This window comes from Camelus bactrianus, chromosome 33 (assembly GCF_048773025.1).
Source record: "Camelus bactrianus isolate YW-2024 breed Bactrian camel chromosome 33, ASM4877302v1, whole genome shotgun sequence".
NCBI lineage: Eukaryota > Metazoa > Chordata > Mammalia > Artiodactyla > Camelidae > Camelus > Camelus bactrianus.
In genome coordinates, this window is record NC_133571.1 from 22589911 (window position 1) to 23565085 (window position 975175).

General features: G+C 52.4%; 1 protein-coding gene and 1 non-coding gene across 4 annotated transcripts; both read left to right on the forward strand.

Annotated features, from left to right (window-relative positions):
• Nucleotides 1-148734: 148734 nt before the first annotated feature.
• NTM (neurotrimin) lies at nucleotides 148735-974864 on the forward strand. Of its 3 annotated transcripts, none has more exons than XM_074356875.1 (9): nucleotides 148735-149119; nucleotides 404226-404344; nucleotides 615541-615625; nucleotides 815425-815657; nucleotides 864838-864963; nucleotides 948167-948301; nucleotides 950148-950268; nucleotides 955382-955533; nucleotides 968684-974864. In XM_074356875.1, exons 2-9 carry the CDS (start codon nucleotides 404290-404292, stop codon nucleotides 968785-968787), a joined length of 1011 nt encoding a protein of 336 aa, XP_074212976.1. In that variant the 5' UTR covers nucleotides 148735-149119; nucleotides 404226-404289; the 3' UTR covers nucleotides 968788-974864. The 3 variants fall into 3 exon arrangements, with proteins under 3 accessions (XP_074212976.1, XP_074212974.1, XP_074212975.1); XM_074356873.1 differs by lacking the exon at nucleotides 404226-404344 and having other exon boundaries at nucleotides 148740-149119; nucleotides 968684-968788; nucleotides 969077-974864; XM_074356874.1 differs by lacking the exon at nucleotides 404226-404344 and having other exon boundaries at nucleotides 148740-149119; nucleotides 968684-968788; nucleotides 969080-974864.
• On the forward strand, nucleotides 876686-876792 carry LOC123617672 (U6 spliceosomal RNA). The gene has a single exon (XR_006725843.1). It is a non-coding gene; the product is annotated as a U6 spliceosomal RNA (small nuclear RNA).
• Nucleotides 974865-975175: the final 311 nt, after the last annotated feature.

The following is a 975175-nucleotide window of genomic DNA, read 5'->3' on the forward strand; positions in this document are numbered from 1 at the left end:
TGCATGTGTCCGGCTGCGTCTCTGCCTTTGTCAGTCTGTCACACAGGAGTTCACGTCCACACAGCTGCAAGTAAATGCTTGCTAAACCCGAGAGTTGATGTCCAGGCGTTAGTTAGCTTAGCATTCAAATGGCCTTAAATTGTCTGGATGATTCAGAAGACGTGTAAGTGGACTGTCTCACGGGAGAGGAGAGCGTGTCTACGTGAAGTGGAAACGCCGGGCAGTAATCACTGCATTCATGGAGCCTTCCGGGAGTTCAGTCTGTACGTCACGAACTCATCATAAACCAGAGGCACCCAACAACTGCCCCCTCTCTGATTTTTGGTTAATCACACAGACAGAGCTGGGACACTTTTTGTGGGGAGGTTTCTGCTTTCTAGATGAAGTTAGACACTTTCCAGGGCCTTCGCAAGGTCTGGTCAGAGCTGTCACCAACAACTTTGGACACTCGGGTCTTCTTCTAGGTGCCTGAGTGAGGAGAGGCGAGGCTGTTGAGTGCAGAAAGGGAAACTGAGACATTTTTGCCGGTGTGACCCAGCAAGAGGCGAGACTTCAGTATTGCACGAACATCACAAAAGAAGGACCCTCCCCGTTCATGTCTGCTTGAGGAGCTGCTTGGCAGCGAGAGGCAGGCTGTGCTGGGTGAGGTGAGGAGGCGTTTCAGAGTCAGGTAAGGACACCCGAGCTTTGCAGAGAGAGTTGAAATAACAGCGTCTTTGTCCATATTGAGTGCGGAACAGTTCGGTGAGACAGCAGAGGAGACAGAAGAAGACATACAGAGAGGAAAAGATGATTAATTTCCCCGCTTCTGGTGTGAAAAGTTCATCAACTGAAAAGCCAGGAGCGCATGAACAAGTAGGTAGCAATGCGTTTCACCGTCAGGGCGGCTCCCTTAACTCGTTCCTCCCCCACCTACCCCTCGCTCTTGTCTCAGGTTTATCATATTAATGCAGAGTTTTTGGTATCTCTTTGGATCCCCAAGGGTTTTTTTAAAATTATTTTATTTTGTTTTTTTGCAACCTCCCAGCAAGGGTCAGTGGCAAGTCCCCACTGTTAGAAGGAGAATGAGAACATAGCACAGATGGTAAGACCGGAATTCCCTGGGCCCACGCTGCCCCGCTGATCAGGCAGAACCATCTCAGAGCGCCAGGCAGTCTTGAGGGCCTTCATGATCTCTTGATACCCAAAGAGGAAATAGGAGTTAACACTTTCTTCCTTTTTCCGGAAGAATCTTCAGTGCATCAAGCTTTGGGGTTTTCAACGCGAACCCACAGATGTATATTAATACATCTATGTCTGCTTAAAATTTTGCTTGAGTTTAATGCCACCTTCCCTCCTTGTCACTCATGGCTCTAATAATAGCAGCAGTCAGTCTAAGAACAAGGTGTGCATTTATGTACATAAAGCGTCACAGCCTCTTCTTCTGGAAGATTTCTGAGTAGACAAGAGAGCTGTTAGCCTACCAATCTATGTGTATTTCTCTCCAGAGTGACCTAAGACCAGATGTTTGTAACCCCAAACAAGGCACACATTTGGCAATTTGGGGAAAAAAAAAAAGGATTTTGTTGAGTGAGGAAAATCCTGGACGTTTTGATCTAATACTGTTCAGTTTCAGTCCTTCGTTTCTGGCCGAGTCCCTCCGGGCTCACCCTCATCAGTCAGCGGCACATCTTTGTTTGGTTCCGGGCCGTGTGGATGATCTCCTGCTTAGGGTGACTCCCTCTCCATCCCCCCGAAGGCGCCATGGACGCCCTCTGCAGCACAAACGACAGGGGGATATTTCATTAGAGCAACAGAATTTAATTATCCATTTTTAGACTCGAGCGAGGATGCCGGGCTATCAGCTCAACCCTTGCCAGAAGTGCCCGGGGACCAGCTTCTCTGAAGATGAGTGTGTGCCGTGTGTTCAGAGCCTAGGTTGGTATTTTTTTCCCTGCTCCTTCTGCAAACCTACAAAGGCAGCTCCATCCCCATTGCCAAGCTCACTTCAAACCCTGCTGAGTACTGAGCCTGAATCCCAGGCAGAGAATCCTGTCCCTTAGATCTCACCGAAGTTTTTATTTTGATCATGTTTCCATTTATCTTGTTTTTGGTCCCTGACACTTTTATCCCCAGTCCTATGTACAACCAGGTCAGTTTATACCTTCTTCAATCACTGAACTCTGTTTCTCTTTGAGTTATTATTTTTCTTTTACAGTTGGATTAGCTAGTTGGAGGGGGAAAGAGAATCGTCTCAGCTCTGCCCCCGTTTGAACTTGCTCTGTGCCCCCGCACCTCCCACTGAAGCTGTGGGAAGATGCGCCTCGTCTGACACTCAGGGAAAGCTACCTGCCGTCGGAGCAGAGCTGCGATTGGCCCCGTCTGATGGGGCTGCCCTGGAGACGCCTTTTCTCCCAGCTTCCTCGATGAGGTTTGTGTGCTCACATGGACTGGAGAACACATAACATGAGGGCACCAGGGCGTTGAGATGTGAGGAAACTTGTTCTGATCTTCTTGGTGACTCATTTCTCCCTGACGTTCTGTTTGAGTTTCTTTCGTGCAACCTCTGTGATATTCCAGGACAAAGGGAAAAGAAAGAGCCTTGAGGTTTCCTAGAATCCCCTTAAAAAATACCTTTCTTTCCTTCTGACCATTGGGAATACTCTTGACTTCAGAGCTCAAAGCCCTAACGTCTCTCCTGAACCTCAGATGTCTCTGTCTTGGTTCCTAATGGACACACCCACATAATGATCCACCGGCCTCTCCAGCAGAACGTTTCCCAGCACTTGCATTCTCCCCACCAAGCCTGCTCCTTCCCCAGTCGTCACCTCATTAGCAGGGACCGCCACTGATTTAATTGCCCAGGAAACTGCATTTGCTGACTTAAGTGAGGACGTCTCCTTGCTTCCTTGTTCTCCGTCACTGCATCACCCCAAACAGCAAATCTGACAGCGACTCCTATCAACTCTGTCTCAGAAATGTGTTCCCAGTCCGTCTCCTCTTCCCTCCTCCTGCCACCACTCTGGGCTCAGCCACTGTAAACTTTTATTGGACCTTCCGTGAGCGCCTCTCACCCCTCTCCTGCTCTCTCATCTCCTATCAATCATTTATCTACCTAATTTTAAAACAAGGAATAAAAGAACATTTCCTCATGGTCTAATAAAGCGTAAAAGGGCAGTAAAAGTGTGCCTCATGATTCTGTACCACGTCCAGTCTCCCTCCTCTAGCAAACCTCAAATTAAAACAAAAAAGAAATAACAACTTGGGCCAAACCATATGCAATTGCCAATTTTTGTTGATTTCTGACCCCCAGAAATGGCAGTTGGGTGCGCATCCTCGACTAGCGTCTTAGAGTCCCTTCCAGCTATTCTGCAATGTTTACACACGCAAATACAACAAGGCATAACTTGGGCCCCACTCCCCCATTTTGCACAAAAAGCCATATCCTTTACAATCTGGTTTGTATCAGCTCTTTTTGTTGTTTAATAATCTATCTTGGGGATAACTTGTTAATGGTCGGTAGAGGCTTTATTTTTTTTAAACAACCTTTGAGCAGTTCCACTATATGGATAGACCCTCACCAATTTTCTTTCTTTGCTATTGATAGACATTTACGCTTTCCCCGGTATTTCGCCATCGCACAGTGTTGCAGTGACGGACGGACCTTGTGCATACACAGCTCCATAAACATTACATTCTTGCAGGGAGGGGAAAGCTCAGCGGCAGAGAGCATGCTTAGCATGCACAAGGTCCTGGGTTCAATCCCCAGTACCTCCATTAAATAAATAAACAAACAAATAAATAAATAAGCAAACCTAATTACCTCCCCTCTAAACAAATAAAAAATAATTTTAAAAAACCCAGCACAAGACGTTAAATTCTTAGCAGAGTTCTTTACTGTCACTCTTCCTTTTCTCCAGTCCATTCTCTAACAACCAAGGTTCAAACATAATTCAAACGATGCTATCCTTATGCTTAAGATCCTCCAGTGACTTCCCATGGTGTTCAAAATAAAAACATATGGCCCTACGTGATCGCTGCCTCCACCCTCAGCCTGTGTCCCTCCCACCGTGTCACCAAAGCCCAACCTTCCTAGCGTCCCGCAGACATGCATGTAGGAACTCTGCACTCATGCCTGGAACATCGTCTCCTGGGTCTGCCCGTCGCTGTCTTCCTGCCACTTAGGTTTTGTTTAAATGCAGAGCTGTGCTAGTAAGTGTTTCACATCCAGCTCTCCAGGGAAAAAGAAGCCGTGACTTGTAGCATTTGAAGCTCAGAATGTGCAGATTTGTAGCAGAGACCACACAGTAGACTCTCTGCTGCGGCCTACTTGGCGCCACCAGCGTCCTGACGGACAGCTCACGCTGCTGCGGAACTACCTGTTCTGCTGGATGGGCAGCCGGCTCCTACGCAACAGTGCTTTAAATGTTTCTTTTCCCGAGCACCAGATTTAAAGTGCCCTACCCTTGACCTGAAAAAAGAGGCTGCATCTTTTTTTTGTTTGTTTTTGTTGTATTAAAGTATAGTTAATTGACAATATTGTGTTAGTTTCAGATTACAGCAAAATGATTCACTTACACATACACATGTGTACCTCTGTATTCCTTGTTTCTGCTTCTTCTCCATGATAGTTTATTACAAGACATTGAACATAGTTCCCTGTGGAGGATACATCTTAAATATGGACTGTGTATGCTGGTGACATTAGTGAATTAATTTTCTTAGGGACTACATACAATGTCTTTATTTTGGGGAGACACATGTTTGAAGTATTTAAGAATGGAGAGTCATGATGTCTACAGTTAATTTACAAATTATTTTTTATATGAGGGAGAACAAAAAAGAGGGGGTAAGGAGAGAGAGAATGGGGGAAGTGTTAATATTCGTGTGTCTAGGTGAGGAGTACGTGGGTGTTCATTATTATGCTCCTTCGCAAAATGGTGGACGTATGCTGGGCAGGGAAGACTTGGACCCATGACGCCTTGGGTCCCCTTAGCTTTCGTGCTCTGTGTGTTTTGATTGGGACTTGTGTTGCTTCCAAGTCTCTCTGTTTTAAATGTTGCCATAGTAATGGCGATGATGACAAAGTTGATGAAGACTGGCCGGTCAGGGGGTGGGTGGCGGGTTATTGAGAACCCAGGACATGCCGGGCACTGAGTGAGGCGCTTTTATTAATGGTGGTTTCCTGGTGTCCCTGTTAGATCACTGTTACTTGTGTGCCCATTTTATAGATGAGGAGAAGGATGCCCAGCCAAACCTTGCCTGAGGCCATCCTGTTGGTCACCAAGTGGCCATGGGTGGTAATTCGGGTGATAAAAATTAAGTGAAGGTTTTTCATTGCAACTATTGGGAGTCCCATGTTTTGAGAGTCAAAGAAATGTCCTGCTTCTGGGACTCAGACTCAGCAGGGCCAAGTCTCTCGTGAGATCCACGAATACCTCACATGTCGCAGTCTCCCGTGGGTTCCCCGTCCCTCCCATTTCCACCAGGTGCCGCGCACTTACTTCCTTATTCTAGTACTCTGGGCATCTCGAGATCACCTTCGGTGATTTCTTCCTCTTCTTTCTTCATATCCAAGCATTCATCAGGTTCTGGTCTTTCATAGCTGAATTCAGTGATAATGTGTCAGGTACGGCGTGAGAAACGGAACAATAACAGCTCCTTAATTTATATCGTGCTAGAGCGTTTCACAGGGCATCCACATGCATTATCTTATTTAGTTCTCACAGTGGCCCCTGAAATAGATGATCTGCATTTCACAGATGGAGAGATGGAAGCCCAGAGAGGACCACAGTCAGAGAGCCAACGGGAGGAAGAGCCATGTGTGATGCAGCCCAGGGCCCAGTGTTCCCTTCAGTGCGGTTTCCGCAGTGTCGCCTGCATTTCTCTTTCGTTTTCATTTCCACAGTTTCTACCAGAGCCGAAGTCCACGTCAGCTCAGCTCTGCTTTCTGTAACAGCCTTGGGGTTGGTGTCCTTGTTTCTGTCTACTTCAATCCAGATTTAAAGCTGCCTCCTGGTTTTTAACCCTCCAGTGGCTCCCCATGACTTGAGTCTGAGTCACACTCCTCTAGAATCTCTCTGGGTTCTCCCTGATCTGTCCCGACTGGACCTGTTGCAAGTGCGTGTCCGGCCTTCCTCTCTTACCGTGTGGGTCTGCCTACCACCTCGTCTGCATCAGGCCATTTGCTGTGATTCATTTACGTAAGTGCCTCCAAGCAGATCTGGTTCATCTTTGCATCCGCGGCACCTGACGCTACCCAGTGCACGTTGTCACCTCTCAGCTCCCCCAGCACACGGCCATGACCCTTTGCATTCTGTTCTTATCACTAAAAGCCTCAGTTCTTAATGAGTCAACTGCCTCGCATTGGGATCATCCTAAATTCTGGGTGATACTTATAGTTTACATCTTTGCTACTCAAAGTCCAGACCAGCAGGGTAAGGATCACCTTGGAGCTTGTAAGAAACACAGAATCTCAGGGAACCTCATGCTAAGTCAAGGTCTACATTTTAACAAGGTCCTACTAGGTGACTAGCTTGCACGTTAGGTCCTGAGAAGCACTGAGCCAAATGTTCTAGTCATGATGTGATGGGCCCAACAGAGGCCTGAATTCACAAAAGATGGGTTTGAATCCCAGCTCTGCCACTTGGTCGCTGGGTAGCCTTGAATAAACTTGTAACGTTCGCTGGGCTTCTGTTTCCTTACACATGAAATGAGGACAATGATAACTCAGCAGCCACGAGGAGGCTCTCTGTATGCGTGATTACCAGTTACCTCTAACACTCGCACCTTGGGTTTTCTCACCCCATTTTCGAGCTGAGAAAACTGAGGCTGCACGGTACTGGCCAAGGAACACAACACGCTAGCTGCCCAAGTTGCAGCTGAGACCTGGCTGCGTGACGGTGACCGCCGCATCCCTGCGCTCCCCGTGCCGCCCTCCGCTCTGTCGGGCCCCATCGCGTCTTCCTGCGAGGGCCGCGCGGGATGCAGGTGGTTGCGGGCTTTGTGCCCATGGAGCCGCACACAAACACGTCGGTCATTAGTCGTACGACTGGCTCGAAGTGTTCTCTAATTGCCTTAAATATTCTACTCGGTGTCCTTGCAGCTAACAGTGTTCTTCCTTATTGCCTGGGTGTTTGATGAATGTGAGGGACCACTGCGTGCTGCAAACCGGGAATCTCAAACACGCACTGAGGGTGCCCGTGGATGCTTGCACGAGCTGGTTAGTGACGAGCCGGGGAGGAGAGAGAGGCGGCAGAAAATGGGGGAGACGAGGGTAAACTGGCATCTGATTTCTCTGGGGGACAGGAGAGTGTGAGAGAGAATTGGTTAGAAGCAGGGCTGGGAAAGGACAGCGGATCAACCTGGAGTGTTTTAGATTATTCAAAGGGGGCGGCAGAATTCCGGAGAACGTCCTGGGTGGCTACGGCTAGGGCAGTGCTGTCGCTGGCTTTGGACGTGGGTGTCCGTCAGCCGAGTGTAGTGTTCCTCCAGGACGTCGGGCTTTCTCGTGCCGTGCCACTTGTCCCTTTTGTGCATGAATGTGTCATTCACCCATTGGTGCTGCTGGGGGAGTTTTAAAATGGGAAGAAGAGCCAAAATAGGACCTTAACAACGTCTAGAAGCTACAGAATTGGCGTTGTTCCTAGAAGTGCTTGCCAGATTGGGGACATCGCTGAATGCATCCACCATCACCGCTGCGCCGCCCTCCCGCCTTGGGAATGGAGTGGCCACCCCCATGCTGGGAGTACAGCCCCCCAGGGCTCTGACGCGTGCGTTTTCCCACATGCCCCTCCTGAGGGGGAGGTGCCGTCCTGGGTCACAGCAGAGGAACTGGAGCAGTGGGTCTGATTTCCGACCCGGCGGGGAGATTTAGACCCTCGGAGGAGAGAAGGCTTCAGCCAGCTCAGGGTGCCTGGGGTTGCCTGTGATTTTCATCTCAACCCAAGGATTGTGTTTAGAAAACTGTGAAGAGTGAATTTCTTAGGGACTGGAAGCTAAGAGAGAGTTCTGGCCAGTTGAGACAGCTGAAGTCCTATGGAATTAAGGGGAGAATCCAGACTCTCTCCCTAAGCTGGGTCAGACTGGACCGCACACCTATCCTGGGGACCTATAATGGACAACTTGTATGTGGGCGGTGTTCTTAGACCCTCACCCTGCTCCCCGCCCAATGCCAAGGAAATTAAGGAAAAGGGCCAGACTTCCAGAGCTGAGTTTATGGAGCAGAGGCAGTGTCACGTACTTTGGCCCAGGAAATGACTTCGTATTCGTTACACCACCCAGTAAAATAGTCATCTACTTGAGGGCAGAGAGCAGACCGCTGATACACAGTTAGAAAAACACAGACGTATCCCCGGTGCCAGAGCACTGCTGTTCAGACGCTCAGCTCTGCCTTTAATTGCAGTGTGCTCTGTAAAGTTACTCCAACTCCGTCTATCACGTGGAATAACAACAGCACACTTCACAGGTATTAAAATTAAACATGATGCCTGAGAAAACCCGTCAGTGCCGCTTTACCTGTTTCCATGTGACCCTAATGTTTGCAACTCGATTTCATGTACAGAAACTTTGAAAACCAGGGATAGTAGCTCGCTGAGCCCTCGCTGTGTGAGACACTGCGTTGTTTATACACATACTGTCTAATCCTTGTAATACCTTTTTGAAGTAGATACTATTGTCCACATTTTACAGATGAGTAAATTAAGGCTTAACAAAATTAACTCACTGACTGCATAGCTGCTGGATGGCAGGGCTGGGGCTGGACGTTCCATCCATCCCTCTAAAGCCTGGACCACCTTGGCAGCTCAGATCTAGCGTCATGATGGACAGTTGGCTGCAAACACGTGGGCTGATTTATAATCATGTGAGGGAGGAGCAGGACTGTTGAATGAGCCACTCCCTTTTTGTCCTAAAGTCACAGGTCAGCAAAAGCTCTTTTGTATAGGGATGCAGTTAAACGTGAATTTCAGACAAACAGTGAATGCTGTTTTAGTATAAGTATATCCCATAAGAAATCTGGAACATACATATAGTAAAATTACGTGTTATCTTTTTATTTGCTAAATCTGGCAACCCTATTATAGGAGGGTGTCAGTCTCAGAATTGTTTAGACTCTACCAGAACCTAAACCTGTCACTGGGTCTCAGGGCTTGGCTGGGATCTGAGCAGTGTTTCCAGAAGTCAGTGTGTGACAGTGGGACAGCCTAGGTTGCGCCTCAGGACATCTGTCTTCTAAGTCCCAGTGCCACCCTGCCTGGATGGGCTACCCCTCCTCCCACCACTGGCTCTGTGGTCCCCAATCTTCCCACTGTCCCTGGGAGCAGTGTACTGTTTGTGACTGGGCTTTGGAGCAGAAGGTGTTGGCATCAGTGCCATGAAATGGGTGTCATTTCCAGGAACCAAAGGTTTGAGCAGAGAAGTGGACCAGAAGCAGGGGACGTCCCACGACTGTCTGTAGGAGCGAGGGGTCGGGAGAGAATTGACACGTAGAAGCTGAGAACCAATTCATCCAGAGCCAATTTCAGCTCAGACCAGGGGGAAAATTGCTGTTCAAATTGGTATTTCCATTGCCAGGTTTATCGACAAAATGAAATAAAAAAGCACCTTTGTGTTATGAATTTGTTGTAGATTACAAAAAGAAAAGGTGGCTGGGGAGGGGGTTGTGCTTTGCAGAGGGCGGCCTGCTGGGTCTGACAGGCCTTTTCTTCTGTAAGAGAAGAAATACTCATGGGCGAGCCAGATGCACTCCGGTCCCTGGGAAGCATGCGACCCGGGGCTCCGGGTGGGATCTGTCCTCCGGGCATGCACAATGTGCCAGGCATTCTTCCCTCCTTTCTGGAGGCTGGAAGCTGCTTGTCCTCATTTCAAAACCGGGGAGGTAGGAGCAGGTAAGGGGAGTGACTCTCCCAAGGTCGCAGGTGGACAAGGCGGGTGGCAGCTTTGGGCTGAGCAGACACAATCCTCTACACCTGGGCCTGGACCCCCGCCACCCCGCAGGCCCCCTCCCAGACCTGATCAGGAAGCCTGGGCTGACAAGTGCTCCCAGGAAACATCTGCCGGTCCCCACCCGTCCTTGCAAGTGTACAAGCACCATAAGGCCTGGACGTCTGTCCCTCTCCGCGCTGCTCTGCCATCTCCAGCCCTCTCTCACCGGGCTTCGCCATTCTTCTGGGCTCCTCTCCGTCTGAGATGTGTCAGGACCAGAACTGGTGGGGCCGTACAAGCAGCCAGCAGCCCTTCCATAATTGCCACTGACGGGGAAACACAGGAGCAAACGCGGAGCAATGCACCTGTCACTGTGGGACGGGACGGAAACCTCTGCTGAGGAGTTAAAGCCAGAAACATCCAGCAGGGCCCTACCTGAGGGCGAGCTCCCGACATCTGGAACCATCTGGAACGTCGGCTCGCGGGAGACGCTGCGCCATCACCACACGGTGGCCTGCCGGCAGCGGCCAGGCTGTGACAGCAGAAGGGACTGGAGGGGAGGGGTTGATGGAGGGGGGAGGGCTGGTTACCAACCGGAGCCTGGGGACAAGAAGGCCCCTTTCCCCTTCAGTGACCACAGTGACAGCGTGGCCCCACCCACCCCTCCACAGAGGCTCTTGGAAAGCCTGATGTGACGAAGGCCCTGTCCTCGCAGGAGGCATTAAGCGCTTTGTGGCTGGCCTCCCATCTGGTTGACAGGGCTGTGACAGCTCTGAGTTTGCGCTCTCGAGGGGAGAGTACCGTGGCCGCGCAGAGGGGAGCAGCTGCTGGGAGGGGCTGCCCGCGTGGCCGTGCCTGGGCTCCCGAGAGGGACCGTGCATCACTGCCGGGACAACTGAACCCTGCAGAGGGCCCAGAAGAAGTCCAGTCGGTGACCCTTAGAGGTGGGGGGCTGGTGAAGGGCACTGTCTGTGGGCAGGTGTGTACTATGTTTGGAAGTGGGAGGGACGATGGCGGTGAGGACTGCATCCCTGCGTCGGGGCAGATGTCTGAAATCCGATGTGCCTGCTGTGGTGGGAATTCCCAGACCTGGAGCTCTTTGCTGGGACCCACGGTCTTTGATGAATGGATGTGTCCTCCATTGGCAAGGAGTTTGAAGGGCCTTGAGCTTGGGTTGACTGGAGATGCCTCCCCTTTCCTGACCTTCATCTCCTTGCCCCGCGCTCTGCCCGTGGGCTCCTGCAGTGAACTCCTGCCCGCACACTGGCTCCAGGGGGCCGTTCTCAGGAAGCCGGCCGGTGGTCCCTGGGAGCTCCTTCTTACGTCCTTTATGTCTTACTCTTCCTGTTTGCAAAATGGGGAGAAAAGTTTTGGCTGCACACCATCTCTAAGTACCACAGGGATGAGTCAGGGTCTGGGGTGTGAGACCTAACGTCTTCATCCTCTGGTTCACCCAGGGGGACACTGCTACGGGAGGTTCCCCTGTTTCTACGGAAACTGGAAAGGGTGAAAATGAGGGAAGCAGAAAGCAGTCCTTCCCCACAATCATTTAGGGATAAAATTGAAAACACAATTTTTTTTCTGTATAAACCAATCTTGAGATTTTTACGGAATGGAGCTAAAAATAAGCAGCAGGTTATCCTATTTTACATCAAGGCAAAAAGGAGTAGGTGTTCGTTCCAGGCGCAGCCCCACTTCTGGGCGTCACGTGTTTCCACTTTTTAGTCCCAGGAGGACAGGCGCTGCCCAGCAGCGGCGAAAAATAGGGCTTCCAAGGGGACCTGCTCTCCAGTCAGCAAACCCGGTGTGGGTGTCGCACTCTGGCCACCTGTGGTGCCCCACTGAGGCCTTGGCATCAGATTACTTTTTAACCTTAAAATTCGCACATGTTGCTCTGAAATTCCTAGAGTTTTTCAGACATGACGGGGCGGGTTGGTAAACAGAACAGTTGCCTCTCCGAACCCTGATCCCCGCGGTGAACAAGGCAGACGGCTCCCCGAGCCCCGCGGTCTCCCCTGCGAGCGGCGGAGCTCGCTCACCTGCTTTGCGTCCGTCACTGAGCTGTAGTGTCAGGATCAGCCCCCGGAAACAGCAGTGGTGCCGTGTGAACTCCGTGCAGGTGGGTCGTGAGCCAGCCTGGTTAGGGCACAGCCCCTGTGAAGGGGGACCTGGGCTCCACCCACAGCTGGCCCTTTAAGCCCCCCGTTCCGGGGCCCCTGGGATTAGCTCACTGGGGTTGGGGCCCTTGGCCTTGCAGGGACAACCCTGGAAAGCCTGGTGGTCAAGTCCGGCACCCAGAAGGAATATAGCTAGGGGATCGGAGTGAGGGGGGAGGCGAATGTCGGGGTGGCGGCGTCGAGGGGGAGAGGAACGGGGGAGCCTGGCACACAGGAATGGCCTGTGGCAGCGGTGGTTTCATCCCAGGCTCCCGGAGTCGCCTTCCGCTTCCGGCAGGCGCCCCTTCTGTTCACGTCCTGGGTGCTTAGACTTTATGGCCAGGATCGGGGCAAGTGCGGACGTCGGGGTGGGGATGGGGCTGTGGCCAAAATGCCTTAAACGCTCTGCCGGAAGCTCAGGTCAAACACTGGCCGTATTTGGGGAGTCTTCAGACCTGGAATAAAGCCCTCTGCGTCCTGCCTGAGATCAGTACTTGTGATATCTTATGCATGAGGAAGTTTGCAAGAGTGGCACACTGTGTGCGTGTGTGTGCGTGTGTGTGTGTCTGGGTGCCTGCGAGGGGGAGATGCAAGGCAAGCAGCCTCTACCCTCTTCTTAGCGCTCAGGGTTTTCTAGATCCCGCCCCTGGGGCTGGAGCAGCGACGTGGGGGTGGGGTCCGCCCCTGTCTAACCATGTCTGTCTCGCCTATAATTTCCCTTGTAAGAGTCCCAGGCTCCCAAAGTGTCAGCCAGGCTGGAATAATAGTTTTAATAACATTCGCATGTGAACCTTCTTCTATTTCTAGCCCTGCTCCCATGTTAATCGTTTCACTCACTAGACAGAAGGAGCCCACGCGTGGGGCTTGTCTCCATTTTACAGATTAGGAGACTGGGGCCAGGCGCGAGCGGCCCGCTCCGCGTCCCGGATACAGACTCACGGAGCTCTCCCGCTTCCTAGACGTGGCCGTTCCTCATACGCAAACACGATGTCCTGGCATGCTGGCTGTTGGTGTTCGAGGCTGGATTAAAAGCCAGGAGGGCGCACTCTTGGCAGGGAGCTTGGTCGCCAAGTAAATGATATTCTTCCGAGAAAGTTTCCACTAGAGTCTAGATTCAAGCCAAAGTCCAGGCTAGCTCTCGTTCTACCTGGTCTTAGTTCGGATGGCTACCTGTTAGTGTTCACTGGTGCTTCCCTCGCAGGAAGTTATTGGTAAATACCATGTGTTTACCCATAATTACACAGCCAAGCAGATTACTCACTAATTACGCTCAGCGGGTGCAAAAGTCATTAGCTCAACACATCCTGGTACTGGGGGCAAAGGAGACATGCCGCTCGGCATTAAGCTAGTAATTGCACACTATTTACCATATCTAGGGTTATTTTGCCCCAGAGCCATCACAAAGAGCTGTGTGGTGCCCCTGCTGAAGCCATGTGGCCATGCAAGTCCAGGGCAGCGTGACTGTCCCCTCCCAGCCTCCTCGTGTGAATGACGCGGACGGCAGGCTGGGATGGACACTTGGAGGTCTCGGGCCAGCCCGGTGGCCGAAGAACTGGACTTTAACAGCCGAGCCGCCATTCCCCCAGTGTGTCTCTCCTAAACAAATTTAAAACCCTAGGCCAGCCTCCCCAATGCCCAGCGTGTTCCAGAGCTGCTGTGTGCTCAGGGAATTAAAACTAATTTTAATATTAGCCCTAAGCAAAGCATAATTAGAAAGATAAATCTTCAGCCAGTCTCTCCTACTCAGACCTCCCCACCACCACCTCCCCCCCATCCCACTTCCCTGCCACAATGCATTATGAAGCCAAACACAAATGGCTTTGAGATGGTCTGTAGCAACACTAAACACATTTGTTCAGCTAATTGAAATCTGGTTCCGACGTCAGGAAGACACCAGTGGTGTGACACCTGTGAGGCAGTGACAGTCCCTGCTGCCGACACTGAGAGGAGGACACCGCAGGGCACGGACCTCCCCCTGCTCGTTCCTTCAGCTCCAACATCAGTGCATCATTTGTTCCTGGAGTGGCTGCTGGCTTATCATGGCCACAAGAACCCATAAAGGCAATGGTGAGATATTTCTTGCACTAAACGATGCTGCCTTGGATTTCAAATGCCCGTCTTCACCCCCAGAAATAGCTTCATCTTTCATATCTTTTTATCGCCGCAGAGGACTCTCCTTGTTTCTTCTTGAGAAGCACATGCAGGTAAGCAGGCCAGGGCCTGGGGGCTTAAGGAAGGAAGGGCCGTGATGGTGCAGGATCGGCCCTCGCACTACGGGCAGGAGACAAGGCCTGCATGATGGATGATGGGCTGCCTCTACCCCTGTGGTCAGGGCACGCTGAGCCCGTGCAGACGTGAGGACAGGTGGCCTCTCAGTCACTGGGAGAAAAGAAGGCATAGGGTTTAGGGAGAACGTGGCATGTGGGTTGGGGACCTTTGAACTTTCTGCTTCATGCTGCTGAAAACGGGCTTAGCTGGTGAGGACGGGCCATCTTGTTTCAGAAGACAAGACTATTTCTTGTTCTTATTTATCTTTCTTCAAGGAGTCACTGAACAAGCAGCAGAGTTTGCCTTCGCTGAAGGCTCAGGGATCACTTCCTCCTTTGGAAAGTGCCAAGTACCCTTCTGGCAGCACCACCGTCAGCCTGCAGACTGGATCCTGAAGGGAGAAGTGAAGATGGCGACGCAGAGCAGAGCCCGGCAGTCACGGCCACGGGGCTAGCCTCTGCCCCCAGGCGGGGTGCGAAAGACCACGTCCAGGGTCACCCCAGACTCCAGCTCACTTCCTCCGGCCCCTCCTGCCCCCGGCCCCCGGCCCAGCCGGGGTGGTTTACTTGCAGACGCCTTGTAAGCTACGAACGTCTCTTAGCACCGACTATGTGCTACACGTGGTGACAAGTCCCTCCCATTTGTTTCTTCGTTTATTTCTCAGAATAAATGAAACAGGTGTATCCATCCCTTTAACAGGTGGGGAAAGGCTTGCGGAGGTGAAGGTAGCTCAGGCTGCTAATTGGCAGGTTCCTCTGCCCATCCGTGTTCCTCTGGCAGGAAAGGTGTGTGTTTCCTGCCCCGAACGGCCTCCTCGGGGAGGCCAGCGGGAAGAGCAGTTTCCCTCTTTACCCGGAGCACAGAGAGCCGTCCCCTGGGGGCTCCGCCCTCAGTCAGCCCCGTGGGGGTCCGCCTGACCCTGCGTGAGAGGGATCGAGCAGCAGTCACCTTCTTCCCGGCTACACGTCTGACTCAACCACACAATCCCTGCCCCGGTCCCAGGCTCCCGCGTGTGCCCGGTTGTCTGTCTTCCAGCTGCCTCCGCAATCCACTGCACGGGGCGAGTCTGGCTGGTGCAGCCACGGATTTGCTCTGAATGTGGGGAAGTCACAACTGCTGCTTGAAAACAGTTCCATTTCCCATACAGACTCCCTCTGGGTGCGCCCACAGCCCTTCTTCTGTTAAAGCGCCACTCGTTGGAGTTTTCAGCCAGATAAAGGTTTTCTGCAAGCTCTTGTACGCTGCCTTAATTGCTGCTGTTTATTATGATTGTATCTCAGTTGCCGTGGAGAACCAATACTGAGTTGGCAAAGGTACCCACAGGCAATGTCCCAGCGTCGTTGTCAGGGAGGCCACAGGCCTGGGTTACAGAGTGGAGAGCAACGAGGAGCGGACAGTCGGGAAGGAAGGGACGGCCCCGCCGACCCGTGTGGCCGGTGTGTAATCGCAGGTCTGCGTGGAGGTGCCAAGTGTGGGCTCTGTTGGGAGGAGGGCTTCCCAGAGGCAAGCAGCGGGGCATCTTCCCGAGCCTCGGCCTGCACTCGTAGGAGTGACTTAAGTAGAAGATGCTGTCCTTCCTTTACCAAAATGACACTCCCAAGCCACTCAGTGTTGTCTCCCGAAGTAATGATGGCATTGCCAGCACCCAGCCACAAACCCTCTCACCCAGTCCCCACTGTGCTTAGTGGCCAAGGACTGAGTGAAAGAAAAATGTTCCCCCACTGGGCCGCCTCACATTCTGAGTGACCCCCTGTGAAAGGGCTCTGCTGGGAGTGGGCAAGCCGGGCCGTCGCCGGCCAGCCTGCACCAGGGGCTTACTGAGAGGTTTTTTAAATTGAGGCATAGTTGATTTACAACGTTGTGCTAGTTTCTCTGCATAGCATAGTGATTCAGTTATACATATATATATATTCTTTTCCATTGTAGGCTATGATAAGATATTGAATATAGTTCTCTGAGCTGTACAGTAAGACCTTGCTGTTTATCTATCCTATATATAGTAGTTTTATATCTGCTAATTCCAAACTCCTAGTTTATCCCTTCCCACCCTCTTTCCCCTTTGGTAACCATAAGTTTGTTTTCTATGTCTGTGAGTCTGTTTCTGTTTTGTAGATAAGTCCATTTGGGTCATTTGTTTTTTTTTAGATTCCACATAGAAGTGATATCACATGTATTTTTCTCTGTCTGGCTTCCTTCACTTAGTGTGATCATCTCCAGGTCCATCCATGTTGCTGCAAATGGCATTATTTCATTCTTTTTATGGCTGAGTAGTATTCCATTGTATAAATATACCACAGCTTCTTTATCCAGTCATCTATTGATGGACATTTAGATGCTTCCATGTCTTGGCTATTGTAAATAGTGCTACTGTGAACAACAGAATGTGTGTGTCTTTTAGAGTTAGAGTTTTTAACTCTGTGCCAGGCCTGTGCTAGGCACTCCCTACCCTGATGCCATCCTTGGTGACTAGGGATGAGGAGCTGCTGGTATTAGCTGCAAAGAATGTGATCTGGTCCCGTCTCCAAGGAGCTCAGGCAGGTGGGCAGGTGGGGTGGGATGGGACAGATACACAGAATGACCGCCAGTAGCATCACACAGCAGGTGAGCCTTTGAACTGCTCCCGCCTCTGCTCTCCAGCACGGTATCACTACCCATCAGGGCACGTCAAGGTTCTCAGGGGCAGGTCCAAGATGTCCCTGCGTCTGCTGATCTCAGAGCCTTGTGCTTGTTAGGAGGAAGGACCAAGATAGTCAGCCCTTCGAGGAAGCAGTCTCTCCACCTGCTCTTTGTTGCAAAGAAAGCACCCTCGTTCTTCCCTTGGTACCTTAGGCTTATTGGTGGGAAAAACACTCACCGGGATGAAGACGTTGACTGAGAGGTGGGGGTGGGAGGAGAGCAGGGGGCAGCCCCAGCAGGAAGGCAGCAGCCTCAAGGGCAGTGGGCTTGGGGGAGCCAGGGTGGGATCTGCTCCGGGGAGAAGTGGAGGAAGAGGGCCGTCTGTGTGCGGAGTGGCTGGGAGCCAGGCCGGCACGGGGAATCTTCAAGGGGATAAATACTAAGAGACTTCCATCCCTTTTGGGATGCGTGCCAGGGAAAGAGGCCAAGATTCCGGGGAACACAGCCAGGACAGGGTTATTATAATCCCTAGGAGGATTCATTTGCCAGCAACGAGAGCAAAAGCAAGCCGCACCCTGAAATGGAGCCTGGCTATTTCAGAGCAATTAGCCAGCGGTGCCTGCTGCTGTCTTTGGAGGAGCTCCAGAAGCCAGCAGGGCGGGCCAGGGGCAGGATGCTGCGGTCTGCTGCCGGGAGATGACTCCATCCTGGTACCTCTGCCCACCTGGCAGCTCAGGGGGAACGCAGTGCAGGGGCCCCTGTGCCCAGGCATCCACCCCTGCCCTCAGGACAACGCTGACCCATCACGGCCTCTGTACAGGGATGCTCCACGCTGCGGAGTGCTCGTGCAGGTTAGAACAGGCCAGGTTCTCTGCTCGCATCAGCTGCTCTCAGCCTGGGACCCTTCAGGGAATTTGCCCCCGTCTGACCCTCGAAGGAAGCAGTGGCCGTGCAGGCGACCCCACCTCCCAGCCATGCATGGGGGGAGGTGTGTGTGCGTGTTTACCTCCCCAGTCATGTTCGTCTGACAGCTAATCACCAGAAGTTATTTCAAAACCAGAAAAGGCTGAAGAGGTTTAGCCTTTAGGTCCTACCCTACTGACGTTCATGTGCTGTAAAATGTGGTTCCCGCACGACCCCTTTAAGAAGAGCCAGCGAGACGTGGGTGTATTGGGGGTGAAGATGGGATGAATTTAAAGTTGAATTTAAAGCCATCAAGTCACTGTTTAAGACAGGACCCACCACTGCCTTTTTTTCTCCACACTGTTTTCTGAAAATGTTTCGGGCTCTGGTCTTACTTCTATGCCTTGGGGGTCCTTTCTGGCTTCCCAGGAGCTCAGAGTTCCTGGGAAGAGGTCTAGCTCATTTGCTGTGGTCTGGGGCCCTGCACAATCCTGGGCATGTCCTGTGTCCACTTCCCCGCCTGTCCCCTAAGCTCTCCTATGGGCGGCGACCACTTCCTGGAGATAAATCTACTGGAGTAGAAAGGGATTAGCGTCATTGTGGTCAAATAAAACAGCCACAGACGTCCAAGGTTATGAAGCAAAAGAGGCCACGTACGTTTCCGTCAGCCTGTGCCACTGCCCCGGACATGGGAAGGGCTGGTGGGGAGGGAGGTGTCCCCTGGCCTGGGTGGACGAGGCCTGGGGAGGGCAGAGATGAGATGAACGGGGTGTGGACACGAGCTATGATAACCGCGTTCCAGGTTCTGGTCCTTTCTCTGCTCCACCCCACCGCCAGCCACTTCCCCCAGACTGCTCAGGGCGGGCGCCTTGCTGGCCCTCGCTCCAGCCGAGAAGAGGTGTCCTCCTCCAGGCATTTGTGATAGGGTCCTTGGGGTGGGTCAGCATCTTACTGGCCTGAAGATGAACTCGAATTGCCTTTTGAGGAATCACACCTCTGTGGACGTCTGCTAAGAGAAGACAGACCAGGGTCCCGGCCACAGCCCCAGGAAGCAGCCCCAGGAAGCTGTGCAGGTGCTGAGGAGCGGTAACGGACTATCACAACAGAGGAGTTTGCGTGGCTGATGCGCAGAGGGCTTCCCCATGGGAGGCCCCGCTAAAGCAGCGGCAGCTCCCCGAGACCCTCCCCTTCCCCGGGAGGGCAAGGGAGCCGGTGGCGCCTGCAGACCGAGCCTTCCGGCCCCCAGCCCGCAGCCCCCGTGGATGTCCAGTCTATCTGAGGTTGGACGAGGAGAGAGACGTGGGAGAAGGGGGAGGAATGGCTTCGCTTCAAGTCACTGTGACCCCCTAGAAGGCAGGAACGGACCCGCACATCTGACCCTCAGGGGAAGCAGGAACTGTGCGGGTGACCCTCCTCCCAGGCACGGGCAGTTTTCTCACCTTCCCAGCCATGTTTCCCAAGGACTCATGTTAACGAAGTCAGTATTTCCAGAGCAGCCCTCTTGTGGAAGGCCACCCCAGGGAAAGGCAGTTAGGGACTGAACCTGGTTTATTCCAAGGTCTAACAGAGGCAAGGCCTCTGCCCTCTGCTGGCCCTCCTTTAACTCCTTGGCCTTAGGACCAGGTCCGCATCCCGCCCCCCTCCCGGCTGAGATGCATGCCACCTGCGCTGGTTCTGTCTTGTGCACGAGGCTTGCCTCCCTGCTGGACCCCCGCCTCCTGGGTGCTCTGCTTTGTTCCCCAGCATGGCCCAGGGCGGGGCCCCGAGGGGCCACCAGGCCGGGTAGCCCCAGCACAGGGGTGAGTAATGCCCTGGTCCTTCTCTCCCGCCCCAGGTGCTCCCCCGCCCCCAGCACCCCTGGCATTTACAGCAGGGTGCAAAGGTGACAAAGGGTAGGGGTCTGGAAGGGAAGGCGAGCAGCCCGAGTCTCTGGCTAAAGACGGAAGAGCTTCCGTGCGCGCGCGCTCGCCAGGCTCCGCGTGTCCGCGGTGGCTCAGCCGCTGGCTGGAGCACCGCGCCCCCCCGGGCGCTGCCGTTCACCTGCGCTACGCTCTTCGCCAGAATAGACTCAGAAGACGGCTCCGGGCTCAGGCCGTGCTTGAGGTAGTGCATTGTCTCCTCCAAAGTCGCCAGGGGAAACCCAGCTGCCAGAGCCCCCGTGAGCCTTGGGAGAGCGCAGGCGGGCAGCGCAGAGGGTCCGAGACCCAGTCCCAGGCCAGAGATGCGGGGGCAGGGGCCCTAGGGCAGGACGGGAGGGGCGCTCTGGAGGGAGGCAGGGCTCCCCACGCCGCATCCGCCAGCTGGCAGGTGCCCCTGCTAATGAGAGGGAGCCCGCGGGCAGGCACAGCTGAGCCGGGACAGGTGCTGACAGCCCGCAGGACGGCAGCCAGAGGTAAACAGGACTTGGAGAATTCAGGTGAGAGACTGGCACCCAACAAGGAGGCCTGTGGGCGGACGGGGAGCTGGTGGCCCAGCCAGGCCCGATCTGCCGGCTTGGCGGGGAGGCGGGGGGTCTGGCTGGCCCGATGTGAGGCAGCTCCATCAGAACATCTTGATTTGCTGCTAATTGAGCAGCCTGACACGGCAAAACCAGGGGACCCGTTAAGCTGAGACCAGAGACTCGCATCCCCCAGGCTCCCGAGCAGCAGAGGGAAGGCTCATGGCGCCAGGAGAGTGGGCTGGGCGGCCCCAGAGCCAGCCGCGTCGGGGCCTGGAGACCATCCCGAGGAAGGCCCGGCTCCAAGGCTCAGGTTCCCGCAGGAGCCCTCCAGCTGGCAGGGCGGGGATATGAGCACGATGGTGGTTCCAGCCCAGGCCCCGTCGGTGGCTCGAACGCACAGCCTCACACGCTGTCCTGCTTTGTCCTCCCACCCCGTGCATGAGGCGTGTGGCTGTATCGTACCCTGTGCTCGGGTGAGGGGACTCGGGGCTCGGGAAGTCTGCAGGAAACCAGGTAACAGCTGACATGCGGTACAACTGGGGACCCGCACCATGGTTCTTGGCTCCAGAGTTGATCTGACTATCTCAGTGCAATTATAAGAAACAAGAGAAGAAAGGTATGTCCTCTGTGATTGGCTTACTTCACTCAGCACAACGTCCTCCAGGGTCACCCATGCTGTCTCATATGGAAGGATGGTTTTCCTGTTTAAGGCTGAATAATATTCCATTATATATATAAGATTTTCTTTATACATCGGTTAACGGGCACATAGGCTGCTCCCACATCTTGGCTATTGCGGACCAGGCTGCAGTGAACACGGGGGTGCCGGTGTCCCTTCAAGATCCTGACCTCAATTCTTTTTGATAAATGCCCAGAGGTGAGGTTGTTGGATCATGTGCTAGTTTCACGATTCCACTCGTATGGAGGGTCTGAAATAGTCCATCTCACAGAAGCACAGGACGGAACGGTGGGTGCCTGGGCTGTGTGGGGTGGGGTGGGCAAATAGAGTTACTTGTCAACAGGGGGAACATGTCAGTTGTGCAAGGTGAGTACGTTCCAGAGCCCTGCCTGCGGACAGCTTGTGCCTGCAGGTAGCAGGACCTCACGGTGCACTCTAGAGGGGAGGTCGCATGTGCAGTGTTCTTACCCCAGTAACAGAGAAATTTTTTTAAAAAGGGAAAAAGGAAGGACTCCACCAGGACCCCATCTGTCATACCATTCAGGGGTTCCTTTAAAACTTTTTGATTCCAAATAGAAGTAGGGCAGGTTCGGGGGCACTGGACCATCTCACACTCGCCTGACACTCCTCTGAGCAGCGCTCGTGCGCCTCTCATCAACTTTGTCTTCACCACCACATCAGGCAGGTGTTTCTTCAGTTTTTCGGATGTAGGTAAACTGATGTTCGGGCGAAGAGGAGGCTCCCCGGGGATGGTGGCCGTGCCCACCTCAGGACACGAGCTCACCACGCACCACTTGGTGTCATCGGCAGAACCACCGTGGGGACGGGTGCTGATCGGAGCCGGGGCCTCCGCTCTGAAATCGGGACCCCGCTGCCCAGCTTTGATTTGGCCAGTGCTGGTGAGTCTGTTCCAACCACCTGCCCATTTCTGTGGTGTCATCCTTCAGATCCATTTGTTCCATTCTTTGACGAATCCAGGGGAGTAGGCCAGTGTGAGGAGGCTCTGACGTGGCGGGAGGGAGGAGTGTTTAAGTGTCTCCGTCCCTCTCCCTTTGTGTCTAAGTGCTCCTCCCTCCTGCTGGCGCCGGGAGAGGGGAGACGGGCTCACACAGGTGAGGGAGTCTTCACGTGCGCAGGACTGCGCGGCCCAGCAGGTGAATGAAGGGAAAGGTCTGGAGTCTCACATTTTTTTTTTTTTAACGAAAGTGAAAAATCAATCTATGACCTTAAAGAAGTTTATGAATTCCTAGCTCAGGAATCAATGCACATCGATTCTGGTGCCTCTGCACGGCTGTCCGTGCACACTATCAAGTGATGAAAGCTGTATTTTGTTGGGCTTCAAATGGGGATAAGCAGGTGCCATTTCTACCAGATTGCCAAGAGTGGAAAGGGGGAGAAAAAAGTCCCTGCCGTGTGTTTCCGCCCGGAGCCCCTGGCTGTGACTGTCGGGTCCCCACGCCGTCTCGTATCAGGGGGCAGCAGCACCGATTCCCAAGCGTGCCCCCACCCCTAGCCCTCTTCCTCATGCCCCTTCCTGGGCGGCTCCATGCCTTCCCCCCCAAACCTGCCTTTCCCGAGGTGGCTTTCAACCGTAAGATTTATGGGGTGAAGGGTGCTAAGCCAAAGGAAGGTGGCAGCAGGGCAGACAAGCGCAGAAGGTGTAACGTAAAAGTGACTTGGTAATTTACACTTGCACCGCGCGTCCCATTGAAAGAAAGCTTCCCCATACGTTGTGCCGTCTGTTCACCGTCACACCCCTGGTTGTGGGTCAGAGTGTGCATCACTGTCCTCAGTCTACAAGAAAGGGAGTGGACACTAAGAACGCTTGTGACTTAATGAAGACCATGTAGCTGCTGTCTAAGCCAGCCAGCACTGACACGGGTCTCTGCCCCTGCCCCCCCGCCCATCTCACACTGAGATGCCTCCTCTGCTGTCCAGAGGAGGGGCAGCTGTGCTGCGATGTGACCTGTGGGCTACGGAGACTGACCTGTGCGCACAGGGAAACGTAGAGACACGAGCGCCAAGCACGGGAAGAAGGCGATGCAGCTGAGCCAGGAGAAGAATATACACACCTGACACCTGCCCGGGGGCACGGAGGTGGGGGATCTGGGCAAGGAAAGAGACACGTGAAGGCGGGACCTGGGGTCCTCCTGGGCCACCAGCTTCAGGACTCCCGACCGGAGCAGGCAGCCTAGTGGCTGGGACGCCACCTTCATGGCCCATGGCCGGTCCTTCAAAGCCGACTGTCCCCAGGCGATGTCTGTCCCCACCCCACGCTCCTGCTCCTGCTGTGATCCCTGGCTCTCCTGGTGCGGGGGCCCGGGGCTCTCTCCCTGACCCTCCTCCTCTCCTCACTCATCAGCTCTCGTTTATTTCACTTCTTAATTTTTCTCGAATCCACTTCTTTCAGTTCTCCTCTCTCCCTCCTGGTTCAGGCTCCCACAATTTCTTACAGAATCTCTTGGCGTTTCCTCCTCAGATATGTTCATTTATTTGATGTTTAAACCCCCATCGTGGTGGAGACAGCCGCCCTCAGTATCAACTGTGATTTCTTCCCTTTCTCTCTCCCCTCCACTCCTCCCTAAACAGACAGCTCACAAGCACTGGCCAGGACCACAGGTTCCAGAAGTAACTGGCAGGGTGGGGAGATGGTCTGCCCACTCTCCTGGAACTGCTGAAGGGCTCCCCAAATCCCTGCAAAATCATGGGAGTCACTCAAAAAGGTTGTGCTGAAATTTTTCTAGCAACCTGGTCACATCGGGAGCTTGAAAGAGACATTAAGGTGAGTTATACAGAGATGTATTTCTTATATACACCTAAATTTGCAGACTGCGAGTCACAGACACCAGCCCCATGTCTTGCCAATAAATTTCAGAGACTTTCAAATTTCATTTTAAAACTAAGCAATGTTTCATGTCTCTCCCTCCAGCTCCCTCCCCCATCAACAGCTGCCTGAGTGACCTGGCTGGGATGTGCATCTGATCATTTTATTCCCAAATTTAAAACCCTCAGAGCCTCTGCACGCCACAGGATCAAGAATAAAGGTCCTCGTGGGGTCGTCTGTGATCTCCACCCCCTGTCCCCCAGCCAGGTTCCTCCTCTCTCTGCCCACCCCCCGTGTTATGTTCTGGTCAGGCTCAGGACTTGTGAATCCCAGCCCCTCTCGTTCGGTCTCATGCCCTGTCACCTTTACTCATGCTGTTCCCTCAGGTGACAGGTCTCCTCCCCCAGGTCCCTGACACCTGGGCAATCTCCACTCAACCCCAGAAGCCTTCTCCTCAGAGATCACGCCTTCCAGAAGGCCTTCTCTGACCCCCAGGCTGACCCCGCATTACCTTCTTGGAGACCCCTTCCCAGCAGTTTACAGGAGGCGAGGTCAGGATGCGCTGGGGCGGCACCAGCAGGTGGGGGGGCAGCCTGCAGGGAAACCCACCTGCTCCCTCCCCCTCCTTTTTCTCTTCTTCTTCTTCTTCTTTTTAATTGAGGTGCAGTCAGTTTACGATGTTGTGCAGCAACACGGGTGGAGCTGGGGGCCATCACACCAAGTGCAGAAAGCCAGAAGGAGAAGGACAAGCATCATGTGACTTCACTCACGGATGGAACCCCTGCGCTTCCCATCTCAGGGAGGGCACAGCTGGTGGAGCTGAACTGGAGTGACCAGGAGGGGCCACTTCCACGAGGCTTTCAGCACTGAAGTAACATAAATCCTGGTGGCTTAGGACAGTACGTGAAATGAAAGATCAAGAAGTGATAGTTTAACCCAAGTGACTTCTGCCACTAAAGGTCAGTACTTTGGGAATAAAGTTTCCTCTATTTCTCTGGGGCTTCTGGGCCCTTCTTCTCACTGAAGCCTAATCAGTCTAGGCTCCTAGAACCTCAGAGAGAGACAGAGAGAGGAGACCCCGCCCCCCACCTCTGTGGCCCCAGTGGGTGACAGGCTCCGGAGACAGGGGACATGGGGACCCACAGGCTCCCGCCTGTGGCTGGGATGGTCCTGCACGGTCACCCAGCTCCCCGTCTTCTCCCTTAATCTCTTCTGCATTGCCGGTGCTTGCACGTCGGGGAGGGAGGGCTCAAACTGGAAAATGTTGAGCAGATAATAATTAAGGACACTGATCGGGACCCACCAGCACCTTGGTACTTTATTTGGAGGGATGGATCCATGGTGAACGTTGGAGATGGAGGCAGGGCAGCAGAGCAGAGGGGAGCCGGGGTGGAGGGAGGTGAAGTTAGCCTTAGAGCCCTCGTCTTGAGTCCCGTGGACAGAACCAGCAAATTATCAGCCCCTCGGCCAGAGGCCAGGTGTCCCTGGCACCTGCTGGGATGTCTCTTTCTTTCCTTTGTCCGTGCGTGGTCTCTGCGTCTGTGGCTGACGTGTGCCGTGTTCACACACATACGTACATGTGGGTGAAGAATCATGGAAATGAGGGGCGGTTGTGTTTCCGTCCTCCACTCTCATGGGTCTGCAGGTGTTGGTCTGGAAAGGAGCATCCGTTGGCGGTTGGAGGGTGCCTGCTCAGAACGGTGCAGAGCTTTCCAGTGCCCACTGCGTACACAGAGAGCGGTAAGAGACAGGAGGGGGCTTGAACCCAATCTGCAAAGCCAGTGGACCCGGACCCTCAATCAGAGCATCCCGTGGCAGAGGCTGGTCGGTGCGCTTGCTGGGGAGACCCACCAGCTCTGTGGTCAGTAAACTGTCATCCTTGAGCTGGAGGGGAGGAGGCGGTGGGGGAAGGGAGAGGGAGTGCACGGATGGTGGCGGGGGCAGGACAGAAGGCCCAGTGAGGAGGGGCGGCGAGCCCAGCAAGACGGCAGGGCACCTTGCCTTATTTTGTGAAGAAGAAATTCACTCAAAAACATCAGAAGGAGGAAAATAAACAGCCTGGAGCCAGAACACACCACCGCCTCACAGAGCAGTCATTTCATTATGACGGGGAAGCCGCTGCGAGAACGGTGGGGGGTTCAATCTCTCCAGTCCCCCCAGAGGCTGCCCCTGGGGGGATGGGTACCTCTGCTTGGGGGCCTTGCTTTTCGTCTGTATTCTGAGGAGGGGGTCACAGGACAGTGGGAGAGCGGAGCTCCAGGGAACAAGGGTTGAGCCAGACAACAGCTTCCCAGCCGCCGTGCTATTGGCATTTGGGGCTGGCAGCTCTTTGCAGGGGGGGCATGTCCGCTGCATTGTAGGACACTGAACAGAATCCTCGGTCTCTACCTACTAGATGCCAGTTGCATCCTCCCCTCCTCCCCACACCCGCTTGTGATGACCCAGAACGTCTCCAGATACCACCAGACACCCTCTGAGGACAGAATCAGCCTGGGGTAGAAGCCCTGATTCTGTGCTGGGCACTTGCCCCACCTTGTCTCCCGTAATTCTCACCACAGGCAGAACTTCCTCCCTCATTTGAGACAGGAAGCCAGGCTGGGACTAGATCCTGGAGCTTTGACTCCAAGCTCTGGGGTCTCTGTTCCAACACCTCCCACTGGAGGGGGTCTTTTCCTCACCCCCTGATGGTGGACAGACTCTGTGCTTGGGGAAACGGGGGGTGGGGGCTGAGAGTAACACCCTTCTACGGTCCATTGACCTTGGATGTGACTTTATGAACATCTGAAAGACATCCCTCTCTTCCCTTCTTAACTCCAGCCACACCAGAGATTCCACGATCAGACAGCCCATCCATCCTTCAGCTCAACTTAAATCTTGGTCTGCAGTGGGGAGGTGAGGAATGTAGAAGGAATAACATGTGAAGCCAATTGAATTCTCAGTATGAATAAATCCACCAGACCCAAACTCACTGGAAAGGAATGCCTTTCTCTCACAGCTCCTACTTAAGTCAGAAGCAGGAGACTTTGTAGGCGAAAGCAAAGGGGGTGTCTCTTCCCGCTGATATTAGGGACGTCAGAAAAAGAAAAAACCACTGTGTGCACCGGCCAGGCTTCCAGATGAGCTCAGTATTTTAATGCTTGTAGCCACACTGTTATTCTGGTGCAATCAGCAGCGCCGCACGGCGACATCCTGTGGGCTCATCATCCATGAGGGAATCACGAATGAGAATCGAATACTTCTAAATGCTCATCAGTGATGTTTATTGCTGTTTTTCAGTTTGGGGCCTTATCCAGTCTTCCCTGAAGCTTTTGAATGGTCCCTAAACAGGGCTTCCCGACTCCAGCCTTCACCCTGTTTATCCAGTCTCTCTCTTCTATGTTTATGTGAGACTGATATTTCTATATTATAAGGCTGTCTCTCCTCTTTCAACGCTCCGAAGCCTCCCTCTCAAACCTCAGGATAAAATTTAAATTACTCGGCATGACTCACAAGAGGTTCATAATGTGAGTTAGACCCATTGTTCGCCACTCCCACACTGAGCTTGTATTTCACTCACACAGAATTGGTAGAAATTCTCCAAATGCTCCTGGTCTCTTCCTTTCTCTGTAAACCTCTCTACCTGCTGTACACTTTGCCTGGAACAGCTTTCCTGCTTCTCTCCAGCTGACTAATTTCTTCTCGCTCTGGAAGGCTTAGCCCAAGGAGCTCTCCTTTCTAGAACTCTCCTCAATGCCCTCCTCCTTTGTCCACTGTTTGCCTTCCCCAGTGTCCCATGCAGCCCACCATGATCTCTTCCTCAGACAGTCTGAAAGTCACTTGTGTGCTTCTCTGCCTCCTTCATCAGCCCATGAGGGTTTCAAGGGCAGGGACTGTATCTTAGTCATGACTTTATCCTCAGTGCCTAGCACAATGCCTGATGCAGAGGACATGGAAGAAATACTCAGTAAATGTTTATGAGAAGGTTGGCTGGCTGTGCCCATTAATCGCCGATGGTTCAGCCCTACCATTTATCAGCTCCTTTTGACACCTTAACTTAGATAATATTCAAACCTTAAAATAAATCAGAAACCCTCCCAACCAGATCTTAAGAAACTAGAACACCATTTTGGGGGAGATCAATTATTTTTTAATATTTCTCTATGAAGTCTTGAGTGATTGAGCCCCCAGTGGTCAATCCCTTCCACCACTCAAACGCTCAAAGCCAATGGGGGTGAAGCTGGAAAACGCAGTAGACGTCAGGGTGAAAGCAAGGGGAGTGTCCTCTGCCTTTGTTGGTTGCATGCTCACTGTTTAGTGTTCATGCAGCCCTTGTTCAGAATGTTTGAGAATCGATGCTCTGGGGTTTGGGGCATCCCACGTGGTCTTCGTCTTCCCAGTTGGTTACTTATTTCTTTGCCGACACCAACATGATCCTTTGCATGCAGTAGGCGCTCTATAACCGAATCTACCACCTGACTGACATTAGCAGTATGTTCTACATGAGCAGGAAAGAAAAAGAAATCTCCTTAGGTTACCTTATTCCAAGACCAGTCATGGTAAGATTTCAAGCTGTGCTGAACTGAACATTCTAAGTAGAAACTCTTTATTAATTTATTTAGCCTGCCCACCCACCTTTCTTCACAGCTGCAAATGTCTTTGGCTAACAACTGCGGATCATGAAAGGTGTTGGAAATGTGTTAGGAACAGAAGGCTTGGAGCCTGTCCAGCTGTTAATAACTTGCGAGCAGCGTCAGCGGGCGCCAGCGTTGCTGGGCCGCTTGGAGCGCGGCGCGGCAGCCCTGCTCCTGGGCCCTTTCCCCTTCGGGCTCTGCTTTCGCTGAGGGTTACTGGGGGGTGGGGTGCTGCCCGCTACCAGGGAACCAGGAGAAATCCTGTACCTGGTGTGATCCGAGGGAAGGAAACAAGTTTTCTTTCTTGGCTACAGCAGATTTATTTGGGCATCAAACGTGGTACCAACTTGACATTCCAAACGGTCAGGGTGTGAAGGGAATTAGTGAAAACTTTGTACTAGCCCGTGAGTCTGATACACAAACTACTGGCGCTGGATTGAGTGGATTTTTACAGTGTAACTGGATTTAGCAGGTCCTTTCCCACCGAACCCCAGGAAGAGCCGGGCAGGATGGCGTTTGCAGGGCCTCGTGGAGGCTGCTGTCTCTGAAGAGGAAGGCGTGGACGGCGCTGCGCGTTGCAGAGGGGGGAGCCGCAGCGCAGAGTCAGACGGGGAGCTCTCCCGGAGACGGCGGAGGGGAGAGGCTGGCCCCTTGGCACCTCCCCAGTGGGAGGCAGATTGCGAGGGACACAGCCAAGCTGCCCAGAGCCGAGTGCGCCAGAGATGGTGGCAGATGACGAGGACGAGGGCTGGTGCTGGGCCAGTGCTGGGCGGTGACCTTCACAGGTGGCGGCAGCAATAGGAGAAACAAAGATCAGGACGGTCCTAAGAGCCCAGGGAAGGAGGAGGAGAGGAGACCCAGACACCGAGACTGGTGGTGGGAGCTCACAGCAGATGAAGTCTGATTTTGAGAAATAAAATGATGTTGCTTGGATTCTGGGGGCATATCTGCTACTGTTCTTGGGGAAGCTGGGAGCCTCCTCGGGACAGGGGAGCACAAAAAACAGCGGGCGGGTGAGGCTCTACTCCACACCAGCCGCTGCCCATCCCGCTGCCCGTGGCGCTGCCCGTCCCGCCCGCTCAGATTGTGCTGATGTGCTTGCTGCCCCCGAAAAGCTGGTGCTCGGAGGAGTCCCGAGGGCCCGTGACTTCCCAGGGGTCTAGAATTAGTTCCTATGCTCAGCACCGCTCCCGGGAAAGGAGAGGCGAGGAAGGGGGAACTGGGAGCAGGGAGATTGTCAGGGCATTCCAGTTTTTAGGGTGAAACCGCATTCAAGCCGAGTCCCGCTGGATATAAACGTGTGAGCGTAGGCTCCGCGCCGCGCTGCCCTCAGGCCCGGGGCGCTGGCTGCGGCCGCTGGCTCTGGGGTCCCGGGCGGGCTGGCTTCGCCCTCTCCTCTGCGGTTTGTAGGTGCACGGCCTTGGCGAAGGCCCTTGCCCCACAACCTTCCAGTGCCTCTGCTTGGAAAATGCTGCTTCTTAATAGCACCTACCTACCTCATGGTGCTGTTGGGGATTCAAAATGTGACAGAACTTGCATCTTAGAGCATATGGGCCCTTTACAAATAAGTAGAAATGTATTCTGATGTCAAGTAATGAAAAGTGCAGTGAAATAAAAACAGAGCCAGGGCGGGTGGCTGTTTTCGGTTCCGGCGTCAGGAAAGGCCCACCCCCAGGAGGCGATGTTGAACAGAGCTGGGTGGGAGCGAGGGGAGGGAGTGACTGCAACACAAAAGCACACTCTTTCAGACCTCCAGTGGAATGTTCCAGAACTGCTTCAGTTCCTTCCTGAGACACAGAGAAACTGATTCAGGACTAAGGCCCCACTCGGGAGAACACGGGTGGGTGGGGACAGGACGATTCTCTTTCTTGAATCGAGTCTGAGTCTGCAAGGCTCTGGCTGCGACGGAGCGTAAATAATTTCCTGCCTTGGAAGATCCTTCGACTCTTTTAAAAGGTTGGTCAAGGAGATGTAAAGAATGAGATGTAAAAGGAACAAGGAAATATATGCAGGTGGGGGGAAGGAGGCCTACAGGAGTGTGTGTGCGTGTGTGTGTGTGACAGAGAGAGAGAAAGAGGAAAGATAACAGGTGTAGAAACGAAGAGATGCTTTTTATCATTTTTTAATAAAAGATATATTTTGAGTTAATGGGCTTCAGTGGGTCTCAGTGGGTCTCTGAGCCCCGAGTTTCTTGCGATGCATTAACTGGACCATACAAGGGATTGGCTCCCAGAAAGGCACAGTCATTTGTTCTCAGTTCCATGTGCTCCCCACCCCCAACTGCTCTGATGTCAATTTTTGACATTTTCCATGGGGCAATTTATACACTATCACCCGCCAGCCTTCCCATAGTACCCGTGTGTGTTTGATCTCATACAAACTCCCCTCTCCGATCTGTTGATGAAATAATAAATCTGGGGACCTTTGAAGATAGTGCGTGGTGGGGGAGCACAAATGGAAATCTCCTCTCGACACTTAAGCGTGCTGAACGCTGAGTCCCCCGTGCTGACGGGGCTACACTATGCACCTTCTTTGAGACAAATTTAGACAAATCCATCAAGCTGGAGCCCCTAAAAGCCTGTAATTCTCCAGGCAATGTGGGGGATACCGTGTTGGTAATGGAAGAGTCTTGTAAAGCAGCATGATCCTGAACTAGGCTGCCTATTTATTTGATTTAAATTGTTTTAAGCACTTATGAGTTCCTGATGTGCTAGCAGGGACCTCTCATGATTTAACTTAAAGTCACGGGCCTGACCCTCAAAAAAAAACGTCAAGTCCCAAATAGCATGCATTTTTAGGTTGTTAATGTGTCTGAAACACTTTTTGGATATCTCATAGCCACAGAGAACATCTCCGGGGACTTAGTCGGTTGCTGAATGCATTTCAAGCTCTCTGACCTGGAGTTCAGAGTCTTCCCAGGTACTTTGCAGCCTGTCTCCCACTTTTCTTCCGGAAGAACTCTCTGCTCTGACCCCTACCTGACTCCCAGTCCCGAATGCTGCCGCACTGCAAACACAGCCCCTGGGGTTCACTTCCTGCCCATTCAAAGGAACTCATTCAGATCCCACTTCTTTTCTTAGGTGGGGATTAGGTTTATTTATTTATTTATCTTAATGGAGGTACTGGGGATTGAACCCAGGACCTTATGCAGGCTAAGGATACACTCTACCACTGAGCTCTACGCTCCCCCAAGCTTCTTTTTTTTAATGGAGAAAATAATAAAACTTTATTTTACTGTTTTTTATTGATGCGTAGTTGATTTACAATGTTGTGTTAGTTGCTGGCGAACAGCACAATGATTCAGTCATACATGTATGCACGTTCCTTTTCATTCTCTTTTTCATTACAGGTTATCACAAGATACTGAGTGTAGTTCCCCATGCTGTACAGTAGGACCTTGTTGTCTGTCTATTTTATGTATAGTCGTGTGTATCTGCTAATCCCAGATCCCACTTCTTCCGTGCATTCTTTCATCACTCTTGTTTTTTTAAAGAAAGACTTTTTTAGAGCAGTTTAAGGCTGACAGCAAAATTGAGCAGAAAATACAGAGCTCTCCCATACGGCCCCATCTCCCCGACCCGCCGCCTCCCCACCATCGGCTTCCCCACCACAGTGGTGCATCTTTTACAGCTGACGAACCTACGCTGACACATTGTCATCACCCCAAATCCATAGTTTACACCCAAGGGTTCACTCTGGGGGTTGCTCGTTCTGTGGGTTTTAACAAATGTGCAATGACTTGCATCCCCATCAAGGTACCATGCAGAGTAGTTTCACGGCCCTAAAAATCCCCCGTGTTCCACCTGCTCATCCTCCCCTCCCCCAGCCCCAGCAACCACTAATCTTTAATGTCTCTACAGTTTTCGCCTTTTCCAGTGTCATACAGTTAGAATCACACAGGATGCAGCCTTCCCAGATTGGCTTCTTTGCCTTGGTAACATGCATTTAAGGTTCCCCCAGGTCTTCTCATGACTTGACGGGTCCTTTCTCTTTAGTGCTGAAGGACAGTCCATCGTCAGAGGGTGCCATATCTCACTTTTAGAACCTCCGGTAGTTCTTAACGTCTAGACCTGCTCTGTCTGACGCCTGGTCCAGTCGCTATATAAAATTCAAATAAAATGGCTATTTGAATTTAAAGTAATTAAAATTGAGTACGATTAAAAATTCAGTTTCTTGGTCACATTCGCCACACTGAAACTGCTCAGTTGCCACGCGGGGCTGGCGGCTGCTGCATTAGACTGTTCACGTGTGGAAGAGCTCTGACCACCTCAGGAAGTCCTGCAGAGAGAGCCCAGCTCTGCCGTGATGATTAGGTCACGTTAAGTCACCGAGGTTCTACTCTAGGTAGATCCCTTGCCAAATTAATGAATAAACATTAACTAGGTTAATCCTATGAACAGCCCTGTGAGGATGGGGCTGTTACTATTCCCATTTGACAAAGGAGGAGAAAATGGAAGGGGTCAGAAAGGTTAAGTGATACATCCAAAGTCACACAGCAAGTGGCAGGGCTGGGCCCGGGCCAGGATGCCCCACTCCAGAACGCTGGTCTCATGGACTCAGCCTCCTCCCTCTCATCTCCCAGTGCCACTGCCTCAGCTGCCCCTGCACGTCCAGTCACGAAATCCTCCGCTCAGTGAGGACCTGCACACCAGCACTCCCGCTCACAGACGAGAAGACTGAGATTTCCAAGTGTGAACAGCTGTCTGCGCTCACAGAGGTAAAGTCGTCGGCGGAACAGGGGCTGGACGTCCAGCCCCTCATGGCCAGGCTGGTGAGACTTTGTCCCGCCCAGTGTTCTAGAGTGCAGGGGCTGTTGCCTGCTTTGGTAGCCCCCGAGCAGCCCACGCAAAGCCTTTGATGCAGACGGCGCTTAATTTATACACTTTCATTTGATAAGAGGCACAGCTGTGACCTCTGGGTGCCGAGGGCCGCGAGAGCAGAGCCCGCGGTCCAGCCGCCTCTCCCTGGGAGCCACGAGAGTGCCTTTCACACACCTCCCTGGACTGCGGTTTGCCTTCTTGGGAGAAGGACAGGGAGCAGATGTGAGGCGGTGACAAAAAATGGGCGGTTGGCGGTGACAGCCATTCACCAGTGTCGAACTGTACTTACTGGGCCCCTCCTGCGTGCCAAACCCGGAGACGGGACTGAGGGTCCAGATGTGAGGAAGGGGGCTGGGAGTGCGACGTGCAGATTCAAAGCCGGAGCCAGGAGACCGCGGACAAGCTGGGGGCGGCAGCCAAGCAGTCGCGGGCTGGGAGGGAGGGGGCGGAGCAAGACGCCGTCTTTGGCAAAGACAAACCTCGCGGCTGGTGAAGTGGCCTCCTCAGAGAATGCCTGGTAAATGCTAAACGCAAGATCAACGTCTGCCTTTTCCTCCTCTGTGTGGGAGAAGCCTCCCGACCCTGGTGATGGAACCAACCTTACTTCACATTTGTAGCTGGAATCTACGCGCTGCACTGCCCTCCCAACCCCATCGGACAGCCAAGGTCCCCTCCAAATGGACATTTGAGCTCTGTCTGATTTTTGGTACTTCTTGGTTGTGGGGGGGGGGGAGAAAAGGGTTGGAAGGATGGTGGTGGAGGGAGGAAGTGGCTGGCTTCAGTGGTGGGTGGTGGCTATAGACAGACAGGGGGCTGTGCCAGTCCCCCCGGACGACAGGGCCGAGGCGAGGCCTTTTCTAGGAGGCTTTTACAGTCTCTGCATGGACTCCGTCCCCAGCCCGGAAGCCTCCCCCTAACAGCTCGGGAGCAGCCTGGAGGACACGGCAGCGCCGTCCTTCGCTGAGTGTGTGGCCGGCGTGGCCGCCCCGCCCTGGCTCGGGTCTCAGCTCCATCTGCGCCGCAGCTTCTCTGCTCTGCCTGCCCCAGACATGTGACAGTGCTGCTCCCGAGGCTCCCGTCCGGGGGCCCAGCCCGGAGCCCCCAGCCCCTTCTCCTTCCCCCTCCTCTGCTGCCTGCTCCTTCGTCATCGCCCTGCTTACCTTCCAGCCCTTTTCGTGGCCACCGTCCTCCTCCTTTCTAGCTACCTGGTGCCTGGTCTGGAGACAGAATCTCTTATCACACTGGCTGAGCAGATGGGGGCATCTCCTTGCCTCCCAGCCCTGCCCTGTTCTCAGACACAAGTGACAGGAGCGACCCTTTTAAACAATGGCTGCCCCCTGTCATCCCTGACTCAGGGCCCTAATGGCTGCCATTCATTCTGAGAGCCGAGGCCAAGCTCCCTTCGAGGGACAACAAAGCTTTACCCGACCTGACCTTGCCCGTCACTGCCCCTTGCCCACTCGGCTCTGGCCGCGCCTCACGCCAGCTTGCCCAGGGCCAGGGCCGCTCTCTGTCCTCCCTGACTCCGGAGGGCTCTCCCCGGGACGCCCACGTCGCTCACTTCTCTGCTGCCTTCTGTGTGGACCAGCCAGGCCTGGCAGAGCTTGCAAAAGGATAAGATAAGAAAGACGTCCAAAGGCACCTTCCTGCCTCCTTGCTGGCAATCTCTAGCCTCATTTTTCTGTTTGGTTTTGCTTTTCTCCGGAGCCCAAGCCAGACAGGGCTGAGTGCAGGCCGCAGCCCCCTCTGATCTCTCTCCCCATCCCACAACTCTTCCTTCTTCTGGGCTTCACTCCCTCCCCGACACTGCGCAGCAGCCACCGGTCTCTCTGGGATTTAGCCGCCAGCTGGCAAACCCAAGGCGAAAAGCACACTTCGTTTGCAGTGGCTCCCGAGAAAGGACAAGGGGTGGTTCTCCCTGGGCCAGCTGGAGACTTGGCTTCATGTTTAACCACCCTGTGTGGCCAGAGGAGGGGACCCTTCCGCCGGCGAGGCTCGGGTCACGCACCTGTCCCTGGAAAGGGAGTGGGGGTGGAGTCAGCTCCGCAAAAATCACTGATCTTGAAACTGATGAGAAATGGTTCCCGAAGGGATACGCAGGCACAGCGACCAGGAGGAGGGGAGTGGGTGCAGGGCGGGGGAGAAGAGCCCCATTCACTGGACCCCGCAAACACTTCCCCATTTTCCTTCCCAGCGCCTTCCCCTGGGGCCACCCTGTCTGCACCCTGCGGTAGTTTTGAGCTCATAAAATACACTCCATGATCTGTCACTTTCCTGTTTGCAGGTCTTTGGTGCCTCGAAGTTACAGTCCCAGCTTCTCAGCCCAGCATTAAAAGCCCCCCCAGATCAGCCCCACCTTGCCTCTCCTGTCTTGTCTCCTCAAAAGCTCTCTGCCTGGCCCGGTGGGTCTCCTCACTGTGCGTGTGTCCCCATCTCCCAAAGCATAGCGGGTCCCCTCCAAGTTGACAGCACCCTTCAACACCTGGACATGCTTTTCTGAAGCCTGCAGTGGTTCCCGCTTCTGGCATTTCCTGTATGTTGCCTTACATGGCTAGGTGTTCACTCAAGACTTCTCCCTCCGTTCCTCCAGCCCTCCTGCAGGTCATTGGCGGGCAGCCCGACCAAGAGAACCCTGTGAGTCACGATTGACAGTTTAAATGCCACTCTCCCTAAAGTTCAGCCTTCCTCCAAAGAGCTTGCCTCCTGCTCCCCAGGTCTGCCAGATGGATGTGGAGACTGGATTGTATCTGACACTAAGGAGGAGCCAACGGGGCACCGGAGGAGTTAAGAACTTGAAGACTCTTTGCACACTCTATCTCCACCTCCTCTCTCTCTCTTCATGTCTTTCCCTGAAGGAAGGATCTCACCAGAGATTAATAAGATCCCTCCGATTGTTCCCAGGAGAACGGGTCCCACGGTCTCTCCGCACAGGACAACCCTGGCTTCCTGCCCCCCACCCCGTCCTCTCTCCCTGCCAACCTCATGTCTCCTGGAGCTCTGGGCCTCCGCTCCGCGCCCTCCCCAGACGCTGCTGGCTGTAGTAGGCGTTGCCCTAGAGCCGGGAGAGCTGGCGGTGCGACCTTGACCTTCTGGGTCTCAGTACTCTGCTTCGTAAGCTAGGGCTTCAGGCCATGTTTCACCGTTGTTGCGCAGACCGAGCGAATAAGGCGTGGAAACACTCCTGCCTGCGCTCGGTGCACAGTGAGCGCCAGCACGTGCTAACTGATCATGCTGTGTCTCTCCGATGCTGCCTCGTTCAGGACAGCTGGCGTGAGGCTGCCTCCTAGTGCGCCTGTAGCCGACGGCTGAGAGGGGCTAGGCAGGGAGGGGGCCCAGGCCGGGGCCCGAGGTCCCCCGGGGGTAGGGAGCGTGGAGGTCTGCTCCAGCTCGGAGCCGTGAGCCTGTGGCTGCCGTGTGGGTCCACGGCTCAGTCCCGAGAGCTGCATCTCCAGTGCCTTCCTGGCTAATCAGAAGGGCAGAGCAGACACCACGCTCCGCCCCCCTTGAGGCTCTGGCTCACTTTTCCTACCAGCTCCTGCTTCATGCCGTAGGGGCAAGCATGGTTTGGAGGCTTTCAGTTTTGCAAAGCTCAGGACCACCCTCCCTCCATTTTTTAGCAGTTTTTCAGGTGATCAGATAGAATGAGTGTGTTGATGGGGACATAAGCAGTGCCCCTGTGGGACAGAGACCTTCGAGTAAACGGGAGTAAAACAAAACCAAGAGCAGGTCTCTGAGACTGACGTCCTACCATGGAAGCAAGGCTTAGACCAGCTCTGAACCACAAAGAAATGAGGGACTCGAGCCCGCAGAGGGAGGAGGACCCGCCCACAGGCAGACGTCACTGACAGAGCGCAGCACCGGAGGGCTGGAGGGCCCCGGACGTCCGGAAGGGGAAACGTGTGTTTGAGTTTAGTTGGCTGAGTTTTTGCCAAATTAGATTGGTAGGATGATGCTGTTTTCCTGCATGACAACCATTTAACACCTCAGAGGGCTACTGTTTCTCAGAGAATGTCATAAACTAGTCAAAATTGTACACAGCTGCATGCTGGACTCTGTGAAATTGTAGGACTTCATTCATTCATGTAAGAGTCTGTCTGAGCACTTACTGTGCCCCAGTGAAGACAAGGACAAACCCTTGACCTCATGGAGATGACCCTCTCCTGGTCAGACGGAGGAAAAGCAAACATGTACACCATTGGGCACATCAGGTGGTGATGCGTCTGGTGAACGCAGCCTCTCCCCGCCTGTGAAGGTGGGAGGGACAGACTAACATTCCAGGAACAGGGGCAGGGAGGTCACAGGAGCGTCAGCCTGGAGAGGAGACATCAGGGCGCTGGACTTTGAGACGTGCCCGCTGGGTCTGAAGAACGGCAAGGAAGCCAGTGAGCTCGTGAGGGCTGAGGGAGGGGGTTTAAATGACAAGAGGAAGGCGAGGCCAGGGTGGGTGCTGAAATGATCCTTGAAGTCTCAGGACGTGGGCTCAAGTCCCACCCAGACCTCAGCCCCACAGTTACAAGGCAGGAGGTCGACACGCCCTCCCGGGATGCAGGACGGTGACAGAGGATGCCGTGCACGTACTTCGTGTGGTGCAGCAGGTGAGAGAGCAAGGTGAGACTCCGTGGAAACAGGTACTCGGGCACCTGGGCACAGGTGATGTGTGAGCCGCGGTTTCCCATCGTGGTCCAGGCAAATGCGGGAGGCTGGTCTCTAGGGCCCATTAGACACTTTTCTTGCTCGAAATGCCCTCTCCCAGCCCCGCCCCATGAGACAAGAACTAGGCACTATTTTCCGTCACATTTCAGAAATGGGGAGACTGTGAGAGTGGCTGGGAGTCTTGTCTGAGTTCCTCCCTGACGTCAGTGCTGGGAGGAGCGGGCAAGACAGGTCTCCAGGCTGTCCGTTCTGCTGGCCATGACTCACTCCCAGAAGCCAGCCAAGCATCTGAGGAAAAGCTTTCATTGTGGCAAAATATACATAATGTAAAATTGGCCATCTTAGCCACTTTAAGTGTACAGCTTAGTAGTGTTAAGTACACTCACATCGCTGTGCATCCGACTCTGGAAGTCTTGCCGTCTCACGAAACTGAAGCTGCTCATTAGACAAACTCCTCACTCCCCCGCCTCCCCCGCCCCCGGCAGCCACCCTTCTACCTTCCCTCCCCGTGAACCTGACTCCTCCGGGGACCTCAGGTAAGTGGAATCACACACTGTTTATCTTTTTGTGACAGGCTTTCTTCACTTAGCATGATGTCCCCGAGGGTCGTCCATGTTCTCGTACGTGCCGGGACGTCTTTCCCCTGTGAGACTAGATAATACGCCATTTATGTACATTTATCCACCGTCCATCTGTGGACGCCTGGGTGGCTTTCTGCTTTTGGCTGTTGTGAATCATGCTGCTTTGAACATGGGTGTATAAATTTCTGTTTTGAGACCCTGTTTTCCATTCTTTCCAAGAAGTGGGACTGCTGAATGGCAATATGGTTGGTTCTATTTTCAGTTTTTTGAGGAATCATCACACTGTCTTTCATAGCAGCTGCGCTGTTTTACATTCCCTCATCCAAGGCACAAGGGTTCCGATTCCTCTACATCTTTGCCACACCTCCGTTTTATGTTTTTTGGTTTCTTTCTTTCTTTCTTTCTTTCTTTCTTTCTTTCTTTCTTTCTTTCTTTCTTTCTTTCTTTCTTTCTTTCTTTCTTTCTTTCTTTCTTTCTTGATGGTAGTTATCCTAATGGGTTGAGGTATGTCTCACTGTGGTTTTGATTTGCATGTTCTTAAAGATCGTTTGAGACCATTGAGAACTTTTTCATGTAATTTTTGGTCATTTGAATGTCTTCTTTGGAGAAATGTCTATTCAAGTCCTTTGCTCATTTTTAATAGGGTTGTTTGCTAGTCTAGCGATCTTAATGATCACCGGCATAAAATAATAAACACAAAAAAAATCAGGGCAAACTGGGCCAAGAGTTTATCGGCTCTGACTCCAAAATTCCAGCTGGCGACTCCCTCAGCCACCCCACTGCCATGGCCAAGCAGAGTGGTGTTGACACTAGTGGTGAGAGCTTCCCCCTTCCCCCCCCCCCGTCCCAAGAAATGACTCAAGTTAATCAGTCTGCCTTTAGGGCCCTAACTTTCACCCAAACTGAGGTTGAACAAGAAATTATTTCTTTGTAAAAAAAAAAAAAATCTTCTCCTTCTCCCTTCCCCCTTTTCAGCCCAGTCTCAGGTGTTACTCCCACCGCAGCAACCGCGGCAGCCATAACCACACCATCCCCTACCCACCACGGCTGCCAGCGCCGAGCGCCTGCCCACCCCGGCCACACACGCACCCTCCACGGCCGGGCTCTGCTGGTGTTCAAATCCCCAGGTGGGAAATAGCCGGCCATGAAGTCATCTGATTGGCTGAACCCCCTAAGTGTCTGCAAATGAGAAGAAAACGTGGGTCTTTCTCTTTTCCTTTCTTTGTTTTTCGTCCGTTCCAGAGAGTAATGAAGCTGTGGTTTGGAATTTTAAGTGGTGGCTTCAGCCAGGCTGGGTGGTTTATAGAGATTAACTTACCCCCTTGGAGCGCTCAGCAACCAAACAGGAGGCTTTCCCAAGCCAAGCAATTCTATAATTAAGCGATAATTGTTTTTGGAGGCCTCCCCCTCCCCTGGACGGCCTAGAGCAAGATGAACAGCTTCAGGAATCAATAAACATCACGGTCATAGGCTGAATTATTTGCTGATTCTCCTCTATTTATCTCCAACCTTCCTCTCTACAAGGAAAAATTGTGTCTACTTCACAGGAGATTTAGAACGTACCTGGTTTAGTTTCACAGTTGTTATTCGTGCCTTTACCTTTTCACGGCCGTGCAAAACTGCTGTGTCGCTGACGGAGTCTAGAGAATGGGAGCGGGGAAGGGTCTGGTGCCGGGGCTCAGTCGCTGGCCTGGGGGCGCTCAGCTGTGGGGAGCACTGGGGTTGCGGGGTGGGCAACGGAAGATGCAGGCTGTGTGTCCCTGGTCTCACCAGTTGCCCATTTTTTGGATGATGCAATGTCTTCCTAACAGGTCTGCTCACCTTCTGCATCGTTGTCCCATTCCCTGTGGATTCCACAATCTTCGGTCAAAATGATCTTTTCTAAACCCGAATCTGTCAGTTCTCTGTGGGGAGGTCAGTTCTCTGTGCACGCAGGCCTCTGGGTTCCGCAGCTGCGTCCCCTGCGCGCGCCTGGCCGCACTCCTGCCGCCCCCTGCTTCCTCTCCGAGCTCCTGCCCGACTTCTCTGAGCTCCTCAGACGTATCCACCTGTCCCCTCAGGTTTATCTCAGCTGTTGGTCCTGCTGGAATAATATCCCTGTGTTTCCCAGGGCATGCCCCCACCCCAAGTTCTATCAGCCCGTATGTCTTAATTCTGGGTAGTTGCCACTTCCGAGGTCCTCCCAGAGCACACTTCCCAACCCCCACCAGGTGTCTCGGGTCATCTGAGAGAAGGACCAGGCTTCCATGAGCCCGTTCGATGCCACCAGCACCACCTCAATGTCTCGTCCATGGCAGATAGCCAAGTCACATTTGTGCGGCTAATGAAGGAATCTCATGAGGTCCCTTGGGCCACTGAGAAGGGAGGTTCTGCCTGGTGGAATGCTGCTGTGAAATTGAGACGAAGCCCCTCTGAAGAGCACCTTGCTTGCTTTCGATTGAACCACACACTAAGGGAAACCAGTTGTGAAGTTTTAAAGAAAATGCGATACTATACAAAAATTAGTAGTACAAACCTGAGGCACGCTGAGAGTTGGTCATCTGTTTAGAAGACTGTTACTCCTCTGAGCAGGCCTCCCCATTTCCAGGTGTTGTGGAATCAGTGTGCACACAGTCTTCCAAGGCCGCACTGTTCTATCAGGCAGGGAAGCTGCGCCGAAAGTGCACGCGGTTTGGTGAGTCGGCTGCCCTTTCGCACCATTAGCACGGTCATTAATCGGCACAGGAGTGAGACGAGATTAAGGGGGCGTCTAGGCGGCCGCCCCCGGTTCCAAGTTGAGTTACAAGCACCTCCGCCCCAAATCCGATTGACTTAATGTTATTTCATATTCTTTTTAGGAACATTTCCAGTTTTTCTTCTTTGACAGGTAAGGCTGGTAGGTAACCCTGAGTCACCTCTGTAAGTTTACATGGTGCCAAGTATTCGGATGAGAAGCTGTTTGATAAGATGTGAACAAAATATCTGGGTAAGTAGCTCAGATTTTTCCTTTGCATTTGGAGGTTTGAGTGCTTTGTAGGCAGATCTAAGACACGTGGTTTCCTGGCTGGGGCCCTTTGCCTTCCTCAAGGCCTTGGATTTGATCCTGGCTCCAGGCCAGGGACCAGACACTCGGGCTCGGTGCACTCCCGGGGCCACGATCAGCTTCCAAAGAGCTTCTTCATGAAAAAGAATATGAAAAGGAATATGTGTGTGTGTGTGTGTTTGTATATGTGTTTGTATATGTATATGTATATACACACACATATATATACACACATATATAACTGAATCACTGTGCTGTGCACCAGAAACAACCCAACATTGTAAACCAACTACACTTCAATTAAAAAAAAGTTAAAAAATTAAAAGAGCCCTTGATCTCTAGCAAGGGTGCAGATAGCCGTGACGCAGCCATCCCCCGCCCTCGCTCCTTCTCTCTCCTCCACACCAGCGACTATTAATGCAGCAGAATCAATCTGGCCGGCTGCTTGATCAGATTAGATGACTTTCACTCGTCTTGCAACTGCTCATAGGGAACCAGGTGCAGGATCACTTTATCGTGAACTCGCTCACTCTCTCTCTCTCTCTGCGTCTCTGCTATCGATTAAGTGATGCCCCCTGGGGCTTGTTCCTGATACAGCAGCTTCACGGAAAGCAAAGTGAGGGGTCTCCACACAGTCGTGTTCTTATTTTCCATCCAGGGAGGGCTTAACTTAGGTAAGGCAACGTGTTGGTGCTAAACAGTCCCTCTTGAGGGTTTTGGCTTTAATCGGAGACAGGGTTGGTCTTGAGAAGAGATTCTTCAGAGGTGAGGGAGGGCCCAGCCTCCATGCGGGCCAGGAGGCCGGACAGGGTACACCACTGGTTGTTTGGAAGGATTCAAGTAACTGTACAGTAGGAACTTGAACCCGCCTTGCTTAGGATTCCAAAATCGGATTTTTCACATTATCTTAAGGATTCCAATCCTAGCACACAGACATTGCAGGGGAGCAGCACCTCCATGAGGACCACTGCAAGAAAAATCTGAGAACCAAAGGAAAGTGCTAGAAATAGGAGCAGCTGAGGCTGAGAGACCAGAAAGCCTGCAGCCCAGAATGAGCTGGGTTTAGGACCAGGCACGTGATGAGGGGAGTAGGAAATTCTGTGCCTCCTTCTTCTTCTTTCACGGCTCAGACGTCGGCAGAGGTTTAGAAGCAGGGGTTCAGGAGGGCGCAGCTCGCGCCACACACATTGCCCCTTGAACCTGTCCATGTGCATTGTTTTCTTTTACCGCAAAACTGCGCTTGCTGTTTATCCCTAGAGCTTCTCCAAGTTCTTAAAGACTAGCAGCGAATTGTCCTGTTGTAGGAAATGTGTGGACTCTGTAGTAGACAAAGTTAGCGAGCATTGAAGTATGGGTTGGAGTCTCTTTTCAAAGTCCCTGTCCCGTGTTAAAAAGTGACAGCGGTTTCTAATTGTTTGCTTTAAATGGGATAACACAGGGATCGCATGAGGAATTTGAGACACTATGTAGTTACCAGTTCTCTTGGGCAAAGAAAATTAAAGGGGTACTATATTAGCTGGGATTTATTCTAAGCTGCTATTACAAAGAGACACATTTAATGCGATGCTTAAACAAGAATAGAAATCTCAGACTATTCAAAGTGCTTCTCAGGCAGCAGGCAGGTGGATGGAAACATAGGGCGCACACACCTTTCCTTTTAAGGCCCATCCAGGAAGTGGCGGACCTTAGTCACGAGGCCACACAGCCAAGCAAGGCTGGGAAACCAGCCTTCAGCTGGGTACCAGCTCCCTGGTAAGAGACAGGAGTTCTGTTACTAAATGAAGAAGGGTCAAATGATGGTGGACAGTTTGCAAATTGTTCCATAAATGCACGTGTAGAAGGAATGGAAGACAACATGGAACTCAAGATAATAAACTACTGCTTGGACCGAGATAGTAATTGAAATAAAAAGAAGAGGTAGCTAGAACTTGAGGCAGGTAAAAAGCAGTCACCCTAGACTGAGGATCGAACAGACATGTGCACGGGAAGGTGGAACGGAAGAGGAAAGGAGTGCGGAGCCTGCTTTCTAGGTCTTTCATTTTAGTCCCGACCGGCTTAAATGGGGATGAACTCTACACACTTGGGGTGCCTGGTAGTGGCGATCCTATGAGGCAATCCATTTCAGCTGGGCTGGATTTGAAAATCCGCAATTCTTTAGCCCTTCCTTTTGAAATGCCCCTCTTTTATTCCTGGTCATGTCACTTCTTCTGGGGTCCACATTGTCTGAAATTAACACAGCCTCTCCAGCCTTCTCATTGTTCATATTTTGTTAACATATATTTTTTAAAGAACCCCATGTCTTCGTATTTAAAGATGGCTTTCATAGACAATATATAGCTGAGTCTTGCTTAGGTACTCAGTCTGACACTTCGAGCCTTTTATTTGATGCATTGAAACCATTTATATTTAATGTGATTGTTGATATGGTCGACCTGTCTCTAAGAGGAGTTCCACGCTGGATAAACAGCTGTTTTAGTGCTTCCCTATAAGGTGCATTTTAGAAGATTTCCAGATGGGCACTGTACTAACAAACGGAGTACCAACAGTTTTATTAAAAGGTCAAGGCCAGAGCTGTCAAGCAGAGAAGACACAATAACTGCAAGGTGCCTGGAGGCATGGTTTCCAAGTTGTTCTTGGGGCTTACTGAGGGAACCATGTAATTAGTAGATAATTTGGCACAGATTAGTGGAAAAAAGATTATTATTATTATTATTATTCTTTATGGAAATATCTTGGACTGCCTAGAAACTGAGTAACCCTTGGTATTGAAGACAGAGTATCTGAGAATTGACTAGGACTTGGTTTGAATGTACTGATCTGGCCTGGCACACATACACGTTCCCATGCCTTCCCACGCAGCCAGAGTAGGAGGCTCTCTGTTCCTCAAAAGAAGCTGCTACAGGACATTGCATTGGCAACCATGAGCTGAGGACAGAGGAAAAGCATCTTAATTAGTTTAGCCACAGCCGCAGGGAGACAGCTCTGATTCAGGAACTGGAGAAACACGACCGTAATGGACTGTCATCACCGTTCCTAGCAGATGGGAGTCCATCAAGAATCTGTAGAGTTCAAGTTCATCTGCTCAGCGGTAAAGCATGCCTTATCTAGCGCGCTTCCCGAGAAAGCTTGTGTTTTATTTACAACTTGTTTCTTCTCCAGGAGAGAAAATGTGTGCTCCTGTTTGAGTTCATCTGAATTCAAATTCTAGAGAGAAACAGCCTGAGCTGCTTCTCCCCTGTCGCTAGGACTCGGAGCTTGACAGCGAGCGGGCTGTGCGCTTTCAGGCCTGCTGGGCGAGCTGGCGCGGCCGTGGCTTTGCCTTCGTCCAGGACGCGTGCTGAGTGAACTGGCCGTACTGCGGGGGATGAAGACACAGAGATGGCCAAGGGGTGCATGATCTCTGCCTTCATGGAGCCCCCAGTCTAGCGATGGAGAAAGAGACTAAAGAGGAACCACACGCGTCATGATAGCAGCACAGGCGTGACAGTGTCTGAGGGGGAGGAAAGCCTGAAGTGCCCAGAACGGATGTCTGGGGTTTCAGGTGGGGGAGTCGAAGGCTGAGAAATGAGAGATGAGACATTAGGAGGAAAGGGTGTGACAGTGGGAGTGGAGGCGGAGATCCGGAAGTGGGGAGGAGCTTGATTCCGTTTGAGGAACGAGAAAAGGCCAGTTTGAAGAGGCCAGAGTGAGGGAGAGGGGAGTGTGCAGTGATGGGGTGCTGGCGAGGGGCTCAGCCACGCTGGACCACAGAGACTGTTCTAAGGGCTTGGGACTTTCCTGTAAGATCAATGCGAAATCACTGACTCCTTTTACAATGTGATTGGGACCTGGTCAGATTTGCCTTTTGGTAAGAGAGTGGACTGGAAAGAGGCAGGGATGGATGCAGAAAGGTGTTGCTGGAGGGGGAACGTGAGCTAAGCTTTCGAAAGTCTGCAGGTGATCTCTGCTGTCCTCTAGTCCGTCTGCAAGCTCCAACCCAACGCCACACGCTTTTGTAACACTTAGGGAACAGAAGTCCATGAGGTAGGCACGGGGACGAGGGAGAAAGAGAAAAATGGCACACACCACCGGCTCCTCCAGTGCCTTCGGGCCAGACGTCTGACGGACTCTCCCTTCCGGGGGACATGACTGATGATGCTGGTAGAGGTCATTGCTCCTCTGGACCAGAGCCCCACCTGCCTCACCCTGGAGAGAGCCTGGGAGTAGGTGTGGAGGTCGGGGTACCATCTTAATGAATTTGGAGATCATGCCAACCTCAGCAGCCCTGGTCTGTGCACAGATCTTTTATTATTCCTCCTCTACTTCTGCCTTTTGAACAAATCTAGTTTTTCACTGGCTCTCCAACCTGAGTTATCTCAGAAACGGCGGGCTTGTCTGTCAGGACGTACCACCCCTCCAAGACTCAGGAAAGGGGCTGGGGGCACTGAAATCTAACCCTCATTGGCTCAACATGTCTCTCTTACTTAGATGAGTTTAGTACATTAAACAACAACAATAAACAAAAACCCAGTCTTCTATCGGGGCATAGTAACCAGTAATAAACCCTTTTGGATTTGCATCATTTAGGACCAAGCATACGGGATGTCCGAACATGGGCACCCAGATGGCCTTGTTTCGGTTTGTGCTTTGTTTCTGCTGACTTTGCTTTGCTTGTTGACTTCAGCCGTGGTGGTAAACAGGAGAGGGGAGTTCCTGCAGCGAGACTGAAGCACACTCCGTGAGTTTTCTTCCCAGCGTCCAGGGTGAGATGACCACAAGACACTTAGGGTAAAAATGTTTTAAAAATATCCTCTCCAGGAGACCTCCTCCATGGCAGGATCGTTCAAGAGCACAGTTATCCCTGCTGCCCTCAAGCTTCGTTTCTATTTCTCGTCTTGGAAGATCTCCAGAAGGGCTTAAAGCAATGCTACTTCGGTGTGGTCTGTGGAACTGTGCTGGGCCATGAAGCGTTGTCACTGGTCCATGCTGAGATGCGTATGCAAGCTGAAAATAATCATTCAGAAGTTCTCATAAACATTTCTGTAAATTTTCAACTGCTCTGTTGACACTAATAAAGAATTCAGGCTAGCTAGCATTTTATGTCTTACATTAAAAAAAAATCCAGATAATTTATTTCTGTTGTGTTTTATTGAAGTATTTAATCCACAAAGGATTGGAAAAACAAAACAAAACTAAAGCCCCCAAACCTGGTCCTCTGTGTACTATTCGATTTTCCGCAACTTCTTATCCTATGATTATTTCAAATAAAAAGTTAAAAAATGCAAAGGAACGTGATAAAAAAAAGTCCGATCCCTCAGCACAGGCAGAGAAATGCTAGTCTATGAAGCTCTAGCTTTACTCTGGGTCGGCCAGGTGAGTGGGGGAGGGCAACTTAAAAAAAAATCACAAGTTCGTGGTCAGTAGTCATGGCTGGACTCATGAGGTGTAATATAGTGCCACCTTTTTTGCGTTATCTGTAATAATGCTGCATAAGAAAACCAGCCACACACACACAAGGCCCAGTGGCAGAAAGCAGTGAACGCTCGTTATCTCGCTGTTAGCGCAGCTTTGGAGTGGCTGGTCCAGGACGGCCTTGGACGGGACAGCCCAGCTCTGGCCCACGGGGCCTCTCGGTCCCCAGCAGACTGGCTGGGACTCGTCCTGACCTGAGACTTGATGTGGACTTGACAAGAGAGCACTGGGGAGGCTGCGAGCCTCCAGGCCCAGGCTCGGAGCTGGCATCCTTATTGTGTCCCACGGGCAAGTCACGAGGCCAGGACAGATTCCGGGGGTGGAGGGATGGGTTCCACTTTGAAGATGCTGCATAAAGAAGGGAAGATTCGGGGCCATTTTACAATCAACTTGCCAAGTCCTGGCAATTGTTTGAGCCCCCACGCTTTCCAGAAAATCTGGGTGATCTCAGATTTCAGATGCTAGCGCCTGACTTCCCGGCCCTCAGGCCTGTGGATGAAATACTGCTCCTCTCCCTCAAGTGACTGAAAAAGACACCATGAATTGATCACTATACTCTGCTGATGAACTTGGGAGTGACTTCAGAGTCTTTAGGATTGGATTTACAAATGGAAATCTATCACTCAATACTGCAATTACGGACGGTCCGGAGTCGCCTCTGCATGGTTACTGAAGAGTGAATCTGCCTCCTCAGGGATTGATCTTGGCACCTCATGGGCATTGTCGCCCAGTTCTAAGGCCCAAGGGTATCTATGGACAACCCGAAAAGGGGAAGACCAGCCAGGCCCTCGTCGAAGCAAGCGGAAGTTGTCCCACCTACGGCCGGGAGCACCAGGCTTCAGGTCAGTTCCTTGGAGCTTCTCTGGGTTAACGTACGGTATTGTTTTGGGGTTACTAAGGACAACGGATGTGCTTAGAATACTGGAAATCCTCAGGAATGGTGCGAACAAAGCCTGAACACGCTAAGTAACATCCTGCGTCTGAATTCGGGGCATGGATGAAATCAGAATTTGGATGCTCTCATATAGTCCTAGGGGCTGAAGGAGCAGGCAGAGGGAACAGGGGCCTGCAAGGGACGACGAGGCTGTCCCTGCTGCGGGAACGGTGTCCTTGCCCAGCGGACCGTAGGAGAGGCTATGGCTGAACCCAGCACAGGTGGGCCGTGGAGACGGGCTGGAAACATGGGCAGAGCTCTTGACAAAGCCAGCGTCTCCTGAGCTTGGCGTGAGCTGAAGTCTGTCTCTGTGACAATGACACAGCTTCCAAAGGGCAACTCTGGTGCCCTGGGGACACAGGAGAGGCAGAAAGCATCCATCAGCTTCTGTTCAGCAGTGTCTCTGAGCTGGACCCTGGGATGCAGCCATCACGCACTCTCGTTGATCCTTCACACCGACTCAGCGGGTGGCGGCCCCGGCTTACAGGGCGCCGAGAACGGCTAAGTGGTTTGCCTGAGGCCCGTGGGGAATCAGTTATAGGGTCAGCATTTAACTCAGATGTATGACACTAGCGTCTGTGTCCTTGACCACTGTACCCTGTGACCTCTCAGGGTTTGAGAGTTTTGAAAAAGGTAGGGGTTGACCTGGTCTGTTCTGGGGATAAGGGTAAGTGAACCCCAGTGGTGGAGAAGCAGAGTAGACTTTTGTTCAGGATGGACCATGGCCGTGGGCAGAGTGTGGGTCTGGACCACTTTCCCATGGAGTCTCTGAAAGACACAGTAGACCCTGGTGACATTCCCTGTGTGCTTTGGTTGGCCAAGTAGGACCCAGCCCGCTGAAAGGCAGGCCCCAGTAGCAGGCAGACTGGGAGGGGTAACAACTTGGAGGCTCAGATGCACGACAAACCTTCAGGGGTGAAGACCTGCCCGTTCTACAAGTCCAGTAAGGGGGGCTGGGGTGTGCCGAGGGTGGAAGGGGACGAGAGAAGGACAGGGGAGGCGCAGACAGGTAAGAGAAGCCCACCTGGGCAGTCAGCGGGCGGGATCTGCCAGGTGTGAGCAGCGGGATGGGGGGACACAGTGGCAGGACCAAGGTCTCCGGGGCGGGGCGGTCCCGCAAGGACAAATCAGAGAATACAGAGACCAAGCACAGGGGGATGCTTGACTGCAAGGTGCACCCCTCCTCTACCACCGACACCCCCGGTTATCAGACCCAAGACAGAGCAGAGACAGGGGCCGCCTGGGAAGAGGGCAACCTGAGGATGCCCGTGAGGGGTCTTCTGTTGCTCGGGTCAAGAACTGTATTGGTCTCACCCTGGTGCAGGCCTCAGCTGTCAGACGTGGAGAGATCAGGGTCATTTGCAGCGGAAGCCTTGCATTAGGGAGACAGGAAATCCAGACTTTAAACAAAATTTTTATATTTTTATTGACGTGTAGTTGATTTAAAATGTTAATTTCAGGTGATACTTGGCCAAGGGGAGCAATTTTGTATCAGTCTTGCCTCTGCCCATTCATCTCTGGCCCTGCTTTATACAGACCCAAGGTTTCAGAAATAGAGTCTGTTGAGTTCCATTTAATTAAAAAAATAATTATGTTGCGGTGTTTTGAACCAGTGAATTGTCCCGGTCTCTTACTGGGCTGGTTCTGAAGAAGGTGAAATTGCCCTGCATTACAGGAGAGACTTGAGTGAGACACGAGGGAGAACTTCCTGGCCCGAGGGCACCGGCGGGACCCGGCAGAGTTATTTCTGCCGCTGTCATTCCTGTTCCCGCTCTCCGCTGGTTCCGTCTCTGTTTGGAGCACTTTCCCCACCTCTTTCTTCCTACATTTCACCTGTCGGTTTTAGCTGAGCCTGGAGCGGGCTCACCCCCGGGGCCTCCTTCGCGACCAGGGCGGTGGGGGCCGCCGTGGCTGCTGCGGTCCTGCGGCGGGGAGGGTGCAGGGATGCCAACCTTATGTTAAATTTATGTGTTCTCGTTTTTGTTGAGTATGCCTATATTTCTGTACATTTTATTTCGCCCTTTAAACATTTATGTTCCTGTGTTATGATTAATTAAATGCAGTAAAATGAAGTGTTTGCAATGTTAAAAAAAAAAAAACCTCACTTCTCTGGCGTCTCTGGACCACGTGTTCCCTCTATTGTCGGTCCATATTTCTCTTTGTTCTTTTCTGTTTGTCACCTTTCTTTATTTCTCCCTTTTGTCCTCTGGGCCAGTCTTCAGGGGCCCATTCCAGGAAAGGAGTTGCTGATGGCAAATACTTCCAAGACAGCAGGGGGTCACTGGAACTAGAGAACCGCCCCCCCCACCCCCACTTCCCTTCCTGCGTCTCTTTGTTCGTCCATCTCCTCCCATTTTCCCATTTTCCCATTTTCCCAGCCCATTGGCTCCCTCCCATAATGACAGTTTTATCAAGAAAAGGGCAGCGACTGTAGCTGAGTCAGCCTACAATGTCACCAGCGCAGTGGTGAGCAGGCGTCCCTTGGGCGGGCGTGTGTGCCCAAGTCAGACAGGACAGTGAGTTACAGAGACAAGAACGTTCTGGGGTCACCGTCTCCAACGTGCAGGCGGATGGGCTTAATGAGGTGATTGGAAGTGCTAATAAAAGTTACCCTCAAAGTTAATTTGTCTAAACCTTCCAACACTCAATTCTCAGTCAGAAGAAGGGCTTTGTGGAGCGCTGGTTCAGAGAAGCCCCCACGGGTTTGGCTGATTTACTAGAGGCTTTCGGTGCAGACCTACAGGTGCTGCAGGGCGGATATTTGACCAAGTCAGCGGCTCTCAGACGCGAAGGAACACATGGCTCACTTGGTGGGCTCACGAAAATGCAGCTTCTTGGACCTTCTGTCTAAAGATGCTGGCTCAGTGTGCCCGGGAAGGGGCCCAAGAAGCTGTGTTTTCAGCAAGGTCTTCGGGTGATTCTAAAGCAGCCCATTAGGGGGCTGCATTCTGAGAAACACTGCACATGTGGATAAGTTGTCGTTATGCTTGAGATGCGGGTGAGGACAGGTTTGCGGGAGAGCCTCGATGCTGCACAAGTGTCCCAGCGCTCCTCGCCTGTGAAGGTCTGTGCAGGACCCCGAGTCGGGGGCAAGGAAGCAGCAGCCGGGTCAGTGTCCCTGATCCTCACCCGTCTTCTTCGCTCCTCCCCGCTTTGAGCCTGGGGTAATTTAGCCCCGTCACTGTGTGGCCGGCCGGGCACCCACTTCTCCTGCTTTCGCCTCCCTGGGTCCCATACTGGGTGTGCACTGTGTAAACACACGGCAAGCCAGGAAAACAGGTAATAAATGTTGCAGTAGTTCCAGCAGTAGCACCCGAGTAGGGGTCCAGGGCTGCATCCCCCGGGGGGTCCTGCGGTCTCTATGGAAGTGGTGCTGTGCGCAGCGCACCACAGGGTGGCCAGGGAGCCTCGCGCCCGCCTACGTTCCGGGCAGCGTTTGTGCGCCGGAGCCGGAGGTGCGGGTGCAAACCCCAGCGGCCCGGCAGAGCTCGAGACCCTCGGTCCCTGGCTTGTGTTTTGCGTCTTGCCTTCCTCCCTTAGATGTGGTCTCGTAGCCAGGCGTGGGTGGAACCATCCCTGCCACCCGTCTCAGGGCTGGAAATTCTCCTGCCCTTTGCTTCACCGGCAAACTGCGGGCCCCCAGCCGGGGCAGCGCCAGGGCCTCGGAGGTGTGTCCGCGTGCCCGCAGGTTCCTGCAGACCCAGGCTCTGGTGTGCGGCTCCCACGGGGGACACTGAGCCTGGGGCAGCGAGTGTGCGTGCGTGGGTGTGCGTGTGTGTGAGCGCGGGTGTGCGTGTGTGTGAGCGCGTCTGAGACGGCGAGGGCTGAGTGCCGGCCCTGGGAGTCACTCTCCATTTTAAGGGAAGTGATTCCTGAAGAAGTCTCTTCAAATCAGCTTTTTAAAATCATATAAAGGGAAGTATCAAAAGATTCTTTATGTAATAATCAACTTTGGAATTTCATGTGTTTTAAATTGGTTTGCCATCAATGTTCTGTGTGGTGAAAGCCAGTTTGTGTTAATTTCTTTGTAGAGGATTTCACAGCATGGAAGCTATGGATGGAATGCTCAGGTGAACCGAAGGCAGTATTTTAATTGTCACAGGATCACGGGCCCAGAAAAATCCACCCGGGAACTCCAGGTTCAGAAACGCTGCTTGGGGTGGCAAGAAGCACGTTCGTCTTTCTTGAGTACAAGGCTGGGCTCAAGCTGCAGAAAAGGGAGCTGTCAGAGAGACAGGTGACCCAGTGAGGGTTACAGGGTGGTTCTGAGCACCTCCAACAGGAAGTTATCAGGAACAGGGAGCTGTTTTATGTGCTATTTTAGTGGTTTCCATTCTGATCTGACTGGGATCAAAGTGCACATGAGGAAAAAGAACGACACGAGTCTGTTCTCTGTTCTGTAAATAAGTTCATTTCTGACTTTGTTTTTAGATTCCTCATTCGGTTATCAGGGAGGAGTTTGGGATTTGCAGATACACACACTATATATACACAGATAAACAAGTTCCTACTGTAGAGCACAGGGAACTATATTCAATAACTTGTAGTCACCTATAATGAAAAAGGATATGAAGAGGAATACATGTGTGCACATGTATGACTGAAAAAACGTACACCAGAAATTGACACAACATTGTAAACTGACTATACTTCAATTTTTAAAAAAGGAAAAGAAAAAGGCATTTATTAAGAATAAACACATGTATATTTTGGGGTGCCTAATAGTTGCATTTTTTTCACAATGATGCTCTGACGTGTTTATTTTTACCCCCATTTTACAGTGAGGAACTAAAGGCTCAGAGGGGTTGGGCTACTGACCCAAGATCACCCAGCCAGCGACAGAGGCGCTGGCCTTGATGTCAGACCTTCCGGAGTTCCCCACCCCCGGCCCCCACGCTGTCACCTGGACCACCCTTCTGCTGGGTGCTGCACAGGGTCGGGGGGCTGAACAGCAAAGGCAGCCCCGGAGGCCTCGCCGGATGCTCAGGACGACCAAGCCCGTCATCCCGCTGTCTGAACAGAGGGAAGGCTGCTTAGAGAAACGAGTGAAGCCCCTCCAGCAAGCATCAGGCAGCACCGGGCCCCAGGCCAGGGCAAGGCTGCCTCTGCGCGCGAGTTCTGAGGCTGCTCGTGTCTTACATTCCCGGGTGGGTTTATCCTCCTCTCCCCCCGCTCCCCCACGCTCACACACGTCCTGCTTCCCCTGCTGAGCTGCACCCCTGCCCAGGACAAGCCAGTGCCTCCTTTGCCCCCAGCACAGTCTGAGCTGCAGTCCCCTGGCCTCTCCTAGGACTGACCTCAGGTGATGTCCGAGAAGGGAACACTCCCCTCACCATTCATCACACCACAAAAACTCTTGGGGAAAAATAAATTAAGTCCAGGCCAAAAAAAAAAAAAGCAAAGCAAAAAAAAATGCAGCCCTTTCCTCCAAGTTAATTAATTTGAGCACTATTTTCAGGAAGAGCGTTTCTTAAATCCCTATCGCTGAAGGCAATTTTCTTGCCACAATCACTCAGCGTTCCTGACAGAAAGGAGCATAATCGCTCCCTGACAGAAGGTGACAGGCGGAAGGAAGGCCCCGGGGAGGCAGATTTCTGCAGCCACCAACCAAAGGGCCACAAACACCCAGGAGGGCCTGCCCCCGCCCCGGGGAAGTTCCAGGGTCTGATAGGCACAGTCTTTCTGCAGGGACTCTGGACTGCTGTGCGGGCACACCTGTGCAAGTGTGTGATATATGTGCACATGAGTGTGTGATGTGTGCACACATGTGCATGTATGAGTGTGTATGTGACCACCTGTGTGCATGTGTGTGTGTGGCTATGAGTTGCGTGTGCACAAGTGTGCAGGGCAGGGGAGGGGTGGTGTGTGCTGGTGGATAGAGGGAGGAGCAGGAGTTTTGCATCCACTGGGACCCTGGGCACCTGGGCCCTGATGTCCCACAGGCTGCTGTGCTTGCCACAGAGGAGGGGCTCAACTAATGGTAGATACTCTTGTTCATATGGTGGTCATCATCATCACCACCATTATCATGACCATCATCACCTCCATCACCATCATCACCACCATCATCATCATCACTATCATCATCACCACCACCATCATCATCACTGTCATCACCACCATCACCAGCATCACCACCATCATCATCACCAACATCACCACCATCATCACCACCATCATCACAACCATCACCAGCATCACCATCATCATCACCAACATCACCATCATCACCATCATCACCATCACCATCATCACCATCACCATCATCACCACCACCATCACCACCATCACCACCACCATCACCACCATCATAATCACTGTCACATCAACACCATCAACACCATCACCACCATCATCACCATTGCCATCACCAGCATCATCATCATCATCATCATCACCATCACCACCATCATCACTGTTATTGTGCTGGCAATTCATCAAATCATGTAGGAATTCTCCTGAGCTCCTGTGGAAACTCAGGCTATAGTGTATTTTCCTCGCCTGGAGATTAGTGTATCTGTACAATTCATAGTTCATTAGAGGAGGCTGTGTCCTGCTAAATGAGCCCCCTGGGAGCTGGGGATGTTTCTAAAAACCTTTTAAGTAAATCTGTTTAGTATAAAGCAAGGACGAAGAATGTCTTTTCCTCAGGCCTCGTTCCTGCTCACTTTGGACTGAGCACACCGTGCATCTACACGGAGGGCACTCTTTCTTCCTCCCTAGATCACGTGGGCAGGAAGCGTGACTCTGGGTACCCGAGTGTCCCTCGAGAACGCGTCCTGCTGGCAGGAATGCAGCATGTGCTCTCCTTGCAGGGGCTTTAGGACTTTATCTCTGTCCCTCAGACCTTGCCTGTCCAACCAGACCAAATTTAAGGGTTCTCATGCTTTTGGTTCTTTTTCCTCTTCTCTCTTAAATTTGTTTATTGACATTTTAGGCCCTTCTCCAGGTCTGACACTCTTCAATTCATCTACAGATGTTTGTCTAATTTGGTGGTTCTTAACCTGGTGTTATAGGGTAGAATCACTTGGGGGGACTTTTAAAAAATATTGGCACCTAGAAGCTGAGGGGTGGGTGAAAGGGGACAGACTTTCCATTATAAGAGGACCTAATGTACAGCAGGAGACTGTGGATAATAGGTAGGTGTTGTATACTTGGAATTTGCTAAAAGAAGGAAGAATAGATCTCAAGTGCTCTTATCCTACACAAAAAGTGAAGTGAAGGGTGTGCTAATTAGGTTGATTGCAGTAATCATTCCACAATGTATGATATACATCACGATGTACACTGAAAAATACATACAATTTTCATCTGTCCAAAAAAGAAAAGAAAAGAACTTGCAGAAAAGCTCTAGGTGGGAACTGGGAAAGGGGGCGGGAGGGTTAGCACACTGGATTCTGGGGGACTTGGGGCAGGGCAGTCCTGTAGGGGAGGCTGTAAGGGGGGTTTGGGGCAGAGCCGGGTGGAAGGCACACGAGGGAGGTGGGGTGGGCGGCAGGAAAGGATCTTAACAAGTTGAAGTGAAATGTGGTCTGTTTGAAAGTGAGGTTAGCCAACGATGGCCTGTGAGCTGAATCCAGCCTTCTGTTTGTTTTGTACAGCACAGCTGAGAATGTTTCTTCATTTTTAAGTGGCTGGGAAAAAAATCAAAAGAAATATATGTGACACAAGAAAATTACATGAAATTCAAATTTCAGTGTGCATTGGTAAAATTGTATTGTAACACATATACAAAAAATATATATATATTGGCATTTGAGTCCCAACTCAGATTAAATAAAAAGGGAGGGAGTTAGGTATGGGGAGGAGGGGTCTTGGGTTTCGGTGGTTCTTTCAAAGCTTCCCAGGTGGTTATGTAACCCAAGCTGAGAATCAGTAATCTAGTCCTCACCTTGTTTGTTTATTTTTTTTTCCTTGAACTATAGTTGATTTACAAGGTTGTGTTAGTTTCTGGTGTACAGCATATTGATTTAGTTATTTATATTCTTTTCCATTATAGGTTATTACAAGTTATTGAATATAGTTCCCTGTGCTGTACAGTAGGACCTTGTTGTTTATCTGTTTTATATACAGTAGTTAGTATTTGCAAATCTCTAACTCCCAATTTATTCCTACCCACCCCTGCCCTCAGTAACCATAAGATTGTTTTCTATGTCTGTGAGTCTGTTTCTATTTCATAAATAAGTTCACTGTGTCATTCTTTTAGATTCCATATATGTGATATTATATGATATTCGTCTTTGTCTGACTTACTTCACTTAGTATGATAATCTCTAGGTCTGTCCATGTTGCAGCAAATGGCATTATTTTATTTTTTATGGCTGAGTAGTATTCTATTGTGTGTGTGTGTGCGTGTGTGTGTGTGTGTGTGTGTATACACTCCCACATCTTCTGAATCCAGTCATCTGTCCATGGACACTTAGGTTGCTTCCATGTCTTGGCTGTTGTTAATAGAGCTATTATGAACATTGGAGTGCACGTGCTTTTCAAATTAGAGTTTTCTCTGGATATATGCCCAGGAATGGAATTGTTGGATCATGTGGTAAGTCTGTTTTTAGTTTTTTAAAGAATCTCCATACTGTTTTCTACAGTGGCTGCACCAAACTGCATTCCCACCAGCAGTGTAGGAGGGTTCCCTTTTCTCCACAGCCTCTCCAGCGTTTATTGTTTGTGGACTTTTGAACGATGGCCGTTCTGACTGGTGTGCAGTAGTGGGTACCGTACTGTAGTTTTGATTTGCGTTTCTCTGATAATTAGCAATATTGAGCATCTTTTCATGTGCCTATTGGCCATCTGTATGTCTCCATTGGAGAAATGTCTGTTTAGGTCTTCTGTCCATTTTTGATTTAGTTGCTTGTTTTTTTGTTATTGAATTATATGGGCTGTTTATATATTCTGGAAATTAAGCCCCTGCCAGTCCCATTGTTTGCAAATACTTTTTCCCAGTTCCTAGGCTGTCTTTTTGCTTTGTTTATGGCTTCCTCTGCTGTGCAAAAGCTTATAAGTTTAATTAGGTCCCACTTATTTATTTTTGTTTTTATTTCTATTGCCTTGGGAGACTGACCTAGGAAAATGTTCTCACTCTATATTGGTAAGAATTCCAACCTTGCGAGGTGGATGAGAAAATTCAAATGCGGTCGTGTCTGAAATTCTTTATAAACTAGGCAGCAACGTGCATGCAGTCGTTTCCTGCTGCCGTTAGCTCTTAGAAGCTCTCCGGCTGTGGTTCAGATGTGGGTGCTGTCTGTGCCGGGAACACGGCTCTCGCCTGCTGTCCTAGCCCCCAGCCCGTGTGCTGTTTGCACCCCCCTTTCCTCCCAGCTCGCCCCAGGCAAGCCGTGTTGACCTGCACCTGCCTGGGGTGTCTCCTGGGCCTGCTGATGTCACAGGTGACTTCCAGCCACAGATCCATTCGTGTGGCAGGATAGAGCCCTCAAATTCATGTCACTTGTAAACCAGTCTGACTTGCCCTTGAGCCAGAGACGAAATGGACCCTGACAGGGACTAAGGTGACCCTCTGAGCAGCATCCTGTCCACCTCGGGCGCTACTTCCCGCAAGCAGGCCCTTTGGCCACGTCTCCCGGGAGATCTCAGCCGCACAGAGAACCACTCCTGCAACTCTGTCCATCAGCTCAGACAAATCCTGTGTCAAATCCATTGTCACACGGTGTCACCCTGTCCCTGAATCCATATGTGAACTCAATTATTGCACATTAGGGTGTGTTTAACACTGTCATGGAGCATTATTTCTGTACCATTGTTTGCATAGAGGGGGCAGGAAGAATCATTATCAAGTGACTGGGAATGGATTCTACATCTGCGCAAAGGAGGGCAGGGCTGGTGCTCAGGTAAGTGGATCAGAGCATCAGAGGGCGCCCCACAGAGTCTGTGCCCGGCTCCCAGTCATGGGAGGGTTAGGAGAGGATGCTGGGGGAGGAGCCTCCAGGCCATTAAGAAAATATTTGTTCAAACCTGGAGGATAAGAATGACATCTTCTAAATCTTTTAAGTTCTTCCAGTCCAGGGAGCTGGCTCTGCCCCTTCCCGCAGCCCCTGAGGAGGCAGAGAAGCAGCTTGAAAGCTTGGCCTTGAAATCAGACCACCTTGATAGGAAGCCGCTTCGTTGCTGTGGGGTCTGGACAAGGCCCCAACCTCTCAATCTCAATTTCTTTATCTGTAAAATGGGCATAAGAACAGCACCTGCCCGAAAGACACGTGGGTGAAATGTTTGGTCCTGGTCGTGGAGCTATCTTATCCCACAAACGTTAGCCTTTCAGTCTGTTTGAGCGGCTGTAACCGACCACCACCGACCGAGCGGCTTCTAAACTGTAGACATTACTTCTCACAGTCTGGGGGCTGGGAAGTCCAAGAGCAAAGTGCCAGCAGATGCCGTGTCCCCACGTGCGGAGGGGGCCAGGGGATTCTCCGGGTCTCTTTCACACGGGCGCCGATCCCCAGTCGCCCCCCAAAGGCCCCACCTCCAAGCAGCATCACGTTGGGGATTAGGTTCCAACATTTTGGGGTGATACATTCGGTCTTTAACACAGAATAATGTTTTAAAGTAAAAATCATCTCCCTCCTCCTCTAACCACCTTGTCCTTCGATCACGCTGAGCGTCCTCTCGCAATGCCATCTTCTGAAGGCGCTTTTCCTGTCCCCCCACCTCCTGCATGCCGGCCCGGGGAGGAGTGCGCCTCGCTGGCCTCGGACAGCCTCCTGGCTCCAAAGTCCTCAGCGTGGGTGGTGAATTCCAACAAACGCATACACACGCACACACACGCCTCCCTTGCACACGCACAAGACAAAGGAACCCGATGCAGGTTGATTTTTTTGGCCCCCTTCTCATCATGACTCATCCGTAACGATTTCTCCTGGTTGTACTTTCTTCTGTGACAGAAACAATTTACTGCGTTCCTGCAAAGCCCATTTTCTCAGCATGATCTGGTTGTGTGGTTGTTTGGGAAGTAATTTACTGATATTTTGCTTCAGAATAGCTTACAGAGACGAAGGGGTTCTGTTGACACCAAGGTGCATTCCTTATGGGCTGGACAAATAGGATAAAACAATTTAAAAAGTAAAAACATGGCATTATCGCCACTTTGAACTTGGGCTGTAAATCACACACCCCCAGTTGGGACGGGCCTCTCTGCCCCTCCATTTCTGAGCCCTGCTCGGGGCGGGCAGCGGGCTGGTGTTTGCATGGGCAGATTCATATTACGACTTGTTGGAGGCATGTTTTCCTGTTTGATCTTGAGCCCGGTCCTCAGGGCACCAATGCACGGCTTTTCTTCCGTGTCCTGCCTTTCACACCTGTGGAGGCAGGTAACCACCTCCAGACCCATAACTCAGGAGCCCTGACCTCCCCAGATGCAGCCCGTAGTCCCAAATCTCTTTTCCCCTGGACCGCCCACAGTCTGGGGGTGTCGATGCTGGTCCCCCAGGGCTTCTCTGTTCAAGCTGCAGACTAGAGAACTTTCGGGCTGACCCTTGCCAGCCCTCCTGACTTTGGGCAGAAGTAGCAGCCGGTGCTCCCCCCGTGAGAGCTCCCCAGGGAGGAAGGCTCCTCAGCTTCCCCGGATAATCTGCTCCAGTCTGAGCTCCTTCTTCAAATTAGACAGGATTTAGGCTTCGTCTTGGTCTTAGAGCTGATGCATGTTTGTTACTGGTTGTGCCCAAGGTTTTATACTCCTTTTAAAATTAATAATGATTTTAGGGTTTTATAATGGGCAAGGTTTATGATCATCAGTCTAATCCTATAAGCCTAAATCCTAAAGCAGCATGAATCACGCTCAGGCCGGAGCTAAGCGGCTGCACAGATCTTTGAGTTCCTGAGCAGCTGACAGGAGGAAGGGAGAGAGAGAGGCAGCCGCTGTCAGCTCCCGAGTGCGCTCCCACCAGCCGAGGGGCCCCTGCGGGAACTGACTTCCAAAGGAGAGGGCTTCCGGGCATCCTGTTAAATGTGCGTTTGTTTAAGTTGCATTCATAAAATTAAAATGCGATTCTCTCCATGTTTTTAAGCAAAGGTTGGGTTGCTGTAGTACATTCCTAGACATTTTACAGTTTACTGTTTAATCACTCACTCATTCACAAAGGCGAAACCCTGCCCCTCCCAAGGTGTTATGATAGAGGCCCCCAAGCTATTTTTCAGATGGCCTCTGCTTTGGAGATGCCCTCCCAGCTTAGTGGGGGGCGCCAGCATTCTCGAAAAGGTCCTATTCTTTCTATATCTGTAATTTTCGGCTCCTTCAGCTGGCTGCTGGGGCTCAGAAGGGACGAGATTCCCAAGATACGCGGCTAACTTCACGTGAATAATGCTGCCATCCATTTCTGCCCCCGATGCCTTCCTTGACGGTCCTTTTCTCCTTCCTATTCCTGCCAACAGAGGAAGATGTTTATTCCTAAAAAAAAAGGGGGGTGGTGGTTTACCCATGACCCCTGAGACTATCCAAGAAAAGGTCAAGTTTCAAAGAGGTAGCCCAGAACCCAGCTGGTCTCATTTTTCCTGTCCTGATTTCTGTTGAGTCCTGGGCACATGCTAATTTGCGCTGCATTATCATAGTGACAGTTGAATTCCAAAGACAGAGAGTTAGAACTGTTTCTCAAGTCTCCAGAGCTATGCAATCAGGTAACAGGTCCAGCGGGTCTTCAGATGGGATACTTAAGGCTGGAATTGTACCATCTCCACTCCACCTTCGTGGCGACACCAGTGCCCGGGAGGAACCAAGGAGGGGCAGGACCAAAAAGACTCCAACCGTGGTCACGCAGTTACTATGGGGCCACATTCGGGGCATCGTCTTCCTTGCCTGTCCTTCGTGGGAGCTGCTGAGCACAGCTAAGTGGCCCTGGGACCCTGTGGAAGAGGCAGACAGTCATCCTGATCTGCCAGGAAGCCCGGGAGAGACACGTGTCTGGTTCATAATAGAATCGGCCACTTGACAAGCCTCTTTTATTAGAGGGACGCTCCAGATGGCATGTGGTTGGAACCACGGAGGGAAAAAGCGGGCAAGTAGTGTTTCTTCTTGCTTGTGGCATCAGCTTCTGAAACGAGTCCTCCCCTCCCCGAGCCCTGCAATCCCTTTGGCCCTTCGGGGGCTTGGCTGGTCACCACCGACAGGAGGACACTTGGGGGTAGAGCCCCCCTCCTCCAACTGAGACCAACGTGCTTGTTTAATTGGCATCGCTCCATGGCTCCAGGACATCTGGAATTCGTCTCTGTGGCCTTTCCTGCACCCCAGGGAGGACCCTTGGGGCCAACCCCAAAGGGCAGCTTGGGCTGTGGAGCAGGTGACTCCATTGATTTGGGCTAAACTGAGTGTCAGCAAATCGTGTTTCAAGGGCAGCCCAGGAAACCGTGGCCTCGCAGCCATCTGCGTGCGGCCGAAGGACCCGCGGTAGCTGGGCTCGGCGGCTTGTTTCCGTTGGTTTGTGTAATAGCTACAACGCCGCAGGTGGATTAAGTAATTTCTTCATTTAGAGCATCCACGAGCGTATGACATTTGAGAGATGTCCTCAACCTTGTCAAGGGCAAATGCTCGCTTTATTGCTTCCCCTGGTCTTTACTTAAAGACAACAGACTGCTTTCTGCTCACGGCGACGTGGAGGAGCAGAGGTGAGTGGAAATCACCGCAGATGTTTTACGATGTTCAGACCCTTGCAGTCATGCTCCCCAAACTGGCTAATAGCCTCTCTCCTGTGTTTTCTCATTCTGTCTCCTGTAATTTCTCCTCTCATTTTCTTTCCAAGTCGAGATCTTTGCCCTTTGCGTGAAGCATAATGATACTTAGCATTTATGCAACACTTTGCATTTTTAAGACCCTAAATGATCATTAATTAGCAAATCCATACAAGACATAAGCTTGTATAGCAGGCCAGCTGCTACCCCACTGCACAGATGGGAAGCCTGAGGTCCCAGTGGACCAACTCATAACCCAAAGCCGGGAAATCCTTCTCCCCCATCAGAGCCTCTGGCTTCCAGTGAAGGCTTCCTCCACCCTTGGCTCCCAGGAGCAAAGTCAAGAGAGAAAGAAAGATCAGAAGTTATTTTCCCTACATGCCTTCTCTATTAAAACCCATCCTGTTCACGATTCCAATGATTTTCTCAGTGATCTGTCTGAGCGGTGGAGAACTCCAGGCCTATCCAGCAGAAAGTGCCCACCCTGAACTTTTGGGGCTCCCTGTGACTAATCACCCCGTCCTTGTACCTGTCAGCCATGCCGTTCGTGGAAATCAGAAGCACTCAGTCAGGACTCAGCATTCCTATCCAGTGCCTCTTTCGTGGCTCCCTCCGAGGGCGCCCACCTTCTAGGCTGTATTTCATTAGCTTATTCATGGGCTCATCACATGGGGCAGAGCCAACACCTTCGCTGCAGACAAGCTGCAATATGTCCACTGCTCCTCCTTGTCTTCAAAGGTCATCTTCTGTTTGGGTCTGGAGGATACTGAATGGGTCAGACATGACAGGTTCTCTCCACCGTCATGTTGGTAATCACCCAACACCCAGTCCCTTTCCCCCCAGATCATTCTTTTTTGATTTGAATTGAAAGTCTTCCTCAAGTCAAGTCAGGCGTTGTTGCTAAGCTCTCACTTTCTGTCTTTTTAAAAAACATACATTGTATTGGCCTTTTTTCCAGTCTTTGGAAACCTTCATCCGTCTTTCATAAGTTCTCAAAAATGAGATTTGTTGAAACTAAAATTCCATCAGTCAATTTTTAATGACAGTATCCACTAAGTTATCAGGCTTTGAATGGCAGGGGCAGTATTTCATTCAAATTTTTTTTTTTTTTTTTATTCCTGACAGTGGAATTAGATTCCACCTGAAGATTAACAGGTGCTTAAACCCTGTGTGAGAAGCACCCGGCCCTCAGGGAAATGCTGCAGAATGGATTATCTTGCCCAACCATCTAGGAATTTTCAATTTAGGTGGGCAAGCAAGTCTTACATCCATGAAAGTTTTAGAAAATAGTAAATGACAATGTGATCAAGGGCCTGAACAGACCAGAAAGGCCTTGCATATAAAGCTCCAGCAAGCAGGAGAATTCAAGTCGGATCTTACAGCTGACACGCCCAGCAGAGCCCCGAGTACAGCTGGGGCCGTGGGGGTGGAGCTCCACCCGAGCTTCGGCGCCAGATGGATTTGGAGTCAACCCCCAGCCTTCTGCCACTGCGTAGCAGGGCGACTGGGACAGTTACGTGAGCTCTGCCAGCCTAGTTTACTCACCTGTGATGCAGGAATAATAATATTTCCAAGAATGCAGAGCAAAGAGAGCTCTGTCCCTTTTGTTCACTGCTGTGCTCTCATGGGCTAGAAAAGTGCCTGGCACACAGGAAAAAAAATTGCCCAAACCATCGACCTCACCAGGTTTTCATTAGTTTAGGTAATGCATGCATATTAAAAATGTAACACAGTATTTGGCACGCTAAGTGCTCAGCAAAATCTTTAATCTTTGCTGTTATCATTTCACCTGGGCTGAGGAGCACCGACCTTCTGGCCACCGAGGCTCTGGGCTCTCTGTTTCCTGGAGCAATGAGGCAGCAGGGTTTTTAAAAGGATCCCAAGTCTGTAGAAAGCTGCGCACAGCTTCCGACGTGTTCCACGCCTCTGCTCGGCGACTTCACCCTGCTAGCTCATCGTGTGTTGCCCCAGCCCCTCTGGATCTGGCTCCCCTCTGTTATCTCCCCCAGAGCACACCTCACCTGCTGTGCCTCTTTCTGCAGCCTCCAGCTCGCCTTGATGGTTGCAGGTAATTTTCTTGCGAATGACCAACACTCAGTACGAGTCCATGAGATACAGCTCCTGGATAGCTAGCTTACCGTTCCTGGGGAAAATGTCCTCAGACCTTCTGGGGAATTGGAATGACTCCCTGGCAGATGTGAAGGATGTTTTACCATCTACCTGAATTTTTTTGATTTTCAGAGCAGGACCAATTTACCAAGAGACACTGTTTTTACCAAGGGAGTACAGACTTGGCGTCTAGGCTTTGCCGCTTGCTGGCTGTACACTTTCAGAGAAATGTCACCTCTTTGATTTTCCATTTCTTCTTCAATCAACTATGGCTAAAATTACCTACCCAATAAGGCTGTGGTAAGTCAGTGTTAAGAAAAATGTCGTGTGTAAAGCACTTTATATTTTGCTTGGCATGCAAGTTGCTTTTATTTTTCCGTTTCTTCTTTCCGGAAACCAAGTCCAACCATTGCTGAATTCCCCAAAAGGGATGCATGGGTCCAGAAGTCACTTCTCATGCGTGTGGAGAATGATGCCCAAAGAACCAACTTCTTGCAGCGAAACCTGGGTGTGGTCTGCACTTTTGGACTCTCGGAGCGCTGGGGTGCGGAGGGTCCTGACGGTTGAGAAGTCCACAGTCTTAGAGTCCAGACTGACTCTAACACACGAGCCATGGCGAGCGCAGGTGGCATGTCCTGAGGGTGACATTAAGGGGTGCAGAATCCCAGTGTGGCAGCACTTCAGAGGCCAGTCGGAGCTGGGCAGCTGGGAAGACCTTCACTGAAGGCGCCCTGGGACCCTCCCTGATGCTTGAAGAACGACGTCGCAGGGCGGGGGAGGCTGGGGGAGGCTTTCGCTCTCAGCACGTTGTAAAGAAAAAGATTTTCCTGAACGAGAGCCACCAGGTGAGGCTGTACGCACCGCCTGGCAGTTGCCCCCCCCCCCAGCCCAGGAGAGGCTCATGCTGAGAGCTGATGCCCCCGCAGTGGAGGCCAAGACCCAGGCGAGGTGCAGGAGTCAGCGCCCGGGCTCCGGCCCAGAGGGCAGGGCTGTCGCTGGCTCTGCAGATGGGTCCTGGCCAGGTGAGGTCAGGTGCCGGGAGGCCGAGGAGAGGAGGGCCTAGTCAGGGCCGGGGCATTCCTTAACTCCCAGGGGCACTGTTCACAACAAACTCGAGGGGAAAGGTCCCAACGAAAGTCAACACAAGTGGGCAGCCTGGAGTGCAGCCCAGCCTGCGTGCTGGTTCCTGTCCCGGCCACACACGCCGGGGAGATGCTGCGTAGAGTGAGACAGGCCCACGGATTCCACCCACTTGATCGGACGAGATGGGTGTTGGGGAAACGTCTGCGAGGTGAGGCACCAGGCGTTGTACTTAGCAGGGTGGTTTCGCTGTTATCACAGCCTTTTATGCCCCACGGGTGGCGACACTGCAGAGTACATCAAGCATCGATGATAACTCGGAATTCCTTCAGTTCAGAGTGGCTTCTTACAGGCACCTGTCCCCTGGGGCTGCCTGGGTGAGACTGTTTTAAAACGTTCCCCAGTTGTCTTCACTAACTTGCTTGCTTTTAAAATCTTTCCCTTCCCTTCTTCTTCTTCCTCTTGTCCCTTCCTCTTCCCTGTTTCTCTTTTTCCCTTCTTCCCGCTGTTGACAAAGTGACAGCTGTAAGACGCCTTCAAGGAACTCTGGCTGCGCGCACTGCCTTCCAGTCTAGGAAGGAACTTCAGGGGCAGCTGAAGTCGCGTCTGGAACTGACCTCATCCCTCGGGGCTCCTCGTCCTCCCCCTTCCTGTGTCTTATTTCTGATGCTACCTTGGACTCCTGACTTGGTTTTTCTCCATGGATTTTGTATGTGTCCCCCTTTTTTTTTTTTTGGAGTCTTTCAAACTTTTTTTGACCGTGAGATACTGTATGAAATATGTTTTACCTGCTTCACCCAGCACACGTGGACAAATAGATACACTCATATGCATAAACAGACAAAATCATCATTAAACAACATTTAACCTCGCTCTGGGTGATGCCTTCTGACATTTTATATTCTGTTCTGTTCTCCTCTATTTCCTCCCATCCATTCAATTTCACTTAAAAATAATTCACTAGATTCATTTCATAACTAATTAATGGAGCATAATTGGTCGTTTGAAAAACACTTTTTAAAATGATTATTGACTTTGGAATTAGTTCCATCTCTGAGTGGTCTTTTGTTTCCACCTGATTCCTGAATATTCTTGATTGGGCTGTCTCCTTGAAATCCCAGCCAAAGATGGCAAGACCAATAATATGTATTAAAGAGCATGTAAACAAAACTCGTGGCTGCCAAGGGGGCGGGGGGTGGCAAGGGACAGGCTGGGACTTCAAAATGTAGAACAGATAAACAAGATCATACTGTGTAGCACAGGGAAATATATGTAAGATCTTGTGGTAGCTCACAGCGAAAATAAAATGTGACAATGAATATATATATATTCATGCATAACTGAAAAATTGTGCTCTACACTGGAATTTGACACAACATTGTAAAATGACTATAACTCAATAAAACAAAGTTTAAAAAAAAAGGGAAAAAACATTGGAAAAAAAAGAGCATGTAAACAAGTTTGAAATGATTTCGGGGAAACAGCCCCATGAAATGAGTTTAAAACTCAAGATCTCACATTTTATTCCATTTTTTCCAAGTTTTATTTTTGCCGTTCTGCTGCAGTCCCCCCCTGCATGGGGGTGAAAGTCCCCAGGCCTATATGTGCCTTTTGCTCCCTATTAGACGGGTGCACACACTGGCCTCTTGGGGGCACATGGGCGGTGAGCCATCCTCGGGAGGGTACCAAGGCCCGCAGCTCAGCATCAGATTGGCTCTTAAGTCATCAGTCTTCTCTTCAAGGCACAGATGGAATCTGAGTTAGGGAATTGGGATATGCCGTCTGGAATTTTCATCACTGCTCTGAACTTGATTTAACTTCGCATCACCCTTCTGACGGCCTGACAGTCGCCGCTCCGCACCTCCATCCTGCAAGCAGTCTTGATGAGGGTGGGCGGGGGATTGGAGAGGTAGGGGGGTCATGGGAACTGGGCCCTGATTCCCATGGGTGGGGAGAATTAGGACCTACCAGATGAAAAAAAAAAAGGTGCATGCCCACATCAAGAGAACGAAATGTGTGGTCCCCAGTGGTGGGAACTGTTAGGGATCCTCGTTGTCCTGTCCCCTTCACCTTGGCAGGAGCCCTCCTGGACAGGACTCAGACTGGCTCTGGCCCCCCTCCTCCTGATGAGGCCCCTGTCTACCCATAGCAAGCTGGCGTCACCATCTGATTTATCCTCTGCTCTCCCTCATACTGCCCACCACAATCCCAGCCGCTCTCTTGGGAAATGAGGAAAGCAGTCTCCTTCCCCTAGGGCTTGGGTCTGGAAGCATGGCGACAGCTCTTTCTTAAAAAAAAAAAAAAACCTAAAAAACTCATCAAATCTTCCCTTGACCCTTTTATTCTTGAAGGGAGCTGAAGTGCTCAGAGCTGTGTGCTGTTTTCATTAATTCCCTCTGGTAATCTCCATGCCTCTGACCACTCACTCTGAAATTTCCTACCTATGGTGTCTTGGCACCTCTGCTAACACTTACATATTTTTTTCCCTGTCACTTTATGAAAAATATTTAAAACAACATGAGATGATAAAGAAAAGGCAGAATTTTTTTTCCACATCCTAATCCTTTGTATTATTGTAAACCAGGTTGAATCAACTTCAAATTAAATAGTTGGTTGCATTACTTAATGATATCCTTCTTTACAGTGGAGCTGTTTTTTTCAAAATTCATGCAAACTTACTCTCTGAATAATCTTTTTTATATTTCGGATTTACCACTAAAATAAGAGCAAAATGAATTCTGTAATCCCCTCTCTTCTGGGTTCACAAAAGGAATCTTAAAGCAGGTGTTTCAAGAAGAGAAGACACGACTTCCTTCTTCTCAGTGACTTGGGGCGGGTCAAGGAAGTTCAAGGCAGAGCTCCCACCCCCAGATCGTCACCCACATCCCACCCCACCCGACCAGACGATGAAGGAAGGGGAGGAAGAGGGAAGACTGCCCAGTGAAGCCACGAATGCAGGGAACTGAGTCAGGAGAATAAGGACCACCGTGGTTCAGAGAACAGGGCTGGGGCTGTTGCTGCACAGAGGTTGTTGTCCCAGGCTCCTCGCCCGCTGAGGCCCGGCCCCTGGGTAACTCTGTGTGTCCTGGTCTCCCTGGTCCTGCGCACGCCTTCCCTCTCCCGGGTCCTGCAGCCGGTAATGGGAAGACGATTGCTGTTTGGCTTGGGTCCAGCCTTCCAGGTGGCAACGTTTTCCTCTTTTTTACTTCTTTTGGTGGCGATTAAAACCTATGTTTACCATTAATCAGCTACTACGTGAAGGATGAGAGTTTGGTTTGGGGGGTGGGGTTCCCCCAGTGGAGATTACACAGAAACCCTGTGGATTGTGAGGGAACACATATAATAAGTCAGACCTGAGAGGAAAAGATTGCTCTTTAAAAAAATAAATGACTTCATCCTCCTGTGCATTGTAAGGGCGTGAGGTTTTATCTCAGGGAAGATGGCTCTTTTGTATAAGAAAGTTAATAGGCCTTTGGGTTAGGCTCCAAAGCCTAGTCGGCAGAGGCGGATGGAGACAAAAGAGAGCGAAATCTCTCTGCATAACAGGGCGGGAGCCTTGACCCACGGGGTCTAATTCAAGAGCTGGGTCACACTGAGAGCGGCGCTGTCCGAGCTGGAGTCCCAGGGCCGCCTCTCCCGAGCCGTCTTTGCTGGGGTCTGAGGACAGAGTCTGGGGTTCTGGAACACTCGGAGACTCTTGGAGCCTTGAGGTTCCCTTCTTCCAAAAACCACTCCTTCCCCTCCATCTTGCAGCCCTCTTCACGGCTCTCCCCCGCCCCGCCCCCTGCCGGATTTGCCGCCCCTGCCTGGGTCGGGGCTGCAGGGCCCCAGCCCCTGCGGGGCCCAGTCTGTTCTCACCAGGACTGTGGTTCTGAGAATTCTCTCCCACGGCTCTTGTCTTTTCTCACCCAGTAGAGGAAGGTGCAGAGAAAACTGCCCTGTTTTACCCCTGATGGGGAAAGATGATCAGCTCTCACATGTCGGCAATTTCTGTTCTCTCCTGAAAGTTACTGAAGTTACTTAGAAAGGAAAAGGGTCTAGCTACGCCAGGAACGTGGGGAGGAAGAGAGTGCAGGGTGTGTTAGGGATGGTGGATGATCTGTGTGGCTACAGGGAGGTGCTCAGAGACCGTAGAAAGAGAGTTCTTGTGCTGGGGCAGATTTGATGGTGTTTTAGAAACAATTCGGTATCGTTTCTCCTCCAGTCTGAAATTTCCCCCTCTTAACATTGTTGGTAAAAGCCTGTTAAATTCAACAGCGATGGTGGCGGTTGTTTGGGGAGCGAAGAGGAGGAACCATGGTCCAAGGTGGAGAAGAAGGTAGCAAGAGGGCGGAGGGCAGAAGCCAGGACGAGCGAGGAGACAGAAGCAGGGACCGGACTTCTGGACAAAGGAAGGGGTGATGCTGGAAGATGGGGAGACCCCCCCCCGGTGGGGAGCTTGGCTGATGTGAGACGGCGACACCTCCTGGTCATCCACGAAGTTGGTAATGCACCTCCAGGGACGTTGAGAGTTGTCTCTTAGCTCCTGAAGTCAGCACTCGGCCCGTCAGTCCTTCTGTGAGGGGGCAGGTTTTCATTGTCCTCACCTCACCCCGCCCACCCCAAGGCTGTACCCTGTCTATGGCTTCAGTCAGCAGCAAAGAACATCCTCTAATGACCTGCAAAGAACTGCCTAAGACAGCGTTTCTGCTCCATAGGCGTAGACACATGTCCTCGCTACCCTCCTCCGCTCCCCTCCTCCCCCCTTCTTTGACTGATTTATTTGGCACTCTCAAGGCAATCTTCCACTCACAAATCTTTAAACTCCTAATTTATTTTCTTCACTTTTAACTCTTCCCTAGTTGCTTCAAGAACGTTACCTCTTCTTCTCCCTCCAGTCTGTCTCCTTCCTTTTCCTTCCCTGCCCCTCCCTCCCTGTGTGTCTCGCTCTTTCTCTCACCTGGTGAGGGGCGTGAAGCTGACTCTAATTACGGGGGATAAGGAGAAGTAGCGCTGGACGGGGACCCGCGTCGGGAGAGAGCCAGGCCCTGGGCTTTCCGAGTGAAACGATGTGCCTTGAAGAACCAGTGCCATCAACCTCAACAGCCCTTGAGATAACCCAGAGCCTCCTTCGAGAGCACCACACAGGCTCCATCCACCTCCTTATCTTTCTCCAATTAATCTTACGTTCCTCAAGAATGAACTTTCATGTAAAAAAGAAAAAAGGCATTTCATCTTACCGTTCTGCGGTTTGGCTTGGTGACTGGTGTTGAACAGTTACTGTTTTCCACCAGGGTTTCTCGCAACTGCAGGATCCTGGAAGCACGTGGCGGGCTGGAGGAGGCATTGTGGGCTCGGCTAGAGCGTTATCTATGGCATCATTTCTATGGGAAAGTTCAGCTCCGGGTCCCAAGTAACTCACTTACAAATGAACGTCTTGGTGATAACGTGGGCCGGAGCTCATGCACGGGAAGGCGCTTGCTCTCGGGCCTGTGGGTCGGGCTCCGGCCGGCTGCATCAGTGCACGTTTGCAGGGGCGCGCGTGGCTCTCTCGCCCATGCTCAAATTACTGCAGAATGACTTGCAAAACGGCAGGAGGGCCCCTACTTTACACAAGGGGCTCTCATCCATGTGCGGAGTCCTGGGCCGCTGTTCTGCCCTTGAAAGGTGAGTTCCAGGGAAACGGGCTTATTCATACAGAACAGAATCCTCCCCGGGCTCAGAGCCGACTCCTGTCCTGGCAGACCCCGGCCGGAGCAGTGTTCTGTGGTGGGAAGCACACGGGCGCCTTCAGGGGCTTCTGTGGGTCATCCTGGGCTGGTCGATGAGCCTTCCAAACATCTTTACAGCAACTGTTCGGGGGGGAAGTGTAGGAAGTACACACACACCCATCCACGTTCACTTTCCAGTCCCCTGTGACTCGTTGGCTGCACGAGGGACGGCCGACGGAGGTATTTTCTGAACCTTACTGGAGTTTGCTTGATGCATTGGGAACATTAATCTTCCAGGCATTTACCTCCAGTGATGATCATCTGGGAGAAAAGATGTCGTCCCAGCCCCCAGTGCCCAGAGTAAGTCCCCTGCGGAGGACCGTTTACTCTTAGGAAGAACGTGATCACCTTGTGCTCACCGTGGGGTTTGACTGCCATGCGGCGCATCCAACCCACAGAGTCAAGAAAACTGAACGCGTATCGACAAAGCTCCAGGTGTTGGAGTAAGGAGCCCGGGCCTGGCTTTCCTGGCGAGAAAACAGCGAGCCTGGTGGCACCGGAACAGAAGCTGCCCCGCTCGGTGCAGGCCGGGTGGGCTCCGCTCTGTGTGGACGTCCTGGGGTGTGTGTGTGTCTGTGTGTTTGCTTCTGTCACTGCTTTTTCTCTCTTAGACGCGATGATTTGTTGGAGGATCCAGATTGATTCCTCTGAGGGAGGGCAGGGATATTTGCAAATTCTTCTAAATTCTGTCCTGAGTCCCCCTAAAAGCAAAGGAGCCCCCGTGCCCGGGGCGATTGCAGGGTGTTGTGTCCACACAGCAGCCCTCGGCCCCTGATTCTCAGGCACCTTGAAGCTGCCGGCAGCACCACCCTCAATCACATTCTTCTTTACAAAGTGCTTGTTGTTAAATATTTATGAGGCCTTGCGAGACGGCCCCATCACTGCCTGGGAGCACAGAAGTGCCTGGCTCACCCCGTCACACAGGGCTGCTCTGCAGAAGCGGGAGGGCGGAGTCTCTCTGCTCCCTTCCCTGTGAGGATGTTAGGGAAACGACAGCCAGCCAAGAAAGAAGCACCACTCGGAGGGCTGGAGTACTCAGATGTACTACGCTGGCGGGCTCAGAGGGGCTTCTGCTCCGAAGCTCCAAGCACCTCCAGGACGTGCGCGTGAGGTTTTATAGGGTAAAGTACAAGCTTGGGGTGTTCGGCCAATAGGCGTGGAGCAGCTTTAGCAGCATCATTATCACAAAAGTGGAGGCGGGGAGGCAGCAAACCAACATTCCAAAGCCAGATGTATCTCTTTGAAAATCCAGCTGGCTAGCAAAACATCATGAACAGCAAACCAACACTAATTAACTTAGATTTACGAGTTAGTCCAGCAGAACTCAGATCAGTATTCCGATACTTAGACTTGTGAGTTATCTTGTTAGCCCAGCCCAGCTTTTCCTTCACAAGGAGGCCGCAGGGCTCAGAGCAGGAGTGGGGAAACCACAGCCTGGGGGAGGAGGGGTGCGGCAGAGCCCCGGGACGGGGCGGGACGGGGCGGGGAGGTGGAGGGCTGGGACCGTCCCCAGGGAGAACCGAAGCTGGCATTGCTCCTACCAGCCCAATCTTTTAAATATTAATAGGAACCAAAAATGAACAGAACTCAAGGGACAGGAAAAGCAATGGGCCGGGGAAGCGCCTGCGGCGAAGACGACAGACGGCAGGCCGGGGCAGCCAGGTGCTCGCAGGCGGCGCGCGGCCGCGGGCTGCGGAGCCCGCCCCTCCCGCCGCTGTGGCTGAGCTGCGGGTGCTCACACGTCCCCAGCCTGGAGCTTCCGGGGCAGGAGGGCTGCGGCGTGCCTGGGAGTCTGCCTTTCTCAAAAGCTCCCCAGGGAAGCCTCAGCTGTCACTGGTGCCCCTGGAGGGGCAGGGGCCTCGCCGGCCTGGGCAACAGAACTTTCTGCGATGGCAGACGTGGTCCAGATCTGCAAAGTCCAGCACGGCAGCCCGGCCACGTGCGACTACTGAGCCTGGGAAATGTGGGGACTTGGGGGAACTGACGTCTACATTTTATTCCCTTCCAGTTAACTGGAGTATAAAGGGTCCCATGTGACTGAGGGCCGCTGGCTGGCGAGCGAAGGAGGAGGTCTCTGCCCGCTGTCTTTGTGGCCGGTTTTCACCCGTGAAAGGCCATGTCTAGAACTGCTGCCACCCAAGTCAAAGCTGTGCTGGAGCCCAGAGCATCCCATGAGCTGAGCGCACAGCCCCCTGGCCTTGGTCACGTGACCCAGGTGCTGCTGGGGTCCTGCCCCCGGTCACACGTCCCAGTTGGAGTCCCGGCTGCACCGGGGTGAGTGCCTGTCTGCAGACCCCGCCCCACAGAGCCTGTGTGTCAGGGCGGCGTGTCCACGGGCGCCCCTCCTCCCCGACTCCGCTCTGGGTCGTGGACAGGCCTCCGGTGAGCGGGGAGGCTGCAGGCACCACATCCAAACAAACGCGGATTCAAAACCTGACTGTGTCTTCCCACCTGCGTGGTCTGGGGCAAGTGCAGCTTTCCTGAGCCTCAAATTTTTCACCTGAAAATAGAGCTATAATGGTATCTACCTTTTAATAGTGCTTCAAGGACGAGAGAGAATGTTTACAAAACATGTTTAGTAGGCGCTGTCCGCTTCTGCCACCAATCGTAATGATCATCCTCATCACAATAATCATAATGCAATTCTGTGCTCGGTGTCTTCAGCTGGACCCACTGGCCCATCTCTCCTTACTCCTGGTTCATTCTCCTCTGTCAGCGAGTCCGCCGTTTGATGCCCCCGAGTCTTTGAAAGCCCAAGTAAGTGAAGGCAGCATGTGAGTTCCGAAGGGGGCTGGTTAGATCTACTTTATGAAGTGGAGCTCGTGTGAAAGAAAACACTAACAGTGAAAGAAAAATCTTGGAATTCTTTTCAGTCCTGCTCATCACTGAACAAATGAACAGACGCTCACTGCCCACACTATTAAAGCGTCCGTAAGAGCAGTGTAACTGCGCTGGTGGCCTTGTAAATTGGCGTAGGGATTCGGGCAAGTAATCTGGCAGGAGCCGTTCATTCAATGAACACATATAGACCGTTGACCAAACTCTGGGTATTTTGTTAGGCTCTGGGGTTACAGAAATGAGTAAGACCAGGTCCTCACCCACGGACGTTTGTAAAACGGGCATCGCGTGACTCACATCCTCAAAAACACCCTTCGTGCTTCTTGACTCAGTGACCCGGAAAAGATCGTCTTTTAAAATGTGTCCTTACAATGATGCACATTCCCACGCCATCTGTAATAGGAAAGACTGGCCACCCCTCAAACAAGCAACGATTAAGGAGTATTTTAAGTTATAATAAATTATTGGCAGTAAAATTTAATATTGACACTAAAATTAAAAATGAGAACTAAGGAGATACTTAAAACAATGTCAAATAAGAACACAAAATAGATTGCACAGAGTAATTTGACTATGAAAAGTTATGTATGAACAAATTAAGAGTCAGATGACAGCAGATCTTAGAAACGGGGTTTTATGTTCGGAACGGAGAGTTAAAGTGCAGCCGTGATGAGAGACACTGGTGTGTGCTGCCTCCCCCCACCCCTGTGTCCCAGCCTTCCTGCTTCTCGGGTTGTGGTTTCATGGTCTGGCGGCACCGCTTTGAATGTAGGCAGGACCCTGAGCTTTGCTTGGCTGAAGGCAATGGGAGTGGGAGGGCCCACAGCACTGCTCGGTGAGAGCTTAAAGAGCCAGTCCTCTTGAGATGGGCAGCTCACCGCATCCCCTTTCCTGCCACGGCAACCAGCGGCGCTTCACGGGCTCAGCGCTGCAGTGGCCTGGGTCCTGGAGTGAAGAGAGAGACAGCAGAGCCCTAGGCAACCAGAGACACGCACTTCGCTTGAGCGGAGAGAAGTCCTTGTCATTCTCAGCCCTGAAGTTTCCTATCCAATATTCAGATCAGTACAGTTACTTATGGGCACTGTTGACTAACTTTTAAATTGCAAAGATCACTTATTAATTCTAAAACAATAATAAGGGGGCCTTGCAGAGCTGGATCACACATCGCAAGATGGCGTGAGCTCTATGGCCTCGGAACCCATCCTTCCCCCAGCGTCGATGCCACGTGTTGTGTCCGGATTCAGCAGCTCTAAAACGTTCTGGTCTTAGGACCCCTTCATACGCTTCAAAATAACTGAAGTCCTCAAAGAGCTATTATCATATGTAAAATACCGCTGTCAGTATTAGCCATATTAGAGAGGGAAAGTGAAGAAAAGGAGAATGTTTATTAATTCACGTAAGACAATAATGGTAATCCCTTTATAAAAAAGTATTCGTGAGAAAACAGCCCTTGCTTCCAAAGTGAAAAAGAAATTTATTATAAAAAAAAGGTGTCATTGTTTTACCTTTTACAAATCTCTTTAAATGTCGGACTTGGAAGAGTTCAGCTGGAGTCTCAGTAGTGCTTGTGTGTTCAGTCTGTTGGAACAGGCGGGTTGAAGCAGGCGAGGACAGTCTGGGCTTAAATAGATCCGCGCTAGGAAAGCGGAGGAGTGTCCGAACAGGCTTTCCGAGAGTCCTGTGGTTATTCCTGTTTGCTCGGACACCAAAACGCAACAGGTGGCTGTGGTTGTTAAAAGGTTAATTGCAACATGGACTCTGAAACCTTGTCCCTGAACGTCTTGAAGTCTGTTATATAAGCACCCAAGAGTCAGTCTTGTACTCCTGGTGGACCTCTTACCCACGTGTGCGATTTCCAAACATCAGACTTCGGCCATTTGGAAGATACTGGTTTGTGGAGTTTTTCAGATCTTTGGAAAGTTGACACACTTCCTAATACCATATCAACAAGTCACATTTATTCATATAACTGCTGATCATATCAGAAAAGCCTTTTTGACTATTGGGAAGCTGTCAAGCTCATGGCGGCAGACACACATCTTTTAACAAATTCTGTGTTTTTCACTCAGAAGCTTATATGTTCTCACTGGCATCACACAGTTTCAGTTGTTTTCCTTTAAGTGACAGGCTCGCTTTGCTCATTTTAAAGAACATGTCTCCCGAATGCTTGAGTCTGAATAACTGCAGCTTGTCTAGAAATTGTTCTTTCGAGCATTGTGTTCCAGCAACAGAAAAAGTGGCCAGTCGGACTCACAACTCACTCACACGCGTGCCTCCCCTTGAAATAACCATCCTGCTTGCTTTGTGGTACACGTCTCTCTGGGTGCATCAGTGTGTCACCCGGGATAGTGAAAGTGTCTGCATTTAAGGGCTGAGATTTCTACTGTTTCATGAAAGGGCATTCTTAAGTGGCTGGCTCTTTACTTTTCTTACAGGGAGCATGTGGCAGGGAGGAGGAATGCGCCGGAGACCAGGACAGTTGGTGCCTCTGCTGTGACTCCCGCTGGGGGGCCGGTGTGTTTACTCACCGTCGCTCCTGTGTCGCCAGTGCAAGGATCAACGGGGCGGAAAAGCCCAATGGCATTCTTAGCGCAAGCAAGAGAATAATTTTGACTCCCCCGGACTCCTGAGCAAGTGTCGGGGGCGCCCTGAGTTCTGCCATCGCCCCGTGTGCTGTTTTCCCAGTCCGTTGCTGACGGGGGGCGCGGCAGTAGGACTGACTCTCTTCCCCGTCCTGCTCTGGGTACTTCACCCCCGCGGCTCCAGTTTCCTTGTCTGCAAAGTAACAGCGTTCATTCATTCATTCGTTCATGTGTTCATTCATTCAGCAGATACTTACTAACTATGACGTGCACCTTCTGGGGGGCGCTGGGGGACACAGCCCTAAAGGCAGACCAAGGCTTTGAACTCGCTTTATAGTCTAGAGAGGACCAACACAAGACGTTCGCACGTGTGTGTGTGTGTGTGTGTGTGTGTGAGCTTGCATGCATTTATTCATATAGAAACGGTATGTAAACATTTAACAAATGCACAAATGAATGACACCAGCGCAGGCCGCGGTGTGTGCTAGAAATGAAATTTACCAAAGCGCTCTGACGGGAGTGGCCGGGGCGGGGGGCTCACAGACCAGGATGGGCAACGGAGCCTCTGTTCTGGGAAAGCGATGTTCGAGCTGAGACGCGAGGTGAGACAGGACCAGCGGGCACCTTTCTGACCCTAATTTCCTGTGATCTTGACCGAGCCCCACGGGGCACCTCAGACGTTCCTTTGGGGTGTAAACGAGATGGTGCAGGAGGAGTTGAAAAGGGACAAATAATATTAATACGAGTCAACATTTTTTAAGCACATATTACCTTCTGGGCAGCCCTTAAGAGCCTTCCTTGTATGAACTCATTTAATCTTCACGGTAACTCCATGAAATAGAATTCTATTATTTCCACTCTGAGGACGATAAAACCGAGGTCTGGGTCACACAGGTAGGAGTTAACAGAGGCAGGCTTCAAACCCAGGTGGTCTGGTGACTGTATCATTTCATAAAACATACGGAAACCTCCCTATATGGGCCTCTATTATCACTCACGCTGCTACAAATGCATTTTTAAAATGCATGTATCTCAATAACACAAATCGAGTTGATTTTAAAATATCTCACAAACTATAGGACGTGTTATCTACAGATCTGACTAAAATTGGAATGGTGGTGAGAGGAACAAAGTGTGAGCTCTAGAGAAGGGATGTGGGAAAGAAAGCATGGGGGATTCACTGTCTGCTCCAGGCCTTGTTCTGCGCCTGCAGGGGCAGGTTAAATATCCGGGCGGGTGAGGAGCTGGCTCTCCACTGCTGCTCACATCTGGGGGGCTGTTCTACGAGCAAAGCGGGGAGAAGTCTACTCGGCTGCATGTCTATGGGGGCAGCCTCAGGACCACTCTTTTGGATCCAATTTCTCCAGCTTCCTCTGAGCTCTGAAGGAGGCTTTCGTCCACCTGTTCCCCAAATCCTCCCCCACGTCTACTGAGAGCCTTCCCTCCTCACTGCTGCACACGCTAATCTCAGCCTGAGGACGGCTGGTGCCCCACGTGTGTCTGTATTTCCTGCAAGAGGCAACGCTGTTAAGAGCTGACACTTGAGTCCTCTGCCTGAATGCTTTGTAACTGAGCCCCACCTGCGCTGCCAAGACCAGGTTTGTGTTAGTGGGGGCGTCTCGTCGTGCGGTCAGGGGGCACACGGGGGCTTGGTCATGACGTTCTCCTTCCAGAAACTTCTCCTTCTCTTCAGCATTTTAAGTTTGTCCCATTTTTCTCAGGGTGGATTTCAAATCTGGTTTTTGGGTTGTTGGTTTGTTTTTTAAGCCAGCAGATAAGGTTCTGGAGAAACCAAAGTAGAAGACAGTCTGAACAAGAGAGTCTAGGAAATAAGTACTTTTCCTAATGTCACAGGCAACGGGTGATGAAGTGGGCATATCCATTTGAAAAGGAAGGTTAAGTTGGACTCAGCATGGTGGAGGTTTTTGAGCTGCAGTCTCAGTTCGTTTTGACAGACCGCCTTACATTTCCCATCAGCAGTGGCAATAAGGATTCCAAAATTCTGATTTGTCATAGATTCACGCCTCCTTCTTGGAGGGTGCATTGGGCAGACACAGCCTGAACCTGGACATTTTAATCCTGTTCTGCTTAGAAACACCAGCTCAGCATCACGAAAGGGTGGGAGTTCGTCATCGATCAACCAACATTCCGAGAGCACCTACTATGTGCAGGATGCAGGCAGCGTGCTGGGTACCAGAGAGACACAGCACACACGGGAGACGCTGAGCTTGCCCCAAGGAGCTGGCCACTTAGCCGCAGTGATGCTGGGAGGGACGTGCCACGGTACGTACAGAATTTGGTCCTGCAGACACACAGCCATGACGGAGCCTATGCCGTTAACCGTGGGTATGAAGAGCCTTTACGATGAAGGAGCTTAAGACGCGCCGGTCCACCAACGCGTGCTGCGCATGCGCGGTTGACGGTGGGTAACGGCGGCAGCGACAACGCCCCGTGTGTGCATCAAGATTGCTTTGCAACAAAAGAAAAAAGGATGCGTTTCTCATACGAACCTAGTAGATGAAAATTTTAGCTATAAACTCTCTCTCCTTCTCCTTATCCCAGAACACCCAGTTTCCTGATACCTATGACCTTTCGCACCGAAATTTAGGCAACAGTTTCCTATGAGCATTGGCCTTGGGGGAGGGTGGGCAAGTATTAAAACAAAGGAGCCCATTGTCTTATTAAATATGTCACTTAATGTGCGGCAGAAACAGTAGTGCTGGAAGTGAAAACTTGATTTGCAAGTGCTGGGCTCTGGGCGAGAAGAAAAGTGTCAGGACATAAACTGTACCCCACAGCAAAGACTGGCCGGAAAAGCACACAGCGGTATAAAAGTTAGATTCCACACGACCGGAGCAGGTGACCAGAACCCTTTCTGGTTCCAGTGGCTTTCAGAGAGATGCGGACGTGGAGACCATGTGAATGTTACGGGCCCAGGCATGGGAGCCCCCTCCACGCCGGCCCAGAGCTGATGGTGGGCGGACGGGTGGTGGATGAGCACCCCAGGTGAGTCAGATACGAGGAGAAAGGGGAGGCTTATGCAGTTCCCCCTGGGTGCGGACTCACTGTGCACAGTGGGGGGCCTCAGCTGTGGGGCCATCCAAGGGAAGGAGGTGCCTGGGGGGCAGTTCACAGAACCTCGGACCCCGTGTGGTCCTGGGGGAGCAGCTATGAGGTCCTGAGCCCCCAGGGAGGCACTGAAAGAGGAGAGAGTAGCATATACAGGACTGAGATGGCCTGTGCTTGGGACAAAGATGATGCAGAAAGGACAGGCTGGAGTGGTGGACATCAGTAGAGGACACCTGGGAAATGACAAGGACTGGAGGAAGCAAGCTGTATCCCAGAGGGACCAGGCAAAGGCAGAGGATGGGAACAGACCGGTGACAACACCCTCAGCATGCCAGCGTCCCTCCTCCCTTCCTCTTGACCAGGTCCAGGTCAGTCCGGGAGGGGGCTGTGGACTGGGAGTAATTAGCCAAAATACATTGTTTTAAGCTAGAGGCAGCAGACCAGCTTGAATGGTCCAGGTCAAGATGTCCACAACAGGGTGCAAATGAGGACTCAGGAAGGCTCAGTCCTGGAGCGATGTTGGCGCTGCGTCTCAGCACAGGTGGATTTGTGGCAGACAAGCCCGCGACAGCCAACGTGATCCCTGTTCCCTCCGCAGCGCGGTTAGCGTTTTGTTACAGTTGCATCCGAGTGTCGGGTGAGATGAAACCCGAAAGTGACATGTTGGCAGCAGGAGCTACCATCGCTTACTTTGTAGGTGAACGACAGACAGGGTTTCTAAACAGTTACCGTGGGGAAGAGACGATGCCTCTATCACGCACACACTCATTCCCGGATGCGGCTGCTGTTCGCAGCGCGGAAACGCACCCCGGCGCTGGCCGGGCTAAGTCCGAGGGTTTTGTGGGTGAGCTGGAGTTTTCAGTGAGTGCAGAGTTACTCTGGACCGTCTGACAAGCTGATGCTTCGCATGCGTACGCGCTAATGTGCCCAGATCAATGGAAATATGGATGCCCCAGGATGCAGTGGGCAAGAAAAGCGGGACAATCTGACAGCCCCTCGCTGAGATGCAGTGGCTCCCGTCCCCTGGAAGGGCCTGAGTAGCTGAGTGCAGCCCTGATGGGAAGCCTTTTCTTCACAGAAAAGGAAACAGCAGCTTGGAAGGGCTGCCGCTTGTGACATGTTCCCTTGACAGACTGAAGCCTGTTTGTCATCTGGGCTGTCACCCATCAGGGTTTTAAATAGGAGGCTCCATAGGAAAGTTACATCACCCGCTGGCTCACAGCAGCCGCGGCAGAACGGAACGAGGGGCAGCGCGGGGGAGAAGCCGCCGTGAGGTGGAGGACGCGGCCCTGCTGGTCGGCCCCGTGATGGATTCTGTGCCTGCTGTCTCGTCATGCTCGAGCACACGACACGGGGGTGGGGACGCTGGCATTGAGGGGCTGTGTCAATCAGGAGGCGAAAACTAATCCTGGAACAGTTGGGGGCAGAGCAGGAGAGAGAGGAGCAGGTTGTCCGCGGGGGCTGAGCCTTTGAGACGTGGAAATAGAGGGACCTCCTCCCCACCCTGTCCCTGACCTGCCTGATGCACGCAGCCCCTCCTCTTCACCCCCTGCCAGCTGAGACCGAGAGTCGAACTCAGCCCCCCTCTTCTGGGAAGGGATGTGGGTTCAGCCTCACAAGACAATCATCTGAGATGTGACGGTCACATGTCTGAGGTCACGTAAAAGTATGCGCTCTCTATAGCTGTCCTCTGGGCACCGCGTTGGTGGTTTAATTTGTACACTTTTCCAAGGAGGGTGAAGTCCTTTGCTGATCCGTCCAGCAGGGAGAGGCTACATCAAGCAGAGGCCAGTCAGAGACCAGTCAGTCGAGGAAAGCCTTGCTCCGTGCAGGGGGTGCCGCCCCAAGAATTTACACACACAGTCTAGAGATGAGCTTAATTTTAGAGCCCCTTGAGGAGCTGGCTATTGTAGAGTTCTGATGTCAGAGTGAAGAATTCTGCGGAGATGGGATGACTCACTGTTCTCCCTAATTTATCTGTTCTGTAAGTTTGAATTTTGCACACTGAGTTTTTCTTACTTCACTTACAGTACCCACATTCCGCTGAGTCATCCAACGGCTGGAGGCAGAAAGAGAGATTTTGGATGTAAGTTTTCACCTTATCATTATTATTTAACTGAAAAGAAGAGCCTTGTTGATAGTTAACGGGCTGTCCTAAAGTGCATGGAGTTTTCATACACTCGTGGTGGCCACCTTGGGTCGGGGAGGGGGCGGTGACAACATTATCAGCATGACAGGTTACACGTGGTGCCCACCATCAGTAGCTGCAAATTCATGTGAGACGATTGCTGAGACACCACGCTGGGGTGCAGTGTGGCGGCAGCTCGACCAATAGGAGAGCAGGTGCGGCTGGCCATCCCCAGCCGTGACGCACTCTTCACAGAGTGGCAGTACCATTTCCCATGTTTAATCCCCAGTCTCTGACTGGCCTCGGGTCCCTTCTTCTTCCAGCTCAGAGTCTGAGGACCAGACGCACGATGTGGCTTGCCTGAGTCACACAGCAAGCTAGGGGCAGAGCTGGAGCCGATATGCAGGTGGCCTGACTCCTGCAGGGGTTTGCTTTCTCTGTGCCACAGCACCATTTTACTTAGTGTTGCTTTGAGAAGTAAATGCTGTGAGCCAAGTAAACCTGGAGCCCAGGGAAGATGATGGCTGTGGCTACCGCCCTAAGAGATAAGCTAGTTAACAATCAGCACCTGCCAGACTGAGGGTAATGAAGGAAGAAGCACAAAGGTGATTAAGACATGATTCCTTCGCTTGAGAGACAGACACTTGTAGGTACCTGAGATACAAGCCGGACCACGATGGATGCTCAAATAGGAGCCACAATCGGAGGGCATGGGGACGGGGGGACGGAGTCAAGTGAACGTGGACTGGATGCCTGAGAAGACTTTGAGGGCAGAATTTTAATAAAGCCTTGGGGTTGGCCAGGAGTTTCACAGACATGAAAGGGCACAGATAAGTGAAGAGGTCAAGGCCCTTTAGGGGAGGCTTACACAGGAACGGGGACGCCTGGCTCTGCCACTGTTATTACTCTGAGGCAACGAGGGACCAGGGGATCTTTTGAGCAGTACTGTCAGCAAGGTTTTTCTGGCATTCTGGAAGCCAGACTGTAAAGGAATTTATAGAAGAGAGGATCCCATTATGGAGTTGCTGCAATTGTTGAAGCAGAAGATAGTAAAAACCTGGACCAGCGCAGAGACGGCACGGCTGAAAGCGGGCGGGGGTGCAAGGGGCGTAGTTAAGTTAGAATCATCGCGTTTGACAAGGAACGAGGCGCAGAAGAGAGGCTAGCCCTTGGGTGAGGAGGAGGGTGGTAATCACACTGACTTGTGTGCAGAGCCTTGGAAATGCAGCTTTGAGGGGAAGGTGACGATATCCTTGGAGGAGGTGGGGTTGGTGAATTTCAAGATGAGAGACACTCTTCATAACTTAAAAGAGAGCCAGAACTCACAAGGTTCCTTTGCACATTGAAGATTGCCCCTAGTTAACCCTGTCATCCCGTGGGTTCAGAGCTAGTGAGTAATTAGCTCTTTCTGTGACTAAATTTGATTAGTTACCAGAGGAGTGTTTTCTGACTTTTTTCTCTTTGTACAACAGGGTTCTTTTCTCCAGTGGTCATGGGCATCAGAGACTTCCTCTGGGACTAGAAGGCATTTTGGCATTTCTACAGTATTTTACAGTATCAATGGTGGGTATAAACGGATGAGTAACACTAACAGTCATACTGAAATGTGACTGGCAATGAATATGAAATACGGAATTTGGTAAAGAAGTCAGCCAGACTAAGGTGGAAAACTCATACCAGGCAGTCAAAAGCACGTTTTCAAACTAGAGAGTGGTAGATGATGGAGGAATGTTCAAGTTAAGAAGGAAAATGTGGATATGATAAGGCTGAAAATAGAAAATCATTATACTCTTGGGGAAATTACATACTGCAAAGAAGTCTCTAATGAGGTTTGTTCAGCATAAAAATTCTTGGTGAATTAAAATTGGGGAGATGCTCAAGTCAGGGAGACCTGTAAGGTTACTGCAATAGAGTAAAGAATTTGAAGAGTATCGTAGCTAGTACGAGGAAACTAAACGTGTTCTTGTCAAGATTATCAAAAACCTCCACTAAACAATATGATACTCATTTACTGTCTTCATTTTATTTACTCTTTCAACATTTTGGATACTACCATCACTCCCTTACTTTTGAAAGTCATCTTTTAAGAAATACTTTAATTCAAGTATAATCTATATAAAGAGAAGTGCACAAATCAAACATGTACATTTAAATTAGTTTTCATGAAGTCAAAACTCGCATGGAACCACCACCCAGAGAAAGAAATAAGACATGAACCAAGACCACAGGACCCCTCACGCCCCTTCCTGTGTGCCCATCTGATCACCAGGGCTAATCTCTATCCTGAGCTCTACCACCATCAGTTAACTTCACTTGTCTGGGTACCCTATGTAAATGGAATCATATATTGTGCATTCTTTTGTATCTGACTTCCAGTGTTCAATTACATGTCTGTAGGATGCACTCATGTTAAAGAAGATGTGGTGTATATATGATGGAATACTACTTAGCCATAAAGAAGAAAGAAGTGCCATCCACAGCAACATGGATGCACCGAGAGATTATCATATTAAGTGAAGGAAGTCGGACAAAGACAAATATATTATATCACTTCTGTATGGAATCTAAAAAATGATACAAATTCCATTTACAAATTAAAAACAAACTCATGGACATAGAAAAAAAAAAGCCGGTTACCAGGGGAGAAAGGGGCAGGGAGGGATAGATTAGGAGTTTGGAATTAACAGATACACATTGCTATATAAAAATAGATAAACAGCAGAGACCTACGTATAGCACAGGGAAATATATTCAGTTTCTTGTAATGAGCCATAATGGAAAAGAAATTGAAAATATATGTATGTGTATATATGTATAACTGAATTGCTTTGCTGTACACCTGAAACTAACATTGTAAATCAACTGCACTTCAAGTAAAAAAAAAAATTGTTCATTCTCATCTCTGTGTAGTATTCTATCCCATAGATACATCATAATCTAAACATTGTAGTGTTAATAGATATTTGAGTTATTTCCAGTTTGCATCTAAAATAAATCGGGCTGCTATGAAAACCCTCATGCATGTATTTTGGGGTATATATGTACACACTTCTATTGGATATTTACCTAGGAGTGGGATTTCTAGGTCATATATTCACCTTCAGGAAATACTGCAGAAGAGCTGTTATACCAATTACACTCCCACAAGTGGCGCCTGCCAGCTCATTTCTCTGTCTCATCAACAACACTTGGTATTATTGGTCTTTTCAACGCAGGAGCCATGAGGTGATATTTTAGTATCTTGGTATTCAGGTTTCTCTGATGGCTAGATAAATTTCTTATGTGATTATTGCCACTTAGATATCATATTTTGTAAAATTTCTCTTCAAATCTTTTGCTTATTTTTAACTGAGAGTTTGTCTTTTTTCTTTATTGATTTAAAGTTATTATTTATGTATTCTAGATGTGAGTCCATTCTTGTTTCAATTACATGTATTGCAAATATCCTCTTCAGCTCTATGGCTTAAGTTTTTACTTTCTTAGATGTGGAAACTGAGATTCTTAATTTTAACAAAGCCCACTTCATCAATCTTTTTCTCTTCATTAGTATCATTTATGTCTCTGCCTATTCAAGGTAGTGTGGATAGTGTTCTTTTTGTCTTCTAGAATCTTTGTTTTTATTTTAATCAGAGACTGAAATCCATCTGAAATTTGCTTTTGAATATGGTGTGACCTAGGGAGTAAAAATTCATTTTTTCCCACATTGATATTAAATTTATTCAATGTCATTTATTGGAAAGGTTATCCTTTCTTCACACCACCGGAGTACTACTTTTTGTAAACCAAATGGATGTATGAGGACTTCTTTCTGGGTTCTCTATAGTTCCTGCACAATATCACACTTTCTTAATTAGGGTAGTTTAAAGCTCTGTAATGAGTCATGGTGTCCAGTAATTCAAGTCCCCCAACTTTCTTCTTGCTTTTTTTGGATGGCCTTGGTTATTTTTACTCTGTCACATTTTGATAATCAATTGGTCAATCCCCCCCCCCCCCACACCAAATACTGCTGGGATCTTGATTTGGGTGGCCTGGAATCTATGCATCAATTAGAAATGAATTAGCATATTCACAATATTGAGTCATTGAATCACCGATCTATAAACATGGCAAATTTCTTCATTTATTTAGAATTTCTTTAATTTCCTTTAGTAATGATTTGTAGTTTTCTGTGTATAAATGCACATTTTTGCTAAATTATTCCTCAGTGTTTGATGTTATACAAAGTTGTAAATGATATGCTTTGTATTTTAATAATCTCATTGTTTGTTGATGGTACTTATATGATTGATTTTTGTATAATTAACCTTATGTCCAATGACCTTGCTAAATCTGTGTGTTAATTGTAGCAGTTGTTTCTCCATAGATTATTTAACGTTTTCTAGGCTCACCATCATGCCATCTGTGAACAATAAAGGTTTTATTTTTTTATTTCCAATCACGATAGCCCCCTTTTTCTTGCCTTATTGCACAGGCTATGACCGCCATTATAATGTTGAATAAAAGTGATGATAGTGCTTGTCCTTGTCTTGTCCTTGGTCCCAAATAAAAGTCTTCAAAATTTCATTAAATGTTATTGCCATAGTTTTATTGTTGATGATTGTTATCAAATTAAGAAATCCCCCTATGATTTCTATTTTGCTAAGGTTTTTAAAATTTTTTATATCACAAATGGTTGTTGAATGTCATCAACTGTTCTGCATCAGATGTTCCACATCTAATGAAACGATAATAGATATTTTTCATTTGGCTTACATATGTGCTGAATTATATTGATTATTTTATTTTGAATTTTTGAAACTGTGATTGTTAAAAAGGTGGCTCTACTTTCCATTTTTTAATAATGTTTTTGTCACATTTGGGTAGAAAGTTATGTTGGCCTCATGAAGCTAGTTAGATCCAATCTGCTGTGAAATTCATCTATTGGACTTGTAATTTCACGACTTTGTTTTTCTGGTTCAAGACTTTCTGTTTGATATGTTTATATATGTTGCATTTTCTGGCGAAATTCTCTATCCTGTCATCCATTTCCTTGAACATATTAATTATTTAAAGTTCATTTCTGAAAACCCAAGTCGGTATCATCTGTGACTATTTCCTACTGTTTCTGTTCCTGTTGGTTAGTCTTCTAATGTGTCTGGTAATACATGTTTTCAATTCTAGACCTTGAGTATGAAGAATTAAGGAGGCTCTGAATGATGTCACCTTTCTGCAGAAGAGTTCACCTTACTCTCTGGCAGCCAATTTGAGTGGAAACAGATCACATTGATGCTATGAGAGGGTGAGGGAATGAAAAGCAGGGTTTCAGACTGCAAAGCTACTTTCTGAGATTTCTCACTCCTGGGGTATACCCTTCAAAGGCGCTGACCAAGACATGAATGTAGGCCCCTAAAACATTTATTGAATGAATAAATAAGGCTATGAACATTGGGATTAGAGGGGAAGAGTAACTGTAATGGGCAATTCAGAAACAGAAATATTTCTAAATAATGAATTGGACTCTCAGCTGTGTATCATGGTACTACTGAGAGCAGAGTCAGCCACTGAGCACAGGCTTGAGGTATTTGGAATGGAGACACGTAGAGGGAGAAGGCAGGGCAGGTCACGAGTTCTACTTTAAGTTGGATAATGTTGGGTGATATAAGATGATCCAAGAGCAGACTTACGTAGACAGTTAAGAATATGGGACATGGGCTGAGAGGTCTGAGCTGCAGGGGCGAAAAGGCGTCAGAGCTACTTTCCAGCCCCCAGGTTACATACAGAATGTGCAAATTTCATATGATTGTATAGATTTGACGGCTATTTAGAATGGCATTTATGGACATAGCAAGAGAAATTTGGACCAAATGAGAATAAGAACTAGAACTCAAGAATTCTGCCTTCTGAAAAGTCCATCTATGAACTGAGCTCTCTCCTAAGTTCAAAGAGATTTTGGATGAACGAGCAGAAGATAGTTGTTCATTTTTCTGGGAGGAAACTCTCAAGGGGATATCTTTTCTACTTGTCTTCCTTGTAATCTCAGGACTGCTAAGCACGGTAATAGGGAACGCATTCCTTCATGAAAGAAATAATCTTTATTGGTTCTTTAATACTCCCTATAAAGGCTTCTGACAATTTTTATAGTTTTTCACTGGTTAACCTGTTCCCGATCAGTAAAGCTGTTCATTATTTTGTCTTCCTGCATATCTACATATTGATAAAATACATAATTCGGGACCAGAGTAGGGATTTTAGCTGCAAGATTCACCTGCACTGCCTAGTGGACATTCTGTTGAGAGTTACCAAAGCACACAGATCTATTTCGGAGACCACAACTTTCTGTTGCAGGTCTGTGTATATTCCCGGGGAGAAATCTTCTAGACAGTCTCAGTGATGGCTCAGGACCGCATTTCTCTTTCTGAGAGATTGCTAGATCAGGGATCCACGTATTTGTGTTTTCAGCTGAGCTACCAGCATGAATTGTCACGCTGGTTCCAGGGACCTGTTAGTATCCTGGATTCTGCAACAGATGTTTCTAGGTCTCATGAAAATATTGAACAAACATCAAGGAAAGATGTTTTACAACCCGAAGCTAATGCAGAGGGTCGTTAACATTGTTATTACAGACAATCCGAATGATTTAGCCAAGACCTTTGACAAGGGGATAGACCTGTCTGTGAATAGCAGGCTGTTTATTACCCATGCTGTTAATTAGATGGAGGGTGAGGATGGGGATGGGAGGGAGTGTCTGCTCCAAAGAGTGTTAGGTGGTGAGAGGATGAGCTAACAGATCACAATGACTCCATCGTAGCTGACCAATTCAGTGCCCAGGTCAGGCTGTGGGGACAGGACAGCGAAAGACTGCCCTCAGGTCACCTGATTGCTTTACCTCCATACCGGAATTGCATCTTCTCCTTCATGTAAACTCTAGGAAAAACATGTATCATTTTTACTGTTGTTGACACAAACTTGCCATGATTTTAGGCATCTGAGGTTGATGAAAATCTCTGCCTCTCTCTATTTGACCATCACTATCACTGAGTTATTTCTTCCTGATGGTACTGGATAGTGTAACTGTTACAGGAGTAACCGGAGTCTTGAGTTGAACCGCACTTTGGTAAAATGAGTGAGAAATTCTGGGTGATTACTACGCAGTAGCTTTTTATTAAAAAGTAAAAGCATGCTTATTTAGAAAAATTTAAAGCAACTAACCTCCCTTAATGAACAACTTTGGGAACAAATCAAATAATACCAAAATGCTTGATAAATGGCCAAGAAAAAGAAAAAAATGCACACATAGGCACACAAGAGTCATGCATTGTTTTTCCTTCTTTCTTTTTTAAATTTTCTTTTTTTTTTTTTATTGAAGTACAGTCAGTGACAGTGTGTCAGTTTCTGGTGTACAGCACAATGTCCCAGTCATACGCATATATACACGTATTTGTTTTCATATTCTTTTTCATTAAAGGTTATTACAAGATACTCAATATAGTTCTTTCTTAGTGAACTTGTAACCCATTTATCTGTCTTTCAAGCCTGTTCACAGCTCAGCTTTGTATAAAGCCACTGACATCCTCTGGAACAGTGTAGCAAGTTTCCATTGTCCCTTGTTCCGTCTCTTGCACGCCTCACAGCTGGGATGCTGAGTCACTGTCCTTGTCTCTTTTTCTTTCTGCCTGTGCAGTTTCTCCATTCTTAAAGCACTGTAGCTCATTCTTGAGCCTGGCTCCCCATTTCTTGGTGGTTGGACGATGACAAATGTCAGTGGTAATCTACAAGTTCACAACACTTTTTGAATTCTTCTTATCGTGTGTCAGATCCATTTCCTAATGCTTTAAGTGCATTATCTAATACTCATAGGAATTCAGTTCCTCATTTTTGGAGGAAGGTACTCAGGCTCACAGAGATCAGATAACTGGCTGTTCCCACCTGGAGTGAATATCACAGCTGGGGTTGAGCACACCTTATTTTTTTCTGAATTCCCTGACGCTGCTGTAAGCCCTTCAGCTCTGATGTGCCTGCAAACCACCAGTGATTTTTGTTGCGGTGCAGATTCTGATGCTGGGGTCTGGGATGGGGCGGGCTAGGATTCTGTATTTTTACCAAGCTCCCTGGGGAGGGGCTGTAGCTGGTCGCGCATCACCTTGGAGTAATAAGGCCAAGACAGAATTCTTTTTACCTTGAGCAAGAGGCTGGGTAGGGTACTTGGAGGGTATCCTCACATCATCTAAAATCTGAAAGTGTCTCCTCGACTCCATCCCGTTGCATTTTCTGAGTCCCAAAAGGGAAATAAATTCAGTCTCCTTTCTCTCTGCCTCCATTTCAACAGACAGTCCCTGTGGACTTTCTCTGTGGCAGAGGGTCTAGTGCAGGCCGCTGCCCCTCTGTTTCTCAGCAAACACCCCTGGATGATGAGATGCCATTGGGCAAGGGGAAAACTTTTGATCTTTTTAGAAAGTCACTCTATTGTTTGCTTCAAAAATGCCCTGAGGCTGCCAGTTCCCCCAGTTGAGGCTTTAAACATAGGATGTCCATTTATCTATTTTCAGTCCTTTCAAATTCCTTCTCATTCTTGTGATTTGGGACAGGGGCGAGGGCAGCACCTGAATGGCTGCCACTCGCCATTCATTATCCCCCAGATCTCTATTAAGCCAGAGCATTTTTTCCCAATTGTTTCTTTCCTTCTAGGGATAAAGACCTCCCTTCACCCATTATGCCTCTGATCATTTTGCTGCCCTTTTCTGAAACTTCACTTTGTTGGCTCTGCTTTCTTTGAGGCAAAGATGATCAAAGCAGCTCTAAGCACGCCAGCAATTTTTACAATAAATAGCATTTTCTGTGTTATTTTTCATCCCCATTTTAATGCAGCTCACTCACCTTGCTTGTTCTTTAAACTGTCCCTGTGCATTTTCTATGGCTTTATATCAAACAGAAGAGTCACTTCAGATTACATCGGACTGCTTGCCCCCATCCCAGATTCGCTTTAGCTGAATCTTGAGGTTGGAGAGATACAGTAAATGATCTTCTCCACAATGGTTTCGTTATCCTTTATTTTTCCTTTCTGGAGTTTCTTGGAAGCACAGTGGTCTGCCCTGACCAGAAGTAAATGTGAGAAGAATGGAGAACTTGGAGTTTTTCAAGCCTTCATCCAGGCATAGCCACTCCCATCAACCACGTAGTGATCCCAAAGCCTGTGTTTCCCCCCTTTCTGGGCCTTCCCTGTGGATAATTGCATCTATTTCTGCTTTCCCAACGTCAGCTTACTCTCATTACTATGACTACATGCCACGATTCCCATTAAAGGCTAAAATTTCCTGAGCACTGACTCTGCGCCAGGCATATTTTAAGAACATCACTCGTGTTAACTCATTGGGTCCTCTATACAACTCAGTAGGTGAGTTCAATTATTATTCCGTTTTACAGATGAGGAAATCAAGGCACAGAGAGGCCCATGACTAGACCAAGGTCACACACACAGCTCAGAAGTGGAGGGGGCAGGACTGAACTCAGACTCTCTGGCTCTGGAGCCTGAATTCCTCACTGGGTAGCAGTCAGTGCATTAAATGCTCTGCACACATGATCCAAGTTTGGGTAGCAGTTTGTCTCACTGGAGGGACTCCATGCTTCATTCAAATCAAGCTGTGTCTCAGTCTTTCAGGAAGACTTTATTGATTAAAATAAAGGCGCGAGCAAAGCCCAGAGATTCCAGCTACACGTCGTGAGGTCAATGCCGTGCTTGTCGCACTTGGTATAAAGGACTTTACCTCTTGGAGCTTCCCTGTAGACACTGGGGCCCTTGAGGGCGGGGGCTGAGGTTCACTCATCTGTGAATCAGCCTGCGACAGCCCCTAAGGGAGGTCCCAGCACGCGTCCGCCCAGGGCTCCGGAGCCGAGTCAAAGCCGCGCGGAATCTGAGAGGCGGCTGAGCGGGCGGCTGGGTGGGGGGCCTGGCCGGCTCCCTCCCGTGCCGCCCGGGCCTGGAAGGAGCTCCTCACAGGCCCTGACTCTCTGAGCTGCTTCCCCTCTCTCTGCAGGGTGCGCGGTCCTCGCTCGGCTCGTGCCCGGCGCCTTCCACCCCTTCCTCTGGCTGAACGTGCCTGTCCTTAGCTGGGGAGAGCAGGGTCGGGCTTCCGTGTCACTGCTGACGGCACAGAGCCGGAGGGCTGGGCTCAAACCTCCTTTTGTAGCTATAATTTAACACAGTCACCGTCAGGAGCAAACGCTCCCACCTGGTTCATCCAAGACGCCAGCCCCACTGACTCCGTTCCCTGTGACCTCGCGCCGTGGCCTCGGAGGGGCCTCCTGCCTGGCTGTGTGTCCCGGCGCTCCTAGAGGGGCTGAGAGAGGCGGCCCCTGTCCCGCTTTACATGCCCCACCTCAAGTCCCCGGTGGGTGTGGGGTTAGTCAAGACGCCTCGGTGACCCTGTCACACCCCCAGCGTGTCCCTCAGCGTTCTGGGAGGACGATCGTTACCATGTGAAGGTCCTCAGTTAATGACAAAATGCCAAGCACGCCGCAGAAGCACAATAATCATTTAAGCCGTGTGTTTTCCCCTCCCCTTGTTCTTTAGATTCCTCTCTTGTCTCTAGTTCATCTTCACACTGAACTCTGAGCCGAGACAGGGGACGCGGCTATGTTTGTCTACAGAAGGCGAAGCCAACGCAGAAGAAGACTTGCCTACGGCAACAGCTCAGATCACAGGCCTGGCGCTGGGCTCAGTAACGACCACTCCGAACAGCCTCTACTCTCCAAAAAGTACGTCCGCTCTCCATGGTGGGGACTTGGAATCCAAGTGCAAACACAACATCATATCTGCAAGTGTTTAAAATCAACTGGTAACAATAACGGTAATACTTGCAGTGATGATGAAGATTCATGTGCTGGGCTGTTGACTGGCCGTGTCACTCAGAGCACGGCTATGGGCCTCCCACTGAGAGCCGCTTCACGGCTTCAGTAGAAGGTGAAATCAGTAGGAACTCTTTCAGTTATAAGTAACAGGGGTTTGCTTTATATTTTATTATGTCAAAGATGTGGTGGTTGGCAGTGGCTCGTGTTGGTTCAACAGCTCAGGGAGGTTCGGGCTCAGTTCAGCGTGTGTGTAATTCTACTCACCTCCTCATTGTCACAAGATGGCTACCACAGCGCCAAGAATCAGGTCTGCATTCCAGTTAGGAAACAAGGGGCAGCATGGGGCGTTTCTCTCACCAGGGAGGAAAAGCCTTCCCTGTTACATCTCTTTGATTGGAGTGGGATTAATGTCCCCCCACCCCAGATTAAGGGCCAAGCTCAAGTTTCCTAAAATCAGAGGACCCCCTCTGAGTCCTAAACAAACGTGGGGTGAGGTTCTGCCTGTGAGCAAGGAAAACTGGCTTTTAGGAAGGCGGTTAACAGTGCCTAACACAAAAGAATGCTGGTCCAGAAAGGAAATGAATAGAAGCTGGTTCTTTTTCTCCCAATGGCTAACTGAGGCCATTGTAAAAGTCCGCATGCCTCTGCTTTCTTACCCATAAATTAAAGACAATACTAGCCTGTTCTTCTCATAGGGAGGGAATGAGGGAATATACATATGAAGAGATATTTTGGAGATTACAGAGAACCGTGAAAAGCAAATTATTATATTTAGGCCATTCTTTTCATTTTGGGAGGGGTGTTAGAGAGACATAAAACTGTCTCTTCCTGATGGAAGTCATACCCGGTAGGAAACCCAAACTGTCCATATGTGAAATTGGGAATAATCTAAGGTTTAACTATAAACTCAAGACAACAACAGTGAAGTAATTACCAGTAGCGTAAAGAGACAATAGAAAGTCATGGCTGAGACTAAAGGATTTACAGTTACGCATTTCTGAGCTGAAGTCCCAGATTCAGCCCATCTTAGTCATGTGATCTTGGGCAATTCACCTACTTTTTTTTTAATATATATTTTTATTGGAGTATAGTCAGTTTACAATGTTGGGTCAGTTTCTGGTGGACAGCACAATGCTTCAATTATACATGAACGTACGTGTATTCGTTTTCATATTCTTTTTCACCGTAAGTTACTACAAGATATTGCATATAATTTCCTGTGCTACAGTATGAACTTGTCGTTTATCTGTTTTACATATATTAGTATCTGCAAATCTTAAACTCCCAATTTATCCCTCCCCACCGCCTTCCCCCTGGGAACCGTAAGTTTGCTTTCTATGTCTGAATTTTCTTATCTTTTGAGTCTTTCCTCATCTGTAAAACAGAAAAAAATTCCTTCCTCACGGTGCTTTAAGATTTTAAGTCAAATGAAATATACACAAAATACTTAGTACAGGGTCTAGCAAAGGAGAGGAGCTCAGCAGATGTTAATTAACAAATAGTCATTAAGTGATTTAGTAGAAATTTCTAGAGGAAATTTCTCTTTCCTCATGATAATGGTCCCTCCATCCCTTATGGAAGCAGGCGTCCCTGTGTCCCTGGGAGATGGCCGCCTTTTAACATGTTGAGCAGGTGCTGAACGATCTCAGTCCTCAGCCAGGGTCCCTGGAGCTCTGTGTTAACCTTTTCCCAGGATGGTTATTGACAATTTACCCTTAGTCTTTGCTTCCTGCCTCTTAACTGGTTTTGGATTTGCCAGGAGGTGGTGCTTCTAGCCCCAAGGCTGCAAATGAACTCATTCCCCTCTTTGTCTGAATCCTGGTCTCTTGTTACATTGAGTGAAAATGACCCAAACTGGGGTTTCCCTGAGCCTGGAAGAGAGCAGGGGATGGGAGGCGGCAAAATGTCAAAAGATCAATCAGAAAAAGAGAGAACCGCCCCCCTCCTCCTCCATAAGGTCTCCTCTGTCCTATGTGCAGCTCCCATTTCACTCCCAGTAAGACAGCTCACAAACTGGGGAGAAAAGGAAGAAGTTGATCAATTGCCTTTTGGGTTTGGGGCACGATCCTGTCCATCTGAAAAAAAATGTATTTAACATGTGAAGGCTATCACCTGGAGACTTGGTCTGGGACCGCTTCACTTTGTCAGAAATATAATCAGGAAGGGAGCTGCCACATGGCAGACTGCAATTTCAATTAGAACTGCCGGAGGGCTGGACCACAGGGAAGAGGGTTTTAACCCTTGGTGGTCACAGGGGAGGCTGTGCAGACCCTTCCTGGCTGTGAAACAGGACAGAATTTTAGGCGATGTTGCTGCTGGCTGTCTCAGCATCTCTCAGCTCATCCTTCTTCCCAGCCTTAGTGCCTTCTTCCCTCCTTGCCTCCTGGCCCGAAAAGGCAACTCACCAGCAAACCCAGACCTGTGGCCAGGTGGGCTCTGTAGAAACCTTTGAGGGACTGATGGGCTTCAAATGGGCCTGCAGCCCTAAGGTGCCCACCAAGCTGTAGCCTCCTGCACCCAGATCAGTCTGGAGGGTGGGATGTGCTGGTCCTCTTGGAGCTGCTGTTCATCTCCAGACCTTGAATTCTTTAACTGGGCTTTGCGTCTGCTCTTTCTTACCAGCTCCTCCAGCAAAGACTCAAAGTGGACCTCATTTCCTTGGCAATGGACACGGAGTAGGTCCTGCTGCAGGTGGGTGGCCGCCCTGGGAAAGCCCAGCAGTCCAGGGCCCAGCCGCTGCCCTGGCACCAACTGGAGCCCTACGGGGACCCTGCACCGGCCTGCCGACCTCCAGGGCCAGTCCCAGAATCGCATCAGCTTCCTCCTCTCAGCTTCCACTCTGTCACTCTCCTCCCCAAGACCCCCAGAACGGAAGACTGAGTGCGCTTTGGGGCCAGCCCCCATGACCTGTGAGTAATGACGTTTTCCTGTAGGAACTTTCAGATCCATCTAGATCTAAGCTGAACCACCAAACCCCGGGGGGACTCAGCTGTGGCCTCATGCCAGGAGTTGGAACAGACATACCTGGTGCAAATCCTGACTCTGCCAAGTACTAACCGTCCTAACTGTGTGTCCTTCAGCAAGTTGCTGCCTTCTCCGATGCCTGGCTTCTCATCTGGGGATGGAGATAATGAAACCTTACTTTGAGGTCATCCAAGTAACACACTCAGAGCCGTGTCTGGCCCAGAGGAACAGCCAATACAATGTACCCGCAGTGCAATAATAGATGGTTCAGGGAGGTAAATCTTTCTTATCCTGTGCCTTCAAGTAGCAATACCTGACTGCAATTTAAAACATGGTTTTAAACATTACAATAAACATCGATGCATGGTGGAGCAGAGCACAACCTTCATACACATTTTTAAGATAAAGCAGGTGACTTCCAAAACCTTGGTCGTGCCTGTTGTGTGCTGCCTTGGGCTCCCCTTCTGACAGCCTTGGGGGTAGGAGCTTTTTTCTCTGCTGTTTGAGGTATTTCAAAGACTTGAGCAATGACCAATAAAGCTTAAGTCAGGAAGAGAAGAAGGCAGGAAATATATTTGCAGGGAGTAGATCCACGTGTGAGCTACGGGCCGTGAAGAAAGAGATTCAGATTGTTCTTGGCTGTTTTCATGATCATTTACCCCTGTTTCCTTCGTCAGCTCTGTCCAGCCCTCCCTATCCAACAAATACTCCCATCGTGGCTTCAGGGGAAACACAGAGAAGCCCAGTTAGGAAGCCCTGTGAGCAGGGATCAGTTTCTTAAACCCTTTATACCTCAGTTTCCTCATCTGGAAAATGGGTTTGTAATACTTATCCCACAGAGCTGCAGTGGAATTAGATACGTGTCTCTAAGTTATCTAGTACATCTCCTGGCCCTTCTCAGCATTACTACTCCTACGTCCCTGGCCCTGGCCGCCTCTACCACCGACCTGGGACACTGTCACTGCGATATTCTCCTAGCTGGTCCCTGTTTCTGATCTCTCTGCACCCCTTGCCCCTGCCTCCACTAACCCCAGGGCAGCCGGAATGGTCTTTGAAGAACTGAGCTGCCCCTAGGACAGCTCCTGGTGGACAGAGTAGAGAAGGTGGACAAGTCAGTGAGAGCCGAGCTCCCGCTGCACACAGGACACCTCTGGGGGACTCCCTCCCAGCCTCTGTTCAGGTCTGGCCGCGGCAGGGGTCCAGGGCAGTGACCGACCACCCTCCCTCTGCCCACAGATCTGCAGGGAAGCCCAGCCTTGTCCGTTCTTACTTGTTCTTACTGCACATGCCTCAGAGAGCCACTTTAAAGCAAAGGATGAGACTTGCATGTAGGCATTAGACACAGAAACTGTCTCCCTGAGCAGGAAGCCACGAGGCACATAATTGCTGTCGGTATCTAAGGGGTCAGGCCTCTGCTACCCAGCGAGGCTGGAAACCAGCTTTTTCATCATAAAGGAATGAGCTGCCAATGATTTTCATAGCTTGATTAACGCTCTTCAAACCCATCTCCATTGGGTGCAGAAGTGAAGCCTGGGGAAGACGGATGTTTCCTATTACTTGATGTAATGACTGTGAGGCAGGCTAATGAAACCTTTACAGCCCGAGTTTACAGAGAAAAAACCAACACACACAGATCAATACCTGAGTTACAGTTCGAATGCACTGATAAATGGATGACAGGCTGCGGGCCTGGCCTCCGCACGGGGAAGGTGGGCCGGGGAGAGGGCGGGGGCGTGCTGAGAGGGAGCTGTCGATGCAAGAAGATGAAGAAAGGTCCGTGGTTGGACTAATGGGGCCCCAGGGTGCTGAGCAGAGGTGATCTGAGCATGTGGGGGTCCAGGGGAATGGAGGGACCAGACACCCAGGAGGTGAGAGCCCGCTTCCGTCGTGAAGGCATCGCGTCCAGAAGTGAGGGATGCTGGTGCCCCATGGCTGACAGCAAACGGCTTTGGTGGTGTACTCATGATGAGGCTGGGCGGCCCTCTGCCCTCAGTGTCCTATCTGCTAATTAAAACCTTACCCCACGGTTTCCATTCCCAGTGCTCGTTAAGATTTTCTTGTGGTGACGCAGGCATCCTTTGGTTTCCTGTGTCCTGGGATCAGATCCCTGACGAGGAGGGACGGCATCTGCGCTCAGCTTGGCCTCTGTCCCACTGCCGCTCAGAAGCCCCCTGGGGTCAGGTGACACCCCCTGCTGGCTGGGACAGCCAAGAAAGTCTAGCTTCTGGCACATCACCCATTCATCTTCTCAGACAGCGTTCCTTGCACAACTTGTGGCCCGGGGAGGGAATGTACACGGGAAAAATTCATAGCTTTGGCAGAAAACCCCTCACCTCCTCCAAGTCCGAAGTCTTCGCTGACATTCAGGAGGCTGCTGTGCCCCCCTCCACCCCGCCACCCGAGTGCCGACTCCCCACCCCATTCTTGTTTGTGTTTCTTGGCTTGTCCCAGCTCTGCTGCAGGAAAGGGATTTTTGTGTGTGTTCTCATTGCTGTGTCCCCGGCTCTTACAGCCCCATCAGGTACGCAGCAGGAGCTCAGAGGATGCCCGTCCAAGGAGGAAATGAACGAGGATTGGCCCCACAGGGAGCCAGCTCATGGCCACTGTCCTGCATCTCAGTTTTCTGACCTGGAAAATGGGGATTATAATCCCTACTTTATCTTTCAGGTGGACCCACATACGTAAAGTGAAAAATACGAAACACTACATGTAATCGGTCCACACGTTTTCCTTGCTGGTCGCCCTAAACACCGTGGAAGGCGTTACCAGCAAACAGGCCACCTCGAAGCTGAAACGGTTTCCCACCCTGTGGCTGAAATGGCCGCCTGCTCCAAACCCCTAATGCATGATGATGCCCTCCATGTCTTTATCCAGAGTTATTTTGGGAGTACAGCACCCCGAGAAATGAGAACCGCAGACCAGGGCTGCGGGGTGTGTGCTCACCAGGTGGCAACTGGACAGAAGGCGCCGTGTATAGCATCTGAGGGCGGGGCCTTCGGGACCTGTGCTTTAAATATAGGGGTGACATTGCTCCTCTGGGGAGCGCACTTCCTTCAGTTCTGCTGACCCAGTGGGACAGGTGAGCAGCAGCAGCAGGGAGAGTTTTGATAGTCGCAGTTTGCTCAGGTGGGGAAGTGGGGCCAGCACCGAGGCGAGCAGGTGTCTCACCAGGGCCGGCGGCGGGACCGGGACTGGCGGTGAGAAGACCAGGGGCTTCCTCCCCTGATTCCCGTTCCTGCTGGGCCGTCCTCTTTATGGAAAGTCAACTGGTCCGATGCTAATTACCCAGCCTGCTCTCCCAGTGTTAGCGCCTTTCTTGTAAACAGCTTCCCGCCCTTGGGCCTTTAGAGGACGCGTGGCTGAAAAGCTGGCTGTGCCCTGCCAGGGTGTCTTCCGTTAGAGCCTCTGAATGCCGCGCTCCCCTCTGCTCCCCCGCGATGTTGGGTGTGGACGCACACAGGTGCCTGCAGCAGAGAAACCCAACCCTCGCCGGGGGCCCCTTCCTTCCCCTGGAAGCAGCGGAGGATGGGGCAGGGAAGGGGCGGAGGGCGTGAGTTTAGGGACCAGATGGAGATGGACTCCCTGCTCTGCCACCATTGGCTGTGTGACTTTGGACCTGTCACCACACCTCTCTGAGGCTCCTTTTCCTCACCTTTACATTGGAATAACAGATCCTCTTGCACGGGCTGTGTGAGAACCACAGGAGACCAGGCACCAACAGTGCCCACAGGAAGTAGAGCGCACGGCTGCCAGGTGAACAGGATGGCCCCTCCGGAGCTGCTGCTCTGCGCCGGGATTTGAGGATGGCTAACAGCAAGAGAGAGAGAGAACCAACAGTGGACACGTTACGGGTCTCTGCCAGGTGCCTGCCCACTCCTCCTCACCACGGTCCTGTGAGTTGAGTAAATTCGACCCACTCAACAGACAAGGAAGCTGAAGTGCAGGGGGAACGAGGAACTTCCCAAGGGGAGGATGCTGGCAGAGATGGACCTATGGTTCTAACGCCCACGGCCTTCCCCTGTCCCCAGGCTGCATCCCAGAGAAGATTCCAGGCTGCACAACTCGTGGAGTTTGCCCACCGCCTCCAGGCACAGGACATGTGGCTGGACACTCACACGGCACATGCCACCTGTGCGCCCACCGCCACCACCTGGCCACGTGGTACTGAGGACCGCCTGCTGCAGGACAAGGTCAGGAGGAGAGGGGCATCTTGGCTGTGGCAGGAAATAGCTGCAGTTAACAGCAGCGGGCTGGCCAGGCACACGGGCGGGACGTGCGGGGCCCGAGGGACGGCAGAGACCCCAGGAGACGGCGGTTCCTAAGGACCTCCAGCCTTGGCGCTACCGTTTCTGAGCCTTTAACACGTGACACGCACAGTGCTACACGCCTCCCGTGCTGTGCGTTACCGGCTACTTGAAATAACCCTGCGAGATGCATCTTCCTCCCATCCTGCAAACAAGGAACCTGAGGCTCAAAGAGGCCACCCTCTGGGGAGGAGAGTGGGAAAGTCAGTGAGGGGAGACGGCTCCAGAGGCACCGGAGAGGGAGGCTGTCACTCTGTCGATGTTAGTGCTTCTCCCGGGAGGCCTCCCGTCCCCCAGCCCCCTCCCACCAAGACCCACTGCTCAGCCTTCGAGGTCAGATCAGTCAGCACCTCCCTGGAGCCCTCCGTCCTTCCCCATTTGACCTTGTAATTGGAGAACCTGACACAATGCCTAGCTGGCCGTCACCCACCTAGTCGGGGCTCCAGTGCTTGCTGGCAGACAAATCAATGACTGAATGAAAGGTCCAGAGCACCCTGCCCCACCGGACTCTGCAGTGATGGAGACTTGCTGGCATCTTTACTGCCTGGTCCAGCGGCCCCTGGTCACAGGTGGCCACGGCTGTCACGCTGGACAGCACGTCTGGAGACGTGGGCTCTCCCCGTTGCTGCCGGCAGCCGGCTTACTGATCACCACGGGTCTCGTGGGGCGGAGACGCAGCTGAGTCTACACTTGGGCGAATCCAGCCACACTCCTCAGAACACGGCTAGCTCATCCTGGAGTATCTTTGGGAACTTCCTCCGCTTTCAGTAGCTGTTGGTCCTGGGTAGCCGCCAGGATCACAATTTCCCCTTAATTTCTTTTTTTTGATAGTTTGTTGTTCGTGTTAAGAAACGTAGCTGATTCCTGGGTATTACCGTTGTCTCCTGCAGCTTGACCAGACTCACTGACGAGCTCTAGTGGTTTTCTGGTGGCGCCTTTAGGGTTTTCTACGTATGGCATCATGTCGTCTGCAGACAGTGACAGTCTTACTTCTTCTTTTCCAAATTGGATTCCTTTTCTTTCTTCTTTTTCTCTGATTGCCATGGCTGGGACTCCCAAAACTGTGTGGAGTAAAAGTGGCGAGTGTCCAAGATCAGGAGCAAGTATCTCGTTGAACGCTTTCAGCTTTGCACCACTGAGTGGGGCGCTAGCTGTGGGCCTGCCGTACGTGGCCTGTGCTACATTGAGGTACGTTTCCTCCGTGGCCACTTCCTGGAGAGTGATTACCATAAATGGACGCTGAATTTTATCATAAGCTTCTTCTGCACCTATTGAGATGATCACATGGTTTTATTCGTCCATGTGTTAACGTGGTGGATCACACTGATTGATTGGCGGGTATTGAAAATTCCTTGCATCCCTGGGGTAAATCCCACTTGATCACTGTGTGTGATCCTTTTAATGCATGTTTGGAGCTGATTGGCTAATATTTAGCATCACAATTTTCAAGAAGTGTGAGGACCCGATTCTGCTTGGCCCCCGCCAACCCCAGTTCCCTCTCTGACAGTGAGGGAGGCTTATTCAGCAATTCAGGGGACTATCTGGGATCTGTTTTGTGTCTCAGCTCAGCATCAAGGGAAGCTGACCACAGACAGACAAAACTCGGGGGTTAGCAGGCTGGCAGGACTTGGGGAAGCACCCAAACTAAACGCATCTCCTTGGGAGCACGTTAGCATCTTCCAGGGTTCACACACCAGGGCACGCCTATCCCAGGAATGGCGCACCAGGGAGAGATGATAGTCCTTTAGAACCATCCATTCTTCCTTCCAGAGCACCGGGGACCCACCCTAGAGCTGAACAAGCACCCGGAATGGTGGGAGGGGAGCAGGTGGTGGGAGCTTTGGGATCTGCAGACTGTAGACAGAGCCAGGGGCCCTACTCTGAAGGGAGCATAACCCAGCTTCCTTTTCTCCAGCACGGTTTTCGGGAGAAAGCGTGGTGGACCAGTGGCCCCTGGTGACGGGAAGACCCGGTTGAAAGGGGCAGCACCCACCACGTTTCTCAGTGAGGCTAAGCTGCCACGGGAGGCACCTCCTGGCTCCGTCCCCACTCTGCCCTAAAGCTCGCTCTTTGGGAAGTGAAGAAAGTGTCACTGTGGCTCTCCCCCAACTCTGTGGGCCCCTGGGTTCTAGGTGTGGGTGGATTACTGGAATATGGAGTGTGGGAGGAGGGCGGGGGGAGGCTGATGGTCCTTCAGGTGGCTCTGGGACACCAGATCGCTGTGTCCTAGCCCCACTGCCCTCGCCCCACAGGGACCAGGCACACAGCCCACCAGGGAGCACTCCTCCTTCCTTCCTACTCCAGGCCCTCTTTCCTCCCGAGCTGCAAAGGCACTTCGCCTTCCAGCTGGGTGGTGCAGGGTTCCTTCACCTGGGCGCTGACCCTGGAGGGGAGGCCCATGGACGAGGCCTGTGGCTGCTGAGCGAATCCAAGCCGGTGACTCCTGCCCGGAGCTCGCAGGGTGCTCTGGGAAGTGGCTCTACATGGAGTAAATCATTTGGCCCAAAGTCATGGGTTTCTGTGCTTCTAGTCACAGCAGTTCTGTACAGCAGAAAAAGCGTGTTTTCCTGGTTGGCAGACGCCCTCCAGACCTGCCTTTGTCACTGCCTGATGGTCTAGCCGTGGCCTTGCAGGGCCTCAGTTTCCTGACAGACAGAGCAGGCCGCTGGACTGGGCCCCACGCTTGTTGAACAACGTTTGTCAGAAGCCGCGGCAGGGACGGTGGGTGGGAGCCTGGAACGCCCAGCTGGCCTGCTCCACATCCCCTGCACTTTCATTTTCTGTTGGTTTCCATCCCTGCATAAGATTTGGTTTGAAGAAAACATTCAGTGGCTAAAAATAATTTGCAATCCCTCGACTAGATGGTCTCGAAGGTGCCCTCTGCGCTCCGTAATTTTAAGGTAGCACCTGCTAATTGGATGTGATCGTACACCCAGGTCAGAGACTAACAGCTTGTGGTGAGAGGCCTGAGCCTGTGCTTTGACTCATTTTAGCAATTTGCTCACTTCTTTACGTTTGACACTTGGGGTTAAATCTGCAGCTCTGTGTGTGTGTGTGTGCGTGCGCAAGCATTTTGTTTCTGAGCTGGTTCTCTGCGCCCTGAGAGGTTGTAAAGGGGGGAATCTGCCTCCAGTCCCATGTCCCCTCCGCGGTGGCTCTAGGATGGTATGATCAGGTACCGAGGGAGGCCGAGGTTCCTTGGCCCATCTCTTCTGGGGACCTGTGATGCTCTGCCCCCGCACGAGGGGTGAGAGTGGTTTTCATCCATGGGTCACAGGAGAAGTGGTACCTTATACCTCAGGCCAAATATAATGACTCATGAAGCACTCACTAGTCCCAGAAGGGCAACCATAGGATGGACCTGGCGGCCGCTCTGTCAGGAGCTCCCATCGTAAGTGCTGAAGCCTGTGCCCCTCCTCCTGCTGCTCTGCAGCTTGGGTTTTGCCCTAGGAGTCTCGCTGTGAAACCTGCTCTTGGGAAGAGAGCGAAAGGGCTCCTTTACCCTCAAAAGTGCTTCGTTTTTTATTTAAGAATCATCTTTACTGCAGTAGAAATGACATTTGTACTGGCCCATGTTAAGAGGACAGTTCTACAATTCTGAGGACTGTGTCCTGGGTGAATACCAGTCCAGAGGAGGCAGAGGGCACTTCCATCACCCCGTCCTCACGCCTGCCCTCTCTGTGTACTGCTGGTACACCAGGACTGCGTGCCTAGGGGGTGAGAAAGGGCAGTGGGGTGATGGCAACGCTCTAAATCTTAATTGGGTTTGGGTTACATGGAATGCATGTCAAAATCCATGCAGCTGGGCTCTGAAAATGTGTTCAACTTAGAGTTGAAGAAATTGAAGCTTAGAAAGATTAAATGAAGTTCTCAACGCCACACCCTAGGGCTGACCCTAGGTCTGACCCAAGGGCCAGTGGGTTCCCACCCCATGCTCTTAACCGTGCTGTCCTGCCTCCTTTATGACCATGTTCAGAGACGGAGGTAGTGCAGCTGGCAACCAGCAGTCTGGCCCGAGCATCTCACTGCGCAAAGCAGGGAGCAGCCCCTGGGAGGGGAGGTGATTTAGGCAGCAAGTCAGAGGTGAAGCCCAGACCAGCCTCACTCAGTGCGCCCGAGCCTAGTGACGGTGCCTTCCCACCAAGTACGACTCATCAGATCTCACCGGACCTCGGCACGCAGAACAGCTCCTAGTCTCCTCTTTCATTACGATGACTCCTCCTGTGAACGTGGAGGGCTGCACGGTCATGCTTCTCCGGCGGACCCAGAATGCCCAGGGAAGCCCCCCGGGTCTTGCTCAAGTACAGATTCTGACTTCAAACAGCTTGGGAATCCCAATATGTTTTTGAAGAATTCAAGAAAAGAAAAATCAAGTAAATAAGACCTTCCCTTAATTTTCCTCTCTCCGTACAGAGGAAACACACACACGTGCACACGCACGCGCACGCACACACGTCTGCTTCAGCCGTAGATCACAGTGCGCTTCTGACACCAACCTTAACTTGATCACCAAGACCCCTGACTGTCAGGCAAACTCTTGGGAGAGGGTTGATGGGCCACACCCACCAAGCACACGGAGTGGGCTGCGGGCTTGCGTTTCCCGCTGGAAGCAGGTGGCACCGGGCGGAGCGTTCTGGCTGGCCCAGCATCTGGGTCAGCTAAAACCAGGCCCCGGGCGCGGCGCTGTCGGGCTGAGAGGCTTTCGCCCTGCGCGCCAGAACCGCTCTTGGCTACTGATTGATTGATCCCAGTCCAAATCCAATCGCTCTTCCTCTCTGTCTGCAAGGATTTGGGACGGACTGATCTCCATCCAAGCTCATCTCGGGAGAACGACGTGGTTGCAATGGGGAGGATGCCACTCGGGGTCCCGCGTTGTGCTGCCTTTGTTTCTCCTGCCAACTCCGGCCCAGGCTTTATCTGCAGGACCTGCCGCAGCTGGCGGGCATGATTCCCGCCTCAGACACCTCGGATTCACCGTCCACCGCGTGTCCTTTGATGGCATATTCATTTAGGCACATTACAGTCATCCAGATGCAGGCTGACCCAGTTAGCTCTACATGCATTGTGAATCCAGTAAATTGTGCATCAACTAATTGCATAATTTATTTATTAATGAACTGAATTAAAATCCAAGTGCCGCGGCTCCTCTTCAGAGCATCAGGGTTGGGAAGAAGCAGAGCTTTGGAGGAATTCCCTTTCCAGAGTCATGAGCCTGCATTCCCCTAGACTTACTCTCCTTCTTCTTTTTAAATTTCAAAAAAGAACTATTTCATGAAATTAGTAAATATGAGGTTTTTTTTTTTCAAAAAAGCTACATTCCTAAAATATTAATAATCCTGTATATCTTGCTGCATAATGTTGGGGAACATACTGACAGATCACATTAGTGCCACCCAAAAGAATGCTTTTGAGAATACATAGTCCCAGTCTAGGAGGAGTCCGGGACACAGCTATCTTCTTCTGTCCCTCCAGGCACCTCCTCCTGGAATGACTGTCCAATGCCAAACAGCCAGGGCTCTCTGAGGTCTCTCTTCCCTGGGGGAGGTGCATTCTCACCCCTCTGCAGGCCCCAGAACCTTGGCCTTGGATACTGGTTTCTTCAGAAGGAGGTTGCATCTTGCCAGCTGCCAGCTGCCAGCAGCCAAAAGCCAAGATGCAGTGTGACTTCTTCTAACCGCCTGCCCTAAGCAACTACCCTTGTGTCCCCAAAGACCTCTCTGTGCTGGTTTTGGAAGCAAACCACCACGCTTCCTTCTGCTACTTGACCGCCGGTGTTGGAATAGTTGGCTCACTCACTCCAGGTCTTAGATCACGCTTCCCCAGCATTTGAGTGCAAACGCTTTCTGCAGGACGTGAACTCAGGAAGCTCTAGAGGAGGGTGGGGAAGTAAGGCAGGAACAAGGAGGGCCCGATAAGGGCCACGTTATCAAGCAGGATGTCGCTGTGAGGACCTCTGGGAAACCCCTTGGAGCGTCCTCAGTGGTCCCGCCCAGAAGTGAAGACACTAGTGTATTGATCCCCCATATCTCACCCATCATTGCTCGGGCTTCTCCCAGGAGCATTAACTCCTTGGCGTTTGTGGGAAGATGCTTGAATAGCTGAGAAAGCCATTGCTGGGAGAGTCACAGGTGATTGCGGCAGTTTCCTAGGGAACATCTGGGAGTGTTGAGGACCAAGGGGATGTGAGCAGGGCGGTGATGGCCTGGAGTAACCCCAGGCCCTAAAGAAGCTCACAGCAACCTGACTGAGCAGCCTCCAGCCTGTCTACGCTGTGGGTCCAGGACACACTGACCTCTGGCTCTGCAGAGAGAAATGGCCCCACCCAGCCCCTGATTTACACTCTTCCCCACGCCCCAGTGTCCCAGCCTCCTGCCTCAGGATCAGGTCTCTTCCCAGAGGGACTGTCAGTGTGTCACATAAATTCTTTTTGGGGAAGTCACACCCATACCCCCAGGAGTGTATTCTGTCCCTATATCCTGAGGAAGCAGTTAAAATATGATCTGTCTGTGGGATGGTTCTCAGTATTGGGGCTGGCAAATCCAATCCATGACTATCTTGTAACAACAACAGTAATAACAATACTTTAACTTTTTTACAAATAACTTCTGATGCATTTGAATTTCTGAGCTGATTCTGCCCAGAACTCCTAGGAGGGAGGCATCAGAAGAAAACAAACCCCTAAGGGCGTAATTCGGGCCCTGGGGCAGCGTGAGCTTGCTGCAAGGAGCTCTGCTGACCTGCGCCCAGTCTTGGCTCCTTCATGTATCAGCTCCCGGCCCAGAGACGGCTCCCTGGACCTCCCCGGGCCCCTGTGAGGCTGCCCCCTCCAACATGAAGTGGCCTCTGGGGGCGTGCAATCCACTGGGCTGTCCTGAGGCTCAAGTGGGATGATGAAGTCAGGGTGAGGGCTGTTGGCGCTGGTCAGTCACCTGGCTGTCACCCAGCACACGCACAGCCTGAGCCGGGCTCTCCTGGCTGTGCGTCTTGCGACCTTTCCCACCGTTCCAGGGTCCTTGTTAAACCCTGAAAAACAGGCACAGGTCAGGCATCTGGCGGTTGGGTTTGTGCTGATCTTTCCCTCAATTCCTGTAAAACCTGCAGTCAGCCTCTGCGTAGGACGTGGGAGGGGGGGTTTCCCAGGGCCACGGATGGAGATGAAACGACAGGAGAATAAGAATAAAGGCGAACATGGATCCACGTGGCGGCAGCCTCCGTGGCTCTGAGCGAGTGCGTGTCATGTACCCAGCACAAAACTATCTCAACCAGAATAAATTTACCTCTTTATGCTGAGACGAGGCCGACGTGAGGCTGGCAGGCCTTGGTGTCACCGGTAGCATCTTTATGCTTGTAAATGAAAAACAGATAACGGATTTGCCTTATTACAGGAGAAAGGGCCAAATGATGTGTTTGCTCTCAAGTACCGCATAAAATGAAAGGCACATTCTCAATGTGGAACTTCGTTTGGAGTGCCCGTCTGGAGGAGGAAGCAGGGAACAGCCGCCCGTCCCCACCCAAACGCTCCCTTCTCCATTTTTATATTTGTTATTGAAGCAAACGAGGCCAATTGTGGGAAATTTTTGTGCAGCCCTGATGCCTCAGTGGTGACTCTCACCGAGATTGATGCATTTAATTCACCTCTTCGGTGTATCTGAGATGCTATTCAGCAGCTGGTCGGGGTCCTTGGGCCTAGAAACTGCTCCAGCGTGAGATGCGCCCTGGTCCCCGGCCGTCTCCACGCCTGCTCGTGTGCAGGGCTCTGGCTGCTCCAAGGAAGAAGCAGCGTGGGCCGTGAACGCCCAGACCCCCGCCCTTCTCCACAGGTGGTCAAAGACTAAAAAAAAGAGAGAATTTGAAATCCAGGGCCACAGAGTTAGCTGCAGGTTTATAACGTTGACTATCATGTGGGAATCAAAGAATTAAGAAGCCTGGAGAGGGACACCACACACGCTTGCAGGATTTGCTGGCTGGGAAATCTATTGTTTAATGCCATTAATAAAAGAACTCATCAAAAAAGAAAAAAGAAAAAAAAAAAAAAACAAGGCAAGCACGAAAGACCTGGATTTACCCTCTTGCCGAGCGTCCTGCGCTGTCCTCGGTCACAGTGGTCACTTCCATTCAAGGCAGAGTTTCCCATCGGGGGAAGAGTGAAGAGGCCCAAACAGGTTTCCCTGTGGCTCAGGCAATTTTTGGCTTTTTGCTGTGAAGCGTCAGCGTCAGGACTAAGAGGCCAAGCTTGTCCTCTGGCTTGTTCCCAAGCTGCCCACGCCGGGCGCTGCACTGGGTCTGCGGCGGCGCCGTCGGTCCGGGAGGCACCCAGTCCTAGTCCTCAGGGTGCTTCAGCTTGCCAGGGCGCTCCGGGGTCCACAGACAGCCACACACAGGTCGACTTAATGACGGCCTTGGTAAGTGTCACACGGGAAGCACAGGGGAGGCCCCCGCTAGGTGGGGGGCGGTTCAGGAAAGCTGCTCCCTGAGGAACTGTAGGAAACACCGTATTTCTGGAGGACAAGTAAGAGGCATGAGGAGGTGGACGTTTACGGGCTGAGCTCGCGGGTTTCTAACCTGTGACCCATTTCCTGGCAGGTATCGGATCATGTTTGCCGCGTCTCTAGAATCAAGGCTGCCTCGTGGCAGAGAGTCATGAATTCCCAGAGGGCGGACACTCTGCCTTTTTGATCTTCAGTCCCCTGCATTCAGTATGCCGCTTCTCCCCCGAAGCCCAGTAGGATGAGCAACACTTTCCTGTTTATTTTTGACGTTTCCTGGGCCATGAGCTGCTCTACCTGCTCGCCCAAAAGGACTGGGGGGTACTTAGCTGCGGAGCTGTCACAAACCCTCAATTTCTAAACAACGCAGTTTCTGTGAAGTGCAGTGAAACAGGGTGCCTGCACCCAGCTCCCTCCGCGTGGATAGATTTTCCCTTGATACTCAGAGAAACCCTGGACAGGCTGCCTCTGAAGATGCCGTTCAGCAGGAGCACGATCAGTTGTCCCCCGGGAAGGCGAGCAGAGCTGCTCGGCCAAAGCCGGGTCTCAAACCCAGTTTCCCACCTGCAAGGTGACGTGGGGGGCTCCCTACGACAAACACACGCCGACACCACCCTAGAGATTCAAATCGTGGATAATTCACGTAGACTTTGAAACTAGTGCTTAAAAGTGAGTGTGAACTTTGCCGTACCCCTGAAGCTAACGCAATATTGTAAATCAACTATGCTTTAATAAAAAAAAATCTTAAATGTATGTGCAAAAAAAAAAGTGCCAGTTTCAAAGCCAACTTCAAGTAGAAACTTGCTACGTGACCTCAGGTCTTATTGCTTCCTGGGGGCCTTGGGAGGTCTGTTTTTCAGCATGAAATGGCTGTCGAGACACGCGTTTCCCGATTATGACAAAGATGGATGAGGCATTTCGAAAATGCCAGGGGTGGGTATGGTCTGAAACCTCTCATGGCTGGCTGGCATCGCCTGAGGACTGGGACACAGAGGCCCTCCGAGCCCCTCAGTGGCCTGACTGCGTGGCCCGGAGGAAAGCACGGCCCCACCCACGCCTCGGTGGCCGGGCCGCCGAGCGGCGATGGCCCCAGCGCCCTCCCTCCGAGCCGCCCCGCCCCCCACCGCCACCGCGGAGGCAACGGGCTTCGAAGCGGAGGCGCGTCGCGCAGAGTGATGTGCGGGCCCCAGAAGTCTTCATCAGTCACTCTGAAGCCCTGGCACCGAGTCAAGTTAGTTCTCCTGTGACATTAAAAGCCTCCCTTCAGTGAGGAAAACAAACAGATAAAGCACACCAGCTAATGACTTTGGAAGGCCAGAGAGCAGCTGAAGTATTGTTTTTTTAAATGCAATAGATTTTAAACGGCATTTCCAATAATGAATAAGTCACCCAATTACTGCACTCTCCTCATTCGAACACCTGTCCCAGCGACTCTCAATCCCCAGAGTGACTTTTATTTTTAACAATATTTATTATCATGAGCGTTACCACATTAGATGGAGTCAGCTGGAGCCCGGCGCCGCGTGCGGTGGCGGCGGGGAGCGCGGCGCGTTGGTGAGAGGCCTCCATCTCCCTTCAGATGAGCAGCTGCTCTGAGCTGCCCTCGCTGCCCATCCCCAGGGGACCGAGGGTGCGTGCATTACCACCCTGCGGGACATGGTCACCCGAGGGGTCTCTGGTGACTGACACCGCGAAGGGGCCTGAAATGTTTCACCGAGTGCCTCCTGGAGACAGATCTGAGATCAGCTGCACCTGGCATCCAAAGGCCGGTGCTCCAGCAGATGGGGCCGAGCAGCTCTGCCACTCCCCCAGAGCTCTTCCTTCTGCTCCCGAGCCTGGGGGAGCGTCTCCAGGGAGGCCAAGGGGCGAAGCGAGGGCTCCAAGACGCCTTCAGTGCGTCCCTTCTCGTCCTTCAGACAAGACGGGATGTCAGGCAAAGCCTGTTTGCACAGCTCCTATGATGCCTCCAGCTCTGGGCCTGTCACCTGTCCTTGCGAGTGACCTAACCTGGAAGAGATGCTCTCCGCCTGAAGTAGCCGGGGAGCACTCTGTTCAAGTACATTCTGTTAGTTACTTATTAATGTTTACAAGCGCCTGCTGTGTATTTTATTGGTGACACCTAACATGCCGATTTGAAGACACAGACCCTGCATTTAAGAGGGTTCTGGTCCCAGTTAGCAGGGGAGGTGGCCGTGCATGCTGACAGTTTGGGTGAGGACAGTGGTGGCAGTCAGCATTCTAAGGACTTGGCAGCATCAGCGGTTCAGTCCTTACCGCAGCCTCCACCCCGCAGCCAAGAATGAGAAGACAGAGAAGTAACTCGTCTGAGGTCACGCAGAGACTAAGTGGCAGGTGTGGGATGGGAACCCAAGAGGTTGGAGTCCAGCGTCAGGCACTGCCCACCGTGCTTACTGCTTCCCAGGAAGATGGCGGGTGGCAAGGCGGAGGTAACTACCATGTTTGGCTTGCTGAATTTAAACTGCAGGCTGACCGGTGTGACCGGCACTGAACACGTGTTATCTGATTTAATGCTACAAATATCCAACCATGTAGTCAGAACTTTGTAAGAAACAGACTTAGGTAAGAAGAGGAGTTTAACACAAGTAGAACAAATCATAAAGTGGAATAAAATCAAGCACGTCAGGGCACATCCCAGGACCACAGCGGCCAGAACCAGGGACAAGGGCGTCGTTGTCAGGACGCTCTCTTTCTTCCCCGCCTCGCCCTCCCCCTCCGTCCTTCCCTCCCCCTCTCTCCCTTTCTGCCTGCCCCCGGCTCCACTACTCACCAGCTCTCCTCGTGGTGAAGGCCAAGGGATCTGGCAGCTCCGACTTAGCCCTCCCGCCCTTACCTTCAGCGGGAGAGGCTCCTCCCCCAGCTCTCAGACATTTCTTAGTGGGACACTGGCTTGTCTTCTGTCCAGTGCCTACTCTTAGACTAAACACGATGCATCATGAGCAAAGAAAGGTCATGAAAATGCCATTTCTATTCAGACGACACATCAGGCGGGGAGGAGTGAGAAACAAGTGTTTTCTCGAAAGAAGGGATGAGAAGGGCAACATGGACATTGAGAGGGTCGTTAGAAACTCAGCAGCCAGCCCAGTGTCTGTGTACTGAGTGTAGATGCACTGATGCCCCATCTGCCGAGGAGAACTTGGGCTTGGGAGAGGTTAAGGAACATGCCCGAGCATGGTCTGTGGTTCCCGAGAGGTTTGGACAAGGGGGGCTGCGTGACTGGGCTGTGTGCGGGGTGGCTTAGCCACTGGACCACGTTGAACTCAACAGGCAGAGGATCCCTGAGGCCATGCACAGCCGGAAGGGCAGGTGTTTGGTGCTTCCTCCTCCGGAGGCGGAGGGTGAACTGGATTTCGTCCGAGCTGCTTCAATGCATTTAGTAACTATTTCATTAAAATTTCCCTTCGTAAGAGGAAGATATTTCTCAAGACGTGACATTTCTTGAGCGTTTCCTCGCCGCAGATTCCCAAGTCAGCCGGAGGAGAATAAAGATAACGTGAGAATGTCCCTGCCCGCAAAGAACGGGGACGTTTGGGAGGAAGTCCTGTCTGTCCCTCCCCCCTCCCTCTCACACATTGTAAACACATACACATTCAGACAAGATAGAAACACTTAAAAGAAACCTGCGTCTAAGCAGGTGTAAACACAGAATTCACATGCGTGCAAACCTGTGACGTGCCCTGGGAGCTTCTGTGAGACTTCCTGGACGAGGACGCCGATGAAAAGATGTTTCCAAAAGGTCCGTCTTAGGGAGAGGGTGTGGCTCAACAGCAGAGCATGTACCTAGCGTGCACAAGGTCCCGGGCTCGACTCCCAGACCTCCATTAAACAAACAAATAGATTAATGAAAATGAGGAAATCTAATTACCATCCCTCCAAAAAAAGAAAAAAAAAAAGTACATTTTATAGGTGTTTGTTTTCTCAGCTTGAATAATGCATTGCTTTTATCATTACAGGACGTGAAATTATCAGACACAAATGTGTGAGTTTCTTCTCAAAACCGTGACCTATGCAACCTCTTCCCCTTCTCAGCCCCTCGTTGAGCCCTGGCTTTGCTCCCTGTGCTGAGCTGGGGGTCCTGCAAACAGAGATGCTGAGGCGGGACGCCGCCCTCGAGAGCACAGAGGTCAGGGGAGCAGCGCCCCTCCAGGCGCGTGCTGAGCCCAGGCCCCGGGCGCACGGTGACCCGGGACAGCCCAGCCAGGGCCCAGCTCCCTGGGTGGAGAGGCGATTAAAGAGAATCCCTGAAGGAAGTGATGCCTTGGCTGTGACTTCAAGGGCCTTGAGGCACCCGGGAGAAGAGTGGGTCCCGGAGGCACTGCTGCAGAGGCCCCCGTGCGGCTGCGCCCAGAGCCGGGCCCGGCGAGGGATTGGGTGTGTGCGCGAGTCGGGGCGGGTGAGTCGGCCTCGAGCTGCCTGGGACTCCCACAGCCCGAGCCGCAGAGGAGGGCCTACGGGGAGCTGAGCGTGGGCAGACACGGAGGCGGATGACGTGGGTCTTGTGAGCCGCGGGGAGGACCTGGGGGCTACCCTGCAGGGAGGGGGCAGGCATGAGCGGTCAGTTTAACCGGGGAGTCGCATCCCAGACATCTATCTTACGTAGCTCGCTCTGGACCTTGTCGGACTTGGGAACCGCTAGCAGATGGGGGTCTGCTCTCTGTGGCAGGAATCCAGGTGAGAAACAATGGGTGGGTAGGTCAGGATGAAAGAAAAGTATTCTAGAAATCCCTAAGAGAGAAAATCGGTTGGGTTTGATGAGTAATTTTTAATTATGAATCGTCTTGGCAAATGTCAGCTCTGTTTTTCCACTTGATCAGCCCAAAGAGCCGTGGGTCACCCCTGCGTCCACTTCTCTCAGATTCTTGGCAGGTCGCTTGGGCCTCCCCACCCCAGCTCTGGGGCCAAGGGCCTGGCCTCCAGCACCTCTCGCCATCCTTCAGTTCACTCTCTGGGCAGCAGTGAGAGACTGTTCAAACCTGCCGGTCAGACTCCTCCAGAGCATCTCATCTCCTGCCTGGAGGGCAGCGTCCTTAAAAAGCCCTAGCCTCCGTGTAGCCTCCCGCGCCCGCCCTCCTGCTGGCCACCCTCGTTCACCCCCCACCTCCACCTCCCCTTCCTCTCCTCTGCCAGACGTGCCCCCACATCAGGGTCTCCGCACCTGCTGGTCCCCGATGAGCGAGGCTCACTCCTCCCTTCCTGCGTAGCCTCTTCACCCTCATCGTCCCCACTGCACCTGCTCCACACAGGGCACTGCTCCTCTGAATCCTTTCCAGCCCTCCCACAGCCAAGCCTGCAGTGCGTGTGTGTATGTGCGTGTGTAAGTGGATATGCCTCCTGTCTGTGCAGCGTGTCCGCACAGGCATCAGTGTCTGTGCACCTGTGAGTGTGAGTCTGGATATTTTCAGACGCCCGGTCGCTGACACTGGAAAGCTGTGTGACAGTGATTCAGAGCGTGGGGCGAGGCCTTCAGACCTGTGTCAAACCCTCCCTCTGCCTCCGACCAACTTTCAGTCTCAAGGAAAATGCAATGTTTCTGTGTGTCCCTTCTCATCTTGAAAATGGGGAGAAGAGCATCTGTTCCTCGAGATTCCAAAAAGGATTCCCTAGACAAAGTGGAGAGGGCTGGGCTAAATGTTAGCTGTTATTGTGAGAAGTTTGATTAAGTGATACCAGAAATACATCGAAAGAGAGGAGCGCGTGGTTTTGCGGCATGTTTGCAGACCTTGGGCAAGCACGCCTCCGCGTGAAGACGCCAGACGGCCTGGTGCCCAGGGCACCACCAGTGGGGCCCCCGACCAGGCCCGTCGGTGCTACTGGGGAGTCCAGGACGGGCTCCCCCGTTGGGCTTATCTGAGTGGAGCCGTGTTCCAGCCGACTCAGCAGGGCCACCCTGACTCCTTGTTAGGAACTCCGAGCCTCCCCACCCTTGGGTGGCTCTCCGCACAGGAGGCCGAGCAGAGGCGAAGGCAGGACCAGACGTGGGACCAGGTGGCCTCCGCCAGGTTCCGCATTCTGACTGTTGGGAGGCGGGGCCTCCTTTCCCACCAGCCTCTGTGCAAAGTGAACACGGGGTCTGGCTCTTGGGGGCTCTTGACATGTCCTCCCTGGAAACCAGCTTCACTCAAAATGTTTAATTACCGTGCTCCCACCTTCCTAAAAATAGGAAAGAAAAATCGATAAACACTAAATGGTTACAATCCTCGGATCAAAGTGCTTTTAAACAGGCTGCCTCCAGCCTCCGCTCCTCCCTGGACTCTCTGATCTCAAGCCAAAGACACGAGCCGGCTCTCTGGGAAGGGGGTGTCCTGAGTGTGTCATGCGGACACCCACACCTTGCCCTGTGCCGGCCGCGGGCTCACTCGTGTTAGGTGGGATCTAACAGCTGGACTCGTAACAAAGTAGGGACAGTTCAAGATCTTCTTCCTTTGCCCTTTGTCCCTATTGATGAGGTTGTTTGCTAAGCTTAGCAGTTTGGGCGTGTGCATCGAGCTGGACAATTATTTTTAACGACGTGAGCCTCAGGGCCTCTGCACTGTTCCCTCGGCCTGGAGGGCGCGCACCCCACATCCTCACAGCCCCCTGGGCTCCCCTGTCTTTCTTCAGACACCACTTTCTCAGGGAGGCCTTCCCTGCTCCAGCGTTTGAACATTCCCCGCACAGACGATCTTGCCACCCTCCTGCTTCGCTGTGTGTTCCCGAGCATGGACCGCAGACACTTGACTGATGTAACTCGCTCACCACCTGTCCCTCTCAAGCAGGCGAGAGATCTCTGTCTGCGTGGGGCTCTAACGTGTTCCAGGGCCTGGAATAGAGCCTGGCATCAGAAAGGGTCCAGCCAACCCCTGTTAGAGGCGAGGCTGTGGTGAAGAGCCCTGTCTTTGTGGGAATCACCAAAACTCACTTCCCAGCTCCACCACTGCCCAGCTCAGCTGGCCTCTCCGAGCCTTCGTGTCTTCATCTGTGAAATGGGGTGGCGGTAGCAGCACCTGCTCACGGAGCTGTTATGAATAGCAATGGAGCTCATATGCAGGGCACTTAAACAGAGCCAGACACACGGTGTGGGCTGTACAATTACCAAGTACTTACCGGTGCTGACGGTCCGGCAGAGCGGGCTAACACAGGTAAAGTGCTTGAACAGTTCTTGGCACGTATTCCGTGCATGACAAATATTAGCTCTCGTTTTGTTTTATCTCCTTTAACACACAAACCACACAGTGAGGCAGATGTGGTTATTAGGCTGATGAAAGGTGGCGAGGCGACTGAACCCTTCCCCCAGCCAGCCTGCTGCAACGGGCAAATCCAGACAGCCACCCCAGGCACCCACCACAAGGCACGCTACGGGGGGCGGACGGCCTCAGGCGTATTTCCGAGCACAGGCGTCACTGTTTGCTTACAGGCTGGTCTCTTATGGACTAGCTGTTACTTTTAATGACTGTAAGGGAAACTCTCAGACTCCGTGCATCACCGGCTCGCCCTCAAAGTTCAGACTGAATCCAAGCCTGTTCCGTCCTGTATGAGGATGCGTTACGTGCAATTTATCATCTGGGGCCTGTTGATTGAAATTGTTTAAATTGGTTCAGTACAGACACTAAATCCAGGGCGTAGAGCTTCTGAACCGACCTGGTTTGGAAACTGAGGTGGTGGCTTTCCCCTGAGGGCTTTCGGTGTACTAGCTGCCCTTCAAAACCCGGTTTCCTCCTGCTCCTTTGTGCGGGGACCACTGCTGGGCAGAGCTGCCCCAACTTCCCTCGCTGCCAGGCTGACGGGCAGGGCAGCAGCCCAGCATGACCACGCTGGGGATGCAGGGACCAGCAGAAGCAAACCTGACACTGTCTTAAGATCTTGGAGGCGAGGAGGATTTTCAGAACTAAAGGCAGATGTGGGAGACAGCAGGGGAGCTGGACCATCACGGTTTGAGTGGGACAGCCCCAAACAGCACCTACTAGGAAGGTCCGGCTTCTCCTGGGTTCCTGGTCTGAAGTCCCTCCTGTCTCAGCAGGACAGGTCATCACCGCCCAGGGGCATCACTGTGGTCAGTCCAGGAGTCAGTCCCCTGCATCTGTAGCCCCAGGGCCCAGAGCTTGGCAGGGGAGGGTGCTGGGAAGCAAGTTGCAGGAGAACTTTCTGCCCAGGGGGCAGGAGACCCACTCAGCCCTCCACTGGCCTGCATCAAAGTCCTGAGAGAGGAGTCACCCAGGTGGGACCAGGGAAGGGAGGGGTAGAGGAGGGAGTCCATTAACATCGCACGGAAGGAAAAGAGGGTGCAGCCTGATGAGGTCCATTAATAGAAGGAAAGAGAAGAGAAGCCGGAGCAGCCAGGGTGGCAGGTGCAGGGATGAGGGGAGATGGGGTGAAGGGAGGGTGACCAGAGAGAAAAGAGGGGACCCAGGAGAAGCGGCCTCGGGGACCTGACATGAGGGAAGACTTTCCTCCTCACGGGGAGGCCTGGCTGTGGGCCCAGCCTGCAGCCAAGAGCTCTTCATTGCTGAGTCCCAGGAGCAGGGCTCGCAGCGTCCAGCAGGGGCAGCTCGAGTGAGGGGATGCAGATGGCGTGAGCATCTTTAGGAAGCACTGGAAGACCCTTCTTGCCCGCCATGAGCCCTGTAGCCTTATTTTTTTACTTAAATGTCCAAATTTGGTGTTCCTTTTCGGGGTAAATAACACACAGGTCTCTGCAGGGGAGCTGCTTGAATAGCATGTTTTACAAACGGAAACTGGCGAGTCTGGCTGCCCTCCTACGAGTGCATCAGAGCCTTGCTTAACGGTCCCCCTGGGGACACGTGCCATGTACAGAGGAAGCTTCCAGGGCAGGAGCGCAGGCAGGTAGTCAGGCAGGTACCCCTGGGCCAACGAGGCCCACGAGAGAGCGTGGGGGCGCTCGGGGAAGGACAGGCCCGGTAGGGGTGGGTAGGGAGGCCCAGCAACACGAGAAAACGTGGCTGGACCTCCTGGAAGACACACTGAGCCCCCAGTCAGGCTGCGGAGCCGAGCTGTCCCCAGCCCTCTCGTTCCTTCGCTGTTTCCCGTCACGGACCAGGAGGAATCCGCCTTTCTCACAGGCCATTTCTCTCCCATCTCTTCTTTCCTTTCTGCTTAGAACGGAATCTCAGAGCTCCAAACATCTTTTTTTAAAATCTTTTTTAAATGAAGAAGCAGTTAGTTGTTCCGAGTTTCTTGGAGCACAGCGATGAAATCTTGGAGAGCCCCTTACAGATTTTTTTCAGCACCTCTTGCCTCAAAAAAATGTTCCTCCAAAGTCGTGTGCTGTAAAACCAAAAAACAGACACGTCTAATTAGGCAATAGACCCCCGAGTGTTTGTGTCATCGCGTGTCACCAGCGTTCCTCACCCCTCCTTCGCTCTGTTTCCTCCTCCCATCCTGGGGTGGGGGAGGGGGGCAGCTGGGAATGGGGGGGAGGGGCAGGCGGACGGGGAGGGGCTGGAGGAGGAGGAAGCAGGGCGAGGAGAGCCGGGGCCTTGGCTGAGGTCAGGGTTCTGGGAAACACGTTCAGTAAATTAAAACTGAAAATCAGACTCCTTGTCAGTAAGTTTTTAACTGGGCTTTCTGTTTCCTTCTGCGCAGGGAGGAGAAGCGCTGTGAAGGTGGTGGGGGTGGAGCTTTAGTTTTATTCATTAGACAGAGATCATTTTCTGTTTTTGGCAAATGAGATTCTGCTTGGAGAGCGAGAGGCTGGTGGAGGAGGAAGAGAAGCCCGGAATTAGAAACGTGCGCTGTCGGACTCCGTTTAAGGCCTTTCCCTGCATCCGAGGGGATCACACCTAAGCCACATTCATCAGCGTCTCAAGGGCTGCGTGTGGTCCCATTTCTATTAAAAAGCTTGCCCCCCAGGAGAGCATTCCCGTGGGTCTTTTTTTAAGGAGCAAGAGAAAAAAGCTGATGACGGCTCCAGTGTAACTCTAAACGATACTACTTCTAATCACTCAATGATGCAGTATGTTTCCATCTAATTTCATCCAAAACACCCTAAACGGAAAATAAAGTGCTGTTTAATAGGCATGCAAAGATGTCATTTCATTTTGCTGAATGTTCTAGTAGCAACTACTAATTATTTCAATGTATTTTTTTTTCCTGTAATTATTTGAAACAGACTATTCAGAGCTCCCCATTAACTTCAAAAATATTTCGGTGTCCTACAGAAATTCAATAGTATAAATTTAAATAGCTTTTTTTCCCCTCCTTTCTTCAGTACGCTGGGAAAACAGCTGCATGAGGGTGAGGGAGGAAACACTTCGTGTGCAAACAGAAAACAGCCCAAGAAGAACGAGAAAGAGAAATCCCATCCCGAAGCCCTCTCCTGCTGCCCGGGGCCCCGTCCCTGAGCATTCAATTTTCTTCTGGCTCGTGGGCAGGGTACAGAACTAATCCCCCAGATGCTGTTCATGCCTTCTCCCGGCCAGAGGAGGCTGGCGGCTGATGAAGGGACCGCAGGTGCACACTCCAGGCTGGCTGAAGAATGGTGTCGCCGTTTGCAAGTTCACCTCCTCTTGGAACCGATCCCTGATTCTTATCGATCTGGTTTGGGAGGATGAGGAAGGACACAGCCTAACCTCCACCGACTGCAACCACCGAGGGGCTGCTCTGCTGGGCGCGGACATGCTGGCAGGTGTTCTAATGTCCCTCTGAAAAGGAGGGCATCGCCTCACCCCCACCCCCATGGACCTCTTCACCTGTGGCTGCAGCAACCACACAAGGGTGAGAGGGAGCTGCATGCTCACAGACGTGCCCCATCCTGGGGCGGCGGAATGGAGAAACTTGACCATCCCTAGCCTCTTTATTTGACCCTCCCGTGTCATCAGCCTTACACTTGGAGGTTTCCCCGTAGCTAACATCAGGCATACTCGCCTGGGGTTTCCATTCTGCGGTGAGCATGTTCATTGCACACAAGTCCAGGGACCTCCACTAAAACCCACAGTCCTCAGAGACAGTGCGGTCTAGAAATAGTGCCCTTTAGTATGTGTTCACCCGGGTGGGAAGGAGTCAGGGAGCAGGGTGGGGAGGCCTGCGCCCGGCGGGCAGAGCCCATGAGGGGCCAGGCAGAAGCCGGCTGCTGTGGGACTGACCGCCTCGCTTGACTCTCTCCCCTGCCCTCCCTTCCTGCGCCTCCACCCCCCAGCCCTGCACGCCCAGTAAGGAGCTAGTAAAGATCTCTTGCACGTGGTAAAAATGGAGAACAAAATACACCTTGTTTCTACCATCATGCTGCCTAATCTAGAGCTGTGTGGCAAAGCTTAAGGAATGGGGGCAGAAGTTACAGAAAACATCAAATTAGTTTCTATAATTGGAGTCCCCACCTTCCTGGGTACGCAGTCCACCTCACATCTAATCTTAAGAAGACCCAAATGCAAACCTCAACCAGCCCAGACTAATCACGTAATACTTCCTTGAGAGATAGGGAGCTGTCCGCAGCACGACCAGCCCAGGAAGCGGAAGTCCTGCTGGCCAGAACCGAGAGCCCGGGGGGCACAGCTCGGGGAGCAAGGCCCCCCCCCGGGGCACTCCCCTCAGGAAGCAGATCTGGCCCGCAGGGCCACACTTGTCTGCCAGGTGTGCTGAGAAGCCAAGAAGTGACGTCCCAGGAGACCCTGGGGCCGGTCGTGCTGGGGGCCCAAGGTAGATGAGCGCCGGCCGCCCCAGGGGCACTTCCAGCCTTAAAATGCCGCGGCCGTTGGCTCGCACCTTTCATTCTTACTGGCTGAGGGAGCGGTGAGTACAACCGGGACATTTATACGCACCTGAATGGGTGTTCAACGTCCTCGCCTGCCTGCATTGGTCCACCTAGCTTACTCAGGGCTCACCTGGAGGATGGGGGGATGGACTCTGGGATGGAGTGTGGCTTCCCAGGCTCCTCCAGGCTCTTCAGCGCTGAGTGGGGCATGTCTTTGTTGTGACTGCCTCTTAGCTCCTTTGATTTCTTGGTCAGCATCTTAACCAAGGTGTCCCACGAGTGCATCGCAAGCTCACATTCACGGCCATTCCTCTGAAGTTGTTTATTCTCCTTAAATGGCCCCTCCTCATTCCCCATAACCACCAATGAAGCCAAAAACATCTTTAATTTAAAGTCAGCTTTAACTCTTCCTTCTCCTCAGGGGTGTGGTCACTCAGCTAGTGAGTCGTCATTTTCACCTGTTTGGTGGATCTTGAAACTTCCCTTCTTCTGCATCCTACTAAACGCGTGATCTCCTACTTGCATTCCTGTCTGTCATCAGCTTTGTCCCCTCAAGTCCATCTCCCTGCTGAGCAATCTCTGCACGCGCAGAATCTAACCAGCTCAGTTTGCACTTAAACCCCATCAGTGTCTCCTCGACGCTTCAGCAGAAGTGTGATTGGGAGTTTGGGCCCGGACCACTTAGTCCTTTGCCCCCTGAAAGTCCCTGAAGGAGGGCCACGTCTGCAGGGCCTTAGGACTCCAAGACTTGCAGTTCGAAAATCGCTGGATTTAGAATAAGAAGATCTTGGCAAGCAGTGAAAGCTCCCCAGACCCTGGCCTCCCCATCTCTCCAGTCTCATTTCTTGTCACTTACTGTCGTCCAGCTTGCAGGCCACAGGAAGACGCACGCAGAAAACAGTCAATGTTATTTTCTACATCCGTCGTACAGATCAGACACCCAAGTCATGGCGTGACTAAACGACGCTGGAGGAGACGGTGCGAGCCGGGCGGCGGGGGAGCTGGAGTCCACTCTCCTCACCATTTTCCATCTGTGCCCTCATCAGGCACCTCCCTGGATGACGTCCCTGAGTGGAGTCCAGGTTGTTCTCCGTTTAGAGAGAGGAGGCAGAATATTCGATCCTGGCCTTCAGAGAATCCAAATAGAAACACTTTAGTATCCTTAAAGGCACTCAGATATAAAGGGCAATTAATTCAGCTCCGAGGACAGATCCCCAATCTATAAAATATTGACCTCATAAGGCTGCAAGGATTAAATACTATAATCGGAGACCTCTGCAGTGTCAGAAGCAGAGAGCAGTGCACAGAAGCTCACAGGGGCCAGGCAGGTGACAGAGACGAGCTCACTGTCCAAGTGGGGGCAGGGGTGTCAGCGGAGCACCTGCCCCATTTAGAGGCGGCGGCTACTCCATTCTGACAGACAGTTGTTGCAAGAGATTTCGGGAAGTAGATGCTCAGGACTGTCAAAACTTCTGGTTTTTCAAAAGAAATCATGTTTCAAAATTTTGCTCCCCCCCAAATATCTTTTTCCATCATGTGTGGATCAAACAAAACACCAGGATCTGGGACAGGGCTTTGGCCTGGAGTCTGCTGATCTGCAGCGTCTGCCTTCCAACGGGCTTCAGGAACACTGGCGTGGTTAAAAGCGGCAGACCCTCCCCAAGCAGACCACCCAAAAGCTGGGGAACGTGGAGTCAGCGCAGGTGCCCTCCCCGGCTGGCCAAGGAGAAGGCGATGGACTGAGGACCGTCTGAAGGCAGAAAGCAAACACCACAGGTGAGCATCGTCGAGCAGGAAGAAAATGAGAAGCGTCTGCATCAGTCTGCTCTTTGCAGTGGGAGGACTCAACTGAGGTGGAAACAATAAAGAGAAGACTAAAACCAATGTGCTCCGAAGGCTGGTCTTAAACCTTGGCCCCAGTATGTAGTCGCGTTAAACGGCACATCCTCCTCGGTGCTTCAGTTTCCTCACATCCTCCCAGAAGCAGAGGGAAACCAAACACCACCTCGCCACACCGAGTTTTGTGAAGGATTCATAAGTTGGATCCTCTCACCCTCCTGCAGGACCTTTGATGACTTCTCCACCATATTCAAGGAGATAAAAGCCCAACGCGAAAATTTCAGTGATAACCAGAACCTCTAACAATGTACAAAAGGATAAAACAGAAATTGAAATGTTAAAAAAAATAATAAAATAAACCTTTGGTCTTTCCTCCAAGTCTCTTTGGCCCAGCCTTCCTCATCCTGGTGATGACAATTCTATCCTCCTAATTGTCCAGCCTATTAGAATCAGCGCTGACTCCCTCTCTCTCACACCCACACCTTATCCACCAGGAAAGCCCACTGGGTCTCCCTTTAAAGTATATTCACAATCCACGCACTTCTCCCAGCTCCATTGCTAACACCCTCGCTCAGCCAACAGCATCCCTCACCTGGACCACGGCCGTGGCCTCCTGCTGGTTCTCGGGCATCTACATAGACGTCTGCATCAGTAAGCACAGGCCACGTCATACTGCAGAAATAAACATCACCCATCTCTCATCACTCAACCCACGGAATTGCTTCTCGCTCATCCTCACATTTAACGTCGGTCAGGTAGTGGAGGGGCCGCTCACTGCTGTCTCTTGCCAACCCAGACTGACAAGGGCCCACCGTTGTGGGTCACGTGGTGTGGGCAGAATTGCCCAGAAGCCCCGAAGGATCCAGTGAAACACATGACGTCTGGTTGCACCTGGTTGGCCAAGCCCGTCATGGGGAGGGAGAGCACAGTGCTGCGGTGTCCCAGGAGAAGCAGACATGCTCTGTGGACACACAAACGGCCACCACACCCCTGGGATCCGTTCTCAGCCCAGCAGACTGAGCCACTTCTGTAAGACTCAACCTGGAAGGGGTCACCCTTCCGCTGTCCATTTCTCTGAATCAAAGCCACAGCTGCTGCGACGACAAGGTTCTGACGGCCCGTTACTCTTCTGGGCCCACGTGTCCTGCTTCCTGAGCTACTGGCCTCCCTCCTGACCCTCAGACGAGCCGGGCGCATCTTTGAGCCTTTGCACCGGCTGCTCCCTCTGCCTAGAACACTCTTCCCCAGGTGGCTGGATGCATGACTATCTCCTTCATGCTTTTATCTGACCTCCTTAGGTTTTCTTTTCCTTCTCTCATGTCATGTTACTTAAAATTGCACCCATATATCTCTACGTTTGACTAGGGGATCCATCACTTCTTAGCTGCATTATCTTGAGAAATTTGCTTAATCTCTCAAAGTTTCACTCTCCTCCCTTGTAAGCTTAGCTTGGTGGTCCTCACCTTGCAGGGCTAGTACGAAGACTGAATGAGAAAATACACCACACTCCTAGCTGTCGTGGGTCTCCTCGCCCATCCCCAGCTGTAAAACAGCACAAGGGCCACGCGATGGTCATTTGCAGACTTTTGCACTTTGGGGCATTAGAAGGGACCTTAAAGCTTATCTAGTCTGGTGTTTCCAAATTACCTCCGGATCTCTGTCGCTACAAACTGAAACATAACAAAGCAGAAATAGATCAAAAACCAAACAAAACTCTAAAATTCTATGGCCAAGTAAGTATGGGGAAAGTTTCTCCTATTTATGGTCACTCTGTGGAGATTCAGAACTCACATTAGCATACTAAAAACTCTGAGGATTCTTGCAGTAAAGAAACCTGTTCAACTCTGTTGGACGCAACATTCCCCCAACTTAATTGCCCACAGATCCCTGCTTTTTTCCCTTCAAATTAATGCTTATTAACATCCTGTAGAACTAATGTTCTGTTGAATACAACTTGAGAAGTGCTGATCTTGTCAAAATCCCACAGTTGCTTGAGAACGAAGCTGTAGACCAGAGAGGTTAAGTGCTCAGCCCACGGGAGCACAAAGGCAGGGTGAGACTGGACCCTGACGTGGCACGGCTAGGGTCAGGTTCCCCGTGTCATGCTCGCTTCACGCGAAATAAAGTCATCACACATGACAGAGGAAAGACGTTCTCTCCCACATCCGAAGGCTGTCAGAGTCGCCCTTGCACCTGGGCTCAGAGCCCAGAGCAAGGCTTCCGCAGTCCGTTTTCATCCCCTCACTTTGCTCCTGTGACAGGCAGTCATTTCCTCTTGCCCCCGAGGTCCTCCATCCACTTTGGATTCCAGGGTGCAAAAAAATAAACCTTTGAGAGCAACGTCCAGGCAGAGCTGTTAGGTGTTATTTACCTGGGCCGGAGGGTCTTACCAGACTCTATGTCTAAATAAGGGGGAAAATTGCTCTATAAATAAAGCAACCATCACCCCCGGCTCTGCCGTGCCAGGCGCTCACAGACCGGGAGCTGAGAGTCCCTGGACCCCCTTCCCGCCCTCAGAGCCTCCCCGCCGCACACGCCTGCATTCTTTATCCTTTTCTCCTCTTCTGTGCAATGGGAAGTGACAGGTAGACATTTTCTGGGGATAAACGTTCTCAGACGAGATGGATGGGCTGGGTCCGGGGGCTGAGCGTAGGGTGCTGGAAAACTCAGCTGCTGGCTGAGTCCTGTGGTGCTTTCCCCAGGGTCCCCTGGGTTATTGAAGTGTAGAATGGCTACCTCTTCTGCCGTGTCTGTATGTCTATTGCTATTTCTATCTATGAAGATGGTGTCTTTCAGGAACGTCTTTCAGACATTGTGATACAAGGTGCAAAGTGATGTCTCTGACTGACACGTGGCTGTGTGTAGCCCATCTGTTGTCTCTGATCTTTATGAGATCTTGGTCCTCGTTGGCTTGCTTATGCCTCACAATTGCACCATGAGAGGGGCAGGGACAACAGGACATCCTCTTCGTGGGTGAGTAAGATCAGAGAAGGGTCTTGCCCGAGATCAGGTGATCAGACGTCTAGTCACTTGAAGAGCCTGGACTTGAACTCCTCATTCGACTTTAATCCCGGGCTGTCTACACACCCGTGATTCTTGACCTGGGGGAGGTTGTTTTAAGTGCTCCTGCCTCGGTCCTGAGTGAGCTCCTGCCTGGCGACTTGGAAAGCACACAGGGAGGAGGCCAAGGTCGGGGGTGACAGAGTTGTATACGCCCGAGACCCCGGCTCCCAGTGAGGCACACACCGCCGTCGTCGCTGAGCGGACGGACTTCTCAGCCCAGCTCCTCCCCCGGGCTAACTCGGGGAGAGGCAGTGTTGCATAATCCCGGCGCCAGCGGGCTGGGTGTAACGCGTTGGTGCGCACCAGTCAACAAGGGATGTGTACAAGTGGTAAGGTGCCTAACTGCTCCCAAAATAAGAATGAAGCCTGGACGCGTTAGCTTTCCTGACTACAGAAGCAACACGTGTTTGCTGTAAACAGTAAGGAAAGCACAGAAACTTACGGGGAAAAACGTGGGCATCACGTATTTCCCCGCCCCCAGTGGCAACCACTGTGAACACCTCAGCTGGACCCCCCGGCACAGCTCGCGGTCACCTGCCCACGGGCTGATGAGGCAACACCCGTCTCTCCGGCTCTGCTTTCCTGATGTGGTTGCTTCAGTACCACGTCCAGAAAGACAAACAACTTTAATCAGTTCTGGAAGGTGACAGTGGAAGAAAGGAAAACCCAGTGGCCGTAAAGTATCAATTCTTAAACTCACAGACCGCCCTGAGATCTTGCTGAAAGCCACGGATACTTTTTAGAGAAAAACATGTCTACCCACACACGTGGGACATTTTGCACAGAACGTTAAGAGCTTCACGAATCCTCTGAAACGCAGCTCTGATTTCCCTGAAGCCTTCCAGTCAGAAGGGCTCCTGTTGTAGATGAAGAAAGAAGGGCTCGGAATGTTTATCACAATCCGTATTTATATATTTGCTTACTTATTTAATATTTCTCTCTCCCACTAGACTAGGAGTTTCACAATAACAGAGACATTTTATTTTATCCAAAGATGTGCACGGAGCACCTGATCGTACCAAGTCTCAGTTATCCGTGAACTGAATTAACGAATCAGTGAGTGAATGAGCGGTAACCCGTGTTCCTTCTGTCCCAGCCACGACCCATGCACTAGGCGAAGAGGAGGACTGGTGCGGGGGAAATAGGAGGGAGAAGTTTGAATCGACCTTTCTGATAGAGATATAAAAATGATGGTAGAGTGGGGAGCCATGTGGGGAAGAAATAGTATTCCTGTTGGGTGGGAGGCGGGTTGTGAATTGGTTTTGTCCAGGTAGGGGGAGGACAGCGGGGTCCTGGGTCCCTGAAAACCCCGCCCTGTGGTCAGTCGCAGGACCACCTTTCCACCTACTTGGGAGACGTTGCCGACCCCTGATCCGGCCTGGGAGGGCATAGCCCATCGTTTTCCTAGACCCTCATTCCCACTTATGTTGCTCCAAATTCCTACTTTCCCCTGGATTCAAGACTGGGAGGCTCAGGATCCAGCCTGTCTCCCTCGTCCTGGGCGCCCGAGGCTCCTGCCAGGCTGCTCACCAACGCCGAGCGCCTGAGCGGCTGCGTTTCCAGAGAGAACAAGGCGCTTCACTCCGAGTCACTGGTCGGGCTGGTTACCGGGTTTGCCTCTGAGGGGCCCCTTAGACTGCACCCCCGGACACCTTCATGGAAGCCTCCAGCTCAGGCTTGACTCTAACGTAGCTGGGCTCCTGGAGGGGAGCGGCCACCGGGCTCTGCCGAGGTGTTGAGCACAGCGCGGCGCAGGGCAGCGTCTCCGGCCTCTGCTGCTCGTCATTACCCTGTTCGCTGTACTCAGCACTCACTGCGCAATAAACACAGATGTGCTCGGTGAGCTGAGCGGCGCAGAGCAATAAACCGCATGGAAGACCAGATCACAGCCCAGCCCCCGGGGCCCAAGGCGCGGGCGGGGTGGCTGGGGGTGCGCCCCGTGGAGTGGTGCTGAGCCGGCCCGCGGGGAGGCAAGCCTCGCTCTCCAAGGCAGGACCGCAGCCAGGTCTCAGCCCCGGCCTCTTCCCGTCTCCTGACGTCACCGGCCTTTGAGACTTTCTAGCTTCCAGCCCCCGCTGTTAGGGTGAGAATGCCTCACACCTAGTAGGTCATCAGTAAACAGCTGCTGATTTAAAGGGGGAGAATGATTCGACTGAATGACTCAACACTGATTGAACGCCTCTCTTCCGGAGAGGGCGCGCGGGCTGAGGGTGGGATGACGCCCGCCACTGCACCCTCTAGTCTGGAAGAAGGAAATTCACACAGAACAATTTTAAAAACGTATGGTGTCACGAGAGCTGGAATAGACTTAAGTTATTGTTCTGTGAAAGTGCAGAGAAATACAAGATGTTCTTAGCCTAGGACCCCAGGAGAACACCTGAATGGTGACATGTGGGTCTGTGTGTACCTGAGCCCCTCCTCCTGAGCACCTGTGGCCTGCCCGGTGTCGTGTAAAAGGCTGAGAATGATGCAAAATCAACTTTGTCCTCAAGGGGCTTACATTTTGCTGGAAGACACAGACAGATGAATAGGCGTTTAGTGCCAGCACTTGTGGGTGGTTGTAGTACCGCTTGCCATGATGTGTTCCCTCCTCTGTAGGTGTGGGACACCTGCCCCTGCTGCCGGCCTTTCTGAGAGAGGGGCTGCTTTCCTGCCCCCCTTGGCCCTGCAGCTGGCTCTGGCCAGTTGAACGTGGATGTGTGTGGTACACACTACGTCCTGTCAGGGACTTTACACACCATGGGACGCTTCACTTGGCCTCTTGCATTCTTTTGCCATCTACTGTAAGAATGGCCTGTCTCAGGAGGGGACTGCCCCCTAAGTCTGGGTCCTGGAGCAGACGTGAGCTGGACCCACAGCCTAAAGCAGACGCATCAGCTGGCTCTTCTCCACAGACGTGCCATGCAAGCAACAAAGATGTCTTTCTGGTTTTGCTCTAAAGCTACTGAGACTTGGGGCTGCTTGTTATGCAGTGTAACCTAGTGCAATCTAACCGATACAGTGGTGGAAGAGAGCGAAGCCGAGACAATGGTGAGGAAACATCTGGGAAGTCTGAAAGCCAGCCTGGACAAATGGCCAGTGAAGACTGCCTGGAAAAAGAGGTGCAGTGAAGCTGGGTCCCAAGTAGAGAAACTTTGGAAGAAGAGAGTGATCCAGAAAGTGGAGACTTTGCCCAGATAGAGAGAAGTATGAAGGCTAGAGGGGACAGACAGACGGGAGTGGAAGAGGCAACAGCCCTTATGATCATGAACTTGAGAATTCCCGGCACAGTGAGCTGTTCACCCCACTGAATGAAGGTGTGGAGGGTGCCCTATGTGAGAAGGAGCCTCGTGAGACGGCAGATGTGGTCAATTCCCAATGCGAAAGAGTCTTCCCTGCCGTATGTAGGGGTTATTATTAGGGAAGGGGCTCTGGATTTGGAATCAAGACCCAAGTTAAACTTGGACTTTGAAATTTACTAGTGTATGATCCTGTGTAAATTATTCTCTCTAGGTATCCGTTTTTTCATTTTTAAACTAGGGATAATAATAACATCTTTCTCATGGAACATTTATGAGGATTGAATGAAATAAGATATGCAAATGCAACCAGTATATTTAAGAGAATAAATCAGATGACATATGATACAGCATATTGCCTATACAGATTAAGTCTCCAGTAAATCCCATGCTCTGTTTTGCTGTTTGTTTGCCTACCTGGTTTGCCTTTTAGGCTAGAGGTTCACACCTGGTCTGTAGGTACGGGCAGGTACAGGAGGAATGGGAGATCCACGATTCATCTGGGGAATTTCTCAACCCTAGACACAATTCCAACATCCCCTCCGAGTTGATCCTCACCCCGCTAAGCGCAGCTGCAGGAGGTAGCGGGCACGTTGAAGAGCTTTTCTGTAGATGAACTAGGTCTCGATTTGCAAGCACAGCTTTGGAGGGAGTATTAAAAAAAACAGGTGGCGGAAGAGACTGGGGGGCTTTACAGAGAGAGGGAAGGTAATGCGGAGACCAAGATGCTTGTCTTGGCAGGAGGCTGGGAGAAGAGGAAGTTTCCTTTGACCTCTGATTAACTTTTTTCTGTCTCAGGAATTAGATATTATGGCAAAATGACTTGGACTCTCCACAGTTTATATTTGAAAGACCAATCAAGCTTCAATTCCTGACTCTTCCATTGTTGGGTGTATAACCTAGACTAATTGCACCATCTTTCACCTCCGTTTTTCCCACATGCAAAACAGAGAAAATCAGACTCACCACAGGGTACCGTTGTGGGCTGCAATGAGCGTATGCCCCCTAAGGGCCGGTCACGGGGGTCCCATCTGGCACTAAGTAAGTGCTCACTAAATGGCAGCCATGTTAGTATTGATTTTGCTGTTGTTGGTTGGTTTCCATGGGTCCCTTGGGTGGGGAAATCTCTAGTTTTCCAACAGGTAGATAATTGTGATCTCTGTAGACAGAAAATAATGCTTGGTTAATGTATTATTCAGGGCAGACGGTGATCACCATAATAAAATGATTCTGCCTTAGAGTGATTTAGACGCGAGTTTATTCGCCTCTCACCTGATGACACAGGGAGCTGCTCTGTCACTCCCACCACGTGGCTCTGCCTCTGAGTCCAAGGAAGCCGCTCTGCTTCTCTCGTCTCTAAAACAGGGAGGTTCTGTTGCTAGAAGAGGAGAATGAAGGATGAGCTAAAACAGAAAGATCAGGGAGACCACGGGGCAAGGGAGCTTGAGTGGGAAAAATGTCAAAGACCCAACCGTTTTAGGTCTCTAGGTAACTTGGAAATTTCTTACAAGGCATGGTTCAGCCTTCACCTGCCAAAGCCGAGTCAGATGTAGCCTGGTCCATGTGGCCGAGTTACAGCGAGTCTTAGAGCCAAAACCTAGGAGGGTGGTGACCACAGCAGCTGTACAGGTGGAGAAGCAGGTGGCCTCCAGCGAGGACCATCCTCCTGGTTTGCCCGGGACTGCTCTGGTGTTGGGAGTGAAACTCCCACATCTCAGGAAGCCACTCAGTCCCGGGAAAGCCAGGATGGTTGGTCAGCCTTTCTCCAGGTTTACTTAGAGCATGTTTTTCAGTGTTGTTTCAGTTCCTACCAAGGAAGACAACCATTCTGTCTCCCATCTCCACAATAGCTGCATGCACACACACGCACAGACACACAGACACACACACACACAGACACACACAAAAGACACACACACAGACACACACAGACACATACATAGACACACACACAGAGACACACACAGACACACATATAGACACACACAGACACAAAGACACAGACACACACAGACACACACACCCCCAGAACCTCTTCACAGGGTCGAAGTGCTGTGGTCAGCCTCTCGTGGCAATATCAGGGTCGAGGAGGGACCACCCGTTCCTTTATTCAGCCCTTTTCCCGTACTGACGGTACTATGTTAAGCACGTAATACATGAGGACGAATGAGACATGAACTCTGATTTCCAAATCAGAGCTGATACGGGGAGAGAGATCAATAAACTGATGATTGCAATGAAATGCGGGAAGTGCCGTGTCGGAAAGAAGCCCGGGGTACGGAGGAACACGAGGGGCTGTGCCCAGGTGAGCGGGGCAGGGTCCGTGGACATACGGCCCCTGAGGTCCTGCTGGGAAGGCAGACGTTGAGGTCTCAGCCAAAGTAAGAAGGAAAGTGGGAAAGACAGGTGAGGGGTGGGATGGAGAGAAGCGGGAAGAGAGCTCTCTGAAGGAAAAGAAACAAGAAAAGGAAGGACAGAGAGGGGCCTCGTTCCCGAACCTCAGCCAGCCAGAGGGCAGCCCTCTTGCCGCGAGAACAGGAGGTACCTGGCCTCGCACTGCCTTCCGCGTCCTTACCGGGGCTCCTCTGTACTCTCACTAGGATGAGGGGTGGGAGGGGCTCCTAGGAAGAAAATTCAAAATAAATGACACTCGCAGGGGAGCGCTGAACCTCCACCCCTGTGGCAGGTTTTCAAGGGCGTTTGGGGACTAGTCCAGGTCACAGTGTATCTTGGCTGGAAAGAGCTCTCCTTTCCTGATTTGCGGGCAAATGAGCACCTCGCTGCTCCCAGAGATCCTTTTTCTCAGAAACTAAAGCCAGCTTCTCCTACCGAGTCCACCTGCACAGGGAAAGGGTGGAGGCAGCTCCTACTTCTCGGGCAGCAGGAAGCATCGCAGGGGAAAAACGTACCCTAATTACCCGCGCACATCCCAGCAGAGCTCGAGTGTGGGAGCCGGTGAGGAACGATGTGGATGCATCTGGAAGGCAGCATGCAGTGAAGACTGGAGGCGCTCCCACGCCTGCACTTATGAAGAATTCATGGAAACTCTTGCTGCAGCCCCTTCATTTAGCCAGAACCCTCGCAAAAGAGGCATGCATAATTGAAAGGCCAAAGCCATCGCCTTCCCTGAGAGCAGAGGGAGGCCGCCGGCGTGCTGCCTGGTGCGCGCGCGCGGCCGTGCAGGGTGGCGCCCTGACAGCAGCGTCTGTGGTCTCAGCGCAACTTTACCCTTAGTGCCTGGAAGTGGGCACCCTCTCCAGCATGGAGTAGTTCTCACCTAAGTGGGAGGATGCTGGAGGGGACGGTGTCCAGAGGGTTTGCACCTCGCCCGGTTGGTTGATCTAGAATCGCGAGGACTGTTTTCCGACTGCAAGTCATGCCGAGTTATGGGTCACAGAATCAATTCATTGGGTCATGGTCAACATTTTAAAAAATGAGCGCAGTAGAAGAGAATAAAAATCTTCAGTATGCACACATCCACACGCACTCACACCACGTGTCCTGATGTAAACGTGGATTGCCGTAAAACCGTGAGAGCCACGGGTGCCTGTGGCCTTTAAGTCCCTCTTGCAGCCGACATTCCACAATCCTGCGAATCTTCCGCTTTGTGCTGAGCACGGAGAAAGGCGCCGTGGGATGAGATGGGAGCGGGTGTAAGACATGTTCCGTGAGCAGGGGGCCGAGGCCAGGGGAGGGAGCATCCGGTGTTTTCCCAGGCTCCGAGCCTTGGCCGGGCACCCTGCGAGGCTCTTTCTTGGGTGTTATTATTATTATTTTTTTAACCTCAGCAAAAATCCTGTGAGATGTGTATTTTTCTATTCATCTTCTGGGTGAGAACCAGGCTCAGAAAGGCTGATTCACCCCACGTAAGTCACACAGTGATTGTGGAACACGAGACTTCACTTGAGATCACGAGGGGCAGATAGACTGCCTTCCAAAGTGTTTGCGTCGGGCAGTGGTTGCTCAAGGGACTGCGGGAGAGAGGGGACCAGCATGAACTGTCCCTGCAGGCTGACTGGCTCTCCGTGGCAGCCCTGGTGGATGAGGCCCTTCTCAGTCTGGGAGAGCAGAGTAAAGGAAGAGGCAGAATAAATGCAGATCAGTTCGAGTGCAGGGACTGCTTTCCAGGCCCCATGTTAGCACCAGGAGCGCAGCAACGGGCCCAGACACCCCGTCCCCTGAGGCGTTCAAACGGCAGGAGGCGCTCGCAGAAGGACGCGTGTCGGTAGTCGCTGCCTGTCTGTACATCCGAGAGCACATTTCGGGGACCCAAGCAATTTCCTATTACCTGGAACTTGCAGCTGTAAATAGTGGCCCATGTAAGAAACAGGCTTTTTCTTCCACGCTGCCAGCTTTCACTGATTAGAGGAAGCACAATTTACTGAATAGCACAGAAGGGCTGGAAGAGCCTGGTGCTTTTCCAGAGCAGCCAAGGACACAATCAGGGAGTCTCTCAGGCAGGGATGGGTCTCTGAAGACAATCCAAGGTTTGCTCCAACCAGCCAGGGCGTGGGCCTGGATGAGGCTCCCCCAGGAAACTTCACACGCCGAGCTGGTCCCAGGCGTCGCTCCGAGGCCCAGCCCTCCCGCAGGTGTCTCATCGTCGCCCCTCAATCACATGCCTTATCTCATTCTAACGCGCCATGCCAGGGCTGAAATAACTCCCTGGTGTCTGACTGGTTTGGTACCCACCACCCACCTCTCCCCAGCGTTTTCTCATCTCTGTATCACGTCTTCTAACGGAGCAACTTCTGTGTCCTGCTTTCCTTCTTTGTCCCTCTACCAGCTTTTTGGTTTTTGCAAAAGCCAGCAAAGCGTCTCTTTGTCCATCTCCTGTCTTCCTCCCACTCATGTCATTCCCGATTCACGCCTCAAAGAGTGCCTGTGAGGCATCCTTTACACGCGGAACACACGCCAACTCCCTCAGACACCTGCCATCTCTCAAACGGAGCTCCTCTAGGAAGCTTTCCCTGACTGAAGATCAGAAAGACGCCATCTAACCTCACAGGGACACCCTTTTTCATAAAACTGCCTTTCAAAATGGATTCAGTGCAGCAGAAACACAAAATCATTAAGAATGGCAGTTTTGCTTTTAACCTTTGCTGTGTGGCCTCAGGACAGGCGATTCCAGTGGGGGAATTCCTCGTCTTTCTGCTGCCTGATTGTGTGGCGCCTACTGTGTGCACTGGGAGGGGTCCACCAACAGGGGCAACGTAGGGCGCCCACCCACTCACACGCCGCTGATGAGTCTATTATGTGCGACGCCCTGTTGGAGACACATGTACGGGGGACACAGAAGATGGAAAGAGGAGCCCTGCTCTTCAGCAGCTTGCTGTTGAGATGGAATAGGAGGCTGCAGACACATGGGTAAGAATTCCTCACAAAGGAAAGAGATCTGAGTGCAGTTGGCACGTGTGATTCCAAATCCGCTGGTTGGTCTGTTTCTCTCAGGCCCCACAGGCCCACAGTCTTTCTGAGGGCCCAAGAACGAGCAGACAGCTTCTGGGTTCTGGCTTCCTCTCCCGCTTGCCCTCCTGGCAGGTCCCCACCTTCCACCCGCCCCGCCTCCCCGGCAGTCAGGAGGGGGCTCCCCCAGGATGAGTAAGGGCAGTGGCGTTCATCCTCCCCGGCTGTGCTCAGTGCGGGAGGACACCCTGACGCGTCAGGAGCTTGGAGCAAGTGCTGAGCATATTAAATAATACAAAACTCTGCGTTTGTTTGTTTGTTTGTTTAAAATAACCCAAATAAAAGCAAAATATTGTCTGTCTAATTTTGTTCATGAGGCTTTCTCAGCTCTTCCATTATTTTTATTATACAAATGTTTCATGACCCTATTTTCAAAAGAATAAGTGAATATGGAAATACACTAGGTACAACACGAGCGTCACTCTCCACCCTCCCTGCACCCGCCCCCAAGGCGAGCCCTGTCTGACCACTGAGCCCCACCCCCGCCTGCCCCTCTCAACAGCTCCGCGGAGACTTCCCTTTATCAGTGAATGGGACACTCAACTCATTGTTCTCTGACTTTTTTCACGTAATAGTGTCACCCAGAGATATTTAGGGACATAGAGCTACACCCCATTTTTAAGAACAACGGTACAGCGCTCTGTGGAAGGGAAGAACAAAAACACGCCTGAAGCCAGCCCTTCCGATGACCGTCTAGACGGTCCTGGTTTCCATTGTCACCGACGGGGCTGTCTCCCTGGGCCCCTGCGGGTTCCTCCAGAGAGAGCCCAAAGCTAGAATCGTTGACCAAAAGGGAAATGCATTTAAAACGCAGATGGGCATTTCATGTATCGTCCAACAGTGCGTGAAATGGTCTTTTCTTCCACCCTCCACAACCCTTGATATTTTCGGTATTTTAAAAATATTGCCGATCTCTGGCAGGGCGTGGAGTGGAGAACATCGTTATGGCTTGAATGTGAATACCTCCGCTACTAGCCGGCTTGAAGAGCTTCTCCCACGTTTATTTGTTCTGCTGTGTTTCCTTTCTGCGTGCCGTCTATGTGCCTGTCTGCACTGGGGGGCTGACGGGCTTGGAGACGCCCTGCGTCCCTCACCACGGGCTCAGCTTCCCGGGGACTCCAGCCTGCGGCCAGGAGGCCCATCTTTATCGCCATAATTTCACCTTAGGTATTCCAGATACGAAATGAAAGCTGCAAATGTAGTGGGTTCCAGACTCTCTCATTTTCCTCTAACTTAATTTGATGTCAACCCTCCCCACTAGATGGCAGAAGCTGAATCTCAGACCCAACCATTGCGGCTCTTCTCCTTGGCTTGGGGTCAAGTTCCTGGAGCATGGGGACCAAGGTGTCTTTGGCAGGATGCATCTGACCTCCAGTCACCTTTTGTCCACACCGCCTCCCCTGAGAAACACTTCATATCCTCTGGTTCTTGATCTTTATGTTAAACCAGAGTCATCCTTTGTTCCCATTCAAGAGGACTTGACTTGCTACTTCCGTGCCATTATTTGATGCGCTGAGATAATTTGGCTATTTTCATGCACGTTGGACATGAGAGACACTGAGTACATGTAAAGCCACCCTTCCAGACACACCCCCGAGGTACTTCTGACGCACTGACCTCCCCCCCACAGGGCTGGTGTGAGAAGAGGGGACATTGGGATCTTGCGTATCCCTGGCTTCACTTATGAAGAAGAGATGTAAGACTCTGTTTCTGAGTTTTCTGTCATAGCAGCCCCCATACACACACACACACACACACACACACACACACACCCCGCCCCGGGCTCCAGGCTGGGAGTGGCAGGGAGCTGGGGGCGTGGGCAGGATGTCTGTCTCAAGCCCACCAGTTTCTCAAGTCTCTTTATTTCCCTTTCAATGCCTCTTCTTCCCAAAGCCACTAGAATTGTGATTGAGAATGGAGACAATCAAATCTCGAGATTGAGATGGTGACAAACACATTTTTCCAAATAGTTTTTCTAAGCCACGTCCCAGGCTTTTGAAATTCAAAAAATGAGAAGGGACGCCTTTGTTCGCGTGATGCTGTGTCATCTACTCTCTGTGGCAATGAACAGAGAAGCCCCTCACCACTGCCGGGATGAGGGGGGCATCTGGGGGGCTAGGTGGCAGGTATAACAGGAAGTTCGAGAAAAATCAGTTATTACGTCAAAATATTATTCCACTGCACCAATATTTCTTTTACGTGTCTTTTAACTTTGTTTATCGAGCCTTTTGTCATGCAGACATTTATAATTTTTGTACAGAAAAACCTGTCAATCTTTTTCTTTATAAATTCTAGGTTTTGTATCTCACTTAGGAAAGCCTTCTGATATACAAATTAAAAATACCCTCTCTGATATTTTCCTCAAATGCCTATGGAATTCTGTTCTTTTCCTTAAACTCTTCATCTCATCTTGAATTAATTTTTTTGTGCGAGATCAGGAAAGAAAGGGTCTTTCTCTGTCTGTGTCTGTGTCTCTGTCTCTCTCTCCATCTTTCTGTCTTTTCCTTTTAGTGGACAATTATCATTTTCCTAACACCATTTATTTAATAGTGAATTCTTTCCCCATTGAGTAAAAAATCTTTCTTGTGAACTGAGTGCCTGCAGGCACACAAATCTTGTTGTGGACTGTGTTCTGGAGTATTCCAGACACAGAGTAAGGGCAAGATGGGAGCTGTTCGTCTCTCCTTCAGTTGGCTTTAATTCCTGTGTGGAGTTGAACTCATGCAGGTGAATATGATTCTAATGTCTAATGACAATGTGTTTTCAAGCAACCTGTTTCTAAATTTAAATAAGTGGCTTCATTTTTGATCCATCTCTTAAAAAAAAAAGTGAGCCCTTCTAATACTGGAAGAAAAAAAAATGCTTATGCTAGACTCCTAAGAAATTTTAAAAGATAATTTTGGCTGCGTGTAATTTTGTATGTGATGGGAACTCCACTGTGTTCGTTTAATATGGTGGCAGATACCTTTCGAGATTTATCTGATGATCATTCGTCTATTCAGGGTTTCTGCCTACTGAGTCAATGCTGGCAATTCCATATTCCTAAGAAACCATCTATTGCATCTAGATGTTCAGAAGTATTGGCTTAAAGTCATACCTCACATTCTCCCAATATTTAAAATTTAATTCATGTCTCCTTTCTTATTTCTAGTGTTGCTTGTGTAATATATTTCCTTTGATCGCACTAGCCTGGGTTTTATCTATTTTATTGGTCTTTTCAAATGACCAGATTTTATTTTTATCGATCAGGTTTTCTGTCTTTATTGTTGTTTCTTCTACATCTTTCTCTTTTTACGGTTATTTGTTTCCTTCATTGACTCTACCGTTCATTTCCACATTTTCCCTTGTGGCCAACATTGGCCATTCGCTGCAGTTCTGGTCAGTGAACACCACTAGGGTTTGGGGGAGACACCTGTTTGCCTGTAGAATGGGGTGGGCAATAGCTCACACACCCTCTGCTCGTCTCCTTCCTCCTGCTGGGGTTTGAATGCAGGGTCTGGAGGAGCACCGGACGCCTGGAGAGGCAGGGCAGAGGCCAAGAGGACTGTAAAGCCATTGGTGGGATATTATTTAAGCTCTTGAAGCAATGCCAGTCACTGCACATCTCTGGGCTTCTTTTTAAGTTAAGGCACTGTATTTGTTTTTTGTTTGTAATTTGTAGAAATTTTCCTAACAGACGTGTATACCTACTGAATTTACTTCTAAAGTTTCTTGTTGTCAAAGAATGTTGTCTGAAGCTATAGACTTCATTGGCCATAGTCCATGAGATTTAATATATAATGTTCTCATTCTTCTACAATTGCTTTATAATTTTTATTTGAATTTCTGTTTAACCCTGGATTTCTCTTTTCAAGTGGTTTCCCTTATTTCTCTCTTAAGTCCTATGTTTATCGTATCTTGATCTGAGAACGTGGCACATAGCATTCCGACCATTAAAATATATTGAGAATTTTTTGACCTGAACATAGCTGATTTGTGGAAATTCTGCTGTGCTTGAAAAGGGTGAGCATTCTCTATTTTTCAATTCAAATTCTTCTTCCTCTCTTTCTATATGTGTCATCTACCTGTCTCTGCATCTACCTATCTTATTCATTTCTTTCTTTTCAGAGTGTTGATTTTGTTTTTAAAAACATTTATGTACTGGGAGGTGGTTTTTTTTTTGCTTATTTGTGCTCCCTTTTTTGAGAATTGCATTAATTTTTTTTACTTTAATTGTAGAATTGTCCACTTCTCCTTGCAGAAGTTTTTATTTTGTAACGACTTTGTTCAACTCACTAAAGCTCATGATTGCTATTTCCTCCTGGAGGACTGTCCTGCTCATCCAGCGGGGACCATGCTTTCTTACAGTTAGTTCGTCTACCGCGATTTCTGTTTCTTTTGACATAATCATTGTACTTGTTTTTGTTGTAGTTTTCCTGGCTTATTATTAAAACTTCTGCATTGCTTTATTTCATATATATTGCTACTACACAGCCTAACACTAAAAATTTCCCCAAACCTATGAATCTCTGTGTTTTGATGAAGTTAATTTTCTTATATTTATTGGTAATGAAACCTTAGTAATTTTTCTCATTTCCTACCTCTATGTTTTCTTTTCATCATTCTTTGCACTTGTTTATTTAGCTCTGGCTCAGGTATTCTGCTGTATTTTTAAAAGTGTCTGTGTTTTCTTTGTTTTCCTTTTCATTTGTTTTTCTTCTCTCAAATAGTTTGGATGTTATAAATCATTTTTCGATTTTTCTGCAGGTTATCCATGTCTTCAACACACGGAACTAAATATATATTTTTTTAAAAATTACCTGGAGTCAACAATTAGGCTTTTCCTTTCCTTAAGAACACAGAATTTTAGTTAAAAAAAAAATGTCCTGGTTTCCTCTATCACTGCTTCCAACCATTGAAACACTTGGTCTCTTCTATGTTAAGAGCTGGCGATATTTGAGTTTTAGAGTCTTTTTTTTTTTTCCACAAAACCATAACATCAATCATTATTTAGATTTAGTCACAAGTGTCACTGGTTTTTTCTGCTTTTACCTGGACCTGTGTCACTTTGGCACTTCAAATACACCTCTTTATCTTCATGATTCTTTTTCATCACAATCATCATGTTCAATTAACCTGTCCTGAGGCTGACCAGTATCTACTGAAGGTCCCTTAAAAAAATCCTACTTCTGCTGGCGAGATCACTGCTACTGCCTTAGGCTGGATTTTCTGACTTTTTGCCTAAACTCTTCCTTTGACTTCGTAGGTGATGGCTCTGTCCCCGTATGAGACTTAGCATGAGTTAAAAACAAACAAACAAACAAAAAAACATTTTTTGCCAGAAGCCATGAGATTCTAGAGTTCTTTTTTTTTTTAATGGCAGTTAGTGTCATTTATCTTGATTAATTCAATATCCTTTACAGTTAGAACGGCCGGTCAGTCTCCCGCTTAAACTGTGAGCAACTTTAGGAAAAAACTCCAACATGCTAGTAGCTGTATCCATAGTACTTGCCAAGTGCCTGGCTCACAGAAGGCGCTGAGTCGACACGGGACCATCAGATGAACGAGTGTGTCCTGGACGGGGCGAGGAGGCCTTGTTACTGTATCCGGATAAGCCACAGGGCCTGTCACGACTCCTGGACCAAGCTGGGCCCAGCGAGCACTTGCTGACAGCTTGATGCATGAATACATGCCTTTCAGCCTCTTCCACTTGGCGGGGAAGCACAATGCAGCTCTACATTACAGGTAAAGGAAATAAAGGCATTCGGCATGTTTGCAGGATGACCAGTGTTCTTCTCATGTGAGGACATCACTTGGACTCAGCGAGGGTGCTCTGAGGGCGGGGGGTCGGACCTCAGGGGCCCCTTCTGGATGGACTGTACCACATCACCCCAATCTTTTCACTGCTCACTTTTCCCATCTCTAAGGTGCAAGAAAAGTAAAGGTGGGCAAGGTGAACGTAATATAATTCTGCTGCGTTTTCAATACTCTCCGTGTGATTGAGATTGAACTCCTGTGAATGAAGTAAACATATGTTTGAATATGAGTGTGTGTGTGACGGTACTTCCAGCTTTTATTAAGAATCTCACCTCCTTGCCCCATGGAGGTGCCTTACTTGTGCAGTGACATTTCTACAAACATTTTATTTCTAATAACATCAAACACAAACATACTCGTTCAAGCCACTTTTCCCCACAGAAGCCTGTGTGACTGCACGGTGATATTTCCAGATTGCTGGAGAAGGCATGAACCATGTCTATGTGTCTATATGGGCACGTGTGCGTTAACCGTGACCGGGCGCTGTGCACCGTGGGCCCCGGAATCTCCCCTTCTTCCAGGAATGTACCTCCCTTTGGAATGGAAGCCGGGAGCCTCCTTCTACAATGATTTGTCAACAAACATCAACCCCAGAAAGCTTTTCTGGACTAAATGCAAGGGGGATTTACTGAAATCTAACTCATCTATCAAGTCAAGAATGTATTCAATTAAAAAATGAAAAAAAAAACAAAAGGAAACGAAATCAAAGTTAGAGCCAATACAGATCAAAGTTTAATACAAAAATCTATCTTTTGTTTGCTTAAAAAAAACCCACTTCCCCCCAATAATTATATGCGTCTACCTGGTTGAATAATGATTCTCTTCCAGGAGGAGAGTCAACGTCTGTTCTGTGCCAACTGAGTGCCAGTGGCTTTATGCACGTGCTGGGTTTCATCCTATGGGTTTGTTTGTTCCCTTGGTTCACTGACGGGGCGTCTGTAAGTCACACGGCTCAGGTCTCAGTGAGGAAACCCGGCGTGCGAGCGGGATCGGGGGGAAGCCCCCCTGCCCCCCCGCAACGACCACACAGTCTCCTGCCCTGAGCCCCTGACGGGTCTGACACGCTCTTCTCTCTCAAGGTGCTGTTTTTGTTAATGTTTCTGTGGTTGTCATTACACGACTTGTGTGCGTTTTCTTTTTTGCTCCGAATTAGATGCTCATGACTGACACCTGTGCCAGTGGAAGGAGGGGAGGGGGTCAGGGAAGCTGTTTCGGGCGCCACCTCCGCTTCACATTCACCTTCACCTTCCCTCCTTTCAAGACACCTGGGTCCTACTGGTAGTCCCATCGCTTCTGTGGGGTGGCCCCCAGACCCAGCACACTCATGTCTCTTCCCTCGTCTCCCATCCAAAGACAAAAGCAACAATGACAAAGACTGCAAACATCTTCAGAAAAGATTCTGAAATAGAATATGCAAACGTACTTTGGAAGTATAAATCCAGCTCACAGTGAGATGAGCAAGAGTGACTTGCGGACCCGTCCGTAAATGACAGTCAGGATAATTCTTTTGCAGGGCGCCTCAAAATTCATCGATTTTATTTCCCTACCGTTTAGCCTCTGTGTCATCCTCATCTGACTCGTACACAGAACGCGGGAACGACCTTCCCACGGCGGCCAGCAGGTCACTGTTCTCAGCGAGACAGAGGGCAGAGTGTAAGGCGGGGGCTGGGCTCACTCCGGAAAGATTCAGGAGACGGCCTTTGCTTTTCTCCTTCTGGGCATAAATCAAAGCCTCCAGCTCTCCAGGCTGCCAATTCGACACCTTTTATAGGCACTTAATTCACTGAGAAATTAAAAATATATACATTCTCCTCACAGAAAGTACCATCACTCTTGGGCATGACACATGATTTGATTTTAAGCCTTTCTATGCCCCGTTTCTACCCTACTGTGGGTCAGAACCAGGCAAATGTCTGTGATGGATTGCTCTGCTGCCCAGGCTGGTCACCTCCCACACAGGCTCCGCCGATACCCTCTTGGAAGAACCGCCACCTCCCGCTGCCCTGCGGAAGCCAGCCACGCGGCGCGGGGCCCCACGGAGACAGGTCAGGGGTTCGACAGGAGTATCGCTCCCAGCCTTCCCTCCCCTATCTCCCCCGTCGCCTGCCTCGCACAGCTGACTTCAGACCCTCTAGGAAGGCCCAGTCCGACGTCCCTGCTGGTACGCCCAGCCTCTGGGGTCTCCACCCTTGTCCCCTCTCCCCTCCCCAATGTGCCCCACCCCGCACACCTTCCTTTGTCCTCACCGTCACCTCTTTCCACAGTCTGTGCTTTGCGGTGAAGCTGCATCCACCCACCCTGAATCATCCACCTCTTCCAGGCATGGCTGCACTCTTAAGGGTTTGGGACTTCCCTTACAAAGAATACAATTTGGGGTAAATGAGCAAACAGGGCTGTTTTCTTGGGCAGAGGTGGTTTTGCAAGTAGCCCCTCAAGCAGACCTTGGTTGAGGGCATCCGGACACACTCTGGGGTGAAAAGGGGGCCTCACTTCTGCTTCCAGCTCCTGAGAACCTGAGCACATCACTGCCTCTCTCTGGGCACCATGTCTCGGGGTAACATGACAGAGGGAGGCCCGTGGAAACGTTCCTGGACTCTGTTTATTTCACAGTCTTCCCAAAATTTGGCTGATGGAGTTCAGCACGCTTCTAGGAACCAAGAAGCCAAGTGACTCAGAAATACATAAATCTTTGCTCAGACCAGACTCCTCCTCCCCACAAAGTCTTGCCAGTTAGGTATTTACAGGAGGCGAGTGGCCAAACGCAGTCAAGTGACACTTTATCGTCACATAGGCCGGGTCGTGAACCCCACCTAGGGGAGCAGAGCTGTCCAGGCACCCCAAGAGCCCCCCCACCTCTGCGCTCTAGCCTGGCTCCCCCGGCACCACGCTCTGTTCAGCTGCCCGGGGCCGGGGCTGTGGAGGTGCCGGGACCTGTGTCCGTGCCAGAGTCAGGCGTGCGTGTGACCTGCTAGGAGCCCAGGAGCCACTGTCCCTCAGCCCGCCCAGTCAGACCAGCAGAAACACAGGGCGGACAGTTGTCTGAGTCTGGAGGCCGGGAGGCGGACGCCTCTGGGGAAGGGCCTTGATTTACGGTGTAACCTCCAGAAAGACCGGTTCTTATGCCTTCAGTTTCTTGCTCTGCTTCTCAAATTCAGTTCCCACCTCTTAGACACCCAAGGCCCTCTAGGTCAGGCTCCAACGACAGGTGCTCTCCGTACCCATGGACACACGGCCTCAGGTCCCCCCGGGTCGGGTCACCCTGATTTCCACCGAGCTCCAAGGCCACCTCCACCCCTTTGGCCAGCGATTCCCCTCCGGCTGAATGACTCCCACCTTCTGACCCTCTGACCCTTTCCCCTTGGGCCCCAGTTTCAGCTGGAGCACAGCCGATGTGGTACAAGTGGGTTCGGGGGCAGAGCAGGCCTGGCCAAGGACTGCCTGTGCAATGGTGAGCATCTAGCCTCCCTCCTGGCCAGTTAGGAGTGAGAGCAGTGCCCTCCAGGGACGCTGTGAGGGCCAAGTGAGGAGACACACGGAAGGCCAGCACGGCACCCGGCACAGAGGTGCCCACTGAGTGATGCTCCCTCCACCCACCTTTAGGGTGAGGGACTTGGTCCATCCTGACTCCACCTATGACCTTATTTTTAATTCCAATTTGATAGTAACACTATTTATTTTTAAAATAAGGGGCCTCGGCCACCTACATCTCTACCCAGGGCTTCAGAATATCTAGATATTTGCCAAATATCAGGGAAAGCATGTGGGGAGGAGGGAAGAGAAAGGGTTCGTCTTCATCTGCCCCCACATGGACCCTCTAGTCCAGACGCTTTCATTTGCAAGTGACAGAAACTGTCTAAAATAACTTAAGCCAATGAGGGCATGAGCCTGCCTCCAGGCCCGACTCGTCCCACTTTCTACGATGCCCTGTCCCCTGGGTTCTCCTCCTGGTTCTGGTTGACTTCATTTCCTTGCAGACTTTCTCCACCTGTTAGGAAAGAACCCGCGGAGCCACGCCTCCTTCACACAACACCTGGAAAACTCTCGGGGAAGAAACGGACTGGCCGGCCCTGGGCCAGAAGGGTGGGTTGCGCAGTGAGCCACCCGGAGCTGATTCCTGGGGGCGAGCAGGACAACGAGCCAGCATCCCCGCCTCCCATGAAGCCCAGAGGACACTGCCGGCCACGAGCATCTGCAGGCAGCGACTCTGAGACGTTCGCGTTGACTATTACCCAGCGCTGTGATTCGCTCTTCAAGCAAGCTGATTATAAAGACGTTGGAGCTGATGTGTGTGTTAGACGTTGTACGAGGGCTTTCATGTTCTTCATTTTGGTTAATTCACATCAACTCTGTGAAGTAGATATTATTATTTCCACTTTAAGGACGAGATGGGAGGAGATGAGATGAGATGAGGAAATTGAGGATCACAGAATGGGAGCTGATAAATGGAATTAGACTCAAATCTGGGTCTTCCGATTTTAAATGTTAAATTCTTTCTGTTTTACTGCTGTACCGTCTGGCTTCTTTCTGAGATGAAGAGGATGATAAGTCACAGAGACTGAGGCCAGATGACTGCGCCTGTCACTCCAGTTAGAAAACACTGACCAGGCCCCTCTGTGGGGACGTGGATGCAAATCTCTGTGTCCTTAATCTCTGTGCTGCTACGAGTAAGACTTTCATTGTCATATCAGCTTAGGCAAATTATCAATAAATCAGGAAATCAGCTTCAAGTCAAATTCTCAAAATAGACCCCCGTGTAATTCTAGCATTATTTGTACACTGGACACATCACATCCATTCACATCAAAAGCGACCATCCATGGTTCCTTAAAAGACTAAAAATAGACTTACCATGTGATCCAGCAATCCCACTCCTGGGCATATACCTGGAGAAAAATAAAATTCAAAAAGACACATGCACCCCAATCTTCATAACAGCAGTATTTACAACAGCCAAGACATGGAAACAACCCAAATGTCCCTCCACAGATGACTGGAAAAAGAAGTCGTGGTATATTTATACAATGGAATACTACTCAGCCATAAAACAGAATAAAATAATGCCATTTGCAACGACAGGGATGGACCTGAAGATCATCATTCTAAGTGAAGTGGGCTGGAATGAGAAAAAATAATGATATATGTTATTACTGGTATATGGAATCTAAAGAAAATAAAATAAAAAATTAAGGATACAAATGAACTAATTATTTATGACTTAGATGATTGATCTCTTGAATATGTGTGAGCACATCTGATTGTCCTTTATGATCTGATCATCACGTTCTGTTGATTCTTATTCTGTGGTTGGCTAGATTGCTTTGATAACCATGTAAGTTTAAAAAGTGAAAGCTCTACTCTGTTCTTAGAAGCCAGTGATCAGCACACATATGTACACTAAAAAAAAGTGTGCAGTATATTGTATATATGTGTTTACAGGCAATATAATGTATATGTGCAGTCAAAGTGTAGTAATTCTACTTAATAAAACTGAAAAAGGGAAAAAAAAGTGACCGTCCACATCCAAGATGGCTTTCTGGGGAGAGCTGCTCAGAGAGATGGGGACCACTTTCCTCCCGCATGGCTTCCTCCCTTTGAAGTGACGCTGCAAGTCAGAGCCGGGCCACTCTCTGCCCCAGATGTGGGAGGGCAGGTGGCCCCCTTCCCCGGGGGCCAGGCCCATCCCAGCCCCAAGTGTGTGAGCCCACGGCTGCCCCAGCCTCGGCCAGGCGGCCACAGCAGGCGGAGGCAGAGCAGAGCAGTGGCTTTTGTTAAGTCCTGAACATTATTTCAGTGCAGCTCTTTAGAGTTAAGCTCCTGCGGTTCTTTCCATAATAGCTGAGAAGAAGCAAACGTGCTGCCCGCAGCCTCCCCTCCCTCCCCGACCGGCGTGCACACCTCCTCCTCCTCCTCACAGGCTCCTGTCCCCGCCGTGGACCAGGCCCGCCCGTGCGCCCGGTGGTCGCCCCCTCCCAGGGCTGGAGGACTGCGGTCAGGTTCAGGGCCCCACCGTGGCCTTCCTGGACTCGCCACCTGGTTCAGTGAGGGGCCAGGCGTGCCTGGGGCTGGTGCACAGAGAGTCAGTCCCCGTTTGTCCTCGCTCACCGCACACCACACAGAAGCTTTAAGCCAAGGATGATGCACGGCTTACAAAACGCCCTCCTGGCTGCCCTCTCCTCAGAAGTTAAAGCCCTCGTCTGTTTCCATTCCTGCTCCTTATTGCTTCTTCCTCTTCCTCATGCCTCCTCTCCAAACAGAAACAGCATTTCTGCAGGAATGTCCTCTTCCCTGCAAGGAGGGTGGATGGGGGGAGAGTACCATTCTGCCTAGAACACAAGCCCCTTTCCTGGCGTTCTTTTTGTCTTGGGACCGTTCCTTCTCCTCCGACCCTTGAACTGGGAAGTGACTGTTGCATCTGGCTAATCCTGGAGGCGAATCTCGTCCTGCAGACACCTGATTAGACACACTTGAGCCTCCTGCTCAGCGGAAGGAGCTCTGATTGCTGAGTAAGGAGCTGCGATCTCAGAGTGTCCCTCCAATCACAGCCTCCCCAGCCAGAGCTTCCAGAGTGAGCACCCCACCCCGAGTGGCAGAAATCCCTGCCCAGGCCGTGTGACTCAGAGGGGCCCAGATGCCCACTGCTCGGCGCAGTTGCAGCAGGAGAGTCCCAGCCCTGGGGCCCGAAAGACGGAGACTAAAACGGAGAAACGCCGACAGCTTCCACGTGACCTCCCCCCTGTCCCCGCCCCCGATAGGTAAGGGACGGTCCTGGTGGGACACACCCAGTGTGGGTGGCCGGGAACCAGCTTTCCCGTCTGTGACTCTGCCAGCGAGCTGTCAAGTAGCCAACAGGCCCATGGCGACCGTGTGCTCCATCCAGGCCGGTGGGGAGGAAATGTCTTCTCCATCGCATGTGTCTGTGGAACACAAAGGCCGCCAGGAAACTCTGCTCTGTGTTGAATCCCAGCCCTGGAAGCGACGCTGCTCTCCAGACAGCCCAGCCCCGAGCAGCACTCAGAGTCCAGACGAGACTTTCGGTTTGATCGTCCCTCAGGAGATACGCCACCTTCGTGAATGCACAAAGCACAATTCCGGAAGGACTCCCCCCAGGAGTCTCTGTTCACAAGCTCCGGCTGCTCCTCCGAGGACCCAAAGTGGACCACATCAGTCTCCATTTGATTAAAATAAAAAAAAAAAAACAAATGAAAATTAGCTGATGGTGGTGATGTGCGACGCTGGTGGTCATGGAGTTACACCTGGTACCCCCGTCTCAGACGTGGAGCTGAGAAGGTCAGCCCAGGTCCCACAGCCCCCAGGAGGCAGAGCGCGGGTCTGAGTCAGTCATCTGCAGCCCCAGCCTGAGCTCTCGGTCCACAAGCCATGGTGATGATAAGCGTCCGCTGGGGCGCCTGCATGTGCCAGGCGTGGTCACCGTGTCGGGGTGTGTGGCTCAGGCATTGTGCCGGCTTTCCTTTTTTTTTTTGTCCTTTAAAAATGTTATTGCGACTTAGCAGGGCCAGAGCAGGGATCTCAGACAGTTTCAAGAGCCCACAATGCAGGTGGTTTATTTCCATCTCTCATTTTTAATTTATGGCATCGCTTGCCTGTGTCTTCTTCCCTCTGCTTTAGATCTGGTCTCCAGCTCACTTTCATAGTGTATCATGACGTTCACCATCCCTGTAGAGCTTCTAAAAACTATCATAGAAAATGCCCTGTGATCACTTCTTTGCATCCAGATAAAGTTACAAATTATCTACAGCAACCATTTGCAAGTCAATTATTACTAAAAGTGGTACATGGGTCTTCTTATATTTTATTTATCAGTATATGTGTTGTTTCATATAATTTTTAATATTATAGTCTGCTAAAAATAGCAAAGGGGTTATCTGTAAGGATGTCTGAAATCTATTTGAGTCCCTACCAGTATTTGGCGGATAGTATTTTAGGGGTTGGTCTGGGAGACAAACACTCAGATTCACATCCTGGCTCCATTGCTTACCAGCTGTGTGGCTGCAAAGTTTTCTTTAGGCCTCAGTGTTCTCATCTATAAAATGGGAGTGGTAATTGCACCACTTCCTAGGTTGTGAGGATTTAAAGAGAAACATGCCCATAAAACACTGATTAACATGCCTGGCACATAGCAAATGCTCAATAAATATCAACTAGAATTATTAGCTTATTATTGTTGTCACACATTTGGAGGCTTAATAAAAACTGGGAAATGTACAGATTTATTGCGGCTCAGGGTGAGGACACTTACATGTGTTGGTGCCTCTGCCTCTCCGGGTCAGGACTAAAGGCTTATCAATGACGCATTGTCTTCCCCGTCACTCCGGAGAGCAGTGAAGTGGCAGCAGTAAAGGAAGCCACCCTTCCTTCTATGCCGTGCCGTTATCACTGCCGCCACAGCCATTCCAAAGCATTTAACTGCACATGTCACTCTGCAGAGCACTGCACAAAGAGACTGGTGCAGAGATAAAATGCTTGTCCCTTGGGAGCTCACACGATCAAGGGCATTTTGATGGACATATGAATTAGAACATAGTGGCAGTAAAAATTTTTTTTAATGTAAAACACCTTTAAAATTAAAAGAGACTCAAGACACAGCCCTCTACTCGTACAGACGGGAGGCCAATGTTCACAGAAATAAACTGACCTGCTCACAGTACCTTGGTTTGTGTGGAGGCAGGTCTCCAGACCCCAGTGCTCCTTCCACTCAGAGTCACTGGGCTGCACACCTGCAGGGGGCGCCCCTGAGGCTTGTGCAAAATGGCAGAGCTGTCTCTATTTCACTTGTGCACCCAGTAAGCACTTTTGTTCTGTGCAGTTTAAGAATATATACATTAAAATTATTATGGGGGTTAAAAGAAGGTTTAATAATTACTGCGGAAATCTGGAAGACTTATTTCAAAAACTGTGTGTGGCGGCATCATGATGGTATGAATTTGTCAGAACCAGCTAAGAAAGGTGCTATGAGGGGCTAAGTTCTCCAGAATTTTTGTTGGCATCATGTAGCTTACTTCCCATAAGAGAAAACCACAAATTACATCATCAGTTTTCAGGGCCTTACAGTTAGATCTCTCAAAAAGTCATCACATCCGTTAGATTGTTTTTGTCAGGTTTTCATTCTTACCCAGCATTAAGAAGCTGTGTCATCTGCAACTCTCTGAGGACATTTTATAGCCACACGCAAAGTCAACACTCTGACAGTTCTTCCGCATGTCTAACCTAAGTCTGTCTTGCTGCAGTTCAAACCACAAGTACTTACATTATTCACTTTGGTGAATGTGGGTGGAATTAACTCACCCCTTGTTCCCGTTTGGAGCAGCTCCTCCATATTCAGACTGCAGTTCTTCTCAAATTCCAGAAGCCCCATCCCTTTCCATGGTATCATTTACACGAGGATGCCTCCGGGAAATAAATTAAGTGGATGAAATATAGGAGTAATACAGGTATTCTGAAATGGGGTGACAGGAAAAGAAAATAGAAAGTTATTTATTATTTTGAAAGCAACAAAGTAGGAGGTTGATTGGAAAAGGTGAAAGATGAGAGACAGAGAAAAAAAGATCTGTCGTTGAATGATAGTTTCATTGAAGAGGAAAATAAGCACCCACGAATAAAATTTGACTCATCTTTGCAAGTTTCACCAAGCATGAAAATGTCCCTTTAAAAATTTCCCGTAAGCCGTTGCTGGCTACAGGATTTTTCCAGTGCCAAGGGAATGTGAGTTCAGGAGGCCAGGGAATGCCAGAAGGAAGGGCTTTTTTGATGCTTGGGGCTCTGAGACTGTCAGTTTAAAAAATGAAAGTAATATAGAAGGGGCCAAGTGGCATTTATCACACCATCTCTCCAGGCTCCTGTCTCTTTAATCAGCTAGCCTGATTTGCCCAGTAAATGATTCCTGAGAGTGTGTGCGTGTGTGTGTGTGTGTGTGTGTGCCCGCGCGCGTGTGTTGTAGCTCTGTCAATCCTTGGATTAGAACCAATGATTGCAGCTTGTAGGAGGGCTGTCCAGGGCCAGATTGTACGATGTGTCTCGGTGCCAGAGTATGAGTAGAGATAATTACTGGGAAGTCACACTCTCTCACAGCCTCAGCTTTCTCGTGTCCTTCAGCAAAACAGTGGATTTAAATCTCCTTCCTCCGGCTTGAGAGCAGCGCAATCTGTCAGGAAAGAAAGAAAGAAAAAACCGAACCTGACAAAAAAGAAGAAAAAGAAGAAGAGAAAAAAATCATGAAAACCATCCAGGCAAAAATGCACAATTCTCTCTCTTGGGCAATCTTCACCGGGCTGGCTGCTCTGTTTCTCTTTCAAGGTAAGAGCTGGCTATTGATTTGCCTACAGCCGACCCAGGAATTGCACAGGGTGCTTTATGCGATTTGCAGGCTCTCCGAGGCGGCTCTGCTGCGCGGTTTGCAGGTGGAGGAGAGAGCGTTCAAACAGCATGGCTGGGACTCCATCCTCCCCACCAGGCTGTGAGAATATTGATTTGATTCTGGCTGCTGCCGGAATAGGGGGATGTATATGCATAAGAAAAATGTGTCTGGGGCTCCTGTTCGGTGCGCGGCTGTGTGCTGGTCGCCCCGCTCCATGTACGTCTTGCACACACACAACCGAGACACATGGAATCACAGATTCCGAGGGCGGCGGGGCTGCTAATGTGTTGCTTATGTTACTGGGAAGAAATTACAGGAGGAAACTTTAAATCTCTGTCGGCCAGTAAACTTGCAAAGCTTCTGCAAGGAGCAAACGGAAAAATGCAGGCTAGACATAATCAGGTAACTGGGCGTCCTGGGAGGCTCTGGTCAGAGATCCACTGAAGGGCTGGAGCAGTCTGCAGCCGCGGTGGGCAGCCTCGATCGTTGCCAGTGTGTTGGGGGTGTGTTGGGGGAGGGGGGCGGCAGGGGGTGGTGACCAGCAGGTGAAAGGCTGTGGGAGGAACCCTGGGGCTCTGAGATTCAGGAAAGCTCTAAGTTGAAGAGAGAGCGGCATTAAGAGTTGAATGCTAATTTCCTGTTTATTTATCGGCTGGGAAGCCAAGCTGAGAGGCTGCAGTTAAGGGCCTGGCTGGCTCCCCGGCTGAGATGTGGCTGTGATGCGTTGGGTGCCTTTGGAATCTGCTTCAATCTTGAGTCCATTTGCTGCACGGGTGGCCCCCGCGCTCTGTCCCGGCCCTCGCGTCCCCCCAGCAGGGATCCCTGCTCACCCACCCTGCCCTTCGGGGGTCTGGCTTGCCTTTCCCATATTACCTGCGCTCACAGGGATGGAGGCAGGCAGAGAAAGTTTCCCTGGGTGGTCCAGCATGGCCCTCCCGGAGGACCCCATGTGGAAGCTCAGGCCTGTGCAGCTGGGTTCCCAGAGGAAAGTTCACGCTCACTCGCTGCGTCCTCTTCTACTGCAGTGTGGGGCTCTTGTGGTCGCGACTGGTTCTCACCTCCAGTCCCGCTGACCTCCCTCTGAGGGTAGGCTTGGGGGCGGCCACTGTCCTCTTGACAGAGCTGCAGGGGCGGCTATGTGGACCCACACAAGGTGGGCAGAGGGACCAGGCTGGGAAGTGTCAAATGTGTGTGTACCCTTGGCTGGGGCTCAAGGAGGAAGGCAAGGGGGCACCGGAGGGACCTGAGTCGGATGGCAAGGAAGCCCTCAGTGGTGGGATGTGCAGGGGTCTCCTGATGACGCCGGCTGCGCCCAGCCACAGAGTGGCTCTGGCCTCAGGACCCCTCTTCCCTCAGCGGGGGTGGTGGGTGTGAGAGAGAAGGAGGCAACGTGGAGGCAGCCCTGATCGGCTGCTCTTACGTAACACAGAGCAGCAGTGTGCATGTGTGTGCGAGTGTGCGTGCAGAAGAGTGTGCACCCCCGCTCGTACTGGGTGAACAGGGTGAGATCAGAGCCCCGACTCCAGCAGTGGGGAAACTGAGTTCAAGGCCAGGCAGCCTCAGGGAAACAGCTTCTAACCACAGAAATGGGAACTAACTAGGTAAGGGATGGAGTGAGCGGTCAGAGGAAGGATCGGGGCAAGTCCCAAGACCTCCATAAATTCCACCTGTCCTGAGGTCTGTGTCTCCTCTACCTGCAACTTCAGACTGGAGACATTGGCCAACATGCTGCCACCATCAGCCCAACTGGCAGTGTGCCAGGAGCCCCAGGGCCATGCTGAATTTACATATAGATTAGCATATGTGATTTTTTTTTCATCAGAAATAAATGCAGGGAAGCATAATATTTGTCCACACTTCGAATCATCCCTGAATAGATGAGTAGAAAGTGGTGGTAAAAATCCCCCAGGGGGAAATCTAATTTTGTGATCTTGCCCCCACCTTGGGGTGGGGGTTGGAGGTGACCGGGGCATCTCAGCCCTCCTTACTTTCTACCAAATCCTGACTTTCCTAAGATGAGTCATGGTCTTGTTTGTGCTACTCACCTCGAGCCAGCTCTGAAGAGGCTTCAATGTGTCATAAACGAACAGGGCTGCCCAATTTTAAGGCAGAATGACCCCCAAGACCCCGAACCACATGCCAGTTGGGCCAGCCAAGGTGATGTATGTTTTCCCTCTCAGGGGATGGAAGCCGGAGTCAGCCAGCTACCTCTTACCAAACTTACAGAATCACTGGGGCAGCTGGGTCTTGCCTACAATAATCCACCCCTATTGCCTTGACCCAGAGGGACTAGTTAGAATGCAGCACACATTCCAAGGCGATTTTTTCTTCTTTGTTTTTGTTTTAAGCTGCCTCTTCCTAGAGCCGCCACTTCCTGGGTTTCTTGTCTTCTTGGAGAGGTGTGCGGGGCCAGTGGCAGGTTACGGACCCCTCTCTGACCTGCTCCTTCCCCCAACCCCACCAGCAGCCATGATCCAGCTTAGCGGGGGAGGGGGGAATCTGCACTGATTAGGGCTGGCGGGAGGGAGGGGGGGTTAGCGCCCTGGGGCTCTGGCCCTAAGACGCACTGGGGTTGATTAACCAGCAGCTGCTCATTCCTTCCCGGGAACCCGCGCCGGGACTCCGATGGGATTAGGCTCCATCCTTCTCAGCGCACTGCCCACCCCTGCCCCCGGGAGGCTCTGAAAGGAATGGCTGGTGCTGCAGCAGTTTCCCCTCTTTCCAGAAACCACTTCTCCTTCGAAGGATTAATGCTCCTTTCAACACCTTCCGATGAGCTTGGCTGGGTTCCTGTCTCACCTTTCTCTTGTTCTCTCACCTCCTCACGTCCACATCTACTCATCTGCCCACGTGCGACAAAAGCCAGGCAGAGGGGAGGGGAAAGGGCACGGGGCTGTGTTCACACTCTGCTTTGCTGGGCACCCGAGACAGGGCGCCGTTCAGCAGGGCCGATGGGCCAAGTTCCTGCCACGCGAGCTAGCACGTGGGTGCCAGCAGCAGCCAGGCCGGGTGGTGCTTCTGGGATGCGAGGGAGGCGGATGAGACCCTAACCGTGTTTACAGGAAAAGTGAAAAGTCGGTTTGGGACGATGGGACCCTGGGCGTGATGTCCAAGCACTTGGAAGCTTGGCAAAAAAGAAAAAAAAAATCAGGGGAGACGACAGAGGGACTTCACAAAGTGGACCCTGGCTTTCAGGCTCCGAGTTGCGCTGGGGACAAGCCATGGGCAGCTCACCCGTGTCCTTCACACACAGTCACAGTCCTCTCCTTGGGGCGTTTGCTCGCGGGGACTGGGGAGTCCCGGCCGGGCCAGCAGGCCCTGCTCGTGAAGGCCGCCCCTGGGGGGCAGCTTTGGTCGCCAGGAGCACAGTCGGGTCCTTGTGCTGCTTCTTCCCTTTTCTCACTTTTAAAACCAAACGTGAGCCCTGGAACCGCTCCTCATCGGCTATGACGGCCGCCCTGACCTCTGTGGTTCCTCAGTAGCCTCTCCTACGGTGCTTGTGTGAAGGGCGAGCTGTGACCCCGAAGGGCCTCCCCTGGGTCCCTGCTTCAGCGTCCGCTGGGCACTGTCTTCTCGCCGCTCCCTGGGGCTCTGTCCCCTGCATGCGTGCAGTCTGGCCACCCTGAGTTACAGGGGCCCAGGCTGGGACCAGCTACTTGTCATGGACGGGCCAAACCTGGGTTGGCTTTAGTCCCAGTTTATCCCTTGGGATGAGGTGAGCTCTCTCGAGACCCTAAGAAGTGGTGACATTTCCCGGTCAATATGGGACACGTGATTCTGGCGCATGCAGGAACGCATGCTGGAAATCCCGCGAGGCTCTTGCTGTCTCCTCATGGTGGAAGCACTTTGGAGAGGACTGTGGTGTCTGGGGTAGGTCTCTGGTCCAGAGTGTTTTGGTTTGGAGCTCATGGCCTGCTTCTGTCCACCAACTAGAATGATGAGGATGATAAAAAAAAAAAACCCGCCTTGCTTTCCATCTGGCCTCGGCAGAGGTCCTGCACACCCTTCAAGCACGCTGATGTGCATGCCTTTCAGATTTCAGGTTGGTTCTGGTGGCCTGAGCACGGCTGGATGGGGAGCGGGAACATGTGAACTCAGAGTCTCAGAGCTGCCCACGTTTTCTGCAGGTGAAGGCAGTTTCCTCTGCGCGCGGGTCTTTCCACCTGCCTGCCGGACGGGGAGCAGCTCCCCCGGGTGTTGTGAGGACTCATTAATGCTTGTCAGGCTGCAAGCACGCGGTGCTAAGTGGGGCTCCACGCTGAGCCTGCTGGTATTCACGCAGTTCCCCTCCTTTCTGCTCTGTTGGCTTGTTACGTGTTTACTTTATGTCTGCAGTCATTTGAAATTCAATAAAACTAATTAAACATAAAAAATGAAAACATGCAAAAATAAGGTAATCGATGGCTTACAGGTGGGAGGGGGTCAGGGTACCACATCCTCCCGAGTGTCTCCTCCCACCCGTGGGCCAAGACCCTACGGGACCTACAGGATTCAGAAGAATCACGGAGCGGGCCTCCCAACCTTCTGTGGGAGGAGACTGCCTGGAGGTGCGGCGGGGTCAGGACACATGGCAGAGGGAGGGGTGCTGGGGAGGAGGTGGGCTGGAGTTTTGGAGGGAAGAAGCCAGCTGGACTCGGCCTGGCGAAGGGCGGGAAGAAGAGGGTTCTATCCTGTGCTTTGCTGATGACTCTGTTCAGGAACCCCTGAGAGCTTATACTTTATTTTACGCATTTGTGCATTTGTTTCTGCACCCTCCTGGGTTAAGTCTGCTCTATCACTGCTTAGACTTAAAAGAGCTTAAATCCAAGAGAGGTGTGTTCCTCTGCCTCCCCTCTCATCCTCTCTCCCTGCCTCAGCCTCCTTTTCTCTCCCCTATCCTCCCTCCCTCTTTCTGCCCTCTCTCCCCCTCTTCTCTGCCCTCCCTTTCCCCTCTCTCTTTCCCTTTTTCTTCCCTCCTTTCATTTTCCCCTCTCCTCCATAGGAAAAATAATTGATCAGCTGACAGATCTGGGTCAAGCCGGCAGGGGTTGCTCCATCATGCAGGCTTGCCTGGGAGAGGAGGGGAGTCTGTACTCCCTCCCTCCCTCCCTCCCTCCGGGTCACAAGGAGCTCGGATGACAGGGTGCAAGGGGGAGGGGACCCAGGAACTGATGCCGGAGCTCCCACCCAGGCAGCGTCCTCAGCGACACTCCCTCTGCCTCGGTCCTGCTTCTGTTCCGTCCAGACCCTGCTCGTCTCAGTTTTCCTCATTTTTCTTTCCACTTGCCCTTCTTTTTCTCTTCTCTTTTTCTCCTCCTTCCGAAACCAAGACAAGAGATCGCAGAATCTCCCCCACTTAAGTCATATTAGAGAAATGGCCTTTTGTTTATTTGCAAAAAGGAAAACAGAAACCCTGCCAAGAGCTCTGTAAGTCATTTGCAAACTGCAAAACCAACCAACAACGGCTCACATTTTCAGTGCTGAGAATAGAGTATTTCAAGAGAGACTGTCAAGCTGAGAAACCAAATATTGGAAAACACATTCTTCAGCGCTTTGCTCAGGACATCTTGGGTTACTAAATTTGATTTTTTTTTTTTTTTTTTTTTTTTTGCTTCTCAAAGAGTATTGGCCTTTATAGTAATAAAATACTGTTCAAAAGACTGGCTGGAAAAAAATTTCCATAAAAAAATAGTAATGAGGAGAGGCTAGCCCTCCCATATCAAAACATATCAGAGTGTTACAATAATCTAAACAGTGTGGTCCCGGCAGACGAGTAGAGATCTGCAAAGCTGGCTGCAAAGTCCAGAATCCAACCCAAATACACAAGGGCATTCAGTACATAACACTCGCAATCTAGAGAGGAAAGGTGGTGTTTTAAATACATGGTATTGGGTAGCATTCTGGAAGGGAAAAAAAAAAGTTGGCTCCCTGCCTCCTATGTTCTAGCAAAATAAATTCCAGATGGATTCTAGCTGGATAAAGGATACAAACTTGAAACACAACAATTTAAAACCAACAGGAAAAAAATGGGAGAATTATTTTATAGTCACAGAATAAGAAAGACCTTTGTTGATATGACACAAAATGTAGTCATAAATAACTATTAAAAAATGTATAAATTATATTTAAAAAAAACCAATAATATGAAAACTACAAAGACCAGCTGGTTTTGGCTTCAACTGCTCATTCGAGTTTCCTCTTTTAGAAGTGCTTCCTTTGCTTGTGTTGGTGGTGGTACCACCAAACTCTCAGCCAGCACAGACTTAATCTAGTTATTTGCCCATCATTTCAATCAACCAGCAAGTGTTCATTGAGAACCTGTTATGGTCCGTGCATTGTTGTAGACGCGGCGAGCAAATCAGTGGCCAAAACCAACTAAAGACAGAGCAGTCTCCCAGAACTGACTTGATATGCCGTCCTTTTTCATCATGTTGGGAAGCACCAACAGGAGGGCCAGAAGAAAGGCGGAGGCTTGGTGACACGGTCCCTGCACAGCTGCTTGTGCAAATGATGGCGGGCGTCGAGAGGGCATCCTGGACCCTTGCTGCTGGACAGGGAGCACTGGGGGAGGATGCACAGCCTGGCTCTGTGTTCATCAGGGAAGGGCGGCCGCCTCTGCTACGCCGCCTTGGCTCCTGCCCCGAAGGAGCTCATGCACGTGTGATGTGCCCTCATGCGGCCTGGGGGCAACGAAGGCTGGTGTAAAAGGTGGTTGGCTCTGTGACCGTTGGCTCTTGTCACTCAAATTAGTGACTGATTCTTGGCACCAGTGCCACCCTGTCCGGTGGCCTGCCCACCTCCTTTGTCCCCTGTCTTCTGCACAGAACCAGAGGACCAAAGAAGGCAAGGGGGGAACGCTTACTCAGGACAGGATTTGCAGGCAGCCAGTCGGGATGAAGCAGATGAACCGTGTGAGGGACTCCTGTTTCAGAGGAGACTTAACATGACCAGCCTTTTGAGAGCCCGTCTTTTTGGCTCCCCATTCATCACACACTGATTTAGGCTTCCTGGCCTCGTCAACGTGTCTCGTCATTTATTTGTGCTCCTCTGATGCTGTAACTGTGTGTGGGAACCAAGTCTTCTTTCAATTCATCACCTTGTGTTTTCAGCCATATGTACCCAGAGGGGATTTAGCTTCTCCTTTGCTCACACTGTGCACTGTCGCTCCCCCCCGAAGCCCTAGGATGATGGCTTGGCTGCCTGCTTCTGCCTGCATTTCCATCGTGGGGGCGATGCTCAGTCTCAGCTTTTCTCCCATAGAAGAACAAGTGAGTACCCTTCTCATGGACCCATGATTCTTCCAAGTCAATCAACCTGGAGCCATTCCTCTTCGGACCCCGTCTCAGAAGTTGGGAGGTCCTCAGGAATTAGGGGCAAAAGTGTGTTTATTTGCAATATGCCTGTTGTCTAAGCCAGAGGTTCTCAAATTTGGTGTACTGTAGACTCTCCTGAGGAGCTTTATAAAAATGTCAATATCTGGCCCCCATCCCAGAACCATTAAATCAGAATCTCTTCATGAGATGTTCTGATACTTTTCAGACCTCTCTGAGAGGTTCCAATCTGCGGCCAGGTTTGGAAACCCTACCTCCAAAGTCATCTGAAAATGTTCAACAGCCTGGAAGGAGACGCGTTCCCTCAGTTTCTACATCTTGAAAATAAAGCAGCTGGCCTAAAAGATTTTCAAGTTTCATTTCAAGTTCGACATTGCGCAATTCCACACACAGTCTTTCTGAGTGTGGTACTTGAACGGTAGTGGTGCAAGAAAGGAGTATGCAGAGGAGCCTCTGTTTGCAGGAAGCTAAGAGCATACACACAGTCACAGGCGGGCGAGCAGAGTCGGCACGTGTGAGTGGTGTGTGTGCAAACACCGCACGCTGTGTCCTCCACGCCGCACCACGTCTCCAGAGGTGCACGTGTGATTCCTCATCTGGAAGCATCTTCAGGTGGGAGAAAAGGACTAGCAGTCACAACGTTTCAGTTTGGAGGACTCGGGAATGACACTGACTTGTAACTGATCAGTCCCACACGAGAAACTCAGGGTGGCTGAAGGCGTGAGAGTAGGTGGCGGATGAATGTGTGAGCTGGATTTGGTGAGCAGTAAGTGACGGCGAGCCCTGCAGACACTCCGTCCCTGAGTATGACGATCCGCAGAGCCCTCTTCCCCCGGCCTCCACTCCCGCTCCCCACCCCCAGGAACCGGCTACCCCACTGCTGCTCCGCTGCTGTCCTGCGCATGGGCCCCGAAGGCTCAAGGCTTGGAACCCAGTGGCAACCTTGCAGCTGCCGTGTTCGGCGGCAGTGAAGCCTGCTCTCCTCTCCACGCCAGGTCAGGTCCTGCCGTGCAGGCTGGGGTGGAAGCCCGCCTGTTTTTGATGGAGCCAGCAGGGGTAGGACGCACTTGGGGAGCAGAGCTATGCTGCAGATTTGTGCCAAGGGCAGCCAGTGGGTAGCTCACCTGGTGTTCACACTCTGTGTCAGCCAACCCCAGAGTCACAACGGCCCAAGCCCTGAGGAGCTTTCAAGGTGGTTCATTTCAGTTCCCCTCTGGAGCCCTGACACCTCCACAGTGCAGCTGCGTGGCCCCCAACTTCTGTCTCCAGTACGGGGGAACTTGCATCTCTCCAGGCAGCTGCTGCATCTGACCGCTCTGGGAGACAGGGGGACAGAGGAGAAGAGTCTGCCTTCTCAGGCCTCCCAGCCATTCGCTCTGGGTCTGGAGAGAAAATGGAACGTGGTGGCTGGATTGCCTGGGTCCAAGCGCTGCCGCTTCCTCGTCTGAAACCTTCGGTGATTTCATCAGCCTCTGTGTGTGGTTGTGTTCCCGTTTGTATAAAATGGAGCTAATTATGAGACTTACCTTTAAGGGCTGTTAGGAGGATTAAATAAGTTACTGCAGATAAAGGGCTTGGACGGCTGCCTGGCACATAGTAAGCTCTCAATAAATACAACCTAATAGTGTTATGATTGTCACTAACACCGCCACCCACGGGACAAGTCTAATTTTTCTTCAGCACAACTTTTTGTCAAATATTTGGAAACACGACTCCCTCCCTCCTCCTAGGTTACCTGTTCCCAGCAGCTCCCCTGGCTTCTGTACAGTCACCCGCAGAAAGGGCGCTGGTTGCCCTTTTCTAAGGTTATTCCGGTTACTCTGTCTTCTTGTTAAAGGAGGTCTCCCAGTGTGCTCTGTGCAGCCCAGAAGACACAGGCTGTCGCCCCTCCTGACTCCAAATCCAGATGAAATGACGTCTCAGCTCTTCGGAAGGGCCTGGCCTGGGTGTGCCAGCCGCTCTCTGACCCCTGTACTCCCGTCCACGGACTCCTTCGGGTTTTCTGCTGTTTCCTCCTCCCAGTACGTGTGCACACTGCTCCCTCTGCTGAGCGCCGCCCTGTCTCTCCTGAAAACACTTGTTAGGATTCAAGACAAAACTGCAGGCTCAGCGTGCCTTTCTTCTTTGGCGCCCCCGTCACTCTGGCACTCAGGCCGGCTCTCCATACCCACCGCACGTCTGGGCAGCCCCTGCCTGCATGTCTGTCTCCCCTCACCAGACCCTGAGCACCTGGAGGGCAGGGGCTGCCTCGTTTGTCTGCACACTTGGCAGAGTGTGACCCCCCGTGTTTGTGGGTGGAGCAAAGGGAGGGAGGCGGGGAGAGAGAGGAGGGTCTGGACGCCACTGGGTTTACCAGGAGCCACAGAGCTCCCCGGACTCGCGGTGAGCTGTAATTCCACCGCCCACCCCCATCCGGCTCCTGTGTTGTTTCACTGTGCACACTGCAGCCTGGCCTCCAACTCGCCCTGTCTGATGTGTCTTATTAGATTCCACTGTGTCTTCCTTCTGACAAGATCCTTTCTGGACTCTGAACAGACATCAGTCATTCCTCCTGGCGGTACCTGGTCATGAACCAGTTGCTGCAGGCACGCAGGTGGTGGAGATGAGCTCACGCTTTCCAGCTAAACTTACCCAAGAGAAGGAACAGTCCGTCCAGTGGCTGGTGGATCGGAAGCGTGGGCGGGGGTGGTCCTCTCTGAACCACGTTGGCATCAGAGGGAACAGCAGGGAAGGTTGGACCTAAAAGAATAGGGAAGTGGGTGGGTTCCTTCATCTGGAGAAGATGGACAAGTGCTTCTTATCTGCTTCTTCAAACCGATTCTTCCTCCCTCTTCCCCCAAGCCCCACCCCCTGCCCCGGGGCCCTCCCCTAAACAGCCGGAGGAAACCTGGCCCAGACATGGAAAAGATGAATTGACAGCCTTTTTCTCAGAGCAGTTGGTGAGCACAGACATCTGTAGTTGGATAAACCATTGCACCGATTCTGAAAACAGATGAAAATTAATTGTTTGCTATTTCTCCTCCCTTTTTCCTTAAAACTTCTTAATAAAATGATCTAAATGCCTTTTCACCACTTTTACTTTCTTGCACTGCTGAAGCCTTGTCCGAGGCTTGAACAGTTTAATCCTTAAATCCAGATGTCTAGCGTTGTGAGACACCTCGGGATGTGCCTAGTCTCCCACCCACGGCAACCATCCCACCTGAATGAGGCTTGATAATTCCTGCTCAGCAATTCCGGGATATCCAGGGGGCAGACACTCAGCACCGGAGTCGTGGTCCCAGTGCTGGCTGTCTATCCCCGTTGCCTGTGGAGATTGTCATCAGCAGATGTCCAGGTCCAGCTCACAAAAATTCTCATAATGGGTCAGAATAGTGCAGGGTCAGCTCCTCTTTGAAGTAACTACCTGACCCTACAGGGCAGACACAGCTGCCGAGAGCTCATGGCCCTTTACATCAGTTCCTGCCGATGGAAATTACGCAGATGTTTCCTGGGTGGGAGTTTGAGGACTGTGCCCAGGAAGCCCGTGCTGTGTGAACCTTACCATTTCCCTCCTTTCTTGACTGAGAGCCTGGCACCCTACCTGGAGGCCCAGGAACCAACTTGCAAACAGGAGGACAAGAGAAACCAGACCAAAAATGGTGAAGCGGGAAGCTCTGAGGCTGAGCTAGACAGACTTGCTGTTTCAGTGAATCAGAACTGGTTGAGTGCAGTTTCATGTGGCTCAGTCTCATAGAAGGACCTCAAGTTCAAGATAACAGAGCAGTCGTGCCAACCCTGGAATACGTATTTCCACACATTCTTTATGGAAAAGAAATCCCTGTATAATTATGTTTCTATTACTTGCAGCTGAATACAGTCCTAATGCATCTATGCAGAGCAAAAATTTGCCTCTTCCTAACGTATGCCGGCCAGAGCTATCAACATGCAAGGACATTGTGTGACCCAGCTCCTTTCTAAGACGGGACTATCATGGACCCAACGTGACAGTCTTAGTTCCCTCTCATGATGACCATGCACAGAACCTCTGGACCACTCATCGTCCTGATCACGACCTTCTAAACAGGCGCCAGTGTGATAACGGTCCTCTCAAAAGGGCTATCAGACAGATCATTCCTGATGTTGTTTGAACGGTGCAGTAGGAGTGGCCTCTTGCCTACCGCCTTCCGGACTTCATAGATGTCTCGTCCACCTTTACTGCATTCCTGTCTTTTCTGGAAGCACCACACTGTTGGCTCATATGGATTTTGTGCTCATTCCTCTGACAAAAAAGCTACTATTAAGACCGCGCCCATCCTTGCTTTTGAGTGTTTGGAATTTCACTGCACGCGGGTCCATTATTTAAAGCCACTGAGGCTGGTTTTCGTAATCTGATGCGCTGTCACCATCATCTCTGTGTCATCCCTGAAGGATATAGACATGTCATGTCCACATCTCCAAAGTGAATGATTAAAAAAAAATGCAAAATAATAGACTCCGAGGGCGTGGCCAAGGTCTTGCTAACCTTTACATTTCACTCACTCCAGAACGGTTTATTCAGGCCTACTAGCCGTACTGTTCTCACACTCAGTGAACTAAGACAGTTCGACACGACGTGGTAAGTGCGGGGATAAAAGCGGGTCGTGTTTGCTACAGCAGCATCTCGGTTTTTCAGGTCAGAGGACTCTTCCAGAAGGAAGAGCTGGTAAAGGCGGGACGGAGGTGACTGGGTTTAACCAGGGAAGAGGAGAGATGGGTGTTACAAACAAAGGAAACTGCGTACGCCAAAGCCCAGAGGCAGGACAGCAACGGTAGGAATCCTGTGTCCAACCTGGCCAGATGGCACGTGTCGGTGTAGTTTGGGGGGACAGAGCTGGGGGGTTGTAGGCAGAAAGACAAAAGGTGTATGTAGAGAAGCAGGCAGAGGTCAGACCTTGAATGGTCTTACGGTTCTCGTTAAATACTTTATGCTGAGGGAAGAGAGTGAGCGGAAGGGCCGTGTGCCAGAGAGCAACACGGCTGGATTTGAAGTTTGCGTTGCTAAATAACGTGACTTGGGTCCCTTAATCAAACAGATATTTGTACACCAACGTTCAAAGCAGCATTATTCACAGTAGCCCAAAGTGGAAGCAACGCCAGTGCCCACCCACGGAGGGATGGGCCAACAGAACGTGGTCTGAACATACAATCAGATACCATCCAGCCTTAAGGATGAAGTCCTGACACATGCGACGATGTGGATGAACCCTGAACACATTATGCGAAGTGAAGTAAGTCAGACAGGAAAGGACAAGCACTGTATGATGCAACTTCCGTGGAGCACTTCGAACAGGCCAATTCATAGAGACAGAAAGGAGGCGCTACCAGGAGCAGGGAGTGGGGAGTCATTATTTAATGGGTCCAAAGTTTCAGTCTGGGATGATAAAAAATTGGGGGAGAAGGATGGTGGTGATGGCTGCACAACACTGTGAGTGTTCTTAATGCCACTGAACCACACACTTAAAATGGTGAGTTTTATCTTATGTGTATTTTACCACAATAAAGGAAAGCGGAAAGAGAGATGATCAGCGGTCCCGGCTCTGCAGGGAGGCAGGGAGACTTCTCAGCTTAGTGCCAGAAGGTTGAAGAAGTTTGCATTTGATCGCTTTTGTTTTCTCCGAACGTGATTCGGGAAAGGAGTCCACAGAGTATTAATCACTCCTTTCCTCATGACTTTCTCTTCTCTCTGGATTTTAAAATTATTAGTAATATTTTTATTGAAGTGTAGTTGATGCACATATTATGTGAGTTACAGATGTCTGATACAGTGATTCATAATTTTTGAAAGTTATACACCATTTACAGTTATTATAAAACATTGGCTCTATTCCTCTTTGGATTTTTAAGGTGCAGTATGGTCTACCCCCACCTTGTTTCCCACCTCTTTGTCTGGCTGTGGCCCCGCCCCTTAGAAGAGGTAAACACTGTCTCCCAGACGTGGTCAGAGCGCATGTCCAACTCAGTTCTCTGCGAGCTCTGCAAGGAATTACGGACAGAGTCTTACATTTACAGCTTACAGAGGCTATCCTGTTAAAATATGTTTCTTGATCCCCGCATCAATCAGAGGATCCTTTCCTCGAATTACAAAGGGGCATAAAGAAGATTTTGGGAGTAAAACGTTCATTATCTTGATTGTGGTGGTGATTTTATGAGTGTGTACGTATGTCAAAACACATTAAGTTGTACACTTTACGTATGTGAACTTCATCATATGTCAGTTATTGCTCAATAAAGCTATTAAATATATATATATATACATATATATGTGTGTATATATTTATAAAGAATATCCTCTTCTTATCCCAGGTCCATCATTAACTTCAGAAATTGATTTTTTTTTTTCTCTGAAGCCTTTATTTTCCTCACCTGTAAATGGGATATTTAAACTTCCTTGGAAAGTAGTTTTCATGTTTAATTGAATTATGTTTGTGAAACTCAATTCATACTGGAAAAGTAAAAGCCAACAATTTTAGGTTTTTAAACGGTGCAGGTGTTAGTGACCGTCCCTCCCCACGAGGTCATCCTCAGCCCCCACCACGGTTACTCAGCGGCTCCCTCCCCTTCTGTCTCCTGTGTCCCCACTGTCTCAGCTTCCGTCATTGCTCCATGGACCAACGCAGCTTCTCAGTAGGTCTCCCGCTACCAGCTTGCATCCAGCTCAGTGCATCTTCCACCTTGCCCATAATTAATTATCTTGCTGCAAAAAACAAACTTTTGTCTCTTTAATCCTGTACTAAGAATCTCCACTCGCTCCACAAGGCTCCCAAGATCAATTGCGAGTTCCTTAGCTTGGCACAGAAGGCCCTTCCGCATCCTGCTTCAGCCTCGGTCTGAAGCAAACTGTCCTCAACCTGTCCTGTAGCCCCAGTAAGACTGACACTGACCCCAGCACTGACCCCAGCACTGACCGGACATGGACCCCAATGCTGACCTGGACTCTGACCCTGACACTGACTTGGACACTGACCATAGACACGGACCACAGGGCACTGACCCTGGACACTGACACCCTTTCCCAGCGCGGCGCCCTTGCACACCTGTGCTTGGCGGGGGAGGTCCTGCCTGCAGGTCAGCCCAGTGCAATCCTGTGCACACTTGTTTCAGCAGCAAGAGGGAAGGAATAAAGATGGCCACGAAGAGAACTTAAAAGGCTGAAAATGGAGAACAGTGGTCTGAGACCTGCTCTAACCCACCACTCCTACCCTCAGTGGGTCCCCCCAGCGGTTCCCTTGTTAGGAGTCCTTGGAGTCCTGGCTGACCAGGCGTGGTCCCTGAGTCCAAAAGTCTGGGGCTTCCAGGAAGGCAGTTCTCTGCGTCTCAAGAAGCCCTTCTGGTGGGTGATTCACACAGAAACCTGAGAACCGCTGACTCAGCCGTTGTGCAGCGCAGATGCAGAGAGCTCTGGACGGGCTGCCCCTCTCTGCTCCAGGCTCTTGTAAGAGGGTCTTGGTTTCCCTGGAATATTCCCATCTCAGGAAAAAACCACCAGACAAAGCAAGCTTGGTGGTATGTAAGTTATGAAAACATGTAAAAGATGTAAATAAATGCAAATTCCCTTTTGCTCCAGTGGCCAGACTTAGTAAATAAAAATCCAGGATGCCCAATACATTTAGACTCCAGAGCAGCCACACATAACTTTTTATTATGCAAGGCACATGCTTGGACTAAACATTTATTTGCTATTTGTCTGAAATTCAGATTTCACTGGGCCTCCTGGTTTTGTTCTGTTTTTATCTGGCACCCCGCCTGTTGTCCGTACATGTTAGCTCTGTCAGGGAAAGAGCCTGAGCAGAATTAGGAGTCGGAAAGGTGAGAGTGAGTTTCAATACTCTTTTTTTTTTTTAACTTTGTAATGGGGAGGTACCCAATTTGGCAGGAACGAAAGCCAATGGCTGCTCTTTCTGGCTCAATGGATTACTTTTAAAAATCCACGTTTGGGGGAAGAAAGAGAAATAGACAGAGAAAGGAACAAGATGGTGGTTGAAATTGATCCGCATGCCACGAAATTTCCTCCCTGCAGGTGAAATAACAGAGCACCTAATGTGGGTCAGGACCTGACTCCGCACCCCTCTCCCTCAGCAGAAGTGTGGAGCCAGTTCAGGGAGACTGAGGTTCCTCCCTGGGGCCCTGCCCCTGGGCAGCTTTTCTACAGCAGCCCCCTTACCTGCCCCAGGTAACAGGACACCACTCCAGAGGGCGGGGCTGGGGCACAGTGACTGGGGAGTGAGCGACAGGCTCCCTAACAAGATGCAGCTGAGGGAGCAGCTTGCTGACAGAACAATTTACTGGTGCCCAGAATATCCGCCCAGCTCGGCAACCCGGCAGCCCGGGCGTCAGGAGAAACTTCAGGATTTGTCACTCGCCGAGGTGTCTGCGAGCCGTTGCACTTCCCACCGCACTTTTCCAGAACTGCAGCGTTGGCACGTTCTCCAGCGAGGCTTGCAGAGCCCCAGGAATCACAGGCAAAACTACTCCCATTTCCCTCCCCTTCCTGATCTGCTTGTGTTCATGTAGGAGACTGGAAAAGCAGTTTTCGGTTTATTTCTGAAGCTTAAGGGCTTCATGAGAAGCCTATTATTGAAAAATCAGAAACTGAAAAGCAACTTCTTAGACAATGAATTAGCAGCTCAATGAGCGTGTGCAGGGCCAAGTGCACTGTAACTGGCTGCCTTGCAAATAGGAACTCCCCCGGGATTCAGTAATCAAACACGTGGCAACAGGCTGTCTGTTTCAACACAGTGAGTAATCAAAGGAGATTTGCAGCTAATCCAAATATAACAGAGAAGCATCCCGGGGAAGGCCGGGAAGAGGAGAGGCTAGAAGAAAGGTGAGGGGCGGACCACGCTTTCTGACCTGGAGCTCCACGCGCCACTGACACAACTTTGGCCAGCAAGGTAAAATCTGGGAGCAAATGAAGCAGCGTTCACTGATTTGCTTGAGAATTCTGAGTCCTGGACTGGTTTGAGGGGCGGGGGCAGGTCAGGTGGGGACGGACTTGCTCCACTGGGGAGGTGATTCGACGCCGCGTGCATCTCAGGAGACAGCTCCCTCTGCACGGCGGTCACTGTGCTTCTGAGTGTGGTCAGCACCACCTGGGCACTGGACAGAAATGCAGATTCGGGGGTGCCACCCCAGACCTGTGGACATTCAGAAACTCTGAAGTGAGGCCCTGCAGTGTGTGTATTAAGAGGCCCTTCCGGTGGTTCTGATGCCTGCTAAAGTTTGAGGACCACTAGGTTATCTGGTCCCCTAGGTGCCACAGGTACCAGGTGTTGCTCAGGGTTCTTCTGTGGGCGCCTCTGGCGGGTCGGTTCCAGATCCTGGGGCAATTCTGCACTGACCCACCCTTTCCTGATCCCCTCCTGGGGCTATGGGGCCATGGGGAAAGAAACCGAACATTTTTTAAACCCAGACTAGTACTCAGTGCCAGGCTCTGGTAAATGTTTAATGCGTGATGTTTTATTTAATCCCTTCTACAACTTGGGAGCTGGGTGCAGCAGATAGGGTTTTATTGTTGAGACAGTTTTGGTGGAGAGAGTTCTGCCTGCGCAGGCCAGGATGCTTCCTGAGCCTGCACCCTTCGCACTGTGCCCCACGGCACACCCGGCACGCGCACCCTCTGTCCCCAGAACGCCTCAAGTGCCACCCACACAGAGCAACTGCCAGCCTGGCAGGGCCCGGGCTCCGTTCCCTCCCCCACCCACCCCACTCCTTGCCTCGTGTTAATTTCCCACCTGAGCACTGAGCACTTTATAAATAGCAAATCTAAAATGAATTTTCTACCAGCGATCATTAACTCCCTTGACATCCATTAAACATTCTCGCAAGCAGAGTCAAGTGACAAAAGGGATTGATTTTTACAGTATGCTTAATAGGGGAGAGAAAGGAAGGTGTTGACAAGTCCTTTTTTTTTTTTTTTTTTTTGGCTCTGTCCTGATATCATGAGGAATGTGAAATCAGTCAAATCACTTTTATCTGGAAAAAAGAGAAGGTTCGGATTGGGGGCGGGAGGAGGGGGTGGAGAGAAGCCGCTCCCCCAGCTCAGCCCATGCCTGTATCCGTGACAGGTAAACACGAAGCTGGTCAGCCGGTGCCAGCCACCAAGATGAATGTGTCAGATTTCACGCTTCAAAAGATATAGGGTCCGAGCCGGGGAGGGCGTGGGGGCTGCGGAGGGAAGCCAGCCGGTCAAGGGAGAGGGAAAACCGCCCATCTTCTGCTGAAACTAGTGGAAGAATAAATGTGTTGATGTGATCGTGGAAGTCAGACATGGCATCCGAGGCGCTGTAGCTGAAAATCTAACTTTGATTTCAATTTTCATATTTGTCAGCAATAATTAGATTCACAAAATGTTTTGCCACTGTTCTAAAATACTAATAAGTGGAGGCCTTTGTAGTGTGGTTAATGGAGTCTCTTTTCCCTAGTGGTCTAGAAAAATTCCATTAAGGCAAAAAGTCATACTATGTTACAGCGCTTCCATGTCCAGGCACTCAGCTGCCGCGGGAACGGCGTCGGGAATCGCGAGCCCTCTGTGTGACCGGAGCCCCTGCGGGGGAGGGGGCCAGGGCTTCGTTGGCTTCAGCTGTTCACCATTTCCGACCTGCACGGACCTCCCTGGGGCGTGGTGGAAGCCAGCCAGCCAGCCAGAGACAAAAAGAGAAGCAAGTTCAATACCGCATCTTCGTCGGAAGGGTGAGCCTTTCTAAGTGTCGCCTCCCCGAGCACGTTGAAGAGAGGACAGGCGGCCGTGGGGTCAGGTGGCCGCCTGGCCCTGGCTGGGACGTGTGGCTCCTGCTGGGGGAGAGGAAGCCCGCTCCCTGCCCATCACCAGACTGGACCCCCCACCAGGGCGGAACCTGCGCACCCACGTGTCTCTCTCCTCCCACTCCCCTTTCTGCCCTGCAGGGGCTGGATTCTCTGGAGACAGGGTTTGAGTAAAAGGAGCAAGGCCTATTATTTTTGAGTGACGGTTCCCTGGGGTGTCTGAACCCCTCTCTGCTGTCCCAGGGACCTCTGGGCAGGCAGTGTGTGATGGGGGTAAATGGCCACCCTTGCCTGGGTGGGTGTGTCATCCCCACTCTCCAGAGTTGGGTGGAGACAGGCCGGGGGCTGGGGCATCCTGGCCTCCCTTGGCGCATCTCGGCACCACGCCCCTGCAGCCACGCAGGGCCCACTCCGAAGGCTGGCGTCCTTAGAGACCCCTGCGCAGACTGCTGCTGCAGACAGCGAGCCCTTAGCTGACCTCCTGGAGTCTGGAGAGCTCACGACGTCGGCACCACGGTGCTCTTCACTACCCTCCCAAGTTCTGAAGAGCACCCCCAAACTGTTAGTCCAAAGTCATCCACAGCCACAGGAAAAAGACGGCCCAGCGGGCGCGGGTGGTCTCCTCCACCTGCCCACATGCTCCTCCTCGTGCCAAATGGAGCTCTGCTCGGCCCGGGGCTGGACTGACTGCGAGCGGACACACCCGAGCCCTGAGCGGGACATGGCGGCAGAGAGCAAGGATGGCAGGGTCCCGACCAGGACAGCAGCTCAGCCTGGATAGAGGACGATCTGCAGGCGCCACTCCTGACCCAGGTAGGATGCGCCCATGCTGTGAATGCAGGGCCCGCGCCCCCTCCCCGAGCTGTTCCCTCCACACGTGTCTCTCTGGGACAGGGAACGGGAGGCTGTGCGCCTTCCCCAGAGTGCACACACCTCGCTCAGCCAGGCCTCCCCCCCCTCGCTCCTTCCTTCTCTCCTCGCCGCTGGCCGGCTGCTGCCTTGCGTACCCAGTGGCATATGCCAGGCCTCAGACCTCTGCAGTGCTTCAGCAGCAGGGGTATTACCCCACCAGTGATCCGCGTGGCAACTGGGAGAGGCTTTTGTTGTGTCATTTCCTACCTCCTTCAGCCTATTAAGCAAACAAAAAGTGCTTGTGGAATGAGAAATGTAAATGGCCCACGCCAGGCGATTAATCCTAGGTGTACAATTCCATTAATAAGGCCGCTTTTTAATAGGCGGCTCTGGCAGCGGCAGCGGGCAGGCCAGGAATTGATGTATTCTCTGTGATTGTATTGCAACTAATAGGATCTGAAGAAAATGGTACCAGAGAAGCAGGCCTTTCAGCGCCGTTTCCCAATCAGCTGAAATGACGACTTGTGGGGCGGGAGGCCCTGCGAAGGAACAGCACACAAACAATGGAATGCCAGCCAGGAGTACCTGCTACTCCAAGCCCTGGCTTTGGATTCTCCTGGCCTCTGTCTCCCTCCCAACAGGTCAAAACCCAGTCACCAGGGAGGTAGCTTCCAGGGAGAGCCGCCCGTCCCTGGCCCTGGCCCTGGCCTTCCCTGGACACTGTCCTGTGAGGTTGCTTTGCCTAGAGATTTGGATTCACAGGGGTGGGGCGGGAGTCAGGATGTGCCGTCCTGGGGAGAGGACACCAGACGGGTCCAGTGCTGGCTCCGCAACTAGTTAGCGGAGTGAGTTTGGACCATCTCTCCACCTCTCTGGGTTCCCTTCCGGCTCCAAAACACAGTGACTGAGTGCTTCTCCACAGAGCAGGCTGGGAGAAAGCTGGCACCCTGCTATTCTGGGGAAAAGCAAGGCACCTGTGCCAACAGGTGTGTCCGACCCGAGCGCCTGTCTGCCCTGCGGTCCGCGGGCCCAGGTGTCTGCAGTGATGCGGCGTCTCCGGTGGGCCCCCGCCGTGCGTTCTGGTCTCGCCGTATGGACTCAAACCCGTCCCTTGCTCCTGCGCTCATGCCCTCTCTCAGCAAACACTGCCGTCTGAGCCACGGAGGCACCAGGTGTGGCCCTGGGCTCTGGGACCAAATCCCATCCTGGCGGAGCCAAGCTTTCCTGTCCTGTATCTGGCCTGGGCCTGCTCCTGGCTGAGACCCTCCCAGGACAGGAACCAGACTTCGCTGTGGGCACCGCAGCGAAGCCGGGCCCCCGCCAGCCCCTCTCACCCCCCACCCGCCCCTCCTGGTCACTGGGTCTCTCTCTTGCCCATTTGTAGGCGGACTCTGACCCTCCCTTGGTCGCAGGCTGGAGAGTAAATAGAAAAAGAAAAGGCAAAGCACATTCCAGTTGAAATCCCCAAGGAAACTGATGTGATTGCTGTACAGAAATGGTTCCAATAAGGGCAGAAAGGAATATTGCTTTTATAGCTTTTGGGACATAAAACATTTAGGAAATGTGATTGACTGGCAGGGTCTAATTTATCATTTATCTCACTCCCTCTGCTCCCTCTCTCTCCTCTCCCCACCACACACAGGCGGACGCGAACAGGCAAACTTTTTTCCCCTTTTTGCTTTCCTTTCTTCTTCCCTCTCAGAGGCTTGGATTTATCATCACTCTGTTAAGCGGGGAGAACTCCTGTGGCTATTTATAATTAATGCTCAGAAACCTGCCAATCCATTTAATGACACTGGCAGGTCACGGCCCCCTTATAGCTCTCCATTAATCATCATTAGAACAGCTCCGAGTTTTTACATTCTTTTTAAATGTTAATTCACCTCTGGAATGCTCCTTTTAGTTAAAACTGTAAAGAAGCAAGTGGCTGGCTCCTCGGCGATGCCCGCCAGGGGAAAGGCATGGTGGCGTTGATAAAGCCTGGCCGCCCTGCTCTGTTCTTTTGTCCTCCACCCCCTATCCCCACCACCAGATGCCAACCCAGTTTGTTCTTTGCTTGCTGGTATTTAGCTAAAAAAAAAAAAAAGTTGCCCAAGTGACTTAAAGTTCCGGGCAAGGAAACACACTCTGGTATCTTTGGCGTCCCAGGGCCAAGGCAACAACCTCGGAGGAGCTGCTACCCCAGAGGAGGGTGGGGACATGGTTTTGTGTCTCCTACAGGTGATGGGCCAGAAAGGGCTCCAGGGGTAAGTGGGCCCGAGATCTGCCGTGTGGTTTTTCCAACACTCCGGACATGCTGCAAAGGGGCAGCTCATGGGGGTCACGTTGCATGAAGAAATCTCTGTGTCTGGAGAGCTCACCACTCACCACTCCCCTCTCCTTTGCCATGAGTGGGCTCTGAGACTTTGGGCAAAACATTTCACTTCCCTCCTCATCTGCAAAATGGGACCCGCATCTGTCCTGCCCAACCGACGAGGTTAAATCTGTAAAGATTAGAGTCGAAATCATACTAAACTTTTAAAACTGCTGGATTGATGCAAAGGGTCAGGTCTTGCCTTTCCCCGCCTCTCCACACACGTATCCCCGGTGTTCTGAGGCCGTGCACGCCCATGTGTGTGTGTGCCCGCAAACCTCCATGGCTGTGGCATTTAAAGCATATTTCTCCAGCCAGAAAAGCATATTTTGAGTCATCAAAATCTAGATAGCAGAATGAATGTTACATTGGGAATGGAGGAGTCTAAACTAGGTCTCCACTCTGGGGCTTACTAACTGTGCATCTCTGAGCAGCTTACTGTACCTCTCTGAGCCTCATGCCCCTTCTCTTTGGACGTCGTGTTTCTAAGGCCCCCTGATCTTGTATATCTCATGATTTTCTTGCCTGCCCTCTGAGTCTGTGCACAGGGCCATGGCAGTGACGCAGGCCCACCAGGGACAAACTGGTCCCTTTGACCATCTGAGCCCTTTAGTTCTCCTGGTCAAGCAGCATGCCCCAGAGTTTCAAACCCTAACAAAAGCAATCATGAATAGGTAAAAAGAATAGAATGTGTGTGGTTTAATTCACCTTTGACTCTGATTTCTCTTGGCATCACCCACCTTTGTGCGAGGCATTTGGAACCATAGACTTGACTTTATTTTCAAGGCTGCCTCCAATCCACTGGTTGAGCTGAGAGGACCCCTCAGGGCCTGGCGGGTACCAGGCACCTCATCCTTTTTAATACTTCTCCAAAGTAGGTTCATCCCACTTTGTGCATGAGTAAACTGAGGCTCAGGGAGGTAGTGTGATAGTTCAAGGTTCATGTGGTTTGCACACTGCAGGGTCACAGGTCAAACCCACGTCTCTTGAATTTAAGTCCAGTTTTTTCTGGTTTTTCGTGTCTCTTTATCTTATCCGCCAGCTTGACGAGTGCGCGTGAGCTGACACACCTGGGATGAAACAGAGACGTAATCTAGCAGCTGATCCTGTACTGGTGTGAACTGTAACTAGCAACCTCTGATTTGGGCTAAAAACCCCAAAACCTGGGTCGGTTCCTCGGTGAGCTTCCTTCATGACGTGTAAGGGAGCTTCCGTGGGGTCTTCTGCAGGGAGGCCCACACGGCTAGCCTTCCTGGCTGTGTGGTCCCAGGGCCCGTCCTACAGGGACGGCCGCGCCTCCCCTCCCATCCCGCAGGCATCACCGGCACTCCAAGCCGACACCGGTCTCCAGGCTGGGCTCTGGCCATCTGTTCTGCTCGTCACTTGAGAATGCAATAAAGCCTGCTTGACAATCATGTCAGCACCAAGGGCAGAGAGGGCTGCCTGGCGAAAAGCTGTGTAAAATTCCTTCCTGCAAAAGTTGCGTCGAGAACGTTCGGGCCAGAGGAGCGCTAACAGCAGGCGGAGTATGTCTGACTCCTCCCCACCGCACTCCTGGGCTGTATTTGCGGATTTGCGCCAGCGCTTGCTTGGAACGAGTTAATAATCACAAGAGCTTCCGAGAGCGCGGCTGCACACAGTGGAAGAGGCTTTCACAGATCTCTCCTGTCTTTAAACCTTCATGACTGCAGTTGGGTTTTAGAACCGAAGGACTTAGGAAACATTTACCCCAACCCTCGCAGCTGATTATTACTGATGTGTTTAGTTTAAGTAATGTGTCCTTATTAACATGATCTGGACACTGGACAAAAGTAGCTTTAAAAAGATTTAAAGTGACTCATGCACAGTGACATTTAATGTATTTTCTTCCAATTTTCCCCCTCATTCTCTGCCATAGGTTTTATTACATAGTTGTAAGCGTATCATTTATATCTCATTTTTTTTTCTTTTAGGAATAGATCAGAAGCAATTTTTCGTGTCGTTACATAATATTAGTGAACATTATTTTAATTGGTTTCATTACATTATATCAAGTAGATGCACAGTAACATGGCCCTCTGTTTGGACATTTATGTTGCTCTAATTTGGAGCTGTTATAAATAACGTCTCAGTGAACATCTCCACGATTGTAGCTTTATTCCAGTTTTAGGGTTGTTTCCTTGGACCAGATCACTAGAAAGCCTGTTGCCGTCAGATTCCTTTATTGCACTCAGGGGAAACTGAGGCAGGGAGCGAGGAAGGGACTGTGGTCCCATGGACAGTCAGAAGGGCAGCACTCAGACCAGAAGTCAGGGTTTCTGTCTCCTGGGTTCACATCCCTTCCATTACGTGCTGGTCTTCAGAATTTCTAAATAAAAGGGCTTAACAAAGGTCTCAGGTGTCCACATAAAAGTAATTTCATTTTTTCATATCCAGTGATTGAGAAAAAACACAGTAAGAGCTACTGTGAATCCTGAAGCACTTGTGAACAATGGGTGTGAAGTCAAATCCAGGAGCATCTTGGTGTATTTAGAAATAAAATGAGCAGCGTGTGTTCAGAAGTATCTGTTCCATCTGCTGACAGTGCTTGGTGTGTGTTTGGATCCTGAACCCCTTTTCAGACTCTTGTTCCCTCTTCCCACCCTCCCCAAACCAGGGTCCTCTGTCCTTTGAAAAGAAGGCATCCGTCCTAAGTCTAAGCTAGACCCCCTGGGAAGTACGGTTCCCTCTCTCTGGACCTTTCCTGCCTGCTTTAATTTACAGGGGTGGCTGAGTGGAAGAAGAGAGATGGAGTGACTTATTCTGAACACTGAGAACTGGCACAGGCCTGCAGTGTCTCATGTAAAGATGTCGAGGCTTTACAACCTGAGAGACTAGTCTCCAGTAACAGGAACGGATTCCTTGGTACTCAGTACCGTCCCGATTGCTGTGTATGCGTTATTTCTGTTCGTTCTGACAATGTTTCTATGATGAAGAGGGTACTACATTCATCAGGATTTTAACAGAGGAGAAAACTGTAGAGGACATTGGTTCGGTTCTCAGGGAAACTGGAGATCGGGTGAGGACTTAAGACTTGGAAGCTCGGCCCCCAGTCCTGTACCCGCTCCCTGTGCCCACGCAGCCTCCTCCACCCGGTGCCCCCGACGTTTGCGAAGAAGTGAGATGAGGCAGGTCGTGGTCCTTGCGTGCTCAGCCCTTACTCCCGCCCCCCCACTCATCCAGGAACCAGTTTGGGGGGAGGGAAAATGTGGGGCCCTTGGGACCGCCCCCTCTTTACCAGCCAGCTGTCCGCAATCACCAAGACAACACTTGCTTCCGGGCAGAAATGGATGCGTGGTTATCCAGGCAGCAACCTCTTCTGACCTGGGCTCTGGGCTCTGACATGATTAGAAGAGATCTGGGGGTGATCATGAGTACAGTATTCGACTGGACCACACAAAATCACCAATATTTAACCATTTTTAAAAAATAGGCACTTTAAAAAAGTAGTGTGGCATTTTTTTCGGTGGTGGGGAGGTAATTAGGTTTGTTTCTTTGTTTGTTTATTTAATGGAGGCACTGGGGATTGAACCCAGGACCTCATGCACGCTAAGCACGTGCTCTACCGCTGAGCTACACCCTGTAGTGCAGTAAATGGGGGGGAAGGTAGGCATAAGGCCACTGTGCCCCCCCCACCCCCAGTCAGCAGGGGGAAGCTTCAGAGGGAGCCTGCACACCTAGAGGTGGTAGGCTGAGGAGCCGTCATGGATAGGTGATTCGGACGGCACCTGTCCCTTCTCTCCAGTCTGTCTTCACGTCCCCTTGGGGGTACCAGCTCTCCTGAGCGAGTTCACCCCAGGTCCTGCTCCCTCTAGCTTTCGTGAGGACCCGTGTTGGGGTTCCTGTCTCCTTTTGCTGAAGACCACACTCCTCTGGGATACGAGGCACCAGAGAGCCCCTCCAGAAGCACGATCTGTGTCCCCGGACGGCGTCTCCATTCTGAATTCTGCGGTGGCCATCAGAGAACGGGGCGGCGAAACAGGGAGGCCTCGGTGTGGATCCTGATTCGCCGCCTGCTGTGTGGCCTTGAGCAGTTTGTCTCTTCTCTCTCCACTCGGGTTTCCTCACCTACAGGTGAGGTTGCTGATCAAGCTCCAGAACGCGTGTGGAAGTGCCCGTGCACCACGGTCGGGGGACACATTTTGCTCCCCTTTCTTCCCTGAATCTGCTGACCTGGAAGGATGCCAGGGGAGGAAGTCTGAGGGTGTCCTTTCACAGAGAAACGCTGTGTGTTGAACCGGAAGTTGGCCCCAAAGTCCCAACAGGTGCGGGTGTGATTGTATGAACAGTGGACCACAGAGTCTGAAATAAGGCACATTTTAGAAAATCTAGGGCGTGTGTTCCTTATAATTTAATCTCCATCCCTTGACCCTGGAGTGCAACCAGTTCTCTGCTTCCTCTCCCCGGGCCTAGCCTTCTAAGTTTCTGTGAGGCACGCAGAGAGACAAACGGAACCTTAGAGAAAGAAGAGGACAGGGGAAGTGGCGTGGAGGGAGAAGATGGAGACAGATAAGTAGGCAGATGTTAAATCCTTAACTCTCCAAAAGCCAGCGATACTTAGTAATCAGAAAAGCCTTTAATTAAAACCCCAAATCCTACAGGCCTTATAGAGAGCGTACCCAGGTCAAACAGGACAAACTCCCGGGTCAGCCGGCTTTGCCTTCTCCCACCGAGGGTCTGAGCCCCGTCCAGCCGTCTGCAGCGTTTGAGAACCGTGTTCACCCCCCCACACACACCCCCTTCTGCTCAGGGAAGACTGCTGGGATGCTCCTTTCAGTTGCTTCCTTTGGTTCAACCATGGGTTGTGAAAACAAGTGGACAAGGGTTCAGATTCCTGGTGTGCCTTCTGCTGGTGTCAGTCGCTCGACCTCATTAAGTCAGCCGCCCATTTCAGCCTTACGCTGTCGTCAGGGTGAATGGAGTGACATGTGACCACGCTCGGCGTGCAGCTTGTGTTCAGCAAACAGACACGTAGTTGAGCCTCGGGTATTTAGATGTGTCCGTAGTGGCTGCCTCTTCTCTCTCCACCTTCCGTCGCGTGTCCTTAACGCTCACCAGTGTCCGTCCCCTTTCTGAGGACACTGGGCATTTGGACAAGACATTCTAATTGGGCAATTACAAATGGTAAACTGAAAGAATTCCCTTTGCACATATTTTATCATAAGAATCTCCTTCATTATCCATAATAACATCATCATTGTGAAAGTCAGGCCACTGGATTTACTTTTTAAATTTAAACTAAGAGTTTCAGCAAAATCGGGAACTAAACTGTGACTGGTGGCCACTGTGCAGTCTCCTGGTTACAGATGGAGGAGAGAGACGGTTAGCTGTGCCTCGCTCAGCCATCAAAGTCTTGGCAGAAGGCACTTTGCTGCTGTGGGACAGTGTGCCTGTGAGCTGAGACTCACTCTGAGGTGGTTTCTGGATGGGGTGCCAACTCTGGGAAGACAGCTGGCAGGAGGAACTGGGCAAGGGTCTTGAATGGGTGGGAGCATCTGGCTTGACTGAGCCCTCAGCCTACAGTCTATTTCAGGAATAAATAGGTGTTATGGATGCAATACCATGAAACCTGTGTCACGTTGTAACTCCGGGGATAAAAGAGCGGGTCCACATCGCGATCTCGGTCACACCGCTCAGCTCCGCACACGGAGCACCTCCGGGACTCGGCGTCTTGCTCTGTGTCGGCAGAGAATGGTCACTGAGGACAAGTTCTTCTCTCCCCAGGGGAGGGAACTAGGTTGACGAGAGAACAGCTCCGACTGTTGGAGGAGCCTGCTTGCCCAGGGGCCAAGTGCACTTTGGCAGATGCGATCCCTTGGGAAAGTTTCAAGAAATGAGAAACTAGGAGGAAAAAAAAAGTGTTACATGGCTGCCCCTGGAAGATGGGCTGCCTTGATGGGCGTCGGAGAAAAGAGGCACAAAGCCAGTAAGGGCGGAGCCAGGGCGGGTGCAGGCGCCCCCACGGGGAAGGGGCACCCAGAGCTGGGCACAAGCCAGCAGATGGTGCTGGCTCCTGAGAAGCAGTTATTAAAACACAGCAGAGAGTCCAGGGTGAAAGACAGACACCCTGGGAGACTCTGGTCACACTGGTTCCATCGAACCTTTGCTGGAACCCTCGTTAGACTTCCACAGCGTCCACTGGCGTCCTGCAGAGCTCGGTGGAAACGACCCACGGGTCACATCCCAGGGCCCCCGAGGACCGTCCCAAGGAAACAGGGTTGTGCAGTGGGTAGAGGAATCGAAGGGATGACTCAATGCAGGTTCACAATGAAGAGGAAGGACATGCCATGGGGGTGGCAAGCACTGGGCCTTGGGGACTCAAGAAGGTGAACGTCACTTAACTGTAGTAGGGAAAGCTTAGTCTGCAGAAAAAGAAGAGCCAGCCAACCCATATGCACTTCTCCCAGATCCGGGGATCTTGAGGCTTCCAGGACGGTCATCATTCTCTGAGGAGAGGCACTGCTGGCTCTCACACCCATCGGAGGGACTCCCTCCTGCTTCCCGAAAGCTGTCTCTGGCTTTGCTGTGTGAAATGCTAAGGCCCTCCGTCCCTCAGCGGAGGCCGCCCACCCCCCCCCCACCCCCGGCCTCAGCGGTCTCAGCGCATCACCAAGCACGGGCCCCACAGCGCTTTGCCCCCTCCTGCGCCCACCTTGCCCCTCGCTGCAGAAGCTCCGGGTCTGCCGTCACTCCTTGGCAAATACCCTCCACTCCCTGGTTCTCCTTCCTTCTGTTGTCTTTTCCTGGCAAAGCCGCAAGCCTGGTTGACACCACCTGTCTGCTTCTTCTGATCCTGGACTTGGGAAGCCAGACCTTCCCGAGAAAAATGGCGACGACAGTGGGATCTGCTGTCATTTAAACCTCAGGGGGTGTGTCTTGCTGCCCAGGGTCCTACTACGCATTCCCAGGAGGTCTGCTTTCCTCTCCTCCGAGACTTCTAACTGTGCTTTCTCCCCTCTGCTCAAATCAGGAACAAACTCACCTTCCAGGTGCCACATCTTCCTACACACCTGCAGCCCCATCCTTCACTCCTGTTATAACAGGGAAATATCCCTTCCCGTTTCAGAGTTCAGCATCTCAGTTTGTGCCCTGGGGGCCCCATCCCCTCCCCCCTCAAGGACTTCACCCTGCCAGGGTCTTTGTCTCTCTTCTACACCAGCACTTCGTACCTCTCCACTGGATCACTCCCCTCTGCACACCCTCCTGCTCCAGCATCTCCCGTCTTTAAAACAGCAGCTCTCACTGCAAGAGCTTCTCGTGACCTCACAGCCTCCTTGAGCCACAGACACAGTTTGCTGCTCCCCTTCCCAGGAAAGCTTCTCCAGAAAATCGTCTTTATTTCTCAGCTTCACTTTTTCACCTCGCTCACTCTTCAACTCCCCCGTCTGGCGCGGGTCCACACGGCTCCGTGCTACCTGTCCTCACCAAGGTCGTCGGCGACATTTACGTTGCCAGTTAGAGTGTCAGTCCCCAGCCTTTCGTCCGCCTCTCAGGGGCACCGGACACAGTTCACCCTTTCTTCCTTTATGAAAGTGTTCCTCTCGGCTTCCTTGGCGTCACCCTCTCCTGGTTTTCTTCCCACCTCACTGAACACCCCTTTTCCGTCTATTTGGCTGATTTCTTCTCTTCTGCCTCATCTCTACGTGCAGGTTTGCCAAGGGCTTGGTCCTTACACGCCTTCTCTTTCTTCACTTTTCCAGCACAGCTCATCCAGTACCACGGTCTCCAACACCTGTACATACGGCCATGGCCAAATACGTATCTCCAGCCCAGACCTTGCCTGTGAACTCCAGATTTATAGAGATGTCTCAGACTTAAGATTGCGTTTCATTCATTCAGTTACCCATATTTCATCACTTTTCTTTAACCTCTGAAATGGGGATGCAGCCTACAATGCATGACATCGTGCCATCTCTGCCTGCTGAAGGGAGAGGGTTAGCCTCCTTTGCTGCAGGGACAGACCTGGTCCCACTGTCTTCACTTCCTTGAGGGATGAGCATTGTTGGTATGACCTGTGTTCATTTTAATCGCCATTTCAAATTTCTACAAAAAATGATTCCATCAATCACATAATGATTCAGCATCGAGATAAAAATCACACAGAAATGCATGGAGATGGAACAGGTGTAAATTTGATGACAGGCAAGTCATATTTGTCACATTTGTCACATATGGAAGAATGACCACAACAGTCAAGGCTTTAAGAAGGAATCTAAGATAGAAAGGATGCCCACAGCGGGCACTTTGTTGTTGAGACACATAGAAACTTCAGCTGAAGGCGGAGGAACTTGCTAAGTCCTTTACAATAGAAAAAAAGACGGTACATCTCTAGAGGATGATATGACCAGTTGAAAGTGTTTGGGGTTTTTTTCTCATCTTATCAGTACTTAAGTTAAGTATGTGTCTTAGAAGAAATTACATCTGCCATTTGTCCAAAATGGAACCCCTTAGCCCATCACCTTGCACCCCATGGAGAGGCTGTTCTTCCCTTAGTTCCTCCAACTCACTCAATGACGCCCTTCTAAACATGTCGCTTAAATGCAACACCTAAGAATTATCTTTGTTCCTCCCTTTTCTTCACCCCTAACATCAAATCTATCTGCTTTCTTGTTAGTTCTGCCTGCAGAATAAATCTCCCATCCATTTTCAGCCCCTTCGCTCAAATGCCTTCATCGGAGGGATCATGGCATCTTGCCTGGACCATTGCAGTAGCCAACTCTGCGGCTTCCACATTTTCTGCCCATTCTTTACCTCACGAGCCCTTCAATCCATTCTCCAAACAGCTGCCTAAATAATTTTTCAGCATAAATTAGACTTTGTCACTCCCCCCTTTTCGCTAAGAATAAAATCCACACTCCTCCCCACAGCCCCCAAGGCTCTGAAGTCTTGGACCCTTGACTGGCTCTCAGAGGTCCCCACATGTCACCATCTTTCTCGCTGGCTTTGCTCCAGGATCTCCGCCTGTTTTCTGTTTCTCAAACTTGTCTTCCTTCAGGAACTTTCCGTTTGCTAGGATTTCTGCTTGGAGCTTGCACCCCTGGAGCCGCCCCAGGCAGGGCTGTTTCCTGTAACTCAGCCTCAGGGAGGCCTTTCCTGTCAGACTATTTAAATGTCCCCCATCCTTCTCCGCCCATCATTCCGCGCAGCCTCTCACAGAGCACCTGCGCTTTCGGAGGCTATCTTGTTAATTTGTTTACTTGCATGTCATTTATTTGTTCCAACTAAGATGTTAGCTCAGGAGAGAAGGAGCTTGTCTCCTGCGTTATTGTGTCTTGAAGAAGTAAGGTAGTGACTGGTAACCAGGAGATGATCACCCAATGATGTTAGCAGCGAGGAGGGGACAGGTAGCCCACCTTTTTTCCTGGGAAGTGGTGTGTCTGAATGTAAGAGTGATACTGTCCTTCCAAAATATAAAATATAGCACCCTTCCAGAAACTGAAAAATTCATTAAACCTCATTTACCCTCTGTTTATGTATTTGTATGGTGATCGTAGAGAAATCCTCCCCTCTCTGGGATGTTTTGAGGATTCAGTGAAATAATTTATGCAAACAATCATTTTGCCAAATGGGAACCCTTATCATACTACTCTTTGAGGACCGGATGAAAGCTCTGGCCCCACGCCCGGCGCGCAGGCCCGTAGTCTAGGCAGACGCGCAGGTGTGTGCCGCCCTCTGCACCGGCAGCGCCAAGGACCACAGGTAAAGACACTTCCCCCACGAAACACCACTTGCCACCGTGGTTCACACCGAGTCAGTTTTCGAGTTGATCACAACAATTTGGAAAGCTAAGATGCTTCCTTTTTACAGCTAGTGAGAGGACGCCACTGTGTGTTGTAAACATCGAAGGCCCCGGTCTGTCGCCAGGTCCAGGCCCTAGTTCAGCCTGAGGCCCCCTCCACTTTCTGTTTCTATCAGTGGCCTGAGGGTTTCTAGAGAATAGTTACAAGACTGGATTTAAACAAAAAGCGGAAACACAGGGCCCTCCGCAGGGGACCTTCATGACTCAGTGTGTCTGTCGTGGGATTCAGTGTGTTTTCATCCTAAATAGATCTGTGACATGGCCAGAAAAAGTGTCGCAAAGGGCACCCTGAACTCCGCACTGTCTCTGCCTGTCAGTTCTTACACATGGGCTGCGCTCAACGCCCTGGAGCCAGCACCATGGAGCGATGGTGACATGCTGATGGCAGCACCCAGTGTGCCACCAGCACACCCGGTGACCGGGGACAGCAAGGGGGCGTGCAAAATGCATGTGGGAAGCGGGTGTCAGGCACAGGGGAGGCTCAGGGCACAGCCAGGGAGGCGCCCTGCGGGGGGGAGAGATGGAACCCTGGCACCTTCTCTGCTCTGGGCGCAGGGCTTGCCACACTTTCTGCCGTAAGTCAAACACTCCGAGATGGTCCCAGATGGACCAGATATTGAGAGGAAGGAGCCGCGTGGTCAGAAACCCTCCCCGGGGAATCCCATGCAGGGCCTTTCTGGCCTGGCGGCCTGCATGCGCTGGCTCCAGGGCGGGAGAGAAGGCGACCGTGGTGAAGTCTGGACCCGCCCCTTTCTCTGAGCAGATATGCCAGGAGCATTTGGGTTAATGAACTGTGCCTTTTAATAAATGGTTCTTATCTCACCAGAGTGGTGCTAAATTGTTAGGACTTTAAATTAACTTAATAGTTTCGTGGATGGTTCTTATTCACCGGTTACTCCAGAAAGTGAGCGCGGCCCCCAGCCTGGGCTTCTTACTGAATTAGGCAACAGTCAGTGACTCCATTAGGGCTTAAGGGGCAATGTCGAGGAGTCATGTGCAACGCCTCACCGCCCCCCTCAGTGGGCACTGCCAGGCCCACCCTGAACCGAAGTGGCCATTCATCATCTGGTCCCTGCGCGTTCCTCAGGCTTCTTGCCCGGGAACGGCCAGCAGGCTCTTGGAGACACCCTCCCTGCCGAAAGGGAGAGACAAAATGCACAGCTTGTCTTCCGTGTGTGCAAAGCGTTCGCTGAGACGGGCAGGCCCCTGTCCTGCCTGTGGGGAGATTATCATCCGCTCGTGAGGAAGCTGCAAACACAGGAGAGAGGTAAGTCACGGCGTTCCAGGACTTCTGAAGAGGAAGGAGAGAGGAATCCTGTCCCGGGGAGAGGAGGAATTGGGGTAGAGCCTCCAGGAGGTGATGTTTTAGCAGGGCCTTGAGAAAAAGGCATAATATTTATAAGCGTGGAGTTGTGCCTAGGAATCCGGGTGGATTTTTAATCTCACGTTTCTCTACTTTACAACCATCAGCCTGTGGGCAAAAAGAAGGGCCACTTTTTAAGCATTTAAGTTCTTTGCAAGAACCTTATGAGATACAAAGTAGTGTCGTTTCCATCTGACATCTCCATCTTACAGCTCAGAGACAGCGAATACTTTGCCCAAAGCCACACAGCTTTTGGCACACAAAGATTCTAACTAAAGCCCAAGCGGGTTAGTAGTGCTGTTTTTTGGTGTCAATTCCTTTAACCAGAAATTGACTCCAGTGGGCTCACTGTCACCACGTAGCGGATTTATCTGTCCATGCATCAGAAATCACATTTGGGAGAAAAAAAGAAACGACTTAGCATGCAGCGAGCGAGGGCCAAGTCTGTGCAGAGCACAGTGCCCGGCGGGGCCTGAGGCAGATGGCGAGGCGAGGACAGCACGACCTGTCCCCTCCCAGGCCATCAGGACAGGCAGAGGGGGTGGGCCACTCCTTTGCACCAGAGACGCGTGTGATCCAGGACCCAGATCACTGACGCCCGAGAGCACACACCGGCAGGCAGGGCCCCGCTGCTGACCGCGGAGGGTGGCGTGGGGAGACCGGGAAGTACCTGCGTCAGAGGCTGTCTGAGGAGCAGGAGGGTGGCGGGAGCCTACAGGGAGGCCGGGATGGCCCTGCCCCGTCTGCACTTAAGTTCAGCTCTGCCGAGGCCTGGCTCTGGCCCCCAGGGGGTGCAGCGAGGGCGGAGGGGCCCCTTCCACCAACGGGCAGCCCTGGGCCCACCCTGCTGGAAGCGTCAGGGGCCTCTGCCCAGGGCAGGGGCTCTGTGGGGCCTGCGGGAAGCAGGAAACAACCCGGCGCTTCCCGCTTCCCAGAGGCGTGGGGCCTGCTGCGCGGGGCGCCCTCGAGAAGGTGCACGAAGCGAGGCCGGGGAGGAGACGCGGCCCGTTAAGGGCCCTTCTCTCTCTCTGGGCCGACGCGGCCGCCTCGCTCCTGGTCACAGAGCCTCCGCGGTGGCGCCTGTGGGACGGCGGAGGGGCCAGAAGAAGCCTGCTGAAGGGCCAGACCCGCGTCTCCTTGGGCTTGCTTTCCTCTGCCTGAAAAACAGAATCTCTCCTTTTTTCATCTTCTCCTCCCGTAAAGAGGGCTAATCTTTCGTTCGCAACAGCCTCCCGTGGCAGGGAATCTCAGCAATGAATGCGGGGGGCCAGGGAGAGGCGGGGGGGGGGGGCCAGCTGATGGGAAGAGGGGGGCCGGTCAGAAAGGGAGGCTGGAGGACGTGGTGGGGGTGCTGGCCGGGGCCCCACGGGGCCAGAAGCCTGCAAGGTGCCTCCTGGGGGGCCAGGGCTCAGAGAAGGCTGCTTTTTGGTGCAAATCCGCTCCGGTGGGCAACCAGTCAATCCAAACGAGCGCCTTCCAGGAGGAGCCCGGGGTGAGAAGGCTCTCACCCGACCGCCTCCTGGAGCCCTCTTCCTCTGTGGCCCTCCCTTTGAGCCCCTGTGTCAAGTTCCTTTTTGTAATGATTTTGCTTTTAATAGAGTATGTCACAAACAGATTCATTATTTTCCCCAAATCTGATTATGGTTTATTGCTTTAGAGTTACATTTCTAATAAGATGCCACTTCCCAGACTAAGAACCTTCAGTGGCGCCCGGTTCTCCCGGGGCAGAACTCCGGGCCCCGCAGCATGGTTTAAGGGCCGCAGGCCCCGAGTGTGACAAATCCCCAGCTCATTTGCCACCAGCCCCTCCGCGGAGACGCTGCACTTCCCCCACTTGGACGTGGTGATCTGATGTGACTTTGCCTCCTCGGGACTTTCTGCACCCTCTGTCCCCTGCCTGGCGAGTCCTTTCGTGTCCTTTAAAACTCCATGCAAAACCACATCCTCTGCGGGCTCAGCAGGGGGTTTCCTCATCTGGAGAGGCTCGCAGGGCGGGCCACGTGCAGCACTGATCGTGTGCGCGTCGTGTTCTCTCTTAACGATTTGTTTCGTGGGCCTCTTGTCCTGCCACAAGGCTTCCTAGCACACGGAGTGTGTTGTCTTCTTTCCAGCACACTGCCTGGGACCTAGTTGACACTGAGCACACGTCTGGGCTAAAGACTGCCAAGGATTCAATAATGTAATATAACAGCTTCCCCACCCCCAACATTCAAAGGGAGGAAAGGTTTCTGGGTTCAGTGATTTTGTTTCTTCTGGCAAGAGTGAGCGACTAGAGGGAAAGGCCTGCTGGGGGATGGAGGCGGGTCCGTGTGTGTGTGTGTGTGTGTGTGTGTGTGTGTGTGTTTGTTTGGCCGTTGGAACTGATGAAGCCAGTTAACAGTGAGGAGACTGCACTTAGCAACTACTGGGGGTCCTGAAATCAAGAGGGAAGGATGCTCTGCTCCCAGACTTGGAGGAGGGACCCCCCCAGGGGCCCCAAATCTTGGCTGCAGGTGGGCACACCTTTCCGCCCACCATGCCAGATTTGCAGAGTGCAAAGTGCATTTTGGGCAAATCAGAGCACATGGCTGTCACTTTTGTACTCTTCTTCCCCAATTATGTGTTTGGAATGGAGCCCCAAGGAGAGTTTTATGCAGCAAAGGGAACAAGTCCACCAAGAGCATTTGTCTTACTTCTGTGCAAGGAGCTGTTGCAAATCCCCTTGCACGGCTGGGCCTGAAAACACACCTGCCTCCTCTAAGCTCCTGGCCTGGCGTCCCCTGGACCCAGAGCGCCTGTGTGTCCTGCTCCTCTGTCATTCAGTGTCACTGCAGTTCTTGTTTAGTTTCTTAGTTGAAGTATACTTGACCTGTGCACCATAGTGATGTTATACACATACGTTCTTTTTCCATTATAGGTTATTTTAAGCTATTGAATATAGTTCTCTGTGCTGTACTGTAGAGCCTTCGTGTTTATTCTGCAATTCTTTTTTTATTTTTTAAACTTCCTTTTTAAAAATTTTAAATTTGTTTTGTCCAACTATTTTATTTTTTTAAATTTTATTTATTTTAAAATTTTATTTTTTTCATCTTTTTTTGGGGGGAGGTGATTGGGTTTATTCATTTTTTAAATGGAAGTCCTGGGGACTGAACCCAGGACTGAACCCAAGACCTCAGGCATACTAGGCACGTGCTCTGCCACTGAGCTACGCCCTTGCCTCCTATTCTGCAATTCTAATAGCACCTTCCCCTTCAGTGTATTGGCCCTAAGAGTTATGTCTTTACCTCCTCCTTTTGTGACCCATGTTAGCCTAGAAACTCCTGCCAAAGGGAGTGAGCACTAAGGAAGCAAGGCCAGCATTTGTTTTGACCTTGTGCCTAAGCCTGTAGCTTCTAATCACGGGACAATGATGAATTCAGCAGCCTGAGACCTGGGAAAGCCATCAGGGAAGACCAACCCTGTGGATCACCTTCCGGGTGCTTCAGTTTTGTGAAAATGACACTGTGTGGAAGGAAGGAAGACAGGAAACAGGGAAAGAAGGAGGGAGGAGGAAGGAAGGGAAGAAAAAGAATCAGGGGGTAGTACCCGGCGAAGAAAGCAAACAGACCGAAGAGTCCGGTTACCTGGGCATTTTCAATCCAAAGCATACATTTGCCCCCCAATACCCCCCCGTAATCTTTGTCCCCTCGACTCCTGATAATCACCTGGAATATCAAGACGGAACTGTCCTCCCCTCCCCCTCCACTGCTTCAAGTCAGTCATTTCGATCCTTAGCAGAAGTAAAGGAGTTTTATTAATTCCCAAGTAATTGAAAGTAATGAATTTGTTGGTCAAATGATGTGGGTTTTCGGTGACACTTGGGTCTGACCTGCTCTCCGTGTTTAAAAGTGTACGATTTGTGCTCGGCTTGTTGAGTTAAAATCTACAGAGCAGTTTCAGAAAAGACTATGTACTCGAATGTTAATTCTTGGCAAAAGCAGCTACCTCTTCACCAGGAGTGTGTGTGTGTGTTTCTGAATCATCAGTAATTACTAGAAAGGGAAAAAGTCTGCTTTCTTCCAGCTCGTTTAAGCAGAGGGCACTTCTGATAGAACCGTTCGGTGCGGAGGTGATTTGAAATTCTGAGTGGAGCTTTGGCCTGGCCCAGTTACTGAGGTCATAGGCCAGAGAGCATTTAAGATGTAACAAGACGTCAGGCTGGACTGGGGAGAAAGTGAGACAGAATGGTGCCCCTGGTTTTGTGAGGTCAGCACGTGTCTTTGCCCCCTCCATTCCCCAGCCCCTCTCGTGTGTCCACTGAGCACACCCTGGCAGTTTCTCAAGGGAGAGTGTCGGGGTACCAGGGCTGTGATCATTGCAGCCACCTCGGAGAAGCCACCGCTTGCCAAAAACATTGTTACGAATGTTAGGGAAGTAATTAAAATGAACTAATCATTTCCCCCAAATATTTATGTATTGAAAGTAATTCCAACTGATTGCCTTTAAATAGCATTTTACTCTGTTTCCGTGATAACCAGTGTGCGTGCGATGTCTTTTGCTTTCGGGATCTCCGGCCCCGGAGCGTGTGTGCCCTCTTCCTGAGCAGAGGTGAGAAGACCTAACCAACAGCCCAGCCGGGACTCCTAACCCAGAGTTGGCCCCGAGCCGCCACATCCTCCCTCCGGAGCCGCTGTGCCAGAGCTTTGGGGACAGCCCGGTCCTGCGGTTACAGGTGGTGGCTTCTCCCCAGGTGGGGGCCCCGTGTCAGTTCATGCCTCAGCCTGAGAGAAACAGTGTCCTGAGTCAACCAGGGCAGGTACACGAACAGCTGGGTTGCCAAACCCAAGGATTTTATTATATTATATAATAGTGCTATTATTAGATAATCACACTCTATTAAATAATAGTGTTTGTGGCTGTCTTGTCTTTTGAAGCTGCGTGTACGTCCCCTGCTCCTGCAGGAGAGACAGAGGCTCCTGCAGCCCGGCCCCTCCAGGACAGGCAGGGGTGGTGAAGAGGAGGGAGAGGTAGAGGAAGCCTGCCGGGCTCTGTGATGCTCTGGCTGTGAGGATGGGGAGGTCCTGGCCCTGGACCGTGGAGGCAGACTTGGAACAGACCCCGGTCACGCATTTGGGCACCTGGTTCGGCCCGACCTGGCTACATGACCTTGGGCAGGACCCACGCTTTCGGAATCCCAACTTCATCTGCTTTTTGTGCAAACAGATAGGTCTTTTTTTTTTTTTTTTTTTTTTAAATCTAAAGGGGCTATTTCAGTAATAATGAATGAAATAAAAACCCTAAGTGTATTTTATTGTCGCTTAACCGTAAGTTTATTTTCACCAGGTGTTGCATGAAGTAACTGTGAGATGGTGTCTGAGATTCGAATAAACACGGTGGTTTTGTTAGCATCCCTACTATTTTGTGTTTCATGAATCTAGAGACTCATCTCTCTCGCTGATGATGGGAACGTTCCGAGTCTGTGTTTTCCGACACTGCCTTCTCCTGCTGTCTCTCTGTTTCTTAAACACTTGCTACACATGATGTGGACCTTCTTGTTCTATTCTTTGTTTCTTAAAATTTCTACCACTCTTATTGGTCTCCACTACATTTCTGCCTAATTTTTACTTCTTTAAGGCTACCTTCCAGTTCACTGATTTCCCTTCAGTTTTGTCTAATCTGATTTTCAGTCCATCCACTGAGTTTTTTTTTAAACTGAAGTACAGTCAATTTATGATGTGTCAATTCAGTTACATACATGTACATATATATATATATATTCCTTTTCATATTCTTTACTATTATAGGCTATTACGAGGTATTCAATCTAGTTCCCTGTGCTGTGCCGTAGGACCTCGCTGTTCATCTGTTTTATGTGTAGTAGTGTGTGTCTACAGGGAAATGAGGTAGGGAGGGTTAAATTGGGAGCTAGGGATTCACAGATACTAGCAAACAGGTAGATCTTAAACGTTCTTTCCTCTTTCGACATTCTTGAAACCTGGAGAAAACTCCTCTGTGTGCAGAGAAAGGGGAGAGCGGGAGGTTCTGGTCAAAGGTGGGATAACAGGAAAAGCAGATAAACTCGGGAGAAGAACTGTACAGTGCAGCTCCTTCCCAGACAGGGGGACAAGTGAGCGGAAGGGCCGGGCGTGGCTTCCCCGCAGCGAGGGCGGTGCCTCTGTCTCTTCCTTGCCGTTCAGGACAGAGCGGGGTCTGTCGGCTGCCCAGGCCTCTAGCACCTGCTGAGGCCCTGGGTCCCTGAGCCCAGGAAGGGGTCAGAGCTCAAGGTCAGACCAAACTCTGCCCCATGACAGAGATGCCGTGGCAGGTTGGGGCAGCCGGCCGAGAATGCCACGTCACATGGACGTTTTCTTCCTTAAGCTCAGGGGCATTCAGGAGTGAGCAGGGTCCTTTGGGGGAGGACAGAGCAAGGCCAGAACTCTGAGGTCATCTGGACGCATGCACCCTTGTCTCCTATGCCCCACCCGGGCCCTTCACCCAGAGCTGATGGTTTTTGCTGGTCTCGGCACCTGCTGTTGCCAGCAATGGATGGAGGTTCCTATCATGTCCCTGTTCCTTCTTTAACTTCGTCAAAATCTGCATGTCTGCTCCTCCAGTTACAATGCCTTGCTTTCCCCATCAGTCCCGTGGTTTCCCTGATTTCTTGCAGCCTCTTTTTAACCCTTCACAGGCTTGCATGTTACTCCTTTGATCTCCAAACAGGATTGTCTGGACAATGCAGCTACCCAGGCCTTTGGAAGCAAGTTACATGTTCCCGAAGCCCACCAGGTTCCAGGCAGCCACTCTTGTCCCTTGACCCCTCTTGTGGACAATCTGGATGACTTTGGGGAGCGTCAAGTGTGGGCTGGGAGCTGGTCCTTCCCTGAGAGGCTGATAGGACCATTTACTGGTAGTGAGTCCGAGGGTAGGCCGTCTGGCGAAATAATAGGGGATGAAATTGAAACAGAATTGACCTGTAATCACAGACTCTTAGAAAGGATCCTAGGTGATTTTCTAAGTCAATGGGTTGCAGACGGTTTTTAAAACTAGTGGCACCTTATAACAAGAGAACCTCTACCAGTCCCCGAATACAAAGTTTATCTGAGGCTGAACATCTGGTGAGGAACAGGGCAGGATGCAGAATCGTGGGCACCTGCCCTGTAGGCTAGTGGTCATTCCTCTAAACCAGAGTCCAAGCAGGCAGCATCCTGGTTGGGGAGCACTTGTTAGGAAGGCAGATTCTCAAGCCCAACTCCAGAACGACTGAATCTGAAGCTACTAGGAGGGAACCCAGAAATCTGTTTTCTCACCAGGCCTCCAGGTGACTGATGCCTGACGAAGTTTGAAAGCGGCCGCCGTGGCCTGAACCATGATGCTCCTTGCACTTCCCAGTAATTCAGAATGTTCTTAGTGTGCTGTGGGTTAAAGCTGTGGGGGTTTTCTGTGTTTATTTTGGTCCTGGGGGCAGGAGGTAGGAGAGAAGATTTAAAACATACAGAATGCCCCGACCTTAGTTACTTTGGGTTTAAGGTTGACAGATTTAGCAAATAAAAACTACAGGATGCCCAGCTAAATTTATTGTTCAGATAAACAATGAAGAATTTATAGCATAAGTGTGCAATATTTGGGACATACTGATGCTAAAAAGTTATTTGTTTTTTAACCTGAAGTCCAAATTTAATCAGGCATCCTATGTTTTATCGCCAACCATATTTGGGACAGACAGATCACGAATTGGGAAAATTTCCTTCTTCAGCCTTTTCCTCCTCCCATCTCTACACTCAAAGTCAGACGCTTATCTCATTGCTGTTCTTAATTCCCAAATCCCTTTCCCTGTTGGTGAGAGAAGCTGGGGGAGAGAGGAATGAAAGGGTGTGAAACGGTAAAGGAGGCAGCCTTCCCTCTCATCCTTTTTTACCATCATTATTTCATTTGCAAACATCATAGAAACTGCTGAGTAAGAGGCCAAGGGAACCTTTGCAGAATCACATGACAGCCTCCCCTCCCTCCCTCCTCCCACCCAGCAAGCCCCCTCCATGTCTGCCAGTGAACCCGCCAGGCTGGCGAGTAGACTGCATGGCCCCAGCTGGACTTCACCAGCAAAACCAAGCCCACATTTGTCAGACTCAGCTTCCGCTGTGTGGGGGGCAGGAGTGGGGAGCCCGTCGCAGCAGGCAAAGTACCACCAGTTTCACCATAAGAGCTTCCAAGTGAACTTGAACCTCAGATAGGACTTGATTTGAAAATCCAAGCGAACAGGCCTCTCGTCTTGTTTTTGCTGTACTGTCCTATTTAACCAAGCTGGAATTAGGGAGTAAATTGGGAGATTGGGAGGAAGTGTTGGCAGAGAGATGCAAAAAAAATGGAGGACAAAAAAAAAATATTTTCTCATTCTATCCCTTGTGTATTTCCTTTGTGGGAAAGAGAGGACTGAGAGTCAGTGGGCCTGTTTTTCTAGTCTCCATTCTATTTCAATATGACTGTGTGACCTTGAGTTGGTCTCAAAATCTTTCTTATTCTCAGTCTTCTCCTGTGTGAACTGAGGATACGTGTGAAATTGGACAACCTCAAGCTTGAGGACTAATAAGTTATCATTTTTCTCAGGATCTGCTAAACATTTCCCCGGCTCTCCTCTACTGAACGGCAGTTTAAGCCCACTGCTGCCCCCGCAAAATGATGACAGGCAGGGTGTGCACTGACCAAGCACCCTGCGTCTCCTGTAGGACTGTGCGTGGACACGACGGAGGAGAGAGGACACCTGACAGTTCTTTCTCTTGCCTTCTACGGCAGTGACAGCCGAGCTTACCCAGTCTGTGGCTCAGGGCCGACTTCAGTGAAATCGGGTTTTGGACTAGGGGTCCCTGTGATCTGATCCGTGCAGCGTAGCCTTGATGGGGAGTGCTTTCCTAGCCCCACGAAGAGCTGGTTTTGTTAGACATTAAGGAACTTGCCCTTTGATCTCAATGGGAGCCAGAGAGACAAGCTCATTGGTTTAGAGGGAATTTGAAAGCAGTACGCAGCCCTCTGCGGGCAGGTTAAGAGCTGAATCACTGAGGGGGACACGTGTCCTGCTGTCGGGGGCTCTGCAGGGGAGGGGAGCAGGTGCGTTTCTGCTCTCTGGGTGTCTGGATGGGCGGAGGCTGGTGCACTGAGTCCCTGCCAACTGTCGTAGGCTGTGCCCATTGGCACGTACGCATCTGGGGCGGACCTGCGGTGCAGAAACAGGCACCACACCCAGCTGTGCGACTGATGCGCCGATCCCTGCAGAGGGCAGAGTGTGGGCAAGGTGCTTGGAAACCCCTGTACCCGCGAGGCCCCAAGTTCCTGTCCACGCAGGACCAGGTCCGTGCTTCATCCCTCGGCTTGTCCTGCAGCTGTCTCCCTGTAGGGAAAGGTCCAGCGGTTACTTCTGTCCTGGGTGTGAGGTTGCTCTGAAAACTTCAGCTCTTCAGAGAATTCACAGGTAGGAACAGAGCTGCTCTTCCAGGCTGTTTGTTTTTATTTAGAAGGAAAATGTCACGTTCATTATCTCATTCAGTTCCGTTTGGAAACTGAAACAAAGGTAGTAAAAGTTATCGAGACAGGGACAGAATCAGGGAGTCTAGGGCAATCATAGGTTTTCAAAATCGATCGAGACCACCCTCTTCCTAAAGGAAGATGGCCCATCCTCCCCGGAAGGAGTTGGACCGCTGCTTCCCTTCCCTGACCCACAGCGTATACAGTTGGGAAGTTGTGTCTGTGTCTCACCTGGAACTCCCCTTTGGCGCTGCGAGTCTTTTGGAAAACGAACAGTCCGTGGTAGAAGACATCTTGAGCTTTTGGCAGTCTCCTGAAAGGCCTGGTAACAGGTTTCATTTGCTCTTTTAATGGGATTTTCTGTGAGTTACTGGCAGTCAGAAGGGCTCAGACGACTGGCTGAACGGGAGGCGTCCTAAGATCAGCGAATTTTAGAGCTGGAAGGACCACTTACACTTGCCTAAGAGACAGAAATGGTTTTGTCCGAGGTCCAGCCGGGAGGTGGCGAGGCAGGGGTGATTTTATCCGGTCCTCTTTGCCACGAGGCTAGACTGATGGAGACCTTTAAATGTCAACAAAGCAATTTTGAATGGGATTCAGAGCCCACAGGGAAGCTAGCGTCAGAGCTGTGAACTTAGAGGAATTATAGGAACCAAGGGCCCGTAGAACCCGTGGAAAGATGTCCAGCACGCCGGAGAAGGGCCCACCTGAAGCAGGTGGCGCAGGCTAGGAGCTGCGTGCACAGAGCACGAGGTCACAGCACAGGCCAGACGCCACCGAAAGATCCCAAACGGCCTTTGTTTCCCATCTCCCAGGCTCCAGGGAAGACGGGGATTTCAGTGGATCAGAGCAGGTAGGGAAGGAACAGACACCCAGTCTGCACTCACCCAGGGCGGCCAGTGCAGCAGAGTGAGCGAGGAGGGGTGAGGCTGGAGCAGGGGTGAGGCGGGCCCCCAGAGCCTGCCGTCCACGCACAGACCAGACGTGATTACGGTCCCGTGGGTCTGCTGTGCGAGGCCAGCTGCTCGCACCCTGGCAGGGTCCCTGTGTGGGGTGGGGGGGGGCGAGGGAGGAGCGGGGAGATCGACATAGAGGTTTTCCTGGTTAGCGTATCGATTCTCTACTGAAACTCAAGAAAGCAAAAGAAATGGCCAAGGCTTTGTCTGCCTGCCTGTTGATCTCTGTGTGTCTTGTGTGTACTGACATGCGGACAGAGTTTCAGACTGAGGAGGCTCGGGGCCCCACCCTGGTCTCCCTTGTATTGAAATAAGGGTCGCGTTGCCAAGTGGACAGAAGCCATCACCAAGGCGTGCACTTATGAGACCGGGACGCAGGTCAGGGCGAGTTGAGCTTCTCCTCTGGGTTAGCTTTCATACATCCGTCATCTTTCCATTCATCCACCAGCCATTCATTTATCCATCCGCCCATCCGACAGATGGCCCGGCTGCTTAGTGCACATGGATGAAAAAGACAGACCCGGGCCTGCTCCTTCCATTAGCTCGTAGCTCTGTGGGGAGGTCATCGGCCCTAGAAAGAGCAGCTGCGTTGCAGGTAAATGATTTGTCTGATTTTATTATATACACATGAGAGGCTCTGGTAGTATATGCAAGTAAGTAAGTAGGACGTTGCCCCATGTAGTAAGTGATGTGGACCCTGGGACCGCACACAGAGTGACATGAGGGATGGCAGGGGTGCATTCCCGGAGAGAGCGCCGTCTGAGGTGGGGGGAAGCCCTTGGAGGAGTGATGTGTAAGCTGAGACATGAAGGATGAGGAGAGACCGTGGTGGAAGGAGACAGAAGAGTGTTTCAGGCAGAGGGAGGAGCTCACGAGGAGGCTGTGAGGGGGGAAGAGCCCAGCGCGCTTCAAGGGGCCAAAGGAGGCGACTGTGGCTGGACTGGGCAGGTGACACTGCGGGAGTGGAACCCAGTGAGAAGGAGGGAGACAGAAGCCAGATATGCAGGGGTCTGAAGGCCATGAAAAGCTGGTTTTGATTTTAAGTGTGATGACAAGAAGTTGGAGAGTGGGACAAGCAAGGAAAGAGTTCTTTTAGCTGCTGTGTGTAGATGAAATAGGAGGAGGGCAGTAGCAGACGCTGGGGGGCCGTCACAGCCTGAGCGAGAGATGCTCAGGCTTGAACAAGAGAGGATGTGGGTCAGGGCTGGAGGCCCGTCCGCCGTGGAGACACGAGGCTGAGACCTCGGGGTCCAGGAATCTCACCGGAAGGTTCTATCATGCGAGTCTCCATCAGCCTCTCCCTCCTTTCAGTTGTTGAGGGCGGGTGATCAGCGCAGGTACCGTGTCCTGTTCTCGCTTAACAGTTGCTCAGTGGAACTTTGCAAATGACAGTGCAAGAGGCTGCATGACAGCCCCCAAGACATCCACGCCCTCATCCCTGGGAACGGTGTCTGTTACCTTACATGGCAGGAGGGAGCCTGCTGATGTGATTAGGTTAAGGATTATGAGATGGGGAGCTTATCCTGGATCACTCAGGCCTGGTGGACTCACGACTGTCCTTACAAGAGGGAGGCGAGGTCAGAGGTGGTAGCAGGAGCTATGACAGTGGGAGCGAGAGGCTGGAGGGATGCAGAGAGGGGCCACAAGCCAAGGCACACGGGTGGCCTCTAGAAGCTGAAAAAAGCATAGAAATGGGTTCTCCTCTGAAGCCCCCAGAAAGGACCAGCCCTGATGACGCCCTGCCTTCAGCTTCGTGAGCCCCGTGTTGGGTGTCTGACCCGCAGGACTAGAAGATAATGCAGTTACGGGGTTAAGCCGTGATGCTTGTGGTCATCTGTCTCAGCAGCAATGAGAGACCAAGAGACAAGGCAGCAGTGATGACACTGCGTAGGCTCAAGGCCCACTTAATGTGCGCCCCCCCCCCCAGTTCCCCTGCTTCAGACCCGCTGGCCTGAGGCCAGCCTCCCATTATGATGCACCCAGACTTTACTTCCCTTAGGGAGCAGCCAACTGGGGACACTCAAGCCTTGAGCTTCTGGATCTGGACAGTCTACAGAAGCTCAAACCAGAAAGCCAAGCAAAGAATGTATTTCTTTCTCTGTTTCATAGAAGTCGGTTTCAGTAATAGAGCAGCCAGTGGCCGGGATGGTGGCTTGTGGGAGCTCATGAGCGCTGGCTGGCCCACGCCTGTTCTAGCTGTGAGTCGAAGTGTTCTCTCTTCAGCCCCACCAGGCTCTGGCCCGGCTGCTGTCTCTTGCATCCTCATTCCTACCTTCATTCTCTCTCTGTTTGGAGCCAGTGGAGTGTGTGTGCCCCTCCGACTCCAGGGCAGAGCACGCTGCTCCCTGTGGGGTGTGACAGGGACCTGAAGCTTGAAGAAGACTGCAGCAGAGGGGAAAACACCAACTTCTTAACTGAGAAACCGAGCATTTGCCCTGAAAGAAGCTTTCACACCTATCTGACAGCTTCCCCACTGGTTTCCACCATGCAGGTCCGTCTGCACTGGCCCCTCAAGATCAGAGGCGTGGCTGTCCTGCAAGTGTCCCGCGCTGGCTGACCAGAGGCCGTTGGCTAGTCATTTTCTCTGTGAAGGCAACAGGGTCACAGGGGAGGTGGGGACAAAGGCGTCTGAGAAGGACGTAGGTCCTGCCCGCCTTGATGGTCCTTCCCCGGCCGGCCTGGGGGCTGCAGGCAGGTCGTCCTGCTCGGAGGGAAGAGGAGGGACTGGACGGTGCTGACAGCTCTGGATCCTCTGACCTCTTCCCCACACAGACTCCTTCTTTGGAACCAAGACTAATGATCTGGTAACCCTCCAGACAGGCCTCCCGGAACAGGGGCTTAATTAGGGCTCGTTTATGGGAAGTGACTGCATATGCAGTTTCAGGCGACTTCCCCAAGGGCTCAAGACAAAGATGACAGGGGTGACGTGGGTCAAGACGGAGACCCTTTCTTTCCCAGAACTGTCGTCTGTCCTGCCTGGTGGAGGCTTCCCACGCTCTACCTCGAATCTGAACAAAGCGCTTGCTGACTAACCTACGTATCTGTAGTAAGTGCCCGGCCCCTTAGCCTGGGGGAGACGCGCATTGGCATTGTGAGTATTTGGGGTTAGCTGTGTTTTCCTCTTGTGAAGCCACACGAGGAGTCCCTGTCTCCTCTGAACTTTGGTCTGGTGAATGCCTTGCTGATAAGGGTTGTGCCTGTGAGTGCATTTCACTTCCATCGTTACTGAGGGACTTAACTGCTCTCTGGAGATGTTGCTGTTCCTGGGTCCTGCAGGCAGGCAGCGGTCAGGAGCATGAGCTGTTGAGCAACCCGTGGCTCAGCTAACCCGGAGAGTTCTCACGTTCCGCTCTGAGCGCCACAGTTTGGCCACGGTGTAGTGCACCTGGTGGAAGGGTCCTGCTTTTTCCTGATGGAGGGAGGAGAGAGCTCTGGGTTGTCTTGGCTGAGCATCGCTTAGGCATCTGACTGGCTGTTCAGAAGGTTAGCGGTGACACCTGATGGCACTCATAGCTGAATGTTTCTTACCAAATATTTCAGAAATTGCTGTGTGCGCTGTTCTGATCTGCTGCCTCCCTTCTGCCAGATTCTCCCTCTAGACACCTCTCCCTGCGTCTGCATGTCTGTCTCCTCCCCACAGAGTTTTCCACCTGCGTCCCCTTGCCCTGTCCAATCTGGCTGAGGAGGGTGCCAACTGCCTGTTCTGCTGGCGACGTCCACTGCCTCCTTCCCTTCCAGTGAGCCTTCCCATGGCCCGTCCTGTCCCTCTGGACGAGTTCAGGTTTCTGGCCGTGAACTTGTGCCGACAGTGACCCTTCAGAATTGACACTCCAGTTTAGGGCCTCCAGCTTTCCAGGCTGTAGCCTCCAGGCCAGGGAGAGTCTGAGAGATGGTAAAAGATACAGTCCATCTGTATTTTTTTAAATAGCCCCAGAGTCCCGAGGAGGTGACATGGGGGCCCAGAAGGATGCTGTATACACAGGGTACCTATGCGGCACCAAGGAAGCCTGAATTTTGGAAATCTACAGCTTTGATTACAAGAAGTTTGGTGAGCCTGCTCATTGTCCATGCAGATCTGTTACCTCATCTTTCAAGATTACCAGCTGCATAAACAACCCTGCGGAAAAAATTCTGCTAAAAAATTGATTAGAGTCTTATATTCAATTTTCTCTTCTTAAAAAAGTGTCCATAACTTTCTGGTAGAATTTGTGCATTTATTCAGCTCGTAGTTAATTTTTTTTGTCATTACTTGCTGGAATACAAACTCCACAAGGACCCAGGTCTTTGTCTTTTTTGTCGCCATCATACCCAGAACGCCTAAGACAGCGTCTGGATCCAAAAAGTGACTCTCGTTCAAGTACAAGGTGTTTGTTTGTTTGTTTGTTTCCTTTAGTTGAAGTATAGTCAGTGACAATATGTCAGTTTCTGGTGTACAGCATAATGTCCCAGTCATGCATATAATACGTATATTCGTTTCCATATTCTTTTTCATTAAAGGCTATTACAAGATATTTACAACAACATAGTTCCCTGTGCTATTCAGAACAAATTTGTTTTTTATCTATTTTGATATATAGTGGTTAACATTTGCAAATCTCAAACTCCCAAATTTATCCCTTCTCATTCCATTTCCCCTGGCAACCATACAATTGTTTACTATGTCTGAGAGTCTGTTTCTGCTCTTAGATGAGTTTGTTAGTGTCTTCTTTTTTCTTTTCTTTTCTTTTTTTTTAGATTCCACATATGAGTGATATCATATGGTATTTTTGTTTCTCTTTCTGGCTTACTTCACTTAGAATGACAATCTCCAGGTCCATCCATGTTGCTGCAAATGGCATTATTTTATTCCTTTTATCGCTGAGTAGTATTCCATTGTGTAAATATACCACAACTTCTTTATCCAGTCATCTATCAGTGGATATTTGGGTTGTTTCATGACTTGGCTATTGTATGTAGAGCTGTTTCTGGTACAATGTAGTTTTGATGTACTTTTAAAATTTAATGGTGTCAAATTTATTATTTTTTTCTTAAACATTTTGTGCCATTTGTGTATTAAAAAAAATCCTGCTTTAATCAAGAGCATAATTAAATGCTCATGATTTCCTCTTAAAAGTGTGAAAGTTTTGCTTTTTGACTTGTAAGGTTTTAAATTACTGGAATTAATTTTTGTGCATATGAAAACTGAATTTTATTTTTTTAATTTGGATATCAACATACAACAAAACCATTTATCAAGTATGTATACATGTATACACCCATTCACCTACATCTATATTTATTTCTATAACTAACTGTAGATATTAGGGCCTTTCTTATTATTCAATTGTTTTTTAACTGAAGTACAGTCAGTTACAATGTGTCAGTTTCTGGTGTCCAGCACAATGTCCCAGTCATGCATATACACACATATATTTGTTTTCATATTCTACCAATTTCTTTAAACAAACAAAAAACCCAAAAATAATTTGCTGATTTCTCTCACTTCCCCACCCCTGCCTCTCACAACCACCAATCTGTTCTTTACACCTAATGAGCTTGTTTGTATCTATCTCTCTTTATATATATGTTAAAATATATATTTTAAATATAGTATATATATTTAACACATTTAATATATAATATAAATATATATGTTTATATTCCACATATAAGAGAGATTATACAGTATTTGTCTTTTTCTGTCTGACATTTCACTTAACACAATGCTCTCATGATCCATCCATATTGCCACAAATGGCAAGAATCCATTCTTTTTTTTGACTGAGTAATATTCCATTGTATGTATAAACCACATCTTCTTTATCCATTCATCCATCAATGGACAATATGGTTGTTCCCATATCTTGGCTATTGCAAATAATTTTATACTGAAAATGGGGGTACATATATCCTTTTGAATTAGTGTTTTTGTCTTCTTCTGATAAATACCCAGACGTGGAGTTGCTAGATCATATAGTAAGTCGATTTTTAATTTTGGGGAGAAACTCCATACTGTCTTCCATAGTGGCTGCACCAATTACACATTCCCACCTTTAGAGCATGAGGGTTGCCTTTTCTCCACATCCTTGCCAACACTTGTCATTTCTAGTCTTTTTGATAATAGCCATTCTGACAGGTGTGGAATGATATCTCATTGTGGTTTTGATTTGCATTTCTGTGATGATTAGTGATGTATAGCATTTTTTCTTGTTCCTGTATGTCTTCCTTGGGAAAATGTCCATTCAGATCTTCTATTCATTTTTTAGTCCAGTTGTTTGGTTGAGTTGTAGAAGTTTTTTATATATGTTTTAAATATTGGTCTCTTATCAGAAATATGATTTGCAAATATCTTCTCCCATTCAGTAGGCTGCCTTTTCATTCCGTCAATGGTTTCCTTTGCTGTATAGAAACATTTTTGTTTGAGGCAGTCCCACTTAAGTCCCACTTATTTTTACTTTTGTTGGTTTTTCTTTTGGTTTCTTATTCAAAAAGTCACTGCCAAGACCAATGTCAAGGGGCTTACCACCTGCGTTTTCTTTTAGGAGTTTTATGGTTTCATGTCTTATGTTCAAGTCTTTAATCCACTTTGAGTCAATTTCTGTGTATGGTGTGAGACAGGGGTCCAGTCTCACTCTTCTGCGTGTGGCTGTCCTGTTGCCCAACATTATTTATTGAAGATACTGTCCTTTCCATATTGTGTATTTTTAGCTCCTTCATTGTAAATTAATTGTGTGTGTGTGAGTTTATTTCTGTGCTCCCTATCCTGTTCCAGTGATCTGTGTGTCTGTCTTTATGCCAACACCACCCTGTTTTAATCACCATAGTTTTATAATATAGTCTGAAACCAGGAAGAATGCCTCCAGTGTTGTTCTTCTTTCTCAAGATGGCTTTGGCTGTTTGGGCTCTTTTGTGGCTCCATATAAATTTTAGGATTATATTAGTTCTGTGGAACATGTCATGGGTATTTTGATAAAGATTACATTAAATATGTAAACTGATCTGGGCAGTATGGATGTTTTAACAATATTAATTTTTCTGATTCATGAGCACAGAATATCTTTCCATTTATTCATGTCTTCTTCAGTTTCTTTCATTAATGTCTTGTAGCTTTCAATATGTATGTCTTTCACCTCCTTGGTTAAATTTATTTCTAGCTATTTTATTATTTTTTATGCAATTGTAAATGGGATTTAAAAAAATTCTTATTCTGTACTTTGTTAGTGTATTGAAATGCAGCAGGTTTTTGTATGTTGATTTTGCGCCCTGCAACTTTATTGTATTTGTTTATGATCGCTCACAGTTTTTGGTGGCATCTTTAGGGTTTTCTACGTATAATATCATGTTATCTGCAAATAGTGACAGTTTTATTTCTTTCTTTCCAATTTGGTTGCTTTGTATTTCTTTTTCTTGATTGCTCTGGCTAGGGCTTCCAAGACTGCATTGAATGAAAGTGGCAAGAGTGGGCATTCTTGTCTGGTTCCGGATCTGAGAGGACAAATTTTCAGCTTTACATGGTTGAGCAGGATGTTCGCTGTGGGCCTGTCATGCAGACTTTACGCGTTGAGGTACATTCCCTCTATACCTGCTTTGTTGAGAGTTTTTATCACAAATGAATGTTTAATTTTGTCAGCTACTTTTTTTGCTTCTGTTGAGATGATAATATGATTTTTATTCTTCATTTTGTTAATGTGTTGTATCGTGCTAATTGATTTGCAGATGTTGAAACATCCTTGCATCTGAGAATAAATCCCACTTGATCGCGGTGTATGATCCTGTTCATGTATTATTGAATTCAGTTTGCTAATATTTTGCTGAGGAGTTTTGCGTAGATATTCATCAGGAATATTGCCTGTAATTTTCTTTAGTTGTAGTGTCTTTGTCTGTTGTATTAGGGTAATGCTGGCCTTGTAAAAGGAAGCGTTCCCTCCTCTTTGACTTTGGGAAAAGTTGGAAAGGTTCGGTATTAAATCTTCTCTGAATGTTGGGTAGAATTCACCAGTGGAGCCATCTGGTCCTGGACTTTCACTGGTTGAGAGGTTTTGATTGCTGACTCAGTTTCCTTACTAGTAATCCGTTTGTTCAGACTTTGTAATTCACCATAATTCAGTCTTGGTAGGTTGTGTATTTCCAGAAATTTATCCCTTTATTCCTGGTTATCCAGTCTGTTAGCACATAATTGCCCATAGCAGGCTCTTATGACCCTTTGTATTTCTGAGGGAAGGACGACCCATTCAAGATGGTGATGTAGGAAGATCATGAACTCATCTCCTCCCCACAGACCCACCACAGACCCACCGAGTCTACCGCTACATATGGAAAAACTTCCTCTTAAAAAAACTACAGGCTGGCTGATGATTACTTCATATCAGGCAAACAAGAAGAAAACCACATCAAAGCACAAAGCACGTAAATCTCACCGGGCGTAGCGTCACACAACCAGGTGGGAACGCACAACCCAGACCTTCTCCCTGAGTAGAGAGGGGTTTGAACCCCATGTCGGGCATCCCAACTTTTAAGACATACCCTTGAGAGATGAGCCCCCAAAACGTCTAACTTTGAAAACCAACAGGGCTTGTGTCCTGAGACCCACAAGACTCCAGGGCTCTGAGAAATTGCTCTTAAAGTGTTCACGCACTCAGACTCACCCACCCAGGTCCCAGCTCGGAGGAGGCAGCCAATTGTGCCATGACTTAAAGTGAAGGAGGCTCATGCGCGTATAATAAAGCTTCAGCCCGAGGGGCAGGCATCTAATTTAACATGAGCATCTAGGGTCCTGGTGGGACTCTCCAGAGATGGAGACCGGCAGGGCCATCTTCGCGCTCTCCCTGTGCCACGGCCCAGAGCACCATTGTGTCTTGGGTGGGAGCTTTCACGCGGGTCCGGTGCCCCTGTTTTTGTGCCGCTGTCTGAGCCACCCAAGGGACACCTCTTGTTCCCCTGGGTCTGGAGGCCAGGGGAGCATGTGTGCGTGGTCCCACGGGACTGTAATCATTGATGTCACCTGGATGGGAGCCCATAAACCCGTCTGGTGCTCCAATTTTTGTGACTGCTCCTAGGGGTCACCTTTACATTGCCTGGGTCTGGCGGCCAGTGAGGCTTACACTCGTGGGTCCCACAGGGCTGCAACCAGTGGAGAAAGGATTCTTAAGTGGCAACCACCCCCAGGGCACAGCAAGAGGCAATAGACCCAGGAGCCCAGTGTTTCTGTGCAGGGTCCTGCTCGCTAACCATCATGACAGTGGCCTGGCAGGCGGGCTTCTAATTCTAATCAAACATGCACCTCGGGGCTGACCGTAATCCTTTCCTGAGACCCCAGAGGGCGGGCGCTACCTTCACGTTCACTCTCTGCTGTGTCCAGGGTGCCAGTGTCTCCTGGAGGGGAGCTTTACGCTTGTCTGGTGTCCTAGGTCTTGTGGTTGCCACACAGGAGACACTCCTTGGTCACCTGGCTCTGGTGGCTGGAAGGACTTGCATTCCCGGTTTCCATGGGACTGTGGCAACTGGGGATGTTGTTCCTGGCAGTCTGGCAGCCCCAGGGCACTCCACAGACAGCAAAATGTGGCACCCCCTCCGTCTTTCTGCTGGGGGGGGCCTCTGCGTGCCCCGGAGCTTTGGCCAGAGGCATAGTGCCTGCAGAACTGCTCTTGGAACGCAGGCTGGGTGCCATCGGGGCTCTCCCCTCCACCTTGCTCCCACTCACTGGTTTCACCCAAAAAAGGCTTATAAGCTGGTCTGGAGGCCCAATCTCTGTAATGCTGCCCAGGGGACTCCTTCAGATCGACTGGCTCTGGTGGACAGTGAGCTTACTCTTGTGGTCCCACAAGAATATATGTATCTGGATCCTTTTAAAAGATGCTGCCTAAAGATCTGGCTTCCAAACAGCCTGAAATAAGTGCTGAGATCCTCCCCTGTAGGACACTGGCAGGTCTTGGCACACTCTCAGCTATGGGGAGCTGTTCACAATGTGATTGACAGGCTCTTGGATAAGCACAAAGGTTTGAGCTGAGTGAGGGTGAATGACAGGGTTCACCTCCCACACGGGGCCACTTCGTCAAGACTGAGAGAGGTAGTTGCTTCATCTGCTGCATAGAAACCAACACAGAGAGTCAAGCAATGCAAAGAAAAAGAGGAATATTTTCCAAATGAAAGCATAAGATAAAACCTCAGCAAAACAAAACACAACAACAAAAAAGCCCTTAATGAAATGGAGGTAAGTAATTTACCTGATAAAGAGTTAAAAGCAGCTGTCATGAAGATGCTCACTGAACTGGGGCAAAGAATGGATAAACACAAAATGACAAAGAGATGGAAAATATAAGAAAGTAACAAATAGAAGTCACAGAGCTGAAGAATACAATAATTGAACTAAAAAATACACTAGAGGGAGTCAACTGCAGACTAGATCAAACAGAAGAAAAGATCAGTGAATTCAAAGACAAGGCAGTGTAACTCACCCAATTGGAGCAGCAAAAAGAAAAAAAATTATGGGGGGAAAAAAAGTGAAAGTAGCTTACAGGACTTATGGGACAACATAAAATAGGCTGACATTTGCATTATAGGGCTCCCAGAGGGCGAGAGAAAGAAAGGGGTGGAAGTGTTGTTTGATGAAATAATGGCTCCCTAACGAGGGGGAGAAAACAGACATCCAGATCCAGGAAGCCCAGAGCGCTCCAAGTAAGGAGAACCCAGAGAGACCCACGCCAGGATACATAATTAAAATGGAAGAAGTTAAAGAGAGAAACTTGAAAGCAACAAAAGAACAACTTGTTACTTATAAAAGAGCCCCCATAAGACCAGGCACAGATTTTGCAGCAGAAAAACTCCGCAGGCCAGTAGTGCTGTGACATCTTCAACGTGCTGAAAACAAAGCTCTTCCAAGCAAGAGTACTCCGCCCTGCACAGCTGTCCTTCAGAGCCGAAGGGGAGCTAGAGTGTTTCCCGGACCAGCAAACGCTAAGGAGGTCATCGCCGCGAAAGCCGCCTTGTAAGAAATGTTTCAGGGACTCCTTTACACTGAAAAGAAAGAGCCCGAATTAGTAACAAGAACACGTAAGAAGGAACAAATCACACTAGAAAGGGCGACACACAGCAAAGGCAGCAGAGTCATCACTTACCTATAACGCTCGTGTGGAGGTTGAGAGACAAAGGTAGTCAAAATAACTAGGACTCCAATAATTAGTGAAGGGATGCGCACGATAAAAGATGTACAATGTGACACCAAAAACATAAAGTGTGGGAGACAGAGAGGGATAGCCCGTCTGTACTAACGTGTTCAGGCTGCTGTAACAGAGTACCACACACTGGTGGGATAAACAGGGCTGGGGGCTGGGGGCTGGGGGCCCCAGAGCAGTGGGGTGGCAGCTCCGGCCCCTCCTGAGACCCCTCTCCGTGGCTTGCATTTAGCCACCTTCTCACAGCGTCCTCACACGGTCTTCCGTCTGTTCACCTGCCTCTGGCATCTCTCCTCTTCTTAAAGGGACACCAGTCAGATTGCATTAGGGCCCACTCATATGACTTTCTTTTACATTAATTATCCCTGAAAAGTCCTTATCTCCAAATAGTCTGAGGTGCTGGGAGTTAGGACTTCAACATACGATTTTGGGGAGACACAACTCAGCCTGTAGAGCTTTTCATTATGCCCCACTATCCGTGGGCACGGTAATGGTAGTAGTAAAAATAATAATAACAAACTCCTAAAACACAGTATTTGCTCTATGCCATGCACTATTCCAAACCCTTAAAAATATTATCTCATCCTCAAGCTTAAACTTAAGCTACTGGCCGTGGACCTTCAGCTAGTACGTAGATCCAGGACTCGAGCCCAGGCAGTCCAGCTCCACATCTCTGCTCTCAGCCTCTCTGCTCACTCTTACTGCTAATAATAATCACATTTACTGAGATTCCATATGTGCCGGGCATGATCTTAAGAGCTTCGTGGCTATTATCTCATTTAATTCCCACCACAATCCCTCAGAAGGCAAGTGTTCAAAATCTCCCTCTTATGGGCAGAAATAGATGTTGGCGAGATAAATGGGCCGGCTCCAGGTCGCAAAGCTAGTGACCATCAGAGTCAGGGCATGAATGCCAGTCTGTCTGACTACACAAAGCCACGTTCTCAACCATCACACAGCGCTGCCTCCTGACCCTCAGAAGACAGGAAATCAAGGACTGTCTCTAGAGGGAACCAGTGGCTGTGTTTCCCCTAACTTGGCTCGGTAGGAGACACTTTAAGCAAATACCATAACTTTCTAAGCCTTGGTTTCCCCACAGAGGAAATAGAATAAAATTGACCCAAAAAATGAGGAGAGGAGTAAAAAGCTCTTCTTTGAAATGCTGGGGAAAGGATGGTTTATCAAGTATCATACAATTTTCAGTTTCACTTTGGGAAGAAGCATCTTGCTTTGGCTTTTAAAGTGAAAGGACACCACCGCTGGAACCGGGTGCTGGAATCCGTGAGATGAGAGGTGGCTGTCAAACACCTGGGTCTTTAAAAGGACCGTTCGTTTCTGATCAGGCCCACAGGAAAGCTGAAAGCCAGAAGCCCTGAGGTCCTTCTGATACCCACTTGGTGAAAATTGTCCTCGGTAAATCTCAGAAGCCTCGAAGTTAGCGAGATCTGCCAGAGTAAAGGGGCCCAGCTCCCTTCTGCAGATCATACGGAACCGCATCTACCTCATCCCACGCTAGTCTGAGTGCGAATCCCGGGGCGGAGCCTCTTTCCCCTGCCCCCGAAAGGAGTGCATTTCAGTATAAATCAGGGAGGCAGCACCCAAGAAGTCCCACCAAGGAGCCGATCCTGCTCCTTCCTCCTAACACTTTAAATCACTTGAAATCCACTAGCTTATTTGACGCATTTCACATGTATAATTTATTTCTCCTAAATTTTGCATAGTTGTTGAATATCGAATAAATCATCTGGGTGAGATCAGGCACTGCATCTCTTGTTGTTCTTGTTTCTACTGTGTAACAGTGAGCGCAGTCATCTGCAAGCAGCAGTCAGTAACAAGATCTGTGCTTGCTAAGTGCCTGCTAGGCGCCAGGCGTTGTCCTGGGAGCGCCACATCTTTGCGACGCACAATGTGGGGCCGGGCCAGCAGCATTTTCTTTGCTTGGGAGACTTGTAGAAACGCTGTCGCTCAGGCCCCATCCGGCCTCCAGAATCGGCACCTGCATTTCCACAAGACACTCAGGCCATCCTTCTGCACATCCCAACTTGAGAGATACTGCTTTCCCTCATTGCATTTATTCCTTACAGTAACCCTGGGAGGTAGGGATTATTGCCCCCATTTTACAGATGAGAAAGCTGAGGCTGAGGAGCGTTAAGCTGGCCAAGGTCTTATTTACTAAATTGGTGTCAGACCAGGGGTTTCGGTTCAGCTCTCTCTGTCTGCAGAGGCCATGCCTTTTCTGTTCTGCGAGGACGATTTAGAAGAGAATCCATTTGTAGTAAAGGTCAGCTCTGATGATGTCTGGGTTTTAAGTTTGCTGGGAGAAAGCTGACGTGGTTAGAATGGCCGAAGGTGCTGACCAGTGGAATGTCTGCAGGGGCAGCCCGTCCGTCCGTTCAGGGTTGAGACCGTGTGGTTGGAACCTGGTGGCTTGAGCGGTGTGTCCAGGGCAGAGCCCAGGGGTTCGGTGCTGGCCTGGGAGGGACACTTGTAGCTGAGAAGTCGTGAGAGCGGCAGCTGCTCGGAGACCAGGAGGGCTGTGATACCAGCTCGGCCTCCTGTGAAATGGCGGGCTGCCTGGAGGTCACCTCCAGGCCACCACGCGTCTGGTTCCTCCTACATTGCTGGTCAGGATAGGGCACCTCCCCACTGCCTGCTGGGGAGGAGTTGTAGAGAGCAGCTGAGTTCCTCCGGGAACACCAGCTGCCGGGCTCTGCAGTCCCAGTTCAGGTCTGGGGCTTTTCCACGTTCCTGAGGCTCCTCCAGGAAGAGGCTGGACGTTGCATCCACTGGGCAGCTGGTGGGGGCAGCAGCCCTGCCCACTCACCGCCAAAGTGGGGAATGGGCTTAAAGCTGCAACGTGGACACACCCTAATGGCTTTCTCCCTGTCTTTACATTATTAGGAGTTCCTCTGACCGGCATTATGATGATAAATGAAAAATGCTTTGCACCATTACAGAAAGCACCAATGCAGAATGGAGAGAATTCCTGCCTTTTTTTACAGAAGGAGGAAAGAGAGAAAAGAGCAGATGGGAAAGCAACTGGGTCCTGGTGTCCTGCTGAGTTATTTGCATACAGGCCCAGGAGGGAGGAGGCTGCTGGGGGCGGTACCATTCCCTCCCTCTGTTCGCTGGGCAGGTCCCGGCCTGCTGCCTGCCTTCTCTGCGCTGCAAACGGTTGCCAGCCTGGATTTCCCATTTCTCAGGCATTTCCTGAGCCATTTAGACCCATTAGACAGGCAGGCAAGCTGAGTGATGCAACTTCCTCAACTCAAGACCGGCAAATGCCTGAGGACCTAATTAGCCTGAAACCTGCATGTTGTTCTCAGAAGGAGCACGCGGATGACATCCAGTTTGCAGTAGCTTAGTTTTAATTTGTAACCTCTTATTCTTTGTTTTCCTTCTCAAATTTCAGTACACTTTGTTGTTAAGATCATCAGACAAAGAAGGAAAAGGCTTGAGTTAAAGTTCTCATGCTCTCCTGTCTTCACGCCTTGCGGGGACCATTCCAGGACCCCATGTTCTCCATGAAGATGGAGCCATTTGAGACTGACCTCTTGAGTGTGTTTGTTCTGTTTGGTTTTGATTTTTTTTTTCGGTTTTGGTTCGGTGGGGGGCAGTTGAGAAATAATTTAAGTGAGATGCTGTATGTACAAGGTTTTGCACCATGTAAAGCCACGGGTTCCAAACAACTTTCCAGAGCTGCTTGCTGAGAATTACAGACCTATATGGGGTCAAGCGTCTCAATCAATAGCAACCTTTTGATGTTAAGGCCCCCAAAACTGAAGTAAATCATAAACACATTTGAAACCCCACGACATGATAGCGAAGACTTAGACAGCTGAGTGGGGGAGGAGTTCTGAGGCCACGGCCGAGTTCTGGCTTCCCTTCAAAGTCACAGGAACAGCCTGTCTGCACGGCAAAGCCAAGGCTGAGGCTTCCCAAGGCTCGGAGCGCAGCGTGTCTGTGGTGTCCCTGGGAGGGACGGCAAATTCAGGCTGCTTTGGAGGGTCCACGGCTGGCTTCGGGGGGGTCTTTCAATGTGAGCGCTAGGCAGGGGCCGATCAGGACCCGCAGGATCATGGCCTAGTGCTTAGGGTGGTGGACGCAGAGAGCCCGGGGGAAGCTGGCCTTCGCTGTTTCCTTACTGCTGACTGACTGAGTCTTTCAGGAACCTCCTGGAAGGGCTAGTAGTTATTGGCCAGAGTTATCTTTTTGAGCAAGACTCAGGAATGTTACAGTGCTGTGAAGACAGGGGAGGAGTGAAGACAGTGAAAACTGCTGAGAGTGGTTCTCAGCAGGTGGGACCTTGCGAGGCTGACAGCAGTGGGGACAGTCTCTGGACCTGCTGATCACTGGCCCTGCTGCCGGCCAAATGCGAGGTCACCTCTTGGACGCAGTCATTGAGGGCCTGGTGGGTCCTGCAGCCAGGAAGGATCCTGTTTGGCCAAGAGGTCACCTTTTCCTTCAGATCCTTCTCAACCTTCCTGAAGACGGTTAGTGGCCATGATTTGGGGTCAGGGTGAAGTCCAGGAGCAGGGAGTGCACGTGATCTCATGTCCCTGTGTTTCTCTGTTGGTCCCGTGAGTGAGGAGGGCAGGCATCCTACCCAGGGTGGCAGGGGAGCTGTGAAGGCCCCCAGGAAGCTCTGCATCTCCCCGCTGACTGGCGGGGCCCCGGGCTGCTCTGCGCACCTGCGGAGCCCCGGCTTCGTACCGCGAAGTAGCCCAGAGTGCAGGGGGAGAATTTCTCTGCTCCCAGCTTCTAAGGGGTTGTGTTGAGCAACTGTGAATAAAAAACAATTAAATTTGCTAAAGGTCTGCGAAATCAGATCTCATCTCTTTGGGGACTTGGAAAATACAAGCAAACAAAAGAGCTGAGTTATCGATTGCTGCATTTCAGCGGCTCTTAATCTGAAATGAAATCAGCCCGCACGGAGGCCCGGAGGCCAGAGACCCCGCTATCCATCCCCCCGAACGGGAGGCCCACCTGTCAGCACGAGGGCTCCTTGCTCAGCGACTGAATTAGCAGGCAGGTGGCAGGCGGTGAAGAGCTGTGGCCTCTGGGCTCTCCTGGGCACAAAAGGCAGGAAGGACTGGAATATTTTCTCAAGTGTAACGCAGGGAGCAAATTGAGTTCACAGGTCAACACTCCTCCTCTTCACCTTCTCGGGAGCAGCACCCGGTCTGGCGCTGCGCTCGGCCTGGACCTTCCATTGTCCTTTCAGGAGGCGCTCCCCCTCTATTACCTTCCCCGAGGTGTTCTTTATCCCTTTGACCTTCAGAGCTGGCGGGGGAGGGCGGCACCTGGACTGGCGTCCCCAGGGCTTGTCTGGGAGGAGGATGGCTTTGACCTTGACCTTGAGTAAGGGAGCCGGTGCCTCCCCCCGAGTTCAGGTTGCCTCCTGGATGGAAGGAGCATCAGCAGGACTCCCCCTGGGCGAGTCCAGTCTGGAGCAGGGACACCAGCCCCCGAGGGGGCCAGGTGCCTAATTTGGGTTTTGTTTTATTATATTTTCTTTTATATTTTTTGGTAACTTTAAGAAAGATCATTTCATGCTCTCTGAAGCAAACCAAAGGAAGCTCTGAAACAGAAAGGTGGCTCTTTTGGCAATTATCCTGAAAAGATCCAGCAATAAATCAGAATGTCTTCAAAGCTACAGCTTGTCCACTCACCTTCTCAGACCCGGGAAATGACCAACATGTATCTGTTAGCGAGACCCTCGCTCTTAGTGCATTCAGCCTGCAATGCAGAAAACCACACAGTGAACCACGATGCCTTCCTGCTTCGTAGACGCCTTCCTCTGGTGTGTCTGCACGGGGCGGGGGGCGGAGTGCCCTGCGGCCCCTTTCCTAAAGGGCACCAATCCCATCCACCAGGGCTCCACCCTCATGACCTAACCCCCTCTCAGGGGCCCCACCTACTAACACCACCACACTGGGGACTAGGCGTCCACGTGTGAACTTTGGGAGGACACATTCTGTCTTCAGCATCTTTGAACCATGGAACCCATGAAACCACAAGTGAGTTGAACTCACAGGGCAGGTGAATCCAAAAATCTTCAAATTGGTAGCTTAAAATCATTAATTCACCATGAACAGGATTGGACCTCACCTCCACCTCCATCCTCTGCCCCTCAGTGTTCTGCCCATGCCCCTCATTCTTCTAAGTGGGTCTCTAAACCTTATTTCTCAGCCAACGCAGATCAGCCTCCATTGTGACCCCTGGCCAGTGCCAACCGTGACCTTCCCATTGACTAATTCTGTTCCTTCTTCAGCATGATTTTCTTGTAGGAGCTGGCTCAGGGCACCCCTTCCTGCCTCCTTCTGCTCCCTCTGCCTCGGGAACTGTGCCTCTGTTTGCATTTCTGCATTTCTCTGGGTTTGCTGAGGCCTCCCCTTTGAGGGGCTCACACGTGTCCGTATGCTCTGAGTGAGCTCCCTGTTTCCACGACCTCGTTCTCAGCGTCACTGAAGGACTGCTCAGGTTACGTCTTCAGCCCAGACCTCTCCCCTCTGGCCCATTGTTCCAGCTGACAATTAATTAAACGTGTGTACCTGAATGTCCCACAGGCCTCTCAAACCCCTGAGAGTTTCTGCAGAAATTTAAATTCTCAAATCTCCTCCTCTGATTGCTGGGGTGACTGGGGTCTCCGTTCACCTGCTGCCCCGAGATGGAACTTGTGACGTACGCTCCACTCTTCTCTGTCCACCTCTCCATTCAGTCCAGATCCAAACTTCCTAGCTTAGCCTATGAGGGGCATCATAGGCTGGCCACAGCCTCCCTTTCCAGGCCCGTCCCTGCGTCAGCTCTAGGCCAGTTTTCCGCCACGCCCCCTCTTTTGCTGCTCTCCAGCACTGCGTGTGCATTCGGGGTTTGCTGGCGCGTGTCTCACCGCCTGCTCTGCGTCGGGCCTCTTCCCTTTAGACGTCATCCGTGCCTTATTCTACAAGCCCTGCTCCGCGCGGAGACGGGTGGCCCCTTCCTGAAGCCTCCTCTGTTCTACCAGACGGAGCCGGATGCTTCCTGCTGGGTGTTCTCAGGGCACACACCTCGCCTGTATGTGTCACACAATGTGTGGACATGCCTGTCCCTGCCCCCAGACACGAGGAAAGAACAGAAAGAAATTAATTTTTTATCTTTGTGTCATTCCAACTTGGTAGCACCATTTCTGGCACACAGTAGCCCCTCAGCACATCCTGGTCCAGTAAGTGAGGGAATGTTTGCATTAGGAATAAATTCTGCTTCAGACATTGGTTAAGTCTTTGTCATAGATGTGGTCCTGCCAGGGAGCGCTCACCTGAGACCTGGAAGATGGGGAGCAGGCCTGCTGAACACGAACGTATGGGTTCCCTAAGCCAGGCGGTAGAAAGGTGGAAAGGTGGCTGAGAGAGAGAGAGAGAGAGAGAGACGGAGGGAGAGACAGAGACAGAGAGACAGAGAGTGGGAGGGAGAGAGAGGAGAGGGAGAGAGAGAGAGGGAGAGAGGGAGGGGGGAGAGGGAGGGGGGAGAGGCAGCCTCCGCAGAACAGCGCACAAAGGGCACAGAGGAGACGGAGAGAAGCCCGTCCGATTCTCCCTCACTTCCAAGATGTGGGCAAGGACCCCACCGGCCTCAGATTCCTAGTTGTAAATCAGAAAAGGTTCCTCCTCTGCGGGGTTGTTGTAGGAATTCGGTGAGGATTCTAAGTGCATTCACCAGTCATTCACAAACCCAGATTATGGGTGTCATTACTTTTTGGAGTAATTACCTTTGAAGCGGATGATAATGATGACGATGAAAAAAGCATGAACGACAGCGACGAAGGGACACAAGGAGAAATCGCGGCGTAACTTACCTGGGGTGCGGGGACAGGACAAGCCCGGCGAGCGCTAAAGCCACTTGAGCTGACGCGTCTACTTCCATACGCGCCGTCTGAGCGCTTACCAGCCCGAGGCTCTCATGTAGAGCAGGGCTTGGGGACGCGTGTTGTCTGGTCTCTCTGACACCAGGGTTTCCACTGAGACAGCGCTGGGCTGGAGCAGTTACTCAGTGGGACCCAGAGTGCAGCTGTGAACTCACACCATGAACCCTTCCTGGTCTCCGGACGTAGCTGGCTTGTCCTTCCGACGTGTCCCAGGGCCCCGATCTTACCCTGACCGTGGCACTGACGTGGCAGCTGTGGGTGTACTTCTCAGTCTGTCTCAGATGTTATTTGAGCATCTTAAGGACAGTGATGGCGTCTTGTTCACTGTGCTCCTGGTACCCGGGAGGCTGGGAAACGCTCAAGTTGTGCTCGGATGGTACGTGCTGGCGTCTCTCCATCCGCTGACACGCAGTGGTGAGCCCTTCACTGAGCTGGCACCGGCTGGCAGCAGTGCCCCACGTTTACTCACAGAGGCCGCAGGGCGCAGGGCTCCACGGGAGGAAGTAGTCAATGAAATTCCAGCCACTGCAACAGAGCAAAGATGGGAGGGTCCCCGACCACGTTTGAAGGTGTAGGAAAGGGTTTTTGAGGAAATTACACTAAACTCTAAAATATGAGAAATTCATCCACACTGAGAGTGCAAGGGCGGGGCTGGCGGAAGACGGGTGAGAGGACAAGCCCAGGCTGAGAGCCCCAGGACCCGAGATGGCCAGGTGGGCATGTGGAGCCCCTGAGCCCCAACAGTAAGGGGCCGCTTCCCCAGGTCACCAAGTCGGCTGATAGCAGGAGAAGGATTGGAATCCAGGCAGTTTATCCCAGGCCCCAGTGCACAACACAGAGATGTGGCTGGGAAACAGGAGAAGCCTGGAGGGGTCTGAGAGTGACAGTGGGCAGAGATGCAGACTGATTACAGACAAGGGACACAGTGAGTTCATCCTGAAAGTCACGTCACGTTCACCTGGACTAGATGGTTATTCTTAAGACGCCTGTCGGGCATCTTATCAGGCTCACAGATGGCAGGAGTGGAGCTGATGGTCCTAGGCCCCCGACAGTGCACTCTCCCAGCAGATGACAGCAGTGAGAGGCCTCTCCGGGCCACACACCCCGGCTAATCCACTTCCCTGAATGCTGTCTCCCAGCAGGATCCTGCAGGCTGCCTCCCTAAAAGCCTCTGAAGCCTGTAGCCAGATCCCAGTCAGGACCTTCTCCTCCCCCGCCGTCCGCGGGTGCTGCAGTCTGCTGCCCACGGTTGCAGGGAGGGGGCTCCGTGGTGCACACGATCTGGATCTGCGGCAGCTCCGTGCAGAGGGTACCAGAGACCTGCAGGAATCCCCGCGGTCTGGGTTGGTTTGCCTCCTGCTGTTTCTCAGAGGGACCTGCCTGTTTTTACAGCCACTGCCCAGCCCTGCTCAGGACTGCAGGTTTCCTGCTGGGAGCCACTCTGGAGGAGAATGGGTTTCTCACCCTCCTCCCCTCCTCACGCTCACCTCGGGCTGGGGGAGGAAGCTGACAGGCAGAAAGTTGGGAAGATTCCACTGAGCAAAGGCAAGTCCAGTTCAGGATCTGCGTGCCTGCCTCCCCCACAGACACGGAGCTCCAGGGCCATCACAGACTTCTGGCCCAGACCAGCCCCGACCCTCGTGCACAGCCGGCCCTTCAACCACGTGGTAATTCCCTAAGCACGTGTGATCCCATTTGACTCGCACAACCAGCCTGAGGTCTGGGTGGAGTGGTGCTGGTTTTTATGTCCATTTCACAGATGAAGAGGTGACAGAGCCCGGAGCCCAGCATGTGTCTCCGGGTGAGGGTCTGCTCGCCCCCCACCCCACGTGTCTCCACGCAGTAAGCAGAGCCCTGGGCAGGATGGAGCCCAGCAAGGAGGCGCCAGCACTCTGCAACACACTCCGCCTGCCCGCACCCGCCCTCTCTGCTGTGCCTGGTCCCCGCCTGTCCCCATGCAGAGCGTTCAGGTCGCCTGCAGGGCTGGGGCAAACACAGGTTGCCGGGCCTCACCCCGGAGGTCTGACTCGGTCATTCTGGGTGAGGCCTGTGAATCTGCTTTCCCAGCAAGTTCCCGGGCGACCCTGCCGCTGCAACTTTGGGGACCACATCTTTGAAAACCACTGCTGGAGAGCACAGGCTTCACCTCTGACCAGGAGGGAAGTCTGGTCTTCAAGCCCGACAGAGGGTCCAGGGAGCACCGCTTTTCCTCACAGAGACGCCCCGCAGTCTGCCTGCTCGGCCCCTCCACCCCACGGCGTGCAGACGCTGCGGCGGCTCACGCTCACGGGTTCTCCCGGAGCGTCGCGGCCTGAGCCGGCCCACCCCTCCCGCCCGGGCGTGCTGGCTTTAACTCGCCCTGTTTGGCTCAGTCACTTGCTCTCCCTTCTTCTGCTCTCCGTCCTATAAACTTCTGTCAGTGTACTTCATCTGGTGTTTCGTCTCCTGTTTAATTTGTCAGCATGGATTTTTTTTTCTCTGTTGTTATTTCACGTGGGAATTGGAGGAAGCAGAACTTAACATAGCTCCTCAGGCCACTGTAATTAGTCACGTCAAGAGTCTCTTCGCCTGCAGGGCACCGTCTCCCTCCCCATGTTAAGCACAAGTCTCTTTGGCCGCTCGCTGGCACCAAGCTGATGTGGGCGTCAAGCGAGGCCCAGAGCCCACGGCCGTGCCGGTGTCCTCCATTGCACGAAGCGCTCTCGGGCCCGTTCCTGCTGAGGGGGGAGTGCTACCCGGGACCAAAATTCCGACCGCAGAAAGAAGAAAAGGCAGTTGGACGTTTTCTTGACTGTTTAGAATTTTTTCTAGCACAACAAGCTGTTTATCCTCTGCTCTGATTCTTACTGAATTAAGGAGGGAGAAAAGAAATCAGTTCACTCTCCATAGGCCACACCGTTAAAAAAAAAAAACAAACAAAAAACCACCCCTCACTAAACACTATGGAATATGCAGGAAGGAGGAAAGAAAGATAAATCCCTCAGCTGACAAGATAAGGGCCTTGTTCCCCGTCTGTTACTGCTGCGCTCTTATCTGGGGTGGGGGGGGGACACGGCAGCCGCGCCATATCTGTGTCAGGTATTCTGTTCCGGAGTCCTGTGACTGGGGTTTCACGCTAGCAGCTAGCCACGGTCTGGCACGCAGCTAAAGCTGTCCTAAGGCGCCGGCTGTCTTTTTGCATTTGGAAGTCCACTGCATTCACAGGTGGGGGTCCGGCTGGCTGCGCGGCAGTGATGGTGTCTGCCTCACGGCTTTTCCAGCGGACTCGGAGGAGGTGCTCGTGTCCTTGCAGGAGACGGGAAAGCACTGGAGGTCTGGATGAAAGGTAGACAGAGGTCCAGCTATGACTGCATCCTTGATTGGATGATTGATTAGATGTGCCGCTTCTTAGAACTCTGGGGGCAAATGACAGAACCGCGTTCAGTTGGAATGACACCCCAGGCACTTGAGCAGCCCCAATTATCCTGTGATGATTTCCTCATTCAAAAACAGAGTTTATTTTGAGGACTCAGCCTTAACTGAGCCTCCAGGTGCAGACGGAGATGGTGCCATGTGGTGTCGGAACGCATGCTCTGGCATCTCTGAGGAGGGCTGAAAGTCGCAGTAGAGATATGACTTGTTTGCATCCGCGGTCGAGACTCAGCTTTGCGTTTTATTCCGGAGATGGTGTAATTCATCTATGTTATCATCGCTGTCATCGTCATCACCCACGGCAGCGCAGCTCCACCACGGAGGGGACATCACAGCTTGCAGCCCCTGGTGAAAACCTGACCCCTGTTCATCTCTGTCCTCGTGTCTGAGAGCATCTGACACATGGCACGTGTGGTGTGCTGGGCAGGGTGGCCAAGGCTGCGGTGTTTGCGAGCTCGATTTGTGTCTGGGGTCCAGGGGAGACACATGAGCAACTCAGCTCAACTTTGTAAGTGGTTAAAAAAAAAAAAAGAAAAGAAAAGAAAGAAAAAGGTTGGAAGGAAGGGAAGCAAGCTGAAAATGTGTAGCAGATAAACTCAGGAAATGAAGACTGATCATATTGCGACAGAATAAAGGAGAGTGAAAGATGAAGTTTGCCTTCCAGGTTTCAAGCTAGGGTGCCTGGGTTTGTGAATAGGAGAGAGTGGGTCGTGTTTATAGAGGAAAATCTGTTTTCTTTGGAATATATTGGGAATGAGATGCCTGAGGGTCATCAGCTTAATAGGGCTGTCCTGCCAGAAGTGAGTATTTGAAGTTCAGGAGATGTTCAGGCACAGAGATGCAGACATGGGACCATCAGTGCACAGGTGGTGTGTGAGGCGGCCCCTGGGCCGTCCCCAGTGGTCCCCTCAACTGATCTCCATGGCCCCTTGCGTGTGGGCTGGATTACTGCCTCACTTCTAATAAGCAGAAGGGGTGGGATGTTGCTTCCAAGATTCTGTTATAAAAATGTAGTGACTTCCACCTGGGGCTCTCCTTACCAGCCCCTCCTGAATCACCTACCTTGGTGAAAGCCAGCTTCCATGGTGTGGGGCAGCCCTGCGGAGAGACCAGCTGGCCAGCAAAACCAGGCGAATGAGCTTGGAAGAAGACCCTCCCACCCCCACCCCCACCCCACCGCCCTGCCCCACCCCAGCCATGTGACTGCAACCTCGTGAGAGATCTTGAGCCAGACGGACTCAGCTAAGCCGCTCTCGGATTCCTTACCCACGGAAACCACAAGATAATAAATGGTTTTGGTACTAAGTTGCTAAGTTTTAGGGTAATTTATTACGACATAGGAATAGATTGCTAATACAGACAGTTAAAATGATGAGATTGTTTGAGCTCATCCAGGAAGATGGTGCAGAGAAAGCCACGTAGACCCTGATGCTGGCCAATGTCTAAAGGAAACCAACCAACGAAAAAGGAGTCAATGTGGGGAACTGAAGATAAAGAGTAAAATGAGAAAACCAGGGCAACTTGGCATTATTTAAAAAAAAACAAAACAGGAAATGCATTTCATGGAAGGCAGGAGATCCACACTCCTGAAGGCTGCAGACACCTCAAATGACATAGAAGCTTTGAAGTGTCCTGAAGGTTTGGCAATTGGGGTAGAATCCGGCTGATCTTACTAAGAGCAGTTTCAATGGAGTAGGGGGCTGGTTAAAACCAGATGGCAGTGGGTTGAGGAATAAATGGCACATGAGGAAGGGGAGAGAGAGACATCAGAGACTAAGTTTTCCATTTAGTTTTTGTTCTCGACTATGTTTTGAGAAGAACGACTGAGGAAGGGAGGAGTGGATAATAAAGGAAAACATGCCAAAATGATGGCCGCTTTTCTTGACGGAAGTGCTTGGATGTGTTGATGGCAACAGTAGGGACAGGAGAAGACAGGGAGGGAGGGAGTATTTCAGGACAGGTTAAGGACGGCCAGGGGAAGAAAGACAGAGAACACGGGAGAAGCTGGGGTCAAGCACGCACATGGAGGCAGTTGTCCTAACCAGGACCTTAGCTCATCGGCCAAGACTGAAGGAAAGATGTAAGGGCCACAGTCGAGTGAAGGTTGGTTTATTCAGAGAGATGCACGCTCCACAGACAGCGTGCGGGCCGTCTCCGAAGGGCAGAGAGAGCCACGGGCTTAGGAGATGCGTGTTTCGCAGGCAGAGCGTGGGCCCTCATGGCAGGTGAGAGGTGGCAGCCTCAGCGCGGGGGCGTCTAGGACGGTGAGATGGGCCGTGAGGTGCTGGGGTGTGTACTCTTCATGGGCCCAGTGATGTCACGTGCTCACAAGTGGGAGAGTTAGGTCAGCTACTTTCAGGAAGAGGCTGGGGTCCCCGTGAACTGGGCCATCACCCACTTTGTGACCCTTTATGGTCAGCTCAGAGCTGCCACGGTGCCTGTGGGAGGGCCATTTCCCATGACCGTGTGTTACGATGAGCATAGGATGAAGGTCAGGGTCTACTGGGAGCCAGACCTCCCACCACCTTGGTGCTCATCGCTGTTTCATTCCTTTATGGTTGTGCCCTGTCCCCTTTCCTCCATCTGCTTGGGGGCCCCAGAGGTGGGGCTGTGTCCTTGTGGGGCACGCAGAGGAGCTGATATTTGAGGTCAGGCATGGTGTGTACAGTAACCAGCCCCAGAATGCGGGGGCAGGAGAGGCAGGCTGGGGTGCTGAGAGGTGTGAGAGTATGCGTGACAGCCACACACCTGCCTACCCCGCTCATCCAGGTGGTGGACCTGGGGTGCCATTCCTGCAACGTGGGATTAGTATATACCCTCTAACCTCCTTTGCTTTGAGGGGACACCAAATAAATTATCACGAGCCCATTTTCTCCCTCTAGATGAGAGATTGGCCAACCAAGGCCCACTGGTCAAGTCCGCGTCCCTTCCCCCACCCGGCCTTTAGCAGATAATGTTCTGCTGGAATATAGTCCCGCTTATGTGCTGACCTGTGGTCCCGACTGCTTTTCCCTGATAAGGACGTACTTGAGTAACCGTGACATAGACCTGAGGGTCCATCAAGCCTATGATGTTTATCTGGCTATTTACAGAAAAAAGACCCCTGTTTCCGACGGGCCTACAACCATGAGATAAAACTCAGCAAACACACTTTGCACATCCCTCCTGCTCATTTTGGACAACGATTCTGAGTTTTCAGAAATTGCATTTAAGACCCCTCAGACCTGACGGAGGCAGGGCTGCCCTGCACTTGGGAGGTTTCTCAGCCTCACCTGCACCCCCTCAAGGCAGGTGGTGCGCCTCTGAGAGTGCTGTGCTCAGACAACAGTTCGCACTTCCGCGGGGCTTCCCAGGTCCCGCTCCCCTGGCCAGCGGTCCCGGTGCCCCGCGGTTCACAGAAGTTCTGCTGGGAAGCAGCCTTCGTGCAGTCTCTGTTCGCCTTTCTCAGGGGTCCTTCCACATTGCACTTCTCTCTTTTAGAACTTCCAAGCAAGCACACTTGCGCTCTGGACTCAAACTCCGCTCCTTCCCCGTTCTCGGATCCCCAGCAGCGATGGGGACCAGAGCTGGTTAGCACGTTTTTTAAGCACAGGTGTTCTCCATCTGAAAGGCCTTACGTTTAAGCGTTTATCCTCCCCTTCACCTTCAGAGTCCGGAGCCCTGCAGCCCCCTGAAGGGAGTTCTACGGCCTTCCCTGCGGCATCGGACCCCAGAACCTTCCTCAGTCATAAGGGTGGCTCTGACTCAGGGTTTGGGATGAAGCTGTGCTGCCCACTCGCAACTGACCGGGGTGCATGCAGCAGTTTAAGGGTCTGGATGACAGACTCGCTGTGCTCAGCACACTTAGAGGCTTCCACCTTCACAGCTATCCAGAAACTTTCAGGAGATGTACTGTAATTCGAATGGGCCTCAGCTATGACAGGGACCTCAGCTAACAGCTGGTTGTGGAACTTCACAACCAACAATCTAATTGTATGGATTGGCCTGTGGCCTTAAATTCAAAATTAACTATGGCAGACTTTAAAAATCAGTGAGGTCCGATCCAATGCACAGAACCAGCAACATGGGTATGGACAGCAGTGTTCTGGTTTTGGAAAACTGGCTTATTTACAGCAGAGCCCCAGACGGTGGGACTGGCTGTCTGGGCCCACGAGGTCCAGCCGGGGTCGGCGCGGACCCCCGACCCTGCAAGTCTGTTCTGCATTCTAGGTCACGCAGGTGGAAGTTAGGGGCAGGCTTAATTTGCTGGGTCGTGTGGATCTGTGGGGCTTTCCTTGGGCACCTTCTAACAACCACAGGCCAACTCACTGGAAACCCTGACTTACTCTGAAAGCACTGCTGCTTGGGCAGGACTGGGGTATCAGAAAACGAGGGAAAGAAAGGCTGTGACACTGACGTGCACGGGGTGACTGCTAGACCCTTCACACATGTTTTAAAGGCCCCTCAATGCTCGGCGCCTGCTCTGTGGCTCTTCTCGTCTATTCGCCGCCTGGCAGGAGCGTGAGTATCGTTGACCAGAACGACAGCCCTGTTGCTCCTGACAGGACAAGCAGCCCTGGCGGGAGGCACAGATGGCTTCCCAAGGACCATGATGCACAGGACGAAGCTTCAGGTTGCAAGGCCTCGAGCTTCGTCCGGCCGGAGGTGGCGGCATGACATTTCACAGTGGAGGTGCCCTGGGTGTGAAACTGCTGAGAGAAAGTAGCGTGTAGTGGGGGTTTTTGAGGGAATTCCGTGCTGTGATCCTTGGTGTGACCCCCCTGCTTGTCCCTGAAATACACCTGCATTCTTTCCCCCCGGATTCCTGAAACAGCGTGTTGCACCCGGGTGGGAGGGGGTTCAGCTCTGCACGGGCTGCGTGCAGCTACCTCTGCGGGGCAGGTATTGTGGACCGAGCCCCGAGCTTCATCCTTCATGTACATTTTCTCATCTATTCTGAAAAAGGATCTCCGAAGCAGGTGACATGGCTAAACACAGAGTCCTGAAGAGGTTGAGGAAACCACCACAAATCACACCGACAGTAAGAAGAGGCAAAGGTGGGTTTCCCACCAGGGTCAGTGTCTCTCCGGACCTCCACATCTGTCTTCTGAGACTGGCAGGTGTCAGCAGGTGCATCCAGGTGGGCTGGGGGCGGAGAGGCTGCTGGAAAGCACGGGAATTTAACCATTGGCCGAACTAAAAATAATGTCAGGAAGGAAAGACAGTAACAGGATATGAGGATGAATACGTAATGTACACCAAAGCCAAAAATAATTATTTTTGCCTAAAATACGCTGCCATTTTTTATGGTCCATGGCAAGACTCCCCCTCCCTGTCATGAGTCACTGAGTCGCTGGTGTTTGCAGGAGGGGCACGTTCGCACTTAGGGATCTTTGCTGGACTTGGAGGAGGTGTCTGTGGGCTATTACAGCCTGGTCTGGGGCTGACCCCCTAACGTGCGTGTTAGACCCCTAGAAGCAGAGGTTCCCGGGCAGTGCCTTCTCTCTGCTTTTCCATGGGCCATGCTCCAGCGTACCCTTTGATCTCCACAGAGTTCGCATGCTTACATTGAATTGCAGAGATGTCCGTCCCCTTTCCTCCCCACTTGGGCCCTGATGGATTTTGGGCATCTCCAGAGCTCCCGAATCCCTGCTCTAATTTCAATCAGAGAGGGCTCCGTGGCGGTGCAGGCCGGGCTGAAAGACCGATTCCGGAGCCCCATGGTAGAGCTGATTCACCCCTTCCCTGAGCTTTGTCCTCGGCCGCTCTTGGGGGAGGGAGGAGGGAGAATTGAGCCGTCTTCCAGAAGGATAAAGACGGTTTGTTTGTGTTTGTATTTGCTTCCATGCTGGAGTCTGATTGTGTCCTGTGCCTTGACACCACAATTATTATTAATCTCCCCCGTCTGCTCTTCCAATCTTGCTGCTGCAGAGATGCGATGATGGATCACATTAGACATGGTAATTGGATGAGTTGGGGGAAGGGCAGGGCAGGGAAAGACAGGTGTTTCATGATGAGATTTGAATCTGCATTTGGGACTCCAGAGCAGAGGCCTAGAACGAAGCTGCATCGGGACATTTGGGACGAGGAGGGACCCTGTCCTGACGCGGCCCGAGTGCCGTCCTGGGTCTGCAGCTTGCTCTGCTCACTCTCCTTGGGCGGCTGGGTTTTATGGCCATTTGAGGTGGAAGCTAGAGTCCTCAGACCGCTGTACCCACAGTTTGAGCCTGGCTGAGGGACCACAGCCAACCAGGTCCTGTCAGCTGCTGAAGTCAGAGCTCTCAGGCAGTGTCCCCTGCTCTGCATTTACCAGCAGGCCTTGGTAGCCCTGCTGAGCTCCTCATCTTGGAGCTGCGAGGAAGGAGCTGGGAGGAATCACTCTGTGCTGGGCTTCGCCCTGGCCTAGGCTGCCTGAGCCCCCAGCCGAGGAGGGAGCAGCCAGGTGGTGGGGCTGGCCGTCACTGCGATATCCCCTCCTCCTCCACTGTGCCTGACCTCTCCCAGCACGGCGCTTTATAACCAAAACATGACACAAGCCACCAAAACGTGGGGTATGTCATAACTGCACCATGAAAAACTGACGTCTGAGACTGGGTACTGCTAGGCAAGGTTACAAGTTCGAGGCTGTAATCTTTATACGCAAATACTCGAGCTTTTCAAACAGCACGGCGGTTTGGGATGACCTCATTCGTTTTGTACAGTGGTTCTCAGAGTTCAGTCCTTCCATCAGCAGTATCACTTGTGAACGTGTAAGAACTACAACCTCGGGACTCACCCCAGACCTACTGAATCAAACGCTAGGTTCGGGGGCCAGCCCTCCAGGTGATCCTGACGCAGGCTGAAGTGAGGGAAGCCCCGGAGTAGCGGTTCTGGCCAGCACTCCATCACCAGCTGGGACGCGGTCCTGCCCGCTCAAGTATGAAAATGCACGAACGTGGGAAATGGGACTCTAAAACAATGACACCCAACCTTTACTCCTGGAGGTAAGTGTGCCTGTGACCATGCCCGCGAATTACAAAGAAATTGTGTGATTTACAAATATACATATATATATATATCTCCTCCCACCGATAATTCCACTAGCCGTGTATGCTCGGTTTGCTGCCTCGTCCCCACAAACGCCAGCTTCCAGCCTGATGGGAGGGGAACAGCGGGGGAAGCCATGTGTCTAGAATACGCACCTGAGCACGTGGTGCAGCTCCACCTCAGATTCTCCGGGATGAGCTGGTAGAACCAGAAAGCTGGGAAGCAAAGCCGGACTCTGCCTCCCCGGGGACCAGGAAGACCTTACAGGTGCTGACAAGGACCCTCACTCCCAGAACGCCAGCAGAGGCCCACACCGCCAGCTGCTTCTTGGCTGTGTGGTGGTTCTGTCTCTCCGTAGAGGCCATGTGTGGAAGAAAAGGATGCCTTAGGCCAGTGTGGCCTCTACTTTGTTCCCATGTGTTTTTTCCATACCAAGCAATTCTGTACTTCTCCGTGGACACTGACCATCTGCTGATAATGGGAGAACTCTGCCCTGCAGTTTTAATTCAATCCTGACGCTATCTACGTGAAGACCCCACAGTCAGGGCTCAGTCTCACTAGGCTGCCCCAATCAGACACCAATCATAAGTCCAGGTTGTCACCTGTGGCTGTAAATCAGCGGTTCCCACGACCCCCTCTTCACATTCAGTTCATTTGCTGGAGCAGCTCACAGAGCTCAGAGGAATATTTGCTCACGATGACCAGTGTGCTACAGAAGATGGTGTAAAAGATTCTTCATGTGGATCAATAGCCAGATAAAGAGGCACATGGGGAGGTTCAGAAGGACCCTGAGTGCAGGAGCTTCTGTCCCCACAGACCTGGTGGGTGGGCACCACCCTCCTGTAGTTGATGCCTTCCCCAGGCAGCTCATCAGATCTCCTTGCTCGAGTTTTCACAGAGCTTAACCACAGCCCCTCCTTCCCCCTCCCAGAAGTCCTCGTGGGGCTCAGAGTTCCAACCCTCTAATCACGGAGTCTCCCTGGGGACCAGCCCCATCCGCCCCTACTAGAGGCACCACCCTGTCACCTCATTAGCACACGCTTAAGAGGGGCTTCTCACGGATGATGAAAGGCAGTCCTATCACTCAGGAGATCAGTGCCTGCAACAGGGACAGAGACCAAATCTCTTTCTTTCTACACCACACCGGCCCTTGGGGGTCCCTCTGAAGTTGAGAGATAACAGGCCAGTGATGTGGGTCACCTGGAAGACACAAGATAAGGCCACTGCGTGCTAATGGCCTTCGACTTCAGCCGAACTGGACCACAGCAGAGCTGGGGGCATGGTGGCCACAGTTACTTCAAGGGTCTTTCTGGGGCACCTCGTAAGCCCCTGCTTCTGCTTGGGAGAAGGCGCTGGTCCATCCTCTATGGACCCTCGAGGGGCTGCCATAGGGGGCAGAGCCTTGGTGTGGGCACTTGGCGAGCAGAGGCCCTGTGCTAAGCGCTCAGGGAAGGGAAGGCGGGAGAGCCTTGGGGCACCGAGCTATAAATCGGCACAGTCCGCTTAGGTGCTTACATTTATTTTTTTCTCATCAGCACGGATGCTGTTGCTGGTAATGGAGCTGCTGCGCAGGAACTCATGCATGAGATTAGCAGCAGAGGAAGGATGGGAGGGTTGCGAGAGGGGAACCCAGGGGTGGCTGCTCAGTTGTGGGCACTGGCAGGGCCAGCAGACCAACTGGGGCCTGCGTTTCCAGGGCACAGATAGGCGGGCACCCTGGAGACAGAGTCCAGCTCCCTCACTTTACCAATGGGGTCAGAGGGCCAGGTCGGGGAAGGGACTTGCCTCAGGGCACAGGGCAAGAGGGGACGGGGTTTAGGGCAGTAACTTGCCTGTCCAGCGAGTCTTTCCTCTGTGCAGTCCTGCCTGCAGAGGGATTCCTGGTGCAGGAGGAGGGAGCACAGGGCGGGTGCTCGGCCAGACGGCAATGCTGGCATCGCCCAGATCTTTCTCTCCTTCTTTCCCATTCAAACCCTCTCCTCTCCTAATTAACTCGCTCCGTCTCTGTCCTTGGGGTAACTTCCAGCAGCTGGCCCTTCACAGAAGCATGCGTGGGGCGCGCATGCTCGCGTGGGCGCGCATGCTCGCGTGGGCGCGCATGCTCGCGTGGGCGCGCATGCTCGCGTGGGCGCGCATGCTCGCGTGGGCGCGCATGCTCGCGTGGGCGCGCATGCGCACAGACTCAGGCGGGCCCCCAGGTGTGCTCCCCGACCGCGTCCTCTCGGGGAGGCAGCGGACAGGCCTTGGAAGCCCGGCCCGTCTCACCGCTGGGCTGACTGGGAAAGTCCGTCCAGACAAATGGGGCCCCACTGTCCACACTCCGGCTGGGGACGGACACGGGCGAGCCGGGAGGAGCCCTCCTGCGCCCTGGCGGCAGCTGCCCGGGGCCGGGCTCTCCCCGCGCTGGCTCTCACTGGCGCCGGAAGCGGGGCCGCCAGGCGCGCTTCCGTGAAGGCACCGCCGCCTCCGAGGGGTCGCTGCTCCGGGGCCACAGCGGAAGACGTTACAGTCGCTCCTCTCTGGGCCTGCGGACCTCAGGTAGGCCGCTTTACTGACGCTTTCAAGTTGCTGCCACTGTCTTTGTCTCAAGAAGCTTCTCCATGACTAAGCCCCGGGTGGAGCAGGCCTCCCTTGGCCCTCAGCTTCCCCGGGGCTCAGCCGGTAGACGGGAGGTCAGCAAGGTTGGCAGGAGGGGCGGCACTCACGCTGGGGGCTCCGGGCCGACCTGGGAGAGGGGCTGCCCCGGGCAGCCACCCGCCGCCTCTCTCCTCGCCCTGGGATGCGCCCCCTGGAGTGCCCCTTTCCACTTGTCCAGTTCCTACGCTGTCAGCCTCCAAGGCAGTTGTGGGCTGTTCCTCCGGGAAGCCTCCCCGGAACCCTTAGCCCGGAGGCTGGCTCCGCCGCCTGCCCTCCCCTGCCCTGCGGGGCCCTGCAGCGCTCAGCACGGTGTGAGCTCTCCTTGCCGCCCTTCTCCTTGGACCGTGCCCTTCTCGGGGCCTCGGCTGTAACTTGTCTTTGTCTTTTGGTATTTTTCAGTGGGTTCTTTATAGAAATTATAACTTAGAATCACTTGGAGGGTATTTTTTAAAATGTCTGTGCTTGGGTTCTACCTCCAAATAATTAAATCAAAATCTTTGAGTACCGGGTCCTGATGTATTTTTGTTAAAAGCTCAAATATTCATTCAGGGTTGAGAACCATTGCAGTAGAAGCCACAGAAATGTTTGTTGAATGAATGAATCCTTCTCTCCAGCATTTAGGAATGCAAAGGAGATGGGGCAGCACAGTGGGGGTCCCTCTGGAGTCCAGAAATTCCCTTGGGTGGGTTACACCCATTTCTTGTCAGTCTGTTATCAGTCATTTAAAAAACCTGTTGAAACCTGTTTTGGATATTATATACTGAACACAACAGAACCCTTTTCTTCTATTTGCAGAATAAGGGGGGAAGGGTGTGCATGGCAGAGAAAATAAGTAACTCATTGACAATTTATTGTATGCATTTACTGAATGTGAACTGTATGCCTCCCCTCCAGTGGGTCGGTGAGAGACGCGCACCCGGCAGAGGCCTGGATTTTCAGCCTAGTTAGGGGAACTGGGCAAGCAGCGTTTTGTCGATGAGTATTTTCCCTAGATGTTCTTAAGGACTACCTTACTTGGTGCAGATAATTAGAGAAGAAGGCAGCGTGCCGTCAGGTGCTAATTATGCGGTGCAGAAATAATATGAAAGGAGTCAGTGGAGGGAAAGATCACTGTGGGCTGACGTCTCAGAGAAGGCTCAGCAGAGGAGGGAGACTGCAGGCTCGGGCCGGGAGGACGGGCCCACGCCGGACTGGGTGCGGGCAGAGGGAAGCCAAGCCTGGCCAGAGGACACGCGTGTGTGGGTTCAGACGTGGGCACGTGCATCTGGACGTTGGTGAAAAGACAGGTCTGACTGGGACAGGCGGTATTTGGGGGAAGGGACGTGAAATCCACGTGCTCGGGGCGGGTGGGCCAGATGAGGAAGGACTCAGGCACAGGCGGGAGAGGCGAGCCTGAAGCTGGGGATGGGTGGGGGGTACCCCTGTGTCATCATTCTGGGACCTGGGGACCCTGCGGTCACGGCGTGCTAGAAGCTGGTTCTGCCCGGCAGGACGGGGAGTGGCACAGAGGCCATGAGGGCCCCGCGGGGTCCAAGAGCACGACCTCACCAGGCTCCGCTTGTGGTGCTGGAGGGAGGGACCTGGAGCCTGGGGGTCTCCAGGACAACCGCCCGCAAGGCCTAAACCACCACTCTGCTGGGCTTCACTGCGGTTCCATTTACTGAGCCCCTAACATCCTTCTGGGATGTTAATTTGGGGCTCCTGGATTTGGACCTGGGTTGAGCCTCCTTTGTAAGGGAGTGGGTACCATGTTGGGCTGGAAGCGCTTTCATCACTGCAAACACCTTCTGAACATTTGGAGTTTCCTGAGCTTACTGGGCCGAGAGATGGCAGCGGCCTGGACTCCCCCACCCCCTACTGCTTTGCTGCCCAGGCGCCGGGCCGCCTCCCCGCTGCAAGCCCCACCATCCCCCAGAGGTCCCCGGCCTGCTGGCGGTCTCGGGGGGAGGCCTTCCTGAAGGCCTCCTCCTTTCTGAAATGGAAGACTCGGGGAGAGACTTTCCTCCTCCTGGGCTCAGACCCTTGGCAAAGGGGCCCTTATTTCCAGGGGTGTGATGGGTTTCAGCGGGCCGGCAGGACGCTTCCTGAGCCAGGTGACCTGTGCTCTCGTTTGAAAAAAGGGGTGAACAGGGCCCATTACTCAGTCTTGTAGAGCCGAGTGATGAGCATGAACGTGTCTGCTGCGTAGCAGCTGCTGCGTGGGGAAGGCTGTTACTAACGCAGACGTCCCCTTTCACTGTGTGCGGCCTTGAGGGGCCTCTTGGCTTTCCCAAGATGCTGGGCAGTCACGGCCCTGAGTCTGAGCCCAGCGACTCTGAGGTTCTGAGAGGCCCCCCTCCTCCTTCGTCAGCTCAAATGGGGCTCAGAGACAGGCTGAGCAGGTCCTATAATGCCTTTGTGTGGGCTTTTATCACTCAGAGGCCTGGGACTGCTTCCTTCTCCAGCGACCCCTCAGGAGAAATCACACCAGCACCCGCCCCGTGGTCAGCTCCCTCTGGGGACCGTGCAGTTGCCAGTGTCCTGAGTGATGAAGCCAGGACTCCGGTTTCCTTTTGCTCTGGGGCTGGCTCTCCCAGGGCCAGATTTCCACATCTCAGAGGAGCTGTCTGTCCTAAAAGCAAACCTATCTGGGAAATACAGCTGCTTCCTGCATCTCTGAGCTTCCTTTCATGTCTACAACCTCCTCTCAGGACCGCTGGCCAAGGACAGAAACCCAGGACTTCTTTCATTCTTGGCAGAGGGGTCTCCTGGGGGTGTGGGGGTGGGGGGCATGTGGAAAGCAGACCTAGTTTGGGAAAGTGGAAAGTAGGAGACGGGAGAAGGCCTTCTGTAGATGGCTGACCCCTGCAGCTCCCCGCACGCGCCTTCAAAGAGCGGAGCCCGCCAGCGATTATAACTAATGATGGCGAGTGATGGGAAGTGCTCGGTGGAGAGGGCTGGAGGGAAGGGCACTCATGGGAGTCAGCAATTCCACCACAAATCAGGGGAGGCGTTTTCTGCACGAAGGGCAGAAACTGCTTCTTTGGTGGTGGAGAGACACGGAGAGGCAAGCACAAGGAAAAGAGTGGCTTTATTCAAAAAACAAGACGGGCAAACGAAAGGAAAAGCTCTTCTCTAGGAATTCTCGAGCCCGTAGAAGACCCACTTTCGGCGCACTGCTGGGTTGTGTATTGGCACAGAGCACGCGCTCCAAGGTGAGATGACGTGGCTGACGTGTCATAACGCTGGCCACCAAGTCCGCATTGAAAGCACAGGCTACTGGCCACCTGTGATGTCTGCTGGCCTTGGCTCCAGATACCTGCCCAATGAGGGGAGCACGATTCCCACGGCCGTCCGCGCGCTCCCCTAACGCCCTACTCCTCTCTGCATCCAGACTGCCGTCCAGGGTGCGTCGCTGCTCCTGCCTCCTCTCCTAGTCGGCGCCGGGGCTGGGGGTTCTGTGCGCAGAGGCAGGGGAGGCAGAGAGGCAAAGGCAGAGCGCGATATCCATCCAGGGAAGCCCATGGTTTGCAGGTGCTGTAAATTCTAGGAAGTGTCTCCACGGGCAGTGTGGGTACGCAGGTGGTGGGTGAAGGGGTGGCAAGCCAGGGAGACCGGCCGGAGACCTAGAAATTAATGGCATCTGCAGCCAGCTTCCACCTTCCGATTTGGTAATAAGCTGGGGCCACAGAGAGAAGAAAAATCACCTGTATACGGATCCTGTCTTTGGCAGAGTTTAAATAATTTTAAATGAAACTGTCAGCCTTAAGCTCTGAAATATGCCTCCAGCAAAAGATAAACACAGAAGAGAGAAGACGGGGGGCGGAGGGGCACACATCACAATCTTTAGTATTTTTAATTGGCCTGTCTTCCCCCAAACAGGGAACGTTGGGAACGTTGTAGCAGATACTGGTGCAGACTATAAATTTTCCGATTTTTTGTGTGTGTGCTATTCAGCGTAAGCGTGATAGTTCCATTTCAGAGGCTCAGCAAGCCTTGAAAGCTCTGCTTGGCAGCCGCTGGGCCAATGAAGGCATCAGGTGCTGTCAGTGGGTGGCTCCGCCTGGACCCGACACCCGGAGAGAAAGGCAGCAGCTGTAGCCAACCCCTTGGGAGGCTTGGTCTCAGCCTGGGGCAGGCGGCGCTGTGGGGGAGCAGTCCTGCGGATGGCCTGCAGGCCCCCAGGTGTTTCTGTTCTCAGGTTGCAGTGGGAGTTCCCACCATCAGACTCACCTCCCCATTAGACCTCCGTCTTTGAGCTGACGCCTTACTGAGAGCTGAGAACAACGGAGGCAGTGTCTCAGAAAGCTTGGGAAGGGGAGCTTAGCAGGGGAACTCGGAGTCAGATGGAACTCACTTAAGTCCAGGTTTCAGTGGAGGCCTGAGCCCAGGGCTGGGAGAGGAGCAGGAAGGGAGGACTGGGCTTAATAGACGCAGCTATGGAGCACAGCAGCTCCATGCTGGTGGCTGTGCCTGGTTGCTGAGCAGGGCCCCAGGCACTCCCCAGCCTACATGTCCTCTCTGCGCTGAAGCTGGGCTGCAGCTTCCCTCCCTCCTGGTCCTGGTCCTCATGGGGCGTAGCTCCCAAGATGGACAGCCAGCACAGCTCCTTGCCTGGGGTCGGGGGGATAGGGGTGCAGCATGTGAAGTCAGAGGTCAAGTTCAGCTCCAAGGGAAAGGAAACTGAGAAAGGAAAACGGGGCTCAAGATCAAACCTCAGTGGCACACATCCTGTTAACTGGGAACCAGAGACCGTCTGGGACTGGGGGGAAGATCGTGCAGGAGGTAAGCCAGCCTCACTAGTGCCGCTGGCAGGTGGAGCCAGCGGCGGGCGGGGAGGACTGGGAACAGTGCCGGGGTTGCCCCGACCCTGCAGGAGCCTCCCGGAAGGAAGAAGGAAAGAGTGTTCCGACACCCCTGGGAGCCCCTGCCCCAGCCCCTGCCGACCAGAGTCCCAGCCGTCCCTCCCGGGTCATCGTAGAAGCACCTGCTCCCGGAGTCGGCCCCCCTTCTTCCCGCCCCTTCTCACCTCCCCCATGGACTAGTGCGCTTCCTCCTTCCACACACTGCTGAGCCTTTACGTCGCTTCCTGTTTGCGCCGGTTTGCCTGTCGGTGGCCTGAGCAAGTCCAGGGCAGGGCTGTGCCCTCTGCCTCGCCCGCCTTCTGCCTCACCTCTAGGAGCCGGCACGCTACCTGAGAAGCCACCCCGTGAAGCGCTGGCTGAATTGAATTTTGAGGATTGTTACCCACTTCTGGCCATCCTCCCCAGGGCTGTCCTGAGTGGGTTGTCAAATCCTGGAACCACAGTTCTCAAACTTCTTTTTTCCCCTAGTCCCCTGGAAGGCTTGTTAGAACACAGTCACCGGGCCCCACCCCTGAGTTTCTGGGTCAGTAGGTTGGAGAGACCCAGGAATTTGCATTTTTAACAAGCCCCCGCTAATACTGAGGCTTCTAGTGCAGAAAACAGAAACAGAAACAACCAAAACACCACACATGGGCTGCCCCAGAGCTGAAACATGATTTCTTCCAAGCATGTCCACTGCTCAGCTTCCCTGGAGAAGGTGGCGCTGGCTCTCTCTGTGCAGAACGGCCTCTGGCTGGCTGCATGGGGGAGGGCCGACGCAGGTAAATGCCAGTGTGATGCCGTGCGTCAGCCTCCTGCATGGAGCGGGGCAGACACCTGCACGGTCACTGCGGACAAGGCAGACGGCTGCGCTCCAGACCTACAGAGGTCCAGGGGCCACAGGCCCCTTGGGCTCACTCGCGGGGCTGCCAGACAGACAGGTGCAGCCTCCTGCACCTCCTCTGCAGTTTCATCACCCAGGGCCTGAAATGGCATGATGGCTCCTGAAAATAAGTTTGAAGCTATTGTGTGGATTTGTTCATGTGCATGTCACCGAAGTCCTGAATCCTATGTCTGTCCGTATGAGCACTGAGGACAGGAAATGAGCCATATTTATTCTGAACATTCAGAACTTTAACTGTTACCTGGTGCCTGCTTTTAAGAAGAAAGATTATGGGAATAGTACAACTGAGATGACTGTGAGCCCTTAGAAAGGGAAACAGGACTCAGCAGAGAAGCATCGGTTCGCCACCACAAAGCCCCGGCCGCCCAGTCTCATTTCCTTTTTACAGCAAGTTACTTGGGAGATTCAGTAGGCGCCACTTTTTCAGTCGAAGCATGGCGTTTCCCGGGGGTCCTCACGATGTTCCCGGGTGGCTGGTGGGTGGGTTTGTTCTCCACAGTGTTCAGAGAAGCAGATCAGTGTCAGCCTAGGGGAAGGCCTTTGTCTTTGACCCTGTCCCGTTGAACATTTTTATCAGCATCAGATGAAGAAGCAGCAGGCCCACAGATCACACATCCACCTAATTCAAAGCCAGGGTGGATAGTTAACAGTCAGCATGACAGAACTGCGTTTCAGAGATCTTGACAAGCTCAGGAAGCGGGCCAGGTTTTTGGGGGGGAAAAAAAAAAAAGAAAGGAACACTTATCTCAAAGCAGTCAAAAGAAGGAAGGCTTAGCTGCAGTACTTAAAAAAAAAATGTTTGGGAATTTTAGTTGCTAGAAAGCATAGCCTGGCGTTTGTGCAATGTAATTTCCCCCGAAGTTGATATACGGGGCTGTGTTAATGGAGCGGTGGCGCCCGGGACAACCTGCACTGGCAGCAGGATGAGCAGTCAGGGAGTCACCGGCACACAGGCAGGTCCAGGTGGCCGAGGTGGTGAGGATACTGGATGGTGTGTCTCAGGCTTCCTAGGCTGAGTGACAGGAGGCACTGGGGAAGCTTAGCTTTTGGCCTAGAGAGCCAAGGCTGCAGGGAGACACGGGGACTGTCTTCAAATACTTTGAAATGTCCCATGTGAATCTCACTTGTTTTGAGTGCCCCACCCCCACCCTGCCAAACCAATGCAAGCTCAATGGAAGAAGTAATAGGGTAACAGATTTGGGGCTTAATGTGAAGATGAACATTCTAGCATCCAGAATTGTCTGTAGGTGAGGTCATGGTAACAATGGTAATACTGATGGTGAAGGGAGCAAAAACTCTGTGGAAAAACTCGTAAAGCACCTCCAGCTCCCAACACGGGGCTTGATTGCACTAGACCTTCAGGGTGGCAGGCTTGCCATCACTGGGGAAATGCAGCCGCCGGCTGAGCAAGGATGCTGCCGAGGAGATTTGAGTGTCAGGAGGTCGAATAAGGTGATCTTACATTCTAGAAGAACTGGAAATATGGGGCTTTTTTTTTTTGTTTTTAAATCTTGTGCGCAGAGAGAGTTGTCAGTGCTAAATATTTTTATTCAATAAGTGTTTTATGTTGTTTCCTCTGGTTGTTTCCAAGTATGAAGGAAATTGTGAAGATGGGGGTGTTGATTGCAAAAAATCTCCCCTTGTCACACACCTGAGGCAGGGATTGCCTGTGAGCCAGGATCTGTGGCAGGTCTGCAGGTGATCACTCTGTGTTTTACTGCTTACAGACAATCAGTGTGTTGGTTGCTAATAGCCAATCCTGTATCAACACGACCTGGGTTGGCCAGTGCATTCCAACCCCACCTCCCTTCTGCCATAGAGCGGAGTGTCTCCCGCTCAGTCGGCAGGTTGGGCACTGCATAGATGTACACGGCTTAGGAAAGTGTTTCACGTATGTTTGCAATTTCAGCATCAGTAGAGTGCCCAGTGCCTAAAGTATAATAATGTGGGGTTGGTTAAAAGAAGATTAGAAACGAACTAAAAAAAAGAATCTCTGTAGAACTGACCTTAAGAGAGGTGAGAAGTCAAATACAAGGAAAGTCAAGTTAAATGTGCCCCCACCTGCCCCCCAGCAAGCCCAGGAGAAACAAGGACCCAGGGTCACACACAGACCTATGGGTGGACATCTGTAGCAGCGTTTTAATCATTTCCCCAAACTGGCAACAGCCCAAATATCTTCCAGCTGGTGAGCAGATAGAAACTGAGGCACATCCACACCGTGGAATACTACTCAGCAATGAAAAAGGAAGGGGCTTTGGATACACAGACCACCATGGCCGAACCTCAGATGCCTTATGCAGAACCAGTGAGGCCAGATTCAGGAAGCTAAAGGCTGTGTGATTCCAGTCACATAACATTCCTGATAGGGCAGGACTGCAGTGACGGAAAACGGACTGGGGCTGGGATTCGGGGAGGAACTGACCACAAAGGAGCAGGAGGGAGCTTTGCAGGTGGTGGAAATGTCCCCTGTCTTCATTATGGTGGTGGTTACATGACTGTCTGTCTGCCAAAACGTGTAGAGCTCTAAGAATGGAGAACTTTACTGCATGCAAATTATGCTTCGTTTTAAACAGACAACAAATGGAGGCTGGTGAGGACGGGATAAGCCTCAGAGGAGGGGGATAAACATTGGGCTTCCAGCTGGTGAATGAGGTTCAGCCCAGAGGAGGGCTGGAAGGTTGCTGTCTGAATGCTGCATTTCTTCTCCCCAAGTTCTCTTCTCTGGGGGGTGCGGTTGCTGCCTTTCATCCTGCCTTGAGGTGAATGCCAAGCAGGTCCCTTCCTGCCCCAGTCCCAGCCATGGACAGCTCTCCCAGAGCCCTGCCGGCGGCACCACCCTCTTCCGAGGGCCTGCAGCCTGGGACCGGAAGCTCCCTGCCTCCCTGCGGCATGCTGGGGATATTGAAGGTTAGCCCTGAATTACAACGGGCCACTGGTCTCCTCCTGAGGAAAAGGCACTGCAAAGAAGGGGCTCTCACGATTCCAAAAGTTCAAATACAATTTCTCCGCGTCCTGTCCAAATACAGGAGCAAAATTGCCAACCCAGGCCTTTTGAGAACGGTGCTCCAGGTCCAGGTTTGCCTGAAGGTCTGTGACGTCACCTCTCCAGCTTCAACTTTACCATCTGGAAAAAGATGGTGAAACATTTACAAGGCGTGTGAGGGCTTCCCAGATCAGCACTCCAGCCTAGTGTCCTCCCGTCTCTCGGTGAAGAGCAGCCGGAGGCGTGATCCAAGCACAAGCCCTGTCCCTGACCTACACCTCCTCCTGGGCCCCTCTGAGTGCTGCCGCCCAGCACACACCCCACCACCCCTAGCAGGGCAGACGCTGCTCCGGGGAAGTCGGCTGGGAGCATGTGCATCGCCAGAGGTCGTCAGCCATGCCGGGCGGCACAGGGAGGGCCTGGCTCAGCCCCTCAGCATGTGACCTTGGGCAAAAAGCTTAGCCTCAGTTTTCACTGCTGAGAGTTGTAGATAATCACGTGAACCCTGTCAAGCGGTTGCTGAGGACCAGACATGGAGGATTAGCGTGTTACCAGGCATAGAATCTCTGGTAACTGACAGCTGCTAATGTGTCTGTATCATTACTTTGTTATCATTAACATCAAAGGTATAATAGTATCTGAAAACAGCCCAACACACCAATGTGCCGTCTGTCACCCCCCTTCAGCTACTCTGACCCTTACAACCATCCTCCTCTCTGATGCTTTCTTCGTTGGTAGAACTCTATGAAATCCACGCTGGGGATCTCAGCCTGATTCCCAGCTTCAGCCCCAAACCGACTTGGAATCGGGATCCTGGGGGCCCTGGAGCTGCGGTGACCTGGTGGTGTCTCCAGGAGAACCAAGCTGGGAGGAGAGGATGGACCCGGGAGGCCGCGGCCATGGCAGCTTCTGGCTTCCAGAGATGGATTTATCACCAGGTTTCCGGCGAAGGCGTGAGAAACGGCGCGGTGATAACACAGCATGAGCCATAATTAAAGTAACGGCCCTTGTGTTTTAAATGCTGTTTATGTGGTGCTTGGCTTTCTAGGCAGTTTCCGGTCTCCCACTTTAGAACAGAGTGTTCACTCCCTCTAGAGACTTTGGGGAGAGCATCGCTGAGCACCGGGAAGACACTGGGACCGGGGAACGGGAAGGACAGAAGTTGGTCCCTGATTAAAGCCAGTCCTTACAACCCCAGCACCACGTGGGCACCCCCTGAGCACAGGGACTTGTGAACATACCCAGAACCCGGAAACGTTGGGGGCACCAAAGAACTATTGATGTCAAGAGGGCCGCCGTCTCTTCCAGGGTCTTCAGTGTCACAAAGTCAGGACTGAATCCGCTCTTGCTGGCAGCCACCTCCTAGCTGAGCGGTGAGTTTCACAGGGAAGAGAGAAACACAGGGGACTTTGCTGAGTCTCTCACACCAGCCCGTTCTCTGGGTCCTCTTCTCCCTTGCTGGCCTCCCTCCTCCTTTCTGTCTTCTTTTCCTCACTGTCCCCTCCCCTACAGACTCAGACACCATGACACCCTAAACAGGCACACAAATCAGAGATGTGTTTTGACAGAATCCCGGGAACCAGCCATGCTCTCTGAGGGGCCAAGATGCTCTTCTGCTGGCTAAGAACCACGTTCTGTCCAAGACTCTGGCAGTATTTCATCCATCAGTGTCTGATGAGGGCGACCTGGGGTCAACGGGAACCACATGTCATGCTTTAAAAGTTGGTCAAATAATTTGGCTGCCTTTCCTAAAAATCCCAAGCCGCTGAACTCGTCACGCTGGCTGATACCTTCCTGGACAAGGCCTCCAGTGATCACTTTTACCCATTGTTCCTACAACCTTGATCGAAGGATGAGTGGCATAAACAGAGGGGACATGACACATGGATACACCTGTGTTCCCTGCTAGGTCTGCCCAGTTCCCACTGGCCCCCAGTGGTGGACAAATCCCAAGAACGGATGACCCCAGACGAATTGTCTTTGGCCTTGGTGTACGGTAGGCAATTCATGCCTGGGGTTTCACCTCCCTAATGAGGCGTTGCTGGGCTGATAAATGAGTTTGTGTTCCTTGAGTACGTCCCAGCTGGACAGCGAGGCCAAGCTGCTCAGGGATGAACTGCAAACAGGCGGCCCTGGTCCCCTCCTGAATGGCTGTTCCGCTGGACGGTCCCCTCCTGGATGGCTGTTCCGCTGGACGGTCCCCTCCTGGATGGCTGTTCCGCTGGACGGTCCCCTCCTGGATGGCTGTTCCGCTGGACGGTCCCCTCCTGGATGGCTGTTCCGCTGGACGGTCCCCTCCTGAATGGCTGCTCCTGCACAGGGTCCACTTTAGCCACAGCCTGTGCTTCCTGGAGACCAGAGAGGAACTGCAGGCAGTGAATCAGACTGAAATCCGAGAGGGCACCGGCGGGCTGTGACCCAGGAATAAGAGACCCGCAGGGGCAGGAAGCTGTGATAGGGCGACTGGAAGTCGGCAGAGAGCCATGCCTACAGCCCCGCCCACGTTGCCGGCTTACAGCCACTGGCTCTAGACTCGATTAAGATTCTTGTCATGAGGGGGACCAGCTGTCCCCAGGTCCTGTGGCCTGAGCCCCTGGGCCCTGTGGTTTCTTGGGTGATCTCTCAGAGCAGAGCACGGACTCTGATGGAAAGTCAATATGGTATTGGATTCCACAGCCAACCCTGCCTTTCCTTTCTCAGAATTCCAAACCAGGCTACCGTCAGCACAGACAGACAGGACCAGGCACTCTCATCCAAATGCACCAGAGCAACTCACAAAGCCTGTTTCTGCAGGTCTGTGTGAGGAATGGCACCTACGCGGGTGGAAAAGGTCTGTGTGATCCACTGGCCATTCCTGGAGCCACAGAGCCCTTGCCTGTCTTCCAAAGCCCCAGAAGGATGGCCGGGTGGTTACTAATAACCAACAGATGTCTGATGAGCACCGGGCCTGTGAGCTACCCCGCGGGTGGGAGCTGCCACCCGGCAGGGCTCCCAGGCAGAGCAGGACGCGGGTCTGTCGGGTTCCTGTGCCCAAAGCCATCACCTTGGGCACACTCAGCAGAGAGACAGTCACAGGGGAACAGGTGCGGGATCTCCTCCCCCAGATACCACTGATGTTCCAGATGCCTGACGGCCGAGGACTCTGCCCATGGAAGGAGCCCAGGGGAGAAAGCATGGGAAAGAGGAGGGGAGGGAGAAGACGGAAAAGGGGACAAGAACGAGAGAACTGGTTTATTGTCCCAACTGGTGACACAGCCGTGATTCATTACGTAGTCCCTAAGGGCCGGGCCTCGTGCAGACTGTATTTTCTTTAATTCTCATCGCGATCTTTTTACTCCAGGCGCCAGGATTGTCTCCCACTTTATAGCAGGGGAAATGTACATGCTGCAAGTTTAAGCAATTGCCCTGGGACATATAAAAATAGACCCTGCGGCTGGCCTAAAGCTGGAGAAATCCTGAAGGTTTGGGGAAAGTAGCCACTGAGTCCCAAACTGAGTTCTTGGGACCTCGCAGTGTCCCGGACCCGTGGGGTCCTGTGTTGGACCCTTCCTCAGGCCCTGCGGGGTGAGAACCTCTCCCTTCCCCTCCCCTCCCCTCCTCTTCTCTTCTCTCTGTCTCTCTCTCTTCTCTCTCTCTCTCTCGGATGTCATGCAGCACAATTAGTTAATGCTTATAATGTGCTCTCAACAAGGAAAGTGCCACTTAAATTCACAGCATTTCTACCCTCTCAGTGATCCCTCTACAGATTCCGTCCTTCCCATGGAGATTAGGCAGTTGACTGCATCATGGCTCCAAATCACCACAGTTGCTGGTAGAGCAATAGAATCAAGTATGGAACTAATCTGTGTGGAAAGGAGACAGCTTTTTTTGAAGGCAAACTCACAAAGCAGTGATTTCTTCTTTCCTTTAAAATGGCCTCCTTCGTGCTGGGGATCCGTAGGCTTGTTCCTCCTGGGCGCGTTGCTCTCACAACGTCGGGGAGAGGCACGTGCACGCGCACACACACACACACACCCCCCATACGTAACTCTCAGCCCAGCACGCAGGTTTTCCGCCTACAGCAACTCTGAAGAATTGCTTTAGCAGGTTGTGAGGGATGAATGAGGAACTTTGAAAGAATATCGATAATCGGTAAAGGAAGGACAGGGAAGGGAGAGGGCAAAGGGGGCCCCATGAGGAGGTAAGAGGAAGGGAGGGCACAGGGAGAGGGTGGAGGACAGGAGGGGAGGTGAGCTGTAGTCAGAGGAGCAGTGCCCTCGGCAGCCCCACCCCCCCGGGACCTGTCAGCAGCTCCCACCCCAGGGCAGGAGCCATCAGGAGGGAGCCCGGCCCCACCAGGGGCGCTCTGCGCCACGTCAGCCCAGCAGCGCCGCCCGAAGTCGTGGCTTTTATGCAGCCAAGGAGTCCCGCAGCCCTGGGAACTCCAGTGCAGACCAGATCTGAGCTGGCCATTAGGAAAGTCTCCCCCAGGTGTTTTTGCCCCGTTTCTTCGAGGCGGATGCCTGGCGGCAGGTCTGCTCACTGTCATAAACCTGAGACACCCAGGAGTTGGACTAAGTCAGTGTTATTCAAACGGCAGGCTACAGCCCGTTAGAGGCTATTAAATATTTCAGTGGTTCCCACCTGTGATTTTTTAAAAAATGAAATAGAATAAAATTATCAAAGTACATGACATAAGGTAAGGCTATTTTATGAACATTTTATTTCAGTGGGGGGTGTGTGCATGCAGAGCTGTGATATAAGGTGCATTTGATAGTATTTCAGGTCCCAGTCAAAATGTTGAAAGCCCTGGGGACAAGTGACCCAGCAGGCCTGTGCCTCTGGGTCTGAGCCACTCCTCAAGGACACTTGAGCCCAGAAGACATGGGCCGGGAAGTCTCCTGATGCCAGGCTCTCCCACGTTCCCTCTGTCTGGAGGACTCGCTGTTTCGAGATTCTGGCATATCGCTGCCATCCGAAACTTGACAGGCATTCCGGAGTGGGCTTGGCCAGTTCGGGATGAGCACAGTCAGAAAAAGGGATGAGGTGGGGTTCGTCTAAACGGACCCAACAGGAAGGGCCTGGAGCACAAGGGCTTCCAGACGCAGAGCCAGCTGCTGCCCGCTGCCCACTTCCCCTTCTCGCCGTCTGCGCAGTCACGTCTGATTGACTGCCTGACTCAGGCAACCTAACGAGGGGGAGCACCCCATATGACGCAGCCAAGGCTGCGGAGGGGCTTGATTGACAGCCCTGGGATCAGAGTCTGTGCAGCCCCACTTGCTGCTAATGTTAATGGTTGAGAAATTAAAACGTTGCTCGGTGCCTAATGAATGCAGCCTGTGCCTCCTATTAGCACATGCCAGCTGCATCTCTGGGAACCAGGAAGCAGCAACAGTGTCTAAATTATTTATCAGTTCCCTTACCTCCACCCCAAAAGAGAGCTGGCTTCTGCATTACTTTATTTCATGGACCGATATGCAGAGTAATTGCTTTGGGTTTTGGTGATTTTTTTTTTCTTTCCTATGGCTTTTCTTTTCCTGATTCGACATCAGGGGGGAAGAAAGAGAGAGAAAATATCATGTCAATGTCATTTGAATCATAATAGCTACAAATTCACTCCCCTGAATAAATAGAGAACCTTATTTATCAAACACAGACAAGATGTCTGTCGAGTTCACAGAGGGAGAGAGATTTGAGTTGGCAGAAGCAATTGCAGAAGCTTGCGTATTTCCAGAGCTCCCTTGGGGGCAGTGAGCACACAGCTACTTCCCTGGCCTGGAACCTTGGGCCTCGCAGCTGATGGGCCACTCAAACTTGGCTGTCAGAACCCGTCAGGGGACGAACCGGGCCGCTGAGAGGGGCAGGAAACTCAGGGAGTGCAGTCAGCACGGAGTGAGGCAGCACGTGCGCCATCAGCTCCGCATCCATTTAGGGCGGGGGAGGGGGTGGTGGTGGATGAAGGAGCAGGCAGGAGAGCAGATGAAAAGGGTTAGGTTGTCTGTGGCTCCAGTCTTTTTATTCTATTTTATTTTCCATTTTTACTCAGGAAGGGCCAGCTGCCACTTTCTGTTGCAAACACAGGCTTCTGCTGCCTCCTCTCCCCATGTCTCTCCTCCCTCACGATGGCCTCTGGGTCCCACCGCGACGCCAGCGTCTGTGCCCTCTGGGACCCTCCTGGATGCAGCAGCAGGTGTAGCAGTGATGGGTCCTCTCTGTTGAGCAGCTGCCTCCAGGGCTGAGCTGAGTGCTTGAGGTGCATTCTCTCATCCGGTTCTCACGGTGAACTGGGAGGAGGCGCTCTCTTATGGCAAGTTTATGTCGATGAGAAAACCGAATCCCAGGGAGGCTGGTGAATTGCTCAGGGTCACTCCCATGACAACACGTCCGGCCAGGATTTGAGTCCTAGCTTTTAATGCCATCCACGCAGACAGACACACCTCTGACTTTGATCCCCAACAGCTGAGTTCTCTTGGGCCAGTTGCGCACGTCTGTCGGGAACTCAGTTTCTGGGGAGCAATTCGCCGTCATCGTGGGGAGCGTGGGCTCCTGGGCCTCGACCCCAGCACTGCCACAGTGCGGCCGTGGGGCTTTCTCGACCTGCTCTTGCTCGCCTGTAGAGTGGAGGTGGTCACTGTAGCACCTCCCACGCGGGAATGGCGTTGACATTGGGTGGTTCCCACAGGTCGGAGGGTAGAGGTCGGCTTGGTGCACAGTCAGCACCGAGCACACGTTCGTTGTCAGCACTCCGCGTCCTCCGTGTGCCCACGATACCGCGTGCGATGCGCTGGTCCTGGAGGCCTGCTCTGGCCTGGAGCTTCGGGACTCAGGCCCACGTGTACTCCTCCTTCAAGCTCCAGAGCCATCTCTGGTGTTGTGCCAATGAGACAGAAGTAGAGGCTGAAAACAGGAGCGGCCGTGAGCAGTGTGGATCGTCAGCGCGTGGCCATCTTTCTGCTGTTAATGCCTGTGTGTGTCTGTACTTCATGTCACGCGAGCGCGTCAGCCCCACGTCACCCTTCCATGGGGTGGCGATTATGTCCCCGTCTTAAAGAGCCGCTCAGCGATGAGCCCAAGGACCAGAAAGTCGGTGGGAAAAGCGGGACCTCAGGCCACATGTCCTGCTTCCAAGACAGTTCTCAGCTGTCTGCAAGGCACAGGGGTGTGAGAGGCTGAGTGAAGCCCCGAGCACGGAGGCGCCTTAGAAAATGAGCTTTTGTCTAACTGTATGAGGCACTTTCTCTTCCAGAATAAAAGACTGGGCAAAGTGTCCTGGCTGTATTTCACCAGCTCATCTTTTACAAAACATAAAAATTTACCACTTTTCCTTTTTCTGACGGGAGTGCAATTAATCTTGTCTCCTCTAGACCCCCACGCTGGCACACGGCACGACTGCCTTGAAAGCCGGCGAGTCCCTGGGGGAGGAGAAATTGAAACAACCCAAGGCAATAAGAAGGACTGGAGAGTTCAAAGCCTGGCCAGTGGGAACCCGTGGAAGTTCAAGGCTCCTCCAGGTCTTCCGGGCTGTGGTCGGGGAGTCAGATGGCTCCCCTCGGCGGGCGGGCGGGCAGGGTGCACAGGTCAGGGCAGAAAGGGGCACCGGTGGGGCATTTGCAGGCAGCAGGTGCTCTCCCAGGTCCTGAGGGACGGGAAAGGCCAGAGACCTGTGAACTTGAAAGAGAAAGCCGCCCCTCTTCCAGCAGCTTTTGTTGAGCTGAGGGAGAAGCAGAAAAGCAATGACTATTAACGCTTGCATTTCCACCTCACACAGCCGGTATCGTCTAGACCGTGTGACCGGCTTCTGAGCGACACTGTGCTCCTTGAGTCAAAATCTCTCTGTCAGGAAATCCTAGCTCAGGCTTGGCAGGGAACCTGACGTCCTCTGCAGCCTGGCACATGCTGGGGACGTAGCAGATGCTCAGCGAATTCCTGAAAAGTCACGTTGGATTGTCCAGCCTGAATCCCCCTGAAATATTATTTGCCTGAGAGCACTGATCGCACTTAAATAGCCATGTGGGGAGGGCAGTCGTGACCCAGGTGATCCAGCGAGAGTGGCTAATCCCCAGGACGGTTCCGTGGTTCCTCTAAGTACGCAGTTTTATGTATCCATTTGCTTTCCCAAAGAAGTTTCTCTTGGATAATCCATTTACGCATTCAACCAATTTTTATGGTGTTCACACTACGGGCACCGTGCTAGGAAGAACAAGGGCATTCAGAAGCCGCAGTCTCTGCCCACAAGGGTTTGATCAGGTGTGGGGAAAGGATCGATGTTACATCGTAATTACGCTAACTGCTTAGCTGCTGCAGTTACGCAGGATGGTGATCAGCAGAGTGTTCCGAGGGTATGTAACGAAACCCTACCCAGACCTGCCCTGGGGGCAGGGTGGTGGTGAGGGGTGAAGGCTTTGAGGACATGGCTTTGGGTTAAGCCTTAGGGAACGGGGGGAGGGCAAGTTGAGGTGAGTGGCCTTTCTCAAGGACTTCTGACCGATCCTGGTTGGCTGGTGTGGTCCCCTGTCCTCAGATCTACCCTGTCCTCAGGCCTTCAGGATGGCTTGTCTTGTTCAAGGCCCAGAGAAGGAGGGGCTCCTGGGGGCTCAGTCTGCCAAGCACAGGTCGTGGGGGGTCACTGGACCGTCCCCTCCCGTCTTCCCATCCTGTGCGCTCGGCGGCTTCTGTCTAGAAGGAGCTCTTCTCACCAAGGCCTTGTAAAGGGCAGAAGCAAAATTGTGTAGCCAGGGGACTCCCTGGGGACACGGGTCCACTGCCCAGGGTGACAGTGGCTGTGAATGCCAACCAGTTTCCCGAAACGAGGACGTTTCCATCAACAGGTGGCACGTAACCCCACTGTCTCTCTTCCTGGCTTCCCAGTCTGAATGCGGGGTATTATGATTAACAACAGCCCGGCCTGGTCAGAGGCTGGAGCCCAGTCTCCTCTTCCCGCTGGCGTCAGCGGGACTCCCTTGCTCGAGTCCCTGCGTGGGGGTCTGTCTGGGCGGCACGTGGGGGAGTTGCGTGGCACACGCCCCACAGGTGCCAGGCCCACCCTGGAGGGGCCCGGCGTCACCTGTGTCCCAGGAAACTGCTGCAAAAAGGAGGAAAGACCAGGGATGAAGGTTGTCAGCTTGGTGGTTTGAGAATAAGGGACTGTGGACTGAGAAGGGCACTGATCCCACGAACAAAAACTTGCTCTGGTTTCTGACTTAACTTGTTCAGATCCTAACATTTACTGCTTGTGTGTGTGTGTGAGAGAGTGTGTGTGTGTTTTGGGGAGTGGTTGATAAAGGAAGGGGAGGAGCACCGGAGAACGCCACAATCACAGAATACAGGACAGCCTACGTTAGGTGACTAAAGAAAGATGCAGTCACTTATCCTGACAATTTCGGCACCACTTTCCTCATCGAGGAAGAGGGAAATAGGAAAGGATTTAACTTTGTTTTTTTAACTGGTGGGCGTCTGGGGGTGAACGTATACAGTGACCCTAACCCTCTGTGGGAGTATTTGACGGATGAAGACTGAGGCTAAGGAAACACGGTTCATAAGTGGCAGATACTCGATTCGGACCCGTGTCTGTGTGCCCCCGAGTCCTGTGTGAATTCCCGCTGTGCCAGGGCTTCAGCCACCGCTCAGGCGCTGCTCCAGCTTCTTGTAAAGCACATCGATTAATTAATGTGCGAAATATTTGAGTTTCCACTGCACGCATGAAATAGACTTCGGTCCTGCGGAGAACACGAGGAACAGTCACAACACTAACAATGGTAGCTAATGTTTACATGGTGATGACTGTTTCCTCAGCTTCCTGCAGAGCATACTATAAATATTAACTCATTCAGTGAGATACCGGCGTCTAGACATGTGGCTGCCAAACATTCCAAACTTTCACAGTCAAGCCCTGGAACCCGATTATTTGGGGTTAGGGGCCAGGAGCAGGCTGTGAACACAGGGTTGAGACCAGGACCGGCTGGGGTGCTTTGGGCCAAAAAACACAAATTCCCCACTTTGCCAGTTGCCCCAAGAAATGCTCCTCCTGGGGTCCACGAGCAGAATGTGTGGCTCCTGGAAGGGGGAGGGAGGGGTTGTGAATTGGTGGGCAGGCATGTGTTCCCAGACACTGCATTTTCCTCCGTCCCCTGCTGGGGGCTCAGGTTTCTCTGCAGCCCCTGGGGATGCCACCTTTAAACCTGCCCTTTATCCTCTCAGCGAAGAGGCTGGGATGGGCAGTGTAAGCCATGTTGGAAGGGCTAGAGATTAGATGCAGTGTAGAATTTCCTAGCTGCAAGGGTTTTAAGAAACTTGGAAGCATGAGTCGGGGTAGGGCAGCAGGTGTGAGCATTGCTGAGCGGCTGCCCTCCTCCATCATGGCCGGGTGACGCGTGCAGCTCCCTCGCCCAGTCCCTCCCTGGTCGCTGCCCAGCCACCAGGTGCAGCTGCAGTCCACGCCCTGTCATCTCCAGGGTGAGGTGTCCCTCCTCCTGTGAAGGGCTGGTCCTGCCACTTCTCCCCTGATGCCACCGGCCTCCCCGCCGCCCCCAGAACTCTGGTCCATTCACCTCTCTCTCTCTTCGAGCCTTTAACCTCTTCTTCCCTTTGACCATTTTTTCCCTTGACCTACTTTTTTCTTTTTACTTTAAACCAATCAAGTTGAAAAATTAAGAAAAGCAATGAACCTTAAACACACGTCCTCTTCTAATAATTGCCTTATCACTTGGCTTCCGTTATCATCCAGATTTCTTGAAAGGGGAGTCCACACCCCCACCGTTTTCACCTTATTACCTCATATGCACTTCTCAAGCAACTATAATCTGACCTCTCACCCCACCATTTCGTTGAAATTGCTCTCATTAAAGTCAGAGATAATGACCTCCTCCAGGACAAAGGCCACAGAGCATTTCCAGGATTTCCCTGCGCTTTCTCCGAACACATTCATGTCTCCGTCTTCGTAAGGGCTGACGCAGCTAAACCCCTCCGCCTGAAACTCCTCTTCCTCAGTGTGGACGGCTCCTGACTTTCTTTTCCCAGTGTCATCCTTAAAGATTGCTTTCTCTGGGTTCCCCCCTCGGCTGGCATGGGACCTTGCAGACCTCACTTATACTCATGTTTTGAAGTTCCACTTCTCTGCTGATAATCCCCGAATCTCTCTCTCTGGCCCATGAGTCCCGTGCCTACACGCCCCACCGTCTGCTGGAAAACGTCACCTAAACCCCTCCCTGCGCCGTGTGCCCCTCATGCTTCACATCCAGCCTGGAATATATCATCTTTATCTCTTATCCTGTCTTCTTCTTCTTTCTCTTCCTTGATCTGCAGCACCTCCATCTGCTCAGTTGCCCAGCCAGGAACCTGGACTTCTCAATACTCATCTTTCTCCAGAGCTTTATTTACAACCAGTCACCAGTCCTGGAATCTTCGTTTCAGTGATTCCCCCCTTTTGTCATTCCTGATGCCACGATCTAAGATCAGCTTCTCTTTGTACCATTCTTAGACTCTCCCAGTGGTCTCCTCTCTGTCATCCTTACCTCCACTCTGCCCCGCCGCTGTCTTCCCAAACAGACCCTTGGTGCTGCTCGCAGGGCAGTGTTTCCAAAATGCTGGCCATGCCAGTGCCCACAATTGACTGGACAAAGCTTCGGATTTTCCATCTACATAGAAAGGTGTAATTTATGTGACATCAGCATATCTCTCCACCTCAAGGCTTACCCTTGCTATTTATGTTATACGGAAATCATTCTCCTTGCGATTCCCCCAGCCTCTGGTGCTCCTTCTGCCTACAGCATCCTGTATCCTCCTCCTCCATCCTCCTCCAGCGTGTCTTTGGATCCATTAGCTCTTTGTTCTGTCCTCTCAGATGGCTGAGCACAGTCCTTCGTAGACACAAGGGAATAAGACATTTGCCAAGTCAAGCCCAAGCTTACAAGGAGACAGGGTGGCGCCCACCCGCGTGGTTCACACAGTGAAGCTTAGGAAAGCTCGTGACTAGTTATCTTTCATTGTTTAAAATTATTTCATTACTGGGTCACTCCTTTGATTGCCTTTGTCTGTTTGTTTTTGGAGAATCCTCTGTGAATGTCTGTGGGAGGAGGTTAATCCCGTAAACCTGGAGAGCTCCCACATGGTCTGGAGGGGGGTCGTGGCGGTTACCTGAGAGGGAGGCTCTTGGTGAAATGGGACACCGGAGAAAAAGTCCCATGGAGGACGTGGGGGAGAGCTGCTCCACAGAGAGCTGAGAAAAGCCTCAATGCGACAGTCGGACCGTCCGCATCACACAGCTGATGTGGTCCAGCCACGTGGAGGACGCCGGCAAGTCAGGATTCAGGTTAAGGCTCAGGTCACTAACAAAGAGAAAAGACAAAGAGATTTCCTGAATAACCCAGAATCGTCACCCATGTCATCCTGTGTTCATCTCCTTAAAGAAAACCAAAGAAACAGTCAAAGAGAGATTGTTCTTGGGGTCTTGTGAGATGGGCCAGTGTATGTCTGAGCTTTAGAAATAAAACACAGAGGTCATGCACCTAGTACTCAGCAGGTGGCTGGAGGGAGAGAGGGGAAGAAGTTATGTTACTACCCCAAGTCTGGGGACAGAGGAGGGAGAGAAAGACCTTCAGCAAACACGTAGTGAATGTCTCTGCCCGGAGGGAGCTAGCCACGGAGATGACACTGGACCAGTGCGGTCGTGTTCCTTGCTGTGAGCGTCACCTGGCACACGGCAGGTTTTCTGAGGAGGTGTTCATGGAAGGGAGGGAGGGAGAAAGGGATGAAGGAAGGAAGGGAGGAAGGAAACAGGTGCCCTATTGTTAGTTGGTCTGAACAGCTTAAATCAGCCGACTCTCCATTAAAGATTGGCTGTCTAGCTTTTCACGCTGTGGTATGTTCTTGTCCATGGCGTGTTCTTCTAGAAAACCCGTACTATTTCCCGTCAAAGCAAGGGAGCACTTTATCAGGCTGACCCGTGTCCTATGTATCAGCTCAACACTTGAACCCGATGCGTCGTTACGCCAGGCAGCAAGTGCGTGGTAGGGTCGGGCTTCCGAAACCAGGTACCAGAGCACCCGGCCAACTGAGCTCCCGGGCCCTGCAGCCGTGCCGGGCATCAGAGGACGCTTCCCGCTGCTTGAGGCCCCCAGGCGGGCCGGCTGCCTGGCACCTGCCCAGAGAGGGGAAGAAAGGTGGCCCCTGCTCAGGTTCTGGGGCAAGTCCAGCCTTTGTTTCCTAATCAGTCTCAGTTATTTCCCGGCCCCAGAACAAGGCGGGGATGGCAAGCTTGTAACTTTGGATCTGAGGGGTTTATGTGTGTGCTGGGCCAGTTTTGTAAGACAGCTGCCCCAGTAAAGGATTTACCAAGACAATAAAGAAGAGAGGAAAGAGCCTAGAGACCCTCCAGTGAAAGCAGTTCCTTCATATTATGAGTCTAAGAGAGAAGACTTGGCACAGATGCCCCACTTTGCCCGCATCCACCCCTCCCAGCCTCTCTCCTGCCCAGCCCAGCACGCAGGCTCGAGAGCTTCCGATCTTCAACTGAGAGTCTAAATACTACAGGGACTTGACTGTCCTTTTTGTCTGATGACACCCAACCCCAGTTCCCTTACCCCAGAGGCATTTCTCTTTCATTAGTAATGGCTTTCCTGTTTGGACTCTTCTTGGGGATTTCAAAGATGGCTCGTTCTAGCCAATGAAACACAGTTTAATTGAAATTGGGTATCTCAACCCTGTGAAAGTCACCAAGCACTTTTCCACGTAACCCGCCACCCACATTTCAGTTCCGCTGGGCTCTTTTCCTGAGTGTCCGCTCTGCTCTGTGCGTGTGTCGGGTGGGAGGGGTTAGAGGCAGATTCCAGGCTGCCCCGGGCTGGTGGAGGTCACGAGGAACACTCACTAGTGCCCTGCGCACCACCTTGCACAGCTGGGAGCTGAATAAAGACTTATCTATAAGCATTCTGACCATGATGATTCAATTACTCTGTTATTCATAATTCATCTATATAACCATCACACTTGTTTCCAGCACCTGCTATATGCCTTCAATATAGAGATGAATTAGAAACAGTCTCCCTGTCCTTGAAAAGCATTTTAGGGCTTGGTGGAGGAGACAGACAATTACAGTGCGACAGAGAATGTCTTCTAACAGAAGTTTGCAGAAGGAGTGAGATTTCCAGACAGAAGGAAGAAACGAGGATTCTGGGCAGAGAAAACAGCATGTGCCAGCTGTGAGAAAGGTGGCAGAGAGCACGGGGGGCCCAGAAACCGCTAGGTGTTAGGCACAGAGCATCACAAGGGGAACGTGGACAGGGCATCTGAGGAGTGTGGAAATGGAGATGGTGAGAAGTGAGGCTACAGAGGCCAAGTGAGACCAAGAGAAGCGGGGCTGTGAGCAGTCAAGGCTTGGATGCCTTCCTGTGGACCTCGGAAGCCCTTGCACGCCTGGGGCAGTGGGAGAAGTGGAATCAGCCGTACGGAAGGAGGTGGCTCTGGGAATGAGCAGACCCAAGAGAGGAGGGTTAGGTTAATGCCCGGAAGAGACGATGAGGAAATGACCTGGGCCCGGGGCGGCAGCACGGAGGGGAAGGAGGGATTCGAAAGGTAACTGGGAGGCAGAGCTGAGGGTCGTGGTGGGAAGTGTGTGGGGGGACAGGACAGGGCCCAGAGGAGAGTAAACTCACCTCAGAACAGAATTTAGGGGGTCCCACACTCAGCAATGAAATGAATAACATGCTAATGCCATATTTGAAGGAATAAAATGCTGAATAAAAACCCCACGATTAATAGCGTATCAAATTTTAAAATAGAGACAGACGAGTGTTAGCCATTTTCCCCTCTGCCTCCAGTATGTCTCCTCATGGTAGTGCGCTGATTCTGCTTTATTCAGAATTTTCAGTTTGTTCATTATGCTTTTGTGTGACTTTGATTTTTTAAAAAATACGGTGTTAAATCATTGTTTATCTTGATGAGCGTCTTTGAGGGGCACTCTCCTAAATTTTGCACCAACGCAAGTCTCTCATTCTCCTCACCCTGGTCCTGGCCGTGGAGCAGGTCTGGGGTAAGAGACAGGCAGGTGTCAGGACTGACTGTAAGGTGCTGTCGGGTCAGGTGCCCTGATGTCCACCACAGAGCCTTCCTCCAGCCGAGGACTGCACGGTCTGCTTCTAGAAGTGACCTTTTTCCTGGACACTTCTCTGCTGCCCACCAAAAGGTTGCCTTTTATGCTAGGGGCATTCACCAAATGCAGACTTCATGCAGACCCCGCCCTGCCCTCCCTCTGTGCAAACTGACTCTGGGTCTCCCACGATGAAACTTACATACAGCTTGTGTACAACTTGCCTAAATGCTGCAAATGCTTTGGAATAAGCACGGAAATTGGTTTCCAAGCTCCAGCAGTTCCTAAAATAGGGGTGGTTTAAAATAAAGCAGGCCTATAAAAGGGATCCCTACGGAGCATTCCATGGGGAATAGCAGCAAGCCTCCAAAATGGAAAACCTCGGGAAGGAGTCGTAAAGGGTATCCAGCCAGTCCCGGGAAAGGGCGGTCCAAGAGGGGAAGGTGGTCTGCCAGGGGGAGCAGTCGGCTCTGTCTCCAGCAACTCGGTGCCGTGAGGCTCACTTCTATCCCTCCCCTGAAGCTGCTGCTTACTTTATATCCCAGCTTGATGCAGATGTAACATATTCTATGAGTGCAAAATTTGGCTTAAAAAATACTGTGGCCTTTGGAAATCCAGGAGGGAACTGGGAGGGAGGGTTCCCAAGTTAACTGCAGTGTGCAAATAGAGTACCAGGGGGATGGTGAGGGGCAGAGGGGAGGCTGCTGGCCATACCAGGCGGCCGTCCACAAGGCAGGGCCTTGGTGGAGACATTGAATGGGCCAGAATGGGCACCGACATAGACAATTGGATTATGGGGGAGGGTGGGTGAAAATTTGAGTGGAGTTGCCTGATAGCTTTCATTTCCTTAGAGAAGTTGGAGAAGATTGCTTTCTGAGAGTGTGGGGTCGGAATGCATCTTCAGCGGGTAGTAAAGGTTAAGAGAGGGAAGAGAGGACTGGCCAGAGATACTGAGTGGACTTGGAGGGGTCCTTGCCGACCTTCTGCTCTGGGAGACCACGGATGCACATAGCTCCAGTCCACACTGTTGGGTGATCTCTATCTCTGGGTGAAGGCTTGGAGAGGGCTCGCCATGGGACTGACCCCAGGTTGGGACTCCATGAGGCATGGGAGGGTGAGGGAGCTGGGCGGTGTAGAAGGAGAGGGAGAAGGTAAAGTAGCCGGCGTTGGGGGCAGTGACCGGTGGCACCGGTGATGAAGTGCTGAGAGACATAAAGGATGCTTAGGAGTCCCAGGCCTCCACGTGCATGGCACCTGTTGGAAGGATGGGAAGGGGCTGAGGGATCTGTGTGCTACAGGGTCCTCCCTCAGCAGGGTCAGCCCTCGGTCAGCAGGGCAGGCACATCACCCCAATTCTCTAGCAGTGGGGCCCCCTTTTGCTGTCGTGGCGTCCCGACAGTCATGATGAACGCTGCCTCATTATGTTACCATCTCTTCTCTTGAAATGCAGCCATGTGGTCCCCTCTTAGGGAGAAGAAGACGCCTTGTCTGCCTCTCTGGAGCAGCATTTAGGAGCAGGCACCCCTGTAAAGAAGACTTATTTCCTTAGAAGCTCTACAAGTTTCCCCTAGGCCCCCAACTCATCATAAAACTGCTAAAATACGAGAGTCAATAATGAAGGAATGTCCTCAGGTTGGTAATGAAGACGGATGCTGCTAACATTTCTTACTGCCCTGCAGAATAGAGCTGTCAGGGCAGGAGGGGATTTGAGAAGGTGGTGTGCAATTAAGCCGGCTGGAATTGGGCCAAGCAACCCAAGGTTAATGGCCCTGGGAATGGGAACATTAATGACCACTAACGGTCAAGCCCCTTTTTGTCTTACTCATTAGAGCCACCTTTTATATTCTGTGCAACCACAGCCTTTGGCTGGGGGACCGGGGTGATGGAGAGTTGCCACTCCCCCGGACGATGCATCATGCACACTAACAGCCCCTGTCAGCCCTTGACTCCCCATCACAACATCAGGTAGAGCGCGTAGCGGCTCCCAACATGCCCACCATCCGCTGCGCAGCGCCGCTGAGAGCGAGGCCGTACACACGATGCATATTCATGGACCAGACCGCTCCGGGTTCCGTCCAGCAGACTGACAGAAGCGTGACACCCCTTGCTTTCGCCTGCTTGGTGCTGGTGTTCCATTTTCCACACGCTCCTGGGTGAGCTGGGATGGAATCTTTAACCACTGTAGAGTGTGTCCCGGTCGTATCTGACGGTGATGGAATTATTAACCTGTGAATCCTCACGGGCTCCCGCCCGCCGAGACCGACAAAGAGAACGCTATTTCTGTCCATGCCGTGCCCCCTTCCCCCTACTCCTCTCCCCTCCAAGAGAGAACTCTACCTTTGCCAGAGCTAAGCTTCTGTGATAAGCTTTTGTGATGCAAATGTGGGACACCGGTAGACAGAGATGGAACTGGAGTAGGAGGGATGAGGTTATAAACTCAGGGGAGAGAAGAAAAAAGCTGAGACCAAGCCAAGGAGGGAGGTGCAGTCAGATTCCGCAGGGCCGTGGTTTGCAGGGGGAGGCCAAGCCTGGGGCTCAGTGGAGAAGCAGCTTCGAGGCGGCTGTGTGGTGTGTGTGCGAGAGGAAGCACAAGCAGGGGAAGTGAATTTTTTTGAATTGATGTACAGTTGACTTGCAATGTTGGGTTAGTTTCTGGTGTGCAGTGCAGTGACCTGGTTATATGTATACATATATATGTGTGTATGTGTATGTATACACACACCCTTTTCATATTCTTTCACGTTATAGGTTATCACAAGCTGTTGAATGTGGTTTCCTGTGCTGTGCAGAAGGACCTTGTTGTTTCTCTATTCTGTATACAGTAGTTAGTGAGTGCTGATCCCAAACTCCCAATGTATCCCTTCCCCCTTCCCCTTTGGTAACTGTAAGTTTATGTTCTATGTCTGTGAGTCTGTTTCTGTTTTGCAGATCATTTCATTTGTGTCACTATTTTAGATTCCACATGTGAGTGTTACCATGATATTTGTCTTTCTCTGTTTGACTTACTTCACTTAGTATGGTCATCTCTAAGTCCATTCATGTTGCTGTAAATGGCACTATTTTATTCTTTTTTATGGCTGAGTAGTATTCCACTCTGTGTGTGTGTGTGTGTGTGTGTGTGTGTGTGTGTGTGTGTATCACAAAACAAATCAAAACTACAGTGAGGTATCACCACCCACCAGTCTGAATGGCCATCATTAAAAAGCCCACAAACAATAAATGCTGGGGAGGCTGTGGAGAACAGGGAGCCCTCCTACACTGCTGGTGGGAATGCAGTTTGGTGCAGCCACTATGGAGAATGGTATGGACATTCCTTTAAAAACCTAGAAATAGACTTAAGCTGTGATCCATCCATCCCACTCAGGGCACGTATCCGGAGGGAACTCTAATTCAAAACCGAAGTTTATGAAGTCTGGTCAATGTGATCAGTCGGGCTCTTTCGGCATTTTTAGAGAGAGAAATTGAATCCTGGCATTAGTTTTCAGTCTGTCTGGTTATTGAAGTGCTTCCTGTCCCGTGGAAGACCTGCCTGGCCCAGGGGTGGTCTGGACGCTCCAGCTGTGTTTGACTGAAGGCTGAAGGTCAAGGCTCAAACAAGGACAGTGACTTGCCTCCTCCCCTTGACCTTAGCGTCAGAAACACGTTCTGCATTGCTGCCTTCCCTAACAGATTTTTAAAAAGCAGAGTGTGTTTTGTAACCTGATGCCAGGGAGCTCCCTGCTACCTGCAGTGACATACCTCTGGAAGGCTCTGTGCTCGCACGTCCGTGTCGTGCGTTCTTGTCTAAGCCGTCCGTAAGCTCTCACAGGGAGCTGTTATTCTCCCATCTCATAAATGCGAAAACTGAGGTCGAGGGCCCTGGAGTGACTTACTCGTCCAGGTTGTTGGCCAACAACGTTCATAAAAAGCAGCGCAGCTCGGGGTGGACGTTTGAATTTTGATGAAAGGGAAGACGAAGGAAGGGAAGACATTGCAAGTGGAAACTGGGTTCGTAAGTAGAGGCGGGAATTCAGTAAAAACCACGAAGCTCTTGGGTCTCTTGTGCTGGGCGCTCCTGGCTGGCTTTCGCACACACAGTCACTTTGAGCCCTTTGTGGAGGGCGTGGGGGGACCAGCAGAGGAGCAGGGCCGCGGCTCCGGGTGCCTCAGCCTCCGACGGCCAGTGGTCCCCCCCCACTCACCGGGCCCTTTCCTTCGCAGGCGACAGAAGGGCAGTGGGGAGGCGAGCATCCTCTGCCTGTGGCGGGGAGGGGCTGGGTGAAGGCGGGGCAAGACGGAGGCACCCACCTCCTGCAGACAGACTTGGCCTTTCCTCCACAGGCCTGAGAGGTCCTTCGAGCCACTGAATCATCCCAAGTCACGTGCAGTGAGTGTCGTCTTCGGTGTGAACATCTCACTGGCGGGACACAGCATCTCAGTAGCCATGGTGCCCTCATTTCCTTCCTGGAGGTGACAAAACCAAAGGTGACGCGTGGGAGGAGGGCTGAGCCCCAGGCACACTCTCTGTGGAAGTCTCTCAGGCTTAAATGCAGCTCAAGCCGATCCAGAGGAAGCAGTGATTACAGGCTAATTTTCTGCTCGCATTATGTTAAGTGTCCCTCCATCCACACAAATGGCAGTTGCTTTGTGCCCGAAATCTTTTTACTGAATTCCTCTTATTGGTAAATTTTGTATTAAAAAAAAGAGAGTAAAGGAAGATTTTCCAATTTAAAGGTGAGACTAGCAGGAAAGCAGCAAAAGACACAGGAGACGGCCTGGCACCGAGCCAGGAGTTGACTTTCCTTTTCAAATGCAAATCCTGGAGAAGGAGAAATGGTCTGTTCTGTCGCTTTGCAGGAAAGGGTCTGGAGGACCGAGGCCTTAGCGTCAGGAGGACACTGCTCTGCCTCCTGCAGGGCCCCGTGTCTCCTGGCGGAAACGCCAACAGCGGCATGAGCCTGGCCGTGGGGAGGCTGATGCCCATGGTTCTTCCCGAGTCACTCCTAGTGGACCGGCTGCTGGGGAGGAGAGGGGTCACACGGGGCCCTCCTTTCCCTGCATCAATGTTACCCCTTCCTCAGGGGCCGCTGAAGTCGACTCAGCCACGGCGCCGAGACCCTCTGGCTCTTCCAGTCTGGGTGTCCGTCCTCAAGGCGTTTGTATGACAGTCACTCATGACTCACCCATTCTGCCAACATTTTCTAAGCGTCTTCTATGCTGCAGACAGTGGGCCACACCCAGGGAATTAAGAAACACAGTGATGCAAGGGAAGCTGACAGCGTGATGGTCAAACAGAGATGGAAGCGGGCATCACTGGAATCTGAGCGATCCGAATGGAAAATTTCACCACAGCCCTTCTTGCCGGGGGTAAATAACTTACAACCTTGTACTTGTAGACTGGGATTCGGGGGCGGGATAACCGACACCTGCTTCAGGGAGTTGTTCATGTAACTATGAAGCTATGACAGAGCCATCGCCGAATCCGTGCTCAGCAACTGAGTTGATCTCACCCTTCTTCTGAATTCTCGGTTGGTACCCAAACCTTTTTTCCCCACGGATGCTTCTGACTTGCAACCTTCAGGGCATCAGCGCCCAGGCCAACGTCGAGATACTTACCTGTGCCTGTTAAGATCCAAATCTATGATCCTCTTGACGCAAGGGGGCTGGAAGAAGGGAGAGAGACTGTGGCACGTACAGAGGAGCTGGGAGAATTGGGGATTCCAGGGGAGGGGACAAGGGCTAGAGAGGGCCCTTCTGTGCCAGGTACACATTAGGCACGGTGTATAGATTATTTTGCAGACCTGTGTGTGGGGTGGGAGTCCCTGCACCATCCAACCTCAGCAGCTCCAGGAGAATGTCTCCTGTGAGCTCAGGAGGACAGAAGAGGGCTGCACCCTCCCCGGAGCCCCAGCAGACGGCTACCCCTTAGTCCCTGGCCACCGAGGCCTGTCCCTTCCTGAGGACATGCAGCGGGATCATTAATTCCCACACGGAACAAAAGTTTGTGTTGGAGTTGAGAATAAGCTGTAAATCAGTCATTAATCAACCTCACACCTAGCGTCTCCTGCAGACAGAGTTTTGACACCAGGGAAGACCGGCTTACTCCCCAGTCACCCCCAGTGAGAACCTGGGACGGAATTTAACCCTGTCTCCAGGTGGCATGTACCAGTGCCAAGGCGTGTTTTTTCTTTCTTGAACATGCTGACCCCAGGCTCCTGCAATGCCCATATAGTTATGGAACCTTATAAATGACTAATGACCCCCAGGTTGAAAGCAGCCTCAGGGGCACGGTCGTGAGGACAGAAGGAGGGTGATGGTCTCTACTTCCAGGAGAGCCTAGGAGTGGATTGTAATCCACATTTTGCTCATGTTGAGTTGCGTGACCCTGGGTGAATTCCTTGACTTCTCTGGGTGTTTTATATCCTCTAGAAAGTGGGGACTGTCACATCTGACGGAGTTGTCACAAGTCTTAATTAAGATAACACATTTTCAATAGCGAGCAGGGCGGCCATGGTTAGCTGGAGGCTCAGGTAATATTAGTTCTCTGATGCAGGGTGTAGGATGGAGGACACGTGGCAAAGATGCAGTGTCTGGTGTGATGACGGTGGTGAGAAGGGCATCACTGTGATGTCACTGTGGGCGTCCCTGTGGGTGTCCCTGTGGGATGTCACTGTGGGCGTCACTCTGGGACATCACTGTGGGATGCACTGTCAGGAAGGAAGTCAGGCAGGTGGCTCCGCTGCTTCCAGAGCTCGGCAGTGAGCTGGGGGCTAGGGCTGGCAGTGAGGGGAGGTGGCTGTGCTGACTTGCGCCCCAGCAGGGCCCCAAGGTCCCACTCCAGGCAGAAGAGCCATCCGTGGCATGCAGGGTGACAGGCTGCACGAGGAGATGGACTGTACGTTGGGGTCGCTCTGCTCTGTCTCCTCCACCCTAGGTTCTCAGGGCCAACCTCCAGGTCACCCCCTTTGCCAATAGTGAGATGGGGTCCCCTCAGCTCCCTGGTCTGTGGCCACCCAGCTCTGCCTCTGATGAACCCTCTGAAGTCTGGCAGAAATGGGTTTCCCAGGTTGCGTCTCACTGGTCAGGAACGGACGAGGATTTACAGGAGCTGAGCCCTTTTCCCAGCTCCATTCGGATTTGGAGGTAGTTTCCTAAGGCACTGGGCTCAATCAGGTTGACCTTCCCCAGTGGCTTGTGGCTCGCTGTCACCCTCTTCTGTTTTCACCACCCAAGACACCCAACTTCCATCCACTGCAGCGTCAGGCTCAAGTCCAGTCTCGTGGTCTGTGATGGCTGGGGGTGTGCACGGGGCTCCTTGGGCCCACATCCTTCTCCAGCGTCTCCTCCTCCCTCGTCCTCTCGCTCAGCCTTGCTCAGGACTGAGGAGTCAGTGGTCCCTGTGCCTGCTCCCCGTCTCAGGAAGCTGACAACCAGCAGGGTGCCAGCCCCAGGTGGGCCGTAAATAATGTACCGTGCCTGGGGACAGCTGGAGAGGCGCTCTGATTACATCGAGGTCTTTCGATAGTAGAGTGTCCCTGTTTCTCTTCTTAATGCCACCAGATCTTCGTTCTGAGAGGTGCCCACCTGCTCGTTCACCAGTAGGAACCCCCAGCAAAGGGTGGTGTTTCTCCTGCGGTCTGGTCCCAGCTCCACCCCAAGGAAGGCCTGTCTGACATCCTCTCCTGACACATCTGCTTCCTTCCCTGGGCCCCCGACACCTGCCATCACAGCGCCTGGGCTAGATCAGTTCAAGCCTTATCTTTCACTATTTTTTAACTCTTGCTGTGGTTTTGATGTCTTGACGCTTGCTGAACTCGGGAGAAGATGAAGCCTTCTACCTCAGTCCCTCACAAGCTCTGCACTCAGGGCCCAGGGCTTGGTGAACACCGCGTCCCTGAACATAACCTGACAAGCAGGCTGTTCTCATTTCCAGTTTCAGTTGAGGGAGTTCTGACTCAGATAAGTTAGTTGATTAGTTCTAGGTCACCGAGCTAAGAAATTATAAACCCAGGATTGAGATCCAGGATCTGTGACTTCATCGTCCATATTCATTCTGCTTCCCGCTGACTAGGATGCAGGATGTGGGCAGGTGCACAGGGGTGTGTATCTGTCAGGGTAGCAGCCCAACGCAGAACTCCAGCTGCATCAAAGACGTGGTCATAAGGAGGAGGTTTGCGGGGTTGGAAGGCAGGGTGAAGGAAATCGGGCAGGATGCGAGGCTCCCCGTGGATCACAATCAGGGGCAGCTGGGACCCTCTCTGGGCCTAGGGTGGAAAGAGCAGAGATGGTGTGGTTGGAGCCAGGGAGGAGGGCCTGCCCTCCAGGACCTGGGACTTGGAAGGCTTGGCCACTGTCAGGACTCAGACTGAGGCATAGGAAAAACAGGAAAAAAAGACCAACTTCTTGGTGAGGCATTTGCCAAACGCGGCTGGAAGCAGCCAGCGAAGGAGAAAGGGACGCGCTGGTGGAGTCAGCATCCCCTGACACTGGTCAGAGCAGAGAAGGCAGAGGATGGGGTGGACCACGGAGATCACCGGCACGTACGGTTGGCACAGGAAGCGTCCTCATTTGGCTGCCATGTGCGAGAGTCCCTGCCTTCCTCCCCTGACTCTGCGCCCAGGGGTGGGTTTCCATGAAGCTGATGAAGTTCAAGCTTCGAGGTCTGTTTCCACTGTGTCTTGCTGCACAACAGACTACCTAGAGACTTGATGGCTTAAGACAAACATGATTTGTTATTTCTTCTGCTTCGTGGGTTGGCAAGGGTTCTTCTGCTTCTCGTGGTGTCGTTGGCTGGAGTCCCTTGGCAGCTGCATTCAGCTGGGCACTCAGCTGGGTCTGAAACACACGGGATGGCTCCCTCGCGTGTCCAGGGCTCTCGGTCCTGCTGCACGGAGCCTCTCTCCACGGGACCTCTCATCACCCAGTATTCCAGCCTGGACCTCCTTACATGACAGCTGGCTTCTGGCAGAAGCAGGAGCCTCAGCCTCCAATCTGTGGGTCAAAGAAATGGCAGATTCAGGGGAGGGGGTACAGCCTGGACTTCAGCACGGAAAGAGCTGTGAGCACGGACAGGCTGGCAAGAGTGGTCGGGCCCCGTCCAGACAAACCCACACCCTCCGCCTTCTCACTGCAGCACCTCACAGCCCTCTTACAGGGACATACGTTCACCGTCCGAAGACACCCAACTTTTCACTGCAGCGTCAGGGTCAAGTCCAGTCTCGTGGTCTGTGATGGCTGGGGGTGTGCACGGGGCTCCTTGGGTCGGACACCTCTGGAGTTGAAGAACCTCCACATTCAATGGAGAGTCAAGATACAACGATGATATGGGAACAGGATAACTTCCCTAAACACTCCCCTCAAAAAGGGGAGGAATGGGATGTGCAGAGCTGTTACTGGTCCACGGTGATTCTGAAATCCGAAGAGGTGTTGGTTACCCATCACCCTCCCTGGGGGCAAAGACCTTTCCTCGAGGAGGGTCAGGTGCTGCCTCTGAGGGTTGCCAGGCCCACTGCTTCTGGCTCTACCCCTGGACTCCGGCTTTGCCCTCTGACCCACCGTTCCGTTTTCCCATGACGTTGTGCAGGCTTGCAGCTGAACCCCTGAAGCTGTGTGCTCCCCCAGGAAGGCGGGAGCTTCAGTGTCTTCTCCACTTGGAACTTGCCTATTCCTTTTTCCAGCCTGGCAGTTGTCTCTTGAGGACAAAGCTCTTTAAATGTCGCGTGTCATCCACCGACCTTGCGGGGTGGGTCCACGCCCCGCACGCCAGCACACTTGCTGCTGGGCCGGACCTCTTTCCGCCTTGGCAGTGTGATGCTGTCGTGGGGCAGCGTGATTCTGGGCATCCTTCGGTCTTGCTCCGAGCCCGGGGGCGTGGCCTTAGAAACTCCAGAGGCCAGAGCAAAGGGTCCTCCAGCCACTGCTTTGATTTGGTCTTTTCTCTAAGGCCCTTACATTGAGAATCCCTGCCCCTCAGAGACTCTGTCCTGAGGATCTGGTATTTCCTCCAAATTCTGCTAGAACACTGGTTGGCCTTTCTTTGCTCCGAATCTTTGGCACCTAGACATACACTGTGGCGGCCGCAGCATCTTGCCTGGAACTTTCTTAGCCACGTCTGTGGCTCTTACCTCACCTCCCAGCTCTTCAGGCCTCCACTAACGCTTGCCTTCTGGCCACATCACGGCAGAGCCATGGCCATGTGTCTACGGCAGCATCTCAGTTCTGGGTGCAATTTAGTTATTGGTTGCTGTCTTAGTCACTTATCACGGAGCGGAAACCCTTCCTGAATCTTAATGGCTTACGTGACAACTACTTACTCTTGATCCTGAGACGAGTTCAAGGCTCAGGAAGGCTGACTCACCTGTGCTCCCCATGGGGATGGTTAGGGCCACCCAGGTGGGCTGTGCTTTTCCGGGACTGGAACATCTAAGGACGCAACCCGTCATGTCTTGGGACAATCTGACACAAAATGATAGATCCCAGAAACAGGGCCCTGGGGAAAAATAGCCGCCTCGTCAAATGTATTTTGTAAACTGTAGAAAAGTAAGAGAGTGTAGCTGCAATCAATCAGGTCTTCTGTTACTTTTAATCTGACATAACGCCTGTCATACTGACCCTGCGTCAGCGGCCATTTGAATGGCCATCAGCACCTTGGGATCCAGCTAAGAGGGATTTGAGTCGGGGACACATCTAGTTTGAGGTTAGCCAGGCGTATTTTACATACGTCCCTGTGCTGCCACTTCCATGCACGTGAGATCCTTGCTCGCTGTTCCGATGCAGAGATGACTTCCAAAAGTGTTCCCACTGCCGGCCACGAGACACCCGGTGCTACCCAGATGTCACACTGCTATGTGAGCGTGTCCTCGGGGCCCAACGTTGGTGGAAATATGTGGGGAGGGGAGGAAAAAACAAGATTTGAACAGTAGGAAGCTACTCTGTGGGAAATCCTTCCAAATATCATAGCACACAATAAAAGAAATTTGATAGATGCTTTTCCAGATTTGGCCCAAATCCTAAGAACCCTCATGACATTAACGATCACTATTAGAGAAGCTGAAAGAAGCTGTTCTGAACTATCCTTTTAGAACATCAGCCGTGCTGGAGGACACATCGAATTTTTTTTTCTTCTTTTCCTTTAGAAAATATTATGAAAGTATTATCATGTGAAGAATTGATAAAAATATGTATATAGCTAAGAATGTAGGAAGATATTACTGCACTGTATTGGAAGATAGTTAACCCCAGTATGTAATTTTTCTAGGGTTTCTGGCATTTGTGGATCTTTTTCAGCTTTTAAACATTTATAATGTGCAATTTCACATTATAAATAAATGCATCAATACTTATTTTTTAAATATGAAATTTCTTTTTAAAGTTTTTTTTATTGAAGTATTGTTGCTGCACAGTATTATATTAGTTATAGGTGTACAATAGTATGTAAGTTGCAGGCGTACAATATAGTGATTCACAATTTCTAAAGGTTATTTCCATGCTTACTTTATGTTTGTAATTTCATGTTCTTTTTTTTTTTTTTTTTTAAAGAGAACCTCCAAACAGTATAAGATTCAGTCCCCGCTGAACCTGGGTTGTGACAGCATCTAGACCGGGGCAGGCAGGGAAAGGGTGTTCACAGTAACGTCCTGGAGCTGGTGCTGCCTGTCATCATGGGGGAGCCGTGCTTGGTGGGACGTGACTTACTCAGGTTGTATTTCTGGGGAGACAGAGGATCGGAAGACCCAGAGCAAGACAAGACATGATGAACTATGAGAAAGCAGAGAAGAAAGTCATCTTACCTGGTGGCTGCGAGGCAGAGTGGGGACCAGTGCCTTGCGGCCATGAGACCGTTTCAGACCTGAAGCTCCTCGCAGTCGGGGAACACAGGATGCGAACGCTGCTAGTAACAGCACCAGCAGTGTAGCTCTGCCCGCTTGGGTAGTTCTTGTTTGAGGCATTGCTTTGAGTACTTGGTGTGTATTAACTCATTAGACCCTTAACAATCCAGTAAGTCCCCTTGTCCCCTCCATTTGCAACCTGGGAAAGTAGACACAGAGCAGGGCAGGACCCACCCAGGGCCCTCTGCTCGTTTGTGGTGGGCCTGGGGCTGCGTCCTCAACTGCATCCTTAACCACTTGCATTGACAGAGCAACGCGCAGCCTATCAAGCAGTTTTTCAGAGAGCATCTCACTTGCAATCCTCAGAGCCCTGCAAAGTTGGCAGGACACTTCCTGCTGCTGTAATTTTATGGGTGATTAATTGAAATCTGAAATTGCCGAGTGACTTATTCATGATCACATAGCCGGTAAGCAGTGGTGTTGGGACTGAAAGCCGGTCCTGTATGCTTTTCATTAGATCACACTATGGATTAATACGTTTCAGCCAGAGTGCTTTTCAGTTTCTATAACATCTTTATGCATAATGCTAACGTAATAACTCCTACAACTTTATGAAAAGGTGTTATTATCCCGGTGTTACTATAGAGAAATGTGTGAGTCAGAGACGGTGCATGGGCTGCACCTGAGCCCGGCGTTTTACTCAGAATTCACAGGCAGCTCTCACTCCCTCACGAGTGGCAGTGTTCCCAGTCTGCTTGCCAAACCCCAAACACAGCTTGGCCCTTCGGATGCTTGGGGAACAGAAGGCAGCCAACACCCTAGGACTTGGAAGTGCCTGGGGGGCCCAGGAAACTTTAAGAGAATTGATATGTCTGGAGCGTAGGGTGGACGGATATCAAACTGAAAAACAATTAAGACTAGAGGGCGAGGTCTTTGAGTAGCATGATGTGAACACTATTTTGCAGGGACTGAGCATTGGGCAGACACTGATCTATGCTAGGTGACCCCAGGTGAGTAAACTAAGATATCAAAGCCTGCTTTTCAGAGGCAAACTGCAGTCTAGCCGGGGAGTAACAAATGTATGTAAGGGAAGGAGGAAAAACAACCACAAAAAAGCAACAATTTAAAAGTGTTTATGAAAGAATAAGCACTACTCTTAATAGAAACTTAGTATCTATTGTGTTAGCATCACAGAACTATAAATAAAACGGTAATATAATAACCATAATATTTGAGATGCCCCAGGGATCCATGGTGACAAACCCTGCTCTCTAAATGTTTTCTGTTTAAAGTTGACCTAGAAGGTGACCCAGGTTGTAGCTTTGTCAGTGGCCATTGATAACAGGGAGAATTCTCTTCCCCCTACAGTCTGTTAGATTACTTTTCCTCCTCAACGGTGATTAACTCCTCAACGAGATGGTGATGATGATGGTGGTGGTGATGGTGAAGGTGGTGATGGTGTTGGTGGTGGTGATAGTAATGATGATGGTGATGATGGTGTTAGTGGTGGTGATGATGGTGATGATGGTGGTGATGGTGGTGGTGATGAGGGTGATGATAGTGGTGTTGGTGATGGTGGTGGTGGTGATGATGGTGATGGTGGTGGTGGTGATGATGGTGGTAACAGCTGCCATTGTTCATTGCTTGCTATGTGGTAGGTCACAGGCATTGCCCATGATTCAAAACTACTCTTCCAGTGAGGGGACTTGTTCTCTGTTTTACAGATGAGGCAGTTAGACCCAGAAACATTAAGTGACTTTCCCAAATGGTAAGTCAGAGCTAAACCCAGGTCAATAAGAATATAAACCTCAGGACCTTTCTCCTATGCTGTACCTCCCCTTACCTTTGCCCAGACAGCAGTACTGGGATTCTGTTTGCTACCCTGTCAAGGCTGAGCAACTGATTTTCATATTTATAGCCTCTACAATTGAGCCTAACCTACATATCCATCCTAACTGTTTTCCCTCTAGCCTCTTATTTCAACTTTATTTTCTGGCAAACTTGTGACCATGTCTCCTCAAACATCTTCTCTTCTTGGAACCCTGAGTGTCTGCTGTTCAGCAGGTTCTATTAACCCAGCTTTTCTCAAGTACTTTTTTCAACATGTACACAAGTCCGCCTTTCTTCATCCATCAAAACCCTAAATGTCATTTAAGCTTTTGCTCTCACATGTCAAATCCACAGTAAATCTGAATAACTAATGACGGTTATTATTACTGTTTTATTATTATTATCAGTCATCCAATAAGTATTGGAGTGCCCACAACCTGTCCACGTGCTGTGATGTGTTAGGAAAACAGTGACAAATAAGACATGATTCTCAGTCGAGGGCCTGTGGTGAGATGAGGGGTGGGACAGTGCAGTGTGGACAGTGTATAGGAGGGACGGGCAGTGCTGAGGAAGAATCAGGTCCTTTTAGTCCTCATAGAAAGCTTTCCATTGGAGCTACTCGCCGGTGCCTGAGGAACACGTTGAAATTAGCTTTCTATAGAACTAGGGTTTTCTGAGGCCCTGGACTTTAAGTGCTAAAATGGGGACAGTGCTTGGCAAACCTGGAAAATATCTGTGAATGAATGAGTGAGTAAATCCTGCATACGTCCTCGAGAGGATAATCCCCCAACCACTGACCTCCCTCTGCACATCTGCAAACCCAGACCTGACCTGAGTGTTTGCAGCGGCCCCTGCAGGGTCCTGTCCACGGGGTGCTCTTTTGGGGTTTTGAGGGCAGGACTTTAATAACGAAGAAGCTGGAGAAGAAGACGGAACCGTCACCGGAGGCGGGGGAGGGCGGCTGTGGGAAACCCTGCCTGTCTCCCTCTCTCCCGCCCAAGCCTGCATGTTTCATTAAAATATGTATGACAACATTTCTCCTCATATGATTGTATTACACCATCCTTAATTGCATAATTCAACATTTTCAAGGGTATTTGGAGGAAATTTGGACGGTTCATTGACTGGTATTTGAAGGAAGCCGAGAATTAAATTAAAAAACATGAGCGGAAATTAGTAGTAAAAGAGACTGATTGAAGGGCTGACGCAGCCTGGCTGCTGGCTCGTCGCACGCCTGCTCCGGGGTCCGGGGGTCTTGCCCCCCGCACCTTAGCCCCCTTTCCTCGGCCTGGTCCCAGGGACGGAGGGCGGTGCTCCCAGGGCTGGCTGCGGGCGTCTGCCCCCCCACACGCCCCGCTGGGTGTTTGCGTTGCTGTCGGTTGTGGTTTCTGACGTGCAGTTTGCAGGCGGCGCGTTTTCTTTCCCTGCTCCCTTGAACGTGCTGGCTCTGTGCTGATTGCAATCAGGCTGATTGGGAGGAGCTGCGCCCAGGCCTGTGGTGCTGGTGCGGAGGCTGGGCTCCTGGCTCCTCCCTCTGTCCTGCAAACCTCCCTCTCCCACCCTGCTCCCCTGGAACTTCCTCCCCCCCAGCAGAGGTCCCCCCTCTCCCTTCTCCTGTGCTGAGATCAGGCCTGCAGCCATATGGAGACAAAGGCCTGGGAAGGGGCTGGGTAGGGGGCCAGGTGCCAGACATTCCAGCCCCAAAGCCCTGCTCCCACCCTGGGGTTGGCCCTCCCCGCGGTTCAGCAAAAGCCTCAGGTTCAAATCCACCTGCTCGCCTCACTCCCAGAAATTCTCTGCACCCCCTCGCAAATCTGCATCCCGCTTCCCCATGCAACCGATCGACAGATCGATGGCTCTGTCAGCAAAAGAGAACGCTGGAGGGGTGAGCGGGTCGGAGGTGTCAGTTTATCAAATTGGATGCTAAGAATTTGAAAAGCAATTGCAAGAGATCTGAATGCTCTTCCAGCCCCAGCGTGAGGCAGACGTGAGATGTGTGGCTGAATCCAAACCTGTGAACTCATCAGGAGTGAACACAAGCTGACGTCTGTGGAGGCGAGTGTTCAGGATGAAACAGACGCCCCCTTCCCCGGTCTGGACGCTGGGAGGCGGGGGCGTTCTGGGGTCGCCTCTGGTTCTGGGATTTAGAGTTCATGGCTGAGAATAACCTAGTCAGTGGCTTTCACATCCCCTTGCCCCAGAGAAGGATGCTTTCAAGGTCCTGCTGACGGCCAGTAGGGGACCAGCCTGGGTCTGAGGAAGGGGAGGCCTCCTGGAGGCTGGGCAGCTGCGCTCCTGTCATGTCCCCTGCGCTTCTGAGAGCTCCTCCGTGCTCCCGGGGCAGCTGTGCTCACCTTGAAGAGCCTGGGGGAGCGGTCGTGTTCCCGCCTGCAGACGAAGCAGGGGCAGAGAGCCCCGCAGGCCGGGGCTGCATAGCCAAGGTCAGAGCTGCCAGGGCCAAGGTCACAGGCTCCCCTGTGCCTGTCATCACTCACCTGTGTGTGCACGATACTGGGAGGTGAGGGCAGAAGCTCCTGGGAGCCGCGTGCCACCACACAGGAGGAAGATCAGCCAGGCCCTCCTCGCGGCGGGGTTCCTGGCGCGGAACCTTCGTCGGCTGTGGGGAGCAGACAGGTTGTTCCAGTTCAGCCACTCACTCCATGAAGCCGGTGGTGCCTGACGTGAATCCCAGGCTGGTGTGTGGGTGCAGGCATGCTGGCCACCCCTCCTGAGGGCCCAGCACCTCCACCACCTCTCCCGCCCCCCATGTGAGTGAAAACCAGTAGGAATCCTGGAAGCAACTCTGAACGGTCACGGAGGGGCTCAGAGAGGCTGTACCGGGCAGCACGGCCTGGCCTGGCAGTCACCCCCAGCCTCTCCCTCAGCCCCTCGTGAACACAGAGGGGTTTGCTGTTCCTCAGTTCTCACTTTGGGCTTTGCTTCACAGCAAGGCTGTTCAGGTTTTGGGAGAGAAATGAAGCTCTGGGTGATGCTGTGTTCGGGGAGAGTCACCGTCCCCACCTGCCCTCCACACCGTCCAGCCCCTGGCGAGTGGAGCCCCCATCTCCCCTGCTCCCGGCTCACTCCCCATCTCCCCCACCCTGTCTTCCACCCCCTCACTGCCCCCCACTCCTATCGACTGGAAAATGCGCAACCTAAAAGTTGAGAGTTATTCAGCAGGTGCTTCGGAGGACTTAAGCCCGGGACGCAGCCTCTTAGGTCGCTCTGAGGGGCAGCTGTAAAGAGACAGAGGAGAAGCCAGGGTATGTTGGAGTTTTAGCAACACAGACCAGGTAGTTGGACCATCAAAAGGTTACTGTTAATTAAAGAAACCAGACATCTCAAGTTAGGAAGTTTAGTGCTTTTCTATGTGTGGGAAGGCGAAAAGGTCTGGGCTCATTGAAATCATTCCTTTGATGTGCACCTTAGCTCTCTAGGGCCAGTGTCCTGTTCTCCCCCATCCTGAGTCCCCTCGGGGGGCGCTGTGGGGGTGAGGGGGTTGGGGAGTGGGTGTTGGAGGCTGGGCTGCCTGCAGTGTAGTAGCTGATGGCTTGATGGCCGAGGCGTCCTTTGTTTACTGATGTTATTGTTGTGGGCGAGAAGGTTCATGTTGCAGAAAGAATTCAGAAATAAGACACAGAGGTCAGGAAAGCAAAGCGAGGATTATTAAGGGGCAGACAGTTTGCTCTCAAGGGAAGAGCGGGCAGACCCAGGTGGGAGCTGCCCGAGTTCCCCTGGCAGGCTGGCTGTCGTGGGCGTGAAAGCGAGGGGGCAGAAGAGTCACTGGTGGGGAGGGGCGTGGGGGCGTCTTTCCTGATCTTCATCCCAGCCCCACCTTCCCAGGAGGGGAGAAGGGATTTTTGTCCTTATGTAGTCTCGGTCGGGAAGTTGGATGAGGTCATAATGAACCACAGGTCACGCTGGATGGTGGGGATTCCTGTCCCGTCCCACCCTTCAGCCTCCAGGACGCGCGACAGCCCAGGTTTTTTGTCAGTCCAGTCTGAAGGTTCCTGTTTTTTCTGGTCTGTCCAAGAACCCCCGTTGTTCACAAGTTGTGTGATTTCCTGCCATTTGGCCCGTGTCCCCCTTTCTCCGCTCATATCTAGCCACCTGCCTGCTCTAACAATATGGCAGGCAACATTTTTCATTCGCGCTCCTCGTTGTCCCCTCCCCATCTCCCGCCCATCTCCCCCTCCCTGGCTCCCACTCCCATTGCCCGCTCCTCATCCTCCCCATCTATCCCCCATCCACCCCCCATCTTCCCCACCCTCTTCCTCTCTCTGCTGCTGCCTGAGCCCCTGTCTGCCCACTTGGTGCTGTGGGGATGGTTCAAAAGAGGCAGAGGTAGCTTTGACTAGACTCTAGGAATGGGGGCTCTGCAGGCAGACAGACTGAAGTTCCAGTCCTGGCTCCGCCCCGTCCCGGTGCCTGACCTGGGCCCGAGCTCAGCTTCAGTTTCCTCGTTCCCAGAGCAGAGCGAATGCCCCCGTCTGGTGGAGCGAGCGCCGGAAGATGGATGCACATGTCGCGGCAGGCAGCTCACACTTAGCGAATGCTTATTACCCGGTACTGAAATAGTTGTACAGTTTGGTTTGTTCTACTGACTCTGTTACTGTTATTTTTATTATGATTATTACGAGGTTCTTCTGAGTCCTGCAGAAGTCTGTGCCCTCTGCCCTGGAGCCAGGGTCCTTCCCCTCCTCTTTCTCCGAAAATCCACAGCAAGTTATTGCTGTTACTTCTGCCCTTGCCCTGTTGTCTGGGTTCATTAAAAATGCTAATTCCCCAGCCTGCCTCCCCACGTTGGCATCTGCATATACATGAGGGCTCATTCCCAGGCTGGAGTGGGCTGAGCCGGCTTGGAAGGGAGCTCGGCAGGGGAGGGCTGGCTGGGACGCCACCTGCGGTGGGGCTGCCAGGAGGGGCCGCTGCTCAGCTCTCGTCTGGCCTCCTTTATTCTCGCCTGCCCTTTCCTGGGGGCACCTGCTGGTGAGCAGGAGGATGCGGGCCCCTACCATGGGGCTTCTAACTGGCATGGCCTTGCCAGGGTCTGTTCCAGGCAGGAGAAGTGACCTGTGCTCTCGGCGGCACAGGAGGCTGGTCCTGGCGCTGCCACTCCAGGGGTGGCATCGCCTGACCAGGTGGTCCCGTGACATTCCATTCCAGCACTGGGAGGCCACTTCGGAGCCCAGTGGAGCTTCACAATGAACACAATGATCGTTGCAGCTCATGCAGCCCTGGAAGATGTGCCCACTAAGCAGGTGTCTGTAATTTCGCAGGAGAATGTCAGGAGCATGGATGCCATGATTTTGCACATTCGTTTTGGAGTAAGTGTTGTGGTGGACAAAGGAACCCTTCTTGGAGTCCAGAGACGTGGGTTCCGATAGGATCACGTCTCTTGACAGCTTGGTAACCCAGGCCCTCCCCTGCTCTGGGCCTCAGCTTCCTCACCTTTAGAGTGGGTCCAGTGGCGACTGCCCTGTGGAGTTGGGGTGGTGTTGGCGCACATCTGGTCCTGGCCGGCAGCGCAACCCCTGTGTCTCCACCACTGCCACCTGGGCCGGGCCATGCCAGCCTCCCGCTGGGACCACCCCAGCCACCTCTGAAGTCTTCCCACAGTTCCCTGTCTCTCCTTCCAAGCCCGTAGTGGGCTGGGGGTGGCTGGGGTGGGCAGGTCCTCCATCCTCATCGGCAGCAGATGCCCAATGAAGGAGACCCAGCCCAACCTTCCCCTGTTCTTTGCTGGAATATTTTGGGGGTTGAAATTCAAAAAGAAAAAAAAAAGTAAATGTTTTCTCAGGTGAAAAAAAAAAAAAAAAAAGACATACTGTGGAGAGTGTCCTGTTCTAGACACAACCTGGGTCATGCCGTTGGCTCATTGTAAACTCTGAATTGACTTACTCTTCTTCTTGAGGGGAAGCACGTTAAAGATTCTCTACCTGTTCTCTGGGCCCCTCTGATCTCATTTCACACGCTGGCCTTTTCTAATTTTTATAAATATGGCAAGTTCCTTCTGCATCAGGGGACAGTCCCCTGAGCCCCCAGCCCAGGTCTGAGCTCTAGGTGCGCCCTGTGCTGTCCCCGTGGGCCTGTGCGGCAGGGGTCCACGGAGCTCCGGTATCGCGTCTACATCTGATTATTTTGTGAATCATTTGCCCTCTTGGAAAAGCTGTGTCACCGCAAAGGACCCCGCTGGGTGATGTGTGTTCGGGCAGGGATCACGGGTGGCAGTGCCCTGTGTCCCCGGAGGCGGGAGGCAGGGTGGAATTCCCTGGGAGGCAGCCTCTGCTTCCTCCAACTGAACTCCTAGCTGGGCTCACTCCCAGCTCAGCACTGATGGCCGCCGCGGGGGCCAGACCTCCCTGTCCTCGCGGCAGCTCCGCCCTCCTGACTGCAGGGGACCCTGGGGAGAGAGTGGACTGTGTAGACTCGCACTGAGAGGGCGCCACACTTCGTCCTCTTCGGCCAGGTTGTGCGTTTCACTGGCACAGGCAGCAGGAGCCTGTGCAGAAAGGCCTGTCTGCCTCTCCTTTAAACCTTTATCCCCGAGGGAGTCATTAGGACCTAAGAGGCACCTATTCCACAAATATTTACTAAGCAGATATTTCCATGAAGCTCTGTTCCACATATTCTATTTTTATATATTTGCCAACCCTCACGACGTCTCTAGGAGGCAGGCATTATCACTACCCCCATAATACAGCTGAGATAACCCAGGCACAGAGAGGGGAAATCATCTGCCTGAGACCCCGCAGTGTGTAAGAGGTGCAGCCGGAAGCCGAACCCGGACCGTCTGCCCCCGAGCCTGCCGGGTTGCGCAAGCCCAGCCCAACCAGACGGGAAGCATCCTTCATGGAGGGTGCACTCTGGGGAGAGTGACAGGCAGCAAACACGTGACGTAGGACAAGAAGCAAAGCGTGCTGGCTGGGAGCAGGGGGGGAGGGGAGGGACGCTGAGTGGCGCTGGGGGTGCGGTGCGGTGGTGGGGAGGCAGCTGCGGGCAGAGTGGCTGGCCAGGGCCTGGGTGAGGAGGTAACCTGCAGGCAGGTGGAAAGGAGCTGGGTGTGCAGACTGCCCAGGGAAGGACAGTCCAGGCAGAGGACAGGGTGGTGGACTTGCCCTCTCTGGGAACGAGGAGGGACACGGCAGGAGAAGCAGCTCAGAGCAGGCGGGGCCGTCACCGGAGGACACCAGGCCAGGTAGGGGGATGGGAGGGGAGGCCGCTGGAGGGTTTTCAAGAGAAGGATGCTGAGATCTGAGAGATCTGACACGTATGTTAAAAAGGTCATCTGGCTCCTCTTTGGAGAGTGACCTCAGGAGGACCAGCAACCAGGTCTTTCCAGCCCAGGTAAGAGGTAGTGTTGGAGCGGAGATGACACAAAATGGAAGTAGCCTCGGACGGTGGTAGGGGCCCCGTGATGACAGCGTTTGCGGTAGGACCCGACGTGGGCGGTGGGGAAGAGAATGCAGAATCAGTGACGATCTCCAGGGCTGTGGCCTGAGCAGCTGGTGTGATGGTGACATCGCTCATTAAGACGGGGATGAACCGAGGAGGAAGAGGTGCCTGTGTGCGTAACGGGTCATCCTGAATCACGGGTTCTGCCGTGAACGTGCTGAGTTTAAGTTCTCTGTTAGACTGGAGTGGTGATGTCATCACTGGGTCTGTGAGTTTGGATTTCAAGGCGGGGTGGAGGCTGGACACCAGCGTTAAGATGGCCTTAAAGTGCTGAACTGAACGAGAGCACAGAGAAGGTGTGTAGACAGGGGGTGCTGCGGAGGGACGAGGCCCCGCAGCCCTGAGGGGTCACGAGGAAGATGAGAAGCCCGCACAGGAGCTGAGCAGAGGGGAGGAGATTCAGGGCGTGTGATGCCCCAGCACAGCAGGGGGAGGAAGGCACGGCCAGAGGGTGACAGTCCTCCGGGTGCCTGAGCTCTGACTCTGGTCCCTTCGCTCCCCATCACCCATTGCTTTTCTCCATCAGTCACCCTTCTGCACACGAGGCGTTTGTGTACTTGGGTTATGGTTGGGCTTCCCACGGGAACACAGCCTCACGGGCGGGGGTTGTGTCTCTGTCTGTTTAGGGACAGGCCGGCCCTTCATAGGTACTGAACTAAGCACCTGCTGAGTGAGTCTGTCACTAGAGGGAGAAACTGAGTAAGCTGAGAACCGAGAAGGCCCCACGGGTATTCGTGACTGAGGGAGGATCAGGGCTGGGGAGGTGCAGATGGAGAAAACGGAGAACTTTCTCAGGAGGGCTTCGGGAGACCTTTGGCTAGTTGATGTCTCTGTTTCACCGGGTGACACTGCAGGCTGACGGGATTATCCAGGGCGGTGGGGGAAGCTGGCCGTGAGGACACAGAGGCGGGGAGGGTCAGGAACGCAGCCGGGGGTGGCGGGCGCAGGAAGGATGCACGTGGGACCCGAGCACAGGGGAGGGCTTGTCTTGAGGTCGAAGTGAAAACAGGGGGACAGGTCGAGCAGACACAAGTGGGCGGATTTGGGAAAGAAAGAGGCGAGTTCCTCTTCTTCTGGTTGTTCCTAGCTCCTCCGAGGTATAGGAAGTGAGGTCCCTACCGGGGGAAGGAAGGAGGCTTGGAGGCCTAAGGGGCAAGTGGGAGCTGTAAGGCGGCCGCCTGCGGGGCGGGAGGGAAGGAGAGCGGACTTGCCAGGAAACGCGCAGCGGTCCTTGGGCAGCGTCCTTGGGCAGCGTCAGGCCGCCTGGTATCTGAGGTCGGGAGTTTGCGCTCCAGCCACATGCACGGCCCCCCTTTTCTCTAATCCGTTTGGAGGCTCTGTTAGAGGTGAAGTTAGCCGGGGCGTGGGAGTAACTCAGATGCCAACCTCAGGGCTGCAGAGCAGGCCATCTGAGCGGGAATGGCTGAGCCAGGGGCCCAGCTCCACTGACCGCTGTGACCCAGGCCCGGGGCCGCCTCAGACCGGCACCTGCCCACCCAGCTGGCCCCTCCAGGGCACCTCTGCTGCCCCCGCCGGCTGCAGACCCTGCAGCTGGTCCCCCCACACCTGGCCCACCTGTGCCCTGTGCTCGCCCCTCCTCTGTCCTCTGGGTCCCATGGGCTCGGGTTCCCAGGAGCTGAAGCAGACCTCCTCCTGGCAAGCCCACCCTCAGCTTAGCCTGGGCTGAGCCCTCGGGGCTTGGCAGGAACGACCTTCTCAGACAGAGGCTGCGGCAGAGAGCCTGAGGGGTGTACAGTGCCCGCCCACCAGCCTGCCCAGCTCCGCGTGGAGTCGGGGGTCGGTTTCACAGGGCACTGAGCTTCTCTCTCTCGGGTGGGTGGCCAGCAGCACGTGTGATGCTCCCTGTCTGTCTCTGGGCTGGTCCTCCTCTGCCCAGACTCACCACCCTCCCCGCTCTCCCTGGCCTGTGTGCTCCACGGCTGTCTGGGTGTCAGCTGTCAGACTCCCTAGATGTCTGTCCATTTACTGATTTAGAGGTTCCCTGCCCTCGTGCATCCTGTCAGTCTGTCCACCCCCGTCTGCTGCTTCTGCCTGCGCGCGCCCACTCCAGCCTGACGGCAGCTGTGTCTCTTCTTTGGCAGTTGGCCCTCACGTCTCAGTATCAGCATATTCAGATTGAAGTCAACCCACCCTCTCACCAGCCACATTGCCCCCGGCCGGACAGCAGGCAGAGGGTGTTAGCATGAAATAGGAAGCCTGTCTCCATCGTGGTGGAGCAGAAAGGCTTCTGGTCTCAGGGCCGTGCCACCTGCCTCCTCTCCTCTCTCAACCTCACTTACCATGTCTGAGAAGTAAGGGTCATGTGCCCTGTGAGTTCAGGGTGTAGACAGGAGGCCACTGCAGCTTGAGGGCACATAGCAGGTCTTTGAAATGCTCCTGAATCTATGGTACATGGTCTAAATCTCAAACATGTAATACAACCCTGTCTATTGAATATTCTCACTGCATTAAAGACTTTCTATGCTTCATTGGGTTTAATTTTTATAAAACCCAGTGACCTGCATTATCAAAGTGTGTTCCCACAAACAGTAACATTGATGTTACCTGGGATTTTTTTTAAAAAGCAGAATTTGGGGCCTCATCCCCAAGTCTTTTGAGTCAGGAATGGATTTTTACAAGATTTCCAAACTGTCAAAAGTACTATCGTTGATCTTCGTTCTGTAGACAAACTGAAATCTGAACTGGGTAAAGCACGTGTCCCGGCCACACCGCTGACGCGTGGTGCTTCTTGGGTTCTAAGATTGGTCTCTCTGACTTTGGGACTTACCACCAAGGCCTGGGGTGCTTTGAGGATGGGAACACACCCACATATACACACACCCACACACACAAAGCAGGTGGAAGGCCCCTCAGCGCATTTGGAGACCATGACCTGAAGTGTTCAGAGGTCAGAGACCAAACAAGTGAGAAGTCTTCCCCTTCCCCTGCAAGGAAGGGTGGCAGCAGGAATGCTAGACTAGAAGTGAGGAGACTTCAGTGTGACGAGCTGTGTGGTCTTGGGTCTGTTACTTCACCTCTCTGAGCCTGTGTCGCTTCATGGGCAAAGTGAGGTGATGGAACCCGATGTGACTGCAGTGTCCCTTGGTTATCATCCTTTTGTTGTGCAGGGGACTCTGTTTGGACAGTCTCTGGGCATGAGACTTTGGTCAGTGTGTGTGTTTGATGCCAGTTACTGCTCCTGCAGCGGTGTTCCGTGGTAGCTGGGGGGAGGGGAGAGGAAAAAAACACGTAAGAGAGATTGTTAGAGAACAGCTGAATTCTGAAATCCAAACCTGGCTTCTCTAAAACCATCCCCTCTCGACCACAGACGAACCAGGCAGCCCTGTATCACGTACCCCTTGTGCTTGTTCTGGAGCCTGTTTGTGGGACGAGAGGCCCTTTCATGCATCATTCCCAGGACTTTTCTTGAGGGGTTTATGGACCAAGGACATCTGGAGCCTGAGGCTTTATGTCTGTCAGTGTGATCATCCAAACGGGGGAAGGGCCTATAACACTCCAAATGCCGGTGCCCGAATATCTTTAATTCCTTCTGAAGGGTCGGGGTTATTTCTCCATCGGGAGTGCTAATGGGATTCTAATACCCTGGCAAATGGGATTTTTTACAACTGCCATTCTGCAGTTACTGACATGGCCTGTCGCCGGGACAGCCCTATAAATCCTGCCGTGGCTCTGAGGAGGGGGCGGGGAGGGGCCCCAGGGAGAGCCGGCTCTCTCCATGGTGCTGACCACGCGTGCAGTGGGCCCGCTGCGGGGGCAGCTCTGGATCCAATTCTCAGGATGAGTTACTGACTGCACTGGAGAGTCCAGCTTAGCTGTGAAAATATGGCAGGGTCCACAGCCCCTGGGCCTAAAAGAAACAGAATTTGATGGAAACAGGGTAAAGGCCTGTAAGAAATACACTTTTCTTTTTGCCTCTTTCCCTTTGGTTTTCTAGGGCCTCTGTTTCAAGGGCTTATGAACAGAGGAGTTAAGAATATTTTCCAAAAGCAGGTACCTCTGTCCTTTCAAGCTCCGTGGAAACAGGACCCCAAGAAACGCTCATGGAGGGTATTGTAAAGAAGGAACGTGCCATGGCCCCAGCTTGATGTTGGGTTAAAACGGGTGCCTCAGAGTAAAATCATTGCGAAAAACAGAGAGCGAGATATTTCATCGTTCAGACTAATTACCCTCGAAGCACGAGTTCCTCATGAAGCTGGGCCCCCGTGTCGGCACACTGCCTACTGATAGCCCTCATCAGATCCACGCAAGGGATGAGGCAGATAGCAGGGCAGATCACGTCCTTTCTGTTTCAGAGAAAAACGATAGCACTCGAAACCTGGAGTAAGTTGTCCCAGGACACCCCAGCTTCCTGCTACCGAGACAGGACTCAAGCCCAGACTTCGTGATTTAAACCCAACCCGGCCCCCACTCTGCCATGCTGTCTTCTCTGGGAAGATGTTAGGCAGGGTCTGCTGTCCTCCTCAAGGTCAGGCCGTCTCTGAAGGAAAGCTTCACTAAAGTGGGGTCTCAGATTGGGGGTCTGGGATGCTTATGAGTGGAGGGTTTGCCACGGACCACCTAACCTTGGTGCTGCCGCCCATGGGTATCCCTGAGGACTCCAGTCTGAACTCCGTGGTCCGGCGTCCATGCAGCACGCCCCGCGCTCTCTCTGGTTTCCATCTCCTTTCCCTGACTTTGCTCGCCTGCGGCCTCCCTCCCCGCACAGGCAGTTCACTTCGCGGTGTCGTGTTGTGTCACAAGCCCGCTTTGTCCACACCAGGATGCCAGCTTCTCTCACACCAGCGCCCTTTTTCATGGGTAAATAACGGGTGAATAGTTTACTGAGTCAGTAATGCTTGCGTACCTAGACCCCGTGGAAGAAGTGAAGAAGTGTAGAACCCGGTTCTAGTTTTCAAGGAGCTTACAAATTCCAGGGGAGACGGCTGTATCCCTAAGTTGAAAGACACAGCAATTTGCTGCCACCGTTTAGCTCTTTGTGGTCACAACACATTCACAACAGCATCTCGTCGCAGCCTCCCAGCAGGGAGACGAGGTTAGGATTTTAATTCCTTCTTTGAAGGTGAGAAAGACAGGTAGACTGAGGTGTGTCCAAATTTATGAAGTGAGAAAGCTGTTTAACTGAGGCACCGTCTTAGGCCCGTGGCTTCAAGCAGATGGAGCTGGCAAATAAGGTGATGCCAGTTTGCACGAAATAGGTGCAAATGGCACAGTCATCAGAGGAAGGACAAAATCATCGGGCAAGAAGGGGTGGAAACGCCTTCACCGAGGAGGTGATGCGTAGGGGAGACCGTGTTGTCCATTTCTCTAGAGTTTCTTCTCTGTGGGCTCAAGGGGTGGGCGTCTGGCAGAGTCTTTGGAGACAACGTGGGCCTGGTGGCCACATGGCTGTCACATGATGGGGGTCAGAACTCACAAGTTGCATGAAGCAACCCAGCCTCTCCTACTTAGGGGGACAGCTGTGGAACTCCAGTTCTAGGAGTGAGCCCTGTCCCTCAGGCCTGGTGTCACGTCCCCTCCTCCCCATGTGACCCGCCAGCCCAGCAGACTTTCCGCTCTCCACTGTGGCCCTGCAGCTCCAGCCCAGAGAGAGCGAGCCTGCGAAGGTGGCATCTTGCAGGTCGAGGCCCCTGGCCCTGCTCAGCACCTCTGTCTGTGTCGTTCGCTGGTGGAGACGGGAATGGACGGGCCTGCTGTGCGTTCTCCCCTCCTGGTTCCTAGCTATCCAAGGAGTGGGGCTTGGAGCCAGACAGGCCTCGATTCAAATCTGGCTGTGACTCGCAGTAGTTGTAGGACTGTGTTCAATTTACTAACTTCTTCTGAGTATCGAATACCTTCTGCCTCAATTTTGTTTTCAATCTGAGTAACAGTTCCTACCTGCCCTATCACTGTTGCATTTATTTTATTATCTCCAGGCCTTTCTGAAGTCCCAGGGGTGGTGTAACTGGAGGATCTAATGAGCTACAGCGGGGCTGGCACAGGGCTCTGCCTTCTGCTTGGCCCCGGCTGGGCCGGGTCTGCAGTGCCCACTCGGCAGTGAGAAGGGCTCTCTCCAGCAAAGCGTGCCTCCCGACTCCCTGGGAGGAGCCAGGACCATCTGGGTGGAAGGAACCTGGCATGTCCCATCCTAACCTAGGTTCTGCCTCCAACTTCCCATGCAGTTTGGGGAAATCATTTAACCTCTCAGAAACTCCAGTTTTTCAGGACGAAAATCACTTTGAAGAGAAGATGCCCCTTCCAGGGCTACTGGTACGATGGACGCAAAGGGTTCCCTAGAAGCACTTCATAAGCTGCCCGGCTCTGTGGTCCAGGCCCTGGGGTCTCTAAGTGAGGCTTTCAGGAGCTCGTCATCTGTTTCTCTGAGACCCACGCACGTAGATGTGTCTGAGCAGGGAGACCAGGTGGCTGGTGGACACAATTTCCTGGACCAGCAGCAGAAGTTCAAAAGGAACCAAGCCAGCCCCTCAGAGCGGAGCCAAGTGGATGAGCCCAGCAGGTGAGGCTGGGCCAGCAGCCAGTGGGAAAAGCGCAGCAGTCCCAGGACCTAATTGAATCAAAGTGAGATGGAGGCAGACTGGCTGCAGCAGCCCTGGCTCTCTGCCTGTCTCTGGCCAGGGCCCTCATGATAGTCATGCCTTGCCCTGTAATCTCTAAAACAGCCCCTCGTCTCCCTCTGTGCTTAGGGATGGCTTGAGGACAGCAATGCCAGTGCCTCCAGCCTTTGATCTGAGGCCTAAGGCCTCGTGCAAGCAGGACTTCAGGCCTGCACTTGAGAAACCAAAACCGAAACAACACAAAAACCCCGAGGTTATACATATTACATGATTGCATCCAGTCTCTGCTTAGGACTGATTTTTCTCCATTGCCGATTGCAGGAAGCCAGAAAGATGGGATTATTGTCTCTGGCAATCACAAGCGGAGGCACCTGGCAGCTGAGGCCTCCACCTCCTCTCCCTGCGCACTTGTAAATAGGCCACATCGAGCTCCGTTCTGTCCCCAGAATCCTCAGCTCGCAAGGCACCAGCAGAGGCATTTACCAAATCCCATTATAACTGCAAGCACTTTGCAAAGCCAATCTCCGAGTCAGAGGGTGACCTTTCAGAGCAGGAACTCAGAGGAGCCTGACCCACACACGGGGCCACAGGCACCTGACCCTGGGTTTTCAGCCACGGCAAAGCCAGGCCCACCTGCTGTCCACACAGATTCCAGGGATCAGGGGAGAGAGAAGGGAGACAGCCAGGGGCCAGAGCAGGCCACCCCTGGACGTGCAGAGGCCCGCAAGTCCCTGGCAAGCTGTGCAGTCCGTGCCTGCAGCCTCGCCCACTGAGACTCCGGATATGAGCAGCCCAGGGAACAGGGCCGGGGTTTTACTTCCCTGCTTCTCACTGGTGTGAGTTCCTGGTGGGCTTCTCCAGGCTCTGACTGCAGCCAGCCCAACCCCGGCTCCGAGCTCCCTAGCTAAGACAGCAGAGGGTGGAATTCACGGTGGAGCGGCAGGTGCACGAGCTCCCCCCTCAGGCCCAGTGGTGCCGCCCGGCCCGCTGCAGCGCTCTGCTTTGTCCTCTGCCCTCTCCCGTCTCCTCAGCCACCGCGCAGACCCGGATCCACCAGTGGGTGGAAGGGTCACGTGTGTCATCCCCGAAGGGAAGCCCCACACCCTCTGCGTTCTCCCTGTACTGGCCCAGGTGTGCCTTCTGGAAAGTTTCCCGTCCTTGATCTTGGTAAATTGCCCAAATCAGCATTCAGTTACACTCACCCTGCACTTGGCTGCACTAGAGGCCGGTCCCTGTGTCCCATCTTGTCCTCTCTGGCCCTTTTCTCCAGCTGCGCTCAGTCCCTTGTTCTGTTCTGTGGCCACGTCGCCTCTGCCCACGACGCTGCGTCCTCCTCCCTTCCTCCAGGAAGGCCCCATCGGCCCGGCCCGCACTCTGGACCTTATACCCTGGGCATCGCACCCACACTGCACGGCATCAGTGCCCAAGCAGGGCCCCGTTCACTGCTGAGGGTGTGGCCCGAAACCTCCTTTCTAGAAGGAAACAGCCTACCCAGAGAGTGCTGTCACCAGCGTGTTGGAGGGACCAGCCTGCAGAGAGCCCAGCCTGTGAGGTTTGCACTCGGACAACAGAGAGGGTGATACGCCACGGGGAGGACCAAGCTCATCAGACCAGAAATACGGAACAAACCCCAAGAAAGACCTTGGAACACAGGTCAAGGGTTTGCTCCTCCGTCAGCCACGATGAGAGGGGAAGGAGCAGCCATCTCAAGTGTGTGGGAGCTGGGACTGGGGAAGGGCAGCAGCTTCCTTCCCGAAATCCTCCTCCGTCTGTCACAGGTGGTGAGGAGAGAATGAAAGAATCAATGTGAAGGTGCTTTGAACTTTTTTAGGCTCAAAAGTGCTGTAAGGATCTAAAGTATTATGATTGTCTTTTGACCGTGTGATGATATTGATTCCATGGGGCACGGTGGGGTGTCTGCGGCTGCCTGGGTGGGGCTCTTGGCAGCTGCGATTCAGAGGGAGATTTATAGACGGGGGTGGAGGGTCAGAGGTGAGGTTTTATCTTAATTACGTGCTGGCAAGTAGCCTTCCGCCAAGTCACAGCCCAGGAGGAGGAGAATCAAATGTCCCTTTCCCCACAGCACCATCCCCGCCTAACAGACACCATGACTTTGTGCCGTTTTCACCGTGGCTCCCAGCTCAGGCACGTGTGCTCCCAAGCCATCATCGGGTGCCACTAGGAAAAATTATTATTAATGATGATGATGATGATGATAATGGCAAGTCAGCTGACACCAGCACTGATGTCCCAGAAGAGAAAGTATTAAAAATTTATCCCGAACATCAACACTTTGATCTCACTTCCTAAGTTAGGATTCTGCTGCAGCTGACAAGGTACAAAGACCACAGATCACAAAGCCCAAGAAAACGGGGCTGGAATCCCGCCCTGACGTGTGCCGGTCGTGGAGTCTTCGGCAAAGCCCTTGACTCTTCTGGGTCTCAGGTTCTTTAAGTGAGGATAACGTTACTGTCCACCTCGTCTTGCTGTTTAAATGCAGCTGGGAAGGGGCAAGAGAGACATTCAGCCGACTGCCTGGCCCGTGGTGACTCCCGAGTACTGTCGGCTGTTGCGGATGTCGGTGTCACTGCCGGGCTTTGAAAAGCCTCAGGATTCCCTCTCGATGTGTGTCAACTGCAGATACAGGGCTCATCCCCCAAGACTAATGAATCAGTCTCCTTTTCACCAAAAGTGAGAACCGCTGGGCTTACCTAGAGTTCTGTGTGGATTAACTTAGATGAGGCGCTTCGAGTGTCTGGCATGGTGGCCAGCACACAGAGGGCCTCAGGACTCGCTGGCACCCGGACTCGGGTGCAGGGAGGCAGTGGCGTCAGAGAGCCGAGCAGGAACAGGAATCTACACCCCTGGCGTGCGGCTCTTCCTGCCTCCCTTTGAACCTTGCTCACCTGCTGAGCAGTTCGGTGCTGTGGGTCCTCTTTGTCACTAACACAAGCCCTTGAACGCTGGGATAATTCAGGAGCGTCGCAGACCCGGACAGAGCCACCTATCCAGAGAGCAGGTAACAGATGAGGTAGGAGTCCTCCCTGAGTTCAAGGTGAGGCTTCCGAAGGCCATTTTCTGCTGGCGTCAGGCACATTATTTTAGGAATGTGCGATTCCGGCCTCGGAAGCCAAGCCTGGTTGAAAACAATAATTCACAGTTAATGAACTTACAGAATTACGGCCCTCGGATCAGAGCTTTCCTCTCGCTCGTTTGGCCAGCTTGCCTGGATCAGGTGTTGAAGCACAGAAATGAGAAACGTTTCAGAGAAATGGCACACATCAAGCTCCCTGTGAACGCCTGGGCTAATTTAGGCCACTTTTGTTTAATTGTACTATGTACCGCCACGCTAGGGATGTGCAAGTTAACATCCTCTCCCCACTTCCAGGCGGGGAAACGGCCACCAGGAGAAGACCCCTGTGGAATCTGGGTTTAGAAGAGGTGGACAACTTGCCAATCTTTGTAGCATTTCCAACGAGCTAAATAGAACCTACTCATCCCATTGATAGCAATGCATGTTTTTTTTAAAAAATAAATACGTTCGATATAGAGAAAGCACCGTTTGATTGAGTAGATTTCCTTTAATCGATGTTTTATTTCCAGAGTGTGCTTTTAATTTCTCGAAGTGCTTTTACGTGTGTCACCTTGTTTGATTTGCGCCCTGGCTCTGCGTGGCGGGACGCAGGCATTATTTCACTTCACTGAGCAGGTGGCGAAGCCGAGGCTTGAGCTGCGTAGGCGGTTAGTCCAGGGGACGGGGTGGCGTTGTTAGAGCCGGAACCTCCGCTTCTGAGCCTCCAACCTGCGCCCTTTCCACACGATGACCCTGTCTCTCCTGAAAAGTCACACCGTGCACCATGAGAAAATATGTAGCATATTAACTTGTCACGGAGGGCTGGAGACCTCGCAAAACAGTGTCGAAGAATTTCCTGCATCACTGCTCCGGGAGAAGGTCGTCTCTCTTTGTCTCTCGCTATCTCTTTCTGTTCTGTAATGTAAAAAAGATTTTTTTTTTTTTTGCCTCCTGGGCGCTTTTAAGTAGTTTCCGCAGAAGGAGATGTAGAGGGTCTCTAGATTGCATTTCAGGGTTGGTTGCTGGAGCAGGAAAGGTGACCATGGCAGACCAGGTGGCCATCTATCTTGATCCGGTGGCATGGGCTCAGGAGAAGGGCCACCGCTGGAAGCAGCTGTGTGCATGCTCAAGGGGGGATAAGCGGCCAGACTGCGAAGTCTTTCCCCCTTTTGTTACAGACTCGAATTTTGAGGGCAGATGTCAGAAAGTCTGACGTCTCATCGCTAATGCTGTGGCCAAGGTCTGAGCTGCTGACCGTGTCTTAATCTATAGAAATCCCAGCCATGCCTTGCAAGGGGCCTGATGATGGCTGCACCCAAGACGCTGGGGAAAGATTCTAAATGGTGTATAGAAAAACCGGAATCTGGCTGCTCGAGTCACGTGCCAAGCAAAGCCTCCACGGTCACCGCACTGGGGACCCTTCCTCTCAATGTCAGCTCTGCCCTTTCTCTGCTGCCCGGCCCGGACATTAGCACTGAGAGCATCCCCGCGGCTTAATCACAGGAATCGTTTCGTTAGTAAGAGGCAGGCAGGTGGGGGCGCAGGGTGGTCTGACTGAGTTCTGCTTTATTCTGCTTACACGTGAAATCCTGGGTCTCACACGTGCCCTTTCGATATCCTTCCTAATTGGTTGCCCAAGCATCACTTTTCTTTTCAGCTGGCTGGGGTGGAATTGGCCTCTCTGGTCTGCCTCTGCTCTGTTTCTGCCTCAAGCAGCACGGCCTTCCAGTCCTTGGCCTGGTCCCTGGAGAGACTTCACAGGACCCCTGTACCTGTGCTCTCCTGCCTAGACCCGCCTTAGCCTAATGAGCCGGTTTTCCAGCCCAGGTCCCCGCCCTTGGAACTTCCCTGGCTTGCTTTCCCCTTCTCCACTCCTCCCGGCCCGGCGCCTCCGCTCCCAGGGCTGTGTGGCCCATCTGCGCCACTCAGTATTCTGGGTGTCGGTTCAGCCATTCGGATTAGCGCGACGCAAACATCCTCATTTACATGGAATTCACAGAAGGTGACATTCTGTCTGTAACAATAGGTTATAATTATCATGGCTCTCATTTGTATTCCATTTTACAGCTTCTTGAATTGTTTTCACATGCGTTACCCGATTTGATTCTGCTTGCAATGCTGGGATGTGGGCAATCGTTCATTCATTCCTTCTCTCACCGAATATTTATCAAGGGGCCAGGGAAGGCGAGGTGATTGCGGCAGGCGTGGTCCTGCCCTGGTGGGGCTTCTATTCTAGGCCACGTACGTGTTACCTTTTGTATTTTACCGCTGACCCAACTGCGGCCCAGGGACGTTAAAAGACTCCAGTCACTCACGTAGCAAGTGCAAGAGTGAGGGCTGGACCCAGCTTTGTGGCCCTTCCTCCTGCGCTGCCTCCTTCAGTTGGCTGAGGATGCGGAGTCCTCATCGCACAGAGGCTGTGCTTCGGGAGCTGAGTACCTGGAATTCAGGATGCATTCTCCCATAGAAATTACGTTATAAATGGTTAGTGTGGTACAAGTCCATTCAGCAAAAGCCTGGTTAACCCATGTAACCCATCACGTGACTGAAGCGTGCTGCTAACAGGGCAGTTCCTCCCCCTGCCGCGCCACTGGGGAGGCGTCTCCCCGGGCTCGTTCAACTTGATGCCGTGTGAACACCGTCAACTTTTGGCCTCTGGACTTCCTCATTTTCCTCGCTCCTCACTGTAGACAGGGCACCGTCCCGGTGTAACAGGCCTACTTTCCTCCGTTGGTTTAATTTCCTTGTATTTTCTGCTCTCTAATTTTGTGTGTGCTGCGAGGAGCTAATGTGTAGAAGCAGCAAGCTCAGTTTGTGTGGAGGGTGTGCTATTAAATGGGTAAGTGATTGTCTGGCTTGAGGATGGATGTGTGGCTGTTTCCATAGATACCCGATCACAATAACTAATTAGGCCAACATGCTTTCCAAAGCCTATTTCAGGGGCGTTTTGGATGTAACGTACTCCGAACACCCTATGTTGCAGGTATGTGTTTCTTTCTGTCTCTTTGGTAGCAGCCAGAAGTAACCTCTGAGGCCTATGATAGAGACTGAATGAACAGACAGCAGGAGCTTTGCCATTCGCCGTGTAGAGGCAGCCTGAATAATGATTATTTCTCACCCACGTTTCTGAACTGTGATCCATTGAACTGCTTCTGGGGTTGCTCCATGAGGAAGAGTCTTGAGTTCAAAATCGAGACCCAAGGGATGTACCTCCCCTTCCCTTCCCCTGCGCCCTCCTCCCATCTGAGGCTTCCTGAGGACCTGCAACCTGCATGGGGTTAGTGACGACCAACCCAAATCTTCTTTACCTGTGGCCTTCAGAAGAGGCAGCATCTTGTTTTTGTTTCTGCGTTAGTACCTGGGAGGTGGGGGATAAAGGCTTCAACCTCCTATGTCCCTATGCACAGTTGCATCATAGAATCACCAGAGAATAAAACGTCAAATTTCTGAGTGATCCTAGAATTCCTCTAGCGTTGGTAAAGTAGGAGCTGCCAATATTACTGTTGTTATTGTTATTATTATTGTTGTTGTTGTTGTTGTTGTTGTTGTTATTATTATTATTATTATTATTATTATTATTATTCAGCATCCAGCATGTAGAGGCACTGTTCTGGTTACTTGATACAGATTCTTTTGAACCCTCCCGACAATCAGGTATCATCACAATTCCAAGACCAACAAACTGAGCTTGAAAAGTGTAGGTTATTTGCCTAAGACCATGAAGCTTACAGACGGTAGGGTGGGATTGGAAACCAGGAGTCTGCTGACTTCACTGCACCGAGAGGTTCAAAGGGCGCCCATTCTCGTCAGGACCTGTCCCCCATCCTCAGGTAGTGTCTAAGAGGGCAGTTTGATTTACGAATGTCCTTCAGCCTTGACTCTTTCTTAGAAATGCAGGGAGCAGGAAAGGCTTTTCTAAAAATCCTTCCAAATAGGAGTGAGTTATGATGATTAACTCCGGTTTTCTGCTTTGTGTCTTGGGACGGTTCAGTCCTTACTGCTGTGCCATGATTCTAATGTTAGCTCGATGACTTAATGAGTTAAAAGCCTCATATGTATGTTACCCAAAGGGAGGAAAACACGTCCCTGAGATCTACCACTTAGCACACCTCCCTCCAAGCAGGTATGAAAAGGAATCTGCACATCCGTGAGTTCAAACACGCTTGCTTCTTCTCCGAATGTCACTAAGACCCCCGTATCCACACCTCACCACCTCCTGCTTTTCCTTTGTAATCTCTGAAGATCTTTATGCCTGGAATTTTTCATAGATCCATGTTTTGCTCATTTCTAATGTAATAATAGGTCAAATGTCTTTTGGAATCATAAGCAAATTAAAATTTAAATTGATGTGCTTTGCGTGAAAGGACAGCCATGCAGATATATATGAAAAGACAGCGTGGAGACGGAGTGGCTCTGGGTTCCTGGATTAGAGAGTTGAGCAATTTTATGATTGCTAACCAGGAGCCGGGGTGTACGTGGATTCCTGGATCCCTCTCCTCCCAAATCCAGCATCCACAGGTTAACTTTTGAGCAAATCTTTTTTTTTTTTTTTCCTTAGGACCATTGATAACTGCAGTTCCTGGGAGAAGGAGAGAGGATTTGGGAGAACCAAAATTGAGCCTTGTGCAGATCAGTTGATGCATGACTTAGATGACCAAAGGCATTGCTAACAGTATTTGCAGGACAACAGAGAAGAGCCCCCTTGTTGCTCTGTGTGGGGCTTCATTTTTAACTAATCTCAGTGTAGGAATAAAGCAAAATGATTAACTGAGATCTTTCCTGGTAAGCATTTCATAACAACTACTGTGCTATTCACAGCTGAATTGACGAGCCGTCAGGGGGATGTGCTTCTGTAAGACAGAGACCTCTAACTTGGAAAAGCTTTCTCCAGGGAAACACTGAATCAAAACAAGATTAAGGAGTAATTAAAGTGCTGCAAATAAGACCTGTGTGGAAAGGTTGGGGAGCTGGGATTACGGAACTTGGGGCAGAAAAGCTGCAGAGATTTCCGGGAAACTTCAAGTGTCCAAACGTCCTCCAACCACTGTTTTCCGCTGTCTCCGCAGAGCATAGGACAGGAGGGCTGATCCTAAGCTGTATTATTAGGGACTTAGGTCGGTCAGTGGCTCTCAAGCCCCAGCTGCACGTTCAGATCACTCAGACTGTCTCAGCCCTGCTGCTGCCTGGGTCCTGCCCTGGATGGTGACTCCCCAGAGGTGGGACCCAAGCGTAAGTTTTTCTTTTTTTTTTTAAGTTATGCTGTCTATTCTAATATATAGCCAGGGCTGAGAACTACTCAGTTGACTAAAGGGGCTGATTTCCTGACAACACGCGTCTCAGAAACTGATTGGGAAAGCACCTATAGATGTCTTTAAAATCTAGGTGAGTCACACTTGAGCTGGACCGGTTATAGCTAGGCCAGTGGACTTGCTAAACCCACATCTGACTTGGCTATTTTTTTTTTTTTGCTACTGAGTGGCCTGGGTGCCTCAAGCCACAGGGGGTACCTCAGCACAGACTTGCAGTCAGTATTTGTTGAGTGGATGAGTGAATGAATGAATGCTAAAAGACCTCAGAAGAGGGCAGCTGGTGGTTTGTGATGCTGGCCTGCAGAGGTGAATTTCTGGAATGGCTTCCTCGAAGCAAGCGATGCTTAAATTAAGAAAATGCCGCTAGACTTTGTGATTCAAAAGTATCTGTTAAACTCCAAGACTTTTATATGAAGGAGTCATAGAGATGGAAGGCAGAATTCAAAGGACAACAAGGAGGTGGGTGGTAGAGAAGTGGTGGAAGTACATGTTGAGAAGCCACTTGTGAGGTTTGGAAGTGGAGTGGAGAGACAGTAAGGTACAGCTGAAGGTGACACATTTTCTGTGCAAGCTTGAAGATGGAGAGGAAGGATGGGGTCGGGGTAGGTTTAAGATGCTGGGCAGGTAGCACAGCTGAGAAAAGGCTCCAGAGGAGATAAGCCTGAAGACAGAAGTAGAAGACAGAGTAATTCAGGTGGAGCATCTCTGCTCTAGTTAGCTATTGCCGTGTAACAAATGAGCCTAAAACTTATATCCTGACTTGTGAATCAGGAATTTGGTCAGAAAGGGGCTGGGTGAGTCTCCTGCTCCTTGGAGATCAACTAGAGTCAGTGGGTGGTGTTTGGCTGGTGACTGCATTGGCCTAGAGGGCCCAAGACAGCTTAGGTTGTGTTCCTTGTTGCCCTGGAAGGCCGTGCTCACGTGGGCTCCCTTTCCTCTTTCTGCAGACTCAGACCGTTCTCTAGTATGGGTGGTGGCTTGGTGCTCCAGGGGCCCAGGGGGGAAGCTGCCGGTCTGCTCAGGCTGGGCCTGGGCTCCTGGGACAGTGTGACCTCTGCTGCACTCCTCTGGGCTGGCAGGGCTCTGAGGCTGGCCCAGGCTCAGAGGGAGGGGAACACCCTCAACCGTAGGACTATCAAATCACGTGAGGCCACCTTTAATCTGCCACAGCCACTCCCCAGAAACAACCAAAGTTCACAGAAAGGAAATGTGGAGGCAGAAAATCGTGCAAATTCAGTCGGACATCTGTCAATGGCCTTCCACGTTAGGAAAAGAGGGGTTGAGGCAAAAGAGCGTGTGGGGGGCTCTGGCTTAAGACTAATCTGGTTTCTAATCCTAGTTATTTGTTAGCCAACTAATCTTGGACTGTTTTCTCATCTGTAAAGTGTGGTTAATGGTAGGACCTACCTAAGTCTGAAGCTGGGCTCTTCAGGAAGCAAACCTGAGACAAAATGGAGCAAAATGTTCGTCGGGGAGCACCCTTGAAATTGCCACCAGCAGAAAGGGCAGGACGGGGGAGGCGGGAGGAAGGAGGACAGAGGTGCAGGCTGATAATCACTCCGCCGGACCCCAGGGGGCGAGGCTCCGGAGTGAGAATGGCCCTTTGGGCTAACTGCGGAGACGGAGGTTGCCGGATCTCTACTGAGTCATTGGACGTGGCCACCCGGGGAGGGGACTGGGCCCTTGAGCGAGATGGCTCTCAGGCTGAGGGGTCCCTGGAGGGCCGACAGCCCACGGCATCTGCCAGTAACACTCCTGGCAGCTGGAACAACAAGCGCTCCCTGGAGGGGGACCAGGGTGAGCACCCCATGCTCACGTGGTTAGCGGTGCTCCTGGGCACAGCGCAGCCCTTGCACGCTGTGAGCGCTGTCTGCACGCCAGCTGTCATCTGCCAGCAGTGGTTGGAGGCCGGCGACAGAAGCAGTGTGCTGGCGGGTGAGGTGGAGAAGGACCCGGAGATTGCACGTGAGGGGGCCAAGGGCTGCCTTCGCATTTAACAGAGTCAGAGGGAGCCAGGAAGAGGTTCGCTAATGGACTGGGCAAATTTGCAAAATCGCTAATGCATTCTCAGGCCAGTGTCAGTAAGGTAGCCCTCTCATCACTGCGCGAACGGATGAGAAGGTCGTGGGACCGCGTGTCTCCTCTCTCCCAAGGTAGCTCAGCACCGCCGGGGCACGAGGTAATGGGAAGATGATGGGCTCTGGGTTCAGATCCCGGCTCTGCTATCCGCTGGATGCATGAACTTTCATACGTTAATTAATCTCTCTGATCCACAGCTTCATTTTAAGACAGAGATCATAGGGGCAGACTTGCAGGGTACTTTGCAGTCATGTTTGTCTAAATTGCCTGGAATGAAGGCCTGTGATCCACAAGCAGGAATGTTTTTGGTAAATGGGGTCACCTGTGAACAGCCTCCTTTCCCCTCATTCAGAGTTGTCTAGGATGAATTCCAGAGCCTTGGCGTTCAACCTGAACACAGATTAAGTGTGCCTTGTGTCAGCCTCTGCACTGCACACTTGTCCACACATGCTCTCCCTGGCGCCTCACAGTCTTGACTCGGGCAGCATTATTGCCCCCTTTCACAGATAAGGCAACCGAGGCTCCGAAAAGCTGAGGGTCGAAGCGGTTAAGTAGCACAGTAAGTGGTCACGAGCCCACGGTTCTGGCTCCAGGTCCATCTTTCCCACTGCATCACCGTCTCTGCCCCGAGCCAAGGCCCAGGCTAAGTACGTCTCTGCGCCCGGCATCTGGCGGGTCCTGGGCCTGCAGGGGCGCTCACGCCACGCCGGCTACACAGGCGCCTCAGGATGGCTCGTCGCCCCAGGCTGGAGCGTGCATCTCCATCAGCTAGGACTGTCAGCTTTCTCCGGAATGATTAAAAGCAGGTAAAGGAGGAGGAAAAAGACTAAAGAAATCATCTTTGTACATTTTAATCGGAGCCGTTCTGAGCGGTCTGATAAGGCAGGTTGTGGAAATGTCAGCTTCTCCTTATCTCTAATTGACTTAAGTCGAGGCGGCTCTAATCCTTGTGTGCACAGCAGCCTGGAATAGAGCGATGAGGCCAATCGATTCCTACTTTTTAATTAACACGTGAGCTGCTTTAAAACAATAGCATATTGGGGGCAGCGAGGGAGCAGGAGGGGATGTGAGATGAGTCCTCTCCCCGGCGGTGACATTTAGAGCGGTATCGACAAGTGTCAGCATCTGCTCTGAGTCAGGGCCGGTGGACTAAGTGTGCCTCGTGCCTGAGTGTGGTCCCCGAAGGCTGTGGCTGAGGTGGCAAGGGAGTCCCTCCAGGCACTAACGGGGTGACTCTTCCATTCACTAAGCATTGTGGGGGGGCCCAAGGTGTGCGTTTGTGAAACTGGTCCTCGCACCGTCCTCTGTGCTGGCGCTTGGCCAGGGGTAGTTAATAAGTCGGTGGCTCAGTTCTGTTTGGTCCCAAGTCCTGAAAACCCAGTTTCACTGTGTGTCGGACGTCTTGTGTCCATGAGCGAGGGGAGTCTGGAGTGATTTCACCCACATCGCGGCCTCTGTGTCCATGTGTAAATCCCCAGGCACTTGGCGCTGACCCCCTAATCTCATCTTATGCGCCTGGCTTAAAGGGTTAGGCTTTTGTCTCCATCCCTGTGGCGTTTCCTTAGGCCAGCCTCCAGCTTGGTTGACCGCTGTCCTTGTCTCCTACAGAATGACTTCCGCTCGCCCAGCCCTGGGAGCTGGGTTTCGCCCCCGGTGCCCTGCTCCCTCACTTCCGCACTCGTCTTACATCAGCTTCATCCAGGCTGTGGTCATAGCTTGTCTTCCGCCCCCGGTGGGTTCCATCGCTCCCCGGACAGTCCACCCTGTTCCCCAGGTTAGCTCCCTGGCGTCCTGTTACCTGCGGCCTGAGCTTTCCTTGGCATCTTAGACCCTGATGTTTGAGCTTTTCCCTGCCCTCGTTCTGGGGGGAGGAAGGAGCAAGACACCCCACTGTTGAATTGGCTTCCCCAGACCCGTCCCTGTGAGAGCCACGTCTGGTGCTTTCTCCTTCCTGGGCTGTTTTCAAGACTGCAGCCCTCCAGAGCGGTTCAGCGCCAAGTGGCCATGGTTGTGGTCCTTGAAGCATTCCTGGAGCGTGCGCTAGAGGGCAACAGGCTTCTAACTGGTCTCTTAATATATCAATAGATGGAAGACAGGAGCACGGGTGAGGGGGCTCTGAATGCTTCCCACTGCAGGCTGTAAAGATCTGACTGTTCCGGAGGTATGGAAGGCAGTTAATAAAACGGCTGTTTATAACGCTCTGCCTGGGCCCTCGTGTTAAACGTGCACCGCTCTCTCTTTACTCTTGTTTGCATTTTGTTTGTTTTCATGTTTTCTATGTCTCCCCCAAAGCTCTGGCCTCAGGGAGACACACTGACCTGGGAACATGCCTTTTTCCCTGTTAGAATTCATATGTCTCTTAAGGATGGGGACCATATTTTACCCGGTGAGGTGGCTCCACACTAATAAGGCGAGGTGACATTAAGCACTTACTTTGTGTCCCAGACCACACTCTGCCCTTTACGTGTTTTCTGCTTTGAAAGCTCCCCTCGCTCACGTGCTCACTTGGTAACTGAGGGAAGGGAAGTGGGAGATGCTGAGAAACAGCCTCGGGCAGGTCCCGGCAGCCGTGTGAGCGTCCGAGGAGCTCGGTCTGTCTGCGGCACAGCCTCTCCACATCCGTCCCGGGGCCTGACACACAGAGATTCCCCGTCAGGTGAGCTGAATGGATGATGAATTCAGACAAGAATTCCGTGTCCAGTTCTGCTACTGACTTGAACATTTTCTCTACATCGCTGAACTTTGTTCTCATATCTACCAACTTCCATGAGGCCCAGGCCGTAGCAAGCATGCAGTAAATACTGAATGAGTGACTGCTACATAAGTGGAGAAGTGAACTGGTGATGCTGGAGCGCTTTTCTAGGTCAGCAGTCTGCGAGTGCGGCCTAGGGTGAGCCCTCGTCTCTGACCTCTGCACCACGCTCTGCCCTCGACATTTGACTACGTGCCACGCTTGTTGGCTGTGACTCAGTGTGTGTGTCCCTCATTCCCCAGTGACTGAAGTCTGCTTCCCTGTCATCCCCTGGAGCCCCACCCAGTGCCCAGAGGAGAATGCGAGTTCAGTAAATACAGGTTGAGATGGAACTGAGCTCACACTTCAAGCCAGAGGAACACTCAAGTAGCAGCGCCCTCCGGGCTGTTGTTTTAGTCTGCAGAGAAGCTGCCGCATGGTTTCTGCTAAACAGGTGCTTTTGACAGGTCAGGGAGCAGCACGCAGGCCGCGGGCTGGAGGCGCAGTTTGACCTCCTGCCGCAGTGCACTTACCATCCGCCCATGAGTGTGGGTATCCAGAGAGGCCCCTGCAGCTTTTAGGAAATCCAGAGTGATGGTCTGAGAGAGAGACCCCCACGGAAACTGATGAACTCCCACTAACTGAATGAATGTTGCCCTGAGATGTTTGCAGACACACACACATACACACACAAAAGACCCAACTTAATTCTTTCTGATCCTCAAGCTACTTTCAAAGTTGAGGGCAACATTAGACTCTCAATCTTACTCCTTCCTGGAAGTGGGGTGCAAAACAGTTTTCAGAGGGCAACTAGGATGGGGAAACGCAGATCGGCTCCCAGCGCCCAAGGGAAGCACGAAGAGCCACGAGAGTCAGTCAGCATCGAGAGGGGCCTGGAAGATCGTGGCTCCCATCAGCATCTGAGATGCAAGACTTAACGAGCACCTGCTTAAAACTGAGGCCGATGGGTGTGTTGGCTTCAGGGTATTTGTCGGAAGATCACAGACTCCCTAGGAAGTGATTAAGAGAAAAGTCAAGAGGCAGATGGGACAGTGTGACCGTGCACCCACCCTTCGTTATCCCGCTGCACCTAATCTGCTTGGCATTCTTTACAAAAAGGCAGAGTCCTTCCTTTTTTTTTTCAATCGTGAATAATTTACTCTTGGAGGGCATGAAGCCTTATCCTGCTCTGCCTGCATCCTCAGAAACCCCGCACACCTGTGCTCTACGCGTCCACCAGACACTCCTTCAGGGCAGGGATCGTGTCCCAGTGATTTGGGGCCCTTTCGTGCTAACACGGTGTCCGGTGCCTAGTGGACATTCAGTGAGCAGTTGCTGAATACACGGATGAAAGAAATCCTACATGGGGCTGAGATATCCCCAGACTACCATGATAGAGTCTTTATATTCTGTTTTAATTTATTTTTCCCCCATAAGAAGTTTTAATGTATGAGCGTTCAAGGGCAACAGAAAGAGAGAGAGAGAAAGAATACATTTACCATGGAAGTCACCCAGCGAAGTTTAGAGCTTTTCACAAAGAAAACGTACCAGTTATTTAATTGGGGGACTTGAAAGCTCACAAAAGGGAAAGGAGGGTGGGAAAACAGGAGGGGAGGAAAAGTACTTTCCCACTCGAGGGAGGACTGGGACAGGAACAAAAGCCCTGTGATTCGCCCAAGAATAGAGCTTAAAGGACCACAGCTACGTGCCAAGGCGCCCGCGGTCCTGCCAACCTCGGCTCACGCGGGGAGCCTGCTCTCTGATGCGGCCAAGGAAAGGGATTTGAGCAGGCAAACGGTGACCTTAGGCCAGCTGCGCTGCAAGGCCGTTTCGGAGAGAAGAGGCACCCTGTCCTCCCCGCTCCCTAATTCTTGCCCCTCTCCCTGAGCGCGGAAGGAAGCAAAAAAAAAAAAAGAGTTAATTATTAGATTAGAAAGAACAAGACCGAGTGCGCTGATGGGATAACTTGTGCAGAAAAATGGAGGCAATGAAGGAAGAAGCCTGGGCGGAGGGTGGGGAAGGAGAAAAGTGGTGGGAGGAGAGATGGCCGGGAGCAGGGCCATCAGGGGACAGGCCTGCAGCCGGCGGCACAGCCCGCCGGGGGCAAAGGCGCAGGGCAAGGGCGTCCCCGGATCAGCTCCCCGAAGCCTCACCATCAGCACTGGCTGAGGACCCGCTCCCTCACACGCAGGTGTGGGAGCCAGGTTGCAAGCAGGTCAAATAGGAAGACGGGAAGCCAAGGCTTCAGCTCCCAGGGGCCAGATGCCCCAGCCCGCCCGGAGTCCGGGCTTCACGTGCAGTGGAAGCAGAGCCTGCGGCGGAGGGAGGCCGCGCTCTCTGCCCCCTCCCCTGAGGCTCCTGGGTCTTCCAGGGCTGCCACTGTACCAGCTTTGGCTGGGCAGTCGGGTCTGCCTGCCCCCCCCCCCCAGAGCCAAAACCAAACAGAAACACTTCTAAGACCAACTGTGCAATGAAACATTCACTGAGCTTCCACTACGAGTTAAGAATGCCACCGGGCGCCGGGGACACAGAAGTGAGTGAGACATTGTCCCTCGCACGGGAAACTCTCAGTCCGCGTAAGGAATCGCTGTAAAACGAGGTAGTGGTTAATAAGGCAAGTGCAAATCTTCACGCAAACGAGGAGGGAAACACCAAGATCCCCGGTGTCTGGGGAACTGGCTCAGCCCGTGTGAGGGGCTGACAGTCTTGAGGGGAGGGTGGGCCGGGCATCCGGGACAGAGGAGCAGCAGCACCGAGGCCCAGACCCTGACATTCGGGGAGGGGAGTCGGCCCGACTGTTTGGTGGGGAGAAAGCAGAGACCAGAGTCAGCCTTCGAGATCTGCTGCCTTAACATTTTTTTTGTGTGTGGGGGGGTGTTTTTGTTTTGTTTTTTAAATTGTGGCAAAACATGCATTAAAAAAAAGAAACTTGCCATCCTCCCTGGACCTGGAAGGCCTTGTGCTAAATGGAGTTAAGTCAGACAGAGAAAGGCAGATACCGTGCGCTCTCCCTCCTGCATGAAACCTAACGGTAAACAGACAAGCTCGCAGACGCAGATCACAGGTCAGTGGTTGCTGGGGTGGGGGGTGGGAGACGTGGGTAGACTGTTCTTGTTCTCAGTTTAAATAAATTGAAACCCAAAATAAAGCTTATCATCTTAACTATTTTTCATCGTACAATTCTTTGACCTTTAGTCCATTCATAATGTTGAATGGGCAAAAAAAGGGAGAGAGAGAGAGATGTACATTTACCATGGAAAGATTCACCCCATCCGTCTCCAGGATGTTTCCATCATCCCAAACTGAGACTCTTCACCCACTCATCAGCAACTCCCATCTCCCCTGCCCTCCGGCCCCTGAACACCTTGATTCCACCTCCCGTCTCCGTGATAATCTGTCAATTCTTCATGTGAGGAGAAGCACACAATAATCTGTCCTTTTGTGTCTATTTATTTCACTTAGCATAACGTTTCCAAGGTTCATCCAGGGCGTGGCACGCATCAGAATTTAATTTCCTCTTGTGGCTGAGTAATAACTCCACTGCGTGCACGCACCACATTGTGTGTATCCACTCGCCTGTTGATGGACAACTGGGTCTTTTCCACCTTCCGGCCGCTGTGAACGTGGGTGTCCACATGCCTGTCGGAGTCCCTGCTTTCAGCTCCATAAGGTGTGTGCTTAGAAGCGGAAATGCTGCATTGCGTGTGCAGGTTTTTGAGGAGCCGCTTCGATGCTGCCCACAGCGACTGCGCCGTTTTGCATTCTCACCAGCAATGCACACAGCTTCCAGTGTCTCCACACCCTCACCAGCGTTTGTTGTTTTCTGTTTTGTTTTGTTTGCCTTTCCTTACATCCGTCCTAATATGAGTGAGGTGACATTCGGGTTTAATTTGCACCCCCAGCGATCAGTGCTGCTGGGCACCTTTTATGTGCTTGTTGGCCCTTGACAGGTCTTCCTTGGAGAAATGTCTACTTAAGTTTTACGTCCATTTTCGAATTGGGTTTTTTTTGTTTGTTTTGGGGGTTGAATATATGAATTTTGAGTATTGGGGACTATGGGACAGGAACTAAATGTGACCAATAATGTTTTAACCTTATTTGCCTTGAAGTTTAGTAAAACACAGCCCGGCCTGGCTGGGGCGTGAGACCAGGGAAGTTTTTCCAAGCCTTGGTGCTGTCATTGTGTGTTTTCTCATATCTCTTGAGTAAGCAGCACCCCACGCTCTCCTAGGGCCAAAGGTCATAAAACTCAGAGCAGGTGTGGAGAGCCAGCTTCACAAAACCCCAGAAAGCCTCCAGGAAGCAGCCTGCGGTGTGAGTCACGCACGGTGAAAGCCTTGGGTTAGAGACCCAGCGCCCTTGTGTGGCGCTCCAGGGCCCACACGCTCCCCGCACGCTTCCCATGTGATGTACATCCCAGCACTGAAGGAAGCGGGAAAGCGTGGCCTGGCCTGGCCCTGCAGCGTGCCTCTGCCTGTCTGGAAGTCTGGCCCTGGAGAACGTTGCAGGAGGTGTCCCCGTCATGTCAGCGGGGGACCCGGGCCAAGGAGGACCATGCCGTCAGCTCAGGGCTTCTCCGCCTGCCCTGACGGGGTCCTCCTGCTGGCTCTAAGGGGTCTCGTCCAGGACTGGTGGGCAGAATTCCCGCCTTCCGATCTGAGCTCTGCCCTGCTGCTCAGGTGATCTTGGGGGACCCTGAACCTTAGGTTTCCCTTCTGCACAGCGGGGAAGGGAGTTGTAGCTGGCGGACTGTGGTAGGATTCCTATGAAACACAGCATGTTCTGCACATGGTGAATCTGGTGGGAAACAGGGTTTGAGAGGTGCCAGGGAAGATGGAAAAACTCAGAAGCACCGCCTATGTGTGCAGAAAATAAACGGCAGCCCGGTCCAACCCGGTCCAGCCCAGAGGCAGGTGTCATCTCGCAGGTAGAATGCTCTGTGCTGTGTTTTCTTGCAGGTTTGAAGGCCCCTCTCCCAAGGCACAGACCCTGTTCCACGCCCGCCTCCCACCCGTACTACCAGGGGCCTTCTCCCACCACGGAGCCCCCTCCCCACCCCACCCCTCCCTACCCCCCCAGGACCTGGAGTTACCAGGCCATCCTGCTCCATCAGCACTATTCCCCGCGGTCCCCCTCGGAGGAGGGAGGTTTAGCTGCATTCATGAATTCAGAGTTAAGTCCCTCACAGCCCCCAGTCCAAGTGAACAGCTGGTCACAGATACTGACAGCAAGGAAGTCATCAGTGTGCTGGGCGTTTCCCTGAATAGCAAGTGAACCGCTTATGACGTTTCTGACAGTGCCTGACACCCCGTCCCTGGGCCTGACCACCCCCTGCCGTCGGGCAGAGTGGCCCGGCTCTTCCCCGTTTGAAATGGGGGGGACATGCAGCCTCTCCTGATGCTCATGTGGAACTTGTGTAAGTGGTGACGCTGGACCAGAGCCAGGGTCTGGGGACAGCACGGGAAGCAGACAGACAGGCAGACGCGGAGGCTTTAGAATCAAGTTTTCGTCGTTAGGTCATGACCTTAGGCGAGTTTCTCTGAACCGTGGTTCCCTCTTCTGTGAAACGGGGCGGGTGCCTTTCCCCAGGTCCCCGGGTGGGCAAACAGGACAGCATCGGAGAGGGTCCCCGGTGCTTTGTTGGTACTTAATAAACGTCAGTTCTTCAGTTTCTAACCCAACATAGAAGAAAACCTTTGCTTCTTATCTTTGTCCAAGTGAAAAGTCTAGGATGGTGTTTTGGGGAGAGGACAGGAGTGGGAGGGAGAAAAGGCACTTTCCCTGTGGCTGCACAGGCATCCTCCATGGGCACAGGGCCAGGATGGGAACGTCGCTTCTGGAAGGGGTGGCACAGTGGCCGGGGCAGGAGCAGGCTCTGCTCCACCCGAGCCCGGCTGCCTGAGCGTCTGGAGCTCAAACCCACCAGACGGGGCTGAGCCCATGGCAGCCGGTGTGAAGCCCGCCCGCCCGCCTGCCCGGCTGTGGCGCCCGTCCCAGCATTGTCGGTGGAAGGAGCTGCCCTGGTGGCCCTGCAGAGAGGAGGAAAAAGGCCTTTCCTTGCAAGCATGTTTGCACTGCAGCCACACCAAGCGTGGTGTTAAAATTCACACTGTGTTTGCTTCCCAGGGTGCTTGATGCTTCTCACGGAGGAGGGAGGGAAGGCAAAGCTCATTTGTCTGTGCCCCGGTGGCCAGGGGGGGTCCAGGTGCCAGCTGCTGGCTCTGGAGCGTGATGGCCCCAGGCAGGAGGAGGACTTAATCAATCAGTGCATTGACCGAGCGCCTACTGAGAGCCGGGCACTGCGCTAGGCGCCGTGGGGGATAGAAAACAAGGCAGAGTCTTGCCTTCTGGTGTCTTAAGTTCTAGCCAAGGGCGTTAACATGTAAGTGAGTGAAAAGTTAAATAGAAAAACAAGAGATAAATAACAGCTCAATTCAGTAACATTGACGATGTCACTTGATACCCCGGCCCGTGACTGATCACCGTAGGAGATGCGCGGCCGCTGTGCACCAAGGGGGGATTCAGTCCGCGCGTGGTCATGCCTGCCTCCCGGAGGTCTGCGGCCGCACCCCTGGCCCTGGCCTCCTCCCAGCGCTGTTCTGAGGTTCTTGGTGGTCCATGGAGTGCTGGGCAAATGGCTAGGACCCTTATCAGAAGCCCTCCCCTGCCCGTGCCAGGTGTTCAAGGTCAGGGCGTAAGTCTCAAGGGAAGGAGGGAAGGAAGACAGTGACTGCAACAGAGGCGAGCACCACGCCCTCTGTGGGCACCTCCCTTGGAGGACTCATCACAGAGCCAGGAAGCTGCTCCCGCGTGTGTGTCCCACGAGCCATCCAAAGACAGAGCCTTGTCCTGCCTCTGGCTTTTGGAGCTTCCTCTTCGCCACTGCTCACAATGCTGATGACACACAGAAACGCCCCCCAAAGCACGGCTGACTGGGTGTTGACGGAACGCGATTTCTCAGGGCATTGCTACCGCCAGAGACACCTGGTGTCCATGACGTGCCCCTCGGGGGGACCACGGTGCCCTGGAAGGAATGACTCTTTCCTTGTCAAACAGCTGTTGCTTATAATAAAGGTAGCGTTTGAAGGTTTGGGGCCAACACTCAACTTACGGCCTGTTTTCCTTGGGAGAGAACTTGGAGGAGGGCGTCTTGCTCAAGTAAATCTTCCCTGAGGCAGTCCTGGGGCCGGTGGGTCGCTCGCGCCCCACGCATGGTGGGAGCAGGCTGGTTCTCCTTCAGGGTGGGGCGGGGGAGGTGGGCAGCGTCCATGAGAGTAGGATGCAGCCTAGCCTGGTACCCCTACGGCTTCCCAAGCCTCGAGGTGAATGTTGTCCAGCCCTGATGGCGAACCAGGAGGCGGGTGCGGCATGCAAGGTGAGCGGGGGCAGGTGAGTGCGCAGGACCAGGGATTTGCAGTCGTCGGCTGAGCACCCACTGCACCCGGCAGTCAGAGGACGTGTGCACGTGGAGTTCTGAGCCCAGAATGTAGCATTTACTCAGTCATACGCACTTACTCAAGATTGATGAGTGAAGCAGAAGAAACTTTTAAATGTTTTTCCACATTTTCCTACAAAAGTCATCAAACATACAGAAAAGATGGATTTTACAGTGAGTACCCACTAACTCATCGCTAGAATCTACAATTAACATTTTATTCAGTTTTCTTTATCAGAAATTCATCTATCTGTTATCCATCCATCAACCTGACACTTTTGATTTTATAAAGGATATATTCCACTTAAGGAAACAAGACATGTACGAGGCGACAGTTACTCAGAGGTTTACAGGACAGCGCTGCACAGTGAGATGTAGGCAGGCATGTGATCGGGGCTGAGGAGGAGATCTTCCACGAGGAATAAAATATCTGGAGACCATTTCGTGGGAGAAAGTGGGACTTGAGCTGGGCCAGGAGGAACATGTGAGCTTTGGACAGTAGACAGGGGCAGTCTTCAGGTCATCACCCCATACCTAGTTAGTGGCATCCTCAAGACCAGTAGAATCCCAGGGCAAAGGTGAGAGGCATTGTTGGAGGGGTGCTGAACCACCCCTTCCCTCCTGCCTGATGCTGTCCTGGGGTCACCATCAGAGCTGAGGACGAAGCTGGATACGAATGCCGCACGGGCTGCAGCCCTGACGGAGCTGGGTATTCGTCTTGTTGAGGGACCCATAGTGGGATTCAAGAGACTAGTCCAGAGGGATGAGTGCTTTTCACCCAGAATGGAGTTAAAGAACAAAGACTGGATTGGGTATAGGTGGGACGTTGGAACTTGAGAGAATGTTTATTAAGTAGGAGGGGGATCTGGGGACATCCTTGGAGGTACCTGGTGAAGAGCTGAGAGTTTGTCCACCTGCCTCCTTGGCAGGGACAGTAACACAGACCAGCCAGAGGGCGAGTGTGTCAGCCTTTGGAAGAGCTGCCACCTTCCAGTGAACCAGAGGGAGCAGGCGTGGCGTTGTGTTGATGTGGGTCAGGGAGGGAGCAGCGGACGGACCCACTAAATGCCGGGCATCCACCTGGCACCATCTTGGGGGAAGGTTTCTGAACATCAGCTTTCAAAGGCCCTTAATCCGTAGGTTTCTTCCTGGGACCTTTGCTGGTGATGGAGTCAGATGCAGTCCTGGCTCATGCTTAAAAGGCTTACAGAGAAGGTGCAGAGCAATTACCCGGTAGTCAGCAGGGCTTTTAGAGCGGCTGACATATCCCCCTGCAGGAGATGGTTTGGCCGCCTGCAGCTGGATGGAACACCCTGCCTTGCCCGGTTTTTCCCTCTTTCCCCCCACACATTGCCCGAACTGCCCTCCCCTTTCACCTAGACTGTTTCTGTCCCCTTGAATTGTTTTACCGAGCCTGGCTCCAGTCCACGTGGGGCTTCCTGGGGGAGGAACGCGGCACCCTCCCTCTGCTGAGGTGCACAGGCTGGAGCAGGGCGTTTGCAGAACAACAGATACCTGTCCTGTGAGTGATCCAGCCTCGCTCCGCCCGGAGGAGCCCCTGCCCGTGCAGGGGAGGCTCAGCCCATTCACTGTGTGGTGCAGCCTCTGTGTACTTTGTCAGCAAGACGGAGAACACACACGGTTTTCTCTGGCTTTTAGGATTTCCATGTTTATTGCTTGTTTGCTACCACCAGGGAGAAGAGAAGGGGGGAAACAGCAACTTTCTCCATTTGAAATTTTAAATGTGAGCATGTGAGTCCCCCCCGCCCCCACCCCCATCCCCTACAGGTCCAGAGATGCATAGAAATGTGGAGTATTCGAGCTGGAAGCAGTCGAGAAATCCAAACCACATTTCCTCACTTCACACACAAGGAGGCCCCGGGTAGGGATAAGGGACTTGGTCATCACCCCATACCTAGTTAGTGGCATCCCTGAGACCAGCATTTATCCCCTGAATCTGAAGTTACTTCCCCGCCACTGCACCACGCAGGCTCTTTTTCTATTCATATCACAGTCCTACTCTATGCAGGAGATCCCTCGCTGCGGAAGGTGCTGTGTGGCTGGCCTGTGTGTTTCCTGCTTTCATCCTCACAAGGGTGGGGATTTATCTTCATTGGTCCAGATGTTGAAATATTGGGATCACAGAGCAGGTGAAACAGCCAGGGCAGGAGGTGACCGCTGCCCTCCAGGATGGTACCATCCAGGGGAGGCGAGGACACAGAGCAGGTGCGACCCAATTGGAACGAAGCATTTGGGAGCTGAAGCCCTCAGTGCCTGGCGTGCGGTACAAGCTAGATGTTTGCTGGTGGACAAGAGGGGCCAGGAAATGCTTTTCAAGAGAGTGGTACTGAGGTTACCTTCCAGAAGAATTTCAGCTGATGGCCATGTGGGAAGGCATCTCCAGCAAACAAAAGGCAGAACATGACCTAGGATGTGTTCAGGGAACAGCACGTGGGCAAGCGTGCGTGGGGGGCGAGTGTGTGTGCAGAGGGAGTGAAGGTGGGACTAGAAAGGCGGTCCCGCCGTCCATGGGATGGATGGTAACCGCGGGTCCGCTGTAGGTGGCGGGCACCATTGTGGGCTTACGGTTCTGCAGCCAGTAAGTCAGGTTGAGGACAAGAGGCACTTACCCGCACACAGACTGTGAGGTGCAGCGAGTCCCCGGGAGCCCACAGCGATGGATAAGAAGGGAAAGCCAGCGTGGGAAAAATCAGGGTTGGGAGCCCCCCAAGCAAGGGAGAGGCAACAGGGAGGCTTTGCGGCAAGAACACACTTGGCACATTTGAGAAAGAGAAAATAAAGGGCCCGTGTGAAATACGTTTTGGGAAGTCTACCAGCGGGAGCAGAGTTTGGGGTCGGATTGTTTAGGGCCATCTAATCCATGGCCGGGAGATTGAATTTCATTCCAAGTGCGATGCAATGAAGCCTAGCCTCCTTCCCCGCATGAGCTGGCCTTGGCCTCTCTCTCCATGGGAGCGGCGCGCCCACGATGTCCCCCACGGCAGCACTGAAAGCCGGCCTCCCATGCGCACCGTGCCGGGCGAGGGGCCTGACCTCCCACTCTCGCTTATGACCGCTCTGCCACAGTCTGGGGGGCATGCTGTGGAGCCCCTGGGAAATCTCTGGCTGATCCCTTAGAAAATAGATGGCCATTCAACATGTCTCAGGCTGGGAGTAACATAATTCAAGCTATTTAAGCATTTTTTAAGATACTGAAAACCTCTAGGGACATTCAAGTTACATGAAGATGCCTCTCTGTTGAAATCTGGGATCCATTTAGATGTGGAAAGGCTGACGGGCCAACAGGCGTGCCTTCCTTGGGCATAAGAAGAGGTCGTCTGCATCCAGATGCTCCTGTCAACACTCTCTCTTGCAGAATTGATTGGACTCTTCAGTCCTCATTCTCCAAGACTCGAAGGTGCGAACTCAGGATACCTCCACAGTAAGCAGAACTTAAAGGCACAGGCTTCCACGTGACAGTCCCAGCTGAGCCTGCAGCCTCTCTGGGATGATCTAAAGCTGGTTGTGGGGGACGTACAGCAGCCTCTGTGCTCATCACCCCCAGGGTTCATCTTCCGGCTTCTCATGAGTTAGGTGTGAAATCAAAATAGTGCCTCACTCCTTTAAGACTCCTTCCCAGGATAATGGAATTTGTGATCTCACAATTGCATGAATCACTGCCAGCCCCCTTCAGTCAATTCATATTTCTGGAGTTCGTTAGTGGCTCAGGAGGAAATTGCATTTATTATAATTGCCTCTAATTGCACCAGATTAGTGATTACAATTATTGATGGCAGCTGATTATTCATTAAGCATCAAATCAATTCCCATGCTTCTTCATTACTCGAAACAGTGACTCTGATGAGGAGAGGTCTTACATGAGGCTGCGTCCACCCTCTCCCCTTCCTGCCGGGCTACCTCGCCATGCTGTCTCTAAACGAGCACCCGATAACAATTCAGGGCGTAAAGTGATAGAGAGGCATCCGTCCCCTTCCCCATCCAGCGCCCAGGGCCGAGCCCGGCACTGGCTGACGACGCCGTGGAATCTGTTAAACATCACCAAAGGCTATTTGGAGGCCCCGGAATGCTCCGGGCCTGACAGGCTCTTCCAGGAAGTCCTTCTTGGTTGCATGGTGGAAACATCAGAGTTCCCTGGCCCACCTCTTCTGAGACATGTGTCACCCAGAGTGTGAAACTAGGCCAGAGAGCCACACGGATCAGACTGGAAGTTCTGGCCCCAGGGGAGCTACACGGAGCCCGGCCAGATGCCTGCCACGCCTGGGCCGGAGAGTCCCCTGTGGGTTGTCGGTGAACAGGGAGGAGATCTCTGGTCCCCTTGCTTCCCACCTGGAATCTCTCACTGAGAACGATGCTGACAGAGAGGAAGAGCCAATACTCACGTGAGGACTGAGTCCCTCCCTTAAAGGGCTGTGCTGACTGCTGAATTAGGTAACATGTCTAAAGACCTTGTCTTGACAGGTAGAGTAGTCACTCAATGAACGTCACTTCCTCCCCACCCCCACTTCCTCCCCACCCCCTTCCTCCCCACCCTCCTTCCTCCAGACCTCAGCATCTACATCACCTTCAAAAGTTTTATTCCTCGTCTCCTCCTGCGCTGGCTCAGTATTAACTGTGAATTCACTGTCGCTGCAGTTTCTTGCCCAAACTAGGGCGTTTGTAATAGAAGAGCAGCTTCCAGAAGACCTTCCCGTGAGGGTTTTCGTCCTTTGGCTCATTCATCGGTCCCTACAGCGTGCCGGGCACTGGATCTAGAGGAGCTGAGGGATAAATAAATCATAGGAACTGACCTTGAGCAGCTCGCAGCCAGATGGGAAAGACTGTCCATTCTGTTGCCAAGGCTTTGTTTCATTCAAGGAATGTGCAAGGTCTAATAGGCCCACAGAGGCTGGAGAGGCCCAGCGCAGCTCAGAGGGTCAAGAAAGGCTCGAAGAGCTGGGATTTGAGATGGGCCTTGAAACTGTGTGAATCTCTTCAAACGCCTGGTGGAGTGGCTAGACTTCCAACAGGGCAAGCAGCACCGGGAAAGCCAGAGGCAGGGAGGGGAGGCGTTGCGGAGCGGGGCCGCGTGACCACTGTGATGACACCAGGTGCTGTCCCCAGAAGCCCCTGCGGACAGAAACCTCCACGACCAAGGGGCCTTCCCTTCCTGAGAGGCTGAGGCCTCAGAGCTGTGGAGTTGTCGGAGGGTTTCCCTGTGGACTCCCTGAGACCATCGCCTCTGACAACGCAGAGTGCTAACCCGTGCTTTCCCCAGACTTCCGAGTCACCCAGATCTGCCCCCATCCCCGTGCCCTCACCCGTCATCCTCGTCCCTCCCCTGCTTTTCACAATACCCCTCCTTCCACCTGTGACTCAGTTCACAGGGCGTAAGTGCCCACAGGGAGAGAGGCGTTTGGACGCGTTGTTGCCTACACAGACGCAGACGGGAGAGGGCAGGAGGAGGCACGCAGGTCAGGTCTGATCTAGTCCCAGGCCCTCTGGGGAGGTGAACAGTGGTCCCCACACCACCCAGAGGACGGGGCCCAGAGCCTGGATGTCACGGCCCCGGTGCCTTTCTCTCACAGGTCTTACCCACCTGGTTGCCAACCTCTCTGCCTCTTTCAGGGAAGCTGGAGGGGAACGTGTGACTTCTCTGGGCAGAATGCGTCTCTCTCCCGCCTTAAGTCTCTTGCGCATCCTACTTCTGAGCGAGCGGACACTTGCTTTTGTCCTGAGCCCTCTCCAGTCCCGGGCTATTTATCCATGCAGGAGGAGACCAACCTTCCTCTCCAGCTGATGCCTCCTTTACCTCCTGTCTTCTAAATGTCCCATGTGGTGGGTCTCCTCTCTGAAGGCTGATCTTTTAGGGGGACGAAATACATAAGTGTGTAATCACTTCCAGAGAAACTGGAGAATATGAGTGTTCTGTGGTCGGTCAGATCCCCAGACCATGCTCTCTCTCTCTAGGCAGCTACACCCACTCTCAGCCTCTTGCCAAGACCCACTGGAGGTCAGTCTCTGATCAGGTGCAGCAGTGGGGATGCTCACCCGCTGACTTGGAAACGGGGGTGTGTTCAGCAGTTTTCCGACTGAGGAGGAAGCTACTATGGCCAGAACCAGAAGGAAGTTCTGTGTGGTGACCAAGAGCCACAGGGATTTGCCTGGGCTGCTCTGGGAGGCCACCTTGAGCCTGCCGGCAGCTCCCACATGGGGTAAGGACAGGCTCTGCTCTGCCCCGGCAGCTCGAAGCTTCAGACAAAGAGCCCTCGCCCCTGTCCAGCCCTCTGCCAGCCAGTGCCCGTGGTCCTGTATCATCCCGGTAACAGTTGGTAAATGAGTCCCAGGCTAGCCGCTTGTGCAGGATGGCTGTGCGGTAAGAGCCTTCATCCTTATGGCAGGGACATTAATGCCAAGTTTGCTCATTCTAATTAATAACAGTCAGTAAACACCAAAGAGAGCTAATGATGATTGCAGGCCGCAGCTCCTGCGTGTTAGCAAACACACACAGGCAGGTGGTCCCCTCCCTCCCAGGAAGGGGCTGGGTCTGCTGCTTGCAGAGATGCCATCCCGTCCTCACCAAAGCCCTACCTCACGTGGAATAAATCTCAGGTTGCTTCTCACCCCAGTTCCTGGCAAATAAGAGAAGAACGAGGTCCATGCAGCCCAGGCACGTGGCAAGGACCGGCTTTGAGAAAGAGGGCCGGGAGGCAGGCCCTTGGGTCGTCTGGGTTCTGAGACAGGTCTCCCCAGCACTTGGGATTGAACCATTTCTTTCTATGTTTTTCCCTTATTTTTAAAATATTTTTTCCAATTCCCAAAGTAATGCAGTTTGCTTTGAAAATTACAATACTGCAGATGTGGGTAAAGAAGGGAGTGCCTCCCTCATCGTGCTCCAGAGGCGGGTTTGTCACCGGCGGGTCATCCACATCCCAGTCCTCTGTCTCCCCTCCCCTGTCCATCCCTGCCTGGCGCCCCTCCCTGCCTGGTGCCCCTCCCCAGGTCCCTCCCTGCCTGGTGTCCCTCCCATGCCTGGTGCTCTGTGGTTTCATCCCACCGCTCGGTGACCCCTGTGATGAGCCCTTCCCTCCTGGTCCAGCAGAGCTTTCCCCACCCTCCAGCCCTAGCTCTACCCCATTTCCTGGTCCGCAGGTTCTTCCTGTGGTCATATTTCCAGGGCAAAGAAAGAGGAATGATGAGGGGGGAAGCTCCGCAGGGCCCCGAAGACACCTCATCCTGGAGTATTTTCTTTGAGTTCCCGGAGTCAGGGCAGTTAAACATAGTCACATAAACACCTTCTCCTTTGGGTCTGAATCTAAATTTAGTGTCTCACTTCTCAAAATGGTCCCTGACCCGGTGCCCCGGGGTGTGTGTGCAGCTGCCAAGAGCATCCCTGGTGGGTTTGGAAGATCCTCCTCTGGGGAGCCTGTCACTGCCTGTGGTCCCCTGGCCGCCCAGCAAGGCGGCCCCACAGCAGTGGCCGGGCCCCGGGGCACAGAGTAGCCCACTGCGGTGGAGTCAGGAGCCCATCCATGGTCTGGTGTTTGGCTGGAGGACCCCGGCCCCTCGCAGTCTGTCATGTTCTCCTTCGTTCACCCCACTCTCCTCCTTGCAGGCGCTAGTTCATTTGGCTACAAGGGTAACATTTTTTTTATCAGCATCCCTGCAATTCAGACAATACTTTCTTTCTCAAAGGACCATTCGACCTGCCCCTCCCCCCCAGAAGAGGTTCTTTGCAAGTTGAAGAGCGAAGAGAGTAGAAAGGATGGTGAGGCGTGGCCACGGGCCCTTTCTGAGGGTGCTAATGATCAGATCCAAAGAAATAACAGGGTGTGAGTGGACTGGCTTGCCTTTTAAATGGACGGGACCTTACAACTTGTTTCTTTTTTTCTTTTTTCTTTTCTGTCTGCCTTTCTATGGCTGTTAGTCTTTCTGCCATTTTTTTTCTCTCCCTCCCTCCTCTCCTCTCCTTTTGATTAGAATAAGGAAAGAAGGACATTTCTAAATTCAGTTCGGTGCATCCTGTGCCTTCATTCGTCCACCTGTTCCTTCCTTCCCCCAACATTCTCAGAGCCCTTACTCTGCGTCCACGTCTTGGCTAGTTTCTCGGAACAGAGAGACGAACAGACACTCTGTGCTCTGGGGCAGCACTGATTCAGCAAGGGGAGGGAGTCATGAAGTCGAAAAACTATTAAATACACGCAGGAGATGCGGGAGCTTAAAGAAGCCGATAGGCAGGTCTGCGGGTCGCATCAGGGGACGCTTCGCAGGGGATGTGCCATTTGGGCTGAATATTAAGCTGTGTTGAGGGTGTCACCGAGTAGCTGCTGGGAGCACGGCTGCAGGTGGAGGGAGTTGCCTGAGCGAAGGCCTAGAGTCGAGGGCCGCCTCACCTTGGGACGTTTGAGTGTCTGAAAGCCATCTGACCCGGCTGGGAAGGTGGCCATGAGAGCCAGTCACGGGGTTGCTCAGCAGGGACCCGGCAGGATCCTGGAAAATGCACACAGTATGTCAGCTGAGCGGCAGAGCGGAGGCATTTGCGTTTCACCTGCTGCCCTGCTGGAGTGTTTGAACTTTTGTCTCACTTCTATTAAAATGTAACACTAGCAGATTAGAGCCTCGTGCACTGAGTTAAGGCTCTGGTCTCCGCCTCTTGGAGAGCGGGGGGGGCGGGGAGGGTTTACGCAGGACAGTGGTGTGTTTGGGGTTCTGTGACTGCCTCTGTTTCCTGTCCCTTCGATTTAAAATAGGTGAGTGTAAGCTCTTTATATATTTCTTGAAAATCTAAAGCAGGCATTTTTTACCCCTGAGTAACACTTGGTTGATCTTACTGTCTGTTGGTCAGTGACCCTCCGTGGACGGAGCAGGGCTCCCGCTGCTCCATCAGCAGCTCCACTCTGTCCCTGGTGGCGGCCCCATTCCCCTGTCCTCCTGGCTCTCGACACCTGCCTTTCCTCTCACGTTCTGCACAGCGGGGATTTCTGCTAAGGCTGGAGAATTGCCTGTCACCCCCTGGCCGACGTAAACCGCGTCACGTCTTCCAGACTCAGGAGCCATCCGTGCTCCCTGCACCGGCCGATGTGCGGGGCACCCGGCTCCTCTCCCTGGGCCTTCCCTGTCTGGCCTCACCGTGTGCCCAGGTAGCAGGAGACGCCCGGCAGCCTCTGCAGCCGCCTCCACCACCGGGGAGAGTAAATGCGGGACCACAGCAGCCAGGAGGGCCAGGCACCGCGCTGGCCTCTCTCCAAAGTGCCCAGTGACTCTGGGAGGGAATGAGAAAGCAGTTGGCCTTGGGGTCCTCAAGGACGGCGGGGGCTCAGAGGCAGTAACTTCCTCCCTCTTTTCCCTGCTTCTCAAGCTTTCTCCTCCTCTGACTCCACTTTCCAGGCCTCAGACCCCCTGTGCCCGTCTCCCCCGGGCGGCCCTGGTCTTCCAGGCAGGGCTGCTTTCTCCCTGTCCCTGCAGCCCTAGTCCCGTCCTGGGGCTTCGTGCATCCTGCTGTCCTTGGTGGTGCTTGCCCCTCGGTGGCCCTGGTCTGTGAGTTCCTGCGCCAACCCGCCTCCTCCAGGCAGACTTTCCTGGGACTGTAGTTCTTATTTATCTCCTGTCACCTCGATTCCCACAGACCTCACCGTGTGATTTCACACCTCATTCACCTCGCTCATGGACTGGGTGCTCTTGGAGTCTGTGCATCAATCCTATTTGCTCTTTGGAAAATCTTTGAGGGTGGGAGGCAGGATTTATAAGTCACCAGTGTCTCCCCAACCTCAGAGCACGCTGCTAGGCAGCAGGTGGCCAGGAGGCATCGCGTGAGAGCACTAACTTGTTTTCAAGGTCACACCAAAAAAGCAGGAGCTCTGGAAAGAGGCAGACAGGTTCCAGCTCAGCCCGGACCGCGTGTCAGTTAAATGATCTTGGGCACCTGAATTTGAAGGGGCTTCTCTTCCTGTGACTATGAAATCGGGAGACTAACTCTTCTCTGAGGATTTTAGTGGCTGTTACATTAAAAGCTTAAAGGGAGTGACGTGGGGACTAGGTTTTACTAGGCCGGTGATACAGCGGCGTTCCTTCTCAAACCTTGGCAAGGATTTTTTTTCCCTTTGGACACAAACATGTTTTGCCTGTACCATCACCCTCCCCTGCTGCATTTTTTCTAAGTCAATCCCACCCAGGGAAGAAATAGCCCCCAGGCAGTGCGCACACCGAGGTGATGCCTCAAGGAGTGAGTTGGGAGAAGGCAGAAAACGAATTAAAAAAAAATGTGTTCTGTCTCCCAAGACAGGAGGGGTAAAACCTGATCGTCTTTTATATTCACGGGGCTTTTTTTTTCTTCCCCTCCTCAGAGACTCAGTGTATATAAAGGTAAAGTTACAGTAATTATAACATTCAGATTAAATGTAATATGGACAAGGCTTCAGGAGATACAGAACTTTGCTGATTCCCACTGGAATGGGGAGAGCAAAGTCAGCTTTCCCACCCACTGACTTCTCCTTTCTGATCCAGGGGGACTGCCTGGAGGAGGTGGGGAGGGATGAGAGGCTGACCCCTGGCTGCTTTACTTATTCATGTGGAAGACAGCAAGCACACCCACTGCCTCCGGGCCTCTGGGTGTATCTACATCCGGCAGTTTGCATGTACCTTAAATGAAAAGAGGTAAGCCGGCAGCAAGCTTGCTACGGACCAGTCATTGAAAGTCAGTTGCTGGATAGCTGGGAATTTGGAACCCTGGCACGGAAAGGGTGGCAGGAAGAAGTCTAGAGTAATGAGGGGCTTCATAACCTGCAATCTGAGTGCCCTCACAATCGGGGGTCCTTGAAGCCAGAATTCATGGCTCATGCATCTTGTTTCATACCCGACACCTGTGCATATATGACAGTTAAAAGGACGAATGAATGGATGAATGACCAGAGGCAGAGAAGCTCCTTGTCCCCACCACTCACTACTCTTCCTAGTGTCCAAGAAGAGATTCCAAGAAAGTATGGTAACAGAGTTTCAGAGGCAGATCGGAGAAGGGAGCTTTCTCCCAGTCCGGAATATCCTCAAATCCTATCCTAGAGTTTGCCAGCAGAAGCACAGAAGCGTCAGAACACAGAAGTTGGGGCATTTCAGTGGGAAGGAGCCTGTGTTCACCTGGGATGTTGCCTCAGTGTATTGCAGTCAGGTGAATAAGGAAATACATGTCTCGGTCACACCCTGTGTAGAAGGAACTCCAGGCGAACAGGGACAGAAGGAGAGAGAGTGAAGGGCTCTCGACGGCCCACAGGTGCCAGGCACTAAGCTGAGCCTTCATGCATATTATCCCACAACGAGCCCCAGAGCAGTGATCGCACCCGTAATTTCCCAGGAAAACAACGCGGAACAAAATGAAGTGAGATCCAAGAATGGGAGATAGTCCTCCCCCAGCCACAGAGAGCTCTGTTTTCTGTGCCCAAAGCTTCTTGACCCTACGTGTCCCTGTGCCTTGGACACTAAGAAAGGGTATTCATTCAAGGACAAACTATTGGAGGTGATGCAAAGCCATTCCTTGCAGCCTTCCAAAAATCTTCATTAGTGAAGAGTTGGGAAGTGGGAGGGGGTGGGGATGGCTGGACAAAATAGTCGCAGGGGGAAGTTAAATTCTGCCCCAGAGATGATTACCATCTAGCACCAATGACGGAGGCCCCATCCTTCAAAACGACGACACACAGTTTAAGGTCGAGTCCTTCTCATATGCCCCTGTGCCCACCGTGAATGATGTAGACTTAACACAACAACAACAAAGAAAACCCTGTGAAAGAGACATTGTTGTGTTTCTTTTTTAGGTGAGGGAACTGAGGCTAAGATTGTAGCACTTGTTAATGCTGCTGCTGGTAGACGTGGCCGGTGTCCAGGTTCTTGTCCCGTGGCAGAAAGAATTCAGAGACGGGACGCGGGGGTTAGGAGAGTAAAGTGGGGATTTGTTAAGGGCTGGACGGCACACTCTCACGGGGAGGGCGGGCAGGCTCAGGTGAGCGGCTGCCCTGAGTCTCTCTGGCACGTCGGTTACACAGGGTGTAGAAATGAGTGGGCGAAATAGTCACTGGGGAGGGAAGGGTCTGGGGTCGCATCCCCTGATTTTCCTCCCAGCTCCCCCTTCCCGAGGGGAGGAGGGATTTCTGTCCTTATTTAGTCTGGATCAGAAGTGTCACGGCGTCGGTGCACGGTGGGTACCTCTACTCTGCGAGGCTGATTGTATTGAAATGAGGGCAGAAGTGAGCAAGAGATTACAGTCAGACCCTGGAGATTCCTGCCTTTTCCCACCTTTCTTTGTCGGCCTCCAGGGCACTTGTCACCCCAAAATGTGTGATTTCCTATCAGCCCAGAGGTTCCTGCTTTTCTTTCTCTGCCCGGGGACCCCTGGTGCTTATGTGATGCAGGGTTTCCTGCATGTGGCCGGGGCCCCTCCTTCTTGCCCAGTTCCTGCGTGTGGCCTGCGTCCCCGGTTCTCTGCTCGCACCTAGCTGTCCGCTGCGCTAACGATGCTACTGGCTGATGGTGGCAGAGCCTGGATCAGACCCAAGCCTTTCACTCTGGAGCCCTGTCTTTAGCCTCTGTCCCCGGTGCACCCTGTGCCGTTTTGTGGAGAGGAGGGATGTGGGCATCCTTCAGAGAGCAGAGTGATAACCTTAGAGGGAAGATAGTGGCTTATAAAGGAAACACTTCTCAGGAGCGTCAGTAAACCTGGCAGAACTATGTAAACAAAAACAAACAAGTGGACCTTGAAGGTGAAGGGAGAACATTTAGTGTGGAAATATCATGAGATATTCCTCAAAAAATAAATAAACGTAGAGTCTCATGATTGCAGTGGTCGCAGAGGTTTGAGAACATGGTGTCGCCCCTTTTCACCCTCTTGGGAATTCAATCCTCACTATACACAAAGGCTCCAGAAAAGAAATCAATTTAACGTTGTTAAAACTGATGTGTTTCAAGCACATGGAACCACAAGCCAACGTGTCCATCATTTTTTCTTTACATCTTTTGTTACCGTCCTTGCTGGTGTTCCAGAATCCTCTGTCTGCTGGTTAGATGTGTGTTTCCTAAGGTCTCTTTTCTGCCTGCCCTGCCCCTGAGAGGACCCACAGGTGTCCTGGTGGGGACTCCATCTGGGTGCTGAGAGGCAGGGACACATACCAGAAGCTGCGGCTACAACAGCAGACCCAGAGCCCTCAGGTGGGGAAAGAAAGCAGGTCCGCAGCCTGCCAGCTGGTAAGATGCAGCCCGAAAATAGCTCGTTTTCTGAGGTCGAGCTCTCACCTCGGACGTCAAGACCCCTGCACACCTGGCGCAGGCGGAAGGAGGGCCAGTTAAAGAACAGGTGGAAAGACTGAGGGTTTCTGTGTGCTGCAAATACCTTTTTAGTAAGTGTCCCTCAATTCCTGTGTCTTGATCAGAGTCTGAATGTTTAGACAATCCAGCAGACTCCAGTGAGGCAAAGACTGAGGCGTTTTATGACAGAGCCCACAAAAGGACAGTTCAGCATCGTCAGGTATCGGGGAGACGTGAATTAAGACCAGGCTGAGATGCTAAGACACACTCCCAGACTAGGGACAGAGGGAAGGAGGCGGCGGGGGGAGGAGGAGCCGGGAGGGAGAGGGAGGGGGAGGGAAGAGAGGAGACAAGAAACCCTCAGAACCCAGTGTGGGTGAGGCCAGAGTGAGGCCCACCTCACACACAGCAAGGGGGACTGCAAACTGAGGCAGGCACTTTGGAAAACAGGCTGCCTTTATCCACCAGAGCCCTGCACGCCGTATGACCCGGAAATCACACTCCTTGGTATGAGAAATGTGCACACACGTGCGCCAGGGACCGTGTGCAGCAGAGCTCCTGCCGGCGCTGTTCAGGGCGGCCTCGGGATGGAGGCTGAGCACGGTGGGGGGTAGAGTGAAGACCCTTCGTTCCCTGGGATGCCAGGCAGCACGGAAAAGTAGTCGGTTCCAGCCACATGTGACGAGGTGACTCGCACATGTCACACTGCGCTGCAGTAGCCGGACGCAGAAGAACACCCCCCCGGGGACATTCCAGAACAGACACAGTGAGACCCCTGTGTTTAAGACTGCAGACCTCCGTGGTAAAACTAGCAAAACAAACAACACAAACAAAAAAACCCCAAGGAAGTGGCCACGATGTAGTTTGGGAGGGGGCCACGCTCGGTGAGGGAGAGGAGCATGCAATGGGGGAGGGGCGCCTGTGTTCTGGGCGCCGTCTGGGTGGCGGTGACAAGGGCTTCAGTTGACGAGAGTCCGTCAAGTTGCACAGGTGTGTTTTATGCATCTGCTGTATTTTATATTCTACAATTAAAAAATATTAAAAAAAATATCTAAATGCGAGCAGAGACCAAGTTTCCGCTCCTGAGTGCTGGGTGAACCTACGGCGGCCCCCGACAGCGCCACCGCAGTCCCGGTGACCCTCAGCTCCAAGGGCAGCAATTCAGCTCATCGCTCTGGCCTCCAGTTCCGCTCCTCCTTCTGTGCCTCCTGATTTTACGCATCACAGTGCCGTCTTATTCTAGAAACCTGGGGGTCCTCCTCTCCTCCCGTATGTTCATGTCCAGTTACTTCCTAAACCCAATTTATTATTATTATTATTCATTTTATTATTTTTATTTCTATTTTATATATCACTTATATTATATATTTACTTACTATTATTTATTATTATTATGAAGTCCTACACAGTTAAGAAATGTCTCTCTCCCCACCATGCCCCCATCACAGCCTTAGCCAGAACTGCACAGCCCCTGACCGTACGGTACTAACAGTGCTGCACATTTTGTTTCTCTTCTCCCGCCATTGCTTCCATTGGCTTCCCTGACCCCAGAGAGATCTTCCTCAGACGCGGGTCTTGTTAGGTTGGATCATCATGGGAAGGCCCACCATTTCTGCACCATCTTAAAATCGAGTTCTGACCTCCCCGTAAGACACACGTTTACCTAAAACCTGGCACCCGCGTCTTGGTTTTCACTCCCGTTTCTGGTGAGCTTGACCATTAGCTCTTTTCCTTCCTCTTCACCACGTGCCTGCTATGTTCTCTGCTGCCAGTGGCTTCATTCCCTTTTTTTTTTTTTTTTTTTTTTTTTTGCCCCGAATGTCCCACTACTTTATTAGTTATTCAAAGTCCAAGTCAAATGGTACCTCTTTTACGGCTCTTCTCTCCCTTCCGTTAAATCCCGTAAGGGTTAGCCTTTCCTTCTTTTAGCTTCTCCGGTAGCTTGGGCTGTGTGATTTTGTTACTAAACGTGCTCTCAGGACATTACATGTTGGAGTAATGTCAGATCACGTGGACCTCTGAACAGCTTTATCGTATCTGTGTCCACAGTTCCTAGGACAGCGTTCGGAGTTGCTGAATAAGTGAGTGAACAGTAAATGGCTTGCAGGGTGACCTTGTGACCGTCTGAGGCTGAAGGCACCACCTGTAGGAGACAAGTCCCTCTGGTATTTGGTGGCACAGCCCTTGTGGACCCAATGCAAGATTCATCACTTACGGTTTTTGGCAGGGAAAATCAAGATTTCAGGGTTGTAACAACTTAAAAACAAGTATTATTGCAAAATCTTTCTTTATACGGCATATCAAGTTTACTTAGGTCACCATCACACACGCACATGTGCACGCACGCACACACACACACACTCGTCTCATCATCTGCGGGGGTAACTCGTGCGTACAAAGGCAGATGGGATATTCTTCTTGACGCCCTCTTCTGCTGCTTCCCCCTGGCTTGTCCATCGCTTGGGACTCTGCTGTTTTAGCTAGTTCACAGGTGAGAAGCAACACCATCTCCAGGAATATGTTTTCTATTAACACTGCTTGGCTGTGTACCAAGAGCATTGAAGTTTCAGAAATGTTTTTTTTAAATCACATGGACTTGTTTTCCCCTTCTTTCTTGAAGAAACCCAATGTCTGCTTGGATGTGCTTTGCTCTTCCTTCTGAAGGGACCCCGCCTCCCACGTCTCCTCCTGCTCGGGGAATAGAGCTGTTGAAGGTGTGACTTCAGCCCCAGTTGCTCTTTCAAATTCAGCCGCCCGGGGTATCTGCGTGACCAGCTTAGCAAGACATAAGAACCCAGCTCTGTTGCATTTTCTGTCACCAGTATGTGTTTAACCCAGTTAAGTCCACATGTTCTGAATATAAGATAAATACAAACAATTTTCCCAACCTGTGGTCAAAGTCAAGTTATTATACCCTGTGCCATTTTGTTTGGTTCCTTCTTGGTTGGTTCTTTGGGGAAAGATGGGATACACTGAGGAGGATCCAATTAGAAAAGGTGGTCGCTTGGTCTTTATGAGTAAATCTATGTGGGAGATAGTCTTCTAAGGGTGAAAACCTCTGAGACCTATTGACAGCTCCCAAGTCATTTCTTGGTGATGAAGTGGATTATAGAGCAGTGCCCCCAGCACAGGAGAATTAACTAAAGGTCCTGAACTGCCTGCGTGTCCCTAAAGCTTGCAGCCAGTGGAAACCCAGCTGCAGGTAGATTAGGAAGAAACGAAGCAAGGAGCCGGGCAGGGACATTTCCCAGGGGCTCTTTCCTCACTATCATCAGTTCTTCCCAGCCCAGTGGTCAGCCCTGCTTTTCAGATGGTGTCCAGGGAGAGGAACGGTTCCAGCTCTGCCCCAGGGGGCTAAGGTCCCTGCTGCCGCCTTCTCTTTCCTTCCTTAGGAAGGTGACAACCCCATGGGGCACAGAACACAATTTCTCCGCCAGCATCTGCTCCTCAGAGCAGCCACTACCCTGAGGGGATGGACTTAGTAGAACATTTTTAACTGCCAAGCAGTGACAAAGCAGCGTGAGCCCCCAGCCCCAGGCCCTTGGGTAGCGATAAGGAAGAATGACATACAGCAGAGGGGCAAGGCCCTGCCCCTCCGGCCTCCGGGGGAATAAAGTCCAAGGAAAGCCTCCTGCTCTCGCCAGGAAATGATGGTTTAGCATTCTGTGGGTGGGCAGTCTGTGTTGTAAGAGCTTCCCGGTGGGGAAAACGTCCTGGGGGCTGAAGGCAACAAGCAAACAGAGGGAGACTGGGAACAGGAGTGGAAGCCAACACAAGTGGGAGATGAAAAACCCAGGTGCTTCCGATGTCAGCCTCCCATCGATGTCCTCCCCCCGCCCCCCGGTCACCTTCCCACATCCACAGTCAAGCCAGTAAGATACACAAAAGTCGCCACCACCTCCCCGCCCCACCGCCAGAGTGAGCCAGGTGGAATACGGTCGATCACTGTAAATTTGGAAAAACAACCTGTGATGCATAGACGATGTTAAAAGCAGAGTATTAGCACTTAAGGCTTGAGACCTCACTCCTACTGAAAATGGTGTTTAATAACAGATAATCAGAGTACCTGGGTCAAAAGCCCAGATCTGCCATTTACACGTTGTGACTCCGCGGGGAAGTGACTTTACCTCTCGGCCTCCTCCTCTGTGAAAAAGCCTAGAAAAACTGCACCTGTCTGAGGGAATTTTGAGGATTTAGTGAACAACATCTGTCTGTCTTAGAAGGCCGTGCTGTAGATGTTAGTGATTGTTGTCACTTCTTATTACACCCTCCTGGGGCAGAGAGCTAATGCCAGGATGCCTGACAGGCTGTCCTGGTGGCCATGTTTGTGCGCTCGTGTGACTCCAAAGTGGAGGGAGGGTCCAGGCGATTTGTTACTTAGGTTTTAAAAATCAGTGCGTCGTGACAGGCAGAAGCAGCTCATTCTAGTGTTTTGTTTCTTTTTTCCCTCCATTTTTTCTATTGAAGCGCAGTCAGTTTACAATGCTGTGTCAATGTCTGGCGCACAGCGGAAGGCTTCAGTCACGCGTATGCACACGTACATTCCTTTTCACACTCTTTTTGATTTTCGGTTACTACAATGTGTTGAATGTAGTTCCCTGTGCTCTACAGTAGAAACTGTTTCATCTATTTTATATATGGTAGTTAGTATCTGTAAATCTTGAACTCCCAACTTATCCCTTCCCACCCCTTCCCCCTCTGGTAACCATAAGTGTGCTTTCTGTGTCTGTGAGTCGGTTTCTATTTTGTAAATATATTCATTTGTGTCTCTTTTTTTTTAGGTTCCACATATAAGTGATATATGGTATTTTTTTTCTCTGTCTGGCTTACTTCACTTAGAATGATGTTCTGTGGGTCCATCCATGTTGCTGCAAATGGCATTATTTCATTCTTTTTTATGGCTGAGTAGTATTCCCTTGTATAAATATACCACAGCTTCTTCACCCAGTCCTCTGTCTTTGGACATTTAGGTTGTTTCCATGTCTTGGCTGTTACAAATAGTGCTGCTGTGAACAGTTGGGTGCATGTATCTTTTTGAATTAGAGTTCTCTCCAATATATGCGTAGGAGTGGGATTGCTGGATCATTCTAGTGTTTTGAAGCAAATATTTCTTTTGGTTTTTTTGTGGGTTCCCCCGGAAGGGAAGCAGGGGACGGTTGGAGCTCTCAGGCTGTGTGTGTATGTGAGTGTCGGTGGTAGGGGGTGGCAGTACATGCTGGTCCAGGTTGAGGGCAAGGTGAGGGTGGGCTGGGATGCTCTGAGCCTCAGGGAAGGCTTCAGAGGACAGTAGAGTCTGGCCCCAGAAGCTGCAGTGATGACCACTCTTCCTGAAGCAAATATGTAGATGAATCTTCTCTCTCCAGCTGAGCCGCTGACCTGGAAGGAGGAAGCTGGGTTAAGAGTACGTAGGTGACCGCTGCACAGCCCTTTGTGGCTGAGGCATGGGTGTCACCAATGGGTTGTTCTGGGAAGGGTGAGTCGGCTCAGAGGACAGAAAAGGGAAGTGGGTTTCAGAGAGCCCTGGCCATCACCTCCATCCCAGCGCAGACTCCTGGCCCAATAAGAGCCACCTCGCCTCCTTGGGCTTCAAGTGCGTCCTTTGAAAACACAGTGGAGACTCAAATCACCTTTTACAGACAGAGAGATTTCCCTTCTTCTGTCATCACGACTGAATCACAGCATCGTGCTCGTCCAACATTTGAATGTTTATAAACCCTCTTCCTTCAGGAAGCCTAGGCTCCCTGACCTCAAGCCGATAGGAGATTTACTTTGCTTCACTCTACTTCTACTTGGAAGGCACCTTTCACAGTGAAGCTGACTATGGTTCATCAGCTTTGTCATGTGGTGCATGGACGCGTGTGGGTCTTGGCTTTGGACCATCTCCTCCCGGAATGTAGGGGGTTCTGTGGGTGGTCCAACTGTGATTCATTAGTTGCTTCTTGGGGCATCTTGATGAGGGGGCAAGAGTGGTACAGGGCAGGGCAGTGACATGGGAGGTGGGAGAGGGGGCTGGGGGCAGCCAGTGCTTGCCTGTCAAGCCTGTGTCTCTGAGCCAATGGCAAACGTCAGCGTAGATGAGCAAATCAGAAAAGCTGAGCCCCAGGGCCCAGCACGTAACTCGCTTTGCGGCATGCAGCTTGGTTCTGGGGGCTGGTGCCACTGCTGCTACCCGGAGATTCTGCCTCCAGGCCACTGAAAAGGAAAAGTCACCCACCAGGGAAGCCCCATCCCCTCCTGCCTTGCCCTGACGTGCTCCGTTCAGTGCTGACATCCAAACACAGACCACCGTAAAGAACAGGGCCAGAGGTTCTTTATACTTGGAGATTTTTCCTTTCTGAGTCCAACCACCTGGAAACAGGAACCATCACTTCCAGGATGGGCTGGACTGGAGCTTGCCCTCTTTTGTGTGGTTAGGCCCTCTGCTTGTGCCTCGGGAGCAGCAGAGTGCCCTGTGGTCCTCTCCGGGGCTTCCCCACCTGGCCCCGGACTCTGCAGAGCTGCCCACAGAGATGGCAGACCCACTCTGGCGGGCTTAAGACTCAGGGACTGGGAACATCATTAACTGTCCCACAGCTGATGATTATTCAGACTGTCAGGAAATCAAAGGACGAGTCTGTTCCCTAACCCTCAGAGTTTTATGTAAAAATGCTACTGATTTTTATATAAAAATGCGACTTATTCCCAAAGCCTCAGCTGCCTCTTTCCTTTTGCCTGGAGCTACCTGTGTGCTTGTTCTCACGTTGTCAGGATTGCCTCCCTTCGTGTGTATGTGACCATCCTGTTACTAACACAGTTCCAAGGAGATCCCTTGAGATTTTTAGAATATCCTCTGCTAATGGGGTTGGCGATATTCTAATAATCCGAGCAGTTCCTTCCTCATACTGACGGCTGGGAATTGGAAAGTTAGCCAAGCACCGTCAGGATGGTTGGACATGATGCTCCTGCCTTCAGGAGGACAGTGGTCCACCTGCGGGGAGGGGATGCTGTCCGCTCCCCTCCTGGGATTCCCACGACTGGCTGTGCGACACTGACGAGAACGTCAGCCTGAAGGAGAGAGAATTCAGGTTTCTGGTTTCCGATGAATCATTACTTGTATATGACTCATGCTGATCTCAGAAAATGAAAAAAAAAGAGAGAGAGAGAGAAGAAGGAGGAGGAGGAGAGAGAGAAGGGGAGGGAGGAGGAGGTAGCAGGGACGAGGAGGTAGGGGGGACGAGGAAGAGGAAGAAGAAAGAAACCAAAAAGATGGATAAACAAGTGTAGCGAAACTGGATGATTGTTCAATCTGTTGGATGTGGGGGTTTGTTTTGTCATTTTCTGTTAATGTTTGAACATCTTAATAAAAAATAAGCCCAAAATATAACTGAAGGGATAATTATGAAGTATATACTAAGACAAAAATGAGGATTGTTTTTGTTCTTATTTCACATAACCAGCACTTCTCCTGGTTGACTTGGATTTCTCTTGATAAGCCAACCTCTGTGTGTGTGTGTGTGTTTATTGTATTTATTTATTTGTTTGTTTATTTATTGAAGTACAGTCAGTTACAATGTGTCAATTTCTGGTGCACAGCGTAATGTCCCAGTCTGCATAAATATGCATGTATTTGTTTTCATATTCTTTTTCATTAAAGGTTGTTATGAGATACTGAATATAGCTCTCTGTGCTATACAGAAGAAATTTGTTCATCTATTTTTATATATAGTGGTTAACATTTGCAAATCTCAAGCTCCCCAGTTTATCCCTTCCCATCCCTTTTCCCCTAGTAACCATAAGATTATTTACTAAGATTATTTACTAAGTCTGTTTCTGCTTTTTAATTGAGTTCATTAATGTCCTCTTTTTGCTTCTTTTTTTTTTTTTTAGATTCCATATCTGAGTGATATCATATGGTATTTTTCTTTCTTTTTCTGGCTTACTTCACTTAGAATGACCATCTCCAGGTCCATCCATGTTGCTGCAAATGGCATTATTTTAGTCTTTTTTATGGCTGAGTAGTATTCCATTGTAAGATATATCACAGCTTCTTTATCCAGTCCTCTGAGCCAACCTCCATTTTTGTACACTTTCAGACTTGTATCCAAATGCCTGATCTAAAACTTTTCTTCTTAAGTTAAACATGTCACTACTACAAGCAATATTCCTCATGTTACACCAAAAAGGCTGGCAGCTGCTCCCGGTGTCTCGGCATGGGGCTCCGTCACAGCTCTCTATAAAGTGACACTGACTTTCTTTTTTCCCTGCGAGGACACTGCTTTGCTTCTCTTCCTTGTTCTTATCCTTCTCCTTGACATCTGTGGGACAAGCATGGTATGTCTGCTTCACAGTCTCTCTACAGTCCTGACCCTCAAGAACTCTGTGTTCAAAAACCAAGGGTAAAATGTGTAAAATAATGTCTTAGTTTCAAAGGCCATTATAAGTGAGATCTGTGTTAGTCAAGAAAAAAATGTTTTCCCAAGGCAACCCCAAATACAGCAGCTTAATCAAGGTAGAAATGCATTTCTCTTTCTAGGAAGTTGATGGCCTCGGCCTGGTGGGGTGGTCCTGATAGCCACAGCTCTTACCGCCAGTTCCAAAGTGGCTGTTTCAGCACTTGCCATCCCATCTGTAACCCAAACAGCAGAGAGGAGTAAGGAAACAAGGGAATCACACATTCATTCCTTCCAAAAGCATGGCCTGAAAGAGGTTCACATCACTTCTGCTCTCATCCCATTGCTCAGAGCAGTGTCACATGCAGATGTGACTCTAAGAGTGGTTGGAAAATGTCGACTAGCTATTAAAACAGGAAAAGAAAATATTGGTGAAAACTAGAATTTTCTGCCGCAGCCAGCAAGTGGCGTGACCCACCAGGGCTCAGATTCAGGTGTTCTGACTCTGTGTATGGTGCTATTTAAGACATAAAACATCAAGTTAAAAGTGATCTGCCCGCCCCGACCCCCGCACCGGCAAAAAAAAAAGGATGAGCACAGTTGTTACGCCGCGTGGCTTTAAGGGCCCTTGCAGGTAAAAGTCTCCGGTGAATCCTGTGACTCAGCTGGTCTTTGCAAATCTTGGACAGAAGTGACTCTGCTACGCTGGCACACTTTTTGCTTGGTCTTGTCTTTCACGGGAGACTAGGGAGTTTTCCAGTTTCCTACGTGGAAAGCCCTGGTTTTTCCTCACTTAGGAATTACAGTGATAGCCGCAACTAACATAGATCCTCATAGTCGCAAAAACAGTCGCAGAAATGTTCATCCAAAAATCCATTATACAGGGTCAGGGCCAGAATATGTGTTCCAACATGCCATAAATTCTCTGGTAATCATAGATTATTTTTTAAAAAGTCAATACTGTGGAGTCAGCCTGTGGTATAATGTGCAAGGAGGGGAACCTTCTGCTGAATTTATTTTCCATTAAATTTTTGTTCGTTGGATGCCCTGTATTCCAGAAGAAGTTATCATCTTCTTGCTTTCTTCATTATTCTGCTGGTCCCTCCCTTCCCCCTTTCCTCGAGTCGCATCTTTTGAATATGTAAAGCTATATTCAACACTTAATGTATTCTTCCAGAAGAACCTTTAAGGCCATCTTCATAAACACAACCATTTCTTATTTAATAAACAATCACTGTCTCATTAAATGTAAATGAATTCTTTATCCCGGGCTGTGTTTGTTGAATCTATTACTTACTGTGTTTACCGATTTTGTTTCCTTTGGCTGGAAAGCTTTCTGTAAACTACTCACAAATATAAAGTTGAAATGAAGGCACTTTCTCTATGTTTAAGCACCTGCGTTAGGCAGCTTTGAACGGCCCTCTCCTGGAAGTCTGTGGTCTTCCCCGCGCCCCCTGTGCCGACAGTCCCGTCCACTGGTCCCCTGGAAATGGCTTCAGGCAATCCCACCCCAGCCCTTTGTCTCCCAGGAATGTCGACGTCCACCTTCCTGGGTCCGTGTGTGGAGTCAGAGGACTTGCTGCAGGTGGGAAATGGGCAATCATTGAAAAGCACTTTTACCGGGTGCAAAATGAGTTCTCTGTAGCAGCGGCACCATTTGGTGCTTTGATTCGCTCTGTCCTAACGTGTCCAAGTTTCCTGGCTTATAGGGCACAGTGCAAGGCCCATCTGTTCCAGCAGGCTTTGCCTGATTAGATGGGCTGCTTGGCAAACAACAGTCTCAGATAATGGATATTTGAATATTTTTGTAATTTCCATGCTTGCGCCTAACAGCTTAGCAGTTGGCCCTGTGTTTAAAGAAAATGGGTAATAATCATGAGTAATGTAGCAATTTCCATTCAGAAATTTCAAATGGTGCTTAATTAAATCTTCCAATAACATTTGGAAGCAAAGGTTCACCCTGCCCACGCTGTGTCCACGAAGGAAAAGAGAGGATAATGGATGGGGAATCTTCGGGAACTGGTGGTGGTGAGACCAGCCAGGCGCCAAAGCTGGGACCCCACAGTTAATCGCGGCCCCTCCGTGGCTCGCCACAACCCATCCTTTCCGCGGGAATGAGCGATGGCAGCCTGGCTGGGAAACGGTCCCACCATGGGCAGGCACTTACTTCCTTGGTGTCTATTTCCACGGCGTCTATGAGAATGGATGCCCCACCCCTGACCGGACCGCCTTGGGGAGTGGTGACACAGTCCCAGAGGGCCGTTCTCCTGACCCTGTCCTGGTGGCAAGAAGATGTGCCACTGTCCAGATCCCAGGGGTGCTGCTGGCCGGCCAGCTGGGCTCATTCAGAGCTTGTCCTAGATTGCAGAGAATCCCTTATCAAAACCTTCCCACAATGGATGCTTATTTTGGTTTTAAGCACCTGCACTCTAACAGCATTCCTTAACCCTTCTCGGCAGTTTTTAGTATCCAGAACCCTGTTCACAATAACATCGAAGAGTTTTCATATTCGGAGAGGATCTAGAAGTCTCCCCACCGGACCGCTCATTTTAGAAACGAGACCTTGAGTGTCCCAGCCCCACTCACCCAAAGGCTAAACACTTACCAAAACTCATTTCTGCAGTCTGCATCCCCGCTGGGCCAGGGCCCTCGGTCTCCTGACTCCCAGTCCAGCGACTTTTGCTTCAGCATTGCAAATGGATGTTTCCCTCTGTTAACACCTGCATCTATTTTTACTCCTTCAGGTCCCACTGGGGGACCAGCAGGAGGAGGAGTGACAGGACCTGCTTGTACCCACTGCCCCGACCACACAACAGCATTGCTCCATCGCCCCTCCCGTCCCCTGTCCCCATCCCCTGGCCTTCCGTTGGAACCTGGCTTCTTCCCCTCCTTGGGTCTCATCTTCTCAACCTGCAAAATCAGGCAAATCGGATTTACCCTTTACCCTCCAGGGGTGTTTGAAGATTGATAACATGCCAAGCAAAAGACTGGATTTATTAGAATTTCACAATATCCCATTTAAACAGAGAGTAGTCCACTCAGAAAAGAAATTTGGAAATAACGTTCTCTTACATTATTTTTAAAATTCACTTTCCCCCTCCTATTATTATTATTAGTGTGTTTGTTTTTTAATTTTTGGGTCTGGTTCTACTACAATTTAAAGTCTTTCACAAAGGTCTTGACTGTTCCCAAGAAAGCAGGCCATGCACTGAAGCAGGGCAGAGAGAAGGATGATTCAGTGAGCCCAGCCTGGGGACCGACAGCCCTGTCACGCTGACTTATGATGGATGGGGGTGAAGTCTATTTCTCATCCGTGGTGGGGGGAGGTGGAGTGTAAAGAAAGATGCACTGGGAGTCTCTGGGCGATTCATCTTGCAACAGATAAACTCTCAGAAGCCGAAGAGTTTTGAGGGGCAGAGAGAAAGAACAGAAGAATCAGATTCATTATGTGAAGTGTAATCTCACGAGGAAATATCCAAATATGTCAGCAACACTCAGGACGGGAGGGTGGGGGAGAGGGTGGGCAGTTCAGGGATGGTGTTTGTCGGCTGCTAAACCAGGCGTGGAGGCAGAGAGGCGCTGGGCTCCGAGGCTCCGATGGCAAACAGCCTTCCTTCCGGATTCTGGAGGCCAGGCGAGTGGAGGGGGCTTCCTGGAGAAGGAAACTGGGGATTCAGCAGACGCAGGGGACCTCTCCAAAGGCCCCCTTCTTCGTCTGAAATTCATCTTGGCGATCCTTTTCTCTGTGCTTCTGGCTTTCAGGCTTTGCCCAGAGGTCAAGTATAAATTATCCCCCGAGAAGTGTCCTAGGGTGCTTTCTTTCCAGAACATTCTGTAATCATGTCTCCCCTGAACACTCCCAGTTTCTTTCCAGATTTTAGCAGAGTGCCGCCTCCTCCCAAGCAGCCTGAATCTTGCGAGTAAAAATACACAGTTCGGGGAGCCTTTCCTGTCACTTTAAACGTGCCTGGTGGGCTGTCACTGTCTTCCTCCTGCACACACAGGAGGCACGGGGGCTCCTTCCCCGCACCCCCGTGGACGTGGCCTCACCAGCACCCCAGGGGGAGGCGCTGCGGAGCGCTTCCCCAGCGCCGGGCCCGGGGCAGGCTTTGCAATTTCCATCTCTGTCCCGCTTCTCATTCCCAGAGTGACCTTGGGCAAATCCCTTTCACCTCCCTGAGACTCAGTTTCCACATCTGGAAAGCCGAGATAATAGCTACCTGCCTCCTGGGGGGGATCTGCGAGGCTTAATTAATTAATGTTTGGCAGAGCTTCCGAGACCTTCGCTTGAAAGCAGCCTTATGAGCGCAAATTATTATTATTCTATCACAGAAGCCTTCACTCCGGTTTTGCTGCTGAGGCTAATGATTATTTCTTTCCTAAAGGAAAAAAAAATATTAATTTTAACTCCGAGTAATTTATCAGGTAGTGGAGAAAAACGTATCCTTTGGCAAGGTCAGCGCTGACTGTCTAAGTGGACGTTCCCCAGTCCCTCTCAGGGGAGGCTTGCAGGACGGTCTTTGTGTTTTGTCGTCTCCCCTGGGCGTCCTCTGTCCCTGCCCGGGCTGTCTCTCTGGGTCACGGTGCCGGCCTGGGTGGGCCGGGGCGACACCTCTGCTGAATGTGCTTTTGATTTCCGGGCGGAGGGGTCCTGGCCCCGGCGCTGAGCTCCGCCCGCTGCCCTTTCCAGCAGCAGCACCCCCCGCCCTGGACGTTTCCTCTGGCTCAGCAGCGAAGCCAAATGCCAAGTGTTTTTAAGAAACAAGACTTCAGACAGACCCTTGGACGCATTTCAAATAACCGGGCACCGTCTCTGTTAAAAGCATCAAGCTGACTTACTGTGTCAGACGACCTGCCTCCCCCGAGACGGTGGCCTGCGTTTCCCACGGGGTACAGGCACGCAGGACTTGGCAGTCGTTTCCTTATCTTCTCGCTTCTTGCCCGTCCCCGGGGCTGAGCGGACCCCGGGCCCCTGAGGCCGGGAGCTCGCCCGCCCCTCCAGCAGGCTCCCAGGAGTCCCCCGCTTTGCTGTTTCTCAAAACCGCCTTCCAGGGCGCCTGCTGGCGCCTGGCGTGTCCCTGCTTCCGGCCTCGCCCTGCCCTGCCACCCGGCAGAGTGGTCCGGGCACTCTGCGATGGGGAGCCGGCTCCGGAGCCCGAGGGGGTGTTTGGTGTGAGGCTCTCCCTCCCGGTGGCTCACGCCCCGTGTTGCTGCCTGGGCTTCCTGGATTCCACGGTTAGAGTTAGTGTCGACACTCTTTCACTGAGGAAGAAACCGAGGAAGAGAAAAATCGCTGTCCGCTGGTTCTTCCTTCCATCCTGGTACAGGCAGTGCCTCGGCTGCACCCTCCCCTCAAAGCCCAGTCCTCCCACGGCCTCCCTTCGAGAACACCCTCCCACACACTCACACAGCCTCATCAGCTCACACACGCCCTCACACACTTTCTGCCGTAACCTAAACCCTCGGCTTTCCCTCGGGTGCCTTCATGTACGAATGGCCCCGGCCGCGGCCACCTGCCCTTTGCCGGACTCCTAGGACCTGTGTTACCGGGTCCAGGCTCGTACTGCTCGGTAACATGACGGGCCCGTAGACCGAGAGACAAGCTGTCAGGGCAAGAAATAGCGACTTTGTTCTGAAAGCCAGCAGGTGGAGAAGACGGTGGACTAGCGTCCCAAAGAATCATCTCGCCCAAGTTAAAGTTCAGGCTCCTTTTATACTAAAAGGAGAGGGAGTGGAGTCAAGCGGTTCCTGCTTCTGGTCGCCCTCCAGAGGGGCTGTGTCAGCTCCTTCCTTCCTGCCATCGTCCACCTGTGGGCCTGGTCGGGACGTTTCCTGTGAGCTAAACAAAGGTATTTTAGCTTAGCACTCGTGACCTGGGAGGCAGGGTTCCCAGAGATGGGCCTTTGTGTGTCACTGAAGCTTATAGGCAGCATCCCTTTATTGCTGGACTTGCAGCAAAAGCAGCAGGTACAGAGGTGAAAGTAAACGAAACAGGCCCCGCCTGGGGTCAGAGCTGTTCTTCCCTGCTGCACCCGCAGGGGGCGCCATCCCAGCCTGGGTGTGACACCTGGAAGACAGACACCGACTCCAGGGCTCCTCAGGCCTCGCATGGTCATGAGATGTCCAGCGTGGCGAGAACCGCAGTGATTCCTGGGGCCCAGGGGACGTCTGTCTGCCGGCTGCCCGTCGGGTGCTGTGACGGTTCCCCACACGGGCCCCGCTGGGTGACAGCTGCAGACCAGCCCCCCGTGCTGGCCTCTGATCTCACCTGCAGGTGTTTCTTGACTCAAAGTCTGCCTCCAGCCTCCACGAAACTCGGTCGTTTCATAAGCATTTCATGTTCCACTCTTCTGTGCCTCTATGCGTGCCGGTCCTCTGCCTGGAGTGGCAGTAACTCCACTTTCCATCCAGAGAAATCCAACCAGTATTCTTGGCCCTGCTCACTGTTCCCCTCAGTGAGGTTTCTGGGTCTGCTCTGAGCACCCACTCCCTTCCAGGTGCTTGGAGCAGCAGGTCCCACTTCTTCTCTGCTTCTGCCGGACCTAAGGGTCCCCTCCCTGTGTGCCCCACTCTGGACCTGGGGGTCCCCTCCCTGTGTGCCTTCTGGATCTAGGGGTCCCCTCCCTGTGTGCCCCCAAGACTTGGGGGGCCCTCTCCTGTGTACCCTCCCCGGACCTGGGGGTCGTTGGATGATTCACATGCTCCATGCTGGGCTGACCACGTGTATTTTCATGGCTCCTTCTTCTAATCCAGAAGTATCTTGAGAACAGCTCCTGGCCCTTCCTTGGAACCAAACACATATTTAATGAATGAATGTGCGAGCAAGTAAGTGCCTCTCTGCTCCACATTTTTAGGGCAAAAATTAATCATACGTTTGATGTATTTTGCATACGTGCCAGAAGCACATCTGAGAAATCTGCGCAGGGTGCCAAGTCCCTCCGGGCTGTCTGCACAGCCCTGCCGCTCAGCACGGTCCAGGGCGTCCACCGGAACCACTGCGCTCGCTCTGGTCCAGCGAAGCCGCAGGCGTGTTGTAGCGCCTGCTCAATCGGTCAGTGACCTTAAGGGAGAGTCACGATCCTTATGCCCACTCATCTGCAGGCGCAGGAAGCCCTGCCTCTGTTCTGCCTTCAGTCCAGTCGCCCCAAGATGGAAGACACTGCATGTTCAAGGAGGGTGAGCAGTCTGTTTGCTCACGCACCGAGACGGAAGTGGTTGGGAAGGAAAATGTGCTGTGGATGTAAGACGACATTATCAGAAACCTGTTAAATGGGCTCCTGGCGTGTGCTCTTAACGTCTCTCCTTCAAGAAGACCTCCCTACCCCGCGTCTCGTTCTGTGCAGTCAATACGATTCCGATAAGACCTCTCACAGCACTTGCGGTGCCAGAAGAAGGTGAACATCCAGGGGACTCCTCCCGTGCCACACCGAGCTCAAGTGATGCCACCAAACTGGCAGACGCATCCGTCTGCTCTTGCAAGCGACCAGGTCTTCCTGGCAGAATGCGTTACAGTCTCCTCAACAGCAAGGAGATAAAAACAAATCAGGAGGCCCTTTATTCTGCCTTTGTGCTGCTTTCTCCGGGAGGGAGCCTTGGTGTGCCTGCCTGCGGCGCGTGTGCGTGCAGAACGCTGCAGGACGCGGCTGCTCACCTCGTCAAGCACACAGTGCGAGTCTGGAGCTTTCCAAGGCTGACCCTCTTTTCCTGGCCATTCTGTTAATTGAACCAACCACGCCAACTCCAGAAACGCAGGGACAGTCTTGTCAGCGGGGTAAGGCACCTGGCACCTCTCAGCCAAATGCGGCACAACTTTAAACCGATTAATAAAACTCTTAAAAGGATGATATGGTCGGGCAAAGTACGAAGGGTTCCTGCTCTCACTTGGATTGTATTTTTATTAAGCTGTGAGCTGTGTTTTTTTGTTTTTGTTTTTGTTTTTTTAAAGACAGGGAGAAAGGAAGCAAGAAAGAGAGACTTTCATAGCCTGCAGCCTCTTGTTTGCAGATTATTTTCCAAAGATGCTCAGTAGAATATCAATTGCCTGCGATTAGAAGTCCCGCCAGGTACTGCCTTGAAAGAAAGAGGCTTTAGAAGTGAGAGCAGTTCCTCTGAGAAGCCACACATTTTAGATTTGAAAAATGGTACAGCTGGAATTTTGCTTTCACCGTGGGCAGAGTGAGGCAGGGGGCTTGGAAGATGGGACCAGGCTGGGGTGAGGGGCTGGGTTTGAAAGGAAGGCCCCCTGCTCTGCCCCTGTCAATCTCGGTAAGGAGGGGGCTGGGTCCTCACTGCCAGAGGGGTCTGGGGGCCAGGGGAGGGGTGGGCTGCGGAGGGAGATAAGGAAAAACCTGGAGGCTGGTCAGAGACACCGGACAGACCTCTGGCTCTGGGAGCCCCATGACTCCCATTGGAAGTGCTGCCGCTCAGGCCTGTTCTGGGCGTCCTTTCGTTTCATGAATAATCAGATTCGCCCCAAACATTAAAAATGTGTCGTTTCCTTTTTTGGAAATGATGATGATTCTAAAGGGAAATGTGATCCCGCGTCGGCTCAGCTCTGCCCTGCAATAACTTGGCAGGTGCTCCCGGGTCCATCCCATCTGACCATCACAGAGAGGGGACGGTCCAGCCCTGGCCGGCTGGCTGGCAGGGTGGAGCATCACCCAGGTCCCAGGGCCCGAATCTTATAAACGATTTTGGCGACAGAGGTGCTGTCACCACGTGTGCTCCGCGCACCGTGGTTCCTGGTCCGGTGACCGAGCGGGTGGGCGGTGGCAGCACCAGCTGCAGGCACTCCCCACACGTGGGACCCACGCCCTGTGGTCCTCGGCGTCTGGCTTCTTTCACTCGCCGTGAAGTTTGAAGTTGTGTCCGTGGGTCAGTGCCTCGCTCTTCTTTATTAGATGCTGTCTTTCTCCCCGTCTTTTACTGAAATTCCTTTTTATTTCTACTTAGTGATGATTTAGGGTGTTCTCTCTCTCTCTTTTCTAGTCCAAAAACCCTGGGCCTTCTTGTCCAGGCTCCGGGTCCATCCTTCCCAGCCCTGGAAACCATTCTTCTTAGAACCAGCCGAGCGCCCGCCGCGGCCGTGGTCCCCGTGCAGGGCAGCTCGGGGCACTGGGGCTCAGCTTCCTGTCTCGGCCTTTTCTCTTCATTCCTGCTTTCTTTGCAGATGTCGTTGAGTCTGTCTGCTCCATCCTCCCTCCCCACTGATCTTTGCTCTTGGAGCTTCTACCCCGGGGCTCCCCTAACTGCAGGACTGCAGAGAACAGCTCGCAGCCACTGAACGTACGATTCTTGGACCTCAGTCTCAGAGGCTTTCATTCCTTTCAGCCGAATCAGCATTTTCCGCAAGGTCTCCAGGAAGCGAGTATGGAGTGGGTGGGATTCCTGCACCCTCTCCTTGTGCCCCGCCTCTCCTCCCCGTGTCCAGGAGCCCTCTGTCCCCTGGCTCTGTCTCCGGTCACCAGCTGCTTTCCAGGGACAGGAGAGTCCATTTTCCCTCTAGGTCATCACTGCCCCCCCGGCTCCCACCCCACTATTGAAAAGCTTGAAATCTTAGTTGTCTGTTCACGTCTTCCCTGAAGCAGTTACTGAACCTGAGATGCGTCTGGTGGGAGGTGGACAGATCAAGGGAATCGCCCTTGACCCCTGCCCTCAAGGACCTCGCCTGCTGGGGCGGGTCCAGGCATGTAACTCCCTCCTCCCAGGCTCTGTCCAACAGGCTGAGGGCTCAAGAAACCTCAAGTGTCCTCTTAGCACCAGGGCCACAGCAGTGAGCAAGACAGACAGGATGGTCAGGGAGAGACACAAACACAGAAGGACGCCATGCCCAGGGCGTTAAGTGCAGCAGAGGAAACTCAGATGTGGACCAGACGGCCTCCTCTCGCCTGGGGGAAAGGCCTCTCAGAAGACGCTTGAAGCTGAGCAATAAGACCAGTTCCTTGAGGATCTTCAGGAAGACGATCTATGTGAGAGACACAGGCCAGCACAAGACCCAGGGCGCCATGACGGGGCCCCGTGGGGCCAGGGCTCAGTGAGGAAGGCCAGAAGCCTGCCCGGCCCTTGTTCTGGGCCAGGGCCCGCCTCTGATGGAAGAAGAGCTCCTCTGCCTTCCATCCCAGTGGGACCCTCTCTCCGCTCAAGCTGAGCTGAGCCCCCAGCCTCACCTGTCCTCCATGAAGACGTGGCCTGAAGCCGGTGGGGGAGCAGCTCTGAACTGGTACAGGAAGCGGTCAGGGTGCCGCCTGAGGTTTACCCAGGTCCTCCAGGAGGAAAGTGGACGCCGAGCAGACCGAGGACAGACCCCTATTGCGTCTGAACAGTAGGGTGGACTGGACTCCTTCTCAAACTCTGAGAATTTCTAAACCTCGGAAGCCCCAGGTGAACCTTGAAGGAAATGCATTGAGAACGTGTTTACAGGAGTGACTCAGCAGGTCATGAATTTGCAGAATCCTTTCCCACAGGAAATAATGCAGGCTAACCTGGTAATTTAAAAATAATAACCATTCATTCAATAAACACCACTGTTTATTATGTGCAGACTCAGAAGTAAACCAGAGCAGCACAGTCGCTGTCCTCCCAGTGTGGCAGGGTGCAGGGAAGACGGCCACGAGGGAAACAACTGAGGCCCCGCGCTGGTGCAGCGTGGTGGGGAGAGCAGTGGCTTTCAGACCAGCCAGGGCTAAATCCCAGTTCTGCTGTGTGGCCTTGGGCAAGTTACCTAGCTGCTCTGTGCCTCAAATGATTAATATGCAAAATAGGGATCTTAGTAGGGCCTCATCGGTTATTACAAGAAGAAAAGTGCTTCCAACGGTGTGTTTGGCACACATTAGGTGCTCAGTAAGTATTACCCAGGAGGCGATGAGTGAATGCATTTTTGATAAATGCCAGGAGAGGAGGTGGAATCCGGAGTTAACAGGAGCTCCTCACTTGGGCTGGAAGAGCCTCCTGTCGCAGTGACATCGCAGTGGCTCCAAGCATCGCACCGGTTGATTTACATATATTAACATGAATCCAAAAGCAGTTCTGCAGAGTAGGGATTATGCCTGCTTTAATTTGCCCACGAGAAGACTGACATTTTTCAGGAAGTTTGAGTGTCTTGCCCAAGGTCATCTATTGGGAAGCAGAGCTGAGTCCCACGCCAAGGCCCAGACTCATTCTCAGCACCTCACGCCACTGAAGACGCAGCTGTGGGAGGGAAGTCCATCATTGTTATTGCAAGAACTGAGCTGTTTGGGAACCTGTGCCTCCCACACGTGCCTCTTGGCGCCGCGGTCGGAGAAGGCTGGCCGAGCAGGAGCAACCATGCTGCGTGCGTTCCAGGGAGGCAGTTCGGCTCTGTTCTTCTGTGTTCGCGTTCCTTGTTAAAAAGCGCAGTGTGGAAAGAGGAAGGGGGCCTGACCCCCGCTCTGCAGCTGATGCTCAGCACGGGAGGCTGCCGTCTGAGTCCCGTGCTATTTAATTAAAGCGACATAGGACCCAGCCTTTCAGATCTAGGTCACAAACGTGCTCTGTGCAGAGACGCTCCTTTTTGTAACATGGGCTTTGGGAGGAGGACAGCGAGTGTAAAATGGGTGAAGTCTGTCCTCCTAGGCGACGTGTCGCCTGCATGCTGGCTTTCTGTCCGGTAGAGCCCCATGGGCTGGGTAAACAGTCTTCAAAGGCAGTCTGAGACCCTGGTTGGACCCGTTTGAAATAAATTTGCCTGGTACCAAGTGCTTTCAGAAGCACACGTCAGTATACATAAGGCGCATGCCACAGCCATGCCCAGGGGCACCATCTTGCAGGTAAAGGTGGGCGCGTGGTCCTCTGAAGCGCAGGAGCACCGGGGCACACACCGAGCACCACCCTCAGAAAGGACACTCTGGCCCCAGGGCTTCCCTGGGGGGCGGCTGCGGTGGAGGGGCCCTGATGTCTCACAGTGGGCACATCCCAAGGGCCCCTCCCAGGACTAACATCCTTCTGACACTCAGAGCAACTGAATGCATTTGCCCGCAAGGAAAGCTCCTGTCTGCTCTTCTCCAGAGGGTTCAGCCCAAACCCGAAACACCCGCCCGCCCAGCCCAGCCCAGCCCCTCCACCCGCCCGGGCACCCCTCCCCCGCCCCAGCCACCTTCTCTCCGTCTCCCTTTACCTGGCTGCGCTGTTTGATCGCCGGTGTGACAAAGCTTGGCTGCCACTAATGTTCATGTATAGCATGTTTCTCTTTCCCTCTGGATGACGGTGCGCTCAGTGAAAGACTTCTCGGAGACGGCTCCCTGAATAGAAACGCACCGGAGACAAACAAAGCGGCCGCGCAGACATCCCCAGCAAGGCCCGGGGAGTTTAAAAAGCCCCCGTCGCCCCAGAAATGAGGCTATTAAGGTGTGACATGATTCTCGCTTTCAGGCAGAAGCTTTTTAAACTGCTGTAGAGCCCAATCAAGAGGAGATGAAACTTCAGTGTTTCAAGATATCTAAGTCTGGTGCTGATGAAGGAGGACATGCCGGGACGCATGCGGAATGGGAAGCAGGTCCCCGGCTCCCACCTGGCTGAGAGCGCACAGCCCTGCCGTCTGTCTGTCCACCTGTCATCTCCCCGCACCTCCGGACCAGCAGGACGGGTGGAGAGGGGGTCGGGCCCAGGAAAGACATCGGTCAGAGTCTTGCAGGGACGCCCCCACCGCTCTGTGCCTCTCCCTCCGGGGGACAAGGGGGTCCTCAGCAACCAGCCTGGCGACCAGCTGGGAAAGGGCTGGTGAGTGCAAGCTTCTGGCTGGAGCGAGATGCTCCTTCATCTTTCCTAGAAATACAACTTGACCCACGGGAGTGGCTTTGGAGCCAGGAAAAGCCGGGTTTCCATCCCATCCCTGCTAATTACTCACTGTATCCCCAAGCCTACATTTGCTCATTTGCAAAATGCCTGCCTTCTGAAACTGGAAAGACAAACAGACAAAATGTGTTGCAGGGAGTGCCTGGCTCTGGGAAGCCAGTATAAATTAGCCTGTGTGGTGTTTTCAGATGGCAAGCAAACGAAGGCAGGGACTCCCAGCCGGCAGGTTAGGGCTCGATTCAACTGCAGGTAGCTTCGGTTTCTCGCAGTTGTTAACCTGAGACAGAAAATGCCTTCTCTTTCTCACAGTCCTACCTGGTAGGTGAACACCTCTCCCAGGCAGATCCAGCTGCTTCTTCCAGAACAGCCCCTCCTCTAAGGTTGCCAGGGGAAGCAGGCAGGAAAACCAGTGGAGATGATTTTAGCCAGCACAAGCACCCTCCTTCCCACCAGCCTTTTCCTGCCCCCAGATCTCTCCTGAATCTGGGTAACACCCAATAGAATTTCTTCACAGGAAGGTTGGGGACCTTCTTCTTAAAGAATCAGAATGTGAAGGCAGCTACTCAGGCATCTCTGAGGTCGTGGTGGTGAGAGTGAGTTTACCTCTTTCTGTGGGTTTACTCTAAGGTGACAGAAGGGTTTTCCACCTGGGAACACTCGAATCCCCCAGGGTTCCTTCTCTGAACCGCCAGATACGGTCTGGCTGTTGGGAGAGCATGGAAGATTAGGTTAGCTTGGGTGCTGAAGGCGTGTGGGTTCTCTTCCTTCTTCTTCAGTGCAGTTTCCTTTCTTCCCTCCCATGGCTCCCGCACATGCGTGTTAGAGCTGGACTCAGGTGTAGCAATGGGGGAGCTGAAGTCCAGGGCACGTGCCTGGATTTTGCAAAGGTTCTATGAAGTGCTTGAGAGAAAGACCTAGGTCAGCCTTCTGAGAGCCCAATAACCTTGAAAAGCCAGCTTTATTCTTTGTAGTTGCAGGTGAACCGTTCCATGGTGGCTGCAGTTTACAACACAGGACCCCCACACCCCCACTCTGTTCAGTGAAACATGACTCACGGGCGATTCCAGCTGCACCATATTCTCAACATCCTCAAGTCCAAGAGTCCCTTTAATTTCCTCAACATCCTAGGAAAGGAGGATCCTTTGTCTTCTCTTTATTTTGCGTAAACTGAGACATGGCCAGCGGTGATGTGCTTTGTCAGAGGTTGTGCTGTGATGGGGAGTGGGGGCTTCAGAATCCACGCCTGGAGCATCCTCACAGAGCCACACTGACAGAGCCACAAAATGCAAACCAGAGCCTGTGTGTGTGAGTGTGTCTGTAAGTGTGTGTGCGCACAGGTGTGCTGGGGTCCCTTCCTATGACGCTGGTGTCTGCCCGTAGAGGTGAAGGAGGAGGAGGAAGTGGAAGGAAGGAAGCCAGCTGTGTTGCAGGAAGAGGAGTGAGGAGTGACTGGACTTTGTCAGAGAAACAGTATTACCCCTCCCAGATGGTCCTCCCCTCCCCCGGACGTGCATGGGGAACCTCCTCCCCGGCACGCAGCCCTGGCCTCACAAGGGAGGGGCGGGGGCTCTGCCCACTGCGAGCGCTGCCTCCGTGGGCTGCAGCTGGGACGGGCCTGGGGCTGTTGGAGCAGCAGCAGGCCTCTCCTGGGCTCTGCCCTCTCCCTCTCTGCCAGGCTGGTGGCCTGGGTTCTCTCAAGCTCAGAGGAGACCTTAGACAGCACCCATTTCAACCTGTGCTGAGTGCAACAACACCCTATTCAGCAGGGTTTCCCAAACTGGTTTCCCAGGAAGCCAGTCCCTTTGGAAGGCTTTTTGAACAAAAGATGGGGAGGCTCTGTGGTTCACCAGACCACATCTGTTGTATTGGGCATCTGTCTTTCTTGTGAAAAATTCGCAATAAAATTTGGCTTATCAAGGCTCTGAGAAGGCCTGCAACCAGAAACACATAGTTAAATTATGGTGAGACTAACAGAATTTTATACAGGTATGGTTTGAACAGCTTCGGTGGCAGGAAGACCACTGTTACACTAAAACTTGTTCCAAAGCGGTCTTACAGTTTATGTCTTGTCCCTCATGTTCTCTTCTAGTTAAGATGTTCCTTGAGCACAAGACCTGTATGTCCTATGGTTTATTTCATAGCACAGAACATGGAGAGAGGCTTACTCCTGCTCTTTCTCCTAGGACACGTAAGAAAATCGACGTGACACTTTCCAGTGGAACAAGGTACTTCATGAAATAACCTGGTTTCATTGTCAGATCACTAGAGCTTTCAAAGTTCAGACAGTTGGTTTGGAATCTCCCCTCTGTCGCTCCCAGCCTGTTCCTCCTGCCTTTGTCCCCTTCCTGCCTGTGTTTTAGCTGAGTGTCTGCAAGGCTGGGGGGAAGGTGGCCAGAACAGCAATGGTGACTCAAGCGCCCCCCAGTTCCCAGAGTCCAAGGTGCAGGGAACCCCCGTAGACCACCCCTCAGACCACATTTCCTCTTACTGACGAAAATCCTGCCTCAGACTCTCCACGCTCACTGGGTTCTGTGTGGATTCCAGCCAAATTATCTCAAGTGGCAAATATACTGTAAAAGGAGGAAAAGCACAAAGCGTCTTTCATTACCAGGGTTAAACTTTCATCCCGTTCCTCGTCCAGTGCGATTCGGGGCCGTGGTCTTCCTTCACCTCAACAGGCAATAGAAATACAAACGCCAGCAGAAAGCCAGCCTCCGACACGGTGTCTAGAGGGTGGGCTGCAAGGAGGGGGTCACTGTGATTTGTGTTCCCTTCTTTCCACTCTGCTCCTGCCAGTTAGGAGGAGGGAGCCAGCCCGCAGACCGTAAATAACGGCTACGCCCCTGAAGCCCCCCTGCTTCAGAGCCCCGGTTCTGTTCACATTGGCTGCACAGCCCACAGGCCTGCATGCTTTCAACTCTTCTCCCACAGAGCTGGGAAAAGGCGAGAGGAAACAGCAGAGTGTGGGTGTTTGAGGGGCTTGCTTTCCAAAGGACCGGGGTCAGTCTGTAGCCAGACGTGCTGCCTGGGTCCCCGCCCCCTCCCTTACAGTGCCCACCCTGGGCTTCCCCGGGCCGTGGCCCCGACCTCCTCCACCCGCTGTCTGAGCTGTCGCCCTGTTCTCCACCCCGTCAGCCTATCAGAGCCCACTTGTCCTTCCGCCCGCCTCTCTCCATGTTCTGTTCTCCACTGGACTCATCGGAGAGGCTCTGCCTCTCACCAAACCTTTAATGACTGATGGAAGCTGCTCCCATTTAAACATAAGCCAGTGCCTCACTCCACAGAAAAGATCTAATCTCTCCTAGCAGAGTCACCCAAGGAGAGCTCATGGGAACGGAGTTAGCTTCCGAGGCCCCTCAAGGAGCGGCCAGTGGGCGCCCGCCAGGCCAGGCTAATGGTGAGATGAGCCGTGGGGCAAACCATAAACGCGTGCGTGCTGACCAAGAGCCCCTGGGACCAGGGGACCTGCGTCTGCATCTTCATTCTGCCATTTTCTTTCTGTGACCCTGGGGAACTTCACCATCTTCTCTGCAAAATCAGGCATCGTAACACCACCGGCAGTGAGGCTGAGTGAGGTCGTCTTTGTCAACTCTGAGCACAGTGGCTAGCTCACGGTAAACGCTCAGAAGTGTTAGCTCTCGGTCTGCTGATTTGCTGATAATGATGTAAGACCATGAAATGTAAGGGCAGATGTCAAGGACTTTGGGGTCAAGCAAACCTGAGTTGGAATTTTGAGCCTGGTGACTGGCTGTGTGTTTCCAAACAACTGGTCTCACCTCATTTTAGCGTCAGCTTCCTCACTGGTAGGCGGGGGTGGTCCTGTCCCCCTCACCAGGATGTTGTCAAGGGTGAAGAAATCAAGTGCTTGGAAACGCTTTGTAGCTAGGAGGCATTCGTTAAACGTTCGGGGATGAGGAATCATCCTCCGAGCAAATCGCTTGGAAAAAATGACAAGGCTTCTTCCGGGCATTTAGATGTGTGCATTTCAGTAATGGGCTTGCTCTGTTGCTCTGTCCTGAGGCTACCTATCAACTCTTACAGCGCTTCAGCGAGGCACAGAGCACGGGCGGATAACGGCGTCCCGGTTTCACTGACAGTGTCCCAAGCAGCAGTCAGTACAGCGCAGCCAAGGGCAACTCTAGACAGACAGATCGCTTCCTCCCTTTAAAGTAGTTTTCCAATCGTAGTTTGCATCTCTCTTTCTCAAGAAAGGTCTACAAAGAACATTGTTTCAGTATACAAAGTAACAGCACTGTCCCCAGCGCAGGGCTGGGGTGTCCCGGTCCCCTCCCACCGCAGGGACTCCTCTAAGGACATCAAGGATTTTGTGACAGCTCAGAACCCCATGTGCTGAAGGCATGGAGCTTTCTTTAGACTCTCACAGGGCACGGTGTGGATTAATAGTGATTTCCTCCTGTCTTAGATTTATTAATATTAGGTCACGTCAGGCAAACCTCATTTCCGACCTTGACAGTGTTTTGCAGGGAAATGCAGGAGGCGCGGTGAACTGGTATCTCAGGAACACATTTGACAAGGCTTTGGTAATAGCTTTGTTGGAGTGATGAAGAAACTCACGCTGAATACTAGTAAAATTAGGTACATTAGTAAGTGGGTGAACACCTAGGCCAACAGGTGCTGAGCAAGTAATTGATCGATGTCAGGCGTGAGCTCAGGAGACACAGGGCAGCAGCCGTGTCCCGTGTCATTAAACGTTTCCATCAGCCATGAGGATGAAGACACGTGGACGACGCTTATCAAATTTCTGGATGACATGATTGGGAGGCAAAGCAAATTTATCAGGTGATCGAATCCAGGAAGACCTTGTCGGGCTGGAGGAATGGATCAAATCTAAGATGATGAAATTTAACAGGGGGAAAAATGCAATATCTTATAATTAGGTTGAAAAAGTCAATTATTCAAACATAGACGTATGTCATATCTGAGATTCTGGCGTGGTCTAGCTGCCTGCAACAGCTTCCCCAGGGGAGGGGCTCTTTGACAGGGCCCTTCAGGTGGGTGATGCCACTGGGAGGAAGGCCAGAGCTTGAGGGGACAGCATGGGCTCTAAAGAGCAAGGCTGCAGGACAGGGGGGTGGCCGGAGCCGGCAGCTGTTCCAGGCTGAGGTCCTGGTTCCAGGCTAAGTGAAAAAGAATGCTTTCCCTCATTTTCTGAATGCATTCATCATGCAGCCCCCATGGCATCAGGTCTTTAAGGGCCCAGGCTCTAGACTCAGACTCTGCAGGACTGAATGCTGGCTTTGCAAGTTACTTAACTCCTCTGTGCCTTGATGTCTGCATCTGTAAAATGGGGATATATTGTAGCCACCTACCTTGTAGGGCGTGGTTTCCGAGGACAGGGCCAGGTTGTGCAGAGCACTTCCCACGGCCTGAAGAGCTGGCCTGGATGGGGCTGCCTCTCTCCCTGCTGTCTGCTCAGAAGTCCTTATTCAGTGAGTGGCAGCTCAGCACGGAGCTGGTCTGTAAGGTGCCAGGAGGGCCCACGGGGGGCCTGCGGGAGGCAGGGAGGCTGGGGCTCTGTGTGGACCTCTCGTGGGAGCTAATCGGCACCATCTGTCTTCATTTTGCTCACCCCTCTGTCGGATGCCACAAGCAGCTCACTTCCTATGTTTATAAACATCCCCGGTCAGTCGTTTCTCTGCCCACTGTCTCATGCTCGTGGCGTGAATGCTGGCTGTGTTATCACAGGTTGGACTCCGTTTCAGGCATAACTCTGGTTGACTGTGGTTCTGAGACCTTTATGGCCACACTATGGGCTACGGCCGAGCTGTGATGACACGTCAGCCCAGTAAGGCCACAGACAGCGATCTGGCCGACACCCACCCACCTGCCACCCCTGCCCTCTGCAGGCAGCTGGAGCTCGCGTGGTCTTTGCAGGCAAATCGTGATCTGTGAGAAACAGAGAGAGAACAAAGGGTCAGGCGTGCGCATCAGGACTTGGGGGAGACCAGGGCTACTGCGCAGGGCTGAGGGCTCCCAAGACCGTCTCCTTTGGCCAAGTGACCTGACAGACGGAGGGCGTTGATGGAAGGAGGTGAGAGGGAGAAGTCTGTACTTGAACTGACCTTTCTCGAGACCCCCCTCCCCATCTCCAGGCCTGCAATGGGGCCATAGATTTTTTCCATCCTGTGTCTGAAATCAGGAACATGAGTCAGTGTCTCCTCTTACTCCCAGCATCAAGCGCGTCACATTCTTAAGATTGTTTTTCTGATGGCAATGAACAAAAAAGTCTCTTTTTTTCCCATTGCATTTGGGCTTTTGTGGGGTCCTATGAATGAACCATTGGAACCACAGTCACACTGGAAGTAGCAAAAAGTCCCTCTCCTGGAAGTCACGGTGGCCGTCAGAAGGTGAGAAATAGTTACATTTGGTCTGTGGATAAACAAAAAAATTGGGTGGGCGACAAGCAGTGACATTTCAGAGAACTGGAGGGCCCTGTGTTATTGTTAGAAGAGTGTGGGATACTGTGATGCCCCATGCATATTCAGAGAAACTGTGTTCTCGTTCTGGGAGGAGCCAGCATTTCAGTCCCCTTAGCCACGCTGTCCTCCTCCTGTTCACAGAACCAGGCACCGGCACTTCCTTCCCTTGTTCCTGGTTCCCGGGCTCTTCCCAGGCCTCCGCGGGTCTCCCCTGCCCCTGCAGTCTTGTCACCTCCTGACTCTGTCCTTCCTCCTTTCTCCCTCTTTCTCCCCAAGTGTGGACACTGCTCTCTGCCTTGTGTGGCCACATGGCGGTAGCCCCGGGGGAGCTACACCAGGAAAGAGCAGTCCACTTTGACAGCCGACATCACACGTCTGACACTCGTCACTCCGGCGTTGCCCTGGGGTCCCCCCTCCTGGAGCCCTGGTCCTTCTCTGAATTCCAGGGCCCAGCCTGCTGCTTCTCAAGGACAGTGAGCTACCCGGGCCACCCTCAGTCCCCAGAGTGTGGCTCTGCGCACAGAGACACGGAGCTCGATGTCACTGTGCAGAACCTCTCCATCCTGGTGAGCTCCGGGTCTCCTTCTCGATGGGGCTCCAGCCCTGAACTCTGCAAATCGAAAGGTCTCTTGAAGTCCTCAGCCACCCCACTCCCAACCTGACGCCCCGGGAATGCAGAAAGTGCTGTTGCTTTAAGAGTTACACCCTTGTGGGGGAGGGGGTCCTACACTAGCAAAATCTGTTCTACCCGCGCATCCAGAATCGCCTGGGGAAACGCGCGGCCTGGAATCGACACCAACTGGCACCAACCAGCTTATGGGAAACTTGGAGAAAGAAAGAGCCCCTCTCGGCCGCCTGTCAGCCATGGGCCCAACAGCATGGAAATGAATGCTTATCTTTTTTTAGGCCCCGAGCAGTATCTTCACTTCTAAATTTAAGTGATACGTTGCTAAAGTTAACTTAGCTTAGGAGTTAGACGGCCTGCATTTTAAATCTAAGCTTCGCCACTTACTAGCTTTGTTTTGTTTTGTTTTGTTTTGACTCTGGACAAGCTTCCATTTTCTCATCTGAAAAAGGGAATCATATTTGCCTCAGAGTTGACGGGAAGAACCCTCAACCGAAGTCCTCGACGCACTCAGGCCCGTTCTGGGCACAGAGTTAACACTCGGCAATTACACGTTGGTATCATTCACCACAATCAATGTCACGTCCCCCCAACTCCCCGGCCACTAATTTTCTGTTGGGCAAACACCTCAAAAACCCCAAAGAAGCCTCTTCTCAGACTCACCGCAGCTCAGCGATGGGGCCAGTGCATCAGAACCGGGCACCCGTGAGTCCCGCTGCTGCCGGTGGATGTGGCCGGTGTCCAGGCGCTTGTCCCGTCACAGAAGGAATTCAGAGACGGGACGCGGGGGTTAGGAGAGTAAAGTGGGGATTTGTTAAGGGCTGGACGGCACACTCTCACGGGGAGGGCGGGCAGGCTCAGGTGAGCGGCTGCCCTGAGTCTCTCTGGCACGTCGGTTACACAGGGTGTAGAAATGAGTGGGCGAAATAGTCACTGGGGAGGGAAGGGTCTGGGGTCGCATCCCCTGATTTTCCTCCCAGCTCCCCCTTCCCGAGGGGAGGAGGGATTTTTGTCCTTATTCAGTCTGGGTCGGCAGCGTCACGGCGTCGGTGCACGGTGGGTACCTCTACTCTGCGAGGCTGATTGTATTGAAATGAGGGCAGAAGTGAGCAAGAGATTACAGTCAGACCCTGGAGATTCCTGCCTTTCCCCACCTTTCTTTGTCGGCCTCTAGGGTACTTGTCACCCCAAAATGTGTGACCACTTATCAGGCCAGAGGTTCCTGCTTTTCTTTCTCTGCCCAGGGACTCCTGTTGTTTACATGATGCAGGGTTTCCTGTATGTGGCCGGGGCCCCTCCTTTCGGCCCCGTTCCTGCCGTGTGGCCTGCGCCCCCCTTTCTCTGCTCGCACCTAGCTGTCCGCCTGCGCCAACACCACCACCTCAGCCCTGCCTGCCTGCCTCCTCCTGGGGGCCCTGAACCGCGGCCCCGCCCCTCAGCGGAGGTTCTCAGGGGCCCTAAGGGAGGGGTGGCCTATAGGGCAGTGGCTCTGGATGTAAGCCCTGCCCTCACCGTGCTCCCCTCCCCAGCGTGGGTGCCGTCTCCCGCTCCCCCAGACCTGTTCCTCACCCATTTCCGTGGCACGTGGGAGCCTGCGGGGATGAGCTCTCCCGCCAGTTCCCACAACACTAGGGTGGATTATGCGCTGTGCTCTTCCAGTTGGATTCAGATCCCTGAGCTGAATCCCACCCTGCTGGCCCTTGAGAGTAGAGAAGAGGGGCTCTCTCTCTGCACCTGAATTTAACTCATTTCAGAGAAATTTGAAACCTCACCATGGTACTGCCTCCACCCAACCGCCCCCACACACAATACCTGCTTCTCATTATTGAATTCTTTAGCCCTTGTGCCAAATAGATATTAAAATATTAAATCTGTCTCAGATATCTTCTTCATAAAATATTAAGGGGAAACGTTCGTGTTAACAATGTTTTAACATGAAATAATAAACAAACTGCAGTAATTGGATATTTTTCTTCTGAAGGTCATATGCTTCCGCAGAAACCACCCCAGCAGTTGTGCAATTCGGAAGAGTAATCACACCTTACACTCAGACACTGCGCTTTTTTGTGTTCAAAGAACATTCTTTAAACATTAATTAGTTACTCCATCAAATATCCTAGGAGGTGTGGATTAATATCTGCTCGACGCAGATGGGGACGCAAAGAGAGAACAAGGCTGCGTCGGCCTCACATCACGCAGCGATTCTGAGGCAGGAATTTTTAGCTAAGTCCTCATGAATGGACCAGAAATAAGACACAAGTGGGGCTGAGAGATCGAGGGTAATTTACCCTAAATTTCTTGGAGGTTTATCTATTCTCTGATGTGCATGAACCCTATGGATGATCCCCTCTGAAACGCTCTCATCTCCCTCCTTAAATCAGAAGTTTTTTGACCCCAAGAGTCTCCAGCTCTAAGATGTTACTGCCTGACAAGGTGGGGGTGCTTGGTTTTGACGACCACTTCAACCACAGGTGACTTTGCCCAAATGCCAAGAAGTAGAGGGGAGAGGACTGCTGGGACAGAAGACAACGCACAGAGTCCCCAGCATCTCCCGGGAAGCCGCCACCCCCGACTAGGACAGAAAGGAGCCGAGATGAACTGGCTGCAAGCCCACTCTGCTGACGCCCGCTCTGAGTCACGGGTGTGCGTCCCTCGGTCCCTGCTCCCTGCTGTTCCTGAGGACTTATGATGTGCCGTCACATAAAACCTCTTGCAACCGTTCCCAATAATTGCGGCATGAAAAGTGAACTGATCAGCATCTCACTTTTATGGCCAGCCACTAACCCAGCCAGCGTTTTCTAATAATACTTTGCCTTGATATCCCAGGATCGCAGAGCAATTTACCAAGATTAATTAGAAGCGCCTTAGCGCTCGCATCCTTGGTGGGGCAGGGGCGGAGCCACGAGAGGGGAGCTAAATTAGCCTCCCCCGAGAGTGGGAGGTGTAGATTGCCAGTGAGCACTTGTCTGGTGGAAGCCAGGTCTGTATCTGAGGATAAAACCCCGAGTCCCATTAGCAGGCAGGAGAGAAACAATGTGTCATCTGATATCCCGAAAGGATTCAACTGGGAGGAAGTAATGAGGCTCTGTGTGTTTATTTTTTATTTGAAAAATGATGTAAATATCCAAATTTGTTACTGCCCCCAGGGTCCTGGCAAGATGCCCAAGGTATCTACAATCTTGCGAGATTGCAGTTTGCATCACGTGGGCAGGGTCACTTCGCTTTTTGCTCTCCCCTGCCCCAGAGTCCACTGTCCCTGCTTCCCTGGGAGGTCAAGGACATCACTGGCTGGAGTTAAGATGACCCTTGGATGGGTGCAGTATGGAGGCACCACCCCAGGCCGGGCAGTGCACGGACCAGCTTGGCAAAGAATAGGGGATGATGGCAGAGAAAGGAGGCTCTCAGGCCATTGAGGGAGTGCAGCTGTGGAGGGGCCAAGGGGAGGGCGGGGGAAGCTGCGGTGACGTCCTGTTTTGTTCTTGCAACCAAGGCACAAATTAAGGCAAAATTAGAGACTTTCTTTGGGCGATTGGACGGATGGGAGGAGGAGGAAGACGGGGAAGAAGCAGAGCTTTTAAGGACAGCAATTTGAGAACATCTGAGACAAATCTGTGGTCGATTCTTCTCCCCTTTTGGTGGGTTAGTTAGTGACTTTCTTTTTGGATTCCGGAGGGGTCCTTCCCCCCTTCCGTTCCCTTTTTTGCACCATGCACATGTAAATGTGATTGAGAATTCTTTCGTCAGATCTGCTGCCTTGGCAGCCTTCCTGCCAGCTGGCCTGGCTGGGGGAACCCACGCTGGTGGCTGATTGCCATTGACAAGTTCTCCCAGGCTTTGAGGGAGGAAGTTTGCCTCGGAGACACTGCCAGACCCTTGTCTGGGCTTTGGTGCCTGGAGGGAAGGAGGGCACAGGGGACCCGCCAGCGGGACTGCACGGCTCTCTGCCCAGGGATGGAGGCGTGGAGCTGCCCGGGCCACCACGCCATTTTGTCTTTGTCCACGCAGCAGACAGTGACTAGCACAGAACGTTCCTTACCAGGTACAGAGCATCATTCCGTGCAGAATCCCGGGTGCCCAAAGTCCATCTTGAAAGGCCGTGTTAGCCACACCCCGTCCTCTGATTCTAACTCAGGCATTTTATCAAAACACCAACATACAACAGGTGCAAAAACCTCGCCCACCCGAGATGACTGCAGCTTACAGACAACGGAGTCTTTTGTTTCTGTTTCAGTTCTTTCCCCTATTTTGCACCCTCTTTCCCCACCCTGGCTTCAGGCCATTTTGTTAGTGTTTTTTCCTCCCTTCTTTCCTTTCTTTTCCCTAGCCAGGCACATTCTCCCTGGTTTACCGGGACCTAACTCAAGGCTCACATCCTGCACAAACTTCTCTGGTAACTAGCACGGATCATGTGTGCAAACTTTTGCACACAGAGCCTGGCATCCAGCACCTGCTCACCTGCTCTACCAGGTCGACAGGATTATACCCCATCACTGTCATCTCCGCCTAGTGCGTGCCTGTGAGCGGGCGTGTGAACGCAGTCTTCCTGGACAGCATGTCAGCTTTTCCTTCTTTATCTCAGGGTCACGAGGCTACAGGTGCGCCAAGTCTCTGCACAGGTCGCTTTTTGTGTGGGAGGTTGTGGCAGCCAGCCTCTGAGAGGGTCCCCGAGACCCTCACCTCCTGTTTGGGTGCTGTGTGACCCCTCCCCTGGAGAGGGGGCTGCACTTACTGATTGGATTCTAGGCAATAAAATATGGCAGAAGTGATGGGATGTCACTTCCAACATTGACTTATAAAAAGACTGTGACAAGCCCTCTCATGCCGTGGACAGCCCCCCCCCCCAGGGGAGCAGGCTGCCACGCTGGGAGGCAGCCCAGCGGGGAGGCCCCCTGGGCCAGGGGCCACGCCTGCTGACGCTCGCGTGAGTGAGACTGAAGCAGGTCCCCCCTCTCCAGCTGAGCCTCCGGGTGAGGCCACTGCCCTGGCCAACAGCGTGACTGTAGCCTCATGAGAGACCTTGAGCTGGATCTTTTGCCTGCGAACTGTGAGATAAGCAGTTTTCAGCTTAGTTGTTACCCAGCCGGGGATAATGAACACGGGTTCTCAGCCCAGCGCCCTGCTCCCTCCTCCTACGGCACTTCCAAGAAAAGGACTCTAGGTTCTCAGCCAGCTTCAGCGTGAAGAAACTGCCTTGAATATGGTTTCAAGCTTTGGAGGGGCCGTGCGTGTTGCTGACCTCACACTGTCCGTGTCTAAAGCCAGAGCAGCCTCAACTACGGAGAGTGGCGTCAGGCGATGGTTACGGCAAATTAGCTTCAGTTGACTTAAAAAGGTCAGTAAGTGCTCGATTAGGGGGCTCTGGGGCGAGCAGAAGAGCTCAGAGAAGGGGCGGGCACTGAACGGTGCCTACTCTGTGCAGGCGTCACTCCATGAGGCTTCAGCCACATTATCTCATTTAATCCTCGCGTCTGTCCCATGAAGTGGGTCCTGTCATGAGCTCCATCTGACAGGTGGGGCGGCCAAGGCAGAGAGTTTAGATACCCTTTTCAGCGTTACAGAGCTAACAGAAGTCTGACTTCAGAGCCCATTCTCTTGACCGTAAATTCAAGTTGTTAGATACAGCCAGGTCTAAAGACTCACAAATGCTGGGCGATTAAAAACTCGATGAATAACCTAGACGTGGAACGAATCTGATAATAGAATGTAGATTGCACAGTTTCACCCCATGTGTGTAAACCTTGCTTCTCGGTCACGGTACGCACCCCCACGACTGGACTCATACCTTCGATGCTCCCCAGCACCTGGTCCAGGACTCTGTCCTTTCACAACCAAGCACCAGAAAAATGGGAGCAGGGAAGCAAGTCCCACAGGGACAGGAAGAAGCATGGCAGTTGTCAGCGTTGAAGGAACGATGGCCAAAGACCAAACCAAGGGCAGGGTTGGCGACATAAAATGTGAGACGGAGAAAAAGCAAGTCCGTATCTTTAGGAGGAGGCCGGTGGCAAGAGTGAGCAGACACTGAAGGTGGAGCAGCACAAGGACTCAGAAAGGCAGCCTCTAATGGACCACTTGGGGCGTCCCAGGCACCGTGATAAACGATGTGTGCGCCCTGTCTTGTCTGGTCCTCACATCACCATACGGCCTGGTTACTAAGAGGATGCCCATTTCACAGATGAAGAAACCGAGGCACAGAGAGGTCCCTGTTAATCCCAAACCACAAGGACTAAATAGAAGGATCAGGACACAAATCCAAGATGGCCTGAATCTAAAACCCTTCCTCCTAACCACTGCACTCAGTTTCCTTGACGATCTGGTTTCAGGCAGTGGTACCAGAAAGCCAAGGCTCTGAGCAGTCTGAACTGAGCACTAGGACTGTTTATCCTTTGGTGCTTTTATAGGTTAGAGCAGGAGCGCAAACCACAGCGACAGCCGGCCCGGCCTGATGCTGTGGCAACCTGACTCCACCTGGAGCTACAGCAGCCGGTCAGAAGGAGCCAGGGGGCTGGGGCAGATCCTCCCGGGAAGGATTTTACCCAACATCAAATATTTAACACTTTGCATCTATTCTGGGTGAGGCGTCGGGCCCGGCGCTATGGGTCTATGAAGACAAGGTTCTGATCCTGTCTAGGAAGGCAGCGCATGTCAGTCCACAACTCAGGGCAACGTGTAACCACCGCTAAGTGAGGCAGAGATGTTAGCTGCCGGGCGGATCCGGAGACAGCCCGCTGGGAGCGATGTGCTGTGATTTGAGTTTTGAGCAAGAGATCTTACCGAGCGAGACAGAGAGAGGGAGAAACAGCGCTACCGCGAGCTCGGAGTCGGGGAGGACGCCGCCCGGTCTCGAAGCCGACTCTGACGTGGGCGTGGCCAGTCCCGCCCCACCCTCGTGGCCCGCGAAGGAGCGAGGCCGTCTCTATCCTGTGGGCCCGGCTTTGCTGCGGAAGGTTTTGAGGATGGTGAAGGCAGTGCTGAAGGGAGGGTATGAAAGCGAAGTTGGACAGGGGACCACGCCGTTTTTAACCTGGACAAAATCTAGGCTCTGGTGATGGGGGCACTGGGCTGGAAGGCAGGGGACCCAGATTCCAGGCATCTCCTGCCACGAGCAGCCTGAGTGAGGTGGGGCTGGGCGCCTCTCTTCTCCGGGACACACGTGGTCCAGTTTCTTCATAAAGTGAGGGTCTTGGAGAACATCTCGGCGTTCCTCCTGCACGAGGGTTCTGGGAAGTTCCGTGGCCAGGCTGGCCCCCCTGGGATTAGGGAGTGAGGAGCTGCCCGCACATCCAGCCTGGACCCGCACACGCCGGACGCCTCCTGCCTCCTTCCTCGACAGCATGTGCAGCCAGTGGTTCCCTCCTGTCCCCGTGGTCAGCCCCAAGTCATAGTCCTCTCCTGTTTAGCACATGGTTGGCCTTGAGTATGACGAGGACACGGCCAGCCCCGCCCGGCCCTCAGCACCGCTGTCCGAGTGTTCACACACCGTGCACAGGCATGCACACACACTCCCTCCTCTGTTCGCAGTTGGCCTCCTGGCTCTCTCCCCGTCTTCCCCACCACCTCTTGCTCCCTTGCTTCTCCCGGTCTTCTTGCCAGCCCTCAGTCGCCACATTCCCCGTGCTGCCGCCCCAGGCCCCCTCTGCCTGCCCGGTGTCCCCACCGCCACCTTCCCGAGGTGCACCGCCCCCGTCACTCTCTGGCCAGGCCTGGCAGCGGGAATTGCAACTCGCCTTGTTCACAGTGCATTGTAATTGCAGACGCGGGCTGAGCTGTCACTTGTAATTTTATCTTGTCCTCTTCTCCCTAAACGCTCCCTTGCCTAAGTATCAAGCGATCACCCTTGTGAGAGGTGGCATTGGCAGGAAGCGTGCTCCCACATCCAGCAAGAAGCAAGCCATTATTTCTCCTCTTTGCCTCCCTCCCCGTGTGAGAGATGAAAACAGGCCAAGAACAGACCTGCCTTCCTGCAGCCCTGCCCACCCTCCCAGCACTCATTCCCCTGGTCCCTCAGCCCCTCCAGCCACTTCAACTTTGCTCCAGCAGATTCGGAGATTAGAACTGGAGGAACGGGAGCCATTGAAATCCTGGTGGGCAGGGTGTTGAGTCTCCGGAAGCCAGGCTGCCCTCCCGCAGGGCAGGGGCTGAGCATCCAGAGCGCGTAGGCTCCAGGTGGCGCCATCAGTGCACCTGTAACAGGCCGAGGGGAAGACCTGCCCAGCCCGTGCCAGCCTCTGCCCCCTACCTAGTTGCAGCTCTGCAGAGAGCCTTAGCACCCCTGTGCGCAGGCGAGGAAAGCAAACCGCAGCGCCCAGCACGGGGCCACCCAGCCGGGGGTGTGCAAGAACGCTGGGCTTTAACTAGCACCGCCTGGTCCCCACACTCCCCGGGGTTTTCCTGTGTTTTGTTGTGCATGTTTGTCTGTACTTCTGGATGCACTCCATAGCTGCACTCACCATATCGATTTATGATGCTCTGTCTGTCTGTCTGTCTGCTACTAGACCGCAGCGTCCTCAAGGGCAGAGCCTACCTCTAATTCCATGTGCCCCTTTCGGCCCCCAGCCCCACGCCCAGAGCCCGGTGGGTGGGTCTGCTACATGTATTTGTTAAGAATGAGTGCATTCAGAGGGCTGGTGTTTCTTTGGCTGGGTTGCTGTCTGGCAGTTGCTAAGTTCTGTACACCAGCCTTATGTTCCTATGTTTCTGATGAACATGGAAAATTCTTGACCTCTAGGTGCCTGAGTTTGATTGTCTTAGACAAACTTGGAAGGCAGGACAGTTCAGAGTGTATACCTCCTGGCAATTTGATTTAGGAGAAAAAAAAATCACACACCTTTAGTCCCATTTATATGTTGTTTAATTTGGAGAGAGACTCTGGTATGTCCTGTAGGCAATTTTTTTTTTTGAAATATACATATGTTTGTCCTGTGCCTGTCCGAGCACTGACAGTGTTTGTGCTCAGGTGGGGGAATTAGGGGTGGGTGTCCTTTGAGCTCTTTCCCTCCAAGTCTTACATAATGTTCTCATGTTATATCGCACACAAATGCGCTAATGTAAGAAAGATTGGTGGCAATGCCTTTTCCGAGGGAATACTGCAGCATGTTGAAGGGATGACGCGCGCTCTGGCTCGTGGATCAGCACAAGACCTAGAGACGTTGGTAGGAGGAAAGAAAGGATCATTACACTCTCTAAGTGTCACAGCAATCAGTTCTCCCCTCTCCCTCTGCCTGATGCTCTGTCCCTGCTCAGCCACTCACTAGCTGTGTGTCTTTGAGCCACTTACTCAACCTCTCTGTGCTCCCAGGTCCTTATTTGTAAAACTGGGCTCATGATGCCTCTTCCTTACACGATTTTGTTAGACGCAAACTGATCATAAAATGTATGCAGAATGCTTAGTATAGTGTCTAATGCACAGAAAGCCTTCAATTAATGGGAGCTCCTAATACCACGGCTGTCCTGAGGCTTTGGGAGTAAGGACAGTGCCCTGACGGAGGCTGGGTGGCTGCAGCTGGGTTGCAGCGTGGGACTTGCTGCCCCATGTAGGCTCTGTACAGGGCAGACAGGGCTCACGCAGCCACCGCCCAGGCGCGCCCACCAGCTGATCACCTGCTGGCGTCTGTCCCCTCCCTCCACGTCGCGATGGGCCTCTGCCAGCTGAAGGCAACGAGAAAGCTTTGATGAGATCCAATTAGGAAAACAGACGCTGCATTCAAGAGGGCTGAGCAGTTCATACAGAGGGAAGAAAAGACCCTGGAATTAGTCTAAGTGCTCTGCTCAGATAGCCTCACAAGCTAAATCGTTAAGAAAGACGTATCATTTAGCGGGACTGACCCCAGGGGCGTTTGCCTCTCATCAGCCGGGACGCTATTATTACTATTTTGCAAATGACATCTCTATCTCCAGCGACTGTGTCCCCCCCACTCTAAACACGCATAAATCAGTGATGCTTAGAGAGCGGCTGCCTGGGCAGAGGCTGGGCTGAGATGGGAGAAGGAAGGCCTGTGTCTCCCATGGCACCCCCTCCATGGGCCTGGGGACGGGCGTGCAGAGGAGGCACAGGAAACCGTTCCACCTCCCATTTGAAGCTCACGGGGACTCTGTCTGGAGTGAGGAGGCGAGGGAGGCAAAAGCAGCTGAGGGAGACCTCGGGAGCAAACTCTCAATACTCCAGAGGCGATGCCGAGATGGAACCAGACAGACGGTGGTTTACTGTGCTGAGCAGCAAGCCAGAGAGAGGCTGGGGGTCCTGTCCATCTGGAGAATGACACTCCCTGGGACGTGACATCCCAGAGACCGCGTCCCCACTGGTGGACGTGCCTCCTTCAGCACCTAGGACCCTTTGCCTTCACCACTTCCGTGGCGGGTGGAGAACCCCTGGCCCAGGCCTGGGGTCCGGACTCTCCAACCCCACTAACTGTCCCCTGAGCCATGGCCTCCTCCTCCAGGAGAGAACCCCCGCCTGGTGACTGTACCGACCTCGTGACCCTGAGCAGTAGGACCTAGGAAATTCAAACCGTTCTTTCCCTGGGTGACGGGACGCCTGAGCTACACGCCCCCAAGAATGCCAGTTCAGCCTAATGTCTGTCTCCCCTTTTCAGTGAAATTCAAGGTTACCATTTAAGGGCAGGTCCAGCAATCAGCAAACATTTTCTCTAATGAGCCAGAGAGGGAGTATTGGAGACTCTGCGGGCCAAATGCTGCAAACACTTGGCCACTGTGGCCACATAGGTAAATGAATGGCAGTGGTTGTGTGCCAGGAAAACGTTACTTACAAGAGCGGGTGCAAGGGCCATAGTGCGCTGACCCTCACGAGGCCCCTCCAGCGTCTCCTGCTCCGCCTGCCTCCCCGAGCCCCCCTCCTGTTCCTTCCCCTGCGCCCTGCCTGCCGGGACTCTTGGGGTTCACGGGTGTCTGAGGGCTCCCTGGAGCACGAGCCTCCTGCTGACCCTGCAGGTCACACACTGGCCCCCCTGGGATGTGGCCCTGGCCCCTGTCAGGCTGCTCTTGGGGCTGAACCTTGATTTATTCTCCCAGTTCATTTGAGGCTCCGTCTGGGACCCTCAGGAATTTAGGGCCCGTTCAGTGCCACACGGGAGGTTTCAGCTGTCTGTGCTCTCCCCTCTCCTGCTTCAGTCTCTCTACCCACTTTAATCCCGCTATCCCCCTCCCCCATGGCCTCTCCCCATCCCCACCCCGCACCCCACGTCCCAGGTCCCAGCCTCCACTTCCACTGCCTCCCAGACGTGTTGACGGTGAAGCGCCCGCAGAGGCCGCCTGGGTGCTCCGGCTGGAATCGCTCCCACTCCAGCCCATCCGTTCACTTCAGCTCCCCCGTCCCCCAGACAGGGACCCGCTTTCCCCCAGCTGGGCCTTCCAGGCCTGAGCTCGAGTCCTCCTGTGTGGACCGCACCTGCTCCGCACCCTTGTTCCTGGGCGAGGTGGGCTCTGAAGGGGACGGTGCAGCCCCCTGCAGCCTGCACCCTGAGGTCTCCACACTAGTGAGCCCACTGTCCATGTGGAGGGGGTGAGGGAGCAACGGGGAACGTCCCGTCAGCATGTCTCGTTTCCTGAGGGGGCGCACGGATCGAGGGGTACACATGGCTCTCCCGGCAACAGTGGCCACACCACTTCTGTTCTGCTTTACTGTTAGCTTCAGGGGAGCCACATCCAGGAGAATTCAAACGAGTCTGTTCACCCAAGTGAAGGAAAAATTCCAGAGCTTATCAGGAAAGCCCCAAGACAGACAAGCCACAAAACTCTCATGTTTGCCAGCCCGGGGGGCTGGGGACCCAGCCTTCCACCGGGGGCTGTGACCGAGTTCTGCTCCTCCAAGCTCCATGGACATTTGATGAGCAGCTAATGATTCAGCCACTTAGACCTTTAGCATCTCTTAGACCTTCTTAACCGCCGCTTTAGAGACGAGCATTTGGTTCGCCATATTTATACATCTACTCAATCGTTCTAAATAATAATCAAACACCAACTTTGTCCTAAATATACTTCCGGACATTGGAGGTTAGAATGGTGAGCAGGAGGCCCTGCCGCTCCCTCCAGTGGCTCACAACCGTTAAGTAAAGCGAAGTGACAAATGAGGAAATAGGAACGACACAGGTGGCATGGATGCACCTGGCAGGAGGGGTTCTGGTGCTCAAGGACCTGGAACTATCCAGGCAAAGAAAATATTGTTGTTGGAGGCAGGGTGGGGAAGAAAGAACGGAGGCTTCCCCAAGGAAGATCCTGTATCCGGAGCAGAGAGTGAAATTCAGGCCTCCCATCTCCAAGGTCGGGATTATATCCCCACGTGGCCTCCCTTCTGAAACAGAGGCAGTCTAGGAGTTGGGAACATAGCCCAGCTGCTGTAAAAGGGACTGCCTCAGGCTGATCAGCTGCCTCACCTTCTCCCAAAAGGTGCGCGTCACCTCTCGGACACCTCTGGTGGCCAGAGTGGAACTGCACGGAGGAGGCAGCTACACCTGCGTCTCTTACAGATTGGAAATTATTAATAACCTGGGAGGTAGCTGTCCACATCTGGACCCCTCCCCAAGGGGCTTTCTCTGGAGTGTGGGGTGAGGCTTGTGGGGAGACACCTTGCTGTTTAATAAATAATAGAAGAGATTCATAAAGTGTCTGGGAAGCACATTCCTCATGCAGAAATGTTACGGAATAACACAGGATGAATAATAGAAAAGGTTATTGAAAAATTCATAATTTCCAAGTGCCAGTGAAGGGCAGCTCCTGTGCAGTCTATTTGCCTGTAGAAAAGTGATTAAAATATATATTATTGTCCTGTCTATAGGAAAATGTATTATTAAGTGGATACTAGTGTGACATTTGAAAAATCCATTTCATTCCATTTAGCAGCAAAGGGGTTTTGGCTGCTGCTTTGTGTTCGCAGGTTTCACAAGCATTTTAATAAGCAATTTAGAAAACAAAAGGCGATTTTAATTATGGCCCCCTGCCTCCCAGCCATACTATTGCTTTGCATTTATAGTTCTTTCGCCAAAGAAAATTTAAAACACATAATAGGGAATAATATCCTGCCCACATTTATCATGTCAATTGCCAAGAAGGCTACCTGACCACTGACCGGTTTTCAGGGGCTGAAAGGAGGGTGGGAAATGGATCTGCTGGTCCAGACACAACAAGGAACAGATCCTCAGCATAAAAGTCCTGCAGTCCTGGCAAATCTAGAGTGCGGCTGCTTGTCTAAGGGACATTCACAGTGTTTCCCTGAGCTTCCTGGACTTCCTCTGAGCGTGCTTCTGAATGGTTCGGTCAGGAGCAGGGATGCTCTGATGCATCCGTCTGCTTCCGGGCAGGATGTAGCTCCTCAGCTGGAAGATGCTCATTTCCAATAAAATTCGGAGCTGGGTTCTGCCCAGACCCGGTGTGGGCTCCGCGATGGGACGTCTCTTGGATCCTTGACAGGGTGCGTTTTCTCCTAGAAGTGAGTGAAGGGGCAGCGGGCAGGATGGAATCTGAAAGAGATGGGCCACGTTCTACCAACCTCAGGTTCTGGTTCAGCTTGCACAGTCTGTGACCCGATGGTGTCTGTGGTGGACAGTGGGGCCGAGAGGTCACCCAGCAGTTGGTGTAGGCATCCAGGCAGAAACGACGTGGCACTACGACAAGCACACTCACAGTCCCTCTCTCTCACCAACTGTGTAATTTTGCTAGAATGACCTAACCTCTCTGGGTCTCAGTTTAATGATAAAAAATAGAGCAATTTGCAGCAGGTCATGATTTTTAATATTTTTGCTTATTTATCTTATTTTTAAAATAGATTGTTAAACCATTTGTTCTAATGAAATCTCACTTGCAAGCTAATCAGATTGTTACTCTAGTTAAAGTGGAGTCAGGGGATCAAATTGCCTCCTACCTCAAACCAATTTCCTTCCCCTTTTCCAAGGCAACCCCCAGGAAAGCCAGAGCTCTGATTCCACGCAGGTTCCTGGAGTAGAGGTTAAAAACCAGTGTTCTCTCCCAGTTGCAAATTTCTGATACTGACTTGAGGCCTGTGTATGACCCGCTGAAATGAGAGAATGGCTCCTTCTGGCCTCAGTTTTACTCCCACTTATTTAGAATCATCATGTATGTATCTTTTATTCAACAAATATTTATTGAGACTCGCACGCACACAGTGCATGCAGAACACCAGGCTAAGTAACGCTTGAATATGGAAAATGTGGAAGACGCACTTCTTGCCCTAATGGAGCAGCAGACGTCCAAACAACTTACTGTAGTTCAAAACGCAGCAAATAAGGGTGACACTGGAGGTGCAAGTAATTTTTTTATGCGTAAAAACTATACATTAGGTTTAAAAAAAAAACCGAAACATCTCTGTCAGGGTAGTGTTGGTCTTATAAGATGAGTTACGAACTCCTCTTCAGTTTCTTGGAGGGTTTGAGAACAATCAGCATTAAGTCGTCTTTGAATGTTTGGTGGAATTCCCCAGTGAGGATGTCTGGTTCTGGACTTCTGGTTTCTGGAGGCTTTAGATTACTGTTTCAACTTCCTTACTAGCGATCAATCTGTTCAGGTTTTTTCCTTCATAATTCAGTTTTAGGAAGGCTGTATGAATCCAAGAATGTATCCATTTCTTCTAGCTTGTCCGATTTGTTGGTGTATAGCTGCTGAAGGTATTCTTTTGTAATCCTTTGTATTTCCATGCTATTCTTTTAATCTCTCCTCTTCCGTTTATGATTTTATTTACCTGAGCCTCCTCTCTGTTTTTCTTAGTGAGTCCAGCTAAAAGTTTCTCAGTTTTGTTTATCTTTTCGACGAGCCAGCTCTCAGTGTCATTGATCTTGTCTGCTGTCTTTTTAGTCTTTTATTTATTTCCACTCTTCGCTTTATTATTTCCTTCCTTCTACTGACTTTGGGCTTTGTTTGTTCTCTCTTTCTAGTTCCTTTAGGTATAAAGTTAAATTACTTATTTGAGACTTTAATTATTTCTTGACGCAGGCCTGCTCTGAACTTCCCTCTTGGCACCACTTTTGCTGTAGCCCGTAGATTTTGGTATTTTCGTTTGTCTTCAGGTATTTTTTGATTCCTCCTTTGCTTTCTTGAATGACCCCAGTAGTTGTTCAGTGGCATGTTGTTTAGTCTTCACATATTTGTGATTTTCCCGGTTTTCTTCCTGCAGTTGGTTTCCAGTTTCACACCATGATGGCCAGAAAAGATGCTCAAAATGATTTCAGTCTCATGAAATGTATTGAAACTCGTTTTGTGTCCCAGCACATGGTCTATCCTTGAGAAAGTCCCACGAGCCCTTGAAAAGAGAGTGTATTCTGCAGCGTTTGGATGGGCTTCTGTTTGATGGGATCTATTAAGTCCACCTGATCGAATGTTTCATTTCATCAGACTTCCTTGTTGACGTTCTGTCTGGACGGTCCGGCCATCGATGTGCATGGGGTGTTCAAGCCTCACTAGTATGCTCTGGGCCAGTGTTTCCTCTCCCTTTAGGTGCATTAATCATTGCTTTATGTATTTTGATGCTTCTGTGTTACTTGCAGATATATAAGACCTGCTGTATCTCCTGATGAATCGTCCTCTTTTTATATGCCCGTCGTCGTCTCTTGTTACCTTTTTCGGCTGGTGGGAGTGTGGCTTCCCACCCACTTTCTTTTGGCCGCCATTTGCTTCAAGAACCATCTTCCAGCCCTTCACTGGAGCCAACGCTTGTCCTCAGAGCTGAGCTGAGCTCCCTGGAGGCGGCACAGAGCTGGGGCTTGCTTTACACTCCAGCGCCCCACTCTGTGTCTTTTGAATGGTGAATTCAGTCCGTTCACACTTAGGGTGATTATTGATAAATGAAGAATCCGTGCCGCCATTTTGTCTTTTGTTTTCTGGTTGGTCTGCTTCTCCACTGTTTCTTTTTCCTTGTGTCTGTGTCCGCCACTTTATGTTGGTGGCTTTCTATGATTTTCTTAATTTTCTCTTTTTTATGTCCTGTGTCTCTGCGCTAGATGTATATTTTGTGATTACCGTGAGGCTTGTGTAAAATGTTTCATAGATAAAACCATCCTTTTTCTGCTGGCACCGTCTTATCTCCATTTGCCTGTTGGAGTTCTGTCCTTTTCCTTTTCCACGTTTGTGTTTTTGTTGTCTCAGATCATCCCCTTTTTATGTTGCGAGTTTGTTACCAAATTGAAATAACTGTGGTTGTTTTTAGTGCTTTAACCTTTATTCTATAATTGTTTAGCAGCCTATTCTGATATAAAGTTGCAATTTTCTTATTCTGTCTGTCTATTGATCACCTTACTCAAAGTCTGTGTACTTCTGAATTTTTGTTTCTGGTAGAAGAGCTCCCTTCCACAGTTCTTGTGAGGCACCTTGTTCAGGGTTGCCTGGGTGGCAGGCACCATCACGGCAGGGGTTGTGGGTGCCTCCGCTGAATCCGGGGTTGGTTGTCAGGTTCATGAGTGACACTGTGGCGGCCAGAGAGGCTGGACTTACTGTTGCCGCCAGGGCCAGAGGGACCAAGGTTGCAGGCCCCACGGCCACTTGCACCGTTCCCTGTGGCCGTGGACGCTGCTGCAACTTAGAGGTCAAAGTCATGTGCACTGCCTCCTCTGCTCCCAGGTTCTCTGGGGCTGTGGGCTCAGCTCCCGACCCGGGCAGTAGGGGCCAGGATCACAGGCACCACCTCCCGTTTCCCCAGCACCACCTCCTTTAGAGGTGCAGGTGTGTGGGTCCTGGTGTGCTGGGCACAGGCACCTTTGCTGAGTTATGGATGTCTTGCTGGTTGTAGATTGAAGGGGAGAGACAAAGGGTGCACTCACCCACCATGCTGTGACGTCCCTCCTTCCTCAGTAATTTCTGAACAGCTTGGCCAGGATGTCATTCACATGCCTTACAATTCACAGGTTTAAACTGTGCAACTCAGTGTTGTTTAGCATATTGACAGAGCAGTGGAACCGTCAGCACAGTCATTTCTGAAGCATTTTCAGTGTCCGTAAGGAAACCTGGCACTCATCAGCAGCCACGCTTGGCATCCCCCTTGCCCTCAGTGCTAGGCAACCACTGGTCCACTGCTGTCCCTGCAGCATTGCCTGTTCTGGGCTTTGCATGTACATGGAGTCATTCAAGCTGTGGTCTCTTGTGGACGTCATTTTTTCTAAGCTTATCTATGCTGTCGTGTGTATCAATGCTTCATTCTTTTTTATGGCCAAATAATATTCCACCACACAGACATACTACATTTTGTCTAACGTTCAGCATGATGAAATTTGCATCATCTTCACCTTTTATCTCTAATAAGTAACACTGCTGTGAGCAACTATGTGCAAGTTGTAGTGTGGACGTAGGTTTCCTCCTCTCACACATACATGCCTAAGAGTGGATGTGTTAGGTCATAGGGTACCTCTATGTTTAAAATTTTTAAGAACTACCAAACTGTCTTCCAAAGGGACCATTTAACCATCCCATCCTTAATGGACGAGGGTTCCGATGTCTCCACACCCGTCCTAACACTTGTTATTACCTGTCATTTTTCTGATAACCCCCCTGGTGAGTGTGCAGCGATATCTCCCTGTCACTTTGTTTCGAGTTGTCCTAATGACTAATGACGCTGCGCATATTTTCATGTGCTTATTGGCCTTGTGCACATCCTCTTTGAGGAAGTGTCTCTTCAGATCCTTTGTCCATTTTTTAGATTGATTTTTGTCCTTCTGTGATTGAGTTATAAAAGGCTTTTCTTCTGAATATGCTGGACGCCAGTCCCCAATCAGATACACGATCGGCAGGTGTTCTTTCATTCTGCGGGTTCCCTTTTCACTTTCCTGATGGTGTCCTTTGAATCACAAAAGTTTTGACGTTTGATTAAGTTCAGTGTATCTGGTTTTTTTTCCCCCTTTGTCTGTTGTGTTTTATTGTCACATGTAAGAAGCTATTTCTTAATACAAGGTTTCGCATATTTACTCCTATGTTTAGCTTTTATGTCTGGCCCATGACACGTTCTGAGGTAACTTTCGTGGACAATGTGAGAGAGGAGCCCAAATTAATTCTTCTGTGCACACATATCCAGTTGTCACAGCACCATTTGTTGAAAAGACTCTTCTTTTTCCACGTTGAATTTTCTTGGCATATTTGTCAAAAACCAGTTGACCATCAATCGGAGGGCCTGATTTCTGGACGCTGGATTCTGCTGGTCTGTGTGTCTGACCTTGTGTGGGTGGTGAACTGCTGTGATGGCTACAGACTTGTAAATGGCTTTGAAATCTGGAAACGCGAGTCCTCCAACTTTGTTCTTCTTTTTTCAGGATCGTCCTGGCACTTCTGGATGTCTTGTGTTTCCGTATCAGTTTTAGAATCAGCTTGTTCATTTCTGCCACCCTCCCCTCCCCTCAAAAAGCATCTAGGGGTTTTATAGGAATGATGTTGAATCTGTTGATAAATTTGGAAGTTTAACACTGAAACAACATGAGGTTTTCCAATTCATGAACACAGAATGACTTTCCATTTACTTAGGTCTTTTAAAATTTCTTTCAGCAATGTTTTGTAGTGTTCAAAGTGCAAATCTTACATCCCTGAGTATTTTATTCTTTTTGTTTCTATTATAAATAGAATGATCTCCTTAGTTTTGCTTTTGGATCGTTCATGACTAGTGTCCAGAAGTTCAATTTATTTTTGTCTGTTTATCATGTACCCTGTGACTTTGCTGAATTCCTTTCTCAATTCTAAGTTTCTTGGCGGTTTCCTTAGGCTGACCTCTACATAAATCATGTCGCCTGCAAATACAGTTGGTTTTATTTGTCCCTTTTCAATCTAGATGCCCTTTGTCTTTCCTGCCCTATTGCCCTGACTGGAAGCTCCGGTGCAAGGTTGAACGTAAGTGGCGAGAGTGGACCCCCTGTCCTGTTCCTGGTCTTGGAGGGGAGCTTTCGGTCTCCCGTCAGTAAGGACGGTGGTAACCGTGGGTGTTTCATGGGTGCCCTGTATCGGGATGAGGATGTTTCCCTTCTATTCCTGTTTTTTTTTTCTCTTGATTATCATGTAAAGGCATCTTCTTCCATGTTAAGTCAGCTTACAGGTCTCTGCTTAGAGAGCCCTGATCTCAGCTCCTTGGAGCTCCCCTGGACATCTTCTAAAGCCCCCCTTTGTGATCATGGCTTCAGTCCTGTGCTGCTTCTTTTATATTACTTGTTACAAATGTTTTTCACCTTCTTTGTTTTATTTTGTTTCTCTGTCCTAACACACCCGTGAAACTCTCCCCAGGAAGGTGGGGACCAAGGTACCGTGTTCCCTCTGTAGTTTCAGATTCTGCCACACTTCCTGGCAGACAGCAGTTGACCAGCCAATACATACTTTTGAATAAATGAATGTGTGTCCTGTGTAGGTCGGTGCCAGGTCATCACCCACTCGATAGAAGCAGAGAGACTGATGACCAGCGACTGGACTTCAACTCGAGATGGTGGTGAAGAGTCTAGAAAGTAGAAGAAAAACTTTGTCAGTGAAAGACTTCGGGGGGGAGGGTACAGCTCAGTGGCAGAGCACGTGCTTAGCGTGCGCAGGGTCCTGGGTTCAGTCCCCAGTGCCTCCATTTAAAAAAAGAATGTGGAGTTCTGGAAACGCCCTCCGCGGATGCCACAACATGGGTAAAAACTACTTGAACAACTGTCTCTCAGAAAAGAAAGGAAGGAAGGAAGGAAAGGAAGGAAGGAAGGAAAGGAAGGAAGGAAGGAAAGGAAGGCAGGCTTCAAGCAGTGGCCAAGGCTGACTGCAGGAGAAGCCCCGCGCAGGTGGGGCCCCGCACACCCGACCGCAGTTCCGGGCTATCCCTGTTCAACCTGTATGTGGGTTGCTAACAAGGATGCTTTGTCTCTTCCCCGGGCAACAAAGAGCACTAAGCAATTCCACTCTCCCCAGCGGGCCAGCCTCCTAGGCGCCGGGCAGCCTTGTCGGGGACTTCTCCCACCCCAGCTGGCGGCTTATCACAAAGGAGAGGCCGTGGCACGGGAGACCGCGTGGTTCCGCCTAATTCAGCCTCCAAATGCACCTGTATCATCCGTTCCATCTTATCCCTTCACCACCCTGGAGTTAAATCCGCCCGTTTGCAGCCTCCTCCTCCCGCGCTTCCATCACGATCATCTAAATTAAAATCTGTTATCGGTTTCCGGGTAATCCCCTCTGATGCCCCGAGTGTGGCAGGATCTGTTTTGCTCAAGCCTAGCGTGTAAGGGCTGATAGCTTTTGAGCAGCCGAAACGGCTTTGTGTGTCTCACACAAACGTCTGCCTTGCCTGCTCACAGCCAGGACCCGGCAGAAAAGACTCGCTCGTGGCTGGAAGTTTCATGAACCCGTGCCTTTGCGGACAGCTCAGGGGGGCTCCTCACTGGGGTCTGTTCACTTCCACAGATCGGGGAATCCAGCCCCGAGTCTGTTCTGTTTGCTCCATAACAATCTTATTCCACTGGATTATCCAGATGGCTGCTGTGGCCACATTACAAACTTGACATTTTTGATGAGCAGGTGGTACCTTGTCCCGGGCCACTCAAGCCCCACTCAAGCCCAGTCATGACGTGACCCGTCATTTCAGTGTTGCTGTTTGCCTGTTTCTGTCTCCCCTGCTAATGGCTTTTCTCTCCTGGAGGAGGAGAGGTGCCTAGTGTGTACAGTGGACAGAGGATACGTTTGGGGTTAGCAGACCTTGTTTAAGCTCTGCCCGTAATGATGCTCGGTGCAAAATACTGAACAAGGCACTTGAGCGCTCTGAACTGAGCCTCGCGGTCTGCAAAGCGGAGACCCCGACGCTCCCGGAGCGCTTGTCACAGGACAGCAGGGCTGACGACTGCCGAGCTTACTTGTTTATTGTCTTTCTCCCGACGTGCACTGTAATCCAGCCCACGAGCCTCTAGAGGGCAGGGGGTGATGGTCCTGCCTCCCGTGTTGGCCAAACCTAGCCCACATCTCTTGCCCCATAGACATTGTTGAACGAGTGAATGAGACCAAGCAATTGCAAAGTGCTCAGTGCTCAGGGTGACTTAGCAGGTAGTGGTAAAAATAATTACTCCTTTCACTAGTCGGAATGTTTCTCAGATTCTGTCTACAGATGGGCAGATTTGAAAAATCTCAGTTGAGGGGAAAGCACCTTCTTTCTGAGCCTTCTCTGGGCGAGAGTGTCGCCCCGTTTCTCACAAGTGATGGGGCTGAGAGTCTGCTGCCTCCTGCCCTGGGACCAGTGGCTGAGCGGGTGCTCAGGTCTCCCGGCCTGCTCCTGGCACATCCCCAGGAACCCCGTGTGCCCCACGCCCCGCCTCTGCAGCCTGCCAGTCGTCCCCCTCTCTTTCCCTCTTTCTCTTTCTTGCTCTCCTCCTGCCTTGCTTCTGAAGTCTCCTCTGACACCACCTGGTGGAGGTGCTTCATTTATTCAAGAAGAGAACATTTTTAGAGACACCCGGATTCAACAAAGTCCCACAAAGTTGGTGGCCAGATCACGACTGGATGAGACCTCAAATATCAAACTTTTAATCCTGATCTTTGCGGCCCTCCTGTGTTTGTGCAGGATGGTACCTGATAATCTCAGTCAAAATAATAATGTAGAACTGTGTGGGTTTTTTTACATCATATTTATCAAAATAAATCTCTGTTCAGGCCCTATAGTTACAATCGAGATAAGCAGACGCACTCGGGTCGGGTGTGGACAGGAAATTTGCCATCTCAGCTGAGCCTCGGGGGGCTGGCCCGTGCCAGGCGTCGGGGTCTCCAGGCCGCGCTGCTCGATGCTGGCCGTGGTGCGGAGCGGCTGCGCACTGCTCCCGGGGTCGGGCTGGGGCTGCCTTCCTGGCGTTGGTCTGTCTGGACCATGCTGGGGGCGTGGGTCTGGGCTGCTTGGCACGAGGGTCGTTCACTGTTGTTGCGCCTGGCTCAGTCGTCGGGGTGGTGTGCGGTGACGGTCGGAGCTCTATTATTAAAGTCATTAAGCCCAGACAGGACCGAGTCCGCGAGAACACGCGCAGGAAAGCCCCTGCCCACGCTTGACAATGGAAGCTCTGACCTGAGCCTCCTCCGTCTCTGGCTTCAGTCTCCTCTGAGTCTGCTTTCATGCTGTGTGGCTCCCTGGCTGTGGCTCAGTTTGGGTTTCCATCAGCAGCCTCTGACTTAATCCAGAGGAGATCGAAGGCTCCTTGATGGGACGGCAAGGTGCTTCAGAAGCAGGCTGGGGTTTGCACCTGAGCTGGATTTATTTCTTGGCTGATTTTTCTTTTTTCCTGCAAGAATAACCAGGCTAGTCCCTGGGTCTGGCACTTAACAGATCCTTATTTACTAGCAGAGTAAATAAAGACTCTCCTTTCTTCGCTCCTCCCTGACAGCCAAAACCTGCTTCCTTCTTCAGCCTTCTCTGCAGCCCCTGGTTCACTTCATATAAATGCTAATTAGGGCATGGGTTTAAGGTCACTATTCTCTCTCAGGGAGAAGACGCCAAAGATAGGCTTTGCTCTCCCCCAGGCCGGTGGGTTTCAGGATGCCTGTGCCCCCCGCTGCCATCTCTTCATCTAGCAAAGGCGCTGGGAGCCTCTGCCCTTGGGGACAGGCGGGAGGAACGTGTTCCTTTGTCTCAGACATTTGCACGCTTCTGGCATGATCACCCTCACAGCATCTCACCCTCACAGCATCTTGTGGAAAACAAACACGTAGAAGTGCAAATTACTTCAGCTTTTCACAGCAGGTAGTCCCAAACAGGACACTTACCGATGGCACCAAAAACGGTCGTTAAACTGTCCAACAATAAACAGGGAAACTGAGAGAGAACGGAAGCCTGGGGCAAGCAACCCAGCAAGACTAGGGATGAGTGAGGGTGAAGCGGAGGGAGTGCCCGTGCTGGGGGGCGCGGCCACGCCCGTCCCCGGGTGTCAGGGTGCAGCCACTATGGGAGCCCCAGCCCTTCCCCCCCCAGGCAACTGTGAGCCAGAAGAGGAAGAAAGGAATTCATGAAAACCTTCTCCTCCCCACGCCCCCACCCTTTCCCTTTCAGGAGTTTGGGATTAGCAGGTACAAACTAATAAATATCAAATAGAGAAACAACAAGGTTCTCCTGGACAGCACGGGGAACTACGTTCAATGTCTTGTAATAACATTTAATGAAAAAGAATATATATATGTATATGTTTATGTATAACTGAATCACTACGCTGTACACCAGAAACTAACACAACATCGTAAATCGACTAAACTTCAATTAAAAAAAAAACCTTCTCTTTAGGGCTTTTATCAGGGGTTTGGCCCACAGAATTCATTAGCAAATAAGTATGGAGTTCCTCTCAGACATAGAACAGTTGCCCAAGTGTGGAGAAGACCCCAGGCTGGTCTACAAGAAGCCTGCTGTGCGAGGAGCCCAGCCGCCAGAGCGAGGATGGCTTGATTTCACGCAAGGCTGCACGCTGGGCGGCTGAGCAGAGCAGATGGCAGCAGGGTGGGAGTTTCAGGAAGGCAGGGCTCTGGGGGGGCCGAGAGAGAGCTCTGAGAGCAGTCGGATGGGAAGGCGGGGAGCACGAGTGGGCACACTTAGGGGCTCGGCGGGGAGTCGGGCAGGGGCCAGGCCACGCCAGGGACCGAGGACATTCTGCACAGAGGCAGTGGCGGGAGCTCTCGGGTTGGTGCAAGTGACAAGTTCGTAGCGATACACTCTGGAGTGAATGCTGAGGGTCATCTGTGCCAGGCTGGGGAGTTCAGACTTCATCTTGACATCAGCGGGAAGATGCTGGAAGGTTTTTGGAGCAGAAAAATGAAATGATGAAAGTGGCATTTGAGAAAAATTGATCCAGTCAGAGCATGCCGAATCGATTGGACTGGAGGCAGGAGGGGTGGCGGACGACTTGGGGTCCCGATGCAGGTGACGTGTGGAGGGGGAAGAAAGCCTGGACTGAGGTGGTGCGAAGGAAAGGGAGGCAGAAGGGAGCGTCTCTGCATTAGCCACCGGGTGTGTGACTCAGGGCGAGGGTCACTGTAAGCTGAGCTCTGCACCTCTTCAGGTGGAAACATGAACAGAAAAATGTTAGTCAGGAGCAGAAGCTGGCTTTAGGAGGGTGATGAACTTGGCTTTACTTAAATATGCTAATTCCCAGGTAATAGCCAGACATCCCAGCACAGGTAGGGGGAGAAACTCAATTAAAAATTGAACTTCCGATGGCACCTTGGGTCTGTGCAGAACCAAGGCCTGGTTCCTGCACGTGTGACAGTGTTTCATAATCACAAGCTACCCTCAGTGTGTGCACACGAATCTGGTCATCACAGGGGACATGCTTCTGCTCCTCTGTGAGGAGGCACATTGCTCTGGGACCGAGAGAACAATTGATCAAAGAGGAATCCACTAATATAAGGAAAGACAACAAAAGCAAGGATGAAAAAGGTTTTCAATTCATGGGGAGCTGAGGACCTAAAGACACTCTCTGGTCCTTCAGGAGGAGCAGGGGACCGGGGCCAGGAGCAGGAGGGGATGAAGGAGAGCAGCGAGGCGTTAGGAAGGAGGGCAGGGCTAGAGCTGACCTGGAGTTGGATGATGGAACAGAAGTTGCCAATGAAACACACTAAAATATGTCAACTGAGACTTGCCCCACTTAGAGCTAGAATTGTCTGTGTGTCTGTATTTGTGAACATATGCTTCTGAAGATAGTCCAAAAGTAGATTCCAAAGACTGATAGCTAGTGGGGGTAGCCAGCCTTGGAGGTGAGCCCCAGGGACCCTCACCTCCTGGAATGCATAGTCTCTTTCCCCAGGGAATCGAGGCCAGCCCTCTGTGACAAACAGAATATGCAGAAATGGATGGGATGTGACTTCAGAGCTTGGTCATAAAAACCATGGCCTTTTTTTTACCTTGATCTCGTGTATCACTTGCTTGGGGGAAAACCATCCCCCATGCCCAAAACACATCCAATACACCTCCGGTCAACAAGCAGTCCCAACATGGCAGCCATGTGAGGGACCCGCCTTGAAAGTGGGTCCTCCAGCCCCAGCCAAACCTGCAGATGATGTCAGCCCCATCCCTCAGGCTTCAACCTCTTCCTGAGGAACACTGAACCAGAGCTTCCTGGCAAAGCTGCTCCTGAATTCACTCCTGACCCACAGGAACTGAGAGATCATAAAGGATTCTTGTAATCGAAGCCACCAAGACTTGGGCTGATTCGTTATGCAGCAATAGATAGCTAATACACCAGAGTCATACAAAACGTGTGGGAATTGTCTAGAGTGTTTGTCTCAGTGTTGGATGTGAAAAATATTTTGGCTGTTGTAATGCCTCACCAAGCTATTGAAATGCATGCATAAATGTTTCCAGCCTAAAGTCTGTCCAAGAACGTGCAGATTCACGGAGGGGAGCAGAGCTCAGGAAGAGAATCAGACGCATGTTAGAGAGCGAACATGGGCTGGGTGGGTTGGGCTGAGTCGCAGCTGCAGACAGTTCCAGATGAAGCACTTTGCATTGTCACCTCCCATGTTTATCAAAGGCTGAACTTCCCACAACAGCGCAGGGCGGGAGACACCTCCGTGGCTCAGCCTGAAGAGATGGAACTCAAGTTTATCCAGCCACGCTGGGGGAAGGAGAGCTGCAGACTCCATGGACACAGCAGTGTCTTCTCTTGGCCCAGGACAGAGAGGCAGGAGGCTCAGCCCTTCCCTGCCATGTCCTCCGCGGCCTGGCCGTCACCCCCTCCCCTGGCCTCTACTGCAGGAGTGTTTAGTGGGTGAAATGAATCGTACCTGATGTCCTCTCTCTAAGCTGAAGCTGGCATCCTTGGGACCAGGCCCACCTGCGGACACAGAGCCTCAGCTGCCCTCAGGGGACCTCTGGCTCTGATCCTCCCCAGGTGATCGGTCTTCATTCAGGCTTCTGTCTGCACCTCCCGCTTCCCTCCCAGACTTTGCTTTTCCATCTGGCCCATTTCTTGCTGGAAGTCTCTCACCTGGGGGCCGCCATCAGCCCACACGCCTGGGCCCTGTCCTGCACCTGAAGCTCAGGGCCACCCCTACAGGCAGACCCCTGATGGCCTCACTCACCACACCACAGACCGTGGACACAAGCCGGTGCCTAGTCACACTGATGGAGCGCGGCGGATACAAGGGGCGCGGACCCCTGCCTGCCCGAGGGGAGAGCGGCCTGGAGGAAGGGCCTGGAGTTGTGGCCGGGGAGCTGGAAGCCGTCCCCCGAGGCCAGCGCTGGCCTGGAGCCCTTCCACGGGACTTGGCCCCGTTTCCCGGGCCAGCTCAGGGTGACTTTCCACTGGACGGTCACTGCTTTTTCAGAGCTTGTTTCAAGACCCCTGGGTTATAAACCTGCCCCTGTCTGTCCCAGGTCTCAGGACAAAAAGCTCTTGAAGCCGCAGAGCGTCCACCGTGAGGTGCGGTCGGGGAGCACGCTCGGATGTGCACCTGCTTGCTGGGAAGTGAGACGCTGGAGCCCCTCCCATCGCCGGACCGGGTCTCCCGGCCCTGCCTGCTCCCTCCCAGCTCCTCCCCGTGGGTCTGCCTCCCGGGCCACGCCCTGGTTGCCCCCGGACTCCCTCACCCCTAGACTTTGTGGGGTGGTGGGGCAGGAGGTCCTCCCGCCAAAGGTGGTTTTTTCACCTTGGCCCCCCTCTCCGTCCCAGGGCTGGTGAGCAGATTCAGTTCTGGCCCCAGCAGGGACCTGGCAGCACCTGGGGTGGCTGAGCCCGTGGGCGGGAGACTCAGAGTCCAAGCAGACTGGGTTCAGGTCCTGGCTCTTCAGAACCGACTCCCTCTGGGAACTGGGTGGACTCACTGAGACTCTCCCAGCCTCAGTTTCCTCCTCAGCAAAGCAGGGATGATGACGATGATGGTGTTTCACAGGGTGAGGAGGGGGCCCACAGGAGGCTCTCGATGAAGGTGGCCCCAGCTGTGGACGCGATGCCTGGAGGCGGCTCATGGGCGCTCACAGCAGCCGGGAAGCCGGGTCCCGTCCCAGGCGCAGCCCTTGGGCACCAGCGCGGCGTGAGCCTGTGCATCCCAGGGGCTCACGGGGTGACTGCTGAATCAGCTGACGGGCACGCAGCCCAGCACCTGGCAGGTGAACGCGGTGGAGCCCCTGCTGCCTTTGGCGGTGACCGCGGGCGGGGCTGCGTGTTCCCCGCGCAGCCCCACGGGTGCCAGCCGCGCCCCCCAGCTCCGGTGGCCACGAGGCGCCATGAGGGTGGCACTTGGATGAGCACATTCAGTCAGCAAACTGGCCTTTCTTCGTTTTCTTGCTCAGCCTTCAGCGGCACGCACACAGCAAGCTACTGGTGCCCCGGCTGCTCCTGACGGCCCCCCTGCTTCAGGCCTCGCAGAGCCTGTTTCCTCCGGGGGCGCAGCTCGTCCGCAAGGAACGACCGCCTGCGCTGCCCAGGAGGACGGGGCGCGCGACGGGCGGGGTGCCGGCGCCCACCCCCCGCCACCTCCTCTCCTGTGCGCCGTCCCCGCGCCCACTTCTCCTCCTCCGACCCCAGCAGCGTCTGGAGGCAGACCCCCGCTGTGCAGGAACGGGGTTTGGGAGTTACAGGACAGAGGAAAAAGAAATATTTCTCAACTGTAGGGGCTAGAAAATGACCCCGGACCCAGGGCAGGGGAGAGCCTGGCCGTCACAAAACAGAGAAGGCGATTGGACAATGAGGTGAGAGTCACCACTGCCAGTTCTCTGAGCTTTACTCCTGGGCTCAGAGGGATCTGTCACTGGCGCGGGAGAATTGTGCAAGGAGCGGGGAATAGTTCAGTAATGGCCTGGTGACCAGGAATGAGGCAGCAGGCTGCAGCTGTGCCAGGGACGTGGCTCCTGTTTCTAAGCCGAGATGGCAAGATCCGGAAACAGTCCTCGTCCCCAACCCCGCTCCTCCGGCGGCTGAGCATCGCTCATAGGGAACGCGGAGAAACACTCAGATCGGGACGTGGTCTTAGAAACAGCCGGGTTGTAAATGTGTGTGTGTGAGTGTGAGTGTATGTGGTTCCCGACAGCTGTCTGAATGAACGTGCCTTCCCTTCTGGACAGAGGCCTTCTCCCCTCTAGCATCTCTCTACTGTAGGGCAAATGGGTTTTGATTCTGAAGCAAATTGACCTTGAAATAAGCTCCAAGATCTGAGCTCTTACACCGCGGATGCTGGGTTTGGGCTGCAGTGTGCTCATTCAGCAGATACTGGCTTGGTCACAGGAATCTGGGGCAGGGGTTCGCATGGTCAGCTGCCAGCCCGATGAGGAAAGTTGGAGTCCTGCAGGCTAGGCTCGGGGCGCGGCAGACGTCCGGTGTTGGCTTGGTGCTCCTTTCTGATTGCATATGCATGTGTGTGTGTGTGCATGTGTGTGTGTGTGTGAGACTGAGGTTGTGCTTGTATTTGGGAATTGTGCCGTGAGTGTTGGGGTGGGGACTGCAAGCGCCTAGGGTTACGTGGCTGTGAAACTGCTCACACATCGGCCACACCACAGGGAAACTGCATCTGCTTTGTGAGAAGGATGTGAAGAGGGTGTGTGTTGTGTGCACGTGGGCGAGCACGTGTGTGTGCCTAGCCAGGGCGAGTGTGAGCAGGGCCGGCGTGCATGGGAGGACCTGCCTGAGCTCAGTGCACAGCTGTGTCCTCGGGGCTGCTGAGTGTCCGACGGCCCGGCGCCAGGTCTGATCTAAAGGTGGCTTCCCTTGCTTGAGCGCATCCAAGCGCTCGCTGTTGGTGAGCGGAGCTGGGAACACAGGGGCTCGTGTCCACAGGGCTCACGTGCTCTCCTTCCATTTTCAGCCTCCACGACAGGCTGTTGTTGAAACCAGACTCTCTCCCCAGGGGTTTTTGTTGTTGAGGCTGAAGCAATGAATCGGATCCCTGCAAAGACAGGCAGATGCCTTTTCTAGGTGGTGGGGTGAATCCAGACCAGAAGGCCGGTGGGGGAGGAGGGGGCACAGACCCACCCAACGTGCCATCTGACCTTGGGACGGGAGTGATGGAGCAGTCTTAGGAGCAGCCGAGGGCTGTCAGCTCAGCCCCTCTGGGCCAGCACCAGGCTTCTCTGACGCGGCCCAGTTCCAAGCTTTTGGGATGAGCTGGGCAGAGAGACAGGTAGGGGCTTAGTGCCAAAACAGGAATCCTAGAAGGGCCTGGGGCCGCTCACTTGCGTGTAGCTCACTTCTGTCCCAGGAAGGGAGGCCTTTGGGAGTGATTCTTCTAGAAGCAGCAGTTAGGGATAACTCCGGTTGCAGCAGAAACTCAGCAGATCCAAGAACTCAAAGCCCCCCAGAGGTCACTAAGCACGGCCCCTCTCCCTCAGCAGCCCTGTGCCTGCAGCCATGCCAGAACAACGGTGTTTCATTTATAATATTTCTCGGGAAGGATGTCTCACAGACTCCCTAATGCACTGGTTCCAAAACAAAAGCCTCGCAGAGAAAGAACCGAATTTTCTCTGGACTCTAGCCAAGGGAGATGGATACAGATGTTTCAAAAGCACTCAGTTAGTCAGCAAATGTGCCAATATACCTCTGTTCTGTGCCCTCTGGTGACATGCTCTCCAAATTAAATTACCTTGATGTTGCTCGAGGCTCCTGCTTAACTCTGATTCATTCTGGTGGGAGCCGCATTTTCAGTTCAAAGAAGAGGTGGGCAGAAGTCTTCACTCCTGATAGCATCACAATGGGGACCCTATTTGGCCTCCTCGACGTTCAGAAGAGAAGAGATGGAGAAACTGGGATTTTATTGTTAGTCACTCAACTTCATAGTCAGCTTGCATTTTAGCTAGTTCAGGTGTGAGTACCCAAAAGACAGTATGTCCTGGGACCAGAAGGCTTAGAACATCTTCCATGCATGGATACAAAAGAATTTGTTCTAATGAGCTAGAAGTGATGTGTTCTGTACGGTTGCCCATGTGCATTACTCACCAATTATTTGTGCTGCCAGTTGCGAGATGGTCTTCGTAAGGAGGTGACAGCGAGGAGGAAGTAGAAGAAATAATTTTCTGGAATGTTTTTAGAGCATATGAAGAGTGATTAGATAGGACAGAAATCTTGTGAATAAAAATACACTGAGAACAAAAGAACTGATACTAGGCTAAAGATGTATGCAAAAAAAAATTTTTTTTAAAAAGGGAAAGGAAGGAAGATATTAGAGTGTTGTCCAAGGAGGTAGGTAGAGCTTCTGAGATGCAGTTGCTCCAGATTAAATGAGCTCAAAAGAGAATGAATGGACCCCAGCGTTCACAGCAGCACTATGTACAACAGCCAAGACATGGAAATAACCTAAATGTCCATCAACAGATGACTGGATAAAGAAGTGGTGATGTATTTACACAGTGGAATACTACTCAGCCATAAAAAGGAACAAAACAATGCCATTTGCAGAAACATGGATGGAAATCGTCATTCTAAGTGAAGTAAGCAAGAAAGAGAAAGAAAAATACCGTATCACTTATACATGGAATCTAAAAAAGAAAAAAGAAAAAGAAAAAAGAAGATACTAATGAACTCATCTACAAAGGTGAAATAGACTCACAGACATAGTAAACAAACTTACGGTTACAGGTGGGAAGGGGGTGGGAAAGGATAAATTGGGAGTTTGAGATTTGTAAATATAAACTACTACATATAAAATAGATAAAAAGACCAAATTTCTTCTTGCAGCACAGGGAACTATATTCAGTATCTTGCAGTAACCTGTAATGAACAAGAATATGAAAATGAACATATATGTGTATGTGCATGACTGAAGCACTGTGCTGTGCACCAGAAGTGGACACACTGTAGCTGACAGAACTTTAATAAAATAAGTGAGTAGGAAGAGACACACAGGCACGCCCCTCTGAGGATGAGGAGGGAAGTGCTTGGCAGTGATGGCTTGTATCCTAACAAGGCAAACGGAGGTGATTAAATGGAAACCTGGTGCCATCGCTTAAGAAGCTTCCTTTCTTCTTGGGCCACACAGTTACAGGGAGAGGTGGCCAGGAGCCACCAGTCCCATGGCTGCTCCCACCCTGGGTCTATATTAAAACACTTGACCCTGGCAGGAGGACCTGGAGGAGATGCACCTCCAGGGACAGTGAGGGCTTGGACCAGACACCACGGAGGGAGCCTGAATGACGTCTCCATCCTTTCTAGCACTGAGGAGGTCAGGAATAAAATGCAGAAAAATAAAAAGTGGTCATGTGTTCAGTCCTGCAAAACAGCAGTTGGTCTCTGAAACTAGTTTATCAGATGAAAATGGTGGGCAGGGCAGTAAGTGGACTGTACCCAGGGGAGGGGAGAAAGCACACACTTGGACAGTCAAGAGGGTCATCAAGCAAAACTTGTGGGGAAAGGAGGAAAAATGCCTGATGACGCTGTCAGCCCAGATCCTGGGAGAACGGCCGGTGCGGTGCAGGAAGAGGTGTGGTAGGCCAGGTGTCCGGGAGGATAGCAGGGCCGAGTGTAGAAGTGACATCTCCACCTCACACGTCTGTGCGCTGCAGCACAGAAAGCAGGTGCTGCATGCCGTGGGAGGAATGCCGCGGGAGGAATGCCGCCCAAGGAGGGAAATGCTGTGGCTCTAAGTTCAGCCCCATCAGGACTACTTGATGCAAAGTTTTCTTTGTATATATTTTCTCTGATTTCTCAGCCCCTTCCATGGCACCAAGGATGTCCTTACGCGCTGTTAAAACCCTTTCAAAGTCCTCATCTTCTCTGAAATCCCCTGACTGGTCTTCCTGTTTCTACTGTCTTGCCCACCCCTCCCTCTTACTTACTAATCGCCAGGCCGAGTTATCCTTTTAGATCATAAATCGAATCCTGTCATTCCCTGCTGGTAATAGAATCCCCGAGTGGCTTCTCATCTCGTGTGGAGCACAGCTCAGCTGCTGCAGCCCAGATCACAAGGCTCTCACAGCCCAGCCCCAGGCTGTTCCACAGCCTCCTGTCCCACCTTCGTCCTTCCTCGCTCAGCCCTGGCTGCGTGGGGCTTCCTGCTGTTCCCCTCAAGGATGTATCTGCCCCAGGGCCTTTGCACTTGCTGTTCCCTCTGCCTGGAATGTCCTGGTCCCAGATGCTCGTGGGGCCGCTCAGGACCTGCGTGCAAGTCTGTGCTCATGGCTTCTCTCCCAACATTGCACATCCTCCTCTGCCACCCCTACTCTTTCTTCACCACTGACTTTAAATCACAAATTTATTTATTGCATATCAGCGCTCTCCTAGGGTAAGCTGTAGTGTCTGTCACAGCAGTGATTTTGTCTGTCGGTCCACTGGTAGATAGGTCCTCAGGGCCCAGGAGAGTAGCGGGCTCACAGTGGATGTTCAACATCTATCTGTGAAATGAACGAGCTAACAATGAGTCGTCCCCAGAAACGAGACTGACTGATGACACCGGGCACTGACGGTGACCGGACGTGCCAGGACACAGACTGTGACCCGTGCGTGCGGAGCGAGAACACAAACGCCCTAAATGATGGAACGTAAGAGACTGTGAAAGGGGTTCAGGGCTGAGGGGGTCGCCCTCTGATAAGACAATCAAACCCACCACGTCTTATTTATTCGTGTTCACGGAACTAGTCAGTGGGGTCCAGACAATAGCTTCGGTCCCTGTGTCCATGAGCCTGAGTTTTGCTTATTGACAGCCAGCTCGTCTGTCCCCTGAGAAACATGATTTCTAACGAGGAAGACCAGACTGCTGCCCCGGCGGTCACTGCGGGGCTCCTGTGACGTGCAGGGCGGTGCGGTGGGTGGTCAGGAGGTGAAGCCGGGAGGGGAGGAGCTCTGTGCGTGCACCTCCGAGGGACAGTCGTGGGCGTACGCCAGGGAGTGTGTCTGTCCCTAAAGTAGACCACAGACCAGGACAAGGGAGCTACAGACGGGAACTGAAGGGGCCGTTTCCGGGGGGGGGCTTCGTGAGACATGCAGCCTGTGTTTGGGGACCCAAAGCGCAAAGAACAACATAGAGACAGGGATGAAACATCCATCCAATCTCTCAGTGGAAGCATGGGAAACAGCATAGGAGCCAGGAAAGCCACGTTTCTGAGGGGGGTGGCCGTGGCCGTGGCTATGGGTGGGGTAGGGGCCATCCTACAGCCATGTGCAGGTGGGGACGCTAACGGAAGGCCAGGCGTGAGGACGGGAGGGGCCTTCCAGAGATGCAGACCCGTCAGTGGGGGAGATGTGACTGGAGTGCAAGTCCCTGTGGTTATGTTGGGGGCAAAAAGCCTGCCAGTTTTATCTGTTACGGACAGTGTAATCTCATGAGTGACCACGGCTGATGAGGACGGCGGAAAGAAAATAGAAATAGTACAGTGAACGTGTGTTTTGTTTGTCTCCTCGTGCGCATAACCTCCCCTGAACAAGTGTGAAGGCTGAGGCCCAGGTCCCCCAGCACGTCCTCCCCGGCGCGGGGACAGGATCCATCTGTATGCTGAGGACAGCCCGGGATTCAAAAATGGTTCTGGAAAGAATGAACAAATAATTTATTTCTTGCTTGAAAAGTTAATTAATTTATATGACTATTTTGTTTGTTATCTCTAACTTGACCAGATTATTAAATTAGCCATTATTTGATAGCCAAAAGTTTGCTGCCCAAACAGAATACAAATCGTTGCCTGTTCTGTGACAACACCGTTCGGAAAGCCCCGGAAAGCCCACAGATAAAGGGAGGAAAAACAGGGCCTCTGTCATCTCTGGCTCTCCCTCCGGGCCCCTGGTCCCTGTCATTTTCAGAAGCAGACGGGATGCAAATGTAGGGCAGTGTCCTGACGTCCCCCAGGAGGTCCACGTCCCAGCCCACCAGTGACCGTCTGTGTTGACCCTTCAGTTAATAAGAGAAGAAATCAAGCTGGCTCCCCTGGGACTGTCAGGCGGTTGGCATTTGTCTATTGTAATCATGTTTTTGTGTTTGTCACTAAGACATTGGTTGCCTTCCATTCAGGCCTTCTTGTTGGTACGTTGGCTTTCAAACTAGAGCTCTCCAAAAGAAGATGAAAGAAAGTGGGAAATGGCTATCCCAAAGCATCTCAGAAAACGCGCCCCCTCAGACACCCACAGCCTTGCGGGGTGGGGTGCCACGAGCACACAGGCCCCCCCTAACTGGAATTTTACTGTGTAAGTCATGCAGGGGAGGGGCCCTGGTATGTGGCAGTGTGGACACAGTGCAGAGTACGAAGTTTGCAACCCTAAGTTGGAGGCGAGTCCCGAGTCTATTGTGAGACAGCTGGGTGACCTTGGGAAAGTCACTCCACCTCTCTGAGCCTTGGCCCCTCCATCGTGTAGATGGCAGCACACATCCCAGGACTGTCTTGGGAATCAAATGAAGATTGACGTGAGGAGGTGACACCTTCTCACACACGAAGCCATAGACAAATGCGGGTTATCATTAAAGGGAGATCCTTCCGGCTGTTCAGTGCTGAGAAGCACTTGGCGAAAGTCTAAGACGGACACCACGCCAGACGCCAAATTCTATTTTCCACCAAATCATGTTAGAGCATCCATGTGCCTCCATTTAAAATTCCACCTTCCACTGCTTGCATATTTAAATGGAAATGTATTTGGATGGCAGCGTGCTTGGAGCCAGACAGCAGTAACTAAATAAACAAACAGTCAGCAGCGGAGTAAGCCCCGATCCGTAGGAGGGTGCAGAGCGCCTGCAGGGACGCCAGCCGGGGAGTGGTGACCGCTGATGGTCCTCGTGCCCCTGCGTGTCACCCTCCGGGCCAGCGCTCGGTTCAGCACACAGCGCGTCTGTAGGCGGTGGGAGGAATCAGCGGTATGTGTTGAATTTGTCCTTTTTGCCTCCTGCTTTGCCTCAGCCACAGAAAAGCCTCGCGTTGGACGGGATAAAACAGAGGGCACTCCCTGCAATTCAGACCTTGGGTCCCCACAGCCACTCTCCTCCAACAAAGGCAGCTGCTTTGACAAAGGTAGCGGAAGATTCTCAATTCTGTCTGTGAAAAGGGGTGACGGGCGAAGTTGGGATGTCTTGGCCCCAGTCTTCCCTTGGGGTGCCCTGCGCTCTGCTCAGGGGCACAGTCCTCCACCTGTGCCTGGACGGCACGACGCAGAGTTCATTTTCCCAGCCCGCAGGGCGATTCCCTGGTGAGGTCTGGTCCGGGCAGCCTCTCCATCGGTGTCCTGCCCGTTTCTCACGGACCAGCTCACCCGGCACAGATGCCAGGGGCAGCGTGGATTGCGTCTCTGGACTTAGAAGACCGCCGACTGGCTCCATGGTCTGAAGCACGTGGCTTTAATGTTCCCACCGACAAAATTGACCGAGTGCCGTTCACCTCACAGACTAGTTCTGAGTATTTAACGGGGAACCCCAAATATCTGAGCCAGGACAGCGTCCGCCACCTTGTAAGCCACGGGCATCATGGGAGGAAGGCCCTGCCGGCCGCGCCACCTTGACGGCTCTTCCCCACGTAGCCTCGCGGCCCTGCGGCATGTCTGCACCATTTGTGAGCTCCTCGCTTTATCTGCTGTTTCCTGAGTGCCTGCCCCTGAGGGTAGGAGTCACGCCCACGTACACTTGCCTAGCACGCGGAGCACTTAACATTTTGCTGAGCGAAGGGCAGACATTTAACACATGGTTGATGTGAACACAAGTCTATTTCCCTCATGCACAGCGGGCTCGCACCGTCAGACAGCCGTGCCTGCTCCTGGGGAAGGGCCCCGTGGCCTGAGCGGGGGGCTGGCGCTCGCTGGGCGGCCCGCGCCGCGGTTTGCGGGAGGCCTTCCCAGGTTCTCGCTCACCCCGTCCCGCTTGCCCACCGAGAGCTAGGACGCTGGGAGGTGGTGCTGGGGGCCCAGGCAGCAGGCGCCCCCCTCCACGAGCCCGCAGATGAGCGGGCTCCAGGCACTGGTCTGCTCTAAGACAGAAACAAAGCAGAAACTAGCAGTGATTGAAAGCACTTAGAGACCTCCATAACCTGAAAACCTGGTGGTACGTAAATAGTAACCCGCACTTTATTACACTGACCCGCCATTAAAGCTAGAAAGCTACCAACTGGGAGCCTCTGCACCGCCTTTTGAGCTTGTCTCTTGTGCAGAAGGCAACCGTGTGAAGAAATCACTTCATTTAAAAAAAAATACTCACATTCTGTTGTAAGTGTGCTTAATGCCCGTGTTCTCTGAAGATGAGCAGGTCCCTCTACAGGCATGGGCTATGTCAGAGGCCAGATGCAGGTGTGGGTGGTCCCCCAGTAGGGTCCCCCCGGGTGGGTCACAGGGCGCCCCCTGCAGACCAGGTGTGACTTTCTAGTTCCATTTCTGTAACGGGCAGAGGAAGGAACAGAAATCTTCAGAATTCAGAGTCGACCGAGGTATGGAAGACAGTGCGTTTGCATCATGGGATGCATAGAAATCAGTCCTCTGGAGACGTCTCCCAGGGGAAGGGAGACACCGGGGAGGGGAGGAAGGAGGGAAGAGAGGGAGAGAGGAAGGGAGAGAAGAAGAAAAGAATCACATACTTTTTTTTTGAGAAACTGTCTTTGAGCATAACATACACACAGCCCATTTCCAGAACGTCCGCTCAATGCAGTGTCACAAACTGAATGCACCCAGATGGCCAGCACTCAGATCAAGGACCAGCACACAGCGCACCAGAAGCCCCGCACCGTTTACGGTCACAACTCCCCCCATCCCCAGGAGCTGATCCCCTCCTCGGCCCCCGGCTCGGGGGTGTCTCCTCGCCAGCTTGCTTGAGTGGGGTCTTGGAGAGCCTTCTCCACGGTGGCCAGCTCCTCCTGGTTCACGCTGTGCCGTGACAGCCACTCCTGCAGCCGCGTCCTCGCTCGCCGTTCTCAGTGCTGGGGAGAAGCCCCTCACGTGAGTCTGCTACAGCCTGGGGATCGCGGTGTGAGAGGTTCATAGAAGAGGGAAAGGTTTAAAAATGTTGAAGACACGCAGAGACTACACCTATTAGAATGCAGCGAGGAAGACGTGAATTGTCTCAAGGCACTTACACGCCTTCAGCCGTTTCTTTGCAGCAGCCAGTAGTGACGCCGTACTCACAACTAGAAAGACTGCAGATGGCCGTGAATTACCCTCTCATAGATGCTGACGCCTGGTTGTTCTGGTGAAGAGCTCTAGCTGGCCACCAAGATGAGTGGGGAAGCGTGTGACAGGCATGCAGTCATGGAACCGCAGGTGTGAGGCATTTAGCTGTCCATCCGAACGGGGCGGCTCACTTCAGTCACGGGCAGGGCATCCCTGGGCAGAAACGATCAGGCTTCAAAATGCTGGTTTGGAAACTTCCAGTAGGTAGAGTGACCGCAGGCACTGCCAGCCCCGAGGCGACGGCCAGAAGGCCAGCCTGACGTGGGAGACAACTTCCTATCACTTAGGTGATCGGGATGCAATCAGAGAACTAGCCCGGGGGGAGGGCTCAGGGACAGCCCAGCTTTACTCCCCACCTGTGGCCGATGAGCAGCCTTCCCTCCTGGCACGGTCCTCCTCACGGAAGCAGTTGTCATCCTCTGCTTCTTAGTTTGCTGAGAAAGCAGAAATGCGTAAATAAATAACCAGTCCAGCTCCCTTCTTAGAATTCCTGCCTCCGCCTGCCCCTCACCAGGGAAGCCACCTTGCGGGTTACCGCTCCCTGGGCCGAAGCTCCGAGGGATCTCTGAGCTTATCTCCTGCCCTGCGCCCGGCGGAAAGATAATGAGGTGTGGGGCGCGGGCGTGTTTGACAAGCCGGTCTCTCCAGCAGGAGAGCCGAGAGGCTCAGGGGCTGGGATTGGAGATTAATTAATGCTGAAAGACACAGTTTGATGTGGCAATGAAATTCCGATTATAATAATCTCTAATTATCTTGTACCACGAGTGGCCTGTCTCTCCCAGGTGTTTCTTCTTGGTTGGAAATTGCCATTTGTGCATGAGATAAAGCAGACTGCGTTTTTGGGGGGAGGGGGTGAGAGTGGGACGAGCGCACACGCTGCCCTGCTTGGGAGCAGGGGCTGTCGAGTTCCTCCGAGGAAGGTGAACCCGGCACTAGGATTGTGTAGGAAGTGTGACCGAGGGAGGAGGAAGGGAACAGTGATGAGTCAAACTGAACCAGAATCCTTCTTTCTCGGCCACTGGCTGCCAGCGAAAACCTCCTTTCCTAGCCTGTGCCCCCTCTGTGGCCGCTGGAGCAAGGGTCCCCAGTGGGGGACAAATGAAGACACAGTGGCTGTGTCTGCAAAGGCCACATGGACCATTCAAGGCGGGAGACTGCCGTTCTGACTCAGTTCCTCAGGAGGTGCGGAGGGAACTGCCGAAACTCGCCTTCTGGAGGAATGTGGAGGGCGGAGGAGGCAAAATCCCTCGCACGCTGCACACTCTGACGTCAGCAGGCCAGGAGGAGAAGGGCCCCTCACCTCTGCACGTGCCCGCGGGGACCACTTCCCACGCAGGGCGACAGTTCAGGCCGCGTTCAGCCCGCAGCACGCGCTGTGTGGCCACAGGAGAGGCCCTCAGCGTCCCGACGGCTGTTTTTCCGCGCACAGCGCACGAAACGTGGGGAATGTGAGTTAAAATGTCACGAGGAGCCTTTTAACGCGGAAGTGTGTTTGGCAGTAACTGCTTCGTAAGAGTCCTTGTTACCGGGAATGTCTTAACCGTTCCCGGGTCCTTTGCCCGAGCGCACAGACATTTGAAAAGCTTTTAGGCAGAGTCGTGAGTGTGTGTGTGGATTGGCACTGACCGCTCATCTGTTTCATTTTGGGCCTGCCTCCTAGTCAAACGTCAGATACCTCAGTGGTGCCCCTGCCTGTCATCCCCATACCTGGTCCTAATTAACCCGCTCTCTACGGATATCACTGCCTCCCTCTGAATCTCATTATGTGTCCAGGGTGTTGCTGGTCCCTCCACACCAAGGCTGTCTGTGAGCTGAAGTCTGGGAAAGGCCTTTATCCTTGGAGACATACAATTAAAAGAGTAGGCTGATGTACTGTCAAAGTTTTACAGCAAAATCAAAAGAGGACCCTGAGGAATTGCTGCACCCTTAAAGCAGAGGCCAGTGTCCAGCTGGAGTGATGAGCTGTGTGCCCGAGAGCCGGGGATGTGGAACAAAGGGAAGCAGTAAAAGGAGATGGACAGAGGTCCTGCCCGGGGCTGGTCGGTGACTCATTTTGGGGGGCATCTGGTTCAAGATGTGGGAGAGCTGGGACCGAGTTGAAGGGAGAAGCAACAGACAGAGCATCCCAGCCTGTTGCCCAGCTGCCTGCCAGGCTCACGGGCTGTGGGGAGAGAGATCTCGGGCTGTGTCCTTGTGAAGCTTGTAACTGGGAGCTCGGGGACATTTTCTATCATCCTTTTAAATGAAGATGACAGAGGTCTTCCTTCCCAGGGACTTAATAATGGATTCAATGAAGAGTAAAGCCATGTGGCTGCAAATACATTAAAGATTTTTTTTTTTTTTTTTATCTTTAGAACCAGTGCAGAATGCCTAAGTCATTTCATGCAAGGTTCTTTCAGTCTGATCATTTCTGGTCGTGCCTGAATGGAGCCCAGTTTCAACCTAAGCCCAGGGAAGCTATCTCACTCCTTGCCCTCCACCCTTCCAAGTCTGCATGGCTGCCCAGCCTCTGAAATGGTCTCCTGCTTAGAAATGTTTGGCACCCTTGGCTGAGGGACACCTGCTTTCTGAGCAGAGAGTTTTGAGAACAGGCAGCTCTATGGCGAGGAAATGGACCCGTGCTGGTACCCATACATTGAATGGCTGGCTGGGGAGGGCGGGACTCGCGGCTGCCTCCCGTTCACACTTAGCTGCTCACAGTTGCTTCTACTGATGGAAGCGCCAGGAAGAAAGCAGCTCGCTTACAAGAAACTCCCGAGAGGATGCATGGATACACGCACGTAATTTCAAAATGGGATATTTACATTTGGCTGCTTTGGCTGAACAAAGGACAGAACCTTACTTGTGTTCTGTTAGACCCACACCCTGCGTGCAAGAGTAAACTTGGCTTTTGGAAGGAGGTCTATCAGTTAACACTAGCTTTAGCTGCAAGCAGTAGAAATCTGAAAAAGAATGGCTTAAACAATACAGCATTCCATTTTTCATATGTAAAATTTTAAAGGTAGGCAGTGCAGGGCTGCTTGGTGGCTACTCTGTGGTCAACCAGGGCCAGTACTTCTCTGCACCCTTCAAGAATGACTCTTGGCCACATGGTCTCAGCCAGAGCTCCAGCCATCACATAATTCACCTTCCAAGCAGCACAGAGAAAAGGGGGGCTGTGAACCAGCTATGTTTTAGGACAATTCCTGGAAGCTTCCACACGACCCTTCCGCTGGCTAGAACTCAATCACATCTAATGAGAAAGGAGGTTCACTAAAAATGGATGACTCTGTGAAGGTCAGGGTGGGTACTGGGATAGAACGTTGACAACATCCCTGTGGATCAGGAGAAATCCATTACATTTAATATCCGAAAATCTGATATTCCCAGGAGGAGATGGTTCTCAATTTTTTTTCTCTCTTCTAAGCCCTGATCTAATCTCTTGTGATTAATCTCAGCCTCAGAGATTTGGGTAAGCCCCTTTAAATTGAATCTAGGGGAAATCTTGGAAATCTTCGGGTTTGTGTGACTCTTCCAAGTCCTCAGCATTGCCCTTTTCCATACTTTGCTTGAGTTGAGTGAAAATCTTTGTGTGGTCCGAGTTTACCAGACTGATGCTCAGTTCCTCAAATTAGCTTCTCATTCCTCAGCATTTATCCTGCGTGCGCAGACTAGACAGCTTGGTGATGAAAATGAAATCTGCGGTCAGAGAACAAGAGTCGAGGGCTCTGCTTACGTGATCCAGTAGGCGCTTCGGGAAACGTGGGTTTTGTCTTTGTCACATCCCTCCTGGGCCAGATCACAATAATCGCCTTCTGCACTGGGATCTCTTGGAGGTTAATTAGTTATCTGGATTGCAGGTTGAGCCTTTTATTGAATATTTTTCTCTCTTTATCTCTGGTACATTACATGAAATTTTAACTAGGGTTTGTTAGGGATTTAGAGATTTTTCCCTTCGAAAGCCTAATGTTTAATGATATCTTTGTAAAATTATTCTTCAGAGCGAGGGAGCAAGTTTGGATAAAAAATATTAAAAGTAAAACCATGCTTTCAGAACCCAAATGCTTCCCCAGGTTTTCGTTGATTGTCCCGCAGTGGGCAGCCTGCTTCTCAGTATCCTCCAGTCAACTCTGTTCTATTGTTCAGAGTGAAATCGAGTAACTGAGGAAGCACGGCAGAGCGGGTAAGGATTCAGGGATGTGTCTGGAAATCCTGTCTGGATTTCTGCAGGGCTCTGGTTCCTGCTGACAAGCTGCTTAACCTCTCTGATTTTTAGATTTTTTACCTGTAAAACCCACCATAATAATAGTTAGTGTGGGATATTGTGAAAAGTTTATGAGACAATGTGTGGACTGTGCTTAGCTTACTGTGTGCTCAGTAAATTCTGTGCATGTGCGTGCGCGTCGTGAATGAACTTCCTGCCTACAGTCCACAGACAGAGGTGCATGGTGTTAAAATGTTTTCAAAACCAAGACGGATTTTTATTTGTATTTATTTATTATCATTGTTTTAAAGCGACCACAATCGTTAAGATATCGGATTCTTTTTTTAAACTACATGTTTTCACTACAGGCAGTAGCAATTGACGCCCAATGAAAAAGATACGGAAACAAGACTGTAATGCTCCCTCCCACGTTCCTGTTAATTATGTCGTTATTTTTACATTGTCATTCACGCTTGTTACAATACTTTCCATCATTGTTTGTTCCTAGTTATGAATTTAAATGCATTGGAGTCCCACCTCCGAGGAGTCCTTCGTCTCCTTTGATCCCCTGTGACTGGCTCCCACCTTCAGACAAGTTTAAGCATGGCTGCTAGTGCTTTTAAGGCAACCTGGCTGCATAATATTCTGGGCTCAGATTTTATTTTCCTCAAATTACAGTAAATTCTAATCCCGTATCATCTAGTATTGATTGTTACGTGGGAGAAGTCTGAGGTGAGCTTGTATGTTTTGTTTTTTTCTGGTGACTTCTTCCTTTATCCTCAATGCTACATGCCGTGACAGGACACGTTTCAGTCATTCTGAAACAATTACTCCGGGAAACTTTTTTGATCTGTAGATTCAGTCATTCTTTTATTTCAGGGCTTTTCTGTATTATAGAGTTGAACACCTTTTCAGTGCATTTATTAGGTTTTTTTGGTCCAGAGAGACCACTTTTTCTTGTTGGATTCCCTCCATATTCATCATCTCCTCTTTACTTTCTTCAATTGCTCTGTCCTTTTCCCTCAGTACTAAGAACATCCCAAGTCTTCCCTCTATGCCAGGAACTGAAAGGCCCATTATGTCTCCCCTTGTAGTAATGGTCCCAACTGCCTTGTCCTGAAACCAGCCTCGGTTTGGGTCTTAGATCCACAGTCTTACATTTTCATCTCAGTTCATTGTTTTCCAATAATTCCTTCAATTCTTATTTTGCATTTGTTCTCTTGTCAAGTCACTGTACAACAGAAAGCCCTCGTGGAGGGTGTTCTCATGCATTTGAAATGAGGTTTTCTTCCAAACAGGGTTCTTCACTGAATGTTTGTGAACAAAATTCCTTTATTTCTCATTTGTTCTTTTTCTTTGTTTATTTACTTATTTTTCTACATCTACTTGTATCTTTTTAAATTTTTTATTTTTGATTGAAGTGTAGTTGATTTACAAGGTTAGTCTCTGGTGTACCGCAAAGCGATTCAGTTATATATATATATTTCAGATTCATTTGCATTATAGCCAGTTACGAGAAATTGAATACAGCTCCGCGTGCTATACGGGTGGTCCTTGTTGCCTATCTGTTTTGTATGTGGTAATGTGTGTCCGTTAATCCCAAACTCCTGAGTTATTTTTTCCCTCTTTGCTCTCCGTAATATATTTGCAGGGCTGCCGTACCACTTCCCTGCATCTCGAGCGTTCTCGGGCAGCTCTGCACAGCCCACCTGCTTGTCCTGGCAGTCTCTCCCCATTGCTTCCCAAACCTGTGCAGAGAGACGTGATTGGTGTTCCCTCCCAGCTCTCACGGCCGGAGGGCTCGGCGAGGGGAGAAGGCCGATGCGTCCACTTGAAGTATCTCTTAATAATTGGGCTCCGATGTATCCTCTCATATTTTGTTAGATGTGCATTCCCAAGGGGGCTACTGGGAACTTGGGAGTGCCTCATTTCGAACCTCGAAGTCTCCCTTCAGTCAGCGGGGAGCAGATCCTCGCTGCGAGGCTGCTGTTTCCTCTCCACCCATTTTCCAAGCTCGCCTGTCCCGTGGACTTCAAACAGAACTTCAGGTCTGGGGCATTGAATGAAAAGTGAACCCCACAAAACTGATTATTATGGCTTCATTCAATCTCTGAAATGCAGAGTTGTCTGTACATTTATTAAGAGTGTCCTGTTGTTCCAAACTTTTAAAGGAAGAGTTTAAGCTGGGTGCATATCCTTCTGCGTGTCACCCAAGTTTCTCTCTCCCTCCCTCCCTCCCTCCCTCTCTCTCTTACGCACACACACACACACTCTCACAGCCATGCAGATCTGAAGAGCAAACAGCTGGACAGAAAACCTGTTTTGGTCTTCCTAATGAATCAGAACTCCTGCCGTGGAGATGACTTTCAGAACTGCGCAGGGAGGGGCTCTGTGCCTCATGGGGTGTGCCACTCAGCCAGCGCGCGTTAAGAAGGAGAAAATGAGACAGCCCGAAGTGGTGAATGTCCAAAGCAGCCCATCTCCTTCTTGGCAAGGCAGGGTTGAAAACCCCCGTGAGCTGTTTTGGGTTGCATATCTGTTTGCAAATGAGCTTGGAGCACACTGGGTAAACGGGGATGGTTGGTAAATTCTGTTTCACTTCACCAGCGAGCGGAAAAAGCATTGGATAATATGTTATGAGTTGTAGATCTGTTTGATTGCATTGTTGCAAAGTGGGAATTGTTTTGCAACATAGATTCTTAATCACTGAGGCATCTATGATTGAATGCGTCGAAAATTGGCTGAAATTGAAAGTTAACTATACTGCAGACAGCTTATTCTGGTGTATAATTGAAAATAAATTCTAATAACTCTTCTCGAAAGAGCTGCTCAGAGGAAATTTTAGCCCCCTTAAAAAAAAATGCCTTCTCAAAGAGTCTCTTCCTCTGCACAACATAGTGACGCTTACAAAGCTCTCTCTGAGCCTGAACCAGTGTTTATGTGATTTCAGTGCACTGACCGCAAACGTGTGGCTATTGAACACCTGTAAACTTGTTTTGCAATGTGTTTCCCAAGGCTTTATGCTAGAGAGCTCTTACCATTTCTCTTTGAAGTCACTTTAGGATCATTTTACACAAGGACAACCCAGGAAGGGGAAAAAAAAAAAAAAAGAAGAAGAGAAAACAGTGTGTTTTTCATCAAACCACCTGAGTCTGGGTCCTGGCTCCGTCTTTACTGTGTGCCATTGGTGACTCAGTTTAACCCGAGCTTCAGCTTTTATCTCTGTAAAGTGAGTTTAAGAATATAACGTTCCCTGCTTGGTGTAGTTCTTGTAAATGTGAGAAATAATACATTTACGTGAACAATCTCTTGTGCAGAGCTGGCCCTCCACACAGTGCAGAAATTACACGTGGGCATGTGCAAAGACACCTGAAGTCTATGTACTGATACAGCGATCATTCACAAATTCATATCTTGCTTAAATATTTACCCAGTTCTGCACAACTACAGGCAGCAATTCAGTAGCCGAATTGGGAGCTGCTATCTAACCCCACCTGGGAGAGAGGTTTAGCACTCTGGTCCTGGGTTGAGAAGGACCAGGGTTCCAATCCTGCCCCGGATATTAACCTCTCCAAGCCGCATTTTTTCCATCTGTAAAACTGAAATAATAACTTCATTCATTTCATTGGGCTGTGGTCAGTGTTAAATAAAATAATGCCAAGCACTTGTCATATATTAAGTTCTTTTTAAATGTGCACTGTGGTGGCACTAAGTCTGCGCTGCTCCCATGGGCAAGGAGTAGGCTTCAGAATCAGGTTGATCCAGGCGCTCCTGACTCCTCCCCTCATGACTGTGTAACTTTGAGCGAGTTCCTGCCTGCCTTCTGCGAGGCCGCATTCCATACGTGACATGGGATTCTAACAGCTCCCAGTGCAATGAGGGGCTTCCCTGAGGTGACACACGGGGTGGACATTAACAAGGGCCAGTTTTCTCCTGAATCCTTGTCTAATTGATGTTGGCCCAGTTTGGGGCAGAGCTAGACTTTAATATTGCTTTTTTCATGGTGACATCTGCTCACAAGTGGCCAAAGAAATAGCTCCCTGTTTACTTCCCAGCGTCTGCGTGAAACGTCTGTTGCTTTGTCTAAGGTAATACATGCCAGCACGGAGGCCCAGGCCGTCCACACCGCCTCCTGGTTACCTGCCCCAGCACTGCTGGGCTCAGTCCCTTTAAAACCCAAGTCCAGTCAGGTCTGCACTGCACAGCCGGGGCACCCGCCTCTGGCCAGCTAGGCGTGCTGCCCCTGGGATGGTTGTGTCCATGGAAGGCCAGAGTCACATTCCATGGAAAAAGTTAATTTAAAATTTTTAAAGCAAATAACAGGAGAGACGTCCCACCTGCCAGGGAAGTAATCTTTTAGGTCACAGAGGAATGTGTGTGCGTTCAGGCCCTCTGCACACACCTATGCTTTGTCTCCTCCCCTTGTTCCCAAAGCGGGTTCATCCGACCCACCTGTATTCTTGGCTGCTTTCCCGCTGGCCCACTGTCCAGGCCATGCTGCCCGGTCACCTCTGCTTTTGCCAGGCCAGCAGCTTTCCCTGCTCATCCTGTCCCTTCTGCGAGACATGGAAACCTGGCCCCAGATCAAGGCTGTTGAGCTGCCAGGCGGTAACAGGTCCTCTCTTACCATTATTGACGGTGAGCCTTCCCTGCCCCTAATTTTGATCTCTGCCTACCTCCTCCACCACCTACCTTCTTCTCAGTTCTTGTGACTGAGCCACAAGAACAAAAATCAAAAATACAAATGTCCTTACATCGATATTTGGCATGAAGTTTCACCTCTCGAAAGCCAATCTAGCCCTAGTGGTACACAAGAGAACGTACCTTGCAGAGAGGTTGTGAGGATGTGACAAAAATGAAAGTTCTTGGAACAAATATGCAATCAAAACATGGAAGCATTCTCCGTTTGCTTCGCAGACTCTGACTCTGGCCTCTTCCTGCAGCTCAGCTTCGCTGAGATCTGACAGTCAGCACGGACCAGTTCCCCTCGTCGGCTCCTTTGCCCCCAGCAGCTGGATCCCACCAGGTGTCAGTGCTGCTCCGGGCACAGCACGGCCTCAGCAGAGTCAGCGTAGTTGCCCAAAGAGCCCCTTACAGTCTGACCTGGTTCTCATGCAGTGGAACCATTTCTGGGAGGAAGAGTGTGGATTTATCTGTTCATGAAATTTACTGATTATAGGACAGTGGTGCCCCACTGGTGTTTAGAAGCATTACTGTCGTAGGAAAGAGTCAGAGGGGACAGTCTGCTGAGTTGTCCAGATGTAGGAAAACTTTATTCAAAAGCGGACATAGAAGGATGCCTAATAAGGAAATCAGACACAGAAGCTTTATTTGGAATTGCTCTGGCTGACATGGGGTGGGCTGGCCTCAGGACACACCTGTCATGCCACTCAAGCTGTACCTGTTTCGCATGGTTTGAGGTCATGCCGTATGTTTGCGTTCTGGAAAGCTAGATCCAGGTTCTACCATCAAATGCTGGAGGAGCATGGACAATCCCTTTGGTCATAGTTTTATTATCTCTAGAATGAAATAGTGTAATTATCCCTGTACACCACATGAAAACGTTTTTAGAAGAATTTAGAATAATGAATACAACAGCAATAAAAACTTAGACTTGCGAATTTCTTGCAGGTACTCTTCTAGAAAACTTTGCATGAATTAACTCAGTCTTCAGAGCAACTTTAAAAGCCTGTTCGCTGTTACTATGCCCATTTGACAGATGAGAATAGAGAGGCACAGAGAGGTTAAGCACCTTGCCTGAGGTCACACAGCTGGTAAGCTGGTATTTGAACCAGGCCATGGGAGTGCACACTGGCACTGCTGCCTCATCCTGCCTCTTAACACACTTAAGAAGGGGGTGGTCACAGCAGACCAGGCAGAGGTTGTCTAGAATGTCTGTCAGCCTAGAGGAGGCTGCAGTCCTACCGACGGGAACGGAAAGCGGCACTGATGCTTCTTCTGTCTTGGTCTGAGGGTTTCTTAAGACGTTACTGACTGGACTGGAGGTTCTCTCTTTGCAGATTGCATTTATTTTACAAAGAAAATTGCTATTCATCTGATAGATTTGATAGTTGAAGTAGGAATGCTGCTTCCAATAAGGAAGTGTTGGAAATCTCAGCCGTGTTCTGCCTGCAGCTCCCGCCACAGACGCCTCCCTGGCGGGGCAGGTACTCAGTCCTCACTGTCGGGGGCTGCAAGACCTAACCATTTTACTGTTCCTCCGAGGGGTCGAAGAGGCTCTTTCTGAAGCTCAAACTCTGCTCCTGCCCCACCGGGCAAAGGCCTCTCCTGAAGCTCTCTGGAGAGAGGCTGGCAGCCTTTCAAAGGCGTGAGTGGCCAGATTCCCCTTCTGGTCCTGTTGTGCCAGGGAACGACGGGGGCACCGCCCCGGGAGGGCACGGGCGCAGAGGAGCTCCGAGTCTGAGAATGTCTTTTTGTTTGCTTTCTTCTGTGATTTCGTGCTGGTTCTGTAACCTCCCTGCCGCTGGGAAGAATACAGTCTTTGAAGGGCTTCCTTAGGCCAGAAAAAAAGGATGAGGCCAAATCGAAAGAAACAGAACCTCTTCGTGCTGGAGGGATAAACACATGCAACTTCTCATTGTGACAGCAAGAGAAAGACTAAAAACAAGACTGGGCTGCAGAAAGGCCTCACCCCGTGCGTCTCAGTGTAGGCGATTAGATGGACTCATTCTGGTCCTTTCAGGGTGACCCTGAGGAGGCCTGGCCCTCCCAGCAGAGGCTCCCCTGCAGGCGCTCATCAGCCGTACTTCGGTGTTGCCTGAACCATGGGCTTGACCTAATTTGCCATTTCTTGTCTTGTTAACAAGGCTAACTACCCCACTGCTTCGGAAAAGACCTTGAAATGTGAGTCCAGAGGCCACACCACAGGATATCACACTGCACAGGTGACTTCAGTTAAGTGCTGGGTCTTGTCACCCTGTGGCTTTGCCCCAGCTCAGTGTGGGAATTCCCTGGGAAGTTTCCTAAAACTGTTGGATGCCCTCGTTCCACCCCCTCCAAAGCTACTGAATCAGAATCTCCAGGAAGGACTGAAGCATCGGTGTTGTTTACAATCATCAGAGGTGATTCCGACGCACAGTCCAGGCTGAGAATGACTCAGACGTGTGGCTTCTCCTCACTGGTGACCAAAGGCTGCTGGTGTCTACCTTCTGTTCACCTGCAGGTTATGGTATTAAAGAAGTCACTTGAATTTTCCAGACATTAAAATCAGCACCAAACATTTGCTTTCAGTACAAAGACAAATGGACTTGTGGGAATGACACGGTTCAAACGTGTATTCTTAGGAGTTCTCTTTCTGTGCTTGTTTGCTACCTTTGGGCGATTAATGTGTGTCCACATGATCACTCCTTGCTAACTTATCTGGTCAGGCTTATGCTCTGTACCCAAGTCAACATGATGATGGTGATGATGGTGGTGATGATGATGGTGGTGATGATGGTGGTGGTGGTGATGATGATGGTGATGATGATGGTGGTGGTGGTGATGATGATGGTGATGATGATGGTGGTGGTGGTGATGGTGGTGGTGGTGGTGGTGATGGTGGCAATGGTGATGGTGGTTCCCCAATTCACTAGTTTGAGGAGTTCTGTGACTCTGGGAAGTCAGGAGCTGACCAGGACTGTGACTTTGGGTGAATCACTATCCTTACTAAGCCTTAGTTATTAAAAAAATTTATTAGAAGAGTGGCGTTAGACTAGATGGGTGGTTTTCTGAAGCTATTTCACAGTGGAACCCTTCTAAATTAAGCAGATTTAGAGGGGAGTTTCTCTGGCTGCAGCCAGGGGTTAGAAGGTGGGAGCCGGGCTCTGCCTCTATGAAGTCTCACTGAGACCAGTGTGAACCCTCGTGAGGTCAGAAGGGACAGGAGGAATCTCAACAACTGAGGCTGATGTGAGTGTGAGTGTCCGCCTGCCTGCCTTCTCCCTGCGCAGCTCTGGTTGCCAGCCCCTCCTTTCAGGGAGAGGGCAGCAGGGAGAGTTGTTGGTGGCCATGAGTAGGATGCCAGTTTGTAAACTACTGCAATAGAAAATCACTGAGTTTTCTTAAAGCACCAATGTTCTAGATTTTAAGATTTCTGATCCTTAAAATATCTCTTAAATGAAGCAGAGGAAGAAAGAGAAGCCCACCCACATTTTGACAAGAGGGCCATCTCCTGGGACAGCTTTGGGACAACTGATCAGGTTGAATGGACAGTGATGCACCTGCAGGATAGAGCTGGAAAACAAGAAGGACCGGGAAGCGAGCTCCGGGCTGAAGCCCCATCAGGAGTCCCCAGCACGTTAGAAAGTCAGAGCAGTCTGGACGGAAGTCAGTATTCCGTTCATGAAACCGGAGAGACCCACAGAGTGGCTAGTCAAAAGAATAACAATTTGGAGAAGGAGGAGAACTGACTTTGAAACAGATGAAACAATATAAAACTCCAATAAGCTCAGGTATCACTCTGGAATTAATGGAGGACAAATTGGATCTGCAGTTAACTTAAATACCCATCTGCTCACATCCCTGGAGCCCATAAATTTGTGGGGCTAATTAGGTGTTGCCATCCTGAGAGCAGCAGGGGGCTAGCCACGTTCCCTGGAGTTCTATTGCACACACAGCCCCTTCCTGCTACCGTCCAGACCCCTGAGCTGGAGCAGAAGGGAGAGAGATGGAGACGGCCCATCCTGGAGTGGTCCAGAGGGCTTGGAGGAGATAGCGATGGTCACCCACGTTCTCACCAGGACCTTCCTGAAAGATGGCGCTGAGACGTCTCCAAACCAACTCACACCGTCTCTACTGTGTTTCACCATCACTACGACAAACGTTGCTTTTGTCCGCCTATCCAGGCATCGTCCCGGCCCCTCCTTTGGCCCCCTCTGCTGCCTGACTTGGCTTCTCTGACAGCAGCTCTGTCTGCACCAGAAACATGAGACCTTAACATACACTCTTCAGCGTAATGGCTTCTTAATTAGGTCAGGCTGTGGCTCAGTTTCTCAGAATCATTTCCAGAGGGCTTAATTTGACTTCTGCTCAAAATTAATATTTTACATTTAAAAGAAACAAAAAAAAAAAAAAAAAGAGGGGGCTGGAAAGAGAATCAAGGAAGGGGAAGGAGAAAATGGTCCACAGGAAGCAAGGAATCATATTTCAGCTCCCGTCACTAAAGTGTTCAAGCCTCTGTCGCAGTTTCCAGCAAGGAATACTCACCTGTGACGTTCACTTCAGCAAAACAAGGCGTGGATCAAGGTAATCAAATGGTGCAGCTCGGAGTGAACTAAGGGAAGATGCTATCAGCAGGTGTCTCCCACGGAGACTTCCCACGTGCCAGTCCTAGCCAGGGCCGTGGGGCGCCTGCTGACTCCCCTAGCGGTGGGGTGCTGGGTGCCCCGTGAGCCGGCACAGCCGGGGGCCTGATCTCCATCAGGACTGATGTCCATCTTCCCTCCCTAGAGCTGGCCAACGACTGCTCAGTGCCGTGGCCCAGGCGCCCCCCTGGGCTCTGTTCTGCTCTCCCCACTGACTGTGGTGCACAGAGGCCTGGGGTCCCATTCACCGTGTGATTGCAGGGAACCCTCCCTTCCGTGGGGAGGTGTGGGGTGCTGGCCCCGCCAAACACCCTTGTCTGTTCTCCATCCAGCCCCTCACTGACCTCCTCCTCTAGACCAGACCGGGGTCTAGTTGCTGGAGCAGCAGCAGCGACACGCAGGCGTGAGTGATGCCTTCCTCAGCCTGCAGATCCCTGGGCCACCGAGCACAGGCTGGCCGAGGGCTCACGTGTACAAGTTTGCTCTGAGTGTGGGGGCAGCTGTACAGAAGAGATCTCAAGCAGAGACAGGTGTTGTCTGAGGATCACAGCCACTGCCTGAACATGGGACCGGCTTGGGTTTTTGCAGGATGGCTGTGATCACACGTGCAGAGAAATCCCACAAGTCTTCTAGCATCGGCCATTGCAAGACCACCTCTGCGGAATCTCCGAGGGGTACGACCGACTCCGAGGCTGAGGGGCTGTAACGAGGTGCTGTGTCTCTGGCTGAGTGTGTGAGAGGTCAGGTGCAGTCTCCCTGAGGACCCCTTCCTTTATCCTCGGCCTCCTCTCTGCCTCCCAGTGAAGACCAGTGCTGTCATGGAGGGAGGAGAGGAGGGGTCGACGGAGGAGGAAGGTGCTTGAGGGACCAGTCAGACTGCGTACCTGACCATTTATCCAGCCACAAGGAAGGTGTGAATCCAGGCGAAGCTGTGTGACAATACCCATCATCTAGGTGATCGCCTGAAATGCTGGTTCCACTAGAACCTGGTAGGATGTTGAGAAGCTTCCCCCCGGGCCTGGGCTAGGGCTCCCAGGGGTACCTGCTCTTCCCCTAATACGTATGACTGATTACTGGCCAGATGTCCCCCGAGTCCCAGACTCCTGGGCAATAAACAGCAGCAGACCAGCAGAAAGGGGCCTCTGCTGAGCAGCTGCCTCGCTCAGGGCTGCCCCCACTCCTTACCGGCCGGAGAGGGCCCGTTGCACCACGTGCCGCGTGGCTGTGCGCTGTACCAGCAGGGGCGTGCGAACCCTCCCACGCAGGGATTTTCTTCATAACCGTACATATGTTGTAGGAACAGACTTATTATAAGGGACTTGGTTTATCACATTTCTTAATTTCTTTCCCTAAATATTTTATCAGCATGATAGATTTGTCTTAAGAAGATTGAAAGATACATTTTCCTTTAGCCAATTTGGGTAAGAAAGGAAATGATTTTTTTTTTTCCTGAAAATGAGTTTAGGACAGCGATGAGCTGGTGTGTGCTCAGGTGCTTTATGATGGGGGGGCCTTGTCATTTATCCCGTTTTGTGGGTCATGACCAAGTGCTGCTTCTGCAGTGGGCAGGCTTGAAACACTGCCAAATGTATACGATGCCAGGCTTCACCGGGCTCGGGTTTGGGGCTCTCTGTGCTCTTGTTCAGACAGGAGGGCACCACACAGTCAGGCCTCATGGCCCCCCGCCTACCTGCAAGGGCCTCATTTACAGAAAGCAGCCCTCACCGCGCTCACAGGACGCAGGTGCGAGCCACTTAACAGTGAGGAACGCTGAGGCGCAGAGAGGTGACGCGCCCCCCGAGGCGGTGAGCAATCAGAGAGGTCTGGTTCCCTGCCAGGCGGCATGCTGGGGACCCCTGCCCGCGGCCGCCCGCCCGCCCGGCCGGCCGCCCCCTGCAGAGCGCCTCCTGTCTCTGCCCGCGCACAGGGCCACGCGGCGGGCGCTCCGGGGAAGGCGTGGAGGAGCATCCGTGTCACTCAGGACGTTCATGTTCACACCTGCACGCCAGGTAGGGAGAGTTGTGTGCCCCCCGCCCTGTCTCCCTTTCTACGGTCACCCAGTTTTAAAACTTGCCTCTTCCATGAAGGCTTCTTCCAATGACTTATTTTGGTGTTCTTCTAGTTTCTTCTTCTTTTTGGTTTTCTCCCCCACTGGAGGTACTGGGGATTGAACCCTGAACCTCGTGCATGCTAAGCGTGCACTCTACCACTGAGCTACACCCTCCCCACCAGCACTCTTCTAGTGCGTCTGCATTTGGGTCTCCATGGCTGGACTTGCAGGTGTTCCTGTGTGTGTATATATGTATACATGTATCTCCATGTGTTATGCATGATCATCCAGCTGACCCTTGAACAACACAAGGGTCAATCTTTCCGTAACTTATTGTCAGTTCAGAGGATACGATTCCTCTGCGTCAGTGGACTCAACCGTCCACTGACCGGGCAGTACTGTAGGACTTACTATTGAAAAATACGTGTGTATAAGTGGATCCATGCAGTTCAAACACGTATTGTTCAAGGATGGACTGGATTATGTCTTTTAAAATATGCATGTACAGTTCTTGTTTCCTCCGCTGGTTTGGAAGCTCCCCTTGGGAGGGTGAGACAGCCTTTCACGCCTTTCTTCCAGTAGGATCTTGGGTGGGCCTGTGGGGACTAGGTTATGTGGGGCATGCAGAATTGGTGAGCAGTTAATGTTGGGGGTCGGTCATGACCTCAGCACCATCCTACACCGTCTAAAATGTCCGTGATGCTTGCAGAGAGACATACAGCGCCCAGATTCTACTAAGGGTATGAAACCCCAAGATCAAGCTTAACTACAGATGTGTACGTACTAAACACAGTAGCACATTCTAAGAAGTCTTCTTGCTGTCGGCCCAGAAAAACAGGCAAGGGGGAAGTCCATTTTGTGGGTAGGCTTCAGGGGCAAATGCACACTGCTCGCCCAACACTGGGGCCGGCAGACTCTGCTCTGGGGGCCGGTGTGGCCTGTCACCTGTCTTTACAACACAATTTTACAGGAGCATGTCCCTGCTCACCCGCTGCGTGTGGCCCAGGCAGCCTCGTACTCCCTGCGCCAGCAGACTCTGTAGGGAGGCAGAGACGGTGTGACCCAGAAGCATCATCAATTTCTGTCTCCATTTTTGATGCAGGCGACTTCTAAACTTCACAGGGAAGAACATCTGAAAATCCAGCTTTTTCCCCAGACCTTAACCCATTTCCGTTTCCTCCTACAAATACCAGTTTGAAAAGATGTCCAGAACTTCCGTTTCTGTAAGTCAGTTACCTCCCCAGAATATTCAGAGCTGTGGTCTATTTAGAAGCAGATTTTTAGAGGAGGTTCCAGATTCTTTTTTCTTGTACTTTACCTTTTTATAGTACCTTTTCGTGTAAATCGTACTAAAATTCTTTGTGTATTGTCTCACACTTAGAATCTCTTTGCCAAGTCCTGCAGTTTGGCCGTGAATTTCTGGCGTACGTGCGATAACCGTCAGACAGTTCTGGTCCAACCAGAAACGTACAGTGGGAAATTGAAAAGAAATGAACCTGAGAGGAGGTTTCAATCTTGAATTTTTCAGCGTTTGGAGTTTTGTTTCAATTTTCACCTCCTATTCCCAGTAAGACGTATTTCCTTGTTCTCAGTATTGATTTTTATATTATAGAAGAAAGACAAGGATGTGCTCATGGTTTCTGGGCTGTGTCCACACTCTCATGTGCTCGCTAAGAAAAGAATGAAGCCCTAGGCCCTGAGCTATATGGAGCCAGAAAACATGAAAGGGGACATGTGACCAGAGCGTGGCTTGCAGGGCTCCCAGGCATAGGCTGTGCACAGGACGTTTAGCCTTCAGACCCACACGGTACCACCTGGTAACTCTGGGTTAACTCATCTTAAATCTCACACGTTTATCAGCAGGATTTGATCCCCCCACCCCTTCCCTTAGCTAAAGGTCAAGTGGATCGTGGAGAGGGGTCTGGAAACAGCAAGGTGATTCCTTGAGACTCAGAAGCATTTGATGTGGGGAAAATATAAGCCCTGGGCAAAGAAAGAATTTCACAGCTTTCTGCAGACGTGGGAGGCTCACTATTAAGGGGTTTCTTAAGTGCACGGAGGGACCCCAGAGGTTATTAAAGAGGGCTGGGGTGGCACTGTGCCTCTCCAGCCTTTGAGAAGGGCATCACGGAGGGCAACCGCCCCACTGTGTGTACAGCTGCAACGTAGGATGTTACAGGAAAGATACCTTTGGGGGAGCCACTTAGCTTCCAACACAAGGAAGGGCAGGCTGCAAAAAACACCTTGCGGAGGGAGCAAGCTGACAGACAGTGGGCCTCCCCATCTGCCGCTCATTTATTATACGTGATTTCATTAGATTCTCGCCAAATGTCTGAATTCTATAAGTCATCCTCAGTGAATAAATGATACAATTAAGACTTAGTAGAATTAAACGTTTGTCCAAAGATATGTAAAGGATTAACAGGACACAGATGCATATCTGATATTTCACTGCACCACCCCAGATAGAAATGCTAGTGCCCCAAGCTCTCCTGGGGACCAAGTTCACGAGAAGAAGCTGACTTTTATGCAGCCTATAGAGAAGCTTGCTTTTTGCTTTGTTTTGTTTTTGTTTAACCCAGTAGAAATGATGATTTTAATACTTTAGGTGATTTCCTTTAGTCATAGGTTGTGTCTCAATCTAAGACCATCTCAAGACCTGGTTTCTCTTGGTGACATGCTCTTAGCAGCCCATCTCCTTGAATTCTAAGTACACCAACAATCATACTGTGGGAGGAAGCGTGGGTGGCGGGCAGGTGAGCCACCATCACCCCGTCCTCCGTCTGTGCTGTACTTTCCTGTGTGACGCACAGAACCCGAGATGTGCTGCCATTTCTCTCAGGGAATATTCGTGAACTACTTTCTATGGTACGGAAGCATGAGCCAGAGACAGAGGGAGCCGTGGTCCCTGATGCTGGGCCCAGCATTGCTCGTTCCATCTTGTCGTCTGCCAGGGGCACAGAGACAGGCTGTCGTGCTGACGGCGACCTGCGTTCAGATAAGTACCGCCCCGCCCTCAGTCACCTCATAGTGAAAGATGGAGAGGCTTCCTTCCGTGAATCCTAAGCAGTAATGATAGTAATTAAAACACTGCACACGACGCCAATTAGTGGTCAGGGGGGTTTACGTAAATTAATTAAACCTAAAAGTCACTGCTTTGATAAGCATGTCTGAGTAGAGGGTAGAAGACATGTGTGGAGCTTCCAGAAATAGATCGCAGGCCATGTTCAGGTGCGGGCAGGAGGGAGAGTGGGAGTAAGAACTGTAAGGAGAAGGAGTGTAAGCACGCCCGGCCCTCTCAGCACCTGGAGAGAGCTCCGCGAGGCGTAATCTTGAAATGCATAGGCTGATAATTGCCTTAATCACCAGAGGAACATGGCTGAAATGCACTGAAATAAGCCATAAAACTCCTTACAAGATAACAAGATTCTATCTATTCTCCAAGGTCACGTTAGAGCTGCATAAGGTCAAGGAGTTAATCACCTCGTTCAGTAGAAGCACCTCAGATAAGAAACTGGTGTGTGTGTGCATGTGTGTGTGTGTAGTTTAAATCTTTCTAGAATCCAGGACAATAGAGATGGCCAGGTGGTGACAGTCTCTGAATAACCAATCATTTTGTACTTTCCTTTTTTAACTTCTGGAGCAAAAACGTCTGGGGCATTTGCTTTGCAGAGTTAGTGTTCCCTAGATGGACCCCTTCCCGTGTCATTCAGGTAAGCTGTCAATGGGTCAACGGCGGCGGCGGGCCGTGGCGTTAGAGGCTGGACAAACACCCCCCTTTCCCACTGGCCTAATGAAGCGAACCTTAGGCAGTTATACAGGGAAGAGGCTTAGGCATCACCTGCTCCTGCCCTGCAGTCTGCTGGATGAAGGAAACAAGGTCCAGGCAGGCGCAAGGCTGTCCAAAGCGCCACAGGTCGTTCCCGGCGTGGCGAAACCATGAGACGGTGCAGAGTGCGATATCCCGTATTGCACTAAGAGATCAGGTTCTCGGAGAGGGAAAGGCATGCCTGAAGGCAGCAAATGTCTTTTCCTGAAGATGAAATCTCTTTTACTCGCCAGGGATGCAAAGAGCAGTGCCCTTTTACACATGGAGGTCACGTGCTCACTCCTTACTCACCTAAGGTGTGGCCCGAGAGTTACGTTGGTTAAACCTGGCCTGGCTGCCGTTGCTTCTTTTGCATTTTTGTCCTCATCTGATGGGGTCTCCTCTGCTTCACCCTGCTCCCCTCTTCTCCATGGCTGCTGGGAAGCTCCACGTGGATCTGCATCTAAGACCAGCTCTGGACTTCCTCGGTTTCTCCATAAGGACTGAGGCACAGCAGAAATAACAGAACTGCCAAAGGATGTTTGTGGAGATAAGATGAGATTATATGACCCTGATTCATAGAAGGGTCCCAGCATAAAAGGTTATCATCATCATTATCATCATCAGTTTAAGACGGGTTGTGTTGAGGAATATTAGCAAAGAGCAATTGACTAGTTGGCCTCATTAAAGGAAATGAATTAAGTTGCAGCAGAAAAAAAAATCTAATTATTTTAAAAAGATAAAATTACTGGGAAATTCTGTTATTTAATTCAAAGGGAATACCTAAAAATCCCTCGGTACTCTTCTTGGGATAATGAATGAGTTACTGTTTAGAGCCAAGGGTTGACTGTAGTGTCAGCTCCGAGTGTTTTCGGGCATTTAGACACCATTCTTCGTCAATGAGTAACATGTACATTTAAATCTACTGGTCAGGAGCCCTCGTGTTGCCGTTTTGTTTTGTTGTTGCTGTTGTGTTTTAGGTCCAATGTGATTTACAAATCTGTAGATGGGAAAGATCAAGAATGCCGTCACGTTTCTAGTTAATAGAACAAGAAGCTCTAATTCCTGGTTTCTGCAACTGCCAGGTCCTCTTGGAAGAACTTAAGTTTGCTTTGTAAAAACAATTTAAATTAAGCTCCCAAGTATGTACTTACTGAGGGTTTACTTTGATAGATTCTGGGTAGGTGGTTATTGCAGGATGAATCCTCAGTAAATACATTTTTGATAGTCAGTTGATTTTCATTTCACACATGGTAGCCACCGCATGTATATCTAGTTGAAAAACAAACTGAAGACATACCCACCTGTTTTAAAACGACTCACTGAGCGTTAACTCCTGGCTGCTATCTGGACCGCTGTCAACTGGACGGAGCCGATAGCTCATTGTCCGTGGGGTGCCTGGTGGATGCCATGGGCTAGGACTTACTCAGCGCCATCTGTAAGATTCTTGGATGTGCACCCAGCTTGGGACCAGTAAGTCTAAATGTTGGCTTCCTAGGCTGAGGATAAACGAAGCGAACATAAAAACCAAACGGGAGCCCCGGGGAAGGGGTGCTTAGGGCTGGTCGTCAGCTGTGTTTCTCTGAGAAGCCCCGTGCGCCGCCGGCCGCGGGCTCGGAGTAGCTGCAGGTCATCGGTGGTGCCGCCGCTCTGATGCTCCTCCATCAGAATCCTCGGAGTTTGCGCACAGGAATCGGGGTCTGGATCTAGGCGTTAACGGCTTGTGACCTCGGGCAACTGAGGACCTCTCTAACGTCAGTTTCCTCCTTGTGAAATGGGGACATAAGGGAATACCGGTGTAGCAAGACTTCCTATCGAGTGCCACAGTGGGCGGTGCGCGTGAAAGGACCTTGACACTGCACAGCACGTGGATAGGGAGGCCATGATGGTGATGATGTTCCAGTGAGGAAAGTTTTGGCGTAATACACCTCGGTTTCTGATGACGCTTCCTTGGCAAACGGGTGGGTTTGCTGGGAAGGTGGGTGTCCAGATAACACTCAGATTTCCGGTGGCCACACACCCAAACTATACAAGACTGTGGTCCAGGCTCAAGTCCCTTGGCAGGGGGACCACACCCAAGCCCTCAGCTTCCAGGTGCTCGACCCACTCTTGCTGCTGATCTTTTTGGAAGATCGTCCCCCGCTCAGTAGGTAGTTTTGTCAAACATCTAGCAGTTCCACCTGGGGCAAGAGGCAGCAGACCCTCCTGCTCTGGGAGGAGCCAGAGAGGGTCCTGGGTTGGTGAGGGGGCTGTCCTTTTCCTCCACCGGGGCTCCGTAAAGTCAGGATTCTGGGGCTAGAAACTTGGAGGCGTGAAGGGGAGAGGGAGGAACCATCCCCACTCTGTCAGGAACAGAGGAGCAAACCAGCAAAGTTGCACCACACAGTGTGCGGGCTCCTCCCTGCAGGGGCAGGGGTCTCAGCAAGTCGAGGGGCAGGTGGCGGCCGTCACTCTGCCTTCGGGAAGCCGTTTGGAATGCAACTGGTGTGACTGCCTTCCTGTTTTACTGCTCTGCCAGACTGTTTATTGGAGCAGCCTTATTCCCAGTCTCCTAAAAATCCCCATAAAATCCACAGACCACGGGCTTTCACATCATCCCAGCTGCCAGGCTGCGCAAGGAGCCTCTGCGATTACTCGCCAGGGGCGGGGTCCAGCAGGCCTTGGGCCCCAGGTCCCCATGGACGTGTCCTGCTCTGCGGGACACGGAACTGGGCCCAGAAACGGGGAGGAGGGAGAAAGGAAGGAAGAGACCCCTTTTTGAAATTTTCCCCTTTTTCTGGGTCTTTTTCCGAACGTGCTCTTTTTGTGTGTCTCACGCGTCCGCCTGCACCTCGTGTCCCTTGGCCTCCGGGAGCCAGTGTGGGCGTTGGGAAGACAGCTTCGTAGTCCTGGCCATGGCCGCTGCGGGCCCTGGGGAGGCAAGGCTTGGCGGCTCGGCTGCAGCTGTGGGGGGATCGCTGATGAATTTCAAAAGCTGCCGTTGCTTTGGATGTGATCAGCAGTCACAGCGGGGCCCCTGTGTTTTACTGTATGAACAAGCTCAGAGGGAGGGAGAAAACGCAGCCCCTCCACTCCTCCCCTCCCCTCCCGCAGTGCGGCTGAGTGTGGGCGCTGGAAACGCGGCCCCCTCCTGCCGAGGGCCTGTGCCTGCCCCGAACAGAGCAATCCTGCGGGTAGGTAGAAAGCATGCAGTGCCACCGGCAGGCACCCCAGCTGCCACTGTCCCCAGATGTTTAGCCAGATGCAAAGGTCCGGGCAGAGAGCCTGGGGCCCCACATATGTAGAGTCCTGGAGCCGGTCCTGGAGGCCAAGGATCCAGATGGAGGTGATGCCCACGCCCCCGCTTCGGGCCCTGGCCCCTCGGCCTCTTACTGGCCCCTCCTGGGGAATGGCTTGTGGGTGACGAGATGCGTTTGTGATAAACTGTTGCTGAAAAGGGGCTGCAGGTGACAGAAGTCCAGGTTAGCACATCCTCCAGCCTCAACAGAAAGGTGGGTGTGGTGTTCACAGAAGGAGTTTATTAAGCCTTCCTTGATTAAGCATGTGTCTTACTCTCCGCTGGAAACTGTGACAGTCTCGCGGTTCCCTGCCCGTCAGACGGGTTATTCATCTGCGGATGGACAGCACACGTGTCTCCTTGGGCTTGTGACTGTCCTCGGGGCAGCGCTACCCGACCCCCTTGCTCCTGCCTCCGGACACTGTTTGTTGAGGGCGTGGGTTCCTTTCCAAAGGCGTCAAGTCAACCCCCGCAGCGGGAGCCGGGAAGAGGGCACCCGGCCTCCTCTCCCTCCTGCGGGGAGGCCCCTCTCACAGCACTCTCCACCAGGCCCGGCCTGGAAGAGCAGACAAGCCAGGGGGACGCCTTTCCTCAGTGGCAGGGCCAGGGCCCTGACGTCCGTTCCAGGGAAGCCTGGTAGGGTGCGGGGGTGGGGGCCTCACAGCCCCAGGAGATGCAGTTGTGATGGAGAACACGCCCTCCAGCCAGATCTCCTTTGAAGAGCCTCAGGGTCTGTCTGCTGTAAGGCTTCTCAAAGTCTGGTCCCCTACCAGCAGCGAGCGACAGCATCACTGGGAGCTCCTGGAGATGCAGGTTCTCAGGCCACAGCCCAAACCTGCGCAGTCGGAAACAGGTGGGAGGGGGGCGCTGGGGCCTGACAGCCTGCCCTTTAGCCAGCCCCCCGGGGGCCCCGTCCACACGGTGGGTCTCAGACATGACTGCAGGTCGGAATCACCTGGACCATTCTTTGAAATAGTGACGCCAGGCCCCACACCCAAGAATTCCGATTTGATCAGACTGGGTTTGGGGATTTTTAAAAACCTGCTCAGATGATTCTAACGGGCAGTGAAAATGGAAAGCCGCCAGTGACGTAGGAAGGGGGTCCTCAGACCCGGACCCCTGAGCTTTGCCTGCTGTGTTTTCAGTGTTCTGGAATTCTCAGCGGTGTGTGGGCGTCTGCCTGGTCCTGAAGGAAGCAGCTAAGCTGGCGCCTTTCACCTTCCTTTGTAGGGACAGCTCCCCGGGAACAGGGCCTGTGCAGCGAGCTGAGGTCAGCAACAGCCCGCGGGGCTTCCTGGAACACAGGGTGGCCTCTGGTGCGGCTGGCTTTGCACGGGTGGCCGTTCCCCACCTGTGCAGTGAGTGGGCTGGGCCGCATCCCTGCTCGTAGTCTCAGACCCCTCTCCTGACCACACCTCCGCTCCCAGTCCCCACCTAGGAGTGGTGGGGGAAGGAGGGTGGGGCTGGCGGAGGCCTTCCAGATGGCGAGCACAGGGTTGAGTCTGATTATGGAAACCAGGAGGTCTACTCACTGGAAAGAACAGAAAAATCTACCCAGCCCAGCTCTGTGTGAGGCAATGGGGAGAAAGGAAAGGCGATACTCAGAGGAATTCTGGTCTCAGGTGGGAGCCTCAGAGCAGCATGGAGACAGCTCCCTTCTGAAATGCTGGGACAACATCCTTTGCCTGCTTGGCATCTGCGCCAGCCTGTCGGCCACACTGCAGCTCTGGGAAGTCTCCTCCCTCCTCCAGGGACAGCGTGTACGGCCGGTCTCCCCATCCTCCCCTCGCCCCCCTGCATGCAGCAGATTCCAGCTAACGTTTCCCTGGGCCTCGGTTTCCCACCAGTGAAGTGTTAGTACCAGCCCTCTCTCTCCAGAGCGTGGAGAGGATGTGGGCGGGAGGGGTGGGAGTTCTTGCGTCTCAGCAGTTCTGCAGGGGCCGGGGTCGGGGGGGGGGCGCGGGGGCGAGTTAGAGCGATTCCACCCCACCCCCGTCCCACCTGGGGGTTGGCTGGATAAAAGGTTTTAAATCCGACCCACTCCCTTTAAGAATACCTGCCTAAAAATACCCCGTCTCTAGACGGATGCTCCCAGGTCCCTTTCCACCTCAGTAGACTCAAAAGGAATCCTTGCCGCCTTTCCTCCCAGCAGTGCAGCGTGGGCTGTGATGTGGCAGCTCTGATCAAGAGAATGACCACAGGCCTAGGGAGTCACTTTCCCAGTGGCGTGGCCGGAGGCAGGAGAGGGCACAGAGCCTGGTGGTTGCCGGGGAGAGGAGACCGAGGCTTGGGCACGGGTGGCCTACCAGAGAGAGGACGTTGGAGGGTGGGGGTCCAGGCTCCCGGGGTGGACATTCAGGTTCCCAGTTTGCAGAGTGGGGTGTATGAGCAGGGCAGGAGAGGAGGGACACTGCCAGCCCTGGACCCGAGCACTTGTCTTCTCCTCCAAGGCCCGATGGCCATCACAGGGAGGGCTTGAGAAGAACTAGTCTTGCCTCAAGACTAGAACCAGTCTAGGGCCCAAGTTTGGACTAAGTATGGACACTGCCATATGAACCCTTGTCCTGGGAGAGGACCCATTCCTGAAGAAAGCATGCTTGGAATGTGTACCTTTTAGATTTGCCTGCATCCTCTGTGCTCTGAGTCATCCTGGTGGTGAAGCATCCTTTCTCTCTCTCTCCTTTTTTTTAATTGAAGTATAGTAAGTTTACAATGTTGCATGAATTTCTGGTATACAGCATAATGCTTCACTCATACATGTACATACATATATTCGTTTTCATGTTCTTTTTCATTATAGGTTACCACAAGGTTTTGAATATAGTTCCCTGTGCTGCACAGTAGGACCTTGTTGTTTATTTTATATATAGTTGTTAGTATCTGCAAATCCCGAACTCCCAATTTATTCCTTCCCACCCACTTCACCACCCTGGTAACCATAAGCTTGTTTTCTATGTCTGTGAATCTATTTCTGTTTTGTAAATAAGTTCATTTGTCTTATTTTTTTTTTTTTGGATTCCACATATAAGTGACTTCATATGATATTTTTCTTTCTCTTCCTGGCTTATTTCACTTAGAATGACAATCTCCAGTTCCACCCACATTGCTGCAAATGGCATTATTTTGTTCTTTTTTATGGCTGAGTAGTATTCCATTGTATACATGTACCACAGCTTCTTTACCCAGTTATCTATCAATGGGAGCATCCTTTCTTAGCTCTCAGAGACGGAGTTGCATCCTGGCCTTGGGACTGGATGGCCTAACAGAGTTCCTTTATTCCCAGGGTTAAAATGAGGATTAAAGATCCAGAGAAGGAGAATCTCTTCAGTAGAAACAGTTGTGAACAACTGGGAGGTCACCACCTGTGGTTTGACACAGACAAAAAAAATCACTGAGATGGGTGGGGCTCGCAGCACCTTGAGTGGAGACAGTGTCAGGTTAAGCCATCTGCAGAGTCAGCGCCTGCCCAGGTCCCGAGCCCTTCAGAAAGGCGAGCGCCTGAGCCTGCCTTAGATTCAGGGATGGTCAGTGGGGAACTCCGCTGCAGAAGAACCCTGCAGGGCAGGAGGCAGGAAACTAGGCAGCCTGCCCTTGCCGTGGGGGGACAGGGGACGCGGGGAGGGCAGCGAACTCGTAACGCAGCTTTGCAGCGGGAGATGCTCAGAAAGGGCCAGTCTCTCCTGTGACGGTCTCCCTGGTCCTCTCCACCCAAGTCCAGTTTGTTTCCCTTTACGTTATTCTCAGCAACCAAATGAAAGCGGCAGGCGCTGTGTCCCCTGGTGGCCCCCGTGCCTGGCCCCGTCCTGATAGCCCCGATGCCGAATTGTAATCCAGCATATCCTGGTCTGCTTTCCCCTCCAGCCCAGACGAGGCGGGAATCACGTGTTTCATCTCCGCGTCCCCAGAGCTCTCACAGAAGCGGGTGTAATTAGATCCGCAATCCCTTATCCACAATTCCAAATTCCAGAAGGTCTGAGAACCTGAAGTCTTCTCGCAGGGGAAGCTGGGCGAGGTGTTGGTAGGTTTGCAGCGTCAGGATGTCGTAGCCGAGTGGAGACGACGCTCATAAACGTCAGGAGGGGTGAAACGCTAAATGCCGGTGCTCGGAGGAGGGAGGGGTACCCCGGGAGGGGGGCAGAGGCCTCGCGGCTCATGGGCGGGGTTTAAATTGTAGGCACGCGTTCCGAAGGCGAGGGGGTGCTGGGGAGGTGAACGTGGGACAGCGTGCGTGGCTTTCTGGGCATTTCCCGCACTGTCTGGAAAGTTTCCTCCCTTCCCATAGAGTTGTCCAGTTCTCCCAGGGCTGGGACGTTGGCCAGTTTTTTTCCATTCTTGCCACGTAGCCCAGAAAAAGGCTCTCTGAGGACGACCCAGAGCTTTCCTATTTGGCAGGAAATAATTCTGGCCTTACACACAGAATGTGGTCAAGAATACAGCTGGCCCCTGAACCAAGCGGGTTTAAGCCTCACGGCCCGCTTCGATGTGGGCTTTCCTCAATCGCAGATACCACAGCGCTGCCCGATGCGCGGCTGGCCGCATCCCGGGTGGGGCCCGCAGGCACGGCAGGGCGGCTTTGGGATTTAGGAGGGTTTCTGACTGTGGGGCGGGCCCACACTCCTAACCCCTGTGCTGTTCGAGGGTCAACAGCATTTTCTTGAATAAATGAAAACTTTAAAAATGCAACTTTTTAAATGAATAAGCCTTATTTTTTATTTTTGTTAGAGCAGTTCCAGGTCCCCCACAATGCAGCGGGAAGGACAGACCCCACCCCCACTGATGAAGGGCCCCCGTTACAAACACCCCCCCGAGTGGAACGTGGGTTACGTTTATGTTCCTACGTTAACACATGATTTTGACACCCCTTTGTCATCACGTAAGAGCAGGGACAGAGGCAGACGAGGCGTTGCCCCCCCACCCCGGTCTCCTGCCCCCACCCGGGGCGCCTCGCTCTGCGAGAATCTTGCCCGGCCAGGCCTGGCAGAGCGGAGGCGGGACCGGGTTACAATCCTTGAAAGGTGTCAGCACGGAGAAGGCAGAGGGGAACTCGCAGGCACAGACGTTACAGACGGGAAAAGCCCTACAGGGCGCCTTCCCTCCCTCGGGGGCCAGGCACACCCCGCCGGGCCGTGCTCCCCCTGCGGGAAACAGAAGCGCGCTGGCCTCGCCGGCTCCCGGGGCAGACGGAGCAGCCCTGTTTCTCTGATTCTTCCCAGGAATGCAGCCCAAAGACAGCAGCACTGAACACCACGCCCTTAAAACTCTTCGCTCTTGACAGGTCACAAAGCACATTTCAAGAACCGTCAGAGCCTCGTCGCGCCCCGATGGCGCGTGCAGGGTGTGAGGAGGTCTCTCCGTCCCAGGTGAGGGGCTGAGGTGGCCCAGGGGGCGGGCCCTCTCCCCTTAGGGGACGGATGGAGCCGGCGGTGGGATGCCGAGTTCTGGGCCGTGCTTCCCACAGGGCCGGAGGGAGGGGGCGTCCCTCTCGTGGTCCCCTGGCCACAGCCCTGATAAAACCAGATCAGTTGTTCACAGTGTGACACCCATAAAAGCAACAACACGACCATCCGTTGAACCAGAGAAGACGGCTTTGATTTGTGTGCAGGAAGGAAAGTTCCCGAGTCAGATCATTTTAGGAGAAGCTTAAGCGTGGCTCTTCCGCAAGGACCTTCTCCAAGCCTCTGGTGCACTGATGTGGTCATGGATCTCCAGGAGAGGCAGCGTGCAGCAGATCTCCCTTCCTGAGGCCGTTCCGCCTCGATCCCGTTCTTGGCAGGCCTTCTTGGGTGGAGAACTTCCGGGGGAAAGAACGTAGCGTTGGAACGGGTCACGTGGGGGTCCTCCAGAGAGGTTCTCGGAGAAGCCTGGGGGAGAAAAAGCGGAAGACTAAACTCTCCAAGAAGAGGCTCCAAAGAGCTGAATTATTCAGGCATAATAAGAAAAGGATGCTGGCAGGCCACTAAAATTGACTTAAACTATTTGGCAAGTGAGGGGGTTTGGTGTCTGGTGTGGTGAGGGGCCGACCTTGGAAGGTCAGGGCCCTGAGCTGGGTTTTCCAGTGTCAGAGCGAGGGGGTCACTGGGCTGCAAGGAACCTTCCCTGCGAAGGCTGAGAGCCTTGGAGGCCGTGAGCCAGGCAACGTGGGGACCCCGCATCCCTGGTCTGCAGACAGAGGGCCTCCTAGGACATGAATGGACCAGGCTGGACCCCACTTGCAGGCAGGGGACCGGAGAAGACCACCCACGCAGGTCTCAGCTGGGCTCACAGTCCTGAGTTAACGAGTGATTTCTCTGGACCCTCAGCACTAAGGGGAAGCTTGGATGCTGTGTGACAAAGCGGGGCAGGGATAGAGGCCTTGGGTGAGTTCACTCCAGCCTGGAAGGGTGAGGGGGAGGTGGACGAGGAGGGGAGAGAGATGCAGAGCCAGAGGCATCAGAAGGAGCCCCAGAGCCCCAGGAAGAGTCACCCTGTGGGGAGCTGTGACCTCCTCCCACGCAGGCACCGCCAGCACTGACCGCCGTCCCGATGCACCGCCCCCCATGAGAGAGGGTGCTCCTCTCGGCCACGTCCAGCTCCCTTGGTCTCCGCGGTTGCTGGTCCTCCCTCCTCCTCCTGACCTTTCCTCAGTGAAGAGGGGAATCGGTGTTGCGGGGCCAGGGTGGCGAGGAGGGACCGGCTGCCACCACAAAACAAAAGATCAGGAGGGCAGCGTGGGCCCTGGGGAGGGGCCTCCTGCAAAGTCCCGACTTTCGCTCAATGCAGAGGCAGGATTAAAAAATAGTTCCCACCTATTGTTATGGTTTCAAAGTCAGAAGCTGGCCTTGCTTTCAAAGACCTTGTGTGTAACGTGATGCATCGCTTTCTCTCTGTCTCTCTCCTTATAGGTAAGTGACATTTCACTCTGCTCATCCCCAAGGCAAAGTTGGATGTTTTTAAAGTGGAAAAAAAATGATCGGAAAAGAGACGGGGAAGGTGGGCAGAGGTGGCCGTCGGGGCGGCACAGGTAGGTGCATGCGAGATCCCCGCCCTTTGCGCAGACAGAGGGGAAGGGGAGCCCCCACCCCCCGAGTCGGAGGTGGGTGCCTCTCCCCAGGACGAGAGGTCCGGGGCGTGGCCGTGCTTTGAGACAGAGGCGCCTTCGCTGCTGGAGAGCGGCCTGCTCTGTAGAGCAGAGCTGTTGCCAAGGTGTCTGCCTCTGGTGAGGTTTCCGGTTGGGGTTTTGCGTCCCAATGTCTCGTATCAGCTACTTTGTGTGCATTGGTGGTAGAGGCAGTCAGGGAGACCGTGCTGGCTTCTGAGGAGCAGAATTCAAACACCCCAAGTGGGAAAACCAGGAACGGGAAGACGAACATTCCTGTTATGATGAGACTGCAAATGGCATGGTAGTTTCTGGGCAGAAAGGAGGTTTGTGGGGAAACTGACACCCTCTGGGACATTAAGAGTCATTTATTTAATTTCAAGGTCGGTCTAGTGACCGCGGACGTATTTTTCTGTTCCTGCTGGTCACCGAGGCCGCGACACCACTTCTGTCCTCTGTAGCCCGCGGCAAAGCGGCCTCCCAGGGCTGGCGGCGGGTCGTCGTTACCGCCGCCTCGCCTCTTCTGGGTCGTTCAGGGGAGGCTTTCTGAAGTTCAAGATGAGTTTGGGCTTTGGGCTGTTCTGAAATTCAGCTGCTCTCCCCTAAGATTAAAGCGGAAGGATCCTTATTTTTCTTGTAACTTGCGAACGATCTGCTGACATAAATGACTGATGGCTCTGCCCGCGCGTGTCTGCTATTTTCTTGGAGAGAAAGAAGAAAGAATTGTAAGGTATCCTATTTAATAGTCTATAAATCTAGGCGGGGAGCACACGACTCAGGTCAGCAAAGGTGTTCAAAATGCACGGTGCCATCGCGACCACAGAATTGATTGGGGGCTGGTTTGGGAGGAAGGGGAGACAGACAGAAACCACTCCATCTGTGGTCCTCAGGGGGGCAGTTCTCATCCACACACCAGAGACACATCTGCAGACAAGAGAAATGTCAGAAAGAGGCAAAAATACCAGAATTTGTTATTTAAGGTGTTTAACTCCATTTCTAAAATTTGGATACTCTGTTGTTGTTTTTTTAATTCTCTTTCCCTCAATTTCAACAAAGAGGACCAAAAAAAGGCACAAAATGCCACTTTTTTCCCTCTGAAACGGGGCAGCTTCACTGTATGTGGGAAACCACTCTTCTCTTCACGACGTTACAGCCCAGTCGTGGGGGCTTTCGTCACACGCGCACGGCAGGCGCGGTACCTCGGGGCGCGTGCTCCCGGCTGCAGGCAGGCCTGGGAATGCTTCGTGGTATCTGCCCTGAATAACAGGGAATTAAACTGTGGTCTGTCTGATCCTTGTCCAAGAGGGAGCTCTGTGCCCCGCAGTCTGCTTTGAAAATGGAGAAAAACTGCAGTCAAGAAGCAACCCTAGATCCTACCCACCAGGGAATACAGAGACGGGCGCCCAGCCACAGGGCTTTCTGTAGCTCCTTTGTCACAAAGTGCAGGAGTTCTCTTTGCTGCCTTTGGGTCGAGGTTGATGGAGTCATTGACTTTTTTGGAAAATTCATCTCTTTTTGAAATTTGTCAACAGAATAAGGGCTGCAACACAGTTCCTCCTTTGCCTTGATTTTCTGCCTTTTATGCAGACAGCAAGGGAGGGGGGAAGGGCCGGCATTCACCCCCGGCTTCCCCTCCGGACACCCTCGTCTGCCCCCTCAGCTCAGAGGCAGGGGCGCTGAGAGGCCAGGCTGTTGTAAGGGATGAAGTCAGTGCCTCGGAATCTCCTGTCAATAAGGAGGTCCTGGAATGTACGTTAGTTCCACAAGGGCGAGTGCCGCGGGGGGTGTAAGCACAACGGGAGTGTTTGAGTGGGTTCCACACACTCTGATCCTCAGAAATGTGGGAATAAAACCCCACCTGCACCTGCCTTACAAGCAGCACATCTCAGCGTCGCTGTGCCCTGCAGAACAGGAAAGGACGGTGCGTGCACACACAGTCAGCCCCAGGCACACCAACACCGCGCACACTCACAGCGCACACGTGCGTAATTTCAGGTGCAAACACACCGAGCTGCGATGTCGCCTTCGAAAGGTGACAAGGGGTGAAGACTCTCGTCAGAACCAGACCCGCCCTCTCGTTTCCCACGACACTCAGGTGTGCTGCGTTTCGCTCCCCCATCACTCCCCCGGGCCGTGCCCGCGCACTGTGTTTACTTCACAGCGGGGTCGCCGAAAGCCGGCGTCTTCCTTTGCTTCGGAACCCACCGATCCGTCCTCCGGGGGGCACAGCAGATCACGTGGGGTCCAGCTCTGGTTCCCCTCCCTCTTTGACTCTCCACCCCGGGTTCTGCGGCCCCCCTTGATCCCTCTGTCCATCCGTCCACACTGGTTATGGCCTGGAGGAAGGGACAGGCCTGTCCACAGAGTTTGTGCTTCCTGGACACTGGGGCCTCCAGCTGTCCGGAGGCAGCCGCGAGCGTGAGGTGGTCAAGACTGAAACAAAGGGTGTGTCCACTTCCACACGCCCCGCCTCTGCCAGCTTCGCGAAGCCTGTTATGGGGGCAGCTGGAGCCCCACTCTTCCAGCAACGCCCATTGTTATGTTCCTTTAAAGCTAGCCTTCGTGAATTTCAGCCACCATGCTAAACCACACACACACGTTTCATTTTCAAACAATCCTACAGTGTTGCTTTTATCATCTTCTTTTTACAAACAAGGAAATCAAGGCTTAAAGAGACGAGATCATTTGCCCAAGGGCACCTGACCTTGCAGCTTAAATTTGAGCCTGCATCTCCGTCACTATGACATCCATGCTCTTAACCGCTTGTGCGCTGCCCACACCAGCTGGACTAGCCCAGGAGAGGGAGGCCCACAGGGAGGGAAAGGCTGCAGACCACCCTGGACTGGCTCCTTTCTGGCTGTGTAGACCAGCCCAGCTCTGGACCCAGCAGGCACCCTCTGGACGGGGCCTTGGAGGAGCCAGCACAGGGAGGTGGAAGAGAACTGGACACAGGCTTAGAGGAACTTGGGTTTGAAGCCTGAATGAACCTGCCATTGATTCGCTGTGTGATTCCAGGCAATTTATTTAATTCCCTGAGCCTCTTCCATCATGACAAAGTCACATGAGGTGTAACGCTGTTTATAAGCTTCACGGGGGACCCTCCAGAGAAAAGCACCAGGGAAAGGGTGCTGTGACAACACGTGCTCCCCCTCACTGCCTCAGCAACCCCTCTCAGTCTGGCTCCCCAGATCGCGAAGCCTAGTTCTTGATTTTTTTTTTCTGATGAGGTCTAGAATTTTTGCCAAGAGCAAGGAACAGCTCTTGGCAGCTTTCTGAGTCTTCACATCCTTTCAATACAGGCCTAGTGGAGAGCAAAATTAGCCTGCCAATCACTCAGAAAAGTGTGGGCCCCAGGAAATTAAACCCCCCTCTCTCCAGCTGTCTCCCCCCACGTGCCAGGTACCAAATGAATACACGGGCCACACATTTCCATTCCTGTCCCTCCTCCCTGTATGTTAATTGGATCATTTTAGCAGAAGAAAACAAACCAAGTGGCTGTGAGATGTAGTTCATTATCCCCAAAGGCCAGCAGGTTACAGAGCTCGGTCAGCGGGAAGGTGGGCGTGGCCCTCTTACGTCATTCTCTTGGATCAGAGCATCTTCGTTTTCTAGCAATATTTAAAAGACACCTTTTTACGCTTGACAGCTTCCCTTCACAGCAGACAGAAAGGGGAGAGGCGGACAAAGGGAACAGGGCCACTCAGCACACACCCTGGGAGCTCAGGCGGCTGACCTGGTTCTCCTGGAATCCATGTCCTATTTGGCGTCTGTTTGGCTCCTGGGACAGAACCCACGTAGCTGCTTTCTGCAGACCACACGTGGGTACCCTGCGTGCAGCTGGGGAGCTACTCTCTACATGCTTCCTGTGCTTGCTGGGGGCCTCACACCTCCCCTGCTGTCCCGCAGGGGACTCAGGGAAGATCTCTGCCCACTGGGGACAGCCTTTCTGTAGCTCGTCTCTGGAGTGAGGTGTCTTAATCCTGACATTGGCCTAATTCAGAGTAAAAGTCTTTTTTCCATCGCAGAGTGAAAAATATTTTAGATACACAGTGGTTGCACTGATGTGAACAGCCAAGTGTAGCTCCCATGACAAGTGAGCACACGGGGCTTTATCTTCACCATGTGGTCACTGTTACAGGACTCACCTGTGTCCCCTCCAAAATCCATGTGTTGAAGCCCTAACCCCCAGTGCTTCAGGCTGTGACTGTGTTTGGAGACAGAGCCTTTAGAGGGGTGATTAAGGTAAACTGAGGTCATATGGGTGGGCCAGCACCCATGTGACTGGTGTTCTCGTAGGAAGAGGGCATCAGGGCACACACAAACATAAAGGGAAGACGGGGTAAGGACCCGGAGAGGACGTGGCCCCCTGTAAGCCACGAGGGGAGGCTCAGAATAAAGCCAACACCCAGATACCTCGATCTGAGGCTTCTCACCGCTGGTGTGCACCACACTCTTGTTTGAAGCCGTTCCGTCTTCCCACTGCCCGCATCTTGATTGGTTCAACTCCAAGTGCACCTTCCCTCCAGGTTCTTAGTATCTAGCTCACCATGCAAACTGCTTCTGATGCCTCCTGTAGCTCAGGCCTCAAAGTAACAAAGGGTGGCTACTGACATCCCTCTTATGTGGATGAGAATGTGCAGCCCAGAGAGGTTAAGCGTCTGGAGTAAAGACACACAGCACCCACATAAAGAGGCAGGGTTGAACTCATGTCTCTTTACTTCCAGAGATGAGGCTACAGATAATATGTCATATGACACCACAGACCCAGGGTGGAGGACCCTGGGGACACTTTGGGTCATACAGATGCGGACATACCTCTTAAAGCATTTACAGCCTGGATGGGGTGTTCGAGGGTTCCCAGGTACACATTGTATAGACTGAGAGTTGAGGTTAAAAAACAAACCCACACCTGGATTGCATGGTCCAGGTGCCCACATCCCCAGGCTGTGTCCCCTTGCCCGCCACATACAGCCCTGGGTGGAGAAGGGGCAGAGCCGGGGTGGCCACGGCTGTGAGCCGTCCTGGCCTTTCTCCTGTCGAACAGGAGTGAGGTGGGGGGTGTAATGAGGCCAAAGCAGAGACTTGAGACGACGAGCGTTTCCCCCTTTTAATCCCCAATTTTGGACAAACACGGGGCCCAGGGTGAGTGAGGGAATTAAATTAACGAACACAATTTCTCCCTGTCACTGAACTCTGACTAATGAGTCTATTTCTGGGTAATAAGAAGGAGCAGGAAGTGACAAGGCAGTGTAATGAATTAGTGGCCCAGAACCTCGTTAGTCAGAATAATCTTTCCACGAAAGATGGATGATGCAAACATTAATTATAAAGCCAGGGTGGAAACACATCCCGTTATTTGGCTTCCTAGGAAATCCGTCCTGGTCATCATGAGGCGTTTCAAACAACAACCCTAATGACAAAGTAAGGGCTCAGGGAGAAATCTAACCCGGGGTGCTGGCTGGCGGTGGGAGTGGCGGGGACCAGCCCTGCTGCCTAAGGGGGCCGATGCTCCAATCTCCTGGAATCTCAGGGTTTCGTCCCAGGACTGATTCCCTGGCCCAGGATCTCCGTGATCCACAGCCCATCTGTCTCTGCAGCTATTCAGAGCCGTCCACTCTGGGCCATTAGACCCAGGTGAGGCCAGGTGTCCAGTAGGAACCTCTCCCACGTCCAGAGAGAGAGGGCAAGGTCTCGGTTGGTCCAGCAACTCCAGCGTTCTAAAAAGAGGGTCAGAGGTCAACACTGGGCAGGAAATAGAGGGTAAGGGGCCAGTTCAGGTCGAATCCTGGCTCTCTCTGTGTTTGGAAAAGTGACCTTGCCTGTTTTGAAAATGAGAGAACTGGTGACAGTGGAGGTGCCTGGTGCAGAAGGCTGCCGGCAAGGACTATGGCAGTGGGCCACTGCTCAGCGCTCTGTGGGCGCCGTCAGCACAGTTGTGATGGGGCTTTAAGGCTGCAGAGCTGGCAGAGGTGCTGGGCAGGGGGGCGTCCCCTTGGTGCAGGGATGGGGCGCAGAGACAGGGAGAGGTACCATCAGGCCCTGTGCCCCGGAAGGGGAGTGCCAGGCTCCCGAGGGGCTGTCACCTTAGGCTGTCTGTCGCCTGGAATTTCAGTAGGAGCCCAGAGGAGGGCAGAGGAGAGGGAGGAGGACTTTGCTCGGAACCAAAGTAGAGACTGAGTCAGTAAGAAATGTGGTTGCTGAGGCCATTACTGCGGAGAGTAAATAAACCAGAATTAAAAACGATAAAAAAGTGCTCGGCAGCATCCTGGTGATAAACTGGCCCGTGACTTCACGCCTTAGCGGTTCCCAAGCGTCTGCAGATGCTCCTTGCTGCTGGGAGGGGTCGGGAAGTCGTCTGCTGAAGGGCCAGGGTCTGGGCCACAGAGGCTGGACGGCTCGGGCCTCCTTGCGGGGGACAGTGACTGCGGTGGACGCTGCTGGCCGCTTTGTTTCTAAGGCTTTGTCGTTATCTGACTGGCAACTCTTGGTAATGAAAGAAGAAAAAAACAATTAATTGGGAATGAATTTTAATTGTCTCCAACTTCTCATTTGTAGGCTATTAGAATGAGTCCCTATTAAGCGATCGCACTGGGCTGCATCATTCTAAGAGAATGGAAGCCCCCCCCCCCGCCAGAGCACTCTCTGCACTTACAGCCTTCGCTCCACCCTCCCCTTTGGGCAGAAACTGGGCTCTTGGGTTTTCAGCAAAATGAACCAACTGGGAAAAAAATCTTGCTGCCAAGATCTTATTTTTTTTCCTTTTTTTCTTTTCCCTGTTGAAGAGCAAACGCCTGCCTTTGTGGCCGTCCTCTTCCCACACATTTGGGGGCTGCAGGAGGCTGGCTGGGGGGCAGGGCTCCGCTGGGTTTGGGCAGCTTCTCCGTCAGGCCCTCCCTGTCCAGCTGAACGGGGGTTCCATGGGGGCTGCATTAGGGCCCCAGGAACATCCCGGGCAGAAAGAGGGGAGGGGGCCTGGGAAAGGAGCCCCCGGCCACTCTCCCCACCCCACTCACCTCTCCTTGCTCCAGAGTGAGCCGTGCTCTGCTGAGGTATCCCTGGCGGATGAAAGTCGTGTGAGTTTAAGGTGCAGAGTGTGCTGCTCTGCTCTGTGGATGCCCGGCGAAGTGGTCCCGCAGTCATGCTGACTCACGAACCCATCACCTCACCTGGTCACCAGGTCTCGGGTGATGAGAACACTTAAGATCCACTCTCTTGGCAAGTCTCAAGTGTGGAACACAGGGCCCTCCCCTGCAGCCCCGCTGCTGGATGTCACCCCCAGGACTCGGCATCTTCATACCCGGGGCCTTGTGCCCTTCGGCCAGCCTCTCCCCGCCGCCTCCCCCGTCCTGCTCTCTACGTCTGTGAGCTCCGCTGTTTAGACCCCAGGTATGAGAGGAAGCACTGGGCACTTGTCTTCCTGTGTCTGGCTTATGTCACTTCGTGTAACATCCACTGCAGCATCCTCTCAGTCGCCACGATGAGGAAACAACCGAAGGGTCTGTGGACGGATTCACGGATAAAGAAAACATGGTCCAAACACCCGCCAGTGGAGCAGTACTCCGCCTTGAGAAAGAAGGAGATCCTGCCACGGGGCGGGGGGGATGGACCCGCAGGGTCAGCGAGGCCTCCTTGCTCCGACACCGAGCTGGGAGGTTTAGGGATGTTAGGTCCCTGAGCACGAGGGACCTGGCAGGTCACTAGATGTTTCTGAACGATCCCGGGTCCCGCGGTGGGGGGAGTGCAGACTGCAGCCCCTCCCTCCCTGAGGGCTTGTTTGGTGTTGGGGCCTGATGCCGGCCCCGAGGGCCCGGGAGGCCCCTGGGAGTGTGGGTGACCCGACCCCTCCCCTCTCAGCCGTGGCACCAGCCCCCGCCCCATGGTCCTCACCGCTCCGTGCCTCCATCCTCCTTCCTCTGCGCCCCGTCAGCCTTCTTCTCCCCGTCCGCTTCCCCCTGCCCTCTGCACAGAAGGGCCAGGATTCCTCCTCAGAGGCTCAGCTCAAGAATTTGCTAAGTGGCGCTTGGCTTCCTGCCCTTCTAGGTGAGCTCTGCATGCAGCAACTTTATGGCTGTCAAGATGGAGCCATCTCTGCCCCCTGCGACAGAGGTGTCATCATCCTGAGAGGCCAGCCCCACCCCCCAGCCCCCTGGGGCTTATCTGGCGTCTCCCCTCACCCCACCCACCCCGTGGCTGCGCAATTCGTTCATGGAGGGCGGGCGCCTGCCCCCTTCCATCCCTTCCAGCTCCGCCACCTGCACCATCGCGGGGCCTAGTCCGCGGCTCGGGCTGGCTCTCGCCTTGCCAGCTCTGGGCTTTGTAGAGAAGGCAGTGGCATCAGTGTGAGCTCTGGGTCTGGGGGCGCGGTAGGCGGGGGCCTCGCGGGGCCCTCCCCCTCCCCTGGGGCCCATGCTGGGCTGGGCGCGTCTGCGGCTCGGCAGCACCGGCAGGTGACTGGCCGAGGGCCAGAGGTGTCAGAAGTTAAGACCTGGAGCAAGTCTGCAGGTCACCAGAGGGTGACAAAGCGCTTGTCAACAGTAGTTGTTCAAAAAGATGACGTCACCCAAACAAATGCAGAGAGCCGTGTCCCCTGAGCGCAGTCCAGAGCGAGGACCGGAAGGGCTGCTTGAGACCGTGCTGTTTCTTGGTTTGAGAGCTGAGGCCCGTTTGAAGGTGAAGTTAAGGTCCGGGGGCCTCCAGAATGGGGTGCCTTTGACAGCAGCAGCGACCAGGCGGGAGCGAGCCCCCCACCCCTCCTGGCTCAGCCCGGGAGCCCAGGCCGGGTCCCGCCTCCTCCCCGGCTGCGTCTCCACCAGGCAGGGACGGCGAGGGGCATTGGTGCACTGCCCATGCGCATCCCAGCGTGTCCCAGCCCACCTCTCTTTCTGAACAAACTGTCTGTTTTGGAAGTGGACTAGCCTTTCTGACGCCCTGGGTCCTGGTGACGGCCTGCCCCGCAGAGGCAGCGGAACAGTCTGAGCGTCTGGGCACAGGCAGCCCTCCCTTCTATGGGCAGCCCTGGGAGCCTTACATCCAGACACTTGAAACTGAGCATGCATCCCCAGAGGCCCTCAGGATGCGGGGGATGTAAATGAGCCAGCCCGGCCTGGGGTCAGGGACACGAGGGCTACAGACTGGAGGGAACGCACCTCATCTAAAGGCAACACCTAAAGGTGTTCAGACTTGAAACTCTGACACCACTTGACAGGACACACATGGGCCGGGTTTGGGCTGAGCGCCCTGCGGGTTTGCAGCTTGGAGGAAACCGGTACTGGACACGCTGGCCACCCCAGACAGCCTGTGTCCCCATCCACACCAAGCTCCCAGGGCCTGCGGGTGACATGTCTCTGCTGAGGCTGTCCGACCTTCTCTGCTGACCCGACACCTCCCAGGCGTCCTTCAGGACCCCGTCCAAGCCCCGCCCCGCCCGCCACCTTTGTGCTCACAGCCCCAGGGCGGCCTTGGTGGTCCAGCGGTCTCCTTGTGAGTTTGTCTTTCCCAGCAGATGACCAGCACTTCCAGGAAAGGGACATGATCTTATTTGGGTTTGAGCTCTTCTGTGCCTCGGAGGAGCTTAACAGAAGTTTATGGGACTGAAATACCCATGGACTTGCCCTGACCTCTTTCCAGCCCCAAAGTAGAACTTTGTGACAAACTTTTCCCTTACAACAGAGAAGATCTTCATGCATTGGAGGGAGATGCTACTGTGTTATTTGAAGCCTAAAAATATCAAAATGGATCTGGACAGATGGGCGGGCTGGGCAGGCTCAGACACCCACTGACAGTCCTGTGGCGAATTGTGAGGGCAGGGCTGAGGGCAGAAGGTGGCCCCACGGCGGCTGCCCACTGCCGTGCTGCTGGCAGACCAGGGGACACGCACACTCAGGGCAGGCGCGGGGCTCCTGACTGAGGGGCCGGGCTCGTGGCGGACCCGCCCAGTCCCTACCGACCTGTTAAGACTCCTGCCCGCCTCAGAGGACACGGGGAGGCTGGGGTGGGTCCTTCTCTGAGCAGGGACTTGGCAGCCCTGGAAGGAGCAGGTGGCCTTTGGACCAGATGCAAGCCAGGTGTCAGCCAGGCTCCAGGTCCGCACTTGGAAGAGCTGCAGGTTGTCGCCCCGTGGTGTGTGCATGTGTGTGTGTGAGTGTGAACACACGTGTCCCTTCTTCCTGTCCCCTCACCATCCTGGTCACCAGCTCTGGACAAAGCCTCCACTTGAACACGGCGCCAGGTGTTGACAAGGTTCAGTGTCTGCTCACTGCCCTCACTTTGTCCTCTAAGGAGGCCGCGCCTCCATCCTTCACCAGAAGCAGTGCTGGAGAAACGGTGCTGGAGGGACCTGTGCCCGGGGGGTCCCCAGCTGACCCCAGACACCTCCCCTGGCCACATCAGAGCCCTCAGCGTCTCTGTGCTTCCCCCGCGGGGCAGGAGAACAGAGGCCTTATGTTAGAACAAAATGCAGAACAAGGAGACAGGGATTTCACATCTCCAGTCTGGGGAAAAAGTTGCTTTTTCCCTCCCCGCCCCGCCCACCCCCCAGTTCTCAGTGTGTTGGTGTCAGACACTGATGCGCTGAAAGGCAGCGCAGAGAGGAAGGGGGTGGGGAGGACAGCGTCTCGGGGAGATAATTGACTTCAGAAAAGCAATGTCTGAGATGTAGGAAGAAAACAAGTGAAAATATGTTATTTTACAACCTTGATACTCCTGACCTCTTTGAAAATAAATACACTCTGTACAGCGAGCAGGTGCGGGAACGGGGTCCTAGCGCGGGGCGCTGGCGCCCTCTCGTGGCCACCAGAAGTACTGCCTCACCCCACATGCCGCTTCCCCCAGAAGCCGGGGTGCTGCTTGGGCGCTGCCTGGATGAAAACCAGGAAGTGCCCCTAATTGCAAAGGAGAGCAGTCCCTAAAGGCCTCCCTTCTCCGCACAAGGCACTTCGGTCACCCCTGGGCTGGCTGGCGTTGCACAGCAGAGGAGATGGGTAGAGCAGGAACGCGGCTCCGTCCAAGAGCTTGGTTTGGTCTTTGTCTGCGACTTCACAGCTTCACATCCTCTGTGGGTCTGAGTTTCATCAACTGCAAAATGATAAACTCAGAATGCACGGTGCCACCGGTTCCTTGCAGCTGGGAGAGTCCGCCAGGTCTCAGCCTCCCTTGAGAAAGGCTGCAACATCACAGGGCTGGCGAATCACTGACGTCAGTCCGGTGGGGGACTCTTTGTATGGGCTCGCTTCATTGCATCCGAGCCATTCCGGGCTGTGACTGCCGCCTGCCTCTAGCGCCCGTGAATCCGGTGTTAGCTCAGGGCAGCAGAACCAGCCTCACTGTTCCCCACCGCTGCCACACGGGTATCGCCATTGTCACTGCGGAGCCTGACCTCCCCGTCTGTGACTTGAAACTGCCCCAGAAACACCGAGAGAGGGACCCTCCCCCGGGGCTGTGGGTTATCCGACCCCTCAGCTCACTCCGGCTCCCAGACGTGCACCCACAGAAGGCTGGTAAGCGGGGCGCACCCTGAGCTCTGAACTGCGGAGTGCAGTCAGTGGTGTTCACTCGTGTTTTCCCTTTTCATCTGAAATCTTAACACAGTTCACTCACTTACTGCCTGAAAGGAAGCTCCCCGGTATGTACCCCCCAAAGTCACCATTTTCTGCATTAACCCCTCTGTATTGAGGGTCTGTCTCTCTTTCCAAATCTTTAGTGCGTGTGAGCTGAGCACACATCACCCCTCACCCCCGCCCCAGCTCCTGGTCCCCGGGGCACCTGCAGATACCCCTCCTCACGCAGACCCCAGCTCTCATACGAGACTAACAGAGTCACTTCTCTTTTCTGCTTAAACCCTTGGGACAGTTCTGTCTGGCAAGACAGCGTTTTCAGGAAGCTGCACTGTTTTATTAAGTGTGTAAGACGGCACAGAAGCTCATCTGTTGGCCGCAGCTTGTCTCTGGTTGCCTTGGCTTTATCCCAATATAACGTGGGTTGTTTTCCCAACACATTTAAAAATTCTTATTACCGACTACGGTGCGGTTTCACTGCTGTTATTACCATAATTAGTCTGTTTCTTACATAACCAAAAACACAGAGTAGATCTTGGCCAAATCTGCTTCATCCTGACCTGCCTGGAATGGGGGCCACGTCAGTGTCAGTAGATGGTTAGTGCCTGTCGGGGGCCTGCTGAGGGCCACGGAGCCCTGCCCTTACTTCTCCCAGTGGCCGTGGCAGCCCCCGGAGGGAGATGGTCCCATCTCATTTTCACAGACGAGAACACGGAGGCTCGGCGAAGCAGAGGGGCCTCCTCAGGTGTTCACGGCCATCAAATCCTGGAGGATACACGGTTCACTCCTGGTGCTGTGTGTGCCATACATTTCTCACCATCACCTCCAGCCACAGTCCCGCCTCCACCAACTTTCCATCGGGGGCCTTGAGTCAGAGCAAAGTCCGCCAGCAGTTTGGCTGTGGCTTCACACGGCCTCTCGGGTGTAGGTGACTCAAAATTCGGACAGACAGGGTTTTCAGTCCGACCACCCTCACAGAGGAACGGCTCACACCCCGGCTGGGCTCCCCCGAGGGGCCGCCTGGGCCCAGACACACGACCTGCTACTCGGTGCTGGGGTGGGCGCTCCAGCAGAGCGCGCTGGTCCGTTGGTGGGACGCGCAGCAACTTAGCGAGCTGGTGCGCCCCGCCCAGCCTGAGGGCACCGGCGCGGCCCGATTCTGCAGTAAGAGCCTGGGCTTGGACCCCGGTCTCCCCCTTCTGGGGGATGTGAGCTTTGACAGGGGACTCCAAGGCCCACGTTGGCTCTAAAATAGACAAAACTGTGGAGAGGAAGCAGATTCTGCGAGCACACCATGGGTTCCACGTGCTCCCGCGTCAGAGCCAGGCGCTTCCCGTGCTGTCGCGTGAAGCAAAGCTGGGACCAGCAAGCTCGCGTTGTCCGGGAGCCGTCGGTCCAGAGGAAGCTAAATGTCAAGCTCTGAGGTGTCCGAGGAAGCAGAGGCTGCCGCGGAGGCTTCCTGGCACCGGGTGTGCCCGTGTGAGCACGCACGTACCCGCCCGGGCACCTGGGAGCTGCCTGCACGACCCGCGGGTTCCGGCCTTCCAGGACTGCGTTCTGGGAGGGGCTGTAGGTGTCTCACTGTCAGAGACAGGAATTTGCTCAAGATGTCTGTCTGTTGCAGTTAAAAAAAAAATGTTTTGTTTTTTTATTTTAATTTCAAACCTTTGGAAAAGCAACAAGAAAGGCACTGGGAGGGGCTCTCGCCCAGACCAGCCGCCCGTCTGCGCGGAGCCAGGCTGCCCCTCGCAGAACCGCGGTGCGGCGACCGCAGCCAGGGAGCCCGGCCCGGGAGGCGGCCGCCAGCTGCTCTCCCCGCGCGCACGGCCTGCGCTCAAGGGCACGCTGCGTCCAGTCCCTCCCAGTTGCTTCTGACAGCTTCTGGGGCAGTTAGCTTCCCCTAATAAGGTGGTAAGAAGTATGAAAATGTACAGCGTCAGTATCGCCTGAAACTTCTCAGAAATGCAAAACCTGGGCCCCAGCACAAGGGCATTGACCTGCCCACCCTAGGGCGGAACCCAGAAATCTGAGAAATCTGTGACCAGCCCCCTGTCATCCTGATACAGGCGAGCCCGCGAGGACCACTGGGTGACAGCACAGGAGGAGCGCGGGACGTGGGGGTTGAGATGGAAAGCCTGGCCCCGGCTCCTGATCGCCCGCTGCCTTGTAACAAAGTCACCGAAAGGTGAATCTACGAGTTTAGGGTTCTGCAGGAGAGGCGGCTTGAGAAGAGCCTGAATTTCACAGCCGTCTTCAGCGGCAGGTTTTATCAGCTTTGGTAAAACCCCAGACAGGAAGGACGGCTCTCTGGTGACGGTGTGATGTGAACCCAGATGAAGACCTTCCAGGAGGCTCTGACCCCACGCTTCTCAGGGTTCACGCCGCTGCCCCGGCTGTGGCATCACCAGGCCTTCCCTCCCCGGTAGTGTCTGCTCCCGAAACTGGCATTTGGGATTTCATTGGCAGGAACAGAGAAGATACCAGATTGGGCTGTTGGAGGGAAGTGAGGATATGAATGACATGAATGCTTGTGTGTATTTGTATGTGTGTGTCTGTGTATGTGCATATGTGTGTACACGTGTGTGGGCCTGTGTATGTGTGTGTACACATGTGCATGTGGGTCTCTGTGGGCACATGTGTATACATGTGTGCATGTGGGTCCACATGTGCATGGGGGTCTGTGCGTGTGTGTGTGCCTGCATGTGTACACCTGTGGGTCTGCATGTGTGTGTACACGTGTGTGCATGTGGGTCTGTGCGTGCATATGTGTACACGTGTGTGTACCTGTGTATTGTGTGCATGTGAGCACACGTGTGTGCATAGGTATGTGTGTGTGTGTGCATGTATCTGCACGTGTGTGTGTTCCTCCCTTGGACGCTTTCCCTGGAGGATGGAGGTAGATGAAGGCAGAGTTGAGCCCGCCCTCCTGATCTCAGGCCACATCTCCGGGGAGAGCACCTCCGGGGTGCAGACCCCAGGGCTGCAGGCAGACCTCCAGGCCCCCGCTTCCCTGGCCGCAGCGTCTGCATCATGGCTGAGACACCTCACACTCAGGCCGTGGGGGACACTGGGCTGCATTCTGATTCCATGTACAGGTTTCTGATTTCAAGTCCTTCCGTCCGCTGCTAAGAGACAGAGGCATCCCTGTTGGCCGGCCCGACTTCTGGGGCCCGACTTCCGGGCAGCCTCCCCTGGAGGGCGGGGTGATGCCTGTGTCACAGGTTGTGCAAAGACGAATCTAAGAGCCTGTGGGTGTAAAATCGCCACTGCTGTAGTTCTGGGCACTGCGAGCCCTGCCTCTGGGGACATCCTGCAGGCTCCACGCAGGACAGGCTCCCCGGGTCCTTCCCTCGTGCGCTCTCACTTTCTTAACCCCGCGGAGGCCGGGCGTGCAGGGAGCTCAGACGCGCTGTGGTCCCCTCTCCCCGTCTCAGCCCCTCCCTGGACCCCGGGCTGTTTGCAAAGTGAGAACACGGCCTCCCCCTGGTGGCGACTGCGGATACTGCAGGCCCTTAGCACTGCCGGCTCGCCCGGCGCGACTACCACTCACTCACTCACTCTCCAAGGACCCACGCAAGATGCAAGGGACGGCTCCTGCCTCCTCACTCCACTCCAGGTGTGTCTCCGCCCCAGTCTGCTGAGTAGCTACAGGTGAAAGGTGCCCCAGTTCATCCAGGCTCTGCCAGCCAGGCTGCCCGGTGACACAGGACAGGAGGTAAGAGGCACGTGGGTGTCCTAGAAGGACGCCAGCCTCCCCTCCTCCCTTCCCTCTCTCACCCGCACACGTGGACACGGACACGCAGACACGGGCACGCAGACACGGGCACGCGGACACGGACGCACACACTGGTGGTTCCCAGGCTGACTTCCGCCCCAGATCCCCCAACTGTGGGGCCATGCTGTCGTCAGGAAGGGCCTCCCTGGGAGGGTGAGGAGCTTAGGGGGTCCCTGACCAGGACAGGCCGCAGTGAGAGGAGGTCCTTGTGAATAAGCCGCTTGCGGCAGCTCAGGGCTCTGACTGCAGCTCTGCCACCTGCTGGTGTGTGACAGCACATTCAAGTGAACTCACTCGCCCGGCTGCATTCTTCCCATCAGTACAACTCGGATATTTGTCCCTGGACGCGGCTGTGAGAGTGAGGTGGCTGGTGTGTGCACTGCCTGCGGTGCCAGGCCAGGGGAGGGTGCGACGGTGGTGTTGACATAACAGGACACAGGGGTGACGGCCACTCTCCCGGGCTCCACCCACCTTCCCAGAGTGATCCTCAGAGGCCGGAGGGTCGTTCTGGGTGGGTGATGGGGGACAAACGGGATCACAGGGCGATAGCCTGACCCCACTCACCACCTGGGAACCACGGGAAGGTGGCTGTCCCTACACCTCCAGGGCAAAGCAGGCTGGTGTCCCCTGCACAGAAAACCTTCTCCCCACTGCCTCTGAGCAGGTGGCAGCACCCCCTCCTCTGCCATCCCCTCCCCTCCCCCGCCCTGGCTGCCGCTTACAGGGCACGAGTAGGGGGAGGCACTGGGCACGGCCTCCACTCCCGCGCTCGTCCCCGCCGGCCTCCTGTCCTGACGCACTGGCTCTTTTACGCTGAGTGTTTGTTGATCTTTGGGTTTGAAGATGGCCGACTGGGCTCAGCCCAGGTTGGGGCTCTGTGACCTCCTCACTACGTCTCTTGCACCTGCCTCTTGCCTCTCATCCCGCCTCTTCCTGTCTCGCCCCACATCCCACGTTCCTAGACGCCAGGGAGGTGTCTGGAGGCAGTGGTTTGAACCCCGGCCCAGGTGACGACTGGGAGAGATAAGACCCCTCTGGATGGCGTCCCCTGCCGTGGGGGGTGGGGGGTGGAAGACTGAGGTGGGAACAGCAGCAGGGCCTGCGGTGGGCAGGGGGGCTCCAGAAGGAGCTTCTAAGGGTCGCCAAGCCCCCCGCCCAGGACTGCAAGAAAGCTGGTTTTCATGCAGAGCATCCCTGAGAGCAGAGCGGGGATGTGCTTGGTGTGGCCCAGGGGCCAGAACCAGGACCCAGCTGGGGGAAGCCCAGTCTAAGAGAAAACTCTCTAGAACTTATAAGGGAGGCTTGGCTTTCCTTTGGTACCTTATGTAGGCGTCTCAGTTAATTTTTACAACATTCCTGTGGAGGCAGATTTGTGACGCCAGTTTCAGAGATGAGGAAGCAGGAGCTGGGCGGCCGGGTAACCCCGCCCAGTGGGGAGGGGCCGGGATATCCCACCAAACTAGCCCCGGAACCCACGGCCCCTGGGACATTCACGCCGAGGCTGGAGGGCAGCCAGCCTCTAGAGGAGACACGGGGGCTGGGGGCAGCGGGGCTGGCAGGGGCAGCGGGGCCAGGGGCAGCGGGGCTGGAAGGCCCAGGCCCAGCCAGATTGTAACGTCTGTCCTGTTGCCGGTAGACGTGCCTTTGATCTCATCCCTTTGTCCTCTGCTCGCTCACTGGCTGTTCCTCTCAAACACTAAACACGCTCTCACCCCAGGACCTTGGCACCTGCTGGTTTTCTGCTTGCGATGCTCCCCCCGCCTGCCGTACGTCAGGTGCAATTGCTCCAGGTCTCTCATCACTGCCACCTGATCAGAAACGCCTCCCGGTCGCACACCACTCTGTCTCCCTAACTCGGGTGATCGCTGTTCTCAGCTGCTTCTGGCACCTGGCGTGTCATGCACATCCTTGCTTCTCTGTTCAGTGTCAGTCTCTCCTTACTAGAATTCAAGTCCCACATCCTCAGGGACGTTGCCACGTCCTAGAACACTGGCAGAAGAGGCATTTAAAAGTAAATGTGGGGAGTCTAGTCGTGGTAATGAGGGACATCTCCGACTCTGAGATGACTTGCACTGCCTAAGCGGTGCTGCTTGGCACCGGATGCTCACAGAGTGCAGGCATGGTCCTGGCCCAGGATTTAGCCTCGAGGAGCGGGAGGAGCACAGTAAGATGGGAAGTAGCCAGGGGCCCAGGAGAGACCCCAGGGGAGAGAGCCGCAGGGCAGGTGGGCCCCACAGCTCCCTGGGAGGGCCCCGGGCAGGTGGGGCCCAGGTTCACCCAACAGGGAAGATCTGATTCAGGGCCCCCTCCCGGACGCCACGGTGAGGCTGGCCCAGAGGCACAGACAAGAAGGGGCGAGTTTCCTTTGATTTCCTTTGGTGTTTTCAAAGGTGGAAAATAATTTCTGTCCTTTTCTGAGAACCACTTAGCTGCAGACCGAGGGCTGGGCAATGACCCGTCTGCAGGAAATGCTAACTGGAAACAGTCACCCCCCAGACCTGACCTGCCCGGGCGAAGCCTGAGCCAAATGCCCTGCTGGGAGGGCGGTGGGGGCCCAGAGCCAGCCCGAAGCCGCGTCCTCTGAGGCCAGGATGGACGGTGCGAAGGACGGCGGCTGCGTTCGGCGGCAGTAGGGACCCTGCGCTGGGAGGTGGTGGTCCACAAGCAGGGCCCGGGGGCTCAGTCTCACGTGCCACGTGAGTGACCCCCCCCCACCTGCTGTAAAGTAACTATGAAAGGAACCAACGTTCCTGGAAAAGCATAAAGCGCAGCTGCAGGAGGCGTGAGGAACGCGGGACACAGCGGTTAACCAGCACGGATCACTCACGTGCCGGGAGCCCAGGGTCCCCCAGGGTCCCCTCAGCCCAACCGCCTGAATGTGGCGCTTCTGCCCCTCTCAGCTGGGGTCCCTGGCAGGGGCTCAGTCACTCAGTGACCCTAACGAGGGCTGCATGCGGGTGAGAGTTTGGGGGTTCCAGGTCCCGCCTCCTTCACCAGGCTGGTCACAGGGAGAGGGACCTTCCTTGCATCCAGCCTGGGTCTCGCTGGTCTGACTGCCTGTCTCCTGGGCATGACTGCAGAACCCGCAACCTCGGCTCCCCGACTCAGCGCTCCCCGCACAGGCAGAGCCCCGGCCAGGCACTGCAGGCCATGGGGCCCGAGGGTGGTGGGCACGGGCCTTCCTCCCCAGGGAGCAGAACCACCCGACCTCAGGTCACCAGCGATAGGGGGGCGAAGGCACCGAGAGTCGGGCATCGGGGGCTGTGAACCGCCCCTCCTGGCCTCCCCTGTTGCTGTTGGCCCTTGGCTGGTCCCCAGCCCCCACCTGCACCTCCCGCGGGCCCTGCCGCCGCGCACGCGTCCCCTGGTGCCCACTGAGCTCCAGCAAAGCCGTCAAGGGGGTGCATTTTTAAAAGAAAACTCATTTACCAAGCAGGCCTCTCTCACAGTTGATGGAATAGCCTCTTCTGGGTGGAAATCGTGGCGAGGTGGTCTCCCCGGGGCTCTTCTGGCCCTGACATCACACTATTGCACTAATAAACCCCGCGGGGCGCGCCTCCAGTCCGCGTGTCTGATCCGGGAGCCGCAGCTCGGGGGGGCTGCCGCCAGGGGACGCGCAGCCGCCTGGGCTCCCCGGGCTGAGGGCTCGGAAGCCTCAGACCCGGCGCCTGTTGGAGGAGGGCTCCGTGCAGGGGGAGGCCCGCCCGCCCCGCGCTCATTCCCATGCCATGCCGCGCCCTGGGTGTCCGAAAAATGGTTTGTGGGTGCAGGAGGGTGGGTCGCACACACTACTAAATTAGAAGACAACATCTTGATGCTTATTTTTAAAGCCCCCTAAAAATCCTTTCAAATCACATCAAACTGATTGAATGAATCCTTCTCTCTGGGGAAGTCTGTGAGGTGAGCTGCCAAACCCGACTGGTCTCTGGCTCCCCTGTCCACCCAATTCCTGTGGGGCACCTGTGAGGCAGGCCCCCCAAGGCACCTCTGCACCTGCCCCCTCCTGGGGGCTCACGGCAGGTGCGGCGACTGGACTATCTACCTGGACTGTCCACCTGGACTATTATCCACCTGGACTATTATCCACCTGGACGGTCCACCTGGACCATTATCCACCTGGACTGTCCATCTGGACTGTCCACCTGGCCCCTCAGAGCCTGGCCGTGATGCTGGTATCAGGTCGTGTGTGCACTGGACTTGACACTGCTTTGGTCGGGGGTGGGGGTGAAGCTGTGCGGAAGACCCTGCCACTCCCTGCAGGGTCACTGCCCACCTGCCCATCCCACCGTCAGCCCGTGAGACACCATTTGGGGTCAGAAATGGGACCATCGATCTTGCAGACCCAGGAGCAGCCTCTCAGTCACCGTCTGAGTTGGCCTCACCCAGGCCCAGAGGCCTGGGAACCCCAGCGTGTCTTAAGTAGGGCCTTAGGACGTCTGGGCCAGTCCGGGCACCACAAGGCACATCTTATTTTAGCTGTCTTTTTTTAAAAAATGTGCTAAGTTAGTTTTAATTTTCCATGTGTGTGCCCTTCAGGGGGAGCAAACACTAGCTAACGAGTTGGATGTTTGTTAAGGAAAATGCCCACAGCTCCCCGGGGCCCAGGAAGGAGGGAAGCCACAGGCAAGCCTCCTGCACCCTGAGCCCAGCTTCCTACCTGGGGGAACAGGTTTTCCTCCGGGGCCTCTGCCACAGCCGGAGGCTCCAGGATGGGAGAAGAGGCGGAGCCAGGACGGGGCAGGCAGGACCAGGGCGGGGAGCTGTCCGCTGCCTCGCCCTCTCAGTGCAGCTGGCCCTGGGAGCCCAGGATCTCCTGGTAGCACCGCTCAGAGGGGCTGGGAGGACCAGCGGAGGAAGGGGCAGAGGAGCAGGGGAGGAGAATGCATGCTCCTTCCAGTCCCAGGGCAGCACAGTGAGTGACTCTCAGGGCCTCCATCCAAAGGCCGGCTCAGCCCATAGGCCGGACTGATGAGATTGAGCCTGAGGGATTCAGCGTCCCACAAATGATGCTTTCAGCCCTGTTCCCCAAAAGCACCAGCTCTTTCTGAGGGGAAGGCCATGCACCAGGGGGTGCTGGCCAGCCCTGCAGCCCTGCAAGCATGGGATTGGGGTGGCCTCGAGCAGGGAGGGGACGGAGGCCTCTGCACGGGATGTCAGTTCCGCATCTGTTTTCAGTCCTCCGGCAGGGGGCAGCAGCTGCCTGGGGTCCTGGGCCCACTGCCTGCGTTTTGGGAAGCCGGAGTCAGAAACATCCCTCCCCTTTAGACACTACGTTCATCTTCCTCCAGGACACTTGCCTCACTCCGGCGTCCCACTGCCTCCGGTGAGGTGGGCTCTGCTGTCAGTCACGGCAGCCGACGCTGTCTGACACTGTCTCACGGGAGAGAACGCAGACCTTCAGCTTGGCGACTGCTCGTTGGGCAGGGGGCTGTGCGGGCGGGGGGCTGAAACCTCCCGCATTCAGGACTTAGCCCCTGCCTCTTAACCGTGCGCCTCCAGGTGGGTGCCATCACCACCCCCATCCTGCAGACGGGGAAGTCGGGCCTGGGAAGTTGTGGGCTGTCTCTGGTCTCACATCCAGCCCGCGCTCCTGACCACTGGCCGAAAACACTAGAGTGGTTCGGGAAGGCCTGGCAGGCCGGCAGGACGCCGCGGTTCTCGAATCCCCTCCGTGTGCTGAGAAGTAAAGAAATACCAGCCTGGTGCTTCCCAGCGCCCCGGGGGTGAAGTGGACATGGAATGGAGGTGCACAGGCACCCAGGGCAGGGAGAGGACGGGCAGCAAGGGTGACAGGAGTCTGGGGCTCGGCCCGTCCCGTCTCCCTCCCTGGTCCTCACCCCCTCCCCCAGGGAGAGCTTCTCTAGGGCTCAGACCAAGGCTTGCTTCCCGGCTTCCCGAGGGTGGCTAGCACAGTGCCCCAGACCCCCCCTCCCCATCACACCTGTCAGCCCCCTGGAAAGACTCAGCCGTGCAAAGGGATGGTTGTGCCTGAGTAGTAAGTGGCACCATTATCGGGCAGACGCCTGCTCCCGGACAGAGGGATTTTCAGTGACATGGCTGGCTCCCTGGTCTACGTGTGGCGACGTTCTGCAGCGCAGTCCGGCAGTGACGGCTAGGGGGTGTCACCCTGTGGTCCTGCAGGACGGGACCCACCCTTCCTCAGTCCACAGGGAGGGGCGCTCACTGCACCCTCCGGACTTGAGGCCACTGGGTGTCTCCCCTCCCACACGCCGTCGTAGAGCTGGGCTCAGGAGCACATGGAGCTGGTGAGAAGCCTGGACCTGGATGAAAGAAGAGGGGAACCCTACACACACGGCCCCCTCCCAGTGCGGCCCCCACCCAGCACACCTTGGTCCAGTTCACATCGTCTCCAACGTTTCATCAGAAATGCCAACAAAGCTGCCCAAACCCGGGGAGATCCGGGCCTTCTCCCAGAGGAATGCAGGCGGCGGGCAGAGCGAGCACCGGGGGCCGCGGAGCCGGGCAGGGCACACACGTGTCCGGGGTCAGCCAGAGAGAGCGGGGCTGGGGCCAGCCGGGCCAGGACGCTGGCCCCAGGAGGCCCCCCGCGGTGCAGCCTGGAAGCAGTGTTCACGGTGGGGACACGTGGGAGCCCAGGATTCAGACACGCCAGAGCACTTTAGAATCCAACAACACATAAAAGGAGATTGTACGCTGCAATCAAGTCGGAGTCGCCCCAGGGACCCCAGGGTGGTTCCACGTACACAGACCAGTCAGTGTGACCAGCACATCAACAGGACAAAAGACGGAAGTCACACGATCATCTCAACAGAGGAGGAAAATACATTTGATGAAGTTCTTCCACGGACAAACGGAAAACCAGACCAGCCACCTGGAGCTCTGAAATGCGGGACAAACTCCTCACCCTCAGGTCAGAACTGCGGCGCCAGGTCGGAGGGGGAGTGGACGGCTCGGGGCAGCGAGACGGCAGCTGGGGTCAGAGGAAGAGAGGAAGGTCCAGGGCGGGTGTCGCCTGAGGCCCTGGAGCAAGCCTCTGGGAGCAAGATGGACTTGGGTCTGAGCAAGCCTGGGGGCGGGGTGGGGACTCGGAACACGGCCTCTGCCCTGCTCTCTCCTTCGCTTCTCCATCACGGCTGAGGACGCAAGATGTCCCAGCAAAGCAAGGGGGGAGCTGGGGCCCAGAGGCCAGGAGCTTTGAAGAACGTGGTTCACAAACTGAAGCGCAAAATTTAAGAGAAGGAACCAATAATGAACCATGTAAATGGGGTGTAATGACCACCCCCCCCACCACTAAAGTATCAGTTAGCCTTGGAGGTAAAAGTAGTAGGTGTTACCAGACCAGGTGAGCCGGCCTAAGGATGGGAGAGCAACCATGATGTTAGAAACGAGGAGGGGGCTGTTGGCGCAGACGTCGAGGGACCCTCCTGACCGCACCCCCCCGCGTCCTCTGACCACAGCCTCTGTAGGGTGCAGGAGAGCCGGCTGAGGCGCTCAAGAGGCAGAGGGGCCCTGGCTGTCCAGTCCGCAGGGGCCTCTGCACACTCGCCACGCAGCCCTGGACGCCTTCCCCAGGTTCACCTGGGCCCCTCCTGCAGGAGGTGTGAGCGCCACCATGCCTACGCGGACCTCTGGGTGGTGCCGGCACCAAGCTGGCTCCTCTTTAAAGAAGCAGAAACAGGAGAGAAGAGGAGGGATACAGAGAGAGGGAGGGAGGGAGGGAGGGAAGACAGAAGGAGGGAGGGAGGGAGGAAGGGAGGGAAGAGAGAGGGAGGGAGGGAGGGAGGGAAGAGAGAGGGAGGGAGGGAGGGAGGGAAGAGGGAGGGAGGGAGGGAGGGAGGGAAGAGAGAGAGAAGGAGGGAGGGAGAGGGAGACTGAGATTCCGTTTTGGCATCTGGGCCAAGAAACAGGGACAAAAGGACCCCAGCTGAGCTCTGATGTGGCATCAGGGCTGAAAGTCTTCCCGAGCTTCATGAAGGAACCAGATAAATGCAGAGAACTGGGCAGGAAGCCAGGCCACCCCACCTCCGCGCGGCTCTGTCAGGGCTACACCCTGAGAATAAAATGTCTCGGAGGAGAAAGTGTTCCAGTGGTACCATGATTAACGCCTCCTGATTCCAGGAAGAAAGCAAAGGGTAGGGTGTCGGTGAACACTCAGGGTTAGTTTTAGATGCTTCAGCCAAGAAATCGCGTCGCAGGTCATTAATGAGCCTAGCTGGGGTTCTGGGTTTTCATACTGTGGTTAATTAATCTATGTAAGTATTTATAGTGGTAATGGCAGAGCGACCGGCAGCTAAGACAAGTCATTACAAGGCGAAGCCGGGCCAGGCTCCGGACTGGGGGACCGGGATGGGGAGGGGCTGGGGCTGGGGGCTTGGCCTTACAGGAATCACTGTGTTTTGAGGTTCTGGGTCCGGGCAGAGGTGGCCCCAAGGGACGGAAGCCAGGGTCCACAGGGGTCAGCGCGGCATGGGTGGGATGGAGGTCTGTTCAGGGGCTGCCCCCCTAGTTCTGAGCAGTTCTGTCTCCGTGAAGGATGGGGAAAAAAAATCTCCAGCTGAAAAATGTCACCTTCAGCCTGACACTAGAGCCAGAGCATTTACAAATCTGCCTGTCACCGTGACAGCCTGACAGATAGCTACTTCAGCCAGGACTGAGTTAAATCGCCACTATAAGTCTTGCAAAAAGTTTTGGCTCCTAAGATTTTTATCATCGAGACAGGTTAAGGGATGGGGGCGGGGGGCACAGCTTCCAAACAGGAAGGAGACGGAGGCTGAGTGCCTGCCTCCCCGGGAACTCCGGCAGCTGCAGGATTATCTGTTACCGGAGGGGAGGTGACAGGAGAAAATTAGCCGGCACCGGCCCCATCTGTTTCTGAGCACCGTTTATTTCACCTTCACTAATTCACTTGGTTTGTCATTTTTCCTTTGTCTCCGTGTCAGGCTCCGAGCCCTCATCTCTTTGCCCCGGTGTCCCAGCCAGGCAGTGCGGCTGCGGGAACAAAGCCTCTGGAACCTTTTCAGGGAATGGCAGTCCCTCTTGCCGCCACCTCACTGTCGTCTCCTCCATAATTGATTAGGGGCTGGAGGCGAGAGAGGAGAAGCCTCGCTTCCTCCACAGGGGAGGCACATTCCTGGGTTTGGCTGCGTCTCCTGGGACCTGCCTCTGTCAGGAAGGGGCGGCAGAGTGTTAATAAGGCGGAGCAGACGCGCATCACAGGGAGGGAGGTTGCAAACCTAGGCTACAGCCCTGCTCCTCCGTTGTCCTTGGATGCTCCGCCATCATCCTCTCCCAGCCTCGTCTTCTCATCTGCAAGAGATCGGAGGCCGCTCTCCGCCACCTGCCGGGGTTGTTGTAAAGATTAAATGAGATAGTGTCCGGGGCTGCTCACTGCGCCTGTTGAAGGAGGAAGTGAATTTAAAGCACTTAACAGAGCCTCGCATATAACAAATGTTCTATAACTCCCATCCTATTATTATGCAAATGGAAACAATCGTGATTATTTTTTACCCTTGAAGCATCTGCCATTCTTCTGGTTCCGAAACTAGATGCGGCTTTTCATCCAACATTTATGGAGCAAGTCCTACGTGCCAGGCTCTGTATTTGTCCTGGGGCTATGGAGATGTTTTTTTTAAATGCAAGCGATAATTGTAGCTCCTGGGTCTGGGTGCACAGAGCCAGACCAGCAAGCCCTGTCCCCGAGTTGAGAACAGGATACTTGTGAGCGCACCTCCCTGGGGATGGGGTGGGGTTGCCAGAGAAAGTCCTGGTTGAGAAAGAGATGTTCGAGATGGGTTTTGTGGGAGGTGACCGTGCAGGTTGGGGGCAGGAAAGGGCATTCAAGTGGGAATTGTGCTCAGTAACACTCACGGGCAGGACAGGGGTCAGGGGTCCCTGGGAGAAGCCCAGGGCCCTTGGTACCCCTGAAGAATGGGCTCCCCCAGCTGGGACTGGACACTCGGACAAGGGAGATGTTGCAGAAGGGGCATATTCATTTGATGCCAAGGAATATGAGCTTTGCTAAGGGGCACTGAAGGCCATTGGAGGCTTTTAAATGAGGTGCTCCTGGTCTGGTCCACAAGGAGAAAGTTTAGCCTAGGTCACTCCGGATTGAATGGGGCCTGGATGGAGAGAAAAGACCAGTCAGGCTGACAATACAGAGGTCCAGAAACCGCCTGCCTTGGGGAGGGGCGGGAAAGCAAATCTGACAATACACCCCAGGGCACCGGGTCAGCACCGAGCGGCTGCCCCAGACTAGGCAGGCGGCGGACCCTGGGGCTGGGACTGGGACTGGAAGAACCGTGGCATTGCGAGCTGCAGCCACCAGAGGGCCGTGGCGGGAGGGCGGAGAGGCGGGCAGAGCGTCTCCTCCAGGTTCAGCCACAGGGAGGGAGGGGCAGAGCGCCGTCCGCTGGGGAAGCCGATGTGCTGTCCAGGGTGTTTTCGCCTTAAATGCTCTGGGGCACGGTCAGGCCAAGGATTCAATCTGAAAAGATCCCTGTGACCCACTGACAGGAAGCACAGCGGGCTCGTATGAGAAGCAGGGGCACCTGTGGTCCTGTCCGCACCCCGGGCTTGATGCTCATTGTGCCACATGTCCCGCCTCTCGGCTCCCCGGAGAGGAGGCTGGCGCTTCCGGAGAGGGTAGTTCACATGTCCAGCGTGCCCTCACGTGCGCTGTCTCACTGAACCCCCAGAGGAACGCTCTGAGGTGCACGTTAACACTTGACAGGTGCCATTCAGAGACGCTGCATGAGCTGCCGGGGCAGCCGGTGTGGACGCGGGTCCTCCCCTCCGTCTCACTCCAGATCCTCTCGGTCTCCTTTGCCCTTCGAAATAGGATCAGTTTCTACTTTGTAAGCTGTAGAATGTTTCTGTTTTGCAGGGGACAAACCTAGGGACTGTGAGTTTCTCTGAGAAGCCTCGCCTGCTTCTTGAGAGCAGCGTCCAGGGGCAGGGGGTGGAGGATATGCAGCAGATTGGGACGGAGAGCCCCGAATGCGCAGCGCTGATAATCACTGAGATGCAGACAGAGCTGTTTCCCACTTAATCTCGGAGGCAACCCCACTAGAAGAATTATATCATCATGGGGAAACCGAGGCTCAGGTTACTGTCCTGAGTCAGCACCGCTGGCGGCCGCCCAAGGTCTGTGAGCCCCCGCCGCTGGGGTCTGTGAGCTCGCAGGGTGGGGTGGGGACCGAGGTTCACAAGGAAGGCTGAGTTTGTGGCCCAGAAAGGTGCACACCTCGTTAACGTTTCAGTACTAGTGTCCTGACACAAAGCATAGTTGGCCCAACAGACCTGTGAGAATCCAAGGTCAAGGCGAGAGCAGGCCAGTTCCATTTGGGAACAAAGGGACTATTCTCATCCTCCGAGGGAACAGATGCATTTCCTCAGGAGAACTGAGTGTCTGGCCGGGGAGGGTCTCTGTCACTGCGATGGCTGGGACAAGGGCCCACCCAGAGAGGACCCGGGACCGGGAGGAGGAGGATGGGCAGGAAGCCCGGGAAACAGCTCTGACCACACAGCTGCAAGCAGCCCCGGGGGTTCTGTGCGGAGGCCCCAGCTGTCCTGGGCTGAGGCTGTCGCAGATGCGGGTCACACCGGCACAGTGACTTGCTTCCTCGCCGGAGCTGCAGAGGAAGCCTTCCCGGTTATGTGGACCTCCCACCTGCCCCGCAAGCCTGGATGAGACCACATGTGGTGGGTTTCCAATTACTCGTGGACTCTGGGCTCCTTCCAGCCTATGGGTCTGTCTCCAGCTTGTCGGTCCTTTTCTGCAGAATTAGACGCGTAGTTACAGGTCCCCTCCCTGTTACCCAACTTCCCTGAGCATCGTTGTCCTCCTGTGATAAGTGAGCAGAATTCTCCTCTCTGTATCTGCTCTGAGGATGGAGCCCGCGTGTGTGGTAGCAGGTAGCTCAGAGAACGGCGCAGATTAAAGCTAAATAAGTATTGGTTTTCTCTCTTCCTTCACCTTTGTGTCTCGAACACGCTCACACGTGCACGCACACAGGGCCAGCCAGGAGCCTTGCCAATAAATCTGCGCTGAGTCCGAGTTAACTTAGAGCATCGACATGGTGCAGAGGCTTTAGAGGACAGGCGCTCCTCGGGTGATGGAAAACAATAATAGTAAATCTTAGGGAATGTCACCTTGCCCCTGGCACTGAAGACAGGCACCTGAGACGTCAGCGGAACAGCCTTGAGTGTGCGGAGGACGGTGATGGCAGAGACGTGCGCCCCCGCAGGAGGGGGTGGGCTGGGGGCCCGGGACTGGCCCTGAGTCGCCGACTCTGTGCCCATTGACTTCTCAGATTGATTGCAGGCTGAGGGCTCAGGGCAGGACGGCAGTGCGTGACACACACAGAGATCACAGTCGGTGACATCCTGGAATGGACCTGACAGCGCGGACGCATCAGTCCGGAGCCGGGCAGACTGTACTCCCAAGTCCTGGAGCCGCCAGGAGCTCCTGCTGCCCCTGCAGGCGGGGTGGCAGTTCTGAGAGCTGTGCTGGGGTGGGGGCCACCACCTCCGCTTCATGCAGAGACGCCACCTTGGGCCGTTCTCCACGCTGGCTGGCTGTTCGCAGCCCTTAGCTCCTTCGGTGGTTTTGGAGAATGAGGAGCCTTCTGCTGTCTCTTCGGGTGTGATTCCCGGCTCTGTCTCTCTGAAGCGCCTGTGAGGTGTGTCTCGCTGCTTTTTCACATTTTTCATCTCTGTGTATCTGGAGGACTTCCTGGTTTACCTTCCATTTTGGTGATTTTATCTTTTCGGATAATGCTTAACCATTCATTGAAATTTAAAATTTTCATGACTTCATTTTTTATTTCCAAAAGCTCTTTAAGGCTTTACTTTTTTTTATGCCTTAATTTCATATGTGTTTGATTCCTGCCTTTTAAAGCATTTTAAGCCGGATTATTCCATAGCCTCAATTTAGTTTTTTGATCACTGGAAGCTCACAGGGGCCTCACAGGATGTGGCTGTGTCCTTGTATGCTTGGTGACTTGAGGTCATGGGCACACCCTCAGCAGGAGAGAGTCGGGACCAGAAACCCCACTGTCCTTGGGTGAGACAGTGTTTCTCCCTCTGTGTTTGCCTTCGCGGGGTCCCCAGGAGTGAATCGGCCCAGGAAATATGAGTCAGAACCCCAAACCCATTTACAGCACAGGCCTGCAATGACAGAGCCCCTGGGGGGACGCAGCCGTCCAGAGCTGGCTCAGGACAGACAAGGTCCCTGGCTGTCCTCATGCTAATTTTAGACTCTTTTCATAATCCAATATTTGGAGGCTCTCAAGGGCTCCAACCTTGCATCCAGCTCCTGACCTCAGTCTCCACGTTCCCGTGAGGACTTGGCCCCTTAGCTTCCATCACCGCCAGCTGACTCTCCCCCTCCCCTGGGCCCGAGGCAGCCGAAGCCCCAGCTCACGCCCTGGCCACTCTACTTGAAGCCCCTCTGTTGTTGGTCCTTGGAGAATTCCTTTATTTCCTTGCAGTTCTCATTATCATTAGAGGCAGCCTCGTCATGGCCAACATTTGTTGAGTCCTCCTAACACGAGCGAGTCCTGCTCTAACTGCTTTGTAAGGATTAGCTGGTTTGCCCTCGTGACAACACTGTGAGGTACAATTATCCCCATTTTACAGATGATCAAAGTGTCACTTTCTTTAAAGAACAAGCGCTCCCCATTGGGGAAAAAGAGTCCTAAAGATTTAGGTGATGATTTTATGGAAGAGGAAGAAGAATCAGATTCACAAAGAAAAACGATTTTCCAAGGTTCACACAGCTCACACCAGAGAGAACCAGCAGCCTCAGCCCAGAGCCACACCTCCCTGCTGAGAGTCTGTCTTCCTTTTCGTGAACTTCTACTCCTTTCTTCCATTGTCGGCAGAAGCTGGAAATCCGAGAGGTTCGGGGCAGCATCCTCTACGTAAAGGTTGGCTTGGCCACCTTTTCAGGTCCCTCCGTGTGGCCGCTCATCTTTTTAACCAACCTTGGTCCTGGGGAGATACCGAAAGGATTGTATTGACTGATCAAAAGGTTGTTATGGGGGTTGACTGTTAAACTTGGTCTTCCATGAAGGGTGTTTATTACAAATCCAGAGAGATTCATAAATACAGATGGAACATCTTGAAATGAGAGGCGTTCAAGGGGATATGGACTCCCTCCCTTAATGTGAGTTGCTTTGAAAAAAAACTATCTGCTGAAATCAGTCTCTGGATTATGCTTTGAAATTATCTTCCTATTTCTATAGAGAATCATGGTTAAGGATGAGAAGCCACAGAGAAGCACAGGCCCCCTCCCTCCCCTTTTAGTCGTGAAGGTTTCTCTCTCTCTGTTCATCATGGTGGCTCGGCCTGACCGCCAGACGGTGAGTCAGGAAGGTGGGGCGAGGCGTCACCGTGCGTGGGGCCCCCAGGTGCGATGAGGCAGGAAAGGAAGGAGGAGGCCTGAACAGCTGCCCTTTGAGTCGGAGGAGGGGAACAGTCGGCAGAGCGGCCGAGGGACTTCACGTCTCAGGGCGGCTTGCGGTCCCTAGGCTGCCTTATGTGTCCGGCTGCTGGTAAGAAAGGAGAGCCCACATGAGACCTTGTCCTCCCCGGGCCGGGGTGGATGCCAGCAGGGCCGTGAGACACCTCCAGCGTGGAAAGCTGCCTCCCTGCCTCCGTCTGCTCTCGTCACCGGCCTTGTTTCCCCCTGACCCAGACCCTCTGCTCCAGACAAGCCACCGCAGGCCCAGCTTCCTGCCTCCTGGAGTCTGCCGGGACGCTTTGCACCTGAGGTCTCTTCCCCCAACCCTCCACCTTCATTTGACAGCAAACCACGTGTTCCACTGTTGCAGCAAAGTGTGTTACAGCTCAGCTGTGACAGCAGCCTGGATCCGGGCGAGAGACCCAGCAGCACTCGGAGGGCTGGAGAACTCAGGTTTATTACGCCAGTGGGCCCACAGGGGTTAACACTCCAAGCTCTGGACCCCGTCTGTAGGTTCACACAGGCTTTTATAGGCTACCAGTCTAGACTTTGCAACATTTTGTAACATCGTATGCAAATAAGGTATAACAAAGGTGACTATTTAGGAACAAACTTTGTAGAAATGGACCAATCAGGAGGGAGGGAAATGGACCAATCAGGAGTGAGCTCCATGGAAATGAAGCACTATAAGTGGGCCAATCAGGAGTTAGCTCAGGGAACCAATAGAATCTTAGGGAAAAGTTCCGCTTTCCTAGAAGTAAGCCGTTTCAGAGTTTAAAAAGCGAGATAATGTCGCAGGGCCAGGGAACTGAATGGTGCTGGCAGGAGGGTAGTGGCCCTGCCTGGGGTCCTGCCGTCTTTTTCATGGGGCTTCCCACCTCACCGCCTCCTTCATGATAGCAGACATTCACCCCCCTCAGAAAACCTGGGGTCGACCTGTCCCCACCTCTGCTACGCAGTAAGCTTCCAGCTGGCAGCACGGTTCTTGGGAGGATGGGTAGAGGATTAACCAGGGAAGCACACAAGGGAGGCTTTGGGGATGAAAATGGTCTTCGACTTGATTGTGGTGGTGGTTACACGGGTATGTGCAGTTGTCAAAATTCGTACACTTGAAATGTATGTGAATTATACCTCAGCAAAGCTGACCAGGAAAAAAGCCCTCCCATGTGGGACAAAGAGGGGCCCAGAGCACTGCTGCTCTCGCAGGTTCCCTGAGTCTAATCCAGGAACAGAAGTGGGCTGGACTGTAGAGAAGATGCTGAGATGGAACGTGACACACTTTCCAGGAATACATTTTTTAAAATGAGAGTCTTCGAGCGCCTCTGATAGGCACCGTGCAGGTCCTGGGCCTATGAATAAAGCCATCTCAGGAAGTCAGAAAAGTGGAAAGTTCTAATTCAGTGGACAGGAGCTCCGGCAGGCGAGAGCAGGGAACTAGGGAGGAGGTCAGACCCAGGTGAAGAGCACGGAAGGGTTTCTGCAGGAAGGCGTGTCGAGCCCTAGAGATCAGGAGGGAACCCCCAGCATCCCGAGTCAACCGCAAGGTACCAGGCAGGTGCGTGCATGTGTGTTGTGTGTGCGTGTGTTCAGTGTCTTGAACAGGCCCCAGCTCTGCCGACGGACTTCACCGCATAGAAGCCGGACACCGCATTTGGGGTGGAAGCTAATTGAGGGATGGGAGGTGACCAGCGTACGATGGTGCTGGGCCCAAACTCATGGTCATTCTGTTCAGGTGCCACCTGAGCTGTGTGCTGAATGGCTCTCCCTTTTCTCTAGGCATTTGGTTTTATCTCATTTGTTATTTCTGATTATGTTCATTACCATCCAAAGAATTATATTCCTTGGTCAGAGACCCAATGCATTATCACAAATATATAGAGATTTCTCTCTTGCTGAAACTTCTGAAACTTTCTAATGGCCAGCCTTCATCCAGGTCCTCCAAGACAATGCATGTCTCTCAAGGTGCTTCCTTCCTGAGGGTCTCCTCTCTAACCTGATTCCACGCTGCTTCCTTAAGAGGCCTCCTTTTCTCCCACGACTCCAGTTACCACCCGTAAGTTCAGAACTCCTAATGCTGTGTTGCTAGCCAACATCTCTCTTCTTAGTTCCAATTGACCCAATTGCTCACTGGGTCATAATAATCTTCTTAGCTCCAAGATGGCCCGGCTGTTTACTGGGCCGCACTAATAACCAGCTCTCCTGCAGCACTCACTCTGTGCCAGGCACCATTCTGAGCACTTCCCCGGACGGACTCATTCGATCTGTATAGCAGTCCGTTAATGACATGCCACCACTGCAAAGCATCTTAGGCACCTCAGACTCAGCATGGCCACAGTGATGTCACAGCCATGCCCCTGAAACCTGCGCCGCGCCCTTCCACGTTCCACACCTCACCGGCTGACCTTATCTTCCCACCACACGTGAAACCTGGAAATCACCTTTGACCCTTTCCCTTTTTTTGTATTGGAGTCTAGTCAGTTTACAATGCTGTGTTAATTTCTGGTGTGCAGCACAGTGATTCAGTTATACACATATGTGTATATTTCTTTTCATAATCTTTTTCATTGTAGGCCATTACGAGGAATTGAATACAGCTCCCTGTGCTGTGCAGTAGGACCTCGCTGTCTGACCATTTTACATCTAGTCGCTAGTATCACCTTGGACCCTTTCCATGCTCCATCTGTATTCAGCCACCACCCTTCCTCTCCTGCCCCGTTTTCTCTTGGGAGAGGCAGCACCGTGTAGTGACTAAGGTTTTGTCTTTGGAGCCAGGCTGTTTAGGTTTGAATCTTGCTTCTGCCACTTGGCAGCTGCGAGTCCTCGTAGACGTGACGTAAACTCTCTGAGCCCCCGTTGCCTGGTGAGAATTAAGGAAGTGAAAACGTGTGGAGCATTTAGAACAGTGCTTGGACTACGGTCATGAAGTATCGCCTCCTCTGTCTCCGTTTGCACTTGGTGGACGGTGTTTACGCCACAAAGAACAGGGTACATGGTGGCAGCCGGCCTGGGATTACAGCCTTTTCTGCTGCTCACCCGACGTGACTCGGTCAGGTTGGTTGATTCACTGGGCCCAGTTTCGTTATCTGCAGAATAACGTAACGGGTAATAGGGCCCGCCTGCAGGGCCGCCGTGAGAATAAAGGAGGGAGTGTGTGTGGGGCCCCAGCACACGCCTGCCTAGGACGGACACCCTCTGAGTGTTACTCCGCCCAGTCAGGGCTGTTTTCCGTCCTCATTCACTTCTAAAAAGAAAATAATTTGCAGAGAAGCTCTGGGATGGAGAAGGGGGGAGCAGTCGGCAGATGCCAGCTTTCCTGACAGGGCCTGGGGCCGCGGGGAAGGTTGTGCCGCTGACATCCCGTCCCTCTTGCTTTTTATCCTCCTGTTTGAGGAGCTGAGGATCCAGTTAGCTTGTAAATCACGACCTATTTTTCATCCGAGCACCGGCGTCCAGGACTCAGTTTCTGAAAAAGCGTAAGCACCCCTCTCCCTCCCACCTGCACAGCGGGGGCGCCGCCCAGCGCCCTTCCAGGCCCTGAGTAACAGTGTGTCAGTGGGGCCTGGGGGAAGAAGGGCCTGCACAGACACAGGGCGTCCTCGCCCCGCCGGCTGCAGGGCCAGGCAAGCCACGGAGGCAGTGGGAGCTGGTCAGCTCCACCGTGTATGGGGCTCAGTGCGAAACAAAGACGCAGGTTGCTTGCTCCGAAGCCACTGAGCATCTCGGGGTGGCAGCAGCAGGGCGTGGGGCCACTTCAGGGCCCTTCTGAGCTTGGGCACCGGCCCATGTGGTGGCCCTGGTGGGGAGGACCCAGCCTCTTTCCCGCGCGCTCCCAGTGGCCTCCCGTTAAATGCTCGTAAATAGCCCCCCGCCTTCTTCCTCAGCCCCAACTTCATCTTTCCACTTTCTGCCCAAATCAAACGTCAGACCATTACCTGAAGACGCAGACCGGCGTCAGAGCTCCGGTCCCTGCTTGCCCAGCCAGCGTCCGCCCAGCCTGCGAGCCTCGAGTCATCAGACTGTTCCTCCGGGGCCTTCACTCCTTCTCTTTAGAAAAAGCCAAGGTGGTGACAATAAAGGCCTGTTGGTTTCCGAAAGTCAGCATCGAGTGGGTGCTGTTAGTTCCACACAAAGCGCTTTTAACCTGATTCTCCTACTAAGTCTTTAGAACCTTCCCGTCAGTGGCTACTGCTTTAACTCCTCTTACGGATTCATTTCTAGACTTAGAAAGATGAAGTGTCCTGCCCGAGGTCACAGTGAACAAGTGGTGGGGCTGGGGTTCGAGCCTGGCTCTCTGAGTCCAGAGCAAGAGGGGCGCGTTCTCAGAGTCTGGAGGGACGTGTAAACGGACGGAACTAACAACAAGCAAAAAAAAAGGGGGGGGAACAAACATTCCTGACAAGTAGATTGAATACTATTAAGATGTCAGTTTTTCCCCAGTGACTTTATAGTTTTAAGGCAATTCTAAGCAAAATACTAATAGTTTTGTTTTGTCCTGTTGGAACCGCTATCAGGGGACAGTAGTGCTCACTTTTAGCTTGAGCCATGAAAACCCCCAAAGAGAATCCGGGGGGGCGGGGGAGGAACAGCCCTGCCTGTTTTAAGTCGTTGCGCAGAACTACAGCGACACAAGCCGTGGGGTTCTGGCTCACACGTCAACAGACCGGTCTGTGTAACAGAATCAATTGCCCGGAGATACCTTTATGAAATAGAAGATTCCTGTGCATGAATATGACAATTTCAGAAATAAGTTAGGAAAGAAAGGCACGTTTGATAAGTGATGTAGACTTTTCTAATGGTGAAAAATCTATACAGAGCCAACTCCAAAATAAACGACATTACAACGAAGAAAGTGAAAAACAACAGCGACTATTAGTAAGTCCACACATCCTTCTGTTCCCAAAAGCAGTGAGGTAAGAGAGACTGATGAATCGGGTAACATTAAAATCAAATCCTTTGGAATGTCAAGCATCATACAATTTAAAAACAAACCGTCAAAGTGGGTAAATAGTTTTAACACGACAACAAACTGTTCATATTTTTAATCCATAAAGAACTCGAAAGATCAATAAGAAAAACATGAATATTTCAAGAGCGAAATAAGCAAAGGATCTGAAGAGCCAGTGAAAAATATGTTCATGAACAAGAAAATAACAAAAACTTCAAATCACTTTTCATCTAAGAAATTCAAGCTCATGGAAGATTGAGACGCACCTTTTTTTGCCTTACAAATTGGCGAAGGCAGGGAAAATGCTTACTGCCTTAGCAGTAGTGTCCTCACACAGGACTGTTGGCAAATTAAGCTGAAACGCAGTTTGGCCGCGTGCAACAATGGTGTTAAAATGCCTACGTCATTTTCCGCGGCGTTTCCATTGATGGGATTGCATCCTAGGGCGGTTAAAATAGAGCTAATAAGCGGTTTTCATAAAAGGCTATTTGTTGCAGAGTTCTGTAAGACAGCAAAAGAGCAGGAGCGACCTAAATGCCCAGCCTCAGGGAAACGGTTTTCTGTGCAGTAAATACGGTGCAAATGATGAAGCCGCACATTTCATTCATTCACCAAAAATTCTGTTGAGGACCTTCTATGTGTTAGGGATGATTCTGCACCCGGGGAACATACCAACGGGCCAAGCAACTGAAGTCCTTGTCCTCGGGGAGCTTACATTTTTGTGGGTGAAAATAGATTTAAAAAGCAACCAACTAACTGAAGCAAACGCTGGAAGATGGTTAAGTGCTAAGAAGGAAAATGTAGATGGGTAGGTGATGGGGAGAGACAGAGCACGCGGTGGTGGGTTGCACTTTTAAAGTGGATTCGCATTTGCAGACAAACTACTGAATATAAGATGGATAAACAGCAAGGTCCTACAGTACAGCACAGGGAACTAGATTCATACCTTGTAACGGCCTATAGAATATGAAAAGGAACATACGTGTGTCTAACTGAATCACTGTACGCCAGAAATTAATGCAACATTGGAAATCGACTCTACTTAAAAAATAAAAATAAAGTGGGTGGTCACAGCTGGTCTCACTGGGAAGGTGTGATTTGAACAAGTGCATGAGGGTAACGCTGGAGGGAGCGTTGTGGACGTTTGTGGGGAAGGAAGAATTCCGCAGAGGGAAGAGGAGACGTGAGCCTGTGTGCCGGGTTCGACCACCTAAGGAAGACAGACCGGCTGGTGTGCAGAGTGAGGGGGTGGGGGGCGCCAAGGACGGGGAGGCAAGGGGGTGGCGAGAGGGGCGCCGGCCTCAGGGCAGCAGCTCTTGCCGTTGGTTTGTTTCACTGCAGTTTAGTCTCTTTACAATATTCCGTTCGTTTCAGGCGCACGGCCGAGCGAGTCAGTGCCTTTGCAGACTGCCCGCCGTTGCAGGTTGTCACAAGGGAACAGGTGGAGCCGTCTGTGCTGTACGGTGCGTCCTCGTTGCTCGTCTGTTTCATACAGTATATCCTGCGTGTGCCTTCTAACCCCGTACCCCTAATTTGTCCCTCCTACCTTCCCTCTCCACTTTGGGAACCACAGGTTTGCTTTCTGCAGCAAGGTGGATGGAGCTGGAGAGCACTGTGCTTGGTGAAGTGAGTCACACAGAGAAAGGCAAATACTGTGTCTGTCACTTGTGTGTGGAACCTAAAAAAACAATGCAAACGAGCGTGTGTGAAAACGCGCGCCCCGGGGAGGGCCCCCTGCTTTTACTCTAGGTGCGTGGAAATCCCCTACGCCAGGTGCTTCAGCAAGACTCGCAGCGACAATGCGAGCTTCCAGAGGATTACGATGCCAGAGGGAAGGGCGCTTATCAGACGCGTGGTTATTCGGTGGGGAACAGGCCACCCCCAGGACAGCGGCTTCACAGAGACAGAGTCCCACTGCCTGTCGCCTGCATTACGCGTCTGTCATCTCCAAGGCTTGGTCTCCGTCATGGCTCCAGTCAGCACCGGTTCCCAGCCAGGCAGGAGGGAGGAAGGCTGGAAAGCAAGCTGGGTACCCCCTTACTGTTCGTGTGCCATGGGCTCCAACTTATCACATGGCCACACCTGCTACCAGAAGCCTGGGACTGTGGTCTGTAAGGTCACGGACGGATGCCCAGCTGAAACCGCAGATGGGGAGAAGCGGCTCCTGTCCCTGAAAGGAGCAGGGGGGACGTCGTTTCCAGGAGGCTGGGTTAGCTGTAGAGCTGCCGCTACAAATTACCACCCACGGCCTGACTCACAGCGGCAGGCGGGTCCTCCCCCAGCTCTGGGGGCCAGCAGGAGCCGGCAGGTCTGGTTCCTTCCGGAGGTTGTGAGGGGGATTCTGTTCCAGCCTCTCTCCTTCCTTCGGAGGGTGGCCAGCAATCCCCACTGTTCCTTGGCTGGTAGGCACGAGCCTCCAGTATCCGCCACCATCCTCACATGACCTTCTCTCTGTGTCCTCACAGGCCCTCCCCTCAGTGCGCTTCCCCTGGTGTCTCTCTGTGTGGGCACATTTCCTCTTCTTACAGGGACGCCAGTCAGATTGCCTAGGACTCACCCTTATGGCCTCATTTGAACATAGTCACCCCTTTAAAGGCCTGTCTCCAAATGCAGTTACATCCGGGGACTTGGGATTCGGGCTTTAACAGGAACCTCCTGGGCACACAGTTGAGCCCATAGCACCACGTTGCACCTGATTACATCCGAGAAGACCCCAGGTCCAGATAAGGGCGCACAAACAGGTACCGGGGTGAGGGCTTGAAAGTACCTTTTTTTGGGGGGATCCAACTCTGAGCCCCACCACAGGGGCTGTTGAAGTTTCCAGCATATGATGGCAGCAGTAAATGTAGTTTTGTTCAAAGAATGAGGTCACACTCGAGAAAGAGGAGGTGCAAAGAGGGAGACAGCTACAGAATTCCTGTTCCTACGCACAGCAAGGCCAACCCAGGGAGGCCCTTAGTCACTCGCGTAATGAACGCAGGACGGTCCACAAAGGCAAGGTGGTCCGCGGACACTGGGACACTCCAGACTGCAGGAGGCTGTGGGGCAAGAGGAAAGTCTTTTTTTGCTTTTTGTTTGTTTGTTTTAGCATTTCAGACTGTCTCCACCAATCTTTGCTATTTTTATATGTATTTCACAGCTTTATGAGGTACAACTGATACAGAATAAACTACACGTATTTTAGTGTGAGACGTGGTGAGTTGTGACATGTCTGCACACGTGAATTCTGTTGATGTCCGACCACCACCATCCAGGCAGTGAGCACACTTATCACATCAAAATCTCATTCTTTTTTAAAAAAAATTAATTTTGTAATTTTTAATTAATTAATTAATTTATTAATATAGTTTTATTGAAGGATAGTCAGTTTACAATGTCGCGTCCATTTCTGGTGCACAGCACAATGCTTCAGTCATATGTGAACATGCATATATTCATTTTCATATTCTTTTTTTGTAAGTTACTACAAGATGCTGAATGTAGTTCCTCGTCCTTCTTTGCAATCCCTTCCTCCTTCCAACCCCTCCCCACCCAGGCAACCACTGCTCTTTTAGTCACCATAAATTAATTCTCATTTTCCAGAGTTTTATATATTTGAAACCACAAGTTATGTGTTCAGTTTTGTCTGACTCCTTTTACTCGGCGTGATCATTTTGCGGTTTGTTCATGTGGCTGCCTTTATCAGCAGTTCCTTTTTTTTATTAACTGTTGAATAATATTTCATCGCACAAGTAAACCACGACGTGTTTATCTGTCCCCACGCTGGTGAATAACTGGTTGTCACTAGTTTTCATGGGGTAGACTAGGAGCATTCATCAACGAGTCTCTGTACGGTCACGTGCTTTTATTGCTCTTGAGAAAATAGCTAGGAGTGAAGTGGCTGGATCGTATCTTCAAGTGAATGTTTAGCTTTTTGTGAAAACTGCCAAACTGTTTTCCAAAGTGGTTGCACCATTTTATGTTCCCACCAGCAGCTTAAGAGAAGGTGTAGTTCCTCCATATCCTTGCCGACACTTGGAGCTTTAATTATAGCCATTCTAACAGGGCTGTAGTGGTATCTCATTATGGTTTTAATTCGAATGTCCTCAATGGCTAATAATGCTCAGCATCTCATTGTGTGCTTGTTTGCTAGTTGTGTATTTTCCTTGGTGAAGTGTCTGTTCAAATCTCTTGCCAACTTCTGTTGGGCTGTTTTCTTTTTATTGAGTTTGAAAGCTCATTATACGTTCTAAGTTCTTTATCAGATACGTGATTTGAAATATTCTTCCCAGTCTGTGGTTTATCTTTTTGTTTTCCTAACAGCGCCCCTAAAAGAGGAGAAATTTTAAGTGTTGCTTAAGTCCAGTGTACTATTATTTTTTCATTTATAGATTGTGCTTTTGGTGGCATATCTGAGAAATCATTGCCTAACCCAAAGTCACAATGATTTTCTCTTATGCTTGGGTCAAGAAGGCTTTACATTTAAGTCTTTGATCCATTTTGAGTTGAATTTTGTATATGGTGAAAAACATGGATTATAACCTTTTTTTTAACCTATGGATATCTAATTGTTCTAGCATGATTTCTAGAAAAAAAATTATGTGTTTTCTGCATTGAATTGCCCTAGCACTTAAAAAATTAGTTCTAATAACTGTGGGTCAATTTGGGGGCTCTATTTTGTTTCATGTATCTATTTTTCTATCTTTATGCTAATATTCCACTTTTTCTTTACTGTAACTTTATAGCAAGTCTTCAGATCGGGTAATGTTAAGCCTCAGATTTTTTTTTCTTGGTTACTGAGTGTGTTTTACATTTCCATAGGGGTTTTAGAATAAGTCGGTCAATTTCTACTGAAAAAGAACTACTAGTATTTGGATTGGAATTATATTAAATATATGGATCAACTTTGAGAAAAATGCCATCTTAATAATGAGTCTTCTTTAATTTCCTTCAGTTATGTTTTGTGGTTTTCAACGTACAGGTCTTGGATATCCTTTGACAGATTTAGCCCTAAGTGTTTTACTTTTCAATGCTTTTTAGGAATGGAATTTTTAAAAATTTAGATTTGAGATTATTTATTGCTAGTAGGTAGAAATTCAGTTGCTATTGCACAGAATATTTGATGTGGAAACATTGCTACAGTCATCAGGTTTTCTATACTGGCAATCCTGTCACCTGCAAATAACGGTTTTATGTCTTTATTTCCAAACTGGATGTCTTTTACCTTCTTCTTGTCTTATTGCATTGGTTAGAAGCTCCAGTACAGTGCTGAACAACAACCATGTAAGTAGACTTCCTGTCCTGTTTCTGACTCTACAGGGGAAGCGTTCAGTCTTTTACTTTCAGATATGCTGACAGCTACAGGTTTGTCATAGGTTTTTTTGTGGTTTTTTTTTTAATCATATTGAGAAATTTCTCTTCTTAATTTGCTGAGAGCTGTTTTTGTTTTTCCTTAATCAGGAATGGATATTAGACTTTGTCAAAATCTGTTTCCTTTACCTGTTGAGACAATCATATGCTTTTCTTGTTTTAGTTTGTTAGGATTGTGAATTACATTATCTTTATTTTTTTTTTTTAACCATGAAACCAAACTTGGTTTCTTAGAGTAAAACATACATGGTCCTAACGTATCCTTTTTATATATTGTTGAATTCAATTTGCTTGTTTTTAAGCATTTTTTGCATATGTGTTTGTGAGGGATATTGGTCTATAGTTTTGTTGTTATTATTTTTATAATGTCTCTTTGCAACTTAGGGTCAGGGTAACTCTGGGCTTGTAAAATGGAAATTATTTTGTCCTCTTCAATGTTCTGAAAAAGTTTATTTATAATTGATATTATTTCTCCCTTAAATGTTGGGTGGACTCACCAATGAAGACACCTGGGTTTGCATGTTTCTTTGTAGGAGGGTTTTAATCTACTAATTCAATTTCTCTGGGGTCTTACTTTCAAGATTTGTTAGGTGCAGTCAAAGCAGCGTTTAGCGTTGGGCCCCACTGAGGCGAGGTGGTTACGCGCCCCGGGCGTCAGAGGCTTTCCGCCCGGCTGGCAGGGACGGGCAGTACTCCCGGCCTGTGTGTGGCCTGGGCAGCGTGCTCGCCAGCCCTCTGGAGGGGTCTTTCCCTGGACCTCGGCACTTTCATCACACACGGGGACTGACTGCTCTGCTGGACGTCGGGGGCCTCGACTGATCGAGTTCTCTCCCCGCCCATGTCTCTCCTCCCGTCCTCTGCTCCCAGAACTCTAACTGCCGCCTCTCTCTGGGTCGTCGGCGGCTCAACTCTGAGAGTCCGCTGGGCCCTGCCGGACCTCCCCTCCCGGCACATGCCTGGGGACCCTCTCTGGGCAGTGAGCCGGGACAAGGGGGGGTCACCCATTTGTTTCGGTCTCTTGGGGATCACTGTCTTTCACGGTCTAGTGTCTTGAAAACCACCGTTTCATGTGTCTGTCTCTCCTGCTGCTGGTGTTGTGTGGGATGGGAAGGTAACCGGGGCCTGTCCCTCCATCCTGGCCGGAAGCGGCAGTCGGCAGTGGGCCCTTGAATCGAGGGGCAGTCACGCAGTGTCCTCCTGGAGGGGCAGCTGTGTGGCTGTGCCAGCTCCGGTGTCGGAGAAAATCGGGGAGCGGAGTGACGACAGAGCTCCTGCCAACCCCAGCGGAGAAGCCGCAGCGGAGCACGCGGAGGCCACGGGGGTCATGACGGAAGTAGGCGGCCTCACAGCTTTGCAGGCTTCATGTCGGAACGGGGACGATGCCTCGGGAGGACCGGGTCAGGGAGGTGCGGGGTCCCCGCGTGGCCCCCCGGGTGCCCTAGCAGCTTGACGACGGGCCGCCCCAGGCCTGCGATTCCAAGCGAGACGTGCTGCTCGCTTGCCCAGTGCAGGGGCGTGTGCAGAGGCTGCGGGGGCCCACTGATGCGCCGTGAGCCGCTGCACCCCATGCATAAGTGCTAACGGCGCGGAGCAGCCAGGGCCCCCGCGGCCCGTGCGGGGGAAGCTCGCTTTCAAGATCCAAGTGGAAAAGTCACAGCAGCTTCAACTCCAGGAGTCGCTCAGGAGGGTGCAAACTGCAGATAGTGGGAAATGGCTGTTCACACCCATCCTGCGGACATTTTGCATCCTTGCAAACGTTTGTGGGAGGAAACAGAGGCCCGCCGCCCTGGTGCTTCAGTGGGTACCTCCTTAGAGCAAAGAGACACCACGATTCAAAATGGGGTGACCAGCATGGGCTGCAGACACGGCTGCTTCCGCTGACGTCTTTTCAGAAAGGCAACTGCGAAGCTCCCCGTTACCGTACGGCTGCCCTGCGCCAGCAGTGAGCGAGATGCTGACGCGAGTGAGTTCTCATAAGAAGCACGGGTGCCGACAAGCCTCAGCTGCATGGAGAAGCAGGTGGGGGCTCAGAGAAGCCACGCACCTTGTTAAATGCAGCGTGTCTGCCTTCGAATCCCAAGCTCTCTGCTTTCGTTGCCTGGAGAACCCTTAGCTTTGGACAGGTCTGCGTGAATTTATTCTGCGAGGTGGTCCTGGAAAACAGAAAGCTCTTGGACCTCAGAGTCAGACACATATCATTCCAAAGGCTGGCTCCACCCTCAAAAGTCACTCATTCGTCCGACAGCTACACAGGGCGGGTGGTGAAGAGGGTGGGGGGAAAGTAACTGGGTCCTGAGTCTGATAAAGCTGGCAGCCTGCCGGGCGGCAATGTCGAGATGCCAGCCCACCCTTGTCCAACACGTGGGCTTGACCTCTTTCCACACCTCTCTGTGCCCGATGCAGTTTAGCACCATACTGACTCCCGTGAGGCGTATGGACTACTTTGACGCCAGACGCAGTATATTATGGTCTTTAGAAGTGTGGACTGTGAGGGAGGCTGCCTGAGCCTGAGCTCAGGTCCCACCTCTCCTAATGACTAGCTCCAAGATCTTTTTTGTGCATTACTTAATCTCCCTTTCTGCCTCAATCGCCTTATTGATAAAACGCGGATGACAGGAAGTGCTTACCTCATACGGGTTTTTGAGGGTTAAATGAACAGAGCACTTAGGTAACTGTTTGGTCCATTCTAAATACTTAAATAATAATTAATATCATCTTTGTCCCCCCTGGTTTATACATAGAAATACTTTCCTTCTGTGAGTTAATGAGGATTGTCTTCCTTTCCTATAGAAAAAATTAATGAACATTCAATGAATGATTTTAGAACTAGAAAGAACAACAGAAAATACAGTTTAAAATACATAATGTTGTGACCCCTCCAAAAACCCCTCCTGCCCAGTTAGGATAAGTGACTGTGGGAAAGCAGAAGAACCCAGCTCGTGACGGGGGTTGGCCCTGGGACCCCGAGCCCACAGGCTTCCCATTCTTTTGTGCTACGATGCTGCCCTCGCCTCTGGCAACCCTCACCCGAGCATCCGAGTGTGGCGGCTCTGGTGGGGGGAAGGGACACGAGAGGTCCCCGGCGCCTCTAGTGACTGGCTGGATGGCCCTGGGCAAGTCACCGAAACTCTCTGAGCCTCGGTTTTCTCATCTATGACATGGAGATGATAATGCCTCCCTCACAGGCCTGTGTGATCTCAGCATGTGACAATGCTTGTGACAGATCTAGTACCTCAGCTGGCACCCTACGTGCCTAGTAAGTATGAAACGTGCACAAAGGCCAGGAGCACTGAGTGTGGAGTCAAGCACGCCTGGATTCGAGTCCCCCACACCTGGGCAGGTAACAGCCTCCCTCCACCTCCTCTCAGTCTCTTGATCGGTACAGTAAGGGCTGCATTGCCTCTCTCAGGATGGATGTGACATCCAGAAAAATGATGCTCATAAAGCACCAGACACGATGTCCGGCGTGCAGTCAGTGTCCAGTAAGTAATGGCAGCTGCACGTACAACTGTGATGACGCCCATTACTGTCTTTTCAAGCATCTGGTTTCCACTGTATCAGTACCACGATGTGCTTAAAACATTGTCCTTCGAGGTTAAGCCCCACAGTCAATTAGTGGAGAGGTGAGACCTGATTCCAACTCTTTGACCACAATTTATAGGATTGCTCTCTTAAAATCCCAATATTTGGTACATTCATTACTAGCTTCTAATTTTTCAGAAGAGGACCCTTTCTGCCCAGAGGTGAAGTGAATAGCCATCCAGGGCCACATAATTATTTAATGGCGCATCTGAAACTGGAATCCAGTTCCTCTGACCCTCAATTTGTTATTCTTTCCACTGGACGAAACGGAAATGCCCAGAGCCTCTTTCCAGGGTCTGGCTGTTGAAAGTTATGCAGCCTTGCTTTGTGCCTTTCATATTACCCAATAGTGTTCTAAGCCTCCTTGCCATGGCAACCATCAAAATATTAAGCCCCTCAAAGCAGGACTGGAAAAGCAACTACAGCTCTGCTGTTGTTCCTGGTGATGGAGGGAGCAGAACCGGGAAGAGTCAGTTATCCCTGCGCCTCCTCCACGCGAGGGATGCCAAGCACACAGCTGCTGGGCCAGAATTCAGTCTTCCCTACGATGGCCTGCTGTGTGGGGTTCCTCCTGTGGTAGGTTCACGTTAAAAACACAGCACGTAAAGACAGGAATAAACACGGCAGGTTAGAGAAGACCCTTCTACTCTTCCTTCCTCTCCGCTCCCTCCCTCCTTCCCTCTCTTCCTTCCTCCCATCCTTCCTGCCTTTCTTTCTGTGAGAATGATCACAGAGCCTGAAATCCATGTCAAGGTTGCAGTGGTTTCAGCCGAGCAGATAAACTCCAGCCATCACACTCCAAGCCTCCAAGAGACCAGACGCTGGACGTAATGAGAAATGTAATAAAAATGTGTCCAGGTCATTTGTTTCTTAGCGTGCGCCTCTTCTGTCTCATCTCCTGTCCTCTGGTATCTTCAGCAGAGATGTGTGTGTGTTAGAGAGAGAGATTTGTGAAGATACTGAGTGCGTCCGCTACAGACAGATGACGCTCCAAAGGCCGTTTGCTATTCCCTGACCCTGAGGTGACAGACATCAGCAGGGGAAGAGGAGATGGCTGAGGTGGGGCAGCCCAGTAGCGAGAAGGCCTGAGGGCCAACGCAATTTCTTTAAACCAAATACAAAAATCACAGACACATCTCAGAATAATTTCCCAGCGTGACATCACTTGCCAGGCAGTGCATCTTTTAAAAGAGGTCGTTGAGAACAAGTCAGCAGAGGGAAGAAATAGACTCCTGACAGCCAGGATTGCCAGCCGGTGCTGTGATGAGCGCTAGGCGGGCAGGTGTGTGTGCGGGGCTGGCACACGAATCCAGGCCGCCGCTTCGTTCTCCCGTCCAGATGTTGTGCCAGCTGCAGGTCACGCGGGAGCTCACGGACCTCACTTTCTTTTCTTGTCTGATACGTAGCTACAGGCTTCTCTCTGGCCGCCCATCTGGCTCCGGGCACCAGGAACTAAAATTATTATTATTTTTTCCAAATGAAAGGCTTTGAATCACAGCTGTTAATTACCAGATGATGATTAAAAACACATATTGCCTGCTGAGGTTTGAAAAGACAACTCACGCGTGCTGACCGGCCCCTGCTCAGAGATTCCGAGCCTCGAATGATGCGCGTGTGTCTTCAAAGAGCAAACTGTGACTTTACTGCACACCCAGGCCAATGCACGCAAGAAGGTGGTGAGATGCTGCTCACTAAAGTCCTGAGGCCTTGTTTCTCCTGCACAGCACGTTCCAGAATCTCTAATTGCTGATCTTAGGCCCATGTCTGACTCAGGCTGCCTTCATCTGGGGGCCTTTCAAACACCTGCAGCCCCTCTGATGGTGCTGACTAAGGCCTGGGTACCAGTGATGCCCTAGAAAAGGAAAGGAAGAGAAGGCCTGGCAGAAGGGCCTGATAAATTGCAGATCTTGGCTGTCGTGCTGCGATGCTGGGACCCGGCCGAGGGATGGATGGAGGCTGCCTGAGCTGGCAGAGCCTGGGGGCGGGGACAGTGGCCAGTGAGAGGTGGGCTCTTACCCATCAGGGAAAATGACCAGGAATTACGGCCAGACAGGGATGAGGAGCTGTGAGCTGGAGGGAGCGGAGGGGAGGGAGCTGCGGATGAATACAGTGCATTGGATAGGCCTTCTGTCTTGAATCCGCATGGACATCGTGGTCAGACCTGTAATCATGAAGTAGCACGTGCTTTCTACTTCCCAGCGTGGCTCTGGGCAGCGGGGAGGAGAGGGCTGTCCAGGGTGGGGTACCCCTTTCCGTGCAGCCTGCACACCACCTGGCCACAACCTGGCCACGACGGCTGTGGTGGACGGGGCAGCTCGTGAGCAGGGAAGACAGGAAACGAGGCTGAGGTCACACACTCAGCACACAGGTGTTGAATGCTCACCCCCCACAGGGGCCAGGTCCCACGTCAGTGAACGAAACAGAGGCGCATGGGGCAGGCTCTCTGCTCTCTTGGGGCTGAGATTCTCGCAGGGGAGACCAACAGCAGAACATTTGACCACTTGAAATGCATGCAGGGTTCCACGCAGACAAGAGAGGTGGAGGAGAGTAAGTCGGACACAGGATGCAGGCGTCTTGGTGGGGGCGAGCCTGGTGACAAGCTGACGCACAGAAGAAGGGACTTGGGGGAGGCAGGGTGGGCAGACATCGGGGAGGCGGGTGACGGGCTCAGGAGGTCACCCTGATAACGGTGCTAGGCGGAAGCAACATGGTTCTGGCACGTTCTCCAGCTGCTGGCCCGTGTGCCTGGACTGATTAGGGATGGGGGACTACGGGAGGTGGGGCAGCCGAGGTCAGGGAGGTAAAAGGAACAGATGCACACATAGAACGGTGCGCGTTTCCTTTTCCACATCTTCTGCGGGAAGAATGTAGGGCAGTTTATAAAATGTGAAACAGGGTTATCTATGTAGAGCTTTTTCTATAGGCCTTAACTTTTCTTAATTGAAATACAGATGATTTATAATATTGTGTTAGTTTCAGCTGTACAGCAAAGTGATTCAGTAATTTTTTCAGATTATTTTCTATTATCAGTTATTACAAGGTATTGAATGTTGCTCTCTGTGCTACAGGGCAAATCCTTGTTGCTTCTCTATTTTATCTCTTTACTATGTATCTACTTTATGTATCTAACAGTGTGTATCTCTTAATCCCACAGTCCTAATATATCAACCCCCTCCTTTCTCCTTTAGGAAACACAAGTCTATTTCCTGTGTCTGAGTCTGTTTCTATTTCGGACATAGATTCATTTGTATTATTTTTAGATTCTACATGTAAGTGACATCATATAATATTTGTCTTTCTCTGACATATTTTACTTAGCATAGTATTCCCCAGGTCCATCCATGTTGCTGCAAATGGCATTATTTTATTCTTTTTTATGGCTGAGTAATATTCCATCATATAAATACACCACAACTTCTTCATCCAGTCAGCTGTTGATAGATGTTTAGATTGCTTCCATGCTTTGACTATTGTAAATAGTGCTGCTATGAACACTGGAGTGCATGTATCTTTTCAAATTAGAGTTTTCTCTGGATATATGCCCAGGAGTGGGATTGCTAGATCATATGGTAACTCTATTTTTAGTTTTTTTAAGGAAACTCCATACTGTTTTCCATAATGGTTGGACCAATTTACATTGCTACCAACAGTGTAAGAGGGTTCCCTTTTCTCCACACCCTCTCCAGCATTTATCTGTAGGCTTTTTGATGATGGCCATTCTGACTGGTATGAGGTGATACCTCATTGTACTTTTGATTTGCATTTCTCTGATAATTAGCAATACTGAGCATTTTTTCATGTGCCTGCTGGCCATCTGTATGTCTTCATTAGAGAAATGTCTGTTTAGGTCTACTGCTCATTTTTTTGAATTTTTTTTTATTGAGTTGTATGTTGTACATTTGTATATTTTGGAAATTAACCCCTTGTAAGTCACATCATTTGCAAATATTTTCTCCCAATCTGCAGGTTATCTTTTCATTTTGTTCATGGTTTAAGCTGCACAGAAAGCTTACAAGCTTGATTAGGTCCCATTTGTTTATTTTTGCTTTTATTTCTTTTGCCTTGATTGACTGATCTAAGAAAATATTGCTACGATTTCTGCATAGACCTTATCTTTGTTGTGGCAACTTCTAGTCGGCCTGGTGCCCCTTTTCAAATTCTCCTTCTTGTGTTACGTCTAAAGGAAAGGGAACGTTTCCAATCAGGGTCGGCCTCAGTCTACCTTGAAGCCCCTGTTCTCAGTGCCTTCCTGCATCTCTGACCGTCGGGGTCTGGGCAGCCCCCACCCCCTCACCCCCACTGGCTGGCATCACTTCTCTTCTGCAGGAATCCAGCCCTTCGCTCTCTTGCCCAAGTCCATCCCAGCCCAGGGCCGCTGTGCATGATGGGCTTTTCCTGAGGGCTCTCTGGGTCTGGAGGGTGATAACAGAGCACAGAACAGAAACCCACTTAAAACTGAGCACCAGACGTCACAGCCCTAAACCGTCCTCAGCCGTCCCTGACTCTAGAGATTCCCCGAAGCTTAGTCTCCAAAGCCCCTGCACTGGGGCTGGTTCTCATGTCACGTGGTGCTCCTCCCGCAGCATCTGGTTTCCAAAGCAGCCACGTAACATGGGAACACGTTTCCTCCCTTCTGGTTGCACACAGGGTGCAGCAGGATCCAGACTTCCTTAGTGTCTCAGAGACAGTCAGGGGAACCCAGGCGAGAGCAGGAAACACAAGTGAAGCCGGTACGCAGAACACAGTCTTCTCCATCCTAAGCGCTGCCCGAAGACAGTTACAAGCTTGGCTCTTGGAGTGCTTTAAGACGGGGGGCAGCCAGCTCTGGGGACCTGTCAGCGAGGCAGTGAGAGCAGCCCCCTGCAGCGGGAGGGTAATTGCTAATTCCGTGAGCGAGAGGGGCCCGCTTACACACAGGCCAGGGAGAGGACGTTAGATTCAGTATGAAGGAAACAGGCCCCCTGTTAAGGTTTTCATTCAAAGGAAGACCGGTTTTAAATAACATCTAAGAAAAATCGGTCTGGCAAGCCTGTGAGGTAGATCACAGGGTGGGGGTCTGGAAGCAGGAAGGCCATCCTGGGGAGAAGGCCGACGTGCTTTCCTGGACCCACTGCTGCCCCCCACCCCAGGCCAAGCCAGTGTCCACGCAGCCACGGCCACTGTCTTCCCGGCCGCCCGGGATGTTGGCCATCACTGCTTCCCCTCTTCCGTGGAACAGAGCACAAGCCGGTCATCACGTCTGTACTGTAGGTGTTTGTGGAACTGTTTGAGGAGACAAGCTTTATGAAAGCCAGGGACGCCTCTGCGCAGCGTGCCTGAGGTAGACGAGGGTGCAGCGAAATCATAGTAACAAAAACAGCAACAACAGCGCCAAACACCGCTGGGCTCTCGACCCCTCGGCAGGACTCCCCCTCCAGGTGGACACCAGGCGAGCGGAGGGTGGTGGAACAGGTTCAGGGCCGCGTGGCACCAGGCTGGACGATGGCTGTGAGTGATGATACAAAGCGGTGTCGCTTAGAAGTCAGCGAGCTGTGACGGCCACCACCCGCAGTGGACACGCAGCCATCCCGGTGGGATGGACACAGGTGCCTGGGGGACAGGGTGTCATAATGCAGACAGGGTGTAGAGAGGGCTGCTTTGTGAAAACAAGTTAGTTTTCCCAGTTTATTAGTTTGTAATTGAGTGATGATTCACGTACGATAAAACATGCCCTTCTAAAGCGTCAGTTCGGGGGGTTTTAGTGTATTCACGAGGTTGTGCACTCGTTGCCACTGCCCAGAACATTGTCAGGCACGCCCCAGGGGAACCCGGGACCCACTGGTCATCACTTCCCGCGGCCCCTCCTCCCGGCCCCTGGCAACCAGAGGCTACTACCTTCTTTCTCCACAGATTTGCCCATTCTGGGCGTGTGACATATGTGGGATTATTCAGTATGTGGCTTTTCGTGTCTGACTTCTTTCATTTAGCATACTGTTTTCAAGATCCAGCCACGTTGTGGCAGGAGTCAGGGCTGCATTCCCTTTTGTGGCTGAATAACATTCCACCGCGTGGATAGACACGTGTTATTTATCCACTCATTAGCTGGTAGGAAATTGGGACATTTCCCCCCTTTGGCTGTCACTGACGGTGTTGCTCTGAGTGCGCACGGACAGGATTTTTGCGGACGTATGTTATCTTTTCTCCTGGGTACGTACCCTAAAGTCAAACTGCTGGGTCCTGTGGGGATTCTGTGTTTAACACTTTGAAGGGCTACCGGCTTGTTTTCCCATGTGGCCTCACCATTCTGCCTCCCCGCCAGCCGTGGAGGAAGGCTGCGATGTCGCCACATACCCACCAACTCCTGTTAGGGCCTGTCGTTTTGACTGCAGCCATCCTAGCGGGGGTGACGTGGTGGCCCATGGTTTGGATTTGTGTTTCCCTGGTGGCTAATGATGTGGGTGCCTTTCCCTCTGCTTATTGTCTGTCTGTGTATTTTTCAGTGCGTTTGTTATTAACACGATGCATTTGAGGTGGGGGTGATGGATCTAAATAAAGCTGTCCAGGGGGCAGTGCACGCGCTGTAAGGACGTGGACAGACGTGTGGGCAGACGGGGCTGCACTTAGAGCTGCTACAATAATCGCCACATGGGTGGTTGCTGAAGTCGCGCACGGGCGTGCGTTCTAGGAGGAGAGCTGGGAGCCTCTGGGCCTCCAGATCACCCGTTCTCAGTGGGCGAGTAAAAGAGGGAAAGGGAAGAAGAAAGGAAAAAAAAACCTGCCAAAGTCAGGAATGGATCCGGGCTGCCTCTTGGGGAGCAAAATTCAAATTTCAAGGAATTCTCTTAGGATCAGCAAACTGTCTGAGGTCAGCGGTTTCTCTCTGAAATAGACCAGCCCCCAGAAAGGTCATTACCAGATCGAGAGCCCAGCCAGTAAGATCTCAGCAAGTTTTGTTATTAAAAAATAATTGTACTTAGGCCATTGTTACCCACTTTTTCTTACGTCAGATGGCTAGGTTGCTTTTATTAAAATCAATGAAATGCTTTAGAGATTCAGAATATAGAATTGTTTTCCCCTACAATTTCTTGGGCCAGAAAAAATACCGTAATTTAATGGGAGACCTGACTGTCGGTTCTAAAACGTTGCAGGGCCCACCCCGCACCCCCAGCGCGTGCGCGCTCCTTGTGCCTTCCACCTCCAGGGTCTCCACCCGAATTTGGCTCTGCTTAGAAGATGCTGAGGACAATTACACGCGTTGCGGATCTTTCTTGACTTTATGCTTCTCGGGTTTTTTGGATCAAAGAAACGTAGATTGAGTCCGACTTCCCCGTCGCTTGAAGCAGCCCCGCCTGGGCGGCGGGTCCGAGCGGGGTTCCGACGCCGAGCCCCCGTCTGCGTCTGAGGACAGGGCGCTCCCTTGCATGCGGTGTTCTTTAATCAACCCCAGATGCCTCTGAAGAAAGCTCTTCACTGCTCATTTTTAGCCCTCTTACTTCCCTTCATTTTGTGCCGCTTCAAACACAGCTGACACTCACCCAGGTCCATTAAGGGAAAATAAAGGTCATGGCTGGGGCGTCACCTCTGCAGACTCCACGTGGGCTCGTGCGCGCCTGTGTCAGTCTTTTCAATTTTCTTCCTGATTTAGTGGAGGCAATCATAGCAGAATTGGCCCTGAATGTCGGCTGCCGGGCTTCCTTGAAGAAACCCACCGGCAGGCAGGCAGCTGGCCGGCTGGCCCTCAGGCCTGGGTTCACCGATACGCACTCACAGAGGCAAAGGCCAGCCCAGTGCAGCCCAGCGCAGCCCAGCGGCGGAGAATCGCTCTTCTCCGGAAAATGGTTCTTGGGCTGGGGCTGCCGGGGGTGTCGGTGCCTATTCGGTGCCTGTTCTGTGCCTCAGTGCTGCTCCCTCTGCAGGATCCCCGCCCCGCCCCGACCCCGGTGCCTCTGTCTGTGCGTACGTTTGTCCACCTGATGTCCTACTGTGTGCGGTCTAACGTGCTGGTCAGGAAGAGGCACACTTTCAAACCCCACTATCTCTGCCACTAAGTCTTAATTGGACGATCTTAGGCATATTTTATGTAAACGTGCTGGGCCTCCATTTATTCTGTAAAGTGAGGACAATTAGGGAGCCTGTTTCGTAGGGCTGTCATGAGAATTAATGAGACGGGCCGTAGCAGGTTCTCAGCACAATAGGAAGTGTAAACCCATCTTGCATTTTGTTCTTTATAGTCCAACATGCCGTTTATTCACCCAGTTGTCCAAGCTGGAAACTTCTGAGTCTTTCTAAAAACCCATTTCTCTCCCCACCCTCCCTCAGTATCGAACTGGCCCCTCTTCCTGTTCATGGTGTCACAGATAGACTCTCCATCCGTCACCGCGCTGGTCCTGCTGCTGTGCGTTGGCTCCAGCCCTGTCGTCCCCGCAGTTCTGCCCCCGCCATCCACCACCTGCGCCTCTGGTCTTTGCAGCATCATTGTCTTGTTTTCCTTAAATACAGAGTTGGCCACGTCAGCGTGAACACTGACTTTCTCAGTGTGAGATGTCAGTGGGGGAAATTTCAAGGCCATGCATCAGTTGTGATTTTGATAAAATGCCCTCTTGCTTTTGATTTTCATGGGTCTTTTTGTCACACAAAGTCTCGTAACCTCGGGCCCGATCCTGCCTTTCTCACCTGTCTGCGAGGTGCGGTGTGTGTGCCCTTAGAGGGCATGGAAGTAGTCACTGACAGTTGTGTAGACGGTTTCCTTTTGCCAGGATGCATGGTCCAGGTCTGTGAACGATACATCTTTTTCCATAGACATATGTGCGTTTTTAAACTTCTAAATATTATTTTATATTTATACTCTTTTATAAAAAAATGCCTATAATACCTTAATTATATACATATCAATATTGGAAGCAGAGAGTGATAATGAATCGCCTGTCAGTTTTATCAAGAACATACACACATTAAAACACTGATTTGTTGTAGAAGCAGAGTGGGAGAAAAAAAAAAGCTGTATTTTTCATTTTATTAAAGAGCTGTACCCTCTGAGAGGAGTCGGATCAAGTAGGTATATTCATTACTGTGACTGTTCTGCGAAGCAGTATACACCTAGGAAGGTTACAGCATCAGGTGCTGGAGTCATTTGTTCCCAATTATGTGTTTTGGTTTCTTTTTTGATTGATTCCGTTGATATAATATAATGTTTTACATTAACATCATTGTAGTGATAATCACTTATGAATTTATAGCATTAGCATGATGAATATAATTATTAACCACATATCAAAGTCTTGCTTTAAGGGAAAATGGCAGCTATGGAATTCTGCTCTTCCCCGTCTCCATGAGTTAAATGCAAACCCCCTTGCCCGGCGTTCAAGGTCCGTTGGGATCCACTAACCTGACTTCCACCTTCTTTGCTCCACGAACCAGGACCTTGCCCTCTGGTTTTCTTTCCTGGCTTTTTTACCCATTTGACACCATCCTGTTTTCCCATGCCTTTAAAAGTACTCTAGAGTGTTAGTTTAATAGCCGTATAGTAATCTAGGTCTAGTTAGGCCATCATGTATGTAACATCTTCATTTTGTTGACCATTAGGATAATTTCCAATTATGTGGTATTAGGAATAATGTTACAAAGAACATCATTGTTTATAACTTTTTGTCTATATCAATAGATAGTTTTTTTTTTCTGTAATAACTTACTGACAACCTGAAAATGTGCTTGAAATAGCAGCTGGTGGCAGAGCCTGGCCTAGGAGAGACGCACCTGCTGACAAAGGACCCGCATTGGAGAAGTTCAGGGAGGGAGACCAAGGAGGACGGGGGCAGACCTGTTAGTCAATGATTTCCCATCCGTAATTCTGCCAGCTCTCCCCCAGCTTGGAAACTGACTTGTCCATTTAATGGTCACTCTGGAAACAAGCCTGGTTTTGGAGTGGCTGACTAGCCATTGCCATCGCAACGCGGCTGGAATGTTTGATCCAGTATCTCCCCTTGTTCCTTTCTGACTTTGATTGACAGTTTCTACTTGGGTGAGTCCTTCCTTACTTCTGCCTGCCGACCTGCCTTCCACCCGCTCTGCAAGCACAGTACTGCGGGGGCCACACGCATGTTTGCTGGTGCGGCTGGGGGAGCCGGCCGTGACTGAGACGCAGCCCGTCCTGGAGGAGAGGACCTCATCCTTCGTAGGACACACAGTCAAGAATGCTTGCCCTCGTCCCTAGTTGTGCTGTTCATTTTAGTGACTCCCACTCGAGCAGCCCTGTCTCCTCCTACTTCAGGGTGGGGACACTGCTGACACCCGGAGCCTCCCTTTTGCTCGACCCCAGAATGCGCGAGTGCGCGCGAGTGAACGTTCCTCTCGGTGCTCTGAGTTCTTCGACGGAAACTGCCTGGACTGCAGCCACCACTTGCATTGTCATTAGCCACCCAGTAACAATGTCCTTGCGAGCAGCACACTCTGCCCTGTGCCACTACACAAAATAATCACCGTTCCACCTCTTTTTTATTGTTTCTTTACCAGTGCCCAGGGGCTGCTCAGGAAATTAAAGTCCAATAATAAGGACGAAGAATAATTACGATAACACCAAGAACAACAGAAATGAGACGACAAATACTGAAAAAGGCGAGAAAACGCAACCAAGGGGCCAACTTCCCCGTGACAGGTCCTAATAAGATCACCCGGGAATGTGTGGCGGGATCCTCCCTGAGAACTCGAAATTTCTCTCCTTCTTACCCCACGGCCTTTTTGCCACTGAGATCTCAAGAGGTGCTAGATTGTGTAACACTTGTTTAGCTGATCCTGCCAAGGATGTGCTGCAAGAGGGAAAAAAAAGATAAAGAGGAGGAATGGCACCTCTTTCGTTCTGAGAGCCACACTGAAGAACACCTGCCCTCTGGCTGGGTGCCGGCGAGGCGCCCAGGGCTCTTCGCAGCTGTCCGGGTCCCGAGCAGGCTCTGCGGGGCTTCAGGGGGACTTCACCCTTCATTTCCCCCGTGCTCCGTGCACCCTTGTGGGTCCCCACCCTCAGTCTCTCCATCTGAAAGATGGACATAGTCCCCAGGCATGCGGCACATGAGAAAAGCCGAGTAAAATGGCTGTTCCTACATGAAACACGTTCAACAGTCATGCGACAATCCTCTTGGCGAGGCGCATGGGTATTACACGTCAGGAGGATGGCATTTTACCGTCTCAAACAAAATCAGGAGGAAGAAAAATCAATGAACAGCCAGAATAGACACGTTCTGTTCCGTGAACCCCTTGGCAAGGTGTTTGGACAAAGGATACAGCCACGGTTTTACCTTCAGTCGACCGTCAGTCCTGGCCGCCGTTCACAGGATGCTTGGCAGCTGCTTTGAGTGTTTTATGCTGTCACTCAGTTGCTCCTTCTGTTAATTTCATGACAAATAGGAGCGTCATGAGGCTGTGCACGTGTGCGGCGGGAGGAGCAGAGGAGTGGGAGGCAGGGACCTCCGCCCCGCCTCAGGCGTCCACTCAAGGCGTAACCCCCGGGGTATGGTTGAGCCACTCTGTGCGAACACCTAGAGCAGCAGAATCCTCCACACCCATACCTCCCCATGGCTCAGCTTCCTCACATAGAAGAAGAAGGAGGGACACTGGGTAGGCTGTCCCTCCCAGCTCTGACGTTCTTCCTGCTGTTTCAAAGATGAGAACCACATCCAGGGGAGGTGACTTGTCCTCGGCCGGAGGCCTCAGAGGCTCTGGACATCTAGAGCCCTGAATGGCCAGTCCTAGGTTCCCGCGTTATTTCCAAGCTACTGAAGCCACTTTATATCCAATACAGACGCCTTTACCTGTCTTCCGTCTGCCAGGCCTGCTCCACTGCCCGCCCGTTGTCCACACGTCCTCCACAGGTGCAGGCTGTGAGGCAGCTCTGGAAATTGCACGCTCTGCCCAAGACACAAACTCTCCTGTGCTCACAAAGCAGGTGGCCCTGCGGGAGAGGACAGGGCGGCCCTGCCCACCGCCTCCCCCTTCCTCACATCCCTCAGCCCCGCGTCCCCTGCTTCTCTCCTGGACCTCATTCTCTATTACATCTCATTTGACACTTTATCAGCTGGAGATGACGGGGCGAAGGTGTTCTGTCACTCCTGAGATACGCTCCACGTCTGCCCAAAACTGCTCCCTCCCCGGCGGGGCAGCCCTGGACACAGCGCAGGAGAGAGAAAGAAATAGACAATTGGCTGCACTCAGTTTTGTTAAAGTGCTGCAAAAACTTCCCCTGACTTCCCTTCGGGCGGGACACGGAGAGCAGGGAAGTGGGGGGAAGAGGGTGGACGAGGAGAGCGCCGTCCTGGAAGGAGGCTTGCCCACCTTAGCTGAGAGGTTAGCATTGCTCGCCCACACTCCCACGTGTCGTTGGGACATGCGTTTGCTTTATAAATAAGCCGTTTTCAATTGTGGATTCCTACTTGGGGAGCAGTGTCATTGCAAGATTCCTGCACAGAGGGACTGTCCTCTGGGAGCTTAGAATCGTATCTGCTCCTTCAGATGCACGCGGGTGCTCTACGTTCCATATTTAGAAAGCTGCTACTTCTGGGTGTCAGGCTGTCAGGCCAATGGTGTCATTGGGTTCTGGAGTGTCTGGCGTCATCGGATAAGGCATCCCCCCAAATCGGGCGGCTCATCTGGAGGGTACAGCTCGTCACGTGAGATAAACCCCAGCCACTCCGTGCAGTGAGGGCTGAGAAAGGACACAAGTGGTTGGGAGGATTCTCGGGGGACTGGAGGGGGCAGGGCAGAGCTGCAGGAGTTGGGGGGTGGACCTCACCCCCCTGTCTTAGACCCACCCCCCAGCCCGACCTGCAGCAGCCGCGATGAAGGAGAGCGTCTGCTCGGAAGCTCAGTCGGCCTATGTGCTCAGCTCCCCCGTCAGCAGAAGAGAAGCCATTCGTGCTGTTTGTTTTACCCCCCACCCCCACTTTTATCTGGCGTAAACTGTTGATTTTTCAGCATTTTCTTATTTGTTATTTCACTTGCCCTCCAGAACTCAGAAAAAAACCATCAGGACATCATTCTCTGTCTCCCTCCCTGATCCTGGGGGAAGATGAATAGACCTGCTTTTATGATGTCTGCGATCTCTGCTCCCTTTCCTCTTTTTCTTTCTTTTTTATGTGCCTCCTCCTCCTCCCCTCCCCTTGCTTCCACAAATATCTTCCGCTTAGAATCTAATTCTTGGTTTCTGCCCTGGAGGGAGGCAGGGAGGTGGCGGGGGAGCTGCCATTCTTCTCAAACTCTGTTGGAAATATTAATGCCCAGCACAGGGCTGACACCCCAGACCCCGGGTTCCCATCCTCAGCATTTTCTCTCCCTTGTCCAATTCAGTTTCAGGAGTGAAATGGCTTTTTTTTTTTCGATATGAAAATTAACTTCCGGACAAAAAGAAATATGGCTGCACAGGGGCTGAATCTGTGTTGTCTCACAACACGGCTGTAATTACACTGTAGATCAAACTGACTCCTTCATCCTCGGAACGTGTTTCCCTCTCGAGGTCCCCGAGGCTGCCGGGGTAGCCAGCAACAGCGGTTCTCATTGGCGGAGGAGCCAGGCTCTGGCGATGGGTGCACTGGGTTAGCCGCCATTCCCAGGTCCCTCTCCTCACATTCTTTTTCTGGTTGGACACGTAGACAGACACAGATGGACCCGGGACTCAGGTCTCCGGCCACAGCGTGAGGGTGAAGGTTGGCGGTGATGCAGGTACCCTTGGTCCTGTTGGTGGCAAACACTACCGCTCTTCTGCTTTTCAATGTCAGCACCAAAAAGGATCTGACATTTCCCGTGACCTCTCCACACTTCCCATGACCACCCTGCCTTCCAGAAGCCTGTGCTCACCTGCTAAAGGTGGTCACTGTGAATTAACATCAAGGCGTGGACTTGTGAAATAACGGCAGAACCAACAAGACATTTTCCAGACTAATGAAAGTGAAGCGGCTTTTATACTGCGTTCAATAGTGTGAATTCCAGAGGAATTTCCAGGAAAATCATGGCTTCTGTTCATATCCCAGCTCCCATAACTCATTCTAAATTGCTTATGTATATAGCTGCACCCCCGTTTGGCATAATTAAGCATTGAGATCTATGGTCCTCAAGTGGACATTTACTCTTTGCCAACAAGCCACGTATCACTCCCCAAAGATGCCTGTTTGATTCCGACATCTACAAGGTGAATACAAACTATTTGTTCACAAATGTGACTAGCATTTCTCCAATTTCCCCATAAGACGTTGGGTCCAAATGATTTGTGTGTGGAGAGAGGACTGTTTGGACATAGTTTGTACATTAGAAGGTCAGCCTGGGAGTTGTGGACAGCTCCCATCAAAGGAGCCGAAGCTGAAGAATGAGCTTGTCTGTTCTCTCAGACTGAGCTGGGTGCCGGGGAGGTGGACTTCCATCTCCGAAGCCTTGCCACTGGCCCACAGTGGCCATTTAGCTGGTCTTCCCATCTGCCCAGTGAGGTGCTCTGCTCCTGGCTGGGGTCGCAGGGTTTCCCACAGGAGAGGAGGAACGGTACCGTGTTCCCGTGCGTCCCAGAGGGGATGCTGCAGCTGCCACAGGCTGCCTGAGGTCCTGACTTCTCATCGCTCCTCAGACACAGACAGACACACAGCAGCTGGCGGGGGGTGAAGACCCTGCAAACCCCAGGAGCGAGGGGCTCACATGAAGGGGAAACGCCAAGAATGAGGAGGCAGCTACACGCACGGTCCCTGAGACCCAGGAGTGTGATTATCTGACATTTTAGTTTAATGGAAAAATCAATGGGTTGGGAGTCTGGTCTGGGTTTGAAGCCTCCCTTTGATGCGTCCCAGCACAGCGCTGAGTCAGCGGCTGTCTTCACTGCCTCTCCATTTCCTTACCTCCAACAGCAGAATGATGTCCAAAGCCCAGCCCCCCAGCTACCACCTCCGGGGCTCTGGGAAAGCTGCTCATGTGTGCGTGCCTCAGTTTCCGCATCTGTGCAACCAGGAAAATACCTCCCGCCTGTCCTGAAGGGCGTGGTGGATGAGACGGTCTGATGTGCACACGAGCCCTAAGGTGCACGCTCCCGACAGGACGAGCTGTCCACAAGTTCGCCCCTCTGTCACTCGTGAGTGGCTCTTACTGGTTCTCTTACTGGTTTTAGCTCATTATACACAGAACCAGATAGTTCTCACCTACTGACTGGACTAGATTAGGGCCCTGGTTAAACCCTGTGTATGCTTTTAAATGGCTTATACTAAAACCCCTATAAAATTTTTATTTTCTGAAATTTTTTTCTTAACTCTGGTGTTTCCTTCCTTTAATCCATGATTCTCTCTCTTTCTCTTTCTTCCTTTCTCTCTCTGTGTCCTCCATACAGTAAAACAGAGCTGCAGGCAGTCAATTTCAAGTCAGTGGGCTGTGAAAAGCCGTTAGAATAATAGTTTATTGACCCTGAATGTGGCAGCTGGAACTGAGGGCAGGCCAGGCTCGGATGCTGCGAATTCGTCGCAATGGAAGTTTGAGCACCTTTGATCATGTCAGGGACCTTCACGAGATGGGATGTTTGCAGGGAACCTAGCCAGCACCTCCGGGGTCCAGGGAGACAGCTCCCCAGGGAGGGCTGGGTGTGGGGGGAGAGGAGGCAGGTGGCCCATGGGGATGAGAGCCTGCCTTCTGCGCTCACCTGGCGCGGCGGGCTCTGCCTCTCTGGATCTGAGTGTCTGAGTGATGAGAGATTACCGAGCTCCTCCGGTAATGCTGATCCCCAGTGTCAAGGATGTCCGAGCCGCAGAGAAACACTCCGTTTTTCAGATCATCTTTGGCAACTGGAATTTTGCTCTCAAGTGTTGACTAGTCCTCTTCATCCACTGAGATGACCACCGACTTTCTGATGGAAGCATAGTTATGAAGTAAACTACATTTAGGCTAATTTAATATTTTAATATTATAACTGACTTGTTTGCAAGTGGAATTACAAATAAAAGATAATTGAATGGTGAGGCTAGGGGAAAAACTCATAGAGAAAGAGGAGGGTGAATAAATGAGCAGATAAGTGATGGCTTCTAATTTGTATAATTTGTGAATCGTATAATAAAATAGAAAACCAAGAATTTATGCTAATAGAATACCATACATTTAATAAAGAAATTCAAAATATGTAAGTTCTGGGCAAAATTGGTTGTGGCCTTTAAAAAGTATTTCTAAGTAACAGTGTTACCACATCCTGTAAGTGACGCTTTCCCTTCATTGGTCGTGCTTGGATTTGTTCACTTTGAGATCCTTGAGTTCAACTATCTATATGGAGAGAAACACTATGTAAATGATTTTCTAATTTTTAAAAGGAAGCAATGTAACTCAAGAGCGTCTGAGTGCCTTTCGGTCTCTGCATCTGCAATCTGATGTGAGTTTTCTCTTGGGCTGCAGGAGCAGCCTACGTGACTGCCAAAAAACTGATTTCTAGCCAAGGCGTCTCCAATATGAGACAAAAGGGCACTTATGTCAATTTAAAGATGCTGCGAGCTCTGGGTAAAATATGCGAGAGGAGAAGCATTAATTGTTTTCATTGAATTTATTTTCACTAAGAGCAGAAGTCCTGGCAAACAAGTTTGTCAGCTAAGAAACAAGGTAAGGGGAACCGATTGCTCTGGGAGGAGTGGAAAACAGGGGCCACGTATGCAAGTCGAGTGGAATCTGGGTGCAGGGCGAGAACCCGGACGTGAGCTAGTGCTTGTTTACACAGCAGCAGCCCAGCCAGGGCGCAGACCCCACGTGAAGGGGCTCGGTGCCCAAGTGCCGACTGAGGGGACGTGTGCAGCTTTCAGGGGCGTCCCCGGGGGCGGAGGCTAGAGGCTAATAGCTTCACCTTCACTTTTTTCAACGGTTTGAGCGTTCCTGTGGACCATCTGAGCTCTTCATGCTTGATCCTCTGGTCAGTTCTGCAAGGAGGAGGTGTGCGGGAGCTCCCACAAGAGCTGAGACTTGCCGGAAACCTCCCAGACCTCGGCGCGTGCTCAACGCTTAACGAGTCGTTTCTGTATTATGAACCTTTTCCTAGGTGTGTATTTCGCTGACTCTTGTTGGCATTGGTTTTCCACATTTTAAAAGTATTAATTCTCGGTTAGGGCAGATCTGTTTCTGGTGTCCGGTGATTACTTAAGGAATAATTTTGCAGCTAGTGTAGAAGTGAAGGTAAAATGTAAAAGCCATATGAGGTTTGCATTTACAAAATTTCCCTTAAAAAAAAGAAAACAACCAACACGCTATTTTCTAGAAACCAGGTATGGCAAGTCCCCGCAGCAAAATAAAACCAAACAAAACATACTAGAACCTTCCTGGTGCTCGACCTCAGAGGGGCAATTTGCTGTGTGGATTTTAAATGCATTCAGGGTCATGAATCCAGTGAACCCTGATTGCTCAGTGCAGCGTTCCTACTGAGTGCTTGGCCAGGACGATGGTCTGTCCAGCAGAATGAGGACATCCTGCTTTCCACGTGTGTTTGCGAGTCACTGTCCCTTCGGGCGGTTTGCTTCCGCATCGCAGGAAGAGCAGGCGGGACACAGTACAGTCGGGAAGTCGTGTGAAAGAGTGAAGGCGGCTGTTCTTATTTTTCTGAAAATGTATACACTCTCCTGCGCGATGCAGATGAATTATGTATTTATGTAAAGTTTTCAACTCAGTGCTTTGGGGCAGTGCTGCCGTACCCAGCCCCACCCCCGATGCGCACAGAACCGTCCCGTCTACCCCTTCTGGCTCCCCAGCCAAATACAGCCTTGGGGGCTTTTTCTATCTCTCTCAGGGTATATTCTGACTTTAGTAATCTGTCAGCGTTGGACCGGTTCTTAGGATGAAACCTAAGTGTCTTCTTACACAAGAACCTCTTGACGTGTCGAACTTCGCCCGTCTTTGAGAAGCAGGTCTTACTCTGAGTCCCATCTTCACAGACAACTGACTTTCTCTGAGACTCCACCCAGGCCTCTCAGCCTTTCCTGATTTCCCCGCCGGTGAATCAGAGGTAATTATTCCTAACTTTAAGGAGCTGTTGAGAGGACTAATTTGTTAATGTTTGTAAAGTACTTAGATACGTACAGTGCTAAGTATTACTAAACTCCATGCAAATAAATTGCAATCTAGACTCCAAAGGGACTAAATAATTGACTTTATTCTTGTGAGTTTATAATATTTTAGCAAATCTACAAAAAGTGGTTTTTTTCCCCAATCTAGCATGAGTACAGACATTATTATTGTTTGTAATACAGAGCGTGCAAATCAGCCCCTCCGTCCTACTCAGGTGAGTAAAGCCATAAAGCAAATGACTGTCAGTAGGAGAGTGGGTGTCCGGGGCAAGTCTCTCCCGGTTTCAGACTCTGCTGGCAACTTCCTCTTCCAGCCACTTGCAGGAAACCAGCCCGAGAGGGTAAAGGGAACAGAGAGGTCTATTAAAGAGTTGGATATGGATTTCACAATTAATGGGTCAAAAAAAAATCAAGACTTTCCTAACTGTGGTGCTTTCTAGACTCCAAGACAGCTTTGGTAGATAAGTGCAGCATGCTCGCCCACAGGCTCAGCTGCTTCAGGACACGAGAGCAGCCTGGGGAACTGCGCGGACGTCCTGTAGCCCCGGGGCGCTCGGCCCCGGGTGATGCCGCGTCCCTGTGGTGCGTCAGCCCCACCCCGTGTCCTGTCTGAGTTGCTGGAGCCTCAGTAACTGTGACACCCCCGGGGCTACTGACCTCACGTGTGCTCATCTCCGGGGCAAACGCAAGCCCCGCACACTGACGCGGCCTCCCGTGTTTATTCAGGGGTGACGTCCTCTAGACAAGCCCTGGCACACAGAGCAGGGACTTCCGCTGGGGTGGGGGTGACCTAGTCTGGTGGCTGGAGTTGCAGCCGTGGGTGACGGGGATCAGCGCTCCTCTTGCTGGGGCTGTGTTTCCTGGAGCTGTCCCTGTGGGGTCTGAAGGGCGCCCAACGAGAACCGAGTGCCCTCGTCCTGCACTCCAGGGGGTGGGGAAGCACCATCGAGAACCTGGGTCAGGTCAAGGAAAGGGCCCCTCCACTCTCTCCTCATCTTTCAAACTGGGAGGGTTACTAAAGGTACCACCTACCTTCCAGGATGAGGCCAACATGTTAGCGTAACTGTTAAGGCGCTGGAAAGCTTCAAAGCCCTGTGCACGTACAGGCAGTGCTCTCAGGACCTCGGTTTTTGCTGTGATCAGAGCCTCCTCCCCGGCTTCATCCTTCCCCGCGCTCCAGCTCTCATCCGCATCTCCTGTGGCTCGGTCTCGGGGAGCCTCACGTCCTTAGAAAGCACCAGTGCAGTTTTAGCCCTGAAATAAACCCCTCTCCTGGGCATAAGAAACCTGCTTTGTCTTGCTTTTTAATTTCATCAAAGGATGCATTTCAAGGAAATATGCTCCCCCTCTGATCGGTGCCCCCTTTTCTGCTGTTAACCTGGACTGCTGGGCGGCCCACAGAGGAGGCTGGGGCACGGAGGGGCACTCGGGGCATTGCAGCCCCCCTAGCTGGTGCCCCCTCCCATCAGAGGACACTTCGTTAGCTCTCTCGGGGATCTTTGCACTTTCCTGCCCCCGCTGATAGCTGAAGCACAGGGTAAGTAGCTGTGGGGGGAACAGGAAGATACCGTCCCTCCGAAGGTGACTTTCAGGGCTGGTGAGATTTAATTTATTTCTCTGTGGCAACCATCAGGGACGGACGTCTTTGCAGAGCTGGCCGGCACGTTCCCTGCCTCCCGGCAGGACTGGGGCGCACGCAGCTCCTCTCTGCCCCGGGGATGTGGAACGTTGCCCAGCAGAGAGCTATTCATCGACGCATGCGTGGGGGTCTGACGCAGCCAGGTCGCTGTGGTGGAAGGGTCGCAGGCAGGGAAGGATGCTGCAGAGAGAGAGCAGACAGCTGCTTGTGAATTCACTTCTTCCTTCCGCACCCCAGGTCAGAGTTTGCCTTTCCTGATCCTTACGGCCTAGTTTTCCTGATCAAGATGAGAGCTAAGCCTGTTGCCTGTCTCCTCCTGTACAAGCCGCGGTTTCAGGTTGTGCCCAGATGAACAGAGCTGTGAGTTTGCAGAGACATGAATAAGCCTGTGTATTTAAATAACCTTTATCTTCCAAGGAGCTCGGAGCGTTATAGACGATGGGACGTCGCTTTTGTTTCATTTTATTTCCTGCTTCAGACACTTAGTACTCTTACCGAACTTTGCGTTTCTGTGTCGTCCTTCATGGATCTCATGTACCATGAGGAAAAAAATATAGCAATGATGCCAACAAATTACTGTCACAAAGACTCAGTGACATGTACGGAAGAGACTCCGAGGACTGGAGACTAAATCCTGACCCGCCGCTGACCGATGAGCCGTAGTAATTTTAGCCACGTCCCCTGCCTCAGGCGCTCAACTTCATTACCTGTAGAATCGGGACAGAAATATCTAACTTGTAGGGTTGTGGTGAGGAAAACATGCTGCCTGTTTCATTGTGAGATGTTATACAAATATAAGATGATTATTATAAACGTTCCTTAGACGCCTCTGTTCCCCTTAGGAGCAGTTTACTCATTATGTCAATATGCCAGAGGGAAACTAAGGCACAGATGGAAAATGTACTTTTTCCTACTGCAATCTACAAACCAATGACTCCCAAAACTATTAATGCAGTTTGAACGCTTAGACGCTGAAAACTCCTACGTCAAAATGCTGGCTGAGTAACTTGAAGACCCTGCCTGCAGCATCTGAGTCTCCCTGGCAGACCTGTGCCACCTTCTGGGTTCCTCCTTCCCGTTTCTGGCACAACCACCTGTGCCAGGAACTGGAGTGGCATCCTGGCCTCCCTTCTGTAGAGCGGCAGGCGTGTCGAGGCCTTGAGACTGGACCTCCCAGACCTTCCTCCCATCTGTCTCCTCACGGTTCCTGTCGCTAACATCTCAGGGAAGCCTCGCCCGTGTTTCCTCTAAATGCAACAGCTTTGCAGCCAGGCTTCCTCCCCTTCCTCACCCCTGACGCCATCTCCCAGTCTCACCAGAGCTACATATATAAAGTGCAGACCCAACCATGGCAGCCTTAAATGTATTCCCTTTCCCGTCCCTCTCCTGCATCCCCACGGACCATAGAATAACCTCAAGCATCTCATCAGGATGAAGAGGGCTGTTTATCACACGGACTCTCAGACACTGACTCCTAGGGGCCTACCTCTCACTGGAACTGCCCGCAACACTGAGTCCATTTCCTGAAAGCCCCATGCACTCCCTGGAGCACGGATGCTCTGTTCTCCTTGCTCACAGTCCCCTTCCCCCACCTCGTCTGACAAGCTCCTCGTCGTCCTCTGATCTCAGGCACGCCTGCCCTGCGACCCAGCCACCCCAGCACCAGTGTGTAGTGTGTCCCTGCGATGCACGATGGGCCTCCCCCGTGCTCCCAGGGCGCTCACGGCACCCGTCACCTCTCGCGGTGACTTTAGCCTTACCCCACACGTGACACGTCTTTCTTAGCAGAATCCACGCGCGGGGTTTCAGTGCTGCTGCTGCTCACGCGTGTGTACTTGGTCGTACAGCCACCCAGCCAGCTCTGTTAAGGGCTTAGCACGTGCCGGGTACCGCAGTAGGTGCCGGGCCACGCAGTGGGAAGGGGCCCTGGGGTAGGTGTCCGGGGTGTGGACCATGAAGTCTGTACGTGGAGATGCAGTCTTCCCCCTCCACCCTGGGAACCGCTGACGGCTCTGAAAGTAAGGGACCAGCGCAGCAGAGGATGGTTCCTGCCAGCAGGGGTCACTGCAGCCAGCCATACGCACAGACAGCCACCATCCGAAGCAGTGGGAGCCCTGCCTTGAATTAATAACATCTAAACGTTTTCTATTTATATGTGAACATTCACATTTCTTTGCCTTTTGGGACCAGGCTGGATCTATTCATTCTCCTTAATGGCTTTGTAAACACTGTGGCTTCTGTGCCCCGCTCCCTCCTCCCGCCGACTACTGCCTCTCCCTGCACCGAGTGAGGAGTGATCTTTATTTTGATTGTATTCATTTCCTATAAGGAGAGAGGCTGTAAGTGAATGTACATCGGTTCAAATGACTTTCTGTTTTGAGAGTGTTCCCAGGGGGGTGCGATTCTTTTAATTTATTTAATCTAATGTGCTTTTCCAGAATCACTCTCTTCTGCAAAACAGATGGGCGGGGACTGCGTGGCAGGCACGGCGCTCTCTCTGCTCCCCACGGAGCCCTGGGCTCTCTGCACAAAGCCGGGGCCGGGGGGGGGGGGGCGTGCAGGCCTGCAGCCGCCTCGGGGGCTGCAGAGGGGCTTCTCGGGCAGCGTGGGGGCCTCGACATCCCAGGGAGCTGGCGTTGCCTTGCTCTGCCCCGGTGTCCTGCCTCCTGTTTGGTCTGACTAGAGAAAAAGGGACACGGGGCAGCCCGTGTCCTCAGCACTTAGCTCCACGAACCTGAACCTTTGCGCTTTAACAGGCCCACAGCTGAAGCAGCAGTGGGCGCTGCTGGGGAAGGTGGAGATGCTGCCAGCTTGATTTCCCAGTGCCGTTTGGCCTGAGTGAATTCAGCACGGACAGCCACGCCGTTGGGAACAGGGGCTTTCGAATCACGGACCTGAGTTTAAACCCCAGTTTGGCCACTTCCTAAGAATGCGAATTCAGGCAACCTAAGTTTCCTAGCACGTAACAGAGGCGTGGCCGTGTAGCCACCCCCAGGGTGGCTCTGAACAGTGAACGCAGAGCTTACTGCGTGCTCGGCCCCTCGTCTGCACAGAGCGAGCGTCCAAAGTGACGACGAGCGAGACAGGTGTTACCATGAACGTCCAGAGCTGACACTGCAGGGAGGGCGTTCTTCTCTTCCCGACGGAAGGAATTTGCCTTGTTAGATGGAAGTCCTGCTCTGGTGCTTGAGGCCCTGGGACACGCGTCTGTCCCCGCACTTACACCCCTGTGTGGCATCGTCTTTCGTGCAGGGTCACCAGACATCCTGTCGGCTGCGTCGCCCGCGGCATTGGGGTTGGGGCAGCGTCCTGTGATGGGCGAGCAGCCCAGGGACGGCTGCCACGAACAGCAGCACATTCATTCCTTGGCGTGTTTACTCCAGGTCCCACTTAGGAGACCTTAGGTGACAGGCCATTAGGCACCTGCTTACATGTGACAGAGAAAAAGCACCGATTACCCTAATGTTCCCATGTTCTCTAAAGCTGTCTTTCAGAATACCCGCCCTGCCTTGCTTCTTTTTGAGAGACATCATTTTTTCGTCTATTTACAAGACCAGGTGTTGCCAACGTTGTCCAGGGCTGTTGTACACGATGGTTCAACATGGACCATCTAGCCATCTGCACGGGGTGGCCCTGAATCTCCCTCGTTAGACAGTGTCCAGGCAGAGAGAGACCCTAAGACGTTGCATGAAGCCATAGGCACGTAGCCACATTCTCCTGTACTTTTGCCGTTTTTATTTTTGCAGTCAGGAAAAATGTTACTCTGGCAACAAGATTACCACTCTGTCCCCTGCAGCCTGCTGTCCAAGCCGCGCTGCGGGTTACTATGAAGACTGCAGGTTTGCCGGTTCTGCCCACTGTCTCCCTAACTCTGCTCGGTGCCTCCGGCAGCATAGCTGCCCAGGGCAGAGACCCAGTGGCCTCCTGACCCTCCCTTTCCTGCAGTCCTGTCGTCTGTCGTCACCAAGTCCTGCTGACTTCACCCCAAATTCCCCTTGGACTCTAAGTTTCCACTCCCTCCTCCGCGGCGCACGCCTCCGTCACCCGCTCAGACCGCAGCAGCGACCACCGGCGGGCTCGCCCTCAGGCCGCGCCTCGGCCCGCTGCTCTCAGCGCGGGAGTCTCGTGCGGGTCTGAACATGTGAGTCAGCTTCTGCTCCTCCCGTTCACCCTTCAGGGCACTTCCACGCCACTTAGAATCAGGTCCCAAGTCCCTTCCCCGACCTGGCTGGCCCGGCCCTGCCTCCTCCGCACGAGCCCTCTCCCGCCTCAGTGGTCCCAGCCTCAGGGCCGTCTCTCCGTCCTGAGAAAAGGCACTTGGTGCCTCCATCCCGGTGTCTTTCCCCTTCTGAATGGCTCCCCCACCCTCCAGCCTCCCTGCAGCCCTGACCGGGGTCGCCCTCCAGGCTGCTTCCACTCTCCCTCCTCCCTCCTGGTCCCAGTTGGCTGGCTCCTGTTATCCTCTCTTAGTACGAACTTTCATTTCTATTTCTAACGATGCTTCTTAGCACCTGTAGGTATAGATTTACACACGTATGTTTGCTCAGCGTCTGCCTCACGCGCTAGATCACAAGGAAGCCCCACGTCTGGCGGGGATCATGTCTCTTTCTTACCGTTTTAAACTCAGTGTTTGGAGTGTGGTAGCTGCCAAAGGAATAGACGCTCAAAAATTGCTTAATGAGTGCAGAACCCAAATTTTATTCTGTTCTGGGTATTTTAAAACTCAGTTGACCTCAGGGAAGTGCACGTCAAAGCCACTATGAGATGTCACTCCACACCTGTTGTAGTGACTCCCAGTTTAAATGATGGATCCTAGTAACCAGGTGGATCCTGGCAACCGGCGTGGACATGCACTGATGGTAGAAATGCGAAATGCTAGCACGACTTTGAAAGGCAGCGCGACAGCTCCTCACAAAGGGAGGCACAGGCCTGCCACGGGACCCAGCCGTTTCACCCTCTGGGTTCTAACCTAAGGTAAATAAAATCATACATCGATACAAAGGCTTGTGCACAAATGATAACAGTAGCTTTACTTAAATTAGCCAAATGTGGGAACAATCCATGTCCATCAATGGATGAATGAACAAATGACGGTAAATCCATGTAATGGAATGTGACTCAGCAGTGAATAGGAAGGAATTGTTGACACGGGCAACAGTAGGGCTGGATCTCAAACCAGCATGCGGAGCGAAAGAAGGCAGAAGCGGAAGGGGGCGGACGGTGCGATGCTACGATCCCACAAGGGCCCTCTAGGGAAAGCACTAACAGAGAGGAGCAGCGGTGTCTGGGGCTGGGTGCGGCGTGGGCACTGGCTGCAGAGGATGTAAGGTAACTCTCCGGGGTGAGGAACGTGGCCTCTGTCTTGCCCTGGGTGCTGGCACAGATGCACCCACACACTTGTCAGAACTCACAGAGCGGCAGTTGTAAATGGATACACTTTAGTGTTGGTGTAAATACATAACATATACACACAGTATGCATGTATATGTGCATAGACGTGTATGACACCTTGATAAAGTTGGTTTAGAAACTCCAGTGGGCACACAGGGAACGTCAGTTACAAATGGTCACATATGGAGCTTTCACTCTTGGCCTACGAGGAATCCCGTGCTCCGGGGAGTGGAGACCCGCCGAGGGGCAGAGAGAGCAATCACTTCTCCCTTGATGGCATTTTCAGTTTGTCATGGCGAAGGGAAGCTAGGGGCTCCAGATGGACTACCTTTAGGGTGGCCAGGAGAAATACAGGACGACCTCCCAAACTTCAATTTACGATAAATAACAGTTTTAGTACATGTCTCCTGGAATATTGAGGACACAGCTATACTAAGAAACAAAAATAAAATCGTTGTTCATCTGAGATTAAAATTGAACTGAGCGTCCTGTATTTTCACTCGCTAAAGCCGGCAGCTCCTCCAGGCTATCACGGTGCCGCCAGAACGTTTGAACTCGCACGTGGAGGGATTCTCTTTTCAACATGTTTTGCATTTTGTGATGCTGCTCATGTGGAAAATTGGAAGCAATATTATATGGTGAAAATAACGCGGGTTTTGTAGTGCCTCAGACCTTGATTCTAATCCCAACTGTGCTTCCTGACGCATTCTGAGAGTGGGGACCGGTCACCTGGCATCTGCGCAAGGTGAGGGCGGTGACGTGTATCTCAGGGCCACTCGCGCAGCGCGGGCAGCAGGACCAGGCACCTGCCACCCCTCATCCGGGGGCTGCCTCTTCCCTCTGCTGTTCTGCCTTCTCCAGCCGAGGTCGTGTCCAGCTTTGGGAAACCCTAGCACCAGAGACAAGGGGAACCCGTTGTTGGCATCGCCCTAATTCTGAAAGGCTCACCAGGCTGCCGCCTTGGCTCTCACCATCGGTGTCCCTCGCTCTCACGGGGTTCATGAGCGGCTGAGCGCTGCAAGGTGGTGCTAAACATGGGACTGAGTGTCACCATTCTCACCGTCTGCTGACACTTCTTAAAGGGAAGGAAGGACGTGTAAATTGAGGCGGAATAAGGAGGGACCTCCATCTACTCTGGGGAAGCTGGAGGGGTGGCCTCCTGGTAAAGATTTGCTCCAATAGGGGATTATTGTATCTCAGGAAGAAAAAGGCAAAAAACGTTCAAGGGGAATAGTGAAAACTGCTTACTCCCCTGACTTCCCGGTACCTGGCAACGGCACGTAGACCTGAGGGCACTCGGCGAAATTTATGGCCAGTAAATTTCCAGCCATTAAAAGGAAATGCTTCTTTATCTGCTACGCAGTGGGCTGCTATGGGAGGTCACTGAAGCAGAGCCAGGGGCTGGGTTTGAAAGTGGACCCAGCAATTTCATGATCCATAAAGTCTTGGCTGGTCGTGCAGCTTGGAGCGGGGCGTTGGATGCCACCTGGGAGCCCAGAGCTACAGCTGCTGCCTTCAGCAGGGCCGGGCTGTCTTTGGACCATGTCCCCTAGTCCAGTACATTCCTGAGCAGCTCTTGGCACTGGAAATGTCCCTTCTTCCTTTGACCCTTCAGTCCTGGGCCTGGTGGAGAGTGTGTCCGATTGCTAATGTACAGTCTGCTTCGTCATCTCCTCCTTGATTTTCCAACAGCTTTGTAACTAGTTCCCCATTATAGAATTCCTTCTGTTGGAGGCCTGTCGTGCACGCCCTCTGACCCCTGACCAATGCACCTGGACACGCCGCTTCCCCCAGGGTATTTCTGCCAGTCGCTCATCAATCTTAAAGGGATGGATACGTTAGCCGTGATCTGCATGGCGAACTTGGATGGAAGAGGATTGGGGTACCGACCCTTCTGGTTTCCATCTGCAGGGATGGCTGGTTCCATGGTCAGGATATGTGATGGAAGACACTCCCATCAACTCAGGGGACACGCAAGCGATGCCAGGACTCGGTGCTCTGGATTCCACCGAGGGGGGCTTGAGGTTAAATCGGCAGCGGGTTATGGTTGTTATGCTCGCTGCTTCGTTCTCAAGAGGAGGTTATCCCTAAGGTGTTGATGCAAAGCCAGGACTCAGGGTAATTTGATTATCTTCTGGGAGAACTTACCCAGAGCACAGGCGGTAGGACAGAGGTTACTCAAAACGTACTCAAGCTGAGGAAAGAAACCCACCCCAAGTTAAAACGCAGAGAACGTTTTAAAAACACAGTCACGGAAAGCTGTGTTCCAGGGATGCACGTGGGTTAAAGACTTAATGTTCAGTTACTGTCCTACCAGCTTCAGATCTTAGGCAGACCTCCCTTAGTCTATGGGATTAAACGGGTCACATGTCAAAGAGCCCTCCGGGGCCGCTGGGCACCTCAGGGTTCTGCAAGAGCAGGTGGCTTCACTTAAGCCGCAAGCAGGAAACCCCAGCTCTTTAGCCCAGCGGGGACACCTTCGCGAAGCTTCACCCCGTGCTAGTGGTGGCCCATTTAAAGGCACAGCTGCAGACGGTGCCATTCCTTTCACTTCCGTCTCTGTGATCCAGCTTCCGTCTTGTCTCCCCCTGCTGCTCAGCTGATGATGTGGGCTCGTAATGTAGACATACTTCATTTCTGGACATTTGTGGGAAATGGAACGATATTTACATTTGGAAAAACTGAGTCGTATTTCACGTTCTCTACAAAATACTGTGTTTGAAGCAATGTTCTCAGAGCTCTTCGAGAAAGAGAGAGAGATTGATTCTTCTTTTTTTTTTCAGTAAAAGATTATTATCCCCAAACTTACCAGCAAGGTGCACTCAGAGTTTTTTGAATGATATTTCCTTAAAACATTCATCTGTCTAGATATGTCCTGATAGAAACAGTGACTGTAGGAACGTGAGAGAATCACCCATCTCCACCGACGTAACTTTAACCACTGCAGGCATTTCAGTTTTGAAAAGTTCAGTGTCGTGTAATCCACAGAGCAGAGCAGGGCTGCGCCCCCGTGGCTGCCGTCTGGAGTACGTTCTTTGAAAGCCTCCACACCTCTGTGATTCCACCGAAGACATGGTGGCCATCATGGGAGGGTTCACAGCTGTGCGGAGGGAGCGCTTGGCAGCCTCCAGCCCTACTCTGCTCTTTATTTCCTCGGACTGCTCATCGCCATATTCGTAAGCCCTCTACAGTAATGCTTCAGGCTTTCTAGGGAATGAGAAAATAATTCCACGTTCATGGTTCCAAGTAAAGTATTCCTGGGGCTGCAAAGCCAATTCTAGAGAGGCTAGGACTGCCCGGCGTTCTGGAACCCGCGAGCGCCCAGAAGACGGTATTCAGTTTACACAGCCCTGCGGGTCCGACTCGGATGTGAGCTGGAACGCGGACATCTTCCTGGGCTTAACAACGGTCTTTCGTCGCCCCCTTCCCCAAGCTCATCTCTCTCTCTCTCTGTTTCTAACTCATTTGTTTGGACGATGCACACTTACGTTTACAACAACAGTTCTGCTTGCAAATAGTAACAAATTCATAACCATATAAAACAAATTTGTGCGAGATTAGAAAGAAGCCTGCTCTTCCGTCCGAGGCCCGTTGCCTGAACGTGTTTACGACCGTTCTCACGGTGCGGATGCTCGGGCTGGTTAAAGCTTGTTTCCATAGCTGCTCCCAAAATTTGCAGGAAAGAAAATGCTCAGTCCAGGTCACTAATTCACCTTCCTGAAACTGAGAAGACAGGAAGCCAGACTCCACTGAAACTCCGCTCCCAGCTGGGCTTCTCTCCCCAGGAGGGAATCCAGGTCCCATTTGACTCCCAGTGCTTTTTCGAGATATTCCTTATAGGATGGAGAGGGCGATGTCAGAGTGTTAATGAAAAAACTAAATAACTCTCTGAACATGAACCCATCATCTGAAAAACAGAAGCTAATTTTGAATTATTAAAAGAGCCTGGATCACAACTCACCACTGAGAAGCAGAGGGAAGCAGAATGGTGTTTGGGAAGTCCAATTATTTCTGAACCAGAGACAGTCTTATTAAGTTGGGCAGAAAATTAATTAGGCTAATTAGAAACCCTCATTGGAATTCAGCAAGGAGTTATGGGAGGCAGCATGACGACACTGGATGTGGGAGAGGAGAAGCTTCTGGGGGAGAGTGGAATGAGTTTTTCGGGAAGCAACGGGAGAGTGACCCACGCTCAGTGCGGTTATCATCGGGTCACTTCAGAGGCGAGCAGGAGCGCCCTCATGGACTTTCTGTTCCCAGTTGTGGGTCTTCACTGAGTATTAAAAATGGTATCTGGTGTGTGTTATAAGGGGGAAAAGGGGGAAAAATACCTAAGATTTATTCTGAGGCTGCAGTGGGATTTTATATTTATTTTGGTATTTCCGATTCGCTGGCTGATCAGCATGGCGCATTGTTAAAAAGTGCTGGGTGGGTGGTTTTTTATCTTCACGGATTTATGGAGTCCTTAAAACATCTGTTCCGTTCTGATTCCCCCGCTCAGTACAAAGACGTTAGTCAGGAAAAGTGCCGAGCGCGCGCTGTTTCGAAGCCCTGACGCTGGCAGCAGCTAATAGAGGCCATCCTGATGCGGGAGTCGGTGTGGCTGGGGGCTGGGAAGGCAGGGCCAGGGGATCCCGTGTCTGGGAGAAGACGCCCGAGGCGGGACTGGGGCTGCCGACTCTGGGGCTGAAGCGCGGCAGGCGGGGCCCCCGGAAGGGGCACAGAGGGCGGCGGTGGGCTGCGGAAGCCTGGTCCCTGGGAGGTCAGAGCACGTGGAGAGGGCTCTGCCCAGGAGCCCGGGACATGACCACCATGTCTCTGTAAGCCCTGTTCCGGGGACCTCTTCTCCTGTGTGGGTCCAGCAGAGAGGGGCTCTTCCAGCTCCCAGGGGACCGTTCCTACTGCTCTTGTTCACCGAAAATGTAAGGTGCCACCCAGCCAAATTCAGCAGGAGGGACAGAATGGCCAAAGAAGAGACCTTCCCCACGTGGGGTGGGGCTGGGACGGAACTTCTGACCAAAACAGATGGTACCGGGCATCTGAGGCACCTTGAAGGAGGCAGGAGGCATGGAGCAGACAGACAGGTTTAATGCCGACTGCATGTCCGAGGCTTTCTCTGCGTGGATTCATCTCACTCCTCAGGGTGGTCCAGTATGGTGGGAACCGAGCGTCACATGACACAGGTGAGGTAACTGATGTTCTGGGCACTGGAGTCAGACGGACCCCACCCCTCATCAGAAGAGGAAGCTGAAATCCGAACACAGTTGATATGTGGACTGAGTGCTGGTGTCTCCCCAAGCCGTATGTTGAAGCCCTACTCCCTCCCCCCCATTGCCATAGGATGGTTTTTGGAGACGGGGCCTTAAGGAGCTAATTAGGGTTACAAGAAGCCATGAGGTGGGGCCCTCCTAATGAGATTAGAATCCTTATCAGTAAAGGAAGAGAAAAAGAGACTTCTCTTTCCCCATGGCAGGAGGAAAAGCTTTGTGAGGGCCCAGTGAGACTTTGGCTTCAAGCCACCATGAAGAGGGCCTCCCTAGAACCCGGCCCTGCGGGCACCCTGACCTCACACTCCTGCCTCCAACACTTGAGAAAATGCGTTTCTGCCCTTCAAGCCGCCCACTCCGTGTTGTCAGAGCAGCCTGAGCCAATCCGCGTCCAACAGTAATCTGCATCAAGGCTGCGAAGGATAAAGGGCTTTACTGGGGTCTTAAGAATCCCAATTCATGGATGTGAGGGCGATCTGGCTGCGACATCTGTCACCCCAGTGATCGCCAGGGTTGATTCGGCTGACCTGGCTGGCTGGGCGGGTGTCCCCTCCTCCCTCAAGGCTCCCCATGCGTCCCTCCCAGAGCGGCGCGCGCAGTCAGAGAGGACGACCACTCCCATGGAGGAGGACCGTTCTTCTCGGTCAAGGGTGTGCAAGTAGCTGCGCTCCCTGCTGGGCCCTCCAGACAAGCTCTCGAGAATCCCCATTCATGAGGCCTGGATTTGGGTAAAACAGAGTGTTCTGGGGAAGAGAAGGAGTCAGGCTTATGAAGGCACAAGCCGCAGGGCTGCTGAAGTTGCCCGGCGAGGATGGTGGACACAAGTCAGTCCTCAGGGCGCCATGAGTTGTTTTAGGGCGGGGGCCAGACGAGCGTCCTGATGCTCCAGGTGCCTGTGCTAGGACAGCAAGTGCTCGAAAGGTCAGCGTCCACCCAGGCGGGCTGCCGCACTCCCCCATGGCGCCAGGCTCCTCTAGAGGGCTTCCTTAGCAATGCTGCGCCCATTTTGATTTTCTTCCACACATGCCAGGTCTGCTTTTCCCAAAGCCCCCTGACCTTCCACAGCACCCAGCGCCTCCAGGAGCTCCCTAGGGGGACGTCCTCTGCTTAGGTCCCCACGTGGCTCAACGTAACGGTGGGGAAGGAAGCCCCTGGATGATGGACATCCGCCCCACTTACCTGATGAAGGGCCCGACTTCCACCTTCCTCCGGGAGGGGGTGGGTAAAATTATCTGAATGACAGGATTTAACGTGGTCCAAAGGAGGCCAAGGGTGTGAATTCTGAGTGTTCTTCATTGTAGCTCAGAGACACAGGCAGATGGGCGGCATGGTCCCTCTGTCAGCTGGGGCCCAGCCAGAGCTGCATGTTGGACAATTACGACCTGAATTTGTGGGGCCGACACTGGGCAGTCCGCTCACAGTTCTCCAGGCCCAGCAGGTGCGGAGGCCTCCTGGCCCTTCCTTGGCGCGGGCCCCCTCTGAGGCCATCCTCCTCAATCACTACGTTTGCCTGTCAAGCTTGAGCCAAGTAACGAGACAGGATTCAATCAGTTCTCCCCAATAGACTGCTCCCCTGTCTATGCCCAGCCTCCCGGGTGACCCCATTATGATAATGGCCCAGCCTGGCTGCTCTCAGAACAGGTCTGATGGAGAAGAGAAAACCTCCCTGAAGCGTGCATGACAGAGAGGCTGGCAGACTATGGCTCCGTCTCCGCTGGCTCTGGACAGGAGCCTTCTGCTGCCCCATTGTCACCGCTGAGCGATGCCATGTGCTCTCACACCACATGCTGCTGGCATCCTGGGAAGAGCCCATCGGGCCCTTCACGCCAACAATGTGCTCGATCTGCTGACACGGAGGGAGACAGGTGGGCTCAGGCGGCAAGCTGTGTTGCCATCACTCTGGCATTCCAGCCTGGACTCGGTCTTCAGAGCAGGTGCCCGTTTTTATATCTTCAGGTGTAGGATGGTGTCCTTCCCTCTGGACCTCAATAAACACACTTTCATGTAAAATCAGGGCAGCCTGACTGCAAAACTTTTGGATTCAAAAACATTAGCAAGTCAGTCAGTCATCTGAATATTTGATTTGACATCAAGCGTCTTAGTCTTTCCAAATATTTGAGTATGCTAATGTTGTGATAACACGATCAAAGAGACATCGTGGTATGGTGATCGAGTGTTTCAATAATCTCAAATAATTTTCAACACCGCGTCGTCCCCAACCTCTGGCGAGAATTCCGCCCTGCGTGCTCGCACCCGTCATTTCAGTCTGTGCTGGTCTCTGAAAAGTGGCTGTGTGATATTCAGCCAAGACTGACGCTAAATTTGGAGATGCTTTAAAACACAGAGATTAAATGTATGTCACATGTGATAAGCTATTCAGCTAAGGGTATTATATGATCCAAGTAATTTATAGCTGTAGACAAATTACTTTGTGTTCTGGGGGTGATAAAATCCACACACGTGTCTGAATCTGGAATGGGGATGGATCACAAACCCCCGGCTCCCCGTCCCGGGCCCACACTGCTTTGCTTTGGATCCATAGGCAAATCTTTTACTTTTTTTTTTTTTTTTTTGGTATCACTTCATGGTTTCCTTTTCTCTTCCACTCTGCAAGCTGCTTTATATAGTGCATGTCCCTGTAGTTCTGGGATAATTTATTATTTAATTATGTAACCATTACATAATTCTTCAGCCTCGGCCGTCCTGTTTCTATTGTTGTTAATGTAACTACGACGGAGGCATGTACGGTTTATTTATTGTTTCCATCGCAGAGCAATAATTATGTAACTCTTGCAATTCTGCAACTATTATTTCTATTTGTTTAATTACATAACTATAAGGATATTAAACCTCTAAAACATTTGGTGATAGATTTATGCGGAAGATGCTAGGAGACAGCAATAGTAATGATCTATCCGAGTAATAAGAAAACCAAGTAATAGTATTAATATTAATATTAATGGCAATAGCAGTGATAACATTACCATTTGCTTTTTCCTTCGTGCTGCATTTGGTCTCTTTAATGGGTACCTTCCCAGATCTCCGTGGTTAATTAGCTCTGTAACATTTGGTTCTCAGCAGTGGGTACAACCTCATTTCCAGACTTTACCTGGCAAGGCTGTGCTTTGTACAATACCAGATGGAACAGGTCTGTTCTGTTCTTTTTTCTAAGGCTTGGAGTGGGCAGATTTCTTTCTTCCCTGTGTCACCTGGGGACCTTCCATAGATAGGATACCCTGTGCTGAGACATACCGATGCTGCGGAATCCTGAGACCCTGAGATGTGTCCGGGGTGCAGGCGTGTGCTGTGGATCAGCTGCTATGGTGGAAAGGGCTTGGGGTCTGGAAAGAGCCAGATCTGTATTGAACTCTGGCTCTGCCACCAGCTAGGTGACCTTGAGCGAGTTACCTGGCTCCTCTGGACCACAGAGTCCTTGTATCCGGGACAGAGGTAATGATGTCTGTGTGGCTGTGAGGCTGTTGTGAGAATGAGATGAAATACCGGGTGTGAATTATGAAGCCTGCCGTTGATGCCTATGGGGAGCTGCTGTTTTGGAACAACTCATGGAAGAGAACCCGAGGGAGAATGTGGCTCGAACTTGCTCCTTCCTTGTTCTAATCTTCTCAACTCATGACCGGGAGCCTCCTCCCTCCCAGACCCTGAAAAGTCATCAAAATAGTTAAAGAGCCAGTAGGTAGCCGGCAGCCAGCACGCGCCGGGTTCCTTACGCATCCTGTCTGGTGCATCACCACAGCCACCTTGAAAGGTAAGGACCGCTGTTATCGCCTAGCTGAGGAGACAGACGCAGAGAGGTTAAGGAATGTGCCAGGGTCCTCCCAGCCCCTTGGCGGCGGGGCCCGGGTGGAGCCCAGCCAGCCTGTCTCCACGGCAGGTGTTCTCAGGCTAACTCTGCCCATCCCAGCAGCGATGTCCAGAGCAGCCAAATGCGCGCCTCCCGCTCCGAGGAGCCAACCTTCCCTCCCCCTCTCGCCCACTCCACCGTTCTCCGCAGAAAAGCCCACGCCATCACCTGAAAATGTAAATCAGACGCCAGTATTGCTCCTTTTAGTCCCTCCAATGGCTCTCCATTACTCTTAAAATAAAACGTTCAATAAAAAAAAGTTTTAAAAAATAAATAAAATAGAATCAAATACAGCGTAATCCCTGGCCGGGGCTAAATCCCAGCATCTCCATGATTTGACCCCCACTTACCTCTCCAAACGCACCATCTCGCACCGCCCATCACATGCCAGCCCCAGACCTTCCCCGACCGCGTCGGCCCAGCCCCACCCTGTCTCTCAGGCTGTGGCACTCAGGCTCCTGTGTCCAGTGCATCCTGCTTTCTCATCCAGCTCAGCTCAGCTTATCCATCATCTCTTCCAAGAAAGTGCTCCCAAAACCTTAGCAAACCCGTGTCCTGCTGCTCGTTCATAAACGTCTTCTCTGTGCCACGTGTACAGGTACCAGCCCTGCAGTTGTCTTATTTTTCTGATCGTTTGTGTTCTGCAGTGAGTCCCCACAAGGATATGACCCCCTGGGGCCAGGCGCCACTTCTGCCAGGTTCACAGTCCGACCCTGGCACCGAGCTCAGGGCCTGGACCTCAGTGACCATTTGCTTATGGCAAGAATGACCACCTGCCCTTGTGCCATCGTGGATGCCCTTGGATTTTAAATGTTCACGTGGGACGGGAAGAGAGGAGGCTGTATTTTCTCATGAGGAGTATCGATGGGCATCCGGGATGTGACACAGCACCCAGCCTCGGAGGCTGAGAGCTGGTGAGGGTGTCAGGGCCCGGAGCTGGGAGCAGAGCAGGGCAGCAATGTGGTCGGGCAGAGGGCGGAGGGCGGAGGGCAGGGGGCGGAGGGCAGCAGGGAGGAGGCAACCGAATCAGAGGCACTTGAGAGGGTGAGAGGGAGAGAGCCTCCTTGCTCCGTAAACGGGAGGAAGTCAGGGTTGTGGTTCAAACTGGCCTTTCTGCAGGAGCTCGGGGACTCAGAACAGCTGTGTTTCCTGGGGTCCCGGCCAAGCCCCCTTCCGCCAAGAAAATCTCCCGTTTGTACAATTGCCACCAAAGGAGTCAGACCGACCTCCTTTATTCCACCTGCCTTCTTATTTAGTTCACTGAAGCACCTTCCTTCCTTGGGTTATAGATCTATGTGTGATCTTAAAAATGTGACACTATTCATAGCGATGCGTTCTTTCTCTCCTTTCCACTGTTTTCCTTTTCGATCAGACGCGTTTTATTCTTAAGCATCACATTTCCGTCACTGCCGCGTGAGTAACGGGGGGCATACATATTCCGATCCAGCCCTCTGTCCCCTTTCTATTCCCATTTTCCTTCTCTCTTCACCTTCATGAAGATGTCTCTCTCTCTGTCTCCCAAAGGCTTTGTTACCATAACTCTACCTTCTTTAATAATCACATTTGTTTATTTTGTTTCTAAATTATCCACTGATGGGGCCGAGAAGGAATCAATTCGTTTGTGTCGCCTCTCTGTATGTGTTTTCTTTTACGTCTTGAACAATGGGCAGGGATGAATATCACACAAGGACTAATAATTCAGTCCCCTGAGTCTGTTGGCTGGGCTCCTAGCCTCAGGTCAGAGGCAAATTACTTAACATTTTTGGACCTCAGTTCCCTCATCGCCATAGGGTATTCAACAATCTTACCTCACTCACGATGATTGTACAACTTAGACAGGACGATGCATATAAAGTGCTTAGTGATTTCTCGGTCCATCTTTAATAATAGCATTTTTTGTAATAATGAAAGCCTTTATGGTCCTAACAGCGTCCCTAGGCAGTAAGTCATGCTCCCAATCTGTAGGGCCCAGACTGCAGGACGGTGTGGACAGGATAAGTGATATGACCTAGATATTTTAAACTGTTACTATTTTTAATGAAGTATAGTTGATTGATAATACTGTGTTAGCTTCAGGTGTACAGCAAGGTGATTCAGTTATACATGTATGTATATATATATATATATATATAATTATTTTCCATTGTAGGTTATTACAAGATACTGAATACAGGAAGTCCTTGTTCCTTATCTGTTTTGTGTGTGGTGGTTTGTATCTGTTAGTTCCGTATTCCTCGTTTATCCCTCCCCCGCCTCCTTTTCCCCTTTGGTAAGCATAAGTTTGTTTCCTATGTCTCTGAGTTTTTGTATTGTATATAGATAAGATTCTTTTTTTTTTTAGATTCCACATCTTTCTCTGTTTGATACTTACTTCACTTAGTGTAATCATCTCTAGGTCCATCCATGTTGCTGCAAATGGCAACGCTTTACTCTTTTTTATGGCTGAGGAGTATTCCACCATGTATATGTACCACATCTTCTTAAACCAGTCATCTGTTGAAGAGCTCTTGGGCTGTTTCCATGTCTTGACTCATAGAAAAGTGCTCAGTTGCTGTTATGTTTAATCACAAACCCATTTAAATGCTACTGATTTCATTAAATAGAAGTAACCCTGAAGAGGACAGGTGGAGGGTCCTGATAGAGGCTTGATGTCCGAACAGGCAGCGAAGCCTGGGCAGGAGGTGCCGAGTCCGAAGACCAGGCACGCGCCCACACTCCCGACGGCTCTGTCAGTATCTTCTGCTGAGACCGTTCCTTCAGTTAGGGGAAGGGCCCTCGCGCCGTCTCCGAGCTTCATGCCTCTGTGAAAATGCCAGCAGACAACTCCGGCACGGGAACAAGAGGAGAAAGGAAACGGGATGGGAGGAAGGAGAAGGAAATTAATGCACAAAGAAGAAAACTAAGTGCTCGTCGGTAGATTCTGGTCTCTGCAAAGCACGTGCTGTTTCATTTTTTTTTTCCTGGTAGATCAAAGCACATGCAGTTCATTCATTTAGATGTTTAGATCACACTGTTATATGCACGCTCCGCACAGACCCACCTTTGGAGCGAATTTTATTGATTCTTTCCTACAAATGAGGCAACAGAGATTCAGAGCTTCGGTGAGAAGGGCTCGAGGTGACAGCCAGTGCCTTGAATCAGGGCCTGGGCTGCTCTCTTCCCCCTGGTCCAGGAGGGGCAGTGGGAGAGGGAGGCATTCATCACATCGCTGCCCTTTGAATTCTGAACTGACTGAGAAATACACCAAGAAGTCAGGTGACAGTGCCAGCTTTGTCCCTGGTGAGAAACGGCACGCAGTCCCAGGCAGACCCTCAATGCCATGCAGGCCCCCAGCTGGTCAGCACGGCTTACGGAGCGGTGTGGGGACACTCTGTGTCCAGGGACACCCGTCCAGCCAGAGCACACGTGCTCAGGACCTTTCCCAGACAGACCAGCCAGTTAGGGCGCTCCTCTCGTCGGGGACGAGTGGGCGAGGGCGAGTTGTGGGGATACAGGAATGTGGTTCCAACTCAAGTTCCTCGTGGAAATAAGAGGATGAGGCCAGGTCCAAATAGTCCGCGTCGGCCTTTCGTTTCTTCATTTGTTTTTAATTAAATCCTTTGCCTGCATTACCAGGCAGCAGGATTCACATTCCCAGCCGCCTGGTTGCGAGGAGACCCGGGGGCCAGTGCTGGGCAGGCTCAGACCTGTGTCTCCCTGCTCTCTTGGCACAGAGGGTGGGAACCCCAGGGCGTTCACGTCAAAGGGAAGCTGCAGGGATGTGGCTCTAGACCCAGCCTCGCTTTGGAGAGCTGATGGGGTCCACACAGCGAGAACTCTCCCTCCCTCCCTCCCTCCCTCCCATCAGCAGCAAAAGCACCCAGGTTCCAAACGACAGAACCTGGGTCTCAGGCTCCGGAGCCAATCCGCACGGCTTTCTCTGCACGAGCTCTTGGGTGAGTCTGACTGGAACTAGCGGTTTACCTTTCGGGCTCCAGTGTTGTGATTACTTCTGAGCTCTGGCCTCGTAAGTCATGAGATTTTTCTAATAAGAAATAAGTCTGCTAAATTAAATCAGTAGCTGGTGTGTGGAAATGATAGCTGCTACCTGCAGAAATCCCCCCGTTCTGAGTTGCATGGCCCCGAACTGGAGTTTCCTTAAGTCTCCTGCCCTCTGCTTCTGCTCCAGTGCTCTGCCTTTGGTCCCTGGCCGTTCACAGCTTTGCTCTGCAACTTCCCGGGCAGTATGATGACCTCGCCGTCTGCTGCCTCATCGCCTTAGAGCCCGGCTGAGGTCAGAGAGGCCCATCACCGAGGGAGCAGCGTCTCCTTCTGTCTGTCCCCACAACCAAAACCCACAGCTTGTTGTTCTCTGTGCTGCTGGTCTGTGCGCTGCACACTGGTCTCTGCAGATGCCCAGACACAGGGCAGCTCTCCCTTTCACATTGGTTGCAGCCCTGGCAACGTGAACGGTGACGTCCTCTAAGCACGTGCCCAGCAAAACAGAGACCCCACATCTCTGAATGAGCTGTAGGCATCAACCATCACCAGCTGTAACACTTACAGAAATCTGGCCATAAAAACATGGCGTTTCTTGGTACAAGGCATCATGGAAATGCTCAAAGCGCTGCCTGCATCTGACTGTAAAGTTTTTATGAAGTGTGTTACTCTTGGTCACAATGGCAGTAACATGCAGTTTGGTCTCTGTGTGATCCTGCAAGCCAGCTGCTGGGATGAAGGTCTCAGGGTTTGAGCTCTGAGCAGTGTCCCTTACACAGATGACAAGGTGGGAACGAAGGTGCCACGGCTTCAGTCCCCATGGCCCCAGAACCTGGCAAGGCTGAGACCGCAGTCTGTCCGAGTGACAAGTGGAACGGGGCGTGCTCTGGGCCTTAATTGTCTTCGCCACCCAGTTAACCCTGCTGGTACTTTACATGAAGTTACTAAGCATTCTTTGGACCCCAGTCTACACTGTTTCATAATTTCCTTATAATTCAGGTACAAAGATCTGTGTTTTCAAGAAGGGGGCTCCTTGTTCTGCTGCCGTGTGGTGGGCCGCTGGGCTCCTCCGGGGTCAGCGGGGCCTTCCTACAAAGGCGACTTTCCCAGTGGCAGCCGTCGCCAGCACGGACCGCACGCACGCTCCGAGGTCCCCCTCCTGCTGCAGACCTGGGCCCGCGCCTTCCTTCCAGCCCCGCCTCTCCCCGAGGAAGTGCGGCACAGCCCCCGGGACTAGGAGAGAATGCAGACCCCAGCCCCTGCCCTCTGCGATGGCCATGCCGTTTCTCTTTGATGTTAAAAAAAAATCGGAGAATAATGTTGACCCTCCTGGGGGTAGTAAAATAGCGCAGAGCCTGGAGTGGACGCGCAGGCTGGGCTGGGCACATTGCAGGAAGACGTCTTCCGTCTTCCCAGGAAATTCTCCTTTTCCCACTCGCTACCTTCTCATGCCATCTCCAAGGCTGTGTCTCTTTATTTCCCCCAAAGCCAACGCCAGGTTTTGCCACTGTTTTTTGTTGCTGTTATATGTTGTTTTTCTATTGGCATCTACCTTAAAAGAAGTTACCAGATGTCTGTATATTTTGGGCGTCATGCTAGCTGCCAAGGATGCTGATTTGAAAAAGGCATGGTCTCAGCTCAAGGGGATATTATGCTCTGAAGAGACTGTGTCACACACACACACACGTCCTAGTCACTGAGTGAGGGTGTACATGACCAGGACAGCGCGTGCTGGCTGTTACCAGGCATGTGGGCAGAGCGTCAGGGTGACCCCAAGCCCCTCCTCCCTCTCGCACGCACACCCTGTGGAATCCTCTTCCCCTGGGTGCAGATGGGGTCAGTGAACGAGACGCGCTATCACTCCTGTGATTAAGTTATTACTCAGCTGACTTTGAGTTCATCAGAAAGGAGATTATCCCGGGTTGGCCGACCTAACCAGGTCAGCCCTATTAAACAGGGCAGAGTGTCAGACAGACAGTCTCCCGCAGGCCTGTAAGAACGCAGCCTGTGGAAGGGACCCCGCGTCTAGAGCCCAGGGACGGCCCCCAGGGCCTGAGGGAGATCCCTGGCCAACAGTCAGCGAGGAAACAGGCCTCAGTCTTTCCTTCCTAGGAAATGGTCCCCCCCAGTAATCCGATGGAGGCTGAAATGGACCTCCCCCCAACAGGGGCCTCTAGAAGATGGCACAGCTGGGGGGGCGCCCCCCATTTCAGCCTTGTCAAGACCCGAGCAGACCACCCAGCTAAGGCGTGAGGGCTCCTGACCCACGAAAACTGCGAATTTGTAAATGTGTGTTGATTTAAGTCGCTCAATTTGTGGTTGTTAGTTCTGCAGCAAAAGAAGATTCGCACGTGGCCCGCACACCCAATGCCAGGGGATCAGACAGGAGGGGAGAGTCCATTCTCTCTGGGAACGAATAGGAATGTTCCAGAGAGGACGGAGTACTGGAGACGAGACAGTGGAAGAGCAGACATCTGCAGACAGACAAGGGGAGAGCCGTACGTGGCGGGGACGTCCTGTGGGGGCGTCCGCAGAGCAGCCAGTGTGGGGACATGGGAAGGGGGAGGGAGCCCGGGCTCGCTTCTGGTCCCTCAAGATACAGCCAGCCCGCAGTCAGAGCCCCGACTTGCCGTGGGCAGAGAGGTGCGGTTGCCGCCGTCTGAGTTTCCTGTGTCACCGACGTCCCGCATGTCACCGACCAGTGTTTCCTGTGTCCGCCTTCTCAGCATTAGTCTCATGTGGATAGTTCTAAATCAGAAATGCATGACTAACACCCACAGCAAGTAGTGGGACGGGCGGCTTTACCTCGTCTCACGGCCGCGCCTCTCCTTTCTGATGCCCCCATCCTCTCGACGACCCCAACCTCACCACCTTAGCCTCCCAAAGCAGCACATCATTTTGTCAAAGACGGCGTCCTTCTCCAAGGGCACTGAGTAGCCCGGTGGTGAGCCTTCTCCAGCGTGCTCTGCGCTCCCCCCCGGTGACTCAGTGGTGCGTGCCCGCCCCTGCACTGCGTGTCCGGGTCTCCGGGCATCACTCCGTCAGCCGCGGCCGCGGGACGCGCCGAACGACCCCCGCAGGTGCTCTAAAGCCTGGATCCAATAGTGTTGAGGACCTCCGATTCCGGACATCTCCTGTCCTGCCGTTTTTAAACAAAAGACTCAATATCCTTGGTGTCATTGACTTTGCCTCCTTCCGTTTTTCCAAAATTGCTCTGAAACCTTCCACCGAGCGTGGAGCCCATAATCGCCAGTGAGCTCCCCATGAGTGTCAGTGGGAAACCCATCTGGTCCAAGAGCGTTCCTTTATCTCAGCAGCTTTTATTAAGCTCCCTACCCCCGGGCGTGCGTGGGTTTTGCCCCTTACAACCTCAATTTCTTCTTCCCAAGCAACGTCCGGGGAGGCCACTCACTGCTTCTTCATTTCTTCCCCCTTCCCGTCCTGTCTTCCCCTTGGGGACGTCCACTCCGATCACTCACGCTCGCCTTTGACTTCTCACTCAATTGCACACACTTTCTTAAGGAGCTGGAGGAGTCATTTTCAAAAGCCGCCCGACCGTCTTTTTTTGGCAGAATGATACACAGCCCCCCACCTTCTGCTTTCTGGAGAGTCTCCTCTGCTCCACAAAGCATCCTTCCAGCCCGGCCACTGGAACGTCTCCTTGCCACAGATGTATCTCTGGCATGTGGAATCAATGAGGGGGTCATATTTTTGGCTCCAAATACAATTTTCCATCTCTGGTTTAGGTCATTGTGTAGATGCCAAGAATTGTAGCAAGAGGGGTGTGTGTGTGTGTGTGTGTGTGTGTGTGTTTCTATCACTCGCCATTAAGGGATATTCCTCAGAGCTGCTCTCCCTGTGGTTTCCGGGAATGTATTAAACTTAAGGTGACAATAACTTTGCCTCAGTGTTCAGTACAAGTCGTGTCACTAATGATCTGAGTGCTCCTGTGGGCTCCTTCATTCCTCACATGCCTGTGGCTTTTCAGACAGACCCAGGTTTCCAAAGTGCTGAGAGGAATCCTGTGATGTCTCAGGAGAAACGAATGCGTGTGTTGCCGTCCCCTTCTCTTGCTCTCCCTTCCCCACATACGTTCATGGGGTCCAGGAACGCACATCTCTCATGGAGTTTTATTTCTGTGGGACCTGGAGACACCCACCGCGAAGGCAGGCACTTGTCCTGTTTCCAGACAGACCCACCGCTGCTCTGTTCAGGGCCCCTGGGTTGGAGCTCAGCACAGGGGTCCTCTCTGCTGGGGTCGGGCGGGCAGACCTCTAGCAAATCCATAACTTACAAAACACAGCCAGCTGCATCTTAGAAAAAAAATGTGGGAACACCCACACGGGGCCAGTTCCCTGAAAACCCTAGACGCGGAGTGTTACCACGCGGCTGCGGTGGGCACCGTCATTCATCAGTCCCCTTGGCTGTCGTTTACCAACAGGTCACTTTTTGCTGAGAGCACTTGCTTAACAAGAAAATAGGGTCACGGGATTCACCCCCGGAGGTGGGCTTCTTTGCCAGGCACAGGTGAGATGAATTTTCTGGCAATTTTCAGATAGTGGGGGTCAACGGAACTAAAAATGTTGTCACTTTGGCTTCCCTTACTTGATAAATCCCCCAAGGGAAGCTTCCAACCCCATGACTTCATTCCTCCGTCCACTGACAGCACCTGAAGGTCTGCATTCAGGGAGCGTGTCTTCCAGATGCAGCTGTGACCATCTCCTCCATCCAGGAGGGATGGCCGTCAAGGGACTCCCGGTGCGTGGCACGTGTCGCTGTCTAGCGTGGGCACACCAGGAAAAGAGCTGCCTGTTCCTCGTCTGTTTCCTCTAGGAGCTTTTCATTTAGCGTATTCAGGAACACAAGAAACGCGGTCAGCACGATGCCTGGGGCCGAAGGAAGGCTTCCACACCAAATGAAGTGCAGGCGGGGCCGGAGCAGGCTGCCGCGGGGCTCAGCCTACCGATGACAACTTGGGGCGGCGTGTGAATTAGGGTGACCCGCGCCGCTCCCCGCTCCCAGCCGGCTCCGCGCGCCAGAGCTCGCGCTGGAAGCTCTGTTCTGAAACGGTGCTGGGGCCCGCTTCACTCCCCTGCCTGCACCCCCTCCCCGTCAGGCAAGGGCAGTACCTTGCAGCTACCTGGGGCAGCAGCCTTGGCTGGGCGGCTTCATCTGGTCTTGGCTGCAGGTTTAATTGCGAAGTCTTAATGGGTCCTGCTGGCTCCAGGACGTCATCTTATTTCACATCGTTTATCCTCCACAAGCGGCTTCAAACCTGTGCAACTCAATTTTCTGATACTTTTTTTTTTTTTTTTCTGTTTCCCTTTGTCTGCAAACCAGTGCCTTCTTTCTCGAGATACCTTGCCAAACACAGCAAGGGGAAATCAGCATATGCTCGCGTTCTGGCTCCTTCCAACCGCTCTTCTGAGGTGCTCGGGCTCGGCAGGCGCTCGGTCTGCCTTCTGCGCTAACAAGGGGGACCGCTTTGCCAAATGTTTCGCTGCAGCCGAGCAGGGGTTTCCAGCTCGCTTGAGCTGTTTCCTCACTGCCTCCTGCAAAACCGATAAGCTCCTGTCAGATATTTTAGATATCTGTATTTCTATCTATTATTGATAGATTTATCAATCTATATATTGATCAGTAGAGAGAGAGAGATTTTTAAAGGCAGCATCTACTTCAAGGCCTTGATTTAGGCAGTTTCAGGTAACGGTTGCAGCTGAAAGGACCGAATTCCCACATTTTAATGGCACAAAAACGTAAAAGTTATTTTTGTGTACGGATTCCAACGCAGGTGTTCCTGGATCACGGAAGGCCGGCTTTCCTCCATGTGGTGATGCGTGGATCCAGGTTCTTTCCATCTCATGACTCCTCTATGTCTTAGGGTCTCCAAGTCTTCTGCCTTCCAGCCAGCGGCGGCGGGAGGGGTGGGGGCCTTTGTGGACCAGCCCTGGGAGTGACGCTTAGTATTTACGCTGACGCTCCACGTTGCTAGAACTCGGCAAGTGGCTGCGCCGCAGCGTGAGGAGGCTGGCGAGCGTGTTCTCCGTCTGGGCGGCCACTCCCCAGCGGCAGGGGTGCACCGTGAAGGGTCCCTTCACACATTTTGGTGGCAGGCAGCTGCCTCTGCCATATATGAAAAAAGTTTCAGAAGAAATTACTGAGTTCTATTATAGAGGGAAAGTCAATATTTAGTCATACTTGCAAATATATTATCAGTATATATGGATACTTATGTATTTAAATATTACAGTGATATTATATGTGTGTGTGTGTGTGTGTGTGTGTGTGTGTGTGTGTAACATGAAACATTTTTACCAGTACCCTCTAGAATGAGAGTGGCCTCTCTTCGCAGGCTTGGGTTAGACAGCCAGGTTTGGGAGGGTTCACATGAAGGAGAGGCTCCTAAAAGGAAACACACACACCTTAACACGCACGCACAGCACACACTGTGAATGAGGGTCTTTGTGTGAACAACAGGGTTCCAGTTCATCTTTGTGACTCAAGGGCTTTTTTTTTTTAAGTTTTGAAATAGATAAACCATGGATTTCCATACTCCGTTTTTAAAGAGGAAACACTTTCCGGTAAGGAGTCCTGGTGCACACGTGCGGCGAGGGCCGCAGCACCTCTTGAGTAACGCTCTTCGGAGGGGCTTAAGGTACGCGCCTGCTTTGCCAGTGCGCTCTCGTACTCTGTGCTCTGGCTTCAAAATATGGTGCTCAAAAAACCCAAGAAATTCACTCTCAGTTTTGCAGAAGAAATGGTTCCCCAAATATTGCTTGTAATGCTGGTGGTTCTCGCTAATTTCCTGGCAAATTGATACGCCCAGAAATGGCAGGTGCTGCCAAGTTTCCGGTTGCTTCAGGAATTTTTACATTGTATTAATGTAATGACAAAGTTTATCTGTGGTCTATGACTGCGGGTGCGCCGGCATGCACTTCCATTAATAGAAACGCCGCACTTTTACATGAGTCATAAAGGGAACTGATAATTGCCTGTGGGAGTTTTTACCTGTGAGCGAGAATGTTTGACCCAATTATGCGCGTGTGGCGTGGGATGGATGCGCTGAATTGTGGTGCGTGTGTCGTTGGTGGATTTCAGGGGAAGTGAGGCGCTATCCCAGGCGGACAAGCCATGCGTGAGCAAGTGTTAAAAAAATGTAAAACCTGATAGCCTTGCCATTGCATCACCTGTCACAGCTCAGAAGTTTAATCCTATTCAATGCAGGAGATGAAGAGGTAAACCGGTGTGTTCAGTAGCATTAAGCACCTGTCACTCAAATCCCAGGATCCAGATGGATTTGTAGAAAAGCAACAGACACCTTCCACGAGGAGCTGAAACCTGCCATCCTGGCCGGTGGCTGGCTTCCCAGGAGGTTAATGTGAAGGCAATGCACCTGCCTCCACGCACTCATGCTTTGCAAGAAGATAAGCTGACCATCTTGCTTCAAAAGCCATCAACGACATTCTTTTAAACTTGAAGATTTTAAGATTCTATTTAGAGTCGATGAAGTTGAGCAAGAAGTTTGAGAGTGACTGATCAGACTTAATTCCACAGCAAAGCCCCTTTGCACGCGCGGAGCCGCTCAGAGGCGGAGGGCTTTTGTTTGTTTGCTGTGAGCTGGAGACCAGGGCGATCCTGAGGATTTTAGCAGCGGTCAGGTGCTGCTTCTACCACAAAGTGCAAGGCCCCCCAACTTTATATTCATGTATAAAGTGACCAATTTAACCACATTCTTTTTTAAAAACAGCTCTAGCGTATTATACAAGTAAAACTTGTATCTTGATTAGATATGATTTCAAGTCACATTTTGTCTTCCTCTTCAGTACTGGCTTTCTTTCTCATTTTCCCAAACTGGTCACACGTACCTCAAGTTTTCCAGTTAACTATTGTGGTGAGGAGAATTCAAAGGTGCCCCCCAGGTTCTCAGCCTCCAGTGTACATGCTCGCGTAAGCCTCCTGGAGTGAGGACAGGGCGTGTGACTGTCATGAGATCGTCTATCGCTGCCGCCTTGGTTACATTGTGCGATATGCCAAGGTGATTACCTTGCGTTATAAAGTTTACACCCCAGCAGACTGGAGAGGGATGGGGTCAGACAGAAAAGTCCCTGCTGGCCTGGAAGAAAGCAAGCAGCACTGTTGTGAACAGCCTTTAGGACTGCGTGCCCGAGATTCCCACGGTCAGCCTGCAGGAGCTGAGAGCGGGACCTGCCGGCAGGTAGCGAGACCAGGGGTCCCTCAGCCCTGCGCACGGGGACAGCGCTCTGCCCCAGCCATGAGCTGGAAGAGAACTCGGGGCCTCAGGTGCGCTCGCAGCCCGGGGATCACACGCCACGCTCTCAGCCCGGGCAGACCCTGACCTGGGAAGACTGTGAGATAGTGATTTTTGTTGTTTTAAACTGCTAAATCTGTGATAATTAATTATGTGGCAAGAGGGAACGAGTGTAACTCTATGCAAATTTTCAAATGAATGCACAGCTCATTCGGTTCTTTCATTTTCTGTGCGCGCTTTCTTACAAGAAGCATCCATCAGGCAGTGGCTACGTGGCAGGCAGTACACGATGTACCACTGGTGGACCCGGGCCCTGACCTCGGAGTGCTGCCGACAAGAGCAGAAAGTGCCTGTGAGGAGTGGACCACATGTGCTCTGAGAATAGCACGGCCAGGACACAGAGAGGGAGTCAGCAAGCCCGCCTGTGAGACGGGGGACACGGAAAGGCTCCGTGATGACATGCAACTTGAGGAAGTCGTTAGAGAGGAGGAAGTGTTCTCCAGGGCGGAGAGGAGGGAAGAGCACTCTGAGCAGAGACGCACATGGCGAGTCACAGACGTGCTCGTCCAGGCGCTCTAAGCAGGGACGCGGGTGAGGAGGCCAGGCCCGCAGCGCGGGAGGCAGGAAGGGAGTGGCTGTAGAGAGACGTCTGCGCAGGAAGACGCGCCTTAGAGACGTGTTACTCAGAGTGTGGCCCCGGTGGGGGCAGCAGCGTGCGCACCACCTGGGAACCTTATAGGGGTGCAGAATCGCAGGCCCCACCTGCACCGACCGAGCCCGAGTCTGCACTTTAACCCTGTCCTCGGTGACTCACGGGCGCTTCCATGTCCGCCAGCCTCTGGACGCTGGCGAGTTTGGGTGCTGGCCTTTAGATAAAGGGGAGATATTGAAATGTTTAAAGGCGGGTCGTGACACAATCAGATCTATCTTTTAGAAAAGCACTGGTCTTAAAAAAAAATAAAGCGAGAGTAGTGGGCACAGAAACGGGGGGACAGAGGAGACAGATTTTAAGGAGGCAGGCTACGGAAAATTTGAACAGACTGAATTTGCTAACTGAGGGACACTGAGTTGTTTAAGAAGAACTTCGGGGTCTGATTAACATGACTATGTGGGTGGTTATTTTCAAACGTGAGAAATACAGGTGCGATGACGTGTGTCACTTTGGACAGACTGAGTCTGAGATGCCTGTGGGGCTGCAGTGAAGATTAGAGGCGGATACGTGCATCAGAGGTCACTAGGGACGTCCGGGTCATTAATTTGGATGCGAAGGACTTGCAGGGTTACGTCTGAAGTCATGAGGATGAGTGAGTGTTTCCAAGCTGATAATTCCTGGTCAATGTTCTCTTCTAAAAGGTTTAAGTCTTCCAGACTCAGGATTCCACGGGTACTTGATTTCCCCCCTTTCCACCTTATTAAGACAGTATTTATGAAAATGCATGCCTGTATCTGATACTCAAAGGTCTTAAATGGTGCAAGCACACCCAGATGCACTTTAGATGCTGATGCAAGAGGAATCTGGCTTCTCTCAGGTAGGAAGTGATGCTGGTGGGGACGGAAAACCACCTCCCCATCCATTCTCATTTACCTTCCCATTCGTGGATAAATGCAATGAAACAAGTGCTAATCATAAGAGACTTGTTAAAATTTTGCAGAGTCTTGGTAGTTGCAAGATGACTATCATTACACCCAAGATGCAAGGGAGGAAATACAATTTTTAAAATAGTTACATTACAGAATACAGAAGGCAACTTCAGAAAGTCTCATATATCATTTCCATAAAGCCAAAAATTTCTGTGGAAAGAGTGATAAAATAGAAGATGATGTAATAGCAGATTGCGCTGAAAAGAGTGTTCCATTATATCAAGAAATATTTAAGGAAACTAAAATTCAGGAGAAGGAGGGTAGGACAGAAATAGCTACCTAAAGTTTAATCAGCGATGTAGAGAGCAAATTTGAGAATTTTTTTCTTCAAAATTAAAAGATGAAGAACAAAGAGATGAAACAACTAAAGTAGAAAGAATAATAAATCCTACCTAAGGGGAAGGTGTGTCTTCCGAGAACATACCATACCAACTGAGAACAACATACATGTAATACGTAATCATTTCCTAAGATGCATAAACATTTTAATTTACAGAAAGAAAACACGTAGCAAACACCAGGTGAAATACATGGAAAAAAAGAATTTAGGGCTCTTTAGGAACCCGTTTTAAATGTTATATATTATATATTAATTTATAATTGTTACATGCTTGGCACCACAGGAAATGCTAAGTAGGATTCTCTTGAATTAATTAATAAAACACTGAAAAAAAAACCCGAACATCAAAGAGTTCACAGTGAGGCTTCCAGAGTTTTGCTTCTGGCCATAAAAAATTAATTGACACCAGAATTTCCTCCTGCTTTTAAAAAATAAAATTAGGAAATGGAACGTAACACACACATCATGTTTTCCAGCCACTGGACAACAGTCGGTGAGGACTGTGATCCCTGAAAACCATGCAGGCAGATGAGGTGAACCCTGTGACCCACTTGGATCTCAGCCTGGAAGCATTTTCTGGGACTCTTGCCGCGTGGAACAAAGATCAGTGCTCAGTGAGGTTGAGGAGACTAGAGGGAGGGGGAGACGCAGAGAAACAGCCACAGAAACTGACTCGGGGGCCCCATGACGCAGCTGGTGATCCCTAAGGGGCTCACTCGTAAAGTGAACACACACACAGACAGGGAAAGAACTGTCGGGGACTTCTAAGCTGTCTAACTCCTGGAATTCAGAAAGGGCTGGGAGGTCCTTGAGCTCTGGCCGGCGAGCGCGGAGAGACGTGGTTGGGCACGAGGGCATTCAGTGGAGACAGCAGAAGGGTCGCAGCGCAGAAAATGAACAAAGCACCAACATTTCAATTTATTTCAGTGAATAAAAACACCAAGTTTTTATTTATTTAAATAAATAAAGTGGGGTTTTTTTGTTTGTTTTTTTTTGAGAAGGTCAATAAAACGAATAAGCCCTGGGGAAGACTGTTCAATAAAACACAGAAAAGACAACAATTACAAAGAGAAAGACAAAAATGGGGGCATGACTACAGCTCTACAGGCATCAAATGGATGTCTGCATGTTTTTAAGTCAAATTATGTGGGTTTTTGGGTTTGTTTTTTGTTACTGAGTTGTATGAGTTCCTTATATATTTTTGGTATTAACTCCTTATCAGATACATGGTTAGGAAATATTTTCTCCTAATTATATATATATATATATATAGTTGCTTTAGCTGTGAAGAAGCTTTATAGCTTGATATAGTTCTATTTATTTTTCTTTTGTTGCTTGTGTTTTTGGTGTCATATCCAAAATTTATAGCTAAGATCCATATCAAGGAGGTGTTCTCTCTGTTTTCTTCTAAGATTTTTATTGTTTCATTTCTTACATTTAAGCCCTTAATTCAGTCTGAGTTAATTTTTGTGAGTGGCATAAGGTTAGAGTCTAATTTCATTCTTTAACATGTGGATATTCAGTTTTCCATTTATTGAAGAGATTATTTCTCCATTGAATATTCTGAACTCTCATGTCAATACTAGTTGACTGTGTATGCATGACTTTATTTCTTGGCTCTCAGTTCTGTTCCATTGGTCTATGTGTCTATTTTTATGCTAGTACCATATTGTTTGGATCACTTTAGCTTTATAGTGTAGTTTGAAATCAGGTGTTGTGATGTTTGCAAGCTTTATTCTTCTTTCTTAGGATTGCTTTGGTGATTTGGAGCATTTTGTGAGTCTATACAAATTTTAGGACAGTTTTTTTTTTTTCTATTTCCATGAACAATTACATTGTAATTTTGATAGGGATTGCATTGAATCCATAGATGGCTTTAGGTAATATGGGCATTTTTAACAATACTGACTCAATCCATGAACATGGGATATCTTTCCATTTATTCTCTTCTTCAATTTATTTTATCAATGTCATAGTTTTCTGTGTATGGAACTTTCTTGGTTACATTTATTTTTAAGTATTTTATTGTTTTTAATACTATTGTAAATGATACAACTTTATTTCTTTTTCAGATAGTTCATTGTTACTGTATAGAATTGCAACTAATTTTTGTATGTTGATTTTGTATCCTGGACTTTTATGAATCTGCTTATAAGTCTAACAGTTCGTTTTGTTTCGTTTTGTTTTGTTTTTGTGGAATCTGTAGTATTGTTTATATACAAGATCATATCATTAGCAAACAGACAATTTTTCGTCTTCCTTTCTGATCTGGATGACTTTTATTCCTTTTTCTTACCTAATTGCTCTGGCTAGGACTTCTTGTATCATGTTGAATAGAAGTGGTGAAAATGGGCATCCTTGTCTTTTTTCTGACCTTAGAAGAAGAGCTTTCAACGTTTCACCATTGAATATGTTGTTATCTGTGGGTTTGTCATACATGGCCTTTATTATGTTGAGATATAGTCCCTCTATACCCAGTTTGTTTAGAATTTTTATCATGAAAGGATGTTGAATTTGTTAAATACTTTTCTGCAACTATTGAAATAATCTTATGATTTTTGTCTTTCATTCTATTAATGTGGTGCATCACATTTATTAATTTGCATATGTTGAACCCTCTTGCATCTGGGGATAAATTCCATTCAATATGGTGTACAGTTCTTTTAGTGTGCTGTCGAATTTAGTTTGCTAGTATTTCGTTGAAAACTTTTGCATCTGTATTCATCAGAGATAATGGTCTGTAGTTTTCTTGTAGTATTCTAATCTGGCTTTAGTTTTAGGGTAACTCTGGCCTCATAAAATGAGTTTAAGTGTGTCCCTCCTCTTCATTTTTTTAGAAGACTTTGATAAGAACTGGTATTAATTCTTTAGATGTGCAGAATAATTCACCTGTGAAGCCATCTGGCACTGACTAGGCCTTTCTTTGTCGGCACAGATTTTGATGACTGGGTCAGTCTGCCTGCTTGTTATTGTTCTATCCAGATTTCTAATTCTTCATGATTCATGCTTGGGAAGTTGTATGTTTCTAGAAATTTATCCACTACTTCTAAGTTGAACAATTTGTTGATGTATAATTTTTCATAGTAGCCTCATCATTTTTTAAAATATTTCTATGATATCAGTTGTAATGTCTTTTATTTCTGATTTTATTTCTTCGAGTCATCACTCTCTCTCTGTAAGTCTGGCTTAAGTTGTATCAATTTGACTAAAATCTGTTTTATCTATTTTGTCTGATAGAAGTATAGCTGCCCTGATCTCTTGTGGTTTTCATTAGTGTGGAATCTTTTTTCATCCCTTCACCTTGAACCTGAGAATTTACAAAGCTTGTATAATACAGGATCAACATACAGAGACCAAGTTTATTTCTGTACACTAGAAAGGAATTGGAAAATTCTATTTTTAAAAATCCCATCTATAGTAGTATCAAAAAACATGAAATCTTTAGATGTGGATTTTTAAACATATGTAATTTTACATACATGTGCTTGTTCACTTGAAACTACAAAACACTGCTGAGAGAAATTAAAGAAAATCTGAATAAAAGAGAAGATATACCATATACATGGATTGGAAGAAGTACACTTAAGGTGTCTATCCTTCCAAATTATAGATACATAGGTTCAACAAAATCCCAATCAAAATCTCTGCATGATTTTTATTGAAATTAATAAGCTGATTTAGAATAGCCATCAACATATAGTCAATCAATTTTTAACAAGGGTGCCACGAAAGTTAAATGGGGTAAAGATTGCTTTTTCAATGTACAGTACTAAAAAATTGGATATCGATATGGAAAAAAAATCCATCCTTACTTCATATTTTGCACAAAACTCACTCAAAATGGGCTATAGAGCTAAGTGTACTAATGGAGACTATAAAATTTATAGAAAAAAGCAGGAGAAAATTTTCATGGCCTTGGGGTAGGTTAATAGTCCTTAGATCTGACGCATAGTCCAAACCACGAGATAAAAGCTAATAAACTGAAGTTGATCAAAATTGTAATATTTCACCCTTGGAAACAGTAAGAAAATGTCAAGGCAAGCCACAAGATGGAAGAAAATATTCTTTGTCCTTAGATCTGACAAATGACTTATGTTCCTAACCTATAAACCTGTCTTACAACTCAATAGTAAATGGTCAAATAGCATCATGGAAATCCTTCACATAATGTGTATGAAATGTCAATAATCAAATGAGAAGATGCTCAGCATCAAACAAGGCTTCAAGCAAATGCAGATTAAAACAAGAAGTGCCACTTCCCACCTTCCCAAATGGATACAAACAAAAGGACTGAAAAAGAAAGTGTTAACAGGGTGTGGGCGCAGGTAGAACTCTCACACATTGCTGACAGGAAGATAAAATTGTATAATCACTTTGGAAAACAACTTGGTGGTTTCTTATAAAATTAAATATACACTTAATATATAACCTGTCAATCTCTAGATACTGACCTAAGATAAATGAAAACATGTCCGCACAAAGACTTGCACTCAAATGATCATAGCAGCTTCATTCATAAGGGCCCCAAACTGGTAATAATCTAAATGTCCATCAAAATGTGAATGGATAAAGAAATTTGTATTATAGCCACAGCTGGAGTTCTATTGGGTACTGAGAAAAAAAAAAAAAAAACTATTGATACACAAAATAAAATGAATGAATTCCAAAGCATCATGCTGAGCCAAAGAAGTGAGACATAGAGTTGTTTTTGGATTCCAATTTTGTTTAAATCCAATGTGACTGGAATCCAATCCATGTGATGCTCTAAAACAGCAGAACCAAGCTATGAGAGAGAAGCAGGCGGAGCCGCCTGGCATCAGGTGCGGGGGGCGGTTTGAGGGGAGGTGGGCGACATACCCTGGAAAGGGACATGAGCTGATTTGGGGAGGTTTTGGAAACGTTCTAAAGCTCAGTTGTGGTGGTAGTTCCACGTGCATACGTAGTCGTCAAAAGTCATCGTATCTGAGAATTTGTTTCCGTTAAAAACTCACTGTGCACTTTGCGTGGCTGCCCTTTACCGTGTGCAACATACACCTTAATGAATTTGATAGGAGTGAGTTTACAAATGGTTTTACATTTCTCTTTTTGGCTTTTCTGTATTTTCCAAATTCTCTCTCTGAATCCTGCATTAATATTGTCACCAAAATAAACTAATTAAAAAGCTACTTTTATTCACTTTCGTCGTTCTCTCAGTAGACCTTGTGTAAGTACTCTCTGCAAGCAGCCTAGTCAGTCAGCTCCACCAAATACAGTCAGAACCCATGAAAACTAGAGTCCCGAATCTTCCTCCCTGTGTTTGTACACAAGTGGGTTTTCTTTTACCAAAGATACTAGATTCCTCATTAAAAACAAAACCCAAAACCAGTAAAGGATTTTCAGCCTTTGCGTTAGAATGAAGGTTTATAATTTTCTCTCCCGCTGTGCTGGAGCTGAGCTGCACGCCCTCTCGTCCTGTGATACAAGACTGTGGACAGTGGCAGGTGGGGACCAGGCAAGCCTTGCCCGGCTCATACACAGACACACACACACACAGACACACACACACACAGACACACACACACACACACACAGACACACACACACACACACAGAATGGAAGCACCTGAGCTGTGGGGAAGCCGACACCAGATCAGAAGCAGGAATCAAGATGATATGAATTTTAACAAGTTAAACATAGTGTACAGTGAAACAGGTTATAAAAAAAAAGATCAGGAACAGTCTCAGAAAATGAGAGTCGATTCTTCCAGATACCCAGGAAAGCCAATTTTACAACTGAGCCTTCGGCAGCGAAAGCTAACAGAGAGATTATGTAGTATTACTTAATTATCCTTTTCCACTGGAAGAAAGCATGCCAATTTTCTGATAGAAAACGTGTTCCTGGAGCAGAACTCGAGATAGAATTTATCACGGGGACAATGAACTTTTGGTAATGAGGTAAATGGTATCTTCAAGAGAGTTTTTTGAAAAGGTCAGAAACTGCTCTTAGACACTGCCCTTGTGCCCAAGAGGGCAGCCGAGGTGACAGAAGATGGAGACCTGATAAAAAATGGTCAGTTTGGGAAACAAGGAGAAGGCGCTGCTTTCTGAGCATCTAATTTAGCACAGTGCCAGTGGCACAAGGAGAGAATAAAGGAGAAGCGTTGCTCTGCCTGTGAAACAGTCTTCCTCAGACGTCAGAGGTGCTAGGAGGGCCCCTGGCTGACGCTGGGGCGGACAGTGTAGGATCGCATCCCCTAACAGGTGCCTGCAGTCCAGGCGTCGGTGTTGCTGGGGTGGCCACGTGCTTTCCATACCAGATGGGAAGGGAGGTGTCCTTCTGTCGTGAAAGGTGGGGAGGCAGACAGAAGGCTATCTCAGTCTAGCACAGGTGGGGACAGCAGGGTTTCTTCAGGTGGAGCCAGCATTTTCTTCAGGGAAGAGCTTTCTGTCTTGTATAGTACTTAAGCACAGGCTTGGTTAAGACCCCGAGGTTTTACGCAACCTGGAGAAAAATGTCTTTAGCTTGAAAATATTCAAGCCAAGTCCTCGAGCTGCCCGCCTTGCTCACTGGAGTGACTTGAGTGTGGCACGTCCACCTTTTAGACAGGCTACGTCTTGATGTGTTTGGCCACAGGAGTAAGCTCCAAGGTGAGCTGCAAACTTCACCTGTGCGCTGGGGCTACGAGGCTTTACCACGTCTGTGCTCGGGAATGCCTGGCAAAGCCAGTGTTTGTGATTTCGATGAAAGTGATGTTCGGTTGCTCGGGTTCGGATTCTTCGTGAGACTGCTTGTTGCTGAAGTCAAACAGAGACTGGAGGAAGGCACAATGTAGTTCAGCGTAATTGGATGTCCCAGGTGATTACTGAGCACCCACGAGAAAGCAACGAGATCAAGGAGCAGTAATGGGCACTGCAGGGCAATCAAAAAAAAAAAAAAAAAAAAAAACAGTGAAGCACTCTTAAAGAGCTTGTAAAGCACAAAGACACGATTGATCCTTTAGATTTATCATGTTATTTAAATATGAAAGGAGAATTAGAAGGTATGTGAAGGTACAGCCCTAATTGGTAACATTTAAATTAGAGATTGCACCTGCAGGGGGCTGGACCCGTCTCGCGCGCCGGCTAGCATCTGAGTCTAGACACGGGTCTGAAGCCGCGTCCGTTGACATCCTTCCAGTCTGTCAGCCGCGGACACTGAGCTTCAAGGCCAGTTTAATGAACACTGCGAATAGATGGAACTGTAACCGTCATGTGCTTTTCTTTTTGAAGTGAGGGAATTACCCAGGTATAACCCTGGGTTTCTGTAAACACCCATGCAGCTACCATTCTGTGAGTGATTGTATCGCTAAATCTGCTCTGCTGCTGTCTTTGATCGCTAAAACTGAACCTCTGATTAAATACAGGAGCTACACTCGTTAAGGTAGAGAGGTTATTTTTTAAAAATCCTAAATGAAATTGCTGTCAACCAATTCTAATTTCCATTAATCTCTCGATTCTATTCCAGTTTTACTTAGAATCTCCCCACCCTTGGAGAAAGCCATACTTTATTACAATATATTTTTTAGTTAATTGCTCAATTCTGTTAATATTTTAATGAGATATTTGTGTCTACATGCAGGAGTAAAACTGATTTATAATATTTTATTAGGTTTGGGTATTAACGCAATACTGGGCTTATAAAACAAATTTTGAAGGTTTTTTTTTTTCTTTCTGTAGCCCAGAATATTTCAAATATCATTGGAACTTAAAGGTTAGTTAAACCTCAGCTGTGAACCCATCTGGACCTGATTCCTATTAAAAATAGCAGGTATTTAATTCGATCTGTTCAGGGCTTCCACTTCTGAGGTGAATTTTTGTAAATTTGCATTTTGCTAGGATATCATTCCCTTTGTCCACGTTGCTGTTGAGCTTCATGTACTATTTGCTTTAAACGCTTTAATTTGTGTGGATTCAGTGTTTTTCTCTTTTCTTCTTTCCCTTCTCCTCCTCCTAACTGCGTCCCTGTTTTTTTCTACTTTCTTTCTAATCAGGCTCACAAAGGGCTTCTCAATGAACTGGTCGTGGGGTTTTTCCCTCCTGTTTTTTATTTGTTTGTTTGTTTATAATTAAGTCCTGACTGCATGCATGTTAATCCCTTCTTCCTGGGTCCCTTTGCTTGTTTTGTTGTTCTTTCTCTAATTTCTTAAGATGAGTCCTTAGCTCCTCATTTTCCATCTTTCCTCATTAATAATAGACAACCAAGCAAGCATTATTTTTTTTCTGGTGTTCCATAGGCTTGATGTGAGATATTTTAATTTATCTTGCTTTTTGAATTTCCTTTTCCGGCCCAAAGATGATCTAAGCTATGTTTCTTGTTTTCTAAGTCAAAATTTAGGGAATTTTGATCAGAGAATGCTGCCTATAAAATCTTTAATTTTAACAATTTCTTGAAGTTTCCTTGTAGGCCTGCCCTACAGTAATTTTCAAATGATCCCTTGTACATATATAAATTAATACTATCTAAATTCAGCACATAAGAACATAAGATCACATCTGTGGTCAATTTTATTGACTATATTCTTCAATTATCCTATTTTCTTACCACTTTTTGTCTAAATATGCTAAATTCTAAGAAAGTTGTATGATTGTTTCCTATTATTCCTATTTTTATCAAGTGTTTCTTGCATTGTGGATAACTTTGTTTTATATAATTGACAATATATTGTTTAGTGTAGAAAGATAGACAGGTAGATAGACAGACATCTATTACATCTTAATCACTATTCATCCTATGGCCCCCTTTTATGTTTTTAGAATTTCCATTCTATCTTATAAACAGTCATAGTCCTCCCTGCTGACATCATCAGACACATTTGTTCCCTATTCTTTGAAAACAGTATGTAATCTCTCCACTGGGACTGAGTCTTATCTACAAAAATGCTCTTTTCCCCCCAGTCTTCCCCGCGCAGACACGACGCTTGGGAACCTTTTCCTCCTCCCTCCCCTTTCCCACACATCAAGCCTTCAATGTTCTTTGTTTGCTTCCCCAACTTTCTTTCCTTCCAGCCTGAGGTTCTAGGTTTGAGGCAGAGTTCTAGATCATTTTTATCTTCTTCTTTCTGTGGGCTGGGGGTTCTTGCCTTCCTTCCCAGGGATGGGCCTAAGCCCCTGTTAAACACCGGAAGCAGAGATGCTGATTTCTCGCTCCGTGTCCTTCTGTCCTCTCCGCCCTGCAGCCTCCGTGGTGTCATGGCGGTTCCAGTGGCTCCTGGCGGTTCCTCCCGCCGGGCTGCGTGCACGAAGCCGTGCCGTGATGACGCTTCGTCTCAGCGTCCTCCTTCCACGCTGACAGGTGAGCGACACCTTGACTGAGCGCAGGCTTCCGACGCAGTAGCCCTCTCTCCCAGTCACCTGCGGCGGTTACACCGCTGTCCCCTGGCTCCCTGCGCCGCCCGTCTGACCCGCTCCCTCCGTAAGCCACTCCCTCTGTAGGACTTTGGGAGGCTGTGTATTTACATAGAATCCCAGAATTTTAAGGCAAGTGTTTTCTTGCAAATCCAGCCTGGAGCAGAGTAAAGCCATTCAATATTCGCACTCAGGTGCACCCTCGGCTCCCCCACAGTTTCTTTGAGGATCTGCTCAGATCCTACCTCTCTCTCCTCAGCTATTTTTTTCTCCTGTACGAAACAAGTTTTATTTGTTTATTAAACTCTGATGTCTACCCTCCTGACTGTCATCCTTTTATCCTTTTAATCTGTGCCTTGCGATATACTTTGCCCCTGAAATTCCAGGCAAGTAATTTGAGTCTCGGCAGTGGCACTTTCTCTTTCTATTCAACTGCAGAATTTTGTGGTTAAAAAAATTATGCATTCTTTTTTTATTTCAGATATACTTGTGTTCTGCACTTGGCTCTCTGTGTATGTGTGTATTATGTTTATATATAACATATACTTAATTCACTCTGTCATCTTCTAGCAGCTCTGTTTTGCTGAACACATCATCCTCTAACTGCTGGTGCCCCCTGAATGGATCGTTTTTCTTTGCAAGTGGATTGGGATTCAGGTCATGCTGAGAAATTACCAGTTAGGTGCTGGACGGCGGCGCAGTCTCTTGCTGGGGATCACTTCCTCTTACCCTCCTGGCTTCGGGAGCCAGGAGGACCCAGCCCCCTTGTTCAGCACCTTCTCGGTTTCCTGAGGACCTGGGAGAACCAGGCTGGTGTTGGGATGTTGACTTTCAACCTAGAATCACACAGTTTGCTGTGGAATACGCTTGTCCCAAGGTCAGGCCATCTCTGGTCTGGATGAAGGCTCCCTGAAGGTACCTTCTAGTTCTTTTCCAGCTCGCAGGAGAGCAAGTCCTGTAGAAACTCTCTTCAGAGCACTTCCAGCGGCCTTGCTCGCACTTGCCCTTTGGCCCAGACACGCGGCTTGAGAGAGACAGGTTAAAGCTGGCGATGAGGGCGCCACTCTGCCAGGTCTGTTCTAGTCCCTCAGAGGGATCTGTGGCGAGATCTCTGTCAGACTGAGAAAGCAAGCACCAACGGCCACGCGCAGGGGCAGCGGCACCATGAGGCTCCCACGCACATCTGGTCCCTGCGCTGCCCTGTGTGGCGGGTGTTGTGGGAGAAGCGGGCTCGTGGGCGCAGCGCTGCCCCCGTGGTCAGCAGTTGGGAAGGGACAGCAGCAAAGCCCGGGCCTCCTTCTCCAGGTCCAGCGATGCTGGCACAGCTGTCTGGGCGAGCAGGGGGGCGTCGAGGCTGGTCTCGCCCCAGCTGCTTCAAGCCGAGTGCGTACTGAAGTGTCACAGCGAAGTACAGGGAGAGAGCGCGCAGCGCCCGGCGTCAGCACGGACGGAGAACTTTCTGGCTGAGGAAGAGTGAGTCCTTTTTTAAACTCAGCACAGCGGTGGCTTCCTAAAGCCAAGAACATTATCCTTTTTTTGCCTGTTTATTTGTTTGTGTGTGTGCTTACAATTTCATTGTGTCGTCTGTGTATGTGTGTGCACGCGCCTACCCAGACACGCACGTGCAGGAAAGTCCGCATAACATGGAAAGGTACAGCTTCGCACGTGTCCCAAGCCAAACACTTAACTGGCACCAGGATCGAGCAACAGACCATCACGGACACTGAGAAGTCCCCTCCTGCTCTTTCTCGGTCAGCACCCCCTTAAGGGTGGTCATCACGCTGCTGTCCACAGCTCGAGGGCTTTTGCAGGAGCAGCCTGGCTGACCACACGACCTGCAGCGTTTAACACGTACTCCGGGCTTGGTGAGTGTCTGTGAGGGGAGCGAGTGAGTGGCGGTGTCAGTGAGTAACTGAGGAAGTCCTAAGGGACGGGACCCCGAGAAGGTGAAACGTTGCCAGATAGGGCTCTGAAGACTGAAGTGAGGACCCAGGTTTAATGGGTTTTGTGATTTGAGGCAGGTTATTTAACCTCGCTGAGCCTCGGGTTACTCGTCCAGAAAGGAGACACCAAAGCCTGTGTCACTGGGCTTTCCGCCATAAGCCTGAGCGTCTGTGGAACCGGTGCCTGCACCTGTTAGACTGTTTATTATTGGTACCTAGTAATTGTTGTTATGGTAAGAAAAGGAGCCGGCCGTCTGTATTTGGGGCATGACTAATCCCCTTACCTTGCTCGTGTATCTTTTAAATAACATTCAAATCCTTTTGAAAAATGACATTTTAATACAGTGGAAAGGGTTTATCCATACTCAGCATCCTAGTGAACAACAAAAAGAAATCAGCGAACAGCGAGTGCCACGGGGGTGATGCAGCTGGTCTGTGTCCTCCGATGGGTTCAGGTCCTGATCTGGGTTCCTGCTTCTCTGCCTGCGTCCTCTGATCACAGGGTGTTCTCGTGGACTTCTGACGCTCCAGGCCTCGGCCTATGCCTGGTGGTGGGTCGGCGGCCCAGCCTGGCTGGGTCTAAGCCCAGGCTCCAAGCCTGCACCTTGACTGTCCGAGTCTCGTTATAACCTAGCACCGCCCCCGGCCCCGCCCCCGCCCACCCCCGCCAGGCACAGCGCGTCTTCGCAGTGGCCGGGTGCTGCCGCCTCCTCTGCGCAAGCTGCTCCGTCTCTGGCCAGCACCGCAGCGTTACGGCCTGTTCCATCGGAGGCAAGGAAGGATGCAGACAAGACGCCCCAGACAAACAGACACGCCGCGTCACAGAGCTCCTCCTGAAATGCCACGTGCGGCCCTTGCTCTGGGAACTGGCATCGCTCTCATTTTGTTTTCACGTGAGCAAGAAGGAGCATAAAGGCAGTCGGTTTGAGGTGTGGGAGGAATGACTAGGCTATGAAAACAATTTACTGCCTGCGTGACTTGTCCAGAATCTGTTTAGTAGGTACATTCTTGTGGAACAACCCCTGTTTACTCCAGCCAATTTGCTTAATCTCTCGCCACTGCAAGCCGGGGCAGGCCGGCCAGATGCCCCGGAGTGCAGCCGGGCAGTCGCACATCCGGAGGTGGAGTGGGGACCGTCCCGTCAAGTGCGCGCAGTGGGGCCTCTCCTCGGCGAGACGTGCCACCGCTCAGAGGGACTTTTCGCTTTCCCGCTTTCCCTCTCCATCCACTTTGCAAAAACGGCACAGCACTGCGCGCTGCCTGGGGCTGTGGTCTGGGGGGCTGGCGTGGCGCCTGCCGCACCCGCAGAACCTCGTCCTCGTGCCAGTGCGGGAAGCGCTGCGGGGCGGGCGCGGCTCAGCGGCCGGGCGCGCGGGGCGGGCGTGGTCCTGCGTTCAGTCGCCATCAACAACAACAACAGAAAATGGAAATGCTGCTACTCTTTGGCTGCCCTGCTTCTCTAATTGTTATTTGTGTGAACGATAAGGATGCCAACAAGGAGGTTAAGTCCCCGCTGAACTTCACGTACACCCTCCCCCCCCCCCCCCGCACTTAACACGCGGCGCAGGCTCAGCACACACGGGCTGGCGACCGAACGACGGGACGCCAGCTGCCGCGCCCAGCGCTTTGTCACGTTAGCCCCTTTGACTCAAAGCAGCCCAGCGCGTTTCACGGACACAGACTGGCGAGCAGAGGTGCTGAACGGCTTCCTGAGGCCGCAGCACCTGAGGGTTTCCCTTCCCGGTGGTCCGACTGGAGTCTGTCCAGCACCCTCCATTGCTTGGTAATGGAACCAGCTTGGAACCACAGGCAGAAGCTTCTGTGAGACCTTTAAAAATCCCTATGTGGGGTGGTGGGTGCAGCCCAGTGGAAGGGAGCATGCCTACCGTGCATGCGGTCCTGGGTTCGACGCCCAGTACCTCCATTAAAAAAGAAAGAATCACTATGTTCTGCAAACCTCACGCATCATGTTTCCTGCCTCCCATACTTTTTTTTTTTCCTCCAAAACTGGGAATCTGTGTGCTAGGAAGAGGTCCTGGCAGAAGGTTCCTGAGGCAAAGATGCAACATCTGGGGGCCTCTGCATCGGTCTGAGCGTCAGACTGTGGGGCCAGGGTTGGGCTTAGCGTCCAGCCACCGTGCTGGGCTCGCTTCTTGTCCCCTCTGTGTCAGAGAAAGGCAGACAGATGGGCAGGTTGTCACCGCAGAGCAGCAGGAGTGATGAGAGGGCTGGAGGGACTGACTCGGGAAATGAGATTAAACGACCTCAATATTTATCATTTGTCGGAGCTGTGACCGTGGGACACACGGAATAACCATCCACAGGCACGTGCTGGGTGTCATTGCCTCAGACGGCCGGGCTCTCCAGGCCGGTGGATGCCGGTTGTCAGAAAGGAACGGAGGCCGGGGGCGGGGGGCCCGAGGGACGGTGCTGTTCACAGCCTGCTGAGCGCCTCGCTGTCCCCCCAGCCCCACCCCGCCACCTCCACATTCAGGGTCTCTTCTGCCCCTCTGTCTGGGCGGGGAGGTGACCCCATCTCCCCGTCGGACCCGGGGGCCGTCACACTGACGCTGTATGTACAAGCCAGTCCTGAGTGTCCGTGACAGCATTTTGTCAGGGGCCGCCTTAAACTGAAGCAGAAGAGGGAAAGGGGCCCTCCTTTAGCTCAGCGGTGCTCAGAGTTATGGCCCTCAGCCAAACAAGTCACCCGAGGGCTCCCTGATGTCCGTTTCAGGTGTAAATTAGCCCTAGAACCTATGTGGCCGCCTGGGTTTCTCATCCACCATTGACGACTTCGTTCCTTGGGAGTCATCCTGAGGAAGACAGGATTTCACTCCTGCTCATTTTTTTCTGACTGATTTGTTGAATTCCAAAAGTGTTTGAATAAATAATGGCCACAGATGGAGCACAAGATTGGTGCCCAGTGGCTGTCAGTTAAAGGAATGAAGGGATGAAGGATGGATGAATACGCATGTGAAGTCGAAACTGCACCTTTTAGCCCTAAAATGCGTGGTGTCTAAACCAGAGCTAGATCGAGCGGAATTTAGAGAAACGGAGTTCCGTGCGACCTGTGAAAATCATTCATGCTCTTCAAAAGCCCCTACTTGGATCGCTCCACCTTGAACAAAGAGTTCAGCTCAGAAAGCAGGCAACGCCCTGTAGAGACCGTATCGGGAACACCCTGGCCACGGAATACGAGGTGGGTGATTAAGGATCTGGAGCTGGGGGCCCGCATTTGCGCTTCTGCTCTGCGACTCACTGGACGTGTGACCTTGCACGTGTAGCGGAAGCGTCAGCAGTGCGACCATCTGGTCCCCAAGCACGAAGGAAGAATCAGAGACACTCACCTCGTCTTCACTTGCACTGTTCATACCTTGTCTATCATTGTTCTTGAGTTCGTTCTGATTTTCAAAAATATTGTATTAACACGTGTGTGTTGATTACTGAGTTTCTCACTTAGATTCTGCTCCCAAGGAGAGATCTCCCCACTTCACTCTAGCCCCATCCCTTCCATATCATCTTTTTCTTCATAATAAGATCGTGACGGGAAATTTTTGGTGTCATAGGACTTTTGCAGAATAGGTTAGTGATTTCTCCCTCACGGGGTCATTGCCAGAACTTAATAGAATAGTGCGGTATTCAGGCGCTGCCAGTGTGTGGTCAACAGGTGGTCGGTATTATAGTTACTGGCTATTCGCTTAGCACCACGAGAATAGTGGTGCTGCAGGACTGTCCTTAAGTAGACCACTGGTATAAGATCAAATGCTTGAGAAAATGACGCCCAGCCACCTCTAAGCTGACTTTTGCCCTCCTTTTCTGTTTCTGACAAAACTATCAGAATGCGGTGAGGTCATTTCCATCCGGTGTTTCTCCCGTGAGACTCCTGGTCCCACCAGGGCAGAGACACAGCACCCTCGCAGGAGCTGGGCTCACGTTTAGGCCACCGTGGGGCTAGCGCATGCTCATTCACGGAAAACACTAGGTGTTTGTGGTGTTTCTTCTGGGTGCTGGGTGTGTTCTGAAGTGTAGGAGAGACAGTGACTCATGTTGTGCGTGGTCTCGGGGGGCAGTTGACTGGGGAGAAAGGGCCATAGCAATGTCCGAATGTCAGAATAAGGGGCACAGTCACAAGGACGCACAGGTGCTCGGGGTGTAGCAGGTGGCAGGCCAGTGTGGACGCGACATGCTTGCAGCAGGGGAGGCCCGAGCTGCACGGCGACAGCAGACCAGGCCCTCTTGCCTGTGAGGAGCAGGGAAGGTGTTTCAGACGGAGAGGACCTCAGAGCAGGATCTGTGAACCAGCACTTGTGTGTCGAGGTGCAAAGTCAGAGCCAGGCAGGAAATGCCACCCACACTGGTTACTTTACCAGACATCATCTAATACAGAAAATCAGGCAGCAAGGTGTCGGCAGATTGAAGGGACCGGAGGAAACACTGAAGCCCGTCCGGGGCTGGGGAGCAGGGGGAAGAAGTTAGGACTGTTCAGCCCCTGCGGTGTCTGTAGGAGGCGCTGCTGCGGAACTGGGAGCCGCCCTGGAGGAGAGGGGTGTCTCAGGAGCGCAGGAGGGAGGGTGCAGGGCTGGGGGTCAGAGGTCTGGGGAGAGGCGAGGCTGCTGCCCCTGCTGCTCCCCAGGACAGTGAACGGTGAGCTGAGAGCTGGGGAGTGGGGGAAGGAGCTGGAAAGGGAACCACTTCTTCCCGGAAGTGAGCACAGCTGCCAGGGTCACTGCTGGGCAGTGTGGACAGGACAGCCTCGGACAGGAAGGAGCCAGTCCCTTTCCCCTTTCCTGCCTTCCATCCTCTGTCCCCTGCAAAACTCACCAAAGACACGGAGTCTGCAGAATCCCAGCCACATCATCACAAGGCAGCACACAGAGGGGGCACGTGGGCCTGAGAGACCCGGGGCGTATAAGTAACGTGGAATACCTTTGGCGCCGGGGGGCGGGGCGAGGGGCTGGAGCGGGAGCCCAGGCAGAGCCCCCGGCAGAGGGGCGGAGGGCTTGGTAACACCCAGCCCCCCTGGAGCGCACGGTGCGGCGTAGGGTGTAGACAGCGCCTTCTGGGGAGGACGAAGCCCTCTGCCCCTTCCTCCTAGAGGGCGGCGTTAACAAGTCGCTGTCGCAGGAGCTGAATGCATTTCACTTACAGCCAGCTGGAAGTGATCCGTAGAAGTCATAGAAAATATTGAGCAAATAATTAAACAGAAATCTCTTTCTCCCTTTTGTCTTCTCTTCGTAAAGCACTTCAGTGTTTAATGAATACCTCAAGAAAATACTTAGCAGGGTCTAATAATGTAATTCTAATTAAGTGCTTCTTAAAATTAGAATGAAAAGGATGCTGAATAGTGTGTTTAGTAAGTCACGGCCTTGCTGAGAAATCTGTACATCAAGTCAACGACTTAAGGGCATTTATTAGAAGCTAGGGAGGTCGTTTGTACGTTGTTTTTTCCCTCTGCGGTGCCCGAGGGCGACCGAGAGCACATCGACTTTGTGCGGATGAACCACAGTCTCCGTCCACATCTTCACCCAAATGTCTTGATGGAACATCCGCTCTAGGTGTGATCCCATAAGGGAAGGTGTGATGCCGTGAGCCTTAGAGAAAGGCCCGATTCACGCCCGCAGGGGATTCACGATTGAACCAAGGGGATGCAGCGGACAGGCAGCGCTGTGCACGTCTGTGGCAACACCTCTGCTAGTTCCGGTTAGAATCCAAGGAAAGAAGAGGGCACTGGGGCCAGTTCGATCCATGTCCTTTCCTCTAGCCGGCGGCTCATCGTGGGCACAGGCACTTACTTTTTCGTTCTTTTGCTGATGTAGGCAGGAACTTTTTGAATGTTGAAAAGTAGTAACACTGTACGGCAATGTGCATAAATCAATAACGCATTTTAGAACAAATACTAATGCAAGTCCCAGGTGTCTTTTCTCCTGGATGGATTTTTATATTTGTTGGAAAGTAACACAATCACTTTAGTGTGTAACACTGATTAAAAGCTGTTGAATAATTTCCAACAGATATTAAGTAATTATTGGCAATTCCGTGTCAGCACCAGTAAATAATTATCTTACCTTGTAACACGTAATTAAAATTGCGATGCCCCCCCCAGCAGATATTAAACAGTCGTAAGTAATTCCAGTTGTGCACAAGTAGCAGCCACGTATTCAACGCGCTTATGTTTATAATTTAAAATGACATTTTTCGTTTGACTGCTGATTTATGAAATTAAAAAAAATCAATTTGCCTTTCTTAATGGGTTAATGCCTTCTGGGGATACATCAGATGTTCTTCTGCCCAAGGTTGGCAGCTGGGCAGCAGAAAATTAGCCAGGCATATTGATACAAGACCTCAACAAGAAAAGGGCGCTGATAATGGGCGGCGGGGTAAAGCAAATTAACCGGAGACGTGCTCTGACGGGGTTCTTGTGATCCTCGTCTTGACGACGTGTGTGGACACACAGCCTGCGGTCTGCAGGCTCCCGGCACCTCCCCACCCCTCTCCCTAGTTGTCGCTGTTATCCCGGAGCTGTCAGAGGACCACACGTGGTGCAGTGTCCTCCTCCTCCTCTGCTGGGGATCGGCGCCGAAGCGCAGGGGCCGAGGGAGGCTCATCCAAATGCTCAGTGCCCCTGGCCCACAGCCGGGCTTTCACCAGAAGAAGGGCGTGGCCGTGGGGGTGGCGAGAATGAGGCGTCCAAAGCCTGGTTGCTGTGGAGCAGAGAGCAATCTTTTCTTGGTTCACTTAACAAATACTTAATGAGCACGTGTTATGTGCTTGGTACTAAGGTTGGTGCTGATTTTAAGGTTTCCCTAACGTTTAAAAAGAGAGGCAACACACTCCGTTTCTTCTTTCACCTCGAACAGTTTAAGGTCTGTTGAGCTGACCCATCAAATCGTGTGTTGTCACTGTCCATTTCCACTAACGTGTGAATGTCAGGTATGACGTCCCTGGACCGTCTCCAACTTCGTGGACTCTGAGCTGTCACCAGGGTCACTCAGGGTGTCTGCAACCGCCTTCCCTGTGGCTGGGAAACGACCCCCTGTGCCGACACCTGCCACGGGCTCCTTAGGCACTTCCAGGAAGCCGACGCTGACACCTGGTGAACTTCCACCTGCTTGTTCAGTGACCTTTCCCCTACTAGACCACCAAGCTCCACGAGAGCAGACTCAGGTCTGGATGGATCAGTAATACCTTCCCTGCAATTAAGCCAGCGCGAATATTTGTTTAATCACTGATTAAAATTCTAAAGCGGTAAAAAGGGCACAGAGCAAACTCGCCGACACTTCACACCCTTTATAATCAACTAGAAATATTCATCCTGAAAGACGAACATGGCTGCGTGCTCTGTGTACCCCCACACCCTGACGTGACCCCGGTCCTGAGCAGCGTCCACATGGCTCTTACCAGGGAAGGTGCTTCAGGCTGCCCGACGCTAGTCCAGTCGGGCTGGGGGGTGATGCTTGGCACAGAGCTCCGGGGCGGCCCTCGGGACCACGTCAGGAACAGTCTGATCAGGGCTGGTGGACATCGCTGGCTCTTGCGTCAGGTAGAACCCCCGCAGGTGTACGAGTCAGACCCAAGGGGACTGTATTTATTCGCTCTGCATCCTCAGGTTACATGTGGGCCACGCGTCGGGTAGGATTTAAGAAGTCTAGGTTGGAGGGGAGGAGTGGTGATTAAAGGCTCCTGAAGACCGTAGGAAAACCCGGTTGGCGTCAGCTTTGGAGCCCGGCCTGATCCGTCCTGGCTCAGTGGGCATTCAGTTCCGGTCTGTGAGCCGGAAGCGGGCGGCAGGCTCTCCAGCACCAGCTGAGAGTAGCTCCTGTAGCTGCGAAGAGGGGAGGAGAAAACAGAGGCAGTGCGCTTGTGAGCCCGGCTCAGGAGCTGGGCGAGCAAAGCATATTCTTAATAAAGTGTCTGACCCCCTAGAAAGTCACTTCTGAAAGCTTTGTTGGAACAGGCAGATGGGTGAAGCCTCGGGAGGACAGCGACAGCACAGAAAAGCTTCAGCACTGTAGCTGGAGGAGACTCTGTTACATACCCAGCTTGGCTGCGCTGGCGGGCGGGGACCACGCTGCGGGGCAAACTGTAGTGCTTCTGCAGAAAGGTCGGTTCGTGGGGCGGGACCTGGGCTGTGTCTTGGGGCACCAGAGTGGCTTCGTTAGAACCTAGTGATGTGCCCAGAAGATGGTGCTTAACGGATTTCTACATTTGTTAAACTCCCAAAGGGTGCGGCGCAGAGATTTCGGCAAGTGGCAGGACACGTTGCACCTTGTGCCCCTGAGGGCTCTTTTGTTATGTCCTCATAGACGCTTCTAGACAACCACTTGCCAATCTGTTTTCCTCTTTGAAGGAGGCTGGCTGGATGACCGCTTTATAGCTTGCTAAATTCCAGCAGTTTCAATCAGGGATCATTTTCACGTTGTCTCAGTCTCCATGTGGACTCTGTCCTGGAGCTCTGACGCTTCCTTCAAGGAGGGGACCCCTTCCCGTGCTACAGCCTCTGCTGTGGCCTGTTTCCCACCAGAGTCCCTGCTGCCCCACGTCACCCCCGGCCGTGGCCCCGCGTGAGGGAACGAAGTGGGACTTTGGCCTCCGGTGGTTTTTCCTTCCATTCTGGTCTCCCTCCTACCGCTCCCAAGACCTCGGCCATTTCTCTTTAACTTTTATGAAACTTATTGCCTTTATTTAAAAACAAGGAAACAGTAGCCACCTCCAAGGTTTCCAGTGGCTTTAGTGGGGTGACGCCCATAAAGCCGCAAGTGTGGATCTTGGCACCTTCTGGATCCTCAGCACATCTCAGGTCCCCGCGCACCTGGCGCCAGGTCAGGCCGCCCGGGCCGTCGGGACGGAGTTCAGTGGTTCCTGGAAGTGCTTATCCTCACAAAGCAAACAGACTTACCAACACAAAGGCTTTGTGACTTTGGGAATTTTCGAGCAAGTGTTTGGAGAAGCAATTACAACCCCAGCGCCCTGTCTGGTGGAGCTGACCTAAACAAGTGTCGCTTCCCGTTTATTGAAGATGAAACAAGCAGGCTGGGAGGTGTGACCCGGTTAGCCCGTCACTCTGGGTCTGGGCTGGGACAACGTGCTTTAAAGTGTGAGTGTCAACTGCCATCCCCCCCCCAGGTCCCCACACTCTCCACGGGGATTCCAAAACATGGGACCACAGGGGTCCCCAAAGGAGACGATGGATCTTCCTTCTCCCTGCAAAAGATTCACGTGGGCTAAAGGAATCAGATGGGCACGCTTTGCTTTGTTTAAATAACATTTGGTTTTGCTGCTTTTAATCATTGGTTCCCCTGAGCCTGGCACGCTGTCTCCAGCACACACTGGCTGCATACCTAACAGATATTTTGAATACAGCAGCTTGACTCCCCTGCTGCTTGGATGATAGCAATTGGCTAGGTGTTCCAGCCTCTTCCGTCTCCCTCCTCTATGGATGCAAGGAGATTTCAAGTGCAATTTGGCCTTGTACATCAAATAGCAATTTTCCCGCAGAAACCACAACCTCCAAAGTCTCTACCCTAATCAAATCTATCAAGCCCAGTTTAGGGGCGAGCTTGTGTCTGTTTATCAAGGAAATGGAGTTGAAATTGCCCCCTTTAATGGAATCACAGCTGCCCACCCTAATCTTTCACACGGGTGTTTGAATTAATGGCAGGCCATGTCCCATGCTCGCCAACCTTGGAATTTGATCCCAGTTATAGGAAATTGCTGTAATTTCTGTCCTGAGAGTCTCAGGGGTGTTGGGGGCATTTTGTGTTGGGGTTAGAATTAATGTGTCAGGGGAATTAGAGAACTCGGAAGAAGTTGGGGGAAGATAAGCACTTTCGCACATCACGCTCTGAGTCATCTCTGCGTCAAGTCAAACCCACCGTGGCCCAAGTGAACGACTTTTACCAAGTCAAGGGAAGGAAAAAAACAGAGAGATGACTTTTCCTGAAGTTAAGATTTTAAATCAGGATGCGGCAGACACGGGTGGAATGTCCTTGTCCTTCTGAATACTGGGCCAGTCCCTCGTTCAATTGCATGTTAAGAGCTGCCACATTGGGTGGCAAGGAGCCAAGTGTCCAGGTCCCCTGAGCCAGGGAGCAGGCCAGCAGCTCCTCCCCGTCCACTCCTGCAGTGGCCTCCGGTCCCTCGATTTCCCCCTGAAGCCCCAGGTCCCCCTAGAGGCTGTTCTGTCCAGCAGTGGAGATGGACAGTACTGGGGCTATTTTGACCAGGATAAAGACCCTTCATTTTTTAAAAATTGTCCTTACCAGGAGACGTTTTTTTCCCCTCTTTCAAGCATAATTAGCATCTTGTATTTATCTAGAGCTATTCTTACCGTTTTTTTCTGGCACATTTTCATGTTTTCATCCTATCAACTTCTCACAGCACAGAAGGGAGGTGAACTATTTATAATGCAATATGGTAAGTGAGGAAACTGAAGGTAAATGATACATCCAGCGGAGAGTGGCACTGGAGGGAGGCCTCCGTCCACCAGCCCAGGGCCTTCCCGTGTCACTCGGACATCTTTGAGCCCTGCCCCACCCGCTTTGCGTAAGTGAGCCAGGCACTGCCCTCCCGCGCCCCCCTGCAGACCTCCCCCCGCACCTTCTGACTCCTGCGAGGAACTTTCTCCTCCTCTTCCCTTTCCTTCAAGAAATGACCGCTGCGCACTTTCCAATAACCAGGTAGTAGAGACGCTCCCTTTGTGAAGTGCACCTGACAGCCTTCCTCTTGCCATTGAAAATAAAGGGCTCCTCAATTAGAGACTCATAGGAACTTAATAAATGTGGGGAGAAAGCCTATTCATTTTCTTCAAGAGCAGCTAACGCCGCCCATTTAGAACTAATTCAGCTTCTCTCCTGCGTCCTTTTCGCATTCCTGTCCCTCCTTCGGCCCTGCCTCTTCTCATTTCACTTAGGGGCATTTGCATGAAAACGGCATTTCAGCTGCTTGGAGTTTTACCTGCGACTGTTCATTCTCCCTGGAATTCATAACGCCCCGCAGAGCCTTCGCAGCTGCACCCTCCAAGTCTGGGGGCCTTCCCGCAGGGGGGCACGTACGTCCCTCCCAGCACAACGGGGCCCCCCGGAGGCCTGGGTGGGCCAAGGAGGAGGCTGCTGCGGTGGTCTCCCCAGGGTCCCCAGGGCAGGCTGCTGGGCCGTCTCTCCAGCATCTGCAGCTCAGCTTTTGAGCTGATCCGTGGTCGGTCCCAGGTCTGTGTCCAGTGTGCGGAAAACAGTGGCTGGTGTCCTGTGCAGCGAGGCTGCTGCCCTGACCTTCCTGCGTTTCAGACAGCAAGCCACCGCCTGAGCCGCGGTGAGCAGGAAGGGGAGAACAGGATCTTCACAGCCAGCACCTAGATTAGTGTTTGACCCAGTAACAGAAACACGGCGTGGCCAAGCTGACGCGTAAAACCGCCCATCACAGGATCCAGCCGCATTTTTTCCCTGTTGGGTTCCAGCATTATTTCGTGAATCACCCAGTTTTATCCAACTGCCATGAAGTGCCAGTGCCCTTTTTATCACGTGCTGGACGCCCACGCGTGTCCGGTATGTTTTAGGCTCCCTGGTCTGCCCTGTCCCTGCGCCAGCACCGCTGCATTTTAGTTATTACAGCTTCAACAGATGTGCTTTTATTGCGATGGAGTTGATTCACAATATTATAATCGTTTCAGAGGCGCAGTGTTGTGATTCAACATTTTTATAGATTATATTTCATTTATAGGACACGCTGTAAGGCTGACAAGAAGGGGACGTCCTGATTGTTCTTCTTTATCAGAAATACTCTTTTTCTGTTGCTTACTTAACTGAAGTGCAGTCGATTTACAATGTTATATTAAATTTGGGTGCACAACATAGGGGTTCAGTACTTTTATAGATTATGCTAGAAATATTCCTGATATTTTTGTTTGTTTATTTTTCCATCTAAACTCCAGATTTGGCTTGTTTCGTTTAAAAATTCCTATTTGTATTTTTATTGCAGTTACATAAAAAGTATAGATTATTTTTAGAAAATTGAAAAAAAAAAAAGGAAAGGGGGGAAACGAAAACACAGTGCTGGAGTCCTTGCTATACAGCTGCCCCAGGAGTCCCTGTGGACATGCAGCCCTTCTGTCCTGCGGTTTCGGGGTGGCTGCTGAGGACTGGGAAGGGCGCCTCTCCCTTCACGTCAGCCGGCTGCCCGCGGGGGTGGGGGCCCTGGGCCATGTGGCCCCGCCCGCTCTGCCTGGTCCTGAGGCACCTGTCACTGGCTGGCGGGCGTGTGCACACAGCTCTAACGCCCGTGGGCCTGGCGTCCCAAGTTTCCAAACGCTTCACAGAGCTGCAAGCAGCGAGTCGGGCCCCTGCAGTAAGGCCCCCCTTTGTAGGGGCTCGCCTTCCTTTCCCGGATGTGCTTTGTGAGGGAGCCTTGAGCCCTTCCTGTTTACTGTCATCCCTGGGCCCCTGTTATCTCCCCCAACACTCTTTCCCAACTCGCCTCCCGAATTTATCACTGACTTATTAATTATCAGAGGATGGGCTGGATCTCAACCCACCCCTCCCTCCCGCAGCGTTTCCCCAGCGCCTGCGGCCCCTCTGTCAGACTGGCCTCCTGTCCTGCCCCTACCTCGGAGACCACCTGTCCTCCGCCCATACCCCCTTGGTGCCTCTGCCTTTCTCTGCCTCCCACGCAGAGGAATTCTCGGGGTTTGGTGCCTGGCTTTTTCTTTCTCTTCTCTTTTCTATACTCTCTTCCTTGGTGTTCTTCCCACCTCCCACTGTCCAATTATCACCTCTGTGGGCATCATGCCTCAATCTGCCTGCAGCCCTGACTCCGCGCTTGAAATCCAGTCCCACGTTTGTAATTGCCTGAGCAGTGTCACCAGCGCTCTCTCCCCGGCCGCAACCCAAATGCTGGCTCCCAGGTCTGTGGATCTGTTGACTCTAACTTTATAATCTCCCTCCCTCCGCTTCCCCTCCACCACCTCCACCCTAGTTTATTATTTCATGAGTTCTCACTCCAGTGCTCAGGACAGCCAACGAATCTCCCACTCTCTGCTAAATGGATCTTTGCAAGCACAGCTCCGACCTTGACGACCCCTTATCAGAAGCCATTAATGGTACCTTCTTTGCCAGGAAAATTAAGTCCACACTTTTTTGTTTTCCACGCATGGGAAAGGGGATCAAGCTTGACACTCTGTCCCCGGGCACGCCCTGTCGGCTTCCAGCCCTCTCCTCTCTCTTTGCCTGCACCAGCATCCTAGCTTCCTGAACGTGCCCCCCTGGACCGTGGGTCTAAATTTCACCCTGTCGTTCCCGCTGCCAGATTACCATTCTCCCCCCATCCCACCAACCTCACTCCATCTCCTCCACCTTCACCGTGACAACCTGTCTATCATCTTTCAAAACTCAGGGTAAAGACAGTGTTCTCTGCAAAGTCCTCTTCCACCTAACGTGACAACAGTAGCCATTCCCGTCTCTCCTCTCGCAGTGCCTGGTGTATGTCTGTGTTTCGGTATCTGCTTCTGTTAGGCTGCGACCGCCTTGACCATCTTACTCATCTTTGTAGGCGAGTAAGACCCAACATAGAACAAACATGGGACCAGTGACCAGCCCTCATCGCTAACCAATCTGGAGCGATTTTTATTATTTGAGCATCCCTACGAGTGAGTTTCCTCTCTTTGCTTTCGCTCCGGTCCTTCCTTCCAGCTGGAAACCCTCTTTTATTATCCACTCCCCAAGATTCCGCTCATCCTCACAAAGCTCAGGGCGAACACGTCCCCCCCACAAGGAGGCTTCTTTGACCCCTTTACCAGGCGCACTTGTGTGTGTGTGAGCTCCAAAACATGGGGAGGACATGGGTTGTAGTCACCAGACTTGCGTTAGATTTGGACTCAGACAAATAGAATTCCGTCCTTCATTTTTTTAAGTTTCCCCTACACCACGCTAACAGTGCGACTCTCTTCTCAAGGATGTATGAATGACAGAACCTGAAACACAGGCAAATGATCAATAAACAAATTCATGTTCTTCTTTCTTTAAGGCACTTATCATCTCATGACTTTTAGCACAGACGTTTATGTCATCTTCTTATTGTCAATAATAGAACAGAGCTCCCAGTGGAAGAACAGTATCTTATTCGCATTTCTTTTCCCAGCAGAGACTACCAGAGCTCCTTGTATAATTTAGTTTCTTAGAATATTTGTTGAATTTAATGGAGCCACCTAAGTTTAAAAGCTTTATGCTTCAAGAAGAATACAGTCTTACTATTTGTACAAAATTAAGTACGATGTTGAGGGTCGTGCCTGTGGAACGCTGGACATCACGCTTTGGTGAGCAGTGTAACCTGCCTGGTAAGACACTTCTACGTGAAAATCAGCTTAGACGTCCATCGTTTCAATCTGGTGTCTTTAACAGAAGTGCTCCTTGTTCTCTGTGAGGACTGCCTCTAATATCTCCATAAGCATGAAAAAATGGGACAGCGTCGACTTGGCCACATTCTTTTCAAAAGTGGTTGAGGAGGTCAATTAGACCCCCTGGTACAGTCCATGCAGCAGCCGGGCCTGTGTGTAAATCTGAGTGAAAGACTTTTGAAGAACTTTGTCCTCAACTATGGGGACAATTATAAAGAATTCTTTATATGCCTTCAACGACTGTGCCTCAGGACATAAGAGCACGAGGGAACATCTAAGCATCGTCAGATTTAAGGATCTCTGAACTGGACTTTTCTCTTTTGTTAAAAAAAAAGGCAAGGTCAGCGGCGGTCGCTTGGCTTGGATCACGACGTTGGTCCAAGAGCTGCATGAAAGGCTCTTGGTTGCAGGCTCCTTGTTCCGACACCTCTAAGGTCTAATAAAGCGTCTGGAACAGAAAAGATGCTCATTTATTGAATATGTGAGGCATACAAGAGAGAGTTTTGAGGGTTTTAAAGTGTCATATAGTGGAATTCATATTGTCCAGTGCAACCCTCTTATTTCAGATGTGATCACGGGGCTCAGAGAAGGCGAGGCATTTGCCTGATGTCCCAGGACGAGCTCCGGGCAGAGCAAGGAGCAGATTCCAGATTTCCTGGGCCAGCGCTCTCCACACACGTCACACACACGTCGTCCACCCCCGAGATGCCATAATACACTCGATCGTAACAGGAAGGACTGCTTCAGCTCAGCTAATATTAAGCTCTTATTATATTCCAGGCACGGTGCTAAGCACTGCAGGGATTACAAGATGAATTACACAGCCTCTGCTCTTAAGTTCTCAAATTTTGATGGAGGAGGAAAAAAACAAAACACATAAACCGTTACTAAATACTTATTGGGAAATACAGGCCGTAATGGAGAGATGGGGAAAGTGCTGGTGGGCTCAGCGAACGGAGTTACTAAACCGGATTAGAGGATGGGCGGAGTGAAGGCTGTGGAGTGGTACTCACGGAAAACGGGCTAGTTTGGCTGATCTCGGAGAGAAACACAGGGAGGCGTAAGCTAACGGGAGAAGGGAGCGGTCCGGGGAAAGGCAGAGTCTGGGAGCACGGGGAGGAGGAGGCGGAGGCCGGCGCTGTGGCTCCCAAGGCTGTGACTCGGGGGGGCTCACTGCGGGACCGTACGTTCTCGGCGCCCGGCGTTATAACCCGCCAAGTGCCCACCCACGGAGCTGCAGGTGCAAAGTGGTAATCGGGTGCCTGGCTCGCAGGGAGCTCCCCGTAAACTCTGGTGTCGCTGGTACTAAGACGCGACTGCGGCATGTGGCTCTCCCGCACTTTTCACTCACCGCCGTGCTCCCAGGGCCAGAAAAGGGTCTGGCACACATTAGGCACCTCGTAATACTGGTTACCGCCGTCTCTGTTGGCATCAAAGCTCCCTGCTTTATGCCCTTCGGAGAGGACCGTATGTAAGTCATTTCCTTAAGGGTGGAACGGCTGCTCTCAGACGGTGCGCGCTGCCGTGTGGACGGTTATTAATGCTCTCACCGTCTTTTCTAAAATGAATTAGTGCTTTGAACGTATTCAGCAGCGGGCTGGGGAAGCACGGGGTTAAGCTGAAGACGGACACTTTGGAGGCATCGTTCCCCAGATCTGACTTAGAAGAGCCGTGAGCTGAGGTTAGGCTGTAATGATTCAAGACTCTGGGGTCCGGTTCAGCTGCCGAGCTGCCCCGCTGGGTCCTGAGGGCCGAGCCGTGCTCCGTGGCTCACCTCACTTGTCTTCGGGATGGGACTTGCGAGCTGACCTCGTAAGCACTTCCGTGCTGGTGACTGGATGCGTGTGGTGGCTCAAGGAGGAAGGGGGCAGCAGGTGGAGAGGGCTCATGGAGTAGACACAGATTGCTGATGGGGACCAGGAGCTGGCGGTCCAGTCGCTAGTCTTCGTGGGCTGGAGTTCTCGCAGCGACGTGACCTACCGTGGGTCGCACCCTCTGCTAAGCACAAGTGTAAAGGAGCCGGAGTCCTGTGAACTGTGCACACAAAGAAATCCGCCCTGTAAAGAGACAGAGTCAATGACGAGAAAAGAACGCTCTGATGGAGAAGCCTGTGAGGTAGAAACCGAGGAAGAATTAGCCCGCGTTGAGTGGAGCTGGTGTTGGGCAGGGGAGGTGCCGGCGTCGGAAGCTCGGTGTTCAAGTGCGAGTCAGACCACGGAGGGGCGTCCTGGTGGCGAGCAGTGCGCTTGCACCGAGTTAGCACCCTGAAGCGGCCCACACGGGAGGGGCGTGTCAGGAGCCAGGCTGGAAAGCAGGGAAGGAGTGAGGTCTGTAGAGGAATGCATGTGCACACACACACACACACACCCCAAGGGGCTGGTGGGACAGAGGAAAAGACCAGCCAGTGAGGTCAGACAGGTCTGGACTGGAATCCTGACTTCTTGACCTCTCTGAGTGTCAGTTTTCCCGTCAGTAAGATAGGATCCGCTGCATGTCCCTAGCCGTGCTGGCGTGAACAGAGATGTCCAACACCGCTCATGTCCTAGGAAGTCAAGGTATTGTGGACGGGTGTATGATCCGTGGCATGTCTGCTTCCTGGCCACACGCACACAGTCCCACAGACGGGAAGTGTGTGCGGATGCTGGCTGATGGGATGGTGGACACCCAGGGCCCCACTTCTTTAGCTCCTTCCCTGATCTCTGAACAGGTCTTTGGAAGGATGGTGCCGTCAGCGGGTCACCACGCGACAGCGGCCCCGGCGGGTTAGAAGCGAGCGGCGTCCTTCCCGATGCCGGCGCTCTCAAGGCGCCTGGTGGCTGTCAGTGCCGCGTCTGATTTGCGTTCTCAGGTGCAGAGGGTTTGCACCGCCACATGCCTGTCCCAGGGGATCCGCCGCTGTTAGTTCGTGGCCACACCTTCCCAAGCCGCCGGCCTCTTCTGCGGCCTTGTGGGGGTGTCGGTGCAGGACAGGGGACTATGGAGGTGGGGGGAATGGAAAGGACCCATTGGCGCCAGCGGGGGGATGTCTGCGCCACCTCCGGGCTTGGCTTGCGTTTGCACGCAGCTCTCAGGATGCACTGGATGTGTCCCTGCCCTCTCTGTCAGGTGCTGTCTCAGTTCTGTTGCTGTGAAATCTCCTTTCTGCTTTTCGGAGAACTCTTCCTGATTTCGATCTGAGGCAGCTGACGTCTGGTGACAACCAGGGATTCCTGTTCAAGGCACCCATATAAACCCCAGTGTCCCCCCCAGCTCACATCAGAATCCCGGGCCAGGGTCCAGGTGAGACAGTAGCTTCTCCGACTGTGTCCTGAGCGAGGTGAGCTGTCGACCCCCCGTGGCCGACCTTCCGAACCACCCCCCAGATCTGCTTCCAGACGCCTGCCTTGACGCAGCTGTGTGTTTGGATAGAAGGCTAATGCATACGTGAACACACAACTTTTTGATTTATTGTTGTTGTGAGCTCATCACTCTTTCCTTTAAATTAAAACTCCTTCCAGATGGGGATCTGTGACACGGATTTATCGATCTGCAATAAAACCTCGCTCATAATCTCTACAGCTGCCCATCCGTCTTCTCTCGAAAGAGGGTTCATTACTCCGGGTGTCCCAAGAATGAAAACAGGAAGCTAACTCTCTCCTTTTGTTCCCTTCCTGCCCCTCCTTGGCTTTCTGCTTCTCCCCTCCCTCCCACTCTCTGCCCTGCCCCTCCTGTCGCTTTCCTTAGGAGACCAGCTCAGCCCCCCAAACAGAGTCACTCCCTTTCCCATCTCCATCCCCTTCCCCTGAACGTCTCTTCACTCCCCTGCCACCCACCCCAGAGGTGTTCTTTCTCGTGGGCGTCCTGGACGCGCTGTCATATGGAGTCCTGTCCGCGGTTGTCATCAGTAGCCCAGCCTTCCACTCTGCTCCTTCCAGATGGGTTTGTCCTCCCTGGTCTGGACAAACGGCCATGGACTCAGGAGATGAATGAGATCATTAGAAAATGCAGCTGTAAGCGGCCAGACTGAGAGAAATCAGAGCAAGTGGCAGGTGGGTCGGTACCAGGTCTGCGGCTGACGCGGGGTCCATCTGATGAAAGAAGGCTTCCCGTGGAGGGTTCTGTTGGGTCCAAAGAGCCTTCTGATTGATTGCCTAGGAGATATTCTGGAGCGCACACATGGCTGAGGCTGCTTCCAGTGGTCAGCAGATGGCCTGGCCAGTGTGCCAGGAGGCAGAAGTCGCTGCTACCTCAGACTGAGCAGAAGGAAGGGCGAAAGGACTTTTGCGGTGCTCAGATGAATAGCCCAGCCAGTTCAGTGGAGTGTCTCTTCATATCACCGAGCCCCTCCTGGCTTTCCCTGCTGGTGAAGAGCGTGGCTGTCATCTAGTCCAGCGGCTTTCAGCTGGAGCAGCGTGGTACCCAGTGTGCTGCCATCAGCCGCACTGGGTGACGCAGAATTCCATCATGTCACACGTAACGTTTCTTCCAATAAAGAACTTGCAAATGAACTACTTAAAGCCATCAGTTAGGACACATTCTAGGTTATACTTACAATTAGGTCATTTTCACTCACGCTAATTCTGATATAATTTCTCGGACAGGGATTGGATGCAGTTAGAGGCAACCTGGCAGGAGTGACGCTTTCCTTATGGGGGTATGTTGGGCACGTGGTCAGCACCCATCCCTGGGGGGAAGGACCACTGTCCTGGCGGGAGAGCTGCCCTTAGAGGAACTCCAAATACCCATCTCTTGTCTTGTCGTGTGACAAAGTATGAGCTTCCCATCCTCTTTTTAAAGTGGCAGAGTCGCCACCCAGAGCCAAGCCACGATTGTTGAAGTCCGGATTTGAACCTGACCGAACAAACTCGCATGCCGTGCCCGCTTCCCACTGACCACTGCCTCCTCCAACAGGCAGGCGCGGGGAGCCTGGGACAGAGGCTGGGAACAGGTGGGGGAGGAGCGAGGAGGAAGTGAATCGCCATTTATCACTGTAACCAGGAGGCCACCCCAAGCCGGTCTAATCACTCTGAGCGGAGAGAGATGCAGAGCTAGTTTACGGATTGCAGTGAGCAGCCTGACACGGCTGATTGATGTCAAATATGTCGTGATGTATGTTGTAAAGCGGGGAGATTTAATGGTGTAACTCGATGGCAGGCTAGGAAGTGCGCTGCTGCAGAGTGAGGAGTGATGGATGGGCTCATTTACATGTAAAATTGCCAATGGCACTGGCAGCCCTGGTATGTGGGGGGAGATAAGAGACACATAGCAAGACCTGGTCTTGTCCTAGGACTGGAATATTAAAATGCAGCTGTGGAAGCATCTGGAGTTGGCAATGGACTTTAAAGATACATTTTTCACCTTTCAGCCCTGAGGTAATCTATGTCTTTTATAAGGTTTTCAAAAAAAGTCACCAGGACGTCCCTGGACCGAGTACTTACAAGAGATGGTGATGCTGGTACAAAGTCCAGTCGTATGGGGATGGCTGGCAAGCCAAAATGCTCCACGGCTTTTGTGCCCCAGCCTAACGGGCTCAGCGCGCTCGCAGAGCGGCAGCGTGGAGGCCCGTCTGCCTCCCCGGACTCCTGCCTGCACAGGCCCCTCATCCTGCTCCAGGGAGAGGCTCAGCCTCTGCCCCCCCCCCCCCCGTGTGTGTGCCGCTCTCCTGTTCCCCGTGTTCTTTCTCCTGTCCTAAGGATGCCATCATCATGTGCGGGCTAATGTCTGTTACATAAGAGAGCATGGAAAATTGATTTATCCTCTCAGCAAGTAGCGTTTGGATCAGCTCCAGCTGCAATTTCAGCCGTGAGGATAGACTCCTGGACCTGAACCTAATGGGGGGAGCCCACTTCATGTCCGTCCCAACGTCAGCCAGCCCGCCTTTCCTCATTCTGTTCCTCCACCCTCCTGTCTCGGTTCCTTCTCCACGCGACACACCCCGGGCATCGCGCTGCGTCCTGGAGACACGGCAGGGAACGAGACACGGGGCAGATGGTGGGACACAGAGGAGGAGAGAACCGGGGACAGCACTTCACGAAGGCTGCTTTAAGAAGCCAAGGAGAGACCACGGGGATGCACAGAGACGTCTCCGTGGGACGGAGGGGGCGTGGCGGTCAGGTTCATAGGGAGGACTCCCGGAGGAGCGAGCGCCTGCCCCAAGATGGAAGGTAGCGAGGCAACGTGCGGAAGGGAGCTTTTGCCGAGGAAACCTGTGGTGCATGTGCACACGGGGCAGGAATGTGTCTCGCAGATTTGAGGACCCGAAACTAGAGTCATGCAAGAGAACAGGGGCACTTGAGCAGGGACAGTCAGGAGATGAGGATGAAGAAACCACTGGCATCGCGGAGAGCCTGGCTACACCTGTTCAAAAGGTGTGGACCACGACACACAGAGGACCCATGGTGCATGCAGGGATGTACTAGACCTGCCCAACCCATGGATTCGCCTCGAATAAGCTGGGTCTCACTTCTGGGTGTGATTGCCAGTCGTGTGGTGAGAAAGGTACGTTGACAATGATAAAATGGATCATCAAAGCCAGGCCTTTGGGGGTGCTCACTGCTGGTAATTAAGCACATAACATTCAGAACTAAGGATTTACCAAACATATTTGTCAATTCAGCTTAATGCACTTTATGCACCTCTTCAATAACCAGATGATTGTTATCATGACAGCGAATTAATTTTATACATTGGTGAAGAGCATCCGTGCTTTAACATCCCATCATTCTTTCATTCCTTCAACACACATTTATTGAGAATTTACTAAGTCCAAGGCTCTTTGCAAGGGGATAGGGACCCAGCGGTGAATTAGATGCGCCCTTCTCACAGGCCAGTGAGGGAGACGGGTGTGCAGAATGATTGTAAACACAGCACAAACTGAGCTACTGTGAAGAGTGGAGCGTAAAGGAGTTTACGGCCTTTGATGGGACCTGGGATGCTCAAGAAAAGAGATGTTTGTGCTTCATCTTAAAGAAGGTTTAGGAGTTTTCCATGGGCAACTTTTGCTGATGAAGCAGTTAGGGAGTTTTGGTGCAAACAGCACATTCACACAGAGTTTTATGGAATTTCGCTAATAAAATTAACATGATGTTATAATGAATTGGGTTTATTCAGCTTTACACATGACCTCTTATTCTTCTGAGGACTCAGTTGTGACATTACTTCTCTGATGGAGTTGGCAGCAAGGTACTAGCCAGGACCAGACCCTCTAGAATCACAGAGACCTGGGTTCCGATGTCACCTTTGCCGCTTAACCATCGTGAGGCCTTGCGTGAGTCCCTTAAACTTCCTGCCCTTCGTTCTCCTCTGTCATGAGCTCGTGGAACATTAAAAGAGGCCATGTGTTTAGCTCGGGGTCAAGCACACAGTAAGAGTTAAATAAATGTTAGCCGTGTATGATTAATATTATTATTACTACCCATCATTTAACGCCTAATGAAACTTTGAATGACCCACAACACAGTAACTTTCTGGAGCTAATGTACCTCCTGGAAGCCTTAATACAACATGCTTCTCCTCCCCAGAAAGGACGGGCTGTCGTAAATCACCAACACAAGGCGAGCCCACGTGGCCCCTATTCTCTGCTCACCACTTGGGTTTTCCTCCAGTTACTGTATTTTCCCCAGCGTTTCCTTTTTTCGCTCCTCAGCCGAAAACTTCCTGCGTGTGCTGACTCGCTCTTCCAGGTCATTAGCAAGGCGGCTGTGGCCGCGCGCACCTGGGGCCCCTCCTCAGCCTCCCTCGCCCCCTCGAGGTGCCTCCCCCACGCTGGTTCTCCCAGAGACCAGACTGGGAGCCTGTGCAAACGGGTACGCGTCACACGTCCACGTGGTCATGTGAAGACAGAGGCTCTGGGACCCGCTCACAGGGCCCGTCTTCCCTCCCCCTCCGCACTCCCTGCTTTTTCAGAACGCTTCATCCATAGCTTGGTGCTGAAAAGCACTCCTGAGCTTGTCCTGTTCTTAATCAACCCAGGGAAAGGGAAATGCAGAAAGAACGAAAACAAAACGAAACTCAAAAAACAGACGGAATGGGGAAATGAGAGGCGCCCTCTGAAACCCCTCCGAGCTCTCGCCCCTTCCTGCCTGGGGCCCCCACAGTGCCCCGTGTGGCCCACATGTCGCCTCTGACTGGTCTCCGCCGCCGCCGCCCTCTGCTCTGTGGAGCTGCGCCCCCTGGTGCCCTGCCTGGAAACCTGGGCTTCCCTCATTTCCTCTGTCCTCCTCAGCCATCCCGTCCGGACCCTCGCCGGGCAACCTCCCCAGGGTCTCTCCCAAGCAGCCACGTCTCCGTCCCCCGCTGCCACCTGCTGCACCAGCACGCGGCAGGCAGTGGCGCTGGACGGTCCTCCTTCATTGTCACTCTTCTCCAGCCTTTCCTCTGCTCAGCAGAGACCTGTTGAAATGCAGTTGTGACCTGGGTGGCCTCCAGCTGAAAATACTTCCAGGCTTTCTACCGTCCTCAGCTCGGGGCCCAGCTCGGACTCTTCACCTGGCTGAGAAGGATGGTCTCAACCCCCAAGACGCTTCATCCCCGGGGCCCGCGGTGCTACCTGTCACCACCCCCCTGCCCCAACCCCTGCCGCCCCTGTACTGCCTGGCTACTCTGTCTGTTGCTTTAGACTTTAGATATGACTTCCTCCGGGGAGCCTTCCAACCCAACCGTCCTCTGCTCCATGCCCGTGTCTGAGCTTCCGCAGCCTCCCAAACCCTCCGTCACAGCACCCACCCAGCTCTGCTCTAGTGCGGCGGCCTGGCCGACCGCTGTCCCCGCTGTCCCCTCGCTAGGCTGTGCTGAGTGAGGACAGGCGTTACCTCCCTTGCTCACGGCAACCTGCCAGCACAGTTCCTGGATTGCAGTAGGTGCTCCATATGTAGGTAGCATGCTTTTTTTTTTTGTATTTTTTTAAATTGACGCGTATAGTTGATTTACAATGTTGTGTTAGTTTGTACAGCATAGGAATTCAGTTATATATATATATACTCTTTTTCATCATAGGTCATTACAAGATTTTGAATTTAGTTCCCTGTTCTACACTATAAGACCTTCTTGTATATCTATTTTATATACAATAGTTTGTATCTGCTAATCCCAAACTCCTAATTTATCCCTCCCTGCCCTTCCCCATGGGTAACCATAAGTTTGTTTTTTTATGTCTGTGAGTCTGTTTCTCTTTTGTAAATTAGTTCATTTATATCTCCTTTTTTTTTTTTTTAGATTCCGCATATAAGTGATACGATACGATATTTGTCTTTCTCTTTCTGGCTTACTGCACGTGGTATGATCATCTCTAAGTCCATCCATGTTGCTGAAAGTGGCATTATTTCCTTCTTTTTTATGACAGAGTAGTATTCCATGGTATAAATATACCACATCTTCTTTATCCAGTTGTCTGTTGATGGACATTTAGATGCTTCCATGTCTCGGCTATTGTAAGTAGTGCTGCTGTGAACATTGGGGTGCGTGTATTTTTTCAAATTAGAGTTTCCTCTGGATATATGCCCAGGAGTGGGATTGCTGGATCATATGGTGAGCCTATTTTTAGTTTTTTAAGGAATCTCCATACTGTTTTTCATAGTAGCTGCACCCAATAACTTTCCCACCCAGTGTAGGAGGGTTCCCTTGTTTCCACATCCTCTCCAGAATTTATCATTTGTGGACTTTTTAATGATGGTCATTCTGACCATCGTGAGCTGATACCTCATTGTAGTTTCGATTTGCATTTCTCTGATAATTAGTGATACTGAGCATCTTTTCATGTGCCTGTTGGCCATCTGTGTGTCTTCATTGGAGAGATGTCTGTTTAGGTCTTCTGCCCATTTTTGATTGAGTTATTTGTTTTTTTGTTACTGAGACGTATGAGCTGTTTGTATATTCTGGAGATTAAGCCCTTGTCACTTGCATTGTTTGCAAATATTTTCTCCAGTTCTGTAGGTTGTCTTTTGGTTTTGTTTATGGTTTCCTTTGCTGTGCAAAATACATTGCTAGAATTCTTTAAGAATCCTTTTCAGGAGGAGACAAAGCCAATCAGGGGTGAAACCAAGACCACCCCAGGAGTGGGACCACAAACTCCGCTCTGCACAGGAAAGGGGCCGTTGGCTTTTCTCCCCACCTCCTGCCTTCCGGCCCCAGGTCTCTCCCCGCCCCTCTCCTGATCAGCATCCAGCCTCTCATCTCTCTCAACTCGACAGTCAGTAGAAGGGCCTAAACTGGGATATTTTCCAGAGCAGTTTGAGTAAGTGCTTGACCCTGACAGAAACGCTTAAGGAGCTTTACAGGAGGATTAAGCCGCTGCCTTTAATCTTGCTTCCTTCCAGGTGGCGGGAGCTGATTCCAGCATGTGGGCAGGGCTGAGCAGCAGCATCTCTGAGCCTCTGCGTTGCAGGCTGTGGGGGGCTGTGCACCTGGGAGGCCAGGAGCCAGAACGGGGGAGACATGCGGCAAAGAGGCGACCGTTCCCATTGCAACAGTGTGAGAGCCCGCCTGCAACATCTTCTCTCTTCTCCTCCTTTGTTTACAAGTCAGAAGGCTTTCCATTTCTAAATGCGAAGTGCTCTCATTAGTGGCTGGAAAATTCTGCGTTTGTGGATTATATAACAGCCAAGGCTAGAGCCAGACACAGAAGCAGGGAGGATTTATTCTGGATCACACCAAGTGAACCCATCTGAGTTCAGATGGAGGGAACATCTGAGGCTCCTTGCTCACCATGAATGCATCTCATATGCACTCATCCCCCGTCATCTGCATTTTCATACGTGTTGTGTGGCGTGGCCTGGGGGACAGTGTCTGTCCCTTGGCCCCCAGGACTCCCCAAAGAGTAGGCAGTTGCCCCCGAGATAACCTAGCCCGACTGTTTCCTAAGAGCCCTGAAAAGGGAGAGCAGACTTGTCTACCCCATATTTTAGAGGCTTTGTTCACATGGATTAAAGACGGGAGCAGTGGACGTCCGGGTGGGGAAATAATTTCATTGGATATTAAAGCCGGAAAAGGAGTTTAAAGAGCATTTAGTTCAAGTCATCGATGAACGCTGAAGAGCCCTAGCCCGGGGACTCACCCCTCATCGCGCAGCCCTGTGTGTTCAGCGTCTCCCCCTGAGCTTCTTAGGGTTCCTCTGCGGTCACGCCCAGGCTGTCCGAGCCCCTGCAGACCCGTGTGAATCCCACTGAAAGACCCCAGCGCACCGCTCTAATAGTCACTGATGAACCAGACGGGACTACCGCACCCACCGCCGCGGCCTCGGCGTTTGTAGGCGACGTTTAAGACCAAGAATGATTTCACGTAGGACAGAGCTGCTCCTAAAAAATTAAAGGAGAATTACCTTGAGGGATTTAGGGAGAGAGAATTTAATGGATGGTGCTGGTTTTTGAGAACAAACACTTCACCCTAAAAAGGCTTCTCTCGGCCTTTTGTCTTCTTGGGACTAGAAGCCTGGCCTGGAGCTGGCCTGGCTCGCGCTGGCATCTCTCCCGGCAGGGGTGCCGCCCTTAGGTAACTGCTGCCCTGTCATCTCTGGGCCAATGGCATTAAGAGGAGGTGGGGGTGGCGACGTGAGTACCCCAGGAATCCTCCTGTGTTGCGTGCTCTTGGGGCTCCTCACAGGCTGTCCTGGGAGCAGGTGCGGACGGTCTGCCCTGGCCTCCTTCCTTCTGCCGTGGGAGAATGGGTTCTTGCCTCCCACAAGGAGAAATTCAAGAGTGAGGCATGGTAAGGTGAAAGCAAGCTTATTTCTACAGATGCACACTCCGGAGAGTGGGGTCTGCTCCCTCGGAAGGGAAAACGGCCGAGGAGATGCACACTCGGTAGGCAGAATGTGGGCCGCCTCAGAAAGGTGCGAGGGAGAGAGACTGCGAGGTGTGGGTGTTTAGTTTAAAGTAAAAGTAGGTACACACTCCGCGGACAGAGAGCGGGCCGTGTCAGAAGGTGAGAGAGAGAGCGCGGCCACAAGGCGCAGGGGTGTTCGTTTTTATGGCCTCAGTAATTTCACATGCTAATGAGCAGGAGGCTTATTCCAGCCACTTTGGGGAAAGGCCCCCGCCCACTTCGGGGCCTTTTCTGGCCACCCTGGGAACGGTCCTGGCGCCTGTGGGTGCGCCACGGGGCTCAAGGTCCACTGGGAGCCCAGTCTTGCGCCATCTTGGTCCTAACCAGTGTGTCCTGTCCTCCGCTGCTGGGTCCTTCCCTCACTGGCTGAGCCCGGCCCCCTCTCCTCCTGTTTCGCTTCCTCCCCTCTGGTCCTCCTTTCCTGAGCAAACGCCTCATCTGCACGGAGGCCTTGGCCACGTCATCGTGCTCTGACCGGGGACTCACCGCTGCCTTTTTACCCCGTTGGTTTATGCCTGGCGACTGGTTGGCCTCCCAGCCTCACAGGGGCTGGTGCCAGCGGCTGTTGCTGGGCTTGAATTGTACCACTTGTGTCTTTGCAAATAAGGGAGAACCCTCCTGCCTGCCGTCCTCCAAAGAGATTTTTCATCACCGGCAACACTGAAAGTGATAGGCTGGGGTGCTGGGGGCGCATGGAGACGCCCCGCACCTGCTCCCTCTCACACATTAGCAGTTTTTTGCACCCAGCAGACGTCAGCTGAAGGAGTCTGAGAGGGGCAGTGACCTGAAATCTCCCTCCTGGCTTCCGAACCCACCTTCACGCTGCAGTGCCTCCTTCACAGGGATTTCCAGGGAATTAATTTAAAATGGCTTTCTGCTGCCCTGCCAGTGTCTCTGCAGAGGGCCTCCCACCACCCGGGCCTGCCTGGTTCCCACCCAGACTCTCCTACTGACTTTAAAACACACTTAAACACAATGGAAGACCCTTTTTTAAGGAGTTATGAAGCTCTCTACCTAGTGACAAAGACTAAAATCCCCCTGGGCGCAGACACATCCCTGCCGGAGGAGAAGCCGGGTCCCTCTTGGCTGCAAAGCCGTACATTTGCATATTGATCGAATCTGCGGACGTGTGTAGCTTGGGCTGGGATATTAGAAGCCATCAGGCACAATTCAGCGCAGCCGTTCACCTCTCGGAAATTTGTGGGGAAGGTGATTACTTAACATCTAGTGAGGCGGCCGTTCTCAGTTTCCAGAGACAAGCCGCACTTCGATGCACCCATGGGAGGCATCATTCATTCACTCAGTCATTCAACCAACTGTTATTTTTTTCCAGCCAATAGTTACTGAATCCCTTCTGTGTCGGGCGTTGTCAGTAACCCGAGAAACCGCAGGGACTTAGTGACAGTGTCAGATGCTGGCCTTTGTGCTGCTTTCTACACTTACTGACTGTCTGTCTGTCTGTCTACCCAGCATCGCTGCAGGGTGTAGCAGGAATCATAGTGTCCTCTCTCTGCCTCTTACCACAGGACATCTCTGACCTCCCCTCAGAGATTCAGTGCACAGACACGGCGCCCACGTGTGCTGGTTGTTCTGCATGAGTCCTGGCTCGTGGAGTTTCAAGGTCAGAGAGACATCAAACTCAAAGGGATCTAGTGATCCCATCCTCCCCGCTCTCCTTTAATGGATGAAGACGGCGAGCCTTGGAGAGTTTAGGTGACTTGCCGAAAGTCACAAAGGTAGCTGTTGGTGGAGCTGGCGCCAGACCCCACTGGTCCTAACTGCCTTCTGGCTCCTCTCTCCGCTGTGTACGTTCGTAATAAAAACCTGTAAACCCAGCTGAAGAAGAGACTGTAAGGGACCATCTAGTCCAAAGGCTCTCGGCTTTGGCTGCACAGTCACAGTCAACTGGAGGAACACGGGAAACCACTGAAGGCTAGGTTCCACCCCCAGGTCGACTGAAAAAAAAAAGTTACAACCTAAAAGTTGAGAATTATGTTTCATTTGGTGGACATCCTGAGGGCTCCCAGCCCGGGAGACAGACCCTCAGATGGCTGTGAGGGGCTGCTCTGCAGAGGCAGGGAAGGAGCCAGGATGTACAGGAGTTTTTGCAACAAAGACCAGGTGGTTGGAACGTCAAAAGATGACTGTTAAGTAAAGAAAACCAGACATCTCAAGTTCAGGATGTAGCACTTTTCTATGTATGGGAAGATGCAAAAGTCTGGGCTCACTGGAATCATTCCTTTGACATGCACCTTAGCTGTCCAGGGCCAGTGTCCTGTCCTCTCCCATCCTGCGTCCCTCCAGGGGGCGCCCTGGGGGTCTCTGCGGTGGCTGATGGCTTGGCAGCCACAACGTCCTTTGCTTGCTGATCTGGCAGGTGGTGTTTTTCATTCACACCCCAAGACATTTTAATTTGCTCAATTTGGGTCCAGGTCTGGGTTACTGAATGTTTGCAAGTCCTAGATGATCCTTGGATGTTCCTTTCAGGGAGAAATCGGATGGACCGAGTTCATCCTACAGCCACGCCGATTCACCCCTTCATTTCATTCCACGTGTTTCCTGAAATACTAGTTAAGCAAGAGAGAGGCACGTAGAAATCCTCCCAGGCAGTCCAGGCCCCGGGTCGGGAAGATTCTGCCGGGCTCCCAGCCCCCGGGGTCACTTCGTAACCCCTCACCTGGTTCCTACACGCCACTCATCAGCAGGACTGGCCAAGGTGCGCGAAGCCGCCCGTCTCCCAAGCCTCCCCACGCGGGAGCCCTGGGGGAGGCCTGCCGCCGTCTGCTGGGACCACGCTCGCGTTCAGGGCCGCGACAGGGGCGCCAGGGGCTTGCTTCCCTTTATTTACTTTTAATTATGATTTTCCTACATGGCTCTGCTCCCCCGTGAGGCTGGCGGCCCCCCGGTAATGGGATTAGGTGGGGGGACGCTGCGGCGGGCGCGCGTCTGAGTCTCCTGTCTCTGGATCTCACCCAGATAATTGATTTTGGTCTGTTCCCTGACACTTGCCTTCACGGCACAGGGTGTTATTAGGGCCTTTGTTCTATTTTTGAGTGACAAAGCCTTTACAAGCCAGCCGAGCAAAAGCAATTGTTGCATCTCTCACTTTTCTTATTAACTAACAGAGAATTGCAGGCGGCTTGAAACCCGCTGAGAGAAATAATAACATAAGCGGCTGCTTGGGGGCCAAGTGGGTCCTTTCAACCACAACAGCCTGGCGGGATTAACAAGCACCCCCCCCCCCGCTGGATCCCAGCTCTCCAGCTCCGGTCTCCCATCCCCTCTGCCTCCCCGTCACATCTCTATTGGTTTCCGAGCACTCTCCCGCCGCCCAGGGGTGCCGGGGAGAAGCCGCCCTCAGCCCCGGCGGGCCCCTGGGCCTGCTCCTCCCCCCCGCTCTCTGCAGGGTGGAATGACCCCCCGGTGACCGCTGCTTGTTGGTGTTCAGGGGTTTCTGGGCTGGTTTCTATATGGTTTTCAATTAAAAATTTCTATCATGACTTATTTTAAACGTACAAAAGAGACAGAAAGAGGGAAAATGAACACAGGTGTATCTACAACCCCGATTAACGAGAATGTGTCACCTGTGCAGGTGAGGCCTCCTGAGAGCCCTTCCTCGGCCCTCCCAGCCTCCCCCCACGGGGCTCCGTGCTGTCCCCAACTTGAGAGCCGTCCTTCCCAGGCCGTCGTGCATGTTTCTACCAAGCGTGTGTGTCACTGAACGATGTGAAATACTATTTGTGTTGCCGGGGACCAGGTTCTTGTCCCGTCGCAGAAAGACTTTACAGACGGGAAGCGGAGGTTAGGAAAGTAAAGTGGGGATTTGTTAAGGGCTGGACGGCACACTCTCACGGGGAGGGCGGGCAGGCTCAGGCGAGCGGCTGCCCTGAGTCTCTCTGGCACGTCGGTTACACAGGGTGTAGAAATGAGTGGGCGAAACAGTCACTGGGGAGGGAAGGGTCTGGGGTCGCATCCCCTGATTTTCCTCCCAGCTCCCCCTTCCCGAGGGGAGGAGGGATTTCTGTCCCTATTTAGTCTGGGTCGGCAGCGTCACGGCGTCGGTGCATCGTGGGTACCTCTACTCTGCGAGGCTGATTGTATTGAAATGAGGGCACAATGAGCAAGAGATTACAGTCAGACCCTGGAGATTCCTGCCTTTTCCCAGCTTTCTTTGTCGGCCTCCAGGGCTGTGCGATTTCCTATCCATCCAAAGGTTCCTGCTTTACTTTCTCTGCCCAGGGACCCCTGGTGCTCACATGATGCAGGGTTCCCTGCCATTTGGCCTGCATCCTCGTTTCTCTGCTCATATCTAGCTGTCTGCCTGCTCTAACGTTGGCATGTTTTTAAAACATTCACAGATCTTGTCTTAGCACGTGTATTCAACAATCCAAAAGCTCTATATGTGTCATTCTTCCATTTGACACGTGAGCTGGAGTTCCTTAGTTCTTCCCACGGAGTGCCGGATTTGGTCTTATGACAGGTCACAGGGGTGCACTCACCTGTCCTTTGCAGGAAGAGGCGAAGTTGCTTCCTGACATCCCGCGGCTAAACGTGTCCCCACCGTCGTGTCTGGGCTCACGTCTCCTCGTGCGGCTACACAGCCTTTCCTCAAGCCCCAGCCCGGAGGTGGGATTACCGGCCTGTAAGAGCGGCGACTCCAGTGGGTGATGCCAAGGTGTCTTGAGACGGGTTTTCTCCTAAAAGTGTAAGAAAATGAAACGTAGAGATTGTTAGTCTCACATGAGTGCAGAGAAATGATTTCTCCCTTTGCTGGGCCAGGCAGACGGCAGCACCAGGGAAGGAAAACCACTTCGCCCCAATTCTCTTTCTTGCTCCCCCACCATCCGGGGCATTTCCGTTGGGCAGAAGCGTCATCTTCCTCCTAAAGGAACTGGGGACTCATCCATTGCTCAAGTTCTGTCCTAAGCCATCGACAGTAGTGTTCGCAGTCACAGTCATTCTCTTTCTTGTGGTCCGGGCGGGGTGGTCCCCAGCCGGTGAGAGATGCTCTGCTTAGTTAACCCAGACCCTCAAGTGACCTGCACTCTCCTCTGTTCCCTGTAAACTTAGCAAGTCAGGTGAGCTCACTGGTAGAAACCTGGGTTTTGCGGTAAGAATGTGTCTGCAGTTTGGATTCTCACCCTCACTAATTCTGTGACTGCAAACAAGTAGTTAACTTCTCAGGTTCCACGTCCTCATCTGTAAAGTGAGAGTCACCTCGCTGACCTCACAGAGGAGTTGTCAGGGTGAGGAAGGAAAGCACACAGCACAGGGCGTGGCGCTCAGTGGCTGCCCAGTGAACGGCAGACGTGGCTGCAAATGCATGTTGTGCTCATGCGTGTGGCGTGGAGTGGCCCGGATGCCCCATGGGGGGAGGGCTCCTCGGAGGGAGACGCTTGCTGCCCCCCACCTCCAGCCCTCACCCCACTTCGCCCCACTCCCCTCCTTTAGCCTCTGATCCCGGGGTTGGAGCACAATGGGGACTCTGAGCGGCTGGATTGAGCCCTGACGGTTTAGGGAGGTGGTGGGCTGCAGAGAGCTTTCCTAGCCCTGCCCCGAGGAGACCAGAAGGGCCAGGGACCAGAGTCTCCGATGCGTGCACGTGAGGCTCGTCTTGACCTCCTTCCTCACCTTTTCATGATTGTACTTTGGGGAGTGGAGGAGTCATTTCCTTCCTCTCTCAATAAAACCTCAGGAATGTCAAGACACCGCTCAGATCCCTCTGGAGGTGGGGGAGAGTGGGGTCGGGACCCATCGCGCATCCCCAGGCACCAAGCTCTGGTGTTTTCCCCTTGTGTCCCTCTTCACGACCCCACTGGTTCCTCCTGCAGTCGTCATCCCATTTCATTATCCCTCTGCCTTGGTCTCTGTCCCCAGCTCCTGCCCCTCCTGTTGCTTCTTCCTCCCGCCCTCTCCTCCCGTTTTCTTCCTGGTTCTCTGGGCCTCCTGGCACCACCCCGTTCACCCCCCGCCCCCCCCCAGAGGCTCATGCTGCCCTCTTGTGTGAAGGATTCCCGGAAGGAATCGAATTGTTAAAAAAACAACAATGTTTTCTGTGCACCAATGTGTAAAATGTACAATAGTAAAGCAATATGGCTCTAAATGAATTATGGCTTGAAAAAAAAAACCAAATTACCAACCTGTCAAATACTATTAACGCTTGAATCAGTAGGAAGAATGAGAATATGGGTACAGAGGGAGCCTTTCTTCTTTTGTAAAGCAAGTATCAGCCCCTCATAACAGCTGGTTTCGGTGTCTTGAATGAGGAACTGATAAAGGGAAGGAAAGTAAGACGCACCAGTGAGTCCTTTCTCCTGGTGTCGGTGGCACATGCTGTTTCTGTGGGGCGTTCAGCGCATTTCTGTGTTTGAGCGAAGGCCTCACCGCCTTTCCACCAGCTTAATGGTATCTCCTGCCATAGGATGGGGCAGTGGAAAAGGGGTGGAGGTAGGTTTTCAGTGTTCAAGGACTGACTTGCTTCTCAAAAAAGACAGGTTTAAAATTTAGGAAAGAAACGTGCACGAGAAAATACCTGTCCCTGTGAATAGGCTAAACGCGGTCCCCATGTCGGCAGAGAGCAGTGGCTTTCTTGTTCCTTTTCTCAGTTTTAATGCTGAAACTCAGGAGATAAGTGAGCTGGGTCTTTAATCCAATAAGTGTCTGGCTTTCATGGACACATTTCAAAGTCGGTGCCAGGACTGGGGAAGAACGTTGCCTTCACCGGGAGGGAAGTTGCCGTAACAGCGACAGTCACAGGATGTTCCGAGGCCCTGGGAAGTCCTCGCTGACCCTCCCAGGGTCATTTTCTTCGCTGACGTTGGATGAGAAAACATGGCTGGTGGAGGCAGGGCAGGGTCCAAACACAGTCCCACCCTGAGGCCACTCACTTCTTGGGATTCATCTAAGTCTCTTGATTTTGTCCTTCAAAGGAAGATTGAATGGCCAAGGCTGTAGCTCAGTATGAAAGCTAGAAATGAGGGAAACTGTATTATAAACAGATTTCGCTCATCTGGCCCAGAGGGGATGTGCGTTGCATCTCAGCCGAGCAGAGGAACTCACTGTGAACCACCTGGATGACCTGTGACCAGACTTCCAATTAGCAAGTGTCCGGCTTTTGTCCTCTGCTAACTGAAGATAGTACTCCTTGCTTGACCTTAGTGTATTAGAATGCAGCCTTCAAAAGTGCCTTGGAAACCTGGGTTAAAAAGAATAATTTTTTATTTGTTACAAAATGATACAAAAATAAATCGTTATTAACGTTGTCATTGTGGAATTGGAAAGAGCATTTTCCTGTTATATTTGCATATTTATAAGAGTTCTGTATTTCTTCAAATGGTCCTGATGTACCTTGCTTACAATAAAAAGCACACAGGTGACTTTGAGGTAAAGAACTAATTGTGGTCACGATGTTCCCGCTGGCACCTCAACGGCTAACCCCAGCGCGGGAGGCGGTTGCTCTGGCCCAGGTTTACACGCAAAGCGCCCAGATACAAGGGCGTGAGTCAGGGAGAGCGGGAGTCAGTGGAAGACTCTGCAGTTTCAGTTTGTGCTTTCGGTTCAAGGCTGTGTATGATTATAGTGTTCATTGCTTTTAAGTGCTTTGTTTTCCCCTGGGTTACAAACATCCACTGGAAGAGGTTAGGATAAGAGGATAAAGAGAATTGAAAAGAATTCTCCGAAGGCGTCCTGAGCACACCTGCTGAGGAGTGAGCTATAAATGAATCTGAGGAAGAGACATTTAATTTTCTTGCGCAGGCGCTCGGGGCTGAACAGAGGAACTTACTGGGCATAACTTTACTTACCAGGAGCAGCACATTGAACACACTCCTTCGTGTAGGGAAAAATAATTCAAGCCACTTGGCAATATCACCCCATAGATTTGTCCCGTGTATCACCATCCCTCGTGCCCTACAATTTCTACACAATCCACTTCTGCACATATTTGTGGGGTCCCCACTAGGTTCCAGATCAGTGCTGGGTACAGGAACTTAAATTTCACAAAAGCCACAGCCCCTACTCTCAAGGGGTGACGTTGTGTGACACGAGATTCCTGAATGGAAGGTAATGTGGCAAATTCTGTAACTGTGGACAGTGCAAGTCCCGGGGGACACAGGGGAGTGAGCAACGAATTCTGCCTGGACCTGCATTTAAATCAACCCAGAATATGTATTTATGTAAGTATTCATTTATTCATTCAAATAGCAAACAATTTTTTGCTTGCCTACACCGTGACAGCTATTACACTCGCCGAAGAATGACATGAATGACACACACTTATAAACTGAAACAAATCAGATGGAAAATGAGCCTTACTTAGCCTGGTCTTCCTCAGAAACGCCTCTCCTCCGCTGGTCCTGGAACTGGAGAAACAGCAGGAGTCAAAGGAGAGGGGGAAACTCGCACTGCAGAAGAAGGAAGGGCGTGTGTCAGGTCCTAGCGTGGGAGGAACACACGTCGCGGGAGGAGCAGGGGGCCGGTGTGGCTGCACCGCGCAGGGCGAGGGGGACCGGGGCAGGTGAGCTCATTTGCGAGGGCTGCTGTAATGCCCCCGCCGCGCGATTTAGAACAGAAGTGGAGGCTGGAAGCCTGAGATGGCAGCGTCAGGAGGGCTGGCGCCCTCTGAGGGCTGTGAGTGAGGGTCTGCTCCACCCCTCTCACCTAGCTGCTGCTGGTTTTCTGGCCACCTTGGGTGTCCCTGGGCTGTACAAGCGTCATGCTCTTCTCTGCCTTTATCTCCAGGGGACATTCTCCCTGTGGGTGTGTCTGTGTCTGAATCTGCCCTTTTTATAAGGACACCAGTCAAACTGGATTAGGGAGCCACCCCACTGTAGTGTGACCCCATCCTAACTGAACTGATCATGCCTGCAGTGACCCTTTTTCCAAACAAGATCATATTCTGAGGTACTGGGGCTGAGGGCTTCAACACATGATTTTGTTGGGGAGGGGACACGATTCAACCCATAACATGATGGATGAGGCTGGAAGTGAGGCTGGCACTTTACGGCTTTGACTTCTTTGAGGAAAGGAGAAAACTGTGGCAGCAAAGTGGAACCTCAGGTCAATAATTTTACAGGGAGGTCAGTTACAGGCAGGTGGGAGGGCTGTGAACTCTATGGGAAGAGATCCTTGAGGCAGAAGAGGGAGAGGGGATATTGATTGTTAGGTCGAGAATTGAAAAGTCAGGATTTTGGACGAGTAGTGCAGATTCCAACAGTTTTGATGAATAAGGGAAGTTCACAAGGAGGTCAGAAAGAAGGCAACAAGGAGAAATGGAGGTGGAATTGGCGATCGACCTGAGCCTCAGAGAAGCAAAGTTAACGGGAAGGTGAATGAGAAATTGTGTGGAAGGGATGGTGATCATCGGGAAGGGCCTGTCCACCTGCAGGCTCCGAAGCAGGTGTCAGCTTGAGGAAATGCAAAGCTAAGATTCCAAAGAGAGCAGTGTCCTTGGTAGATATCCAGGTTCAGACAGTCAGCCAGCTCAGAGAGCTGAGTGTGATATGTTGAAAGATTTATGGAGAAAACAGTCTGGATGGAGGAAAGCCTGGTGGATGCGAGGAGAGGAGGAGGCGGAGGGGCCAAGGCCCGGGTGGGAGAGACGAGTGGGACGGACGTTGACGGGCACAAGGGGACGGGACGCTGGGCAGCTAGGGCTTCAGTCCCAGTGGCCCCTTTGAGGAGGATGTGTTCTTGTCCCAAATATCAAGAGGGTTGATTTCTGGAGATCGCACTGTATGAGCCCCAGAATCTGCAGTCCCTGCCTTCCTGGAGTAGCGTGGTTGCAAACACAGCTGTGAGTCTCTGCACTTGCACCGCGTGGGACAGTGGCGTTACAGCTAGCCCATGTGCGTGTGAAAGCCGGGAGCCTCCGTCCCCCTAGGTCACGACTGGAGAGGGTCGTGCTCACAGGGGTGCGCTCATCCTTTCAGTTAGGCGTGCATCCGGTATTTTCTTTATTCATTCCACGAACATTTTTGAGTACCTACCTTGTGCCCGGCTCTGGGTGTGCACTGATGGGTGAAAGATGTTACTTCCCCCTTCGTGGTTCCTAACGTCTACTTAGGAGAGATAGGAAATAAACAGCAAACAAAACCAACAAACATACATCTAATTATTTTGGGAAAATGACATAAAGGTAAAAGGTGATGGACTATAAAAAGGGAGACATTCTTACTTAGAGACTTTGGGTCTATTCAGACAGTTTCAGGAGTCAGCTGGACCAGGCCATGCAAAGCTTCGGGACGAAACATTCCTGGGAGTGGCGGCAAAGGACAATGCGGCCGCACCAGTGATGGAAGATCCCTCTGTGCTGCAGAGACAACTGCAGAAGGGCCAGAAAGAGAGGCGTGAAGTGGTTAGCGGACTCAGAGTCCGTGCCTTTCTGTTCAGAACAACTTGCCTGTCATTTTGTCCCTAATGGGCCCACTTTCCACGGCCTGTGCTTTCTCTAAAATCTTAAACCTTGGAACCACACCATTTCCCCTTTCTCATACTCCTCCACTGTGACCTTGCAGCATACCCCAAGCTTAGCAGGTTAGCTAAGAGTGAAAACAGAAATCTGTGTTCACGTTGAGTGGTTATCTATTCAAGTTACGTACAGGAAGCTAAACTAGAGATATCGGCATCATTGCTCAGTTTCTCTCATCCCCTCCTAACAAAAGGCTCAGAGTTTATGAACAATTACCTCCCTCATTTCTAAGTCCATTGTTTTTCTTCTCTTAAGATTGGGCTCCCCTGTACTTTAAGCAATCTCCTAGCATCACTATTTGATAATAGTCTCTAGGTTTCCTATTTCAGGCATTGGCACCTAAACCAATTTCCCATTAGAACACATTTATCTCAATATTTGACTCTTAATTGTACAGACCTGCAAAATGTTCACGTTCAGGGCCCTGGAGTCAAGCTGCCTGAGTGCAAACTTCTAGCTCCGCATGTAGCTCTGTGACATTGAAAAGCCATTAAACCCTCCATGTATTCATGTTCAGGCATGAAACCTCACCAGGCTGTGTTTAGTCTAAATGACAGATTCATGAGAGGCACTGATCCCACCCCTTCCATAGCAAGTGCTCAATAAATGTCAGCTATTATTATTATTTATGTGATCACCATCCCCACCACCATCCCCACCATCCCCACCACCATCCCCACCATCCCCACCATCACTATCATCACCATCAACACCACCATCATCATCATTATCACCACCATCACCACCATCACCACCATCATCACCACCATCACCATATCACCACCACCATCATCATCACCACCATCACCACCATAACCACCGCCACCATCCCACATCACCATCATCATCACCATCATCACCACCATTACCACCACCATCATCACCATCATCATCACCATCATCACCACCACCACCATCATCACCATCATCACCACCATCACCACCACCACCACCACCACCATCATCACCACCACCACCATCATCACCATCATCACCACCACCACCATCACCATCACCACCACCACCACCACCACCATCATCACCACCACCACCATCATCACCATCATCACCACCACCACCACCACCACCACCAGCACTGCTGCCATCTGATTCTCGTCATCAAATGTCTTTTCTTTCCACATGTCACACAGCATGTCTCCACACCAAATCCACCCATGCAACCGTTACTCCTCTTGTTTCTCCTATTTTTCCCTCTGTCCCTCTGACTACTCTGGTCTCTATTAACCTTTCAAGGTATTAAACAATTCAGAGCTCTCTTATTTGAAACTACTCAGTGCAATTAACCATAAATAAATTAAATCTGGCAAAGAAAGTTCATTTTAGCCTCATGACTGTCACCCTACCATGACCACCTCTGTCTCTGTGTCCCTGCCTCTGTCTGCATCTCTGGCTCTGACTCTCTTTACACACACACACACATACACACATGCACACACACACACATCCATGCTTATGTCCAAAGCTCAAGGTATTGCAGCTTCCTTAATCATCCCCTTACCTAAATCTAGACACAAGTGCCAAGAACCCCAGAGCACTGCTCCTCTCTGTCGTCTTGGAGTAAACCCATTTCTTTAACTGAAAATAGTAGCTTCCAAGGTGTTGGAGGCCTGCTTTTCATGTCTACATCTATAGAAATTAGTAAATGACTGAAATTGTCAGGATCTGCTTTCGTTGACAAAGCGTATTAACAAGTCTGATCTCCTCTGAAGGCCCCGTGTGGACAAATCGAATGTTCCACTATGTGCTGCACAGACTCTGCCATGAGGTTGGATGACGTCCAGGTCCACACAGCTGCAGACGGCAGGGCAGAGGCCTGAACCTGAGCTCGCGCCGCCGTGCCCAGCAGGCCCGCCCCAGTCCCCCGACTCCCCTGAGTCTCCCGGAGGTCAGGACTCTGGGCAGCTTTCGTGGGGCTCAGGGCCCTGTTAGAGCTCCCCCTCTCAAGTCTGCTAATGTGTGCACCTTCCAGGAGAACTCACAGCCTGGCCCACAGATCACTCTCCCTGGGAAAGCCGCTCCTTGACCTGTAGCGGAGGGCATTCTGGAATTGCATTCACGCTATGGCTTTTCAGGAAATATCAGGTCGCAGATCCTCGAGACCTGAATTAAAGAGAACAAATTTTACTTGACTCTCGGACCAGCTGTGTGTTCAGATTATCTCTGGGATGTAGAGGTCTCTTAAATATTCATGAAAGCACAGAGGCTCCCACAGTAATCTGCATAGTGAAGGGAGGGAGCAGAGAGGTCTGATGTCCTAGTACATTTATACGTGGAAAGCCAACATTAGTCCATTCTACACAGGATGACTTGTCTGCATACAGACAGGCAAACAAAGGGAAGGTGCTTTGTTCCGAAACCGGCCCAGTCCCCCAGACCACCCCTCAAAACAAGCCACATGCACTCAAAACACGCACAGACACTCAAGTCTGGTTCCGGAGGCCAGAGGAGGAAAAGGCAGGGGCCATATGTATGCGCGACGCGGCTCCCTTCGCTCCTGAGTTCAGAGTCATTTCTTCACCAGCTCACTCAATGTCAGAGTCTGCGAGGCCAAATTCAGACTCAACAGCCAGGGGACTGAGCATGTGATGTTTGGCAAAGCAATCGTTCCGGAGAAACCTCACTTCTAAGAAAAAAACATGATGCCCCGAGGAGGATTTGACCTGTGTATTTGTTCTTTCAAGGTAAAAAAGAATCATGATGCTATGGACTCACTGGCAGTAAAGAATTTACTCTGAGCTTTATTTTTAGTCCCCAAATAGTGCAAATTCAGGCCTACGAATGGCCTATGAAATGGCCTAGGACAATTAATCCTGACTTCACCCTCAGTGTGGGTATGAGACAGTCGAATGCAGGGAAACCCAGAGCAAGACCTGGTATCAGAATTCCGGACCCATCACTTCCTAATTCTGTGGCCTCCGATGAGTTACTGCCACTCCACGGGCTGCAGTGTCCCTCACTGTGGAGCGGAGAGAATAATAGTAACTTGTTCTCAGGGTTGCTTTGGGGGTCAATGAAGGGAAGTGTATGCCTGTACGTGTGCACGGCAGAACACACGTGCATACACAGTCACACACACATGCATACATTAAACACATACATGCACACACGTGTGTGTGAGAACACTCTTGGGAGACTAAGTACTGTGCAAATGATAAGCTAATTTGAAAGTATAATTTAGGCTGCTCTGCTGTAAGGTGTTCGTTGTAATGAGATTCTTCCTTTAGTAATTACAGACTCATTTGCTATTGTTCATAGGGCGAACAAAATATTTATGAAGTGGCAGGATTAGAACTGTGGTTAATACCCATAAAATAGTTTTGCTCTGAACAGTAACTGGCCCAGAAAATATTAAGCTCACAGAATGTATCCTGTTGGCTGTATCTTGAGCAGAAGTTTATAAATATAATCGTTACCACGGGTATTGGATTGCACCTGTCTGCATGTTTTCCTTAGGCACAGCTTCTGGTTTTTGTATTTAAGAATTCCGGCCCAGCGGAAAGGATGTGGGTTTTGCATCAGGCAGACCTGGGTTCGACCACCTGGCCAGCACTGCCCAGCTGTGTCAGCACCGGCAGTTCTCTTTCCATTTCTGTTCTGTTACTACCAGCCCGCAGTAGCTGACGTGTAACGTGCTCCAGTTACTGTGTTTCATGTACATCATCTCGTGGGACCCTCAAAGTGCTTGATGGAGCAGATACTGTTACCCCAGTTTTATGGGGAAGTAAACTAAAGCACAGAGCGGTTTATACGACTTGCCCAAGACCGCACAGCTAGTGAGTGGCACAGGGATGCTCCGGACCCCCCCTGGTTCCAGACTCATGCTCCTAAGGAGGAGAAGGCCACATGACACTGTGGTGGACCACCAGCTGCCATCACCATGTGACAGCCAGCTACTTCCAGACCCTTAATAGGGTGCTTTAAATACCACATATGAGTTTTGATCCTTGCATCAATTTTATGAAATAGATATAATTTTATTAGTTTTGCAGATGAGAACATGGAGTGTTAGAAGGTTACTGTCAAAAAAAATTCACTCAGGGCACCAAAGATAAATCAAGATCTGGGCCCAGATCTGCCAGACTCCTGGCTTTTCTGGTAGTCTTCCCTTACCGGTAAAGCTCGTAGCTCTCAGCATCTCCACCTGGTTTCTGGACAAGCTGTACCTGGAGCATGGATTAGATTTGAGAGCTGGGCCTGGGCGTGGTGGAGAGACAGGGCTGGCCACGCACGGTGAAAGGGGGTAGGACGTGAACACAGCACCCGGGGAAAGGCTGGGTGTAAAAGAACTAGAGATAGTCTGAAGGAAGAAACTCTCTAAAGAGCATTGCAGGATGCGACACCAACCTCAGATGCACACCCTGGTGCACCACAGAGAGCTTCCATTGTGCCCTCCATCACCCACGTCATCGCTGCCCTCACCACCGTCCTCAGCATCGCCACCACAACCTGGCACGCTCGTCCCCGAGATCAAGATTCCTTGAAATAGTTCACATGCGTCAATTTACCTCACCTGCACAGCAACCCAGTGGGAGACTGTTATGTGTACACGTGAGGGATCTGAGGCCCAGAGAGATTAGGCAACTGAACCCAGATCACTTAGCTGCTTAGTACTAGAGCCAGGATCCAAACCTAGGTGTTCCTATGGTGCTGTAGTGCGTGGTTTAAACCACCTCACTCTGCTGCTTCCTGTTGGATATGAGACCTAAAATATCGCTTCTGTAACATCTGATGAGTAAGGTGGGTGGATGTTCATTGTTGGTGGGTATGAGGTGGCTGAAATCCCCTGAGACAGGCATTTGACACGGCCATCATTCCATTCAACAAACGCCTTTCGCATTCTCCCTGCACACCCAGGCTTAGTCTCAACCCTACGGAACACAGCAGCCGACGGGATCGGCCAAGCTCCCCGCCTCGCGGGACTTAATAACCTGCAGATTAAATGTACTGTGAGAAGAAGAGGAGACGTGGGGGGATGGTGGGTACCTCTTCTTTGTCTTTTTTACCTAGACTTTTGGTATCTTTCAGGCTCAGCTCTGGAGCCATTTTACTGTTTTAAAGGCCCAGGTGACAGTGCAAAGTTTAATGCATAAGCCCCACCCTCACCATCCAAAATGGCAAGTAACATCACCAAGTACACGTGTGCATTGCGTGTGCGGTGGAGGCTATGGCATGTGCCATCCCAAGTGCTGCTGGGGATTGAATTTAAGCTCCCCGGTCTGAGCAATCACAATATTCATAGTATGCAGAACTGACAAAAGACGTCTCTGGAATGTGCAGACAGCTCCTACAAACCGAAAATGCAGAGACAGACATCCCGCAGAAAAGGCCAAATGGTTTAAACAGGCACTTCACTAAATGACTAATATTTTGTCAGGGAACTTGACCTCACTAGTCCTTAGGGAAATTTAAATTAAAACCACAATGACATTTCATTGTTTATCCATCAGAATGGCTAAAATTAAAAGACTGACAATTTCAAGTGCCAGTGAGGGTGTGGGGCAACTGGAACCCTCCTTCACTGCTGTTGGGAGTCTAAATGGAAATGGTTTAGAACTACCAGCTACAGATCTCGTGTCACTCCTCCCCGTAGAGATGTCCCAAGCACAGACATATACGTGTGCCAGCAGATATTTTACAAAAATGTTCTTAGCTATAGTATTTGTTTTATCCTTAAACTGGAAGCAACTTGACTGCAAACAATCAAACGACTGTATGAACTGGGACGTACTCACCCGATGGAAGAGGACAAGACACTGAGACTGAACAGAGTTTGTACCACCCGGATGAATGCGGAGCAGAAGAAGCCGCACGCTGAAGAATTCGTCACCAGTGGCCCTGTAGATACAGAGGGTGAAAACAGGCCCAACTAACCTGTGGATAAAGTCAGGGTAGTGACACCTTCCGAAAGCAGAGACAGCCAGGAGCCAAGAGAGGGGCTTCCGAATAAGGGTGATGTTCTGTTTCTTCCGTCGGTGGCAGTAAAACTGTTCTGCCCACCGTGGGAATGTTTATCACGCTGTCCACTCACAATCTGTTCATTTTTTCTTTCTGTATTTATATTTCAATAAAAACCCTTCTCCCAAAGAGTCAGCACATCGACCACCTTGCGCTTCCTGGTTCTTCCTCTGTTTCCCAGGGTTTCTCAGGGAGCCCTAATTCTGTGAACACGTTTGAAAGCTTCTGCAGGACAGAGCTCTTACTTTGCCACTGTTGTCAACCTCGCTTAAATCTTTCTGGACTGAAATAGTGAGTGAATTAAAGTGATTGCTGAGGGGAGCCTCATTTTTATATCCCATTGTGCAGCGCCGTGCCTGGAAGTCTGGAAGCGGACAAGGAGGGCCTGCTGCGTGCAGGAGGGTGGATTCATGGTTCTAATTGACACTGACACGCCTTTTTAGTATCTAGACTGGTGTGCAGTTCATCTGAGGCTGGGAATTCAAGATCATTTAAAATGGTTTTCCAAGGAACATGACCTCCCCTGTATGGTCCTCTCTGTTTTATGTGTGGCTGGACCTTTATTGAATCTCCGCAGAAGTCAGTTACCCAATAAGGGATGATTGGCTTACTTTAAATATGTGAAAAATGGTTTTATTCCTCAGGGGCATTATTAATTACTGGCTTACTAATTACTCTGGAACTCTGTGTGTGTGTGTGTGTGTGTGTGTGTGTGTGTGTGTGTTTAAAGAAGTCTAGGCAGTTGTTTGAATGAATTCTTATTTAAGTGAGTAATTAGCTGGATCAAAATAATTGACTAAATTAAGAAATTCTTCAATGGACATTATTTAGGTGTCAGTTTGATGTCACTGCCGGTGATGTGTGACAGGCTCATTGTGTGATTAGCATAACCCTGTCCCTCCCGAGGGGATTTGTTTTAAAACACGAGGAGAGTCCCTTGCGGGGCCGGTGGAGAACCCCAGTATTTCCTACGAATAAGTTACGAAATATTTTGCATTTGCCTTTGAATTTTACCGACAAATCTCAAAACAAAAAAGTCAGGCTACAAAAGAAAGGACATCCATATTAACATGAGGAACCTCTGCTGGGGAAGACACAGGTATTGTCTGAGCTCTGCTGGTGTCTAGACCGGGGCAGGTGGGGGTCCCTTCCTAGGTGAACGCAGGTATCTCTGACGTTTCCCCATCTTCAACAACCTTTGAAAAGATACTTCATCTGTCATTCCTTTTCTAACCCTCACCCCTCAATTAAGTAGTTAGTGACTCTGTAAATTGGGTTTTTCTGACAGATTGTGCAAATCCTAAAACACTGCTCTCTCTCTAACGTAGGTGATCACTAATGGGCTGTGAGCCGCTGCAGTAATTGTCCTTGCACTCTAAGGAATCAGCGTGGCCATTACAGAGTGAACCGACAGTGCATGAATGAGTTAATATTTAGAAGAGTCACATTCAGTTGGGCCCTTGCTGTTTTGTGACTGATATGGCTTCCCTAATGATGGAACAAATCACTCCCAAGTAAAGCCAATTCTTCTCCCACGTTTGCCCAGGATGGCCCTTCATCACTAGTCGGAAGGCCAGCCTAGAACAAGACCAGCTGAGGGTTTTTGCTCCGGCCCCAGCTCCCAGATGGAAAAAGCTACTGCGCACCCGAGGGCCCTGTATAGCGTTACATGAGGCCCAGCGTCACTAATGGCCCTGACGGAAGGCTGAGCAGAGGGAGGGGGAGTCAGCGGTCCACGTGGGAGGTGTGAGTGCTGCTGGCAGCCACCCTGACACTGCAACACATGTTCTAACTGAGGGTGACCTGAACCGCCCGAGCTGGGAAGAGGTCGTGTGTAAGACCAGGTTTTATATTAAACAAAAATAAATTTTCTCCAACGCGAGTTTTCAGACAGGTTGTCCTAATATATTAACTTCTGTCTGTGTTTTGAATAGTCAATTTCACGGTGAAATGAGTTCTTAATAATATATTTACCACCTGGGAGAAATCTCCCAGCCATCTGGAAAGGAGAGGGGATTTAGTGCCTCCGAACGGAGATTGGATTTTTTTTTTTTTGAACAGTTATTTATTTATTTTTTCCATCAGGTAGCGGGCAGGATAACCTGGTTCTGGCTGCAGTGGGCGGGGACAGGACTGCACCTGGCTGTGCGCATGCTCGGCGCCCACCGGTCCAGGGAGGTGGGCGCTGCCACCTGCGCCGGGAGTCCAGCCACTGAGGATGTAGAAGATCCTGAAGGAGGAGTGTGTCTTACACTGAGTCCTGGCGGGAAGGACAGAAATAGTAGCATTTAGTGTCTGGACTTGTTTGTAGTCTGCATTCCCGTGGGGGCGGCAGAATGTGAGCGACCGGAGCAGTGGCTTTAGTCAAACCCTGCCTCTGTGATTTATTAGTTGCCTTACAAGTTAGTAACTCTGAGCTTCATTTTTTGCATATTTAAGATAGAAATAGGTGTGTCCACCTTTCTCCACGGTCGTGGGGAAAGTGCTTAGTTCAGTGGCCAGATCAACAGTCAATAAGAAGGTGGTTCATTTGAAAATACGGGACACATGAAAGAAAGTTAAAAACACACACACACACCCCAATACGAGAAGCACACTCAGAAGGATCTAATAGAAGATGTCGAAACTGGATGGGTGAAAAAAGAGAGGCATGCGTTTTAAAAAGAGTTTTCCAGAATTAAAAAAAAATTTCCATTATTCATCCCTTCAACAAGTGTCTACCGCACACGTGTCACGCCCAGGCTGCTCCTAGGGGCTTGGTGTATGTCCATGAACAAAACACGTGTTCCTGCCTTCTTTGAGTTTCGATTCTCAAGGTGCAGGGTGGACAGACAGTCAAGGGTAACGTTATAAGCAAGTCAACCGTCTGTGTGTTTCGAGGTGACAGAACACAGACAAGAACCAGAAAAGGGTTGAGGACCGGCGTTTCAGAGCCGGGGCAGGTTGCCGTTTTAACAGGGTAGTCAGGGCAGGCGTTGCTTAGATGATGACACTGGAGCAAATATTTGAAGGAGATGAGGAAATGAGCCACGTGGACATCAGGGGAGAGGACAGCCCAGGCGGGGAGCCAGCCGGAGCGGAAGCCCTGAGGAGCACGGGGGGCAGGTTCAGCCCGCAGGAAAGCAGTCAGTGTCTGAAGCGAAGGGACCCCAGGGAAACGGTGCGAGTGAAGGTAATAAAGACAAAGGAAGCTGGGAAAGGAACGACTTATAGGTCATTGTAAGGACGTCGGCTTCCACTCCAAGAGAAAATGGCAGCCTCCGCTGGGCTCTGCGCAGAGCTTCCACTGGAGAAGAATCACGACTCTTGGCTGCAGCACTGACACAGATTAGGCTGGGCGTGGGCACACGTAGCTGAGGGGAGAACGGTCAGGGAAAGCGCTGCCGTAACCCACGGGAGAGAGCAGCAGCACCGGCCCTGAGACGTGGTCAGCGTGGGGGTATACGTCCGTGGTAGAGAAGCAGGATTTCCTGGTGGGCTGGACTTGGAGGGTGAGAGCAAAGAAGAGGCCTGTGTGGTGGCCTGCGTGGTGGCCAGGGGTCTGGCCTGGACAGCTGGAAAGAGGAACTTGCCATCAGCAGAGACGGCTGCGTGTGGATCACGTGTGGGAGGTCCGGGCAGGAGCCCCGTCTTGAAGACACTGAGCTGAGTGTGTCTGTTAGACATAGGTGGGGATGCAGAGCCCATGACTGCATATTCATCTGTGCAGCTCAGACTTGAGCCAGACACATAAAGCTGGATGTTGTTGGCATATGGATGTAACTTAAAGGCATGATTCCCAGTGAGATCCCTGAGGAAGTGAGTAGGATTGAGCCCGTGAGCGCTCCAATACTGAAGCACAGAGGAGGGGGCGAGGACGCAGAGGAGGAGGCTGTGAAGGAACGAGAAGCACGTGGCTGCCCTGTGTCACGGACGGCGGAGGGAGTCCATGATGCTGCAGGGCGTTAGCCGAGGCCTGAGACGTGACCTTAGATTTGGAGGCAGGGAATTCAATGGCAGCCTTGGGAGCACGTGTAAGTGAGTGGTGGGAGCAAAAGCCGGACTGAAGACAAGTTAGGAGGGAAGATGAGGAGGTCAGCAGGAAACAGACAGCTTTTTGTGAGGTGATTTTTTCCCTACGGGGGGAGCCAAGAAAAGACAGGAGACATAACGTCAAATAAGAGGCTTAAGAAGAAATGAAACACACAACATGTTTGTATGTTGATGAGAGTAATCCAGAAAGGAGGGGGAAAAATGACCTGTAGGAGAGAGTGAGGTACGGATGAGTGATGTCTTTGAGTGCAGATGAGGGTTCCACATCCATGGATTCAACCCATGGCGTGTTGAAGATATTCAGGGAAAAAATCCAGAAAGTTCCAGAAAGCAAAACTTGAATGACTATTTATGTAGCATTTACACTGTATTTGCAACTATTTACATAGCATTTACATTGTATTAGATACTATAAATATTCTAGAGAGGATTTAAAGTATATGGGAGGATGTGTGTAGGTTTTACACAAATGTCGCACCATTTTACAGAGAGACTTGAGCATCTTCAGATTCTGGTATCCGTGGGGCGTCCTGGAACTTCTGTCTCTCGGATAGATGGAGCAGGGTCTGGTGCCCTTCGGAGGCTGCTGTGGGTACTGATGTGGGAGGTGGTTGCAGGGCTGGTAGACCTAACAACTATCTTCTGGACAGTTTAATTTTCTCAGTGAATTCAGAAGTGAGGTCATGAGGCGAATCTGAGGATGGTAGAGGGGGTGTGAGAGGTGAAGAAGAGAGAACTTGTGGAACGATCGCCTTGGAGAGCTGGACGCTGAACTCGCGGGATGCTCAGGTTGTCCAGCAATACAAAGCCCTCTTGAGGCCTTTGATGATTAATTTAATCTGAGATTATTCAATATATGGTCAGTTACATAAGTTAAGTACAAATTTTTGAGACTTTTGTAGGTCATGAACGTTCTTGGCTCTGGAGATATAAAATGAGTAGGATACAGTCCCTCCCCTCAAAGACCTCACAGCCCTGCAGCAGGAGAGACAGCAATACAAAGTCAATAACTCCAACAAATTGTGATAATTCTGTAACTGAGTTGTACTCATTGACTTGGGAATCACTGCCAAGTGCTGCTGCCAAGTACAGTGACAGAGCAAGGAAGTGGGGTATTTTGCATCAGAATCCGAACGTGGTTCTCCATGAATACCTTCCTTTTACTTAATAAACATTTATTAAGTGTCCAGCACTGTGCTAGGTGTTAACACTACAACGGCAAATCAGGTGACTTCTGCACTCAGATTGTGCCAGCTAACGCCGTGATTTGCAACCTTAGCTGCTTGTTAAAATCTACTGGGTGTTTTTGAAAATCCAGATACCCAGACCATGCCCTGTACTCATATTTCCAAACTTTTGAAGCTCCCCAGCATTTCCAACATGCAGTCAAGGAAGAGGACTGCCGGTCTCACGGGAGAGACAGACAGGAGCACAGAAAGTGGAAACACAGGTGTCAATAACACTTTCAGGTAGGCAAGCACGAGGTCCTAGCATTCAGCACCTCAGGAGGACGAGCGCCACCGGGGCCGAGTAAAGAGTGAGTGAGAGTGAGTTTGGGAAGCAGACAAGGGAAGGGGATCTAGTGAAGGAGCAGGATGGCCAAGACCTCAGGGGCGAAGGAACGTACGGCCGCCAGAAGCCTGTGAGTGGTTCGGGAGGCTCAGAGAAGGGCCTCGAAGTTGGAGAAAAGTGGCAAGAGGCGCCGCAACGGAAGGGCCAGGCCCACGCTTGCTGCCACGCTTCCGTGGCCGCCTCTTTCGGAGATGGCCAGGGAAGCCTGCTCACCGTACAAAGGTGGGGTAATTCTCTCTGCTGAGCAGGGGAGGGCAGCATCTTGAGAGAATTTCAGGAGGGTCAGCAGTTAGGAGCGGGCTCTTCACAGGGCCCCCCGGCCGGGGCTGGCCACGCGGCGGCTTTAGGGCGGAAGTCAGTGAGCAGGGGCTGAGCAGGGCCGGGTCCGTTTTGCAGACCAGCTGGGCTGGTAGAGCAGTCGTGGTCTTCTTTCTGGAACACGGAGTCGGTAAGACGTTACTGTTGCATCAGTTTGGTCTATTCTGTGGTCTTCTTCTGGAACATAATGGTCTGAGGAAGCTGACGTGAAAACTCCTTGACCATGCATTTCCTGACAGGATTTGGTAGAATTTATCCCTTTTGCCAGTTGTAGCGCAGTTTTGCAAGCTGTGGTTTCTTGTTTCATTTCTCAGGATTTACTGTGTTAAGAAAATACGGCGTGTAAGTAGGGCACCGAGAGTCGGGGGCTGCCGTCAGGTAGTGTCCTCGCGTCTGCTGGCCCCTGGAGGCGCCCCAAGGTGAACCCCGTTACCTGCTGGGCGTGTTCCACCTGGGGCACGTCGTATATAGTGATACAGAAAACCATGCACACGGTGTATGTGATGCATGCGTGGGATACATATTAAGTTCATCTTAATTGCAGCGTAGCGTTCCGTTTTACAAACGTAACACTGTTCCAGCTGTCTGCTGTTGCAAGACGACTGGGTTGTTCCCAATGATCACAGACAGTCGGCGATAAGCGGCCTTGTCCGTGGCCCCTCGAGTGTGTTTAAGAGAGAATAACTGGGTACAGAGTAAGTGCGCCTTCAGAACTTTCAGGTTTTGCCAAATGGCTTGAGAAAGTGGTTTGACCAGTTTATAGTCTCACGAGGGTGCGTGCGAGCAGGCAGTCTGCTGAATGTGCAATGACATCTTGTTGTTGTTTTAATTTGTATTTTCCTGATGACTCGTGTTGTTGAGCATCTTTTAAAATACTCGTTGACCATTTGGTTTTCCTTTGACTGAACTGCCCATTTTTCACATTGTTTTTTCTTTCTTTTATCACACTTGGATTCTAGTTCTTTTATCGTCACATGCGTTGCAACTGCGAATTTCTTTCCCCGTCTGTGACTTGTGTTACCACATTACTTTTGGGGGGGGAGGGGTGTTGAGGGGTAGAAAATAGTTTTTTGTTTTTGCTTTAATTAACTAAAATTATATTTTTCTTTGTGTGTGTGTGCATGTGTGTTTGCATAAAAAAATCATTTCCTACCAGAAGCACGTAAAAATACTGCCTCACATTTGTATTCTAAAAATGACAAAGCTTTGCTTTTCATATTTCGCTGTTTCGTCTGTCCACGATTGATTTTTGTGTATGGTTGAGAAAAGGGTCCAGCGGCATTTATTGATCTCCCAAGAACCTGCAATGTCATTTCTTTCCTAAATTCAATTTCCATATAATGTGGTCTGTTTAGGGGCTTGTATCCTGTTCCACGGATCCATTTGTCTATACTTAGACCCAAACCACAATGTCTTCATTACTGCGGCTCTAAAATACGTCTCGCTCTCTGGGAGAGTGAGCCCTCCCATCTTGCCTTTCAAATTCATCTTAGTTTTTCCTGACCCTTTGTTCATCCTTCTAAAATTAATGCCTAGTACCATGCAAAACTCTCTTAGGATGTAGACCAGAGTTGTGTTAAATTAAATTTATAGAATAATTTGGTGTGAGTTGACGTATTTATGATGTTGGGTTTTTCCACCCACGAACGTGCAGTGTGCTTGCATTTATTCAGGTCTCATTTTTTGGTTTTCAATAAAATACTATTATTTTTGCTGTAAATCTCTAACTATGCTTTACACAGTCAGCCCCACTATTTTGTTGCCATTGTAAATAGTGCCTTTCCTGATTAACTTTTTATGCGTGTGCAGTTTGTATTTAAAAATTTAATTAATATTTCTGTATCAGTCTTACATTCAGCAACTTTTCTACACTTGCATATTCATGCTAATTAATCTTTTGATTACCTGGATTTCCTACGCAGACGATCACGTCACTAGAAGTGGTTACACTGCGCTTCACTGTTTCCTTCCCTGAGTCTCACGTCTTTGGTCATCTCTTTGTGTTCTTCGTCTGTGGTTCTGATTTCCAGCTCACTGCTGAACCGAGGCGGTGAGAAGGGCCATCCCTTCTTTGTTCCTGACCCTAAAGTTACCGCTTCTAATGGTTTCACTATTAAACATGATGTCTGTCATGAGTTCCCCTTTCAAGTCCCTATGTTTGCAGTTTTCTTTGCGTTCCTGTCATGAACATGTCCCACTTTGCTGAATAGTTGTTGTTGTTGTTCTGTGTTTGTTGGAGGAATAATAGGTTGTTGGGCTTTTGCTCCCCTTCGAAGTGACCGACCCTTCCAGAAGCTCCCCGAACAAATCGGCCAGCTGTAAACCCAGCGCCTGGCTCGAGAAGAACGCACAAGGCAAAAATAAACAAGAGGCTGGGCGGGCTGCTCATGTTCTAGCATGTGAGTGGGGAGAGCTTCCTGAGCAAAGTGGAGTGAGGGTACCTCTAACTGGCCTTCTCTGGTGTTACCGTCTCTGGGTTTGGTCTCCAGACTGCTCCAGCTCAGCACCCAGTCCGGGGCCTGTTCCGTCTCTTCGCCCTCTCTGAAGCGGGTTGTTTAACTTTTGGGTTATTTGCATCTTGAAGTTTTGTTAGACTTTATCTGTAACCTGTTCTGTGCTCAATAGTGGTTGTGAGACTTTTTTTAACTTCTGATAACGTTTTAATTTAGACATCACACATCTAATTTGATTTTCAACTTTTTCAGTCAGTTCTTTGTCTGTGTTTGTCTCCAGATTTACCAGTTAATGTTGTTCCTCTTACCTGAATTTATTATCATGTGCTGGCTTGTCAGATTCCCAGCATTGCGTGTTTGTGCCTTTCTCCTTCTTGTTTTTCTCAACCTATGTTAACAGAGGCTTAAGAGTTTTGTTTGTCTTTTTAGAGAAGCACTTCTCAACGTTATCAATCCTCTACGATTTTTATTTGCTTTCTATTTCAGTAATTTCTTCTTTTTTATTATTTTCTTTATTTTTAATATTCTTTGGGTTTACTCTGCTCTTTTCTAACTACATTAGTTACATGATTAGCTCGTTAGTTTTCAATTGTTTTTTTATTTTTAATTCTTCCTGTAAGTATCATACCATCTTAGCTATATCCTAAACATTTTGTCATTTAGTATTTCATTATCATTTAGTTCTAAATGTTCTTATTTGTAAATTAAATTTACCTTATTTGATTCGTGAGTTAAACATTTTATATACATATGTTTGCAAATATATTTATGAAAGTTGTGACTTGCTCTGTGGTCTCAATAGCAATCTGCAGGAAATACTCCAGGTGTCCCTGGAAAGAGTGTGACTTCTTTAATCATTCTTTAGTTGGTGAGATACAGGATTCTACAAGCATCCAGCCAGGCAAGGCAGGGTCTCTGGGGAGCCTGGGGACAAGTCAGGATCTAAGGCTGGGCCGAGGAGGCAGAAGCTATGGAGAGGGTTCAAGTCACTGGTTTAGGTCGAACAGAAACCTGGTTATTTTGACGGGAAGGTAAAAAGAATGCTTTTCAAGGGATAAGGAAGGGCAAGGCGTGGGATCAGAGTTGGAGCAACAAAACTAGACAGTTGGACCACACCTGTCTTGCACAAGGTCTAGAGACTCAATCCTGAGAGTCTGCCATAAACCCAGTAAAGCAGGATCTTGATCTTTGAGTGGTGGTTACGGATTCTGGTTCTGTGATCATCAAACCCACATCTTCCACTCGGTCGTGCGGACGATAGCCATCTTACCACAGTGCTCTAACCTTGGCTTTCTTTTCTGTAAAATAGGAATAATGGTCACGTTTATCATATTGCATTATTGCGAAAGTTAAATAATGAAGTGGTTAGTTCTGTCTCTGCAAGCTGGTGACTACTCAATGAGTGAATATTAGCAATGGTTGCATATGACATTATTTTAGTTACATAATTTTGTAATATGAAAACCTGTGATTGCTAACCATAATAACAGGCTGCAGGCAAACCTGCAAGGAGGGCTCAGGGCGGAATGCCTCCTTTCTGGGCAGAGCCGGCGTGCAGGAGTCACGCGGTCCCTGCAGGAACGGAGGCGTCCCCTTTGCTTCCCAGGTCCTTGAAATCCAGCAGTGTTCTCTCTCCCTTCTCCCCACTGCCGTGCCGTCACTCCAGACTAGACCAACCATCTCTTAGCCCAAGAATGTCCTCTCACCCTGACTCAGAGCCTGGCGCTAGGAAAACACCTGAGATCAAAAGCCAGCACTGGGGGTGAGGAGTCGCGTTAATGCTCTGTGATGGGGACGGTCCCTTTGCTTCAGTACCAGCCTCCACGTCCCCACCCGAGGCAAACACATGCAGGCTTCTGCTGTAACTATATTTCAGTCCAGTTGATGGGACTTTAAATTATGAACAATGCCTTCTGTTTGCATTGCCTTTTCGCTCAGCAGGAGATACTTCCCTGCTCTCAACACTATTATTTTTATCTTTCAGGGAAGAGTTTTGCTGTTGCCTGTGTTACTCCAACCTTCCACCAAAGGCAGCATGCTCAGTGTCCTGCCAGTGCTGGCTCCCCTGGGGAGGCTGCCGTGTACACAGGACATGTGTGTCTAGACTGATAGTTCCATAAGCTGGGAAGAGTAGGCTAGACCTCACTTGTCAGCTTCCAGCTCGAAAAATACACTGTTTACATGTCTTATGAGTCAGGAGGTTGGATATATGGCCAGGCCCCTACCATGTGCAAGGCAATTGCTTATGTTAGGAAACCGGTGTGGTCATCGTTAATTCCAATTCATAGGCGTCTCCCATATCAGAGCCGCGGGAATGCAATGACTGAGGCTCCCTCTCACAGCAGGGTAGCCACGTAACGGAATAAGAATGCCCAAGCAGAACTCCGGGCTGACCAGCTCTCCGAAGGTCGAGATAGTTCTCCCAGCAGGAGAACCAGCCAACTCACCTGTAAATCGCCGAGTTGCCGGCCACACTGCAGTCTGTTCTGTCTGCACTGTACTCACAGCTCCAGTCTGAACTTTGTCCGCAGTGAGCCTCAGGGTCCGTCCAATGCCTTTGCTTGGGGTTGTATTTAACACGCTCTAAATATGCTCAGAGAGGTGCCATCCGTCCCTTTAATTATCTACCCAGGATGCGTTCCATCACATCTGCACTGTGGTGGATGCTAAAGATAAAGGGTGAATAAGACATGGACCCCTTCTCAAGGGGCCAAGGGCTGAAGCACAGAGACAGGCATGCGGGCATGTGGCCGCTATAAATGCCGTGCGTGTAATGACACCAGTAACTCAAGGTTGCCTGGGTGTCTGGAGGACTGCCACATAACCCACTGTGAGGGTCAGGGGACACTTCCTGGAGAAGCTAGTGCCTTGTCAGGTTCCCAGTGCATGCACAGACTTTCTTTATAGAGATGAAGGTCGAGATAGGGGTAAAGAAAACCCTGCTGGAGAGGATTCAGAGTGAGAGCACGGACGAAACAATGATGGCTTGTTGTGCACGGGAGCACAGGCAGCTCAGGGCTGCTGGATCACAAGTGTGTGCGGATGGAGCTGGAGAGAGTCAGGCACGGCCAGCTTTGCACTAGGGTAGTGGCTTTGGATGTTGTTCTGTGGATGATGGGATGCTCAGGTGGGTTCTGAGCAAGGAAGAAGGCATTGGCAGATTTGTGTATGATAGAAGCTTTGCCCTGATTTTAGAACAGAATTTCGGTTAAGAAAAAACCATTAGGAATCTTACGAGGCTGCCCGAATTGACTGGTTGTGCCTGACACGTGGTAAATCAGTTATCTGCTCTAGCAGCTAATGACCCCAAAACCAAGCGGCTTGAAGGAACAGATGGTTATCTTCTTACAGCTGCTCTGGGTCACGCGTCTGGGCCCAGCTTGGCTGGGTCTTCTGGCTCCGGATCCATCATGAGGCTGAGATCACGGTGTCTGCCGTGGTCATCTGAAGTCTCTACCGGCGGCAGAGCTGTTTGCAAGCTCACTCACCTGGTTGTTGGCAGGATTTAGCTCCTCCAGGGCTGCTGACAAGGGGCTGCCCTCAGTTTCTTCCCACTTGGGAGCTCCCCGTGGGCAGCTCCCAACAAGCCAGTTCACTTTACTCCAGGGAGCAAGCAAGAGATGGGGAGACAGGGCAAGAGCAAGATGGAAGCCAAGGTCTTCCACAGCCTGCTCTTAGCGAGTGCCAGCGTCCCAGCACGCCTGCTGTGTTCTGCGTGCTGGAAGCCAGTCGGTAGGAAGCCCACACGGATGTGAACGGGTTTACCCGAGGGCATAAATACCGGGGTGGAGGGGGGAAGAGGGGCATTTGGACCATCTTGGAGGCTGGCTACCACACACTGGAGACGTCCATTATACATTAGTAGTATGTTTAATGCGTGAACCAAACTTTCTTTTCTTTCCATTCTTTATTTTCTCCCTTTGAAACAGAGTTTTCCGAGTATCACGTAAATGTGTTGTGTGTCGTTGAGTGGAATGGCGTTTATGGGTTCTAAACGTCAGATACAAAGTCAGTAAACAAAGCACAAAATGTCTTGAGTTCTACACACATATTTTTCTTACTTTCACCCAAATTCCCTTTCTTCAGTGCAGGCCTAGCTTTCTTCTTTCTCCTGGGATCCCGCTGAACCAATAATTGAAGAGCTGTGGGTAAAGACTCAGAAACTTCCCCGCCGTCCTCACTCCCGCACTGAGGTCTCCTTTGTTATTCTCATTAAGTAGTTGATCCCCTTTCTTCTCCTCTAACAAGGTGAAGCTATGGCTCTTTGGAATCCTTGTCAAACACATGAAAGTCTCCTTTCTGATGATGTGATAACATTCGTAGTCATGTAGCTGCCAGCTGCCCGCAAGGCCACGGGGAAGGTCACGGTGCTACGGAGAACGCGTGCCTCCCATGGAAGCTTCGTGCTTTGTATCAGCCTCGCCTCCCATGATTCTTGAAGAGATCCGCTCCCCTCTGACCTTGGATGATGGCATTAATGTGTGTGCTCACTTTCAAAATGCTGTTCATAATCAGCCTTTCGACCATCTTTGTGCTTTACAAAGAGCTCACATATCTGGCACCGCCCTTGGTTCTCGTCCTCACTCTGGAAGGCACCACACTGGCCTCAGATCACACGTTTAGAAAATGTCAGAACCAGAACTAGAGCCCCGACCTTCTCCCTGGAGGCTCTGCTCTTTTAGTTACATCACAATTCACTGTGAATTTCTAACACTGGTGTGTTTTCAAATTTTTCATAAATGAAGGTGTGTTATTTGAGTCACTAACCTACTCCACTTTTCAGTGTTTCCAGAAAAGAGGGCCTTTTAGCTGACTTTTCTCAGATGAGCTGTTTTAATGCTTAGAAAGCTTAGATTTTTCTCTTCTATAAAATGATTGTTTCTCCCAATGATAATCATTATATGAGACTAAATGAACTCAATATAGTAAGGTTTTTAAGTTTAGTTACGTTGGCTTCCAAAGGCACATTTCAAACAAAGCCCAGGGCTAGAGACATCAAGAACTTAGAGGGAGATGGAGATGCAGAGCTTCTTCCCGGGAAAGACTGCCGTTTAGGGCGGTTGTTCTTGGTATGTTTTGGATCAAGTAGTTGTTAGGTCCTTTAAGGACTATGGCCCTTCCCTGAAAAATTTCCCACTGACAAAAAGTATCGCAAAGAATTTCAGGGGCAGTTGTAGACGACCTAACGCTTATCTGTGGACGCCAGTGGCCCCCTCTGGTCTGGAGACATGCGGGCTGCACTCAGGAACTCAACCATCAACAGCAGGCTGACGCCCAGGGCCGGGGCCAGTGACCCGCTGATGTTAGTGAGAACGTGAAGACGTGAAGTCATTCCGTTGACAGGTCAAGTGCACCGTCACGTTCCCAGCTGCAGCCTCGGGTGCCTGGGTTGGCGGTCACGCCGCGTGACGCGCAGGGTTCCTGCCCAGTTACTGACGGACAACGAGTGTTCACGCTCTCCGCTCGCTCCGTGGCATCGGTGCCCCAGCAGCCGCCGAGGGACGCTGGCCCCACCGGCCCACAAGAAGAACGAAGCCGATGCCACCCCCTCGCCACCCCCTCTTCGCGGGGCTCTGAGGTCTGCAAGTCTGCCGGACGCCGGCAAGCCACCTTTTCTCCTTGACCCCGGGGAGCGTGCGTTTCTCTGGTGGGGTCAGCGCAGGGAGGGCGATGGCATGGACTAGGTTTCCTCTCCTTGGCGGGGAAGTTTGGCTTGTCCTTCAAAGTAGGAGGTCACTGCTCTCCATTTGCTTAAAGAAAACCCAGAAACAAACAAAAAAAGGGATTAGCTGAAATTCCTCTGGGGAGGCAGCGGTTTCTCGGGAGAAAGGCCTAATGAGGGGGCAGCGACGATCAATGTCCAGACGGAGGTCAGCAGGTTGGGCTGCGCCATCGGATTTGGCTGGGACTGCTCAGTCGATAAGCGATCTGGCAGGAAATTGCTATAAACAAAGTGCAGCGTCTTTAATTCAGGTGTGGGCTGAGGACAGGGCACCAACCCACAGGGATTTGTGATCAGACGCATCGGCCGCAGGTTATTTCCCTGACTTCTTCCGACAGATACATCCCCTGAGCAGAGCCATGTGCACAGAGATGAGCTCCCTGCCCTCCTGCTTGGTTTGCCCATTCACAGGCTGTCGTCCACACCACAGCTGGCTTGATGCTGTTGGCAGGTGAGCACGTCCCTCCCGAGGGCCCTGAGCGCCCGCATCTGAGCTGAGCTGTTACCTGCCTTCACCCCGGGGAGCCGCCTTGCACCTGCTCAGTAGGCTGCTCCGCTGAGCCCAGAGGAGAGGGTTCTGATTTCAGGTTGTGTGTGGTTACTGACGTCAGGTGGATCTAAATAAATGGTTACATGAAAGTCAACGGCACAGCAGAGGCCCCAGTGTTCAGGAGCTTTGGTTCCATGCAGCACAAGGGCCCTTGGAGTCAGAGATCTGCCAACTCTCGGGCAGCAAAGGGGCCTGGCGCGTATGGGGTCCGGAACCCGCGCTGCACAGGCGTAGAACAGGAGCCCTGAGTGATCACATGACATGCTGCTCACAAGGCGCTGCTCTTACTAACGGAAACATGTATTTTTATTGTTTGTATTTTGGGGCTAACATTTCCATTCAGCGTGGCTTTGTCCTTTAGTAAACCTAATGAAGGGTATTTCTCTCCAAATTCGGGGGAGAGGGCTGGCTTTTCCTGTGACTCTCTCTAGAATCGCTGTGTCCGTCCCCAAACTCCTTTGCTGAGTTAGAAGCTCTTGGCACCTCGGCAGGTCTGTAAGCCCTCCGGGCTGGGAGGAGCACGCGCTGCGTCTGGGGCCGGGCCTGGGGGCGCTCGGGAGGCCTTCCCGCCCCTGCAGCACGGCTCAGCGTCCCTCCTCCGGGCCTCTTCTGTGTACACAGCTCTAGGAGCAGCGTTTCGGACACATTGGCACCCTTGTCCTATCGGGCAGTGAGTTGCTTGAGGGCAGGCGCCATCCCCAGCACGGAAGAGCCACAAAGTCAGGATTAAAAATAACTTCGTCAAATGACAGGTGTAAAATGGCCTGTACATTACTCAAAAAGTTGGTAAAATAAAAAGGGAAACAATGGAAGAGGGAGAGAGAGAGAGAATAAGAGGGAGAGAGAAGCAAAAAGGAGGGAAAAAAACGTCCTCTTGGGAGATCTAAGGAAGGCTTAGGTCGCTTTCTGTTTCATGTCCCAAATTGATGCGCCTGCCGGAGCCGCGCTGAGGGCGCGCCCCGCGCCGGGGCTGAGCGGCTTTGTGGCCGGCAGCCGGGCTTGCTGACAGCCTGTCCTTCATGTTCCGGAACGGAGAGAAGGGCGGGCACCGACAGAGAGGGGAGTGGGGAGGGGCCCCGCAGGGCCGGGTCTCGGTCTCCCCTGCGGCGGAGGCTCCCCGTGGGGCCCCGGGCTGCGTGCAGTTGGCAGTCGTCTGTGCTTTGAAGCCTCCAGCCCCGGGAACTTCAAACAAGGAGAGGACCCACAGATCATCTACGGGGAATTAATGCCTAACGGGGCTCAAAACTGCTCTCTCTGCCCCCTTACTCTCCTGTCTGCTCGCGACGGTATTTACTTTCTGAACACACTGAACGTCCAATACAATAGAGGCTCCCACACCCCAGATTTTTCTAACACAGAAAACCTTATATTTCTACCACCCATCTCGACTATTTCCTTCTTTTGCTTCACTTTGGATGGTTCCTTTCTCTGGGTTTTGGAAGGTCCCCTAAGGTGTACACAAGGTTTGAGGAGAGCTAGGCAGGCAGAGGGGAGCCCCTGCCCTGCCCTGAAGACGCCCCTGGATTCACGCTCAGAGACAGTGCCTGATGGGTCAGGAGCAGGTCCCCTCCCCCTACCTAGATAGAAACCCACACATCCCAGGATCTTCCCCTTGATCTGACTGCTGGAGTGGACAGACTTACCTTGGACCATACCTCGCCTGCATCCATCCATCCCGCCATCCATCTATCCATCCATCCAACCAACCATGCGTCCATTTCCCCACCCATTCATCTATCTCCCCACCCATCCATCCATCCATTCACTTGAACATGTGGGCAGGTAGTCCATCTAGAAACATTTTTAGATCATCTACTGTATACCCAAAGCTCTGCTAGATGTTGGCAGTAAGAGAAAGATAATGTGTGGTGCTGCCCTCACAGAGCGTGTGTTCACACAAGAAAAGACCCACAAGCAGACCACTTCCTTGTGCCACCCTCTTGCCTTTGATGCGTAGAGGTTAACCAGTTCTCACGTTCTCCTTCAGGCCCCTCCGTAGAGTCCTATTTCCACATCACTTAGGGTGACCTGCCCCGCACTGCCCAGGACTTCCCGGTTTGGGCCCTGAAAACCTCATTTCCTGGGAAGTTCTTCAGTCTCAGGCAAACCAGGATGGTGTACGCAGCCCCCTCCCCCTCCCCCCACACACCCAGGAGACCTCAGCATCGCCTGGGGACTGGCCAGAAGTGCAAATTCCTGGGCTCTGCCCCTGACCCACTGAATCAGAAACTGTACACAGCACACCGCCTGTATTTTCACGAGCTCTCAAGGTGATTCCGAGGCACCTGAAAGTTTTAAGAACCTCTGTTCTAAACTGGTTCTGGCTTCTGGCCCATCGGTATTTTTCTCTCCGGAATCCTGTACATGACTGTCCAGATGATTTGATAAACTAACTATAGCCAGGTGCTCACGGCGACAGTGTATTCCCTGAACTAATAATAATTAATACAGAAATAAGTGAGCAAGCAGCCCCGCAAATGAGACGTGGTGGCTGAGGTGGGCTACGCGGCAGCAGGAAGCTGAGAAGCCACACCTGGCAGCCCAGGGATGTTTCCCCTCGAAAGGGCAGCGTTCATGGGACACCAAAGTAGAGCCAAGCCCTGCATGGGCTGCCTGGAAGCTGTCCCCCTTTCTGGATCATATTTTTTCCGAGTTCTATGATGTTTTTGTAGAAAGTCTCAGTGGTGTTTGCTCTTCTATATTTGGAGAAAGTATTTGGAGAACCATCTACTTTGTCTACATATGGAGCCAGTTCCAGGAACCACGCTGGGAGTCAGAGAACCTGGCCTGTCATCTCAGCCTGGACACCAGGTGATCTTGAGCGAGTAATTTAGCCATTCTGGACCTCACTTCTTTCATCCATTAGTAGGTACCATAACTCTTTGCCCTTCCCCAAAGACACTGTGAAGCAGGTTCCTTTCAAATCTACGTCATTGCGAATGGTTGTTTCTGCGATGATTGATGCACACACATCATGATGGTGTGTAATGACACAGGGTGTGGATGATTGATACATGCCCCTGTTGAAGAAGTAATTTATTTATTTTTTCTGGACTCATGTGGAAATGACAGTAGTAGAAATTGTACTGTGGGAGGACCTGGGGCAGATGTAAGCAAGTTAGGAAGGTGCCCCGGACACGGTGGGGCCCTTTGTGACGAGGCTATTTCTTAGGGTCACAAGGAAAGCGTTAATAATAATAGAACCTCACAGCCCAAGTCTCAGAGTGGGAGCTGTGTTTCCCAGAGTCGCTCCTGAGCGTTAAGACCGGAAGGGTGTGAGCTGTAGATACAGGGAGGGTCTCCGACCTGTGTTCCTGGTAATGGTGTTTCAGGTGTGAGGTGCCCAGAACACAGAGACACACAGCACACACCAGCTCCTTCCTTAGGCCACTACCATGTGTGTGAGAAGGTACAACAACAGAAAACACATTTTGAACAAAAGACTATGTCTGTCATCCCTGGGCACTTAGAGGCCCTGAAGACGGGGATGCGATCTCTAGGGGAGGGGACTGCTCCCTGTGGATGGTGTGGGGCAGGAAGGCCTTTCTGAGCAGGTGGCATTTGAGCTGAGATCTGGAAGACGAGAGGAGGCCAGGACCGCAAAGAGCAGCGGAAACTGTATTCAGGGGCTCAAGTCCTGCCAGGGAAGCCGAGGGGCCGGTGGGCTCTGAGCGCCGTGGGTGGGGGGTGGAGAGGAGCTCAGGGAGATGGAGAAGGGGCAGGTCCAGCCAAGGTCTTTGGAGTTGGCGGTTTATTTTGATGTCCATGGAAAGACATTGGAGGTTTTGAAGTAGGGTGAAGGTTTAATTCATTGTCCAAATGCATTGCTTCTGAAGGTGAAGGGCGCCTGGATGGGAGGTGTCGTGGCTTTCCCCAGTTTTGAGCAGTATGGTGACACAAGCCCTGTTTGCAAAAGCTTGTTGCAGCTGCCGTGTTGGGCATCCAGAGAGCAGCAGTGGGACCAACGTGATGCCTGTGGTCGGTGGGGAGGGGGGCCCAGCCAGCTGTGGTGCTGGGCAGGGAACGAAGCTGGCAACCATCAGAACCAAGAGGCACCATGCGCGGCTCAGAAATGGTAAATTTAGAGCAATTAAAATGAAGCGCTCCTTTACCCAGCAGGCAGTAAGTACACGCAACTTGTTGCCCCAAGACGTGGCACCGGCTGACAATCTAAAGAGGCTGGAAGAAAGTGAACGCAGCGAGTTGCTAAGGGAAACCAGGTTATTTTGGACACATCCAGAGCGCTGAGATATTAATTTGGAGCAAAGTAGCTATGGCCTCCCCGTACCAACTTCAAGAGCCACAGAGGACTGAAAATTCCCCGCTGTTACCCTGGTTGGCAACTTCTGCATTTTAAATTTCCCACCCCCTACTGCCAAGCCCAGGTCCTCCTCATCCTAACAGAAAATTAATAAAATGAAACAAAACACAAGACAAACCTTTCTTTTGACACTGGCATTCTTCAAACTACCAGACTTTTTCCTTTTTCCTGTTAACGCCAAACCTTCTTAAGCAGCCGCACCCCCTTGCTAGGCGTCCTGTCCTGCCCTCTGCTGACATCGTCCTAAAAACCCCATTTAAATATTGGTCTCAAGGATGGTCAAAGCCCCTACTGCCAAATGCACTGGGGTCTCTAGTCTCATCTCTTCTTTCCTGCTGGCAGCACTAGGAGAACTGTGCCCCCTGCAGATTTGAGACACTCGCCTCCCTCCATGAGCTGTGGCCTCCTTGGGGATGGGGGTGGTGCCCATTTATCCTCACATCCTTAGATACTTCCTTAAAGCCAGACACATGATAGATGCTTGTGAAATATTATTTAATCAGATTATGTATAAAGTGATCTATGGTGTTCACAGCCGGGTCCCCATGCCTGGCAGATGGTGGATGCCAGGAAATGTTTGTTGAGTGAACGAACGAAGGAACTCTTGGGCTGATGAGACAGTCAAAGCATGTCCATCGCGCCTCCCTGAGGGGCAGCCCTGCGTTAGGTGCACCGGCGTTACTCCAATTGCGCACTGCAGGTCTGCAGTCCTGACCAGTAGGAAAGATTAAAATATTTGAAAGTTAAGGTTTCAAGAAAGCTCTTATTCATTTCAAATTACATAGAGGACTGAAAATCTGGAGGTTCTAAACTGCACTCGTTGTATCATGGAGGGGTTGTCCCACGTGTGTGACTAGGAACTCAGGGACTAGGGGACGATTAGAGACTGTCTCGTGCCCCTGTCAAAAGGTCTCCTTCGGGGCCTGTTGTATCATTTCCCCTTTTCAACCATACTGTGCAAGTCTAATAATACTGAGTGGGGGGGGGGTCACTCTGACTGAGATGTAGCTCGTCTTCGTGAAGAGCACACTGGGTGAGGTCCTGACTCCGTCACCTACCAGTTTTGTGGCTTGGGCACGTGGCTTAAACTCTCCGCCCCTCAGTTTCATCCTCTAAACAATAGGGGTTAGTATTTCCTATTGCCTATGGCACCCCATTCTGGGTTTTAGCTGAAATCCGAGTCTGTGCGGGGCTTTGCGCACACTCGCGCTCCGCACGCGCTCGCCGGACAGCCCTGAGGATGACCGTGCTGTTGGCCACGGCCGTGAGGACGGGTTTGGAGACGCTTTGCGTTTCCATTTCAGAAGCCCCCCGCCTCTTTTCTTCTCTTTCTCTTTCTGAGACTATTAAAGGCTGTTCTCATGAGCGAGGACATTTTGCCCCTGCTTTCTCACTTCCTCGCCACTCCCTTGACTCTGCAGGCCCCTGGGCAAGAAGAAATCTGTTTCTTGTACATGGGTAACTGCAACGTCCGTGCGAGAGCGAGCTTGTCACTGCTCGGGGCGCTGCGTCTATATCGGGCCCAGGCTCCCGCCTGCAGCCTCTGTCAGGATCAAAAATAAATCTCAGAAGCAGCCGTGAGATTCAGGACTGAGGGGAGCACAAGGACCAGCTGGAGTGTTTTCACGGGGAGGAGATGTGTGGAGGGGCCCCCAGACCACCTCAAGTTTGGAGATGCCCTGGGAAGACGCGCTGGACTTGGCACGCAGCGGGCTCCTTAGTGAGCGTTCTCACAGAGACAGTGGGGCTCCACGGTGAGTCACCGCCCACGGGGCCACGCAGGGCTCCCTTGGTGTCTGCCCCGGGGAGCCCAGGAGAGACTCAGGGCCTGGGGTCCTACAGGGGGGCTGTTCACGTAGGCGCCCTCTGCCTCGGGTGTCCTAACATCCCAGGCTCTCAGAGGGTCTCAAGACCAGGTGTTCAGCACGAGCCACACGCTCTGCACAAACGGTGCAGGCACAGAGAACGGTGCTTCTGTTACAGAGCAGTGAGCGCCCTCCCGAAATCCAGGTTCCCCGACACCAGACAAGGGCCAGCCTTGCAATCAGGTATTTCCAAGGCCCGCTGTGTTCACTCCTTTCTGCAGAGGGCCATCCGTTCCCTAGAAAACACTGCTGTTGTCCATCTGCTGGCTCAGTCCTGCATGACTTCTGAGCCAGTCCTGCCCCGGGTGGGAAGTTCATCGAGAGCCCTGTGGTCCACGCAGTTGGATGACCCAGTAGGAACTCCAAGGGGCTGGGCCTTCCCCATTCCACAGCTCAGTCTCACTTCCCCCCATCACACACACACCATTCCTCCATCAGGCCTGGGCCCCCTCCTGAGTTCTCACCTGCTCCCCCTCAGGTGGTCATGGGCCTGCCTCCTTCCCCTGGTTTCACGCCCCTCACGGACACACGTCTCTCCCCTCATGTCTTCCTCGCTTTGTGCTGGGTGCCAGAGGTCGTGCTGATGCTGCCTGATGCCCCGCACTGGGCTGCCCCTGTACCCCGCCATCTCCCTCTGACTTGGCTGTAACTAGAGTTGAGCCCTACTTGCCGTGGGCTTTGCACCCTGTCCACTGATCGCCAGCCCTTCCCCAGGGGCTCCGTCTCAGTACCACGGAGCTCCTCAGCGTCACGCCTGGCTTCCTGGCTTCCCCGTGGGAACCTCGTTACCACCACTCAGCACTCCTTTAGGTGAACGAAGCCCCCCCCGCTCTGTTCCATGAGCTCCCTGGCTAAGTCCTAACAGCATCACCAAACGTGATAACTGCAGGACCACACTGTCCCGTCCCCACTTGTGGGAAACCCCTCAGACCGGTGTGACCTGTCCCTAACTGTGCACCCCCAGCAATCTTTGCAAATTAGAACAAGAGCCCCAGCACGGAGGAGCGGGGGTCCCCCCGCCACTCCCCCAGCACCTCCTTCCTCTCACTCTCCCTGGCCCGTCTCACCCCGGCCTTAAATCTCTTGCCTCCTGTCTCTCTGTCTGTTCATCCTCCTGTGTCCTCTATCTTTCCTTCCTTGATGAAAATTAAGGGAAAAAAACAAGTTGATAGATTTTCCGATAACCTTCCAGAAAGTCTCACCGGGTTACGTTTTGCTTTAATAGCATTTAAGCCAATCTGCCTGATGTTGCTGTAAAGGTCAATTAAATTCACCCTAAAAATTTCACTTCTGGCTCATTATACAATTGGAAAATGAATTAGGAGCACATGCTGCCCCTGAGGTTCCTGATATTTCACTAATGAATATGTCTTCGAAGGCAGAAAAAAAGAAAAAGGTGTGGTCGCCCCCCAGCTGCTGGCAGCCGTACTGGCCGCTCAGGCCATGGCCAACGGGCAGCGGCTTGAGACAAGCGGGTGCCAGGGGGTGAGTCCGCCTCCTCCCTGCGTTTGGAGGTGTCCCCGCCTCCTGAACTCCTAGGGGTACGGTCAGCCCCTCCGTGCCCTCTCTGTGTACCTGGAGCCGGCCTTCGACCCCAGGTGAGACGTGTCACTCACCTTCCTCCCTCCTGGCTGCTCTCAGTGTCGGCTCAAGGACAAGTTCAGCTTAAGATCAGCTGAAATAAAAGGTGGCTCTGAAGCTCACTCTGTAAGGAGCTTCGGGGCACTTGCATTGCAAAGCCAGTTATCAGCTGTCCTGGGGCTTCCCAGATTCTGAGGATGTGGAGGGGCGTGGCCGCTGTCCAGCAGGGAGCAGGGTGTGGAGCAGAGAGTGTGCGCTTCTGGCTTAACTGGGGCCAGCAGTATGGGGGCACAAAGGCAAATCTGCATCTGACTTAGGGGAGTCATTTTTAACTGACCCCTCCTCCCCCCACTAAAAACTGAGCCACCAGACAAGATGGTGGCTTCCACGGAGCAGAACAGCCCTGTGGAGGCTTCCACCCACGGGGTTTATGTTTCGAGTAGGAGGCTCATTTATTTATTTGCTCATTCAGCTTATTGAGTGATGTGTCATAGCCAGAACCGATCTTGGGAAGGGAGACAGGCCCACACGTCCTGAACTACAGGGCCGCCTCAGGATGACCAAGATTTCCTTTAAGTACAGTTATATCTAGGATTTTTTTAATTTTATTTTTTACTGAAGTGTAGTCGGTGTACAATGTTAGTTTCAGGCGTACAGCAAAGCGATTCAGTTACACATATGAAGTTATTTAAAAAAGAAGTTTCCATGTTTAAGTATCTAGTTTCAAAACGGGCCCTGACATCCAGTTTCGCTCACACTGGGGCTCTGGATGAGCAGCCGAGGCCATGACTAGTCCGCTTGCGTGAAACTGCCTGCTGGTTTTCTGTTTCGGGGCAAGATGGCTCCGAATCCTGCCATGTAAGGTTTAAGGCATAAGGTGTAAACCTCAGCTGACTTAACTAGGATACACAGAGACAATCTCTCACGTCTTTCCGGGAGAGGGGTGACCTGTGGTTCTCATCCCGTGCCCCACAAATCCCCATGAAGGCTGTTAGAATCTCAAAGCCGGGAGGCACAGCGAGGTCCTCGCGCAGAGCTTGCCTTCAGGGTGGGGAAACTGCGGAGGCTCCCCCCGTGGTTAGCACGAGGACCAGCCACGCTTCCCTGGGGTCTCTGGACTCTGAGACCAGGCGCTCCCTTCCGCCCGCCGCTGGCCGCCTCCATTTGTAGAATCGTGTTTCGCGTGTGAACGGTGCTCTCGGAGATGGAGATGATCGTGCCTTGTGCTGAGGTGGCCGGTCAGGCAGCGGGGACAGGTGGGGCTGTCTCTGAATCCCAGGCAGAAGTCCCCCTTCGCTGGCCTGGGCTCCTGCGAGCCCACCTCTGAGAGGGTCTCATTCGCGTGCTTTCTTGCTTCTCCTCATCTCCTGGTGCCTGGACCTTCTTGTCCTTCATCTCAAACCTATGCTAGGAGATGCTCTTGGGGTCCCACTGATGCTGTGGGACAGCGAGCTGAGCCCTTTCAGAGTGTCCCCAAGAACTGACAATGGAAGTCACCTAGCCACTGCCTCCCTTCACTGACTCCCAGGTGTCCAGCCTTGGAGATCCAGAAACAAGAACCAGCGTGAAAGCCACGGGCTGGAGACTGATGATGGCATGGGGGGGGGTTCTTTCCCTCTTTCTATGCCCAGCCTGCAAACCACAGCTGTGAGGGTGCAGAGCCTCCCCGTTCCTGTTCCACGAAGCCAGGACAGGGGGCACCGTGAGCCTGGACTCCGGTTCTGCCGCCCGCTCCTCCCTAAAAAGTCATCTGCGGGCTCAGAATCTCCTGTTCTCCATGAACACGACCTCAGGCTGCCGCGTGGGCTGGGAGGGCTGGCCTGAGCTCGTGGGGCTGGTTAAATTTAGGAAGCATTCTGATGCAGTCTTGTTTAAAAATCAGAGCTATTTATACCAACATGACCTAAGACAATCAAATTTCAGATAAATCAGTGCAGGTCCTGAGAGTGAGCCTGATGAATCTGGGGTCCACGCAGGAATGGGGTGGGCAAAATGGAATGAAATGCAAGGGGCGCCTCGGTTTGTGCTGCTGGGAAGGCAGGGGGCGGAGAAGAAAGGGAGGACAGGGAGGAAGAGGACTGACAGTCGCAGGCGGTGGGGAGGGGGCGTTGGTCAAGCTCAGAATTACCCTGGACACAAGGAATGGAAGAACCGAAATCTCCAGAAGGTTACGCATCCTTCTTGAAGCATAAGCAGGTAGGGAAGAAAAGGAGGGAGGCATGAGAGACCAAATCATTCATGGGGGCAGAGCACTTCTGGGAGAAAGCCTCAGATTACGTCTCTGCCCGAGGCAGCGCTTCGGGCCGCTCGCGTTTTGTCAAGGGAGGGTGTGGCTGCAGTGCTGCTGGCCAGCGGAGTGGGCAGGAGTGACCCGAGAGAGCCTCTCTTTGGACTAACCAGTTTCAATTAAGACTGTAACAGAGGGTAATTATGATTTTAAACCTGCCTATCAGACTCACTCTCCCTCTTGCTCTAAACGGATCGCTTAATGGTCCCAGTGCAAGGCTCTGAAACACTGGAGGTTTCCTATTATTTCTTTGCCTCCAGCAGGGACCAGGGACTTCCAGACTGCTGCGTTTCAAGGGAGAGCAGGGACAGCGAAACTCTCTTTTCTCTTTCGCAGAAACAAAGACTTAGCATTTGGAGAACGTTCGATTTTGATTTTGACACAGTGGGGCCTTCTACTGCATCAAAGAGTTTCCCTGCCTGCCGTCTCTGACCAGGATTACCTGGCTTTGTTTGAACGTGGCCGGCGACAGGGAGCTTGTTACCTCCGGTCCTTTGTGGGGAGCTCTCAGAGTCGACGTCCCTCTGGATAGTGAGCTGACTTCCGCCTCTTGCTAATCCCCATGCTGCAGTCTCCGCCCTGCCTTGTACGGACGGCTTCTGGGCTTCAGCCGCTCGGGGCCTTCTGATTCCAGCAGCAGCTGCACCTGGGAGGCAGGCATTCTTGCCTCATTTTCCAACGATGCGGAGACTCGGGAAAGGCTGGGCAGCCCCCTCACGGGCACACGGCCAGCGAAGGGCAGAAGCCAACATTCAAACAAGGGTCTGTTAGACTCCCCAGCAGTTGTCCTGCATCACCCAGACAAAATTTGGAACACACGGTTGACCAAGTAGGAATGTCCTACAATAGCCATTTAAAGTTGGGGTGTCCAGGAAAATCCAGAATCTGCTGTGTTTACACGGACTAAGCTTTTCCAAAGATAATCCCTGCACTTGCTTAGCCAGCCCAGCACATCCCTCCTGCTCTGCACCTGACAGCTGGTTAAAACAAACCAGCGGGCAAGGCAGTGCCCGCAGAGCCCGGGTGCGGCCGTGCCCATGTGCTTGGCCCGGCCTGGGGGCTCACTGCCCCCTCCACACCCTGCCTGTCCCCGCGCGAGCAGGCACGCGCACACACACACAGCTCTGCCTTTCATCCTTTTTCTATTCAGTCTTGTCTCAAATTTACCTGGGCAAACCCAAAACAAAGACATGAATACCTGTTGGGTGGGGTGAGGGACAGCGCCCCCCCGAGCGTCACCAGTAGGCTGCTGACTGGTGCCTGGGTGCTGCCTGGCCAGTCAGTTGTGATGGGCGGGGCCCGTCTCTCAGCGGGGGCCCCTGGGGGCTGGGAGGCTGGCACAAGCGCAGGGAGCGGGGCGCCACGGGCCCGGATGCACCCGTCTGCATGCACAGGTCCCCTATTCTCCTTGGATCTCCAAATCCCCACGGAATTTGATATGCGTAATTAAGAACCCACCTTGCTTTACTTTGGTGTGTGTATGTATGTTTCCCCCTGCAAATCCTTTAGGACTAAAAATACCTGCGTGCTCCGCAGAGCCAGAGACCACTGACAAAAGAATTTGCATTTGCAGTCAGAAACGCCCTCAGATTACTTTTGAAATAACCTCCTTTACATTTTAAACAGGTTGGTGGATCCATCATTTAGGCTACCACCAGGAGGCAGCTATTAAGAGGTGTGGCAGGGAATGGCATTTCTCTTAAAAGGTTACAAAAAACGTGGTTAGTTTCACTACAGCATTGTGATTTTTCTGGTTTAAAAATAAAATCCATTTGAACTTGGGATTCTCTAGACAAACTGATATCTTTAGGGAAAGTGGGTTAATAGGAAATGTTTTTGGAGGAGCCAGGTTGCCTTCCGGAATCTTCTGGGACGAGAGCAGGGCTCTGTGCACGCTGCTGCCAAGACGGAGAGCAGGATGCAGACAGGTGGGAGGAGGGCCAGCCCCTCTCCTCCCGGCCTCAGATGGGGGAGCAGAGGGAAAGGGGAACTGCAGGATCACATAGCAGTCTGCAAGCAAATTAACCAGCAAATTAACTTTTCAGATGTCCGTCCAACTGTTCGTCCTCTCAGATCCTACCCGTCTGCTGTTTCCACTTGTCAGGGGGCTGGGGAAAGAGTGTGGTTCAACCTAAATCCAGGTCCTGCTGGAGAGCGGACCCTGGGGGCTGGAGACCGCGGAGGGGAGGGCGTGGCGGGAGGCCACTCGGGCTGGCATGGCAGGCTGTGCTTTTGCAGATGGGGCATCAAAGAGGGAGAAGGCTGGATGTGTGTGCACGTGTCTGTGTGTGTGTACCTCCGTGTATGTGTGTGCACCTGCATCTGAGTCTGTGCCTGTGTGTACGTGCCTGCGTGTGTGTCTGTGTGTGTCTGGATGGGCATCTGTGTTTGCATGTGTGTCGGTGGCTCTGTGGGTTTGTGCATCCGTGTACATGTGTGTCTGTGTGTGATGCAGGGGATGGCTGTGGTGAGGGAGTGCTGGGGACACATAATGACAGGTACACATGTGCCCAGAGGCCACCGGACCCCACACCAGCAGGTGGTGCTGCAGGGACAAGTTTGAAGGCGGCGGTGGGTTTGCTGGAGACCTCAGAAGTAATTACGGAGGCGAACGCAGGAGTTCAGGGAGGAGCACGCCCGTCTGTACGGAGAGCGGGTACCCTGAACACACCTGGGGGCTGTTTCTCCACTAAGGAGCTGTTTAACTCGCTGGTTGAACTGCCTGCACTGAGTTGCCCCCTTTGGTTCTGTCCTCCCCGGCCCTCCCACACCTGGAGTTGGAATGTTCTGGCCCCAGTGCACCTCAGGGTGGACGGCAGCCCTTGTCCTACAGCAGAGGAGGGGGTGCTGGTCACCTGGGCTTCCCCGCTCCCACTCTTTCCCTCTGTCCCTTTCCTTGGCCACGTTTCATCAGAACATCTCTTCCGTCTCCCACTCCCTGCCATCCCGTAAAGTCCTCCACGACCTCCGTGGACCTCACTTAATTCTCTCCCAAGCGGAAGTCTCCGCCCACAGTGTCTCCCGCTCCATCCGCCCTGCCTGCTGCCACGAGGTCATCCTCCCCCCGCGCCACTCTGATGCCGCCTGTGGCCCTGACACCCCATCAGCATCCTGCCGGTGTGGCCTTGGTCTGGGAACAGCCCCTTCGCCGCCCGCTGGTCCCACCTCTGCGCCCTGCTCTCACAGCGCCACCGGAGCGCTGTCAGCCTCCCCACCTTTGTTAGTTTCTCCCCCCCCTTTTTTTTTCACATTTGTCCTCTCTTGTTTCATTTCCAAATGCCCCAGTCTCCTCAGCTCTCCCCCTCACCTGTCGCCTGCTCCATGAAGAGTGCTGCTGACGGGAGCTCGAGTCACCTTCCCCTCTCTGACCTGCGGGCCAGCGGCCGGCCCCTCCTCCGCACTTGCCCCCTTCCCACATCGTGTGTGCTTCCCTGCCTACCTCACCCTACCTGGAAGGAGCCTCACCTCCTCCTTCTCCCACGACCATTCTACACGGGGCCCGTGAAGCTTACGGGCAACTAGGACAAACCTTTGGCCTTCTGTGCTTTTTCTAAATGAAGCATCAGTTCGATGGTGGTCTTCCCGCAGCCTGGAAATAGGAGACGAGAGGCCCCCGTCTTTTCCTCCAACAGGCTCCATGGCCAAGAGCAGCCCCGCCTTGGCCTGCAGTCTCCTCGACCCCCACTGAGGGCATTCGTGAGGGCCAGTCCTTTGCTTTTTAATCTCCACACCGTCCCCTAGTGGCAGACAAGTCCACCTGTTGGGCCTCCTCCATCCGTGGAGGCTGAGAGAGGGAAATGGGCGTTGGCTCCTGGTGCAAACTCACTGGCCCTCTCTGCTCCTCCAGCTCGCGGGGACGCCATCGTTTCAGAGGAAGGGAGCCCTCCCAGGCCCGTCGCTCGCTGTGCAGCCCTAAGATCGCTCTTTCTGCGCCTCCTGGCTGGAGAATCTTGCTCCCACGCTTCGGGTGGATGTGGACGCAAACCCGGGGCGGCCGTCTGCTACCACCGCCCCCTCTCCCCCCCAGGAGATCGGCCTGGCCTCTCCTTGCTCCCCTTTGGAATGAAATAAAATGGAAAAGTATTTCAGCTGGCTTAGCCGATGCCAGTTTTCGGGCTCCCAAATGCTATTTCTAAAAATTTATGTTCTTGTTTTATTTTATTCTTGGTAAGATTATAGACTTTTAGAAACAGAAGGAACCTTTAGTGATGATTTAGGAAACTTAATTGTGGATCTCAAGTCAGCTGCCACTGCCACATCCCCTCCCCTGCCCCGTCCCTCCTCATCCAAGATAGCTCCCGAATCCCTGCCGGGATGAGGGTCAGCTCCAGAGCCCCACCTTGTCCCCCCGGGTCTGAGCGCCACCGCGAGGCGAGCACTGCCCTACACCCACACCCAGAGGGACTCCGTCCTTGCGGCAGCTTTGGACCAGCAGGTGTTTACTGACCACTGACCGCAGGCTTGCGGCACCCATCGCGTGGGATTCACACCACAGCTCTGCGAAGCAGGTACCCATCGCACAAGACAAAAGAGCTGGCGCATGTGACGTCTAGGTGACCTGACTAGGGTGCCCAGGCTTCAAGGGGGCAGCTCAGATATCGGCCTGGGAACTCGGACCATCGGACCTTTGCTTCTAACTGGCTCGCGTTACCGCAGCCTAGGGAAGGCAAGACCCCAGAGGAGGGGGAACAGGCCCGCAGTGGAGCACAGCAGAGGGCGGGGGCGGGGCGTTGGGTGTAGACTGAGCCGAGTTCAGTCCTGGTTTTACTGATGATTTGCATAATCTTGAGGTGGTTATTTTAACTTTTCTGAGTCTTTTTAAAATAGCAAAATGGGATAATTATGCTATTTCCTCTCCCCTCCACCGAAACAGTAAAGCACATTAACTGAAGTCCTCAGTGTGGGACGCCCGGCAGCGGCGCCTGGCGAGTACCCGGTTTCTCAAAGCACCACTTTCTTCCCTTCGAGTGGAGGGTTCGGAAGTCCTTGCTCTGCTCGGTGGAGGCACCAGTCCTGGCTGGTGATTCTCTGGAACTTAGTGCGGGATCTGATAGCAGGGCCGTGAGCCGTGGGGGTCTTCTTGAAGCAACGTCCCTTTGTAGCTTTGAGCAGGACCTCCAGCTCCCCTCCCCACTGGGGCACAGGCTCCATTACCATTTCCAAGGTTCAGGGCGTTCTGTTTCCCTTGAACTTGCAAGGTGAGAAAGTGCTGATAGAAAGACACCAACTTGCAAAGTCTAGAAGCCAGTTCTCAGAGAGAAAGTGATTGAAATAAAACCCTTTCAGCCCAGAGTGTAGTGTTTCTCTATCAGGAATGAGTCTCAGAAATGACCTGTGTGTCCTGCCCAATATTTATACCTACTTTAAAGGCAACTTTGAGTCCCCTACGCCGCCGAATCCTACTGAACCATAATATTTGGTGGAAACTCAGATCTGTGTTGTTAAAATAACCCTGGTTCAGGACGACTGTGGCAGGCATGCTAGAAGGTGCCTGTTTCAGTTCCTGACCCAGCCCAAATACAGCCCTGCAAGCTGCCACCTTCGGGGAGCAGATGTGAGACAGCTCACGGAAGGCACTGCCACACGTGTCATAAAACTGTGGCTAAAGATAGCCAGTTTCTTATCTGCTGCCTCACATGCCGAACAGCACCCAGAAAGCGTGTGTGCGATCACGTGAGCGGTTCTCCTTCTGTTTCAATCAGTGAGGACGCTCACATCAACACACGTGTCCCCCTTCCTCTGGGGAGCCCGGAGAGACGTTTGGAGCCCAGCGACTGTCGGTGGCCCAGTCCGGGTGGTGCCGGATGCATTTCCTCCCTTGTTCATCTGAACTGGTTTGTGTCCCCATTTGCATTTTTAGCTGTTCCTCTTTATATATATTTTAACATCACAAGGTGTCTGAGACCCTTTCTCTAAGTAGGAGGAATATAAATCATAGGTAAATAAATAAAGCTACTGAGGCAACGAGTGACTTCCGAGGAAGCGGAGGCGTCGTCAGCAGGCAGACGCGGCAGGACTGGCCGTTATTATGATGGGTTTTTATACTTTGATGACAAAGCTATAGCGACTAGCTGTGAACTACGGTTTACACGTTGTTGCCTCTTGCGTGTTTATTAATTGATTTGTATCATCTCACATAAATAGTTTATCAATAGGAATCCTTTGCATCCATGAGCTTGTGTTCTGGCAATTCATCCAAGGGAAAGGTGGTGACAGTCTTGCGTCCTCAGTCTGTTCCCCCGTCCTCCCTTCTGGAGCCCAACCACACTGTGCTGCTCCTGGGCCCTTCAGCCCTGGGTTCCCCGGGGCTCTGTCTGCGTTCTCAGCGACTGGTCCCCTAGGTCACTCCCTTCTCATCATGTACCTTGTCTTCCTCCTGTCTCCCGGCAGCTTCTGCAGCATTTCCCAGTTAAGAATGGAGAGGTTCAGCCAATCTCAGCCCTAAAACTGGGAGAAACGGTCAGGGCCTCTAAGGGACCTCAAGGCTCGTCACGACGACGAGCCCTGTACACACACAGAACTCCCTGGGCACTTTCACAAGCCTCATTCGTTCTTCCAAACCCCTAAGACATCCCCTTACCAAATCTTTCTCTACTGGGCACACTTCCACCAAAACCCAGACACCCTCCAGCAAGAGGAGAGTAGATTCAGGCAGATCGGGTGCAAATCATTCACAGACAGGTGAGGACTCAGGCACTGGCCTGCCCTCAGCTACCCTCGAGGAAGCCCTTCCTTAGCTGTCCCTCGGGCTCCGCAGCACCTGGCTTTGGGGTGGGAGGACAGAAGGAGGCACAAGGGAAGGGAGGTGCGGGCACACTTAGGAACGCCCGGACTTGCCGGTTCCTCAGGGTCCTTCCTGCTTGTCTCCGTTTGTCTTGACCCCCGGAGGGGACCAGCGACTGCCGCCCAGTCTGGCTTCTGCAGCCGAGATCTGTGTGTGTCAGGTCTCCTTCACAAGAGGCGGCCGATGCATGCGACCAATGGCTGCTCACCGTCTTCTGTTTTCGTCGTCAAATTTTGACACATTTGAGAATAACCCAGTGAAGTTGGTGCATCCATGGGGCCTTGAGCAGGTGTAGTTGGAAGGGCGGGCGGAGCACAAGCAGTGAGCACAAGATGCGGCGGGGGTGTAAAGGAGCACGTCCCATCTGGCGACTTACGTTCTCCCGTCAGTGGGTACTGGATCTGCTGGAAGCGGGGACCGTGAAGATTTTGATAATGAGTTAGGCTTGGGTGCTGGGCCAGACTTAGCATGGGCGGCACCGGCGCTCAAAACCACAGCAGAGCGCTTGGCATGATGCTTGGTGGTGGCTTCAAGGTGAAGAGAAATTGGAGATGAGGCCCCCTTGGTCTTACGAGGCTCCCACGGGTCATGCAGGTTGGGGAAGATGGGGTCCGCCACCTCTCCTGCCGCGCACGAACGGTGTCTGTCCCTTTGACCGACAGTCCAGCAAGACGAAGAATGAGGGCTGTGAGCCTGTGACACGTGGCATGCGTTGTGGATTGTGTTTTTCATTCTGATTTTAAGGGATTTCTTTCAAGATGAAGTGTCTTCGTCACGATGTTTAGTTTTCGAATCGCCATGCCTAAAAGCAAAGGCAACAGCCTCAGCAGGAAGTAGCAGGAAGGTGTTCTCCACCGACCGAATACTGCTAAGGAACGTGCGAAAAAGCTCTAGAATTCTGTACAGTTAATTGGTCAAGTTTCTTAGTTGTGACATTCAAATCGCACAGGCACTGCCCTGGGGGTTTAGCTACATCTTTGCTCCTTAGGTGCTTCTCGCGCACTCGGTTTGTGGGGTGCCTTCCTGCATTCCTTCTACAGCTGCCTGCGTTATGCGCTGAACCGGTTTGCGCACGTGGAAGGATTACCTAGGGTCGTCACGGTTTGGCTTGTCCAAGTGCACCGGATGATCGATCAAGGACGTTCACTGCAGCCAGAGTCCTCCCGATCCAGGAGCAGGACAGAGCACCGATCCCAATCCCAGTGGGATTTTCCGCACCAAGGGTGGGGCGGTGGGAATGAGAAACTTTGTTGTGAATCGTGACTGGGGAAAAGTCTGGCACCTGCTAAGTCAGCGAAGGGTGAACTCAGTGGGGCAAGAGCCGAGCCCCATCTCTAGATGCCCCTTTGTGTTCGAGGGCCTGGGGGGCGGGGGACTGCGGGAGCGAGAGTTTGAGATCCATCGAGTCCCTGCACATCCTGTTCTCTGCTGGTTAACTGTGGGTTGGAGGAATCACCGAGCCCCCAGGAGCCTTTTCCCCGACACAGAAAATGGGGTTCTCCTTTCTCCTTTATACCTTCTCCTTCATAAGTTTTCTCATCACTGTCCACTCTTCCCCACTTAACCAAAACCTCTGGTTTACTGGTCTCAGATATTAGGCTTCCTGGAAACATTTTGTGTAAAGATAGTTTTCCTACACTGGAAAAGAAAAAAGAATGATTGAATATCATCACGGCATTGTCTGTGAGTCCCGTGGGGAAGAATCTGCGGTTCGTCCGCGGCTCTGTCCTTGGAGTCCAGTCAAGGGCCAGTGTTGACGTTGGAATGAATGCATCCGCACTAACACAAAACAGCTCCTGCCCCGCGTCTCTCGGCCGAGCCCTGCTGGGGCTGCTGTCACAGGAGCAGAGTGGATGGCAAGTCAGGAAAGCTTTTTGCAGGACTGTGAAACGTAATGGATTTTAAGTTACAAGAAGGCAGAAGTGTCCCTCTAGAGTTTCCTATTGACGGCGGCCTGTACATAAATTGCACGGTTATTCATGTAATAAAGGCTTTTGATAATAATGGCATCAAAAAAGGTGATCAGCCTCTGCTGTGTGGTCTCCGGTGGATACTGTCCCCGGGCTGGACAGAGCCAGCCGGCCGAGAAAGATCTCTTACCTCCTCCTTTGTCCTTTTGTTTATTATCTATTATTCCCTTTAGTGAAAGGCTTTCCAGGGGCTGTTTTTCGGTTCATCCTCCTTTGGAGGCCGGAGAAGTGGCTTCCTGAGAGGTTTGAGGCAGAGGCAGGAAGGCAGCTCACAGGCAGGGGAAGGGGGGCCCCGTGTGAGGGGAGAGTCGGGCCACGGGATGACACTTGACGATTTTGTTTTGAACTTCTCCGTTATTTCCAGTAAAGCAATTTCCTTGACATTTTCTTGTGGCATTTGAAAGGGGGGAGAGAACAGATTTTTTTTCCTTTATCATCTTTTTCCTTTTCTCCATCTCCAAAGTGATTTATCGGGTCTTTCTCCAAAAGTCAACACTTCCCAGCGTCTAACAAACAGTGTGCGTGTTGTGGAAGGCTGCACATCTGTGCCCCTCCGTCCGTGTGTGTGTGTGCGCGTGCAGGCACGTGGAGCCAACAGCTGGGGCTCATCAGGCTGTGTGCTGTCCCACGGAGCCCGAGATAAGATCCCAGCCACCGAAGCCACCGCCGGGCACAGCGGAGACCCGCCTCGGTGCGTCCCACTTACCGCTCGCCGTGTCCTTGCGGACCACCCGCTGCGGGGCCCGCCTCGGCAGCGTGTCCTCCGGTGTCTGGCCCTGTTCACCACCCAATGTGCGGTCACCAGAAGACCAATTAATTTTCATCTTAGCCCAAGCAAAACGTAATTAGAGAAATCTGCTACAGGAATAACAGAGAAGTCAGTCCAGAGCCAAAAGCAGGTCAGATTCTGCCACGAGGAGTGTCGGAACTCAGTCTGTTTTCATCCCTCTCCATGTGGAACCACTTTAGAGGGGTGTGACCTCGGGGACAGTGTCAGCAGGAGCTGGGCAGGCCCGGCCGCGCGAATGAGACGCCCTCGTGGCCTCCGCCTGTAGGATGAGAGGAGCCCTGGCGATGCCAGAGGGTGGTGTGGGATTTAGTGAAACGGCGTGTAAACTGCAGAGCGCCGTGTGAACACGGATCATCAAGGTGACTGAACGGAGGCGTGCGCGCTGGGGCGCGCCGCTCTCCTGGTCTTCAACGGCCAGGATGGCTTCTTTCGGGGGGTTCACGTCCTGTCTCTCCTGTCCGTGACCCGTGTCGGTTAGCAGGACCCTGCCAGACCCGCACAGGCCCTCGCCACCATGCTTCTCCCCTGGGCCAGGCCTGGGGCCTTCTTCACGCTCCCCGCCAGAAGGAATCTGGCCAGAATGCCTGACTTGCGAAAACCTCATAGGCGTGCTCTCACTTGCCAAAGACTGCGCGCGGAGTCCCAGAGAGACAGCGGCCTGTCCCCGCTGGCCCTGAGAGGGCGCCGCCCCGCTTTCTGCCTGGGAGTCAGCAGCCACACGGCACTGATGAAACACACCCACCCTGGGCATGCTTAAATCTCTGTAGCATCTCCTTTTTTCTTTCTTTAAATGCTTACGGAATAAATGGAATTTATAATCAGAAACCATAAAACGTCTGGTTTATTGCTCATCTTGATGACAATATTTAATAATGCTTATATATTTTACCACATCTTTCTAATGCTCTGTTGTGGAATTTTACCTACAGGGACCCCATCCTCTGGGCCAAAGGGGACCAGTATCCTTTAGAGAAGGGGTTTGGAGGTGGTAGGGGGACGCCCAGCTCTCCTCCGGGCGGTTTGGGGAGTCTCAGGCCCTCGGGGCGGGGCTCGCCAAATGGCGAGATCCTCATTTCACCTGTGCTGGGAGACAAGCCAGGGCTTCGTCCTCTGCTCCCGGTGCCGGAAGGTCTGTGTTTAGAGACGGGTTCCTCTGAGCCTCGGAGGCCTCTCCTTTTCAAGTGCTCCCTATTAAAGTTCCGGCATCCGCAGAAGGAAGCTTATTATCGGGGAGACTGGGGATTATGTAAGAGCCACGTGAAGAGGCACCTGGTGAGGAGGGGATGCGGGGTAGCGGCCGGAGGTGGGGAGAGGAAGGGGCCCCGGGGGGGGGGGGGCGCGAGGGGCTCTGGCTGCTTCGGCCGTCCTGCTCGGTGGGGTGGACTTACTCTGCTTACCTCCTGCTCTTTTCTTCTGGGTCCAGGGTCTCTCGAAAGAGAGAAAGAGAGAGAGAGACGCTTTGCATGAGGCCCCGTCACCCCTAAGGACCGCAGGGTCTACCTCCCCCAAATGAGAGGCCTATCTTCCTCCCAGTCCGAGATCGGTCTGATACGAAGGCAGCCTGCCGGTCCGCGGAACTCATTCCCGCGTTGCCAAGCGCCACAGCAATACCTCTTCCTCCGTTCCGGCCCAGGAGCTACCCCAGGAGCACACTTAGAACTCAGTTGTCAGAACTCTCGGTCTCCTTCAGCCTGAAGCGTGTGCATGTCCTTCCGCCCTTCGCGCCCTTATCCGACATCAGGTGTATTCAGACCTCCATTTCAAAGCGCGACCCTGACCCCGGTCCGTCCCGTTTTTCTCTCTGACCAGCCCCAGGCGGTACCTTCTTGGCAGGGCCACCACAGAAACGATGCTCTGCTCTTCTCAGCGCAGCACCCCAGGGAGCTCAAGGCTCCAGGGTCCCACCTGGAGATGCTAACCTTGGGTCCTTGTCAAGATAGTGCCTTCCAGGGTCCACTCCGTGCAAAACCGTTCCTGCAAACAGCACGAAAAAGACCAAATCTAAGTCACCTTGACACCGCCTCCTACGCCCCACCCCCGCCTTCAACACGCTTGCACTAAAGCCGAAGTAAGATTAATGAGGTTAATTCAGCTACGTATTTGCAAAGTAGAGAGTTTCAGCAAGGTGGCAACGGGACCCATTCTGTCAGCTTCGCTCCGTCGTGACGTCTTAGGAGGACGTGACAGGCTTCAGATTCAAAATATGTTCAATTTTACTTTTCTTAATATTAATTTGAAAAATATTTTATTTTTCATCGTCTGAATCCTAGAAAGAGATGAATCCACCTACTTGGAGTCTTATGGATAAACTTCTCCCAAAAAGCCATCGGCTCAGGGACAGCTCCTCTCTCGTGGTCTTTTAAATAGTTGCCCCAAACCCCTTTCTTCTCCTTAGATCCTATATATAGTCTTCTTCATGTTCCACTGGTCTGTGGTCTTGGAATCTTGAAAAGCTGAAAGAATCATCTGTGCTTCAAAGGGTTCTTTGAGGACTTTTGTGTATAGCATTTGAGATTTACAGATTTTTTTGTTTTTTGGTTTTGCCGCCTTCAGGAATTATGACGGCATGGAGCCATAGGGCCAAAGAGACAGAGAGTGGAGACACAGGGAAAACAATTACCTCTTTCTACTTGGCTACCCCATCGCCCCCACCATGCACAGCACACGCACACGCACACGCACACGTGCACACACATGCACGCAGCCATCTGGGCAAATCTAAAGCTCTTCTAACCCAACAGACAAATCACAAAACTCTCAATAAAGAGAACCAGGAGGACTGCTTCTGACAGTGGCTTTTTCCCCCTTTTCTGAGCCGTGGCTGATGCCTTAACAAGGCTCCAGCCCTTCCTGGCTCCGGCGCTGGCAGCACGCTCAGTCTACGGCCGGCGGAGCTGGGGCTGGTGCTGAATTTCAGTGCAGAGAAGGAGAGGACTGGGGGGTGGGGGCAGGTGGTCGCAGGCTATAAAGACCTGCGAGGTAACAATGCAGGTACGGGAGGGGGTTCTTCATTCGCCCAGCAGGCGCTGGGACCAGGAGCAGTAGCCTGGAGCTGGGGAGACAGCGTTCAGGCTGGGGACTAGCAGGACGGCTCCTTGCACAGAACTTCCTGCCCAGAGCCCTGGACCTTGCAGTTCAGAGCCGGGTGCCAGGGACAGAAGTATGCTAATAGGCACATGGAAGAATTCCCGCAGATTGAAGGGTCCCTGGGGCAAACCCAAAGCTTTCTGGTTATTATCTGTATTCCGAGGGGGACAACCACACAAACTCCTTTGCCCCAGGACTTAAATTCTCACCTGGCTGGTTCAGGAAACAAAGTCCTCAGGTTGATCCTTTGTGATGTTGAAAGCTCCAGTCCAAGTCTTGCTCTCCGCCTTTGGCCCCCAATGCCGGGAGCATCTACAGTCAAGTATGACAGCTGGCACCCGGCCCCCAGGTGCTGGCCCCCTACGCAAAGGTGCCGGGTCCCAGGTGGGCGGGGATTAAGGGTGGGCACTTAAAAGACAGGAGAAGCAGGAAGAACATTCGAGCAATAACTGCTACTGACCAAAAGATGATCTGACTGTGTTTTATCTCCTCAGTGGAAGTATTAGGGGCAACCAGAGGAGAAATAAGGACTTGAATGTGAGACCCACCTGGGTTCGAATCTCCGCTCTGCCACAAGCACCGAGCAGGTGTTAACCTCTCTGAGCCTGAAAAATAGGATGACAGCCCCACCTCGGAGAGCTGGGCTGAGATTTGCGTAAGCCAAGCAGCACAGGCCTGTTACATGGCAAACATGTGCTCTCTTATTTCTCTCTCCCTAGAATTTCCACTCAGATTTCCACCTTCCAAGACAGGTGTAAATCACCAGACTTGGGAATTAAACGGTACACACGCACGTGCATGCTTGTCTGTATGTGTGTACATGTGCCTGTGTGTGGGGAGACATCGATATGGACATAAATGCAAATACATGACTGTGACTTGTCGCCTCCGCCCATCCTACCCGTGCCTGCCTAGTACAGATCCAGGCACATGAGAAGCAGTTAAAAAATCCTCACCGAGTTACATTACATGGGGTGGTAGGGCTGACATCGTCCCAAATGCGCTTAAAGCCGGAGGTTCTTGTTCTTCCTTCCGGGTCATTCCTGCTGTCATCAGTCCAGGAAACAGGTTGGTGGTAAGAGTCATCACCGCCGTCAGATGCGAACGTGGTGTGGACTTGTTAGCCTCCCGCGTTAGAAAAAATTGGAAATCGCTTAGTGCAAGTTTAGAGGAGAGGAGGATCAGAGCTCTTCAGGGAGGACCAGGAACATTGTCTTACTTTCAAGCTATGGTTCATTTCCTACCGATCACTGAGTACCTTGTCTGTGCACTGCCCAAGGGGGGTCACGAGTCGGGGACAGAGAGGAAAGATGGTTCGCAAGTGGGACGAGGAAGCGAGTACCCGCAGACTGGAGAAGGACAGGGAGCAAGGAGCCTCTGCTGACTTGGGATGGGTGCTGGGGCAGGTGGTTCCCAGCCGGATGACGGAGAGCCTTGAATGCCATGTTGGAAGGTTTAAGCTTCATGAAATAAGAAACTGATAAGTGTTAAGACTTTCTACTTCATTTTAGTACTTCTTGTTTTTCCTAAGAGAATAGAGAATGGATCAAAAAAGTTCAAGAGAATCATGAGTGACTGGGTCAGGCTGGATCAAAGGCTCAGAAGCCATGCTGCCTGGGACAGAAAGCGCGCGGCGTAGCCCCGGTGCACGCCCCTCCCGAGCACGGAGGGCTGGCAGCGCCTGGAAGAGGAAAGGCGTCTTCTGCGCATCAGCCTCACACCCAGAAGTGGCCCAAGGGGTCCCCACAGGGCAGAAAATCAAGGGTTTCTCTTTGGCTGTTTCCTCCTTGTCAAGACCTGCGCGTCAGCACGTAACCCTTCCGGGACAATTGCAGTGTGTCTCACGTAATTAAAAAGGAGAAGTCAAAGCATTACCATCTCCTGTTCAAAGGTCGCGGTGTCTCCCCTCTCCTTTCCACAGCTGGTGAGACAGGGCTCGAGGGCTTTCCCACCGTAACCCCATACAATCCAAATCGAAATCACAGGCCGACGTGCCCCTCTGAGACTCTGGCCAGATGGGGCCAGACTCTCGGAGACCTTGGGGTGGTGGCCACGTTCATAGAGACTGAGGATGGGGAAAGAACAAAACTGCATGCGGCGTGCCCCCATCCCTGCTCAAATGAGGGAACCAGCGACGAGGGAGAGTGAGTTTCTCTGCTACATGCTGATTTGTGAAAGAATTAAGACGAGAACTCAGTTTTATGACCCCAGACAGGTGCACATTCTCTCTGGCTTATGTTTGAAACCCAGCGTCTGAGACATTAAAGCAGAAGGTTGGTGGGTAGGCGACAAGCGAGTGCCAGAGGGACGCCATTTCCCACCTTCCCTGCGAAGGTGCTGAGCTGGGATTTTCAAGGTAAACGTCATTTTCACAACAAAGAAGAGAAAGGGCAGCGTCGTGTCTTTGTACATGGGGATGACCTGCCATCCATAGGTGGATGCTATGGAATGGGATATAATTATAACATCGCGCAACCTCTATGTAACCTATAATTAAATGGCTGCATGTTTGTGTGTGTTTGGGGGGTGTGACGTGGTGGCTGCAGCGAATAATATTTATAATTCATTGAACACTTAGCATGAGGCAGGAGCTATTCTAAGACCCTCATGGGAATCAACCTACTTGATCTTTGAAACAACCCTATGAGTTAGATACTCTCAGTTCCCCTATTTCACAGATACGGAAACTGAGGAGTTGGAGTTTTGAGGAGGAAGCAGGTCTGCAAAAATGGGGCACCATACAGGTGATGGGTGGTAACTTACCGTGGTGATCACTTCGCAGTGACTACAAAGGTCGAATTGTGCACATGAAACCAGCATAACACTCTGTGTCAACTGCACATCAGTCAGAGAGAGAAGCCTGGGCTGGGAAACCCGGCAGGCGGGGTTCAGTCATTCACCCAGGCTGCGTGTTCCCCACGCTCGCCCCAGGCACTGGTGCCCGGCGGGCAGAGCAGAGCGGACTCCTGCCCTCACAGAGCTGACAGCCTGGCAGGGATCACTCACAGGAAGAGAAGAGAGGGCTGGCCTCCCCGTGGGGACCCATCCAGTGTGTCAGTGCCACTCTCTCCACCTGCACTTTTCACACCGTCCCAGGCAGGTGTGGGCCCCGCGGAGAGCCAGCTGACACGTAAAAATGGCCCTCTGCATTTCTGCTGACACGTCGCCTGTTTCTGATGGAGTAACATCTTCATGATGAAATTAGATGAATTTCCTGATGCACAGACTAATGGATAACAGCTCACGCTCTTCCTCCGGAGCCCACGGCACAAACGGCGGAGAGCGCGGAGCGGGGACCACCGCCTGCCCCCGCCCATCCGATTCCATTTCCATACCCACCTGTCATCCCCACAAACGTCATTAGCTCACAGAGGGGGTGGCGTCTCATTGCATTATCTGCACCACCGCAACAAAAGAGCTTTTTGTACCGAGGCTGCAGTTAAATTAGGGAACAGCTAGATACATTCTACATAAGAAATGCGCTGCCGAGAGCGCTGCTCCCTGCGGGCTCGGGACCCCTCACTCCCAACACAAGAGTGAGCAAACTTTCTATGTCACATAGCGGTCACATCTCAGAAAGGTGGAGATGATGGGAGATGAGGCAGGACACCCTGGCAACTCTTGGATTCGCCCTTTGCCACCCGGGGAGGGACAGGAGGGGTTCCACCATTGAGAGACAGAGCTCGGGCTCTCTGTCCTGCGTCCGCCCTGCGGCTCCGCGGGCCAGCATGGTTTCCACCTGACCGTTGCCGGAGGCAAGACAGGCGGACACAGCGGGGCCGGGGCACAAGTGCGATCTCAGCCTGTTCCGCTCACTCTGCCCTGGTTCACTGCTTTCTTTCATCTGCTTGTGCTCGTGGTCCCCACAGTGAAAACCACCAGCTCCTCTGGGTAAACAGAGCCCCCACATCCCGGGGGCACATGGGCTGGCAGGGCCGCTGGAATTCCTGGGCCTCACTCTCTGTGACCAGCCCTGCGGCCCGGGTGCACAGTGGGAGGACGATTTCCGCCTTGGGGCAGGAGGTCCGAAGGGACCTCTGGGCGGCCACCAGCTCAGGCTCTGGTCTTCAGCTGGTGGAGCAGCCCTCTCTCCAGTCCTGCGCTGAGCTGTATTTGCTCATATTTGGCCCCTGCACCTGAAAGCGTCCTTTCTGCCTGGGCCCTGGGGGCGCTGCCTGGCCTAATCGTGGGAACCGTGTTCACGGCGGCAGCTTTCTCGCCAAGTCGGGAGGGAAGGGTTTCTCGGCAGGGTTGCTGTTTGAGTGTCTTCTTTCCAGACGCAGGGCTACGTGTGGATTCAGAGGAGGCACCTGCACCCCGAAGGGGTGGGAGGTCAGAAATGTTGCGGGATCTTCCTTCCCCACAAGCCTGATCGTGACCATGGCCAGCCTTGGTTAAGAGCTGTTCTTCCATGTTTCTGGCAAGGAGGAAGGGGCTCTCCCGGGCCCCTGGGATTCCCTGGAGACGGCTCCACCCACCCTCCTCAGTCACACCGGGAGCCCTCACGCACACAGCAGCTGCTGCGTGGAGGCTCTTTCGTGAACCATCCTTGGGATCAGCCTGTGAGTGGGCACTGATATTTCCATCTCACGACCTGGGAACCCAAGGCTGAGGGGGTAGGTCCCCTTTGCCCAAGACCTAAATGAGCTGGTAAAATCCTCCTCAACGTAACTCCAAAGCCCTGATTTTCCTACCGTTCTGCACTGGGGTCCTCATGTCAACTGCCTACCTGACATTGACTGTCCCCAGCCTAGCCCCTGGGTGTTGCATTTGTCCCCACTTCTGCCTCAAGACTAAGCTGAGGACCATAGCCATCCTCTTCCAGGCCTCCCTTCGTCTCCCCAGCAGCCTTCCATCCAGGACCGAGGGCCCTGCCTCCCCTCTGACGGGCCTGAAAACAGCCACCGGTGCTCTGTAGGGGTCACTTTCTTCTCCATGTGAAGGACGCGTCCTCTAACCCCGCTGCCCTTGCAAACATCTAGTAGCCAGCATTTATCCTTTAATGCTGACACTCCTCCCCTCTTCCTGGGTGGGCCGCGTGGAGACGAGGCTTTGGGACACGGGGCACGTGGCTTCCTAGGCTGGTAGGAGGCCTGAGTCCCGCCTGACAACGCAGAGGAACTGAGGCTGCGGGTTCCTGACGTGCAGGGAATACTGCTGCGACAGGGACCCTTTCTTCCAAGCGCCCGAGAGAAACTGGCTTTGCTTGGTGTCTCAGTAGCCGTGCATGGGCCTCCAGGCGTCAGAGACTGCGTTCCACCGCAGACAACAGAAGGCCAAGTTCACAGGCTTCACTGTGGAGCCCGAAGCCCGGAGACAGGCAGGCTGGTGAGGACCAGCATCCCAGAGTCCTCTTCTCTTTCCTCTCTGCAACCTTTCCAGGCCGAGTCTCGTCCTCGGGGTTGAAAGATGGCGGCTGCCCCTCACCCTCACTCTGGTCTCTCCGGGAGGTGTCCGCTCTTGGGCCACGGGCCAGACCCTCCCCTTGTGCTGCCCCCTCCGCTGCTAAGTGTTCTCCAGGCCCTTTGATCCCGATGCCCAAAGCTTGAGACTCACTAGAGACCACGCTGTCAGCTCCCACCACACCTTTGGTAATCTGCTTAGGTGTCTTCTCCTCCATCGAGTTATGAGCCCCGGGAGTTTGAGGCCAGGCTCCCACACACAGTCGCTACTAGGTAATCACGGTTACCTCTTAGGTCATTATAATAGCCCTGTTCCAGGCGCACGCTATCAAGGAGGTACTATTACAGCTAGTCCCACTTTACAGGTGAGAAAACCGAGGCAGGAGAGGGCTACGTGCCACATTTACATGTCAGTGAAAGGGCCGTGATGGGAACCTGGGCTGCTGGCTCCAGTCCTACACCTGTAGTCACTGCTCAGCACTGCCTCCCAGGAGAACACTTGATTAGACAAAGAGCGAGACGGCAGGTGACGTCCAGCCTGCTTTGGAAAGGGTGTCTTACGCTGCAGGGGGATGTGTGGCTCCTCCCCTCCAGCTTGTGACTCACTTTTGACCCATCTGCCGGCCCGGCTCTCCTGCCTAAAGCCGGGAGCCCAGTGCAGGTGGGGACAGCCCTGCTGGGGTGCAGGCCCAGATTCAGTGCCTTCAGGCCAAAGGTCAGTTACAGCCTCTTGGCAGGGCTCCTGGGCGGTGCCCGTCCTCTCTCCCCCGACCCCTCCCCTTTCCCTTCCACGTCCCCGTCACAGATGTAAAATCTGCCCGGCCACGTCTGACGCTTCCAACCACAGGCGTTCAGCAACAGTCTTGCTCCAAATCCTGCCTCCTATTTTCATATTTCCTGTGGCGTTTTATAGAAATAGCAGAACAATTGCTCATCCGCAGGGGGTAGAGCGAGCGAGGTTTTATATAATCAAACGTTAAAGTGACAAAGTTTTCCAGCCGACGGGGGGAAGTAGAGGGCGGGAAGTCGGGATGCGGACGGTCCAGGGGTGAATGGGGAGCCTGGGCCGGCGTCGGTGAGGCTGCATCCAGCCCGACCCCTCTTCGCACCTGTGACGAGGGCCGTGGACGCCACCTGCGCCCGCAGCTCTGCCTCTCTTTCCAGGGAGTTGCAGCTTCACCTCCAGGGGGTGAGTCTCTGCCAAAGGCTTCGACTCAGGCGGACCTCTGCATTTTAGAAGCATTGATAATTTATTTCCATCCCCTGCATGGCGGAGGAGAAAAGAAAATGGAGGTTCATCTCCCAGAAGGAGGATTCCTAGCGCGATGAGGGACAGAGACCAGAAACATCTGTCTGCAGCAAGCATGCTCTGAGTTTCCCATAAACACACGTTTCCATGAAAACCAAACAAAGGAACAGGAGAGACAGGCCAGACACGTTCCCACATTTAAATGAGCCCCGTGGCCTCGTTCCTTCCCAGGGCGGCAGGGAGCAGAGGGCGTGGGCGGGGGTCTGGCCCAGCCTCGCCCCCGGTGGTCCTCACCACCGCCCCTTCCCGCACGCACTGGGGCACGTGGGCCGGCTCTCCGGACACTTGTTCTTTGATGTGCACTAAGTGGAACATAATTACCCACTTTGTCACATCGCATGTGACTTTGACGGCCCAGCATGTGGGTTTTTTAAAAAATACATTAGAAGGTCTTCAAGGGGAAACCGCGTTCCTTTGGGGGTGGTTTCAGGACTTCTACGTGGTTCCAAACCACAGGACCACCAGAGCCAGTCCCTCTGGTGAGAGGCAGCCGCTTTCCCTCCATGGCCTGTCACCTCCACGCAGGTGGAAAGGGCAGACAAGGAAGGGCAGGGTGGGGCGGGAGAGAGGGGCCCAGCCGAAAGGATTTAATGAACAGTCGGGGGAAGGATGAGAAAGAACACAAGACCCGCGAGCACTGAGATAAACTGTCCCCAAACCAGGGCTGATGTCCCTGCCGGAACCCGCTGCCCGCACCTTCACACACATGCTGTGAGGCAGGCGTTTGTGCCTTTCCCAGGTCCCCCTACTCCAAGTCTCATCTCTCTTGCTCACCAAGACGCCATCCCAGAGCAGCACTCGCCTCCTCTGCCAGGAGCCTCCTCTCTGACACCCAGGTCCCTTTTCTACAGGCAAGCGCCTGGCCATCCTGAGACAGCGGTCTCCTGTGCATGTGGACACACCCATGCACACCCTCCCACACCCCCGTGACCCTCAGAGCAGTCCATCTTTGTGGAGACACACACTACAGCCCCTGGAAACAGAGCTCCCTGAACACGGGTTGAGCCTGTGAAGGCTGCTAGAAATCCGGCTGTGCGTGTCCTTAAACGTGCAGCCTGCTCATTACTGCAATTAATTGGCGTTGCTGCGCTCCTGGGGAGGCAGCCGGCCGGTCACAAGCCTGGCGGCGGCCCGCTGCGTGCAGGGGCCGCAGAGGCAGGGCTGCGCCCCGGGCAGTGTCCGCAGGGGAGGACACAGGAAAGCCACACGCGTTTTCTGTTTTTGTAAAGCACGGTTGCGCTAGTGGGTTTATATTAGCAATTTTCAATCATCTTTTATTAGTGCTGGATTGATCTTCTGTCCATTTTCTTAATGGATTAAAGCATAACGATCTGAAGAACATTCATCCCCGGTCAGCTGACTGAAGCAGCTCCGCCGCCCAAATGCGTAGTAAGAGGCTCCGAGCCCCTCAGGCAAACCCCTTTGGGTGAGAACAGAGTGGTGCTGACAGAAGTGGAGTTTCTCCAGGACGAGGCTGACCAAGGGTTCCATGCCATTTGTGTATGTCTCTGGCTGGACCGAGTCTGGCTGTGAGATGGCAGGTCTCAGGAAATTTCTGGACTCATTCACACAGTCTTTCATTCTGGCCTCATTCTAAGCAAGCCCTTCACTGTGCCAAGGGTGCAAATGAACCCCAGCTTCAGTCTGGCTTCACTGTGTGAACATGACTCAAGGGGTAAGCTCTGAAGTTCTCCGTGTCCTCATGTAGGAAGCGAGGACATTGACCTAGGTGACCCATGTGGGTCTTTTCAGCTCTAAAGTAAACCGGTCCAATCAAAAGACAAAGACCTCATTGTAGTTTTGACTTGCATTTCTCTGGTACTTAGTGATATGAATAATTTTTTCATGGGGAATCTAAAAAAAAAAAGACACAAATGAACTTATTTATAAAACAGAAACAGACTTACAGACATAGAGAACAAACTTACGGTTACCATGAGGGCAGGGGGATGGGGAAGGATAAATTAGGAGTTTGGGATTAACAGATACACACTACTATATATAAAATAGATAAACAACAAGGTCCTTCTGTGCAGCACAGGGAACTATATTCAATATCTTGTAGTCACCTGTAATGAAAAAGAATATGAAAAGGAATATATGCATGTACATGTGTGACTGAGACATGATGCTCTGCACCAGAAATTGACACAACATTGTAAACTGACTAGACTTCAATTAAAACTAAAAGACCAAGACAAAGAACCTCCTGGCAATAAGCTTACCTGCTTGTAGGGAAGGTTCTGCATGTTTAGACCCACTTAAAACACAGGGCAATGTATTTTACATGCTAGAGAAAGTATGAAACATCACAGGAATCCAGAAGAGGGAGACATTTCTCACAGAGATGAGCAGAGGGGGCTGCATGGAAGAGGGGTCGTGGCAGGCACATACTGAGGAGGGCGTGTTTCACGTGCAGGGATGGCGTGGTGGAGGGGACATGGCATGTGATGGTAACGCTGCACTCCTGGGAGGGGAGGAAAGGGAATCTGAGAGGCATGGTGTCTTGAACTGCAAAGGAAGAGGCCATTTCAGGAGGGAGGTCAGTGTTTCCGGGGGCCTCATGCTGCTGAGAGGTGGAGGAGGTGAACCACTGTGTCCTGACAAACAGCCTCCAGACGGCAGGCACCGGGTCCCCCGGCGGCCCCGCCGGGGCTGTGCCACCGCCCCGCCGTGCTCTCGGTGGTGGAACAGTATTCGAGCTCCCCAAGGCCGCGGTGCCTGTAAGTCCTGCTCATTGTTCTGTGGACAAGTGCTGCTTCTCCAGAAGCTCAGAGGTGACACAGCGGGAGATCTGACATCCCGGACAGTCTTCCCTTTCTTCCCACGACGCGTGCTTCCACCGGCCGGCTTTCCAACCGCGGATCTTGTGCTCGGGCATCTGCCCTGCTTGTCCCTCATGAATTATTCCCATTGTCCTCCTGAAGTCCCCCCACCCGCCCACAGCCACGGCGGAGGGAGTCTCCACACGAAGGAGGCTGGGTCCGTGCGTTTATTAAACCGCGCTCAAGGGAAGCGTGTCTTGAGCGTGTTGTCGAGAGGGAGGGTCTGCGCCCGAGCTCCTAGCCGTTCAACCGGGGGGACCCTGTTGGCTTCCTTCACAAGTGTGAGCCTGGGCTGGCCCATGCATCACAGTGGGGGCGACGGTTCTGCTGGGCAAAGCGCTTGAGGGAGAATCAAACCCCACAATAGGAGAGACTTTATTTGGTAAATCCAACATTTTGACACCAATCATGGTCATTATAAGCATGCAGAGAGCAATCATCTTTATCATTTTAATAAGCTCATCCACCGTTCCACAAAAGAAGGCACAGATGTGGCTCAGAACGGCGCGCGCGTGTTACATAGCTTCTCTCAAGCGGTTTCCTTTGCTGCTGGGCGCTCGCGGCCGGTTTCTAACCTCAGTCAGGCACGCGGTGCATCTCACCTGTCTTCTGTGCATTTTCCACCTGGACGTGGGGTTTCTCTGGTGCCTCCAGGGGACGTTTGGCTGCATGGCTCTCGCGAAGTGCTACCACGTTCTGGCCTCTGGGTGCCTGCGCTCAGGTGGTGGAGGGAACTGAAGGGTCTTGGGTGTCCAAGCTCTGTCTGTCTTCCTAACTAGGAGCCATCAGTCACCTTGCAGACCGGAGCAGGGGAGAGCTCTTGGTCCTTGTCCTGGACCGGCAGCGGCGCTCAGGTCAGCCCACACCCTCCAGGGGCAAGAGCATCTTTCCCCTGGCGGGAGGGGGCGTCTCATCCCAGGGGACCTGCAGCAGGGGCCCCACCCTCCTGAGCGCACAGAGGCCGCACTTCTGCCTCCAGATGGAAGCTTCTCTCCTGCCCCTGCCGCTCGTTCCCTGGGAACAGTGTCGCACGTCCCTTCTCTCCCCTAAGGCAGAGCTCCGGCATCCTTTTTGGAGCTTAGGGGTCACTTTGCAGCACCCAGCTCTATGTTGGAGGACTCTCCCTTGTCTGCAAGGGTACAGGGAGGAAGAAGAGGGCAAGGACAGCGGAGAAGAACAGATGGAAGGTGTGGCCAGTGTGGCTTCGGTTATGTGTAGGGGTTTTTACAGGGTTAGAGGTTTTTCAGAAAGTGCCCTTGTACATCACTTGCTTTGTGGGCCCTGGTTCTTCAGGTCAAGTCCCTTTGAATCACATCACTGCTGATCTAAAATATATTTGAAAGTGTGAACATTGGAGAGGGAAGAGGCGGAGCCAGAAGCCCACGCATGCAGACATAGGGACACAGATGACTCAGTTTGCTTCTTCACAGAGGCGATCATGACGCTGGTTGCTTTGCTGGCAGGTTAGCTAGTGCGGGGGAGCTGTGTTAATTAACGTCATAAAGAATTGCAAAAGCATACAAACTTTGGAAGCACCCTGGTGCCCTGGGCTTCTTGGTGCAGGAGCCAGCCTGGGTGTGCCAGGGTTTGGAAGAGTGAGGGAATGAGAGACAGCAGGCAGCAGGAAGCAAAGGAAACGTGTGCAGAGCAAGACCAGCTCGAGGCTGGGTGAAGGAGTCTGGAGCCGCGTACCACCATTGTAAAGTTAAGCCGGTTCTCCTGATGAGATGTGGACGGGACACTTCAGATGCTTTGGACTGCAAGTGGTCAAACCCTAACTTAATAAACTTAGGATATTAGGGCATGAAAGAAGCCTGGAGGTAGGGTGTCTGCAGGCTTGGTAACGGCGTCTGGGACCCAGGGTCTCACAGCTGGCCTCCATCAGGCTTGAGATGTGGGGTCTTCATTCCATAAGTGTGTGTGTGTTGGGGCCGTCGCTGCATTTCCCCAGCCCTCACACCATGCCTGCGGTCCAGGGCAGGGGTGCGGGGGGCCGGAAGTGTGCACCTGCATCTTTTTGATGAGGGTGGGAGACCCAGCCCGTCTGCCATGCACGTGCTCAGCCGTCGCTGCCAAAGACCCGGGAAAGTGAAGAGCTGGCATTTTTAGCCTCTGTTGTGGGAGGCAGGCTCTGCCAGTAGAAGAGAAAGGAGGGGAGAAAAGAGGATTTTACATCGATGTCGTCAGCACCTAGTGCCTTAGTAAGCGATGGGCTTGCAGATGCAGATCTGCGTTTGTCAGGAAGCTTTCGCTCTCCACACCTGAGACGACCGCGAGCGCTCCTGATCTGCCAGCAACACGCCGACCCGCACCCCCCTCCGATGTGTTCAGACTGTAAAGCTTCAGTTTTGCAGGACCCCCCCCCAACAGATCATTCCCAGCCACAGACCCTCCTGGATATGCCTGTGGCGCATGCAGTGTAGACTGGATGCCTCCAGTTTACCCCTTCCAGGCAACAGAGTGTGACTGAGGGCTGGGGAGGCACTTCCCCCCCAGCCTCCACCCCTGTAGTTTGGCGACCTTGTGAGGTGCACTAGCCCTGCAAACCTGGATGTGGTACCACATGTGTACAGGGCCCTGGAAACCAGTATGAAGCCCCGCTTGGGCCTGACAGACAGGGGGCAGTTCTACTGAGAAGCCGGGCAGAAGGCCCAGGGAGAAATTAGTCAGCTGTTGGGTGACACTGCCTAACCGCAGGCCTCCATCTGCCTGCACCCTTCCCTTCCAGACCAGGAACTGGTCGTGTTTGCTCGTAACCCTCCGCTCTCCCCGAGTCGGAGCCGCTGCAGAGCCGCCCTCCCGGAGGACCAGAGCGACCAGAGCGGCGGACGGAAGTCGGCCCTGCTCCTCACTCCTTCCCGGTGCATTTTTCATCATTAAAGGGGAAATGTCATTTTGGTGACAAATACTAGTAGGATTGGTGTCAGGATTGAATCTTTCTTTCTCTGTCAGCCTGGCTTCACACAAGCCTAAGACAATGTCCCGTTAAAAGGCCACTTCCATTTCCAAGTCCAGCAGCGAGCGGGAAGGGCAGGCTTCGGCTGTGATGGATGGGCTTGGTCAAGGCTGGAGCTGCGCTGCGGAGCACAGCTGGGGCCTGACCCTTCCAGCGCCAGGAGGGCCCGAGGCAGTTTCTGGACAACCCAGGCCTTCTTCCTGCCTGATTTCTGTTGCAAACCAAGCATTACAAAGAGGACACCTGCAGCTCTATTTGGCCACAAGTTTTTAGGGATTGAAGATTTGCCATCATGAATGGTGTAGACAGTGATATAAATCCAAACCCTCCTCTGGGGAGGCTGACCCAGAAATGAAAATTTCCATTTTCTTTCGGCACAAATGCAGGCCAAGCTCTCTGGGTGGTTTCCTTGGTGCAGACCCGAGCCTTGAGAGAGCTGGCGGGAGCGACAAGTCCCACCTCGGAGCACGCCTCCTCGGAGGTCCTACATAAAACCAGCTTTCAGAACTCATTTAGAGCTCAATGTCCTCAAGCTAAAGTAATAAAAATAGTACCTGGGCTGTCTCTCTCAACGACTGAGATGCCCGTTCAATGTAACAGGTGTTGGTTGAGCACACACTCCGGGCCGCACATGTTGGTCAGCCCTGGGGAGGAGCCGCAACACACGAGGAGGGGTCCCTGTGTCCAGAGAGCTTCTGCTCTCCTCGGTGGGCCCAGACAAGCAGGCCGTCAGCTACGGTACAAAAAGCACGTGCACTAAGTCCAACATTTTAAAACAAATCTCATCGAGGTGGGTATGTGTAGATCCTAGAGGTTTGAGTCTAACCAACGGGGCAGAGTGGCAGAGGGGCATCTGCAAAGCACTGTTTTATGGAGAAAGTGGAAGTTTAACTGGTGCTTGAGGTCTGAGTGGGATTTAGGAACCTGTGGGTGGGAGGGGAGGGAAGGAGATACTGCAGATGGAAAGCATGAGTGTTTGGCTTGGGATGTGCGGAGAGGCTGAGGGCGTGGACCCTGGGTGTGCAGCCTCCCTGGCCCCCCTGCACTGAATGGCAGGCGTGTCTCTGCAGTTGCACTGATAACCAGTTGCCCACAAGTGTCTGTTCTCCAGCATCACCCCCGCCCCCCTGCCCCGGTTTAGGTAGAGGCAGGGTTGGAGGCAGAGAGCTGAGCTGCAATTTAGTTGAAATAGTAGAGAAAAGAAACAAGGGGCACCTTAGTGGTGGGAGTGGAGCCTAGGAAGGAGGAGGAATGGAGGGGACGTACCTCCACCTGTGCGATACGGGATGTCCGCGGTGAGACTTAAAGAAAACACTGTGCAGATATTGTTGCTGTCTGAGTGGAATGCCATTACGTTCACTTCCACAAAGGGAATCTGAAACCCTGAAAAGATGCAGTGACTTTTCCAAAGACACAGAGCAGGTCAGGAATTGCATTAGACACTGAATGCCTCTGACCTACATTCTCACTCTAATTACCAATGTGAAGGAGCATTACCTCGCGTGGAGCATTATAAGCAGAGAACCAGAGCAAAGCCAGTACAGAGGTGGAAGCACCTTCTGGAAGTAGCCACATGCCACGTGCTCTACTTAGCACCCCACTGCTTTATGGAACGCCTGGGAAACTCTGGGATTCCGCACAAAGATCAGGGTTCTCCAATCCATCCGCTTCCGTGTTTGCTTCTGCCTCTAAATATTCATCAGTAACATTTAAGACAAAGGAGAGATAATTACAAGGAGAGGTTTTTCAAGACATTAAAGGTTAACAGGATTCTTGGCATTTGTGTCCTGTCAATTTCCATGTAATTATGCTCAATTCCCAGAATTCAGGGGCAGTTGTGACTGGTAATGCTTAAAGATGATATCCTTGGAAAATTTATAAGATCGTTTTTCAAAACGTTCAGGTTCAAACCCAGCACCTGGCTCATAGTCTGATGATTACTAATGTTCTTGGGTGAGAGTAGTAGTAAGTCCTACGTTGGAGACTGGGATGAAGGTGGATTTTTCTGTGAGAATGTGGTGAGCTAGCTTTCCCAGGAGCGAAACGCGTATACTGGAAATATTTACATGACCCGATGTGTAGGCGTCTCCTATTTTGGTCTGATAGATAACAAGAACACGGGGTGGGGCGCTCCAGTTCCCTAGAACTCTGCAGCCTCTTGGAAGGAAGAAAGGGGTCTGCAGAGATGTCTGTGTGTGGAGACGTCCAACCAGCTGGCCTCGTGGACGGACATTGAGATGTCAGGTTCTAGATGTCCATTCAGTCACCGTGCTCCCATCGATTCAGTGCTGAGTGTGTTTTGCCTTGTTCTGGGCTGAGAGAGAGTGATCATGAACAAGGCGCCGTCCCTCCCTCCTTCGGTTCTCTTGTACCTTCACACTTGACCTTTGTAACACGCATTCCCCGTGAGACTCACTCACGACCCACACAGTCGTTTCCAGCGTGTGTCTCCACAGCAGACTGCAGCCTTGGGGGCTGGGAGGAGGCCAGGACAGTCCCTGCTGCCTTATGTCACCTGCCCGGGTACGTACCTGCTGCATGGATGTGAGAAGGCGGCCCGCATCCCAGCTGGGCAGTCAGGAGCGACCTTCCAACCCAGCGCCTTGAGCCTGGACTTGGGAGAAAATGTCCCAGGGCGCTTCTGGTCTTCGGCTTGCCGTGTCTTCGGATCCCTGGGGCCCTGCGTGTGCTGTCCAGCTGTGTCTTCAGCAAATGGAAGTGGCTAATAGAGTTTCCCAGAGGAAGCTGTGGTTAGACTCCGTCTGGAGAGGCAAATGGTACGGAGCATAAGCTCTGAACACAGGTCTGTGTAGTTTCTATTGTGTTGGACTATGTCACAGCTCTCCTCCACAAGAGTGAAAAAGCAAAGCATTGCATGGAAAATGGATGGCTCCCCATCCTGCCTTCAAAGGTGGGCTGACACCGGGAAGCCAGGAGGTGGTGAAGAAAGACCATTGGACCAGGGGTGGAAAGGCACATGGAGTCATCCCGCTCTTATTAGGAGCTGAGCCTTCGGAAGGAGGGAGTCCAGAGAGGTGAGGGAAGCGCCCCAAACACGTCGGGAGGTACTGGCCGCGGGGTGGACTGGGGTCACAGCCATTGTTACGAGAGGCAGTGAGGACTCAGACACGGAAGGAATGGGCGAGGGAGCGGAGGATGGACAGAGGCAGTCAGACTAACTCTGCCTGACGGGGGCTTTGGCCCTGCTCGGGGTTCACACGAATTACACACCCATCCGTGTTCTTGCAGCATTTCATAAATGTCCTTACCCAGTGCACACAAATGTTCTGGCGTGGGCGTGTGTAAGGTGTGCGGGGTAGGCTACGTGTAATTCCATCATCCCCAGTGATGCGGACAATAGGATTACTGCGTAGATGGGAACCTGACATTAGGGAGGTCACAGCAGGTCATGTCAGTTCAGACGCCCTCCTTACCTGTCTAGGACAGTGGTAATTTTGCATGGAAATCATACTTCAAAGGTTAGAGATATACATCAGACACCCCTAACCTAATAAACCAGTACAGATCCACCACCCATTAATTTATCCACATCTCCATTTATCCTATTTAGCTATTATTTTGGCCTGTCTAACCTTTTATACGGACGTGCTTGTTTTCATCCTTAAACTGCCATCTTTCAATTTCTTGGCATTCTTTTGATTTCCAGCCAGCACTTGGTCATTAAGTGTGTGTAGATCTTATCCTTCCATGTCATGAATACCAAATGTCTTCATCTTCCTAACGGTCCTTCGTTTGGAAGTCCCCAGCCTGCCGGAAAATAATTTTTAATTTTTGAATTTTCCCCAGCTGTACTATTCACTTAAATTCAACAAATATTTATCAAAAACGTATGATATGGCATTGTGCGAGGCTGCAGGAATAGAAGAGACAGAATTTAAACTCTCACAAGTATTATTCATGTCAGACATTCCAACGCAGTGGGCATTCCCCCAGGCTGAACAGGGAAGTCATGGTCTTTACGAGGAAGTCAGAACTTCAAAGGATGGTTAGACCTGAGCCTGAAAACGATGGGACACTATTCTTGACAGAATCGCAGCATATGCAAAGGCCCTGCGTTGAGAAAGAGGAACCTTGAGGGATTAAAATCATCATAAAGTCAAAAGTGGTGTGGCTCAATAAAGGAAGAGGGGACAGGAGGAACGGACAGAGCCTCAGAAAGCACTTAAAGGGTCTGGGACTCTATTCAAATTGCCGCGTGGAGCCAGTAAAGACTGAGTCAGGAGAGGAGTGACATGGCTCAGATTTTCAGGAAAACCTTATTTCACTGTGGAGTTTGAAACAGATCCAGCAAGAACAGAGGGAGGACATCCCTGGAAGGGGGTCTCGTGATCCAAAGAAGAGAACGAGACGGCGCCGCGGCCAGGCCAGGGTGAGGGGCTGAGGCCGAGGGAGGGGGCCGCATGCGTCAGGCTGTGGATGGAGAACTCAGAGGGGGGAAGACTGGCCGGAACCGGGCGGGAGGGGCCGGTGGTGACTGGAGCCATGAGTCGTGACTCAGAACTGGGCACGTGAAGTTCCTGACTCTTCCTGAGCTGCCGTGACAACTATTATGAGTAACATTTGAAGAATTGATACACAGTCATCTTGAGTAAAGGAAACATTTCTTGGTTTCTATTTTTCCAATATTCTTCAAATAGCTTTCATCAAATATTAGGCCCAGCATTTATTTTTGGCACAAAGTCCTGAGACCTGCCGACAACAATCTGTACTATCATCGTCCCGAGGGTATCGTAAGGACCGCGGCTTGGGGGCCAGCGGTCATGACTGTTTCCAACGTTGTTTTCCTGGGTTGTTAAAAAAAAAAATAGATGCTGGCGGCCTGTGTGGAGTCTGTACCACACACGAGGCCCATCACTGGGTACTTTATGTGCCATCTCATTTAGCCTGCACAGCAAATGTATGGGGCAGGCGATACTCCTATTTAATACAGGAGAAAACTGGGGCTCTGAGGGGCAAGGAAATCACCCAAGGGCAAGCTGGCAACTTGTGGGGCTTAGGCTGAAAGTCAGAGCCATGAAGCCTGACATCCACACCTGGTCCACTCCTCCTCGGCCCTCCTGCCCCATCGCCCAGCCTCCAGCGTCAAATAGCACGCTTTGCATGGTCTTTCCTCAAATGTTCTCCTCTGCACGCGCCCGCTCCTCTGCACGCTCATGTAGCTCTGTGGGTTATTTGCAGCTCCTCCATGTCAACGGAAGATTTAATTACTCAAGGGGCCTTAATGTCTTCTGCAAACTTGGGAGCGTTCTTTATGAATTCCCTTTGACAGATCATTGACAGAAATATTACATTTGGTTTATCCCAGCAACTCTCCCCTGGGGAATCTGGTACTAATGCTTCTCCGTATAGAAACATGCCAGTCTCTCCTTGATTTGTGTTTTAGCTTGAAGCTAATTCTCTACTTTGGGGGGAAAAAATGTTTGTCTCCTCATTACCCATTTCCTTTTCAAGCATCTTTGGTCCTGACCCCTGGTGGACACCGCTGTGAAAGCTTCGGTGGGTCATTTTCCTGCGTCGCCCCTTAGTCACACGTTCGCGCACAACGTTGTCCCTGCTCTCCCTCCCCCGGTTCAGAGCTACCTGGTCCTCACCCAAGTTCACTGTCCCAGGCCACTCCCAAGATGCTTGTGGCTCTCCGCTAACCTGGATGAACAAAGTGTAGACAAGGTTCAGGGAACTCACTGCCACGTCGGCTCCCGGGTTGGCAGGGATGGGACGTCCTACCTGCAGCCTCGGGGGCTTTGTGGGAAACATCCTGAGCTGCCAAAGGCGATGCCAAAAAGACAGACAGACGCAAGCCGGGGAGTGCAGAAGCCTGCAGAAACGTGTTCAATTATTTCCTCAATTTCTAAGATTCAATAAAACAAAGAATAGAGACACTTTGAATACGGAGGAGGATTTGTTTTCTGACTGAAGACATGGCACGGATTTGTGTAGTGTCTTTAGTCTAACTTGACGGTGATTGAAGTAAAGGAGAGAAAAGCAAGTGGGGTAGCTGGCGTGTGAGATCAGTCAGAAACACGGGGAAGTGTGGGCCCCGCAGGCGGTGCAGACGGGAAGCCTTCTGCAAGCAGACAGCTGAGGGGAGGTCTGGTCCTCTTAAAAATAGGTGGGGTGCCTTCCCATCTGCCCGCCCGCCCCATCTCTGCCCGCTGCTCCTCCTGCCCAAGTCCATCGCGTACCCACCCCCCACCCCTCTCCAGGCCCTGCAAGGCAGGCAGTGAACACTCACAAGTCTAGCTCAGGGACCTACACCTTTAGAAACCTCAGGGTGAGTTATTTCAGTCTCCACCACTTCCCACTTCTTGAGGAAAGTTACCTCGGCGTGAACACTAACCCATCAGATTAGCTGTTTACCTTCAATGTGTACGTTTCACTAGTAAACTGATTTCATGAAACCAATGAGCATGTGTGTGTGTGCTGTAGAAATGTCGTCAACGTGTTAAAAATCATAGCAAAATAACATCCCAGAGGTTCAGCTGGAGCTACATTTATAATAAAAAATATTGATTGATTTCAGGGGTGGCAAAGCTCAGTTTTACCCAGTTACACTCTCACTGCCCCTTCTAAAGCAGCATGACTCAGGGATGAATTCACAGCTTAGTCTTTTATATACAGCTGCCATTACAAAATGTTCTTTGTGACACACAGAATTATATCTGCAGCTGTCTATATCTACATATACGTACACACACACACAGAATTTGCTACGTATCCTAAACGGCTTATCCTAAGAAACTCAGGAGAGACTCACCAAAAAAAAAAAAAAAAAAAAAGAAAAGAAACAAAAACAAAAAGCAAACCCAGAATGAGTCTAAGAAAAAAAAAAGTACCAAAAAGGAAAGAAAGAGAGAGAGAAATTCAAAATAAAAAAGAAGAGGCTGGAGAGAGAGATGTCTGGAACACACGATAAATAAAGCCCTTACTGAAGAGCTGGGATGAAGAGACCCCAGAAAGTCCAAAGACACAGGGTATAAAACTTGCTAGTCCCGTTGACCTCGAAAGCCCTTCCAACCATGATATTCTAACAGTCTAGTCTTAAAAGGATGGCTTAAATACGCTCTTTATGGCCAGAAGCCTGGCGCAGGCGATGATCCAGACTGCCGTGTCCCAGCTAGGCGTTAGGGGAAGATTCCCAGACGGGCCATTAATTTAGATTTAATAGGACAGTTACTGTAAGTTTAAATAAATGCCAGTTAAATATTAACAGCCTATTTATTGAAGATTAACACTGCTGGTTGCATTGTGGAATTTTCTTTTCCTTAAAGAAACCCTTTACCGGAAGACTTTTAATCACCTTGGCGCTTCCATCGCCTGCCTTAGATCCAGGGCAGCTCGTTAATTACTTTGTACCGCAGTTTTCTGAGTTTTGATGTGGACACCTTGGTGGATGAGGACGGTGGACGGCTGGGAGGAGGAGCGAGATTTCTCGACAGGAGGAACTCATGAGCAAAGAAGAGTGTTGAGAAGCGTGCAGACCGCACGCTGTGGGAGTTGGAAGGGGACATGGAGGTCACTTGACTCACATGCCTCACTTAGAAGGGAAGCAGAAGTGACCCAGGCAACGCCAGGGAGCCAGTAAGTGACCGACTGGGGGCCAAATGCAGCGCCCTGGTCCCCAGCCCTCCCCCAGGCTATCATCTTGCTCTCGAATAGTGCTTCTAACTCTCAAAAGTGCATTGGCCCATTTGGATGCGTCAGGCACTGGATTTTCCCAAAGACCCACGTATTGTGGAGAGGTTGGTTCTCTTGAAAAGAAAGAAGCTAAGAAATCAAAACGAGCAAGCGACTTATTTAAGGAGGCACAATGATGGCCTGAATTAAGACTTGGATCCAGATTCTCTGGTTCACAAAATATTTACAAAATGCCACCTCCAATCAAAAGTACCGTCGAACCCATGCGTACAAATGGAGTGTACTGAGCAAATCGTTATCTCTTTGAAATTCACCTCTGCTGCTGCCGCTTCTGGCTGAGGAGAAAATGCAGAAAATGCAGGAAACAAAGGTTCAAGTGAGACGTGAGTGAATGGCGGGTGATTAGGGAGAAAGGCATGCGGGGGAGACGGAAGGCTAGGCCCTCCGATGGGAGCTTCGGGGTTTAAGCCCCAAATTTGGGGGCGAGTGAGATGACCGTTCAAAGGGCTCCTTCTAGGTGAGAAGCCAAGAGAGAGTCTGGTGGGGCTGCGTCCTGCAGACATCAGAACGGGTGTGTCTGTGCGGGCGGGCGGGCGTGTGCCGGTAGCCCTGCTCCCGTGCCCGAGGCCACCGGCTAATCCTGCAGCGCGGCCGTGGGCTGTCCCACGCAGGCCCTGGGAGGTGAGGCAGGCTCTGCGGATCAGTGTCCAGTGTCTGGTGTCAGTCTGGACCCGACCCGGGGCAGGGGGCTTTGGCCCACAGGAGCCCACGGGAGCCAAGAGGGGCCAAAGCCCCATGAAAAGGACACAGGTACTACTTAGCCTGGGCGGGGCAGCCCGTCTTGCTCTCAGGCCGCTTCCCCTTGCCGGGTCCACGTGGGAGCAGGGCAGATCCGCGTTCCCAGGAAGCCCCGTCCTCCTTCTCAAGTGCAGGCTGGTTGTATCTGTGCGTTTTTCAAGACACTGGGGTGGGAACCAGAGGGTCCCCTCTTCCTGCCCTGGTTTGAAGGCTAAGCTACTCCCCTTTCCGCCCACATCTCAGCGGGAAGTGTCTGCCCCGTCCCCGGGACGACACCCTTGGGCTGTGCACAGGGCTGGTGCCCTCGGGCTGCTCCCGGGTTCCCAGAGTGGATACCAGGCCCGGACCCTCTGGAGGAGGGAGGCCCACGCACCAGCCTCCCCTCCAGGCCCCGTGCTGGGCCCCTGCGGAGGAGCAGGCCCTGTGCTGAAGGCTGTCCATCCGGGCTCTCCCTGCAGCCCCGCACCAGCCCGCTCTGGTCCATACCGTTCTCACCACCAGCTCACAGGCGAGGTCACCCCACAGGGTCGCACGGCTGGTGATGGAGGAGACGATGCTCCCCTTCGGGCCTGTCTGACTCCAAAGCCCCTGGTCATTCTTAATCAATAAATATGCACTGAAGGAATCAATGAATGCATGAACACAGGACGCGGAAGCAGTCGGGGTTTTCAGTCGGCAGAGCACTTCAGACGTACCCAGCCCAGGCTTACACGAGCGCAGTCTGTGAACATAAAACGCAGTCTGCCCAGGCTCCTTCCGGTCGGTCTTGGGTTGTGGAACATTCTTTTCAGCCTGCAATCAGATTCCCGCCCAGCCGCCTGCCCATTCATCTCTTCTCACTGTTAAGCCCCAGTTTAAAGCCATTTCTTCAGGGAAACGTCTTGTGGTCTCCCAGATTCCATGAGAGACTTCTACCATGTGCATCCTTCCATCCCCCACCCCCCATGCTTACCGCCCTTGTGTCTACCATCCGGTCAAGTTTTTGCCTTAACGTCTGTCTCCTCTGCTAGGGCTGGACGCACGCTGATTTGTTTCTGTCTCTCTCGCCCACAGCATAAACCCACCACCTAGTGCATCTCTGGCACTTCGTGTGCACTAAATAAAAACATCCTTGTCAGGAGCATGAATTTCTTCCCTACATTTAAAAATCCTTGAGAGCCCCCCTCCCCCTCCCCCTCCGGTGCCACTTTAAATGGAGCTCAGGAAACCACGGTCAGTGCCTGGAAATCTGAACACGCATCATGGGATCAGCTTCCCACGGGAGAGACACATCCCAGCTCTCTTTTCTCAGCAGAGAGAGTGCGCTCGGGGCCTCCAGGGAGCGTGGGGCTGAGTTCATTACAGCTTGAACTTTCGTGGACGGAAATGAAGCGAGAACCACTGATCAACCCAACAGCCCTAGACTGTGAGCAAACTGAGGGCAGGGCGATGTCTTTCGTCTTCGTATCTCTGACTCCCAGCACAGCTCCTGGCCTGCAGGAGGCGCTCAGAGTCTACTTGTTGAGGTTTGCTGACTACACTGAGTTCCGCTGACTAACCAGATGCCCAGAGGTACCCACACTGGGCAGTAACGGTTGTGTTTCCGTGGTTCTCCCATTTGCCACAGATGCAGCAAAGGAGATCTACGACTTAGCCCTTCAGCAGGGCCCTCACCTGACAGGGAGAGCAGAGCGGACACTGGAGCCAGAGCCAGCCGTCCTGAGTTCTCGTCCTGACTTGCCAGTTGTTACCCTTATGTCCTGTGATACACGAGTCCTCCCCCTGGGTTCACAACCCCGCTTATGAGATGAGTGGTTTACGTTCAATACCTTTCCAGGCTCCTTCTGGCCACATCCCTCTGGGGTTCTGTGAATCCAGGGTCTTCTTAGAACCCACAGCCTAGATAAGGAGAGATTCTTCCTGGGGACCTCTGGCTCTGGCGATGTTCCCCTGTGGGGCACCCGCTCTGGCTTTGGTGATATTTTGACTTTGGTCATTTGTGCTGCTTTGCTTTACTTTTCTGTCCGATGATTCCACTGACCACCTCTCCACTTTTTGTACCCAACAGAGCTTCACGCCTTTCAGAGTCCGTGGGCAGCCTGACCCCGGCCACTCCCCCCCATCCTCCGCCTCCTCCACTGTCCCTGTTCCTGGCCGCTTCGCTCTCCCGGACGTTTCTTCCCCGTCTCCAGGTTGCTCTTTGGCTTTTCCCACTGGGGCCCTAACATGCTAGACAGTGGACAGTGGCTGCATTTGGATCCTATATTCCTCTAAGGGGAGAAGGCAGCACGCATTTTCCCAGAGTCCAGCCCTGCTACTCCCTAAGCCACCTCCTTAGCCAGACGGACGCAGCCTGTTCGATTCCCCCTCCCGCCGCCTGTGCGGTGCCAGGCCGCCCTCACTGCCCTGCGCGTCGCAGCCTCTCGCCCGCGCGCCTATGTGGAGTCTCCGCCAGGAGAGGGGGCCTGTCGCCTTGTCAGGGAAGGAGAAGCCGCCCTGGCATTTGTTCAGCGAGGGCCCTTCTTTGGGTCCGTGTGTGTGGAACGTGCACTGCTCTCTTGCTGGGCCCCCGCTTGCTGCAGGGAACACAGAGTCAAACACAAACAACAGCTGAGCTCACTTTCCCGGCGAGTCTCCCCCCTTCCAAGCCTGCTTCAGCGCGGAGACGCCGCGGCTGCCAAGAGCCTCCGACGGCCCGCGTCCTCACCTGCCCGCCAGCGCTCCAGGGTCTGCCCGGCACGCTCCTGCGCTCCCCCTCCTTCGCAGTCATGGGATTATTAAGGGGCATATGATTGCGTTCCTCTGCTCAGACAGGGGGTGTGTGTGTGTGTGAGTGTGTGTGCCTGTGTGTGTGTACATGTGTGCCTGTGTGTGTACGTGTGTGCCTGTGTGTGTGCGTGTGTGCCTGTGTGTGTGTGCGTGTGTGTTGAGTGTGTGCCTGTGTGTGTGTGCGTGCCTGTGTGTGCCTGTGTGTGTGCGCCTGTGTGTGCCTGTGTGAGTACGTGTGCGCACGCCGTGAGCTTGAAAGGCATTGTCCTGTAGATGTTTTTATAACCTGGAGCAGTTACAGCTGTCAGCACGGAGACAAGCTGTGACAAGCCGATCTGTGTGTGCAGTGTATGTGCATGCAGGAGGGAGAGGCGGCGGGAGGGCGGCGGGGGATGCAGAGGTGGGCGCTCGTAAGGGGTCTGCTTTCCAGGGGGTAGAAAGGGAGTTGCTTCTATAAAGGACACAAATAATGAAATTGCTCTGACTGCCATGCCGTTTTCATGAACTCAGATATGCTGGGAAAAAATAAAATAAATCCAGCCGTTCCTATGAAGCAAGGGGCAGGATGTAAGATCAGCCACTCAGTGTTGTTTACATTTCGGGATTAGGGAGTGAGAAGGGAGTTGACATATGATTTTGATCTTCCTCTATTCAAACCACTTCAATAACAAGTTTCAGTAAAACGGATCCTGCCCTGTTACCTGTGCGGGCATCCCTGGCCTCTCACCGCTTTCTCACCTTCCGTTTTTGAATGCAGTTTGGATTCCCTGGGCCCACAGAGCAGCTATGCGGTCGCCAGGGGCTTTTCTTTGTCCACCCTGAGCGTTACCTGCTCTCTGCTGGGTCTTCTGCCGGCCAGGCTGGGAGGCTGTTGCTCGCCACTCCGCCTTCCCTGGCCGGGGACAGAGATGGTTTGCCTGTCTGAGATCAACCGCACGCAGACCGGTATGAACCGAACACCTTGCAGAGCCTGCGAGGAGAGTTATTTTTCTTCCTGGCTATAGTAATGAAGTGGTGGCAGGCAAAACGTATTAATAAACCATCTTCCACCTTAAATGGATTTCTAAGTATTTTGCTGTAGAGTTAATCATGTCTGTGGGCCCCTGGGGAAGGCCTGTTGTTGTCATTACCCACATTCCTAGATGCGAAAACTAATGTGTATTTGTACATGCCTGGGAATTAGAGGCAAGAGCCAGGGTGAGAATTCATCACGAAGGGACCCATCCCTCCATTCTCAAGCCTGTAGGGAAATGGCTCCAAAGCCCAGAGTGAGACCCTCTTGCCTCTTCACTGCTGACATTTCTTTCCCCTTGAGGGGTAGGCTGTGTTTACGAAGAGGAGTTGGGGGGGAGCGGGAGGGGTGGTTCAAAACAGGTGGATGGAAGATGAGAGGTAACCCCTTGGCTTCTGCAGAAGGAGAACCCCAAATTCGGCAGACTGAAAGTTAGTGATCCTGATCTCAGGCCCGGTGTTTGCTATCACAGAACGTCATAGCTGGTGAGATCCACAGTTTCCCATTGCAAAGTGAAGCTAAAGCAGAGACACGTGAGAAAGGACTCGTGCTGAAATAGGCTCCTTCTCCTCCTTTTCTCTCCAAAGGATGAACAAAGCCTCCTGCTCTCTGTAGACATATTTTTTTTTTCCTGATAGTAAAGTCATTCTTTGTGGCCATAAGTTGACAATTGACTTTTTTGGTGCTATCTATCAAGTGGTCCCTACTGGCCAAAACGAGCAGATGGGTTTTCCTGAGAATTTAATATCAGAAAAGTCACCAGAGGAGACGAGGGGGAAATGGGTGCAGTGATGGATTAGGAGATCCACAGTGTAAGCTGCTTGACTTTCCATGGCCAATCACTTTCTGGTCAATTGTTAAAACAGGGAGGGGGCGTGATGACTGAAACGCCGTCATCACTCAGACGCATGTGATCTCCACCTAAGTGGGGCGACCCCTTGAAAGGTGCATGGACTTCTGTGGCACCTAGACCCTTACAGTATCGGTGATTCCATTAGAATGATTCGGCTCTTTGGTGTTGGCTGGATGGCTTTTGGGGAGAACATTTTTGTTGTTGTCATTTAACAGCTGTTTAAAAACCAAAAAAAGCTTCCTGGTTGGATTTGGTAGAGAGTCTAGGCGGAAAACAAAGCCACTGCTGCCTCCTCTCTCTCCCCAGGGAGAATCTGGGTCAGTGCAGGGAGCTCAGACTGGAGTCCCCGAGAAGAGAGCGTGCTGGTGTCAGCGTGCTGGGTGGGCTGTGCGTCTCTGGGCTTCCCCCCTGGTTCAGGAGCCTAGCCCAGGAGGGAAGGAACTGCATCCCATCGGAGCTGAAGTCAAAGGAAACATACAACTGTAGGCACAGAGGGACCCACAGCAGCCAGAGAGGGGGAGTGACAGGAGCTGAGGCCTGTGCAGCTTTTCCCTGGGTTTCAAGAATTTGGAAAGCACACCTCTTAGGAGGAGATCAGCTCTGTAAGAGTGAAGCCCAGGAGACCTGGGAGTATCGATAAAGCCAGGGGCTCACAGTCATTCATCTGAGTGAGCACTTTGCAGGGCTAGCATCTTTTAATGTCGACAAAACAAGAATAAAGAATGTTAAGTCGGTGTCGGAACTTGACCAAAATTTTGATGTGGTTTTGCCAGTTTCGCACACTAAAAGGCTTCTGGGATCTTGCATTTGTTTTATATATGGAAGATCTCTATTTAGAGGTGTTTAATGCAGCTTTTGGGGCGGGGGGGTGCTGACAGTTGAATAAAAATGAGATTATTCTAAAACATCCTCCCAACACTTTAAATTTACTCTAAATGCTAATGAATTAATCTGATAAATTTAAAGGTGCACGCATGCATTCTGCAGGGTTTTCCTTTTCTAGTTAATTAGTTTGTGACCCTTATTAAGATGTCTTGGGCTTATTAAGACTGCGTGGTAACTTTGCCTTTCTCCTGAATTTGGGAGTGATGGCTCTTCAAGGGGCGAAATGGTTAAACTCCTCGCCTGGGCTCGTGCGCGGCCGCGGCGCGGCGCGGCGGGGGTTAAGGTGGGCGCCCGCGCCCCGCGCCCCGCGCCCGCCGCCCGCCGGGATGCGCGCAGCCCGCCCGCTCGCTCGGCGCCGGCACCGCGGAGAGTGGCGGTCAGTGATGGAGCCGCTGCCATGACAACCCCGGCGGTCGGGGCCCGCGCGCGTCGGGGCTGCTCCCGGGAGGCCGGCGGCGCGGAGGCCGGGGGCGGCCGCTGAGCGTGGCGTCCGCGCGGCTCCGGGGCCGGCAGCGCCTCGCCTTCCCCAGCGCGCGAGCGAGAGAGCAAGCGAGCCAGGGGCGGCCGCCGTGCGCTCCCGCCTCGGCCGCCGCCGCCGCGGAGACCGCCCCGCCGAGACCGGCCGCATCGCGGGGGCTGCAGCGCGCGTCTGGGCTCGGACGAAGTTGACCGAGGCGGCTGCCGCAGCATCCCCGGTCCGGATCGCGCGAAGCCCGGCGTCGCCTCGCCTCCTGGCTCACCCCTGCGCCTCCTGCGTGCTCCACTTTCCAGCTCCGCTATTGCTGCAGACTGTCTTCTGCTGGCCATCCTTCCACCGAAACTTACAAAGAAAGTGTCGGATTTGCCCTTGCTGGAACTGAGGGATTCAGACCACCTCTGCGCAGCCGGATCTCACCCACCCCCTGTCCCCTTCTGGTACCAAAGTGCTCACTGCTCTCCGAAGTGCCATGCCTGAACTGTTACGGGGAAGAAGGGGCTCCTGAGCCGTGCCGCACCTCGGCACCTGTCTTGCGCTTCCCCTCTCTCGGCCACCTCCCCTGGCCGAAGCAGCACCGAGGGAGCCCCCTTTGGATGCCCTCCGTGGAGACTGCTTCTCCGAGGCCGGAGCGCTGAGGCTGGATTTGGGGAGGAATAGGAGACTTGGAGGAGTCTGCGCGCTCTACTCCTGCCCGCGCCTCTGGGTCCCCGTGCTCGCTCCCCCACCCCACCCACTTCCTGTGCGCGCCCAGGGGGCGTGTGCCGAGCCGCTGCCGGAGTTCTGGGAAGTTGTGGCTGTCGAGGATGGGGGTCTGTGGGTACCTGTTCCTGCCCTGGAAGTGCCTCGTGGTCGTGTCTCTCAGGCTGCTGTTCCTTGTACCCACAGGAGTGCCCGTGCGCAGCGGAGATGCCACCTTCCCCAAAGCTATGGACAACGTGACGGTCCGGCAGGGGGAGAGCGCCACCCTCAGGTAGGGAGCCGCCATTCTTCTTTGAATTGACAATGATTTGTGTTGGGGGCGTGGGGGGAGAGGGGCCGGGGTGCGGGTGTGTATACCGGAGCCGCTGGCGGAGGGGTTGCTGGCTCGCTGGGCTGCAGCATTCACAGATGAGCTGGGTGCCCTGGGAAAGTGGTGGTCGTGGGGAAACGCTCCGAGGTTCGGTTCGGGAGATGAGCTGTCTCCCCAAAACCGGCCTCCTTGGCTCAGGACTTGGTAAGCAGGAGGGATGGCTGGGCCAGGGAGCCTCGGGGATCGAGTCCGGTGGCCTGAGCACAGTCTGTGCCCAAACCTGGTATCCGTGGTGACTGGGGGCCTGCCTGGGGCCCAGCGTGAGCAGTCTTCTCTGAAGTTAATGAGCCCAAAGGCTGGGTCTGGCTTCCTGTGAATGCAGTCACCCTGCCCACACCAGGGGGGCTGTCAGCCTGGCCCCCCTGTTGGGGCAGACCTGCTGTTCTGTCTCAGGTCTGACTGTCCTGGGCTTTCCTGGGTTGTCCTCATGCCATGAGCTGGTGGCCAGAGGGATGCACTTTCTCCTGTCTGAACATGGCTCACTGAGATTGAGGTCGTGGAGAAGAGTCTGGTTTGTCCCTGGAAAAGCGTTTCTGGTTACCTGTGCCGTCCACGGAAGCAGTGTGTGCAGAACTCATGTACTGAGCAGAAACTAGGTTTCCGTGTTGAGCTGGGTCCTGGGGTTAAGGCTTGCGGGAACTGGAGGGGGAGGAGGAGAACCTTGGCCATGTGTTGTGTAAGGCAGGAGGGTCTGTCTCCCTTTTGACCCTGCCTCCTGAAATGCTAACTCAACTTGCAGCATCTGAGAGCGTGCCGCTCACAGGAGGGCACCGCGGAGCCGTGGCTGTAATGGGAGCGTGTACACTCTGGAATTTTATGAGAGTCAGCGTGAGGCAGAAGTTAGGAAGGTTTATGGGAGGAATGATAAGCCTGCTTAAGTAACATTTTCCAAACTGGGCCACTGAGCTGACTGCAAGGCAGCATGGCGATCTTCCCATCCTTTGCCCCCGAAGATTCTTGGAGAGAGAAGCTCGTGCTGATGCCCACGGCTCTTCCCTTTGTGGCTGTTCTTCTAAGGCTGGATTGTTCTTGGGTGGCGCGTGTAAGGCAATACCCACGGGACAGAAAATGTCGAGGCCAGGGCATTGGGCCGCAGAGCTGGTTTGTCGGGATGCTATCAAAGGAAGTGTGTGATTTCAGAGCCTGTCAAGGCCTGAGGCACCATGTCCTTCATCGTTGGGGAGGTAATCCCCATGCCCCAGGGAGCGCTCGGCACTTACGGGTTCCGGACGCCCACCTCTTCCACTGAGACCTTTGGGGACTGTTTTGAGCAAAGGTTAAATATCTGACAGCCTCACACCTGAAATAGCTGGGTACCTGCTTTATAAAGGATTTCATGGAAACTCCAAATAGGCCGTGACTTCAGAGTTCTTGGAAGGAAAACAAAAGCAAACCTCTAAAGCCACATGGTCAGTGATGTTTAGTGTTTTCAGGGTGTCTCCTTTGTCCCTAACCCTTGACTGCAAGGAGGAACCCACAAGAGACAAGATGGAGACAGTCTTACCTGGAGAACATTTTAGAATTGAACGGGATGGTGCTTTCCAGGAGAAGGTGGGAGGCCATCAGCTCCAAAAGAGATGTGGAGATAAAGAAATAGCCAAGGGGCCTGGACAGACAGTGGCTCCCATGTTGTAGGAACAGTGAGGGGTCTGGACAGGCAGGATGTGGTCTTCAGAAGGCGGCACCCAGGCTCATGAGAAGCAGGAGTCCACAGAGGGCTGATGAGGCAGGTGCTCAGCCAGGGGCCGGGCCTGGGGTCAGAGCAGCTCCTCCTTAAACTCGCCTCCTCCTGGCCTGGCTGGCTTCTCTTTCTTTGTCTCCCCCCGCCCCAGGCCTCTTCCTGACTCACTCGGAGGCCCCACCCCAGTCTCTGTCCTGCACTCAGTTCTCTTTGGATATTCACATATGCTCTGGACGCACTGGTCTTGATTGGTTGCAGATGGAGGAAGGGGGCCTACAAAGACCCTCCTGGGACAGCCCCTGACACTGAGCGCCAGCCTCTGGGACTGCTTGTCTTCCTGACATGCAGGAGGAAGACCCTCCCAGGGGAGGGAGCCCTGCAGGGCCGGAACTAGAGGATCTGGGGTCCGCCTGCCCCCAGCCTGCTGGCCGCGGGCCTGATTTAGGGTGCGCGCGGGGCGGCAGGTGCTGGGGTGGAGGCGCCCAGGCCGCCGCAGGATGGCCTTCGCCCTCAGGCTCTGGTGCGCGCCCTGGGGTGCGGAGGGCCGCCGTGCTGGCGTGTGCTTTTGTGGTCGGGGAGCCCTTAAGCACTCCAGCACAGCTCTGTGCTTTGTGATTCTGCGTGCAGAGAAGCATGTAGGAATTTCAGAATGTATTTTGTTGGCATCAAACTTGCTAAATTTGCACATAAGCTGATTCCAGGCTGCAGAAATCCAGTGGCTCAGAGCTCTGGGTTCTGTTACTTTTGCTTTTATTGTGCGTATGTGGGTCTCCTCTTTCTTTTGTCTTTCCTCCCCTTCCTTCTTTCCTGCCTTCCTCTCTCCCTTCCTCCCTTCGTCCCTCCCTTCCTTCTTCTTTTGTTCAGCACGTGACCAAGCTACACAGACCACAGCTAGGCAGGCGCTGAGCATGCTGCTCTGCCTGGAGAGCCACCCTGTCCACACCACCCTGGGTGACACAAGGTTCATGCATGTAGTTTCCTTCTCAACCAGCAGAGGACTTTTTGCTTTATTTTCATTTGATTCTGCTTTGTTCTCACCAGTTTCATTTTTTGAGCATCTTTTGCAGTTCGCCCCAAAATGAATGCTTCAGCCACAGCTTCTAGTGCAAGGAAACTTCTTAGAAGGTTTTATTTTCTCCAGTTGGTGCTACTGACCCTCCTGGAGGGACTGGGAAACCTTCCACCTGCTGTGGTGTCCACAGCCTGAATAGAACTCCGGGCAATTTGCAGTCTCCCACTCTTTCTGTCTTCCTGCCAATAGTCTGCATGGAGATTTGTTTAAAAGGGTGAGGTCTCATAAAACAGAATGTGCCATCATTAGAAGAAGAACCAAAGTTTATTGGGCACTCCCCATGTCCTAGGGGTATTCTGAGTGTGTTGAACACGGCCTCACCCATCCTCTAACCATAACATTCACATTTAACCCCAGTAAAACCCCTCTGATTATAGGTGCCATTATTACCCCCATTTTATAGATGAGAAAACTGAGGCTTGGGGAGTTTACATAATTTGATTAAGTTTGCACCGCTAGGAGGTTTGGCCACCAGGTCCTGAGGCAGCAGTACCAATAATGCTAAAAAGAGGAGCTGTACTGCAGTCACCGGGCGCTCGCTCACAGGGAGGCCTCACGACCGCTCTCTGACATAGACCTGCTTGTCTCCATCTCGTGGACAAGGAAGCTGAGGCCCGGAGCGGGGTTCTACCTGGCCTCATGCACGTGGGCACGTGGCAGAGCTGGGATGCTGACTCCGGACTCTGCACGGCAAGCCTGCCCCACTGCCCTCTGAGGCCTCCCAGCTCCCCGCTGGCACCCGCCCTGTTTCCTCTTGCACCCCGTCTGACTCTCTGTCTTCTTTCTCTGCGTGGATTGGGGAGCGGCTCTCTCTTGAAAGCAGGGATCCTGCTCTGCCGTGCTGTGAATCCTGTGTGCTCCCAGGCATTTACCAAGCAGATGCAATCGCTGAACACAGCCCGTCTAAGACTGTGGTCGACCAACCAAGGTGTCCTGAGCAGTTTTTCCTTGAAGGATACTGAGATCTCCTCTCAGAGCCTTGGGTCCGACCCACAAGGCCAGGCTGTGGACGCAGAGGCCACCGACAGCCGAGACAGATGTGCCCATTGACAGATGGGTGGGAGTCCGCCTGGGGTCAGAAGGGCACCCTCTGTCCCGGTGAGCGGAGCTGCGCTCCTTTGACCAGAGCAGGAGGGCCTGAGATGCCCAGCATTGTGGCTGTCTTAATTAGAGACAGTCCCTAAGTGTCACCGCGTCACTTGGTGACTTTGATGAATGCATTTCGTGCTTTCATGGATTCTGCAAGTAAGGCAGCAACCAGTGAAGTGAATTATTTCCTTGGGCTCATCTGCTGAGTGAGTATCCGAGGTGAACGTCAGGCACCCAGACTGCAGGCTTGGCCGCTGTGTGGTGGTGCCTTTTTTTTTTAATGAGTTGAGAATGGAAGGTCTGAGAAATGTCTAAGATGGAAGTTGGGCTTCAGTGTGGTGGTTCCATGGAACAGCAGAGACACCGTGGTTCCCACACCTGAGAAAACCCGTGGGGCCCTCTTCGAGATGGCGGAGGCTGGGCATATCATCCACTTCATGGGAAGCACTTCATTTTACAAGCTGGTGGATTCTCCCTTAGTCTCTCCAGCTACTCCATGGCCTTTTGAGCCTGGAACTACGCCTTCTTCAAGTCTGCACCCCAGGACCTGGCACGTGCCTCAGACCATGGCTGTTGCTGATAGAGTCTGAGTGACAGACCCCCCCCATCCTTCACCTGCTCTGCTGTCGACGTCCTGGCCTTTCTGTTTCATGAACACAGACGACTTTCTCTTGCTAGAGCCTCCCCGTGCGTGGCTCCCAGCGTGGGGGCTCCTCCCACTCCAGACCTGCCCGTGGATGGTGGGTCATCATTTTGGCCTCAGCTCCTGCGAAATCCCCTCCCAGATAAAAATAACCCCCACCAATTCCTGCAGCCTCAGACACCAGCACACCTCCTTCTCCAGAGCAGTCGTCTGCACCTGAGGTCTTCCTGTTCCTTTATTTGGTCCTGTGCTCATCTTCCCCAGCTGGACTGTCATTTCCTTGTGGGCAGGAACCTTCTGCCTCCTTCTTGCCGGGGCCTGGCCTACAGAGGGCGCGCGGCAGCTGCTTTCGCGTGAGTGGTGGAGGCGTAATGTGTGGGACCACCACCTTCTCCTGGTCCTCCCTGCCCTCTTCCATGGGTCCTCTCCTTTTGTCCCCGCCCCGGTCACATCACTGGCTCCCTGTCCGCTCTGTCTGGGTCGTGCTGTGATCGAGCTGGTGTCTCTCTGTCCAGGACACAGATGGTCTGTGCCAATCGCCTGTTACTTCACAGCCGCACCCATGACACCTGCTGCCTTTCTGCCAGGTCGCTCGCCTACCCAGCCCTTCAGCCTTTAAAGAGATGGCTCTCTCCAGCGGTGCACTCAGCCCCAGGCAGACCTCAGGGAAATGAGCATTTTCAAGATAAACAGGGGCACAGGGAAGCCCCCCTCTGCCCGTCCTTCTTTCTCTCTATCTGGAGTCTGCTGTCAGTGGCTGTCTGGCCGGGTAACTCGATCCTTGGTGTAAGAGTCACCTCCTTCCGCAGAGCAGTGCCTCTCACGAAGCAAGGGCTGCCCTGGCCGCCCTGCCCACCCCCCAGGGTCCAGCCCTGTGCGCTCACCTCTGGGGCTTGCCAGGCGCCCAGCAGGGGGACCGGAGCTCCAAAGAGCATTGGCAGATGGAGCTGCGGAGGGAGGCTCCTGGAAGCACACCCAGCCTGTTGAGGAGCCAAGAACGAAAATGGGAAAACTAAAAACCCAGCCGAACACGGGGCAGGCGGAGAAAGGACACGCCGGTTGTTGGGAGAACCTGGGGAAGGTGCGGGGGGCAGCCCGGTTCTCGGCACGCCTCGCCTACGCGGATGCGCGCTTTGCAAAATGTTTCTCTTTTCTTCCGAGTTTGGAAGGATTACAGGGAGTTCAGCCTCCTGGCTTCCCAGATAATGAGGCTGATGAGAGTCAGTCTTGCATGAGGATGCCTTCCTGACAGAGTGAGAAGGCCTGATGTCCGGCTCACACTGTGTCCCGCGGCTGGGAGCTCTCCTGCGCCCGGGACAGGGCACTCTTCCCTACCACGCGCCAAGCCCCCGCGCCAAGCCCCCGCGCTGGCCGTGCGCGCTTCTGACGGCACCAGGCCTGCCTGGGGTTGGGAGCGCCCCTGCGCTCTCTCCTCACGACCGAGTCCCTTTGCTGCTGAAGACTGCGTTCTTAGGCTTCATCCGTGCCACCTCTGCCCCTCTCTGGGACAGCTCCGTTTACCCTGTGTCCGGGGCTGAGCACTCTGCCAGCAGAGTCTTATTTAATCCTCAGAGCCGCTCCCCGAGGCGGACTCGGGGTTACTCCAATTTTGCAGATCAAGAAAGCAAAGCCCTGAGGGGCTGGGGGAGCCAGCTCCCAGGCCGCACAGTCCTGCGGGTGGTGGATGGCCCTGGGGTGGAACCAGCTTTGCCTGACTTCTAGGCTGGTTCTCTCTTTGTACCAAAGGGCTTTCCTCATTCTCTTACTTCTTTTGTCCATTGCCAGGCTCTTCTCTTCCCCAAACCACGTGCATTTGGTGGTTCTCGCTTGTCCTGGGGCACAACAACCTCCTTCCTGGAAGTATTTCGGTAGCTGAGTGCGGGTGTGTGTAAGGTGTGGTGTGGTCTGCGGCGTGGAGACACAGGGCTGGCCTGCCAGCCTGTAGAGGCCCCTTCTCATCAAAGAACCCTAGTGTCTCCACAGATCGTTCAGAGCAAGACTTTTGTTCTGGCCCTTCCAGGGTCTTTAATTCAGATACTAGCAATCTTGGATTCCCTCACAGAGAGTTAACCCCTCAGAATTACCATCCATTTCTCTGGAATTGGGTATTGGACACATTCAGGTGGAAACCCAGTTCCGTGAGGATTCCCCAGGTCAGTCCCTCTGGCTGCCCGGCAGAGGGAGCAGGACAGGGGACAGCTTGCCCGATACGTTTCCCCATTCGTTGCACTAGACGTGGGACCATTGGCATCTCTCCTGGAGAGACGTGAAACAATTCAAGTAACATCCGTAGCACATTCGTTCCCTCAGGCTCAGAGTCTCCACTGATGGGGGAGACGCACCCTCCTCCTTGCGAATCGGAGAGCATTTTGCTTCCTCGGGAGCAGGCTGGTGGGTTCCCACTCTGCATCATAGGTGACTTTGGATACATGAATGATACCGTTAGAGTCAGATGGATGGTCAAATAATAGCCTTTGGAGGAAATCAAGAATTGATTGGGTCTCAGATGCAATTTCAAATCACACGTGTGAGCCACAGGCAGGGAGGGAGGAGCAGAAATATTTAAGGGGAGTGCAATGGATGGAGATGAAACTCTTCAACAAACAAGACCTTCCGAAGCCGTGTTCCAGCAGGAGTGTTGTGCCGGGGAGAAAACGGGCCCCCAGACAGGAGTCTGCTGACTCAAGCACCTTCTCTCTGTGATCTTGGACAAATTTTTTTTTAATTCCTCTGACCGTTATTACCTACCTCAATGGGTTGTTTGGGATTAAAATGAAATAATGTAACACAAAGCCTAGTCTATAATTATAATTCTGGTTTTTTCACATGTATGCATGCTCACACGTATGTGCATGCATGTACGTGTATGTACGGTGGTAACACACTTAGCGATTTTCACCGTAAGCTATTGCAGCTTACACACCCGTGTGGCCACACTTTGATGGATGGCCTGTGTCTTGCTCCCGGAAGACCTGTGAGGAGAGGAAAGCCTCTCCGTCCACTTCAAATTATACTTCTTGGTGTGTTTCTCCTACACATCTGCTTAGTGCCAAGTAATCGTCTTCTGTTCCAACAACTTCTTGAGCTATTTTATTTCAGAGAAGGAGTCAGGAGAAAGGTGTTTCTTTACTTTTCATCGCAAGACTGTTGCATAGCAAGTTATGACAGTTCATGGCTCTGAAGATGAATTTCCTACCAGAAAAAAAAAAAAAGGGAAGTTTCTGTGGAGCCAAGTTTTCTGACACAAATAGTGGGGTCAGGTGTTCACAGACAGATTTAGGATTTGTAGCCCTTTTTCCCTGGAAGGCTGACTTTTCCACGACAACCCACTGCAGTCAGCTGGCAAAGCAGTGTTAGGGAAGCCATCGACAAGGGTTTTCAGGCCTTCCAGCCCTAAGCCCTGTGGTTGCCGTTTCCCTGGGTTCTCGTCTGTTCACTGAGGGGCCAGCTCCGGACTTCCACAGCGAGGGTGGAAACAGAAAAGGGGGCCTCCCTCTGCATTTGGTGCGGTTCTGGGGCGAGACCCATGTGTCTGGCATTAGAAACTGATCTCAGAATTCACTGTTGGAACCACGGGAACAGTCCTTTTCACTGCAGCCCTGTGCCGTGGGGCTTAAATTCGTGTAAATTATATATAGCTGTCTCAACGGTTCATGATCTGTTTTTCCCAAATCTCATTGATTCACACAGTTGAGTGATTTGGGTTTATCTGGGTGTATCTGGCCAGCTTGCTGCCTCGTCCGTGTGAGGTGCTTTGGCTTAGAGAGCTTTTGCGAGGTTAGATTTGTCTTGTACAGTGTACATATGAATTAATCTTACAATCTTGCTGATGGATTTTTAAAAATAATAGAATTTTTAATGAAAACCAGCATCATCAGCTGCTGGACGGATGGAAAATGATGGAGCTGAGATCAGCCTTTCAGGTGAAGCTTTGCTGGCCCCACGGAGGCAAAGGGAGGCGTGTGTGTGTGTGTGTGGAAGTGATTTCTTCATCTTCTCTGGCTTTCAGATCTTCTCTGGCCCTTGCCCTCAGAACAGTCGTCTTTGCACAGATTTACTTGTCAGGAAAGCTCAATCCGAAGCAGTTCTAACTGGTTGGAACCCAAGAGGAAGAAAGTAAGAAAGAGAAAAAATGCAAATTATTCTTAATTTGGTGCAGTGGCTATAAAACGGGAAATTGTACCTTCCACTCCCCACCCCCAACACCCCAAAAACGGTCTGTTGAAGTCCCCACATCCAGCACCTCCGTAAGGTGGCCTTATTTGGAAATAGGGTCACTGCAGATGTAATTAACTATTCAGATGAGTCCACACTGGAGTGGGTGGGTCCCTGATGCAGTACAGCCGGTGTCCTTATAAGATGCCCACATGGGGCACAGCAGACACACAGGAGGACACCATGCGATGATGGGGACAGGTTGGGGCGATGAGGCTGCCAGCCAAGGGGTGTCCGAGGTTGCTGGTGAAGCGCCCGAGCTGGGAGGAGGCAGGGAGGAATTCTCTCCCTCAGGTTTCATGGGGAGCCTGCCCGGCAGCACCTCGATTTCAGACTCCTGGCCTCCTGAGCTGTGAGATGGTGCCCTTCTGTTGTTTTGAGCCGTCCAGGTTGCAGTGCTCTGTTGCAGTAGCCCCAGGAGCCTGACACACTTGGGCAACGGTAACGCGACTTCTCAACTAGCCATCCCCTGTGATGCTCCCGGCATGACTGTTCCTCTAACAGCCATCACCTCCCAGCTTCTCCGTCCCAAAGGGAGGCCCGTCCAGAGCGGGAATATAATTAGGGCTGATCCCCGCCCTTTTCCCAATAGACCATCGGGACAAACACTTTTGCCTCAGCCGCCCCACGGTCAGAGCTCTCCCAGACTAGGTACCATTGTTTAGGTTCTTGTTATCATGAGGTCCTGTTCATGCAACAGCGTGGCCCAGTGCAGACCTCTCTCTACGACTGGGCTCCACGATCTGTCACCAACTAGGTCCCTGTGTCCCCATCTCTCCTCTGAATGCTCCTGTCGGCTTTTGCTCCACCTGAAACTTGGCTGTTTCCTGGGCTATTGCCGCTCCTCGAGTCTGATCAGCAGAGGCTGGTTTCCTCCTGCGTCCTTGTTCCCGGGAGGCCTGAATGTCGGAGGGGTGTTCTCTTGCTGCTCATTGTGGCCTCCAGCCCCTTCCTTCCCAAACCTCCCAAGCTCCGCAGTTACGTGAAGCACGTGCCGTGTCCCCCGCAGCCCCTTCCTTGCTGTGGTTTTCTGCTCTGTCCTGACCGGTCTCCTTCTCTCTGGAGCTCCAGACTGTACACCCTAGTGTTAATCCGCAGACCCACCTCCACATTTCAAGCTCTGTGCCCCCCAAGCTGTGTTCTTGACGCCAGCCCCACGGGAGCCGCCAGCAGCCGCCAGCAGCTTGCTCTTCCCCAGGTCAGTCTCCGTCGTGGGCACAGACACTGCCATTCGCCCAGCCGCTCTGTCCAAAACCCTGATGGATGAGCTTCTTCCTGCCTCTCTTACTCTGCATCCAGTCCACCCATAAATCCGCTGTATCCTTGCTCTCAGGTTACAGCCTGAATCAGGCTGCTGTTCGCTGTGTGGAACATGACCTCCTGGGTCAGAGCCGCCGCCCACGCTCGCAGGGCCCTCCGCGGCCCCTCACCTGGTCTTCCCGCATCCAGTCCATTCCCCACCTGGCTGCCCACGTTCTCGTTTAAGAACATAAATCAAGTCAGGTCACTCTGTGCAAAGCCCTACTGTGGCTTCCAGTTATATTTATTTTAATTTGTTTCATTGAAATATAGTCTGTTACAATGTGTGTTAATTTCTGACGTACAGAGTAGTGATTAGGATATATATATACACACACACACATGTATGTATATATATATACGTTTTCATATTCTTTTTCATTACCGGTTACTGCAAGGTATTGAATATAGTTCCCTGTGCTGTGCAGCAGGACCTGGTTGTTTATCTGTTTTGTATACACTAGTTAATGAAATGCGTGTACAAGACTTTTATTACCCGGCGTCTGCCTACCCCTCAGACGTCTCCCTCTGTCGTGCCTGCCCCGCTCAAGGACGCAGCTCCCTGAACTTCTCTGCTGTTCCTTGAACCCACCAAGTCCACTCTGGCCCGAGGACACGCTCTTTCCTCTCCCGGGACCCACTCGTGTGGTATGATGCCTCCTCCGTGCCACGCATGCGTCTGCTCAAGCGGACGTGCTGTGTGAAGCAGCCACAGCCCAGCCCCCACATCACTCTGTCCTCTTTCCTAGCCTTACCTTCCTTCATAGCCCTGAACACTTGGGAAATTCTGCCATTAATTTACCTGATACCTATTTGTTGCCTTTTCCCCTGAAATGTGAGATTCCCCAAGGCCCCTCCCTGACTTCACTGCTGGCTAGGTTACTCGCCGGATCGTGGTACGTGTCATGGAGTATGTGCCGCGTGAACGAGAGGCTTACCAGGAATAACAGGAAGCTGCTAGTAGTGGAAACTACGGGCCTTTGGTTAGAGAGAGGAGACGCAGGCGTTCCTCTGTGCTGGCCTGGGCTTGGGCAGCCTCACACAGGCTCAGAGGGGGCGTGTGCCGTCCTGCCTTGGCTTCCTCTCCTAGGGCCGCGCGTGGACGGGGCCTTGGGGCGGCCGTCACGGCACCGTGTGACACACTTCGTAGAGTCTGCACGCGTGGCTCCTGAAGGACATTTACGTTTCCGCTTTCACGAGAGGTTTTACGGGAAATCTAACAAACACTTGACAGTGGGGACTGGCTTCTAGCTTATGGCCTGTAAACTTGAGGGGAGGGAAGGGAGTGGCAGTCGGGCAGAGATCAGCCCGAGAGCCCGAAACTGGACACATTATTCAGTGTTCATTATTTCAGTCTGTACTCTCCTGATGAAGGACACTCCACCTGACGGCGGGGGAGCGGAGTGAGAAGCCCGGGGCCTGGAGCCAGGCCCCTCCCTGGGCTCAGACCCTGGCTCGGCCGCTTCCCAGGGCTGTGGCCCGTGGCCCGTGGGTTCACCTCACTGGGCCTCCGTCTTGTCAGCGCTGAAGGGAACTAATCACGGGAGCCCTGAGCCGGGAGTGAAACGTGGGGCATTTAGATCAGCGCCGGGCACTCAGTAAGTGCCTTTTTTTTTTCAATTGAAGTACAGTCAGTTTGCAAGGCTGTGTCAACGTCTGGTGCACAGCATGTTTCAGTCTCACATACACACACGTACATTCCTTTTCATACTCTTTTTCATTACAGGCCACTGCAAGATATTGAATATAGCTCCGTGTGCTCCACAGAAGAAACTTGTTTATCTATTTTATATATAGTAGTTAGTATCTGCAAATCTCAAATCCCCAATTTATCCCTTCCCACCTCCTTTCCGCCGCTGGTAACCATAAGTTTGTTTTCTATGCCAGTGAGTCTGTTTCTGTTTGGCAGATACGCTCATTTGTGTCTTCTTTTTTTCTTTTTTTCAGATTCCACGTATGAGTGATATCATATGGTATTTGTCTTTGTCCTTCTGACTTAACTTCACTTAAAATGATGATCTCCAGGTCCATCCATGTTGCTGCAAGTGGCATTATTTTATTCTTTTTATGGCTGAGTAGTATTCCATTGTGTAAATATACCACAGCTTCTTTATCCAGCCATCTGTTGATAGACATTTAGGTTGCCTCCATGTCCTGGCTATTGTAAATAGTGCTGCCGTGAACGCTGGGGTGCGTGTGTCTTTTCAAATTAGAGTTGTGCCGGGGAAGCCGGAGCATGAGATGGGTTTGTTGTGGGCAGATCGTACTGCGAGGAATCTCCTGATCCTGGGAGCCCTGCCGAGAGGTTTGTGGGACAGAAGATGGGGCCCCGGGTCCAAGCTGACATTGGTGCAAATTCTGCAGCTACAGGGCTCTTTGTAGCGGATGATTTTGAAAAGTCTTGTCAGCTTTCATTGTTTTGAATGGCAGTCTAGGGCCAGGGTGACCTGAGTTTTAGCCGTGGCTCTGTCGCAACTCGTTGTGGTATCCTGTCGAGAAAACGAGGCTGCCCAGGCCCCTGTTTCCCGTGTGGGATAAGAACATGGGCATGATCCATTCTGCTCTGTTCAGTTCTTTACATTAAGGGAGAGGTTCTCAGCTGTTCAAAAATACACTGTTTATCTTCCTCCCAGCACAAAGCTTGACTGAGTCTCCCAGCCTCTGCTGAATTGAGATGTGGCCCAGTGACAGAGTTCTACCCAAAGGGATGCAAACAAAAATGATGTGTGGGTTGTCCCCTAAAAAGCTCCCACATGAGCGACTTCAGGCCGCTGCTCCTCACGCCATCTGGACGCTGATGTCTACGATCACCTTGGAAACTGTGTCCTGTTTGGCAGACGCGCCATCAGCCGAGTCGCTAAATGCCCGCACAGAGAAGGCTTCGGCCCCCCCGCCTGGCCAGCTGACCCGGAACCTCGCCCGTTAGATTATGGCACAAAGGAGAAGTACATTAAGGTGCACTTCAGTTGTGATAGTCTTTTGGATGCTGGAGTTTGCTTCTTACAGTAGTTAGCACTACCCTTCCTAATTCAGTATGGTTATAATTCGTGTTGTCTGATTTCAGCTGCATAGAAATACAGATATATATATAATACAAACTTAAGCACTTATTAAAATTTCTTGTCAAGCCTTTGGCTGGTTTTTGCGTGTCTGAAAGTAGGAACTGTGGCCTTTTCAAACGGAAGCCTCCAGTGATTGATAACCATTTGCTTGAGTCTTTACATCTCTGAACCAAGTAAAAATGCCTGCTTTACTCTCTAAGTATGTGAAAACCAGTGACAAATAAAGTTTTACCTTGAAGCAAATTAGCACATGTCCATAATGGGTACAACTCGAGACGTGCTATAATTAGCGAAAATGCCTCTTAGATGACAAATGGCTCATTAATGGCTAGAGGTGTCTTATTTAGTGTAACCTTCTGTGCTAGAGAGAGCCTAACATTCAGTGTTTTAACTGACGCACAGGAAAGAGACAGATGGAATGATCTGTAGGCTTGTTCTTTAAAGTGCTGAAGAAAAAGGAGAGAAACCGCTGTCAGAGGTCAGGTTTTAGAAGAGCATGCAGGTGGGGGAGGCTGTCACCTGCAGCTTTGGGGAGAGGGGACAGGGAGGGGGGAAAGGGGTCGTGTGGGTGGGTCTGCAGGGAACAGAGGTGATGCGGAGACGTCTCGACGTAAGGTGGCTCCGTTCCACGGTTTTGTGGTGTTGAGGGGGTGGGATCATTTTGATTTCATTGCTGTTTCAGACTGATGGGTGGCCCTGGTGGCGATGGGAGCTCACTGTATCCTTGGAGAAGACGTGGACTGGCTTTCATGTGTCACTGCTTACTATACATCTTGTATGGACCAGGCACCGTTCTAGGCCCCGATTCCTCTCCTCACAGAGCTATTTTTACAAAGGGAAACAGATTGCACACAGTGAACAAAACTAAGATGCACAGACAACCTAGGAATAGGTCCCCTTCCTCCAGGCTGACTCATTGACTCGGGCTCCTGGTCGGAGAGACAGACCTGCGTTTCTTCAACTCCCTCCACCCGGTGCTCTTGAGCAGTGCACAGCCTGCACAACTGTACCTAACAGGCACCAGCTATGAATACGTAAATAAGCAGACAAACAGTATGTTGAGTGGTGGAAAGTTAAATACTGGTGAGGGGCAGAGTGATCTGGGGTGCAGGGACAGGGGTATTTGCAGGGCAGTCTCGGGTGTGATGGTGGGGATGGCCCTGCAGGGATCAGCAGGAAACACATTCTAGGCAGAGGAATCAGCAGGTTTCATGACCTCGTGAGAGAAGAGTGGGGCAAGAAGGAGGCGGTCTCAGAACTAAAGGAGAAATGAGTGAAACAGACGGATTTAGGACTTCGCATGTCTGTAGGGGCTGGCACCACATTGACAGGAGGGAGCATTTTTAGGAGATGAGAAATACACAAAAATCCCACGTAAACCAGTCCAGCGCCGTGTCGGTGTTATTTGCTTGTGTAGCGCCCGAGTGGAGGCTGCCCAGTTTCTCCCAGCTGTGTGGTTCCGGCAGAACCGGGTATTTGGTGCATGGCCCCCCACCTCACACCTGTCTACTCTTGTGGGTCTAGTGTTTTTGAACTGCAGTGATCTTTCTTTGGTCCATTTTTCTCATTTATCACATCTGAAAATTATACACATTTAAAATCTGCATAAATATCCGATTCGTTGTCTTACCTGTTGCCGTTCCCAGGACATCAGATTGTGAAATTAAGCCGGCGTTTTACGACCACGTGTGGATGTGTGTGTGTGTGTGTACAAGCAGGCACATATTTGGAATTAATGGACTCGTAGAAATCAGAGATGGATTAGGCCTAATGAGCTGTTGAGAAGAATTATTTAGCACATATTTCATATCTCTGTTCAGTAATCAGACCTACACACTGTGTATGCTAAGGAGCCGAGGTCTGCACATTTTTTTCTCTCCTTGGATCATCTCCGTTTGTGCCTGAAAATTTAACATCTCAGCCCTGAAGCTTTTGCACCAACTTTATTAACCATCCAGTTTGACATTTCCCTGCCCTTAGGGTTATCTTTGGTATTGAAAAAATAGTCACTTTGCTTGTTACTGTTAATACAGAATAGTAATTGGTACCGGGCTCTGGGAACCCCACTGGGCTGCTGGGCCGGCTCAGACCAGGTGGCGGGGAGTGAGTCCTGCCCCTCCCAGCATCTTCTAGTCTTTGGGAGAAGCAGGCCTGACCTTCACGTGTGCTGGCTGGAGGACTTGGAGAGTTAACCTAGATGACAGGTTTAGATAAAAAAATTTTTTTGAATTTTTATCCCAAACAGATGATTTCCCTGCTGCCTTCTGTTTTCTCCGAAGGTGTGTCGGGGCTGGTGACCTCGATGCGGAGCCAAGTGCACTTGGTTGTTGCCCTCTCTGGTTGTATTCTGTTTCTTCAAGCATACGCTTTCAGCAGGCCCTCCGAATCCCACCCCCAGCGTGGTTTTCCCTACGAACTAAAAGGAAAGAGGTGCCAAAGGTGGGATGCTTCAGAGGGTGGGATTTGACCCCGAGAAAGACATTTTGAAGCTGTGACAGACATGAAATTCTAGGACTTGAAGGGAGCCCTGGAGATGGGTTAACCCATGTCCACTTCCCGTAGTCGAATGCCTACCCTGCAGAGCTTCTTTAGAGCTTCGTTAGATATGACACATAAACGTAGGTCCTAAACACTTGCAGCTCTCCATTCTCGCTTGTTTAAAACATGCTAACGGAGAATGTATTCTGTCGTGAACAAAGGTGGACTCCAGGCTTGGGACGGCTTTGAGCCAGAACTTGATCTGGGAAACTGCTAACCTCGAGGAACCTTTATTTTCTTATCTGTGAAATGGGACTGAGTAATACCTGGGAAATGGAGGGCAGGTGCTAATTTCAGACACTCTGGTTGGAAGAGGTCCTTCTGAGGAGGGGCCTTTGAGTCAGATCTGACGAAGTGAGGAAGCGAGAGTGTGTGTGTCCATATGGGAGGGTGTCCTTGGCTCCCAGCAGACGGGGGAGGGGAGAGTGGACTGAGGCCAGTCCCCGTGGCCATGGTGACCATAGTGACCACTTCCCATTTTGTTCTTAGATTTATGGAAGCCACTGGCGCAGTTTGGGCATTTTGGCTGCTGTGTATTTACAAGTTTTTTCATGTTTCTGTATTTTATTATTATTTTCATGTCTCACCCTTGTTCAGTTATAAGTTCTTCAAGGGCAAAGACTGTTTTTGACTTGTATCTTGGTGTCACAGACGGGCAGAGCCCTCCGGCTGGCTCACTGAGCCTCCTTGCCTTATAAGCGCTTCCTGGAATCCAGGGAAAAGCTCCTGTTCTGTCTCGTTCTCTCTTTGGTTCAACCCACACTGATTCGCAAAGTGTGAAGCCGCTTCCAGCTGTTACATTGTGAGGATTTCCTTGATGGATCAAGGAGTGCCCCCCAGAGGCCAGGCCGTTGGCCTCCTGGGTGGGTAAGCGGTGGCCATCCCTAGACGTTCATTTCCATTTGTGGTCGGAGGTTCAGCCACGCCGCCAGGCCCGTGTTGCTCATGGTCTTACGATGGGTGAAACTGATGAAATGTCCTGAAAGAACGGTTTGTAAGAAATGCTTCAGCAGAAAGGCCGTAAACCACTGTTCTTATTTTATTATTTTAATTGAAAAAAATGTTCACTACTTTTAAAAAGAGTAAGTGGTCACTGAGCATTTTGCTTTGTTATTACTGCCTTGGCTGATGCTGGGTTGTTGGTTAAACCTACAAGTGTTTTTGGTCTAAATTTCATAAGAATTACTACTGGACTGCAGACAAAACATTAAACATCCTATTTTTAAAAATTTATTTTTCTTTATTGAAGTGTAGTTGTGTTAGTTTCAGGTGTACAGCAAAGTGATTCAGTTATACATATACATACATTATTTTTCAGATTCTTTTCCATTATAAATTATTTCAAGACACTGAATATAGTTCCCTGTGTTATACAGTAGGTCCTGTTGCTGACCTGTTTTGTCTATGGCAGTGGGTAACTGTTAATACCAGCCTTCTAATTTATCCCTCCTACCCGTTTTCCCTTTGGTAGCCAGTTTGTTTTCTATGTCTGTGAGTCTATTTCTGATTTGTCAATAAGTTCATTTGTATCATTTTTTTTTAGATTCCACATATAAATGATGTCATATGTTATTTGTCTTTCTCTGACTGACTTCCTCGTTGCTGGAAATGGCACTATTTCATTCTTTTCAAACATACACCTATTAATATTTGCATACAGTTCCTCTCAGAAATACATTCTGAACTTCTCTATTAGTTCTATAATTTCTATTAATTCTGTAATTTAGACTTTATTTTCTATTAATTCTTTATCCAAAACCTTTTCTACTAGAAAGAGGGATGGGATTATGGTCCAAGCAGATGGGCATGATGAAGGATGAGCATCACTCATTGCCCTGAGGTTGGTCCTCCTTCCTCTGTGTGCATTTTCAGGGCTGCCAGCCCCTCATGCTGGGCCTAGTTCATGGCAGGCCCTTGGTAAACTTTTTTTTTAAATTGATGTACAGTCAGTTACAACGTGTCAATCTCTGGTGTACAGCACAACGTCCCAGTCATGCACATACACACATATATTCATTTTCATATTCTTTTTCATTAAATGTTATCATAAGATATTGAACATAGTTCCCTGTGCTATACAGAAGAATCTTATTTTTTAATCTATTTTTATATATAGTGGCTAACATTTGCAAATCTCAAACTCCCAAATTTATCCCTTCTCGCCCCCTTTCCCCATAACCATAAGATTGCTTACTAAGTCTGCAAATCTGTTTCTGTTTTGTAGATGAGTTCATAGTGTCCTTTTTTTTATTTTTCTTTTTTTAAGATTCCATCTATGAGTGGTATCATATGGTATTTTTATTTCTCTTTCTGGCTTACTTCACTTAGACTGACAATCTTCAGGTCCATCCATGTTGCTGCAAATGGTATTGTTTCATTCTTTTTTATGGCTGAGTAGTATTCCATTGTATAAATATACCACAGCTTCTTTATACAGTCATCTGCCAATGGACTTTTGGGTTGTTTCTATGTCTTGGCTATTGTAAATAGTGCTGCTGTGAACATTGGGGTGCAGGTGTCTTTTCAAATTAGGGTGCTCTTCTGATATGCACTTGATGAAACGTTTACCGGAGTAGCACCGTGCTTCATGTATCCGGGAGCCAAAGAGGTATTATTTTCCTTTCTGTTATGAAATACTTCACACACCAATGTGTATGTAACGTATCTGTGTGTAAAAACACAGCAGATTGCTCCCCCGTGTGCCCTCCACCCACTCTTCCACGACCTGTGAGGCCTCCTGTGTTCCTGCTCTGTTTTATCTGCTGTCTCTGAGGCGCTGACCACTGCCCTGAACACTTTTCTTTTTAATCATTTCTTGATTTTTTTTAGAATTTTACCAAATATATAAGTATCCTTAAATAGTAGATTGTTTAGTTTTGTTTTTACTTTATCTAAAAATAAATTTTATTTGTTATCCTGAGGATTTTTTCATTTAACATTATGTGTTTTCTAATAACTTGAAATTAATACCATCTGAATGTGAACAAAGGCAGAACTCCCTCTAAGTCATTTCGGATAATTAACTGGTCTCTCACTCATCAGTCGAGAATGGTTCGATGCCCTGGAATGTGAGTGTGTGTGCACACATGCCTGCTAAAAACAATACATGCTGAGGGGCCCTCCTACCCACGTAGCCATGCTTGTAAAGCTTCTGGGTAGTGGAATTATGAGTGACTTTCATTATCTTCCTGTGTTTTCCATATTTATTACATTTTTAGAAATGAAGTTTTACTTTTCCACAGTCAGAAAGGGGCCAATGTTATAAAATCCAATCAAAGTAACAAGAGCCCTCCTCTCGAGCGCGTGCTGCTGCGTCTGGGGTGTGGAGCCCTTTGTGCACCTGTGACCACGTGTGGGCATCGCGGAGCCCCATGAGGACCATGGGGATAAGTGGGGCACAGTTCCTGTGCCCAGCAAGCCTCCAGTCTGGCCAGGTGGGGAGGCTTCAGAACCAGGACCTCAGGAAGAGGCTGAGAAGGGTCTCCCTGCTGCCCAGGAGCCACTTGCAACGCAGGGTATGGGAGGGGAGGCTGGAGGAGCACAGGAGGGGCCAGAGGGACGTCGGGGAGGAGGCAGGAAGGGGCAGGACCCCGGCCTGGAGCAGCAGGCGGTCACTCACTGAAGCTGGCCCCGCCCTGGACGGAGAGCGGGGAGCAGAGTTCAGGCCTCCGGGGCTAGTCCCTCCCCTGCAGCCACGGCCTGACCCACTTCAGGTCCCAGCTGAGAGCCGGCGGGTCTGTCGGGACGCAGATGCTCTTGCGGATGTCAGGTTTGATTTTATTCAGCGGGTGTTTACGCACTGCTGGCCACGTGCCGGCAGCATTCCAGCCCCTGTGGATTTAGTAGTTCACAGAACACACTGCAATTCCTGCCCTCACAGAACTTCCTTCTGGAGGAAAGGGACTGACAACAAAATGCACACAGAATCTATTAACTGGTGATGCAGGCTGTGGAGAAGGCTGGGGAGCCTGGGGGATGGAAAGGGGTGAAGGCCACAGCTTCAAATAGGATGTCAGACGAGGCCTGCTGAGTTAGTCTTTGCTTATCTGTATGTTTTAAATTGTCACCCAAAACGCATTATTTGGTATAAAATAGATAAACAGCAAGGTTCTGCTGCACAGCACAGGGAACTATATTCAATACCTTGTAATAGCCTATAATGAAAAAGAATATGAAAAGGAGTGTATGTATGTGTATAACTGAATCACCATGCCGTACACCAGAAAAAAGCCCAGCGTTGTAAATCGAATCTACTTCAATAAAAAGCTCACGTTACTTGACATCAGAAGAAGCACATTAGAAAAAAAGTTAAAGAGACTAGTTTAAAGCAGTATCTGCCTTTTTCAACATTTGAGGCGAAGGGAGTGTGTAAATGTATCAGAAATATGTTTCAGGGTCTAAATCTGATCTTCATTTATCAGCCTCATTCTTCTTCCTCTATCTTAATTGCCCCCGTCAGGAAGATAAAAAATGGAAACACGTGGCCTGGCGCCGTCACAGAGAACCTGTCTGCTGTCGAGATGGTGCTGGTTATGTGCTCAGTCATCACTTAATGAGCACATGCTTCTCCCGGTGGGTGTACACCTGCCTGCAGGAGGCTTTCTGGAAGCTTTTGAGGCTGGGTCCGAGCCGATGTGGACACAGGGGCTGGTCAGACCAGCCAATCCTCAGGGCAACTTTTAGCCCCAGGGCCTCTGGAAGCAAGGTGCATGGAGCAGTTTAACGGCCAGGACACCCCAAGCCTCAAAAAGTGGCCAGTGAGTCAGGCAGAAGTCATCCGCAGATGAGCTGATGAGCCGACAGTGGAATTCCAAAGTCGGTGGGGAACAGAACCAGGGCGGGGAGCACCCACTCGATCAAGAAATGTCAGCTTTCCTCTCAGCTTTGCCTCCACCGCGCCAACTGTCAGTAATTTCACTAACATTTTGTAAATAAATGTGGCACTCGGACAGCTGTCAGCGCGCCTGCTATAAACACTCCTTTTGTCGCTGAAAGCTGGCAGGGCCGCGCTGTTTCTCCTGCGAGTGTGGCGGCCACCGCCAGTTGGCGCCCGGGCCGGGCTGACTGTCGGGGGCGCAGGGACACCCCTGTCCCCACGTCCCATGTGGGCCCCTCCTGAGACCCCCGCTTCCTGGTACCGAGCTCTCCTGGTTGCACTTGGCGGACTGGGGGGCCCTGCATCTTCCTCCCTGTCCCGAGTCCCAGCTTAACACCCAGGCAGGGTTCTCCAAACACGTCCGTGCTTTAGGGGCAAATTCCAGGTCCCCGATCCTCTGTTCCCCCAGTGGGTTTGCTCCTCCTAAGCAGGACATTTATTTATCCAGTTCAAAGACACAACTTGCTTCTCCCGCTCCAGCCGCTGGATGACTGTTTAATTAGTAGCCAGATTCTCCTCCCACTTCCGTTTCCGCCGGAGCCCAAGACAAGAGGCTCTGGACCGAGCACCAGCCCTCCCCAGTCCCATCACTGAGTTTTATTAAGTTAGTGCTGCGCGGTACCCTGCTTCCCTGGGGAGCTGCAGCTCCAGGGTTCTTACCCTCCAGCGAGCAAAAGTGGAGGGAGAAGAAGAGTCTGTCTTAGTATAAAAGTCCCCTGGGCAATACATTTGGGTTGTTGTAACATATGAAATGTTCTCGGGGAGGACGAGGGTGTCCTGCGTAATTGAGGAGTCAGAAGTATGTTTAGTAATAATAAAAATTCTTGACAACATTCACTGAAGTCTTTTTAAAAAAAACTTGGCCGTGTTCTCTTCCCAGGCACCTCACGTATTATCTCACTTAACGCTTGCAGCTCTGTGTTCATCCCTGGTTTACAGAGTGAGGGCCAGAGCACAGACACTTTAGGAACCTGCTCAAGACATTAGCCCTAAAGCCTGGAGGAATGGGGGTGTGATCGCAGACAGTGAGCTCCAGGGCCTGCGCCCGCGACAGCCGCCTTCCCCTCCCCACTTGTATTACTGGGCGTGCAGTCACCAATTTCAAAGAAGTGAGGACACAGTAAAATAAACCCCATGCTAAAACTAAGGAACCAGCCTTGACCTTCTTCCAGTGAAGGAGAAGCCTCCTGTCAGTATTGGGAGCCCCGCCAGGCACAGTATTTCCTGGAGGGTATTGGTGCAGAAACACGGCCGCTGTACCCCACTTACCAAACTGAGACTCGAGGACAGAGTTTTGGATGAAGTAGGAAAGGCAGCTTTATTTCTTTGCAGGCAGGGGAGGTCACAGTGGGCTAACGCCTCTAAGACTGTGAGCCTGCAGGGAGAGAAGGCAAGGGATTTTATAGTAAAATTCAAGAGTTCAAGGGGCAGAGCTAGTTTCCATATAGATCAAATACAGGGTAACAAATTGTTGCAACGTTGCTCTTGGTTTTGCAGATGCACTGGTCCCCTTTCCTCTGCTGGGTATGAAGTTCACCTCTGGCTTTGGGACTCTCTTAATATTCTTTTACCTAGAAAAAAGGATGCGTAGGAAGGGGCTCTGTGGAAAAGGGCTCTAGAGAGAAACTTGTGCAGCTTAAAGTCAGGTGGATAAATCTTTCAGCTTTCAAGCAGGCTGAGGCCTGGGACCTCCCGCTGCAGGCTGAGGCCTGCACCGCAAGCAACAGGATGTAAGGAAACCACAAGGGGTCAAGAGCAGGATACTGGGGGCTGGAGCAGGGCACTGAGAATGATCCCTGCACACAGCACCAGCACCACGAGGGGGTTGTGTGGACCACCCACGCCTCCCTCCTCTCCAGCCCGACCCTGGTCACCAAAAGCATGAGAAAACCCTTTAAACCATCATCCAGTGAAGCAGTTACTGACACCATTACAGGAATCGGATGGTCCCCGGTGACAATAGGGTCCTGCTCGGTTACAGCATCACAGTGTAATACAGGGGGGAGTAGAGGCGGATGACGAGGAGAGGAGAATGGGTGTCAGCTGGGAAATTTACTTAGCCTCACTGGTGAATAAGAAGAGTAATTAATAGAAACCGCCTCGTAGGGGTGTTAAGGATTAAACAAAATAACCTGTATAAACTATTCAGCAGTACCTGGTGCAGAGTAAACATTCGTTCTCTCACTGAAATATTTATCACACGCGTGAGATGGACATGGATTCTGCAGTAGAGGGGAGGGGTGTCACATGTTCTCAGAGCATCTGTTCTCACACAGGGAGATGGGGAGCAGACACACGGACTTGTACAAAGATGCAGGCTCCTGTGGGGTGCCTTGATCCAGGCTGCCTGGGTGGCCACTGTGTATTGGTGGGCTAATGGCCATCTCTCTGAGAGGAAGTGACATTTGAGCTGAGGTCTAAATGGAGAGAAGGGTCTGAAATAGACCGCTCCAAGCGTGGAAAACAAGCCTCATGTGTTGCATGCAGAGGAAAGGGACTGCTGTGTCTGTAGCAGAGTGGACAGTGGACAGGAGTGTGGGCAAGGTGGGAAGGGCCAGAGGGCAGGGCTCTGAAAGCCAGGTAACAGATGTGGGTCTCAGTTCATCATATGAGAGGGAGCCGTCGGAGCATTTTAAGTAGAGCCCTGACATGGCCTGAGCTGAGCTCCTGGGTTATGACAAGAGGGTGCAGGCTGACCACTGGGGAAATAGTTCCTAAGGCTGAGAAGTGGAAACTGTTCCCTGTAGAGGTTATACAGAATCCGGGTGAGGGATGGCAGCAGATTTGACGATGGTGGAGGCAGTAAAGATGGAGAGATGCTTATAGATGGGTGTGGTGGTTAACCCGACTAAGTTGACCGGGTTAGTCTAAGGGTGTTAGTGATTGCAATGCTTGTGCTCTGTGCTGTCTTACAGTAACAGAATACTGTGGTTTTGTTGGACTTTCATTATTGTGGTATTGAATTATTTACATCTTGAGATGCTCTCTGAAAATTATTTGCCATATCAGTGCTTTGACTCAGACGTGGATGTTCTGATGTAGAAAACGCCACCCCCGCCTCCCTTCTTAAACCCCATGCAGGGGCGCCTGCTGCTGGCTTTTACTCCCCACCCCTACTTCTTTACTTACAAAATTGAGATGGATTTTTTCTTGTTGATTAGTCATAAATATCTTCCCAAGAGTCATTTTTTGTCTAAGTCCATATCCAAATTTCCTGACAGAGTTATTGTAGACCTGGAGTGGTGTGTGTGAGCACTGACCACAGAAAATTAAGGGAGATAGAAGGGTGATATGAAAAAGGTTTGGTGAAGAGAGAGAAGTTGGGGGGTGGAGAGTTCCCTGCCCCAGGTCACCAGATTCCCTTTGCGGCCATCTCACTTACTCCCAGGGTCAGATACACGTTCGTAGACCTGGGATTGCCGTCCGTAGAAAAATACATTTTACCGAGGGTCTCTTTCTCTAGTCTTCTTACCTGGAGCGTTTTAGTCCAGGACGACAGCGGAATCTCGGTCCTAAATTCGAGCCCTGTCTCCTGTAGAACAAAGAACAAAGACCTCAGGGGAAGACTGACAGGCTCACCTCCTAATGAAACGCTGCCGTCGCTGTCCGTGGTGCTGACATTTTGTCCTTAGGTGAAATCGGGGTAACATAGCAGGGTTGTCGTTTTGCTCAAGTGTTGCAACAACCAGGAGTGGTAACAAGAGGGGAATCAAGGAAATCATAGCTGTGTATGTAGGTAGAGAGCATATTCCTAAATATCTCACTAGCCCTAAAGTATCAGCGGGAAATGGGCGCTCAGAATGAAGCACCTGAGGCATCAACACTTTCAGATACATTCAGTCACACTCAGCACACTTGTCTCCCGAGCCAATGAAGGGCGCCGCATGTTTTCAGCAGTTTATCATCAAAGTCGGTTAAAATTAAGGTGATAATCTTGGTGCATATACTTTTAAACTTCAGTTTGTCTCAAAACTCATTTACATGATACACTGCATTCCTCCACATGATGCCAGAAAACTGAGGTCTCACTGGAAAAATGCATATTTCTTATCTATCTTAGGTGTGAGTGTCTGTTAAGAGTGGTTCCCTTGAGTCTTTTTCTCAAGCCTCAGGTGTAGCTAAGCGGTGGGTCATCAGACCACTGGCCAAAGGGAGCTGGTTCTGAAGGTCAGCCTCTTCGCTGGAGAAGGACCCTGTGACTCACCAGGGATGGAACCACAGAGCACCCAGGTCTTGTGCAGAATTAATGCCAGGACCCATCAGGTAGTTCTAGGGCCCGCGTCAGTCTCATGGCCGTCTATGTGACTGATTCTGTGATGATTCCCACTTCATAGGTAAGGAAACCGACACCCAGAAAAGTTAAATAACGTGGCCTCCGAAATGACCAAGCTTCTTTTACAGTCCCAAAGGAGATTCTCGTCCTAGGTCCGAAGGAAAAAGTCCAGCCCCCCTCCTATTTAAACTCCTTAGTTTTCAGCTGTGAAAATGTAGGGAGAAGCCCTGAGAGGGCGTCTGAGTCCCTGCTGGAGCTGTGTCCCACCCACCCCCGCTGTGATTCCCGCAGGAGCAGAAGCTCTGCCCTTCCGCTCAGAGGCAGAGTCAGCAGTTTATGTGTGTTTTTAAAATACCCTCTTAGCAATTAATTATTCCTTTTAATAAACGCAATGAAAAGGAATTATTAGAGGGCTCGAGCTTTAATTGAATTAATAATTTATTCTTGCTATTAATGTTTTTTTTAATATTCTGTGTATTATTCCTTGTTCTATTAGAAATGGCTGGGAGCTGGGCTGTGAGGCCCCGCAGGCCCATGTGGGTGGAGCGCTCTGACACGCGGACCCGCAGTGAGCCCTGTTAAGTGGGTGAGTGTGGCAGGGGGAGGGTGTGGGATGCAGTGAGGCTTTCTCACCACTGCAAATATGACTGAGGTCTTCTGGATAGTTTCCTGGGGAGAGGTGAATGACGTAGCAAAGTCATTCATGCATGCTGCAAAATTCTTCATCTGAGAGTGACTTCTGGAATCAAGTCTCTTCCCATTTCTCTGGTTATAGACTGACCAAGGCAAGGGGATGCTTTGCACTTAATACAGGGGATGCTTTGCACATAAGGCTGTGATAATGTGGTTCTGGGTATAACTCTAGAAATAAACCATAATTTCTTTATACCTGGCATTCCATTTAGAGAGATGGCCCCTGTGTTAGAGTTATAACGAAGGGCATGAGGTATGGATTAAGGTTATTTTCTAGGGTGTATTCAGCAAACTGTCTCAGTGGGCAGAGGAAAGATGAAATTCTTTTAGGTTGTACACAGCCTGTGCTCTGTACCCGACTGCTTTTTGTAGAAGACCAGTAAGGCAAACCTCAGAATAACGCTGCCCGTTCTGTCTGGGTGATAACCAGCATTTTGCTCTCAGTTTAGCTAGTGTATATTGTTCATTTATTCATTTATCCAATTACCTAACATCCAGTGAGTGCAGGCATTATTCCAGGTGGTCGGAATACACAGGCGACCAAGACAGTCCTCACTTTCCTGGAGGCTGCCATGTTAGTGGGAAAAGATGATAAACACACAAGTAAACAAGGGCAGAGAAGAAAAGGGGCCAGTGAAGTGATGGGAAATGAGTGGTGCAGGGTAGGGTGGGCTGGAATGGACTCTGGAGGTGGGAGTTGTTGAACTGAGCCTTGAGGGATGGGAAGGAGCCAGCCAGGCAGAGTCTGGAAGGAAGGACAGAATTCTAATGAGGAGAAAACAAGTGCGCAGCTTGTGCGACTGCAACCGTCTTGGCATGGTTGGGAAGGACTAAGGACGCCATTGTGGCCAAGCTTTGGGACAAGCGTGACAGTGTGATAAGAGAGGCCAGGTAGGTAGGCAGGCACCAGCTCACGCCCTGCCCTGCATTTTCTCTGGGCGCCGTGGGAAGGAGTAGGGGTTTTCAGCAAAAGAATATCTTGTGTGTCTATTTCTAAATCACCCTGAGTGCTGTACGTATAATGCAGAGGGGCAGGGGTTGAGGATAAAAGATCACTTTGGAGGTTCTGTGGTCATGCCGATGAGAGGCAAAGGTGGCAGCTTGGACAAAGGATGTGGCAGTGAGTATAGAGAAAGGCAGATGTGGAAACAACGTGTTTTGGAGAACAGTAGGGCTTGAGGCTGGCATTCACCATGAGGACGCCTTCCAGGGGTTTGACTTGAGCACTTTGATGGATTGTGATTCTTTCTACCCACGTGGACAAAGCGGGAGAAGACATAGGTCGGGGGAGGGGAGGAGGAAGCAGGGATCCTTCTCAGGTTTACTCAGTGCACAACTTAGAATCAAGGGGGGTTTGCAAGTAGATTTATGATGGTGGAGCTCAGGACAATGCTGAGAGTCAGGGATACACATTGGGGAGAGATCAGCTTATATGTGTTGCTAAAATCATCAAAATTAGGAGAGGGTGTAGCTGGAGTGCAGGTTCCAGTATTGGTGCCCGAGAAAGGAGGGGCCGAGAAAGGCTGGGGAGTGTCAGCTGCCAGTCATTAGGGAGGAAGCTGGGAAAGCGTGGGATCAAAGTCACCAGAAAAGAAACTGGTCTAAGGAGGGAGTAACCGAATTGTGGGATGCCGCCCACAGCGGGAGTCTGAGAACTTAGAAAACAGGACACATCCAAGCTGAACAACAAGGGTTTACTGCACAGCACAGGGAGCGGTATTCCTCACTTTGTAGTAAGCTGTGATGGGAAAGAATAAAGCAAGACCATATATATGCATACATATGTGTGTGTGTGTCTCTCCCTCTCTCTCTGTTTATATATCTACATGAAGGATATGAAGGGCTGACAAAGGGATTTGAGCATCCTCGGACTTTCATATCTCTGGGGGGTCCTGGAACCAAGGTCTCTAAGGTGCCAAGGCGTGACTGTATCGAGTTGGATTTGAGGAGACCCACCATAGGCAACCTCATTACCCTGAAGGCTTTTACCTGAATCTTCACTCTTGTCTAAGTAGCTTGTTCTACAGACCTGAGCCAAACCAGGAGAAATCTTCTAAACTGTGTGTAGAGCATCTCACTTCTGAGCACCTTCCCCACTGCTTCTGGCTTCCTTGTAGGTGATCCCCACGGTGTGGGATGGAGAACTCTGAAGAGCTCCGGCTTGTCTTACATCCAGTCTCCAAAGGGAGACCCTTACCTGCCCCTGGGGGATGGTGGTTTCTTATTTTCACCTTTGACCTAATGTGAGGTACCACCTACAACTCCTGTGCACTTCTGTGTCTGTATAATAATATAATATAATACAATACTGTATAATATAATGGAAGAACAACATTGTCAGCTATTCCCAGTAACTGTTGATTGCGGAGGGAGGGCAGTGCGGAGTGCTTCTTGAAGATCAAACAAGTTAAGACGTTACTTGGTGTAATTTTCTGGACAGATACATTATTTATTTATTTTTCTTTTTGTGTATATATTTTTTTATTGAAGAATAGTCAGTTTGCATTGTTTGTCAATTTCTGGTGTGCAACACAATGCTTCAGACATATATGAACATACATATATTTGTTTGCATGTTCTTTTTCACCACAAGTTACTGCAAGATGTTGAATGTAGTTCCCTGTGCTGTATGGTATGACCCTGTTGATTACCTATTTTATGTATAGTAGTTAGTATCCACAAATCTCGAACTCTCAATTTATCCCTTCCCACTCCCTTCCCTTTCTGGTAACTGTTAAGTTTGTTTTCTATGTCTTTGTGGAATATATATGCAATGGAATACTACTCAGCCATAAAAAAGAATAAAGTAATGCCATTTGCAGCAACATGGATGGACCTGGAGATTGTCATACTAAGCCAGAAAGAGAAAGAAAAATATGATAACACTTACATGTGGAATCTAAAAAAAATGACACAAATGAACTTATTTACAAAATAGAAACAGACTCACAGACATGGACAGATACTTTCAAGTTTACTGGGTGGGGGCCTGTGTTTACTTGGTTGTCCCAAGTGTCGTACAGACAATACCAAGTGTACACACGAGCTGATTTCCCTGCACAGCGTACATGCTGTTGCCTGCCATTCAATTATCAGGAAGCACCTTGCAGACCTATTTCTCTTAACTCGAGTCTCAGAAGTTATAGACGCTTTTGTCTCAAATGATTGTGCCAAAGCTTTCAGGAATGTGTTCTAATTTTATCTCTTATATAACTGTTTTTAAGAGACAGAATGTCCTTTTCTGATTCTGGGTACGTTTCCTGGAGTGTTTGAGTACCTAACACCAGACAGACACAGGGTCAGTCACTCTGTATCCAGCACACGTTTACGTGTACAACAGGGATTTGTTGCTGAATCTGGCTTAGCATCGTAATGTTGCCACATCTTTGAAACATGACAATTATTTAAATGAATTGACCAACCTTGTTTTGATGACATACTCAGTTTATGAGTCACAAAAATTTTTTAAACATTTCCTTGATGAGTATGGATGCAAGGTACCAAAATGTTTTATCGAAGTGAACCCATCCCACCGAATACACTAAAAGTTTATTTGTAATTGAAACTTTTGCCCAGAAGGCTAAGTTCACAGGACGACGACGGGAACACAGCCTGTGGAAGGTTCCAGGGTAGAGGAGAACTCTGAAGAGGCTAAAGAGATGAAGGGCACACTTTATCATTTCTCACACGTAGTGTTGGTATTCACGCCCTTTTTAAAGGGCAGTAACTCATAAATCCATCAGTCTGATTCCGCTCACTGACTGGCACTTTTCCAGTTTGTATTTGTGGGCAGAGTGGAAACTCATTAGCTCGGAGCTGGGGCTGCATCCTGACCCCTCCTGGTCCGTCTTCCAGCCCTGGCCCTTCGGGGAGCAGGGCCAGTACTGGGAAAGGAGCTGGATGGGGATGTGGGTCCTGTCTCTCCACCCTAGAGCTGGTGTGACCTCCGGCAAATTAGCAAATCACTTCCTTCCATTTTCTTGTTGGTAATTGTTTTTGTGGGTGAAGGTTGCAGGTGAGTGTACCCCGTGGAGTTCTCAGCGCAGAAGCACCTGGCCCTTGGGTTGCCCAGCCTCGGTGTTGTCCCCATGTCATTCCCTACAGGGCCAGGTCCCCTCCCTCCCTCTAATCCAGCCCCTCTTCTACCTGGGGGAGAGGGGGAGCCACGGACCACAACTGGGCCCCCTCGTGGGGCAGGTGCTGTGGGGGGATCCCGCTTATGTGAGCTCAGGACTGTGAGGGTCAGAGCTGATCACCTGGGACTCGAACCCAAGCCTCCCTGAGTCCTGCATCCCTGCTCTTTTTGACTGAACCATTCTGGGTCCTCAACTGGACATGGGCTCATGGCTTCTGGCATCTGTAGTGCTTTCCAGGCGTTTCCTCCTGGTCCCTTTGCTGACCCCTCTCCCCTGAGACTGTAACCGCCTGCAGAGCAGGGAGCGTGCGTCTGACCTCTGCATCCCCGGAGCGCAGCATGGCTCCTGGCCCCCAGCACCGCGGAACAGAGGCAGGTGAATGAAAGACGGGCTTTCACGTCACTCCTGCCACGAGCCCGAGCAGGGTCGTGAGGATGAGGAGAAGGCTCGCCCAGCACCTGACGCAACCCAGCACGCGCGGGCTCTTACTGTTATTACAGGGGGCAGGCATTATCCACGTGGAGTGAGCAAAACCAAACCAAAAAAAAAAAAACAAAAAAAAACCAACACACAACAACAACAGCGTAATGGATTTGAGCTCTCAGCCCAGTTCTTGTGTTTCCGCTTGACTCCACTGCCCTTCAGTCTGTGTGAAGTGTAGATCTATTCAAATGGGCAGGTGTTGGCTGCATCATAATCCGCGTGAAGGAGCACACTTCTTGCTGAGCCTCATCCCATGTTGTATAACTGACTCTCCTTCCTCTGCTTGCGTCCTTTTCTTCCCCGCCTTCCCCTCCCTTCTGCAGACATTTGTCAATTATCTGCTTTATGCTAGGGTTTTATTGTTTGCTGGAGATGGAAAAAGAAAGAGTAAAGTGAAGAAACCTACAATCTTATGGGAAGATGGGCACTTAAACAGCTCGCTGTGATGGAGATGGGAAGAGGCAGGCAGAGGCAGGTACCAGCGGCTTTGCGCAAACAGAGGGAGGGCGGCTGAGTCGGTCGGCGAGCCTCGCTGCGGTGGTGCACGGCTTCCGAATCCCAGAGAACCAGCGCCGTGCGGGTTCCTTCCTTACTCATGCGATGGCCGCTGCAGGGGACGCGGGTCCCTGGGTGGCTTCCTCCAGGTGGTGACTTGGGACCTGGTTTCTTTCTGTCGTGTGGCTCATTTGTGTCGGAGCCCTTGCCTCCTTGCAGTGGGCAGGACGGCGGGGGCAGGGACTCGCGCAGACGTTTTGGGCTCGGGCCCTGGAAACGGAGCCCACAACTGTAGCTCGTTCCCGCTTCGAGGCAGAGGGCTGGGAGCAGGCACCCCTGCGCTGGGCCCAGGAGGGAAAAGATGGCTGTTTGGCGGACACATGACATTGTGCACAGGGAATGGTTATTTCCGCTGAGAGTGAGAGCAGGAGTCCGGGGACCCAGGAAGACTCTGCAGGGGTCCACCCTTGCCTCTGCCCTTGAAGGACGCATGGGGTTTAGCCATGGGGGAGGTGGCGGGACGTCCCTGGCAGAGGCTCGAGAGCCCTGGGCCTGTGCCGGCCAGCTTTGCCACAGTTGGGGGTGGAGTCGGCAGGTGAAGGCATCTCAGCCAGCATCCTCCAGTCCTCTTCCTGCCCCTCCGTTCCCCCGTCCCACCTTGCGGTGGGTGTTCCTCATGGTGGTCACCCAGCATCCAGACCCCTTTCCTGTTAGAGGAGACCCTCTGTTTTGTGTGCCCCAGACGGGCCATGGGTCCGTCTCCCCTCTGGACGCCTTGCTCACATGTGCCCTGCTCGTCCCCTGGCGCCGAGGGTGTGGACACAAGATCTAGGCTCAGAGTAGCCGAAGCCACAGCCCAGGTGTTAACTCTGGGCTGGCGACACAAGGGAGAAGGGGCAGCTAGGGGCCAGCGACACTGGGGTGGCGGGGGCGGCGCTAAGGGCTCTGAGCCGTAACAAAGGCTCCAGGTGCTTCTGAGGAACGGTCCTGCTTGAAAGTCAGCACTTTAACCTTTCTCCTTGTGAGTTCGCCCTCAGAGTTTCTGATTCAGGAGGTCTGGGGTGGCGCCCAGGATTTTGCATGTCTGACCAGTTCCCAGATAATGCCTGGCACTGCTGGCCTGGGGACCCCACCTGGAGAGCCTCTGTCCTGCCACTGTACCCCGAAAATATAAAGAATAGAGCAGAGAGGGAGGAGGGACATGTAGACCCTCCACCCAGGATGGAAGAGACCGGCGGGGGCGGGGGCGGGGGGGTTCCTGCCGCAGCTCCTCTGCCTCCGGTCCCCCTTTGCCCTCGGGGCTCTTCCCTCCCACTTCAGCCCCAGCCCCCCCGTCACACTGGCCCACGTCCTGTGGGTAGAAATATTTAGAAATGCAACTTTCTTTGTTTCTTCCTGTACAGGTGTCAGCTCCGCCACTAGAAATGTCTTGCCAGGTTAGGTCACAAATAAGCCAAGAATACTCTTCAAAACGCAGACAAGCAAAAGCACAGCCCCCGAGTCTGGCCGTTCATGTCCTTGGTGACGGCCCGGAGCCGCTCTCTTTACTGCCTGGCAGACAGTCTAATTCTGACTCACATTTTTCTAAAAGGGGGAAAAAATTACCTGTTAGGCTGATATTCCTTAAAGAAGATTCTCTCCTAGAGGAACTTCATAAAAGCCATATTTGGGCATTATTTTTATGTGAAATCTGTGCTCTTCCTGCTCATAAACTTTTCCAAAACAGTTCTGCCCCCCTTTTTGTGAGATCTTAGAAAAGGGCTGATGATTTTAAAATGTCATATGTGACACGGACGTGCTTTTGGTAGTAGACAAATGGCACTGGCTGGTACGAAGACAATTTGCCTGGAAAATATGAAGTGCTATATTTCCAGAATTACTAGGCACAGAGTAAAATTCTCCATTTGTTTAAGAAGAAAAAAATCGCCAGGCACTGACTGGCGGTAGCGCCGTTCTGGGCTGTGGCTGATTAATCCTCCTGCTCATCTTGCATTCGACACAGGAGGAAGGCACTGCTGGGTAGAGGTGAGTTCTTAATGAGCCGTGTTTGGGAGGCCCCCGTGCTGCAGGGGAGCGAGGGCAGTTCTCTGGTCCCCGCACAAGACGTCCGGAGCACAGTCGGCAGTTTAAACATCCACATCCTTGCCCCAGCTTTGCTTCCACACCAGGAACAATGGTATCAGCTTGTAATCTCAGCGTTTTGCCCTTGAAATAAACTTCCGTCTGCTGCTCTGATATCCAGTTGCTCACTCCTCACTAATTCGAAATCGGTCCCCATGGGCCGGCACCCCTTCCATCTGAATTGCACAGCGCACTTCATCTCCTCCTGTTTAAAATGAGGACGAGTGTGCCTTCAGTGAGTGTTCAGGAGTTGGAAGCTGCTTCAGGGATAGGTATTTGCAGGCTCATGAATTATTTATTTAGGCAAATGTACACAGAGCGTCTGTGTGTTGGGGTGTGTGCCTGGTCACACTCGAAGGGGCGCCGTGGAAATGTGCCACTCCACGGCATCACCGCTTTGACGTGTGTGGCGTGTAGCATGGAAACACCACTCTCGGGACAGAGCAGGATTGGCTCAATTTGGACTCATTTGGCTCTCTTGATGTAAGACTAAGTAAATGCATTTTATCATCCCCCCCTGCTGTGTAAGGATAGAGCCCAGCCTGAATCTGTTTGGGCTTCATGCCTGGAGTTTTGAACTAAACACAGTCCCATTGGTTCCCATTGGTGTGTTGTAGGATCTCACTGTGTGTTTTTGTTTTGTTTTCTCCTTTTGCCACGTACAAATCTGGGGAGATAGCGCTATGTGCTTTAAAGGTCTGTAGTATTTTCTTTATAGAGAGATTCACAAGATAGTATAAATCAAGTCTGAGTTTTAAATATTTGTGTAAGAAAACGTCTTTCTTTCCCTGTTCCCTCAGCATCTCCCATCACGCACGCACACGCACATGCGCACATGGCCCAGGGTCTGCTAACGCTTAGCGATGCATTCAGGTGTTTAATTTGAAGTTTAATTTGCAGGAGTGAGAGCCTGAGCGTCCTCGCAGACTTGGGCGACTCCAGCCTCGTGCCCGCTTGGAACCCTTCATTCCACCAGGCGTGGCTGGGGGCAGATTCTCGATGTCCTGTGTGTCCTCACCTGTCCCTTCTGTCCACTGGCGGTTAAAGACAGGAGTGAGAGGCCGTAGAATGAGTCTTCCAATGCACACGAGCAGGAACCGCTCTCTATTTGTCATAAGAGGTGAAATACAAGAGGAAGAGGTTAACCAGGTGTTCAAGTGTTCACCTCAATATTCAACATTTCCAAGATAATTTGAGGAATTAACCTCACAATGAATCATCAGCCAGCCAATGTTTGTCCAAAAAGAATAGCCAGATTGCATACATTCCTCAGTGAATTGGCCCTGAGGGGTAGCCTCTGAGTTGTGCAGTGACCTCTTGGTACCCTCCCGAAGTCCCACGTGGAAGGGAAAATAGAATTGCCCGTGATGGTGCATCTGCCCTGAAACCTCCGGGAGACAGGAGTATTAAAATGAATAGATGGCGTCTGGCAGATCGCTTCCTGCCCGTGATAAGCAATCTTGCCTATTAAGTGTCTCCCGGTGCAGGCAGATACTTACAGTCCACGCACGGCCACCGGCACAGTGTGGGATGATTGACTGAATGCATCTGTACTTTGTATACAGCTAATGAACTGGGGATGGTTGCTTCAGAGGAAGTCATAGCCAGATTCTGGCCAGAAGGAGAATGAGAAAGTGGTCCAGGGAATCGGGGCCGAGGGGGAGATAAATCAGGTGGATGGACGTTGTAAACGGGTCTGGGATACTGGGGCTTGCAGGCAGCGTGAGAGGCTCTCGGGAAGCAGGGGGAAATGAGGAGATGGACCTCTGATGGATGCGCCCTAAGCAGGCGTGGGCAGGGCAGCCATATGTGCTTTTTAGAAGATAATCTTCTTTCTGAATCCTGGAAATATTTGCCTGAAAATATGTTAGAAATTCTCCCAAGGCCCTTATTTTAGATAGAAGGCCCCTAGCTAAAATAAACCGCCTCAAAATTCAAACAGGCAGACTTCTTCACCTTTGTGGTTCTCTAAAAGGAAAAAAAGTTACTTATTATTGTTTAAAAGAAGAAAAAAAAAAGGAAGAAAAAGTCCCATGCACATTGTAATAACCCAACTGGTTCAGTATTTGAAGAATTAAAAAGGGAGAGTTTGCTTGGAGCGGTCCTCTCCTTCTCCAGGTGTCTGTAAGTTTGCGTGCATTTTCACATTAATTTCTAGCCGAATACGATGACTACAGTATGAATCGTACGCAAGTGGAATGGGTTACACGTATTGATCTGTGTTTTCTTTCATTTACAAGCAGCGTGTTGGCTATGTGCGTCCTTGTCAGCGTGAATAAATTAATCTTGCTTCTTCCTCCTGGGCGAACACTATTCTGTTTTCTCAGAGGCCATACAATGTGTCACCAGTTCCTTATTAATTCACGTGCAGGTGATTTCTCTTTCTGCTGCTCTGCCAGTCCAGGCCACCAGGAACATCTCTCTGCACACACATGTCTGCAGAAGGCAGGCTTCTAGACAGGGGATTGCTAAGACCAATGGTATACACAGTAAAAGTTTAAGAAATATTGCAAAATTGCCAAAAGAGAGGTGGTTGTAATGTGTGTGCCCACTGACTGTGTGTGGGAGTTTCCAGAAAACCTAGCCATTTTCAAAGGTTTGACATTTGCCAGACTGGTGGGTGAGAAACGGTTAATTTGCATTGCTTTAGCCGTAAAATTAAGCTGCTTTTCATGTAGTTCTGGGCATTTTTACTTCATTATGTTTGCTTGTTTGTATGGTTTGCCCCTTTTTCTGTTTTTTTTTGTCTTTTCCTGATTGGTCTGCAGGAGTGCATCATGTGTGAAGGTAGTTTGACCATGGCCGTGTGTGCAATAAATGACTTTCCATTGTGTTGTTTGCTGTCTTACTTTGTTGATCAAATATATTTTTCTACATACGCTGTTTCATTTGTATGTAGTCAGAAAGCATTGCCTTTATGACTTCTGAGTTCATGGTTGGAGAGACCCTCCCCTTCCCTGCCTCAAGGTACTGAACAGTATGAATTATTTTCCTAATGGTTTCTTACAATTCAATTTTTCTATTTAAATTGTTGATCCATCTGAAGTGTATTTTACGTCCGGCGGGGAGTCGCACTTTCCTTCTGTGTAAATAGGCTCACAGTCCCTGCAGCGTCTACCACGTCATCTGCCGCCTCCTCCTGATTGGAAGTGCCATCTTTATTGTGTGAAAACGGCTGTCGTACCTGCAGCAAACGCCGGACTCTCATTTCACTGATTTGCCAGACCGTCGCTGGCCCCGTCCTCCGCTGTGGTTACTTAATTGCAGTTTCATAAACCGTGTCAACACTGGTCGGGGACAGTTCTGCACACTGAGTCCTTCTCAGAGTTTCCCTAATGTGACCTGGGGCCAAGTCAAGGCGACAGGAGGACCGTGTGGTGCCTCCGTGCGGTGCTCGCGGCCCCCCTGGCCGTGCTGCCTCCTCAGAGCCTCCTCCCCTCCGGCCGGGACGGTGGACGTTCACCCGGGGAGCCCGGCGGGCTGTCTCTGACCCCGTGCGGGGCACGCCGCGGGCCCCGGGCAGCGCCCCGCTGTGTGGCCTCTCGCCCGTCTCTGCGCTCCAGGTGCAGCCGGCTGCACAGTGGGTTCCGCCTTTGGACTGCGTAGCTCTTGCTTCCTCGTCCCGTGCTCTCCCGGGATGTCCTCCCCTCCGTGGCGCCGATGAGCCCGGCTCACCCTACCTGACTTCACTGTCCGGCCTCACGCCCCGCGTTAAGTGTGAGATCCCTTCGGGGTCCACGTGAGGAAGTCTCTCTGCCTGTGGAGTCCGTTCTGCCCCTGTGGTCTGTAGGGTCTGCGTCCGTCGGCCTCCCGTGTCCCCGCGCTGCCTCTGTGGTCTCCGTGCGTCCCTGTGCCTGGCCCTGGCCGAGGGCCGGTGGCTCAAAGCACTGAGAAAGCGGCAGAGGAGGGAAGGAAGGACCGTGGGGGGGAGGGGGGGAGCGGGGTGCTGCCAGTGTGCACCAAGCACCTGGGGTGAGCGTCTGAACGTCTGGGGGACGCGGGGCCCCGAGCTCTGTCCTCGACTCCGGTTGCACGATGCTGTCTGAGCGCGAGAGCTTCCCGGGCCGCGTCCCCTCAGCCTGAGCTGTTCCGTTACCCACGGCGGCGGGGGGGGACGCTGGCGGCCGGCTAATCACCCAGCCTTTGGCCTCAGTCGGATCTGAAGGTGAGCGGTGGCCAGACCCCCTCCTAGTTTGCCGTTAGTTCACTTAATCTTTTTTAAGTCTCAGTTTCTCAGTCTTAAGTCTTAGGACAACAGTGAGGTTGAAACGGAAGAGTGCGGCGAAAGCCGCTGACGCAGAGCCTGGTGCGAAGTGAGCGCCCGATAAATCGCGTCCGCTCCTGCCGAGGGAGCTTGCTCATCGTATTGTCATTACTACTGTCTCCGCCAGTGGTGAGAGGATAAATGCAGTTACATCTTTGGCCTTAAGACCCCGGGTGCTACATGAGCAAGATATTATAATATGTATGAATGTAAACACACACGTGTGTGTATATACATGCACACTTATATACTGCACACACACACACACGGACGCACACACGGACGCGCACACAGTCCATTATATCCAGAGAACTGTTTCGGAGGACCTTACAGAACTTAGCCATCTTTAAAAATGCCAAAACATCACTGCTCCTCTGATGGTGGATTGCTGTTGACAAAGTAGAGAGCGAAACTCAGAAGGTCGACTAGCTTTGCGTCTAGAAAGACCGATTACTTGAACAAAAATCAGTGCCTCCAGCTCAACTCTGTAGCCTCGGGGCCTTTGCACTTGCTGTTTCCTCTGCCTGTAAATATCTTTCCCGGGATGTCCCAATGGCTTTTTCTTTCAAAAGAGCCGTGTATCAGGAAGGCCTCCACTGACCACCAGCATAACAGCACCCCCACCCTGACTTGGAACAGTTCCTTAGCACTTACTACCCCTAGACATGCCCATATATTCTTATTATTTAAATTTTATTTGATTGTGGTAAGAGCATTTAACATGGGACCTTCCTTCATAATAGATTTTTGAGTGTACAGCACAGTATTGCAGAATTGCAGGCGCAGTGTTGTGAGCAGGTGCCCAGAACTGTGCAATCTTGCACAGCTCAGGGTTTAAGCCTGGGGGTTAGCGCACCCTGCCTTCCCCAGCCTCTGGCAACCGCTGCTCTAGTCTCTGCTTCCATGAGTTTGACTATTTTGGATTCCTCGTATCAGTGGGATCATGCTGTGTTCTCTGTCCAGCATGATTTCCTACAGGTTCATCCACGTTGCCAAAATTGGCACAATTTCCTTCCTTTTTAAAGGCTGAGTAATAGTCCTTTGTACGTTTAAACCATGTTTCCTTTACCCATTCTTCCATCAGTGGGCATCGAGGTTGTTTCCACATCCTGGCTGTTGCGAGGATGCCGCGTGAACACCGGGCTGCGGGCACGTCTCCGTGTGTCTGCTTGTCTGCTGGCCACTGTCCCCGTTAGAACCTGAGCCTCCCAGGGGCAGTCGTTTGTTTTGCTCACGGCCGTATCCTCCAAGTCTAGAGCAATGGATGTGCTGTCCTTGACTCGGTCCCAGCACCTCTGTCCTTTGTTACTTACTAAGATGGAAAAAGATCTCAGGCCAGGGGTTAGGCTATGCTGAGAAAGAACCTCCAAGAGCGATTAGAGAAATGATCAGCTTTGACACGCTTGGAAGTTCAAGGTCTCGTGCCTGGTTCACCGTAAGTTCTGGCCCCAGACCCGGAGCAGGGACCCGCAGTCCCGCGGTCTCTCAGGTCCATGTTCTTGAGTCATGAGAAGTGTCCTGCATTAGACCCACGTCTCTTGCAAGCCTGGTTTTAGTTGCCGATCCGTGCATGCAGGGCCTGCTCGGACAGCCCTGCGGGCCGTTTTCCAGGCTCCCGAGAGAGCGGAGACTGCTTTGGTGTAAGACACATGCTGCTTACCCCTCCTCCTGCCTGTGCTGCTGAGAGGCTTGTCGCTGCTCATGCCTCTCTTCCGGAACTTTGCACGCTCAGTATCATTCACTGCCTGTCAGCATTCAGTTCCTGTTTTCCTCACTGGAATGGAAGCTCCAGGAGGCATGATGCCCTGGCTGTTTTGTTTGCCTCCCTGTTGGGAGCACCAGGCAAGTGCTTGGCCACCTTCAGAGAAGACGTAGTGAGCACTGATTGATGGGTTGACTTTGCTTTACTATATCACGGAGACGACTGGACAGGATGCCGGTGGGGGTGTCTCGCCCTTTCCAAACCTGCCTTCAAGGCAGAGGTTCCATCTCTTTTCCTCCAGATGCCTCACCCCAAGTGGACCTTCTCCCAGAAGGATGCCCTGGAGCGTGGCTATGCGCACCCTCCTCCTTCCTTTGCTGCACACGGATCTTTGCCCGCCGCACAGCATCCGGGTGCCCTTGCCCTGGTCTCGGGGCGCCCCCACCATGTGCCTTTCACCTCCCCCCGCCCCTCCTCCCCCGCCTCTGCAGGCTTGGGCTTCGTCAGCCACCCCGGACGCTGCACCTTTGCCCTGGGCCCTCCGGGCGTTCCTCCCGGGCGCCTGGTTCGCAGGACTCCCTCTGACTGCAGGGCCCACTCCCTCCCTTTAGCTCATCCCTTCTTCGCGTGTGTAGTTTCTGCCTAAGCTTCAAAAGAATGTGGAATCTGGGCAAGTCCTGAGTCTGCTTGGCCAATAGATAACCCGTCCCCGAGCTTATGTTTCGTTCCATAATCCATTAGCGGGAAGAATCATGGCACGTGTCTCACCAGGACACTGTGAGGTTGAGTAAAATGTTGTATACAGATGGCTTGGCCCAGAGGCAGTGATCCACAATTATAAGCTATCATTTCCCTTCAAAGCCCAACTCAAAGGCTTTCCCTCTTCCCTCTGCCGTCTCTCCTCTCGTCTTCCCGGACGCGGCCTCCGTCCTTCCTCTCCAGCCTCTCGGGGGTTGCGGTGATGCCGGCCATCACTGCAGCTCTCCCTGCGTGCTCTGCCTTCCCTTTGCTCATCTAAGGTGAGAACCGCCTTGAAGTCAGCACCCCCGTCTTGTGTTCCCCAGGGAACTCTGAACATTGCTGTTGTTCAGTATTTTTTTAATGGACTGAATCACTCTGCTGCTGCCCAGACTTCTTTCCAGCACGACACCCCGCAGATTAGGTGAGCATAGCCTGTTTTCCACCCTGGTGCTGGCCCCGCAGCCAGGCCCCGATTCTGAGCTCGTAGTGTGGTACCGGGAACATCGCTAGCGCTGACGAGATGAGATCAGAGGGGGAACGAAGAGGCGCCCGATGAGGCTCTCAGCGTAACGCGACGTCCCACTCGTCTTCTTTCCTTCGCCTTTGAAATAGACGATGGCCCGGAGCCTTCTCGGCAGATGGGCCATGTTTGTGCCTTAGTCACTTAACAGCCATTAGCCTAATTCCATACACTGCAGCCAAATTAAATGATAAGTAAGAGGCTATGAGAAGCTGGTTTGGAGGCAGTGTTACTGCCTTTCACTTGATGGTCTCCTCGGGAGCACACGCTCCCCCTCCCGCCGTGCACCTGGTCCAGGGAACACGGGGCCTCCCGGGCAGAGGCCGGAGGGTTCGTCTGGACACTGGAGGTGGGGAAGGTCCTGACTGTGAAAGACCTGTTTCCTCCCACCCTCCCCGCCACCTGCCAGGGGGATGGGGCTTCAGCCCCGAGGCACGAGTCTGTCTGCTTGGATGGGCCAGAAGTCGCTGTGTGTTTCAGTGGGTTGTGCATGTACGGCCTATGCAAGTTCAGCACAAGGAAGGAGCTCCCCGTCTTACTCCCAACCAGCCCGATGCTGGACACGCCTTCATCGCCCTTGTTTTCTCGCGTCTGTGTCCTCGCTCACAGAGCCCTCCTGCAGGACTGCCTCCGCCCTAACCCACAAGCCCCACACACCCTCGGGGGCCAGCCTAAGTGTGCCGGTCCCCATGCAGGCGTCTCGGATTCCCAGCCTCACTCCCTCCTGCTCGTGGCCCAGCACACACTCCCCTGCGCACCCACACACCGACTCTCACGTCATTTTTCATGGTACTTACTGCTTGCACACGTGTGTTGCGGGCGTTTGTATGACGTCCTAACAGAATCCAGGTTCCCGAAGGGCAGGAGCTCCATCTCTCCGCTCCTTCAAGTGTATGTATGTGCGCACACACGCATACAGTAAATGTGTTTTACATCAGTGCTTGCAAACTCACCAGCATTTTAACTTCATCCCCACCCTCCCCCACTCCCGGCCTCCCCCAGCACCATAGGGAACCTAAATTCTATCTGCATGTAGGCAAACAGGTCTTTGTACTTGTAAAACATCTCTTTTCAGCTCTCCCTGCTCATTATCTCCTTGTCAAGGGGTTAGATTCTGTTATCTTCTACTAAGCGTGGCTGCATTTTTCCACTGAAAGTTTGCCAGAAAACAAAAAAACAGTGAGCTCCAGAAAAATACAACAAGAAAGAACATTTTAAAAAAGAGGCCATCCCAGCCTCTACTGCAAGTTACTCTCCATACAGAGGCCCCCGTGGTCCGCAGGTGCCGTTGCTCTGACCCCCGGTCAGTGCTTCCTCCCCTTCTGGTTCCTCTTCCTCCCTTGGCTGCGAATCGCCCAGAGCACAGGAAAGAAAGTCAAGTTATTTCATTGTTGTGTTCCTGCCACGTGAGATGGCACGTAGGTTTAAGGTCCTTGACCCTGGTAACACACACCGACTTGTTTTATCAATTTCGCAGAATCAGAAGGTAGCCACTCTTCATGGCTTCTGGACAGAAGCCAGCAAGTTCAGTTTCCTCCAGCTGCTGGCCCGGGAGAGCCTGAAGTAGAGAAGTCAGATCCTGGCTGGTTTCAGGCATCAGGAAGAGACTGGGTGGCCTGTTGTCGTGGCAACATCTCTTGCATGTTGCAGTAAACGTGGAAAATGAGGTGCTAAGCTGTCCAAAAATAGAGGCATAATATGTCCCTTTTTCCCGCTATTTTTATGGTATTTTCATGACACATCTTAGGACTGAACATTGAGATCAGTATTCCTGGTTCTGAGGGTGGGGTGGGTGTGACACCAAGGCATTTAGGATGGCAGAGGCTGAGTTGTGTGTGTATGTGAGTGTGTGTGTGTGTATGTGTGTGTGTGGTGAGTGTGCTTGTGTGTGTGAGTGTGTGTGTGAGTGTGCATGTGTGTGAGTGTGTGTGTATGTGTGTGTGTGTGGTGTGTGTGTGTATGTGGGGGGGGTGTGCGTACACGCACAGTTAGCACTGAGGACAGACTGTTGCCGACCACTGCATATACCTAGGGAAATGTGGTGTCCGAATTATGTTAAATTCTTTGGGAAATGGACTTTGCTTAGCACCTAGCCTGAAGGAAGGGGCTTCGTCTAGGTCAGTAACTCAGCGGACTCGGTGGCTCCGCGGTTGGCGTTCTGTGGTGCTCCTGGCCGGGGCAGCCCGGAGCCCGGGCGAGGCTCACCGCTGCATGAAACACAGAGCGGCCCCAGGCATCCGGACTTCTGTGAAACAGGTGGATGGCAATGCACGCTTTAATGACAAAGGACGAGGGGGGAAGGGAGGGAAGGGAAGACAACTGCTGGTAGGCTAAGACGGACTCAGTACACCAAGAGAAGGAAAGATGAAGAGATTGGAAGTGAGAACAAAGAGGAAGCGAAATAAACCGTGTGCTCCAAAGAGAAGCAAGCCCTGGGCAGCGAGTCCTGTTCACCGAGCCACTCTTGAGAGGGGCACAAGGACACCTTGTTCCTTGCCCTGCCAAGCCGCCACTGTCTCTGGTGAGATCGGTCCATCTGTCAGGTCAGAGAGGTGAATCCCTTTTATTTAATGATCTGTAATTAAAGATGTCAGATGAGGGGGTCGCAGCAGCGTCTTCCTGCGCCCTCCCCGGGGCAGATGCTGACGACGCTGTGATTTAAGGTAGGCCCTCCTTTCCCTCAGAGTGTGGGACCCACTGAGGCTGGACAGCACCCAGGCCAAGCCTTCCCGGGGCGTGTGCGGCAGCTCCAGCTCTGCAGGGAGAAGTGACCGTGCTTCCCTGCCAGGTCCCTTCATCAGGTCCCCATTCAGCCAACCAGTGGCTCGCTCAGGGCTCGCGGTGCTGAGGCAGAATCGTGCGGGTCCCTACCTGCCATCGGCACCTCCCGGGAGCCGCATGCCTGATAGAAATCATCCCCCTCGAGTGCCTGGCACAGTGTGTGCTCCGTCAGCTTTTATAGGGTAAATTACGTTTTTTTAGACAAATTCGTATGTTTGTTGTGGGACATTTTAGGAAACACTGATAAGAAATCACGCACACACATACACACAGTTAAAACCATCTGAACAGCACAGGAAGCTACATTCAGTACCTTGTAGTAACCTATCACGGAAACAAGTATGAAAAGGAATACATGTACGTATGCGTGTGACTGAAACATGCTGCACACCAGAAGCTGACGCGACACGGTAAACTGACTGCGCTTCAATAAAAAGTTCTGCAATTCACAGCCCACAATTCATCACCATTAAATAGTTGTATGTATGTTTTCAAATTTTATTCTATGCAGTTATATATCTAATTATAATTTTCATTTATAAGAGCTAATCTCTATATTACACAATCTTTTATTACATGTATAACCTGTGTATTAGTATATAACATATATGCATACATGTATTATTACATATGTACATAGTTAAAAACATAACACACATATGCAAGATATATAACATATAATATGTTACATATAATACACACATGTACATAATAGATAATATAATTATATTGTTTGTGTATATGTGTAATATAAATATAAAATATAACATACAACATAATTATATATTGTTTACATATAAATATGTAATGTTTATAATATTAAAATAAATTAAATATGCTATTATAATATTAAAATAAATTTATAATATTGTATAGAAACAACATAGAATTATATGTACATGATACGTAATTATAAAACATAATATATATAACATCTTTCCATGTTGTTGACTATTTTATAAATTACATTTCATGGCTACAAAATGTTCTGTTTTACGGATGGATCGCCGTTTATTTAATGAATAACCTCCGTGTTTGGACAGCGAGGCTATTTCCAGTTGTTTGGCTGCTGTAAATACCACTCAGGTGAACACCTCTGCTGTGGTCTGTTGACAGCCAGGCTCCTTTCTCGGGACCCAGTCTTCCCAGGGGGGATGTCACAGGGGGCGTGTTGGCCCCGGGTGCCAGGCTGTCGGGGCAGGAGCCACTGTGCGCCGCTGCGGGGGAGCCCTGGTGCCCGTTTCCCTCCTGGGTCCCCGCCCACGTCAGTGCTTGCTGACTGCTGCGGTTTTGTCCAGGTTTGCTAGTAGACACGCCATGTCATTGTTTTAAGTTGCCTTTCTGTGCATGGCGGTGCGTGTGCGCTTCCCCCACGTGCGTGTGCACTTCCCCCACGTGTTGATGGGCTCGCTGGCCTCTTCTCCCAGTGGCCTGCACACACGGACCCCGCCTGGGCTCCTGCCCATGGCAGGACCTCTCCTGGGAGAGAGGGCAGGTAGCATGCCCCACCGCCTGGCCCTGCTCCAGGGCTGGATCCACTGTGACTTCAGGACTGTGCAATTTTGTGCTAGAGTCCCCACCAGGGACACCTCCTACCCTAACTCACTGGTACCAAAACATCCCTCTCCTCAATATAAAGTCCATCCTTTAGCCTGTAAAAATAGCAGCAGCAAATGGCTGGAGAGGCACTCTGTGATGTCTGAGAGTCCTGGGGCGAGGCAGCCTGCTCTTAAGATAGCTCTGTCCTTGTCTTGCTGAATTATTTATGTAAACCTGTGGGGCAGAGGCTAAGAGAAGGCACTTCCTCTCTGCACGTGCGCCACAACTCCCAGGGCCAGGCGGGGAGGCCAGTGCCTGTAGCGTGGCTCGTACCTGGAGTCGGGGAGTCTGCCATTGATTTTCTTCAGAACAGACCTCTCTGCCGAGGGCACGACCCCATGAGCCAGCCCTGCAGGGACCTGGGCAGAGGCAGGCAAGCAGCTTGGGGAGCTCTGCGTGCTGACTTCACCTCTGCTCGTTCCATCACTTCTTTTACCGTCTGGATCTGAATGGCAGGGAGAAGACAGGTGCCCCCACACCCAAGTGGGGACAGTGACCTGGACCACCTGAAAGTCCTGGTTATTAAAGGCGCAGCTGCAGCCCTCTGCATTACAGAGGCATTTGGGAGCGGTGGGGGGTTCAGAAAAAGATGACAGGCACGATGCTCGAGCTGATTTCTCCCAAGCAGAGGTGGCTGCAGCGGGCTTCCCCACACGCTTTATGGTATGTTGTCATCACTCTGAGTCGCCTGCCACATTTTCCAGTTTTGCTAAGCGGAGAGGCTCTTAGGAAGGAGAAGACCTGCAGAATCCTCCTGGTCTTCAGGCTCCCTCCGCGCACGGATTCCTGCTGATGCCTGTCTCCGTGCAGCGGGGCCATGGTGCAGGGGGAGGCGTGTCCCCTACCTTCCAGCTCAGGGACGAGGTTCTTGCTTCACTTTAATGAGCTGCCTTCTCATTCCTTTAAAAAGTTCACAGACAATAAGTGCTGGAGTTGGTGTGGAGAAAAGGGAGCCCCCTACACTGCCGGCGGGAATGCAGTTTGGTGCAGCCACTATGCAAACAGTATGGAGATTCCTTAAAAACTGAAAATAGACTTACCCTATGATCCAGCAATCCCAATCCTGGACATAAATCCAGAGGGAACTCTGATTTGAAAAGACACATGCACCCCAATGTTCATAGCAGCACTTTTACCATAGCCAAGATATGGAAGCAACCTAAATGAAGCAACCTTTATCCAGATGGCTGGATAAAGGAGTTGTGGTATATTTATACAATGGAATACTACTCGGCCATAAAAAATAAAATAATACCATTTGCAGCCACATGGATGTAACTGGAGACTGTCATTTTAAGTGAAGTAAGCAGAAAGAGAAAGAAAACTACCATATGATATCAGTTAGACATGGAATCTAAAAAAGAAAACACACAAATGAACTTACAAAACAGAAAGAGACTCACAGATCTAGAAAACAAATTTATGGTTATGGGGCGGGGCAGGAGAGGAGAGGGATAAATTGGGAGTTTGAGGTTTGCAGATACACACTACTACGTATAAAACAGATGAACAGTGAGTTTCTTCTGTGGAGCACATGGAGCTATATTCAGTATCTTACAGTGGCCTATAATGAAAAAGAGTATGAAAAGGAATGTACGTGTGTGTATGTGAGACTGAAACATGCTGTGCACCAGACGTTGACACAGCCTTGCAAACTGACTGTATTTCAATTTTTAAAAACTTGCATTTCTCTCCCAGAGAGCTGTCTTTCCACCAGCTGATGGAAAGCAGGCTGAGTGTGTGGCCTCCCCTTCTCTCCAGGTCAGGCCGCACCTACGTGGGATGAAGGGACGCGTGTGGGGCTCAGAACTGAAAGGGACGTTGAACTCCAGGGTCTGCCGCGAACTAGCTCTGTATTATTCATCAGCTTCCTGAGCTGTTACAGAGGACGGGCCAACGCGCTGTTATTGCTCCCGGGTCTATTTTTTGGTGTCTGTTCCATGTCCTGTAAGTCACCTCGCTTACTCCTGTTCGTCCTTCTTCTGCTAGGTAGGGAAGTGCATCGCACATTTACATGCCTGGTAGCTGAGAGCTGAAGAGGTCTGGGGTCGCACAGGCTAGGATTTAAATGCCGGTTTTTATTTTAGCGTAAATCTTGTTCTCTCTTCAAGACACTGCAGCTGCCTGACTTCACAGGGCTGTTTCGAGGAGCCGATGATTATAATATATATGAAAGCTAAAACAAAACAGTCTAACCATTGTTTGGTGGTGTTATTATTGCTTCCATATTTGAGTCACCGTCTGTTATGAAAAGGCACGTTTCCAGAGGCCCTGGCTTTGAAGGGAAACAACACAACTTGGAGACGCAAAGGGACGGGGAGTTAGAGTTGTGTCTGTTCATCCCAGGAAGCCACGTCCACTGTGGCCTCGTTCCACAAGGTCCACGTGGCACACAGGAAGCTCAGCCGCAGCCCCGCTCTGGGCGCCGCTGCTCTGGCCGCAGAGGACCGGGTTCACCTCCCCTCTTTGCCTACGTTCGCTTGTGCGAAAATCGTTCTGAAATATGTCTTGCAGCTGCAAACCTGGGACGCCAGGTCTTACTCTTGATTTCTTTTATTTTTATCTGTTGTCAAAGCAACACAAGTACAAATAAAGGTGGTAAAGAAGGGTTTTAATTACCATCCCACTGGCCTTGAATTTCCAGGTTTCTCTATATCCTTCTGCCTCCCTGGAACATTCTGAAATGTGGAAGATTATTTTATCATCTTATTCTATTTTCTTAATCTCAAATTGGTGGGTGTGAAGTTTCAATATTAATGAAGACTTTTTTAGAACCAGAGAGCAGAGAATTCTTCCACAGGGTGATGTAGAGATGGATGAGGGCGGATAGGTTGATATGCACATCTCTCTACACACACACACACAGACACACACACACACACACACACACACACAGAGACGCGCACAAGCCCCCCTCCGCGCCGTGGCTTCTCGTGGAATGCTTAAAGATCTTGGAAATTCTGCTCTAGTAATGGAAGCCGGGGAAGCTCCAGGCTTCATGGTTGATTGCTTTTCTGATTGGTGCCATAAAAAAAAAAATGCATTAGAGAGAATGTTTGATTTAAAGAGCGCCTGGATGCCGACACCACCTCTGTTTGTTTTCCTTCCTTTAGCAGAAACCTTGTAAAAGTTTTATGAAGCATTAATGGCTCTGAGATTTTCTCAAGCAGGTTTTATGAGGTGAGCTTAATCCCACACATCCGACCCAATTTAGCAGTCTTTAGAGACACAGAACATAAAAAGCACTTGGAAGGTACCCTGGGTGCCTCGGTGCCGGCGGGAAAGGAGCGTCCGGCGGGGAAAGGGTTTTTGCTCACCCACATGCTTTGATGGGAAGTTCGGCCCCCACTGGGTGGTGCAAGGAGTAACCATGCAGGAGGGGTGATCAGACGTCCTGGCCACAGAGCATACCCGCGGGTGAGCCCAACCTGCGGGTGTTAAACCTCAGTTCGTGGTTCAGCACTGACTGCAAGGACTACCCCCGTATAACTCCACCCATCAGTGAGAAAATCGCATTAGGATAAACAAAAATTTATTTGTATCAACAACTTCTGTGATGTCAGCCTGAAGTCGGTGGCTTTGATCTCCAAGAGACACACACATAAACACACACACAGCCCTCTCCCTCAACCCTGATTTGTTTTCTTTATCTGAAACAAAAGAGCTTTGAAGATGGCAAGTTACATTTTGACGCGCGCATCCGCCTTCTGTAACGTGCAGTCAGGCAGCGACGCGTGTCTGGGCGGAGGAAAGCGGGCACTAGGAGGTGCCCCCCGTTTGCCCGGTGACGCTGTTGTATTCTACACGGAGGGCCCTGGCGCTCGCTGCGGGCCCTCTGCTAGGCTTACTGTCAGTGGAGCAGAGGTGGCAACGTCTTCTAGACAAACAGGAAGGCCCGTCAGCGCCCTCCCGGGGAACCTTGGAGGGCCTGAGATGTCACCCAACTTCCAAGCCACCAGGCAGCCCGCCCCAGGGTCCTGGGTGCTGCCAGGAGACGCGAGACCTCAGTGCTCAGCGCAGTGAGCGGCGCGGCTTTCAAGTTCCCCTCAGTCCCTTTTGTTCTTCAAGTCACAGGAGGGTGTGCGGTGCAGGTGGGTGCCGGGCACTCAGTCTGCAGGCCCTTGGGAGAGGGGCGGGGGGACCAGCGGACGTGGACGGATGTGTGGTGAGGGCGCAGCAGGAGTGGGGCCGTGCCCGCCATTGCTGACAGACCCTCCGGAAGGTGAAGGGGAGTAGCAGTCGGACTGCGGTCAGAGCCGTCAGGGGCAACGGCAGACCCGGGTAGATCAAGGCGCTCGCCATGTGTGGGAGAGCTGCCCCGGGCCGTCTTCCTTGTGAGTAAGCCTGCCTGGCTGGCTCTAAAGGACAAGAGAGGCCCTCTTCCTCCCCGTCCTTCCCAGGGTCTGGGTGTCCCCTCCTGCGTGCCGGGGCCTTTGCTGGCTGCCCCTGCAAAGCCGGTGGTCGTATCCAGTAGCCGTAATGTCGCCCTTCCAGGCGTCACCCACCTGTGCCTTGTCTTTCCTGCGGAAGAGTCAGGTGCAAGGGGCTCAGGGACGTTTTTATGGAAGTTGCAGAGACGTGTGGCGTCCCCACGTCAGCCTGTGCCGGCCGCTGTGGAGGGGTTTGGACAGGAGTGTGTGGAACCCCGTGGCCGTTGTCCGTGTGGTCCCGGACCGTGTCAGTCCAACAAGAGAATCCAGGAGGTTGACTGGAATTAAGCTGGAGCCCTCCGGGTCCTTTCTTGGCCGGGCTGCCACCCAGAGGGGGACCAGCCTGGCTGGCCTGGGGCTGCTGCTGCAGGAGGGAGAGTGCCCCGGCCCGGGAATGGTCAAGGCAATAGCTGAATTCTCGGGAAAGGCTCTTACGACCCGCCGTTTACTTTGTCCTGTTCGTTGTCCAGGAAGTGGCTGAAAGGAGACGGTGTCTTTCTTGGAGCAGCCTCCGTCAGGAGCCGGAGCGATGCGCCGTGGTGTGTGGGCGGGGAGGGGCCAGGGGAATAGGGTCTTTCTGGTTCAGCTTTTCAGAGGCCGTTGCCACACTCCGGGAGACCAGGTGCCGGGGCCGCGAGGAGGGCGAGGGCCCGTCGGCCCTTGCTGGGTCGCGGCGGCGATGAAAGGCGCGTGTTGCTAGACTGCAGGCGCTCCGGGAAGCTCAGCGCGCGGCCCACGGTGCTTTCAAGGGCCGTGGAGGTTGTGGCTAGAACGAGCAGACGATACTGGAATTGCAGCGCTGAGGCCAAAGAAGAGTCCACTGCAGCGGCCCGGAAGCAGGGACTCAGGGGTCAGGTGCGGCCAGCCTTCAGCGGTGGGCGGGGCGGCTGAAGGTAGCACAGGTAGCCCCTGCGTCACAACGTGGTCTTTTTTTTTTTTAATGGAAGTACAGTCAGTTACAATATTGTGTCTATTCCTGGTGCACAGCACAGTGCTTCAGTCGTACATACACGTACACACCTTCCTTTTCACATTCTTTTTCATTATGGGTTAGCACAAGATATTGAACATAGCTCCCTGTGCTGTACAGTGGAAACTTGTGGTTTTTCTATTTTATATGTAGTAGTTAGCACTTGCAAATCTCAAACTCCCAATGTATCCCCTCCCACCCCTTCCCCTCCTGGTAGCGTAGTCTTTAGCTGTGGGCCGTGTCCAGGACAGTGGGTGCTTGGCCACACCTGGTACAGTGATGGCTCTGGGCGTCAGTGATGTCCATCAAGTTGTGTGACTTGATCTCAGAGAACAGCCTTTGCTGTGGCGTCTGTAGGCATGGCCGAGGCCGTTTGCCTAGCGGCTCTGTGATGTGTTTCCACAGCTCATGGCCCCAAAGAGGAGGGTCTCATCCTCTGGTCTGTGGTTTCCTAAGTGGCAGCGAGGCTGTGGGGGACAGTCCAGGAGTCAGTAAGTCGGTAACAAGACCACCAGGAGGAGCACGAGGCAGGACTGTGCCGATGGCCGTGAGCCCTGTGCACCGGGTGGGATGGCCACGTCCGTTTTCCATTCTGTTTCCAAAAAACACATTTTGAGCGTTTCTCATCTGCTCAGAGTTCTGTGTCCTCACTGCTGGAGCCGTGTGTTTCACCCTTGGCCACAGCGCCCTTGTCTGTCCCTCTGTGGGGGCTGGGGGGTGTGCTGCCCCGCTGCCATGTCACACTCCTTCCTCCTCCCCCCTGAGGACGGTCAGCAGCAACCACATCTCCGTCCGTGGGATCGTTTCAGTCCCACCTCTCAGTGCTCCGTCTCCCAGCAATCACTGGTCGGTAGGGCACGGGGACCCTTTCTCACTGCCCTCCACCCACCTCGGGTGATCATGTTTGCTACAAGAGCTCAAGGAGTTGTTTATACCCCCTCGTGCAGCCTGTGAAGCCCACATCCTTCCTCTTCCAAAAGCTCTATTAGTGTCTCATTCTCATCACCAAAAGCTGTCGGGAACTGTGGAGGGTCTGAGGTTTCACCCAGCTCTCAAGCTAATGAGGTAGACTGCCCGCGGCCCGTGGGTGCTGGCAGGAGACACGAGACCCCCAGGACAGAGACAAAGGGCTTCCCTCCTCCGTCACAGCAAACAGCACAAGCTTCTCCTTCACATCAGCCTCCCGAGTCCACAGCTGTGATGCGGAGCAGCCAGGTGGGTGCTGAGCACTCAGTGGGTTTGCGTCCCAGCTCAGGAACCCTATGACTGTGGGACTCGGGAACCCACGGACCGTCTATGATGCGCTGCAGGCAACCCTCCCCGACATCTGCGTACGAGGGAGCCGTTATCTTTGTTGTACTGGACAGCAAAGAAAACATTTGCTCTGCTCTGGAGGGAGATGCTATCTGTATCTTCCAAGGTTATTCACTCTGCAAACATCTGTGAAAAGACTGTCATGTCCTCTGCTTGTGAAGATGAGCAGAAATGCAAGTGACCGTGACGATTTTTTCCCCCTGCAACCTTGTAAAAGGATGCAAGCCAGAGGCGCCAGGCAGGTGACTGGTGAGGTTCTAGTCCTGGCTTCAAGAGCGACCTTTGACTCGACAGCCACTGACTAGAATGCTGTGGGCTCCAGGCACAGAACACACAGCGCACCGCACGGTCACGGCTCCGCCCACCGCAGAGCTTCCTCGGGGAGTGAGGGCAGCTGCGCTTCGCCGCACGCCGGGCCTTTTGACATTGCAGTTGTTTTAAAACTGCACTTTGAGACGGGTCTGTTGTTATCCCCATGCCTGCAGGTCAGAAGACTGAGGCCCTGACAGGGAGTCAGGCGGTTCCTTGAGTCTGGGCGTCTCATTGCTCAGTCTCTCCCTGCTCCTGCTGGAATGGCCACGCGGTGTCATGGATGCAGCGATGCGTGGCCCCTCCGGGAGGACTATCAGCCAGACCGGAGGGCATCGCGGAGGAGGAGACATCTAAGAGCGGCCCCGAAGGGGGTGAGGCGCTGGCCAGGTGGAGGCGGGAGGAGAGGTTTTCCAGTGGGGAAGCCGCGTGTGCGGAGGCGTCGGCCGTGAGCTGCGATGGCTTGTGATAATAACGTTGACTTGGATGGCTCATTGACTCCAAGGCACACATTTCTTTGCAGTGAGTAAGCCTGACGAGAGTCTCCCCAGACTTCTAATTCACAGCCCTTTGCTTCCTGTGTATTTTTAACCAAAAGACTCCATCCTTGCACTGTTGAGATGGCACAGGAGCCTTTAAAATGTCAGCAGGGCGGAGCCCAGGCGCGTGGAAATGCCAGACAGAACCCCCCCCTCGCCATGATCTGGGCTTGTCTGCATTTAGGTAGGACTCACAGACCTCAGGTGCCTACTTACTTAGCAAGCAGAGAAATTAAGGCCCGCTACGCGTGGGGTCAGGGAGACCAGGAGACCAGTCAAAGCCCAGAAGACTGGACGTTGATAGCTTCTTCGGTGGCCTCCCTTCCGAGGGGACTCGCTTAGGCGTGGTTTTCCCCGTGACCCGCGGCACGCCTTGCGTCACTGTCCCCCCCCCGGGCAGCCCTGGACTTCCCCACGCCGCCCTGGCCTGGCCTCCCCCCTCCTTCCCCCACCCAGCGTCACCAGGGGGAGATGCCCTGAGATCGGACAGGTCTGAATAATGGACACCCCCCTCACTCAAGTCGAGGTCGGGTTTCGTGGCTCAGCAGGGGGCGTCGCCCTTGCCGACCGTAACCTTCAGAGGCGCTCGGGCATTTTGGAGAGGTCCGTACCACTGCCCCTGGCCGGGCTGTGAGGGCAGGAGCCTGGCAGAGGGAGATGCCAGGACGGGAGGGACGGGAAGGCCGTGCTACGCCCTGGGGAACAAGGGAAGGGAGGATGTATGAGGTGGTGATGGGGACAGGAGGGTGGCCACGGGCTGAGTGCATGGAGGGAAGGAGAGGGATCATTTTTAGGCACGACGAAGTGAAACACAAAGTGATGAGAAAAGGAGTTTGACAAAGAAGGAAGAACACTGGAGGATGCGGAAGCACAAGGACGTGCGAGGGACACGCAGGACAGGAGGAGATTTATCTCCAAACTCCCAGGAAGGGAAGGAAGCCGACGGTGTGCACAGCTCTGTTGCGGGGAGCTCTCCAGGAGCTACACCCATGGGGACAGACAGCTGAGTCCCTCATGGAGGGAGGCAGATGAAACAAGGTCGTGACACAGTTAGGTGACTGCTGGGCGCTGGGGGGAGGAAAGGGGGCCGGCCGCCTGGACATCCGCTCTGTGCTGCAAGGGCTCCGGCCGCTGATTGGCTGGAGTGTTTGTGTTATTAATTCCATTTTTGCATGTGTATGCTATGTTGCGTGTAACTACTTACTCACTATTATTTGGTTTAATTATCAAGCAGCACTTCAGGGTGGACGTAGTATCCTCATCTTAAACACAGAGAACTGTGAGCTTAGAAAGGCTGAGCATCTCAAGTAGCATTGATACAAAGGGCGGGCGCGGAGCACGCACCCACGTTCTCATGACCCTTCAGACAGTGTGTTCTCTCCGCCCTCTCGGCTGCCGCCCACCACGGGGGTCTGAGAGGGGTTTATGCATCCAGAGGCAGTGGCCAAGGCTTTAGTGAACTGTAAGCTAATTAAAGGTGGGGCGGTGTCTGATTTTTTTTAAAATCTGTTATGTCTAAGATGGTACATACTCCAAAAAAATGCTAAAATATTTGTAGAAAGAAGGACGAGGTGGAGGGAGAGAGAGAGGGAGGGAGTAGTTGCGTTTGAGCTGAAAATGAAAGAGTACATGGTGCTTTGGGGGACGGTGGTGGGAGGAAGTGTGTCTGGGCCTGAGGAGCATCGTTCAAGGTACGGAGTGTGTGCTTCTGCGATGAAAGGGTGACGGGTGATTCATTCCGGTTGGGCTCTAGACAGAGGAGGGCGGAGGAGGCGGGGCTGCAGGCACAGAACGGGTCTTGCGTTCATTCCTTCGTTCATTCGGTGACGTCTGTTGAGCGGCTTCTTTGGCTGGGCCTTGCAGAAAGGGGCGCCGGACGGACCGCGGAGGGAGCAGCTGCGCCGGGGGTCTCGCATCCCAGTGAGGAGAGGCAGGCAGCCAGCATAGTACATGAATAGGTCACACAGTATGCGAAAGGTAGCAGGTGCCTCGGGCTGGGAGACAGAGCAGAGCAGGGAGCGAGGTGCGGGAGGCCGAGATGCACGTTCAGGGCAAGGGCACCAGGGAGGCGACTTCGGCGGCGTCTCCTGACGGAGGTGACGGAACGACTGGCACACGTGGCTCGGGACGGAATCCCAGGCAGAGGGAACAGGTTGTGTGCAGACTCTAGGACAGAAGGCCAGCGTGGTGAGGGGGCTGCAGGGCCCGGGGTCAGGCTGGAGGTCGGAGAGGCGACGGCGGACTAGATCGGGTCAGGCCTTGAGGTCTGTCTCACCGGGAGGGAAGTCGGGAGTCGCTGGGTGGCCTTGAGCAGAGGATGGCGCGTGTCTGGAAAGGGTTGCTCTGGCGGCTCCGTGGGGGTGATGCGGAGGTAGCTAGGGAGGTGGTCCAGGGACTCAGGTTCCACATGATGGTACAGAAGCTGGCTTTGGGGGCCTGTGCTACCCGGAGCCAGATTCTGGATCTGCTTACAAGGGAGAGCCAGTCAGATTTGCTGATGGATTTGATGCAGGGTGTGAGAGAAACAGAGGAGTCAAGGGTAACTGGGGTTCTTGGCCACGTGGCCAGTATCTGGGAGGGGAGATACTGTGGGTGACTTGAGTTTGTTGGAAAGGATAAGGAGTTATTTTGTGCACAATAAGATAACTGTTTGACATCCAAGTGGAGACGTGAGGTGGGCAGATGCATAAAAAGAGGCTGGACCTTAACGGAGAGATCCAGGCAGGAGGTGTACACGGGGGAGTCATAAGTCCCTAGAATGGATGTAAAACCATGGAACTGGAAGAGACCGCTGGGGAGGGAAGAGAGGTCCAAAAATCGGGGTTGGCCCTTGGTTTGCAACGTTAGTTTTGATCGATGGGAAGCTATTGATATTTCTTGAGAATAAGAGGCATAGAATCTCCATGGGCTTGTTTTGCTGGTGCTTTTGTTTGCCTGCTTTATGCAGGTGCCACTCTGGCGGTCCCCAGGGGATGGCCGGGAGGAGCAGTCAGGAGCCTGGTGTCCTGCCGCGTGGAGGGGCAACGGAGGGCCTGCACGGGAACCAAGGCAGCGGGGAGGAAGGGGAGCAGGAAGATAAAGGGAAGAATGGAAAAGACAGAAAAAAAAAAAAAGCCAAAAAAAAACAAAACAATTTTCCTTTCACCCAGTTCAAAGCGGAAATCATCAGATCAATAGAAAAGAAAACAAAATTTAAGCCTAAAAAATACAGGTTTTTGTGTTCTCTCTCTCCTGCCTGCTTGAGGCATGGCGATGGTTTCTAATGCTTTGCTTCCTGGGGGCACAGCGGACAGCGGTGGGGAAGGAAACAAAGACAGAGTTTTCAGAAATCCAATTTCTGTCTGAGCAGAGCAGGACCAGAAGCCCGCTCTCCCTGAGCTGTTCAGCACGTCCAGAGTCTGGGAGAGAACCTGCTGGCCAGAGGGAGCCGAGTGTGTTCTCACAGGGACGTGGGCTCGCTGCCAGCCCCCGAGTCCCCTGGCCTTAAGTAATTGCAGCCACACCCCCTCATGCAAGAACGGATTAAAAATGACACAGGGCAGTCCCAGCCGGTACCTGCGGCGCGGTGCCTGGGATTTGACCGACAAGAGCGCTTTACCATGTAAAATCCCTCTCGTGCACTTTCTCAGAGCGAAGAATTACAGCGATCCTGGGGCGCAAGTAAAGCGTGCCCCGCCCTCGCCACTGAGAACGGACGAAGGGGTCCCGCCAGCTCAAGTGACTTGCTCACATCACAGAGACACAGAACCAGCAGGGAAGCCAGCCTGCAAGCCGAGGCCCACTTTCCCGCAGCACCTGCTGACTGGAAACGGAGGGACCGTGACCCTGAGAACACTGGGCCTTGGTGTCTAGCACGTCCTCAGGCCCATTTTGTGCCACCCGAGGGTTCCTAGTCCTCTAAGCTCAGCACCATCCTGCACGGTTGTTTCCTGGAGCTGTAACAGCTGACGGGTGGCCGACCTCTGCCTCCGTCCACGGAGGCGTCTGCTCGGGCCGGCTCCAGGCTCGCGGAGAGGGTGCCCCACGGCCCCCAGCCTCGTCTCTCATCCACGAGGCGCCCCGCCTGGCCCGGTGTGTGTCTGCCCCTCTGCGTACGTGGCTGCAGCAGCTTGCCGGCCGGCCGGTGCGTTAGCGAGAGAGTAGTGGCCTCTCCAGCCGGGATACGTGATCTCCACCAGGCTCTACCTTTTCCATCGTCGTAAATCACGTGGCTCCTCCCCAAACGCGTTTTGAGTAGAGCTTTTAGGTGACTGAACACAGCCTTCCGCCGACTTAATTCTCCGGATGTTGACTCACAACTGCTTCCCCACCGGCTTCCTCGTCCTGCGCTGTGTCTGTTCAAGACCAGTGTGATGCTTGAGCCCGGCCTGATGGACTCGTGTGTCAGCCGGCAGGGAGGCCCCGCCTCTGTCCCTGAAGCCCTGTGATCAAACGCAGTTAATTGCAGGGCGAAGGCAGTGCAGCGGCAGGGCGTTCAGACATCAATTAGCGCTTTGTTCAAGAGCAGAAGCGGCAGCGGGCTAATCCTGTCCTCCGCTTGGGCGGCAGGCCGCTCACGGGCCAGGAGGACAGAGGCCGCAGGCTTCGCAGGATTCTTTCATCACAAGTGGAGTAGGTCCCCAGGCGTCCTTGCCGGGTCCCCTGGGAGGGGGCGGTGGCTGGAGGCCGGCCACGTTCTCCAGGACCTTTCATGGTTTTTGCCTTCTGACCTCCGCTCTGCCCCATCCTTTTAGCTGAGCTCGCTACGAGTTATGTGCACTTGTTCAGTTTTTCTTTGTAATTATTCAAAACTATGTCTTCTTGACCTCCACCATTTGCCCATGAACTCTGGAGACCAGGGTCCTTTAATGTGCTGGCTTTGGAGGCTGGGGAGGGGGCGGGGGGAGTCCTCCATGGCTTTTACTGTGGACTGGAGCCACACGATGGACGTCGCGGGGTCACCGCTTGGGGCTGAGCAGCACAGGATGTGAATAGAAGTGCTTTAGACTCCGGGCAGAGCCGTGCCTTTCAAGCCCTCCTGTTGCGTCCGAGTCCGCGCGCCACACGGAGTGGACACTCGCCACGTTCTGAAAAGGCTGACCCGCTCCCTGGGCTGGCATTGCTCTCCAGCCCCAGACAGCCCCGTCTCCTTTCTCCCCTCGTATGTTTTCATCTCAGCGCAAGGAAAGAAAGGTGGTAATTCACACAAAAGGCTATGGAGGTGCTGCAGGAGGGAACTGTCCCCACGGGTCATCACAGCCGAAGCGTCCCTGTCCCCAGGCACCCGGGCCAGGAATGACAGAGTGAAAAGACCCTCGTCGTGGCTCTGGTTCCCTTGTGCTTTACCTTCATGTCGGTCGCGAGACTGAGCTGTGTGTTTGCTGTCTGCTGCGTGTCCTGCCTGGCACTGAGCTTGGAGTGGAGTTCACGTCCTCCGGGCTGCTCTCCAGTTCTGCACAGAGGAAACCCTAAGTCCACCTGGACCGTCTGGTTTGCTCACCACAGCTGTCACTCATTTGTCGTGCCTCATGCCGTCAGTCCCTCTCCTGCAGACTTGATCCTCCCGCAGCCGGGCTGCTGGATTCCTACCTGGAGATTTGTGTCTGCTCCCGGTGCCCAGGACTCCTCGGCTGGGACAGCGAGCATTTCAATTCTTGAGGTCCTAGCCTCTGGAGGTCAGCGACATGTCAACCTTGCGGCTTGCTGGAGCGAGACTGGCATTCCAGTTCCCCCTCCTGGGCTCCTACCTCGTTACCCATCCCTAACCTCACTCACTATTCTTTCATTCTTATCTCTTATTGAGGTGTAGTTGACGTAACATTGTATCTGTTCCAGGTACAACATACTGATTCGATATATGCATTTATTGCAAAATGACCACCAGAGGAATTCCAGTTAACACCCGCCCCCAAACATTCTTACACATTTCGTTCTTCTTGTGGTGGGAACTTCTAAGAGCTACCCTCTTAGCAACTTTCAGATACGCAGAATAGTTTCATTAACGACTGATACCAAGCTCACCTCTTCACTCACACCTCAGACGCAGGGCGGCCGAGGGCCGAGGTAGCCACACTCCCCAGTTCACAGCGCACTGTCATTCTTGGGAAAGGGGTTGTGGTCCCGGGAAAGTGCCTCCTTATTCCCCCTTCATCTCAGTTTCACTCCCGTTCTCCTCTTTCAGAGTTCCCACACGGATGTGCTTGTAAATCTCATTAAATGTGATTTAACGATGGAGTACTGACTGCACGTACGTGTCACTGCTGGTCCCCCCTCTGACTCATCAGGGCTCTTTCCAGCTTCCCTCCATCCTGAACGGTTCCATGACCCGCATCCCCTTACACAGCACAGTGAAGCTCCTCCAGGAGGCAGGCCCGGTAGCGGTGCTGAGCGGTGTCGGTACTGCACACGCCTCACTGGGTAGGGGCTGCGTGCTGCACTCCAGCGCGGCGTTACCTGTCTACACTCCAGTGCGGCTTTACCTGTCTACACTCCCGTGTGGCTTTACCTGTCTACACTCCCGTGTGGCTTTACCGGTCTACACTCCAGTGCGGCTTTACCTGTCTACACTCCCGTGCGGCTTTACCGGTCTACACTCCAGTGCGGCTTTACCTGTCTACACTCCCGTGTGGCTTTACCTGTCTACACTCCCGTGTGGCTTTACCTGTCTACACTGCAGTGTGGCTTTACCTGTCTACACTCCAGTGCGGCTTTACCTGTCTACACTGCAGTGTGGCTTTACCTGTCTACACTCCAGTGTGGCTTTACCTGTCTACACTGCAGTGTGGCTTTACCTGTCTACACTCCCGTGTGGCTTTACCTGTCTACACTGCAGTGTGGCTTTACCTGTCTACACTCCCGTGTGGCTTTACCTGTCTACACTCCCATGTGGCTTTACCGGTCTACACTCCAGTGTGGCTGCACACTCCCCAGTAGAGTGTGCATTCCCGTCTGCACACATCTTCACCTGTACTTAGTTTTGTCTACTTTCTGGTTCCTGTCTTTGTGAACCATGCTCATGGACAGAGTGGCACCTCAGCATCACTCTCTCTCCCGTCTCTCAGGCTACTGGTGAGTGCGAGCCGCTCTGCACAGATTTGTTTGCTTCCTGGCTTTTCCTTCCGTGTGTGACAGATTCTTATCCTCTGCCCATTTTTTTTTTTTGATTGTGCTGGCTTTTCCTTAGAGAGCTGCAACATCCTTTGCACATTCTCAATACTAATTGCTTACGTGAGTTTTAGATGTTGAGAATATATTCACATGTATTGTATGGCATCTTTGTCAGTGCGGCAGTGCATGGCGATTAAGGGCACCCATGCTGGAGCCAAACCGCCTGGGCTCACACCCACTGAAGCTCTGTGGGTTTAGTGACGGTTCTCAGGCTTCTGTCTGTAAAATGGGTACATTAAGGTTACCTTCTTTATAGGACTTTGACTGGGATTAAATGACTTTAAATTTGTAAAGAACAATACCTGCCCCCCCCCAAAGTTCTCTATGTGTTTTTCTCCCAGAGAAACAAATAACTTTTTCTTACCTAGTAATTTCACCTTTCCCATCTAGATCATTAATGTGAAGCCTACCTTAACATGATGTAATATAACCTTCCTTAACAAAAGGCGGGAGCTAGCTTTGCTTTTTCCACGTTGCAAACCGGTTTTCCGGTGTCTTCTGCCAAAGCTCGCTCGCCCCCACTTCCCGCCGGGCTGCTCGCCGGCGCCGCGCCCGGCACGCACTGGGTGGTCTTCCTGCGCTGGCCCGCCGCCCTGGGCCTCTGCTGTGCCGTGTGTCCTTCTAGCGGCGCTGCCTGCGGGGGTGGCCGTCCCCGTCCTCTGTCTTCTTTCTGCTTGTGTTTCTGCCTGGATCCCTACAGACTTCTCCTGTCCCTCTGTGCTGACGGGGCTTCCGTAGCTTCCCTAAGACTCCCGGAGGGTGTCTTGGGCGGAAGGACTCCTACCCTGTTTCTGCCTCCGCTGAGCCTCACGTCTGAGTTACCGAAGCTACCTTCCCCTTGGTTTTCTCATCCCCAAATCACTACGTTTCTCAGAGTTATTGTGAAAGTTCAGTGAGACACCGTGCACGCAGGGCCTGGCACATTCTCACATGTCGTAATTCTTAGGCGCCAGCGTTGCCACGGTCTAACCTGCAGGACTCTCAGATGTCGGTGGGGAGAGAAGACAGTCTGGGGGGTTTAAACTTTTGAAGAGGCTGAGGCGCATCACTGACGCTCCGAGTCACTCGCGCCCACGTGGTGTCCTCCGAGCTCCCCGCCAGTTAGCTTGCAGACACCTCACAGGCCTCCCCACACGCACAGCTGAGCGCTCTGCTCCTGGCGGCTGCCCCAAACGAGAGGTCTTCCTTCTTACAGGATGTCTGGTCTCCTTGGCTTATAAGTTAAGAAAAATAAACCAAAGTTAAGAAAAATAAACCAAACCCACGGACAGTACAAGCTTAAACGCCTGGCGCCCTGCGTGAGCACACGTGTCGTCGCTGGAGGCTCCCTCCTCTCGCACCCCCCTCCAGGTTGTGGGAGGGTGCGTACAGGAGTGTGTGCGTGTGCATACGGGTACCGGCTCGCACCCGGGCACGCCGGCGTGCTTACCACCCTGTTTAATACTGCAGTGTTAGTATTTCTCAAGAGTTCCTTCTGGGGGGAGGCTACGGGCTGGACTGGAGGGTCCTTGGTTTACGGCTGTCACACTGGACAGGAAGAGGGTCAGGGGCAGCTGGACCTGGAGTGGACCCCGAGGCTCTGTGGTCATCAGGAAGGGGACAAAGTTCTGCCCAGCGTTTCTGTCGTTTATCCTGCAGAGCTCGGCGGTGTCCTCTGTGCGGGATCAGGGGTGCGAGGCCCCCCAGAGAGTCGCCGCCTTCAGCAGCAACAGTCAAGCTTCCTCAGGGCGGCCTGCTGGCCCCTGTTCCCTGGGGCCTGGTTAACTTCTCAAAAACAATTAAGTGGCCGTTGAATGTATTTGAAACATGTGATTGGTGCAGATTAATTGCTGTTTTTTTTTCCTTCCATTCTTTCTTTTTTTTTTTTAATTTGGAAGAGCTCAAATGCAGTGTAACTCATCTTTCGGTGCATTTGTAATGGGGTCCCGCTGAAGCAGCTCGGGGGCCGTGGGCGGTGGGGGGGAGGGGTGGGCCATGCTCATCATCGCTCCCTTGTCGTCTCTCTCCGGCTGCCTTGGCGGGAGGGGGCCTGGTCCACGGGACAGCCCTCGGTCAGCCCTTAGAAGCTGCCTTTTACAGTTGATGGTTTTCAGTGTTCTCTTCCCGTTGTCCATCCTGAGAAAGCATCTGGGCTCCTGTTTTCTAAATTCTTCCTTTCTTACTGCCTCTTTCCTTTTTCTGAGTAAGGAGGTGGGCACTGTGGTTAACCCACGGATCACTCAGAAGCATGCTGCAGGGAGTCAGTCTCCTCCCTCCCGCCTCCCTCCCTGCCTGGCGAGGACCCACATTCACCACCGGTGGATCCAATTACTAGTGTAAATAACCAAGTCCGCTGGGCTCTCTGGAGCTCCCAGATCTGCAGTGTGAGGGCATCCTCTCGGAATAAGAAGTCTCCGTCATGCCTCTGCTTCTAATTTGCAGAGGAAAGCAAGCCAGTGTGCTGAGGAGCATTTTGCACAGAAAAGAATTCCGGCAGAAATTCCCACGTGATGGCACAGCTCTCATTTCCGTAATTCTGCTCCCTCTGGGGCGCAGGTACCCTGAGTTTCTCACAACTGTTACCTAAATGAAGAACAGCATGAGGGCTCCACAGAGGATGAGCCCCGCCGCGTGGGTGGCTAGCACACGGCCACTAATCTCTCCTGACATTTACTTCCACTCAGGAGCCCAGGGGTGACCAGCCCCGCCAGTCCTGGACGCAGAAAATAAATGTCAGCGCCAACCACTGGAAGCTTTCTATGCACACGTGCATATCGGAAATCAAACCTCGTTGGCATATCGCACCCCGAGGCTCCGGTGCCCATCCTTCAGAGGCACATTGACTGTTCTCTGCCGCTCCGTTCACCACAGACACGTGATAGTGCTGGGGAAGGGTGCGAGAGTTTGCTTCCTTTTTTAATGGAAGGGAAAGAAAGCCAATGGAGCTTAACAGCTTTCCCGTCATGTGCCTTCCGTGCAGGGCTTTGTCTCTCCCGTGTTGTGCTGCCAAGTTTCCCTGGAGCATCTGCTCCTGCTATTGTGAAAACACTGCGCTGCTGCGGGCGGTGCAGGGACGTTCCACTCCTGCCCGGGAGTTCTGTGCGTATTAATTGTCCTCAGAGTGGGCTCCACCCGTCCCCCAGGGCACACCGCTTCCTCAGCCCTCGGCAGCAGAAGTCAGAACGTTCTTGAGAGACTGGGTCCCTCCTGTAAAGGAAAAATGGGTCCTGGCTTTCAGCTCATTGACTAGTTTTCTCTTAACCTTGAACACGTTTGGACACTGTGCTCCTAGGATGTGGTTAACGACCTATGTAAATATATCCAGTAAGGGCTGGGATCGTAAAATAAAGTCAGAAACAGGAGATTTTGTTCCGTTTGGATCCGATAAAAATAGGATGTCGGGTGAAGATGGGGAGCACATGCCTTGATAACCGGACGCCGTGTGAGTTGCTTTCAGAAAGGAGAAAGGTCGGGGGGTAAATCCCATTCTCAGGGAACAGTCAGTGATGCAGCATCATGTAGCCTCTGAGAAGCAAGGACTGCCCTGGTGATTCACGGAGGAAACCAGTCATGAGCCGAAGGGAAGAGCAGGTTGCCCAGGACAGTTGCAGGGTTGGGGGGGACTGTGGAGGGTGCAGCTGGCGTGACGTTCAGGGAGGGGTCTGTTCTGCAAGGGCCCTGGGTGGTCAGAAGGGAAGGCGGGGCGGGGGCGGGTGAAGTCAGGGTGAGGCGTAACTTCTGGAATGTCAGGGACCGGGGCGTGCGTCCTTTATTCAGTTGAGATGAGAAGGCGGCTTGGGAGGTTAAGTGTTGATGCTCCGGGACAGAAGGTGCGGAGGGCAGCGGAGCAGGCGGGCTGCCTGGAGCAAAACAGTAACCCGCGTTGACTTCGGAGAACTCAAGGGAGCTGGTCGCCTGAGTATTCCCCCTTACCGCAGGGGGAATGGACTCTTCAAAACAGGGGGGGTGGATTCAGAGCGTTTGCGGCGGGGGCGACTTTGGAGCACCAGGCCCCGTGGCTTCCGCGTGACTTTGGGCAGAGAACCTGCTCCTGTGAACAGGTCTTACCCGATCCCGAGGAATGGCAGCAGGCACAGTCAGAGGGAACGCCGGCGGGCAGCGGTAGCCCTGCCGGGGCTGGCGAGCAGCCGCAGTCTCAGGCTCCCCTCCTCCCCCGGATCTGCCCGGGGGCCCCCGCGGCGGAACCCCAGGGAGCAGCCTGGAACCCCGTCTTCCCTGACATTAGTTCCCAAACTGGACCCGTGCAAACTGTGTCAAAGCAGCTTTCCTTAGTTTATTACGTTTCGGGGCCGCTGCTTCCGTAGCCGGAGCCCGGAGCACGGCAGCGCCCGCTGGCGCGTGGCAGCTGTGCGGGGCGCTTTGGTTCTGAGGTGCGTTGGCGCACGTCTGACCTAGGCTTTCACCTGCACGCTTGCGTGTGCCTGACTCGGGACCCCTCCGTCGGAAACACCCGCTCCCACCCGGGGCGCACGGGTGCCCTAGAGTGCGGTTCAGAAGGCACGCACGTATCCTGTCAGGGTTCCGCCCCCTCCCCTCGCTTTCCATGCGGGGCTCCCGAGGCTCAGGGAGCTGGGGTGGAGCAGCCTGCTGGCGCGGAGGCCCGGGGGGGGGGGGGGGGAGCCGGGGTGGGACTCCTGAATCCGGGACGCCGAAGGGGCTTTTTGGCTGCGTTCTTTTGACTGTTTCCTCACGTCTGCGGGCAGGCTGCCCCCTGAGGCGCAGAAAGTCAGGGTTTCCCAGCCGGATTCGAGCAGGAGGCTCCCCGCTGTGCCCCAGCCTGCCTGCTGGGGCACTTGCTGGGGCTTCAGTCAGCCCGTCTCCCGGACGAAGGGAGAGGTAAGGCCGTCCGTTTTCTCAGGTGTTAGGACGTGCTAAGACTGAGACGTAACTAAAGACATGGGATGCGTCGTGGGCAGTCGGCACAGTCATCTCCTAAGGTTTCAAGAAACCAGTGCTCGTTCACAGCCCTCTGGAGCGATTTAGCTGTCCTGCTGCGTTGGCATTAGGACACCTGGCAAATCTCTGGCCGCAGCGAAGTGTAGCCCACGAGAGTTGCGGAGAGACAGTGACAGGGAGTCACAGAACCCTCTCCTCCGCCCTGCTTAAGTAAGATGTGATCAGGCAGCTCTCTGCGGCCATTAATGTATTGTCTGGTAACCCAATACAGGGTTATTGCCTGACGCTGTTTGAGAGACAGCAGCCCCATTATTAACCCAAAAGTGCCCAGAAGGCAGCTCTAAGATGTCATTCTTTCTGTCCAGAAGAGGGTGTGACATTGAAAGATGTCTGACATTTACTTTTGACAGTACGTTCCTCTCAGACATCACAGCTCACACATGCAGAAATCCGTGGCTGTGCTAATGGGACTGGTGACATCTAATTACTAAGTGGCAGTTAATGATAACGGCCCTTTGTGCCTGGTAGGGCCATCGCTCTCTGCACGTATTAATCACTGCAGACAAGCCGGTGGTGACAGAAAGGTGGCTTTGTAACTTTACTGCTGCTGAGTAAACCGAGTCATGCTCCAGCCGCCCCTTGCTGACACACGCCAGTTCACTGCTTGCTGACTGGAAGCCACACGGACTGTAGTTTTAAAGTTAACTGAAGAAGAAAAAGGACTGTGGGAAGTGGAGGGGATGGACGTTGAGGGAAAGTTCAGGTAACATTTGGATGCCTTGGCTACTTCTACTCCTGCAGTTTTGAAATAGGAACTGGTCCTTTGTACCGGACTGGTCCCAGACCTTAAGGAGTGGGTGCGTTTTTGGCAGTGACGTCTTGCATGTCCAGAGTAAGATGAATTTATCATCTCGTCATGGAGCCCCAGAGGTGCTGGATTCTGTTGTGAAGTCAAATTCCACCTGGGTGCTGCTGCTGCATTGGTCCTGGAAGATTAACCAATGTCTGTTTGCCAGACGCCTCTTAGAAAACTGAAATTTTAATTAAAAGCAGGGAACTGAAGTGCATAATCTCTATTGGTCTCCTCTAAACGCCCCAAATTGTTTTGTGATGACTTACTTAGAGAATTGCAAAAAGAATTATTTTGAAAAATGGATTTACTACATGATCCAGCAACCCTGCTCCTGGGTATATGCCCGGAAAAGACAAGAACTCTATTCTGGAAAGACACATGCACCCCTAATGTTCATAGAAGCACTATTTGCAATATAGCCAAGGCACAGAAGATCCAAGGTGCCCATCAACACATGAATGGATAGAGAAGTTGTGGTGTGTATATATATATATATATATATATATATATATATATATATATATATATATAGTGGAGTAGTACTCAGCCATAAAAACCAATGAAATATTGCCATTTGCAGCAACATGGGTGGACCTAGAGATGATCATACGCAGTGAAGTAAATTCAAAGAATTTACTTTCTCTGACAAATTTACTTATTTGTCAGAGAATGACAAATATTATATGATATGACCTATATGTGGAATCTAAAAAAATAGTACAAATGGACTTACTCACAGAACAGAAACAGACTCACAGACGTAGAAAGTCAACTTATGGTTTCCAAAGGGAAAAGCTCTAGGGAAGGATAAATTAGGAGTTTGGGATTAACAGACACACACTACTGTATATAAAATAGACAAACAACAAGGTCCTACAGTACAGCACAGGGAACGACTTTCAATAGCTTGTACTAACCTATAATGGAAAAGAATAAGAAAAAGAATATATGTGTATATGTATAACCAAGTCACTTTGCTGTACACCTGAGACTAATACAATATTGTAAATCAGCTATACTTCAATAAAAAAATAAAATAAAAAATGGATAATTACTCAAATTTTTCAGGGTTCTATAGAGAAATAGAGTTAAGTTTTCACTACACTCTCAGAAACAATTGGAGGACAACACCATTACTTTATATATTATTTTAATTCCCAAATATTTAATTCCCTACTGTGTGCCAAGCACTGTGCTGAGCCCTTGGTTTATTAACAGAAAAAGCTTTCAGTGTGACTCTTAAGACGCTCAGCCCAGTGGTAAAAAGGAAGATAAAGAAACAGCTACAAGCCAGTGTGGTAAATTCTACCAGAGATGGATGAGCAAATTATGGGGGACTCTGGGGCCTAGAAGAGCAAGAGTTAACTTTGCAAGCGGCCTGATGTACGTTTCAGCGCTCAGTTTGAATCTGTGTCACTAATGGGAGGTACTTGGTTCTACAGACTTACCCTCTGTCTTTACTCAGAGTGGATTCCATGGTTCTGCAGTTTGGACCTGTGGAGTGTGTGTGTGTTTGCAATAATTTTAAATAACTTGATGATTTTATGACCTCACTAATCCCTACTGGGATCTACTTGTTTCGACACGGTGGGGGGAAGAGATTTGACCTGTGGGGCGCTCAGTACATGTGGCTCGGCCACAAGATTCTGAACAGTTCGAGCGGTTTACCAAGGCTCTGCATCTTTTCACTCCAGAATTGCTGACGCTGCCTGTGGAAGGCCTGGCGAGAGGGGAAAGCTGTTGCAGGCGGCACACGTGTTAAGCAGGCAGCAGGGTTTGCACTTAGGAAGTGTGGCATGGTGACGGCGTGGCATGGTGACGGCGTGGCTCCCCGGCGAAGCCCCTGCAGCCCCTCCCTCCCTGCCACTCTGGTCCTGGGCTGGAGGGGTCCTGATGGAATCTCTCTGCAGCCGCTTTCCCTCCACTGGGGGTGATGCACTGGCATGAAGCTGTTTAAGCGATTACAACAAAACCCTGTTATGCAGATACTCTGCTTGCCCTAGTCCCCGGCACCTCCTTGGTGTCTCCGCGGCAGGAGAGGACCAGGGGGGACACACAGCATCACTGTTGTTGTTTTTGGTTTTTTTCCCTCTCATTAGAATATCCAACATTTCACTGCTTGGAGAGGATTTGAAAATTGTGCTAGTTCATTTCCGATCCCCCCACCTGTGCTCTAGGGCCTTGCAAAGGAGAGGAAATACCCCCCCAAAACACTGCTTGAAATTAGGTCAGAGACTGCCCGTCTGCCTAAGGGCCAAGAAGACGATGAGATGCATGCTGAGGATCCACGGGCACTGGGCAGCAGCGCCGTCACCCTGCAGAGGGGGCTTCCGGCTGCTTACGCGTAGGAATTTGCCCCGACTGGAGGAGGGTGCGCGACGCTCCCTGGAGTGGGGCTCCTGTGTGGACATGGCTAACGGAAGGCACGGGAGGTGAGAGTGCAGAGAGAAGGAGGGAGCACAGACCGAGATCAAATGAGCTGGGGGATGGCACAGAAGAGGGGCTGCAGGCCGGGGGGGCCAGTTCGGGGGGAGGGGAACAGATGGGGACGTGAAGCAGATACAGCTGCTCCTGGAACTGCAGGAGCAGCTGGGGGCCAGGCGAGAGGAGAAGGTCCTTCCAGACATGACGCCCTCCCCTGAAAGCCAGTTTCTGCTTCTCTGACGTGTGCCCTTAAAGCAAGCAGCACTGGGGACATACACAGCGGGAGGGAGGGAGGGTAGAACAAGGCGGGAGATTATTGTAATTCTTAGATAGATGATTTTAAAAAGCGATGATTTGGGTTCTTTTATTCATTACACATCATAAAGGACCCAGGCTGTGTTGCCTATGGCTTTAAAATCTAGGACCCTATTAAAACCTTTTCTTGTTAGTAACTCACTGCTTTGGAAATTCTCGAAGCAAAAAACGCCGGTTTAATCAAGGCGAGATTTAATACAAAGAAAGGACCTGATCTTGCCTTTCCGCAGAAGAACTTTCAGGATCAAATGGCTTATGGTTTTCATTTACCTGAAGGGTCCCTGTGGAACCCGCAGTGGGGGAAGGGGCCCTTCATTAGCCTGCAGGGCACACAGGGCTCTGCTTCCTGAGCGACTCAAAGAAAAAGCTTTTTTCAGTCACGCCGTGTGGAAGAAAACTCAGGCCCTCAACTAGGCACAGAAGCAAACCCACCGCGTGTCTGAAGCAGGCGAAGGCTGGTTTCCCCTGGCCCCGCTGGACCCCTTTCTTAAGGCGGGATAGGCAGTGCGTCTTCAGTTGCTGCATGAGAGTGGGGAGCGAGGACAGGAGATGCTGGCGCTCAGGAGACAGAGATCTGAGCCAACCCCAGCGTTTCGCGTCTCTTTGAATTGTGTAAACTTAAGTCCCCAAGCCTCATCTCACATCTGTAAATGGAGGGGGCGGTATTGTGTCCACCATTAAAAAAAAATCACCGATTGTATGTGTATATATAGATATATATATTCATACCACAGCTTCTTTTTCCAGTCATCTGTCATGGACATTTAGATGCTTCCATGTCTCGGCTATTGTAAGTAGTGCTGCTGTGAACATTGGGGTGCGTGTATCTTTTCAAATTAGAGTTTCCTCCAGATATATGCCCAGGAGTGGGATTGCTGGATCATAGGGTGAGTCTAGTTTTAGTTTTATAAGGAACTTCCATACTGTTTTCCATAGTGGCTGCACCAAACTACGTCCTACCAACAGTAAAAAAGGAGAAAATAATGCCATTTGCAGCAACATGGATGGACCTGGAGACTGTCATACTAAATGAAGTGAGCCAGAAAGAGAAAGAAAAATGCCATATGGTATCACTTATATCTAAAAAAAAATGACACAAATGAACTTATTTACAAAACAGAAACAGATTCACAGACATAGAGAACAAACTTATGGTTACTGAGGGGAGAGGGGGTAGGGAGGGATAAATTGGGATTACGGGATTTGCAGATACTGAATACTGTATATAAAATAGATGAACAGCAAGGTCCTGCTGTGCAGCACAGAGAACTATACTCAATACCTTGTGATAACCCATAGTGAAAAAGAACATGAAAAGGAATATGTGTGTATAACATATAACTGAATCACTGTGCTGTACACCAGAAACGAACACAACGTTGTAAATTGACTCTGCCTCAATTGAAAACAAAAAAGGTCACCAGGTAACTCAGTATAAGTTTATCTCTTGTTCACGTAGGCTAAAAGGAGTGTTTCTGATTGTTGGTGAGGAGAGGGGTTCTGCCCCTCAGTCGCTGGGGAACCCAGGCCGACAAAGGTTCTGCTACTGAGAACACGTGACATCCAGGGTCACCCTTCCAGCCAGACGCAGAAGGAGGAGTGCAGAGGAGCACACACTGGAGGATTTCAGGGGTCATAATGTTATGTACCTTTTTTTCTCACATTCCTTTGGCTAAAATGCAGTCACTTGATCTACCTGACTGCAGCGCCTGAGAAAGGGACCCCAGCCTAATGCCAAGAAAAAATGGGAAATGGATTTTGCGGTAAGCCAGCAATCAGAGCTACAATGTTTGTGCCAGATTTCTATTTGCACCCTTCTTCGCATGTTTAGAACCCACAACTTCAAGGTAGACAACTCAAAACTCAACCCAACTGTTGCATCCAGCTCAAAATCCAAGACCACTTGGTGATATTAACCCCTTTTCTTCACGACCAGACATGACTTTCCATGGAAAAGTGACATATGGCTAAGGAGATGGCCAGTGTGATAAAGACGGCCACGCCTTATTTCAGCATCCTTTTCACTGGGCTGCAGGACAGGATCCTCACAGTAAGACATTTGGAAATTCGAAGTTTGGAAAAGAGAACTGGAGATGTGAAGCAGCTGCTGGTCCGTGCTGGTGGTGCATCCTTTCTCCTGGCACTTGGAGGCGTTCCTTCCTTACACTCTGATCCTGCTCTCCAGGAGGAGTGTCCTGTCTGTTGTTCCCGGGATGCCCCCCCACTGGGCAGTTCCGTGTCCTCCGTGACCACATCTGGAACGGCCGCTGCTGCTCCCATCCTCGGGGGCGCGGAGCGACGCCGCCGCTCTTCTGCCTGTGCCTGTCTGGGGGCTTGGCAGCCGTGCTACCGTCTTGGGCCGTTTTAAAGCAGACCCACGGCTGCGCTGGGTACGCGCGTCCTGCAGCGGCGCCGCGCGCAGCCTTGGCTTTGTTTTCCGCAGGGCCGTTTGCCGCGTGGCGGAGGCCAAAGGCAGGACAGCGCCGCTCGCCTGGCCCCGCGGTTTCCTCCTCGGCGCCTCGCTCAGCTTGCTGCGGCTTCGCGGCGGCCGTTCCACAACCACTCTCTCTCTCTCTGACTTTAATATGTGCTGGAAAACCGGTGCCTTCCCTTCCCGAGCTCACCTATGCACGGGCGTGTTGGCTCTTTCCGCCCGTGCGTTCTAGATGCAGGCTCAGCACGCGCTCGGTTTGCCGCCGAAGTTGTCCGAGCGGCAGTTGTGCCAGAGGCTTGGTTCCTCCCCGGCCTCCTCACCCTCTCTCTGTTCCGCTGACGTCCGCTGCCCAGTTACGTGGCGGGGCTACGGCTGCGCTACCTTGGGGTCACTCGGGGAGTCGTCTCCGCTTAACACGTGACTTCCAAGGTTCCCATGGGCACCGACTTCCAGCCCGGGGAGAGGGCGGGTCTAGGACAGCGCAGGGAGGAGGCCTCAGAGGGCCAGGCCCGGGAAACTGTGCGTGACCCTGCCGGCCTCATTCCCTGGGCAGAGCTCCGCCAGACATCCCGTAACTGCGGAGGCGGCGGGAGATGTCATCTGGGGACGCGCCCAGAAGAGCAACTGCGACTGTTGTGAGGGTTGCGGACTGGTCGAGGCGACACAGCCCCTCGCGTGTCTTCAGTGTTCCTTCTCCGCAGCGCCCGCTCACTCCGGACGGCCCCCAAAGTTCCCAGTCAGCACCTCATAAGCAGGGCGAAGGAATCACCATTCCTGGGGATTTCTCTCGTGAGCAAGGGGCCTCTGAAACTGGACCCTGCTTTGGAATGAACGATGCTGAGTTTCTTTGGGGTCTGATTTCTCTTTGAATTAAAAACATCTCTCAGGAACCGTAGACTTTTCCCAAGAACGCCATCTGGTCTGTTGGAAACTGTTTCAAAGTGGAAACGTCAACCCTGACAGGCCCTTCGGGCACTAAAGATGGAACCCCCGGGGATGTGTCCGCGCTGGCTGTTAACACAAAATGGCCGAGCGAAACCGGGGGGGCGGGGGGGGGCTTCCGCTGTGATGAGCTGGGCACCCTTCTCAAACGTGCCTGCCTCCTAATGTACTTTTCACTAAAGCTTGATTTTTCTTTCCCCAGATTTTAAATCGCTTTTTAGACTACAGAAAGAATTCTAAAGGGCCTTTTTGTTCCCTCCCATTTCTACGCTGGTTTATAATGTTTGCTTTTCTTCCTTTCCATTCGTTTTATTTTTTCAGTTGATTAACTTTCTTCCAGCTCCGTTGAGGTATTATTGACGAAGAAAATTGTAAACGAAGGTGCGCAACGTGACGACGGGGCACACACACACATTGTGAAAGGGTCCCCTGTTGAGTTAATTAAGTGTATCCATCACCTCACATCCTTGTTTGTTTATATTTATCTTTTGCTGAGGACAGTTAAGCTGTACTCTCTCAGCAGCTTTCAGTCACACAGTACAGTGCTGTCGACCTCAGTCCCCGTGTTACACGCGTCAGACCCTCAGTCGTTACTCATCTTGTAGCTGAAAGCTTGTACCTTTTAACCAACTTCTCCCAGTTCCTCCCACCCAACCCCCAGACCTTGGCAGCCACTTTTTGACCCTCCGTTTCTATGAGTTTGTTTATTTTGTTTTCCTTTTTAGATTCCACATCTAAGCGAGGCCTGGCAGCACTTGTTTGTCTCCGTGTGACGCATTTCACGTAGCGCGATGCCTGCCAAGTTCATCCGCGTCGCCACGAATGCAAGGATTCCCTTCTAATTAAAGGCTGAACAGTATTCCATTATATACATATACACACATATATGTAATACATATATTCTTACATTTTTGATTGAGTTATAGTCAGTTTACAGCGTTGTGTCCATTTCTGGTGCACAGCACAATGCTTCAGTCACACCTGAATATATGTATATTCGTTTTCATATTCTTTTTCACCGCAAGCTACCACTAGGTGTTGATTACATTTCCCTGTGCTGTACAGTATAAACTTGTTTATCTGTTTTATATATACCAGTCAGTGCCTGCAAATCTCGAACTCCCAGTTTACCCCTTCCCACCCCCTCCCCCTGGGCCACCACAAGGCTGTATTCTCACCACCACGTAATCCTGATGCATTCAGCCATCCACAGCCACTCGGGTGGTTTCCTTACGTTGGCTGTTATGAATAATGCTGAAATGAGCATGGCAGTGCAGAGATCTCTTTGAGATGACGTTTAATTTCCTCTGGATGTGGACCCAAAAGCCGGAGTGCTGGGTCATCTGGGAGTTCTCTTTTTCATTTCTTGAGGAATCTGAGGCTGTTTTCTGTAGGGATTGTACCAGTTGATAACGCCCACCAGCAGTGCACAGGGGTTCCCTTTCCTCCACACCCTCGCCGGCATTTGCTAACCTCTTGTTTTCTGATGATCCGTCCTATCAGGTGTGAGGTGATATCTTGCTGTGGTTTTAATTTGTATTTCTCTGACGGCTAGACACGTTGAGCGGCTTTTTATGCACCTGTTGGCCAATTATAAGCCTTCTTTGGAAAAATGTCACTTAGGTCCTTTACCCCTGTTGTAACTGGGTGATTGCTCTTTGCTTTTGAGTTGTGTGAGAACCTGGTGTATGCTTTATATGAGCCCCTTATCAGCTGTGTGGCTTGTGGATTTTTTCTGCATCCCAAAGGTGGCCTTTTCATTGTGTTGCCGGTTTCCTTTGCTGTGTGGAAGCTTTTTAGTTTGGTGCAATCTCACTTGTTATTGTCACTTTTGCTGCCTTTGCTTTTGATGTCAGATCCAAAAAACTCATCGCCAAGACCAATGTCAAGGAGTTTCCCCTCTGTGTTTTCTTCGAGGGGTTTTATGGCTTTGAGTCTTAAGTTCAAGTCTTTAATCTATGCTGAGTTGATTTTTGTCTATGATGTAAGATGGGGTCCAGTTTCATTCTTTTGCATAACTCATTAATTAAACATTCGTTGTGTCATGGAGTTTATGGGACACATCTATACATAACTTCACCAGAGTGACACTTTCCCTAACCATCCTCCCCAAAATAGCAGTCCCCTCCATCCAGAACTTTCTGTCCTTCACCTCTGTTTTACTGTTTTCTTCAACATGTTAGCTGCCAGCAAATTACTTTTTCTTCGTTTTTTGCTTGTCTTCCTCATCTAGAGTTGGAATTAAAATGTCCTTTTTATTGTCTGTGCTGACGGGTCTCGCCCCACTGCCTAGAACAGTGTCTGACTGTACAAGGGGTTCAATCAGTACTCATGGAGTTAATAAATGATTCTTATTCCTTGCTCTTAAGAAATAAGTAAATTCTAGTAAGCAGAAATAGGAAACATACCCACATAATTATAAGACAAAAATGATTATATTAATTGCCTTAAAAAGTTACAGTGGGAACCAGGGTAAATAAAGGAGAAAAAACAGAGAACTAAGTTTCTCTAAGGCCCCATTACACCAAATGAACTTAGCTTACAATATTTTCTTTACTTTAATCCATAGATCAAGCTTGAAAAATAGATGGTGTATCTCCCATTTTACAGATGAGGAAACTGAAGCTCTAAAAGGCAGAGACATTCATCCAAAGTTAACCAAACTAGCTAGTGGTGGAAATAAGATATTATTTAGGTCTATCTGGATTTTAAAAAAAAAATCTATGCTAGTGACTTACGAACTTCTTTATATAATCCACCCATAGAAATAAACATCTTCTAACTGTAACATTGTGCAGACAGGCGTTCACACGTGTGCATGTGCACACACAGACACGCAGAAGTATGCACTTTATATGTGAATCCTTCTAACACATTCTGTTATATCATAGTCTTGTATCTATTCTGTCACATCCCGTTCCTTGTTTTTCTGTTTTATCTTACCCCATCCTACCCTATTTCTTAATTTGATTCTGACCCAATAAAGTGTTTTTGTAGCAAAGCAGAATTTGAAAATGCTTACTCTTGTCACATTCCCTGGTGTTGAAAGCAACTGGAGCTCTCGACCGCATGCTGAGGATGAGGGAAGACGTTACTGAGGAGATAACCTTTGAGCTACACCTTGAGTGATAGGTTGGGTAGAAGAAAAATCTTACAATAAAAATTTTACCCATCCAGGCAATTGTTCTTATATAAAGTAGGCTTCTATTGAATAATCCAGATGCTTGACATTTTATGATAAGGCTGAAAAGTCAAGACACTCTGCTGTCTTGCTTCAGTCCAGGGGATAGTTAATCCATCAGTTGGCTGGAGACTGCACTTAGGAAGTAATCACTGAGCACGCGTTCCACGTCGGGCGGTGGGTTCTGCCCTGGATGCACAGATGTCTCCAGTGTGACGTCTGCCCTTAAGGAGCATGTGTTTGCATTTCACTGTCTGTGAGCTGAGCTGGCAACCAGCCCTTTGCCCTGGGCACACCGAGCTCCACTCCGCTGGCCTGGGGGCTGGTGCTCTTCCTTGGCTCTGTGCTGGGCGTTCCGGGGGTCCAGCACCACCCTCTCCTTTCTTCCGCCTTGCACCGGGCTTTGTACGAAAAATGGAGCCATTCTGTGTGGCCTGACAACCTATTGATTGGCGGTGGGCGTTCTTTGCAAAAGCGTTCCCTGTGAGTGATGCTTCCAGACGTCAGGAGGTTGGTGCATGGGTTCTGGCATCACCTCTTTTGCCCGAGACCAGGTTTCTCAACACATCAGGGAAATGAAAGTTGCCTCGTGCATTGAAATCAGGGATTGTCCAGAGAAATTGATGTGTGTGGCTCCACGGGCAGTGCCTCCATTTTAACAGTCTTCTGGGCCCGATGAATTGATTGCAAGCAGGGGCAATTGGGCAGCTGGGCTGAGGCAAAAAGTGCTCCAACACAAGCTCCAATTTTAAGTAGGCTTTCGATGACGAAATCACGATACCAAAACCATTAATACCTGTTTTCTTATTTTCCGCCTATTTAATGGACTTGCATTATTTTGGAATGGATAAATAAACTAAGATATGTAAGCATGGAATAAAATAAAGAGAGATCACCTTCCTGATCCTGTTAACTCAGACATTGTGGGGCTGGGGCACCTTTGTTTGTTTGTTTGTTTGTTTGTTTTAATTGATGAGACAGAGCTCATTGGTACCTTTGCTCCGTCACCGAGATGCCACTGCTGGTTTCCCTTTACAGCCTGTGGCTGAAAGTCCTTGGAAATTAGTTCTGCGTTGTAGTCCTCATGTTATTCCCAACGTGGTATCTGTTACAAAGAGCAGCTGCTCAAAAACATACTAATTGACAAATTGGTATCAACTAATGTGTCAGCACAGCCATTTGTAATGTATAAAACACTTTCAGGTACGTTTTACTGTCTGATTTTAAAAAATCAACAGCAATTTGTGTAGTGATTTGTTCTTATCAGCTCTTAACAATGTTTTTAACTTACTCCTCGTAGACTGAAGATTACAACATCAAATTACAGTAGGTGTACGTGACATAAAAGAAACTGATTCTTGGTAGTGATTTACCTCATTTGTAGAATCAGAAAAGTGCTAATATATTAAGTAATAGTCTGATAACTCTGGGCTTTTGGTGTGTTTTGCAGAGGAAAAAGAAAGCGTTAACCTGGTAAGGTATTTAAGTGAAAGTCAGTTAAGAGAAGTTCTAATGTGGATTAGTCAGCTTTGGCTAAGTTATGCAGCAACAACAAATGTCCCCACCGTGTCCGTGGCTTACAGCAACGGCGGCTTACAACTCTGTGTGCATCTCTGTCTATCTGCCTATGCACACACATGTGTATATACATATGTATATATATTTCTGTGTGTATTTACATACATGTATGCATACCCCACCAATACACACACCCTCACATTTGTTTATTTGATTCCTGGACCAAAGTTTGAGGGAGGGGGTTCATTTGGGGCATGCAGTATTGCTCCAGAGAGAAAGGAGTGGCAGAACCACATAATGGCTCTTAAAGCTGTCATTTTGCAGTGACGCATGAGGTTTCTATTCCTGTTGCATTGGCCAAAGCGAGTCAGATGGCCAAGACCGATGTCAGTGTCAGAGGTGAAACACATAATCCTCTCATGTGGAAAAGCTGCAAATACTTGGAACAATTTAACAATTTACTCCCTACTCTTAGTACATGTAGCTGAAATGGTGAGATCTGGGTAGAGGAATCAATCTCATACTGATTTAGACCCTCAAATGTAACCATACACTTGGCAAAGTATATTTTATTCACGACCTTTTATAGACAAAAAAAAAAAACCACTAAGGATAATTTTTAAAAACATTTTAAAGTCTCATAGCTGATAAACGGCAAATTCTAAATTTGAACAGAAGTCTAAATCTGTCTTCTAACCTAAATCTGAATCTGAAACTCTTCACAGTCATGATGCAGATGTGGGTGTCTGTGGGACGTCGGAAGCCGTAATGAACACTAAGAATGTGCTGGCTCTAGGATGCACGAGAATTTGGTTTTAAATTTTCATTTATATACGTTGTATTTCTTTACGGTGACCAGTATTTAACCAAGGTAGTTCTTTCTGTCCATGGATATGCTCATTATTTTAGATTATTTTTATTAAGAATCCAGTTTTGGGGCATATACATGCGTGTGTGTGTGTGTGTAAAGTCAGGCTCCTTCAGCCCTCTGTGAGATCTTAACAAAAGAGTCTTACAGATGCTGCTAAAACTGCTGAGTTTCAAATCAGGAATTAGTTCTGATTCTGTTGATGTGACCCTGAAAAGAGAGGAGAAATGTAATCTACCTTCCTGCATTATTAAGAGTTCAGATGTACAGTTTTGATAAAAGCTTGCAAGTACAAAATTTGCTATCCAGCCTAATGTAGCATGGAGGGTTTTGTCTGAGCTAGTGAAGGGCCGTGTTTTCATCTCCTGTGAGGCAGGGACTGAGCTCTATAAAATATTTTCCCCAACACGCTTTACTAAAAAAAAAAAAAAAAAAAAAAGGACTATTTCTTTGATTTTAGAGTGTGGGCAAGTGGGGGCTTCTAAACCCAGTTACCTGCTAAATCACATTCTACACGTTCTATAGGTCTGACGCGCAGTCTGTCTGACCTGAGCAAGAACATTGATTTCAGGGACAAGGAAAACCAATCACCGCACAATAAATGGGCCCAGTGACTCACTGGGCCAGCTTCATGTTTGTGAAGCATTTAGGACCGCAGCATGTACGTACCACAGAGGAGATGCAGTTTCCAGATGCCAAGGAGTCCTTGGTGAAGAGGTGAGTTATACGATCTTGGGGAGGTGCTCTGGAAGTGGGGTTTAAAAGAGCCCTTTTCCATCTGACCTGCTTTTTTTCCCCTAAGACAGGAGGAAAGAACCATGCCCTGTGTTGCATGGCTGTCCTACGTTGCATAGTAAGTAGTTCTGCGGCAAGAGGGTCTGGCTTGGAAGTCAGGTGCTGAGTCATCACTGGCCGTAGACAGTCACTTTTCTGACCTTTACTTCATTGGGCACCCTCTTCTGATTAGTCGCTAATTAACAGGTGATTCATTAATTAAAGTAGTTCGGCCCTTCATTTAATAAACATTACATGAGGCCATTCTGTGTGTCAGGAGCTGTGGTAAATGACAGAAAGCCAAGGTTGTAAGTTTCATCTTCGAGTCCATTGGCAAAAGCACACAAGTCTAATGCCGTGTGACAAAGGCTTTGCCAGACATGACCCAAGCTGTTTTAGGATACAGGAGAAAAATCACTTTTCTAGATTTAAATGTCCTGGTAAGGGTTTCTAAGGAGATGGTTGGTCCTTGAAGTGAATCTGCATGGATGAGGAGACTGACTCCCCAGACAAAGAAGGGAGGCCGTTGGAGAAGTGGTGGACATGGAGGGAGTTTGGGAAGAGAAGGAAAGGTGCGGCCGATGGTGGACAGGAAAGACAGAAGTCAGACTCATGAAGCTCTTGGAGTTCATGTTTATTAACCTGTGTGGTTTTGGACTTAGGTACAGAAACCAACTCATTCCAGCTTAGGCAGGAAGGAAACTTACTTAAAAATCCTGATGCTCCTCTGGAGCGCATGGTGGGCTGGAGCTTGGCTTCAAGAATAGACTGAGGACAGGAACGCTACCAAGGGCCTCAATTCTGCTGTTCTCTTTGTGGGTTTTTTTTTATTGTCCTCATTCTCAGAATCGCTCATCTGCTTTTCCAGTGCATGTCGTGGCCACAGAGGGTAAGTCCGTGATCCAGGGTCTTACATCGTGCATGCCCGACATGTGGAGAGACTGCGTGCCCCTCTGGGTCACTTGCAATTTCTCTTTGAAGGGAAGTGGGTTTGGTCAACTTGAGCCTGGTGCTTGCCCTTGTACCAGGTGGACTGCGGCTTGAAGGCAGCTCGTGTTGTGTGACCGTTGCTTCTGTGACCATGAGACCACAGGGGAGTGGTCGCATCGGAGACTCCCAGGGAGAGAGACTGGGGATTTTACCAGAAATGCCTGTTACATAAGTGGCTCTCAAACCGCAGTACACTGACATGGGACTTCGTGATGGCTTCTGGAGTTGTGGACACATCATACACCAGGGTATTTCTGGGGTTTACCTGCTCGACATTCTGATTCAGCAGATCTGAGGTGGGAGTCTAGGGACCGGCATTTTAGAAGTTCAGTGATTGATTCTAATGCCCAGCTGGAGTGGCAATCATTGTAAGGAATTTTTGCTTTATCTCAAACTGGAGAGGAGCCCTCAGGGGAAGGAAAGGCTAGGGGGTAGACTTGCGTCACAGGACACCTACCCTGGCAAGTAGTTTGGGAAGGAGAAGGTGACAGTGGAGTGACTTTTTAGGAGACTGACACGTTCATCCAGGAGGGAGAGGAGCTCTCAGCCAAGGAAGGAGTGATGCAACAGAGAGGAGGCATGGTCAGCAGGTAGAACTTGGCCTCCATCACTCCTGGGAGGCAAGGAGTCCACCCAGAGCAACTCCCCTATTTGGGCCTGGGGAATGAGGTCCTTAGGTGGTGGAGGAGGAGAACCAGGACTTGGGGTGGAAGACGGTGAGCTGAGTGTAGACGTTTTGTGCCTCCAGCAGCGCAAGGCCAGCAAGGGGCTGCGTATCCGTGAGTCCTGCGCTCAACCTGATGCTCTTGTAATCAGTGTCTGCAAATGACGGACAAAGCCCCTGTGTGCACATTGCCTCGGGTGGATGAAATCCAGGATGGATAAGTCCATGAGTTTTGGGGACATTACAAAATAAGGGGGGTTGAGAAGGAAGAGCAGCCCATGAAAGAGACACATGAATAGAAATAGAATATGAATCAGCAGAAGCTGGGGTCCTTAAAAAGCAGGCATATGACATCAGCCGAATTGTCAGCGCCCGGGATGTCCACTGGGTCTGGTCAGTAGCAGGTCGGCGAGGACCTTGAGGGCAGCGGTTTTGTTCTTTAACGTTACTCTCACACGTCTCCCGTCCCCGCCTGATGGTGCGCTTCATTCATGCGTTCACTGAGTAAACATTCTGTAGGCAGGACCCGGAGTCCTGAAATACATAATTTTTGACTCAAGGAGCTTATAATTTAATGAAAAGTCAAATAAAAAGATTATACGAGAAAGTGATAAGCTCCGATGGAGATACGTAGAGTATTACGGGGGCCCCAGGAGGGAAATCCAACCCCTTAACTAAGTAGGCACTCAATAAAATTATATTAAATTAGCATATTTATTAAATTTGCTGGTGCAGAAATGAGTAATATCATTAGGAAGTGTCCAGAAACAAGGCCAGCTAATGTGGGCGGGTGTGCTGGCCAGAAGTTTGTCAAGAAAGGCAGCAACTCCTCTGGCTTTTGAAATGCTCATATTTTTCAGAGTTTTATCATAAACCCGCTGGTCTCCTCTGGCTCTGCAGATGCCAAGGACTCTCTCCTTCCACTTCAGCGATTTTAGCCTTTGGGCCACTAATTCCCCAATTTATGTTTCTGGCCTTTCCTGGATGCCAGATCTAATCTCTAGCCGCCTGCAGGGTATTTCTACCTGAATGTCTGTCTCACACACACTTTGTATTTAACAGGGCCCCGAACTGGACTCTATTTCCAGCTTCATATTCTGAGTTTTTCCTTTCTAACCCCCTTATCCAGCTGGTCACCGGGCCAGATACCTGGGTCATCCTAGACCCCTCCCTCCTCTTCCTTCCCTGTGGCCCGCTGAGTTTGTTTTTGAATGACTTTCATCTCCCAGCTGCATTTGCACTGCCGCTCTGGTGGGTCAGGCTCTTGTCTTGTCCCTGCTTCACTGAAGTTAGCTGATGCCCCGTCCTCTGGGGCACCCTCCTCCCGGCATGGCCGCCATCTTTAAGCCGGTGCGGCCACCGGTGGTGACCATCTAAACAACTTAGCCGGTCATGCGGCACCTTCTGAATCTGCCTCCAGTCCAGGGCTGCAGCCCGGTAACAGAATTTAATTCTTTGTACCATCTTCCAGGCACTGAGCCAGGTCCTGTGACAACAGTGCCAGGCTCTAATGGGGCTGACATTCTGGTGTGGATGACAAAAGTGAAGGTGCCTGGAGGGATGGGAGAGTCCGCTGTGCGTCCAGTTCGTCCGGGTGATGCAGTGGCACCGGGCGCCGGGGCAGGGAGGCCACTCAGAGGAAACCACGTCTAGGCTGAGGCCGCGGTGGCTGAGGGGGAGTCAGTCGGGAAAGTTGAGGGAGGACAATGGCGCTGTCCCAGGTCCTGGGTGTGAGGAAGACGGACGTGTGGATGGAGACAACGGCCAGAATGGCCAAGGCTGCGGGATGCTCCTGGCTGGACCCCGGCAGGGGCCAGATCCCGTCACAGGACAGCATCAGGGAATTTGGACTCTGATGGGCTGCAGCAAACACCTACGGCGTTAGAAGGGGTGCTGACACGGCTTGTGCTTGTGACGGCCACTCTGGCCCCTCTCGGGGGAGTGGACTAGATGAGGCCAAGGGCCCTGGCAGGAAGTGCAGCCACCTTGGAGGTCTCACAGACCGTCGTCCCCCGGGCCCCCCGCCCGGCATCCTCCACGCCCAGCGCAGCGCCCGCACACTGGTGGGGCCAGTGACTTCACGCGCACCCGTCCTACAAGGACCTGGCGCTCTCCACGCCGCAGGTGCTCCCCTTGACATCCGTCGCCGCTGCTGGGTCCCCTCGAGCAGAAGCACCCCCTCCTCTGACACCGCTCACTCCTGTCCACCAGTTAGGAGGCTGCTCACACCCTTTGCCTCCTCTGCTCCTTGCAGCGAGCCCGTGAGGCGGCTGTCCATCTCCCCTGTACAGACGCGGAAAAGGGGGGCCAGAAAGACTAAGGACTGCTCCAGGGTCACGTGGGGGGGGGGTCTGGGGCTTTACAGCTGGGTCGGACAATGCCAGAGGCATTGCAGCCCGCCCTGGCCTGTTTCCAGGGATGTCCCCGGAGGCCCAAGGTCAGCATCCAGCTCTTCTGCTGCCTCCCTCACACCCTGCGTGTGGACGCCCGAGGGCCAGAGGGGGCCCCTGGGGGCGTCCGTCCCCCCACTCGCCCTGTTCTTCCTGTAGCACCTCCCACCCTGCAGCCCTCCGGCCCGTCCGTCCCTGGCTCCTGCAGGACGACCCTGGCTCTTCGTGGGGACCAGGAGAACCCAGCGCCTGGCTCCCAGGTCTGGGTGACTGCGGGCACCAAGCGTGCTCTCCCGGGGGATGGTGTTCTCACCAACAAGCTCCTCTGAGCTGCCCGGCCCGCTTCCAGGGCCCTGAGCTGGGTTTCTGGCCCCTGCTCTTTTCCTCTCTCTCTTTCTCTGTTTCTTTCTTTCTTTCTGTAACACAGGTGTCATAATAATGGGAAGATGTCCTTGAATCAGTGCTTTGGAACTCCGGGTTCCCTGGCAGCTGCATTTTTTATCCTTCCCATGACGGCACCTTCTTTCTCAGCCCCTGTTAGTTGTGCCTCTGTCTCTGGAACCTCAGCTCCCACTGTTGGGGGACTAGTCCTGGGATTTGGCATTTTGGGGCTCTGAGGCTGAGGACACTGGGGCCACGGGTACATGCGTTTCCCACCCCTTCCTCCTACTCCCCTCCCCTATCCCTCCCCCGCCCTCACTCCCTCATCCCTCCCCCACCCTCATCCTCCATCCCTCCCCTCCTCACCCCCACCTCTCCCCCACCCTCCCCCGCCCTCCCCCCACCCTCCCCTCCCCCCTCACCGCCTGAGCTCAAGCCCTCAGCAGGGTTTCCTCTGTCTTTCCTCCAGGCCTTGTAAATGCACAGACCATTTAGACTTTAAGACGGTGGGGCCACTTTTCATCTCAGGCCAGGCTGCTGCCTGGTTTTACGGGGTCATAAAAGTCCTGACAGGAGTCATAAAAGCCTCCGATCGCACTGCAGAAACCCTTGGAGTATATTTTAAGGGCCCCTGAGTTTTCATTTTGCTGCTTTTATGGGGACTCGTAAAAGCTGCGTGGAGGGAGCCCTCGGATTGGCTGCTCAGCACGGAGGTAGTTAAAATTACAGCTTTAGACAAATTGTTCCAGTCCCGATAAATCAGCGCCGGGCATGTGGCAGGGGGAAGGCTTCCAGCTCTGCCGCATTCCCTGTGGCCGCCCCGGCCCACCTGGTGGGCCGGCCGTGCTCGGGCAGCCCTCTCGGGCCCGCCACTGTTCTGCAAAGCCGTCCCTGGCAAAGGGAACCCTGGATGATCAACCAACTGCTTTATGCATTTTACTAGATAGCTGGTTGACTTTTATTTCCATAAACCTGATTGTTTTAAAGTGGACTGATTTATTTTCAAGTCAGTTGAAGTTAAAGAGACATGATCTCAGACTCTGTCCAGCAGCATGGCCAGGACAGGCCTGCTGAGCGTAGCCTGCTTTCTCCCTGCAGAGCCCCTGGCAGCCCCTGTCCCCACACGCCCCCCCGCCCCCCACCCCCACCCGGCTGCGGCCCTAACACTTCTCCTACCTGTGGTCCTCGATGCGCCCGCCTGCCGCGGTCTGTGGGAGTGGAGTGCCATTCCCTGGACCCTTCCCAGTTTTCCTCTGCTTGAACCTGGCAGAGAACCAGGTGGCAGTGGGCACTATGGGATGCTGTTTGCTTTGTGCCATTATGCGCTTTTCATTAGCTTTTGGTCCAGCATATTGCCCGTCTAACAACCGGAGACTCCGTCAGACTCTTCAACTGGGTGTTGGGAAGGAAGGGACTAACCCTTCACCTCTTTGCGCCTCTTCCTTTTCAGGCAAAGAACGCTTCCAGGAGAGGCCCCGCCAGTGGCAGCAGCAAGGAGGCTGTGCCCACGCCTCCTCGGGAGACCTGCACTCCTCCTGTTTGTGTGGCCGGCCGCCTCCGTTCCCGTGGCAACCTGCTCTCTCCCCTGCTATTTCCAAAGAGCACGTGCTTGTGGGAGCATCGTTTTGAAAAAAGAATGATGGTTACTCCTCCTTCTCTGGAGGTTAGCCAAGTCAGTGCCTCCTGCAGCTCGAGGTATCCCATTACCCAGGAAATGTCCCACTAAGTGCAGACCGGTGGGGGAGGCAGGGTGCAGGCTGGGGTGGGGAAGGAATGACGGGGCCGCCGCCAGGCAGCGGGGTAGCCGGAGGAAGGAGACCAAGACGCACGTGAGGGACGCTCCGCCACCGGGACTTTCCCTGCAGGGTCACGGGCTGGCGGGTCGGCCCGTCGAAGGCAGGGAGGGAAAGGGACGAAGCTGTTGCTGCCAAGTCCCCGCATAAGTCGCGGGAGAAAGCGGGCCATCTTCTGACGTTGCCTCTGTTTTGAAGGGACTTAATCTTTCCTTAAATAAATGAACCAATCACAAAGGTTACAGGCTACGTGAGAGAAGAACACGTCTTATTTCTGTCTCGCTCTAGTTTTGTATAATTATTATATCAACTGTGGCTGATCAAAGCATTCATTAAAGAGACACTCTCTCTCCTCTGCTTTGCTGCGGTTTGGGGAGAGTTGACAGCTTTCTGTGTCCCTGGTTGTGTTTCCCGTCTTCTTCTTCATGGTTGACTTCTCCCTTCTTCTCCTCCTCCTCCCCGTTCTCCATGCTAGTGATTTTTAACCCAGCAATTTTCCCCCCCTTTTTCCTCTCCACCTGGCTTAACAGGTCTCGCCTAAGGCTCCGAGGGAACCAGGAGCCAGAGCAGCTCTGGGGGGCGCGTCTGTGGTCTCGAGGTGAGCCCTGCAGCGGACCCCCTGTTTCAGGGAAGGCAGCCTGCGCCTCGCCGGGCACCGCCCTCGCCCCCACCTCCCCTTCTGTGTCCTCCTCCAGGACCTGATTCCGGTGCCAGGCTTACTGCCTTGTCCCCGCAGCTTCCTCTGAAAGACAGGAACATATCCGACATCCCTTTGTCAGACGTGGAGGGGATTCTGTGCCGCCAAAGGATTTCCATATCATCAACTCTCTGTCTTTGCAAACGCTCATCTCTCAACGTTGTCCCCCCACCCCACCCCCTGCCGCCTCCTTATTCCAATGCTGTTCTTCCTGTGGACGATGCTCCAGGTTATTTCCCATACAGGGCTCCCCCGGGGGTTCAGCAGCCCAGTACATTACAGGGGGTCAGGACTTGAATGTGGAGAGCATTTGGGGTGAACGCATGGAAGCACATTTTTCACGTGAGCGTGCCTCTGTGTGCCGTCGTGTGGCATAATTTCATCTCACTGTCCGCTGGGCTAATGGCAGACTCCTCCCAAAGCCATAAAAGAGCTTCGGTCTTCAGTCCATACGCCGTCATGTATTCGTTCGCTCCTTCAGCACACAAAGCACAGGCTGTGTTCTGGGTTCCACGCTCGTACCCGGGGACGTGGCGATAAGGAACAGTTCTGTCTTCCTGCGCGTCGTAAACAAACAGGGCCGGAAGCAAATGCCATCGGTTACTGGCTAAGTATTGCGGACATTGCAGTGACGCAGAAGGAGGAGGTGGGAGGAAGCAGCGACTTTCTGGAGGTGTTTGATCTTACCTGGACTTTCCTCAAGAGGAAAGAATGAGGAAAGGGCATTCCAGGTAGAGGAAGCAGCACAGGAAACACCCGGAAACGTGAAGCGGTGTGTGTGTGTGTGTGTGTGTGTGTGTGTGTGTGTGTGTGGAGGGGGTGTTGGTACTTCTCTGCTGAAGGACCGGGGAGGGGAGCCCTGAGCAAGCACGAGGCAGGAGGGGACGTCAAGGATCAGATTCTGAGCGGTATGTGTGTTGCAAGACACAAACCATGAATTTAGGCTACTAGAGACAAAAAACAGCGTTGTGTGTTCCCGTATCAGTGCGGGCCATTACGTGTTCCTCCCACTTAGCGAACACTTACTGAGTGCCCGCTGTGCACAAAGTCATGTGCCCGGTGTGGCAGAGGTGCAATGATGGTAGAAAGATGTATCTTAGTACCAGCCTCCCAAGGATGGGCATGTTGTTGCAGACAGGGCGTAAACAGATAAAAAAGCTGATGATAGCTTCACCCATGCACGCACACGCATCAGACATCAATGGAAAGTGAGATGACAAGGTCATACATGAGTGATTGTCAAGTGATGTTAAGGACCGTTATGGAGGTAAAGGAGAGAGAATGACAGACGGAGGTGGTCCAGGAAGGACCTTAAACTGAACCCGGAAGGATGGGGAAGGTTTTGGAAGGGGGAGCCTTGATGGGTAGAAAGACTTGACTGAAAGCGTAACAGCAGGAAAATCCAGGCCTAACTTAGAGTGAGGCAGCTAGACTTGCCGGGAGGAGAGCTGGTGGCGGTGCATGGTCACAGCCTGGTGGCGTGCTGCCTTCAGACCGTGGCGGGGGGTCTCAGCTGTCGGAGTGAAGGGGTTGGATTTTTTCCCTTTGGCAGCAGGGAGTCAACCCTGAAGGTCTGAGTAGGGAAGTGACATAGGATTGGTCGATTTCTCTTGTGGACTGTTTCTGGCACCTTTATTGTACAAAACCCATCACGTTTAATAATTCTTCAGTTATCTGGAACATTACTATAGCAAGATATCCTATCTTTTAATGGGAATTCAGGAATGGGAGTTTACTGATAAGCAACTGAATTAGAAGGATATCATGGGGGGAATTTTGGTCAAAGAGGATAAGAATGTGAGTTTTGAGTGGCAATGGTCCAAGATAAACCCTACTGTATCAATTTCTTCTAAGGGGATTCAATTAATACTCCGTAAACAGCATGCAGAAAAATGAAGCGGTGCCTTTGTGTTTCTTGCCAAGGCTGGGCTGCTTCTGCTCATTGCTTGCATAACTGTCTACCATTAGGGTTCACAGTCTTACATTTTTTTCTTTCCTTTTTTACCCCCTCTTAATACCCATGGTTCTTCTGAATCATTTCTCTACAGCATCTCTATTCAGTTTGAAGGCAGCTGGTTGCTGGGGTGTGGACCCAAGTCCTACCACTTCCTTTCTCTGTGATCTTGGGGGAGTTTATAACTTTCTGCGTCCATATTAACTCATATGGACAATGAGGACAGCGCTACTAACAATCTCATCCAGTTGGGGGATAAGTACATTTCACACTTGTAAAGTCTTTAGATGAATCCGCGCACCCGGCAAGCAAGCTCCTTCCCAGCTCTCCCGCCTGCAGAGCCGGCTGCACTGCGATGTTTCCTGTGTACGGTGTGGCTTTCCCTCAGCGCACGGATTGTCTCTGAGCTCAAGGTTCTCGCGTAAGCTTGTTCCAGAGCATCGTTTAGCCCTTGGGTGGCTCAGAGCTCTTTCCCTCATTTTTCAGGGCTAATAGTCTCCTTAATCAAACGTTAGCATAAGGTGTTAGCATATCTATAGCACAATTATATTTTGATTACTCGAGTCCCAGTCAGACTAAAAGATGCCTTCAATCGAGATATAAATAATTTAGAATGTTTACACCGAGGGGAATTACAGAGGAGGGAAGGAGAGAGAGGACTTGTGTGTGTGGGCTTTGGTGGGTGTGGGGCAGGGATGGTGGCAGAAGACAGACTGGATGTCCACTTCACCCTGCCCCTCCTCTCTGAACTATTCTCTTAGAAGGCACATGCGTGTGTTCAAAATACAGACACCATTCCGAACTGCTTTGAATCCTCTTCTTCCTTTTAATCTCATTAAATCTATCCCCAAAATGTGTCTCATTCATTAAGTAAAAAACAGTGGTTTTGACTTCCGTTTCTTCCTCGTGGCCAGATCCCTGGGTGGATACACGGTTCGGTCCTAGGATTCATCTTTGACGGTCCCTCCTGCCTTGGGCAGTTAACGTCCTCACCTCACCATGGATGTCACTTGTCTTTGTGCTACTTTATTGTCAGTGTGGAGACCTGCTTCCCCTCGACTGGTGTGCTCTGAAACAGGCTACAATGAATCTCATTATATTTGGGCTCCAAAGAAGTTTTACCCACGCAGGCGCAGGCGCGCGCGCACACACACACACACACACACACACACACACACACACACACGAGTGCACCGTATCGGCTGGAACATGGGCGTATCTGTGGTAGCATCACAATCATTCAGGGTCTGTGAAGTCCAGGCTACCCTGGAGATTGAATCAGCTTTCAAGTAGCTGTGGATGGTAAGATAAAAGGACCACTCTCTTTGGGGACTTTTAAGTAATGACATTATTGACTGTCCTCTGAGCAGCATGGAGAGAAATTTAAGGTCTGAAATGGAGACGGTTTTTATAGTTACATTTAGAGCGGGTGATGTACGGATGAACCCATCCTGGAAAACTGTTAGTTTTGTACCTTCCCGCCCAGACTGACTGCAGGATACTTGGGAGAAACAGACGTAAGTTTTTGGGGGCTTTGTTTGTTTGTTTTTTATTTTGTATTTTTTGTTTTGTTTTGTTTTTGATGTGGCCGTACTACAGATGATGACTTGGACGGTGTCCGGGCTGAAGAAGCAGGGGTGAAACTGTGGGGATAGCACTGGTGTGGCTGGCCCTTCCATCAGGGTCACCCAGGGAGTTTTCAAAACACACTGGTTCCTGGGCCCCAAACCGGGAGATTCTGCACATCTGGGGATGGAATGCCACCAGCAGACTGACAGCCAGCCAGATTTGGGTCATGTGGGTTCAAAGGGTGTCAGAAAGACCCCTTGAATCTTCTCTTGACCTATTAGTGTCTCAAAACACGTTTGAGGTAAGACGCATCCCTCTGAGCCTCAGCTTCCCCACCTGCGGCCCCCGCGTTCTAGCCCGGCCCCTCCCCCGCGGTCCCCGCTTCTAGCCCAGCTCCTCACCAGGCGGGGGACAACTTGAGGGCAGTACCTCTGCTTTCTCTTTGTCGTCTGCCCCATGACAGTGCCAGGCAGAGGAGGGACCTCCCTGATTGTTCAGCATGAATGAGCGAGTGAGTGAGTGTCGGGAGGCAGGGCGGGCGTGGGAGCGAGCTCTCACACCCGCGTTGTGTGTGTTACACGAGTGACCGTGTGCTCTATTCCTGGCACACGGCGGGTCAGAGAAGCTCCTCTTCACTTGCCTTTTCTGCGGTCCAGCAAGGCCACTGTGTTGTTGTTGTTTTCACACTCCCTTGCCTTTTCCCCTTTTAAAGCGGGGAGAGGGGCTCAGACCTTGCCCCCCACCTGTTGCACTTGCGCTGACCCTTAGCTACGTTATTAACGATCTAGGTTTACAAACGGTCTTTCTCACTCAAAGCCTTCTTGTTTCCCTAAAGAAAACAAATGCTTCTTTTCCTCAGCAATTGTAAAACAACTTTAAACACTAAATGGTTTTTTCAAAGAAAAGGAAAATAACGGATTGTTACTACACCTGTGTGCTTCAGCTCCTAGCGTCCACCGTGCGGTTGAGTGAGGCGTGTCTGCGGTATTTTCTTATTTTCCGGCCAGAGGTGCAGCCCCTTTCTTTCCTGTCTTCAGTTGGGTGTTTCCGTCTTTCAGAAGCCTCGTCCCATTTGGCTCATGCATCCTGACCCCTGTTTTAATAAGAGCGCTGGGTGTTACGTTCAGGGATGTGCAGGAGCGGACAGGAACCTACCCTGCCATCTTTCCCCGGCTTGAAAGTAAGCCAGTCGCCCAGGGAGACGCAGCACCTGCATCCCTCAACCCAAAACGGCGAGAAAGCTTGAGGGGAGAGGAAGGGCCCCCGAGCGAACAGAGGCGCTTTGACTTGCTAGTGTGTCTTTTCTTCCTCGTGAAGGCTGGAGGCAGGAAGGGAAGTTTAGGAAGTAGAGCACGTTTCAATCTACCCAAGAAAGAGGAAAACTTCCACCAACCAGAGTCAAGAGAGTGTGGAGAAGACAGCCTCCCTTTGAAATAGATTGAAGCTTCTGCTGCAAGCACCTTATCACAGGCCCGAGGACCGTCTGCGGGGCTGGGGAGCTCCGCAGGCGCGTGCGACCTGCTCTGTCTCGTGAGGAGCGGCCTGGAGGCGCCGGAGGACAGCCCTGCAGTCACTTCCTCCGGGGACGGGGCTGAAGGGGCTGACGCGGTCGGGGTGGGCTGGGGCGCCGTCTCCCACGGAACCGACGGCGCCCGGCTTCTCCACAACCCTCGTCTGCGCGCGGCTGTTCCCCAGGGCCCCGGGTCTGGGGCATCTTGTCCTCCGTGGCCGTAGAAGAGCCTGGGGGCTCCGCCGGGGGCCCCGGCGGCTGTCGGCGACACTCGCTGTGTGTCTGGGGCTGTCTGCGCCCTGGTCACTTCCGGCGGGAGGACGGCGCGTCCCCTCCTGCCGGGAGCTCATGCCACGGGTCCCGGCCCGAGAGCGGCAGGCGGAGGTGCCTGACGCCCCCCGCGGGTGGGCTCCCCGAGCTCTCCTTCCTCCGTCGTGGCAGCGGTGGCTTTCCAGATGGTGGCGGGTCCTCCGGCCTGGGTGCCGGGTGAGAGGAGGAAAGGAGCCCGCCGGCCCACCTCGCACCCACTGCCCTGTGATGGCCGTCTGGTGTGAGGACAGATAACCGTGTGCTGTTGGAAGCCACTGAGCCCTTCCAGTGGTTTGTTGTTTCAGCAGGACCTGACCATTCCTGCCGCTTAGACTCTACGTCTGATGTGAAAAGGAGCGAGGAATGGAGGTGCCTGCGTCCCTCTGAGGCCCCGCACCCGGAGGGCAGCTCCGTGAAATGGGAACAAGGGGACAGGGCCATTCATACCACGATCGCTGTGAGCGCAGGGAGCCGGGAGCCAGACGCCAGGCGACGCCAGGCGGGGCGGGAGCAGCCAGGAGGACGTCGGGGGCCGGACTCCTGCTGAGTTAGGAAGCGCCAGGGGTGTGGGGCCGGGGCAGCCAAGCCCTCCAGGAACTGCCCAGGGTGTGAGGTCTGCAGACACTTCTGACGCCTCCCAGCTCTGCGTCTGCTTTGCTCTATTTATGCAAAGAGTCTACCCCTGGGGGAAAAGCCAGGTCATATCAGAAGCGCATCAGAGAAGCTTCCTATTTAAGGAAGGCTGTGGTGAATCCTTTTGTGAGGGAATAATCCTCTGGCCTGATATGCACTCACTTTGTAAATGTTGGGGGTGGGGGTTGGTGCATGTATCCAGTTTTACAAACTTGGGGCCCGTCACGATGCGCAGTGTTAAGGGTCTGGTTCAGCCGCGCTGGATCTGGATCCTAGGTCAGCTAAAGCACTCAGTCTCACTCCCTGGCGGAGGCAGAAGGAGGGCATGGCTTTTTTTTAAAAAAAAAAAAAAAAGCTCTGCATGTGTTGTGCAAAGGTGTGAGTTGGGTGGTGGGGATAACCCTGGTGGGAGTTCGGCGGGATGGAAGGGACGGAAAAGAAGGGATGGAATATACGGAGCAGGGAAGGAAGCGCTGAGCTGACCAAGCTTGGAGTTTAGAATCGGCCTTAGGGTTTGGAAGGAGGACATGGGGGCCCCAGCCCTGGGTGTCGGCCCTCAGCCATGGGAGGCGAGCGTGCGCAGCTCAGTGGACTGAGTGGGAATCAGCAGGGCGCGGGGCTGCCATTTGTCCCCCTTGCCCTGGACCCCGCGGGGCGGGGGCGGGGCCCCGTGGAAAGAGCGTGGGCTGTGGTCTCAGGCAGACGGGAGGTTAAACTCCAGCCCTGACACCGACCACTTCCTGGACGGGCCTCTTGGGGCAAGACTTACGTATGTATTTTTCATTTTCTTATCAGTATCTGAATCTTTCCGTGCCTTCGTTTTCCATCCGTTTGCTGAATATGGGAACCCCTCCCTGCAGGACTGTCGTGTGGACCAAGAGCCTGTGAATGTCAAGTTCTTAATAGCAGGGCTGACCCCGGACGGGACTCAGGAAATGAGAACTATCAATATTGTTGGCTGCGTGTTTATTTTTTCCCTAAAAGCCTCGCTGTTGAAGCACAAGCCTGGTGTGGAGCCCGTGGCAGGGCTTCTGGAAGTATTTGCTTTGAGAATGAGCCACGGTGCTGGTGCATGGAGCACAGAGAGTGACCGGATGACAATGCTGGGGACCATATGTCTCTCTCTCTCTGTGTCATTTCCCTTCCCTCCCCAGCATTAGCGATGCCCCCGTTTTCCCCTAAAAACATGTCTGTTTCACCGAACTGGCGTTGCTCACAAAGCTTAAACCATTTCCAGCGATTCTACACTCTTTTCATCCCTTCTGTCCTGCCCCATCAGGCTCTGACCACTGTTTGATTTCAGCAACTCAGAGAGCTCTTCCTTTTCTTTCCCTTTTCCTTTTGCTTTTCTTTTCTTTCTTTCCTTTTTTCCCTCCGTGTTGTCAGAGCCCTAGGAGTTTCTTTCCCTGTTTAATTAAGAGCGAATGAAGGCTCGGGCATGTTTTGTAACTGGAGAGAATTCACCAGCGGGACACCGAGGTGGGGATCCGCGTGCTGAAAGAAGGGCGGGCGGACACACGTGGGCGCGGGGGGGAAGGCGGCCGGCGCCAGGTCTGCGTCCCGCTGCCCCGTCGCCCAGCCCCCCCTCTGCTCATCGGCCTGGAAGCTTTGCCTCTGGCAGAATTCCCCCTGTCTTTTGTTAGGAAAAGCTGCAGTTGGAAGCTTGTTTTCTAAAAGCATTTTTATACGCACAGTGTGCTCTCCTGAAATGCGCCTGTGCCTGCAACGGTCCTGCACGTTAATTCTTGCTGCCCAGGGAAGTGTCCTCATTTTCCATGACTTCACTGACCTGCTCCCCACTGTGTACTTGGCTGTCTTTAAGCACAGGTGCAGCTTGGGATTGGAGCGGCACAGCCCAGGGCAGTGTCCGCCAGATGCATACGCATGCGCTGATGTGAGGAACAGGCCAGACCGGTGGCTCAGAGAAAGCACGCGAGCGGGGAGAGGGTGGGTGAGGTCCTGGTGCAGAGCCATGTGGAAAGGGAGACCCTTCCTGCATGGAGGCCGTGCCCAGGCCAGTGTTGGGGCCCCGCTTTTCCAGCAGCTCCGGAGGCCCCGTCTGGGGAGGAAGAATGGAGTGCAAGCGCTCGGTGGCGTCTCCGGAGCCCTGGACCAGACTCCTTGCTTTCCCCAGCTCTGCTCTGCGCTCCGCATTTGGAAGAAGGCATTATGAGATTCCTAATGAGGGAAGCGTGCTTTTATTAAACTCCTGGACCAAACTGCCTCCCTGTTGCCCTCTTTCTTTTCCGTGAGACATGATGGGTTATTACATTTGTGATTAAAAAGATCTGTCATCGGTGTGTTTTGCCTTTTCAATTTTGTTGGAAGGTGATCATGATGCCAGTTCTTAGAGGAACAGAAAGATGTAAAAGAGAAGGCATATTCGGATATTGAAGGAACTCACCCTGCAGAGAGGGTTGACCCTTTTCTTCTGCGATCACTGCTGGCCGTGTGGCTTGGATGGCTGGGGGGCCAGTGGGCTGACCACGTGCGCACTGCCCCAGTTCTGCATGGCAGTAGAGAAGCGAAGGGACGGCGGGCTTCTTAAGCCAGTGATGAGACTGCAGATGCTCATGCAGATAATTCTGGAAGTTTTAGAAAATCCCAGTGCTCACCCTCACCCTGGCTTTCACATAATGCCTAATCATCTAGCTCTGTACTTACTATCCGTTTGGATCTAAATGTGTCAGAAATGACTTTTTCCCATAAAATATATTGAACATAAAACCGAGCATTTGAAATTCAGCTAGTGTGTGATACAGCTGCAGCCCCAAGCTTCCGCTCACTCCGGTCACTTGGATATCAAAGGAGGAGGAGCGTGCGGATTCTGCTTCTCCGTGGTGAGACCACCCGCTTACGGAGCGAGCCACCAAGTTGTAGGGGTGACTGATCCGGTACAGAGGTCGATTTCCTTCCGAAGCCCCCACTGTTCTCCCCAACGACTTGACTCAGACTTGGATGGCCCCACTGGCCTCCTAACTAGTTTCTTCCTCTCCAGTCTCAGACCCACATCTGTTCCGTATCCAGGTGCGGTTCTTTGTGCTAAAATAGCGTCTTGATGGTGTCTGTTCTCTCCGTGAACCGACTTCAATGGATTCCCCCTTCAGTGGCCGTTCCCGTCTCATCCTGGCATTTGAGGCTCTCTGTTAAGCTCCCCCTTGCACTTCTTTCTGTCTTGTCTTCCCCTGGGCTCCCAGGCGCACTCACGGCAGCTGGGTGGTACTGCCAGCTGCCGTGGAAGGTGCCTCTTCCACTTCCCCCGGCTCGGGACTTTCCCAGTATCTTTTTGTCTCCCCGTAAGTAAAAAAAATTTCCACCCTTTATCTTTGTCCATCAAAACTGTACAGGTTTCTCAAAATGTAGCCACAAGCTGACCCTCCTAAGAATTCTCTGATGAAGGTACAATTCACCTGATGCCAGTGGACTTGGGTTCTGACCTCAGCTCTTGGTTAAGACCCTTAGACTTCTCTTGGTCTCAGTTTCTTGTCTTTCTTATCATCTCTAAGCGATCTTGGCCTTCATTCTGTAATGGGAAGTGACCTGACACTTACCTCTCTCCTGTGGGCGTTGCATCTGTCAGGGAGTCATTTGTACACGTGTCTGTAAGCCTCAGCAAGCCTGGAGCCATTTCTTGTGTGATTGTATCCTTCATGGCAACTAGTTCTATGATTTATAATATTTGTTCCGCAAATATGTGAAGAACTGAATGGAACCACCTTTACTGCAAGCTCTGTAACGATCTTGTGATTTGAAAAAAACACACATAAATGGAGATGAGGAACTCCTTGGGAGAACCACTTCCTGCAAGGCCTCGAACATGTTCTTGGAAAATAAGTGAATTAGTAAGTTGACCTCTCGTTGAAGTGGTCCGAATGCTAGCAGTGCTCCGGGATGGAAGGGGTCAGGCAGCTCCGTCACGGAGCACAGCACAGATGACAGCAGGGAGGTCGAATCGGCGCCACACCGCGGATTGGACGGGTGATCTGGACACACCTGTCTTGCCGTTTCTTCAGCAGGGCTGCTTATATTTAACATGCTATTTTTACTTGTCAGAAAAGGATATTTGCGTGGATGCTTTACATTTTTTACTATGTACCGTGTTCCTGAGCTTTATTAGCATTATCCCAATTAATTCTCATAATAATTCTGTGACCGATAGGTTGTGATTCACATTTCAAAGCTGAGAAAGCTAAGATTCAGAGAGGGGAAGTAACTTGGCCAAAGTTACACAGCTGATTGGCAGAGCTGCTGTCAAACCAGACCCTCCCGATGCCGGAGCTCACGCGCCTTCTCCGCCTCACGCGGTCCACGTCAGCGCTACCGCTTCCCACTTCTGGGTCCCCGGGCAGCCTCCTTCCCACCTGCATCTCTGCGAGTGTCTGCCTCCTCCCCAAGCCCTGCTCTCCAACAGTATGGAAGTAATCACTCCTTTCATGAGAATTCTCACAGCACTTTAGATTTTTATCTAAATCTCCTTAACATAATTAATCACTTTCATCCATAGAATATAGCCATTTACGTCCTGATTCTATCTTCCTTCCCGCACAGGACTCTCCGGGGGGCAGAACTGATGCCCTTTGACTCATTCATCCTGTTCAGGAGTGACGGGAACAGCTAAAGCACAGGGTCGTCCCTCCACACACATGCGTGGAAGGTGGGGTCGGGGAAGGAGGGGGGAGAGAGGGGACGAAAGGAAGGAATTAGAGAACAATAGAAACTGGTGTATAATTAAGTGTTAAATTGTGTGGTTCAGACTAATTATAAAGTCTTTTAAAAGAAATGCAGTTTTATTACTTTCAAGAACATAAAGTTAATTAATGGCTAACAAAATGTTGTCAAGTAGTTGTCTTGTCATTTCCACTGTAATTAATCAATGCTTTTTTGCATAAATGCAGACGTGGACTTAAGCCCAGCCCATCTCCAGATTACCAAGAATTTTGAATTGGCACAATCTGAAATAATGAGGTTATTTTTGGAGGGTTAAGACAGAAGTCTAAAGATGAGAGCATATTCTTCTTTCTTCCTTGTTGAAAGTTCAGAAATAAGAGATGTGGACCCAGTAAATCACCAGAGTGGTAATTTGTAAAAGTTTATTGTGAATACACCAGAAAGACAGTTTGGTTTGTCAAACCAGAACACGGGGTGAGGTCAGGGGTGTGTTGTTACAAAGCAGCTCATACAGTGGGAAGGCAGCGTCTGCTTATTCTTCACAGCGATTGGCTGTAACATTAGCATTTTCTTGAATGACAGGGAGTTGGTTAGTGTTTACCTGATAGCAACCTTGGGAAACAGTGTAAGTTTTGCTAATAATTTACAGAGGCATAAGCAAGAAATGACCCAGGTCAGATCAGTCTTGCTAAATTAAGCTTTGCTTGTGAGACTAAACTGGTTTTGTCTGCTTAGGGAATTTTCAAGGCTGGTCTGGGGTATTTTGTTTTTGTTTTTGTTTTTTACTTTACTAACATCTCCTTCTTTTGACTAATTGAATGGTTCATTCATCCAATTTTTTAAGAACAGATTTAAAATGACTACCTGAAGGCTATTTCAAAGAAGCAAAACTGATGCAGTAATAAAAATGATGGGGCCCGCAGCAGAGAGGGCAGGGAGGAGAAGACAGAATAAACACCTAGAAGTGATGCGCTAAGGCTCGGGACCAGCCTGCAGGAGGGATCAGGGAGAGAAAGGGCGGCTGAAGTCCCAGACTCCTTGCTTAGGTGGCAGTTTGGAAGGGTTCGGGGATGCAGAAGGAGAAGGAGAAAGAAAAGACACCGTGAGGGGGAGTATGGAATTTAATTTTGCACGTACTTTGCTGGGAGTGGCTGTGAGATATCAGGCTGTCCAGAGAGCAGGTGACATAACAGACCTGGAGCTCGGAAGGAGGGTCACCTGAAGATAAATTTTGGCGTCACGGGTGAATGGGACAGGTAAAGCTTTTCACAAAGGAGGGAGGCATAAGTTCCACAGAGATGGACCGAGGAAGCTGCCACTAGGACTCGAGGTAAGACTCCGAGAAGCTTACCTGACAAATGGTTTGGAGACTCAGAGAAAGGCCCAGAGACGGTGGTGTCCGTGGACCAGGAAGGGAATATTTTTAAGAAAGGATGTAGATGTTGTGGTATATTTATACAATGAAATACTACTCAGCCACAAAAAAGAATGAAATAATGCCATTTGCAGCAAGATGGATGGACCTGGATGTTATCATCCTAAGTGAAGTAAGCCAGAAAGAGAAAGAAAAATACCATATGATATCACTTATATGTGGAACCTAAAAAAACCAATGACACAAATGAACTTATTTACAAAACAGAAACAGACTCACAGACACAGAAAACAAATTTATGGTTATGGGGCAGGGCAGGAGGGGGCAGGGATAAATTGGGAGTTTGGGATTTGCAGATACACACTACTATATGCAAAATAGATGAACAACAAGGTCCTACTGTAGAACACAGGGAACTATATTCAATACCTTGTGATAGCCTATAATGAAAAAGAATATGAAAAATATACATATACACATACGTATGTATAACTGAATCACTCACTGCTGTACATCAGGAATTAACACAAGATTGTAAACTACCTATATTCATATAAATAATATATATATATATATATATATTAATTATATACATATAAGAAGAGGTGTATTAAAGAGGAACTACGAAGCATCTCCTAGCCGTCATATTCAGACCATCACAGACAAGATCGCCTTCCTCTCGTGATGGAGGAGGAAGCACCCCTGGCACCTGCTGTCGGGTGAGAAGTGAGATCCGAGCATGTCTACCACGGACTGTTCCTAAAGGACACTTCAAGAAACAGGGAGCAGCCAGTGGAGGACCTGGGAGAAGCAGAGTCGGGAATAAACAGGATCCAGGAGAAAGTTATGGGAGTCGTCACAGGCAGGGCCAGCGCGCCCTGCACGGGGGCAGCGTGGGGCGGCGGCCAGCGTCTGACTTGAGGACAGAGCTGTCCTTGGTAACTCAGTGAAGGTTAGATCTACCTACCATAGAATTCATCCACTTGAGTGTAAAACTCAATTATTGCTTGGTAAATTTGTCGAGTTTGCAGCCATCACCCCAGTCCAGCTGTAGATCATTTCCGATCACTCCAGGAAGGTCCTCGTGCCTGTCTGCAGTTCGTCCCTTCGACCGCTCAGCTCTGGGCAGCCACTGAGCTGCTTTCTGTGTCTCTGCGTTTTCCTTTTCTAGGTATTTGATACATGTGGGATTACAGAATATGGAGCTTTTGCATCTGGCGTCCTTCATAATGTTTCTGAGGTTCGTGCGTGCGTGTCATTCACCCCTTTGTGTTGTTTAATCATATTCGATTGTAAAGATGTGACACATTCGCTTGTTCACTCGCCAGTTGTTAGGCATTTGGATAGTTTCTGGATTTGGGCTGTCAAGGATAACACTGCTGTGGACATTCCCCTACTTCGCTGTACGTGAGCACATGTTTTCATGTCCCTTGTGGAGGTGCACAGAGGTGGAACCACGGGGTCATATGGTAAGCTTATTTTTAACTTGCAGAAAACCTGCCAACTTGTTTCCAGGTGGTTGTAACCATTACATTTCCACCAGCAGTTCACTGAGTTCTCCATTTTCTCCACATCTGCACCAACACTTGCTTTTATCTCCTTTTGAGTATAGCCTTTCTCGGGAATGTGTGGACCCCAAGGGGCATCTCCTTGTGGTTCTCATTTGAATTTCCTTAATAACTAATGATGTTGAACATCTTTTCACTGTTAATACCTTTATATATCTTCTTGGATGAAGTGTTTCTTCAAATCATTTGGCAATTTCTTATTCATGTTGTTTTCACTTGCACTAAGTTATAAGAATACTTTATACATTCTAGATTCAAGTCCTTTATTACATGTATGATTAGCAAGTATTTTCTCCCAGTTTCTGTCGTGTCTTTTCATTTCCTTAGTGGTGTTTTTTTAAACAATACTTTTCATTTTAATGAAGCCCAATTTATTATTTTTTTTCTGTTTTACAGATCTTTCTTTTGCTGTTGTATCTAAAAACTTTTTGCCCAATCTAAGGTCATGAAGAATTTCTCCTATGCTTTTGTCTAGAAATAGCACAGTGTCTTAGTTCTTACTTAGATGTGTGACTCCACTTGGAGTTATTTTCTGTGTAGGATGTGAAGTAAGGTTTTAAATTCATTTGTATTCACATGAATACTCAACTGTTCTAGCTCCATGTGTTGAAAATACTTTTTGTCCCATTGAATTGTCTTAGCACTTTTGTCAAAATTCAACTGACCCCAGATAGGATTTATGCCTCTTCTTTTCTTCCTGGGAGTGAGATTTATTTCTGGGATCTCAGCTCTATTCCATTGATCTAAATGCCTATCCCTGCACCAGTATCACACATCATTGATCCCTGCGCCTTTATAGTAAGCTGGGTATCAGGCAGTGTAAGTCCTCCAACGTTGATCTTCTTTTTCAAAATTGTTTTTGCTCCTCTACACCCTTCGCATTTCCATATATAGTTTAGAAACAGATTGTCAATGGATACCAGCCTGCTGAGATGTTGATAGGGACCACACTGAATTTATAGATCAATTTGGGGAGAATTGCCATCATGACAATTTTGAATCTTCAAATCCATGAACATGGAATGTCTCTCTGTTTATTTAGATCTGTTTTAATTTCTCTCCACACTGTTTTATAGTTTTGGGTGCAGACATTTATTCCTAAGTATTGTATTTTTTTTATACTATTGGGAACGAAATTGTCTGAGTTTCATGTCTGGCTTGTTGGGGGTTTGTGTACAAAATTACAATCTATTTTTTGTTTATCAATGCTGTTTCCTGTAAGCTTGCAAAGTGGTTTATTCGTTCTAATAGCGTCTTTGTGAATTCTTCAGAATCTTTATATTCAGGCTTCTGTCACCTATAAAGACAGTTTTATATTTTTTCCTTCTCAACGTAGGTGTCTTTCATGTCTTTATTTCTTTTTTTTAAATCTCTCTTTGCACTGAGTAGAACCTCTGGTTCAGTGTTGAATGGAAGTGTCAAAGTCGGACATCCCTGCCTCCTTCCTGATCTTAGGGGAGAGACGCTGAGTCTTTCCTCATAACTGAATGATGCTGGCTGTGGATTTTTCACAGACGTCTTTGTCAGGTTGAGGATGTATCTTTAGAATCCTCTAGGTTGAGAGTCTTTATCATGAGTTTCTTTAGAATCCTCTAGGTTGAGAGTCTTTATCATGAATGGGCATTGAATTTTATCAAATATGTTTGTTGAGATGACCATGTGGCTTTTGTGTTTATTCTGATACATGGTGCATTTCATTAATTGATTTTCAGACACCAAATCAAGTTATCACTTCTGTGGTAAGTCCTGCTGGTGTTGGTGTGCAATTCTCTTTGTATATTCCTAGATTCAGCTTACTAATATTTTTAAAAGAGTTTTTCATTTGTATTCATAAAGGATATTTATCTGTAGTTTTTGTGGTTTTTCTTGTGATTTTTTTGGGGGTCTGGCTTTGATACCAGGTATAATCCTGGCCTTATAGCATGAGTTGAGAAGTGTTCCATCTTTCTCCATATTTTAAAAGAAGTTGTGAAGAATTAATATTTTTCTCTTTAAAATATTCAGTAGGGTTCACCTGTGAAACCACATGGACTATTTTATGGGGAGATTTTTAATTATTTACTTAATTGCTTGATTTAGTTCTATTCATATTTTTCATTTCTTCTTGAGTCAGTTTGGTAACTTGTGTCCTTTTAGGAATTTGTCCATTTCATATAAATTGTCTAATGTGTTGGCATAAAATTGTTAATGATATTTCCTTCTAATCTATTCATAGTCATATCATCTTAGGGTCTATAGGACTATGTCCTTTTATTAGATTTTGGTCATTTTTTTTTTCTCTCTTTTTTCTTGGTTACTCTAACTATGATCTGTCAATTTTGCTGACCTTTCAAATAACTAATTTTTGTTTCACTGGATTACTCTGTTGTTTTTCTCATTCTGTATCATTGATTCCCCCCCCTCAAATAATTATCATTTCTCTTCTTCTGTTTAATTTTGACTTAGTTTTCTCTTCTTTTCTGGTTTCTCAAGGTGGAAACTTAGGTCAATGATTTGAGACTTTTCTTCTTTTCTAACACAGGTGTTTACAGCTGTAATTTTTTTCTCCAAGTACTGCTTTTACTGTGTCCCATAAATTTTGATGTGTTGTGTTTTTGTTTTCATTCAGGTCAAAATCTTTTGTTTTTTCTTGTTATTTCTTCTTTGATCCATGCATTGTTTATAAGTGTATTGCTTAATTTCCCCAAATCTGGGGATTTCCCAGATTTATTTCTGTTGTTGATTTAGAGTTAATTATGTCATTATTGGAAACATGCTTTCCATGAATCAATCTTTTTAAATATTGAGCCTTATCTTGGTCCACTGTATATTCGATATGAACTTCATTATGAAATGTCTCTTTTGGTCTTTGATGATGATTCTAGCCATAAAGTCTATTTTGCCTGATATCAAAATGCTTCCTTTCCAATCTGGATGCCTTCTTTCTTATGGTTACTGCTTGTGTGATATATATACATAAACAAACATGTATACATAGTTTATCCTTCTGCTTTCAACCTATTTGTGCCTTTGAATCTAAAGTGCATCTCTTTAAGACAGCTTCTAATTGGGTCTTACTTTTTTTTATCCAGTATGATCATTTCTGACTTTTGATTGAGATATTCATGCCATTCATATTGAATTGTCATTATTTTCGTGATTGGATTTACATTTGACATTTTGCTATGTGTTTTCTTTATGATTCCTGTCTTTTAAGTTCCACTATTTCTTTGAAATTAACTTCTTTTTGTTAAATAAATATTTGTAGTGTCTCATTTTAATTCTTCTATTGAGATTTTTATCTGTGGGTTTGAGTTGTATTTTTATTGGTTGCTCTAATAATTTTACTATTCAGTTTAGCTTATCACAGTCTGCCTCAGATAAATATTAACTAAATCTGGTTAAATACAGGAAACTCCATGAAAGCTCTATTTTCTTCCTTTTTTTGTGCTATTATTGTCAGATCCATTATATCCATATATGTTATAAACACAGCAATAAATACTATAATTTTTGCTTTATTCATGTCTATATTTTAACAATGTTAGGGAATAAATTAGAAAGCAATTATGGAAACATTTACACGATCTACACATGCACCATCTCTTACGTTCTTCCTTTCTTCCCGTGAATTCAAGTCACCATCTGGTCATTTCTTCTCACCCTGAAAGACATTTTTTCAGTTTTGCTTGTGGGATAGGTTAGCTAACAGCAAGGGGCTTAGCTGAGAGCACCTGCATTTCACCTTCTCGTTGAAGGGGGAACCTGCAGGCTGCGGGGCTCCTGGCTGACGGTGTTTGTTTCCTTCTGTGCCTCCATCATCTCAGGTGAGAAGTCCGCCTTCGCCTCGTCGCTGCTTCCCTCAGTTTTCTTTGCTGCTGTCGAGCTTCTTCTTTCTCTTTGGTTGTAGTAGTTTGACTATCGTTGTGTCTGGAGGTGGCTCTCTTTGTAGCTAGCCTACTTTGGATTTGTAGAACTTTTGAGATTTGTAGGTTAATGTTGTTCATCAGCCTTGATAAGTTTTCCCAGTTATCTCCTTGAATGGATTTCCTGATTCTCTCTCTCCCCTCTCCGGAGACTCCCACTATGTATATGTTCATACATCTGTTTCCCCCCTCTGTTTTTCAGATGGGATATTTTCTATTGTTTTATTCCCACGTTCACTCAGCCTTTTCCTTTTTTTTTTTTGTCATCTCAAATCTGCTATTATCCTCAAGTTAAATTCTCATTTTCTCATTATATACTTTTCTACTCTAGAGTCTGCATTTGGATCTTTATAACTGATGTTTCTGTTTGGAAAATCTACTTCCTGATGTATTGCTGTCATACCTTGATTACAAAAACATGGTTTCCTTTGTTTCTTAAATATATTTATAAGAGCTGCTTTGAAGTTGTGCTAAACTCAACATCCGGGGACGCTCGGAGAGTTTCGATTGCCTGCTTTTTTGTGAGTATGGGTTACAATTTCCTGTTCCTTTGTGCATCTGATAAATTTTTTGAAGTGGGCGTTCTAGATACTAAGCTGCGGCAGATCTGGACCCTGGGTCCCCCTTCTCCTCTGCTGAAGGTGGTTGTTTTGGCTATTTTTCATCTGTTTCTTTGTTTAGAAAATTGGCTAGAATAATCTGTGAAATCTGGCCTCTCTGCTGTGCAGTGTGCAGTCACTAATATTTATCCTCATATTTTTAAAAACAAATCTCTCTGTTTGAATTTTTAAGCCTGGCTTCCTCCAGCTGCCTCTGGGTCTGTGGGGCCGCGCTGTCAGCCAGCGGTTGAACAGAGGTTGTGCGCCCACACCCGCAGCCAGGAAGCCCTGTGCTGGCAGGTCAGCACCTCGGCAGGGGCGCACGTTCCGAGCTCGGGCCATTCTCAGACTGTCCTGATCTTACCTCCTGCTCAAGTTCAAGCTCAGAGTCCGTGAAGAGCAGGTGGCGGCTTGAGTGCTTTTCAGGCTGTGCTGTACACACGTGCAGACATCACACTGCTCGCCCCGCCCTGATCCCGGGAGGAACGACGTTTCCCGAGAGTGTCATTTCTACCAACCATAGTGACAACAGCGTTTCCCTCGGCTCCAACTCAGCTGAGCTCCTTAGACTGCAGCGTGGAGCCGCTCGTCCCCAGGGCCTGCCCTGTCCTGGCAGGACGTCCACGCGCCCGGGCCGGGGTGCGGTCAGGACGCCAGAGCCCCGCACCTCTGCACAAGGTCAGCAGCGTTACGTGGATACCTGCTTCTCAGATTGTTTCTGTCCTTGCTCATTTTTCACATCACTTTTATGGTTGTTTTTGTCAGTTTTGCTTGACTTCATAGTCCGTTGTTTTGTGGACAGAGTATTTGCCGGTCTCCTTTCTTGGCAAGAACCAAGTCACTGGGTTTCCGTTAGTCCTGTTCTCAGAACTTTCTATGTATGACTCCGGATGGTGTTTCTCCAGAGCCCACATGACGTTTGTCATCATGCTCTCTAAAGCTGTAAGTGGCGTTCTGGCCCCACGTGCCCCTGCGAAGACACTGCCTGCACCTTCGGCCAGTGGTCAAGACCTCGTCTAAGAGCCTCACACCCCTTAGCTTCCAAGGTGCTGCCTTCGACTGTGAAATAAAATCAGAGGCTTGCAAATGTTGGGTAGGACGAAGACAGTGGTAGTCCCCAGTCTAAGCATCTCTTGAATTCACTGGTTAAACTCAGGACAGACATTCCACAGGCAGCTTTAGCCCTGAAACTGTGATGAAGACGGGATGCTGGAGGTGCACCGAGTCGCGTAAGGCAGGGAGATTCTGAGAAAATGTGCATCGTGGTCCTTTAAGATTTGAAAGCTGCAATCCAAGGGCTGTTAAGACCTTCTGCTGGTGATAATTGGATTTGTAAGACAGTGCAACATGTGATAGAAACACTCCTGCTGGATGGGGTCCCAGTTTTCTTCTCTCCTTCCTATTAATGTGATAAATGCTGCTGTCTCGGCTGATAGGGCCATGTTGGATAATCAGATTTGGAATCAAGTTTGAGTTCCTCAGGCTGGCTTCATGGGAAGCTCGTGGGAAGACTTGAAAAAAATACTGTAAAAAATGAAAGGGGGCGGGGGCGGGTGGCAGAGGGGAAATGTTACTCGCACTATGAGGCCCCGTGGCGCAGGGGGGACTCCTGCACCGAAGGCGGAGGCCGCGTGCTGGCGCCTCGGCGTGCCGTGTCCCAGGGAGGCTGCGGGACAGCATCTCCCGTGCCAGCGGGCACCTGCCGGAGTGGGGGCGGAGGAGGAGACGGCAGCATCTCCATGTGGGTGTTGGGCCAGGGAGGAGCCAAAATAATGTTGGAAAATTAAACCTCTCTTAATTAAAGCTGATGGCAAACAAACTTGAGTCATATGGCACTACAGCCGAGAAACAGAAGTGTGATTTGAAACCGAACAGCTGTGAAATTGGGCGCGCTGGTCACAGCTGGGTCTGAGGACAGACGCCCTGGCAAAGGCGTTCCCCTTGCCTGGAGGATGGACAGGGCTATGGACAGGTAGCCAGGCTGCCTTCTCCCCTGACTTTCAAGACAGTATATGCCGCCCGGACACCCAGCTTTCTGCATTTCTGGACTCGTGGGGTCTCCTCGCCGGTACACCCCTCTGTCCTGCAGGCTTGTTTAGGATTTTTCCCCTGAAGTGCACAGCCTCATTGTGAGTGCTGGAACTGAAGAGACTCAGAGAGGGGAGAAGAGAATTCGTTCTATATTTTTAAAACTTTTTATCTATTTATTTTCCTAAAGACCCCCAGGCTGTGCCCTTCACCGCTGGTTTGGCCCACTGGTCAGTTCCTGCCGCTCTGTTTCTGACCATTCCATCTGAAAAGCCCTGTGTGGGGCCAACCCAGAGCTGCCGCCTCACTGGAGGAGTACTGTCCAGACGCAGTCCAGCTGCACTCACGTGGGATGTGTGTGCTCCAGGCTTTCCTGAAGTTGTCACCTTCTGACTCGTCACATTCTTCACCTCTGAGGCATGTGGGTTTCACTGTCTTTTGAATATTTTGATCAGGCCTCTCTTTCCCACTTGTCCCCCACATTTGGTTGATCTTTTCAGAAGGCTGAGAATGACCCACAACAGTATGGACTGACCATCACGTGTGCGTCAGGATGGGCTAGACTACGCTGCAGAAATAAATACGCCCTTAGATCTTAGAGGCTGAATGTAATAAGGTTAGTCCTCACTCCTTTTACTGCTTGGGGCAGGTTGCAGAGACCTACCGAGCATCTCTCCCCTAACTGGGCCTTCTGCTTCTTTTTCCTGGTGGCACTGCCATCGTGGAGGTCCGTGTCATCTGGCCACAGATGACGGAGTGTACAAGACTGGGCAGTGGGAGGACGTGGAAGGGGAAGCAGGACGTTTCCTGGCATTTCTCCCCATAGTGCGTTGTCTAGTAGTCGGTCAGTGCTGTCGGCCTCCCTGCAAGGGAGCCTGGAGAATGGAGTCTTCCCGCACGTCCAAGACTCGGCCAGTCTCTGCCGCACCTTCAGTGCTAACACCAGTGTGTCCGGTTGTCCAAGTCTCAGCACCTGGGCTTGAAGGAGCCTTTGGAAGCAATTTAGTGATTTTTCTATCTGTGTCGAAAATCCCTTAGACCTTTGCTTCTGAAAATGTGCTCCTGGAACAAGCGTGGTCCTCGTGTGTCCCCTGGGAACTTGTCCCCTGGGAACTTGTCAGACGTGCACGTTCTCGGGCCTCCTTCGACACACTGTGTCAGGAATTCCGGGCCTGGGGCCAAGTAGTCAGTGCTCCAATTCTGATGCCCCCTGAAGTCTGAGGGCCCCAGTCCTTGACCATCAGTCCTCACTCGGCCCTGGCCACTCACTGGGGTTGCCTGGGGAGCTTGAAATAATGCTGACCACTGGGTCCACATCCAGAAGAGTCTGGTTAAACTGACTAGGGTGTGGCCTGAGCCAAGGATGTGAGCCATTGACCCAGGGTGATGTTGGAGGAATCCTTTCTTCCCCTGGAGTTTTCCATGAAGGTGGATTCCACGTGGCCTCGGTGGCACTTCATAGCCACTCAGAGCCTGTGGGAGTGATGACACTTCATGCCTTAAGCACTTCCTCTTCCCTTTCAACTGGAAGCAACCGCCCAGCTTTGCACGGAGTGAGGACAAAAATAGAGATTTGGGAACTTAGAGATGGAATTCTGATCGTGTCGTGGACTCATCCTGTGGCCTTGGGCGGGTCCATTAATTTCTCTGTGTCCTGTGTCTGTCAAGCGGGCGTAGTCGCACTTGCCCGCAGATGTTGCCGGCATTATCTAATTAACGCGCGGAGGGTGTTTGGGAAATCCAGAGCACTGTACAAATGCTAATCATGGTGATGAATGCAGCGCATTTGCTGATACAAAGTGCTCTGTATATGCTCATAATTATTGTAATTATTGCTAATACCACTAATATTGCTGCCACCGCTGCACTGCCCTTGCGGTGGGAGCTCAGAGTGTCCTTTGGGTTCACATCTTGCCCCGCGTTGTCAGGAAGTCTTGCTCAGCAGCTACTGCTGACCACCGCTCTCCACCTCCTGGGGGAGTGTGACTCCTCAGGAGAGCAAGTCGTCATGTACCCAGACCATTGTGGGGCCCACTGACGAGATGCCCCTGACTCCTGGGTCATTGCCGGACCATGCCGCAGAAGCTCCCCTTTCGGTGAGGGAGGTGCCCAGAATGGGGAGGTCAGCGATGCTTCCTGCCATTTTCATTGGAGGCAGTTTTATTTCCCTTCAACTGCTGGCCTTTTATCTACAGTAGCTTTGCCATCTGCTTTCACATGGTGGTAAACGTGCTGAAGGAAATCCTGGCGTGTGTTGGAGACTGTGACAATTCACAGATATTATCAGCAGCAATTGGTGCTGAGAACAGGACAACTGTTTTCACTGTGGTTTTGCTTTGTTCTGTCTGGGGCTTGGATTTTGATTGGGAGGAGGGGCCGTGGGGAAAGGCAGTTGGGCCTCCGTTTTCATTTCTCAAGAAGGAAGTGGTACTGAGAACTGTGGCATTGATTCCAGCAAAGACAGTTGGGAAGAAGAATCAATAGATGGTATTAGCACAGTTGGCAACGTAAACAAAGGCGGGTGCCTCAGAGTCATGACCATCCTGACTTCCGTTTCCTGGTCGTCAAACACGGGCGTCTGGGCTGCTTTGACCTCATCCACACCCCTGCTTCCTGATTTATTCACAGCAGAATGGGAATGAAGCTGACAAGTAAACTCATCCAGGTAATTAGCCCAGCTTAGTCCAAGGCCTTGGAGAAAGTGTGGAGTTGCTCAGGGGTCCTGCGTGGACCCCTGTCATCACACCATTTCCAGTCCCTGCCGGCTGCCTTTCCTTTCGTCTCAGTGAGGACACACAGGATCACTGAAGTGTCACGTTTCTTAGCTTCAGGCTGGAATGGCATCAACTCAGTGGGTCAGTGCCGATTGTCTTAACGCTGATCAGAATGGCAGAGGTGTCTTGGATAAATAAAAATGTGGGAAAAAAAAAAGCATCACCACTTTATATCCATCCAAGTTTCTGACCTACATCAGTTTCCCTTTCTTTGAAGAACTCCTTTGAACATTTCTTGCAAGGCATGTCCACTGGCAACAGATACCCTCAGTTTTTGATGGTTTGAGAAAATCTTTATTTCTGTTTCACTCTTGAAAGTTAACGTTGCTAGATGCAGGATTCTAGGCTTGGTGGTTCTGTCAACACATGAAACACTTCCTTCTACCCCTCTTGTCTGCACATTTTCTGAAGTGCAGCCCAGTGTAGATCTTACCCCTGCTCCTCTCTAGGTGAGATGCACCTGCATCCCTGCCCCCGCTGGTTTCTTTCAAGAAGTTAGATTCTTTGTACAGCACAGGGGTAGATTCAACACCCTGTTGATATTGAATAACCCATAATGGAAAAGAATCTGAAAAATAATATACGTGTGCGTGTGTGTGTGCATGTGTAAGACTGAATCACAATGCTGTACACCTGAAACTAACAAACCACTGCAAATCAACTATACTTCAATTAAAAAAAAAAGCCATTTTCAGTTCTTCTGTGCAGTTTCATTATGATGTGCTTAGGTGTAGACTTTCGGGTGTTCCCTGAGCCTCCTGGATCTGTAGTTTGGTGTCTGTCATCTGTTTGGGGAGATTCTGTCATTATCACTTCACGCATTTCTCATGTTCCTTTCCCCCTCTCTTCCTCCTCCTGGTGCCCCCCACACACAGAGGCTACAGCTTTCATAGTTATCCCATCATTCTTAGACATTCTGGTTCTTTTTTCTTAGTTTCCGCATTTACTTTAATTTACACATGTTGCTAAAAGCACTTGAAATGTTGTACATTTTAAAGGTAATTACATTTTATTTTAATGTCCTTTTTGTGGTCTTTCCTCTTTCTGTGTCAGCTGTGGGAGTTTCTGTACCATGTCTCCACGAGCGCTGATTTTTCCTGAGCTGCGTCCACTTTATGGATGCGCCCGTCAGTGGCATCTTCATTTCCCTTGTGGTGATTTTGATCTCCAGTATTTCCTTTTGATTCTCCCGTAGAGTTTTCATCTCTCTGCTCTCGTTACCCATCTACGCTTGCATCTTGCCCGCTTGTGCCTTCTGCACCCTGAGAATACTTATCATAGCTGTTATACATCTGTATCTACATCTGTATCTGTATCTATACCTATACCTATATCTATACCTATACCTTTACCTATACCTCTACCTATACCTATACCTATACCTATACCTATATCTATATCTGTATCTGTATCTATACCTATATTTATACCTATATCTATACCTATATCTATATCTGTATCTATACCTATATCTATGCCTATATCTATACCTATATCTGTATCTATATCTATATCTATAATTGAAGTATAGTTGCTGTTCAATATTATATGTTTCCAGTGCACAACATAATGATTCACAATTTTTAAAGGTTAAACTCCATTTACAGTTATTATAAAATATTGAACGTATTCTCTGTGCGGCACAGTATACCCTTGTAGCTTATTTTTATGCCAAGCGGTTTGTACCTCTGAGTCCTCTCCCCGCACCTTGCCCCTCCCTGCTTCCCTCTCCCCACTGGGAACCACTGGTTTGTTCTCTGTATCTGTGAGTCTGCTGCTTTTCTGTTATATTCACTAGTTTGTATTGTTCAGATTCCACATGTAAGTGGTGTCATATAGTATCTGTCTTTCTCTGTCTGCCTTATTTCACTTGGCCTAATGCCCTCCAAGTCCATTCATGTTGCTGCAAATGGCAAAATTTTGGGGTTTTTATAGCGGAGTGGTATTTCCTTGTGTGTGTGTGTGTATACATACATACATACATACATACGTACGTACATACATATGGACTCTTAGGGTGCTTCTGTATCTTGGAGATTATAAATAATGCACTATGAACATCGAGGTGCATGTATTTTTTTAATTAGTGTTTTGGATTTTTTGGTTTTTTTTGATCTATACTCAGGTGTGGGACTGACAGGAATGTAAACTGGTGGAAAACAGTACGGTGGTTTCTCAAAAACCGAAAAATAGAACTAATCATAATTGTGATAAATTCCCATTCTGGTAATTTCGACGCTCTCTGCTACAACCTCAGTCTGCTTCTGATGCCTGCTCTGTTTCTTCGTACTCTGTCTTTTGTCTCTTAGCATGTCTTCAGTATGCGTTGTAATTTTTTGTTGAAAGCCTGACCGGATACACAGGGTAACAAGAAGTGAGGTGAACAAGTGTCTGGTGTAAGGCTCTGTGTCCCTCTGGCCAGGGCTTCGGCACTGCTCACCCTTTCCTGTAGCTGCAGGTGTCAGAGGCTCGAAGGCCCCGCTGTCGTCTGCTGCGGTGTATTCGTGCCCTGGTACCAGGGTTTCCCTGGCGACTCCTACCATGGCACCTGAGGCACGCAGCTGTCTCAGCTGTCCTCTCCTGTCATCCCTGGGCGGCCCCCTTGACACGGTGGTGCAGGGAGGCGAGGACGCAGCCTGAGCCCTGGGCCAGGCCTCCGCGCGTCCCTGCGCCGCGTCCCCGGGCTGCGCCCTTTACAGGTGTGGCTCGGCTTTGCTCTGTGTTGCTTTTCTTCCTCAGGTGAGAGAGCAGCAGGGTGTTTTCTTTTCCCCAGGTCACTTAGACGCTGGTAGAACAGTGTCTCTTGCAATCAGGGCCTTGTTTAGAAGAACGGGACGCTCTGGGTATATTTTGAAAAGGCAGCGCTTCCTCTCCTCCTCCGGGGAGTGCGGGGTCCTCCCCGCTCCCTGGGAGCTGGCGGGCTCCCGCGGGGAAGGCGCCGGCGTGTGCGGGAGAGTCCTCCTGGGCCGGCCGGCCGGCCGGGAGTCCCTGCCTCTGCCGCCTGTCCGCGCCCCCAGCGGTCCGCGGGTGACAGCTGGCTTCCTCCTCTCTCAGGGCCAGTCCCCGCGAGGCCGCTGCTCCCGGGCTCCGGCTCCCGTGGGCGGCTCCTCTGCATCCGCCCGCCCGCCCCTGCAGGCTCCTGATGGGTCTGAGGAGAGCTGCTGGCGTTCCGTTGGCTCAGCTTTGCCCTGTTGCGCGGTGGGAGCAGCGATGTCCAGGCTGCTTCCACGCCCGACGGGGAACGGGACGTTCCGTTTGCTCCGATAATTGTCACGTAACGTACCGCGTCTGTGCCGTCCGTCAGGCAGCGAAACAACCGTGTGGGGCTTTACTGGTGAAAAGGCAGGAAGCAGGGTTACACTGGCTTGCAGCTACCAGCGTCTGTTTTCACAAACTGCCTTTTTAAGAGAAAAGAAGAAAACCATATAAGGGCGGAAGGCGGTGGTTGGTCGGAGCAGAGGGGTGGGTGTAAACTCAACTCTGCCCATTGTTCCTGGGGAAGGAATCGCCAGCAGACTCCTTGCAAATCCTTCTGTTTATAAAAGAAAGTCTTACTTATGAGGCTCCAGCGGCGTTCCGCGTGAGCGAGTTTGTCATATAACTGAGCAATCATCCTTTAAATTGAACTTAAAACATTACAGTCCTTTTTGATAGAGTTCTTTCTGTAAAATGTATTATTGTTCTGTCTTACTGAGCAAGGCGTGGAGAACACCATTTATCTTGCTTTGTGACCCAGGGTGTGGCTGTAAGAATCAGTCCCAGAGCGGCCTCGGGGGCTCTGGAGGTGGCGGGGCCGCTGGCCCCTGAGCTCATGGCCCGCCTTGCTTCCTACTGCGGATCTTACCGCCCCCTTCGCCCCAGTTCCTCCCCACACCCCCAGTGAGTCTACTCAACTTGACTGAGAGTAAATGTATTTAATCTGCGTACAAGTCTGTCCACTTGCCTCGCAGAATCATCTCACGGGTCACTCGAGGCTGCGCACACAGCAGCTGGAAAACCACTGCTCTCTAGGATGGGGAGACCTGAAAGCCAGCAGGGGCCCTGATGTGTGTTTGTCTGATGTGTAAGCAGACTGTATGTGCACAAGTAAGTTACAGGCTCTCAGCTACAGGGTAAAAGATAAACAAGTGTGTCGTGTGTCCACTGTACTCTGGAACACGTGGAGGAAGCTAAACCAGGGAGAGGGGTGAGGGGGGCTGGAGGCAGAGGTCACTGAAGACGCTTTGTGAAGATGATATCTGAGTAGGGACCCGAAGGGGGTGAAGAAAGAAACCGTTTGGCTATTGTGGAGAAGGGAGGAGGGACTGCACGTGCCGAGGCCCTGGGGCTGGAGGTTGCTTGGGGTCAGGAAAGAGAACAGACGGAGGGAGGGAGGGAGAGGATGGCGGTGAGAGCTAGGTCGCTGAATCGGTCAGCTTTCGCCACGACAGCGCTGCAGAGAAGTCTCAGACACCACGGCATCGTTTCCCCTCACTTTTGCATTTGTGGATTGGCTGCAATGGCTGTAGACTGCGAATGAGGCTCAGTCTGCTGCTGCCCATGTTTGTTCTGGGCCCCAGGCTGAAGGGCCAGAAGCTACCCCGCTTCTCCAGGTCGAGCCCCAGCGTGCAAGATGAGAGTCCTGCCATCCACACGCTTGGCAAGCCTTGGTCATTCTGTCTGCTGTCATCCCACAGGCCAAAGCAGGACCCACGGCCATAGGCCAGGTTGACCAGCAGAAGAGCACTCCCTGCCCACACCAGGAGGGGAAGGAGCAAAGAACTGGGCTCCACAGTCCAGTCCAGCACAACCAGGGAGGACTTCGTAGACCGTTGAACGTCTTCAACCTCTACTCTTCATGTGAAGGGAAGTCACTGACGCACGTGGAGCCAAGGGGGTGACTGGCTCTGACTTTGGATTTCAAAGAGTAACTCTGGAAACATGAGAAGGATCGATTGCAAGGGTCCGGTTGGATACAGGGACAGCAAGGCGGCTGCTGTCCTGCTCCAGATGAGAGGTGACGGTGGCCTTGGCCATGGTACAAGTGAGGACGGGGTGGGATGGTCATCTTCCGGGTCTGTGTCACAGGTGGCGCCGTGGGGAGAGGTTGACAGACTGGATGCTGGGGATGAGAGAAGGAGAGTGGACAGGAAGGGCCCCATGCTTTTTGGCTGGAGGACCTGGAACAAAGTAGGAGGGCTGGACAGAGAACGGGTTTGGGAACTGGGGGTGGGGAACCTGAGGTTCCGTTTGGATCATGTAAAGTTTTAGCTGTCCGTTAGGTTATCAAGCGGAGATGCCAATTAGGCAATTGTCTACATGAGCCCTGGGCTCAGGAGAGAGGTCCAGGCTGGAGACAGGCTGAATGCTTCCCATAGGTTTGGGTCTGTACTTGTCCTGGCTGTTGAAGATAGTATTTCAGTGAGAGCTGGACCCAGCCGTGCGATCTCTTGTGGTAGGAGTCCCCGCGTCCTCTTGTTCGCTGCTGGCTTTCCCCCCAAAACGTAAGACCGCCGAGCCCTCTGCGCCCTCTCGTTCTCTTGCTCCGTCCATTTACTTCACTAAGCGGCGTTTCTGAACCACCATCTACTTCCTCATTTCCCTCTGCTCCCTAATCAGCTGGAGTGTATACTCCAGCTGCTCCATGTCTTGAAACTGCTCTGACCGAACGTCCCGAGCTCTGCGAAGCTCCAGCTGCTTCTTTCGTCCCGCATCCAGGCTGTTCCGCCTCCCCCCTTCCTGCACCTCTCCAGCTTTGGCTTCTGCAGGGCCACCTCCTCGCCTGGCTGTCTTCATGCTGCTCTGGTGGCTCTGGCTTTGCCTCCTTGTGCGCACTTTCCCTCCTCTGCTGACCCCTTGAACCCTGTCTCTGGCCCTGACCCGAAGCGGGTAGCCCTCCCCGTGGGGAGTCTCACCCATTCCCTGGGCTTCCCTGTTGTTTTGTGTGGAGGCTGCCCCAGTGACCACCTCTGACTCGGATCCCTCACTTGAATGTAATCAAAGTATTTCCAACTACGGGTTTGCACAACCAAATCAATATCCAGTAGGTGTCTCAATTGCAATATATCCAAACATCCCCTGGTGACTGGAGATGCAGAGGCCATCACTCCTTCTTAAACTCCAGTGACTCAGACCTTCTTACAGGTATCCCCACCAGCCCCAGCTCAACAGCCACCCGCCTCCGCATGTTCCACAGGGGGCTGTCCCACTGGGGGTGTCCTCTGAACCATCCTTTCCTTTGTTTCCAGTGACTCTCCTTTAAGACCCTTGACCCAAATGGCATCTCCTCGAAGAAGACTCCCCTGAGTCCATAACTGGGGTGGAGTGCCCCTCCTCCATCCTCTGCCTGCATCCTGTTCTCGTGTCTCCTCATGGCGCATGGATGTTATGTGTGTATCTTTTGGCCTCACGTTACATGCTAAGCTTCTCCAGGGAGGAGCGCTGTATTCATCAGCTCACTTCAGGTACCTACGTCAGTGCTCAGCTCCTGGTAGGATCTCAAGAAATGGTTTTCAATTCAACAGAAATGACATTAGTATCAATGAATCCAAGAAAAGGTTAGCCAAGCTCCGACATAGCCATAGACACATGGTCTTTTAGAACTCGTCGCGTCACCTCAGGAATTCACAATAACTTCGGTCCGTTCAGAAGCTGCTGCTTCGCGACTGCTGCACACGTAATGGAAGAGTGCTCGTGGCGGTAAGCAAAAGCGCCGGATGATTTACACGAGTCCTGACAACTCCCCAGAAAGAGTAGCCCAGGCAGCCCCGCCTGGGTGATGAGTGTGTCTCCTGTTATTTCCAGGCGATGGAAGGTTTTATTTTTGTCGTGCACCAAATGGACTCGGTGTCAGGCAGTCAAACGTCTGGCAGTCTGCCCAGCTGAAGAGATAACATGAGTAGTGAATAGAACACTATTGTGTGATAATGATTTCCAGCAGCTATTGAAGATAAATTCCAATGCAAAGTAGAAAGCTTTATTTCCAGGGGAGGCGATATCGATCCTGTGGCCACCGTAAATAAAATGAGAATCGCAGGTGTGGAGAGAAGCCCAGTCCTGTCCTGGGCACTGAGTCCCGACGGGAGGAGGGAACTGCCCCCCTGAAGCCGCGTGAGGACCGCGTGATGGCAAGCAGCTGGAGTCCAGTTCCCCGATGCTGATTCCTTCCGTAGAGGCGGGTCCTGGGGACCAGGTGCGGCGTGTGAAACGCAGGTTCCACCGTCACCATCATCACGTGTGCGATCAGAGACGCCTGCGGGTCAGCCGTGACTGGTGGCAGTGCAGTCAGTCCCTGGCATCCTGCTTGGTTCTTTGAGAGAAAGTATCGTGTGAGCCAGAGATAGGTCGGGAGCCTCGACTACTGAGTTGTTCTATAGACTTAGTGGCTGGTTCTTTATCGATAGCGTGGGATTGAGGATGTGATTATTCTTCATGCCTTTTGGAAAGCCTGATCATTACAGCCTTTCTAGTTCATAGACTCTTCAGTCCAGGATGGGTAGAATGGACCTTGAAGGTCATCTCGTCGAACCTTTCTATTTTTCAGCAAGGAAATGACAACCCAGAGATAAGTAACTTACAGAAGGTCACATAGTTAACTTGGACATTTTTAAAAAGCATTATCAGCATGCACAAGTCTTTTTAACCTTCCTAGAATTCTGGTGCCTATAAAAGATAGTTCCTTTGGGGTAGCATAATTTATTCCAGAAGGAGAAAATCTTCGCTGAGACCTTTCAGATTCTTAAGGACCTGGCAGGGTGCTAACTCCCTCTTGTTTCAGAGGACGGAGGGTGTATCTCTGAGGTTCGCCCATGGATGGATGCAGACTCCCCTTTGCTCAGTATCACCCCGAGGTCAGCTACCAGCAGGCAGGGGGTCTGAGGCTGACATCTCCCAGATCTCTGGGGGCCCTGAGCTCCAGTGTCACTCGCTTCAAGATCTATACTGAGGGGGTCCGTGCCCCTCACACATCAGTGGAGCGCCTTTGCAGCCTAAACGTTGTTGGGGATCCAGGGCAGGGAGGTCAGCCAGTCAGAAGCCCGCTCAAGGGCCAGTCAGATGACGCCAAGTGAGTTTGCATTAAATCCAGATAAAACCCCAGAGGCCATTTTGATTAACCCTCCGCCGTTCGCCTGACGCCCGGTCGTGAATAGTGATGAGACAGTTGGGTGTTCAGGGGCAGAGGACCCTGGAGAGAGGGGCAGGCTCTTTGCTTCTCAGAGAAACACCCGCACTGATCCCCCGTGGATCGTGGCCTCTGCACCTCGTCCGGGCGCTTTCATTAAGGCTTCTGTATTTTCTTAACTCGATGACCGCGGTTCTCCACGCCTCGGGCTGGTGGCTAAGCCCCTGTGTGGACCAGGGGACATTCGGCTGCTGTGGACAGGGGAGTGCCAAGTTATAAACACTCCACTGCTAAAGGGACAGTGAAGTCCTTAGTGTATCTCTGGCCTCCTTGCACCTTGACGATACACACTTTGAAACTTGTTAATGCTCCTAGTTCTGGGGTGTTTCTTCCTGAGGTTTCCATTTTTCATTAATTCAAAAAAAATCTGTTTTGTTGTTATTTATTTGCTTTTGGAGAATTGAGAGGACTGTGGACGTAGAAAGATGTGAAATGTCTCTTTCTAGCAGAATGTGGAATTTCAGCTCTCTTGCGTGCTCGTCTCAGTCTGTAAGAAGCTGTGTTTGTGAACACACCCCCCCCCGGAGTGAGCCCCCTCTTCTGCTGTTATTTCTGTAGCTCCTGTCGGTGTCAGGCATTTGGTAGATAATTACACACTGCCTTGTGGCATTATAATTTCACTCTTTATGTATTTATATTATCTGTGTAAGTGGACTCAGATCCTTGGGGGAGAGAACCGAGTATCGTGCCTCTTTGTTTCCTCTCTAAGACCCCGCAGAAGGCTGTGTGCACAGTCGGCTGTCAAACAATATTTGCTGAATAATCTACCAAGCAGAATTTCTTAATGCCTCTGCATAATGGTCCCAGAGAGAAGATTGCATAAAGAGAGACAATGTTCTTCGCAGTATTAAAATATTCGGTGAAATGCAATAATAGTGATGTTTCAAAGGTCTGCCGATTAAATGTTCCAGGGAGTGTAATTGGCTGTTGGTGTGTGTGGGTGTCGGTGTACTTGTGAGCATTTTCTGTGTGCCTGGATTGGGGGCCCTTTTCATTTCCTCTCTGATTTTGGGAGCCTCAATCAATCCCTCTGATTACGGGTGGAGGACGCTGACTGGGTAATGGATGTCTTGCTATGGACAGTAGGCAGTGATGTCTCAAATGGAAAATCATTAAATCCCAGATTTCAGCCTGTGCCCCCATCACCTATATCAGCAGCAGCGAATCTGCTCTAACGGCCACGAATCCCCCCCCCCCCCGTCTCTCAGTGACGATGGACTGCGTGCCGCTGCTGTCTGTAGACGGGAGGTAGGGCTGCGTCATCACCCGGAGGCTACGAGGATATAATTTACAGGCTCAGTCAGTCCTAGTTACCACGTAATTACAGAGTTATTACACGGTCGTTTGTTCCTGACGGACACCAGCCATCTCTGGTCCTGCTCTGCTGCAGGCTGGTCCTCGTCTTAGGCAACTGAGGACGTTCAGGCCCTTCTGTGTGGAGCGTTGGGTGCGTGCTGGGGTGGAAGGACAGGACTGCTGTGGGATGGGATGCTGGATGTGCCCAGGTGCTCTCCCTTCTCCTCGGTGGTCCTGGCGATGCCGACAGCATCCTCTGGCTTCCCTCCTCTAGGCTCCAAGTTCATATTTTCTCCCTAAGAAAAGATGGAGACACTATTGTATTTGGCAGCATGGGGGAAATTGGGTGTAAGGAATATTCTGACCCGTCCCGCCCAGCGACGGGATGGCAATGTCACCCTCCAGATTATTTCACTGCCTCTTGTAATTCAAAGCTCATGTTAACACAGGGCTGCTGGATAAAAGATTCCTTTTTATAACGAAGAGAAGAGGAAAGCATTTACGTGTGTAATTCAGTGTCATGGAGGAATCATGAGAAGATTCGCAAACCTGCCCAGGGTCACCGAGTGAGTGGTGCGTCTGGAGCTCAAATGACAGACCTTGGCTCCTTAGCTCCTTCCACTTGAATGGAGTTAAGTGAATTTCTGTCATTAGGGGGCAATGCACTTTTAAGAGCACAAGTACGAGGACCATGGGGAGGAACTGGAGTATCACCACGTATTTGCCTAAATGGCTCAGGACAGGCTCCTTAACCCTGTGTTTTTATTCATTATCAACTGATGTGTGCAAAACCGCTTCACTTATGAGAGTGTCTAATGTGTGGGGATTTTTAATTTGGGGGGAAATGGTCTGCATGGGGCACTTCAAGATGTGTGACAGACGTGTCCCGATGAGGGTGCTGTATACCAGGGTCCACGCAGATCAGGAGACCTGATTCTGCTCGCGGGTGTCCCACTGAACTGTGTGGTTCGGAGTCTCCTGCTCTGCCTGCCCGGGCGTCAGCTGCCTTCCCTGGATGGTGGTCAGTGGACCAGACAATGGCTGAGGTCCTCTCCAGCCCTGACGGTTGTCTCTGACGCCATGATTTATGGCCTGCAAAAGCAGCTTGGCATCCTCGGTACAAGGTCACAGGAAGATAATATTCAGGGTTGTTATCAGAAAAGCGTCCTCCCCTGGGAGGCAGAAGGGTGCCAGTGTGCCTGTCACGTTTCAGTTGATGGAATGCTGCAGATTATTAACACACCGCCACTGATCTCTGCTCAAAACACCTTGCTGATTTAATTAAAATACTCCCTTTTTTTTGTCTGTGAATGGCTTAAAACCAGCACTAATTATAATGTAACTGCTATGTAACTGATATGTGCAGGTAACACTGTGATTATGCACAGACAGCCATATGCTGTGGTGCAGCCATTGTCAGTGCTGTTAAACCGCTGAAGCAGATACCTCCGTGTCCGTGCACAGAGTAATTGCACCGAACTAATTTGTGTTTGCAAGCAGATCCCCAATTAACTATGTAAATAGGCATATCTGCAAACAAAATACCGTCACGTGCATGTGTGCACAGGCATGGGCCCGAGTGGAAGCGGTTTTCCGTCTGCACGAGGGATGTTGTTGGGAAGACCTGGGGTCTGCCTGTGGCACGTGCCACCTTGCTGGCTCCCAGGTTCCTCTGCATTCTTGCCGCAGATTCGTAACCCTGAGCCACTCTGTTCAAATGCAGGTGGCTCAGGGCAGTCTGAATGTGTTTTCGCTAGGGGTGAACGGTTACTGCAGTTAGTCTGCCTTTGTTGACCTTCCCTGCTGCCCCGACGCGGTCTTGGGCCAGTGGTCCTTCCGGGGTGGCCGTCTCTGGCTACGGGTTTTACCTGGTGTGAAGGTTTTTTTCACTGTTCGGAGAGGAGTTGGTTCTCAGACCTGGTGTCTGGTATCGTCCTGAGGGCCGCATGGTCTTTTGAGTCAAACAGGCTGTTTGAAGTCAGGCTCCACCTTGGGCAAGTCCCCGGACTTCCCTGCATCTCAGGTTCCTCCGGGTAAAACGAAGGATGTGGTCTGAGGACTTGGCTCCCAGGGCTGCTTAGAGGACCAGGTGTGTGTGTGTGTGTGTGTGTGTGTGTGTGTGTGTGTGTGTTTGTGTGTGTGTGTGTGTGTGTGTGTGTGTGTGTGTGTGTGTGTGTGTGTCCGCGCGCGCGCGCGTATGGGCCCAGGGCCCTGCAGGGCATCAGGGGCCCCTCAGTGCCTGGTGCCGCCTGGGCAGTGGTCCTCCCCGGCCTTCCCTGCCTCACAGCTTCCTGTGTGCCCGTCAGCAGAGTGAGGACTAATTTCGGGCAGGGTCCCAACATGGGATATCAGCTCCAAAGAAGGATTAGCCAGGGTTCCCCAGAGAAACGGAACCGACAGGATCTAAGAGAAGAGGGGATTTGTTCTGAGAATCGGCTTACGGGACCCCGCAGGCTGAGCTGGCTGGGCCCTGCCGCCCGCAAGCTGGACGCAGGGGAGCTGCTGCTGCAGTTCAGTCTGGGGCTGAAGGCCTGAGACCCGGGGGCCCCAGGGTCTGGAGGCGGGAGAAGACAGACGCCTCAGGTCCAGAAGACGGGAAGCATGGCCCTTCCTCTGCCTTTTCGTCCCGGCCAGGCCCTCACTGGAGTGGAGGATGCCAGCCCCCTTGGGGAGGGGGTCTCTCTTACTCAGCCTACCGATTCGAACCCTGAGCCCTTCCAGAAACATCCATAGACACACTCAGCAAGGAAGTTTCCCAGCTCTCTGAGCAGCCCTGAGCGCATCAACTTGGCACCTAAAATGGACATCTCCCTCCAAGAGGTGGGCCCTGAGCGGAAGTCAGGCCTGTCCGTCTCTCTCCTGTCCCCTGCGCCCGGCCCTGCGCCCGGCACCTCCTGTCCCCCAGTGGGGAACTGGTGGACTCGCCCAGCGGCGCCCCGCCCGGCACAGCCCTGTCCTTCCCTTTCTGACACGTGCCTTGCTCTTTTCCGGCCTGGTCTCCCAAGGCCCCGCTCTCCAGACCTGGGTGGTGTGTGTAGGGACCACAGCCAGGCTGTCCCCATGGGACCCTTGCTCCGGCTGGTGCCCCCGCCCAGGTCCGCACTCTGACCCCGCTTTCCCCAGCAGGCCCACCGCGCCCCCCGCAGGCAGAGAGGCCTGCACGCCCCACCTCCGGTCCCCAGTCTTCTTTCCCGGCCCTGCTTGTTCTTTCTTCCACCGCCATCTTCACCTTCTAATATTTTATTGGAAGGTTTTACTGACTTATTCTGTTTGCTCCCTGTTTCTCCTCACCTGCTTATAAGCTCCTTGTAAGTAGGTCTTTGTCTTGTTCACGTGTGTTTATCAGAGACCTCAGCCTGGGCCTGCCGCTGGGGGGGCCCTCCTGAGTTTTAACGGCAGGTGTGCCCACCCTACGGCCACGGACACATCCCCGGGACACCCGGCCTCCTTCCAGGTGTAGAAGGGCGGTAACAGCCAGCCCCGGGGTTGTGGCAAAGACTAAACCAGCATACGTGGAGGCACCCAGGCCACCCCTGACGTAGCGCAGGAACCCGCGTTAGTGTTTGCCCTTCTGTTCATGCAGCAGGCTAGCTGGCGTCTTCCACACCCGGTGTGTATAAAGCAAGGCTCTCAGTTACAGTTTCCCAGCTTGGGGCCTTCCTTTGTTTAAAATGCACAGATCTGGCTCTTTCTCTTTGTTATTTTTTTCTTTATTTTATGGCGTGTTGGGGGCTTTGCTTTTCAAGGAGCCATCTTTTGTTTTGTGTCTGTTTTTCCATCCGTCGTCGAGGCGGCGGGGGAGGGGTCCGGGAGGAGCCAGGAGTAGCTGCCGATGGAAACAGGGAAGTGAGGGGCGCGCCCCGGACTCGGCCTGTCGTGCTGAGAGCAGAGGACGTCAGTCTGTCACGTCCCCTCGCGTGTGTTCAGAATAACCTTGAGCATCTTATGACAGCCATGCATTTTATCTTTGTCTCTGGGCCTCAGTGTGCTGACCTGTGGGATTATTCACCTCTAATTCCCCAAGACGGATGTCTGTCCATCAGTGGGCATGAATGCGCAGTCAGCGGCAAGCCCAGGATTTAGGGTTCTTGATTCTCTGTGCTAAGTGGGGGCAGAAGAAGGAGCGGGGCTGAGGCCGGGAGGTGGGCCAGCACCCACCACGCTCCTGAGTCGTCGGGAAGTTCTGTGCAAGGGTGGGCGTGTTGTCGGGTTTGGGACCGGAAGACACGGGGACCAGTTCCTGCCCTGCCGATTTTCAGTGCTATGACTTTGGGAAACTCACCAGCTCACTCTCCTCATCTGTGAAATGGGGAGAGCGTCTGTTCTGTCGTGAAGATCGAGTAAATTATGTGTCATAACAGATTAATAAACTATAAAACACCAACCACGGTTATGCTGTTTGCTGTTAGTTGTCCCGAGTTAGCACTCAGATTTCCGAGCTGGGAACTGAGTATGAGGATTATAGCCTAATTATTAGAAGGACCTGCCTTTCTGTGGATCATGTGACGTCCCCCTCACGCACGTTTCAGTGCTGGTGCGCGGTGGGTCACTCACCATGTGGCTGCCCTCTCACCCCGCAAATGGCAGGTTGACCCCCAGGCTTCCCTCTAGAACAAAATGAAAAATTCAGTCGGGTCAGAGCTCAGGGGCGCTGCTTTCCTATGTATCAGCCATGGGCAAGTGGAATTTGAAATTAAAAGCAGAATACTATTTACATTGCTTAGGTCTAAGTCTACATGCAAGATCTGCATGAGGGAAACCACAAAACTCTGATGAACAGAATCAAAGAACTAATTAAGGGGACAGCTGTCCCCTGCTCAGGGGCGGGAGCTCAGCGTCGTCGAGATGTCGGTCCTTCCCAGCTAGGCCTGTGGATTCAACGCCATCCCGTCAGAGTCTCTGAAAGCCGTTTTATGGATGTCAACGGGCTGATTCTGGAGTTTCTGTGGAGAAATAAGAGATGCGGAGTAGCCTCGAGAATATGGCAGAGGAGCAGAGCGGGAGGACGGACACCACCTGACTTCGAGGCCTTCTGCAAAGCCCAGCACTCAGGAGAGAGTGTTGTTGGCGAGAGAGTGGGCACACAGGTCGGCGGAACAGAGCTGGACTGCAAGGGTGAGTTTGGTTTGGATCTTAGGTGTCAAATCGCGTGCCCCTCTTTCTATTGTGGAGGAGGGCACCAGCGCGCCTGCATCAGTGGGGCGCAGGAGACACGCTTCTGCAACAACTCTGGCCGCTGGAACCGGCCACGCCAAGGGGCGTCTACACCTCCTGCTGGTCAGCCCCGCCTCTGCAGGACTCCGGAGGCCTTTCTTCTCGCAGAAGAGAAACAGTTTGACCCAAAAGGCAAAAGATACATCCAGTCTCCATAGTGAAGATCGTTCACTTTATGTCCCCAGCACCTGAGACTCTGGCATTCAGTCGATGCTCAAAACATGCATTTCTGAGCATCATTCTATCCACCGAGCCGTCTCCCACACTGGGCTGAGGTGCCTTATTTCTGCCTCTGTTGCACAGGTGGAAGTGCGCAGAATCCTGGACTCACGTGGAGGAGTTCTGGAGTCGGGGCTGCTGTTAGGGTGCCGGGGCATAAGAACGGAATTCAGAAATCCGCATACATTGCTTGGGGGGCCATGGGAGAGCTTTCGGAGGTATGCTGGGGAATCCTGAGTTCACTCCCGTGTTCTTGCTTCTGCTTGCTTTTTGGTTTCCATCTTTCCAAATTCCTACGTGGCCATGAAGGGTCTGGGCTCTGTTTTATGATTTACCTTCATTCTTTCTCCCCCAAACCAAGTAGGTCCTGGTGAATGGGTTTGCCAAAAGCAAAAGGAACAATCTTAACCGCCTGTCACTTAACAAAGGACACATTTGAAAATAGGAACCACATGCATGTCAACAAAGGTGAGGGGACAGTAGTCTTGGTAGACCCTCTAGATGTCGCCAAGCACTCTCCCTTCTCCTCCATTGCTGCACAATGATTATGTCCAGTGCACGGCCAAGCAAGGGACTCGGCAGCTCAGGTGGCCCTCCGTGTAGCCGTGGACCCGACTCAGGCCGTTTTCACTGTTTGTTGATTTGGGTTTATTTATTGTTTCCATAAGATTGAAGGTGGTCACCCATTATGGCCCTTGCCTCTCCTTCTGGGTCAGTTCAAGCACGTGATTCAATTAATCTCCCCGCGGCTGGATGGCGGGGGGAAGACCAGCCACAGCATCGGATATTCAGGAAGGTCCGGGATTCCTGTTGGCCTAGCATGAGCTGGCGCCTGTGGAGAGAGGAGGGGGTGAAGACTGAAGAGGCATGTAAAGATAGAAGGTGCCGGTCTGGGGAGACATCACTGGCCAACATCACTTTGTCCTGGAACCATTCTTCTGGTTAAAGAAGGTCCAGTCTGGTTTTTTTCTTAATTTTATTTTTTATTGAAGTGTAGTTGCTTTACGATGTTAGTTTCAGGTGGCTGAGCACTGTTCCATTGAACGTATATTCACCACATCTCAGGAAGGGCCATTTTATTGGGGGAAGTGACAGTGCTGTTGTCTCACTGCCTCAGAAGGGCCGACAGCGTGTGTGTGTGTGTGTGTGTGTGTTTGTGTGTGTGTCTGCACACGCATGTGTGTGTGTGTGGGGGGGACAGCAGTGAGGTGGGACCTGCGCACCGCCTGCGGTGGGGCTGTGTCCCGGCTTACAACCGCCCAGGCTCCGGTAGTCTCAGCCTGTAAGCAGGGCTCCACGATAATAACTTTGCCTGTGTGACTTTCTTTCAAGAACTTGTGAGGCCATTGCACGTGGAGACTTGTTTACCTGGGCACGGGGACAGTCAGGCTACTCTGTGTTTCTGAGATGGGAAGCCCTTGGCAGAGGAGTATGAACTGCAGAAATCGGTTAGCCTGCCCGTTCAGGAGAGAGGACACTCAGGGAGTGTCGCCAGCCTGCAGGGTCTCTTCTGTGCATCTTCTTTTGGATCAAAATATTTCCTTATTTCCATGTCCCCGAGGTGGCCGATGGTGGGGGTGGGGGTGGGGCTGCTCTGGACTCTTCTCTGTCCCCGTGGTGCAGCAGGCAGCCCTGCGTCTCAGTGTTCCTGGGTCCCCAGCCCACTTTCTCAGACTCCCTGCAAGAGTGGCCCACTTTTCCTGAGCTCTCTGAACTTCTGCTACCTCTGGACATCCATCAGTGGGTCCACAGCAGTGTCTGGGTGGGGAACAAAAAGGCCGTCCTGGCTCTGTCCAGGTCGAGTGCAGAAAAGCAGCGGCTTATGAGAGTTAAGACCCTGAAATGCAGCTTTCTCTCCGCAGCTGGTCCCTCCCCACCCCGGCTGTCAGCATCCTTACGGCATGACCTGGGACGAGTTACTCAACATAGTCAACCCTCCTTTTCCAGCAAATGGGGATAAAAATAGAGTCTACTTCATAGGGTCGTTTGGGGGATTAAATGAGACAAACAAGATTCTGTGCGTGAAGTGCTTAGCACAGAGGCTGGCACCTGCTAAATGCCCAGAAATGGCGGCAGTTCTTGCGTTTTGTCACTGTTATCATTTTGACCTTTTCTCCTGCAGAGACCATATCATATTTACCTTTGCCAGAGACATTCAGTAAATGTTTGTTAAATTGAACTAACTGCTCTAAGTAAAAATAAATAAATAAGAAAAAGAAAAAAAAGAACCTATTCCTTTATATAACAGCACGGCACTTCCACTGGCCAATGGAGAAAACACACATCCTTGCCTCTGTGAGTTATTATATTCTCTGAATAAACATAAGCCTTTCATATGACCTAATGATTAATGACTCATGCAAAGAAATTTTAATGCCATTAATAAAAAATTAAGCAGCGAGCTTTCCCCACTTTTTTTTTTTTGACAGTGTCAGGCTGTCACCTGTTCTCCTGGGGACAACAGGTTTCCGGGAACATGCTGAGTACAGAAAATTGATCATTCCCAGACGGCGCTCCCCTGTGTTCTCTGTGTCTTCCTGAGACACAGAGAACACACCCCAGCGTGTGGGGTGAAGGCAAGGCTCTCTTTAGAGAGAAGAGAGGGACATTTGTGGCATGAAAGGGAGAGGGCAGCTGAGTGCTTGCTGTGTCTACCTATCCTCCACCCATTCACCCATCCACCCACCCACCCACCCATCCACCCACCCATCCATCCACTCACCCATCCGTCCACCCATCCATCCGTCCACCCATCCGTCCACCCATCCACCCGTCCACCCACCCGTCCGTCCACCCACCCACCCATCCACCCACCCATCCACCCACCCATCCATCCACCCATCCATCCACCCACCCGTCCATCCACCCGTCCGTCCGTCCACCCGTCCGTCCGTCCACCCGTCCGTCCACCCATCCACCCATCCATCCACCCATCCATCCATCCACCCATCCGTCCATCCATCCGTCCATCCATCCATGTATCCACCCATCCATCTAGTATCCTTTAAACTCCTTTGCTAAGTCTAGTCTCGTATGCCCTTATACGTTGGGATTTGAAATGGACACCATTCGTTTGAGGAAGAATGAACATAGTTCTGGCCCCGAATGCTCAGGAAAGGAGTCTTATCCAAACAATTAAATAATCTTTCAGTTTTGAGGCCAAATTTCCGCCAGCGTTCCCAGGCAAGCCCGTTGCTCGTTCCTGAATATCCCTCGTGGACAGTTTGTCTCTAAGCCTTTGAACAGCAGTGTCTCCACCTCAGAAGCCTTTTTCCTCTTCTGTCAAAGGTTTGGTCTCAAACCCTGTTACTCATTTTGAAGCAAACTTCCAAGTTTCCAAAACCAGAATTCTCAGACTTCAAAGCCAGGGGAGCCTGCCAGGGCCTCTTCATCCTGGAAACTCCTGAGACAGTGCTGTCCTAGCACAGCTCCGTCTTGACCCCTGGGGACTGGCTGGACCACGCGCAAGCTCAGCTGAAGACTCGGGTCCTTGACAGACTTCTTGTCCCTCAGATGCCCCTGTGTTCTCACATAACTGTTCTTAGGCGGAGAGAGAACTCTGTCTTTCCCAGTGACCTGCTCCTTAGCATGGCCATGAGGACTCCGTTCGGTTCTGCCCTTGACCCGTATGAGAGCCCCACTGAGGTCAAAGGTGAGTGGGCCAGCTGTGTGATGCCTGGTGTGTGCGGCTGGGCTGACCTTGTGACCCTCACTCCCTCATGCTCTGTGCTGACCTAGCTTTTCGTCCTTACCTGTTCGTGTTGCCCCTCCGCAGCTGTGTGCACCTGTGTGTACACCTCGGTTGTGCCCACCCACCTCCTCTTCTCAGCTAAGTTTACACTTTCAGGAGGAGGAGCTCCCTCCTTCTTTATTTGCCTTTTGGGTGAGCTCACAGTCTGTGCCGGCCCTTCACCTGCAGCCTCGCTGGTCGTCAGCCCTGCCTGGGACAGGTCTTACCTGTGTTGGTCGTGGTGTGGCTGGTGGGCACTCGGCTCACCTGGGAAGCGGGCACAGTGCTGGGTTCAGCGAGAGGAGCAGAGGGGGCACCTGGGAGGGGGGAAGGAGAGCCGCGGGGCTCAGGCAGGAGGGCGGCCTGTAAAGCTGTCGGGTGTTTGAGGAGCCTGTACCTGCTGCTTGTTGGAGGCGTGGCCGCCAGGGTAGGGAGCCTGCCCCCAGGGAAGCCTGACACCCTGTTTCTGAGTCTCTCTTCTGGCCTCTCCAACAGGGCTCACGGGATCTCCAGCCCCATCACCCGGTTACTTTGAAAGATGCGATGTCTTCCTCCCAGCTTTCCTGCTGACCTTTGCTGAATTTCTGGCTTGGGCTGTCCCAAAGGCGATCGGAAATTTGCTCAGTGGCATTTACCTAACTCAGGCCACTGGCGGTGTGACATGGTCGGGTGATTTAGGGTTTGGAGGAAAAACACTGGCAGGAGGAAGGGGCGGGCAGGGAGGCTGGAGGGAGGCAGAGGTGCCTCTCCCCTGGAGCGCTGCCCGCTGCTCCAAGGCCAGCTGGTTGGCTAATAAGTACGCAGCCGGGGGCAGGCGGTGGGCGACCCGCTGCCCGAGTCAGGGCTGATGGAGAGGTGCGGAGCCTGGGTCTGAGGCTGGCAGCCGAGCCTTCACAGTCAGTCCTCATGGCCGTGTGGACAAGCCCCCCTCTTCAGGATGCATCCTGCTCCGGAGAGTCCTGAAATAGATTCGCAGGAGACAAAGAAGGGAGAAGGACAGCAGGGTGGACCTTTCTGTCCCTGGAGGAGGTGCGCTCACTCGGCCTCCATCTGTGTTCCAGGCGCCGTGCGCGCGGCTGGCGCAGTAGACTCTCCCGCTGCCTTCTCGGATGTTGCTGTCGAGGGAGGAGACGTGAGCACAGCCTCACACAGGTGGCTGCTTACAGTAAGACCAGGACTTCCAGGAGAAGCACGTGCGATGGGCGGGCTTCCAGGGGACAGAGACGAGGCTGCAGAGGCAGGAACTCCACGAGGAGCTTCAAGGATGGGGAGGAGGCTAGGTAGAGGGGAGGCTGCAGAGCCACCCTGAGCAAAGGGCCCCAGGCCCCAGGCCTGACGGGCCGGCCGTCTGGAGGGCAGCCGCGCGGGGTGCTGCGGGGCTGCGGGACCTTCCCGTCTTTGTTTGCCTGTCCCTCTGTTTGTCGTCTCGTGTTCACCTGCCTCGGTCCAGTCCCCACAGACACCGTGAGCGACCTGCCCTGCCTGGTCCCTCCTTCTGCCTTCCTGGTGGTGGGCACTCCGCGGGCAGGACTTGGTGGGGGCAGGGCCCAGCTGTGTGTCGGAGTGGGGAGGAGTCCGTGGTGCAGGCTGGTTGGCTGAGACCAAAAGAGGTGTCTTCATTCATGGCTGTTTGCCCTCCACAGTCAGATGTGCGTCCGTTCGAATCCTAGCCCTGCCACTACTTAACCTCTCAAGTGTCAGTCGCATCTGTCAAAAAAATACAGGAAGCGCCTACCTTTATTCATCGGCTAATGATGATGATGGTGGTAAAATGATAGTGGCACCTTCACGCCAGGCACAGCTCTGAGTGTTTCACAGATATTCAACCCTGAGAGTGACTCGATGAGCAAAGTACTGTTGTTGTGATTCCCATTTGACAGAAGAGGAAACTGAGGCCCCGAGGAGCCATTACACAGGGAATGTGGCTTGGAGCCTGAGTTCGGGATCCACGGACTCTGGATCCTGAATCTGCGGGCTCCGCTGCCGTGTTTTCTCGTATTTCAGTCTGTGTGGGGCCTGCGGTTGTGGGTAATGCTGTGTCCACAGGGACCAGAGGGGAGCCCACCTCCCCTCACCCCGTATGTGGTTCGTTTGTCTGAGGTTATTTGCCCGTGGTGTTGGACTCCTGTGTCCCTGGGGTGAGCCTGGAGGGACCAGAGGGGAGGGACAGAGTCCCTGGCGGGGTTGGGGAGGACCGACAGGCCGCACAGGGAGCCGGGAGCTCCCCTCCTGCCCTGAGCATCCTCCCAGGTGAGCCCCACTAAGCCCCGACCCCCCCTCGTTGTCCGCCCAACTCCCCCACCTCCAGCTTCGAGCCCGGATGTGAGGGGCAAAGCCTCGGCAAAGCTTTCTCAAGTGCTGAGTCTACTTCAGAATGATTGTCGGGAGCTCAGGGATGCAGGCAGCTTAGTGCTCTCTGATCCCTGAAGATTGGATTCAGTGCTCTGGGAGCGGGCAGAGTGCGGGGCCGACCTTGCCCGTGGGGTCAGCGGCTGATGGAGCCAGCTGGCCGCGAGCGCATCTCCCAGGCTGCACAGAGCTTGGCGGCAAGAAGATCGATTAAATCAGTGGGGGAGATTTCACATTTAATGTGTGGGGGAAAAAAAAAAGTCAGGCTTTTTATATGGAAGTTGATGTAATTATTAAAGAAAAAAAATAAAAATATTGGCATGTTAAGAAAATATCCAACTGCTTTAGAAAAATATTTTCTAAATCCTCAGCAGACATTTATCCAGAGGAAGAATATTCACTAAGCCAAATTTGCTCTTAATCCTTAATCCACAAAGCCATGATCCCCGATTTCACCAAGTAAGTACGGGGATGAATGCTAATTGGAAACCTCCCCGTGCCTCCCTGCTTCCTCTCCCCTCCGTTTTGAATTCCAGCATTCTCTCTGAGCTGGGGAGTCCTGACTTGTTTTCCCCCTCAGAGAGGCGTGTTTGAGCGACACACCCCACCCCTCTCTTTGGCGTTTGTGGTGTAAACGGTACCTTATCGAGTGAAAAAGGGGAAACTTGTCAACAGCCCCCAGCTCTGCCGGGCTTACCAGGGAGGGGGAGGGAGGGGGAGACGCAGAGAGAGGCGCCTAGTCCGGTTCACTCCCGAAGAGGGATGGATAGTAACGTTGCCAGGCAAGAAATGGCAGGAAATCTGACGGACAGGACTTAAGGCCCCAGATGGAAAAGTCAATCGCTTATCCACTCCAAGCTTCGTATTTGAAGGAAACGTTATTTGACTTTGAGGCTCCCCCGCCTTCCCCCTCTTTCTACAAGGCAGGAGAACAGCCGAATTCATTCTCTGTCTTCAGAGCCTTGTCTTCCAGGCTCAGTGAGGCTGTGTGTGTCTGTGAATTCTCATCTCAGCTTGTGCTGCTGTTTGGCAGACGTGTATTTCTCAACCGCAGTCGGTCTTTCCAAGCTCCACGAGAAGTTAGGAGGGCTCTGTGGCTCCTCTTCTCACGGTGCCTCTTGTCAGCCCCAAACGGACCTGCCGCGAGAGCTGCAGCGGTGAAGACCGCGGCGCTGGCCACGCTGCTCTAGCAGCGCTGTCCGTCTTGCTCGCCCGGTGCTTGGTAGCTTTCTGAGGTCCTCGCGTTGCCTTTGTTGGAAATCACTCATGGCAACGGCGTATCAGTCACAACAGAGATTCTTACCAACTAAACCCAGGGCGTTCACCACGTAAGTTAAAGCTTGCGCCAGCCCCGTGAGGGAGCAGCTGTCCTTTACCCACGGAGAAGCTCCGGCTCAGAGAGGCTGAGTCACGTTCCCGAGACCGCCCGCCCACCGCCTGGCAGAGATGAGGTCTGATCCAAGGCTGACTCCGGAGCCTGACCTCTTACGAGGTTCACTCTCCAAAACGGGGACTGGTCACACTGCGGACCCGACCTGTCAGGTCACACCAAGAGAAGGAGGCATCCGGGCACAAGTTTCAGGTCTTGTCAGCGTTGTAGCCCCAAGGCCAAGGGTGAAGGCGGTCTAGTCGCCCAGACGAAGGGACTGCTGTAGGGCAGCGCCTTCCAGGCCCTCTCAGTGCGACCGAGGAGGGTCCTGCAGTCCTGGAGCAACCTGTAGGTGCTCACGTGGGATGTGGGGAGGAAGCGGGGGTTAGTGAGGGCGGGAGGCTGACCTTCTAAGCGTGAAAAAACCATGAATCAAAGAAGACATACTCTCTCCTCCCCACCCCAAACTTCCAAATGAAATTCTTGCAAAATTAAGCAAACACTTGCTTCCAAGCCTCAAATAAAGGGTTCATCGTCTCCAAAGCTGCCCAGGTGTTTCCTAAAACGGAAGGCACAACACGTGTCTGTTCTTTCCCTGGGGCTGATTGCCCCACTTGGGGGCTCCCTGCTGGGGGCAGCTGCCAGTTCCCCACCAGAGAGGCTGCTCTGAGTCCTGGAGGCTGTCTGCAATACCAAACCATGTGGTTACCAACAAAGTTCAGCCACGAAATAAAATTAAACAAATAAAATAAAATACTGATCCTCGGGCACCAGCTGCACAGAGGCCCGGGTTTGATCCGTAGCCGGGCGCCCCGTAGAGGAGTCGGGACTGTCCCCTTACAGCCTGGACTTAGTTTTTCTTTAAGCAAACTTGTAAATTTAGGTACAAAGCCGTTTGTCCACACTGTCTATGGATGAAAACAGGCGATTTCCATTCTGATTTAGAGTCATAGTCACTGAAAACAGCCGAATAATTCTGAATGTACTTCGGTGGGAAAGCCTTCCTCTGAAGACCTCAGAGCAGCTTTGTGTTCATTGTGCCGTTTCTATGCAGAATGTTCCTTGAAGACGGAGGGTGACAGTGGTGATTTTCCCTCGAGGGAGGTGGGCTGGCTGGAGATGGAGGCCGTCCGCAGCGCGTTACGCGGATGCCAGCCCGTCCCTGACTGTGCTGGCGGCCATGCGCGGATCAGGTGTAGACCGTCGCACCCAGACCCGGGTGCCGGGGGAGGACGGGTGCCCGAGCTCCGGGACTGGAGGTCGAGGGGCACTAAGGGTCCGCCTTGAGTGGAGTAAGCGAGTCTCTTTTAGGAGCGCCGGTGGCTTTCCTGAGGCTCGTCCGAGTGTTTGCGTGGTTTTCAACAGACTGTTTTGTAACATCTTTTATTGAGTTATAGTCCTTCTACAGTGTTGTGTCAAATCGCAGTGCAGAGCACGATTTTTCAGTTACACATGAACATGCATATATTCATTGTCACATTTTTCTTTCACTGTGAGCCACCACGAGATCTTGAATATACTTCCCTGTGCTGCACAGTATAATCTTGTTTATCTGTTCTACATTGTGAACTCCCAGTCTGTCCCGTCCCACCCCCCGCCCCCTTGGCAGCCACGAGTTTGTATTCTATGTCTGAGTCTGTTTCTGTTTTGTATTTATGTTTTTTCTTTTTTTTTAGATTCCAAATTTGAGCGATCTCATATGGTATTTTTCTTTCTCTTTCTGGCTTACTTCACTTAGAATGTCATTCTCCAGGAGCATCCATGTTGCTGCAAATGGCGTTATGTTGTCAGTTCTTATGGCTGAATAGTATTCCATTGTATAAATATACCACCACTTCATTATCCAATCATCTGTTGATGGACATTTAGGCTGTTCCCATGTCTCGGCTATTGGAAATAGTGCTGCTATGCAAATTGGGGTGCAGGTGTCATCCTGAAGTAGGGTTCCTTCTGGATTTATGCCCAGGAGCGGGACTCCTGGGTCATATGGTAAGTCTATTCCTAGTCTTTTGAGGAATCTCCATACTGTTTTCCACAGTGGCTGCACCAAACTGCATTCCCACCAGCAGTGTGGGAGGCTTCCCTTTTCCCCACACCCTCTCCAGCATTTGTCATTTGTGGACTTTTGAATGATGGCCATTCTGACTGGTGTGAGGTGATACCTCATCTGAGCTGAATGATTTTGTCAGATGGTGGAGGTGACATGGAGGCCGTGGGACGTGACCAGCCGCCCTCCCTGCTGGGGGCGGGGCTCAGGACGTGGCACCACAGCAGGTGGGGAGCAGAGGCGGGCGGTCCTGAGGAGACCGGCAAAGGGCGTGGGGCCAGGATGCGGCTGGTGGTGGGGTGCACATGGGCAGAAGGCAGAGCCTCAGGAGCTCTTAGGGGCTCTGCCCTCTGTGGGGAGGTGCTCCTTCAGGGAGCATAACTACCCCGGGCGTTTGGGGATCTGGCGTTCCACTGGCCACGCAGGCCTGGTGATGGTTGTCGAGAGCTGAAAGCCACACCAGATGAGCACGATGTGTGTGCTGACTCTGTTTGGTTTGGTCTCTCCTCGGTCCTCTAAAGACCTGCCGGGGTTTCCGCACATCCAGGGATGAACATCAAACGGGTGGGTGCGGATACTACTTCTGGCACATTCCTTCCTCATTCTGCCTTCTCAGCGTGTCATCATCACCCCCATGTAGGAGATGGAGACTCAGTAACTAACCCAAAAGGTAGCTGACTATAGGGCACAGCTTCTCAGCCACTACCTCGGGCTCTTTCTCATCCATTTATTTAGAAAGAGATTTAAATTCCCATTGATTGGCGTATAGGTCTCAGTGTATGTTCAACAATAAATGTCCTTGGGTCAGTAACCAGCATGGCACTGTGGTTGACTCTCTGGGTTCGACCTGGACCCCTCACTCACCAGCTGTGTGACCTTGATCAATGCGCTTAACCTCTCTGTGCCTCATAGGACTACTGTGAAGATTGAGTGAATGGGTTTCTGACTTGAAACAAGGTCATATGACATTACAAATGTTTCAGAAAAGGTGGCAGGACCAGTGAATGAAATCAGAGGGGGTTACATCCTGCTGCGCTTCGGGATGGAGTGAGCCCTGCTGAGAAGGCTGAGTGGGGCACTGGGGTGGGGGCATCTGTGTCTTTGACTGTCAGTTTCCACCTTCAGTCTTCTCACTCGAACACCTTTTATTGGCACTAAATGTGTTTTTGGACAATGAAAGCAGATGTTCTGTTTATGCCCTCACCCCGCTCACCTACACGCCGCGTCTCAAAGACACCTTCTCTCCCCTCCGGACAGAACCTGAGCACAGTGGAGCTATGTGTCTGGGCCAAGGCCAGCCCTCAGAGAGCTGGTTTCCGGAGAGCTGCAGCGAGGGAGAGGTTAGTCAACACGTTATCCGGGCACACTGGGAGCGTGGGAGCCCATCAGATAAACGACCACACCGGCTCACACGTGGATAGAAACGCGTTTACTGGAGAGGAAGAAGCCAGCTCTTTGGCACTGCTGGCTCTGCGGCTTCAGGAGCAGCAGGAGCAGCAGGAGCAGCCCGGGACGGCCGGCGGCGGGGGAGGCGCGAGCAGGCGGGTACTTCCGCAGTGCTCAGTACCAGGAGTGGGTATCTGCAAGCAAAGAGGGGGTGTGTGTGAGAGAGGGAGTGACAGTGACAGAGGCACGGAGGTGACAAGGCGGGAGCAGGCGGACGTGAGACCCGCGTGGATCTGGGTTCCGATCCTGTCTCTTCCAGCCAGGAACTGGGTGGCCAGGCCTGTTGAGTTGACCTCTCTGAGCCTTCGCTTCTTCCTCTGCACAACTCCAGTCATGCTGCATCCTTGGTGCTCTTGTGTCTCCAGATCACGTGTGGTATTTTAAGCGTCTAGCGTGCGACTCGAAACACAGAAGGCACTCAGTAAATGCTCGTCCTCACTGGAGTTCTGGGGCTGAATGTCCCTAAAAGGGCCGCGGGAGGGGCTCCGTGATTCCTGGGCATGAAGGCAGCTGTGCTTCCGGGAGGGAAGGAGGGCAGGGGACAGGTGTAAGGCAGCCAGAAATCGGCAGAGCACGTTTTTATTTATGGATTCATTCTTGCAGCAGGTGAGAAAACAGGACAAACTCCCTGTTTATAATTAAAAATTAGAAATATTCATTTGTATCCAATAAATACAAAATATGACTAGGCTAGTCCCTTGTTCCAAACTTGGCGATTTAAAAGGGCGAGAGAGAAGAGGGGGGAGGAGAGAGAGGATACAAATGGGGTGAGGACCAGCCCTGGACCGCAGCCCCGGCTTCCTACCCATCCCACTGCAGCCCAGTGCTCATAACCTGAAGAATTTACAACACAGTGTGTCATGGTCAGAGAACACCCTGCTGCCTGAAATCAAGTGTGGTCGCCACTCATGCACCCCATTTGGTGTCTGCTCTTCCCTCCAAGTGTCAGCGCCGCGAGGCGGGGGTCAGCAGCACACAGGGCAGCCGAGCTGGCGCAGAGGAAGAGCTGATGAAGGTGTGACTGTGGGGCGGGGGCCCGGAAGAGAGAGGAGGCGCCCGGACCGAGGGAATGTTCTGTCCTTGAGCAACGAGATTAATTTCTCTCTCCACCTGCTCTTCTCATCATTTTATAGTCAGTATGTTCCGTCATTTCTTCAGTGGCTGTGCCCCTAATCTCACTGCTGGCCAGGTTCATACACCTGCACAGGCGATCCTCACCCTTGGCGTGCTCAACTTCCGCACAAGCCAGTTCTCCAGGGGTGTGCGCTGAAACCACTCCCCAGGTGCCGGGCGTGGATGTGCGTGCCCCGCGGGTGGATGAGTCGTGGCCCAGCGATGCCACGGTTCTGGGAGTGCCTCCTGCTTCCCCCGTGCCACGATTTATACCATTGTTTGGATAGTTTATTGCCTTCTCCCTTCGTGGAAAAATGGAAGTGCTGATGCCAGCGATAAGAAACAGAGGTTTCATAAATGTAACACGGCTGAGGCAGAGGTGGAAATCTTTCGTTGTGCACAAAGAGCAAACGTTTGGCTTCAATTCGGGGCTTATCGCACCTGAGCTGTCTGACTGTGTGCTCAGCTGTGGGGGGGGGGAGAGCAAGGAGGGGGAGGAAGACAGGCACACGCAGTGCACGCTGTCAGAGATTAGGTCTGAACTAGATGGCGCGCTGGGGGTTGGCTGGTCCTAGTCAGGCTTCGAGGATGCAGACCTAACTCCGTCTCTGCTCACACGTGCGGGCTGGCCGTGTGCGGTGACGGTGCGTGCATCCCTCCCCCGGCTCCCTGGCTCCCTCTCCCGCCCCCGCTCATGATGTCTGTGCGTCGGTACCGCGTTCATCTTCTCCTTTACAGTAAAGGTCCACGAGGTTCCCGACTTCATCGGATGAACTAAGCTGCATGCCTTATTGTCAAGAATTTTAGTAGTGTCCTCCCAGCTTCCAGTTTTCAGGAAAACATTCCTGGAAAAAAACAAACAAACAAGCGTATCATTTCTTCTACTTTTCTGAGTATGAAATCTCCGCTGTCTGCTGCCCTTTCTCCAAATACTGCCTTTTTGTCCCATTACTCTTTCCAGATCCTGCGAGGACGTCACGTTTCCTCTTAAGCTCAGTCTTCTTCTGGGTCAGCTGTGGGGTGGGGAGCTCCTGGCACTTATTTTGTGCAGGGCCACCGTGCCTGCGGAGCAGTCTTAACAATCAGTTTCATTAGACTCTGGGTTCCTTCAGTGTTTCCCCCTTACTCAGAACACCCAGGAGCCAGGGACCCCACTGTCAGTCTGTTTTGTTTTGTTTTTTCTCTCGTCTTCCTCTGCCTCATCTCACGATCACGTGGTAAATTACCTAATACCATTGCCCCGTGTGTTGGCTTCTCAGTTCCCAGATCTCTCATTGGTTCTTTCCTCCTCCATAACCTCTGTGCTTGTCTCATAACTCCTGTTCTTGTTTACGCATTCAGTCCTTTTAAAAACTCTTTCTGCCATGAAACATACTGATAAAGCCCTCTTCTCACTGCTCTTTTTAGCTCTGACGTGTCTTAAGTTTTCCCGCCTGTCGAGCATCTCTTTTGTTTCTTCTTTTGTTTTTCACGGCATGCTCTTTGTGGACGGTTCAGTGATTCTTGACGGAACACGTCTCTTGGTAGCTGTGGGTGTCCTTTACGCCGCCGCCCAGCCGTGGCTGTGCGGGCTTATGGCGGGCGTGGGCCGCGGTGCTCTGGGTACGCCTGGGTTCAGTGGGGGTGGGGGGTGCCCTGGGTCTGTGTGGTTAGTCTCTGACCCTCCCCAAGTCACCAGCCCCGGGAGATCTGCCCTGCGTGTTGGACCTGGTCTCCCTTACTCGCTCCTCTAGGGTGAAGTTGGACACGCCAGGCCTTGCTGCTTGGTACAGAGACTTGGTCGGTCTGGCTGCCCCCACTCCAGTGGGGTGACCAATCCCACGTCGCTCCAGAGGCCCTCCAGACCTTAACCCCCCTGACAGGAGTGCTGGCTCACACGGACCCTGGCCCGTAGCCTCCCTCTGCGCTGGTGACTTCACTCTCCTCTGTATCACTCGGGGATTGGTCAGGTTCTCCCTTCCAGCTTGTTTCCTTCCTCTCATTGTCTAAGGATTTGTCTGAGGTAGGGGGTTGGGACGGGGAGGGAAGACTGCAGGGAACCGTGTGAAACTGGAAGTTGACACCTTCTCCAGGTCTGCAAAGTGCAGGCTCCCGGAGCATCCTCAGAACAGGACCTGAGTCGCACTGCGTGAACCCTGCCACCTGTCACGCACGTGCGTCTGGAACGAGGTGGGACGCACGGCAGACACGTGCTTTATGAGGGATGAAATGCGGCCTGTATCCTCCACAGTTCATGTGATGGATGCCGTGAAAACAGAGTGAGGGGGAAGTTAAGTGCGCTGGTGATATGAGGAGCACAGTCTTGTTTCTGGGGCCCCTTTTGTGAAAGTTTTAAAATGACCACCCCCAGGTTAGTAATATAAAATACACAGTATACATAACCTGTGCATGATGACGTATGTATGTGTATGGAACGCACCCACTCCCAGTCTGGTGCTCCTTTCTCCCTCTTTCCGTTCCTGCCCCGGCCCTCCCCTTCCTCCCTGTGGTCAGTGTTCTCCGGAATCAGGCCCTCGACCTCCCACTCCCCTTTATTTGTCCATTCGACTTCTGTCCGGTTCTTGCCTCCTTCAGACATGGACCGGCATGACCTGTTGGGACCATGAGCCAGGCACCTGCAGCCTGACTACAGGGCACCTCCTGCCTCCTCTGCCTCGTGGCCACCCCCACCCCCACCCCACATCTGCTCCTGAGACTCAGCACTTGGCCCCTGAAAACCCGGCCCCCACAGCGGAGGAGGGAAACAGTGGGGAAACCTTGCTGCCTTCAGGGGTGCTACAGACTGAACGGTGTTCCCCCAAGTTCACACGGTGATGCCCCAATTGGGTTAAGCCCCCCACTGTGGCTGTGTTTGGAGATAGAACTTTTCAGAGGTAATTCACGGTGAGGTCACAGGGTGGGTTCTAACCTGACTGGGTCATTGGCTTTATGAGAAGAGGGAGAGGAGACTTCCCTCCACAGGCGCACGAGGAGGGAGAGCCATGTGGGGACACAGGAGAAGCCGGCGTCCGCCGCCCGGGGTGGGGCTCTCCCCAGAGCCGACCCGGCTAGGGCCCTGGGCTCAGAGCTGAGCCCCGGCCTGCGGTGTTTGGCCGTCTAGCCCTGGCCAGCTAGGACGAGGTGCCAGCCCTTCTTGGAGGCCCCGAATGGGAGAGGGGGGCGCGATCACGTGGGGGTCCCTTGATATCTTCCTGCAGAAATGAAGACACGGAGGTCAGACACGTCTGACCTTCCAGGAGGCTGGTGGCCCCAGCTGGACTAGAGTTCAGCTGGTCACCGGCACAGGGAGTGGGTGAGCCAGGCCTCACTTCCCAGGCCGACAAAGCACAGCCTCCAAACGTGCCCCCGGAAGGTGCCCTGGGCCGGGTCCCCGTGCGCATCGTTTCCCCAGGAACCCTGCCTCTGCCTGCGGGCCTGGTTTATTTCTTCTGGGCGTTCCTGGCAAGGATTCCCACCGTTTTGCCCCCTTGTCTCCCGGCTGATTCCCAGCTGCGTTCCTCGGCTGGACCCAATGCTGCCCAGTCTCCCTGGTCAGTCTCCCTCGCTGGGTTCTCAGAGCCCCTCCCACAGTTGCCGGCTGAGTGGAAAGGTTTCCCAGGTCAGGGCCTCCTCCAGACGCCTACAGCCACCCAAGGTCCCCAGGCAGCAGCCTCAGACCCCCTCCAGGCCGCCTCTAACAGGCCCGTGACTCCAGGAACAGGGACCCAGGAGGGAGCCCTCCCCCCTCTTGAGGCATCGGCCGCTGGTTCAGTCGTGGCCTCCGAAGCCCAGACTCAGTGCTGCCACTTCTCAGGAGGAGGACGCCTTGGCGTTCGCTTCTCCCTGAGGACGCGGTGCGCCCGGCAGCTCCGACTGCGGGCGGCCCTGGCGCGTGTTCTTACGCACGGAAGTGGCTCAGCGTGAGTTCCCGCCTCGTCAGGGCGCTGGTGGCCGGGCTGCGTGTCGGAGCCCCGTTTAGCCGGTGCACTCAGAGCTGGGGACCGAAGACAGCACTGACAAGGAGACATTGTCTCCAGGTTCTTGTTTCCTTACGTGAGTCTCGCTTGGACTGAGCGCCTCTGAATTTTAAACGCCAATGTTCTGTGGATGAAGGGGGTGTTCATGTTTAAGGGCAATAAAATAAAGTAGAATATTTGAACTAGCGTCCTTCACTGCTGCAAGGTGGGTAGAGATGGCTTTTTGCTAAACTGATAAACCAGTAAAGTAAAGGCAGAGATGGGGAGCAATGCAGAAAACGTCTGCCTGCCGCACACTATGGGTGGAAGCTGTTCACAGAAACCGAAGGCAGACTGTGACGTCCGCCGCAGAAGCAACGCCCCGCTGGGCGCCCTCGGGAATGCAGTCTCCGGTCAGCTGCGGGCTGCTAGCGTCCTCCTTCCGTGGGGTCCAGACCCGAGGCTGAAGACTAATTTAGAAATCGGTGTATTGCCTGCTTCGTGTGGTGTGATTAATCTTCTCCGGTTTTACATGTCTACAAATGGTGTTCATGGTCATAACTGCAAACTATTGCTAAATTTTTATCGGTCTGGAAAGCCAGTGTTGGTGCTAGAGCATCTGCAAAAGCAAACATTTGCTCTGTTGAAAAAATAATGAAGATCTAAGTGATTTTAAGATGGCATTTTGTTTATGAACGCTTAAATGCTGCTGGATTTTTACTTCTTTTGCTGTTAATGCTGCCTTGAAGACACAGCCGTGCTGTAGGACTTTCTCTCCCTTGTTTCTTCTCCTTTGTCTTTCAAAACGTATTCATTCTACTCACAATTTTTCCTCGAAAATCAAGATAGTCATGCAGTGAGTTCACAGGCAAATACGTGTAAAAGTAAAGCATCCCGTAGCAATATTAGCCATTTTGTGTCCCACGTAAGGAACATTTTGCTTAACCCTTACATATTTTTGGCAAGCATTTTACTAGAAGGGCCAGTGTATCAGAGCCATCTCGAAGTCCTCAGCACCGCGGTGGTTAGACTCGCCGATGTTGAGCGTGCCTCCTGCTGCATTTCTGAAGGTCCCTCAGACCCTGACTGAAAAATTATTTTAAGTTCCTGGTGGGGAGGGGTTGTGTTTCATTTTCATAGCAGCTTGTAACTAATGGAGTATGTGGTTAATGAATGTATTGAATTAAATTGAATTAGATGGAATCAAATTGAATTGAACAGAAATAAATTGAATTGTAGTGAATTGTAAACCAGAGAGGGAAATACCTGGTGATCCAATAACTGCTGATGATACCAGACTCCGGAACGCGTTCCCCAGCTCAGGAGACGTTTGGTAACTCGTACGTGGGAAAATCGCCCTCCTTCCATGCCACTGGGTGTCCTCGCCAAGTGGGGGGGAACGTCACGAGAGACCCAAGGCAGTTACACAGTTCAGGCCCCTCTGCCTCTGTGCAGACTGCACCAGGAGCGTGCAACCCTGCTTTATCACCCTGTATGTCACCAGGCAGGAGCTCCATTTTTAAATACATTTTTAAAAAATTTTCTTTTGTTCAGCAGCAGCTGGCTCTGTGCAAGCGCTTAGAAAAAGGGGGTGTGAGTGTGTGTGTGCGTCAGGCAGGGGGTGTCATTTGCTAGTTTTAATTGGTAGATTCAGCATCTTCCACTAACAGCGCGGAAGCCACTGGCTGCGACGTTACCATGGTAAATCAAAGCGAGGTGTTTGATTGGTGGACCCCCGAAGCAGGTACTGTCATTTTCATCACCTCCAGGAAAGTTGAGGCCATCTGGTTCTGCCTCACCTAGAAGTCATTTACCACTCCAGGTGCAAGAAAAAAATTACCCCGAGGTCAGTAACGTAACCCTGCTTCAAGACTTTCCAGCAGAGCATGCAAGAGGAACCGTGTCACATAGTAATTCTTATCTGCTTATTTGTGTATTTTTGAGCTGGGAAAGTGAGGGGATACTGATGCAAACCAGAGCCAAGAAGATTTGGCAGGTGATAACCCAGCTCATTCCGAACAGCAAAGCAAAATCCCTCCGTCTCATTCTGAAGCAAACTATTTTAATGGTCCAGTTCTGAATGTCTAATAAATTTGGATTTTATAAAACGGACTTTCTTAAGAATCAAGTTTCTCAAGACTGTCGCTGAAGGGCACGGTGTGATGTGGAGGAGTAAAGAGTGAACTGAGCTGGGATAGGATACGTTCTCAGTGAGGGAAATCTTTCAAAAAGGCTTCTCCCTCCAAAAATGTATTTTGGACGTATCCACTTTACATAGCAACTGAATGTCTTAGTCTTGTGATCACGTAGGATGTAATGAGCCCTCACCCAAATATAGAAGGTGAGAAGACTGCAGAATCATTAGCTCTTTGGAGTAGTTAGAAGGATTTATTTGGCTCATGTGTCATTGATTTGTTTTGGCTGCACTTGAAATGTGTGGTCTTTGCAAGTCAATAGAAATGAAGTCCTTTATTGAAAAAGAAAAACTCCATGGAGTGAATTACACAAAGAAACGGAAAGGAAAGTCTCCCAGGCTCCCATGCTTTGTGGGAGTGGATGCCAGGGAGGAGGGGCTGGGCTTCGGAAAGGAAAGAGCAGGGGCTTGAGGAAAGGGGGCAAGTAGGAGCAGAGAGTCCACTTAAAGGACACCAGGGAAAGCGTGGTCTGGAAGCTGGCGGAGCGGAACGTGTGGTCGTGGGGAGCCTGGGAGAAGAGGAGACCGAAGGCCACAGTAGACCCCGGAAGGGCACTCACTCTTCCAGGAATGCCACAAGCCAGGAGGGCTGGGAATGGGAAAGCCCTGCACAGTCATGGAGTGAGAGGCCTGCTTTATGAGTCGGGGGATGGAGGGCCAGAGAGGGGAATGCTGGTAAGAAGCGGTCACGCACAGTGGAGCCCAGCTTCACAGACCAGACCCAGCTTCAGGAATCTATCCATCCAGCAGGGCCAGATGCACTCATGGACTCCAGCGTCTCCCTACCCCACTGCGCCCCAGTGCTCAGTCAGACCTCCATCCTGATACGCCATTCAGTATGGCATAGGTGAACCATATGCCATATGGGCTGAGGTGAGCAATGCGATGCTGGCCATCCGCACTGTCTTTGGTCCTTGCTCCTTTCACTGGGGTCAGAGCCTGCGAGCAGCAGAAGGGCAGTTCTTTCTCCTGCCTCCCTGGGCTCTGTCTGGGGTGGAGACAACGAGAAACCCCCTTCACGAGCCAGTCTCCCACTGCACCTCCTCTGCGCAAGCAGGTCAGACCCGGGACTTGTGGTCACCCCGCCCCTCTCACCATCGTCACCTGCTGCACCTGCTGGTCCTCCCTCCAGAGGCGGACCCCGAGGGCGCTCACTTAACGCGGCCTAAGAAGCACTGCAACCTTGGGGGCAGAATATTCTGTCGCAGAGCCCCACAGGCGCGGCCCAGTTCACCTGAAAAGCTGGAGTGTGTGGTCAACTGAGGAAGTGAGACAGAGGGGGAGGTACCTCTTAGGATCAGCCTTTGTGAGTTACGCACTCATTTTAAGAACCTGATAAAAATGACGATTTTTTTCTCCAGGAAGCAAAGCCCATCTATGCACCTCAGGTTAAGAATTTTATGCGTAGACATTTTATATATATATAGAAACCCACAATTTAGAAAGGTTGCATATGTATGTATGTGTACATGCATGTGTATACATGTGTCTGTGTGTCTGCATGCATATCTATCTATATCTGCATGTCTGTTAGATACGATAGATGTGTATACAGACAGATAAATGCGTATGTTTTGCTAAATTGCAGTTTGGTGAGGCATGCGTTACCCAAATAGAAACAGGACGTAGGTCTCAACAACCCTTCAGGATCTAAATTGGACAAGAGTGAGTAATAAGCGGAAACGAAGCCGAGGCAAGTTCAAGGTGACTGTCAGCAGTGAGGAGGCAGTGGCGAGGCTCCCTCAACGCAGTGACTTCTTCAAGAGAGGATTTGAAGCCACCGGTTTGGGCTGATTTAAAATGAGCCTGACTAAAGCCCTGGATAACAGAGCGCCGGAGACAGACCTGAAGACAGCGGGAGGAGCGGGCGGAGGAGACGGGCAGATATTGACTCTCTGAACCCCCGGGTTCCCTTCCGTTTCATCTTTCTTCAGACTAACACCTTTCCTTTCCACAGGGAAGGCGGCTTAAGTAGCCATCACCTCATAGGTCAGGACATCATATCTCACTATTTCAAATGGATGAAAGTTTCATAAAAATACTGCATTTCAGTTGTTTCCCAGCACATGACTCACCTCATGTGTGTTTCTGCGTTTCTGCTCAGCTGTGAGGTGTGGTGCAATGTTACAGATTCACCGTCACACCTGCAAGGGTGTGCGCATACGCCGGAATCCTGAGGACGCGTTTGTCTCTACTCTCAAAAGGACAGATCAGGGAACTGCGTGTTGCCTCCGGCCTGTCTGTGCACAAGAGTGGATGGCTCTTGGAGCGGCACACGCAGCTGGCCGTCCAGATTGTTCGGATCCATGAAAGGCAGGCTTTGTAAACGTGGCATGCACTCCCTGCCGTGGACACTGTGGCATTTCATAATCAGCTCCCTCAGAAGAGATGCCAAGCTCCACCGTCCTCCCTGGAGTGGCCCTGCGTCACTCGGCGGCCCCCTCCACTCCCCTCCCCCAGCATAGACACATGCAGCGCCTTCCTGCAGTTGGCACATCACGTGGGCCTGGCGGCCTTCCTGCCTCCTCAAAAGTGGGCTCAGGCCAGGGGGAGGGGAGGGCTCGGTGGTGGAGCTCGTGCTCAGCGTGCACGAGGTCCTGGGTTCAATCCCAGCGCCTCCTCTAAGAATAAATAAGTGAATAAACTGAATTACCTCCCCGACCAAAAATATGTAAAAAAATAGGCTCAAGTCAGCAAAGCACAGGATTTGCAAACGTTCTTGACCCGGCCCCCTTCCTGGAGCCTCTCCAGCAGGGTCCCAGCCCCCCTGACTGGTCAGTCCACCACCAGCTGCCACCCGTCTGCATCCCGGGAGAGGTTGTGCTGGGCCAGACTTCACAACCTTTCCGCGGATTCCAGCTCATATCGTAGAGTCCGGAGCCCCTGGCGTGACATCCGGGAACGTCACAGGCTGACCTCCCTGAGCGTGCGTTCTCGCCTTACAGCGCGAGAGTGAAGGGTCAGGGGTCCTGGTGGGGGTCCTGGCTTTCTCTCTCCCTTGCTGTCACCGAATACGGGGTTAAGTTCAAGGCAGTGAGGAGGTGTGTGGCAAACCCCGGCTGCTGTCCTAACAGCCCAGTAAGGCGGATGCTGTAGCCTCCACTGCGGAAACTGAGCTCAGAGGGGCCCACCCGCTTGTCTGTGGACACGCGGAGGCACTTCGCTGGAACTCGGCTCCGTCTGCAGCAGCACCCTGACTCTACCCCGGGGTGTGCAGCCTTTCCTGTCCCTGCCTGTGTGTTCTTGGCAAGTCTCTCTCTCTCTCTTTTTCCCCCCAATATCAAGTTGGGGGAGGCGGTGGGGGGTAGACCAGACCAGTGATTTCTGGTGTTTCTGTAGCTCTCCCATGTCTCATGTGAAGTGCGATCCGAAGACGCTAGACTGGCCCTAAAGGGCGTTGGCCGCAGCGTTCTGGTTGTATCCCTCGGCCAGCTGTGGTCCCGGGCACCACTTCTCAGCACCGGGAGCCTAGGGGTTCGGCCACAGTGAGCCCCGTCCTCCCCACGTCCGTGCCACCGCCTCGCCCGCCACCCCCCCCCCTCCGGTTCTCTGCGCGTCCCCTCCACCCGGAGAGCAGTCCCAAGGCCCCGGCACGTCGTTTGCGTCTTTACTGTTGCCAGTCGGGGTCAGAGTTACCTGGCTAGTCGTCCTCTTCTGAGCTCTTTGAGGGAGAATCAGAACTTTATTTTAGCGACTGAATGTTTTTATACATTATATTCCTTCGTTTTCTGGAGTCTGTGTCGGTTTCTTGTGGCTGCTGTAACAAATCACCGCAAACTCAGCGGCTTAGAACAACACAAGTGTGTTTTCTCACCGTTCTGTTCCCACCGTTCAGCTTTCCTGGGCTGGAACCAGGGTGTTGGCAGGGCCGCCCTCCCTTGAGGCGCCGTGGGGAAGGAGCTGGCCCTTGCCTCTGCTAGTGTCGGGGGCTGCCAGGATTCCTGACTTGCAGTTCATCGCTCCAGCCTTCAAGGCCGGCATCTTTGAACCTCTCTGCTGCATCGTCGCATGGCCTCCTCTTCCACATGGATTCAGATCTCCCTGTGCCGCCCTTTTATAAGGGCACCCAAGACCGCACCTGGGGCCCACCTGGGCGATTCAGAGTGCTCTCCCCGTCAAAACCCTTAGCTCACCTCTGTATGCAGACACCTGTTCTTTTACATTTTCCCGTGCGAGCTTGCATCCACAGGTTCCGGGGACTGGGGCGCAGGCGTCTTTGGGGAGCACACTTTATAACATGCCCATTTTCCCATTGGTCCCCAGAGACCACACCCATCCCACGTGCGAAATGCCTTCGTCCTATCGGAACACCCCACGTTTCTCAGCCAGTTTCAGCATCAGCGCCTGTAAAAAACCAACAAAACAAAACAAAACCTCATCTAAGTATCACCCGCCCCAGAGGCCCCAGATTTCATCATCTAGAGCAGGTACGGGCGGCACTGTGGGCACCGTCCTCTTGAGACAGAATTCCTCTCTGTCTGTGAACCTGTGGAACCAGAAAACATGGCATCTGCTTCCAAAATGCAGTGGCAGGACAGGCGTGGGGTTCCAGTTCTATGACCTTCTCATCCCCAGTGGGAGAGAAAGGAAAGGAGAAGGGGGCCGCCGGTGCGGAGCGCTGTGAAGTGTCAGCAGGGTACAGTCCACTAGGATGCGAGGTCTGCGAGTAGCCCCAGCGGCCTACGTGTTCGTCCTGGGCCCGCGGCTCTGCCGCCCGCGCAGCCCCGCCGCTCTGGCCTCCGGGCCCATGCCTCAGCCCCCAGCGCCAGGCTTCCTCTTCCTTGAAAGGCAGCCGTGTTTGCAGCTCAGTGGTCTGAGCAGCCCGTTTCCCGCCTATAGGACGCTGGGAGTCCGACAGCTTTCTTTCATTTTGTCACTTTGCCACTTGCAGCCCGAGCTGGCGAGAGCTCTGCTTACAAGTGTCCTCCGAACTTGGTGGGTCTCCCGGGGGGATCGTGGGGATGCGCACTGGGAGGTAGGAGGGCCTTCCCCAGCACTGTCCTGGGTGACCCCACCTCGGTGGCTCCCGCTAACGTGGCTGAGTGGTTCCGTGCGTCCTCAGCCCGTGTCTTCAGTGCTGGCAGAAGACCGCGCAGCTTTGTCGATCTCTTCAGAGCACACTTTCCTGACGCGAGTCTCCTAACTGTAGCATCTTTTGCAATTTAAATAAGCCCCGAATTTCCCAAGTCATCAATCTCTCTCTTATTTTTTAAAGCTTTTCCCCCAATTTATGTTTTTTCTATAATATTTCACTATAAGCAGGGGGAGAAAAGAAGGTCCCGTGTCGCACACGTTGCTGGGAAACCTCCTCCGCTAAACACCCCATTGCATAGCCGGCAAGCTCTGCTTTCCACTGACTCTGGGGCACAGCTCGCTGCACTTCCTGCCTCCGTACCCGAAGGGCCGGCTTTCCTCCAGCTCCCGATGGCGTGCTTCCCGTCTCCTTCGGAGAGCTCGCCCGAAGTGCCGTCTACTGCCCGTATTTCTACCCAAACCCTGTTTAAGGGAATAGAGTCTTTTGCTATCTTGCAGCTGAGATTTCTCCCAGACTCTACCCATTATCCAATTCCAAAGCCAATTCCACGTTTGTAGACGTTTGTTCTAACAGCACCCCACTTCCTGGTACCAAACTCTGTATTAGTAAAGGTTCAAACAGAGGAACGGAAAAAGTAGGGACCATACACGAAGGGTTTTACTGCAGGAATTGACGTACATGACCGCAGGGCCGGCCGGCCGGCCAGGCCCGTCCCGAGTCCGCAGGGCAGGCTGGCAGCCGCGCGGCTGCAAGTCTCCGGCCGGGGCCGGAGCGGCTGTCCGCGGGGGCGCTGCTCCCTCCCGGCAGCCTCAGCTCTGTTCCTGAGGCCTTCCGGCTGGCGGCGGAGTAGATCTTCTAGGGTAATCTACTTCAGGTCAGCTGGCTCCGAACATTAGTCACAGATTAAAATGAAAACCTGTGGGAGCAGACCGTGACCCTCATCCCAGGGAGGAGGTCGTCTGATGGAAGTACAAGGCATTGCAGAGTCATCAAAACCCGTTGGACAGAGGGTAGTGGGGTGTTTAGAAGAAGGGAAACTTTTAATAAAGTGAGGTTGGCCGGCCTGGGGCTGGCAGGGCCGGGGGAACTTCAGGACGTCCGTGAATTTCCCAGGGTTATACATCTTTTGTTTTCTGTGTGGTTTTTTGGTTTTGGTTTTGTTTGGTGTGTGTGAGAGAGAGTACACGTGCATTTTCCTGCAGAGTCCATGGTTTTCATCAGCTTCACGAAAAAAATTTACTTTTTATTATATAATATACAGTAAAATACTACCTCATTTATATGGCGGCGTGGTCGCCCGTCAGTAGAAACAGGTCTCCATTAGGAGTCTGGACCATGGATCTCGTAAAATCTTCTGTGTTCACAAAGCCACACCCACCCGCGTTTCTGCAGCCGAGTCCCGGGGGACTCAGACATAACTCAGCAAGCAGTCCTTTTGTGCGTTGTTTGGGGCAGAATCAGGACATGCTTCTTAGCCCAAAGCCCACTCGGAGATGTTTTCCACTCATCACTGCTGCCTGCTGGCCCCAAATCAATGGCGGGGCAGAGCCAGGGAGTGGTGATTGGCGCAGCTCCGTGAATGACCGACCAACAGCGCATCTCCTGACTGAGAGAGGGGTTAATGATGCGCACAGATGGCGGCGAACCCCCCAAGCAGTCACACACTGTAAAACAGTGTTCACGTCGCTGCCTTCTGGATACCGTGCCTCGTAAACCCCAGGATATGACAAGCCTCTTTAGGCTCTTCTTTGATTGTGTCACCGAGTCCCCCGTAGGGAAGTGGGGAGGGGTGGGGGGTAGAGATCAGAGGAAACATGTAATTACCAGTCTCTTAGAACAATAAGGCTCCTCAAACGCATGTGCGCGGATCGGGTTTGCTGCTTCGGTGTTTCCGCCGGTGAGTAGTTAGCGGGTTTTGGGGGAGTGTGTGCCGGCTTGGGCATCCCCCCCTGTGGACCACGGGGAACGCCCAGATCCCTTTAGCTGTGTTTCCGGGAAGTACTAACTGGAGATGTGGACGGGGAGGGGAGAACGGACTTTCCGGAGAGAGGCCCTCGTGGTAATGTCAGAGCGTCCTTTCAGACGCACACGCATGTTTCTCGTGCCCGTCCTTATCTTCAGTTCTGCGGAAGGCAGGAGGCCTGTTCCCACGGAGGACGCTGTGCACGCCGCCCCCCAAGCGGGCCCCACGGCCGTCCCTGCGCGTCTCCGGCGCGCTCGCCGCAGCAATCCCGCGTCGCTGCACGGACCGCGCGGGTCGCGGCGGGGGGGGGGGGTGGTGGTTCTTATTTTACTGCTGAGAGGAGTAGAGGTTCTCTCCCGGGAACTCTTCTGAGAGAAGAGCAAGTCTCTGACAAACATTTTCGGAGAGTTACTCTGTGGCCGGACTGGAGCAGATCCGAAGGTGGCTGTCATTTCTGAGGAATGAGGCTGGCTGAAGGCTGGGCCTGCAGCCCGCTGCCTGCAGCCCGCTGCCTGCGGCCACCGAGTCCCAGCTCAGACAGCTACTGGCTCTGGTGTCCCGGGGACCTCATGGTCTCGCTGTCATTGCATAAGGAAAAAGAGTTTGGCAGATCTCTGGGCCAAGGGTTTCCAGAATCAGCGTCCTCCATTAAAAACAGGGAGCCAAAATGGGAATTTTTGTATTGATGAGGGGAATCTAAGGAAAACAGAATATTTTAATTTACTTTGGAGACCTCGGGTATGTGAATGATCTCCTCTGAGTCTCAGTTTATCCAAACAGAAAAATGGGGGCAGAGGTGCTTACTCATCTGTAGGAACGCTGTGAGACTCACTGAAACAATGCTTCTGCAGTGATTTTCTGGTACAAATGGCTCCTGGATTGCATCACATTAGTTGTAAGTTTTCCAGAGTCCCTGGCACCTCTGATAAAAATGAGCTTTGGAAATGGCAGACTATGAATATTGTAAAAAGGGGAAATGGTTTCTCTTGCTCCCCAGAGAGGCACTTGAGGAATGTGGGGCCGCTGTCTGACATGGGGAGAGACTCAGAGTGCCCTGACCTGGAGCGGTCCTTCAGCTCTGCAGGCCGGGACCCCGCCAGGCTAACCATTACGGTCAGCTCAGCCTGGACATACAGCACCGCCGAGTCATCTGTCCGGCAGTCCCGGCTCCGGTGTGGCCCAGGGCTGCATCCGGAGGCTGAGGTAAGTGTGGGAACGCCCGAGCCCCCCCGCCGTGGACGCCTTCACCCTCTCTCGTCTGCAGTTTCAGGACTCCGCCTTCGCCCCTTCAGTCAGCTTCCGTCTCGGGCCACAGACCTCTTTGGGGTCTCACAGGCCGTCAGCCGACATGCACCCCGGCCCTCCCCTCAGGTCACAGACCGCAGAGGACACGGCGGGACTGCGGGGGCTTCTCTAGGGCTCTGGGGGGGCTGGTGTGATTTGGATGTGTGCTATCTGGCCCGTCACCGTGGCGGTTCTAATTGGCTGAGGATGAGTCTTGAAATGTCATAGAAAGATTTATCTCTCAGCACAGATTGTCCCTCAGCTAATTTTGCAATAGGCCACGGGATAATGGATTGTTCGGAAAACAATGCTGGGTCTCAGTGGCCTTTTGTTTTGGAACGAACTTAGTAGCTTCTTGAAGCGAAGGGGCCTGTGGGAAAGAAAGCCGTGATGGGCTGGGCGGCGGCTGTGCGCTGGGGACCACGGGCCTCGCTTGCGAGGGGCTGGCTGCGTCTTCCTTGGGGTGCCGTCCCTGTCCTTGTGGGGACTCATCAGACAGGTGGGGGGAGAAGCCTGCCGAGGGAGTTAGGGCTCGAGAAGACATATGGGGCTTGGCATCTTGGACCAGTTCTGTCAGCGGCAAGGATTAATTTCAGAGAAGATATTTCATGAAAAATGGATTTCTCCCACTCTCTTTTGGTGTCCCAGGCAAATATAGTTTGTTGATCTGAAGGTGCCATCAACTGTAAGGTGCTTGTTGATTTAATAACAGCGTTTCAGGGCTGGGAGACGTGGGAAGATGGGTCCGTGTGACTTGCACATATAGACTACAAGATAGATTTCTGATTCAGACACGTGAACATGTGAAAACATATTCTGTAAAACTGGAGGGAGACAGTGTTTTTGGTGACCCAACAGCAAAAGTCCCACACGCGTTTTGCCCCCAAATCTCCTTCCAATGGGGTCCCCAGCTTGGGACTGCGTTTCTTAAAATAGGATGGATTTTATTTTTTACTGGGTGTTTTATACGTGATTTTGGATTCAAACAAAGCCCCTGTCATCTTCAAACAGCTCTGGATTTTCCGAGCTGTTACTAGACTGGAGAGTATAGATAATTGCAATCCACACAGAAAGCTAAAAATAAAGTGTTTATTCATTGTCTCTGAAGATTTTTTTTAGCACATGGCGTTTTTCCAAAAAGATGTACAAGTGCTTAGATGAAAGGGCGACTTTCTCCATAGCCCACCCTCCCCTGGAAGTTTGACAAAAAAGCAGAACAGCCACCAGGCAGAAGTCAGGACAGAAGAGAAAGTGCGCACACGGTCTTGTTAATATGTCTCGGAAAGATTGAGAATTGGGTGCAAATCTAATTCTTCTCATGCGATAGGCAACCTGTGTCTTGCTGGCATTTACCTGAACGGAGGTAAATGTTGATGGCGTCGGCGGGTGCGTAGTCAATGGGTGTTCTCGTCGTTTATGTTTTTAAACAAAAGACACGGTGGCATTGATCTCCGCATCCGTCCCCCACTAAGTGGCTGCGGGAATCTGACCTACTGGGCGTGTCTTGTTGAAACAACTGTCCCGCAGCTGCGACCTGCTTTCGGCCACAGTCCCACTTGCCCAACACGTCTTTTCTTCATCCACAGCCTCCCCTTGGTTCTTGTCAACCGAGGGTCAATGCACTTTTCCTGCAAAGGGCCAAACAGGACATATTTCCAGCTTTGTGGGCCACGCTGTGTCTGACGCAGCTCTCAGCTCTGCCCCTGAAGCGCGGCCCCGGGGCGAAGGGCGCGCTGTCACGGAGGCGTGGCTGTGTTCCGGGACAGCTGCGTGTGCCGAAGTGGTGGGCGGGTGGGGTCTGGACCACGGGCTGTGTTTGCTAGCCCCACTGGGGTCCGAGGTTGGAGACGGAATCCACGGTCACCGCTGGGACTCGAGGGCCAAGTCCGTGGGAGGCGGGGCACAGCCCGCCGGAGACAGCAGCCTGTGCAGACGAGGGAGCCGGGGCGGGGGGGGCAGCAAGCAGACGAGGTAGCGAAACCACGCCAACGCGGGGGACAGACGACTTGACAAGGGACAGCCTCCCTGTGGGGGCACGTCGTTTGTAGGGTTTTGAGTAGGAACGCGGGTTATTGAGACCCAGGCCGTCATTTTCTAAGAACTGTTGCGTTCTTCCCTCTGCCTCACTTTCCTCATTTATGAATTCCCGGCAGCACCTGCCTCATGGGGCTGTGCTGAAGGGTGAGGAAGCGAAGGGTCTTCTGTGAACCAGCGGAGCGCACCACACGTCCACGACACCTTGTTGTCAAAATGTTGTTTTGGACGCCATTTTACTTTTTACTTTTATTTATGTATTTGGGGGGAGGTAATTCTATTTATCTATCTTTAGTGGAGGTTCCGGGGATTGAACCCAGGACCTCATGCACGCTCTCCCACTGGAGCTATACCCTCCCCCCCGTTTGATGCCGTGTCATCACCCGTCTCTAGCAGCCCTCTCATTGGATTGGAAGTGACCAAACTTCGTGTAACAAACGTAACAGAAACGTGAGGCAGAGTCTTTGAAGAGAGCTGGGTGGACTGCAGCGCCGGGCCTCTTGCGTCTGCGTAGGGGAGAGCGTCTCCAAGTCGCTGGCAGGCTGAGGCGGCTGTCTTCCCGCCCAGCTGACGTGAGGAGCCAGCGTTTAGCACCCATACGCTCCCTACCAGGAGAGCTGTCATCGCAGCGCCAGCCCTGGGGCCTGCTGATAACACGTGATCAAGCACAGGGTGAGTGGGTCTGGACCCTCGAAGAGGCGGGCGGGCACACTTAGGGGCTGTTGTCGCTTTTCAGAAGCTTTACGAACATCTATTGACAAATCCGATGAGGAACAAACAGAGAATTAAGCTGTTACTTGTTCAGTCCTCTCCGATTTAAAACGACCGTTGGAAACGTAGGCTCCATTTCCGTTGACCCAAGTCAGATTTCAGTGGCAGTTCAGAGTTCTTAGGAAGGCGTAACTGCCAAGCGGGAACCGCGAGAAGACGACACGGGAGCAGCTCACCCGTGAGGGGCCTTTAAAGCCAGGGCTGCGGCGGGTGCCCTGGAGCCAGCCCCCCACCGAAGCCCACGATAAACTGCCGGACCTTCGGAGGCAGTAACTCTCTCGTTTCACAGAGCAGGAGGCGGAGGACACTCCGAGCACCTGAGTGTCTTCCTCAAGGCCATCTGGCTGGTAAGTGGCAGAAGCAGAATTCAAGCCCAGGTCAGTCTGACCCAAAGCCAACGTTTCATTTCCCAGGCAGTGACCTTTACATTGATTGCTTACATCCCCCAGTAGAAAAAACAAACCATACAAAGTAAAGCAAAGAACAGTAATTAAAAAATGCACTTCCCCTATCATGTATACGGGTGCACACATAATGTATATTTGCAAATCATTCATAATACATGCCTTTTCATTAACAGTATAATGGTAATAAGCACTGTTATTTCAATACATATCAGGCAAATTATCAAACATTTACCAAAAATAAGTAAGAAGGATGCACTAAAAATAAATACAAATGGAAGAAACTTGCTTCCTTGCATCAAATGGTGGGTGTACTTTGCAGACCTCTGCACTGGGCCACCCCGGCAGGCCGAACAGACCCATTGGGTCCAAGGATGTTTTGTCTCCCTGGTAAAGTGAGTTTAGTCTTGGCGTGCAGCCTGACGCAGGCGTTACCCCCCAAGAACCCCGGGTGAGTGCAGCAGGGCCTGGTGAGGGCGGCTTAGCCCTCAGCAAACCGACGGCACGTGTGGCAGAGCAGCGCCCAGCCCCCTCTGAGCTGCTCAGGCTGATGCTGCCGTGCACCGCCCGGGGTCCTTGCAGGGGCTGGACGGCCCCCACCGCAGGCTCTGGCCATTTCAAAAACGAAGTGCTTTTTTTCCAGCACACAAATATCTTACTAATTAGCAATTAGCCATCCAGGGGGAAGGAACAGAGGGAGACCGGGGATCTGAAATGGTCTCCCAAGAGACATGAAAAAAAAAAAAGAAACCCAACAACAGCACTTGAAGTAAGGCAGATAGAAACGGGGAGCGGCCTCATTTGGGCAAGATGTCTCGAGCCGTTTTTCTAAATGTTTTACTTCGGTGAAGGGCCCCGATGTATTCTGCCAAGTGCTTTTCCCTTTAATTTTTAAATGCATTCAAATTTCAAGGGGAATTTAATCCGTATGTTTCTGGTTCTTTTACACTTAACTCATCAAAATGTTGTTCTTTAAGAGCTGTTTGATCTGTAAGGCTTATGAGCCTTTGTTATAAGCCTTTTCAAAACCTCTTTCCCCCTTTTGAATCAGCACATGGAACTGTGCCAGTTCTCAATGGGGTCTGAAAAAAGAGAAGTCCGAGTTCAGGATCCAGGCAGAGCCTCAAGGGCGCCCGGGCTGACTCTGCAGGGACGCACACTTGGCCCTTGCCCGGGAGGAGGACCAGCAGCTTCCGGAGCACTCCGCCCGGGAGCCGGGCTCGGAGGGAGCCCAGAGCGGAGAGGCAGCGCGCCGCGGGGGGCATGCAGGTGTGTGGAGCACCAGGGAGCCTTGGGCTTAGGCCTGAGAAGCCACCCCGTCCATCCCCCCAACCCGATGACACCCGTGACACGTAGTAACGGTATCAGTCACAAAAGGAGGGAACTCTCGGGGCCCCGGCTCCACCTCCAGCTGCCTTCCTGGGCCTCACGAGCATCTCTCACTCTGCGAGGGGCGTGGACGCAGTAGCGCTTAGTGCACGTGAGCTCGGGGTTTAGGACCCGCTGACGTGGCTCTGGATCCTAGCATCCGCGTGGTGAACGCCAGCGCGTGAGGGAAGTTCTTCAGTCCTCCCCCGACCCTGCCTCTGTTGCTGGGCCACCGCCACCAAGGCCACTACGGCCCCCACTGTCTCGGGGGGCAGTCGCCGTTCCCACTGGTAGCCGCGGTTGTTCGAAAGGTGTCCCTTTTTTGGTTTGTTTTTGTTTCTGTTTCTGAGTCAAAATCTCCTCCCTTGCTAATTACAGCCGTTCCTTCTAAACTAGACGTAAGCCAGCCCCTCTTCAGCCTCTCACACCTGAATGTGGCGACGCCCGGACTTCTCCTTTCCAGGGTTGACAACCCGTCTTTCCCAAGGGGCTCCCGTTTCCCAGCCTCTGTCCCCCCCGGTCACTCTGTGCTGACGCACTAGGACGCGTGGAGGTCTGGCCAGGGTGAAACTCAGTGGAAACCCACCCACTTTGGTTTGCTTTTTATACCCCAGTTAGCATGGCTCTAGGATCCTTTAGCTTGTGGAATTCATGTTCCATCTTTTTGTTCATTTAAAGTTAATGGCCGCTAAGAAGTTTTTTGTTTTTTTTTTTTTTCTGTGACTCGTTTAAGGCAGAGCCCCACCTCTGGTACTTCTGCAGTTGATTTTTTGTTTCAAAGTATGACACTTTCTTATAGACTCTGTTGATCTGGTAAGAGTGAAGAGGGATTTAATGGGGAAATGCATATTGTACCAAGTATTTAGATGTTAGGTGGGGATGTGATCAGACAGGACCAGTTGCATGAATTCCTGTTCGTGTGTTAACTAAATTCCCAGCACTCAGATCTTGAGCCTTCAAAGCCTCATTCTGGAGTCCTTGTGGAGCTCAGATGAGTTTTATCATGAAAGAGTGCTGAAAAGCCCACCGCCCTCGGCCCTCCCGTCGGGCAGGCAGCCGAGAGCGAGCTCGCAGCCCGTGCAGGGCACCTTTTACTTTGCCAAGTGACTAAATGTGCAGTCACTGCGGCAGGCGTCCGCCAGCTGTGCCCACACGGCTCACTCAGCTGGACCACTTTTCAGAGAACAGACAGGGCTCATCCACCTTGTCCTGGTCCTAAAATCCTGTGCCAAAAAGATCAGCGTTGGGTTTGAACGTGTGCATGAACCTCCAGCAGCCGTGCGTAGGCGGCTTTGTTTGACGGAGGTGGTGCTTGTCCTCCAGGTCCACGGGCGACTTCTGGGGAGCGCTCTGCCCACTGCTGGGCACTGCGCAGAAATGGCGAGACCCAGGGGCCGACCACGGGTCCTGCTGGTGAGGCCTGCCATCTGTCCACTTACCTTTTCCCTGCATTTCATCTCCGTATTCTCCTGGGCTCTGGCAAGCCCTTTAAGCTTCACTGACCTATTCTGCCTGTGAGCTGGGAAGTCCCTGCAGGTCCTTACTTAACCTGAGTTAATGCATCTCCATGGAAATTTCTTCTCTTGATAACAGCCCTGGATTTGGATTTTAATCCCAGAAAACTGCGAAATGTACGTGTTTTATAGGCTGCTTTTGAGAGGTTGCATGGGAATCGAACGGTCGGGCAGCTCGTGACAAGTGGAAGTGAAGAGCATTTGCTAAGCAGGGCACCTGCCTCCCTAATACGTACCCAGCCCAGGGCCGGACCTGGACACCAAACACAGCTTTACGGCAACAGTCCCTTCTCAGTCCGGAGGGCTGTTTACTGTGGTGGAGCAACACACGTCCTGATAAGAAGGAACATACGTATGTGAGAGAACATATTTTTTGGTGCCAAGGAATTTGATAGAGGCTCTAAATTCCATGGTCCCTGACGTAAGGAAGAGCAGACCACAGGCCAGACTAACCCAGCAAGCAGGGCAGGATCTGGATGGGATTTAGAGGGTGTGAGAAGTGGTCAGATTTGGGAATGAGGATGGATTGCTGAGAAACTCTCTTGTCCGTGGACACCAGACACGCAGACAGGCTCTTACAAGCACCGCAGAAACCGTAAGCCCGCGGCCTTCCGTCCTCGGGTCGTTCCCTGGAAACCAGAAGCGGCGGGGCTGCCGTTGCCAATAGCGATGGACACTGGCATCTTCCTAGTAAGACCTTCTTCACTTCCCAGCAGGATGAACACCATCCCTTTTCAAAGCCAGAGTAGCTCTTTGAATCTACTAACACTTGTCTGAAATGACACCCGGAGTAACCAGCAAAACAGTGTGTGGAACATCCCAGTGGCTGGCGGGGGGACGGTGAGGAGCACTGGTATCACCTGTGATTTCCGGAGCCCTTGCTGTGTGCTGCGCGCTCCCCAGGGCCACGTGCATGTGCACGTGGTTTCACGTAATCCCCACAACGACCTCTGGGGGCGGTAGCGGTATCGTCCTCGTTCACAGACAGAACAAGGTGCTGGGAGACTGGGGGCGGGGAGTGAGTGATGGGCAGAGGCTGTGGGCCACGCGTTCTGACTGCGGAGTCAGACCAGCATTTGAACAGTGTGCTCTGCGTGAAAAAGTCATCGAGTCTGCATAGCCGACAACCACGTGCAAAGACCCTTCTCCTGTGAGGTCCCCTCTGTCCTTCTCGACTGTCCTGAGGAATGGGGAGTGCTGTGGCCGTAGGAAACGGAGGCCAGGAGAGAGCGCCCTGAGGGCGGCAGTCTTCCCTCTGCTCCTGCCTGAGTCCTGCCCTGAGTGGTGATGGCTGAGCAGACACCCTGCCCTTTCAGTATCTGCACTTCCTTCTCCAGGGAGCTGCACGGCCCTTTCCTTTTAGCTCCCCTTCTGTGCCTGTCCTCTGAGCTTTGCCATCGTGCCGAGCCAGTCCTCCAGCTCAGCCTGCGGGTCAGATGTCCTGTGCGCCGACCACAGACGGCCCCCTGCCCCTGCCCTGCTTGCTCCTTCAGCTCATGCTCTTCCTGGACCATGCTCAAACCGAGGGTTCTTCGAAGGCTGGGCTTGCCCTCAGGACCTCAGCTTCCTCCTTCCCCCGGCAGGGGTCCAAGTCTTCATCTACTGTTGCCAGTATCCTCAACTCCTTATCCCACTGTCCTTGCCTCAGGCTCTCCTGGCAAAACTCAATTCCAGAAAAATTACATCGTGAGCGTCCTCCCAGGCATTGCTGGAGAAAATCATATGGTTACTGACGGTGGTGTCTCCATAAATCCATCATCTCTAACCATTTCCAGACCCACAAACAAACAAACACAAAACCCTGGCGATTCTGAGCTCCCCCGTTTCTGCACCTCTCCCGTCCACACGACGGCCATCTCCAGCCTTCCCATAACGCCTCACTCTCCCCGAGGATTATGTGGCCTCTAACTTGGCCTGTCTCCCTTTGGCAAATTTCTTTTGAGACTCAGCTTAAACATCATTTCTCAATGAGGTTCTTCCTAATAGGTTTCCTTAGCTTCCTGAGTATAACCCACACCACATGTTTTTATTGCTTAAATTTTACCGTTATCTCTGTTTTGATTAGTAAACAGCATGAGCTGCATCTTCAACGAGTGCATGGTCTACTAGGCCCCTCATACGGTTTTGCTGAAAATAGATGAATGGCTACATCAGCGAGTGAAGAGAAGCCACACACATACCATCATGGGAGAGCTGTCACGACCTCCCGCCGCCGGAGCTGGGCATCCTCCTTCCTGTCCGTATCCTGTCTTCTCGCAAAGGAAAGCTGTCCCCCCCCCCCCCCCCCCCCGCAGGCTCTGCCTTCCCGGAAGGAAGGGCCTCGCTCACTTCTGGCTTCCCGGTCACCGTGCTTAATAATCCTTCTTGTCCTCAGGCCTTCGATCTCTTCCTGTGGTTACTCTTCGACCATGAAGCACGATCATACCTATTGCATGTTGAAGATGAAACCCTCCTCTGGGCTCTGTGTCCAGCTTCTGTCTCGTCTCTTCCTAGGCATTGTATGTTCTGGCCGTTCCTTCTCCAGCTCACATTTGGTCCTCACTGTGTGTGACCTCTGGCCCCATCGGGTCAGAGAAGCTGTGACCTCTGTGGCTCTGCTTCTTGCGACAGTCATGGAAACGCGGGTGCCTCCCTGGGCTCCATGGGCGAGCCTGTTCCTCCTCCCGGGGTCCAGTGCCGTCTGTGTGCTGCTGACGTCCCAGTCAGTAGCTCCAGCCTGGTCTCCTCCCTGACCCTCAGGCACTGTCCTTGTCCCCGCGGAGACCCACAGACAGCTCGGGCTCAGTGGGTCTCAGCTGGTTTCACCGTCTTTCTCGCAGGCTTGCTGCTCATGCAGAGATCGCTCACCCGGAGGACAAAGTCAGACAGCTGGGTGTCACCCCAGCCCCTCTGTCTCCTATCCCACATGTCCTTCAACCCTGGACCTCTCTCTCCGCTCCCACCCCCACCTGGCTAATTCAGGCAGCCTTGATCTCTCGTTGGGATTAACTGTCGTGGCCCCTGACTCGCCTTCCCGCCTGAGGCTGGGCCTGGTCCGGTTCGTTCTCCATGCTTCAGCCAGAGAGGGCCTTTGGGCTGAAATTTTGATTCTGCCTTTCATTGTGTAGAACTTCTCGTTGGTTTTCTCCTTGTGCTCAGGACAAAGCCCCGTCTCCTTAACCAGGCTGCAGGGGCCCCACGTCTCTCACCGTCTGCTGTCTAAGAAGATGTGTCTCGGGAGATGTGTCTCACCACCTTCGTCCTCATGTCCGTGCCCATCCCGCCCCACCAGCGTGTCGCTCACAGCTCACGTTCTGTTCTGGCAGCACCGAACTGGTTCCAGCTTCCTTCCTCGCCCTCTCCTGCCTGGAGGCCGTGCGTGCGGATCCTCCTGTCTGACACCGGTCAGAAGGTCTGTCCTAGTCACACGTGCTCGCTGCGTCCATGTGTTACGGTGACAGAGCACACGGTGCACTAGAGAGAGCACACGGTCTGGAGGCAGAGACCTGGTGCGCCCCTCCATCCCCCATCTGTCCGCCCAGCAGCCCAGCAGACGCCGGATCAGGCGTCCCCCCCTTCCTTCCTTCAAACCCTTCACCCGGTTGCTGCCTCCCTGTCCTCGTGGTGCACGGCAGCCCTCAGCTACTCCAGAGTACCTTTCTCTCACACACACATACACACGCACACACTCCTCTCTTTTTAGAGGTCGCACTGTGCCCTGAACTTACTCATCAGAGCAGCTTCCGTCAGTCAACAGGTACGTGTGGAGTGTCTGTCTTGCACAAGGCACTGTGCTGGCACTGGCTGCCCTCCGCACGGCGTGGCTGCTGCTGTCCTCTGGCGTGCTCTGTGGCGGCTGGGACAGCAGGTCACTCCTGTGCTGTACCAGGCACTAGTCTGCTCGTGGACCATGGTACATCACCGAATAACGTTTGTCGCCTGGCTGGCTGGGTGGAAAGACCAGAGAGCGGGTTGGCAGGTCCCACCTCTGGTGCCACATCCCGTGTTCCTGTGCCCAAGGCTCCCTGCGTTTCCATGACAGGCCTTCTCATCCCCTCTGGGAGGCACCGGCCAGTCTCAGGGGGGCCCGGCCGTCCCGGCTCTGCTGCTCTGGTGTCCCGACCGCGTTTCTCCCAGTGAGCGTCTCAGCCCTTCCCGATCCTAGCTGTTCCCTGTAGGAAGGCCCAGAAAGCCCCGACAAGCCCTGCAGCTGCGGGACAAGGCAGGGCTGGGTCCTGTGGCTGCAGTTCAGCGGTCCGTGGAGGACACTGGACTCCAGGTGTTGGTAAATAGAGGCCCCTTTCAGCAGAAGCACAGCAGGCTTTTCCTCCTCGTTTATTGTGATGATTATTATTTTTGTGGTTCCCATGGAAACAGCTGGAGTGAGAGAACAAAAAAGTCAGGGAGGTTAGAGTGATGAGCAGCCCCTGTGCTTAAGAAGACGGAGCGCGTGCATGTGTGCGTGTGCACGGCACTCACTTTGTTCCCGGCACACCGATGGGTCGGGGGAAATTGCGGTGTTTATTCACAGCATTTGTTACAATCGGGCTCAACCAGGAGACAACTATGAGCTTTCAGCAGTTAGGGAGCCTTTGTAATGACGGCTCTGCCTGATTAATGGCGCGGGAGGGAGGCCGGGACGGAGACGGTCGGCAGAGGTGGAGGAGGGCCCGAGAGGGAGACGTAACGGGGAGACGGGACCATGGCTCAGCGCCGGCCCTTGCCCTCAGTTTCCATTGGGGTCTCTCTCGATGCCTCCTGTTTGGCCGGGACTCGGAGTGGCGGCTGCCCGGAGCCCTTCACCCCTAGGCTGCTCTCACTCCTGCTTCTCCCGCCTTTTGGATTCTTTCCTGAGTTTGGGGGTCGGGAGGGAAGCTAGCCCAGGCAGGACCTCTTTGGGGAATGGCCGAGCAGATCACCGACATCTCAAGCCACCAGGAGCGGGGTCGCGGGGAACTTTCCCAAGCAGCACTCCCGCCGCTGTCTTCCCTGCGGTCCTGGGGGGCTGGTCCAGCGACGCCCTCAGTACCTTTTGTGGCCTTAATGATCAGGAAGCCCTAGGACCTAGGTGGTCTCTCCACCATGAAGGCCTAGAAAGGAGAGGACTTGAAGTCCCTGAGCTAAGCATGACCGGCATTTGCGAGGAGGGGACAAGGACAGGAGCCGAGAGGGCCCGCCTGCACCCTGTTGAAGAGCCGGGGCCTCTGTCCAGCCGTCCTTGCACCTGGCTGTGGTCCAGCACCCCCCCTCACTCGCACGGTCACCTGTGCCGCTTCCAGACTCGCCACCGGCTGTTTATCGACTGGCAGGGCAATCTTAGAAGACGCATGTTCCAAACACACGGAACCCCAGCACCCTGGGGCACTGAAGACTGCTCAGAGCAGTCACACCGCCCTGGCCCCAGACACCAGGAACGCCCACCTTGGACCGCGCCTGACCCCAGAGATTTCCATCCTGTTAGCCACTGGCGTTTTTCAAGTTTACTGATGTCAGCTCTTACCAACAGAGCTCGACAGCAGGGACATGGGGTCATTCCTAAGTCACCCCCACTGCCGCGCAGCCCCCTAGCTGCCCTTGCGCCTCTCGGACTGAGTGCAGCCGAGCCTGAGTGGCAGGTCCCATCTCACCGCCCCACCCTCCTCCTCCTCCAGGCCAGTTATTCGCCCCCATACCTTTCGGGCTATTGTTTCCCCTCTGAATGATTTTTTTTTCCCTTTCTGACCAGTGGCCTTCGATTGCAAGGAGCAGCTCAGTTACACAATCCCAGAGTAGCAGAGTGTGTTGTAATTGGCCGGGAATCGGTCTTGAAATGTCAAGGAAAGATTTATTTCCTCGCACAGCCTCCCTAGGTGCTAATTTTGCTATAGGCTGCTGCATAATGGTTCCCGCTCACAAGGGGCCAGAGTTCCTAATCAGAATACAGGGCTGTAATTGGGTTGAAAGGATCTTAAATCATTAAAGTTGCATTTAGAAAGGGGACGAGAAATAGAACCCCAAGATTGAATGACTCACTTAGTATCTAATGAGGGAGTCATGGAGTATTACTTATAATATTCCCTTAATGACCTTACAAGCCACGGAACTCCCCCCGCCCTCCAGGGTCCATTCAACAAGGCACAGTTCTGCAGCCTCCGATCCAACACTTTGGAGCGATTAATCACTGACCCATCAAAGAACCATCAGGCTCTGCTCTGCCAGCAGAAGCACGGACTTCTTTCCGCACCATCTCCTCACTCTGCCTCCTTCTAGGGGTGGCGGGGGTGGTCCACGTCTCCCCCGCCATAAATCTCACGTGGTTTTGGGAAAGCCCAGCTTACCATGGAAACGAGAGGCTGCAGAGAGTTCCCCGTGGTGGGTCTGCGTGGAGGGGGCGTCAGGAGGGGGATCGGGGGCTCTGGGGCCACACAGACTTCAGGCTTCCGACGACATTCCTGCTGGGCCGGACTGTGCTTGTCTCCAGGCCCAGTCACTGGTCCAGTTCTTTACTAGCTGGGCCTCCGGATGGCTGGGAACCCACTCCACTAACCGTCCGAATCAGGGAGCAAATAGGGTAACAGAAGGGGAGCAGACTTCGGAGTCCTGTAGACCCGGCCCCGCCTCTTTCAAGACCTGAGCCTTTGGACCTGGTGCCAAGTGTCTGGTGCACAGCAGGCGCTAGGCCAGCAGTGGCACCCTTGTTATGATGGTGACCAAGGGCCGCCACCCGCCCCAGCCGCTCCCCCGGTAAGAGTGTCTCAGGTTGCGTGAGCTTCCAGCGCGTATTCTGGGTTCCATCTCCAGGTTGATCTGCGAGGCCCCCAGATCTAGAAGTGGAATCCCTCAGGGGGGCTGCTTTGGGCACGGTCCCTCTTCCTTCTGCAGATTCGGAAAGGCCCGGCCCTTGGGGAGAGCGCAGGAGGGCTGCCTGTGTCCTGGCTGCGTCACTGCCGGTGGCCCCCGCCTGCTAGGGACACGTGGTTTGGAAACATGATTGCTTGTAGAGTGACCTGAACGGCCTCCCGTGACTGGGTCCCCGTCAGCCAGGCTGCTGTGACAGTGCCTGTCCTGTGCGCTCGGGGCCACGTGTTCCTGGACGTCCGTGATGCCGCGAGCTCCGTCGTACCAAAAAGTGCGTCTGGGTTTCCTTCCGGCTCCAACTGTGACTCCTGTTGTCTGGACATAGGAGTGGGATGCTGTGGTGAGTGGGTCACACTTAGAAGGCCGCCCAGATGAGGCCAGTCTGGAAGGAGTTCCTGTTTGGGAAGGGAGTCGGGCTCCATTAACACCAGTGAGGAGGAGGAGGTCGTGGGTCAGGCAGGTCTTTCTCTTCAGAATTACAGAGTCATGGGTCACATGGGCGATTGTGCACAGGCTGGGAGGGATCGGGGGCCGATGTCTGCCGAGTCCCTCCTCCTGGGCAGGTGGGAGACTGGTCGTTGCAAGGACAGGGGCTGGTTTCTTGTGCCCACTGCGCGGTTGAGTCAGTCTTACGCAGCCGCACAGACTTGGTGGTCACCTAAAAGGTTCCCTCAGCCAGCTCTGCCTTTGTCCAACTAACGCAAACGGAGATGGCGGCAAACATTTCGCTATAATATGTGTTATCATTAACCTCCACTGAGCCGTTTAGAAAGAGAGATGCCACGATTCACAAAGTGGGGACAGCGAGGATGCGCCTTAGTCGGGACGTGTTGGCTGATTTAAATGCAGTAACTGCGAATATGTCAGGAGTTGGAGCCGGAGTTTCCCCAAAATGAAAGGGATAATGGCCGCTTCACATGAGCCAAAGCCAAAGCGGTGTGACCTCGTACGCCAGAGAACGTGCAGCCCTTCACCCTCTTTAGCCTGTCCCCCCCAGAACTGTGACATTCATACGAGGCCCAGTAAGGTCTGAAATGCAAAAACGCGCAGACTCCTGCAGAGGCCCTTCCGCGCAAGGTCCTCTGGCCTCGCAGCCCGCTCTGTCGTCACCCGTTCCTTTCAGAAACTTCCAGTGTCCGTGCATTTCTTGACAGGGGCCACCACAGTGCCTTATGAACTGCACGGTTAGAACATTTCCCTGTGGGCCGCAGTTGTCACCCGGAAGCTGGGATGTTGGAGACCGAGGCCCCAGACCGCACGCCGGCGCTGCTCCGGGCAGGTGGCCCCTTCTGACTCTAATGCCATCGCTTTGGCTTTGGCTCTTTGATCTTCAATGTCAGGTCCAGCCAAGTCTGGCTGCTGGCCCACGGGGGCCCCTCTCAAGAAGTAGAAAACGTGCTCTTGTGGGTCAAAGTAGCCTTGCAAGAGCCTGGCAAACCGACAGCATCTTTGTGGGAATTAGATCAGGAGCCCCGACCCGGGCCTCATAGCTGAGCTGGGCCCCGCAGGCCCTCGGCGAAGCTCCTCTGTGCAGTGGGCAACCCTGCAGCTCGTCCAGGGCAGCCCTGCTTCTGCAGCCTGGACCATCTTGATCTCAGCCAGCAGTGTCCGTGGGATCTACTAAACATCCGTATGAACTCTGGGATGGAGTTTGTTCAGGAACGATAGTTTTGTCTGCTTTACAAAAGCAGCGAATCCCCTGGAGGGGGCCGGGAACCCCCGCCGTCTACCGCCTGCAGAAGCCACTGCTTTTCTCCGGGTGACAGCCTGCCTTTTAGAGACCGTGTCTTCATTAGCCCAGTGCTATAGAAACCGAGATTGCAGCAGTCACGAAAAATTGAATTGCAAACGAAAGTTAAGGGGAGAGAGGGCTGCTGACCGGGCCCCGGGCGTAGGGTCTCTCCTGAGCTGGTCGCTGGCTGCAGGCTGCTTGGTGGCGGCTGGCTGAGATCAGGACAATCAAATCCTGTTTTGTTCCCCTTGGAAGGACTCTTAGAGCTCTTTAAATCTGGCAGCTTTCAAATACTTTTGTTAATTTTATGACATGTAACTGATTCTTATGCTAGTCAGGGTGCTCTGAGGGTTTCTGTTCCATCCTATTTAATTTATTAAAAGCATTGCAGGTTAAAAATCATCCAGTTGATCCGTGGCCCAGGACTCATTCACAACGTGAAGACTGGATAATGGTGATCTAGCTCGATTCTTGAGTTTTAAAAAGTTGAGGGCGGAGGGCAACGAGGTGCAGTGACTTGGTGGTCAGTGTCAGACTTGTCATTAAACTCTCCCCGGGAGCCCCGTGCCGCCGTCAGCTGAACCCCGTCCCTGCAGGATGGCTCGAGGAGCAGGAGGGCGCCCCCTTCAGTGGGGAGGCTAGGGCATCTGTGCTGTGCCCTCTGGGCAGTTAGGCGCTTTCTTGGACACAAAGTTCTAGGGACAGCCCAGGACCAGCCAGCACCCTGCACTCCCAGACCCGAGCAGTGGGGGCCACGGTCCCAGCCCCCGGGGCTTGTCCTGCCCCATCACCACCCCGTCCTCTCTCTTTGACAAACTGCTTTGCCCACGTGGCACCAGAGCTGGGTTTGGACTCACCTCTCCGGACCCACTGAGCTGACACAGTGTCTGAAACAGGAGGTCTCATGGAGACTATCATTCCAAGTTTTTTAAAAAAAGACAGCACGTGGAACACCATGACAGGCATTTCTGGCTTTTTGTGCCTGTGTTTGCATATTTTTAACGTACTGGAAGGGGTTTTCCAAGTGAGCGCCCCCTTGTAGGTAACTGCCCCCATCTGTCTCCTCTCTCTGGCTCTTTGAAGCAACCTGTGGACCAGAACAACGCAGTCCCTTCCCCCGGCACTGCCGGCCACCGTGGAGATGTGCCCTCAGTCCTGTTTTCCCAGAGTTGACTCCTCCTCACCCCGACGCCTCATTTCCTTTGCCCCCGATACGTGGGCGCACGTCCCTGAGCGGCCGCGGCCGCAGAAGCCAGCTTTGCACAGTGAGCTGTCGCCCACCTGGCCGCCTTGGGACAGCTCTCCTCTGCTTGCTGGGGGAGCCCCCACCCCGCTTTCTCTTCTCCGAATGCCCCCTACCAACCCTCGCCCCCCTCTTACACACCCGGACGCTGAGCTGTGTTTAGGCAGGGGGGTGGCCATCAGCTGTCATTTAATGAAAAGCATCGCTGTCAGATTTTTCCAAGATGAAATTTCATCAGAGGCTGAAGGAAGATGCTGTGTGGAAACTACAGAGGGAGACTTGACAGCCTTTTCAATCCAGTTATCAAAGCATCTGTGGTTCCGAGCAGGTGAAACACTAATGCCGTCATAGTCTTAGCACCGAATGCTCATTTGCATCTGATGTCTCAGTAAATAAAACGGGGTGGGGGGGCATAAAGCAGACCTGTTGTCTCCAACCCGCTAAATTTAATATCCAGAGTATTGACTGACAGCTTTTTATCACCGTAATTAGTATGGATTGTTCCTCGGGCCGCTGATCAATCTTCCCTGCCTCTGCGGACTGGGGTTCCCGCTTTCCTCCCCTCGTGCCCTCCCCACTTTTTATTTTAAGATTGATCCTGCCAGTTGCGACCCACCGCGGGGAGGCTGCTCACTTAGACAAAGGAACCCCGAGGGAGGGGAGAGGCGGGGCGCCCGCGGCAGCCCCTCCCGCCTGGCACCCCACCTTGGCCGTCGCAGCCTCGCTCTCCGTGGTCTCCTGGCCTGATCCCGGCTCCCAGGGACCTTGGCTTCTCTGATGTGACCGCGCATGCGTCTCTCCCTCTGGGTGGGAGCCGTGTGAAGACAAGCCACAGAGCCAGTGGTCAGTAGGTACTCGGCGGATGGACACTCCTTCTTTCAGGTCACCAAGCCGAGCAAAGAAAGGAGATTGGATAGGCGGATGAACTCAGCTGTGTGCGTGTGTGTGTGCCTGTCTATGAATGCCATCTGTGCCCCATAACACAGACCGGAGACCCAGGGCCACCTTCTCTCTCATCAAGGCTTTCCAATCTGATGTCCTAACTCTTTCATTTCCTGCCCGCCCATCCCTCTGTCAGCAGCGATAGCGCTGGGTTCCTCACCGGCCCTTCCTGTAACTATCGGGGTCACTTACGTCTCACCGGCTGCCTCCTGTCCTGCCTGGGCCGACCTCAGCCTCCCACCCTTAGGTCCTCCGTGCAGATAGCGAGCAGATGTATGGAAAACGCACATTCTTGGGCCACCCCTGTGTATTTCCTGTCCAAGCTGCTGGTCACAGCGCAGAAGCTCTCTGTAGCCGGACCCTCCCCGCCCCCGAGTCCCTCTGCCCACCGCTCCCTGCGGGCCCTCCGCCCTCTGTAGCCCCTCCCCCTCCCCACCTGCCCCACACCCCATCTTTGCTCAGCTTGCTCATGGCACCTGTGACGGCCTTCCTGCCTCTTCCCCCTCGGCCGCTCCTTCTCCTCCCTCAGGAATTAGCTTAGATGGCAGGTCTTTCCGGAATCATTCTTTCAGCCCCAAGAGTCCCCTGCGAACGCCTGCTGTCTGTCCTCTGAGATTTTTGAGGAATACGCACGTTTTCTTTCCATGTGTCTTTATACCACAGGAGACGGCAAACCCCCTGGGGACAGGGCTGTGTGTTTTCCTTCGTTCTGTCCCCAGTGTGAGAAGAGACACCTGGCACCTTGAGTAAGTTTTCATCTTGGGAAAAAAGCGTCCCCAAGTAGAGACTTGGTGGACGCCAAGCACGGGAGCATCCGTATCAAAGCGGGTCCACTGAGCGCCCGCAACGCGCGGGCTGCAGGGCTGTGCCGTGAACGAGAGCTCGGCGGGGCCTCACTTGCCCCCGGAGCGGGGGCGGGGGCGGGCGGGCGCCCCTTGCGCAGGTAAGGAGGTAGCAGGTGGCGGTCCCTGGCCTCAGAGGCGCCAGGGACCGCAGACTGGCCCGGCCGCACGGCCGGGAGGGGCTCAGCCACCTGCACACTGGAAGGGCGCTTCCTTACCGGTCTTCCTGCTGGTGTTTCCCTCTGCCCCGCCCCGTGGGGAGGAGCCCACCATTAGCACTGGGTTTCTGAAGGGCCTCTTCTAAGGGAGCAAGAGTTAGGTATCTCTGAAGGTGCCCAGAGGAGCCCTCTCGGGCCAGCGGGGCGCCCACGCCGCCTGGGAGGCACCCCCACTGTGTCGCTAGGCTGCCTGGCCATGCGGAGCCTGCCCCCCGCACCCCCGGCACAGCAGCTCCCCCCCAGTTACAGGGGCTCACACACGTCACCGGCCTGGGGTGGCAGCATCACACTGGGTGCAGCCCTCATTCCTGCCTCAGCACAGCAGAGCCACATGGGACCACAAAGGCCACGCTGTCCGAGGGCCCCCCAGAGCCCGGGCATCTCCAGTGCAAATCGGCCCAGCAGAAAAGCAGCACGGAGCCGGCCGGCCCCATCGTGCCTGCTGGGGGAGCCCGGCGGCAGGTGTTTCTGGAGGTGACCCCCAGATGCACACGGGCATGCGCGGCGCCCCCTGCTCAGCGCCCCGGCCGGCTCCTGTGAGACAGATCTGACAGACTGACGCTGACTGGCGCGTCCTCCCTCCCGGCCAGATTGGACTCCGGCCCTTCTTCTGTCTTCGGGGGCCGCTGTGGCTTCAGGGGAGACGGAACGCGACCCCACAGCCAGGCCGCCCCTTGCCACTGCGCTGGGGCCTTGGGGTGCAGAGCCGGAACGACCAGCCGACGCAGCCGCCAGCTCCGGACGCGGCTGCTTGTAAGCACTTGAAGATGCCTTTCCGGGCTCCGGCAGTGGTCGGCCTCATTTATTTTAAAGCAAAACTATGCAGTCAGGTCCAGGTGATGCTGTTCCATGCTTCCTAATTCACGTGTACGTGGCTGAGGAGGGGTGGCGAGGATTAAGGGAGGCGCCTGCTCTCTCCCTAGGATTTCTGCCACTTCTGCCCGTATTTCCTTTCACCCAGAAGGAAAGTCAGGGCTCCCGGCTTGCTGCCCACACCCATGACTTGACTGTACCACTGACTGGCTGTGCGTTTAGACAAGACACTTGATTTTCCTGAGGTTTTGTTTCCTCACCTCTGACGTGCCTTCTGGGTTTGTGTGAGAGTTAAACCAGGTAACGTGTGCGAAGCAGCCCAGCCCCGAGCCTGATACCCAGCAGGTCAGCAGGTGCCGTGTCCCTCCTCCCCAGGCCAGACAGCATCCCTTCAGACGGCCTTCCCACGGGCAGATCCTCCCCCGCAGGGCCTTTGAACTTAAAATCGTTTGTTAATAATGTAAGTAATATATTAGTTAATTGCTTATTAATAATATACAGTAAGTCATGCATATGATGTTTGCACACATGTATGCATGTTGTTTATGAATGGATGTGAGCATGTGCACCACGTTTGTAGCAGACACTTCTGAGTGAGGACAGCATGAAGAACCCTCCTTCCTTCCTTCCTTCCTTCCTGTTCATCTATTCTATCCTATAATTAAGACTTTATAAAATCATAAAAGTTTATTAAAAAAATCTTGAAGGATTCGCCCAGGGCTCTCACAGTGGAAGGAGCACGATTTGGGACCCGACGTCTAAGTGGAGCTTAAGATGTAATTCGATTTCTTAAAGCAGCACCCCGTTTAGTGGGGACGAACGGCAACTTGGCGCCTAGAAACTCCCCAGGGAATGGGAGGCTGTGAGTTCAGAATAAATAAATGTGCCTGCTCATTAATTTAATATGCACTGTGAGACCAGGAACCCATTTGTATTGGTGCAGAAGAGAGAGGTATTAGAGTTCATCTCTCAGGAGAGGGGCCTGAGAGACCCACGGAGGGGGAGCGGAGCGGAGTATGAGGCGGTGGGGGTGGGGAGGAGCAGGGACACGTGGGAGACCTGGCTCAGAGAGAAGAGTGGGAAGTGGAAGAAAGGAAGGGAGGGAGGGAGGCAGGAAGTTAGGAAGGGAGGGAGGGAAGAAGGAAGGGAGGAAGGAAGGGAGGGAGGAAGGAAGGGAGGGAGGAAGGGAGGGAGGGAGGAAGGAGGAAGGAAGGGAGGGAGGAAGGAAGGGAGGAAGGAAGGGAGGGAGGGAGGGAGGGAGGCAGGAAGGTAGGAAGGAATGGAGGAAGGAAGGGAGGGAAGAAGGAAGGGAGGAAGGAAGGAAGGGAGGGAGGAAGGAAGGGAGGAAGGGAAGCTCCTTAGACAGCAGGGACCCAGCAGAGAGGCCGTCACCCACAGCTCCTGGGGTCCCTGTAAAGGACCACGTAACTGATAGTCCTTGATTGTCATGAGGTGACTCCCCCAGGCCCCCAGGCCGGGGTTACAGGCGGTTTTCTCTGGTTGGCTGGCTGGCACTGCGGGTTTTGGTCATCCCAGCCTCGATGGGCTGACCACCGAGTGCTACCCCAACCACCAAGTCCTTGCAGGACAGCCAGCCCTTCCCAGCAACGGCGTGGGGAAGCGGCATGGGCTGCGCACTGGAGGGTGCCGGGCAGGGCTGGTCTGTAAGGAGTGAGGGAGATAATGCGTTTCCATGACGTGCTGCTCCCGGGGTTGGAACAGTTGCCATTATCCCACATAACACTGCTTGACCTACATTTTTACTTGAAAGCCTTCAGCTAATAATTCGTTTGAATGCTGAGTTATAAATAAACACGTTCATATTCCAGGAGTGAAAGGGGGCGGTGAGGGCTACCGGCCACCCCCCTCTTCCTGCCCCCTTTCCCTTTGCCTTTGGTTTGATATTTCGGCTTAGCTGTTCAGAGGTGAGAGGAACTGGGGAGTTCTCCTAAAGGGGACCTTTTCGAAGTAATGAGGCCACTGGGCTTTATCTGGGAAGCTGGCAGGATGCTCGGTGCCAGGGAGATTCGAGCCATCTGGATGCAAAGGGTCAAACTATCCACTGGCAGCAATTAAGCGGGTCCATGTGGAGCAGCCGCGTGACCACGGAGAGGCGCTGCCAAGAGCAGGAGGTCGGTAAACAAAGGTACAGGCCAGAAGGGGCCCGGGGGGCCTCGGCCCGGCCACTCGGCGTTTGTGCAGGTGCCTCCCTCTCCGGCGTCCCATCTGTCGGGCCCGCAGCCCACCTGGGTGCCGTCGGCGGAGGTTTAGACAAACTCAAGGGTGTCTGGGTTTGTTCAAAATGCTGTAAGTCCGGAGCCAGGTGGGCCAGGATGAGAAGTCTGAGGCACCCGCCGCACCCCTTCCCGGACGCGCCCCTGGCGCCTCCCCCGCTCCTGCCGCTCTCCCGCTTGGCTGTGACCCAGGACAAGCCCAGCGGCCTGATGGCGTGGCGAGTGACGCCTACCCTCCGACGGTGGTCGCGACGGCTCCGGAGATCTTTACGACTAGGTTAATTTAGTGCAGGGCTTTGTGGAGCCTTGCCGATAAATGAGGGACCGTTTGAGTGCCGGAAATCTTCTACAAAAGAAAAACCCATCACGTCGGACAGAACTCCCAAATGTATGCATTCACTCTCTCAGCAAGTGTTTCTGTGCCAGGCCGCGTCAGTCCCGTGGCCCGGAGCGGAGAGCCTTCTCACACCCGCCCCCTCGTGGTACAAGGGAGGGTGGAGCGGCCTGCGCGTGTAGGCCCCGCCCCCGCCCCGCCCCGCCCCGCCCCCTGCACGGAGTCCTCCTCCTGACGTCCAGCTGGAGTCCCTCTCACGTAATCCAGACTCACTTTTCCCGGAGGTTTTTAACACCCGGACCCTTGCCCGCCCTCTGCAGTGTGCGGGGTCGATTGGCAGCTCAAATGAATGATCCGTCGTTTTTCAGCACGAGTTACAGACAGCTCACCGTGCGGGATCTGGGATGCAGTGTCCTTGTTCCTGATTTTCTCAGCGTCCAGGACACGTCGCGCGCCTGGTTGTCTCTGCCCTACTTCACTGAACTCTGCTCGGTTCCCTGCCCCGCCTTGAGTGTTGGCTTGCTAAAGGACGTGGCCCTGTGACTTCTGAGGCGCCCTGCCTGCACTCACACCTGCCTGGTCTCTTTCCACAGCTGACCCCTTGGCCTCGGCATCTCCACCGCGCTCCAGACTCACGGGAGTGATGATGTGAGGGACGGACCCCACGGAAGCTTATAAGGATAATGCTTCCTCTGCATCCAAGGGGTGACTCCAACTGGCCGTTGTGTGCCCGCATCTGAAACAGAATTCCTGTGCTTTTTTCTCCCCCTCTCAAACCCTGCTAACCAAGCCCCCTCGATCTCAGTGAAGAGCGTTACCTTCCAGCCTGTTGCTCAGAACACAAGTGTACCAGTCGGACTTTATTCCTTTTTCATTCTTCCTCCTGGCCATGCCGTCTCTCCCATTTCCTTCCCATCCACCGATTTTGTTGAGTTTACTTACAAAGTATGTCCCTAATCCACACTCTGATCCTTATCTCCACGGCCTCTAGTTGAAGCCACTGTCAGGAAAACTGGAGGAAACCGTGCTGAGCCCCTGCCTGGCCCTCCTGCTGCCTTCATCCCCCCTGCACTCCGCTCGCCACACGGAGGTCAAAGACACCTTTTCATCATTTTCATCACATAAATCCGACCACAGAGCTTCTCAGCCTAGAAGCCTTCAGACCAAACTCTTCAAGACCTACAAGACCCGGCCCTGCCTCCCCCTCCACCCAGGTGCACGGTGGCCCCCCCGGCCCCCGTGGCCCCCCGCCCTGGTTGCCACTCTGCTCCAGGGCTGCACCCAGCCCTCTCCTTCCTCGGCTTGTGTGCACAGCTCTTCCCTCTGCTGTCTCCATGCTGCCCTGGGCTGGCTCCTGCCACCTATCAGGTTGTGGGACAAAGGTTACTTCCTCAGAGTGGACTTCAGGGAAGACATCACCCCCACCCTCTGCTCGACCCTTGCTGTGCCCTAGTCCACTGACCCACAAAGGCCTGGAGAGCTGCCGCTCCCTGAAACAGATGTGCACTTGGTTCCTGTCTCCTCCACCCAGTAGAGAGGAGGCGTCTTGGGTCTTGTGTGGACACCTCAGTGCCTGTGGCCATGCCTGGCGGGAGCTCAGCTCCCCACAAACGCGCCGACTCGGTCAGTGAGTGATTTCCTGACATTGTGGCACTCAGTGGTGCTTAGGGAGTCATGGATCGTGGTGATTTTGATGATAAAATGATGTTCATGATGTCATGATGACTTTGGTCTTCCTGAGCACTGGAAAACTTGAGAAATCATGTCCCCTTCCAGGCTCTATATGCCTTTTCTCTGCCAAGGACAGTGACCTCTCTGGGGCTGAACTGTCCGCCTGTGGCTGAGGTGTGACCACTGGACGCTGGCTGCTGGCCCCCAGCATCCTCACGGAGGCCGGCGGCGTGCGGTTTGGTGTCTTCTCTGTTTTGGATAAATGGCAAATCTTTTCCATCACATTCATGCTTAGTTGAAGTTTTGTGGCAAGAAGCAATTTAAAGAAATATGAACTTCTAAAGTTTGAATTTTACATAAAAATGTGATCTTATTTCTGGATATATTTTGAAGAGCTGAATGAGTAGATGTAGGGTTGTGCCTTGTCTGCATCTATACACTGTACTGACATCCTCTTCCTGAAGAGGACAGCAAGGAAGTTGAATTCTCACTTTGTGTTGACAAGAGAAGTGAAAATACAGCAGGACGGCTCTAAAGGTTTCCGCAACTGTGTGTGTGTGTGTGTGTGTGTGTGTGTGTGTGTGAAGAATATATATGTACACATATATGTGTCTATTGTCTGTATGTCTGTTTATCTACCTACCTGCCTTTCTTTCTAAAGTTTTTGATCTCTTGATTTTTTCTCCTTTCTGTCTCTTTTTGTTGGAAAAAATTGGGGTTTAAAAAAACAAACTTCAAAGCTAAAATTCTTTAGAGCAGTGTGAGTGAACAGAAGGAGCCTGTTACCCTGAGCTACTTTTAATAAGCTTAAATAAAGCTTTAATACAGCCTAGAGGTTTAAACACAAGGGTAAGTGCTGATATCTGATGCAGTCCGTGGTCCTCTGCAGGCTAAGCAAGCCAGCAGCCCCTCTCTTGCTTGTAAAATGTGCATTGTTTTAGGAATATCAGGGAGCATTCCACGCACTCACCTTCTGAAGAGTTGCAGATGCCTCAAACATCAAAGTCAACTGAGGAAGAACAGGCAGTAGGCTTCAGCGTTTTTCCACAAAATGACTCCCTTGTCTGAGTTCTTCACTAGGTACGAGAGGAAGCGTTTCTTCCAGCCAATCAGCACCCACTGGGGTTGGAGTTGGCGCCATAATCTTGGTTATTAACACACAGCCTTCAGTGCACGTTTGCATTTGCTGGCAAGCTTGTCTGTGAATCGTGCTCGAGGCAGAGGGAGACCAGTTTGATTCCAAATAGGCATTTTGGCAAAGGAAGAGGGAAACTGTACTTTTTTCGGCAGAGACTAGAAATGACTCAGACTGAAAGGAGCTGCCCTACCAGCAGCAAAAGGTCACTGCTTCCTCTCACGTCCCTTCCCCTGTGGCCGAGAATGAGCGCCAAGCTGTCCCCCCGCCTCCGGCCACCCTGCACGGCCTTCTTTACACGTGACCCCAGCCAAGACTGCCCTCTGCAGATGCAGATGTCGAGGGCAGACCGGCACTGAAGGGGTCTTCCTCGTCTTCGTGCCCACTGTAAGGCACTGGACGGTACATGAGAGAAGCCAGTGTTTCTCAGCATTTAGACCAGTTACACGTCTTGAAAGACAAGTTGCATCAAAGGGTGCCGCTGACTTACTGGGGGCAGAGGGGGGGATACAAGAGAAGAAAGAGAAAAATAGAAAAAGACATTTTCAGAAACCATTCATTTAGTACATGGCACTTGTTAGAAAACCCCTTGAGTTTTGCTGAATCAACGGAAAGTGGTATTTGGGGATTAACAGGTACATCTACTGTATACAATGCAGAGGCGCCACGGACCTGCTGCACAGCACGGGGGCCTCTACTCAGTTCCTTGTGATGAGCCGTAATGGAAGAGAACCCCCCCAAAAAATACACACACACACACACACATATATGTATGTATATAACTGAATCACTTTGCTGTACACCTGCAACCAACATTTGTAAATCAACTACGTTGCAATAAAAAACGAGAATAAAAGAAGATATAAAAAGAAAGCGATGTTTCTGCCATGGGTAGGGTGTGGCTGGCCTCGTCAGCTCCGAGAAAGCAGAGCTTCCTGCTGAGTACCACATGGGCAGAAACGAACTCAGCCCTCCCTGCGTCCTTCCCCCAGGGGAGGCCCCTGCTCACCAGTCCCAGCCTCTCCAGGCCCTCGGAGGGCAAGGCTCTGGCCTGAACGCCTGTGTTGATGCAGTAATCCTCCCCTGGCCTGGGAGGTGTGTCCCTTCCACGCACAGACGCATTGCAGGACAGCGGTCTCCCGTCCAGGGGAAGAGGCTGCTGGCCACCCACCACCCCAGGCTTCTGGTCAGGCCGGCTTTGAATGAAACTATTGCAACTCTGTTTTCTTATTGTAAAGATCACAGGGGTAATCGTCCTTGGTCACAGTTGGTGAACGAGCCAGAGGAGGTCTTGTTAGCTCCAGAAAAGTCCTGGAAGGCACTGGGTCCCTGCCGGGCCAGCTGGACCGTCATTTATGCTTTTAGACAGAAGGAAAGGTTATCCCAGGAGAGACCCCGAAGGCTTCTCCTCCCACCTCCCCTCGCCGTTCTCGTTTCTGCGATTGCTTGGCTATGCCCATCCCTCAAAGTATGTCCCGTTCGGTACACGTTGTGCACACTGCCTGATTGCCTCCATCAAATCGAGGACACGGGCGGGCCCTCTCCTGGCTCTCCTGTGGCCACGCAGCCCATCCCGCCTCACTGAGGAACCTCACCTGGGTGGCTGCTGAGATATTCAACCTGTGACTCACTTTTTAAATAATGTTGGAATCATAACCACAGCGGTAATAAATGCCTCTGTGATTTGCATTTAAATAGTATTTTCATCCACAGATCACAAAGAGGGAAGCTATCTTAACTCAACATCATGACCTGAATTCTCTTCATCTCAAAGCCGGCCCGTGTGCATCAAGTACAGATTCTCCCTCCGTGTCTCCGTCGGATCTGTGTACCCCACAGACTGAACACGCGTTTCTCCGCGTTGGGATAGGAGGGCCCAGATGGCTCGGGCGTGCCCTGGGTCCTCTTCCTGGCGCACGCTTCCTGGCCAGCATCCTGTGAGCTCTGGCCACAGCACCTCCATCAGGTGGGAGACAGGGCGGGGCCTCCTCGCCTCCCAGGTGTGCACTCGGCACCGGGTGGTTAAGGAACTCACCCCTTGGGTTGTCAGCAAGGCCGCTCTGACCCGGGCGTGGTTGACAGGCAGCAAACACGGACCCCCGCGTCCCTGTGGCAGTCTCTGCAGAGCATGCTTGCTCTTTGAAGGGGCTCCCGCGCACCTCCTTGGGTTTGTGACTTGTCAGCTCCCGGGGAGACAAGACAAAGCGCTGGCAGAGCGCAGAGCTGGGAAGGGCCTCCCAGTAAACTCCAGGCACAGGACTTCAGCCCCACGGATGACATCTCCGTCCTGATTACCAGCTTACCCTCTGCCAGGGCCCTTCTCTCCAGCCTCAAGCCTTTTTCTCCCTTTTCATCTCTCGGCAAGAATCTTTTTTTTTTTCTTCCTGCTGCACCATTGAACTTACTTCATCATCAACACATTTTCTCTGCCCGTGGATTCTTTAAAAGGCATCCTTTGAAGATGTGTTTCTATTCAGACACAAGCTTTTGTTTAAAAAAAAATAAAAGCGGTGTAAATATGGAATTTTATTGAAAAGGTCTCATCTTGCTTTAGACATGACATCTAAAAGTGTGTTTAAAATAAAGAGCAAGTGTTGTACAAGGCGTGTGTCAAGGCAGTTGGCTTCCTGTTGAGGGAGCCCGGGGCTGCTCGAAAGGCATTTCTGCCCCTGCAAAAGCTTCTCGGGTATTGGGTCCCTGCAAGTCCCAGTTTCTCTTCCGTACGTGTCCCTTCTGGTCTGACACGCAGGACCCTGGTTTGCTGTCATGTTTGGATTGCCATAATTAACTCATTTCAATGAGGTGAAATTATTTTTCCAAAAATGATGACGTCACCCTCATGAACAGCAAGACTCCATCCTGACTGGAGGCTGCGCTGCTCCCTTCACGGCCCCCCGCCTTCCCACACGCCAGCCCTGGCGCTGGCGACGTGGCGCCTTCGCAATTCCGTGGGGCGGAGAAGAGTGCGGGGAGTCAGAGTTTGCCCTTTAAACCCGACACTGCAGTAATGGGTGCCTGCAGGAGCGTGGGGGTCCTCTTCAGGATGATGGGACCCAAGTCCAGAAAGGCGGTCTGGCTTGCTCGAGGCCATGGGATGGCTCCTGGCAGCCCCTGGCTGCAGACGGCTCGGCCGGGCGCGCTGCACCTTCTGGTCCCAGGGGGTTCTTCTTGCCTGACGTGTGTCAGCTCCAGCGCTCGGGACCTGGGTGGTGTTGCCCTGTAGTCATAATTCAGCGTGGAAATATGTCACATTTGCCATACAAACTTCAAAAAGGCAGCTCGTTTTTTTTTTTTTTTTTAAGCACAATATTTTTATTTTTTAAAATTTACATCATAATTTAAAAAATTGAAGTATAGGTGATTTACAATGTTGTGTTAGTTTCAGGTGTACAACAGAGTGATTCAGATATATATATATATATTCTATTTCAGATTCTTTTCCAATATAGGTTATTACAAGATATTGAACATAATTCCTGTGCTATATGGCAGGTCCTTGTTGTTCTTCTGTTTTATGTACAGTAGTGTGTGTATGTTAGTCCCAAATTCCTAACTTATCCCTCCCCTTTGCTTTCCCCTTTGGTAACAATAGTTTGTTTTCTATGTCTGTGGGTCTATTTCTGGTTTGTAAATAAATTCATTTGTCTTTTTTTTAGATTCCACATGTAAGTGATACCGTTTGATATTTGTGTTTCTCTGTCTGATAACCTCCAGGTCCATCTATGTTGCTGCAAATGGCTGTATTTCATTCTCTTTTATGGCTGAGTAGTATTCCATTGTGTGTGTGTGTGTGTGTGTGTGTGTGTGTGTGTGTGTATCACATCTTTTTTATCCAATCATCTGTCGATGGACGTTTAAGTTGCTTCCATAACTTGGTTATTATAAATTGTCCTGCTGTGAACACTGGGGTGCGTGTATCTTTTGGAGTTAGAGTTTTCTCCGGATATATGCCCAAGAGTGGGACTGCTGGGTCATATGTTAGGTCTATTTTTAGTTTTTTAAGGAACCTCTGTACTGTTTTCCATAGCAGCTGTGCCAATTTACATTCCCACCAGCAGTGTAGGAAGCTCCCTTTTCTCCACAGCCTCTCCAGCACTTGTCATTTGTGGACTTTTGAATGATGGCCATTCTGACTGCTGTGAGGTGACAGCTCATCGTAGTTTTGATTTGCATGTCTCTGCTAAGTAGCAACACTGAGCATCTTTTCATGTGCCTTTTGGTCATCTCCGTGTCTTCTTTGGAGAGATGCCTGTTCAGAGCTTCTGGCCACTTTTTGATGGGGCTGTTTGCGTTTTGATATGAGCTGTGTGAGCTGTTTGTTTTGGAAGTTAACCCCTTGCGGGTCACATCGCGTGCGGGCGTTTTCTCGCAGTCCGCAGGTCGTCTCTGAGAAGGCATTTATGAAAGAACAGGCAGGCTCCGCTGTGGAGGGGGGCCACCGCCATTTGTCTGGACTCGGTGACATCTCTGACAGTTGGTGACTGTGCCCGAGGGCAGCCTTGGACACCAGCGCTGGCCCAGGATCTGCTGAAGACGCCCCGGCTCAGTGTCCCCCGACCACTTACCTGGGTGTCCTGGCGTGAACTTAGTTTACAGAACGGTGATGTTCCCTTTCCCTCCTTGCACTGGTTACAGCCCGGTGTTCCAGGGGTCGGGAAAGGCAGACCATCCCCAAGGCTGCCCAGCACCGCGGGTGGGCTCGGTTCCTTCAGCAGCCCCGCCCTGACCGTCCTCTGTCGGTGTCAGCCATGTGCAGGCGTGCACGGTGACCTGGACGTGTCTGTCCTCCTGTTATGCTCTCCCCACGTTCATCTTTTCTGCCCAGTGCTACAGCATCCTCCAAGTTCAGCTCACGTGCGGTCTCCTCTTGTTACTCTCTGAGCATCTTCCCTCCCTCCTCAACTTAGATCAGTACCTGTACCCGCCAGACACTGCTTTCAGTGTAACAGTAGGTGTGCTGGTTGCACTGGTGATGGAGGGGACGGAAGAGCCCAGGAACCAACCAGGAGACTCAAAGGCAGCCGGTTATATGACCCTATGTGCAGCTCCAGGCTGGAGGCACCCGGGGAGGGGCACTGGTTTGAGTCAGGGGCAGTCCCAGCCATTGGAAGCTGCACCGTGCAGGGAGGGGCTGGTACCCCAGGGAAACGCAGCCATGGCTGGAGGTGCCACCGGAACAGAAGGGGAGAGCACCTCCAGCCCCATCCTTCCACCCTGGAACATCTGCTGAAGCCAGAGGATGAAGAAACCTGGGAGATGTTGGGAACGAGGTTCTCTGGACGCAGAGCAGAGGAGAGGGGGCAGGAAGTGAGCAAGGGGACAGATGCAGGGGTGGCTAAGTCCCTTCTCTGGGCTCGCAGCATCCGCACGTACTGTCCCCGTCGTGGCCACCACCCTGAGTTCTCATTGTGGTTAGACTTACTTCACGGCCAGGATTCTCACACCTTGAGCACCTCGCACAGTGCCTGGCACAGAGAGAGACCAAAGGAATGAGCACCGAGGTTTGGGAAGTCATGACGTCCTGTGGGAACGCCAGAGGCATGAAGTCCACTGAGGGCAGCTGACTTGCAGACCCCCCTTCACCACCCGGAGCCCCCCTTTTCCCTGGCGCCATCCTTGTTTGCAACTTGAAGATGAAAAGTAAAGCTGTTAATTAAAAGACTGTGAGTGACTACGCCGCAGGTGCAGAAAGGAAAGCAAGGCGCGGGGCCGGCCCGGTGAGAGGAGAGTGCACGCGGCCGTGTCCGCAGAGGCCGCTGCAGAGCTCACGCTGATGTTTTCTCAGGAGGCGAGACTGCTTCCAGGCGTCCACTGACCACGGCGAAATTCCCCAGCCCCCTCCAGTCAGAGAGGTCCGCAGTTCCTCAGTGGCTCCCATTTATTTCAAAGTATGCATTAGAGAATTTCTATTAGAAATCCAGAGGGTTCCGTTAAAAGTCACGTTTCTCTGTGTCCCAGCTGTGTCCTGCCAGCCTGGCCGGCCCTCCAGCGGTGAGCATGGCATCAGGCCTTGCTATGCGTAGACAGAAAGGGTGTTTGCCTAGCTCCGTGGAAGGGAAGGAGACGCTGGTTTTCCTCTTTTTGTTGTTGAGACTGAGAAGGTGCGCAGCGTCTGCCAGGATTTAGACAGCGGGCCGTGAGCGGGGACCCCTCGGCCTGGGGTGTGTGCGCCTCCTGGTCAGCCTTACGGGTCAGGCCACCTCTGCTCCTTTGGCTTTTCCAAGCTTCTACTGTCAGAAAGACGGACAGGTCATCTTTGCAAAAGTGGAGGCTGTGCCTTAGCAAGAGGCTTTGCGATACCCTGAGACATAAAGCATCGTCAGTGTAACTAACGCTGAAGCCGTGGTCCTAGGAGGCCATTTGGTTTCTCCCAGGAAGAAGGTCCCAAAGGCCACGGCCCTGCTTGGCCGATGTAATATCCCACAATAAAATAATAAGGCGGCACCACCGCCCGTGGCCCCGGCCTCCTTGCACTCGTTTACTTCTCCCCGTCGCACTGATCCGCTGATGCGTTTGCTTATCCGGTTGTTTGTGGGTGTGTAAGCTCCCGGAGAACAGGGGCTTTGCCACTTCCTTTCCAAGTCACTGCTGTCTTCCTGGCTCTAAGGAAGGTCACACAGTGGGGGCCCAACACATAGGCGTGCACAGGATAGCATGCATGTGAGACCCTTGCCCTGCTTCAGGGCGGAGCGTAGCCAATGGTCCCAGGTGTCAGTCTGGCTCTGTGCCTGGCCCACCCCCCAGGTGCCTAAGTCAAAGCAGAAGAAGAACTCGGGCTCCTTTGGAACCAACAAGTCCAACTCGGGACTGTCTTGAGTCAAATCAGCCTTGTCACTCCCATCTGCCCGGCTCCACGTCGGTGTGGATTAACTACAACATAATGTAAATCACACTCTGTAGCGTCTTCACAGTAGTCTGGGGGTCCTTGGCAGTCTTACAGCCCAATTAAACTGTAGCCTCAAACATGGATTTCTTTAGTTTAAATGCATTTTAAACTAAACGGAGAAGCCTGTTTCATTTTTAACCCCCCGATGCTGAAACTGAAAGACCGGCCGGTTCCAACACCCCTGCGTGTGCCTGGCCACCAGCGGCTTAAACCGATGCGCGGCATTGGTCTGGAGAGAGGTTTCCTCCCGAGGTCAGTTTGCGACGGGGGTGGACTGAGGGCTCAGGCCGAGGCTGAGACAGGGCCGGGTCTCGGCGCCGCCCTCCCCGCCCCATGTCGATGGCGAAGAGTGAACCTTGACTCTGCAAGGAAGACCAAGCCTGGCAGCCAAACACGGTGAAACTGGCGAGGACGGATGGGGACCCCAGACCTGGGCGTCCTCTTCAGGGACCGCTGCCGACAGTTTGGAGCAATCAGACCCTCCCTCACCCTCGTTTCACCAAGAAGCCCCCCTCCCGGGAGCTGTGGGGAGGAGCCTTGGAACAGAGAGCCCAACCACGAGAAGAATGATGAAGTGGCCCTTTAAATATAAATCTCTGGAGCCCCACATGCCCCTGGTGGATGTTCCCTTAAGTATTCAAATGAGATTGCAGCATCAGATTGGTATGCATTAGGCTGGTTTCAATGAAAATTAACATGTAATTGCTTCAAATGAAGAAAGTGAGGAGGTAATCTGTTCTTAAATTGGATTCCCAGGATTTTGTGGTACCATAATGCAGCTGTGAAATGAAATATATTTTAAGGATGATGTCCTCAAGGGGGTGCAGCGAGGAGGGAGAGGAGCAGCCAGAGTAGGTGGCTGAAGAGCCTCCCCCAGCCCCAGCCCGCCTCCTTCAGCTCAGTCTCCTTCTCCAGCCACCAGTGGATGAAAAGCTAGTCCCCCACCCATGGGCGGCTCCCATCCTCTGTCTGCTCCCTGGACGGAAGCAGGCTCCCCGTGGGCAGCAGCGGGTCCTCCTCACCTCCTCACAGAGCCAGGAGTCGAAGCCGGAGGCACCGAGCACTCCCAGGCGCTGTGGCCCTGTCCCCCCTCCGAGCTGGATGGAGGATGCCGATTCTGGGTGTGGCCCCTGAGAGACCCTCCAGACGGGCCAGTGCTGCCAGGGCTGGTCCTACCGACCAGAGTGCACTGTGCAGCCGGAGGAACTCCTGCTCATGCTCCCGGCATCTCAGTGTGGGGAGGGGCCCACTTGACCTCCTGGTGTCAGAGACGGGCTGGAGCAGCAGTAGCGTCAGAGCCAAATTCATAACCACCCCACCCCCACCCCCCGAGCCTGGGTCCGGCCAGGCCCCGGCAGCCATGATGTGGACTGTGAAGTCCGGAGAGGAGCCTGGAGCCTGGGGATGGTTAACCTTCTTACCCTCCAATCAAGGTGGGAGCAGCTGGGTGAGGAGTCAGTGCAGGTTAATGCATTAAATTGTTTGCCTTTGCCACCCTAAGCTGAAATGGGATTTTCAGCCACCTCTGAAACGAGCTGGCTGTCCTCTGGTCCCGTGGCCTCCCTCCCCTTCCCAAAGAGCCGTCTCTGATGGGCTCCGGGGACCTCCTGCGCCACGGCTGCAGATGGGCAGAGATGTTCAGGGCTGTTAAATGAAACGAGTCACCCGTCGGTGTGCAGGCAAAGCTGGGGCGAGGTACAAGGCAGGGCTGCCGCCGGTCTAGACCGCGTTCCCCGTCGAGGGGCTGGGACCACGGAGCGAGGGCCCAGCAAATGTGCCTCAGCTCAGCGGGAGACAGGGTTTATAACGGGCTGCGTAAGAACGTCTGCTTCAGTACGAGAGGCCCTGTCAGAGCGTGAGCAGGGAACTTCACAGGAGACGGGGAAGAATGAGGCTTCGCGGATGCACGGCCAAGTCAGGCCCCGCTGAGCCCAGCCGCCTCCCCTGGCCCCACCTGGGTTACAGCTCGAGGGTGTTTCTGACGCTGGTCTTTGTTTCTCCCTGGGCTTACTTTGCTGTTCCTTTCTGCACGTGTGGAACAGTTCTGGCTTTGAAACCCATCAGAGCCAACGGCGTCTCCCCACGTACATGCGTTTCTCTCTCAGTATGTGTGACCAAGAAGATTTTTGAAAGGAGGCCAGAAGGGTCCCCTTCTGTGGGATTGCTGGGCTGATGACTTCAGAGGGAGGAAGGTCCGGAAGCGAGGAGGGGGGAGAAGGGACAGCGCTGGTGCACCCGCTGAGCTCAGGTCTCCCCGGAAGTGATGGGCTGAGACCCCCAACTCCCTGCCGAGTGGCTTGGCTTCCTACCAGAGGCCCAGCCACGAGGGTGCAGAGAAAATCAGGTCTTAGCCATGGGCAGGAGGCAGACTACTTACAATGCTGACATTTCATTCACTGCGCATAGGGACTCACACCTCTGGGTGCTTCCTGAGATGGGGTGTCTCCCCCACATTGGACAAATCATCTGTGTTGATGGGCCCCTCTCTTCATCTGGTGACAGGAGAGAAACGTCATTTACCTGTCTGCCCAGGGCTGCGTGAGGGTGAGAACCAGCCATCCGGCCCTCAGGGAGCCACGCCCGGAGCCATGCCGGGAGCCGCCAGAGGGAGCGGGCGGTCTCTCCCAGGTCGTCCGCAGACGCAGGGTCTTCTTCACCCTCTGCGCGCGCTGGCCCCACTGCCACCCTTGGCAGGGCCTGAGCTACTCCAGCTGAGCCGAGGGAGGGGGCGGGGTGGAAGCGACCGTGTGCGGGTTCTGTGCGTGTAACCCACCAAGCGCGCAGATCTAGCTCCTGACCGTCGCTGTCTTGTGTGAGTCCACCGGACAGCCGTGCCTGCTGTCAGACTGTCACGGGGTCACCGTGATCGGCTCGCCTGGCTTAACTCTCTTCCAAGTTTGCAGTTTGCAGAAGAAAAGTAGAAAAGGCCCTGGTTTTCTTCCCATTTTAGAGAGAGGGAAGGAGCGTTCGCTCTGGGAGCAGAGGAGGTGCAGTTCGTCTGAATCACTGAATGGTCCGCGTGAGGCCATCCACACGCCCTTCTCCCGGGACCTCGTTTGCTTTGAATATCCAGTCGGGGTCATGGGACTAATGCCTTGCTCTTAAAAGGCACACCAACATCAGGTCCAAGTATAAAAAGTAAAACATGAACCGAAACGCATCGGCCGTAACAGCCGTAGGCACCGCAGCCCCACTCGGAGAGTGAAAAACCCCAAGTTGTGCTCAGACTGCCGGGGCCCTGGGGCCTGATGACACGCAGGAGGCGAGGGGATGAGCGGCAAGTGCCAAGTGAGGGGGCTACGACGCCGGAAGCACGAGGGACGGCTGGGGCACTGCGGGGTCTGTTCAGTCCCGCCCGGGTGACCTATGAGCCCCCCTCCCCACGCCTCCCCTTAATTCTACTTCAGGGGCTCAAATTCTCATTTTATTTCCCTGTGCTGCATGTCATCGGCATCCCCACACGGCTCTTCAGCCCCGTCTTCCCACCAGCGGCCCCGCCCTCCTGTTCATCGTCTCTGAGGGGCCTCAACTGACAGTCGTGCGGATAGTTTTCATACCTAATAACTTGAGTGCATCGCTTTTCTGCAAACACGGGCGTGTGCGCCTTCAGCTCCTCTGCTCCTAGCCTTTTGTGCCTGGTAAATACACTCCTCTGACGTGTGTTTAGGACGATGGCTCCGTTCTGTGCGTGCACTATTAGTGCCAATTGCAACCAGCAGAAACACAAATTACCTGCGTTCCGCAGACATAGCTAGCAACCTAGACCCCATGGGCTGGTGTTCACCGCAGCCTCCGCGTCTGTCTGTGAGGCCGAGGGGGGCACCTGGACTGCCTGGCCACGTGCAACATGGGTGAGGTGCCGTGCGTGCCCAGAGCCCACTGGGGGAGCTGTGCGTGCAGCGCTGGGGGTGTGTGCCCTGGGTGGGGCCTCTCTGGGGACTCCGCCAAGGCTGAGAATTCCTATGAGAAGGAGCCCCTGCAGGAAGGGGCGTGGGGATGAGGTCGCGGGAAGGGGAGCCCTTGAAGAGGCCTGCCTCCTGGAGTCAGGACCGGGGGAGAGGCTGTGTGGGTCCCCAGGCGTGTTCTGGTTTTATTTAGGCAACGCTGTCCTCAGCAAATCAGCCTCCCTTGAGGCCGCTCAAGTCCACTCCGCAAGGTTTTCATAGGAGGAAACACTGTAACAAAGAACCTGGCTTCTTCAGCGCCCCCTACTGTCAGACTGCAGGAATGCGTTCAGGGAGCCTGAAGACGTGCCTCAGCTGCCCAGGGAGACGTGACAGGGTCCCCTCTGTCCCTGGGCTCGGGCCTCTGCCCCCACCCCAGCCACCAGGAACAGACGTCAGCAGGTCAGCAGTGCAGCCTCGAAAGGGGCGGGGACGCGGGAGACCCAGGGCTTCCCGAGCAGACCAAGCCCTTCCCACGCCACCGCCTCCTGACTCAGCCCCAGGGGCCCCTTAGTTGTTTCTGTAAAGACACTGAATCTTACCCTGCGCAGACTTCCTCCAGGTGTGGGGGTGTCCCGGTGCCGCTCAGAACTGGATTCTTGAAGCCTTGTGACACACACACACACTCACCCACACTCACTCACCCAACAGGAAACAAAAAGGAACCGTGAGAATGGGGAAATCTCTGTCTTCTCCTTTCTCTCCATTAAAAAACCACATCCCTCCGGCCTCCCTCCCCCACCTTCCCATACGGCTTTGCTGTCTCTCTCCTGCACCTCCGCCTCTCCACCCTGACTCCCCGACTTCTCCGCCCTGACTCCCCCGCCTCTCCATCCTGACTCCCCCACCTCTCCATCCTGACTCCCCGACTTCTGCATCCTGACTCCCCCTTGGCTTCTCTCTGTCTCTTTTCTCTCATTTGCAGTGAGGGTGCGAGGCGTTGGAGGGTCAGCGCCGTATATCACCGAGGGATCAGCGCGAGGGCCACTCTGACAAGGAAGCTGTCATCAAGTTTTACAGCTTCATATCAAATGCAGTGTCCATGGCAAGGACAGAGAGTGGACTGGAAGGGCACGGGGTGGTTTGGGGAGAGGGGTGGACAGAAGACGGCTCTGTGGTGGGGAGGGGGCACACCTAGGTGCTTCCACACAGATGTGTTCACTGTCTCTCCCAGACGAGGCGTGTCCCCAGAGACTCACTGGGAGACCTACCCGTCTATAAAAGCCACAGTGATGGACTGTCCGTCTGTGTGGCCCATCACAAGGGCCCCGGAGAATGCTGATCAGAGCCGTTCCAGGGCAGGGGAGCCAAGGACAGGACTGTGGAGGTGACCTGCAGCCCTTTCTCCTGAGACGTGGTGGTAGGGACCTCTCCCACCCCTGGTCCTTCCATAAACAGTGCTGGGTGCAGTCCAGGATGCCCAACAGCAGGGGCCTGCCCACCGCCAGGGGACCAGCTGGCGGGAACCAGCAGAGAGGCGTTGATGGGGTGCGTGGACAAGCGAGGCCACCCCAGCGAGTCCTCGGGGGCCACACATGACATCGTTTCCTAGGCTGACCCTCCTGCGGGCAGGACCATTCCTTGTTCTCTGGCCCTGCCCTCCCCAACTCCCCCGGCCAGAGACCAGCAGACAGCGCCCCACCTCGCTGTCCAGCCCGGGTCTCCAGGAAAGAGGCCACCAGAGGTGCAGGCCCCGCTCTGTAATTTATTAACTGTGTGACCTTGGGTGATTAATTGGCTTCAGTTTCCTTGCGTGTGAAGTGGAAACATCGCTGACCTTGGCCTTGCAAGGCGGCTGGCAGGAGGAGAGGGCGCAGGGGGCTCAGCGCAGTGCCGGGTGCCACTGGCAGCCAGGACGCATTTGCTGTCCTTGCTCCTGTACCCGCCCCGTCCTCTCCTTCCTCCCCAACTCCCCACGCCGGGTGAACCCCTCCATTCGGGCCAGCCGGCAGCCCTGCAGGGCTGGGCTGCTGGGCGGCCTTACAGATGCTCTCGCGTCTCCCCAGCCTGCTCCCCCACGGGCACAGTCTCTCGGGACGTAGACCTGAGCACGTCACTGTCCTGTTTGAACCTGCACGTTAGACTTCAGATTCCTTAGGGTCACGGGCGGGGAAGGCCCTTCATGGAGGTGCCCTTGCTCACCGTGTGGGTTTTTCGCACATCTGATTCCCACCTAACTCCGGCTCCTCTCAGTAACGGTTCTCAGCTTTAGTCACCAGGAATATCTGCAGATCTCATTTAGAATATTGGGTTGGGGGGGTCTATTTATAAAAAACAGTTTTTTTTAATTCCACAAGTGTACGATGTGCATTTCAAGCTGGGAAGTATTAACACCGCCCCAGACGCGCCCTGCCTTTGGCCGCACAGCAGCCAGGCACCAAGTCCTGTTCATCTTCATGTACCCAGCCTCTAGCATGGTGACTGGAACACAGTAGTGTTGCAAAAAAATTTTGTTTTGGTGACTTACTGACTGGATAAAAAAAGGATGTTTCCTGTGATACCCTGGAGAGTGAGACTAAACTGTGCATCACATGCACCCACAGGAGGCAGGGAGCAGAGGAGAGTATAGGATGCCTCTGTGTGTGTGTGTGTGTGCGTGTGTGGGGGGGAGGGGGAAGGAAGGGGTCCGGGGTGCTGCTGGCAGAGGGAGGAACCCAGCCGAGAAAAGGCACAGTGCCCCATCTGTAAGCCCCACCCTGAGCCCCCACAAGGACCCCTGCATGATGGGGAGGGGTGGGAGACTGAGTTTAAGTGGAGACCTGGCCGTCTGTGTGCGTGAGTGACTATCTGGGTGAGGACAGGCGTATAAACAGCCCAGACCGAGAGGACCCTGAGTCCATCAGTTCTTCCCGGGAGAGGAGTCTGATGGATCGAACCTGCAGCTGCAGGACCACTGCGGACAACAGTGCTGCAGCCCAGCTGCGGCCAATGCCTTCTCCCCGGGGAGGTGCGGGGCAGGGACAGAGCTCAGGCGGACAGGGACGCCTGCCCCGGCCACTCGTCACGGGAGATGAAGGCAGCTCTTCCTCTCTTTACCTTCTGTTGCCCCTTCTCCTCCGCGCAAGATGGGGGCTGAGCAGTTGGCAGGATGCAGAGGCTGACAAAATGAGGCGATCAGATTGGAAATCAAAGCTCTCGCCACCGCTGGCTCTGGCGCGGTGCCGGGACTTGGCACCGCCTCCCGTGGCGGGGGCAGGAGGGGCCGACACAGCTGCCGTGGTCTTCCCCCAGGAGTTATTTTGGGTTTTACTTTTATTTTTCCCAAGACGGAGGAGCTGGAGCGCGTAGCCGAGGCGGCCAGAGAAAGAGGGCGAGAACTGGAGAAGGAGGAGGCTGCAGAGCGGGGAGGAGACAGGGGCAGCGGGCAGCTGACGGAAGGAAGCCTTTGGAACGTGCCTTTCCTCCTGCTCTTCGCTGGTTCCCGCCTGGCACCCTGCCTCCTTCCCAGCTGCCCCTCCTCTGCGGCCAGAGGTGCTCCTGTGCTCTGTGGAGCCGGGTGTGACGGACACAGCTCCCAGGGTGCCCCTCCGACGGGCTGGGAAACTGAGTCGGGCACAAGGAACGTTTTCCCCCGCTCCTGTTGGGCCCCACCTATTCCCAGTCTTCTGTCCTGAGAGTCCCAGACAGCATCCCTGCCTCCCCCTTGCAGGATAAGAAATGTGTTCGTTCCTCGGCTTTTCTGGCCCCTTCTCCCAAGACACCTCCTGCCACTAACTGCCCCATGGGGTCCCTGAGCCTGAGTGTTGTGGGTTGCCTCTGCCCTCTGCTGGATCCAAAGATGGAAAATGAGGCAGAAAAGGGGACTTATTCCAGAAAACATACCCTGGCATGCTTCCCAGGAAAGTCTTTGTTCAAAGCCACCCAGACCCTAAGTGAATACAGCTCAATATGCCTGTGATGTATTAACACCCTGATAAGCCGGTCAGAATGTGTTTCCAAATAGACCTATTCCGTAAGTGGTGATGAATGCTAACCGTCCCCATCTCTGCTCCTGTGCTTGGAGAAGGATCTCTTCTGCAGAGCAGGATCCCAGGGCCCTGCGGACGGAGCCTCGGCAACTCCTGACGGATGGGAAGCCCGGAGCTCCCTGTAGCACGGTCCCCGGTGACACCCACGTGGCACAGTCCTGCCCTTTGCCCACCCTGTGATGACTTTCTATTTTGCTTTACGACCTGCAATCTGCTGTGTGTCCTGGTCAACGGTCTCTCCCCTTCCTGCTGCTGCCCTGTCTGGGATGCTTTTATGGGCATCGATTCCCTTCACTGCTTCCCCAAAGAGGCTTTTTCCTTGAGCCAGAGCGTCGTTCCCACGGATTACAGGGTCTGCCACTCTGCTCTCCGATTTATTGTCATCCTGGGTTTTATTCTCCCTGCACTTGCAGCAAAGCCTCATTCATTTCATTTTCTGGGGCGAGCAGGATGGAGGATGTTGCTATTAATAGGAGAAAGGAGGCCATCCTGGCAGGCTCGGTGATGTCTGAGTTGATGCGCTGCCGTTCCAGAGGCTGGCTCTGGCCCGAGCGCCACCCTTCTTCCCCGAAGTGACTGGACCAGGCCGGACGCTCACCTGCGAAGTGACCCTCTGAGAGCTCGGCACTCTTCCTGGGCCTTGTGGACACGTGGCCTTCTTGAATTTGGGCAAGCTCGCCCGAATGCCCTCCACTTGCCCCTGCTTGGGACCGGCACTTTGCACGGGGAAGGGGGCTGGACAGGGTTGTAGGTGGGATCCGAGGGCAGAGGGGCGGGCGAGACGGAGGTGGAGGGACACATATGTCACGTGTGACACGCCGGGCCCGCTTACGATGGCTTTTCAGGTATCCCAGACACTAGCGTGTGTGCAGCCAATTGAAGTCGCTCTGTGGGCTGTCTTTGCCTTGATAAGCATGTTGACCAATCATTCATCACAAATCCAATAGCAGAGCAATTCCTCAACAACGTCCTGCAGCTGACGAATGTCTTTTGGATCCGCAGACACGACGTTACAGCGCGCCTGTTGTCAGCCCTGCTTGTTCCCCCCGCGGTAGGATCTGGAAAGCACTCGGGGGCTGCTGACAGCAGAGGGGCAGAGGCTGCCCCTGCAGGGACCGCCCTCAGCTCCTGCAGAAGGGCCCTGGGCTGAGCGATGTTCATCTCCTTCATACAGGAACAGGAGTCACAGAAACCCCTCTGGGGGGTTACAGCTGTGGGCGCAGGAGTCCCCCCAGCCGAGCTGACTTGCCAGGAGATCACAAAGACAGAGAGAGCTGGTGAGGCTGGCGGTGGCCGAGGACCGTGCCGGGAAGCTCCCCTCGCGATGGGCTGGTGTTGGCGGGCACAGAGGCTTCTCTTAACGACACGCCCCTGGGAAGGTGCAGTTTGCCACAGCAGCGCGTGGCGGGGCGGGGCGGGTGAGGCCGCGTCTACACGGCCATGTCTTCTAAAAGAGGAGTTTGGAGGTATTCACAGACGGACTTGGTACCCAAAACTCAGTGCATGTCTAGAATGGGCAGTGTCGTGTGCGTGATGCACAGGGCTGTGTGAGGAGCACTGCCACTTTGGGGTCTCTGGTGACACATTTGGAGCCTGTGTAGAGGGCACTTTTCCAGCCTCTTGCACAAACGTCGATCCAAGATGTTGGACTTGACCTCCAGGAAGATTGCAAGGGGGCAGCAAGCAGACCCCAGGAGCCTGAGTTCAAGCTTTGTGGTTTCTTAAGCGCCCGTGTATATCAGAACCCCGGGAAGCTCGACCCAATCTCTCAGACCCCCTGGGTCCCTGTTCTCGTTGTGAAGACAGGGAAACATTTTTGAAGATGGAATTCCTTTCACGCAGACCTTGGGTGGGTTTCCATGCCTACCTAGAAGCAGGGCCAGCTCTGCAGCCACCTGCGGCCTCCTGCCTGCTCTTCCTCAGAGCCGCAGAAGGGAGACCTGCCAGGAAATGGGAGCTGGACTTTCATTATCACTATCCTTCTTTCTCTTCAACCCAGGTGCCTCAGCTGCCTCCCCACCGCAGGCCTCCCAAATCAGGGCGTGTACCGCCCTGTAGACAGACAGGGAGGAAGAGCGTAAAGACGCGCCGGAGGCACCAGAAGTCACCGGCCTCTAGCCCAGGGCCGAGCCAGCCACGTCCGGCGGCAGCGGGCCTGCTTCCCTCGTCCTCTGCTCCGCTCCCTTTGCCCTGTTCCTCCCTTTTCTGGGCTTTTTCTGAGCAGTTTGGCTCAGGCTTCTTGTCGAGAGCGATCTTAGCTCCTGCAGGTAACTGTGTTGCCGCCCCCGTTCTCCTCGGATGCTCTGCTGATCACTGAACATTTTAAACAGGCTTTGATGAGGCTGAAACTACCAAAGTGCATCCTGAGCTTAATTAGAGGAACCCGATTCCAGAGACTGTTAGGATTCTAGGGGTGGGAGGTGCGTTTTGGCACTAAAATTCTCAGAAGGAGAAAGGAGCCCAGGGTGGCCGAGAAGCGGGGGTCATCTGGCAGGCGGGACCACCTGCACCTGAAGTCAGGTGATTAGGGGACAGAAGCAAGGGCTCGGGGATGAGACGTGGTCAGCTCCGTCGAGGAGATGCGAGGAAACATGGCGTCGGGCGCAGAAACCACAGGATGGAGGAGTGTGGGTCCAGAACGTGTCTCCAGGGGAAGGAGGGGCTGCCGCACTCCCACCCTCCGACTTTCTGTGACTTTCTTGTTAATCACCGTCAGCGGAGCCATCCTGTTGCTGGTTTTACGCAACGCGTTTAAATTCTAGTTAATATTATCTGATTCTCCTTGGAGGTGCAACTGCACATGCTCCTTTGCACTTGTACCCCTCTTCCTCTCGAGAATTTGCATAGGAAGTGGAGGCGTGTTTGCACTGATTGCACTTTAGTAACTGGAGGTTTTGCCTTCGCGGTGTTGCTCCACATTTTGGTCTAACCCCTAACCTTTCCCCTGTCTCTTCACCTTGCAAGGAGAGGGCCAGTGGAGGGCGTCAGACGGCCCTGCCCGTCGGAGGACGGCGGCAGGCCGGGAAGTCCCGCGGTGCCGAGGTCCCGTGGGGACCCTGTGTCTTGCACCAGTAAGGAAGCTGAGGGTCCGGGCGGTGAAGTGACTCACCTGCAATCACGCGTTCTGTAGGTCTAGGTCTCAGGTTAGAGAGTTGCCTCTGCTTCCAGCTTTGGGTTTTTTTAAATAGTATTTTTTTAAGTTTTGTTTTTGTTTTTTGAGGTGGGGAGGCAATTAGGTTTATTTATTTATTCTTAGAGGAGGTGCTGGGGATTGAATCCAGGACCCCGGCACGTGCTCTACCACTGAGCCGTACCCTCCCCGCTCCAGCTTTGTTTCAACGTGTCCACGAGGTACAAGTCTACGCAGAAGGGCTTGGCACGCTCTCGTTCCTCAGGCAAGTTTGAGCTGCAGTTTTTCTGGTTACTTAACAGCAGTGACAGCTCTCATGATACGCCTGCCACGTCCTCCCTTCCTGCTTTGCAAGCTCTCGTGAGCTGAGCTGTGGCTTGGTGACACGGTGGGGCCTGGGGGTGTGGCTCTCGGGGCCACGTGTGCAGGCTCCTGGCAGCCGGGTGTGAGTCACCAGGGAGAGCGGCTGGAGAGGGGTCCGCGCTGGGGTTGCCCCTGAGGCCAGCAGGTGTCTCAGAGACGCCTGGTTTGGGATGGGCGCTGGTGTGGCGTGCCTTCACTTCCGGCCGCGGACATTTCCTGGTGATGGTGAGAAGGGCCAGGTCCGTGGTATGTACAGCAGGTCAGGGGCTAAGACGGTAAAGAAAACGCACGGACCCCGCCTTCCCAGGCGCCGTATGGCCTGGTGAGTGATGTGACAGGGTGCTAGTCGGGGGCGTCCGTGCACCTGCCAGGTGGGAGGGGCCTTGAGCAGGAAGGTGCGTGCGGTGAGGAAGGGGGGAGAAGGGCAGTGCGTGACGTGGCGTGCAGTCCCTGGAGGGCGACCACGTTGAGGAAACTGCGAGAAACCTGCGATCACACGCCAGGACGTGGCTGCCATGCGAGGCGACGGTCTGACGAGGCTGGGCGCCGTGGTCCGATGTTCTGAAGTGTTGGAACTCCATTCTGAAGGCTTCTGAACAAATGCATCTCAAAGGAGTTTGCTAGAAAAGTCCTTCCAGCAGGAGAGGAGGGTGGGGGCCAGAGTCAGTTAGGAGAGGCAGGTGCGGCCGGCCTCGCAGGTGAGGTCAGGCCAGGGTCTCCCACACCCACCCCACTGCCGGCACTCAGAAGTGGGTCGCTGTGACTGAGATTAGGGACACGCTGCTTGTTGAAGGTTCAAGCCCAGGGTGGAAGTCATGCAGAGAGAGAGCCAGCTCTCCTCCAGCCCAGCGAGGACCCCTTCCTACAGAGACCGCGAGAAGCCCCAGGGGCTCCCGCAGAGGAGCTGGGTGATCATTTGCCAGTGTTGGTTGAAGGAAATGACCTCGGTAGGTCGGAGCGGCTGGTGTAGCTCCAGCTGAGAAAGGACTGACTGTGACCCCTCCTCCCGCCCCCGCCCATCAGGGCGCGTCTGCTCTGTCTGCCGCTTGGGGACGCGGCCAGAGGGGAGAACGGCCCTCTCTCAAGGGCTCCCTGCCTTCTCCTGGCTCCGGGCTGGGCATCGTGCCCTCAGCCTTAGGATTGCGTCCATCTTTTCTGTGTCTGTCCCGGATTTGTCACTGAATTGCCCGTGCGGGCCCCCTGCTTTCTTTCACGTAAGCAGCTGTTATCTTCTTTGTATGATAAGCCCCTAAAATACAGACAGCAAGGAACATGTTTTGTCCTGAGGAGCGAGGGCTGCACCTCCACGGGCAGAGAGGCAAGGCCAGTAAATGCTTCTGGTTGAGCGAGGTGATGCAGGCATGTATTTGGTTCCTGGGGAAATGATACGGAGGATGGGGGGCAACTGCATTTTCACACAGAAGACTGTCGACATGAACCCCTCCCTGTCCGCTGGAGTTCGTTGCCTCTTCCCTTGGGCGCTTACGTTGGCCCTTGGACCACCATAAGGACTGAGTGTGCAGACAGTCCCCCCTTTGACATGTATGAAAGCTGAGTCACAGAAAGACCAGCGACCCAGGCCTGTCGCAGCAGATGAGATGATAAGACAAGGGCCCAGCCAGCTGGGCTCCAGGGAAGCCGGGCGCAAAGCTCTGGGCGTGGTCGCTGCTTCTCTTCAATGTGAGCGTGCAAACGCAGGGTCCATCCGACGCAATACATGAGGGATGGCGGCTTCCAGAGGGCAGAGACCTTGCTGAGGTCTGAGTGGTGCCCAGGGCGCTGTCAGCTGTCAGAATGCTCATTGCAGACCCTTCCCTAGATTCCACTGACCCCAGAAAACCCTGTTACTTTATCTCAGGTTGAGGAATCAGGAGAGGCAGGTTCCCACCCCCACTCTTTTTTTTTTTTTTTTTTAACTGAAATGCAGTCAGTTTAGAGCGGGCCATCTGAGGGGTGGTTAATAAGGTGGGTATTTGCAAAGGTGCAGGAAAAGCCACAAGGGTTAGTCAGGCCCCGGGCTGGCACAGGAGGGGACGGTAACACCTCCAGTCCTCGAGGGAGGGAAGGAGGCGGTCGCAGCTCCTACCCGGGTCAGAGGGCCACTGGCCAGGAGGGCGATCTTTGACAGGGATGTGGACAGCCTGTGGCAGCCCCTCCCCGGCCTCCTCCTCTCCACCCCATCTCCTGCCCCTGCCTCCCGTCAGCCGAACCCAGCGGGAAGCAGACGGGAAGCGGGAGGAGGGGGATCCAGGTGACGCGACCCGTCCTGGTCAGTCTGCGGTGCATGGAGGGGACGTGGGCACTCACTCACTGGCCTCATCTCTCCTAACTTTCCTCTCTTAGCAAAGCCCTTCCCTCTGTACAGCCCAGAGTTCCAACCCACTTCCGCTTCGCAGCTGCCCTTTGTCATGCTGCTCCCTCTACCTGAAATGCTGTGCCCTGCTCTCTTCTATTTAGTGAGCGCCTTCCAACCTCAAAGGCCACCTTAACTCTCACAAGATCCAAATTGCCTTGAAGGTAACCAAGAGTCCTTGGAATAGAGAGACTCCCATCATACACCTCCTGCCCCGCGTCCCCCAGAGCTCACCTGTTACAGGTGGATGGAGCGTGAACAGGCTGCTGTCAGTTCACACCAGGGTAACAGTGCGTCTGGTGAACATTCGTGGGGGATGAAAGAGACGTGTGAGGAGATGTATTTGGAGCACAAAATAATATGTCACATTGGCTCCAACAGTTAAGTAGGAATTCGCCTCAGAAACAGGAGGCTGCATACAGTAGACAGACGACAAAGACCTGCACAGCACAGGCCGCTGCGTCCAGCGCCTTGTGATTCCCTGCGACGGAGAAGAATCTGAAAAGGAAAATCACGCACGTGTGACTGAATGACTAGGCTGCACACCAGAAGTTAATGTTGTAAAGCAACTATACTTCAATTAAAAACAAAGAAAAAAGAAACAATAGGGAAGGCGTTCCAAATGCAGTGAGTCACTGAGTCCCAGTGGTGAGCGGGGTGCTCGGGTGACGGGGAGACGCAGTCCAGGAAACCACGGCACGCCTGCAGCACGTGGGGTGGGAGGTGACACGGGGCTTTGCACATCAGGCCCTGAAGCCCAAATTCAGAGGGCGGGTGGAGTCGCAGGTGAGCTTGCACTGACCTCCCAGCACCCTGGACTCTCTCCCCAGGCAGCGTTGGTCCCCACATGAGGGAGGGAATGGAGGGAAAGAGGAGCCCCCAGGCCATCTGGCTCTGGTCGCCGAGGGAGAGAGAGGCCCCACGGCCCCACTTCACCCGGATCATCCAGGGCTGCTTCAGAGCCCTTCCGTTCCTGCCGCGTGGACGTAACACCCCGTCACCGAATAAAGAAGTGGGCCCTGCGCTTCCAAAGGTGAAATGACCTCTAGAACGGCCCCACGCCTCCTTCCACATTTGGGTTAGTATTGGGGTTTTGCATAAATCAAAAGAGCGGGCCATTTATCTCAGAAAAAGCGCGGCCCCCTTAACTCAGCAGTTTGCTTTGAGACGATGTCCGTTCATTCGACTCCTGTGGAAGAAAGGACGGGGGGCAGGTGTGACTCCCGGGAACCCGCCTCAGAGGGCCATGCCGCCAGGCCCTCTTGATTTGTCCCCAGGGTATTCAGAGGTGGAAGGCTCCTGTCCGCCGTCCACAGTCCCGCAGAGCGGGGCGTGTGCGCAGGGAGGTGGAGCACTTCCTTCGCCAGGGGCTCACGGCTTGCTCGAGACTTGCTGCTTTTCAGAGGCAGTGAGGGGCCACGTGGCGGATGGGAGGCTGGGTTATCTGCTGTCTGGGGCCACGACAGGCCTCGGCCTCCAGGCCGGTGCGTTTAAGAAGGGCCAGGCCGGTACTGCTCCTCGTCGTCAGTGACCCATCTCTTTACTTCAGCGCGCTCTTTGTCTCTAGAAGGTGCCAAGCAGTTATTTTTGCTCTACTTTTCCTCCAGGTTCCAGGCTTCCCCTTCTCTCTCCGTCTCTCTTTCTCTTTTCCTCCCAAATCCAAGAGGAGCTCCAGGCCCCGCATGCATGGTTTACCTCTGCAGCTCCCATCCTGGCCGAGCTTGAGCACTTTTTGCTGCTCCTTGAAGTATAAATGCAGCGCCGGCAACGCAGCCCCCGCTCACCAGCAGGAGATGAAGGGCACGGGGGCTGCGTTTTAGAGCCTCAGCATGATCAGCGCGGCTGCAGGGCGTTTCAGGGCTGCCAGCTTCCTCCCGCACGCGCTGTGCTCAGGTGCCTGGCCTGGCGTCGGTGCTGAGCCCGGTCCTCTTCTGCTCAGATGTGCACGAGGCTTCTCCTCATCAGTGAGGCTGCCTTGACGTTCCGTGCAGGCTGGACAGCTTATGGTCTGTGCTCAGATGAACCAGGCCTGTTCTCTGTGAGAAGAAGCTTCTCCGAGGAAAGGAGCAGGTGCAGACAGACCCAGTCGGAGAAGGACGTGGGCAAACAAGCCCGTCCCACCTCGGTGCTCTCTCCCTGTCTGGATTCTGCCAGGATGTTGCAGGGGCCAGGCCAGGGCTGTCTGTGGGGGCCACACACAGGAGGGGAGAGCCATGCAGAGAAATGCAGAAGGCTGATGGCCACAGGCTGGAGGGCGGGAGAGTAGAGGTAAGGGAGGGAGGGCGGTCACTGAGGCGGGAGGACAGGAGGCTCCAAGCTGAGAGATGTTTGGAGTCTGGGGAGTTCCAGGACTCTGTCCAGACGCCTTATGTGTGCAGAGGTCGTGCCTCTGGTCTTTGCATATGTGTCAGGAGGAGAGGGTGCTCAGGGTGGGTGTCCAGGCATCTCAAGACCTTCAACATGGGGCGGGGCCCCTCCAGTCCTCTCTGACCCTTCGCCTCTCTGCCCGACCTGCCTCGTGCTGGCCTGTGACCATCCCCCCAGTGACAAGAGGCCACATCTAGTGACACTTACCTGGATTAGTTAGGAAGGGTTGAGTTGGAACCAGTCACTCCCAGCTTATCATGTAGTTGACTCCTTTCCTGAGGGGGATGAAATACCATGAAATATGTGTGTTTTAGGAGTCATTTTAGGAGTCATTTTGGAGAACTGTATTAGGACTGAATTTCCCACCCACTCCTCTACCGACCCCACCAACCAGAGCATCTGCCCTGCAGGAGAGAACGCTTATGCTCATGTTCACTCTTTTTTAATACCTGGGAGAACCGTCTCTGTGTTGTGGTGGAGACTCGACAAACGAGACCGATAGATGGGGCGGCTATGAGGAGGTGGCAGGTGTTGGCTGCCAAGTCACCTTTGTGATTCATCTCTGCAGAAGCCATGTTCATTCCCCAGCGACTCCGCAAGACTGATATCCAGCAGTGACAGTTTGAACATCTAATCATGACCTTGGATGTGCCCAAAACCAGGGCGGAAGCACTGCCAGCTTTTCCGTGTAGTATATCACAGGGGCCGCATAACTGAGCTGAAATTGGCCGTGTTCAGAGCGTTAGTGCTTCTGCAAATGAACATCCTTGGCCCCCTAAGTGTGATGCACTGTGGTGAGACGGCTTCCGTTTCAGTCAATTTCCGATAATTAGATGCTCGCAGGGAAGCCCAGGACAGTCCTCTCGTGTCCATCCGGAGGCTGTGAGGTGCCCCCGTAGTGGACATCAGAAACAATTATTCAGGCAGTCTAGAGGTCGCTGATCAGCAACTCCTGCCCCAGCGCCACTCACCTGGTCTCTGGTCAGAGTGCAGCTGCTGGAGGGAGAAACAGCCGGGACTTTGCTGCTGGCTTCCCAGAGCAGACTGGCTGCAAAAACGTGTGCTCCTGTATGAAAGCGGAAGTGTTTCAAACGAGAGTCATTCCTAGAGCCCACGCGCTCTGCTGCTGGGACATTTCTGGTGGCACTTATTGTAGATAATTACCTATATTAGTGCTTCTCAAAATGCGGTCCCCAGACCAGGCAGTGGCCCGGCAATCTGTATTTTATCAGGGTTCACCGGTGGTCCTGATGCACGTGGAATTTAAATGCTGCCGGGTCTTTTGGGAGGCCCTGGATGAGGACATCTGGGAACACTGGCTTTGCGAAAAAACAGACAAACGGAAACAACTGAGTTAGAATCGTGGTTCTGCCACTTAATGCATCAGCGTGATCTTAGGTCATTTGGATAATATTTCTTAGACCAATTAACCTCATCTGTGAATTGACAACAGTAAACGAAACCAGCCTAGGGTCCAAGATGATAAAATAGCTCATAGAACCGACTTGCACGGTACCTAGCATACAGTAGTAGTGTGCAATAAACACGGACCAGGAGTGTGAATTTCGCCAATTCCTCCACTTGGATCCAAGCAAAATTCAGAGCAGAACCGCCCTGAATTTCGATAACACAAACGACATCCCAGGTACACTGCTAGCAAAGCAGGCGGTGCGGTGTGTCGTTCTTAAGGGATTTCAAACCATTGTGGTTTGAATCCACATGTCAGTGAGTTTGCGTGAGAGGAAGAGCGTCAGGTCTGCAAGGGAGGCGGGTTGTTAGAGGAGGCGGGGTGTTAGAGGAGGCGGGGCAGCTGAGGAGGCGGGGTGTCAGAGGAGGAGGGCCATCAGGGAGGCGGGGCATCAGAGGAGGCGGGGCATCAGAGTAGGTGGGGCACCAGAGGAGGCGGGGCATCAGGGGAGGCGGGGCATCAGGGGAGGCACAGTACAGCGAATGGAGTGCTTCCTCCATTTGCTGTACTTCCCTACCCTTTGGTCACTCTCCAGTATATTCAGGATGTGGTCATCACAGCCATCAGAAAGGCTTGGAGTTCACTCTAGACCAGCCCAGACTGCATGTGCAGCCTGGTTACCTGGAGATCTTACTAGAGTGCATGTTCCAATGCATGACGTATGAGGTCAGGCCTGAGCTGCTGGGTTTCACGTAAGCTGCTAAGCGATGCTGACCTGCTGGTTTTCCAATCGCACTTTCTCATGAAGTAGTGTTTCTCCAACCCCATTGTGTGTGCAGCTCACCTCTAGATTCCCTCTAGATCCTAAGGAATGGTCTGGGGGGCTATCATCATTGACATCTCCCGGGAGCTTACTAAGAATGCAGACTCTCAGGCCCCACTCCAGACCTACCAAACCAGAATGTGCATTTCAGATAGATGTATAAGCATGGTCAAGTGTGAGATCCATTCACGGTGTCTGTTCACAGGGGACCCTGCACTTGTTAAATGATCTGCTCTCACCATCTTGAAATTCATCATAATTCTTAAACAAAGGGCTCTGTGTTTGCATTTTTCACTGAGACCCCCAAACTGTGTAGCTGGTCCTGGGTACGTTGCTCTGTGCCAGCGTTTCTCTAACTTTGGTGTGTATCTGACCCAACTGGGATAGCTAGAAATTCACATTTTGCAGTTTTCAAAGATCCTGAGTCAGTAGGACAAGAAAATCTGTTACAAATACCTCATGTGATTTTGATGCCTGGGGTCCCTGCCCGCTCTGAGAAATGCTCCCCAGACCACTTCCTCGTTAGGTCCCTCATCATTTCCATCTTGTGTTGTCCAGAAAACGCAATCAATGGCGCAAAACGAGCTGGACACGGAGCAGAGGGGTTTCTGGTTGAGCAGTTTTCCCCACAGGGGCTCTCAGCAGGCCTTCCCACCTGCACCTGAGTGGCCCGGCAGTGATCCTGTGACATTTACACAAGTACAATCGGAAAGGATGCAAGCTCGGGAGATCTCATCTCGAGAGGGACCGCCTGGAGAGGCTGGCGGTTCTTGGGCTTTTTATGGTCACAGACAATTCTGAGAATTCAGTGGAAGCAACCATCCCTCCCCACTGAAACATTCAGCCTTGCACATTCTGAGGGGCACCCAGGACCGGGAATTGGAACCTGGCTGAGAGGTCTGACCCCATCACTCCCTAGCTCTCCATCCTGGGGCAGGTCACCCTGGAGGCCTGGTCTCAAAGTAAGACCAGCTACCTCACCAATTTGCTGCGAGAATCAGACAAGACAGTGTGGATGCAAAAGTGCCTGCACACTGCCGAAGGGCGGCACTGTGGTACCTGCCCTGCTATGTTGCTACTTCTGGCATTGTGGTCAGGAGGAGGACACTGTGTTTGTGAATTTAGCCCGAGGCCACAGAACATACTTGGTGTAGCTGGAGGAGGGCATGAATGCAGACAGAGCTGACGAGGACTTGGCGAGAGGTGCTGGGAAATTTGAAAGCGTAGGGAAAGAGAAGGGAGCTTCCACAATCTGGGGACTCCAGATGCAAAAAGAAAAGAAAGAAAATCTATTTTTACACGCGCAAATGGTTTTGAGATTTTGGAAAATGCCTTTAGTCTAGCAGTAACTGAACGTTTCTGCCCCTGGGTATAGAGAAGAGAAATGGCACTGTGGCGGTCCATATTTAGTTTTTGATTTAACAAGCCTTCTGTTGGAATTCGCTATTCTGAGATGAGAAGAATAATGTTTAGTAGTTAAAATCTGGGCATCTGATCTAGCACATATTATCTGGGTGACTTGGGAGAACCATTCAGTTTCTCTGTTCTTCAGTTCTTTTTACCAATAGAACCTTCCTCATAGGGTTGTCATAAGCACTGGGCAACTGAGTAGACCCAGAGCACCTTGAAAGTGGTGTGGTTCTCATTGCCCACATCATGGAAATCCCTGAGCAAGGGCAGGGCTGGTGGTGCCCCAGTGGCCCAGCCATTCTGGGGATGGAAGATGCCTGTCTGTAGGATGTAACTGGTGGACAGTTAGCACCGTCGAAGTGGTCCTGTGCTCAGGGGGTTTCAGAAGCACCGAGTCACTCAGGACCCGGAAGTCTGAAATACGTCCTGACCTCAGATGCTGGGTCCCAGGAGGAGCCGCCCTGGACAGATGACAGCAAGTGCATGCGTGCACACTGCAGGGTGGGGGGTGAGGATGAGGCACGGGAGCCAGTCGTCCCAGCCGTGCCGAGAAGACCGCACCCTGCTGGCCCCCATTTCCTTGCCGGCCCCTTGCTTACCTGTCTGGTCCTCCTTTCAGGTGCTCCATTGACAACCGGGTCACCCGGGTGGCCTGGCTGAACCGCAGCACCATCCTCTACGCCGGCAACGACAAGTGGTGCCTGGACCCGCGCGTGGTCCTCCTGAGCAACACCCAGACCCAGTACAGCATCGAGATCCAGAACGTGGACGTATACGACGAGGGCCCGTACACCTGCTCCGTGCAGACGGACAACCACCCCAAGACCTCCCGGGTCCACCTCATCGTGCAAGGTAGGCGGGCGGGCACCCCGGGGGCTGGGGGCACCTGCCGTCGGCACTCTGGCTGCGGGCGCCTGACATGCTTGTTCTGTCCGGGCGGGACCACTTCCGTGTGCTCGCTGTGCCTTTGGACGCTGACGTCTCAAATCGCTTTCCCATTGAATGGGACTAGATTGTTTTTTTTTTTTTTTTGCATTTGTTCCAATAATATATTTGCTCAGAAAATTATCTTCTAATTATTGCTTTCCTTGGCTTTCTTCTCCTCTTAGGGTTTTTTTTAGGTTCCATCCAGATCTAAGCTTGCTTTATTTTAAGACCAGCGTTTTAGCTCTGCGGGCACTATGCAGACGCCATGCCCTCGCGCAGCCTTCAGAGCGAGCAGCACCAACCGCAGGTGCTCGGAACCCCTACCTGGTGTACATTGATCCCAGCCACCTCCGTTCTTCCCAGCTCACTCACAAGTCCTCCATCTCCCAGCCCTGGGTCTCTGAGACCACACCCTTCTCCCCCGGGTCTGCTTCTCCGAGGTCTGGTTGCACCCCTCCCCGCCCTCCTCCGGAGTCTCCCACTCCCAGCTTTTGAGGCCTGTGCGTCTACTGTGTTTTTGCGTCTCTGGCTTCTGCTGTCTCCAGGTTCTCAGGAGCTGAGGATGAGGCTCGTCTGCTCTCTGTAAGCAGATCAGGTGCTGGGGGTTCAGACCGCACGTAACCACGCGGACAGACTCCTAGTCAGGGAGCAAGCGCTCGGAATCAGACTTGCCGCTCTGGGGCTGGGGGACCTTGACCGGGCACTAACTGTGCCCCAAGGCTTCCTTCTGTGAAATGGGGTCAGTGCTGTGAGGGTCTGTGCTGAGGATGGTGCTTCCCTGTAACACACTCAGGAGAGGGCCTGGCACAGAGAGGTGCTATTTAAGTATGAGCTGCTGCTTTCAATACTGTTATTTTTAAACATCATTTTCAGTGGACCAGACACCTCGTTTTATTAGTTCAGATGGTGACGCCCCCAAGCAGTAGAGCGGGGTCCTCTGCTGGTGTTCCTCTCTCCCTCCTTCAGCCCCCCTCCTCCAGCTCAATGGCAGGTCCAGGGTGAGAAGTTCCTCCCCTGGAGGCTCCTTCCAACGCCCCTTGTGTCCAGGCCCCCGAGGAGGAAAGGGTGGAGCTGCTGGAGGGCAGGCGAGAGGAAGAAGGAGCAGGAAGGTGCTCCGGACGGAAGAACATGGACCGCCCTGGAGAATTAAGAGGGGAGCAGGGAGGAGGCAGGAGGCAGTGGGGCTTGGGGCCCGGGTGCAGGCTGTGCAGAGGGAGGCAGGTGGGCAGTGAGGAGCAGAGGGCAGGCTGGAAGCAGGGCAGGCAGGCGCTGCCCCCCCCCCCAGGGGTGAGGCCGCCGGGGCCTCTGAGCCCCTCGTGCCGCGTGGCAAAGCCTGGTCACACTCAGTTATTTTTACTTTATGTCTCCTTCCTCTTTCTTTCCGAAAAGAAATGGTGATGACTTTCCCCTCTTGTTGGTTCCACACAGGAGTGTTTGTCAAACTGCTGGGAACAGACAGCCTTTTTTTTTTTTAAAGGAAACGGAATTGCACGGGGAGTATTAGAGTGTGTTACGAACGGGAGAACAGGGATTGCTCCACGAGAGTCTCTCGGTGTGTGAGCCTTTCTGACGTGAAGTACGCTTTTCACCGGGGATTCTTGGCCAGAGAAAGTCTGAGGATCGCTGTTCGGCGAGGAAGTTTGACGGGTGCCCCCGTGGCACCATTTCTGCAGCACCAGGGGGGCATGAAGCCGTGCCCCACCCCACCCCCGCTCCCCATCACCGCCTTCCCAGGAAGGCACACTTACTATTGGGAGCAGAATATCTGACAATGACGCTGTCAAAGACACGTGTTTTAGGAAGCAGGACCTTTATGGAATTAGAAAACGGAAGCGTGAAAAACACTGAAGCCTCCTTGAAAGCAAGGATCATGGTTTTGTCACTTTTTTTCCTTAAGCCTCCCTCCCCCTCCACACCCGCTCCCGGCCCGAGCACCAGGAGAGTGCCTTGTACGAAGTGTACATGTAACAGATGCTTATTGAAGCAAATGGCTGGAACTATCGCCCCAAGGCGTCACACGGGCCCAGGGAGGGCAGGCTGAGTGTCGGTGGGGGTGGGGAGGCGGGGGCGCGGGGACAGGTCTGCGTCAATCTCCGCTCGTGTCCACCCTAATGGAAGGTGTCTGGTTCCCAGCCAGGTGCTTGCACCTGGGGCTTGGCGAGGCGGCCTCCGAGCTGACGCCCACCTCAAGTCTCGGAATCCCATCTTGGGCTAATTTTCTCATGCTGATGGGCGTATTGATCTGGAAACAAGCCGGCCTGAAAAAGGCTCTGGTCTTGTCCGCAGATTCGGCCCGAGCTAATCCGCGGTCAATATGCCTAGACCGGGCATTATCGACACTTGAATGAATAGAGGACCGTGGTTTCTCAGAGCCAAACTGTTCCTCCCCTTAAAAGCAATCAGACAGATGAAATACAGCCAGGGTCCCCTGGTTCTGTGTTGGAGAGAGGATACATCACCACCCAGGATTAAAAAAAGAAATATATTTATCCTGGGATCGTTTATTGTACCGAACGAAAGCCCTAACTCCCCCAGCAGAAGCCAGCTGGGTTCTGTTGGAGTTGCGAGTCAGCCCTCTGCAGAGCGGTGTTAGGATGAAAGTCAGACACGGACACTTTTCACAATGGTATTAGAATCATTAAATACACACACGCACACGCACAACAGCAGCACCAGACAGGAACCAAACGGCTGTCTCTGCCCACCAGTACGTGCGTCTCTATGCACGCAGTCAGCTTCGTGGACGAGTAGACGCACACAGAAGGACGCGCTGGTGGCTTCCCAGTATCACGCAAGCTGTTAAGGTCTGGAATTCTGTGCGTCTACCCCCCTTACTGTCAAATACCCCGCAGCCCAGCTGGTTCTTCGTTCTGGGTTTTCTCTGTGCAGTGTTCACGTTTAACTCCTGCCCACAGCCCTGCAGCCGTCCTTGCATCTGTCTGAGTCAAGCACCAGGTCCCTCAGCCCTCTGTGCCTGCCCCCATCCCTGCACAGATCATCCCCAGGAAGCGGCTGGGGCCCCTGCTACCCTGGCCAGGCACTGAGCACATGCAGACAGTGCTTTAGTTCCCACCGTGTGGAGAAGATGGACCCGTGTAGCGTCTGGGGACCCAAGTCCTCCCCAGGGCTTCAGCTTCTGGGAGTGTAGCTGCCAGCGAAGTCCCTCCTGGGAGCCCGCCTCCCCCAGACTCCTGGGTCCTCTCACCCCCTGCTGTTGACCAGACATTTTCATGGGTTCAGAAACCAAATATGCAGAGACCGGGGGCCCGCTCATCCGGGAGCCGCACTCCCCAGGGCTCTGGTCCGGGCGCTGCTCTGTCCCCCGGCTCAGGCTCAGGCTGAGGGCTGGGGCGTCCTAGGTCCGGGTTCCCAGGGCTTCAGCTGCTTCTGCATCTTCAGCCCTCCCGCTCTCAGCACAGCTTTTCACTGCTGCCAAGTCGTAGATCTGTGCTTGGTTCCCCAGGATATTTTTAAAATCTGCTGAAAACACATCTCCTCATAGTAAAGGAAAAAGAGGAAATGCTCGCTTCCTTTTTTTTTTTTTTTTGTGGGTCCATCTCTCCTTTCCTCACTGTTGCTGCTGGATTGTGTTTTCCCTGTGTGTTGTTGTTGTTGTTGTTGTAGTTCATTTGTTTTTTTTTAAGGAAGATAGCTCTGGGGCTGCCTAAAGTCTCCTAAACCTTTCTCATGCTGGTCGGGGCGGGGTGGTTTCCAAAGGTCTCGGCAGGACCGGTGCAGTGGTGGAGTGTGGATGGGGGTCAGGCCAGCCCGGGCTGCAGAGAGAGCCCCCGCAGCGGGCAGCAGTAGGGGTGGGGGAGCAGCTATGATGTGGAGCCTGGAGGGCAGCAGGCAGAGGAGGGGGTGCATGTGAGGCCCCAGAGAACGCAGCTGCAGGGCCCGCGATGTAAGACCAGCCTGCAGAAGAAGGTGATGGCGCTTCTGATCTGCGCTGTCCAGGGTCAGGGCTGCAGGCAGAGCCCAGGCAGTCCTGTGGGGCGGGGCTCCGAGGCCGGTCAGGAGCCCTGGGCAGCCTTGTGGGGAGAGTGGTCCTGGAGCTCATGTGGGAGGGGGCTGGGGGAAGGCAGCAGGGTGGGAGGGACAGGGATGCTGCGCTAAGGAGCTATTCACCAAGATGGTGACTACTTTAAATTTAAATTAGCCAAAGCCAAATAAAATGTAAAGTTGACACCTTCGGTCACATGAGCCACATTTCAGGTGTGTCAGCAGCCACATGTGACCAGTGGCTCCTGTACTGGACGGAGCAGGTAGAAAGCCTCACCACCCTGGAACCTTCCGTTGGGCGGCATGTGCTGAACGAGAATGGGCTTCACTGACTTGAAAGGTGGCTGTGGTGTAGGAAGGAAGGTGGAATTCCAGAGAGACGATGGAAACAGGAAGAGACGGTGCTGTTTTAGACAAGGGAGATTTGTTGAAAGTGATGAGACCTGGAGCTCCGCTGTCAGCTGGACAGAGACGGAAGTCGGAAGTCTGAAGGAGGGTCCCACGGAGCAGACAGAACCTGGGGACCAGGTGGTGTGGGCATGGGGGCGGGGTGCCCCCAGGACCTTGAGAGTCTGGCCTGGGAGCCCTGGGGGAGGCTGGTCCTCACTCATCTCAAGCGCCTGGTGGGGAAGCCTCGTGCGGCAGCAGAGGGGCAGGAGGTGAGATACTGGGACTCCTTGATTTTAAGATGCCTTGAATTCTCGATTGAAAATGAGTTCGTGAAAAGTAAGGGGTACCGCCCACCCCTGGGTTGGCACGCCCACTGAGGCAGCCAGAACGTAATCGTTTAGACCAGAGTGAGGGAGAGCCATCTGTGATTGATTAAAGTCTGAGTCCAGCGGCTTCCACCTCTGACCTCGGGGCGCCACGCGTCATGAGTGGGATGAGTAAGATGCTGCCTCCCCAGGCCGGCTGCGCATCCTAAGCCTTTTCCTCCCTGGGTGCTGCTGCCACGCCGAGCTTCTCGGGACGTGGAAAGGGCAGCAGCCCTGTCTCCATTGCTTCCTAGAAGAAGCCGCGTCCTGGACAGCGGAGTGGACAATGACGCTTTGCGGGACGGAACTGTCTGCCGGATCCAGGGCAGCGTGGCTACATCTCGGAAGCGCTAGCTGTACCTGTAAAGGGCCTTATGTTTGGAGCGGGAAGCTGCCCTGGTGTCTGGGGACCAGCGGGGTGAGTTCTCCTCCCAGCGCAGGAACCCGCTGGGCAGGCCTGGAGCTGGACCTGCCAGGCTTGAATCTCACTTAGAGACACATTTGCATGATAGAGAACGGTAGGATACAGTGCTTAGAAAAATGGGGAGTTCATGTTCATAATAATCGTAATAATAAAAGCTTTTGGCCTTTATCAGTTTTCTAGGCCCTATCTAGGTCTCTCTCTTGTCACTGGAGCATCTAATCACCCCCTCCCTTTTGTTTGGTGTAAATGAATTTCCCTCTTTCTTCCTGGGCAGAATTAATCTGAAAACCCCTGCTATTGTGTGGTAGTTAATTACCTGCCTTTGGGAGTCGAACCGCTCTGAAGCTCCCCTGAAAGGGGGACCCGCTGAGGTCTCTGGAAGAAGACAGGAGTGAGAGGACAGAGCTGGGCCACCATGGTCCTGTCCCTGAGTTAGCGGGACCCGGCGGAGAAAGGCGAGGTCAGGGAACAGCCGGTGCGGGTGGGCAGGCGGGCGACTCGCACAGACCCTTTCCTCTGCCTTGTATCCTCTTCCTGTTCAGACCCCCCTCCTACCTGCCTGATGTGCATAACCACGATGCTTTCCAATCCTGAATAATTAATTGACCTTGTCAAGCCAAACTCATTGTTAAGATTAAGAGAACAGGAACAATGACTTTTAATTTCTAGACACCTACGCCCCACAGCCCCTCCCCACCCACCCGAACCTGCACAAAAGGAAATTTGAAAACCCACAGATTAGCAAGAATAATGCCTCTAATCCTCACCCTGGAAGCAAAGACGCCTGTCTCTGCAGCCGCGTCACCTCGAAAGCAGCCGCACCCCCGCCCCGCGAGGCTCCCGTGGAGCTGAGGAAGCCTCTGCGCCGCCGTCTCACTTCCATCCGGGCTGCGTCCCGCTGAGCCTGCGGCCAGGAAGCATCACCGTCCAGCTCTGAGTCACCTTCTGAGCACACCTGCCTGCGCCAGGGGCCAGCGGCCCTGTGTGACAAGAGGTCACACTTGCCATCCCCGACTGCTTTCCAAACGGTCGAGCCTTTTCCCGCCCCGTTCAAGAAATGGATGAAATTGCACATCCAGTCTGATCGTGAGACGGTGCCTCTGTCTTCAGCAGGACTTTCAAAAAGTCAGGAAATTAAATTCCACTCCCAAATTAAAGTGTTCCTCAAAGCCCCCGGAGAAGGCCAAGGGAGGGGGCGTTTTACCTGAAATTGAATCACAGAATTTGAACAGCACACAAATGAGGTGACTCAGCTTTACCTGCTGAGGTTTGTAATTTACGACGCAGTTACTGGCAGCGGAGGGGCGCAGATTCTTGGTGGGTTTACTCAGTTTCAGTCACCCCCCTGGAAAGGCATCCATCTGCTTCGCCAACCAGGGGAGAGCCTTCTAGACTGAAGACGTCTGAGACAGGCTCTGTAGTGAAAGTCGTGCAGGTTTAGTAATGGCATGTTCTGTGCCTTCTGGCACTGCTGGGGAGGGTCCTCGTGTCTCCCAGGCACTCAGGAAAGTTCAGCGTCCGTGTTCTGGTGCCTCCTGGTCCCCTCAGTAGGCAGACAGCAGGTCCCCCTGCCCAAGCCCTCCGCACCGCTCACGGCTCTAAGGAGGCAGAAAGTCCCGGAGACCCTATTGCTTCCTAGCGAAGGCGAGAGTCAGTCAGAACCCCTCCAGGTGAGCAGCTAGAGCCCCCAGGGAAGGCCTTTAAGCAGCTACAGAGTTCTCACCCCTACCTGGCCCTCCCCAGGGAGTCCGTGCTGCCTCAGAGTCTGATGCAGTAGGATTAAGAAAAAGGGGCTCTGATTCCTCCTGGATCTTGTGTAGTCCTGCAGCCTCCTAACAGGACGTGCCGTCCGCTTCCACTGGGGACAGGGCAGACGTCGGGTCCTGGGAGCGCAGTGCTTCCTACTGCATCCCTTCAGACTCCTGTCCCCGGTCAGAGGCTCCCTGTGGTTTACTCGAATTGAACTTGAAGCAGAGATTCTTAATGAAGGACTTGTGAGAATATTGTTATGGTTTCGGTACTCATGGGATCTCAGCCGTCCTAGAATATGTCCAAAAGAATCCTCGTTATCGTGTCCCTAAAGGTTTCAGTAGGTCGTGCCTGTGGGGTGTGTACAAAGCAATGCCCGGGACAACGTCATTGCTTTGAAGGCCCTGCCTGTGGCGGACGGCTCGGAAGCATCTGGAAGCTCTCTTCTCTTCTTGCTGCAGTTGAGGTGCCTGGCTTCTCAGGGCATGGGGAGGAGAGGTGACTACGCCTCTTGGTCCGTCTGTCATCCAGTGGAGGATTGACAGCTGTCAGCTTTCAGTTCCATTTAACTGGATTCTGGAGCCAGGCACGGGGGACCCAAATGTTCAAAGAGCGTTCCCGCCCTGCGACTAGGATGCTTCTACGTAGAAATGCCATGGGAAGGGAAGGATGGGGTTTACCTGCAAGCTTCAGCAAGAGTACAAAGTTGCATTTCTCCAGGGTCTTCAGTGGCGAGCAGAATTTCTCAGAGTTCCAGAGAGAAGCATCCTGGGCAGGCGCAATGGCACGCACCAACCTGGAAAGTCCAAAAATGTGTGACACGTAGGAGGAAGCGTGTGGACCGTAAGGGGTCCTGGGGCAGGGCTTCTGGGGTGAAACCACGGGGCGTATGGCCAGAAGGGTGGGCTGCGTCTAGGATGCGATGCCCTGTGTATCCGAGAAGGAGCTCAGTGATCAACAGAAGGATTCATGTCCGTGGTTCTTCTAGATTTTTTCTACAAGAACCTCACTTCTCTGCCTCCAGGAGCGTAGTGTTCAGTTGTTTTGGCAAAGGCCAAATATCCAGAAGCCTCTCAGTGGAATGAAATGGCAGCTGCCAGGGGCAGTGAACCTTGGGAGGAAGAGAGAAGCATGGGAAGGGAAGAGTAGATCCAAACCCAGCTGGTCCAGTGTCCCTCCCTGGTGTGTCCAGGTGCAAAGGAGAAAGACTCAAAGACTCTGCTGCCGTCAGGTCAGCATGTAAAGCACTAAAACATGAGTCCTCTGATTGCAGCCGCACTGAGGATGCTCTCCCCGCTGCATGGTTACGGCGTTCTCCTCTGTGCACCAGCAAACTGAGCACGTGACACGGGCTCTTCGCTCTGTCGTGGTGGTGACTGTCCCAGAGAGCGTGAGGATGTTGCCAAGGGTGAATGGGAGCCCCGCCCACCACCGCCACCCACGTCCTCACTGGTGCCTGGGAGCCACGTTCAGAGGGGGGACGCGGTGTTGCAAGTGTCTCCAGGCCAGCTTGGGCTGGATGCTGTCCCCAGCTGGAGGATGTCTTAAGATTTATATTCCTGTTGAAAGTCGTCTGTGATAATTTAGTGTCTGAGGTTGGCATGAAATCTAACTGGCTCCTGCTGGAGTCCAGCTCAGCGGTGAGAGGCTCCCGGAGATGTGGGAGCACGATGTTTTTCTTTCCAGAGATCTTCATTTCATGTTATTTGAGAAAAAAATTTATGGATTTAAAATTAGGGCAGTTTAATTTGGTGGCATGTTTTCTTTATGTCTCAATTATATATTCATGTCTTTGTGGTAAACTCAGCTGGTGGGGGGATTAAGAATTCAAAATAGAGGATTTCCACTTGGCAAATAGTGCTTTCCGTGGTGATTAATTGAGAGTCTGCACAATGAACCCGGCGTTGGCCCCGTTGGGGATTAAATAGCTCAGCAGAGACAAGTAAGATTTCAGGATCCAGGAGTCGTGGATTCCAGTCTGAATCTAGACATCAGTACCTGGAAAAACGACCTACCTCTTTGATCTATCTCAGATCAGATGCTCTTTATAGAAAAGTTTTGATGTCTCACACAATCTGATTTGGAGAAAGGTACCAACAGAAGGGAGCCACCGCTACCTGTGAACGCCCCTCATTAGTGCACGAAGGCTCTGCCTGCCTCTGTCTGACGTTGGCTCCCTAAGCAGCCCCGATCCTCTGTGCCAAGGGTGCAGACGCGTCCCGCTGCAGAGCTGGGTTCCCCTTCCACAGAGCCCGTCTGGATCGCACCCCCTCCCCATCCTGGGTCCCTCCTTTGCTGTCTGTGCGCCTGGGTCCTGGCCTCCTCCCCCGGAGACGCTCCCCTCTCTCGCCGTCATCCCCTCTGCTCTTCCGCCTCCACTGAGCCTGCCTCGTGGCGCCTTCTTTGCTGCAGACCCTGGGCTCCAGAAAGGGGCGCTGGTGCCAATGCAGCCCCTCCCTCAAGGACCCACGCTAGCCATGACCTCTCTTGCCACCTCGTGTTTGGGGATCAGAAAAATTGCCTTTCCTTTTCCCCTTTCACTGAGGCCCAGACCGCCGTGTGCTGAGTGCTGAAACACCAGTAGGAATAGACACAAAGCGGGTGACAGTGTCCTTAGGGTGAAGACCTAATGGGGCTGGGACAGCACCGTTCACGAGAACCCCAGGATGGGGGCAGATGCTCCTGCCAGCTGGGGAGCAGGGCCAAGCCCGGGAAGGCCCAGCAAACAGAGGTCTCTTGAAAGTGATGGTCTGACGTTGCAGCTCCCGGTTGTTAAAACAAAAACTAAACAGCTGGTCTGCGCGCACCCACTCCGCTCCCCACCGCCCACCGCTCTCCACTCGCGGCCGGAGCGGTCCTCCCAAGCCTGAAACCGTCGGTACCGAGGGCTGCTCCTCACCCGAGGGGAGCCGGTTCCGGCCCGAGGGCGGCACGTCCTGGGACGCGCCGCTGTCCCTGTTCTCACGTCATTTTATTTCGCTGGTCTTGTTCATTCCAGCCATGGAGATGGCCCTCTGCCTTGCGTTCTTCCCTCTTTTCTCTCTGTTAACCCCATTTATCCTTCAAACACTAACTCGAATGCCACGTCCTGGGGGACGCTGCCTCAGACCCGCCTGTCCTGGGTTAACCCCTCCCCCATCTCCCCAAGGACCGAGAGCCGCGCAGTCCTCTGTGCTCCTCGCCAGGGTGACAGTTCAGCGTGTGTTTGTGATTAGTGGGTGATGTGGGTTTTCCCAGCAGACTGTGAGCCTCCTGAGGGCGGGGGGCCTGCCCGCCCTCCCACCCTGTCCCCAGTGCCTGCAACGTCACAGGGGCTCATGGACTACTTGTTGGCTTAAAATGGGCCCATAAAGCTGCTTTTTTAAACCACTAAGCAAAATGCTTCATTGTGTGTCGAGACTGGCTGTGACAGGCTAAATCGTGGCCACCCAAAGATATCAGGTCCTGATTTTTGGAAATTGTGAACATTACCCTATATGATGACGTCTTGGCAGATGCGATTAAGATTTGACATGAGGAGATGGTCATGAGTTAACCAGCGGGGGCACAAAGTGTACTTACATACATTCTTAGAAGATGGAGGCAGGGGATTTGATACAGACACACAGAGGGGAAGCCAAGTGACGCTGGAGCAGAGACTCAGTGTTGCCTCCCTGACCACTGGCCTGATGCAGCCTTGAGCCAGGGCGTGTCAGTGGCCAGCAGACGCTGGAAGAGGCGAGGGACAGACTCCCCACAGAGCACCCGGAGCAAGTGTGGTCCTGCGGGCGCCAGGTGTCAGCCCGGTGAAACCGACTGTGAATGTCTGGTCCCCACCTTCTGTTGTTTCAAGCTGCCGAGCCCGGGGTGATTTGTTCCGGCCGTCCCAGGAAGCACGCACGCTGGCTGCAGCACTGACTCCCCGGCGGGGGACGTCAGGAAAGGTCCACGCTTCTGAGGACACGGCGGTGTTCCTCTCCCTCAGCTTGATGCTGTGTTACTGTCGAATGGAAAACAGGAAACGGAGACATAAGGTAGAACCATCCACCTTAGGGGGTCGGTGCAGATGTTCCCCGTGTCCCCTACTTTGTTTTAAAATAGCTTCTAAGCAGGAGAGTGTAGCTCAGTGGTGGAGCGCAGGCCTAGCATGCACAAGGTCCTGGGTTCAATCCCCAGAACCTCTGTTATAAAAATAAATAAATAAATAAATAAATAAATAAATAAATAAACAAACAAACAAACAAACAAACCTAATGACCTCCCCCCAGAAAATAAATAAAGACAAATATATTTTAAAAAAAACTTTAAAAAGTAAGCATGCAAACCAACAAAAAATAAAGTTGAAAACAAACAAATTTTTTTTTTTAAATAGCTTGTGAGCGTTACCAGGCTCTGCCCTCAGTGCCGTCTCTGAGCACTGGCCAGCCTGCTGCCCTCCCTCCCTCCGCAGGCAGGCAGAAAGGGTGCAGTCAGCCCTCGGCTGCAGCCCCTGGGGCGGTTCTCCCATAGCCGTAGGCTAGACTCTGGGAGACAACGCAAAGACCAGATAGGTGTCCCCAAAGAATATTCTAATGGGTGGCAGAGAAGTTCATTATAATATAGAGAGAGAGTCGAGGCAGGGCCCGGGGACGGTGGCCCGAGAGGCCTCTACCTTCGAGAACCCCAGGACACTTCCTAAAGCATGCTTTGCTTTAGTTAAGTGCTGACCAGGACTAGCCAGGTGCAGCAGGGAAGGGGGACTGTCCTAGACAGGTGACAGCATGTGTAGAGACCACGAGATGGACGGGAACGTGGCCCATTCAGAGAACCCAGGGGCATCCCTTGCGCAGGCTCTAAGCGGGTGAGAGAGGCTGGGAGGTGAGCCTGGACAGGTGAGCTGCACCCAGATCCCACGAGGCCCCGTAAGCTGGCTGCAGAGCTTGAGATGTCTTTATGGGCAAAAAGGCCCAAATTAGAAGAGAAAGGACCCTATTCAGGGAGATTTCTCAATGATTTCTGTGTTGCCGAGAGGATACCTGGGAGCCGAGCGAAGGCAGGAAGCCCAGCAAAGGCAGGAAGCCCTGCAGGATTTCAGCTTCTCCAGTCTGTTCCTTCCCCGGGGCCTCCCAGAGCTGCCAGGTGGGAGGAGGCAATGTCGACAGAAAGTGGGTGGGAAGGGATAAATTGGGAGCTTGAGATTTGCAGATACTGATGACTGTATATAAAATAGATAAACAACGAGTCCTGCCGTAGAGCACAGGGAACTACGTTCAGCATCTTGCCGTCATCCGTAGTGAAAAAGAATACGAAAAGGAGTGTATGTACGTACATGTGTGACTGAAGCAGGATGCTGTGCACCAGAAATGGACACGTTGTAACTGACTGTACTTCAATTTAAAAAAAAAAAAAAGGAAACACACAAAAACCCGGCGAGCAGCCTGCACCCTGACCTTGAGCGGGTGTAAGTGGTTGACTGATTCTCTGACTTGGCTTCCGTGAGCACCTGTTTGGAAGATGAGTGGGGCTGGCGGGGAGGTGAGACGTACAGTCTGTCCTTTCTGGGACCCGGTTCCCCCCTCTTGCCATTCCCCATCTGTCTCTCTGAGGCTGCTTTTCCTCTGATGTCACCAGCAACTTCTTTTTCATCTCCGCCTGTCCTTTTTGTCATCTTCTGCCTCTTGCAGTTTTTCATGCTTTTTCGTCTCTCTTTAGTCTTGCTCTGTTCTGCTCTCTCCTCGCTCTCTTGTCTAAGCCACTACCGCGCACCTGTGGCCGCACCATCTTCATTTTGACCTTCTGGTCTCAGTCCTGTGCCCTCTTTGGCTGATGGGTTTTTTGTTCTGTTTTTGTCCAAATCCCCTTTCCGTCTGCATTTTCTTTCTGTCCCTCTCCCCCCTCTCCTCGCTCCTTGGCCCGTTATCCTTTGGCATCCCTGAGCGGTACCCACGGTTCTCCTCCCCCCAAGTCTGCAGCCCCGCACTCCCCTGCCTGCCGTCCCCCTCAGCCCTGCCATCTCTGCCCCACGGCCTGTCCGTTAGGACCGTTTCTCCTGTAAGTGGCATCCATGGTTTTCCCTCCAACACTCAGAGTTCACGTGGCCGTTGTGCAGAGGATAAGATAATCAAGTGTGCTTTTTCTTTATTTATTTTGCCTTTCCCTTAATAAGCACATCTTGAAATTGAGCTGCAGTGTCACTCACACTATCACTTCCCCGGGGAGTCCGCATTCAGTCTCAGTTGAAATTGTTGGCTTGCGCAGCCCAGGGAAGGAAGATGGTACTTTTAAGGTTTCTTTGTTGAGACTCAAACATGGTGTGTCTGCGTCCTTTGTCCCTAACGCAGCGTGTATGTGTAGGCACTTGTGTGTGCGTGGCGGGGGCCGCGGTGCAGGAACCAGAGCTGAGCCCCAGGGGTCTTCGTGGTGCGGGGGCCGCGGTGCGGGAACCAGAGCTGAGCCCCAGGGGTCTTCGTGGTGCGGGGGCCGCGGTGCGGGAACCAGAGCTGAGCCCCAGGGGTCTTCGTGGTGCGGGGGCCGCGTTGCGGGAACCAGAGCTGAGCCCCAGGGGTCTTCGTGGTGCGAGGGCCGCGGTGCGGGAACCAGAGCTGAGCCCTAGGGGTCTTCCCGGCCCCCGCTGTGCCCAGAGGCCACCGCTGCTCCAGGCTGGGGTACTTCTCTGGGGCGTGATGTGCCCACAGATACGCTGGTCCTGGAAGACTCATCTCACTGTACTGTTAGAGGCGGCTGGAGGGGACAGTGGTGCCCAAGCTTTCATCGTGCAGTGACAGCGATATTTGCAGTCGTGGATTGTTGAAACCTTACTGTCTGGCTGCCAGGGATTGAACGAAGGGCTTAATGCACGTTATCTCGCTCAAGGTTCACAGCCACCCTGCGCCTCACATGCTCTTGGACCCTTACTTTATTTATTCCTTTGACCCTTACTTTAGAGATGAGGAAACTGAAGCGTCCCAGCCCGGGTGAGGTCTCCCATCAGCGAGCAGCAGAGCCAGGATCCAAGCTCGGGAGGCCTGACTCTGCGCAGCCCAGCTTCAGGCGCCGTGTCCCTTTCGTGAGCAAAGGCAGGTTAATCTGACTCAGGACCGGTCCCCGGTGGGGCGGCCCCCTGAGCAGGAGCCACGCGCTCTGACTGTTTCAGAGCCAGAGGCCACCTTGGTGGCCACCCGGCCGGTGCTCCTCGGTGCTGTTGTGCGGCCGTTACCCCCCGGCAGGGCCCAAGGCCTCCCCCACCGGAGATTCCGATTCTGGAGTTCACAGGGGATAAGGCCGCGGCATCCTCACTTTTTCAAACAAGCTGGGTGCCTGTAGATTTCGCGCATGTTGAGGACCACTGTTCTGATATTATAGATGGAAACCATGAAACTTGAGAGGTTAACTGGCTCGTCCGAGGTCACAGGGCTTGCGGCGAGTTGCAAGGACCGACCCCGGCTCTCCGGGCTCTCCTCCAGAGCTCTTTCCTTGATGAAGGACAGCTCCCTCCTCGTGTGTGTGAGAGGACACAGTGAAATGTGGTGGGTAAGAACGTGCCCTGAGACACAACTGCCCTGACACACTTCACTTGGTGCTTTGAGTTTGTCACGTCTGCAAAATGAGCACAATAAGGCCTGCCTGTCTCAGGGAGTTGCTGTGAGTTGATAGTGTGACCTGAGCCCACCCGAAGGCTTCAAGTCCTGCCCAGCACATGGTAATGATCTCACTGTATGGAAAGGACCACTCACTAGACATCAGCCTTGCCAGCCGTGCTCAAAGAAGTCTCAGAGTTGAATTTTAAAAATGGTACGTAAGTGCAGAATGTTTATTAGACTATAAAACCATTGAAGATGGCCTGGGTTCTTAAAACATACCTTGAGCAGGTTGCTGTCACCTGTGGGCCCTCACTGTGCCTGCTGATGGCCTGTGTGGCCACTGGTGGGCTGGGTTGGGCCCAGCATCCAAATCCAGTGTGGCCAGGTTGCCCCCAGCCTGTTCCCACAGCAGGGCACTGCTCTGCCTCCCAGGGCTTGTCCACCTCATCGCCGGAGCAGAAGCCCAGGCATTTGGAACAGTGGTGATGCGGAAGAGCGTTAGCACTCATCTCGTAGACCGACCAGGCCTGCTGTCTGCGGAAGACTGCTGTCCTGGTGTTTTCAGTTCCATCCAACAGGGACAGCATGGTAGAGCAGCATGCTCTCTCTTCCTTCGTCTGAAGCAGTGCTGTCCCTCCCAGGTCTCCCGTGCCATCGCTGGTCCCTTCCTACACCACTGTTTCCGTCTCAGCCTTTTCTCACCTGTTGGTCTCTGCACCGTCTCCTTCTGCTCTTCTCAGCTGGGCTGCATCACACCCCGTGATCGGCCCAAGCCCGCAGCGTTGGCTACTGTGGTTTCACGACTGAAAACCACGCCCTGATGTCCAGCACCAGCAGAGCGGCATCTTCAAGAGCTCATCGGATTCCCCTCTGGAAAGCTCTGCCCTGTGTTGGACACTGTCCTCACCACCCCAAGTTCTCTTGCTTGTGTGCTGGCAATCTTGAAGAATGAAGGCGCTGCAACCCTGTTGCCAAGGACAGAGAACTAGAGGTGGTCCTGGATTCTCCTCCCACGGCGCCCCTGGCTCAGCCAGCCACTCATTCACATCTCCCCATCCTCACCATCACCGCCTCGGTGCAGGGCCTTACCTCTCCTCACGCGCTCAGTTGCCTTGGATGCAGAGTCTGTCCTGCACTGCACACCTCCGTCCAGTGGCTGGAGAGATAGTAACAGAACAGGGTTGTCGGGTTCCTGCTGGGCCGTGGGCACCAGGCGAAGCTCTTGCAGAGTCTCATTTAAATCTCACAACAGTCGTAGGCAGCAGGTGAGAATGTGACACCTACACTTTAGATGAGGAAACCGAGGCTAAGAGGAGTGGAAATCCTGCTAGAGATCATGAAGCCTCACGTGGAAGATGGGGCTGAACCCTCACCTGCTGCTGAGAGGTTGCCCACGGTGGCTCCACGCCCTCCCCGGGACGCTGAGCTCTCGCCGTGCTTCCTCAAAACCAGCGCCTGGCTCAGTGCCGCTTCGTGCAGAGAAGAGCCCTTTTTCTCTTGCTGTTTGGGGTGTTGATTTCATTGCATTTTCATAATATTTCATGCTTTAATTTAATGTGTCTAGTGGTATTGTGCAGTGCCCTTGGCATCTCGGGAGAAGAGAGAGTTTTATAAATAAAATTGTTATTACAGCTGCTCTGCTAGCAGCCCCGCAGCTGTAGGGCAGAGGCATCGTTACGCTCCGTGTGGGACGCCCTCACCCCAAGCCCTCTGTGCTCCAAGCTCTCCCTGTCCCTTGTGCTCTCTCCTGCTTGCTGCGTCCAGACACAGTCAGGTCGAGTTTCTCCTCACTCTCTCCACCAGGACTGATCGTTGATCAGAAAAAACCTCAGACAGAGTTCTGTGTAACGTATTCTGGAGAATATGACCTAGTTTTTTTTTTTTTTAACCTTTTGGAATTACTGAGGTTCCAAACCCCATTTGCTAGACCTGTAACGTCAGTTTTGCAATGAGTCAAACCTCCTTGCTCACTCTTGCTCATTATTTTTCAGTCTGTGGCAGAAATCCCTTCCAGGAGACTCTGGGGCTGGATCGGAATCGATCCCAATGCTTATTTGGAACCTGGGATTTCAGAGCTCCAAACTTTGAGACTTCTGCAGACACGTTTTTTTTTTTTTTTTTTTTTTTGGTCGGTCTTGAAAGGAGGTAAAGCTCAAACAAGGGTAATAAGGTGAAAGTCTCTGTTATTGGCCATCACTTTTGGCACGAAGGCTGCCTTCGGGAGCCTGCCTGCAGCCTCACGGTCCCGCAGCTCCTTAGGAGCGAGAGCTGTGAGGAAGTCCCAGGCGAAACCGATGGCTGAGCTGGTCTGTCTCCCCGGCCATCTCCCAGATCACGCTACTGGGTTTGACCTTCCCTCTCTCAGCTCCCCGCACGGCTTGCCCCTTTCCCATTATTTTCAATGCGTTTTGCTCATTCGTTCATTCAGTAGAAATTAACCAGGCACGTAGTAGGTCCCAACGCTATGGCCAGTGTGTGCAAGATGGGCGAGACCGGCGTCATTCCTCACCCCTTTCGCTTCTTCACGTCTTCCCCCCCTTTCAGCTTGGCTTGTCTCCATCTCAAGCAAATGTTTGCTTCCTCATTTACGGTAGCAGTAAGGATTTCTGAAGAAGGTTGCTAATTAGCCAAGAGCAATACTCTGCACTGTCTCTACTCCGTGTTTTCAGAGAACGAATGGGAGTAGCCAATCTGTCCGCCGCAGACGAGTTCATTGCCATTCAGGCAGTGGCTGACACGCACCTTGCCCGAGGCTTCTTGTGTTATGAGCAGCATATTGGCTTTAGTTGTCTGTACCTCTTCCCAGCTACGCTGGGAGCCCTAGACGAATGGAAGACACAATAACACGAAAGAATTTATTGCATTATACGTGGTGGCCGTGCACGGTGTCAGTCGCAGGAAACACGGTCAGCCTGTTCAGGGTGGGGATGTGCCGTCCTCTCTCCTCACCACACAGAAGGTGATGGACGTCTGACAACTCTGTTTCCTTCTGGCCAAATAAGAACATGAGATAAACTATGACCCAGATGTCCAGGTCAACAAGAAACAGACAGGATGACGCCTGCTTGGCCCCCAAAGGGAAGAATAATTTCCAGCGAAAAATGACTAACCAGAAACGTTCAATTTGCTACAAAGGATGCAGCCTAGAGACCTAAGTCAGTTGGGTTTTCCTGCAGCTCGGAAATGCTTCACAAGGAACACAGCAATCAGAGAGAACCCAAGAAACTCTGCACTCCTGGGCTCAGTCTTCTCAAGGTACACTAGTCACCTGGTGACACTTTGTATCCCTGCTGAGGACAAGGCACTCTCCACGACACTGCTTGTGCTGAAGAAGAACGCTCCAGCCCCGTTCCTCATTTTCGGATGAGTTTGTCCTCATTTGTCACCTCTCGAAGTCCATCTAAAGAGGTGTGATTCCAGACCATCCTCCCCACGCCTTTCTCCAGGGGGACCGTGAACTTAGGAAGTCCCCTTGCGTGCATAGGGCAATCCTGGGCTGCGGGTGGAAGGCTGGCCTGGTCCGTTTTTCCCTGCTCTGTTGGGTATCTCATATCACTCTCATTGTAATTCTGGGTTAGTCCTTTAATTAAAATGGCCAGCTCGCCCAGAGGTAACAGAATAGGAATGAATGGGACCTGCGATTGTCCACATGCCAGGTTCCCTTGTCAGCCTCGTCTCCCTTGTCAGCCTCGTCTCCCATACATGCTGCCAGCCCAGCCTCCTCTGGGACCGAGACGTTTGAAAACAGTGCGGCAGCCTCATCTCCCGGGCAGTGTTTGTCTCCATCATTTGCTTTATTAAATATTGATTTTCTGTTGCATTATTAAACCTTAAGTCCAGCGCATAAATTCTGGGCTGATACTTTCATCTGGCTCTCCTCATTTTTTTGGCTTTTAGGACTGATTTTCAGGCCAGATCTCCTGGGGAATCTTTAAGTCAACCCAGGGCCTGAGAGAATCCTGCCTGCAGGAAGATGAGGAGCCCAGGCTTGAGAGGAGCTTGCCCCCCAGGGCAGGATGAGAAAGACTGAGCTTGTGCAGAGCAGGTCTTGGCTGTGCACTCACCCCGGACGCAGACGCCTGTCCGCGTTGGGATTCAAGCCGTTGTTCCAGGAGGCCTCTCTGAGTCACACCGCGGGACCCTGAGTGGGCGAGTACGCTGCGGAGCTGGTTTTAGACTCAGACGCCCCAGAGCCCTTCAGACATTATCTAATCCGTCGTCCACTTGCCCCCTTCTGTGTTGGTGTCTCTTATTCCTAGGGCTTGAGTCATCCGTTCTAATCACAGTGTCCTTTGCCTTTTCACTTACCTGGGGCCCCTGGTTCATCCTTACTTCTCCTTCCTCTCTCTCCTTTCTAAGGGCCACTGGCTGGGTAGACAGCCTTCTCACTCCGTGGTAGGATGGCGCCGTCACACGCCTTATGACTCTTTCTGAGGGATGCAGACATCCCCTGCCAGCTGTGTTAGCTGGGGGACCCCCGAGCTTGGCTCCCCAGCCCGAGCACAGCACTGCACACTGGTGCCGCCGCCGGCCTGAGCCCGGAGATGAGGAACAGGAGTGCTGTTGCCTTTGTCTTCAACGATGACGGAGGAACAGGAGAAAGCCTGGAAGGAGATACCGATGGAGTTTCCCTGGCAGGGCTGGACCCCGTCGCTGTCGCTAGGCAGGTTTGCAGGGACCTGTGACCCCCTCCCCGCCTGGACTGCAGCTCGTCCCAGCTTCCTCTCCACGTCTCCAGAAGGCAGTGTCAGGAGGCCGTCCCGGGAGCCTCCGGTAAAAGGCCAGAAGTGAGGAGAAGGGGGAGGACGGACTCACCCTGGGACGGAGAGGGCCTGCCACTGACACCTGCTGGATGTGCCCCTCCAGCTGCTGCCGGCCAGGGACTGACCAGGCCTGTGTGGCCACATCAGATGAGACTGAAAAAGACTCTTGGGGACTGTTTCACTGAAAATGCCTGAAGGTCAAGGTAGAAGCTATTGTCGACTTCACCTTCTCCCACCTCCCTCGTGTCACCAACCTCCTTCGGCCTCCGAAGAACAGGAGAGGGGCTCCCGAAGGCCACGGAGCCCAGAGCCCGTGTCCTCCCATAGTTCCTTCCCCAAACCTGCGTCTCTCCGTGGTAGGACCTGGGCAGGTAGGTGGTACAGTGGTGGGGAACTACCTACCCTGGTAGGTCCTATTTCCTTAAGAAAGGCTCCAGGTCTTTTTTCTTAATATTAAGCCGAAATGTCCCTCCCTCTGATGGCTGAGTCTTGGTTACTCTCCTAAAAGTGCACAGAATAAGTTGAATTGTTTGTAGTCATAAAAAGTGCTTGGCTTTTAACTGAGAGAGATGGATTTTAAATCTTACTGCCTACGTGCAGACCGGAATGGCTGGGTCTTAGCAGTGACGTCTGCGTCGATCTGATAGGTAATCTCTCTGAGTTGCCGCTTTTCTCCCTTCCAGCAGCCTGAGGACAGCCGTCATCAGTTTATCACGAGGAGGGGCTGAAACTTGGGGAAATGCCTCGTGTTAGGAAGCACCCAATGTTCTTTTAATTCAACTGGACAAACGTTTGCTCAGTGCCTGCCGTGGGAGCCGGAAATGAGCCTGACCTCAGGCCGGAAATGACCACACGTGGTCCGCGTGCTACGCTCCTCAGGCCTCCCCTCCCCCTCGCCGGGCGGCGCAGCGTTGCGCAGGCCTGTCCCTGCACTCCCCTCGTTGTATGCCCACTGTCCGTCCACCCAAAAGATGTGACTCTTGGGGCTAAAGAATCCTCCTCTGAAGGTCGCGATTTTCCTCAGGAAGTGTGGGTTGTTGAATGAATCTCTGATTCCTCATCGTTCATGTTGTGATGGATTCCAGTGTCTTCACTTCTCTCTTTAGACGTCGGCTAACTTTCCCCCAGGGCAGCCCGAGCTGGCGGAGACCAGGCAGCCCTCTGACTTCCATGCCGTCACCGAGGGCGCTGTTGCTGATCCCTTGACAAAGGTAATGTCCTTTCGTGCAGTTTGACCGCCCCGGGGTCCCTTTGGTTTCCTCACTGACAATTTCTACCAACTCAATCTGTGTCGCGGTTAAAAAAATCCACTTGAATTACAGGAATTCGCTCCAGTAGCTAAGGAGGTTTACTGACAGGCGGAGCAGACATTGTGGAAGCAAGTTCAGGAGGAACAGCAAACCCTCAGAGAGGAGCTCCCCTCCTCTTGGCTCTCGTGTGGGGCTGCCGTCCCCTCACATGGCGGCTTTCTGCACGTCCCCTGTGGTCTCCTGAGGCTCTTGCCTCGGGTTTCTCTGACCGCCACTGTCTTCACCCACATGCGGCCCCGACCTGCCTTTGTGCACGTCCAAACAGCTGAGGAATCTCAGTCAAGTCACTTGATTTTGGTGCCTCAAGTCCAAATTAGCAGATCAAGCCAGACGTCTTCCTTTGGGTCGGAGGACCATGCCTATTCCACTCAGCTGTGGCTGGGGAGCAGGTGGAGGCACCGGGTGTGTGAGGCTGTCTGTGTCTGCTCAGGGCTCTGCTGTGCAGAAGTTGATATGGGTAAACAATTAGCAATTGATAGTTTAAGAAAGAGATGTTTTGCAATGTCTACAAGGTTAACAACCAAGGAGGGTCTGCAGGAACCTTGTCTGCCTCCCTCTGGTTCTGCTCACCAACTTCACTCGCTTTCTGAGAATTCTGGCTGAGACACAGTCAGAAAATGTGCTCCAGGAACAGAAGCTTCTCTTCAAAAAAATAGGACTTTGGGGAAATCTTTTCAGAGGCTAGACATCACCCTAACTTCTGTTGGGTGATAAGAAGTAGTTTGGCCTTACAGAGGGATGAGACTATTAAAATCTACTGAAATGTCAGTAGTTAAAAATCAGAAACAGTACGGGGAAGGCCAGCCCCATTCCAGGCCAACACTCAGGTCTCCCCAGCTTGCAGCCCCGCAAGATGTGCGGAGCGGGGGCTCCAGGTCACATGGGAATATTGCAAAGGGGTTGGGGACCCAGGGTCTTTGGGCTATTTCTGTCTCAGGTTATTTTGATTTTTCCATTTGATGCTGTCAGAAACTCAGAAACTGATCATTTGTGCTGGAAATAGCACACCTCCTGCCCTTCGTTTCGATCGCTTTGGCCATGTCTGATTGGTGAATTTGATTGCTGGCCACAGAAATTTCATTTGTGTCGAGAGCATTCTGAGCAGATCAATGCAGGAGGAATCCGGGCACTATCAATTGTAATACCAAAGGGCCAGCGTACAAAGTCGTGCCGCCCGCCTGCCATCCTGCAGCCCGGTGTCTGAACGTCTCCCGGGTTATCTAGGAGAGAGGGAAGTAACACCGTCCGTCCACCTGTCCTTACACAGAAAATGTGCCCAAAGCGAGACGACGTGCCATTACAAATAATTACGGTAATCGTTCCCCGTGTCTTCCAGGTACTGTGATAGCCCCTGCTTGCATGTTTCTAATTTAAACTTCAGTAGAGGCTTTGAGTCACATCTCTATCATTTGCACCTATGACCAAGGCATCGGACCCGGAGAGGTGGAGTCATGTGTTTCCGATTGCTCACGTGCACAGGAAGTGGGGCTTGGGGCTTGCGCTCTGAGTGCCCCAAGCCCTACACCTTTAACGGCCCCGATGTGTTTTCTTTGTACTTTTAAACCTCGAAGTTGTGCGCCAGCGTGAGTGAGCATTGTGACGGCTGCCACGCTGGGCTTGATGCTTCAGTGATCGCACCAGACACGTGTACTGGGCTCCCAGCGAGGGAAGCCGGGGTCCTGGGAGGGCGGTAACTCCAGCTCTTGCTGCGAATGTCATAGCTGTATGCTGGTGACCTTACCAAGCGGTTTCCCTGCCCAATGTCACCACTGTCACCACCAGCAGCTTATAAAGTCGGGCAAGTATGATCAGTTCCATTTTCTAAGGGAAGAAAGCGAGCGCCACAGAATGTGACTGGAGCCCAAGATAATGAACTGCAGGGATGCTGTTCTTGCCACTCCTCTGCCCTTTCATAATATGAAGCGTTTCCCTTTATTTATTCATTTATTTTTACTGAAGTGCAGTCAGTTACAATGTGTCCATCTCTGGTGCACAGCACAATGTTCCAGGCATGCGTGCACATACGTATATTCATTTTCATATTCTTTTTCATTAAAGGCTATTACAAGCTATTGAATGTAGTTCCCTGTACTACACAGAAGAAATTTGTTTTTTAATCTATTTTTACATGTAGTAGTTATCAAAGCATTTCCTTTTAATGGCATCACGCCTCAGTGGACTGTCTCCACCACTAACTCCCCCCTAAAAACCGTGAACGAACAGAAGCAACAAAAACCACCAAAAAACATTCCAGAACATTCCAGAACACTCCGGCCGAAGGGCGGGTCTCCTGCTCTTTGGGGTCTGATGATGGCTTGTGAATGGTTTGGTCCCACCTAGTGTGATCCTAGCCAGCTCTTAGCAGATGGCCTCCAGCCGAGAGAGGCGTTGGGCCGAGACCTTATCCTAGACGACCAAGTCGGTGACTCAGCTACTTAAGGGTTCAGTCTCGTCACTTTGTCACTGAAACATGGGCCCTGCTGGCCTCCGGCTTCCTAAGCTCTCAGCTGGGTGCCTCACAGCTGGCTGACCTTGGACAAGTCCCTGAGCTTCTCCAGACCTTGGCTTTGTCCTCTGCTGACTAGACATAGTCAGGATTCTTTTCCCTCCTTCTGGTAGTTGTTGTAAGAATAATGTTGACTCATGGATGCGAGCTGGTGATACGAAGTAACGAACCCTGAACTTACGTGATATATTGTTTTAAGCTCTCAAAAGTGTTTGCGAACGGATTGACAGATCAAGAATGTGCTTTCCACGTGGCGCAAGGGGCAGCAGAAAGCAGCGCTGAAACAGGGACAGGGTGGACTCAGCTGTGCCGGGTGAGGGAGACCAGGTCGCCGTGTCCGGGCTTTTCCCTGCGCAGGGAGAGGGCTGCCGTGGCAGCACGGACCCACTCGGCTCTGCTCCTGGAACTGCTTGCTCCGAATGGTGCGATCCTTGTGGCCTTTTCTTCTTTTTCTTTCTCTTTCTGGCAATCAGTCTTTGAAATATTATTTTTGCCTCCTCGACGGCAGGGCTGTATAATTGATAGGCCCTCTGGGCTGCAGGAGCTTTGGTTTAAACCATGCTCGCCTTGGCTCCAGCGCCTGGAGTTCATTACTTTTTGAAAAGCTTCATGTCTGTTTGTGTTCGGATGATTGTTGCTCTGGAGGGGAAGATTTCATCGGGCAGGAAGAGGAGTGCGGAGCAGAATGCACAATGATCAGATTCGCTCTTCTCCTTAGATGAATGTTTCTGGGTAACAGGACTTCACGTTTATCTGATGTGGCTGCTCTGAACTGGGGGCCAAGGACCTTCAGTTTCCCCTGCAGCGTGCTGGAGGGGAGCCGCACCGTTCAGGCCTGGGATGTGGGAGGCTGCTGCTTTGCAAATAAAGTTGGTAATAAAAGTGTCCAGGCCTGGTACTAGAGAATGATTTAGGGCAGAATATACACATGTGAGATTTTTAATTAAAAGTGTGGGGTGTGCTTGGTTCTGGGTGACAGGGTGGGCGGAGGGCACGTTCCCCCTCCATTTCATCCCGGGGACTTCTCTCCACTCTGCAGCGATCAGCACGTCACTCTCAGCCCTGCCCTGTCTTTCAGCGCTCAGACCCGCCCGCACTGTTATCTCGCACATACGTCCACAGCCCGTCTCCTGCTCTCCACCTTGCACCAGCCCTTTAAGCACTGCAACCTCAAATTTGGTAAAATCAACCCAGTTTACATAAATTTAGAACATACCAGCACACAGTCCTTATGGCAGATGAAGCATAATTGCGCTACTCTCCCAGAGATGGAGACGCAGAGACTGAGGGTTGGGAGTGGTCGTGAGAGGAATAACTGAGAACTTTTCATTGGGATTCTGCCATTCTTTGTGTCTTCCTTCTCAGCCTGAACACCAAGCAAATGAACCAACCAACAGCCACCCCATTCTTTAAGTCTTAAACTAACTGCCTTCTTCAAGAAGCCACCCTTGCATAGTCCCCTGTCCACCCTACCCCATCTCAAGAAAGTTGCTGGGCTCCCACCTTGAACTTGGGAGGTTATATTTGTATCGTGACTGCAGCGTTCCTCACACTGTTTGGGGATTATCTGTCTCCTGGGGTTCCCCTTGCCTTCACTGCATTCCTGGAGCACAAGAGCCAGGCAGGTGTTTTATTTATTTCTGCACCGTCACCCTTCAGTGTGGTCCTGACATCTGCTTGACACCAGAGAAAGGTTCATTGAATAAACCCATGAAAGGATGTTGCCTGATCCGAGCGCATTCGGGTTGTCCCTCCAGTCTAGTGTTACCGTGTGCAGAAGCGGACCTGGGCGTGCTCGCTCATCTGCCCCTGGGAAACTCGCGTGGCGTCTCAGTCCAGGGGGAGAGGTGGGCAGGTGTGCACCTCAGGCGGGGCTCTTCCCACAAGGCTGGGTGATGATCAGCAGGCATTTGGGGAAGATGGGCTTTTGGCATTTTGGTCAGTTAGAGAGAGAGAATCATCCTTCAAAGATGAACACACACACACACAGAGAAAACAATTAGTTTCAGAAAGAGTTCTCATCTCTGTGGAGATGAAATACTTTAAAGTTGAAGGCAGTTTATTTCCCTTTTGCAATATAATAGTAATTTCCTTTTTGTAAGTAGTAGATATTGTCACACCTTGTCATCTGAAGGGTGTAAAACCAGATTATACATGTAACAAAAGATCTCATGTATACACTGGTGTTTAACACATAAATATGTAAGCGCTTTTTCTCTGTAAATACCAGAGGGCTTTTAAAATAAGACCCCAAGGGGTAGGTTTCCTCACCGATTATGCCCGATACGGAGCATCATGTCTGTACGTTCCTCAGCGTTCTGGGAGGGAGGAAGGATGCAGCCCCTCTGAGTCCTGGCCGAGTGTCTGAGCCTAAATCGTCTGTTGCTTCTGTGTTGCTCAGCCTTCTCCTTGGTGCATTCCTTGCCAGACTGTGTGGGTTTTAACAGCCTCAAGCTCAGCAAAGTGGAGGTGATCATCAGAATTTGAAATGCTGTGACATTTTGCTGCCAAAAAGTAATTGATTTATTAGAGACGTTACACGCGTGATTCAACATAAGGGGCTCCTTTGAACTGGCTCAGCCTCAGATCCCGTGGGAGACTCGTCACGTTCAGGACCACGGACAGACACTCGCTCTCATTCTGATTCAGTTGGCCTCATCCGAGCAAATATTAGAGGTCAGCAGGAGCTCTGCAGTCCCCTGGCCACCGTATGACCCAGTTTAAGAGCTGTAACAATTCCAGCCGACAAGTACCAGGGCATTAATATATTATTTTGCACTTATGTTGCCACAAAGAGGAGCCAGGGGCAGGACAGGAGGACTCCATAATATCTTATTATCATTACTCTCATCATTGTTGCTAAACATAAGGACCATATTTTATGACAAATCAGATAAAGTACAGAACACTTCAGAAGCCATTTGAATTTTTCCTAACAAGCAACTTCTTTGTAATGCTAGACTTCAAAACTCTGCAAGGAGGCATAATTGAGTTCAGTGGTTCCACACCTGAGCAATGAACTGAGCAGACTCACAAAACGCCCGGAGCTATTGAAAATCTTGTTGTTGAAAGTAGTGAAGCCCCAGCGGGGCGTGGGGCAAAACACTGGGAGGAGTAGGATCTGGGCCTTGATGGCTGTGGACTAATATACTTATCCTGACTGGGTAAACCTCTAGTTAATCCCCAGATGCTTCAGGCAACTGTCCAAAACCTTTTTTTTTAAATAGAGACATTGTCTTAATCCAGGATACCGTTTGCTTCCTTATTCAATGGTCATAGATTATAAATGCTCCAAGTCAACGTTATTACTCCTCATACACATGACAAAATCAATGAAAACTAATAATGGAGTAATTCAGAGACTTGGCTGAATAACTCACATTAAACTGGATTATGGAATACGTATCCGTACTGATGTCAGCATTCAAAATGTTTATAGAACATAAGATGCCATGGGTCTTAGGTAACATACAGTCCATGTCGTAGGTAGGGAAATCCAGATCACCAGGGCCACATCACTTGGCTGAAGTCTCAGGGGTAAACACTTGGGTTATTCTTACTACCTGCTTGAAAAAAAAATGTGGGTGGGGACAAACTTTTGTGAGTTATCTATTTTTTTCCTTTATTATCTGGAAAAATTGCAGTGCTTCCTTCTTACTTAAAACACTCATATAACAGGACATCGTTCTCATTTTGCCCTCTGTCGAAAGGAAACACAAAGCGTATCAGCATTTATGTTGGCATTTATGGTCCTCATTTGAGGTGTCCTTTTCCTTGGACCCATTTTATGTGTTTACTTGACTCTTCTATGTTGTGTTTTCATTGTAAGGTGCCTCAAATTTACTGTGGAGATTGTGGAAAAGAAATGAATATGAATAACTTCATATATATATATAATTTAACATATACAAGTGCATGTAATACGTAATTGTATATAATTTAAGGTTGTTTTATTTTTATTGAATTATAGTCAGTTTACAATGTTGTGTCAATTTCTGATGCACAGTGTGATGTTTCAGTCATACATACACATACAGATATTCCTTTTCATATTCTTTTTCATTATAAGATACTACAAGATATTAAATATAGTTCCTTGAGCTCTACAGAAGAAACTTGTGCTTTATTTTATATATAACAGTTAGTATCTGCAAACCTAGAACTCCCAGTTTATCCCTTCCCACCCTCTTCCCCGCTGGTAACCATAAGTTTGTTTTCTATGTCTGTGAGTCTGTCTCTGTTTGATGTTGTTTTAAATGTGCCCTGGACAACTGACCACTTGTGCTTCTTATAAATGTGGATCATTTTGTTCGTTTTAAACATTGAATGTTGGGAAGAGATACTCATCATTTGTCCATCAAAAAACATGGTGAAGAAGGGAATTAAGGAAATTAAATGGAGAGAACAAGAATTTCATTAGTGTAGATACAAGCCACCTAAGAGAGGAAAGATTTTTATTTGGAACAAAAATGTTTTTAAAATATTATGGGGAAAATGTAGGTTATTAGAATTTAGCATTTAACTTGTCAGTTGGATTAATGGATTCAAAGCAAAGAAAAACTTGGGCGTTTCAGTTATTCAGTTCGAACAATTACATTAATTAAGTCAGCTGAATTCACTTTTTAGTCCTGATTTATTGTGCGATTCATTCATTGAGTACCTGCTATGTTTCAGGCGCCCTGCACTGTCTGGGTGTTAAGAGATGAAAGAGAATTGCTGATCTCAAAGAGTTTTCAGGAAGCCCCACCCTTTGCTAACATCTGATACAATGACTGTTGTAAGATGCCAGAGAAGCCAAAAAAGAGGGTCAAAGCCGAACTGGTTCAAGGGGAGGAGTCAGGGGAGGCTTCCAGGTCTGGGTGTGGTTTTAAAGGGCTGACAGAAGTTAGCTGTATGAAAATTGAGTCTGCTGGTCCCAGGAACCAGAATAGATGCAGGAGAGAGACTCTCTGGGGAGGAGGATGGAACCAAGATCCTACTGCAGTTTACAGGTGGGGGTGGGAAGGCATAGGCTGTGAGTGTGTGCGTACGGGGTGTGGGGGGAGAGAAAGGGAGAGGGAAAGAGAGGGAGAGAGAAGGGGAGTGAGAGAGCGAGAGACACGGTTGGATTGGCCGTGGTCCTTGCAGTAAAGCGGGAGCTTGCAGAGCTGTCAAGGCACAGGTCTTGGAGGTCTTCGGTTTACAAGCTCAGCTAAGGATTCTACACACCGCTGAACTGAATGAAAAGTGAATACTTTAAAATATCATAAGCCAAGGAGATTTGCATTTCTGAAAAGCTAATTCAGTGTCATTTTGGAGGACGGTCTGGAGGGGACAAACCTGGCGTAGTCGACCACGGTAATTTCAGGGGAGCATGAGAATGGCCTCGGTGAAGGCGGGTAGCCGTGGCGATGGAGAGGATAGAGTCGAGGGCTTTTTCTTCACCAGTGAAGACCCGGGGAGCCCAGCGACTGGTGCGGAGGGTCAGAAGACTGGAGAAGAGTGGCAGCCCCTTGACTGTGGGGTTGCACAGCAGTGCCTCTTCCCACGCGGCCCCTGAGAGCTGACGGGCTGCTCCGAAACACGGCTGTTTGACGGGATGGGAGTCTCAGCCTCTTTGTGTCTTCATTTCTTGGCCTGTGAGCTGGAAGTGATCAGAGTAACAGCAGTGTTACTTTGCACATGCTTTCAGAAGGTTATTGGAAAATCCAATACTCTTCCTGAGACCTTTTTAAAGGCCCATGAAGCCCAGTTTAAGAGCTTTCGGAATACAAAAGAGAGACTGCTTGGGCTTGGAGAGAAAGGTGATTCATTCTGTACGGAGTTTCATATCCACTTTGTAGTGTGGACTCACAGTCTAATAAATTATTTCATAATTTGTGAAGATGAAAGAGAATAAGAACAGCCTTAAAGAGGAGGAAATTGTCCAATAGGGAGATGTTGCAGACGATTAGCCATGGCATTTGGGAGGCAGAGAGATACTGACAGTCATGTTAAGTCAAACATGGCTTTTAAAGAAGCTACTAAACAGTGATGGATTAATATCAAAGGCAGAGATTAGCCAAGAAGTGAAGCGGACAGCTTCAAAGGAACAAGAAGAATGGGGAAAGCGTGTTTAGATCTTTGAAAGAAAAGAATAAATGACAGAAATGTTATATAACTGAATGGCTTCCCTGAAACAAGTCTTCCTCATCTGCCCTTGGTGCCAGAAGGGCAGGCTTACAGGTTTCCAAGCCCAGAGGAGAAAACAAAACAAAACAAACCCTCTCATAATTTCCTATCATTTGTGTCCTCAGCCGCTGGACACAAACACAAGGATCTGTTACTAATCTAACACATTTATAGTCACCATAGTGTTCAGCTCACCATCTCCTCCCCACTTATCCTTGGAGGATGAGAAATTAAATCCGGTGAAGCTCTGTTGTCAGGGTGCCTTTCCACTGTTCCCTGCAGCCGCTAGTCCCCGGCAAACAAGAGCCCCTTCCTGGGAAGAATTTTAGAAAAAGACAAAGGACAAGGAGCACCAAGAGAAGAAGGAGGAGCAGGGAGGACAGGGAAGACGTGATGAATCTGGTTCATCGCTGTGCGGATGTGGCCCACCATCCGACACTGCAAATTAAGGCTACTTGTTTCACCTGAGGGTCTCGGAATAAGTTACCAAAAAGTAGGGTAAGCTGTTCTTCTAAGGACACCAGTTATTTCTTACTGTCAACCCCCAAGACATCTTTCCAGTATTCTTTGTCCTGAAATTGATGTCATTGCTTCTGCTCTTTCTTGATATTTTCCCCTAATTTTTCATGAAACAACTCTTTCCTGACATTCACCCAGCTCCGACCCACTCCATCTCAGTCCTCTTTGTTGAATAACGTAAACCCTTCTCATAAATCAGAGATGCTGGCATCCCTCTGGGTTTGGTGCTGCTCAGCCATAGCGTCGGCTGGAGAGCCTCATGTGGGCAGTCGCCGGGGTGTGCTCTGCCTCAAATTCCCAACTGACTACACGTTTCCTAGTGAACGTCCTGCCGACAACTGGAACTCAGCGTAGTTCAAGCTGTTCTTACTCTCTTGTGTACTGAACTGAATTTTTGGTCTCAATCAACAGAGATTGATTCAGGTTGACTTAACAAAAAAGGAATCGATTGCAACTATATTGGAGAACTCATGAAATTGACAGAGGGTCGATTCAGAAATGGGAAAGTAGCTGATACGCAGAAAACAATCATAATACAAGAGTCTCGCCAAGGCACTGCAGCCCCCACAGCTAACGTGGGGACGTTCTTGGCACTGTTACGGTCCTCCTGACGCCTCTGAGCACCGGACATCACAACAAGAATGAATTCCAAACTGTCCTCGCCTCTTTCCATCACTTGTTATAGAGGCAACGTCCCTGGCGAGACCACCCAGCAGACAGAATAGGTGATGAAATGCCTGTTTTCCAGCCCCTAAAGCATAAGAGCACAGAAATCTGGCCTTTCCAGGTCTCGGAGGGACTCACACTACCTCGGGTTTCTGACATACAGGACGAGGGTTCAGAGTCCGAGTAACAGCTTGAAAGAATGGCAAATGCCCACTGCATATTCCATGAGGTCAGTCTACCCGGCTACCCAGCTGGTATTTCTCATCTCAGCAAATGCCACCCACATACACTCGGTCAGCCAAGCTCAGGATCATCACAAGTGTTTCTTTTCCTTTCTGGTGCACGTCTGTGTTGTTGCTGGTGTTCATTTGAGTCACTCAGTCTTGCAATTCCATCTACCAAACGTTCCTCAACTCTTTTCCATTCTTTTCCCCCTCTTAGATCAGCCTATGCCATTTCTAGAGGACTACTCATGTTTTGAAGCAATGAGGAGGTGAGGGGTGTAAGGGGGTAGAGTCCACGTACACAGACCACACTTCCGCTGCGGGCTAGCTGGGTGGCCTTAAGCATCTTCCCTCACCTTGCTCTGTGCTGTACGTAGACTAAGGTCAATAATGACACCTGTCATGTCGGGTTGCTGCAGGGCTTGGTTGAGGCAGTATGGTTAAAGCATTTTTATTACTTTACTTTTATTTTTATTTTTTTAATGGGGGTACTGGGGACTGAACCCAGGACCTCGTGTGTGCTAAGCATGCGCTCTGCCACTGAGCTATGTACCCTGCCCCCTGGTTAAAGCATTTTGAATGCTCAGGAACAGTAGATAATCCACAGAGGTGAGGGAAGGCTAGAAGTGAGTGGCAATGCTGGGAGGTGGTGAAGACGGCAATGGTAGCGGTGGCAGGAACAGTGCCTCCCAGCAGCCCCCTCTCGGGTACGCAGTCCGTGCGGCTGCCAGCATTATCTTCCCAAACTAAACGTGGGATTGCGTTACTCTCCTGCGTAGAATCTTTTGGTGGCTCCCATTTCCTGTGAAATAAAATCCAAACTCTTTAGGAAGGTATGTGAACTCCTGCCAAAAGGGACCCGGAATTATCTTTCTACCACTGTCTTCTGCCACTTGTCACCACTCGCGTCACAACAGAGGGATGTTGACCAACTCCTTCCTCGGCATTTCAGAGATTTGACTCCTAGTTTTCACACATGCTGTCTCTGCTTCCTACAACACTCTCCTCTGCAGCCTTGCGAGACCAAACACATGGGGCTTTCTTTGTTCTTTCCGCCCCCACCCTGGCCCCTCCCTGTGTTTCCATCACATGTGGCACACGCGCGTCACATGGTGGCAGGTTTTGCTCTGTGTACTGTCCACTTTTCCACCTGCCGATGTGCCCTGGCACGGAACGCCCCTGTCTACTCCTTTCTGTCTCTGTCACATGAGCCTGGCACATAGCAGGTGCTCAGGGATCGGCTAGCCGACGACTGCGCTGATGAGCACATCTGTAGCATCGGAAGGCATTGCACGCTTGAGCGTCACGTTCTCTCTCGTCGCTCCACACACACTCCTTCCAGCACGCGTGTATGAACGCAGGTGTGTACACGCAGGTGCCTGTGCATCCATGTACATGCGGACAGGCCGACCTACCAACACCCGTGCATGCACACATATTTTTGCAGGAGATACCAAGCCTTTTGCTGTTCTCTTTAATGCTCATTTCTCACTTTACCTTCCCAAAAGAGGACGTTTCCTTCTTTTGGAGCATCACTGAACTAAGCCCTGTGCTTGTAATGCACAATAAAGACTTTGTCTTGTGTGATCTAATGAAAACCGATACCCAAATTGGCGCCAGCGGCCTCCCAGTGACCCCCATTGCTTAGGACTCTGCTAAACCACAGGTAGGTATCTCCTCCGCAACAGCGACTCAAACGGGCCATCATAATCCACTCCAAAACCGATAACCAGGCCGTGCTCATTTTGCTGCATATAGTTTTTAAAAATCCAGTTACTAAAAGAAGAGTATCTGGTTAGTGTCTGCGGCCCCAGACACCAAGGCAGGCACCTGCTCTCTGGCCGGGAGGAAGGTCGGAGGTTATTTCGCAAGAGCACAGCTTCTCTGAAAGCTGGGAGAGAGCCCGGGGAGGGGAGGGCCGGGAGGGGCTGCAGGGCTGGGGGCGTCCGTTACTTCCACTTTATTTTGGGTCTTGGATTTTGCAATGTTGACCCTGCTCTGTGCTCAGGCAAGTACCAGATCATGATACTTGAAAGCAGACAGTGGCCCTGGGCTTGACTTCTGATCACAAGTAGTGGCCGCACTTGCCTGCTAATCTTTTTCACACCCCAGAAACAGCAATTAGACGAAGAAGCAAGTCGAGCCTCCATGGCTGTGCCTGACGTGGTTAGCAGGACGACTGGGTTCCGTCAGTTGTGGGCTTTGGGGAAGCCCACTGGACTCCAGATGTACCACAGACAGAAAGAAAGGGTCACCAGAAGGAGCCTTGGGGACCACACTTGACCACTGGGCTGTTCCTCTGCTCACAGGGACCTCCTGGGAGGAGCCTGAGTTCACTGGACTCTGTCTCATCACGTCCTGCCATGAGGCACACACGTGATAGTGAGGGTGGGCGGGATGGAGCAGATTGGAAAACAGACAAACCAAAGTTACAGGAATCAGACCCACTGATATGTTAGTTGGACTGTTTCTAACAGCCCGGGCCTCTCTGTGGAGACCCCGTCAGGTCTCAGTTCACTCAGGCAGCCTCCTTTCTCATTTTGGCTTTGGTATCACACATGATGGCAGCAGAGAGAGATACAGCTCGCTGTCCGCATGGCCACAGCAGGGACAGGTGGTGCGGTGGGACATGCCCTGCCACCCCAGCCTGCACGGTCTGGCCTCAGGTCCTGGCATCCCCACCACTCCTTTATGGACATGAAAACGTCTTCACATAAGTTGCCTAATGTGCTTCTCACAAAAGCTCTGTAGGGCAAGGCAGCTGTAATCACTTCTATTTTCTAAACAAAGCCATGTGCCCAGAGACGTCGCCTCTTGGCCCCAAAGTGCCCTGGGCCTGGGAGTCCGGCCATCCTGCCCCGCTCCCTCTGCTGCCCTGGGCCGGGCTGTGCCCTCACGCAGGAGGGTCTGAGAGCTGGAGTGACCAGCATGGAGGGCGTTGCAGTCATCCTCTCAGAGAGGGGCGTGATGGTGGCAGGCCTGTGGACATGGTCACTCGGCCCCACATCTAGGGGACCGCCGTGTGTCCCCGGATGCCAGTGTCCACATCCGTCCCGCTCACTGTTTCCACTGTGTGCGAGATGGGAGCAGAGCCGGCCGGGCCTCTGGCCTCTCCGACCTCACCCGGCAGCCCCACGGGGAAGCGTGCTGCTCCAAGGCCTGTCCCGGGGTCTGGCTTCTCTTTTCTGGGTTCTCCCCGGGAAGGAAGTTGCTCAGATGGTGGGGTCTTTTTTCATAGGCACGAGTGCCCTGAAAAAACACTAGGTGAAAAGTCTGCAAGTCTGCTCGGCAGCGCCCTGTCTGCTCCTCCGCTGCCCCCACCCCCCATTTCTCCTGGCTGTCCTGTTTTAGTTGGTGCCAATCTCGTCCCCCCTCCTGCATGTCCCTTTAGGGTGAGACGCCTGCTCAGTAAGCTTGGGGAAGGCAGTGTATTTTAGGCAGCCTGATGAAAGACTCTAATAGCCCCAGATTAATGCATTCATTCCTGGCCAATTGAAGGATTCATTATGGAGACTGGGCCGAGACTCCTCTGACGAAGCCGCCCTCGGTAATGAGCCATTCAGCAGCCGCATCCCTGCGTTGCCGGGGACCCGCGGAAGGGGGCCGCGAGGGGGAGCTGGGGGTGAGGGGACAAGGAAGGGGGTGTCTGGGCTCCTCCGGCACCAGAGGGAAGTTGTGAGAGCAAGAAGGTGCCTGCGCCCCGAGATCTGCGGCCTCTGGGAACAGAGAAGCACGTGGCAGGGCTGTGCCAAGCCCTGTGGTGCTGCCCACAGCACCGCCTGGCCTCTGAAGGCGGAGACGCGAGGGTCGGGGCAGATAGAGATGTCTCTGCTTTGAAAGCAAGCCCCAGCTGGGCAGCGGGAGCAGGGTGGTACGTGGGAGATGCCCCAGACAGCTGCCGTCTGTGCCCCTGACGAACACCTCAGCCCAGAACTCCCCGAGGACGGAGAAGGAGCCACAGGCCAGAGAAATTGAGGAGACAGCCTAGGGACAAGCTGGCCCAGTGCCTCCGCGGGGTGGCCTGGGGTGTGTGCTGGTGATCTCACCCTCCAGGGGGCCTCGGCAGTGGCTGGAGACGCGTGGCGGTCCCGGCTTCCAGGTGGAGGGGCTGAGATGCTCCTGGCGTCCAGTGGGTCAGGACCAGGGATGCTAAACGCCCTCCAGTGGACAGGACAGCCCTGCCCCTAGAAGCGTCCAGCCCCAGAGGTCAGCAGTGCCAAGGCTGGGAAACGGGCCCAAACCCTTCCTGTCACAGATGAGGAAGGGGAAGTGGGGCACGAGGTGACTCGCTCAGGGGTCCACAGACGGGGGTGCAAGGGCTGTGCTCATGGGGCTGTTAGCTCCTGGTCGTCCGCTGTCAGACTCCACACTGATGGGTGTTCTCACTCCATTTCCTCTCCCCCTGATGGCAGAGCACCCTCCAGCCCACGTCCCCAGCACGCCAAACTCCGTCGCCTGCCTTTATGCGCACACGCGAGTCCCTGCCCACTGCGGTCTAAGCAGATCTCTTCTGGGGCTTGGCTACGTGGGGGGCGCTGCTGCTCAGAATAGGGCCTGCCATGGGAGCTCGCGCCAGGCGCTGCGAGCTGCTGATGTGCAGCACGGTTGCAGACAGTTCCCCAGGAGGCTGGGAAGGAGACCCCTTCACACGCACGTAACTGTATCTCACGATTATTAAATATTGATTCATCTCAGCGGGGGCCGGTGCCTGACTCCGAGAGGAGGCCAATGCATGGACAGTGCCCACCTGACCTAGGCCCCGGGCACTGCGCCCTTGGCTGTCTCTGCGGACCCTCCTTCCCGGACTGACGGTATAGGCGGGAACCATTTCGACTACAGAAATAAGCATATGTGAGTTTATATCTGGAGCTCAGGACACGTGAATTATGAGCACTAGAGCTTAATAAAAATAGAAACGGAGTCTGCGTGTGGGGAGGGGCAGTTACAGGGACTTAGGGGAGCGTCCGTGTCTGCAGCCGCCGTAACCATCTCCCAGGGCCGGTGTTTGATGGGGACTTTGGGGGAGAGGGGGTGACAGCAGGAAGAGGGGTCAGAGATAAGAACAAACACGTACGTCCATAGTGTGCACTTAGTGAGCTGAGATCCATTCTCTGGGCATCTTGTTAAGCCTCTAGATAGACCACAAAAAATACAGCCAGACGGAAAAGAAACAGCCAAAAAGTAATTTAAAGGCCAACTTTTTAACCAGCACTTCAGCTTGGAGACACCTGCCCTGTGTTCCTTGAAGATGCCCAGCTCAGGGCACAAGCGTTAACGTTACTAATGTGTCTTCAACAGTCAGACCTGTGTGTAATTTATTGCCCCGCGACAGGTGTTTTGTTTAGCTTTTCTGTGTTACCCACCGTGTTCTTCTCGGTAGGAAAAGAGCAGCCTTTGGGCCACTCTGTTCTATGATGTCTGGGTGCCTCAGAAGACGCAGAGCCGGACCTCCCCCCTCGGGGGTCATGGGGCCCGGACCTGCCCCCTCAGGGGACGCAGAACCTGGAGTTCTCGGAAGCCCGTTGACACGTCCTCTGGCTTCACAACAAGTAGCAAATTCTGAAACAGGAGACACAGCCGCCCTGCCCTCTGATTCACAGTGGTCAGCTGTGTGGGTGTGGGCACGCCCAGGACGTGTGTGCGGCTTCGGGGGTGCGGGAGTCAGTAACAGCTTACTCATTCCGGTGTCCGTAGTTAGTCTGTGGAAACTTTCAGCAGAAATATGTCTTTGACTACGAGGGAGCCATAGGAAAGATAACTTGTACAGTTCAGTTCAGCCGGACAAGTGAACGGTCATTTCCTGCGTCCCTCCGTCTGCAGGGAACAATGCTCCACATGGGGCACATAAAGGTGGAGCCTAGAGAAGAAATAAAAGTGTGGTAGGTCGTTCCTCGAGCGAGGTCCAAACACCGACAGGTGCCAAGGCAGCGTGTGAGAGTGTTTTGAACAAAGGCCTGAGAGGACAGAGGATGGAGACATTGATTCTGGCCGGGAGAGTTCATGTACTCAGCATGCGCACGCTGAGTCCCTCCTGTGTGCTGGGCGCTGTTTAGTGACAGCAAGAGAGGAAGCAAGGCGCTTAAGGTCTCGTGAGAAGAGATGGACGACAGACATTAACAAATCCGTGAGATTTCAGAGCATGAGCACCTGCCCTGAAATGACTGCAGCAGGTGCTGGGATGGGGCAGGGACACGGCGGAGACACCGCGGTCGGGACGGGTGCAGAGGGGGCGACAGTTGAAATGAGAGCTGAGTGACAAACAAATAACCGCATGATGATCTGGGACAGAGCATCTCAGGGAGGGAACAGAAACAGCAAAGGACTGAAGGAAGGACCAGCGGGGCACCTTCCGGGGCAGATGGCAGGTCCCGGGCCTGGAGTCCAAGGAATTCCGGGCAAAGGAGACACGAGAAAGCCAGGCGTCCTCAGAGGCCAGCGTTGCCGAGTCTTAGAGACACGGTGTGCACTCTGAGCGTCACTCTCAGGGCGATCAGGTGCCATTAGAGGTGTTTAAGCTGAGGATGATAAGATCTGATTTATGCTGTTTGGGGTTTTCATTCGTCCGCCTGTGATACGGAACGTGGACTGTCCATGTACACAGTAGAAACAGGAAGACCACAGAATAGATGGACATGGGGAGTAAGAGGGACGAGAAGGTCCCGAGGCAGCGTGAGGGTTACTTCTGAGATGAAGCCAACTGGAATTAATACCTGGATATAGAAACTGAGGGAAAAGTGGGAACTGGGGACAATCCCTACGTCTTTGTCCTGGGCAGTTAGGTAGACGGCGGTGTCCTTAACGAGGTTGGGGCAACTAGGATAGAGAGGTGATGAATCCAGAACTCTGGCTGGGACGTAGTAAGTGAATTTTTCCACCAAGCAGTTAAATAACTGTTATCTGGCAGCAGGCCACGTTGCTATGCTTTATTGCGCATGCGGTGTGGACCCGGCATTGTTCGAAGTCCCATGTGTGTGAACTCACTGAATCCCAGGACAACCCTAGGGGAAGGGTAACTGTTAGATCTTTTATTTTTTTACAGAGGGGGATGTGAGGCCCCCTGACGTGCTCGGAATAATGTGTTCCTTGGGGGTGCACATCTCTCGCGGCTCTTTTAGGGGAGACTGTGCAGGTGTGTCTCCCACAGTGAGTGGCCGGGGCCCTCCATCCTCCGCACCAGGAGAGGGCCGCTCCCTTCCTGAGTCGTGCGGGGGGCAGATGGCCTGCTGTCCAGATTCACTGACATCCTGGGGGGCTCCCTTCCGCCTGCTGCGAGCGGATGAGGGAGGAAGGGAGTCGCTGTGAGGTTCCCAACGTGCCCTTTTCCACGTAAAGTTCACTCGTGGTACTTCTTTAAACTTCGGCTGCTACTGCGTTTTGTTCTCGGGCGTGCCGGGGCCCCAGCTTCCCGCGTAGCCTTTAATTAGCTTCTAGATGTTGTCATCTCCGCCGAGAAGCGACTGGCTACGAGCCCCCCGGTCTCCGGGGGAGACAGGAGAATCTAATGAAGACATTCAGTGTTTCTCAGGGACGCGTTTGACACGCTTTGTAGTAACAAGAAGTAGTGTCGAAACTTTCCTCCTTTTCATTTCACGGGAGGATTCCACTCTTGCTGAGAACTTGTCGCTTGAAACAGACCAGCCTGCGTCTCTGCCCCTGGCGCAGAAGGGAAGAGGCTTCGCCTTGATCTGTTCGCAGGCCGTGACCTTCATGAGCGGTTTAGTGGCAATGAGGCCTCGGAACAGAAAATCAGCTTGAAACCAACTGACGAGTTACCTTGGGCAGCAGTGGGGCCACTTCCCGGGCCCCCGGATTCAAGGCCGGGTAATGAGATGTCCCTTCCACCTGCCTTAATTATTCCCAAAGATGATGGTCACCGGAGTGTCGGCGTAACTCGAGCTCTCATCTCGGAGTCAGCCACGTTGGAACTTGGCTGGAGAGAGGCAGAAGCTCCCATCAGGGGAGTCTGCCTTCCTCTGAACTCAGCCTTGCAGGTACTTGAGGAAGGAGAAAAGTCCGTGGCAGAATTAGTGCCGCACGCGGTCCCGGCGGGGTGGGGAGGCCTCCGCCGCCACCTCCCCACTGCAGTCAGCACGACTCCCCATCGCACGTGGTTTTACAGCTTGTTCCTGAGTGTGCAGCCGCCAGTGCTTTCAGGCAGTTAGGAATCAAAGTGCTGGTGACGCCATCAAGGCAGCCGTGGATATAATGCTCTCGGCACCCTTGGCAGCCAGCAGAAGGACAGCCTGGGCTGCTCCTGCAGAGCTGGGCGCAGGAGCCCTGGGAGGCGGGGACTCCATCCCTGCCCTGCCCCTTGGCCGCCATCTGCCCTGGGTGGGGCGGCCTGGGGGATGGGAGTGACCCGCACCCGCTCACCTGGGCAGCTCTCAAAGGCAGGGGGGGAGTCTGAGCAAGGGGACCATCACCAGGAGGCCAGGGGACTATGCACCACACGCAGACACGTGTCTGCTGTTCACGCTCAGGATGGAGAAGCGGAAGCTCCTCTCGGGGCGGGCGACGGCCCTGCCTGCGGCGGGAAGGCCATTCTCTCTCCACGAAGCGGGTTTCCGAGCAGAAGCGGGAACACCCTCCGGACGTGGGGGAAAACGACCCCGCGGAAAGCGCAGCGGCGCTGAGGACTCGGGGACCCGCAAGCTCAGGCCGGGCCGCCTCGGCGCCCGGCAGGTGTCCTGAGCCCCCCGGGGATGCCCCCTTCCTCTGAAGAGCCCTCGGGGCTCGTGCAGGAGGCCCCCTGGCGGGCGGGCCGGGGCTGCGGTCCGCGTGGCGCTCGCTCTGGCGCCGCCCTCCCGGCCGCGCCCTCCGGCTTCACTGCCTGGGCTTCCTGCCCGCTGCCAGGCGAGGCCTCTGCCAGGCGGCGGGGCCGAGGCGGCGGGGGCACGGCCCCCCGAGGAGGCGACGCGGCGAGGCCCCGGCTGCGGGGAGCGGTGGGAACACCCAGCTCCCGGGGAGGGGACGCAGACACGGAGGGGCCGGGGCTCCCCGCCAGCCCCGCTCCGGGTGGTGTGTGGGGACCGCGCTGCCAGGGGCCCCCGGGGTGCTGGGAGAAGGCCTGGCCCGCCCCTCGGGACCGGCTGTCCCCGCCGCCGCAGGCGCCTCGTCTCCCTGCCGGCAGCTGCAGCGCGCAGGGCAGTCCGCCGCCGCGGTTCCCCTGATGCCCCGAAGCCCGCAGGCTGAGCTCGGGGCTGAGACCTGCCCTTCCTGGCTCGGTGCTTTGAGCACGCGGTTACCCGGTGGCCGCCGCGGTGCGCTGCGCTAGACGGGACAACGCGTGGGCGAGACCCAGTGCGGACAGCAGGTGTGAACCTCTTCCAGGAGGAACAAGGAGAGGGTCCTGGGTCTCTCTCTCTCTCTCTCTCTCTCTCTCTCTCTCTCTCTCTGTGTCTCTCTTTTTTGCAACTTTCCTCATGACATCATGTATGTGAATCAGGTTATTTATTGATTTCATTTTTTGTACCATCATTTTGCTTTTTAAGGAGCTCAGTTTTGTATCCACTTTAGTTGATTTTTGCAGGGACACCCATCAGAGACCCTGCCATTTGCCTGACTCCCCGTGTGGTGGGCGACCTTGGGCTCACTGAATCACCTCGCTGGGCTGCAGGGTCTTCACTGTATAATGCGGACGATGCCCATGAGTTTCTGAGGGTTCAAAAGGCGGCAGAAATGTTAAGCCCCTGGCAGAGTGCCCGGCGTTCATGGTCCCGCCCTTCCCACCCCATCTCTCCCGCTGCGTGAACGGGTCCCTGAAGAGCTGGTCCCGTCTGGGCTGTGGAGCCCGAAGCCAGTCATCTGCGCATTCAGCCCAAAGCGTGGTCCCGTGCACCAGAGCTGGGAAACAGCTGGCGCTTCCAGACACCATGATTGCTGACAGTCCCCCAGGTCCCCACACCGAACAACTGAGGAAGGGAGCGTTCTTAGCGATGTCTTGGATGTTGTGAAATATGGCGCACTGATGGTGACAGGTAGGTTGCTGTGAAATGCAATTTAGGCTGATACGGCCAGTGGCAGAGGGGCGGGGAGCGGGGAGCACGTGGGGTTTGCTTCCTTCTCCTGTGTCTCCATCAGGAAGGACTCAACCAGGTCAGGGAGCAGGGATCCTAAAAACTTCCACGTCTCAGCCGATTCTGAAAGGAGCAAACTCCGAACTTCGGAACCAGTGGCTTATGACTAATCCCGAACAAATCACTGGCTTTGCTCCCAGGGCTTCATGACTTTCCCACAAACATGAGTGGTTTTAATATGGAGAGAGAGAGAAAGAGTGAGATGTGAGAGATGACAAAATGATTCTGGTAAAAGAAATAACAATCTGCCTGTGGCTGTGTCATTAAGGAGCTCTGTGCATTTTTCAGACTCTAATTTGGGATTCTGAAGATCCAGACTCTAACCTTTCCTTCTGGAAAGCGGAGGCAGCAAGCACGTCGCTGGCAGCGGAGGGGTAGGTAGGGTCCTGTTGCAAATCCCACCCCAGGCTGCTTCCCGGTGTCCTCGCTTAAAGAGGCTGTTTATCTCAGAACCACTAGCTCCTCTGCAGAAGTGGTCGGTCAGCATCCACCTGTGGGGGGTCATGCCCACTTCAGCCTTTAGACCAAAGCACCCCCCACCGCACCCAGTGTCTGTTCTCCTACTAACGGCTTCTGGAGATACACATTTTTAGTAACACTAATAAATCACATTTGAATTGTACTTTACATTTGAAATGTGATTGCTCACAGTTTTATCTGATTCATAGAACATCTAGTTTACAAAGACAAGATAGGTATTGATGTAATCAAAATAATGAGACAGTTAAATGATTTACGTGAGTTTGTACAGCGAGTAATTGTCAGGTCCAGGCTTAATCTCTGTTCTTCTGATGCAAAACTTAGGACTTCTTTTTTTTTTTTTAATCAAAAGAGATCTCCCAGATCGCACAGTTTTGGAATATGTATCCTGTTATATAAATAGGTGTATTGGAAAAAAGGAAGAAGGGGGAAGGAAGGAAGGACAGACTGACTACTCTTCAGTCAAACTAAGCCAAATAGATACCTCTCAGTGGACTCAGAGCTCAGTCAGTTCTCGGTCATGAGGTGGAGGCAACTGGGGGCCCCAGTCGCAGGAAGCAGCCGCTCCTGCTCTGCCTCAGGTGAACGCTGTCCTGGAAGAGGCTTTGCGGCCCCCGGGTCCAGTGCACAGGGCGGGGAAGGTAAGAGGGAGGAGGACGATTAGGAGGTGCTGGGGCTGGAATGGGGGCCCACGAGACAGGTGTGCAGATGCTGATAGGCCCACAACAGGTACTGATGGAACCTCACGCCACATAGGAATGAACAGAGAGCTCCCCCTTCCCTAGGTGCCTGTGGGCATACGGACAGGCGGTCGCCGGGAGGCCCGCACCAGGATGCCCGCTGAGCAGCAGACCTGTGCGTGGGAGGGAGGTCAGCGGGACCCGAGACCCCGGGACCCCACGGCTGGGAACGTGCGGTTCGCTGCGCCCGGCTCTGGATGAAGACAGTGCGCTCGGGGTCAGACACAATCTGCCTTCAGGCCCCACCTCGGGCACTTACTGCCTGGGTGACCCTGAGCAGGTCACTAAAGTCTTACTAAGCCTTCATTTCTTCATCTGTAAGTAGGAATAATAATAGTCCTTTCTCATGGGAGCCTCGTGAGAGTAAATCAGGTAACGGAGTCAAGCTCCCTGTGAGATTTCTAACCCTCAACAGATTCAGATCGTGTGTGTGTGTGTGTGTCTGTCTGTCTGTCTGTATGTGTGTGTGCATATGGCTGGTTTCTGTTTATTTTTTATGTATGTATCCATGAGTCAACATATTTATTTTTCAAACCCGTCTAAGCCCTCATTAAAAGAAAGGAAATCCCCTGAAACTGCAGGTTTCAGTGGCCTGTCCTTGAACGTTTTCCTGTCCTCTCTGAGACCAAGTACCTCCTCACCTGTGAAATGTGAGAAGGGAAACACTCAGGATGACCAAGTGCGTCTCCATTTGCCTGGAACTTCTCTGGTTTTAGCTCTGAAAGTCCTGTGTTCTGGGAAGTTCCTTAGTTCCAGGTAAACCAGGACAGTGGGTCACCTTAGAAATAACATCCCCTCGTGCGGTTAATGCAGGGGTGACATGAAGTGCGGGAAATGCATGCAGAACACCGGTCACACAGCAGGTGTCTGGGGGGAGTAACCACTGCCGTCGTGATGTGCGCTGAGAGCCTCTGAGGGCTGTTCTCGGTGCTGGAGAGCCTCAGTCATGTCCGCACACTTGTCAAAATACGTGCATTTGTTCATTCAGAAAGTACGTGCTGCGCACGCACCGTGTTCAGACATCGTGGTATGTGCGGAGCACTGCAGTGACCGGGACGACCAGTTGGGTTCACACTTCATCTGGGCGAGCGGACAGCACATGGCAGCCCAGTCTGGCACGGGGGCGTCCACTTCAGGAGGGATGAGCCAGGAAGGCTTCGTGGAGGAACTCAGATTTAAAGATAAGACGGCCCCGGCTGGGTGAAGCGCAGGGAGAAAGGACCAGCGTCAAAGAAGGGTGTGGGGTGTTTCGGGAGGAAAGGAGGCCCGTGAAGTGAACGCTCACGCGCCAGGCTAGGGACCCAGGCCTGGGTGTCCCCGCGTGGGGTCTGGACCCCAGGGAAGTTGAGGGTACTCCAAATCGGCCCTTTTGATTCTGCAAAAACAGAGGTCCCAGGGCCTTAGCTGCGATGCGGCCCTGGCTGTGGAAACTGTCCCCAGCCATGTGGGCGTCTCGGGAGGAGGCGGGAGAGCCGAGCCGTCGGCAGCAAGGGCAGCACCTGGGCACATAGATCCGCCCGCGTCGCGCGAGGACCATGGTCCAGGCCGCCTCTGTGCATCCTCGGCCCCACAGGACCGTGCAGGGCCTCATAAGGCATCTTAATTTGGATTTAATAGGATATCTACTGTGTGCTAAAAACTGCAAATCGCTATTTATTAATGACATAATCATTAGAACAACACCTGGGCAGCGGATGCCACGAGGGAGGAAATTCCCTGGAATACTGCTTCAATAATTATGTTACTTAATTATTTACACCTTTGAATTAAAATTCAGTAAGAGCCAGGTGAAACCTTAACACATGGAGTGTGGACCTCCGGCCAGCGCGCGGGGCTCCTCGGGCCTCAGCCTTTCTTTCTGGGCAGAGCCCAACCAGTTTTGCTTTGTCTGTTTCTGTCGTGGTAGGTTTTCTAGATTCAGACTCAAAAGTCAGCCAAGACATCACGTAGCTCAACGTGGAAACCAGCTGACGGCCTTTTTGAGGAAGCATGGGCCCGTAGCAGGTGTCAGACTCGCCCCGGACCTTTGACTGTGTAACCCCGACTGCCGACAGGCGAGTGCTGCCTGCCCACCTGCCCCGATCCTCTCCCGTCTGCTTGTCTAAAACAGATCACACTCATGTTCTCCCCCAGAGGGTTTATCCTGAGGACAGCAGGGACCTGCCAGCTCAGCCGTCCAGCTGCTGTGGAACAAAATGGTGCTCTCATTTGACTCTGTATTTCTGGGCCCCCCATCCTGGCCATTGTGGGGCCCCAGCACCGTGTCCCTGCACTGATTACCAGGTCCCCCATCCCGGTGATCACAGGGCCTGGCACCGTGTTCTTGTACGGCTCTCAAACCTGCCCTTCTCCTTCCTCCTCACACAGCCAGCAGTTCAACCCAGGCCCAGACATCACTCGTAGAACTGATTTCTCTGAGTCCAGTGTCTGTCATGCACTCCCTCTGACGCACTGTCACTGGCTTATTTTGCTTTAAGTATATTAAATATATATATATATCTATATGGCATTTCCTTTTTTAAACAGTTTCAAATGCTTGCCATTACCTCTGGGACAGAGTTGAACCCAGGCCCTGGCCGTCCAGGCTGAGCCGTAATCTGGCCCCTGATCCGTCATTGACCTGGCAGCCCGTTCTTCTTCGAGTCAGTTAGCATTTATCGACCGTCCGTTCTGCGTTGATGGGACACACGTGTCTGCCAAGCACACACAGTATTCAGACTCACCAAGTCCTTCGCCCTGGGTGGAGCTTCTGTAAGTTTGCTTCATAAGCTTACTCCTTAAATCCTCAAAGAACCCCGTGAGGTTTGTGCAATCGGCTTCATCGCGTCCAGAAGTGAGGCACAGAGAGGTGCGGGCACTGGGCCAGGGCTGCCCAGCTTGCACAGGAGAGCGCGGGGTCTGGACCCCTGCCCTCTGGTGCCTCGGGCGCTGAGTAGACTTTGTCCCTCCGCCCTCATCATGCATTTCTGCGCTCACGTCTGCGCCCGGGCCTTTCTGCCCCCCGGGCAGGCTCCCTCTGGGTGGCCATTTCTCACTGTTGATCGCAAGCAGACTCTTTGCCGAGAAGCCTCTCTGACACCCACCCGCGTGCCCCTCCCCCTCGCTAACCACAGAACCTAAAGTGTGTGCGTTCTAGCGTCAGTCACACACAATCCTGTGACGAATGGTGCCTTGTGAGTCAACTCTCCAGGGTGTTTATGTGCAGTGCTTCCCCAAACAGGTGGTAAGTTCCTGGAGGGCCAACAGAATGTGTGCACTTCAGCATGTCGTTGGGGTCCCTAACCCACAGCTGTGCAGGTGGCAGGCGTTCACCTGCTGTTTGTTGAGTGACTTTCGGCCCTGCCTCCTCCAGGAGCCATCCTCCCTGACAAGCACGCTGGCCACCAGGCGTCTGAGTGGTAGTACTTTTCTCACATCGCCTCCTCTTGCTAGAGCGCCGTTCCTCCTCGGAGCCGATGGATTTTACTTACCTTCCGGGGTGTGGCTCGGGGGCCTCACATCCAGGAGCCGTCCGTGACATCCGTCTCCAGGCTGCTGAGGCCCGCCTCCTCTGCATTTGCCCGACGCCTTCTCTCCTATGTCACAGCGCGCTAAAGGGGGTGCGTCTGTGCCTAATTTTGCATCGCTGGACCATGAGCCTCTTGAGGACAAGCGCTGTGTCTTTTAGCGTCAGGGCCTCAGTGCTGAGCGCAAGGCTGCCATCTGGCAGTGCTCCGTGAATGCTGGTAGAGGATGAACGAGTGGGTCAGTGGATGAAAGCAAACAGAGCCGTCCTGGCGTGTCTGTAATGGCCTGCCTGGTGAGACCGGGTGAGACGCGGAGCGTGTCCATGGAGACGGTCCTGTCTCAGTTGGCCAACACTTTCTGATGGGTGTGGACTAGCTAAGACCATAGCGCATCCTTGTCAGTTCAGTTTAATTTTAAATACCGACCGTGTGTCAGCAGTCGCCACCTAGAAAACGATGCTTCTAATCCCCTAGCATCTCAGGCGCCATGCCAGCTTCGTCCTAGTAATTGAGACCGCACCTCTGGTCACACCGCCTCCGCTCTGCTGCACGAGTGGTCCGCCTTTCAGATTCATCCAGGGGCAATTTGCCACCTTCAAGCCGCACTCTGAGGCAGGGCTGAAAGGCCAGCGAGCTTTCACCAACTTCTGCTTCACGAGTTGGATACTTTCCAGCGGTCAGTGGAGGGAGACAGTTCTAGACAGTTCTCCCAAGCATGAGGTGTGATTGTCTCATTTGATATACTCACTGTGCTGACAGCGCTGGCCCAGGCTCCCGGCTCCTCGGCTGGGGGACTGTCCATTGTTCTCCAGTGTATGATTAGCAGATTAGCGCTCGTGTAAGAAGCCAGGAAAATGAACTCCCAGTAGGCCCTTCCAAAGCAAGAGCAATTCATTACCCAGCCTGATTTCCGCTTAAAATGTACTTTACGCACACTTCCAACTACAAACACTAAATCACCCCGTGTTCCCAAAGTCCATCATTTTTTATTTTATTGCATGGCGTTGGCGTGACATAATCCCTCGCAGAGCGTCTCGGAGTGCTTTACAGATCAATAAATTACTTACCTGCGGAGTTGAGGCGATCTCCGCAAGGCCATCAGAGCCGTTCTGCAGGCAGCCTGTCCTCTGGGAAACAAGCAAGGCCGGGTGGTGCCAACGGGGTGCGGATCAGGGCCAAAGGCATGATTGCGGGTGGGGGCGGGGTTTCAGGAAGTGCATGTGCCAGTTAAAACTCCGAGAATGAAAGACTTCAAATTAAAATGACTCTAGAATTCGGAGAGCTTAGGCATTTGGATCTTTCAGACAGTCAGCAAATCAAGTGTTCAGTCATTAACTCATCAGTTATCTTTCTCTCCTGGAAGCTTCAATCTAGCTTGTAAAATGGTGCAGCCATAAATTGCAGGGTTGTGCTTTGGATCTTAGAGCCAGTGGTCATCCCCAGCCTTCACCACATCAACTCTCCATTGTTTCTGTCCTGCCAGATACCTGTGAGGGGGCAGGTAAGCGTGTGTGCAAGGGTGTGTGCACACACACACACAGAAGCTGCCTCTCTCTACCTGCAGCCCCATGCGGATCTCAGTCTAAAGATGATCAGCTGGTGCTTGCTTTATGCAGGGCACTGCGTTCGTTCGAGACGCTGGCCCAGCATCCTACACTGAGCTCGTTTATAGTGTAGGAGGAAGACGAGACGCCTGTAACATGAGCGGGTTTGATTCAATGGCCTGGAGGAGGCTGTGGGCTCCCGGGAAGGAGAGGCCGCGTCCCCCTGCAGTCGCCGGGGAGGCCTCGTGGAAGGGGCGGCAGCTCAGCCAGGCCTTGAACAGTTCTGATCGGTTTAGACAGTTGGAGAAAGAGCCTAAGCGACCAAAACCAGGGATTGAGGATCAGGAGACGAAAGCTCAGGCGCCCTTGTTAGTGAGGGTGCCCAGCGGGGTGGGCGCGGAAGAGCTGCAGGAAGGGAAGGAAGTAGCTGTGAGCCGATGCGTCACCACACCCCCTTTCCTGGAGGAGAAAATCCAGCAGGATCGGGGGCGAGTGCTGAGTGGCTCCAGGAGAGGGAAGGTCACACAGAAGGCTCCAGCCAGTCTGACCTGCATGTGGGGGTCGCACTCCGGCCGTGCCCTCATCGGGGGAGTAAGGTGGCTGTTTGGCTTGCTTGGGCTCTCTTGCAGGCCGATGGCACTGTGTCCTGGGGGAGCACGTGTCCTGGGAAGGCACACGGCGGTGGCTCGGAGGCATACTGATTCAAGGAGACAAACGGACTTGAGGATGCCTGAAAGACCCGGACAGGGGGACCCACTTAATTTGTGAAGAACTAACATGTCAAAACCAGTAGCAGTAGAACTGAAATGACGTGTGTGTTAATGGCTCTGTTCTGAGGTTGTCACAAACCTGTAGCTGGTCGGGGAGGCGGTTCCCTTGAACAATCATTATCATCTCATTCTACAAATATTTGTTTAATTTTTACTAGGGGTAGAAACAAAAGTAAGACCTGGCTGAAGCCGTCGAAAAGCCCATGGTCTAGCAGGGGAGAGATGCTGGGCGAGTAACCACAGCACGGTGGGAAAATGCCAAGGACTGGCGTTGGGGTGGAGCAGGCAACGCATGACCCCCTTACCTTATAAACCCGTTGGCAGACCAGGTAAACGAGCAGTCATATGCGAACCAAACATCACGTTCCTGGTGGTAAAGATGATCCCGGGGAGTTAGGCTGAGATGTGCAGCAACGGTGAGCTTGCAGTTCTGAGCCCCAGGACGGGACAGGTGCGCAGCGCTGGCTGCGGCGTGGGACGCAGCATCCCCAGGGCACGCTGCCGGTGAAACAGCAGTGGGAGGTGCCCAGTGTGGTGCAGCTTCCGAAGGGAACCCCAGCTCAAAAACAAAAAGACTAAACAAAGTCCAGGGATCCTGCCCCCAAGTTTACCAGTTGGAATGAACCCCTCCCGTCCTGGGGGAGCTTGATTGAAGATACAGAGAGAGAGTAAAGACCTGTGTGTTTTGACCCTCGGGGGCATGTGATGGATCTGGGAACAGAGAAGAGAGGCAGTGGTCAGTGTGAGGTGGGCAGGGAGGGGGAGGGAAAGCTGCAACAAAGCGGCGTTTGATTCGGGTCTAAAAGGACGACTGGGAGCTTCCCAGCAAGGACATCAGGAACCACGTAGACCCCAAAGGCAGGACGGCCAGTGATGTGCTGGGGCGACAGTGGGGCCAGTGGAGGTGGGATCCCGGGGCGTCAGTGGGGACAGAGGCTGGCGCTTGCCTCTGAACGGCCCGGCTTGCGAGGATAAGGAGCTTGGGTGTTACCAGGTCGGCAGCCGGGAGCGACCGGAGGTGTCTAGGCGGAGACGCCGCTTGGTCAGAATCGCATCGTGTAAGGTCGGCTGTGAAGGCGGCATGGAGAACGAGTGGGCGTGGGCGGTGACGGTGGGGACAGAAGGGGCAGGAGGCGGGGAGCAGTTACTGCAGGGCTGCGGTGGACCCGTCCCTTCAGACTCTCTGCGGCTGCGTTTAGACAGGAGGCACCGCAGGTCAGCTCAGGATGCCTCTTCCGTGTTGAAGGTCTTCCCTCTGGTTCCTCGCCATCTCTGCAGCCCCTGTCCCTCAGCCCCCGCTTCCTCGGCTCACTGCCGTTTTAGGACAACAGAGAAATGTTCCAGCAGGATTCTTATTTCCCTTCCTCGGTCTTGTCTCCACAGTCTCTCCCAAAATTGTAGAGATTTCATCGGACGTCTCCATTAACGAAGGCAACAACGTCAGCCTCACCTGCATAGCGACGGGCAGACCGGAGCCCACGGTCACCTGGAGGCACATCTCCCCCAAAGGTAAGAGAGGCGGCTTGCTGTGCGGTGTCGTGACACCAAGCGGGAGGCCTGCTGGCCGTGGACGGAGGTGATGGCGCTGGTGACTTGGTCCAAGTTGCCTGGTGACAAGACTCCATGGCTCTTCGTGGCCCCTAGGAGTTCAGAAGTCACGCCTGGGGGGCCCTCCCGCCCCTGGGAACCCCATCCCGGTTGTTTCTGGGTGACGCGGTGGTAAGATGTTCCAGGCGGTTAGATGCGCCGGTCGCGCGTGATGGCGGAACAGCCGGCTTTGGTGGTGGCGTTCGGCTGGCTGCTTTAAGAGAGAAAACACAAGCGCCCAGTGATGTGTGAGAGCTCTGAGCGGCCGTGCTCCTCAGGAAAACTTTCCAAGTGTGCGCGTCTTCACTGTTGCCAAAGGTCCGGTGGCCGGTCCACGCGTCGCTCTGTGGTTTGGTTGTCGTCCTGCTCTGGTTGGTCCTGGGTGACCCACAGGACTGCGTGCGTGCCTGAACTGCGAAATTCACTTTGTCTGGATGTCCAGGTGTTGTGCAGACCAGACCAAGAGCTGTCTCGTGCCTTCATGGGTTGAACTTTTAGAACTTAAGGCCGGATGTCCTTTGTTAGTAAGCTAGCGTGTGTGCACGGTCCATGGTGTTATTTCAGTTGTTCTCAAACGTCTGCTGAGCACTTGGGGGCTTAGCAATAAACCAAAGCAGACAAGGTCCTGCACTCACAAGCTCACATTCTCCGGAGACAAATAACCAAAATAATAATAATACAAACAATAAGAGGTGATACGGATGAGAAGACAGAGCAGGGCACGCTGACAGAGGGACAAGAGGCGTGGTCAGGCAAGGCCTTTGGCGAGGTGACATTTGAGCAGAGGCATGACTGAAGATCCTTAATTTCACTGCTCCCGTCCAGCCAACGTGAACAAGACTTAGGTAAGTGTCTCTGTGCGTGCCTGACGGCGTGTGCGCTCTGAGTGGTGCGGGGTCAAAGAAGCTGAAGGAACCGCAGTGGTGGTCGTTTGCGTGCTGTTGCAGGATGGGTTCCACTAATGCAGACCCTGCAGGACGTTTGTTGGAGGTGCCCTTGGGGTCGGCCCCGGGAAAGGGGAGGGAGGGTGGCAGGTCCATGCAGTCCTTGGAACATCTCTGCTGACCCCGCGCTGAGGTCTGGACACAGGGTGACCCTCCAGGAATGTCCTTGATTGAGGTTGTGGGGGTGGCCTCTTAGACCAGCGCAGCCATCGGTCACGGAATCTGGGCTGTCCCCAGAGGGACTGTGACCTTGGCCAGGCGTCTCTTCATAGGAGACAGTCCCCACGAGGGGCTACAGCTTGGGGCTTCCAGCCACTGGGGCAGGCGACCTCCGTTCCTGGGCACGGGGGAGCGTCCCAGTGTCCACTAGACCCAGGCGTTTGGAAACCAGTCAGTTTAAAGCTACGCCTGAGCCCCCTTAGCGAACCGCCTCCGTCGCAGTGACAGTCTGCCCTGGTAGCAGATCTCAGAGGAGGTGCGAGGTTTCCTGTGTCTGGGCTGGCGTCCCGGGCGCTGTCTCCTGCCACCACTCCCGACACCCCCGCCGTGAGGAGAGGAATCCGAGAGCCGCTCACATGTCTGTAACTCTCTCGGTTTGAAATGACCTTGCACGGGGGCTGGCCCACAGTCTAGGAGGAGGCCTCCGCTGGGCGTGAGGCCATCCATGATGGAACGTGGGCCCAGGGCACGTCCGGAGGAGGGGCGTCCAAATGGACAGGCGCTCTCGTCCGCGGTGCGTGCCGTGCATCGCTGCTTAATGCCGAGCCCCCCTGGTCCTCGGGGCCACCGGACGCCGGGGTGGCGGGTGCGCTCAGGGCCGGCAGGACATTCATCATCACCGTGGACTGTGGCCCTGTGTCCAGAGGCGCTGCGCCCCCTCCCGCGGAGCCCCTCTGTCTCCCGTATGATGTCTTGGCTCCTCCCTCCTCCGCCCTTTCTGGGCCCTTCTCTCCTCTCTTCTTCATTTCCTTCTCCTCCTTTCCCCTCGCCTCCTCGCTCCCCTCTCTCCTGTCCCTCACTTCCCCCGTCACTCCATTTCACTCCACGCTGTCCTCCCTTTCTCCTCTCCCTCCCTCACTGTCACTTCCGTCCCCTCTCTGGCCTTGGCGCCCCCTCCGCTCAACCCGCTGAGGTTGATGCTGTGGTGCCTTCGAGTCCTTCCCCCTGCCTGGCCGACCGGCTGCCTCGCTTCCCCAGGAGCCTCCCCTGGGCCCGGGCCAGATGCGTCCATTCTTCCGGGGGTTTAGCTGCTATGGAAACAGAAGACGGATCACGGGGAGAGGAGCGGATGATCAGAATCTACCTGCAGATCAGAGTAATTCAGACGAGCAGCTTTTTCCAGATCCCTGGTGCGGATTAGCCACCCCGGGTCCAGGCTGACGAGACAGCCAGGCAGCGACTAACCACCTTGGGGCGTCTCAGGGCGCCGCGCTCCGTGACTGATTATTTGGAGATCAGAGCTGTCACTGGGCTGCTGGCAAGCCCGGGCAGAGGCTGGGGACCCTTCGCAGCCAGGCCTTCATCTTTCCCCCCACTAAACGGTTCCACAAGGCTGCTTATTTTCCACACGGTGGGACAGGCTTGGCTTCCTTGGAGAAAAAGATACATGCGAGCAAAGGCTCCCAGGGCCAGGAGAGGCTGCGTCTCTCTCCCCTGTCCTGTGGGCAGGCCCCGCTTCAGTCAAGGTCGCCGTCACCCGCACACGTGGTAGGGCCCTGATGGAGGGTGACCCAGCCTGAGCGCTCTGGGCCCCCTTGGTGGCTTCGTGGCGGGTTCTCCCCAGACCGAGCTCTTGGCTCTGCACGTTTCTGAGAAGCCCTAGTTTCCTCTATCACAGTCCGTGTGGTGCTCCTTGCTATAAGCTTATGCAAACCTCTTTGCTTTTTAGAAAAATGACGGAGGTGACATTGGTCTATAACATTATAGAAGGTCCACGTGTAACGCATGGTGTTCTGGCTTCTGTAAACACTACAGCGAGCTCACCACTGATCCAGTTTTCATCCATCACCATCACCATCACCACTTCACTGACCACCCCCCACCCCACCTCCCCTCCGTACCAGTTACTCCGGCCTCTGTAGCCGCGCGTTTGGTTTGGTTTGTGCATTTCTTTTGCTTTTCGTATGTTCCACATGGAAACGAGGTCCTATGGTTGCTGTCTTCCTCTTCCTGGCTTATCCCGCTCAGTAAAGGTCCCAGCCTCGACCACCTTTTATGTGGAGAAGAAATACAGAAATGTTTACCAGCAGCGTGTGAGTGGCGGCTGGTGCATCCAGATGCACAGGCGCTGGGAGTGATCTGCCGGGGGGGGGGGGTGCTTTCTCAGAAGGTTGTCCACCTGGCATTTCACGCCAGGTGGGGAAAATGTCCCTTGTCCTCCTCCAGACAGAGATGGAGGTGAGACTCCCACGCGACCCCTCAGCGTCGCCGTGGGTCGTGAGCAATAGCGTTCCACCTATCATACTGGTCTTGTGTCTTTAGATCCTCTCATGAACTTCCAGCTCCCAGGCGTTCAAAGGGCAGGTGCACGAGCTTTGTAGAGACACCGGCCCTCGCTGTGCACACCTGCTGCGAAGGGTACAGGTGTCGTGGGCACCTGCCTGGACCTTGGTCTTCTCAGGAGGAAAAGCCTGTCTCACTTTCCTACTCAGGAATCCCACCTGGGGCTGCACGGCTGTTCTCATGGCCCCTCCCCAAATCCCATGTGTGAGCCTGCTGCTCGGGTGCCGGAGCCCAGCCTTGGGCCCACAGCGTCCATTAGACAAGCTCCCTCAGCTGTGTCCACCGTGTCTGGCCGGAACACGCAGCCCTGACCCTCAGGTCTCCCCGCCTCCTCCAAGCCGTCCTCTGTTCCTCTGCGTCTTCTACGTCAACAGATACACCATCCCTTTCAGTGTATCCATAAAGAGGCTAAAGACCTCACATGTCAGAGGAAAGCATTCTCCGAGCCATTTTTATGTCTCCAGCTTCTGTGGGCTGTCAGAGCTTCAGAGAGAAGGCTGCGAGGCCTGTGTTTCCCATCATGAGGCCTGGGTGAAGGCACGAGTCTGATCACTGATGCGTGCTCCCCTCACTGCATGGGGGTCAGGGGGCCCGAGTGCCCTAATGGGGACGCCCGCTTCGGTGCACCTGCGTCAGCCTTTCTCCCATCAAATAAAGCAATGAATATAATGATCTCACCAAGTCTGCTGAGAGGGCACCTCCGACCTGGCCATTGGTTGGGGCTCAGTAAGGACCAGTGGTCTGTCCCCAGAGGTGTCCTCACTTCCGATTCTTGAGTCCTTGAGACCAAGGCCTGCATGTCACTTGTCTTGGCTTCGCCGCCTCCTAGCACAACGCCCAGCCCCTGGAAAGCGTCTAAGAAGCATTTGTGGATTCAGCTGACAACGACTGTGTTTGCAACACCCCGAAGGGCATGGCTGGTCTGGGTTCAAGGCCTCCATCCCGGCCCTGGGGGGCGTCTCCCCGACGTGGGCGCTGAGCTCCAGACCTGCTGTGTGTCCTGCCGGAGACTGCTGCTGAGTCTGCAGGGTGTTTCCTGTGGCTGTGGCAGGTCCGCCAGCCTGTCCCCAGGTCCCCTCATGGGGAGGCTGCTGCAGGGCTCGACTTCTCCTTGAAGGAGTGACTGCTTGGCAAGGTCTCTTTTGCAGGGGTTGGGGAGGCCCACGAGAATCTCCGAAGGTGGGTCCTGGGCGGGCTCCCTCCGCCCTCAGCGCTGCTCGCTGCGGTCACTCTCAGGACATCAGTGTTTCTCTGACGGGTGATTCACCCAGTCCTCCCGGGGTCCCTAGTCCCTTTGCCAACTCAGCCTCCCCATCCCTCCCTGTGCCTCAACCCTCAGTGGCTCCCAGAGGTGTTGTAAGCCAATCCTGGGTGATGCCAGAGAGTGAATTCAGCAGCCTGTGAAAATGCGCCACTCCTCATGGGTTAAAAACAAACAAAAAACACTAAAAATGCAACGAAAGAAATCAGTACAAAAAAGAGAAATATTTTAAAACCTCTCCCCTCCGCCCTCCGTGTGTGAATCGAGGTGGTGTGGACATGGTCTGTTTCTTCCCAGGGCCACACGAAGACCCCGGGGGCGGGATCAGAGCAAGACTCTCTGTGCGCAGGGCTCCACGGACACCTTCCCTCTCCTCAGCCGGACAGGGCCCTCTGCAGGCCATCCCCACCCTCACCTGGGGGACAGAGTGGCCGTCCTCAGGGTCCTCTCCTGCCAGCTCAGCACTCCCACTGTCCTCGAAGGGCCCATTGGGCAGTGGGTCGTCCCGGCTTGCGGGTCTCACAGTTCTCAGAGGCACCAGGGGCGAGGACAGAGTGACCCTAGGAAGGGCGCTCCTGTCCCGGCCAGTGTCCCGAGCCCTGCCCTCCCCTGCGGCCCTGCCCTGGCCGCACGCCCGCCCACTTCCCGTCTGTCAGCCCTGACAGGCCGGCCACCCCGGCCAGGGCGCACTGAAGCACTAATTGGCACTGGAGGTAACACGGCTTGCGTTCACCCAGAGCTGGCAGGCGCCAGGACTCCGGTGACAGCTCTGGCAGAGGTGTCAGGAGTGGAGCTCTGGCATGCCACCGGCTGTGGCGACACCCGGGCACTAATAAGCAGCCTGTCAGCACTGGCATCAGGGGCCCCGTGTGGCACAGAGATCATCGGGGTGGCAGCCGAGAAGAGCGTCTCCGGCAGCGCGCAGCTGGGGAGGGGAGGGGAGGACGGCTAAGTGGGACTGAAGCCCGCGCCTCGCCCACCGCTGCTAACCACCAGCGCGAGGGGACCAAAGGAAATTTAAAAAGCAGGAAAGGAAAAGGCATTTGTAAAAGATCTGTCTCTATGCCAACACTGGACCACTCCTGGAATCTCATTTTCGTGGTTGCCCTGTAATTAGTGGCACAGGCTATAAATCCTCTCCGCAACGGGCCAAGGGGACTCAGTGACTAAATTACCGCCCCAGTCATGGCCGCTGTGCGGTGACACCAGGAATTGGCCTGAGTTCCCAGGACACAGGGCCCTGCGGGGGACAGAAGGCCCTGGGAGCTGAGGGCTTTGTGCCTTGTCAGGGCGGGCTCCCTGGCCAGGGGACCCACTGAGCTGCCCGTCTTGAGCTGGAGACTCAGAGTCTGGGAGAGGCAGTTCAGAGAAGGGTCTTTCCCTGTGGCGTTCTGTCCCCCAGCTGGCCGTGAGAAATGACTGGTGTGTCCAGCCTTCTCATCTGCTTCCTGAGGATGGGTGAGAATTTTCCAGCATGTCAGGCTTCTGCTTTGGGCTCAAGACTGGGCTGCTCTGAGCCTTCTGGAATGTCTGGCCCTTCTGTGAGGCTCTGACAACCTACAGTGACTCCCTCCCTTGGGTGGAGGCGACCTGCCTGAAAATGATGGGTCTGAAGGCCGGGCTGGCGGATTTGAGTCCCTTCCGCTACTCAGTGCCCAAAGCACGCTGGGTCAAGGGTCAGCCTCTCCGAACACGTGCTTCTTTCTTGACGCCATTCTTGCTCCTTGGCGTGGCACCTGGACATTCCGTGATCTGGGCCTGCACGCCCGGCCTCCCGCTCCCCAACCCACGCGGTCACTCCAGCGTGGTCACCACCCAGTCGGTGTCTCCTCTTTGCACTCGCTTCTGCTCTTAGATCCAGATAGAGTCCTTCTCCTGGAGAGAGCATTTACGACCAGGCTCAAATGCCGCCGGTCCGGGAGCTGTTGCCAACCCCCCCGCCGTCAGGCTGAGTGGCCCGCCCTTCCTCCCAGGGCCCGCGGTGCTTTGCCCGGGGGCGATGCTCGCAGCCGCTGCCGGCTGTGAGGCCCTCCCGTGTCCGCGGGGTCAGGAGAGCAGCGCCAGGCCCCACGCGGCGGCTTTGCGGGCCGCACACCAGTGGCGGGCCTCGTGGGGGATCGTGAAGGAAGAAGCGTCCAGTGGTGTAGAGGCGGCATTTTTCTTCCCTTTTTAAAATGGACTCTTTCTGGTGCATAATTTAAAACAAAATCAGGTTTGGCGAGTCATGGGTAAGATACAGGCGCTCAACCCCCGCGACATCATGTGTTTCCCAAATCCACCAAAGGAATCTGTGAGAAGAGGCTTCCCCCACCACGGCCTCCCCAGACGGCCCCCGGACCGAGCCTCGGACTCTTCATCTGCAAAACGGAGGTAACGAAGCCTCCGCGGCGCGCGTGACGGGATCGGTCAGGCTACAGGGCCGAGGTCCCGGCCCGAGCGTCGCACAGCCGGGGCCCAGCCCCGGAAGCTCCCGTCACCTGGGCCGGCCCCTGGCTCCTCACTCCCCGTCCAGGAGGCAAAAACCAAAGGGAAGAAATAAAAAGTCTTTTCTCTGAAAAGGCTGAATCCTTACCAAAGCCGCACCTCAGTCAGTGGCCAGAAGAGACCGACATTCAAAGCACCTCCCTGACCCCCACGACTTTCTAATTAACATAGGTGCTCGATTAAAATTCCCAGAGCACCCCCAGGCAGCTGACCCAGGAGGGACAGGTAATTGCTGGCGCACGGGGTATTGCAGTGTCATCGATGGGGGGAGGGAGAAATAATTGCGTCGTAGTGGAAAGTGGCAGATCTCCCGTCCAGAGCAGCGGGGGGGGGGGGGGGCACACGGCACTCGGCCCAGCCGGTCCAGAGAAAGCGATAAACCGGTGGTCCAACCTCAGATGCGGGGCAGAGTGATCCAGCAACTTGTGAAGCCAGTGGTTTAAACCCAGACCAAGGAGGCAGAGAGGAGAGTGGAGGGAGACACTTACAGATCACTCTTTAACTCCGTAATTCTCTGTAACTGGAAAATTACAGCTAGATGGATACATTGAGGGCAAAATTTGCCAATGTCAATAAGCCTTTTTGTAAGTTTAATATTTATGATCCGGTTTAAGCAGTATTAGAGCCATGCAACCTCCTACTTCAAAGGAGAGAAAAATCATAAAAAGACTAGTGGGGAAATTAATGAGTTCAACGTGCTTCAACTGAGAACATATGAAATCCGGCCTCAGTCGAGAAAGCAGGGGCAGGAGTGCAGACCGCAGGCGCTGTTTGTGGTTTTACCCAATTATTTTAAAGCCCTTGAAAAATGTGGTAGAATCAGACGTCGGCTGAATCCAGGCCCTGCTCGCAACACCTCCCCCACGTTCTCCTGAGCTGAGGCTATTTGTGGGGGTACTTGATGACCGTTACCATGCAGAGAGGTTTGGATGGAATGGAAAAGGAAATATAAAGCCAGGAGATCGCGTTGTCTTCCCCGCAGATGCTCACCAGCCCAGGCTCGGTTGTCACAAAGGCTGCTTAAAACGGCAGCCCCTCCAGGCCGGGGGACCCCGTCTCTGAGGAACAGCATGACAGGCAGCTCATTTGGGGTCCCACGCACAACAGCCCCAGGAACCTTCTGGCCAGGGAACCCCTGCCGACCAGGTGGAGGCTTCAGGAACTCCACGGCCAGGACCCACCAGGAGCTGCCCGGGGAACCTGGAAGAAGTCTCCCATCGGAACGTCCCTGCAGCAGGGGCTTCGCCGTGGAGCTCTGACTTTGCACCTGCTTTTACATCCTCAGTCTCATCTTGCCCTATGATGACTGCTGTTTCCCTGGAGTCTCGGTGGCAGTCCCTGTCTTCCGAGAGAGTAACAATAACCACGAGTCCGTGGATGTTTAAAAATGAGCTGAGCACGCCTCTAAATGGGGACCCTCGTCGTGTGCGTTCTTGACAGGGGTGTGAGACAGGCCCTGCGACGAGCATCTCACCACGATGAGGGCTGAGGCTTGGAGAGTCACCGCCGAGGGCCCAGGGCCTCACCGCTCCGGGTCGCAGAGCTGAAACCGCACCCCCGGCAGTGTCTCCAGAGCGCACGTGCTTAACCGCCAGGCTGCCAAGTGTGGTTCTCAAAAGGTGGTCCCTGGGCATCACCTGGCCCTTTAGAAGAGAAGTTTGCCCGTTCCTGCAGTGCAGGAAGACCGAGTGTTGACGGCTCTGATCGCTGCTGTTAAACCTCGTGTTCTGTCCACCCTCCTGCCTTCCCTCCTTCCCACCGCTCTGTGAACTTGCAGTTAGGGGAGCTCTCATCCACGCTCCAGCCGTCCCTCCTGGAGTGGTCCGTCCACGCGGGGCCCCGCGCCCTCTCCGGGGCCCCTCACCGGCTCCCCCGACTGTCCCACCTTGGTTTGACCTCTGCCGGCACAGGGCGCCCGTTTCCCTGGCCCGGCCCTGAGGTGTACACTGCTCTGCACTCCCCCACTTTGCCTTCTTCGGAGTCGCCTTTGTCTGCGGGGGGGGGGGGTGGTCACAAAGATCCAGCCCTCGCCCTGAGCCTTTGATCCTATGAGGGTGGGACAGCATCACGGGGTTCACAGCCCCGACCTCGGGTGGGACCCAGAAACCTGCGTTTTAACAAAGCCCCCAGGCGACCGTGATGCACACTCAGGTCTGAGAGCCAGTGCCGTGCGGTGGTCACTGTGGGCCGGGAGCTGGGCATTACGTACCTTCTACCTCTTCATTCCCACAAATGCCCCGCGAGTAGGCATCGTTGTCCTTGCAGAGATGAAGAAGTGGAGAGCCGAGAGGATCATTCACCCACAGACTGGGAACGGCCAAGGTGAAGGTCACATCCCAGCCTGTTTGACCCCGAGACCCGCACGCTTGCTTGCCTCGGGCCCGTTGCTGCTTCTCAGTCTCAGGGCACGTCTGCTCTCTGCTGTCAGACCTCCTGCCAGCCCAGGGCCATGGTCCTTGGGCGGCCAGGTTTTCTCAGTGTCCCCCACGCCCCTGTCCAGACACTGGGCCCCGGGCTGGGCACTGGGCTTGGCCTGGGCGTCGCGCCCTCCCGGGAACCTCCGGCTCCGTCAGTGGGTCTCTGCAGGAACACCTCCGAGCGGAGGACGCGCCCCACCCCGGGCGCTCCCCTGTCCGTGGTCCGGTGAGGCGTCTCGCTCACTCTGAGCTGCGGGCTCTCCCCCACCTGGACCGCGGTGCAAGGCAGGGGGACGGCTGCTCCCTGGCTCCGTCCGCTCCTTCCTCAGGTTAAGCACTATCATTCGCTCACACGATGGCATGTCCTCTGCTTGGATTGTTATTATTAGGCTGTTTTACACTTTAACAGCTTTGATGTGAAAAGAAATCGCTGGATTCCAGGCTATGTTTTTCATTATCTGCCTCCATCCGGTTTTGCTCCGTGTCCTTGTGCTCCTGGGGACACTCCGTCTTCCCGGGGGAGGGAGGGAGTGCTCCTGCTGAGCCAGGACAGGCGGGGAGCGGGGAGCAGGATACCAAATCCGCGCGAGGACCCAGGCGCCGGCCTCCCCCCTGGCCGGGCTGCTGCCCCTCACTGCTGCTGCACCGTCCGCCCGTTTGTCACCTGCGTATTGGGGGCGGGGGCCTGTAGCCTTTCCTGCCCTAGGAGGGTCGTCTCACCCTTGCGTCTCTCCAGCAGAGGCTGATTCTGCTACGGTACCCCTCCCCCAGCCCCAAGCAAACCCCTCTTTTCTCCATGGAGCGAGAGTTAAAGGGAATGACTTTGGGCTTAATCGTCCTTGTAATGGATTCCGGACCCCTCCTGCGTAACTGCCGGGCAGCCCGGAGGCCTGGTGTCCCTTCTCTAACGCCTTGCATGGCCGCCTTGCCCTTTACGGAAGGGCTCGCCGGGGTCGCTGCGGAGAGGGTATCTGGCCAGTCAGTCATCTGCATGACAGGGAAAGACGAGTGGCTTTCTCCCTCTCTGATTTATTTCTGCTGTCACACACCATTCCTGAGAAGGATTGGAGCAGAGAAGGTGACATGGATTTTTGTCCCCAGGAAGACTCCTTGGCAAAACAATTTTGATTGTTCGTGCATCGATTCAATTATTTACTCAATAATCGCCACTGAGGACCTTCTGCGGTGCAGCTGTCCTAGGCCGGGAGGTACCTGAGGGGACAAAGGAGACACAGCCCCTGGCCTCACGGAGCTTCTGTTCTCGTGGGAGAGACGCGGATACGTGAACCTGATGATGTGTGATATGGTGATCACGGGGAAAAAGTTCAGCAGGGAGAGAGGCAGAGAGGCGATCGAGGGTCTGCTGGGGGGTGCCATCTTCAGCAGAGCAGATCTGCATGGATTTATTAGGAAGCTTCCCTGTGACAGCTGAAGGAGGGGCACTTTGAGATGCTTCAGAGTGCGGGGAATGCAGCATTCAGAGCCTCTGCCCCGGAGGCTGCGGTGCCGGGCGTGGCTGACACTCAGCGGATGACTGCATGAGCTGATGTCAAGGAGAGAGAGCTGTGGAGACAAACAGAACCGAGATGGGACCAGGAGCCAGCTTGGTGCTGCTCTGGTCGGATGTTGAGAGCCAGGCAGAGACCCAGAGCAGAGTGAAGGGAGGCAGTGAATGGGAGGGTGATCCGGGCAGAGGGGCCTGCAGGTTCCAAGGCCGTGAGCTGGGGACCCCTCTGGGGTCCGTGAGGAACAGCAGAAGTGCTGATGCAGAAAGACGTCACCTGGGGTGTTGGGAAGAGAGCCAAGAGTCAGATCGTGCTGTGCCTTGAAAACCAAGGTTAAGACTCCAGCATTTGTTCCCGTAAAAACACCGGCATGTCTTAAGCCAGAGAGTGAACAGATTCAGTCGATGTTGATAAAGGGTCAGTTCTACTGTTGGAAGAGAAAAGACAAGGGTAAGGGGGCAGGGCTGAGGGCGGCTGCTGGGATAGCAGTGAGGTTACTGTCGCCTTCGTCCATCAAGAAGTGATGAAGGCATGCTCGCTTCGGCAGCACACACACTAAAACCAGAGCGAGACAGAGACGGTTAGCATGGCCCCTGTGCAAGGGGGACATGCACACTCGTGAAGCATTCCATATTAAAAAAGAATAAAAACTGATGAAGGCATGGCCTGTGCTGGTGGGGATGAAGGCAGTGAGGCTATCTTTAATCTAGAATGTATTCTGAAAGCCGACAAGGCTTGCTGACTTGTTAGATGGGGGTTGTGAGAAAGAGTTAGGAATCAAGGGTGATTCTAAGATCCGTGGCCTGTGCCTGCTGGCGGCTACCTATATCAGCTCTTGCCCTCAAGAACTCCAAGGGGAGTGGGCAGGCTGGTAGAAGGAAGGGGGGGGGCTTGGGCTCGAGGCACTTGGTGCCTGCAGGTGGAGAAGCTGAGTAGGTGGCTGGCTACGCAAGGGCACAGAAGCTCGGGAACTCAGTCGAGGGGTCGCCAGCCTCCAGAAGGCACTTGGGGCCCTGAGTCTGGTCATCACCACCTACCGAGTGAACAAGAGAGCTCCGTGGCTGGGCCTCGGGGCATTCCAGCACTGAGGTGTGACGGAAAGGAGGTCGGTCCAGATTGTGAGGAGGTGGCTGGAGGGCTGTGAAGGGAATCTGAAAGCCAAGTGCAGAGAGCGCGTCGTAGACGGAGCAAGTGACTAACGTCACAGGTGCCCTTTCAAGTCCAGGAGGCGAGGGCTGAGAACTGGCAAAATGCGCTCACCTGAGACGTCGGAGGGAGGGACCTGGTGAAGGACGGTAGGTAAGATGTTAACTGGAAAGGGAGAGACTGGGTTGAAGAAAGGGATGGGGTGATACCCTGTTTTTGAGCAGTTTTTCTACGAGGATTAGCAGAACTGGGGCTGGGGCTCGTGGACAGCGTGAGGACAAAGGAGCTTCTTCCCAAAGTGCAGTCTGCAGCTCGGCTTCCCTCGGCCGCTCCCCCCCGTTACTGCGGTGTAATTACGCGTCTTAGAATTCCCAGGGGTCCTTCTTCCTCAGATGAAATAAAAGAAGGAATTAAAAGACTTGTTTCTACTTGTGGAGGAGCCTCTAAAATTTGACCTTCAGCCATGTCACCCCAGAATGTCTTTATGTGGCTTTTGAGTGCTCTGGGCAGTTGGAGGGAAAATCACCATGTTGTTAAAGCAACAGACCGTCTCTGACCCTGAGGGACATGGCCTGGAGGGGACACTGTCTGCTGGGAGGTCCAGGGAGGGCTCCACTGGGGGCTGATCACGGAAGCACTTACTTCCCGGGGTGTGAAGCAGCCGTGAGAAGGGGCAGGGAGGCGTAGGACGGTTTCTGCTCCCCCCCACCCCTCCCCAGGGACCAGGGAGACGGGCTCAAAGTCCTCAGTATTCGACCCTCTGTGACCAGGCACTCGGCCGGAGCAAGGCTGCCAGATACGTCTTTTCTCTGAAACCAGAGCAGGACCGAGTGAGCCATGGGCAGCCACCCCTCTGGCCTCAGTGATTGTCCCAGAGGGGCCCCGTCCACACCCAGAGGAAGCTCAGTCGGGGAATGGAGGGAGAAGGCCCACCACACCCGGAGATGCGGACCAGCACTGCCCAGGTCTAGTGCTGGGGGGGGGGGGGCTCTGTCTGGGGAAAACGCTTCAGCTCTAGACAGACGGGCACCCCGGACCTCCCGCAGGCTCCCCGCTGCCCCAGCGCTGCTGACCCCGGTCCTGCGGGGGGCAGGGAGCAGGCAGTCTCGGCGTTTAGTCTGGGAGAGCATTAGAGCTGGGAGGTGCTCGCCCCTGGAGAGAGCCCCTGCCGTGTGACAGGCAGCACCTCCTCCTCCTCCGTGTCAGCCCGGCTGGCGGCCAGGTCCCCAGCACCCACCCGCGGTGCTTCTCCTCGGGGTCCCAGCCCCCCGCCCTCCCTGTCCCCGTCGCCCAGGAGCCTCCCTTCTCCTCCGAGAGGGGAAACATCCGTGATGGGTGGGGCACGTGTGCAAGACAGAGGGACGGGGACGTGGCCCTTTTCCCTCTGCGTCTCTTTCTCTGCGGGGGACCCATGGCCCTCTGAGTGCAGGGCGGTTCAGTGAGTGTGGCCACCGTGCTTTCCTCCTCATCACTTTGCTTCCTGTGGCTTTGCTGCTAAGTGTCCGCACTGACCGGCCCCTGCTCTGCTCCTGGATGCCCACACTTCTCCGTGTGTTGACATGTTTTCTCTCTTTGTCACAGCGCTTTCCTTGGCCTCTTGATTTTGGTCACTCAGGTGTTGTCATGGCAATGACATCCTCAGAAGAGTGGAGCTGCTCATGTTGTCATGGTTATAAGGACCTCTTGATGAGAACCCCGCTTCACTGTCTTCACGCGGACGGCAGTAAGGAACGCTGGGGTCTCTCGGCAAGCCTGAGTTCTTAGGCTCGAAGCTAGTGGTTCTGCGCCTGAAAATGCAAGGGCGGTAACTGGTGGGCAGGTAGCAGTCTGTCCGTACGAAAAGGAGGAGACTGAAAGAGGGGCCACCCTCATCCTGCTCACCACTGCCGTGCCCTCCTCCCCCTCCTCTCCATCGTCAGCATCTTCACCATCGTCTCCGCCATCTTCAGGGTCAGCAGCAGCCTAGTGGCTAACATCTTTCTTGTAGGCTGTGTTCCGGGCACTTTTCTAAATGTCTTACCTGCGTGAACTCTTTAATTCTCTTGACAACCTTCCGATGTGGGGGTTACTCATGTTCTCTTGTAGGTGAAGGAAGAGAGCTTACCTAAGTGCCTTGCTCAGAGACACACACTAGCAGGGGAGGCGGTGAAGACGACCCAGGCCTTTGGCTGGAGAGGCCTCACTCTGAACCCATTAACCCACTACTCACCGTTGTCCCGTTTTAGTACTGGCAGCAAAATTCAAGGTAAATCAGCTCAGCTACCAACGGAGGTGCCAACTTAGATCATCTTTTTTTTTTCATTATAATTCCACTCATTTACACCAATTTTAATTTTTAAAATCTTCTCATATTTTAATTTGATTCTGTAACAACCCTGTGAGGTTAACATTGCTGGTGACTCAAGTCTGGAGTCTGTGGTTTCCCAAGGAGACTTGGCTGCTAAACTCTGTGTCAGTCTAGTCCCGAATGCACGACAACCTGCTGATTCCGAGTCCAGGGTTTGCTGTGTCCTGCTGCCCCTCCTGTCACATGTCGCGGCCCAGGAGCTGGCTCTGGGGAGGAGAGAGGCCACACCGCCCAAGGTGAAGCAGAGGAATAAATGGCAGGTCACGGCCCAACATCCAGGCAGACGTCTGCCCTCTTCTGCCCCCCGGATCCGGGCCTGATGCCTGCACAACCCCAGTGCCCGCCCGCCCCCGCCACAGGGCAGGCAGGAGCGGGCGGCCTTCCCGCCAACCCAGGGGCCGGCGCTGACCCCGTGCGGCTTTGAGAAGGGGCTTTAAGGCAGGTGGGACAGTCCCAGTAGAAGGCTCCCCCAGAAAGGGTTCAGATGGCCCTGTGTCTGCGCCAGCGTTCAGGAAATGACAATGAGACACGGATAAGTTCCTTAGAGAGGAGCCTCTACGAAAGCACGGCTTTCAAAGCAGAAGACACTCGGGCCTGTGAGTTGCCGGGCGTCATTCAGGTGTAAGGGGCTGGGAGGGGATGGCAATGAAGTTAGTGAAGGCAGCAAAGTCTGCAGTGTTCTTACTGCTCTAGGCCGCACCCCCCACGTCAGCTCACGTGACTTCGGAACAGCCCTGCGAGCTTAGATACTATTACTACCCGTGTTGGGCAGATGAGGAAACTGTGGCACGGAGATGCTCAGCACCCGCTGAGGGGGATGTAGCTGGTAGGAGGCAGAGCTGGGACCCGGCCCTCCTCTTGGGGATCCGCCTGGAGAAATCGGCACGCCGTCTCCCATGGGCTTGGACCGGGTCCCAGGAGCTGGGCCTGCGCTCGATCGGAGGCAGGACATGGTGACCTTTCAAGACTCGAGTTCTGATTACACCACTTTCTAAGCAGTGTCCCCTTGGCCACACGGCCCACCCTCTGAGCCTCAGGCATCTCACCTGTGAAGTGGGTCTCACGATAGGATGTGCATCCTGGGCTTCTTCAAGGATGGCGCAAGATGACACAGCAAATGTACGCCCTGGGCCTGGCGCAGAATAAACGTTCTTCAGATGTTTGCCGTAGGAGCGGTGGCATCAGGAGGTGGAGACGTCAGTAAGGTGCATCACGACCCTGCCCTCGGCAGCAGAGTCTCACGTTAGCTTTAAAGGTTAGCAGGCTACTCAGAACACATGTGTCAGGCGTCATAGCTCACACGTGGCAGGTGAGACATGTGCCCAGTCCCACGCCTGCCCAAACCCCCATCTCATCTAATACAGTTTGCCCTGTGCTACCTTTAAATGACCTCTTGGTAGAACAGCCACCATTTCCCTTTGTCAGCCTTTCCTAGAGCCTCGGTTTCCCTTTGACTCCAACCTCCAGCCCCTTATCAGGTGCCCAGTGGACACTGGAGGCCACTAACGAGTGTCCCTGAATAGAGGGAGTGAGCGGCTGACCAGGGTCTCCTTACCATCTTCTCTTCCACCTGCAAAAAGACAAATTCACAGTGAGCAGCATCTGATTTGGATAGAAACGTAAGTTTAGTTAAAACAGCAGAAAGTGACTGAAATCTAACCCAAAGCAATGCTCTGTCCTAGGTGGTAACAGACAAAAACACAAAGAGAAAATTCTTATTTCTACTCTAAAAAGACGTTTTCCTGGCAGGTATCCATTCAGTGTTGCGTTCTGTTCTGGCCATTTCTGTGTAAGCAACGTCCCAGCCGCCCTGAGCGTGTGTCCCTGTAAGCTGGGGGTCCCGTCCAGGAGGCCTGACAGAGAGCCCCCTCCGGGCCCCCTTCCAGGAAGGGGAGCTTGGACGCAGGGTCCGTGCCGCCCACAGGACTTGATACTGCTTTGCGGCTTCCGTGTGTGGTGCTTGGCCGTCAGCTCTGAGGATGTTTCCTCGTGCCTGTTAAGATGAAAATGCCCCCCTCTGCCTGGCGGGCTGGTAGGGCGGCCCCTGGGAGAAGGCTGGCCCGTCTGCCCCCCGGATGCCACGGCTGCAGAGGGATGTGAAGACAAAGTGGGAGACAGCCCGCAGGGTCACAGCGGTGTCTCTGTTGAGACGCAAGTTACATACAAAGGGGAATTGGAAACGTCACGTTGAGTTGTCACCCCACCCACGTCTCGCCCGGGAGAGTTCTCCAGCTGGAGAGTGCTGGGACCCCAGCCCCTCAGCGCTATTACGGCGCCTGTTGACTATAAAGTTCCCGCTGCGAGAATGAAGGAAGGAGCCCCTTGCCAAGTGCTCAGGGGGGTGCAAGTGATTTTACCATCTGATGCCGTCCATCGCGCTGGGGAACATCGCGGGGAAGGAAAAGGAGGAAGGAGAGTGAAGAGTGTGTTGGGAAGTTGGCAACCTATAACCCGGCCTTCACTGAAAAGAGGCCCGGGCTGCAGCGCCTTGTCAAACAGCAGACGCCCGGGCTCTTCGGTCGGGCATGTGTCTGTGCAGTGAAGCTTGGTGGCCTCTGGTCTGCACTTGGGACTGGAAGTCCTTCAACACCCAGATGCCCACCTGACAGCCCATGGGGCCACCCATGATGAGAGCTGGGGTCAGGGGTACAGGGACGGGAAGAGCCCTTTTGTGGGGACACTTGATTTGCTCTTTGCTCTGCCTGTTACGAAGTGGGTGACCCTCGTAACCAGTCCACTCCCCTGAACCTCTGCTTCCTCACCCGTAAACGAGGATCCGAGCATGGAGATGAGCAGTCCTATTTCCCAGGTGCTTTGTCAGCACAGAAACATCGTGTGCCCCATCCTTTATTGAAAGTTCCGCGTCGATCAAGCACATTCTCCAGGGCAAGGCCAGGAAAGGAAACCAGGAGGGCGAGGAGGGGGGTGTGGACCGGGTACAGTGCCATCTGAGACACAGATTTTTTTTTTTACGTTTCTGCAACACAGACTCAAAAAGCAAATGACGTAACCACTGTTTGTGACCATTGTCATAACATCAGTTCTCATGGGTTCCCATTATCTTTGGAAGTCTTACCTGGATTCATGCAGCATCATTACCTTGAAAGTTCTCCAAAGCATTTCACAAACGCTGCCTAGAATGAAGCCCAAGTGAGCGAGGAGAGTTGAATCTGGAACTTGTTTAAAAAGAGCAGAACAGCGGGACATAACTGTGCAGAACAGAAATTGCAGAAGTCAGACGGGGAGTGGCAGGGCAGAAGGAAGATTCCAGTGGGCGCTGGTTTTAGAATCCGGCCGGGATCTTTGACTTGCAAAGGACTCAGGAGCTCAAAGTCAGTGCCGGGTCCCCTCGTCCTGTTAAGTGGCAGCAGAGCCAGGGCTCCCCAGACCCCGGCACCTGGGCAGCATCTGACCTGCCTTTGAGCAGCCTGTGAGCTCAGAGAGAACTTTACATGTTTTAATGGCTGAATTCGAAATTAAAGAAGAACAGTATTTCATGACGTGGGCAAATTATTTGAAACAAAAATGTTTCATGAGAACATAAAACAGAGCCACCCCCTCTGCTTCTGACTGCTTCCTCCCTGTAGTGTCAGAGTGTAGTTTCAACAAGACTGTACTTCCTGCAGAGCCTGAAATGGGCGTCACTGGTCCTTTAGAAGAGAAGTTTGCCCGTGCCTGCGACGCACAAAGACCGAGTGTTGACGGCTCTGATCGCTGCTGTTAAACCTCGTGTTCTGTCCACCCTCCTGCCTTCCCTCCTTCCCACCGCTCTGTGAACTTGCAGTTAGGGGCGCTCTCATCCACACTCCCGCCGTCCCTCCTGGAGTGGTCCGTCCACGCGGGGCCCCGCGCCCTCCCCGGGGCCCCTCACTGGCTCCCCCGACTGTCTCACCTTGGTTTGACCTCTGCCGGCACAGGGCGCCCGTTTCCCTGGCCCGGCCCGGCCCGGCCCTGACGTGTACACTGCTCTGCACTCCCCCACTTTGCCTTCTTCGGAGTTGCCTTTGTCTGGGGGTGGGGGGGTCACAAAGATCCAGCCCTCGCCCTGAGCTTTTGATCCTGTGAGCTTAGGACAGCGTCACTGCTTTGCGGTCGGTTCTGAGTCCCCTTCCCGTGGGGAAGGTGTTCAGATGCTGTCGCCGTTTCTCTTTTCCATGTGGCACTTGGTGGCAGCACCTGCCCTGCCTTCACTAGTGGCGGTCCTGCGGGCACCATCTCCTGTGACGAGCAGGTGCGCGAGAAAGCGGCACCTCCTGACCCCCCCCCCCGGTGCGTGCAGACGCCCTAACCTGCCCGGTCTCACACCTGGGCCTGACCGTCCCTGGCGCCCCCACCCCCACCCCGCCGGCCCTGTATCTGGCTGGAATGTCTGCAGCCCTGCATTTACTTGTGCAGCAGAGGTGACAGGCCTTAGGCGTCCTGGACTCGACCCAATTTATCATGTTCCTTTTGAAATTCTCAGGCGTCTTCTAAGCGAACAGTCTTTCAGAATCTCATCACTATGACTTCATAGCTTCAAAAATACTTTGCACATTATTATAATAATGATAATCTGACCAGTGGGAGGAAAGGGTCATTCTGACAAGGAGATTCCTCTGCCGTTGAGACTTTGAAATCCTGTCACTTACTTTCAAAAGCGCATCGCAATTTTTGTGTCAAAAAATGAATGCGTGGTTCTTGCTACCTGCTGGAGGTACAGGTGTTACTTACAATCTTCACAACTTTCCTCCTTTTCAAAATGTTTAATATGTATTTGCAGAAATTTTACTGTCATAAACTTAACCTTTAGAAGTAGATTTTCAACTTTAAATGCTGGTAGATGTGCTTGGAAGAGATAAGAAGGCCAGGCCTTTCCCGGAAGAGCAGCAAGCCTGCCACGTTGCAGGCAGTTCCCTCCCGGGACAGAGCGGGCTTGCTTCCTCTCCCTTCCTCTGTGATTCGCAGAGCCCTCCCTCGGCTCCTGAGACCCCGCTGTAGCAGAGGTCAGAGCCACGGCATTCCCTCGTCGTCAGGGGGATAAATTCTGGAGCAAAGCCCGGATCCTAAAGTCAGGCCACATGGGCTTCCTGATGCAGAGGTGTCTTCCCTGCTTCCATCTTCCCGAAATGCCATGAGAACCCCCTTTAGACCCTGCAGGGAGATGGGACACGCTGGGGTCCTGTGCTGCGTGGCCGGGAAGCGGGGAGTGCAGCCCGACACCCAGCAAGCTGTAACTGTTCTGTGCCCGTGTGTGCGTGTGGCCTTCCTTCCCGCGCATCTCTGATCACCAGACCTCCTCCTCTTGTGTCGTGATTAAGCTGAGTTGACAAGCGGAGAGGCTTTAGAATGAGCGGATGCCTAGAATCCAGCACTGTGCGTCGCACTGAAACGGGAGGGAAAGCTATCAAAGTGAAATCCGTCCTCTTTTCTCCATTTTCCTTTCTTTTCCTCTCCCTGTGTACCCCTGAAGACTGTGCCCTGTGACAGTCCCCTGGGCTTTTTAACAGTTCCTTGAGGTAATTTATGCCAAGATACGTGGGGCTCAGAGATGCCCCCACCAGGAGAGTCATCGGGTGAACAGCTGACAGAGCCGCGTGTTGGATGGGTTTTCCACGCCAGTTCCTCAAAATACTCTATGGACCTGCTTATGATCTCATCATTAGGGCTTTTAAAAGCGAGTCCCCTGGGAAAGCTCACAACTAATTAGTGTTCACCTTTGCACAGGCAGCCCCCTTGAACAATCTGGTGCTGGCTGACAAAGCCCGGAACTCAGTGGCACCTTCCCTCATCAGCCGTCCTGCCGTTGCTCCGGGCCATTCTGAAACACCTCTCACGGGTGTGCTCACTTAAAACGTAAGCCGTCAAATGTTTTGACTAAAAATATTTAAGTACTTCAGTCAGAACATTTGATGGTTTTATAGAGATATATATAAATGTACAGTTGTACATGCGTGTATATGTATGCAGTTGTTTGATAGCAGATTTGTACGTAGCCATCACATTACATATAAAATACAGTAATTATTACTCATCTGTAACCATTTAGACAATGTTATTACTCATCTGATTTATGATACTTTGATCCAAAAGGCTGTCTACAAAGTAAAAGCCGTGCTTGAAGAATGATTTTGATCTCACTGAAATGATTCAAAGCATCACTCAGTAACTTCTCTTAAGCATTGATTCTTTTCTAACCCTGGGCACGGTGCTCTTCATCTGTGATCACATTTAATCTTCGTCACAGCCCAGTGAGGTGGGCACCTTTGAATCCCCATTTTACAGATAAGACGACTGAAGCTCAGAGAGGTACGGTGACTCGTACAAAGTCCCCAGTAACACCTGCTCTGGTTCTCTCTCACTAGCTTGTATGTTATCTGCAGAAGCGAATCGTACACAGAAGGAACATAGACGTGGAATTAACAGACCTGAGTCTGGATCTCAGGACCCCTGATTAACCCTTTTCAGCCTGTCCCTTTGTTTATAAACGAGGGATAAGATATATCTCTCTAAAAATAGGACTGTATGCCTCTTCTATGTCCCCTCCAGGCATGAAGGAGCATCCATTAACAGAAGCAGGGCTCTCTAGTCATGGTGCTGATACGATCAGGAGAGACTTATCCATACATATCCATGTATCAGCTTGGGGGTGGGCAGAGCAATGCCAGAATTTTGAATGGAAATCAGAGAAAGAGAAACCCTGGCACTGGGGCGGGAAGGCAGAGACCGAGGTGGGTGGCCCAGGGTTCCGTGCTGGTGCTCAGATGTGCCCGTGGGTTCTTCGGGCCTCTCCCCTGAGATGGAATCCAGGTCCTTCCCTGGACTGTAGGTTGACTTCCCTGACTCCCTGCTAATGAATGGGAGGATGTGGGAGCCAGGCTGCTGAGATCCAAGGCCGGGTTGCAAAGCCTTGTGCTTTCCTGTGGGGCACTGGCTGGGGAGCCTTTGCCACCACAAGAGAAACACAGCTACCTGGAGGTTGCCATGTGCAGAGACCACGTGGACAGATGCTACAGACGCCAGGTCCCGCGGCTCAGCTGTTGGGGTCACTGAGCAAACCATGGAGAGGACCACCTCAGCCCCGACCACCGTCGAATGGAACACTTCATGCAGCATCTCCGCCAGGTCTCCTGGCTGAGCCCAGTCCGCGCCAGCTGCATGGGCAAAACCTCTCAGGGGGACTCTGAGATACACCTGTGCAGCTTCAGAGCCCAGCAACAGAACGAGTATCACAACAAAGGGAGTCACGCAAAGGGTTCCATGTCCCGGTGGAGATACGGGCTGTGTTCACGCTCTGCTGTAGCTGTGACGCGCGCAGCAGCATCGTGCCTGAGAAACAGCGTGTGTTCACCTGAGTGAGAAAAAATCTTCATTGCTAAAAAGTGCTAACCCTCCTCCGAGCTTCCGGTGAGTCAACAAAACCCGTTAGTGACAACAGAAACCATTGATCCCAGATCCCATAACAAGTAGAAGAATCTTGAAAAGGTTTGAAATTTTGTGAGAATTACCAAAATGTGACACCGAGACATGACGTGAGCAAAAGCTGTTGGAAAAAGGGTGCTAACAGACTTACTAATGCAGGGCTGCCACAAACCCTCAATCTGTTAAAAAAAAAAAAAAATGTCTGAGAATTGTAGCAACCAAAGGGCCATAAAACAAGTGAGGCCTGTTTGGCTGTGGTCGTCACCGGCCTCTGCGTTGGGCGGGCTGTTCCCCGGCAGTGAGCAGCTGGAGCACGGGCCCGCCGTGCGATGACATCACAGAATCGCTCACTCAGACGTCCTGCCGTCTTTCTGCTTCTCACCTTGGTCTCCCCTTCCTGCTGGGATGTTTCCTCTGGACAAAGGCAGCGTGGACTGAATGATCGCGGGGGGGCCTCTCCGGTGCCTGCAGTTTGCGGCCTGGAATCAGAGGTCTCCTTTCAGATTTCAGGGACCTGTGGTGAGCCCAGCGTTTCTACCCCAAGTCAGGGAGCTGTGAAGCCTCGGAGGGTTAATTCAGCCACTGTGTGTGTCGGAGAAGAGCCTCCCCGCTCTGTCGGCCTTTGGGCCACGGCACCCATAAAAATGGGGTGGCCTGGAGAAGCCTGAGATGAGATGCGTTTCCCAGCTCGTTTGCTAATGTTCTCGCTCAGGCTCGCGTCTTAGCTGAGGGACCCTCGGTGGGGACACTGCCACTCCTTCCCGGAATCCATGGGCAGGGGCCCGAAGCCACCGTGCCTGTCACTCCCTATAAATCAGGAGCCGGGCCAGTTGACACTTGGGAGTCTCTGTGTCTGCACAGCCAGAGGAAGTCCGATCGCAGAGAGAGGTCCGGAGCACTTGAGCAGAGGATCAGAACTTCCTCGTCCGCCCCCAGCCAGTCCCAGGCCTGGGCTCCCAGTAGATTAACTGAGCCGTTGCAACAGGCTTGGATTCTGTCAGCGGCTCAACCATCCCCCTGTTTGCTGTGGAAATAATTACTGCTTTGCCGTAATATTAGCTCTGAGCCGTGACTCCATTACCATTATCACCGGAATATTGCCCATTTATTATGTCCCAGCAGCCCTGGAAGATGAATACTGGGCTTCAGAGACCAACTGTTTTACAGCAGACGGGGTCTGGGTGTGCAGTGTTTAATGAGGTAAACTACATCATAGCCAGCATTCATTTGGCTGCAGTGCCCTCCACTAAATCACTCTTAACCTGTAAATCTGCCTCTGGTTTTGATGTGCGCTTAATCAGTGAGGAGGGGCATCGCCATTTGAGAAGGGGATGGAGCCCGCCTGCCGGGGGGGGGAGGGGAGGAGAGGAAAGCGTGAGAGCGAGTGAGCTGGGCCGTGTTCCTGGGGAGCCTGGGAGGCGTGGGCGGGCCACCGAAGCAGGAGCAGGAAGCGGGCAGAGTTCACACATCCTCTGGTCCTCTGGGCCAAGCTCCCAGGACCATGCAAAGGCGACGGGATGGCTTAGGCAGAACCAGAATGCCTCCCGCTCCTAGCTCAGGAGTTGTGGATCCACGGAAACCATTTTTGGATCCCCCTTAAGGTCTCCCTGCTTGTGTTTGGCATCCTCAGTGCGACCACATCCACCCACACCAGACAGATCAGAAGCGGAAGACAGAGCTAGAAATTGAGATTGTCCTTTGGCCTGAGGTTGCGGGGAGGCTCCAGGAAACACACAGCTCTCCCCACGTTGCTGAGCACACAGGAGCCCACGTGTGGGCGCACAGAGCTTACTGCCTTGGAGGAAACGCGGTTGGAGACACAGCAGGGGACTGACTGAGCAGCAGATGAAAGGACACTCTGCATCAGGCCTCCCTTGTCACCGCATCCCTGCCTCTGAAACTTGAAGGTGCATAGAAATCACCTGGGGATCTTGTTGTAATGAATACTCAGATTCAGGTTCTGCAGGTCTGGGGTGGGGCTGGAAATTCAGCATTTCTAACCAGCTCCCAGGGAGCCGGAGGCTGCAGGTCCACGGACCAACCATAGAGGAACTGAGGGCCCAGGGAGAAGGGAGGCGCCTCCTGGACCAGAGAGGGCTGCGTCTCTCAGGAACAGCACCAGCGCTGGCCTGGCCCCGGGCAGAGTCAGCCCCGTTTCAGACGCGGGCAGGTGCAGCTGTGTGGCTTTTGCTCCATCAAATGCTGGTGACTTCCACGCAGATCCTGGGGTGAGCAAGGCATGAAAACACGTCAGAAATAATATTCCCAGACCAGCAGAGAGCAGGAAGCCTGCCAGAAATCAGTGCCTTCCGTTTTTAAGGTCGAGAACACTGCATTCCTGAAAGCATCCTGAGATATTACCTTTATATCATGAATTGCGGAAGAACCAAAAGGGCTTGAACACAACCTTGGGCTGGAAGCCTCGGTGTGACCCTGTTTTCCAGAGGGAAGCGCAGCCCCTGCCTTCCTGCTTGTGAGTTTCCTGGAACAGCCTCCCTTCTCGATCTTGACAGCCCTCTCTCCACACAACCTGAACCAACTCAAAACCTACACAATCATGCCGTACATCAAGCCAAAGCATGAGGGCTGAAATCGGCAAAACTGTTCCCTAGAAAATTATTGGGTTCTTTCCTTTAAAGGGGGGAGCCTATGTGCTTCTCAAAAGCCTGTCTCAGGTAACCCCCTGTCTGCCTTAGGAAGTGCCAGTGAGTTTTACTGAGAGAGGGAGGGGGGAGGGAGACCTTCGTGGTTTAGCAGGTAATCGCAGGAGTACGAGGAACCCGCAGCTAGTACGAACTGGGAATGTATTTCACTGCGTCTTTTCCCTACCAAAGCTTTTTGCTGTATTTGTCTGAAAACTCATTATTATTATTTTTATCTCAGGGTATACATCTGAAGCATAATATCAGTGTGTGCATGTGTATTATGAGACTAGAATAACAATAATAATTTTCCTTTTAAATGTAATTATAATTAAAGGAAAAGAACAGTACTAATTTATGTTTTTTATTGTCTCCCAAACTATTTCGCTAGTGGTTGGATAACATGTACGTGGTTTGGGAGCATAATGCCTTCCCTGGTTCATCTGTCCATCTATCCACCCACCCACCCACCCACCCATCTACCCACCCACCCATCGTTCCATCTATCCACCCACCCACCCATCTACCCATCCACCCATCCATCCATCCGTCCACGCATCCATCCATCCATTCATCTATCCACCCATGAGCCATCCATCTATCAACATTTATTTAGCATCTACTATTTGCCAGTAAAGCTGGAAAAAATAAATATATGGGGAAAATAAAGACAAATGAGGCATGATTACTATCCTCAGGGATTTCACAATTTAGCTGGAGAGACAGATACATGAATAAATGATTGTGATACCATTTATTTCCAGTTATTTTCTCCTTCCCCAATCCTGCAGTTTGCTTTATTGAACCAAAGACAAAAATTATGTAGAATCAAACTAAATGTGTAAACTTGGACACGATACTGACATAGTGACTATCACAGTGTTCCGGGGCGAGGGTGTCCAACTTAATGATAATACTAGCTCTTTGTTGCACCTTTCCCAGTTTCAAATCTGAGCTATTATGTCTTGATTCTTCCCTCTCAAGAGCATTTTTCTAGAATCTAATGAAGTTGCAAACACGGCTGGGTGCTCCACTTACCTCTACAGAGCAGCTGTCTGCCGTCCACCACATGTTTGAGAGAAAAGCACTGTCCCCGACAATGCTTGGCCGCTGGCCGTGGTCATCAGTGGGGGACTCTGCAGGAGTAGGGCTGCCCCAAAGGACGGGAGAGACAGAGGGATGACCTTTGATAGAGAAAAAAATCCAAACTCTGAGAGATTATCATCATAAAAAGGCACATCGGCGTATCAGTTGGTGAACGGAGGCAGTTAATCAGGAATCCGGGGGACGTGAGGTAACCCTAAATATTCCTCTGAGATGTATTAAGGCGTTGGCCTTACAGAAAATCTAATTATGAATCGAGTGTGTGTGTATATATATATATATATGACACGTAAGTAAATGCATATTCTAGTAATAATAGCATGTGTATTACACATAATGATGTGTCTATATTAATGCACACATTCTGGATACACGTGTATGTATATAAAATTATGTTTCCTCTGGGCACATGAACACGTACCGTATTTGGCTGGTCATTAGCCATGAGCTTGGTGTTCTGGTGCGGGTTTAACCGTATGTACTGATCGGCTACCACGTTTTAGACGTAGGACTTTGTAACCAGGTTTCCTGTTAGTTAGTTGTCCTCCCCTCCAGGCCGCACAGTTCAGCCACGTCTAGTTACAGGAGCCAAACTAGCTGAGGGGCTGTTCTGACCTGGAGCAGGTGCGTGCAGCCAGTGTCTGGAATGGAGACTCGTGTGTACAGTGCCCTTCTTGGAACTGCATCTGTCCAGGAACCTTCACCGCTTACCGTGACCTGTCACTCTTTCTTCCACAAAAATAAAGCTGCTGATGAGCTGCCCTGTTCTTCGTACTCAAAACGTCCGTGGCACAGCTGAAAACTCTGGAGGCCTGACTTGCAAGCTACCACAGGACGCAGGATTCTGTCTGCACGTGTTTATGTGGAAATCTTGTATCCGTCAGTGGCCCCCCACCCAGCTCCCTGATTTCAAGTACATCCATCAAGCCCAATTGCCCGTAAGCAGGAGAAATGCTCTGTTAAGAAGCAGCGACTGGGAGGAGAATGTAAACCACCCTTTGTTGTGATGGTCTCCGTGCGTGTGCTGTGTTCTCTCCCACTTAGAGGCAAATTGCTGTGGGTGAAACATGCATTTTGCTCTCAGATGCTGTCCCAGCCTTTGTTCAAGTGCACTTTGCAGAGGCACAATAGAATTTGGTAGTTTGATACCATCGCCTCTGTTTCTTGCAGTGTGTTTGTTTGTGTCTCAGCTACTCAGCAGAACCCGGAAGCCCTCAGGTTTCTCTGTCCTTCACCACACCTCTGCCAGCCCCGCTCACCATCCTGGGGACCCTCCCCAAGTCACGCCTTCTCTTTTTGTGTTATCTGCTTTATTTATCCATGCATAAGGAGGGTGCTACCTTAGCAATTAAAGTACATCCTTATTTTACTGTGTTTTATTTTACTATATATATATATTTATTAAAGTACAGTCAGCTTACAATGTTGTGTCAATTTCTGGTGGACAGCATCATGGTTCAGTCATACATGTACACACATACATTCCTTTTCATACTCTTTTTCATTATAGGTTAGCACAAGATATTGAATATAGTTCCCTGTGCTGCACAGTAGAAACTTATTTATCTATTTTATATGTATTAGTTAGTATCTGCAAATCTTGAATTCCCAGTTTATCCCATCCCACCCCCTTCCCCCTCCTGTAACCATAAGTTTGTTTTCTGTGTCTACGAGTCTGTTTCTGTTTTGTAAATAAGTTCATTTGTCTTTTTTTTTTTTTTTTTTTTTTTTTAGATTCCACATATAAGTGGTATCATGTGGTATTTTTCTTTCCCTTTCTGGTCCATATGCAGCCGTTATGGAAAACAGTATGGAGATTCCCCAAAAGACTAAAAATAGACTCACCATATGATCCAACTATCCCACTCCTGGGCATATATCCAGAGGGAACTCTAATTCGAAAAGACACCTGCACCCCAATATTCATAGCAGCACTGTTTACAATAGCCAAGACATGGAAACAGCCTAAATGTCCACGGACAGATGACTGGATAAAGAAGGTGTTGTATATATATACAATGGAGCACTACTCAGCCATAAAAAATAAAATAATGCCACTTGAAGTACATCCTTTATGTATTTGCTTTAAAGTACATAAAGAAGATGGTGAAATTTCCTTTTGGCTTCCCTGGAAATAGGGGATAACCCTGAGTAAATTCTTTAAGCTTCTAAATGTGTAAAGACAAATAGTAAATTTTACAAAGTTCTGCTTAGCTTAAAAAAAAAACAGGGGTAGGGAGTGGTGGGGGAAAGAACAGCAAAGAAAGAAGAGGACGTCGTTGGCCATCCCTCTTGCCTTTCTTCCACCCTAGTTATTAAACGAGCAAAGAAACCCCCCTGGGTCCCCTCCACTGTCTCCCCTCAGACGCTGGGCGGCTCTGCCCATGCTGGGCTGGAGGCCGATTTCACACGGGCGAGGCGCCCACCCTGCTCAGAAGAAAAGCAAGTGCAGCCTCAGAATATCTGAGATTCCCGGGATCACTCCACAAATTAGAACCTTTTATCAGCCCCTAATAGCTGTGCAAACTAATTATATTTTGGCCAAACCTTGCCAGTGACTCCCTGGAGGTACTATTATAAAATTGTGAGCTTGGAAGTGCGTCCCCATTCTGTCAGCATCAGGGTGATTCAGCTGCAGGCACGGTGTTCCAGATCAGTTCTGCTTCCACGATGTGCTTTGCGTAAACCGGGGCATTTGCAGGATGGGGTGGCTGGGAGGGGAGCAGAGGGGCCACGGCTCTGTCTGAAAACACGGGGGTGTGCTTCCAGCTGTCAGACTTCAGATGCAGGGGCCGGGTTTCAGAAGAATCCATTTTTTTCCCTCCCAGATTTTAAGGGGAGGCTGCAGGGATCTTAGCCCAAGATGGAAAGCTGCCCGCTCTGCATCTGGGCTGAAACAGCCTCTGACTTAGGGAGTTATGTCACCCCCTTCTCAATGTCTCTGTTCCTGCACATGCAGAACAGCAGTTCCCAGCATGTCACTGTTCAAATCCTTCGCCAGGTCTTAGAGCAGAATCTGGAGGAGGGGGACTTTCTCCGAGAGCTCGACGAGAGGGCTGTGGACCCCAGTTTGTCTCTGAGGATTTCGATTTACAGATAATAAAGGTTCACACCCTATGTGGTTGAAATGAATTTTTCAGCCACAAGTGTTTATCAAACATACTGGGACAACATGACATGATTAGAGGTGTCTGCCTGTGAATGCCAGTGGGTCCCCTCCCCCTCCCTGGGCTTCCTGATAATTGTCTGCAGGGCTGGCCTCGGAGAACAGTCACTGCAGCAAAGGTCCCCTTCCCCAGGGTCCCACGGAAGAGTCCGCGTCCAAGGTGACTGGAGAAGCCAATTTCTCCGAATGGGAGCTGGCGTTCAGTTCCTTCACGGGCTCTGCTTGGTCCTGTGGAAAGCAGGAAAATGAGTGAGATGACCTTCCAATGCACTTGGGCCACTTAGGACAGTGTGTTTTGACCACCGCCAGCACTGACCATCTGCCTGAGTTTTTGACCAACCATGGGCCACTGGTGCAGCTGGAGAGCTTGGAGGGGCAGCAGAAGTGGGAGGCTCTTGCCAAGTGGTCCGGGGGGTAGTTCTGAGGCTGGCTAACAGGAGGCAGCCCCTCCAGCCCTGCAGTGTGGCCCTGAGCCCTGCTAGGCCCAGAGCAGAGGCAGGAGATGTGGAACCAGGAGGCTGCCAGGGTCCAGGCCCTCTCTCATCAAAGGGTCCCGGGTTCATTTCTGTCTGTGCCATCTGCCATCACATCTCGAGGGCTCCTGCGATGGGTTCATCCAATTCTTGAATTCTTTCCAGTTGTCTCTAATTGCATTGCAGATCAGTAAATCATCCCAGGCTGGGGCTGACAGGGAGAGACATGGGCGCCCTGCCACACCTGCAGCAGGTGCCTCTGAGGCAGCGGTCCAAGCAGCGCTCGGCACAAGCAGGAGGGATGCTGGCTCACTCAGTCCCCCGGGCGCCCCGGAGACCTCCCTGCCCCTGGGTCCTCCTTGAGTGCCTGCTAGCCAGGTACCTGCCTCAGGCAATGCAGGCAGCCTGGAAGGACTTAGGCGCTGTGTCTCTGACCGGAGGTGGTGATCGCCGTCTGGGTACTGAAGACAGCTGGTGGGAAAGGACATGCTATGCTTCATCTGGAGTTTTACGAAGTTGGGACAGCACTTCTCGCCTGCTAAATAATGCAGTGGATTGATTCGTTGGGACTGGGATGGGTCTAGAAACCTGCATGTTAAATGTGCACCACAGGAGCTTCGTGGGTGGTGACCAGCCCCCTCCCCCGCCTCCTGAAGGACCCCTGAATGTTGGATGGCACGGTCCCTCACTCTGGCCCTGGGCGCTGGAGGACCTGCTGTCTCCAGATGGATGCAGGGCTCATGTTCTCTTCGCAACCTGGTCCCTTGAATGAGGACACAGATCCCTTCCGATTAAAACCGCACTCAGCCACTCTGCGCACTGGAGCCCGGGGCGCAGCCCAGGTGACGCCGGGAGCTCTGCCTCACGGGGCGGAGGGACCGCCCCCCTCCCCGCCCCGCCCCCGCCCCCGCCCCGGCGTTCAGGGCGCAGACTGCTGGCTAATGGGGCGGAGCTAGCTGAAGTGCCTTATATTAATGGAGCAGAATATAAACAGAATAAAGCCTTCATTTCCCAGCCTGTGGTTTCATTATTAATATACTTTACAGTTCACAGGTTGTACGTCCGCGCCCGTGTTTTCTCAGCTGGTGCAATCTGCGGCTCCGAGTAAGAACAGTCATAAAATTTTCATTTCCAGCTGAATGTGCGTCCAATTCGCCGTGAAATGTTCTATCTGTCGTGAATATTAAGTGCACTGAAGCGGTGGCTGCTGGATTAGGCAGGGGGTCCCTGGGCTCCTCCCAGGCCTGGCAGAGGACGGAGGCCCACGGTGCTGGGTCGGGTGTGACGGCTCCCGGGAGACACATGGTGTGAAGCCAGGGGCTAGGGGCCGCGGGTGCAGCTCAGGGCCAGGGCAAAGCGATCGGACAGGAGGTCAGAAGGGAGTGGAGGCTCCAGTGCAGCGAGGAAGAGAGGCCAGGTGTCACCAGGCGGGGGAGGCTGGCGGGCGGGGGTGATGTTGGAGAGTGCCGGCGGGTGCTTTAAGCTCAGGGACTTCTAGACACACCCTTAAGGCTGTGAGGGAGCTCGCAGGGAGGTGCAGGGCAGGAAGAGTCAGCCCTTGGGAAGGCGCTTCTGTCCCTCGGCCTGCAGACCCGGGCAGGCAAGGGTGGCAGGGCACTTGGTCCTAGGAGCCCATGTTGCCCGCTGTCCACTGCCCGGGGCGGAGGAGTCATTTGCCCCCCAGCACTAAGCTGGCACCTTCCTTCTCACACCCCACCCATGCTCAGCCACTCCGGTGACCTCTGTCTCCCCAGTTCCTTCTCCCTGTCCCTGATCCCCGCAGAATGGAGCCTGTAGGGTGGGCCCGTGCTCTCCCCTCAGGGGGCAGCGGCAGACGGGCAGGAGGTGGGGCCCTGCTACCTCCTGGGCTCCATCCTGTCAGCTGCTGCCTCTGGTCCTTTCCTGCCCACAGGCCCCAGGGCCGGATGTCTGTCCTGCAAGGGTCTGATGTGGTCGCTGCCCCAGGCTGGAGGGCAGAAACAGGCAAACGGGGGACTGAGCTGGAGCCAGAGGAGTCTGTTGCCTCAGGCCCACAGCTTCATTAGCCATCTGAGAGGAGCTGGCCGAGCTGCGGTGGAATCCCTGAGAGGCTGGCCCACTCTCCCCGAGCTGAAGTGCTGCTTCAGGCCTGGGTGTGGGGCTCAGCCTGCACCTCCCAGCCAGGCAGGCAGGGAGGAGTCCCGCCCAGCCAGCAGAGAGGCAGAGAGAGAGAGAGAGAGGGCGGGAGAGTGTGTGTGTTGTACATGCGTGATGAGTGTGCATGTGAGGGCATGTGTGTGTGTCCGTATGTGCCCAATCACGGATGTGGAGTCCAGCGGCCGTAGCATCCTTGGCTGTTCACAGCTAAGGCCCACAGCCGCCCAGCATCGGGCACTTCCTCACTGGAGGTTCAGGACCACCGCACAGCGACAAGCTTGTGCGATTTCTTCAAGGTCCAGAGCAGCACTCAAGGTGGAGCCGTAGGAATACGCCCAAATTCTGATCAAGAGGATCCCCTCCCCCCCACTGTGTGCTGGGCTCCCTCTCTTCAGTTTCCAGTTGTTTCTCTCTGGTTAATATTCAGATAATTTTGCATTTCTCAAACACATGCCTACTGGGAGACATAAGTTGGGAGGGAAAAAGTGAGCCAGCCAAAGATGGCGATGTGACCAAAGGTGGGTAACACGCCTGACAGCACCCCAGCCCACCTTCACCCTCTGTCCTGGCTCTGCAGCTGCCCTGCAGGGGCCAAGGCCAGCCTGCTGCGTTTCTGCCCCTGCAGATGCCCCTCCCTCTGCCCAAAACACCACTCCATCCTCCCTGCCTCCCCCGAACCCCGCGCTCCCCCAGCAGCCCCCCCCAGGGCCAGGTTAGGTGCCCCTACCTTGGGAACCCCCCCAGCACCTGTCGTCACCCGCCCCCAGAGCACTGCCCCTCTCCTGGGCCCCTCTGGGTGTGAGCTAGACATGCACCCCTCACGTCCAGGGTTCCTCACACAGCGGTCTGTTATCTGTTTGCCTGTCCTGCTCCCTGGACAGACAGTGAGTTTTTCAGAGCAGCGCCTGTAGAATGTCCATCTTGTAACTGATACACACTCCGGAGCCTGGGTGCGTGGGAATTAGACAAATCTGGGTTTCAACTCCAGTGCATCCACTTATGTGCTGTGAAACTCTGGCTGAACCAAATAGCCGCCCTGTGCCTCAATCAGTTACCTCCTCTCTAACATGGGGATACTGTATAGAGTGCTGCTATGAACATTGGGGTGCATGTGTCTTTTCGAATTAGAGTTCACACGACTGGACCATTATGCTGTTCACCAGAAATTGACACACTGTAACGGGCTATACTTCAATTAAAAAAATTATAATGATGTTTTCAGGGGTATATAAATATCAAAACTTACTTTGTACACTTTATATTTGTCTAGTTTAGTATATCTCACTTATACCTAAATAGAGCTATATCTAAATAATAATAAATAATAAAGCTATACTAAATACATTAAAAAATTAAAAAATGAAATAAAATGGGAATACTTAGCTTCCTTCAAGGGCAGGTTGTGAGGTAATCATATACGTAACAGGGAACTTAGGACAATAGTGAATGTAAAATAAATGCTTAGGAAGTCCTGCTTTCCTTTCCTTTAATAATTATCTCTTCTTTCCAATAAATGTTTGTTGAATGAATACATGAGAAAAATATATGTAGTAAAGTGCAAAATGAATGAACGGTTCAGACTCAGATTCCACTAGGGAAGGACGAGGTCTTCAAGGTCAGGTGGAGAGAGGTCTGCCAGGAGGAGCTGGTCCTCCAAGTCACCCTGGATTCAGAGATAAGTGCCTTCGCTCTGGAATCTCGGAGGACAGCCCTCTACACATTTGTAGTCCCCCCTCCCCTTCTATTCTCTGGTCTCTTTCCTTTACGGGAGCTGAAAAATTAGCTCACACTTTCCACCTAGTGGAGTTTTACCCCATGTGTTTCTTTAACCTTCCACTTGGCGTTGTTAACCTCTCAGAAAGGCCTCATCCAGCTCTAATTCCTGGGATCTTCCGAGAGCATCACCTTCCCCGCGCGGCCCTGGAGAGAGGGGCCCGAGATGACATTCTCTGGTCACAGTCCAGAGCATCTGCACATGGGAGAAAATGGAGGAATTAAGAGAAACTGCTCTCAAACGATGCATGCCTGCCGAATCCTTAACTCCACCCCTTGGTGCTCAGAACTCTCGCCTTTAAACGGCACTCACAGTGAACCCCACAGGCGGCCCCTCTCAGGGAGGGACGGGGAGAACTGCACATCCTTCTCCCGGCTTGTCACTGCAGAGCTGCAGTAATAATAGTCTTTTTCTGATCCCCTGAACTTTCCCATCTGCTTCATAAAACAATGGCACTTCTTCCCTCGCTCAGTCTCCCTCTCTCTTTTATTTTTATCTTCCTGCACTATAATTTAAAGCTGTGGCAGTGCTGTAGCCCTCGAGGTTTTGTTTTTTTTTCCCCTCCTTTCTTCTCCCCTTGCTTTAATACATGACTGTTATTTAAAATGGCCTTTCGTCGGAGCGCAGGAAGCTGCCGGAGCCGGGGCCCTGCCTCGCGCCTCTGTGGAGGGCGGGTGGGGCCGGCCTGGCCCCTGGCCGCCCCAGGGACCCCCTTCCCGTCCACACTGCCGCACAAATCGGCAGGGCTGTTTGTGTGTTTACTGGGTTTTCCCGCGAGGCGTGTTTTCAGAAGACCTCAGAAGCTGAGGCCCCAGAAATGCCCCCACGTCTTAAATGGCCATCGTATCAAGCTGGCGGCCCTCAGCGGTCGACCGGGCATTGGGTCCAAACAAAGCGATCCGAGCCGAATGCAGCGAGTGCGGCGTGCCCAGACCCCGGGAGGGGCCGCGTGTCGGCCACCGAGGCAGAGATTCTCGGCTGTTGCTGCGTGAGCGTTCCCTCAACTGCTCTGCCAGTCACACCGGGTCCCGCTCCCTGCCTCAGCTGGACGGCTGCCTCCAGGGAAGGGCCGTGGCCGGGGGCTGCTTTTCCCGGGAGATGCCATCTATTTCAGGTGTCAAGAAGGAGGGCGGCGGGCCCTGGTGTCTCCCACCCATGCTGCCGCACCCGCTGCTCTGGTTTGGCCTCTGGCCAGTGACCGCTTTGCCGTAAGACCCTTTGCACACTGCCGGCCTCTGTGTGGGTTCATTTCCGTGGATGCACCTGTGCCTCTGAAAGCGGTTCTGGCCTCCTGTGTTCTCTCCAGAGCCTCCTCTGAGCTGGCACCGGCCAAGCAATCATATTGTAAACGATCTCATGAAGGAAGATGCCATCGCAATAAAACATGGGGGACAGAACAAGGCTGAAGGCTAGAACAGTGTGCGTGTGTGTGTGTGTGTGTGTGTGTGTGTGGAGTAGGGTCAGTGGGAAGGCACGTCCCAGCCCTCATGGAGGTGACCACTCCTCTCTCTGGAATTTGCAGCCATTCCACCAGCTGGAGAAGGAATCTCTGGGGAAGACGGAGACTGCCTGTCCCCAGCTGGTGTGCTGAGGTCTACAGGCCCTCTGCAAAGGGAAGAGGTTTTCCTCCCAGCTGCAGTGGGCCGTCTCCTTGGCGGTGCTGCCCCCGCGGGCTGGCGGCAGGAGGAAGTTCCCAGAGGTCTGGTCTCTTGGTTCTTCTGGTTTCTCGATTTGTTCCTTTGGAGTAAATGTCATGGCTTCTGTCCCTCCTTCTCTGTCGGAAATCTCCGTTCTCTTCAACACTGGAAATCATCTTGCAAACCACAGGGATACTAAGATGAGAGGGAGGCTAGAAGCCAGGAGCCTGGGTTCCTGGTGAGTGAGATTCCCAGCCCTGAAGGGGTGATGTGGGTCAAGGCCTCATCCGTGCGCTCCTCTCCGGTATTCCCTTTAACTTTAGGCAGAGCGGTTATAATCAGTATCTTTACCTTCCTCTAACAGTTCAAGGCTGTCGGAGTGTTAAAAATTTGTCACGTTTCCGACTTCATAGCTGTTGCTGACCTACAGTTTAATTAAGATTATAGTTTTGATCATCTCTAGGTCCATTCCTGTTGCTGCAAATGGCCTTATTCCATTCTTTATGGCTGAGTAGTATTCCACTGTGTGCGTGTGTGTGTGTGTGTGTGTGTGTGTGTGTGTGCGCACGCGCACACCACGTCATCTTTATCACACTTCAGTTAAAAAAAAAAAGAATCTAGTTTTGAGTTGAGGGTTCCTGTATGTTTCATGTGTCACATGTTTAGCTCATTCTTTGCTCCACATCCCCCCCTGCGCCTCCACCTGGGATTATTTATTTAGTTATTTTGGTTTAGTTCTTCCTGCTTAAAGTACCATGCTCAGGGTTTCATCTAATGCAGCTCTGCTGGCAGGCGGTGTCTCCTTGGACCCTTGCTGTCCCACGAAGCCCTCAGCCTCCCCCACCACCTGCCTGGTCCACCCGGCTTGGCAGGGGCTGGTCAGTCAGTGCAGTTCTGCTTGGCAGATCTTCCTTTCCTCATCTTTATTTTAACATTTGTTCCTCGTCTTATGAAAAATTAGAAATTTATCTACAATCAGCCCTCTGACTCACCTTCCCATCAGCCCCCGTTCTCCCCATTTCTTCTCATTCATTTCTGACAGCGTTGGGAACCAAATTCTTCTCTTTAACCACTTTTTTATTGAAATACAGTCAGTTTACAATGTGTCAATTTCTGGTGCACAGCATAGTGTTTCAGTCATGCATGTACATATATTCATTTTCATATGCTTTTTCATTGTAGGCTATTACAAGATATTGAATATAGTTCCCCGTGCTCTACAGTATAAACTTGTTGTTTACCTATTTTATATATAGTAGTTACTATTTGCAAATCTCGAATTCCCAATTTATCCCTTCCCACCCCCTTTCCCCCTAGTAGCCATAAGTTTGTTTTCTATGTCTGTGATTCTGTTTCTGTTTTATAGATAAGTTCATTTGTATCTTTTTTTTTTTAGATTCCACATATAAATGGTATCATATGGTATTTTTCTATCTCTGGCTTACTTCACTTAGATTGATAACCTCCAGGTCCATCCATGTTGCTGCAAATGGCATTATTTCATTCTTTTTTATGACCGAGTAGTATTCCATTATGTAAATATACCATGACTTCTTTACCCAGTCAACTGTTGATGGACATTTAGGTAGTTTTCGTGACTTGACTATTGTAAATGTTGCTGCCATGAACATCGAAGTGCATGTGTATTTTCGGCAAGCTAGATGCAGCCAGCCAGCAGAGCAGCAAGGTGACCCAGCTGCCAGGTCCATTAGTGACCCTGGGCATCCCAGAAAGGCCACTGCCCTCTCCCAAAAGCAGAGGACCTGGGAGAGGGTTGGGGTAGGGTGTGCAAGGCATGAACTGGCAGAGGAACTTAGCAGCAGGAAAAAAAGTCCCAAGGAGAATCAGCAGTGGTGGGAGGGCACAGAACGGGGCACATGAGGGCCCCGGGTACTGGTGCGTCAGAGGCTGTGGGCGAGAAGCTCCTTGCTGGTTGATAGGAGCGGGGAAGGCTCACTGCAGCTTTGGGTCCCGCATAATGATGGGTGAGACGCATGGGCTGGGTATCCGGGTACGTGGGGCTTTCCAGGGCTGCCACAGGGCTGGGGAGGCGAGGGACGTATCTGCATGCACCCCTGATGGCCTCTGAGAGGTTAATAGATGATTCTGTAGAGGGCAAAAGTGTACCTTGCTCGAACAGATTTAAAAATTCTGTGTGGTGTGTTCCCCATTTGGAGATCCGTGGTGTGTAAGAGCTGATTAAAGATTCTGAAGAGCCCAGCACTTCATCTGTTTAACCCAAAGTTTCTCCAAACTTGTTCAACGAAGACGTCTGTCTTTCCAACTACTGATTACCGTAACATCTTGCATTTGGGAAAACCATTCATCCTAAAGCAACAACCCTCTCTGTTTTGCCTCTTGCTACTCAAGGGCTTTTTTTTTTAATCCAACAACATGTTTCCAAAACGGTACCTGTGAACAACTCTCTTCCTGGAACTCTCTTCCCGTTTCCTCGGAGCTTACGATCTGGCAATGATTAGGATCCCTGCCTGTTGAGGGTCTGCTGCCTGTCCCGTGGGCTCCGTCCTAGTCATACCGCTAACCCTCACGGTGATCTTACTGGAGAGACAGCAGCGTCCCCGGTTCATGGATGAAAACCTGAGAGTCAGGCTTCTTAAGTACCGTGCCCAAGGCTAGTGGGGAAGCCAGGATTTGACCTGAAGTCTGGCGGCCTCTAAGGCAGTGTTTTTCTGCCACACTCTACCAGTTAAGAAAACGGGGCCCATTTACCAAAGAAAACAATGTAAGAAGCAGATACGCTTAACAGCCTTTCTAAAGTCGTACACACGCAGCAGTGGATGCTGGAGAACCATCCAGCCCTGTCGTTCTTCTTGTCCGTCTGCAAACAAGGAATCTGAGATCTGGAGAAAGTGGAATGACTCGCCAGAGGTCACAGGAGCAGCTGGTTTCAGAGTCAATAAGATTCAGATTCAAAGGATTCAACTTGCAGAGTGAGGATGACCCCCGCCCCCCAGGCCCCCAGCTCAGTCCTCCTGGGGGAGGTGTGGGGAACGGAGCTGCTCCTGTTCACCTGTGCGGGCAGAGGGCCCAGCACGGGGCCTGGACGGATGACGTGGCTCTTGTCCACGAGTCTCCTGAATTCTCCTCAAAGGTGGATTCTGGAGAAATGAGACAGTCTTTGCAGAGTCATTGATAAACTCAGGCCAGGGAGGACCTGGGTGTGCTCTGCCCAAAGCCCCACTGTCACCGTGTGTCCCCTGCCTCCAGGCCACCAGCCACTCCCAGATTGCAGCTGTCACCTAAAGCTGATGGTGCTCCGGCGCCCACAGCCAGCGTCCAGCTCGGCTCCCAGTGTAGCCGGACGTCCTCACCGGCCGCCCCCCAGGGAAGCCTCTTGCCCACCTCCGCTGCCCCCTGCTCTCTCAAGCCTCCTCGGCCACCTGTCCTCGCTCACTTTGCTGCTGCCTCCGAGGTTTCTCCTGCCCTCTGGTCTTTGTCTAGATCGTTGCTCTGTTTTCCCGTCCCTCATCCCCGTGTTCCTCAGAACCCAGCTCGTCTCCTCAGCGTCTCCTGACTTTCCTGTGCACGGGCCTCGTCTCCTCCTTGTCCTCCGCTCACCAGACCTCCGCCTCCTGTTGCATCTCGCCCTGCGTCCTGTCCTCCTGGAGCGACTTCCGGCAGCCTTTCCTTGATCACTCTCTCCTTGCTTCCCCTCATGTTACTTTCCTCACGGCCCAGACTTTTCTGTGAAACAGCATCCTTTTCTATCTCCAGCCTTCCCCCCATCCCTCTGCCCTTGGGGCAGATCCCCTGTGTCTGTCCTGACCTCCTCGTTGTCCGTGTCCCCAGGAGACAGAGCAGCTCCATTCTGCGAAGACACCAAAGGCCGGCGGGTGGGAGGGAGCCGGGACTTCGCAGGTGGGTCAGAGTCTCCCGCTCCTGCTGGGATCCTCGGGTCTGGGGTTTCCAGCCCCAGTCCTGTTGACATCTGGGGCTGGCCGTCCTCCAAGGTGGGGGCCGTCCCGTGGACAGCGGGACTCAAAGCGACATCCCTGACTTCTGCTCCCTGGATGCCGGTAGCGTCCACCTCCCTGCGGTGCCACCAAAAATGAGCAGACGCGCATCAGGACGGATCTGAGCCTGACTCCTTGTTGTTGCTTTGGTCCCTTTGGCTCTTCTGACCGCCCCTAGTCCCTTCTGTCACCTTTTTATCCGTGTTCTCTTTAGCCTCGTTTCACTGTAATCCGAACTTCTCATGTGACCACATGGCAGTCCTGAGCCCAGTCTGCTAAAAGCAGCCCCGACCAAGCCCTTTCACGGTTCTCACACCAGGGCACTGCCAGGCTCCCGCCTGTCCCTCGGAAGGTCACAGTGTCACCTAGCCGGCTGCTCCAGGAAGCTCAGCTTCTTGGCAGCCAGGCACTTAAGGCCTGTTTGATTAGCTGTAAAACAAAACCCCAAAAATGCCAAGAGGCAAATCTCAATTCACCTTTCAGAGCCACAGACTCCGGCGTCCCCTCCGATCTCCACGCCGCCCCTTGGCTGGAAGACGGCTCCGGGCCCCCACCGCCCTCTGCTCGGCTGGGCCCTGGCAGGGGCCCCTCCGTCCTGCGCAGCCGCCGCTGCTTCCCAAGTCTGATGCCACCTCGTGACTTGCGTCCCAGGCTCACCTCCTCGGCCGATGAGCTGGTCTCCTGTTCTATGTCTCCACTTCGCTTCTTTTGAAAATGCATCCTGCTCCCAAATGTGCTCAGAAAAATTATAAGAAAAGAAAATCAAAGAGTTAAAGAAACCAGACATACCCAGGGAAGCTCAGCGGGCGTGAAGTGAAGCGCCCGCCTCCTCGGCGCTCTGCCTGGGCCGCGTTTGCGCACCACCGCGGGCCATCCTGGAAGGGAACGCGGAGTGCTGAGTCCAGGCCGTGCGCGTGGCAGGTCTCAGATAATCTCCTCCTTGTGGGATGCTCTCCTGCCACGAAACACTGTGGTTTCACCACGACGTTGTCTTCCCTGCCAAACGTCCTTTCGTGGTCTTTTCCAGGTCACAGGGTGGGCGCCCCCACGGGCAGCCCTTCATTTGGGGAAGAAGGCATAACTGCCCACAGCCATTACGACCACGGCGACAGAAATAGGTAGGGCCCCTCGGCCAGTGCTGCCTCTGGTCTGATGGTGACCTCAGAGGCCAGCGTGCAGAGAAGGCTGACCACAGCGCAGGATGCCATCTGTGGTCCAGGCCACTGCAGCCTTGCACTCGCTTCCCTGATGGGGTCAACCCGTTGCTTCCCACCTTTGAGTTACGTCTCTCCAACGGCTTGTCTGAATCTCCGTCCCTCTCTACACAGTCATGGCTCACCAGATCGTCACCCCCCACCAGGTGGTCCTTAAATACGGACACTTTCTGAGTCCAGCCTGACTCCCACTGCGCGGGTTTGTCCCCTGGGCCTGTGCGGACAGGCGCCGTGTCATCTCAGACAAGCAGCCTGAAAGTGTTACAAACGGGCCTTTTGTGTCCAGATGAAGCCCTTCCAGAAGGTCGTCCGTGACCGCAGGAGAGGCTGAGATGAGCTCACCCGCCGCGGCCTCTGAAGCCTGCAGCGCACCCGTGAGGCCCGCCGATCCCAGCCGAGGGAGACGGGCATGCGTCCCGCAGACCCGTGCTGCCGCCGCCGGGGCCCCGGCTCCACAAACGGGGTGCGTGCGTTTGTCTGGCTGCCTTTCTGCGGAAGCATCCGTCACTCCCCTACGTTTCCTTTATCGCTGCAGCAAAGTATTTAAACACTACCCACTGAACCCCATCTGTCACCGGGCCCCGTGGCTGTCAGGGCCCTGCCTCCCAGGGTCTGCGAAGAAACTCGCGGCGAAGGCTTCTGTGCCAAACAACAGGGCAAATTAAATCAAAGTGTGTGCCGCACCCGGGGGATGTGCGCGTCAGCTTTGACTTACTGCACGGAGCATGCTTACGAGAGAGGAAGCAGCGGCTTTTGTCACCGCGAGGGGCCATGAAAAATGAATTAGGGCCTCTGCTGAGAGAGGGCACGCAGAGAATCTTTCATTCCGAGACGCTGTCCTCTCTCACCTTGCAAGGAAATAATCAAAGACGGGGTGGTGGTGGGCCTAAGTCTCTCCGAGTTTTGGCTGTGTCCTTAAGCACCGCGAGGGGCAGGGAGGGAGCAAGGAGTTGGGAGAAGGACTGTGCCGGGTGTGGGAGTAGCTGGGGTGGCCGGGGCTCCCCAAGGGCAGGGACATGGGCAGGTGTAGCTGAGAGCAGGAGGCACCCTGTGGCTGGGAGGGGCGCAGGGCACCGAGGGGACCCGGGGAGGCGCCAGATCTGGTCCTCAGCCCGCAGATCAGCTCAGACCGCAGAGCCCTGGAGAACCGGCCACAAGACCCCCAGCCCCTCAACGCGGCTCACTTCCTGGGCTGACTTCCTCACACGGGTTTCTCTTAATCTTCACATTCCTCTAAGGCAGGAATGATTTTTTGCCCATTTTACAGATGAGGAGCCTCCAAAAGTGTAAAACCATTGCTGACAGCCATCCAGTTTGTGTGCAGCAGGTCCAGGATTCAAATCTACGTCCGTCTGATTTCAAAGCCCGTTGCCCTCCCTTGTAAAAGAACCTCTCCTCCCTCACCCGCTCCCCGGGAGACACCGCTCATCTGTCTTCCTGTAACGAGAGAGGGGCCTTCGATGTCCTAGGAGACGCTTGCCCACCATCCTGACGGAGCTGCCTTCACTGTGGATTTAGCTGCAGAGTCCGACGCACCGGACACATTTGGACTTGGTGGCAGCGTGGCACACGTGGACGGCTGCTCCGGCATGTCTAATCCAGCCCTTCCCAGGCAGAGACCTTGACTGTGGATGGCACTGCTCCATCCTCCAGGAGGGGAGGAGCCCACGGACCACCTCAAATTAGACCCCAGGCTGCAGGAGTCGGCCTCCCGTGCTGGGGTTGTCGATGTGCGGTGGGGCAGCAGCTGGGCTGGCGGAGAGGACGCGGGACGGCGGTTCTCACTGCTCCCACCTCGTCTCGGCTGCTGACCATCTTCCGTCCTGTGCAGTGCCCCGTGGGTTAGTACACTGTGCGACGGGGCACTTACCCCAAGTGTGGGGTCAGGCTTGGACAAAATCTGCGGGGCACGGGCTCAGGTGGCCGGTGAGGTTTCTGATTTTCTTCTGAAGGGTTGCTCAGTGTTGCCAAATGGCCAGTTCTTGGAATGTTGGCCCATTTCAAACAGAACGGCCCCCCTAAGTAGCATCTTAGTATTTTTCACGCTTTCAGACCCGTGCAATACCCAGCTTTGTGCTACGCCAGCGTCTCTGGCTAACCTGGGCTCTGTCTGCGAATTCCTTAAGGGTCTGCACTTACTTACCTTTGGCTATCTCTCAGAGGCCCTTGGCCACAGCAGGAAAAGCAAACGGCTCTAGACGTAGGTCCGCATTGTCCACAGACCGCCGATCCAAAACTAGTGCGTGTGCCCTGCCATCTGCACTCAGCACAAGCAAGCGGGGCGCCGCCTGGCGGGAGAGGGCAACGCTACGACTTTATCAAAAGCCCACGTGCACATGAATTGCGGTGAACAAGCATGCGTCTGTAAGACGGTGACAGTCACCTTTCACACCTGTGACAAACTGAAGGCTTGGCTGGATTCAGTCAGTACGAAGTCAGTGGTTCGGTTTGGAAGCATTCTCCACGCTCTACGCGTTTCCTCTGTGTAGACACTCCCCGTGCTGTGCCTGAGCCGCGGGAAATACTAACTGTCTCTTTGTGCCACCATACGGACATTTAACACTGTTGGTTTATTTTTAAGAACATCCTACAGTTTTGCTTTGGAGAAAGGTGCTTCAGTGTGTGGATGCCGTCATTAGAAGCTGGAGAGACTAGAAGATGAATAAAAGGTGGCCGTAGACAACGTCCACGTGGTCATCGGCTGCACCCAGAAGAAATTTCGGTGCAAATCTGTGTCCTCAGATTTGACCTGTCTGTAGTTTGCACAAGTAGATCGTAAAAATATCTCCAAAATGACTTTATTTACAATCTGAGAAACTGACTTGTTTTGGCTGAAGACCTGCAGCAAAAGAGGGTCACCAGATGGGAAAGCCCTTCATCTCCAGAGCAGGCCTGAAGCACAGCCGAGTTTTGGGGGAGTTGGCAGCAGAACACGGGGAACCTTCTGTTCAAATGTGCCCCAAGCCCAGCAGGTCAGCAGCCGCAGCCTCGTGTGGAGAGCGGTTCGTCGGATCCTTGTCCTTTGCTCCTGCGCGCTGCTTATGGACCTGCGCTCTCTGGGCGGGGGGGGGGGGGGGGGCGCGGGGGGGGGCGGGAGGGGCCCGGCCGCTTGCACGGGCATGGGGCCGTGGGCAGCTACGCGCCGGGGTCTGAGGATTTGGGCTCCGTCACTGCCTCTTCACCTTTTAGCTGCATGGTCTTAGCTGTGACCTAAGTTACCCCAGTTACCTTGTCTGGTAACTGGATGTGAAGCTGAGACATCCCCTCCTGTCGTTTGTTGGCCGGTGCACTAAGCCGTCGTCACCTGAAGACAAAGGTGGGCTCCCCTTAGAGAGAGCTGTCCTTGAACCAGGGGCGTGCTAGTCAGCTTATTTCCCTGCCAGGACTTCCAAACTAGCTGCCAAGAGCCTTCAGATGTTACCTCATCTCTCTGCGCCTCTCTCCTCTTCTGCAGTCCAGGTGGCAATGATACCCAGCCTGCAGTGGTGGGGGGGGGGGTGTCCAGGAGGCTGGGGTGGGAGGCGCCATGAACGCATGTTGGAATCCAGGTCCACGTGGTGCCCACAGACGCACGGCCCCGTTGGCAGCCGGGAAAGCCAGCTGCTCCTCCCTTCCACTGGTTACAAGACTTTGCAGAACAGGGAAGATCAGCAGGGCAGGCGCCCGGGAAGAGGGAAGACTGGGGTCGGTTCTGTGTTTGGGCAGAACCGGTGGTTCTACTGCCCAGATTCGGGACTTCGTTTAGACGCGGCATCTCTGAGATGCCGTTTGAGATGGAAGGCCTGATCCTGGAGGACCACGTGGGCACAATAGGAGAGGGAAGGCAGGTCCCTCCCTGTCTGGAGAACAGGTGGGGTGCGGGCTCCCGGAGAGCAGGGGCTGCCAGTCAGGCGGTGTTAACAGAGCGGAGCGGGCGGATTTCAATAAAAGAAAAGAGTATAAATATTGTGAGGGGCGGCAGGGAGATGGGGAAGTGCAATCACGTTTGACTAGTCACAGTGGGGAAACTTCTCAAGAACTCTAAGCCCAACAGCCCTCGAGCTGAGGCAGGTGACTGGGCTGACTCCGCTGACAGCCTCGTCCGGGGTTGCTCCATGCACACCAGTAATGAGGCCCCAGCTGGATGGGGGTGACCCCAAATTGGTGAGCCCAGCCCAAGCTGCAGCCTGCCCGGGCATGTGCAGAGGGCACTCAGCTACCTGCTCCTTTGCCCCCCACCCCGCTCCCTGCATCCAGGGAGCCCCGCCTGCACACCGTCTGCCACGGGTGCCTCGCTGGCCAGGGCACTCGGAGGTACCTTCCTCCAGGGGTGCCCGCAGGCAGCAGCCCCCACCGTCCTCGCCCCAGCGCTTCCTTCCTCAGTTGCTTCCTGATTCGCCCCAAGTACGCAAACCCGCCACTTTCCCAGGCCCCTGTCGGCTTCTCCTCCGTGGGCCAGGTTCCCGGGATTGCTCTGCACCCTTGCTCGGAAGTCACAGGGGCGCAGGAACTGCCTCTCACCCGGACTCCACTTGCCTCTGGCTGATGCCCAGGTGGCCTGACGCCCAGCCTGTCTTGGGAACGAGTGTTCCTCCCACTCTAAAGCCAGCCCCTCGCCCTTCTCCCCCGTCTCCATCTGGATGTGGTCACCCCTGCTCTAGGGTGTCCCCTGTGATTGCAGACTCCCCGGAGATGTCCTTTCTGCCCTGGCCTTATCTGTGGCTGTCCTCTGCTTCTGTCTGGCCCCACCCCTCCCAGGCCCAGCACGTCATGCCCAGACTCACGCACATCCATTCTTTCTCTGCCCCTTGTTGGTGCCTGAGCTCGTTCAAAGGCTGCGGCTCCTCCTGCACTTTGTATTTTGTGGTACAAGCGTCACGACGTGAGTCACTGCGGCTTCTATAGAACTGAAGTCAGAGCACGGCATGTCCTCCCTATAAAGGACTGGGGACTCTTCCTTGTTTAATACCGACCTGGTCCAAGTCACTCTTTTCTCATGCCTGTGTTTTGCAGGAGCCAACTAACCTCACTCGACTCTGCCCCAGCCCTGCTTGGGCCAGTTGATCTTGTTAGAGCTGTGTCTTGTCGCTCCGCTGCACAAAAGCCTGCAGGAGTTCCCACCTCGTTCAGAGAACAAGCCTGACCACCTCGCTGGCCCCGTCCCTCCATCTCTTCGTTTTGAACATTCTCTTCCAGCCAGACTGCCTTCCTCCTTGCTCTTCAACTGTACCATGCAGATCCTGCCACAGGGCCTTTGCACTTGCCATCGCTCCATGGAACAGTCTTCCCAGGGAGCTCCATGGCTCACGTCCCCAGTGTCACTTCAGGGGAGCATCTCTGAGTCCCCTGTCTCCACACATCGTCCTGTCACAGAACCCCTGCCCTGCAGTCCTTAGTCCTTCCCCTCAGTGCTTGCCACCCTCCATGGATTCTGCGTGCACATAAACATATTTATTCATGCACCTGTCTCCCCAGTTTGAGGTGTCAGCTCCCTGAGGGCAAGACCTGTGTCCCCTTTGTTCACAATTCTATCCTCAATACCTCGTACAGCATTAGGTGTGTAATAAGGGCTCAATTAATATTTGTGTAGCTAATGAAAACCTTCACTCACCCCTGTTTATATTTTGATGGTTATCCTTCTAGACAATATTCTGTACACTTATACATGCGTGCATGATTACACGCAGGGCATATGTGAATGGGATTCCACTGCACTCAAAGTTCTATAGCCACATGTTTTAAATGTAACTGCATCTCATACAATTTTTCTCATGCTTCTCTGTAGATAGATGGCAGTCGGCTGAGTGCCGCGTAGTCCTCAGTACAGAGACCTCAGAGGTGTTGCAAGTTCAGGTCCAGATCGACACAGTAAAGCAGGTCTCGCGACAAAGCCGGTCACACAGATGTTTTTGGTTCCCCAGTGCATATAAAAGCTTTGTTTATACTGGCCTATAGTCTATTAAGTGCACAACAGTGTTATGTATAAAAAAAATGCACACACCTTAACTAAAAATATCGCTAAAATGCGAACCATCACGTGAGCCTTCAACAAGTCACAGTAAAGCATCGAAGATCACTGGTCACCAAAACAAATATAATAATAATAATAGGAAAGTTTGCAATATTGTGACATAACGTGACACAGAGACACAAAGAGAGCAAATGCTGCTGGAAAAATGGTGCCAGGAGACCTGCTGGATGCGGGCTGGCCACAAACCTCTAGTCTTTGAGAAACCCGGTACCTTGGAGCGCAGTAACAGGAGACGCGCCTGCCTGACCACAGTGTCATTTATTAAGATTTGGAGACACGTTATTTCTAGTCCTTCTCTGAACAGCCTCGGACATACATTTATACACATATATGAACATTTCCGTAGGCTGGGTTCCTACAATGGGATTGCTTGGTCATGGGACAGGTTTACTTACAAATGCTGTATCGCCAGCCGTACTGCCCTCCAGAAGGGCCGCGTCGGTCAGCAGTCTCACCGCACACGCGGGTGCCCGTTCCCCCAGCCCTGGGCGCTGACGGACGCTCTCGGTGGTTCCCGCGCTGCCGAGGTGACAGGCAGGAAGCAGCGCCTGCCTCTGGCTCACATGTCCCTGTTACTAGGGGAGGCACAGCACGTTTATTTCCACATTTCCCGTGTTGGCTGGCTGTGTGTATTTCTTCAGTGAATTGCTTGTCCCGGTTCTTCATCCATTTTTCCATCGCGTTGTTTATCATTTTTAAAATGGATTTGTGGAAGCGCTGAATATATTACAGAGGTTAACCCTTTGTCATAAATGTTGCGTAGACCCCTCCCTGTCTGTCTCTTGTCATTTTCCATTATTCGATGGTGTCGTTTGTCCTTCAACGGTTTCAGATTTGCACAGAGTAAAATGTGTCAGTCCTTCCTTGAGGCTCCGTCACCGCGTGCCGTGCTTTACGTGGCTCTCACGCACGTCCTGTGCTGCGTATTTGTGTGCGGCATCCTAAATCCCTTAAAAAGTAAAGGCAGGACCTAAAGAAATGAACGACTTAAAAGAAGAAGAGCCCCTCGCAGGCGCGCGGACGGCAGCCCCGCCTTGCACTTGCACGGCACTTCCACTCCCCACGTGCTGGGGCGTCATGGGCTCAGTGCTCAGGTCACAGTGCGTGCGACACACGGCCCGGCCAAGGGCCCCTCCAGCAGCGCTCGCTGAGCTTGCCCCCGCTCCTTCTGCCGTCGCCCCCGGAAGGACGTGTGAGCCCCCGTCGGTGTGTCACTTGGGACCGCCGCCTCAGCTCGCAGCCCTAGACTGCCCCCAGGACCCCGGTAGGTCACCAGGAAGGAGCTGCAGGTGTGGGGGACGGAGCCCCCTGAGGGGAATGTCAGTGAGCGGTCGGGGCCCCTTCCTGGCGTGACTTCCCTGGCGTTTACAATTCCCCGCTGCTTCACCCCTGAGGCGGCAGGCAGTGTACAAATGCTGCTCCGCGCGGGCAGCTAGGAAGCAGGCAAGGGGAGAGACTGCCCATCTGCACTTCAGTCCGAGCAGCCCTGCGCCCACTGCTTCCACACTGACAGTCGAATAAAGCCTTAAAATGTTAAAGTGAGGCCCGGAGGAGACAGGGAGGTGAGCCAGGGCATCAGAGCCCGGAGGAGGGGTCAGCGCACCGGCCGCACCGCGGGCCGGCTGCGCAGACGCGCGCGTGGTTCTAAGCCCCTCCTCTCGCTGGCCTTTTCAGGGCTGCGGCACTAGAGTCTACTCCTGGCTCCTAGGATTGTTCTGAGAATGAAATAAAATTGCACATCTGAGCATCTGAAGCATGCTTACCTCTCAAGAAAAGCCAGTATTTTAAATAAAAAGTTACAATGTCTGGTGCGGTTGAAAGGGGGTGACCTTTGTAGGCGAGGCTGGGTTTGACTCCGGGCTCCGCGGTTTCCTGGCTCTGGGATCGGGGGTGGATTGCCTAACTTCTCTGACGGGCCCACGTCCCTTCCTGACCCTCCCCTGGTTCTGCTCCGGAAACCACTCAAACTCTGTGGCCTCCTGAACCCTGACGGCAGCTCGGTTGTGCCAGTTACCAGTTAGCATTCTTTGCTGGCACTGGTTCTGAGTAATGTAAGCTAAAGAGGAGGTGGCGTCAAGACCTTGGGGGTCCACAGAATTCATAGAAAGCTTGGCAAGAAGGAGGAAATAGGACAGCTGAGGGGGAGAGAGAGAGTGAAGTGCATGAATAAAAATCGTGGTGATGGCCGGACTCGGGTCTCCCTGTATAACCAGCACGAAGTACTTTACATATAAAATTCAGTTTGAAGAACAACCAGAATCAGGTACCTATTATTATTGCCCCCATTTTACAGATGAGGAAACTGAGGCAGGGGTTAAGCCAAATGCACACACCCAGCCTGTGGCAGAGCTGGGACTCCCATCAGGGCGGGGACCCCAGGTGCAGCCCCCTCACCACCTGAAACACTGTTAGGGTCTCCACCCGCCCTGACTCAGGGTTCCTGGAGAATGGAACCTTACATCACAGTTGTAGCCACCAAGTCCTTGTGCAGGCTGCACCCCAGGAAAGGAAGAGTGAGGATGAACGAAACAGAGGGAAGGGAGGCGAAGGCAGGGGAATGCCTGGCCAGAGCTGGTTGCAGTTTCCCGACCTGCTGACCTGCTCTCGGGGACCAGGCAGCAGAACCCCGTGGAACTCCTGCTCCAGGCCGATGCCTTACCAGCGGCTCCTGCACGTCTCCTGTCTGGGTTGAAGCCTGCCTCCCGGTGGCAAGCCCTCCATCCCAGCTGGGTCCCCAGGCTCCCGGAAGCCAGAGGCCGTCCAGGCCCTGTTGTCCCTCTTGCTGTTCATGCAGTGCGTGGGCTCCCGTGGCCACTGTGGCCCCCTCATCCCAACCACAGACCACGTGGGTCCAGGCTGAGGCCACTGCAGCACGAAGCGCAGCGAGCAGCCGGGGCGACCTGGGGTGAGGTCACGGGTGGGTCCCGGCCTCCGTCTAAATACTGCTCCACGTGGACGTGAGGAGCTTTGTGGCTCCTCAGACCTGACAGGAGGGAGAGCCCAGGCGCCCGAGCCCTCCTGAGCAGAGACCCTGCATTTCTGCCCGTGGTCGGTACCGCGGAGCGAAGGGCTCATGGCGGCGGGGGTTGGGGGAGGAGCCGCAGGGAGGAAAGCGGGGGGCGCGGCGGGCTCGCAGCCGCCTGCTTGGAGTACGCGGTGGCTGAAGGACCATCCGAACCAGAGAAGTCCATTCATAGATTCCGAGGGTTTGGGGCTTTGTTTTTCTGTTTTGTTTTTTGTTCTTTTATTGACGTATAATTGGCTCACAATGTCGTGCTGGTTTCTGGTGCACGGCACAGGGACCCAGTCCCACACATACACGTTCTTTCTCAGACCCTGTCCGTTACGGGCTGTCTCCAGGCTCTGACCGGGCCCTGTGCTGAGCAGTAGGACCTTGTTTCCCTGTTCTGTGTATAGTCATGTGCATCTGCAAACCCCAGACTCCGGTTTCTCTCTCTACCCCCACCTTTCCCCCCAGGCAACCATAAGTGTATTTTCTATGTCAGTGAGTCTGTCTCTGTTTTGTAAATAAGTTCATCTGTGTCACTTTTGTAGATGCCATTCATAGAGTTGGGCTGCAGATGTCTCACTGGGAATCAAACGGTCTCTTTGGAGAGCGCGCCCGGCAGGAGGCGTCAGAGCTCTCCAGGGGAGGCTGGCACGCCTCTCTCTGATGGAAACCCCGGCGCTGGTGCTCAGGTACCTTGGGGCAGAGATGGGGGCTCTCGCCACCTGCCGCCCTTCCCACGTGCTAGCACCTTGTCTGGAGGACAAGCTGTGTCCGATACGTGCATGGTGGATTTCCTTCCCCTGGACTGTCTGGACAAAAGTGATCCTCCCCAAAGAAACTTGTTTAGTCTCATCACAAAGATTCAGTAGATGGAAGGCTAGATGTACATTCTGGGAGCACAAAATCAATTAATTTGAAAAACGCAGTGCGATCTATTATAGCCGGTTGCTTGGACACTGCTGCTGAAATGCTGGGAAGAGCACTGGGAGCCGCGCTGTGATTTAGACACAGGCATCTCTCGCCCTGCGGTTGCGCCCCTCTCCTTAAATCTCCTGGAATTTACATAATCTCTCTCACTCACACTCTCCTTACTCATACATCCCAGCCCTCATTTTAGGCATTTTCTTGAAACCATCTTTCATCCAAACTTTGCCCAGATGCCAATTTTTTTTTCTTTACTCAAAACTCAGGGGAAATCATACCTTGTCTACGAAGCTTCCCACACGGAGTCTGAGCGGGTGTTTTCTTTAACATTCAGGAAAGAAACTGACGTGCAGGGAAGATTGTCAAACACATCACCAGGAACGCTCTGTGTCCCTCTTGTCGTGAGTGGGCACACGGCCCTTAAAAGGCAGAGGCTGGATCTGAGAGTCTCAGCACAAGAGCTCACACCTACTCTGCTTGCAAACCATGAACTTCATAAACATGTACTGAGCACCATCACTGTGCAAAGTTCTGTCCCAGTGTAAGTCGGAGACAGATGAACAGAACAGACCTCAGCTGACGATTGCGTGGGAGTTGGAGCTCGTTCCGCAAGGTGTGTCTCAGACGGGAAACTTCTGGAACCCGCTGTCTCTCTTAGCGATCTCAAGTCTGAACTAGGTCTGTGTGACTGGAGAGGAAAGGAGCGCGTGCGTCGGGAGCCCATGTGCCAGGGACTGCGCGAGCTACGTGCACGTTGTTGTCACATTTTAACCCGCACCAAAAGCATGCGAAGTTGATTTTGCCCTCCTTTTCCAAGGGAGGTCTCAGACCCCGTGAGTAGTTCAGTAGAAGCCTGGCAGCTCGCCTATCACAATCAGACCCTCCTGCATCGTGCTTTCCTGTCGTTTCAGAAGATTGGCAGAGGATCGTGCTGGGTTTGGTGACAGAAAAGGCTGCCATGTATTTAGGCATGGTTGTGATCCATGGTTCCGGTGTGCTCAGCTGGGATGGGGAGATGAATTTAGGATAAAGTGTGCCACTTCTAAAGGAGGTCTGGGCTCATGCTAGTTCAAAAAAAACCCAAAATGTCCAGTCTGCCGAGAGGACAGTAATGTTGATAATGACATCCTGGGCAGAAAGGAAATAGTGGTGAATCTGGGCCAGGGTCTGATGATGGACAGAGAAAGCTGGCTGTCTCCCCGAATGACCTGAAGGGATTGTCCAGATGTGGTCACTCAGGGTGGCTTCGCCTCAGACATGATCGAAGGGTCACCTGATCTCCGTTCCTCCTAATGCCTTTATCCCCTGGATTCCAGAGCAAGAGCAGCGTGAAGGAGAGGGGGAAAATAGAACTGAATCTGAAGGCAGACTCCATGTGTCCAGTTTAATTAGCGTAAGAGTGGCTGCCACGGGAGGCAGAGGGAGAGAACTCTGGAGGAAGGACGGGATGCTGCTCTGAAGCACAGATGCTGAGGTCACACGATAGACAAGAAGTAAAACGAGGGAACACTGCTAACTGCTCCGTGTGCATGAGAATTTTCCTTCCATGTAGACTTGGAGTAAACAAGAGAGAAGGCAATGCTAGTGATTTTTTTTTTAAATTAGTGACCAAAGGCTATTAAATCTCCCCTTTGTGTTCCAGTGGAAACAGAATAGGACCAGCTCTGGCGGCAGGCTGGCTGCTTCCCTGGCGAGGGCACCTCGGCACCAGCTATTCCGCTGCAAACCTGCAAATATTTCAGCAGAGTGTGGCACTTTCCCGTGTCGATGCGTGTTAATAAAATCCTTAGCAGTAACAGTCCCATCTCGCACGGCAGATGGTTACCTAGGTCTTACATAGTTCAGTCTGCACAAAGTTCCATAGAGCAGGTACTTTACAGCCCGGATTTGCGCCCCAAGCCGCGCAGCCCATAAACGGCACAGCCAGGGTCGAATCACGATTCCAGGCTTTCAGCTCAGCGTCCTGCGCGTCACGCGATGCTGCGCCGAGATGGCCGGGGTACGGCTGCTGGGCGAGGAAGGCGGAAAGGCAGCCATGCGATCCGGGCGTCCTGGCAAGCCAGCAGCTTACAAATGTCCCTGAAACCCTGTCGCTCAGGGGCAAACCCTGCGAACGCGTCTGAGAGGTGTGTGCTTTGTTTCATCAAGGGATTTGTTTTTGTTCCTTTTGTTTTTTGAAATCCGCTTTACTGGGCTATCATTACATACAATGGAAGTCAGACACTTTAGGGTGGATAGCTTTGGACAAATTGTATGCAGTTGTTTAACCACCACCTTCATCAAGATATAAAGCCTTTGCATGGACTCAGAAGGCCCTTCGTGCCCCCAGGCCGTCGCTCCTCCCTCCCCAGCACCCGCCCCAGGCAGCCGCTGGAGGGCTTTCTGCCACTGCAGATGGAAGGTCGCATGCATGGAGTCACACCTCATGCACTCTTCTCCGTGACGCCCCCCCCCCCACTGAGCGTCACGTCTGGGGGATGTGTCCGTGTTCGTGCATGCAGTAGTCCATGTGGAAGGGCATGGGGAGGGTTTCTGTCTCTGGCTGTTAGACATAGAACTCTTAGGAGTGTGTATAGGGAACTGCACCCAGTAAACCTCCTGGGCACAGGAAGTGTGTTCCAAGATAGACAACACACCAGTCCATGAAGGAAGCCTCCGTCCGTTTAAAATAATTGAAATCATACAAAATGTGCTCTAACCAAAATGCGTTGAAATCAGAATCATTCATAGAAATCTGGGAAGTTCACACGCAGTAACATCAAACTGCTCACTCATAAATGACCAGTGGGTCAAAAGGAAATTAAAGTATATACCAGGAATTGGAACAGCAGTGACACATGTTACGCTTATATCAAATTTTGCCAGAAATAGCAAGACAGTTTTCAAAGTTGTTGGGCCAGTTTACCACCAAAACTGCATGAGCCTTCCGTTTGATCCACACCCTAGCCGTTTGGAAGCGTGCCGTCATTTTGGTGCTACAATGTATTAGTTGATTGATTTAAATGTAATATAAGAACATTAAAACATAATAGATTAAAATAAATAAATGCAGTATTCAGCATTGTTGAGATATACCTAACATAGTTTACAACTCACTCATTTAAACGTGTACAAATTAATGATGTTCTTAAGTTTCGTTCATGTTGTGGCATTTATCAGCACTACATTCCTTTTTGTGATCAAATAGCCTCCTGTTACATGGATATTCATAGATACACCACATTTTGTTGATCCGTCCACCAGTTCATGAGCACGTGGGTGGCCCCCATTTTTAGGCTATTATAAACAGTACTGCTGTGGCCATTTGTGTGCAAGTCTTTGTGGGGATCCATTCATTTCTCTTGGGTGTCTACCTAGGAGTGGCATTTCTGGGTCATGTGGTAGCCCCGTTTCACTTTTTGAGACACTACTAGACAGTTTCCCAAAGTCGCTGCTCTGTTTTACATTCTTACGCGGTGCACGAAGGCTCTGATTGTTTCCTGTCCACACCAGCACTTGTTCTCATGCACCTCTAACTGCGGTGGTCCTGGTGGACGTGAGGTCCTGTGTGGTCGTGATCTGCACTTGTCTCGTGCTAGCGATGCGACTCTCTTTTGATGTGCTCCTCTTGGCCGTTCGTGTATCCACTTTGGAGAAATCTGTCTGCTTAGAATCTTCTCCCCTTTTTAATTGGGTTGTATTTTTTCAGTGAGTCAGAAGATAAGAGTCTTTTTAAAAAATATTTTCTATATATTAGTACTTCATCCAATTTATGATTTGCATATATTTTCTCCCACTCTGTGGGTTCTCTTTTCACTTTCCTGGTGGTGTTCTTTGATATCAATTCTTTAAAGTTTTAAATCTGTTTGGTGTCCAATTTGTATATCCTTTATCCTTCTATTATTTGTGCTTTTGGTGTCATTTCTAAGAAACCCTTGCCTAATCCAGGATCAGCAAAATTTACTCCTGTGTTTTCTTCTAAGGGTTTCAGTTTTTACATTATTCAATTTCAGTTACTTTTTGTATATGGTCTATGGTGGGGTCCAACTTCATCCTTTTTCATATGGATATCCAGTCTTCCCTGCACCATTTGTTGGAACAAAAAAACTGTCTATTATATTTTGGCCAGCTAGATTGTTTGGACACTCTTGTCAAAAATAAATTTACCATAAATGTGGGAATTTGCTTCTAGACTCTCAATTTCATTCTGTTGATCTATGTTTCTAACCTAATATCAATACCACCCTGTCTTGATTTGCTGTGACTTTATAGTAAGTTTTGAAGTCTGGAAATATGAGTCCACCAACTTTGCTCTCCTTTTTTCAAGATGGTTTTGGCCATTCTAAGGCCCCTGAATTATGATATGAAATTTATGATCAGCTTGTCGATTTCAGCAGCAAAATCAATTTGGATTTTGACAGCAGTTACACTGAATCTGAAGGTTGGTTTGGGGAATATTGCCGCCTGAACAACATTAAGACTTAAAACTCACAAACACGGGAAGACTTCCCAAGGATCTTGGATAAATTTGAACAATGTTTTCTAGTCTTCAGAGGAGGATTTTGCACTGTTGCTAAGCACTTTTTTTCTTTTTGATGCTATTATGAATGGAATTTCTTGTAACTGCATTTTCACATTGTTCACTGAACTTGTATAGAAATTAAGTTATTTATCATATGTCAATCTTGTGGCCTCAATATTGCTGAGCTCATTTATCAGTTGCAGTAGCGCTGAATGGACTCCTCAGCCTTTTATGCACATAAGACCATGCCGTCTGTGAACAGGGAGGGTTTTACATCTTCCTCTCCAATTCAGTGCCTTTTATTCATTTTCTTGACCAATAGCTTTGGCTAGAACCTACTGCACAAGGTTAAATAGAAGTGGTTGACAGTAGACATTCCTCTCTTTCCCCTGAACTTGGGTGGGGGTTGTGAGGGGACACTCAAGTCTTTCACCGTTGAATTTGATTGTTTGCTATGGGCGTTTTGTAGAACCACATTATCAGGTTGAGGAAGGGCTTTTATTTTATTTAATTTTTTTCTATTTCTGCTTTGTTGAGTGTTTTTTATCAGAAAGGCACATTGGATTGTCTCAAACAATACTTTTGATCTATTGAGATCATCCTGTGGTTTATACCTTTTTTTCTGTAAAGTAGTGTATTACTTTAATTGAACCGACCTTGCATTCCTGGCGTAAATCCCATTTGGTCATAGTGTGTCATAGTTTTTGCATATTCCTGGGTTCTGTTGGCTAGTACTTTTGCTGAGGATTTCCACATCTGTATTTATAAGAGGTACTGGGCTATGACTTTCTTTTATTTTGAAACCTTTGTCTGGTTTTGGAATCAGGACGATGCTGGCCCCGTGTGATAAGCCGGGAAATAGTCTCCTTTTTGTTTTTTCTTTTTGGAGAATTTGTGAGGAATTTGTATTAGTTCTTCTTTAAATGAGAAAATCCACAGTGATGTCGTATGGGCCTGAGCTTTCTTTGTGAGTAAATTTTAGTTACTAATTTAATTACTTTATTTGCTATAAGTCTATTCAGAATTTTTAATTCCCCATGGGTTAGCTTCAATAGTTTGTATATTTCTATAAATGTGCCCATTTCACCTACGTTATCTAGTTTATGATCATATAATGATTTAAACTATTTCTTGTAATGTTGACATGGTATCTCCTCTTTCTTTCCTTTCTTTAACAATTTGAGTCCTTTCACCTTATTGTCTTAGTCCTTCTGTCTAAGGTTTGTCAAGGAGCCAGCTCTGGTTTTGTTGATTTTCTCTGTTGCTTTCAAGTCTCCATGTCATTAGCTTATTCTTCTCCTTCACTGTCTTCTTCCTTGTACGTGCTTTGGGCTCAGTTGGCCCTTCTTTATCCAGTGTCTTAAGGCAGAAGTTTAGGTTACGGATTCGAGCTCTGTCCTTTTTGCTTGATACAGACATTTACGACTTTGCCGTCTAAACACTGCTTTCGCTGCATCCTGTAAGGTCTGATATATTGTGTCTTCATTTTAATTTGCCTCAAAATATTTTCTAATTTCTCTTTGACCCATTGGTTATTTAGGAGTGAGCTGTTTGATGTTTCCATGTGTATAGATTTCCCAAGTTTCTTTCTCTTATTGATCTATGATTTCAATCTATTGTGGTCAGACAACATACTTTGTATGCTTTCTGCCATTTTAAATTTATTGAGGCTTGCTTTATGGATTAGCATGTGGTCTGTCTTGGAAAACATTTCATGTGCCAAGGATGTTTATTGGCTGGAGTATTCTATTTAAAAAATGTGTTCCAGTCTAGTGAGTATTGTTATTTCATTGTGGCTTTAATTTATGTTTTTCTGCTGAATAATGATGTTGAATATATTTTCATGTGTTTGTGGGCCATTTGTATATCCTCTTTTATGAAATATCTTTCCAAGTTTTTGACATTTTTAAATAAAATGGATGTGCTATTATTAAGTTATAAGAATGTTATAAATTTGGGATACAGTTTCTTTGCTGTATATATATATTGCAAAGATTTTTTCCCATTCTTTAGCTTACCTTTTCATTTTCTTAAGATGTCTTTCGAAGAGCTAAAGGTTTTGATGTCACTGAAATCATTAACTTTTTCTAACACAGCTAGCTTTGTCATATATATATATATAAAACTTTTGTGACCAGTCTAGGATCTTTGTCCTACCTCAAGGTCATGAAAATATCTTTCTATGCTTTCTTCAAGATGTTTTATAATTTCACTGTCTGTGTTTTGATGTCTGTCCAGTTAATATTTTATATGAGGTCACGGAAGGATTGAGATTATTTTGTATTTTTCTGATTTGGATATCCAGTTTTCCAGAATATTTCTTAAAGAGAAAATCCTTTCATCCCCTGAATTGCTTTGTTGACTTTTCCCAGAGCCACTTGGCCTTGCACGTGTGGGTGTTTGTGGACTGACTTCTCATCCATCAGTCTGTATGTCTAACCTTATGCTTGTACCGCAGGGTCTTGATTATTGTAGCTTTATAGTAAGTCTTACCTGGGATAATATAAATCCTCCAGTCATATCATTTTTTTATATTCTTGGCTATTCTTTTTCCTGTTCTTTGCTTTTTCACGTATGTTTTAGAGTAAGTTTTTCAATGTCTTAAAAAAAGGCTGATTTTTATTTTTTTTTTCTATCAGTAGGTATTTGTTCTGAAACAGTCAATACAGCAGACCCAAGGCTGCCATCTTTAAAGAGTGCGGTCTGCAGTGCTGACCCCAGGTGGTCTCCGGGATCAGGATTGGTCCAAAGGTCCCCACACGTATGTAAGCTTCCCTGGTGCCTGGGGCAGCTCACTGTGCCCAGACTGTCCGTGCGATGTGCTTTATGTTGCTTTCTCCCTGGACGTCTGGAACTTGGGTACCCACTAGGCAGAGTCTGTACATAACCAGCCCCCGATTAAAGCCTTGGGCTCCGGGTCTCTCACGGCTTCCTTGGGCAGAAACATCACACACACACGTGCTGCTGCATCATCATTGCTGGGGGAGACTGTGCCCCACATGACCCCACGGGAGGGACGGAGTGTGTGGAAGCCTCATGTGGATTCCTCCCGATGCTGCCCATGTCACTGACCCCTAGGATTCAGTTGTGTCTCCTCACTGTGTCCCCTTTAAACTTACATCATACAAAAGGAATTCATCATGCGTGTCCCGTATTATTACAGGAAATGCACCACCATCCTGTGGCCCCAGATGGAAAATTATCAGTTACCTTAGAGTGCGTCTGTTCACTCCACATATCTTTTCAGTTTCCAAGTACAAGTTTGGTAGGAGGACTTGCAGTCCTCACAAATACCCTTTCGATGCGTAGCTTTCTCTCCATCCCCACTGCCGCTGCCTCGTTGAAGCATGTATTATCCCTCACCAGGGTCACTGCACGACTTCTCCCACTAATCTGTGTGTCTTCCAGGCTTGCTTCCTCCACCCCATCCTCCTTTCTGCTGCGAGAGGGCGCTGTCTATCAGGGGCACCCGATTATGTCATTCTCTTGCTGGAATGTTCACATGGTCTGCCATGCTTCTCAGGAATATCCTGAAAGCTTTTTGCGTGTCGTATTTAGATGCCTGCCCAAGTGTCCACGCATAACATTCCTCATTCTTTTCTACTATTGCACATTACTTATAAATATCTCTTTAAAAACCGTATTCTTTTCTGCCTCTGAGCCTTTGCACGTGCTGTTCCACTTGCCAGGAATCCTTTTCCCCTATTGTCTTCCAGACTCTTTGCTCACATCTGGCCTTTTAAAATCTCAGGGCAAATGTTACCTCTTCTGTGAACCTCCCCACCCTGCCCATCAGCAGCCCCCTCCACCCACAGACATACACATTCCCACTGAAATCAACCACCGTGAGAGCGCTGTAGCCGTGTGGATGGAATACTCTGTGCTGTTTCCTCTCCGAACCTGCAATCTGAAATACCGCTGTGTGTGATGACAGTTGTGTTACACAACTCTCTGTCAGCTGTAAGCCTCTTAACGTGCGAACTCTGCCTCCATCACCACTTACGTACTCATTCTACCCACAAACAATGACTGGTCTCTCCCACTACGTGCCAGGCTCTGTGGTGGGGACAGGAGCCACGGTAAACAGGGCTCCCTTCCTAGCCCGCCCCTCGCTCATGGCGGGTTTTCAGAAAATCTCTGTTGACTGTTTAAATAAATACACGATGGACTATTGTAGGTGCTCCGTGGTGTCGTTCATCGGTTGATGAGAAGAAAGACACCTGCAGGAGCCTCCTCCCGGTCATCAGGGAAACCCTCTGCGCTCACAGGGCGGGGATTGTGATTTGCCAGTTTACACAGAACAAGTAAAAGTAAACTTGAAGAGTGCTGTTAAAGCTGCCTCGATCAAAGGCCGTCGACATGCATATCCCAAAGGAAGAATTGTACCAAAGCATCCTGACAGCCCAGGCCTCTCCCACAGACAGGTGCCGTCCACCTCCCCAGGCCGCCCCGCTCTTTTGTTTTCCTGGCTGCGCTGGCCTGACCCCGGCAGCACGGGGGGTCATCTCCAGGCCGCCTGCTCTTCCAGGCGGCTTCCTTTGGCAGATTCTCTTGGGATTTGTGTCCTCTTGCTTCCAGTTATAGGGACCAGACCCAGATTTCAATGCAACAAATGTGAGTTCTTCACCACTTGGTAGAATCAGCTACCTCTGCCCTCTGGGCTGCACAGACTCTGGGGGAAAATCATGCTTGAGGCAAACACCGTTATTTCACTTGTAGCAGCTTTTATCTTTTGGGGGGTTCTCCATCGCCTTGTGGATGTTTTAACAATGGACATCAATCTTCATTTAATTTTATTTGACGTGGGCCATTTTCAAAGCCCCAGATTGCCACTGAGAATCACTTGTGTTAGTAACTGACTTCTGCCAGCCTCTGTAGAGGAATGACTTTGGGTGTGATCATTTAGAGGCACAAAATGGCTATATTCTGATTGGTTAAATTTTCTCTTAGTAACCCCATTAGTCTGGTTACTCGACACACCAGTTCCTGGAGTGTAATCACCAGCCTGACAGAGGCAGGGCTTTTCTTACAGGGAGGTAACATCGCTGGTTTTCTCAGTATGTCATCATTTCTAAGTACAGATCTGACAGTGTCTAGGTAGATAAATTCTGTGCGTACAAAAGCACACTGTACTCCCACAGAAGGAGAATAAATTTTAAAAATATGTATTATATGTTTCTCACAATTCTACTTATGCAAATAACACCAAAACATTTGTTCAGCTTTGGCTGGGGCTGTTTACCGTGTCCTCAGAGATGGTGGAGGTCCTTACCTACCCAGTGGGCACTAATCGTGGGGAAACCTGCTTTCATTAGCAGAATCCCAGTCTATCCTTATTAGACCTCAAGAAATACAAAAGCCCAATACCCATAAATAGTCTCTGAGGCCTGATTCCAAAGCATGAAACATGAGCCCCAGAGCACACCTGGACAGTACCTGTCTGCTCATATAGGCCAAGCCTGGCATGTTTTCCTTTGAGGGTTGGAATAAAGGTTAATCACATAATCTAGGAAGCGCTCTGGAGCATGGCCCTGTGAATTCTCACAGGTAATGTCAAAAATTAACCTCACATTTGGTGAAAAGAACACAAAAGCTAAGAATTCCTTCAAGTTTAAAAAAAAACAGCACTGTGATGTTAATAACACAGATGAAGTTTATTTTTATTAACTCCTACTTCTAAAATTTCAGCCCGTGTGCTCCAAGCCCACATCTTATAATACTGTTATGTTTCATTGCCGAAAGTAACTACGTATTGATATTTCAGAAATGCTGCGGGGGCCTTTATGTAACTAGTTACTCTTTTACCTCAAAAATAAGTAAATAAATAATGCTTCCTGTTTTCACTTTTACTTATCTGGAATAAGTAGCTATTGGCATCTGCTGAAGTCGATATAAAGATTTATTTACCTGAATGCAAATATTGACCGATCGGGAGCCTGGCTCAGTGTTTATATTGAAGGACAATAAATGGTGATACTGACTGGGCTGAGACATCGATATTTGCATTGTTGTAAACATTTAAAAAATCTCCATGAACTTTTCTTCAGAAATCCCTTTGTCACCAGGGTGGCTGAACTACAGCTGTTTGGGGGGATAGCTTGTGTCTTGGAGCGAGTGGGGAACCTGAAACAGCTATAAATTGTTCTGGTTTCCAAGTTTACACAAAAACACATTTCTTATGGTGACAGATAATGGTGATTATTAGGAGCTTTCAGGTGACAACCCAAACCCCACCCCGAACAGAAGATTTTTGTCTAAAACTGCTCCCTGAGCAGAGATACTCTCTGTGATCGGCTTAAGTCTCGAAAAATCTCATGTTTTCTGAAGAGTATCTGATCCTAATACACTGAAGCATCATTAATTCTATCCAGCCTGATTCATAACTGGGGATATTTAGACTCAGCCGGGATGAAATTTTCCTTTGTGTTAACAGTGGACAGAAAATGGTTTAAAACCAATTAAGGCAGTAAAATGATAACTTGAATACTTACTTATTCAATGGAAGAGAGAAATGTACACAGAATCTTACAGCTGCCTGTGGGCGCCCGTGCGCTCCTGGAACGCCCTAGGACAAGGGGTATTTATACTACAGGTAACTTTGAACAGGTGGTTTGGATACATCCGTGGTTGCACACCTTTGACAACGCGCATTCACAGTATTGAATGTGCTTGAAAGAAATAAGGCACGGCCATTCCTTCATGTACAAATTAAGCTTCTGGCTAATTCATACCTCCTGATTATTTCTGAGTTGGAAAAGAGGCATAACCTGCCTTGGCCAGCCCCGTAATACTAGGCGAGTGACCCGCAGTGATGAGCCCCCCTTTGCAGAAAGGTCTGAGTACCCTAGTGCAGGCTTGGTGCCCAGTGCCTTCGTAAAGAAAGTGGCTATGACCCACCCTGACCAGAGATCAAAGAGTTTGGGAAGATGAGCAAAATGAGATGCCCCTTAACGTCTGGGCATGAATTGATGGAAAACTTGGAATTTTTTAAATGTCTGCATCATGGGTATATTCCTAGAGGAGGAGAAACAGAAATAACAAAGAACTGCCCCACACGCCCTGCGGTGCATAAGCCTTCCCTCGAGGCTGCTCTCCACGGCGCCCTGCTCTAAGCCAGTCCCGGGGGCTGACGGCGCCTTTAGCTAAGAGGGCTGAAGGGGCGGCCAAGGTGGGCAAGACTTAAATGGGCCTTTCCTGTTATGTGAGGAGCTTCTGGGCAAAAGTGGAAATTTTCCTGCCAGTGGTGGTGTCTGAGCATGAAACACGCAGCTCCCGCCCAGCTCCCGTGGCAAGTCCCCGTCCCGCCATCACCCTGGCGCTCCGTTTCCATCTCCTGCCCCCAGCTGTTCTCGGTCACCCCCCTCTGGCCTCCTCACTCTCCCCACCCCTCCCTTTGGGGAAGCTGCCCTGTGCAGGTAGGAAGCGATGGTTCTCACCCTGGTGGACCTGTCCCAGACCCCCAGAGGACTGATCCAGCCTCCCCCCGCCCCCACCCCTGGGTTCCGTGAAGGATTGTTGAGAGTATTAAATAAAATTAAATATGTGAAATACTTGGCAAGTAGAAGGCCTTCAACAGATGAGAACTCCCTCCCTTTTCTGTTTCCCCGGGGGAGGAGCAGACAGACAGACAGACGCAGTCACAAAGGACCGCAGCCCGCTGCCTTCACCGTGGGCCTCTGTGCCCTCGCGTCTGGAGGAGGGCGTCCAGAGCGAGGTGTGGGCAGGGGTGGCTTCTCCGGGGCCTGGAGTTGTCCGTCTCTCCCCGTGTCCTCACAGTCTTCCCTCGGGGTGTGTCCAGGTCCTTTCTCCTCCTCTGGCAGGTCACCGGTCACGCTGGGTCAGGGCCACTCCGATGGCCTCGTTTTACCTTAATCACCCTTTAAAAGTCCCATCTGCAAAATCAGTCACACTGCACATCCTTCCCCGTTCAGGGCTCCACACATGAACGTGAACACAGAGGGCACCATGCAGCCAATGACACCAGTCACTGCCTGTCCTCTGCCTCCCAGGGTTGCACACTCTGTCCTGACTCCTGCCCGGTCGGTGCCCATGGCACAAAGGACAGGGCCTGAAGGAGCTGACGCCCAGCCCCCCTGAGGCCACCGTCCTCAGGCTCGGAGACACTGGGCACGAAGGCCGGGAGTCTGAGCTGTGGTTTCGCGGGGTCTGCGCGACGAGAACATGGGTAAAGATGGGGGAGGGCTCGCTGGCCTGGGGTTGGGGGGCCGGTAGCGGTGGGGCGGGGTGGGGGGGCTGTCCTGGGGCTGCTCTGCAGGACGGTGGGAGGAGCAGGAGGCGGAACCGGGGGCGCTCTCTGCTGCCCCCCGCCCTCCCTGCGCTTTTCTCCCCATCCCGCTGGCCTCCTGCCTTCCCAGCTCCTCGCTGCCTCCCGCCGGACCCCGGCTCTCTCAAGAGCCATCACAGTGGTGTCCTCTCGGGCCACCTGCCCCTCGCAGTACTGGACCTTGACCCTCCTCCTCCCTTGGGCGTGACCTGGGAGCCGCCCTGGCTTGTCACCCCCCCACCTCCTCCTGTGACCCCAGGAGCATTGGAAGCTGCTGCTCTGAACCCTCCTGTGTCTCTCTCCTCACCTTTTTTGAAAAAAGTGAATAGTCTTTTTTTTGTTATTTTTGGTATCACTGGGACTGCAGGTTGCTTTTAGCCATTTACCAACTGAGTCTCCAGCCTCTGGGCTTTTATGAACAAAGGAGCGACAGACGTGTCATGCCAAGGTCTGTGGGCAGACGTGGTCTGATTTTCCTTTGGTAAATACCCAAGGGTAGGACTGCCGGGTTGTATGGTAAAGCATTTGTTTTACTTTATTAAAAACTGCCAAACCACTTTCCATAGCGGATGGACCATTTTACATCCTCACCAGATACGGACCAGAGTTCTTACTGTTCTGGGTTCCTGTGAACATTCTGTATTTTAGAGGTTTTCATTTTAGCCACTTGATAAGGGTGTAGTGGTAACTCAGTCTGCATTCTTCTCGCCTTTTTGAGCCTCTTTAAGATCACTGTACACATCCTGAAGAAAATGGAGCAGGAGTCTCTTGGTCCAGGAGACTGTCCTTCTCCATCGCAGCCCTGACCCGGGGGCCCGCCCCCTGCCCACTCCTGGCCGGGCTCAGGTGCAGTCAGGTGTGGCCGCGGTGTCACCTGGGCTCGCTTTGCGGGGTGCCAGGGCACCACCGCCTCCCTTCCCGCTGCTTCTTCTCGACCGTCACCTCCAGCGGCTCCGCTGGGATCAAATTCGCAAAACGTGCTCAGCTCGTGGGCCCAGCGGCTGCGGAGGAGCTGATTTATTCTTGAGAGCACATCTCCTTTCTCAGGGAGAAATGAATCTTCCGGTCCCCCTCCTGGCCCTGCTGGCTGCCAGTCCTCCAGCTGTCGGCCTCCGTCCTGGCCGTGATGGATGACTCCCGCTCCTCGGGGTCCTTACAATTCAGGGCACAGTCCACCCTCTTGTCGCTGGTACCCCTGCTGATGCAGCCACTCCGGCTAACCCCACTGCAGCCTGAGACCAGCAGAGCTGCACTCTGGACGGCCACGGGTGGGCAGTGCGGAGGGACACCGGCAGCCTGTGAACCTTCCCCAGGGAGGAAGAGCCCCGCCCCAGGGGCCCTCCCAGAGACTTGGCTGCAGGGTGACACCCGAGCATTGATCAGCACCTTCAGTGTGAGTGTCCGGGTCCTGCGAACTAACAGCTTCTGACGTCTACACAGCGTTCTCCAGTTTACAGAATGCTTCCACATATCTAAAATATTTAAGCTAATCTGTAAAACGTAGAGTAGATATATTCATGCCCTCTCATTTCAAAGGGAACATGGGAAGCAGCTTTCTCCAGACAGCACAGTGACCAGCTAGACCTGAGACTAGCCAGGTGACTGACCCTGCAGGGCATCCCTGCCCGTCTCAGCAGGCTGTCGCTCTGGGTCCATCGCGAGGGAAGTGGCTACACTGGTGGTGGTCCTTTCCAAACGGGCTTGTGCTCCTGGTGCCTTCTTGGCAGAGGGCCTGGTCTGAAGGACTGGAAGACGAAAAGGAAGGAGGAACACAGAAGTGCTGCCAGGGAAGACGCTGGGAGAGAGACAGCAAAATCACCTGTGCTCCACAGTCCCCGCCACCGCCACCGCCACCTCCACCACGGCCACTGTCACCAACACAACGGTCGGTTTTGGCCGCTGGTCACGCTCCCTGTTACGTCGTGTGTCTAGAACTTTTCATACCTCACTGCCACGTCTGAGGAAACTCGGTACTCAGTGGCTCTCCCCTGGGCACTCCTGCTAGGGGACATGTGAATATGGGAGGGTGTGCTTGGTTGTCAGGATGACCCTCTCCTGGCACCTAGGGAAGTGGTCCAGGGACCCTGTCCATCAGCACTGCACAGGGCAGTCCCACCTGGAGCTGAAGCCACCTGACTCCCTGGAGCGTCACCGCTGAGGGGCATGGCACATTTAGGAGGCTTTGACACTGGTCCGTGGACGCTGGGAGCCTGGATGACAGCCTGCTGTGTCTTCCCCGTGTGTCTGACTATTTATCCTTCCTTGGAGATACTTTGCTTCTTCGGTGCTGTGTCCCCCTTACTCCTGAAATGACTCAACCTTGGAACAGCCCCCCACACCTAGTACGTGGACAAGGACTTCCTCCGTTACATTCCTCCTTAGTGTATATTTATTCTTTAAATATTTAGAGACTGTAAGGCGGCTGAAGACAGAGAAGACGCTGTCGAAGGGCCCTGGGTCATTCCTCCTCCTCGTCAGACCCATCTGTCTCCGCAGTTTTAAGCCCTGGAGGTGAGGCCAGTCTCAGTTCTGTTTGGTGCAGAGCGGAGTGTTTTTCTCACGTGCAAACAGTGGTGCAGTGATGATGCTCAGAGTCGGAATCATGATTCCTGCACGTGGAATATGCCAATAAGCTTCCAGATGCCTAATGTTCACAATGTACAGCATGAAAAACGGAAGGAAGGTGGAGCTTGTGGCTCTGATGTGCCGTTTGGGGACACCTCCCCCCGCTAATGGAGAGGAGCCTTCTTTGACCAGCACGGGGCCGAGCATCAGGCTGGGCGTGCACGTGACCGGGCAGAGGGCCCTCGAGCGTGTGTGTGTCACACTGCGAGTGCATAGGAGGTTGAAGTTCTGTGCGTTCCTGAGGGGGAAAGAACCCTTCTGGTTTATAAGGAAAAAAATAAACCACTAAAAAGACCTGAAAAGGGATCTGAGAGGCTGGACAACCCCTGGAGGATGGCGTTACAGGAAGTCAAGTGCAGATGACTCAGGGCCTTGTGATTCCACGCCTGCTCCCCAATATAGAGCATCCGAAAAATAGACTCAAAGGGGAATAAGTGGCAAACCAAGTATTTTGCTAAAAAAAAGAAAGAAAATGTGCCTGGTGAGCATACATGCGAGTGTGTCCATAATCTAAAAATGGGTGCATTTATGACTTGGGGTCTGTGCACATCCCCGAAAGGCATGCACAGGTGTACATGGCTGTGGAGGCACACCCAGTGTCTGGGGATGCATTTGGTGTACACGTGTCTGTTTGGAAGAGTACGGAAGGATGACTGGGGCCATTAGCCCGAGAAGCATTTCTGCAGCTGATGGGGGCAGTGTGCGCTATCCCTGGGGACAGGACTGTCTGGAAGTAAGCTTTTCGTTACTTCGTGCTTTGTGAGATATAATCTCCTCTCTTGTCAAAAACCAGTGGGCACTGTGCGCCCTGCACGGAGCTTAGCACCAGCGTTCCTCTGGGAGTTGAAGCACATAGTTCGCCAGCCCGCAGACCACAGGGCGGCCACAGCACAGCATGGGGAACTTGACTGTCCGTGGAGCCCGGGGCCCAGAGGGCTGTGAGCGCCCCAAGAGTCCCCAGACGACGGGGTGGGGGGACCCCGCGTTCCTCGGCGCACAAGGCCCCAGGTTTGCTTACAGGGCAAGTCGGTTTTAAGAAGCTGGAAAGCACGGGGACGCCCGGGATTCGGACGTGAGGTGAGACGCAGGAGGCTTGGCACCAGCGCTGTGCCGTGCACGTCGCTAGCTGCTCTGTTGGCCGCGTTGCGGCGTGCGTTTCCATCAGTTACAGCGCGTGCGTAGATTCACGTGTGCACCACCGGCGGAACTGGCCAGAATACGCTGCAGCCCTCACCCGGGGGCAGCAATTGTTCTGTAATCAAGCCCTTGCCTCTCTCTGAACCTGTGCTGTTCCGATCCCATGAATTCTGTGCGTCTACTTTCAAGTTCACTGACTCTTTACTCTAATCTCCATTCCACTATTGAGCTTCTCCAGTGAACATCTAAAATGCAGTCCTAAATATTTCTCTGTGTTCATCGTTTATGGCTTCTAGTTCTCTATTGGAAACTTCCACTTTCATATTCATTTCAAGGGTGCTCGCTGTTACTCCGCGAGGCATGGTTACGCTCGCGGCTTCAACGTCGCTGCCACTTGCAACATGAGGGTCTCCGCAGGGTTGCTTTCTGTTCACTGTCTTTGCCCTTGTGAGCCGTTTGGTGTTTCCTTGTTCTCCGTGTGATTAGTCATGTTGGAGTTTATTCTGCACGTCTTGAATCTTGTGTTTGTAGAGTCTTGATCCTGCTAAAATCCTTTGAGAATATACCCAGAGGTAAAATCGGCTTTTCTGCCAGCCAGTGAGTCCAGCTGGGTCCACACCACAGTCCTGACCGCCCTGCTGCTGGCTGTGGTTCCCATGTCAGTTCTGCTTTCAGAGTCTTTGCACTGTTATTAAGACTCGTCCTCCATTGGCCAGCGAGGTGGCAGTGGTGGTGGCGGTGGTGGAGGCGTACACGATAGTCTAGCGCTCAAAGCGTTTGCTGTGCTGTTTTGGGTGAGTTCCACACAGGTTCAGGGTGAGCCTGAGATTTTATACGTGTTGTCTGATCTCCCTCCTCTCAGTGACTTCCGCCCACACTCCAGCTCCCGTGGGTCCCGTTTCCCACCCTCCGCCTGGAAAGCAAAAGCTTTAACCTCCCGTTAATGTTCCTCACTCCTCGGGACTGAATCAGCCTCCAGGGCAGCGCAGTGACAGAGAAGAAAGAACAGAGAAAAGCGTAACTGAAATTCCTTCACATTTTTCAGACCACAGGGGCCCTGTCCCTTGGTTCCGCTGGTCACAAAGAAAGGTTTGGGGTTTGGGGATGGTTTGCTTGGTTTTGGTTTTGTTTCTCAAGCTTTAGCTGGGCGCTGCTGCTCCCGCCACGGCCGCTGCTCCGCAGCGTCCGGGCTGAGGCTCAGCCCCGGGCAGGGCCAAGGGGAGAAGGGGGACAGAACAGGCCGCAGCAGCAGGAACAAAAAGCCACGTCCCTCATTCTCTCCATCTTGTAAGCTTTTCTCTCCCCATCCTCAGACCAAAGGCAGCGGGCTCGCCTGGACACTTTTCCAGTTGGTATCTACTGCATGGTTTTAGAATTCTGGCTGCTCTGAGTCGAGAAAGACAGGAGGAAAAAATACCAGGACACTTACCACGGTGGCGTTCCTCCCTCAGGCTTTGATTTCCCTCCCCAGCTCACCTTCCGCTGTTTACTTTTCAAGTGCTCAGATTTCTTTCAGTGTATTTTGTCTAACTGTAATGAGCAGGAGAGTTTGGGCAAGCTGTGTTTTTACCCTGTCTTAACCAGAACCGCAGTGTAGTAGAGAATCGGTGATTAAATCAGTCTGATTTGCTTTTGGTCATCGCCATGCATGTGTGATTTTAAACAATATCCGTGAACAGACACCCCACTGCCCTGTGCTTGACAAACCACTGATACAGGAAAAATGGAAGCTGGGGACGGTAGGGAGTGCGGCTAGAGTCAGGTGTGTGTCTCATGAGTTGTCCGATAATTAACTAGGGGCACACTTCCTCATTTGGGGGCTCTGAATGTGCATTTGGATATAGATTTATTACTTTCATAGGCCCTGTCCGTAAAAGTATAAACAAAGAATCGATGTGAACTGAAAATTCATCGGGTAATACTTTTATCCATTTATTCATTTAATAACTATATGCCGTGAATAACTATACGCTACGGATACAGAAATGTTACCTGCCACTGATGGGCTTTTAATCTGAAGGGAGAAACAGGTCAATAGGCGACCTGTTCAATGTGATGCAACAAGCGTTATCACAGGAGGAGCACTAGGGCTTTGGCGTGGACGGCAAAGGGTGTGATCCCAAGGGCACCAGGAGGCTGAAGGCAGGAATCTCAGAAGCGATGAGGTCTCAGCTGTGACCCCGAGGAGGAGGAGGGGACAGTGTCAGAGGCAAGGTGCTTCAGGTGACAGAGTGAGTAAAACCAGGGACAAGACACAAGTGGACATTCTTCTGGAATTTCTTCAGTGAGATTTGACCCAAGTGTGGAAATATATTAAGGGAAAAATGGTAAAGAAGGGGGAGGTCATGATGGATCACACGGGAGTTGATGCTGAGTTTGGCTGACTTGGTCAGAGGCCCCTACCTACCTAATAGTATTACTGAAAATAACACTATTTTCATAAGGTGAAATAGATAATACCTGTGAACAAATTTTGTGGGGCCTTTAGAAAGTCAGAGGCTGCTTCAGTAGTCTCCAAAGTATAAGGTAATTCAGGCAAAAATAGGGAGAAAACGTTAGATTCAAGATACATTACAGCAGTAGAATCAATGAGACTTAATGATGGATTTGGTATTATGGTCAGGGAGACATAAGTGTTGAGAATGAATTCCAGAGTTTTTGAATTGAGCAATTTGGTCAATAAAGGTGCTATTTGTTGAAGAGAAAAACTGAAGGGGAATAAAATTTGAGGGAGAAAATCAAGAACCCCATGCTGGGCGTGTCACATTCGGGATGTCCGAGACTTCCAAGTGACCGTTTCAGGTAGGCCAATGCATATATGAGTCCAGGACTCACGAAAGAGAAATAGGGTGGAGATATAAATTTGTGTGATTGCCATATATGTGGATGTACAAAACCGAGAAATATATGACATTTCCTGGGAAGTTATCGTGCAATAAGAAAAGGAAAGAATGCTTAGGACAGGCTCAGTAGAATCCCAATACACAGAGGCTGGATTAAATGGGAGAAGCCAGGAAAGGAGACTTTGAATGAGCGTTCAGAGAGGTAGATGGAAAATTAGGAGAACGTGGCATTGAAGAAGCCAAGAGAAGACCATGTAAAGGAGTTAGCTGTCAATGGCGTGGATCACTGCCCAGGAGTCCCTTAAGAAAACACAAAAATGCTTAGGATGGATTTGGCAACCTGGCAGCCCCTCGGCGGCCTGGATGTGAGCAGGTTCGGTGGAGCGATGTGGGCAGAAGCTCGACCGGGCTGATGGAGGTACTTCTGTGGGGTGAAGGATTCTCCACAGCACATTTGGACAATACTTTCAAGGAGTGTGGCTGTGAACAAGGCCTGAGAAATACGGGTCACTGGAGAGGAGAGGGGAGGTGTCAGGGCAGAAGTTTACAAGGTGAGAAAACCTGGGTGGGTCACAGCTGGACCAAGACTGGAAGAGCAAAAGCTGACGCACGTGTCTACAGGAAAGTCAATCGATGGGACTGCCCAGAATATGTTTATTAAAATAATAATTATTAAAAGACCCTCGGAACTGAGGACAGAGTGGTAGTTACCAGGGGCTAAGGGTGGGCGCTGGCAGGGTGGGAGAAAGGGGGTCAAAAGGTAGAAACTTCTAGTTGTAAAATAAATGAGACCTGCAGTGTCACGTGCAGCACGGTGACCGTGGTTGACAACACTGTCTTGCGTTTTTGGAAATTGCCAAGATAATGATCTTAAAATTTCTCATCACAAGAAAAAAGACTCCTCACTGTTTATGGGGATGGGCGTTAACTAGACTTGCTGTGGGGATGACCTTCTGATCCACACAAATATTGAATCATCATGGGATACACCTAACGCCTCTGTAATATTACGTGTCATTTATACGTCAACTTAAAAGAAAAGCTGAGGAATAAATAGACAAAGAACCAAACAGTGAGAGGAGAGCATCCGTGGAGAGTCCGGCAGAGCAAAGGCAGATGAAGGTGTGGGAGAGAGGGGAGGTGACCGATGGGGTGAGGCCCTCGAAAGGTGAGGCGGGAGGAACTCGCAGACCAAAGGAGGAACCGGCTTGTGGTGGGAGGGGAGAGAGACGGCTGTTCTGGGAGGCAGCTAGGGCAGCTCAGGAGTGGAGGTGAAGACCTGGGGGGTATTTTCCAGTGAGTGAGTGCAGTGACAGGTCACAAAGTCTACAGAGGCCTCCAGGCTTGACACATTTGTGTGGCCTTTCACAGACGACGTCTGCCCACCCTCTTCTGGGGGGTCAGTCGTGAGGGTCCCGGGGAGGAGAGTGGTTCCTCAGGCCGACGCCGGGGTCTCGGACGCATCATGGGATGCTCGTGGTGTTCAGGCCAGCTGTTCCCACAAGGCTTCGTACAAGACTGGTTATGGCTGACGACTCCTGGGGGGCCGACAATGGCCTTGAGCTTTGATGACAACGTAGTAGTCATGGGAGCGCGCTTCTGATTTCCTGCACGGCTGGGTGACTGCCTTTAAGAAACACTAGCCTTCTGCCTGCTTTTTGTGTTTGACGTGTGACTTTATCATCTGCTCATGCCCTCCCCCTCTCTCTCCTGCTCCCCGCTCTCTCTTCTTCTCTCTCTCCCTCCCCCCACCCACCGCCAGCCTTTCTTCACCAGCCGCTGACTCCACTGACTGACTCACGAGCCCCTGTCCCTCCCCGACTGCACCGTGGAAGGAGCCGGTCAGGTCTTGGAGGTGGCAGGCAGTCTCCTGAAGTCGAGAAGTAGAACAGAAGTAAAGAATCACTTGTGGCCCCTCAGTTACGATTGTTAGATTGTTCGCTTCAAGGACCAATGACATTTCAGCAGGTCATCAAACCAAAGGGTTCCTTTGTCACATCCCTCGGAATTGTGGGAAAGGAAGAGCGTGCCTAGGCTGGAAGCCAGTGGCGCTGAGCTGATGAGGACGCACGGAGTCGGAGGAGAACTCAGCGTGTCAGTTACAGGCAGCGCCCTGGGGTCCTGAGAGGGACGGGGGGCAGGGAAGTCCTGAGCACGTGTAAGAACGAGGACACTTGTCCATCTTTGTGCATTTTAGGTGTCACCCTTCTTGAAGCAGGTGTCGGGGTTCCTCACGGAGGTTTTGATGCTGCAGCAGGGTATTGCCCTGTTAGGCCAAGTTCAAGTTCAAGCTCTTTCTTGCTTCTTCCACGTCCTCCATCGCCAGCTTCCGTCCTTTCATTGAGCTGCTTCGGGAGTGCCTGTTACAGTGTTTCTACTGCAGGGGCTGCCCGTTCTTCTGCTGAGGCCCGTTTTGTGTGGATCCCAGCATTTTTTCCCTGCCTGCCTATCCCAGAAAGGTAAAGGCCCTCATCACACTCCCTGCAATCAGTCCTTTACTAATTGCGATAGACAGAGCTGAATCACCAAGCTGATTCCACCCAGAAAAAAAAAAATGCAGCCGTATGGATGATGACATGAGAAAGCTCTCCGAGACACTTCTGATTAGATGCTTCTGACACATTCTAATTCATTCGGAGGAGGCGGGGACATTAGCTACAAGAGCTTTGAACTAAGGGTGTTTGTAGAGATGCCAAACCCGGCTCGTTTCCTTTTCTCTCCAGGTCTAGCTTTATGAAGGCTGTTTTCACCCCCCTTAGGAACTGTGGAATAAAACACTGCAACCTTCAGAGGCCTGAGAGGTCTCTTTATGTGTCCAATCCTTTATCAGAAAAAAAAAAAAAAAAACTTAAAAGGTAGATATCTGCTATCTTATTAAAAGTCACCAAAGAAGGTTTAAGTAGTTCATTATGACAACTAGACCAGCCACCAAAGTGACGGTCCATTCATTCATTCCGTCTTTGACCATTTGTTGCCTTCTCTGTGTTTAGCGCTGCTACAGATGTTGGAGATGCAGAAATAAATGTCCCTTCTCTCATAAATTTAAGGAGGTAAACATATGTAGTTACACAGCAATGCAGTGCGGTAGTGCAACACAGGAACAACAGCAAAAAAGTAAATAGAAGTAAATAAAAAGTAAAAAAAAAGTGATGCCTCTCTGGGTAGAGAGGAGGTAAGCAGTTTTGATTTTCAAGAAAGGGCTCCCAAAGGACTGACCGAGAGCTGAGACGGTCCTGAAGGCGAAGGAGAGGGTGCAGCGCACAGATATACAGCCTAGGGTTTAGGAGCTTCCCTGGTGCACGTAGTGGGCGTGGGGAGAAAGGAGTCAGCCGCAGAAGAACCTAAACATGTTGGCAAGAGTCGGCTCAGAAGGAGCTTGTAAGCACCACGGCCAGGAGGAGTGGGCAGTGCAAGGTCTTAAGCAGGGGGAGGTGGATTTCTATTTGTGGCCATTGTTTTGACAATGATCAATCTGAGACGGGAGGCGGCGGGGCAGTCAAGAGGGTATTGGAAGAATCCAGAGTGGAGGCGAGGGATGGAATTAACAGCTGGCGATGATGGGGAGAAGAAAATCGATTTGAAAACCCGAAGGGGGTAAAAACAGCAGGCCTGGTTGATGGACGGTGAGTAGTGAGCCAAAGGGGGAGAATCTCACGTGACGCTTTTTTATCTAGGAGGAGGCGGAGCAGGCTCGGCCACCAGCAGAGACCAGTGGACATGGGGGAAGAGCAGGTTTGAGGGGAGAGGAGGGGAGTCCAGCCCCGGGTGTCTGGGATGCACAGAAGTGAGGCGGTCAGCCGGCAGTCCCGCCAGGCGCAGACGCAGGGCAGGGGCAGAGCTGTAACTCAGGTGGCAGGACTGGGGTCTCAGAGCACAGACTGACCCTGAAGAGGGGACAGAGGTAGCAGAGCGCTGGACCTTAGGGATGCATGACTCGAGGGTCGAGGGCCCCACGCCCCCTGGAGTCTGCTCCTTCTGATGTTCCTCTGCCGTCTCCCACGTGCCGCCCGGAGCCTCTGCTCGCACCCCCCCGTCCAACTCTCCGACCCCTCCTGTGAGGAGTGGAAACGTAGCCACACTTTACAACAAGGGCCCCAAGGCCCAGCGATGCAATCAAGGCTGCATAATTCCCAGGAGAAAGAGCCCTGATCAGGATTCAGAAACACCGGGCCTGTTCTGCGGAATCACGGTTGCCTTGTTTCCTCACACTGTGTTCCGTCCGGACGCAGGTGCGCCTGCCTCCAGCTGGCCCTCCCAGGAGCGGAAGGGGCAGAAGGAGCGTCAGCCGCGGAGCTGATGAAGGAGTAAATCAGGCCCTTCTGCGCGTGCCTCTCTCCACGTCTCCCCGGTGTGACTGATGGTCCACCTGTGTGCAGTGGGACGCTGGGATCGGAGGTGGGAGGCGGGCACGGACCGGGGGCAGGGCCTCGCACGTGCTCAGCCGGGGTGAGTCACCAGCAAGCAGCTTTGCTGGCGGAGAGATCTGAGAGCTATTTGCAGAAGATTCTATCATGTTAAACATGTCCAAGGGCTGCGATCAGATACGGCGCACACAAGCCTTTCGGTCACGCCTCCCTTTCTCTCTGGGCCCAAATGATCCTACAGCATCAGGCTTCCTGCTGTGCCACAGGCACGTCCACGTCGTTTTGTCCTCTTGTCCACGTGGGCTGCCTGTGTCCTGCCCAGGCTGACCGGAAGTGCAGGCAGGCAGTCCCATCTCCAGGGCCGATGGGCGGGACCTTGCAGTTCCCTCTCCGGATCTAATCTGAATGTACTCATTAAATTGTCTAAACCAGAGACGGGAGCCCACCCATCCCAGGTTGTCTTCCCCCTCTCTCTCTCCCCTCGAGAGGTCATTTTGTCTCTGAGTGTCGGCCCCGTGGGTACAGTCACCAACACAAGGAATTCTTCAGCGGAGCCTTCATTCTGCCCTGCAGCTGAGATCGCCCCCACCCCTTCATTCTGCTCTGCAGCTGAGATCGCCCCCGACCCCTTCATTCTGCCCTGCAGCTGAGATCGCCCCCCACCCCATGAGTCCACCAGGCCTCTGGTTGGTGCCCAAAGGTCGTGGGTCTCAGGGGGGCAGATGGCACCCTGCACACTCCTTTCCTTTCATTCTAAGTCTTAGTGGGAGGATAACCCCCCTCGTTTAGGGGAAAAAAAAACACTCCTCTGCCAGCATATCTGTTCTTCAAAAGGAGGATTTACAAGTCACTTCGCTCTCCAGCCTCCACAGCATCTTTAATGAAACATGCACAAGGCTGCACTTCACTTCTCGACTCATTTCTTCTTCCGACCATCCGTTGTATTTGGAGGAGTTCTCTGTTTTCTCCGTGCAGGGCTGGGGGCTGGTGGGGATCTGGTCCTGTCCCATCACTTGGGGGTGAACCGCAGGACCACAGAAAGGTGGATGTGCATCTTTTTGCATCCTGCGCGCCTTTTGGATCCCTTTACAGAAGGGAGTGAATCTTGCGGTAGGGAAAACACACCCATGTAGACACACGTGCGTGGTGTCATTTCCTGAGGTTCAGAAACCCCTGGTGGGAGAGTTCAACAGCTCTCAGACTAAGAACTCCTGCTCTGAATCCAGAAATTGTCTTCCCGGCTCAGGTACAGACAGCCCTGCTTTTCCAAGGCAGTCCCGGACCAGGTGGCTAAGGTGACCCCCAGCAGGTGGACTTCAGACCACCTGTGCGCATGATGGAGTCAGGAGAACCTTAGCCCCGTAGGGGCTTCTTAAGTAGCATGAATTCCCTTAAACTAGTCTGGACCAGGAATTTCAAAGCAACCTCACATCCTGCAGCGCTCAGTGCCGGCTTCTGTCTCTAGAGATTTAGAGGAAGCGAGAGCAAACAGCCAACATATGGAGGGGATGTGACACCACGGGGTTCTATATTTATCCCTATCAATGTCTTTCAGATCAAATTGGCTGAGTTTACAAATCAAAAGCTGATTTCTTTCTTTATCTTTTTTTTTTTTTTTTTTTTAGCAGCCATCAGCTGCACTACTGCAAATACCCAGGTTCCAGACAGCAAGCTGCAAACCCCAAACGCCCAGCTGTGTGCTTTCTGACTTGAGATCATCACCCGTAAGAGGGTCTGCACGCAGCGCTGAGCTGACGGTGCTGGCGAACAGGCTACGGTGCTCACACCCTGGGGCCCAGCCGGCTGCCGCGGCCACGGCTGCGGGGAGGACCCCGTCCCATCGTGAGGGGAGGGGCGGGCCTCAGAGGCACACACGGCCCGGCTCAGCGCAGCGCAAGGGCTCATTTTCGTACAACTACGTTCTGGGCTGCGGCTCCTCCTTAATACAAAGCCAAAGGTTACTCCCAGAAAACCCCCTACTTGAAAAATTAAGGAGCTATTTCTTCTTTCTATAGACTCATAAACTAATTAATATGTTACATTTCATGCATGTATATTCAAACATACACATATGTTTGGTTTCAACTATCAAATGAGTCTTTTTATTTTTTGGCCAAAACCCCCTCAAAAGCCCTGGAACTTTATTTTGATGATGCTCTGTGTATCTTTCTCTTGGTGAACATCGATGGTGTTGACCTGAGACATGTTTGCCCAACACGAGGCCCTAAAGGTGGTCTCCACGCTTTAGAGGCTGTTGGCAGCTGACACGTTCCCATGCCACTTTTTAAGCTGGTGAAGTTTAAACTGTTTTCTTGTGTGCATTGCCTTTCCAAGAAAGACCTCATTCTTCGGAGAAGTCTTAGAATCACGGCAAAATTGAGCAGAAAGTACAGAAACCCATATGCCCCCTGCCCGCCCCTCCCACAGCACCGTGTCCCCCACCATCACACTCTCCACCAGAGCAGCACTTGTGTGACAGTCCATGAACCTACGTTGACGCATCACTGTCACCCGAAGCCTACAGTTCATACGAGGGTTCACTTTGGTCTTATACAATCTATAGGGTTTGACCGATGTGTAAGACGTGTACCCACCATCACAGGGTCGTACAGCACAGATTCTCTGCCCTGAAGCTCCTCGGGGCTTTGTCTGTTCATTCATCCCTCTCCACTGACCCTTGGCGACCACTGGTCTTAATATATGTCGGCTCTATGTTACCTGTTTTGCTAGTACGTGTACCTCTAGACAGATGGATGATGTGCAGGGAGGGTCACATTCAGTTTATGTAATGTTTTATCGCGTCTCTAATTCCTGCTTGATGATGGATTGATGTGAAGGTCTGAGGGACTCTCCCTTCTGTGTGCAGGACGTGGTACCAAAGAGCTGTGACAGCCAGTCCTTAGGTGTCAACCAGAAAGCTGAGGGAAGCGAGGCGCTAGGTTTGCAGGAGTGAGGGAAGTCCCTGCGCAGGAGACACAGCGCCGAGCCCTGCAGGGAGGTGGTGACCTAGGGGCACCGCGAAGTCATCGGCTCCCGCCCACCAGCACCCGGCTCGGAGGCTTCAGGAAGCTTGCTCTCATCTCATGGAGCATCCAGCCTGCCCCGCTCCCAGCCTCGGCCCCTGTGTTTGCTGGGCCGTATTCTCATCGACCCATGGAAGCTGTACCTCAGTGAGGGGGGCAGGAAAAATGCAGGTTTGGGCCCTCCAGAACTTGCTTTCTGAAAGAGATCTTTTAAATTCACTCATCCTGTCAGATGCTCCTTTCTGCCAGCCGTGCTTTCTGCGGCCAAAGGAAAGGTCAAGGAGGAAGATACACACGTGTTGAAATGCGTTTATAGCCTCTTATTCTCAGTTGTGAAATTAGAGCCATTTCTTAAGCCCCCAGCTGTTCTCACGTGGGCTCTGCAGCTGCACCTGCCTTCTTAGAAGAAATGACCCTGAGAAATTGTACCCCTTATCAACCGAATCCTATTTTAAGTGCACAGAGTAGAGCTTTCCGCATACGGGATCTGTGGTGAAGCCTCTAGCGTTTATCATTGTTAAGTCCCCCCTAGAAAAGCAGAGATCTGATTATTCGTTCATTTGCACGATGAGACGTTCTTGTATCAACGATCCTGACTATTAAAAAGTGCTCAAGCTGCCTCGTGGTGTCAGCATTAGTAACCGTGATAGTTAGCAGTTACTGGGAGCCCACGACACGCCGAGGGCTTTGCAGTACTTGCTTCTGTAGCGCTCACGATAACCCTGTAAGGTGGGGTCGTTTTCCCGTTTTAAAGAAGAGGACTCTGAGGCTTGGAGAAGGGAACTGTCAGCCAGTAGGATCTGCCGCCCCACCCCCACCACCGTGCAGACACGAGGGCCCCGCCCTGGCCACAGCACAGCCAGGGGCAAGCAGTGCGGGGCCGCCAGCCACCCTCCCACCGTTTTGCTCCAGCTGAATACCAGGCCCTCTGAAGCTAGTCTAGGTAGGTAATTCAACGGTAATTACTGTCATATTTGGAAAGAATTTTAACACCGGTCATCTCACCCTTTTCCAGCAGCCACCGCTGTGCGGGCTTTGTGTGCCCCCAGCCTGACCCCGCAGCACAGGACTGCCCAGTGCCCCCTTCAGATGGTTCCTAGGGCCCATCCACCCGCCTGGAGACCCTGGGCTTCCCTTCCGTTTCCCCTGCTTCGTTCTCAGGGCCCCTCCACGCAGCCCCTCACCACCCCCTCTGCAGGTAGGAGGAGAGTCAGGGTCTGTTCTGAAGCAGTGCTGGCTGCAGGCGCAGGGCCCCCGGCTGCGGGCAGCTCTCAGGCGGAGCCATGAGGGAGGCGGAGGCGTCCCCAGGGCCATCGGCAGGTGGTGACATCGGATCTCCCAGCGCCACCGCCCACCCCCAGTGTCTCCCGGGAGCACATCGTCTGTAGCCCTGGCCCGACTGCTTTCTCCCTGAGGCCTCAAATCAGTGCCTTGGGCTTCCGAGGGCTGGTAGCAGTCACACCTCGGCTCAGAGTGCCGAGCGCTCTGCTCTACTGCTAGTCAGTGTTTGAGCTAAGGTTTTAAATGATCCTCCCAGCTCTCAAATTCCACAATTCTCTACTCTGTCTTGCCTTGTCTTTTCCTTTTTTTTTTTTTTTTTCAGTTTCTGGGGCCCAGTGATTTTTATCTCAGCTGGTCTGCACGCTGTAAAACTATGAAGCAAGGAGACAGCTGTGTCCGCTCCTCTGCGGTAGCCGCAGCTGTCCCCATGACGAGCTCGTGTGGCGTGTGATAAAAACGGCAATCACGGCTGGTGCCATTTTCAGCTGTGAAGATTTTAAAGCCCAGTCCACGAACTCAGAGACTTGGGGTGCCCTTTCCCCGAGGGGCGCTGCTCACGCAGAGCGGTCTGTGCCCTTCGATTCGTCGTGAACTGCGTGCTGAGCTCAGCCCTCGGGAGAGAGTGAGTCTGCTTTGGGGGTTTGGGGGCAGACGTGAGCGTCACGTGTCCACCTGGCTTCATTTCCCTGCTTGGACTGTGAGGTTCCATTTAGTGAAACAGCAGTGTTCCTGAAAAGCTGGCTGGGAAACAAATTCTGATGGCTAAATCACACTTCCCCATCGATCCACATTCTTAAATTAAGCATGCATTCCCCTGAGGAAATAATCGGCCCCAAGATTAAATATACATTATACTAACCACTCGATAAACCTTTTAAAATCACTTATTTAAAGAAAGTCTTCTGTTAGGACACTAACAGTGGTATTGTTCAAAGTCAAGAAATAGAAGTATTTTGCTAAAAGCAGTGACCAGAGGTGGCGCTGTCCTGGGAGAAGAGCCACTTGAGGTTGGGTGGGCAAGAGTCCCCCTGACTTTTTTTTTTAGATTAGATTTGGCCTGCCATTCTGAGCCTGTCCGTCAGTCAGTTGATTCACAAGAAGTTGACAAATTTCAGATTATGTGAACTACTTTTCCAGGCACCTTGAGAGCCCGAGATGTCCAGGACGTGGTCCCTGCCGTCAGAGTCTCAGGTGCACGGGAAAATAAGGCAGTGCGCACGGTGTGAAGAAAGCACCGGAAGGCACGTAATGGCTGCAGGAGCGGTGTGGGGACATTGGGACACCTGGCGTGCTGCCGCTAGCCAGCTTCCCACGCGAGAAAATACAGAATTGACCGAAGCCACTAATTCCCAGACTTAGTTATACATGAGAATTTCCTAGTGAAATTATTAATACTCTCATCCCAGGAGATTCTGATTTCGTAGGTGAGGGTGGGATCTAACACTCTACATTCAGACAACTATTCCAGGCAGATCGACTGAAATCAGCCTGTGTCCCAGCTCTGTTGACCTTTTTTCCCTTTTTATTTCTTCTAATGTTCTTTGTAAGCTCTCCATTCAAGCGACAAAGCCTCAATCACTTCAGAGCCGGAGCACAAATGCTATTAAAGGAAAACTTCCCTTGAATCATGGACTCTATAAATTCAGGTTTCAGTTTAGAGGGGGGTGTTTTTGTTTTCGTTTTTTGTTCACGTGTGTGAGCATTACCTAAAGAAACCTCATTTCTGGTGATCCAAAGTGTAATTTGTTCTGTGCGCCCTGATTGTCTTTCTCTCCAGCGTTGCTATGCTTGCTTCTAGCTGAGGGAAAACAAGAAAAAAGTATGTGGGAAAAAAGGTGACAATAATGACACTGAAAGCTAAAATATTTAAAGCATTTTACTATATACAAATTACCTTTCATTTGCCTTTTCCAACTTAATCAGAGAGCAGACATAGAAAAAATGTATGAGCAATGATTGTGCTTTTTCTACAACTGTGCTTTTGGTCTGTGGAACATATGACAGTAAGATCACGCTTCATTGGATTTTGCAAGATGGCTTAAGCGTAAACCCTCTCCCTCTGGTAACACTGACCTAGACCCGTGGAGAACATGAACCTTCCCCAGCTCTCAAGCCGTCTAACTTCCTTCCCTACATGAAACCGCCTGATAGTAAGACATTAAACCTCCCATACCCGAGCACACGTGTCCCCTCAAAAGCTGGGTAAGGTTTGATTGCGATTGCCCTACTACTTCCGTCCGTGACAGCGATCCTCTCAACTTCTCCATCTGGGCACTCATGTAGCAGGTACCTCGAAGCTCGGGTCCTGTGAGTCCTACGGAGCTCACACAAGAGCGTGGCTGGACGGCAGAATTAACGCGGACGCGTGGTCTCTCATCGCAGAGAAGAAGAGACCCAGAGAACCCCGCGTCGTGTTGTGTCCTTGCTTTGAAGGTGCGGTGCGCAGCCTCCCGGGTGATCTGAGGTCCTCCCAGTCACTGTTCCAACACTGGAGCTCAGTCCAAAAACAGCTGTCCGGAGCTAATGTATTCCCTCATGCTACGGCACTGTTAATTTATAAATTACACTGGTAATCCGTGCTATTATTAATTTCAGATGGTGTAGGGCAAGCCTAATTAAAATATGACACCAACTGCCACACATATGTACCAAGGACCACCATTTAAAATTAATGGGGATATTAAGTGTGACATGGTCTCGGCGATGCTCTGCACGGTAATTACTGCATTCCAGCAGGGGAGACCTGCCGAGCACAGGCTTGAGGCTGGGTGCAAATAAACAAGGACGACACATAAAAGGCATCACCAACTCTCCATCCAAGCCCCTCCTCCTCATTTCCTTCGCCCTCCCTAAAATCGAGGTTAGTACTTTTCCCCCCAAGGATGCTGAGGAAGCAGTGACAACTGTGGCTCCTGTGACGTGTGGACGGCGCTCGCTGGCTGGGACTGTGAGTCTCTGTGAGCTCCTGCTGGTTCCCCCCCCCCCCCCCACAGCCGGGACGTTTTGGTCCCATTTCTCACTCATCAGCAGGTGCCTGGTCCTCCCTGTGAATTCAGTGACTCCTGCTCACTCGCGGTGATGGACATCGGCCGTCCTGTAACTCTCCTGTAGGTGGGAGGGGCAGGGAGCTTCTGCACGGAGCAGCTGTGGGTCCCACAGGCCACGAAGATCGCTGGGAAAAGCTCAGGCTGGACCTAGCCCTGGACGGTGGCAGCGACTGGTCATGGCCCAGGCGTGCTGGCAGCGCTGGGCGGGTGGCGGTCCTTCTGTGTCGGAGAGCTGTTGTGTTGTGGGTCATTGTGCTGCTGCTGTCATTATCTTGACAAAAGTGGTGGCCTTAGCGACGTCACAGAGCACACACAGCCCTAGTGTACACACCGCTCACATCATGTCGGGTTCTCACTGTTGTCCTTTCCGTGCTCCAGCACAGCAGATACGGGGAGGGGGCTGTGGAGAGTGGGCAGGCAGCCCCCTGCCCCCCGTTCCGGTCATGCAGGGCCCCTCCTCGCTGCGCCCGAGCCCGGGCTTCCGGGCAGTTACAGGGTCGCTCGCTCAGCAGCAGGTGGGCCGCAGGAGCGTTGCACGTGTGTGGCTCTCGTTTCTTCCTCCAGACAGCCCTGTGAGGTGTTAGGACTGAATGTGAACTGATCCAGGGAAGACGTCTTCCGTTTGCTGGGGACAGTCTCCGCTTCTGCTTCTTGTCCCAGAATAACTGTTAACAGCACCCGCCTCACTCTTACAACTACCCCAGGTCACGTGAGGCGCACCATCGCACCGACCGTCTTCGTTTGACAGAGGAGGCAGGTGTCCCTGGGATGTGCTCAGTTATGTCGTCGTCCGCTCTCCGCAGGGCGGTCAGGCTCGGGGCGACTGGGAGAGAACGGTGGCGCCTGTCCTGTAGGCTGCACTGTCACGGTCCTTCCGTAATCACGGGCTCAGAGCCGGACCTCGGGCTGGACGTCGGGTGGGTAGAGGGTTGCTATTATTACTCACAAGTCTTCAATGAGAGACAGAGTCTCAGGATGGGGACGTGGCCGTGAGACTCGCAGCCTCGTGTTCCGGCTCCTTCCTGCTGCCGTGGGTGCGGGCGGGGTGTGCAGCCCCCCTTGTCGCCTTGTCTTCAGGATCTTGTACCCAACAGCTCCAGCAGCTCGAAGTTTAGAAAGTTGATTTCTGCTGATTTAATTGAGTGTCTAAATCAAAAAACAGAAATTTAAAATTATTTTATTACCATTTCCACTTCCTTTCGTGGCTCCGTGTGTGTGCGTGCATGTGTGGGTGTGCGTGCAAGTGCGTGCGTGTGTGGATGTGCGTTCGCGTGCGAGTGCGTGCACGTGGGTGTGCGTGTACGTGTGTTTTGCATGCACGTGTGTTTGTTGTGCGCGTGTGTGCACGCTTGCGTGTGTGTGCATGCACGTGCACATGTGTGTTGCGTGTGTGCGTGTGTGTTGTGCGTGTGCGTGTTTGTTGTGCGTGCGTGCGTGGTGTGCATGTGTTTGTTGTGCGTGTGTGTCTGCGTGCGTGTGCGTGTGCATGTGTGCGCGTGTGCGCGCGATGGCCAGTGTGGTGCTTCCAGCTGACCTGCGGTCTGGGACGCAGTCACCAGCTCTGCATCTCAAGGCTCGGGCTAGGTGACTCCTGAAGACCAGAAAGTTAATATTCACCCAAAGGTGCTTAGCTCAGATCCCGGAGCCTGACTGCTTGGTAAGATCCAGGCCGTGTAAATGTCAGAAATGTGAATCAATTATGGAGGACTGGTCATTCTCTGGGCATTGCCCTCCTCCAGGTCAGAACAGGAACATTCCAGCTGGTCCCCTGGGGAGCCAAGAAAAGGTGATGGTGGGGGAGGGAGAGGAGACGGCGGAGGGAGGGCAGGCGTCGCTCCCAGGAATCCGGACTTACAAGTGGCAGAATGCTCCACAGACAGAACCAATTCGTGCTTGGTCATCTAACTTTATACCTTTGGTGTTTTTCCTCCTGCTGCACCGCACGCCGGCAGCTGTGGGCTTTGTGAGCGAAGACGAGTACCTGGAGATCCAGGGCATCACGCGGGAGCAGTCGGGGGACTACGAGTGCAGCGCCTCCAACGACGTGGCTGCACCGGTGGTCCGGAGAGTCAAGGTCACGGTGAACTGTAAGTCGTCTCCTGAACCCCCACCCTGCACGTGCGTCAGGGCCGCAGCGGACAGCTGGATCGGGGGTTGGGAACCGGTGCCGCATCGCGGGCCACTGCTGCCTCCAAGAGCAGCGAGTCCAAATGCTAAATTTAAAAATAGATATAAATTGGAACTGAAAGTAATTTAATATAATCCCAAACTTGACTTCCATTCCCGAAAGATCGTTCAGTGACAGTCAGTGCATAATTTATACAACCGTGTCTCTGAATCCCAATTTTCCCCATGCTTTACTCGTAACATCCCCAAGTTTCTCAGCCTCTAGACAGTCAACTCCTTAATAGGGAGGGAAAAAATGAGTATGGAGGAAACATTGTAATTTCTGCACTTATTTTATCTCACGCTTTTCCAATTAGATATGTTGATGGACGTGGTGTACATCCGTACTCGAAGGATAAATAGATGAACAGACACATCATACGCACATTAGAGGGCGTATCTCTAGACTTGAGTTCTGCTAATAAAGGACCCGCATCCTCCTTTACCATCCAGACTCTCTCCGACCTCGTCCTGCTCGGCCCTCCCCGCTGCTCACGCTGCCCCCTCTGGGTTCCCCACTCTGTACACAGACTCGGTTCTCTAAGATGCTCTGAAAGTTTTCCCTGCTGTGCCTGTGCCGGGAAGGCTTAGGACAGAATAGAACCCGGGAACTACACCAGCAGCGAAGCAGCCTTTGTCCTTCGAAACGTGGGAGAGGTGGAGGCAGAGGAAGAGTGCTGTGTTCTGGGGATTGCCCGTTCTTGACTCATATTGTGGTTTCTCTTACAATTTGAACCTAATTAACGCACAACACTCTAAGAGCAAGGAAACCTGTATGTCAACACTAACACTGTTTGTACCCAAATACGATTTCGTTTCAAAACGACGTAGGGTGACTTACAGTTAATAAAGACAAACCTAAAGAGTAAGGAAATGTAACAAAGGGAAAACCCATGTAGGGACTATGTGAGATCGAGGGGTGAGTCGGCACACGGTGCATAGACCAGGAGGTGGTCAGACGTGGGTCCAGGACATGGCGTCGAGTTTCTAAAGCAGAGAGGGGAAACATCGTCTGGTTTGACGTTTATGTCCAGAAGACAGAAGCAAATTAGTTGCTTGGGAGAAACACTGCTTCTTCTGGTACTGAGACCCCAAAAGAATTTCAGTTCACGGTCCCCACGAAGCGAGCGCAGCAGCCTCAGGTGCACCATTGCTGCGCTAAATAGAACCGCAGGTGCTCATGGCTGTTTTCCACAATGGGCATCGGTGCGCACTGCTGGAGCTGCCCAGGGTGGTTTGGCAAAGACCTGAGAGGGACGCAGGCCAAGTGCATCGGTCTGCTTTGGTCTGGCTTGATTCTGGGACCCAGCTTGGAATACCTAGAAGAAGGGCTGAGCTGTAAATCCTTCAGGCAATTCCCCATGAATGTTATTTCTTGCAGCTGAGCTTTGGATAGGAATTGAATGGTTCCAGGTCGTGTGCGCTGGCTGGAACCGGGCTGCAGAAACTCTGTAAGGCTGCTGAAAGGTGCTGACTGTCACTCCGCGTGGTGTGTGTAGGGTTGGCAGCACCCTGGGAAAGTTGAAGAGCTTAATCAGGAAATCCGCCGGAGCCCCTGGTCTTTCAGGCCGTGCGCAGGGGAACGGGAGCAGTGCCTGCAAGGAAGGCACAGCTCAGCCCTGGAACAGCAGTGAATGGGTTCACGCTCCCGCACAGCGCGGACAGCAGAGGCAGAGAGCAGGGAGTGGAAAACGAGGTCGGTGAACGAGGCAGCCTGCCTCACTTCAGATGCATTTTGAGATGTTCTGCACCGTCTTCTTCCTGCAGATCCACCATACATCTCAGAGGCCAAGGGTACAGGCGTCCCCGTGGGACAGAAGGGGACACTGCAGTGTGAAGCCTCCGCAGTCCCCTCGGCAGAGTTCCAGTGGTACAAGGACGACAAGAGGTAGGACCCCCCCCACCGCCTCCCCCCAGGAAAACTGGACCCCCCCCTCACTTCCCCCCAGGATGAGGGAGCTTTTCCAGGCTCCTCATTCCAGATGGATGCAAATGAATTCCTGCAAATTCCTCTTCCAAATTCCTCCTAGGAGGGGGACGCTAAATACAAACAAGTCTTTTCTTCATATTAATGAATTTCAGCTATTTTTTTATTTATTTGTTTTTATTGAAGTACAGTTAGTTTACAATGTTGTGTTAATATCTGGGGTACAGCATAGTGATTAAGTTACACGTATATATATTCCTTTTCACATTCTTTTTCGTCATAGGCCATTACAAGGTATGAATATGGCTCCCCTGCTGTACAGGAGGACCTTGTTGTTTATCTATTTTATATATAGTAGTTAGTATCTGCAAATCCTCAACCCCCAATTTCTCCCTCTCCCCTCCTCCCCCCGGAACCATAAGTTTGTTTTCTGTGTCTGTGCGGCTGTTTCTATTCTGCCGTGTTTTAAAGTTGCCACACAGAACTATTACTCACCAACCAACAAGCCTGAGAAAAGCTATTGTAGGAAAGCAGAGTCTCACAGGAAGGGCCCCCGGAGCGCGGAGGCCTGTGACCGAGTTAGAGGTGCAGAGCCCACGCACTCTGCCTGCGGCTAGTTTTAACAGAGTCTCGGGTCTCAGGAATGCTCAGGGCGGCTACCACGCTGAGTGATGCTCAGGGCCTCCAGTTCTGCTCCAGACACTCTCCATGGCCGTGGGGCCAAGTGCCCTGACCCCAGGGAGCCCTCCCTGTGTGTCCAGATAGAACCTTCCCTGCAGGAGAAACGAGAGGGGCCTCCCCCGCCCTCCCCATCGTGGCCGCCGTGTCAGGATGGAGGGTCATTGCCAGGAGTTACCCGACGGCACGTTAGCTCAGGGTTCAGCGGCTCAGCACGGCCAGGCCACACGGCCTTCACTGTTGTCAAAGAGCTGTTTTAAGGTGGTTGAGCGGCAAATAAGCGTGCAAGAGCTGTCCACGGTCAGAACACTTCCACAGAAATGGGGAGGGGGCAACCCGAAAGTCCTGTGGTGTATGTGGGGCAGAGAAGGAGGAAGGAGTTAAGGAGCTGAGAAGCTGGGGGAAAAGAGCAACAAAGAGGGTACTTACTTGTGGGCAAGAGAGCAGGCGAGCAATTGCGGGCCAGGACCCAGGCCGGGAACCAGGCCGGGATCCAGGCCAAGAGACCCAGGCCGGGACCCAAGCTGGGAGACCCAGGCCAGGACCCAGCCCGAGAGACCCAGGCCGGAAGACCCAGGCCAGTCTGCTGCCCACACGACTCAGAACGTCTCCAGGGCTTTGGGATTCTTTCCTGAAGAGGCCAGTCAGATACCAAGACCTTCCAGTCTCTGAAATGTCATTTAGAACCAAGTCACTTAGACACATTGTTGCTGAAGTGTGTGAATTGAGTCTTGGGTGAAGTAGAGTTTTGGGTAAAGTAGTAAAGAAACTGCTTTACTTGCTCTGTCAGACAAAGGGGACCACAGGAGGCCAGCGCCTTTGGAGCTGCGTGTCCACCAGGGGGGAGGGTGGAGAAGTTTCACGGGAAGGGCCTGGGGTGCGGAGCAGGTGATGAGGACCAGAGGGTGCGGGTTTTGCGTTCTTCCTGTCCCGGAAGTCCACGCAGATGCAGTTGTGTCTGCGGCATGGAAGTCTCGCGATGGGTTTGTGGTTCCTAGAGCTCAGGTGGCTCTTAGATTATGACCTTCTTCCTAGAACGAAGGAGGCTGGGGTGGGGGAGTGAGAGTGAGTGTAGCGGGAAGGCTGGGGGCTCTTCAGCACGAACGCAGCTGAGCAAGTTAAACAGAGATGGGGGCTTGCCAGAGGAAAAGAAACGAGCGGCAAGAATCCCAAGTCAGAGTGACTCAGCGGCGTCAGTGTCGGGGAAGCCATTTTGGAACAGAGGTGCGTTACTGCTTCAGTGTGACCTGCTGCGTCTTGTCCTCAGCCTTCCAAGCGACAAGCAGCTCTTTTCCATTTTTAAGCACAAATTCTGGCAGCAACATAGCTGGGCTGTGTGCATCCAGCCCACTTCATAGATGGAAGCACTGAGGCAGGATGAGGTGAGAAGAAATAGCTGGCTTTCCTCCTTTTTCCCAAGAATTCAGGATCAGGGAGAAGGGACTAATATTTTCCAAATAAATAAACATGGTTGCCTTTCTTTGAAATCCTGCTTCTTTCTTTCTTCCTTTTTATTCTGATAAGAAACTGAGGCGTGAAGTTCCAGGATCAGGAAAAAAAAAAAAAAAAAAAAAAGCCCAAAACAAAAGTCTCCTGGGCTGCAGGGTAGATTCTTGGACTTTCAGGTGTCCAGGTCTCCATGGAGGTCAGTCAGTTGCACTGTATTTTCCTAGTCTTTACAGGATGGAAAATGCAAGCAACCTGTAGGGGAAACAAGATCTTAAAGTATGTGGAGGAAGAAGCCTGGCCCTTGGGCCAAAGCAGCCAAGGTGGGAGCGGCTGCTGCGTCTGGGGCGGGGCTGAGGCTCCAGCAGGAGGAGGGGGCCGGTGTGGCCCGCGAGGCCTTCAGAGTCCCAGCCTCAGGCAGCTCCCGTTCCTCCTTTGAGTCCTTCTCACAGCAGCTTTAGTTGATTCTGCTCAGTTTTCCATCTGATGCTCACTTACTCGTTTCCAGTGTTCTCCCACCGAATGGAGTTGTCTGTGTTCTAAAGTCTTGTTGGGGCCTGTCCTTCCCGGCCCACTGAGGCTAGCGGGGTCACCTCCGCCAGGCAGGTCTCCCACGGCAGACTGCGCCTGCCAGGGGGAAGATCAGCCTTAACTGAGCTCACATTCCCGGTGAGATGAGCAGAGTCCTGAGGCCAATCAGAGGGGCCTGAGGGATGGGGACAGGCAGTTTTCTCAGGAGGTAGAGTGGAAGTCCCTCTTGACCGTGACCTAGACACTCAGTGCCGGCCACTGGGCATCTGAGGGAGAGGAAAGGGAACACTGGACGTAACGACAGCCACCCATCCCCGGGACTCAGGCCATTGGAAAGCCTACTGGTTCCTTAAGAAACTGCAGCCTGGCAGGAGCGTGGGACAGGGAGTGTGTGACCACACGGAGTGACACCCCAGCAGCTGCCATGTGCCACCAAGGACCACCTGCCGCCCTACGTGCTTTCAGCTAAAGATGTTTCAGAGCTGTCGGGCTGCACCTGCGCCGGGTGAGTGTCTCTCCCCACCGCGGAGCTGAAATCTAATTCACAGCTTGGGTCTGATGTGAAGGCTTCCTCCCCAGCCCAGGGATGGCATTAAAAATGGCAAAAGGGATCAATAAGCCAATTGAGCTCGTGGAAGCCTCCAGGCAGGTGGGCGGTAGGGCGCCTCTATGGGACCAGCGTCTACATAACAAGCTGGAAATAGAAGTACCGGGGCCTCAGGCCACACAGCTGGTTGCCTCACTCCGTTGGGACAGTGCTCACGTTTGAATGAAATCCGTGGACTCAGGCCAGTGCACTGCCCCTTGCTTACGAGTGAGAAAGGCTCCCGGAGGAGAATCTCCATCAGGGAAGGCAGGGCGAGCTCCTGCAACCCCCTCTGACCTCCCTGGAGTCCGGCGTGGGCTGAGGACTGAAGCCAGAGCCAGGGCTTCTCTTCTGATCACGGCGTCCCAAGGTTTTGGCAACGGGGAGGGCGCCCCGTCATCCAGCAGAGACAACACCCTCGGAGAAGACAAAGCAGCTGCCGTCTCTGCCGAAAACATACTGTGGCCCAGGGATGGGCAGGGGGTTGTCAAGCCTGACGCCACAGAAATAGATTGCGTGGAAGAACATTTTATGCTCTACAAAGCGTTTTCCATCACGGTCCTGCTGGGCTCCTCTTTCTATGTCGGCCTTGAATGTCGTCTTTCTCGGTCTGACGGCTCCGATACCAGCCATTCGCCCCAATCTGTGTCCCTGCGCCTGGCCCAGGATGCGCCGACCTTGACGTACGTGACTGTCCACGCATCCCGCGCCAGCCGGGCCCGACACGGGCTGTGACTGGGGTCCCTGAGGTCTTCCACTCGGCAGCATGATTCTCCCCACCAGCATTTGTCTTTCCTGGAGCGTAGACTCGGCTCCTGGGCGAGGAAGACTGATTACTTCAGGGAAAGGAAAAGGTTGGCGTAAAGCCCGTCCCCCAAAACAGGGCAGTCCGGAGTTTTTCTGAAAAGAGAGGAGCTGGTCTCATGAATTCCATGCAGATGTGCAGTTTCAGCAAGAATTGCCGCTCACAGCCCCCAGAGATGGGGCTGTGCTTCCCCCCCCACCCCCGCCGCCGCCCCGGAGCAGAGGCCTCCTTTCTCGCTCCATCTGCCGCGTGACACCATCTGTGCGGTTGCTAAGTCCACCTGGCTGTCTCCCCACAGACCAGCCGTGGCCCCGACCATCGGCCCTTGTGGCACACGGGACTCTGCCCAGGGATGCTGGGGGACACTGCCCTGGCCTCGGAGAGCCAAGCCCGTCCCTCTCAGGGTGAGCTGCCATAGTACTCCGGGCAGGTCACCTCTCCTGGCCCCACAGAGTCCGTGATGTAAAAATGGGCCCTGATTCTTCTACCCGAATCACAGCCACAAATAAGGTGTTGCTTGTAGAACGCCTCAAGTCCTTCAAGGACGATTTGTTGACCCAGGTGCTTGGAAAACACTGTGCTTTCAAACCCCTTAGGTTTTCTTTCTCTTTGAAGACTGGCTGTTTCGTTTCCACGGCCGTCACCTTCCTCATCATCACCATCGACGTCCGTTACGTCCACACCTTCTGAGCACCACTGCGAGCACCGCGTGGCGCTGAAAGGCAGACGGCTGCCCCGGTGTACTTGTGGGCGGCACCTGCCTGCAGAAAGCTTAGATTTCTGTACGGAGAGATGGATGTCGGGGCTGTGCCAGGAGTGTCCCCAGGCTCATGCGTACAACAGACACGCAACTGTGTGTGTCATGTGGCGAGCTCCCTGTGTGGCAGGGTGGGGAAACAAAAAATAGTGTTTGTAATGATGTCAGGAAGGGGGCAGAGAGAAGGCCAGAAGTCCAGAGTCTGTCTCCTTCCTTGTGAGAAAACCATGGATAATCATCCCCTGTCCCCCCGTTTTCTTGTCTGTCTCAGGCTGGTTGAAGGGAGGAAGGGGGTCAAAGTGGAAAACAGACCTTTCCTCTCGAAGCTCATCTTCTTCAACGTCTCCGAGCACGACTACGGGAACTACACTTGCGTGGCCTCCAACAAGCTGGGCCACACCAACGCCAGCATCACGCTGTTCGGTGAGGCTGAGCCCGGAGCCGGGCGCAGGGGGAGGGGCCGGGCAGGGGGGAGGGGCCGGGGGAGAGTGGGGAGGAGCTGGGCACCGCGAGCCAGGGAGGAAGACCGAGGAGGGGGTGGGGGAGGACCAGTCCATGTGTGAACGTAGACACAGGGAGAGGGGAACACGTGGAAAAGAATGGGTTTTATTCTGAGAGGAGACATCCGGAGACAGGAGAGAACTATCTGGGGACACTGAGGTGACCCTGCAGCTTCCCCCGTCAGTATGTCCTGAACCGACCGTGGGGGTTACCACCGGATCTAATAGGGACCAGAAACAGGTGCTGTTTCAACCCTGGATCCCTGATGAGTGTAAAATGTCCCCGTTTCTGAGACCTTTTCTGGCCACTGGGACATAAGAGAAACTGAATTATATTCATAAAAGTAGACTCGTGGGCCTTGGGATCCTGAAAAACACTCGTGTCAGAGGGAGAATTCACACAGAAAATGGGCGCTTCCCCGGTTCTCCGTCTGCGTCCAGGGGTGTCAGCGGGCTGGACTACGATGCTGTCTGTCCACGCGAGCCGCCATCCTGACAGAAGTCACATAACCATTCATGCATTCATTCATTCAGTCATTACTTATCGAGGGACTAGCGTGTTCGAGGCAAGGTGCTCTGCCTCCATGACACATCCCGCGGCTGTGCTGGTGCCGGAAACTCACGAGGGAAGTGACATTGAAGCTGCCCGGAGGGCCCACGGCCGGCACTTCTGTGGGTAGAACACTTGCCGGCAAGTGAGTCTGGACGCCCGTCTGCGCCACCGGCGTCTGTGATGGCTTTCATCCCGGGATGGGTGCGGGGTCTCCCCTCAGCCCGTGGGGTTGATCTCTGGCAGTTTCAGGGGCCAATCCCTCAAGGCCACAGGAGTTCCGTTAGCTGGGAATCTTTCAAATCTGTTCCCCTGGTCGCCCACGTCAGCCAGCATGCGTGGCATGGGGGGAAGCTGAGGAGGTGAGCAGGTGATTGGCAAGAACTTAGATCCATTTATTCTGAGGACTCCCGGTTGTTCCAGAGCTGTGAGCACCCCGCGCTCACCCCACCCCGCGGATGCCGCAGCACGGCGGGTCCAGGCCCAGCCTGCCCCCAGTGGCCACCTCTGCTTCCAAGTCCCATTCTGCCCCGCTTTTCCCCAGCACGGAAACAAAGCCCAGCTTCACCCAACAGGGCTGGGACAGGGGGTGGTGCTGCCCTCGACCCCAGAGCTGGTGGATCCGACCGGGCAGAGCTGTGACTAGAGTGAGGGATCTGTCTGACGGCTCCCGCGCGGGCACAGTCATAATTGCCCCTCGCATTTGTCAAGACTTCGGGCTTTCTGGCAGATGTCTGTCTGCAGGAGCAGAGAGCCAGGATTAGAAAGGGGCGGCCCCCTCGTCCGTTCGCCTTGCAGATCCAAGGCTCTGGCCCGCTTCCCTGACCTCCACCCACCGCCTTCCTCCTGCTTGGAAACCGTCTCCCTCCTCCGCTGACCTCTTTGCTCTTCCGAATCAGATGCACGGAGCAGCTTCGCGCTGGCTTTATCACTGCTGTCTAATGCCCTGGCCTCGTCCCCTGAGCCGTCTTATGATAAGAAGAGGGAGCAGAGCAAACTTTCAGAGGGAAATCGCTGGCGTTTGTGGCAGGCGAGCCAGTGAAGCGTGTGTCATAAATCTGCTCCTCTGGGCAGCCCCACGTGGGCCACGCAGACCTCTACCCCCCCACATGGTCTATCAGCACCCACCTCGGGCCGTTCCTGCCAGCGTTCTGGGCCCCAGGGCTCTCCAAAGACACGTGTTAGAAAGTGATAGTAGGTTTGCATGGGAGCTTAGAAAGACTGGGTCAGACGAAGGCGGGTGGGGTCCACGCCGGGACGCTCTCTGGGCCTCAGAGCCCTTAGGTGCTAAATCCCTGAGAGGGAGGAAGAGTTTGGAGAACTTTCCAAATTTAATCAAACAGAAACCAGGTTTTTGGCCTCCTTTGAGAGAGCGTTTCCGAGGAGCCGTCACAGCGATGCCGCCTGGGTGACAGGTGCCACCGAGCTAGAGAAACCCCCGGGTGAGCAGACGGGCCTCCCGCCCCGCTGGCTCTCGCTACGGCTGGTCCAGGCATCGCAGCCCCTAAACTCCTTATCGACGGACGCCACCCGCTATCAGAAAGGACAAATACACACGTGTTAGGGAGCCCCCTACCGTCATCTCCCAGTGTCGGAAGACCCTCCACCCAGAGCCAGCCAGCCGAGTGGGGCAGAGCAGAAAGCAGCCTGCGCTTCATTCGAATACGCGAGCTTTGTGGCAAAGTTATTCCCCCGCAGCACCAGAGAGCCAGCCAAACTGTCATCATCTCCCACCACCCTGCCCATGCGGTGCCGCCACATGACCTAACGTTGAAAAGTGAGGGATGCTGGTGCCAGAAGACCCGTCGTGGTCCGTATCCTGGAGGTACTTAAGTCACACGGGGCAGGGGTGGTCCTTCCCGTCAGGAACCGCTAGGTTTTGAGCACCTGGTCCCTAAGATCGCAGAGACTGCCGGAGACCAGTAGAGCCCTGCCCTGTGATCTGTGATCCGAGTCACAGAGCTTCCGGGGCGTCCTGCTCCGTCCAGGATGCCGCGAGATCAGAAATTCCTGAGCTTGGTCTCCCAGTGTGAGACAAGGTGGGTCGTGGATGTGACACACGTCTTGTCTGGAAGGGGACTTTGGCCCTTGATTACCAAATCAGGACCCTGACTCAGCACCAGCCAAGGGGTCAGTCCTCCCGCGCTGAGCGCGCTCCGGCGACCAGCTCCCTCGCCTTCCAACCACAAGTGCCGCCACTCGCACCGAGCACTCAGCATCCCGCACGCTGCATCTCATCCTCCCACCGCTGGTTTCTGCGTCTTCCTTCACGTACCCACCCCTCCAGAAGTGCTTGTGAAAAGCGGTGTACAAACTATATATGGCAAATACATAGCTGCTGTATATAACACGTGTTTGTTTTCATTTTTCTCTCCTGTGTGTCCCTCACCCGACTTAGAGCTAAGTGAGCCCACAAGCTCATCTTTGCTGCAAGGTCAGTATCCTCCCCGCGGTGTGGACGCCCCTCCCCACCCTCTGCTGGAGCCCCCCGCCCCCGGCTGTGCTTCACCTGCGGCTCCCAGCTGCACAGGTGCTGAGTGGATGTTACTGGGAGCCGATGACACTCCGAGGAGAGCTCCCTTTTCTCTGCTTATGTTGTCCACCCTCCCCCGGAAGGGCTGGGAGGGGAGAGGGCAAGAGACAGCGCCGACACCTCGAAGCCCAGAGACCCGCATGAAGCCAAAGGCCGAGAGAGGGAGGCTGAGCCAGCAGGCAGGGAGTCAACCCAGCCCCGGCCCAGCGACAGCAGCAAACGCCGCGAGCGCGAAGGTTCGGGTGTTCCCGAACCACGGCAGCCGGCTCGCAGGGAGGGCTCCGAGGGAGGGAGGCCGGCAGGGCCAGCGACCTGGGGGGTGCACTGCTCGGTTCCCGTCCAGACAGAGGCCCTCTCTCCTTGCGGGAGCCCTGCGCGCGCGGGCAGATGCAGCTCCCTCTCCGTGAACTAGAACCGCTCCGCCTCCCCCTCCTGAGAGCAGCCCCAGCATCCAACCGAGAACACAAGCCCGAGGCTTGGGAGACAGCGCTGCACGCCGCAAGCCGCTCCCATCCGGTCTGCGCGGGGGCGGCCGTCCCCCGTCACGCCCCAGGACGCGCCCCGCCGACTCGTCGCCCCAGCCCTCCCCCAGCCCCTTCCACCCCTTCCGCTCAAGCCCGGCCCGCGTGTGACGCCGGCGTCCCTTGTCTCTGTTCGCACAGCCCTGCAGGTCTTCTCAAGGCCACTGGCCAGCCAGAGGGGTTCATTAAGACCACGACCGAGCATTTGGGCAGAAGTGGCCCCGGGCCAAGTGGTGGAATCAAACCCGTGCTGTGTGTGTGTTGTTTTGCTTGTTTTCCATCTTCTAAGGACAGTGTGGACCCTAGGATAGCCCCGCAGGCAGGCAGCTGTGAAGACAGTTGGGGAATGTCTTTCCCACCTTGCACCTGCCCGCCCCGGTCATCCTCATCCCGCCTGCCGCACACCCACCCTGTCCATCCGTTCACACCCGCCTGCGCAAACAGTCATCGGAAGACAGTGTTCGACGTGGCAGGTGGGGGAGGAGGTAGCAGGACTTGCGCTGTATGGGACGCCGTTTGCCAGATGAGGAAAAGGACTTTCATCACGAAAAGATTCAGGGATGCAGTATTCACTTTGGTGACGTGGAGTGCCATGGTGACGAGCCACGGGCAGGGAAACGAAACAGACACAGGACAAGAAAGGGAAGCCGACGGAAGTGCTCAGCAGACGAATCCCCACCTGGTTGGGAGCACGGGACCGGGGGTGGGAGAATCCACCTGCTGACCCAGAGCTGCGCGTCCTCACTGCCTCTGCTGTCCACTGTGAAGCGGGGACGGGTCTCCAGGCCAGCCCTCCACGTGGAGTCTGAGATGCCCTTCTTGCTGGGTGCAGGGCGGTGGGTCAGGGCCAGAGGTAGGAGGGGGGAGGCATCTAGAACATCCAAGACTTGGATTAGGGCGGCCTCCGGTGTAGCTGTTGGACTCTTGTACAGCTCAGGGAGATTTTAGAGAAAACAGACCGTGTGCCGGGGCATTTCTCTCATTCATTCCCGTGTGTGTGTGTGTTCTGTTTTTCCCTCCTCCTTTGCTGCCCCCCGTAGAATAGAGAGCTACCTCTTCTCTCCGGGGTACCCCCACATTATGCTCCCCGCACCTCCGATCTCCACTGACAGGGAGCTCTTGGCTTTAAGAGATGCTCCAGACTCTTCTGCTGCCCAGCATCCAGACGGATGAGAGAGATTCAGACACGAGCATCTCACTCCTTCTCAGCGTCTCCTGCCACCCCTGAAGGATGTCTCTGCTCCCCTTTGCAAACACAACAGATTGCATGTCCGTCTGTCATATTCATATTTGGTGGAGAAGAGTCCCACTGTGATGAACAAGGACTCAGGGATGTGCCCCTGTCCCTCCCTCCCTCCCTCCCCTCCCCCACGGGCCAGCAAGCCGGGCCTCCCTGCAGAGTCAGCAGCTCTGTGGCAGTTCCTCTCCTGTGTCTTTCATCTCCTGGACGTGGAGTCAGATTCGATGGCATCAGTGGGCTGGGTAAGGTTGGCTGATTAATGCCTGTGAACCTCGCGGCAAACGTCAGATCCACTTAGTAAAGAACAGGGAGCGAGTCAACTCTGTGTATCAGAGGGAGACAGTTACAGTCAGGGCGATGGTCAGCTCCGCCCCGCAGAGGACTAAAGACAGTTGATTCAGCCCGGACACCCAGCCGTTGGCATTTCTATGGGACGTGCGTCCAAATACAGAAGGTACAAAACAGAAATCCCCATGCCCTGCTTCTAGAAGGTTTATGTTTCCTTTCTATCCATCCTGCCATGAAATCTGCCCTTCTCCGCCCACCGGACTGGGACGGTGGCCCTGTGCCTCCCTGGGCACTTGGGTTCTGCTACAAGCACTGGGTTTGTTGGCAGGAAGATCACTTTGTGGATTGACCAGAGGTATTGACTTGGAGGTTTAAAGGGAGCGGTTCTTTTTTTATTTTTCATTTTACTTTTCTTTGATTTTTTTCTGTCTTCCTTTTTTTTTTTACCTCTCTACCTGGCTTTGCATTAATACATCACAACATCGCAAATTTCAGGCAGGTTCGTGAGGAAAATACACACTCAGATTTTAAGGATTGTCTTGTTTTCTTGGTAGCCAAGGGTCTCGAGCTTATGACCAGGGCTCGCGTGGAGGCCCCCAGGGGCTCCTGCTCTGGGGGCTGGACCCAGTGGTGATGGCATGTCACGATGACAAACCCGGCGTGGAAACAGTGTCTGCATCTCTTCCTGGAACCAAGTCACAGCGAGCGGGCAGCAGGAGGGGCGTCTGTGGCAAACATGAGGATACCTTCCTTCTGTCTCCCTCCCACGGGGGCAGAAGGACATCCTCGTCTGCTCAAGACTTGAACCAGTGCTCCCGGGAAAAGCCCAAGGACGAGCTCTAGGAAGGTCAGGAATGAGGGTCACACAGTCCTGCACCTGCGTGGCCACTGAAGCGCGATGCCCTCGGGGGCCACAGGGAGGAGTGTCTGCACGGGGCAGCGGGGCTGGAGGTGTTGCAGACCTCTGCCGTGGAGAAGGCCACTTCTGCTTCTGCGGCACTGTGGGCCAGTCGCTTCTCCCCCTGAGAGGTCCAGCAAGCACGACCGCCCCCGGGACCCCGCCCTGCCGCCGGCCACCAGCCCCATCTAAGCCAGCAGCCCCGCTGTGCCGCAGGCCACGCTCCCCGACATGTGCCCACGTCCACGTGCGTGTGGTTTGGGGTGAAAGGCCGGGTGGCTTTCTGCTCCAAGATTCTCTGCAGACCGTCCTTCCGCTTTCCAGCTACCTCTGTCCTGCGCCAGGAAACTCAAGCCAGGGGTACCTGGATGAGACAGTTCATGAGAACAGCCTCTCCTTGGCTTCTGGGCTGGTTTCTAGGGCCCAGCTGTCTCCCCCGGGGACTGTCCTTGCTAAACGCGCAGACCGCGTGGGCCAGCCAGCCCGCCCGCCTTCCTCCGCCACCCTGACTCTACGTCAGCTCTTCCCTGAGTCACCCCTTCCACTCCTGATCATAAACCAGCCCTTACGTCCATCACTACTAGGTCCAGCCCCCGTCTTTTCGGGAGAGGCTTCTCAGCGTTGCTGATGTCCACTTGGATGAAGAGGGCTCTGGTGTCTCAGGGGCCTTTGGAGAGTGGACTGAGAGCTTGTACTCGCGGGGACGATCTCATCTGATTTTGGCCAGGTGTTGTAGCTGGTGCAGACTGACTTTCTCCTAGGTCATCTTTCCTCCGCTGCGTGACGACCTTTGTGCAGAGAATCGTATCACTTCAGTGCAAAAGGCTTCAATGTCATTTTCTTTTCTTTTTTAGCTTTATTTTCCTGTATTTCAGGTAGAATTGACAGGCAGAATTGTAAGATACCATCACGGTGGTTTGATAGTCTCTGTGGAAGGGTTGTCCGTCCTCTGTATCGAGGGCGGGCACACGCAGAGGCGCCCAGCTGAAGAGGGAACTGGGAGATTGGAGAGCATCCCGCTTCCAGCCGGTCAGGAGGACAGGCCCTTCGGATCGTCCTGAGAGCTTGGAGTTGGTGAAGCGGGGGTCCTTCCCGGGCTAGCCAGCAGGGAGGGGCTGGCGCCCAGATGGCCACGGGCGGCTCTCAGCAGCGCAGACGCAGGTCTTACTGCCTTGGGTTACCCCAGATTGACGAGGCCTCCGGGCCAGCCTTCTGCTGGCTGACTCCTTAGAAGCCAAGTATCGATGCCTCGGCCCCTCTGGTACTTCCTCTCACCAGCGTTTCTAAAATGCATAGATGGGTGCAGCTTAACACAGCCTGGGTGCCAGCACTCAGGGTGCTACAGGACGGTCCGTTTGAATCAGCCGATTTTATGCTAAAGCCCACAGACTCCAGCTAAGAAAGAAGGTTGCTCTGCAGAGAAGTCTTCTTGGGCTTGGGCCCCCGGCTGTGTGGTGCGGGCGTCCCCTGTGGACACAGGTGGGGGTGCGGACTCCCTCCGGGTCAGGGATCCGCTGTGAGGACCATTCACATCCTTCCCCAGCCCCTGCCTCAGCCGAGGGCGCCACGTCCCAGCAAGGCCGTGGTGCGAGGATGCGGGCTGGGCTGTGGTCTGGACAGCAGGGGCTGGACCGGAGTACCGGCTCCTCCCCGAAAACCATCGGAGGGTGAAGCTGGCGTGCCCTGCGGCTTTCTGCCTTGACAGTGGCGGTGTTTCATTTCTTTTAGAAGTGAAAACCACGGCTCTGAGCCCTGGGAAAGGTTGGCATGTCTCCTGTCCAGGCAGCTGCTGCCTTGGTGGGATGGGGCACCCAAAACTCTTTGCCTTCCTCCAAGATGCCTTCCCTTCAGCGCTAACCCCAGGAAGCAGCCCAGTGGGAACCACCCTGACCTTGGGCCGGCCTGGCGTCAACTTAGCTTAACTGTCCCCAAGGCCCCAAGGGCACCCGATTCTCCCCAGGTGCTTCCTCCCCCTCGCGGAGGTCTAACTCGTCTCTGCTGCCAAGACTAACGAGCGCCCGTCAGGGCCCAGAATAGCCCCGCGTCTGGGCCCCACTGCGCAGGGCCTGCCTCTCGCCCTGCACACGGATGCTCTAACGCAGTGATCTCCTCAGATCCTGGCCTTGGGTGCTGGCCTCGCTCACCCCGCTCTCCCTCCCTCTGCCTAACTCGGAGCCGGAAGGGACGTGTCGGGAGGGAGGGGAAGGGGGACGGGAGGGGGAGGTTCTGGGTGAGTCACTTGGCTACAAATAAAATGCTTCTTATTTGAGGCTTTCATTCTTGCCAGATGTTTCCGATGGATAATTGACACTCATCACGGTTTCCCGGGACCCTAACTGTCCTGGTAATTAGTCTCTTTCGGCCTCCACAGCTCTCTAATGAGTCAGAGGCAACAGAGGCCTGCGGCGCAGAGTGGAGGCCAGGCTGGGTGGGGACAGAGGCCTCGTCTGTGTGGCCGAGTTCCCGGACAGGTGGGCTGATGTTCGCTCTGGCCAGTGTGGGCGCTGAAGGGTCCTTGCTCCAGGATCCTGGGGTTCACCCGGCACAGAAGGTCCTCCTCTCGAAGTGGTCTTCCCATGCTGGTCGGCGGGGGGTGGCCTGTGCGGTGCCCAGCGTCTCCTGTGGCCTCATTCTTTTTTCTCCCTTACTCTCCAGGGACGTGTGAGTTACACAAAGCGACGGCTCTGGGTTAGTGGGAAGGAGATTGTATTTGGTGGCAGAAGTCAAGGGACCTTGGGGAAATCATTTAAGTTCCCTGAGGTTGAGAGTCCACACATTAGACAGAGGATAATCATCTTCATGTCACGCATGAGGGTTTAAGGGGCTGGAACCCCTTCCCAGCTGCGAGCGCTCCGCCTGGAATTCTAATCAACGTGGTTCTTCCGTGTAGAGCTTCCCTCAACCACAGGAATTTTCAGGGACTTTTATTGGAAATCATTAGAAAAAGAGAGGAAGGGTGTTTTTGAAGAGAAAATTGAGGTAAAGCAGAAGGCACGGTAAAAAAAAGAATGTTTTGCTTTGTTTTGAGTCTGTCTTTTTTTTTTTTCCCTCCAAGTAGAACCTTAAGAGAAAGGAAAACACAGAGACAAAGTAAACATGGACTCATCAGCGTGGCTCACAACGTTCTGGTCCCTTCCTTCCTTCAACAAACGTTTAGTAAATTCCTGCCGTGGGCCCAGCTGGGCACAGACCCCGCCCTTACAGAGCTGACAGCACAGAGGGGGAAATGCACGGGAGACAAATAAAGAGGGCTGTAGGACAGGGTGGTGCGCGTTTTAACAGTGGGGTGTGTATGGGCTGTGGACGTGGACTGGAGCAAGTCAAGGAAGGCTGCCTGGAAGAGGTGACTGGGGGCCAGAACAGAACCTGGAACAGGGGTGGGAGTGAGCTGGGCGAAGAGCATTTCAGCAGGTGTGAGGATGGGAAGGAGCGACGAGAGGCTGTTGCAGGGAGTCGGGGCAGGGAGACCCTGGGGCACGCGTGGCGGGAAGAGAGGCTAAGCTGGCTGGCGGCTCGTGGGCTATGAAATGTGGAGTGTGCTACCGAGCAGCTGGGGAGTTGTGTGAAGGCTGAAGGAATCAGACAGGTTAACAGTCTGGTCAGCTTGGAGTCACAGACACATCAGCCTGGGGTCTGCGTAAGGAGTAAACCCAGGAGTCCAGGCTGCAGGTGGCAGAGAGCCAGTGCGTGTCCTCTTCCAGGGGACATGGGGAGACCCCACCTGCAGCTTTCCCCTGGGACCACCCCATCTCCTCCTCCAGAGCAGCTGTGTCCAGATGGGGGGCCAGGACAGGCTAAGAGAGGGCGGGCCGGGGAGGAGAGGGCGTGGGGGTCGAGGCCCGCTGGACGGGGTCTCCAGAGGGAGTGACTGCCCCACGGGCGGGCCTGGGACAGGAGGGTGGCGGCTTGTTCAGGCACATCACACAGGGGTGCCCTTTTCCTTTCTTCTCTGGGAAGAGTTCTCTGACGCAAGAGTCAGGCGCCCTCCCTGCAGGCTCTCTGGGGGCGTCCCAGCACGAAGGGCCTACAAGGGCACAGCCCTGAGCAGAAACACACGTCCGAAGGAGCACCTGCTGCGCCACGGCCACTGCCAGGCGCCCCGTGTCGGCCACCCCCTGCCTCCCCCCACCAGACGCTGCAGGCTCCCTGGCCGGCAAACATGGTTTCTGATCTTTCTTACCTGGTAACCAAGCCGGGCCCCCGCCGGGCTGTCTGCCTGGCGTGTGGTGGCCTCCGTCCTCCTCCGCAGGGACTCTGCAGGCCGGGCAGCCCTGGGAGGGGGGAGGGCAGGAGAGACAGAAGAGCCCCCCTCCTCCTTCCACGGGGCGGGCAGTGGGTTTCAGAGCTGTGCGAGCCCGCGTTCTGGAGAGACAAAGGTGAAAGAGGACAGGGGCCCTGTGCCAACGGACGCGCGTGGGTCCGGACGCCGCGAGCCAGGCGCGCAGGACACGTGTAGAGTCGCGGAGCTGTGTGCGCGTGGGCAGCGGGTGCAGCCACTGACCCTGCCCATCAACTCGGAACTGGCTGCTCCCAGGGGCTCAGGACAGCCTCCGCGCCTCAGGGTCAGCGCCGGGCTCGGGCAGGGGTCTGGCAGGGAGGATCAGGATGCGGAGTGGCCCAGAGGCAAAGGGCTTCCTCACAGGAGAGAAAGAGGGAGCCCCTCCCTCTAGGAGCCCGCAGGGCGGCTTCTCTCCTGGGATTCCAAGGAATGCTGTGTAGACGGCAGTGAGTGAGCGTAACGCCTGGAGTTTCTGCTGGTGGTTTATGTAGAAACGACTAGTTAGCTTTAGAAGATGCAGTCGGTGGTCAGCGATACGCACCTCTGACGCTGAGCCGTAAGTCGCCCGGAGCCTCTGGGAGCGCTCCTTTGTCCCCTGCGCCCGACGTGGGCTGGGGGAAGGACGGCGTTCCACTGCCCTTGCCTTCGGCTCCGTGTCGCCCAGTCCCCCTTCCTGGAGGAGGGCAGAGCGGTGTCCCCGTGCTTCTCATCGCGAGAACTTGCACCGCCAAGACGCTCGGGTCTTGGGGATAGAGCTGTTGGGGAGGAAGGAAATTTCCACCCCCTTCTAGGTCCTTCTGGCTGGTCTAAGAATTAAACTGACATGAGACAGATGAACAGAAGAAAATAAAATGAAAGTTGAATAACATAAATACATGGAAGAGACTCAGGGGAACTGATTCACTCACCAAAATGGCCCCATCCCTCACCTTTACTTATTTTTCCTTTTATTTTTTAATCGAAGTATAATCAGTTTACCATGGGTCAATTTCTGGTGCGCAGCATCCTGTTTCAGTCACACATACACATACATACTTTCCTTCTTCATGTTCTTTTTCATTATAGGTCACTACATCCCCTTTAATACCATCTTCAGCTAAAGACAAAAGATGTTGGGGGCAGGGCTTTGGGACTTCAAAGGGGAGGAGGGCGAGTCATCTGGAGACGGAAAAGCAAACGTTTGGCAAAGGAGCAGTGCTGGGCCAGGCAGAGAGATGGGGCCCAGGGAGGTGTCTTAACAGCGACCCTGCAGGTTCCTCCCCGTCTGCACTCCTGGTTCACGCTGCTCCGGGAACAGGCACCCCGCGCACAGACGTCTGCGTTCTGCAGGCGGTTGAGGGGAGGGGGAAGGTTCTCCCTGAGTCTTTTGGGCCGTGATTATTTCAGCGTGGAATACTCTGCATGCCAAAGAGGGGTTTTGGGGGGCAAATGTTGCTTCCCCCACTTGGAACCAGGCGCCAGAGAAACACGTTTTGGGTGACCTGCTGCATTTCAAACTTGTGACTGTCCATTTAGCCACCGCCCCAGGATCAGACTTGTCCCCAAGGTCCAAGAAGTAGCTCATGTGGGCAGTGCTCACAGCCCGGGTGCTCTAGGACTTGCGGGGTAAGGCCACGTGGGCTCACGAAGCTGGCTCGGTGCTGACCTGCCTCAGCCGGAGGTGCCTCCGTGCCCGGTGTCCAGGTCAGGCGAGCAGGCCTGGCTTTGTTCCTTCGACTCGGTGAGGACATGGGCTTAGGGAGGACACCAGCTTTAAACACCTCTGTTAGATTCAAGGCCACAGAGCCTGCCAGAGTGAGTCCAGTCCAGGAAGGCGCTCGGCTCCATTAGGTACCTGATCCATCTAGGCATCGACGCTTGCGTGTGCTGTGCCTGAATCAGAGCTCCGTTCGTTACGGGTGTTCGTGGCCACGGGGCTGAGGGAGCCAGGAAGCTTATGCTTCACGTGATGAGGAAGTTGCTGGGGGATTTGGTGCCCTCAGAGTTTTCTTGCCTCCTGAACTTGGTTCCATCTCAAGGCCGGCCATGTGCCTCTTAGGGAACTGTGCGGTCCACCTCCCACCCACAGACGTCGCCTCTGGCAGGCCCTGCGTCGCACTGCCCACACATCCCCGCTTCCTTCCATGCACACTGCGAAAGGCCTCCTGTTTCTTTGCCTGGTCCTACCCCGGGCGGGCTGGCTGTGGCCTTTCAGGCAGGTGGTACTTGAGCCAGGTCTTCTACTGCCTCGTCCAGATGCGAGAGAGGCCCAGTGTTGCAGGCTGGAGCCCGGGCGCTGCCTTCAGACCAGTGACTGACAGGACAGATGCCAGGCAGGTGCGGCCGTGGGCGTGTCCAGCAGGTGCCCTCCTGCAGGACACGGGGAGCACAGGTGGGGCGGCTGGAGGGGCACATGGATGCATAAGGCAGGCAGTGCTCAGAGGGGCTGGACGTTGATGCAGACGATGCCGGGGCCTAGCTCTCTGGAGTTCTGTGTAGGGTATTACTTAATCTGCCGCCTTCTTCTTGAACTTGACCCTTGGCTGTGGCCTTGCACGTTCTGACAGTAAAGGGGTAGCCACCACCTGCACACGGTGGTGACCTGAGCCTCAGGTCCCCTCCCGCCCAGGCCGGCTCCCCTCTCCTCAGCTGCGTCCACGGGACCGAGGCTGCGGAGGGCTCCCGCCAGCGAGGCCTGGTTTGCCGTGCGGAGCCGGACCGCGGACCGCGCCCAGTCGGGCGCCTCTGCAGCAGGCGGGCTCCTGACAGCGCGCTCTCTCCGCAGGCCCCGGCGCCGTCAGCGAGGTGAGCAACGGGACGCCCCGGAGGGCAGGCTGCGCGCGGCTGCTCCCGCTCCTCGTCTTGCACCTCTTCCTCCTCAAGTTTTGATGTGAGTGCCACCTCCCCCGCCGGGGACGAGCCGCTGCCGCTGCGACCACAGCGCATCCGCAACGGCAAGACAGCGACCTGAGCACCCCTGTCCCAAGTCAGACGTAGCCCCACGAAACTCAGAGAAGCAGAGCCTGACGGGACGCAGGTTCCGGGGGGGCAGAGTACTCTGGGGAAGCAAGGTGAACAAGGAAATTGGAAGCCGCCTTGCAGAGATGTAGGTACAACTGAGTTTTCTTTCTTTTTTTCTTTCTTTCTTTCTTTCTTTCTTTTTTTTCCAAACGGGAAGAAGGCACGCGGGCTGTGGACCCACCTGCACGCCGCATCGTGTGGCCTCTGTGACCAGGCGGGCAGGGCTCAGCCGCTCTGCCCACCGCGGTGCCCCCCACCAAGGAAACTTCTGGAGTCGGCCACCCCACGTTCCGTCAATAGAGACAAACGCAGTGAGACGTGAGGGCCCGGGGTGCCGCGGTGGCCCGGCTCCCAGACTGTGTCACTATTGTGTGTGTGATGAAATGCAGAATCAAAAAAATAAATAAATAAAAAGGAAATGAAACAAGACAGCCTGAGGGCTACAGCAGCCCCACAACCGAGAGTCACAAAAGATGTCGTTAAGCTTTGGGTTTGTTTTCCATTCGACTACACGGACATCATGGATAATAAGGGATTCTGAGTCATTATTAATCTCATTAATTATATTTTCTGATACGCGTCTAAAACTTAGTGCAAAAACAAGACAAAACTAAAAGGATACACAAATGAAAGGAGCGAAGAGAAGTATGTTTGTTAAACATTAAACGTGAATAGTGTGTTGTTACCTAGGTTTACACTCGGTGGACCACACGCCAGGCATCAACCCCCTGGTGAGGATTTGGCAAATCCACCAAAAAAAAAAAAAAAGCAATTTAACCAACACCTCCACCAGCGCTACAGATTTCTCCTTCTCCTGGCATTTAACGCAGACAATACTATGCTTCTCCGTGCTGTTTAGAAACAGAAGGGCGACCTGCACTGTATCCTGAGTTTGCGGTGATGCTTCCTTTAATGACCTATATTATACAGTATATATATACATATATTTTTTTCGTTAGAGTTCTAGCCGTTTAATTTCTCAGCAGGGTCCTTTCTCAGACATTATTCTGCATGCTGTAAATGACGTTAGCTGTGTGTTGACCTTCTAAAAGATGATAGAGTTTACTGGTGATTGTGTAATCAGCTCCTGCCTTTTTCTTTTCTTGGGTTATTGACACGTCAGAGACATTTATAAAACGTGAAAAGAGAAACAGAGCCCTAACACCACGCGTAGCATCTTTTCCAGGTGTGCTCTCGGAGGCGAGGGCCGACACAGGAGCCCCACGCCTCCCAGCGCCTCGGGACGAGCAGCAGGCAGCTGCCCCGACCCGGCAGTCAGTCACCACTCGCTCCAGCCCGGACGGGGATTGCGGGTGCCTTTGTGGTCGCTGGAGAGTTGAGCCCTCCCGGTTTATTTTATTTAATTCCCCACCTTTGTGTGCGTGTGCGTGGAAGAGAAGAGAATGCAGTTTTTAGGGAAGCTTTTATTCCTCCCCTGAAGTCTGGGAGCCAGAGGGGCCTCGAGGGGGGTCCCGGATGTGTAGAGGGGAAGTGGGATTGGGGGTTAGGGGAGGGAGCGGTTGTCTCTGACTTGACATTAAAAAGTGTTCCATGTCCCTCTGCACCTGGTGTGGTACCTCATTCTCAAGCGGGGGGTGAGGGGAGAGGAGCCTGCGCGGCTCCAGCGTGAAGAACACGGAGGGGTCTGGCTCCGGATTCAGGCTACTGCTCTGTGGACCCCTCGAGGGTGGAGTGGGCTCTGAGCACAGGCAGGGGTTCAGGAAACCACCTTCTGCTCCAACAGAAGCACGGAAGGTGGGTCTCGTGGTTTCTGCACCTCCAGGGCCACCAGAAGTTCAAGGGCGAGGCTGACAGCACCTGGCTGCGTTCAGATGCCTCCCCTGGTCACCAGGGCGGAATGCAAGTCCCACTAGGGAAAGGCTGTCACGTGTGAGCAGCTCTGGGAGGCAGCCACCCTCCCGGTAGCACAGCGATCACCAGAAAAACCCCTCAGAACCTTGCGGTTTGCTACCGAGCAATCCCAAATCACATCAACCGGTGTTTTGGGGACTGCCTTCCATCCAAGCCTGCCTCCCAAACCTTGTCTCTAGCCACAAATTAAGAGAAAAGGTAGGTTTTAATATGTAATGGTTTTCAAATAATTCTAGCCCGTTCTGATTGATTCTGGGAATTAAGTAAGTAGCTGAAGATTCACTGAGAGTCGGAAAGGAGGTCAGAGCCGGAACACTTGGGAATTATTGCACTTGTGCCCTTGGGGGCCCAGTTCCCCCCAAGAGGAGGGGGAATGCTTGAGAAGGGCAGTGTCATTTCCAGCGGCTGCCAGCAGAACTGAGAAGTGACTGTCGACTTCAGGTTTCTTTGTGTCCTCTGACCTCCCACCCCCACCACCAGGTGCCAGAGACTCCGCTTCCTCCTGGCGTCGTGGTCCCGAGTGGCTGAGCCCGCCCCGCACACCGGGGCTGCACCGCTGTCACCCCTCCCTGAGGTCTCTGGGCTGCTGAAGGCGGGGGCTGCGGGCCTCCGGAGACTGGAAGTGGGTGGGTGAGATTTACTAGCTCCCTTGTGACCGGAACGTCTACAGACTCGGACCAGAGGGTTTCAGTGTGGATCCCGCTTGCTGGAATAGAGTAGGGAAAACATAGGTCATTTCCATACGTCTTCTAAACTAGCGCCCAGAACACCTCTGAATAAAAGGTACCAAGGCGTCTGCAGACAGAGGCTTCCTAGACGTGGCCGGGACCGGAGCGCACAGCGGCCCGTGACCCCGCTGGGTTCAGAGATTTCTCGTCCGTGTCTACGAAGCGTAACTCCCATCACCCGATCACCATCCCTCCCGGAGTGACTGGTCTGTCACCACCGGCTTTGTAAAGGGACAGCGATGAGGAGGACTTCACTTTACCTGCTTGCCGATCTGACAGCCCTTCCCACCTGGCGGCTCTCCGTCGCTCTGGTCCTCCGAGAGCACGTGTCTCAGAACCAGCTTCGCCACGACGGCTGCCTCCAGCAGGCAGGGCCACTCCCTCGCCTGCTTCACGAGCGTGCCCTCCCATCTTCTGCTCAGGGCGCCACCCACGCCCCGATCTGCTGAATTTCAGGTTTTAACGGAAGCCCATGAGGAAGGGCCTCCAGCCAGACTTAGAGCTCAATGCCGGAGGACACGGCTTTGATAAGCCCCATGAGGGTGGTTCCCGGCCTCTCTCCCCGGGAAACAGGAGCTCGGTCAAGCGGCACTCATTAGCGCGAGTGCAGAAAGCATCCTGACCGGTGTGTGGGCTGTTTTTCCGGGCACAGGTGCTGATGGAAGACTATTGCCGCGGGCGGGCCTGCACTCCCCACATTCTGGACCGCTGGGACTCAAGCCACCGGCACACGTTAGGATTCATCCACTATCTCTCGCCGGAGGCTGTCCTTTGGGGAAACCAGGATGTAGGTTTTGCAGATTTTACCCCATAGGGGGGTGTGTGTGTGTGTGTATGGGGACGGTGGTGCTCGTGGGGGGTGTTCAAGCCCTAAGCCTGCTAACCAGACACGCCAGCAGAATCACATTCATCTTCTTTCAAGTTGCCACTCCCTCCTAGCCCCACAGGGCGCCTCCCCCATGCCTGGCCCTTAAACTCTTCCCCTCAGCGGGCTCAGAGGTCCACCCTGAGGCGTCGCAGCCCTGCCTTCTGCCGAGCAGGGTTTGCAAAACTGGAGCCGCACTGCTGCTGGTGATCCTCAGATGCTCCTTGCTGTCACTGTGGGTGGTGATGATGGCAGTGGTGATGAATGACAGCCTCTGTCCTCCACGCTGGAGATCAGTCAGCAAGTGAATTAACACCAGAATCTGACGGAGGCGCTGCGCGTTCCATTGGCTTGACCCCATCCCTGTCTTAGGCCTCTGAACCCTGAGTTTAGAAGGGAAGACAGCCACACTGATCAATCACAGGAATGTCCCTTTAATGTGTGGGGTTTTTTGATTAAAAATGTGTAATCTGGAAACAGCAATTCATCCACAATTAAAAAAAAATTCTCATGGTGGTAAAAGTTTGAAGTATTTCTCATTAGAGGAGAATGACCTGTGTAGAAGGGGAGATGTGGCCGGTGACCGTCCAGCCCTGGGAGCCCGGCCGCTGCCCTGCTGCTGCTGGCCGAGCGTACACACACATGACGGTCGTTCACCCGTCACCAGAAGAACAGCTGAGAACTGAGGCTGTTTGTATCCATGCGAGGCACTAGCTAATACCTTTCAAGCATTTTTCAAAATGTTTGTTTTAGAGCAGATCCCAGAACTAATTCAGTTCAGAACTTGCTCCCTGGGGCTTGAGCGGGCAGGGGTGTCTCTTTTGCCACGCCTGCAGCTATCAGTTCTCACCCTCTCTGCTCTTAATTCAGGCAGGATTTCCGTGAGCGTCCAGCGCTGTCTGCCTCCGAGACAGTCCGTGCACGTGGACAGCCTCGTGGGTGTGAGCCACGGAGACCTCCGGTCTCTGCATCTTCACATCTTCATGCTCGCCTTCCCGCTCCCACAGCCCTGCCCGCCCCCCACATAGCCTTACGTGACGGAAACAGCAGGCTTTCCACGGAAGACGCCCTAATTTCTCAAGAGCTCAAGTTGAGGTTACTTCTTACAGTGACTATCGGATGCATCTTGATGCAGGATCTCATCTGGAGGAGGCTTGGTTTGGCTTTAGTGGTTTGAATGTTGGTTTAACCCAACGCAAGCCTCCAGGTAACTCAGATATATGCTTCTGACATATTACAAAAGCCTGAGCTCATTTCCATATCTTACGGATCATTAGCATTATTTGAAAGTGAATTGCTCCTCCCTCAGAGTCTCTATTTGATTAGAACTTGCGAGAAATATAAGTTGGCTATGGCCGTAGCGTTTACCTGTCTCCTGGTGAATCTGTGTTTTGGGATTCCTGAGTATTTGCTAAGGAACAGAATTGCTCATCAGTAGAACAGGTTTTAGTTCTGATCCCACGACTAGCTAGCTGGGTTCCTTGTCCTTATCTTTTGTGTAAGATGTTGTGATGGAAGATTGCTAATTTTTTTCTATCTTTAAAATTAAATAATCAAGTAATTTCAGATTTTATAAGAATTCTGCAAGAAAAAATTGGAAAGCTGCGTTACTGATAAATGACAGTCGACGCTGTGAATCTGGGTAGGTTCCACAGCCAGCGCCTTGTCTTTGTGTCCGGAACGGCTCAGAGGAAGGGAGCGCACAGCCTTGTGCTGCCGCTTCTGCAGGTCTCTGAAGCGGCTCCTTGAGGAGAACCTGAGGGCCAGACCCTGCGGCCCTCGGAAGGGACTGTTGTCTAAGAAAAGACGGCGGCTTTTTCTGGAACAAGAAGTGATATTAGCCCCGAGCTGCTGTTCAGTTTTGATCTCTGTGTGACACAAGTCGAACAAGGGAGAGTGGACTGTCGTGCATCTCAAAGTCTGGGGACGGAATCCATGTCGGGACTCGGCGCAATCCTCCGTCCCCAGTAACAATGTGTGCGTGTGCGTGTGCGCGTGTGGTATTTACTGTAATTACTTCTTCACTTAATTCTTCAAAACAGGTGACACCTGCTCGCCCCAAGATCCATCTTCAAAATAACAGGAGAGAGTAACGAAGAGAGGGGTCTCCAGATGCGGTTTATCATGATTGTATCGCATCGTCCCGACAAGTGTTCTGCTCAAGAGCCCAGACACGTTTGTGCAGGTCTCGTTAGAAGCACTGGGGTGTTGTTGGGTGGGTTCTAGCCTCCCTGAGTCCCCGCAGCGTGCATCCTGCCCCCTGGACTCCGGGCTTCCCTGGGGACTCCTCTGTGAAGAGCAGGGGTGTGCGAGGCGGCGGACGGAGCTCAGTCCCAGCTTCACTCACGTGCAGGGCTGATGGGAGGACCAGATGGGGACATCCAGCCGTGTCTGCGGCACCGCGAAGGGCGTCACGTGGAGCACGTGTGGGTGAGGGAGGGGTCCTTGCCGCCCCTTGGAAGGATGAGGGAGAAAGATGAGGGAACACAAAATAAATTGCTTTATCGAGTGGCAGACTCACGCCGTCTCCATGTCATTCTTTTCACTCCTGCCCCCAGTTCCTCGCGTTCACACCCTCACAGAGGGAGACAGACAGGGACTAGATGCAGGGCAACAGGTGCCGTCTGCTAAGTGCAAAATTCCTCTCTCTCAGTGTCCTAATGGAGTTTAAAAAGCAAGAAAAATGAAAAGCAAAAGATAAAATAGAGAAGAAATCTAAAAAGAGAAACTTCTCCCTGAGTGCGCGGCAGGCGGGCTGCAGGGACAGACCAGGAGCAGGTCAGTGGTGCCC

Bases quoted from the DNA above. Each gene is read 5' to 3' on its own strand.
- NTM (XM_074356873.1), top strand. From the start codon at position 149,038: ATGAAAACCATCCAGGCAAAAATGCACAATTCTCTCTCTTGGGCAATC. The intron at 615,626-815,424 runs GTAGGGAGCCGC...TCCTCCTTTCAG, and splicing joins GGGGAGAGCGCCACCCTCAG to GTGCTCCATTGACAACCGGG. The intron at 955,534-968,683 runs GTGAGGCTGAGC...CTCTCTCCGCAG, and splicing joins CGCCAGCATCACGCTGTTCG to GCCCCGGCGCCGTCAGCGAG.